Source organism: Apostichopus japonicus, chromosome 17 (assembly GCF_037975245.1).
Source record: "Apostichopus japonicus isolate 1M-3 chromosome 17, ASM3797524v1, whole genome shotgun sequence".
Classification (NCBI taxonomy): Eukaryota; Metazoa; Echinodermata; class Holothuroidea; order Aspidochirotida; family Stichopodidae; genus Apostichopus; species Apostichopus japonicus.
In genome coordinates this window covers 5857581-6862036 of record NC_092577.1, presented here as the reverse complement: position 1 = coordinate 6862036, position 1004456 = coordinate 5857581, and the positions used below count along the sequence as shown (strand labels likewise).

General features: G+C 37.0%; 27 protein-coding genes and 7 long non-coding RNA genes across 79 annotated transcripts in view; 20 read left to right on the top strand and 14 right to left on the bottom strand.

Annotated features, from left to right (window-relative positions):
* The first annotated feature begins 9032 nt into the window (after nucleotides 1–9032).
* LOC139985126 (NLR family CARD domain-containing protein 4-like) lies at nucleotides 9033–109906 on the top strand. 2 transcript variants are annotated; one of them, XM_071999357.1, is made up of 8 exons: nucleotides 9033–9708; nucleotides 11470–11591; nucleotides 12314–13836; nucleotides 58066–58271; nucleotides 87893–87969; nucleotides 94069–94130; nucleotides 106597–106672; nucleotides 107889–109906. In XM_071999357.1, the coding sequence occupies exons 2-7, from the start codon at nucleotides 11570–11572 to the stop codon at nucleotides 106651–106653; spliced, it is 1947 nt and encodes a 648-aa protein (XP_071855458.1). In that variant the 5' UTR covers nucleotides 9033–9708; nucleotides 11470–11569; the 3' UTR covers nucleotides 106654–106672; nucleotides 107889–109906. The 2 variants fall into 2 exon arrangements, with proteins under 2 accessions (XP_071855458.1, XP_071855459.1); XM_071999358.1 differs by lacking the exons at nucleotides 106597–106672; nucleotides 107889–109906 and adding an exon at nucleotides 94477–95331.
* LOC139985245 (zinc finger MYM-type protein 1-like) lies at nucleotides 26095–28774 on the top strand. Its single transcript, XM_071999516.1, has one exon. It carries the CDS (start codon nucleotides 26304–26306, stop codon nucleotides 28662–28664), a length of 2361 nt encoding a protein of 786 aa, XP_071855617.1. The 5' UTR covers nucleotides 26095–26303; the 3' UTR covers nucleotides 28665–28774.
* On the top strand, nucleotides 69260–87448 carry LOC139954622 (uncharacterized). 3 transcript variants are annotated; one of them, XR_011788137.1, is made up of 9 exons: nucleotides 69862–70011; nucleotides 76209–76505; nucleotides 76893–77198; nucleotides 80478–80580; nucleotides 81907–82290; nucleotides 83041–83224; nucleotides 83966–84051; nucleotides 84378–84471; nucleotides 85458–85584. XR_011788137.1 is itself a non-coding variant. In XM_071954521.1 (8 exons), the coding sequence occupies exons 1-8, from the start codon at nucleotides 69986–69988 to the stop codon at nucleotides 85737–85739; spliced, it is 1668 nt and encodes a 555-aa protein (XP_071810622.1). In that variant the 5' UTR covers nucleotides 69862–69985; the 3' UTR covers nucleotides 85740–87448. The 3 variants fall into 3 exon arrangements, 2 of the variants coding, with proteins under 2 accessions (XP_071810621.1, XP_071810622.1); XM_071954521.1 differs by lacking the exon at nucleotides 84378–84471 and having other exon boundaries at nucleotides 85458–87448; XM_071954520.1 differs by lacking the exons at nucleotides 76209–76505; nucleotides 76893–77198; nucleotides 80478–80580; ... (3 more) ...; nucleotides 84378–84471; nucleotides 85458–85584 and adding an exon at nucleotides 70362–74921 and having other exon boundaries at nucleotides 69260–70011.
* Nucleotides 109907–136629: 26723 nt separating the features above from the next.
* On the top strand, nucleotides 136630–510609 carry LOC139985115 (NLR family CARD domain-containing protein 4-like). Of its 3 annotated transcripts, XM_071999315.1 has the most exons (12): nucleotides 136630–136769; nucleotides 146149–146208; nucleotides 152466–152598; nucleotides 153000–154519; nucleotides 188547–188755; nucleotides 486514–486590; nucleotides 490346–490404; nucleotides 500507–500542; nucleotides 502454–502498; nucleotides 507617–507757; nucleotides 508879–508930; nucleotides 510049–510609. In XM_071999315.1, exons 3-11 carry the CDS (start codon nucleotides 152577–152579, stop codon nucleotides 508927–508929), a joined length of 2160 nt encoding a protein of 719 aa, XP_071855416.1. In that variant the 5' UTR covers nucleotides 136630–136769; nucleotides 146149–146208; nucleotides 152466–152576; the 3' UTR covers nucleotide 508930; nucleotides 510049–510609. The 3 variants fall into 3 exon arrangements, with proteins under 3 accessions (XP_071855416.1, XP_071855415.1, XP_071855414.1); XM_071999314.1 differs by lacking the exons at nucleotides 136630–136769; nucleotides 146149–146208; nucleotides 152466–152598; nucleotides 153000–154519; nucleotides 188547–188755 and adding exons at nucleotides 439876–440027; nucleotides 440431–441950; nucleotides 474295–474503; XM_071999313.1 differs by lacking the exons at nucleotides 136630–136769; nucleotides 146149–146208; nucleotides 152466–152598; nucleotides 153000–154519; nucleotides 188547–188755 and adding exons at nucleotides 440115–441950; nucleotides 474295–474503.
* On the top strand, nucleotides 137957–142413 carry LOC139984378 (uncharacterized). Of its 2 annotated transcripts, none has more exons than XR_011799064.1 (4): nucleotides 137957–138070; nucleotides 138972–139129; nucleotides 140218–140333; nucleotides 140985–142413. It is a non-coding gene; the product is annotated as an uncharacterized lncRNA (long non-coding RNA). The 2 variants fall into 2 exon arrangements; XR_011799063.1 differs by lacking the exon at nucleotides 137957–138070 and adding an exon at nucleotides 138280–138372.
* Nucleotides 195225–208821, top strand: LOC139984867 (uncharacterized). 2 transcript variants are annotated; one of them, XM_071998977.1, is made up of 8 exons: nucleotides 195225–195342; nucleotides 200273–200512; nucleotides 202483–202725; nucleotides 202870–202969; nucleotides 203550–203927; nucleotides 205032–205209; nucleotides 205953–206038; nucleotides 206647–208821. In XM_071998977.1, exons 1-8 carry the CDS (start codon nucleotides 195329–195331, stop codon nucleotides 206926–206928), a joined length of 1521 nt encoding a protein of 506 aa, XP_071855078.1. In that variant the 5' UTR covers nucleotides 195225–195328; the 3' UTR covers nucleotides 206929–208821. The 2 variants fall into 2 exon arrangements, with proteins under 2 accessions (XP_071855078.1, XP_071855077.1); XM_071998976.1 differs by lacking the exon at nucleotides 195225–195342 and having other exon boundaries at nucleotides 199811–200512.
* Nucleotides 269808–278782, top strand: LOC139984440 (uncharacterized). Its single transcript, XM_071998354.1, has 6 exons — nucleotides 269808–270504; nucleotides 271160–271297; nucleotides 271958–272120; nucleotides 274805–274994; nucleotides 276969–278668; nucleotides 278716–278782. Exons 2-6 carry the CDS (start codon nucleotides 271168–271170, stop codon nucleotides 278780–278782), a joined length of 2250 nt encoding a protein of 749 aa, XP_071854455.1. The 5' UTR covers nucleotides 269808–270504; nucleotides 271160–271167.
* Nucleotides 278416–285326, top strand: LOC139954761 (uncharacterized). The gene is made up of 4 exons (XM_071954683.1): nucleotides 278416–280452; nucleotides 281251–281319; nucleotides 282111–282173; nucleotides 283117–285326. Exons 1-4 carry the CDS (start codon nucleotides 278835–278837, stop codon nucleotides 283314–283316), a joined length of 1950 nt encoding a protein of 649 aa, XP_071810784.1. The 5' UTR covers nucleotides 278416–278834; the 3' UTR covers nucleotides 283317–285326.
* Nucleotides 297662–305642, bottom strand: LOC139954782 (uncharacterized). Of its 2 annotated transcripts, XM_071954715.1 has the most exons (6): nucleotides 305458–305642; nucleotides 304949–305037; nucleotides 303807–303906; nucleotides 302894–302986; nucleotides 302235–302641; nucleotides 297662–299078 (listed from the first exon to the last, which is right to left on the bottom strand). In XM_071954715.1, the coding sequence occupies exons 1-6, from the start codon at nucleotides 305486–305488 to the stop codon at nucleotides 299070–299072; spliced, it is 729 nt and encodes a 242-aa protein (XP_071810816.1). In that variant the 5' UTR covers nucleotides 305489–305642; the 3' UTR covers nucleotides 297662–299069. The 2 variants fall into 2 exon arrangements, with proteins under 2 accessions (XP_071810816.1, XP_071810815.1); XM_071954714.1 differs by lacking the exon at nucleotides 297662–299078 and having other exon boundaries at nucleotides 300771–302641; nucleotides 305458–305629.
* On the bottom strand, nucleotides 342929–348853 carry LOC139985215 (uncharacterized). Of its 2 annotated transcripts, XR_011799350.1 has the most exons (6): nucleotides 348491–348853; nucleotides 346658–346887; nucleotides 345822–345985; nucleotides 345037–345174; nucleotides 344054–344154; nucleotides 342929–343411 (listed from the first exon to the last, which is right to left on the bottom strand). It is a non-coding gene; the product is annotated as an uncharacterized lncRNA (long non-coding RNA). The 2 variants fall into 2 exon arrangements; XR_011799349.1 differs by having other exon boundaries at nucleotides 346658–348853.
* LOC139984845 (uncharacterized) lies at nucleotides 369141–374316 on the bottom strand. Its single transcript, XM_071998945.1, has 7 exons — nucleotides 374227–374316; nucleotides 373727–373823; nucleotides 372895–373049; nucleotides 372457–372616; nucleotides 371664–371850; nucleotides 370965–371047; nucleotides 369141–370711 (listed from the first exon to the last, which is right to left on the bottom strand). Exons 1-7 carry the CDS (start codon nucleotides 374292–374294, stop codon nucleotides 370421–370423), a joined length of 1041 nt encoding a protein of 346 aa, XP_071855046.1. The 5' UTR covers nucleotides 374295–374316; the 3' UTR covers nucleotides 369141–370420.
* Nucleotides 393833–395964, top strand: LOC139984406 (uncharacterized). Its single transcript, XR_011799068.1, has 2 exons — nucleotides 393833–394050; nucleotides 395183–395964. It is a non-coding gene; the product is annotated as an uncharacterized lncRNA (long non-coding RNA).
* LOC139985147 (cAMP-responsive element-binding protein-like 2) lies at nucleotides 405524–548853 on the bottom strand. 3 transcript variants are annotated; one of them, XM_071999406.1, is made up of 4 exons: nucleotides 548685–548853; nucleotides 547601–547631; nucleotides 409238–409410; nucleotides 405524–407468 (listed from the first exon to the last, which is right to left on the bottom strand). In XM_071999406.1, exons 1-4 carry the CDS (start codon nucleotides 548745–548747, stop codon nucleotides 407361–407363), a joined length of 375 nt encoding a protein of 124 aa, XP_071855507.1. In that variant the 5' UTR covers nucleotides 548748–548853; the 3' UTR covers nucleotides 405524–407360. The 3 variants fall into 3 exon arrangements, with proteins under 3 accessions (XP_071855507.1, XP_071855508.1, XP_071855506.1); XM_071999407.1 differs by lacking the exon at nucleotides 547601–547631 and having other exon boundaries at nucleotides 409238–409441; nucleotides 548685–548851; XM_071999405.1 differs by lacking the exons at nucleotides 547601–547631; nucleotides 548685–548853 and adding an exon at nucleotides 412261–412425 and having other exon boundaries at nucleotides 409238–409441.
* Nucleotides 412589–414780, top strand: LOC139984426 (uncharacterized). The gene is made up of 2 exons (XR_011799078.1): nucleotides 412589–412809; nucleotides 413999–414780. It is a non-coding gene; the product is annotated as an uncharacterized lncRNA (long non-coding RNA).
* Nucleotides 420229–426605, bottom strand: LOC139985157 (uncharacterized). 2 transcript variants are annotated; one of them, XR_011799317.1, is made up of 4 exons: nucleotides 424403–426605; nucleotides 423766–423921; nucleotides 422829–422953; nucleotides 420229–422322 (listed from the first exon to the last, which is right to left on the bottom strand). It is a non-coding gene; the product is annotated as an uncharacterized lncRNA (long non-coding RNA). The 2 variants fall into 2 exon arrangements; XR_011799318.1 differs by having other exon boundaries at nucleotides 423802–423921.
* On the top strand, nucleotides 429577–897793 carry LOC139985117 (NLR family CARD domain-containing protein 4-like). Of its 13 annotated transcripts, none has more exons than XM_071999323.1 (11): nucleotides 429577–429824; nucleotides 435366–435491; nucleotides 580963–581095; nucleotides 581490–583006; nucleotides 621875–622083; nucleotides 868264–868340; nucleotides 876656–876717; nucleotides 889301–889336; nucleotides 891021–891152; nucleotides 892900–892951; nucleotides 894046–897793. In XM_071999323.1, exons 3-10 carry the CDS (start codon nucleotides 581074–581076, stop codon nucleotides 892948–892950), a joined length of 2106 nt encoding a protein of 701 aa, XP_071855424.1. In that variant the 5' UTR covers nucleotides 429577–429824; nucleotides 435366–435491; nucleotides 580963–581073; the 3' UTR covers nucleotide 892951; nucleotides 894046–897793. The 13 variants fall into 13 exon arrangements, with proteins under 13 accessions (XP_071855424.1, XP_071855425.1, XP_071855423.1 ...); XM_071999322.1 differs by lacking the exon at nucleotides 429577–429824 and adding an exon at nucleotides 433469–433669; XM_071999324.1 differs by lacking the exon at nucleotides 435366–435491.
* On the bottom strand, nucleotides 449690–612677 carry LOC139985145 (uncharacterized). Of its 5 annotated transcripts, none has more exons than XM_071999402.1 (8): nucleotides 612496–612677; nucleotides 611352–611455; nucleotides 610631–610698; nucleotides 465774–465926; nucleotides 463874–463978; nucleotides 462655–462745; nucleotides 453668–453779; nucleotides 449690–450497 (listed from the first exon to the last, which is right to left on the bottom strand). In XM_071999402.1, exons 4-8 carry the CDS (start codon nucleotides 465820–465822, stop codon nucleotides 450423–450425), a joined length of 432 nt encoding a protein of 143 aa, XP_071855503.1. In that variant the 5' UTR covers nucleotides 465823–465926; nucleotides 610631–610698; nucleotides 611352–611455; nucleotides 612496–612677; the 3' UTR covers nucleotides 449690–450422. The 5 variants fall into 5 exon arrangements, with proteins under 5 accessions (XP_071855503.1, XP_071855504.1, XP_071855499.1 ...); XM_071999403.1 differs by having other exon boundaries at nucleotides 611352–611452; XM_071999398.1 differs by lacking the exons at nucleotides 610631–610698; nucleotides 611352–611455; nucleotides 612496–612677 and adding exons at nucleotides 467402–467568; nucleotides 468667–468885.
* On the top strand, nucleotides 516782–528957 carry LOC139985110 (uncharacterized). Of its 2 annotated transcripts, XM_071999311.1 has the most exons (8): nucleotides 516782–517463; nucleotides 518949–519074; nucleotides 519772–520010; nucleotides 520638–520719; nucleotides 523137–523289; nucleotides 524453–524509; nucleotides 526200–526265; nucleotides 527484–528957. In XM_071999311.1, the coding sequence occupies exons 1-8, from the start codon at nucleotides 517283–517285 to the stop codon at nucleotides 528530–528532; spliced, it is 1953 nt and encodes a 650-aa protein (XP_071855412.1). In that variant the 5' UTR covers nucleotides 516782–517282; the 3' UTR covers nucleotides 528533–528957. The 2 variants fall into 2 exon arrangements, with proteins under 2 accessions (XP_071855412.1, XP_071855413.1); XM_071999312.1 differs by lacking the exon at nucleotides 524453–524509 and having other exon boundaries at nucleotides 516783–517463.
* LOC139984438 (uncharacterized) lies at nucleotides 529068–536300 on the bottom strand. The gene is made up of 4 exons (XM_071998352.1): nucleotides 535943–536300; nucleotides 535298–535533; nucleotides 534505–534689; nucleotides 529068–532399 (listed from the first exon to the last, which is right to left on the bottom strand). Exons 1-4 carry the CDS (start codon nucleotides 536298–536300, stop codon nucleotides 531625–531627), a joined length of 1554 nt encoding a protein of 517 aa, XP_071854453.1. The 3' UTR covers nucleotides 529068–531624.
* LOC139984437 (uncharacterized) lies at nucleotides 537560–541237 on the bottom strand. Its single transcript, XM_071998351.1, has 7 exons — nucleotides 540924–541237; nucleotides 540587–540631; nucleotides 540411–540455; nucleotides 540232–540276; nucleotides 538970–539091; nucleotides 537961–538052; nucleotides 537560–537737 (listed from the first exon to the last, which is right to left on the bottom strand). Exons 1-7 carry the CDS (start codon nucleotides 541033–541035, stop codon nucleotides 537560–537562), a joined length of 639 nt encoding a protein of 212 aa, XP_071854452.1. The 5' UTR covers nucleotides 541036–541237.
* LOC139985125 (uncharacterized) lies at nucleotides 559315–568993 on the top strand. 2 transcript variants are annotated; one of them, XM_071999355.1, is made up of 7 exons: nucleotides 559315–559455; nucleotides 560027–561558; nucleotides 562157–562365; nucleotides 564934–565010; nucleotides 565444–565502; nucleotides 565827–565874; nucleotides 567444–568993. In XM_071999355.1, the coding sequence occupies exons 1-7, from the start codon at nucleotides 559434–559436 to the stop codon at nucleotides 567471–567473; spliced, it is 1977 nt and encodes a 658-aa protein (XP_071855456.1). In that variant the 5' UTR covers nucleotides 559315–559433; the 3' UTR covers nucleotides 567474–568993. The 2 variants fall into 2 exon arrangements, with proteins under 2 accessions (XP_071855456.1, XP_071855457.1); XM_071999356.1 differs by lacking the exon at nucleotides 565827–565874.
* LOC139985143 (uncharacterized) lies at nucleotides 579104–851471 on the bottom strand. 9 transcript variants are annotated; one of them, XM_071999391.1, is made up of 9 exons: nucleotides 850748–851471; nucleotides 849484–849660; nucleotides 843873–844026; nucleotides 841979–842083; nucleotides 835137–835242; nucleotides 833731–833772; nucleotides 714361–714413; nucleotides 604493–604603; nucleotides 579104–579905 (listed from the first exon to the last, which is right to left on the bottom strand). In XM_071999391.1, exons 3-9 carry the CDS (start codon nucleotides 843888–843890, stop codon nucleotides 579894–579896), a joined length of 447 nt encoding a protein of 148 aa, XP_071855492.1. In that variant the 5' UTR covers nucleotides 843891–844026; nucleotides 849484–849660; nucleotides 850748–851471; the 3' UTR covers nucleotides 579104–579893. The 9 variants fall into 9 exon arrangements, 3 of the variants coding, with proteins under 3 accessions (XP_071855492.1, XP_071855494.1, XP_071855493.1); XM_071999393.1 differs by lacking the exon at nucleotides 579104–579905 and adding an exon at nucleotides 840672–840766 and having other exon boundaries at nucleotides 603084–604603; nucleotides 850748–851470; XR_011799297.1 differs by lacking the exons at nucleotides 579104–579905; nucleotides 604493–604603; nucleotides 714361–714413; nucleotides 833731–833772 and adding exons at nucleotides 829849–830234; nucleotides 831707–831817; nucleotides 840672–840766 and having other exon boundaries at nucleotides 835068–835242; nucleotides 850748–851456.
* On the bottom strand, nucleotides 652847–668814 carry LOC139984770 (uncharacterized). Its single transcript, XM_071998810.1, has 6 exons — nucleotides 668588–668814; nucleotides 663028–663285; nucleotides 658392–659413; nucleotides 656864–656930; nucleotides 656377–656548; nucleotides 652847–655539 (listed from the first exon to the last, which is right to left on the bottom strand). Exons 2-6 carry the CDS (start codon nucleotides 663257–663259, stop codon nucleotides 655419–655421), a joined length of 1614 nt encoding a protein of 537 aa, XP_071854911.1. The 5' UTR covers nucleotides 663260–663285; nucleotides 668588–668814; the 3' UTR covers nucleotides 652847–655418.
* Nucleotides 663256–668542, bottom strand: LOC139984769 (uncharacterized). Its single transcript, XM_071998809.1, has one exon. It carries the CDS (start codon nucleotides 668184–668186, stop codon nucleotides 665415–665417), a length of 2772 nt encoding a protein of 923 aa, XP_071854910.1. The 5' UTR covers nucleotides 668187–668542; the 3' UTR covers nucleotides 663256–665414.
* Nucleotides 738948–758854, top strand: LOC139954639 (uncharacterized). Its single transcript, XR_011788145.1, has 5 exons — nucleotides 738948–739026; nucleotides 743594–743652; nucleotides 751359–751394; nucleotides 754846–754904; nucleotides 755935–758854. It is a non-coding gene; the product is annotated as an uncharacterized lncRNA (long non-coding RNA).
* LOC139984435 (uncharacterized) lies at nucleotides 770031–779255 on the top strand. Its single transcript, XM_071998346.1, has 7 exons — nucleotides 770031–770466; nucleotides 773782–773972; nucleotides 774715–776246; nucleotides 776838–777046; nucleotides 778277–778353; nucleotides 778774–778832; nucleotides 779142–779255. Exons 2-7 carry the CDS (start codon nucleotides 773873–773875, stop codon nucleotides 779253–779255), a joined length of 2091 nt encoding a protein of 696 aa, XP_071854447.1. The 5' UTR covers nucleotides 770031–770466; nucleotides 773782–773872.
* A 1886-nt stretch (nucleotides 897794–899679) lies between the features above and the next one.
* On the bottom strand, nucleotides 899680–905171 carry LOC139954813 (uncharacterized). 4 transcript variants are annotated; one of them, XR_011788193.1, is made up of 9 exons: nucleotides 903426–905171; nucleotides 902941–903026; nucleotides 902773–902817; nucleotides 902599–902643; nucleotides 902420–902464; nucleotides 901042–901163; nucleotides 900523–900577; nucleotides 900244–900335; nucleotides 899939–899987 (listed from the first exon to the last, which is right to left on the bottom strand). XR_011788193.1 is itself a non-coding variant. In XM_071954769.1 (8 exons), the coding sequence occupies exons 1-8, from the start codon at nucleotides 903524–903526 to the stop codon at nucleotides 899810–899812; spliced, it is 714 nt and encodes a 237-aa protein (XP_071810870.1). In that variant the 5' UTR covers nucleotides 903527–904232; the 3' UTR covers nucleotides 899680–899809. The 4 variants fall into 4 exon arrangements, 3 of the variants coding, with proteins under 3 accessions (XP_071810870.1, XP_071810872.1, XP_071810871.1); XM_071954769.1 differs by lacking the exon at nucleotides 900523–900577 and having other exon boundaries at nucleotides 899680–899987; nucleotides 903426–904232; XM_071954771.1 differs by lacking the exons at nucleotides 900523–900577; nucleotides 902420–902464 and having other exon boundaries at nucleotides 899680–899987; nucleotides 903426–904245.
* Nucleotides 905172–908959: 3788 nt separating this feature from the next.
* On the bottom strand, nucleotides 908960–918735 carry LOC139984805 (NXPE family member 3-like). Of its 2 annotated transcripts, none has more exons than XM_071998868.1 (5): nucleotides 918531–918735; nucleotides 917080–917268; nucleotides 912436–912946; nucleotides 910966–911135; nucleotides 908960–910156 (listed from the first exon to the last, which is right to left on the bottom strand). In XM_071998868.1, exons 2-5 carry the CDS (start codon nucleotides 917253–917255, stop codon nucleotides 909286–909288), a joined length of 1728 nt encoding a protein of 575 aa, XP_071854969.1. In that variant the 5' UTR covers nucleotides 917256–917268; nucleotides 918531–918735; the 3' UTR covers nucleotides 908960–909285. The 2 variants fall into 2 exon arrangements, with proteins under 2 accessions (XP_071854969.1, XP_071854970.1); XM_071998869.1 differs by having other exon boundaries at nucleotides 912436–912543.
* Nucleotides 918736–934322: 15587 nt separating this feature from the next.
* Nucleotides 934323–939568, top strand: LOC139985050 (uncharacterized). The gene is made up of 3 exons (XM_071999229.1): nucleotides 934323–934767; nucleotides 937038–937198; nucleotides 938342–939568. Exons 1-3 carry the CDS (start codon nucleotides 934535–934537, stop codon nucleotides 938401–938403), a joined length of 456 nt encoding a protein of 151 aa, XP_071855330.1. The 5' UTR covers nucleotides 934323–934534; the 3' UTR covers nucleotides 938404–939568.
* Nucleotides 939569–942361: 2793 nt separating this feature from the next.
* LOC139984399 (uncharacterized) lies at nucleotides 942362–947965 on the top strand. The gene is made up of 3 exons (XM_071998317.1): nucleotides 942362–942654; nucleotides 943770–943930; nucleotides 945749–947965. The coding sequence occupies exons 1-3, from the start codon at nucleotides 942467–942469 to the stop codon at nucleotides 945802–945804; spliced, it is 405 nt and encodes a 134-aa protein (XP_071854418.1). The 5' UTR covers nucleotides 942362–942466; the 3' UTR covers nucleotides 945805–947965.
* A 674-nt stretch (nucleotides 947966–948639) lies between these two features.
* Nucleotides 948640–960029, bottom strand: LOC139984398 (interferon-induced very large GTPase 1-like). Its single transcript, XM_071998316.1, has 5 exons — nucleotides 959753–960029; nucleotides 959297–959385; nucleotides 958413–958512; nucleotides 957307–957399; nucleotides 948640–957101 (listed from the first exon to the last, which is right to left on the bottom strand). The coding sequence occupies exons 1-5, from the start codon at nucleotides 959781–959783 to the stop codon at nucleotides 952102–952104; spliced, it is 5313 nt and encodes a 1770-aa protein (XP_071854417.1). The 5' UTR covers nucleotides 959784–960029; the 3' UTR covers nucleotides 948640–952101.
* Nucleotides 960030–969549: 9520 nt separating this feature from the next.
* LOC139954936 (interferon-induced very large GTPase 1-like) lies at nucleotides 969550–982876 on the top strand. 3 transcript variants are annotated; one of them, XM_071954953.1, is made up of 3 exons: nucleotides 969550–969792; nucleotides 972657–972743; nucleotides 973490–982876. In XM_071954953.1, the coding sequence occupies exon 3, from the start codon at nucleotides 973582–973584 to the stop codon at nucleotides 978571–978573; it is 4992 nt and encodes a 1663-aa protein (XP_071811054.1). In that variant the 5' UTR covers nucleotides 969550–969792; nucleotides 972657–972743; nucleotides 973490–973581; the 3' UTR covers nucleotides 978574–982876. The 3 variants fall into 3 exon arrangements, with proteins under 3 accessions (XP_071811054.1, XP_071811053.1, XP_071811055.1); XM_071954952.1 differs by lacking the exon at nucleotides 969550–969792 and adding an exon at nucleotides 970165–970253; XM_071954954.1 differs by lacking the exon at nucleotides 969550–969792 and adding an exon at nucleotides 970587–970685.
* A 10698-nt stretch (nucleotides 982877–993574) lies between these two features.
* On the top strand, nucleotides 993575–999646 carry LOC139984793 (protein unc-93 homolog A-like). The gene is made up of 5 exons (XM_071998840.1): nucleotides 993575–993859; nucleotides 995801–996400; nucleotides 997560–997840; nucleotides 998353–998620; nucleotides 999355–999646. The coding sequence occupies exons 2-5, from the start codon at nucleotides 995806–995808 to the stop codon at nucleotides 999600–999602; spliced, it is 1392 nt and encodes a 463-aa protein (XP_071854941.1). The 5' UTR covers nucleotides 993575–993859; nucleotides 995801–995805; the 3' UTR covers nucleotides 999603–999646.
* Nucleotides 999647–1001657: 2011 nt separating this feature from the next.
* Nucleotides 1001658–1004456, top strand: part of LOC139984794 (uncharacterized) — a 4304-nt gene continuing 1505 nt past the window's right edge. The window contains exons 1-3 of one of the 2 annotated variants that reach the window (XR_011799197.1): nucleotides 1001658–1002099; nucleotides 1003516–1003634; nucleotides 1003941–1004110. This is a non-coding gene — a long non-coding RNA (uncharacterized lncRNA). Of the gene's footprint in view, nucleotides 1002100–1003173; nucleotides 1003635–1003940; nucleotides 1004111–1004456 lie in introns of those variants that run through there. The other variant, XR_011799196.1, reaches the window with a different exon arrangement.

Below are 1004456 nucleotides of genomic sequence, written 5' to 3'. Positions count from 1 at the left end.
CGTAACAGGTTTTCTTTAATGCGCAATCGCACGGAGTGCTCACGGTTTTATCGCATCCCTATCAACGTAATATATGAATGATTTATTGTAGTCAGTTGGCTGTTACTGCATATTATTGCTCTTATGGTTGCCATGGAAATGCATGGCGTGGCAAATGTACAGGTACCAGGTTGTCCATCATTCCCATGTAGGAAACGGGCCGATAGGGGCTTCTATTTATGTGTCGGGTGAGGAAAGGTTTTCGTTCTTTTTTCTCTGTGTGTATGTGCGGAAGTGCTTGAAAATGTGTTTCGGAAAGTCTCATAACTGTAAGGCAATGGACTTCAAATATAGTAGGTCTATGCAAGAACATAAGATGTATTACCTCCGTGACTAATGACGTAATAGAATCAAAGATCACAGGTCAAATAACCCAAAACTTCAGGTGGTCAAAAACCAAAATGATATAGGATATATGACACTTCAAGTTTTCAGCGACTAAATTAATGTAAACACGTAAACATTTCGTGATCAAGAAAGGTCAATAGTCAAACTTGACCAAATTTGTGCAAACAACGTTTGTCGTGAACTCTTCCTTAATCGTATGGCCGATGTATTTCAAACTTTGAAGAAAAAAAAACTGACTGTAATATTTTACCCAACTAGCGATGAAGGTGAGTACCCCCTTTTCCTATTCCTCCCCCCTCCACGTTGTACATACCACTGATAATGTTTCTTCATTGGTTGCCGTATTGTTGTTGTTGCGCTCGCTACAAATCAGCAGGCTTGAGAGCACACACGACCGTCATATGTTAACGTTATGTAATCATTGTTATAAATGTGAGGTACATCCATTCGGCAGACCGCCCTTGACATGGCAATTAATTAACGACAGTTATCATCCCCATCATCACAGCTGACATGTCCTTAACTTTCACGGATCAGAACACAAAATCTATTGTATCTATGCTGTGCTGCCCAAAGAACGCCCCCGGTAACGCTTTCAAATGATGCTAGATGTTTGTATCGGACAGATCCTCGGGCATGTTAAATACAGTGGGCAAGCACATTCGTGATAGGCATAAACGGACTCTGAGGTATGTACAGTTTGCACGCAAGGAAAAGAGTATGACAAATGACTTGGCCAAGACTATAAAAAGGGTTGATGAACCAACAGAGTGGGTGAGTTCCTTAGTGGTTGTGGGTAAGGAGAATGTCCAAATCATGGTATGCCTAGACCCCTTGAACCTTAATTAAGCACATAGAGAGGTTACACTACAAGTTACCCTCATGGGAGGAGATTATGGCCGAATTTGCAAATACTAAATTTGTCAGTAAATTTAAGCATCGTCAGGATTTTGGCAAATTTGTCTTGATGACGACAGCTCAACGATTTGTACATTTTTAACCCCATTTGGGAGGTGCAGATTTCTCAAGTTACCATTTGGAATTGTGTCAGCTCCTGAGGTATGTCATAACAAAAGACAAATTCACTAGAAAATTCATTTAGTGGTGTCAATACGTTCATGGATGACGTAATCGTATGGGGCTCGACAAAAAAAGAGCACGACAGTACACTGTAAAAACTAAAAGGGTTTATTTACCCTGCCCCAAGGTTCAACGGGCTTCTTTCAACAGATCCTGTACTAAAGTTAAATGACCCTTACAAATAAGTAAGCATCTCTGCTGACGCATCATTTCATGGTTATGGGCAGTGTTACCGCATAAATATTACTGGAGTGTTAGCTCAGTGGTTAACACCGGTGCCTTTCAATCATAAGGTCCCGGTTCGTGTCACTCCCAGATTAATGTACGTCGTCCAGTTACAGAGTTGTTGACAATTGACAATTCATAATCATGGACGTTAAATATGAATGTGAGAAACTGACTTCGGTCAGCTTGCGGCTTTGATAAGCCAATTAGGCTTCTTCGCGAGTTCCTGCTTGCAGGAGGATCTTATATGCATACATATACACACATATGCATTTAGAGCAATGACAGTAGCTGAAACGAAATATACGCTCAAATAAAAGTAAATAAAAAGGGTTCCTGGCTATGACGTATGCTTGTGAACGTTTTCACTAATTTGTATGTGGTCCAAAGGTCAGTGTTGGACGGATCATAAAGCATTGATTCCGATCTTTTCAAAAGAGCTATTTTGGAATGTAAGAGATGAACGTATGGCATGTAAGCTGGGTATTATTCAATGGCAAAAGAATCGTTGTTCCTAAATCACTCCGTAAATTAATATTTTGCAAGCCAGGACATCGAGAAATGCAGGTCTCGAGCACGTGAAACCCTGTATTGGCCTGGCATGGGCCAAGACAAATAGCTTCAATGGAAAGGAAATGTGACACACGCCAGTGATTCAGAAACAAACAAAAAGTAGAACCACTTTTGCTACATGAAGTCACAGAGAGACCGTGGCAAAACGTTGGTGCAAGTTAGTTTACTTGGGAAGGCAAAGAATATCTACTAGTGTCTGAATATCATTCATACTACCCAGAGGTTATCAGTCTGACAACAACCTCTAGAAGTGCGGTTGTAGCCAAACTCAAGAGCATTTTTGGTCGACATGGTATCACAGAGATTCTATTTAGTGATAATACTCGCCAGTTGAAACGTAAGGTATTTGAGAAGTTCACTGAGGAATGGGACTTTCAACATTAAACTTCTAGTCAAAATTATGGCTTCATTGAAACTATTAGGATCAGAACACAACATATAACATATGCGACGTAATAAGATTAATAAAGATAAAAAGTTAAAAGCAAAATAACTATTCTAAGTTAGTGTGTGACGACTTCCATCGACAGTACGACACGCATCATAGTATTCATATAACCAAATTTGGAGATTTGCCCTGTTGTCCTCATAAATCAATGGAATGGAGCTTTTTGACCGAGTTAGGACTGTTTAGGCGCTCAATGATAACAGCAATTCATTGACATGCAGAATGTAACTACCATCGACCCACATATTACGTGCTAAATGGCAATGAGGTTTTTTGTTCTTGAACAGAATAGAAATCACGCCTCAGTTACACCTCGATCTGTTGAATAGGCGCAAAGTTAAACAGTCACGTTATTGTATTCTCATGCTCGATTAATAGTGCCACCTTTTGGTATCACAGTGAGGTGAGCTCTGAATTATGCTAACAAGAGTTTTACTCTGACTGACGTTTTCATATTAATTTCATGAAAATGGCTCACCTTTCTGTAGCCACTTTGTGCGTTCTCCGTTGTATTGTATAATCAAACGACACCTGTCGCTGGTCTAATAGCAGGCAACATTAAATGGTCAGTTTCGAAAAGGCCATTCCATTCCAGCAGTATGATAATAATACTGATTGTCATAGCCATTACTAGTAACTCACGTAAACGGTCCATCGCCGTAAACGGTCCATCGACGGATGGAGGGAAAAGAGGCTGTCGGATACCGACCAAAACATCGAAACGTCCAAACAATATCCAAGGACTGGTTATTTTTATTATTATTATTATTATTATTATTATTATTATTATTATTATTATTATTATTATTATTAACCAACATTTAGAACGCTATTCACACCAAAAAGAGTGTACCACAGCGTGTACAACTTAGCCCTGGTCATTGGTAACTTGTCACACCTACACACCAAAGTGTGCACGATTTGATCAATTTCTCCTGGGGCAGCACAGTGCACCACAAGCATGGGTTCCCCCGGGCGACTTTCCATAGGGTGCAGCCGCAAACCAGTGCACGCAACTATATCCACAAGTTAACTCGCAAGTCTCATTTTATACACCTGCGTGAAGAGAGGCAACGGAGATAAAGTGCCTTGGTAAAAGGTAAAAAGAAAGAAAAAGGAAAAAAGAAAAGAAAAAGAAGTTGCTATTACTCTTACAATAGCAATTACCCTTAATTTCTCTTAGCTGTTGGCGGCTTTGCTCCTCACGAGCATTACTCTAGCCTAACTTAAAACTACCTTTATCTGGCTGAGTAATACCTAGTGACATATTTGAAGGTCACATACTTTTACATGAAACTTTGGAAGGTACTAGCATAGTTTATACAATAAGTAGTTATTTTGCTAAAAGGACGAGGGGAAGGAGGTGGGGCTTTTAGACCAAGTTACTAGAAAATGTGTATAGCAACCTTCAGATTTGACAGAACCTTGGATGTTTTCGTCCACAGGCTAAGAAGTTCGGGATCATGGGGAAGTTATACCAGACCTATTGGAAAAATAAACCAAGTCAGAATATGGATTAAAACCAAATGAACATCACCAAACTGATACACCCTCAGCCCTGGTTTCCATACATTGGGATTGTTAACCCATAAGGTTGCTTGACATAAGAAAGGAGAGGTCACTTGCTGTTCCAAAACGGAAGTTGCAAGCCACTCAAAGCATCCATATCCATATCAAACGTTTGATTAATCCATGATATTGTGTCTCATTAAGTTTGTAAGGAAAGAATTATAACAAAGGCGGGGTCTTTTCAAGCGCGTTTAATACTGTCTTGCCAAATCAATTAATGAAGGATCTTCAAAGTAATCAAAGTATCAAAGTAACATGTCTTTTTATTGGCTGACACATTTTTTTCAAGGATGGTCCAGACAAGTAAAGTTGGATAAAGGGTTATCGCAAATATCGGAAATAAAGGTTGGTGTGCCTTGGGGGTAGGGGTCCATTATATGCAATTCTATTTACTATATATACTTATGAAATTAGGTTAAACTCACACATTTCTGTTACAAAATATGCCGATGATACTGCTATATCATGCACAAGTCCTAAGAGCGTTGTTGAAACTGACCAATGAAATTTTCAGTGTTCTGTAAATGACATAGTTCCAACATGTGACCGCAAGACTTTATTGTGTAACCCCAAAAATAAAGGAAATTTGTTTTCGAAAATAAAACCATAAAAAATGAAAGTCTCATTCTATCAAGATCGCAACGTATTATTATTGAGGGAGCTGAGGTGGCTAGAACCTCCAAAACTGAGTACTGGGAGTATACATCGACGACAGTTTGACCTTTTCTTGCAAAACATCAAGGTATTAAAAAAAGTATATTACAAAGTATCTAGTGTGGCTTACGTTGTGTCTTTCTTTAACGAAAATGCTAAGGAAAATGTTTTCAATACTGTTATTCAACCTGGCACATGTGATCTATACAGTGCCTGTTTGGTACCATTTATATTGCAAAAAAGCAAAGAAAGAAGAATGAAGTTTCTTAAATACATATCGGCTATATTTAATTTAGATTGCCTATACTTTTAGAAAAAGTAAATGCTGCTGCAAGACCTGAGTTTACAAGAATTGCTAATAGGATTTACAGTGATCAGAAGCACCCTTTGTATACTGTACTAAAAAGTCTCCTGCACAAATCGAGCAGAAATATAAGGAATCCCCACAAAATACCGAACGTAAGTTTACAGAAACTCATTTATTTACCGTGCTGCTTAATACATTCCATTCAAGCACTTGAAATGTTTGTTGTAGTTTGTTTGTTATATCGTTTTATGTATTTACTTTTGTATGTGTAGATGTATTTTATATGATATCCTATCATCTTGACTTTTTCTCCCCTTTTATATTAGTTATTCTTGGACTGTTCGGTATCCTATCATCTTAAAAAAAACAAAATTATATTAGTTATTCTTCTTGTTGAGGTATAATATGACTCCTCTCTATAAATTTTATATGCATACTGGAAGGAAATAAAAAGAAGGAACAGCATACTACAGTACAACTTGAAAAAACTTGAACAATGGCACAGTTGTTTCCTTCTTTAAATATGAGGATTCACACGAGGTTGGGTTGGATATTATGAATGTGCCTGTGAGCGTAAGAAGTTTTTTATATGTATACTGGAAGGAAATATAAAGAAGGAACAACATACTATAGTACAACTTGAAAACACTTGAACAATGGTACATTTGTTTCCTTCTTTAAATCTGAGGATTCACACGAGGTTGGGTTGGATATTATGAATATGCCTTGGAGCGTATGAAAAATTTCACATTCCGTATAGTGAAAAAGCTTCCCAAACTTTTGAAGGATACTAAGAAACTACTGTCAGAGACAATTCACGTAATACACTAACTTGAAAAATGAAGAATTGCACACACTTTTCCGTAGTCTGTGTGCTTCATAATAGTTCCAACTTAACAGATTACGCCACTGGAACTATTATTGTTGCAAATGCATGTGTAAACATTTCATCATATCCCTTGTCTATGTTATACATTTTAGAAAATGGTGGGGGTCCTTTTAAAATAAATAGGACCATTATGCCACCCTTTCAGCAGCCGGCTCTCCTTGCCCTCCCTACCTCAACATCCATCTATCCGATACCATCCATTTTACCCAAGAAAAACATACTGAAACACTTATATCCGCCCATAACTCATGCAAAATCCCTGTCTATGTTGTACATTGCATCAAATTTTGGGCGTTCTTTTTAAAAAATGAATAAGACCAATATACCACCCCTTTCAACAGCCGGCTCTCCTTGCCCTCTTTACCACCTCCCCTCATCATATCCGACCCCATTCATGCACTCAAAGAAAAAAATACTAAAACACGTATGTTGATACCTACGTATAACCCATGCAAATTCTATTTTGTTCTATTTTGAACATTCGTCACTACGCCAGAACGAGGACGAAGTGCTTGGATTGTGCATTAGTGAGTGTGACCACTCCCGACGTTGCAATTTCCCAAGATCAGGCCCCGAAAATCCCAAGATATCCTAAGGACACTGAACTGTATGGATATCTATCAATATCTAGCGATATCTAGGGATGAAAATCCCGAGATCTTCCCTTAAGTGGAGGCACATAGAGAAGGGAAGCCTTCAGTGTGCCATGAACTTGAAACTGCATGTGCGTCTTTCGAAATGAAAAGAACGTAGGGCATTGCACAATAAACAGATAACAGTTACTTATTTCAGTCTCACATGAATTATTCAAATTTGTTAAGCAAACAACATATATCACATCATATCAGTGAGCATAAAAATGGCGTCCCAGGATAAATAGCCTCCAAACTGTCTATGTGTGTAGTGTTTGGTTTGTTTCGGAAATATCTGTTTCATTTTCATTTCCTTCAACGAAACGAAGTTTTATAGTAGCTGTCATAAGAGGTTTTAATATTTATACACCAATAAACTAGCTCTGCCTGGATTTTCGAAAATTCCCTGACCAACATTCTTCATCATACTTACCTCTACTCGTGCAATTTTGACCGGTCTCTTAGGGTTTGAAGGAGGTTTTTCTGTACTGGTTGTCCAAAGATGATTTTTTTTGCAACAATATGGGTATGTTTTGAATTATATCTATTCCAGGAGAAATGTGAATTTTTAAATTCTGAAAAAATAATGGGCTTAAAACCTTGAAAGTAGGGCTGACGGGTATCGTGGGCCGCGACGTAGAATCACCTACAATAGCAATGATCCACAGGGGATGCAATGAGGTCGAACATGATGTTTGACAATCTTCGAAAAGGTTATGGATGGAGGGGAAAAAATGGTTCTCAGGTAAAGTTTTACATCTGGCTGGTTATTTTCAAGCCCGAGAAGTGCCATTTCCGGTGATATGAGTGGGTATTAAACCAGAATTATAGTTATATTGTTACTAGATAGGCTTCTTGTGTTTATAGTACGGCGTGATCTGCCTTTGGTCAAGTTTTCCCTCATTAGCCATGCTTAGCATAGCACGAGATTTCTCTGAACAGTTAACTTTGATTCAGTAATTGACTCTTCTTGACAAAGTGGTACCGGCGTGTCGTCTCTATTATAAACAACATCTCATTCGATTCACTGATATATGGATACCTGCGTATGCCTGCCTGTATACGTACTATTGTGTACAGTAAATATATAAAGTACCGTAGCCACTGGGTAAATGGGAACACGTGCCCCCGCCCTTCCCCTACCCCTCCCTTGCTTCTACCTCCCCCTCCACTCCCCCTCATCTCCTTTCCCTCTTCTCTCTTCCCCTCCCCTAAATAATGTGGAAAGTTGATGAGTTTTATAAAACACGCAAGCATAGCCGTATAAATTGGAGTTGACGTGATATAATGATAGCATCATTTTGCAGTCTGAGGGCCTCGCAATCATATTGCGCCCGGGAGAAGTATGGAGGGGATATAAAAAAAAATATGTGAAATGTGTCAGTGAAAAGAGGGGGCCGGGCATTGTCCTCGGGACCGGACCTGGCATTCGACGCTCCTACAGTGCAGGGCGCAAGGGGTGGAGGAGGGCACGTGGGCCATGGCCCTATCTCGGATCGTCAGTCAGGGGATGTAGGCCGTGGCCCCATCTCGGATCGTCAGTCGGGGCGCAAGGGTGTAGGGTAGTTCATGTGGGTCATGGTCACGTCTCCGATCGTCAGTGGTTCTGAAATGGTTTTCTCGGTGGATTGTTGCAATCATCCTGATGAGAATTTGACCCTTGATACGGTTGTATCATCACCCTTTCTTATGGTATCATTCATAAGTAAACATTGCGTTGAGAATTACTTATATGGATCTGCTTTATAGTCTAAATATGCATAGTGCATAATTTTATGTCTAAATTTTTATTTATATCCCCAGGGCAGGATCTCCAGACTCCCATCTCATATAGCAGCCTGTTTCAATAATCCAGCTCAGTCCCCCTACTCTATGAGGTCCTTCATCCGCCTCTGGACATAGCACAAAAGTTCAGGCTCCAATACCTTAAACAGTAGAGAGTAACTGATACCCAGCTCCCCCCCCCCTCCCTCTACACCTCTCCTCCCAGACCTTTGATATCCTGTGAACGACATTGCACTACTGGACCATATTGTTGCCTAACTGAAGCATATAAAGTTCTTTAAATGAAAAAAAGAAATTTTCTTCTCAGTTTTCTAACATGATTCTATAATTTGTAAACATCGAACTTGTTTATACAAAAAAGGCATTGTTGATGACTTAAACTATAACTGAGTTCTTCCGTTCATTGAAATCCTGCCTTACTGAAGTTAATCGACAAAGGAGAACTGACCAGGACGATCAATTTGAACAGAACAAAATATTATCTGTTTTTACAACGGGACTCTTATCACGGACTCTTGCAATCTTAATCTTACTTGTTAGAATCCCGCTGTAGCTCATTATATCTACACTCTCTTTTGTCAAATTATGTATAATTTCTTTCTTTCTTTTATATTTGTGTCATAAACAGTGGTTTTACGTTGTTTTAATTTTCGTAAACCAACATGTAGATTTCTTGTCAAGACATATACAGAGTTGGCCATCACCGCTTGTAGTTTCATCTAAACAGTTTTCGTACTTTACAGGCATATTACGCACATAGGACAAAATATATCGGAAACTTACAATGGTTTGTATTAACAGACGTAACTGAGAGCAATGCATATACGTACAGCAGGTACTTTAAAAAGGCTGATATGACAGAATAAACACAGCAAGGCATAAATTTCAGATATCAAATAAAGTCTTTGATTGTGTAAACTATAAAACATGAACAGTTAAATCTATACAATGATTCCTACCGATATCTAGTTAGCGTCCATGGCCGTATGTTAGCACGTCACATGAACTACACGACGCCATCTTGTTAATTAGATGTTCTTCATTCCTGTTTCCGTACGTTCTTTTTTTTTCGTGGTTTTCATCTGGCATTTAAGGATTAAAGGGTTCTATACCTAAATTCTACTCTGGATGATAAACCCAGAAATCGATGGTCGTACTGGTAAGTAACGTACGTGAGACAGTAATGATGTGAAGCTATATATGTACTTATATACTAAACACGTCATAAATTACACAGGCTAAGTTAAATTTATTACAACAGATTACTATATAAACATTGCGTCTTCAAGGTATTTTCAATTTATAAGAATTATTTTCCATGTCTGTATGATCATATTTCCATGTCGATTGTAATATTTCATTCATTTGAAGGGAATAATGTTAAGCTCATGTTAGTCAAACTCTTATTATGTAAATCCTGGTTATTTGATAGGTCATTCATGCAGCTACAACATGTCTCTTCCAATCAGAACATGTGCTATCCTTTCACGTTATTGCTGTCAGACCAGATCATAAATATACTAACAGTGAGGCTGTTCGAAACAGACATTTAGAATTGTAATACTTTCATAGCAGGAGTTACGCCTTTGGGCTTAGGTCTAAATTAAATGAATGAATCGGATATCGAAATAATTTAGAAGATTCCTCAAAAAACAGGCTTATTTTGAGCTTGCAACTAAATTCCTGAGAGAGATGCAGTTGTCTCACTTTCTATCCGTATGGAACATGGTATACATGATTTATGAAATATATGGACAATTGAATAAGTTTTTCTAAAATAAATCTAGTGGGAAGTTCATAGAACATGGTATAAGTTAGGCATATATGTGGGAAGTAAAGAGAACATTGAATAAGTTAGAATATGCTTACCCGGTGGGAATGTGGTTCTATCAGCTCAGTAAAACCACTGTGAAACATTACTGTATGTTTCAATTCAATAAATTTCCTAATAATCCGGAAGAATATTAATATTAGAACAATAGAATGAAAAGGTTAAGTTTATTAAATATAACTTATATTTATGGATTTTTGTCTTTGTATGCAAGCAATCATGTGACTGATGTATTTTGCTTTATCCTAGTGACCAGAACAAAACATCGTAAATGTTATTTTTCTGAAATTAGTGGACAAATATAAATAATTTGAGATTAAACCTAATTGGCTAATCAAGGAACCGCAACAATTAATTTCCTCTGCCCGAAATTCAGTCGTAGCGCTTGAAGCAGCAGTTTAACTTAGGCTCACAAGTTTACCCTGGTAGGCTAATACTATACACAAGTATGTGTATTGATAACAGTGTGTCATCTTTCTCTTTAATTTAATCAAATAAAGGTTACTGAGGGAATAATTAACAAATTTGATTCGATCCTCAACGTTAAAAATTGCGTCACGCGTGTGCGCTTTGTTTTGCTGCATAACACACATTAAAGACCAATTGGAAAATGTTTAAAAAAGAAAACAGATTTTTACCGAACTTTTTGCAATGAACATTGACTACAGTTTTATCTGATGTCATCGATAGAATAATAACAATTAACTCAAACAGATTCTTTAGCATGCAAATGAATAAACGTTGTATCAACAATTAAGAGAGAACCTAGCAATGATTGTGAAGCCCGCTATCTAAAATGATGAGCTGTAGCTGACAATATAAAAGGATATCGTGAATATTAATAGCAAAACAGAAAGTTTAATATTTCAGGGTGGGTTGACATTTTATTACTTCAAAGGTCGATGTTTTGTGTAAACAATAAACAGTAAATAAGAGATAAGGAGAGATTCACCTTGATGTAATCTTTGTCGAGCCAGATATCTGTTGGTAAAGTGACTGGTTCTGTTGACTTATATAATTATACATTGATTTATGATAATTTTATTCAGTTAGTTTTATCCATGCATGCTGTATCTATATATTCAACAGATCATCGCTTTGAAAGATAATCATGGATAATACCACTCAAAGGAAAAGAAAAGTGAAGACCCAAGTTTATCCCGCGAAAGTTATTGTGACGTCATAATCGATGGAGCGCCTTACAGTGCAAGGTTTGTTGTAATTACATAGTTTTGTATTAGTAACTTAGCATAGGAAGGCTGGTGTTAAAATAAACATTGATAATGACTTAAGCCTCAGCATTGTAGTTAATCTTACAGTGTATGATCGATAGTCAACATGATTTAATTATTATATTTTTTTTAAATAAAAAGCTAGATTGGTGTTATCAAACTGATTGATTGACTTCTGTGACATTGTGTGATATGTGATATGTGATATGTATTAAAATCACTTGATGTAGATGTAATCAAATGCACCAAAAACATGTCGTACTTTTAACTCCTGGACTGCTAGGCAGGAATGAGTTCAGCCATAAAATGTTTAAGTTTGTTCCAAAGAAGGTAGGCCACCTGTATCAGATCGAGAGCAAAGTAATTGAAATATTATAATGTCATTAATAACTTAATTCACAAAGGTCCAATAAATTCAACATCTTCTGAACTTTCGAAATGAATTATACTAGTTGAAATCGACATCTACCTTATTAAGTTGACCAAATCAATTTGAATGATTATATAAGATATGAGCGCATATAAGGAGATATAAATTTGCACATTACTCCGATTGAACTTGTGTAATTATGTCGTTAACAGTGACATCAAACAGATTGCCTGCCACAGCTTGTTTCCAGTTTATATATAAGCACTGAAACGCACAAATTTTATTGACCTAAGAATAACGTATACAAATCAACATTTTGTTCTCATTAAAGACAAGAAGTCCATACTCATCAATTCTCTGAAGAGAAGGTATAAACTACAATATGACGCAATCCAGCCCATACCGTACATCAAGGACAGACTATATTGTGTTGACAAGGTATTTGTTGAGGGCGGTACAGAGATCTACATTGTTGAAGGAGCAACGAAGGAGAAAGAAGGACCATGGGAACGTGTGGACTCGTACAAAGATATCTTCACAGACCCTCGAATGAAAGCCAAACGGCGCATCATAGAAGCAGAAGCCGGGTATGGTAAGTCAACAGTGACCCTACAGCTCGCCTATGATTGGTGCAATGGTGTAAAGGATTCACCTTTTAAAGACGTAGAGATTCTAATTCTTCTCCGGTTGAGACAGCTGAACAGCAAGATATCTATCTATCAAGCAATTAAACTGTTCTTAGCACCAAACGATCCCCGAATCAAATCTTCTGATATTAAAAATATCATTGAAAGCTGTTCTTCTGTTAAGGTACTCCTGGACGGGTATGATGAGTTTCCTGATAGGGATGGCGCCACCGGAAGTGACGTAGGACGTATCATTACGAGAAATCTGTTTGGGGATATTGACGTCACGCTGACCACCAGATATCTTCCGAAGGACTATGACAAATCAAACACAAAATATGTTAGGTTAGTTGGTTTTGACGAAACAGCACGCGACCAGTACATTCGCAAGGCTGTTACCGGGGAAGACGAAGAAAGCGTTGCTAACATTAAGCGCGCTTTGAAAGAAAACCCGATCCTGGATGACCTATGTCAAGTGCCTCTTTTATTTGTTATGTTTTCTCACATGACCCACGAAAAGACACATCTTCAGAAATTTAAGTCAGTTACCGGTTTCTTTCGCTACATGATTAAATGTTTCCATAGTCACATGAGAAACAAATCACTGGACAAACACGCAAAGGAACACATGAGCGAACATGAAAGTGAACACGACGAACTGAGTAAAGTAGCATTTGAAGGTCTCTGCGGTGAAAACCAACAGTTATCATGGCGTAAGGATGGACTCTGTACACGACTAGGTCAAGGGTTTTGTCAACATTATATTGCAGTTGGTATCTTGGTAGAGGAAGAAGTTTCTGCCGACACAAACGATCATACTTCTACTACAGACATACAGACAAGGACTGACTTAAGGTTCTACCATCAACTATTCTGTGAATGGTTTGCGTGTTTTAGACTGGTAGAAGTTGTAGCTGCTACAAGAAATGCATCTGAGCTGAAGAATGTTCTTGATAAAGTGGATCCATTTAATCTTCAGTACCTCTATAGATTCACCTGTGGGATTAGCCCAGTAGTTGGGAAGAGAATAATAGAATATTTGAAGAGCAGGAAAGACGGTGGTAAGTTTGCCATCCTCTGCATCCTGGAACAAACTGGTGAGGTAGAGGGAATCAAGGACACCGTCAGGGATCTGTGTTCAAGTCTGGTGAGAATCAATGGATACTCACACAGTAGACTACTACAGAGATCTACCATACAGCTACTGGAAATTGGTGCCAGATATGACGTAAGTATTAATAATAAATTAATATTTTACTAGTTTCATGGATTGAGTTGTTAGACATCATAGACGAATGTCAGTGTAGATGTGACACAAATTCAATTAGAGTAAATATTGCTCTGACAAATGAAAACCCAAAGTAAGATTCCTGATAGCATATTACATGCTCTCTTCATGTGATGGAATCATGGTGGAAATGTGTGCTGGATATATAATGTATAGTCAAGTTAAAAAAAAAAGACTTCCTTTTACCAGCAGGGCGTTGTCACTTAGTAAATGACAGATCGTTAGTTTAAAATGATAAGAAAAACATCGTATTTGAAGCACTGAGAGTTCTAATTCATGCAGTAATTTGACCTATTTTACAGGTTTCTGCATGGTAAGCTTTGTTTCCAATTTCATCAATCATAACGAAATTTACTAAATATAAGGTGGCAAGGGATCAAACAAGGCCACGACAAGTTAAATAATGATTCTGTCCAATCCAGACAACTTTTTTTTGTAACTTTAAACACATTCGACAAAACACGAGGATGTATCTTAATTTAAACTTAAAATATTTTGAACAATGTTTCATATATTATACTTGCTAATGAAACGGAGGTAAACGACAAAGGCAAATGAAAATATAATTGAAAACATAATGAGTTGGAAAATTTAGAACAGTGAAAAAAGTTCCAGCCTCCACCGGGAATCGAACCCGGGCCTCTCGCTTTATATGCGGACACTCTACCCAAATAGGCTATGGACGCTGATTGTATACGTTAATATCCGTATATACATTGCTTGTGATGTATCGGTAAGATTTGAAATGAGACTCAATTTAACATATGAGGATATAAAAACAACTTTCAGACATACAGCCTTTCCTTAAACAAATATGAACAGAAAAGCTGGCTCTTCACATCGCGTGGAATGATTCTCTGTTTTTTTATAAATAGCAATAAATTAAAAACTCATTAATTGTGAGGTTATTTACACAACATGATGATTTCAAGGGCGAACAACTCATAAATAAAGTCATTTTGAGAATCGACTTATGGGAGCTGCAAGAAGGTCAATAATACTCGCTACATATGTATGATGTATAGGCAGAGTGGTATTGTAGGTTGGGTGGGGTTGCCGCAAGCCGTCTGGTTTACTAATCTCGTAAATGTTTACCCTTTTATACGATAAATGCAATTTGAAAGGAAATGAACATGAAATATAAAATAACCATTAAACCTAAGAGACATTGAGAATGTACGTTGTTACATATCAGAGATGAAGCATACAATAGCATATACTTAACGATACTATTTTCTTTAACAAATAATCAGTATTTTTTTTAAAAAGAGACTCATTATTATATACGAGGAAGAAACTGTAAGGTAAAGCCTAACAAAAAATAAAGATTAAAATACCTTGATCTGCATCAACGTAATATTTGATAGAAAGATAAACACTTATAGAAATAAAGGTGCGCGGTTGTAAGCGTGGGGGAGGAGGAGGGTGCTGATTGTAGAAGTCTTGTGTTTTTATGAATCAGGAACAGCTAAGACTCAACCATGAGAGTATTACATAGAGATATATTAAGAATAAATAATAATAACAGATATGTAGAAAACCACCAAAATGAGTACACCCTTTGAATATGGCATCTGAAAGAAAGTTCATGAAAACTTCACAATCTCTATAGGGCAGTACGACCAAGACAAAGTGGCATTGGAGGTTGAGGGGGGTGCCGAAAGAGGTAACAGTTATTGGTAGATTTCTCCTTTTACGATAAATGGGATCTAATCGATATCGCAACTTTATAATTTAGTGTTAAAGGATCCTTTGAATTTAACTTCGGATTGAGCTAGATAGGGGAGGAGAAGGTGATGCCAGAATTTACAACTTTTCCTTTTAAGCTCGTTATTGTAAACTGATGTCGAGAAGTCAAGTAACTTGAAAATATTTAGCACAAAACAATACTTCTTTTGAATTTTTTTCTTCACTTTCCAGTCAGCATTTGACCCGTTACATATAGAAGTAGGCCTACATGACATCATTCGATCGGACTGCATAGTACCGTATAGTTCAAGGGCGTAGGAACCGGGGGGGGGGGCTGGGGGCGCCAGCCCCCCCCCCCCCCCCAGTGAAAAATGTGGAGGGGCGGAAGTATCATTCCGCCCCCCCGGTTCGCAGGTCAGAAAACCCCTTTTTCATTTCCAAATGAGAAAAAAAATCTCATTTGGAACACCAAATTGCATCTAAGGCCAGTTGAAAATACAAAATTAAGTTTACAAAATGGAGTGGGTGTTGAAGTGTGCTATATTGCACCAAATTGCATCTGAGGCCACCTGGAAATGCAAAAAATTCCTTGTCATGGTATATTTCAAACAAACCTTGCAGGGAGTGTAGTGTATGGTCATCGAGCCATCCTAATGAAGTAACAACTCTTACAGGGAGTGTAGTGTATGGTCATCGAACCATACTAATGTATTAACAATCCTTGCAGGGAGTGTAGTGTATGGTCATCGAACCATGCTAATGTAGTAACAACCCTTGCAGGGAGTGTTTAGTGCATGGTCATCGAACCATACTAATGTATTAACAACCCTTACAGGGAGTTTAGTGTATGGACATCGAACCATACCAATGTAGTAACAAACCCTTACAGGGAGTGTAGTGTATGGTCATAGAGCCATACTCATGTAGTAACAACCCTTACAGGGAGTGTAGTGTATGGCCATCGAACCATACACATGTAGCGTCTGTGTAGCCTAAAGACATGCGCCGTTTTTTCGTTTTAAGGAGTACATTAGAGCCTTGAAATCAAAAAGTTAGAATTAATTTCCTTTAATGATATAACTTCTCTCTTCTAAAAGATTCCAAATGTTATCAGGTTGTTTTCCTTCTATTGTGATTAATCCATCAGTGGCACCCCATTTAGTGTAAATGAATACCTACACTCCTCAACGTGTACCACCCAAGTAAAATAATACCGACCCTTGACAACAACTTATTCGTTATTGAGGTCATGCAGTGTATAATGCATTCAACTTTTATTTTCTATATACAACCAATGGTGAGCGTTAATATACAATATAACGGTTTTGTTGTATGTCCATAACGTATTGTTATTTTCACGGGCAGTGCACGTGAGTTACCGATCAATACACATGCTATACAAAGTTTATTAGTTATTTTAGTCAATTAACTGTTATATTATACAAACGCTTGTACATATATAACGGCATTATATATAGATATATCATAGATAATGCAGAGACAACGTTATATAACGGCGTGCCACAGTAATATTAGGTCAACATTTCACTTTTAATTTACAGGCTCTTTTTTTGTCTTCGAGGCAGCTCCCTTCTATAATTATAGCTCCTTGGTATTATTAAAAGCTGTCACAAACAGCGCTCCCTGCTTTAAAGTAGGATGCTGTCACAAAAGAGCGCTCTTTGGTTAGGGAGCGGTCACAAAGAGAGCTGCCTGGTTAAAGGAGGATCTGCCACAGAGAGAGCTCCCTATTATAATAACGGAGCTGTCACTAACAGAGCTGCTTTGTCTATTTAGGAAACTGTCACAAAGAGAGGAACCTAGCAGGGTGAGCGACTACTCCCTCCCTTTCAGTGTCGAAAAAAATGTTAAAAGCTGTTGTTTTTTTAGCATGGTATATTGTCAGTGCTCTTTTGATCTTGAATACTCGTCAGCTCCGTTAACTCGATTATAATCGTAGTAACATTCAGGCCTACTGATTCAACTACTTACTTAGTTTGGCAGATGCAGTTAGCTAAATTTAGCCTATAGCCTATTACAAGCCTACAGTTGGCCACTGCGTAATAAAATACATATTGCCTACCTAACAGCACTCGATGGAGTGTCACGAACCGTATGCACAACGACGTCGACAACGTGCGTTCTCATCCTTTCTATGATTCGCCCTAAGTTATGAAGCAAAACTAGCAAATCGTACGTGATACGCACTTCCTATAAATAATTATTACACTGCTAATACACTGCGATAACGATATTTGTGTTTAGGCCACTGCACATCTGGCTGTCTTACAAAATATGAAAGTTTATATATTGTCCATCAGTTAAGTTCGTCAAATGTATTAAATTCAGACATTTGACAATAAACAAGAATCGTCCCACTGGAAAAATTGTAAAAAGAAAGAGAGCTGTTTGTTTTTCAGATATAATATGTAAAAGAACATGTAAACGAATTCAAACAGGAAACAAAATCTGCTGATAATATGATATCGTATGAAAATGATGAAACTAGCAAAACATTGCACCAGATCGCATCTAAGGACCTTCAATTGTTCAAAAATATCTCAAAGGGGAGGGGGACGTCCCCTACCCTTAGCACCTCCCCCATATCAATCGCAAAATGTGCTCCCCCTTTCAAATTCCTGGCTACGTCGCTGTACCTAGCAAAGATCTGTCACGGACTGAAGAGAAACAGGGAGCTGTCATTGAGTTATATCTTGATCTGTTTTCGAAAGTGCTGAATGCTGTCACAAGGGAGCTGTCACATAGAGAGCTACCTGTTATAATTAGAGAATTTCACTGAGTTTGATGCGTATGTGTATGCACGATGCTAATATAGAATATGCATACAGGATCAAAGTATCAACAGATAACTATATCAGTGATAAAGTAAAATGTTTGTTTGTTATGTAAATATCGAGTGACGGAAGGCTAAATAAATGATGTGAGTAGCGTGATATATTTTGATTGTTATCGCCGTTACAAGTAAACATAACAAAACGATTTCATATTGAATTGCACTGACTTAAGTGTGTTCCAACACTGCAGGTACACAGAGACTCAGAAGAGAGCAAAATTTATGTACGATACTTCTTCAGCGCTAGCTTATAGGCCTCAAAGTTACAAGTCATTCAATTTATTTGAAATTAGCGTAGAAAATGGAGATGTGAGTACGGGGGAGGGGCAGGAAAGGTTAGAGATAGTAACACTCACCTGGGCATTTCTTCGTATGCAAGCTTCATTTTCAGCACGAGACTATATTCTCGCTGTAAATCGAGGCAGATAAAGCAAGATTAAGGTGCTCATTTCAATATTGTGTATCTCTGTGTCATGTTCAGACCAAGTCATGGAATATGACATATCTTTCTTTTGTACATCCACAAAATCTTGTTTTATTTCAACATTCCTGCCGTAATTTTCGTGCCATTTTCACTGGATAAAACTCACATCTTATTTTTTTTTCCCGCCTAAGCGACGGAGGTCGGTAACACCGGATTGTTATACTAGAGCACCAATGGTGCAGAAGCTCATACCTTTTCGAGCTGAAAAATGTAGGGCCCACAAAACCAATTTAGGCATCACCTTATTCATACACAATCCAACAATCATCAGTTCAACTTTGAATATGATCCATCAAAATCTTGAGGAGATTGAGATATTTGAAAATATTACAAAGAATGACCCCCGATGACCCCCTAAATGACCTTTGACCTCAATTTTTCGAACACCCCTCGTAACTCTCATCCCGAGGAACATTGTGACCAAGTTTCATTATAATTGGCCATACACTGTACGAACAGGAGCAATTTGAAAATATAGGACCGCGGCCCGGGCCACAAAAGACCCCTAGTTGATCTTTGATCTCAAATTCATGAACACCCTGAAAGTAAAACTACCATAGTACTATCGTGACAGACCCTCAACATTGTACCATGGAATCTGTAGGAGAAGAAGCATTTTGCGTATTTCCACAAAATGGCCCATTACGGCCCACAGGTGACCTTTGACCCCAAATTTTGGACCATCTCTGATGGCCCTATACCCAATGGTCCTTGTGTCCAAGTTTCATGAAATTACATCAAACACTGTGCGAGTGGGAGCGGTTTTACCAATTGTTGACGGATAGAGTGATAGAATGATAGAGTGATAGACTCCGCACTGTAACAATAGCTCACACCAGCATGCTGGTATGAGCTAAAAATGAACTGTTAAACGTTCCTTTTGTTAAGCTGATTTTAAGCTAAAATAATGAATACTCTGATCAGGGCCGCCAGTCCGAAAAGGAGGGGAGGCCGGTGGAGGGAGGGGGGTGGGTACATTCATGAATAAACATGGATACAACTGAAGGAATCCGCGAGCGCCTTGGCGCAAAGACTTTGTCGTCCGGGGTCCAGGGGCGAAGCCCCTGCAGGGGTCTAGGGAAATGATATGTCTTTCATAAATATAGTTCAACAAAAGTTACATTTGACAAGTGATTCGACTTAAAATTAAGAAAGACAACTATTTATCATCATGTTGTAATTTATCATAATTATTCAAATTGAAACTTAAACCCAAAACGGAAACTATGCACACAAAGAATAACTTGTTATACAAACGTCTACAACATGTACATATATGGTATAATAAGTATATTTGACGAGCACTATTTGGTATATGGGCACATTCACTTTATCGAAACATGAAACCCTATAAAATAAAGATACTTCAGGGCCTCAAGACACATAATTTATCTTCTAAATGTTACATAGCGGTGTTTTTGATGTGCGCAAATACCAGGGCCTTTTCAGAAGGTTTTAGTGTGTGGGCTATTCCCAAAATGGACCATCATGACACTATCTAAGAGGAGTGCCACCATCGGTTGGCGCGTAACGTACCAAGAATGTTTTGTCAAAAAAGGATCCCAGATTACCGGAAATGATAATTCCCAGGCCATGTAAGTTGCATATAAACATTCTTAATGTTGAGATCTCATGTTTAGAAATTTACACTTAGAACTTTTATTCGGTAAAATCACTTTGTAGGGAGAAACTAGAAGCTTACGTTACTTTATAAGCTCTGCTCTATTTGTTGTTTGAAACAGGTTATTGATGATATAAAGCACGCTAGGGCATTCTGATCGTAGCCATATACTATATATGCTAAGATGGGGCCATACAGGGAATTTAGGTGTGAATAAATTGTCGGGTTGTGTTATCATTATGTTTTACATGCCAAACAGGGACCTGCTGGGGATGGGGGCAAATGAGCCGAGTGGGTGGGCCGTGTAGCGACTGTGCCTCGATATTCTTAATAAAATCATATGGACACTGATATTGGGGCTAACCAAGGGCGGCGGAAGCACTTTTAATCCGGGGGGGGGGGCACCGACATCAAAGGGCACTTGGCAGAAATTCGATTGGACTGATGCAGCCTTAAATTGTTTTACAAACCCCTCAGATGGCTGGAAACGGCCCTTCCCGAGTGTTGATTCTGGTTCCCTGGCCTCTTGCTAACTTGAGACACCTCAATTTTTATGTAGGAAAAGGGCACATTTTTAACCTGAGGAAAAGTGGGGGGGGGGCACGTGCCACCTGTGCCCCCCCGGCCCTCAGATGGCTGGAAACGGCCCTTCCCGAGTGTTCATTCTGGTTCCCTGGCCTCTTGCTAACTTGAGATACCTCAATTTTTATGTAGGAAAAGGGCACATTTTTAACCTGAGGAAAAGTGGGGGGTGGCACGAGCCACCTGTGCCCCCCCCGGTTCCGCCGCCCTTGGGGCTAACAGTGAAACTGATAAGCCTATATAAAACAAATATATTAATGAACCGCTGTTCCACATTATACTATACACTGTTCACGCAGGTTAACTCTTAGGAGCTCTCTACGTGTATTGTTATTCTAACAAAACCCGTGAAACCACGATAAACACACAGTCACGAGCGGTTAATATAGACCTTGTGTAGCCTACCTATTGTACGAAATTCCTATGATACGTGCCTAGAATCTTGGGGTTGCGCAATACTGACTAATTAAGTCATAAGAAAAAGAATAAAAAAGCTAACTGAAATATAGCGCATACTATCCAGGCGTTCACATTATCGTATGCCTGCTGTCATTTAGGAAGTGAAAATCTAAAGGGGCAGCTACCCATGCATACTTAACTACTGCGTGTCAAGGGCTATGCGCTGACCCTGTTAGGAAAGATAGAACAAACATAACAATATATTATATTATACAAAAAATATAATTATACAAGTATACATGAACAACAGAAAACTGGCTGGGAATGATCACAAAGGAAAAAGAGGATTTCAGGTTTAATCAGTAAACAAAATAATCAGCATCTTATGAATGATCATCAAATGTATACATAAATATGAGGGAGTATTAATACATACTTAGCCTTAACTAACTGTTGGGACGCGGCCAAACGGGAGAGGAATGTAATGGGTAAGCCTGTCGGTGAAGAACGGTGACAACAATAAAGGCGACACTTTGGTGTTAACGTTAACGTCTTCTTGTATTTAGTAAGGGAAGAAAAACAGCTTCAACCCAACGAGATCATTTCATTCGTTTATTTGGAAACCCACGCTCAGAATGTCTGGGATGCACCACGCTAGCGTGCCTACCATTCAGCGTAGTGATACAGTTCACATCGCTACATGCAAACTGACGGAGTGATGTACATGTATACCATGTCGTTACTACATTAACTGCAGTACGATATTATTATGTAGGGTGAAGAGGGTGTCCAGCAATTGGTCAATAGTGTTACCCCCTTGAGGATATAGAAGTAGTACTAAAGTCTGAATATTCAAAACTTCACCTCACTACATAACCGTCTTGAAATTCATTGCATTTTCAGTTAATTAGGTTTTACATTACCTTTCACATTAATGTTCTGTATATAAAGGCGAACATGAATTATGAATGGTTGGGCCTATGTCATGGACAGAACCGAAGTATACTGTCTCTGGCTCTAAACACCATTCATAGTTCATAAATAAATTGGTCACTCAGTCGGTTGAGGAAGCCTTCTTGATAACACAACCCCCCGTACTTTCTATAAATTACGAAGACAAAACATTGTACAACGGCAGTATTGATAGAACAAGAAATGTCTATATAAATTCAGAAACAAATTCTGCAAAAAATTCCCCATCTCCTTGCTACCTTTGCCTTCTATGAATGTAAAACATGCTTTGTCAATTTGCAAGAAGAAATCAAAACACACTATGTCAATTAAATGAGATATAAATAAGAAATTACAGACAATAACAGATGATGTCATCAAGAAATATTACAGAAACATTTGAAAGAAACAATGTCTTTGTCGACCCCTTATTCTTTGTCTGTCTTTTCTTCTCAAAGTTAGAATTTCCACACTCCCCCATCCACACTCCCCCTCCCCCCCTCCCCCCAACCCCAACACCATTCTCCCTATATACAACAAAACAATACCCTCACTATTAAAAAGCAACTCTATCAGAATTAGATTAATTTAAATATACTTTTTATTTGTTAGTCCTGGCAGCTGAAAATTTCAGTTTTTCAACATTCCTGATACATGTTTTATATACAGTACTAGCAAAGTATGACCTTGTACAACCTTGTGAGAAGCGAGCAACACTTGTACAGCAACTAAAGATGATCTTTACTTCTCACTAACTGTTTCCTGATCTTTCCACGGTAACTACAATCTGTAAAGGAAAGAAAATGATTCTAAACAAGTTTATATTCAATCAAAATTCCAAAATGGTTGAGAAAATAGCAAAGAATACTTTCTGGGGAGTGCATTGTATAAAGTAATACATGAAAATCCTACTGGTGGTATGAAATAGTACAAACACTGTTAATCCAAAAGGAGTTTTAACATTTTAACTAGAATTTACTGCATAATTAAAGACAACCAAATTTATGCTGTTTTGTAAAGTACAAATTCCAACATTTTTCATTGGTTGGTTAAGGAGGAGTTGACAGGTGATCCAAGACTACCAAGAGATTATGATAGCTTTGCCAGGATTGGGGGGGGGGGGGGGAGATATGATATTCATTTATTTCCAACTAAATGTGTGAAGGATGTTAACTATAAGCCATGATGGTATGGGTACCATCACTTGCAAAATGGTGCCAGGTCATCTTAAGAAGAGTAAACATGGTAAAAATAGCTTATCAAGAGTACCACCTACCCTCCTCACCTCCCTCCCCCTTCCACAGATAAAAGACCAACAGAAACTAAACTCAAAGTCGTAGTCTCTTACTAGACTACAATAACAAGAACTAAATAGGGTTGGTAACACAGCAAGAAGGATGAAGCTATCCACCGAAAGACTCTGCTGGACCAGGATTTTCGAATCAATAGATCGGCAATGGCAGTTTGTGGACAGCGATTAGAATCCCTTGATAGACTTACAGCAACATCTCTTTATTTATGCATTTAAAGTGGTAGCAAATTTACACACACACATGGGTATCCGATCAGTGGCGGCGGAACCGGGGGGGCTTGGGGGGGCTGAGCCCCCCCAATGAAAAAGTCGAGGGAGCAAATGCATGATTAGCCCCCCCAATATTTACCAAGGCTCCGAACGTGCATCTACCCATTTTTCAATGCATACTTGTCGATCTGTCCGATGCACACGTATACTAAATAGGTGTAATAATTTTAGTAAACGCTGGGGGCCCTCCGCCCGTCCCCTGGCTATAGACCACATTGATAACTGGGTGCCCATTTCGTTTGTGCATTGCATGTGGAAAAGTTTCATCAACGACAATCACCGCGATTGTCACAGCGGAAGGCAATCATTGGTGAACGTATGAATATAATGGCCTCTACGATCAATCATATGACGGGTTATAGAAATCAACGATACCAATGCTGCGATAATCATCGCCCTCTCATATTTCATACAACTGATCCTAACAGTGGAAATGGGTAATATGTGAGAAAATAATCAACGAATTGCCGAATTCATGTGGGAAAATTATGAAGAGATATAGGAATTCCACTCCGACCCTTATATTCCAGCCCACTGTTTCCCCTTCAATAATAAGATCGCCCAGCCAGCTTGTTTTCGCGTCTCCGTGCACGACTGCAACGTGTGCCGCGCTGCAGATTATGTTCCGGTCTCGCGGGGGTATACGTGTTACTCTGTAGGGTATTCTTTAGACGAAAATACGTATTAAGGTGCCCTGAACTATAGATAAATATGATATATATGTTAAATTCTCTATCATCTTACTTAAGAATTCGATTTTAGTACATCTTAAATCCTGAACCCGAACTATTAACCAATCATTAGTACGCTGGGCTCCCGTAGATATAATCGTCGTTGCCGATTGTTTATCTCTTATCACATTTTGGCTCTTTGGGGGACTATACGGATTAGACGTGTGTGTAATCATTTAGCAGTTTCATCATATTATGCATCGGTAGACTTGAGAATGGACATACGGAATTTTTTCAAAAAACGTGAGAAGAAAGATGAAAAAGAGAGAAGAGAAGAAGAGAATCTGGCGGGAGAGGACAGTGACATTGAATTCTCAGCAACACAATCGGAAAAGGTCGATGACATTGCCCCGTCGGAAGCAGGAAATGCTACTGTCGATGACAGTAAGTTATTATAACTCGTTCGTTAAAATAACTTACTGTCATCGACAGTAGCATGTCTAGTTCGGCATTATTTTTCGAGGAACTACTGCAATACACCTAGCTGGGTCCCGGTCAGCTTGGTCAGGGGCTAAGGCAGACTATGATTAGCAAGATATAACATGTTTCCGATGTAGTTTCGCAATGTAATTATTGTAGTAAGTTGGCGTGGTCCGGCACGGCGGCCTATAATATAGCCTAGCCAATATAATACACTATTCTTAAATGGGGGTCTATAGGGGGTGGGAGAAAGAAGGGCATGCCCCATGGGGAAAATATGAAACCCACAGAAACGTAGACGATAACCTGTCAAAATGTTTCACGGTGTTTGTGAAAATACAGCGTCACATTTCACTGGACAATCACAAACGTATTTATGATAATATTTTATCACGTGGGCGGCCATTACGTTTGTACATCGTGGAGTCCTGAATCCTGAGGTTCAGCCTCATCCTCCCTCTCCTTGGCTTCGGCACTGACCTGGTCCGTACCTGGGGGCTGACCTACAGTATATGGCTAATCCTTTAGCATGGATATGCACCCGCTACTTAAGTACAGTTTGAAACTGTAGACTACGCTACCGGGATTTGTGAGCAGGTGTTTGCGTACGAGCTCGGACGTGGTGGTGACGTAACAGTAGGGTCAACACTGGCCCCGTGTGCGTGGCCGTAATAGGCCCTACTCACGATCGAGAGTAATCTACCAGTGTAAATTCGGGTCTAATTGTAAATGGCTCTCTTAGGCAATTAAAAATGTGTGTATGGTTTTTGGCCGTAAGGGGAGGGGGGGGGGGGGTAAAGAACTCTGTTGATTTCAATGCAGTCAAAATTTGCAAAAGCAATAACTAAGTTTTAAATATTTATCGCAGGTTTATACCTCCTGCCTTGTACGTTTCAGGTATGGAGTAACCCGAATACAAACTCTGCTTTTAGTACGGTTTTAATGCCATTCGACTTCTGAAGGCGAATAAGCCTAACTGTGATAACCAGGGGGAACAGTCATTTAATGGAACAATAAATATTTGTAAGCCTAACACCTGGTGCCTATGTGTGTTTGTGTAATGATCGTTTGAGGTGAAATTCTGCAAGCATCATATGCAAAAGAGCAACTTACGTAGATTGGGGTTGCGAGAATATCAACGACAAGGAAATATAATGCAGCTGTGCGTTCTTGTCTTCCTTTCAGCTCAGCATGCGGGTCCAATGCCAAAAGAACCCCGTCTGAGCGACGATACACAGAAAGAAACTGGGGCATCATGCTCTGAAGCAGCTTCCGAGTCTTCTTGCCATGGACACTGTTGCCGTTTAGATGGTGACGCCCCATTCCGCCAGTTTTCTGAGGAAGACTTTAAAAGTTCGTCAAAAGCCACACAGCAACAGAAAAGGAGTTTTTCCGGGAAATGGTTGGAAAGCTACCCATGGCTGATATACTGTAAAACGCGAGGCAGGGCTTTCTGTTACACGTGTCAAAAAGCCACGATCCATGGCTTCCTAACCTATGCCCCAAAAGGAGATGATGCCTTCATCAAAGTAGGAATGGACAATTGGAAGAAGGCTCTAGAAAGGTTTAAAAAACACGAGGATAGTCATGTCCACAGGTACAGCCAGCAGGCGCTGGAGGCATTAAAGCAAAAGTCTGTTGCGGCCTTGATGGATCATCATCACGCATTGGAGGTCGAGCAGCACTATCAGAATCTTCTGAAAGTTATTACATCCTTGAATCTCCTCTGCCGACAAGGGATTTCGCTTCGGGGACATCGCGATGAGGAAGGAAACGTATATCAACTGCTCCTACTGCGGACATCTGACTGCCCCGATCTAACCAAATGGCTGCAGAATAAGTGCTACATGTCCCACGACATAATAAACGAACTGGTTTCGCTGATGGCGAGAGAAGTCACAGTTCAGCTGCTGGCAGAAATCCGTCAGTCCAGATTCTTTGCCATTATTGCTGATGAGACTCGGGACATAAGTGGCATTGAGCAGATGTCTTTCTGCGTAAGGCACATTGACGGCGACTTTAATGTCAATGAGGACTTCCTTGGCTTTCACAGTTTAGTGGATACCACCAGTGAAAGTATTTTTAACATTCTATCCGACGTCATGACAAGGATGTCGCTCGATGTGAAGAAGCTGAGAGGGCAGGCTTACGACGGAGCATCGAACATGTCGGGATCTATTTCAGGTGTCGCCAAGCGATTCAACGATGTGACAGATGACGCTGCCGTCTTTATCCACTGCTATGCGCATCGCCTTAATCTGGTTCTCCAAGACGTATGCAAGAATGTTCAGCATGTGCATGATGCACAGGAATTGGTGAAGGATCTATACAACTTTATCAATTTGGCGCCCAAACGGCTGGTGTCGTTCAAGACCCTCAAGTCGGAACTTTCGCCATCTGATGGTGCCATGCAGCTTCGCCCTTTATGCCCAACTCGGTTTACCGTCCGTACACGGGCATACACAGCTGTTTTGGAGAATTATGAAGTTCTCCTCAGGACTCTTGAGGACGTAGCCGAGAACGAGCGGGGGGAGGTCCGGGCAAAAGCGGAAGGACTCCTGGCCAAGCTCCTAAATTTCGAGACGTATTTTGGTTTCAGTGTTGCCAAGGAAGTCTTCTGTGCAGGGGAACAGGTTTCGTCCACATTGCAATCAAGTGCCATCGACTTCCAGACTGCTATAACAGCAGTATCTATCTACAAGCGGTACCTTCAGGATCTACGTAGCGAAGAAGCTTACGACAATCTGTTCGAGAGATGTGTCACAGAATCGGAGAAGTTCAACTGTTCACCACCAAGCATGCCAAGGCGGAGGCGTGCACCAAGGCGAATAGATGGTGACACTGAACCTGCTCGTTGGAATACGGCACAAGAGTACTACCGTTACCAAGTATATCAGGTTCTGGACTGCTGTATGATGGCCCTTGATGAGCGCTTCAACGCCGAAACCCTGTCTAAGCTCATGAAGACCGAAGAGCTAATGATGACGGCAGCAAATGGTCAAGTGGTGAGAGAGGATATTCTTCAAGCAGTCCAGGATGCATACAAGAAGGATCTGGACACTTCAAGGCTCGCGTCCGAAATCAAATTATTCGGAGCTGCTAAAGAGGCGTACAACGCCGCCACTGGTGAGAACATCAAGAGAGTTTCTTCCATGACAACTATTCGCAGCTTTTTCACGGGCATCCCAGGCGGAATGCAGCTATTCAGTGAATTAGCAAAACTGTTAATGTTGTACTTGACCGTTCCCCTGACATCATGTACAGCAGAACGGTCGTTCTCCTCTCTTCGACGTCTCAAAACATACATGCGATCAACGATGACCCAACAGCGACTTAATGACCTTACAATCCTGCATGTACACAAAAAGATCGCGCAACAACTGGACGAAAGAATCATTGCGAGAAAATTCATCAACGACGTTGATCGACGAGAGTGCTACTTCGGGAAACGTTAAAGTCTAATGGATGACTAGATCATGATTATTTGGTATTTTGGACTTTTTGGTACCTTCTACATTGAGGAAATCTAATCTCTGTTCTGAAAGAATTGCAGTCGATACGAGGGTAAAAACAATGGGATAGTGGGATGGTGGTCTGGGTAAGGAATCACAAAAGGGGTGGGGTGGGAGTGGTGGGGAGCAGGGCGAACATGGGGGGGGGAGGTTCGGAGCATTGCAACTGATATGATAATCGATTGTCTGTATCATGCCTCATCGAATATTAGTGTTTTAAATAAGAGTGCAATAAGCTAAACGCTACACAATTTGCGTTTACACTACGAGTACACTCAAGGCGTGGAACATGGCTCTATGTTTAAACGCAATCAATGATTAAACGAACAAAAGCACAATATTAGCATTTCACTTGTATTGTATAGGGTACATGCATTCGTGACAGTGCTTGGTTCATAGATTTGTTGGCAACTGCACATGGTTTTGGAATTACCCATTTGTTGACATTAAGAAATGCTTTCAGTTTTTTATTTATGACATTTATTTAAATATTGCATTTAATTGCAAGTAGTAATTTACTACACTCAAAAACGTCTTTGCGAGTACACTATACGAGTAATAGCTACTCTCTTAAAACACCATCGAATATACACAATTACACATAACAATGTTTTCACAGATATTTACGTGCAATCTGAGAAATTGCAGGCTTGAGACCCATATTTTAGGGCTAGGTATTCGCAGCATAAAACACCTCGGGAAGTGCCGTTTCCGGCCATCTGGGGGGTTTGAAAAACCCAAAATTTTCTTGTACGCTCCGCGCCAACCGATGGTGGCGCTCCGCTTAGATGGTCTCCACACATTAGCCCCCCCAATAATTTTCCCGTTCCGCCGCGCCTGTATCCGATGACTTTAACTTGCTACTGTAGCTACCCTACACAAAGTCTCTCACATATAAACTCACTATATGTACAGTATAACACACTTTCATATGTCAGAGCTGGAGAGGGGAGGATGGGGAGGGGGGCTGTGGGTCAGTGTACAATTATCCTTTAGAAGTGTTGTGTAGTTTGTTAGTCTCCTTTACCTACATCAGCTGGTCCTATCATGAATTATATTTTCAAGGTTTAATGAGAGAAGTTCAAAAGAGAAATGTAAAAGATTCATAATTATTAGTGTGTTTTAATGTTACTTAGCTCATTTCTATGTAAACCTGCTGTCAACCATTTGCACTGTGATATCGAAATCATTTGTTAAAATATGACAGGTACAGTAGGAATCTTCTTTTTCTCTTTTTAAAAATAGCAAATGCAGACCTGGGTACCCAACAAACTGTGACTATCTATGTACCTGCATGGTAACTCAACATGCTGATAATGAGTTAAGGTTAACATGTAACAGCATGTCAGAAACATTGGGAGTAACCCACAAGAGCTTAGTGTTATTGCATGGGCACATAAGTGTAGCTACCCTTCGTGGTATGTAAGTTTTTGTGCCCATTTCATGAGTTAGAAGTTTATGGTCTCTATGATCGTCTTTTTGCAGTGGGAGGGGATAAAATATTCCCAGAGGAGGGGTGAAGAGGAAGGCTGTCCCGCACTCCTTAAGATATTTGTAAACATGAAGGGTACTTACTGTATCTGCAAAACAGGTGCTACCTGTATGTTTTGTATCTCTTGGTGCAATGTTGAAGATTTATCGATTGTGTATGTTGTACTGCATCATACGGGTTATATCTTTACATACTGTAATTCAGAAAATTGTTGTAAAAGTAGTCTCCCTGCATGTTATGGATTAGCACGCCCTCCCTCCCCCCTCTTCCTTAATTTATTCTGGGGATTCAAGTCCCCACAAATAATGGTTGCAACCCTGCTGTACCCTCTGTCTAGATTTGATTTGTTTGTTTGGGGGGAGCAGGGGAAGGCATGAAATTTGGCCTACATTCATTCTAGGGATGGGTCGATCATCATTACAACTTTAAATCATGCCAATGTATACAACATTAAATGTGTGCAATTCAGAACAATTTTCTGCAAGCAATGGAAAGAGTTAAATGAGTAAAATGTCAACTAGGATAGCATTGAACATGGCAACTAGCCAGTTGGGGCAATTTCCTAATGCTGCTACCTCTCTAAACTGTACTCTAACATCATGCTTTCAAAGCACTAGTATTGTCAGTACAAACAGTTCCTAACCTTGATCTGATTGAAACATGATATTCATACATCTCATACTAACAATATGAGTGCTCTGAAGCTAGACCACAGTATAGAAAAAATTGTCCCAACTAAGTGGTGGCACCCCATGGCTTCATGCATATTCAAAGTTATATAAAAGCCATCACTACTGGAAATACTAGTTATATGGGGATGTAAGATCTAACTATAGCAATTACTGGTAGCAGATGCCGGGAGTATCCCTAATTCATTCGCTCTTATCTGATTTATTGTATTAATGGGTCAACACAATACCAAGATTACAGGTGGCAATGCACAACTTCAAAGACTTGATACTTCATAGATTCTCAATTTCTAACACATCCATGATCAGACCAAGGTACATACTAGAAAAACTTAGCTTGCCTGGCAAGTGGGCAATCTTTATTTTCTAAAAAAGTCTTCTGATGAACTGATAATTTAGGAATCTTTCAGTAACTGAGAAATCTTCCATCAATACTACAATATAGTAATTCACTTTATTAAATGTGATTACCACTACACAGTTAAACAAGTGGAATCTTAAAAGTGCATTTGATGTTATTTATGAAACTAATTAGGGAAGTTGTCTTCACCTACATATGGCCTGTAGATTTGATCAGAAGGTATCCAACACAAACGATTATCATTTCACAAACTGACTTTTGAGAAATTATAATGTGAAGACTCACCAGACTCTCATCCACAAAGGAAGTTATGTCATCAATGATGTGTTCTCACTTGACTTTTTCTTTCACTTTCTTGGAGGAAATGTACCAAAGAAATGTTGGAAACTGTATCACCTGGAGGTTAAAGAGAAAATACAAAATAACTCAACTTTCCATTCACTAGATTTATTAAGGTGAATATTCATCAGGTCTGTGATAATTTTTGTAACAGACATCAATGTCTTTCCTTGTCTTATTAATAAGTATATATGAATATTTGTATAGATGTATTCTCAGGGCAGCATACATATTTTGTTCTATATCTGTTTTTTTGGGGGAGGGGGTGGGGGGTTATCATTATGTTATATTTCAAATCACCTTTGCCTTTATTTTAAAGCTACTCTTTAGGAATATGTTTTGAATCTGAGGTAATCAAAACAATTAGTTCTTTACAACACTCGTAGTGCTAACTGATCAACTCTATGTTACCTCCAGAGAGTTTTGAAGTCCCCCCCCCCTCCAATATAAAACAACTTTTGAATATTTCTAGAATTTTTCTACCAATATCTTCCATAGTATTGCATCAGGAAATCAATGCAGAAAGCATATGTGCTTGAGTTTGCTGGAAATATCTCTTAAATGGCCAGTACTATAACTGAAGTGCAAATAATGTACATCCCAGACAGAACACATTACGAGAATCCTTCAACACTATTGAACAATGACTAAGAATGGAATTCTGAATTACTTTGGATTTTACTCTGAGGAAATGCATAGGATCCAGAAACTACATGCATGTCTTGTAATACTGACTGACAACAACATATGCACACATTACAGTAAACCAACCAAAGACTTCCACTTAGTACTGTATATAGCTCATTGGCAAATATGCATAAAGACTAGATTATCTTCAGACTTAAATTTGACATCAAATTTCTTGGGTTTTGGAAGCACTAAGATGGGAAGGGTACGAAAGGTTAGGATGGAAAAGGAGAAATGGTTCCTTTTAGTCACTCTACATTTTATTGAACAAAGACTTAATTGTGACATATGGCAAGTGGAAGCAAATAGGCTCCAGACAGTGTGATCATAGCAACAACATCACTGATTCACTTGCTGAGGCAGTTTTGCAGGTTGTTGTTCACTCTTACAGTATATATAGTAACAAACTCACTTTATTCATGTCTCCATTCAAACAGAATGATGGAGAAGTATGTCACATATTAACATTTTTTTTTATGTCTTAGCCTTCGCAGATCTTGGGTTTATATCAAAAGGAAATGATCTCACGTAGGTACTCCTACTACTGGGAGGAGCTTACAGGCTACCTTCAATAAAACTAACCCTATTCAAATAGCATACTTTAGTCTTGGGATATTGAAGTTGATGATAACTCAAGTTAGAAGGTATATCTAATGTAACTACTGGGCCAATAGAAACCTTACTATGAGTCTGTGTACTGTAGGTTTGGTCAAGTGTAACTACTTGTGACAACTCATTCCTTAGTTTGTAACTGAGATATAACAATAAGGATAGTCCTCCTTATAATATAAACCAGACTCTAGAATTGTTTTAAATTAGTGTGGGTCTTGTTTTGTTTGAAGGGATTTTTATTTAATAGTAAGGGGACATGAACTTATGAACTAAATTGATTGTTTAAAAGCCTGTCATACATTTTACTGCCTATTTGCTGCCTATTTATAAAGTGGACCCAGCTTATTAATATATACACCTCCTCAAGTACTTTTACACATTGGTAAGCAATACAATGTATGGCATGCAGTGCTTAATATATGGTGTATGTATGTTAGATTGAGGCCTTTATCTTCCCCTCTGGCTCTTAGGGAATTTGCTGATCAAGCAAGATACAAAACATTTACTGATCCTCCAGGATTAGGCAGTAACAAAGTCACTTCCTACCCAGACTCAAATCTAATTATAACTACAACCCAGCTTACCAGTCCAGTATACACTAATTATACACTTACCATTACCATCAGCATATTGTAAACCATTCTGTGCAGGATCCTCATAATGTGACTCCCAAAGAACGTCTCAAGACTGATTAATGCACAATAACCTAATGAGGAAGTAAGGACAAAAGCAATAAGAATCAGTTGTCACTAAATCTATATTGAGAATATCACAAAGTTCTAGATGTGTTTTAATGTAAACAATAAAATCCATTGTTATTGAGTGTGCCTTTTTAATATTTACTCTATAGTTTTTCTATTGCTCACAGATATACAAGCTAATGCTAAAATGACATCGTGTCACTGAAACCACTCAATAGACTGCAAATTCATTTCATTTCATTGAAAGGCATTTTTTTTGTATTTTCAAGTTGAACATTTTTTGAAAATTTACCCATAAACAAAACAAGAGGTTAAATTTGGTAACATGTTTGTAATGCTTTGGATTAGGATAATTGATCAGCACATTTTCTAGTTTGGTACTTTTAACATGATTGGTATTTTGTTTTAACACCAAATGTCTAATTTTGTTACTTTGAAGTCAAGTAAAGTTAGGCCTAATTGCTTTGGTCAAACAATCAGTATACCAGTGTCAAGCTGAGGCTGCTTTAATACATCAATGTTGTTGTATTTGCTTCCACAACCTACAATAACTTGTCATAAACTGCTGCTTGTCACAGTGCAATACTCAATACCTATCATTATCCATGTCAACTATATAATATGATGGGATAGGTGGACCTTGTCATATATTACATAATATCCACTCAACCTGGGGACAGTGACAACAGGCAGCCTTCATTAGCATTATATGCTCACACAGGAATGAAACTGTTATATAATGAAACACTGGATGTCTAATGAGTAATGACTATTAAAATTTGTCAGACTTGAAAGATTAGAGATGTTCTTAACATCAGAATTTCATACTCTTGAAACCTACAATTATGGTACAATTTGCTACAGTTAGAGAAACACTGAACAAAAGAGGTCTCGCAGAATCCCTGAGTTTAAGACACAACCTTTAGCAGTATTCTAACTAGATTGTTCATATGTTATGTCTTGTTTTGCAGTGATTGGCATTGATGGGGGTTGGGGGCTGGAAGGGGTGCTGGATGATAGACTTTCCCTTGGGGAAATTTCCCTTAAGGGATCATCTAATAAGTCATGAAGTAAAAATATCCAATTAAACACTTGTATTCTCATGGAAGAGGGGGATGGGTGGGTGGGGTAAGAATCAGGTGGTGGACCATACAATCATTACCCTGCTCATGAAAACTGTACACATTTCTTCCAAGAGCTGTAATCCGGATATGGTAAATCCCTAAAAAGGCTGATCTCAGGACTGAATAACTCCAGTTTACCTGATGATGAGAAAAAACAAAATGCATTTGGTCATCAGTTATAATGTTATTATTAATGTAAATTGTAATCACCCGGTCTGCAAGTAGCAGCATTCTATCATGTAACATTGTCAAACACAGAGCACATCTATTATAAACATATGGTATGCTACTGTAGTTTCAAGCTAAATTACTCAGTTTTAATTATAATAACAATGTAAAGAAACTAATACAACTCAAATACAAATCTATAGACTGTACAAGATGAGTTCAAGGTCTCATAATGCTTCCGGCGGTGAATATACAGCTCACCTAATACCAAACTAATTGAAATATAAAGAAACATTAATTTGAAATTGAGACAAGCATTGAATCTTCAATACAAACTTTAAGTAATACCACAGTCTAGTTTATATTCCCTACCAACTATTTTTGTGAAAAATCATGCAATATGGTGATAATTTTTCGGGCACCTACTGAAAGAAAAATTAGAAATGTGTTTTTTAATGGTTATATTATTATTATTATTATTATTATAACAACTTCCCCCAAAATTCTAACCAAATTGGAAGGGTAATAACACAGCGAATGACTGTATGTAATGTTCACATGTTGAACGCGCTCGGAGCGCGAACAATTTTGGTTATATTTTCGGGCAAGTTGTTGCACCCCCCCCCCCCACAAAACAAAGTGGGCTCCTACGCCTATGACTGTACTGTCTATAGGTTGATGAATTTGTAGGATTTCTGAAATGATGACATTGTACTTTAATTGATTGAGTTAAAGTACATATTTTTCTATCTGCAGAATTTGAAATATACTGTTATTTCATAACACTTTGTTCTGTGCAGTCCTGGTGTGAGAGGGTGGGGGTTGGGTGATGGCTACAGTTGTCAGCTACTGTAAGTGCCCAGTGAAATGTGTGATAAAGAATGATATACTGTACTTTCAACTTTGGATAAACAAAGACTTAAAAAAAAGTGGATCTGGTGAAACAATTTTGCATGGAACTGTGGCTGGCTCTCAATGTTACTGGTTTTGTGCACACCTTATTTGAATAATGCTTCTTTAGCCTCACAGGATGTGATTGTGGATCTAAGAACTGGTGTGCAACAGTTGATCAGGAGTTTTGGAGAAAAATATCAAAGAACTTAGGGAGGGGCAAATCCAGCCATCATCTTCGGCTGATATGATAGACATCTTTGAGATGAATATCAAAGGTGGAGGTGATTTGCATTTTACTGTCCAATTACGTTTACAATCATATTTTTCTAACATTTAAGCAGTTTTATGCTTAAAACAGTAATCTCTACTGTAGTACAGTAAATAAACATAATAACAAACAAAGTACATTAAAGTTCAGATTATATCCATAGTTGCGTGACCTATGTGTGACCTTTCTAAATTGATCAAGGTTCTTTTTTGTTTGTTTGATGGAGTGTTCATTACAAATACCTCTAACGCAAAACTCAGCAATACAGACTGAGTTGACTTCTTTAATGTTTCTACAGCATTATGGAATATCTAATATGGTATTTCAAGTTTTGGTTTTAATCTGAAGTAAATAAGTACCCCAACAGAAGACATATTTGTAGGGAACCCAAACTACTTTCATACAAACCGAAAAGTTGTCTTCCAGTTTTACCATTCTGGGAGCGTCAGGAGTTCTAGGACTTTATTCATATGAGTCTCGGAGGCAATTTTTATTTCAGTTTGGTAAATGGTTAAATGTACCAGAGGGTGTTTAGGCAGCTATTGTGTCATGGCAAGCTCAATTCAAACATACCAAGTAATGGATTAATTCAGCAAGAATCCAATCATTTTAATGTCATCACTAGGGCTTAATTCTATCCGTTGCATTTTGAGTGGATGAGCTAAAACTTACATAAAATCCTTTTAGTGAGAGTGAATGGAGATAAAAGAGTATTCCTTGATCTGCAATGCGATCCATAAAATCTATCAGAGGTTGTTGAAACATTACTATCACTGTTCTACACTAACCATTAATGTGATTGCCATCACATGGAGGAAATATCAGCTGATGAACCATTCATTGTCCTTGTCAGCACAGTATGAACACTTCCATCAACAACTGGTAACTATACAGGTGGAATAGGTGATCCCCTAATAGCTTCATTCAGGATAATTTAAGTTACCCTAATGAAGAGAAAAGAAAATGATGTGAATGAAAATGAAGTCCCAATGATAGGATATATTGAGAATGTCAGTCACAAATAGATATACATGTATGTCTCTGGCTAACTACTGTACCTTGTATACATGGACATTCACAGAGAAAAACCCAAAGGAAGGAAAGTACACTTCAGATTCCAATAACCAGGTAAGTGTAAAAACAATTAACCAGTAAACCATCAAACTTGAACCGCATTGTCCTTTGTTTAGTGGAAGTGGCATATAAAGTTAAGGGTGCAGTGATGTAAATGAGCTCCCAAAGGAGAGTCCAACCTCACACAACCCAACCATGCATGGTTTGGGCTTGACTGAGAAATTTGTGAGAGTTTGCACATTCTTTCCTATTGAGGACAGAATGTCTTTAGAATTTCCACTCATCAGGAGATAATTGTATCTAATTTAGTGTGTCACCTATTCCACCATTTAGTGTGTCAGCTTCGGTGGATGGGTGTTTTTATATTATTTTTCTTCATTTAATGGCACCAGGCCCCTGGAGACTGCATTGCCTACATTGACCTAGTTCCACCACTCCCTGGGGGTCTCTTTCCAGATATTAGATCACCAAAGGTTTATAGAGTACCCTGTTTAGCTGGTCAATAGCTATCCAATATGGTCAGTTCTTTCCACAAATTTGGCAGATGAAGACACTTGTAACCTCAAAATTTTGAGTTGAAATAGTTATGAGATAAAAAGAGTCAAACTTGTGAAATTTGGGGACACTTTTTCCCCCTATGTCCCTATTAAGCCACTGCACTCAAGTCGGTGAAGTTAGATCAATTTTGAGACAAATTAGATTTTTAAAACCAACTGCAGTGACTGGCTCAGCAAGTGACAATTCTGTATTCACAGCTGTATATACTCAGATTAGTAGGAAGTATTTCCAATTGTGTTCTCTGTTTATAGTGGCTGGACTTACAAGGGTACTGCAAAGCTCTCCAAATCTTCAGTATTTTAACATAGTTTTTGGAAACTGTTAGCAATTTAAAGCACATGAGGACATGTCAGGAATAGAAATACTTAATCTGATTTTACTCTCTGTGGAATATATATCTGAGTCCTAGCCGGGTGCTTCAGTCTAAGAGCCCTGTAACATCTCTGAGACTTATTGTCCTCTTCTACTAAGTTTAAAGCGTTTCTGCTAAGATTAAAACTTTGTATTGTCCCTTTTGTTACTGTTACTTGTCATTTAGCCTTTGAAGAAGATCCTGCTAGGATCGAAATGTCAGGCCAACTTATTTTCACACAAGTTTAAAGCATGTACATGTTAGAGAGAAAAATATAAATTCTATAAAGTATAAATCTAAGCCCTGGTGGGAGTCCCTGGGGACTTCAACTGAGGCATTATAACTTTTTAGATATTTAATGTTCTCTGATAGTGATTTTGAAGCCCTAGTGTAGCCCATGGAGGCGAGGGGGGGGGTGGGGTGGCAAGTGCTCACCACCCTAATGGATGCCAGTGCTTGTATATCTTTGAATGCCCTCTAAATGTGTTTATTTTAAACAGTAGCTCTCAAATATGCAAGGAAGAAATGTTATCATTTCATGATATTGATAAAGTGTGGCAGGGGAATTTAACTTCCTCAACCATGCTTGCTAGCCAGCAGTTTGGTGAATCAAGTAACAACAAACCAGATTTACTTCATTCTTACCATACCTATGGAATTATGTGCATCAAGAAGTGTAGGATACCAAAACAAGCTTGATAGGTGCATAGGTCCTGCTCTCCTCTATCCAGTACAGTCTCTGTCTTCATATTCACTAGAGGGTTTCTTTCTACGATTGAATGATATCATGGAGCCATTCGAGCCTCAGTGACATCTAAATCAAAAGTGAAACACTAACATGAAATCAAATTAGTTGTTCAGAAATTTCAGATGACTTCAGAAGCAAAAGGATACTCACAACAAAGAAAAACCCATGGTACTGTAGCAGTTCCACTTTGATCCAATCATTGATATTTTTAATTTAGTGATTACGCAGTATTACAGTGTTTGGTTTCTGCAGCTGTTTGAGAGATCTTAGGAAATTTTGCATTCAGATAGCATCGTCACACTACAGCAGTCTTTGTGGGCAATCAACTTCACATGTTAGCTGTAAGAGACCCCTACACGTTTAGTAAGTAAATTATGTAAAAGTAGGTAAAAGTGATATTAAAGCTGAAGATACGTCAATAGGAAATGAGCATTATCAGCACAAACCCTGGAAATTATGGATATGTTCCAATAATGGGTTGTCTTCGACCACTAAGGGTGGTGTAACGCACTGCAGTAATTTGAGAGGGGTGCTATAGCCCCTACTGAGTATTTTGGTGACACAAACTACATAATGCTTGTATATGATATGGAATATGGAATCTCAATCTCTGGAAAACCTTGCATTTCATTTGACCTTTACTCACTGGCAGATTAGCACTTAAATCCACAATATCCCAGGAGAGGAAACAACTCAAGAGAACTGTACTTGAAGAGTAGGTTTTTACAACTAAATTTGACTAAAACCTTTTGGACAGTTGGGTAATCTCGCAAGTGTAGAACACTACTTCAATAAATTAATATGATCCAAGTATTCTGATGGAGGAAAACCTCCCAGGCTTCAACTTGTAAGCAACTAACACTGTAACAGGCTAGCATCACCATATTTCAGCAATTCCTACATTGTGCTGAGCCTAGGTCACGCTTCAAGCTGTCATTGCGGCGGTATTGAATATTGCAACTAAAACCATTGGCCTACTAGGCCTAGCCTAAGTTAGGCTGCACGTTTCTTATATGACTAGAGAAGACCTAAGCCATAACTTCAACGTTATGATGTCCCTGTCCTTCTACAAAAGTTGTAGTACATAGCCTAACAATATGAAACTTGAAAGGAACACAAGACATTACGTGGGATTTCTTCTTTGACAATTGCAATATTCTAGGTCTGTTTCTTTCAGTATGTTCACCATCTGGAATGTATTGCAATATCTTCACATTTAATAAGCCAGTACTGTTGCTTCGGGGAATCACACAAAAAAAACAGTTAAGTACAAACATACAGTAACATACATTCTTGAAACGCTGCTTTACACACTGTGTCGTTGGTTGTATAGATTTTGAAAAAGAGACTTGTTCAAGTCGTTTCCATTGGCCACGAGGGAAATTCCCCTCTTTTTGAGATAAATGATCAAGCTTCTAATTCAAATAATAGCAATTTACAACAAAATGGCAAATTCGTTAGATCTAAAAACGACTTCAACGATATGCTGCAAAATGTCAATTTATCATTTAATTGCACCTCGAAAAATTTCTGGTAATGATGCGTTCATCAGGGGCGTATCCAGGATTTTCTAACCCGGGGGGGGGGGGGGGCGCGAATGACTATCTAAGCGGAGCGCCACCATCGGTTGGAGCGCAGCGTACAAGAAAATTTCTGGTTTTCATACCCCCAGATCACCGGAAATGGCACTTCTCAGGCTTGAAAATGACCAACCAGTTGTACACTTTTGCCTGAGAACCAAGTACTTCCCAATAGTTTTTCTTTTTTCCATCCATAACCTTTTTGAAGATTTTCACCAGTCACACATCATGTTCTACCTCATCGCATCCCCTGTGGATCATTGCTTTTGTAGGTGATTCTATACGTCGCGGCCCACAATACCCGACAGCAGTGGCGGAGCTAGGGGTATTGGTCAGGAGGGGCGAGAATGGTCTGTAGGGGCGTTTTAGACACTATCTAAGCGGAGCGCCACCATAGGTTGGCGCGTAGCGTCCAGAAATATTTTGAATAAAGATACTCCCTAGATCGCCGGAAATGACCCTTTCCGGGCCTTGCTAATTTGCAGATAAACGAAGAATAAATAGGTGTAAATAGGTGTAATCGCCAAATTACACCAACAAAATGTGACAAATGTCAATAGGTAGATGAGAGCGCAATAAAAAAGGCAATAATCGCTAATAAGTAAAAAGTGGTAAAGAGGTGAAAAGGGCGCCAGCAGTCCATTCGAGTCCGTCGGGGGGGGGGGGGGCATCCGCCCTGACTGTATGGACGCTCCGCCACTGCCCGACAGACCCACTTTTCAAGGTTTTCAGCCCATTATTTGTTCAGAATTTGAAACTTCATATTTGCCGTGAATAAACTCACTTCAAAACATACCCATAATGTTACAAAAAATGTCATCTATGGACTACCAATATAGAAAAACCTCCTTCAACCTCTAACAGACCGGTCAAAATTACACGAGTAGAGGGAAGTATGATGAAGAATGTTGGTAAGGAAATTTTCGAAAATTCAATCACAGGTAATTTATTGGTGTAGAAATATTAACCCCTCTTATAACGGCTATTATAAAACTTGGTTGAAGGAAATGAAAAAATACGAGATATTTCCGAAACCGAACACTACACACATAGGCGTAGGAGGCGGGGTGGGGGGGGGGGCTCCTACTGAAAGAAAAATAAATTGCAATGATGTAGCTTTAAAATAAAATTAAAATAAAGTTCTAAGCTTGGCCGACTAACTCGCCATTACTAATGTAAACGAGAATTTGACATAATTGGACCACCATGCTTTTTCTCCATCTACATAAGACATTTCGTTGTTTACATTAGCATCCCGCGGTATACTGCGCAATTTCCACGGACCGTACGGTACACAATGGCATACGATGTAATAACCGATGCATGACATTGACATGAACATGTTGAACGCGCGCTTCGCGCGCGAAAAATTTCTGTGATATTTTTCGGGCAAGTCGTTACAGCCCCCCAAATCAAATTGGGTTCCTATATGACTACACTATTTTCATGCTCACTGATATTATGTGATATCTGCTGTTTGCTTTACAAATTCGAACAGGCTCGCCAAGGGAGGGACGAAGCCTGTAGGCAAACTATCTAAGCGTAGCGCCACCATGAGTTGGGGCGAAGCGTACAAGAAAATTTTGGCCGAAAATGCCTCCCAGATCGCTGGAAATGGCACTACCCAGGACCATGTGTTGGCGCGAAGCGTACAAGAAAATTTTGACCAAAAATGCCTCCCAGATCGCTGGAAATGACACTTCCCATGCCTTGTAAGTTTCATCTAAGCATTATCTATTTTGAAATTACTAGCGATATCATAAAATCATATGCTCGGGGGGGGGGGCGGTCGCCCCTTCCCAAAATGCGTCACGTTCCCCGACGACTCGGTCGAGACCAGCCACAGTTGGTTTCATAGCACAATTGTTTCAGGCGTCCATACACACACACGCGTTATGATAGACAATATAGATATAGTATATATATAGATACATTAGTGAGAGAGGAAAATGGAAACGTCCAAAATGGAGTTGTCGGTATAAGGGTAGGGTGAAGCGCACGCCCCTTCCGAAATCCTCGAACCGTCACTGGCTATACCCGGCCATTTTTATATAATAGGGATCAGCGCTGTGATGATTTCACTGTTCGTCGTTCTCTTCCTGGTGTCTTGACGGTTTTCTTTTACTCCCTCTTTTTCTTCATTTCTCTCTTTCTTCTTTTTCTTTTCCCTTCCTTCCTCTCCTTCCTCCTCTTCCCCCCCCCTCTTTTTTCCCTTTTTTCTTCTCTTTTTTTCTCTCCTCTTTTTCTTACTCGGGGGGCGTGCGCCCCCAACGCCCCCCCTGGATACGCACCTGTTCATAGAATCCTATACAGCAGCTTGAACGTGTTTACGTGTTATGGGTCGTATAGGTTTTATGGAAAAGATAACAAATAGTATAATTAAGTTATTACCCTGCAACTCACCAAATCACAATTTAGACGGCCTCTTGACTACTCACATCATATTTTTATTATATAATAATGATATTTTATATATAAAAAGGGGTCCAACACAAAATATATAATGAAAACGTATAGAAATGCAAATACAGTGGCGGCGGACCCGGGGGGAGGCTTAGGGGGCTCAGCCCCCCCCCCCCCCCCCAGTGAAAAAGTTGAAGGGGCAAATGCATGATTAGCCCCCCCCCCCCCCCCAATATTTACCAAGGCTCCGAAACGTGCATCTGCCCATTTTTCAATGCATACTTGTCGATCTGTCCGATGCACACGTATACTATATAGGTGTAATAATTTTAGTAATTGCTAGGGGGACCCTCGGCCCGTCCCCTGGCTTTAGACCACATTGTCACCCCAACCGCGTCTTCACGCCACGTGAAAAGTGGAAGCAGTGAGTGTGCGTACCGGTAAGCGCAACACAACTTCGTCTTAGGCCAATGACTTGCCTCATTTCAACCTGTTCTTCAACATCCCCTCAAGGATACATCCTTCTAATGGTAGCACATTGCCCATCGATATATCCTTCAGGGACATTGGCAGTGGCGTAGCTACGGGGGGGCCTGGGGGGCCGAGGCCCCCCCATGAAATCGGCTGGCCCCCCCACTGGCCCCCCCACTGGGAATGTTGTAAAAAAAAATTTAAAAAAACTCATCAGTGCCATTCACTAATATTTTTTGTTCAATAATTTGGGAAATAGAGTTACACAATTTTCTCGTCTGCATCTGGCAGAATAAGAATAATACAATATCTGTAGTAATCATGAGAATGGTCACACAGTATGGCATGGCAATGGTCGATGCGACGATTGCGACCATACACCACGAACCTTGTTGTGCTGCGCGATATCGATATCTACCAATACATGTAATCGGTCATCGATTGGCACAAAAACCCAGATTCTGATGACAGCTGCCTCAAGAAACCCAATAAATGGCCTAATTAGCACCGAGCCACCAATGTGGACCATTACCGAAACATCGATGCGTGTTAGTCTTCCATCCACAAGTCCACATGTGGGCATATCCTGCAAACCTACCGGTAGCCCACAGGGGTTTGAGTTGGAAAAAAGGCCTTGACACCTTGAAACGACAAATGATGCCAACCATAGGCGTACGAGGCGGGGGGGGGGGGCAGACTGCCCCCAAATTTCCAGAGGACAAGAAATTCGGGCAAAAGTCCTGAAAAATTCGGGCAGCCTAAGAGGAGAATTTTTTTTTCTCCTCTTAGGCTGCCCGAATTTTTCAGGACTTTTGCCCGAATTTCTTGTCCTCTGGAAAAAAAAAAAAAAAAAAAAATATATATATATATATATATAAATATATATATATATATATATATATACAGTATATATATTCCGGGGGGAAAAGGGGGCACGTGCCCCTCCCCCACTTTTCCTCAGGTTAAAAATGTGCCTTTTTTTCTACATAAAAATTGAGGTGCCTCAAGTTAGCAAGAGGCCAGGGAACCATAATGAACACTCGGGAAGGGCCGTTTCCGGCCATCTGAGGGGTTTGTAAAACCAAAAATTTGCTAGTACGCTCCGCGCCAGCCGATGGTGGCGCTCCGCTCAGATAGTCGTGCATACAACTTTGCAAATCCTGGCTAAGCCCGTGACTTTTAACGAATTTCTGTGAGTCAAACTCAAAACATTTTCGAATGGAAAAAATTTGTCAAGATATTAACAAGAAAAAAACTCTTAATTCGGAAGATTCCTACACTAGCAACTAGCATGATTTCAACTCATTTTGTCTCAAAAGAAAACTTGCTCCTTGTTTCCCAATTTGCGCATTGGATATTGCAGTGCTAGTATGCATATTTTCCTTGATGGGGGGGGGGGGCGTTGATGGAGTGATGTGTATACACAAATAAGATAATACAATAAGAGTTATAAAGGGTACTGAATATAAGGCTGCATCATTCCAATCGAATTTCTGCAAAGTGCCCTTTGATGTCGGTGCCCCCCCCCCAGATTAAAAGTGCTTCCGCCGCCCTTGACCTGGATATCCCCGACATGAGTGTATAAAAGAAACATTTTCTTTTTCATGGGTGGTGGGGGGGGGGGGGGAGTGCCTACAAGCCTAGAAGTACAGGTTTATCATATTCTTTGTTATATTTTATACTTTTTTGTGAGACAAATTGCAGTCTCACCCGATACAGCGACATTATCCCGCCTACGTGTCGTTGAACAATGTATGTTTTTCTGGAGGTAGCTGAGTACTGTGTTAAAATAATAAATAAGGTAACTAAATATAGGAGCTTAAAAAATATACTGTCCCATTTTTCCCCTTCAAAGTGATGTTACCATTTTTTCTTCTTCTAATTTACCAAATTTTTGGGGAAGTGTAAATTTCGAAAACGTGAGATTATAAAATAAAGAATGTTTAGATGCAACTTGCAAGGCCTCAGAAGTGCCGTTTCCGGCAACCTGAGAGGCATTGTGTGCCAACAATTTTCTTGTACGCTACGCGCCAACTGATGGTGGCGCTCCGCTTAGATAGTGTCACCGAAACTTTCAGGCACAAAAAGTTCTGCCCCCCAAACTGAAATGGTCCCGTACGCCTATGATGCCAACTTCCCTCAAGTTAAAAGTCTGGCTGAGTTGGCAAGGCCAGTCAGCATGAAAGAGAAAATTTTTTTTTCTTGCATTTCTGTCACCAAAGTTGCACATCTTTTTGGTTGCTATTTTGCCTCACAGGTGCCATCTCCTGCGATCTGGGGGTGCTGAAATCTCAAATTTTCTCTGTACGCTCCGCGCCAACCAAGGTGGCGCTCCGCTCAGATAGTAACCTCCGGCCCCCCCACAAGAACGAACAGCCCCCCATGGCCCCCCCACTCAAAAAATCCTAGCTACGCCACTGGACATTGGTGGTGGGGGGGGGGGTAGGTGCGGAGCATTGCAGCCAGAGCATTGTATCGATATGATAATTGATTGTCTGTATCATGCCTCATCGAATATAAGAGTTTTAAATAAGATTGTAATGAGCTAAACGCTACACTCATCAAAATTTGCGTTTACACTACGAGTACACGCAAGGCGTGGAACATGGCTCTATGTTCGCAATAAATTATTAAACCAACAAAAACACAATATTAGCATTTCACCTGTACTGTATAGGGTACATTCATTCGTTACAGTGCTTGGTTCATAGAACTTTGGCAACTGCACATGGTTTTGGAATTACCCATTTGTTGACATTAAGAAATGCTTTCTGTTTTTTCTTATGACATTTATTTAATTATTGCATTTAATTGCAAGTACTAATTTACTACACTCAAAACCGTCTTTGCGAGTACACTACGAGTAATAGCTACTCTCTTAAAACACCATCGAATATACAACTTACAATGTTTTTACAGATTTTTACCTGTAATCTGAGAAATTGCAGGCTTGAGACCCATATTTTATAGGGCTAGGTATTCGCAGCATAAAACACTCGGGAAGTGCCGTTTCCGGCCATCTGAGGGTTTAAAAAACCCAAAATTTTCTTGTACGCGCCGCGCCAACCGATGGTGGCGCTCCGCTTAGATAGTCTCCACACATTAGCCCCCCAATAATTTTCCCGTTCCGCCGTGCCTGTGCAAATAATGAAAACAAATATGATGGTCGTGACTTTCCAGTAAAGCAAAGATAGGAGGCGAGTGTAAGTTCCAAGGAAAAACGCGTACCATCGACTAGCGAAATCTATCGTAATAGTATTGCGTCACTACAAGTGTCATCAAGACAGCAAGATAATCAGACATCTTAAGCATTTTCCGGATATTGTTTTACTACAAGCTTGGAAAAAAATAAAAACTTTTGAAATGACGAGATGAAAGTCTTTTGATATTTCAACATTAATCAGAAAATTTCCAAATTATTCACTTGAATAGAAGGGGAGGGGGCAACGTTACATTCTGCTGAGAAGAAGGTCACTGCTACGGGTGTATTTTATATCTTGGAAAAGGTGTAAAGAAAACCGAAAGGTTCCAAGAGAGACAGATTATAGAGTACCCGGAGACGGTCTTTCGTGGTCAACAGCCTGAGTGTGTCTGAGTAGTTTATTTTCATTACATTATTAGAATACAATACATTGGTATGCATGGCCTTTCATAAGGTATGCACGGCCGTTCATAATACTTAGGGTGGTGTGCACACGATCTACATATTGCACACGAACTTCTTTTATTTGCACATGTTACTAAACTCTTAATATATAACAATCCTCCCTTGTAGCTAAGATACCACTATTTTATTATTGCAACAACGAACATATAATATTAGCAAAATATTCACGGAAAATACGAATTCACTTTGACAAGTAATCTACTACAAAAATACTGCACGACTAAACTATTGGAGATATCAAAATATACAACTTTCACAATACACAAACCAATAACATCACTGACATACCGAATCATAAAACATGATATAAAAATACAATATTGATGTCTGTCGAACATAAAGTTACAAATTTAAAAACTTAGGTGGTCGGACAACTCTACCGGACCTGGTTTTTACGACACAAGAATCTCCAGGACTAGAAAGTTTTGAACTAGGTTTGGTTTTTGCTGGCGTAGAAATAGGGGTTTGCTCATCAAAGTTTCGAAATTTAGAATCAATAGGAATATTAAATGAAGCTTTAGATGGAGAAGTAATAACAGATGGTGAGGGATCTGGCTTGATTTCTGGAACCATAGAAGTATGTGGTACAGAAGGAAACTTTATTGCACTGGGTGAAAACCTGGTATCCTTATTTGGATTTTCAATATCCATTTCAGGATTAGCATTTTGACGTTTAGAATCATCATGCCTAAGGTGATTAGCATGCACATACCGACGGTTGTTCCCTGGTGTTCTAACCAAATAGGTTTGTGGACCTTTAACCTCAACTATTGTCCCAGGTATCCACTTAACCTTTCCTCCTCTCAAATGTCGGACTTTTACCGACTGATATAGGTCGAAGGATATCATTTTCGGATTTACACCATCTTGATAGAATTTAGATTTAGCCTGACGGCACTCGACCGAACGTTTTAGAGATGGCTTAACAAGTGTAAGCTTGGTTCGGGGAGCTCTTTTCAAAAAGAGCTCTGCTGGGGTCTTTTCAGTAGTTGTGTGGGGAATATTTCTATACTGAAATAGAATGTGTGCAACCTTATGCTGTAAACTAGCAAACTTTGTTTCTGATTTCTTAAACATTCTCTTGAAAGTTTGAACATGTCTTTCTGCCAAGCCATTGCTAGAAGGGTGGTATGGAGGGGTCAAAGTATGTTGAACAGAGTTAGTTTGAAGAAAACTTTTGAATTCCTCTGCAATGAACTGTGGACCATTATCAGTCACAACTTGTACAGGAAGACCAAACTGAGCAAATACTGTTCGCAACTTGGAAACCGTAGCCGAAGCTGTTGTACTCGACATGGGGAAAACTTCAAGCCACTTAGAATGACTATCAACCAGTAACAGAAACTGTTGGCCATTAATTTCTGCAAAATCTAGGTGAATTCTCTGCCATGGTTCTGTAGCCCAAGGCCAAAGAATTAGGGGTGTTTGTCTTGGGGTGTTCTGTTCATTTGAACAAACAGAACAATATCTAACTAGGTCCTCAATGTCATAATCCATGCCTGGCCACCAGACAAAAGATCTACCCAGAGATTTCATACGAGACATACCGGTGTGACAATCATGCAATTCATTTAAAATGTGTTGCTGACATTGTTGCGGAATAATAACACGTCTACCCCATAATATGCAACCATTTTCTAGTGAAAGCTCTAACCGTCTTGTCCAATATGGTTTCAATTCCTCCTCCTCACAATGTTTTGGCCATCCAGACAAGGTATATTCGTATACTTTTGTTAAAACAATGTCTTTGTTAGTGGCCTTCGCAATCGTCTCAGCTGTAACAGGAAGCTGATCGACTACGGTAGAAAAAACATAACATTCATCAGGATCTGTAATTTGAGTTAATTTGTCTTGTAATGGCAATCTACTTAAAAGATCCGCATTGGCGTTTTGTGTAGAAGTGCGATAGATCTCATATTGATAACCCGCTAAAATTAGAGCCCAGCGTTGCATCCGCGCTGCAGCTAAAGGCGGTATCGCTGACTTTGGACCAAATATGCGGGTCAAAGGTAATTGGTGGTCTGTCACCAAGGTAAATTTACGACCGTAAAGATACAAGTGGAACTTCTTTAACCCGAATATTATAGCAAGCCCCTCTTTATCAATTTGGGCATAGTTTTTCTCTGCTGAACTGAGTGTCCTGGAAGCATAGGCTATAGGACGCTCAGTACCATCGCTTAACTTGTGGCTTATAATCGCACCTAACCCATAGGGACTCGCGTCTACGCTCAATACCAGTGTTTTCGTAGGGTCATAATGAATTAGTACTTTATCACCTGTTAGGACAGTTTTTACATACATGAAAGCTTGCTCGCACTCGTTGGACCAACTCCATTCCGACTTGTGTTGCAGCAATGTGTACAAGGGGTGAAGTTTGGAAGCTAAATTTTCAACAAACTTGCCATAGTAATTAACTATTCCCAAAAACGACTTTAGCTCTGAAACATTGGTAGTGTAATATTGTGACGAGCCCGCTTCCTCCGATAGTAAAACTATACCGGGACTCGCGATAGAAAGGTACTGGGATATCTTGATGCCGTATTTATGCTTCTTCAGGAGATGTCAGAACGGGCGAAAACAATGAGTTCACAGAAAAACAATTTGACAAGATCGGATTTGATTAATGATTCGGTATAATTTCTTCTCTGTCGATTCTCTTACAAATAAAACTAAATTACAATGATTTGACTTGACTTGACTCCGTCAATTAAACGATTAGAGGGAGTGATGAACTTTCGGCGGAGTGATAAATTTGCTGATCAAGTAATGACGAAGCGACGAACTGATCACTGAGCGCTGACGGAGTGAAGAAACTTTCGGCCCCCTTTTACTTTTAAACCTTACTTCCATAAAAATCCCTCTGCGCATAATCAGAAGGCAGCCAATAACCTGATCATCCTGTATTAGCTTAACGATATAAAAATAAGTGCGCTGGCACTGATCTGCCCTGATTGGTTGGGAGTTTGGAAGTCCATCCCCTTTCTATGGAAACTTCCATACCACGTGAGAGAACCTTCTCGAATGTTCCACAGACATAATGGAATCTATTTTGGGAAAAGGCCCTGTACCAAGATTCAATAAGATAGTTAAAAACTTCTCGTGGGAAAACTGAATCCATGACCTAGATAAATACATAAGAGGCCCTGTAGGGTGTCTCGATGGAGTGTTTCGGTAACATCAAAGAGATGGCATCACTATTTCATAACAGTAGGTCTTGGCGCACGCATTATTGCTTCAATTTTGTCTTGAACTGGTTGAATGCCCTTACCACTTAGATCATGACCTAAATATTGGACTTGTGGTTTGAAGAATTGACATTTGCTTGCATTTAAGCGCACATTATACTTATCAAGTCTATCGAACAGAAGTCTTAGAATCTTAAGATGTTCTTCGACATTGTTTGTCGCAACAAGGATATCATCTACATAACAAAATACATGAGGAATACCAGTCAATATTTTGTCCATAGTGGATTGAAATAGCACAGGAGCCGTTTTTACGCCGAAACAGAGACGCTTAGGAGCTAATAAACCTTTATGCGTATTCAAAACTAGCAACTGCGCTGATTCTGCATCTAAGAACAATTGATTGAATGCACCAGTTAGATCGATTACAGAATATACTTTGGGTTGTGAGCCTTCCTGAGCCAATTTCGCAAACAAATCTTGCACATTAGGAAGCTTATACCCATCATCTTCAATTACACTATTGACCTGTTTGTAGTCTCCACAGACCCTTACAGATCCATTTGCCTTAGGTACATGTACAGTGGGGGACGCCCACTTACTAGACGTTACTGGGGTTAGGATATCTGCTTCAATTAGCCTATTATATTCTTGTTCCACCTTGTCAACCATGGAATAAGGAACAGCTCTAGACTTTTGATAAGTCGATTTTGCATTCGGTTTTAATTTCAGAGAAGCTGTAAAATCTTTAATCCCCGTATCTTTATCAGAAAATAGTTTACGATGCTTCTCTAGAAGCTCACGAAAACCTTCAGGATCACAAGGTTGGCAAGTAGGAAGCACAATTTCAGATTTTCTTAAAGCACCAATGTCACCCAAGTGATTTTGACCTTTTTGTCTTAACTGCGGTTCGGATTTCACAGTGAATATTTGGTTCCAATCTAAGTTTATCTTTTGCAATAAATCTCGACCAAACAAAGATGGGCATTTACCTTGTACAACAATGATATCAGCCAGGTGGGAAGGGCTAGACTTAAACTTAACAGGTACACTAACGTAGCCTAATGTAGGAATTAGCTCACCTGTATAACTGCGTAAAGCAAAATCACACCTCTTTAAAGGGTACATATTGGCTAACTCTGACATGTAAGCAGATTCTGAAATCGTTGACCTAGTAGCACCAGTGTCAATTTCCATTGAAATATTATCTGCTTTCCCTTTCCCTACCGACATACGAATCATGTAAGGTGACACACTGTGATTACTAGTGACATTGTATAGTCCAAAACCTTCAGACTGGTACCTTTCATCCTGAACACCATCAAGATACACGCTGTCCTCTGCCTCCTGATTGCCATCGGCCACATGCTTGGTATTAGCATGTCCCGCTTTGAAATGATTTGGTCTTAACCCTCCTCTGTGCCTGGTGTTGGTATTTTCACTGGAACCATGCTGTCCTCCAGAGCGACATACCCGCTGTAAGTGACCTTTCCGTTTACAGTTATGGCACGTAACTTCCTTGTATGGACAATCAGCTCGCTTGTGCTCACCTCCACAGCCCTTACATTTGTAACGAAATGAGCCTCGACTGCCATGGGCTTTGCCTTTGAAGCGATGGGTTGGTTGTCCACTATACACGGCATTAGTTGCGTCTATATTAGTTGTATGCAGGTAATCTTTGGTAGCAATATAAGCCATTTCATCAGCTAAGCATTTATTTTTAGCCTTGTCAAAAGTTAGATCAGCCATAGATAGTAGATGCGTTTGAGTTTTGGACATTTTGGCATGTAATCCAGAAACCAAACGGTCACGTAGGGCTTCTTCCAAAAAGGTCCCGAAATTGCAATGGGCACTTACGTTTTTGAGTCTGACTATGAAGCATGATATAGATTCGTTCTCCCCTTGGGTAGCTGTCCAAAATCTATGTCTTTCTGCGATGACGATTGGGCGTGGTGAATAGTGATCCTGTAGTAGTTGCTTTAAATCTCCGTAACTCTTAGTGTTCGGTAGATTAGGACTACATAAATCTTTCAATAATCTGTAGGCGATTACACCCACCACAGCAAGGAAAAAGTTAGCACGTTTTTCCTCTGCTACATCATTCGCTGCGATGAAAGCGTCACATCTATCTGCGTAATCTGCAAACAGTTCCAGCTTTTCGTCGAAAACTCCGACATGGCCGAAAACAGCCATTATTTCATTGGCTTGGTTAGCGTATATTATTTAACAGCATCTTCGTCGCCAATTTTATATCTTGGAAAAGGTGTAAAGAAAACCGAAAGGTTCCAAGAGAGACAGATTATAGAGTACCCGGAGACGGTCTTTCGTGGTCAACAGCCTGAGTGTGTCTGAGTAGTTTATTTTCATTACATTATTAGAATACAATACATTGGTATGCATGGCCTTTCATAAGGTATGCACGGCCGTTCATAATACTTAGGGTGGTGTGCACACGATCTACATATTGCACACGAACTTCTTTTATTTGCACATGTTACTAAACTCTTACTACGGGTGTACACCACTCCCCGCCCCACACCCCAGGGGCGGCGATTTGTTCCAAATAATGGGGGACATTTGCTTGGGTGCAGGCGCGTAACAACGTTCATCCCAAAAGTTGTTCGCACGCTTCGTGATATTTTGTATATCTATATCTATTTATATATATATATATATATATATATATATATATATATATAGCTACAGCCCTGTTTTCCTTTTTTATCGGCAAACCAAATTTCATTACGGGTGCGGTCCGTCTAATTCGTTTCGAAAAAAAGTAAAAACTACTTTCTGAAAAGTGAAAGTCTGTGACGTTTTTTGGTGATATTTAGTAACAAATTGTGACACGGATGGACAGGCGCGTGGCGAGGAATTTGCTAAAGGAGTGGCGAACCTTTTAGGCAAACTATAAGCGTGTTGGCGCGAGGTGTTAACGAACAGTTTGGCCGAAAATGCCTCCCAGATCGCTGGAAATGGCACTTCCCAGGCCTTGTAAGATGCATCTATTTTCTATTTTGAAATTACTAGCCTTATCATAAAAAATACAAAAAATATTCTCAAGGGGTCGTCCCCTTCGCCCCCGCCCCCTTGGTTACGCGCCTGCGGTTAGAAATCTTGTAGGAAACAGGCTAAATGGAAACCCAGTGAACCCATATCGATGTGGATCATATGTATGATTGTACGTACTTACACTCATACACAAGAGATGTACAGACATTATGATAATAATCCTGAGAGACAACTTGCTAAACGGTCACAGGTCAAAGAAACGATCACGAAGTGTCATTTACCTCATGCAGCGTGTGTTGGATGAAGTTTTAGCCACCGATATGATTTGGATAAATAATCTCACGCATTAGTTTCTATTTATAGCCACAACAACAAAAAACGATGCCACCAAATATGGGGGGGGGATATTAGAAACTATATCCCCACCTAAAATATTGGGGGGACATTTCCCCCGCCCCCATGATCGCCGCCCATGCCCCCCCCCCCCTCTTACGACTTTACAAAAACATTGTTCATAGGCAAAACTGCATGGTGTATGGAGCCAATTTAAGACCCAATTGGTAGTCTTATTATGCCTCGGAGTGCACCAATTACCATCAATGTTCAAAAAGAATTCAGGAGACGGGGCTACTGAGATTTGCATTAAAGAAGCCAACGACCACATCTCCGTTTTAAATTCTTCTTTCCACTCTGGCCTTTTCATAATAGTGTAGGCTCTACCTAAGTCAGTTGGGATCTGCCCCCCCCCCCCCTTGAAATCCTATATTAAAAATGGGGTCGATATAAGAAGGGTCTCATTCTCCTAGTCCTGCGAACCGATTTCAAGTAGTAGATATCCTATACATCTGCTATTAAAATGTGGTACATAGCTACATGTAGCTAACGTGATATAATGCGCACCTCTTTTTGTCAGGCGTTATTGTATATAGGAATAATAACTGGTTGGGCAACATGGCCACCCAACGGCTATTTATCGAATAACTGTATTTTCTGATTTTTCATGCAATTATGCAATAGTGGTTTTAACATCGGTCAGTTCAGTTTTCACACTTCACACTAGTTTTCTTTAGCACAACCTTAAGTGTAGACATTCAACTACTCCACAGCAACACCATCAAAACTTTCGAATCCACTTAAAATAGTGTGATCATAAAGGTTCATTCCCCTTTCTAAATTGATCGGGAGAATTTTGGAATGTGAACCCACGTTACTGGGTACTAAAACATACAGGAGAGTCGATCTGTTTACAGGATTGGAGAGGCAAACTTACCGATACAGTCCCCCAATGTATGCACATGCACGAAACAGAAATATACACAAATTAGCCACACGATGTACCTCCTCCTACATGTTCTACACCCTTCCCCATATCTATGTAGACATGTGACAAATCACTTCATTGGCGTACGAAGGGATAAAAAAAATGAATGGGTTGGGTAGGGGGTCGGGAGGGGCAACCCAATTAAGCAAACAATGCATATTTTGTCATTACTGTGACCCACATGGAACACTGAAAAATTTTCAAAATTTTTATATCCTTTTCTTTTCTTGAAAATCAACTTTGTCTTAAAATTGAAATCTGTAATTTAACCGAGGTTCTCAACATTAAACTACTGTATCTAAACATTTCTTCGATTTATTTCAACCTCTTATTTAATTCCAATCATGTAAAATGTCGAATTCTTTTTGTTTTAAACTTTCGCTTTTTTACTAGAAAGTGTTTAGATCAAAAGTCGACTATTATATTAGCGTTTTATCTAAAACTTGTACGTTTCTATCGAAATTGCCATTGCATTTCTCGAAATCAAAATTTCTTTCTCATATAAATTTCAACTATTTTATCTCAAAAAATATACTTTTCTTGATGAGGATAGTACTAAGTAAAAAGGGAGAAAAAGGGGGTGGGGCTAAAAGGATAGCTTCATTTACTTGATAGAGGTTGTGTTGTACTATTTACTTCGTCGACCCCTTGCTTACTAAATATCCAATTAACATCAGTTTTTAAACTGTCTGTTTCCACCGGGCATGTATAACGTTACGTACATTTACTTCTTTTGGCGCCAACATGTCTGTTATAAATCTTAAACATCGCCCGCGAAAAGCTACGAAACACCTGTATATGAATATCGGTGACTCATGCTATTGAATACCTGTTCAAATCTAGTATATATCACTGACAATGAATGGTTTAAGTTTTATATTAGTGAGGTTGCAGAGTACGTAGTATATTCGTGGGAGTTGTGTGTTACCATTGACTTGTTGAGTGCTAATTAATATGGATTATTTAATGGAGAGGAACCGCTGTTAATAGCTAAAACAGAAATTATTGATCAGTGAGATAATTTGACGGTATGGTATAGAGGCATAGGCTAGGATGTGTACGAAGGCCAGGCCAAACTTAGATAGGTTATAGGCTAGACTAGTAATAAAGTTAGGCTATGTTAGAAATCTCAAACATCACCCACGAAAAGCTAGAATTACTTCTTTTAGCGATGGGACATGTTTAGCATTCTAACTTTTACATAATAAAAAAATCTTAGCCTTGCTGTTGACTGATTATCAGAAAAGTCCAAGTTAAAGCAACTATAAAGGAATTGAATAAAATACAATCGAGACACTGAGTTTTCTTAAAAGGAAACTTAAATTAAGCGAAGAATAAAACCAGCGATTAACATTCAAGGTGAGATGATGCTTATCCTTTACTTCGAAAACAATTACTTCATTTCTAGCTAAGAAAAAGTATCCATAGACAAACTGTAGAAACTTTGTTATCCCTTCAAATATCTTAAATCACAGAAAATTGTTCAACTCGAGTTTATTCGTACATAACATAGCCTTATAGGCCTTATTAGCATTAATACAAGTCAATCTATAACATTCCACATTTAGTAATGTAATCACCAAACTTACTAAATCTACCAGGTCGGTTATTTGAGCCAATTTTGTGAAAACCTGCAGCTTTGTACCGAACAGGATGACTGTTGTTGACTGTTGTTATTTAATAATTGATTATTATATATAGTTGAATGACCTAACTCCTGCCAATATACCTGACACTTTATGTGGAATATAGGTTTGTTAAATCAAAGTGGCTATTCTTATGACTGTTTGTAAGAATAATTTCCGACTACGCATGCGCAGTTGTTATTTTTATGACAGGAGTAATATTTTTTACGACCAGGAGTAACAATAATTTCTGGTTAGGGTTAGTGTTAGGGTTAGGATTGGGGTTTAGGGTTAAAGTTAGGGGTAGGGTTACCCCTACTACATGCGCAGTTGCTTTATTTACTTTACTGCGCTTGAATTTGCCTTTGTCGTAAAAATATTTTATAAATAATTGTTATGACTAGTCGTGAGAATAGCCACGGCCTTGTTAAATACTGTATAGGGCCTAGAACTTTGAGCCTCTATAAAACAGGTTTCCAATTTAAGTTTAGTAATAATACAATGCAATAAATAGTTATTAAAAAGACATCTTTCGTCCATATCTTTCCAGCAGCAATTAGATCGTGGTTTTTTACTAACAGCTGGTTTTGTCTTAATTTTGCCCATTAAATTATAAAAACCGTAAGTCATTTCCAAGCCAACAGACCTAAGACCACATGATATTTAAAAAAAAAAAAATGCGCCACTTCTTTTACGCTGCTGCAACGTTCGCCAGAGCCGTAGCTCTAACGTTAGTTTTAAAAGGCGCCGTCCTCTCATTAAACTTGTAATTAACTGATTTATCTCTCGTGTTTGTAAATCGATATTTGTCCGCCAACAGTTTACACCCTCTAAACTCATAGTAACAGAAGATATTACAATGAAGATCCAATCAACCCGATTAACATTAAAAGTAATAATTAATTAGTATAATTAAACCCTCAAGGATATAAAGTGTTCCAGATAACAATATTATTTGTAAATAAATACAAAAAGCGGATGGTACTTTTTAATTGGAAGAAATCATAACGTTTAGAAAGTTAAGATCATAAGCGTTACCCAAATTAGGAATATCTAGAAGCGCAAAGAAAAAAAATGTTACATATAAAAAAAAAAATCCACTAGAAGTTATGTCACACTCAAACCGTAACTTAGAAATGAATTTGATAACTAAACACAGGTAGACATCATCTTTTAAACAAATCGTATTAATTGGAAATAATTATAAGTCAAGCTGAATAGTAGGATTTGGATCAATAATTAAATAATTTGTATATTAAAATTTGAGTTTAAGCCTCATCAACCTTCTCTCTTGTAACTTGAATTCGATCTACATTTGCTTCGCTATATTGCATTTTAATTAATGTAAGAAACAACCTATTGATTTAAATATAATTCTTCCAAATCTCCTTAAACTTTGTAAAAACCTGGTATTAGTTAAAGTGGAAGTTTCCTTTTCATGATTCCTATTACATTAGTGACTAACATTTTCATTTAAATTACATATTTCTTCTGAAAGTTCTAAATTAAAACACAAATAAATTTGATCAATATTTTTTTTTCAAAAGATAGAATAATATCAATTCTTGATTACCCATTTTTTAATAAAATTCTCAACCCGTCTTTGAGATTTGTTTCCTATTATAACTAATAAGTTTAAATACGTAGCCTTACATTCTTATTTTATTAAACCTTACTTTCTTTAAAACCTTAATTAATAATTTAATTGTAAAACAATAAAACTAACCCATTAATCCTACATAACCACTTTATTTTCCTCTAATCTAATCTAATTATTTCTGTTAATATTTGTCTCCCCTTAAAATCAATCCTTTATTTCCGTTCAGTAAATAGATTCCTTTTTACAACTAAACATAACCTAAATGTCCTAGTTTATCGCTTTACTTTCCTTTATTTTTATTTCGTTATTTTTATTATTGATAATGTCATATAATAATTATTCTAATCCTAACCAAATCCAATCTATTTATCTCTATCTACTCTATTATCAGTAACTCTATTCTTTCATTCTAGATTCCTATCTCCTGTGTGTATCTAGGAGGCTGCTCTCCTAGAGTTGATGAGTCTGGTCTGAACCTTATCCTTGAGTCTGGTCTCTCTCTCTCTATCCTGAGTTCTCTCCAGAAGCTGGAGATCAGGGACAACAGGACACTAACTAATGAAGAGTTGGCGACCATCTTGTCTTACTCCTCACAGTGTACAAGCTTGAAGGAGCTGCAGTAAGTATTCCGGTGTAGATGTTAGAATCATCATAACAGTTGAACAGGGAATTAATTTAATTAATAAAAGTTATCAATAATAACCGAACAATAGAGAATGTAAAGTCTGCTGTAATTTTAATGTCAAGGATTGGATTTAATTAGTTTAGTTGAATTTATTTGAATAATTAGGTCATCGCGAAAGGAATTATGTAGGATGTTATGATAAATAAAACAAAACATAATGGATTAACAGGGTATATTTTAAAAGAGTGTTGGTAGGAGAGGGGTGGAGGGTGGGTGGGGGTTGTTTAAAATTTTCTTTGTTTAGTTTATTGTTTAAAATTTAACTAAAAAATAGGTTTAGGAATGACAGGAATGTTTATTAGGATAAAATAATAGATATATAGACAAGGTCGTTTAAATTAAATAATTCGAATGAGTTTTAAAACTAGGGTTTTTGAGTTTAAAAGTCATAAATGTGACTGCTCAAGTTGAAACCTCCAAAATAATTGTTTTTCAATTATGTTTAATCTATTTAAGATTTTGTTTTTCAAAGAAAGAGATTGAAAATCGTTATTAACATAAAAGAAGTAAAATGATGGCAATGAAATAGCAAAAACCTATGAATCTATACTTAAAAACCCATGTGATCAGATTATAATACTCTACTCTCTAGTAAAACTGAAATTTATACCAAACAATCAACAAATAAAACAGTTTTAGTTGTCGCAGTTTCAAAAATATTTACTCAAAATCAGTTATATTGTATTTTTTAAGGAAAATATGTTCTCATAGATTGCAGAGGTTCAGATTTAATGCAATTAAAACTCAACTTTTTCTTTATAGTTTGAAATACAATTTGACAAGAAACAAGCTAAATTTATATTTATTCTCATAATGTGTTCATAATTTTAAACAATAATTTAACGGTCATCGTGAGCTTCAGCTATTTATAATTCAAAAAACTTTGAACAAAAACTATTTATTATTTTAATATTCCTGGTGTAAATATTACGAGATACTTGATTCGATCATGACGTCCCTGATTTGCCCTTTACAATTCAATGTAATTAAATCCTTCACCCCAACCTTAACCCCTCACTTAAAACCCATTCGGACACCGGTTTCACTCAATACATTCCCGACACCTCCTATTTACCAACCCATTGTTACCCTACCTACCCCCTTCAGCTATGACCGTGATTGCACGATATGTTCTTCGCAGTTTCCCTTTGCAGTGTATTTTTACCCTTTTCCCACCCTAACCCTATCATTACCCTCTTTGTTCCTGTTACCGAGTGGTTTGTTGTTATTATCTCCAGCTCCATTATCAATGACCTGTGTTTTATTTGTTTCTTCATGTCCATTGTTTCCTTCACATAGGCCTATTAAGAATATATTGTAGTTTTATAGACAGAGACGTAAACCTTGCAAATACGTTAATTTATTTCTTTTTCTCAGACAAGATTCATGAGTCAAATTGGTTACACAACGAATATATTCAGTTTAATATATAGCTACTCCTCTCGCCTTCATCAGTTCCTCAGACCAACCACATAAAAAGTTTCCCATTTTCATCCTTACGCATTCACGTTAATGTTTTCAGTTGATATGATCCACAGTGTATGACGTGTTACTAACAATAATGAAAGAAATATATAAGTCGCCCAATCCCGCCTCACCCGACACTTCAAAGAAACAAGGAAAAAATATTCAGCAATACCATAAATAAAATACCATATAAAAGAAAATTATTCAGCATGTCATATTCTCAATGTCATTCCAGGAGTAACTTGTAACCACGGAAAATGTATCAATGAAAAGTATTATACGTTGGCAGTGTAGCTTGGTCGGATTATAAAGAAAATGTAATACAGATCTATGATTATTCACTTTCTAGACGATCAATGCTTTATCCTAATCACCGTGTTCAGTATGTTCTTCAGTCAGTTTAGTCTAACCACCTCCACCCTTCAGATACCCTATACCTGCTCCCGCCACTGCCCCTCCCGCAACCCTCCCCTTCAGAGAGATTCATGTTTATGTTTTCAGAGAGCCCATCAAATCCATTCCATGTTTCTACCCGATAACATCATCACCGTTTTAGTACACACAGCAGGCCTATTCTACTTCTACAATAGTTTTCTGTACGAATATATGCAGAGCTTACATTATACAGACGTTTGATTCCAACAATTTATGTTTTAAAGCAAGTCAATAGTACGAATGCCACACCTGGAACTCCCGTAAATATCTCATTAGCATAATAATAGATGACACAGCCAGTTTAACATCATGAATAGAAACAGGTAAACGAACCACGTGCCCATTGTCAGTGAACGTGTCAAAGTAACCATGGAAACAGACATTAAGTAGGTCAGTAGGTGTACAGCAGTGACTACGAATCATCCATTGGGGAAATCCTCCAAATAACATATTTTTATTAGGTCATACGCATTGTTGTTGCATACGTTGCGTTCTTAATTGTTGGCAATTCTATGTAAGTTTTACTATTATATATGAGCAAAATTGCCCTCATTGGTTGTTTAATGTATCCCCACATGTTCCCATGCAAACCAATCGGAGGAAATTTGAATAGAGAGGGTTTATAGACAACAGTTATGAATACAAATTAAAGCAGGATTGATTCTTGTTACGTTCAGTTTATCTTCTTGAATTTAAGTTGCACTTCTCGTTGGTAGGAGTCTGACTAGATAACACATTTTTGTGATGCTCTCAATTTGGTTAAATCTTTATATTCCGACGTCTCTATGTTCCGACAAAAAGAAATAATGCGGGACAATTGATTTTAACCAAAAATACTGCAAGCGGCGCGATAGATTTTTTGTTGGTGCCCCGCGATGATTTGTATATTTGCACGAAAAAGATATTAACATGAAAATCGAAAGGTACACATACGGTAAGAGAAAAAGCCAGTGAAATGTTTCAGTATATTAAGTTGCAGTAAAGGAGGTATGTAAAGGAACTTAAATCAAAAGGTACACACATCGACAACCATGATACAAGATTATTAACCAAAATCACAGCCCTAAAAATTGGTGACCGGACAACTCCCCCCTGGACAATTACCCCCCCCCCCCGGAAAATTACCCCCCAATCAACTACTCCCTGGACAATTAACCTGGACAATTCCCACCCAGACAATTAACACCCGGACAGTTCCCACCCCAGAAAATTCCCCGGACAATTCCCATACCGGTCGACTCCCCACCGGACAATTACCCCGGACCATTACCCTCCCGGATACCCCCCCCCCGACAATTGCCCACAGATAATTGTGAATCGGGAGCACCCAATTGGGACGATTTTATAACGCTAATTACCAATAAAAACTGTGCGTTGGTAGGATATTATTTGATATTAGCATAACCAACAGGCCCAACTCACCTGAGAAAAAATAATCGCGAAGTTAAAGATACGAACAACGCGTATCTTTGTGCGAGATTCTCGTGCATTAGTGATATATTTATTTATTTCCGCTTTCTGTGTGTAAACCATGTCTGCCTTGTAGAAAGTGACTTTCGCTTATTTTTTTTCCACATAAAGGAGTGAGATATGGGCTAACTTTGGTCTACTTACATAGATATCTGAATTACAATTTTCGTCCTGTCACGCTACCAATGTAATAATTTTGCAATGTAGTAAAACATACGAACACCGTTGAATTGAAAAGCTTAAATAGCAAAACGACTGTATTTTAGGAGACAAAGTACCAAAACACTTTCTTGTTTCGCGTGCATTGTGTATACTATAGCTAAACTAACAAAATGATAATATCTTGGGCGTCAATTTGGTAAATTTTTGGGAAAATAGATTTGGCGCGCTTCGCGCGCACTAGCTGTATTGATACTGTGAGAATTAACTGATCCTTGCACATGCATGTTAGCTAGATAACCTTAACAGTTTTTGCGCACTTCGCGCGCACTTTAGCTGAATTCGTTTCCGGGTAGACTTTTATTTGACTCTTTTTTATTCCTTGCCAGAGGCAAAAGGAATATATGCAGTCACGCATGTGTTTGTGCGTGTGTCTGTCTATGACGCCGGCTTGTAATCACGATAACTGAACGATGCAAGATCTGATCGGTATCATACTTGCTTGGTAGTTTACCCACAGTGAGTAGATGGTCCCTATCGTTGTTGGTGCTAATCTCATTAATATTCATAAGTGGACGGACTCCGTATCTCGGCAACATAATGGCCGATTTGTTCAAACTTGTTTGGTAGCATTGGTAGGAGGTTGGGTAAATGTGTATGTTACTGTTAACCTTATCTCATCTCATTGATATTCATGAGGCGCGGAGCCAAATGTAATTTCGTTGATGTCAATGACGCAAGGTTTGATCTCATTCCCATACTTGGATGGTGGATTACCCATAGTATGTAGGTGGTCCCTATTGTTTTTGGTACCAATCTCATTAATACTCATGAGTGGACGGGCCTTCGAACACATTCTTTAAATGCTAATATCTCGGCAACCGTCTGTCCGATTTTGTTCAAACTTTTTTTTCGTTGGAATTGGTGGGAGGTGTGGGTGCATGTGAAGGTTAGAACCCTTCTGCATCCCATTAATATTCTTGAGGGGCGTGGCCAAATATTATTTCGCTGAAAATTGCTCAGAACCACTTTTTGAATCCTTGCCAGAGGCAAAATGAAGATGTGCAGGCATGCATGTAAGTGTGTGTCTGTGACGCCTGTTGTAACCACTCTAAGTGGATTACGCAAGTTCAGATCATGATGGATTACCCATAGTGAGTAGATGATTCTTATTGTTTTGGTTAAGGTCAAAGGTCACCTGAGGTCACCTGAGGTCAACAGAGCTAGGTCAAACAATTATACCTGGCTTAAAATCCAAAGGCAAGGAATTACGAAGCTCTAGACTCTTGTTATGCATTATAGCCAGCTACTATACATTCCCCGTAGCATGTATGTGGTGTTACAGTAAATTTTGTATGCATGGTAACTGGCTTGTGCCAAAAATTTGTTCGCGCAATTCACGTGAACTAGCTAGGTTGATATGTGTGATAGTGTTTTCTCCCTTCTATGCATGGTAGCTAACTAGCACAACATTTTCCGACAGTCCTGTCATCGGCCCACTTCGTATGCATGGTAGCCAGCAACTACACAATTTTCTGTACGTTCACTAGCTGCACTTCTGCTGGCAGTGATACTTTGCGCATTTTTCATGCATGAAAGCTGGATATCAGAACTTTTCGCTCTCTTCGCGCGCGTTTTCATCCTTGGTATCACGTATCCTTGACATAGGCTACATCAGAAACCTTCACACCAACATGACCTATAAACGACTCCTAATGAACCATTCTAAAAACAAGCCGTTTTGCTCGCGCTTTGAGCTCGCATTGGGTATCTTTGGCATGGTCATTGGAACTTTGCCCCCCCCCCCCTGGCATGAAACCCTAAATACGCCACTGTTTGTAAGCTTAATCCAGGTAACTCATTGTTTCAACAAGAAGAACGGCAACTGTTTGAAGAAAGCTGAGGTGATACAAGTATCGAAGAGACATTGATTAACTATATAATATTGTTTACTAACCGTGTAAGAGCAGTTGAATCAGTTACAAAACTGACGGCATACAATCCCCGCCCAAAAAAAACACGGGAGAAACCCCGCGCCCTATATCATCGTTGGAAACTGCGAGACTGTGAGACCAACATGGCGTTTTCAACCCCAACATTGATTGAGGGGGGGGGGGGGGGTGGGGAGTTCTAAAGACAGCCAATATGCATGCACTGTATTCATGGTACTGTTGTCCCATCATTTTTGGCGGGTATTGTAGACACCTGAGACATACAAAATTGGAGACGGAGTCGTGGATCGTTTATGGTTGAGTTGTCTTACGAGCAAAAACGACTTTAAAACTTTCAAGAATTCAAACATAAATTACGCAAAACAAAAGACTGCAAATTCTTGCTGTTTACAGAGCAATTCTGATGCTGATGTCAACCGTACCGCACTGGGCGTAAACGGGAGCAATATTTTTTCCCACGATACTGAAAACGGAAAAAATTCACACAAATTAGATTTTTTTTAAAGAATATACACACTGTAAATTAAAGCATGAAATAATATTTCAGAAAATAGAACTTCATAAAATCGATAAGATTTCCAACTGGCGAACAATCGACCAACAGCTTCACTGGGACTCAAACCTGAATGGACTTTCTGCTTATTTGCAGGCTCCTTTTTTTCTCTTTTATTGGAAGACGAGCACACTGGCTCGCCCATTTGATATACATTTACAAAGTGGTGTTTGTTACCTGATAAAACGTTTAAAGCTTTTAAAGCTACACTTGCAATTATTGTGTATAGAAAAAATTACGTATTCAATGAATCAAATAAATGAAAGTAATATAGTGATATAAGTATGGCTAAGTCTGAATGATAAATGTAACTATTGTTTGATGATTTTGATACATATATCACTCTCTAAAATAAAAAAAAAATGAAAAATGAATCTAAAAGAATGAAAGTTAGGGACCAATGGAAAGTTGAAAAATTTGAATTTAATATGATTGATTATCAATAAATTTGATTGAAAATCTCAAACGTTTTTCAATTGTTATTTGATTGGTCACTAGTTTCAATCTTTTGAATTAAGAGAGCATTCTTCCCAGAGTGACAAGTTGTTTACATATTTATTCTTCGAGCAGAATGGCGCACTTTAAGAGTGGTACATAATGACACGCATATAGGTCATGTTCAAGTGCCGAGATTGCTGGTGTAGCCTGCATTATGTTTATCAAAAATGCATGGAACTAAGGATAAAAACGCTCGAGAAGCGCGCAAACATCTGTTCTAGCGAGCTACCATGCATGCGAAATGCGTAAAAATATCATAGTAGATGTACATTTGGTGCGCGCCGAGCGCACAAAGAATGTGTAGTTGCTACTACCATACATGGTCAACATAATGAGCAAATGAAAGGACTATGACATGAACAGTGCAGCTAATGCGCGCGAAAGCGCGCGGAAAATTATGTGGTAGCTAGCTAAAATGCATGCGAAGAGAGATGAGAGCTATCACAGTATCAACCTAACTAGTGCACGCGAAGCGCGCCAACATTTCTCTGGTCTAGCCATCTATCATGCATTCAAATTGCGCAAAAACTAACACAGCATTAACGCTGAATATCCTAGTTCTGTCGAAAAATACACATGTGGATGCAAGCATATGGCAACTGATAAAGACGCTGTATAAGCGGGCAAATTTTTGAGCGGATATTAACTGGAAAGATATTTCCAGGAAGTCATGTACACCTGATCCCAATCCCTACCAAAATGTAACTTTTTAAACTATTGATCGACTTGTGATTGATGGTCAAGGGGCATGTGCAGAAATTTCCACAGGGGGGGGGGTCCAAAATGTGATGAGATGTAATGATCGACGTCCTGGGGGAAGGGTCTCAGTGGAAATTTCCGAAGAGGGGGATTGTCCGGGGGAAAATTGTCCGGGGGCAATTTGTCCGGGGAAAATTGCCATGGGTGTGAAATGTTCGGAGTGGGAATTGTCCGGTGGGCAATTGTCAAGGTTGGCAATTGTCACGATTGGGAATTGTCCGGGTGGGAATTGCCCGAGGGGGAATCGTCCGAGGGTAATCGTCCTGTGGGTAATCGTCCAAGGGGGAGTTGTCCGGGAACCAAACAAAAATTATGGTCAGAAACAAATCAGGACCCTAACAATTTCAGGTTCCCGCTAAGTGGCGTCTGCACGATTTCATGGGTGGTGGGGCCAAGTACCCAATTTCCCCGACTGGCAACATTTGACATTATTTAGAGTTGACTTCATTAATATTTCAACCAGTCATGTGACCAGCCTCATTGGTGTTAGGGGAAAAGCCTCGTCTTTCGTCCTCGTCTTAATAGTCAGAGAACTTTTTTAGGCTTACATTGGTTTGACCTTTCAAAGCACCATGAAGTGTTTACCCTTTCTAACATGGTTTTCTTTGGATGCTCGCGTCCGATGGAAGGGGAGACCCGTTTTATGAATAAAATAACCTTAACTCAATAATTGTCAATGCTGTAGCAGCGGACAGGTCAAATTATTTATAGTTCATCAATATTTCTATTATATGGCCTACATGTGTCATTGAGTTGATGAGTCCGCTATATATGGCCCTTACTTTATATAAAATATTAGTGAAATATTTTTAAAGCGCATCTTTCAGCTGCACTCAATGAATAGATACAGAAAACAAACGATTGTAAAGAAAAAGCTTTTACATTAAAACAAACTTACAACTGTTCGGTAAATATACATTTATTATGCTAATTAGATACAAGGTACGTAACCTTTACATTTTCTCTACATTGGCCAGAGTGGTGTTTTACATAGAGCTGTGCAATGCAGGTAAAAGGTAGGGTGATACTGAGCTAGACTTGAAAATATTAATTGGAAATTATGTTTTATATCTGTTACCGGTTAATCCAGATAATTTCATTTCATGCTCGCCAAGCTCAACTTGCTGTAGTAAGGAATCTTACAGACAACACGTTTGTATATGCACATTATCCTTCTCTTAGATTTTGAAGTGAACAACATATTAGCAGGGCTGTCAAATATTCTTTTCACAGAATACATACTAGTTTTAGTATTAAGGGTTCGGTATTTGGGTAAGATGAGACAGACTGAAAAACAGCTTAGCTTGATGAGTCGTCATATTGTAAGGAGAAGGTGATATTATAACGAATTTCCCCTTTAACAACATTTTTTGTGTTTTACCAAACTCTAGGCAATCATAACAATAATAATGAATAATATGCTACCACAAAGATTCAAGGTTAATTCATATCGACCCCATGCCAGATCTGTGTGTGGTCGATCTTTAATGGTTTTGACATAAAATAATACAATTTTAAATGATATGACCCAAAAAATCGGATTGCTGAAAAAGAGGTAAAAACGATTGTTGTAAAATCCCCACATGTCACACCACAATCCATGTATTTTTGGTATATTTACTTGTAGGTTAAGTCACCAGAATACAGACACTTAGTGTGGACTTCACTGCAAATGTTTGCGTAATACCGTCCATTTACCGTGTCAGGGGCGATGGAGCCGTGAAATAGGGATGGCTGGGGTAAGCGTGGGGGGGGGGATGATTGGGCACATGCTTTGCCACTATCCTTATAACGCTGGAAAGTGGCCTCCGTTTTTTAATGGAAATTACTAGTTCCCAACTTTGTAATTAAAAGTACTCTCTTGTTGTTGTGTTTTTGTTACTAGTGCATTCATGTCTAAAACATTGCTACTAAAAAATAATAATGATAAACATGCAGTTCAAAAGTACCGGTATAAAGAAACTTTTTGTTGAAAACAATCAAATACTTTAATTTGTGAAGGGGAACGCACAGAGTATTCATTTTGAGAGGTTTAACATAATTTCAGTTTAGTGGTTTCTTGCGTAAAATCAAAGTCACATGCTCCACTACCCCTCAGTATTTGTGCTTCCATGAAACATTTCTTTTGCGAATGAATGAATATCGCGTTGGTGTGTTTCTAAATAAAGTATAAACAGGAAGTTGTAGCAACACCTTGGTATGAAGGAAGTCTGAAATTTGGTACACATGCAGTTCTTCATTGAGAACATCGTTGAATAGGAAGATTCGATTGAGTAATGGTTAAGAAAATTCTTATCAACTCCACAAAAATGTTGTAAGTTTGTACAATGTGATTTAGATCAATGACAAAAAAACAATGCGTGCAATGTGATAACATTATTGAAGGGTAATAATGAAAAAAATAGTTAAATAATAAGGAATCTTGGTATATCTGCCTTGTTCATGTAATTACAACATTATGTGTTTAACTTTTTACTGAAATCACCCGGGAGGATCAGTTGTTTTGCCCAGTAAAGAATGTTGCTATGTACTCGACCCTCCTACCCCACTCCATTCCATTCTTCCTTCGTTTAAGTACAAGTGTTTGCAGGTTTGTCATCCCGCCATTACATCGAAAAATGTAATTTGTAGCATGTTAAAACTATTTTGAGATTAAGAATCACACTGAAAACATAAACTAGTCAGTAACGCTACGGACTAGTGAATAGCTAGTCAGTACACTAGTCAGTCACTACCGACTAACTAAAGTGTGCTAGAGTAGTCACGGCAATTAGTCAGTCAAGACCGACTAGGGAATAATTACGACCGACTAGTTTATGGGTACTGACTAACGCCAATAACCTCGACCGACTAGCAAGTCTGGACTGACTAACTTGACCGACTAGCATTTCAGACTGACTAAGTAACCAACTAAGTTAACCGACAAACAACATTTAATAAGTTGCCCACGCAGCGAAGATATATATACCGTCTAGGTATAGGCCTTTTATAGTTGCATGCAGCACCCATGTATTTCAGCCCCAGGACTCGGGATTTGTTTGTCACTGCACAGTCAGTCCGCAGCTAGCTACGCGGAAAGTGCTTCTTTCTCTAACACTTTATGCATGACGTTTCGTGACGTCATAGGGTTTCGTATACTGATAGGGTAAAAACAACGATTTTCGGAAGGTTTTTTGCTCAATGCTTGGAGGTTGATAAATAAATAAAAGTAGAAAAAAAGACACTAAATATTCTTTTTATTGTGCTGTTGGAAGAGAAAAAAATATAGTTTGGACTATCACTTTTAAAGTTTTAGGGCACTGGGACATCTCAATAAAATAAAACATGCACTCCTTTCGTTTTTTTCCCCCAAACTGTTGAACGTAGGAAGCTTTTCAGAAGTGGGTGTGGGCGAAACTTATTTATTTATCATTTACCTGGGGGAGGTGCTCTAAATGCAAAATGGTGCAATGGTTGTCAATATTACAGGCTGAAGGCCTATATATATTCTAGCATGCAATCCAAATCGGGGGGGGGCGAAAGAGGGAGACTCCCCCATCATCGAGAGTGGAGGGCGGTCGCCCCTCGTCCCCCTTCCCTACGCCTATGGAACATGACTGCTCCATGACGCATATAACATTGTTGTGATAAAGGTTTTAAAGCCTGCTCTTGTTTTTGTTTTATTTATATTTGTTTGCACATAGGCCTAATATGTTCACAATACAAAAATAACAGGGATCAGAGGCGGATCCAAGGGGGAGGGGTGAGGTGGTTAATCCCCATTAATTTTTTACCCCCTCCCCGTGACAGCCATTCACTGTCGGGCGGAAACCTCAAACCCCCACCCCTTGGAGAAATCCTGCATCCGCCCCTGGAGATGATATTATGGACGTAACAAATTGAAAAGAACAAAAAGAGTAACAGGAGCTAAACCCATTAGGCTGACAAAAAGTCGCCCATCTCCAATAGGCCTTAGAGAAAACAAATTGCAATAAATAAAACTCTAATCACACACACACATATAACCCCCTTCAGGGACTCTGCACTGGTTTTTCGTACTAGAGCGTTACACAACTTTTCGCGGTAAAAATAACCACACATAATTGGTCAACGTTTTGCGTTAAAATTTAGTGAACCAATCATAAGCACGTATTGCAACGAAGTATTGAATATGCAGATTTATCCCGTTCATGCGTTCGATCATGCGGCCGGCCGGTGGCACGTCTGTGGCTTACAGTATATATAGTAGTTAGTACAGCTAGACGAGACTCAACTTACTACTACTACTACTACTTGAACTTCTACTACTACTAGTACTACTTCTATGTACTGGTTCGCTCGCATGTTTACCGGAACTGCAAATTCGTTTCCTCGTTATGATGGAGATCGAAGGAAGTATTCGGTGAGTAAAATCGATCAATTGATGTAACTTTATTTGTCATCATAGCAAAGGCGTAGCATAGGCCACAACTGGCACAAGCACTTGTAAAATAAGGCTATATACTTACTGTATACTATATACTGATAGTATACAGTAAGTATATAGCCTAATGTTACAAGTGCATGTGGCATAGCCTAGGCTAATTATAGCCAGGCCTACTGAGTACTGAAGAGTGTACCGTAGGCTACTACTACTAGTATTACTACTACTATCACTGCAGGGTATACAGTCAAAATAATGTTTAAATAAATGTATGAAAGAGATGTCTGTATTTGTTTTTAAACTTTTAATCTAATTCTGATTGTTCACAGGTATGTCAAATTACAGATGTAGCCTAGCCTAGTAGCCTACATGTACATATAGTGCAGAACAGTAGTACACTGCTACTTACAGTAATTACAAATTCTGTGGGCTAAATAAAGTAGCCTACGGTATGTGAAAGATAAGGTATTGTCACAAGGTCACAATTACATTGACTGTACTCGTGCATTTACACTTTTTCCATTAATGCTTGCATAACCATGTCCAACTTCCAAGTGCACAGTATATAATGTTCAATTGTTCATCATTGTTTTTTTAACTTGTGGGATATAAATGAGACATATTCCTCATCATGAGGCAGTCATAGGGGCTGTATTATTTTGCATATGGTTGGACTTTAGTAAAATGGCTTACAGCTGTTGCCACTGTGACTTTAGTACTCCAGAGTTTGAAGTACTAATTAAGCATTACAGGTTTGAACATGGAAATGATCCTAACTTTAAAATTGTTTGTGGGATAAACAATTGTGCTAAGAGTTACTCTAATATCCGTGTATTTAGGCGTCATATAAGGCAAAAACATGAGTTTTGGTATGGAAGGCGGAATAACCTAAATGCTCCTCCAATTGAAGTACAAGTAGATCAAAATGAGCATGTAGTTGAAAATGGAAATCCAGAAAATATAGAAATACCTCACCCTGAATTTGATGTTAATAGGGAAGTATCAATGTTTTTAATGAAGCTGAGGGAAATCCATAAAACGCCACAGGCAGCTTGTTCATTCGTAGCAAATGAATTTGTCGACCTTCTCAAGATACACAGAGAAAACCTAGAGAAAGATCTCAACAATATGCTGATGAGGTCGGGTACCAACATCGATTGTCTTAATGAATTTGGTTTGGCAGAAATATTTCAAGAGGGTCAGTTGGAACAAGCCTTCAACTTGTTTTCAAATTCTAGAAATCTTCAGAAATACATGATAAATCAGTACAATGTTGTTGAACCATGTGAATATGTGCTGGGCAGGGATGATGATAATGGCAAGGAACATACAATGCAGTACATCCCAATTCTTCAAACTCTTAAAGCATTGTTGAAATCAGATGATATCTTGGGAGAGGTTTATGGCGGGCATGCAAGTCATATTGAGCATAAATTGAGTGACTTTTGTGATGGTTCCAAATTTAAGAGCAATGCACTTTTTTCTGAAGAGCCATCTAGTCTACAAGTACAGCTATACTATGATGACTTCACGGTGGCAAACCCCCTTGGAACACATGTTCAAATGCTAAAATTTTCTGCAGTGTATTTTGTGCTTGGTAATCTGCACCCAATGCATAGATCGAAATTGCGCAATATTCAACTGGTGTCACTGTGCCCATCACTCTATGTAAAAACATATGGTTTGCAAAATGTCTTTTTCCCTCTTCTTGAAGATCTGAAAGTTCTTGAAAAAGATGGCATTCAATTCTCTAAAGATGGTATGGAGCATACGTTTCGTGGTACAGTTTCTTTTTTGTCGGCAGATAACCTGGCTGCCCATGAAATCGGAGGGTTTCAAGTACATTTTAACCATGGGAGGGTATGTCGAATGTGTAATGTCACAACGGCAAATCTTAAGAATCATTTTTGTTTGTCAGATAAATTGATATTGAGGTCCAAGGAAGTATATGATCAACAGACCCAAGCAGTTCATGTGAACCCTGCACTCATGTCAACATATGGGGTAAAGGGCACTTCCTGTCTCAACCAACTAACATATTTTCATGTAACAAATGGCTTACCACCGGACCTGGCCCATGATTTGTTTGAGGGTGTTCTTCCAGAGGTAGTTGGAGAAGTAATCAAGGATTGTGTTTCACAAGAGTATTTCACCCTTAAATACTTGAATCAACAGATCAAGTCTTTTCCATATGAAGCATCTGACCGTACGAATAAACCCTCCGTCATGTCCAACAATCTTTATACGTTCAGAGTCAAGCAGACAGCCTGTCAGATGTGGTGCTTTAACCGTATGTTACCATTAATGGTAGGCCACTTGGTTCCTATTGGCTGCCTTTCATGGAAAGTTTTGTTGTTGTTGTTAGATGTGACAGAATACTGTACTTCTGCTGAGGTCACACCAGCACTTTCAATGTTTCTGGATGATTTGATACAGGATTTTCTAAATTCCTATTACACCTTTTTTCATAATGTAACTATGAAACCAAAGTTTCACTATTTGATACACTATCCAGCAGTGCTATTGCAGTTTGGTCCACTGATTAATACATGGACATTGCGCTTCGAAGGAAAGCATAATTACTTCAAGGAAATTTCAAAGACTACCAAGAACAGAAAGAATTTATGTAAGACCCTAGCACAAAGGCATGAATTCATGCAAGCCACTTTCCGTGGTCGTACAACCTTCTTGACTGAAGATACAATTCATACGAAGGGTGAAATGTTTCCAGTGAGACTTTTGCCACTTATCATACAAGATGAAATATTGCCCCTAGTAGGTGAGCATGAATCAGTGTATTCAGTTGGCAAGGTGTCATACAATGGTACCTGGTATTCAAAGGGTTTGGCAGTAATAGTGGATGTTGGTTACAAATTTGGTATGATTGATATGTGTTTTATTATAGCTGGGCATACTTATTTACTTTGTAAATTAGGGGAACATACAGAGTATATATCCCACTTGCATGCCTACAATGTTCAATTTGGTAATACACTTGTCTTATTCAGACCGTCTGATTTGCACAACTATTATCCTCTTGGTGTATACAAGACTGGTAGTATGAATCTGATTTCAATAAGACATTATGTGCGAAATCTATGATAGATCATAGATGTACCCTGTAAATGGTGGGGAAGGTATACCACTTATACTAATCAAAATCCCGATTTGATTAGCAGTTTGGTCAAAATGGTTAGCAAGTAACTTTTGTCTGTACACGCTGTAGTTGAGGGGGAGTGGGTGTCCCCACCTCCCCTTTTGAAATTTTTGCCCTCAAAAGAGTGCTGAGATGCAAAATGGTGCTATCAATTTCATTACCTGGAGTATGTTCATGCACCAGAAAATACCATTTTTGTGGTAATTAAAATACAGAAAACTTACATCCCTGGTAAAGGATCCACATTTAACTATGCTACAGTGTGTTAGGTTAGGAATTACCAGTGATTGTTAGGCTATACTTTATAGAACTATTTTTTTTGCAGTTACAGACCTGTCAACTCTCCCGGTTTTACCGGGAGACTCACGGTTTTTACCCAAATCTCCCAGCCTCCCGGTTTCATATTCTATTCTCCCGGTTTTTTAATGTTTCATCACTTGCGAAATTCTGAAAATAGCCAACAGTTAGTCATATGCCCTTCGGGTAATAAGTGTAATCTAAAAATAGATTGATTGTTTACAAACACGTTATGACTGACACCAGGGAGTTCCATAACAACTCCCTGCTGGCACAGTGCTGTGCGGGACTCTCAACCAATATCAGGCTGCTTTGTCAGTTCTCAGACTTCGCCCAATGTCGTTATAGTACGTTGGCCTTGGTCGAGTCCTGAATACAGTACAGTAGTACGGCGTGCACTCTGCATATGCCTTGGTGCCCCAGTTTAATAAACGCAAGTTGTCACTTGTTTGTATATGCGGCGTACCTAATGTGTGCAGTTCGCATGTAGGCTACTTGTATACGAAAAAAACAGTTAAGTTCTATGCCGGCACACACTTTACCTGCGTCCTCTTCGATGCTAGGTGAATATCATGTCTTAAACTACGATTTAAGAAACGGCTGTTTCAAACATCTCACTAATTCTTTCGGCGACTTTAATCCCTATTCATTGAGCACAATAGCATAACCTGCGTATAAACTCGTACAGGGATTATACGAGGTGTCTACGCGGCAATTTGTTTGTCAACGATTTTATACGCGATTGTACTTGTTTATACGTCTTCATCCTGTGCGCGTACACATGTCCAGTTACACATGAGCGGTACTGTAGACTATTTATTTAGGAGTATTTATATAATTTCAGTTGAAAATTACCAACCTCCCTATTTGCCCCTTATTCTCCCGGTTTTTTGGCCCTGAAAATTTTTATTCTCCCTATTTTGGGGTCAAACAGGTTGACAGGTCTGCAGTTAGGATCATAAGTGGAAGATAACAGAATGGCGCTTAGTGCTAGCTAGTTTGGGTATTACTTTTGAATGCCCTGGATGAGTGAATCAAAATTGAAACATTAATAATGAACATTATGTAACACTATCGCAGTAATTTATTTAATTAAACTAATCCAGAATTCGTTTACAAACTTGAATTTTATTTAAAATAAAAATAAATGACAGTATCGGCTCCAAATTTGCCTATACTACAGTGTGTTAGGCTATTAATTTCACTATTCACCTGTATAAATGGATCAAAATGAAATTAGACATCGTTTGAAGATCTTCCAAACAAATGATGGTATAGGCTCCAAATTTGCCTTTACTACAGTATGTTAGGCTATTTTTTTTGGTTTTTTGTGTGGCAGTTGCGCGATACAGAGTGTCGTCTTGCATCGCAGAGTGAATATTCACATCGCAAAGTGCGATCCCACTTAAAATGAACCCTGAATACAGCTGACTCTTCACTTTTCAGGGTTAGGGTGATTAAAAAGACACTTTTAGGCTCTATGCTGTGTTTAAAGGGCGATGTGTGGAGTACGATTCCTCCTCTGTGTGATTCTACTCAGCAAAAGGGAAGTCTTGGTCCCCTAAATAGATCCTTGTAGGATTTTTAGCCTATTCACTGGCTACAGAATACTTTAAATGTAAGCGAAAACATGGCCAAAGGTGTTTCAGCAAATTAATGCCGGGTTTGGAGCTGTCAAAAAATTAAAAATTGCATTCTTTATGGTATTGCTGTTTTATATAAACAAACATATGCTTTATTTGGCGAACGCATTTTATTTTTGATGTGTGTTTGTGCATTGAACTGAAAACAGTTTATTGAATCAAAGCCAATTCATGTCTCCTGTTAGGTAGGATATTGCTTGTTGGTGTGGTTTTAGGTTCACAAATATAACCCTGATAATTGCAATTTACAGGTTAGGTTTAAGAGATAGTTAGCGTACTTGTTGAGTTTATTTGCCTGCAAAAGGTCCTGTTTTAGGTGACTATGTGTAGTCTGTACTTCCCTGTGTAAATTTTGGTAGTTGGTAGCTTTTTGGCTGTGGTGATTTTTCCATTTTTATGATGTTGGGCTTTGAATTAAATAAGCTTTTTTTTTTCTATGGAAGGCATTTTAACAGGTATGCCCATTTTACACCTCTGTACGAAGCATAGCATACCAGCATAGCATCATCATTTCTTCTCTATTCTACCACAATCATCAACAGTCAGTGATGATGAAGAATAAAGTAGATAATTGTAGCAAACTTAAACTGATTGTCTTTTAGAGGTTTGCCAAGGTTTAGCCAGTGTTTTAGCCTGTCAATAGTTGTTTATTTACAATGTTCAATTTCAATGCAATTCTGAGCCATGAACAATATTATTGTGGTCTTCAGTTCTTTAGTATTTGTAATCAATTTGAATGCCATATCCAATTCTGACCAATGCCAACCATTTGACATTTATTTAAAACACTTCTCTCAGTATACTTGTATTTTTAAATTTAGTACATTAGTACAGTGGGTGTAAATTTAGTACACCCACTTTGTTGCGCATATTAAATTTGTATGATGAATGAAAGGAAAAAAGATAAAAATATTATTGATATCAAATGCACTTTTGTGGTTAAATGTATTTGTGACTTTGTGACCAAATACAGCTTTGAAACTATGTACTTACTGTACAATGTAAATAAAATGATGTAGACGAGTTAGATTTGGTTGGTTCACTTCCAAATTTATTTAGTATGTTAAATTGTCTTTCAGACACAAATTGTTGTTGTTATATGGTATGAACCAGAAAAGGGTTCATATTGAGGGTGATGCAGAAGGAGCTACCAAGCTTGATATAGAGAAGGCTGCATCTGGTTTATTTGGTTTGGAGAACAAGTCTCTCATCCTCCAGTTCTTTGACAAAGACTTTGAAGACTACGTAGACATAGAGGAGGATCAGAAAATTCCAGGTCCCACAAAGATTCTGGTGAGGGTAGAAGAGCCAGTGGTGTTTCCTGTCACTATCAATGTCAACCAAGGTGACATTGAGCAGATAGAAAATGATGCAAGGTATGTACCAGTAAGTGTGGCACTAATGATGAAATGAGGGTGGAGAGCTCAGTCAGTAGAGCTTCGCTGGACTACAGATCTAAAGGTTTCTAGTTCGAATCCTCCCAGGACTGTTCAGCTTTTCCATTGTGTCCTTAGGCAAGGCACTTTGCCTCGATTGCCTCTCTCAACCGTGGTGTAGGCCTACTGTATAAACGAGTTCAACAGCCTATTCAGTTCTATATCTATATATAACCCTGCTAACACGTGTAGTTCTGGTATTGAAAAACATTGTGATAACTGATAAGCAGTAAAAGAAAAGTAATGTTTTAGATATTGGTTAAATGCAAGGACAGTAAGCCAGATTTAATCCCATTTCAGGTGAATAGTCATTAAATTGTTTTGCAGCACTGACACACTACCACCTGTTGTACAGCAGCCCCAGAATGATGCGGCTGATGATGTTGCTGAGGATACTGCCGAGGATGCTGCAATCAATTTCAAACCTGTAGCGGATGTTGCAGCAACTTCTTCGTCAACAGAGTCTCAAGGCAGACAAGCTTCTGTCAGTTGGATCACTGGGTTTGCTGTACCAGTCCAGCCTCCTTTAATAACTTCAAAACTGAAACTTGGTGGGGACACACTGAATACTGCAGAAAGGGGCCATTTCCTAGACAGCATCTATTCAGCAGTTACCAAGAACCATGGAATTTAGTAAGTAGTATGTCTAATTCTCTCTGGCTTTTTTTATTCCTTGCCAAGGCGGAAGGAATCTATGCAGTCACGCTGGCGTGCATATGTGTGTGTCTGTGACGCCCTTGTAAACATGATAACTGGAGAACCCAAATGTCTACAAAGTTCAAACTTGACATATAGGTTGCCCATATGGGGGAAAGAACATACAGTATTTGGTGCTATTATATGGCCTCACACATGTCATACTTATTAGGTGGAATACCCATAGTGAGTACATGGTCCCTATTGCTTTTAGTGGAGGCCAGTACTTAAAATACTGAAAGATTAGCCCAAAGCTTATGGGGTTATGCTGGGCTAGTTAAAATGTAGTTCCAAGATGTCTGAAATTATGTGACAGCCTTTAATAAATGATACCTGCTAGCAAGTGTCACCACCCTGACTGCAGCAGCCCTGATACCGGACTACTGGGGACTAATTGAAATTTGTTGGGGCAAGTAGAGATTGTCAAACTGAGTCAACTGGTGATTGTGAGGCAGGGCTTGACAAAACCGACGGCTTTTGCTGTCGTACCCTTTCTTCTTACTGAAAAAGCTGTCCGTGCCTTTCAAATTATTCATTCACCTAAAGTGTCTCCCTGTTTTCCCTGGAAATGACGAACATGCGAATATTTTGTGGAAAAAAATTAGATCAAATTTCATTCTCGCGAATCGTTGTCTTATTGTATATTGCGCTTTCGTTCTAGTATTACAGGGATACAGTAAGTCTTCCGTTTTTTTTTTAATTCCAATAAAGTTCCACAAAATTGTACAAATATCAAAGACACAACGCGGCAAACATGCCTGGCCCGTTGCAGCAAGCTAACTTCAATTTTTACTCATCGATCAACCAAAATACCATTTCCTGTTACACATCGCATTGCACTGTACAACATTGTGTGTGCCATGTGAACATCGTTGCGTACGTGCGAACTTCAAATCGCCATAGCTCATTTCTGTCGTTGAAAAACCTTGCCTAATTCACGTTGATTCGTAACTGCTGGTGCTCGACATAAGTTTCGGAAATAACGCTTGTGATATTTGTGAGCGGCTAAATCTACGGGATACGCATATGATAGTCGATAGTCGTGATCGCTTTCAAATGTGAGACTGTTTTTTATTCCGGATTTCGCTGCGACGTATTCGTTACTTGGAGCTAGCCTAACATAACGATAGTGTGTAAGTAGTCAGAACTAGGGGTATCTGTTAGCGCTAATACTTTTGAGCTAGCCTAACAATGATAGTGCGTAAGTATTCAGAGCTAGGAGTAGGATGCGTTAAGACGACATTCCCCCGGTTTCTCCGAATAGTTTTCTGGTTTTTTTTGGGGGGGGGGGGGCTGCACTTACATCCCTGGTATTAGTAATGTTCCATATAGTGAGTAGAGCGAAACCATAACGCAGGGTTGGCGCTACAAGTGGTCTTGGGGTCATATAGACACCTTTTTGGGAGGGTTTGACCCAAAGTTTAGATTTGTGTTCACCTAAGGGGTCCAAAAAGACAAAAATAACACTCTTTTCACAGTGTTTTGATGATTTATGAATCAAAATTGCATCGTTGGACCCCAAAATTTCACAGCCAGCGCTAACCCTGCCATAACGCTAGCGACATTAACAGGCCTTGTGTTTTGAGGCGTGCGAAAAGTAATGCACATCCATGAGGCTGACGATATTATATTTCTAGTTTGTATCAGTGTTAACTCCGGAGTGGAAAATAGACAGAGAAAGTGGGAATTGTGCAAGAAAATGGCCTAGGCTTCCTTATTAAAGTTCCTTGAATTTTCATGTATGACATCGTCAATGAAATTCTGTTGTTTCCCGCTTAATTTTGCTGTTGCAACTGATTTATTTTCCGTCTGATAAATTATATTTTTATCGATCCAAACGTTAGGCCTTTTCACTCCTGCACCGATCATTCCCATTGATAAAAATAGCCCAGGGGTTTTCCAACTTTGCCTAACACTAGATTATTCAGAGTGTGTTAAGATGTGTTTTATAGTATTATGTTCACTTCGTCAGTGCACATGATGTGCAGGAATTTGATTCCCAGTATCATCATCGTGTTAAAAAGTAGGTAACTTGCATTCTGTATGAACTATGCCAACTATCATATAGATATGGGAAAAATATGTTTTCAATGCAAAACGCCACACTTTAAACGAAAAATTTGTAAGTGGTCTAGCAAAACGGTGGTTTTTGTCTTAAGTCTTACAACCTAATTCTAACACATCAACAGTAACACTCAGTAGCGATTTTTCGTGCCTAGGCTAGGCCTTTACAGTATTGCAACTAGAATCTCAATAAAAATTAGGAGGTTGGCTTAAAATTGGCCCATTACTTTGACACACTTGATCAAAATCACCCAAAGATTCCCGCTCTTGGATTGGTAAAATATAAACAAAAGAAATAGGCTAGTACGTCACCAAATATATTTGCACAATATAGCTAAGGAATATAATATTATGAAACACATAGGCTAGTAAATTACAATTGACTGATTTTGTGTATATATACGTAATTATGGATCATTTTTGGGTTACAACGCAGTTCCTGATTGATCCCTGGCACCATGGGGGGGGGGCACTTTAGGTCTTTCTACCATGAAAAAATTGCAAAACTGAAATTGAAGCGTGCTGTCGGTGCCCTTAGTGTTGCACTGTCCTGCCCTTCAATTTCACTCATTTGCGCTGTGGGTGCCCCTAATAAATTGAATCCACCGACCAGGCATACGCTGTGCCCTATTTGAAAATTTTGTCAAGCCCTGGTGAGGTACATTTTCAATCCCTATTAGCAGGGTAGGTAATATACTGGGCTGTGGGTGATTATCCCCCCCCCCCCACTTCTGAAATAGCCCCAGAGTAGGGCCAATAGGGCAAAATATAAATTGCCCTTATAGTTAGAGTAGGCAGAGCACTTCAAGAGAAAATAATAGCTAATCAGTCCCAAAAGATATTATGGGCCTACCCACATCCACCCTCAACCCACATCTCACAACTAATTCCTACCCTGCCTAGTCGGTTGTCCCATGTCAGCAGTAAGGTGGTCCCTTGTCAGCAGTAAGACATTTGCTCAGCCATAAATGCATCTAAATCTCTATCCTACCTACCTATTTACATGGCCACCCTGTTGCCACAGCTAGTACTTAGAATAACTCACATTTGTAGTGTTTGCATGTGCTGGATCACCGTTGCTTGCCTCTGATTCCACTAAAGTCTACACACTATAAATATATATATATATATTCTTTCATTATATCCAACCAGCTATCCAACCAAGACTGAATACGACATCATGGTTGAAAAGATACATGCGAAGTTCCCACAGATGTGCAAACCTGCAGCAAATATGCCACTTGGTGATAAGAAGGTACTGCATGTATGTTTTAATATCAATACATCCCCCCCCCCCATTAGGGGCGCTTGATAAAATTGTAGCCCTCCCCCTGTCCCCGGCCAAGTCGCCAATTGATGGCTGGTATATGCTCAATTAATAACTTAACTAAATGTTAAATAACTTAACATCGGATTCTGCAAAATGGATCGGTTTCTAGTCCAAAAGTCCACCATGATAGCGGACACGAGTGGATCCATAGTCATGTATCATAGTCATGTGTCAACATTTCAAGTTTTTCATAAAAGAAAATGTATTTGCAGCCATTGCTATACACAAATAGTGTGTGCATAGTACATAGGAAACTCATTGTTGTTGTTGGTAATGCATTTTGGGGCCATTTATGTTTCGGACCCTGCCCAATTTACATATTTACCTCATTAAGTAACTAACACTTAGCAATGTTCACAACAATGTACCCCTACCAAACAGCTTTCCAATGAACAAAAGTGACATGTTACCAAGGAGTACCGAATGACATGAATTCACTCGATTCGGTAGACATTTTAGATGTGTATGTCATCTATCTTCCCACCTGGTTTCGAAACTTTTCATGGCTAGAACTCTGCCAGGTATTTGTACATAGGATATATATATATATATATATATATATATATATATATATACATATATATATATATATCTCCATCATTGTGACATGTTACCAAGTACCGAATGACATGAATGCACTCGATTCGGTAGACATGTCAGATGTGTATGTCATCTATCTTCCACTTGGTTCAAAACTGTTCATGGCTAGAACTCTGCCAGGGTTTTGTACATAGGATATATGTATATATATATGTCATTGTGACATGTTTACCAAGGAGTACCGAATGACATGAATGCACTCGATTCGGTAGACATGTCAGATGTTTATGTCATCTATCTTCCACCTGGTTCGAAACTTTTCATGGCTAGAACTCTGCCAGGTATTTGTACATAGGATATATATATATATATCCATCATTATTAATTTATTTCTTACAGTATCAACAATACAATCAATATTAATCCATTTTGTGAGGATCAGTCTGAGAATTTAATAAATTACCAATTGGCCATATTGGTTCATATTGCCATAGTTCTAACATGTGACAGTACAACAAGAATAACTGCCCATTTATTCATGGCTGTCATGCCCCTGTTATATAATCGCTTCGCCACCTGAATAGGAATTTCCCTGATGGAGAAGGACATTATGTAATCAGTGTTTTTCTAGGTGGTAATGTTCATTGTTTTGGGGCCACATGCAACAGCCTATTGTGTAGACATTCATTTCTGTTTGTTTTGGTTTTTCAGATGCTATGGAAGCATAGACTGCAGTACAAATTCCAGAATAAGCGTAAGCGTCTAGACCTGAAGATTGAGGCTGTGCAGAAGAAGAAGTTGAAAGCAGAACGAAAGCCACGTTCGCCTCCACCTTCTACGGTGGACCCCCCATCTTACTGGGGAATGAAAAACTACCTCCCCAGTCGCCCTGCCTCGGAGGATGACTTGACCATAGCCACCCATATAGGGTGGCTGAATGCAGAAAAGAGAAGAAAACAACCAGATTACAAGACAGTGTCCTGCTCCATGACAAAGACCCTGGCAGACAGAAGAAAATGGATCATTTCATCCAAACCCAAACCAACGTTGGATGAAATCCAGGTCAAATACCCCTGGTTATTTGACGAGGACCAGGTAATTCAAATTTCTTGCTTGGCGGCTAAAGGGATCTAAGCAACTTTTCCGTCAAGAAGCATCCAATTCCTATTCATTTGTGTCTTGGGACATTAATTTAATTTTTATATTTGATATTAATTATCAATCTCAAGTTTCTCAGAGTCATTTGATATCTATACATGTATTAACTGCTGTATTTGCCAAGGCAGTAGCAATTAATTCACACTAGGCTATAACATTCACCAGTTCATGTGTATGAAACGATCAGAATGAAAATAGATCTTCAAACAAATATCGCTATATCTGACGCGTGACCTGGATGGTTTCCAAGGGCAAGAGTTCACTGCCGATTCGACGGGAGCCACTTTGGTCTTTGGTAGAAGTAAGCGGCTCCCATCCCGTCTTTGTTTTTTCCAACTCTCACGGGAGCTATTTCACTGCTCAGGAGAGCCAAACAACACACACACTGATTTTGATTTCCTGTATGATTCTGTCTGTGGGGGTGGGGGGGCTAATTTGGGAAGTAGACTATGAAGCATCAGCTCTGCCAATTTTTCAAACATGATGCATGACCCAAATGGAGCCATTTTGGTTCACCATTTTTACACTTTTGCATTATTTTGTGTGTGCGTGTCATTAGCGCAATGAAGTGGACCTTTCTGAGATTTGGCTTTTGCGACTGCACCGCCTCCCCCCTTACCACCACCAATCATGCCCTGATAATGTAAAACTGTTCACATAAATTTGTTATTGTTCCTTTCTCTTCAGATGTCAGAGGAGATGCAGAGAATAAAAGATGATGTGCTCCCGCTGCAGAAGCGTCTTTCGAATGGACTAAACAAATACGCCACTGCCCTGATAAGGAGAGGACAAGGGAAGAGGAACCCTCACAGATTTTTTGAAGAGGTTGTTTCTGCCATACCTCTCTTCCAGGCAGAGAAAGACCAAGCAGGTACCATTATTCATTTCATAATGATATATAACAGCCCATTAAAATCCAATACAATGTGGCTGCCTACTGGATGTCACCTTGCACTATAGGTGGAAAAATGTTAGATTCCTGTGAACTAGAATGTATGGGAGAGACATACAGGTAGGTATTGGGGTGCTAATAATAACAGGTGGAGAAAAATATATTGATTAGAGCTCGGCAATTTCCTATTTTTTCTCTCATATATCCAAGCCAGGTAAGTTGTGGCTATTTTTAAAGTGACTTATCTCTAACACGACAGGGTTTCCGCCATAACATTGAAAGGAGTGGGGTTAGGGGTGTTTAACTCTAGCTCATGTTGCCGACGGCAGTAACATTGCGATCTTGCAGCGGTTACCAAACTACGCGAGGTCAATGTTTGCACTTGTGTACCAGGAGCTCAGTGAGTGTGTGCAGTCCCATCCTGTCTGACCCAAAAATAATTACACTTGTGTGGTAGAGAAGAAGGACTAATTCAGGATTCTGGTTTGTGTTCCTTGTTGAAGTGAGTGCATACCATAAGCTGTTAAGAACACACCAATCCTGATTAATATAACTTCTCTGCCAAACCACTCAACTGTATCTTATTCATACAGCAATATTTTTGGAGGAAAAAGTAGCAGTGTATTCTCTCCTCAGCTGTCAATAAACTCACTGGGCTCCTTAAATTTTTAAAAGAAATACATAGTAATTACCTTTCTTTTTCTTTTCATTTTTCTACAGAAGCAACTTTGGAGGCTGCATTACTTTCTATCCCTGGGCTCTTTCAAGAGCTGATCACTGACATCTTTGTTCCAGTTGACAAAACGGTGAGTGTTTTTCAGTTATCAGTACTTCTCTTATACCATAGTAAATGCACTTTTAGTGAAAAGTGCAATGGTTGACTAGGAGCAACTGCACAGAAGCGTTTTTAGCATTAACAACATCACTATCAGTACCAATATCAAATTTTGGGAGCACAAGAGTGAACAGTTGGTAGAATTCACTAACAGTGGTGTTAGCCTAACACCTAAAGGCCGCACAGAAACTAACATTTTTGGTGATGTTTTATCAACTCACTAACAGCAATCAGGCACCAATAGTGGCTTTTATTGCACTAAATCTCGTGTTCTTGCATTTGTTTTCATCAACATAGGCATAAACATGTGGTGGGTTGCGATTGTCGTAGATTTTGCAGATGACGGCATGAGAAGACAAATATGTACAGTAGGCCTAATCCTTTCGAAGAGGCAAGTTAAGTTACTTTATCAGAAAATATTGGTTCTCAAGGATCAAGGATCTTTTCTACATTCTACATTCGTTGAAAAAAAAGAATGTTACGGTTGGTGAGTTGCAGGCTCCGTTCTGCTACTCCTAAAGCGTTCACTTCGGTTTTTATGCTTTGATAAAGTTTGACTGGCTTTCTGCATTGTTTTATTGCTGTGTTGGCTGACAACATCTAATTGTGTTTGATGATACTACTCCGTATTATAGTTTTATTCCTTCAATAATTTATTGAGGTGCAGTAAAAAATAAAGTAACTCTGTATTACCTGTGCTGCATCAGGATAGCGTAAAATCATAACTTTTCTTGGAGGTCAAGAGAAATGGGAGAGTCGAACGCAACACATTGCACATCATCATAAGGGTGATGCCGGTGACTGTGTATTGGTAATATGCACATCTTTGTTAACGCAGACCTGCACTACGATATATGCTCCTGCCATGTTCATTAGCGAAACATTTTCAGTACTCGCTGTGTTTCCCACAGATGGATCCCTCATTACTTACCATCTATATGCAGTGGCGGGGCTATGGGGGGCATTTTCTTCTTGGGCCCCCGGTTGCCCCCCAGATTGTCGAAAATTATCACGTGCTGGCCATAAAATGACACTTTTTTTTTCTTTTTTGCAGCCCAAAATATTTTGGGTTGCCACTCTTTTGTCACCCTCAATTTTTATGGCTTGAGCCACCACTGTCTATGGGTGTAATTTTCTAATACTGGGTCAATACTTTCAAGAAATCTATTGCTTAAATTATACATGAAATAGTTGCTGCCTCATCCCAAGTGGGCCACTGGATTTATCCAAAATGTTCATCATCATCCAGATCTCATTGTTACCCAATCCTTAAAATGAGATCTGGATGATGATGAACATTTTGGGTAATCCATATCAACAACATTCTTTGGCAATATCACAAGTTACCAATTGTGTTTTTCATATATTTTTCTACAGGCCGTAAATCCCAGTCATGTGTACATTAGGATGGATGCAGCCACACCCTACAAAACTGAACAATTTACTCTTGTGGTAGATGGGACTGATGTTGCCCATTCAACTACAATACTTGGAGCATCCACTCTATGGATCGAATCCTTTTACGTTTTCAATCTGAGCTATCCGACATGTGTGAGCAACTCGCTAATATTCCTTCAGCGGATAATCCTGATTATCGATGATCAACTCCCTGTTGCAAGGACAATAAGGATGCAAGTTAACAAACTAAATGCATGTTAAAGTGATATACTTGCTACTTTGTGTGATAACACCATTTGTCCATTACATAATTTTATAATATTTTGTAATATGGCCAGTATTTGTTGCATGTTCAATGCAGCTTTGTGATGTTTTGTGGTGCCCATCCATCATGGTCATATTGTCAAATTGAAAGGTAATGGGTCATGGAAAATACTAATTTTGTCATGGAAAACAATTTAATGATAGTAATTCCATTTTAAGATTTCTGTACAATTTTCTGTACCTTTGTGTTAATCTAACATGTTCAATTGACACAGGGTTCTATAGAAGAGTAGTTGTCACAACTCCCACCAAATGATTACCTGTATATTTGAGCGAAGGTCAGGGCTTCGTGAAAGTTTATCCATTTCCATTTATATTTTTAGTCAGATATCGTAATATACCTCCAAGCAAGACTGTCCAATGTGACTAAAACTTGCCAAAATCTTTACAGCTGGACCATGAAAACAAATCCCACATAGGATGTTCCATAATAGCAGACAATTATATGCAGTAGGGGTTAGGTTTATGTGTGTTTGAGCAACGGTCAAGGTTCCATGAATAAGTTTCTTGCCAAAAATGGTATCATCTATGTTTCAAACAAATCTATCAATGTGCCTAAACTTGCCAAAATCTTCACAGACTTGTGAAAGGTGCGATATACTGGTCCACAATAGCAGACAATTTGCACACAGTACATTTCGCATTTCATTCAGGCTTTCAAACAAGATTTATGAAATGTACTGTAACACTATGGTCTGCTGTTGTTGTATCATGTATTTTTTATCTATAAACTATTTCTTAAAGTGAATTCATACTGTGCTATACAGAGGCTATGGTCAATGGCCATGCATGTGTAGGATTGTATTCAGTATTGTATTCTTTGAAAAAAATTCATCTTGTATTAGAGCTTTCACCAAGGACCAGTTTCAAGTGCTATATACAGAGGCTATGGTCATGCGTGTGTAGGATTGTATTCTTTGAAATGTATGCACCTTGTATTAGAGCTTTTAATAAGGACCAGTTTTAAGTCATTACACATGCTATTACATTATCTATGTTGTTATTGATTAATTAGAGAGTAAATTTTATTATATCACATGTTGTAGTGATATGATATCACATGCTGTAGGTATTAGTATTTGTTATCATATGTTGTAGTTACTAGTATTTGTAATAAACGATACCTTCAGAACTTGATTCATTGGTGTTTCTGCTTTTATCCATTTATTGGTTTGAATGAATTTCATGCCAGAATCATTTGTAAACCATGGACTGACTAGTACAGTAGTTAGTCCACTAGCTTAGTCGGTTGTTTACTGACAAGGCCTTACCTTAGTCGGGGATCACTGACTAGAGGCCTACCTTAGTCGGGGATCACTGACTAGAGGCGGCATCTTAAATTAGTCGGTAGAGGCACCACGCTGACTAGCGCTACGTTAGTCAAACTCTAGTCGATGAATGACCGACTAATTTATATTCTAGTTCGTTAATTAGTCGGTGGTCACAAACTAGTCAGGGGAATACAGACTAGTTTGACTGACTAATGCGATTAGTCGGTGAAGTATTTAACATTAGTCAGTTATATTAGTCCAGCCAGGATTGACTAGGCATAAACTAGTCGGTAATGATGGACTAGCAGTTGCTTAGTCAGTAGAGGCACCATACTGACTAATTTAATATTAGTCGGTATGACCAATTTATGTTTTCAGTGCAATAATTTAGCCTCAAGTTTCATTATTTCTTGATTTATATTTTACCAGTGAACTCTAACATTTCGAGTGATTTATGTCAACTTTGTCACTTTAGTTATGTCCGAGACGTAGTGTCTGTATTATGCTCCGGTACTTTCTTGCCGTACAAGCAAAGCGCCGTCAGTAGAATGAGTGGCTTCAGTATAATGTCGCATGACGTCATTCTACACACTTCAATTCTATGATCCATTCTATTTTAGTTTTCTTGGGATCGTTGAAACACAAGACTTGTGATTATAATAAATTCTGATCAGAATGATCAATCAGATGTGATTTATTTATTTGTTATTTTGTTGTTTCCTTTTTTATCGTCATTGATTTGATAATAAACCTGACTAGGAGGACATTCCTCTACGTCTTCTACATCTAACACTATGATTACTCTACCTCTCTCTATAGGTTTAATTACTACGATCTGCCAGACACTATTCCGGTTGGATCCATTCCATCATCCTTGAAGTCAAGAAACGTGAAAGGTATTGTCACAATGACGTCATAATGGACAAATTTCAAATTTCTTACATTCATTTAAAGGCTTAACCAACCAGCCAACTTTGTGAATTTCTTTTGACATGTAGAGTGTTGTTGATTCACATACAAGAGAGTAATGGATCAGCAACACATCATTTCAATTTTAAATGAAGGAGACACCCAAAACAGAGTATTTTGACAGTAAACAACAAATGAAATAATAGAAATGTAACAACACTTAATATTGCTAAGCTTGGTTGATTAAGGGGATGATTCATATGTCTTACATTTCGCTCTTTCGAGATCACTGCCCTTTAAGATGATTTTGAGAGTAGCAATCAAATCAACTGATGCTTTAAATCTCTTTCCAAAAAGTAATGGTATCATACACTTTGGGAAACTTAATTACTCTGCGACAATTACTTTGTAAGGTTTTGAAGTAATGTTGTGCGCCTCGGAGTCTGTCAACCCCCTACACCCACCACCCCCCCCCCCCTCACGACAAACACACACATCTAAACAAATCCACACCTCCGCTTAAAGCCATTCTTCCAATCTGAAATGCAGAATAACGCCGCAAAGTGTAACTTAATTCTTTTGCAAGTTCTACAAACGAAGTTTTTGTTTCTCTGAAATGGATGCAAAGTGTATTAAAACATAAATGAAAACAAAACATAGACCAAACATGTATCGGAACTGTTGGTACTAGATGTACCGTACTAGAAATATTCTGATGGGTAGCATTACCATAAAGACTTTATAAAGGCAAAAATAAGACACTCGTTCTGCAGTGTTGTACAGGAGCAGAGGGTCGTCAAAGCCGACATCATATATTGGGAGGTGGGAGGGGGGTGGTCTGTGGTACTTCCCCAGACAAGAGGAACTTTAGACTTCAAATGATATTTAGTTATGTCCAATATCTAGGTCGAAACGCAACATTGGGCTATAACTACTCTGAGTTAGTTTGAAATGAGTGGTAGTGTTTTTTTTTTTTGGAGGGGGGGGGGAGACACTCCATCACCCCCGCGATGGGCGCTTGGCAAGAGTAAAATCTATATGAATTGGCAAAAATTAACATCCATGCATGATTTGCCTTAATAAAATAATAGTATAAATAAAAAGTGGGTGATGATATGAAGGAAAGCATTTAGAATTATATGTGTATTTAAAACCACATTTTTATTTAGTTGTGCACTTCTATAGATGAAATAAAGCACGGAGGTATACAATGGTGTGTCACTCATTAACTGTTCCAGAACGGGTACCTATTTCTTTTGTTTCACATAGTTGTCATGGCAACCAAGCATAAATTGAGTTAAATTATCTGTAGACATTTGATTATACATTTTCCTTATCATATGAACATCTTTTGTAAATCGTACAGTTAAGAGCGAACGTCTAGTGAGACTAATATGATACTGAAAGAGTTCTTTGCTTACACTAACGCTGTACTTGGAAACAGGAAAATAGAATTTCACTATTATCATTCGAGAACGCGACCCCATAGGTTATACAAACAATGGTATGGGTGTCACACCGCTCGGTCTCAAATTGATGCTAAGTCGGTTGACAAATTGAAGATAAATTTATCATGGTCGTACACTTAAGAAAGTAAGAGTTATAATACAAAAACGAAGAAAGGAAAACAGAATCGGTTTGTCTGTTACTCCCTTACGTTTATATTTCCCCAAATTTGGATAATATTAGGTAAATAAAATGCAGCAGATTCATGATGCTTGGCCCCACCCCTTCATCAGGGCCTTGCACTTCAATCCGCTGAAAATTGAGCACTTCTCACAAATATATTTCAGTGTTTCACAATTACTTCAATATATCTGCAAAACGCTGCTGCGTAAGTCCAACGGATCCCCACTAGCCTACTGGGAATACATTCTAGAGAAATATCATTTATTGATAACATGTGTTCTCCGAGGCGCTTCCCCTCGTGGAAACAACCAGTGCTTCAAATATTTTCCAGAGAAATTTAATTCCTCTATCTTATGTACACGTAGGTGTTGTGGTTGGACTCGCTATAAGAGAACAAGAAATATTAGATATGCTGCTTTTTCACTGAGCGTTAGCCCCTCGACCCGCTTCCGGGCTCTGGGAAACGCTCTGTATAAAATTTGAGGTTAAGCTTCTTCCTGACAACTATTTCTCAAAATTCTGCAGCTTCTGGGGATTCGCATCGCACCCTTTGATAACATTAAACAATCAAAGAAAAATATCTAATTTACATTTTTTGTTCTGTAAAGCTGCAAAGCGAAATGCATAAAAAAGGCTTTATTTTGGATCTGATAAGTATTAGTTACATTTTCAAGCTTTTGTAACCGAACCTGCGTAGTATTGAAACTTTGAAAGCTATTCTTTAAGCTGTATTAACTGTTTATGTAATGTTATAATTCTCCTAAGATGTTTACTATGACGTAAGCAATTGTGACCTTTCGGTCCCCGGAAGACTGGTGACCGCAACTCTGAGGCGGTGTATTTTGAATTCATAAATGCCTAAACCAACTTTCTGTATACTGGACCAGTCTCGAATGCGATTCGAGACTGGTCGAATGCATAGAGAGGAGAATTGCTTCAGGATCGAAATGTTAGACAAACACTGGTTTGTTGCCGTGGCAATCATGAAGTCATAATTAAAAGAAATGAAGACATGGTGTGCATTGCCATTAGTATATGCAAATATATTTATGGGCAAAGAAATGTTTCAAATTGCAAAAGAATGCTGTACAGTATATATAGCCTACTTGCAATTAGTTACAGCAGTAGTACTGTATATGTTTTCACACACACCGAGTCTCAATACACACTGTACGTTCTTCTTAAATCATCTAGCTAAATACTTCGAGTAACATGAATGACTTAGGGATTAATTTTTAGCTTAATTTTGAGCTAGAGTCAATGTCAGCAACCTTATCGAGGTTCTTTAACGAAGAACCGAAGCGTTAAGCGTCCAATGTTGACACTATATCAGAAGAAACCTTGTCGCTAAGCCTAGCAATAACGTAAGCACTAGGCCTACTACTGCTTCTAGCAGTAACGACATGACTGACCAGGGACTAGGCCTAGCGATCTTTCAGACTCGCAATAACACTGCGGTTACTACAAGTCCAAACCTGTCGAACAATCATACAATGGAGCTCGGAACCTCTTCAAAAATTGCTCATTCTCAGGCCCAGTAAACGTTTATTTGAACGGTTCCTCTACCGACCAGGGATAGACGAGTTCTATTCAAAAGAATGTTAGCAACAGGCAACGTTGCTAGCCTAACTGTTGTAGCGTTTACGGACTTTCCAGAACACACACAACTCAGCATCTGCTTATTGCGCAATTTGACTTGGTAGATCAAAAATAAGTTTTAAAACGTTATCTTTAGAAATTTGTTTATTTGATCTTATTTAATTGTCATTTCCCTCCATTTTGAGTGTTTGAATTGATTAAAGTACCAAAATTTAAGACCAAACGATACTGCCTCATTCGTATTTTTTCACTCTTAATGTTCGTCGGAAGAAAGTGCTGTTTTACATGAGGTGACTATTACGTCATTCAGGAAAAAGATCAAGGGAGGCATAAGGAGAATTAAATACAGATCAGCAAAAAATTAGCGAAAAATGCCGTTTTCTAACATTTGTGAGGGTCATTTATGAATGGGGATAAAAACGAGGGTACCCGGTCTTAAATTTGATTTGAGACCTCTGATGACGTCATCGAGAAGGGCAGCGGACCTCGGCTATCGCCTCGGTCCGCTCAGCCTCCTCGATGACGTCATCATCTGTCTCAAATCAAATTTAAGACCGGTTCCCCTCGTATTTATCCCCTAAGTAGAACATTCTCGCGCGCGTAAACTTAAGCCATTGTTTCAGGCTAGTATAAAAGGAACTGATGGTACGTGCAGCGTGGGACTCTTTTACAAAATCTCTCAAGACGTCTACGTACGGTACGTTATCATATCATTTTTCTATTACCCAAGTTGGTAGGTTTCTAATACCACGGCACAGTGTATAACTGTTCGTAGATATTGTAAGCGCTCAGAATATTATTGACTACATTTGTGAGTTGTATAAATTGTTAGCAAAACTGCGCTATTGCACTGAGGGAGATTAAGCCCAGTTATTTAGGAGTAACGTTATTGACCGACTGTTATAACTTTACGTTATTTAGTAGCGCTCTGAACTGCGTGACAATGCGTTTACTTTAGTAGAGATCAGTGTTCTGCTGTAATTGGATATATTTCAGTTAGTCCGTAAGTAGGAACATTAGTGAATAGCCTAGGTCAGCTATCAGAAAGATACATAACTGCCATTTAGTCCATCGATTGGTTCTTAGTATATGTACATCGATTAACGGCATTGCAGGCACCGTTAAGTTAAATCTGTAGCTTCGAATCTGTTTTCGTATTCAGACGCTGCGTTTGGGGTTCCGTTTATCGCCGCGTTATACGTTGCGTTATACGCTGCGTGTGGCGCCGCGTTGGACGTTTCGTTGGGCGTTGCGTTTAGTGCAGTGTTCTACGCTGCGTTTAGACGCCGCGTTGAGGAATTGCGTTAACAGTTACGTTCAGCGTAATCAAGGATAAGTGTAAGAATTTTTAATGAACCTAGTAAGGAGATGGAAGTCTGAATAAACGATACCACTGTGCCACGAGCACTTTAGCATCTTCTCCATTGTCATCTTTTTGTCGAAATTCTCTTTCGCCAACCCCATCATTAAAGACTGCCCCACCAGACAGGGAAGTGACGTTACATGATCAATATACATACTGTTTATCGATTCGATACAGTTTCACATCGGTATTATATACTTGATGAGGTAACGATGTATACTTTACTCCCTATAACGCGTAGTATCTGTCGCAGTTGGAACTTATCATTTTCTTTGAATTTCGCTGAGATGCTAAAATGTCCTAAAAAGATTCAATATGTTTGATTAAGGCAGCTTACTGTGTTTCTTAGAGTAACCATTGACCTTGCAAGTAGTAGTTAAGAGAGCAATTCAGAGTAGATAAAATTCAATTAGTCTTCTTCATCGGTCAACGAGTAAATTCCAAAAAATATCAATTATGTTTTTTTATCGAATGTTCAATGTTCTTACTCATTAAATAAATATGATGCCCAAGAGAAAGTATCCATCCTTCGCTTGGATCAAGTAAACTGCCATGGATGCACCTATGCTGCAGGCCATGGTAGTCTACTATGAAAAAGAAGTTATCGTGGTTATTCAAACTAGATACGTGTGTCTCGAGTTAAGTGGAAATGAGCATTTGTCATATCGTCCTCAGAATTGTTGCTGAATCATAACCGTAAAACTAGGGACAGCAGGTGGGTAGTTCTGGACAGGTAAACGACCGGTTATTAACAGAGTGCGCACTGCAATTATGATAACTGTGTAAGATCGGTTGCGATAGCCTAGGCTCGCATTCAAATTCCGTAATCAGAAGAAGTAAACAAACAGAAACAAAGGGACGTTGCAATGGTCTGTTCTATTTCAACTTAGCAATTATAGTAATTGTATACAATTGCTGCTGATTTTTCTGTTTTGTTCGTGTTGTAGTTTTGTCACGGCCTTATTGATGATCTGAAAGACAAACCACGACACAAAACATAATTTATATTGAGAATGGTATCTTCATTAATATGTGTTTGCACGTAAGTGTTGTTTGTCTCCATTTACATTTCTGTTAATAACATACTTTAATGTAGGTTTCTTAAAATTACTCAGAAATTTGGACAGCGTTATTGTTCAATGTTACAATTGTGCATGTCAAGTCATAATAACACGATGTTAGATTATACATACCTTCCTCCTCCATATAAGGTACTAGTAGAGAGATTGATGTATATAATGATTGTAAACTGATCAGCTACACCACTGAGATGATAATAATAATAATAAACTAATAAGATCAAACTTAAGGAATCAACCAGATTGATTTCTCAGCTGATATGACGGTATCATCGAGGGCCAACATAAATCTGGTGAATGTAATGTTTAATATTTCCTTCCAACCCCCCCCCCCCTCCCAAAACAAAGGACAAGAAAAAAAGAGAGATTTATATGGCACTTGCATTTTCATCAATTTCGTTCTTTTTATTCAATAGTATTGGACAATCAAGATCTTAATGGTTCTCGTCGCCTCAATCTACAGACCGGTCTATGGCAGGTAAGAGATTGTGCGCCTTTCTAACAGCTATTTCTCATAATGCATTCTGGTCAGCTTATTTGAGCTAACCTGCCCTCTGTATTACTTTACCAGTAAATATAAAATAAATAATAGTGACAACATAATCAGTAAAATGCACTTAGTTGATGGTAGCATTTGAATTAGATTATGATAAACAGAAAAAAAACTTTAAACAACAGAAGTTTACAGACATCTTCTTGCTCCTGCTCTCAAACGTTGGTCAGATTTCTTTTATTATTGTTGCCTTTTCTACCTGAATGTAACCTGTGTGTCCCTTATTACTCAACCACAAATGTGTTGCATTATTCAAGATATTCTCTTACAGGTATATACAAAGGCACAATGCTGGCTGGCAGAAACGAGACACACATGCTAAGTTTTCATTAAATCAGCATTGTATTAATATTTTGCTACATTGAAGAAAAAACCTTCATCAGAAAATAGTGAATATCTATGAATATTTATCTACTATTTATCTACTTAAAAGATAACACAATGAAACTATGTACAGGCTACTCGATTGTTGAAGGATACCACAGCTTTAGCATTATTTACGTGGTGTCCATTTCACCCTCAAAGAGGTGAAATATAATCCTTTAAAAAAGACTTATATATTTGGATTACTTTTCTTTAGTTTCTTCTACCACTGGAAAATAAACTTTAAATAAAAAATAACATGGCCACTTCTTTATATTAATTATATATTAAAATATTAGATAGTTGGACAACGAAACTAACGTTAAAAACTTCAAGTCTTCAATTGGAAACACTTTTTCTTCATATTATCCCCGTTATTTCTTCATCAAAATGTGATTTAATATATTTTCAAATCAGAAATGTCTGAAATAATATACACTTCGTACAAAACATGAAAAACTGGGACTCCAGCTATATACTACAATACTGTATCCTTACACACTGTTAGAGAATATTCGAATAGTTCAGTAAGATTAAAGTATATGAACAAAATCACTCTTATTGTGTTTTATAAACCCATTTCGAGACAGCCGTCAGGCCCGTCACTGCGTGTAAACATACAGCAATGAGTGAAGGATACTAAATTCTAGTAGTTTCAGCCTTTTTAGATGCAATGTGATCTTTTGCCACATTTAGAGAAAAGCAGAATTCAGATCGTCGTGTAAGAAAGAAGACAAAATTGAGGGATTAGAACAGGGAATGAAGGGGAGGGGGGGGGGCGGAGGGTCTTGATATGCGAGCATTGTTTTCATGAATCTTATTCAGCCCATCCAATGATTTGTTCTATATTGAAACACTCGTACAACTTCCATATAAGTGAAATTATCAGTGAGATAGTATTACAAATATTGTAAAGATACATAGCCTATAAAGGTTTGTTACGTATATGTCAATCATTTTTGACATATACCGTCTTATTATTTTGAGAGGTTGTGAAAGTACGAAGGTCTAGAGAGGACATGGTCAAAAACAAGGATTACGTACGTACGCAATAATTATCACGTACGTACTTAATAATACTACTTACGTACGTAATAGTTATCACGTACGAACGTGATAATATGACGTACGTAGTATTATTACGTTCGTCATGTTGCGTTTACAGCCATACTCCTGATTTATGTTGTAACAGACCATTTAACTGACCCTGTATCTTACTGTACCAACTCCCTGGTTTTATATAGACATTGACATGTTTTAAATTGTTTTTATTAGTGTGAGACGTGGGTTTCCCATGCATGATTTTTACACTAATATATATTACTTTAAATTGTTGGTCTTGATCAAGTAATAGGCTTATCAAATTACCTTAAACTATTTCTATGGTATTTTGCGAATTGGTCAAATGCACAGAATGGAATGGGGAAAATTGGAAGTTAGTAATAGGAACAGATGTATGTGGAATTTGACTCTAAAAACTTATGTTGAGTTTGTTTCTATACTTTTGTAGTGTTCAACTCAAATAAAATTGAAAATTAAGTCACTGGGTAGACGTTTTAAAGCAATTAAATAAAGCTTCATGGTACGTAATACGTCATATCTTTGAACAATCCATATAATGTGCGAACATAACTGGATAGCCCTGCAACTAATTAAGATATGTAGTTATGTTGTGACTGCTACTTACTAGTGAGTTATTTATCGTTTATTTAAATTCAGACAATATTGTGTCCCACAAATTAAGTGTCATGTTTTAATTGTTTGTTTCCATTCCATTAAAATCCATGCCTACTCTCATCTAACCTGGTGTGATTTTGGTGAAATAAAGTAACATTTTTTTTCAAGGTCCTTATCTTTCATTTTACGGCCAAGTTTGTTACCAGCAGATTGTAGAAGAAACAACTCAAATATCCATTATGGTATTCTTCCTGTGGAATTATATCTTGCTAATAAATTAACTTTGTTCCTTAAAATTCTTCAGGGGAATTGAAGGATCACTGGCTTAAATTATTATTTATCCATATTAGTGTAAACGTAACTAACATAAGTGTATGGGTCTAGCAGGCTTAGATATAATGAAAGGACGGGTCTGGTTTTTATTTGAAACCAATAAACTCTAGTATATTCTTCTGAATGGTAATGCTTGCCATGATCTACGTACACTCAAAAAAATGAAGTGTTGAAAAGTAATCGATAAGTGTTATATCAAACACTTCAGCCTAGCTCGTACAGGGACAACACCCTCCTTGCTAATTTTACACTTTCCGAGTGTTGAAAATCTAACACCTCGCTGGTGTTGAATTTATCAACACTTGCAGGTGTCATTGTCACACCCAGTCACCTAAATTTAGCTCTTCAAAGGTGTTTATTACTCAGTTGATGGGAGAGCTGTAGTAACACCACATGTCTGGCTATTCTTACACTTTTTGCGTGTTGAATATAGCCAACACCTTACTGATGTTCAATTGACAATTGCAGGTGAAATTGCAAACCCCAAATCCCATAAATTCAAAAAACGTGATACACAGGTTAAGTAAAATTATACTTAATTTTCATGTGAAATAAGAACACTTAAACATTTAAGTAAAAATTACTTAACTACTGGTTTGTACAGTTTTACATGTTTATTATGTAACGCAAATACAACACTGTTATGTAAAATTTTGCAAGAGAAGTTTACATAGCACCCATTTAGTAAATATTTTATACAGGTTTTAGGTTAATTATTATCTAGTAATTAGGTAAACAATATATGGATGCATGTTTGAATCGCTCACAGCAGAGAGGTACATTTAAGAGAGAGCAAAAAGCAATGACAACACAAACAATCCAGAATGTGCGATTTTCAGCAATTAAGAACCCTACTACCTACCTTCCTATTCCAGAGGTCCATATATTATATCCCATTAAATGTAAAATAAACAATTTAGGCTATAAAAGTACTGTCTTGTGGAATGAAGTCAACTTAAAAGTGCCAACATTTTCAATTGCTACAGTTCAGTTACTTGGTCTTTATTGTTTGCGCATGCCTTTTGGTATTCCAGATTAAACACAAAGAAACAATTCTTCCCAAAGTCAATTTCAAATATGCAACAACTTTAGAGAAATTCTGATCCATGGGATGAAAAAACATGGAGTGCTGTGTATGATGACTGCTACACTACAGTGACTATGTATTTGTTGTTGGCAAATGCCTTTTGGTATTCCAGATTAAACACAAGAAACAACTCTTCCCAAAGTCAATTTCAAATAGGCAACAACTTTAGATATATGCTGATCCGTGGGATGAGAAAACGTAGAGTGCTGTCTCTGATGACTGCTACACTGCAGTTACTTCGTCTTTGTTGTTGGCTCGTGCCCTTGGTATTCCAAATTAAACACAAAGAAACAACTCTTCCCAAAGACAATTCCAAATAAGCAACAACTTTACATACATTCTGATCCGTGAGATGAGGAAACGTGGAGTGCTGTCTATGACAACTGCTAAACTGCAGTTACTTTGTCTTTTTTGTTGGCACGGTAAGCATAAAAATCTCGAATCTGGTTGCACTTCACACCACCAGGCAACTGGTAGACAACTTTTTGGAAAACTTCCCAGGCACCGAAACTTGCAATTTGGTATAATTCAGATTTAACGCGTAGAATCATTTGAAGCAACATCAATGGCTTCATAAATGTCCTCTGGGGTAGCGCATGTCTCTCGATGATCACAAATGACTGCTGAGGATGTATTTTGCTTCCTCCAAGAAGTAACACATATTGCTGAGGTCTTTCTGAAATCTTTTGCAAATAGAATTCCAAGTTGATGCTACCTAAGTAAAAAAGAAAAGAAAAGAAAATTCCCATCATAATAAAGTTGTGTTAAAACATTCTTGGAGCATAAGCAGTTATTTACATGTACCCCTCACAAAACATTGACATTCCTAGAGAAAATGCACACAATTTAATCAGTTGTGGTTGTCTTCTTCAAGCACGTTTGAAACTAGAAAGCCAGATGGCCTATAGTGATTCCTTGTCAAACAGGAACTTGCATTAAACTTTCATCAGACAATGTAGGCAACTTTTACAACCAATGCATCATGTTAACAATGCTTAAAACAATGCTCACTCCCATTGTATGCAATTGTGTAGATGGCTATGAACTATAACAGCTAGATCACTTCCATAATATCGCTAAATTATGGTTGGGCCTAGGTCTAAAAGTATCACCGATCCACATCAGCTTCGGCCTACTTGCTACAACTTACAAGCTAAAATGGCAATTAGTGGTAATTATATATTGCATTACATGAATATATGTTTATCCCTTATTAAACATAGTACCAGCGTAACTATAGGCCCATGCCCGATGCTATTAAAAATGCATTGCCTTGAAATAGCTTAAGTATGTCCTACTAGTACTACTACTACTTAAAAAAGTGACTCGCAGGGTATACGAAGTTACGGTTAACGCCCACAAGGAATATAATGCACTAGGTTACATAAAAGGCCTAGATCAAAGTCCTCCGTCCGTCCGTAGGCAATTCCGTTTAATTTTACTTGTATGTAGGTTACACAGATTCGTTGACAATTATCAGTTGACTATGACAAATAGCACCTAGCCTATTATATTAACTTATCGTATGACTTTAACGTTAGGTCTACGTAACGCAAGCGATTCAAATGCATTCGTCTACCCAACTTAGTCGTGGGTCTCTAAGCATATCTCGTTCTTTTCACGTTCACTTACATAATATCAAATCATACCTCCGAATTTTTCAATCAATTCTCCCAGGTCCCAGTCTCCTATAACGTCATTTTCCATGCCATTGTAGCTTGTTATCGCACACTGAGTACGTAACGTTATGTGGCTTGCACGTATATATGGTCGTGGTTACTATAGTACATTTAAATGTTGTCAGGGGTTTAAACACTTAACTTGCACTAAGAATCCAGCTGATGGGAGGTTTGACCAATCGGAATGCTCGAACTGAAAGTACACTTTCTGCAGGTGTAAAAAATACACGCTACATGAATTATGTAACCCTACTCAGGGTCAGAGTAACCCTTCAGGTGTAGGGTGAACGGTTACACCTGGAAAGTGTTCAAATTCAACACTCCATTTTTTTGCGTGTAATGTGTATGTATGAAGGCCGAAGAGGAGCTATTTTCATTAATGACATCGCAAGTGTTCCGATCTAATACTCTTTTTTATTTTATTTTTAGAGGGGAAGGGGGGGGGATGGTGATTATTGCATTCGTGTTAAATGGGAATAATTAATTACAAAATAGAAAGAAACCCTGCAGTAGTATGTACAACTCTACTAACCCGCTTTGTTGTTCTGTTGTACAGATACCATGGTAACCAACACATATGCAATCACTTGACAAAATATGAATATAAGACACATATTCGTATTATTTCCCTCTTGTTTGAACAGACACAAACATATGTAAATTAGACAATTTTGAAGGAGTCAGGATATGGAGTGGGAGGGGTGGGGGGTTGGAGTGGAGTAGTTCCAACTACGGTATACTCGGTAACTGGTAATCTGATTAAAAACTCATCATTTGTCATCGGTTATTGTATCTTGATAATTATCTTCAACTGTTAAGGTTATTATATTGCCACACCTGGACCTTCCAGCCTCATTCATTGCCTATCATAAGTGTCTAGGATTGGGTGGAGAGTTGAGGGCGCCAAATAATACAGGAACAACTCACGTAAACTGTTGTATCACGTAGCCAAACGTAGAAACAAACTGAAAAAAAAAATCTGGATGTCAAAAGAAATACATATCTTTAAAATATATTTTTGTAATAACATTCTGTAAGTATATCATGAGCATTGGTATGATTATTAACAACCAAGCATATCATTTCAACATTTAGTAGAACACTAGTAGCGTGTATGATCTTGAAACGCTGCTTAATGTTTCCAACATACCACGATACATCCTCGTGAAACATTGGTATTATTCTTCTGAAACAAAACTTAGCTGTAGTAAACATGAATGACATTAACAAATATCTTAATCAAATAATGTCTTCTCCTTAAGGAATGTACTGAACATATCCCGCTTTAACTTCACCGTCTCGATGCTGTACTGTTCTTGTTTATGTTCATTTAATGTCGCGGCAAATGTTCATCATGGCACATACAACAGTCGTAAGAAAAGTCCGTTTAGCCGATCCTGTAGCTTACTGTGGCTTCCCTTGCATATTTGTCTTTGTAGCAGGTTCCCTGGTTTTCACTGGTTATAGTAATATTTTCGTTTTCTCTGGTGTAAGGAGAAGTTGGTCTTCCATTAACTAAAGCTGCCTATTACGTCATAGGTTGTAAATTGACCTAACCGTGAAAAATTCGCAGAATTATTGGATACCCTGCAACTAACTAAGATATCAAAATATGTTGTCACAATCACGTGACTGCTCCTAATCAGTGAATTATTTGTCGTTCATCCAGATTTAGACAATCTGTGTACCACACATTTAGTGTCATGGATATTTGTTTATTACAAATCTTACTTTAATTTTCCCTGGTGGACTGAAGTAACATTATGTTTTCAAGTCCTTCTCATTCCTTTCACAGTCAAGTTTACATACCAGCAGATTGTAGCAAAAACATCGTAAAGTACAGAAATTGTAAAAGTTCACTTTTGCTACTCTTTCTTCAATCTTCAATATTATCAATGATTAACTCAAATTGATCAAGGTAAATGTTTGTGCGACGGCTCCACGTACAGTAATGTGTATATGACATTAAATACCTGCAGTTTGTAGGTCAGAAATGAGGATGAACTGGTAATGTAACGGATGGTGACCGATGCGAAGCAGCGCGATTTAACATTGTTGTTCTTTGTATGGTTATAAAATCATATCAGAAAGTGGTTTTTATTGCCTATCATTTGTGTGTGGAGTGCATAGATAAACAAAATTGCTTGTGAACATCAGACTCACCGTTTTCCAGAATGCAAATGCTGGACATTTTGGCGATTGATATAAATGAAGAAAGAGGTGGTACGTTTATTGATAAAATGGAAGTAACTTGAAGACTATTTTGAAATTCGTAACTTTATTGTTTTATTCGTTATTTGAAAGAAAATGTAAAAGAAGATCCTGCAAAGATATTATTTTAGTGGCATCAGATTCGCTCTGTAGAGTAAATCATTACCGATTATTCGGTAGAGCTGTGATTAATTCACTTTCCACGCACATTTACAACAAGACCACAATACCAATCAGTATGCTACGGCAATGATACCACTGCTTCGTTCTGTTGTCTAGATACCATGGTAACCAAATAACTAGACACGTATTTTGTGACGCTGTATACGAACACAATGTTCAAAATATCACGACCACATGACACCGAATGTTTCAAGATACTGCGTCACAGATATAAAGATTATAAGCCTTTGTCGTATATTGCTTTCTGCATTTTGTTGAAAGCATATTAGATGTGCAGTAGAATCTCCTTTGGAGAAGCTGGATGGTCCGTTTACAGCAATGGTTGGATGACAAGACTAACTTAACGAATGTAGCATTAACATAGCTGGTTACGTTTACAGTATCAACTTAATCGCCATCAAATAGCACTCAATAGTTTTCACCAGTTTGATGAATTATTATAACTTTGATAGATGCTTGAACTCATTAAAAACCTGGTAACTTTTTAACCAGCATCGGAACTTAAATCAGACTTATTACATATTTCATGACGCACATACCACCTTCAGTTTCTTATACAAGTAAGAAGTGGGCTGTAGTTGATTCTATTATCATCACCTACTGAGACTAATCACAAGCGGTCATATTCATAGTTCCTACAATAATATTGCTACAACGTTAAACAAATAATATGTTCACTTATAGCTTCCGTAAAAAATATCTTACTCGAATCCATTACAAAAATCCGGCGCATATATTATTCCTTTGAATTATCACCATTACAACATTTCAGATATTCATAAACAAAGAACCAAAGACTAAGAAATATAAAAACATACACATCAATATATATATATATATATATATATATATATATATATATATATATATATATATATATATATATATATATATATATGATACTATGTTCCTTACCGGTTTCGAACCTCTGGACATACAATCAGCGTCCATAGCCTAGTGGTTAGGGTGTCTGCGTACAAAGTTGGAGGCTTTTTCGAATCCAGGTGGAGGCTGAAAGTTTTTTCACTGTTCTAGATTTTCCTTCTCATTACGTTTTCAATATATATACAGGGATGTGCCCACGCTGGGCGGCACTGGGCGGCCCCGCCCTGCACTAATAAAATTCGCCCAGCACTGTCTTAAAAATCGTGAATCCCGCCCAGCACTATTTTCATCTAAAATCCCGACATTACTAACAATATATTCAACATAAATTGGGCCTAGCCTTTGCCAAAATTATACACACTAATAATGCATCAGTTACGCATGCGAGAAACATTACTAACGGCTCTCAATCGGTCCCTTGTAAAATCTCTTTGAAACAAACTAATAACTTTTACCAGGTATACACGTAATATATTTCACTAAAAAAAAATGTAAAATGTTAGCAAAACTAGTACTTGTGTAAGTGTTTAAAAGCTACACAAGTGTCAGCATTTAGCATCTGAGCACATTCAAAAATCGCCCCTTCCCCCAGGACGGCGATCAGTATTCCCAGCACTCAGGAAGGCCTGGGCACATCCCTGTATATTGGTGGAGGCTGGAAGTTTTTTTCACTGTTCTTGATTTTCCAACTCATTACGATTTTCCTTTATATATCTTCTGATCTATAGTCCCTAAAGCTCTGGAGGATTACTTGGACGATAGGTCCGCTCATGTTATATTGTTTTTGAAATGATGCAATTTTGGGATTGTCGCCCTTGAAAACCAAAGTAGCAAAAAAAAAGAGTAAGAATTATATCCCAATGCTACAGGTTCCGGGGGCTTGGCCCAGTGGCGGAGCTAGGGGTATTGGTCAGGGGGGCAAGAATGGTCTGTAATGGCGCTTTTGACAATATATAAGCAGAGCGCCACCACAGGTTGGCGCGGAGCGTACAAACATTTTTTGAGAAAAGATATATGCCCTAAATCGCCGGAAATGACCCTTTCCAGGCCTTGCTAATTTGCAGATAATCGAAGAATATATAGGTGCCATCGCCATTTGTGATAACTCGGAAGTTTATATGGGTATTTCAAGTACATGCGCTTAATCACAATCCCTGTGGTATCTTTGTGAGTGCTCATGTTTTCCTAGCCCTGACTCAATGCCTGTTGTGCCTGTTGTAACCTACTGCACTACTCAACACACTGATCATGGAGCGGCGTATAACGTACACTGCATGCCGACTAAAAGTTTGGTATTTATTACTATTTCAGCCACTGCGCGTGGCGTATCGTCTAAAAATAGATTGAAAACCCGTACAGTTCTTGAAAATAGCTTCCCACAAGGAAAGTGCCGATAAAATAAAGACCGCCGTTAGAGCATTTTGTCAGGAAATTACACCAACAAAATGTGACAAATGTCAATAGGTAGATGAGAGTGCAATAAAAAAGTCAATAATCGCGAATAAGTGAAAAGTGGTAAAAGCTGAAAAGGGCGCCAGCAGTCCATTTGATTCCGTCAGGGGGGGGGGGGGGCATTCGCCCCCTTGACTATATGGACGCTCTGCCACAGGCATGGCCCCTGGACCACCGTACGGGCTTAATTATATTCCAGTGCGTTTTTCTGCTTTAAAGAACTGAGTATATGAAAATTGTCACAGCGGAAGTCCCAGCCCCCCCCCCCCACCAGGGCTTAGAATACATATCGGAGACATATATGCCTTCTCTAAAATGTATTTTTAGTGCTTTAAACTTGCTACGAGAGAACAAGAATTCCAAGAAACGGTGCAGCTTAAAATTACTCTCTGACATTTATGTGCTCCAGAACTACCAGCTGAGGTAATTAACTATCTGAAATGCTGCAGCTTACAGGGGCTTCGCCGCACTCCTTTACCCATCCACCGAAGCCAACCCACAAAAAAAACAAGAGAAAATTCTCCCCATCTTAATCTAAGTAATGGTTGAGCTTGTACTTATTTAGACTCTTTTTAGAACCCATTTACAATCCTGCACCTCTCCTAGGACCCACCCAAGACCAAGAAATGGTTGAGCTTGTACTTATTGAGACTCCTTTCAGAACAATGCACCCCCCCCCCCCAGTCCCAGACAACTGACAAAACAGTTTAATTAATGACGATTAATCGGTTAATTGGTTGATTATAAACCGGTTAATAATTATTTTGTACAATTGTGTGCTTGCCCCCATGGATTTTCTTAAGTAGACGGTAACATGATTGCACAAAGTACCGAAGTATATTTATTTATATATATTTTATATCTTAAGCTATGAAGCTGGATCAATGTGTTTTGCACTAAATATCTCATACTTCTTATTCCTAAGCTATTCCTAAACTAATGACATGAGCGCAAAAAGAACATTAAGGGTGTGTCATCTGTGTCGATGAAGAGAGGTTGGGGAGGGGGGGGGGGGTATTGAGGGGATATCTCATGCATTGACTCTACACTGAGTACTGCATGTTTTTTGTGTATGTATGGATATCTCATGCATTGACTGTATACTGAATACTACATGTTTATTTAACATGTATGTATGGATATCTCATACATTGACTCTGCACTGAATACTGCATGTTTTACGTGTATGTATAGATATCTCAAGCATTGACTGTACACTCCATGCTATATGTTTAACGTGTATGAATAGATATCTCATGAATTGACTCTACACTGAATTTAACATGTTTTATGTATATGTATGGATATCTCAAGCATTGACTGTAATCTGAATACTACATGTTTTACGTGTATGTATGGATATCTCATGCATTGTCTGTTCATTGAATACTAAATGTTTTACGTGTATGTATGGATATCTCATGCATTGACTGTACACTCAATGATATATGTTTAACGTGTTATTAAACATCTTTTCATCCACTCACAGTTATATATAATTCTCTTCGTTTCAGAGATGTGACTGCAATGGCAATGTAGGTCTAAAGGCAAAGAATACAGATATAATTTTTGATCGTATATGGGTTGATTTCACGTGATATAAAGTGTTCTAGAATACGTGGTTATAAATTTCCATTCCTCTGACAAAATTGTTGAAAGTATCATTTTTTTTTTTAGAATTTGAATACTTTCCTGCATCATGTTATGCAAAAACAGTGGATGCGCTTTTACTTTGTAATAGTCAAGTATTCATTCCTTCGAGTAATGGAGCAAGATTCGACAGTTTTGAAATATTAATTTGATATATGTGTGTGACTAACGCTTACTAAAACTGTCCGGGCGACGAAAATCTTTAGAGCCGAGAAAATGAATATTTCCTTAATTTAACTAACTTTTATTTCCTGAATATATATTGACAGTGCCTCAGGTTGATCAAACTCTATGTTATTTAAATTAATACTCGGTAGGTTTGGTTATATCTGTGATAAATTAAAAAAGCTGATGCAAACCATTGCATGCTTACATGAACAAATACTATACCCCAACGGGCAAATTCAATCGTCTTGGCAAGTTTGGGGTACAGAAATTTCCAAGCTTAGCAAGAGAAAGAATGTTACAGTGATGCTTTGAGCACTCCTAACATGAGTGTTGAAGTCATGGTAGATGATGAGGGGTGAGGGGAGGGGGGTGAACAAGGGGTCGAATAACAACAATTTCTTGTTTTTTATATAACTTATAACATAATGGTATAAACTATGAAATATTTTCTTTAGACAGGACTTAAGTCTTGATACGTTTTAGTTAAATATAAATTGGCAAATCTGAGCTGGTAACGTTCCAATAACTATTCTGTTTTCAAGATATTCACCTTTAAAAAAGTGGTACATCTATTGAACGCTCCTTTAAATTTACATTGGTGATCATGTATGCTCCTCAGTGCAGGTCTAATTTTATATATTGATCCATTGTTTTATAAAATGATAATTTATGTTTCCAAACATGTTCTGTTAATTTTATATAGAAAACACAGCTCCCTTTGATAAATCTGTTATTTTCCAATCTGGAGTTGATTGAATGACGTAGAGGAAGCAGAAACTGTAAGTCAACATCATTCAACTTTAGATGCTATATACCTTCCGCATTTTGTCTTTTAAGTTATGTCGATATAAGCAATCAAAAAAGTTAACAAATTTTGGCGAATATATAACCTTCCTTTCTAGTAGATGTATTGCTTATCAACGACCATTCGTAATATCGCTGAAACAGTTATATTGGGATCTAGTGCTTGTTGGTCTTGTATTCCAACCACTGTTATGGATACAAATCACGCATTAGTTCTCTCCATTTAATGCAAATGTAAACAAAAGTTGTAATTATAAGAAACACTAATGAAGAAAATTATCTGATTTCAATACGGTGACGCGACTTCTAGGGACGTGAAACATCATTTCAATCTGTGAATAAGAAGAGAGTTGAGTCTGGGCTAGGTGATTCGTTGCATCATTCAGGGACCTTTATCCTTTAAATGTTCAGCTGAGGATCAAAGAAAGAGTAATAAAGAAATTGTAGTGTATGAACGGTACATTTAAAACAGATAACGAATTCCATGGTCTGTTGTAAAGACAGAGGTTATTTTGTTAACACACTACATACTTCATTTGCTAAGTCATTTCTGCATCCACGTTATTTAAAGTCACAATTCATTATACAATTAGGTGATAGAATAAGGCTATTATAGTTAATAATATAATTATTATATATTACGATAGAAAGTAAAACCTTATATGGCATCATACTATGTTGGTATAGTGTTGTAGTGATTGGTATCTGCTACATCATTAGACGTGGCTACAGTATGTATGAAACAGAGGTAATAATGTCAGACACTCTTGAATCGATGGGGGTCAGGGGGGTGGGGTGATGGGGTCAGAGGGTCTACTATCTATTATGGACGCGAAGTATTGCATGCAACTGATTCCATTATTCTTAGATATTTCCCTGGTTCTTTGCTGTTGTACTGATTTGGTGGCGCACTGCTTCCAAGCCGCATTCTGCTCTGGTGCATTAGTTCTACTATACAATATGCTAATATCTTTGTACTAATTGAACAATTAGTCTTAGTCCCTAATTATCAGTCAACGTTACAACGAGCATATGTGTGTTTGTTACTTACAGTTTTTTTTTTAGTTTTTTTTATAAAAATAATGTACCGGAGTGTTTACTCCGATTAAATGCCTTTGTTATCGAGTTTGAAAATGAATTTGTAATGATATCGATTTAACCTACATCACGTGATATTCATCTATATTGCAGTTCTTCCCGGAATGATATAGGAGAATTTGAGCATCGCCTGGCAGTCGCCAACATCAAGATGACTTCATCAAATCACTTTAGTATCAAGTTTGAAAGGACGAAGTAACAAACACCTTAACTTTTATATTTATTTTGGAAGGTTGTCTAATACTAATAACACTTCAAGATGTCAACAAGACCCTCCAATTTGAATTTCAGTATGACACATTTGCATATAACGCACGGCACGATTGTTTCGTCATCAATTCACTTATTCCTGCAGTAGGACTATATGTACTGATGGACGGGATTTAGTCATGTACCTGACTTATAATAGAAAGTACATTGCAGAATGAATTGATTATGAGTGGATGGTATGTTACTTATAATAATGACTTTTACTCAGACAGTGTGCAAAACATACACAGCCACATACACACACAGTTTAAGCAAACATACGTTACTTTAATTCACGAAATATATTACTTTTATACCCATACATGTCTAGTTTTTGTTCCCAATTTAGTAGAAAGTTAAAATAATGTGAACACATACTTAAAACATCAACAATGCTTTTACTGTCATTTACACGACATTTCTTTTGTGTCACGTGTTCTTTTTCCCTTGTACATTATTCAATTCCTGAAAAGAGCTTTCCAAAATGTTTCAACGGATTTTGAATGAAATTATCACCACATCAAGTGTACTGAATATGGGGCAAATTGGTTAGATGTCCGCAGTGTTACAATGGATGTAGGTTATATGAGAGAGAGAGGAGGGGGGGGGGGGTCGGGTTGATGCCCTTAGTTTGTGAGTAACATTAATATTTGCTAATTGGCTTCAAACGAAAACGTCATTGAAACCTAACCCTTGTTATTGACAACAGAGTGAATTACAACACATTGGAACTGCCAAGGGCAGTGACAATGACATATATATATCGTGTGCATCACTACCTTAGTTATGGTTCATCATAAACGTATCCGTTTAACGGTTCAACGTACAACAAGCAATTAAGTTATATCATGTTTCACATGTGATTGTATACTTATGATAATTCATGTGTCTTCACTCTATACATATGAATGTGAAATAATCACCAACAATAGCAATTGTCTGTTCCTTGTATTGTTCTTTCTACCAACAGATTATTTTAATTTTATTTTCAATAATCTGTTGACTCAAATTTCATTTAACAGTGAACAGTTCTGACAGGGATGCTTTCACTCGCGATGTTTCAGAAATGTATATTGGCCTATAGCAGGCTACGATGTCATGATTCAATATAAATTGTGTTACGATTTGTAACAAGTAGAAACGTTTTTTTTTTCATTATACTTCTCTTTATCCATTTTTCCCTTTTTCATTACACATTTTAACCAGAATGTTAAAGAAATATATGACGTAATCGGTATGTAATAATTTGAGTTGGTTGAGACTATATTAGTGTTAAATTTGTTAAATATCGTCTCCGAGACAATGGTTTGCTAGATAACATACTGTTGCATTATTCAAAACCAAGCAATATAACAGAAGAGGTGGTCACCCCCCCCCCCCCCCCTCTTCACCCTTGTCTTCTGATGCTCTCCGTTGTTATAAGAGTCCTAAATAAAGCCTTCGCTGTCAGGACAAGAAACCATCACATGAGCTTACATAATTTAACAAGATTGAATATAATAACGCTGATAAAGTTTTGTACATTTTTAAGTAAACGTTAAATACAATGGTATATTCTCTGTGTTTCATTTTTCATTTGTATTATTTCTTTCAAGTTTTTATTTTACTGCATCACTGAAAGTTTCTATTTGTTTGTGAGACTAAAGGAGAATCAACCACAACGATCATTTAATATTACATGGTAGGTAAGCTATTGATCATATTAATATTATGTGATAGGTAAGCTATCGATCATTTTAATATGATGTGATAGGTAAGCTATCGATCATTTTAATATTATGTGATAGGTAAGCTATCGATCATTTTAATTTTACGTGATAGGTAAGCTATCGATCATTTTAATATGATGTGATAGGTAAGCTATCGATCATTTTAATATGATGTGATAGGTAAGCTATCGATCATTTTAATATTATGTGATAGGTAAGCTATCGATCATTTTAATTTTACGTGATAGGTAAGCTATCGATCATTTTAATATGATGTGATAGGTAAGCTATCGATCATTTTAATATGATGTGATAGGTAAGCTATCGATCATTTTAATATTATGTGATAGGTAAGCTATCGATCATTTTAATATGATGTGATAGGTAAGCTATCGATCATTTTAATATGATGTGATAGGTAAGCAATGGATCATTTTAATATGATGTGATAGGTAAGCTATCGATCATTTTAATATTATGTGATAGGTAAGCTATCGATCATTTTTATATTATGTGATAGGTAAGCTATCGATCATTGTCATATTACATGATAGGTAAGCTATCGATCATTTTAATATGATGTGATAGGTAAGCTATCGATCATTTTAATATTATTTGATAGGTAAGCTATCGATTATTTTAATAATATGTGATAGGTAAGCTATCGATCATTTTAATATTATGTGATAGGTAAGCTATCGATCATTTTAATATGATGTGATAGGTAAGCAATCGATCATTTTAATATTATGTGATAGGTAAGCTATCGATCATTTTAATATTATGTGATAGGTAAGCTATCGATCATCTTAATATTATGTGATAGGTAAGCTGTCGATCATTTTAATATGATGTGATAGGTAAGCTATCGATCATTGTCATATTACATGATAGGTAAGCTTTCGATCATTTTAATAATATGTGATAGGTAAGCAATGGATCATTTTAATATGATGTGATAGATAAGCTGTCGATCATTTTAATATGATGTGATAGGTAAGCTATCGATCTTTTTAATATGATGTGATAGGTAAGCTATCGATCATTTTAATATTATGTGATAGGTAAGCTATCGATCATTGAAATATGATGTGATAGGTAAGCAATCAATGAGCATGTCACGGTAAAAATATATAAATATAAAAATATTAAAAAATATTAAAATATTTTATATTATATAAAAATATTAAAAAATATTAAAAAAATAAAAAATAAAAAAAAATAAAAAAAACAGATATAATACCACTACGATTTACTGTATTGTATCTTTAACATATCTAGCTCTCGCATGCTCCCAAAACATAACACGTGTTAGTGTGTTATAGCACCCTGGCATATAAATGCATAATATGCTACACGGTAAGAACAAATATAAGCTCACACATTTTCGGCTTGGGTGCACTTTAGGTCACTGACGCATTTGAGCAAAAAATGCATTTGATTTTGGAGATTTAGATTCTGGAATATTCGTTCAGTTAAGATACAAGACATGAAGATTTGAATAACTATTGAAATTTTACAGTTTGTCTTCATTAATTGCTTCATTAACAGTCTTCTTTAATAAGGTATATAAGTAGAACGTTAAACAGTTATTGTTTTAGCATGACATAATTTTGTCTTAGTAAAGCTGATAATATTATGTGTATATTAATTAATCCTTACATACAAACATCGGCTCTGTAGAGTATGTACTCTTCCTTTTTATTCTTTCATTGTTGTTTTAATGCGTTTTATAAATGATTCTACTGGTTTCATTTTATTTCAGATCATCTTTATTTCTTTATCTTCCGACATTTTCCTTCGATTTATAACAATTCTGAGACTACATCTAATACTTGCTCTAATTATTGTTATATTTAGTCATTAATTGTTAGATTTCATTCTACTTCAACCATTTATTAATTTTACTTTTTCCCAAGATTTAGTTGCTTTCTTTCGTTCCTCCTATATCTTTATCATAAATTAATCTTTGATATTACTCACGCGTCATACAGTGAATATCAGAAGAATACTGTTAAATGTGATAATAATAACAATGACTGGCTGTCTACCGCTACACCATTGATTGTGTTACTCAAAATCATACTAAACCATTGTCTTAGACATTACTAAATAACCATGACATTTATTGTTTTTAATCCAGTTCTTTGTTCCATTATTATTATTATCCATGATGATGTTTCTTTGAAGACAATAGGAACACGTGACTTTGACGTATAATAGTGAGATTTTAAACATGATAGTAACGAAGATAATGTCCTGTATATTTAACATTACTCTTAAATGCAATGATCGGCTCTCCATACATATCTTTCATTATTCTTGTATCGTTATTTTGCTTCTTTTTATTAATGGTACTGGTTGATGATTAATGAATATTCATGATCTCTTCATTGTTATTTAGTTTCTGTCGTATTTGCTTTAACCCAATTGGATATTATGAAGTCATAAAGGTTACCAATATAACCCAAGCCCTGTCACGCAAAACTGAAAATATTTACATAACTATACAAACACAGATTAACAGATAAATATGGAAGAAATCATTACGTTGCAGTATCTGTTTGTGATATTAGATATTTCCAAGGTAATAATTATTCATTTATTTTGTAATTGACACTTGTCTCTTTGAGGCGATCCTGGTTTCTCATTGTGATACAATTACAACTCATTCATCCCATTTATCTGTTCCTTTATCATTAGTTCATATCGTAGAATCTTATAACAAAATTACAGTTATGTATTGATATTGTAATATCAATGGAAGCAATAAAAGAAACTAATCAGAGAAATATTGTCAACAGTGTTATCTCTGTGTAACATGTAGTCTATGTACTAACTTGTCTTTCCTGCATCAATATCACATATAAGGTTATTGCTATACAGTAACTCTCAAAACAGGTGAGGCTGGTATAGTTGCGGTTGAGATAAAGAAATTCTTCTCTGATAAAAGTGTCGCTATCGCTCTGTGTGCCTTAAACTTAAACTTTCTCTTCAAGTTTATCCCAAACTTTTCTAGAAACAAGTGTTGGTCCCGCTTGACCTCAGATGACCTTCGACAGAAATGTAGTGAAACCTGTAGATAATATGTATAATCTAGGTATGATCCTGGCCTATAGTTACGTAAGTTCGAATATCATTTGATGTCATTCAAACCAAACTGGAATATGTTTAGAACTGTTTAGCTGCTCCAAAGACTTGTTTTTACCTGTAATTCAAAAGCAGAACTTAGTGTATGATTCTGTATCGTTTCATCTTTATTACTGAGTAAATGGCATATTTTATCCTTCATGGTGTGATTTTGTGGTCTACAGTGCATGATATATATCTTCGCTAACAGCGCAGTTCATGGTAAACCGCCAGCTGACAGATTGTGGCAATTCATCCTAAGCAAGAGATAGTATCAGATTGATACAAAGTTCAATGATAGGGTAATCATTTTTCCTATAGTTAATATTGTATGTGTTGAATCAGTCAACGTACTGATAATAATCATTAAATTAATAAACAAATACAACAGAACACACATAAAAGTTCAAGATTGACAAAACGAAGGTCTCTCTCTATTTGCATGACGATAAGGAGTATTTGGTTGAATCACGAGAAAATTTGACTGGAAAGCTGGCTGATCTTAATTTTTGTCAGTGTTTAATAAGATCACCTACTGATAATAAACACGTAAATGTATAACACGCACTTAAGTTCAAGTTTAGCACGAGTGAAAGTTAGTTGGTTTGCTGGGAAGTGGATGGGGGTTGAGAATTTTGAATCATGAGCATATATGACGTCATGATCAACTGTTGGTGTGTAAGATATGCAGCACCACCAATTGACACGGGAAGATTAAAGTGGAAGGAAGGGGAATGGAGGGGGGTGGATGTATTGGCGTGGTTAAGTTCCATTATTTATCTGTTGTATGGGGCTACATTCTGTTCAATATCTTACTATATAAATAAAAATAAAACAATGTTGACGTATGTGAAGTATATTTTAACCCCTCTTTTGGGAGTTGGCGGGAAACAATGTTAACCAAGAATAAATTATAACACACAAAATTAGTTGATCCATTTCGAGGGTGAGACAGGAACGGCATGGGTGTGAAAGGCTTCTGTGGCCGGAAATATGTTACACCTCATCATGTTTGGTTAGGTTATGGTAAAAATAATTTAACATTTAACGACGCTTTAAATTGTACGTGTGTGCTTATTTGTAATATTGTTTTCGTCTCCCTAGCCAGGCCATGTAACGTTAACTCCTATAATAATAATATCAACCAATATAACCGTGTGGCTGTGGCCGTACACCTGCTGATAAGAAATAAACTGTTTGAACTAATAATACTGGATAAAATACATTTATGTTATCTGAATCAAATTTAGTGTAAATTTTTACTTCTTCGTTTACAGGCCTTCTATCTGCATGTTTTATTACATCGTGTACTGATATCATAATTTACCCGAAGTTACTCTTAAGAAAACGTTACTTTACACAACTGTGATGAAAAGAAAGTGTTCTTCTCTTTGTAAACCACGAAGCAGCCGTATTACGACTTAGAAAGAATGTTACCAAAATCGTCAGAGTATATTCAAAGTTAGATTGCAAGTAATCAAATTATGGTATCTTGTTTTTAAGTCGTTTAATGAGAGTTATCAATTAAGTTAATAAAGCTTGCAACCTGTCGTCATCCAGATATTTGTCTATCTAATTAATCCTTTGAAGAACTAAAGATAAACTACAAACACCCAAATTTTAATTTACTGTTAGTGTGAATTGCTCCTTACAATTTCAACGAACAATTGACTTTGGTATTCCTGAAGCAAAAAAACAGATTTATCAAAATCAATTTAAGTATTTGTTTTAAATAAACAAAGAATAATCTACCAAGCCTACAACGAAAGAGTCCATCTAAAAAAAAAACAATAAAAAAATGTTGCATTCAAAGTGAACCATTTCGCTGTACCGGTCTTAACAATACCAGCATTGATCGCCTCACAGTTCTCATTTCTCTGTGAATAAAGCGTACAAGCGCCCTTTAAGAACAATCAAGTTTGCATCTCACTGGGGAAGGGCACAACTTTCGTCTGCTTATAAAAAAGGTACCGTAAGATAAAGACTGTGTAGTACGGTCAGGAAAGTCAGAGTAAGGTGGTAGGATTATTTATATCGTCCATGTTCATCTGAGATTAAAAGAGCTTCCCTGACGTTCGTTAATTGTTGATGTTCACAATAATGAATATTAAAAGAACATAATGATATAGATATAAACATGGAGAGAAACAAAGGTGGAACCAGAGTAATACACAGCTTACCACCGTTAAAGCTTTTTTCCATTCATCGGAAGGGGGGGGGGGTGGTGTTCGTTTTTATAACCGATTTGGTTTGGTGTATAGGTTGTGAATACAACTATTCATTTACATGGCTAACTGTCTACATTAGTTTGAATGATATAGTTATGCTAGGAGTAAAACAACAAACTTGTGTCTATGTATTGAATTTAAAACCAGGACGACGATCAAGATTTTCTAGGTCGATCGGTCCTTAATCCATCATTTTGAACGATAAACCTGCATTATCTGTCAAAAAAATCTTCATTGACAATGCTAAACCTCGATTATTTAACCGAATTATTGGTCGGATTTGTAACCAAAATCCAATTTTATTGCCGGTAATGAGCTTTCATTTTTAGTTGTAAAACCTGGAGTACCGGTTCAAAACAAGACCGGCATTGAGCAATAATCCATTTTTTCCGACAGAGTGAAACTAGAATATATCATTAGTGTGTATTTTGCTTTACAATACACGTGATTCAGGAATAATGTTGACATGCGAGGAAACATCCGGTAAGATTAGCATAACAATACGAGTAAAAACCCAGTCTGAATGAGAAAAAAACCGCTGGTGGCTTTAGCTTTGTGAACAATCCAGGTCATACAGTATTGCATTTAAATTAAACTTAGCTTGAATAGGCTGTTGCTCGTGCATATAATCCAACATTACAATTGAACGTACGGGGACTGCTGGTAATAGTGTAACCATTTAGTTAAATAATATTTACTTCAAAGGCATCAATAAGACACTGCAACCTTCTAATACTTTCATCCATGGAAATGTTTGTGCAACATTATTCTCGTTGGATCAATATCCCAGGATATGACCTTGTGATTATTTCGCAATGATTTTGTAACCCAAAGTTATGTACCAAGAATTCAGGATCAATAGTTTTCAGAGACCTATACATTTTTTCTAGGGCTGAGAAAATGATTCCATATGAAGGTGGATTTAATTTTTCGAGAGGATAACTTTGTTTTTATAACGGGATACACTATAGCATGTCGTTAGTTCTTTTCAGATGGTGAAGTTCGTACGTATTTTTACCTTCCTGACTTCCCGAAAGTTTTTGGAGATTAACAGATGATATTGGATGTCAAAGTATTGTCCCGTTGACCTCCCGTCATCTCATGTGAGTACACATTCCGATGAAACTCTTTGTTAATATTTCTAATCTGGAATAAACGGTATTAGTTTACACACTGGCAACAGTTCACTTCTCCAAGACTTAGGTTATTGTCACATCAACAACTAGAAACACTATACCGAATTAATTAATTTTAATTAGCCCATTATTCTTAATAAAAGAAGCAACTTTGAACGACCTTTATTATCATCAATTTGGATAAATATATAAATTTAAATATCGGCTTAACAAGTAATTGTATTATTAATGTTATGGTTAAAAATGATGTTTTGAACATCCTCCGATGGTCAATCACCACTTAAGCCCAAAAGGAAAAATTAGAACAAGGTGAATAAGGTAAGACAATAGTCCTTTACTTTCTTGATAGAGGCGGAATAATTTAGTGCAGTCATTGTCTATCATTTGTGTTGAATACGCAGAAACCAGAACGAATTCACATTCACATGTGACTCATTCCTTTTTCGTAATTAAAGTAAATTAGTCATCATTTCCAGAAGAAAATCGTTTCTTGGAATCTAAATCAGAGCCAAACCTAACTCGTTATTACAACCGATTTTAACTAAGTATCAAACGAACTATGTCACGCTAATGCAATAAATTAATTCATTGTTTTGCGTAATTCAACGGCGTTGTAGTACCTTACGATTAAAGCTCAGTGTAATTAGCTTCTTTCCTATAAACAATACTAATAAAAAAATGTCTCCATGTAGTATAATGTCCAGGCAAGCACAATTTTTTTTTTGGTGACGTTAATTTTCATTTGAAATGTTTAAAGCACCACGTGCTGTAGTCTTTACTACTTTTCCTTTTTATCTTTTCTTGACCAACCTTCTAAATTGCATTTAATGATCAGAATTGATTATAACACCATTTGAATATAAATTGCTGTCATGGTGAAAATGTAAATTACCAAGTTTTTATTCTTTAGTTCCATCATCCAATATTTTATGAAATATTTTAATCCATGTACTGGGATTAAACAACAACCATTTCGCATGCGCAAATCTAAAGCATTGATATTATAGTGTAATATGATCGAACTATCGATATTAGGAACTTGTTGAAATATCAAGCTAAGCTGTAAATCAAAATCAGAGAGATCCTTATCCCCAGAGTTACATCATTGCTATCTATAAACACAACATACAGATCTGCGCGTCGTTAAGTTCCCGTATTCCAGCATAGGCATACAAAGGCTTGTAACCACTTATTTTAGTTGACAGTGATAATTTTCGAACGTTTATTTCCAGTTTGATGGTGATATCAGTTAAAATGATTTAATTCCAGTTATGATTAATTAATTTCTTTTTCTTCATTAAAAATGATATTATTGTTGTTAGATGTTAAGCTCATGGTGCATCAAGCTAAGGTATGTCGGCCGTTTTTCACAGCGTTGTAAATCTATACGGAAAGCTCGTTCGAAGTCTTCTCGCTGATACCATCGGTTCTATTACTTTAACGTAACTCAATAAAATGACGGCTATTGCGAGCTCATCACCAAGACTAAAAGAAGGTGGAGCGCTTTAGGGTTGAGGCCATGCATGCTTGTGGTAGAGGATTTTATAGCTATCAATAATGATAATATCCGCATACTTCTTCGCTTCTTTGCATCTTCGCTTCCGAATTCTTTTTTCCTGGATACAGTTCGTACGTATTTTGTTTATGTTTGGATATTTCTTGATAAGTTCGCGACATTATAGAAGGGTTGTTAAACCACTGTCCCGTTGACCTGCTCCTTGTGTAAGTCCACTCGTTTACTAAATTACTTTAAAAACAGTGAGTCATAAAGTACAGGCTACATACTTTAAAGAAATTGTTACTCTTTGAACTTGTTATCCTCCACCACACATACAGTAGGATTCATTGTGGACTTATACATGGCTTTGTCCAATAGACCTATATTAGTTGAAAGTAAGGTTTAACAATACCTTTACGACTAAAGATAAAGCTATTCCTCGGGTGCCTATTACAAGATGATAGTGCCGTAAGTACTGTGAAACAAAAGTATAAGGTGGAAAGTATCGACTATTTGAAATACCACAGGTCCAATGATTTTATAACTTTGAACTCTCCCGCTTCTAACATTTTAAACGATGAATTTTGCATTTTAAGTGGTAATTTTAATGTTCCTAAGTTATTTGATTTGAATAATTTTAATTCTGATCATAATATACCCTCGCAGAACATATCTGCGTCGGTCGAAATAACTCAATCTGGCCGAAATTTGAATACATCCACTCCCCATTCCGAGAGAATCTATTCACCAAACCCCCATGAGAAAAAGACGCGAAGGTCCAATATGCTCCAGATTGGATTTTTGAATATATGCCATCTACTCTCAAAGGTTGATCAGTTGCAGGCTCTGATGAACAATCAAGAAACAAAGATTAATGTGTTTGCCCTAAATGAAACATTTTTAACTGATTCAATCCAAGATTATGAATTAGCTATATCAGGCTATAAGATTATAAGGAAAGACAGAAAAGGGAATGGAGGTGGCGTGGCTGCCTATATTGAACATGGAAGGCCGTTTCTTAGACATCCTGAGTATGAAGTTGACGTAATTGAAGCAATTTGGATTGAACTCATATTACCCCATATTAGAAATGTTCTGCTATGCATCATGTATCGCCCACCAGATTCTAATACGCAATGGTATGAATGTTTTCACGATATGCTTCTAGCACCTTTTAAAGATTTTAGTGATATTATAATTGTCGGTGATTTTAATATTAACCTCTTAGATAAAAAGGGGAATAGGAGATGGCAGCTTGAACTTCGAATATTTAATCTGACTCAAATGGTAACAGTAGCTACGCGGCAAACTGAGAGTACAATGACTCTAATTGATCATGTTTATACCACAAATGAAAGTCGATTGATGAACACAATCGTGCCCAAAATACGTCTGAGTGATCATTTCCCTATTTTCTTCACTTGGCGACTGAACAATAAAGTAATAAGAAATAAATCACATCGAAGCTTTAAGTATAGAGCCATAGATCGAATTGATACTGCTGCTTTCAAATCAGATTTGAGAAACATGTTACCAATAGGACCCCTCTCCCATGAATGTGATGTTGATAAATCTCTGTCATGCTGGCATGAGAACTTCATTAATGTTTTGAATTTACATGCTCCCAAGAAAGCAAAAAAGGTCAAACGTGAGGAACAACCGAGGTGGTTCAATAAAGATATTAACAATGCAATTAAAATGAGGGACCGAACAAAGATCAAGGATCCTACTGCGTATCGATTTTGGCGCAATAAAGTGACTTGTATGATACGTGCAGCCAAACAAAACTATTTCAAAGAAGCTATAGCTTCCAACAAAGGCGATTCCAAAGCCATCTGGAAAGTTCTGAGAGATGCGCAATCGAACAACACTGGAATGGTTATAAACCACAGTCCCAATATTTTAAAAGTGGATGGAAAAATAATAACAGACACGCGTGATATTGTGGAAGCCTTCAATAAATATTTTATTGAAGTGTGTCAAACTTACCTAGTTAACAACCAGCACAACAACTGTGATACTTTCCCTGAGGTTAGGAAGTATGTAAACGCCAAATTACCACAAGGGGAGACATTTAATATCCCAAGAGTAACTGAACAGTATGTTTTGAAGTATCTGCAGTCGCTTGACCCTAACAAAGCGACCGGTCTCGATGAAATAAGTTCGCATGTATTAAAGATAAGTGCAATTGAAATTACTCCCAGTATTACACGAATAATAAATCAAAGCATCGATACTGATGTATTTCCATGTAACTGGAAGGAAGCTAAGGTTATCCCGAGTTTTAAAACGGAATCCCGCCATGATTCATCGAACTACAGACCGATTGCAATTTTACCAATTCTTTCAAAAATAATTGAAAAACATTGTCCACCTAGCCCTCAGTAAGCATTTGAATAAGTTTGACCTTTTACGTAATACACAGTCGGGTTTCAGGGAAAAGCATTCATGCGAAACGGCGCTATTGAAGGTTGTGGATCAGTGGATGGAATCTATTGATAAGGGGTATATTTTGGGAACTGTTTTCTTAGACCTCAGTAAGGCATTCGATTTGGTAAACCATGAGATTATGGTAACGAAACTACGTATTTATGGTGTATCGAGTAAAGCGATTAATTGGTTCAAATCCTATTTAGTTAATAGAACTCAATGCACATACTTAAATGGTGTTTTATCGAGTTCAAGACGAATTGCATGTGGTGTACCCCAGGGAAGCATTCTTGGTCCACTTATGTTCTTAATTTATATTAATGATATCGATCTCACTTTGGAATATGGTTCAGCGGATATGTATGCTGACGACACAACATTTTATGCCAGTGATACATCTACCATTAACTTGAATAACAAATTGCAAAGAGACATGGAAAAAGTTAGTGCCTGGTGTGACCGAAATAAAATGGCAATCAACACCACTAAAACGAAGGTATTATTGATGGGATCTGGTCAGAGACTGGCTTCATTACCTGACAATGCAAATACTCTTTCTGTGACACTCGGGGGCAAAATTCTCAAGACTGTCAAATATGAAGAACTATTAGGTGTAAAAATTGATAACAATTTATCCTGGCATATTCAGGTTGACAACGTTTGTAAAACAGTCTCAAATCGCCTTGCCTTACTGAGACGCATACAACCATATATTGATTTAAATACGAAAATTATTTTCTATCATGGGTATGTACGACCCATTCTAGATTATTGTAGTATAGTCTGGGGTACGTGTGGAGCAAATGATTTACAAAAGTTGTTACATATGCAAAAAGCAGCAGCGCGTATTATTACGAACTCGGGAAGATATGAAAGCTCGACAGAATTATTTAAAATGCTAAAGTGGCACCCTGTCGATACGCAAATACGTATACGACGATTGATCATGATGTACAAGACCATGAATGGCCTCTCCCCCAAATTATTTAACCCAGTTATTCAACTTTACACATGAAATTCATAATCACAATTTGAGATCCACGACCCAAAGTAACTTATACCTGAAAGATGGTAAAACGGAATATCACAAGCGTAGATTTTCCTTCATAGCTGCCAAGAATGGAAAAGTTTGCCAGCTGAATGCAAGCATGCCAAATCTTTACCTATTTTTAAACGTTTAGTCAATGAATTTTTCAAGTCTTAATCATCTCATTACGCTTTTATGTTCTATACCCATTTTTACAGTTTTGTGATTTACTGTTGTATATTTGTATGTTTAATAGTCTTACTCTTTGTTTATTGTCTTATAATATTATTCTTTTTATATTGATTGTATTTTAGGGCCTCGGGGAAGATTAGCTTTGGCTAACCGAGTCACCCTTTTAAAGGTTAATAATAATAACAGACAACGCTGTGCAACAGCGAAGTTCCTATATACTTGATCTGTGGATAGAAAACCTCATTATGATATTTGCTATTGTGATCTCATTAACACTAATCGGTATTACGCAAGACTTTAGGCTTAGTCCGCTGGTGTTTAGTAACAAACTCAGAGGATTCAAGGTGGAATGTTTAAGCTTAACTATAAACATCATAATAAGTCCTTCCCGCCGGCCCTTTCGATCCTGTTTTAAACATTTGTGTTTGTTTCTAGATCAAATGATAGGATCAAGTGACGAGAATGTCTGACCATCTCATTATTTACAGAAACTAATGTAACGTTATCGTACAGTGAGACGCGTGATTGCGGTATCACAGTGGACGCACTTTTTAAATGTATGTTTTATTTCACATTATTCATGAATTATTGTGATTGAAAGAAGAAAGGAAAACATGATCCATATTATCTATATATATTTCAATGTGTATTTTAAACTAACTTAAGACTTTGAGCTTAGACAGAAATGGCTATATAAGCAAGTTATCAGCAACAGCACTATGCGTAGAATGTATCACCATCCGTTAATATGTATTGTGCAACATCTCAACAAGTACAAAAACGTACCTAAATTCACTAGTATATATGATACTGCAATCTACTAAAATATATAGAAGCAAAAGAGTCCGCTCAATAATGCATTACTGTTCACTTTGTGGGACACATATTTATCTGTGTTGGACTAAACGCTTCGAAACTTTCTATTTAAGAGCGATCAACCGGTTGCTAGTTGTAACCATTGGTAGGTCTCGTAGTTTGTTAGTATTGTATCATAGTCAGAATGACACGATGAAACATACTCAAAATACACATGGTAATGTTTTCAGGAGGTGAATTAGAATACTTTAATCGCACTAATGAAAATGGTCATTTCTATCATTTCGTCATAACCATTTTCAAGATCCTGACTAAGTTTAGCAAATAATATAGAGGAATATATTGTTTCACAAAAACATTATCCCTCCATGATTGCAAAGTTTTATACGAGACATGGCAATTTTTTAACTTTCAAAGAGAAATTAAGAAAATTCTTATTTCTTCACCAAATAAAGATAGCACCAAATCGTCACACAAAAAAAAGAAGGAAGACAAGAGCCACAAAAGTCGTTTGTAAAAGTACATATCTTTCTAAGGGTCAGAGGCCATCGACAACTGTCTAGTAACCATATTACCCTATTGTGTAACCGTCACTCGATCACACTCTTAAGTATTAGTGTCGATCGTTCTCGGTACTACTTAGCCATGAATCATGGATTAACATGACGTTTAATTTGCTATTTAGCTGTTCTGCCCTCTGTTACCTTCACTGCTATACAACCAATAAAAAGACACGATCGTGACACGATCTTACCAAATCAGCACAATGACCTTTAATATTTGCTATCATATAATATAGTTAACCTATTTATTATCGTTGGCTTATCTAACTAAACACTTATACACTAAACACTAATAAGGCAAGATCACCCAGGCTACATGAAACATCAAGTTATATTGTCCGTCAGATACTCAGTGTCTGTTCGCCGTGTTTGTTTGTTCTTCAATAACAAAGCCAGAGGGGTTACGGTACAAGGGTAGGTATGGGCGTCACAGACATACCGTCATACCTAAAAATGTTGCTTTCAGTAAAAATAGGTAAACTTGTGTTACCGTCGAGAGAAAGGCACACCTCCCTCTATTCATAAAGTTTGGGACACAGTTTTACGGTCATAATTTGTGGCTTGTCGTTCTTTGAAAAGCAGCAAATTCGTCAATTCGACCCTTTTCGTCGAGATGTAACGAACGAATCACACGAAAACTCGAGAGGGTAAAATTTGTCGTGCAGTACAACTTTCATCAGTGTTTAAATACGAACATATGTTAATGTTTATAAGAGAGAGTACAAGGAGGAAGGGATGGTGGAGGGGGAGGGGGTAGGCACAACTGTTCTTGTAGTTAATGTGATTATATGTACGTGTATATTGTATATCGTCAAAGCATTCCAGCACGCACGTTACGAATTGGGCCGGAAATGGAGAACGTTCTCCACAGAGTTGTGTGAAAACCGCAAATGTACCCGATTTCAATTAAACCCATTTTCGTAATTAAAATGTGTCCTTTTATGTTAAATTTACATTGTTTTTTTGCTATGAAATTACGAAATATGCAATAAGAAAGTACTCTTTCGTTTGAAAATATTCAAGAACTGGCATTTTCGGTAGAAATCTCACGGAGGGTCCGTTTGGTCGGAACGTTTTTAAGTGCTTCTGCGGTTGCCCCATTACAAGTCACAAGTCCCACAGCTTTCAGAAGTTTGTGAGCCCCCCCCCCCCACACACACACACCACGACTCACCAAAATTAAGCCATCATGATTCACCATCATAGATCCATAGATTCAGATTTACGAAGCATTGAACAACAACATGTCCTTCATTATTGGCAATGGTTTGGGTTTTTCCAAAAATGGAATTTATGAATTTTAGGAGATTTCTATGTTATTATTTGACATATGATAAATATTGTAACATAGATAGTCTATGTCAGTCAGCGTGTAGATAAACGTTATACAGGACAATGTGTAGTTTGATCTATAAATATCATAGTAATTCCAAACATGACTATTCCTACTGTTTAAAGATCATCAGTCTAACGTTCAAACGAGGTAAATATTATTTTAAAGTTCATTATTGGAGTTCTAATCTTTTCTTGAAACATATTCATAATGATCGAGCTGAAGCTGAGGGAGTAGAATATATTTTAAACGAACTTGCGTAGTATTTACCTATGAAGGTTATTCTTTTTGCTGGATAAACTGTTTAAGTAATGTTATAATTCATTGTCGGGAAATTTGTTAACTATGACGTAAGTTATCGTGAACCTGGCCTCTCGGTCTCCGGAAGTCTGGTGACCGCAACTCTGAGGCGTTGTTCTTTGAAGTATAATTTCTCAAGGGCGTAAACTTAATCCATTGTTCAGGCGAGTATAAAATGAACTGTTGGTACGTGCAGCGTGGGACTATTTGACAAAATCTCTCAAGACGTTTACGTACGGTACGTTATCATATCATTTACTATTATCCAAGTCGGTAGGTTTCTAATACCACGGCACCGTGTATAACTATTCATAGATATTGTAAGTGCTCAGAATATTATTGAATACATTTGTGAGTTGTATAAATTGTTATCAAACTGCGATATTGCACTGAGGGAGATTACGCCCAGACTGCCCAGTTATTTAGGAGTAACGTTATTGACCGACTGTTATCATTTTACGTTATTTAGTAGCGCTCTGAATTGCGTGACAATGTGTGTACTTTAGTAGAGGTCAGTATTCTGCGGTGATTGTAGGCTACTTATATGTTTCTGACAGGCGCTGCGGAACGGGAAAATTATTGGTGGGGGGGGGGAGGTAATGTGTGGAGACTATCTAATCGGTTGGGGCGGAGCTTACAAGAAAATTTTGGTTTTTCAAACCCCCAGATGGCCGAAAACGGCACTTTCCGAGTGCTTTATGCTGCGAATACCTAGCCCTAAAATATGGGTCTCAAACCTGCAAGTTCTCAGATTGCACGTAAAAATATGTAAAAACATTGTAATTTGTATATTTGATGATGTTTTAAGAGAGTAGCTATTACTCGTAGTTTTTAAGTGTAGTAAATTATTACTTGCAATTAAATGCAATAATAAAATAAATGTCATAAGAAAAAAGAGAAAGCATTTTTTGCTGTCAACAAATGGGTAATTCCAAAACCATGTGCATTTGCCAACAAATTTCTATGAACCGAGCACTGTCACGAATGCATGTATATACAGTACAGGTGAAATGCTAATATTGTGTTATTGTTCGTTTAATAATTGATTGCGTTTAAACATAGAGCCATGTTCCACGCCTTGCGTGTACTCGTATAGTGTAAACGCAACTTTTGATGAGTGTAGCGTTTAGCTTATTACACTCTTATTTAAAACACTAATATTTGATGAGGCATGATACAGACAATCAATTATCATATCGTTTAAATGCTCTGGCTGCAATGTTCCGCACCTACCCCCCCCCCCCATGTTCGCCCTGATCCCCAACACTCCCACCCCACCCCTTGAAGACGCGGTTGGGGTGACAATGCGGTCTATCGCCAGGGGACGCGCCGAGGGTCCCCTTAGCATTTACTAAAATTATTACACCTATATAGTATACGTGTGCATCGGACAGATTGACAAGTATGCATTGAAAATTAGGCAGATGCACGTTTCCGGAGCCTTGGTAAACATTAGGGGGGGGGGGGCTTATCATGCATTTGCCCCTCAATTTTTTCATTCAGGGGGCTGAGCCCCCCAGAGCCCCCCCCCCCCTCCCCCGGTTCCGCTGCCACTGGTTTCTGTAGGACTGTGAACTACATGAACCATACGTCCTGTTACAGGTATTGTGAAATCAAGTGTATTCGGATGGAACGCTTGAGTTATATACTTTACTGTGTTTGGTCGCCTGAGTTCTATACTTTACTGTGTTTGGTCGCTTGAGTTATATACTTTACTGTGTTAGGTCGCCTGAGTTATATAATTAACTGTGTTAGGTCGCTAGAGTTATATACTTTACTGTTTGGTCGCTAGAGTTATATACTTTACTGTGTTTGGTCGATTTACTACAATGGTAGCTCTTATGATGATTTCGTATTTAACTGAAATAATTCTAGTTTGTTTTCTCTCTTCTAATAAAATTCCACGATCCCACAAATACTATCATAAACCATAAATTATCTTTACAAAGCGCCCTTTATTTAAAATACTATGTCATGGGGATTATGATGGTTATATAAAAATCGAATGAATGTTAATCTTACGTTATCAATTCTTTCAATAAAACCACCCTCATTATGGAGGGTCATATAAGAAGAATAAAGTCTGATTCAATAAACTGGTGAGTAAAATGACAGCACAAAGTTCACAAAACTTGTTGTTGACATTGTGTAAAAATATATTTATTGCTCAATTCGAGAGGAGAAGATATGGTGAGTAGGTTATAAAGTAGTCAGCTGATAAAGATTAACCAATCAGCGACAAGCAGATTTGATATGGTCGTTGAAAATATTATTTACCTGATTTATTGATCAAATGTGTCACCCTCGGCACGTTTACTTTTGGAAAAACCGTAAATTGGTACCTGGTACAAGGCACGGATCTGGAAGGGTGGAAGGGGTTAACAGGTAGTCGTTTGCACAACCGTGCATGTATACCAAATTATACACCTCATGTATATTCTAATAACTATGCCCCAGAATACCAAATTTCATGTCCAAAATGTTACTTTTCTGGGGAACCTTTTCCAAATCCTGAATTCATCTGGGCCGATGGACAGCAGAAGATGCAAGACAATTTCAATACTTCGAAGCTATCCGTCATACATATCACTTGCAATTACCATAAAGGCGATCAGTATTGGCTCTAAACATGCTAGAGAAGTCGAATAAAGGTCAACCATGTCCATTTTGCATTACTCTGTTACCCCAGGCGCGTATCCAGGGGGGCGTTGGGGGCACGCGCCGCGGGTAAGAAAAAGAGGAGAGAAAAAAAAGAGGAGAAAAGGGGAAAAAAGAGGGGGAAAAAGAGGAGGAGGGAGAGGAAGGAAGGGAAAAGAAAAAGAAGAAGGAGAGAAAAAGGAGGAGGGAGTAGAAGAAATACGCCAAGACACCGGGAAGAGAAAGTGGAACAGTGACATCATTACAGTGCCGATCCCTATTATATATACATGGCCGGGTAGCCAGTGACGGATCAAGGATTTCGGAAGGGGCTTGTGCCTCACCCTACCCCTTACACCGACAAATTCATTTTTGACGTTTCCATTTTTCCTCTCTCACTAATGTATCTATATATATGCTATGTATGGTATATCATAACGCGTGTGTGTATGGACGACTTAAACAATAAATTGTGCTATGAAACCACTAAATGTGGCTGGTCTCGAACTCGACCGAGGTGTAGGGGAACATGACGCATTTCGGGAAGGGGGCGGCCGACCCCCTCCCCCCTTTCGGCCAAATTTTGTTGTACGCTTGGCGCCAACTGAGGGTGGCGCTACGCTTAGATAGTTTGCCTACAGGGTTCGCCCCTCCCTTGGCAAATTATTCGCTACGCGCCTGTTCGAATTTGTAAAACAAACAGCAAATGTCACATCATATCAGTGAAAATGGCAGTTCCAAGATAAACTGCCTCAAAACTGTCGATGTGTGTAGTCATAAGAACTCAATCATTGATTTGGGGGGATGTAACGACTTGCCCGAAATATAAAACCTAAATTTTTCGCGCGCCCCGCGCGCGTTCAACGTGTTAATGTCAATGTCATATAAGCAAGCATCGGTTATTACATCGTCAGCCACCGTGCGGTCCGTGGAAATAGCACAGTAAACCCAGTGGCGGACTCAAATGGACTGCTGGCGCCCTTTTCAGTTTTTCACCACCCTTTACTTATTCGCGATTATTGACTTTTTTTATAGCGCTCTCACCTACCTATTGACATTTGTCACATTTTTTGGGTGTAATTTTCTGACAAAATGGCGATGGCACCTATATATTCTACGTTTATCTTCAAATTAGCAAGGCCCGGAAAGGATCATTTCCGGCGATCTAGGGAGTATTTTTACTCAAAAATTGTCTGTACGCTCGGCGCCAACTAGTGGTTGCGCACCCCTTGATAATGTCGAAAGCGCCCCTACAGACCATTCCTACCCCCTCCTACCAATACCCCTAGCGCCGCCACTGAGTAACCGCGGGATGCTAATGTAACAACGAAATGTCTTATGTAGATTTCAGATCAAATTCTCTTTTACATTAGTAATGGCGAGTGGCTTAGAATTTTATTTTAATTATCATGGAGATATTTTGTAAACTATTCATTTCCTTTAGCTACATCATTGCAATTTACGTCTTCTCTCAGTTAGAGTGTATTTCTACACCGATAAATTAACTGTGTCTGAATTTTCGAAAATTTCTTGTCCAACATTCTTCATCATACTTCCCTCTACTTGTGCAATTTTGACCGGTCTGTTAGGGGTTGAAGGAGGCTTTTCTATATCGGTTGTCCATAGATGACATCTTTGCAACATTATGGGTATATTTTGAAGTGAGTTTATTCACGAGAAATGTGAATTTTCAAATTCTGAACAAATAATGGGCTGAAAACCTTGAAAAGTCGGGCTGTCGGGCATTGTGGGCCGCGACGTAGAATCACCTACAAAAGCAATGATCCACAGGACATGCGATGAGGTCGAACATGATGTGTGACTGGTGAAAATCTTCAAAAAGGTTATGCATGGAAAACAAACTATTGGGAAAAACTTGGTTCTTGGGCAAAAGTATATATCTGGTTGGTCATTTTCAAGGCCGAGAAGTGCCGTTTCCGGTGATCTGGGAGGGGGGGGGGGGGGGTATAAAAACCAAAAATTTTTTTGTACGCTGCGCGCCAACCGATGGTGGCGCTCCGCTTAGATAGTAATTCGCGCCCCCGGGTTAGAAAATCCTGGATACGCCCATGTACCCTAATATCAATCCCCTATTTGACACGTGATAATGTCTATTTAGTCGATTATTACCGTCTTGACAGGATTTTAATACTTGTGAAAACAGTTATTGACTTGAAACTATTAACATTCTTGCGTTCAGTAAAATCCTGTTTAGAAGAAAGAAAAAAGAGCAAATAGTTTTGGAGGCTGGAACTGGACTGATCAGCTTCACGAATCTAGAAGTGTGTCTAGCTTGATCAATTGTAATTTTCAATATAAATATTCAATATTCAGTTCTATAGTCCCATTGTAGGGTGTACATCATGATTCATTGTTACACATCATTACTGATATCATATTATTACCCTATATATTTCGTACAGGGATTTATTGTAACATATTGACACGAGCAACGTCACTCATACATTACTACCAGAGATTTTGTATAGCGCTTCTGCGCTCGATATCTTTCTGCGTAGCAGCAACGCTTTTGCAGTACAAGAAATATCTTATGTGACATGTCCAAAACAAATATAAAGTGTGTGTGAACTACAAATATATCGGGCTAATATCGATATCAGTATTCATTACACCCATTCTCTTTTAAAATATAATATTTCGTGTAGTTTGTAGACTACGTTTATATCAAACTAAAGCGCAAACGAATTTACACAAAACTGTGTTTCATCGACATGGCAAATAGTTAATCAAAGCATGAACACAAGTTCTGGACGAATAAAAGGGGGATAAAAAGAGTATGATACATGAGATTATAATTTAAAGTTGGAAATACGTTTTGACTAACACGAAATGTTTCAAGTTTCTAGATCTGCTGTAAATCTTTATTTTACAGGGCGCTCGACATTATCCCTAGATCAGTCTCTTCGCGGAAGTTCTTTCGGAAATACTTCCGTGGCTCTTTAAATCTTAGCTTTTTGTTGTTGGTGGTGATGAAGTTTTCTTCCACAGAGATTAAACTAATGAGTGCGGTTACGAGCATTAAACCTGCTGCTATTGGTAAAAATAATCTGATAGTGTCATATACACAAACCAGCTTTAGGGGAGAACAGATCGTCATTTTTTGATTCCAGATTCCAGAGTGTCACCTCGCGCAAACACAGCAACGAGGCTCAAAGTGATCAGTAAACACGGTTTTCCATTTTTTTTTTTTTTGGGGGGGGTGCTTGGTGACACCATTTTTCACTTTAATTATCTTATCTTTTTTTCTTATCTTATCTTAATTATCTTATAATCTTATTAGGACTTATATGACAGCACCATTGGATAGGACGCTGGAAAAGCCCATTGAAATCAAAATGACTCGATCAAATATCGAACGACTTTATTCTGTGAGTTCATTACATGGCGTGTAGAACTTCGGTTCATCATTCCTTGCGAGAAAATACCAATCAACATATCTATTTATTCTGAAAATGTTACAGCAACTTGATCCTTAAAAATGCTTTATTAATTCTACTAATAACCATCACTTTACCATTACCAGCCTAATCGTGTGCTGGTGTCAACCTAATTGAGGGCGTATGTCATATTCGGTGTATAAACGACCACCAACTCGCGGACGAATAACCTTTTACTTTCGAGGGCGCTTGACCATCTCATTCTTAATAAGGGTGAAAATTAAAACTAGACAGATCAAACACCAACCTTGGTTATGAGAGTGTTGAATAATCTGATAAATATTGATTAACGTGATAAATATTGAATAATCTTATCAAATTGAATAATCTGATAAATATTTTGCATTGTCGAATTTATTTGAATGATATAACTGGATTTAATTCTGTTTTGTTCTTTTCTAATAAAACTAAACAATTTCTGCCTAGTTGGGAATTTTTTCGTCTTTCCACTGTCTTGTTCTACCAGGGACGGCGGAAGAGTTTTAAATCATGAGGAGTGTAGGGGTGGGTATTGGGGGGGGGGGGCACACTCCAATGGGCAGTGGGGCTAAAGACCACCAAGTTACATATAAACTTTCCGGCAAAACTGTTTTATGTGCATGCCGTATCACAAAATACAGCATTAATGATCTGTTTAACAAAAGAGAATATTCTAATTGTAATTGTATTAATGTATTCAACAATATGGTACATCGTAACTTTCAAAAAAGGGTATTTTTACAAAATTAAAAATTCATAAGGGATCATTTCTATTAGAATGGATATTTTCGTTTTACAGAGAGGGGCACTTTTACGGGGTAGTTTAATTATTGTAAATAATATCATTAATATATACCCCCCTATCATTCCCTACCAGACACATCACTGCAAACTTCATGTAAGTGCTCTGAATTTGTTCAATATTACTATATGGTTGTACAGAAGGGCTGCAGGTGAAGTAAATGGCAGAACAAAGTTCACAATGATACTTGTTGCTGTCACTATGTAGTGAAAATAATCTTCAGTAAGGTCAATATGCAACAGAGACATGCTATGTAATATAACTAATTAACAGGAACGGATAGCCAATCAGAAGCAAGCAGAGTAGATTACGTATCTGATTATATATACATGTATATAATAAAATATCAAACAATTACCTTAATTCAATAGAAAGAGTAGTATATTAGTGTATGTTTAAATCCACATATATAAAGCACTTTAGGCAAGTTAGGGGTATAGGAATAACCTACCAAGACATGAAGTTGGGAATTTTTCGTCTGTCCACTGTCTTGTTCTACCAGGGACGGCGGAAGAGTTTTAAATCATGAGGAGTGTAGGGGTGGGGGTGGGGGGGGGGACACACTCCAATGGGCAGTGGAGCTAAAGACCACCAAGTTACATATAAGCTTTCCGGCAAAACTGTTTTATGTGCATGCCGTATCACAAAATACAGCATTAAATGATCTGTTTTAACAAAAGAGAATATTCTAATTGTAATTGTATTAATGTATTCAACAATATGGTACATCGTAACTTTCAAAAAAGGGTATTTTTACAAAATTAAAAATTCATAAGGGGTCATTTCTATTAGAATGGATATTTTCGTTTTACAGAGAGGGGCACTTTTACGGGGTACTTTAATTATTGTAAATAATATCGTTAATATATACCCCCCTACCATTCCCTACCAGACACATCACTGCAAGCTCCATGTAAGTGCTCTGAATTTGTTCAATATTACTATATGGTTGTACAGAAGGGCTGCAGGTGAAGTAAATGGCAGAACAAAGTTCACAATGATACTTGTTGCTGTCACTATGTAGTGAAAATAATCTTCAGTAAGGTCAATATGCAACAGAGACATGCTATGTAATCTAACTAATAAACAGGAACGGATAGCCAATCAGAAGCAAGCAGAGTAGATTACGTATCTGATTATATATACATGTATATAATAAAATATCAAACAATTACCTTAATTTCAATAGAAAGAGTATTATATTAGTGTATGTTTAAATCCACATATATAAAGAACTTTAGGCAAGTTAGGGGTTTAGGGTTAACCTAACCAAGACATGAAGAACTGAACATTTCAAAGCTGTATCTTACACATATTGGTCATTGGTAATTATCATACAGGTGTTATTGTCTATAAATTTGCTAAAAAACTCATATAATGGTCATTTATGTACATTATTTATAACTACATTCAACTATTCCATTTTAAACATTTCCCTCTTTGACACATTATCTATCTGAGCCCATTCTAAGCCACTTGATACTCGTGATTGTCAACTTTGATCGGATTTTCCGTGACTTGATACACCCAATCAGACATGGGCGTACACAGGGGCCACCCTTGTACCCCTGGGAAATCAGAGCATTATACAATAAAGCAAGAATAACTCAAAATGATAAGGTCCTGTACCCCAATGAGGCTGAATGCCTCTCGGAAAAATAATGTGTTCGATAAAAAAAAGGAATATTTGAAAATTCAATATCTGAAAAGTAAAAATGTCCCAGGATTCCTAGCAGGGCTTAGAATACATTTTGGAGTAATATAATTCCTTCCAGTAGCCAGCAGCCAGAGGGGTGGGGAAGAGGGGTGTAGGCAAGGAGATGTAGACTCCCCCACCCACCACATATATTTTCGAGGACGAGAAAAGGTGGGCAAAAAAGAAGTGACAAACTAAAAACAAAATAGCCATAATATTTATGTATTCATACTAGATAGGCTACTTGTGTTTATAGTACGGCGTATTCTGCCACTGATCAAGGTTTCCTTCATTAGTCATAATAAGCACATAACGAGATTTCTCCAAACAAGTTTATTTGCTTCAGTAATGTAACAGCCTCAGGAAACGTCCCGTGCGTCCTAAGACGCAATAGATTGTCGTCGTTAATATAAACCAGCACAACATCTCTATTTGGGTCACTGAGATCTGATATACATGTTTATATACGGTACCTATTCTAACGTATATATTTGTATGTACTTGTTAATGTGGTATATCTTTAATATATACAGGGCCGTAGCAACAGTGATCAGTTAAATACGTTAAATAGATTGGTTCGTTACCTATACAAGTTTTACATAGCAGTATAGTAGTATTATAAATATACATTAAAGACCAAATTGGAATAGATAGACAAAAGTATACTTTAACCTCGACTAGTCAAGCTAATAACCTATATTTGTATGATAAATTAATATAAAAAGAATTGGTAATTATGAGAGAATCTGAATGAGCCAATGAGAACACGCTGATACATGATATGATAAGTGGTCACTTTTATCTTCATCTTTTCTAATAAACACGAACGATCATAATCTGCCTATACTGTGGGATGATTATTGGGGTACCACGTGACCTATTCCTGTTCATTGTATCTTTATACAGAAGGCAGTGGGACATATATCAAAATATCGTTAAGATTATGTCCAAGATACATACAATACGGAAAGAGTGGGTTGCAGGCATCGGGGCAGTGGGATATATGACATTCATTTAAGGGTAAAAACCGCCAAACTCTTGGAGAGAAAACAGTCCCTGTTAAGTCTGTACCACAAATGTCAGTAATTTACGTCTTAGAACCAATAAAAAACACAAACTTTTTAATAATATTTGTCGTTAATTTACCAACAGAGTGGCACTTCTTAAGAGACAAGGGCACTTTTATATTTTGAAAAGGGTACTCTTTATCAATAAGGAGCATTTCTTATATAGGAATCTATCTCAAACTTACACTGGTTTTATCGATGAGCAGACGAATTAAATGATGGAGCAAGATTCACAATACTGTTTGTTGTTATTGTGTGATGTAGATAATCTTCAGTACGATCAATATTTAAAAGAGATATGCTATAAGTAATTTAAATATATATATATATATATATATATATATATATATATATATATATATATATATATATATGTATATATATATATATAATATATATATATATATATATATATATATATATATGTATATATATATATATAATATACATATATATATATATATATATATATATATATATATATATATATATATATATATATATATATATATATTATATATAACAGTTTTTTCACTGTTCTTGATTTTCCAACTCATTACGATTTTTATATATATATATATATATATATTTATATAATAATAGGTTTTATTGTTACTAAACTCGATATGAGCTTTGTCGTATCCAGAGGGCTAAAAGGACAGGAACCCCCCCCCCTCCCCTACTACCCTCGATCAAACAATTTTAGGGGATAAATATAATATTAGATAGGCTGCTTGTGTTTATAGTACTGCGTGATCTGCCTCTGGTCAAGTTTTCCATCAATAGTCATGCTTAGCATAGAACGAGCTTTCATCGAACAAGTTTCCTTTGAATCAATAATTGACTCTTTTAGACAAAGTTACCTGCATCATGTGGTACCGGCTTGTCGTCTTAATTAAAACAACATCTCTATTTGGGTCAATGGTATATGGATACCTGCGTATGCTGCCTATGTACGTACTATTGTGTACAATAAATATATATAGTATACCGTAGCCACTGGGAGAATGGGAACACGTGCTCCTCCATTCTACTACCCTCCCTTACTTCTCCCCTGCCATTCCACTCCCCAACCCTTTCACTCCTCTCCTCCTCTGCTCCTTCCCATCTTCTCCCTTCCCCTCCCCTAAATGAAGTGGAAAGTTGTTTTATGACAAACGCCAGCAGAGTTGTATACATAAAGGTTGACGTAATATAATGATAGCATCATTTTGCAGTCTGTGGCTATAAACAAATTATGAGATATGTGACCATTGAAAAGAGGGGGCCCGGTATTGTCCTCGGGACCGGACCTGGCATTCGTCGCTCCTACAATAGAGTGCGCAAGGGGATGGAGGAGGGCAACTGGGCCATGGCCTCGGATCATCAGTCGGGGTGCAATGGTGTGGACAGTGCATGTGGGTGATGGTCACATCTCGGATCCTCAGTCGTTGGGAAGTGGTTCACTCGGTGGATTGTTGCAATCATCCTTGTGAGAATTGTACCTTGACACGGCTGTATCATCAACCTAACTATTATGTTATCATGTATTAGTGAACATTGCGTTGAGTTGCGAATATGCACTGCGCATAATTTTATGTCTAAATTTTATCTTTCCGCGGCAGGATCTCCAGACTCCCATCTCATGTAGCAACCGGTTTCAATAATCCAATTCAGTCCCCCCACTCTATAAAGTCCTTCATCCGCCTCTGGGACTATCACAAAAGTTCAGGCTCCAATACCTTAAGCAATAGAGAGTAATTGATATCCAGCCCCCCTCTCCCTTCCCCCACTTACATTTGATATTCTGGGCACGCCATTGCGCTACTGTACCATATTATCGCCTAACTGAAGCATATAAAGTTCTGAAAAACAATATGATATTTTCAGTTTTCTAACATGATTTAATAATTTGAAAACATCTAACCCGTTCATATATAAGAGGAATTGTTTATGACTTTAACTGTAACCTTTTTTCTTCCGTTCAATTAAAATCCTGTCTTACTGCAGTTAATCAACAACGGATAACTGACTGGGACATATTGTTTGTTGCTAGAACGGGACTCTTATCACGGACCCTTGCATTCCTAATCTTCGTTTTGTTAGAATCCCGCTCTAAAGCTCAATATATCTACACCCTTTTTCGTGAAAATGTGTATAATTTCTTTCCTTTTTTGTAATATGTTTAATAATTACAGTGGTTTTACGTTGTTTTTATTTTCGTTTACCAATCTGTAGATTTCTTGTCAAGACATATTCAGAGTTAGCCATCGCCGCTTTTATTTGCATTTACACAGTTTGCGCACTTCACAGGCATATTACAAACATAAGACAAAATACATCGGAAACTTACAATGTTTTTTTTTATTAATGGGCGTAACTGAGAGCAATGCATATACGTACAGTTAGTACTTTAGAACGGCTGATATGACAGAATCAACATAAAAAGGCATAAAAATCAGCTATGGATTGTATCATCAATAAAGTATTTTATTATGTATACTATAAAACATGAACTTTGAAACCAGTTAAACTATGGACTGATTCCTACCGATACCTATTTAGTCTTCAAGATTGTATGTTAGAATGTCACATGACCTACAAGACGCCATCTTGTCAATTGGATGTCTTCATTCCTGTTTCCGTATGTTCTTTATCGTGATTCTTATAATATATAAGGATTAAAGGATTCTAGGCTTAAATTCTACTCTGGTTGATAAATCCACAAAGCGCTGATCGTATACTGGTAAGTAACGTACATGAGACAGTAATGGTCGGAAGCTATATATGTACTGATATACTAAACACGTCATAAAAAAAGATATATCTTCAATTTATGACAACAGCTTACTATATTAACATGGCGTCTTCCAGGCAATTCCAATGTATAAGAATTATAATCCATGTCTGTATGATCATATTTCATTGTCGATTGTAATATTTCATTAATTTAAACGCAATATTGTTGAGCTCATGCTAGTTAAACTGTTATTATGTAAATCCTGATTATTTGAAAGTTCATTCATGTAGCCACAACATATCCATTCCAATCAGAACATGTGCTATCCTTTCACTTTATTGCTGTCAGACCAGATAATAAATATACTAACAGTGAGTCCTGTCGAAACAGACATTTAGTCTTACAATACTTTCATAGCAGAAGTTACGCCTTTAGGCTAAGGTCCAACCTAAATGAATGAAAGAAAATCGTTCCTCAATGTATAGGCTTATTTTCAGCTTGCAATTGCATGCATGAGAGAGATGCATTTGTCTTACTTTCTATCCGAACGGGACATGGAGTAAATCATGTGGGAAGTATATGGACCATTGGATAACTTTTACTAAGATAAATCTAGTGGGAAGTTCATGGAATATGATATAAGTTAGGTCTATATGTGGGAAGAAAAGAGAACATTGAATAAGTTAAAATCGGCTTACCCGGTGGGAATGTGGTTCTTGTCAGTAAAACCACGGTGAAAAATTACAGTATTCTTACACTCTACGCACTTCCCGATACTTAGGAAAACTTTTAGAAGGTTAGCAAAACAGATTCAGTTTTAGAATTTAACTGATTTTTAAAGTTTTGGTTTTGTATGATAGCAATCACGTGACTGATATTTTGGCTTTCTCAGGGTGTCCTGGCTTGAGTTTTATACTTTACTGTGTTTAGTCGATTTACAATGCTGTACACTCTAAAAACTGTTGGGCAAAACTGGTTGGGCAAACAAAGCATTGCCCAATATGAGTAAATATTAACCAACAACTGAGTAAAAGAAATTACACAACTGATATGGGTAAACTTTGTTGGGCAAAAATTAAGATGTAGCTTATTGTTACTTTCTGTTGGGCAAACCAGCTTGATTTGCCCAATGTTGTGCAAAAACCAGCATTTTTGCGCCATTACTATACTGGTACTCTGCGCGATATGCATGCATCATGAGTAGATCGTATATAGTGAACGTGTTATAACTTACACAATGGCTGACGAATTTGTTAGCGCAGTACTCAAGAGGTGGGAAATGCCAGAGTTATGTGCTACATTTGAAGGTGAGCGTAAAGAAAAACAATCCTCTGCTTGGTGTGTACATCGAACACTGCGATCTCTACATACCAGTGGTATCGAATGATCGTTCGTTCCCTCGGTGCTACATGTAGGCTATACCAGGCATACGTAAAGGCTTCTAATACTAATTGTATTTCCAGCATAGTTGTATTACGTTAGGCTAGCTTGTAGTGAAGCGATTGAAAGGCTCCACAGGCGCGCCCGCAAGTGTGTAACTAGGTCTAAGTTACTCACATTGTATTAACGCTGCGAACGCCTGTGTAATGCAGATCCTTGTCAACTTACGGTAAGCTATGCGTATGCACCAGGTCTCTCTAGCCTATATCTTGGCTAGACAAGGTTTCATTGTAGCACATTTTCGTTGTAAATAATAAATTGTACTCCCTTTTTTCTTTTAAGTTTTATACGGCAAATGACCACATGAACCCTTATTAGCTTAACGTTAGACCTAGCCTGTCATAACTTAGGCCTAATGTTAGACTTACACGTACGTTGTTAATGCTAGTAGTAGTACGTACATACAGTAGTATAATAATGGACCCTTCGAAGTTCGAACACTTTAGCACTAAAATGCTCCAGAATTGTATCTGTTCACACTTCTTTTAAAATGATACTATCGATGGCAGAAGAAACATTCTCGTTAGAAAAAAAGTCGCTTCATAGGTTTCGTCAAATTGATCCTATTGTATTTGTGCCATGGTGAAATTATGCATTCGTTAGGGGTGTCCGAACTTCGAGGGTTTTTGAAACTTCAAAGTAGCCTAAGTTATAGGCCTGGCATTTAATGAGTTCTAGGCTATAATAATATTAGTATAGCATAGAACATCAGCGCTAGTAATGTTATAGGCTTATAATGCTGTTTGCATATTTTTCTCTTTCCTACAGGTAGAACAGGACTTCGAATTATTAAAAAAACCAACTGCCAACAAATTATACAACAGAGTGGGATATTTGACAATGGACATTTTGTGCTATACAGGCGATCATCCCAAACTGGCCGAACTTTTTGCATTTTGAGAAGACGTTGGATGCACTGACTGATGGTAAGCCAAATTTATTATATAGTCATGGCCTGTGAATTCATAGCTAGCTTCATTCAGAGCTTATGCCATGACAATATAGTTTCTCTTTCCAGTATGTCTGTAAAGATGGGTCAATATTTGGATTAACCTTCAAAATATGTTTTTGGTGGTTTGTTACTTTTTAAAAATCTATCAAAATCAACTGATCTGAAAGGACCAAATCAGCTGGTTAATGTCAAATGGTGGCTTCTGAACCTTTCTGCAAACTTTCTCCAAACATTGCACTCAATATGATTAATTGGCTACTATTTTATTTGTAGTCGCGTTCGGGTTTGTGTGTGGTTGAAGTGAGACCCAGCCCTGTTATAATATTAACTCAATGACAGTCACTTGGACATGTATCAGTGTTGTTTGTAGGTTCCACAAAGGGTTTGAATAATTCCTGTTGATTTCTCAACAAGTGAAATGTTTTTTTGTCAGCAGGAGAAATGACTGAAAACCTCATTATTAGCCCTGTTTACTCATTAATGCTCAATTGAATATAATATTTGGATTAATTCTACTGTCGATAAGCACAACTTGAAAATGGCCAATGAGATGGATTCCTTATGTGTATACTTTTCCAATGCTGAGGAAAAGAAATTAGCTTGTTGTGTTGTGTACTCTTCTCAAGATGTTTTATGAGCAGGAAGATTAAACATGTTAAAACGTCTAGAAGTTGATTTTTCCAAAAATCTTTGGACAATTGTATTCAGATTTTAGTACGACTGTGTCAATGAAAGGTTAGCACATACTATGGGCTTTTTCATTTTTTTCCTTCAAAATCTTATAAAATTTGGCTTGAAATTAGTGTGTAGTGTAGGTACTTAAGTCTTCTAATACAAATGTGTAGGTCCCCTATGAGTACACATGCCACATTAACTTTCATGTTGCTGTTATTAATATGTATGAGCATAAAGTTGTAGAGCACATTTAGGGCGGTGTAGATCCCTTGAATTTTATCCTCAGTCCCTGAAGTTTAATATGGTCAGACTATAGTGTGCCTTATTAATGTTTTTGTCGTTTATATCTGCAAGCATTCTCATTTCTTGCCCTAATCTCTTTTACAGATGAAAAGAAGAACTAAGCTTTCTTTCTGTTGCCATTGCTTTTTCGAGGACGGGCAAAGAAAAGCGGATCTACTACGGTGACTAGTTGCCTTCAAGCAATCATAGACGATCAGCCAGTAAGCAAAATCATTAATTATATATATTTTTTGGTATTCTTTTGGTGGTACACCTTTTAGTTCATACCAGCTCAGCTGAAAGTTTGTTTAACCTCATAAACTTGGTGTGTTGTTGTTTATAGTGAGCAGAAGAATGCTACTTATTGTGCTAGTGGTCAAAGGTCATTTGAGGTTAACAAGGGCCAAACACTTAAAACCTTGTAAATATGCTAACTTAAAGAGTGAAAGTTAGATGAATCTCATATGTGATGCATATAGGTTTGCCAACATGAGTACATGAATCCCATTGATTATAGTAGAGGTCAGAGGTCATTAGAAGCCACCAGGGCAATTTTTTTTAATTACACTAGTGATGAAATGGGGGAAGGTTCAATAAATTTCATCGTCGGTATGTAAACCCTGGTCATAATAATGAAGTGATCCGGTACTTGATAGTGCAAGGGAAAGGTCATTTGACATTAATGGGGTGGGCGTTACACTTTGAAAACCTTGTCAAGATAACTATGTTGCCTTTCCTGACCTGTTTTTTATTTTAATTATACTGGTCCACAGTATCATAGCATTGTGCAGAAGTCTTAAAACTCTGTCTATCCACCTGTTTTTGTTACACTTTATTTGCAACTCGAGGAGTTTATTTTCTTTAATTTGCAGTCGGTGACAAGTGTTAGAGGACTACTGCAAGACAATATCGAAGGATGAGCGACCACAGCTATTCATTCTGTGCTTAGGAGAGAGCAAAGGTTCCCCTCAGCATTTTTTTGTGATAATTGAGAGACATCCAATAATGCAGTCCTCACTCCTAACGGCAGTAGACTATTTGTTTTAAAGTCATTATGTGTTGGACATTAACTTCCAAACTCAATGTAAGGGGGTTTGGGAGTTTTTCCATGCTGAGGTATATGAACTTGGTTTTATCAAAAGTCGTTCACTGAGTGCCTTTGGAGCTTTCGTAGCAAACAGAAGTGTTTAAGGGTCAAAGTGTCTTGCAACAAACTTTTCAAATGTTTTCTCGGTATTAACCTGACATGTTTACATTTTAAGGTTGCTTTAGTTTCATATATATTTACATATTAAAGGGAAATAGTAACTGTTTGCCTTGGCAAACTGTACCTACAAAAAATCTGTATTTTTTTTTTGGGGGGGGGGTGGGGGTAGATTTGTTATTGTATACAGTTGTGAAAGGTTGAGGCAGGGTTGGTATATCAAACAAACATTTAATTTTGTGTGTTTAACAGATCAGGTGCCAGCAGTGTCCCTATGATCACTTATAATTGTGATCTTGAAGCTGCTTTTATTTCTAGTATGTAGAATCAATGTGGGATGTGTAACCATTTGGCTTTTGTTTGAAAAGATGTTTAAATTTTACAGTTCATCAATCATCTAAGCACAATCAAAATGTTAGCAAAATATGCCTTGGCTCCTTGTTAAAGCAATTGCAGATACAATGGTGTATCAATATTTTTCGGTTTGTGTGTCCTTGTTTAAAACATAAAATGGTTAGCTTCAATTGACTATATGTTGGAAATTATCAGTGATATTATATTCACTTATTAAGACCAGAGTTGCTTGAAAGAGACCAACATTAAGCTGTACATGATTGTGTGTTGCACCTGTGCCTTGTGTAGTTGATGTCAACATACAGGAGGTCTTCTGTGGTCAACACATTTCAAGAACTGAATATAGTAAACAATGGCAAAATATGGATAGCTAATATTTTCAGCTTTAATATTGTTGATATGTGTTTATCCCCATTGTGAGTTTATGAAATTATTGCTTTGGATGGAAGTTACAGATCATTTAACTAGGTAAATAGAGGTCAAGCACTGAATGCTGTGAGAATTCATACTGGAGGAACAATCTGAAGTTGGCTAAGACCAGAAAAAATAAAAGTATGAAAAACATGTATTACTTGTTTGTTCTTTATCATTCTCTGTTTAAGCTTTATAACCTATTAAATAAACCCAGTTGTATGAAAAATGTTACAATCCAATGTTGGTATTGTATTAGTTAACCAACCACTATTATTTTTAACTAGCTGTTGGGCAAGAATCATTGGGTAAAGAAAAATCCATTGGTAAAAGGTTTTACACAACCATTGGGCAAATCGCTGACCAACATTGTTGGGTAAAGGCGTTGGGCAAAGGTGTTGGGCAAAGGTGTTGGGTATTTATTTAACCGTTTGCTGGGCAAATTTAACCAACTTAGTTGGGCACTTTTTTGCCCAACATCAACCAGGAGGCATACGGACCCAACGGTTGTGTAAATAATTGCCCAGGTTGGGCAATAATTTGCCCAACAATTTTAAGAGTGTAGCCCTTATAATGATTTAGTATTAAACCAGAATTAATTCTGGTTTGTTTTCTCTCTTCTAATAAAATTCCACTATCCGACAAGTACTATCATGAACCATTAACTATCTTTACAAAGCGCCCTCAATTTGACATACTTTGCATGCAGCATATAAAGATTATGTTAATATTGAATGAATATTAATATTACGATATAAATTTGTCAATAAAACCACCCTCCTTAGGGAGGGTCATATAAGCAGAATGAAGTCTGATTTAATACCCTTGTGAGTATATGACAGCACAAAGTTCACAACACTTGTTGTTGACATTGTGTTAATATATATTTATTGCTTAATAAGTCTCGTATGGGATATTTGCGGTATTCTACAGTAAAAAACGAATGACACTAAGTCTATTTTAATTTAAAGTGGTCTGTTTAGTCCAATCTAAAGCTTGAAATTGAAAGCTGATTCAATACCCTGGTGAGTAAATGACAGCACAAAGTTCACAAAACTTGTTGTTGACATTGTGTAAAAATATATTTATTGCTCAATTCGAGAGGAGAAGATATGGTGAGTAGGTTATAAATAACTCAGCCAGAAAGATTAACAAATCAGCAACAAGCAGATTTGATGTGATCGTTGATAATAATATTTACCTGATACATTGATCAAATAAGTCACCCTCGGCACGTTTACTTTTGGAAATACCGTAAATTGGTACCTGGTACAAGGCACGGATCTGGAAGGGGTGGGAGGCGGTGGTAACAGGTAGTTATTTGCACAACCTCGCGTGTATACCATATTATAAACCTCATTTATGTATATATTTAAATAACTATGCCTCAGAATACCACATTTCACGTCTTAAATGTTACTTTTCTGGGGAGCCTTTTCCAAATCCTGAATTTACCCGGGCCGATTGACAGCAGACGATGCAAGACAAATGTCAATGCTTCAAAGCTATCCGTCATACATTTCACTTGAAATTACCATAAAAGCAATCAGATTGGCTCTAAACATGCTAAAGATGTCGAATAATGGTCACCCATGTCCATTTTGCATTGCTCTGCTACCTTAACATCAATCCCCTATTTCACACATGATAATGTATATTTAGTCCATTATTACTGTCTTGACAGGCTTTGAGTACTTTTGAAAACATTTATTGACTTTAAACTATTGACATGCTTCCGTTCATTAAAATCCTGTTTAGAATAAAAGAAAAAAGAGTTTTGGAGGCTAGAACTGGACTGATCTGCTTCACAAATCTAGGGTGTCTAGCTTGATCGAATGTAATTTTATTTTCAATAACATGTAAATATTCAGTTCTAAAGTCCATTGTAAAGTTTACATCATGAGTGATTGTTATACATCATTACTGATATCATATTACTACCCTGTGTATTTCATTCAGTGATTTGTTGTAACATATTGACATAAGCAACGTCACTCATACATTTTTACCAGAGATTTCTTTTAGCGCTTCTGCGCTCGATATCTTATTTCGTAGCAGCAACGCTTTTGCAGTACTAGAAATAACTTACTTCACATGGCCAAAACATATATAATGTGTGTGTTAACTACAAATATATTGCGCTAATATCGATTTCCGTATTCATGACATCCATTCTCTTTAAAATATAATGAAATGGTGCGGTTTTACACTATCTAACGCAACGTAGTCGACAAGAACCTGAAGTATTTTTAAGGGAGGGCCCGAGGAACATGAGCTTATAGCATGCTCCTCATGGTGAAACAAAATTGCACCTATTAGGTGAATTGAGTGTACTTTTAATAGTAGGAAAGACTAGCGTAGGTTCTTTTGACCAACTACGCCGGTTTCTGCTCTCAAACTTTATAGGAGGAGCTTCATCAGTAGTAAGCCTTTGAATATTTTATATTCGGCATGAGCGTCTCGTTCTCAAAATGCATCAATTTTCTGTGCACGAGTTTTTATGGACTCATAGTGCAGCTATAAGAGCATCTAAAAAAGCTTCGTGTGAACCTTGAGAGTCAGCTGATTCTTCGTTAGTACGAAACCTTGAGTTAACAAGTAAATCTTTGAGATTTTGGGCCCTTTCGTACGCAAGAATCGGTTGTTTTGGAAACAGTTTGGATAATTCCGCGTGTTGCGAAATTAAGTGCCAATGTTTCAAAAGTGCTTTTTTTTTCAAATGCGTGTTTTTGATATGGGGTGTATCGGTAAGCTTGAACACCAGTGGTGGTTCCTTTTGTTTAGGTTTGGTAGTGAGGTAATGCCTACAGTTTTCAAATTTTATGCCTTTCGTGGCTGAGGCAATTTCCTCTTTCTTATAGTTACGGAGTAACAGTTTCTCTGTGAACGCGTTTTTTCTGTAAGAAATCAGTCTCGTTGTTACAGAGACGTGCGTATCGTAATATTTCCCCTTTAAAGAAGCCTTTAAAGTGGCAAGTGGGTGTGCAGAGTTTCTGTCGAGGTATTGGAAGGTTTTCGTGGGACTTTAGTGTCTAATAACTTATTGGTTTCGAACCTTGGACCTTTGAAGATTTTCAAATTTCATTTTTGCGGTCGGTGATCCGTTTCCGCTTATTATCGGTCTACCGGCAAATTTTGAGTTAGCCGGGGTGATTTATAAATTTTTGGTAGCACATATATGACTTGCAGCTTGATCCTGTTTTCGATCCTTTTGATAGAAGACCTTTGCCCACATGGTATGTGTTCTTCTTCTTCTTCGGAGAAGGATGAGTCTTTATTGACTGGTGACGCAGGAATCACAGGAATAAGTAAGTCCATAACTGGATATGCCTTTCGACAGAAAACCCTTGAGATTAAGTCCATTTTAACGGACGTTGTTCAGTCGGAAGCCCTTTGTTTGCCTTTACGGACGTTACTGAGGAGCTGTAAACCATTGTTATTTTGGTCAGCTCATCGGTTTGGGAGTAGCTCTTTTGTAATAGAGTTTGGTTCTGGGGAGGCAGTGATATCCGTATTCATTACATCCATTCTCTTTTAAAATATAATATTTCCCTCTACGCTATTTACCAAGCGACTCAATTGAAGATAGTTGACAACGTGTAGTTTGTAAACTACGTTTATATCAAACTATAGCGTAATCGAATTTACACAGAACTGGGTTTCATAGACATGGCAAATAGTTTATCAAACCATGAACACAAGTTCTGGACGAATAAAAGTAGATTAAAATAATATGAGACATAACATAATAATGTAAAGTTGGAAGTACGTTGTGACTAATCCGAAATGTCTCAAGTTTCTACATCTGCTGTACATATTTATTTTAGAGGGCGCTCGACATTTTTCCTAGGTCAGCCTCTATGCGGAAGTTCTTTCGGTAATACTTCCGTGGCTCCTTAAATCTTAGCTTGTTGTTGTTGGTTGTAAAAATGTTCTTCCGGCTAGATAATGAGTGCGGTAACGAGCATGAAAACTACTGTTTTGGGTAAATATAAATCTTACAGTGGCATATATACACGAACCAGCTTTAAATTAAGAGAGAACAGATCATCATTATTTGATTCCAGATTCCAGAGAGTCAGCTCGCACATACACAGCAACGAGGCTCAAAGTGATCAGCAAACACGGTATGTGGCCTTGGTTTTCCATGGTTTTGTTTGGGCGTGGTGTTACTTGAGAATCTTAATGAGCCAATGAGAACACGTGGATAAATGAAATGATAACAGGAATTACTTCTGTTTTCATCTTTTCCTAATAAAAAAAGCAAACGAACTCATAATCTGCCTTCTGTGGAATGTTTATAAGAGCACCAAGTTACCTATTCCTGTTCATTGTCTCCTTATAAAGGGGCTTCGGAAGATGATTCGATTCAGAAGTGGGGGGGGGGCGGATGGCAGATATTGAAAGCAGCGGGACATATAACAACTTATCGCCAAGATTATGTCTAAGATAAACAATACGGAAGGAGTGGGTGACAGGCATCGGGTCAGTGGGGTGTGTGACATTCAGTTAAAGGAAACACCGCCAACATCTTTTAGTGAAAATAAACTCTGTGGATATCGTACCACAAGTTGCAGTAAATATGGTCTTAGAACAAAAGAATATTTTTCAATATATGTATATATATATTTTTTTTTTAACTACAGGGGCATTTTTAAATTACACAATTTGAAAAGGGTACCTTTCTTAAAAAAAAAAGCATTTCTTAGTAGAGGAACCAATCTCAACATTACACTGGTTGTACAGTATCGATGAGCAGACGAAGTAAATGACAGAACAAGATTTGTTTTATTTTTCATTTTATTTGATTCACAATACTGGTTGTTGTTATTGTGTGATGAATCTTCAGTACGATCAATATATAAAAGAGATATGCTAAGTAATGCTAATACAGGGAAGATTAGCGAATAAGAGGCAAGCAGAGAAGGTTGAGGTTCTTAAAAAATTAACAATCAATTAAGACCAATAATCCAATTCACTGAAAATGTATAAACAGAGTATGTGTATTGATGTGCATAATAATATATAAAGGACTGAACATTCCAAAGCTTTACCTTAAACTTTTCAATTATGGATATTAATTACCATAACAATTGGACATCATTGGCAAGAAAAGTAGATTTGATGGTCATCCATGTACACCTTTTACACTTGGATTCAACTACTTCCCTCAAACATGTCTCCTCTTTGACACATAATATCTACTTGAAAACATTATCAGCGTCTGGATACCGCGATTGTGTACTTGAGCGAATTATCAGTCACTCCATACACCATATAACTCATTTGCATATTGGACGTTTGCAATAAGGGGGAGGGGGTATAAATAGTACGAAATTAAGAAATATCTCAAATTGCGACAGCTTCCGGAGCTTCGTCCCCTGCACCCTATTGGGGCTTTTAAATACATTTCAGTTCAACGGAATTCCTCTTTGAAATGTTTTTATTTTTGGTATAAAATGACTTTAGATATCTGAACAGTAAAACTGGTGCAGCTGAAGTCCTAATCAGACCCCCTATGGCTTAGAATACATTCGGGAGAAATTTAATTCCTCTCTCTGGATGTGTTTTTTTGCTTAAAACTCGATACGAGTTTCGGCGTATCCATAAGGGCTAAGGACATGGAACCCCCTCCCCCTCCCTCCCACACGCAAACATTTTAGGGGACGCAACCGGGCTTGGCAAAAAGGAAAAACGGCAAGCGAAAAATAAAAAGCCATGGCATATATGATACTGGATAGGCTACTTGTGTTTATAGTATGGCGTGGTCTGCTTCTCATCAAGTTTTCCACCATCAGCCACACTATGCATAGATCGAGATTTCCCTGAACAAGATACGCTTACTTCAGTAATTGACACTTCTAGACAAAGTTCACTGCGTCATGTGGTATCGGGCTGTTATCTCTAATATAAACAACACCTCATTTGAGTCACTGATATATGGATACCTGCGTATACATGCTGCCTATACACGTACAATTGTATACTTTAAATGTTTTTCATCGTTATAAAATTACATACCATGGACACAGGCTAGGGGCCTCACAATCATATTGCGCGCTAGGGAAAAAAATATGTGGGGGCTATAACAATATGGGATATGTGACCAGTGCAGACAGGGGACCCGGTAGCGAGATTTTTTTCCAAACAAGTTTGAAATTATGTGTAAATAGTCTGTCATGATTGGTCGGAAAAGTTACGTCATCACTTAATCTTCACTTCGAGGTTAAAAAATTTCATTCGTTGAAAATATATATACCTATATGTACGGTGTTTATTCAACAGTTTTATCTATATGATTTAGCCCAATGAAGATACATATAATTCAACAGTTCAGTTGTGGAAGTCAAGCCTTGATTATTCGCGTACCATTTTCCAAATTTTAGACAGTCCTAATCTAGACGCGCAATTCACTCACGTATTGTATGGTACCGATTCAAACTACTGCTGTTGTCATGTTTAGCCGATTTTCACATAAGACTCGTGAACTCTCGTCTTGAAGTTGATCTTAGTACGCCCGTTACACGAAACGAATTCCGATTTCAATAGAACGGCTTACGATTCTTGTAAACACGAACCCGATGGAATGTAGCATATGCAGTGGCGGATTGGCCACACGGGCATTTAGGCAATGCCCGGTGGGCCTGTGGCCCGGTGAGCTGGGGAGCCTGGTAAAAAGTACAGCCCGTTTTTCACAGTAGTTAATAGAAGTAAAAGTATATTTTTTAACTGTGGGAATCAGCTCATGAAATCAACACGTTAGTTAGGCTGTTAGTTTGTAACAAAAGAACGTGCTATTGGCAACCCGTCCCTCCTAATATTTTTACAACAATATATACAAGTACGGTTAACAATGCATTCTGACATATACATAGCATTGGCAGAGAATACAGAATTTATAAATCTGCACCTCGTCCTCTAAAACACGAAGTGAAAAAAAGGTAAAATCTTATTAGATTATTTGGATGTCACTCAGTAGCTAAGTCCTGAAAGATTATGTATGATGACCTACATACAATAGGGTGTTTGTACAATGACACAAGAACATCTTGAGGCGTTCATGTTGATGTCTGTGGAAAAAAGATCATTGCCAAACTTGACACTAGAAATATCATTGATGCTGTGGCTTCCAGAATTAGCGAACTGTGTAGGCTCCTATAGACATGGCATCTGCTCGTGTTATTGTACATATATGTTTTAGTGGATTTAAATTAGTTTTTTCAATTTTTTTTTTCAAACGAGTTGTCACAAAATGCTTGGAGAAGTAAATAAAATTCAATCTAAAACATATATTTTTTTTATTATTTTTTTTTATCGTTTTTAACTTTTCTCAGTTCAATCAAGTGTTGCTTCTGGACATTGATTTTGGTTCTCTTTTTAATGGATTATTGTAACCTACAAAATTGAAAAATATAGCACCATTTTGCATCTATTCATTCATTTACTTCAACAAAATCTTAATGGGGGAGGGGCACCCCTCCTCTTAAACCCCTCCCCCAGGACGGCGATCACAATGTAAGTAACATATCGATGAATAATGGGCAGGTCATTTTAAGACTCAGTCTGCCCCTGAGCGTACGTATCATAAGTAAGGTTAACAATACAAGTGGTGATGGCCCCATCTTGCATCATCAGTCGGGGGGGGGGGGGTTCAGTAGGTGGATTGTTGCAATCATCCGGGTGAGATGTGGACTCGTGCTACAGTTGTATCATCACCTCTGTCTTCACTTCTTAAGTATATATTAGTAAAACATTGCGTTGAGGGTTACTTACATGGACCTGCTTTATAGTCTTAGTATACATTAGAATGCACAACTGTTTGTTTACTGTATGTTCCTTGATGGCTGTAACTATCACTTTGTTCTTCCGTTCATTTCCATCCTGTCCTGCTGAAGTTAATCAACGACGGAAAACTGACCCGGACGATCAATTTAGACGGAGCAAAATTATATTTGTTTCTAGAAAGGGACTCGAAACACGGACCCTTGCAATCCTAATAATACTTGTTAGAATCCCGCTCTAAAGCTTATTATATCTACACTCCCTTTCGTCAAATTGTATTTCTTTCCTTTTTTATATTTGTTTAATAAACAGTAGTTTAACGTTGTCTTCATTTTGGAAACGAATATGTACATTTCATGTTAAGACATATTCAGAGTTGGCCATCACCGCTTGTAGTTTCATCTATACAGTTTGCGTACATTACATGCATATTACGCACATACAGGACAACAAAATCGGAAACTTACAATGGTTTCGTATTAATATACGTACAGCGGGTACTTTAGAACGGCTGATTGACAGAATAAACACAGCAAGGCATAAACATCAGATACGAATTGTATAATAAAATACAGTTTTTGATTGTGTTAATAACAAGACATGAACTTTGAAAACAGTTAAACTATAGACTGATTCCTACCGATATCTATTTAGCATCCAGGTTCGTATATTAGAACGTCACATGACCAACACGACGCCATCTTGTCAATTTTATGTTCTTCATTCCTGTTTCCATATGTCCTTTTTTCGTGAAATCTGTTATTAAATGATAAAAGGATTCTAGAATTAAATTTTACTCTGGATGATAAACCCACAAAGCGATGATCGTATACTGGTAAGTAACGTACAGGAGACAGTAATGATGTGAAGCTATTTATGTACTGATATATACTAAACACATCGTTAATAAAATAGGTTTATGTTAAATGATGACAACAGCTTTCTATATAAACATGGCGTCTTGAAGGCAATTCAATTTATAAGAATTATAATCCATGTCTGTATGATCATATTTCAATGTCGATTGTAATATTTCATTCATTTGAAGGGAAGAATTTTAAGCTCATGTTCGTCAAACTCTTATTATGTAAGTCCTGGTTATTTAAAAGTTCATTCATGCAACTACAACATATCTCTTCCAGTCAGAACATGTGCTATCCTTTCACTTTATTGCTGTCAGATCAGATCATAAATATACTAACAGTGAGTCCTGTCGAAACAGACATTTAGAATTGTAATACTTTCATAGCAGGAGTTACGCCTTTGGGCTTAGGTCTAAATTAAATGAATGAATGAGATATGGAAATAATTTAGAAGATTCCTCAAGGAACAGGCTTGTTTTGAGCTTGCAACTAAATTCCTGAGAGAGATGCAGTTGTCTTACTTTCTATCCGTATGGAACATGGTATACATGATGTATGAAATATATGGACAATTGAATAAGTTTTTCTAAGATAAATCTAGTGGGAAGTTCATAGAACATGGTATAAGTTAGGCATATATGTGGGAAGTAAAGAGAACATTGAATAAGTTAGAATATGCTTACCAGGTGGGAATGTGGTTCTATCAGCTCAGTAAAACCACTGTGAAACATAACTGTATGTTTCAATTCTACAAACTTCCTAATAATCCGGAAGAATATTAATATTAAAACAATAGAATGAAAAGGTTAAGTTTATTAATATAACTTATATTTATGGATTTTTGTCTTTGTAGGTAAGCAATCATGTGACTGATGTATTTTGCTTTATCCTAGTGACCAGAACAAAACATCGTAAATGTTATTTTTCTGAAATTAGTGGACAAATATAAATAATTTGAGATTAAACCTAATTGGCTCATCAAGGAACCGAAACAATTAATTTCCTCTGCCCGAAATTCAGTCGTACCGCTTGAAGCAGCAGTTTAACTTAGGCTCACAAGTTTACCCTGGTAGGCTAATACTATACACAAGTATGTGTATTGATAACATTGTGTCATCTTTCTCTTTAATTTAATCAAATAAAGGTTACTGAGGGAATAATTAACAAATTTGATTCGATCCTCAACGTTAAAAATTTCGTCACGCGTGCGCGCTTTGTTTTGCTGCATAATACACATTAAAGACCAATTGGAAAATGTTTAAAAAAGAAAACAGCTTTTTAACGAACTTTTTGCAATGAACATTGACTACAGTTTTATCTGATGTCATCGATAGAATAATAACAATTTACTCAAACAGATTCTTTAACATGCAAATGCATAACCGTCGTATCTACGATTAAGAGAGAGCCTCGCAATAATTGTGAAGCCCGCCATCTAAACTGGCGACCTGTAGGTGACATTCTTAAAAGATATCTTAAATACTGATAACAAAACAGAAAAATGAATTTTTCCAGGGCAGGTTAATATTAGATTACTTTAAAGGTCGAGGTTTTGTGTAAACAATAAACAGTAAATAAGAGATAAGGAGAGATTCACCTTTGATGTAATCTTTGTCGAGCCAGAGACCTGTTGGTAAAGTGACTGGCTCTGTTGACTTATATAATTACACATTGATATATGATAATTTTGTTTTAAGTTAGTTTTAACCATGCAATCTGTATCAATATATATTCAACAGATCATCGCTTTGAAAGATAATCATGGATAATATCACTCAAAGGAAAAGAAAAGTGAAGACCAAAGTTTATCCCGCCAACCAGTCACGAAAGTTGTTGTGACGTCATAATCGATGGAGCGTCTAACAGTACAAGGTTTGTTGTAATTACATAGTTTTGTATTAGTAACTTAAGCATAAGAAAGCTGATGTTTAAAATAAACATTGATAAGGATCTAAGCCTCAGCATTGTAATTACTCTTACAGAGTATGATCGAGAGTGCAACGTGATTGTTTTTATTGTTTTCATTGTTTTGTTTCTACCTTATTAATTTGACCTAACCAGTTGGAATTGTTATATGTAGATATAAACGCATATAAATCGATATAAAATTGCATATTACTCCGATTTTACTGGTATAATGTTGTCGTTCACAGCGACTTCAAACAGATTGCCAGCCATAATTGTTTCCAGTTTATATATAAGCACTGACCCGCCCCAATTTTATTGACCAAAAAGTAATGTTTACAAATCAAATTTTGCCAATTTTTTTTCAGACAAAAAGGCCATACTCATCAGTTCTCTGAAGAGAAGGTATAAACTACAGTATGACGCAATCCAGCCCATACCGTACATCAAGGACAGACTATATTGTGTTGACAAGGTATTCGTTGAGGGCGGTACAGAGATCTACATTGTTAAAGGAGCGACGAAGGAGAAAGAAGGAACATGGGTACGTGTGGACTCGTACAAAGATATCTTCAGAGACCCTCGAATGAAAGCCAAACGGCGCATCATAGAAGCAGAAGCCGGGTATGGTAAGTCAACAGTGACCCTACAGCTCGCCTATGATTGGTGCAACGGTGTAAAGGATTCACCTTTTAAAGACGTAGAGATTCTAATTCTTCTCCGGTTGAGGCAGCTGAACAGCAAGATATCTATATATCAAGCAATTAAACTGTTCTTAGCACCAAACGATCCTCGTATCAAATCTTCTGATATTAAAAATATCATTGAAAGTTGTTCTTCTGTTAAGGTACTCCTGGACGGGTATGATGAGTTTCCCGATAGGGACGGAGCTACCGGAAGTGACGTAGGACGTATCATTACGAGGAATCTGTTTGGGAATATTGACGTCACGCTGACTACCAGATATCTGCCGAAGGACTATGACAAATCAAACACAAAATATGTTAGGTTAGTTGGCTTTGACGAAAAAGCACGTGACCAGTACATTCGCAAGGCTGTTACTGGGGAAGACGAAAAAAGCGTCGCTAAAATTAAGCGCGCTTTGAAAGCAAACCCGATTTTGGATGACCTTTGTCAAGTACCTCTCTTATTTGCAATGTTTTCTCACATGACCCACGAAAAGACACATTTTCAGAAATTTAAGTCAGTTACCGGTTTCTTTCGCTACATGATTAAATGTTTCTATAGTCACATGAGGAACAAATCACTGGACAAACACGCAAAGGAACACATGAGTGAACATGAAAGTGAACACGACGAACTGAGTAAAGTAGCATTTGAAGGTCTCTGCGGTGAAAACAAACAGTTATCATGGCGTAAGGATGCACTCTGTACACGACTAGGTCAAGGGTTTTGTCAACATTATATTGCAGTAGGTATCTTGGTAGAGGAAGAAGTGTCTGCTGAGACAAACGAGCAGACTTCTACTACAGACATACAGACAAGGACTGACTTAAGGTTCTACCATCAACTATTCTGTGAATGGTTTGCGTGTTTCAGACTGGTAGAAATTGTAGCTGCTACAAGAAATGCATCTGAGCTGAAGACTGTTCTTGATAAGGTGGATCCATTTAATCTTCAGTACCTCTATCGATTTACCTGTGGGATTAGCCCAGCAGTTGGGAAGAGAATAATCGAATACTTGAAGAGCAGGAAAGACGGTGATAAGTTTGCCATCCTCTGCATCCTGGAGCAAACTGGTGAGGTAGATGGAATCAAGGACACCGTCAGGGATCTATGTTCAAAGCAAGTTCAGATCTGGAACAACCACAGCAAGCTTCTTCAGAGATCCACCATCCAGCTCTTGGAGATTGCATCTAGATTTGATGTAAGTATGTTCATCATATGAAAACAGTTTTGTTACGCTAGTTTCTGTCAACTATACCAAAAGAACATGATGTTGATTGATTAACTAAATATACAAAAAGCAATATCGAAAACATAATTAGAAAAAAAATCCACTTTATGAATGTTAACATTAAATTCAGCGACAAACAAATCTAAATAAATGTATATTACATTAAACTCCACAGCCCGCCAAGAGAAAGTCACAAATTATCAATGTATTGTTTTACATCATATAAATCTGGTTCCATCGATGAGTGTTTCGTTATGAGATATCATTCAAACCTATTGGAAGTATTAGCAAAGATAGTTCGAGAATTAAGTCTACTGAAATACATGTCTCAGATAATCTAGACAGACAGCGTTCCATTCGTTCATAAATACACGATTCAGATCTCTAAACTATGTAAAGAAAACCAAACTGTAAACTCCAAAGAGTTAATGCAATAAACGCCACAACTGAGAGATTTCTGATCGAATCTACACAAGCCCGTACAACAATTTGCTTTATTCACTTCTCAACATGGCCTTCTACAAAACGTGGAAAGGAACATGAGATTCAATACCGTTCCCCGGTAGTTATGTGAAACCTGTAGTAGAGGTGAAAAAATGATTCAAACTGAAATGCTATGCAACACTCAATCATGCACAAAGAACAAGGTAACAGTGTAGATTGATTCCACGGTATATTCGAGTTTTCGTATGGGTATCTTGAAATTGACGCTGCAGGAAGGTTGATAGGGTATATAGTGTGATGTAGTATGTAGTTACTCTTAAGACAAAGAGGCATGTCACTTCAGTTCAATTCTTTAGCAAAATTCCCACAGGGATATAATGTAGTATGTAGTTATATCCCCATCATATTACTTTAAGCATGTGCTTTCATGCCTCTGTTCCTAATAGTAACTACTTACTTCCTGCTCCCGAGTTTATCCACCCCTTACCCACATCATATTCGTAGAAACCCCCTTTGTCTTAATTCTATCGAATATTCATGCTTAACCACGGATGACAACCGGTTACAGAGGATGGGGGAGGCCCCCCCCCCCCTTGAGCATATATATTTTTTATAAATGTTTTAATGATATCGCTAGTAGAGAGAGAGAGGTTATTGCCCCTTCACAGTAAGTTGTAATGAATTAAATACTGTAGACTAGCATTCCAGACTTCAGAAAGTGTAGGTCAGATACACTATTCTGGATTTGCACTCCAGCCACAATATCAACACAGAATAAATCAAGCTTATTTTCTACAATTATATATATGTCTGGAGTTTCTCTTCATCTGCAGTTAATTACACTTATTTAATAACGGAGCCCTGAACAAATTGAGCCGGAGCACCCCAACGTAACAATAGTTTCATACATTTCGAAATTAGTGATTTATTGACGTAGGATGTTCCTATCAACGTATTGGACACTGCATGGCGATAAAACAGGCTAATGCTCACTTATCAGTAAAATATTGTCTTAAAGGGTAACTCTAGGTAGAATTTGAAATCTAAGGTAAACATATCCCTTATAGTAATCTAGGGTATACATATCCCTCATTAAAATCTAAGGTAAACATATCCCCTAAAGTAATCTAGGGTAGACATATCCTTTCTTGTAATTTAGGGTAGACATATCCCTTATTGTAATCTAGGGTAGACATATCCTTTATTTGCCATAACAGTGTTGTTTTCCAATGAGTTTTTGAGATGTATCTGAGGAACTAACAGTCGACAGTATTAAGGTACATTGTAAAGGCACTTTTATTCATGGAATTCACTTGTTTATTTTTATTCATTTCTATTACAGTAAAAGTGTAATGGAAATTCAACCTGGACTGTCAGCAGTGTGTTTTAATGTTCAACAACATTTCCATATAACATTCCAAGTGCCTAAATTCATCATTTAAGTTAGCCTCTGGTTTTGTAATAGCCGTATTAGTCAATTTGTTCGACGTTTGCTTTTGATTTACAACCAGTACAAACACGTATTTATTTCTTTAATTCCAACATTAAAAAATAACTGCATCACTTAAAAACTGGCCGCGAAACAGTGAATTATGTATTTTGCATAAGGGTCTGCGAGGTTTGAACGGGGCCACAAAAGTGTTGTTTGGTTTATCATCAGAGAACCCCTGGTGGAAGTACAGGGGTAGAGTCATATTTATTGTAGTGCGCATGCTCGCTCCAATATTTGGATTACTCGCCCGTTCAATCATATACATGGCTGGCTAGTGAAAGCCAGCTCAACGTACATTCTTCATAGCAATCTCAATATCACAGGTTGTTACGCAGGAAACAATCCAGACCCAGATATGCAAAGAGTTGTGGCGGCGAACATTAATTCTGCACAAGTAAAGAAAATAGATCTCCTTGAGTAGCATACTTCTTCAAAACAATACGTAAAATCCTGTATTTTGGTTTCATTATTCTCAAATTAAACAAGATATGTAACATTTGAACGCATTTTAGTTAAAAACATCCTGCAAGAAAGTTGCAAGCAACAAATGGTAATCGTATTTATCCGCAATGACTCTGTTTTATTTGGTAATCTCGGGCACGACGAACATCTATCCCGTAATGTCATGGCATTATATACTATACAAAGTCATAGTTAGTTTCCACATGTAGCGGCTCCGTACGTATATTACGTGTTTTGGATGATGACTAATACCTACATTGTATTCGTTATGAGACATCGTGAATTAGGCTTTCGGTGTAAATCACTGTGTGTTCGTAAAATTTCGCTAACTAGGCGAGGATCATATAAATTGAAGTAGGGAGAATGCCGCATTTGGGTGCCAAAAATGTAGCAGTGGACTGTAGTTTCACAGATAATTCTTAGGAAGCGATAGTCAAAGCAATTACATAGGAATCTAAGTACTTTACTGGTGTCGTCTGTTAAGCTGCTGTATTATTATTATTCACTGGACCCTGGATATAGTTAGCCATATTGATAGATCCAAGTGCCAGAATAACATGGGATGACGGCAGGGGCAGACTTGGTCTTAAAACCGGCCCGGGCATTTTCCACCTAGACCGGCCCATCATTCATTGATATGCTACTTACATAGTGATCGCCGCCCTGGGAGGGGTCTAAGGGGAGGGGTGACCCTTCCTCATTGAGATGTTTTTGAAGTTAAGGAATGCCTAGATGCAAAATGTTGCTATATTTCTCAATTTTTTAGGTTACAATAATCCTTTCAAATTAACCCAACAATAATTTTCCAGAAGCAACACTTGATTAAGCTGAGGAAAGTTAAAACGTAAACAAAAAAAGACAAACATATATGTTTTAGACTGGATTTCCTTTAGTTTTTCAAGCATTTTGTGACAACGTGCTTGACGAAAATGAAAAAAAAAACCTAAATAATATCCATTAGCACGGACGGGTTGCCAATAACACGTTATTTTGTTACGAACTTACAGGCTAACTAACATGGTAATTTCATGAGCTGATTCCCACAGTTAAAAATATATTTCTACACAGCGCGTCTGTATTCTATTATGTAGGCCTACTGTGAAAATATAATGTAATTTTTACCAGGCTCCCCAGCCCACCGGGCATTGCCCAAATGCCCGTGTGGTCAGTCCGCCACTGGATGACGGTTATGATGTCCCGGGGTTATCACTGACAATTCAATAATAGGAAAATAGGCAGCTACCAACTTTGCAACATTAACACTAAACTGGTAAATGCATGCACAGACTAATATGGAAGTATTACACAAAAGGAGGTGTGTGAGGGGAGAGGGTGGGGAGGATTGAGGGTTGCATTTTCACGGCATTTTTAAGGGACAATTAGGCTATGTCACTATTTGAGTGGAGCACTGAAATAATACAAGCAAGACAAATGTTTGTCATGTGCCTCTCAGATACCGGAAATTACCCTTTCCAGACATTAAAAGTTGCACAAACACTCCACTTACTCGAGTCATTATAAGGGCGAGAAAAAAAATCAAAGTTATAAAATCAGGAGTATAGTACTTACCACACTGGTCGCCATAACATGTCTCTGTTGTGCAAAGTACACCTTCTCTTTCAGAAAAAGCGGGTATAATCAAATTCAGTTTCGAAGTCGAATGCACAATGTATATGTGAAGACTTACAAATGATCTGGTTTTTTGCCGTACACCACATAGCGCCATCACTTCATTCAAGCCTCCACTTCTTAAACAAATGGCGATAAACTGTGCATTCTTCCTAGCTGAATTTCTATGACGAGGATACAGTAATGTTAACTTGTTGTTCAATTGACTAAGCATTGTCCAGGACTGGGTATTCTCTGTCACGTCCATGTGTTCGTCGTGATTGACAACCGTTAATGAGCTTGGTTGTCCGGTTAATCTGTGATGGTTTTAGTTATAATTTTCTTGCAGTCGCATGCTAGCTAGAGTACTTTTATAAGTATAGCCTAGCTTTGGTCTACGTCAAAGGAACAAACGTCGAACCGGCATATTACAGTTGTTCTAGTTATTTTTAGATTTTATCACATATGCAGACTGATTGTATCATTTACCTTCCATACACGACATCTGTGTATGTGACTTATGCTGCTTGGGTGTATCAAGTCTGTGTCATATGCCGTTTAGATGACTGGAATGAAACTAATCGATGCTGTCAGCTCCGGAATTTCATTTTGTTATTTGTTCTAGGAAATACCAATTTATTAGGGAGAAGATATTTTTTATCTGCATGGCCCTTTAAAGCTGCCCTAAAAAGTTGATCGAGACGCATCTAGAATATGTTCCTCTTTTCCCAATGAGAAAAAAATACATCTTCGTTATCCATTTTTTTTACACTAGATGATTTAATACGTAATGGAAGTGAAGCATCTTATCTTCAACTGTAAAGATATCTAGTCATATATCGTAAAAATGATAACATGAACTAACTATGAAACAATTATACGATACCACGGGGTACACTTCTTTATCGTTGATATTTATATTTGTTTGTTGTGTAAACAGTGACTGTCATACAATGGTAGTAAGGTACGTTCTAAATTTAGTTTGTGGTGCAGGCTAAGTAAACATCGATAACTGTAGGCAAGCTAGTTCCTGATTACGAAAGGTAGGTTAGATGTGAAAAAAATATGTTAATATACATAAAATAAGTTTATGATAACGATATATAGATACTGTACGCAAAGAAGGATATTTATATTAAGAAGGAAAAAAAACACAACTACAGAACGGGAAACCCTGTTTCAAAAGTCCCCTTTTCTTATATTCTGATATGTAAAAAGGGAAAGCAGGTGTCGTTTTCTTTCTGGAAATCACTGGAATATGCTGCTGACAAAAAATTTGTTGCTTAAAATAATTTATCATAATTTTTATGAACATTATTGTCTAGGTTTCCTTTTTGCTGGTTTTAGCTGTACCAGGTGACAACATCTGCTCCGACTGTTATTAGAAAGTACGCAATATAATTTGTAAGGGTATTACGGTGGCTCAGAAGGGACATTGATCACAGAAAATTATGTTAAAAGATGCTTTGTCTAAATTACTTTGCTTACCTCGACTTTCGACTATAATTCCCGAAAAAAAAAATGACTTTACATGTTGAAATTGTGTGGTTTTATCTCTGATATTTGTTATTTTTTTTATAGAACAATTTAAACTGATATCACAAACTTTCGAAGCTTTATCGAAATTGAAACGTTTATCATGAAGTTTTGACGTTTATCTAGAAATGTCGACACCAAACGTAAACTGAAAATATGAATCTAATTAAAAATCGATCATTTGATGAAAACGCATTGTTTCGCTAACAAAAGATCCAGCCGAATGACCCAGTAATGTCTTAAAGTACAATGAAGAAGGCCACAAACTGTATGTCTTGATCTAACAAGTGAACTGTGGAAGATGTGATAATGCACCCCCCACCCTCCAGCCACCCCTTCCGACTCACATCCCTCCCTTTGACACTCAATGTATTCAGCCTGTCGGTGCAACGAATATCACCTTTAATTTGTGTTATTAATAATTAACGTCTCAAGAACAATACGTGTTCCACGCCACCCTATTCCATGATACTAACTGCTGCGTGTACAGGGCTATGCGCTGAATGTTAGGAAAGGTAGAACAGACACCCTTTATAACCATCACACCGTACCCCCACCCCCCCCCCCCCCCCATCTCTAGTCATTCCACTAATGTTGAAGACATTTCCATGTGACAACAGTTGTGATGTTACAGAGCACGTGACATGTCTCCATGCTATGTGTCACATGTTTCATCTTACATCGAGTGAAATATAGGCTCACTGCAGTGTACTATGGAAACTGTGTACAAATATTACATTGTATGCAAATACTAACAACATCAGACAAACAGTACAGACAAACAGGCCTAAGAGAGACGAGAGGGGTAAGTCAACAGCTGAATATCAAACTGTTCTTTGAGAAATTTGGGAGCAATATACTGTTTGATTATAACAAAATGTACTCATAGGTAGCATGGTTTAGATTTCAATTCTAACTAGTACTCTACATACGAAGTAGTAGTACAACATATTCTGCATAACATTATTCTGACTGTAACCAACAATTTACATTCAACGACCTTTGACCTCCATGAAAACCAAAAGGGAGCATCTGCTCACCAAGGTCTACCAAAAAAACAAAGTTTAAAATTCAAGTAACTTTCACTTCTTGAGATATCCTGTTTAAAATGTTTGCAGCATTTGACCTCTGGAGACCCAAAATGACCTTTGACCTCCATAAATGAATTGAGAACAATTAATTACTAAGAACTACCAAAATACTAAGTTTATGGTTAGAGCAACTTTCACATCTTGAGATATCGTGTTTACATGGTTTACAGCCTTTGACCTCTGGTGACACCAAATTACCTTTGACCTCCATGAAAAACAATACAGATGATTTGCTATTCTAGGTCAATTAACAGTCTAAGTTAAGAGTTCAAGCATATTTTACTTCTTGAGATACAGTGTTTACAATTTTTTCGCCTTTTTTTATGACCTCTGGTAATCTCTCAAATGACCCTTGACCTCCATAAAAAAAATAGAAAGCATTTACTCACAAAGGGCTACCCACACACCAAGATGTTCAAGCATCTTTGATTTTGGAGATTGTGTTTTCGAGCCAAAATGTCACATTCACACACACATATTCACCCATACACACACGCCATCACCATCGCATAGATTCCTTCGGCCTTCGGCAAGGAATAAAAAAACTACAACAACTCACACGTTTAAGTTCAGCTGGATTATATTTTACGTATAAATGAACAACGGAAAACTGGCTGGAATGATAAAAAAAAAAAGGATTTACGTTTAACGTGAAACACAAAATAATCAGCATCTCATGAGTAATTATATACATAAACATGAAAGAGTATTAATACATAATAGCTTTAACTACCCGTCCTTGAAATTCATTGTATTTTCAGTCATTTAGGTTTCATACTACCTTTCACGTTAATTTTCGGTTTATTAAGGCGAATATGAATTGGCAAGGTTGGGCCTACGTCATGGACAGAACCGATGTATACAGCCTGTGGCGCTACACACCATTCAGATTTCATTAATATATTTATCACTCAGCAGCTTGAGGAAGCATTGTTTATAACACAACTACCATTCTTTCTATTTATTACGAAGACCAACATTGTACTACAGCAGTATTGATAGAATTAGAAATAAAACCATATATAATAATGCAGAAATATGACGGCGAAATGACCAGAAAAGAACATAGAAAAGTATAAACAGAAACAAAGAATATGATAATAATGTTGATATAGGGTTAATGGAAATCAACGGGTCAGATACAACGCACAAGGCATCTCTTAAGTTTGTAAAGTGATGCCCGTCCGGTGCTTGGCAAGCATCGGAGAGTTTTTAAGTTACAATATTATTTAGGAAATGTTTCACAAGAGAAATCTTGTGGATTGGACAACAACTGGACAGGTTCTGCTACCGATATATCTCTCTCTGTCGATACTAAAAATATGAGATAAGAAAGTAAAAAATAAGCTGACAACATTTTTGACTGACCAAAGCTTTACCTACTTTAAACAGTCATTGTGACATAACTAATATTATGACATCAGAAGCATGGTCACCTGACCTAAACTTATTTTACATATCATGAAAGCCAATCCACCCATTATACATATCAAGTATGCCAATCAACCCATTATACATACCATGTATGCTAATCCACCCATTATACATACCATGTATGCCAATCAACCCATTATACATACCTTTTATTCCAATCCACCCATTATAAATTCCAATCAACCCATTATACATACCTTTTATTCCAATCCACCCATTATAAATTCCAATCAACCCATTATACATACCATGTACACCAATCCACCCAATATATACATACCGTGTATGACAATCATCCCATTATACATACCGTGTATGCCAATCAACCCATTTCACATACCATGTATGCCAATCAACCCATTATACATACCATGTATGCCAATCAACCCATTATACATACCATGTACTGTACTGTATGCCAATCAAGCCATGATACATACCATATTTGCCAATCAACCCATTATACATATTGTGTATGCCAATCAACCCATTTCACATACCATGTATGCCAATCCACCCATTATACATACTATGTACTGCATGCCAATCAACCCATTACACAGCATAACTACATTTATTACATGCACATATTTGAACAACTTTTTTACACATCATGCCACCCCGCCAACATCTCACCCCCCTACCCCAGCAAAAAAAAAGAAAAAGAAAAAAGAGATAGTAACGTAGTTATTAGATTTTTCGATTAATATTAATAATATAGCACATTTAAGCAACTATATAGTCAGCGAACTATCATAGCATATTCTGACAATGAAATATGGAATACTGTTACATTTAACAATCATAAATGAAGAAAAATCATTATGAAACAAAGATGAGCATAAGGGGAAGGGTGTAACATAAAGCATACCACTAAAAGATATAAATCCATCAATGACTATTAACTTAGAGATACTAAAAATGCACATCTCACACAAACAAGAAAAGTCCTCTCTACTGGAATGTCAGCGTTAGATACTACATCAGTGATAGACTGAAGACTTGAATAGAGGTATGTCTGAATCTACAAAAAAAAACTGAATAAAGAAACATAACAAACTCTACAAAGATAGAAAGTGCCATTACTATCTAACCTTTTCTAGCAGATTCGATACTACTGTATGTGACTGTGCTATGCAATCTTTACAATATAAATATTTGTCATTATGGGAGATTGGGTTCTCAAAGTTGTAAAACAAAAGAATGGCTTAGTGTAATATATGTAACCAATGAATAATATAATGGATAAAATCAAGGTATATTTGTTTCCACTGAGGGAGTATTTCGTGATGGGATCAAAACAATTTGCGTTTGGGGTTAACAAGGTGAATAGGCTTTGGTTATTTAATGTACAAAACATACACAGCAATACAGCAGCATATCAACAAAATGTTCACAGAAAGATTGTAGCTTGTAGCAAAGCACAATACCAATGTACCAAGAATTGGAAAGAAATATATTTTGTGCATTCCAAACAAAATGAGAATAAATAAGGTGACCTATATCTGCAATATCTTGTTAACCAAAGAGGAACAACTACATCTCAGGTTCTAATAAATAACATCTCCTTTGGTATAAGTCTGTCAATAAGACATCAAAACAGTTTTTGCTTTCACTTGTTATAATTTGGATTTTGGAGGAAGGGTGAAAGGAAAGGCTGGTTGAAGGTCCAAGTGTTGCCTTATTGTATCATGTCACAAAATGGGCTCTACCCCGGGAGCTTGACCACCTTTTTGCAGTGGGAGTGGGTAACATGGGCATGTTGTCCAGATGAGGAGGGGTGAAGAGGAGGGCTGTGCCCCGCTCATTTAGATATTTGAAAACATGAAGGGTACTGTACATAGATTCAAACATGTGCTATGTTTTGTCACTCTTGAAACAATCTTGAAGATTTATCAACTGTATGTTGTACTGCATATACATGTTATATCTTCATATATTGCACTTCAGAAATGTATTGTAAAAGTTGTTTCTCAAAGTGAGGGATCACTCCTTCCTTTTTGATTTTTTTATCTTGATTTTAGTCCCCACGAATAATACATGGTTGCATCCCTGCTGTACCCTCTGTCTCGATTTGATATTTTGGGGGATGGGTGGGGGCGGAGGGGGGGGGGGGGGGGGCAGGGCATTTGGCCTGCATCCATGCTAGTGATGGGTCAATCATCATTATTACTACATTTGTGTAATGCAACCTGAAATCTTGCCAATGTATACAACATTAATATGTGCAGTTAAGAACAATTTCCTGTGAGCAATGAAAAGAGTAAAAGAGTAAAATGTTACTTAGGTCATATCTAGGATAGCAGTGAACATGGCAATTTCATGGCTTCATGAATATTCAAAAGTTATTCCAAAGCTATGACTACTGGCAATACTAGTTATATGGGGATGTAAGATCTAAAGATATCAATTACTGGTAGCAGATGCCTGGAGTATCCCTAATTCATTCGCTCTCATCTGATTTATTGTATTAATGCGTCAAAACAATACCAAGATTACAGGTGGCAATATACATTTAACTTCAAAGACTTGATACTTCATAGTTTCTTTATTCCAAACACATCCATGATCAGACCAAGGTACATAATACAACAACTTGGATTGCCTGGCATGTGGGCAATCTTTATTTTCTCGAAAGTTTTCTGATTAACTGATAATTTAGGAATGTTTTCGTAACTGCTCCACTTTAGAGAAATCTTCCATCAATACTACCATATAGTAATTAATGTTATTAAATGTTATTACCTCTACACAATTAAACAAGTGGAATCTTAAACAGTGCATTTAATATCATTTATGAAACTAAATAGGCAAGCTGTCTTCACCTACATATGGCCTGTAGATTTGATCAGAAGGTATCAACACAAACCATTACCATTTCACAAACTGACTGTTGAGAAATTATTATATGAAGACTCATCAGACTCTCATTCACAAAGGGAGTTAGGTGAGCAGTGATGTGTTCCCACTTGACTTTCTTGGAAGAAATGTACCAAAGAAATGTTGATAACTGTATCATCTGGAGGTTAGAGAGAAAATACAAATAACTCAACTTTCCATTCACTAGATTTATCAAGGTAAATATTCATCAGGTCTGTGATCATTTTTGTAACAGACATCGATGTATTTCCTTGTGTCTTATAAATATGAATATTTGTATAGCTGTATTCTAAGGGCAGCATATATGTTGTTTTCTATTTCTATTTCTGTTTTTATTTTTGGGTTGGTTGGACTGACATAGCTAACAGCACATGACTAATATCATTATTCAAAGCACCATAGCTGCTTTTTAAGAATATGTTTTGTATCCGAGGTAATCAATACAATTAGTTAATTACAACACTTGTAGTGGTAACTGATGCTACATCCGAAGAGTTTTGAAGCCCCCCCCCCCTCCTTCCCACGCCAATAAAACAACTTTTGACAATTGCTGGAAGTTTTCTACTAAATTTGTGAGCTATCTTCCATAGTTTTGCAACAGAAAATAAATGTAGAAAGCACATGTGCTTGCGTTTGCTGGAAATATCTCTTGAATGGCCAGTAGTACTATAGCTGAAGTGAAAATAATGTACATCTTTAGACAGAACACATTAAGAGAATCTATCAACACTATTAAACAATGGGTAAGAATGGAAATCTGAATTACTTTGGTTTTTACTCTGAGGACATGCATGTAGTCCAGAAGCTATATGCGTGTCTTGTATTACTGACTGAGAGCAACATATGCACACATTACAGTAAACCAACCAAAGACTTCCACTTGCAATCCCTTCTTATATAGCTCATTGACAAATGGCATAAAGACTAGATTATCTTCAGATTTAAATTTGATATCAATTTCTTGAGTTTTTGATGCACTGAGAGGGGTAGGTAGGAAATGTTAGAATGAAAAAAGGAGATATGGTTCTAGTTAGTCATTCTACATTTAATTTAACAAAGACTTAATTGCTACATATGTAACATTAAGCAAGTGGAAGCACATAGGCTTCAGACAGTGTGATCATAGTAAAACACACTGACTCACTTGCTGAGGCAATTTACAGGGTTAATATTAAATTATTTATATATTTCTTAGCCTCAGCAAATCTTGTGCTTATATCAAAAGGATATAATGTCAAGTAGGTACATCACTACATTTTTGTGGAAGTGAGGCTGGTTAATACATAGGGGTGTGGCGACACTGTAAAGACTGAGTATTACCTTATCTTCCCATAGGCCCTTAGAGAGTTTGTTGATCAAGCAAGTTTCAAAACAATCACTGTTCCACCAAGATTAGACAGTAACAAAATCACTTTCTATCCAGACTCAAATCTAATTATAACTACCACCCAACTTACCTGTCCTGCTATACACTAATTATACACTTACCATTACCATCAGCTATATATTGTTAACCATTCTGTGCACGATCTGCATTAGGTGACCCCAACAGGCCCTTAGGGAGTCTGTTGATCAAGCAAGTTTCAAAACAATCACTGTTCCACCAAGATTAGACAGTAACAAAATCACTTTCTATCCAGACTCAAATCTAATTATAACTACCACCCAATTTACCTGTCCTGCTATACACTAATTATACACTTACCATTACCATCAGCTATATATTGTTAACCATTCTGTGCAAGATCTGCATTAGGTGACCCCCAAAGATCATCTCAAGACTGATTAATCCACATTTACCGAACGAGGAGATAAAGACAAAGACAATAAGAATATTGTATATTGAGAATATCAGAACTAGATGTTTTAATGCAAACAATGAAACCTTTGTTATTGAGTTTGCCTTTTTAATATTTACCTAACAGTTATTTATTTGCTCACAGATGCACAAGCTGATGCTATAATGATTCTGTGTCCCTGAAACAACTCTATAATTGCAAGTTCAGTCATTTTATTGAAAATTTATCCAAAACAAAATAATAGGCTAACATTGCTAACATGTTTGCTATCCTTTGGATTAGACTAAATTGATCAGCACACTTTCTTATTTGGTACTTTTAGCATTATTTGGTGCAGCAGTCCAATGAAGTTGTTCATCTTTGTATGAACACCAAATAGCAAAGTTAGGCACAGTTACTGGTCTGGATTACTTTTGTCAAATATTGGGTATAGCAGTGTGAAGCAGAGGCTGCTCTATTACATTTATGTTGTTATTTTTGCTTGAAATCACAACTTTCCCAGTAACTTCGTTTCCAACCTTGCCAATAGACAGCAACCTGATGCAACCCCCCTCCCCTACCCAAACACACTCTTATAACAGAATTACTGAATTGCACAATAACTTTAACAACATAAAAGAATGCTTATGCATTGAGGATTTCATATGACATAACATGCTAAGAGCTTGTCATATTGTGTTGTATGATCTTCTGTGATAGAATCATAAACTGTTGCTTGTCATAGTGTAATACTCAATACCTATCATTATACATGACAAATATTTAATATAATGGGATAGGTGGACCTTGTCATAAATTACATAATATCCACTCAACCTGGAGACCATGACAGTAGAAAGCCTTCATTAGCATTATATGCTCACACGGGAAAGGAAACTGTTTCATTATGAAACAATGGATGTCTAATGACCATTTAAATTGGTCAGATTATAAAGATTAGAGATGTACTTGGCATCAGAATTTCATCCTCTTGAAACCAACAATTATGGTACAATTTGCTACAGTTAGAGAAACACTGAACAAAAGAGGTCACACAGAATTCCTGTGTTTAAGACACAACCTTTAGCAGTATTCTAACTAGATTGTTCATATGTTATGTCTTGTTTTGCAGTGACTGGAATTGATGGGGGTTGGGGGAAGAGGGTGCTGGATGATAGACTTTCCGTTAGGGAAATTTTCCTTAAGGGATCATCTAATAAGTCATGGAGTAAAAATATCCAATTAAACACTTGTATTCTCATGGAAGAGGGGGCATTAGGTGTGGGGTAAGAATCAGGTGGTGGACCATACAACCATTACCCTGCTTATGAACACTGTAAGCATTTCTTCCAAGGGCTGTAATCCGGATATGGAAATCCCTAAAAAGGCTGATCTCAGGACTGAATAATTCCAGTTTACCTAATGATTAGAAAAAACAAAATGCATTTGGTCATCAGTTAAAATGTTATTATTAATGTAAATTGTCATCACCCGGTCTTCAAGTAGCAGCATTCTATCATGTAACATTGTCAAACACAGAACACAGAGCTATACACATATGGTATGCTACTGTAGTTTCAAAATAAATTACTCAGTTATAATTATAATAACAATGAAAAGAAACTAATACAACTAGAATACAAATCTATAGACTGTACACGATGAGTTCAAGGTCTCACAATGCTTCCCACAGTGTACAGCTCCACCTAATACCAAACTAATTGGAATATAAAGATACATTAATTTGAAATTGAGACAAGCATTGTATATTCAATACAAACTTTAAGCAATACCAATAGCAATCCACAGTTTGGTTTATATTCAATTGAGAAACAAGAGTTATAACAAAGCCACCCTGAAAAAAAATGGAGCCTGAAGAAAACATGATGAAGGATTCTGGTCACATAATTAAGGAACCGATGGTTCACTGTGCTGTCTATACAGTAGCTTGATGAATTTGAAGGACTTCTGAAATGATGACATTGTACTTTAATTGATTGAGTTAAAGTTCATATTTTTATATCTGCAGAATTTGATATATACTGTTATTTCATAACATTTTGTTCTGTGCAGTCCTGGTGTGAGAGGGTGGGGGTTGGGTGTTGGCTACAGTTGTCAGCTAAGTGCCCAGTGAAATACGTGATAAAGAATGATATACTTTAACATTGGATAAACAAAGACTTAAACAATTGGATCTGGTGACACAATTGGCATGGAACTGTGCCTGGCTCTTAATGTCACTGGTTTTGTGTACACCTTATTTGAATAATGCTTCTTTAGCCTCACAGGATGTGATTGTGGATCTTAGAACTGGTGTGCGACAGTTAATTAGTAGTTTGGAGAAAAATATCAAAGAATTAAGGGAGAATCAAACCCAGCCACCATCTTCAGCTGATATGATAGACATCTTTGAGATGAATATCAAAGGTGGAGGTGATTTGCATTGTACTGTCCAATTACGTTTTGAATCATATTTTTCTAACATTTAAGCAAATGCTTAAACCAGTCAACTCAACCATACTACAGTAAATAAACATCATAACAAACAAAGTACATTAAAGTTCAGATTATATTCATAGTTGCTAGACCTATGAGTGACATACCTAAATTGATCAAGGTTTTGTTGTTTGTTTGATGGAGTGTTCATTACAAATCCCTCTAACACATAGCTCAGCAATACAGACTGAGTTGACTTCTTTAATGTTTCTACATCATTTTAGAATATCTAAACTGGTATTTCGAGTTTTTGGTTTTAATCTGAAGAAAATAAATACCTTAACAGAAGACATATTTGTAGGTAACCCAAACTACTTTCATAGAAACCAACAAGTGGTCTTCCAGTCTGACCATTCTGGGAGTGTCAGGAGTTCTAGAAGACTTTATTCATTTGAGTCTCAGGAGGCAATTTTTATTTCAGTTTGGTAAATGGTAAAATGTACCAGAGGGTGTTTAGGCAGCTATTGTGTCATGGCAAGCTCATTTCAAACATACCAAGTACTGGATTAATCCAGCAAGAATCCGATCATTTTAATGTCCTTACTAGGGAATAATTCTGTCAGTTGTATTTTGAGTGGATGAGTTAAAACTTTATATAAAATTCTTTTAGTGAGAGTGAATGGAGAAACAATAGTATTCCTTAATCTACAATGCTATCCATAAAATCTACCAGAGGTTGTTGAAACATTACTATCACTGTTCTACACTAACCATTATTGTGATTACCATCACATATGGAGGAAATATCAGCTGATGAAACATTCATTTTCCTTCTCAGCACAGTGTGAAAGCTTCCATCAAAACTAAACTACAGGGGGAATAGGTGATCCCCTAATAGTTGGCTTCAGGATAATTCAAGTTAACCTAATGAAGAGAAAAGGATATGATGTGAATGAAAATTAAGTCTTAATGATAGGATATATTGAGAATGTCAGTCAGAAATAGATACATGTATGTCTCTGGCTAACTACCCTGTATACATGGACATTCACAGAGAAAAAATCCAGTGGAAGGAAGGTACACTTCAGATTCCAATAACCAGGTAAGTGTAAAAACAATTAACCAGTAAACCATCAAACTTGAACCGGACTCTCCGTTGTTTAGTGGAAGTGGCATACAAAGGTGTTGTGAAGTGATGTAAATGAGCTCTCAAAGGAGAGTCAAACCTCACACAACCCAACCATGCATGGTTTGGGCTTGACTGAGAAATTTGTGAGATTTCGCATCCTTCTTTCCTACTGAGGACAGAATGTCTTTTGAATTCCACTCATCGGGAGATAATTGTATCTAATTTAGTGTGTCAGCTTTGGTGGATGGGTGTTTTTATATAATTTTTCTTCATTTAATGGCACAAGGACCCTGGAGACTGCATTGACCTAGTTAAACCACTCTGGGGGGTCTCTTTCCAGATTTAAGATCACCAAAGGTTTATAGAGTACCCTGTTCAGCTGGTCAATAGCTATCCAATATGGCCAGTTCTTTCCACAAATTTGGCAGATGAAGACACTTGTAACCTCAAAATTTTGAGTTGAAATAGTTATCAGATAAAAAGTCAAACTTGTGAAATTTCCCTATTAAGCCACCGTACTCAAGTCGGTGAAGTTAGAACAATTTTGAGACCAATTAGATTCCTTAAAACCAACTGCAGTGACTGGCTCAGCAAGTGACAATTCTGTATTGACAGCTATATATATTAGTAGGAAGTATTTCCAATTGTGTTCTCTGTTTATAGTGGCTGGACTTACAAGGGTACTGCAAAGCTCTCCAAATCTTCAGTATTTTCACATAGTTTTTAGAAACTGCTAGCAATTTAAAGCACATGAGGATATGTCAGGAATAGAAATACTTAATCTAATTTTGCCCTGTGGAATATATATATCTGAGCCCTAGCCGGGTGCTTCTGAAGAGCCCTGTAACAACTCTGAGACTTCTTGTCCTCTTCTACTAAGTTTAAAGCATGTAAATACATATTAGAGAGAAAAATAGAAATTCTATGAAGTATACGGTAAATCTAAGCCCTGGTAGGAGTCCCTGGGACTTCGGCTGAGGCATTTTCACTTGTCAGATATTTTAATGTTCGCTGACAGCGATTTTGAGGCCCTAGTGTAGCCCATGGAGGGGTGGCAAGTGCTAACCACCCTAATGGATGCCAGTGCATATATCTTTGAATGCCCTCTAAGGGCAGGTCCAAGCTATTTGCACTGTGACGTACGGGACATTTCAGAGACTTAAATGTGTCTAAAAGTTATAAAAAATCTATTTTCCAGAAACTTTTTGAGGTTTTCATATTTTTTATTGCTGCTACTTTATTACAAACTCATGACGATTTCCTACACTTGCTTTAATTAGGTCCCATCTTAATTAATGTACAGTGTGACGTACAGGACCAGAGAATTTTGTGTTTTTTTTTACTAAAGAGCAAAGCTGAAATCCCTCTGAGATTAGGAGGGCAGTGATCAAGCTGTTATAACTAGTGAATAGCCTAACCTTCCAAGGACTAAGCTGAGACATATTAGAAAAAAATATGAAGCCATTCCAGTTCAGTGATTACACAAATGAAAATTGTCCTGTGACGTACGGGACATGTGACGTACGGGACAATTTGTCCAAATAAAAATTGACTATGAAAACTCATATTTTTATTCCTGAATATACCATAACAAGCTGATTTCTACATAAAAAACATTAATTTGGATATGGCAAAACAATGTCATAGATAATTTCATGCCATATTTCCTTCTTTCGGGGATCGAAAAGAGCAGTGACTGTACTTGTGAGATCATTCCACTACATAAAACATGGAATGCGTAAAGTATAAATCTACTCTACACATTCATCAAATACTCATAACATCAATTTTAGCTTTGTTAGACCACAAATGATCCAAGATGCAAAGTTTTGAAACAAAACTGATTTGGTATATATACTGTACAACACTGTATCATACTCCCCACTATTGACCCTCAAGTTGAAATATGATCCATCCCATTCAAAACATACCAAAATGTCCACAGTAACGTCCACATAATGTCCATCTATGAAACTAGTACAACAAAGAAACTCTATAGACCTAATACTGGTTACCAGACCAAATACTCATAATATCAATTCTAGCTTTGTTAGAGCACATATGATTCAAGATGCAAAGTTTTGATACAAACCTGTTTCGGTACATACTCTACAACACCGTATCATACTCCCCACTATTGACCCTCAAGTTGAAATATGATCCATCCCATTCAAAACATATCAAAATGTCCACAGTAACGTCCACATAATGTCCATCTATGAACTAGTACAACAAAGAAAACTCTATAGACCTAATACTGGTTACCAGACCAAAATTGTTTTTTTTTACCCCACTTGACTATACTCATAACATCAATTCTAGCTTTGTTAGAGCACAAATGATTCAAGATGCAAAGTTTTGAAACAAAACTGTTTCGGTATATACTGTACAACACTGTATCATACTCCCCACTATTGACCCTCAAGTTGAAATATGATCCATCCCATTCAAAACATACCAAAATGTCCATGTATCGTCCACATAATGTCCATCTATGAAACTAGTACAACAAAGAAAACTCTATAGACCTAATACTGATTATTGAACAAACTCATGAGTGATTGTCCTCTGCAAAAATTGGGCAACAAAAGTCTACACTTGTAAACTAAAAATCTCAATGTCTTCTATCTAAGTTCAGGACACAAGAACATTGTGGCACAGTAATCATAGTCACACTTCACAATAGGCCTACGAAATGTTGAAATGCAAACTCAACATTCTTGAAGTCGTCCTCATTCAATGTCAATGTTGAATAGCATTGTAGATGATTCTGTATCCCACGCACACATGCAATTGACTTCTCGATAGTTTTTTGAACAACACCTGGGCTGTTGGTGGTCATTGGTCAATAGTTTATTAGAAGCCATGATGTGCTCTTCAGGCATGCCGGGATTATAAGTTGCAACTACCATATTTCAACAAAATAAATTTGTAAGCATTGGAAGGTTTCCAGTAGAGGTCCCCATTGGAGCCCATGCATGTTTATTATGTATAAATACAGGTTTTCCCCCACACTATGTCCCATACGTCACATTTTGTCCTGTACGTCACATTTTTAATTTGGATAATTAGATTTGCTGTGAATATTATTTTAACTTTTTGGGGATGGATTTTGTTGAACAATGTTCTTAATTAGAACTTTACAGAATATCACCAAAAAAAATTGTTCGTCCATATCAAAACTTGAAAAAAAGAGCTGAAAATTATGACGTACGGGACATCAGTATTTGGACACTAGCTAATTAGCATATTTAATTGATGAACCTCCAAACATAATATGTCAAAATAATTGGAAGGAAGGGTGTATCATGTCCCACATAACTTATATTCAATAAGTTCATATTGCTGGCAGGGAAATAGGATTCCAAATGTCCCGTACGTCACACTGCAATTTGAATTCATGCAAATTAGCCGGCTGTAATTGTTCGAATAGGCAAAACAATTAAAAAAAATTATGAAAATCTGAAACTTCAATAATTCAGCTTTTACACGACACCACATTTAGGGTGCTTCAGTCAAGTTTGAAATTTGGCTTCTAGGGATACAATAGCTTGGACCTACCCCTAAATGTGTTTATTTTAAACAGTATTTAGCTCTCAAATACTGTATGCAAGGAAGAAATGTTATAATGACATGATATTGACAGAGACTGGCAGAGAAATTTAACTTCCTTAACCATGCTTGCTAGCCGGTGACCGGACAACTCCCCCCTGGACAATTACCCCCCGGACAATTACCCCCCAGACAACTCCCCCCTGGACAATTACCCCCCGGACAATTCCCACCCAGACAATTCCCACCCGGACAGTTCCCACCCCAGACAATTCCCCCCCCCCCGGACAATTCCCATCCCGGACGACTTCCCCCCGGACAATTACCCCCCGGTCAATAACCCCCCCGGACAATTCCCACCCAGACAATTCCCACCCCGGACAGTTCCCACCCCAGACAATTCCCTCCCGGACAATTCCCATCCCGGACGACTTCCCCCCGGACAATTACCCCCCGGTCAATAACCCTCCCGGACAATTTCCCTCCGGACTATCCCCTCCCCCCCGGACAATTTCCCCCGGACAATTGCTATGGCGCGAGAAAGCGGAATATATACGTACAAATATATATATGCTGCACTTGCGAAATACATACATGGTTAACTTCAAAAATACATTTTAGACATATTTGTTTACACATATATATTCCCTGAAAATTATATTTATTCCCTTAAAGTATATATTTATATATTCTCCAGGCGTACAGAAAGTATTTTCTTAATAACAAATATGTATTCTGTGCAAAAATATATATTCTCTTATAGTAAATATTCTGTCAAAAATATATATTCTCTAACACAAAAAATATTTTTTCTCTGCCAAGAATATATTTATTCTCTAAGAGAAAAAAAAAAGGTATTCTCTAAAGAAATATATATATCCTTTTCAAAAAGTATGTCAATTCTCTGACCGAAAAATATTTTTCTCTAACAAAATATATAAATTCTGTGACAGAAAATATATATATTCTATAGAAAAAGTTTTTGTCTGTACAAAAATAAATGTTTATTCTTTGTAGGAAATAATATATATTCTCTAATAACAAAGTTCTATTCTGTGCAAAAAAATATATTCTGTAAGAAAAATATATATGCTAAACAAAGTACGGTGCTCTGTAAGTGCCAACTGAGATGTTTTGATGTTCAGTAACTTCAGTGACCAGCTTATTCATCATATTGCTGTTTTCTTCACATCCACTTTCTTTCTGTTGATGTATAGAGTCCTTGCAGAAGTGCAACAAATTATTGAAAGACTGTGGTTAGAGAAGAGCAAATAGCGGAATATATGCTAAGTCTTAGCCTAGTGTAAGTAATAAGTATGCTGTTTAGAGTAGTCTAACGTTAACATCACACTACCAACTATCCTACTAACGCGCTATATCTGGACGCCATGATTGCAGTACTGCTGCTATACGTATATGTTACCTATGTTATACCAGGGAGCTGCTACTCTAACAGCTCCCTGGTTATATGATATGTTAATGGGACTGTTAAGCCGGCTAGATACAGTAGGCTATGCTGTCGATCGTATCGTCGTAATATCATATGCAATGTGATGTCGCAAAACCACTAACTTTGAACTGCATTTCGGTTCTGAGCAAGAAAGTGCATTGTACTTGCACACTTATTGCCAATATAATGAATAAGCTGTTCACTGAAGTTACTGAAACACCAACATCTCAGTTGGCACTTACAGAGCTCCGTACTTTGTTCAGCATATATATATTTCTTACAGAATTTTTTTTTTTGCACAGAATAGAAAGGCCTACCTGACATGTCAATAAAACATTGTATCCTAATTCACAAGTAATATGAGGCATAGCTTCGGCTTTTGTCCACAAACTTTCAGTTCTGTTACCAAATTGTTGACCCTTATTATGGCCAGTAATAAAAGACGAAACTTTGAATTCATCGGGGGTGTTGAAGAAATTGGGAGGGTGGCTGATCATTGTAGTACTTTGCTGCTAAATGATCAGAACAACCCAGATGGCTTGAAGAAATAAAGGAGGAAATTCAAAAAGAGTGGGCTCAACTCAAGTCTCAAGTCAGTGGCAAAAATATTCCATTTGGTCCCCTATCCCAGCTTGTAATCCAGGAAGGCTACAACTATCCTCTGTTGTCTGAATTATTTAAAGTAATGGTACACCTTTTGCACGCAAAGTAAGGCTTCCAAGCGGCAGGTTTAAGCAAATGCAAGTATGTTGGAGTTTACAGTTTTTGAGTTTTAGATTCTACGGATGCCCATAAGCTCATTTACAATGCCAATAGCCCCCTATTCGTACGAGGCGTAACGCACATGTTATCTGATAGGCTGGTCGGTGGGAGATACTGTAGCTTATAAACAAGGTTTCCACAACTTGGCGTCTGGCGACTCAAAATGACCTTTGATCTCAATAAAATATTGTACTGAACGTGTAACAACTACATACTAAATACTTGAGATATCGTGTTTACAAGGTTTACACTATTTGACCCCTGGTGAACCCAAATGACCTTTGACCTCCACATTAAACTAGAGGCTTTTGCTCCTAAATGTGGTCCCCTTCTTACGAACTTAAATATGATATTGGTTTAAGCTTACATCCTTGAGATATCGTCTTTACAAGGTTTTTACTATTTGGCCCCTGTGACTCAAAATGATCTTTGACCTACCCACAAAACAAAAGGGTTCTTCTACCCAATGTGTTTCTCATATACACCAATATTAGATTGGTCAAAGCTTCACTTCCTGAGATATCGTATTTACAAGCGAGGCGTTACACCCCCCCCCCCCAACACACACGCATACGCGCATACACACTCTCCGCCCGCATGAATGCATAGGTTACGATTGTCATCGAAACCAAAACTGAAATCTCTTGTTGCACACCCTCATTTTTACTGGAATAATAAATAGCCTTAACCCCGCCTACATCGGCTGTCAATCAATCGTCGAAATTTCCGAGGAAGGGGATTGTCCGGGGGAAATTGTCCGGGGGGAAATTGTCCGGGGGGAAATTGTCCGGGGGGCAATTGTCATGGGTGGGAATTGTCCGGAGTGGGAATTGTCCGGGGGGCAATTGTCAGGGTTGGCAATTGTCCGGGTGGGAATTGTCCGGGGGGGCAATTGTCAGGGTTGGGAATTGTCCGGGGGGCAATTGTCCGAGGGGGAATCGTCCGGGGGGTAATCGTCCGGGGGGAAATCGTCCAGGGGGGAATTGTCCGGGAACCTGCTAGCCAGCAGTTTGGTGAATCAAGTCACAACAAACCAGATTTACTTCATTCTTACCATTCCTATGAAACTCTGTGCATCAAGAAGTGTAGGATACCAAAAGAAGCTTGATAGGTGCATACTGTAGGTCCTGCTCTCCTCTACCCAGTACGGTCTGCGTCTTCATATTCACTAGAGGGTTTCTTCCTACGGTTAAATGATTACATCATGGAGCCGTTAGAACTTCAGTGACTTCTTAATCAAAAGTGAAACACTAACATGAAATCAAATTAGTTGTTCAGAAATTTCAGACGACTTCAGAAACAAAAGGATACTCACAACAAAGAAAAACCCATGGTAGCAGTTCCACTTTGATCCAATGATTGATCTTTTTAATTTAGTGATTATGCAGTATTACAGTGTTTGGTTTCTGCAGGTGTTTGAAAGTTCTTAGAAAATTTTGCATTCAGATAGCACAGTGACACTACAGCAGTCTTTGTGGACAATCAACTTCACATGTTAGCTGTAAAAGACCCCTACACTTTTAGTAAGTAATAATGTAAAAGTGATATTGAAGCTAAAGATACGTCAATTGATAGGAAATGAGCATTATCAGCACAAATCCCGGAAATTATGGATATGTTCCAATAATGGGTTGTCTTGGATCAGTAAGGGTAGTGTTAACTTGTTAAGCACTGCAGTATTTTGAGAGGGGTGCTATAGCCCCTTCTGAGTATTTTGGGTGACACAAACAACAATAATGCTTGTATATGATATGGAATATTGAATCTCAATCTCTGGAAAACCTTGCAGTTCATTTGACCTTACTCAATGGCAGGTCAGCACTTAAATCCACAATTCCCAGGAGAGGAAACAACTCCAGAGTACTTTAAGAGTTGCTGTTTATGACTAAATTTAACTAAAACCTTTCGGACAGTTGGATGATCTCGCAAGTGTAGAACACTACTTCAATAAACTAATATGATCCAAGTATTCTGAGGGAGGAAAACCTCCCATTCAACTTGTAACCCACATTGTTAAGCTTTTAAGCTTTATGGAAGACTTCCTCCACTTTGTACTTTTGTGGCAAACAAATAAATAAATAAACACTGTAACAGACTAGCATCACCATATATCAGCAATTCCTACATTGTGCTGAGCCTAGGTCACGCTTTATGCTGGCATTGCGCCAGTATTGAATATTATAACTAGAACCATTGAACTAGTAGGCATAAGTTAGGCTGCACTTTAAATATGACTAGAGAAGACCTAAGCCATAACTTCAACGTTATGATGTCCCTGTCCTTGTATAAAAGTTGTGGGTACAGTACATAGCTTAACACAATATTAAAATTGAAAGGAACAAAAGACATACGTGGGATTTCTTCTTTGACAATTGCAATATTCTAGTCCTGTTTCTGTCAGTATATTCACCATCTGGAATATATTGCAATATCTTAACATTTAGTAAGCCAATACTGTTGCTTCGAGGAATCACACAAAACAAACAGGGTAGTACAAGCATACAGTACAACCGTTCTTGAAACACTGCTTTACCCTGTGTCGTGGGTTGTTTAGATTTTGAAAATGAGACTTGTTTCCATTGGCCACGAGGGAAATTCCCCTCTTTTTCAGATAAATAGCAATTTACAACAAAATGGCAAATTCGTTAGATCTAAATGTGAGGACTTAAACGATATGCTGCACAATTTAAATTTATCATTTGCATCTCGACAATTTTCTGGTAATGATGAGTTAATAGAATCCTGTGCAGCAGCTTGAAAATGTTTAGGCCTTATAGGTTTTATGGAAAAGATAACAAATACTTATAAGTTATTACACTGCAACTCAACAAATGACAATTTAGACGGCCTCTTGACAATTCACAACATATTTTTACTATGATGGTCGTGTCTTTCCAGTAAAGCAAAGATAAGAGGCTAGTGTAAGTTCCAAAGAAAAAGGCGTACTATCGACTAGCGAAATCTATCGTGATAGTATTGCGTCACTACAAGTGTCATCAAGACAGCAAGATACTTAGCATTTTCAGGATATTGTTTTACTACAAGCTTGGAAAGAAGTCAATTATTTATAATTTCTAAAAACTTTTGAAATTACGACATGAAAGTATTTTGGTATTTCAACATTAATGAAAAAAAATCCAAATTATACACTTGGATAGAAGGGAAGGTGGGAGGCAATGTTCCATTCAGCTGAGAAGAATGCCACTTCTACGGGTGCACAACCCTCCCCGCCCCTTACGTTTTTTTCAAAAACATTGTTCATAGGCAAAACTGCATGGTGCATGGAGCCAAATTTTAGACCTAAATTGGTAGTCTAATTATGCCTCGGAGTTCACCAGTTAACAGCAATTTTCGAAAAGAATTCAGGGGACGGGGCTACTGAGGTTTGCCTTCAACAAGCCAACGACCACACCTCCTCCGTTTTTAAATTCTTCTTTCCACTCTGGCCTTTCCATAATAGTGTAGGCTCTACCTAAGTCAGTTGGGATCTGCTCCCCCCCCCCCCCCAGTTGAAATCCTATATTAACAATGGGGTTGAGAAGGGGTCTTATTCTCCTAGTCCTGCGAACCGATTTCAAGTATAGTAGACAACCTATACATGTGGTACATGGCTTCATGTAGGAAACATGATATAATGTGTACCTCTTTGTCAGGCATTATTGTGTATAGGAATAATAACTGGACTGGCAACATATCCACCCAACGGTTATTTACCGAGTAACTGGACTAGAGCAAGACTGTATTTTCTGATTTTTCATGCAATTATACAATAGTGATTTTAACATCGGTCAGTACAATGTGCCTTTAAACTTCACACTTATATTCTTTAGCACAACCTTAAGTTTAGACATAAATTATAGTCTAACCAGGCCCAGAATTGTTGTCAGTCGGATGGAATTGCATTCAACTACTCCACAGCAACACCATCATAATTTTCGCCACCTATAGTGTGACCATAAAGGTTCATTCCCCTTCCTAAATCGATCGTGAGAACGTTGGAATGTGAACCCACGTTACTGGGTACTAAACCATACAGGAGAGTCGATCCGTTTACAGGATTGGAGAGGCAAACTTACCGATACAGCCCCTCAATGAATGCACATGCACTTAATCAGAAATATACACAAATTAGCCACAAGATGTACCTCCTCTATATATGTTCCACACCTTTCCGTATATCTATATGTAGACATGTGACAAATCACTTGATTGGCGAAGGAAGGTATCAAAATATGAATGGGTTGGGAGGGAGTCGGGATAGGCTTCCCAATTAAGCAAACAATACACATTTTGTCATTACTGCGACCCACATGGAACACTGAAAATTTTCAAAATTTTCATATTCTTTTCTATTCTTGAAAATCAAGTTTGTCTTAAAATTGCCATCTGTAATTTAACCCGAGATTCTTAACATTAAACTAATTTATCTCAAAATGTCTTCGATTTATTTCAACCTCTTCTTTAATTCCCTTCATGTAAAATGTCGAACTATTTTTGTTTTAAACTTTCGCCTTTTTACTCGAAAGTTTTTAGATCAAAATGTCGACTTATCATCTAAAAATACTAGCGTTTTATCTAAAACTTGTACGTTGCTCTCGAAATTGCCATTACATTTCTCGAAATCAATTTTTTTTCTCATATAAATTTCAACTATTATCTCAAAAAATAAACTTTTCTTGATGAGGATGGTACTAAGTAAAATGGGGGGAAAGGGGAGGGGGGTGGGGGCTACATGAATTGACTACTAACATTATTGGTGAATGTCGACATAGTATTTTGATTTGAGCAATTATGAGGTACGTGAAAAGACAAACATCGTATGATTGCCTGACACTCTCTTTGTCGTTGCAAAGATTCAGCTGAATAATCCAGCACTGATATGAAATGGAATTCTTTACAAAGATGGTTGGGGAGAGGAGGGGATGAAAAGAGTTGTGTAGTTACATTTATTCTAATAATTTCATGATGAGGATCAATTGTTTATTTGTAAACAAATATGTAATTTGACACAGACACGTTTTGTCTGCACGATGTGTCTGCAAGATGTGTATGACTGAACAAGTGTGTTCTTTTTTATTGTTATTCCATGTAGGTTTTAATATTCATTAAACATGTACTTGTTCAAATCATTTGAAACAGACGGTATTCAAACGTTTGTGTTTATAGTTTTGTAACGTTGACATCGGTCCACTGTATACAAGCACAGTCAACCAAAATGATGAAGAGAACTTTCTGTGTTGTTTCTTGAAAATCACTTTATTTCTCAAATTTGTACAGATGATTATTCTTAATTGGTGAGTCGAAGAACAGCAAGACGGATTTACAGTGTCTCAGTGTATAAAACGGTTTCAACCTTGAGTAACTGCTCAAGAGTAACACTGAGCCTGGAAACCTAGCAATGACCTATGATGAGCATGTAATAATAACGTATACCTGAGTAAATACATTCACTGGTATCTGAGAAAGTGTCTCACCAGCACAGCTACTCGCGAGTAAGTAGAGTATACTAGATAACAATAAGCAGTGTTCTCCCCAGTTCATATACCACAGTTGCTCTTGAGAAAGTATCCTATGAGCAGGTTTCTAGTATGCAGCTAAACATTGAGAAGACAACTGAGCAAACGTCTCAGGAGTAGATTTCTCATAAGTGAGAAAATATAATTTGAGTAGTTCTCTCACTAATTTGAGTAGAGGACCAGCGAGTAGATTTCTCATGAGTAGGTAAACGATGAGAAAATATATTTGAGTAGTTATCTCACGAGTAGATGACCAGTGAGTAGATTTCTCATGAGTAGGTAAACGATGAGAAAATATAATTGAGTAGTTCTCTCACGAGTAGATGTCTCGGGAGTAGATAACTAATGAGCAGGGGACCAGCGAGTAGATTACTCATGAGTAGGTACACGATGAGAAAAATATATTTTGAGTATATGGCTGGCTAACTATTGAGAAGGTATTTGGCGAGTAAATCAATCGCGAGAGAGACAACCGTTCACGTGGTATATAATGTAAGGAATTTGATTAAAAGTATTCCACGTTCGCTAGATCGTAAATTAACAGTCTTTCCCAAAATCTAACAGACAAATAACTACCAAATCATGGCTAACGATCGTTTTATAATTGACAACCAACATGTATCATCATGAACTTGTTTACTATATACCCCACTTGCGTTCAATGGCTACGTGACTCTCAGTGGCCTATAACACAATAACGGGTCAACATATCGTTCCTTATTTTCTTAATTAACACTTTGGTCCCTACATATATTCTGACCCAAATTACTTGATACACAAATAATTACTTAATAACACATTTCTTAGCTCGCTACGTTACGACAAAGCGCTGCTTCGAACACAGTACCTAACGTTGCAGTATATTAACCAGCCTATCGAACCTAGCCCTTCGTTAAATTCTCAAACTAAGTTTACTCTAAATAACACAACCGTTTCGTGTCCCAAACTAATTTACGGATCATTGCAACAATTTGTAAGCAATAGGTCATTAATTTTACAGCTAAACGTGTCCTTGATCAAGTAATTAAACTTATAAGGCCCAATTTACCTATAATTCCGACAACTTACATGTATACGTCTTAACCGCTTGCGTTCTTTCGTTCGACTCCCTAACACATGTGTAAAATCAATACAGGTATGTACGGTAATTTTCCATGGAATTTCCGTTATAACAATACACAGGAAGCAACGGGTGATGCAATCAGCTGTTCAGTGATTGGCTAGAAGCCTCTCGCACGAGTATATGCAAATGGACTGGGGTCAATAAACTTTGCCTAAGAAGTTCACCGGCTTATTCCGGTATAGATAAAGATAAAAACATAGAAATAATAAACAAACATAGTGAATATAAATTTTCGCTACAGTTTGTTTATGCATCCACTAGCAGATATTAGAGTGGGGGAATGTGTAAATAAAATGTTTATGGCCCACATTGTAACCGTTGGTGTTTTGTAGGGGGCGGACTTACCCCCTACCGCTAATGGACAATGTCAATGACAGCTTCATCTACTTCATAGAGGTTGTTTTGTATTATTTACTTCCTCGACCCCTTCCTTACTACATATCCAATTGACGTCAGTTGTTAAACTGTCTGTTTCCACCGGGCATGTATACCGTTACGTAAATTTACTTCTATTGGCGCCAACATGTCTGTTATAAATCTCAAACATCACCCGCGAAAAGCTACGAAACACCTGTATATGAATATCGGTGACTCGCGCTATTGAATACCTGTTTACATACAGGCGCGTATCCAGGATTTTCAAACCCGGGGGCGCGAATTACTATCTAAGCGGAGCGCCACCATCGGTTGGCGAGCAGCGTACAAGAAAATTTCTTGTTTTGAAACCCCCCAGATCACCGAAAACGGCACTTCTCGGGCTTGAAATGACCAACCAGATGTACACTTTTTGCCTGAGAACCAAGTATTTCCTAATAGTTTTTTTTTCCATCCATAACCTTTTTGAAGATTGTCAACCCGGCACACATCATGTTCGACCTGATCGCATCTCCTGTGGGTCTTTGCTTTTGTAGGTGATTCTACGTCGCGGCCCACAATACCCGTCAGCCCCACTTTTCAAGGTTTTAAGCCCCATATTTGTTCAGAATTTGAAAATTCACATTTCTCGTGAATAAACTCATTTCAAAACATACCCATAATCTTGTACAAATTTCATCTATGGACAACCAATATAGAAAAAAACTTCCTTCAACCCCTAACAGACCGGTCAAAATTGCACGAGAAGAGGGAACTGTGATGTAGAATGTTGGTCAGAAATTTTCGAAAATTCAGACACAGTTAATTTATTGGTGTACAAATATTAAAACCTGTTATAACGGCTATTTTAAAACTTGGTTGAAGGAAATGAAAAAATAGCAGATATTTCCGAAACCAAACACTACACACATAGGCGTAGGAGGCGCGGCGGCATTGGCGGAGCTAGGGGTATTGGTCAGGAGTGGCGAGAATGGTCTGAAGGGGCGCTTTCGACACTATCTAAGCGGAGCGCCACCACTGGTTGGCGCGTAGCGTACAGACAATTTTTGAGTAAAGATACTCCCTAGATCGCAGGAAATGACCCTTTCCGGGCCTGGCTAATTTGCAGATAAACGAAGAGTAAGGTGTCATCGCCAAATTACACCAACAAAATGTGACAAATGTCAATAAGTAAATGAGAGCGCAATAAAAAATTCAATAATATAGAATAATTAAAAAGTGGTAAAGAGCTGAAAAAGGCGCCAGCAGTCCATTTGAGTCCGTCAGGGGGGGGGGGGGGCATCCGCCCCCCTGACCATATGGACGCTCCGCCACTGCGCGGCGGGGGTGCAGGCCCTAATTCGCCATTACTAATGTAAAAGAGAGTTTTGACATAATTGGACCTCCATGCTTTTTATACATCTACATGAGACATGTCGTTGTTTACATTAGCATCCCGCGGTATACTGCGCAATTTTAACGTACCGTACGGTACATGATGGCATGCGATGTAATAATCGATGCTTGCTTATATGATATTGACATGAACACGTTGAACAAGTTTTAAAAAGTTTTGGTTATTTTTTCAGGCAAGTCGGACAGTTTTGAGGCTTTTCATCCTGGAACGCCATTTTCATGCTCACTGATATGATGTGATATCTGCTGTTTGCGTTACAAATTCGAACAGGCGCGTAGCGAGGAATTTGCCAAGGGAGGGGCGAAGCCTGTAGGCAAATTATCTAAGCGTAGCGCCACCATAGGTTGGCGCGAAGCGTACATGAAAATTTTGGCCGAAAATGCCTCCCAGGTCGCTGGAAATTGCACTACCCAGGACCATTTGTTAGCGCGAAGCGTACAAGCAAATTGTGGCCGAAACGGTCTCCCAGATCGCTGGAAATGACACTTCCCAGGCCTTGTAAGTTGCCTCTAAGCACTTTCTATTTTGAAATTACTTAGCGATATCATTTAAAAAATGCTGAATGGGGGGGGGGGCGGGCGGTCGCCCCATCCCAAAATGCGTCATGTTCCCCGACGACACGATCGAGTTCGAGACCAGCCACAGTTGGTTTCATAGCACAATTCTACACACGCGTTATGATAGACCATATATAGTATATATATATATCATTAGTGAGAGAGGAAAATGGAAACGTCAAAAAATGGAGTTGTCGGTGTAAGGGGTAAGGTGAGTCACACTTTTACGAAATCATTGATCCGTCACTGGCTACCCTTCAGCGCTCTAATGCTGTCACTGTTCCTATTTCTCTTCCCGGTGTCTTCGCGTTTTGCTTTTACTCCCTCTTTTTCTCCTTTTTCTCTCTTTCTTCTTTTTCTTTTCCCTTCCTTCCTCTCCTTCTCCTCTATTTTCCCCTCTTTTTTTCCTTTTTTCTTCTCTTTTTTTCTCTTCTCTTTTTCTTACCCGGGGGGCGCGCGCCCCAACGCCCCCCCCCCTGGATACGCACCTGACATATATAGTATCTATCACTGACACTGACAATGAATGGTTAAGTGTTATATTAGTGGAGTTGCAGAGTACGTAGACTATTCGTGGGAGTTGTGTGTTACCATTGGCTTGTTATTAAGATGGATTATTTAATGGAGAGGAACCGCTGTTAATAGCTAAACAGTAATTATTGATCAGTGAGATAATTTGACGGTATGGTATAGAGGCATAGGCTAGGATGTGTACAAAGGTCAGGCCAAACATAGGTAGGCTATAGGCTAGACTAGTTATAAAGTTCGGCTATGTTAGAAATCTCAAACATCACCCGAGAAAAGCTAGAATTCATATACTTTTAGCGGGAGGACATGCTTAGCAATCTAACCGATAAATAATAAAAATCTTAGCCTAGTTGTTGACTGATTATCAGATAAGTCCATGTTAAAGCATATCTAAACTATAAAGGAATTGAATAAAATACAATAGAGACACTGAGTTTTCTTTAGGAATCTTAAATTAAGCAAAGAATAAAACCTGCGACTAACATTCTCGGTGAGCTGATGCCTATCCTTTACTTTGAAAACAATTACTTCATACTAGCTAAGAAAAGGTAGCCATAGACAAACTGTAGAAACTTTTTTATCCATTCAAAAGTCTTAAATCACACAAAAAAAATTGTTCAACTCAATTTTAATCGTACATAACATAGCCTTATAGGCATTAATACAAGTCAATCTATAATATTCCACACATAGTAGTGTAATCACCAAACTTACTAAATCTACCAGGTCGGAAATTTGAGCCAATTTTGTGAGAAACCTGTAGTTTGTACCGAGCAGGCTGACTAAAATAATGTTATTTAATAACTGATTATTAGTTGAATGACATAACTCCTGCAAATACACCTGACACTTTATGTGGAATATAGGTTTGTTAAATACTGTATAGGGCCTAGAGCTTTGAGCCGCTATAAAAACAGGTTTCCAATTTAAGTTTAATAATAATAAAATGCAATAAATAGTTATTAAAAAGAAATCTTTCGTCCATGTCTTTCCAGCAGCAACTAGATCTTGGTGTTCTACTCACAACTGGTTTTGTCTTAATTTTGCCCACTTAATTATAAAAGCCGTAATTCATTTCCAAGCCAACAGACTTAGGGCTACTTGATATTTATTTTTTTTTTTTTATTGAAATTGCGCCACTTCTTTTACGCTGCTGCAACGTTCGCCAGAGCCGTACCTCTAACGTTCGTTTTAAAAGGCGCCATCCTCTTATTAAACTTTTAATTAACTGATTTATCTCTCGTGTTTGTAAATCGATATTTACACCCTCTAAACTCCATAGTAACAGAATATATTTCATTAAGATCCAATCAACCTAATTAGACTTAAAAGTAATAATTAATTAGTATAATTAAACCCTCAAGGATATGAAGTGTTCAAGATAACAATAGTATTTGTAAACAAATATAAAAAGCGGATGGTACTATTTAATTGGAAGAAATGATAACGTTTATAAAGTTAAGATCATAAGCGTTACCCAATTTAGGAATATCTACATGCGCAAACAAAGAAAATTGTTACATTTAAAAAAAAAATCCACTAGAAGTTATGTCACACTCAAACCGTAACTTAGAAATGAATTTGATAACTAAACACAGATAGACATCATCTTTTACACAAATCGTATTAATTGGAAATAATTATAATTCAAGCAGAATAGTAGGATTTGGATCAATTTATTAAATAATTTGTATATTAAAATTTGAGTTTAAACCTCATCAACCTTCTCTCTTAAAACTTGAATTTGACTCATCTACATCTGCTTCTTTAAATTGCATTTCAATTATAAGAAACAACCTATTGATTTAAATATAATTCTTCCAAATCTCCTTAAACTTCATAAAAGCCTGGTATTAGTTAAATTGGAAGTTTCCTTTTCATAATTCCTCTCACATTAGTGACTAATATTGTCATTTAAATTACAGTTTTCTTCTGTTCTAAATTAAAACACAAATACATGTGATCAATACCTTTTTCAAAAAAGATAGAATAATCTCAATTCTTGATTACCCATTTTTTTTATAAAATTCTCAACCCGTCACAGAAATTGGTTTCCTATTATAACTAATAAATTAAAATATGTAGCCTCACATTCTAACTTTATTAAACCTTACTTGCTATAAAACCTTTAATTAATCATTTAATTGTAAAACAATGAAACTAACCCTTTAATCTTACATTACCACTTTATTTTCCTCTAATCAAATCTAATTATTTCTGTTAATATTTGTCTCCCCTTAAAATGAATCCTTTGTTTCCGTTTTAACTAAATTCCTTTTTACAAATAAACACCACCTAAATGTCCTAGTTTGTCGCTTTACTCTCCTTTATTTTTATTTTGTTATTTTTATTATTTATAATATCATAATAATTATTCTAATCCTAACCAAATGCAATCTATTTATCTCTATCTACTCTATTATCAGTAACTATATTCTTTCATTCTAGATTCCTATCTCCTGTGTGTATCTAGTAGACTGCTCTCCTAGAGTTGATGAGTCTGGTCTGAACCTTATCCTTGAGTCTGGTCTCTCTCTCTCTATCCTGAGTTCTCTCCAGGAGCTGGTGATCGGTGACGAAGGCAGGATACTAACTAATGAAGAGTTGGCGGCCATCTTGTCTTACTCCTCACAGTGTACAAGCTTGAAGAAGCTGGAGTAAGTATTCCGGTGTAGATGATAGAATCATCATGACAGTTAAACAGGGAATTAATTTAATTAATATAAGTTATCAATATTAAACGAACAACAGACAATGTAAAGTCTGCTGTAATTTTTGAGTTTAGTTGGATTTATTTGAATAATTAGGACATCGCGAAAGGAATTATGTAGGATGTTATAATAAATAAAACAAAATATAATAGATTAATAGGTAATATTTTAAGAGAGTGTTGGTAAAAGAGGGGTGGGGTGGGTGGGGGTTGTTTAAAATATTCTTTGTTTAGTTATTGTTAAAATTTAAATAAGAAATAGGTTTTAGAATGACAGAAATGTTTATTAGGACAAAATAAGAGATATATAGACAAGGTTGTTTGAATGAGTTTTAAAATAGGGTTTTTGAGTTTATAAGTAATAAATGTGAATTTTCAAGCTGAAACCTCCAAAATATTTGTTTTTGAATTATGTTCAATCTATTTAAGATTTTGTTTTTCAACGAAAGAGATTGAAAGTCGTTATAAATATAAAAGAAGTAAAATGATGGCAATAAAATAGCAAAAACCTATGAATCTATACATAAATCCGATGTAATCAGATTATAATACTCTACTCTCTGCTAAAACTGAAATTAATACCACACAAGCAACCAATAAAACAGTTTTAGTTGTCGCAGTTTAAAAAATAGTTATTCAAAATAAGTTAATAAATAAAATTTATCAAAAAGGGGAATAAATAATTGTAATGGAGTTAATTATAAAGTTAAATTGTATTTTGTACTACCTAAAATTATTAAAGGCAAATATGTATCTCATAAATTGCAGAGGAAAGATTTAATGCATTTAAAACTACATCAATTTCTTCTTTTTAGTTTGAAAAACAATTTGACAAAAAATGAGCTAAATTTATATTTATTCTCATTATTTTTCATAATTTTAAACAATAATTTAAAGTTATTGCGAGCTTCGTCTTTTTATAATTGATAACTTTGAACAAAAACGGTTTAATATTTTAATAGTCCTCGTATAAATATTACGAGATACTTGATTCGATCATGATGTCCCTGCTGTGCCCTATACAATTTAGTGTAATTGAATCCCTCACCCCAACCCCAACCCTTAATTATAACCCATTCGAACACCGGTTTCACTCAATATATTCCCGATACCTCCTATTTACCAATCCATTGTTACCCTACCTACCCCCTTCAGCTATAACATTGATTACACTCTTTGTTCTTAGCAGTTTCCCTTTTCAATGTATTTTTACCCTCCTCCCATCCTAACCCTATCATCACCCTCTTTGTTCCTTTCACCGAGCGGTTTGTTATCATTATCTCCAGCTCCATTATCAATTACCTGTGTTTTCTTTGTTTCTTCATGTCCATTGTTTCCTTCACATAGTCCTACTAAGAATATATTGTAGTTTTATAGACAGAGACGTAAACCTCGCTAATACATTAATTTATTTATTTTTCTGAGACAAGATTCATGAGTCAAATAGGTTACACAACGAATGTATTCAGTTTAATATATCGCTACTCCTCTCGCCTTCATCAGTTCCTCAGACCAACCTCATGAAAAGTTTCCCATTTCCATCTTTACACATTCACGTTAATGTTATCAGTTGATATGATCCACAGTGTATGACGTGTTACTAAAAATAATGAAAGAAATTTTAAGTCGCCCAATCCCGCCTCACCCGACACTCCAAAGAAACAGGGAAAAATATATTCAGTTATACCTTAAATAAAATACCATATAAATGAAAATTAATCAGCATGTCAAATTCTAAATGGCATTCCAGGAGTAACTTGTAACCACGGAAAATGTATCAATGAAAAGTATTATACGTTGGCAGCAGAGCTTGGTCGGATTATAAATAAAAATGAAATACAGATCTATGATTATTCACTTTCTAGACTATCAATGCTTTTTCCCAATCCCCGTGTTTCAGTATGCTCGTCTGTAAGTTTAGTCTAACCTCCTCCACCCTTCAGACACCCTACACCTGCTCCCGCAACTGCCCCTCCCTTCGCCCTCCCCTCAGAGAGATTCATTTGTATGTTTTCAGAGAGCCCATCAAATCCATTCCATGTTTTTACCCGATAACATCATCACCGTTTTAGTACACACAGTAGGCATATTCTACTTCTACAATAGTTTTCTGTACAAATATATGCAGCGCTTACATTATACAGACGATTGATTCAAACAATTTATGTTCTAAAGCAAGTCAATAGTAAGAATGCCACACCTGGAACTCCCGTAAATATCTCATTAGCATAATAATAGATGACTCGAACCAGTTTAACATCATGAATAGAAACAGGTAAACGAACCACGTGCCCATTGTCAGTGAACGTGTCAAAGTAACCATGGAAACAGACATTAAGTAGGTCAGTAGATGTACAGCAGTGACTACGAATCATCGATTGGGGAAATCCTCCAAATAACATATTTTTATTAGGTCATACGCATTGTTGTTGCATACGTTGCGTTCTTAATTGTTGGCAATTCTATGTAAGTTTTACCATTATATATGAGCAAAATTGCTCTCATTGGTTGTTTAATGTATTCCCACATGTTCCCATGCAAACCAATCGAAGGAAACTTGAAGAGAGAGGGTTTATAGACAACACAAAGTTATGAATACAAATTAATTCTTGTTACGTTCAGTTCATCTTCTTATTAAAGTTGCTTTTCTCGTTGGTAGGAGTCTGACAAGATAACACATTATGTAGCTCTCAATTAATTATAGGTAGTAGGGAGTGAATGTATATTTAATAAAAATATGTTTCATGATTCCCATTGTTTAGCTGCAGATTAGTAAATTACGGTATTAAACGCCTTGCATAAACGGACACTGCTGGATCGTTAGCATCATGTGTTTCACAGTTGAATTTGTTTGACTGTTTAGCAGGAACACAAATAATAGGGTAATTAAGTTCGTATTGAGAAGAATAATTTGCGTGTCAAACAATGAGCTACACAATAATCATAGGATGATTAATAAAACACCGTATTGAATATTTACTTTGAGTAAAACACATTGTGCGAGCTTAGTAGAAAACTCTGTAAATGAAAGCATCCAATCAAATCTGCGATATTAAATGTAGTTCCCGGAATCAACATAATGCACTTAGCTATTATCGTTATCGCCCTCGGTTTAGGTATAAATGTTGCGCATTAATTAATATAAAACAATGTAATTTTTGTGAGATAAATTTAAAAATAGGTTTTAAAGAAGCCGCAAATAATGATCCAATAAGTCCAATTGAAATGAAACCGTGACAGCTGAATATGATGAAAGGCCATACTGGACCTTTCCACTCTTCACACAAAATATGCTAAAATAGTACTCTTCGTTAAATGTCCAGTGTTCTCTCTCGATATAGATACAAAGATTGAAACGAATTCAAAACGCTTATGTAATATACTTCTTACCGAAATTAGTTGTTTCTCCCAAGTTTGATACTTACACCGTCACTGTATAAAACATTTGACATTATTTAGAGTTGACTTTATTGATATTTCAACCAGTCACGTGACCAGCCGAATTGGTGTGACGGGGAAAGCCTCGTCTTTCGTCCTCGTCTTAATAGTCAGAGAACTTTTTTTAGGCATTGATATGACTTTTCCCAGCACCATAAAGTGTTTACCCTTTCTTGCATTGTATTCTTTGAAAGGGGGGGTGGGGTCCAAATATGGCTCGCGTCCGTTGGGAGGGGTCTAAACAGGGAGACCCCTTTTATGAATAAAATAACCTTAAATTAATAAGTGTCAATGCTGTAGCAGCGGACAGGTTGACACAAGAACGGTTTGTTCGATAAAAATAAATGGTTTAAAGTTCATCAATATTTCTAGAATATGGCCTACATGTGTACATTGAGTTGATATGTCCGCTTTGGCCCTTACTTTATATAAAATATTAATGAAATATTTTTAAGCGCATCTTTCAGCCACTCAATGAATAGATACAGAAAACAAACGATTGTAAAGAAAAGCTTCTACATTATAACAAATTTGCAACAGTTTGGTAAATATACGTTTATTATGCTAATTAGATACGAGGTATGTAACCTATATATTTTCTTTATATGACCGGAGTGGTGTTTTATATATATATGGCTGTGCAATGCAGGTGTAAGGTAGGATGATACTGAGCTAGACTTGAACATATTACTTGGATATTATACACTATATATCTGTTACCTTTTAATCCAGATAATTTCATTTCATGCTCGCCAAGCTCAACTTGCTGTAGTAAGGAAGCTTACAGACAATATGTTTGTATATGCACAGTATCCTTCTCTTAGATTTTGAAATGAACAACATATTAGCAGGGCTGTCAAATATTATTTTCACAGAATACATACTGGTTTTAGTATTAATGTCTCGGCATTTGGTTTAGTTGAGACAGACTGAAAAACAGCTTAGCTTGATGAGTCGCCATACTGTAAGGAGAGCAAGGGCGGCGGAAGCACTTTTAATCTGGGGGGGGGGGGGCACCAACGTCGAAGGGCACTTTGCAGAAATTCGATTGGACTGATGCAGCCTGATATTTAGTACCCTTTATAACTCTTATTGTATTATCTTATTTGCGTATACACATCACTCCATCAACGCCACCCCCCTTCCCCCCTCAAGTAAACAATGCATACTAGCACTGCAATATCTAATGTGCAAATTGGGAAATTGAAAAATCATTATAAAGTCCAAGTCCCGGCACACGCGATCGATACATGCATGAAAGCAAATGAAATATGTCAAAATACTGAAAGAAATATAATTTTCTATGTGTTTTTTAATGGTTCAATTGATATTATTATGATCATTATTATTGTAACGACTTTCCCAATAATTATAACCAATTTGGAAGGGTTATAACACGGCAAATGATTGTATGTTATTGGCATGCGATGTAAAAACCAACGCATGCCTATATGATATGCATATTAACGTGTTGAACGCGCGCGTAGCGCGCGAAAAACTTTGGTAATATTTTTCGGGCATGTCGTTATAGCCACCCCCCCAAAAAAAAAATGGGCTCCTCGCCTGTGGTAGTAAACATTTAAACTTCCCGAAATATTTCATTCGACAAGGGTTTCGCTTTGTAAACTCTTTATTTATTTAGAAATTTTTATGTAGAAAAAGGGCACATTTTTAACCTGAGGAAAAGTGGGGGGGGGGGCACGTGCCCCCTGTGCCCCCCGGTTCCGCCGCCCTTGAAGGAGAGGGTGGTATTATAACGATTTTCTTCTTTAGCAACATTTATGTATTTTACCACACTCTTAGCAATCATAACAATCCTAATAAAATATTAATATGCTATCACAAAGGTTCAAGGTTTCACACCCTCCCTATACCCCTACCACCAGCCCGGTTAATTCATATCGGCCCCATGCCAGATCTGTGTGTGGTCGATCTTTAATGGATTTTGCCAGAAAATAATACAATTTTAAATGATATGACCACAAAAATCGGATTGCTGAAAAAGAGGTAAAACGAGTGTTGTAAAATCCCCACTAGTCACACCACAATCTATATATTTAGGTCTATTTACTTGTAGGTTAAGTCACCAGTATACAGACACTTAGTGTAGACTTCACTGCAAATGTTTGCGATAATACCGTCCATTTACCGCGTCACGGGCGACGGAGCCGTGAAAGAGGGGTGGGTGGGGTAGGGGTGGGGTGGGAGACATGCTTTGCCAGTATCATGATAACCCTGGAAAGTGGCCTCCGTTTTTTAATGGAAATAACCAGGTTCCAACTTTGTAATTAAAAGTGCTCTCTTGTTGTTGTGTTTTTGTAACAAGTGCATTCATGTCTAAAATATTGCTATAAAAAAAATAATAATGATAAAACATGCGGTTCAAAAGTACCGGTAAAAAGAAAAAAAAAATGAAAACATTCAAATACTTTAATTTGTAAGGTGAACGCACAGAGTATTCATTTTGAGAGGTTTAACATAATTTCAGGGTTTAGTGGTTTCTTGCGTAAAATCAAAGTATCATGCTCCACTGGCCACAGTTTTGTCCTTCCATGACACATATCTTTTGCGAATAAACGAAGATCGCGTTGGTGTGGTTCTTAATAAAGTATAACTACACTGTAAACATTAGTTCGTCACGAATGGCAAAATTCTAGTCACAGTGACTAGATTTAGCTAGTCATTACCAATTCGTTAGTTGCAGACCAATTTGCATGGTCGCTCTACTAACATAAATTAGTCACATAAATTTGTACGAACTTTGTTGAAAATCACTATGCATGTCATGTATGTAAGCGTGACGAGAATGTTCTAGTCTTCTGTTTGTTTACTTTCTATAGCTTTCAGCTTTGACCAATGACGTCATTATTTTTACCCAATCATCGTACCGTAGAATACCGTCTGCTCAGCTGATCAGAGATCAAAAATTCAGACGACGGCCGCCGATTATATGTATACTGTATACACGTACATACGTACGTACGTTGTACGTGGTACATTGCGTAACTGCAGATAGTAAAAGGGCTATCAACAAATAAGAAGATTCTCAATCACTTAACAAATCTTCTGAAGCATTTTCAAAATGTCGTCAGTTCGGTAAGTTCAATCACAACTGAAATTTTATTAAATAATAATTGACATAATGTTCAAGGAAGGTTTGAATATCCGCGATATGTTTTGCTGGAAAGTATTTATTAATTAATAACGTTAGGCCTCAGTAAGCATAACTGTTGCCAACGCTAGGCCGAAACTAGGAGTTAAGTCTATAGTAGCAGTAATACACACTTATACGACAATTATGATATAAATGTATGATTAGCTAGTATACTATATTCTATAATGTTGCGAAAGCCTGTGGTGTAGGCTAGCCTACGTCAAGTTTCTAGACACTTCGTCGACACGCCAACCCAGCCTGCATTTCGTGCACTCTGAACTGAAGAACTTCATCGTGGAATTTACTTTAGGTCTTAGGCCTAGAAGGTACTTTAAATTCTTGGCGTACCTTCGGTGTGAGTATAAAATGAAATGCAGTCTGGACACCAACTAGTCCACTACCAACTCAGACTCGTCCACACGCCAACTACTAGTCAACTCTCCCTGTTGGTGTCAAGTCCACTAGCTACCAACTCGATCACTAACAACTCATTCACTACCATTATACCAAGTAGTTCACTCCCCGATTCGTTAACTCACCAACCCATGCTCTACATATGCATACCTATTATCAGCAAACTCCAACCAATAACACTAAAAAGCTTCTTGTTGTAAATTGTACAGTACGCAGTATATACAGTAGTAAGGCCCTAACTTGTCCCCATGTGCGTTTCACTTACCATATATATATTTCATCACAAGGGCAGTTCTGACATATCTTTTCCCCCATAGAGGCTAGGAGGCCTATATCATTTTCTTACATTGAAACATTTGCTGTAAAGTGATGGGGGGGGGGGGCACTAACATAGCATATATGTTGTGATCCCTTACCTAAGAACATTTCTTATATTGGTCACCCCACCAAAAGAAAATACCCCACATCTAAAAAATTATATATTAATTAATAATCAATAATAAAAAATCAATAATAAGCATAGCCAGGACTGAACTTTAGGGGGCATGACATCCAACTGTGGGCATTCAAATATTGTGGGCGAGTTGGTAGTAGACGAGTTGACATAGTGACTAGAGACTCTTTTGGATGAATTGTATCAATTAAATGCAAAATCATGTCATGATATTTAGAAACAACTGACCTAGCCTATGTTACCGATCGGATCTTAAAATTTTGGATCTAGCTTTTTCCTATTTTCCAGTACCATAGTGGTCAGAAAATAATGTTTGGCACAGGTGTAGGCCATAATTGGTATTGATTGAATAGTTTCTATTAGAATAATTGAGAAATGTAAGAAAGTTCAACCAGACTTGACAAGTTTGTGTTGTTATGGGATAACTAACAGTACAGTACATGTGTTCCAAGTCCTTTTTTTCACAAGGATTAACAATGAAGTCTGGTAGGGTTTTGGTGACCAGCCAATACAGTTGTTGAGTTCACAAAGAATCACCAAAATTAATAGTTAATAAAGATGCTCAAAGTAACAGTTTTTATCATTTTGAGAAACTCATAGAATGATACAGCAATTTCATGCAGTTTACTTTTTCATGCAGTTATGTGTTATTAAAATTTGTTACAGTTATTTTCCATTTGTCTCATGCAGATATACCATTTCATTGAACAGGGAGATTGCCATACCAGCTTCTCAATTGTGCTAGAGATTATATTACATGCCTATGTTCATTTTCATTTAACACCAAAATTTCCTGTCCATTTTCATGATATATTTTACAAATGATTGTAAAAAAGAAATGAAGGAATTGGTAACATATTTTTGAGCAGAATTTATTGAACATCTAGCTGCCACTACCACAATGCTAGCTTCGGTCATCTATCTTTTACAACCTTGGGCGAAATAGTTAATAGCAAAATTTTCAAACGTATTAACAATATAGTTGACATTTCAAACTTCAACACTATGGTAAATTTCCCATGTTGTCAGTGCCAGTTCACCACACAAAGCTTTTTAAAGTTATTACAACATTATAGATACATGCATAAAAGTCCAGACAGTAAAATCACTTGTAACATAAACAGTTGTCATCGTACTTTCAGTTCAACAAGGAGCTTTCAAATACATATCCGACAAAAGCATTCTCTATTTTGGGCCCAATATGGTAGACAAAGAAATGATGCAAATATTAATGTCAACAATGATGATGAACAGATTGATGACTTTGAACAAGAAGAACATCCAAATCCTGTTGGCCAGTTGAATAATCCTAATCTTGTTGCAGTTGAAAGTAGCACAGAAGAGCAAGTTGCAGCATTTCTTATTGGTTTGCGAGAAAAATTTAAAGTTTGCCATGAAGCTTGTAACTTTGTTGCCACTGAGATGCAAAATCTGCTTCTCGAGTTCAGTGCCGATATGCAAATGAAAGTTAACTCTGCACTTCAAAATGAAAATATTGATCCTACTCTGATAGATCATAACAACATTTTGGGGAAAGCTCCCTTTGGAGGTCATTGGATCATTTCAGTGATGCAAGGCATGTAAATTCTTTCTGTGCACAAACTTTGGATTTTGTTGAACCAGTTGAATACCTATTGGGAGTTGGAGCAAATGGCAAAGAAAAAACTTTTCAATATATTGATATATTGGAAACGATCAAGTTATTGCTCAAACAGGATGACATTTTTGCTGAGGTGGTAAATGGACATGTAAGTCCTGACGGCTCCCTACAGGACTATTGCGATGGGGCTCTTTGTAAAAATAACCCATTATTGGCTGAATCACAAAATATTCAAATTCAACTGTATCATGATGACTTCTGTGTGGCTAATCCACTTGGAAATAAAGTAAAAAATCTGAAGTTTTCAGCATTCTATTTTCTCATTGGTAACATAAGCCCAAAGTTGAGATCAAAATTGCATGTTATTCAACTGTCTTTGCTGTGTCAAACTGAATGTGTTAAAGAATTTGGACTTCACAAAGTGTTAGCCCCTCTGGTAGCAGACCTCAAAAAATTGGAAAAAGATGGCATTATTGTTGAGAAAGATGGTGCTGAACATAATTTCAAGGGTACTCTTTCCATGATTGTAGCAGACAATTTGGCTGCTCATACTGTTGGTGGCTTTCAAGAGAGTTTCAACACCTTTCGTCCCTGTAGGTTCTGCCTTGTAACAAGAGGGGAAATAAAGGAACACATGAATGCAAATTCAGTTACGAAAAGAACAAGTGCATCATATGACCAACAAGCCAGGATGGCAGAAAACATTCCAGAAATTGCTGGGATGTATGGTCTTAAGAAATCATCCATTTTTAATGTGTTGCAGCATTTCCATGTAGTTAATGGGTTACCTTCAGATATTGCACATGACTTATTCGAAGGCATTGTACCTTGTGTATTGGAAAAAGTAATTTTGCATTGTGTTCAAGAAAATTTCTTTTCTCTTGAACAACTCAACACAGAAATTGACATATTCCCATATGAAGGCACAGACAAGGTTAATAAGCCTACAAAGATGAAAACTAATGTTCACAGGTTCAAAGTAAAACAAAATGCCATTCAAACATGGTGTCTTTTAAGGCTTCTTCCATTGATGGTTGGTAAGCATGTGCCAGTTGGTGACAACATTTGGAAGTTGTTACAGCTGATTGCTGACGTTGTGGAGTTAGTTGTGGCTCCACACACAAATGTTGTCCTAAGTGAATTTTTAGCTGATTTAATAGAGTCATTCTTAATTTATTATTTTGTGTTATTTCCGAATGACTCTATGACTCCCAAGTTCCACTACATGATCCATTATCCTCATCAGATGCTGCAGTTTGGTCCATTAGTGCATTGCTGGACATTACGATTTGAAGGGAAACATCTGTATTTTAAGGAATTGTCACATAGAACAAAGAATAGAAGGAATATTTGCAAAACACTGGCAAACAGGCATGAATATTATCAGTCTTGGTTTCGAACTAAAAGAAATTTTCTTTCAAAGGGACATGTTGAACATTCTTTTGGCAGCTTGTATCCTATCAGGTTAATGCTTAAGTCCATCCAGGATGTGTTGCTACCAGTTACTGGTGAAGCAGAAATGGTCTACACAGCAAAGAAAGCTGAATGCAATGGTACTTCCTATTGGAAAGGATGTGCAGTGATCACTGATGTAGGTCCAGAGGGTTTAATTAAATTTGGCATTGTTGAACTTATTTGCTGGATTGGTGGTACGGTTTATTTTGTGTGTAGGCAAACTTCTACATCTGATTACTGCAATCATCTTCATGCTTACGTCCTCAATGACACCGGCCAATATTCACTAAGAACTACTGACAGTCTTCTGGATCACTATCCTCTCAGTGTGTATCCATGCCAGGGAAATGAACAAAGTATCGTAGTAATTAGACATTACATCCTACTACCATAGTAGTGCCTTTGGGTCTTATGGCTAGTTTTTGGTGACATTTAAGCATACACCACTGTCAATGGGTTGTAAACATACCTGTACATACCACCACTAACTCTGTCATTTGACTCAACAAAAAAACAGTGGTGTATAAATTTGTTGTCAGGACTGTCAGATAGCCAAAAATAAGATTTGCTTCAACCTTCACAATATTGATTCACATTTGTCAACATTCAATAATAACATTAAAAAAATATGGCAAGGAATCACTATGCACAGTTGCGTGCTTGTTTATTCTCTTGATTCGTTCTCTCTCATTAAATACAATCACAAATGGGACAGACAAGAATTATTCTTAAGGCTCAATTATTTAAATAAACATATATTATTGAAAATCAAAACAGCTCACCATTATTGAATGAAATTGCCACACTGGTAAGTGGTAGTTTGACTATGTGCAATAAATTCTGCAAGTAAACATGTTCCTACAGTAAATCCTAAATGGCACAATGGAGAGGCATTTAATTACCTGGTATGTGTTCGTTTTGCTATGAAAATTTATATCTTGTATTCCAGATATCTTTTCATGTATGGCAATGAAAACAAAAAAATAGAAAGAGAAGGCAGTAATACAAAAGAACAATTGGAAGTCAAGGCTTCTGAAGTGTTCCAACTGAAGGAAAAATTTAAGCTGCAGTGTTGGGATAGGAGCTTTGAAGAATGGAGGGACCTTGAACCCCAAGAAGCATTTCCAACTAACACAAAGTTTTTGATAATTTTGTTATCTGCTTCTCAATGCACTTCAAGTTCTAATCGGTAAGAACTTTTGTTACTCCTATCCTTGTCCAAAGTGGTAAAATAATGCCAAATTTGGCTAATTCTGGCCAAACAATGGAAAAAATAGTAACAGACGCATAATGACTCGAATTTGCAAAATATGCTCAGCAGACATGTTTTTAGCTCACATATTAAGTGGGAGCTATCGTGATCTTACTGCGTCTATCCATCTCTATCACTCTGTCAACAATTTGTTTCAAAGTTACCTCCTGCATAGTGCATACATACTTGAACAGAATTTGATGAAACTTGGACACAAAGATTTATCGTTCAAGTAGGTAGGATTTACATTGTTTACTACTGTACAGCTCACGTCCAGCAACGCATCACTCAGCCTATAGACTGTCAGTATCTGATCGACTGTTGTTACAACACCGTTCAAAATGCATTGCACTGACATTTAGCTACGAGTCTCATTTGTTTTCCGGGTACATTATTAGAAACTTTTATTTATATATTTATTTATTTTACAGTAAATGGTATACTCGGTTAGCGTAAAGCTAATCTCCCCCGAGGCCCTGAAATAAAATAACTAATAGTGAAATGAAAAATTTAATCATATAAAATAATAATTATAATAATAAAAAAGTAAGACGACAATGAATATAAAATAGAAAGTTTAAAAGTATTTGAAGACTTGGCATTCTTACACTTCCTTGATAATTCGTTCCATTCCTTAAGAGCAACATATGAAAATGTTTTCTGGTGATACTGGGTATTACCATCCTCTAAAAATGAATTATTTCGTGTGGTGGACCTTACACTTGCTTGGGTATACTGTAACTAAACAAGGGAAAGTTGGACTTAACTCAAACTTGGTATATAGATTTTTTTTGAATAAGTACAGTTAGGATGGTCATACAGACTTAGGATGGTCATAGGTCACCTGTGGGCCGTTATGGGCCATTTTGTGGGAATACGCAAAATGCTTCTTCTCCTACAGATTCCATGGTACAATGTTGAGGGTTTGTCACGATAGTACTATGGAAGTTTTACCTTCAGGGTGTTCATGAATTTGAGATCAAAGATCAACTAGGGGTCTTTTGTGGCCCGGGCCGCGGCCCTATATTTTCAAATTGCTCCTGTTCGTACAGTGTATGGCCAGTTAAAATGAAACTTGGTCTCGACGTTCCTCAGGATGAGAGTTACGAGGGGTGTTCGGAAAATTGAGGTCAATGGTCAGTTAGGGGGTCATCGGGGGTCATTCTTTGTAATATTTTCAAATATCTCAATCTCCCCAAGATTTTGATGGATCATATTCAAAGTTGAACTGAGGATTGTTGGATTGTGTATGAATAAGGTGATGCCTAATAATTTTTGGTCAAAAGTTAATTAATTACAATTAATCCCCATTGTTTAAAACAATCTGAGCCTTCACCTTTTGCCAAAGCTCCTTTAATTTGTCTCCCAGTCTCTGCAGTGTTTGTTTACATAAAATTGTGGTTAAGCTCTGCAGAGGCTGTTAGTGGAATTAAAGCAGGACTGGGAGTTGTTATTAACTGTTGAACTGTAAGCATGAGAGCCCTATAGCCAATCATCACTTGCCGATTCTTAGAAGTCTTTGAGCCTGAGGTATGTAGGCAGCCAGCCAAAATTTTGGCAAGGAGTGCTTCAGGTCTGCTCAGGTAGAGGGGAGATAGTTTAATAGGGTAGGTCAGTGGTATTGTTTGAGAGAGTGGGTAAAATAGGATTTAAAGGCGGAAAATAGGAATTATAGCCAGTGGTGTGGCCAGGATTCTGCTAACGGAGGAGGGGGGGGGGGGCTTATCCCTCATGGGCCCAAAATTGGTGGAATCTGAAAAATGGCCTGAAATTTGGTGGGCCATAAAGCTTTGTGGGCCCTACATTTTTAAGCTCGAAAAGGTATGAGCTTCTGCACCATTGGTGCTCTAGTTTGTGTCAAGAGGTTGGCATCTCTGGTTATATGTATCATTATTTTGTTTGTACAGATGCCCTCTTGCTAGTGACGTGTCACCATCACTGTTGACAGATCCACCACCAAACCTCCCAACCTCATCTGCAAGTACAATTTTTTCAACTCGTACTGACGCCAACTGGGACCTTCATTTTCAGCTACCAGAGTTTTCATCGGCTATTGTTGATAAACTTCAAACTGGGTCTCCACCTCTGAAAGAAGCAGAACGGTCTGCGATGCTGGAAGCCATCTACAATGCAGTCAAAGTATATACTTAGTAAGTGCATTTTGAGGGAATAAATAGTTCAGTAAAAGATATAAATTTGATATGTGCCAGTTTGTGCAGTGCAATTACCTTTTGATGTTTTAACATGGCAAGGAATCAGTAAACATTTTGGTTTTCTGGTTTATTTTTTGATAGTTACCCGAAGACTATGCAGTATGAGCGTATTATTCAGAAGTTGTTTAAAGTCTACCCCAAGCTTGCCAACCAGCCAAATATGTCAACAGGAGATGTTCAGGTATGTCAGCAGTATATATATATTTAGTGAGCATTTTTTCATGAGGGGGTTTGAACGCCTGCTCTGACAGATCCATGGTCTAATTTTTCTTCTTTTCTCTGTTTAGGTTGGGGGGGGGTGGGGGATGGGATGGAGTAGGGAAAGAAAAATTAGGGTTGAGAGTACCAAAAGCATGGTAAAGTAATTAAAATGTAATGTATGTTTGGTAGATAAGTAGGAGAAAGAACGCAGATAACATTTTTTGGAGCGGGTAACCATGTGGGCAACTATTTACAGATAGGTATTGAAGTGCAAATCTATACTACCTCATTAACTAACCAATTTGTCCATGTTACTTACACCTGTACATAGACATGGACATGGATGCTATTGTATGCTTTATTTCTCATCCAATATTACTTTTTTCTCAGCCTAGCTCACCATTCTCCATGGGCACGCTCCCTTTCATACCCCCTCGACAGAAAATGGCTACATTGCTTAAAAGTTTGGTCGAGTAGTGTGAGTAGAATTAAATTATTCAATTAGGAAAAAGTTGAGTAATGTAAATAAACACTAATTGTCAGTTTACTTTATTTTGCAGTCCATCTGGAAAATCAGACTTCAATACAAATTTTCAAATGCAAGGAAGAGGGAGGACAACTCAATCCCTGTGGTGCAGTCACGGAAAAGAGTGAGACCATCTCTTCATCTTCCCCAAGTGCCTGCTGCCAGAAAAACTCCACCACAATGGGGTATGATTAACTATCTCCCACAAAGACAAGAATCAGAAGATGACAAGTCCATTGAATCCCATATTCAGTGGTTGAAAAGGGAGAACGCCAAGAAGAAACCTCACTACTCCAGGGTGACAGAGGCAATGTCAGCAACATTCTCAGATCGAAGACAACTGATTGTTAAAGAAGGTGTTTCTGTGAAGCAGGTCCAGGAGCTGTACCCATGGCTTTTCGATGAAGATGAGGTATTTACTTTCAGTTTATACAGCTCCTTTCAATTACCAACCAGTGTAGTTTTTGGTTCCTTGCTAAAAGCAAAGGAACCTATGTATTCAGGTTGGCGTGTGTGTGTGCGTGTGTGTGTGTGTGTGAGACGCTTTAGCTTGTATGCACGATAACTCAACAAGGGATTGACTGATCATGATCAAACTTGGTGGGTGGGTGGCCCATAGTGAGTAGATGAACCCTATTTTTTTGGTGCTCATTTCATGAATATTAATGAGGTCATGGGGTCAAACGTGAAATACTCCAAATTGCAATTACTTGGCTACTATTACTAGTCGGAATTTCGTCAAACTTGGTATGATGATTATGGTAGATAGTCTTCACACACCGATGTGTGTTGCAATTGATATCAGGGCTTAGCATTACTTTGGCCACAAAGGTTTGTGAGCATACTGTTGTTGTATTAGGGCTTTGTTAGAAATTTCCCTATTAATGGAACTAATGAACAGCAGCAAGGAACCATGAAATGTTTTCATTCTGGTTTTCTGTTGTATTCGTTGTTAGACAAAAAAATTAGGGGGCGGCCACTATTTTTTTGGGGGGCGCGGCAAGATCCACCCAGGGGTGGCAACTTACACTCAGAGGGTCCCCTACAACCCCCCTGGAGTACACTGCATGATGACGTATGTACATAAGTCCATGGTGACTTGCTTGTAAACACAATATCTCAAGATAGCATAGTGCATATATAGAGGAACCTTATACCCGGGCTGGGGGCACACACACCTTAAAATGTTACGTACTGTGCCCCAGGATAAGATTTGTGATTGTCCAAAAATGGGGAATACAAACATGTTGACCTTCGTCTGCAGTACCCCATAATAAAATGACTGGAGATGACACTAAATGTGTGCCACCTGAGGTCAATGGAGGTCAAACACTTAAAAACTGGAAACTCATCTGGTTTTTTTAACAGGAACTGCAATCACTAACCTCATAGTAATGTTGACACTGATACGGTCATTACAATTTATTTCCTTTTGTTGTTATGTAGAACTCTTTTCTTCATTTACCAACATAGAATGTAATCACCAAACTTTTTTAATTTCTTGTTCAATTTTCAGATAATTTTGGAATTCCAGAGAATTGGATCCTCCTCAATTAGGGACCTGATACATGATGGCTTCACCAAATATGCTGATGCTATTGTAACAACGGTGAAGAATAAGAAAAGCCGACCAAACCTTGTAGACAAAGCTATTGGAGACATTTTGAAATATAAGGATGAGAGCACAAGGCATGGTTAGTATTTTATTGGATGAAGGTATGGGCTAGAGCAGAAAAAATATCAAGCGAACACCGACAGGAAATTTGTTCATAAACAACAACGCTTCCTTAGTATGATCAGTGTTTATAAACAACAGCATGTGAGTCGTTAGTGTACTTTAACATCAATAGAACATGACATTTTCAAGCGATAATATTTTGAGGCGTTAGTACCTCTTGGGTCGTGGCTTTGTTCCGGGGATATTCATTAGTTCATGGGTAAAAAAGTTGCCGACCGCTGGTCTAGAGAGCAATGGCGTAGTAAGTGGGGGGCAGTCCGCCCTGCAGGGTACCAGTCAGGGGAGTGCCAAGCGGCACACAGCCCCCAAAATAATAATAAAATTATATCATAATAAGATATATTCTCAAAGGGGATACCCCCCCCTTAGACCCCTCCTCAGAGTGGCATCCTTGCATGGGGGACTAAAGAAGGACCCACCTATTCTAGGTAGCCACTGCTAGAGAGCTCTGTAACACTTCAGTCAGGTCAAATTAATGGTTTGTATTAACTGTGTGAGTCAAGTGTGTCCATTGCCACACCACTCACATAACCGTTGATCATGTTCAAACTTCAAATGTAATAAGCTAGGCCTATCTGATCTTGTCTTCATTTGTGTTTCAAATATATTGTAAGAAAACACCTCTGAGGAGTGAGGATATCATGATATTTAATATTAAAGGGGATTACAAAACAGTTTCACCTATGTTTTTTTTTATAGAGGCCACTAAATATGCTGCAGTGATTGCAGTACCAACCCTTGTTAACGAGAAGTTGGAAAGTATGCTCTCGGTGGTTGATGAAACTGTAAGTAACTTATATATATATAATGGATAATTACCCTAAATTTATCGCATATTTTTCTTATGGGTTGTCATTAACTTCCCCCTTTATAATTAAATTGAAGGGAAACAAAAGACAAACTGATATGTGTATGAGTTTCATTAAACAATAAATGGAAACGTTCCTTGTAAAGGACCTTTTAGCATCAACAACTAGTTCTGTCTGAGTTGAATAAAGTATCTGAAGAAAAGCAAGGAAATTTTAATAATATATTAAGGCAAATAAATTCATTAAATTTTTGCCTTGGAGGCTGTTGCCTCAACCACAACTGCAACACTGCATATTAATGACATTTTAACGTTTGTACTGTGATACCATTGAAATTTAGCCATGTAAGGAAAATGACTCATAATGTTAACAAAATTTGTCAATGATATGTAATATCGTCTTTAATGCTATTATTAAACAGACTATATATTAAATAATTACATATTTAATATGGTGACTTGCACAATCATTCTTAAAAACATGACGTTTGCTTTGACTACATGGGTTCAAATCCCATCCTGGATCTGCCATTGTGCTTCCTAAAATAATTGGTTACTTATTCATTTCATTTTCTTTGTTGGCAGCATGAAGTTAAACTTCCAGTGATCATGGAAATGTTTGAAGGTGAAGAAGAAGTCAGCAGCTACACAGTTAAAGTTGATGGCTTCAAAGTCACAGAATCATCCAATTTCATGTCAGCTTTTGCTGTCTACTTGGCTACATTTTATATATTTAACTTGGTTTATCCAACAGCTCTGAAGAAAACCCTAAACTTCTACCAGAGGATGATTTTAAACATCCAGGATGGACTCCCAGTTGACAAGACAGTTATGAGAGTTGTAGAAAAAATAAATATGAATATGTAAATATCATATGTTGGTCGCTTGAACTTTCACCCCAATGGTGTTAGCACGTACAGAAATGTTGTGTCTTGTTCTTGTAGTAGTTATGATAATAAAATCATACATTCAATATAAGGAACAATCTGTGATATACAGTGCGCATTATGCAATCAGTGAAATAACCACAGTACGTAAAGACATACAGAAGTTGTGGTGGAATGGCTAGGGCACTGAACACATGATTCCATGATCGTGGGTTCATGTACCAACCTGGTCGATTTGTATGTATCTTTAATGAAGGCACTTAATCTCAATTGCCTCTATTTACTCAGGTGTATAGGGTACCCTGGGAGGTAATTCAAAAATATACTTGTCTAGCCATATACGTACACATAATACTGCACACCGGTTATATTCAATAATGCACACCGGTCATACTACTAGTATATGCTATAGTGCATGCCTAAGCCCCACATAAGTGTAGTGTATAAGATTATTGTTTGTGTACTTGCGCACACGTTTGGGATCAAGCAAAGATCAAATTATCAGCAAATGATTTTCGATATATCGGGCAAGTCTTTAACATGGACTTCAGTGTACTTGGAAATAATTACAATGATTAAATGAGGTTAGTGTGATTGAATGTGGGGACCTCATTTAAAATGTACCCCAAAAAATTGACCTAGAAGGTAATTGTCTACCAGTCAAGACATAGCTTATGGTTTGTGATAAAGTACTTCTAGAAATGTTGTAACTATACTTTGTTTACTGTTCCACCCTAGTGTTGCTTCAATGATAATAACATGTTCAACTTGCATGTTCTGCAATAATATTGTACCATCACATCTCATGGTCAGAAACTCAGAATAATATCACTTCCAAGTTCATAAAATGACTTATATTATTCTTTTGTTTTAAATGTAGTTGTCAGATGTTGTTAGACATAGAAATTTAATCTCTGGTCAATGGTTCTCTTTAAAGCTCACTTTTTGGTTTAGCTTGTCATGGTAATATTTTTATTTATCATCCTAATTCGAGATGATGATTATAAGGATATTTTCTGGCCCTTTTAACAGCTAAGGTCATATAGAGCTACTCAAGGCCTTTTTATACCATTTGACTTGACATGGGGTATTATTTTTATAAATAAATTATAAATAGTTATATGATATATTATTTTGTGTATATTAAATCTATGTTATGTATATTTATATTAAAATATTAATTAAGATAATTTATTTGGTTGAAGTTCTATTTTTATATTTGAGCTGTGTACTCCCAAACTTTCCCTTTATCTGTCTGTCCACATCTTTTCCATGCTGTTATTTTGATGAAACTGATGGAGCCCATAATGATGCATGATCTAATTGTTTGAAAACTCTTGAACACTGCCAACTTAGGAGCGTTTCAAAGTAATCCCATGAGTAGTCTCAAGATGTTTTATCGGAGAAGATTTTGACATTTTTGTAAAGATAAGTTTCCCAATTGTCCAATAAATATATATTTCAGTTTTAAATGTTCTTTAACCTTTAGTGTTTGTTACTGTTCTTTATGAGATGACTTTTAAATGGAATGTTTATTTGTCACATTTTGCATTAATACTGAATGTTAATAAAAATTACCATGAAACTTACAATGTGTGTCACTATCTCATTTCTTAACTAATCAGTACTTAATCTGAAACTAGTCTTGTGACCTAAATAAGTAGTCACAGTTGCAATGACTAATATTTTTAGTCACTGGACTAAGCTTTGGTCGATAGAGGCATCGTAGTAGGACTAATTTTAATTAGTCAGAAAACTCGATTTAATTAGTCACAAAACTAATGTTATATAGTCAAATGACTAGAAGAAACTGGTCGATAGAGGCATCGTTGTGACTAATTTTTTTTAGTCATATAGACTAACTATTGTTTACAGTGTAGGAAGTTGTATCAACTCCTTGGTATGAATGAAGTCTGATATTTGGGACACATGCAGTTCTTCATTGAGAACATCGTTGAATAGGAAGATTCAATTGTGTAATGGTTAAGGAAATTCTTATCAACTCTACAAACATTTTATAGGTTTTTACAATTTGATTTAGATCAATGACAACAAAAAAACATTGCGTGTAATGTGATAACATTATTGAAGGTTGATAATGAATAAATACTTAAATAATAAGAGATCTTGGTATATCTGCCTTGTTCATACATGTAATTGCAACATTTTGTGTTTACCTTTTATTGAAATCACCAAGGGGGGATCAGTTGTTTCGCCCAGTAAACAATGTTGCTATGTACTCGACCCTCCTACTCCTCTCCATTCCATTAATCTTCCTTTTCAGTACAAGACTGTTTACAAGTTTTTCATCCCGTCATTACATCGAAAAGTGTAAATTGTAGCATCTTAAACTATTTTGAGATTAAGAAACAATAATGTTGCTGTAAGTTTCATTATTTCTAGATTGATATTTTACCAGTGAACTCTAACATTTCGAGTGATTTATGTCAACTTTATCAATGTAGTTATGTCAAAGGCGTGGTGTTTGTATTACGCGCTGGTACTTTCTTGCCGTACAAGCAAAGCGCCATCAGTAGAATGGGTGGCGTCAGTATATGTCGCATGACGTCATTCTCCTTACTTCAATTATATGATCCAACCTAATTTAGTTTTCGTGGGATCTTTGAAACACAAGACTTGTGATTATAATTAATTCTGATCAGAATGGTCAATCAGATGTGATTTAATTCCTTGTTATTTGTTGTTTACTATGTTTATCGTCATTGATTTGATAATAAACCTGACTAGGAGGACATTCCTCTATGTCTTCTACATCTTACACGATGATTAATCTACTTCTCTCCATAGGTTTTATCGGTACATGCTGCCAGACACTATTCCGGTAGGATCCATTCCATCATCCTTGAAGTCAAGAAAAGTGAAAGGTATTGTCACCATGTCGTCATAATGGACACATTTCAAATTTCTTACATATATTTAAAGGCTTTACCAACCAGCCAACTTTGTGAATTTCTTTTGACATATAGAGTGTTGTTGATTCACATAGAAGAGAGTAATGGATCAGCAACACATGATTGCAATTTTAAATTAAGGAGACACCCAAAACAGAGTCTTGTGACAGTGGACAACAAATCGAATAATATAAATGTAACAACACTTAATATTGCTAAGCTTGGTTGATTTAAGAGATAAGTCATATTCCTTACATTTCGCTCTTTCGAGATCACTGCCCTATAAGATGAATTTGAGACTAGCAATCAAATCAACTGATGCTTTAAATCTCTTTCCGAAAGGAAGTGGAATCATACACTTTGGGCAATTAAATTACACTGCGGCAATTATTGTGTAAGGTTTTGAAGTAATGTTGTGCTCCTCGGAGTCTGTCAACCCCCCCCCCCCCCCCAGACAAACACACAAATTTAAACAAATCCACACCTCCGCTTAAAACCATTCTTTCAATCTGAATTGCAGAATAAAGTCGCAAAGTTTAACTTAATTCTTGTGTAAGTTCTGCAAACGAAGTTTTTTTCTTCTCTGAAATTGCCGCAAAGTGTATTAAAACATTAACGAAAACAAAACAGAGACCAAACATGTATCGGAACTGTTGGTAATAGATGTACCGTAATAGGAATATTCTAATGTGTAGCATTACCATAAAGACTTTATAAAGGCAAAAATAAGACACTCGTTCTGCAGTGTTGTACAGGAACAGAGGGTCGTCAAAGCCGACATGATATATGGGTAGGAGGTGGGGGGGGGGTCTATGGTGCTTCCCCAGAAAAAGGGGAAGTTAACACTTTAAATGATACTTCTGAGGTATAGTTTGACATATATTATGTCCAATATCTAAGTCGAAACGCAACATTGTGCTATAACTACTCTGAGTTAGTTTGAAACGCGTGTAGTGTTTTTTTTTGGGGGGGGGGAGGGGGACATCCCATCACTCCCACGATGGGCGCTTGACAAGAGTAAAATCTATATGTATTGGCAAAAACTAACATCCATGCATGATTTGCCTGATAATAGTATAAATAAAAGTGGGTAATGATATGAGGGAAAGCATTTAGATTTATATGTAAATTTAAAACCATATTTTATGTATTTGTACACTTCTATAGACGAAATCAAGCAGGGAGGTATATAATGGTGCGTCACTCATTAACTGTTCCAGAACTGGCACCTATTACTTTTGTTTCACATAGTTGCCATGGCAACCAAGCAAAATTTGAGTTAAATTATCAGTAGACATTTAATTATATATTTTCCTCGTCATATGAACATCTTTTGTAAATCCTAAAGTAAAGACTGAACGTCTAGTGAGACTAATATGATACTGAAAGAGTTAACTTACGCTGTACTTGGAAACAGGAAAATATAATTTCACTATTATCATTTGAGAACGCGACCTCGAAGTATACAAACGGGGTGTGGGGTGTCAAACCGAGTCCCAGAGAAAATCAAAACTCGGTCTCAAATGGATGCCAAGTCCGTCGACAAATTGCAGACAAATTTATCATGGTCGTACACTTACGAAAGTAAGAGTTATCATACAAAAACGAAGAAAGGAAAACATAATCGGTCTGTCTGTTACTCCCTTACGTCTATATTTCCCCAAATTTTGATAATATTAGGTAAATAAAATGCAGCATATTCCTGATGCTTGGCCCTACTCCTTCACCAGGGCCTTGCACTTCAATCCGCTGAAAATTGAGCACTTCTCATAAATAGATTTCAGTGTTTCACAATTACTTCAATATATCTGCAAAACGCTGCAGCGTAAGTACAACGGATCCCCAACCAGCCTGCTTGGAATAAATTCTAGAGAAATATTATTTATTTATAACATGTGGTTTCCGAGGGGCTTCCCCTAGTGGAACCAACCAGTGCTTCAAATATTTTCCAGAGAAATTTAATTGCTCTATCTTATGTACACGTAGTGGTTGTGGTTGGACTCGCTATAAGAGACCAAGAAATATTAGAAATGCTGCTTTTTCACTGGGCGTTACCCACCAGACCCGCTTCCGGGCTCTGAAGAACGTTCTGTATAAAGTTGAGGTTAAGCTTCTTCCTGACAACTATTTCTCAAAATTCTGCAGCTTCTGGGGATGTCGCATAAAAAAAAATATCTAATTTACATTTTTTAGTCTGTAAATCTGCAAAGCGAAATGCATAGAAAAGGCTTTATTTTGGATCTGATAAGTATTAGGTACATTTTCAAGCTATTGTAACCGAACTTGTATTGAAACTTTGAAAGCTATCCTTTAGTTTAAGCTGTATTAACTGTTTAAGAAATGTTATATTTCTTTGCCGGGAAATCCCCGTTATCCTCCTAAGTTGTTTACTATGACGTAAGCAATTGTGACCTTTCGGTCCCCGGAAGACTGGTGACCGCAACTCTGAGGCGGTGTACTTTGAAGTAGAACATTCTCGTGCGCGTAAACTTAAGCCTTGCTCAGGCTAGTATAAAATGAACTGATGGTACGTGCAGCGTGAGACTCTTTGACAAAATCTCTCAAGACGTCTACGTTCGGTACGTTTTCATATCATTTACTACTATCCAAGTAGGTAGGTTTCTAATACCACGTCACCGTGTATAACTGTCCATAGATATTGTAAGCGCTCAGAATACCATTGAATACATTTGTGAGTTGTAAGAATATTGTTAGCAAACTGCGCTATTGCACTGAGGGAGATTACCCCCAGTTATTTGGGAGTTACGTTATTGACCGACTGTTATCATTTTACGTTATTGAGTATTGCGCTCTGAACTGCGTGACAATGTGTGTACTTTAGTAGAGATCAGTGTTCTGCTGTGATTGGATATATTTCAGTTCGTCCGTAAGTAGGAACATTAGTGAATAGCCTAGGTCAGCTATCAGAAAGATACATTACTGCCATTTAGTCGATCGATTGGTTCTTAGTATATTTACATCGATTAACGGCATTGCAGACACCGTTAAGTTAAATCTGTAGCTTTGAATCTGTTTTCATATTTAGACGCTGCGTTTGGCGTTCCGTTTATCGCCGCGTTATATGTTGCGTTGTACGCTGCGTTGGGCGCCGCGTTGTACGTTGCGTTAAACGCTGCGTGTGGCGCTGCGTGTGGCGCTGCATTGGACGTTTCGTTGGGCGTTGCGTTTAGTGCCGTGTTCTGCGCTGCGTTTAGACGCCGCGTTGATGAATTGCGTTAACAATTACGTTCAGCGTAATCAAGGATAAGATTAAGAGCATTTAATGAACCTAGTAAGGAGACGGAAGTCTGAATAAACGGTACCACTGTGCCACGAGCACTTTAGCATCTTCTCCATTGTCATCTTTTTGTCGAAATTCTCTTTCACCAACCCCATCATTAAAGACTGCCCTACGAGACAGGGATATGACGTTACACTATCAATATACATACTGTTTATCGATTTGATACAGTTTCACATCGGTATTATATACTTGATGAGGTAACGATGTATACTTTACTTCATATAACGCGTAGTATCTGTCGCAGTTTGAACTTAACATTTTCTTTGAATTTCGCTGAGATGCTAAAATTTCCTAAAAAGATTCAATATGTTTGAGTAAGTCAGCTTACTGTGTTTCTAAGAGTATCCATTGACCTTGCAAGTAGTAGTTAAGAGAGCAATTCAGAGTAGATACAATTCAATTAGTCTTTTTCATCGGTCAACGAATAAATTCCAAAAAAAATATCAATCATGTTTTCTTATTGCATGTTCAATTTTCTTAAATAAATATGATGCTCAAAAGAAAGTATCCATCCTTCGCTTGGATCAAGTAAACTGCCATGGATGCACCTATGTGCTGCAGGCCATGGTAGTCTCTTATGAAAAAGAAGTTACCGTGGTTATTCAAACTAGATACGTGTTTCTAGAGTTAAGTGGCAATGAGCATTTGTCATATCGTCACCAGAATTGTAACTGAATCATAACCGTAAAACTAGGGACCTGCTTTTAGTAATAGCAGGTGGGTAGTTCTGGACCTGTAAAACGGCCGGTTATTAATAGAGTGCGCACTGCATTTATCATATCTTTGTAAGATCGGCTGCGATAGCCTAGGCTCGCATTCAAATACCGTAATCAGAAGAAGTAAACAAACAGAAACAAAGGGACGTTACAATGGCCTGTTCTATTTCAATTCAACACTTATTGTAATTGTTATACAATTGCTGCTGATTTTTCTGTTTAGTTCGTGTTGTAGTTTTGTCACGGCCTTATTGATGATCTGAAAGACAAACCACGACACAAAACATAATTTATATTGATATAGCATCTTCATTAATATGTGTTTGCACGTAAGTGTTGTTTGTCTCCATTGACACTTCTGTTGATAACATACTTTAATGTTGGTTTCTTAAAACTTCTAAGAAATTTGGACAGCGTTTTGCTCAATGTTACAATTGTGCATGTCAAGTCATAATAACACGATGTTAGATTATACATACCTTACTCCTCCAAATAAGGTACTAGTAGAGAGATTGATTGATGTTTTTCGTCTTAATACAGTTGAAAACAAACATACCTAAGAAAGTGACTGGAAACAAGAATTATTAACCTTAGTTTACACAACTGAAATACTCTCAGGACATTGGAAATGTGACCACGTGATTATGACGATGATTTGTCTATAGGCTTGTAGCGCCATAAATCCAAATACTATTTTTTTTTCTATTATCAACATTTAAATTACTGGCTGTCATGATCAGTTATGGCGTCACTGATGTTGAGTGTTCTTTGATAAGTTCATTCGTCTAATAGATGATTATTCTTGATCTGAGCATCGAATACTCGACTATCATGATTTGTTTTCTTAATTTAGTTTAATATTCACTCCTAATTGAGTTGTTTCACATGTGTTTTGTAGGATAAGTATACAACTGATCAGTTATGCTAATGAGATGACAACAATTCTATCCTGATTGGTTATGTAACTAAGAGGATATTGGTCGTAAACTGATCAGGTATAAAACCGAGATGATAATGATAGTAAACTGATCGGTAATCTTACTGAGATGTAAGGATTGTAAACTCATCCTATATATTAAACAGATGATAATGATAGTTAACTGATAAGATCAAACTTAAGGAATCAACCAGATTGATTTCTCAGCTGATATGAAGGTATCATTGAGGGCCAACATAAATCCGGTGAATATAATGTTTAATATTTCAATCCCGCCCCCTCCCCTCCCCCCAAAAAAGAGAAGTTTTAAATTGCACTTGCATTTTTATCAATTTCGTTTATTTTATTCATTAGTATGGAACTATCGAAGGGATGGTAGTCGTAGCCTGAATCTACAGACCGGTCTATGGCAGGTAAGAGATTGTGCTCCTTTCTTACAGCTATTGCTCATAATGCATTCTGGTGCAACGTAATCTTTTGCGATATTCAGAGAAAAGCGGAATTCAGATCGCCGTGTAAGAAAGAAGAGAAAATTGCGAGAGTAGAACAGGGAATGGGGGGGGGGGGGGAGGGTGGGTGGACGGTCTTGATATGCGAGCATTGTTTTTCATGAATCTTATTCAGCCCGTCCAACGATTAGTTCTATATTGAAACACTCGCACAACTTCCATATCAGTGAGATAGTATTACTATTATGATGTAATATTATCAGGTACGTACGTGATATTTATTACGTACGTACGTGGTATGCATTACATACGGTACGTACGTAATAATTACTACATTTTTACGTAGTAATGATCACGAACGTTCGTAATACGTTTGTACGTAGTAATTATCACGTACGGACGTGATAATATTACGTACGTACGTAGTATTATTACGTACGTACTGTTGCGTTTAGAGCCATTCTCATGATTTACGTTGTACTAGACCGTTTAACTGACCCTGTATCTTACTGTAAAAGCTCCCTGGTTTTAAATAGACATGGGCAGTTGTTTCTGTTGGTGTGAGACGTGGGCCTTCCATGCATGATTTTAACACCAATAGATATATTACTATAAATTGTTGGTCTTGATTAGTAATAGGCTAATCAAATTAAATTTAACTATTTCTATTGTATTTTGCGAAGTGGTCAAATGCACAGAATTGGTGATGGGGGAAATTTGAAAGTTAGTAATAGGAATAAATGTATGGGAAATTTGACTCTAAAAAAGTTGGTTTCTATACTTTCGTAATGTTTCAACTCAAATAAAGTTGAGAATTAAATCACTGGGTAGACATTTTAATAACATTAAATAAAGCTTCATGTTACGTTACAGGTTATATCTTTGAACAATACATATAATATGCACACATAACTGGATAGCCCTGCAACTAATTAAAATATGTAGTTATGTTGTTACAACCAATGACTGCTACTCCCTGGTGAGTTATTCATCGTTTAATCAAATTCAGACAAGATTGTGTCCCACAAATTAATTGCCATGTTTAATTTGTTTGTTTCCAAACCATTCAAATCCATGCCTACTCTCATCTAACCTGGTGTGATTTTGGTGAAATAAAGTAACATTTGGTTTTCAAGGTTCTTATCTTTCCATGATGATATTCTTTTCTTTGGAATTAATCTTGCTAATGGATTAACTTTGTTCCTTAAATTTCTTCAAGGCATTTCAAGGATCACTTGCTTAAATTTTTATTTATCCATATTAGTGTATACGTGACTGACATAAGTGTATGGGTCCAGCAGGCTTAGATATAATGAAAGGACGGGTCTGGTTTTTATTTTAAACCAATAAACTCTAGTATATTCTTCTGAATGGTAATGCTTGCCATGGTCTTGGTCATTTATATATATGAAGGGAAGAGAAGCTATTTTCATTAATGACATTGCAAGTGTTCCGATCTAATACTCTTTCTGTTTTTCCCCTTTTTTTGGGATTTTTTTTTGAGGGGAGGGAGTGGGGGTGGTGGTGATTATTGCATTCGTGTTAAATGGCAGAAATCAAATAGAAATTCTGTGGTAGTATGTGCAGCTCTACTAACCCGCTTTGTTGTTCTGTTGTACGGATACCATGGTAACCAAAACATATGCAATCACTGGATAAAATATGAATATAAGACATACAGAATATTAGACGATTTTAAGGAGTTAGGATCCGGGGTGGGTGGAGGGGGGGGGGGGTTGGAGTGGAGTTGTCCCAACTACGGTATAGTCGGTACCTGGTAATCTGATTTAAATATTTATTTATAATTTGTCATCGGCTAATTTTTTATTGTATCTTGATAATTATCTTCAATTGTTAAGGATATTATATTGCCACACCTGTACCTTCCAGCCTCATTCATTGCTTATCTTTAGTGTCTAATATTGGGTGGATAGTTGAGGGCGCCAAATAATACAGGAAAAACCCACACATTTAGTGTCATGGATATTTCTTTGTTAAAAAAATTACTTTAATCTTCCCTGGTGGACTGAGGTAGCATCATGTTTTCAAGTCCTTTGCTACCAGCAGATTGTAGCTAAAACAACACAAAGTACAGAAGTACACTTTTGCTATACTTTTTCTTCTAAGTTCAATCTTACTCAATTATTAACTCAAATTTATCAAGGTAAATGTTTCTGCGACGGTTCCACGTACAGTAATGTGTATAGGACATTAAATACCTGTAGTTTGTATCAGAAATGAGGATGAACTGGTAATGTAACGGATGGTGACCGATGCGAAGCAGCGCGATGTAACTTTGTATGGTTTTAAAATCATATCAGAAAGTAGTTTACATTGCCAATTATTTGTGTGGGGAGTGCATAGATAAACAAATTGCTTGTGAACATCAGACTCACCGTTTTCCAGAGTTCAAATGCTGGACATTTTAGCGAATGATATAAATGAAGGAAGAGGTGATACGTGTATTCATAAAATGAAAGCAAATTGAAGACTATTTTGTAAATTGTGAAATATTATGTTTGTGATTTGGATTAAACTCTAAAAAAGATCTTGCAAATATATTTTTTTCAGTGGCACCAGATTCGCTCTGTGGAGTAAATTATTACCGATGATTCGGTGGAGCTGTGATTAAACCACTTCTCACGCACATTTACACAACAAGACTATCATACTAGTCAGTATGTGGGGGCATCAGCATCGGAACTAAAATCAGACCTATTACATATTTCATAACTAGCTTCACCTTTTTATTCATGCAATAGTTGGGACTGAAGTTGTTTCTATTCTCATCGCCTGCTGAGACTAATTACAAGCGGTCAGATTCATAGTTCCTACATTAATATTGCTATAGCGTTGTACAAATAACATGACTTGTATACTTAGAGCTTCCGTAAGACATATCTAACTAGAATCTATTACAAAAGCCGCATATATTGTTCATTTCATTTCCGTTTTCATCAGTAAAAATATAAAATATTTATAAAGAGGAGAACAGAGACAAAGAAATATAAAACATATGTACATCAATATGAACGTAAAAAAAGAAAAGTAAAATCTGATTTTTTTCTTTTTGATACACCAATATTGATGATATAACTATCCCTCGCGACTAAAATAGTTTAAGCAATGCTATAGCTGAAACATATACCTTTTACGATGTCATGAGAGGAATTTGCCTGAAATACAGGCTACGCCGATTTACAGATACGACTGTCTAGTATTATATATATATATATATATATATATATATATATATATATATATATATATATATATATATATATATATATATATATATATATATATATATATATATATATATATATATATATATATATATATATATATATATATATATATATATATATATATATATATATATATATATATATATATATATATATATATATATATATATATAATATATATATATATATATATATATATATATATATATATATATATATATATATATATATAGGAATAACGGAAAAACTGTTAAACAACTATGCTGCATTTAGAGAAAGGCTGGATCTCGAGTGAGATACAATAATTGAATTAGGTAAGTGATTGGAAGTAAAACAGCCAATGTTTGGTTTTTGCAGAGCTTTCGAGCAAAACTAGCTCTTCTTCAGTGCATGATCACCGAAAGTGACAAGGAGTAGCAGGAATTGAAACTGTTTTATAGAGAAGATGTCGGCATGGTTGTAAAGGCAAAGCGACTTACTGATTTCTGCTGAATAGAGCAGAAGTTTTAGAAATTCGGATTATTTTAATCCGCGTCGGATTATTTTAATCCGATTCCGTCGTAATTGTAAAGGAATTGTTTTGGTTTATCTGGGACGGCAAATCGTTTCTGATGTTTAAACCGAATGGTGCCGTGGTCTTTAGGTTTAGTTCCCAGAAATTTTCTTTCGCTTTGCTAGATTTATCTGTCCAAGAATCGTTCTGGTCAATGGCAATAACACGCAAATTCTCAATTGAATGATATTGGAGATTGAAGTGATTTGCAACAGGTTGGTAGATCTTTTTTGTTTTGATCGCCGATCTATGTTGTGTCATTCTCATTCTAAGAGTGTTTTTTGACTCTCCAATGTATTGTAAGTTACAAATATTGCAGTAGATGAGGTAAATGACATTTTTGGATAGGCAGTTAATTTTGTGCCGAATTTGGAACGTGCGTTTGGTTTCGTTGCTCTGAAAGGCCCCGGTCGAATCGACAAGTAAGCACGTTTTGCAATTTTGTGTACAGGGCGATGATCCTGTAGTTTCTGTTTTGCTTTCCCCTAATGGGGTGTCATCCCGAAAGGATGCCCGAACTAAGATATCCCGTAGGTTGCTGGGTCTTTTAAAAGCGGTGACAGGTAATTCTGGGAATACTGATTTCAGGCGTTCGGTGCCTTGAAGTAGGTGAAAATTCTTCTGAATGATATTAGCCAGTGGTGGGAGACCAGGGTGGAATTCAGTAACCAATGGTACCCTTTTGGAACTGGTTTGACGAGTTTTGTACGTCAATGTTTCCGTACGGGGTTTGCTTTTAGCCTTTTTGATGGCATTTTTAATAGTACCCCGAAAATACTGTCTGTTTAGGAGGTGTTGTGACAGTTCTTTAGTGCGTGAATCAAAATCGACTTCAGAGGAGCAAATGCGTCGAATGCGCAACGCTTGACTGTACGGAATATTTCTGGTACAGTGACGTGGATGGCAACTGCTTGGTAAGAGGTAGTTGTGCTTGTTCGTGGGTTTATTGAACAAGTCTGTTTTGAGTGAACCATTTTGTAGGGTCACGGTGGTGTCCAGAAAGTGAACGCCATGTCCAGAAAAATCAGCAGTGAATTTGATAGTGTGATGAAACGAGTTTATGTCATCAATGAAGAGTTTTAGATTAGCCTCACCATGGGTCCATATCATAAAGATATCGTCAATGTAACGTAACCACGTGTGTGGTTTCAAGTTTTGTCGAGATAAAAATTCTTTCTCGAGGTTTCCCATAAAGATGTTGGCAAAAGACGGTGCCATTTTGGTACCCATTGCGGTGCCATGAATTTGGAGGTAGTGTTTGTTGCCAAATACCAGATTATTGTTGGTCAAGATAAGTTGCATTAATTCGGCCAATTCTTTCTTCGTGGGGGTTTTGCCACGTATCGGTTTGAATGCTTTTGTGCAGGCCGAAATGCCCTCTTCGTTAGGGATATTTGTGTATAACGAAGACACATCCAAAGTAAATAACAGAGAAGATAAGGGAAGATTTCTTATTTCCCCAATTTTCCGGATGAAATCCGTAGTGTCCTGCACATAGGACGGTAGGGCCGAAACGAGAGGTTGGATGAGGAGATCCACGAATTTGGAAATTTTTTCAGTCGCTGTGCCATTACCCGATATTATGGGCCTCCCGGGATTGCCTTCTTTGTGAATTTTAGGCAGAAAATAAAAGCGACCAGGTTTGGGGTCGTTTTCCAGGAGGTTTTGGCCTAACTTGCGGTCAATGGAACCGTTAGAGACTATCTTTTGGATGACTCTTTTCACGTTTTGTGTGATTTCTTGAGTTGGATCAGAATCCAGGAGTTTGTAGTGTTGAGGGTTGCCGAGTAGTCTGTTGGCTTCCTCTCTGTAGAATTGTTTGCCCATAGCGACAATTGCAGAACCCTTGTCGGCTGGCTTGATGACAATGTCATCGCGCTTCCGCAGTTCATGAATGGCCTGTCTCTCAGTTTTGTTGAGATTGTCGCGGAAGTCTGGGGCGGAGGTGTGTGTTTTGACATCCTCTTCAATGGCCGAAATAAATGATTCAAGAGGCGCACAATGGGCCTTGGGTGAATTCCACGAGCTTTTTGGCTTAAACTTGGAATGCAAGTCGTTGGTTTCTTGCGTGGTGTTATTGCCATTTTCGTCGGCAAAAAATTCACGGAGACGTAAGCGTCGATAGAACAGATTTAGGTCAAGAGAAAGTTTCTGAGCGTTTACTTGCCGTGGTTTAGGGCAAAAATTTAGACCTTTGGAGAGTAGGTTTGTTTCTCCTGCCGAGAGTTGGCAATCAATGGTAACAACTGCACTTTTGGTGGTGTTGCATGCGGTCTGTATCTCTTTCCGACGGAATCTGCGAGACCTGGTTCTTTTTGAGGTTTCAAGTTGGGTTTCACCAGAAGACTTAACTCTTTGCGTGACATTATCCCTTTTCAATTTGTGACATTGTCTTGAAGCTAGGGTATGTGAGAGGTTCAAGCAAATTTTGGAGATGGAGTCAAGCTTTCTTTCGAACTCGTTCTTGGGGAGTTCTTTTTGCAGTTTTCTGGTTTTGGAATCAATTTGCTGGCTAAGTTCGTGAATTGTTTTGCGATAAATACTTATTTGCACAGCCATTAATTCAAGCGAAGCATTCTTAAGGATGCCTTTCCAATTGGCAAAGCTGTCGCTATCAGAAAGTGGTAAACCAGCACGGACCTTGATTTTAAGTCCTTTTGGTACCGTTTTGTTTTTACGGTATAGTCTGTAGTTGGAAAGATGATGCCGATACCTTACCCGTTTTTCGGAAAGGCGTCGAAGCGTTTTCAAAGTTTCAAAGGTGCTCTCCATTTTGAAGCATAGTTGGATCAATTAGATACCAACAGTGAAAGATATAGATAGGAATAACGGAAAAACTGTTAAACAACTATGCTGCATTTAGAGAAAGGCTGGATCTCGAGTGAGATACAATAATTGAATTAGGTAAGTGATTGGAAGTAAAACAGCCAATGTTTGGTTTTTGCAGAGCTTTCGAGCAAAACTAGCTCTTCTTCAGTGCATGATCACCGAAAGTGACAAGGAGTAGCAGGAATTGAAACTGTTTAATAAAGAAGATGTCGGCATGGTTGTAAAGGCAAAGCGACTTACTGATTTCTGCTGAATAGAGCAGAAGTTTTAGAAATTCGGATTATTTTAATCCGCGTCGGATTATTTTAATCCGATTCCGTCGTAATTGTAAAGGAATTGTTTTGGTTTATCTGGGACGGCAAATCGTTTCTGATGTTTTTATATATATATATATATATATATATATATATATATATATATATATATATATATATATATATATATATATATATATATATACATATACATATATATATATATATATATATATATATATATATATAAATAAATGTCAATATTACGAGGTATTCATCACCCTTTTATCATCCTAGGCTTTGTACTTTGTTCAACTTTCTGTTGGTGCTAGAAACTATGAACTAACTCTACTACCCCTTCTCGCTTTCAACACCCTTTCATCTGATGTGGAATCATATTCATGTGTCTCTAAGCAGCCATATCCGTATAATATTATTAATTTAACATGAAACGAAACCTTATTCAACCGTTAATGTTTAGATAAATGTGTACGCATTTATGAAGAGTTAATAAACGCAATAACACGTTGCACTTAAGGACATTATTCTGATTCAGTAAAATTAAACCAAATTCAAGACAATCGTTCACAAAATCCATATAATTTGCCTAACTATCGTAATAGCATACTTTCTCTGGTTTGATTTGTTATTTATAAATGAACATATCAAGATGTAAAACACAACTGCCGTAGAGATTAGAATGGGTGGGGGTGGGGCGGGTGGGTGGGGGTGTGGCTAGGTTTTCATACTGAACTAACGATAATAATATTTAATAATAGGGTAATTTGTCCACGACGAGGAGGTATTTGTCCAGAATGTATGTATCGTACAATACAACATATACATTAGAAGCCCTTGTGACGAGGTATGGTACAAACAAAAAGGGGGTGCATTAAACCACAATAATTGAGGTCTCCCTTCCACGCTCTTACTCCCGCACTGATGCAGGGTTTATTATATTTCATGATATTTTTCAATGTTTACAGATCTGGACTAGTCTAGTTAATACTCCCCGTGTGTATCTCATTTTAAGTGTTCATTATACAACTGCATTTCCCAAACTTTTTTGGATATCTCTACACGATCAACAATACGATATAAACAGAATATCTAAGACGAAGGGGAATTTTAGGAGGGGTAACGAATATGATGCTCTGTGGGCGTATAAGATTTTGCTTTATTTTTGCCATTACATCGATCCAACAACGACGTTCTGAGTTCTACCTTTGAATACTGCCCTCTTTTCCCCTCTCGTCATCTTCTCTGTCGTTCATCGTTCCCATCATCTCAGTGAGTAGCTCATCATAATTACGTCACTAAGTGTTAATGACGTCACTCAGTGTTTGATGACATCACTCACTGTTTGATGACGGGTTTAAAACTAACATTGTCCTCCAAATAAAGATGATGTATTTATTTATGTTATTACGTCCGTGCATCTTACAGTGACGAGTCTGTCTCCTATATTGACTTTAGTGTGCTCAATACAGATATGCGTTTACCTGCCAGGTAAAGTTTACTGCGATATTTGTGAACATATATCATTCTAATTTATATGCATTTTTTGCTTCAACTTATCATAGTTTCCTAAATACAATTTCAAAATCTCATGAAATTATTATTTCTCTTCCATTCAGAAATGTGACGTACACGGTAATCTACCAGGAGAAGAGGTAAGAGATACATAGATTCATGTTCCTGTTAATTTTTAACAGTAATTTAGTAACAGGCAGGAGGTGTCAAGTACTGTGGAAACAAGAAATAAGACAAAAAAGTATTATACTTTGATTCTCATCAGGCAGGAAAGGTTCATAATTGACGTGTATCGAACAGGGAATTTAGATAGGCCAGTTACCAGTTTATATAATGTAATGCTGATAGCACTGTTCCCAATGTCAAGTGCGGCCTAAATAATCTTCCTTCCACACACAGTCAGAGAAATACTAAACAAAGAAACGGATAGACTTTCAAATACTACAAGGTTTAGTAAAATGTTATGGAGCGTTACAAGCCGACACACATACACACTCACAAAAAATTGAAATATTGCTTTTGAAAATGTCAGCCTCCGGTAGATGCTTAATGATTATTTTATTTTATTTCACTCTGCTGATGTGCATATCACTAGTTACTAGTTCAAAACGTATCAAAGAATTTCTTATAGTAAATCCTTTGTTCATTCACTTCTTCACGAAACATAGTTCCACATAATATAAACTATTAAAGGAATTGATTTTTATTGGAAAAGTCACTTTTATTGTTACATAAAAATATATTAATATCATTAAATGCCAGATGATGATTCAACAGTGTTACTGTATAGTGTATCAATTTTCTCAACACACGAAGGGCCAACTCTAGAAGTATATATACACTAAAATCTCTCATTATTCTCTACTCCGGTACTCTTTGATATTCAATCATTAGAATCATTCTCTGGGGTCGGGGAGGGGTTAAATATGCTTTAGGGTGAGATAAGCTTCTCACAGAAATTCCGTAAACGATGCAGTAAAGTTTGCATATAAGCATCATCACATACTTGTCAAACAGGATTACACTAAATATTGAAATTGAAGAGATAAACTGGTCCTCCATATTGGTAATGTGAGTATGAGTGAGTCTAGGAGCAAGATTTTTTACTGGGTTGTGAATGTAGCCACTGGGTTATGTCATCATTATTATTCATTGTGATACTAGAGCATTCACTGTGGCATAAAATGACTACCTCGGAGCGAACTGTTGCTATTATATGAAATATAAGGAAACTAGAAAAATATGAACAGTTGATGTTTTAGTGACTGAGTGATGACGTCATACCGTAATCCTTACAGAGTGGATTAAATGGAGGGGTCGGGGGGGGGTGCATCAAGTCAGTTCCAATTTGGGTTCCTTTATATAAAATACATGACTACATGGTGTAGGTAGCTAATTGAACTAGGGTTGAGATGAACCTACTTGCATGAGCGTTGACTCTCTTCCAACATAAAGTTAACAGAAAATAATAGTTGAGCGATATACCTACTACCCAAATTTGTGTCAGTTCAAAGCCGCAAGTAAGATTTCGAAAGATTTACGCTGGTTCATATCTCAATTAATTGATTATTGTTTTACACAACCTGTTACAGTTAATATTTTAAGGTGGTTTTTATTATGTTTGTTACTATCAATATGAAAGCCAATTTCGGAATATTCTACCAAACCTTGTCAAAATGAGCTAGCAATGAATTACAATAAAACATCTTTTTTTCGTCAACATGAAATTTTATTTTGGAATATTGAATTAAAACATTAATCTTTAACATTTCGTTGCCTAAACACATTTGCAAACAGATGACACATATAACACCAACTGAGGAGGTTACATTTGCTTCTTATTCTTATATTTTAGATTATATGTTGTGAAAACCTGAATAATCCAGCAAACAAATAACGTTCTTATGGGCGCATAGTATCGAATAATGTCAACGTTTATCCAGATGAACATGAGAACTGATTTCAAGGCACGTTTTATCTGCCTTCCTAGGGCCCGTTTAAATTCTTTTCAAGTACGACGGAAGCTTACACGAGTAGCTAGGACGTATTAATGCTACATAAAGTATTGTACATACGAAATTGTACTAAGGGAGTTGGGTGTGTACTCACCATGCAGGCGACGGATCGGTCGTCGTATTTCTCCTAAAAGAAAATACTGGCTTGTAGTTCCATTGTGTGAAGGCGAAGGGAGGGAGGATTCGTCCGACTAAATTATTTAAACTAGAATATGTTACCCAAAGTTGGATGAAGAAGTAAATGAACCCTAACGCCCACCACACATCACCCCACCCCATGCCGACGTCTCTAGACCCACCAACTTTCTTCGGCGGAGTTTAAGTAGTCACTCAAAGTTCAATAGTTGTAATACATCTTGATATATTGCTTCTGTAGACATATTAGACATAACTGTAAGGTGTAACCATGGATATACAGGAACAATATTAATGTATTACCTAGATCTATAGCTATTTTCATGTTAATGGTTAAAGGAAGCTAATTGCCCTTGCCGGTTGAAGATTAAATCGTCAAAAACGATTAAAAATATTTTTATAAACATCGACCATTTTCACCCTTCAACGTCCGGATTGCCTTTCGTTTTGAATTAAGAATCGCAATACTGATACTGTACAGAGAAACTAACAATATAATAAGAAATTAAAAGTAGGATATATTTCGTGTTTCATGAGACATTCATTCAGTTCTTTCAGAATATAGAGACATCATAATATAAATACATACATCTTTTTCGTTTATACTTTATTAATTATGCGACTCCCGTGCATGGAGACCGTATGGTTTTAAGTATTTTCGATGTACGTGGAGTAGAAACTATTCAGAAATATGCGTACAAGAATAACAGGCGGATAGACATAGCGCACTTTAATAAGGATGAACTTTGTTTGATTAAGTTATGTATGGCTATTGGTTTCCCTTTCTTTATTCCATAAGCAAACAACAGCTTATCTTCGTGAGACAGCCTTACAGTTAGTCACATTCAACATGGATATGAAGATCATCAATGGGGGCAGTTGATAACAAAGCTGGTCAAATATAATTGCTCAACGTAAATGAACAATATACCTAAAAATGGAATTATGTGAGAGTTCGTGTTATCTGCTGATAAGTTACTATCACATTTTCCTCCTTATATGTATATAACCACATGTCCATCTACGTCTGTTGAGTAAATGGAATGTTGTTGTACCACGGATCGCTTGCCTCTTGAATTACAAACAAACTGATGTTTGTATATTGCTTATATTATTGAGCTCAAAATGACATCAAAAGTGAGCTAATTAAAACAATAACAATTTTAATGATCTTATCACGGATCTTAAACTATTCATCCTGAGTAACTGTTCATATACTTTGGCAATTATTCTTAAGAGTAATTGACTGATAGCAAGAATGATGGTGTTATATTTCATAATTATATTTAGAGAGAACCTAGTAGATAAAGGGAGCTGATTTATGCATGATAACACTAATGTCATGATGGTCTAGCGATAGATCGTAATGATGAATAATCGTATCAAATTATTTGCTGCTTGTTTCTGTCTGGACCGTATCCATCGCATTTTGTATTGACGCCTTAATATGACTTAATAGAACAAAAAGCTACAATTGAAAAATTAATGAAGAGGCTAAAATAATGTGATTTCCTTTAAACATTCGACTAATCTGATTCTACTATGTTGTATAATAGACAGTGGGAGCATAGTAATACTAAATCACTAGTATTATGTTGCCGCTATATGGAAGAGTATTTGAGTAGATAAGATTAAGTGTGAGAATGAATTGTATGGTGACATTAGGCAGAAGTATTGTCTTAATATGTTATAGTCAAAGTATTGTCTAGTACTGTCTTCATATGTTATAACAAAACAAATTGGGTTCTAGTTCTCCTTCCACAGCTAATCATGTTTTCCGTAAATTCACCTTTATAATAAGCTACATTTCTGGAATTTTCCCTTTGATGCTAAATTCATGATGACTCCCCTGTGCAGTCCTATAATTGTTACTGTTACTTTTAACTTGATATAAACAACATAACACCTCTGAATGATATCCAGTCTATCTAGCAGGTGTTGCCATTTATAATTTGTAGCATGGATCTCCGTTAGTATGTGTAGCAGGTGACGCCTGTTAATATGTGTAGCAGGGATCTCCGTTAATATGTGTAGCAGTTGATGCATATTATTATGTGTAGCAGGGATCTCCTTCAGTCTATGTAGCAGTTGATGCCTGTTATTATGTGTAGCAAGGATCTCCGTTAGTATGTGCAGCAGGTGATATATGTTGTTTGTGTCATCCCTTCATTAACTGTAACAGTTGGTCGAGGTGACAACACTTTTAAACAGTAATAATTTGTTTCTTTCTAGGTTACATATTTGAACTAGAGTTATCTTCACGAGAAACAGCAGACTATATAACGTGTACTCTTCCAGAGAGAGAGAGGGAGACCTGTTCATATCTGTTTTATATTGTTCTGTCGTGTTGGTTTTCGGTTCTAACTTCAATTGGAATTTTCACTTTTTCAATCTGTTTTATCGCTTTACGTTTCACCAGTGCTTTCAATAGTTTTTTGATCTCATTTTCCTGTATATTTCTGTATATGGTATATGTATTTACTGTTTTTTCTATTGATTGTTTTTGTCATTGTATTTTCTAGAATGTTTGTAAGGCCCACAGATGCATCGCGCGTAGTGCGCTATATAAGATTTATTTACATTACATGACATTATAGAGAGGTGGAGAGAGGTGGAGGGAGAGAGAGACAGTTGGACAGAGAAAGGGAGAGATATGGAGGGGGGGGGGGAGAGCAGATAGTATGACATTCGTCTCAGTAATGTCTCTGGAGATGCCATAGCAGACTGCTTTATTTACCAATCAATAGTCATAAGCCAAATTGGCCCGTCGACCTCCTCGAAGATTATACACATTATGAGGTTCACAGCACTTAATAATATTAATCCGACGTCTGCCATCTGCAACCAGCTGGTTTGCAGAACGACCGGACCATCTGGTTAAGTTGTCGATCCAACGCATATGTGGACGGCCTGGATTGCGTTTGCAGCCGTAAGGTAAACAAAACAGTACAGCAGAAGTTAGACCTTCACACTGCACTGCGTGTCTGCACCACTTAGCTTTACGTCGAAGAACATTTCCACAAGAGAACAACCAACGTCCCTAATCTTTGTGTTCAACTCGTCATTTATCATAGGTTAACCGTGTTTTCCTTCCTGATCATTGATCATATTTACAAGTAGATATTAATTATCAACGATGCTTGTCTTTTAGTTTGAAATAACACTGAAATAAATCTTGAGAGGACCTTGCCTTCCATTTCTGCTGAACTCATTATTTTTTTTTTGTAGACACGTGACGTATAGAACGCATTAACTGCTACTTCTTCATATAGCGTTTGTTCAATCACGTGACATATGGAACGGATATGCTGCTGTTATATAGACATAGAGAATGTGTAATCATGTTCTTTATCATATAGATTAAATGACATTACGTAATATCATAGTGAATGTGGGTTATGATCAATATATGAATTTACAATGACTAACTAAAGCTTAATAATGCTTCGAATGTTAAATTCCTTGTTACATTACACGGATCAATTACTGATATCTTATATAGTGAATGTATAATTCTTTATTACATTACACTGATTAACTAGTGATAATTAAAATAGTGAATATGTAATTGTAATCGCATGCTGCCCTAAACGGACTCTCAAATGTAACATTGTAATATAATTTATGATACTTTTGCTGCATTTTCTCAGAATTTACTACGCAGTTAGAGTTCAACTGATGTTACGTAATGATAATTCTATACTGATGTTACGTAATTGTAATACAATACAGATTTTACGTAATGGTAATATCATACTGATGTTACGTAATGGTAACACCATACTGATATTACGTAATGGTAATACCATACCGATGTTACGTAATGGTAGTATAATACTGATGTTACGTAATGGTAACACCATACTGGTGTGAAAGTGGATACAATTTAATACGGTAGCTATAAGCACTTACCTTCAACATTTATAAGCAGACAAAATCAAGAAACAAAACAGAGCAAATGTAAGACGGCACAGAGCTTGACCTCTGCGAAGACCTGGGATTACCCTCCCGGGAGAATCAACCTAACTTAGAGTCCACCCGGTAACTGTGATGCACCCTGCGGACGCAAGCACTCTGTCCATTGAATTCCTAATCTAGAAGGCCTCTAACCCCTCACCAGAGCCAAGGCCTTCTCCCAGCTAATTAAGTCATTCTTGTCAAAGGGAACTTTTTTATTGAAATATTCCAATCGATGGGTTTCGCCTTACTAACTTAAAGTTAGGAAACTTATATTTCATATTTTTTTTTACCGCTTTCAGCGTCCAAGACGGATCAGAATAATCACTTTGAAATTCGTGAACCTTTTTAGGAGGGAGGATGGGTGGGGATTGATGTGTCTTCAGATCAATGTGATATCAATTGTATATCTTTGACAGAGAATAACCAATTGTAAAGCTGGTTGTATAATCTACCAATGTAACTTCTCAGTCCAATGATTAAAACTTCAATGCTTACTTTTGTCTTCCGACAGTTACAATAAAACCATTTTTTTTTTAGTGTCTGCGTTTTTTTCATAAAATAATCTTATTGAAAATTCATCGAATGTGAGACACTGTGATATCTATCATAGGTCAACAATAGCATGCTACACTATAACTGATCTGTTATATCGAATTGTCTTTCTGAAGAAAACAAAACGAAGGACGTTTTGGTGTATATCGAACTTCAAGACATTTCCAGTTAACATGAAGTCATTTACTTAAGTTTTTTTTTTTATTTAGCTTAAATATTTCCTGTAACAGTTTGTTGTTACAAGTAATGACAGTTTATGCATTATTTACATTCACTTACAGCTACTAGTTTTAGTTTTTATTTTTTTTATTCGTTTTTGTCGGGGTGGGGGTGCTCTGCGCTTTTTTTTATATTGCTATTGCCTTTAATTATGTTTCAATGTTCATTCTGTAATCGATATATTTTGAAGCCCACTGTAAACACAATATGTGGTGGGCTTCACGATGACGTGTATATTACGTAGTATCCTGATCATTACATAACATTAATATATTGTACATAATCAGTCAATTTAAAGGTAATGATTGGCTTTCCATTGTTTTCTCCTTTATCTTATCACTACGCGAGCTAGACGTTTATATTCATGAATACTTTATAGTTATGTATCTTCCTTAAGTTCCATTACAGCCGATTAAAGACAATCCAGTGACGAGTCTGTTACGTCATTCAATAATAATTCGAACAAGATAATGACAATCTGAAAATTTTCTGTACTGAAGCTTGAAATCAATGATCGTACCTCATATATGGTATGTCTTGTAGTTTACTCATGGCTGAGACCAATAGTAGTTCAACAATTCACTCGAAACATTTGATGATACGTTTAATAATTGCAAATTATTTCAGAATATTTTACACAATGTAAGAATTGCATGAAAATATCGTTATTTTGTTGTAACCACGTCTTTTCAGTTTATTTTGTTTGCTTTAACTGCCCAAGCTTTAAGAATCTTGCAAGCAAACAAACAGATCCATTCATTTTATCCCCTCGTTTTGCACATATTATTGTACCCATTTCTGAGGTAATCTTCTACTAACAAATTGCTAAGAAAGGAAAATTTAAAATTAACACTAAATCTCCTTTCATGAATAGATGTTTTAATTTGTATATGTTATATCCGATATAGCACATTGTTTATATATAATTCCGTTATTTGCGATCTTTCTGTTGTTCTTTTCTTCATTTTTCCCTTTTGGTTCTTTTGTAATTTCTTGTTTTCTTTGTTGACTTTCTTTTACCGTTGTTACCATCCATGTGATTAAACAAAGGTAATTAGAGATATGTGTGTATAATGAACATACGAAATGTGAAATCATATAGTTGGTTAGCCATACAGTTCGTATTCGATTAGCTGTTTCACGTGATTAACTTAGAAAAGTCAATATTTGCTAGTCATTCCGTCATCCTACTAGAGAGTGTTAACACGGACCTTACACTATGTTTTGTTGCCTTAATTTCAAAGAAACCTTATATGTACCTGACATATTAAGTGTGTTGCAGTCTGGTATCCATTTTGTAACTTAATTGTACCAAATTCATATGTAACCTGTGACTAGAAAAAACATCGGAAATAAGTTTGATTTGACAATTTTTACTCTAATTGTTTATTGTATGAATTATATGGTGGTTTGAAAGGCCAAGATGTAGACCGACTGTGTCAGTACTGCACGACATCAGAATAAAAATTGTATATTGTTTTCAGTTTCAGACTTTCAGGAAGTTGTCGAGTTGTTGCTTTGCAATAAACTTGACAACACATCAAACATATGACTTTGTCGAGTTGATAAGTCATGCTAAACTCTTAGTCTTACACTCACATGACACCTTGACAAAGAATATCACATTGTTTGAATGACGTGTTATATACTTAAGCAGTAAGTCTATAGCTTGTTTGTCCCTTCAGAACCGCCGTGAAATTGCGATATCGACTAAAAAAAAAAAGGAAAAACAAATAGATCAAAGATTATGTGTTCTGTTTCCTTTCTTCGTCTGCTTACTAAATTCTACTGCAGTGTTAATCTTAGCACATGTACTAACTTGAAGATTTAATCTAAAATATTTGTAATGACAACCAAAATATTTTTTTTTCCAAACTTGGAGTTATCCTGAAAGGTTCTGTTTAGTCTATAAGTCTATACAAATGTCAAAGTATTTGTAGCCAAGTGTCTTCAATATGGTTACGTGGAGCAGGTTCCTGCGATTATTTCCTAATTTTTATTCTCGGTAATTGTTTCATGAAAGTATAGGTCCTTGATTTGAGGATGCGCATTATTTGTATTGTGTGGCTCTAATATACATACTTTCATGAGCACTCCGGATTGTTTGGCGTTCCATGTAAATGCAAGCACCCATGAATATGTGATGTAACAATTGAGATGGCTGAGGTCATCTTCAACGTCATATTTCCTCAAACTGTAACCAGATGAATTTGTATATTTGTTATCTTGATTTGGAGGTTAATTACGACCAGTACGAAAGCATAATATGTAACAGTCTCGACATTTCAATGTACAATCAACCTAGCTTATTTTGTATTCATAACCCGGTAAAATTGTTTCAAACGACTACCTTTCAAGAAATGATGAGGATAAAATATTGTTCCCCTTTTGCCTTCAAGTGACCTATGATAGAGTTTTTGTTTGTAAACCAGTTTTGTGGTCTGCAGTAAAACAGATATATCGTCTCGTTAACAGCATCCTAAGCAAGAGATAGTTTGGCAGACTGATACAAAGTTCAATGATGGGGTTATGATTTCTTCATCAATACACGTTTTAAGTGTTTGAGTAGTGATAATAATCGGTAATAATAATTAGGTGTAATCATAATAAAGTCTAATAATAGTAAAGTGTTTTTATCTACTGATAATAATCATTAAATTAATAAAAAATAAAAAAGAACACACATCAAAGTTCAAAAACGTAAGTTTTCTCCATTTGTACGATGGGGAGTATAGACTGACTGATCCTAATGTACGTTATTTGTTAATGTGGAAACCTGCACTGGTTGTCAACAAATAGATGAAGAACACGCACTGAAGTTAAAATGTGTTAAAAACGCAACTCCTTAAACTAACGCGATAAGGTGTTCACGTAATTTGTGATTTAGAACTTATTGATTGATTAGGGAAGAGGGTGGTTTGGATTTTAGACACACTAGCATATATGACGCCTTGATCAATTGTTGGTGCACAAGATATGCATCACCAAATGTATCGTGGAAATACTGGACTAGAGTGGGGGGGGGGGGGAGGTTGGCGTGGATAAGTTACATTATTCAGGTTGTACTGAGGTCACATGTGGTTTAATCTCTTACAATGAACATTGCCTTGGAGCTTTGCCTTGCATTGCCTTGTAACATTGCAACCTTGCAAACATTGCCTTGCAACAGTCAAATATATATGAAGCAATTTTAACTTCTATTTATCCGGCATTCATTGTTTTCCAAGATGAATATATTACGGAAAACGACAGTCGATCCACTTCAAACGTGAAGCAGGAATGGGATGTGTGTGGACGGCTAATGTGACCGGAACGATGGCGAAACCTGATCATTTTTGGTTAGCGTACGGATGGAAATAATTTAACATTTAATGACACTTTAAGTGTCATTTTTGTGTGTTAATTTGTAACTGCAATCTTCCATACCAAGTCACGTAATGTTAACTCCTATGATAATACTATCAATATATCTAACCACGTGATCGTGGTCGTACACCCGCTGATAAGAAATAAACTGTTTGAACCAGTAATGAACGATACGATACATTTGCGTTATCTGACACATATTCAGTGTTATCTTTCTTTTCTTCATTTACAAGCCTTCGCTCTGCATACATTATTACATCGTTTAATTATATCTTAATTTACCTGAACTTACTCTTAAGCAAACGTTACGTTACAAATCTTTGATGAAAAGTAAATGTTTCTCTCTTTGTAAACCTTAAAACAGCCGTATTTCGACTTATCAAGATTGTTACACCAATATCTTCAGAGTATTCAAAATTAGATTGCAATTAATCAAATTAAGGCACCTTGTTTTAAGTCGGTTAATGAGAGAAAAAAGGACATAAAGCTTGCAACCTGCCGTCAATCAGATAGTTTTGTTTCTAGTTTCCATCCTTTGAAGAACTAAAGATGAACTGGAAACATCCAAACTTAATTTACTGTTTGTTTGAATTATGCCTTACAATTTTGCTACGGTGTTCCTGAAGCAAATAGCAGATTCATCAAAATCAACCTAAACATTTGCTTTAGATATATATACAAATAATAATCTACTCAGCTAAAAAGGAATTGGCCAACGTTACAGACTAGCATTCAATCTAAAAACTACACTTAAAAATGTTGCATCTGCACTGGCCTTAACAATATCAGCATTGGTCGCCGCAATGTGAATAAAGTGTACGAGAGCCCCCTAAAGTAAAAAGTTGCCATCACACGGAGAAGGACACAACTTTCTTCTGATTATAACAAAGGTATCGTAAGATGAAGACTGGAGTACGCTCAGGATAGTCAGAGTGACGCTGTAGGATTATTTATATCATCCATGCTTATTTGAGATTGGAAGGGCCGCCCTGACGTTCGTTAATTGTTGATGTTTATGAATATTCAAAGAACATAATGATAAAGATATTAAACATCAAAATAAACAAAGGTGGAATTAGAGTAATGGACAGCTAACTACCGTAAAAGCTATTTCCATTCCTTGGAGGTCGGGGTCAAGGGGGGGGGGGGAGATTGTGAGAGATTATAACCAATTTGATTTCGCTTACGTTGTGAATACAACTATACATTTACAGGCTAAATTTAGTTAGGGCTAAACCATTCGTTTCAACAATATGTTTATAGGAGTAAATAAACTTGCATTTATCTACATAATTTAAATACAATGACTATCGAAATATTGCTTGTTAGTGAAAATTGGCATATATGATTACAAACGATTATTCTGGTTAAACAGTCCATAATCTAGCATTTTGAACGATAAACCTGCATTTTCTATCGAATAATTTACTGTTACGTTTAATTAATTTAGTTTTCCTTTTTGGTTATGATACTATTATTATTCTGTTTTTACCTCCATGATTTGACTAAAAGAATTCCTTTACTATAGCTCCACGTGTTTGAGTAGACAAGCCCATTTTGCATTGAGATAATTGCACGTCATTAAAGTTTCTCAGCCTTATTATTACACCGAACTCTTTTCCCAAGTAATTGTCCTTAATTACCATTGACATAATCACTATGAACAGTTTGAACACCCTTGCTAGCTGGCTAGCTTGGTAATTTTGGAACTACGTGACTGAAGTGTATGGGTCCAGCAGGCTTAACAATGAAATAATGAAATGGCTTTTATATGAAACCATGAAACTGGTTTATTCTTCTGCTTCTAACCCTAACCCTAATGCTTGCCATAATTTTGGCTATTTGCACATGTGGAAAGAAGAGGCGCTGTTTCTACCACTAATTTATTCATGTAAAATTTGAAAACAAATAGAAATCAAATAGAAATTCTGTAGTAGTATGTGAAGCTCTACTAACCCGCTTTGTTGTTCTGTTGTACGGATTCCATGGTAACCCGAACATATTGTAGTGATTTCAGGGTGGTGAGAAACTAGATTTTCTCACACAAATTTGTTTACACCTGTTGTAGAATATATGACTTTAATGAAAGAGCCTTATATAGTCTTTGTAATCCGTACTCCTGAAAATCTGTAAGTGTTAATTAAAAACCGTAATGAGTCATAAGAATAATTGTTATAAGCGTATCTTATCTTGATTTAAAAGCCTGGGAAAGTTTTACTGCATGCTCTTATCTTATTATTAGTCCTGGAAAAGTTTCATTGCATGTATGTACTTATATTATTCTTTGTAAAAAGGTGCGAAGACTACTGGCTTAGCTTATCAGGATTGGTGGTCAGTAGCTGGGCATGGGTTCTGTTTAAATAGGGATGTATTCAGTGGGCAGAAGCCAGTTGTTTAGATGCCAGTTGTAAGTCTATCCCAGTTGTAAGTTGTCAGCTACCATTTTAGTTTGCTACTCTAGCAGTTCTCTGCAGTTATCATTTTTAGTCTGTGTCACTCGCTCAGTTGCTTAGTTGTTAGTTGTAAGTTGTTTGCTGTTAGTAATTATTCAGTCAGTTCTTTTATCTTGTAGTTATTTAGCCTTTTTAAGTCAGTGTGTTGCATTAATAAATAGAAGCCAAATTTAATAGCTGTGTTTTGTGAATTATTTTGGAGCTACAATGTTATTCTTTGAACAGACTACTATAACGTGAAATTTTCCTCAATTTACGGTGGAAAGTTCCGTTAAACTTTTTACAATTTGACGGCAACGCTACAATATCTAATCATTTGACGAAAATATTACATTGCAGAGTTTTGTAATTTGAGGTAATTTACAACAATTAGATGCACTTAAATATTTTAGGAAAAGTAATATATATATATATATATATATATATATATATACTTATGTTACTCGATGGTTTGCAAGGAATTAACAGCTGATTGAGTTCACTTTATAACTAAAGGCATAGTCTGATAGCGTATGTCACAGCTGTATTGTCTACAAGAAGAGTAACTGCTTGATTTGTTGTTACAAACACAATAGAGGAAGCATAGTGATCTTGCTAAGTGAATGGAAATGGTCTCGCGGTTCCAAGCGTTGAAGCATTAATCGATGCTACAACTATCACATGCTCTCACTGCGACGGCAGATATGCAGTTATATTAGTTCATGGTTTGCAATGGAGGAACAGCTGATTGAGTTCACTGTATAAATACAGGTATATAGAAAAATGATTACTACAGCGCATCAAATAATCTGATAAACAGTACATGAGCAAGTGTGAGAATAGCATATCTGTAGCTGGGGTGTATAATTGTTGGCATTCAGGGTACTAGCATCCTCGGATCTAGAAGGGATCATATCATATATTTCACCGTATAATATTATGATCCAGTGCTCTGTCATGACTACAGTCGCAGTTGTAAAATGTAATGACTTCAGAGGTGTTTAGGAGGAAACGGATGGCATAGAAGATGTAATAATTCAAAATACAAAATTGATTTGTCTTGATTCACAGTGGTAATTAGAAGAAATTGTTACAACTGTATTGTCGATGAAAATGTAAACACATGATTGATGCAGCAATGAAAGCGTAAAACTTAGTCACATGGGTTTACAGCTACGGTTTATATTTACTTATGTTACTTGATGGTTTGCAAGGAATTAACAGCTGATTGAGTTCACTTTATAACTAAAGGCATAGTCTGATAGCTTATGTCACAGCTGTATTGTCTACAAGAAGAGTAACTGCTTGATTTGTTGTTACAAACACAATAGAGGAAGCATAGGGATCTTGCTAAGTGAAAGGAAATGGTCTCGCGGTTCCAAGCGTTGAAGCATTAATCGATGCTACAACTATCACATGCTCTCACTGCGACGGCAGATATGCAGTTATATTAGTTCATGGTTTGCATGGTTATAACTATCACATGTGTTCAATTCGACGGCCGATATGCTCTTATGTTACTTGATGCTTTACAATGAGATAACAGTTGATTGAACTCACTGTATAAACAAAGGTATAGTCATATATCGTATGTTAATTACTTTTACAAGAAAACTTTTCTAACTTAAACAAGTATACACTTCAATAAAATAAATTTACCCTAACAACTTTTCTTCTTCTGATTTCTCTATAACAGGGACGAGTAAGACATTTCATTTCAATTAAAAGAGTTATATACAATATATGGAGGGAAAATGCTGATCATGCTACCGCATGATCGCGGTTCCAAGAGAGGGAGCATTGATCTGTGATATAACCATTCACATGGGTTCAATTCGACGGCCGATTTGCTCTTACGTTACTTGATGCTTTACAATGAGATAAAAGTTGATTGAGCTCACTGTATAAACAAAGGTATAGTCATATATCGTATGTTGAATACTTTTACAAGAAAACTTTTCTAACTTAAAGAAGTATACACTTCAATAACATAAATTTACCCTAACTTTTTTTCTTCTTCTGAATTCTCTATAACAGGGAAGAATAAGACATTTCATATCTATTAAAAGAGTTGTATACAATAGTGTTATAAACGTACAAACAGACATGATACCATCACTCGAGTTATTGATGCAGCAATGAAAGCGTAAAACTAAGTCACATGGGTTTACAGCTACGGTATATATATATATATATACTTATGTTACTTGATTGTTTGCAAGGAATTAACAGCTGATTGAGTTAACTTAATAACAAAAGGCATAGTCTAATAGCGTATGTCACAACTGTATTGTCGACGAGAAGAGTAACTGCATGATTTGTTGTTACAAACACAATAGAGGAAGCATATTGATCATGCTAAGTGAATGGTAATGGTCTCGCAGTTCCCAGCGATGAAGCATGAATCTGTGATAAACTATCACATGCTCTCACTACGACGGCAGATATGCAGTTTTACTAGTTCATGGTTTGCAATGAAGGAACAGCTGATTGAGCTCACTGTATAAATAAAGGTATAGTCTGATCTCGTATGTTGATTACTTGTACAAGAGAAACGTTCTAACATAAGGAAGTATACACTTCAATAACATAAGTTTAAGCTAACAACTTTTCTTCTTCTGATTTCTATATACAGAGATTGGTAAGACATTTCATTTCAATTTAAAGAGTCACATACAATAGTGTTATAGACGTAGATACGGAAATGATACCGTCACTCGAGTTAACGATGCAGCAATGAAAGCGTAAAACAAAGTCAGTCACATGGGTTCACTGCGTCTGTATATATATATATATATATATATATATATATATATATATATATATATATATATATATATATATATATATATATATATATATATATTTGTGCTACTTGATGGTTTGCAAGGAAATAACAGCTGATTGATTTCACTGTATAAATAAAGGTATAGTCTGATCTCGTATGTTGATTACTTTTACAAAAGAAATGTTCTAAAATAAGGAAGTATACACTTCAATAACATAGGTTTACTGTAACAACTTTTCTTCTTCTGATTTCTCTATACAGACATGGGTAAGACATTTCATTTCATTTTTAAGAGTGTTATACAATAGTGTTATAAACGCAGATACAGACACGATACAGTTACTCGTGTTAACGATACAGCAATTAAAGTGTAAAACTAAGTCAGTCTAGTGAAAAACAATAAAAACTTATTCATGAGATAAAAAGATGAAATATTTAAAGATATCAACCAAAACTTAACAAACATTTCAGAAAAGTTGCAAAATATTGAGAATTTTTTTACTACAGCCCATCGAATAATCTGATAAACAGTGCAAGAGCAAGTTTGACAAAGAAAAGCATATGTGTAGCTGGGTTGTATAATTGTAGGCATTCAGCGTATTAGCATCATAAGATCTAGTAAAGACCATATCAGTATATTTCGCAGTATAATATTATGATCCAGTTCACTGTACATTCTCTTTCTGTGATGCGTTTTTGAACTATCAAATCATTACTAAATTCAAAATAATATTTCAAAATGCCACGCTTCCCAGGGCTTCTCCCCCTGGATCTCATAGGGATATTGAAAGACAACCAAGAAATTAAATTCCTCTTTCTGGCATGTAATTAGTTAAAACTCTCTACGAGAGACATGTGAAAACTTCGCTGCTCCGGGGGACTGAGGGTGTGGGTGAAGCCCTGCACCAAACTATGGCTCTGATATACAAACAACAAAATGCAATAAGTAATTCCTTTCCATCATCATCATCATAAATGTCGAACTGTTCAGTAGTAATAAACTCTATTTCTTGTGAGCTAGAGTCGGTAGAATGAAAAAAATGACTTTCACGTGTGAGAAAAGTTGTAAACAAAATATTTCACTTTACAAATTCCAAGAGGTGAAAGAAGCTGAAATCTGGTTGGAAATGATGATGTATAATCTCTGATCTATTGATTAAGTGACTTATGTAGCAAACTATTATAACACCGCGTGTTGGTTACTCAAACAAGATAATGTGGTAACATAAAAAGTACACTTCAGAAACTGGAGCTTACAGAATTTTCTTTTCTTTTTCTTGTTCTTCTGATTCTTTTGAAAAGAGTATGGTAAGACATTTCATATCAATTTGATTTCTAACACTGATAGCGACGTTTCAGACGTTTAGATGAAGTGAAGTTCCTTGAATGGAGATAGTACTGCCAAACAAACAAAAATTAAGATCTAACTTAATATGAGATGAAAGATGGAATATTTGTAATACATAAACCAAAAGTTAACAAAAATTTCATACAACTTGCAAAATAATGAATAAATTGTTTACAACAGCTCAAAGAACGATTAAAGACACAGCATAAGAGCAAGTTTGAAAGAAAATATCATATCTGAATTTTGGTGGTATATTTGTAGGCATTCACCGTACTAGCGTCCTCATATCTAGCATATATCACGCCTTATAATTTGATAATCCTCTACAAAGTAATTACATTCACAGTCGTAAAGTGTTATTGACTTAACATGTGTCTAGAAGGTACCAGGCGACACGAAAGAATTTATGTCCAAACTCGAATTACAATATTTCTATGTATCGATCCACAGTTGTGAGGAGACAAACTTTCCATGGTTGTATTGCTGACAAAAGTTGTAAATAAAGTAAACGTGGTGATTATGTTAATTGAGAGCAGTTTGTGGTACAGCTATAACATCTTACCTTGCGACGGTGGATATTAACTCATGTCACTTGATGAATGAACAACTCAAATTGACGTTAATCTTTTTCTCCTGTTTTCTCTATAACAGTTCTCGGTAAGACATTTTATTATATTCTCCGTGAGATGAAACGATGGGCAAAATTAGAACATATATATTGAAGTTGAACAAATATCTTTAGACAATTTTAATAATCAAAGGTATCATACTTATCTAACTCTGGTTGCTTTGGTAATAACAAATAATGTATTTGCAGTCAGAATGATCATAATTTAATTAAATTTGGATTTTGCTAGTGGCAAAGTGCCGGAAAGGAAGGTAATGTCAAATGAAACGGCCAGTAGTAACAAAATATATATCCGGCTATCAACAGTAGGGTTAAAAACGACTTTTAGCGAAGAGAACGGAGAAAAAAGTAGTAAACTAAGGATTTCTCTTTTAATAATGCTTTAGTTTGCATGAATAGCTAATTAATGTGGCTCAAATAATAAAAGTGTACTACAGCATTGCATGTTGATTATTTAACTAGAGCACAACAATCACTTCTGTAACGTTATCCTCTTCGTCTTCTGTTTGCTCCCTAACAGATGAGAGTAAGACATTTCATTTTCAATCTTAAGACTTAAAAGTATTTTGTGGTGGCTTTTTTCGACTAAGGGAATTGCCTAATATTTTCTGCATCAAATGGCGAAAACTGCATCTACACATGCGTTTATCATCGCGAAAATATAATTTCTTTTAAATTGTGTGATAGTTTGTAAATGGATCCCACAACAGTAGAATGGATAGTGCCATCATAACACTTTAGTTGAAAATGTCTTTGTTTTTCTTCCTAATTAGTAACCTTTAATCCTGTAAGCAAAAAAAAATAGTTCTACATATTATTTTCAAGTTGATATAGAGACTTCTAAGTACAGATAATTTTTTAGCTAAGAAAACATTGCAAATTGTGAATATTGGTCACCATTATATGTGATATATAAATATATATATATATATATATATATATATATATATATATATATATATATATATATATATATATATATATATATATATATATATATATATATATATACATATATCTAATCTATATATATCATATATATCATCTTATATATATCATATCGAATCTTTCCTGTAAGCGTGGTTTCATTCAAGACCTTCCTCTCATATAGGATGCATATAGGTTCTGAGTCCGGAGCCGCCCTTTAGCCAAATGAAAAATATTTTTTATTAGCATATACACTTACTAGGCATGTACGCACAAGCCTTTGTTAACAAACTTAGGACTTTATAATACAATGATGACAGTGGCGGCATTTTCATACGAGATACTATATACAAAGACAACAACAGCCCAAAATGGGTACTATGTACTATATTAAAAGGCTGTATGTCATCAGCCACTATCACAATATTTTTGGCAAAGATATTTGGCCCAGACAAAGTGGCTCAAAAATATATTTGCCTCCCAAAGTTGTATCCCTCCAAAATTGGCCCGAATGGTTCCAAAATATTTTTGGTCCCCCAAATTTGGGCCCAAAATATGTGTCTTTAGATACATTTAAGGTAGAAATAACATGTATATCCACCTCGCTCACATGTGGGCCCGGGACATTTGGGGCCAGCTATTGTAATGTAAAAGATATATAAGCCCAAATGGTCACAATGAATTATAGATGGAAACTAGAGCAGCAGTGCTGCAGTGGCTCATCTCATCATCTGCGAGAGGAAAAACATTTCAGTGGAGGGCTGCCATGAGTCTTTAGTACACAGTTGTATGTATGCACTGTGTTTAATTAACTAAACTCTGCACATAGCTCCATGGCCAATGTAGTAAATCACTGGATGTTGAACAACACAAGGGAACCAGGTTACACTGACTAGCATATTCTGCCCTGAAAGTAGTTCTAGCAAATTACTCATGGTCACCATTATCAGACCTGGTCCCTGCTTAGACTGAGATAAAATGCCATGAAATATCAATTAAAGGTAAGGGGTGACACACTTTTAGGACAATTGACAAGCACGTGGGTAAGTACCCAATCGGTATAGGTAGGGCCTGCATTCGAACATGCAATGGCATATGACTTTTGGCTGGTCCGTACCCTGATTATCTTCCACCCTCCACATTATTGAAGGACTCTAAAAAGAATGCTAAGACACTGACAAATTGCAAAAAAAAAAAACCACTTGCCCATCTATTAATGAACAAGCTGTATTGCCATCCCTATGAGGCACCTTCACCATTCCGAGTAATTCTTTTCTGGACATTTTAATGTTGAGAGTATTAATGTCTCACATAACCAAGTTATGCGTTTTCCCAAATAAAGTTATATGTACATCAATCATTTATAGCACGTTCAGCATCAGATCATGAGATGACTTGGGTGTATATGTGTGTGTTTGACGAGCGCGTTATCCCATATGAAGAAAGTGTAATACGGTTCATTTGAATACTTACAGTTAAATTAAAACAGTAACTATATGTACAGATTAAACCACATGAAGTGATGTCACAGTTGATGGAGTGTAATTCATGCTGAAACAGGAAACCTTCAAACTAAGTCAATGTACAGACAAACGGTGAAACAACTTTAATGAAATGAAAAGATGGACGAGTTTTTATGATGTATATCAATAATTCACAAAAACCATTTCAAATAACTTGCGAAATAATGAGCAAAATGTATAAGACAGCTTAACGATACTTAAATGTACGAGACTGATTAAACAAGGCGCAAGTCTTAAAAATAGAGTAACATACTTGGTGCTGAACGACAATCCAAAAACATCGGCATACTCGCTTATTCACATTTTGTAAGTTCTCCTTGTAACATATATCACGCCGAGTTTGCTAAGAACAGTCCAATACACTCTAATATCGAAATAGAAATAAGTGTAATTACTTTGAATGTCTCTTATGTCAAATAACCTACCGAAAATGAAACTAAAGTCCACATCCAATTTGTTGTTAAGATACACTCCATTGATTCGCCTTAATCCCGATTAAAGACAAAAATTCACTTCTTGCGACTTTAGCGGGAGAGAAAACTAGTAAACAAAGAAATTCTCTCAAAATTTTTAACTGAATCAGAATGATAGAAATTGCAAACGGATGGTCGATAATTTTGGGTTCCTAATCAATGAAAATCTCTGATGCTTATCACTAGAATTCACCGCGACGATACGCATCTAAGTGACCCTTCTTTGGATTGAATGAATTGCTGTTGAATGAATGGCTGGTAGATGTAGCTGTAATAATAATAATAATAGTATACTATGATCCTGCATGTTGATTACTTTATCAAAGAGATTTGTTGTATGAAGTAAACATTAACATTCTTCTTTTTCGTTATCTTCGTTGCGTCTGTTTATGTCTTCTCCATAAAAGACCCTGGTAAGACATTTCATTACTATCTTAATACTAACATTGAAACTCTTGCAGTAGCTGCATATACAGACTAGTGCATGAAGTGAAGATAACATCCGTTGAGTTCGTGATGCCAATATAATAGCTATACAATAATTAAACATTCAACCGATGAAAAGGTTTTCATGAATAGGTATCAAAGCTATTCAAACAAGTTGCGAAATAATAAGTCAAAGTAAATAATTTTTTAACGAGGAATGAAATGCACAATACTATTTAAAGAGGGCGTAAGTTGAAAAGAAGGAATAGCATATCTGAAGTTGGAGATAATTTCATACTCATAGACTGCGGCACGAGGAGATGAAAGTCGTGATATCGTGACCCCTCCCCGTTATGGAAATTAAGTTTCCCTCACGTGTGCTACCACCCTTAAGTTATCTTTACAGTTTCACAATCACTAACCTCCAATACTGGGATCACTTCTTTAATTGTTGGTGCCCACATTTCCTAATACCTTGAAACGGGTCTGGTTAATGTCCAAATAAAACCTTAAGCTGTGATCTACTGTTTATCTTATCATGCAAAGTAGTCATAAAATGAATTTGCCAAGAATGTAACGGCTGCGTAAAGTTGTTAAACAAGAACGAATTATTCTTTTAAGTTACAACTGTAACATAATGTATAGCAAAATGGATATATTGGGTAGATGGATAAGAATGGTGAGCAAATAGCTGACAGTAGACAATTTCAAGTTCAACACGATTATGTATACACATCATATGAAAATGACGGTTATCACCTATATGTGGGTTCGAGACGACGGTGTATATCCACCGATGTCACTTAATGCTCCAAAAGAAAAAGATTGATGTGACTGTATTCAAAATTGTATACTCTGATCCCGCATGCTGATTACTTTATTAAAGAGATTTGTTGTATGGTGTAAACATTAACGTTCTTCTTTTACGTTATCCTGTTTGCCTCTGTTATTTTCTTCTGCATAAAAGACACTGGTAAGACATTTTTATTACTATCTTAATACTAACATTAAAATTCTTGCAGTATCTGCTATACAGACTAGTACATAAAGTGAAGATAACATCCGTTGAGTTTGTTATGTAAATATAATAGTTATACAATAATTGAACTTTCAAATAAAAAAGCTATTCATGAATAGGTATCAAACCTATTCAAACAAGTTGCGAACTAATATGTTCATTGTAAATGATTTTGTATCGAGGTATGAAATGCGCAATACTGATTAAACAGGGCACAAGTGGAAAAGAAAGATTAGCATATCTGAATTTGGAAGAAAAAAATCAGATTCATAAGCTGCGGCACGAGGGGATGAAAGGGGGTGATAAAGTGTCCTTTCCCCGTTATGGAAGTAAAGATTCCTTCACGTGTGCTACTACCATTACGTAAACTTTAAAGTTTTATAGTCACTAAATTAAAATGATGTGATCACTTCTTAGAATGTTGGTGCCCACAATTCAGAATTCCTTCATGCGAGTCTGGTTAATTTCCAACTAAAACCTATCGCTGTGATCTAGTGTATATCTCATCATACAAAGTAGTAATAAAGTGAACTTGCCAAGAATGTAACGGATGCGAAAGGTTGTTAAACATGAACGAATTGTTCATTTAAGTTACAGCTGTTACCAAGAGAATGTATGGCAAAAAGGTAATAGTTGGTAGATGGTTAACAATGGAAACCAAATAGCCGACAGCATAAATTATCAAGTTCTAAACGATAATGTATACACATCATATAAAAATGGCGAATATCATCTGTTGGTTTGAGACGACGGTGTATATCCACCGAAGTCACTTAATGCTCTAAATAAAAATTAAAGATGATTGATGTGACTGTATTTATAATTGTATACTCTGATCCCGCATGCTGATTACTTTATAAAAGAGATTTGTTGTATGAATTAAACATTAACGTTCTTCTGTTTCGTTTTCCTCTATGCCTCTGTTTTTCTTCTTCATAAAAGCACGTGGTAAGACTTTTTATTACTATCTTGATACTAACATTAAAATGCTTGCAGTACCTGCATGTACAGACTACTACATGGATCGAAAATAACAGTCGTTGAGTTCGTGATGCCAATATAATAGTTATACAATAATTAAACATTCAACCGATGAAAAAGTTTTCATGAATAGGTATCAAAGCTATTCAAACAAGTTGCGAAATAATATGTCAAAGTAAATGATTTTGTAACAAAACTTTTATGAGGAATTCCAGTGCTCTGTCATCGATGAAAATGAGAAAAAAAAATAGACTGGTTCCCAGTGATGACGGGAGTGAAACAGGGCTGCTGAATGTCAAGTTTCCTCTTCCTCCTGGTAATTGACTGGGTCATGAAGAAAACTGTAGAGGGTGACAGAACAACTGGAATCCGATGGAACTTCACAACCATGCTCGACTCTGCAGATGATCTTGCCCTTCTATCCTCAGCAATGAATCACCTTCAGCACAAGACAACCTAACTTAAAGACAATGCAGCCAAAGTTGGACTTAAACTGAATGGCAAGAAATGCAAAGTCGTGAAAGCCAACAGCAAGACTGATGACAAATTGAAGGTCAGAGTGAACGAAGTGGAAGAGGTAGAGAGCTTTACCTATCTTATTTTATTATTATTATTATTATTATTTAAACATTTCTAAAGCTCACATATATATGTAAAAACATAAGCTATGGCGCTGTACAAACTTAAAAGAGTAAAGGTATAAAACTTAACGAAAATTAAGAAACCATGTTAATCAAAAGAAAGAGGTAAAAATCTTAAAAACAGATAACCCTAAAAGGTCAGAGTGAACGAAGTGGAAGAGGTAGAGAGCTTTACTTATCTTATTTTATTATTATTATTTAAACATTTCTAAAGCTCACATATATATGTAAAAACATAAGCTATGGCGCTGTACAAACTTAAAAGAGTAAAGGTATAAAACTTAACGAAAATTAAGAAACCATGTTAATCAAAAGAAAGAGGTAGAAATCTTAAAAACAGATAACCCTAAAAGACTAAACAAATCCAATAACGATGGACAAAATGAAGTCAGTAAATACCATGCCACAAAATCAGAAAATAGGATAAAACAATAGTAAGAGATACATACAAAAAGAATGAGATAATAAGTAAAACTAGATTAATTATATACACGTGTGAAAATGAAAGTCTTAAGACTGGATTTAAAAGAACTTACAGTACTTGAATTGCGAATAGAAAATGGGAGTGCATTCCAAAATTTTGGGGCACAGACACAAAAAGATCGGTCACCAAGGGACTTGCAGAGAGTGCGGGGGGTAGTTAAAATCAAACTGTCATGAGATCGTATGGAGTAGCTCACTGATCGTGGCTTAAGAAGGTCCTTCAGATAAGATGGTGCAGATCCGTGAAGCGCCTTATAAGTTAGTGATACAATTTAAAATCGATACATATAAAATCGATATCTTGGTACAAGTGTTTCAAATGACGGTAGAGGCACAGCAGATGTCAAAAAAGAATAGTCTTGGACAGCGCACAGATGAAGCGGCTATCAAACATCTGGCAAGCGAGCGACATCAGCAGAAAAACAAAAGCCTCCCATTTCATGAGCCTTGTCTTGTCAGTCCTACTTTACGGATGCTAGACCTGGAAATACAAACACGATGACTGTGCTGTGGCCCTCGTATGGACACCTGAAGGAAAAGAGGCCGCCCGAAAACCACGTGGCGACGAACGGTGGAGGTGGAGCGGAACTGCGCAGGCTGGAACACATGGAACTCAGTTCGCCACGCAGCTGCAAACCGAACCCAGTGGAAGAATGATGTCCGGGACTTGTGTGCCTTCTTGCACAGAGAGAATTAAGGTATATATATATATATATATATATATATATGATGTAGACTCATCAACCCCACGAAAGCCGAAATAGGGAGAGCAAGCAAGAAAATCCTCGACAGGGTTAATACCGACATCCGACGTAAAACAGAATTGAACCAATAGAGAAACACCTCATCTGTCCTCAAATGGTTCACAGAGCTCCCAGAAAAGAACAGGTTATCATTCCTTGTTTTCGACATAGTGGACTTCTACCCCTCAATCACTGAAGATCTCCTCAACAAATCTCTAGCCTGGGCCAAGAAGTACAGCCCCATCCGCAAAATTGACCACGAAACGATAATCCATGCGAGAAGATCAGTACTGTACGACCATGATGGCAAACCCTGGGTGAAGAGAGACACCACAAAGGAATTTGACGTAACGATGGGGGCTTACGACGGCGCAGAAATATGTGAGTTGGTAGGCCTCCACATACTACACCAACTAGAAGCGAAGTTAGAGGTGGCCAGCGTCGGTCTTTACAGAGATGACGGCCTTGCCGTCATGCGAGGTTACTCCGGCAGACAGGCAGACCGCACCCGCAAAGAGCTAGTCAAGATTTTCCAGGCACATGGTCTCAGCATCACGGCCCAGACGAACCTAAAGTCGACTAACTTCCTTGACACAACCATGGACCTAGAATCTGGAACCCACAAACCATACAGGAAGCCCAACGATGAACCGCTATACATACATGTCAAATCTAACCACCCACCCGCCATCACCAAACACATTCCTACAGCCATTGAAAAGAGGATCAGGGAACTCTCGTCGAATGAGAGAGTATTCAGCATGGCAGCACCGCCTTACAACGCAGCGCTAAAGAAAAGCGGATACGAACGTACCATCACATACGACGACGGGGGCGCACCAACAACACTCAAGAAAAAAAGAAAGAACCGCCAGAGGAAAATCACGTGGTTCAACCCACCATTTAGTAGGAACGTGGAAACCAACGTGGGGTCTCAGTTCCTCAAGCTCATAGATAGGCACTTTCCACGTGGGAGTAAGCTGAGGAAGATCTTCAACAGAAACACCATGAAAGTGAGCTACAGTTGCATGATCAACATGGATTCCATCATCAAGTCCCACAACGCCAGAATAATGCGGCAAAACAACACAACAACAAACGCCACCAAAACCTGCAACTGTAGAGATAAAGGAGCCTGCCCCCTGCGTGGAGAGTGCTTAGCCAACTCAATTGTGTACGAAGCTACCGTCACTTCCGGTTCCGACTCGCGGTCATACGTTGGACTCACCGGGGGTGACTTCAAATCTAGGTACCGCAACCACACGAAGTCGTTTCGCAACAAAAAATATGAAAAGGAGACAGAACTATCCAAGCATATCTGGGCACTGAAAAGCAAGGGGAGAGACTACACTATTGAATGGAACATATTAAAGAAATCCGACACACACCAACGCGAATCAGGATCATGCAATTTATGCATGGTAAAGAAGCTGGCCATAATACAATCGAATGACAGATGCATCAACAAAAGAACCGAGCTGTTATCGCACTGTCGCCATGGCAACCGTAAACACACACGCCTGAAGCCGAGATAGCCTATGTTGTTCAGTTGCCTGATGATCGGTGCGCGAGCCGCACACGTGAAACTCCGAGTAGCAGTATGATGATAGTTTAGTTAAGTATATTATGTGATATTCTAGCTCTGCCTTGGCATATAGCACTCTTTGTGAATATTGACCAACATTATATATATATATATATATATATATATATATATATATATATATATATATATATATATATATATATATATATATATATATATATATATATATATATATATATATATATATATATATATATATATATATATATATATATATATATATATATATATATATATATATATATATATATATATATATATATATATATATATATATATATATATATATATATATATATATATATGATGTATGCGGTGAGGTTAAGGGCAACAACAGAACGGAATGAAAGCTGTTTGGGTTTTTCAATCTTGGGGGCACAAGGGGCACAGCACTTAATTGGGGGTATAATGTTTATTTGTGAATGCCATCATTTGGGAGGGGTATCAGGAAAATATGGTCCTGGATGCAATCTGTTTTTGCAATCTATGCAATGTGCATATGTGCATATTTGCAATCTGCATATGTGCATATTTCTGCAATGTGCACTTCTGCAATTTCTGCAATGTGCAATTCTTGCACAATTCTGCAATTCTGCAACTCTGCAATTCTGCAATGTGCAATATGCAATGTGCAATATGCAATGTGCAACGTGCATTTCTGCAATTTCTGCAATGTGCAATTCTTGCAAAATTCTGCAATTCTGCAATGTGCAATGTGCAATATTTCTGCAATGTGCAATTCTGCAATCTGCAGTGTGCATATTTGCAATCTATGCAATCTATGCGATGCAATCTATATTTCGAAACTTGAAGTAACTTTTGTTCAAGAATTTTCGGGCTTATTCTGTCCGATATAAATGTTTTGAGGCAGATAAATTTTTTGTTTGAGTATTTTTATTTTAACACTAAAAATCGCATTTCGGGGGCACCGGGGGAACATGATTGTTCTTGGGAGGGCACGTGTTACCTTCGCCCGCTCCCGCAAGGCCACCCTTTGGCGACACCACTGTAGCCAAAAGAAAAATATATAATTATATGTGTGTGTATGTGTGTGTGTGTATATATGCGTTTGCCCTAGTATACTTCAGAGGACTCGCATTTGACAACACACCTTCACTGCGAGGACTTCAAGACAAGCGAGGACCTAAACACACGTCCTCAGAGGAATTTATCATTAAACAGCCCCTCAGGCCCCGAGGGACCAAAAATGAAAGTTTGAAGAAAGTCCTCAAGAATGCAGTAATATTGAAAATCTGTGTGACAGCCTCGCACACTTTCGCCGGATTATTCACACACTATAGGTGTTATCTGTATAGCGCCCTCTATTTTGTGTTTATATTTTGTATGTTGTGAGTGACAGTTATGTCCTCTGTAAGAGAGTGTGCGACCAACTGTGACACGTTATACGAGGAGTGGTATGAGTTGTTATGTACATGTAGAAATCTCAATGTATGTTGGACAATGTTGTTGAGCAATGTCAGCAATTGCAGTCCGTACATATAAGCCGTTTTTAATTTTTAATTAGCTTTTCCAATTTTGGAGTTGAGTAATTGAGACGATTAATCTTTCTATGCTTCTTACATATATAAGGTCCTGGAATGAATAGTCATACGTATGTAGATGTGTATAGGATGTCATTTAATCCTTCCTAATCCGTTTTTATTAATGATCTTTGTGCTCTTTATTCCATCAATGTGCATTCCATGTGGGCAAACCTTTCTAAAACACACATGAAGAGTAAACAATAATACTAATATATTATTGAGGACCTATTGTAAACGAAATGTGTATGCTAAACTTCTTGTTGAGCGAAATAGGACTTATGGCGGGCTTAAGGTAAGAAGAAAAATAGCATTTTGGGTCACTTTGGGTCCTCGTATGAATAGTCATCCGTATCTAGATGTGTATCTGATGTAAGTTCCTATCTTTTACCCAGTTTTATTTACTACTGAGTTGATCTGTTAAAACGATAAACCGTTTTAGTCTTTACTCTGTCAATATGCACTCAATTCTTACATATAATAAATATTCACAGCTCTTCCAGGCAGAAGAAGGGACATAACACACACGTAGAGTATAAGATAAAAATATATTAGTGAGGACCTATTGTAAAAGAAATGTGTATAGGCTAAATTTGATTTTGTTAAGCGTAATAGGACTAATCGTAGGTTCAAGGAAGGAACAAAAAAAAGTGATATAGTTTGGGTCACTTTGGGTCCTCGAATGAATAGTCATCTGTATCTAAATTGTGTATAAGATGTCAGTTCCTTTTTTTTACTCAGTTTTATTTGCTATTGAATTGACTTGTTATAACGATGAATCTTTGATATCTTTCTTCTGTCGATATGCACTCAATACATGCATATTATAAATATTCAGAGCTCTTCCATGCAGAAGAAGGGACATAACACACATGCAGAGTAAAAGATAATAATATATTAGTGAGGACCTACTGTAAAGGAAAGGTGTATAGGCTCAATTTGATTTTTTTTCGAGCTGTTGAGCTGTTAAAACGATAAAAGCGTTTTAGTCTTTACTCTGTCAATATGCACTCCATTCTTACATATTATAAATACTCACAGCTCTTCCATGCAGAAGAAGGGACATAACACACATGCAGAGTACAAGATAATAATATATTAGTGAGGACCTATTGTAAAGGAAAGGTGTATAGGCTAAATTTGAACTTTTTTCGAGCTGTTGAGCTGTTAAAACAATAAACCGTTTTAGTCTTTACTCTGTCAATATGCACTCCATGCATGCATGTTATAAATATTCACAGCTCTTCCAGGCAGAAGAAGGGAGATAACACACACCTAGAGTATGAGATAATAATATATTAGTGAGGACCTATTGTAAAGGAAATGTGTAAAGGCTAAATTTGATTTTGTTAAGCGTAATAGGACTAATCGTAGGTTCAAGGAAGGCAAAAAAAAAGAGTGATATAGTTTGGGTCACTTTGGGTCCTCGAATGAATAGTCATCTGTATCTAAATTGTGTATAAGATGTCAGTTCCTTTTTTTTACTCAGTTTTATTTGCTATTGAATTGACTTGTTATACGATGAATCTTTCTAGTCTTTATTATGTCAATATGCACCCATGCATGCATATTATAAATATTCACAGCTCTTCCATGCAGAAGAAGGGACATAACACACATGCAGAGTACAAGATAATCATATATTAGTGAGGACCTATTGTAAAGGAAAGGTGTATAGACTAATTTTTTTTTTTTGAGCTGTTGAGCTGTTAAAACGATAAAAGCGTTTTAGTCTTTACTCTGTCAATATGCACTCCATTCTTACATATTATAAATACTCACAGCTCTTCCATGCAGAAGAAGGGACATAACACACATGCAGAGTACAAGATAATAATATATTAGTGAGGACCTATTGTAAAGGAAAGGTGTATAGGCTAAATTTGAACTTTTTTTCGAGCTGCTGAGCTGTTAAAACAATAAACCGTTTTAGTCTTTACTCTGTCAATATGCACTCCATGCATGCATGTTATAAATATTCACAGCTCTTCCAGGCAGAAGAAGGGACATAACACACACCTAGAGTATGAGATAATAATATATTAGTGAGGACCTATTGTAAAGGAAATGTGTAAAGGCTAAATTTGATTTTGTTAAGCGTAATAGGACTAATCGTAGGTTCAAGGAAGGCAAACAAAAAGAGTGATATAGTTTGGGTCACTTTGGGTCCTCGAAAGAATAGTCATCTGTATCTAAATTGTGTATAAGATGTCAGTTCCTATGTTTTACTCAGTTTTTAGCCTATTGAGTTGAACTGTTAAAACTATGAATCTTTCTAGTCTTTATTATGTCAATATGCACCCATGCATGCATATTATAAATATTCACAGCGCTTCCATGCAGAAGAAGGGACATAACACACATGCAGAGTACAAGATAATCATATATTAGTGAGGACCTATTGTAAAGGAAAGGTGTATAGGCTAATTTTTTTTCTTCTTTTGAGCTGTTGAGCTGTTAAAACGATAAACCGTTTTAGTCTTTACTCTGTCAATATGCACTCAAGTCTCACATATTATAAATATTCACATCTCTTCCAGGCAGAAGAAGGGACATAACACACACGTAGAGTATAAGATAATAATATATTAGTGAGGACCTATTGTAAAGGAAATGTGTATAGGCTTAATTTGATTTTGTTAAGCGTAATAGGACTAATCGTAGGTTCATGGAAGAAACAAAAAAGAGTGATATAGTTTGGGTCACTTTGGGTCCTCGAATGAATAGTCATCTGTATCTAAATTGTGTATAAGATGTCAGTTCCTATGTTTTACTCAGTTTTTAGCCTATTGAGTTGAACTGTTAAAGCGATAAATCTTTCTAGTCTCTTTTCTGTCAATATGCACCCATGCATGCATATTATAAATATTCACAGCTCTTCCATGCAGAAGAAGGGACATAACACACATGCAGAGTACAAGATAATCATATATTAGTGAGGACCTATTGTAAAGGAAAGGTGTATAGGCTAAAAATTTTTTTTGAGCTGTTGAGCTGTTAAAACGATAAACCGTTTTAGTCTTTACTCTGTCAATATGCACTCCATTCTTACATATTATAAATACTCACAGCTCTTCCAGGCAGAAGAAGGGACATAACACACACCTAGAGTATGAGATAATAATATATTAGTGAGGACCTATTGTAAAGGAAATGTGTATAGGCTAAATTTGATATTTTTTTTTTCGAGCTGTTGAGCTGTTAAAACGATAAAACGTTTTAGTCTTTACCTTGTCAATATGCACTCCATTCTAACATATTATAAATATTCACAGCTCTTTCAGGCAGAAGAAGGGACATAACACACACCTAGAGTATGAGATTATAATATATTAGTGAGGACCTATTGTAAAGGAAATGTGTATAGGCTAAATTTGATTTTGTTATACGTAATAGGATTAATCGTAGGTTCAAGGAAGGCCAAAAAAAAAAGAGTGATATAGTTTGGGTCACTTTGGGTCCTCGAATGAATAGTCATCTGTATCTAAATTGTGTATAAGATGTCAGTTCCTTTTTTTTACTCAGTTTTTAGCCTATTGAATTGACTTGTTATAACGATGAATCTTTCTAGTCTTTATTATGTCAATATGCACCCATGCATGCATATTATAAATATTCACAGCTCTTCCATGCAGAAGATGGAACATAACACACATGCAGAGTACAAGATAATCATATATTAGTGAGGACCTATTGTAAAGGAAAGGTGTATAGCTATTTTTTTTTTTTTTTTTGGAGCTGTTGAGCTGTTAAAACAATAAACCGTTTTAGTCTTTACTCTGTCAATATGCACTCCATTCTTACATATTATAAATACTCACAGCTCTTCCAGGCAGAAGAAGGGACATAGGACACACCTAGAGTATGAGATAATAATATATAAGTGAGGACCTATTGTAAAGGAAATGTGTATAGGCTAAATTTGATTTTGTTAAGCGTAATAGGACTAATCGTAGGTTCAAGGACGGCAAAAAAAAAAGAGTGATATAGTTTGGGTCACTTTGGGTCCTCGAATGAATAGTCATCTGTATCTAAATTGTGTATAAGATGTCAATTCCTATGTTTTACTCAGTTTTTAGCCTATTGTGTTGAACTGTTAAAACTATGAATCTTTCTAGTCTTTATTATGTCAATATGCACCCATGCATGCATATTATAAATATTCACAGCGCTTCCATGCAGAAGAAGGGAGATAACACACATGCAGAGTACAAGATTATCATATATTAGTGAGGACCTATTGTAAAGGAAAGGTGTATAGGCTAATTTTTTTTTTTTTGAGCTGTTGAGCTGTTAAAACGATAAACCGTTTTAGTCTTTACTCTGTCAATATGCACTCCATTCTTACATATTATAAATACTTACAGCTCTTCCATGCAGAAGAAGGGACATAACACACATGCAGAGTACAAGATAATAATATATTAGTGAGGACGTATTGTAAAGGAAAGGTGTATAGGCTAAATTTGAACTTTTTTTCGAGCTATTGAGCTGTTAAAACAATAAACCGTTTTAGTCTTTACTCTGTCAATATGCACTCCATGCATGCATGTTATAAATATTCACAGCTCTTCCAGGCAGAAGAAGGGACATAACACACACCTAGAGTATGAGATAATAATATATTAGTGAGGACCTATTGTAAAGGAAATGTGTAAAGGCTAAATTTGATTTTGTTAAGCGTAATAGGACTAATCGTAGGTTCAAGGAAGGCAAAAAAAATGAGTGATATAGTTTGGGTCACTTTGGGTCCTCGAATGAATAGTCATCTGTATCTAAATTGTGTATAAGATGTCAGTTCCTTTTTTTTACTCAGTTTTATTTGCTATTGGATTGACTTGTTATAACGATGAATCTTTCTAGTATTTATAATGTCAATATGCACCCATGCATGCATATTATAAATATTCACAGCTCTTCCATGCAGAAGAAGGGACATAACACACATGCAGAGTACAAGATAATAATATATTAGTGAGGACCTATTGTAAAGGAAAGGTGTATAGGCTAAATTTGAACTTTTTTTCGAGCTGTTGAGCTGTTAAAACGATAAACCGTTTTAGTCCTTACTCTGTCAATATGCACTCCATGCATGCATATTATAAATATTCACAGCGCTTCCATGCAGAAGAAGGGAGATAACACACATGCAGAGTACAAGATAATCATATATTAGTGAAGACCTATTGTAAAGGAAAGGTGTATAGGCTAAAAAAAAATTTTGAGCTGTTGAGCTGTTAAACGATTAACCGTTTTAGTCTTTACTCTGTCAATATGCACTCCATTCTTACATAATATAAATATTCACAGCTCTTCCAGGCAGAAGAAGGGACATAGGACACACACCTAGAGTATGAGATAATAATATATAAGTGAGGACCTATTGTAAAGGAAATGTGTATAGGCTAAATTTGATTTTGTTAAGCGTAATAGGACTAATCGTAGGTTCAAGGAAGGCAAAAAAAAAAGAGTGATATAGTTTGGGTCACTTTGGGTCCTCGAATGAATAGTCATCTGTATCTTAATTGTGTATAAGATGTCAATTCCTATGTTTTACTCAGTTTTTAGCCTATTGTGTTGAACTGTTAAAACTATGAATCTTTCTAGTCTTTATTATGTCAATATGCACCCATGCATGCATATTATAAATATTCACAGCGCTTCCATGCAGAAGAAGGGAGATAACACACATGCAGAGTACAAGATAATCATATATTAGTGAGGACGTATTGTAAAGGAAAGGTGTATAGGCTAAATTTGAACTTTTTTTCGAGCTGTTGAGCTGTTAAAACAATAAACCGTTTTAGTCTTTACTCTGTCAATATGCACTCCATGCATGCATGTTATAAATATTCACAGCTCTTCCAGGCAGAAGAAGGGACATAACACACACCTAGAGTATGAGATAATAATATATTAGTGAGGACCTATTGTAAAGGAAATGTGTAAAGGCTAAATATGATTTTGTTAAGCGTAATAGGACTAATCGTAGGTTCAAGGAAGGCAAAAAAAAAAAGAGTGATATAGTTTGGGTCACTTTGGGTCCTCGAATGAATAGTCATCTGTATCTTAATTGTGTATAAGATGTCAATTCCTATGTTTTACTCAGTTTTTAGCCTATTGTGCTGAACTGTTAAAACTATGAATCTTTCTAGTCTTTATTATGTCAATATGCACCCATGCATGCATATTATAAATATTCACAGCTCTTCCATGCAGAAGAAGGGACATAACACACATGCAGAGTACAAGATAATAATATATTAGTGAGGACCTATTGTAAAGGAAATGTGTAAAGGCTAAATTTGATTTTGTTAAGCGTAATAGGACTAATCGTAGGTTCAAGGAAGGCAAAAAAATGAGTGATATAGTTTGGGTCACTTTGGGTCCTCGAATGAATAGTCATCTGTATCTAAATTGTGCATAAGATGTCAGTTCCTTTTTTTTACTCAGTTTTATTTGCTATTGAATTGACTTGTTATAACGATGAATCTTTCTAGTCTTTATAATGTCAATATGCACCCATGCATGCATATTATAAATATTCACAGCTCTTCCATGCAGAAGAAGGGACATAACACACATGCAGAGTACAAGATAATCATATATTAGTGAGGACCTATTGTAAAGGAAAGGTGTATAGGCTAAATTTGAACTTTTTTTCGAGCTGTTGAGCTGTTAAAACAATAAACCGATTTAGTCCTTACTCTGTCAATATGCACTCCATGCATGCATATTATAAAGATTCACAGCGCTTCCATGCAGAAGAAGGGAGATAACACACATGCAGAGTACAAGATAATCATATATTAGTGAGGACCTATTGTAAAGGAAAGGTGTATAGGCTAAAAAAAAATTTTGAGCTGTTGAGCTGTTAAACGATAAACCGTTTTAGTCTTTACTCTGTCAATATGCACTCCATTCTTACATATTGTAAATATTCACAGCTCTTCCAGGCAGAAGAAGGGACATAGGACACACACCTAGAGTATGAGATAATAATATATAAGTGAGGACCTATTGTAAAGGAAATGTGTATAGGCTAAATTTGATTTTGTTAAGCGTAATAGGACTAATCGTAGGTTCAAGGAAGGAACAAAAAAAGTGATATAGTTTGGGTCACTTTGGGTCCTCGAATGAATAGTCATCTGTATCTAAATTGTGTATAAGATGTCAGTTCCTATGTTTTACTCAGTTTTTAGCCTATTGAGTTGAACTGTTAAAACTATGAATCTTTCTAGTCTTTATTATGTCAATATGCACCCATGCATGCATATTATAAATATTCACAGCGCTTCCATGCAGAAGAAGGGACATAACACACATGCAGAGTACAAGATAATCATATATTAGTGAGGACCTATTGTAAAGGAAAGGTGTATAGGCTATTTTTTTTTTTTTTTGAGCTGTTGAGCTGTTAAAACGATAAACCGTTTTAGTCTTTACTCTGTCAATATGCACTCCATTCTTACATATTATAAATACTCACAGCTCTTCCATGCAGAAGAAGGGACATAACACACATGCAGAGTACAAGATAATAATATATTAGTGAGGACCTATTGTAAAGGAAAGGTGTATAGGCTAAATTTGAACTTTTTTTCGAGCTGTTGAGCTGTTAAAACAATAAACCGTTTTAGTCTTTACTCTGTCAATATGCACTCCATGCATGCATGTTATAAATATTCACAGCTCTTCCAGGCAGAAGAAGGGACATAACACACACCTAGAGTATGAGATAATAATATATTAGTGAGGACCTATTGTAAAGGAAATGTGTAAAGGCTAAATTTGATTTTGTTAAGCGTAATAGGACTAATCGTAGGTTCAAGGAAGGCAAAAAAAAAAGAGTGATATAGTTTGGGTCACTTTGGGTCCTCGAATGAATAGTCATCTGTATCTAAATTGTGTATAAGATGTCAGTTCCTTTTTTTACTCAGTTTTATTTGCTATTGAATTGACTTGTTATAACGATGAATCTTTCTAGTCTTTATTATGTCAATATGCACCCATGCATGCATATTATAAATATTCACAGCGCTTCCATGCAGAAGAAGGGACATAACACACATGCAGAGTACAAGATAATCATATATTAGTGAGGACCTATTGTAAAGGAAAGGTGTATAGGCTAATTTTTTTTTTTTTTGAGCTGTTGAGCTGTTAAAACGATAAACCGTTTTAGTCTTTACTCTGTCAATATGCACTCCATTCTAACATATTATAAATACTCACAGCTCTTCCATGCAGAAGAAGGGACATAACACACATGCAGAGTACAAGATAATAATATATTAGTGAGGACCTATTGTAAAGGAAAGGTGTATAGGCTAAATTTGAACTTTTTTTCGAGCTGTTGAGCTGTTAAAACAATAAACCGTTTTAGTCCTTACTCTGTCAATATGCACTCCATTCTAACATATTATAAATACTCACAGCTCTTCCATGCAGAAGAAGGGACATAACACACATGCAGAGTACAAGATAATAATATATTAGTGAGGACCTATTGTAAAGGAAAGGTGTATAGGCTAAATTTGAACTTTTTTTCGAGCTGTTGAGCTGTTAAAACAATAAACCGTTTTAGTCCTTACTCTGTCAATATGCACTCCATGCATGCATGTTATAAATATTCACAGCTCTTCCAGGCAGAAGAAGGGACATAACACACACCTAGAGTATGAGATAATAATATATAAGTGAGGACCTATTGTAAAGGAAATGTGTATAGGCTAAATTTGATTTTGTTAAGCGTAATAGGACTAATCGTAGGTTCAAGGAAGGCAACAAAAAAAGAGTGATATAGTTTGGGTCACTTTGGGTCCTCGAATGAATAGTCATCTGTATCTTAATTGTGTATAAGATGTCAATTCCTATGTTTTACTCAGTTTTTAGCCTATTGTGTTGAACTGTTAAAACTATGAATCTTTCTAGTCTTTATTATGTCAATATGCACCCATGCATGCATATTATAAATATTCACAGCTCTTCCATGCAGAAGAAGGGACATAACACACATGCAGAGTACAAGATAATAATATATTAGTGAGGACCTATTGTAAAGGAAATGTGTAAAGGCTAAATTTGATTTTGTTAAGCGTAATAGGACTAATCGTAGGTTCAAGGAAGGCAAAAAAATGAGTGATATAGTTTGGGTCACTTTGGGTCCTCGAATGAATAGTCATCTGTATCTAAATTGTGCATAAGATGTCAGTTCCTTTTTTTTACTCAGTTTTATTTGCTATTGAATTGACTTGTTATAACGATGAATCTTTCTAGTCTTTATAATGTCAATATGCACCCATGCATGCATATTATAAATATTCACAGCTCTTCCATGCAGAAGAAGGGACATAACACACATGCAGAGTACAAGATAATCATATATTAGTGAGGACCTATTGTAAAGGAAAGGTGTATAGGCTAAATTTGAACTTTTTTTCGAGCTGTTGAGCTGTTAAAACAATAAACCGATTTAGTCCTTACTCTGTCAATATGCACTCCATGCATGCATATTATAAATATTCACAGCGCTTCCATGCAGAAGAAGGGAGATAACACACATGCAGAGTACAAGATAATCATATATTAGTGAGGACCTATTGTAAAGGAAAGGTGTATAGGCTAAAAAAAAAATTTGAGCTGTTGAGCTGTTAAACGATAAACCGTTTTAGTCTTTACTCTGTCAATATGCACTCCATTCTTACATATTGTAAATATTCACAGCTCTTCCAGGCAGAAGAAGGGACATAGGACACACACCTAGAGTATGAGATAATAATATATAAGTGAGGACCTATTGTAAAGGAAATGTGTATAGGCTAAATTTGATTTTGTTAAGCGTAATAGGACTAATCGTAGGTTCAAGGAAGGAACAAAAAAAGTGATATAGTTTGGGTCACTTTGGGTCCTCGAATGAATAGTCATCTGTATCTAAATTGTGTATAAGATGTCAGTTCCTATGTTTTACTCAGTTTTTAGCCTATTGAGTTGAACTGTTAAAACTATGAATCTTTCTAGTCTTTATTATGTCAATATGCACCCATGCATGCATATTATAAATATTCACAGCGCTTCCATGCAGAAGAAGGGACATAACACACATGCAGAGTACAAGATAATACTATAATAGTGAGGACCTATTGTAAAGGAAAGGTGTATAGGCTAATTTTTTTTTTTTTTTTTTTGAGCTGTTGAGCTGTTAAACGATAAACCGTTTTATTCTTTACTCTGTCAATATGCACTCCATTCTTACATATTATAAATATTCACAGCTCTTCCAGGCAGAAGAAGGGACATAACACACACCTAGAGTATGAGATAATAATATATTAGTGAGGACCTATTGTAAAGGAAATGTGTATAGGCTAAATTTGATATTTTTGTTCGAGCTGTTGAGCTGTTAAAACGATAAAACGTTTTAGTCTTTACCTTGTCAATATGCACTCCATTCTTACATATTATAAATATTCACAGCTCTTCCATGCAGAAGAAGGGACATAACACACATGCAGAGTACATGATAATCATATATTAGTGAGGACCTATTGTATAGGAAAGGTGTATAGGCTAAACTTGATTGTTTTTAGAGCTGTTGAGCTGTTAAAACGATAAACCGTTTTAGTCCTTACTCTGTTAATATGCACTCCATTCTTACATATTATAAATATTCACAGCTCTTCCAGGCAGAAGAAGGAACATAACACACACCTAGAGTATAAGATAATAATATATTAGTGAGGACCTATTGTAAAGGAAATGTGTATAGGCTAAATTTTTTTTCGTTGAGCGATAGGACTTATCTTAGGTTTAAGAAAAGAACAAAAAAGAGTGATATAGTGTTGGTCACTTTGGGTCCTCGAATGAATAGTCATCCGTATCTAATTTGTGTATAAGATGTCAGTTCTTATGTTTTACTCAGTTTTATAGCCTATTGAGTTGAACTGTTAAAACGATGAATCTTTCTAGTCTCTATTCTGTCAATATGCAGCCCATGTATGCATAAAATAAATATTCACAGCTCTTCCATGCAGAAGAAGGGACATAACACACATGCAGAGTACAAGATAATCATATATTAGTGAGGACCTATTGTAAAGGAAAGGTGTATAGGCTAAATTTGATTTTTTTTTCGAGCTGTTGAGCTGTTAAAACGATAAAACGTTTTAGTCTTTACCTTGTCAATATGCACTCCATGCTTACATAATATAAATATTCACAGCTCTTCCAGGCAGAAGAAGGGACATAACACACACCTAGAGTATAAGATAATAATATATTAGTGAGGACCTATTGTAAAGGAAAGGTGTATAGGCTAAATTTGATATTGTTTGAGCTGTAGAGTTGTTAAAACGATAAACCGTTTTAGTCTTTACTCTGTCAATATGCACTCCATGCATGCATGTTATAAATAATCACAGCTCTTCCAGGCAGAAGAAGGGACATAACATACATGTAATATATTAGTGAGGACCTATTGTAAAGGAAATGTGCATATAGGCTACAATTTGATTTTGTTAAGCGATAGTACTTATCGTAGGTTTAAGGAAAGAACAAAAAGAGTGATTTAGTTTCGGTCACTTTGGTTCCTCGAAATTATAGTCATCCGTATCTAGATGTGTGTCTGATGTCATTTCCCATCTTTTTCTGGGTTTTATTGACTATTAAGTTTAGCTGTTAAAATTATAAACCGTTTTACTCTGTGAATATGCACTCCATGCATGCATAATATTTCACAGCTCTCCAAGGGACGTAACACACATGAAGAGTTTAAAATAATATTAGTGAGGACCTATTGTAAAGGAAAGGTGTTTAGCCTAAAATTTGATTTTGTTAAACGGAATAGAACTAATCGCAGGTTCAGACATTCGAACAGTCGGGACTTTGAAATGGACAGTCGGGACCTGAAAATGGACAGTCGGGACCTGAAAGTGGACACTCGGGACCTAAAAGTGGACAATCAGGACCTAAAGTAGACAATCGTGACCTAATGAAAAAGGACAGTCAGGACTTTACAAAATGTTTTAAGAAAATGCTTCCCCGGGGGTGGGGGATCGAAATTGATCATATTGGATACACCAGCACCGACAAATTTGCGCCATTTTGGTGAAAATTGGAGGGGGGAATTTAGGGGTGGGGACCCCCAACCCCCATGAAAATCTTGGGGGGGGGGCTTCTGCAAACTTTTTTCTGGTCCTTTACATCATACCGATGACGTCATATAAATTTCAGTTCATTTGCATATTCGGTTAATTATGGAAAATTCATTAACCTATTTGCTTACACTAAATTACTATATAAGTGGAAATACCGACTTTTATACTTTGGAGCGTTACCATGGTTACTGGTTCAGTCTGATTACCCCCATCGTTTCAGGGCACCACCGCTAGGGTGTCCGCTTTCCAGAATAGGATAGAACGTCTAGGTGTGTTTCTTTCCCGTGGTGATAGTGAGGTCATTTTGAAAAAAATCCGAAAAGGTCATAATAATTAGTGTTACTACCACGGTATGTACGTGAAAGTCCCGACCCTTCTACTTTGGAGCGTGTTACCATGGTTACTGTGTGTTCCAATTACGGCCATCTTTTGAGGGTACCTCCGCTAGGGTGTCCCCTTTCTAAAATTGGATGAAACTTGGAGCTGTGACTCTTCTACGGGGTGGTAGGGGTCATTTTGAAAAAAAATCCGAAAAGGTCATAATAATTAGTGTTACTACCCCGGTATGTACGTGAAAATCCCGACCCTTCTACTTTGGAGCGTTACCATGGTTACTTGGGTGATCCAATTGCAGCCATCTTTTCAGGGTACCACCGCTAGGGTGTCCCCTTTCCAAAAAAGAATGAAACTTGTAGGTCTTAACCTAAAAAGTCCAAACAGTCAGCCAAAAAGTCTCCGTAGCTTGCGCCATGGAACGCCCGGAAGGCATTTCATGCCACCACCACCCACCACGCCTCCGAACCGCCAAAATAATCTCAGATTCATAATCAGCGCCCATAGTAGCACCAAATTAGATGTGATTTGTTTCTTTTTGGAGACACCCCACTCGGGCCCCTGCCCCCTCCCTAGATGTTTTGCCTCTCACTGCCCCACACAACACCCAATTCAATAATAAACTTCTGATTCATGATCAGCGTGTCGCAAACTACCAGAAAAGATACACATTTACCGTCTTTGCGACAAAAAGTATTTTCACCTAAAAAAAATATTTTTTGCCAAAATTGGCTCAAATAACGTCACATGGGTTAATCGATGCCCAGGAGCCCAAATCTGCAACTCCCATGTCCATATCTGCTTCCGTTTTGGAAATACGGGGTCCCAAAAGCTCCTGTAAACATACGTGTTCTTTATATAGGCCTAAGTGCAAAATTTTGAAAAACCCCTCTTTCCACCCCCCCCCCCCCTCCTGTCCTCTCTGAAGTACTCATCGACATCTCAAGTAGACGTGGAGTAGAAGACACCCCTGTTTTTGTTATACACCAATTTCGTGTAATTATCTGACTGGGAAAGGCTTTTCGTCTATATGATTTCTATTTCCGCCAAAAATAGGTGTTTTTGTCTTGAAAAGTTAAAAAAAGTACCACTGTTGGGTACCCCTTCCTTTCCACTGAAAGTACGTGACAGGGCTGAATTTTTGCAATGTAAAAGACAAGAATCGTAGCTACGTGTAGACAACCCATACGGTAGCATTAATTTTCGGGAAGGGGTTGTAGTCTATACGTTTTGGATGCCCCCCCAAAAAATAGGTGTTTTTCACCGGTAGTATTTAAAATAACCCTAAACAAGGACGCCTGCGACGACGGCAACATTTGATTAGTTTTTTTACCACCTTAGATCGAATTGAAATCAGACAAAGTTAAAATCGATGGAGAGCACCTTCTGTGTTCTTTTATTACCGGAAGTCCCGTTCCCACCGGGTCCCTGCTGCTGATGAAGCGTGACGTCACATCGACCCTCTTTTTCACATGTTTGTACCCATATCTCAGCAACGAAACATCAGATCACTTCTTAAATAGCACCAATGGATTCAGCATGTCCGAAACTATTGGGAACAATATTTTCATGTAGTTTGCGCGAGTTCGAATTTATGACGTCATCTGAGTTCGAATTTTATGACGTTATTTTTCGGCGGGAATATGAAGTTCACCTGATTTGCCTGAAATTCCAGATTTAGTTAACACTAATAAGAAGAGATTATATAAACGCCGTTTGATCTGCTTCCGATCTTTGACTGATTTTTTAAAATATTTTTTAATACTTTCTTATGAATATTTATTAAAAGCCGCCATTTTATCTAATATTTATGAAAAAAATTGAAACTCACAGAATCAATAGAAGATGTCTTGAATTATTTTTGCTACTATTTATAAGGCAATCGATGATCGATTTTTGTAATAATCGATGATATTGCGTTTTATAACGTCACTTCCGGTCAGAAAAAAATAGCCCCAAAAACGGCACTCATTTTGTACAACCTAAAGTGATGAGTCTTCAGTGTAAGTTACAGGTCGATAACTTCTTCCTCCGGTCTCAGAAACGCACCACTAGGTAAAACTTTAAAGCGCCCTCATTCCGGAAGTAAACGACTTGAAACAAGTTTAAGATGATCACGTAATAGTACCCATCGAGTTACATCCCGACACCAATTTATGTCCCGAAACACCATATCGTGTACACACAGGAAACGAATATGCTAACCCCAAGCTACCCCTAGCTAACCCTAGGGGTTGGGGTTAACTTTGGGTGGCAGCCATCTTAGATTGGTATGACCTAAGGTAAAAAAAAAAAACCTTTTGACCATTTTCGGTGGTCCGACTTATCATATCCAATAAAAAAAAAAGATTTTTGATGAATTAAATTTTTGACCTCTGCTTGACCATTGACCCGATGACCTCATGGCCGAAATTTTCACGTGACTGTTCCTTATGACGTCACACGTCATCGTTGCAAGTTTCGTGGAAATCGGCCACTCTCACGATTTTTGACCATTTCTGGAAGGAACGACATTTTTGACCTTTGACCCCCTATAACACATGAACCGGTAGTGATATATACTTGTCCTTTCGATATGTTAGTGCCCTATCGACCCTAAACATCCACAAGAAATTTGGAGGTCAAAGGTCAAAGATTACGATTTTCGACCTTAACCCTATGGGGAGTCATTTTCCAAACTGAAGCAGTAAGGTAGTATACCAAGTCATTTGCATTTTTTGGCTCTGATAAATAGTAATGTGACCCAAACTGACCGGAAGTATGGGTGGGTGTACCGTGACATCAGTTCAGCCCTTTGACCAAATATCGCACCCCTCGATCCCCCACTTTTGGAGATAGACCCAAAAAAATGAACACTCGGGACCTGGAAATGCCCAATATAACATATATAACATAACATAATTTTTTGGTCACTTCCGGTCAACTTGTATATGATTTTTTTCTCACTTTGGCATACTCCACGCGCCTAGGCGCACCTATTATAATTTTTTCATTTGGGGGGGGGGGGGGTGGGGGGCAACAATTTTGATGTTATAGGACCTCAGGTCCCAATTGGCAATTTTTAGGTCCCGAGTGTCCACAATGTCCTAATTAGGGTTCAAAGAAGGAAAAACTAGTGACATATTTGGGGTCACTTTGGGTCCTCGATGGAATAGTCATCCGTATCTAGTCTAAATGTGTATAAGATGTCAGTCTTTATTCTGACAATATGCACTCCATGCATATAATAAACATTGCCCGCTTTTCCGTGAAGAAGAACGGGACGTAACACACATGTAAAGTATAAACTAATGGTGAGGACCTATTGTAAGGAAAGGTGTATAGGCTAAAATTTGGTTCTTGTCAGGCGAAAGAGGATTTTCGCGGATAAGAACACAAGAGCGATGTATCGTTGCAATCAAAGTGGCGTGTAGAAATTTCTTAATCACTTATGAAGGAACTTTCATTAAATTCAGAAATTACTTAATCAATTTAAAATATCTTAACCTGTGTAGTTTTTTGACTTCATAAGTCAATCAAGACAATACTTGATTTGTGATAGTTCATCGGGTAACTTACCACAGAACATCTTTCTATTGTCACATGTTGAGCAACGTTCACCTACTTGCTATGGTATATGCTTGCAATCTAATGCCTGTATACTCAAGGTTTGCATTGGAGGGGGGGGGGGGTGGGAGAGGGAACCCTGAATGTATATACATGTCTGACGATGCACAACGTGATTCCATACTCTCATTGCTGTTGTGCATATCGATCTTCAATGTAATGATACCGTATATGAGTTCAGTGTCTGCTTCTCAAGTAATAAATTAGTAACCTGGTGTTTTTTTTTTTACATTTTAAGAAGAAATCACTGAGGTCCTCGAATGAATAGTCATTCGTATCTTGATGTTTATAAGATGTCAGTTCCTATCCTTTACTCAGTTTTATTAACCATTGTGTTGAGCTGTTAAAACGATGAATCTTTAAAGTTTTCACTCTGTCAATTAGCACTCGATGCATGCATGTATTGCCCGCTCTGCCAGTCAGAGGAAGGGGACGTAACACACATGAAGGGGACCTATTGTAGAGGAAAGGTGTAAAAGGCTAAAATTTGATTCTATTCGGACGAAAGAGGATTTATCGCGGATATAAAGGAAGAACAAAAAGACAGATAAATATGATTATTAATGAAAGTAGCGTGTAGACCATTGAGTTAAGCTGTTAACACGATAAATCTTCCCATTCTTTATTCTATCATACTGAAGCCATGCATGCATAATGTTATGATAATCGCCCGCCTTTTTATTCTATAAATTAATGTAGCCACACAATCAGTGGCGTAGGAAGGTACTTTTGAGTGGGGGGGGGGGGGCTGAAGACTGATGGCCGGCCTGGGGGAGGGGTCTAAGGGGAGAGGGTGTTCCCCTCCCCCTTTGGATTTTTTTTGCATTTCCAGGTGGCCTCAGATGCAATTTGGTGCAAAATAGCACACTCAGTCAACACCCACTCCATTTTGTAAATAATTTTGCATTTTCACCTGGACTTAGATGCAATTTGGTGCTCCAAATGAGATTTTTTTTCACATTTGGAAATGAAAAAGGGGCCTTCTGACTTGCGAAGCGGGGGGGGGGGGCGGAATGATACTTCCGCCCCCATATTTTTCACTGGGGGGGCTGGTGCCCCCAGCCCCCCGGTTCTTACGCCCTTGCACACAATCATCTCAATGTGTGTTAAATAAACGTAGTCTACTGCTTTGGTTCGAAGTTTAACATATAACACAGCCCAACCAGCTAACCAAGTCTTTATACTTCATGTTTTTGTCGCATTCAGTTCGTTGTAGATGGTCCATAGCCTAGACAGTCTTTGCAAGTGAAAAAAGAAATGGGACTGAAGCGAGATGTCGTCCGTTGTGTATTATGTACTTGTGGCTTTGTTAATAGTTTCTCTTGTGCTTGCTTTAATTGTAATTAAGTTATTGTGTGATTTGGAATCCATCCAGCGAGAAGGATACTCTGCGATTTTCAACACAACTGGGCCATATGTAACAAGAACTGGTGACAATACTAATACTTGTATGACCAGGGATATTATGAACAGTCTTGAAGACGGAGAAATAAGCAGCTCAAATGAGGAGGTGACGGTGGTTATTCGCGAAACGTCTCTTTAACTTTTCGATAAACTCAAAAGTTAACTCTGCTAACTTGTTTCGTCGGTATCGAGCATTTTTACTTTATCTCCAGTAGCGATTATTCTTCGAGTGTTACGGGGGACTGCCGGGCTGTTTGTCATTGGATCTTTGCAATCGTAAAGACAGTAATTTGGTCTTAATTGTTTGACCGAATTTCAAGTATACGTAAGTCACATTTTAGGACTATACTAATTGGCTATAAGTGTCCGACATTTTTCTTTCAACTCACTCGTCGCAGTTGTTACATAGTAGCCTGCCTATAGGTTTAGTTTATCACTCAAATATAGCAGACTAACGTAGATATCACGTAGGCCTACGTACTGTAAGCTTTTGCGGTTAACAGGTTACTTCAACGACAGTTGGGTCGCGTCTTAAAAACATGCCTATTTAAACAATGTCAGTTGCAGGTTTTCTTCGTAAGAGCAGTTATATCTACACATCCAGGGGGGGGGGGGGGTAGGAAGCTTCCAAAAAGAGTGTGTCACTTAAAGATATATGATGTGTAGTATGCTATCAATACTATTATATGGTGCACAATAATTAAAATAAAATATTAAAATTAACAAAGGCTTAAGATATCCAACAGACAGTTCTTCATCAAAGGGGCACATTTTATTTGCCAGTAGGGCACATTTGCTATTTGGAAAATAGTGGGGGCACGTGCCACCCCCCCCCCCCACCCGGCTCCTGACCCCTGTACACTTCTTTATTCATTCCTTTGAAATCAGAAAATAAAAAAAAATAAAAAAAGTATAGTACCCCATATAGTATTTTTTCTTCTGTGCAAGTTCAGTCCCATATCCTCTCCCACCCCGCTTTGAAAGCGTATATGCACGTACAGTTAATTCATAAAAAAATAAAGAAGGCCTATTTATCAGCTAACGAAAAGGCAAATTAACCATTTTCCACCATTTCTTTCTGTGGGTAGGGTAAACGGGACCTTGAAGATGCTTGCTTGGAGGGTACCTAGCTTAGGAATATTAAATGACAAACGTTCTCTAGTGGGCCACTAAAACCTTTGATGTAATGCAGACAATATCCTGTCATATCTGACAAGTGAAATACATTCCTAAAGCTGGCTATGGATTTAAATAATTTTCGCGCCATTTGGCAACTTGAACAATTCAATTCATTCATAGTGCATAATATCATGCAGATAGAGCATGATGCATATGCTTGCGTAATGTTTCACTGCGTATACCAGTTTTATATACAATTGAACTGTACAATATACTCAAGCTTTCACCCCTCGACTGCCTTACCGCCATGGCACTGTCATAGAAAGTTTTTATTACGTAATCAGGTACGGCATTTGCAAGTGAAGTTTGTTGGTCATATCTAGCCATACTGATTTAGAGGTATTTTTCGATCTGTGAATCATAAAAATTCAAACTTTGCACCAAAGTAACGATTTTGCAACACTTATTATTATTCGATGCTAAGTTAAGCTTTAGCGTATACTTACCTCGGTAGGCCTACTCAGAGTCAGACACTTAAATAGTGTTAGTACTTAGTAGATTACTACTATAACTATACTACTAGGCGTCGCAGTGCGCGATATGCAAGTTGTAAGCTTGGCCTAATGTCATTGTCAGCGCCAGGGGGTAACTTAGGCCTTGGGCTATCCAGAGGCTAATTAAATATTGTAGGCATACCATCGTTTACTAATTTTAGCTGTTGATTCGAGTGTGCAGGACTGGCTGATCAGTGGTCTTTGGCTATCACAGCCAGCAAGTAACAGAACACGCGAAATTTGTGGCAAAAACAGAGTTGTTACAGGATCACGATAAATATTTTGGAATATATTTGGTTGCAAGCCTGGAATGGCCAGCCGACTCTTCTGCTGAGCAACATAAAAAAAAAAGATAAAAAACTTAGCGGAATGAAATACAGACCTAAATGGTTAAAGGTCCTTAATATAAATATTGTAAATATTGAATTGATTTGAATATTGGTTAATGCTTGAAATGGATAATTTTCCAAGCAATCAATCCATTTCTCCTTCATTCACAGTTTTACTAATGCCACTGACGAGAAGTTCAATTCAGCGACAGGGGCTTAGTAGCACCCCTCGTGAAGACGCTGAGAGGGCATGCCGGGCCGGCAAGGATAATGATGGTTTTTCTGTCATATTTATAAACGATTTCATAGGTATGTATTTACTTTGCAGGTGTGACAGATTAAAGGTACATATCAAACACCACTCCTTTACCTACAGTCGCTATTCAGGATGGAAAGCATGCTTTTCAAACAGGTTCACAAGGTGCACAGTTCTCTATGCAATAAAAGTTCAACTTCCTTCCCTCTGGGCCTTATATGTTGCAATTAAGTTAAATTAAATTTGATGACAATGTGAGGGAATTAATTTTCCAACCAACTTCTTATTGTAGATGATTTTTTGCATACATGGACCTTGACTATCTGCTGTGAAGTTTTTCATAGCTGCAGCTGTACTTTGAATTGAGTAGGCCTGCTTTATCAAACTAAAAATTAAGAATATTATCTTGCTCAGGCAGCTCAAGTATCCTCCCATAATTACCTTCATTGTCATGAGTACAGTAGTGCACATCCCCTCTTGGTAAACTTGTGGTCAGCTGCAAGGAGTGAAACTACATGGTCCCAGGATAGATTCACGATTGTATAAGCACAAATTTGACTTACCAAACATTTACTTGTTTTCCATTGAGCCATCTCTATTAATACACCAGAATTTAGGATTATGTTAGCAATTGAGTTTGACTGCAGTATTATAATGAGTTTAGAGCACTACATTTGTAACGATTTCGCCATATCTTTGTTTTTAACTTGTAGGATCTGGCGTCTTTGTAGCTAAAGATGTCCGAAAGGGAAGCTTCTTACTAGAATACAGTGGAGAGCTAATAAGTGCACGTGAAGGAAGAGAAAGAGAGAAGAATTATCCTCCAGAAAAGGGGTCGTTTCTTTTTTTTTTCAAACACAATGGAAGTACAAAATGGTAAGTACGTGCGCATTTCAACTTAATATGTAACATTTAGTGTTTGGCTGACAATCGGCATCGGACTGATTATCAGGCAGTCTGTAAATAATCGACATCGGCAAAAATCTATATTCCTACCGATTATACAAACCCAGTTGTTACTTTTCTGAAACTACCATGATTGTATTCATTAAAAATCACTAGTTTACTTCAAACTGCATCAGGACAAAATAAAATTATTATATGTTTGTTTCATACCCCTTTAATCCAGAAGTGGAGGGATTTAATTTAATCATTTAGCAGTGTGTACCTCTGTATGATTTATTTTGGTATTCATGTATAAACTTTGTACATTAGGATGCAGTGCAACCACTTACAATGAGCACATGTTCTGCAATACATCACAGAGGAGTGTTGTGGAGGGAGCCTTGCATTGTATGTATATGTGCCTAGCCCTAAGCCCTACATAGCAAACTTGAGGCTACAGTACAATTTCAAAGTAACAAGATGAAGCCTACACCACGAGCAGGGTGATATAAAAGACACTATGCAGCTGAAGTTCCTTTACCACATTCTCGATAAAGGATTGCCAATCCCGTCCTTGTGAACTAATCAGTAAAAAAGTTAATTGCCGATTACGGTATAATCAGTCAAACACTAAGTAACAATTATACCGGATTAGTAATATATATACGTTATCTGTTTTACGCTATTTTGTTTGAACTTGCAACAACTTCAAAGTGATGGTCATCCTACTAGATATATTTTGCATTGTTTCACTATAAATTATTGAATAACAAGGGTGAATTACTTGTATGACAGGCCTGTATGCAAGATCTTGCAATGAGAGGGGAGGCGAGGGGGGGGGGGGGTGTTGGTGGGTGATGAATTTTTAGGAATTGACCTGTTCCTGTTCACTATCTAAGTGGAGTGCCACCTTCAGTTGCTACATAGCTTTCAAAGAAGATTTTTGCCAAATAATATGGAGCGATGTAAGCTTCATCAAACATTTTGTATGTTGAGATCTCATATTTTAAGAAATTTACTGGTAGGAATTAGGGCAATAACCATGTATAAATAATAGTGCGTTCTGATGCTAGCCATAGCCTTTATTTCTGAGGGGACATAATATGGGCAATAAAGTGTATCAATATTTTAGAAAGTTGAAAGTGGGTCAGAATTCCTTTTTTCTTATGACAACACAATTGTGAAAGCTAAGCAACACATATGCTCAGGGGAAGAAAATAACAGTAAAGCATTGGGGGCCCACAACTCATGCATCTGGGTGCCACCCTTAAATCATGTAGATACCTGAAGCAGAAACTGATTGTTTGGGATATACACAAAAAAAACGCAAAGGAACTTGAGTTGGTCTGCCATCATCTGGGATGGTCTGCCATCGACACAATTGGTATACAGTATCTTGTTTTACAACTAATAGTTGCAACCTGCAGATGTCCATTAGGGTGAAAAGAGTAGGGCATTTAGTGTTTATTCGTGACAATACGAGTGTCTGACTTTAATAATGGCCTAAAGAAAATCATTCCTGCTCCTTGCACACTGACTCAGAAATTGGGGAACGTCAAAACGGACAAGTACAGGGACATAGTACTAAACTATGCAGCACAAAGCATGTTTCACCTTCTAAGGACTACTCATTCAGCAACACAGTGTAGAATTATGTTGAAAAATAAAAACTCATAATGACTTGAGTATGCAGTTTACAGAATCCATATACTGCAAGTATGTGGAGTGAGACATCCTCATGTCTAGAAAATATACATCTCAGCCCAACCCTTCTAAGATAACTAAAGCTCTGAACACTATTGAAGACACCTGTTTATTCCACAACTTGCACATGTACAAGCTGAAACTAGGTCTGATGTTGTTGTTTGATAATAGGTTTGGGTTAATGTGCCAAATTTGGTTCATGTGTGTACATATCTACATAGCATAAATTAATTTTGCATCATATAGCTTAGGTCATAGTAACTAAGGAATGACTGATGTCATTCAAGGTTTAACCTGAATATATACAAGTTGCTATAACTTTGCATCCACAAGTACTGTGAAGTACATTGTTCTAAATATTGTCATGATGTTGTTGAGAGATAACAAATCTGTGCTGATGTATGATAGATTTGATTGATAAATAAAGTGTGGCTCACAGGTATGCTATAACTCATTGAGGAAATGACACCTGCAGTCACCTGCAGATGCAATATAGTGAATAGAAGAACCCTGTCATTGTTGGTGCACATATTAAAGCATGAATACGGTGGGACCTGTCACAAGGTCACTTAAACAGCTTCAAATTAGGGCTTGTTTACATATGCTGACATGTTCAATCTTTCTTAAGGACTTCAAGTATGCCAATGATCAATTTAGCAAGGAACTACTCATTGCATTGATTATTGCTATTTTTATGTTTGTAATTCTGTCTTTGATGAAGATCCAGCTAGGATTCAGAACAATTGTCTAGGCCTGTTGCAGTTCTTAAATAGAGTCCGAGCTGAGCACGTAGTTTGGCTAAGTGAAATATTGCAGTCTCAGTACATGACATAGTTTATTGTGGAGAAAGCTTGTAATATTGTCAAGTGTCAGTCAGGATAGGCAACTTGAATCATGCATCTCTGATTTGCAATTCCTTAACATTTATTGTGTATAATTCTTGTCTTTTCTCTTGAAACTATATTTGATAGTGTTGATGCCACAAATCACCCAGACAGAGCAGGCAGGATGGTTAATGATTCCGATGAGCCCAATGCCAAAATGCAAGTCGTACTTGTAGATGGAAAGCCCCACCTTTGCCTGTTTGCATGTGATTCAATAGAGGAGTACGATGAAATACGTTATGACTATGGAGTGCCAGATCTGCCATGGAGAAAACAGGTTAGTACCACTATGTGCCAGTTGAGAGTTAGTGTGTGTAGACTAGACCAAAAGTACAACCTTTGTAAATTGTATATGAAGGAACCTCAGAACACTACACCTAACTTGCCAATTCAAGGAGTGTGTGAGGAGTCATGTATTGGTGTTGTAAGTGATCACTAAAAGGTATTGTAGTGAAAGCAAACAGCAAGGTAAGATCCATGTTGGCTATAAACTGAATCTTCTAAAGACATTTTTCTGGGAAAGAAATGGGCATAGCCAAGTTTCTCAACCATGAGAATTAGTATATGTCTGATATAAGTGCATATTGGAAAGACCCCCCCCCCCCAAAAAAAAAAAAAAAAAAAAAAAAATCTTCTAATTTATGCACCTAAATAATGCTCATTATGTAATGTCAGTGTTGTAGTAGAGTCCAGTAGATAAGAATTAAAGTCTGATTCTAGCTAGTCCAAGTCCAGTACAAGTTTGAGTCCAAACCAGACCATGCGATTAAGTCAGAGATAAGTTTGAGCCATTGGCACCTGAGTCCAAACCTGGAATGACAACTCATTTGAGTTGTCATATGCAGCTGGATAATAAATGGGAGGAGCATGCATTGCCCAAAAAAAAGACTTAATGGATGCATTGATTTTCCCCTTACTATATGCTAAATGTTACTAGTCATAAATGTTTTCATACACTTTCTTATTCATCAAAGTGATCTTGTCGACATACTGAATCTCTGCAAAGCTGACAAAAAATTATCTGACGGTGTCACTGTAGGTGACAAATTGAGTACTTTAAGACCCATCTTGGCAATTTGCATCATACTTATCAGGAATAAATATTTGTTGACATTATGTGTGTTAAAATTCACCTGTATAGACCTTACACTCAGAATTATCTGCAGGCCCTATAATTAACAAAAATTGTGAGTTGTCCTTCAGACAACCTTCTTTTTGAAAATTGGATTGCCAAAATAATTTTTGATTGTCCGAAAAGAAAAGGCAGAAAGACAACTTATGTTTTCTTTTGTATTGAATTATCTATTTCAGAAAAAAAATGTTGGTGTGCTTTTTTAATAGAACACTACTTTGGAACCATTCATAATTTGTTTGCTCAGAATGAGTTTTTGTCCTTTGCTATGAATTAATTATACCCCAAAATTATGTAATATTGTATTCTTGAATGAAAGAAGATACAAACATACAGTTGGCAGCATAGGATTAAGGATTGGCCACCTACTAAAGACCTTTAACATTTACTGTTACTCACCCAAAGACTCATGCTTGCTTAATAGCATATAACTTGCTCAAGAAAAGGACAGCTTAGCTTCATCTAAAATATTGGCAGTATATTGGCATTGTTTAAGACATTAGCCTAAACCCTCAAGACATTACTTACAAAGGTTATGAAGATTCATGAGCATTGCTGCTGTAGTTTTAAACCTAGTGTCTGAACAAATCAGTGAATCTGGGTGAGGTTTCTGCAGGAGGCATGGCTTTCCCTTCCCTTTGATAATATGTAGCTGGATGGATGGAACATTGTGCACAATTTTAGGGAAATGTACCAGTGCTAGTTGTGTATATCTGAATATAGGAGTGACTTGAACCTGACGGATGGGTCTAAGGGGAGGGGAATTTCTTTTGGAAATTAAGCCGATAGATGCAATATGGTTCAATATTTTTAGTTTTTCCCAGTGCAGTTGTTGTGTATTGGAGTAGTGCTTAAGGGGAATGTGAACTGATTCTCAAAAGAGCAGCAGTTACCAGTAAAAAACACTGCCAGTTTGACAGTGAGCTGTAAGTAGAAGCTTAGGTATAGCTCTGATAAAAATTCATTATTGATACTGGAGAAATTCCATAAATATGTGCATGTGAATGCACTTGCTACTCAACCTCCAGGTGTAGGAAAAAGAAAGTGGTTTTGCTAATAGAACTTTTATGAGTTAAATTAATTTCAGTCATATTTTTTCTATTTCCTATTCTATTGAAGATGCTCCATATGGAACACACTGAAGCCAGCAGAGTCCAAAGAGCTGAGGGAGGAGTATCCCACAGCATCGTACATGATGATGAGGCTGCATCAATGGATGTGTACATAGACACGATTACCAAAGTAATAGATGATTTAAGTGAACAATTGAAGTGTAATTGCACTGCAACAAATCTAGATGGAGAGAGACATATGCTTGAAGGAGATGGCAGAGATGGAGACCACAGGAGCTTCAATAGAAAATCAAGTGCTAAAGTGCAGAAGATTGCAGGAGGATTGAAGTATCCTACCAGATGCAGCGAAGCAACAAATTTGAACAAAACAACTTATGAGGTTAGGCCCACAAATAAGGAAATTGTTCCCAATAGTCAATGTGGAATTAACAGAAGTAAATCCACAATGGGAGATGATGGTTCTTCAACTCAACAAACTACAGCAACAAAGGTGCGTGAAACAAACCCTAACCAAAGTGATGGAAATAGGCTGAATTGTTCTACTAATGATTGTGAAGTGGGAGTTACATGTATAACTGATAAGCCAACATATGAAAGCAAAGTTCAAAGAAATCTACATGAGATGAATAGTGATAAGTCGGCTGGACAAAATGATAGTGCTTCAGATAAGAAGAGCAATGACAAAGAACATGATTTCAACATATGTCATAATGAAAGAGGGGTTAATATTTCATCCAGCAGCACAGACACCACTGACACAACAAACATTGGATATCCAGTTCTTCACAGTACTTCAAGGAATGAGATGAGGGTTCCCGATACCCTACTTGGGATTGATAGCAGTGGATTGCCTGAAGTTGAATCAGACAACAGCTTGGTCAAAAACCGGGACCCCAACATCTGTCACAAGGAAAGAGGAATACAGTTTTCATCAGGCCAGACTGACACAACAAAGATCGTAAAATCAGCTCATCTTAGTAATGCAAGGAATGAGAAGAGAATTCCCAATACTCTACATAGCATGGATAACGGTTACCTGCCCGGTGATGAAGGTGATTCAGACAACAGCAGTGATGAAGACAGCTATCACAAGGAAAGAGAAAAAAGGGTTTTAACCAGCCAGACTGACACAACAAAGATCAGAAAATCAGCTCGACTTGGTAATGTAAGGAAAGGAGAAAACACAACAAATACACTGTATAGCACAGATAACAGTGGCTTGCCCGAAGTTGATGAAAGTGATTCCGAGAACAACAGCAGGGATGAAGACTGGGAACCTGAAATCTGTCACCAGGAAAGAGGGCTAACATCAAACAGCAGTGACAAAACAAATGTCATAAAACATGGTGCCGCTCTTCAGGGTAATTCAAAGAGTACAAGAAAAGTTCCCTATCCTCTGCGTTTTATTAAGAACAGTGGCTTGCCTGAATGTGATGAAAGTGATTCAGAAGACAGCTGCGATGATGACAGAGACTCCAACAACTGTCACACGGGAGGAGGAATAAAGATTTCATCCTATAGCAAGATCAGAAATCCAGTTCTTTGGGGTACTGCAAAGAATGAGGAAAGACTTCCAAATCGTCTGTGTGAGACATATAACAGTGGCTTGCCTGAAGGTGATTCAGACAACAGCAGTGATGAAGACTGGGGACACAACAGCAATGAAAGTGTTAGCAGTTTTCATGAAAGTGGATCTGAAAGGAGCAGTGAATCTGCATGTGAAGAAGAACCCACAACAGCTGAAGCGCAACCATTCCACATTCAAGAATCAATTGTTTCATCTTCTGTTTCAGCCTCACAAAAGAGAAAATCAAAGAAGCATTCTGCAAGGTGCCATGGGGCAAGAGTGTCAACTACTAATAATACTAGCGGTCAAAGGAAATGGGACAAAAGACACTACTGTCCGTATTGTATGGAATCATATGCCAAACTGCCCAGACATCTCTTCTCCAATCATGGTAGTGAGAAGGACGTACAAGAAGTCATGTCATTTGATAAGAAGTCAAAACAAAGAAAGAATTTGCTAAATCTACTTCGAAATAAAGGAAATCACGCCCACAATATAGAAGTTATTCGAGAGCAAAGAGGTTATCTGATACCAAGCAAGCGACCACAGTATAATGTGCCATCAGATACCTACATTCCATGTGATCAGTGCTTTGGGTACTATATGAAATCTAAAATGTGGAAACATGTCAAAAACTGTGCTGCACAAGTAAAGAAGAGGAAAAGGGGAACTAGGCACCAGTCTAGATGTGCTCTTCTCTTGCCTGTTGCAATGCCAGTTGAAGATTCTTTTCGGCAGATTCTAGGTACCATGGTAAATGATGATATCAGTCTCATTTGTAGAAACGACCGTCTTATCCTTACCTTTGGGCAAAAGCTTCATGAAAAAGCTGCCACTGAATCCCGTCAGTATATCAGTCAGAAGATGAGAGAACTTGGAAGGTTCCTCAAAGTCATGCAAGTAGCACATCCTGACATCTCCTGCCTGGAAGAATGCATTTCTCCCCAGCAGTATGACAATGTAGTCCGAAGTGTTCGACAGTGTGCTGGATATGATGGTGCAAAGCGACAATACCAAACACCTTCTTTGGCATTGAAACTTGGTCATTCTCTAAAGAGATGTGCAGAGATATGTAGATCGAATGGCATAAAATTGGCTGACGATGCCATGAAGGAACGTGCAGAAAGATTCCACGATCTGTGTTGTCTGGAATGGGCTAACAATGTGTCCTCACATGCTCTGACAACTCTCTACAGGAACAAATTTAACAAACCAACAATACTACCATTGACTGATGACGTCTGTTTGCTACATCGCCACCTATCCTCTATTATGGCAGATGCATCACAACGAATGCAGCAATCTCCAGACAGATTAGCATGGTATCAATTAGCTGAAGCAACCCTTGCAAAAGTGATCTTATTCAACCGAAGGAGAAGTGGAGAGGCAGAGCGAATGTCTCTTAGTGACTACCAACACATCGAAAGACACGTCAACACTGACATCTTTGATGGGCTTTCCAAGTGGGAGAAAAATCTGTGTGAACGATTGAAAAGAGTTGAAGTTCGAGGAAAACGGGGGCGGAAAGTACCAGTACTCTTTACACTAGAAACAGGGCAATGTGTGGATATTCTTGTGAAAACCAGAGAGGCTGTAGGTGTGAGCAAGGAAAATGTGTACTTGTTTGCCCAACCAAACGTTGACTCGTTAGCTTCCTTGCGAGGACATGATTGCTTAAGGAAACTTGCAGCTCAGTGTGGTGCCAAGAACCCCTCAGCATTGACATCAACAAAACTAAGGAAGCAAATTGGGACAGTGTCACAACTCTTTTGCCTCAAAAGAAATGAGATGGACATATTGGCAAACTTTCTTGGCCATGATATCAGAGTTCACAGGGAGTACTATAGATTACCAGAGGACACCCTTCAGATGACTAAAGTAGCCAAAATACTGTTTGCCATGGAGAAGGGAAACATGCCCCAGCCAAATCAGGCTCTGGATGATATGGAGCTCTCATTGGATGGTAAGCCAAAATCACAATAGGCTTAACGTTTAAACATCATGTGACTTATCAAATGGGGAATTTAAGTGAAACCAAAAGCAACATATTCTGATGGTACCAGAATTCAGTGAACTATTTCTGCACATTGTTGTTGTCAAGAACATTTCATATTCAGAAGTGTGTATTAAACAGTGAACGCAGGCCAGACATGTATTTAAAGTGTGTGGTGATCAACAGTGCTGTTTTATATCTTCACACATCAGTTGAAGCTAATTGTAGTAGGTTGATTTTATAGTCTCTTTATTCCAACGATAAGGAAAGAAGTTTTTTAGAAAATTTCTGAGAATTTAAATTGATTATTGAAAGCTATTCCTCTCCATGCACGTAAAATAATTTTTCTTTCATTCAAGTCTCATGTTTTCAGAGGTTTTAGAGTTTTTGCTTTAATGTAGATCCGTTGGATTAATTAAGGGGTACTTTATAGTCAGATAAAGTCATGTTGTACTTCACTATGACAAGTTAACATCATATATTAAATTGTGACCTTATCTACTTGTGATTTTAAGCATTGCTGCATACACTTCAGTTATCTTTTCCTTTGAACACCTGTTTAGAAAAGAACTGTCATACTAATTTCCTTATAACCTTGCTTGCTTCACTGATGTTTCTCATAGTCACCCATCTCTTTTCACATTCAGATAATATTTTCCCTTTTAAGGAAAAAGTATGCTTGCATCAGCAATAAAAATGAGTAACTGTAAGAACTGGAGTAAAAATAACTACCAAAACATTGGTACATCTTTTTGTTTTTACTTCCAGATTGCAGCTCTGATGATAACGAGGGCAGTGATGAAACAATGGAACCCCAACTGACCAAGAAGAGAAAATGTATGTTTGTTTTTGAAAGGAACAAGCTTTTTGCAAAGTTGTATTGCATGAGGAAAATGTTGCTGGTTTTACATGCCAATATGTAACAGCATTAAATGACTAACACTCTGATCATGGTATTATTGCAGCTATTCCATTTTCAAAATCAACAACTACCACATACAGGCATTTTCTCTGTCACCCATGATATTTACCTGTTGAGGGCAAGCCCAGGGTTTGGAGTTATGAAACCCTGTAAGTCATCTATTGACAATATTTCTGTGGTTTTAAGGAAAGCATTCTGGTGTGCTTTAGGAACAATTCTTTGAAGAGTACATTTACAGAAGAGTAAAGGGACGTTGACATTTCCATTTCCACATCTATGTGCTGCCCACATTATGTTCAAATCATGTTGGGTATTTGTGTGTGAAATTACTCTGATGTTGCACCCACTCATTAAAGTAAATCCATGTCTGCTGCCTCTGATCGAAAAAGCACTTAGATCATAGACAATCGACTTGCAATGTGCTACCATCTCAATTGAGCTTTCCTATGAGATAACTCCTTTGAACCATCTGGAAATTTAGATAAGTGTAGCTCCATATTTTATGCAAGAAAACAAACTTGGAAATGTCTATAAGTTTATTGTGTTGTTAGGATTGTTTTTTAATTGTAATTTTGTCACTCATCTCTTTTATGCATTTGGATCACAGTGTTTGATATAAAAGAAGCAAAAATGGTTGACATAGGAAACAAACATAGTAAAGATAAGCAATAAAACAAATTGTATATCTTTTCACATGTGCATACAGATTGCAGTTCAGATAGTGGTGATGAGGCTAAGAAGCCCCAAAAACTCAACAAGAAGAAAAAAGGTATGTCTGTTTTAAAAAGAAGACTTCTCCTAAAGTTACTTTCTCAAAAAAAATTGAACAAAACCTGGTAAATATGTGGAAAACCTGGTTCAAACAGTGCGCATCGTGTTTCCTGTAGTGCTTAGAAAAATATGCAGTTTATGTTTTTTTAGGACAATATTTATTAATTGCTCCTCTTCTTTGTTCACATTTTATATCATAGTTAGGATTTAGAGGAAGAATAGTATATTTTAAAAATATTGGTAGAGATGTCAAATTTTATGTTTAAATGAGTAAACTCAGAGTGGGAAAATAATGCTTGTGCCACATATTCAAATAATACAATTCAAGGTGCTCTTCTTGGAAGCACTGACATGTTCTCCTACATTTTTGTATAAGTAGAACTGGGGATTCACAGTGCCATGCGCCCTCTCCCCCACACTCCCCCATCTTAAAGGCATTTAAGACTCGCCACAAACCGCGCTCTGAAAAGTTAACTTTCCGTTGCTTGCAAATGACGTTTTCTTCTTGTCGCTACAAAATGCAGACAGTAATGAAACGTGATCCCTTGTTATCTTTTATCTAGACCTGAGATGTCCACGCTGCTATGTACACTGTGTTGTGGGTATTGACTGTAGCTGTATATATTGACTGTACACTATAGTGTCTAATTACCGACAGTAACAAGCTGTGTGTGTAATTTGTTGGGATCTATGGTAGTGCATGTCTAACACTTCTGTTACATCTCATTCGAAACTAGGTCAGGTTACAGGCATGAGACGTTTCTTTGTGCGCGAGTCTTCACACCCTAAAACTAAATAATATCAAGCTTTTTCAGTTTTTGTTTTTTCACAAAGTCATTTGTAAGTGAAGGGGGTGTGTCTGAGGGGGCTGATAGGGCAAAAAAAACGAAAAAAAAATAGCACTTAAAGAAGGATTGATTAATGTTTTTTACTTTTTACAGGTGGAAGAAATTTTTGGAGTGAAGATGAATCAGCCAGAGTTAAGGAATATTTCAAAACAGATATCAGACTAATGAAAGTCCCTGGAAAACTGAAATGTCAGATGTTTCAGAAGGAGTATCCACTTCTGAAAAATAGAGATTGGACCAGTATCAAATTTAAAGTCTATAACATAATACAAAAACGACGGAAATCAACTTAATTTTCACTTCGATGTTGCACTAACCCAGCGCCACAGGTATACTAGTATGTAACTTAACTCCTGATATATTCCTTACTTAATAACTGTAATTACTGTAAATATGATCTGTTCAAAATTTAAACTGTTGTTACATGATGACCTAATGCTGTGTTCTTTTTGCATATTTTCGGACATCATTTTATCTTTCTTCTACTTCAACTCGTATGATAACATAACATAATACAAGAACGACAGACATCAACTTAATTTTCTCTTCGAGGTTGCACTAACCCAGCGCCGCAGGTATACTAGTATGTAACTTACTCCTGATATATTCCTTACTTAATAACTGTAATTACTGTAAATATGATCTGTTCAAAATGTAAACCGTTGTTACATGATGACCTAATGCTGTGTTCTTTTTGCATATTTTCAGACATCATTTTATTCTTCTTCTACTTAACTTGTATGATAACAAGCATACATCACAGTAATAAAAGTGTGAAAATAGTGTGATTTAACAGGATTGGAGTTCGAACTGGCAACTTAAGTTTGTAATTCATTGGAACGAATGAAGTTTCATAAATAAAACGGTTGAGAACTTACTTCTGTGCGTTCATATGAAGTTGCTTTGTGAAACATCTAGAAACATGGCAGCAAAGCGTGGTAGAAGAATATTCCATCTTGTTGTAACTTGACTTCCTTGGACAATCGGAAACTGAGTTTAACTGTGATATAGGACTGTTTGATGAAGCTTATTAAAAGGGCATTTCTTTCCCTTAGGCTGCCTTTAATATTTCGTGTATACGGTATCCTTATACAGTAGTTACACATGTGCGTAATTAGCCTACTGCAGGAAAAATTACAACATACACAATGATACAGTATGCTATACCTTGTAGGCTATGTCATTAATTGTCAGTGTTATTTAATACTTGATAATAGTGAACATACTGTTACTGTGTTTAGCTAGTACTGTACATTTTACGGACCCGGGTTTCCCAGATATAGTCCCATGGTATATGCTTGATATTATGGTCTAAAGTAAAGCAACCTACTTTATAATATGCCAACAGTGGCATTTGTCACCACAGAGCTAAATATAGGCAGAATGTTGCGCCACCACCAGTGATTTGTTATGCCCCAAACTGCCAAAGTGTAACTTAAAAAAAAACATTAAAAAAACCGTCAGCAAACTGCATATCCACTAAAACTTGAGCCGGTGTAAGAAAATGTGTAAAAGTAAGTCTGCCGAACTTATGATCCTAGCAGGATCTTCAGAGGCTAAATGACACAATGAAGAAGATCCTGCTAGGATTGAAACGTCGGTCCAACTTACTTACACGAAGTCTACCTTAGTAAAACTTGTGATCCTAGTTATGTACATGCATGGGGGTGATGGGCAATTCCCCCGAAAAACTCAGGAAAAAATCTCTAGTAGAGAAAATCAGTCTGAAAACAATTGTAATCAACATATGCAGTTGAATTTCAAATTAAACGGACAGACTACATTTCACCTTCATGCATGCTTACATTTTGTCAGTACTGCAGTAATTGTTTATCTGAGCTCAAGGTCTTCTGTTGATTCTCTACATTTACTTATGCACAGCAAAAGTGTGAGTGAAGTTTATTGTTATCATCATATTCAAGACTGTCAACTAACTTACTCTAATCCAATCCCTTACAAAAGAAAATCAGTATATGCAGGCTGAGGATTTGTTCTAACTGCCATTAGCAATCAGAAATTTAGATATAACAGTATAATGAGAGCAGATTAAGGAAAACCTTAATGAACACAAACAGTGTAAAAGTATAACACTTCCATCGATAAACATGATCTTTGTATTACAGTAATGGCAATGTACTTTGTCATATTTTGTCAAATTCTTTGATAGTTATACTACCTGCCATCAGACGACCATGACCTTTAAACCATTAAAAGCCTGGTAGTTCTGTAGATCATACAGATTTGTGGGTTCTGCCCTTAGCATTGTGCTCTGAATGGTCATGTGTCCGCCTCCTAGTGTTCATATTTTTTTATATTTTTTTTTATTATTTATTTATTTATTTATTTATTTATTTATTTATTTATTTATTTATTTATTTATTTATTTATTTATTTATTTATTTATTTATTTATTTATTTATTTATTTATTTATTTATTTATTTATTTATTTATTTATTTATTTATTTATTTATTTATTTATTTATTTATTTATTTATTTATTTATTTATTTATTTATTTATTTATTTATTTATTTATTTATTTATTTATTTATTTATTTATTTATTTATTTATTTATTTATTTATTTATTTATTTATTTATTTATTTATTTATTTATTTAATTTATTTATTTATTTATTTATTATTTATTTATTATTTAATTTTTATTTATTATTTATTTATTATTTATTTTTTAATTAATTTTTTATTTATTTTTTATTTATTTATTTTATTTTTTTCTTCTAGTGTTCATAATTACCAAGTGCATTTTGCTGTTGAAATATACTTGCTTTGAAGTAGACAGAGGCATAAAATTCAATTTTCCAAAAAAATAGTCCAATGATTGTTGTTAGTTAATGTAGCTGTATTTGCTATGGTAGTGGAATAGTCAAAGTCACTGATCTCGGAGTGAAGAGCACAAAGAGAATATTTGGTCACACATCAAGATTCTTATCCATAGTTTTCTGTTTATTGGTTTGATTTAGTTTTGTTGTTTATTGGCTGCTGTGCAGAAACAATAAAAGGTGTTTATCTCACAATTGTTTTTTTTTTCTTTCATTTCTTCTTCATTCTTTTCTCTGTATTCAACAAATGTCATTCCAGAACTCAATTAACATTCCACTATTTGTGAAATATCTTGAATTATCATGTGGATCATTTATATGCCCTTTTAAAGAATCATGCAACTTTTCTCAGGATACAGTCTTTCTCTGAAAGTAGTGCAATGAATTTTTTTGGTATTATTGTATCACTATGGAACAAAAAAAAATTAACTGCAAAGCGAGCAAGAATTGTCGTACCAGGGCAATTCACTACTCTCCTTACACGGTATGTTTGGCTCCCAATAGGCCTATGTGTGAACTTGTTGATCCATGCTTAATGCAGCCCACTTTGCGCGTCAGTTAATTACCTGAAGGTACCAGTTCATTGACCATGTTAACCCCCCTCCCACTTCCCTGTACTTATTATTGTAGTACGCATGCGCACTACAAAATTGGTGTTACTAGTCCTCTCCATCATCTTCATGGCTGGCTGATGAATGCCAGCTGAACATACACTCTTCATAGCATTGTCAAATTCACAGGTTGGCTGTGCAGGAAAAATCCAGACTTGGATTTGCAATGAATTGTGGTGGTGAACAGTTAATTCTGCACACGTAAATAACATAAATCTCATCGCGTAGCTTCTTCAAAACTTAAAATTCTCTACTTTGGTTCGTTATTCTCGAATTAAACAAGACAGGTAACATTTGAACGCAGTTAACGACATCCTGCAAAATTGTTAATCGTATTATCTGTACTACTTCAGCTTTCGCAACATAGTCACTTGTAAAATTATTATTGTGGCATGGCATTATTATATACTATATGGCCGTGTATGGCATATATTACGTGTTTAGGATGATGAAAAACCAGGGCCAGGAAGTCGACCAAGCAGTTTTAAATAGACCGGAGGTAGAGACAATTGCAATGATAGAATATAGACCTACGTGTATTCGTTAGATTAATCGTCCTTTAGGCCTTCGGATGTTCCGTATGCTCTTAAATTTTTGCTAACTAAGCGAGGGTAACATTAAGATGTTAAATTTGACCAATACTCTGTGTATCCTCTGTCACGTCCGAAATAGACATGATTCGTGAATGACAGCTTAGTTCTGATGGTTTTAGTCATCATTTCTTCGTTTACATTGCAGGCATATGCTGGCAAGAGAACTGTTCATAAACATTGCACAATATAGCCTAGCTTTGGTCTACGTTTAAGAACAAAACGCCGAACCTGCTTCTTCGTGACTGAAATAACTTCAAAAGGGCTGCAGTAACAAAAACCCCTCAATTGAATATGAACAACTAACTGAGTTTGACTTTCACCACACACTACAATGACAAGTGTTTGTTTACAAATACAGTTGTTCTAGTTGAACACGAGCACCGCCGTTGAAATTTTACAAATTCAAGTTACGATGACAGAGTTGCCGAGACTACAATTGGACCAAATGATGGTGGTAGGTTATGTCCTCTGTAGTATAATTTGACCTGGTAGCAATAGCAAGACCTCGGAAAGACTTCACAAGTAGAGAAGTGTTTGACTGTCCTCGAAAAAATAGTAAAAATCTAACGACTTTTCCTGTAATATTTCAAGCTTTGCAATAGGTCTTCAGTATCGGGCATACATAATGGACAGCGTTCTACAGGTATGTCATGTACAAACACTGCTAAGTAGTGGTCCTCGAAAGGAGGTGCTTTGTTTAAGTCCTCAAAAATATAGCCATGCGCGTATGCGTGTGTGTGTGTGTGTTGTTACGTTGGAATGCGAGAGGTCTCGATAATTAATTTTAAACGAGACACAAGTCTGGGTTCGTTTCCGTAAGGAACACAGACAAATTGACTAATCTAGAGAATTTGAATGAGAACGTAAACTATATTGAACAATGGAGTTTTAACCAACAACAACAAATGGTAATTACAAATATGTAGACAATTACTCACAAACTTAACAAGATAGGATACACTTTAAAACACGCTGGTCTCTTCCAACGGCGATATCCCTCAGCGGCCACGACCTTGATGACGACGATTCTCGGTCTGTTGTACCGCGAAATTCACTGGTCCTCGACGAAGTTTCTCGCGATCCCAGAAACAGCAGTCACCTTCTTTCCGGCGATGCTCCAAAATAGAAGACGGACTTCCAGCCACAATCGAGTGAAGCACAAGTCGAACTCGCCGACTAAATATTACCAGAGTCAGTCCAAAATCAGCTTGATAGCCACCAACTCCTGGCGTAACGAACTTCCTCAACGGAGACAGAAATTCTTCACCTTCTCCGAAATAAAGACTGGAACACTGTAGTTTCACAGCAAAGTCCTCTTCAAACTTCTGAATGGAAGTGTAGAATCAATCTTGGTATCGATATCTCAACCCCTCAGAAACTACTGGCAGTTGAGCACTGACGATATATAGTAGAATGGTATAATCTGTGTCGTCGCTTGTATTCGTTCAGAAACTGAGAAACTCTCCGATCTGGGCGTGTTTTGATACGATTCGCCATGTCAAGAATCATCTAGATCTTTCTCGAGACACCTGAGTAACAACTCGACCCAGTTTCTCTATTCGCGGAAGTCCTTTGCATATCTCGCGAACATTCCAGAGAATCCACTAAGATGCGTGCACAGCTTACACGCGATTTCACGTAAACCGGCGTTAACCCGAGACCAGCGTGTCATCATAAGGAATATACCAGAACAATCGTGTATTGTAACATTCTGACACGGTAACCCGACCTAATTTCTCAAATATTGATTTATCACGTAGGCAATTTCAAATACTTTCTATATTATAACATTACGTTCCTCACTAGCAGTGACTAGCGTTAGGCTACAATGGGCCCTCGTAACAGTTTGTGTGTGCGCGTGGGTGTGTATGTGTGTGCGTATGGGCAGGTGTGTGTGTATGTTGTAGGTTACGTTATACTCGTATACTTCACAATGAAGGATTATGACGTAACATGACCATATCTAGACAGGTCGTATCTTCATCTGAGTGTTTATGATGTGATAATCGTTTCCTGTCAGATGACGCCAGAATATACTTGTATCGTTATCTACGGCATAATAGTCACCATTAAGATTAGAAGCTGATGCGCATTGTCCGTACCACCAGGCACCAACATAACAATTTGTATGAGTAGGAGTACAACAGCATGATTACGAGAACAGCAGCATGAGTAAAAGTACAGCAGCATGAGTTCAAGTACAGAAGCATTAATACGAGTACAACAGCATGAGTAAGAGTAAAACAGCATGAGTAGGAGTACGACAGTATGAGTAAGAGTACAACAGCAGGAGTACGAGTACAGCAGCAGGAGTACGAGTAGGCTACAACAACATGAATATGAGTACTACAACATTAATGCAATACAACAGCATGAGTACGGTTACAACAGATGAGTAGGAGTACAGCAGCATGGGTACGAGAACAACAGCCTGAGTGCGAGTAAAATAGTATGAGTTCGAGTAAAACAGCATGATTAGGAAAAAAAAGCATGAGTACAAGTACAAGAACATGAGTACCAGTATAAATCCCCTTGGTATGAGTAACAAGGGTAGAAGTACAAGTTTCTGAGCATGATTACACATTGTTACTCTTGCATTAGTATCTATACTATATTTCTAAAATTCCCAGAGAATTCAGGGCTGCAAGTTTTCAACAACAGTTACAAATTTGCTAGAACATGACACAGGTATATAAAAACAAAGTCTACAATCACTGAATAAAGATTCCATTTATATCGTACCTAATATGTGTTTAGACGGGGTCATGTGCAATGCAACAAACAGCTAGAAAGTCTAAGCTGTCAACATATAACACATATTTACACACATACAAATCAATTCTTAGGCAAACATACTTATGTTTTCATGTTAGCAACGTAATACATGATTTTATTTAGGCATATTTCGTTGGAGAGGAATACCACAAAATAACATTTTTTCTCTTTTAATTAGCTAACATCAAGAACACTGACCCTTTGAAACCATCTTTTTGATAACGTCTGGCCAATTTGGATGTTGTCATCTGCATCTTTCTTATCTTTCACTGAATCTTCGAAACAATTTCTATCCGACAAGATCTCAGGTTTACTTGAGCGCTTCAGAATTCACTGCCAGGTACCAGTTCGTCTTTCAGCACACAGAGAATATTATTTTGAATGATATGATGGGACTTCTGAGACAGTTTCCCTCTTTGTAGTAAAACCTTCAACATATGATAAGAACAAAGATGGTGATGAATGGGCACAAAAAGTACTTGTCATGTAGAAAGAAATAGTATCACAAATCATATAAGAACTTTATAAATAGTACAAGCCATAACCCTACCTCCCACCTCCCCAAATTACTTATTACTATGAAAGTTATGTAATTAATGATTCACTAACAATTTGACTGAACCTGAAGTGAAACCATTTTACCCATATACACCAGATAAAACAGTTTAATGATGTACCTAAGATACCTCTGGGCTAAAAGTAAAGACTACATAATATAGCATATAAAAGATACAAAGTTGTGCTTTTCATACTGTTCATGTTAAAGATAGCATTTCATCCCAGCAATCTACAGTTAAGATTTACAGTTAGGTATATTTACTGTTTCCTGTAGGTATCATGAACGCATCTAAGAGAATAATGTTATATATTACACTATAGAGTTCCACAGGCCGCAGTCATGCAGCTTTTAAAAGATCGCAATTTACCAGCAGACTGCACTTTTCCTCATCGTTTCCTAAGTTGTAGGAAGAACCAAGGAGTAAAGAAAAATATATACCTGAGCTGGCGAATGATGTGAAATCAGTGTCCTAAATCTAGAGCTATGTCTGTCATCTCTGAACTGACCAATCTAGATGAAATTAAAATAATAACATCTTGGAAGTAAAGACAATCTGTTATTATATTTCATATCACAGGATCATTCATGTTTCATTAATTGATCCCATTATTATTTTAAAGAAAAAAAGACAATGAAATTTAAGCCAGTTGGTGGCCTTTTGGATCAGAAATTCTCTCCATTCACAAAAGAGAAATATGAAAAGCATTTATCCTGCTCTTTATGACACCGATTAAGCCATCACCCTTAGAATACACCATTGTCTACTTCACCCCAGGTTCCCATATTTTTTACCTCTGCTGACCTCTGACAGTGCCTGAAGAAAGTAGGGTTCATCAAACCAATATAAAGCACCCAGAGTATGAAGTACCATCAAAGTTTCTGTTCTTGACATATTTTGTTCACAAACGTGGTATACTTTGAACTCTGCTTACCACAAAGGAACTTGAACTCCGCCCCCAAAAACTATGGATATCTAATCTAAACAGTATCCACAAACTAATTGAGATTCATTGGAGAGGCCACTTTTCCCTAAAGCCCCTAACCTAGTTACACATTGAAAACACTGAATGGACATTCTACATATATACAGTTGTATCCATAACAACACTTCAACTACTTTAAAAACTAATCACATTTGCTAATGTTACAATTACTTACTAAGGTTATGAGAAATTAGCTCGTCACAGCAATCTCCGATAACCTGATCGGTTGATTTAAATATCATTCGCTTACTACGTTCCTTGTCGAATGTTATTTGATGTATCTAGAATCATTCAAGCTCCGTTTGTGATGAATACAAGAAAGAAAGTACATGCTTATTTAATATGATCTAGGAAATCATGATGAAAATGACTCATGAATTAATGAAATCATGAATAAAGATGAACAATAATATCATGAATAAAGATGATCAATGATATCAATAAAGATGATCAATGAAATCATGAATAAAGATGATCAATGAACATGAATAAAGATGATCAATGAACTATGAATAAAGTTGATTAATGAATCATGAATAAAGATGATCAATGACATAAGTACCTTGAAGAACAGCACAGAGTCAAAACGTTTAGCCTTTATATCCCACCACTGACGTATTGCCTGAAAGAGACAAAAATATTGAAGAGAATCTCGAATGATGACAGATTAGACAAGGCCTATTTGGTGCCCTTATTAGCTGGCTCAAAGTACAGTGTCCATATTCATTCCAGGAAATCCATGGACATGGTTTTCATGTTGCCCCCCCCCCCCCTCACACTCCCACACCCTGACATGCACAGTCAGGACACAAACACAGTTTTAATTGCAAGCAATTATTTTCTAAAAAAAACGTTTCATCTGCAGTTCAACATACCTTTCAAGTTATCGATATATTTTTTCCATTAAGTAACTGAGGTACAGGCTCAGAGATATGAAAACTGTGGCTACTACCAGCATGTTGAAAACTTCTTTCAATGAAATTCAATCACTGCATTTTATATATATTATATATGTAAGGGTTTTACAGTCACTTCTTTAAATGATTATCGTCCAGTGGCCCTTACTTCTACCGTAATGAAATGTCTCGAAAAACTTATCCTTTGTTAAATGAGAGTGGCGTTACCATAGATCCCATGCAAGTTGCATATAGAGCTAATAGAAGTTTTGATGACGCAGTCCTTTTGTTTTTGCATAACATTTTTCAACACTTGGAAACTCCAAATTCTGTTGTTAGGGCCACATTTGTTGACTTTTCGAGTGCCTTCAACTCCATTCAGCCGCACTTATTAATTAATAAACTGTTGGCTATGGGTGTAAATTGCAGGTAACTGTTGTGGATCTTAACCTTTTTCAGAGACAGACCACAGTTTGTTAAATTAAATGACATTTGCTCTGATATTGGATCCGTTAGTACTGGTGCCCCCAGGGATGCTGTCTACCTCGTGTCATTTTCTGCTTATACACTAACGATTGCAGAAGTCGAAGATTTTCTTACTTGGTGCAACCAAAACTACGTAAAATTGAATGGCAAAAAACTAAGGAGATAGTATTTGACTTCAGAAAACAGCCATGTGATCATGCTCAAATCAGGGTTAATGATGAGATTGTCGAAAAGCTATAGAAGTACAGTGACCTAATGTTATTTTACTGTAAAAAACCAGTGTATTTCAAACTTTTACAGATGCGCCAGTCTTGTACTAACCTGAGTAAAGTATTTGACATATTGTAACCGAAGTCGCGAGTCGACATTTTGTTACAGCTCAATTAACTAATAGTGAATATAAGTCTGATACACACTGGCTCGTGCCACAAAACTAAAAACGCACATACAAAGTAAAAAAAAAATCTGAAGTGATTACAACATTAGGTATCAAACGTATGGTCAAGTCCGGCATTTGTGAACAATTGGTATTTCATTCAATTTAGGTATGAATTATATATAGACACAGTCTTTGTTTTTTTAATATATATATATTAATTTTAGTTCTATATCAGGAGGGAAAGACAAAGTATTTTTGGTCATATATCATATATAGATAAATATGTAAATTTACTTATATGGGCTCCTGGCCACGGGCCCTTCAGGCGATCACAGAGCACTTGCCCTAGCTGCACCTTATCCTCGTAACCGGTGCACCGATTAAAAATAACAAAACTTGAACGGTAAAAGGGAAGTAAAAGACGTTGATATAAGGCGGCTCCACCCTCTATAGAAATGATTGGCATTTGGCAAAAAGGGAATAAGAAATGAACAATAAATTAATAGTTATTTCCACTGAACTACTGTACTCCAGAATTGAATATCCTGCTTCTTGTTCCGAAAGGCTCCCAACGAAATGCCAAAAAGTCGGCAACGGGGATGAGGGTGGGAGGGGTGTACCCAGCCCACCACGGGGCTACCCCTGCACCTCATCACGACTGACTCGAATTAAAACTATCAACTTGATACTAGTCAACCAAAAATTGTCCGAGAGTTGAACTGAAATTGGATGGAATTGAAAAAAAAAAATACTAGCTGTCTGCATGGATCATACTCTATACTAGTGTGTGACCATATAGGCGTACGGGCTCTAGTCAACCAGGAGGAACACTGGGGGAAGTTATTTTACTTGCCAGAGAAATTTAAAAAATGCCCGAAAGTTCCTAGCATGATTAATTCATTTCAAACTTCGACGTCAATGAAGGACAAAAGAACCATACAGGCCTATGCCTGACTATAATATCATTGAACCATCACAAAGAACTACTTTTTTAGCTCTTTGGAAAACTCCGAATAATCTTCCATTTGCCGAATCCTGAAACTGGGAAGTACGGGGTGGGGGGGGGGGGGATACGTCTTGATCCGCAAGTATAGTAAACGCTCACCACAACAAGTGTGTTTAGCTTGGGACTATAGAATTGTCAACCTTGTAAACATATATTTTGGGGGGATGGGGGGGAGGGGAGTCGGCAAATTAAAAAGTACAGGGTAAACAGAGGGAAGGAAATACATCAGTGCATGAGAGGAGGTCAGAGACAGGACTGATTGATCGTGTCGATAGTTTTTTTTTTTATATATACATGTGATACACGAAGATAGACGTAAAATGTAGCATCGTTTCGACACTACAAAGGTGACCCTCCTCCGCCCCACCTCCCACACACACCCTCCCCACGTTCAATATCATATCCCCCCCCCCCCTTGCCAACGGAAATAAACACACAATTATAAATAAACCGATACAGATATTTGTACCCGCTGTTAATCCGCAACTATTCCGGCTTGTTAAATTGTGTAGATTGACGGACTTTACTGCTTGTAGGCCTGCTAATTGTTTCTCCCTGATCGAATTTCCCCAACCTTGCCAGCCTTGAATTAGAGGGTGGCCAAGCGACAAAATGGACAAATCAATTGATCTCAATCTGGAGATGCAGATGTATCAATAGCTGCAGATCCAACGGTTGTGAATGTCGCACGACCTGTTAACGAAAGTCTAGTAAAGTGTTTGCCCCTGTCGTATGTATGGTCTCTTTTGTTCAGATACGTTATTTTACTTTCCCCGGAATACGCCTCCGTGTTTAGCAGCCTTTCGTTCGTCAAATTACAATCTCGATACTGTGTTACTGCAAACTGGCTGTATTCAAAATACGTACGAAAACACTGTGCTAACTACCTATCAACTTGAATATCCACAACACTGACCAACGTATAGTAAACGATGGAGGTAAAAACACCTACATGAGTAAATAAACGTACATCACCCGCGGCCATAGCTTGCAACACGATACCGTTCACAGCCAGGTACAGCTACGATCAGGTGACCACTCAGAAAAGTCATGTGAGTAAAGGGAGACAAGCAAAACCACTGAAATCAAAGCCCCCTATTTCTAAAAGTATACGAGCGCCCCCACCTTTAAAACGAATGACAATTTACAAACGTGGATACGTGAATTTTGCATTTGCTTAGGATATTTTTGAGGGTTATCTTTAAATGTGCTCAAGTCACGAAATCATACGATGTAAAATGAATTGGCAGAACCGTGTATATTTTCCACTCTGTTTACTGTGCTAGTTCCCGACCATTACAAGAAATGATACTGCCAATCCCATCCCCATTCCCACCCCATCCACATCCCCGTCTTCATCCCCATCCCCGTCCTCATCCCAATCACCGTCCCCATCCCCATCCCCATCTTCATCCCCATCCCCATTCCCATCCCCATCAATGTCCCAACCGCATCACCACCACCGTCCCCTTCCCCAACCACAGCCACAGGCCACATGCCAGTCCAACCCATACCTCCTTTTGACACAATATTTACAGTCAATCGATTGGAATAACAGAGAAGACACTGATAATGCATTGGACCAAATGTATTGTTTATTGGTTGAAGCAGCAATGTCACATTGATTCATATATTACGTAAATCAAGCAACATTAAAATAATTATCAAGAAAACAACAGTAGTATAATGAAATATGAAAAATTGTTTAACGTAAGGGAAATGAAACATAACTTTCTGTCATATTATGCATAAACATATTTGATATCTCTTCCATAAAACTCGAATGGTATTATATTTTTCTATCAAACAGCAATGTACAATAAAGCGTATTTTAATAGGTCAACAGTATGGTACTCATATAGGTGAACTTTGTTGAGCGTTGCCCCGTGTTATTCTATAATTTGCAACAGCCACTTGGTACTTTAAGTTTAAAGTTAAACCACATTTAAACCTAGCTATTGTCTAGTTATAGCAAAAAAATGGAATGTATCCCATTGCGAAATCAATCGCGTGACAACGTTCTTTTATCTTTGTTTGTTTTTCAATATTATAAACTTCAACTAATTACTTCCTTAATGTACTTCTTCTTTTGACAGCTGATATGCTTTCCGTTTAATTGTCTTAAATTTAGTTCTGCCATGCAATGTTTATAAGTATGAAACACATTTACAACCACTGAGCATTTAGGTTGGATATATTAAACAAAAAACGTTTAAATGTATGAGACAGAAAAGCTGACCTCGCCAAAATAGAAAGAAATATATGAACGCTATCTGAGTCAATGAATTATTAGAAAAAGATAAGAAAAAACCAAACGCCTTTCTTTCATTACAATTTTGGTATGTAACACTGAAGATAAGTAGATAAAGTTCTGGTGTTGCGTAGATTTTGAGATTAGTAGAGGTAATGTTAAAAACATCAATATACTATTTACTATATAATATAACTATTTGCTACAGTTGCTAAATTTGCTAAGTTCGGAACGCAGTTACTCAGTGCAATCAGGATACCCAAATATAGGGCGATGTATTATTGACAAGACTGGTGCTGATCAGTGTGGAGCTGTACATTCACTGTGGTTCTAATATGGTAAACGGTATAGGAAACAGAGCAGACATTTCAACAACAAAAAACAATGTACTTAGAGAGATGTGCCCAGAGACAACGACAACAGAAGCGTGTTATCCAGTCTCAGAAATGTAAAGCAACAAATAAAGGAAATGTCGCTAAAGGATGATTTTAGGCAGAACTTGTAGTCTTAATATGCAATAGAAAAAAGAAACAAATGATAATGAGTGCCATAATGGTTCTATAAACATTCCTGGTTACAAGATATTGAAAAGTTAAAAAACAAAATCCCAGGAATTGACCTCTAAGTCTTAAATGATGATAAGATTGACTCCACAGCACACGTTTCATTGTTATATGAGTCGTATTATGAAGTCTAGAAACTCAGTGAAACAAGCACTAGTGTAGAGCTCAGAGCACATTCAGATGAAATTGTTGACCATTTTTCCGTGATAATTTTTAACCTGTTTTAACAGTTTATTTAAAATGCAGAGGGCTCCTTTTCCTATTAAGTTTGTGATGTAGTTGTGAAATCGACTTACTGGTCGGATGAACCTTGGCTCTTTAAATGGTCATTTCTTAAACAATAAAAGTGATGTAAATCTACAACCTGGACTGATAACTGTGGTTGTTCTTCAACATATCAAAGTTAATTTTGTACCGAAAGGAATTCTTTAAAATGGTCGGTCTCAAATACGTCCATTTGTAAACGCGTCACGACTGGTTGAAAATTTGCATTAATTTAATGTATACGATTTGAGAGCAGTTGTAAGGTAATTAAACAAGCTCTTCAGTTAAAAGTAAATACATCGTTGTAATTAAAATTCACTAAGGCTATACTCTGAAAGTAGATAATATATTTTAGCAAACAACTAAAAAAAAACATTCTGCAGAGAATGATTTAACCCTTAGTACTGGATTTCTCTCCTCTATTAGGATTCATTACCTTCCTCAATCCATTGTAGAAGTGAGGCTTAACGGAATTAGATTATACACTTTTTCAACAGACCGTATGGCCTCCTCTTTTGTGAATGCATGCCAATCTCCAGGAATATCTGCCTCATCACAATCATAGTGTTTTGCATATTGTCTGTTAAATCTATTAAAATTGTATTTCCAGAATTCTTCCGGATCATCAAATTTAGTGGGAATATTCCAAGTCGGATAATCTTCCTTATAATCACTGTACGGTCTGTATTCATTCCTGGGGTTCAGATAAGTCCCTTTACTCGCAACTAAAGAAGTGCAAATGTCAATAAGCAGCTCACTAGTCATAAGATCCCGCCAGCCTTTTAGCCCTCCCGGATAGTGCAGCTCTAGTTCATGAAATTCATGACCCTCAAGGGTCTTTTCACAGACTGCTCCACAAAATGGACATTGCTTAGTACAACCTCTAATGATCTGCGCAAGTTCGATGTGTATCTGTCTTGGCAGTGACATCAGCCATGTCTTTGTGTCATCCATGTTACCTCTATGAGGAAGGACTATCGACTCCTCAAGTTGGGATTTTAATTGCTTTAGTACAATCCGCATGGACTCTGCTAACGTTTCAAAGTTTTGTACCGCTGTCGAGTCTGCCAAGTCGTCTAATGTACTAACACTACAACATTTTTTACAATAAGTCCTCATATTCTTTTGCAAAATTTCTAACCATATTTTAAGATTTTGGTTAGCTTCTGATTGAAACTGATTCACGGTGTCTTCAAGTACTTTGTTAGTATTTGTTATGAAGAAACGAATGGTTTCACATTTTAGAGTTTCGATCATGGAATTATCCATTTTTTTGCATTCATTTGCTATGAACTCCAAAATCCATTTCTCTGTGAAGCTGTCATAGTTAGCTAAGAACTGAGCAAATCCTAGGTAATCACCTTTTACGCAAAGGTCTCTCAAGACCGTTCCAATAAATATTCGTTTCAAAGTAAAAACATCTGACTTTCCGAAGAATGAATTTCTAATTCGACGGACAAGGCTTTCTTCAGTAGCTTTTACTACCGAGTCTAGCACTGCTTTCCCAACAATTTCACCCACGAGACAATCACAGTTTTCATTGTATTTTGTCTTTTGCATAGCTAGACACAAAATTGACTCTTCATGTGTAAATGTGTTAGCAATGTTCTGTTTTCTATTTTCATCAAGTTTCTTCAGAGATATCACGTCTGAAGACCATGCAGATATGTGTACGATGGCAGCGGCTCTTGTCTTTTCACTATCACTACCATCGATGATAGCTCTTTCAATCAATTTGAAAATTTCATTTAGGGTTCCATCAAGGTCAAAACAAGCTTTCGAAATTGCTCTTCCAATCACTGTCATTTTCGCTTCCGTTACAGTGTTGTTGATGCTCCTCATATCTTCTGAAGAAAGAATTGGAAGCATATTAATAAAATATCTATCAAGCCTTTGCAGCGTGATTAGATTAAAGGGGAGCAGTGCACACTTTGTGATATTTGAAGAAGTCATCACTTCTCTGAATACAATCATGTCTGAATTAGAGCACATATTTTCAAGATTTGACAGAATTAGAAGAGCCTTGCTCTCTAGGGAAGGATAATCTAAAGGTTCTGCTAGTTTTATTGCATAATTGACTTGGTTGAATAAACTTGTAATCTTTTCATTGATTTTACTTTCACTAGGCTCAGTGTCATCAGAAACAGCGTCGATCTCGTTTCTTAAGTGAGCTTTGTGGACTGCAGTGAGAAACCTGGAGCAAAAAAATAAATACATTGTTATCCTTTCGACCATAACGCTAAAGCCATCTTCAAATTCTTTCAACAAAACGCAAAGTGCTGTCAACGTAGTAGTAATTTCTTGAGGGTTAGAAGTCATATTTGTTATTTTTGAGTGAAACTTTTCAAATGTGATAGAGATGTCTTCATTTGCAACGTTGAAGTTATCATTTATGGTTCTGATATTGTAAGACGTTGATGCAGTTTTGTGTGCACCGGTATAGTCAGAAAGTGATTTGTTTGTTATTAATGACGCGACTTCATCGCCGTATTGCTTTAATACGTGAAGAATGTTTTTTTCCGTATTCTGTTGAATATCATGTAACTTATACAACGGATTACTTTTTTGCACTGAAGTAAGGAAATCTTGCTTAGTTTGCTCAAAAGTTTCCATACTGTGCTCAGTGTTTTTCGCAAGCTTTTCAATAAACAGTTCCCTCGCGTTCTTAATTTCTTTGACAATTGACTGAGATTGTTTCACCTCTTCAGTTACCTCATACAAGCGTTGCTCTACTGTCTGCAAGAAAGAAGTTTTATTCGATTCGATATCTTGTTCAAAGTAATGCTGTTGCGCCTGTAAGCATTTATATTTCGGAGATTGCAGCAAGTCTGAAACATTTTGCTGAAATACTTTCATTTTATCGCTAGTAGTTTGAGAGAGAACATCCAGTTTTTTACTTTTAAGGTTCTCAATATCATTTGACGGACCGTACCTAAGGTCATTACACGCTAAAGCGAGTGTTTCAGAAAGGTCCTGACTAATTTTTAAGACCTTTTCCCGGTACAATGCTACAAATTCGTCCTTGAGTGTGTCAATGTTAGTATCTTTAAAATTTTCTACAAAGCTGCTAGTTTTGAATGCTTTATCAACATCAGCGAGGCGTTGACAAAATCCATTAAATGACATTTCAGAACGAGTGCATTTTGCTAAAAACTTTAAAATAAACTGCCGAAGTGCAAGAACATCTGAAGATTTATATTGGTCTTTGCTCGATAAACATGTTTCACTTGGTCCTAATGTAAACGCGCATCTCTCGTTATGGAAGAAGAAAATGTCTTTGATATCTTGATTTGAGATTTCATTACCATCTCTTTTAAAAATTTCCTGTAAGTAGTTTTCTGTTTCCTTTAATACTTTGTCAGATTTATATTCTTCATCACTTTGGCTAGGATTTGTTTGCGCAAGATTGACCAGAAAACACTTCCCTGACTTATTAACTTCCTTCATTCTAAGAAGGCTCTTTGAAATCGTGTTCATAAACGTTTTCTTATCCTCTGTGCATATGTCATCTGTCACGTTAATGAGAACAACATCAGCGAGACAGGTAGCCAAGGAACAAATAAAGTTATTCCTCTCGACATCATCTTGAGATGACGTTCTCTCGATATGAACACTTTCTGTGTTTAGTATCAGTAGAGTGTCACATGCTTTCATCACATTCTTAGCATTTTTAACTGGCATTAATTGTAAAAGAAGGCCATCTCCTTTTGTACAAAAGGAGAAATTTACTCCAAACAATTGATTAATTAAGGAAGTTTTATTGGTTTCGTTGCAGCCAATCATCGAAACAACACAAACCTTAGAATCAGATATGGATCTGCTTTGCAGACGGTCAAATATTTTTTGCAACCATTTGATCCCGATTGTATTCGTATTACTTTGACAAAGTGGCAATGAAACGCCTCTTTTAAAAAAATTAGCAAATATTTCGGGATATGTCTGATCGGTTGCAGAACTTCCGCTACTTGCGAGTCTTGGGTGATCACATTCTACCATTTGTCCAACCTCGTTAACTAAATCATTTACATTGAACCTATTCTTTGTATTCTCTTCATGGTGTAACACCTTCCCTAGACAATGATCACAAAAGGTTTCAAGACACTTGTATAGCAGATAACTGTTTTCAATATCACTGTCCAAGCAATTTAGAAAGATTTTCAAAGGCTCTCCCAAACTCGAATTCTTTTGCAGATTTCTAATTTCGCGTTTCCTTTGTAATTTGTTAGAGATTTTATGTTCAATACAATCAATTCCAATATCTTCCCGGTCTACTACAACCCAATCTTTCCAAAGGTCTTGAAGTGGAAATATTTCTCGCCGTGATCTCCCTTCTCCTTTCGCGGCTCCAACGATATTGTGGGAAATGACTCTGGCATTCTTATAATTTGGAAATTCTTCATCAACATCAATGTCTAACATTTTACAAATTTGCGGAAACATTGAGAAGGAAATCTGCTTCTCTGCAGTTGCAATTTTTGTTATGTGATTGAATAAAATTTGACCTAACTGCGGTCTTGAGGCGAAAGTAATTTCTACAAAGATAACATTTTGAGTGGTTTGGAAAGGAACCATAGCTTCAGTGTTAGTTGAAACCAGTATTATATTTAAGGATTCACTTATTTCTTTGACCCTTTTCTGAACTTCATCATTTATGGTGGTTTCCACAAATATAATTACCGTGCTTGACACTTTACAACAAAACTCAGCTTGATCATTGTGGTTAAGAGAATCACCTTGCAAATTTAGAATAGCCAAGGGTACTTTCAGATCGTTTTGCCCTTGTGTTGGTAAGTACCAAGCACATTCAACGATCCCTTTGGACAAAGCATTGTCTTCATCCTCTGATAGGTATGTCTTACAAAGCTTATCAGAGTTGCTCATTGCTGAAGCATCAGGTTAAGAACCATTGTCTTAGAAACACTGACCTTTCCAAACCGCAAACATGATATGGTGACAAATGGCTGGTTAATGATACCTCTTACATCTTCTGTACTTGTACTTACATAAGACCTGCGTAGACCATAATGTAGTAAAACTGAGTTTTTATGTAACCTCGGAAGTATGATTGGTACTGCCTTTCCAATTAAAGATAAGTTGCGTAGTACCTCTTGGAGAAGGTGAATATCACAGCAGGTCAAAACGGCAAACAAAATATCTCTGATTCCGTAATCTCCATTGCTTTTCCCTTTTTCTTCTTTCAGTCTTTGCAAATGGTCAGAAAGATCTTGAAGTGCAGTATGTTGACCTAACGAAAGTCGGCTAAGAAATGTTTGTATGATGTCTCGGCTATCACTGGTATTCAAGTCTTCTTTGATCATTCGTTGGTCTTGAATGGTTAACTTTGATGCTTCATCCAATCCAAGAAGTCCTAACAGGTGTGTAAAATCCTTGTCCTCTTCTAAGGGTACATCTAAAAGATTTTGTATAAGAATGAAGGTTTGTTACACTATGAGAAGCTGTCTCCAACAATGGAATGCATGTAGTTAAGCTGACGTGTAAAAATAAGTACTTTCTCTACGAAGATAATAATCCATTAAAAGAACTATATGCCGTGCTATTAACAAAAGACCCAACATAGCCAGCATTTCTATCAGGCTGACATGACACCCCCCGAGATTAATATTTACACAAGAAGTGACCATGCAGCAAGCTTTAAACTTACCATGCTTTGGCAACATGTATTGGGCTAGAAAGTGGCCACCGGCAGCAGAAACTGTTCCGCATACAAAGATGGGTAAATATAACCCGCCCAAAACTGAAAAGAAAAATAAACAAATTTACTTTGGGTGTCTGTGATATATATGACGATATATGTATACCAAAAAAAACGTGTTATTGAGGATGTGATTATTGAATACGGGAGGGGTATTGTTGGGGAACGCACGAGCGCAATGCATCTTGTTACGTTTAATTATTGCTAAAACGTCAAAGGTAATATTAAAGTTATTAAAGCTGAGAACTACCACATTTATTTCAAAGAAAGAGTGAACAGATTGAGAGTGAAGCAGACCTTCAGCAGCAGATACTTTTTACATGCTAATTTGCTTTGCAAATGTCAGTCGAAGTTTGTAGCTCAACTCATTACAACGGAGACAAACTATGGTTAGTTTTTTTATTCAAACTTACAAGTACAAGAATATTGTGTGTAATATGCTTAAAATTTAATACAAATTCAGTTGATTATCAAAAGTGACCCATCAGATTAGCAGTCGCAATACGTTTATCGTAGCTTTCAGTTAGATCTCATCAAAGGAGCCTAGATTTACTGCATTTCATAACAACAACTGCAACAACAAACTGATAAGACAAAGAAATAAAAAACATTTCAGTAATATTGCTGCTCAAGTAATCACTTGAAGAATGGAATACGAAATCCGTTACCGGTTGATCTTACTCCATAAAACTGAATATTTATGTGTTTACTGGACCAATACTCGGAAAATGTTAATCATAAGTTTATTTATACCGTCTGCCAATCTTTATATATCATGTTGTGAAATATGAGGAATCAACAAAACAGTGTAGGCGTCAATTCATGTTCTTTGTTTCAAAGATTGAAAATATATAGCACTTACATATTTGTGCGGCTATTAAGTATGCAAATATGTTAATTGCAAAAAATATTGTGAAACGAGTCTTCTTGTTTCCATCGTTTGGGTGACCGGGGTCTGCAACCTAAGATTAATCGAAAGATAATGTTTCTTGACGCTGATCGAAGTATTAAATATTACTAAACTTTAATTTAAAACAAAGTTGAATGTAACAATTTTCATTTGTACGGATGATATGAGTGAAACCCTTTCAGAAAAGACTACTACAAGGTAGTAGGTACAAGGTAGCCTTGTTATTCAATTACATGGATTAACATGCGTTTGCATATCTATCCCATATCTCACCAAAAGGAAAGTATCCTATGTTCGCAATTAGCATGGTTCAATAGAAGTCGGAAAGGTAACAGTATTTGAGGTTTATCAAGTGAAACTGTTCCCCCAAGGTGACACATTGTTGGTTACTGTTCAAAATTAAATGATAAACAGTTCCAACTGGCAGATTAATAATATTTCAAGCATAGCCGTACCACGTTGTAGGTTTAAGGTTGGGCATGGAGGACATAAATAGGGAATTTATGACGACATCAATTCAGTTATATTTCGACATTAGTTCGATTTAATGTTCGCAGATATTACTAGCCATCCATAAATAATGTTTGTATGTCATCATATAATTTGGACATATATTCGTTTGTATGAGGCGATGTTTCAATAATGGTTTGAAATATCTGCCGGCAAATATCAAACTTTGTTATCGGATTATATGCGAATTAATGCTGATATAACTGCGAATTAATACTGGCATGTGTTACACAGTATAGGCCATATCTGACTAACCGTATTAGTGCGCCATCGCTGTTATCCTTATCTAGCCTATTCGATACATCAGGAATATTGAACAAAATGATTTCATTTATCGTTTAATGTTCTGAAAAAAATAATGATGATTAATAAATATATATATATATATATATATATATATATATATATATATATATATATATATATATATATATATATATATATATATACAAACATATATATATATATATATATATATATATATATATACAAACATATATATATATATATATATATATACAAACATATATATACAAACATATATATACAAACATATATATATAAACAAACTTCAAGCATCTTACCAGGTGATCTTTTATCTTGTTGTAGAAAGCTAGATTGATCGTTGCTACAGCAAAAGCAGGGATTAATAACAAGGTTAAAACGGATACACCTGGGAGGAAATGACAAAGGATAAGTTAGTTCTTAGAGATGAAACATTTGCACAGCTACAGATAATATGAAAAACTGGACGTAACTTTTTAAAAATAACCATTAATCATGAGCCTTACTAGAACAAACGGAGAAACCTACTATCGTGGTACCTCTATTGAGACCTCTTTCGAGCACCTCAATAAGGATTTTCATGTTTTTTAATGCTTCATTTATTTATTTTTGGGCAGAGAGAAAGGATACATAGGCATCTATGCAAACTTAATTTACTAGATTAGTAAAAAATTCAATTACAAACAATAGGTAAATTACCATTAATCATGAGCCTTACTAGGACAGACGGAGAAACCTACTATCGGGGTACCTCTATTGAGAGCTCTTTCGAGTACCTCAATAAGGATTTCATTTTAATGTGACTTACCACGACTCTCGTTATTGTCTTCGTCGTCCATATTGGATAAGTTGAGCAGTATATGAAGTACTCTTGGATCTTCTTAGATCTTCTACAGTTTTACGATAATGAAACGAACACTGCAAATGTACATGTTCTAAATAGTTCTACTTCTGAATTCCTCGTTTTTTATATACCAACCACGTCCGTAAACCACGGAAAGAGGTCAAATAAAGTGGACTTGCGCGTGATAGGAATCACACATTATGGTTTTATGGTTATGTCTGTTACACTAGAGACCTCTTAAACAGATATTGCAAGATGACAGCATCTACATCAATCAAACAAAATATTAATTTTTAACAATAAAACTGATAACATCAGACAACGCATCAGTTAGTTACTGTTAACATGTGTACCGTTTATCTCAACATGTACAGTACCACAAGGTGCCAGTCTTTGTAAGAGGGTATCGTACGCCAATAGTATGAATATGTCGAAATGTTTTGAAACAAAACGCCACATCCACGAGTTCGTTTGCTAAAAGATGTTATTGTTTGTGAGAGACTCTTTAATGACCATATGAACTATAGTATTGTCATGGCACAATGCTACCTTCATCGTGCCATCAAAACGCATATGTATGCGTTTCGTGGCGAATATGTGTTAGTAAAGGTAGCGTAGGGCTTATAAATTGTGAAAACATTACGTAGCTCAAAGTAATTAATACTTGCAGAAATCCAATATAGTTTTATGCTGAAAATAGACTAAGGCTCGCTTTCAATATCAGTTCAATTTGTTCACTGCATGTTTCGAAACTATTTGAACCGAATAGGGTCCTAACAATATTTCATAGAGGAGAAATATGTTAATGGTATCAAACTATACAGGTACCCTGGTGCTAGTAACAATTTATGTGTACAGATTTTGTTTTATCTTGATCTGGTGTGCGATTTTTATTCGAGAGATAATTCAATGTAACAGAAAAAAACTCACAAAATGAAATCAATGTTATCGATATAATTATGACAATTATGATTTAATGATATCCGAAAAGTTTTCTATTTAGCGTAGAAAGGCTGGTGTATCAACCAAACCGTGCATAGCGCCAATTACGTTAGAGGTTAAACAATTTATGTGTTTGACTAATAACTTTTGCCAATCCAATCAATTACTAATAACAACTAGATCGCAATTTGATCATAAAAAAGTAGACACCGCAATACAAATAAAAACTAGAAGGTCTGACGTTTCGATCTTACCATAGATTTTCCTCGGAGGCTAAGCCAAAATACACAGTGGACAACATTTCAGGTGTATAGGTGTATAGGTGTAGGATAGGTGTATGTACAAAGAGGTAAACGGGACCATTTAGCAACAATGGGTGTAAAATTAGTATTTTACGTGTATCATATTATCACTATCAGTAACAAAACGTTTTCATCAAGATCACCATTGTTCTGATCACATAAATGTGCCTTGACATGACGCGAGACATTCTTCAGACAAAAAATCCTACTTATATCTAACGTCTTGGTATCACATTTCATCTGCTGACAAAGGAGAAGGAGATGCATCTGAATGTAGTTATAGTTTCGTAAAATGCTCTTACCTTTTTGCAAACGCCACTTGAAGTAATTTGCCTTTGAACATAGCTAGTGTCTAGTTATAGCAAAAAATGCGTTGTATTTTATTGCAACATCAACTGCGTGACGAAACAACTGTATCTGTAGCAGTTTCCTCAATTTAAGCTGGAATTTAAAAGAAACGGTGTATGCCTATAGGAGGTGGGCGGGAGGGGGGGTGGGGGAGTAAATGATAGAGATGGTTTAAAGGTTGAGGTGTGTTTTTTGTGTAAATATTTTGACGAACATACATTAACATAGACAAATTAAGACTAATGACAATATACTAACGTGAATACTTGTTTATTTTTGTAAGGATAATTTTTAGGGTTATTTTAACATAAACAAGCAAACTTAATGTTTGGATTGGAAACGAATTAGATATTGTTTACGAAACAAGATTTTTGCTCAAGTAACGAAAAAAAGTATGATGTAAAATGAATTGGAAGGACCGAGTTTATTTTCCTCTCTGCTAAATGTGTTAAAATATGTTTGCGATACAGACGAGGCATGTCTCTGAGCTAGTTCCAGACAATCACAGGAAGTGATACCGCAAATTAAACTACTAAATGATTCAAAGTACTCTTAGGGAATTAGGAAAATATAGCCGTCTAGTTTGTATCACCAGGAAGTATAACTACACTTTACAGTCCGGTGGCATGCTAAGCAAGAAGTCGATTCAGATTGGATGTCTGTAGTTATATTAACTATAACAAATAATTTTAAAATACCCAGCAACTACCCACTTTATGTAAGGTCAATTTTATTTTTCCTTAAATTTGACATTTCAATTGGAAGTCTTAACCATTGCAAATACATACATTAGCATAACGTTGTCACTTTGTGTGACGTCAGGATATTCGTTACAAACATTCCTTCACAAAGCTTTAACAACGCATTATTCAAAAGCATTAGCGCATTATCGCTGTTGACACGCTCTCGATGGTACAATGAAATGTTAGATCATATAGAGCAAATAAACATTTGCAAAAGGGGCAAGTATGAAAGTTTAGAATAACCAGTACTCCCATAATCATTCAGCCCAGCCCCAGCACCAGCGAAACCACAGTCTCATCTTAAGCCCCAACCGCAATCCGAGCCGCAACCCGAGCCCCAGCCCCAGCACCATCCAATGCAAAATCAATCGCGTGACAAAACTGCCGTTTTCTTTTAAATGGTTTACACAACTAACACAATGATCTAAAATTTTCTAAATGTATTTTTCTTACGTCTGTGGTTATTTATTAATTCATCATGTGATTTTTCTAGTTTAGGTTTTGAGACAGTTGTGCTGATATGCTTTACCTTCATTGTCGTTATTTCTCTAATTTTGGAATACTATAAAATTAAGTATTACCAATGAGTATATGACTATGAATCACATTTAAAGCCTCTGAGCATTTAGATTTGATTTATTTATTAAAAATACGCTATCTTAGTCAATATACTTTCTTGAGAGTTCAAAAGTAAGTGTTAAAGAACAAATTTAAATGCAATTTCTTCAATAAAGTGTTGGTTAGTAACATTAATGATATATAAATATAGTTATGTTGTGGCCTTGGTTTCGAGATATGTATGTAGAGCTCATGTTAATATGCTATAGAAAATAATTAAGACCTTCGTAGCAGTTTACCCCATTCCAGCTGGAATTCACAGTAAACGGCATATGCCTAAGGTGGGGGGGGGGGAGGGTACAGGTTTGCTCTCATCTGTAATGATTTAACGAAACGTTAGCATGGACTTAGAAGATGACGTAAGAAGCAAGGTCTCATTCATTGCAGGCCTGGTAACGGGACCAGATAATGGTGCGGTTTTCCGCTGAAGCATGTTAGAGAGTTAAGCGGGGGCTGCGTTATTCATACATTTATACACATAAAGACATAATTTTAAATGGATTCTTTCACGAATAGGTAACCAATGTAGGGCACGTAGAAGAGGTTTTGGGATATCTAACCTAGCTGCCGAGAAAATAAATTTAGCACAACGATTTTGAAGGGATTGAATGCGATTCAGGTCTTTTGATGTAGCACCACATTAAAGGGCATTTCCATAGTCAAAACGTCAGAGGAGAACTGCGTGGACAACAGCATGACGAGTTTCTTTATCAAAATAACGGCCAATACGAAATAAATTCCTGAGAAAATAATGATATGATGAAACTTAGCTGTTATCCTGTTTTGTCATTTTAAAATCTGAATCAAACATGATCCCGGGATTACGAACTTCACTGGAGGGGGTCATATTAACCTACTTTCATTAGAAGAGACAACATTGATGTTCACAAAACTGGTTCTTCTTTCCAAATAACTTGCAAACCATTCAAGTACTGTTCCAGTCACACCAAAGTTATCATGGAGACGTTTAAGTAACAGGTTATGATCAACTGTATCGAATGCTGCAGACAAATTAAGAAGGACAATGAAAACTACCTCACCCCTGTGTACAGCATACTATTCCAAATGTACATATTTAACGACAATGAAGGTAAAGCATATCATTAAACTGTCCCAAAACCTAAACTAGAATAATCAAATGATAAATTAAATAAGCATCGTCGAAAAAGAAGTACACTTAGGAACTATCAGTGTATAATATTAAAAACAAAACGTAGTTTTGTCACGCGATTGAAATTGCAATGGAATAAATTGCATTTTGTGATATAGCTAGGTTCAAAGGTAGTTTATTTTTAAACTGAAAGTACTTCAAATGGCGTTTGCATATAAATAATAGCAAGGCACGAGATCATTATCAACAAAGCTCACCTATAAATGCATAAAAACATATCTCCTCCTCCTTTGTCAACAGATGAAATGTGATACCAATGAAGTCAGATGTTAGTTTGATTTTTTTGTCTGAAGAAAGTCTCTCGTAATGCTTAGGCACGATTATGTGATGAAGACAATGTTGATCTTGATTGAAACGTTGTGCTGCTGATTCTGATAATATTTTATACGTTAAATACCAATATCACTTGCAATGATGGTAGACTAAAATATATTTTACATGCTCTATCTTTCCCATCCTGTTTATTATATGCATACTGTTAAGTAGTTATGTACTGTTTGCTGTGTAATCTAAGAATAGTGACAGAAATATCGCAACTTCAGACAACTTTGACTAATTATGTTGAATTCGACAAAAGAATATTACGCCTGACTTTCGTTTATATAAGCACTAATTACATAATCAAAATATGAAACAGAACGTTTTTCTCCTCATAATCTCAATTGACTACTTTATAAAGGTGTTCCTGGATTTTGGATTCGGAATTGAATGAGTTCAACAAGTTATGCTACTTCTTTAGTTGACAAGGGGTCACCGATTCATTGAACAATCGGCTATATGTTAGAATCAGTTATTGTTGTTATGTTGTCTACCAAAGTACATAAAACATGACAACCACCAATCGCGCACACAAGAAAGTACTGTAGAGTGTAAGCCTTTACTACATTTAATGGCCAATACCAAAAAAAAAAACATGGACAGTTATTGGTTCTTTTCTTGTAAATTTAATCAATAATTATGGGTAAAAGAGGGAAAAATTAATAGGTTTTTATAAATAAATTTCCTTTAAAAGGGAAACTTCAATTAAAATTTTGCTTTAGCTTAAACGAGTTATTGTTGTCACTCATAACAGTTTTTTTTTATGAAGAAAAAAATTGTCATTAGCCAGAGTATTTAGACAACGGGATATTATTTTGCACATAGATGAAAGAAACAGTTAACTACATCAATGCTTGAAGTATATACTTGTGACGCGCAATCAAGGCAAGTTAACTAGCCCTCCTGACAACTATTTACGGAGTCTACCATTTATTTATTAAGAAATATGCTAGTCTGTGCAAAGTACACACACTGTATATGTTTATGGGGTTTAAATGGCAAGGGTATTAGCTATACAGTTTAGCACGTTAGAGGTCGTCAAGAGTATTCTTTTAGCAGCTTTGATCGTCCAGTTTGTTTCCAGCCTCAGTGATTAATATATTAAACAAGGTAACTAAATTGTCGTAGTGTGGTAGTACAACAATTATTGAAGTATGACCATTATCTGACTTTCGGAATCTTGAGTGCCATACTGTTGACCTATAAAAATACGATAGGGTTGGGTGCGGTGGGGGTTGGTATGGGGATGGGGATGGGTTTAAGGATGGGTCTAAGGCTGGGCTAAGGCTGAGACGGTGGTTTCGCTGGTGCTGGAGCAGGGCTGGATGGTTATGGGAGTACTGGTTATTCTGAGATTTTACATTATAGGATTATTTACTCATTAACCTAAATTTTTTTACTGGCCTTTTTGCAAATGTTCATTTACCTATATTTGATCGAACATTGCATGTACCATCGATTACAACTTCTACAAATAGTAAGTTCTGCTAACGTTTTGAAAAGAGTTATGAATATCAAATGTTATGGCGATATTATAAGAAACATTTATTGCAATCCAATTGACAAAGTAGTGTAGAAAAGTGTAATAATGTCGGTATTGCAACGTTGTTAAAGCGTGTTAACTGCAATAATGCACTAATGCTTTTGAATCATGCGTTGTTAGAGCTTTGTGAAGTAACGTTTGTAACGAATATTTTGACAACACCAAAAGTGACAAGTTATTCTTATTCTCATGTATGTTTTTGCTATGGTAAAGACTTCAAATTCAAATGTCAAATTATAGAATAAATAAACGTGATCTTACGTAAAGTGTGTAGTTGCTGTTTTTTTTTCTTATTATAAAATAATATCGCTACAGACATTCAATCTGAATCGACATCGTGCTTATTATACCGCCGGACAGTGAAGTGTAATCATATATTCGGTGATACAAACTAGAAGGATATCTTTTCAAGGTTCCCTAAAAATAAGATGAATCATTTGGTAGTGGCATTGGCAGTATCACTTCCTGTGATTGTTGGGAATACCTCAGAGACATTCCTCGCACAGTTAACAGAGAGGAAAATAAACACGGTTTTTCCAATTCATTTTACACAATATATTTTTCGTTACTTGAGCACAAACGCTGTTTCGTAAATATTTTCTAATTCGTTTTCAATTCAGACATTAACTTCGTTTGTATATGTAAAGATAACCTTCAAAAGTATCCTTATAAAGTGCAAAATTCACGTACCCACGTTAGTATATTGCCATTTGTCTTAAGTTTTCCATGCTAATGTTTCGTCAAAATAATTACAGGAAAAATCTCTACCCTTCACAACCCCTCACCACTATAATTATATATCTTTAATGTTATTGACTACGATAGCGTTCATAGCTTACTTTGCTACAATGATTTAATCTTACAGGAATTTGCTGTGCTCATGTCTCATTCGTCTTCAGTGACATTATAATAGTAATTTTTGCAACGATTTTTAACACTATTTGTTTTTTAAATAAATTAAACCTAAATGCTCAGTCGCTGTAAATGTGATTCATAGTTATATTCGCATTGTTTGGTAGTACTGAATTTGATAGTATTACAAAAATATAGAGTTAACGGGAATGAAGGTAAAGCATATCAGCAAAACTATACAGACACTAAACTAGAATAATCATATTATAAATTAATGAATAACCACAGTCGTAAAAGAAGTACATTTAAAATTATTAGGTCATTGTGCTAGTAGAAGTGTATACTGTGTGTAAAAGTAAGATGACATGGAGGTTCGATCCTAGCAGGATCGTCTTCAAAGGCTAAATGACAAGTAACAGTAACAGAAGGGACAAAAACACACACAGCATACAGACATGTTAATGAGCATGGTGAAAACAAAGAGATGGATGTAAGGGGATTAGTAGACAAGGGATGGAGAGAAGGAAGAAATAAACCAACAGGGGAAGAGGAAAGGTAAAAGATAAACAGTGGAAGGGAAAAGAGAGCATTAAGGGAAGCTGGTACGGAATACACTTGAGAAAGACAAAAACAGAAAGGGTGGAAAAAAGGCTGGAAGAGAGCTATGAGAAGAGGAGTGATGAGGCAGGGGGGAGGGCAAGGGGAGAAGGAGGGAGGAGGGAGGCAGGAGAAAGGTTAGTCATGTCCTTCCTGAATGTTGTACCCATGGGGTTGACTAGTGTGAAGGCGTTGCATCCACGGCCTCTCTCTGCTGATTCGTCCTAGGTCAGGACGGCTACCTAAGGATTCAGTCCCCTGTAGGGACATGTCGTTAATGGTATGGTTTGGAAGGTTAAAGTGTTGCCCAGCTAGGGACTCAGCCTTCATGGCGTTGACTGTGGATCTGTGACCATAGAATCGCTTCTTGAGGGTGGTTTTGGTTTCGCCAGTATACTGATTTTTTCAGAATTTTGTGAAACATAAACATTCTGAATTTTAAGAATTATCTTAGAAGTGTATGATATTAGAAAAAAAGAACGTACTCTGTCACGCGATTGAAGTTGCAATGGAATACAATGCATGTTTTGCTATAACTAGACACCTCATGGATTTCTCTTTAGCATAGAAAGCCTGGTGTATTAATCAAATCGTGCATAGCGCCAATTACGTTTCAGTTTAGGCAATATTTGTGTTTGGTGAATATTTTTTGGCCTATCCAATCAGGTACTAAGGAATCTATCATGCAATTTGTTAAAATATAAGACACCACAGTACATATAAAAGTTGAAAGATCTGGCGTTTCGATCTAACCTGAATTTTCCTCAGAGGCTTAGACAAAAGTAAAAACCACCAAGGACTAAATTTCAGACAGTTATATGGACAAAGAGGTAAACGGAACCATCCAACATGGGATTTTTGGTTGTAAATTATTGTTAGCAGTATTTTTTTGATCACGAAACCAGTATAGCGCAATAGGTGTGATCTTGTGTTTCCTGGAAAGTATTATTCGTGGATCATGCAGCGGTAAAAGTGTAACATGCGGCTTCAAATTTTGGCCATGTTCCACCGTTTGTCGAGCCCTTTATTCATTGGCCGATGGTGTTTTCTTCGTGGACATGTTTGAGCTCACAGCGTCGTTAGGCCGTGACGTGATCACTTGATACAAAGTACCATTCAACAATAAACAGAACCAATCTAGGCAGAGAAAAGGGGGAATAGTTAAATGAAAGAGATAGGCGGCAAAAAGATTAAGGAAATCAGTTGGCTGAGGAGACATGACTTTATTATTAAAGTAGAGAGAAGGAATAAGGAGGCACTATGATGGGAGGATTGTGGGTGTTGATGGACTGCAGGGGTGATGGTACGGATGGGAAATTTATAATGGTAGAGAATGAACGATGTGAGAGAGGGTAAGCAGTGTTTTGTGACATTTGTATGTCTCCTTAACCTCCAGTATGTCTTCATCAAACGAATTTGGTTCACATGCCTGAGCAATCAAGGGCTCGTTCTCAACAGTTCGTCACCCATACACTCTCCATATAAATAGGATTACTAAAGCCACACGTAAAAACGGAAATAATACATTTTCAACTGTCCCAATTTTGAATTTCTTTGTTTAGAATACAATTTGACTGAACTCAAGTACTCTACGACAACCCAAATTGCCAGGGGATTGTAGCACCTAGCCGAGAAATATCAGATCTTTGGTGCTGAAGAATTCAGTGAACGAGCGCCACCTTTTTCCAGAACTTCTGCCGTGCACATAACTTGCAAAAGTTTTGGTCATTTCCATCACACTATAAAGTATAAACCCTTTTTTGGGTAAAACAGGATTTAGATCATATATGACCAAAGCTGAAGGCTCAATTCTAAAGCAATGAAGGCTTAAGGCTAAACTTATTGTACTTAACAGTATTTAGTAACAACTCCAAGACTGGCGATTGTCCCATTAAATCGTGACCACTCTAATTTGGGATGTCGCAGGAAGCAATGGAGGTTCAATGTCATGGCTGAAGGCTCAAGGCTGAATACAATTAAGACTCAAGACCAAGGCTCTAGGCTCGAATACTTAATACACACTTTTGTTAGTTATAGCGCCACGTCTGCCGATTGTCCCACTAATCGTGACTGCTCTAATTTCGGATCTCGCATTAATCCGTGAAACTAACTTTCGGAAAATATAAAACGTGATATCATATTTTTAAGAACGTGACTGGAATGACCCGTTCTAGCCTAACGTTTTGCGCATATTAACACGTGAATGCAACACCAAAAGACGACATGAGAGACAACATAAGTTATGTTTTTTTATATTGTTAGTTTGTTAATAAACGCTTTTAATTACGACGATAATTTAAAATGCACAGGGTTATTTTCTAAAACTGTTAAACTTATGAATTACAGTACTTTCAATTTTCTCGGGTATAGCGAGGAAGTGACCTGCGATTCAGCGGACGTCGGCACAGCATGTGAGTGAGTCTATGTCCAAATTAACTAGCAATTTCCTCAGTCAGGAATAAGGAGTGCAGTGGACGGTAACTTCAAAAAGGGGGAGAGAGCGACAGATGAAGTTACAGCCTGGATATCCGATGCATAACTTAATCAAAACGACTTCCCAGAATAATAGTAGAGAGATGGTGATAACAAAATCAATACAGGGGCATTTTTCTTTAAAGAAACGTCATCCAAGAAAGAATCTGAGCAAGACATCAAACAACCAAACTATTTATCCAAGTCTCGTTGGCGTCTGTAACTGTATGTTATATAATAAAGAGACAGCATGTTATAACTAAACGAAAGATATTCATTCATTTACTTCATTTGTTTTCTATCGATGTCGTTGAGTCATTTAGGTTATATGGTCATACTGAAAACCTTGTAACAAGGCTAACACGGCGACATCAACTTACGTTTTCTCGTTCACTTGTGCGAGGTGGTCTAACTTGTTTACAGTAAATGTCAACATTTGTTGCTTACCAACATAAGCCTTACCTTCAAAAACTGTATTCAAGCTAAGTAGGACTATCAGTTCTTTTGTGGCAAGAAATCACAAATCATTTTAGGCTATCTGGTCTACCTTTGCTTGTTAAATGAGACACTTATTCTTTTCATTGGTTTATTTTGTCCACTGAGCATTACACTTCCTTGCAGCGATTATAAAGTTTCAAAGATTTTTAGAGTCAGATCATCCTCTGTGGTGAGCCTGTAACGTTTGCAATGTCTTATCAGTTATGGTATATACCTTTCGTTATGCATTTCATAATTGTCATAGCTTCTTGCTTGAAACACACCATTGTTTACTTTGGCTGCTGAATAGAATCTTGCAGTTTTAGAAGTGAAAAATCCATTTAACTAGCTCTTGGAAAAAATGTCCCTTTTTTGTTCTCTTTTTTTTTATCTGAAGTAACTGTTTATCTATTTATTCGTATGGTTTTTTATCATAAAATTTTAATTTTATCTCTTAAAGTGTTTAAATCCTTGCAATAGGCTAAAGTAATATATGCAAAGATCTCTGTATATGAAACCTGCGTGTTTGCAACATAATTAAAAAAGTAAATATCGCTTGAACTTCAAAATTGGTAGCTTCTGTTGAGTAGTTGATTGGTTTTGCTTAACATGGAAGTCAACGGTCAACAGAGGTCAATGCATAATAACCATGTCCACATTATATCTAGAATAGGCCCCGACACTTAGTCATTTCAACTTGATGCAAAAGTTTCGTTTTCACTACTAATTTGAAGGTCAGGGTCTATAAAACAATTTTGGTTAGAGTGTCAAGCACGCAGATTTTTTTTTTTTGCCCATTATCCAAAATGGCCGCCATCGAAATTCGTGAATTACAATTTTTCCTGAAAAAAAGCTCATAATTCAACAACAAAAATTGGACCATAGTAATCAATATACCTTTTAAGTATGCCTATAGACCTATAATCAAATTAAATTGGCCCAATAGGGAGAAAAAAGGTCAAAATCCTTAAACGAAACCCCTTCCCAACCCCTCCCCCAATTTGATAAAAAAACTGGGTTAGGGGTGTATGGGGAGGAATTGGTAATTCACCTGCAGGCTTACAGCACACCGAACCCCATCCGAGATCAACTTTTACAATTAATAATTTAAAAAAATTCTACGACAGAATAAATATATACCATGCCTTTCGATTGCGAAAGCGTCCAATGTAATGAGAACAAGATATGCCCATCAAGTTACTGTTGTGGTACTCGACAGCCTTCTGAAACGAGCCTTCGAAGACATGGAACCGAGATCACCTTTGAGGATTGTGTCATGGTAGCTTCTCAAGATAGCCCAACGTTCAAATTCTGGCTTCTCGTACACAAGTACCAACAGATCATAGTTATGTTCATTCGGGCACATCGGGAACGGAAGTTTGAACTCATGGTCAATACCCTACGGAAGCTTGTGCCTCTGTTCTTTGCTTTTGATCACCAAAATTATGCCAGGTGGATTCCTATCTTTATACGAGACCTGGAAAGTCTCCCAGATAGCATCCAGGTAGAGTTTGAGAGGGGAAACTGGACGATAACTCGAAGCAATCGGTGTTTTTTATCCTTACCAATTGATCATGTACATGAGCAAGCAAACAAAAGAGTGAAAGGAGTTGGTGCCATGATTGGTCTCGCGGAGAGCCCTGCCATGTTTGAGCGCTGGATCGTGACTGGCCCGGAAATCAGCAGCGTCGTTCAGGAGTTCACTGGAGTAATCTACAACGAGGATGATGAAGAACTCCCTCATCATGAGGAAGGATATGCATCTCAGCACCGATTTCAACGCCATGACAAAGATCTGACAGAGGTATTGCTGAGCAAGGGGAGTCCTTTGAGGAGGAAAGTAATGACCTGGTAACATTGAATAACAAGGTGTGTAAGTCTGCGGCTGCTGCCGAATCTGTTCATAAATTCGAATCTATGGGGGAAGAGCAGTACAAGAATTTCAGGTAGAGTGTGCCTGATTCAATTGTTACACTTCTGACAGCACCGATCAAGCGGAATAACTTACTGTTGTTCCATGAGAAGAAAACAAAGAAGACGATAGCAAATAAGCTGAGAATGCAGCACTTCAAACGTCATGCAGAGCTCTATGGGCAAGCCTTTGTTGTGCTAGACAGCCGTGGGGTTGATTTGGGGGAGTTTTTCGTCACGAATCTTCCCCATACTCACCTGCGTTGTCATCCGAAGGGTCTCTCTTTCCTGTACCAAATCAGATTTGTTGGTATACATCATAGAAACCAGGCAAGTAGCATCATTTCTGTCGAAGAGGAGCTGATTGCGCCAGATCTTTACGACTTCATTGTTATTGCCGATGGAGTACTGATACACTCCCTTCCTGGTAAAACTTTCCATGGCAAGACCTTTGATACATATTCGACAAGGTATTCTGCCTAAGAGTTCGCCACGACTTGAAACGATCAACAAGAGTAGACATTGTCTGGGACCAGTATCGGGCACTGACAATCAAATGAGGCACAAGGGAAAAACAAGGAACAGGCACCCGACAACGCATAAATGTTACTGCCAAAATCCCCGGAAATTGGCAGAAGTTTCTGGCAAACGCTGATAACAAGAAGGAATTGTTCTCATTCCTGTCAAAGAAGATAACAGAAGGAGATTTCCCAGATGACAAGAATATCTACGTTACTGCAGGTGATCGAGTTCACCATGTTGGAAACAGTCTACCGATGGATCGATGCAACCACTAGGAAGCTGACACTCGTGTCCTAGTACATCTTCTCCACGCCCTCCATAAATCTTCACTTGGGATGGTTCATACTGGAGACACAGATTTTGTCGTAATTCTTCTAAGTAATTTCCATCACATCATGGCTATGAATCCGGCCGCAGAAATCGAGATCTCCTTCAAAGCGGGAAAGACAACAAGAATGATCTCCCTGGATACAATCGCTACAAGCCTGGGCACGAAAACTTGCAAAGCAATGGCCCTCTTCCACGCATTCACTGGATCAGACAGCACGTCTTCTTTAAGTTTAAGGGTAAGCGATATTGCTGAAAGTTAATGCAGGAAGTACCAACCCTCATGGAGGAATTTGCAACTATCGTCGATACTCCATACCAAACAACGCCAAAGCTGAAAGAAGTGACAAGGAACTTTGTCTGTAGACTGTACTCTAATGATTCAAACGAGGAAAGTAACGTTGAACTTGTCCGAATGAGGTTGTTCTCACAGAAGACCAGAGACGTGGAGAGAATTCCTCCAACAAGTGATGCTTTGGATCAGCACCTCAAAAGGAGTGTCTTTCAAGCGAGTATCTGGACAACAGCCCGAAGGTCCATGATGCCGGTCAACAACACCATTAATCATGGATGGAAAGAAGAGGATGGCAAGCTGCTTCCCATTTGGATCTCGCTGCCCCTCGCCAGGGATGTGTTCTACCTGGATGTGAAGTTCACTTGCACAAGAACCTGCTCCCGGTGCACATGCATGAGGACAAGGTTGAGGTGCACTCGCCTGTGCAAGTGCAAATGCGAGAAGTAGCTGTACCAGAACAATTTCCAATACTGGCATGTATAGGCCTATATGGTCAATTTGATTGACACTTTTTTATTAAAACTATTGTTCAAGAAGTTATTCAAGAAATTATCCAGCAGTTACTCACCACCATATTGTAGAACAGTTAAAAGATGGATGAAAACATCACTATATCATTGGTTACTTGTATAATAGTCAGGTTATTACAAAACAATTATTTGCTTCAGCTTATTGATCCTGTGACTCTTGGTCTATTTTTTGGTTATGCGCCAATACTGGCAAAATTAATGCTTCTATGGGCAATATGCCTAAAGGACAATCTGCTTCTCTTGATCTTGTATCCATACATACCTCAAATGTTGAGATCGGGTATTCCAATCAAAAGTTACAATATTTTTCATATTTCACAGAGGCCGCGGCGGGGGGTCGGGAACCCCCACCCCCAAAAGCCCCAAATTTTGATGTGAGTGCTTGACACTCGAAAAATTATTGTTCTACAGAGCCTTACCTACAAATTGGAACTTAAAACGAAACTTTTGCATCAATTTGAAATGAAAAGAGATAATTACACATGCACGGCCCACCACTAAAAGTTAACGTAAAATGAAGTTTAATAGCAGTTTAGGCAGACATTTCAGTACGTAGCAATTTATTCTTATCGCATTACATTTCCAACTTTCATTCAATGCGTTACAGCCTACCATACACTGTATTTAATGTCAGGCTATACATACAGTTTGAATCTCCAAAATTGTATTTTCCAAGAAACATCAGTTTTTGAGGCATAATTTGTGGCAAAAACTGAACTAGTTGAAAAGTTGTTATATCTTTATGTGAAGGCCTGTTTGTTCAGTAAACGATATTTGGTGATCCCTTTGTGAGTAGATGCATTATTGTTGTTACTATAATAATTATTCGGTTTTATATCCTGTAGTAATGTACTTTGTGTAATTAGTTATATATTGTAAAAATAAATATATGAAGACTTTATCCTGGCCCTCCATTTATCGATTTGTTTTATATTGGTATCATTGTGTTATCTGATCATTCATCGGATCATTTTATTTGAACCAGGTTTCGGATCATTTTGAACCGGATTGAATGGGTGCCCGGTTCATCCAGAGTCTGGTTCCTATTTGTTCCGTTTCTGGTCATATCTGAACTGGGAACTTTAAGAGTGTATCACTTCGACCGTACAGTGAATACACGGAAGATTATCCATCTTGGAATATTCCTAGTCAAGTTGATGAACCGGAAGAATTCTTGGAAATACAATTTTAGTACATTTAACAGACAATTTAGAAAAAAAAAACACTATGATTGTGTTGAGGCCGATATTCCTGGAGATTGGAATGCATTCACTAAAGAAGAGACCATTCGGTCTATTGAAAAGCGTATGATCTAATTCAGTATACCTCACTACGACAATGGACTGAGGAATGTAACGAATCCCAACAAATTTCAAAACCTAATAAATAGAGGTTCAAACATTCTCTTCAGATATGTTTCCATTACATTGTTTGCTAAATAATATTTACTTTGTAAATAGTCTTACATTGTCCGTGCTACTGCATGTTCATCAAAATATTTAGAGAAGAGACAAACCTGACCTTTAAACCATCGCTACCCTTTACTAACCTCCCATAGGCATATACCGTTTACTGTGAATCACAGCTAAAATGGGGAAACTGTTACGAAGGTCTCAATTATTTTCTGTTGCCTATTAACATGAGCTCTACTTACAGATATCTCAAAATCAAGTTCCACACCAGAACTATATTTTTATATTTTTAGTGTTACTTACTAATTAATTATGAAAGAATTGCGTGTGATTTTATTTTAACACTTATTTTTGAACTTTCAGAAATTTTATTGACTTAGAGAGCGTTCATAGCTTACTGTGCTGCAATGATTTAATCTTACATGAATTTGCTGTGCTCATATCTCATTCGTTTTCACTGACATTATAATATTTACTTTTGCACCGTGAAATATTTTGTTTTTAATAAACACTTTTTTTTCTTTAAATAATTCAAACCTACATGCGCAGAGGCTCTAAATGTGACTCATAGTTAATTACGCATTGTGTGATAATACTTACATACATACATACTTTTATAAAGCACAAACTCCATGTGATAAATGCGCTTACATTTACAAGAAAAATAATACCAACAAAATGTATAATTAATAAAAACAGGTAAGTCTTAAGTTGTTTTTTGAACAGTGCAACAGATTTATAATTAGGTATATGAGAGGGAAGTGAGTTCCACAAAACAGGACCTTCACTGGAAAAGGCGCCCTCACCCAACCGTTTCTTAGAAGGTGACGTAAGAAGCAGGGTCCCATCCATTGCAGACCTGGTAACGGGACCAGATGATGGTGCGGTTTTCCGCTGAAGCATGTTAGAGAGATATATTCATACATTCATAAACATAAAGAATAATTTAAAATGGATTCTTTCACGGATAGGTAACCAATGCAGGGCACGTAGAAGAGGTTTTGTGCAATCTAACCTAGCTGCCGAGAAAATAAATTTAGCACAACGATTTTGGAGGGATTGAAGGCGATTCAGGTCTTTTGATGTAGCACCACATTAAAGAGCATTGCCATATCCAAAACGTGAGAGGAAACTGCGCGGACACCAGAATGACGAGTTTCTTTATCAAAATAACGGCCAATACGAAATAAGTTCCTAAGATGATAATTACATGATAAAACTAATCTGTTAATCTGTTTTTTTTTTTTCATTTTAAAATTTGATTAAAAAATTATCCCGGGATATCGAACTTCACTGGAGGGGTTTATATGGCAGTTTCCAACTTCCAACTGACGTGGAGGTAGTTTTTTGGGACTTTGTTTTGTACCAGTTATGAAAAACTCAGTTTTGTCATTATTTAATTTAAGCTTATTCAAATTCATTGAAAATTATAACTTCAGATATACAGTCTTGTAATTTCTTCAATGCCAGTTTTGCTTCACCAGGTATGTTAAGGTTGAATGATACATAAAGTTGAGTGTCATCAGCATAAGAGTGAAAATTAACTTCATGGTCACACATGATACTACCCATGGGTTGTGTATACATGACATACAGAAGTGGTCCCAAAACTGAACATTGAGGTACTCCACATATTAACCTACTTTCATCAGAAGAAACAACATTGATGTTCACAAAACTGATTCTACTTTCCAAATAACTTGCAAACCATATAAGTACTGTTCCAGTCACATCAAAGTTATCATGGGGACGTTTAAGTAACATGTTATGATCAACTGTATCGAATGCTGCAGACAGATCAAGAAGGACAATAAAAACTACCTCACCCCTGTGTACAACATACTATTCCAAATTTACATATTTAACGACAATGAAGGTAAAGCATATTATCAAAACTGTCCCAAAACCTAAACTAAAATAATCACATTATAAATTAAATAAACATCGTCGAAAAAGAAGTACACTTAGGAACTATCAGTGTATAATATTACAAACAAATCTTTGTTTTGTCACGCGATTGAAATTGCAATGGAAGAAATTGAATTTTGTGATATAACTAGACAATAGCTAGGTTCAAAGGTAGTTTATTTCTAAACTGAAAGTACTTCAAATGGCGTTTACATATAAATAATAGCAAGGCACGAGATCATTATCAACAAAGCTCACCTATAAATGCATAAAAACATATCTCCTCCTCCTTTGTCAACAGATGAAATGTGATACCAATGAGGTCAGATGTTAGTTTGATTTTTTGTCTGATGAATGCCTCTCGTAATGCCTAGGCACGATTATTTGATGAGGACAATGGTGATCTTGATGAAAACGTTTTGCTGCTGATTCATTCTGATAATATTATATACGTTAAGTACCAATATCACTTGCAATGATGATAGGCTAAAACTATATTTTACATGCTGTGTCCCATCCTGTTTATTATATGCATACTGTAAAGTAGTTATGTACTGTTTGTTGTATAATCTACGAATTGTGACAGAAATGTCCCAACTTCAGACAACTTTGACTAATTATGTTGAATTCGACAAAAGAATCTTACGCCTGACTTTAGTTTATATAAGCACTAATTACATAATCAAAATATGAAACAGAACGTTTTTCTCCTCGTAATCTCAATTGACTACTTTATAAAGGTGTTCTTGGATTTTTGGATTCGGAATTGAATGAGTTCAACAAGTTATGCTACTTCTTTAGTTGACAAGAGGTCACCGATTCATTGAACAATCGGCTATATGTTAGAATCAGTTATTGTTGTTATGTTGTCTACTGAAGTACATAAAACATGACAACCACCAATCGCGCACACAAGAAAGTACTGGAGAGTGTAAGCCTTAACTACATTTAATGGCCAATACCAAAAAAAAAAAAAAAAAAACATGGACAGTTATTGGTTCTTTTCTTGTAAATTTAATCAATAATTATGTGTAAAATAGGGAAAATTATTGGTTTTTATAAATAAATTTCATTTAAAGGGAAACTTCAGTTCAAATTTTGCTTTAGCTTAAACGAGTTATTGTTGTCTCTCATAACAGTTTTTTTTATGAAAAAAGTTTGTAATTAGCCCGAGTATTTAGACATTAACGGAATATTATTTTGCACATAGATGAGTGAAACAGTTAACTACACCAATGCTTGAAGTATATACTTGTGACGCGCAATCAAGGCGAGGCGTTAACTTGCCCTCCTGGCAACTATTTACGGAGTCGACCATTTATTTATTAAGAAATATGCTAGTCTGTGCAAAGAACACACATCATATATGTTTATGGGGCGTTAAATGTCAAGGGTATTAACTATACCTTTTAGCACGTTAGCATTTTAGAGGTCGTCAAGTGTATTCTTCTAGCAGCTTTGATCGTCCATTTTGTTTCCAGCCACAATGATTATTATATTTAAACAAGATAACTAAATTGTCGTACTGTGGTAGTACAATAACTATTGAAATAGGCCTATGACCATAATCTGACTTTCGGAATTTCGAGTGCCATATTGTTGACCTATAAAAATACACTGAGGGGTGCGGTGAGAGTGGGGATGTGGATGGGGATAGGGATGGGGATGGGGATGGGTCTAAGGCTGGGCTAAGGCTGGGCTAAGGCTGGGGCGGTGGAGCCGGGCTGGATGGTTATGGTAGTACTGGTTATTCTGAGCTTTCACATAATAGGATTATTTACTCAAAAACCTAACATTTTTACTGGCCTATTTGCAAATGTTCATTTGTTTATTTGATCGAACATTTCATTGTGCCATCGATTACTACTTCTACAAATAGTAAGTTCTGCTAACGTTTTGAAAAGAGTTATGAATATCAAATGTTATGGCAATATTATCAGAAAACATTGATTGCAATCCTATTTGAAAAGAGTTATGAATATCAAATGTTATGGCAATATTATCAGAAAACATTTATTGCAATCCTATTGACAAAGTAATGTAGAAATGTTTTATAATATCGGTATTGCAAAGTTGTTAGGGCGTGTTAACAGCGATAATACGCTAATGCTTTTGAATCATGCGTTGTTAGAGCTTTGAATGTTTGTAACGAATATTTTCACAACACCAAAAGTGACAAAGTTATTCTCATGTATGTATTTGCTATGGTAAAGACTTCAAATTTAAATGTCAAATTAAAGAATCAATAAACGTGATCTTACGTAAAATGGGTTGTTGCTGGGTTTTCTTCTTCTAATTATAGATAATAGCGCTACAGACACCCACTCTGAATCGACTTCGTGCTTATTATGCCGCCGGACAGTGAAGTGTATTCATATATTCGGTGATATAGACTAGAAGGGTATCTTTTCCAAGTTCCCTAAGAATAAGATGAATCATTTGATAGATGCAGTGGCAGTATCACTTACTGTGATTGTTGAGAATTAGCTCAGAGACATTCCTCGCACAGTTAAGACAATGGATGGAGAGAAGAAAGAAAGAAATCAACAGGGGAAAAGAAGAGGTGGGAGATAAACAGTAGAGGGAGAAAGAGAGCATAAATTAAGGGAAGTGAGTAGATAATACACTTGAGAAGAGGAGTGATGGGGTGGGGGCAAGGGGAGAAGTAGGGATGAGGGGCAGGAGAAAGGTAAGTCATGTCCTTCCTGAATGTTGAGCCCATGAGGTTGAATAGTGCGAAAGCGTTGCATCCACAGCCTCTCTCTGCTGATTCGTACTAGGTCAGGACGGCTACCTAGGGATTCAATCACCTGTAGGGACATGTCGTTTATAGTGTGGTTGGGAACGTTAAAGTGTTCTCCAACTGGGGTATCCTTCTTCATGATGATGACTGTGGATCTGTGACCATAGAATTGCTTCTTGAGGGTGGTTTTGGTATCGCCAACATACTGAATTTTACAGAACTTTGTGAAACATAAACATACTGAATTTTGTGAATTGCTATTATGTATACTATTAGAAAAAAGAACGTACTCTGTCACGCGATTGAAGTTAAAACGGAATACAATGCATGTTTTGCTATAGACAACAACTAAATTCAATGGCAAAGGCAGTTTACTTTTAAACTGTAAGTAAGCAAATATATACTTATATATTGTTAGTTTGTTAATAAACGCTTTTAATTACGACGATAATTTAAAATGCACAGGGTTATTCTCTTAAACTGTTAAACTTATGTATAAGTGTACTTTCAATCTCATCGGGTATAGCAAAGAAGTGACCTGCGCTGCAGCGGACGTCGGCACAGCTTGTGAGTGAGTCCATGTGCAAATTAACTGGCAATTTCCATAGTCAAAAATAAAGAGTGCAGTGGACGGTATCTTCAACAAGGGGGAGTGAGCGAGAGATGAAGATACAGCCTGGATATCTGATGCATAACTTAATCAAAACGACTTTCCAGAATAATAGTAGAGAGATGGTGATAACGAAATCATTACAGGGGCATTTTTCTTTAAAGAAACGTCATCCAAGAAAGAATCTGAGCAAGACATCAAACAACCAAACTACCTATCCCAATCACGTTTGTCTGTGACTGTGTGTTATATAATAAAGAGACAACATGTTATAACTAAACGGAACATATCCAACGTTTACTCAGAAGGCCAGAATTACTCGCTTGAATTTCCGCTAGTAAAAAAAAAACGACAACCCACCTTACGTTGGATCACATTTCTTTTGTCTTTATTTTGCCACTTCAATTGGAAGACTTGCCATAACAAATAAACATGGGAAGTAACATTGTTACTTGACATGATGTCAAGACATTCATTAGAAATGTTACTTCATAAATGTTAACAACGCATGATTCAAAAAAGTTTTGTCCGGAGTATCGACTTTTCTATCACTTTTCGCAGAGTCCACAACAGACGGTGCATGACTTTACATTATGTGTTTAAAAAACAGGAAGGAAAGGAAGAGCATGTAAAATATATGTCTAGTCTCTCACCACTGCAAGTAAAAATCGTATTTTACATGTGTAATATGATCACCATCGTCAGCAAAACGTATTCATTATGATCATTATTTCTCCTAATTATTACAAAAGACAAAATATCTGACTATAATATCTAACTTCATTGGTATCACATTTGATCTGTTGACAAAGGAGGGGAGACATGTCTGTATGTGTGTATAGAGGTGATCTCTGTTGCTGATAATCTCGTACCTTGTTATTATTTATTTGCAACGCCACTTGAAGTACTTTTAGTTTAAAAATAAACTGCCTTTGCCTTTGTCTATAGTTATAGCAAAACCTGCATTGTATTCCATTGCAACATCAATCGCGTGACAAATAACGGTTTCTTTTTCAATATTATACATATCAACTAACACAATGACTTGATCATTCTAAATGTAGTTCTTTTACGATTGTAATAATTTTATTAATTTATAATGCTATTGTCCTAGTTTAGTTTCTAAGACAGTTGTGCTGATATGCTGTTACCTCCTGTGCCGTTGGGAGTAGGGGAGCGACTGCCCCCCCCCCTTCAGTGTCGAAAATATATTAATGTGGTTCTTTTAGCATGGTATTTTGTCAGTGCTTTATTGATCTTGAATACTCGTCAGCTCCGTTAACTCGGTTATAATCGTAACATTCAGGCCTACTGATTCAGCTACTTACTTATATTTGCAGATGCAAGTAGCTTAATTTAGCATATAGCCTATTACAAGCCTACAGTTGGCCACTGCGTAATACAATACATATTGCCTACCTAACCGCATTCGATGGAGTGTCGCGAACCGTATGCACAACGACGTCGACAATGTTCGTTCTCTTCCTTTCTATGATTCGCCCTAAGTTGTTGCACAAACAACATGTTAAGAAGCTAAGCTAGCATCGTACGTGATACGCGCTTCCTATAAATATTTATTACACTGCTAATACACTGCAATAATGATAATTGTTTTTAGGCCACTGCACATCTGGCTGTCTTACAAAATATGAGTTTATATTGTCCACCAGTTATGTTCGTCAAATATATTAAAGTCCAGACATTGGACAATAAACAAGAAAAGTCCTACTAGAAAAAAATGTAAAAGAGCACTATCTTTGTCTTTCTCATATATGTAAAAGAACATGTGAAAGAATTCAAACAGGAAACAAAATCTACTGATGATGTAATATCATATGATCATGGTGAAACTGGCAAAACATTGCACCAGATCGCATCTAAGGACCTTCTATTGTTCCAAAAATCTTAAAGTGGAGGGGAACACCCCTTTCAAATTCCTGGCTACGACGCTGTGTTTGAAAACTATAAAATTCAGTCTTACCACATAATGGGTATATAACAATGGATCACATTGACAGCCACTGAGCATTTAGGTTTGATTTATTTAAAAAAAAATGTAATGTTTTCTATAAACAAAATATTTGCCGTCGCAAAAATAACTATATTAACATCAGTGAAAACGAGTGGTGAGTGGTGAGCACAGCACATTCCTTTATACGATTAAATGTTGGCGTTTTTCGAGATGGAAGTAACTGTGCAACTCGTCAATTTGCAGGAAATTGATGCATTGACGGGATTCGTTATCTCGTCAAAACGTCAATTTTCTGAATTTTGTCATTTTGTCGAGATGGTAGTTAGTGTGCAACTCGTCAATTTGCAGAAAATTGATGCATTGACGGGACCGTTATCTCGTCAAAACGTCAATTTTCTGAATTTTGTCACGTTACCATCTCGACAACTCCTTCAATTTGCAGATAATTGTCGTTTTGTCAAGTTGGTAACTCGTCAATGCAATGTCCCTTCTACGCTTCCGTACACTTCCCTGTACGATATGTAAACACGAAGTCAATTCAGACTGGATATCTGCAGCGATAGTATTTATAAACAAATTATAAAAACACCCAGCAACTACCCACCTTACATAAGATTACGTTTCTGGACTTACCATAGCAAATACATACATGAGAATGTGTTGTCATTTTGCGTAATGTCACGATATTCGATTGCAATAATTTTTTTCTTTAAATATCGCCATAACATTTGATATTCATAACACTTTTCACAACGTTACCAGAAATACTATTTGTAGATGTTGTTATCGATGGCATAATGAAACGTTCGATCATATCGTCCCCGTTTTTGCGTAGTGGCGAATGTGCACTTTTGGCGAAATTGAGTTAAATATTGTTCTTACCTATTTCGAGGGTGAAGAATCGGTTGAGCCGAGTGAGAAGTTTTTAAACTGTCTATGTTTTCGTTTTTTCTGACTCATTTTTGACGAATGTCCACCTAAGGCCCACTCTCGTTTTCAAATACTGACGAATACTTTAGTTACCATCACAACCACTCAGTTACACTATTTGTCTAAGGTCCATGCATTTTGCATATCGACGAATATTACCCTTTGGAACGAGCCGAACATAACAACCATGTCATACTGACTTGAGAACCAACTAACTGCCATTTTAGTCAGGTGGCTTAGCAACAATTTTCAGGCTTAACGTTACCGGCCGGACAAAAGTACCAAATTTGGCATTGAGTTTCTTTTCGACCTATCTATCTAACAGTAGCCCTGGGGTACAGGTTCGAAAAGAACGACTTAAATACCTCAGATGCCTAGTGACCTGCTTAGCGAATTTGGTTCGCACAATTGACGTTGTGTTTATGAAGGGTGCACAATCGTACAAAATCTCTCAATGAGTCGGTATTCACATCTGGTCGGTTTTCCCTCAGGTTACCCTATTATATAGTTGACTCAATGTAATCAGTCTTACATGACACTCGTAACTCCCATATAATAACGGGCTTTGCGACAGTGTCTATCCACGGTCGATCACACCTTAAAGTTCCCCAATAAGTCCTATGTGGCTTCCTGAACCAAAGTGACACAATTAGAATACCAGTCATAACATATAGTCAGGGTGCTAGCCCGGTGTCATTTACACGTTTGGGGACGGAAGGTTTGATGGTCCCGATCAGAAAAGGGCACAGTGGGTCTGGGGAATGAATATATATGAAATTTCCTTTTTTTTCAGGGGGCCATCTTGGATTTTGGCCGCCATCTTGGAAGTGGGTGGCCCAAGCAACATACCATGACCATCATCTGTTTCAGTGAACTCGGAAACACCTTAATTGACCCCTCTTTCGTTCATCTCCGATTTTTACAGCCAGATATATGACATTTCCTTATTTTCTGGCGGCCATCTTGGATTTTGGACGCCATCTTGGAAGTGGGTTACTCAAGCAACATGCCATGATCATCATCTGTTCAGTGACCCCGGAAACACCTGAATTGACCCCTCATTTGTTCATCTCCGATTTTTACATCCAGATATATGACATTTCCTTTTTTTCTGGCGGCCATCTTGGATTTTGGCCGCCATCTTGAAAAATCGGAACCGATAAAGTGGGTTCCACGGATAAAATCGATAGATAGGTCGGAAAGAAACTCCATGCCAAATTTGGTACTTTTGTCCGGCCGGTAACGTTAAAGTTGCTAAGCCACCTGACTATTTGAAAACACCCAGGATTATGGGAAGATAACAGGGTTTGTCTGGATGTTCCCGTCCAGACAAACCCTGTCAGAAATTTAGGGGTTATGTTCGACTCCGGTATGACAATGAGTGCACAGGTCACAACTATTATCAGATCTGCTAACTATCATCTCAATAACATTAGTCGTGCACGCAAATGCTCACTACTGAGGCAGCCAAGCTAGCTGTGCACACATTAGTTACCTCCAGGTTCGACTACTGTAACAGCCTCTTGATTGGTGTAAACAAATCCCTAATCACTAAACTTCAGAATGTCCAACGCACCTCTGCTCGCATCATTGTCAAGCGTAAGAAGTATGACTCTATCACATCGGAACTCATTGCTCTTCACTGGCTCCCTATACAACAGCGCATTAAATTCAAAGTTCTCCTTCTTGTGTACAAAGCTCACCATAAACAGTCGCCATCCTACATATCTGACTTACTACAGCTGCAAGCACCACGCAGACAGCTTAGATCATATATATCTTCTCCTCACGTTATCGTGCCCAGAACCCGTGCTGTGTCATTTGCAGATCGCTCATTCTCCTGCTATGGACCAAAAGAGTGGAACACTCTTCCAAATCACATCAAGGATGCTCAGACTATTCATATTTTCAAGAAACTGCTCAAATGTTATCTTTTTCAAGAAGTGTATTGTAATTAATTTCATGTAACTGTCTTGAGCGCCTTTGAACAACTTTTGTTGATTTTGGCGCTATATAAATATTTTCTGATTGATTGATTGATCTTTACTATTTCCACCTCGTCAATTAATTGATTAATACAGCTTTTCATACACGATAGCATAACTCGTGAAAACAGAATGAGGCGTGGGTACATTCTATGCTTGTATCTGTTGCGCGAGTAACTATAGACAGTAGACTGGAGTAACGCTATTTATCTCTACTGAATCGGTGTAACAGTGTGACTGTCGGTACATTTAATTAGAGCTGTGTGTAAATGAGGAAACAGGTGGTGTAAGTCACTGACGGACATTGATGACAATGGGTACTCTAGCCTAACCTAAAACTACCTTTTTCTGGCTAAGTAATACATAGTTACATAGTTGAAGGTAACATACTTTGACATGAAACTTTGGAAGGTACTAGCATAGTTTATACTTAAGTAGATACTTTGCTACAAAGGACGACGAGGGGGGGGGGGGGGGTTCGACCGATTTACTATAAATATGTATAGCAACCTTCAGAATTGACAGAACCTTTGATTTTTTCTTCCACAGGCTAAGAAGATCAGGATCATAGGGGAAGTTATACCGAGCCTTTTGGAAAAAAACTAAAATAAAAGTCAGAACATGAACAAACCAAATGTAGATCATCAAACTAATACACCCTCAGCCCTGGTTTCCATATATTGGGATTATTTACCCATAAAGCTTGCTTGACATAAGAAAGCACAAGGCACTTGCTGTTCCTGAACGGTAGTTGCAAGCCACTCGAAGAATCCATATCCATATTAAACGTTTGATTAATCCATGATATTGTGTCTCAATAAGATTGTAAGGAAAAAATTATAACAACGAGTTTTTCTTAACTTTTCAAGTGCGTTTAATCCTGTCTTGCCAAATCAATTAATGAAGGATCCTTTTACGATTTATCAAAGAAACATGGCTTATTCATTGGCTGAAACAATTTCTTCAAGAATGGCCCAGACAAGCAAAGTTGGATAAAGGGTTATCGGAATATTGGAAATAAAGGTTGGTGTGACTTAGAGTGGGGGGGGGGGGCTCCGTTTTATGCTATATTATTTACTATATATACTGATGAAACTAGGTCAAACTCATACATTTCTATAACAAAATATGCCGATGAATCGATGATACTGCTGTATCATGCACAATTCATAAGAGCTATGTTAAAACTGACCAATGAAATTTTCAGTGTTCTGTAAATGTCATAGTTCCAACATGTGACCGCAAGACTTCATTGCGTACCCCCCCCCCCCCCCAAAATAAAATAAAGGAAATTCGTTATTGAAAAAAAACATGAAGGTCTCATTCTATCAAGGTCGCAACGTATTATTATTAATATTGAGGGATCTGATGTGGCTAGAACCTCCAAAACTGAGTACTTAACCTTTTCTTGCAAAGCATCAAGGTATTAAAAAAGTATATGATATAGTATCTAGTGTGGCTTACGTTGTGTCTTATTTTAACCAAAATGCTAAAGAAAATGTTTTAAATACTATTATGCAACCTGGCACATGTGATCTATACAGTGCCTGTCTGGTACCATTTTATATTGCAAAAAAAAATGCAAAAAAGGAAGAATGAAGTTTCTTAAATACACATCAGCTATGTTAATTTAGAATACAATATACTTTTAGAAAAATTAAATGCTGCTGCAGACCTGAGTTTACAAGAATGGCTAAGAAGATTAACAGTGATCAGAATAACCCTTTGTATACTGTACTAAAAGTCTCCCGCACAAATCGAGCAGAAATCCCTACAAAATACCAAACGCAAGTTTACAGCAACTCATTTATTTACCGTGCTGCTTTATACATTCCATTAAAGCACTTAGAATGTTTGTTGTAGTCTGTTTGTTATATCTTATCATCTTGACATTTTCTCCCCTTTTATATTAGTTATTCTTGGACTGTTTGGTTTCTTATCATCTTTAAAAAAACCTTGTATACGAGTTTATCTTCTTGTTGAGGTATTATATGACTCCTCTCTATAAATTTTATATGTATACTGGAAGGAAATAAAAAGAAGGAACTGCATACTACAGTACAACTTGGAAACACTTGAACAATGGCACAGTTGATTCCTTCTTTAAATCTGATGATTCACACGAGGTTGGGTTGGATATAATGAATGTGCCTGTGAGCGTAAGCGTTTTTTACATGTATACTGGAAGGAAATATAAAGAAGGAAAAACATACTATAGTACAACTTAGAAACACTTGAACAATGGCACAGTTGTTGGGTTGGATATTATGAATGTGCCTGTGAGCGTAAGAAAATTTCACATTCCGTTTAAGGGGATTGTATAGTGGAAAAGCTTCCCAAAGCGTTTAAAGGATACTGAGAAACTATTGTCAGAGACATTTCACGTAATACACTAACTTGAAAATGAAGAATTGCACACAATTTTCCGTAGTTTGTGTGCTTTATAAGAGTTCCGACTTAACAGATTACGCCACTGGAACTGTTATTTTTGCAACTGCATGTGTTCACATTTCATCATATACCTTGTCTATTTTATACATTGTAGAAAATGGTGGGGGTTCTTTTAAAATAAATAGGACCAATATGTCACCCTTTCAGCAGCCTTTTCTCCTTGCCCTATATACCACCTCCCCTCGTCATATCCGACTCCATCCATGCCACTCAAGAAAACATACTAAAACACGTATGTTGATACCTGCGAATAATCCATTCCTTGTCTATTTTATACATTAAAGTAAACCGTGGACGTTCTTTTTAAAAATTAATAAGACCAATGTACCACCCCTTCGATTATTTTCTTCTATCGTAAGGTTATTCCACCAACCCCCCCCCCCCCCTCTCCTCTCCCCATGTGACAGTGCACATTCACGGTGTATCCTATGGCAACTACACACATAAGTGACAAACACAAGTCTGTGACAAGACGAAACTTCAAAATTTAGTTCTAGCATAGTAACGAATGTGTGACGAATGTCTAAACTTAACTGAAAACGACATGACATAACGAAGAATATATTTACACTAAAATTACTACTTTGTAAGACATTTTTCGATCAGCAACAAACATGAGAACTCAAAGTTATATTTGTTATATTTAAAATATTGACAACTTTCGGTACAAAAGATCCTTTTTTACTTACGCTTTACTAAAGTCAAAATGTGAAAATCTTTAGAGCGCGTTTTCTCAAAACTCACATTTTGAACATTCGTCACTACGCCAGAACGGGGACGATATATGATGTTTGTAAACTTGGCACAGTCTAGAATATTCTAAGAAATTAATGATTGACTCAGTAACCGACGTGCAAACTAATATCTCGTTAATGTCTAAATACTCGGGCTAAGTACAAACAAGAGCAACCTTTCTAAAAAACAATGTTTATGAGAGACCGCACTTACATATTTAAGATAAGGCAAAATTTGAATCTAACTTTTCATTTGTTTAAAGTGTCAATGGTTTTGTTTATTAGCCATTAAATATAGTAAATGTTTACACTCTCCAGTACTGCAGAGGTTTCTTAGTTGTATTTGACAGTTTCGCCGGCTTGCGATGTCTTGCGTAGGAAGCCGCCATTTCGAAGGTCTTGACTCGCGACCAACAAACCAATCAGAGGCGAGGATTGGAATATGCTAATAATTTATTTTAGTTAATTCACCAGAGTAATGTTAAGCTCAGGTTAACCGCACTGGATTGATCAGGCGTAACCAGGATTATTTTAACTAACGTAGACAACATCTATGAAATTGTTAGCAGATTGTTGACCAGGAAATTTTCACCAGGTTGTGTTTAGAGTGTATTCGATATGCCACAAGATGGCGTTGGTCACGTGTCGGTTCGCATTGTTAACAATGCCAGAAACAATAAACACGTAACGAAATTGCTTATGCGTTTGTTTATATTTGCCCTTTATTAGGATCAGAAACAAAAAAACAACAACAAACAGACCATTACATTAAATTGTATATCAACTTGATGAGTTTAAACTGTATCCAGACTTAAGTAGTAATATGTCTGCAAATACGTACATCGATGATTCATGATATCACGTAGCAATATATGTATAATATAATATACAGGCAATTAAGTTTTCCTTTTAAAATTGAGCTTCAATAATTAAAAAATAATGTAAACATTCGAAAAGATTCTAATTATCAAATTTTAAATTTTATATCAAATTGAATTTTTTCCAAGCACAGTCCTACCTACATAAAAATGAACTTATTTTTTTTTATATTTCTTGCATATTCAAGAGATTTACAAAGTAAGCAGTAAAATGATTATTTCTTAAGAAAAACTTAATGAACCACACTCATATGTTGTCGCTCCCGGTTCTACTTATGTATCAATCATTGCGCTGAATAAAGTAACCAAAGATGCCTTGTAGCAGGAGATAATGTGGCCGAAAAAAGTACGTCACGTTTCAGTATCGAACAAAATTACATAGAGGCATATAAACATGGCTACAAACTGTATGTATTTCAAATTAAAGAAGCAAGAGTATGAAACAAAGGGTAGAGAATTAAAAACAATAAACGTAGAGTAATCATTTCTAGATCATATAACTATCAAACCCATATTTGTCCCAACCATGTTCGGACTTAAAACTATATTGGGGGGGGGGGGAGAAATCACTCCTTGCTTCAGACCCGCTCGGCTCTCTGTCTGGTCTGGGGCAGTGCAGATTACCAGGGCCTTGGCGTCGCCCACCCAAACCCAACGAACCTTTATAAAAATGTGAATAAATTCTATTGATGATGTCTCCGACACCCTAGACGACTGAGGGTTGTCAAGTGATATGAACTACATTGAATATCCAATATAATCAATAAGAATGTGATCAACTTCTGACACAAACTGTCGTAAATGGAACTAAAGAACAAACATCAGCTACGGTCTAGCTAATGGATTCTACAAAGGATAAATCATAATATACAGGTAGCATATAGGCTTAGTGTAACGTATATTATACACAACAGAGAAATAATTAGTACAATGGGACAAACAACATTGGTAATATGTTCCTATCGAAGGAAATAAATAGTTACTAATTAAACAATGAAATATAAAGATATCAATATATGGTATGACTTGAATTGTACATAATACATCTTTTGTGTACATGGAGCCATCGCTGAGTTACTAGAACATGATTAATAAATTGCTGAGGGTTGTCAAGGGAGTGACGCAGATCACTAGTTAACTTGCTTCTTATAGAGTCAAGAAAAAGTTTCCTAACATTTAACGTCCTGCATAGCCCAAATAAGGCGATAAAGTAACCAGGTGATCTTGTTTGAGCAAGATTTCCATATAAAGGGAAAACCTCGTATTTTAATCTGTTGGCTGGTGGGTTAGATACTGGGTTACTCCTGTTGTTTCATATGGGGACAAAGCAAAGTCATTCCAAGAATAAAGACATAGTCATAACAACTTCCTTCGAGGAAGTGACAGGCCATTACCAAGAATTTGTAAGGGGAACCTATCACAGGGAGGGGATATCTAAATTCTAGTAATTTCTTATTAAGCGAGAAAGAAGGGAAGCTGTTTTTGGCGTACAAATCGCCCGACTTTTTTGTTTGATTCGCCCTGTCATAAATTGTTTCGGTATTCTCTCTTTACTAGTAGATTAAAAAGTAACTGAAGATATATGACCTGTGAATTTCACAGTCACCTAGATCGTAGTTTACAATTCAACAATGCACCGTATAATCAATCACTATATTAAATATCTACCGAGTAGGAAAGTTCCGGTATTAGTCAAACATAACGCGTTCCTAGCAAAGGCAATCCATTCCTGGTGAGAAGTCCCCTACCACCGTCAGACATGACTACATGTCCACCTACATGAATGAAAAATGTAATAAGTTTATTAAACTTGAACATCAAAAAACCTGCACAACGAACAATAATTCAAGCATAGTCAAAGTATACTTGAACAAGTCTATATGTATTAGGTTTCATGCTTTGGTCTGGGACATCCTTTGGTTACAGTAACCAACTTTTTACTAGCTATTCAATTTTTTTGTATTAAAATCATTCGGTTTGTACCTGCTTTCAGTACTGGGTCATCATCTATTCTGGATATCAAGACTTCCGCGCGAACTGAAAATATTGCATTTCTATAGTCTAATAAAGCCTTCAGGGTTTTTCTATGAAGAACTTTGTGGCTATTTTCGTTAAACTCACTTCTGGCATCAAGGAGTAATGCGCCAGCTTCGCTATCCTTATTATCTATGTACAGTAGGAGAGCATTTGGTTTCATCATCTTCATGATTCGATCACACATCACTTTAACAGTTTCTGTAACGAAAAATGACAGATATTTTCTAAGTTTGTAACAGTTTCCATTTAAGTAATAAGTCTTGTCAGGGTCGCTAGGTTAACATTAGTTATCAGTAGTACATTAGATTGAACTATTAAATTATAAACAGAATATAGAAAGTCAAGCAATAAGTCGCTCACAAGGACGTAAGTACGTACACGTCTTTTACCAAAGGCTCAGTCCACCTTCTCCCACTGCCCGACAAAATATTAAAACAAAATCCTGGTGTACATTACATAAATGTAAAAATGTCCATGTTGTACAAACTAAGTAGTCGAAAAGTTTCAAAAGTTGCATAATATAGCATTATTTGCATCCAACGTGAATAAGAGATAGGGCTCAACGCTTTCTGGTCACTTCCGCGAACGACCATTTCGCCCAACTGCCATTTCGCCCAACTAGCATGCATGGTCATTTCACCCAACCAGCATGGTCATTTCGCCCAACTAGCATAGTCATTTCGCCCGACCAGCATGGTCATTTCGCCCAACCTTGTTGGTCATTTCGACCAATCATTTGTTTACTCATATTCAGTCAGAATATTATTTCTAATTTTTCTATTTCAATTTAATTTATTTTGGGTTATATTACTTCGTTGTAGGTAAATAGAGTGATGTCCGTTCGATATCAAATGGAGTCTAATCGTCAATCAAGGGTATTGTTCACATCAGTTAGGTGTTAATCTAGTTCTACATAGTGTTAATATAATGTTAACAAACAAAGGGGAATCGGTCTCCATAAAAAAACCTATCAAACCTAACCCCTAAAACACGGATCCATCCTACCGACTGGAACCACGACTTCAAGTTTCCTTAATATTCGGTTGTATCCCGTAACGTTAACAATTCCCGAACGTTTCCTTACCAAATTGACCAAACCCATAGAATTATCCCCGACCGTTATCTTGAAGTTGGTCGAAATAATCAGCAAGGTTGGTGGGCGAAATTACCCTGCTGGTTGGGCGAAATGACCAATAAGGTTGGGCGAAATGGTAAGGTTGGTCTAAATGGCAGTTGGGTGAAATGGTTGTCCAGCTTCCAGCAGGACCACGTAAAGCTAGCAAGGCATTATCCACATCAATTGAAAGCAATCTATTGTCTTCTGTTTTGTTTTGTTACATATTATGGGCTACATAAATCGTGTGAAACTAATTATTGCTGAAATAATTCTGAAGGTTTGAAACATATCTTCAAAATGAACCGATGAAGCACAAATTCTGTTTGATGTAGTCCTAAGCATATATACCAACTGAAATAAGCAACTATAAATGGGATATCAGGCAAAGGCAGCTCTCTCTCTCTCTCTCAATATTTTCATCCAGGAGTTACAGTGGCACTCAGTACTACAGTTATGCTCACTACGCAGCATCGCTACTGATTATCGAAAATCAACGTTGTTTTCTTTCGGGAAGTTGCCTTCCTACTGTCGGTTTGGGATATAGCAAACTTAGTGGCAAGAAATGAATTGAGTTGTTGAATCTTACCTTGTGGTACTGCTAACGATGAAAGGGTCTTTATCATGGTGATGATATCCGCGTTCCTAAGTTTTTCCTTACTAACATCGGTAATTTGATCGGGTAGGTCACACTTTACCCATTCTGTTTCTGGCATCCAAGACTGGTATTCCCCTGACAAACTCCGTTTCATGTCTTCCCATGTCTGACTCCATTCATGATATTTATCAAGGATGCAAACCGTTGTCGTCAAGGGATATTCACATCCCACTGCCCTCAGAAAAATGCACAGCCCAAGAGCATCAATATTTGGACCTCCACCCACACTACAGACGATTGGCCCATCTTTCAACTTATTGAGGGATTTTGTATTCTCTTATTCGTGCGCTTTCATCAGAGCAACATAAACTAAGTGAACATGTCGTGGGAGGTGCGTGTAGATATATGTCCATCGCCTTACTTTGTCAGAGAAATCCGGTTTAGCTGAAGGATCTGAAATACTACCCGTGTACGCAATTCTCATGGCCTTTTTCTTCTCATTGATGTCCTCAATTGTATCTTCATCGTCTTTACTTGAAAATTCGTCAAACATTTCAACGGTCGCATCAACAAGACTTTTACATCCCTCTCCCAGCCGTATAGTACTTTTATTATCCAAAGTATTAGAGGTAGTGTCCGCATGGTCAGATCTGATACGCTGCTGAGTGAGTTACGGAATCCTGTAATAACCACTTGTCGTGCTCACACAAGTAAGCAATGTATGAGAACACATGAAAGATGAAGAAAATTCAATGAGTGTATTTTCGAGTAGTGTTTTATTCGATCCGACAAAGTCTGACTTTATTTGACAAGGAGTATAATATATAAATATATATATATATATATATATATATATATATATATATATATATATATATATATATATATATATATATATATATATATATATATATATATATATATATATTTATTTATTTATACTATACGATCCTCACAATCATATCACTAACTCACCTTTCACTCGTCCAACTGTACGAAAATGGAAAATCATTTATAATCGTTCGGAAGCAATTTTTCTGGCGTGCACGATCTGTGGTATTCCTTGGTGCATGTTAAATGAACGTTGCAGCAATGTCAGCAATGTCAGATATACTGTATTAATCGTTGAATTAACAATGGCTATGTATCGTCACCACGGAAATTTGTTTCGAACAAAATGGAATATATTATATTCGTCGCATTTGTGTACATTATTTTGAACTTTGCCATCTGAAAATAGGTTAGCATAGGTTAGGGATTTTTGTCGTTTGCCCTAACGTATTTAAATAATGGTTTATACGGTATTAAGATATATATTGCCTCTGTATGTATTTTTTGCGTTAAAACCCTAACTGATTTTAACAATATTATTTTATATCGCAGTTTAAATGGTACGAAAATATAAAATAAATCGGTTCAGTTTTCTCCGATTCTCAAAATCCGATACCAAAGGGTAAAAAGAAAGCAAAGGGAAAATGAAAAGAAAAAGTAGTTGCTATTACTCTTACAATAGCAATTACCCAACTCCATCTTCCACACCAAAGAAATATTACTTATACTCTAGGAGAGAAAATACGCCATTACAAAACACCCATACTATATCCCGGTTCGGTCACTTCGATGGATTAAAGTTGTTCTTTACCGCAGGACTACAATAATTTAGTGCAATGACGTTATAGATTATATTGATTGCACATCAGTTTCTCTCCTTTTCCACACATTAGATCTTTGGTAGTTTTCATTGAAGTAAATATAATACCATAATTATTTGATTATATGTATTGAATTCTTGTTTAAAATGTACTTATCTTTTGTGTTGGAAATATGCAGTTTCATTGTCATTCATTGTCATACATTCGATGCAAAACACCCCTTATTTAACAGTGGAATATACCGACCGGCGACGTGATCCTCTTCGTATGTTATAAATGGCGGCAATCAACTACTTCATTAAAAATATGCCTATGTAATATACAGCCACGCCATAGACATAGAGAATGTACTAAGAAGAATGCTGACACAGCGAATCGCCGAGTGTTTACGCAGTTAAACCTTCAAAAACTAATGGCGCTTTGCGTTGAACGGCAGAAAGCCAAATCATTTGTGCGTCTTCAAGTAAGTGGCAAACACTTTTCTTGCTGGAATTATTTAAGTGCTCCACTCAGATAGTGTCATAGTTGTCCCTGGAAAATGCTGTGAATGGACCCCCCCCCCCCCACCCTCCTCTTACCACGGTCACATACTTCCATAATAGTCTGTGCATGCAGTTCTCAGTTTAATGTCAATGTTACAATATGGGTAGTAGTTTGCGCCGTATAACAGATCCCACATTATGAAGTGAGAGTGTAAAAAGGTTGATGCATGTCTACAATCAATCACAGTCATCAACGGATGATTTGTTAGCACGAGTAGAGGCTTGAGTGTGTCTTTTTGCCTAAAAATCTTTTTCCGAACATAGTTTGTGAATATCTCTAGGCCTTAAAATCATAGTTGAGTAAATTTAGGCAAATAGCCTATGAATTTACTTCCCAGATCATACCTGACTAGACTGAGTAAGCTTTGGCCTACTCCATACTCAGATTACTGGCTAGGTCTAAACTGCGTATTCCCTTTTGCCGCATTTACAGTGTTGGAATTATGTTGCGAATGGAGGATGTGTTTGAATATTAATTTTGGACAATTATAGATGTGTTAATAGGCTGAAATATTCCAGTTTTTTACTTATGACCTTAGCTAACCTAAGTGAGACCAATGGCAAGGCTACGTACATAGGCTTGAATTAGGCTACGACTACTTTCCTACACTGCAAAAACTCGGGTGTTAAATTTAACACCCATGGTGTTAAATTTGTATTCTTTTTGGAGTGCATATTTGCCAACACCAGCGGGTGTTAAGTTAACACCAAGTTGAGAATCCTTTTCTTTACACCACAAAGGGTGTTAAATTCATTATCTTTGGTGTTGATATTGTTACTCTGGTTGGTGTAAAATTAACACTAACTGAATTGATTTTAACACCAAAAATGGTGTTATTTAGATCTTCCCACTGATGTTGAATTGCAAGTTTTTTATCCAATCCAGATCGTGTTAATTCTGTATTTTGTAAAACACCTTTCCAAGGTATCGCCCAAGTCTGGGCTGGACAATACGCATAAGCAATAAACAACAGATAAAAGCCATAGATGCCATTTTAAATGTGTTACACGTTTTTTATATTCATCTTAGAAGCATCAGTTGTACAGAAAACACCTTATTAAGTGCATAAACAAGATCGAACAAAAGCTTGTCTAACATGAGCAAGCCCATAAACTGATTAGAAACTTATTTTTTAATGAAGATAAATCAGATCATAATGCTTGCATATTATAAATGCTTAAAGTTAATATTATACCTTTGTCTTAAACTGATAAACACATGCATGGAAACCAATGGTATCACACTTTAATACCCGGATGTATGTATACAATGTACACTGTGTATTCATATCTTTACACTTGAACTATAACACAGTGTTACTTTGATAATTATATGTTTGAACATAACTGAACCATTGGCAATCACATAACACTGATTAAAAGGTAATTTGTAGCATGTTCTCTAATATTCTAGCTGGCGAAACAATTTAATAACTGTTCACAGATAAAAACAATTGTTAGAAACGAACACTGACTGGGTTACTTCAGCCAAAAAATGTACAAAATTAACTCATTGAAAAATTATGTGCCTTGGACAGACATAAGTGTATGATCACATCTGGATTGAATCCTCAGTAATGACAGTGGTTTGAAGTCAACAAGTTCACTGGTTTTCCTGACATAAGTCTGCTGAGGTACTGCCTCTTTCACAGCAAATCCATGAAACAATGGTTTGTAAAACAGTGTGCTACAAACAAAACTCTAACAAAGTTTTTTATGGTGGAGTATAAGGATCGCGAGATACAATGTCTCAATTTGACAAAGAAAACGTGGTGAAAATGACTGATTGAAGGTCAATTTTGACCGAAAATGTTAGGTCACTCGCAAATTATAAGAATATGTGAAAATGAGAGTGCGACGGTTGGAAAGTTTAGAGTGCGACAGTCGCAACCTCCCACACCCCCTCTAGCGACGTCCATGCCCATGACAGACATATCTCCCCCGCACACTTGTAAATGCATGCAATCCACAGTCTAATAGCATACATGACACCAGTCAGAATACTTTGTGTCATACTCACAAGGCCTCGAGTAATCTTGAATTGTGGAAATTCCTCTATTATATGCCCTGCTGAATTCATAGCATTGACCATGTTTCTCCTCACTAATAGAGTATTTTTCATCCTCTCAAAGACCAAATTATAATCTGTAGATACAGCAGGGGTATGTTTCATCCAGTTTACATCTGCTGTAGTGTTATCTTCAGATTGCAGGTTATCAGACACAGCAGGTAATGGCCTTTTAAGCATGGGGTCTCCATCTTGCTTGCAGGCAGGGTCCTTTGGAGTTATGTTTGAATGTTCAGAATGATGTTCTCCTCTATTGACGTTTTTTTATCCTTGCTGCAAGGAATCCTCCTTTGGTTCTTTCATCATAAAAAGCTTCCTGAAAATAATAATGAAATGTACTTAGTACTAGCTGTGGTTCATTTTATGTACCACTCTCCAGTTGGAGATTTCTTAATAGCATTTCCCAAGTTAAGCTGTAGGTTGAAAATTGCTAGGAGTTTTCATAAGTAGCTTCCAAGACATCTTTACCATCAAAAACACTCTCAGAAATTATGAGTATGTGGCAGTAATTTTAGTTTGAACTAGCAAAACTACAGCGCTTATACAAGAGACCTTTAACCACAACTTCCTCTGTTTCTACTGAAGTCATGGGCATCTAAAGGAAGAATTGCAAAGGGGGGGGGGGGAGATGAAATGTTTTCCATGGCAATGTCCAGTTCCAAATCATGCATGTCCCAACATTTTAAGTGAGAAAAAAAAGTTCTCCTCTTGTCCTGGAAAGATCATGATACCTATAATGTAAAATTTGACTGGCCCTGCATTAGACAAACCATTTCCCCTCCTATGCATGTATGCCTTTTCCCTGCATTTAATGTTAAACTATGATACTGCAGAACAACTGTTTTGAAGTATAGTTCCAAAATTTACAATAATGTCCCTATGACAGCGAGTGTTTAATCCAAAAACCCTTGGTGGGGGTCTTGGGTCCTCCTGCAGTTTATTTAAATTAATTACTTACATGACCTGTTGGTGTGTATGGGTCTTGAAGGTTTTCAAACAGGTTGACAATACCGACTGCATTTTTCTTTTTTTCTTTTTGTGACCGTAGGTGGCGTCCGTCTGTGATGGTAGATGTAGGGGGAAATAAAGTGTATTATAATATGGTGTAATAGTATATTATATCATAATAAAGTGTGATATTAGTGTATTAGATGTTTGCCTTACTAAATGAGTGATTACTTAAAGGCCCTTTTCTCTCACCACAAATCTGCCATAAACCTGCAATACTGGTCAGTTCAAATGTTGTGTATTCTTAAAAACAACAATGGACCAATGCTGAATTTAATAACCTGGGCCTTGAAATTCACTTGCACAGAGGAGAAAGGGGTCTTTAAAGGCGCTCAGCTATCTGCTGTATTGGTCAGAGCTCCCAAATATAACATGCTATGAACTAGGAAAGTTTCTAACATAATGAAATTGAACTGCCTGGGTTAGCCCAACTAAGTTTGTGTACACAATTTCAATAACATGTGTCTTTCAGCATATGGTATTGTCTGTGGAGAATATTTAAAATGAAAAGCAATACCTGGTGTTCAATGGTTAATACTGATCATGTCACATCACTGTCCTTGAAAGCAAACACATTTTTTCTATTATTGTGCTAATTTGGGGCCAATGCAGGAGATCTTTAAGGCTAAGTTTACAATGGATCCCCAGCTCAGGATCAGATCTGACAAAGCAACAGACAACTCATTCTGTAACAGGAACATACCAATTAGCCTGGTTAAAAATTGGCACAAGTGTGGCAGTCAGAAATTGTTACTGCCACTCTCCAATTTCCCAACTATCTTCATGGGTTGACCAGCTAAATGTTTCATCAATGGAGCACTTACATACTTACATGTGTCAATTAATCCATGTTCATAGACATGTTAAAGTTTTAAACATTTCATTGCAGCAATCATGATTTTCTATGTTTACAACTACAAAAATAAAACTTACCCATGTACTTCCATCATGTTAGCAACTACAATGTTTACCAACAATCTCCTGGACTTTTCGTTCAGACACTTTTGGGCTCTGTATTCAGCTAAAACAGTGGCTCCACTTGCACTTTTTTTGAAGAACTGCACTTATGAGCTTTAATAAAGTGTAGAAAAAAATACAAGGATTCTTGAAAGTTGTAATGAACTTTAGAGATTCATAATTAGAGCTTTTGTAACATAAATTAGTAAAAGACCTTCATTCTTTTTATTTTAATATTAGTATTATTGTTTTCTAATGTCCTTTGAAATCCTAAATTGGATACCCAAAGACCATTCCAAATCCAGAGATGACTTCTACAGGAGATCTTCCCAGCATCAAAACGTCAGTCCCACTTATTTTCCCACCAAATCCATTCATATTTTACATTGGTGACACCCACCTCATCCCATAATGCTTAAGGCTACATCAATTTGTTAGGTTATTGACTGTTCAGAATCTTGCAAATTAATAGCAAATATGAAAATCTCAAAAGTAATATTTCTGTTCAGTCCAGATGTCAAACCCCAAATCCAACACCAATGTATGCAGCTTCTTGAGTTGTTTTATGCTATATCCAAAGTCTTTGGGAGCAAAGTGGATTCAAGCATTATTAATAAATACAATACATTTTCACAAAGATTGTTACATGCTAAGGAGGATACCAAAACTTTCTAATTGGAGCAAATGTTTTGCCATGTTGCAGGTTTCCATTGAATGGTATAAAGCCCTCAACATTAAAAGAAATGTTTAAATGTGATTACCTCAGCTGCCTCATCTGTTGTTGCTTCTGTTTCCCTAAATCTTTTCATGGGAGGTGCAGAACTGGTGGAGGGAAGATTAGCATAATCTTGAGTATCATCTTCCTCAGAAATTACATCAGTATCTGAATTGCTGTCTATTTTAACCCTTGCAGCTGCTGGAGATACTAAATAAAAGAAAATCTGCTGTTAAGCACATAGCTAGAGATAGGTGAACACATTTCTTGTAATGAATAGGAATGTGCATTTTCTAACAATCCATGAACTGATAACCGGTCAAATTTTTCAATCGGTTAACCAGTAATCAATCCTACAACCACACAAAAAATGGCAATTAATGTAACACATTGATTTCAAAACTTCACAGAACTAGCCATAAGAACCAGACATTAAAACTGCCGCAGAGCTGCTACCCCTTAGTTGCAATTAAGTCTTATCTGTTTTGCTGTACTTGCATATACCCTCACTACATGAGACATTTCTTCAAATCTTCTGTGTTTTGCGTTTGGGAATTGCCAAAATTATGGGAAAAACAGTACAACGCTGATAAACTGCAGTCAAAATTCAACGTTCAACCCTTGTTATCTTGACCATATGATTGTGACTGCCACTGTATAAACTATGCTTACACACTACTCTCAATGTGGTATGGAAAGTAAACAAAATTCCCAATTTGAAATGCTGGGGATCAAGGAGCCAGTCTGAGGTGTTATCCACCAAACGAGGCGAAAACAACAACAAATGTCATTTTTGAGGAACCTCTGGGATCTTTTCTGTGACAAAAGGTATAGGCTTATTCCTAATTAAGGAAATGTTGTCAGAGATCCCACCACACTAACCTTCATTTTCCCATTGGAAACACATCTGGTTATTCATGTAAGCAGAGTATTTTGCGTTGTCTGTAGCTCCTTATTTGCCACTAACCCCACTTTTCACCTCTCTTTAACACCATGATGGCTGTGTTTGGCTCCATTTCAAGGAGAGGTACAAGAGAATCTTCATCAAACTCTGCTCCATCCTTTTCTATCCACAAGTATCACATCTTCAGCAATTTTGAATTTCTTCTTTGCTGTATCATATATGAAAGAAAATAGAATAAACCAGCAAGTATCATACTTTTGATTTAGTCATGCATATATACTTAAGTCTATTTTGTTAGGACTAAGCCCTGAAATAGGTCTGTACGCATTAAATTTAACAGCCCTTGACCTTGTATCATTAAATTTACTCCCTTAAGTTGGCCTGCACAGAGAGCGTCATGTCTAACTCATGCTCAAAGTCATTTTTCTCAGCAAATTGCATGTTTGCAAGATAGTATACAAACAGAAACATAGTGACCAAAATTTGGGGCTTCATTTGTCTGAATTTGTAATTCAAATGGTAAAAACTGCTGATTTTTTATGAATTTGCCCTAACAAGGCAATTAGCCAACATTTAATGGTAATAAAACTACCATATAGACTGCAATACATTCACCCTACACATGCCTTGCAGAAAAAGCCTACAGTGAAATCACTTAGACCTGCAGTACAAGTTTTACTTTGAAAATCAAGATTGACAATGTAAATATGTAATGAAGTGCTTCAAAATTATCTACTTTTTTGCCTTTCTAAGCATGTACGCTAGACATATGCTTCCTTTCGCAGTCAAAAGTTGGCCAAAACCAACATAACAAACAAGCTTTACATAGTTTCTTTTAATCTAAGATATGCAGTCTGTCATCAATTGGAAATATTGGAAATCATATAAGGCCTATCACATATTTGGTCTTTGTGTTGGCTAAATCTGCATCAAATGTTCTTGTGGATTATTGAGGGATGCAAGCTACTAGGCATGAAATTTGATGCCCTATGGCTTTCCAGTGTAACAATTTCATTTAAGCCTACTAACTACTTATAATAAAAAGTCTATTCATGAACACAGAGATGATTAGACATGCTCAACAGCAAGAGATTCAATGCAACTTATTTATTATGTCTTTCGACAGCAGCTTAATGCAGCACGAAACGATTGAGAACCCACCTCAAAATTATATTGCTTGCATTATAATCAGTGTGATGATGAGTGTGAGGCTATTTAAGGGCCTTACTCTAGTCTTAGCCTAGTTTTGTTGGTGGCCAATAGAACTGTAGGCCTCAACTTACAGTAGGGGTACGTCCTTATTAAGTTAAACTAGCTGGGGCGTAAACTATACATATAGGCTAGGTCAAGTCGTCGACGACCCTTTGAACTGGGCTAGGCTACATCATACATGCATTATATTCGAGTCTATGGAGTATGGAGTAGGCTAATGGTATAACTATCACTCTCCATTTCACATTGAATTAGTAAAAGGGAAAGAAGTACTCTTAATTTAAAAGTGATACATATAATAGTGATACACAGCCCTGTTCAAGGGAAAGTAGTAATTAAACTGCCAGTTCTATAGGCTTACGCAATGATTTATAACGTTACAAATGATCTATAGGCCTAGGCTTTGGGCCTGTAGAGGCTTTAGGGCCTTCGGCAACAATTAGCCTAGGCCTAAGTTACGCAATAGGCTTCCGTTAGGCATCTGCCTATGATGAAGTTATGAAAGGCAACCTTCCCTTGCCTCCGTGGATTGCCTATCATTTCACGAGAAAGTTAAAACCTATAGGCTATACACAGCTTATCTCCAAAAGAATGCATACCTGTTTCAATCAAATCTCTGAATTCCTTGAACACCACAACTTTCCTTTCTTCATTTCGAAAATAAACGAACATATTGCCCCCTTCGTTTGCACCTCGTCTGCTTTGCGCAACTTTGGCTGTAACAGCTTCGCCGACAATATCGATATGATAATTACTGCCACTACTATGGACCAATTAGGAGTCCCGATTTCTATGACATCATGTATTTACGCGTTAAGGAGAGTAACTTGGAAAGGGATTGGCTGAAACTTCTACCTGAACAAGGTTGAAGGTCAGATTGCATTCTCTTTGGTGTCAAATCAACACTGAATTCAACACCGACAAGCTAAATCCAAAATGTTAACACCGGAGTTTTTGCAGTGTAGTATTGAATTGTTAGTAATAAGCACATAACATCATAACCGTCATCCCATCATTATTCATTGAGTAAGGTGGACGGTTGGCATTTTCTAAAATGAATTTGTCCAGATGTGCTTGAAGGCAAAGCAATTTTTTGATTTGTTGTTTTTCTGGGGATGTTCAAGTTGTTTGTTTTTTGTTGGGACCATTTAGTACTGGGTACGTATCCTTGCGGTTAGTGTCTATAATCGGGTTGGAAGTATACTCTTCGAAATAGTCTGTCAGTCACAATCGGCAAACAAAGTTCTTAAAATCAAAGCATAGACCAACTGGATCTAGTCTATGGGAGATACATAACACAGACCATTGTGTAAAACGTCTTGTTCGTCTTTGGAAAGAACATAGTCCGAAATATGTATCAAGTTTCAAGTCTTATTTGTACCATCATCATTAATTTATATTTTATAATATGATTATTATTAAATTAATATACTTATATATGATAAATGATATGCAGTAATCAGAATATATATACATATGATGGGCAGAGGAGTCAGAATAAGCAAAACTTTTCGAGTCTGACCCCTAACTAAGGAAAAGAAATAAAGAACATAATTAGCAATGTGCTAATTACAAAAGAATAACAGCAACATTTAAGACTGGTCTTATTACACCAATGACGTCAATGACATCAATGATATCGTTGTTAGCCCGATGAGTTGATGGGTTTACGAAATTACTGGTGATATGTGTGGATGGCCTGTGCTTTGAAAATGATGAAGTAGCCGTTCCTGAGCTGTTAATTTGTCAAGTTTTCGGAAAGTTTTTTTTTTTTAAACAACTATGTGTCTAGAGCAGAAAGAACCTTCTTATTTGTGACATTGTCTGGAACCATGTTCTGTAAGATTTATTTGGTATGTAAAAGTTCCTTCGAAATACTGTGTTGTTCAGTATATGCACACTTTAGTGCATGGTTTCGTAGTTGGTGGGAGGCTGGTGAGCATATCACGCCAGATACACTTTCTATGTGCTTGTCTCCACTGTGTAGAGGATTGCGGATCCGCCATCAACACATTTGTGAACTAACCATGACACACAAGTATTTCCCAATTATTTCAGGAATTGGTACTCTTACAGAACATCTTGATACATCGACTCCATACTTAATTATTGACTAAATAATATTCCTTCTAATAGATTGATTGATCTCTAGAAATAAGGCAAAATATGTCACCAAAACAGAACTAGCAGTGTTCGATACAGATGACAAAAGCCTACAGTGGAAGGACGACCTTCCTTACAAAAGCCCTATGAAAATGCATAGTGAGGCATGAAATGAAGCTTCATTACACTGTACCGTTGTTAAAAATGCTACCAAAGACTTGACAGACTAATTTGCTTTTTAAAGTCTTGTTCATTTACAGCTCCTAACAGGGGAAACTTGTTCGCTTCCGTTACTTTATTAACAACTTTTGTCATTCTCGGCGGGATTTGCTGGTATTACCGAATGTCATTGGAAAGACGTTTGTTGGTCCGACTGCTCAGTCAACACCCGGTATAATACATGTATAAGAAATGTATTTTCCATGTAAGAGCACTTTTTAATTCAATTTTACTGAAGTTTGCAACCCCGTGACTCTGTTTTATTGAACTTGTATTTCAACAAAAAGGTATGAATTTTTCCAGTTTACATATTTACAAATAGAAAGGAGCAACTTTCCCTACACGGCACTTTCCATTTATCAAAGGGGACATTTGGAGGATTTTTACAAACCTGCATGAGGGAGGGGAGAAGTATAAATGTGTTAACAGTTTATATACTCTTGTATATTGTCATATCCATCGATAATTTTGTATTATCACACATGTCAATAGTTCAGTGTCTTACTACTCTTCGCCTAAACCCAGGTCTAGGTCAGGTCGCACGGGTCACATATGTCTATACCCTTAGTCCAATCCTTGTGTGGCTTTTCCATCTGTCTGTACTTGTGAACGGCCATCTATAGTCAGATTCTGGACTTTTCTCCCACAACTACTTCAGTAATTGACTTGGAAGTTACTTCAGTTGTTTGTAACATTGTGTCTCAACAGGTTGTACACTGCTTAATTCAGTCATTGTGTAATGCTGTGTTTTTTTCTTTTGTTTTTTTTTTGTGGGGGGGGGGTGGAAGGGGGGATTCAACACTGTTACACTGGCTCTGTTTACAATCCGTTATTTCTTCTTGCGTCCACCCGACCTAATATGATGGCGTAGTTTCAAACTACTCTGCTGAGCGACCACATGACGACCTTCTCAGAAAGTACTTACAAATACTAAAATATCCAAGTTGAGATGGGATTCTGCACTGTTCTCATAGCACTATTTTTATTTTGCTCACAAACCAAGGCTTTCCAAGGCTTTTGCGTAGTATTTTTTTCTCTCGTTATGTTTTGCAGGCCTTACCTATTGGTTTGCTGACATCAATACAGAATGCACTTATAAACATGCCTATTGAGCACAGAAATGCTTGAACGTAAATTAAATTAATAAACCATATAAATTGTTCGCCGTTAATGAGTCATGTCTTATTTCATAAGAGTTCAGAAAGACGTACAATGAACAATGAAGAACAGTTCTTTCACGTGTATCCCGATGTATTAACATGTATTCAATAAAAACATAAAGTGAAATAGTTATGACTATAGTGCAGGGTAAAAGAAAATGATATAAAGAAAATGTGTTCTTGCTTACATAGCATTCAGAACAGGTGACTAATGAATATTAATAACATCGTATTGCATGATATTACATCATGTTACATACATTTTTTAGAGGAGATTTCTTGTAGTTTGCTCTCTTTACGGTAGTAACACGGCGTTGAGCTTAGTGGAAACTTCATATATTTTGTATAAAACCCTTTTAATATGTATGTATATTATATGTATATTGTAATATTGTAATTGCCATTGGATTGCTCCTTACCACCAAAAGCGTTTGCGTCTGTAACCAATACGCTTGGTATGTCAATGGCAGTATCACGCAAACCAACCAAGTCGTCGCTATCAAAAGATGATACGTCAATGTTGGGAAAATATCTGTCATACATATGGTCAACTTCTGTCTGCATATCAGAAGAGGTATCGAGGCTATTGTCGGCCGGGCTGCAGGCCTGTGTCAAACGAACCTTCTAGAAGACTGCCACGCTTTTCCGTGCTTATCGGATAACTGTCTTGGTTGATCGAGATAATTTGACCATTAATATCATTATCTCCTTCTGCTGCTGAAATTTGCTCTTCGGTAGGTTTATAATCGTCACTTTCATTTGCGTGTACGTCAACTACTGTTGAGGTTGCCCTTCTTGCCTTCAAAGCTATTCACGGTATGGCACCTAGTTATCTGACGGACCTCGTCACTTCCTACTCACCACAACGTTGTCTCCGCTCGTCGTCCGAAACCCTTCTTTGTCGTCCTCGCAGGTGCAACACTAGATTCTACGGAGACAGATGTTTCAGCGCTGCAGCTACCGAAGTCTGGAACCTTTGCCTTGGGACCCTCGTGAAGCACCTCATCTTAACCGTTTTAAGAAAGATTTGAAAACTTACCTTTTTAGCTGTTTTTAACTGTCACAGTATTTGCTTCTTTTTATATGGTTACTAGTTTGCTTTTTAGCCTGTTTTATTTTTGTAGGTTACTATAGTCTTATCCTCTTAGCTGTTTTATCTGTATATTGTATTTCCTATCTTTTTGAGTTTGCATCTTTTCGTTTCTTAGCCTGGTTTATCTGTTTTTGACTTTCTTTTCACTGTACAGCGCTTCGAGATTTTTGGGAGGCGATTTATAAGTAGTATTTATTATTATTATTATTATTATTATTATTATTATTATTGTTATTATTATTATTATTATTATGAAGTGTGCTTGGTGCTCGGTGGGTCTTCATTCTCATCTGATGCTATATGAGTCATGTAGTAGACATTTTCTGCATCTGTTATTTCATCATACACACTATCAGAGTCGTTTACATTTTCCTTTTCAGTTGATGGGTTTATACGATACTGTGATATCCCTGGTGTAAGAGGAAGTGGTCGCTATAACAACCGTCTTGGCAGTGGTATTCGATAGTACCACAAAATAATCCAGAGAGAGACTAAGTTATTACGAAAATAACTGTAGTGACCGCTGAAGTGACCGTTATAGAGTTGAATAAGGATGGAGGATCTGTTGGACCTGTACTACACGTGGTATCTACATTTTGGCTTTTTATTTAAACAATAAAATCTAGGCTCCAATTAAAATTAGGCCAGTACCTTGATAAATGTTCAAAAAGCTGGGCTTGAGAGAATTGGAGATTTTGAATTATAGTCGGAATATTGCCAAAAACCCATCCAAGACCGAAACAAAAGTTGAAAAACTCTTCATTGTTTACAATGCACCCTACACCCTTTTCCAAAAGTCTGATGAATATCATGTCTTTACAGGCTCCCTCACAAAAGAAAACCTATGAATGTCGGCATAGCGCCACTGGTTTGTTGTAAGAAAGATTCGCACAATGAGGCCGGTGCACTTGTGCGTGTATCGAACAAAATGTGATGATCGATATTATGAAAGGCTGCACTAAGGACGAGAAGATATATATGTATATGTATAAGATATATATATATATATATATATATATATATATATATATATATGTATAAGATATATGGATGGATGGATGGATGGACGGACGGACGGACGGACGGACGGACGGACGGACGGACGGACGGACGGACGGACGGACGGACGGACGGACGGACGGACGGACGGACGGACGGACGGACGGACGGACGGACGGACGGACGGACGGACGGACGGACGGACGGACGGACGGACGGACGGACGGACGGACGGACGGACGGACGGACGGACGGACGGACGGACGGACGGACGGACGGACGGACGGACGGACGGACGGACGGACGGACGGACGGACGGACGGACGGACGGACGGACGGACGGACGGACGGACGGACGGACGGACGGACGGACGGACGGATGGATGGATGGATGGATGGATGGATGGATGGATGGATGGATGGATGGATGGATGGATGGATGGATGGATGGATGGATGGATGGATGGATGGATGGATGGATGGATGGATGGATGGATGGATGGATGGATGGATGGATGGATGGATGGATGGATGGATGGATGGATGGATGGATGGATGGATGGATGGATGGATGGATGGATGGATGGATGGATGGATGGCTTCGAACCTCTGGACATAAAATCAGCGTCCATAGCCTAGTAGTTAGGGTGTCTGCATTCGGCCCGGGTTCGAATCACGGCGGAGGCTGGAAGTTTTTTCACTGTTCTTAATTTTCCAACTCACTACGATTTCAATTATATGTAGTTAATTATATATATATATATATATATATATATATATATATATATATATATATATATATGTATGTATATATATATATATTGATATATATATATATAGTAAATAAATACATAATAACACACCACTGACTATTTTCGTCCTTTTAGGATTCATCACTCGAAGGTAGGTGTCAAACCCCGGATCTTGTATCACGAACCGAGGTCCGTACCACTCGACCATAGTGGTTCTACTGGTGTGAAATGCGTATAAATTGGCTTCGTATAACTGTTATTGAGGGCGTATTACCCAAGTTTTATAATTGTACATATGATTGCAGGCGCGTATCCAGGGGGGTCGTTGGGGTGCGCGCCCCCGGGTAAGGAAAAGAGGAGAGAAACAAAGAGAAGAAAAAAGGGAAAAGGAGGGGGAAAAAGAAAAGGAGGAGAGGAAGGAAGGGAAAATAAAAGAGGAAAGAGAGAAAAAGGAGAAAAGGAGGGAGTAGAAGATAAACGCCAGTACCTCGGGAAGAGAAAGAGGAACAGTCATAATTACAGCGCTGATCCTATTATATACACAGGGTAGCCAGTAACAGATCGAGGATTACGGAGGGGGTGTGCGCCTCACCCTACCCCTTACACCGACAACTCCATTTTTGACGTTTCCATTTTTCCTCTTTCACTAATGTATCTATATATATACTATATATGGTCTATCATAACGCGTGTGTGTGTATGCACGCCTTAAACAATTGTATAATTGTGCTATGTAACCAACCATGGCTGGTCTTGAACTCGACCGAGTCGTCGGGGAACATGACGCACTTCGGGAAGGGGCGACCGCCCCCCCCCCCCGAGCAAATTTTCTTTCTGATATCGCTAGTAATTTCAAAATAGACAATGCTTAGATGCAACTTACAAGGCCCGGGAAGTGTTATTTTCAACGATCTGGGAGGCACTTTCGGCCAAAATTTTCTTGTACGCTTCGCGCCAACTCATGCTGGCGCTACGCTTAGATAGTTTGCCTACAGGCTTCGCCCCTCCCTTGGCAAATTATTCGATACGCGCCTGTTCGAATTTGTAAAGCAAAGAGCAGACATCACATCATATCAGTGAGCATGAAAACGTATCGTTCCAGGATGAACCGCCTCAAAACTGTCTATGTTTGTAGTCAAAGGCGTAGGAGCCCAATTGGATTTGGGGGCTGTAACGATTTGCCCGAAAAATATAACCAACATTTTGTAATGTCAATATCATAAGCAAGCATCGGTCATTACATCGCATGGCATCGTGTACCGTACGGTCCGTGAAAGTTGCGCAGTATACCGCCGGATGCTAATCTAAACAACGTAATGTCTTATGTAGATGGAGAAAAAGCATACAGGTCCAATTATGTCAAAACTCTCTTTTACAGTGGTAATGGCGAATTAGTCGGCCAAGCTTAGAACTTTATTTTAATTACAAAGGAGATAATTTTTAAACTATTCATTTCCTTAAGCTACACCATTGCTATTAATTTTTCTTTCAGTAGGTGCCCGAAAAATTCTCAGCATATTGCCCGAATTTTCAGGGGAAAAAATTGGTGGGGGGGGGGGGCTGCAGCCCCCGCCTCCTACGCCTATGTGTGTAATGTTCGGTTATCTGATATCGGAAATATCTGGTATTTTTCATTTCCTTCAACGAAGTTTTATAATAGCCGTTATAAGAGGTTTTAATGTTTGTACACCAATAAATTAACTATGTCTGAATTTTCGAAAATTTCCTGACAAACATTCTTCATCATACTTCCCTCAACTCGTGCAATTTTGACCTGTCTGTTAGTGGTTCAAGGAGGTTTTTCTATATTGGTTGTCCATAGATTGAATTTTGTGCAACATTATGGGTATGTTTTGAATTGATTTTATTCACGAGAAATGTGAATTTTCAAATTCTGAACAAATAATGGACAACCTTGAAAAGTGGAGCTTTCGGATATTGTGGGCCGTGACGTAGAATCACCTACAAAAGCAATGATCCACAGGACATGCAATGAGGTCGAACATGATGTGTGACTGGTGACAATCTTCAAAAATGTGATGGATGGAAAAAAAAAAAACTATTGGGAAATACTTGGTTCTCAGGCAAAAGTGTACATCTATCTGGTTGGTCATTTTCAAGCCCGAGAAGGGCCATTTCCGGTGATCTGGGGGTATCAAAACCAGAAATTTTCTTGTAAGCTCCGTCCCAACTGATGGTGGCGCTCCGCTTAGATAGTAATTCGCGCCCCTCGGGTTAGAAAATCCTGGATACGCCCCTGGTATCACAAAATGAGTTTTGGCCATTGTGATTTATGATTAACTAGGTACGACAGCACAAGGAAGATACAAGACAGTGTTATTGCCAAAGGGCACTTTGGTATAGACCTTGTATACTTTGCCCGTTTCTTAACCTGACACCGACGCAAAATGTGTTCCTTTCCGCAAAGCTTGCATCGTTGATTGTATATATAATTCCTTAAGTTATGGGAAAAAGTTCAGTCTAAAATCTCATTAACCTAATACACAGCGGAAACGTTATTTACATTGTTTGAAATGAAAAGCAAGCGTTCGGTGTCCATTGTGGAAACCCACCGATATGAATCAAAGAGGTGTCGTTCTCTGGTTATAAAGACTGTTGTGTTTCTAAACCTCTTTGTCAGTGACTACCATACCATACCGTCGTTGAACTCACTGCATAATACCAAATTAGCCTAAATAGAGTACAGCAATACACTCCTAACCATTTGTGACTACAACAACCATCTTCACCTAAGCTTGACTAAATCAAGTTAGTTTCATCGAACCCCTATGCGCTACTGTAATTTGGGAACCAAATATGGATCGAAAAAGTGTTTTCGTTATTTTAATCTTGGTCAGTTCAGTTTCATGTCAAGAGTGTGAGCCTTGTCCCGATCTTTGTAGTTGTAGTGATTCTACTTTAAACTGCACTGACTTAGGTTTGACTTCGATGCTCTCGTGTGGACTGTCATCCTCTTATTCCATAGTTGATTATTCTGGCAACAATATCAGTATAGTCAACTGGAACGATGTGCCAGTGTCGTCCCCATCAAGCCTTCTCGAAATCGACTTACGACACAATCATATAAACGGTTCGTCGGGAACATACGCGATGAATGACTCTAGGTATATTTATATCTATTTGTCGTTCAATAGACTTATCTCGTTTCCATCCAACTTTTTGGAAATCAAATCTTGGCAATCAACACGACGTACTAATTTGCATCTTAATGCCAGTGACAACGGTATGACGGAGGTTTTAGCTCATGCAGTTACTCTGAATAAGATCTTTGATATTTTTGAACTTGACTTACGGAACAACAAGATAAGTTACATACATCACGACGCATTTAATTTTCAGTCATTATCTGCTACAATTATCTTGAAGAATAATAATATTCTGTCGTTCTCTACGATCTGCCTTCGATGTCTTCTTGATATGACATTAAGTTCTTTATCGTTGGATGTTAGTTACAATTTGATTGAAGGTTTGGATTACAAAGAAGAATTATTCCTCAACGAATCCGGAATTTCAGCGTCCATCAATTTGGATAACAATCCATTTAATTGTGACTGTACACAAAGGTGGTTTGCTTATGACAATTCATCTTTTAGGAGTGCTGTCTTACGAAATAGTAATGAACGTTGTATCAGGCCCTCCTGGTTGGACAGGTTCGACCGGTCATACAGATGTGCCTCACCCCTTACATTACAAGATTTCCCTGTTACTTCGTTGTCTCCTCACGATTTCACGTGTCCTCCTCGGCTAGATCCTAATGCTACATTGACTGCTGAAACCATGTTAGGGGATACATTGGTACTTCGCTGTCCTACCATTGGTGCTGATCCTCCGACTCGGCGTTATGACTGGACGTTTACTCCAAGCAAATCATCGAAAGTGTTTGTAAACTCTGGATGGGACTACTTCAGACAAACAGAGACAGAGTATCTGACAGTCCAAGGGCTGACATCGGCGGGTACTTTCATTTGTCGACCGTTGAGTCCGCATAGTTCGCTTTCCATCAATATCAGCGTGTCTGTGAAAGATTCAACCCAAGAGGTGTTAACCACTAGATCTTGGCAACCTACTATCACGGGAAAGTCAGACACAAATAATGGAGGAGAAAAGTATTCTTCTTCATTGTCTTTTGTCATTGCCGTATCAACGATTATGGTGATTCTTCTGGTTATTCTAATGATTTTGGGTTTTATGCAGTACCGACTAGTAAATGCAAATAAAGCAATACAAGTACTCAGAGGAACCACTGTGGAACAGGCAGCGAAGGTGAACCACAGAAAAGACATCAAAGATGGCCATACATCTTAGCCGAAGCCTCTTACTATCTGGGTCATGTCCAAATGATGATGATGTTTATGAGAGGATCGATATCGTCGCAGAAGAAAGTTCTGGAATGTCAGCGAAAGCATCCGCAAGCCAGGAGGAAGGATCGGACGTTACTATGAAAACGATTGGCGAAAACCTTAAGACTCTTTGAATGAAGATAAATTTACAACCCATGACGGTAATATGCAGTTTAAAATTGGACTCCCGAGAGCACAGGACATAGAAAGATCTTTGGCTAACTTGTTAACGATTTAAAGGAAAAGAACATGAATTGTGAGTTTCAAAACAATAAATAAAGAATTGGTCTAGAGTCATCTTGTTTTTCAAACGTGCATTGATGCATTTGTACATTATCCTTGTTTTATCTGCTTTATATAGCAGATCAACTCCACTTCCTCTTCAGACAAAACTAGCATATATCACTTTTCATATTTGAGATGTTTTATTTCGTGAGCAATTTTCTTGAAAAAGAGCGCATTACTTGGCATCACCAGTTGTCTCGGTTGTAATTAAAGTAGATTAATGAGGGAGATGACATCTGTTTCAATTTCCTGCTACAGTCAAAACAATGTACAAATATTCAAATATGAGGCATATTATCAACAGGTCTTTGTTATCATGTTTAGAGAGCCAGAACAGCCGTCATGTCATTACACTACAGTCTTTCCTATACTGGAATATGGGGACTTAAAGGGTAACGTGGTATAATACAGGAGTATATTATTTCTTTTGGAGAACAGGTCTTTGCTATTATGTTGAGTGAGCCAGAACAGCCGTATGGAAACGCTCTTCGCCACATGTATAACTATACTAAGTCTTTCCAATACGGGAATATGGGGACTTAAAAAGAAACTGAGATCATACAGGAGTAACGTGACATGATACACATTGTCTAAAGTATGTCCTGTGTTCAACACTTTTGTTCATTTTGCGAAGACGGCTAGCAGGGTGGTAGCGGGTTCGGACGATTACGGGACTATGTAATGTTTGATGTCTTAGGTGAAGTTATCAGTTTTTCATTTAATATATTTTAAGTTTATATTGGTTAAGATGGTATTAAATATTAATTGTAGTGTTTATCTCATGAATTCGTTTTTCTTTTAATGCAACTGAACAATTGGTTACTTACTGACGGTAATGGAATTCTGCAATTTGATCTATATTTTTGAGATCCAGCTGTACCCCTAATACTGTAATGATGCAGTTTTTCAGCCTATTAAAGCTCCGGTTGTATCCCTGATGCTGTAATAATGCATTAGTTAAGCCTCTTTAAGCCTACACTAGTACCCCTGATACTGTAGTGATGCAGTTTTTAAGCCCCTTTAAGCCTCCAGTTGTACGCCTGATGATGCAGTTGTTAAGCCTCTTTAGGCCTCCAAATTGTACCCCTGGTGTCATGATACAGTTGTTAAGCCTCTTTAAGCCTCCAGTTGTACCCCTGATACTGTAATGATGCAGTTGTTAAGCCTCCAGTTGTTACCCTGATGCTGTGATGATGCTTTTTGTAAGCCTCCAGTTTCCAGTTGTACCCCGGTTGCTGTAATGATGTAGGTTTTAAGCCTCCAGTTGTACCCCTGTTGCTCTAATTATTGCAGATTTTAAGCATCCAGTTGTACCCCTGATGCTGTAATGATGCAGTTAACCCTTCAATTGTACGTCGATAATAGCCCATTAAATCGTTTTAAAGATATCGGCACCGTTTTTACTACTTACTAAGCAGAAAGGCGCATTAAATAACGAATGAACACTTTTCGTTAACTAAAAGGGGCACGTGTTATTGATAAAAAATGCACTTTTAAAGTTTATCACAAACTTTGTATACCATGTGCCTGATGTAGCACTGGGTGTTACCACAGTATTTGCAATGAAGAGCAACTAATTTGTACAAATGATGTAAAGTCATACTAGTCAGTACTTAAAGAGGACCAGGGAAGCGGAAGGGGATTGATTCTGATGAAAAGGGCGGGAAAACTTCCAGACACAGTTGGAAATGTGACTATGCTTTGAGGAAGCTAGACCAGTAAACTACAACATAAATCAATAATAGGGCACTGGTTAATTACAAAAAAAAGTAATTATCAATTTTCATAAGAGACAAAATCGGCACTTCAAATTTATGAAGTAATATGATTACCATAATAGCTATCTTACTTCCATGCAAATTCACGGTGTTTTTAACTACCTTACCCGTTTATTCTATATGGCTCATCTGGTATAATTAACATTTAAAAATCACCGAAGAGGAAGTTTGGCACGCAAATCTATATTTTATGAAAAAAAACATACAGCGCTCGGTTAATAAGTTTTATCTTGTAAAAAAAATATGCAACTTTAGGGGATCATATAGAGCTCACTGATCTGTGAGAAACTAATATTTGAGGACAATTGATCGTGTTTTAAACCAGTTGGAGACAATCCATATCTTATCATGTCATGACAGAAGCATAATCGCGTGGATTAGATGACTTTAACTCTACTGAATGCTAATATCGTTTGCAAAACGAAGCTAATAAGAATTGAACGGTAATTCAGTAACATTAAGTAGAAACATAAAGGGACCCCACAAGATATATGTTTGGAAAACTACAGATGTGGTAGTTATAATGCGTTCAGATCAATGTATGATATAACGTAATATTTATACAAGATGTCATTCAGTTTATTTGTTTTATTTTCAGAATCACGTGTATTATTGGTACATCAGTTTAACAGTATATATAGTATCGTTCGTTGTAATCTGTTAAAATGTCCACAGGAAATAACTGTTATTAGAACCCTACTCCTCGTGGGCTGCAGTTTAAAAATCTTTGTCATGTCATTACACTACAGTCTTTCCAATACGAGAATATAGGGACTTAAGGGGTTACGTGGGATAAAACAGGAGTATATTATTTCTTTTGGAGAACACGATGATTTTCTTCACTGACCACTGTCAAATGAATGATAGAATTTTGTAGATATGAAGCCAACTCTGTAACCACTATTTCTAGTGATCAGAAAATAAATATTAAAGACGAGGATAAAAGTTACAACTCGGGTCATGCTTATTAGACTGATTGCCGGTTTTTTATCAACCTTTGTGTAATAGGTAACTAATAAATGGATTTTTCTTTAAATTCTCGTAAAATTGGTTACACCGAAGAGGAAGTTTGGCACTGAAATCTATCTTTTTTGAGAAAAACATACAACGCATGGTGAATAGGTTTTACCTTGTCAATAATATGCAACTTTAGAGGGAAATAGAGAGCTCAAATAAATATATGGAGTTCGTGCCCAGCATCCTTCCCTCTTTCGCCCGCAGATGTACACTTTAAAAACAACCTGACACTGGTTAAATTTTCACCAGGATATCCTGGTTAAATTTACTGGTTAGATTTTACTACTATTCTGGTTATATCAATGGGTATTTCACCTCATTCCTGGTTAAATTAACCAACATTTCCTTGTTGATGTGACTACTATCCTGGTTTATATCAAACGTATTCAACCTCTTTCCTGGTTTAATTACCACTTTCCTGTTAATACTATTGGGTATACCACCTTATCCTCGATAGCAATGCATTCAAATTATGAAAACGCAAAACATATATTATATAACAACATCATTAATGTTACTAAAAGTGTATTTGTGTCTCCTTACTTTTGAATTATGAGTAAATTAACATTCGCAAAATAATTAAATTAATTCCTCAACTCTGAATACGATGAATTTCTGTAAGAAATGCAATACTGAAGTCAAAATTTTGAGGACATTTTCACATTTTTTCAAACTACCATCGTCACATGCCGAAGCCCTGATTGCTTGACGTCAACTGTGAAGTATAACAGGGATTACCAAGACCTTGTTCAGCACTTTTGCACAAGGAAAAAAATCACTTGAACAATTTTGACTACGGAACAAGAATTGAACATAAGTTGACTGAGTTATAGGTCAGGTGCTATGATTGTACTTGGGCAAATGGACCCTTCACCTGTCTCCTAAAAAACTTGATCAAAGCCTCTCTTGCAATAACCTTTATGTTACGACAAAAGCTAGTACTGTAGCAGTAGCTTCTTTGAACTTGATAGAAAGGTCTCAAAAGATCTATGTTCACATTGTTGTTTGAACTGCTACCAAATTTATTATTTTAGTTTAATTATTTAATCATGGTAATTCATTTATATTCTGAATTTTATTCCCAATATATTTGACAACTTCGCCCTGGCAAACCGAACATCTTTAACCATTAACTATTAAATCTCAGCAAGGCTCTGCAAAACAATAATGAGGTTACCAACATATACCATTAATGGTTTATTCATTAGCTCCTCCTTTGACGTCGCATTCTTGTGCAAACTATTCAACTCAAATACAAAGTGGTACTTGTGGCTTATAATTATCACAAGAAAGATTAATTTGAACAAATTTTAACTAACAGTTAAAGAATATACCGAAGTGTCCTTTAACATAAAATTTCTGAAACTCCGACCCCGAATGACTATCTCAATACTTGACAATAATCATGATAACGTTTGCATACATAACATGTATGTCCGTGGACAAAAAAGCAAAGAATTAACTAAACCAAACCCTAAATGACGTTGCACATACAATTCCTGAACACCTCTATATGTCTCTTTATCAGGTGTCATCTCTGTCCAAGTTTTTATTGAAGTTGTACAAGCAGTTTTTTTTTTCAATTGTGAACAGAGAGATGGATTGATGTGAAACTTTTTTACTTAAACCACTTCAAAAATCAAAGGGTATTGTATCGGTTCAAGATTGTTTTTGTTCTGGTCAATTTACGGTACATGAAGGAAGGAGCACTGTAAGACCTCTGTCAAAGCGATTTCTCTTCATTTTAAACAAGTTTGTTTTTACTTTGCAAAGTCATGTCACCTCTGGCTGACATCACCAGTAAATTAACTGTTCAATTTCCTAACATATCCAAACTTGTCCCACTTTACCAATAATCAGTGGCTATCAGCTAATGCAATTCCATGTAGATTCAGCTAAAAAATTAAAACTTAGGTGATTTACATCTATGAATGGTTGCAATGAGGTTGCAATAGTGCATGCAGTGTTATGCACCTTTCGATGTTGAACTTCCACAAAACAACTGAGTGACAAGAGAAAATGCCAAGTACTTCATTTCATCTGCAAGAAAAGATTTGTGAAATTGGTGTAAATTTGATACAGTAAAAAAAAACATTTACTGAAGTTTTCTCCATGTATCTCAATGATCTATGACTACAAATTTAACAAGGACTGACACAAAATGAAGGCCATGGTACACTCTTTGTGTCCAACAGATATGTAATTTCACAATTCAATTCACTTTTATGGTTTAGGAAACAGGAAAGCAGCTTGATTGACCTCTAGTTGTAGTCATATTTCAGGCTTCCTGATAGTTTGGAATGTACTGCGCTCCTCTCTTACCTGTCTCGATGCTACTATTGCACCTTTCCATTTACCTAGCTGACCTATTAACTGGCAAAATGTTAGAATTTCACTCCCATTGACCCTCCTCTGGTTACACCCATCACCTCTCCCTCCTAAATTCACAAAGTAAATAACCGTAATTCTACCGAAAACTTCCTTGGTTAGGGATTACACTTGTTCACTGTTTTCAGTTGTATTTTGCATCTCATCAACATGAAGACAGGTAAGTATCATTGTATGTAAATACCAAAACTAGTGAGGTTTAGTTTTTTGTTGTTGTAACAATCAATGATTTGGATATTGTATCAGAAGGTGAAAGCAATATAGGAATCACATGTGATGAGGAACAATTATACTGTGGAAGGTAATCAGTAGTCATGGCCATTCGGAATACACATGATCTGCATAGAGATTATCTGTTGTGCCAAAGCATCCATTTCTGATCAAGAGTCTGAGCTCTTACAGTTTTTTGCAAATAAGTCTTGCTCTATCGGTAGTTATAATGCAATGTCATGAACACACATGTTAGCTTTACTTACATTGACTTAAACAGATGAAATAAATTAAGACATGTAAGACTCACAAACACCACGGAGAAAATCAACTAGAAATCAGAGACTTGCCATCTACAATATAGACTGTGGGATATGCTTAGAGTAGTGTACAATAATGTGTTGTACAGTCCCCTGATTGGCTTTTCTGTTTTGAAATTTCGAGGATACATGCACTTTAATTAAACTGAATATCACTATTTCAAGTAAATTCCTCAAATATAAAGCTGAAGACTTCAGCAGTGGCTTCAAGTAATGCTTCAACATTTGGTGGAGAGTAAGTGACCAATAATTGGCGAAGATAAAATCAATACATATCAACACTTTAAAGGAGGAAGTGTATGGTTACTGCAAAGGTTCCAGTGACCTCAAATGACCTCTGCATGTATAACTTGTACATGGTATCAATAGCCTTGCAATAACTTTAACGTCATGGCGTGATGTAACATGTCCTTGTTGAACCGAAAACTGTTTTCGTTGCTCAACTTGTGCGGAGCTGTAGGTTCTCTCATAGCCAGGGCTCATTTTGAAGAAAATGTTAAGGTTGTCCTTCCGACAACCTCGCCGTCATATTTGGTTGTCCGAAGGATTGTTTGGTGTACAATGAAAGCACCAAAATATACTACTGGAGTTGCTGGTCGTGGTACTTTGCACGCATCGTGTGCACTTAAGTTACTGTATATGTGCCCATGGACTATTAAATATGTTATAGTTACGTACGTCCTGCAATTTTCAAACACTTTGGTGCTTTAAAATGGAGCACCTCGCGCGAGAGCCGTACGTAATTTATACCACAAGTTATCAAATTAGCTTTGTAGGTAAGTACCGTAACGTTAGGCTACGCAGGCCAGTTATATTGGCCTTAGTGAGTAGTCTTACTTTTAGTAAGGGACGCAAAAGCTTCAAACCTCAAGTACACACATTCACAGCTAGGCCTATGACAAACATAGCAATTTTTTGAATAAATATCTTTCTTTCTTTTCAACAACCACAACTTTTTCTTGAAAGAACCAAAATTCCAGTACTTGCACAGATGACTGAATTTGTTTGAAAACAAATCAATCATAACAATCAACGCAAGTACTTTGTTAACAACAATTCCATTACAGACTTTTTCATGCTAAAAGTAGTCAATGGTGGTTTATAAATTTCTTGTGATTTGATTGGCTAAAAGCCCATATCATTGTCTACAATCATTCTTGCATATATAGTTCTCAATAAACACAAAGGGTGTTGTTTAAATGCAACTACAAGTACCGCTCACGTATAACTGGACCTGTGTACGAGCACATATAGTGCAACCGTGTATAAAGTCGTTGACATGAAAATTGCCACGTAGACGCCGCGTAGACACATCGTATACTCTCTATGCGAGTTTATACGCAGGAAATGCTATTGTGGTGGCATACTCCTATTAGAGTCTATATCCATCCGCCCGATTGTTCTCCTTCAGGTAGCATACGCCCATTAAAAGCCCCATTGACTTACACACTAAATCACAAAATTAATGTGGTCTCTAAGTCTAGATAAAAGTTCTCACTAGTTAAACGCAACCCATCACCAGATAGCTGACAAGTTGGCCTTTCATGGCACCATCAATTTTAGTATCATAACTATGTAGATTGTTTTGCTATCCGATCCGAAAGTTTACGTCACTTGTAAACCTCTTCACTCAATGGGGCTTTAATGGGCGTATGCTACCTTGTGCTAAATGAATAGGGATTGAAGTCGCCGAAAGAATTAGTGAGATGTTTGAAGCAGCCGTTTCTTACATCGTAGTTTAAGACGTGATATTCACCTAGCATGGAAGAGGACGTGGGTAAAGTGTTTGCCGGTATAGAACATAACTATTTTTAGTTTGTAGTTCATTGGGTTTTAATTCACTATTTCTTTTCCCGCCTTTCTTAAGTTGCAGAGGTTATGTTCCACGGGTGATAGTTTACTTTGAATAGTTGGGAATGTAACAGGGTGGCCAGGATCCTGTACTCCTGTAAAGTAGGAGAGAGCGATAACGTATCGATGACAGCAACAAATTTATTATTGTCGCGAGCTCTCTAATAAGAAATATGTTACTTTATAGTTAATTTTTAAAGGGGTGATAAATAAACCCTGTTACACTCTCCCCATCTTCACAAGATGTCTTCCCGACATATGAAAATGGCTGAGCACCGTAACATAGTCCAAGAATATAATATCTACTGCTACCTGTAACAATATATGAATTGAGATGATAGAAACACAATGTTAAATGATAATATGGTAAATGTTTGAAAAATGACTGCATTTAAGATCAGCTCCCAGTAAGATCAACTTCATGGTACGATCATTGATGATTTAGTACATTGGTAAAAGAAAAACACAAGTGTCAGTTTCCTCTCCTAGTTATATGAAATATTTAAATCAACACTTCGTATTTTTCATTCTACACCGTCACCCTTGTGTCCAACTATGAGATAGGTCAATTGTCATGCGGATCACCATGATAGTGACAGTTTCAATAAAGTAGTGTTAATGTCGTTAATACTTTCCAGCAGTAAACCATCGTTAACTGCCCCACCCCACTCCCCTATTTAAAATAGATTTATATGAGGCATCTTATAGTATCACACTACCATTTCCATTCCACTACATTTAAATGATGATATATGCTCTGGATTAAGTTTGCTAAATGTATGTTATCTTTCATAACGTTACTACCTTATGGTCATCAAGTGACGTCAATGTCATCAAGTGACGTAATAGTCAACAAGTGACGTCATGCCAGTGCATAAGCTACTACTACAAACATGTGCTTTGGTGATTGTCCGAGCAAGCAATAATGATCATAACAAATAAACAAGATAGTGTACCTGAAAGACTCAATTGTTATATTATTGAGCACTTCATATTTAGAGAAACGTATTCTTGGATTAAATGTTTAACTGAAGTTCACCAAATATTGAAATGAATCAATGCGGATAGAAATTAAACTATATAGGCTTGAATCGTATCTAGAATTCCAGTGATTCAAAAATAGACACGTTCACCGGTAGGACCTTTATGATATCATAAATATAACATAAATATAATAAATATAAAATTAAAAGCTTCAAAACACAATCTTTCAGTTCAAAACATTATCACTTAAAAATGGGTCGTGTCTGCTATGACTGCCATAAAGACAGCCGTGTCGTAGCTGGGGGTTTCAGGGCTATACCGTACTGCACCGAGCTTATACAGAGCACAACAAAGAAAGTTGAAAAAACATGGAAAAACAAGGAAAAACGAAGAAAAACAGAACAGGTACCATGCCAGATCTGTTATTGAGCTGGGTGGTTGATTTGTCAAACTTCAAACATTGTGATTTTACTCAATGTTTACGTTGAATTACAGTCAATTGGTATGCACACACATAAATACACACACACACACGAACACAATCTGCGTAGACGTATTTATATATACCTCATGTAAAACAAAGCCTTGGTTGAGGCTGCTGTAACTGCCATGAAGACAGGGTTTCAGGGGCTTACTATGCACAAAAAACAGAACAGGTCCCATGAGAGATCTGGTATTGAGATGGGCAGCTTGTCAGCTAGAAAGAGGAAAAACAGTTCATAATGAAATATACCCTAAATAAGAATATTCAGTATTCATTCAGATACACGACAGACAGTTGCGATCCGTGGACTTAGCATTTCGGGTCCAAACCTTTGAGACCCCTTGACATTTGGGGTTATGTTAGGGGTCCTGCCTGAGCCGCCTATTGCTAAGCCGTCTGATAGACAGAAGGTATATGATTGCTTTTACCCGCTGGAGGCTCCATTTTGTGTGTTAAAGCGAACGGCTGTGGTGGTCACTGCGTCATGCTATACATAGTCCTACTTTAGTAGTGGAAGCGTTGCCAGCTTGTTTAAATAACCCCCTATCTCTCCTCTTTTCATAGCCCCTTTCACCCTTTTTTCCCCACACCTATCTGTCTTTGTCCTCTAGATTATTCCCAACCCTTACCTTAAATCCCCTCTTTCCCTCTACTGTTAGTCGTTTACCTCTCCCCTTCCCCTGTTGGTTACTTTCTTCTCTCCATCCCTTGTCTACTAATCCCCTTACATCTATCTCTTTGTGCACCATGCTCATTAACCTGTGTGTATTCTGTGCGTGTTTTTGTCCCTTCTGTTACTGTTACTTGTCATTTAGCCACTGAAGTAGATCCTGCTCAGATCGAAAAACGTCAGGCCATCTTACTTTTACACATTCTCTTACACAGGCTCTTTAGTGGATAAGCAGTTTGCTTACAGTTTTTTTTTATCTTTATAATATATTAATATCCTTCTTTTTTCATTTAAGATACAATATTATGCGTCATTGTTGGCGTGACCGACCACACGACAGGCCCTCATTTGAACAGCTGTACATTGCATTGTTCTGCAAATTCAGATAAGGTAATTTTCCAATCCATATTTCAATCTATTTTTGTGGTCCTCCACGGCATGCATTGGAGTGACGTGGAAGCGATGGAGATTTGTGACTTGTCGAAGAAAGTAACATGCAAGAAAAGTTGTTTTTCAAAATCTTGTCTTCGACGAAATTATTTTTTTATTGAATGTAACATATTTTTCGCTATACACAGAAAACGAAATTTACTCCAATTGCGAGTAAAGTTACATCCCCAATTCTACTAGGCAAATGTGAGTAAATTTACGACCACTATGAGTATGCTTACATGGTGTTGGTAGTAAAGTTACTATATAAGCCTCGTAAAGTTACATCCCGAAAACTACCAGGAAATTTGTTTAAATTTACTAGTCGAACCATAAACATACTCAAGCCATGAGTAAAATTACTATTCACTTAACCATTTATGTAATCTTAAGAAATGAAAGCTGAGATAAAATATTGTAGTTTTGTCAATGTTTTATTGAAACAAATACGTATCAAATCAAACGCGTCAGAACAGAACAAAAGAAGGCACACTAAACACATGTACTCCAAAACAGTTAAAGTATTCTAAGACTTGTTAAAACGATATCTTCCTTGAAAGTACGTAAAAAGCAGATGACTTTGATCAATCTTTTCCGTTCATGAAAGACACATAATTTTCTTTGCAAGATATGCTTTGGCTAATTAACTTATGTATATATACTATGACTTATAAAACGACCAGATATAATGACGAGAACGATAAACACCATTGATTTCCAGTCAATTAAACATCAACGATTATTTGTTTTCGTAGTACAAAAAACTCTGCTTTAGGATGTAATCAACACCAAACATCTTTAAACTTTTTAGATTTCTCCCGCCCATGCACATGTGTACATCTCAAAGGGTTACAATGTTTTGCGTATTGACACTAAATACATTGTTATGATACTAAATTCTAATATGAAACTTTAGTGATTTACTTTTAATATCATCATGGAAAGGTTGACATAAACTTGAAATAGTGATCATTCATTGGCAAGGGTTAACAATTATATATATGAATTAAAGTGCATCAAACATGGATTTGCAAGTGCAGACCAGAACTTTTTCAGCCCATGCAGCAATTATTTATGAAGAATAAATAATTTAAATGAAAGAAAATGGAAAAGAACAGTCAAAACCTTTCTTTTTTCAAAAGTTTCTTTGCATTGGTAATAAAATGAAGAAAACATACACCTAAACTTTGAGAAACAGAATAACCATACTTTTTACACTTTTTTGCTTTCAATTAGTTTTCCATTGTATAGAACTCTTAGTCTATTAAAGTTAAAGCTTAAAGAGCTATATGAAGGTCCTTTGAATCAATAAATGCATAGTTTGTGTTTTTTCTGTTCTGGACTAATATCATTGTTTCAGCCAGCAGTAATGGAGTCTAACATATCTTTGATACTCAATATCAAAGTTAGAGCAAATGAGGGTGTTTTACACTTTGGAGGTACATGAAAGTACCTTTTGAATAAGTGATTGTACACTTCGTGTTGTTCTATTCTTCGCTCCAAGCATGGTTTCTGCCAGCAACAAGGAATTTTTACATTCCTTTGGATACTCCATATCAAAGGCAAAGTATGTGCAAATTAGACAACAAAGAGCATCTAACATCGATTTGCAAGTACAGACCAGAACATTTTCAGCCTGCACAACAATTTCTTCAGGGGCGTACAGATCTCCTTTGTAACAAACTTTTGGGTGTGCTGTAAGAAGTGAATCTTCCTCCTGAAGAAGATAAAATAATTAAAAAAACAAATGAAGTTTCAAACAGTCACAAGAATGTATAAAAATAATTATCATTAGTCTTGAATCAACTTCAACCCTTTTAAACATATCAATGGTTTTCCACATTATTGTCATAAATATATGTTGTGTTTGGTTAAAAAAAAAGTGGGCATAATATATTTTTTACAAAGTAGCCAACAATTTATGTTGAGCAATCCCTGAATCAAGTTTGCATTTTGCTATCATAACATACCTGATCTCCAACAAGGTAGGAAGACAGCTTTTCTCCCTTAAAGTAGAACGGTACAAGTACAAGAGCTGTGAGGACCTTTGCTTCTAGAGAAAGTTGAATAAAATATAATGTAGTATGTATTCGCACACATTCCTTTGTCAATAGAGCTCCACGTCTTAGAGGTGCTAATAATATTTGAAAAATGGCACATGGACATTTCAAATATCAGAAAGGGACAAAATATCACAACAAGAAATGTGGATAAAGATTTAATGCTGTAACTTTTTGGCTATTTGATTTAACCCAATTTGTCAATTTTTAAGTCCTTGTGCAAAAACCTGTGAAAAAAACTGTTTCTTCCAAATGATCCTGCAAAAATCCATTAAAGAACTAACACTTCCCAAACTCCCTTGCCAACAGGCCAGAATAATCGATCAACTGCAATAACATGATTTACCTCTTATTTTTGTAGCTTTTATTTGTACATTTATACATATGGTAATAGTACTAAATATGCATCAGTTACTATTAAGTACAGTACATTTTGCATACAACCTCATGTATGCTAACAATTTTGAAAGAGATAATTTGGAATAAGGTGCATTGTCGTTTCAGAAGTTCATTAACTAAATGTGCTTTTTAACCTCTTACCTATTTCACTATGGCTGGAAATCAGCTTTTCATATACATAAATATTCTACATTAGTGAAGTAAAATTACCTTTAGCTTGGTCGTTGGTTAAGTTGGCAATTGCCTCTCTGTAGTTGTTAACAATCGCTTTAGCATTCTTTTTGCTTTGGCAGCTATCTATTAAATATTTAGCATATGCCTCTAAGTTGCTCATCAGAAGATCTTTTGCATGACAAGCATCAATGCTGGGGGTTATTCGCCTCATCTCGATGAGAACCTGTTGTACAAAATGTAGAAGTTCATATTTCAGTAAAGCAAATTTGTAATGAGAAAATAAAAAATTAAAACATATTTGTATGAAAAACAGACAAAAAAGGCTGACACTCCTTGGGTGGCGTGGAGACATGAAACCATTTGTGCATGCCTCTGTCCATGCCATAGAGAAATAGAAGTCTAGATTGATCTTAGTATGAAGCAAATATATAAATTTAAGAGAATATTCCACTGTGTATGGCCATTGAACACCATCTCATTCCCTACTCCACTAATGAACATATGAAACCATTTCAAAATGTTGTTTGCATATCCCAACAAGAACTGTAATGCAAACTGCAAACTGCAGAATGCAAATGTTTTGCAGAATGATATATTTGACAACCAGACAAAGAAAGCAATTACATGGATGTTACAATAAAGATATGATCATGAACGTCATGGTTACATAAGTAATCAGAACCAAAAAGCATATCTATCTTCATGATGCATGCTGAAATGTTACTTTCATTAAGAAAGAAAAACAATGGAAATGGAGAACAGTATGAAACACATCATGAAGTTGCAAGGAGCAAATTTTAACTTGTGCTTTTGTAGGAGGAAGGTTTACCTGTCTCTGTGAAAACAGACAAGGAAATTCTCGCTTCAGCTCAGCTACAGTAGGCTTTTCATCGATAATCCATTTTCTTCTTGATTGAAAAGTTATCTCCATCATCTGTGATATCTTAACTTCATTTTGTCGAGCCCTTCTTGCCTCTTCCTGCATCCACCTATGGAAACACAAATATCAAAGAAATGGAGGTCACACCAACCATGCATTGCAAAACAAAAGGCACCACCGTGTCCTTCTAGAACAAGAAGTCTTGATTGATTTCTTTTATTTTTAAACCCTTGATTACCATTCTGATGCCTATATGGAAATGACACAGTTGAGAATGAGCAAGAAGAGTGTTTCTGTTTTGTTTTTCAGAAGAAAAAGCAGAAGATTTATTAGATTCATATTCAGCCCGTATCAAAAAAGTAAATTACTTACTACCTACATACTTACTTCTTATGCCTCTGAATACTGGCTGTATCATCTACTAATTGTTGATCATCAACTGCTTTAGCTGGTGTCACTCCACTACTTTTTCTCTTCTTTTCCACTGGCATGTGCTTTCTCTCATTCCTGAACTTGTCCATTATTTTCATTCTCCAGTATTCCTGTTTTAAAAAAAAATAATAATAATTTGTACATAAAAATATTGGATAGTCAATATTGAACATGGATTCCCAAATGTTTTCCCTCAAAAGCCTACCCCCCCCCCAACTCTCCCTCTCTCTCAGGCTCTCCATATACCTGTTTATTTAAAACTCCATAATATTCAACCTTCAGTGACCATATCCCAAGCTCTAGAAATATTACACAAAGAACAGATGTTTTCATCAGACTTCCATAGTATTGCTGAAAGTTGTAACTATTTAATAATTGCCATCAATCACGATTACACTTTGATCGTCCAATTAATATAGCTCAAAACCAATGTTGGGATTTCTCAAATTTAAGAGTGAAATCCATCAGCTGTCAAAAGTCAAACTAAAGCAGTTTTTCTGCCAAAATATCTTACAAATATTGATTTTCTTACAACAATTTTGTGGTATTGCTCTACAAATCAATCAATATCATGCCAAGACTCAATATAAAAAAGTTTGAAAACGATATGCAGAGAAAGAATTTCTTACTGTACTTTTGAATGACAATAGGGATGTCACAATTATTTAATCATTGTAATCGAGGTAATCAAGAGAAGAGCTGCACCATTAATCCACCAAAATTCCTTTCAGCACAAGTGTGCAGCCCTGAACCCATATTATGCAAATTTTCAAAAGTGATCTCTTACTACTGGACGGGCTCCAGGAATGGTTTCCTTTCCAAGGAAGGGGTACTTCTCCAATAAGCATCTCACTGCCTCTGAGTAGTGAGCTGACAATGGATAGCTGTGTGTTGATGGACCAAAGGGCAACTATCAATACATGAAAATAACCAATGGAAAAGCACTGCAAGATTTGTGACCACTGTTGAATGAACATCTTTGGGTTAACATATTTTGAGAGATTATGTGTGAATTTCTCCATAACCAAAGTAACTGTCACATAAATAATTGACATCATTCAACAACAAATGCTTTGACAATTAAGCTTGTCCACAGTAATGATCCATTTGGTAGATTTGTTTGTACCTGAGTAACCGGTAATTTGACAGTTGCACAACCAATATGGTAAGATATATCCTACATAACTTAGCAACCTCTTTTGTAACCCAACAAATTGTGAGGTATGGTAAGTGAGGGATGGCATCAGTGAAGTAAATCTACTATTAACAAGTGTTACTTTAACTTACCTTGTAAAGCCTGCCATGTAATCAAACGATGTTTGGACTATCTGTCTCCTTTCTCTGTCGTTAGGCATTCTCTCTGCGTTGAGCTTTCCCTCCAACACAACTGGCAGTCTTGGCAGAGCAAATTGTCTGGCCATTGCTTCCTGTGAAGAAATATTTTGGATTAACAAACCGGTTATCTCCACAGCTTTGCAATTTTATATAAACCAACATCTACCATCAGATCCTTAGCCGTAGCACGAACGTGTTAGTTCATTAACTATGCCATCCTCCCTTCTACCCCCTCCCCCCTTCATCAGCTCCTCCTGTTGGTTGTTATTTAACCACACCCAGAAGAATGTCCGGTGATGCATCTGGGTCTTGTTTCCAAGCAATCATTACAGTTACTGTTCGATATGTTACAATGATCCTATCAGCAAGTAAAGGTCAGCAAGTAAAGGCAAGTTATTTCAAGATTTGAAAGTTTTCAAATTATAGCATGAGTGTTGATCATACCATTGAGGGTAAAACATTGAAGAAAAGGAACTTAAGTATCTTACATCTCAAGCCATTTTCTCTTGACATCTGACTCTCCGGTACTGCAGTCTTCTTCCACATTCCATGAATGACCAGAACTTGTTGAAGCTGAAGAGATATCTTCAGCCTGAGAGGTTGATTGGCAACTTTCTTTTTGGTGTGCAAGTTGAATCATACTACTTATGAAGTTTTTTGTAGGTGGCTCAATTTGGATTGGAGCATCTGAGAAGTTATAACTTTCACTAAATAAGCTGTTTGTTGAGCTTAAGTCAGTCAAGTTTATTGGAAGTGTATCCTCATGAGGGATGGTAATTATTTGGATTTTTCCTCTTTGTGGTAGCTGATGGATTTCCACATCTACCCAATCATCCCATGTTTTGTCATAAAGTTGAAACCTGATATCCTCATCTATGTGAAATTCACTTCTCACTTTTTCCTTTAAAGTTGATATGTCTTGAACCTCAAAGACCTGCTTTTGTTCTTTGAAGGTGATATGAAATGTTGACATGTTGTTGCTCTTTAATACTGATTTAGTTCACAATGATAACTTCTACTTCACACGCTCTTTTTAGGACAAAGTTAATTAATGTTGAAAACCCAATTAAGCTGTAAAATACGATTGTGTTTTTCCCTTCAAAAAAACAGTCTGTAACATCTAGGTTATCTTTGCTGGATTTTTCAAGGGCAATGATAAAACATGTACCATTTTTAAAAGCTAGGGCAAGTTTTGGCATGCTTATTTTTTATAGAAGATGAGGCTTTAGAAACTGCACAGCCTGATGAGAAAAAAAAATGATATAAAATGTATCAAAATGTGAAACTTGTTTGTGCTGATTATGGCTAGAGTACTGCAAGGCTACCCACAAACTTAAAAAACCAAGCAAAAAAGCAACAAAAGGTCTCCTCGCCTTTTTGATAAGTATGTGCACAATGGCTTACAGGCCAGCATACTCTTGATGCAACTTGTACTTCATTACTACATAGCTTTTAGTACCAACTTTGTACATTGGTAAAGCATTGTGATCAAGAAAACTCCTACTCTGAATGATCACTTTTCTATTTGACTCTACAACAACATATGCATGACAATTCCTATCAAAGCACTCAGTATCCATTTCATGAATAATGAAGTAACACTCGCAATTGTGAAAAAAACACAGTTTGATTAAGCCAAATTGGCACATTCTCTCAACTACATTCAGGATAACACATGCTCCAGAATCATATCTCACCCCATTCAAATGTACAGACATTGAGACATATACCTCGTCACATTCCCCAGTAATTTTCAAAATGAATGGTGTCATTTCAGGTGATAATTCACCAATCTTGATCATTTCACCTTGTACCGGTAAAGTGTTCTCTTTGCCCAAATCTGAAGTTGACATAATGATACTCTGAAATATTTGGTGTCTCTTTGCCAGGGTATATGTTATATTTTTTAAATTTTTAGTAGCCCTTGAGATATCTTTGAAGTAAGAATGTTTTGATTCAAACCTCAAAGTCCAAAAATGTGATAAAGGTCCAAATTGCATCATTTGTTTGGCATAGTGGGTCATAAAATGCATTTTGGGTGTAAGATGTGAATTTGGATATAGCTCACAAAACAGCTCTAAGCAACCTAAAACCACACCTTGAGGTAAACACATGACTGTTTGGTCACACTAGGACTAGTCACAAGGTCCACAATGTCAATGATATGTAGCAAAAGTTGCCACTTTTCATCTTTTTCTTCAATGTCATTTGAAAACATCAAGAAAAAAAGGCGCATCAAGCACCACATTTGACAGGCTTTTTGCCTTACCTTAACTGAAGAGCATGACCAAGATAATGTAGTGGGTTTGTTTGATTTGTCAAAACTTGCATATGGAAAATCATTGATCCTCTTATTGATTGTTTCAACAGAAATTTGACCTGTCTGCACATATGACGTCATCACAGTGCTCAAAATTTTTGGACAAACGCCCTCAAACAAGTCATGAGCTATGTCTGGTGGTAGCCCATCAATTACATGAAAATAATGAAGGGAATTCAAAGGCGAATCCAGCTTCACACCATACGCAGTTGACATTTCGCTGTCATTTCGCACTCTGCTCACATGAATCTTATGGGCATTGACTGTTCTTTCCATATGACTTTGATGAAGCTCATTTTTTCTGAGACTTTCAGATGTGCACATACAAAACCTGCACACACGAAAACCTGAGAAAGATTCTGTAAATCCCCCTATGAAATGACTGGCTAAATTATCTGCTATGACACTACAAACTGAACCATAAAATTTGTGTTCTACGCCATGAACATTAACCTGAATTCCATGTTCCTCTAGAATGTTTAGATCATCCATGAGGGGTTTGATAATTGTATCCAAGCCATATTTTTTCATTAATGAACTTTTGCAAAGCCAAACTAATTGAATATGGTTCACAGAAGATCGATATTTTGGTTCAACATTTCCAATAAACATGTACATAGCATTAACTTTATGGGTACCAGTGTATGTCCCTAGAGGATTTACAACCTCAAAATCATCTACATATAAGTGAATTTGAATTGCAGTTGAATGAATTTGAAAAAGTCTACTACATTTAAATTTGGCTCCATCACAATAGTCCATCATAATATCTGGATCCCTAGATGAATGTCCATTGATAACATGTGCTAAAATTTCAGCATTTAGCAACATAGACTGCAAAGTACCTAAAATAGAAACATATTCGAATGTTTCTTTCTTGCCAGATGCTTCAAATCCAAGACAAATTTGTAGGGGATCCACCATATTCAACTGTTGTCTACAAAAGTGAAGTTGATGATTCTCACTAGCCATGTGTTCAATGGCTTTACGAAGTTTGTTTTCCTTTAATACTCCCTGAATGTTAGGACAATCTTTTATATTTACACCCATTGCAGCTAAATCAGTATTTATGGCATTTTCAATGTCGAGAAGATTTGAAACAAAGAGTTTATTATATTCACTAGCAACTTCATCTAAAATTGTCCGAGGTAATTTGTGAACTTCTCTCAATTTTAAAACATGGATTGCATATGGAAATAGATACTGGTTTTCAAGTTGACTTTGGAGGTGAGAACTTTGATCTGTTATGTTTGCATCATATTCTAGCATTTCAGAATTGGTATCTTCATGATCGCAATGCATTTGCATGTTTGCTTCCTCAGACATAGACAGTGTTTCATCCAAATGACAATTATTATGCACCCTTTTCAGATGTTTCTTAAATGAATCAATTTTAACATAAGTCTTTTCACAATTTTTTATCCCGCATCTTAGTGAAAAATTTTGCTCATGAGAGTGAATGGAGTGTAAATGTTCTAAGAGTTTGTTGAACCTTCCTGTCCAAAAGACCGAACATTTTGGGCATTGGTAATTTAAATTCCACCTATTTTCTGCCATGCTTACTTTGCGTATGTTTGGCTCCTTTTCAGGACTGTCGTTCTGCAGTGTTTATGAAAATCTGAAATGAAAAAGAAACAGTTCATTTCAAAACATCATTAAAAAGAGCGTACGAAATATGTTTTCCAGCTATTTAAAGATAAGACTGTCGATAGCAGTATACTGACTGATTAAATGTAACTTGGTATTATCCAGTAACACCTTTCTATGTAGGCCTAAAACATTTATAAAATCTCATTTAGGCATTAGCATCAATGTGCCTATATTTAACTAATGGCTTTAAATTCAAAATCATGATTCAAGGCAGTTTTCTATACTGATGGCTACAATGGCCTGTTGAACAGAGCATGCTTTCAAGTGGACTATGGTGAAAGTCTATGATACAGTTGAAGTATAGGATCAAAATCCTCGATAAAACAGGACAAAAGAAGAATTTTTTAGCCCAAAATTAGGACAAAAGTAAGACTTTTGCAAGTAGTCAATATTCATCAACGTTTGCAGCACTTCATGAATATTTTAGGCAATGGCATTGTCCGTTGATTTTCACATTAATATTATAATTTTTTTTCAGTCTTTGAGAAGAATAAAGTAGTCTGAATTAAATTAAAATAAAAAAACAAGTAGAAGGAAGCTTCAAAAAGTAGGAGAAACTATTAACTGCTGTAAATTAGGCCTATATGCATTTTAAAACTCTGAGACATCGATCAGCATCTGTTAATAACATCAAGGACATGACAGAGCTTTGACTAACATCAATAATTTTATTATTCTTCCCTCCTTATCAGAATATCATATATCAGAATATGACAATTCATCATTTGATGTACGTTTCTCACTAAATTTCATCCAGCCTAGTTCATCATGATCAACTACTTCATACTGGTACACTTATGAATTTAGTGAAGGATTTTGTAGCAATGGTGATTCAACTAAGCGGCCTGTGTATTGACTTCTGTGGTCTATTGTGACTGCAAGAATAATGAAGGCTTTTAGTTTAAGGGGTTGGTATTAACAATGGCAGACCTATATAATTTGAATGAAATTAGGCATATAGGCTAAGCCTAATTTTCTTCAAATGCCTTGGTCTAGTGCCTGACTTTCACATTTTAAAAATAGTATATTTCTACCTCTGCTGACCCAATGATAAGCTACTTCTGCTTCTCACCCGACCTTTACTAAATTAAGAGTCATGTACCCTATTAAGCTAATATTAATAAGGTAGCCTAGATGATGTTCCAACTTCCAAGTAGCATGGCAATTTGGTTGTTCACTTGTTCTTATAATAGGCACTAGGCCCCTAGTATTATTTTGTTTTTAACAGTACATCTGTAGTTATAACAAGTATGATCTCTTTCACAATATTACCCTATAGGGCCTACTGTTAATACCCCCCCCCCCCCGCCCCACTCTGCTTTGGCAGGGCTAGGGCCTGCACAAACACAATCAAATTGCTACTCGTTAGGATTAAGTAAGGCTGGACTACACAGAACCACATATATCATTGCAGTCATAAACTTTCGGCTAAGTGGAACAATAGTACTAGTAGTAGCATATGCAGGTCATTTCTTAGTTGAACAACTGCCACACTGCTGTTCACAACGTCAACTCAGATGGCATATGCCTAGCCTAGTCAATTCTTTTCGCCTAGTCTATGCCTACTTACACGTAGATGTAGGCCTAGCCTACAAAGACTACGGGACAAAGCTGCCCAAGTAGGCTATCCTAACGTTACAACTTACAAGTAACCTTGCAAGTAACTGTCACTGACTTTACGTATCAGTCTAGTAGCTGAATGTGTTGATCAATATAAAAATGAAAAGTTAGGTATAGTCCACGACCTGTGCTGTTGGATCATCTTTTCAATAAAATACTTACTCTTAGATGCTTAACGAAACACCACAACTTCGTAACCAGGCGCGTATCCAGGATTTTCTAACCCGGGGGGCGCGAATTACTATCTAAGCGGAGCGCCACCATCGGTTGGCGCGCAGCGTACAAGAAAATTTCTGGTTTTGATACCCCCCAGATCACCGGAAACGGCACTTCTCGGGCTTGAAATGACCAACCAGATGTACACTTTTGGCCTGAGAACCAAGTATTTCCTAATAGTTTTTTTTTTCCATCCATAACCTTTTTGAAGATTGTCAACCCGGCACACGTCATGTTCTACCTGATCGCATCTCCTGTGGGTCTTTGCTTTTGTAGGTGATTCTACGTCGCGGCCCACAATACCCGTCAGCCCCACTTTTCAAGGTTTTAAGCCCCAAATTTGTTCAGAATTTGAAAATTCACATTTCTCGTGAATAAACTCACTTCAAAACATACCCATAATGTTGTACAAAACTTCATCTATGGACAACCAATATAGAAAAACTTCCTTCAACCCCTAACAGACAGGTCAAAATTGCAGGAGTAGAGGAAAGTGTGATGCAGAATGTTGGTCAGAAATTTTCGAAAATTCAGACACAGTTAATTTATTGGTGTAGAAATATTAAACCTCTTATAACGGCTATTATCAAACTTGGTTGAAGGAAATGAAAAAATAGCAGATATTTCCGAAACCGAACACTACACACATAGGCGTAGGAGGCGCGGCGGCAGTGGCGGAGCTAGGGGTATTGGTCAGGAGGGGCGAGAATGGTCTGTAGGGGCGCTTTCGATACTATCTAAGCGGAGCGCCACCACTGGTTGGCGCGTAGCGCACAGCCAATTTTTGAGTAAAGATACTCCCTAGATCGCCGGAAATGACCCTTTCAGGGCCTGGCTAATTTGCAGATAAACGAAGAATAGGGTGTCATCGCCAAATTACACCAACAAAATGTGACAAATGTCAATAAGTAGATGAGAGCGCAATAAAAAAGTCAATAATCTAGAATAAGTAAAAAGTGATAAAGAGCTGAAAAAGGCGCCAGCAGTCCATTTGAGTCCATCAGGGGGGGGGGGGGCATCCGCCCCCCTGACCGTATGGACGCTCCGCCATTGCTCGGCGGGGGTGCAGCCCCTAATTCGCCATTACTAATGTAAAAGAAACTTTTGACATAATTGGACCTCCATGCTTTTTATACATCTTCATGAGACGTGTCGTTGTTTACATGCATCCCGCGGTATACTGCGCAATTTTAACGGACCGTACGGTACATGATGGCATGAGATGTAATAACCGATGCTTGCTTATATGATATTGACATCGACATGTTGAACGCGCGCGAAGCGCTTGAAAATTTTTGGTTATTTTTTCAGGCAAGTCGGACAGGTTTGAGGATTTTCATCCTAGAACGCCATTTTCATGCTCACTGATATGATGTGATATCTGCTGTTTGCGTTACAAATTCGAACAGGCGCGTAGCGAGGAATTTGCCAAGGGAAGGGCAAAGCCTGTAGGCAAATTATCTAAGCGTAGCGCCACCATTGGTTGGCGCGAAGCCTACAAGAAAATTTTGGCCGAAAATGCCTCCCAGATCGCTGGAAATGGCACTTCCCAGGCCTTGCAAGTTGCATCTAAGCACTTTCTATTTTGAAATTACTTAGCGATATCATTTAAAAAAAAAGCTGAATGGGGGGGGGGGGCGGTCGCCCCCATCCCAAAATGCGTCATTTTCCCCGACGACACGGTAGAGTTCGAGACCAGCCACAGTTGGTTTCATAGCACAATTCTACACACGCGTTATGATAGACCATATATAGTATATATATAGATCATTAGTGAGAGAGGAAAATGGAAACGTTAAAAAAATGGAATTGTCGGTGAAAGGGGTAGGGTGAGGCACACTTTTACGAAATCATTGATCCGTCACTGGCTACCCTTCAGCGCTGTAATGATGTCACTGTTCCTCTTTCTCTTCCCGGTGTCTTCGCGTTTTTCTTTTACTCCCTCCTTTTCTCCTTCTTCTCCCTTTCTTCTTTTTCTTTTCCCTTCCTACCTCTCCTCCTCCTCTTTTTCCCCTCTTTTTTCCTTTTTTCTTTTCTTTTTTTTCTCTCCTCTTTTTCTTACCCGGGGGGCGCGCGCCCCCAACGCCCCCCCCCTGGATACGCACCTGGTAACCGTAACTTCGTGAGCGTGGTATAAGGTAGTGCGCGTGAAAGTGACGTATTCATCGTACGAAGTAGTAGTCCTTGAAAGCGGCGTGTGAGATTATTCTAATACTAGTAAAGTTAAACACGAACGTGTACTTAAACTCTCGTTGTTGTAAGACATTTCTGAAGAGATTGAGTAAATTTACCATGGTCAAGGGTAAACTTAAATGTGCGAATAGTTTTATCATTTGAAGCTAGTATTATTACCTCTAAAGCTCTAATTCTACGTTTCTTGCGTGGACGAATGAGTAAATTAAAGCATGATGGTACAAATACTCACACAAACCTAAGCAAGCTCGTTCAAACACACAATATGTGAACGAATAATAGTTTCGACACTCATTTGTTAAGTAAATTTACTCTCAATGAGTATTTTTTGTTTTCTGTGTAGATGTCATCACTGCAGGTGTTCCGCAAAACTTTGAAATTTTCTATTAAAATGTTCTTGTTCATGTACCCTGGACATTTCATCAAATTATTTAACGTTCCAAGTGCAGTTATGACATCAAACGTTTTGCAGTTGCCAAATGCATATTGCAAATATATAACCAATTTCTGAAAATTCATATCACTGCTATATGCTAGATGTTTTTGGGGACATTTTAAGGTGCATGAAATGCCAACCGCTTTGTTGTTTTTTTGGCTCTAAACTATAGCCACTGGAACATATCTTTAAAGCAGCATTTTGCGTCCTTTTCTATAATTTTTCTCAACCTCACTGACTCCACTATGCCATAACGACATACATAACTAGCTTATCTATTTAAATCTTACTTCAAATGGTGACATAAAAATTTGCAACTTTCAACTTTCAACTGTTTTTCTCCAAGATATTTTCCGTTGGGATCCAAATAAACCTCGCCCATGAATATGAATATTTAAACACTACGAAACTCATTGACCAATAGGCCTACGTAGTACAACACCATGCTTGATTTGTGTACAGTCTATATGGCAGTTGTACCAGGGATTTCCATAATAACTCCCACGTTGTACCAACGCAAAGTCTTGAATCTATTTTTAGCAACGGCTCATAACTAAAACTGCATCTCTGATTGGTTGAATTCAAACTAGTGGGTTTGGGGAAAATGTATGCGATTAATTTTAACTGTGGAATTTGTCGTGGACACTGTTCTCATTATCTGCAAAAATCCTCAATTACTCGCCAATTAACGATGTTGGCAAGGAAAAACTTGGCTAATATCTTAGTTTGCTGTTTTGTGATTTATGTATGTAAAAAACTCGATGGACATGTCAAAAAAGTAGAAAACGGCGACCAAACGCAAAATGCTGCTTTAAGTAGATACAATACAATATTGATAGGAAAATAATACATCAATATGAAACATATGTTATTGCGCATGCGTTGACTACACTACTTCTAGAAAATATTTGACCTATTATGACGGTTTTGTTTGAATTTTCTATTCAGAGTATTATTATATAAAATCATGATAGGGTACAAGCTAGAAGCCGAAGGCGGAGCAACCCCAACATTTACCACGGCGAAAGAATTTAAGTTTCCAAGTATTAATTCAGATGAGGATATCAAAGGAGCGGTGTGGGGGCAGCTTGCATGAGAACCGACGACATGAATGTCGTCAAGGGAGGGAGAGGGGAGGCGAAGGTTGGGGGGGTGGGAGAAGCTGCAATGAAAGTGGAGGAAGAGGCGATGTACTTCTTAATAGTGTAACACATTTAATTTCATCGGTAAATTAAGGCGATGCGTAATTATCATTCTGCCATACATACAATTCTCCTTCATCAAGATGCGACCTTGAATCGTTCATGGCTACATAAGAAATGATAAATCAACGCCGTATCACTAGATATCCTTCAAAGGCAAACTGACAAGAAACCTTCCACTAGCTCTCCTCTCTTCATCACCACTCCTCTCACTTGTTATCCACCCCACCCCCCCTTTAATCATCCTTGCCCATTCTCCTCTTTCACCTGCTGAATAATTCACCCATATTACTACACATATATACCCCTGCACAGTTTATTTACGTAGCCCTTTCATCTCCTAAGCTATTTCTACTTTCATTAAGTCTTTTTTTGTCTTGTAACTCTCTTCATCGTTCATTGATCCAAATTTAATCTCTGTCCACCTGTCTTAAGCTTGGTAGGTGTCCTTAATCTGTTTTCGTTTCACTTTGCCTTTGAAGGAGATCCTGCTAGGATCAAATCGCCAGGCCTTCTTAACCTTTAAAGTCACCCTAAGCAGGCATTCAACAGTTAGATAAGCAGTTGACTAACAGTTTTTGCTCGTGCGCTCTCTCTCTCTCGCATTGAAGTCAACATATAAGTCAGTACAAAAAGAAAAAAAAACGACCAAAACACAATCAACAACATTCCATTGGTATGAGTACGTGTACCTTAATGATCATGCATAATAGCTTTCCAAAGTGGCCGCTGTGTAGTTGCCTACGTGATGAGTACGTACTATATACAAGTGAGTATAGCCTCAATGGTCATGCATACTAGATTTCCAAAAGGCCAGCTATATAGTAGGCTACGTGTAAGACTATAATACGCAGATGTACTACACAAAAGACTACACAGGCATCTCAATACGAGTATAGTTTTGTGAGTATCAGGACATGATAATTATACCGGATACTTTATCGTAACCAGGAATGGTACAGTGTAAAAGGCAAATAAATGACAAGCTTAAAGACAAATGTGACCTCCTCACCAAATATGCTAGACAGTCAAATAATGGCTAGCTAACAGTGTATAGTTAACCACTCTGAGATATGTAACCCATATTATTTCACACTCTCCACATTTGAAATATCAAACCTTACTTTTCAAATCATTTCTACAGACACTTTAGGTGCTAGTAGCCGTGAAGTCCATTTCCATAAAGGTAACCAAAACTTAAATAATAATGCCAACATCACATCAGGCTATTTAGAATTGAAATATGTCAGAATATCAGTCGTATCATATCAGACCTATATGTAGAGGGATATTATTAAGGAATTCTGAAAACCAAACCATTTATTACTGTTAGATTATAGTGATCATCGATTCACACCTATCATATTCAGATGTTCATGTTAAGTATCTACTGCCAATACCCATAACCTAATGTGTCACAGCTCCAAGAGAAACAATAGTTAAGATGTGTAAGCTCATTGTTCGTCACTTCTTAAACCAGTACTATTAAGTTCGTGAAATACTTGATTTGAGGATATTATGTGCCTTTACCTTTATGCACTATTCCCTTTGGTGCTAAAGAAGAAAAATGCAAGCAGTGAAGCTGTCTTATCCGTTGGGACTATATTAATACTCCATGAACTTCAGTATTCTAGAAATGTTTGAACCTCTTGCCACATTGTGCATTTAGTACTTTTGTAAGTATTGCAGCATTAGCTATTATAGAGTCAAATACAAAGTGGGTGTTTGCTTTATTTGATAAATAAAACTTTGTCAAACTTGTATATCAGTATTAAACGAGCTTCTTCAACTCTTTGTTCGGTTACTTGCCATAGGCAGGGAAGTAACCTATGAAGTCAAGTGGGCATGTGTGTCTGTTATGCCGTTGCTTTAAACATGATATCTAAGATCAATAACATTCGCAGTTCTCTTATTTGGCAAGTGGCTTCCCCGTAATTAGTAAAAGAAACCTATTATTTTGGGTGGGGGTCAAAAGTAATTTGGGTTCTGCAAAGGGCAAAACAATTCTCAAAAGGCTGTATCTCCAGAACCTGAACATCAAAGGGGCTCAGGCATAGCATAGTCCAATAGCCTAATGTAGTGTAAAAGCTTAATACAATTTGGTGTAGGTCAGAGTTCATTTTAGGTCCCAGGGATCAAAACTTGAAATCTTGTAAACACAATATCTCCAGATAGGAAACTGTAACGGCTATCATATGGTGTATGTGGCTTCCCTATTATGAGTACAAGAAACAAATGAAGTACATCTACAAAAATAAAAAAAAAGTGAAAACTCATTATAAACTTTCGAGCATCCAGTAGGCGTAGGCGTGCCTTTAGTGGAGGTCAAAGGACACACTCTGTAAAACCTGAGAAACACAATCCTTGTAAACACGAGTTCCCAAGTTACATCGCCTAGCTCATATTTGGCATATCTTAAAGTGAGTACAAGAACCATATTAATTTGAGTGGAGGTCAAATGTCATTTGGGGTCAGCAGAGATCCAAATGTCAAAATATCAAATGGATCTCATCAAGTTCAGTTCTTTGTTGTAACAGTGAGTATGCAAAAATTTCCAAACCACAAACAATGTCCCTCTTTCATTCATTCACCGTTGTGGTGTTATGTCACATGATTCCCAGTCATAAAACCTTGAAAGCACCGACTCAGTCTGTTTAGATTTATACTACACTCCATCTGCAGTATTTACTTCAACCAGGGTTATTAGCTTGCAAACTACTCTTGTGCTGAATCTGTACTAAAAGACGAGCTTTCCGCTGGGAGGGTTTTCCCTATGGTTATAATTAAGTTAGTAAATAGCTTATATTATCTGATTTACACAACTTAATTGGGCAAAACAATCGTTAGCATGGAATCAAGTTCCCCACCTTTGTGCTATAGAGTACGCTGAGGGAACGAATGATGCTTAGTTTGACCATGTGATTAATACAGCAAGTTGGGTCAATGGTAATATGTCAGTATTAAGTGAAAGTCTAGTCTGCAATGCATGTTAAGATTCAAGCTGAAGAAGTCACCCTAGATCAGATTATTTAATATCATTTACATACCTTACAACAGTACCACAAAATGAGTTTGGTTTAATACTACATACATTACAACAGTGCCACTAACGATATGGTTTAGTACTACATACATTGCAACAGTACCACAAACGGAGTATGGTTTAATACTATATACATTACAATACTACCACAAAATGAGTATGATTTAATACTACATGCATTACAACAACCTGGATATGGTGTAATATTACATATACATTACATCAGTCCCACATACTGAGTATGGTTTAATACAACATCCATTACAACAGACCACATAATGAGTATGGTTCAAAGCATTTTTTCATTCCAAAGTGGTTTTAAAACACCTTCAAGTTATTATGTAGAAGGGATGGGAGTTAATGACTGAATAAGTCATATTTTATAGTGTATCTTCGTGTGCCTAACATTAAAACATAAATTTAATATATGCCAACTTGATGCCAGCATACTTTAATCGTGATGTGAGTAATGGATGTGCTTCTTACATGGAAACACACAAGGACGTTGTATTTACGACTACACCTCAGCGCAGAATAAGCATATTTCCGTGAGGGATGAATGTTAACAATGGAACATCAGTAATCAGAGAGATTGACGTTTATGTCACATGACCAGTTTACACAATGACCCATGACTAGTAGTTAAGTTGACACAAAATATAACAGCCTACGTGTAATTCCTTGCTATAATTTCTTCATTTTTTCTCATTTACTAAACATTAATTTTATCACACTTTACTTCTTTGTGTGTGTGTGTGTTGAAAGCCGACATACATTTGGTAGTTGCAACGCTATGTCTCACATTACAAGGTTGTGATTTTAACAAGATATATTTTGAAAATCAAACCAGGTGAACAGAGAACGCAAAGTATTCAACAAAGGCCATTGTGATTTATGATTGACTAGGTGCGACTGCACAAGGAAGATACAAGAAAGTGTTATTGCCAATGGGCACTTTGGTATAGACCTTGTAAACTTTGCCCGTTTCTTAACCTGACACCGACGCAAATGTGTTCCTTTCCGCAAAGCTTGCATCGTTGATTGTATATATATTCCCTTAACTTTGTACAAAAGTTCAGTCTAAAATATCATCAATCTAATACACAGCGCAAACGTTATTTGCATTGTTTGAAATGAAAAGCAAGCGTTCAGTGTTCATTGTAGAACCGATGTGAATCAAAAAGGTGTCGTTCTCTGGTTGTTTAGTCTGTTGTGTTTCTAAACCTCTTTGTTAGTGACTACCATACCATACCGCCGTTGAAGTCACTGCATAATACCAAATGAGCCTAAGGTGACTACAGTAATACGCTCCTAACCATTTGTGACTGCAACACCCATCTTAACCTAAAGCGTGACTAAATCAAGTTAGTTTTATCGAACCCCTCGTTGCGGCTATAATTTGGGAAACAAATATGGATCGTTTCGGAATCTTCGTTATTTTAATCTTTGTCAGTTCAGTTTCATGTCAAGAGTGTGAGCCTTGTCCCGATCTTTGTCGTTGTATTGGTACTAATTTATACTGCGAAGACCTAGGTTTGACTTCGATTTTCTCGTGTGGACCGTCGTCCTCTTATTCCAGATTTTATTTTACTGGAAACAATATTAGTATAGTCAACTGGAACGATGTGCCAGCGTCGGCCCCAACAACTTTCCTCATCTTCGACTTACAACACAATAATATAAAAGGTTCGTCGGGAACATACGTGCCGAATGTCAATGGCTTTATAAATATCTATTTGTCGTTCAATAGACTTGTCTCGTTTCCATCCAACTTTTTGGAAATCAAATCTTGGCAATCAACATGGCGTAGACATTTGCGACTCTACGTCAAAGACAACGGTATGACGGAGGTTTCAGCTCATGCAGTTACTCTGCATGACAACTTAGATACTTTTTTACTTGACTTACAGAATAACAAGATAAATTATATACCCCACGACGCATTTAATTTTCAGTCATTATCTGCAACAATTATCTTGAAGAATAATAATATTCTGTCGTTCTCTAATATCTGCCTTCGATGTATTCTTGATATGACATTAAGTTCTTTATCGTTGGATGTTAGTTACAATTTGATTGAAGGTTTGGATTACAAAGAAGAATTATTCCTCAACGAATCCGGAATTTTAGCGTCCATCAATTTGGATAACAATCCATTTAATTGTGACTGTACACAAAGGTGGTTTGCTTATGACAATTCATCTTTTAGGAGTGCTGTTGTACGAAATAGTAATGAACATTGTATCAGGCCCTCCTGGTTGGACAGGTTCGACCGGTCATACAGATGTGCTTCACCCCTTACATTACAAGGTTTCCCTGTTACTTCGTTGTCTCCTCACGATTTCACGTGTCCTCCTCGGCTAGATCCTAATGCTACATTGACTGCTGAAACCATGCTTGGGGATACATTGGTACTTCGCTGTCCTACCATTGGTGCTGATCCTCCGACTCGGCGTTATGACTGGATATTTACTCCAAGCAAATCATCGGAAGTGTTCGTAAACTCTGGATGGGACTACTTCAGACAAACAGAGACAGAGTATCTGACAGTCCAAGGGCTGACATCGGCGGGTACTTTCGTTTGTCGACCGTTGAGTCCGCATAGTTCGCTTTCCGTCAATATCAGCGTGTCTGTGAAAGATTCAACCCAAGAGGTGTTAACCACTAGATCTTGGCAACCTAATATCACTGGAAAGTCAGACACAAATAATGGAGGAGAAAAGTATTCTTCTTCATTGCCTTTTGTCATTGCCGTATCAACGATTATGGTGATTCTTCTGGTTATTCTAATGATTTTGGGTTTCATGCAGTACCGGCTAGTTAATGCAAATAAAGCAATAAAATTGCTCAGAGGAACCACTGTGGAACAGGCAGCGAAGGTGAACCCCAGAAAAGACATCAAAGATGGCCATACATCTCAGCCGAAGCCTCTTACTATTTCTGGGTCATGTCCAAAAGATGATGATGTTTATGAGAGGATCGATATCGTCGCAGAAGTACTTTCTGGAATGTCAGCGAAAACATCCGCAAAACAAGGAGGGAGGATCGAAAATTGCTATGAAAAAGATTGGCGAAAACCTTAAGACTCTACGAATAAAGATAATTTACAATTCATTATGGTAATATGCAGTTTAAAATTGGACTCCCGAGAGCACAGGACATAGAAAGATCTTTGGCTAACGTGTTAACGAAATCAAGGAAATGATCATGAATTGTGAGTTATATGCTTCAAAAAAATAAATAAAGAATTGGTCTAGAGTCATCTTGTTTTGCAAACTTGCATTGATGCATTTGTACATTATCCTTATTTTCTCTGCGTTATATAGCAGATCAACTCCACTTCGTCTTCAGACAAAACTAGCGTATATCATTTTTCATATTTGAGATGTTTCATTTCGTGAGCAACTTTCTTGAAAAAGAGCGCATTACTTGGCATCACCAGTTGTCTCGGTTTTAATGTAGGTTAATGAGGGAGATGACATCTGTTTCAATTTCCTGCTACAGTCAAAACAATGTATCATTATTCAAATCTGAGGCATATTATCAACAGGTCTTTGTTATCATGTTTAGAGAGCCAGAACAGCCGTATAGACCCGCTCTTTGTCGTCATGTCATTACACTACAGTCTTTCCTATACTGGAATATGGGGACTTAAAGGGTAACTTGGGATAATACAGGAGTATATTATTTCTTTTGGAGAACAGGTCTTTGCTATCATGTAGAGTGAGCCAGAACAGCCATATGGAAACGCTCTTCGCCACATGTATAACTATACTAAGTCTTTCCAATACGGGAATATGGGGACTTAAAAGGAACCGAGAACATACAGGAGTAACGTGACATGATACACATTGTCTAAAGTATGTCCTGTGTTCAACACTTTTGTTCATTTTGCGAAGACGGTGAGCAGGGTGGTGGCGGGGAAGGACGATTTCAGGACTATGTAAGGTTTGATGTTTTAGGTGAAGGTATAAGTTTCTCCTTTAATATATTTTTTAGTTTATATTGTTATGATGGTATTAAATATTAATCGTAGTGTTTATCTTATGAATTCGTTTTTCTGTTAATGCAACTGAACAATTGGTTACTTACCGACGGAGGAGAATTCTACAATTTGATTTTTATTTTTGAGATCCAGCTGTACCCGTAATACTGTAATGATGCAGTTTTAAGCCTATTAAAGCCCCCAGTTGTATCCATGGTGCTGTAATAATGCAGTTGTTAAGCCTCTTTAAGCCTACACTAGTACCCCTGATACTGTAGTGATGCAGTTGTTAAGCCTCCAGTTGTACCCCTGATGCTGTGATGATCCAGCCTCTTTAAGCCTACAGTTGTATCCCTAATGCTGTAATGATGCAGTTTTTAAGCCTCTTTAGGCCTCCAAATTGTACCCCTGATGTTGTCATGATGCAGTTGTTAAGCCTCCAGTTGTATCCCTGATACTGTAATGATGCAGTTGTTAAGCCTCTAGTTGTAACCCTGATGCTGTGAAGATGCTTTTTGTAAGCCTACAGTTTCCAGTTGTACCCCGGTTGCTGTAATGATGTAGTTTTTAAGCCTCTTGTTGTACCACTGATGCTGTGATGATGCAGTTAAGCCTCCAGTTGTAAGTTGATACTAGCCCCATAAATCGTTTTAAAGACACCGGCACCGTTTTTACTACTTACTTAGCAGAAAGGCACTTTTAAATAACGAAAGAACACGTTTCGTTAACTAGAAGGGGCACGTGTTATTGATAAAAAAAAATGCACGTTTGTGATATACCAGTTTATCACAAACTTGGTATACCATGTGTCTGATGTAGCACTGGGTGTTACCAAAGTATTTGCAATGGAGAGCAACTAATTTGTACAAACGATGGAAAGTCATACTAGTTAGTACTGAAAGAGGACCAGGGAAGCGGAAGGGGATTGATTCACAAAAAAAGTGATTTTCAATTTTCATAAGAGACAAAACTTGGCACTTCAAATTTATAAAGTAATAGGATTACCATAATAACTATCATATTTCCATTAAATTTCAAGGTGTTTTTAACTACCTTAAGCATGTATTCTATATGGCTCATCTGGTACAATTTACAATTAAAAATCCATGTACTTTACCAGGTAACCTTTACCGGGTAAACAAAAACCGCCGTACAATTACCATTCATATGACGCATTACTAGGTACGTTAACATGTCTTGGTGAGCCCACTTTGTTTGTCTTAAATCCCAGCCACCGCACTGCTCGGCTCTATGACCCGTGACTTCTTAGCCACACGTATAATCTACATTAAATAAACTACTATAAACACACGCTTTATCCAAGTCAGTCACTTTCCTTTTAGCTTTAAAAGATCGTGTTTGAACTTAAAATTTGCACAACCTTATCCCCAGCGGACTGGTGGTGCCTCTACATCTGACCAATCTAACTGTGGCTATACCCAACTGGCTTCTATGATGGAATTATGTCGACATGGAGACGCTGTGTAACCAATATTTGTAATGATCAGGAAAATATTTTGATGAGGGAAGGACAAAGGTAAGAGGTACAACTGCGGTCATGCTTTTCAGATTGCTTGCCGGATTTTTTTTAAACCTTTGTGAAATAGGTAACCGAGAAGGGGAATTTTTTTTTTCAATTCCCATTTAATTGGGTTCACCGAAGAGGAACAGTTTGGCACGCAAATCTATATTTTATGAAAAAAACATACAGCGCTCGGTTAATAAGTTTTATCTTGTCAAAAAATGTGCAACTTTAGGGGGTAATATAGAGTGCACTGATCTGTAAGAAACTATTATTTGGAGACAATTTATCGTTTTTTAACCAGTTGGAGACAATCCATATCTCATCATGTCATGATTAGCTGACTTAAATTGTACTAAATGCTAATATCGTTTGCAAATAAGCAAAACGAAGCTAATAAGAATTGAACGGTAATTCAGTAACATTAAAGGATTGGTTCAGTTGTCATACATGTTTATGTTATATGAAAGAGGACAATAAAAGAAACACAATGGTGAAAAAAAAACTGTTCAAATATCTTTTTCGGTTAAAGAGATATTCAAGTGTAAAGTTTTATCAGATTGTGTAGAAACTGCTGAAATCTGACTGGCCGTGATGTCACATCCTCACATTCCTGAAAAGTCTTTGTTTTTTTCTCTAAATATTTTGTGAGATTTCATGACTTTCAACCAAATGATATGTCAGGAGATCTCATATTTGTCAAAGGAAGTATTTGAGATTAAGCATCTGAAGAATTTTAGATTGTATTATTTTCAAATGTGTTAAAAAATGCAAATAATTTTTATAAGAAATATATTCACAAATGTTATGGAAGCGAGGATGTGACATCACACCCTCACAGTAGATCTTTCTACACAAGTCGTTTTCAAAGAAATTTTGATATCTTCAAAGTGTCATATCTCCTAAACAGAACATGCTATCATGGTAGTTTCTTCACTGTTTTTTTTTTGTCTTTTGTGCTCTTCAAACAAAATAGACATGTCAAACACCTGAACCAATCCTTTAAGTAGAAACAGAAAGGGACCGCACAAGATACATGTTTGGAAAACTACAGATGGGTTAGTTATAATGTGTTCAGATCAATGTATGATATAACGTAAGATTCATACAAGATGTCATTCAGTTTATTTGTTTTATTTTCAGACTCACGTGTATTATTGGTACATCAGTTAAACAGTATATATAGTATCGTTCATGGTAATATGTTGGTGAAGTTTAACAAAGAGATCTCCGTTTAAAAAAAAAAACTGTCCACAGGAAATAACTGTTATTAGAACCCTACTCTTTGTGGGCTGCAGATTAAAAATCTTTGTCATGTGCAGGCGCGTATCCAGGGGGGCGTTGGGGGCGCGCGCCCCCCGGGTAAGCAGAGCCGTATATAGAGAGAGTTTGGCCAACTGGCGATTTGTGACGTCACACGCAAACCATGGGCATCAAAATAGGTCCAGTTGTCGTTACCAGTTGCGCGAAACACGAAAAACACCACACACAATATATAGCAGCTTTGCACACTGTGCTCGTTGCGAACAAACGAAGCGACTCAGAATGTCAGATTTTGACAGGCATACGAGGAACAAAATGGATATCAGGTAATGAATTAGAGTATGCGTTAGTTAATGACATTTACGTTTATCTTCACACCTGAAAGGCATAGAAAACTAACTGAAAACCTGTCATTACACTTGTTTTATTTTACGCCTCATACTACTAGTTCTACTTTAGTCATACAAACGAAAAGCACACATCACAGTCCTGGCTAGGCTAGATTACAGACGCACAACTATAGCATCAGGCCTACATTAATAGATCCTTCAATTAAATTAAGTAGGCCTACACATAAAATGACAATTTATGCTTCACTGATCTTTTCAGGTTTGCCAAAAAGTAGTTGTACCAGAGGTCATTGTATTAAACTCCAGAAGTTACATAGTAGGATTAATATTCGGCATAACTTTTTCTCTAAAGTCTAATACAACTTATACAAGGGTTGTGAATGGATGGAATGGTTTGCCTGAGAAGGTTGAATTGCAAGTAGTGTGAATGGGTTTAAGAATACTTTGGATGAGTACATTAAGCATTGTAATTGGGTATGACATTTGATGGCCTCGGTTTTATTCCTCTCATATAGCCTTAGGGTCCTTAATGGGGACTTGAATGTCTCTCCTGGTCTTTTTTTCTACTAAACTAAACTATATACTTGAGTGTAGGAGTTAGCAATTGTTGGGAGTCTGTGGGCAAACCTAAGACTGATATTGTGGTGTTAATTTCTCAGGAATGTAGTACTAGGCTATAGTAGGTGCAACAGATTGAATGGGTCTGTCGAGAAAAAAAAAACCTGCAACAACTGAAGACTGGTGTATGTTGTAGCTTATGTATTTTCCATTAACATATATACTATACTGAGCACAGGGCTGATGACATCATTCAGTTTGTTATTATGCAGACAGCAAATGGCCATAATGATAATTATTCATTGTTACAAGTTTTATTCTTCATACTGCCCTTACTGGCCTTACCTGAACAGTGATGTATAAAAATGCAAGAAGTCGTTAAGCTTTCCATTTAAGAATCGTTTCAGCCTGTCCTATTTCAAACATATGATTGGCAGGTTTCCACGTTACATAGCTTATCAAAATGGAGCTGTTATGTAAAGCAAGAAAATCACACATATGCATGCATACGAACACACTCATATATAACAATTTCTGAATATCTTTTCAGCTGCCCAAAGGTACTGGAATGCAAGCTCTGTTGGGTGAATTAAAAAACCCTCATTGTACTCTTTTATCATGGTCAGCGTAGCTGGAACCAGCAATGATGGTGATGTGGATTTGACAGTACCTAGACAAGAATTCAATAGCTGCTTTGTGTTGAAGTGGGTTCAACTTGCTCAAGGCCATGATAGGATGACGACTAGACATTAGGATGAATTATCTGTTGCAGAGCTCTATAAACCAGGCAGTTGTTAAAACATCCATTGGGTGACCCTCACAGTCTACCAGGCACTGCATCGCAGAAGCAAAATGAAGTGTGTGTGATACCTTCATCTTATGAGAGTGCAATGGTATCAGTGTGGCCTCTGTCAATTTGGCTTCAAGTCTTTGTTTTCTTGAAAGCTGAGAAGATCTTTCAGTGGTTTCACACTGACCTCTGTACTTGACAATTCATGTGTATTTGCCAGCTCAGGAGGAAGCCAGATTTTAATTACATTAACCAATGCTGACTTTTTTTTGGACATGTGGTACATCTGCAAGGAGGTGAAGGAAGCAGTTGGAGTTGCATGGATGTGGAATCTTGTTGATAGTCTGGCAGTCTTATTCACAGATTATCCCAAAGCTTCTCCACATTGCCACATTCAGAACTTATTACATTGATAAACTTGAAAATTGCAGGAATCTAACGAAGCACCCATCAAGGGAATTTGTTTGAATAATTATTGAAAGCTGTGACCTTCTGATGTGACAGACTAATGTGAAATAAAGGGCAGTAGATTACCTTGTAAATGAACCTTGTTATTGTTTGATTGTATCTAATGTTTGCAAAATTTTAAGTTGCATGCTACCAATTGAAACATAATTCTTTCTCTATTAATGGGATATAAATACTTCTCCTTAAAGGGTGTGAAGACTCCCGCACAAAGAAACGTCTCATGCCGGTTATCTGACCTAGTTTCGAATGCGGTGTAACAGAAGTGTTAGACACCACCATTGATCCCAGAAAATACACACACAGCTTGCTACCATCTGTAAATAGACATTAGTGTACAGTCAATACAAACATCACAGTCAATACCCACAACACAGTGCACATAGCAGCGTGGACATCTCAGGTCTAGATAAAAGATAACAAGGTATCAGGTTTCATTACTGTCTGCATTTTGTAGCGACACAAAAAAAACTTCACTTGCAAGCAACGGAAAGTAAACTTTTTCAGAGCGCGGCATGCGGTTTAGGGCAAGTCTTCAATACCTTTAAATATACTGCATCGGTTGTTGTCACTTGATCATTTGCTTGTGTGTGAGCTAAACAGCTTAAATAATATGTAAAAAAATAATACAAACTTTCAAATTGCCAGATATTTACTTGCTCAAAATCATTATCCAATCATGATTTGTTGCTATCCTTGAGTCCATTATTCAGATGATGAGGCAGATTCCCTTCAACCCTCCATGATGAAGGTAAAACCTTATATCTTAACCAACTGCCATTGAGTGTCCATTTGAAAGTTTCAAACACACAAGTGCATTGATTAAAACAAAGACTTTATTGCTGTGGTTGCAGGAACTGGATTTCAGTCTAGTAGTCACTCACCAGGTTTGTCTTTATCACAGTCTGCTAACTGTGGCTTTTTATGTTAGGAGTTTTTCTTCAGAGCACATGTCACCTTTGATTTGTAAAAAAAGTCCTGAAATTCAGGGAGTTAAAATTTACTGTCTAAAGATAATTTAAAAAGATTTTTTTTAACTTCAATCGTCAATGTGGGTGTCAATTAAGGGAATAAGGAGGTACTGATGCAACTTTGATAAATGATAGTTGACTGCATCCAAATTAAACCAAGGCCTAGGCTATACTTTTCAAGAAGAATAAATTAGGCTGAATTCATGTTAGCCTAAAAAGGCTAGGCCAATGCTGACAATTAACACAAACCAAGATCATTTAACCATTTGGGCACTTGTTTATGGCATACTAAAAGGGTCTATATAATTAGGCCTGTATGTGTACACAACCCACACGTTGCCAATGAGTATAGACCTAGCCTAACTAGTTTAGGCCTAGGCTACTTTGTTTTCCATAGACCTAGTTTAATTGGACCTTATACTGTGCCATATTATGTAATGTGCTATAACAGTTGTAGTAATAGCAAGAATGGTCCAGGTCTAACTAAGCCCAGGCTTAACTTATGCTTCGGGCTTAACTAAGGATTAGGGCTTTACGTGATGCCTAGAGGCTAGCGCACCCTTTTACATTAAACTAAAAGTGATACTTTTTTAGGCTAGGCATAGCCTAGGCATACAATAACTAGGAATTAGAATAACTATATGTGCGACTGAAACTGCCATGCCTATGATTAGAAGAGCTGGCATAATGAAATCGAATTTGTGGATCGTAAAACGAGAGAGAATAGCCATGCATGTAATTACAGAAACCAGTCTAAACGTAAAATTCTCGCATTGCTTGTACATTACTCGTATTACACTAGGGCCTATGGCTAGTATGGGCCTAGGCTACACAGACTTTTTTTCATTAGATATCCATCTTGTTCTTTCTAATTCCAAAAAATTCCTCTTCTTTTATGGTCAGTCGGAAAATCAAACAACAATATCCATGTTCTGACCGATTGCAGCATCCCCAGCACCATTTCTTTCATAATTTCGTACTTTTTTCGTGTACACAAACGATAGTCTATACACTGTGAGTATGCGTTTCGCCTGCTAAAAAGTTTTCAAGTGGACCTATTTTACCACCCTGTGTGGGCGTTTTCCCTCTCGACCAATCCAAATCGGTTACATGGTTGGCCAAACTCTCTCTATATACGGCTCTGCGGGTAAGGAAAAGAGGAGAGAAAAGAAAAGAGAAGAAAAAGGGGAAAAAGAGGGGGAAAAGAGGAGGGGAGAGGAAGGAAGGGAAAAGAAAAAAGAAGAAAGAGAGAAAACGGAGAAAAGGAGGGTGTAAAACAAAACTGCCAAGACACCGGGCCCCGGTGGAGAAAGAGGAACAGTGACATCATTACAGCGCTGATCCCTATTATATACAAATGGCCGGGTAGCCAGTGACGGATCGAGGACTTCGTAAGGGGCGTGCGCCACCCCCTACCCCTTACACCGACAACTCCATTTTTGACGTTTCCATTTTCCTCTCTAACTAATGTATCTATATAATGGTCTATCATAACGCGTGTGTGTGTATGGACGCCTTAAACAATTGTGCTATGAAACCAACTGTGACTGGTCTCGAACTAGCCCGAGTCGTCGGGGAACATGACGCATTTCGGGAAGGGAGCGACCGCCCCCCCCCCCCCTCGAGCATAATATATTTTTATGATATTGCTAGTAATTTCAATATAGAAAATGCTTAGATGCAACTTACAAGGCATGGGAAGCGTCATTTCCAGAGATCCGGGAGGCACTTTCGGCCAAAATTTTCTTGTACGCTTCGCGCCAACTCGTGGTGGCGCTACGCTTAGATAGTTTGCCTACAGGCTTCGCCCTACCTTGGCAAATTATTCGCTGCGCGCCTGTTCGAATTTGTAAAGCAAACAGCAGATATCACATCATATCAGTGAGCATGAAAATGGAGGTTCTAGGATGAACAGCCTCAAAACTTTCGATGTGTGTAGCCATAGGAACCCAATTTGATTTAGGGGACTGTAACGATTTGCCCGAAAAATATAACCAAAATTTATTAATGTCAATATCATATAAGGGTTGAAGGAGGTTTTTCTATATTGGTTGTTCATATATGACTTTTTTTTGCAACATTATGGGCATGTTTTGAAGTGAATTTTCAAATTATGAACAAATAACGGGCTGAAAACCTTGAAAAGTGGGGCTGTCGGGTATTGTGGGCCGCGACGTATAATCACCCACAAAAGCAATGATCCACAGGACATGCGATGAGGTGGAACATGATTTGTGACTGAAGAAAATCTTCAAAAAGTTTATGGATGGAAAAAAAAAACTATTGGGAAATACTTGGTCCTCAGGCAAAAGTGTACATCTGGTTGGTCATTTTCAAGCCCGAGAAGTGCCATTTCCGGTGATCTGGGGGTATAAAAACCAGACTTTTTTCTTGTACGCTGCGCGCCAACCGATGGTGGCGCTCCGCTTAGATAGTAATTCGCGCCCCCCGGGTTAGAAAATCCCGGATACGCCCCTGGATTGTATATGTGTGTATATAATTATTTGAACCAACTTTCCCCCCCCCCTCGAATAGCGATTGGAGTTAAATGCCTCCCCCCCCCCTTTTGCCTTCCACTGATCATCTGCACCTTTGATATCAACAAGGTTATGAAGGGAGACGGAGGGGAGTCGAATTAAGGGTCAGCCTGCTCGTTAAGAACATAATCACAGAGTCGGCAATATTAGATTTCACCAGTTTATTCAATACAGAAAACAGCCTCAAGTACGGAATGCCATATGTATTAAAAAAATGTCCAAAACTATATAAGCATGTCCAAAATAATATAAGCATGTCCAAAAAAATATAAGCATGTCCAAATTTATATAAACATATCGAAACTAATATAAGTATGTCCAAAAATAATATGACCACGCCCAAAATATTAAAAGAGTGTCGAAAAATAATACAAAAGTCTCGAGCGTAACTGCTAGATTCAACTTTGCTATGAACAGTCAGGCGTTTGAATTTACGCCATATGTTCCAAATATCAAACTTTTTATTTTGGTATGCTGAAAACAAATACACCCTATCCAGCGTAACGTAAGACGATGTACAGTTCATCCGTTACCGTATTATTGTATGTGTTTATATTTTAATGATATTTCGATCGAGAACGATTTATTTTCGAGGAAATATTAGTTGAGTTGTTTCGTAGCGCGAGTGGTCAACCGGGCCCCAAGGTGCTCTAACTATCTGTGAGTTTAATACGAAGAACCACTGTGCCCAACACTTCACGCGGTTTAATCACTAATCTGTAGTTGGCGAGTTCTTTCGTTTCCATCTTGAAATTTAGTTGAAAGGTGAGAGTGAAGATTAAACGCTGAATACCCCTAACCTAGGCTTACTTTTTAAAATCCTGGGCTGGTGTCCTACTTCGTTCATGTATCGCGGATAACCCTCTCAACTTCGTCAACTAAATTAGGTAGAGCGGCAAATCTTTCGCCCAAAAACTCCATCTTATTAGGTTATCTACAGTACTTAAGTATACTTCAACGATTTAGGGACATGAATTAAAACGACAAAACTAGAAGACTAATATGTTATTTTAACAAGCCTGGTAACCGTAATTAAGTGTCACAATTCTCCGTTAAAAAAGTTACACAGTATACTAGTTCATTTTCACTGTCAACGTACGCATGTGTGATAACTACTTTTTGTTGTTAGCGTATGGATATGTTGTACGTAATTTCGCACGTGAACTTCTTTGCCTTCGCAGCAATATATGAATAATTTCACCACCTCAAGGCCGGGCGAAACCACTCACAATACGAAGGGATGTGAAAAGGAAAAATGTTAGGGATGGTCTTGCTTTTACATATTTTGAAATCTTTGCGTCACAAAACAGAAGAATGTTTTGATAATATAATGTCACAATGACAACCATTGTGTCAGTTGATATAGATTAGGTATTGTTAGCTGAATTTTTTTCGACATACCAATATAAAAGTTCGATATTTGGACCATATGGCGTGACTTCACATGCCTAAATGTTCACAACAAAGTTGAAGTCAGCAGTTCCACTCGAGACTTTGGTAACCCACCAATATAAATCACTGGAAATGCCCATCACTTACATATGAAATGATACCTATCATTTTCCAGTAGCTTTCAACTGATTACCTCATGAGCTGACCTAGGTCAATGAGGGGATGGGCATTTTGGGGGTCTACTGGCAGGGGTACCCCCCCCCCTCAATATAAATGACTGGAAATGCCCATCCCTTGCATATGAAGTGATACCTATCATTTTCCAGTAAGTTTTTAACTGGTTATATCATGAGCTCATCTAGGTCAATGGGGGATGGGCATATTGGTGGTCTACTGGCAGGGGAACCCCACCAAAAATATTACTGGCAATGCCCATCCCTTGTATCTGAAGTCCTAACCAAAATTTTCCAGTAGGCTTCAAGTGGTTACCTCATGAGCTGACCTAGGTCAGACGTTAGGGGTCAATTATTGATCACTGGCACGGTACCCCACCACCAATAATTACTGGCGATGGCCATTTGTTGCTCTTGGGGCCATACCTGACACATTGTACTTACTTTGATGTGGTTACCATGGAAGCTGATCTAGGTTAGCTATTAGGTGACTTTAAAATTGCTCTCCCAGCCACACCCACGACAGCCGGTTTGCCAGTCGTCTGGTTTCATATACAGGAATGCACTGTGAACATTGTGATGTACCAGGCAATTGGTTACCTTCCCAGCTAACCAAACCCTCTGGGCTCCCGCTCTACCTCTGGCAGCTCTACTGGCTGAGGTTTGGATATTTGTGATCTGGCAAGTTTCAATAGCAGTATTTTCACAATTTCACCGACGCTGAGAGTCAGTGTAGGCCACAAATTATAGCTCGCTATTATTGCTAGTTTTCAAAAAGTACTTTCATGTAGGTCTTTACTCTCCAAATTGTTCTCAGTGTTAAGGAACGTACAAAATGACCGAATGTCCTAGCGAGGAAAAGTTCCTCGAAGGTTGTAATAAAAACAGTTTTAGAATCTTGACCAAAGGTGACCATATTTGAATATGGAATTGTGATTTCTGAGACTGTAGCCTGTCAAGTTTTGCTGAACGAGAGAGGACGGCTATGACAGTGCCTCCTGTTTGTTTAGCTATTTACCCTACAGTATGCCTTGAGATTCCTGTAATGCTCCTGTACATTAATCAAGCACTTAAACATTTCAGTATAATGTATGCAATGGATGGTTTGATATTGTCTGACTTTTTCTTGGGGAGGGGGAAGGGAGGTAGGGGATGGCGGGGGTTATTAATTCCAATGTTTTTTTTTTTTTTATAAACAGTTAGACAGGCCATTGTGGGGAAAAAAATTCCTAACTGTTTAGCAGGACATTTCATTTTCCTCCAGTCAAATGAAAAATTCCAGTTTTGAAATTCAAAATTAAGGAATTCTGCATGAAACAGTTGCAAACAACTATATCTTTATTGAAGGAAACTAGAATGTTGAGACTTCCATCTCTTTCTTTCACACTGACAAATTAACGGAGACAATTTTGGCTGTTAGCATGCTTGGTCTAGAACAGGGGTACCCAAACTGGGTGCATGAACTCCCAGGGGGTGTGTTAGTCCATCCCAAGGGGTCTGTGAGACGTTTCTGAAAGTCAAATCTAGAGTACGTTTGGTTGAAAATCTGATGTATCTTATAATTTGACAAACAAAATAAAAGAATCATGAGACTAACCCATCTCTGCCCAAGTTTGAAAAGCTCATCCATCTGTGGACCTTCAGTGATGGAACAAGTGACTTGGTTATTGATCTCATCTATCAACAGGGACTAAGTATATCCAGTCTCGCATCATTAAATGGTGAACTTGCTATACAAGTCGCAAGGTGTATTGCATTGCATTACACAGGAACGATGTAGTATTATTAATAGGGAATAATTTTATCCAGTCTCGCATCACAAAATGGTGAGTTGCTATACAAGTCCCAAGGTGTATGGCATTGCATTACACAGGAACCATGTAGTATTATTAACAGGGAATAATTTCATCCAGTCTCGCATCACAAAATGGTGAATTTTTAGACAAGTCCCAAGATTTATGGCATTGCATTACACATGAACCATATGGTAGTTTTAAAAAGACAACTAAAAGCCTTATATTTTATGCTACACAGAATTTGAGCACTAAAATTATCTTTGACTATGATTGACTTTGTTCCTGAAGATGAACAGAGACAGTGCCACAGAATGTTCTGAAACATTTTGGTTTTAATGACACAATGAAAAAGTGTAATGTTCTCATTTTTTGTTACAATAATGCAAAGAGAAATGATTAACTGGGCTCTTTCACTATGTGGTATAGTTGGCCTCACTGAGCAAACCTTCAAGATGTATCCCTATAGAACATTCTCTCAGAAAAAAACATAGTACCTAATAGTGTGTAAAACTCATCATATATATATTATCTTTAAATCTCTCATTCTATCACTGCCAATAATCTGTATTTAAAACATTCATGACAAGATTGCAGTAACTTACAACAAAAATAATGAATATGAAATATATTTGCTTAACATCTCTGTACAACAAGTTGTCTACATTGTTTTTTTCTTCTTTTGTTTACACATCTCCGGGTATTACATGCTCTCAAAGACCTGTTAACCTTGTAGGTCCACAAAGTGACAACCTTGTAGGTCCACAAAGTGACAACCCAGTTGACCAGATCCAAAGCAGTTATAGATGTGTGAAATACCAGACATTTGAACTAATCCTGGAAGTAAAATATACGAACATCACTTTTTCATAGCAAATATTATGTTCAGTACAAAGAGTTAGACTTTTTAACCTTTCTGCATATACCAATGTTCAACCCTCAGGATATGTTGAAAGTGAAGCCTCCTCAAGTCATGAGTTTGAGGTGTAATATAATAGTCTTTTGAGATTTTGATTGATTATTCATGAATTTTTTGGATTCTCCTTGTTACTAAAAGACCGTCAATTTCGAATTTGGAATCACAAAGCCTGACAAGTCAAATTTGACCTTTAAATAGTGTAGACTATAGCTAATAGTCTTTCCAATAGTGTGGACTGTAGAAGAACAGTCTACAGGGGCGTAGCGAGCGGGGGGGTGTGGGGGGGTGTCACACACCCCCAATAATTTGGTCGCTGTCGGCAAATTTTGGGTCTGTCGGCAAAATGAGAAAAGGTGAAGAGAGCGGAAGGGGAAGAAAGAAGGAAAGCTGAATAGAGAAAAGGAGAACGGGAGCTTCTTCCGTGCCAAATTTGACTTAAAATATGCACCAGATTGCATCTAAGGACGTTTCAAAACTAAAACTTTTCCAAAGGGGAGGGGTAGACCCCCTACCCTTAGACCCCTCCCCCATTTCAGTCACCACTTCCAGATCCGTCGGCAAATCAAATTTGACTTAAAATATACACCAGATTGCATCTAAGGACGTTTCAAAACTAAAACTTTTCCAAAGGGGAGGGGGACACACCCTCCCCTTAGACCCCTCCCCCATTTCAGTCACCACTTCCAGATCCGTCGGCAAATCAAATTTGACTTAAAATATGCACCAGATTGCATCTAAGGACGTTTCAAAACTAAAAATTTTCCAAATGGGAGGGGGACATCCCCTCCCCTTAGACCCCTCCCCCATTTCAGTCACCACTTCCAGATCCGTCGGCAAATCAAATTTGACTTAAAATATGCACCAGATTGCATCTAAGGACGTTTCAAAACTAAAAATTTTCCAAAGGGGAGGGGGAAACCCCCTCCCCTTAGACCCCTCCCCCATTTCAGTCACCACTTCCAGATCCATCGGCAAATCAAATTCTCCACACCCCCCCAACAAAAAAACCTTCGCTACGCCCCTGACAGTCTACTAGTCTTTCAAACAGTGTAGACTAGAAAAACAGTTCACTAGTCTTTCAAATAGTGTAGACTGTAGAAAAACAGTCTACCAGTCTTCCAAATAGTGTAGACTAGAACAAGAGTCTACTGGTCTTTCAAATAGTGTAGACTAGAAAAACAGTCTACTAGTCTTACATATAGTGTAGACTGTAGAAAAAGAGTCTAGTCTTTCAAATATTGTAAACTGTAGAAACACAGTCTACTAGTCTTTCAAATAGTGTAGACTGTACAAAAGCAGTAAACTGGTCTTCCAAAGAGTGTAGACTCTAGAAAACAGTCTACTAGTCTTTCAAATAGTGAAGACTAGAACAATGGTCTTCTGGTCTTTCAAATAGTGTACACTGTAGAAGACAGTCTACTAGTCTTTCAAACAGTGTAGACTAGAAAAACAGTTCACTAGTCTTTCAAATAGTGTAGACTGTAGAAAAACAGTCTACCAGTCTTCCAAATAGTGTAGACTAGAACAAGAGTCTACTGGTTTTTCAAATAGTGTAGACTAGAAAAACAGTCTACTAGTCGTACATATAGTGTAGACTGTAGAAAAAGAGTCTAGTCTTTCAAATATTGTAAACTGTAGAAACACAGTCTACTAGTCTTTCAAATAGTGTAGACTGTACAAAAGCAGTATACTGGTCTTCCAAAGAGTGTAGACTCTAGAAAACAGTCTACTAGTCTTTCAAATAGTGAAGACTATAGCTAATAGTCTTTCCAATAGTATGGACTGTAGAAGAACAGTCTACTGGTCTTTCAAATATTGTAGACTAGAAAAACAGTCTACTGGTCTTTCAAATAGTGTACACTGTAGAAAAACAGTCTACTAGTCTTTCAAATAGTGTAGACTAGAAAAAAGTCTACTAGTCTTTCAAATAGTGAAGAATAGAACAATAGTCTACTGGTCCTTCAACTAGTGTAGACTGTAGCTACTAGTCTTAATTATAGTGTATACTGTAGAAAAACAGTCTACTAGTCTTAATTATAGTGTATACCATACAAAAGTAGTCTACTGGTCTTCATATAGTGTAGACTGTAGAAACCTATTATAAAAAAGTCTACCAGTCTTTCAAATAGTGAAGAATAGCACAAGAGTCTACTGGTCCTTCAACTAGTGTAGACTGTAGCTACTAGTCTTAAATATAGTGCATAATGTAGAAAAACAGTCTACTAGTCTTCCAAATAGTGTAGACTAAAACAATGGTCTACTGGTCTTTCAAATAGTGTGTGCTGTAGAAAAACAGTCTACCAGACTTCAAATAGTGAAAACTAGAACAATGGTCTACTGGTCCTTAAAATAGTGTATACTGTAGCTATTAGTCTTACATATAGTGTATACTGTAGAAAAACAGTCTACTAGTCTTACATATAGCGTATACTGAACAAAAGCAGTCTTCTGGTCTTCATATTGTGTAGACTGTAGAAACCTATTATAGAAGAGTCTACCAGTCTTTCAAATAGTGAAGAATAGCACAATATTCTACTGGTCCTTCAACTAGTGTAGACTGTAGCTACAAGTCTTAAATATAGTGTATACTGTTGAAAAACAGTCTACTAGTCTTTCAAATAGTGTAGACTAGAAAAATGGTCTACTGGTCTTTCAAATAGTGTGTGCTGTAGAAAAACAGTCTACCAGTCTTTCAAAAAGTGAAGACTAGAACAATGGTCTATTGGTCCTTAAAATAGTGTATACTGTAGCTATTAGTCTTACATAAATAGTGTACACTGTAGAAAAACAGTCTACTAGTCGTACATATAGTGTATACTGTACAAAAGCAGTCTACTGGTCTTCATAGTGTGTATACTGAAGAAACCTATTATAAAAAAGTCTACTAGTCTTTCAAATAGTGAAGAATAGAACAATAGTCTACTGGTCCTTCAACTAGTGTATACTGTAGCTTTTAGTCTTACATATAGTGTATACTGTAGAAAAACAGTCTACTAGTCTTTCAAATAGTGTAGACTGTAGAACAACAGTCGACTGGTCTTTCCAATATTGTAGAATGTAGAAACACCATCTACTAGTCTTTCAAATAGTGTATACCGTACAAAAGCAGTCTTCTGGTCTTCATATAGTGTAGACTGTAGAAACCTATTTTGTTTTGTGGACTATATCCATTTTGTCCACTCTATCAATCCATGATGCCTTTATGAATTAACTGAAATCTGTCTAATCGTCCCACATTTTGTGGTGAAACAAACTACAGTAGTATTCTTGATTTGATGATTGAGAACTTCATCCTTCAAGTGATTTTCATAATTTCATGGATTCGGTTGATAACAAAAATTTTCCATTAACTGAATGTAGGTAAATCAGATTGACTAGTCAAATGTTTATTTTAAAATAGTTTAGAGAAACTTGATCTTCTGCTTTGTTTGACCGCCTTCCATTTCGTCCAAGCTTTGAAAGAATGAATCGAGCAAAACTTCCCCAAATGGCAAGAAAACTCTATTCCATGCTACCTTTAAGGTGCAAGACCATTTGAAACCTATCGGTAAAATGCTAGATCTGCAGCGGTGGATATAATTTCAACAACATCTACTATAAATAATCATATTTTTATGATAAATTAAGGTGATGTCAAACCCAAGTAGCAAGTTTAGTATCACATGTGGTCCATGGTTGAGAAATATTTTCAACTGTTCTTCTCCAAATTAACTTGGTCCTCAGATGGCTGCTCTTTTACTACCGGCAAGATATCCTCGGGTTTCGGTAAAACTCCATTCGACAGTTGCTTTTTGAGCTGGAAAGAAAACGCCAATTTCGTAAATGCTTCAATACAGATAACTATAAGGAGAGCATAAATTTATATATATTTTGAGGAACAAGATTAAAACATTTTTTTTTAATGACATTAAGCACTGATGAATCTTTGTTTTATACATCAGACAGGGAAGCATAGTTTGCTAGTAATTAGCATAAAGTAGGTAGAAATGTTCTGATATGTGCCTGTACCCAGTACAAGATACAAGGAATTGTTCCTACCAGAAGTGTTCTATCCACGATCATATTAACTGATCTATTGTAGGAGATATTGTAGGTTTAACAAGCCTTAAAGCAGCATTTTGCATTTTTCCGTTTTCTACTTTTTTGACATGTCCATCAAGTTTTTTACATGTCAATAACAAAACAGCAAACTAAGATATTAGCCAAATTTTTCCCTGCCAACAACGTTAATTGGCGAGTAATTAAGGATATTTGCAGATAATGAGAAAAGTGTCTATGACAAATTCCACATTTAATATTAATCGCATACAGTTCCCCCAATCCCACTTGTTGAATTCAACCAATCAGAGATGCAGGTTTAGTTATGAGCCGTTGCTAAAAACAGATTCAAGACTTTGCGTTGGTACAACCAGGGAGTTGTTATGGAACTCCCTGGTACAACTGCCATATAGACTGTACACAAATCAAGCATGGTGTTGTATTTTGTATTGGTCAATGACATTCGTAGTGTTTAAATAGTCATGTTATGGGCGAGGTTTATTGGGATTCCAAGGGAAAATATCTCAATTGGAGAAAAACAAAGTTGAAAGTTGTAAATTTTTAGACTTTTATGCCACCATTTGAAGTAAGATTTAAATAGATAAGCTAGTTATGTATGTCGTTATGGCATAGTGGAATCAGTGAGGTTGAGAAAAATCATACTAAAAGGACGCAAAATGCTGCTTTAAATTATGTGTTACTTGAAATTCACCAAACTTCTTGAATCCTGAATTTCACCAAACTTCTTGCAAGAATCCCAAGATTCACATAATGGCATATACTGCAATGTCCCAAAGAGAAAATGCAAAGTGTTTTGTTTATCAATGAAAAGGGCAACTAGCAGATAAATAGTCTAGCCAATTAATGACAATAACACCAACAGAAACAAACTAGTGACAATAAACGAAGGAACTGTAGAAATGGTATAACACAGACACTCTGGCACCAAGTATGTAGTAACCTTCTAGGGTCGCACAATAAACATATGTTACGACAGTCTCTGTTAACAAAACTGCTATTGTGATTTGAGAAACTTTGAATTTTTATTCGATATATGCAACACCCTTAAGGTACTGTAGTTCTCTATCTATAGCTAGACAATTTTAAAGAGACCAACAATTGATCCCAATGATATAAACATATTGTCAGAATTGCTTTAATAGTATGCCCTAAAATACAAAGAGATGGCATTATTGATTTTACTGCAATCTGTGCTGTTGCTTTATTCTTTGGGATTTAATAATGTCCACTAGCTTCAAACTGGTACCAGGATGCTGTTAGATGGTGGTGTCACACTATATGCGAGAAAGGAACAGCAAATTTAATATTTCGATTTGAGCCAATTATTGTGTTGCTCTTAGTGGTCAGCAAGATTTACCCATGTATCCCCCCCCCCCCCTGGAGCCTTTGGGTAATTCTCGTTTACCGATTCTAGCTGTTTTCTTAAATCAAAAACATCCTCCTCCACTGTGTCAATCTCACCCCCCCCCACCCCACCCCCTTTGCATTTAGGTAATTCCTGCTTACCGATTCTAGCTGTTTTCTTAAATCAAGAACATCCTTCTCCTTCCCTTCAACCATTTCTTCCAGTAGTTGGTACTTTTCTTTTTTCCTGGCTCTGCACTCCCTGGCACTCTGTCGACTCCTCTCCAGTTTTGTTTTCTGATCGATTGCCTTCGAAGCTCTCTTCCCTTTACGGCCTCCCTGTTTCCTCACTTTGCCACCAAGTGACTACAAATGATTGGGGGAAAAAAATATTAAGAAGCCGGTCATATATTCTACAGTACTTACGTGAGATGTGACTACTAGAACATGCATGATATGGAAGGGGTGAAGTGGTGGGGGCTATGGTAAAGAAAACTAGTTACTATGGTAACTATCACATGATGTATTGTAAACAAATATTTCAGTTGCATATTGAAATTTCTCAATTTCTAACCTTTTGCTTTTGTTGGAAAGTAAAACATGCTGCACAGTTACAGATTTGAATACTTTTTTATCAGTTTTGCTGGAAAATACTCAGTAATGTAGCAGTACTAACTTATTATGACAACCATTGTACTGAAGTAGTGTATTAAATATATAGCCAAAGAGAAAACACTAACAAAGTTATCTCTAATCAGGATTGTCCAAGTTTTTAGAATAACAAGGGGTAAGGGCCTAAGGGGTAAGTCCCGTATAATACCTAATTACTAGTTATCCTGATATTAAACATCACCCTCTCCTGTTTTTGGAAAGAAAGTTACGTAGATATAGCAACGGCTTTAAAATTAAAATTGCCAAATTTCAACAGTCCCAATTTACTGTACCTAAGTTACAACCTTAACCACAGAAATTTATAGCATAATCATGTACATTTGAAAGTGTGAAGCCCACCTGGAGAGATGTAAACATGCGGTGGCCATTTGCAATCACTGAAAGATCAACTGAGGGGAAAATAAGCATAGCAATATACAGTAGCTAGTTAAAAAGTAAGTTTTGAAAATACACAGTAGCCAATGGGTGATTTAAATTCTATTTCGCACAAAAGTTTTCAATGCTAAGAGTATTGGTAACTAACTGGCTTCCTCTTGCGCTCTGATTGAACTACCGTGTATGTTTATCAAGAAAGAATGTAAATTTAGTTATTTCTATTTTCAATTCAGTCTACCATGTTTAAAACAAGTCTTGTATAGATCTGCCGACTGTGCTGGATAAACAACCCAAAGAAATTATGAAGACCATCATGATCACGTTTGCATTTATTTAAATTTGAATATGCAGTACTAAAAAACGTTTTAGGTTTACAGTCTTGTTTGAGGCCAAGGCTGCCTCAAATGACTTTACAACTTGTCCCTTGTCAGAACCACACACCAAATTGTGCACAATTCAAACAATCCCTCCTAGGGCACTTAAATTGCACCGAATCTGCTTTTTTTCCTGGGGGACTTCCCATAGGGTGCAGTCACAAACCAGTGCACACAAAGTTCTATGTTTACAAGTTACCTTACAAGTCCCCATTTATACACCTGGGTGAAGAGAGGCAAACAATATTAAGTGCCTTGCCCAAAGACACAACGTAATGATCTTTCCAGGATTTAAACTTACAAACCTTAGATCACAAGTCCACTGCCTTAACCACAGTGCCCTCTAACAGCCAATTAAACAACATAGCATTAAATTGAAGTAATTGATATCTTTAGCAAAGTCTAGAAATTCTCAAAATTAAATATTTTTGGCATATCAACAGCATTTTTCAAAGAAAATCAGCCAAAGTAAATCACATATATACTAGACATAATTCTCTAAAAATCTGAATTACACTCAGCTGTATTTTTCTTTTCTCTCTCTGTAGAATGTGTTCAAAGTTAAGAGTATCAGGCACCTATTTTGTAATTTTTTGTGTGAGGATAACCATTCTTTGTAAGATATTTTCTCAGACATGGCTGGAAAAGAGATCAGCTTAATTGCAGAACACCCCTCAATACAAAGCTCCATGCTGAAGCTGGCTACACCATCACACAAACTAGGTAACCAAATTACCCTTCAGAACTTTTACCTTTCACAATATGGCTAAATTATCATAAGAATGGGAATCTGATTACACTGTAGCTGGCTGCATCAACTCAGACACTAGGTAAACATATTACCCTTCAGAAATTTTACTTTCGCAAAACGGCTCAATTATTTTCAGAATAAAAATCTGATAACGTGTTTAGTACTGAAATCACAAACAAATTTTAGTTTCAATCAGGCCCCATATTAATAACAATGTGATGATGGGTTGTTCTTAATAGGAATGGCAAAACAAAACATGAACCATCCTGACGGTGTAGGCACACACTCCCTACTGGACTCCCTATAAGGATGCGGTGGCCAAGGTGTTGAGGGTGTTGCTTCAAAGTTGTGGGGTAGGTCTATTTGAGATCAATACTTTGCATGTATTTGGTCTTAGATTACATATCCTTGGCTCCTTGATGTCCTACAGTATATGGGCTAGGTAGAACTTGAATTGAAACATCAAGGCTACTGATGTTTGCTATACGGAGTGCTAGCTCAGTGGTTAACGCCGGTGCCTTCCAATCATAAGGTCCCCGGTTCGAGTCACTCCCAGATTAATGTATGTCGTCCAGTTACAGAGTTGTTGACAATAAACAATTCATAATCATGGACGTTCAATATGAATGTAAGAGACTGACTTCGGTCAGCTTGCGGCTTTGATAAGCCAATGAGGCTTCTTCGCGAGTTCCTGCTTGCAGGAGGATACATACTGATAGTGCTGTACTATGATGTAGGGCTAGACCTATACCCCTAACCAATGATTAACCAGGCTTGTCCCTTGCCTGTGTATCTTAGTGTACTGACACTTGAGGTTCTGTGGCCTTTAAACGTACTCCTTACCCTTAGCGTTATAGTTACCACAAACAACCTAGAGCTTAGGCCTAGTGTACATCATTCTAGCCAGGCCTGTAACTGTAAGTTAACGTTAGGCTTAACTTTCAACAAGTATAAACAATTATTCTTTTCCCATTCGAAGCGTACGCTGCAATGACGTTGTTCTGTTGTCTTACATTTTTGTTATCATCATGGCCATCTACTGGAATTTTCTTGTCATCTTCGTCTGTTTTCGTCATATTTGTTCGATATTTGAGACAAAGAAATTGATGTTTTGGTTAGCCACAATGTACAAGCTGTAAACAGTGTAATTGGCTTATGCTATACTGTAGGCCCAGTTCAGCTACGAAATTCTGACCAAAATACATTGCGCAATGAATTAACTACGCAATAGGTCTCTCTTACGCAATCAATTTCTATGCTCTTACGTGATTGGCTGGATTCCGAGAGGACCTTTATGGGGAAATTCCCGACGTCCATACAGCTGTATGATTAGGCTTTATCAGAGCCGTATATAGAGAGAGTTTGGCCAACTGACGATTTGTGACGTCACACGCAAACCATGGGCATCAAAATAGGTCCAGTTGTCGTTACCAGTTGCGCGAAACACGAAAAACACCACACACAATATATAGCAGCTTTGCACACTGTGCTCGTTGCGAACAAACGAAGCGACTCAGAATGTCAGATTTTGACAGGCATACGAGGAACAAAATGGATATCAGGTAATGAATTAGAGTATGCGTTAGTTAATGACATTTACGTTTATCTTCACACCTGAAATGCATAGAAAACTAGCTGAAAACCTGTCATTACACTTGTTTTATTTTACGCCTCATACTACTAGTCCTACTTTAGTCATACAAACGAAAAGCACACATCACAGTCCTGGCTAGGCTAGATTACCGACGCACAACTATAGCATCAGGCCTACATTAATAGATCCTTCAATTAAATAAAGTAGGCCTACACATAAAATGACAATTTATGCTTCACTGATCTTTTCAGGTTTGCCAAAAAGTAGTTGTACCAGAGGTCATTGTATTAAACTCCAGAAGTTACATAGTAGGATTAATATTCGGCATAACTTTTTCTCTAAAGTCTAATACAACTTATACAAGGGTTGTGAATGGATGGAATGGTTTGCCTGAGAAGGTTGAATTGCAAGTAGTGTGAATGGGTTTAAGAATACTTTGGATGAGTACATTAAGCATTGTAATTGGGTATGACATTTGATGTCCTCGGTTTTATTCCTCTCATATAGCCTTAGGGCCCTTAATGGGGACTTGAATGTCTCTCCTGGTCTTTTTTTCTACTAAACTAAACTATATACTTGAGTGTAGGAGTTAGCAATAGTTGGGAGTCTGTGGGCAAACCTAAGACTGATATTGTGTTAATTTCTCAGGAATGTAGTACTAGGCTATAGTAGGTGCAACAGATTGAATGGGTCTGTCGAGAAAAAAAACCTGCAACAACTGAATACTGGTGTATGTTGTAGCTTATGTATTTTCCATTAACATATATACTATACGGTCATGTCCTTAATAAGGTTTTATGGATCACACTGACATAGTGTGCCTACTTGTCAGTGTTGTCAACTGAGCACAGGGCTGATGACATCATTCAGTTTGTTATTATGCAGACAGCAAATGGCCATAATGATAATTATTAATTGTTACTTATTCTTCATACTGCCCTTACTGGCCTTACCTGAACAGTGATGTATAAAAATGCAAGAAGTCGTTAAGCTTTTCATTTAAGAATCGTTTCAGCCTGTCCTATTTCAAACATATGATTGGCAGTTTCCACGTTACATAGCTTATCAAAATGGAGCTGTTCTGTAAAGCAAGAAAATCACACATATGCATGCATACAAACACACTCATATATAACAATTTCTGAATATCTTTTCAGCTGCCCAAAGGTACTGGAATGCAAGCTCTGTTGGGTGAATTAAAAAACCCTCATTGTACTCTTTTATCATGGTCAGTGTAACTGGAACCAGCAATGATGGTGATGTGGATTTGACAGTACCTAGACAAGAATTCAATAGCTGCTTTGTGTTGAAGTGGGTTCAACTTGCTCAAGGCCATGACAGGATGACGACTAGACATTAGGATGAATTATCTGTTGCAGAGCTCTATAAACCAGGCAGTTGTTAAAACATCCATTGGGTGACCCTCACAGTCTACCAGGCACTGCATCGCAGAAGCAAAATGAAGTGTGTGTGATACCTTCATCTTATGAGAGTGGAATGGTATCAGTGTGGCCTCTGTCAATTTGGCTTCAAGTCTTTGTTTTCTTGAAAGCTGAGAAGATCTTTCAGTGGTTTCACACTGACCTCTGTACTTGACAATTCATGTGTATTTGCCAGCTCAGGAGGAAGCCAGATTTTAATTACATTAACCAATGCTGACTTTTTTTTGGACATGTGGTACATCTGCAAGGAGGTGAAGGAAGCAGTTGGAGTTGCATGGATGTGGAATCTTGTTGATAGTCTGGCAGTCTTATCCACAGATTATCCCAAAGCTTCTCCACATTGCCACATTCAGAACTTATTACATTGATAAACTTGAAAATTGCAGGAATCTAACGAAGCACCCATCAAGGGAATTTGTTTGTATAATTATTGAAAGCTGTGACCTTCTGATGTGACAGACTAATGTGAAATAAAGGGCAGTAGATTACCTTGTAAATGAACCTTGTTATTGTTTGATTGTATCTAATGTTTGCTAAATTTTAAGTTGCATGCTACCAATTGAAACATAAATCTTTCTCTATTAATGGGATATAAATACTTCTCCTTAAAGGGTGTGGAGACTCCCGCACAAAGAACATCTCATGCCGGTTATCTGACCTAGTTTCGAATGCGGTGTAACAGAAGTGTTAGACACCACCATTGATCCCAGAAAATACACATACAGCTTGCTACCATCTGTAAATAGACATTAGTGTACAGTCAATACAAACATCACAGTCAATACCCACAACACAGTGCACATAGCAGCGTGGACATCTCAGGTCTAGATATAAGATAACAAGGTATCAGGTTTCATTACTGTCTGCATTTTGTAGCGACACAGAAAAAACTTCACTTGCAAGCAACGGAAAGTAAACTTTTTCAGAGCGCGGCATGCGGTTTAGGGCAAGTCTTCAATACCTTTAAATATACTGCATCGGTTGTTGTCACTTGAGCATTTGCTTGTGTGTGAGCTAAACAGCTTAAATAATATGTAAAAAAATAATACAAACTTTCAAATTGCCAGATATTTACTTGCTCAAAATCATTATCCAATCATGATTTGTTGCTATCCTTGAGTCCATTATTCAGATGATGAGGCAGATTCCCTTCAACTCTCCATGATGAAGGTAAAACCTTATATCTTAACCAACTGCCATTGAGTGTCCATTTGAAAGTTTCAAACACACAAGTGCATTGATTAAAACAAAGACTTTATTGCTGTGGTTGCAGGAACTGGATTTCAGTCTAGTAGTCACTCACCAGGTTTGTCATTATCACAGTCTGCTAACTGTGGCTTTTTTTGTTAGGAGTTTTTCTTCAGAGCACATGTCACCTTTGATTTGTAAAAAAAAGTCCTGAAATTCAGGGAGTTAAAATTTACTGTCTAAAGATAATTTAAAAAGATTTTTTTTAACTTCAATCGTCAATGTGGGTGTCAATTAAGGGAATAAGGAGGTACTGATGCAACTTTGATAAATGATAGTTAACTGCATCCAAATTAAACCAAGGCCTAGGCTATACTTTTGAAGAAGAAAAAATTAGGCTGAATTCATGTTAGCCTAAAAAGGCTAGGCCAATGCTGACAATTAACACAAACCAAGATCATTTAACCATTTGGGCACTTGTTTATGGCATACTAAAACGGTCTATATAATTAGGCCTGTATGTGTACACAACCCACAAGTTGCCAATGAGTATAGACCTAGCCTAACTAGTTTAGGCCTAGGCTACTTTGTTTTCCTTAGACCTAGTTTAATTGGGCCTTATACTGTGCTATATTATGTAATGTGCTATAACAGTTGTAGTAATAGCAAGAATGGTCCAGGTCTAACTAAGCCCAGGCTTAACTTATGCTTCGGGCTTAACTAAGGATTAGGGCTTTACGTGATGCCTAGAGGCTAGCCCACCCTTTTACATTAAACTAGAAGTGATACTTTTTTAGACTAGGCATACAATAACTAGGAATTAGGATAACTATATGTGCGACTGAAAACTGCCATGCCTATGATTAGGAGAGCTGGCATAATGAAATCGAATTTGTGGATCGTAAAACGAGAGAGAATAGCCATGCATGTAATTACAGAAACCAGTCTGAACGTAAAATTCTCGCATTGCTTGTACATTACTCGTATTACACTAGGGCCTATGGCTAGTATGGGCCTAGGCTACACAGACTTCTTTTTCATTAGATCTCCATCTTGTTCTTTCTACTTCCAAAAAATTCCTCTTCTTTTATGGTCAGTCGGATAATCAAACAACAATATCCATGTTCTGACCGATTGCAGCATCCCCAGCACCATTTCTTTCATAATTTCGTACTTTTTTCGTGTACACAAACGATAGTCTATACACTGTGAGTATGCGTGTCGTCTGCTATAAAGTTTTCAAGTGGACCTATTTTACCACCCTGTGTGGGCGTTTTCCCTCTCGACCAATCCAAATCGGTTACATGGTTGGCCAAACTCTCTCTATATACGGCTCTGGGCTTTATAGCGAACATACGCCGTACCGATAGCAGGGTACTCAGTGGAGCTCTCGCCCATGTGCGTAGTTTTGTGCATGTTTATACCTTAATCCTTACATCGCTTGCAATTATTTGGAAGTTTATATGATTCTTTCCGAAAGAAATGAAGGTTAAGTACCAAATGCTTTGCAAATAGAGTCTGATACAGTGGCAGATCCAGGATTTCGCCGAAGGGGGGGGGGGGGGGGCGGGCAGATGGAAAATGCCTAATCGTCGTCCTGGGGGAGGGGTCTAAGGGGAGTGGGTGCCGCCCTCCCCCTTTGGAAAATTTCACAAAATATGGAGGTCCTCAGTGAAATCTGGTGCTACTTTTCGTGAAAGTTTGGAGTAAAATTTATTTCCAATAAATCATGTATTCATGGTTTGCCGGGCATATATTTGCAATTTCGAGCAATGAGCTGGGATTTACGTCTTTGGGGAGTAGGTGGTGATGCAAACTACTTTTTACCAGGCTACTCCAGGCCATTTCATCTTGGATGCCCCCTTGATCCAGATGGAGACTATTGATGCAGTAAGAGTGCCCCTCTCACCTTCACTTTATCAGAATGATGGTGTACTCTTTTTGCAAATTTATTTTACAAAAAAACTTACACGCACAGTGGCGTAGCTAGGATTTTTTGAGTGGGGCCATGGGGGGCTGTTCTTTCTTGTTGGGGGGCCGGAGGTTACTATCTAAGCGGAGCGCCACCTTGGTTGGCGCGGAGCGTCCAGAGAAAATTTGAGATTTCAGCACCCCCCAGATCGCAGGAGATGGCACCTGTGAGGCAAAATAGCAACCAAAAAGATGTGCAACTTTGGTGACAGAAATGCAAAAAAAGTTTTTTTCTCTTTCATGCTGACTGGCCTTGCCAACTCAGCCAGACTTTTAACTTGAGGGAAGTTGGCATCATTTGTCGTTTCAAGGTGTCAAGGCCTTTCTCCCAACTCAAACCCCTGTGGGCTACCGGTAGGTTTGCAGGATATGCCCCACATGTGGACTTAAATAGCATTAGAGGAAGGGGATGGAAGACTAACACGCATCGATGTTTCGGTAATGGTCCACATTGGTGGCTCGGTGCTAATTAGGCCATTTATTGGGTTTCTTGAGGCAGCTGTCATCAGAATCTGGCTTTTTGTGCCAATCGATGACCGATAACATGTATTGGTATGTAAATTTCTTCTTCATATATCTAGCAACACTCTAAAAACAAATGAGTGGATTTCATTCCATTGGAGTGATCACTCGGCGCACTTCAAATTAAGAGTGAAATTTAACTCTATTGGAGTTAACCCTAACTCCTAATATGAGTGAATATAACTCTATTAGGAGTTAAGATTTACTCCAATGGAGTGGAAATTCACTCTTATACCGGAATGTGCTCAGTGATCACTCCCATGGAGTGAAATTCACCTATGTTTTTATCAGTACAGTACAGTGCATATCATCATAGACGTACGTACTACGTACGTTCGTATATCAGACGCACTCGATACCCACGATACGATACGGTCCTGGAGAAACTATTTCCACTCATCTTTTTTAAGGTGATACAGTAGTGAGTATTGAACAGGAACAGCCGCATGTTTGCAGGAAATTCAGAATTCCCAATATTTTTTCTCTCTACCAGTAGTGCAAATCATGTTTCGACAGTTTCGTGGGCATAAAAAAGTTGTTTTGTGGAATATTCAATGACATATCAGGGGCGGGTGCAGGATTTGTGACAGGGGGGGTCTGACTGGTCCAGCCGCGCCTGAACGTAAGACTACCTAAGCGGAGCACCATCATCGGTTGGCGCGGAGCGTACAAGAAAATTGTTGGCTTTACAAACCCCCCAGATGGCCGGAAACGGCACTTCCCGAGTATTCTAAGCAGCATGTACCTAGCCTGAAAATATGGATCTCATGTCTGCAATTTCTCAATTGATGAGAAAAAAACAATCTATGAAATATGGTATTACATATCAGATGAGTTGAGATGATACAAAAAATCATAATTCCTTTAGCCCCCAATCCGCTCCCGTTCCGTCACCACTGTTTGATGCAGGGCCGGATCCAGGATTCTGGAAGGGTGAGGGGTTTGCTCATGAAAAATTGGTTAGCGCATCCTAGCAGCCTACCGCTCTGTAACCTCACCGCCCGAAAAAAATCGAACACCACCTCAATTTTGAAACTTTTCGTTCTGAAAATTGAGATTGTTAGGCAGTTTTGGCACGTGTAGCACGCGTGCACACTATAGTTCATTTGATGGAAAAGACACACCTGGATGACTTGTGAGGATAACCGCTTTTCTGACGTCCTACATGTTTAAAATTGGCGTTTAATTTATTTATTTTTTCTCTCTTTTTTTTGGCCAAGAGCAGGGGGGTCCGGACCCCATGGACCCCCCCCCCTGGATCCGCGCCTGCATATATTCATTTGACTCTAGGCAATATATGAAAACCTGATACCTCGTCTCAGTACAAACGGAGCCAATCTTTTGATAGATTGTTGCGCTAGGTGGAAGCACTGAACATATTTTCAGCAGATATCGATATCGCGCAGCACAACAAGTTTCTTGGTATATGGTCGCAATCGTCGCATCGACCATTGCCATGCCATGCTGTGTGACCATTCTCATGATTACTGCAGATATTGTATTATTCTTATTCTGCCAGATGCAGACGAGATAATTGTGTAACTCTATTTCCCAAATTATTGAACAAAAAATATAAGTGAATCGCACTTATTTTTATTTTTTTACAACATTTTTTTTTACCCCATTCCCAGTGGGGGGCCAGTGGGGGGCCAGCCTATTTCATGGCTACGCCACTGATCACGCATGGGGCCCTTTCCCTCGAACGCGGTTAAAAAAATCAGGATTTTCAAAAAGGGGGGCCCGGGCCCCCCTGGATCCGCCCCTGTAATATTGAGTGTGGCCTCGTATGTACAGCCTAGTGTACCTTTCTTTTTCACAAAGCTATTTTCCCGTATCTATTTGCTGCACTTCCCAGAGAACGCCTGCGGCAACGCTTTAGAGTGTTTTGTATCGGACCATGGAGGTAAAATCGGACAGATTATCGGGCATGTAAAAGACAATGGGCAAGCACATTTGTGGTAGGCAGAAACGGACTCTGAAGCATGTACAATTTGCACCCGAGAAAAATAGTGTTACAAACGAATTGGCCAAGACTAGCATGTCGTATACTCCCAAATGGAAACGATTAAAATATCGTATAATTTTAGTGGACACGATCTTAGTTAGGTGAAATTAAAGCCATCTGCCGAACAGATATATCGAACAATACTAGTTCTGTTTTGGTGACATATTTACCCTACTCCAGAGATCAAACATGACGCTAACTAACTCGAAACCAAGTTGTGATTCCTAAAGCCCGGATCTCGAAAGAAACGCTTTACACTCTAAAAAAGTTGGTCAATTTTTTTGCCCAATTTTTAACCAACGCTGGGGAAGTATGTATCCAACCAACTGTTGAGCATTTTTTGCCCAAATGCCGCTGGGTAATGTTTTTACTCATAGTTGGGCATATTATTTTACCCATAAATAGTAATTAAGAAATTACCCAACTGGCCTGTTGGGCAATGTTTATCATTTGTTGGCGAAATGTTGAATACGCATATCATATGGTTGGGTATCCTTTACTACTAATTGGGCAACATAGGGCTATTTATTGGTCGATATTTCGACATTATTTAAGCAGTTTTTCTCCCTTTATTGGGTAATGGATAGTTAATCAATATATTCATAATGATCAATACAGGTATTTCACTATTTCACCGTTTTTTACTGACTATACACAAAAATGTTGAATGATAAAAATTAAAATAGGTGGGATGAACATGGAAGGTTGGATGATTGTGAACAAGTACAGCATACACCAAACCAAAAAGACAGATCTAACAACACAGTGTATTGTCGAATGATTTATTTAACATCTACTTTCTTGAAGCAGCATATCAAAACAAATTTAAAGCAGATAAAACAGATGAAATCATGAAGAAAAAATACACTTATCACATCCCACTGCTATTGTAGCATGCTACTACTGTCAATCAATTGTCATAGTAACATGTAACTGTCATCTACCCATTGCTATTGTAGCATGCTACTCTCATCCAACCATTGCTATTGTAGCATGCTACTCTCATCCACCAATTGCTATTGTAGCATGCTACTCTCATTCACCCATTGCTATTGTAGCATGCTACTCTCATCCACCCATTGTTATTGTAGCATGCTACTCTCATCCACCCATTGTTATTGTAGCATGCTACTCTCATCCACCCATTGCTACTATAGCATGCTACTCTCATCCACCCATTGCTATTGTAGCATGCTACTCTCATCCACCCATTGCTATTGTAGCATGCTACTCTCATCCACCCATTGCTATTGTAGCATGCTACTCTCATCCACCCATTGCTACTGTAGCATGCTGCTCTCATCCACTCATTGCTATTGTAGCATGCTACTCTCATCCACCCATTGCTACTGTAGCATGCTACTCTCATCCACCCATTGCTATTGTAGCATGCTTCTCTCGTCCACTCATTGCTATTGTAGCATACTTCTCTCGTTCACCCATTGCTATTGTAGCATGCTACTCTCGTCCACTCATTGGCACAAGTCTAGATAAGCTTTAAAAGATGACAAAAGGCTGATTTCCATATTAAATCTTCTATCAGTAATAGAAAACTAATCCAAATGTAGGCAGCACAGGTGGAAACACATATCTTATGTTTCAGCATGTTCAATTACATTTTAGTTTTGTTGGAACGAGACTGGTTAGCTAACACCAGATCATTGTGATGCTAAACCAAAGCTAGGGGTACCATCATGTCATGTTAGTACATGTTGCACAGGTTTTCCGAAATATTAACTGATTTTGTAAGACATTACTGTGATGGTGTTAATGAATATAATCTATTAAAACAAATTATTTTTGGCTGATTCAGTATGAAATAAAATGGCAAACACTTAACCATGAATGATGAAACCAAGTTAACTGATACTGTACTTCACCAAATTCCTTGAACGCCAAGCCATGAAAGCTAAGTAATAGAACAATGGAAGTTAAGAAAAATCATCTGTAATTTTACACAGTATTTACACTTTAAATTTGTTCTATCAAGATGTAATGCATGATATAAATACAATGAATAGTTAGGAATAAAGAACTACTTTGAATCTGATGCGATGAATGCACGCAGATTTCGAATGGAACTTGTGATGCTTGCCTCAGTGAAGTCATAGATCACAACCTGCAAAAACTGCCATGCAATCTTACACATTGGTTGATATTCAATGTCAAATATGTAAATGGCCTTAAAGCATACGTCAATAGCTTTCATGAGTGACTGCTGAGGTAGTGCGTTCCCTTCTATGATGACATAAGTTTGTGATGGAGTTATCCGACTTCCCCTGCACACAACAAATGGCTGTGGGGTTTCTGTTGCTTTGAGGGTCTTTACATGTTGGTCTATGTCAAACACTTCCTATGAAAAGAAAGAAAAATGCAATATTTTAAGAATTGTAGTTATCCACAATTTCATGAAATGACACAAATGTAAAAAACCATGTAGCTATGAATATATATATATATATATATATATGTATATATATATATATATATATGTATATATATATATATATATATATATATATATATATATATATATATATATATACACACACACACACATATACATATAAAATATAAATGTAAATATAAATGAGCAGTCTTCAACAATTTTGAGATCCCTCTAAGCTCCCCATTTTACTGGAGCTGTCAAGAAAACTTTCAAAAGTTTTACCCAGTGACCTCAAATAACGTTTGACCCCCCCCCCACCCCCCAAAAAAAGGGATAGACTTCTTTCACTGAATATGGTTGATATACACATCAAATATGAGATCTGAGCTTCCCAGTCTGAGTTATTTGAGTCACTATTTCAAACCTGCTGTTTGAGCCATGCATTCAAGTGGGGATGTAGAAAAACTTACTGGTTGCACATCAATGAAGCAGTTTACTGAATCATTTGCTGAGTAGTGACCCTTTCTACCCTTTCCACTCCTTCCACTTCTGAATATGATAGCTAACAGGGAAAAGGCCAGATTCTTTGTGTCTTCTGTGAAGATAAAAACAGTTAAACTGTTAATTATTCACCCCTTAAAACTGGCTAGTTAAATTTCTGCAGAATACAAAATATAATATTTAGGCACCCTTTAAAATTTCTTAAATGACTCTTGCCATCTTCATGAAAAAACTTCACTTTCTGTTTATGAGAATCACTTTCATTGTTTAACTTTCATTGTAGTAATGAGAGAAGCAGTATACATTCTAACCCTTGGTAACGTTAAACAACCAAGTTTCCAAATATTCATTACGTGACAATTTTTGTATAGTCTCTAGAAGAGGCACTTTGCAGATTTTGACCTCTGGCTGGTGACCTATTTCTATTAACAAGAATAAATTAAGGATAACAACCTCACAAGATATGATCATATATCAACACACAATGGTGCATGTGCATGGACAGATTCACAGAGACACAGTCTGATAAAGGGTTGTCACTGACATGCATGTGCCATTTACATTGCCTCATTGATGTAAAGATGGAAATATTGCCTTGCCGATGTGAGAGTACCACAGACTTGGAGTCCCCCTAAAACTTAACCCAATGTTAGACTTCATTATTAACCATTTAAAAGGTTTCTTCCAATTGTCCAACAATTAAAAGGCTCTATTCCTTGATTTTTGAACAGCAATCACCAATGAGAGGCAGCATACTATTAATTGCAGGAACCGTATTTTAAGTACAAAGCAGTGAGCATACTTTACTGTCGATATCACCATTCATGTACCTACAGCTCATGAGAATCAAATTTGATGGACCAACAAGTCAACATATGTCTGTTTGTTTTGTATATTTAGGCTTACCCTTTGTGAGGTCATCAATTTTTGTATTCTACATACCTAGGACCTCCCTCCAATTTAGCTGTTGGCTGTATAAAATAACTTTTCTTGCCACCTTCTCCCATCTTTGATAGAGTTTGTTGATCTTGATGGATACAGCAATGCAAAGTCTTGCTCAATCTAAAATGAAAATGAAATAGTTTTTTTAAGTCACCAGTGGAACATGACTCTTTTTGGGAACAGCTGCATGCTATACATGGAAAGACTCACACATTAAAAAGCTTAGAAAATAGTTATTGTGGAACCCAATTATTTGTGGATTAAATGATAACTAATGATAATTATTTCAGACCATTAACAGCCAAACAACATACATAAAGTAACCCAGGGTAACGATGGTTTCATGAGAACAAACTATCAGTGAACACTGTTTGGCATTCTGCTTTTCTATTCCCCCTCAATGTGTAAGAACATAGATTACCTGCAGATTTTACATACACAACTTTCATTTAAGCCTTACAAAAACAAATCAAATTTGTCTATAGCCAGCTGTCTTTAAAGATAAAAAAATATATGAAAATGCCTAACTTGGCTGGAATGAGTGTCAGGTGCAATCATATTAATCATTAAAAAAAAAGCAAAGTAATTAATAGAATTTTACCATTCCTGGGTCCAACAATCACAAAAACTCAGCAATGGTGGTGTTAACACTCCCCAGACTTTCTTTTATTCTCTTTTGGCGGTAGAAAGCTGTTTTCCCCATGAAAACAGTAACTTGGTCTTCAGGTTCCTTGTTGTATTTAAGCCATTGATTCATCATAACAAGTTCTTCTTCATTTTCAGGTGCTACTGGTGCTGAGAAATGAATTGTAAAGTAACTTCTATGTAATTGTTTTTGCTTTGTGTGGGCTTATTGCACTTACTCTTGTATGCTGACTGCAAAATGAACTGGACAGGCTTGTTAATGCTGTTATATACAACTTTAGGTGTTCATCTGGATGATGTTACTCAATATGTAATATGTACCTACAGTACCACTATCCTGCAAAAGATGATAGAAATCTATCCGCCCAGCACTGAACATTTTCACCCAGCACTATAAAATCGCCAATTACGCTGTTCACTATATCCATCTGGTGCAAGGAAAACTTCAAATATCTAACCTATATTACTCAATTACTGATAGAAATTTTGAAATTCTACACTTAAAATGTTGTGTATAGTATTAAATCAATCTTACGTTCTAAATTATTGTGGTAGTTTGCATCGTTAAAGCATCAGTTCATATATAGTTAACCTACATAGGCTTAGCTTATTATCGTTGGCGAGCTTTGCATGTGACCTACTGTACGTACCGTTAGTTACTGGATCTGAATACTGCATTTGTCATTATATGCAAGCGATTTGCCTCATTGAAGCTAGCGGCCACTAAGTTCAAGCGCAGACAGTACTCTGATGCATATATAGCTCAATATCAATGATGAAATGATGAATGCTGTTACAGTGTTAGTGGCTGCTCTTAGTCTTAATGGCTGCTAGCTTCAAGCAAGTAAGCAGTTAACTGGTGCACATATAGTGATCACTAAACTAACTTGGCCCTATTCCTATGCCCATAGCCTAGGCCTACAGGATTTGTTCTCAATCTTACCATTTTTTTTTTAAGTTACAATGTATTGGCTAGGGTAATACAGGCTTAAACTACGTTAAGTGGTTATGCTTGAAGTAAATATTCAAAGACATCGTCAGTTTTAAGGGCTCCAAAAGTAGCATAATCTGGTATCTGATACTGAGCAAATTTAATTTGACTTCCATCCCCCTACTCTCACGTTGAGTTTGACTCGAGTTGACATTTCCCCTCGTTTTGACCCTTCCCCAATTTGTCACTAGAATAACAACCAGTTCGCTAATTCTAAATTTAAAAATTCCTGGGCACAACCCTAGGTTACTAGACCTAACGTCAGACGGTAGGGTTTGCTTGGTAGCTTAATTTGTACAAATTCGATTGAGCAAATTTGGCATAGCCTAACGTTAAACTTGTGCTAGTTGGCCAGTAGCATAGGCTAAGTACGTAGGCTAGAAAAGTACTACGTACACTACTCCTACTATCTACGTACCCTTGGAACTTGTACATTAATGAATTTCATGCACGGTTATCTGGTGTCAAGTTAGGTCCCAATGTCTTTCGTCAATATTAACATCAATACAATTCCAATTCGATCGTTGCAGCTACTACTAGTAGTAGTATAACAATATAGCCAAAAGCTAGGCCTAATCTGGACCTAGGCTACACTAGTTAAGTTACGTTTGACCTATCGAGTAACGTTACTCATTATGCTTTTCGACCTTACCTGACGCTATCTCTTTGTATACCAATATTTACATCATTTTCATATCAACATAATATAGGTTTGTAATTTTGTTAGCCTGCTCTTCAATAGTACATTCTTACCTTGAAACTTGTCTATCAGCTCTTCAACCCCCCATTTTTGTAGGATTTCTTCGATAGGCCTGCCAATCTTCTATATTTTCATCTACACTCGTCATCTACACTGTATGTATGAGCTATGCGATGATACGTAACGTACGGTGTTTGTCCACGCAAACACACACAAATGTATAGGCAAAACGTTCATTTTTTCGTCGCAGATGTGCGCGTCGCCCCAGTCAGTACCAGTGACTTTAGATTTGGCGGGACGCTTACCAAATGTTGGGTATATTCCATTCACTTTGCACAGCGGTTTACTAAATTCTGTTTTACTATAAGTTGGTCAACACATAGAGCAGGGATTTTGCCCAATATTGTTAAAGAACTCCCCAACCGAGCATTTGCCCAGAAAATATTACCCATCTTTTTTAGAGTGTAGAGTGTTTGTATCGGACCATGGAGGTAAAATCGGACAGATCATCGGGCATGTAAAATACAATGGGCAAGCACATTTGTGGTAGGCAGACACGGACTCTGAGGCATGAACAGTTTACACACGAGAACAAGAGTATTACAAACGACTTGGCCAAGACTAGCTTGTCGTTTACTCCCAAATGGAAACGATTAAAATATCGTATAATTTTAGCGGACACGATCATAGTCAGGTGAAATTAAAGTCATCTGCCTTTGGTAGTTTGCCCCAAATTGAGTGGCTGATACATACTGGGAAAAATGACACCACATACTTTCAAGCCACACACGTGGAACAGTGAGACCCTTGTCAATCTCCACGCAAGTTTACGCTGGTCAATTTCTTCACCGGCAATTTTAGTGGTCATTTAATGAGAAAGCAATTCAGATGAGAAGTTTTCTAAAACCCTTAGTGACATCTAATAGTATCTTAGTTCAGTAAAAGGTCAAATTGTGTACACATACAAGGAATCTAGTCTTTTGAAAGAGAAAGAAATATTATAATATAAATTACGACAGTCCATGAATTTGTATTGATGATATTGGCGGCCGTTTGTAGGTGATTAGTTATAGCTACCTTAGAATTTGGCTGTGGTAGGTATGCCCCAGTGCTGCTGATGCAGCATGTGTCCAGACGTTACAAAATAGGAATTGGGGTTAGATATAGCCTATGACTTTATTGAATAATGAAGGCCTAAAATTCGGGACATTATATATTGTTTATAGGTCATATCGATATAAAGACAAAGTTCCCTGCGTCACGTGGTACCGGCTGTCGTCTCTATTATAAACAGCTCATTTGATTCACTGATATGCCTGCTTATATACGTACTATTGTGTACAGTGAATATATATAGTAGCGTTAGCTCAGTGTTAGCTAGGAGTGATAGCTCAGTGGTTAACGCCGATGCCTTCCAATCGTAAGGTCCCGGTTTAAGTCTCTCCAAGATTAATGTATGTTGTCCAGTTACAGAATTGATGACAATTGACAATTCATAATTATGGACGTTAAAATATGAATAGAGAGACTGGCTTCGGTCAGCTTGCGACTTGGATAAGCCAATGAGGCTTCTTCGCGAGTTCTTGCTTGCAGGAGGATAAATAAAAGAAACATACATACACACATACATATAGTACCGTAGCCACTGGGAGAAGGGGAACACGTGCCTCCTCCCTTCCCCTACCCTCCCCTTGCTTCACCCTCCCCTTCCACTCACAGCCAACCCCCTCTTCTCCTTCCCCTCTTCTCCCTTCCTCTCCCCTAAATGATGTGGAATGTTGCTGAGTTTATAACACACGCAAGCATAGTCGTATACATAGGAGTTGACGTGATGTAACTATAGCATCATTTTGCCGTCTGGGGGCCTCGTAATCATATTACGTGCCCGGGAGAAGTACAGGAGCTGCAACAAACATTATAGGTTATGTGACCTGTGAAAAGAGGGGGCCCGGCATTGTCCTCGGGACCGGACCTGGCATTCGACGCTCCTGCAGTGGAGTGCACAATGGGTGGCGGAGGGCAGGTGGACAATGGCCTTACCTCGGATCTACAGTCGGGCGCAATGGTGAAGGTGTATGCATGTGGGTCATGGTCACATCTCAGATCGCCAGTCGTTGGGAAATGGTTCACTCCGTGGATAGTTGCAATTATCTTGGTGAGAATTGGACCCTTGATACGGTTGTATCATCACCCTTACTATTATGTTATCATTTATTAGTAAACATTGCGTTAAGTGTTACTTATATGGACCTGCTTTATAGTCTAAACAGGGAGCTGCGTTATAGAGTAGCAGCTCCCTGGTCTAAATATATTGCACAGTGCACAGTTTTATGTCTAAATTTATATTTCTCTTTCCGGGCAGGTTCTCACAAAGGTTCAGGCTCCAACACGTTAAACATTAGAAAGTATACGATACCCAGCTCCCCATGTGCGCGCAGTCAAGGGAGTGGGGGCGCGAAGGGGCGACCACCCCTCCCCCTGATCATTTTTTAATTTTTATTATGATATCGCTAGTAATTTCAAAATAGAAAATGCTTAGATGCAACATACAAGGCCTGGGAAGTGCCTTTTCCAGCAATCTGGGAGGCATTTTTGGCCAAAATGTTCTTGTACGCTTCACGCCAACAAGTGGTGCTACGCTTAGATAGTTTGTTTACAATCTTCACCCCTTCCAAAATCCTCGCTACGCTCCTGCAGCTCCCCCATTACATACACACCTTTGGTATCCTGTGAACGTTATTGCGCTACTGCGTCATATTGTCGCCTAACTGAAGCATATAAAGTTCTTTAAATTAAAAACAATATATATTCTCAATTTTCTCACATGATTCAATCATTTGAAAACATCAAATCCGTTCATATATAACAGGCATTGTTGATGACTTCAACTATAACTTTGTTCTTCCGTTCATTGAAATCCTGTCTCGAAGTTAATCAACAACGGAGAACTGACCCGGACGATCAATCTGAACAGAGCAAAATGCTATTTGTTTCTAGAATGGGACTTTAATCACGGACCCTTGCAATCCTAATCTTGTTAGAATCCCGCTCGATAGCTCATTATATCTACACTCTCTTTTGTTAAATTGTGTATAATTTCTTTCCTTTTTTTATATCTGTGTAATTAACAGTGTTTTTACGTTGTTTTAATTTTCGTTAACCAGTCTGTAGATTTCTTGTCAAGACATATCAGAGTTGGCCATCGCCGCTTGTTGTTTCATCTATACACCGTTTGAGTACTTAACAGGCATATTACGCGCATAGGCCAAAGTGCATCGGAAACTTGGAAACAGTGGTTTCGTATTAATAGACGTAACTGAGAACAATGCATATACGTACAGCAGGTACTTTAGAACGGCTGATATGACAGAATAAACACAGCAAGGCATAAATATCAGATATGAATTGGATTATCAAATAAAGTCTTTGTCTGTGTAAATTATAAAATATGAACTTTGAAACCAGTTAAACTATAGACTGATTCCTACCGATATCTATTTAGCATCCAGGATCGTATGTTAGAACGTCACATGACCTTCACGACGCCATCTTGTCAATTGGATGTTCTTCATTCCTGTTTCCGTACGTTCTTTTTTTTCGTGATTTTCATCTTTCATTTAAGGATTATAGGATTCTGGACTTAAATTCTACTCTGGATGATAAAACCCAAAAGCGATGATCGTACTGGTAAGTACGTGCATGTGACAGTAATGGTGTGAAGCTATGTATACTGATATACTAAACACGTTATTAATAACACAGGCAGTGGCGTAGCCAGACTTTTCCATCGGGGGGGGGGGGGCAAAGGGGGGCGAAGGGTCTCATTGGTTGGGCAGACTAAGCTAGTACAAAAGACATACCAAACAGTTTGCATGACAAACTGTGGCAAATCGGGTATTGTGTCAGCAATGTAGGGTACAGATGGTCACTCTAGTTAGCTGAAGTTTTATGTTATTTCCACATAGGTATTATTAACGATAAAACAGATCACTGAAAAAGTCATCGATAATCTCTTTCAAAATCTGAATAGACTATGCTCTTTCTGTCAGTATTCAAAGATGATCAGCATGATATATGACTTGCCTGGGAGTGTAACCACCCCCCCCCCCAATCAACAAAAGATGTTATCATTCCCCCTTCTGGCCCTTCTTTTGCACTTTCTAGGGCTCACTCAAACAGTCTAGCGAAGGTTAATTCGCCTATTCTGATGACTGTCTGCGAACTTATCGACGAATTTCGCGCCCTATTACAGACAAGGCTGACCATATTTTCGTGACTGAAATCGGGGACATTTATTGCGTGACTGATATGGGGGAGGGGTTTAATTTTCAAGTGCCTAAGGTGCTTAGATGTAAAATGGTGTGACTTTGAAGCACTTTTTAAATCAATTTTATTTTCAAAAATGTAGCTTTTTCTTAAATGAAATCCACTTACTTTACGTGGTTCTCTGAGAGCTTGTGATTTGCGCATGCGCACACTATAAGTGTCGTTGTGTCGCCGTAGCTGCCATTTATACGGTCGAAAGAGTGCTAGGCTAGATCGATCTAGCATATTCTTAACAGTGTTTCCACTTTACACTGGCCCACCTGAAGTGCTGGTTATAAGTTCCGTTCTGCGACTGCACACTTGACTAAATTTTGTTTTTACAATTATTTTACTAATAATGTGGGATATTTTCGAAATTCCTGAACATTTTGACGAATCGGGGACATTTTTGGGGACACTCGTTCATCGGGGACAGCACACTGTAATCGGGGACTGTCCCCGAAAATCGGGGACGTCTGGTCACCTCGGGCCTATGAGCTCACTACGCAAACACAAACGTATATAGACTAGTAGGCTGTTCTGTGTTGAATGTACCTAACCCAAGAAACACATCGCGATTGGTCGCGTAGGCGTAGCAAAACATGTTGTAAGTTTCAGTCAAAATGCAAATTGTTTCTAAATACTGTGATATTCATTCTGCCATACACATCACTCACGTGTGAATCATTTCTGAACACAATCCACGGATCAGGGATAACCATGTGAACATAAACTGAACGTAGCCTCCGCTTGTGAGTGCCGCGGAGACCGTTTAATTAAATTGCCAACCCGTTTCCACATTTGACAATACAGAGACAGTGGCGTTTTATGCGCTGCTGCTTGGGTCAAATTCTTTTTCAAGGCAATGTTCCCATGGAAGTGATTTTTATTTTAGCCACCAAATTTCGCAGATAGAGAATTAGGTAAAAGGTAAAGAATAAAAATGCATAAAAACCATGGTATTATGCACATAGGCCCAGCACCATATTTAGTGTGCATTCAAGTTTTTTTTCTCAGTCAATAATTCCATTTGGGGGGCAAGTGGGGGGGGGGGGGGCGAGCATTTCAACTGGGGGCTCCCGCCCCCTGCCCCCCCCCCCCCCGCTGGCTACGCCACTGTATAGAACAGTGAGACCCTTGTCAATCTTCATGCAAGTTTACGCTGGTCATTTTCTTCACTGGCAATTTTACTGGTCATTTTTAATGTGAAAGCAATTCAGATGAAAAGTTTTTTTTTAAAACCCTACGTGGTATCTAATAGTATCTTAGTTTAGTAAATGGTCATTTGTTTTACATATACAAGCAAAGGCGGCGGAACCGGGGGGGCACAGGGGGCACGTGCCCCTCCACTTTTCCTCAGGTTAAAAATGTGCCCTTTTTCTACATAAAAATTGAGGTGTCTCAAGTTAGCAAGAGGCCAGGGAACCAGAATGAACACTCGGGAAGGGCCGTTTCCAGCCATCTGAGGGGTTTGTAAAACCAAAATTTTCTTGTACGCTCCGCGCCAACCGATGGTGGCGCTCCGCTCAGATAGTCGTGCATACAACTTTGCAAATCCTGGCTGCGCCCCTGACTTTTAATGCATTTCTGTGGGACAAACTCAAAGCTATTCCGAATGGAAAAAAATTTGTTAAGACATTGACAAGAAATAAACTCTAATTCGGAAGATTCCTACATTAGCAACTAGCATGATTTCACCTCATTTTGTCTCAAAAGAAAACTTGTTCCTTGTTTCCCAATTTGCACATTGGATATTGCAGTGCTAGTATGCATATTTTCCTTGAGGGGGGGGGGGGGGAGGGGGCGTTGGAGTGATGTGTATACGCACATAAGATAATACGATAAGAGTTATAAAGGGAACTAAATATAACGCTTCATCAGTCCAATCGAATTTCTGCAAAGTGCCCTTTGATGTCGGTGCCCCCCCCCCCCCAGATTAAAAGTGCTTCCGCCGCCCTTGTATAATACAAGTACTCTAACCTTTTAAAAGAGAAAGAAACATTATATTTTAAATGACGACAGTCAATGAATTTTTATTGATGATATCGCTAGTAATTTCAAAATAGAAAATGCTTAGATGCAACATACAAGGCATGGGAAGTGCCATTTCCAGCAATCTGGGAGGCATTTTCGGCCAAAATGTTCTTGTACGCTTCACGCCAACAAGTGGTGCTACACTTAGATAGTTTGTTTACAATCTTCGCCCCTCCCTTGGTAAATTCCTCGCTAGCCCCTGAAGCTACCCCCTCCGCCACACACCTTTGGTATCATGTGAACGCCATTGCGCTACTGCACCACATTGTGGCCTAACTGACGCATATAAAGTTCTTTAAATGAAAACAAAAATGATATTCTCAGTTTTCTAACACGAATCAATGATTTGAAAACATTTAACCCGCTCATACATAAGCGGCATTGTTGATGACTTAAACTATAACTTTGTTCTTCCGTTCATTGAAATCATGTCTTTTTGAAATTAATCAACAACGGAGAACTGACCCGGACGATCAATTTGAACAGAGTAAACTACTATTTGTTTCTAGAACGGGACTCTAATCACGGACCCTTGCAATTATAATCTTACTTGTTAGAATCCCGCTCTATAGCTCATTATATCTACACTCTCTTTTGTCAAATTGTGTATGATTTCTTTCCTTTTTTCATATTTGTTTAATAAACAGTGTTTTTACGTTGTTTTCATTTTCGTAACCAATCTGTAGATTTCTTGTCAAGACATATGCAGAGTTGGCCATCATCGCTTGTAGTTTCATCTATACAGTTTGCGTACTTTACAGGCATATTACGCACATAGGACAAAATACATCGGAACTTACAATGTTTGCGTATTAATGGACGTAACAGAGAACAATGCATATACGTACAGCATATACCTTTGAACGTTTGATATGATAGAATAAACACAGTAAGGCATAAATATCAGATATGAATTGTATTATCAAATAAAGTCTTTGATTCTGTCAACTATTAACAACAAACTTTAGACTATAGACTGATTCATACCGATATCTATTTAGCATCCAGGATCGTATGTTAGAACGCCACTTGACCTAGTACACGACGCCATCTTGTCAATTGGATGTTCTTCATGCATTCTTGTTTCCATACGTTCTTTTTTCGTGATTTTCATCTGTCATTTAAGGATTAAAGGATTCTGTACTTAAATTTTACTCTGGATGATAAACCCACAAAGCGATGATCGTATACTGGTAAGTAACGTACAGGAGACAGTAATGGCGTGACGCTATATATGTACTGATATACTAAACACGTCCTTAATAACACAGGCTATGTACTGATATACTAAACACGTAATAAATAACACAGGCTATGTTAAATTTATGACAACATATTTTATATATACATTGCGTATTCAAGGCAATGTGAATGTATAAGAACTATGATCCTTGTCTGTATGATCATATTTCAATGTCGATTTAAAATATATATATAGTATGTGAAAAATTTTAAATTTTAAAAGCGCTATAAATGGAAAATGCGTTGTAATAATGTGACAATTTAAATAGTAAAGAAAGCACGGTTAGTGGAATGCAGATCTAAGTAGAAAGGTTTTGACTAGTTTTTTGAATTCATCTATATTTTGGCACACTTAGCTTCCTCCGATAAACTGTTCCATAATGTCGCAGATGAGTAATCGAAACGCCTGTTTCCGTAAGTAGAAGTTTTAATGACAGGTTTGGTAAGTAAGGACTTGGATTCTGAGCGTAGAGATCCAGTAGGCTTGTATTTATGTATTAATTCAGAGAGGTAGATAGGGGCTAAACCATTAAGTGACTTATATGTATATAACAGAATCTTATAATTGAACCTGCAATGAATCGGCAACCAATGTAAGTCACGTAATACGGGTGTAATATGCTCATGTCTACGAGTGCGACTTACAAGCCGTGCAGCGCGATTCTGAACTCGCTGAAGGCGATCGGTCAGCTTGTGAGGCAGGCAATATAGCAGGGCATTGCAGTAATCCAGTTTTGATGTCACAAGGGCATGGATTAAAGTCTTACACGCATCTTCTAAATATACCTTCTAATTTTGCACAATATTTCGGATCTGCCAATAACAGGACTTACAGATAGAGTCAACTTGATTACCCATGGTAAGATTGTGATCAAGATGTACACCTAAATTCTTTACTTTAGGAACTGAACATATGGTGTTAGATCCCATATTTATATACAAGTCTTGAATAGCATTACCCTGAAATTTTGGTGAAAATACAATGAACTCAGTTTTGTCCTGATTAAGTTTCAAACAATTAACCCGCATCCACCTGACTATATCTGAAAAGCATGCTTGGAGCTTTAATTAAAGATACATCGGTCCAGGACTCAAGGGCACCAAAATACAAATACAATTGCGTATCATCAGCATAACAGTGATGGTTGATGTTATGGCGCTGAACTATTTCTCCAACTGGACGGGTAAACATACAATATATCAAAGGACCAAGTACAGATCCATGTGGCACCCCAAACCTTAGCTGTTTCTCATCAGATATAACATTATCAATTTGTATGCATTGCATTCTGTCCCTAAAATAGGACTTAAACCATTTTAATGAGTTTGACGCAATTCCAAAAGTATGTTGGAGACGATTAAATAAGATCTCATGATCAATAAGATCGAAGGCTGCCGATAGGTCCAACATGACCATCATTGCTTGGGACCTCTTGTCAAGAGCTGCGGCAATATCGTTATGTACTCTTAGTAAAGCTGACTCAGTTGAATGGTACTGGCGATATGCAGATTGGAGAATATCAAGCAAAGCATTGTCATTTAAATGATGTTGAAGGCGTATTCCAACAACTTTTTCTAAAAGTTTGAATGTAAAAGGTAAATTTGATACAGATCGGTAGTTTTTAAAAACTTCTTTATTCATACCAGGCTTTTTGAGCAGTGGTTTAACAATAGAACGCTTAAAACAAGACGGCACCTTTGATTCAATGAGTGATTGGTTTATGATGGCGGTTATATGGCAGGAGTGCATCGACACATTGCTTCAATAGCCAGGTAGGTATAGGATCCAAGCTTTCTATCCCTACTGAACAAGTAGTAAACCATGTGGGAAGAATATGGACCATTGGATCAGTTTTACTCAGATAAATCTAGTGTGAAGTTTATGGAACATGGTATGTTAGGCCATGTGGGAAATAAAGAGAACATGAAATAAGTTAAAATAGGCTTATCCGGTGGGAATGTGGTTCTTGTCAGTAAAACTACGGTGAAACATCACAGTATTCTTAAACCCTACAAAACTTCCTGATAATTAGGAAGAATATTAAAACAAAAGAATAAGCAGATTAAGTTTAAGAATTTAACTGATTTTTTAGATTGTTTGCTTTATATGATAGCAATTACGTATACTGAAAATTTTGCTTTATCAGGGTGACCAGGACGATGCATGGTAAAGGCAATTTTACTAAAATTATTAGAAAAATATAAATTATGTGAGATTCAAACTAAATATAGCTTATAAAGGAACCTTTACAATTATTTTCCTCTGCCCGAGTCTCAGTCGTGCCCCTTAAAGCAGCAGTTGTACTTAGGCTAACCATTTTAACCTGGTAGGCTAACACTATACACAAAAATGTGTATTGATAACATTGTGTCATCTTTCTCTCTAATTTCATCAAATAAAGGTCACTGAGGGAATAATTACTCAATTTGATTTGTTCCTCAACGTTAATATTTCGTCACGTGCGCGCTTCTTTATGCTGCATTATACACATTACAGACCAAATTTGAAAATGTTTAAAAAAGAAAACAGTTTTTAACCTCACTTTTTGCAATGAACCTTGACTATAGTCAAACGTATGACGTACATTTTTTTCTGATGTCACTATCTATTAGCATCGATAAAATAATAAAAATTAACCCAAACAGATTCTTTAACATGCAAATGCCGTTTTATCTACGATGAAGAGAGAGCCTCGCAATAATTGTGAAGCCCGCCATCTAACTGACGACCTGTAGGTGACATTCTTAAAGCATATCACGAATATTGATAACAAAACAGAAAGTTGAAGTGTTATCAGGGCGGGTTAATATTAGATTACTTCAAAGGTCGATGTTTTGTGTAAACAATAAACAGTAAATAAGAGATAAAGAGAGATTCACCTTTAAGTAATCTTTGTCGAGCCAGAGACCTGTTGGTAAAGTGACTGGTTCTGTTGACTTATAGAATTACAGGGGCGGATCCAGGGGGGCGACCCGGCCCTGGCCCCCCCTTTTTGGAAATCAGTTGCGTTTTTTTATGTGGGAGTACTTCAAATTCCTAATAGGCATACCTTGGTGAAAGAAAAGCCTAATATATATCCAGCTGCTCTTCCCTGAAACGCGATCGTTTTTATTCCAAATTTGAAACTAAGGCAATTATCATGCGTACGCGACATCACGTATTAATTAGATACGGCTCAGTACTATAGTGCTGACTATTACCGTCAGGGAAAATCAATGCACAGTTAGCAAGTATATCATAATTATCTGAATGAAAGGGGGTGTAGGCGGTTTTACACTATCTAACGCAACGTAGTCGCCAAGAACCTGAAGTATTTTTAAGGGAGGGCCCGAGGAACATGAACTTATAGCATACTCCTCGTGGTGAAACATAATTGCACCTATTAGGTGAATTGAGTGTACTGTTAATAGTAGGAGAGACTAGTGTAGGTTCTTATGACCACTTAGACCGGTTTCTGCTCTCAAACTTTACAGGAGGAGCTTCATCAGTAGTAGCCTTTGAATATTTTATATTCGGCCTGGGCGTCTCGTTCTCAAAATGCATCTATTTTCTGTGCACGAGTTTTTATAGACTCTTAGTGCAGCTATAAGAGCATCTAAAAGGGCTTCGTGTGAACCTTGAGAGTCAGCTGATTCTTCGTTAGTATGAAACCTTGAGTTAACAAGTAAATCTTTGAGATTTTGGGCCCTTTTGTAGGCTAGAATCGGTTCTTTTGGAAACAGTTTGGATAATTCCGCGTGCAGGGGCGTAGCGAGCGGGGGGGGGGGGGGATGGGGGTGTCACACCCCCAATAATTTGGTCGCTGTCGGCAAATTTTGGGTCTGTCGGCAAAAGGAGAAAAGGTGAAGAGAGCGGAAGGGGAAGAAAGAAGGAAAGCTGAATAGAGAAAAGGAGAACGGGAGCTTCTTTATCGGTTATTTCGATTTTCCAGTTCTTCATCTGATAAACTCATTCACCAATCCAATCACCCGACGCCTGCAAGTTAAAAACCTCTCGGCAAATAACTGATAATGTCACGGCCGTCAGTATAGCTACTGTAGCCCAGGCTCAGCTAGACGAGTGCCAGAATCGCCGGCAACTCAGTGAAAAAAATGGAATTAAAGGCTTCCGTATAGGCCGCAGCCCATGAGTCGTGCTATCGTGTGACAACGTTTTGTTATTATCCTCTGTTCAGAATGACTTCATCGCAGATGTCATTCGTTCTCCGTGGAAAACTTAAGGACACGGCTCACGAATTGTACACAATTGTTAACGTTTCTCGCTTGTATATCAATGAATGTTGTTATTTCTCATTACCGGAAAGTTTTCTGAACATTTTCATCACGAAGTTTCACTATTTCAACGATCGGTGAAAGAGAAAACACAGTTCGATAATTGGTCCCAATTAATTCTTCTTCTGCCGACTGCCATAAAAATAATATTGAAATGTAAATTCTACGGTGCCAAATTTGACTTAAAATATGCGACAGATTGCATCTAGCACCTAAGGACGTTTCAAAACTAAAAATTTTCCAAAGGGAGGGGGACACCCCCTCCCCTTAGACCCCTCCCCCATTTCAGTCACCACTTCCAGATCCGTCGGCAAATCAAATCCTCCACCCCCCCCCCCCAACAACAAAAAACTTCGCTACGCCCCTGTCCGCGTGTTGCGAGATTAAGTGCCAATGTTTCAAAAGTACATTTCTCAAATGCGTGGTTTTGATATGGGGTGTATAGGTAAGCTTGAGCACCATTGTGGTTCCTTTTGTTTAGGTTTGGTAGTGAGGTATTGCCCACGGTTTTCAAATTTTATGCCTTTCGTGGCTGAGGCAATTTCCTCTTTCTTATAGTTATGGAGTAACAGTTTCTCTGTGAACGCATTCTTTTTCTGTAAGAAATCAGTCTCATTGTTACAGAGACGTGCGTATCGTAAGACTTAACCTTTAATGAAGCCTTTAAAAGTGGCAAGTGGGTGTGCAGAGTTTCTGTGGAGGTATTGGAAGGTTTCCGTGGGTTTGGTGTGGACTTTAGTGTCTAATAACCCATTGGTTTCAAACCTTGGACCTTTGAAGATTTTCAAATCTAGGTATGTTACCTCGGTGTGTAATATTTCTACCGTAAACTTTAAGAAGCGGTGAATTTCATTCAACCTGTTTACTAGTTGTTCAAGTTCCTGAGGTGAACCGTCGTAAAGCAATAGAATTTCATCTCTATAGCGGAGCCATTTTAAGATTTTATTATCTGTCGGTAAAATCTGGTTGTCCAGTCTATGCATGACGATATCATAGATTTCCGGAGAGACTTGGCTACCCATGGCGCAACCGATCTTTTGTAGATAGAATTGGTTATTGAACTCGAAACAGTTTCTTGTTAAAAATAAATTCAATTAGTTTGCGCATGGATATGGAAGATATTTTATTTATTCCATATTCGCTTTTTTCCGCCTTTTCATAGACTTCTTGACATATATCTAATGCCTCCTCTTGGGGAGTATTGGTATACATGGCGACGACATCGAGTGTAGCAAGTACTACTGCATTTGGTAACGGGGTGGCTTCCACAATTTTCAGAATGTGATTTGTGTCTTTCACATAGGTGCTTTGTTTTAATACAATAGGAAGCAAGAAATAGTCAACAAATTCCGATATTTTTTCGGTCGGTGATCCGTTTACGCTTATTATCGGGCCCTCCCTTCAAAATACTTCAGGTTCTTGGCGACTACGTTGCGTGGGATAGTGTAAAACCGCCTACACCCCCCTCTCATTGAATATATCTTGTTTTATGTTTTTTCTTGTGGTGAATCTGGTGTCATAATTTTCTCGCAGAAGAAAAAACGAATCGACGCAATAATAGTGTATCCATTGTACATGCACTGTTGAGCGTTGTTAAATATGTGTCTATCGAGAAAAAATATGTGCACAAAAAAGCGTGTCTGCAACGTTTCTGGTTTTTCTAGTTTTTGGTGAAATGTTTCACCATTTTGCATCTAAGCACTCACAATTAACCAAGGGGGAGGGGGACAACCCCTCCCCCTAGACCCCTCCCCAGGACGCAGATCACTAAAGTGCTACCATCGGGATGTCGGCCCCCCCCCTTTCTCAAAATCCTGGATCCGCCCCTGAATTATACATTGATTTATGATAATTTTGTTCATTTAGTTTTAACCATGCATACGGTATCAATATATATTCAACAGATCATCGATTTGAAAGATAATTATGGAAAATACCACTCAAAGGAAAAGAAAAGTGAAGACCCAAGTTTATGCAGCCAACCAGTCACGAAAGTTGTTGTGACGTCATAATCGATGGAGCGCCTTACAGTTCAAGGTTTGTTGTAATTACATAGTTTTGTATTAGTAACTTAAGCATAGGAAAGCTGATGTTCAAAATTAACATTAATAAGGATTTAAGCCTCAGTATTGTAATTACTCTTACAGTGTATGATCGAGAGTTCAACGTGATTATTTTTTATTGTTTTCATTGTTTTGTTTCTACCTTATTCATTTGACCTAACCGATTTGAATTGTTATATGTAGATATGAAAGCATATATAAGGCGATATAAAATTGCATATTACTCCGATTTTACTGGTATAATTTTGTCGTTCACAGCGAATTCAAACATATTGCCCGCCATAATGGTTTCGAGTTTGTATATAAGCACTGACACGCCCCAATTTTATTGACCAAAAAAGTAATGTTTACAAACCAAATTTTGCCATTTGTTTCAGACAAAAAGGCCATACTCATCAGTTCTCTGAAGAGCAGGTATAAACTACAATATGACGCAATCCAGCCCATACCGTACATCAAGGACAGACTATATTGTGTTGACAAGGTATTTGTTGAGGGCGGTACAGAGATCTGCATAGTTAAAGGAGCGACGAACGAGATAGAAGGACCATGGGTACGTGTGGACTCGTACAAAGATATCTTCACAGACCCTCGAATGAAAGCCAAACGGCGCATTATAGAAGCAGAACCCGGGTATGGTAAGTCAACATTGACCCTACAGCTCGCCTATGATTGGTGCAATGGTGTCAAGGATTCACCTTTTAAAGACGTAGAGATTCTAATTCTTCTCCGGTTGAGGCAGCTGAACAGCAGGATATCTATATATCAAGCAATTAAGCTGTTCTTAGCACCGAACGATCCTCGAATCAAATCTTCTGATATTAAAAATATCATTGAAAGCTGTTCTTCTGTTAAGGTACTCCTGGACGGGTATGACGAGTTTCCTGATAGGGACGGAGCTACCGGGAGTGACGTAGAACGTATCATTACGAGAAATCTGTTTGGGAATATTGACGTCACGCTGACCACCAGATATCTTCCGAAGGACTATGACAAATCAAACACAAAAAAAGTTAGGTTAGTTGGCTTTGACGAAAAAGCACGTGACCAGTACATTCGCAAGGCTGTTACTGGGGAAGACGAAGAAAGCGTTGCTAAAATTAAGCGCGATTTGAAAGCACACCCGATTTTGGATGACCTTTGTCAAGTGCCTCTTTTATTTGTAATGTTTTCTCACATGACCCACGAAAAGACACATTTTCAGAAATTTAAATCAGTTACCGGTTTCTTTCGCTACATGATTAAATGTTTCCATAGTCACATGAGAAACAAATCACTGGACCAACACGCAAAGGAACACATGAGCGAACATGAAAGTGAACACGACGAACTGAGTAAAGTAGCATTTGAAGGTCTCTGTGGTGAAAACAAACAGTTATCATGGCGTAAGGATGGACTCTGTACACGACTAGGTCAAGGGTTTTGTCAACATTATATTGCAGTTGGTATCTTGATAGAGGAAGAAGTGTCTGCTGAGAAAAACGAACAGACTTCTGCTACAGACATACAGACAAAGACTGACTTAAGGTTCTACCATCAACTATTCTGTGAATGGTTTGCGTGTTTCAGACTGGTAGAAATTGTAGCTGCTACAAGAAATGCATCTGAGCTGAAGAATGTTCTTGATAAAGTGGATCCATTTAATCTTCAGTACCTCTATAGATTCACCTGTGGGATTAGTCCAGCAGTTGGGAAGAGAATAATAGAATACTTGAAGAGCAGGGAAGACGGTGATAAGTTTGCCATCCTCTGCATCCTGGAACAAACTGGTGAGGTAGATGGAATCAAGGACACCGTCAGGGATCTGTGTTCAAAGAAAGTTGAGATCAGGTACGAAGACAGCAAGCTTCTTCAGAGATCCACCATCCAGCTCTTGGAGATTGCATCTAGATTTGATGTAAGTATGTTCATCATATGAAATCAGTTTTGTTACGAAAGTTTCTGTCATCTATACCAAAAGAACATGATGTTGATTAAATCAATATAGAAAAAATCAATATCAAAAACATAATTAGAAAAAAATCCACTTCATTATTTAAAGTCAGCGACAAACAAATCTAAATAAATGTATTTATTACATTAAACTACACAGCCCGCCAAGAGAAAGTCACAAATTATCAAATGTATTGTTTTATATCAAATACATCTTGTTTCATCGATGACTGTCTCGTTATGAGATATCATTAAAACCTATTGGAAGTTTAAGCACAGATAGTTCAAGAATTAAGTCTACTGAAATACATGTCTCAGATAATCTAGACAGACAGCGTTCCATCCGTTCGTAAATACTCAATTCAGATCTTTAAATATGTAAAAAAAAAAAAAACTGTGAACTCCAAAGGGTCAAAGAGTTAGTGCAATAAACGTTACAACTGAGAAATTACTGATCGAATCTACACAAGCCCGTACAACAATTTGTTTTAATTACTTCTCAACATGACCTTCTTCAAAACTTGGAAAGGAAAGGAACATAAGATTCAATACCGTACCATTCACCGGTAGTTATGTGAAACCTGTAGTAGCGGTGAAAATAATGATTTAAACTGAAATGATACAACACTCAATCACAAAGAACAAAGTCACAGTGTAGATTGATTCCACGATATATTCGAGTTTTCGTATGGCTACGTTGTAATTGACGCTGCAGGAAGGTTCGTAGGTTATATAGTGTAACGTAGTATGTAGTTACTCTTAAGACAAAGAGGCATGGAATACGTTCGCTTAACAATTTCACTTCAGTTCAATTCTTTAGCAAAATTCCAAAGGGGATTTAATGTAGCAGGTGCGTATCCAGGGGGGGGGCGTTGGGGGCGCGCGCGCCCCGGGTAAGGAAAAGAGGAGAGAAAAAAAGAGAAGAAAAAAGGGAAAGGAGGGGGGAAAAAAGAAAAGGAGGAGAGGAAGGAAGGGAAAAGAAAAAAAGAGGGAAAAAGGAGAAAGGAGGGAGTAGAAGATAGCCAAGACCTCGGGAAGAGAAAGAGGAACAGTCATAGTTAAAGCGCTGATCCCTATTATATACACAGGTAGCCAGTGACAGATCAAGGATTACGGAAGGGGTGTGCGCCTCACCCTACCCCTTACATCGACAACTCCATTTTTGACGTTTCCATTTTTCCTCTCTCACTAATGTATCTATATAAATACTTTATATGGTCTATCATAACGCGTGTGTGTATGGACGCCTTAAACAATTGTAGAATTGTGCTATATGGAACCAACTGTGGCTGGTCTTGAACTCGACCGAGTCGTCGGGGAACATTTCGGGAAGGGGGCGACCGCCCCCCCCCCAGCAAATTTTCTTTATGACATCGCTAGTAATTTCAAAATAGACAATGCTTAGATGCAACTTACAAGGCCTGGGAAGTGTCATTTCCAGCGATCTGGGAGGCATTTTCGGCCAAAATTTTTCTTGCACGCTTCGCGCCAACTCATGGTGGCGCTTCGCTTAGATAGTTTGCCTACAGGCAATTACTCGCTACACGCCTGTTCGAATTTGTAAAGCAAAGAGCAGATATAACATCATATCAGTGAGCATTGAAATGCATTTTCCACGATGAACAGCCTCAAAAACTGTCTATGTGTGGAGTCAAAGGCGTAGGAGCCCAATTGGATTTGGGGGCTGTAATGACTTGCCCGAAAAAAAAAGCCAACATTTTTCGCGCGCAAAGCTCAACGTATCGATGCCAATATCATATAAGCAAACATCGATCATTATATTGCATGGCATCGTGTACCGCACGGTACGTGAAAGTTGCACAGTATACCGCCAAATGCTAATGTAAACAACGAAATATCTTATGTGGATGGAGAAAAAGCATACAGATCCATTTATGTCAAAACTCTCTTTTACAGTAGTAATGTCGGCCAAGCTTAGAACTTTATTTTAATTACCACGGAGATAATTTTTAAGCTATTCATTGCTATTTATTTTTCTTTCAGTAGGTGTCCGAAAAAAATTTGGTTGCGGGGGGGGGGGGGGGGCTGCAGCCCCCGCCTCCTACGGGACCTACGCCTATGTGTGTAGTGTTCGGTTTCGATATACCTGATATCGGAAATATTTGCTATTTTTCTGTTCCTTCAACCAAGTTTTACAATAGCCATTATAAGAGGTTTTAATATTTCTACACCAATAAATTAACTCTGTCTGAATTTTCGAAAATTTCCTTACCAACATTATTCATCATACTTTCCTCTACTCGTGCAATTTTTACCAGTCTGTTAGAGGTTGCAGGAGGTTTCTCTATATTGGTTATCCATAGATTGAATTTTGTGCAACATTATGGGTGTGTTTTGAAGTGATTTTATTCACGAGAAATGTGAATTTTCAAATTCTCAACAAATAATGGGCTTAAAACCTTGAAAAGTGGGGCTTTCGGATATTGTGGGCCGTGACGTAGAATCACCTACAAAAGCAATGATCCATAGGACATGCAATGAGGTCGAACATGATGTGTGACTGGTGACAATCTTCAAAAAAGTTATGGATGGAAAAAAAACTTTTGGGAAATACTTGGTTCTCAGGCAAAAGTGTACATCTGGTTGGTCATTTTCAAGCCCGAGAAGTGCCATTTCCGGTGATCTGGGGGGTATCAAAACCAAAAATTTTCTTGTACGCTCCGCGCCAACCGATGGTGGCGCTCCGCTTAGATAGTAATTCGCGCCCCCCGGGTTAGAAAATCCTGGATACGCGCCTGTGTAGTATGTACTTATATCCATATCATATTACTTTAAACATGTGCTTGCATGCCTCTTTGTCTTAATAGTAACTACTTACTTCCTTTTCCCGAGTTTATTCACCCCTCACCCACATCATATTCGTAGAAGCCCCCTTTGTCTTAATTCCATGAAATATTCATGGTTAACCACAGATGACAACCTGTTGCATCTCATGTGTATACAAATTACACATGTGGTTAGTCATAGCCCTCTCCTATGTGCCTTAGTAATTATAATTTAAAGACTCTGTGACCAAGAGTTTATGTCACAGAGAAGTTATAGCCCCTTCACATGAAGTTAAAATGACCTAAATACTGTAGTTTTTAGTATGAAAAAGACTAGCATTCCAGACGTCAGAGAGTGTTGTTCAGATACACTATTCTGGATATGCACTCCAGCAACAATATCCACACAGAATAAATAAAGCTCATATTCTACAATATATCTATGTGTAAAAGTAAGTTGGCATGACGTTTCGATACTAGCAGGATCTTCTTCAAAGGCTAAATGACAAGTATAACAGTAACAGAAGTGACTAAAACACGCACAGAATACAGACAGGTTAATGAGCATGGTGAACACAAAGAGATAGCGGATGAGTAAATGATAAAAATGAAAGAAAACTGAAACACATGAATACAAATACAAGTACAAATACAAACACAGAGTAGATAGGGAGGATCATCCGAAGGGATACAGTAACAGAGCAGCTGAAATCAAAATGAAATAAAACTGTTAGCAAACTGCTTATCCACTAGAGAGCCTGTGTAGGAGAATGTGTAAAACTAAGATGTAAGATAACTACTAATTTTTTGACGTTTTCTTTTGATTAACAACCAGTACAACCATGACAAACAAATATTTATTTCTTTAATTTCCACATAAAAAATAAATACATATTAAACTGCATCACTTTAAAACTGACCGCGAAACAGTGAATTATCAGCCAATACTCATAGCTAGTGCAGTAACTACTGTTCATGTTCCACAACCGTGCATCAGTAACTACTGCGCTGTGTTCGTAACACGGTAACATGTGTTACGGATGGCACAGTTATTACTGCAAGTTTATTCTTTCTGCAAATTTCAAAATTTCAAATTAAATGTTTTAAATTTAAATTTTAAAAAATTTAAAAAAAATTATTACTGCAAATTTGTACCTGTCGGACTCGTAGTTCAACGTGTAACAGCTTTCCAGTAATTACTCTGCCACCTGTAACACATGTTACCGTGTTGCGAACACAGCGCAGTAATAACTGTTGCACGGTTGTGGAACATGATCAGTAGTTACTGTACCAGCTATGAGTATCGGGTGGAATTATGTATTTTGCATAAGGGGTTACAAGGTTGGAATGGAGCCACAGAAGTGCTGTTTAGTTGATCATCAGAGGACCCCTGTTGGAAGTACAGGGCTATCGTCATATTTATTGTAGTGCGCATGCGCGCTACTATATTGGGATGACTCGCCCGCTCAATCATCTACATGGCTGGCTGGTGAAAGCTAGCTCAACATACATTCTTCATAGCAATCTCAAATTCACAGGTTGGCTATGCATGCAAAAATCAAGACCCAGATTTGCAAAGAACTGTGGCGGCGAACAGTTAATTCTGCACACGTAAAAAATAGATCTCCTTGAGTAGCATATACTTCTTCAAAACAATACGTAAAAATCTCTTGTTTGGTGTCATTATTCTCGAATTAAACAAGATAGGTAATATTTGAACGCACTTGAGTTAAAAACATCGTGCAAGAAAGTTGCAAGCAACAAATGTTAATCGTATTTATCCGCAACGACTCGGTGTTATTTGGTAATCTCGGGCACGAACATCTAGCCCGAAATGTCATGGCATTATATACTAAAACAGTGATAGTTAGTTTCCACAGCTATGAAGTGTTTTGGATGATGAACTAGGGCCAGGAAATCGATCAATCAGTTTTTTTTATAGACCGGAGAGTGTTACAGTGCAATGAGAGACTATACCTACATTGTATTCGTTAAAGTAATCGTGCATTAGGCCTTCGGTGTAAATTACTGTATGTTCGTAAAATTTCGCTAACTAGCCGAGGATTGAAGTAGGGAGAATGCCGCATATGAGTGCCAACAGTGTGGCAGTGGACTGTAGTTTCACAGTCAATTCTAAGGAAGCGATAGTAAAAGTAATTACATATGAATCTAATTACTTTACTAGTGTCGTCTGTTCAGCTGCTGTATTGTTATTCATTGGTCCCTGGATATAGTTAGCATAGGCCCTAGACCGGTTACATCTGTCCTTTCGGATGCAATATAACTGAAGCCGAATTTAAAAATGTTAACACCTCATTTTACTTAAAACTGTATCCCTAACGATAGATCCACATGCCAGAATAACATGGGATAACGGTTATGATGTCCTGGGGTTATCACTAACAATTCAATAATAGGAAAATAGGCTACTACCCACTTTGCAACATTAACATTAAACTGATAATTGCATGTACAGACTAATATGGAAGTACTACCCAAAAGTAGGTGAGTATGGGAAGAGGGAGGGTTGCATTTTCACAGCATTTTTTAGGGACAACTATAGTGTCACTATTTGAGTGGAGCACTAAAATATAAACAAGCAAGAAAAATGTTTGCCATATGCCTGTCAGATATCGGAAATGACACTTTCCAGACAATAAAAGTTGCATAAACACTCCACTAACTCGAGTCATTATAGAGGCGAGAAAAAAAAGTTTTCAAAGTTGGTTCTTAAATCAGGAGTATATAGTACTTACCACTCTGATCGCCATAGCATGTCTCTGTTGTGCAAAGTGAACCTACTCTTTCAGAAACAGCGGGTATAATCAAGTTCAGTTTCAAAGTCGAATGCACAATGTATATGTGAAGACTTGCAAATGATCTAGCTTTTTGCCGTGCACCACAAAGCGCCCTCACTTTTTTCAAGGCTTCACTTCTTAAACAAACGGCGATAAACTGTGCATTCTTCCTAGTTGAATTTCCATGACGAGGATATAGTAATGTTAACATGTTGTTCAATTTGACCAATCAGTGTCCATGACTGGGTATTCTCCGTCACGTCCGGAACATGTGCTCGTCGTGATTAACAACCGTTAATGAGCTTGGTTGTCCGGTTAATCTGTGATGGTTTTAGTTATAATTTCCTTCGTTTATATTGCAGTTGCATGCTAGCTAGAGTGCATTTTAGAAATATAGCCTAGCTTTGGTCTACGTCAAAGGAACAAATGCCGAACTGGCATATTGGATATTGGAACTGGCACTATGCGGACTTGTAACATTTACCTTCCATACACGATATCTGTGTATGTGACTTATGCTGCTTGGGTGTATCAAGTCTGTGTCATATGCCGTTTAGATGACTAGAATGAAACTAATCGATGCTGTTAGCTCCGGAATGTCATTTTGTTATTTGTTCTAGAAAAGGCCAATTTATTAGGGTTAAGATATTTTTTATCTGCATGGTCCTTTAAAGCTGCCCTATAAAGTTGATCGGGACGCATCTATAATATGTTCCTCTTTTCCCAATGAGAAAAAAAAATACATCTTCGTTATCCATTTTTTTACACCAGATGATTTAATACGTAATGGAAGTGAAGCATCTTATCTTCAATCTGAAAAGATATCTAGTCATATATCAAAATAATAATAATATCAACTAACTATGAACAATTATACGATACCACGTACGGTGTACACTTCTTATGATCTTTATATTTGTTTGTTGTGTAAACAGTGACTGTCATACAGCGGTAGTAAAGTACGTTATAAATTTAGTTTGTGGTGCAGGCTAAGTAAATAGCGATAACAATAGGCAAGCTAGTTCCTGATTACGAAAGATAGGTTATAATGGATGTGAAAAAAATTGTTAATATAAATATAATAAGTTCATAATAACGATAGATAGATACGAAAAGAAGGATATTCATAGTAAGAAGGAAAACAAACACAAATACAGAAGGGAAGCCCTGTTTGAAAAGTCCCCTTTTCTCATGTTCTGATATTTAACAAGTGAAAACAGGTTTCGTTTTCTTTCTGGAAATCACTGGAATATGCTGCTGAAAAAACATTTGTTGCTTTAATAATTTATCATCAAGTTACAATGGATGATACTTTTTTTATTTAAATTTTACTGTTAGCTGAAATTTGAGTTGAGTTTATCACATTGTTTTCACCAAGCCAATGATTTTTCAATTCACAAGTCTTTCGCTCAAGTCATTTGATTTTATTGTAACTCATGTCACGAGTCAAGCGTAACAACGTAACAGTTGTTTATACTGAAAATCAACGACCAATGCTCAATAAGGCATATTTGTCAAGTGCTGCGGTCCTGTGTATGAATATTCTTAGTGAGCTCTTGTTACAATGCTTTGGAGAGAACTATTTTCTACAAGAGTAGTCATATACACTGGGCAGCAACTAAACTTCAGTGTAAAACAGGCACTTTTACTCTCTCTCTCAATACTAAAATATATCATTAATACAAAATCATGAAATTAACTATTCTGCACAGAGACTAATCTTGTACCACAGTGGAGGTGCAGAGGAGTGGCTACGAGAGGGAATACGCCCTCAAACAGTTGTCTGCCACCCTCTGAAAGAATCAAAACTGGAATGATAAAGGTATACATTATATATGTAACATTATTGTTTTGGTTTCCTTTGTTCTGTTTTTGTTGGTGTTAGCTGTACCAGGTGGCAACATCTGCTCCGACTGTTATTACAAAATACGCAATATAATTTGTAAGGGTATTACGGTGGCTCAGAAAGAACACAGAAAATTATTTAACAGATGCTTTGTCGAATTTACTCTGCTTTACTTGACTTTCGACTATTATCCCCGAAAAGAAAATGACTTAACATGTTGAAATTGTGTGGTTTTATTTCTGAATAACACACTCACACGCCAACACAATGTAAAGTGATGCCGGTCCGGTGTATGGCAAACATCTGAAAGTAAATACATGGCACAACAACATTGTTGACTGACCACAGCTACTTAATATAAACAGTCTAGTTGACATAACTAATCATGTGACATCAGATGCATGGTAACCTGACCCTAAATGTATATATACCATGAATACCAATCAATTCATTTTACATACCACATATGCCAATCAACGCATTATATATATAACATGTATGCCAATTAACCCATATGTATATACCAACGTATGCCAATCAACCCATTATACATACCATGCTTGTCAATCAAACTTCCTTTTTCCCAACCCATTGCTCCGTTTGCCTTCCATGAGTGTAAAACATGCTTTGTCAATTTGCAAGAAGAAATCAAAACAGATTATATCAATTAAACGAGATATAAATTAGCAAATTAAAAACAATAATGGATGATGTCATCAAAAAATATTACACAAGCAATTGTAAGAAACAATGTCTTATCAACCCCTTATTCTTTGTCTGTCTTACCTTGTCTAAGTTATAATTTCCCCACTCCCTCCCTCCCCCACCCCAACACCATCATCCCTATATGGAAAACAAAAACAATACCCTTTCTTTTTTAAAAAGCAACTCTGTCAGAATTAGATTCATTTAAATATACTTTTTATTTGTTAGTCCTGGCAGCTGACAATTTCAGTTTTTCAACATTCCTGATGTTTTATATACAGTATTAGCAAAGTATGACCTAGTTAGACCTTGTGAGAAGCGAGCCAACCTTGTACAGCAACTAAAGATGATCCTGATCTTTCCACGGTATATACAATCTGTAAAGGAAAGAAAATGAATCATAGCAAGTTTATATTCAATCAATATTCCAAAATGGTTCAGAAAATAGCAAAGCATTATTTCTGGGGAGTGCGTTATATAAAGTAATACAAGAAAATGCTACTGGTAGTATGAAATAGCACAAACACTGTTAACCCAGAAGGAATTTTAATATAGAATTGACAAAATAGTGAAAGACAAACCAATTTATGTTGTTTTTTTCGTACAAATTCCAACATTCTTCATTGGTTGGTGTAGGAGGAGAGTTGACAGGTGATGCAATACTACCAAGAGATGAGCACAGCTTTTGCCAGGATTGGTGGGGGGGGGGGGGGTAGATATCATATTCATTTATTTCCAACTAAATGTGTGAAGGATGTTAACTATAAGCCATGATGGTACCATCACTTGCAAAATGGTGCCAGGTCATCTTAAGAAGAGTAAACATGGTAAAAATAGCATATCAAGAGTACCACCTACCCTCCTCACCTCCCTCCCCCTTCCACAGATAAAAACCAACAGAAACTGAACTCAAAGACATAGTCTCTTACTAGACTACAATAACAAGAACTAAAGAGGGTTGGTAACTCAGCAAGGATGAAGCTATCCACCCAAAGACTCTGCTGGATCAGGATTTTCGAATCAGTAGATCGGCAATGGCAGTTTGTGGACAGCAATTAGAATCCTGTGATAGACTTACGGCAACATCTCTTTATTTATGCATTCTTGTACAGAAATGGGTATCCGATGACTGTAACTTGCTGGCGATTTGTCACATACTCCCCATATATATATATATATATATATATATATATATATATATATACATATATATATATATATATATATATATATATAAAACACAGTTCTATGTACAGTAACTGATTGATTTCAACACGATTTTAGTGCCAGAAATATGCAATTCAACATTCATCACTTTAGCATGTGAAGTTTAAAGTTACAAAGTGTTTTAGACGTACACAGCAGAACCCATTACCATTTGACAACATAACTATGGAGTTATAATTTTTTTAATGAAACTCATGACATCATTGATGCTTGTCTAACTGGCCTTTAAATTCACTTTCCAGGATCACTGAGTTGTGTAGAGGCTGGTACATCCGATAATGTAGTGTTGAAAATATTGGTCACATGCAAGAAATGTTGAAAAATGTATACATTATTTTAGCAGTTATAGATCTATAATGGTTCATAGAGGTCAACAGGTGACCATATTGCATGAAGGCAGTCTGGCTATTAATGGTAATTCAAATTGATCTACTTATTTTTAGACTTTGTGACAACTGTTATTAATTTCATATTCATATTTAGGTCACTTTCATATATCAAGGCTGGAAAGGGGAGGGTGGGGGGGGGGGGCTGTGGGTCAGTGCACAATTATCCTTTAGAAGTGTAGTGTAGTTTCCCAGTCTCCTTAACCTACACCAGCTGGTTCTATCATGAATTATATATTCAAGGTTTAATGACAAAGAGAAATTTAAAAGATTCATAATGATCAGTATATTTTAATGTTATGTAGCTCATTTCTATGTAAACCTGCTGTCAACCATTTGCGCTGAGATATAGTAGATATTAGTAGGAATATTCTTTTTCTCTGTGTAAAAAACCTAGGTACCCAACAAACTGTGACTGTCTACAGTATGTACCTGCATGGTAACCCAATTGATAATAAGTTAAGGTTAACAGCATGTCAGAAACATTGCGATTAACCCATAAGAGCTTAGTGCAATTTCAAGGGCACATGAGTGTACCCATTCTTCATGATGTGCAAGTTTTGTGCCCATTTCATGAGTTAGAGGTTTAAGGTCTAATTGATGCCTCATTGTTTTAGATCAAAAAGATGAGCTCTATGATCAATTTTTTGCAGTAACTCTTGATTCAATGTTGAAGATTTATCAATTTTGTATGTTGTACTGCATGTACAGGTTTTATCTTTATACACTGTACTTCAGAAATTCTTGTAAAAGTAGTCTCCTGCATGTTATAGATCACCGCCCCCCCCCCCCCTCCTTGAATTTATTCTAGCGATTAAAGTCCCTACGAATAATACATAATACATGGTTGCAACCCTGCTGTACCCTATGTCTAGATTTTATGTTTGTTGGGGGAGGGGAAGGGAGGGGGAAGAGGAGGGTGAGAGCATGAAATTTGACCTACATTCATTCTAGGGATGGGTCAATCATCATTACAACTTCATTTGTGTAATACAACTATAAATTATGCCAATGTATACAACATTAAATTAGGGGGCAAGTTAGAACAATTTTCTGCAAGCACTAGAAAGAGTTAAATGAGTAAAGTGTCAACTAGGATAGCATTGACCATGGCACCAAGCCAGTTGGGGCATTTTCCTAATGCTACTACCTGTACCTCTCTAGACTATACTCCATCATCATGCTTTCAAAGCACTAGTATTGACAGTACAAACAGTTCCTAACCTTGATCTGATTGAAACATGATATTCATACATCTCATACTGACAATATGAGTGCTCTGAAGCTAGACCACAGTATAGACAAAAATTGTCCCAACTGGGTGGATGTACCCTGTGGCTTCATGAATATTCAAAGTTATTTAAAAGCTATCACTCCTGGCAATACTAGTTATATGGGGGTGTAAGATCTAAAGATAGCAGTTACTGGTAGCAGATGCCTGGAATATCCCTAATTCATTCGCTCTCATCTGATTTTATTGTATTAATGGGTCAACACAATACCAAGATTACAGGTGGCAATGCACATATAAGTTCAAAGACTTGATATTTAAGTTTTTCAATTTCAAGCACATCCATGAGTAGACCAAGGTACATACTACAACAACTTAGCTTGCCTGGCATGTGGGCAAACTTTATTTTCTAAACAAAGTCTTCTGATGAACTAATAATTTAGGAATCGTTCAGTAACTGTCCAGTTTAGAGAAATCTTCCATCAATACTACAATACAATAATTAATTTCACTTAATGTTATTACATCTACACAATTAAACAAGTGGAATCTTAAACAGTGCATTTAATGTTATTTATGAAACTACTTAATAGGCAAGCTGTCTTCACCTATATATGGCCTGTAGATTTAATCAAAGGTATCCAACACAACCCATTATCATTTCACAAACTGAATGTTGAGAAATTATATTGTGAAGACTCACCAGACTCTCATCCACAAAGGAAGTTATGTCAGCAGTGATGTGTTCCCACTTGACTTTTTCTTTCACTTTCTTGGAGGAAATGTACCGAAGAAATGTTGATAACTGTATCACCCTGAAGGTTAGAGAGAAAATACAAAATAACTCAACTTTCAATTCACTAGATTGATCAAGGTCATTCATGAGGTCTGTGATAATTTTTGTAACAGACATCAATGTCTTTCCTTGTGTCTTATTAATAAGTATATATGAATATTTATATAGCTGTATTCTCAGGGCAGTATATATATTTTGTTCTATTTCTGTTTTTATTTTTGGGTTTGCTGGACTGACATAGCTAACAGCACAGCACTAACATCATTATTCAAAGCACATTTGCCTTTATTTTAAAGCTGCTCTTTAGGAATATGTTTTGCATCTGAGGTAATCAAAACAATTAGTTATTTACAACATTTGTAGAGCTAACTGATCAAATCCATGTTACCTCTGGAGAATTTTGAAGCTCCCCCCCAATATAAAACAACTTTTGACACTTGCTATCATCTTTCTACCAAATCTTCCATAGTATTGCAACAGGAAATCAATGTAGAAAGTATATGTGCTTGAGTTTGCTGGAAATATCTCTTAAATGGTCAGTACTACAGCTGAAGTGCAAATAATGTACAGGTACATCTCAGACAGAACACATGAGGAGAATACTTCAACACTATTAAACAATGAGTAAGAATGGAATTCTGAATTACTTTGGTTTTTACTCTGAGGAAATGCATAGGATCCAGAAACTGCATGCGTGTCTTGTATTACTGACTGACAACAACATATGCACACATTACAGTAAACCAACCAAAGACTTCCACTTGCAATCCCTTATTAAATATCTCATTGGCAAATGGCATAAAGACTATATTATCTTCAGATTTAAATTTGACATCAATTTTCTTGGGTTTTGGATGAACTGAGATGGGAAGGGTAGGAAAGGTGAGGATAGAAAAGGAGAAATAGTTCCTGTGAGTCACTCTACATTTTATTGAACAAATACTTAATTGTGACATATAGCAAGTGGAAGCACATAGGCTTCAGACAGTGTGATCATAGCAACAACATCACTGATTCACTTGCGAGGCAGTTGTGCAGGGTGTTGTTCACTCTTACATTTATATAGTAACAAACTCACTTAATACATGTCTCCATTAAAACAGAATAATGGAGAAGTATGTCACATACTGTTTTTTATGTCTTAGCCTTGGCAAATCTTGGGTTTATATCAAAAGGAAATAATCTCACATAGGTACTCCTCCTACTGGCTACTTTCAAGAAAACTAACCCGATTCAAATAGCATACTCTAGTCTTGGGATATCAAAGTTCATGATAACTCAAGTTAGAAGGTATATCTAACTTAACTACTGGGCCAATAGAAGCCAGACTATAGGTTTGGTCAAGTTTAACTACTTGTGACAATTCATTCCTTAGCTGAGATAACAATAAGGATAGTCATCCTCATCATATAAACCAGACTTGAGAAGTGTTCTAACTAAGTGTGGGTATGGGTCTTGTATCGTTTGAAGTGAATCTATTTAATAGTAAAGGGGACATGAACTTATGAACTACCTGTATATTGATTGTTTAAAAGCCTGTCATACATTTTACTGCCTATTTGCTGACTATTTATGAAGTGGACAAAGCATATTAATATATACACATCTTTATGTACTTTTACACATTGGTAAGCAATACAATGTATGACATTCAGTGCTTAATATATGGTGTATGTATGTTATATTGAGGCCTTTATCTTCCCCTCTGGCCCCTTAGGGAACGTGCTGATCAAGCAAGATTCAGAAGAAATACTTCTCCCCCAGGATAAGGCAGTAACAAAGTCACGTTCAACCCAGACTCAAATCTAATTATAACTATAACACAGCTTACCAGTTCTGCTATACACTAATTATACACTTACCATTACCATCAGTATATTGTAAACCGTTCTGTGCAAGATCCGGATCATGTAACACCCAAAGATCGTCTAAAGACTGATTAATCCACATTTACCTAATGAGGAGGTAAGGACAAAAGCAATAAGAATCAGTTGTCACTAATTCTATATTGAGAATATCAGAACTAGATGTGTTTTAATGTAAACACTAAAATCCATTGTTATTGAGTATGTCTTTACAATATTTACTCCACAGTTTTTCTTTGTTCACAGATATACAAGCTAATGCTAAAATGACATTGTGTCACTGAAAATACTCAATAGACTGCAAATTCATTTTATTTCATTGCAAGGCACTTTTAGTATTTTCAAGTTAAACAGCTTTTGAAAATGTACCCATACACAAAACGAGAGGATAAATTTGGTAACATGTTTGTAATCCTTTGGATTAGGCTAATTGATCAGCACACTTCATAGTTTGGTACTTTTAACATGATTGGTTTTCTGTTTAACACCAAATCTCTAATTTTGTTACTTTGAAGTCAAGCAAAGTTAGGCCTGATTACTGGTCTGGATTGCTTTTGTCAAACAATCAGTATACCAGTGTCAAGCTGAGGCTGTTTTAATACATAACTGTTGTTGTCTTTGCTTCCAAAACCGTCCCAGTAACTTCATTTTAACCTTTGCCAATAGACAGCAATCTGACACCCCCCCCCCCCTTACACACTTACTGTATAACAGAATTTCTGAATTGCACAATAGCTTTAAGAACATAAAAAAATACAAAATGCATTAAGGATGTCAGATGACATAACATGCTGAATCCTACAAGAACTTGTCATATTGTGTTGTATGATCTTCTGCGATAGAATCATAAACTGTTGCTTGTCAATAATCAATACCTCTAATAATTATCCATCACAACTATTTAATATGATGCGATGGGTGGACCTTGTCATAAATTACATAATATCCACTCAAACCTGGGGACAGTGACAACAGAAAGCCTTCATTAGCATTAGATGCTGAAATGGGAATGAACTGTTTCATAATGAAACAATGGATGTCTAATGACCATTAACATTGGTCAGATTTCAAAGATTGGAGATGACCATGGCTATAATATAGAAATCACATCAGAATTTACTACTCTTGAAACGTACAGTTATGGTACAATTTGTAGAGATGATGCTACAATTAGAGAAACACTGAACAAAAGAGGTCTCACAGAATCCGTCAGTCTAAGACACAACCTTTAGAGGTATCTAAACTTATATTGTTAATATGTTATGTCTTGTTTGGCAGTGATTTAAATTGAAGGGGGTTTGGGGGGTAGGGAGTGCTGGATGAAGGACTTTCTGATGGGGTAATGTCCCTTAAGGGATCATCTGACACTTTATGGAGTAAGAATATCCACCTAAACACTTGCATTCGCATGGCAGAGGGAGAGGATTGGGTGGGTGGGTAAGAATCAGGTGGTCGACTATGCAATCATTACCCTGCTCATGTAAACTGTACACATTTCTTCCAAGAGCTGTACTCCGGATATGAAACTGGTAAATCCCTAAAAAGGCTGATCTCAGGACTGAATAATTCAAGTTTACCTGATGATGAGAAAAACAAAATGCATTTGGTCATCGGTTATAATGTTATTATTCATTTAAATTGTCATAACTAAGTCTGCTAGTAGCAGAATTCGGTCATGTAACATTGTCAAACACATAGAAATAACACAGCTAATATAAACATACGGTATGCTCATGTAGTTTCAAAATAAATTACAAAGTAAAATTAGTAAAAGGGCCATTCTCGGTCACGTGTGTGACGAAAAATGGGGAGATCTGCACTTTACCACTAAGTAACTACTTTTAGGTAAATAAAGTTGGGTTGATTGTAGTACTGTACTTAAGTATGCACTAGGGGGACTCTTTTACAAAACCATATAGCTTAGCCAAAATCAGAACATTCATGTGCTGGGAGAGGTTATATAAAGGTCTTTTACGTGTGTGATGTGAAATGAAACTGGCTTTTTTGAACAAAAAAACATTGGCAAATTCCTCAGTTTCTAACAGGGCTGGATAAACCTAATTTCTCATGTTACTACCTTAATGTGTTTCCATTCTAACAAGACATTTCACCTAAATATTTCACTTCTAAAAATTAGCATAATACTACATAAGCTAAAAAAAAAATATGGTCACGTATGTGACATTGTTGGGTCACGTGTATGACATTCTGAATTTTCATTCCATAGTATGCAATTTTGCAGTGCAAATGTTGACTCTAGTAATGACCACAGAACAGCACTGATTTGATATTCCATAGGAATTACTTTAAATCAGTTTTACTGCCATGATTTTTTTGGTCACATGTGTGACATTGTTGGGTCACGTGTGTGACATTCTGCATTTTCATGGATGCTGCAATTTCATTGGATGAAGCTTTCCTCATTTGCGTATAACACTGTTGTCATGCCATACACACACGACATAACAACAGTCCAAGTCCACAGTGCTGCTGCAATTTCATTGGATGAAGCTTTTCTCATTTGCATATATATACACATATATAGTGCACACTGTATGCACTGGTTCACATTCATTTTCTATTCTGATATGTTGGGTAGAGGATGTGGGTGGAAGTGGGTGGGTTACATGCATACAGACAATTTGAAGCAGAAGATAACCATACCAAATAATTAAGTATACCTTGAATGCATGTTTATGCAGTCTCTATGCAGTAAAAGTAAGTCACACACTGTATACAAATCTGCATAGTGCACTATGGGGAGGGTGTTGGGGGGGGGGTGTTGGAGGGAGTCAGAGTTTTAGACAGAACACCTTTAATTAATAACATTTCAATAGTTTCTAATGTTGTTTAACGTGGCCTCCTTGAATAAAGACACAATGTTACCACTGTTTGCCCTCGCAAGCATGTTTCTGTAGAGCTAACGTACATGTTCAGTACAGTGTTATTTTACACCAAGCACTAAATAAATACACACTGTCCACAATCATGTACAGTACACACTGTACATGTATATGTACTGGTCATTCCATTCAATACTGTGCATATTTCAATGTCATTTTAAATATTTGCTATGTAGTGAATGCTTTTGCTAATTCAATAAATTAAAAAAAAGGACTGTTTAACCAGTACATACATGTACAGTGTTTACTGTACATGATTTTGGACAGTGTGTATTTAATGGTGCTTGGTGTAAAATAACACTGTACTGAACATGTACACACATATATAGTGCACACTGCACAGTTAATACTGCGCATATTTCAATGTCTTTTTTAAATATTTGCAATGTAGTGTATGCTTAAATTGCTAATTCACTAAATTAAAAGACATTTAATTATTTAAAAGGAATGTTTAACCAGTACATACGTGTACAGTGTGTATACTGTACAGGGCCATTCCACGTCAAGTAAGTCACAAATCAGAGAGACATTTTTACTGTACACTTGTTTTCAATCTCCAGTTCAGTGCAAGTCTAGAGTAAAGTCATATGCCTATCATTCCTGAACTTTGAATACCTACAATAAATTCTGTCACCACTGCAAAACGTTAATGCTTTCCCATTGCAAATTATAGCGCCCTCAACTTGTGTCACGTAAGTCACGCAGAGAAATGAAGAATTTCAACTTTTTGAAAGAAATCAATAAATCCTGTGAAGTATTGAGAAAAATCTGTTAAGTTGCCTATTACATCTGAAAAGGACACATTGAGGAATAACTTCAAGGTAAACTTTAATTGATATTCGTTTAATACCGGTATTCGTATGCAAATTAGCAACGTCACGTAAGTCACAAAAAATTGTCACGTAAGTCACACGTGTGAAACTGCTCAGTTTCCTCTCACAGTTTCCAAAGATACAAGGTAACACAGGCTAAGGATATCTTTACAAGTTCATTATATTGAGATTGGGGGTAAGGGAGGGGTCTATTCCACATAAAAATAGAATCTAAGTGTTCACTTGTACATAGAAAGTCCTACAGACTAGTTTTGCGAAATATCTCAGTTTAAGTGCCACAATAGCTAAATACTGTAGTTTCTTAATTAGGAGTAAACAAGTTTCTCTAGACTAGTTAATACAGACTACAGTACTTCTAATGTATTTGCATTTCAACATTTTTGGTTATAATTTTAAGCTTTTTGGTAACATTTTAGTCACCTTTGGGAATTTGGATTAAAAAAATTTAATCCATGGATATAAATCCATGTGGTAAAGGCAGAAGGTGGCAAGATGTGTATGTGGAAAACCACATAAATACTGAAGGAGATCCACTTATGTCAGTTAGTTATGTTGTAGTTCCAGCTCTGACCTCTCATATTAAGGTAGATGACTGGGTTGTTGTAAAATAAGATGATGTACTGTACCGCGGAGAGGTTACAAATATGGTGCCTGCGACCACCACAACATGGAAATGGCCTCTTTCGGTAGATAAAATCTCCAACTAGCCCGAAAACATTATTAAAAAAATTTCACCCCCTGAAGCACCTTGTGCAGTTCAGGGGTAGACTGCAATTCACATTTTAAGAACTTAAAGTCTCAATATGTGTTTGCTGATGAAATTCATAAAACAAAGTTCCGAAGCAGATTCAATGTTTCTTAACTTCTAAATGCACTCTGACCAGGGGGGTTTAATGGAGAAAAACTTTCGCAATCAAACAAAAGAAATTTATTTTCTGTTGCCCGTATGGCGCGAACGATTTACTGTAAAATCACTGCAACCGCCCATATCAGCACGTTCATTACACAAATGTAACCTACTTTACTTATACTCTTATCGTCCACTATTTTTACCCAATTAACGGAGGAAATTTTTGAAAATACCTGTTTATTCATTGCAATGGAATGAAATGATACAATTTTGCAAGCTACATCAGTAAGACCGACAGAAAGATACTATTCAAAAGAATGAATCTACCACAGGAGAACCACGAAAGTGAAAGTAGACCTAGGCATAACAGTTGTTAACAAAACAGAGAGATTTGATTGGCGCATGACTTGTCGGCCGGGTTTGCACATTTTGATTGAATTTTGTAGAATCTATGGACTTGTTAAGAAATCTGTTGTTTATCGACATATAAACAAATAAAAATAATGAATATTGATATGGAAACAGCATAGAAGGGTAACATTTTCACTGAGCTTTCAGTGCAGTTAGCTGGAAAAGTTGAAGATTAAATTTGGCAAACACGTCATGAGACTAAAACTAAGGTAACAAGTAATATTGTTCTAAGATTGAGCTGTTTGAGCCATTCTTTGCAATTCACTTATGTAACCTTTCAATTTTACTTCACATTATAAATGTTGTTCCTGCATTTCAGAACTGAGTAGGTATCTTTGATAAATAGGAAGGTGTTATGATAAACCTGTTATAGTATAGAAGACATCAAAACTGTGTGAAAGTGTTGAGAATAAACTTGTCACGTAAGTTACACTTCCCTTTGTGACTTACGTGACGTCACGTAAGTCACACACTTCCGGAGTCCCTAAATTTGTTAAAGCTTGTTACATAGATCAAAAGTGGTGGTGTTACAGATCAACCGTTATAGCTACCTTTACAATTGTAGCTCACTTTGCTCTAGCACACTATATATTATTGGAGGAAAACATTCCCTTCTATTTTTGTCACGTAAGTCACAGCCAGAGTGTGGCATTTTTAACATAATCTGTGTTACCAGTAATAAAGGAAATTTGTTAAATTGTGTTATCAGATAAATAAGCAGACTGCATTTACCTGCCACATTAATAGAAAGCTTGGACTTTCCTTTCATTTAAGGATTTCTTCTACTTTCATTTATTGTTTGATAATTCACTGTGAATGTGCCTTTAGTTTGAGATCGATACTCATTGCTATAATCCAAGATTGAGAAATCAGAAGAAGAAAACTTTAACCGTTTATGAAAATCTAACCTACTTACTTTACATTAAACACAAAGAGAGACAACTTATAACCCTTTCTAATTTTTCCATGTTGGGACCACTTGGTGTGGAATGGCCCGGCAGCATATATTTATATATATATTGTTCTATTTCTGTTTCTATTTTGGGGTTTATTGGACTGACAGAGCTAACAGCACAGGACTAATATCATTATTCAAAGCACCTTAGCTGCTTTTTTAAGAATATGTTTAGCATCTGAGCTAATCAATACAATTAGTTATTTACAACAGTTGTAGTGGTAACTGATGTTACATCCGAAGAGTTTGAAGCCCCCCTTCCCCCTTCCCCTTGCCAATAAAACAACTTGTAACAATTGCTGGAACTTTTCTACCAAATTTTTGAGCTATCTGCAACAGAAAATAGATGTAGAAAGCACATGTGCTTGAGTTTGATGGAAATATCTCTTGAATGGCCAGTACTATAGCTGAAGTGCAAATAATGTACATCTTTAGACAAAACACATTAAGAGAATCTATCAACACTATTAAACAATGGCTAAGAATGGAAATTATATACCTCATTGGAAAATGGCATAAAGACTAGATTATCTCCAGATTTAAATTTGATATCAATTTTCTTGAGTTTTAGATGCACTGAGAGGGGTAGGTAGGAAATGTTAGAATGGAAAGGGAGATATGGTTCCAGTTAGTGATTCTACATTTTATTAACAAAGACTTAATTGTTACATATGTAACATTAAGCAAGTGGAAGCTTATACTGTAGGCTTCATAGTAAATAACACTGACTCACTTCCTGATGCAGTATACATGGTTAATATTAAATTATTTATATATTTCTTAGCCCCAGCAAATCTTGTGTTTATATCAAAAGGATATTATCTCAAGTAGGTACATTACTACATTTTTGTGGAAGTAAGGCTGGTATTACAGAGGAGTGTGGCGACACTGTAAAGACTGAGTACTACCTTATCTTCCCTTAGGCCCTTAGGGAGTTTTTTGATCAAGCAAGTTTCAAAACAATTACTGATCCTCCAGGATTAGGCAGTAACAAAGTCACTTTCTACCCAGACTCAAATCTAATTATACCTACAACCCAGCTTACCAGTCCAGCTATACACTAGTTATACACTTACCATTACTATCAGCATATTGTAGACCATTCTGTGCAAGATCCGCATAAGGTGACCCCCAAAGATCATCTCAAGACTGATTAATCCACATTTACCTAACGAGGAGATAAAGACAAAGACAATAAGAATCAGTTGTCACTTATTGTATATTGAGTATATCAGAACTAGATAAGCTTTAATGCAAACAATAAAACCTTTGTTATTGAGTGTGTCTTTTTAATATTTACTCAACAGTTATTCCATTGCTCAGAGACACACAAGCTAATGCTATGATGATTCTGTGTCCCTGAAACAACTGCAAGTTCAGTCATTTTATTGAAAATTTATCCAAAACAAAATAATAGGCTAACATTGGTAACATGTTTGCAATCCTTTGGATTAGACGAAATTGATCAGCACACTTTCTAATTTGGTACTTTTAGCGTTATTTGGTGCAGCAGGCCAATGAAGTTGTTCATCTTTCTATGAACACCAAATAGCCAAGTTAGGCATAGTTACTGGTCTGGATTGCTTTTGTCAAATCTTGGGTATACCAGTGTGAAGCAGAGGCTGCTCTATTATATAAATGTAGTTATTTTTGCTTTCAAAACTTTCCCAGTAACTTCATTTCCAACTTTGCCAATAGACAGCAACCTGATGCAACCCCCCTTCCCTTATAACAGAATTACTACCTACATTACACAATAACTTTAAGAACATAAAAAGAATACAAATGCACTACGGATTTCAAATGACATAACATGCTGAATCCTACAAGAACTTTTCATATTGTGTTGTACGATCTTTTGTGATAGAATCATAAACTGTTGCTTGTCATAGTGCAATACTCAATTGCTATCATTATCCATGACAAATATTTCATATGATGATGATGGGTGGCATTAGATGCTCAAATGGGAATGAACTGTTTCGTAATGAAACAATGGATGTCTAATGACCATTAAAATTGGTCAGATTTGAAAGATTAGAGATGTAATCCCTGAGTTTAAGGCACAACCTTTAGCAGTATTCCAACTAGACTGTTCACGTGTTATGTCTTGTTTTGCAGTGATTGGCATTGATTGGGGTTGGGGAGGGGGGGGGGTGCTGGATGATAGACTTTCCGTTGGGATCATCTGATACATCATGGAGTAAAAATATCCAATTAAACACTTGTATTCTCATTAAAGAGGGGGATGGGTGGGTGTGGTTAAGAATCAGGTGGTGGACCATACAATCATTACCCTGCTGATGTACTGTAAACTGTACACATTTCTTCCAAAAGCTGTAATCCGGATATGGTAAATCCCTAAGAAGGCTGATCTCAGGACTGAATAATTGCAGTTTACCTGATGATGAGAAAAAAACAAAATGCATTTGGTCATCAGTTATAAAGTTAATATTAATGTAAATTATAATCACCCGGTCTGCAAGTAGAAGCATTCTACCATGTAACATTGTCAAACACAGAGCACAGCTATTATATACATATGGTATGCTACTGTAGTTTCAAAATAAATTACTCAGTTATAATTATAATAACAATGTAATGAAACTAATGTAACTAGAATACAAATCTATAGACTGTACAAGGTGAGTTCAAGGTCTTATAATGCTTCCCACAGTGTATATACAGCTCACCTAATACCAAACTAATTGGAATATAAAGAAACATTAATTTGAAATTGAGACAAGCATTGAATCTGCAATAAAAATTTTAAGCAATACCACTACAGTAGCAATCCACAGTCTGTTTTATATTCAATTGAGAAACAAGAGTTATAACAAAGCCACCTGAAAAAAAATGGAGCCTGAAGAAAACATGATGAAGGATTCTGGTCACATAATTAAGGAACCGGTGGTTCACTGTACTGACTATAGCTTGATGAATTTGTAGGATTTCTGAAATGATGACACTGTAATTTAAAAGATTGAGTTAAAGTACATATTTTTCTATCTGCAGAATTTGATATATAGTACTGTTATATCATAACATTTTGCTCTGTGCACTCCTGGTGTGAGAGGGTGTGGTTGGGTAGTGGCTACAGTTATCAGCTAAGTGCCCAGTGAAATATGTGATAAAGAATGATATACTTTAACTTTGGATAAACAAAGACTTAAACAATTGGATCTGGTGACACAATTGGCATGGAACTGTAGCTAGCTCTCAATGTCACTGGTTTTGTGTACACCCTACTTGAATAATGCTTGTTTAGCCTCACAGGATGTGATTGTGGATCTTAGAACTGGTGTGCGACAGTTTATCAGGAGTGTGGAGAAAAATATCAAAGAATTAAGGGAGAAGCAAACCCAACCATTATTTTTAGCCTGTATGATAGATATCTTTGATATGAATATCAAAGGTGGAGTTGATTTGTGTTTTACTGTCCAATTGCGTTTCGAATCATATTTCCAACATTTAAGCAAATCCTTAAAACAGTCATCTCTACTGTGCTACAGTAAATAACCATCATAACAAACAAATTACATTACATTTCAAGATTATATCCATAGTTGTGTGACCTATGTGTGACTTACCTGAATTAATCAAGGTGTTTTTTTCTTTTTTGATGGAGTGTTCATTACAAGTACGTCTAACACATAGCTCAGCAATAACGTCTGAGTTGACTTCTTTAATGTTTCCATCATTATAGAATATCTAAAATGGTATCTCTAGTTTTTGGTTTTAATCTGAAGGAAATAAATACCTAAACAGAAGACATGTTTGTAAGTAACCCAAGCTACTTTCATACAAACAAACAAGTTGTTTTCCAGTCTTACCATTCTGGGAGTGTCAGGAGTTCTAGAAGACTTCATTCATTTGAGTCTTAGGAGGCAATTTTATTTCACTTTGGCAAATGGTAAAATGTACCAGAGGGTGTTTAGGCAGCTACTGTGTCATGGCAAGCTCATTACTAACATACTGTACCAAAAAGTGGATTAATCCAGCAAGAATCCGATCATTTTTATGTGCTTACTTGGGAATAATTCTGTCAGTTGTATTTGAGTGGATGAGTTAAAACTTTGTATAAAATTCTTTTAGTGAGAGTGAATGGAGATAAAAGAGTATTTCTTGATCTGCAATGCTATCCATAAAATCTACCAGAGGTTGTTGAAACATTACTAGCACTGTTCTACACTAACCATTAATATGATTACCATCACATGGAGGAAATATCAGATGGTTAACCATTCATTGTCCTTGTCAGCACAGTATGAACACTTCCATCAAAAACAGGTACTACAGGTGGAGTAGGTGATCCCCTAATAGCTCGCTTCAGGATAATTCTAGTTAACCTAAGGAAGAAAAAGAAAATGATGTTAATGAGATTTAAGGTCTACTGATAGTAGATATTGATAATGTCGACAGAAATAGATATGTGTATGTCTCTGGCTCACTACCCTGTATACATGGACATTCACAGAAAAAAAAATCCAGAGTCCAGGAAAGTACACTTCAGATTCCAATAACCATGTAAGTGTTAAAACAACTAACCAGTAACCCATCATACTTGAACCGGATTGTCCGTTGTTTAGTGGAAGTGGCATATAAAGGTGTAGTGCAGTGATGTAAATGAGTTCCCAAAGGAGAGTCCAACCTCACACAAAGCCAACCATGCATGGTGTGGGCTTTAGTGAGAAATTTGTGAAATTTCGCACCTTCTTTCCTATTGAGGACAGAATGTCTTTTTAATTTCCACTCATCAGGAGATACTGTAATTGTATCTAATTTAGTGTGTCAGCTTTGGTGGATGGGTGTTTTTATATCATTTTTCTTCATTTAATGGCACCAGGCCCCTGGAGACTGCATTGCCTACATTGACCTAGTTACACCACTCTCTGGGGGTCTCTTTCTAGATTTTAGATCACCAAAGGTTTATAGAGTTAACCCTGTTCAGCTGGTCAATAGCTATCCAATATGGTCAGTGCTTTCCACAAATTTGGCAACTGAAGACACTTGTAACCTCACAATTTTGAGTTGAAATAGTTATGAGATAAAAAAGTCAACGTTGTGAAGTTTGGGGACACTTATTTTTCCCCTTATGTCCCTATTAAGCCACCGTACTCAAGTGGGTGAAGTTAGTTCAATTTTGAGACCAATTAGACTTTTTAAAACCAACTACAGTGACTGGCTCAGCAAGTGTCAATTCTGTATTGGAAGCTGTATATACTCAGATTAGTAGGAAGTATTTCCAATTGTGTTCTCTGTTTATAGTGGCTGGACTTACAAGGGTACTGCGAAGCACTCCAAATATTCAGTATTTTCACATAGTTTTTGGAAACTGCTAGCAATTTAAAGCACATGAGGACATGTCAGGAACAGAAATACTTAATCTGATTTTACTCTGTGGAAAATATATCTGAGCCCTAGCCGGGTGCTTCAGAAGAGCTCTGTAACATCTCTGAGACTTCTTGTCCTCTTCTACTAAGTTTAATGCATGTTCATGTATGTTAGAGAGAAAATTATAAATTCTATGAAGTATAAATTGAAGCCCTAGTGTACAGTAGCCCATGTAGGGGGGGGGGGGGGGGGGGGTTAGGCAAGTGCTCACCACCCTAATGGATGCCAGTGCTTGTATATCTTTGAATGCCCTCTAAATGTGTTAATTTTAAACAGTATTTAGCTCTCAAATATGCAAGGAAGAAATGTCATTATACTGTAGCATGATATAGATAAAGAGTGGCAGGGGAATGTAACTTCCTTAACTATGCTTGCTAGCCAGCAGTTTGGTGAATCAAGTTACAACAAGCCAGATTTACTTCATTCTAACCTATGGAACTCTGTGCATCAAAAAGTGTAGGATACCAAAAGAAGCTTGATAGGTTCATAGGTCCTACTCTCCTGTATCCAGTTCAGTCTGCATCTTCATATTCACTAGAGGGTTTCTTCCTACGGTTGAATAATTACATCATGGAGCCGTTTGAGCCTCAGTGACTTCTAAATCAAAGTGAAACATGAACTCAAATTAGTTTTTCAGAATTTTCAGACGACTTCAGAAACAAAAGGATACTCACAACAAAGAAAAACCAATGGTAGCAGTTCCACTTTGATCTAATCTTTGATCTTTTTAATTTAGTGATTATACAGTATTACAGTGTTTTGTTTCTGAAGCTACAGTATTATGAAAGTTCTTAGGAACTTTTGCATTCAGATAGCAACGTGACACTACAGCAGTCTCTGTGGGCAATCAACTTCACATGTTACAGTAGCTGTAAAAGACCCACTTTTAGTAAGTAAATTATGTAAAAGTACAGTGGGTAAAAGTAGGTAAAAGTGATATTGAAGCTGAAGATACGTCAATAGGAAATGAGCATTATCAGCACAAACCCTGGAAATTATGGATATGTTCCAATAATGGGTTGTCTTGGACCAGTAAGGCCTAAGGGTGTTGTAAAGCACTGCAGTATTTTGAGAGGGGTGCTATAGCCCCTACTGAGTATTTTGGTGACACAAACTACTTGTACAATAATGCTTGTATATGATATGGAATAGTGAATCTCAATCTCTGGAAAACCTTGCATTTCATTTGACCTTTACTCACTGGCAGGTTAGCACTTAAATCCACAATATCCCAGGAGAGGAAACAACTGAAGAGTACTGTACTTGAAGAGTAGGCTTTTATGACTAAAACCTTTCGGACAGTTGGGTGATCTCGCAAGTGTAGAACACTACTTCAATAAACTAATATGATCCAAGTATTCTGAGGGAGGAAAACCTCCCAGGCTTCAACTTGTAAGCAACTACTGTACTGTAACACTAACACTAACAGGCTAGCACCATATTTCAGCAATTCCTACATTGTGCTGAGCCTACTGTAGGTCACGCTTTATGCTGTCATTGCGGCAGTATTGAATATTGTAACTAAAACCATTGGACTTCTAGGCCTAAGTTAGGCTGCACTTTTCTTTATATGACTCGAGAAGACCTACTGTAGGCCTAAGCCATAACTTCAACGTTATGATGTCCCTGTCATTCTACAAAAGTTGTAGTACATAGCCTAACAATACGAAACTTGAAAGGAGCGCAAGACATTACGTGGGATTTCTTCTTTGACAATTGCAATATTCTAGGTCTGTTTCTGTCAGTATGTTCACCATCTGGAATGTACTGCAATATCTTCATATTTAGTAAGCCAGTACTGTTGCTTCGGGGAATCACACCAAACAAACAGGTAAATACAACCATACAGTAACAACCGTTCTTGAAACGCTGCTTTACACACTGTGTCGTTGGTTGTCTAGATTTTGAAAATGAGACTTGTTCAAGTCGTTTCCATTGGCCACGAGGGAAATTCCCCTCTTTTTGAGATAAATGATCAGGCTTCCAATTCAAATAATAGCAATTTTACAACAAAATGGCAAATTCGTTAGATCTATAAACGAGGACTTCAACGATATGCTGCAAAATGTCAATTTATCATTTGCATCTCGAAAATTTTCTGGTAATGATGCGTTCATAGAATCCTGTACAGCAGCTTGAAAGTGTTTACGTGATATGGGTCGTATAGGTTTTATGGAATAGATAAAAAATAGTATAATTAAGTTATTACACTGCAACTCACCAAATCACAATTTAGACGGCCTCTTGACTATTCACAACATATTTTTATTATATAATAACGATATTTTATATATAAAAAGGGGTCCAACACAAAATATATGATGAAAACGCAATATGCAAATAATAAAAACAAATATGATAGTCGTAACTAAGTTCCAGTAAAGCAAAGATAAGAGGCTAGCGTAAGTTCCAAGGAAAAACGCGTACTATCGTGATAGTATTGCGTCACTACAAGTGTCACCAAGACAGCAAGATAATTAGACACCTTAAGCATTTTTCAGGATATAGCTTTACTGCAAGCTTGGAAAGAAGTCAATATTTTATCATTTCTAAAAACTTTGGAAATGACGAGATGAAAGTATTTTGGTAGTTCAACATTAATCAGAAAATGTCCAAATAACACACTTGTAAAGTTGTATAGAAAGGGAGGGGGGGGGCAATGTTACATTCAGCTGAGAAGAAGGCCACTGCTACTGGTGAACACCCCTCCCCGCCCCTTACGCCTTTACAAAAACATTGTTCATAGGCAAAACTGCATGGTGTATGGAGCCAATTTAGACCTAATTGGTAGTCTAATTATGCCTCGGAGTGCACCAGTTAACATCAATTTTCGAAAAGAATTCAGGGGACGGGGCTACTGAGATTTTCCTTCAACAAGCCAACGACCACACCTCCTCCGTTTTTAAATTCTTATTTTCACTCTGGCCTTTCCATAATAGTGTAGGCCCTACAAAGTCAGTAGGGATCTGCTACCCCCCCCCCCCTTGAAATCCTATATTAAAAATGGGGTTGAGAAGGGGTCTTAATGTCCTATAGTCCTGCGAACCGATTTCAAGTAGTAGAAAACCTATACATCTGCTATTAAAATGTGGTACATGGCTACACGAAGGTAACATGCTATAATGTGTACTTCTTAGCCAGGCACTATTGTATATATATAATAACTGGGGTTTGGCAACAACCAACGGCTATTTACCGAATAACTGGACGAACAAGACTGTATTTCTGATTTTTCATGCAATTATTCAATAGTGATTTTAACATCGGTCAGTACAGTTTTCAAAACTTTCGCCACTATAGTCTGACCATACAGGTTCATTCCCCTTCCTAAATCGATCGTGAGAATGTTGGAATGTGAACCCACGTTACTGGGTACTAAACCATACAGGAGAGTCGATCTGTTTACAGGATTGGAGAGGCAAACTTACCGATACATCCCCTCAATAAATGCACATGCACTTAATCAGAAATAAACACAAATTAGCCACAAGATGGACCTCTTCCTATATGTTATACGCCCTTCCCCATATCTATGTAGACATGTGACAAATCACTTGATTGGCGAAGGAAGAGATACAAAAATGAATGGGTTGGGAGGGGTTGGAATAGGCATCCAAATTTAGCACACAATACACATTTTTTCATAATTACTGTGACCCACATGGAACACTGGATAATTTTCATATCCTTTCCTTTTCTTGAAAATCAAGTTTGTCTTAAAATTGCCATCTGTAATGTACCCGAGATTCTCAACATTAAACTACTTTATCTAAAAATGTCATCGATTTATTTCGACCTCTTTTTTAACTCCCTTCATATAAAATGTCGAATTCTTTTTGTTTTAAACTTTCGCCTATTTACAAGAAAGTGTTTAGATCAAAATGTCGACTTATCATCTAAAAATATTAGCGTTTTATCTAAAATTTGTACATTTCTCTCGAAATTGCCATTGCATTTCTCGAAATCAAAATTTCTTTCTCATATAAATTTCAACTATTTTATCTCGAATATAAAGTTTTCTTGATGAGGATAGTACTAAGTAAAAAGGGCGAAAAAAAGGGGGGGGGGTGGGCTAAATGAATTGACTATTAACATTATTGGTGAAATGTCGACATAGTATTTTGATTTGAGCAATTACGAGGTTCGTAAAAAGACAAAACATCGTTTGATTGCCTGACACTCTCTTTGCTGGTGCAAAGATTCAGCTGAATAATCCAACATTGACATGGAATAGAATTCATTACAAAGATGGTTGGGGAGAGGAGGGGATGAACAGCGTTGTGTAGTTACATTTATTTTAATAATTTCATGATGAGGATCAAGTGTTTATTTGTAAACAAATATGTAATTTGACACAGACACGTTTTGTCTGCAAGATGTGTATGACTGAACAAGGGTGTTCTTTTTTATTGTTATTCCATGTAGGTTTTAATATTCATTAAACATGTACTCCTTCAAATCATTTGAAACAGACGGTATTCAAACTTTTGTGTTTTTTGTTTGTTTATGCATCCACTAGCAGATATTTAGGTGGGGGAATGTGTAAATAAAATGCTTTTGGCCCACATTGTAACCGTTGGTATGGGGGGGGGGCGGTCTAACACCATACCGCTAAGGGGAAATGCCAATGATACCTGTATCTACTTGATAGAGGTTGTGTTGTATTATTTACTTCCTCGACCCCTTGCTTACTACATATCCAATTGACGTCAGTTTTTAAACTGTCTGTTTTCACCGGGCATGTATAACGTTACCGTACATTTACTTCTATTGGCGCCAGCATGTCTGTTATAAATCTCAAACATCACCCGCGAAAAGCAACGAAACACCTGTAAATGAATATCGGTGACTCATGCTATTGAATTCCTGTTCACATCTAGTATCTATCACTGACAATGAATGGTTTAGTTTTATATTAGTGGAGTTGCAGAGTACGTTGTATATTCGTGGGAGTTTTGTGTTACCATTGACTTGTTGAGTGGTTATTAAGATGGATTATTTAATGGAGAGGAACCACTGTTAATAGTTAAAACAGTAATTATTGATCAGAGAGATAATTTGACGGTATGGTATAGAGGCATAGGCTAGGATGTGTGCAAAGGTCAGGCCAAACTTAGGTAGGCTATAGGCTAGACTAGTAGAAAAGTTAGGCTATGTTAGAAATCTCAAACATCACCCGAGAAAGCTAGAATTCATATTTTTAGCGAGAGGACATGCTTAGCAATCTAAGTCATAAATATTAAAAATCTTAGCCTAGTTGTTGACTGATTATCAGATGAGTCCATGTTAAAGCATATCTAAACTATAAAGGAATTGAATAAAATACAATCGAGACACTGAGTTTTCTTTAGGAATCTTAAATAAAGCGAATAATAAACCAGCGATTAACATTCTAGGTGAGCTGATGCCTATCATTTACTTCGAAAACAATTACTTCATTCTAGCTAAGGAAAAGTATCCATAGATAAACTGTAGAAACTTTGTTATCCCTTAAGAAATCTTAAATCACAGAAATTGTACAAATCGATTTTAATCGTACATAACATAGCCTTATAGGCATTAATACAACTCAATCTATAACATTCCAAAATTATTATTGTAATCAATTATAACTTACTAAATCTACCAGGTCGGAAATTTTGGCCAATTGCGTGAGAATCCTGCAGTTTTTTACCGAGCAGGCTGACTGAAATAATATTATTTAATAATTGATTATTAGTTCAATGACCTAACTCCTGCCAATATACCTGACACTTTATGTGAAATATAGTTTTGTTAAATACTGTATAGGGCCTAGAACTTTGAGCCTCTATAAAACAGTTTCCAATTTAAGTTTAATAATAATAAAATGCAATAAATAGTTATTAAAACGAAATCTTTCGTCCATGACTTTTCAGCAGCAACTAGATCGTGGTGTTCTACTCACAACTGGGTTTGTCTTAATTTTGCCCACTTAATTATAAAAACCGTAAGTCATTTCCAAGCCAACAGACCTATGGCCACATGATATTTATTTTTTTGTTAATTGAAAGTGCGCCACTTCTTTTACACTGCTGCAACGTTCGCCAGAGCCGTAGCAAACTTGTAATTAACTGATTTATCTCTCGTGTTTGTAAATCGATATTTGTCCGCTAACTGTTTACATCCTCTGAACTCCATTGTAACAGAATATTTTACAATAAGATCCAACCCGAATAAACCTAAAAGTAATAATTAATTAGTATAATTAAACCCTCAAAGATATGAAGTGTTTCAAGATAACAATATTATTTGTAAAAAAATATAAAAATCGGATGGAACTATGTAATTGTAAGAAAGGAAATGATAACGTTTAGAAAGTTAAGATCATAAGAGTTACTCAATTTAGGAATATATACAAGCGCAAAGAAAGAAAAATGTTACATTTAAAAAAAATCCACTAGAAGTTATGTCACACTCAAACCGTAACTTAGAAATTTATTTGATAACTAAACACAGGTAGACATCATCTTTTAAACAAATCGTATTGATTGGAAATAATTATAATTCAAGCAATATTGTAGGATTTGGATCAATAATTAAATAAATTGTATATTAAAATTTGAGTTTAAGCCTCATCAACCTTCTCTCTTGAAACTTGAATTTGATCTACATCTGCTTCTCTAAATTGCATTTTAATTATAAGAAACAACCTATTGATTTAAATATAATTCTTTCAAATCTTAAACTTTGTAAAAACCTGGTATTAGTTAAAGTGGAAGTTTCCTTTTCATGATTCCTATTACATTAGTGACTAATATTTTCATTTAAATTACATTTTTCTTCTGAAAGTTCTAAATTAAAACACAAATAAATTTGATCAATATTTTTTTTTTCAAAAGATAGAATAATCTCAATTCTTGATTACCCATTTTTATAAAATTCTCAACCCGTCATTGAGATTGGTGTCCTATTATAACTAATAAATTAAATATGTAGCCTCACAGTCTTACTTTATTAAACCTTACTTGCTATAAAACCTTTAATTAATTATTAAATTGTAAAACAATGAAACTAACACTTTAATCCTACATTTCCACTTTATTTTCCTCTAATCTTATATAATTATTTCTTTTAATATTTGTCTCCCCTTAAAATCTATCCTTTATTTCCGTTCCATTAACTAAATTTCTTTTTACAAATAAACATAACCTAAATGTCCTAGTTTATCGCTTTACTTTCCTTTCTTTTCATTTCGTTATTTTTATTATTTATAATATCATAATAATTATTCTAAACCTTACTAAATCCAATCTATTTATCTCTATCTACTCTATTATCAGTAACTCTATTCTTTCATTCTAGATTCCTATCTCCAGTGTGTATCTACGGTCCTGCTCTCCTAGAGTTGATGAGTCTGGTCTGAACCTTATCCTTGAGTCTGGTCTCTCTCTCTCTATCCTGAGTTCTCTCCAGAAGCTGGAGATCTATGACGAAGGCAGGAGACTAACTAATGAAGAGTGGGCGGCCATCTTGTCTTACTCCTCACAGTGTACAAGCTTGAAGGAGCTGATGTAAGTATTCCGGTGTAGATGTTAGAATCATCATAACAGTTAAACAGGGAATAAAATTAATTAATAAGAGTTATCAATATTAAACGAACAATAGAGAATGTAAAGTCTGCTGTAATTGTAATGTCAAGGATTAGATTTAATTAGTTTAGTTGGATTTATTTGAATAATAAGGTTAGGGCGAAAGGAAATATGAAGGATGTTATCATAAATAAAACAAAATATAATGGGAATATTTTAATAGAGTGGTGGTAAGAGAGGGGTGGAGGTTGGGTGGGGGTTGTTTGAAATGCTCTTTGTTTAGTTTATTGTTAAAATTTAACTAAGAAATAGGTTTTAGAATGACAGGAATGTTTATTAGGATAATAATAAGAGATATATAGAAAAGGTCGTTTGAATTTAATAATTCGAATGAGTTTAAAAATAGGGGTTTTGAGTTTATAACTAATAAATGTGACTTCTCAAGCTGAAACCTCCAAAATATTTGTTTTACAGTTATATTCAATCTATTTTTTTTCTTCAAACAAAAGAGATTGAAAATCGTTATTAATATAAAAGAAGTAAAATGATGGCAATAAAATAGCAAAAATCTATAAATCTATACTTAAAAACCCATGTGATCATATTATCATACTATACTCTCTAGTTAAACTGAAATTTATACCAACACGCAACCAATAAAACAGTTTTAGTTATCGCGTTCAAAAAAATAGTTACTCAAAAAAAGTTAATAAATAAAAAATAAAAAAAACTAAGATTTATGTAATTAGTTAATAAATGAAAAGTTAAACAGGGAAAGAAATAATTACAATGGAGTTAATATAAAGTTAAATTGATTTTCTTACTAACATAAAATCATTAAAGGCAAATATGTATCTCATAAATTGAAGAGGTTAAGATTTAATCCATTGAAAACTATATAAATTTCTTTTTTATAGTTAGAAATACAATTTGACAAGAAATAATCTAAATTAATAAATATTCTCATTATGTTTTCCATAAGTTTAAACAATAATTGAAAAAGTCATCGTGAGCTTCGGCTATTTTTAATTCATAAATATAATTAATATAAATATAATTCATTAACATGTTTAATATTTTAATATTCCTCGTATAAATATTACGAGATACTTGAATCGATCATGATGCCTCTGCCTTGCCCTTTACAATTTAGTGTAATTGAATCCCTCACCCCAACCCCAACCCCTCACTTATAACCCATTCGGACACCGGTTTCACTCAATACATTCCCGACACCTCCTATTTACCAATCCATTGTTACCATACCTACCCCCTTCAGCTATAACCGTGATTGCACTCTTTGTTCTTAGCAGTTTCCCTTTTCAATGTATTTTTACCCTCTTCCCACCCTCTTCCCTTTCATCACCCTCCTATTTACCAATCCATTGTTACCATACCTACCCCCTTCAGCTATAACCGTGATTGCACTCTTTGTTCTTAGCAGTTTCCCTTTTCAATGTATTTTTACCCTCTTCCCACCCTAACCCTATCATCACCCTCATTGTTCCTGTCACCGAGTGGTTTGTTGTAATTATCTCCAGCTCCATTATCAAGTACATGTGTTTTCTTTGTTTCTTCATGTCCATTGCTTCCTTCACATAAGCCTACTAAGAATATATTGTAGTTTTATAGACAGAGACGTAAACCTCGCTAATACGTTAATTTATTTCTTTTTCTCAGACAAGATTCATGAGTCAAATTGGTAACACAACGAATATATTCAGTTTAATATTTCGCTACTCCTCTCACCTTCATCAGTTCCTCAGACCAACCTCATAAAAAGTTTTCCATTTCCATCCTTACACATTCACGTTAATGTTTTCAGTTGATATGATCCACAGTGTATTACGTGTTACTAAAAATAATGAAAGAATTATTTAAGTCGCCCAATCCCGCCTCACCCGACACTCCAAATGAACAGGGACAAAAATATTCATTAATACTATAAATAAAATACCATATAAATGATAATCATTCAGCATGTCAAATTCTCAATGCCATTCCAGGTGTAACTGTAACCACGTTGTAATACGTTGGCAGTGTAGCTTGGTCGGATTATAAAAAAAAATGTAATACAAATCCATCAATATTCACTTTCTAGACTATCAATGTTTTATCCCAATCCCCGTGTTCAGTATGCTCTTCAGTAAGTTTAGTCTAACCTCCTCCACTCCTCAGACGCCCTATACCTGCTCCTTCCACTGCCCTCCCTTCGCCCTCCCCTTCAGAGGATTCATTTGTATGTTTTCAGAGAGCCCATCAAATCCATTCCATGTTTCTACCCGATAACATCATCACCGTTTTAGTACACACAGTAGGCCTATTCTACTTCTGCAATAGTTTTCTGTATACGAATATATGCAGCGCTTACATTATACAGACGAATGATTTAAACAATTTATGTTCTAAAGCAAGTCAATAGTAAGAATGCCACACCTGGAACTCCCGTAAATATCTCATTAGCATAATAATAGCTGACACGAACCAGTTTAACATCATGAATAGAAACAGGTAAACGAACCACGTGCCCATTGTCAGTGAACGTGTCAAAGTAACCATGGAAACAGACATTAAGTAGGTCAGTAGGTGTACAGCAGTGACTACGAATCATCCATTGGAGGAAATCCTCTAAATAACATATTTTTATTAGGTCATACGCATTGCTGTTGCATACGTTGCGTTCTTAATTGTTGGTTATTCTTTGTAAGTTTTACTCTAAATGAGCAAAATTGCTCTCATTGGTGTTTAATGTATCCCCACATGTTCCCATGCAAACCAATTAAAGGAAACTTGAATAGAGAGGGTTTATAGACAACACAAAGTTATGAATAAAAATTAGAAAGACTGATTCTTGTTAGGGTTCAGTTTATCTTCTTGAGTTCAAGTTGCACTTCTCGTTGGTAGGAGTCTGACTATAACATATTATTGTGTAGCTCTCAATCTGGTTACATCTCTATGTTCCGGCAACTTTATGTTCAGACATTTCTATGTTACGACGTCTCTATGTTCCAACGTTCTTATGTTCCGACAAAAAGAAATAATTTGACACAATTGCTTTAACTAAAAAATACTGCAAGCGGCGCGTCGCGATAGATTTTTTGTTGGTGCCCCGCGATGTTTTGTATATTTGCACGAAAAAGATATAAACATGAAAATCGAAAGTTACACATACGGTAAGAGAAAAGGCCAGTGAAATGTTTCAGTACATTAAGTTGCACTAAAGTAGGTATATAAAGGAACCTAAATCAAAAGGTACAAACATCGACAACCATGATACAAGACTATTAACCAAAAACAAAGCCCTAAAAATTGGTGACCGTACAACTCCCCCTGGACAATTAAACCCCGGACAATTACCCCCCAGACAACTATCCCCTGTACAATAACCCCCCGGACAATTCCCAACCAGACAATTCCCACCCGGACAGTTCCCACCTAGACAATTCCCACCCCGGACAGTTCCCACCCAAGAAAATTCCCCCGGACAATTCCCATCCCGGTCGAATTCCACCCCCTCCCCCGGACAATTACCCCCCGGACAATTACCTTCCCGGAAAATTCCCCCCGGACAATTGCCCTCAGATAATTGTCGATCGGGAGCACCCAATTGGGACGATTTTATAACGCTTATTACCAATAAAATCTGTTCGTGTGTAGGATATTAGTTGATATTGGCATAACCAACAGGCCCAACTCACCTGAGAAAAAATAATCGCGAAGTTAAAGATACGAACAACGCGTATTTTTGTGCGAGATTCTCGTGCATTAGTGATATTTTTATTTATTTCCGCTTTCTGTGTGTAAACCATGTCTGCCCTGTAGAAAGTGACTTTCGCTTATTTTTTTTTCCACATAAAGGAGTGAGATATGGGCTAACTTTGGTCTACTTACATAGATATCTGAATTACAATTTTCGTCCTGTCACGCTACCAATGTAATAATTTTGCAATGTAGTAAAACATACGAACACCGTTGAATTGAAAAGCTTAAATAGCAAAAACGGCTGTATTTTAGGAGACAAAGTACCAAAACACTTTCTTGTTTCGCGTGCATTGTGTATACTATAGCTAAACTAACAAAATGATAATATCTTGGGCGTCAATTTGGTAAATTTTTGGGAAAATAGATTTGGCGCGCTTCGCGCGCACTAGCTGTATTGATACTGTGAGAATTAACTGATCCTTGCACATGCATGTTAGCTAGATAACCTTAACAGTTTCTGCGCACTTCGCGCGCACTTTAGCTGAATTCGTTTCCGGGTAGACTTTTATTTGACTCTTTTTTTATTCCTTGCCAGAGGCAAAAGGAATATATGCAGTCACGCATGCGTGTGTGCGTGTGTCTGTCTATGACGCCGGCTTGTAATCACGATAACTGAACGATGCAAGATCTGATCGGTATCATACTTGGTTGGTAGATTACCCACAGTGAGTAGATGGTCCCTATCGTTGTTGGTGCTAATCTCATTAATATTCATGAGTGGACGGACTCCGTATCTCGGCAACATAATGGCCAATTTGTTCAAACTTGTTTGGTAGCATTGGTAGGAGGTGGGGTAAATGCGTATGTTACTGTTAACCTTATCGCATCTCATTGATATTCATGAGGCGCGGAGCCAAATGTAATTTCGTTGACGTCAATGACGCAAGGTTTGATCTCATTCCCATACTTGGGTGGTGGATTACCCATAGTATGTAGGTGGTCCCTATTGTTTTTGGTGCCAATCTCATTAATACTCATGAGTGGGCGGGCCTTCGAACACATTCTTTAAATGCTAATATCTCGGCAACCGTCTGTCCGATTTTGTTCAAACTTTTTTTCGTTGGAATTGGTGGGAGCTGTGGGTGCATGTGAAGGTTAGAACCCTTCTGCATCTCATTAATATTCTCGAGGGGCGTGGCCAAATATTATTTCGCTGAAAATTGCTCAGAACCACTTTTTGAATCCTTGCCAGAGGCAAAATGAAGATGTGCAGGCATGCATGTGTGTGTGTGTCTGTGACGCCGGTTGTAACCACTCTAAGTGGATTACGCAAGTTCAGATCATGATGGATGACCCATAGTGAGTATATGATTCTTATTGTTTTGGTTAAGGTCAAAGGTCACCTGAGGTCAACAGAGCTATGTCAAACAATTATATCTGGCTTCAAATCCAAAGGCAAGGAATCACGAAGCTCTACACTCTTGTTATGTATTATAGCCAGCTACTGTGCTATACATTCCCCGTAGCATTTATGTGGTGTTACAGTACATGTACGCATTTTGTATGCATGGTAACTGGCTTGTGCCAACAATTTGTTCGCGCAATTCACGTGCACTAGCTAGGTTGATATGTGTGATAGTGTTTTCTCCCTTCTATGCATGGTAGCTATAACTATAGCACAACATTTTCCGACAGTCCTGTCATCGGCCCACTTCGTATGTATGTATGTATGTATATGTGATCTTCCCGCAAGCAGGAACTCGCGAAAGAAGCCATGGAGGCTTATAGACTCGCAAGCTGACCGAAGCCAATCTCTCGGCACACATCCATTTAACGTCCATGTCGGGAAGTTGTTATTGAACAACACCCTTGCCAGACGACACACCTTGCTGTCGGCGGGGAATCGAACCGGGGATCTCATGACTGGGAGACGCCGGCGTTAACCACTAGGCTATACACTCCGCCTATACACTACACTCCGGCTATACACTACACTCCGTATGCATAGTAGCTAGCAACTACACAATTTTCTGAACGTTTACTAGCTGCGCCTTCTGCTGTCAGTGATACTTTGCGCATTTTTCATGCATGAAAGCTGGATATCAGAACTTTTTGCTCGCTTCGCGCGCGTTTTCATCCTTGGTATCACGTATCCTTGACATAGGCTACATCAGAAACCTTCAAACCAACATGACCTATAAACCACTCCTAATGAACCATTCTAAAAACAAGCCGTTTTGCTCGCGCTTTGAGCTCGCATTGGGTATCTTTGGCATGGTCATTGGAATTTTGCCCCCACCCCCCCGGCATGAAACCCTAAATACGCCACTGCTTGTAAGCTTAAATCCAGGTAACTCATTGTTCCAACAAGAAGAACGGCAACTGTTTGAAGAAAGCTGAGGTGATGCAAGTATCGAAGAGACATTGATGAAATAACAGTACATAATATTGTTTACTAATCGGGTAAGGGCAGTTGAATCAGTTACAAAACTGACGGCATACAATCCCCGCCAAAAGAAAATACACGGGAGAAACCCCGCTCCCCATATCAATGTTGGAAACTGCGAGACTGCGAGACCAACATGGCGTTTTCAACAACAACATTGATTGAGCGGGGGTGGGGAGTTCTAAGGACAGCCAATATGCATGCACTGTATTCATGGTACTGTTGTCCCATCATTTTTGGCGGATATTGTAGACACCTGAGACATAAAAAATTGGAGACGGAGTCGTGGATCGTTTATGGTTGAGTTGTCTTACGAGCAAAACGACTTCTAAAACTTTCAAGAATTCAACATAAATTACGCAAAACAAAAGACTGCAAATTCTTGCTGTTTACAGAGCGATTCTGATGCTGATGTCAACCGTACCGCACTGGGCGTAAACGAGAGCAATATTTTTTTCCCACGATACTGAAAACGGAAAAATTTCACACAAATTAGATTTTTTTAAAGAATATACACACTTTAAAATAAAGCATGAAATAATATTTCAGAAAATAAAACTTCATTAAATCAATAAGATTTCCAACTGGCGAACAATCGACCACCAGCTTCACTGGGACTCGAATCTGAATGGACCTTCTGCTTTTTTGCAGGCTCCTTTATTCTCTTATATTGGAAGACGAGCACACTGGCTCGCAGGGGCGTAGCGAAGGGTTTGTTGTTGGGGGGGGGGGTGGAGGATTTGATTTGCCGACGGATCTGGAAGTGGTGACTGAAATGGGGGAGGGGTCTAAGGAGAGGGGGTGTCTCCCTCCCCTTTGGCAATTTTTTAGTTTTGAAACGTCCTTAGATGCAATCTGGTGCATATTTTAAGTCAAATTTGATTTGCCGACGGATCTGGAAGTGGTGACTGAAATGGGGGAGGGGTCTAAGGGGAGGTGGTGTCCCCCTCCCCTTTGGAAAATTTTTAGTTTTGAAACGTCCTTAGATGCAATCTGGTGCATATTTTAAGTCAAATTTGATTTGCCGACGGATCTGGAAGTGGTGACTGAAATGGGGGAGGGGTCTAAGGGGAGGTGGTGTCCCCCTCCCCTTTGGAAAATTTTTAGTTTTGAAACGTCCTTAGATGCAATCTGGTGCATATTTTAAGTCAAATTTAGCACGGAAGAAGCTCCCGTTCCCCTTTTCTCTATTCAGCTTTCCGGCCTTCTTTCTTCCCCTTCCGCTCTCCACCTTTTCTCCTTTTGCCGACAGACCCAAAATTTGCCGACAGCGACCAAATTATGGGGGGGGGGGTGTGACACCCCCACACCCCCGCTCGCTACGCCCCTGCTGGCTCGCCCATTTGATATACATTTACAAAACGGTGTTTGTTACCTGATCAAACGTTTAAAGCTTTTAAAGCTACACTTGCAATTATTGATATAGAAAAAATTACGTATTCAATGAATCAAATAAATGAAAGTAATATAGTGATATAAGTATGGCTAAGTCTGAATGATAAATGTAACTGTTGTTTGATGATTTTGATACATATATCACTCTCTAAAATAAAAAAAAAAAGAAAAATGAATCTAAAAGAATGAAAGTAGGGACCAATGGAAAGTTGAAAAATTTGAATTTAATATGATTGATTATCAATAAATTTGATTGAAAATCTCAAACGTTTTTCAGTTGTAATTTGATTGGTCACTAGTTTCAATCTTTTGAATTAAGAGAACATTCTTCCCAGAGTGACAAGTTGTTTAAATATTTATTCTTCGAGCAGAATGGCGCACTTTAAGAGTGGTACATTATGACACGCATATAAGTCATGTTGAAGTGCCGAGATTGCTGGTGTAGCCTGCATTATGTTTATCAAGAATGCATGGAACTAAGGATAAAAACGCTCGAGAAGCGCGCAAACATCTGTTATATAATAATAATAATAACAGAGATTTATAATGCGCACGTATCCACCCTACAGGGTGCTCAAGGCGCTGATTATTACCCCTGGTCATTGGTAACTTGTCACACCCACACATCAAAGTGTGCACAATTCAATCAATCTCTCCTGGGGCACCACAGTGCACCACAGCCACGTGTCCCCCGGGGGACTTCCCATAGGGTGCAGCCACAAACCGGCGCACGCAACTATAATTACAAGTTACCTCGCAGGTCCCCATTAATACACCTGGGTGAAGAGAGGCAATGGAGATAAAGCGCCTTGCCCAAGGACACAACGCAATGATCTGGCCAGGGCTCGAACCTGTAATCCTTAGATCACAAGTCCACTGCCATAACCACTTGACCACAACGCCCTCCATAGCGAGCTACCATGCATGCGAAATGCGTAAAAGTATCATAGTAGATGTACATTTGGTGCGCGCCGAGCGCACAGAGAATGTGTAGTTGCTACTACCATACGTGGTCAACATAATGAGCAAATGAAAGGACTATGACATGAACAGTGCAGCTAATGCGCGCGAAAGCGCGCGGAAAATTCTGTGGTAGCTAGCTAAAATGCATGCGAAGAGAGATAAGAGCTATTACAGTATCAACCTAACTAGTGCACGCGAAGCGCGCGAACATTTCTCTGGTCTAGCCATCTATCATGCATTCAAATTGCGCAAAAACTAACACAGCATAAACGCTGAATATCCCAGTTCTGTCGAAAAATACACATGTGGATGCAAGCATATGGCAACTGATAAAGACGCTGTATAAGCGGGCAAATTTTTGAGGTGATGTTATCTAGAAAGATATTCCCAGGAAGTCATATACACCTGATCCCAATCCCTACCAAAATGTAACTTTTTAAACTATTGATCGACTGGTGCTTGATGGTCAAGGGGCATGTGCAGAAATGTCCACAGGGGAGGGGGATCCAAAATGTGATGAAATGTAATGATCGACGTCCTGGGGGAGGGGTCTCAGTGGAAATTCCCGAAGAGGTGGGTTGTCCGGGGAATATTGCCATGGGTGTGAATTGTCCGGAGTGGGAATTGTCCGGTGGGCAATTATCAGGGTTGGCAATTGTCAGGGTGGGAATTGCCCGAGGGGGAATCGTCCGATGGGTACTCGTCCTGTGGGTAATCATCCAGTGGGGAGTTGTCCGGGAACCAAAATTATGGTCAGAAACAAATCAGGACCCTAACAAATTCAGGTTCCCGCTAAGTGTCGTCTGAACGATTTCATGGGTGGTGGAGCCAAGTACCCAATTCCCCCGACTGGCAACATTTGACATTATTTAGAGTTGACTTTATTAATATTTCAACCAGTCATGTGACCAGCCTCATTGGTGTGAGGGGAAAGCCTCGTCTTTCGTCCTCGTCTTAATAGTCAGAGAAGTTTTTTAGGCTAATATTAATTTGACTTTTCACAGCACCATGGAGTGTTTACCCTATCTAACATGATTTTCTTTGGATGCTCGCGTTAGATGGGAGGGGTTTAAACAGGGAGAACCCTTTTATAGATTAAATAACCTTACATTAATAATTGTCAATGCTGTAGCAGCGGACGGGTTGACACAAGAACGGTTGTTCCATAAAATATCAATTATTTAAAGTTCATCAATATTTCTATTATATGGCATACATGTGTCATTGAGTTGATGTGTCCGCTGTATATATATGGCCCTTACTTTATATATAATATTAGTGAAATATTTTAAAGTGCATCTTTCAGCCACTCAATGAATAGATACAGACAACAAACGATTGTAAAGAAAAAGCTTTTACATTAAAACAAACTTGCAACAGTTTGGTAAATATACGTTTATTATGCTAATTAGATACGAGGTACGTAACCTATATATTTTCTTTACATTGACCAGAGTAGTGTTTTATACATAGAGCTGTGCAAAGCAGGTATAAGGTAGGGTGATACTGAGCTAGACTTAAAAATATTAATTGGATATTATGCACTATATATGTTACCGGTTAATCCAGATAATGTCATTTCATGCATGCTAAGCTCAACTTGCTTCAGTAAGGACTCTTACAGACAATAGGTTTGTATATGCACAGTACATAACAGCAGGGCTGTCAAATATTCTATTAACAGAATACGTACTGGTTTAAGTATTTAGGTTTCGGCATTTGGTTTAGTTGAGACAGACTGAAAAACAGCTTTGCTTGATGAGTCGCCATATTGTTAGGAGAGGGTGATATTATAACGAAATTCTCCTTTAACAACATTTTTGTATTTTACCAAACTCTTGGTAATCATAATAGATAAAAATATGCTAACACAACGGTTCAAGGTTTCCCTCTATACCCCTACCACCAGCCCGGTTAATTCATATCGGCCCCATGCCAGATCTGTGTGTGGTCGATCTTTAATGGTTTTTGCCAGAAAATAATAAAATTTTAAATGATATGACCAAAAAATTGGATTGCTGAAAAAGAGGTTGAACGATTGTTGTGAAATCCCCTCATGTCAAACCACAATCCATATATTGTTGGTATATTTACTTGTAGGTTAAGTTACCAGTATAAAGACACTTAGTGTAGACCTCACTGCAAATGTTTGCGATGATACCGTCCATTTACCGTGTCAGGGGCGACAGAGCCGTGAAAGAGGGGTGGGGCTGATTGGGCACATGCTTTTTCACTATCCTGATAACCCTGGAAAGTGGCCTGCGTAATTACCAGTTGCAACTTTGTAATTAAAAGTGCATTCTTGTTGTTGTTTTTTTGTAACAAGTGCATTTATGTCTAAAACATCGCTATAAAAAAAATAATAATGATAAATCATGCAGTTCAAAAGTACCGGTGAAAGAAACTTTTTGTATAAAACATTCAAATATTTTAATTTGTGAAGGGGAACGCACAGAGTATTCACTTTGAGAGGTTTAACATAATGTCAGAGTTTAGTGGTTTCTTGCGTAAACTCAAATATCATGCTCCACTGTCCCTCAGTGTTTTTGCTTCCATGAAACATTTCTTTTGCGAATAAACGAAGATCGCGTTTATGTGGTTCTTAATAAAGTATGAGCAGGAAGTTGTAGCAACTCCTTGGTATTAACTAAGTCTGATATTTGGGACACATGCAGTTCTTCATTGAAAACATCGTTGAATAGTAAAATTCGATTGTTTAACGGTTAAGAAAATTTTTATCAACTCTACAATCATTTTATAAGTTTTTACAATTTGATTTAGATCAATGACAAAAAAACAATGCGTGCAATGTGATAACATTATTGGAGGGTGATAATGAATACATACTTAAATAATAAGGAATCTTGGTATATCTGCCTTGTTCATTTAATTGCAACATTTTGTGTTTATTCTTTGGAAATCACCCGGGAGGATCAGTTGTTTCGCCCAGTAAAGAATGTTGCTGTGTCCTCGACCCTCCTACCCCTCTCCATTCCATTCTTCCTTCGTTTCAGAATAAGTGTGTGCAGGTTTGTCATTCCGTTATTACATCGACAAGTGTAATTTGTAGCATCTTAAAACTATATTGAGATTAGGAAACAATAATTTAGCTGTAAGCTTCCTTATTTCGAGATCTTTTTATTTTTTATTTTACCAGTGTAACATTTCGAGTGATTTATGTCAACTTTATCACTTTATCTTTGTCAAAGACGTACCGTTTGTATTACGCGACGTACAAGCAAAGCGCCCTCAGTTGGACAAGTGGTTCCAGAAAATGTCGCATGACGTCATTCTCTCTACTTCAATGCTATAATCCATTCTAATTTAGTTTTCGTGGGACCGTTGAAACACAAGACTTGTGATTATAATTAATTCTTGTTTGCTTTGTTTATCTTCATTGATTTGGTAAACAATAAACCTGACTAGGAGGACATTCCTCTACATCTTCTACATCTTATACGATGATTATTCTACTTCTCTCCATAGGTTTATTGCATACACGCTGCCAGGCACTATTCCGGTTGGATCCATTCCATCATCCTTGAAGTCAAGAAACGTGAAAGGTATTGTCACAATGACGTCATAATGGGCACATTTCAAATTTCTTACATATATTTAAAGGCTTTACCAACCAGCCAACTTGTGAATTTCTTTTGACATGTAGAGTGTTGTTGATTCACATACAAGAGAGTAATGGATCAGCAACACATGTTTGCAAGTTTAAGTGAAGGAGACACCCAAAACAGAGTCTTGTGACAGTAAACAACAAATCTAATGATAGAAATGTAACAACACTTAATATTACTAAGCTTGGTTGCTTTAAGAGATAAGTCATATTCCTAACATTTCGCTCTTTCGAGATCACTACCCTATAAGATGTTTGTTAGAGTATAAATCAAATCAACTGATGCTATAAATCTCTTTCCGAAAGTAGTGGTATCATACACTTTGAGCAACTCAATTACACTGCGACAATTTTTGTGTAAGGTTTTGAAGTAATGTTGTGCCCCACAGAGTGTGTCAACCGCTGCCCCCCCCCCCCCCGATAAACACACACATGTAAACAAATCCACACCTCCGATTAAAACCATTATTTCAATCTGAATTGCACACTGACGCCCCAAAGTGTAACTTAATTTCCTTTGAAAACGAAGTTTTTGTTTCTCTGAAATTGCTGCAAAGTGTTTTAAAACATAAACGAAACAAAACAGAGACCAAACATGTAACAGAACTGTTTGTACTAGATGTACCGCACTCAAAATAGTCTGATGGGTAACATTATCATAAAGAAGACAATCGTTCTGCAGTGTTGTACAGGAACAACAGAGGGTCGTCAGAGCCGACATCAGATATGGGGAAGAGGGGGAAGGGGAAGGCCGTCTGTTGTACTTCCCCAGAAAAAGGGGAAGTTTAGACTTCAAATGATACCTCTGGGGTATAGTTTGACTTATATTATGTCCAATATCTAAGTCGAAGCGCATTATTATGCTATAACAACTCTGAGTTAGTTTGAAATGCGTGGTAGTGTTTTATTTATTTATTTATTTACTTTTTTTTTTGGGGGGGGGGGATACCATCACCCTAGCGATGGGCGCTTGGCAAGAGTGAAACCTATATGTATTGGTAAAAACTAACATCCATGCATGATTTGCCTTAAATAAATCAAATAATAGTATAATAAAAGGTGGGTAATGATATGAAGGAAAGGATTTAGAATTGTATATGAATTTAAAACCATATTTTATTTCACTATTTTCATTTGAGAACGTGACCTCATAAGTATACAAACAGGGTATGGGGTGTCACACCGAGCCCATAGAAAATAAAAACTCGGTCTCAAATTAATGCCATGTCGGTCGACAAATTGAAGACAAATTTATCATGGTCGTACACTTACGAAAGTAAGAGTTATAATATAAAAACGAAGAAAGAAAAACAGAATCGGTTTGTCTGTTACTCCCTTACGCCTATTTCCCCCCAAATTTGGATAACATTAGGTTAAAAAAATGCAGCAGATTCCTGATGCTTCGCCCCCACCCCTTCACCAAGGGCCTTGCACTTCAATCCGCTGAAAATCGAGTTCTTCTGATAAATATATTTCAGTGTTTCACAATAACTTCAAGAGAACGGAACATATTTGCAAACGCTGCAGATTAAGTCCAACGGATTCCCACTAGCCTGCTTGGAATACATTCTAGAGAACAATAATGTATTTATAACACGTGGTTTCCGAGGGGCTTCCCCTCGTGGAACCAACCAGTGCTTAAAATATTTTCCAGAGAAATTTAACTCCTCTATCTTATGTACACCGTACACGTAGTTGTAGTTCAATATTTTTTGAGTAAGTCAGCTTACTGTGTTTCTTAGAGTAACCAATGATCTTGCAAGTAGTAGTTAAGAGAGCAGTTCAGAGTAGATACAATTCAATTAGTCTTCTTCATCGGTCAACGAGTAAATACAAGGAAATATCAATAATTTTTTTTATTGATTTTTTTCAACTGTATAGTCCACCGTCTAGTATGCAAACTTCTACAAGCATCTGTTGACGTTATAAAGATCATGTATTCATTGTAGTCGTTTTAGTGAGGTAAAATCAAACGAACGCATTACTAAGCAGAAACAGATACGGGCGAGTGGTCGGGTGCAAGAGGGGAGGTAAAGATATTTCACGCCGCGATTCCTGCTCACGTGCTATTCACTCGTTGGTTGTTATAGTCTCTCTTTTGGGGAGTTGGGGTTGTGGTGGTTGTGGAGTTTACTAAGGGACTGTCCTATAGGTGCGTCTTGCTGTACTGTTATATACGTTGTGTTTATTGAATGCTCAATGTTCTTACTCATGAAATAAAGTAATGCTCTAGAGAAAGTATTCATCCTTCGCTTGGATCAAGTAAACGGACATGGATGCAACTATGCTGCAGGCTATGGTGGCCTATGATGTGGTGGTTATTCAAACTAAATAGGTGTTTCTTGAGTTAAGTGGAAAAGAGCATTTGTCATATCGTCACCAGAATTGTTACTGAATCATAACCGTAAAACTAGGGACCTGCTTTTAATTATAGCAGGTGGGTAGTTCTGGACCGGTAAAACGGCCGGTTATTAACAGAGTGCGCACTGCAATTATGATACCATTGCAAGATCGGCTGCGATAGCCTAGGCTCGCATTCAAATTCCAAAATCAGAAGATGTTAACAAACAGAAACAAAGGAACGTTATAATGGTCTTTTCTATTTCAATTCAACAATTATTGTAATTGTTATACAATTGCTGCTGAATTTTCTGTTTAGATCGTGTAGTAGTTTTGTCACGGCCTTATTGATGATCTGAAAAACAAACCACGACACAAAACATAATTTATAGTGATATGGTATCTTCATTAATATCTGTTTGCACGTGAGTGTTGTTTGTCTCCATGTACACTTCTGTTGATAACATACTTTTAAAAGTTCTCAGAAATTTGGACAGCGTTATTGTTCAATGTTACAATTGTGCATGTCAAGTCATAATAACACGATGTTAAATTATACATACCTTCCTCCTCCGTATAAGGTACTAGTAGAGAGATTGATGTATATAGTCTAAATACAGTTGAAAACAAACATACCTAAGAAAGTTACTGGAAACAAGAAATATAAACTTTAGTTTACACATCATCGGAAATGTGATCACGTGATTATGAAGATGATTTGTCTAGGCTTGTAGCTCCATATATCCAAATGCTATTTTTTTTTTCTAGTATCAACATTCAAATTATTGGCTTTCATGATCTTTGATGACGTCACTTATGTAGAGTGTTCTCTGATCAGTTCATCGTCTCATGGATGATTATTCTTGATCTGAGCATCGAATACTAGACTATCAGGATTTGTTTTCTTTATTTCGTTCAATATTCACTCCTACTTGAGTTGTTTCACATGTGTTATGTGGGATAAGTGTACAACTGATCAGTTATGCTAATGAGATGACAACAATTCTAACCTGATTGGTCATGTAACTAAGAGGATAATGGTTGTAAACTGATCAGGTATAAAACCGAGATGATAATGATAGTAAACTGATCGGTAATCTTACTGAGATGTAAGGAATATAACTGATCAGTAATATTACTGAGATGATAATGATAGTAAACTGATAAGACCAAACTGAAGGAATCAACCAGATTGATTTCTCAGCTGATATGAGGGTATCATCGAGGGCCAACATAAATCCGGTGAATATAATGTTTAATATTTCATTACAGCCCCCCCCCCCCCCCCTCAAAAGAAAAAGAGATTTAAATTGCACTTGCATTTTCATCAATTTCGTTTATTGTATTCATCAGTATGGAACTATCAAGGTGCTAATTCTAGTCGCCTGAATCTACAGACCGGTCTATGGCAGGTAAGCGATTGTGCACCTTTCTTACAGCTATTGCTCATAATGCATTCTGGTCAGCTTCTTTGAGCTAAGCTGCCCTCTGTATTACTTTACCAGTAAATATAAAATAAATAATGGTGACAACATAATCGGTAAAATGCACTTAGTTGATGGCAGCATTTGAATTAGATTATGATCAACGGAAAATAACTTAAAACAACAGAAGTTTACAGACATCTTCTTGCTCCTGCTTCCAAACGTTAGTCATATTTATTTCATTATTGTTGCCTTTTCTACCTGAATGTCACCCCGTGTGTTCCTTATTACCCAACCATAAATTTGTTTTATTATTCAAGATATTCTCTCACATGTATATATCAAGGCACAATACTGGCTTGCAGAAACGAGACACACATGCTAAGTTGTAATTGAATCAGGATTGTAATCCAGCAATATACTCCAATGCTGTATCATTATACATTAATAGAGAATATTCGAATAGTTCAATAAGAATAAAGTATATGGACAAAATCACTCTGATTGTGTTTTATAAAACTCATTTCGAGACAGCCGTGACTGCATGTAAACATACAGCAATGAGTGAAGGATACTTAACGAAATATTTTAGGACATTCAGAGAAAGAGTAATACAGATCGACGTGTAAAAAAGAAGAGAAAATTGAGTTGAAGCTCTAGAGAGGACATGGTTAAAACAAAATAGTATTACGTTCGTACGTAACAATAATACGTACGTACGCAAAAATGATCACGTATGTACGTAATAATACTACTTACGCACGTAATAATACCACGTACGTACGTGATATTTATTACGTACGTACGTGGTATTTATTACGTGCGTACATGGTATATATTACGTTCGTGATGATTTCTACTTATGTACGTAATAATAATCACGTACGGACGTGATACTATTACGTACGTACGTAGTATTATTACGTACGTACTGTTGCGTTTACAACCATAAGCCTGATTTGTGTTGTAACAGATCGTTTAACTGACCCTGTATCTTACTGTACCAGCTCCCTGGTTTTAAATAGACATGGACATGGATATTTTTTTTAGTTGTTTTTATTGGTGTGAGACGTGGGTCTTCCATGCATGATTTTAACACTAATATATATTTATTATTTTAAATGGTTGGTCTTGCTCAAGTAATAGGCTAATCAAATTAAAGTTAACTATTTCTATGGTATTTACGAAGTGGTCAAATGCACAGAATGGTGATAGGGAAAATTTGGAAGTTAGTAATAGGAACAGATGTATGGGAAATTTGACTCTAAAAACTTATGTTAAGTTGGTTTCTATACATTCGTAATGTTCAACTCAAATAAAGTGGGAATTAAGTCACTGGGTAGAAGTTTTTAAAATTTGATGAAGCTTCATTTACTTAATAGGTGATATTTTTGAACAATCCATATAATGTACACACATAACTGGATAGCCCTGCAACTAATTAAGATATGTAGTTATGTTGTTACAACCAATGACTGCTACTTACTAGTGAGTTATTTATCGTTTATTTAAATTCAGACAATATTGTGTCCCACAAACTAATTGTCATGTTTTATTTGTTTGTTTCCAAACCATTAAAATCCATGCCTACTCTCATCTAACCTGGTGTGATTTTGGTGAAATAAAGACACATTTTGTTTTCAAGGTCCTTATCTTTCCTTTTACGGCCAAGTTTGTTACCAGCAGATTGTAGAAGAACAACTCAAATATCCATTATGGTATTCTTCCTGTGGAATTATATCTTGCTAATAAATTAACTTTGTTCCTTAAAATTCTTCAGGGGAATTGAAGGATCACTGGCTTAAATTATTATTTATCCATATTAGTGTAAACGTAACTAACATAACTGTTTGGGTCCAGCAGGCTTAGATATAATGAAAGGACGGGTCTGGTTTATATTTGAAACCAATAAACTCTAGTATATTCTTCTGAATGGTACGGTAATGCTTGCCATGATCTTCGTAATGTGTATATATGAAGGCCGAAGAGGAGCTATTTTCATTAATGACATCGCAAGTGTTCCGATCTAATACTCTTTTTTTTTCTTGTATTTTTAAAGGGGGTGGGGGTGGTGATTGTTGCATTTTTGTTAAATGGGAATAAATTAGAAGAATAAGAAAGTAACCATGTAGTAGTATGTACAGCTCTACTAACCCGCTTTGTTGTTCTGCTGTACGGATACCATGGTAACCAACACATATGCAATCACTTGATAAAATATGAATATAAGACACATATTCGTATTATTTTCCTCGTGTTTTGAACAGAATCAAACATACATAAAGTATGCGATTGTGAAGGAGTCAGGATCCGGGGTGGGTGGGGGGTTGGAGTGGAGCTGTTCCAACTACGGTATAGCCGGTAACTGGTAATCTGATTTAAATATTCATAATTTGTCATCGGCTAATTGTTTATTGTATCTTGATATTTATCTTCAATTTTTAAGGATATAATATTGCCACACCTGTACCTTCCAGCCTCATTCATTGTTTATCTTTAGTGTCTAATATTGGGTGGAGAGTTGAGGGCGCCAAGTAATACAGGAACAACTGTTTATAAAAAATCTGGAAGTGAACAGAAATACGTATCTTAAAAATATATTTTTGAGATAAAAGTCTGTAAGTTTTTCACGAGCATTGGTATGCTAATTAGCAACCGAGCATACCATTTCAACATTTAGTAGAACTAGTAGCGTGTATGATTTTGAAACAACATAATTGACATAACCGACGTTGCTAAACATTTCCAAAGAACCACTACATCCTCGTGAAACATTGTTATTATTGTTCTGAAACAAAACTTAGCTGTAGTAGAAATCGATGACATTTACAAATATCTTAATCAAATAATAGGTTCACCTCAAGGAAAGTACTAAACATATCCCGCTTTAACTTCACCGTCTCGATGTACATTAAATATGAAGCCGTAGAATGTTGTTAATCATGTTGCAACGTTCTTGTTTATGTTCATTTAATGTCGCGGCAAATGTTCATCATAGCACATACAACAGTCGTAAGAACACTCCATTTAGCCGACCCTGTAGCTTACTGTAGCTGCACTTGCATATTTGTCTTTGTATTCACTGGTTTATGTTCATTTTCTTCGTTTTCTCTGGTGTAAGGAGAAGTTGGTCTTCCTGTAACTAAAGCTGCCTATCACGTCATAGGTTGTAACTTTGACCAAACCATTATTTGCAGAATAATTGGATACCCTGCAACTAACTAAGATATCTATATAAGTTATCACAATCACGTGACTACTCCTAATCAGAGAATTATTTGTCGTTTAACCAGATTTAGATAATTTGGTGTCCCAAATATTTAGTGCCATAGATATTTGTTGTTACAAAACTTACTCTTCCCTGGTGGACTGAAGTAACATTATGTTTTCAAGTCCTTCTTATTCCTTTCACAGTCAAGTTTACATACCAGCAGATTGTAGCAAAAACAGCACAAAGTACAGAAATTGTAAAAGTTCACTTTTGCTACTCTTTCTTCAATCTTACTTAATGATTAACTCAAATTTATCAAGGTTAATGTTTCTGCGACCGTTCCACGTACACTAATGTGTATAGTACATTAAGGATGAACTGGTGATGTAACGGATGGTGACCGATGCGAAGCAGCGCGATTTAACATTGTTGTTCTTTGTATGGTTATAAAATCTTATCAGAAAGTGGTTTTTATTGCCTATCATTTGTGTGTGGAGTGCATAGATAAACGAAATTGCTTGTGAACATCAGACTCACCGTTTTCCAGAATGCTAATGCTGGACATTTTGGCGTTTGGTATAAATGAAGGAAGAGGTGGTACGTTTATAGATAAAATGGAAGTAACTTGAAGACTATTTTGAAAATGGTAACATTATTGTTTTATTCGTTATTTGAAAGAAAATGTAAAAGAAGATCTTGCAGAGATATTATTTTAGTGGCATCAGATTCGCTCTGTAGAGTAAAGCATTACCGATATTTCAGTTGAGCTGTGATTTAAATCACTTCTCACGCACATTTACACAACAAGACCATAACACCAGTTAGAATGTGATGCAATTATACTACTGCTTCGTTCTGTTGTCTAGATACCATGGTAACCAAATAACTAGACACGTATTCTGTGACGCTGTATACGGACACATTGTTCAAAATATCACGCACAAGAAACTGAATGTTTTAAGATACTGTGTCACGGATATAAAGATTCTAAGCTTTTGCCGGATATTGCTTGCATTTTGTTAAAAAGCATCTTAGATGTACAGTAGACTCTCCTTTGGAGACAGTGGCGTCGCCAGGGGGGGGCAGGGGCCCCCCTGGCAAACCTAGTGCCCCGAGTGCCCCCCATCTGAGATTTGGTATGGTAAAAAATATGTATATATATTTTGTTATATTCAACTCCCATCATCTGAGTTGATTTTTCATAAGGACAAAGAAGCACAGTAATTCGTATTTCCTTCAAATGAGCTGCGAAAAAATGAAAAAGTTTTTCATTGACCTTCGGGTATCGGGTATTGCCTATATTTGTGGACCCATATATTAACCCTGTTGTGTAGGGGTGCAGAGGTCATTTGAGGTCAGATGCTTGTAGGAACAAATGGCGAATGTTCACACCTGCATACTGAGCCATACTCGATGTGTGATCAAACTTTGCACTGCATGGTGAGATCCCTGATAGGAGCCAATAACGATGCTGGAACCTGTTACATCTTAATAGATAATGGGCGAAAACGAGAAGGACAAGAAAGGAGTCGGGGGTCATGCACACATTAATTCAACAAATGTAGGTTCTATTTATAGGTTAGGCATAATATCGACAGCATGTGGTTCATATCCTCTGCAAAATTCTGCGCGTTGTTAAAATCATTACCTCAAAAATAGCAATTTCTCGAGATATCTTCAGATCGAATTTAGCATCAAATGTGGCACCATTTTGCATCCAGCCCATCCTCCGTATGCGAAAATTTTCCGAAGGGGAGGGGGGGGCACCCTTAGACCCCTCCCCTGGACCGCGATCCGTATCCACGAAAGTGCCCCCATCAAATGCTGGTGCCCCCTGTGCCCCCCAGACTGAAACGTCTGGTGACGCCACTGTTTGGAGAGGCTGGATGATCCGTTTACAGCAATGGTTGGGTGACAAGGCTAACTTAACGAATGTAGCATTAACATAGCTGGTTTCGTTTACAGTATCAACTTAATCGCCATCAAATAGTATACAAATAATTGGTTATGAGTGCAAATATTTCATGAGTTGAAAGAAGGAATGTACCATTTCAACGAGGCTCAGCCTCGTTGAATGGAACAAATTACATCTTTCAACGAATGAAATATTTGCACTATTGCACGAATGGAAACCATTCCTTATTTGTTTTATACAACACCTTCAAATTTGGATATAACTGAATGTGAATTTCACTCATGCAATAGATTGTTTTGAACAGACAGGTTTCTCTGCTCTCTTACCATTGAAAAAAAAGTGCTATCAAAAAAGTATAACACATGGTCCTATTTCATAGAGTGCAATAGAGCGGATTTTGCACGCAATCGACGAGCAATTGACCAATCAAATGGCCGGAATATAATTAGGTGATGTATAACACTCAATAGTTTTCATCAGTTTGATGAATTATTATAATTTTGATAGATGCTTAAACACCTGTGAAATCTGGTTGTTTTTAAACCAACATCGGAATTTAAATCAATCCTATTACATATGTCATAACATACGTACATACTAGCTTCACTTCCTTATACATGTTAGACTTGAAAATGAAGTTGTTTCTATTCTCATCGCCTGCTGAGGCTAATTACAAGCGGTTAGATTCATAATTCCTAGTATAATATTGCTATACCGTTGTATAAATTACATGTACACTTAGATTTTCCGTAAGGATATATATAATAGAATATAAGAATATCTAACTAGAATCTATTCCAAAAGCCGCATATATTGTTCATTTCATTTCCGTTATCACCAGTATAAATATAAAATATTTAAACAAGAGAACCGAAGACTAAGAAATACAAAAATATGTACATCAATATGAACGTAAAGATAAGAAAGTAAAAGGTTAATTAATACTTGAAAACTTATGCTTCTCAAAATAATCTTAAAAAAAAATATGGTAGATATAACATGAGGTATGGTACAAATAACATGATATGTGGTACAAATAACATGAGGTACGGAACAAATAACATGAGGTATGGTACAAATAACATGAGGTATGGTAGAAATAACATAAGGCATGGTACAAATAACAATGAGGTATGGTGTATGGTACAAATAACATGAGGTATGGTACAAATAACATGATATATGGTACAAACAACACGAGGTATGATACAAATAACATGATATGTGGTAAAATAACATGAGGTATGGTACAAATAACATGAGGTAGGGTACATATTATATGATCTATGGTACAAATAACATGAGGTATGGTACAAATAACATGATGTATGGTAGAAATAACATAAGGCATGGTACAAATAACAATGAGGTATGGTGTATGGTACAAATAACATGAGGTATGGTACAAATAACATGATATATGGTACAAACAACACGAGGTATGATACAAATAACATGATATGTGGTAAAATAACATGAGGTATGGTACAAATAACATGAGGTAGGGTACATATTATATGATCTATGGTACAAATAACATGATGTATGGTACAAATAACATGAGATACGGTACAAATAACATGAGGTATGGTGCATATAAAAATGAGTATGGTACAAATAAAATGAGGTTTGGTACAAATAACATGAGGTACGGTACAAATAACATGAGATACGGTACAAATAACATGAGGTATAATACAAATAACATGAGCTATGGTACAAATAACATGAGGTATGGTACAAATAACATGAGGTTTGGTGCATATAACAATGAGTACGGTACAAATAAAATGAGGTTTGGTACAAATAACATGAGGTACGGTACAAATAACATGAGATACGGTACAAATAACATGAAGTATGGTACAAATAACATAAGGTATGGTACTAATAACATGAGGTATGGTGTATGGTACAAATAACATAAGGTATGATACAAATAACATGATATGTGGTAAAATAACATGAGGTATGGTACAAATAACATGAGGTATGGTACAAATAACATGAGGTATGGTGCATATAACAATGAGTACGGTACAAATAAAATGAGGTTATGGTACAAATAACATGAGGTATGGTACTAATAACATGAGGTATGGTGTATGGTACAAATAACATAAGGTATGATACAAATAACATGATATGTGGTAAAATAACATGAGGTATGGTACAAATAACATGAGGTATGGTACAAATAACATGAGGTATGGTGCATATAACAATGAGTACGGTACAAATAAAATGAGGTTTGGTACAAATAACATGAGGTACGGTACAAATAACATGAGATATGGTGCATATAACAATGAGTACGGTACAAATAAAATGAGGTTTGGTACAAATAACATGAGGTACGGTACAAATAACATGAGATACGGTACAGATAACATGAGGTATGGTACAAATAACATGAGGTATGGTATTAATAACATGAGGTACGGTACAAATAACATGAGGTACGGTACAAATAACATGAGGTATGGTACAAATAACATGAGGTATGGTACAAATAACATGAGTTATGGTACAAATAACATGATGTATGGTACAAAGAACATGAGGTATGTTACAAATAACATGAGGTATGGTAAAAATAACATGAGGCATGGTACAAATACCATGAGGTATGGTACAAGTAACATGAGGTATGGTACAAATAAATTGAGGTATGATACAAATAACATAAGGTGTGGTACAAATAACATGAGGTATGGTACAAATAAATGAAACTTAATGAAGTCTCCCTTCCAAGCTCGTACTCCAGCTTTTCCTAATTATTCTTGTACTTCTTTCTCCGCATATAGACCCCTATTTGCTCTCCTTATAGAAGTTATTGCTGTGTGAATCAATAAAAATTCTCAATTGTATAGTCGAGATTATTCAGACATAACTCCTTATCAAACAAAATAAATATATATATATATATATATCATGCTTCCAGTGTCTTTCTTTCACACCGTCTCAGTAAAAAATGTCTTATTGGTGAACATATCGATGCATACTTTTCATCTCTAGAATCTTCACGTCTGACGTCACTGCAGGCATCAAACCAACAGTCAGTAAATGTTACTCGGTTCTAATAGTTTCAGTTGTAATGGGATTTGAGGGATCCCTATTGATTATATTTTATTATTTATTTAGATTAATGTATATATATATATAAGTGACTGACATAAATGTTTGGTCCCAGTAGGATTATATATAAAAGGGCAGATCTGGTTTTAACTTGAAGCAAAGAAACAATTTTGTTTTTGAGGTAGATTTCATCAATTTGATGTACTTTAACATACTAACAAAATTAAAGGAGAGGGGACTACTTAAAAGTTTAACTAAAAGGTTAAATTTAAGTCTTCACGGTGAATCTGAACTAAGAATGGTTTAAAATATTTGCATTATTTCTTTCGTCTTTGAATAACTACTGTGTTTAAATTAGGTTCTTGAAGGAGCCTGGGCCAGATAACGGGAGGGGTGGGGTGTTCAAAGTAATTGGTTATGTGGTTGATTTTTGTAAACAATTACCACCTGATAAATTAACTAATGTATCTTCATAATTATATTTAAGCACTGACGATACTATAATGCAACATCCTGGCCTTGTATCCTCACATGGTTTCTATATATTGTTATTAGTACTATTTCCATCAGAACTATTCCATATGTATGTATCTTATAGTATAAGAAACACTCTGATGTAGTTGCGTCGATTTTTCCTGATTCCGAGCCGAGTCCGAGGCTACTTGGTCAAAGTATGGTACTCTCGAGTCCGAACAGAGTTCTATAGAGTATATGAGCAACCCAAACCAAGTCCGAGTCCAGTCGGTACATAGAGATAATGCAATACAGAGCTCACTGGTCTGAGAAATATACAGAGCGTATTGGTTACTATAACAACCTGCTAATTTCCAAATTAACAAACCGTCGACCCTTCCTTGTCTAAATTTGCCTAAGATGGAACATAGGGTGAGGCAAAGTTTGAATAGCCTTATATGAAATAACATACGTTTACCACTTTTCAATGCGTTTTCCCGTTAAAACATGTACAATGTTATGGGTATAATAGTTTATGTAGTGTATGATGTATATGCATGTTTAATTGATGAAATACTTGCAATGTGTACTGTGTTTACACTGCAATGACTAAAGGATCAAAGCAAGGATGGAAATATTTATTCATGAAATAATTATTTACAAACTTCAAATATCAAAAACGCACGTGACATGGCAAATATGGGAGAAATAAACTATAAAAGGATTAATATAATTTCATGATATTTCATGAAATTTGTCAACAATAACAGATCTACACAGATCTCTTTTCTACTTAAACTATCGTTATCTTTCCTTGTTACTGCTCTTCGAGATTTTATCTTTCAACTGCATCTCCCAAACTTTTCCTGGATATCATTAAAGGATTGCCTACGGTATACGATAGCAACAGATCATATAAGATGGGGTGGGGGGGGGGGGGTTAGGGAGAGTAACCAAAATACTGCTTCATGGGATATTCAAGATCATACATTGTTTGTACATTCCATCGATTCAACCACGAGGATCGTATAAATAGTTCTATCTTTGAATACTGCCCTCTTTACCTTCTCGTCATCCTCTCGCCCATTGTATCCATCTGATCATCTCAGTGAGAAGTTCATCTTTATGACGTCACTCAGTATATAATGGCGTTACTCAGTGTTTGATAACAGGTTTAAAAGTAATGCTGTCTTCCCTATAAAGCTGATGTTAATATTCATGTTATTAAGTCCGTGCATCTTACAGTGACGAGTCTGTCTCCTATATCGACTTAGTGTGCTCAATACAGATGTGCGTTTACCTGCCAGGAATAGTTAACTGCGATATTTGTGAACATATATCATTTTAACTTATCCATTTTTTGCTTCGGCTTATCATATTTCCCTGAATACGATTTCAAAATCTCGTGATATTAAACTTTCTCTTCCTTTCAGGCCTGCGACGGTGAGGGCAATCTACTAGTAGAAGAGGTAAGAGAGACATAGATTCATGTTCCTGTTAATTAGTAACGGTAATTTAGTAACAGGCAGGAGGTGTCAATTACTGTGGAAAAAAAGAAATAAGACCAAAGAGTTTTATACTTTGATTCTCATCAGGCAGGAAAGATTTATAATTGATGTGTATCGAACAGGGAGATTCATATATACCACGTAATGCTGGTACCACTGTTCTCAATGTAAGGTTGAGATACTGCCTAAATAATATTCCTTCGGAATACACCCTCGAAGAAATGCTAAATAAAGAAACGGAGAGACTTTTAAATACTACAAGGTTTAGGTAGATTGTTTAAAAAAGAAATGTCTAAAAATAGACTATGTTACCCAAAGTTGGATGGAAATTCAAATTAGCCCATCCCTCTGCATGGACGTGTTTGGTCCACCAACTTTCTTCGGGGGAGTTTTAGAAGTCACACATCGTTTAATAGTTGTAATACATCTTGATATATTGCGTATATAGACATCTTGGACATAACTGTAAGGTGTAACCACGGCGATGCAGGAACAATATTGATTAATTACCTAGACCTGTAGCTATTTACATGTTTATGGATAAAGGAAGCAAATTACTATTGGATGTCCAACATTACACCGTCAAAAACGTTTAAAATATTGTCATATTCAGCTGCCATTTTCACCCTTCAACGTCCGGATTGCCATCGTTATTAATTGAGAATCGCTATACCTTTCCCGTACAGAGAAATTAACCATATACTAGTTAGAAATATAAAGTAGGTAATTCGTGTTTTACGAGACATTCATTCATTTTTTTTCAGAATAGAGATATGATCATATAAATACACAAACCTTTCATACTCATATGGGGAATGTTAGATTCATGTCCATTTTGAAGTCAAAACAATAGAGCGAAAATAAGCAGTTAAAACAACTATATCTGTCAACTAATTTGCAACACGTGACACCAAAACTGCTTCAGTTTCGTATGCTCAACAATGTGCGACAGTTTTAATTATATTGATATCTCGTTTCAAGCAAAAGTACGTCAAACTTCTCATTATTCCATCCCTTTACCCTATTTTCGATACCTGCATATTTATGGCAATGTGGAATATCCGTCCTTCTCCCATGGTTATATACAACATACATATCAGCATAATTTAAAGTTTAGTTTGGGGTAGGCACTGCCACTAGCCTGTTAGATGACTTTACTTTCTGGTCACATAATTGATTGTTAACCGGAAGTAACCAGTGATATAATAACATTTTATTAAATTTATTTCCAGCAACAACAAAAGTAACTACCATGACTTGCAAAATTCTAACAAATTTAACAATAAGGAAGCCCTGTTTAAAATTAACATTCCCATCAATATAAGATTACTTTACCGTGCGTTAAATATGCTTGACGTCATTGAAGAAGTTTGCGCATGTCTGCAACTTTACTCATTTGGTTTTTGTATTCGGAGGAAACGGAAAATCGCAATCCATGAATTTGTTCCAATCTTGTAATTGTTCGTAACTATATAATGTTGGAAGTGTGTTATAAATGAGTGTCCAATGCTGCTCCAAATAAATATTTGAGTCTCCAAAGTTTGTGTTTTCAGTATTTTCGATGTACGCGGAGGACTAGCAAAGGGTGAAAAGGAAAAGGGGGAAAAAAGAACCCAAAAATGTTTGTTCTCTTTGGTTAAAATATCAGTGTCACAATTCGTGCTCTTCTTAATAAATGTTAATGATCAAACGATTCCGTGTTTAATTGCGCTTTCTCTCTGACCAGAGGACAGCTGCAGGGTGAAAGGAAACTATTCAGAAATCTGCGTACAGGAATAACAGGCAGATAGATGTAGGCATATTGCGCACTTTAATAAGAATGTCCTTTGTTTCATTTAGTTATGTATGATTATTTCTTTCTCTTTCTTGCAGGATGACAGCGAATTTAGTTCATCGGAAGATGATACGGATGAAGAAGTAAGAATATCGAATATATCTTGTTCAGTTTGTCTCATACTAAGTTATATTCTATAAGTAAACAAGAGTTTATCTTCGTGAGACAGCCTTACAGTTAGTCATATACAATATGAATATGAAGGTCATCATGATGGGGGGCAGTTGAGAAATATTCAAGATCAACGTAAATAAACAATCTCAAACTGGAATTGTCTGAGAGTTCATGTCAATTGCTGATAATTTACTATCAAATGTTCCTCCTTATATGTTATATAACCACCATGGGCGGCGATCCGTACTTCCGAGTGGGGGGGGGGGGGGTATGACCTTGTTGACTATCTAAGCGTAGCGCCACCATAGGTTGGCGCGAAGCGTACAAGAAAATTTTGGGATTTACAAACCCTCTAGATGGCCGGAAACAGCACTTCCCGAGGTTTCCAAGCGGCATATACCCAACTTTAAAATAGGGATATCATGCCCAAAATATCTCATAATCGGGATCCAAAATACTTTTTTTTTTTAATTTCGGGTGTTATTTTTGGAAAATTGCCCCTGTCAATCTTGTTTCAGGCGCTACGTTAGAATGTTCGAGAGGTCTTTTATATTATTCGATGAAGAAAATAGCCTCATGCAGGCTATTATAGGCCTATACACATGCAATACACAATTACACATAGTAACAATCCGTTTGCTTTTTAGCTAGGGAAAACCTGATAAGTTGAACTTAGGGAATAACGCGACGACCTAGCAAATGACTAACTTGGCCTGGCAGTACGATGGTAGAGTGCTCGCATGCGGTGACAATTGGAGGTCCCTGGTTCACACTTCGGTATCAACATCTGGTACCAAAACTTCCCTCCACTCCTTTCTCTATGAAAACTAATAAATTAATATAGGAGAGGCTAAGTCTCCATCCCCGAGTTCCGTTGCCATTTGCCAGGAGAGGAAAGTGTTTGCAAACTCTGCAAGTGGACAGCTGTACTCACGTTGGTTGGATGGGGACATTTAATGACAGTCCTGGAAGTAGGATTTTGAATACATCTCACTTTGCGCCTGGGGGTCTATAGAGTTCAGAGGTTGAACCTGCCCATTGAAAATATCTGTGTAATGTGTCTTAGGAGCATGGTAGTGCTATGTTAGGTATTCACTACGACTATTCACTGACAACAGCATACGTTTGGGAATAATTATTTCTGCATTACAGCTACATTTCAGATTGCCAGACAAAATACCATATTATAAGTTTTAGGCGTTAGTTCGAGGGTACATGTACGTGTGTAGGCCTACTTTAGGGCCTATATGAATCAACGAGTTTAATGAATCTGGAGGATTCATGTCAATTGGGCGCGCGCGTACCATGCATGGAGGGTCATGTGATGTGTTCCAGGGTGGTACCAAACTTATATTTCTCTGTAGCAGTTCGAGAATAGTGTTAGTGACTTCGTGAAAGATTTGCACTAAGACGGATCGGACATGGAAACTAACGGCGTAAGAAGGTACTGGCCTACGAAATAGTGCTAATATGCTAACGTTAGACATGCTGGCACAGAACAAGTAGGCTACAGATACATTGGGCTTGCAGAGGGATGTGTATTCATCAAGCACTGTGTGTGAACCAAATCAGTAGTTCCAAGGTTGTCACGGGTGAGCGTTTGATGCTGTGGGGAAATGTTTAGTTCAGTGCAACCACGGAATTCTCCATGGAACAGAGCCTAATGCTGCTCGACGGGAATATAGCTATCACGTTAGGCTTCAGGCACGGTTATTGCTAGGTAACGGGTGTCGTCTGCTGCTCTAAGCACGCATACACATTTACGTACTAGTTGGGTGAAATCATCATGCGTAATGGGGAGAGTAATAAATGAGTACCACCCTGGAACACATCACATGACCCTCCATGCATGGTACGCGCGTACGCGCGTATTTACTGTGTGATAGTTCCTCCAGATTTATTAACCTCGATGATATGAATACTATGAGGGTGCATATATGTACTATATCAATACCGTGGGCGCAATAATACCTTTTGTTGTTATAGGGCCAATGAAGCCTACAGTCAACTATTCTTGCTTTATAAAGACGCTTTATTTGAAAAGATCGCACTGCGTTTATGGTAGGCGAGAAATGAAGCTAAAAAAGAGCCGTACGTTCACGATGATGCATAAATGTAGGCATGCAAATATTCTTATCACTGGCATTTGGTGGGGGGCGGGGGGATATGGTGTATTACATCCCCTCCACCCATTTTCATGGGGGGATATATCCCCTGAATCCCCCCCAGGATCGCCGCCCATGATAACCACATGTCCGCCTACGTCTGCTGAGTCAATGGAACGTTGTTGTATCACGGGTCGCTTGCCCCTTGAATTGCACACAAGCTGATTTCTGTATATTGCTTATAATATCGAGCTAAGAATGACTTCAAAAGTGAGCTATATGAAAACAATAACAATTTTAATGATCTTATCACGGATCTGTTCATAATGAGTAGCTGTTCATATACTTTGGCAATTATTCTTAACAGTAATTGACTGATAGCAAGAATAATGGTATTATATTTCATAATGGTATTTAAAGTGGAACTACTTGATAAAGGGAGCTACGGAAGCTTTAAAGTTCCATCAAAATAAGAAAACTTTGCCCAAATAAGTTGACATTTTTCAGTGTACTTGCGAAATACATACATGGTTAACTCCAAAAATACATGTTAGACATATTTATATATATGTATACACATATATATTCCCTGAAAATTATATGTATTCCCTTAAAGTATATATTTATATATTCTCCAGGCGTACAGAAAATATTTTCTTAATAACAAATATATATTCTGTGCAAAAATATATATTCTGTTACAGTAAATATTCTGTCAAAATTACGTATTCTCTAACACAAAAAATATTCTCTGCCAAGAATATATTTATTCTCTAAGAGAAAAAATGTATCCTCTAAAGAAATATATATATCCTTTTCAAAAAGTATGTCAATTCTGTGACCGAAAAATATTTTTCTCTATCAAAATATATAAATTCTGTGACAAAAAAAATATATATTCTATAGAAAAATTATTGTCTGTGCAAAAATAAATTTGTATTCTTTGTAAGAAAAAATATATATTCTCTAACAACAAAGTTCTATTCTGTGCAAAAAATATATATTCTGTAAGAAAAATATATATGCTAAACAAAGTACGGTGCTCTGTAAGTGCCAACTGAAATGTATATATATTTTAGAGAATATATATATTTTTTCTCTTAGAGAATATATTTATATTTTTCCCTTAGAGAATAAATATTTTCTTGGTATAGAAAAATTAAAATTTTGTGTAGTATATATATCGTTACAGAATATTTATTGTAAGATAATATATATCTTTCTATTAGAGAATAAATTTACAATGGCATAAAAAATATATAATTTTGTGTTAGAGAATATATATTTTTTACAGCATATTTGCTGTAAGAGAATATATATTTTTGCACAGAATATATATTTGTTATGAAGAAAATATTTTCTGTACGCCTGGAAAAGATATAAATATATACTTTAAGGGAATAAATATAATTTTCAGGGAATATATATGTGTATACATATATATAAATATGTCTAAAATGTATTTCCTTCATTTTATTGCTGTTGATTTGTATATATATTCACCTATAAGCTAAGTCTCTGGAATGCTCTGATAAATTTATATGAATTATGACGGCGACATCTCGGTTAGGCTATTTTTTATAAATATTGATAAAACTGAACCAAAACAGGTTATTTTCACTTCATATAAACAATAGAGCACCCTTGGATGGCATCCAATACCATTTGTCCTTGACAATGGTATTTTTCCTTCATTGACAATGGTATGTTTTCCTTATTGACAATGGTAAGTTTTCCCTATTGGCTATGGTATGTTTGCCCATTGACATTGGTATGTCTTCCCCATTGACTATGGTATGTTTTCCCCATTGACAATGGTATATGTTTTCCCTAATGACAATGATATGTTTCTCCATTGACAATAGTATGTTTTCCTTATTGACAATGGTATGTTTCCCCCATTGACAATGGTATATGTTTTCCCTATTGACAATGGTATGTTTTCCCTATTGCAATGGTATATGTTTTCCCTATTGACAATGGTATGTTTTCCTCATTGACAATGGTATGTTTTCCTCATTGACAATGGTATGTTTCCCCCATTGACAATGGTATATGTTTTCCCTATTGACAATGGTATGTTTTCCCTATTGCAATGGTATATGTTTTCCCTATTGACAATGGTATGTTTTCCTCATTGACAATGGTATGTTTTCCTTATTGACAATGGTATGTTTTCCCTATTGACAATGGTATGTTTTCCCTATTGACAATGGTATGTTTTCCCTATTGACAATGGTATGTTTTCCTCATTGACAATGGTATGTTTTCCTCATTGACAATGGTATGTTTTCCTCATTGACTATGGTATGTTTTCCTTATTGACAATGGTTTATGTTTTCCCTATTGACAATGGTATGTTTTCTCCATTTGACAATGGTATGTTTTCCTCATTGACAATGGTATGTTTTCCTCATTGACAATGGTATGTTTTCCTCATTGACTATGGTATGTTTTCCTTATTGACAATGGTTTATGTTTTCCCTATTGACAATGGTATGTTTTCTCCATTTGACAATGGTATGTTTTCCGCATTGACAATGGTATGTTTTCCTCATTGACTATGGTATGTTTTCCTCATTGACAATGGTATATGTTTTCCCTATTGACAATGGTATGTTTTCTCCATTTGACAATGGTATGTTTTCCTCATTGACAATGGTATGTTTTCCTCATTGACAATGGTATATGTTTTCCCTATTGACAATGGTATGTTTTCCCTATTGACAATGGTATGTTTTCCTCATTGACTATGGTATGTTTTCCTTATTGACAATGGTATGTTTTCCTTGTTGACAATGGCATGTATTCCTCATTGACAATGGTATTTTTCTCCATTGGGTTGTGGAATGCACCTGAGGAACTCCCCTAATGGCCTGTACATCCTGTCACTTAGATTGATGAGCCTCGGTATAAAGGACTTTTAACGAGCTGTATATTAAACTTAAAATAAAAGTTTTTTTTTTTACTTCTGTTTCGAAGACCTCTAATGATGATGATGATGGTGGTGACGGCGATGATGATGGTGGTGATGGTGGTGATGATGATGAGCGAGACGAAGAAACCGTTGACGTAACCACTAGTCATTACGACCAAGCGACAGAAAGCAGGGCTACACCAGATGTGAGTAAATAGATATGTAGTATCAGAGAAACTATGAGAGTCTGCAAGGGGTGGGGAACTGAAGGGGTATTTCCCCTCCCCTTGCAATATGGGAGTAGTCAAAATATGAGCAATAATTAGGCAGAAGTTTAGTGTTAATTTGTTATAAACCGAGAAATTATAAGAATCCGTAACGGGTGGGGTATTTTAGGGGTATATCCCCTCCCCTTGCAATTAGGCAGAAGTCAAAATATGAGCAATAATTAGGAAGAAGTTTAGTCTTCATAGGTTATAGTCGGACAAACTATGAGAGTCCTTAAGGGTTGGTGGAATTGAGGGGGTATTTCCCCTCCCCTTGCTATATGGCAGTAGTCAAAATATGAGCAATAATTATTCAGCAGTATAGTCTTAAAATGTTTAGTCCAATAAATTAAAAAAAAACATGCAGCAACACTGCGGAGGCTCCGCTAACCTATTTATGGAATTTGTTTTGAGCTTTGGCAATATTACTGAGCAGTTTATCCATTTGTTTTTCCTTGCCTTATGCTCCTTGTTAGTAGACATAGTTTGAGTTGTACACATTTGTTTTGAGAAAAAAAAATAAAGGTAAATGAAATTTTACCATTTTTTTAAATGAACAATAAAAAAGAATTCGAAATAAATTTGAAAAGTCAAAGGGCTGTAGTTGTGTTCTGGAATACTAAAAATAAATACATTATTAAAGGAGTGAATAAGATTTTGAACTTTGTCCTAAAATATTGAGTTGGTTTTAACTAGTTTTTTTTTGTTACTGAATGTTAAAAATATGTTAAACTGTCCCAGGCTGCCCACTTTTATTAGTCTTTGATATGGTTAAGACGTCTTAAGTCCGTCTATAAGTAGTGAATTTATTTGGCTCACTAGTAACAACAGAGATCAAGATTGGATCAATACTTCGCATCAATACGATGAATTATTCCAAATATGTATATATATATTTAAACACAAACAATAAATTTATCTTGATATGAATTGCTATGTGATTCTCTGGCGGAATTTTGTTACTAGTAATGGCTAGTTGTTCTCTTCTGTTGAGGCAGTCGTAACTTACTTACCTTATAATTGATACCCATTACGTATTAAGATATGATTTTTTTTTTCAGGGTGCAGCACAGAAGCAGACAAGGTCTAGGGAAAAATGCACAGTTTCGTGAGGTTAGTAAGGAATATCACAGCTGAATGAGATTCACTGTTATAATAAAAAAAAATTAATGAGATTTTCTGTAACAAACACATACAAATAAGTAATTGAAAATTCGTATTCCTACTTCCTAACCGGAAAAAAATATATTCCTCAATTGAAACCAAAACATAACAAAAAGAATTTTGTGAGGAGAGATCAACTTTGGCATCTCAAAGTTGGTTAGTAAGAAGGGGGGATGGGGAGGGGGTATTTTCTCATAAAGTTATTTACACTGAGCTCTGAATATTCTGACAGGACTGAAACGTTAGGACGCATCATTGGTAAGTTGATAAACATCTTCTACAAGCAGTGTTGACAAACATATCACTCAAGACGATTATCTCTGCATCTCACAGATAAGGTCTGAATAGGAATATAGAAAGAAAAATGAAATATCTCTCCGGGATCAAACTTGTTTTAACCCTTAATTGGCTAGTTGGTTTTAAATAACATGACAGCAGATGATTCATGTCAGTATTTTTAGTAAATGATCCAAAATATTATATGTAGCAGGGATCTATGCCAATCTGTGTAGCAGGTGATACCTATTATTATGTGTAGCAGTGATCTCTGTCAGTATGTGTAGCAGGCGATACCTATTATTTTGTGTAGCAGTGATCTCTGTCAGTATGTGTAGCAGGCAATACCTATTATTATGTGTAGCAGTGATCTCTGTCAGTATGTGTAGCAGACAATACCTATTATTATGTGTAGCAGTGATCTCTGTCAGAATGTGTAGCAGACAATACATATTATAATGTGTAGCAGTGATCTCTGTCAGTATGTGTAGCAGGTGATGCCTATTATTATGTATAGCAGTGATCTCTGCCAGTATGTGTAGCAGGCAATACCTATTATTATGTATAGCAGTGATCTCTGTTAGTATGTGTAGCAGGCAATACCTATTATTATGTATAGCAGTGATCTCTGACAGTATGGGTAGCAGGCGATGCCTGTTTTTATGTGTAGCAGGGATCTCCGTTAGTATGTGTAGCAGGTGATATATGTTATTTGTGTCATCCTTTCATTAACTGCAACAGTTTGTCGAGGTGACAACACTTTTAAACAGTAATCATTTGTTTCTTTCTAGGTTACATATTTGAAAACGAGTTATCTCCAGGAGGAACATTAGACTGTCTAACATAGCAGATAGGGGTCGAGCGAGGAAGCAGATCGACTGACATTCTTCTCAGTAATGTCTCTGGAGATGCCATAGCAGACTGTTTTATTTAGTGTAACAATCAATAGTCATAATCCAAGTTGGCCCGTCGACCTCCTCCAAGATTATACACATTAGGAGGTTCACATCACTTAATAATATTAATCCGACGTCTGCATCTTCAACCAGCTGGTTTGCAGAACGACCGGCCCATTTGGTTAAGTTGTCAATCCAACGCATATGTGGACGGGCTGCATTGCGTTTTCAGCCGTAATGTAAACCATACAGTACAGCAGAAGTTAGACCTTCACATCGCACTGCGTGTCCGCACCACTTAGCTTTACGTTGAAGAACATTTCCAGAAGAGAACACCAACGTCCCGCAATCTTTATGTTCAACTCATCATTTATCATTGGTTAACCGTGTTTTCCTTTCTGATTATTGATCATATTTTACAAGTAGATATTAATTATCAACGATGCTCGTCTTTTAGTTTCAAATAACATTAAAATAAATCTTGAGAGGACCTTGCTTTCTTCCATTTCTGCTGAACTCATTATTTGTTGTAGACACGTGACGTATAGAACGCATTAACTGCTACTTCTTCATATAGCGAATGTTCAATCACGTGACATATGGAACGGATTAACTGCTGTTATATAGCCATAGAGGATGTGTAATCATGTTCTTTAACATATAGATTAAATGTCTTTGCGTAATATCAGTGTGAATGTAGGTCATGATCAAGTTATGAATTTGAAATGATTAACTAAAGCTTAATAATATATCGAATGTAAAATTCCTTGATACATTACACGGATCAACTTCTAATATCTAATATAGTAAATGTTAATTTCTTGTTACATTCAACGGATTAACTAGTGATAACTAAAGTAGTGAATGTGTATTTGTAATAGCAATCTGCACTAAACAGACTATCATATGTCATATTGTAATGTAATTTATGATAATTTTGCTGCATTTTCTCAGAATATACTACGCAGTAAAAGTTCAATACCATACTGATGTTACGTAATGGTAATACCATACTGATGTTCCGTAATGTTATTACCATACTGATGTCACGTAACACCAAATAGTTTTGAAATCAGAGGCAATGAGTTTTATTCTTGTCTCAGTTTCTTAATGATCTTGCTTTTAGATAAATGCAAAGTCCATCGTTCAATCATTACACCATTCTTTATGCTACCACCAGATAATAAAAATGACAAGTTGAAAGATTCTGGAAATTACAAGTCAAACCAAAACACGCAAATTAGTAGTCAAAAGTACGTGACAATTTTGTTTTAAATTTGATTATGTATTAGTATTATAAATTATTCATTCTTGTATCTATACTTATTCAACATCTTTTATCAGTTCATATTTAACTTGCTCATTTCCGATTTTATGTGGAAATGCTAGATACAATATAGGTAGGGGATGTAATCCTGTTCGAGATGGACAGACTGCATCCCCTGCAGGTAGGAAAAAATGTGGGAGGAACCGTAAAATATATGAAAGTAGATACAATTTAATACGGTAGGCATAAGTACAGACAGTTACTTTCAACATTGTAAGGCAGAAACAAATCTTGACCTCCTCCCAAGACCTGGAATCACCCTCCCCGGGAGAATCAACCTAAATTAGGGTCCATCCGGTGACTGCACTTTACTCTGCGGACGCAAGCACTCTGTTCACTGAATTTCTATTCTAGAAGGCCTTTTACCCCTTAGAAGAGCCAAGGCCTCCTCCCAGCTAATAAAGTCAAGCTTGTCAAGGGGAACTTTTTATTTGAATATCCCAATCGACTGGTCCCATCTAACTTACTAAAAGTTAGGAAATCCATTTGTCATATTATTTATCTAACGTGTTCAGAGTCCAAGACGGATCAGAATAATCACTTTGAAATTCGTGAACCTTGGGGTGGGTGGGGATCGATATGTCTTCAAATCAATGTGATATCAATTGTATATCTTTGACAGTGAAGCTGGTTGTAAAATCTACCAATTTAACTTCTCAGACAAATGATTTAATCTTCAATGCTTACTTTTTTTTTTTGACAATGCGACGTATCTTTTTATTAACTTCAATCGAAACCATTAAAAAAAAAATGATTAGTTATTTTACTGTTTGCGTTTTTTCATAAAGTAATCTTATTGAAAATTAAATGAATGTGTTGGAGACACTATGATATCTATCAAAGGTCAATAATTGTATGTTACACTATAATTGATCTGTTATATCGAATTTGTCTTCCTGAAGAAAACAAAATGGAGGACGTTTTGGTGTATATCGAACATCAAGACATTTCCAGTTAACATGACGTCATTTACATAGGCTTCTTTTTCTTATTTAGCTTAAATATTTCCTGTAACAGTTTTTTGTTACAAGTAATAACAGTTTATGCATCATTTACCTTCACTTACAGCTACCAGTTCTAATGTTAATGTTTTAATTGTTTTTGTTGGGGTGGGGGTGCTTTGTGCTTTGTTTTATTGCTATTGCCTTTGTTTATTTTTCAATTTTCATTCTATAATCTATGGATTTTAAAGTCCACTGTAAATATAATATGTGGTATGGCTTACGATGACGTGTATATTACGTAATATCATGATCATTACATAACATTAATATTTGTACTTAATCAGTTAATTTAAAGATAATGATTGGCTTTCTATTGTGCTCTCCTTTTCACTTAGCGAGCTAGACGTTTAATTCATGTATACTTTAGTTATGTATATTCGCTTAAGTTACATTACAGCCGATAAATGACAATCCAATGACGAGTCTGTTACGTCATTCAATAATAATTCGAACAAGATAATGATAATTATGAAAAAAAATTTAAAATTTTTTAAAAAAACAATTTTTTGTACTGAAGCTTGAAATCAATGATCGTACTTCTATAAATGGTAGGTCTTGAAGTTTACTCATGGCTGTGACCAATAGTAGTTCAACAATTCACTGGAAACATTTGATCAAAGCTTTTGTAATTGCAAATTATTTCCGAATATTATACACAATGAAAGAATTTCATGAAAATATCGTTGTTGATACCACGTCTTTGCAGTTTTCTACTTTCATGTTATCCCCTAGTTGTGCACATATTATCGTAACCATTTCTGGGAGTCTCTTCCGCTAGCAAATTGCTAAGAAAGGAAAATTTTAAATTCACTTTAAATTGCGCTTCATGATAAGTTGTTTAAATTGTTAGATGTCATATCCGGTAAATGTCTTCATATTTTGTGAATTTCTATTCCCTTTTCGTTCTTTTGCCTTTTCGTTTTCGTTTTGTTTTTGCTTTCTTTTACCGTCCTTATATAGTCTTTTCGAGTTTCAGATGTTCAGGAAATTGTGGAGTTGTTGCTTTGCAATAAACTTGACAACACATCAAACATAGGACTTTGATGAGTTGATAAGTCACGCTAACCGTAAAATATTGAATAATGAAATGTCAAAAGTAATTTAATTAAGACTAACATTAATATGACACCTTGACAAAGAATATCAAATTGTTTGAATGTCGTGTTATATACAAAAGCAGTAACAGTTTGTTGTTAAAAGTAATGACAGTTTATACATCATTAACATTCACTTACAGCTACCAGTTTTAATTTTAATATTTTATTTGTTTTTGTTTTTGTTGGGATGGAGGTGCTTTGCGCTTTTGTTTAAGCTTTTGCCTTAGTTTATTTTCATTGGTTATTCTGTAATCTATGGATTTAAAGCCTACTGTAAACATGATATGTGGTGTGGTTTACGATGACGTGTATATTACGTAATATAATGATCATTACATAACATTACTATTTTCTACTTAATCAGTCAATTTAAAGATAATGATTGGCTTTCCATTGTTCTCTCCTTTATCTTATTACTACGCTAGCTAGACGTTTATATTCTTGTATAATTACGTTATGTATCTTCCCTTAAGTTCCATTTCAGCCGATTAAAGACAACCCAGTGACGAGTCTGTTACGTTATTCAATAATAATTCGAACAACATAATGACAATCTGAACATTTTGTGTACTGAAGCTTGAAATCAATGATCGTACTTCTATATATGGTAAGTTACAGTTTTGTAGTTTACTCATGGCTAAGACCAATAGTAGTTCAACAGTTCACTGGAAACATGTGATCATTGGTTTAATAATTGCAAATTATTTCAGAATATTTTACACAATGTAAGAATTGCATGAAAATATCGTTATTTTGTTGTTACCACGTCTTTTCAGTTTATTTTGTTTGGCTTTAATTGTCCAAGCTTTAAGACTCTTGTAAGCAAACAAACAGATCCTTTCATTTTATCCCCTCTTTTTGCACATATTATTGTAACCATTTCTGAGGTAATCTTCTACTAACAAATTGCTAAGAAAGTAAAATTTAAAATTAACACTTAATATCCTTTCATGAATAGATGTTTTAATTTTTATATGTTATATCCGATATAGCACATTGTTTATATATAATTCCGTTATTTGCGATCTTTCTATTGTTCTTTTCTTCATTTTTCCCTTTTGGTTCTTTTGTAATTTCTTGTTTTCTTTGTTTGCTTTCTTTTACCGTTTTTACCATCCATGTGATTAAACAAAGGTAATTAGAGATATGTGTGTATAATGAACTACGTAATGTGAAATCATATAGTTGGTTAGCCATACAGTTCGTATTCGATTAGCTGTTTCACGTGATTAACTTAGAAAAGTCAATATTTGCTAATCGTTCCGTCATCCTACTAGAGAGTGTTAACACGGACCTTACAACTATGTTTTGTTGTCTTCCTTTCAAAAAAACCTTATATGTACCTGTCCTACATTACAACATGTCCTCGTTTTGTCAAAAAAACAAAAAAACATTAAGTGTGTTGCAGTCTGGTATCCATTTTGTTACTTAATTGTACCAAATTCATATGTAACCTGTGACTACAAAAAACATCAGAAATAAGTTTGATTTGACAATTTTTACTCTCATTTTTTATTGTATGAATTATATGGTGGTTTGAAAGGCCAAGATGTAGACCTACTGTGTTAGTCCAGCACGACATCAGAATAAATATTGTATATGGTTTTCGAGCTTCAGACTTTCAGGAAGTTTTAGAGTTGTTGCTTTGCAATAAACTTGACAACATATCAAACATATGACTTTGTTGAGTTGATAAGTCACGCTAACCTGTAAAATCTTGATTAAAGAAATGTCAAAACTACGATGATTTAGTCTTACACTCGCAAGACACCTTGAAAAAGAATATCAAATTGTTTGAATGTCGTGTTTTAAACTAAAGCAGTAAGTCTATATCTTGTTTGTCCATTCAGAACCGCCGTGAAATCGCGATATCGACTAAAATATAAAAAAAAGATCAAAGATTCTGTGGTCCGTTTCATTTCTTCGTCTGCTTACTATAGTCTACTGCAGTGTTAGTGTTAGCACATGTACTATCTTAAATATGTAATCTAAAATATTTGCAATGACAACCTTTTTTTCCCCCCAAGCTTGGAGTCAGCCTTAAAGGTTCTGTTAAGTCTATAAGTCTATGCACAAACGTCAAAGTACCTGTAGCCAAGTGTCTTCAATATGGTTACGTTGAGCTGGTTCCTGCGATTATTTCCTAAGTTTTATCCTCGGTAATTGTTTCATGAAAGTTTTGAGGATGCACACCATTTGTATTGTGTGGCCCTATGTAGACTTTCATGAGCACTCCAGATTGTTTGGCGTTCCATGTAAATGCAAGCACCCATGTGATGTGACAATTGAGATGGTTGAGGTCATCTTCAACGTCATATTCCCTCAAACTCTAACCAGATGAATTTGTATATTTTTTATCTTGATTTTAAGGTTAAATACGACCAGTACGAAAGGACAATATGTTACAGTTTCGACATTTCAATGTACAATCATTGCAACCTAGCTTATTTTGTAAACATAACCAGGTAAAATTGTTTCGAACAACAGCCTTTCAAGAAATGATGAGGATAAGATATTGTTCCCCTCTTGCATTCAACTGACCTATGATAGAGTTTTTGTTTGTAAACCTGTTTTGTGGTCTGCAGTAAAAGAGATATATCGTCTCGTGAACAGCATCCCAAGCAAGAGATGTATGGTAGATTGATACAAAGTTCAATGATGGGGTTATGATTCTTCATCAGTAAACTTTTTAAGTGTTTGAGTGTTTGAATTGTGATAATAATCGGTAATAATAATTAGATGTAATTATAAAAAAGTGTAATAATAGCAAAGTGTTTAAATATAGATAATAATCATTAAATTAGGAAACAAATAAAACAGAACACACATCAAAGTTCATAAAACGTAAGCTTTTCTCCATTTGTACGATGGGGAGTATAGGCCTAGTTAGTTTTGTTCGAGAACATTTGACTGTAATGATTCACCAATTGATGGTGAATGGCCTGTTGTTCTGCTTCAGCTGCCAGATGTGCTTCGGGAGTATGGCAAGCCGTTTTACTTTTTATTCGATATTTGATGATATCATCAAATATTTGGTGATATCAGCAAATAATTGTTGATATCATCAAATCATTTGATGATATCATCAAATAATTGCTGATATCAACAATTATTTGCTGATATCACCAAATAATTGTTGATATCAGCAATTCATTTGCTGATATCACCAATTCATTTGCTGATATCACCAATTTATTTGTTGATATCATCAAATAATTGCTGATATCAATAAATAATTGCTGATATCAACAAATATTTGCTGATATCGGCAAATGAATTGGTGATATCAGCAATTGAATTGTTGATATCAGCAAATCATTTGCTGATATCAACAATTCCAACATATCACTAATTAATTGGTGATATGAGGTACCGAATTGCTGATATCATTAAATGATTTGCTGATATCATTAAATGATTTGCTGATATCAGTAATTGAATTGGCGATATGTTGGAATTGCTGATATCAACAATTCATTTGCTGATATCAACAATTCATTTGCTGATATCAGTAATTCAAGCGTATCGAACCAACGTCTACAAAAAGGAATTGGAAACGAGCGCTAAAAACAAAACCCATCTACAAAACCCCGCTAATTCTGAAGTAATGGCCGTATACATGGTACAAACATTTCAAGCTACATCGGCTATAGCCTAGATATACATGTGTGACATGTGCACTGCATCGTACAAATTGCAAGATGGAAGAAGCCGGTCCAAGTTCCAATCTCGGTTCACAGCGAACCGTCCATAACCTAGTCGGAAGAGCAAGAGCAGCTATTGCCGGGTCTAGTTCGGAAGCAGAGAATGATAACGATTTCGATGTTGTCCGACAGACTTTCCGATCTTTTCGGAGACGTCGCGATACAGAAGAGAGCTTGCGTAAGTCTGACTCTGACGTTGGCCTAATTGGGTCCCCTGCCTTTTGTGTTTTAACATTAGACCTACAGTAGGCTAGGACTAATACTATAGTAACGCGGTACTAATTTAGAATCCGTACCATTCGACCCTACTTCCTAACCCGGTACTAATTTAGAATCCGTACCAATCGACCCTACTTCGTAACCCCTAACCCTATTCCCTTCTTCCTTACCCTACTCTCTAACCCCTTACCATATTACCTACTTCCTAACCCTAATTACTACTTACCCTACTCCTTAACCCTACTTTCTAACCCCTAACCTTATTCTGCCTATTCGAATTAAGCTTTACCATTCATATGGTACGGATTCTATAGTTAGGCCCTAACCCCTAACCCTATTCCCTTCTTCCTAACCCTACTCCCTGACCCCTAACAGTAACACTTTAGTTTCCAATTGCACAACTTTTTTTCTTGAATGTCCGTTTGCCGAATAAAAAACATTTAGGATCCACAGACTGATTGGCCATGACAAATATATGGCCTACTTCCTAACCCTAATTCCTAACCCCTAACCCTACTCGCTAACCCTACTTCCTAACCCCTAATCTTATTTTGCCGATTCGAAGTAATTAAGCTTTGCCATTCATATGGTACGGATTCTAAAGTTAGGCCAAGGTGGGAATTACTCACAGAAACTCCTTTTGTGTTTCTATTTTGTTAAAAATACAATAGGTCTAGCCTGGGGCAATATTATTCTATGCTAGTCCTACAGTGCTTTGTACAGTACTTAACCCAGGGCCCATGCTAGGCTATATGTTACAGAAATAAAGAAAATGTGAACAATTTTTCTTCTTATTATAAATGTTTTCACTAACCCCTTTGTTAATTTAAAATCAGTACATTTAAAGATGTACTGCATCTTCTGCCAACCATAAACCTAAAAAGTAGCGGATCCAGGGTTTGAAGGAAGGGGAACCAGTCATGAAGGCAAATCCCTCACATGGGAGCAAGAAAAGTGTGCCTATGACAGGGGGGGGGGGGACTGGGGCAGAATATAAGCAGCTTTTGTTTGCAATTTCTCAGGTTTTGACGGCCTTAGAATTATAATCAATACAATTTATCAGCAAATGGCAGCAATAATTGCCAAAAATAATGACTTAAATATAATAATAAATAAATACCATATATTAAAGTGCTGTTATCATGAAATAAAACATGCTCAAGAGCACTGTACAAAGAACCAAAACCTGGAATATAAAATTACCAAACATGGTGAACATGCCTTCAAGTTTTAGGAAAATACAGAGGCTGTGGCTGGTTGAACCCCCACATAAATCTGCACCCATTAAGGATAGGGGGTTGGTGCTGATGTTGGTTTTAAAGTCATATCCTAGACACTGTCAAAGCTGACAAACTTTGTCCTATCATTCATTGACTCCATTCATAGGGCAGTTTTTAGTAAAACAAAAACATAAAGATTTTTTTTCCTTTTCTTTATAATTCAGGGTCTTCAAAGAGGGGTAGAAAATTTCGAGTGGAATGGAAGGGGACTCCTTTTCTTTTGAGAAGGTCCAATCCAGACTACTTTCCATCACCTGCGGAATGTAGATTTTTGAAGGAGCAACACTTTGGTGAGAAGATCTTATTTTCTTATATGAACCAGGCTTTTGACTTTTATTAAGTTAGAATCAAAAGATGGACATAGTTACTGAGTGAATTGATTATTGGAATCGATGTATGGCACTGAATTACTAAACATCTTACAGTACATCGATCCATCTTTTGCCAGTCCTTATCGTGTTGAAATACTATCATACATAGAGTTATATACTGTCCAAAAATGTATGATGGTGTAATGTACTTTGTCTGTGTATTACTAAAGAACTGGTCAAAATGCAAGTTCGGAAGCATGTTGATTATTTATTCATGGCACATGGCTCAAATTAGCCTCACTTAGCAATACTATATCATCTGCACTTCTCTTAATTACCCAATGTACGTAGCAGGCTAGTGCATTCTCAGTTACACCAGTTGTTTAAATCTTCAGTGTCCCTTTAATGTAACCACCATCCTGTGGTAGTCCTGCACGATACATACTTACCCAGATACTGTAGGGACCACGAGCAGTCATCATAGCATGAGTGCGTGTGTTTGAGACACCAGCTTGTATCAAACACTTAGCCGGCAAAATGGGAAATAATTATCTCAGCAAAATTTGCACTGTTTAATGACACAGTATCCCTTTCCCGCAGCTGTATATGAGAAATATATTAGCAAACACGATAGACTGATACATTTACTGTATGTGCGTTGTGTCTTTTACTCTAGGCACCCCAGATACTCCATTTGAACCATTTAACCGCAACTGGAGTATCGAGATGCTCAAGACAAAAATTTCAGAATTATACCCCGAGAAGTCTCTTGGGGTTATCGGCTTCAAATTTGGCAGGTGTGACAAAGGGAAGAAAATTCATCTAGTTGAGCCGACAAATGTAAGGGAACTCGAGAAGGCAGTGGGGAGAGGGAAACTTCTAGTCATTCCTAACAATGACATTGGACTTACTTCGGTAAGTGTAAGACGTATTGGGTATTGAATGAACATATACATGTGCAAGTTTCAGTGTGATCAGTTGTTCTGTGTTTTCATGTTAGCTTAATCTTTCCTTAAATTTCTAGTATGTCTATAATTAACTGGTAATATATGTCAATAGACTTAAAAGGGCCTTTGTTCGAATGCGTCCAGCAAGTGCAGAAATTTCAATTGGTAATACTTCAGTTGATGATATCATAACTTAATTTAAGGTACAGTATACATGAGTTTGTAGAAGATATCTTTGAGTTCTAGGTAAACAATACAATGAAATAATACAATGACAGTATGCTACCGTAAGTGCACTCTTTCTAAGACTGTGTTATCTTACTGTACTTGAGGTTTTAATTGAACATCCGGGAATTATCAACCACATTCTAGGACTGATGGATACAAATCACTGTTAAAATTACTCAATGATTTATTTAGAAAATCATTCATTGCAATCACAATTTCCAAATTTTACTTTTTTCCTTTTTGTGTTAAAATGTTGCAATTCGTTCACCATAAGCCTTTGTGTTTACAGTACCTCATATTTTTTCATAATTTGTTTTTAGTAATTTTTATAAATGTTGTACAGTACCTATTACATTGTTTCTTACAGATTGAAAGCAGCAATAGACTGGAAGAATCTGGAACTCCAACTGTCACCTTTACTACACAGGATAGACAAAGCAGATCATCAGGTAAGCAAGTGATATCCTTTTTGGTTGCAACTATATGATTCACCTATCCATTGCAATTGACCTGAAGCTAGACTAGCAATACTGTCGCCAATATAAGTCATGTAACACTTCTATCGCCGTAGTTCACTAACCTAACCATGGCCTAAGGGTCAATGGTCATGATCTGCTTTAAAGAGTCACATAAGATCCAACCATAGACGTCAAGTGGTTCTCTGCCTTTGCAACATGATGCACAATATAGTTCCTGTTCTTTTAAGGATCAGGGATATTGCATTAGGCAGGGCATCATGAGGAGACAAGAATATTGGACTCTGGATATATCGTTAAAGGGTACTGTAGATGCAGTCACCACAATTTGCCTACAGTAGGTATATCCTGGTAACCTAATTCATGTACGCTATGTTTCTTTTCTATCATGTCACGTGACAATATTTTTGTTACTGGATCGCTAAATTCATGCAGGATAAATACCTTGGTTTACCTTTAAGATAAACGATAGTGACAATTCCACATTCAAGAAAAGATAAGATTTTCTTAGTAAATGCTTTTAATGATTTTCTGTTTACACATCCGAAAGAATGGAGTCAATTTGATGTCCTGAAGTGTTGTAAAATACCGCCTAAACTTGTCATTTTCTTGTTAAAAAAATGAGCATTTTGCGAAAAGCGGTATGGTGATCATGTGGTCTAAATCAACCTGTGACGAGACAGAGGGTTTGATGGACAGCTTATGTCCGTTTATGACCAGGGTTGAAGGTTATGTGTTGCTGCCGTGCCACACCATGTGCGTGTATGTAGTCTAAAGGTGCCTGCAACTAAAATACAGGGCCCAAATGTTGATTTAATCATGGGAAAAGAGGCAAGGCAAAAAGAGCTGGATAAAATTCAAAGTAGGGTATTTTTAGAAACCGTAGCAATGATAGTTATTGTACATTGTACCGGGCCCTGGAGGGGGGACAACCAAATGGTATCAATCATGAGAAAAGAGACAAGGATAATTCTTTTACGGTACACCTACAGTATTAGACATTTGGTATCCCAAAATACTAATTGCAGCAACTTTATATTGTACCGGGCCTGTGTAGGCAGCAATCAAAGAAAGGCCCTTCTGCCCACACATAATTCATTTATGTGAAAATGAGCAGGATAAATCTTTTAGTTGCATTGGACTCCTTGGACATTGGGGTATCCAAAAATACCAATTACAACAACTTTATGATGTAACAGGACCCATGCAGACAGCAGCCAGAAAGGGCCTGTGGCCCACACATGATATTTAATCATGTGAAAAGAGAGCAGGATGATTTTTTTTATTGGTGCTGGACCCTATGATTTTTGGGTATACCCAAAAACCTATGACTGCAAATTTATCCTCTACCATGGCCCAGACAACTCCCCCCCAAAAGGCCCATACATTATTTAACCATTTGCAAAGACCCAAGGATAATTCTTGTAGTTGCATTGGACCCTTAACCCATTGGAGAAAACCAAAAATTGCCCATCTACAACTTTTATCTGTACCGTGACTCAGGCAACAGCCATAAAGGGCCCATGTCCCACATATGATTTGATTATGTTAACAGAGAGCAGGATAAGTCTTTTAGGGGTGTTGGCCTCATTAGTCATTGCTGTATTCAACGACATCATTTTTTCCTGTAACAGGGCCCATGCAGCAACCTTAAAGGCCCAATTGCCCACACAGGAAGTAATCATGTTAAAATAGACAAAGGGCCCGGAATTCTTATTTTTAGAAAAATTATTCTGATTTAGCAATAATTCAACAGAAAATTCACCTCATTGTCGATTTTAACACATTCATGAAGGATCAGTTTATTATCACTCCTGTTTTATAAGCAACATTTATCGTTGCTTATAGGGTTAAGATTTTTGCTTGCTTGCTGCAACTCCATGGAGTTGCCGCCAGTGAACAAAATACAATCTCTTGCTGAGAGGAAATCTTTGCAGAAACCGTTGCAAAATTCTTTACATTAATTATCTGTTTATGTCATTTATTCTAGTGCTATTCAAGGTCATTGCATTGTTTGCAAATTCCTAAATTCATATAACTTATGGAGGCGCAAAATCAGTATTTTAGTCTCAATTTGTTTATACCTTTCCTGATGTCCTATTTGTAAAATTCAAAAAGTATGTTATTTGGTAGCATGTAAACTACTGTACAGTGGATGTAAGAATTGGAATTTTTTTTTCTGTCTCTATTTTTATACTTTAAATATAGAATGTTTAATGTTCTGAAAGTCATGAAAAGTACCGTACTTGAAAAGGAAATTCAAGGAGCTTTGTTAGATTTAGCTGGTGTTTCAGAATAATGTTGGGAGACTTGTATTCCCTTTGAGCTTGTAAAATACTAGTTATGTCAGTCTTATCTTCGATCATTCCCTTTCTACTTGACATCAAAAGCACTCATGACAGCCTCAACATCAACATCACCTGCTAGAGTAACAACACCAACAGTACCTGCCACAGCTTTAGAACCAAATACCCCTACTTCAACAGCAACAGCCACAGATACCGCTACCTCGCAGCCAGCTGGACCATCAACGATGGTGTTAGGTAGGTCTTAAATTTATTTAGAAGACACGGGGGGACTAAGGTACAAGTATGTAAACATTTTACTTGCTAAAGTATAGTTATCTTAAAATTGAACAAGGAAATGATGAATGTTTGTCATATTTTATTTGAAAGATTCCCTGGGTTAGACAGCAGTCAACCACCCTATCCCACCCCACCCTCTCCCAAATGGTATTAATATACTGTACCTATGTGGGATTGTGGGCATCACCCAGCATCAAGTCTGAATATTTTCACAACTGCAAATTTGGGTGGTTGACATATACCCACTGATAGTGTTTTGGTTATATATTGTAATGTAACTGTCATTATGCCATGAGGGGAGAGCCACATCAGTTACTATTATTTGGTAAACAAGTAAGTTTAACAATCCTAATGAAAGTTTGTTTGGTGTGTGGATGTCTGGTGCAATTAGCAGAATCCTTTTGATTTTGTGGATATGATAAGTGGATAGGGCAGAATTAGTTATTATTTGATGTTAGTTACTCTTCAACAACATCTGATTTTAGTCACCTTCACTACAAAGTCATTGGAAGTAAGCGTTCAAGTAAATGAAGGATGTGGAATGTCCCAGTTATTTTAAAATTAAAATGACAGATATATTGGTAAGACACAGTGCACAGTGAATTGCGGGTAACCCCAAAATTGAAATAACCGCATACTATAAATACAGCAGGTGTCATTGAGAACTGTCTCTATAAACAATAGGAATCATCTGTTCTTTCGGATACTGTTAGTCATTTTCAAATTGAGCAAAGACCTACTGCATTAACTAAGTTGGTATCATCTATAAAAAATATTGACAGTTTAAGCTGTTTATAAAAATACCTTGTAATGACTTTTTTGTGTCGGTTCACCCTAAATTATTGTATGTAAAGTCTGTACAGTATATATTTTAACAGTGTTGGACAAAGTATGTGGTCTAGCACCGTGTTGTTTGTTTGAGTTCTTGATTTAAGTATGCCTTTTTTTCTCTTGAAAAATTATGTAACAGACAAAGTTGCAGTACATGTAGACTCAATCAATACTGGACTTAGTAATCCAGCTTTCGTAAATCACTTCATTTCTTAGTAACATACCGCTTGGTGAATGCATTTTATAGAAATAGTTTCCAGTTCATCAAATTGTCTCTACTTATTTGTTAGATGCCGCTGCTGACGATGAGTTACCAGATTTTGACTTGCAGTTTAATGTCATGTATGGTAAATATATTCATCCCTCATTTTCAAAATCTGCATCATTATCACATGATCAATTCTACCTCATTATTTGTAGACATATAAATGGTAACAAAGAGCAGATGTGTATGCACAAATATATTGAGAAGGATACTATTACAGTTCTCATACTTGGTATGTAGATACCGCATTTTCATAAGAAAAACTCTCTTGACTTTGATGGCAGTTTAAGGTTATCTAAGGTCACCAGTGGTCAAACTTTCAAAACCTTGTGAACACATTATCTCAAGATAAGAAGCATGGATACTTTTCATATGTAGCATGTGGTTGTGTTGCATTAAGTAGGAGAACCCCATCATTTCTTTGTGAAGGCCAAAGGTCATCTCAGGTCATCAGAGGTCAGACTGTTAAAAAATCTGCCAAAAAATCTTTTGCCCTACAATTACCTTACTGTAATGTAACCCAATGCCTTTCTTGCATTCTGGTTGTTCCTCAAAGAAGGTTGAACTTTAAAATGAGTATTTATATTGCCCTTACTAGGTGAGTAGATGACTCATGATGTTTTTCATGGAGGTAGGGATGCACTGGATATCTGGTCCGGCTGGACTATGTGACCAGATAGTAAACAATATCCATGTCTAGGTCCGGCTAGATCTTTCATGAAATACGATCGAATCTTTCACAGATTCTGGGCAGAATTAATTCTTAGAAGGTGGTGGTACTGTAGTTTCATAAATACATGTAACATCTTTTCCCATTGTTTTTTTTTTAAATGTGTATTACATAATAAGAGATTGTCCAAGGTATGGTAGGTTAGGTGTTCATTTCACTTTTAATGTAAGTTGATTGTGGTTTCTTAAAATTTAGACAAGTTAAAAATTATTCACATCTAAAATTACCAGAACTGACAGTGAAGGCAATTTCAAAGTTATTCTATCCCCAGTTATCACACACAGAAAAGTATTAAAATGTTGTTGTTGATTAATCATTTGAACGGATGAACAGCCACATTGATGTCACTGGAAACAACCATTCAGAACATGTTTCCATTAAAATACTCAAGCAAAGTAATTTATTTTGCTGTTGTTCAAAAGCCTCAAATATGTGATTTTGAAGATTTTTACATCTTTTCACCATGAAATTTGACATTTTGCTTTGGAACCAAGTAATGTTCTGGATTTTTCCAGACCCTACATACAGTTATCACACCAAAAAGCTTCATTGATTTTCCAGTGCCTCATTTTGTGTGATTCTTTTTGGAGATAAAGCTGAGGTACAACAAATTTTATAATATGAATATCCACCAAAGTAAGCTGGGAGCAAAATGCATGCACTGACAGGGTGTCCACACAGTAGGGAAAAAAGGTAAAGTCTGGAATTTTTGTACGATCTTGAAAGTCCATGAATTGTGTAATATAGGTCTGGAAAAATTGCCATATGGTCTTGAAAATTAAAAACTTACACTTACGGTACTTGAGATCATGTTGGTACAGTATGTGTGTCCAGTGTCCACAGTGTGTAAATGCATTAAATCAAGTTTGCAGTTTTATTTCTTCCCAACATAATTCTTTCTTATTCAGTCTTAAAAATGGCCATCTTGGTCTTGATAAAGTCTTGAATTTCAGTATCTCGAAAGTGTGGGATCCCTGTAAAGAACTTTACTGCTAGGATTTTACCATACATAATGAGCATTTTTTTAATATTTTTTTTTAAGATCCACTTGATACAGATCCTCCTCCTAAAAGTGGAACAAATGAGATGGAACAGGACGTAAAGCAAGGTACAGACAGATTAAAAGTTTTTCACTGAGTTTAGCTTTTGATTACAGTGGCAAGATTTGGTATCATAACAATCTGTATCTGAGTACAGGCCGAAGTATGTAGGTATTTGAGAAGATTATGGAGAGGTTTTTCTATGTGTTGTGTACAAATAGACTGCTGTTCTTGTGTCAAAGGTCATGATAGGTCAAGGCAGGTTAGAATGCAATTCACAATAAATTGTCTCAGTCTATTGAAAAAGAAGCTATAATCAAGTATGTATTTTATAAACATACTTGAGCCATTTGATCTGGGTGTATCATATATGTACTTTTACAACAAGATTAGTTAAAGTATGCAATTCCAAAGATATTTTTCTGATGGATCTGCTACTGAGGCCAGCTACTACTAGAATCTTTGGTGCACCCCAGTATATTGACCTTACATATGAACTGTATGAAACAGAGAACTACTGCTGTTCACAAAATAGATGCAGTACCAAGTGATGAACTGTGGATGGCCTAAAAATAACATGAAAAGAGGATTTAACATCTGACTTCATAGCTCCGTTGGCAAAGCAAGCATAGAAAGTGGGAGGTCCCGAGTTTGAAATATATTAGAGTCATTTTACTTTCACCACTTCCATACTTTTGGTGTTATGTACAGTATATGTAGCATTACATATACTAACAATAATCACAGTGTAGCAGTGTAACTCCTAAAGTCTGTTGCACACTTCCAAACCTAAAGTAACACATCTCAATTCAACAGTCACATGCATGATAGCAGTGTGCATGTCTTCACTATGAAGACCACCTCAGTGAAGCCTGTATTAAGTGACATTATAAATGCCATAAAATATGTTGATTCTGCTCGTCTGACAGATTGCCATTTACTGTGGTTTTAGCAATGAGCAGTGTTTTGTATATTATCCAGTCAGGATACTTGAATGTACTGTATGTATGTTACTTTTCAAATGAGGAAAAACTATGGAAGAAAAGCATGTAAGTAGCTCAGAAAGTCAACTACATGCATAGAAGTCAGTTACAGGTTTGGCAGCAGCCAGTCACATTCGTATGATCATTGGATTTGACAGAAAACTAGGTCAGGATAAGAAAATCATGAATCTGAAGGTTATATTGAGTTTACATCTTGTCGAATATGGGCTGGCTCATTTTTCAGTGAGTTACATTGACTGATTTGCATTGTAATTTATCTATGGTTTTTTGTAATCTTTGCAGCTTTCTTAGAGTTGAACATGAGTCTGTCTGGAGAAGTGGAGGTCACAATTAAGCGTGAAGAGGTGGTTGACTGTCTCTTTAACATTCACACTAATCCTGAGATTTGTAAACAAAAGATGAAAGTTTGCTTCGAAGGGGAGTCTGGAGATGATTTTGGTGGCCTTACAAAGGAGGCTCTCACCCTTTTCTGGAACAACGTAACAAAGGAATTCTTCACTGGTGAACATATCACTGTACCTGGCCTGCCACTTCACCGCCTTCGCAAAGAGGAGTGGAAGTTCCGATCGCTTGGCAGGATTTTGACTCATACTGTTGCATTAACAGGTGCATTACCCTGTCGACTTTCCCAGTCAGGAATTATTGCTATGGTGTTTGACAGTGGTGTAAATCCAGAGTATCTCTGGAAGGACTTCCTCATGTTTGTTTCACCTGCAGAAAATGTTTTAATTTACAAGGCTTTAAATGACTTTGCCTCACTGACACCTACCTTGTTGGATCGCCTTACTACATTTTTCAGTGTAAATGGCTTACTTGAAGTGCCAAAAAGAGATGAAATAAGAGACCAACTTTTGGCAATTGCAACAGAGAAGCTGGTGAAGTCTCCAAGCCGTTTCTACGCTCTGATGAGGGAAGGCATTCCAGAAGCACACCTCGGTCTGTTCTGGCGTCATCTTTCTCTGGAACACGTGTCGTACATAATGGACTCACAGAGACCTACTCCATCAAGAGTTGTAGAAGCTCTTCGTACCGCTGATGACTTGAGACCTCAAGAAGAGTGTGTTTTATATTTCTTAACGGAGTATATACGATCACTTGACACTGATGATCTTCTTAACTTTTTACTGTTTGCAACTGCATCAATCCACCTGCCAGAAGGAGGAATAACAGTGTCTTTTGTTGCCACCTCAGGACTGCTGCGCAGGCCAGTGGCACATACTTGCTCCAACACACTGGAAATCAGCACAGCATACAACAGCAGCCAAGAATTTAAACGGGAAATGAATTTGTATTTAAGAGATAAGTATTCCTACCAATACACACTTCCATAAACAGTCTCCCTTTCGGTATTTCTTTGTTCATGTACGTGTTGACTTTTTTATTACATTTAATTCAGGGTTGCCATGCACTAGCCATCACCTTAAGTTTTTAATGTTTCCTACATTCCATCCATTTCTGGCAACTATTTTTGCATACACTATTTTGATACTTTGACATTTTGTAGTAGCCATTTGTTTAAATTTTAGATTCACTTGTAGACGTCAATTCTTGCCCTGTTGTTTATTGATACATGTGTATTATAAAGTAAATGCTTAAAGGGTGCCAAATAAGTCTAAGTTTTTTTTTCACAAAGATGCAGAGGGGTTCCAAGTGACATTTCAAGATTACATTTTCTTAAATCAATTTCACATTAATATATTTTATTTTATTTTTCTTCCCAATTATTGATAAGTATCTGGTCTTTCCTTATCGTTTTTCTGTTTAGATCTAAGGACAATTTAACATACTTCCGTTTAAGAATAATGTGCTTACAACTCAAATAGACAGGAGCAACTCACAAATGTGCTGAATTTATTAAAAAAAAAGGTCTCAACAAAAGACAAGTTGCAAACTTGGTGACCTGATGTAGATGAGCTATGTAATGACCCAAGAAGTCATTAACATCTACCTGGTAGTAAAGCCTCTCCTTTTTCAGCTTCAGTTTATGTTTGTAATGTCACTTTAGGTATTAGCATGTATGTTATGAGAAATCTTATACATCTTCTTTACTTTTTTATCAATTACCATTCCTCTTTTATTTTAGTGCTGTTCCATTTAACTGCAAGGATCACTATCATTGTCAAGGTAATCTCTATAACAAAGATTCTTGTATAAGCATTAATTATATTTCAGTAAGAATATTGTTTTCATAAAGACGAGAGGGACACAGACAGCTGTAATCACAGAGCAATATATTCCACCAACACAGTGATAGTGTTGTTTTGTTCATACCGCAGACTCTCATTTCATTCAACGTGAATTGATCTGTATTAGTTTAAACTTAATAATCTTTTTGTACTTTGACTTTAAATATGATACTTGACATTTTCTTTCAAAGTTGCACTGGCTGACCCAAATGGATCTTACCAATGAAATACCTCTAACTGACATACATGATCCTTTAATATTTTACAAAATGTGTGGGTTGTGGTTATACTTTTGAATAGTCCACATACCTTTAAGTACCATTGCATACTGATAAACTATGAACGTTACCTGTACCTCTTAATCTCTTTTGGACGTGTCTCCAGCTGCTTTTTACAATCAGTTGCATGTAAAGACATACTTCATATTTCATTTAGGACAAACCTTGTCATGATACCATTACAGAAATATCTTGTTTTCAGGCCCTTACCAAAAGTTTATATTCCAACTTGCCAAAATATTGAAGTATGATCGGTGCATATCAGGCTCACATTAGCCTTATGAAAGTCACTATTAAGTACCTTAATCCATCAAAAATAAGAACAAGTAAATTTCGCACATAATTTCAGCAAATGTATTCTGCCTTACTCATGATTTTTAGCCTTGTCTTTCTAATTTCACATATTATGTAAAGTATCAGCAGTGATGTAATATCCTATTTTGGTAACTTTGTGTGCTATCGGTGTTTTCTTGCCTTTATAATAAATTTTGTTTTTAATAGAGACAATTTTTTTTTATCTTTCTCATCATATATCGTGCAGGTTTGCAAATCGTTTTAGTGACAACTTTTTGATTTGATTGAAGAGAGCAAACCAATAAGTCAGAATTTGAGAAACACTACTTAAACTGGCTGTCGGCTGAACAAGTTACATTCAGTTCACCTTTCCACTGGTGTTGTAAAACATCACAAAGGATGTTTAGGAAGGGTAAAACAAGAAATTTGACAGGATCAGCTGATGTTTCACACTTGAGTAAGGGCGACTGCCTATGCCATTTTAAAGAGTTTCAACAAGATCATCCCTGAATTTAACACCATTACATTTCCATCATCAAAGTCATTGACTACACCTTATGTTTCTGGCATGTGCATAACAGATTATTCCCATCTTTTAGCCTACCTCTCCTTAAAATATTTAAATAGTAGTTATGAATATGGTAAGTGCCAAATGAATGAGTTGTATGTATTTGCACTAGTCCTCATTTTATTTGTTCAACATGAATGTAGTTCATAGTTCATACTGCCGTAGATTTCCACGACCCTTAAAAAAAAAATATGAAAAAAGGTCAAATGATTTTGCAACATCCCATATTATTGCTGACCAGAAGTGCACAGGTATTGGAATATTCATTAATGCATGCTTCTACATACAGTATAAGGTTGAAGTTCAAACCATATTTCACTTCCTAAGTGATGATATTTATTCATATTTATTTCTAATTGATTCAAGGAAACTTAACCTCTATGAAAAACAAAAGCGATCAGCTACTTACCAAGGGCTACATAAATACAAATTTTCACTTCTTGAGATCTGGTGTTTACAAGGTTTTGAGAGTTTTCACTCTTGACCTTGAATGACCTTTGACCTCCATGAAAAACAATAGGGATCATCTACTCACCAAGGGCTATCTACAATGCAAGTTTGAAGTTCAAGCAACTTTCCCTTCTTGAGATGGAGTGTTTACAAGCCAAGGCGTCACACACGCACACACAAAGTAAAGTGAATTACAGCAGTACCAACATCTTTTATGCAAAATAAGCTTTACATTTGGAAAAATATGAGAAATAGCCTTTGATGAAAACAATGATTTTAGAAAAAGGATTAATTTTCCAGAGGACCTTTAACAGCTCAGGAAAACTAGATATTTCCATTAAGTTAACATTGTTTTTATATGTGTAACATAAGTCAGAGATATTCAGTGACTTTGTGTCACATGCCTAGCTTTCTCTGAAGATGATATCGAATGCAGTTAACCTAAATACCTGTGAAAAAATTTTAAGGTTTTAAAACTGATGGAGATAAAACATTAGTTAGCTAATCATGCAAAATTCATAGACTTTAAGGAATTTTCCTCAAGTTGCAAATTTTGCCATCAGTGTCTTATAGTCGGCTCTACAACGCCATCACCATCTCATAGATTCCTTCGGCAAGGATTTAAAAATACAAAACACATTTTCAGCTCATCGCAACATTTCATTTAGGATGGTGACACATCTTCTGTATTTCAATTTGCTACCTCCATTGGTGTTGTCCACTGCATTTCTCAGTTGCTGCATCTGATCGTTGTCAAGACCTTCTATTGAGTGACTGTCAACACCATCCATGGATACAGTTCTTCCCACTGTTTGCTCACTGCCTTCTTCATCATTAGCCTCCAAGAGAGAACACAATTTTGCTTCTAGGTTGTCATCTTCCTCTTGAAACATCTCCCTTACTACTGTTGCTGTTGAGTTTGTGTTCTCTAGAAAACCATCTAGCCAAATTTGATGAGGTGTTCTACTTTGCTCTGTTCTAATTTTATGGCTGTTCCACCCATTTCTGAACTGTTCCAGGAGCTGATTGATTTCATCCAGATAGACAAATTTAAGTGCAAACATTTCTGTGGGGCTGTCAATGTGTAAGAGGTCATTGTCTTCTAATTTATAAAATTCTTTATAAAAAGTTGAAGTGACATCCTTGTGAACATCTCGCCACAGACGCTCGATTCTTTCATTATGTACTGATTGTCCAGTGATGTGGCTTCCCCGTCCACTTCCTCTTAACAAATTCATGAGAAGGGCAACATCAATGTTTTCACTGCCATAGTCTGACCTGACACGGGAGGGAAGACCATACCTTTTGGCAGCTTGCACAAATGATCTCTGAACAACATCAGCCTGGTTAGTTGTAGAACAATTTAGGTACACAACCATGCGTGAATAACCGTCGATGCCACCATGTGTCACAAATCCCCATCTGTGTGAAACAAAACAAATCTTCATATCATTTACAGTACTAAAACTTATGTTTCGATCATGCCATGAGTTGCAGGTTTATTAGACATTTGGTTCTGTAATAATGGTGTTACAGGCAAAGCTTCACAAAACAGTACAATAAAACAGAAGGAACAAGAATGCAAAAATTGATTGAGGTTTGATGACTTCATTACACTAGACATCTGCTCGTTCACCAGAAATAGTTCTTAAAATATAAATGTCCTGAATAGCTTTTGGATCTACCAGTACACTATGGCATGTACAAAACACATCACTCTTCTGTGGAAAATCACCCACAATAAACAATAGGGGTCATGTAGTCAATGTGAGCAACCTCACACCAACTATGAGAAGTATCCATTATTACTCCCTTCAAATATTGTGTTTAGGTTTTCAGAGTTGACCTCTGGTGACCTCAAAATGTTCTGAATTGTTGTTCTCAGTAAGATGAATGTGACTCACGGTATTCATAGCCCAGCCAACATGCCCAGCTGGGCTTAGAGGTAGTCTGTATTGGTCCCAAATTATAGCATGCTATAATTTCTAGACGTTTTCAAAAAGTACTTTCCTGGAGGTCTTTACTATCCAAATTGTTCTCAGACATTCTAAATGCACACAAGATGACTAAATTTCCCAGTGAGGTAAATTTCTTGAAAAAAATATATCAAGAGTAAAGTAACCTATGTTTTGGCTAATGTCGGGCTTTCTGTTTCTCTGGAGCCCAGCTGGCTCCCAAGCGCGGCCCAACTGGGCAAACACTCTTATTTGATTGATGTTTATTTCTTAGAAAATTCATGTTGTTGGCATTTTGTGTGTTATTGGGAGTTTTAAGTTAAAGGATAGGCTATGTGATTACAGCTTAATGTCAATCTAAAATTTAGTTCAATTTTTGCTGGGCTGCAGCTGGGCTATTGCTGGAGTTTCCCACTATTTGGAGCCCAGCTAGGGCCCTACTGGGCACTTCTTTGGACAAAAACTCTTCAGTTCATAAACCCAATTTTGGCAACCTTGAAAAAAATATAAGAAAAAAATTAACATGCTTGTATCTGGCTTAACCCTTACAAAAACTTCACACATGTTTTCCTGCCTACCGTTTTGGGATGTACTTATTTATCAAGCAAGGCCATATATACTGTAGCTAGGCCTGTAGCGGTTAATTACCCCACGGACAAGTTTGAATTTTGAGAAATAAATGTGTGTCATATATGGTATTCTACAGTGTGTAGACTAAATCCGTGCAGCTATTCAAATTGAAGTTTTCTCATAGCTTTGAGTCCAAACAGTATCTATTGGTGTGTTTAAGCATCAGTCATCACCTACTGCCTTAATGGAAGATCTGAACAGAAACCGCCCAAATGAAAGAAGAGAAAAGGCACCTAACTATATGCATATTACTTGCTTTCATGCCCATATGGTTTACCCAAAAAGCAGCTGGAGCCCACCTATAATCCAACCATAGCCCAGATGGAGCCCGGCTGGGCCTAAGTCGGGCTAGCTCAGTTGGGGCCCACCTAGGACCCACGTGGGCCCCGGTTGGGACAAACACGGCTTGGCCCCAGCTGGGAATGTTGGCTGGGAGGTTCAAGGACTAACTGACAGCAACTTTAAAGAAATTAATAGATTGTGAAAAAATTGATATATTGGGATTACTGTGGATATGCCAACCTTGGAATTGTCTTCTTGTTTTTTCACTATGTGGCCAGACAGCCAGGCCGCACTGGATATCCGGTGCATCCCAAGGCTTTACAGCGAACAAGCCAATTGAATACATCGAGGCAGTCACCCGAGGACATTTTGACAGTGTGTAGTATGAAGTCTAGCTTTTTATATACCGAACAGTGTGTTAGTCTGTTGATTATTTAAAACCATCACAGGGAATAATTTAGTGTTCAAATTTTGCCTAGCATTTCTGAGGTTTTTTCAGTTCTTAAGCATAAAAACATTAAAACCCTGGGGTTATGCATGGGAAAAAACTGCTACAGATTTTCCATTTGTGTAGCATTTTGACCAGTTTGTATAGCAAAATGAGATGTGATACTGGATAAATTATTCCCTGCACGTCCATAGAGCAAAATTGAGACAAACCTAATGAGTTTCATATGGCCATCTATATGCCAAAGACTGTTGGGTGTTGGAACAAAGTAAGTTCTTCTGGCCACGGTCCTTCCCCATCTACTGGCAGTTCCCACCGGATCAGCTGTACGCAACATGGAGCGAATTTTTTGCCGTGGGACCAGAATTCCTTGGCTCCTAAGGTATCCATTTATCATCTGAAAATTAGAAAAGCATACAATATACAGCATCAGAAAACCACAGGGGGCAGCATGCAATTCCACCATGGAAAAGACAGAAAAAGGTCCCATAATTGCATTGACTGGGCTGAAAAAATATAGGAAAAGGGAAGAAAATGGCCCCATAAATTCTCATCACAGAATATGAGATGAAGCTATTCTTATTTTTTTTCTGGTAATGAAGTTTCTTTGGCCAATCTCAGCCTAGTTTTGATAGAAACTGCTACCAGCCAAGATCAGTCTGTGCTGATAGACCATACACCATTGTTAGTGAGCGACCATGCTAGAAAGTTTGTTTAACCTTTGGGATCAGTATGTACATAGATATTGTTGATATTTTTCCCACACAGGCAAACATATGCCGTGTACCACTATTAACACGAAAACACACATGTTTTCGAAGATACCAACTAGCATTTGCACTGCTAAATTTGACAGTGAAATATCTGCCATTTACCCTACAAAACCATCATCTTATATACAAACAGTTACCCACCAACTGTTATGATTGACCTACTTATTTGAGAATCTTTTGCAACTTCAATTCTTCAGAATGGAAAGAATGTATTATTGTAACATGAACAAACCTCTGTGCCACTATTTGGGTGCTGCTTACTCAAGTTAGTAATATTGGCTGTTAGGTCTTCTTCACTCATGTTTGTGTAACGTTGTCTCATTTTCATCCCATGTTGGTAAAGGAGCTTGTACACAGCAGCAACTGAACACTTAAAATGTTGCGCCATTCTCTTTGCAGAATAACCCTTTTCATACAGGTAACGCAACTGCTCAAATGGTATTTCCAATCTCGGCCTTCCTCTTCGACCTGTTGAACAGCAAACGTAAACACACACTGTCACTAAGAAAAGACAAACAGATTCACAAACAAACAGTGACGTAGCCAGAAATTTGGAAATAGGATGTTAAACTTCCGCAGTCACATGCAACATTGCATTTTGACTTATGAAAGATAATCTAGAGTGCCAAACTTGTGTGCGAGTGTAATGACATACCGTACATTATACAACGGGAGGGGAAAGGGGACTAAGTTACACAGTACTACTACTGCCACTGGGAGTGGTACAGTAACTCCTCATGCACTTGTTACAGGGAGGACAAGCGTTGGGCAAGCACCGAAGGGCCAGGCCTATAAACCTATAGATGAGAGGCTATGACAAATAATAACGGGGTGGTTAAGTAGTTCAATATGAAAGACCAAAATGTTAAAAGTATACCATGGTCGGCGACAGAAACAGGCTGGTAAATGTGCCCATTAGACTGGCTCCCCGATTGTGCCTGCAACGTTCCGTCTGGCTGTGCCTGTGCGTCTGCGATAGAAAGGAGCTGATCTAGCACAGCTGCTATAGAATTGAACCTGTGCTCATCGATGCTCGCGTTAATCCGTTCTAAATTTCTCTTTGCTTGGAGAAGACGTTCTTTCGCTTCAGAAGCATTGTCATTGTCAGTTAAGAGCCGCTCTACTTCGCCCAAAATCCGAGAAATTCTGTCAAGAACGATCTGTGCTTCATCATTTACAGCCATCGCCATGGTGAAAGTACCGCTATCCGTACCCTGTTGTCTCGTCACTGTCATTTGCATGTACTGCACAGTACACTGACATCGCGTGCGCATGCTTGTAAGGCGGGCTGTCACGGTTGAATTACTGATATCATCGTCACGGTTGAATTACTGATATCAGCAAATGATTTGTTGATATCATCAAATGAATTGGTGATATCAACAAAAGCCTGCATTAGTGATATGTACGGTTCATTTGCTGATATCATTAAATCAATTACTGATATCACCAATTGATTTGTTGATATCAGCAAATGAATTAGTGATATGTTGGAATTGTTGATATCAGCAAATAATTAATGATATCAACAATTATTTGATGATATCAGCAAATAATTGTTGATATCATCAAATGATTTGCTGATATCATCAAATGATTTGCTGATATCACCAATTCATTTGCTGATATCACCAAATAATTGCTGATATCTGCAAATATTTGTTGATATCAGCAATTATTTGTTGATATCAGCAATTATTTGATGATATCAACAAATGAATTGGTGATATCAGCAAATGAATTGGTGATATCAGCAAATGAATTGCTGATATCAACAATTATTTGGTGATATCAGCAAATAATTGTTGATATCAGCAATTATTTGATGATATCATCAAATGATTTGATGATATCAACAATTATTTGCTGATATCACCAAATATTTGATGATATCATCAAATATCGAATAAAAAGTAAAACGGCTTGCCATACGGGAGTTCCGTTGCATTTTGGTGTTTTGGGTGGTTGAATGACATCTTGTGGTTGCCATATCTAAGCTTGAAAGGGGCCTCCGTTAGACCTATGTAAGTCTTGCAGTTTTCGGTGGTTTTCACTTCGCCCTTGTATATGATGTTTGATGCCTGGCAGTTTCCATTTAGTGGGCAAGTGTCCTTCTGTCGACAGTTGCAAGCTTCTTTTTCTTACGTTGTGTGAGTGATTGCTATGCGTTTGCTTATCATTAACATACACTTCCCGAAGACATAGAAACTACACACGATATTCAACAGAAACACCGTGAAAGTCAGTTACAGCTGCTATAGGTTATAGTGGAATGTAGCCGTCCAACCCAATCGAAGCTGACGCATTTTTCGAGTATTTCATTTAAAACCCAGAAATACACGTCACAAAGAGAAATTACCCCCATGATAAGATTTATTTTTATTACAACATTCAATAAAAATACATATATGTATACATTGATCAAAGTGACAATTTTTGGAAATTGTTTGCATTCTGTAAATATTTTTTGGCGGGTAATTTTATTTTAATTGCATTAATAAGGGCATTCATCCCGTTTGATTGAACGACGAGGTTTCCTTTTTCGTTTTTTTGGTTGACTGGCCTGGAAAGCTTGATCGGCTCTCTTTTTCGCTTCGATCTCATCCGCAAGACGGCAGGCCCTCTCCAATCTTAATTTATACTCTAGTGTATCTTCCCTCACCAGTATGGTCCTAATGAAGATAAGAAATCCTCACATACTTGCTATAAATAAGGAGGACAAGAATGCACATACTCATTGGCAATCATTTCATACATTTCATACCAGAATCATTCAACGGAATTGTGAAGGAATTTGATCAAGTGATACAAATACAGTAAAATGTCCAGTAATGGTTTGCCACGGACTAAACTGATAATTATTTACTTATAGTTTTAGTTCTCAAGTCAACTCGCGTGTACTCGGGCAGAGTCTTGTCAAAGGTTGATTTGTAATCAAAGTTTATCTCGTTAGTATGAAACATATCGTTGACTTCCCAGCTTTCATTCTGTTTGGGATATAAATTGAATAACGTATGTTTTTAAGGGATGTCTTTGAGCAGAAGGTTGAGTCCTGATATGTTTTAGTCCAAAAATCCTTATCGTCAGTCCGCTAAATCGTAAAAAATATCGTATGAGGTCGGAAATATATATGGTCTCTTAATGGTTGGTATATTAAACTACATAATCCAGTCACTTTGATCGATGAACTTAGTCGTTTAGAAGGTCTTTTCTCGAAATTTTAAATATGTTGTAGAAATACAACGTATATATTGAGAGCAAATATTCTTTTAAAAGTTTTACATCATTTCCAAATTAATTTTGTGCTTAAAGTTATCCTTTAAGGAATGACGTTCACCCAAGATTGAGCCTGCACCCGCACGAAAGACAAATATGTTGATTTACTTTCAAACCCTTTCAGTGGCGTAGGAAGCAATCAAACTTGAAGTGAGATGAAAAACAAAGCAAATATTCTTTTAAAAGTTTTACATCATTTCCAAATTAATTTTGTGCTTAAAGTTATCCTTTAAGGAATGACGTTCACCCAAGATTGAGCCTGCACCCGCACGAAAGACAAATATGTTGATTTACTTTCAAACCCTTTCAGTGGCGTAGGAAGCAATCAAACTTGAAGTGAGATGAAAAACAAACAAACAACAAGTGGTGTCTGGGGTACTTTATAGGCCTTAAAAAAGGAAAAGTAGATGCTACATTGGCCCAGATCGGACTGTGACAATTCCGACTATTTGGTTTCGAGAACTAGTTTACTAAAGTTTGAGAGTGGATAAATTAACCCAACAAACTTGAAAATTAGAAATTAGAACAGTAGAAGTTCAGATTCTCCACAATACAAAACGGTTAGAAGAAACAAACAATCGTATACACGGGCTTCTTAGTTTGCTTATATGTAACTATGTCTGTGTACCTGATCTAAATTTAGACCGTGGTCAGTTATGTCACTAAGCTCCTCCCACTTGACAAGGTATCGCGGTCTCATTGGGTTTAGGAATGGCCGCTTGGCAAAGTCTTCATCGTACAGGAACGCGGCTGCATGTGACGACAATATATATTCCATAACTAAGAATGGTTAACTTATTATCATGGTGAGGTATACCTGAAGGATATTATTGAGTGTGGTATTTTACACAATAGGCAAAACCAACTTCTTGCACCCTTTCCCCCTCCCCCTTCCCAAAAAATAAAATAAAATAAAACAATTTTCGACCTCGATTTGCAAAAAACAAATGTTGTGTAGAAACAATAAAAAAAAAAGAGAAAAAAAAAACAGTGAACATTGAGCATCGGGGAATCACCTTAATTAAAACCGTTTGAAAATAGTGACGCCTTCATGAATCTGTATCTCTGATCTGGCGAAAATTGTATGAATCTTATTGGCATTACCCTGCGAACAGTTATATGTACCATATATTAGTCCAACATATAATTCGTTATGCCTAATCGTAACACCGATTTAAATTCCATTGTTTTAACAAGCCTAAACCTACTTTTTGGAACACCATTGAAGTCGATTTACCAGTAATTGACGCTTAATATTAAATTTGTTGGGACTGTAGTGATGATACTCCAAAAGCGAATGTAACGCTTCGATTAAAGTTCACATGCCTAAAACTACGTGCCTAACACTATTCACTAGTACATGCCAGAGCCGTATGTAGACAGAAGGATCTTGTACATGCGTACCACTAGCCCCCTTGTTACTCAACGAAAGTTTCCTTTGAACTTAACTTTTACATGGGTGTCTATTTTCGACAGTGCAAATGAACTATTAGTCTATGTTTTCCTTTTGTAATGTTTAACAAAGGTTAGTAATGCATTCCCGTTGGCCTAACGATTTCATAAGCCCTGAATAATTGAAGGTATATATCCTAAGTTAGATGAAACTGAACATGAACAAAGGAAACACATTTCCTTCAAATATGTTCCTCGCGAACACGGTCATTTCCTATTAAATTTTGCTAGCGAAATGCGGATAATTGCGTGCGGAGTCTCGTAAAGTAGCTGCTATTGGTCGGCTTACAGGTTATAAACGTGATCATTAGCCATAAACTCCCACCCAACATACACCTCAACCCCAAGACTACCGATATTACCACTGTATTTGGACACATTTTTATGTATAAGGTAACATGTGTTTTACATATATAAACACGATAATATTATAATTACCACGAATAACTGCTTCTTCGCATTTCTCATTGTACAGGAAGGTTGCTGCATGTGAGGGAAAAAACATAAACATGACTATAACAATGGTCTTTCAGCCTATTATCCCAGTGAGATAAACGTAAAATATTTAAATGTGTTATTCATGTACATGACAGTGGACACTATAATATTATAGTTACCGCCAATATTTGCTTCTTCGCTTTTCTCATCGTACATGAAGGTTGCTGCGTGTGAGGAAAAAAAAACATAACTTGACCAACAATGGTCTCTCAGACAACAATTATCCCAGTGAGATCAACTTATGGTATTTACATGTTTGATACATGCATACAAAACACGATCATATTATAGTTACCGTGAATATCTCCTTCTTCGCGTTTCTCATTGTACAGGAAGGTTTCTGCATATGAGGGGGGAAACATAACATGACTAAGAATGGTCCATAACCTATTATCACAGTGAGGCAAACGTATAATATTTACATGTTTGATACTTGTAAAACACACGATCAGATTATATTTACCAGGAATATCTGCGTCTTCGCGTTTCTCATCGTACAGGAAGGTTGCTGCATGTTAGGGCAAAAACATAGCATGACTAAGAATGGTCTTTCAGCCTATTATCACAGTGAGCTCAACGTATACTATTTACATGTGTTATACATGTACAAGACGCGATCATATTATAGTTACCGTGGATATCTGCTTTTTCTTGCTTCTCATCGTATCCTTCTTGGGGTTTGCTCAGTTCAAGGGCGACAGTCGGTTGTTCTTTCCAGCTGACATTTTTTTCGAAATAAACCATAACAAAATTAGAAGTATAGACGAGACGGTGAAATTGGTCATGTTGCAGAGAAATGCGAAAGATAATTAAAAAAATTAAATAATTACGACAGGACGTAGCCAGTCATATGTTAACATGATTAATATCGGTACCGGCAGACTAGTCCAACCTGCGGCGATGGGACATTGAAACAGACCACCGCATCATCACGGGATCCCCGTACTGTCCAAACGACATGAACTATTTATATTTTAATAGTTGCGTTAAACTCATGCATGCCTGCAACATTTACAGAGAGAAGTTTATTGTGTTGGGGCAACCAACCAAACATCGTCAAATTCGTAAGTATAGGTATACCTCAGAGTTTCGAGCAGATCTTACATGATATAATCATTTTTTTTTAACTTCTTATAGTATAAATAATACCATCATACTTACCGACTCCAGTTTTTAGTCTCGGAATGCTGAAGATAGCATCTTCAACGATAACATAGAGCAAGGGCAAGGCTATGACTAATATATCATAAAGCAGTATCATGGTTTTAACTTTCTAGACTTCGAGATGCAGATATACAACCAGACCGCTGCATGTGGCACTCTAAAGCGATCATATTCATTATGTAGATCTTTGTTTGTACACAAAACTTATGGTTTCATCTGTGACGCAATATAGTCACATTAGCCTATAGTGGAGTGCACGCGCGCATTTGTTCATACGTGTATGTTTTGGTTAACAGGGATATGCTACTGCGTCGAATACCGCGTTGAAATACAATCACTGGTTTTTTGTTCTAAGGTTGCGCACGAAGATAAAAATGTATCCATATTTTTCCTTGTAAATACTATGCTTGGAAAGTGCGCGTGATGCGCGCTTTTTTCACATGTATATGCATGTTAACAAGGAATACCGTGTTGTGACCTTATCACATTGTTTCGTGTTCTTCGCGGTTGCTTACAAAATAATTATTTATTCGTTACATAAATATTGCGTAGCGTTAGATGCATGCGTTCTGCAAAGTTGACATCCACGCTAGCTTTTGAGCAAACTTCCAGGTCGGTAACGCCATAAATTAACATAGCCTATTTGCAGTAGTTCATTACGGTGCGTCTAGTTCCGCACTGGGTGCGCTACAGACGGTACATCGCGGAGTAGGTCCTACATTTAAATTGTAAGGGTAATCAATTTGATGAAGGAGGAGGGATCCGGTGGGGGAGGGGGGGGGGTTGGGGCAGGCGAAACCATCGCCATCCCCATCGCCTTCTCCATCTTCATTATCATCTATCTATATTATCTCCTTCGAAACAGAATTGAGCTGTTAATAGAAAGTTAGCCGTATTCGTCAAGACGCTAAGAGATGATAAATAACATCTCACGTATCAACATATATACATATTCATCCAGAATGAAAGTAGGTTATCATCACATATGGCAGGCCATATCGATTAGTGATATTATAAATAATAGTAAATATATGGCTTCCAAAAGGTCTGTGTCTATTTGTTCTCGCATGCATATCATGCAATATGTAGCTATATCATTAGAGAGAAAAGCCACGTTTAGGAACGAAATTGTGACTTCGTATATCTGTTGTTGCCCATGTATATTGATAGCCCCAGATAGGACAGGCCTCACGATAAGGGTAAGGTGGACAAAGAGGGGATGAGGTCATGCATCTCAAGGGCCCTGGTGTGCCCTGGAAATATGAAGGGACACGAAATATAATGGAAGGGACCGGAAATAAAGATGGATTGAGAATAGTGCATTTTGTTTTCAAAACACATTTAGGGAAACTTTAGGGTGTAATTCAACATTTTCCTGGTGCCATGGTGGTCTCAGATCACTCCGAGTCGGACCTGGTTCTATATCCGTCTTAGATACCCGGAAAAACGTTCTCTTGCTTAGACGCAATATAGTAATGTATGCTATCTTACGTTGGTATTCATATAAACTTCAGTTAGGTATGCTATCTTACATTGGTATTCATACTTCAGTTAGGTATAGTGAAACTATATGTACACGTACCCCTTTAACTGATTCACCTTTCTTTCAATTAAATATATGTTGCTGCTAGATTAACATCGTGCATACGCTCATGTGACCACGGTAGTAACATGCGCGCATTGGAGGTCTTAATAACAGAGTCAATTTCACCAGTTCACCATTGAATTATCGGTCATTGGGTCCTTTTTTTTTGTCATCTCATTTATTCACGATTATTATACATGTATATGGTACATCGATTATATTTAGAGATTCGATAACAACATAGGTATGTGATCTGATAGATACAAAGGAATTATTTACATAATGCGAAAATTGAATCTGAATTGAGTATTTCTTCTTCTCTATTTATACCGATATATACATAAACACATAAAAAAAAAGAGCATACCTTCAGTGAATACAAAACTCACGCATACACACACGCAAAAATGTACATACATATACAAATACATATACCCATACACACCTACATACACATACAAATACACACATGCATGCATGCAAACACGAACGTACGTACATAAACACCCACACGCATTTATAGCAATGCACAGTGAATAATAAAACAACGAAAAACATCAAGGATTGTCTATGCTACAACTTAAATGTAACAGTAAGGTAGATGATAAGCAGAGTCGCAAAGTTCATTAATTGAAAGAGAAAAACAAGTCCTGCATTCCATATATTTTCCAGCGCTAGAAGAGTTTCGCTTCGAAGCAATGTGCTTTTAAACGATAAGAATGAATTTCATTTTATAGAAGAAATTAAATCAGTCAGGCTTAAAATTGTTTTGTTTACAATTGAAGATAAAGTATTTGATATGAAGGATAACAAAATTCAATGGATTGTAACCTGTTACCAGCTTACCGAGGAAAAAAATATTTTTTTGAGCATATAAACTGTCTACCAAACAATTCTGTACGCAGTCCAAAAAAAAAGAAAAAGACGTCATATATATATATGGTAAATGATAGACTTGCACCATCATGTATAATCTGTGCTAAGAGCAGACGGCATTAAATATTCAGACAAATTTTTGCTAAATATTTTCTTATTCTAGCTCGAGTTTGAAATAGTTCCTATCATACTTTTGCTGAAAAAGGTAAACAGTGTATGATGTACTAACTTTAGAGTATTTGCAGCTTTTAGCAGACATAAGCTAGGGAAACTATTTAAATCTTGAGCTAGAAATAAGAGTAACATTTAGCACAAAAATGCTGAATAATAAATACCTCTGCTCTAACCCTTCATTTCAAAACGATATTAATTTCGAAAATGCTTCAACTTAAACCAATTATCAACCCACTACCCTCCTCCCTCTCCCACCTGAATCTTATATCATCAGTAGTTTTATTTCATACATTTTTAGCATCCAAGCATGATAACGATAAGTATAAACAGCAGCCATCTCAGAAGGTCTCTTATGTTGATTTTTCCCTCCTCCCAACGGTTATAAACCTTTTAAGGTAGAGATCCACATTACTCTAACTCTGGTACAGCAACAGTCAGGAAAGATTGGCTCACACAAGAACATAGAGCTAGGCACGAGTGGAAAGGTGCCACAAACATTTGCCTGCTAGGACAATTTACAGTAGTTGCAATGGTGGAACCTTAAAAGAGGATGTTATTATTATTATTACTATGTATTTGATAGAGCGCTCTACAAAAGATCACAGCGCTTTACAGAAACAAATATAAACTACACAATAAAAACAAACACCAATCCTAAACACAAGCAAAATATACAAACATTACTGCGCAGTAAATAAACATATATTCATGAGACCTTTGAAGACCGAGACGGAAACCGCCACACGAATACCCACAGGCATGGGGAAGGGGGAGAGGGGACATTTCAAGTGAAAATTACCCTCTTTTTCAAAACTTATTCTGCCTTAACCATTGCTCCTATTATCAGTTTGCATATACCAATGTTCAACTTTAGACGAGTGGGGTATGTTGAAAATGAACTGAAGCCTTTACGAGTCAAATGAGATTGAGGTGTAATGTAATAATCTTTTGAGTTGATTTTGATACATTTTCCAGCACATGAACTTCTTGGATTCTCTTTGGTACTAAAACATGCTCAATTTCAAATGTGGAGTCAGAAAGCCTGATAAGTCAAATTTTACATTTAAATAGTGTAGACTATAGCTACTAGTCTACCAATAGTGTAGACTGTAGAAGAACAGTCTACTAGTCTTTCAAATAATGTAGACTGTACAAAAGCAGTCTACTGGTCTTTCAAAGAGTGTAGACTGTGAAACAGTCTATTAGTCTTTCATGGATTCTGTTGATAAAAAAAAAATCCATTAACTGTATGTACGTTAACCAGATTGACTAGTCGATATTTTATTTTCAAATAGTTTGAAAACAGTCAAGTGGTCTTTCTAATAGTGTAGACTGTCGAAACACCATCTACTAGTCTTTCAAACATTTTAGACTGTAGAAACACATTCTACTAGTCTTTCAAATAGTGTAGACTGTACAAAGGCAGTCTACTGGTCTTTTAAAAAGTGTAGACTGTAGAAAACATTCTACTAGTCTTTCATGGATTCTGCTGATAACAAAAATCTTCCATTAACTGTATGTAGGTAAACCAGATTGACTAGTCAATATTTTATTTTCAAATAGTTTGAAAACAGTCAAGTGGTCTTTCTAATAGTTTAGACTGTCGAAACACCATCTACTAGTCTTTCCAATAGTGTAGACTGTGCAAAACCTCATATTTTTGTAGACCCTTTACCGATCCAGGATGCCTTTGATGAATTAACTGAAATCTGTTTAGTCGTCTCACATTTTGGGGTTGCACAAACTAGTTTTCTTGATTTGATGATTAAGAACTTCATCATTTAATTGATTTACATAATTTCATGGATTCTGTTGATAACAGAGATCTTACATTAACTGTATGTAGGTAAAACAGATTGACTAGTCAACTTTTTATTTTCAAATAGTTTGGAGAAACTTGATCTTCGGCTTTGTTTGACCGCCTTCCATTTCATCCAAGCTTTGCAAGAATGAATCGAGCAAAACTTCCCCAAATGGCAAGAAAACTCTGGTCCATGCTACCCTTAAGGTGCAAAACCATTTGAAACCTATCGGTAAAATGCTAGATTACCTTAATCTGATATGATACAATTTCAACAACATCTAAAATAAATATCATATTTTTATGATAAATTAAGGTGATGTCAAAACCCAAGTAGCAAATTTAGCTTCACTGATGGTCCATCCCGAGAAATCATTTCAACCGTTCTTCTCCGAATCTACTTGATCCTCAGATGGCTGCTCTTTTACTACCGGCAAGATATCCTCAGGTTTCGGTAAAACTCCATTCGACATTTGCTTTTTGAGCTGGAGAGAAAACGCCAATTTCGTAAATGCTTCAATACAGATAACTAACGAGAGCATCAATTTATATATTTTCTGGGGAAAAAGATTAAAACATTTTTTTTAAAGACATTAAGCACTGATGAATCTTTGTTTTATACATCAGACAGTGAAGCATAGTTTGCTAGTAATTAGCATAAGTAGGGAGAAATGTTCTGATTTGTGCCTGTACCCAGTACAAGATACAAGGAATTGTTCCTATACCAGAAGTGTTCTGTCCACGATGAATAATAACTGATCTATTGTAGGAGATATTGTAGGTTTAACAAGCCTTAACTTATATGTTTCTTGAAATTCACCAAACTTCTTAAATCCTGAATTTCACCAAACTTCTTGCAAGAATCCAAGATTCACATAATTGCATATACTGCAATGTCCCAAAGAGAAAATGCAAAGTGTTTTGTTTAGCCATGAGAAGGCCAACTGCAGATAAATAGGCTAGCCAATCAATGACAATATTAGCTTATTCTTTGGGATTTAATAACGTCCACTAGCTTCAAACTGGTACCAGAATGCTGTTAGATAGTGGTGTCACACATATGCAATAAATGAACAGCATTTAATCCTTTGATTTGAGCCAATAATTGTAGTTCAGCAAAATGTATCCATGTATTCCTCCAATTCCCTAACCTACCACTCTCCCCCCCCCCCTCCCCGTGCAACGCTACAGCCCGGAGTCTTTAAGTAATTCTTGCTGACCGATTCTAGCTGTTTTCTTATATCAAGAACATCCTCCTCCACTGTGTCAACCCCCCCCCCCACCCTGGCATTTACGTCGTTCCTGCTTACTGATTCTAGCCGTTTCCTAAATCCACTGTGTCTGTCCCCCCCAACCCCACCCCCAGTATTAAGGTAATTCCCTCTTACCGATTTTAGCTAGTGTCATAAATCAAGAACATCCTCCTCCCCTCCACTGTGTCAATCTCCCCCCCCCCCCCTGGTATTTACGTCGTTCCTGCTTACCAATTCTAGCTGTTTCTTTAATCCACTGTGTCAATTTCCCCCTCTCCCCCCCCCTCCCTCTTGGTCTTTAGGTCATTCCTTCTTACCGATTCTAGCTGTTTTCTTAAATCAAGAACATCCTTCTCCTTCCCTTCAACCATTTCTTCCAGCAGTTGGTACTTTTCTTTCTTCCTGGCTCTGCACTCCCTGGCACTCTGTCGACTCCTCTCCAGTTTGGTTTTTTGCCTCCCTGTTTCCTCACTTTGCCGCCGAGTGACTACAGACGATTGGGAGAAAAAAAAATTAAGAAGTTGGTCATGTATTCTACAGTATATACGTACTTACGTGAGATGTGACTACAGTAGCTAGAAAATGCAGAATATGGGAGGTGTGAAGTGGTGGGGGCTATGGTAAGAAAAACTAGTTACTATGGTACTATCACATGATGTGCTGTAAACAAATATTTCAGTTGTTTGAATTTTCTCATCATCTGAACTTTGCTTTTGTTGGAGAGTAAAACATGCTGCACAGTTACAGATTTGAATATTTTTTTAGCAATTTGTGCTGGACAAAACTTGCTGGACAATACACTGCCTTAACCACAATGCTCTCTAACAGCCAATTAAACAACAAAGCATTACATTGAAGTAATTTGATATCTTAAGCAGCTAGAAATTTTCAAAATAAAATATTTTTGGCATATCCACAGCATGACTCTCTTTTAAAGAAAATCCGCCAAAGTAAATCACAGGAAATATGGTGAGTTTGTAGCCAACTGTAGAAAGTTTTGAATGGCACTTAGTTGTGACAATTTTTTAGAAATGTTTATTTCTACACTTGAGTCTTGAAACCCATTACGATGCTTGATAGGGTACTCTATTACGTAATCTGGAGTTTCATAAAGACACCTGCCTCTTGTAGAGTGTAGTAAACAGATTTCAACACAAGATGGAGTCAGGCAGTGACTTTCAAAAGTTTGTGTAAATATTGTCCATATTAGGCATGCGCACATCGCTTACGTAGAAATATTTATACTAAATAGAATTCTCTAAAAATCTGAATTACACTCAGCTGTATTTTTCTTGTCTCTCTCTCCAGAATATGATCAAAGTTAAGACATCTGTTTTATTATTCTTATTGTGATGAAAACGTACTCCTTACCCTTACGGTTAAGTTACCACAAACAACCTAGAGCTTAGGCCTAATCTACATCATTCTAGCCAGGCCTGTAACTGTAAGTTAACGTTAGGCTTAACTTTCAACAAGTTTAAGCAATTATTCTTTTCCCATTCGAAGCGTACGCCGCAATGACGTTGTTATGCTATCTTACATTTCTGTTATCATCATGGCCATCTACTGGACTTTTCTTGTCATCTTCGTCTGTTTTCGTCATATTTCTTCGATATTTGTGACAAAGAAATTGTTGTTATTGGTTAGCTGCAACGTACAACCTGATAAACGGTGTAATTGGCTTATGCTACACGGTACATTACATACTAGTACTATTGTAATGGTAGGTCCAGTTCAGCTACGAAATTCTGACCAAAATACATTGCGCAATGAATTAACTACGCAATAGGTCTCTCTTACGTGATTGGCTGGATTCCGGGAGGACCTTTACGAAAGGGGAAATTCCCGACGTCCATAAAACTGTATGATTGGGCTCAATCAATAGCTGTTGCGAACACACGCCGTACCGGTAGCAGGGTACTTTGTATGGAGATCTCGCCCATGTTCGTAGTTTTGTGCACGTTTATATCTTAATCCTTACATCGCTTGCATTTATTTGGAAGTTTATATGATTCTTTCCGAAAGAAATGAAGGTTAACTACCAAATGCTTTGCAAATATCAGGCGCGTATCCAGGGGGGCGTTGGGGGCGCGCGCCCCCCGGGTAAGGAAAAGAGGAGAGAAAAAAAAAGAGAAGAAAAAGGGGAAAAGGAGCGGGGAAAAGAAAAGGAGGAGAGGAAGGAAGGGAAAAGAAAAAGAAAAAAGAGAGAAAAATGAGAAAAGGAGGGAGTAGAAGATAGCCAAGGCCTAGGGAAGAGAAAGAGGAACAGTCATAGTTAAAGCGCTGATCCATATTATAGACACAGGGTAGCCAGTGACAGATCAAGAATTATGGAGGGGGTGTGCGCCTCACCCTACCCCTTACACCGACAACTCCATTTTTGGCGTTTCCATTTTTCCTCTCTCACTAATGTATCTATATAAATACTATATATGGTCTATCATAACGCGTGTGTGTGTGTGTGTGTATGGACGCCTTAAACAATTGTACAATTGTGCTATATGGAACAAACTGTGGCTGGTCTTGAACTCGACCGAGTCGTCGGGGCACATGACGCATTTCGGGAAGGGGGCGACCGCCCCCCCCCCCCCACCCGAGCAAATTTTCTTTATGACATCGCTAGTAATTTCAAAATAGACAATGCTTAGATGCAACTTACTAGGCCTGGAAAGTGTCATTTCCAGCGATCTGGGAGCCATTTTCGGCCCAAATTTTTTATGTACGCTTCGCGCCAACTCATGGTGGCGCTTCGCTTAGATAGTTTGCCTACAGGCTTCGCCCCTCACTTGGCAATTACTCGCTACACGCCTGTTCGAATTTGTAAAGCAAAGAGCATATATAACATCATATCAGTGAGCATTGAAATGCATGTTCCAGGATGAACAGCCTCAAAAACTGTCTATGTGTGTAGTCAAAGTCGTAGGAGCCCAATTGGATTTCGGGGCTGTAATGACTTGCCCGACAAAAAGCCCGAATTTTTCGCGCGCAAAACACGCGTTCAACATATTGATGCCAATATCATATAAGCAAGCATCGGTCATTACATTGCATGGCATAGTGTACCTTACGGTCCGTGAAAGTTGCACAGTAAACCGCCGGATGCTAATGTAAACAACGAAATGTCTTATGTAGATGGAGAAAAAGCATACAGATCCATTTATGTCAAAACTCTCTTTTACAGTAGTAATGTCGGCCAAGCTTAGACCTTTATTTTAATTACCAAGGAGATAATTTTTTAGCTATTCATTGCTACTTATTTTCTTTCAGTAGGTGCCCGAAAAAAATGGGGAAAAATTGGTTGCGGGGGGGGGGGGGGGCTGCAGCCCCGCCTCCTACGGGACCTACGCCTATGTGTGTAGTGTTCGGTTTTGATATACCTGATATCGGAAATATCTGCTATTTTTCATTTCCTTCAACCAAGTTTTATAATAGCCATTATAAGAGGTTTTAATATTTGTACACCAATAAATTAACTGTGTCTGAATTTTCGAAAATTTCCTCACCAACATTCTTCATCATACTTTTCTCTACTCGTGCAATTTTGACCTGTCTGTTAGGGGTTGAAGGAGGTTTTTCTATATTGGTTGTCCATAGATTGAATTTTGTGCAACATTATGGGTATGTTTTGAAGTGATTTTATTCACGAGAAATGTGAATTTTCAAATTCTCAACAAATAATGGGCTTAAAACCTTGAAAAGTGGGGCTTTCGGATATTGTGGGCAGTGACGTAGAATCACCTACAAAAGCAATGATCCATAGGACATGTAATCAGGTCGAACATGGTGTGTGACTGGTGACAATCTTCAAAAAGGTTATGGATGGAAAAAAAAAAAAACTTTTGGGAAATACTTGGTTCTCAGGCCAAAGTGTACATCTGGTTGGTCATTTTCAAGCCCGAGAAGTGCCATTTCCGGTGATATGGGGGGTATCAAAACCAGAAATTTTCTTGTACGCTCCGCGCCAACCGATGGTGGCGCTCCGCTTAGATAGTAATTCGCGCCCCCGGGTTAGAAAATCCTGGATACGCGCATGAATATAGAGTCTGCTATTCTTGTTAAGACGCCTAATGTGTACAGCCTAGTGTTCATTTCTTTTTCACAAAGCTATTTTCCCGTATCTATTTGCTGTACTGTCCAGAGAATGCAAACGGTTGTCGGACAGATCCTCGGGAATGTAAAATACAGTGGGCAAGCACATTTGTGGTAGGCAAAAACGGACTCTGAGGCATGTACAGTTTGCACGCGAGAAAAGGAGTGGTGTTACGCCCTGGGTTGTTCGGGATGCGTGTACCCCGTATTTCGAACACGCACAGGGCTACTAAGAATGTGTTTCCCCGAGTTTTGTTTGAATAATTTACCCCGCGATATGTTATTCATTCACTCACCATTCCACTTACTTTTGTGTTATTATACAGGTCTCTTTTGTTCTCCCCGTCGTTTGCCATCACCAGCATTCCAGGCATTCGCTCTTTTATTACACGAGTTGTTCTGTTCAGCGTTTATGTAGTTTACTATCACTTGCCCTCTATACATTGTTTCATTAGGACGGTGTTGTTTTTCTTATGTATTTTGTGTTGTGGAAACTTAATTTATTTCGTTAAGGTTCGGGCAGAGAACTGGAAACCAGCGGTGAGCAGCACGGCTGGTAGGGCTGTAACAAAGTATTATTTTAAAGGCAAGGTTGCTTTACTTTAGAGAGCGGGTCCGGAAGTGAGGGCTGACTACGCAGCGTATCCAGGGGGGGGGGCGTTGGGGGCGCGCGCCCCCCGGGTAAGGAAAAGAGGAGAGAAAAAAAGAGAAGAAAAAAGGGAAAGGAGGGGGAAAAAAGAAAAGGAGGAGAGGAAGGAAGGGAAAAGAAAAAGAAAAAAAAAGAGAAAAAGGAGAAAAGGGAGGAGTAGAAGATAGCCAAGACCTCGGGAAGAGAAAAAGGAACAGTCATAGTTAAAGCGCTGATCCCTACTATATACACAGGGTAGCCAGTGACAAATCAAGGATTACGGAGGGGGTGTGCGCCTTACCCTACCCCTTACACCGACAACTCCATTTTTGACGTACTATATATGGTCTATCATAACGCGTGCGGTGTGTATGGACGCCTTAAACAATTGTACAATTGTGCTATATGGAACCAACTGTGGCTGGTCTTGAACTCGACCGAGTCGTCGGGGAACATGACGCATTTCGGGAATGGGCGACCGCCCCCCCCCCCGAGCAAATTTTCTTTATGACATCGCTAGTAATTTCAAAATAGACAATGCTTAGATGCAACTTACAAGGCCTGGGAAGTGTCATTTCCAGCGATCTGGGAGGCATTTTTGGCCAAAAATTTTATTGTACGCTTCGCGCCAACTCATGGTGGCGCTTCGCTTAGATAGTTTGCCTACTGGCTTCGCCCCTCACTTGGCAATTACTCGCTACACGCCTTTTCGAATTTGTAAAGCAAAGAGCATATATAACATCATATCAGTGAGCATTGAAATGCATGTTCCAGGATGAACAGCCCCAAAAACTCTCTATGTGTGTAGTCAAAGGCGTAGGAGCCCAATTGGATTTGGGGGCTGTAATGACTTGCCCGAAAAAAAGAAGCCAAAATTTTTCGCGCGCTTTGCGCGCGTTCAACATATCGATGCCAATATCATATAAACAAGCATCGGTCATTACATCGCATGCCATCGTTTACCGTACGGTCCGTCAAAGTTGCACGGTATACCGCCGGATGCTAATGTAAACAACCAAATGTCTTATGTAGATGGAGAAAAAGCATACAGATCCATTTATGTCAAAACTCTCTTTTACAGTAATAATATCGGCCAAGCTTAGAACTTTATTTTAAATACCAAGGAGATAATTTTTAAGCTATTCATTGCTATTTATTTTTCTTTCAGTAGGTGCCAGAAAAAATGGGGATAATTTGGTTGCGGGGGGGGGGGGGCTGCAGCCCCCGCCTCCTACGGGACCTACGCCTATGTGTGTAGTGTTCGGTTTCGTTATACCTGATATCGGAAATATCGGCTATTTCTCATTTCCTTCAACGCAGTTTTATAATAGCCATTATAAGAGGTTGCAATATTTCTACACCAAGAAATTAACTCTGTCTGAATTTTCGAAAATTTCCTCACCAACATTCTTCATCATACTTTCCTCTACTCGTGCAATTTTGACCTGTCTGTTAGGGGTTCAAGGAGGTTTTTCTATATTGGTTGTCCATAGATTGAATTTTGTGCAACATTATGGGTATGTTCTGAAGTGATTTTATTCACGAGAAATGTGAATTTTCAAATTCTCAACAAATAATGGGCTTAAAACTTGGAAAGTGGGGCTTTCGGATATTATGGGCCGTGACGTAGAATCACCTACAAAGGCAATGATCCATAGGACATGCAATGAGGTCGAACATGATGTGTGACTGGTGACAATCTTCAAAAAGGTTATGGATGGAAAAAAAAAACTTTTGGGAAATACTGCGGTTCTCAGGCAAAAGTCTACATCTGGTTGGTCATTTTCAAGCCCGAGAAGTGCCATTTCCGGTGATCTGGGGGGTATCAAAACCAGAAATTTTCTTGTACGCTCCGCGCCAACCGATGGTGGCGCTCCGCTTAGATAGTAACTCGCGCCCCCCGGGTTAGAAAATCCTGGATACGCGCCTGATATTGTATTGTATAACTAATAATTTCCCGTCCTGGTTGGCTTCTTTGCATGTTATAGACACCGGAGGTAGGGTCAAATTAGGGCTCTCCTGGAGGTATTGCAGTGTTTAATCGGGGCTGGACCACATAAGGCAGTATTGTTTAGTCTGCCGTTGGCGCCTCGCGTCGGGTATTCACTCTCGTGATACCCACGCCCTGGTACGTAGTTTATTTGTTATTTAGTTAAATTGTATCTCTGCCCGTTGTTTTCTTTTATTTGTGTACGGCAGAAAGACACTGCTTATTTCGTATGTTTATAGTTAATTAAGTAATTAAATTATTGATTGGAGACCCAATTCTCTTAAACTATATTCTTCTCTATTTTTGTGTGTATTGGTTCAAGCCCTGCTAGCATACCGTAAGTCTTCGCCTCCCCTTTCCCCTGCCCTGACATCGGGTGGCCTCCAGCTGCCTGATTACCCACGCTACCGCTCGGCCGGGTACAGGGGCGTTACAGTATTATACAAACGACTTGGCCAAGACTAGTATGTCGTATACTTCCAAATGGGAACGAATAAACTACCGTATAGTTTTAGTGGAAACGATCTTAGTTAGGTGAAAGTCATCTGCCATTGGTAGTTTGCCCCAAATTGAGTGGCTGATCCATACTGGGAAAACATGACACCACATACTTTCAAGCCACACACCTGGAACAGTGAGACCCTTGTCAATCTTCACGCAAGTTTACGCTGGTAATTTTCTTCACCGACAAATTAATGGTCATTTTTAATGAGTAAGCAATTCAGATGAAAAGTTTTTTTTTTAAACCCTCAGTGTATATCTAATAGTATCCTAATTTAGATAAAGGTATTCTTTTTTACATATACATTATACAAGTACTCTAATCTTTTTGAAAGAAAGAAACATTATAATATAAATTACGACAGTCAATTAATTTTTATTGATGATTAGCCGCCGTTTGTAGGTGATCAGTTCTGTTATAGCTACCACAAGAATTTGGCTGTGGTAGGTATGCCCCAAAGCTGCTGATGCAGCATGTGTCCAAACGTTACAAAATAGGAATTGGGGTTAGATATATCCTATGACTTTGAATAATGGACGCCTAAAATTCGGGACATTATACATAGTTTATAGGTCATATCGAGACAAAGTTCGCTGCGTCACGTGGTACCGGCTTGTCTCTATTTTAAAAACATCTCATTTGAGCCACTGATATATGAATACATGCGTATGCCTGTCTATAAACATACTATTGTGTACAGTAAACATATAAAGTAGCTTTAGCTCAGTGTTAGCTAGGAGTGTTAGCTCAGTGGTTAACGCCGATGCCTTCCAATCATAAGGTCCCGGTTCGTGTCACTCCAAGATTAATGTATGTCGTCCAGTTACAGAGTTGTTGAAAATTGACAATTTATAACCATGGACGTTAAAATATGAATCCAAGAGACTGACTTCGGTCAGCGTGCGACTTGGATAAGCCAATGTGGCTTCTTCGCGAGTTCTTGCTTGCAGGAGGATAAAAGAAACATACATACACACATACATATAGTACCGTATCCACTGGGAGAAGGGGAACACGTGCCTCCTCCCTTCCCCTACCCGCCCATTGCTTCACCCTCCCCTTCCACTCACACCCAACCCCCTCTTCTCCTTCCCCTCTCATCCCTTCCCCTCCCCTAAATGATGTGGAAAGTTGCTGATTTTATAACACACGCAAGCATAGTCGTAAACATAGGAGTTGACGTGATGTAATTATAGCATCATTTTGTAGTATGGGGGCCTCGTAATCATATTACGCGCCCGGGAGAAGTACGGGGGCTACAACAAACATTATGGGATACATGTGACCAGTGAAAAGAGGGGGCCCGGCATTGTCCTCGGGACCGGACCTGGCATTCGACGCTCCTGCAGTGGAGTGCACAATGGGTGGCGGAGGGAACGTGGACAATGGCCTCACCTCGGATCTTCAGTCGGGCGCAATGGTGAAGGGGTATGCTTGTGGGTCATGGTCACATCTCAGATCGCCAGTCGTTGGGAAATGGTTCACTCCGTGGATAGTTGCAATCATCCTGGTGAGAATTGGACCCTTGGTACGGTTGTATCATCACCCTTACTATTATGTTATCATTTATTAGTATAACATTGCGTTAAGTGTTACTGATATGGACCTGCTTTATAGTCTAAACAGGGAGCTGCGTTAGAGTAGCAGCTCCCTGGTCTAAATATGCACAGTGCACAGTTTATGTCTAAATTTATATTTTCTCCTTCCGGGCAGGATCTCACAAAAGTTCAAACTCCAACACTTTAAACAGTAGAAAGTATACGATACCCAGCTCCCCATGAGCGCGTAGCCAAGGGAGTGGGGGCTTGAAGGGGAGACCGCCCCCTCCTCCCTTGAGCATTCAAAAAATTGTTATGATATCGCTAGTAATTTCAAAATAGAAAATGCTTAGATGCAACATACTTGGAAGTGCCATTTCCAGCAATCTGGGAGGCATTTTCGGCCAAATTTTTTTTGTACGCTTCGCGCCAACAAGTGGTGCTACTCTTAGATAGTTTGCTGACAAGCTTCGCCCTCCCTTGGCAAATTCCTCGGTACGCCCCTGCAGCTCCCCTCCCCAACACACCTTTGGTATCTTGTGAACGCCATGATTGCGCTACTGCACCATATCTGAAGCATATAATGAAGCATATAAAGTTCTTTAAATGAAAAATAAATTATATTCTCAGTTTTCTAGCATGACTCAGTCATTTGAAAACATCTAACCCGTTCATATATAACAGACATTGTTGATGACTTAAACTAAAACTTGTTCTTCCTTTCATTGAAATCCTGTCTTACTGATAACTGACCGGGACGATCAATTTGATTAGAGCAAAATATTTTTTGTTTCTAGAACGGGACTCTAATCACAGACCCTTGCAATCCTAATCTTACGTGTTAGAATCCCGCTCTATAGCTCGTTATATCTACACCCTCTTTTGTTAAATTGTGTATCATTTCCTTTCTTTTTTATATTTGTTTAATAAACAGTATTTTTACGTTGTTTTCAATTTCGTAAACCAATCTGTATAGATTTCTTGTCAAGGCATATTCAGAGTTGGCCATCGCCGCTTGTAGTTTGATCTACACAGTTTGCGTACCGTACTTAACAGGCATATTACGCACATATAGGACAACATACATCAGAAACTTACAATGGTTTCGCATTAATAGACGTAACTGAGAGCAATGCATATACGTACATCAGGTACTTTGAACGTCTGATATGACAGAATAAACACAGCAAGGCATAAATATCAGATATGAATTGTATTATCAAATAAAGTCTTTGATTGTGTAAACTATAAAATATGAACTTTGAAACCAGTTAATCTATAGACTGATTCCTACCGATATCTAGTTAGCATCCAGGTTCGTATATTAGAACGTCACATGACCTACACGACGCCATCTTGTAAATCGGATGTTCTTCATTCATGTTTCCATATGTTCTTCTTTCGTGATTTTCATCTGTTATTAAAGGATTAAAGGATTCTAGACTTAAATTTTACTCTGGATTATAAACCCACAAAGCGATGTTCGTACTGGTAAGTAACGTACAGGAGACAGTAATGGTGTGAAGCTATATATGTACTGATATACTAAACACGTCATTAATAACATAGGCTATGTTAAATTTATGACAGCATATTACTATATAAACATGGCGTCTTCAAGGCAATTTCAATGTATAAGAATTATAATCCATGTCTGTATAATCAGATTTCAATGTCGATTTAAATATTCCATACATTTGAAGGGAAGAATTTTAAGCTCATGTTAGTCAAACTCTTTTATGTAAATCCTGGTTATTTAATAGTTCATTCATGCAGCTACAACATATCTCTTCCAATCAGAACATGTGCTATCCTTTCACGTTATTGCTGTCAGATCAGATCATAAATATACTAACAGTCCTGTCGAAACTTACATTTAGAATTGTAATATTTTCATAGCAGGCCTTGCGCCTTTAGGCTTATAGGTCCAACTTAAATGGATGAGTCGGGATGGAAATCATTTAATAGATTCCTCAAGGTATAGGCTTCTTTTCATCTTGCAATTATATGCATATGAGAGATGTATATGTCTTACTTTCTCTCTCTATGGAACATGGAGTAAAGCATGTGAAAAGATAATGGACCAGTGAATCAGTTTTACTAATATAAATCTAGTGGGAAGTTCATAGACCATAGTATAAGTTAGGCCAGTGGCGTAGGAAGGTACTTTTGAGTGGGGGGCTGAAGACTGATGGCCAGCCTGGGAGAGGGGTCTGAGGGGAGGGGGTGTCCCCCTCCCCTTTGGATTTTTTTTTTTGCATTTCCAGGTGGCCTCAGATGCAATTTGGTGCAATATAGCACACTTCAACACCCATTCCATTTTGTAAACTTAATTTTGTGTTTTCACCTGGCCTTAGATGCAATTTGGTGCTCCAAATGAGATTTTTTTTCTCATTTGGAAATGAAAAAGAGGTTTTCTAACTTACGAACCGGGGGGGGGGGGCGGAATGATACTTCCGCCCCTCCACATTTTTCACTGGGGGGCTGGCGCCCCCAGCCCCCGGTTCCTACGCCCTTGAGTTAGGCATATATGTAGGAAGTAAAGAGAACATTGAATAAGTTAAAATAGGCTTATCCGGTGGGAATGTGGTTCTTGTCACTAAAAACCAAGATGGAACATAACAGCATTCTTAAACGTTACAAACTTCCTGGTAACTAGGAAGAATATTGAAACAATAGAGTTTCAGATTTTAACTGATTTTAAAGATTTTTTGTTTTGTATGATAGCAATCACGTGACTAATATTTTTGCTTATCAGGGTGACCAGAACGATGCATGGTAAATGTTATTTTACTAACATTATTAGAAAAATGTAAATCATGTGAGATTCTAAATAATATAGCTTTCAACGATTATCCTCTGCACGAGTCTCATTCGTGCCACTTAAAGCAACAGTTAGGCTAACAATGTTAACGTGGTAGGCTAATTCTATACACAAGAGAGTGTATTGATAACAAAGTGTCATCTTTCTCACTAATTGCATCAAATAAAGGTTACTGAGGGAATAATTACTAAATTTGATTTGATCCTCAACGGAAATATTTCGTCACGTGTGCGCTTTGTATTGCTGCATTACACACATTTAAGACCAAATTATCTGATGTCACTATCGATTAGCATCATCAAATAATAAAACCTAACTTAAACAGATTCTTAAACAGATTCTTAAATATATCACGAATATTGATAACAAAACAGAAAGTTGGGTTTATCAGGGCTGGTTAACATTAGATTACCTCAAAGGTCGATGTTTTGTGTAAACAATAAACAGTAAATAAGAGATAAAGAGAGATTCACTTTGATGTAATCTTTGTCGAGCCAGAGACCTGTTGGTAAAGTGACTGGTCCTGTTGACTCAGAGAATTATACATTGATTTATAAATATTTTGTAAGTTTTTACCATGCATTCTGTATCAATATATATTCGACAGATCATCTCTTTGAAAGATACTCATGGATAATATCACTCAACGGAAAAGAAAAGTGAAGACCCAAGTTTATCCCGCCAACCAGTCACGAAAGTTGTTGTGACGTCATAATCGATGGAGCGCCTTACAGTGCAAGGTTTGTTGTAATAACATAGATTTGTATTAGTAACCTAAGCATAAGAAAGTTTATGTTTCAAATAAAGATTGTTAAGGATTTAAGCCCCAGCATTGTATTTACTTTTACAGTGTATGATCGATAGTTCAACGTGATTTTGTTTATATTGTCTTGATTGTTTTGTTTCTACCTTATTAATTTGACCTAACCGATTGGAATTGTTACATGAAGATATGAACGCATATACTGTAAGGCGATACAAAATTTCATATTAATCCGATTTTACTGGTATACTTTTGTCGTTCACAGCGACTTCAAACAGATAATTGTTTCCGGTTTATATATAAGCACTGAAACGCACCCCGTGCAAATGAGGAGGGGAGAGAGGTGGTCGGGACGTTTTAACTAGTTGGTTTGTACAAAGGGTACCACTTAGCCTTTGCATATGCTTTTTTTCTTTCTTTCCTGAACAAACCTGTTGATGTAAAAGAACCTCCTCTGTAATATCATATCCAGGTATTCATATGAAATATATAGTTTGATTTTCTTCGATGATATGTCGTTTTTATTTTCTTTAATTTGCATTTCTCAGACCGTATGGAGCAATTCAAAGCAGAGCTGAAAACGGAATATGAATATTCATATCGGTCCATTCGACCAATCCCTTTCTTGGAGAAACAATACACAGTCCAACGTTTGTTTCTCGAGGGAGGAGTTGAATATCTCTCTAAAGATCAGACTAAACATCAACATCGCTGGCAGAAACTAGATTCTTACAAAGACATTTTTAACAAAAATGTAATGGAAGATCACCGATGGATTATTGAAGGTGAACCAGGGTCCGGTAAATCATTCCTGACCTTACAACTCACGTATGAGTGGTGTGCTAATGACGAGGAATCTTGTCTGTGTGACGTAGACATATTGATTGTAGTTAAGATGAGACAATTATCAGGTGTGTCGTCTATTTATGAGGCTATTAAACGTTTCGTTTTATCCAAAGACTCTAAATTTTCTATTGATGATATTGAAGAAATACTTAGTGAAGCAGAAACCTCTTTAGTGATTGTGCTAGATGGGATTGACGAGTACCCTCAACACAGCCTATCAAATCATTTCATGAATATCATCAAGAAAATAATCTTACCAAAATGTAAACTTATTGTTACAACACGATCAGGTAAAATACCTCAAGAATGTGTTGATTGGACTAACCTTGTAAGATTAACGGGATTTAGTACTGAAGCACAGGAAAGGTACGTACGTGAAGTATTAACATCAGGTAATGATGATGAAACACTGAATGTTATCAAGGAATGGCTTGCAAGTACTTCAATCCTCTATGAATTCTATCAGATCCCTCTAATCTTTGTTACGTATGCTCACCTCTCTCACGAGACTGAAAGTGAACTATTGCATTTTACCTCCATGACCAGTTTATTCAGTCACGTGATCAGCTCTTTTTATAGTCATTTTGATAATAAGATGGAATGTGCTTATATGGGCAGTGGCTTTGTAACAAGTGAGAAACACAACCAGGAGTTTAATAGACTTTCGTTTCAGGGTCTTCAGTTACAATCAGAAAGTCCTCAGTGGAAGAAAGATTTACTTATCAAAGAGATTGGAGAATCTTGTATTGAAACTTTCATAAGCATTGGGATATTACGAGAGGAGGAAAGAATATCAAACCAAACTGAAGAACCTCTATCAAATTCTGAAGTCATTAAAATTATAAAATTTTATCACAACCTTTACTGTGATTGGTTCGCTGCTCATTATTTGGCTGACGTCATCGCTAAGGTTGATGATCCCGATATTAAGTCTGATGGAGACAAAGGACTCGAAATACTAGAGGACTTGGATCCTTTTACCTTCCAGTACCTTTACCGATTTGCGTGTGGCTTAAATCCTGCATGTGCAAAACACATACTAGATTATCTGAGCCATATAGAATGTGGAGATGTCTTTGTGATGATGTGTATACTTGAACAACGTGGAAAGGTAGATGGAATCAAAGACAATCTGAGAGAAATCTGTTCCGGAACATTACAGATGAGGAATCAAGATACTAGGGTGATACAGAGATCTGTTTTACAACTGATAAACATCGCTGCTAGAGAAAAGGTATATTATAGTGTAAATTCACAATTCTGCAGAACTGGTTTCAAGGCAGAGCGCAATGTGTTATAAGGCACACCACTGTATGTATGGTGTGCACATGTTGTGAACGCTATGTAAATGCTTGAAAATATCTATCTTTTATAAAAGAAAATATATGAAATGTTAAAAAGTAAGGAAACCAACAAACACACTGGTTTTAATATTCAACATTTTCCGCCAATCTCTTATAGTCATGAGGATTATATGCATCGTTAATATATAACCAGAAGAATGAAAACTACAGTAACTGTTCATATAGAGGTGACATGGTAGTCCTGTAATTACACGAGTATTTATTATGTGCACATGAACGACTCAAATCTATCGATTCTGATCATGTGATTTCACAGAACGAATTATAATTTCGAAAACACTACGTTGTTAAAGATCAGATGATGTGAAGTGTTCGACAATTATAAAGGAACTTAGACAATAAAAACTGCGATTATTTTGCCACATATCAAATATGTATATTCAGTAAAATTAACTGTTGATTGATGATTATTCATATTAATCAATAAAAATACTATTAATAATCGTTCTACTTATTCTTTCATTACAGATACCAGTTTCAAGTTTATATCTATTTGAGTCTTTCCAGTCAGTAGATGTCTTAACCAGTCATATTGTTCTTAAATCTCAACTTCGTATTCCAATACTAGAGAACGTTGAGCAACTTTGGCTTGAGCAAAATGGACACGAAATGACAGAAATTGAGTTGGATGGAATACTCAGCTTTATAGCAAAGTGTAAAAAACTGAAAACAGTAAGGTAAATTATGCATCTTGAAGATCTTATTCATAACAAGTACATTGTGTCTGACGCGGTTTGGCGAAGGGAACTCTCTTGGAGTGTTTCTCTTGAGGCTAAATAAAGACTGAGTGGACCAGTGTTAAATGGAGTAGTAGGTAAAGAAATGCCGTAGATAAATGTATGTGAACCGGTGTAACATGGAGTAGTAGATAAATAAATGCCGCAGATAAATGTATGTAGACCGGTGTAACATGGAGTAGTAGATAAAGAAATGCCGTAGATAAATGTATGTAGACCGGTGTAACATGCAGTAGTAGATAAATAAATGCCGCAGATAAATGTATGTAGACCGGTGTAACATGGAGTAGTAGATAAAGAATTGCCGTAGATAAATGTATGTAGACCGGTGTAACATGGAGTAGTAGATGAAGAAATGACGTAGATAAATGTATGTAGGCCGGTGTAACATGGAGTAGTTAATAAAGAAATGACGTAGATAAATGTATGTAGACCGGTGTAACATGGAGGAGTAGATAAAGAAATGCCGTAGATTAATGTACGTAGACCGGTGTAACATGGAGGAGTAGATAAATAAATGCCGCAGATAAATGTATGTAGACCGGTGTAACATGGAGTAGTAGATAAAGAAATGCCGTAGATAAATGTATGTAGACCGGTGTAACATGCAGTAGTAGATAAATAAATGCCGCAGATAAATGTATGTAGACCGGTGTAACATGGAGTAGTAGATAAAGAATTGCCGTAGATAAATGTATGTAGACCGGTGTAACATGGAGGAGTAGATAAAGAAATGACGTAGATAAATGTATGTAGACCGGTGTAACATGGAGTAGTAGATGAAGAAATGACGTAGATAAATGTATGTAGGCCGGTGTAACATGGAGTAGTAGGTAAATAAATGACGTAGATAAATGCATCTAGGCCGGTGTAACATGGAGTAGTAGGTAAAGAAATGCTGTAGATAAATGTATGTAGACCGGTGTAACATGCAGTAGTAGATAAATAAATGCCGCAGATAAATGTATGTAGACCGGTGTAACATGGAGTAGTAGATAAAGAAATGCCGTAGATAAATGTATGTAGACCGGTGTAACATGCAGTAGTAGATAAATAAATGCCGCAGATAAATGTATGTAGACCGGTGTAACATGCAGTAGTAGATAAATAAATGCCGCAGATAAATGTATGTAGACCGGTGTAACATGGAGTAGTAGATAAAGAAATGCCGTAGATAAATGTATGTAGACCGGTGTAACATGGAGTAGTAGATGAAGAAATGACGTAGATAAATGTATGTAGGCCGGTGTAACATGGAGTAGTAGATAAAGAATTGCCGTAGATAAATGTATGTAGACCGGTGTAACATGCAGTAGTAGGTAAATAAATGCCGTAGATAAATGTATGAAGACCGGTGTAACATAGAGTAGTGGATAAAGAAATGCCGCAGATAAATGTATGTAGATCGGTGTAACATGGAGGAGTAAAGATAAACATATGCCGTAGATAAATTTATCTCATTTCAAGAGGTTCTTCGAGTAAGCTTTCTTAGCTCATCATTAATAAAAGCACCTGTGGAAGTGAGTAGTAAGAGTACAACGACAGGACAACACCGCAGGCATGTTTACCAGTAGATAATTTTGTATCCAAAATCATTTTGTTCAAGAATGACACTGTATGACTCCTGTCTGTTGGTGTGGAAAAAACAAGTTTTAAAAGAATGTGCAATGACAGATTGCGATTCACTGACGTAGTTATGTCAAAATTACTGATTACATTAGTTATTGACTTCGGGGCATTTGTAAAGTATACGAATACTACGAATGCTATAACTTCCCTATATGCGCCTTCTCTCGTTAGTGGTAGTGATGACATACCCCAGTCATCTAAAAGATTATCATACTCCTTTTGAGAGGTAAGTTACCGCCAGGATCATAGGTGAAGGAGCCGGGGATAGGGGACTGTAGCCCACCCCTCCCCCCAAAAACAAAAACAAGAAGACATTTTACTGAAATTCAGACAATATGCTGATATTGTTTCAAGCACTGCCCACAAACAAAACTAAACTGCAATAATATTTTTGATAAGAATCATTGGTTCCGTACAAAATTCAGCTTTTGTTAATTAGACTAACACTCTAAGCTTGCCTTATTATAACCTTACATTACTATTGTGGAGTTTTGACACAGTTAGAATTCCATGCTTTCCTTCTCAGTCCAAGACGATGTTATAAAAAACACCACTAGTGGCATTCCTTATAACGAATACGAGGTTCAAAAGTGAGGGGGGCTTCAGGGGGACAACATTTTCAGGTAAATCGTTACAACTCTCACCCCCTCCCCCATTCAATTGGGTTCCTACACCTATGGTCAGGACCTACTCTACTGGGCTGATGTATCATCTTGTAAATGTTCGTACATGCAGAGGCCCTTGTACAAACCTGTACTGAAGACCCTGGATTCGATGGCAGTATTTGTTGGTAATCCCAAGTTTAAACAACAACAATTTAAATCGCAGGAATTTCAAAGATAAATCATTGTTCTATTTTCTATGTTTTTGTCTCCACAGATTTAACTATTCGTTGTTACCTGTCGGATTTCATCATCGTGCAACATTGACGTCACTTAATGAAAATAATGTTGAAGGTAATTGATAAAATAATGAAAAATAATACTTTATCTGAATATACATTTTATAATAACAACATACTTAGTGTTAAAATACTTGTTACATTGACACTGGTAACAAACGTGTAGTTTTTCATTTGTAATGTATTCTTTGCATTAACAATGACTAGCATCCCTCTAATTATTTAACACCCTTTAAGAAATCTACACGGAGTGAAATACGTAAAACAATTGATTAGTGTATATATAGCAATGATTGTGGTATCTAGTTATTGAGGTTTAGTAAATCATGACAGGTAGGTGTGACGTCATTGTGCTTTGTATGACGTCATATACTTGGTATGACGTCACCTGTAGTTGTACGACTAAAGTTTTGTACTGAAGATCTAAAGGATGCTCCTTAGAAAATAAGTTATTTTACTAAATGTAAGACATTTCCATCTATTTTCAGTTTTATGGTATCCATCAGAAGTTTGGTATCGTTTGAATCTCAACTCTGGTACTTGGCAGGTATGGATCAGTTTACATAATAACAAAATATTAATAACGTGACTTAATTTTTGATTCATGAATTATTTTCATCATTTTATAAAAGAACAGTACATCATTATTTCCACTGTGTCAAGTTTCTCTCTGTCAGAATTCCCTGGTGGATTTCTTTCCGAATCATATTGCGTTGATTTTTCGAGATTTTAAACAATACTTTAGGTTGACATCAACGCACCAATGTAAATGAAAATATTAGTTAGTGTTTAAATGTAATCGCATGAAGATAGAAGTACCTTTACGCCACGCTGTCTTGATCTGAGTTTTAAATTTGTTTTAATTTCCCAGCACAAAATCGACAACACTGATCTCACTGAAGAAGACTACATTAAAGTGGTAAGTTCAGTTTACAAGACTAAGATTAATGGTTTTGTGACTTTGCCTTTGCCTTGATTTGATGTTACGATTAATTGTAGTTTTGATCAATATTCATTAGTATGTTTTAGTTCACTTACATATTCCCTAACCCTGTCACTGACCGTAACACATACATATTCACTAACCCTGTCACTGACCCCATCACATATATATATATATATATATATATACATATATATATATATATATATATATATATATATATATATATATATATATATATATATATATATATATACATATATATATATATATATATATATATTATAGCCCTGTCACTGACCCCATCACTTTTATTTCACTAACCCTGTCACTGACACCATCACGTATACCTATTCACTTACCCTGTCACTGACCTCATCACATACCTATTCAATAACCCTGTCACTGACACCATCACTTATATTTCACTAACCCTGTCACTGACACCATCACGTATACCTATTCACTTACCCTGTTACTGACCTCATCACATACCTATTCAATAACCCTGTCACTGACCCCATCACTTATATTTCACTAACCCTGTCACTGACACCATCACGTATACCTATTCACTTACCCTGTTACTGACCTCATCACATACCTATTCACTAACCCTGTCACTGACCTCATCACATACCTATTCAATAACCCTGTCACTGACACCATCACTTATATTTCACTAACCCTGTCACTGACACCATCACGTATACCTATTTACTTACCCTGTTACTGACCTCATCACATACCTATTCACTAACCCTGTCACTGACCTCATCACATACCTATTCAATAACCCTGTCACTGACACCATCACTTATATTTCACTAACCCTGTCACTGACACCATCACGTATACCTATTTACTTACCCTGTTACTGACCTCCTCACTTACCTATTTACTTACCCTGTTACTGACCTCATCACATACCTATTCAATAACCCTGTCACTGACACCATCACGTATACCTATTCACTTACCCTGTCACTGACCCCATCACATACATATTCAATAACCCTGTCACATTTACTAAATGAACGTTACTGTCTTACGTTCAGTAATTGATGTGCTTAGTCAACGCTTAGAGGTCATATTATCAAACATTTGTAACTTCGAATCATTGACTCCGATATCAGGTACCGACCCAGGAGAGGGCGTGTACCCCCTTTTGTTTTCAATCGACAAATAAGTGATTGCGTTTAGACTTAACTATAAGACCTCCTATAGAATCTAATTTGCCTCAGAATGAACCATTTGATGTAAACAAAAAGTATTTGGGTAAGAACCCCAGGCACCTTATATTGGATTTTTTTTTCAACGATCACATGTTGGTTATTTTGCATGCAAGTTTAAGTAATACTTATACGCTGTAGATGTCATAATTACGCGTGCAGACTTTATTGCAGAAAAAAAGTTGGTTTGAAGCTCGAAAGAAGTGTCTCATTCTGGTTCAAAATTCTTTAAATGTGAATAACATCAACTTTTACGCGAACACTCTCCTACTATACTCTCCTGCAATAATTTATTTTCTTTCTCTATTCCTAGGTTTCCAGCTTCCGTGATATAAACGTCTAATATCAGCTACGTAACTCCTGTATTTAGAGTGTCCCATCACCCTACGGTCAACATTAAATCTATCTGAATATTTTAATGCATTGCTCCAACTGCACAGTATAAAAGTTACAATTTCTCTAAGTGGCATTAACCGTTTGCCAAAATGAACTTTGGATAATAGTTAAATGTTGTACATTTCTATATTTGACATAGTATGGTCAAGCAAATCTCAGTGTAAGATGTTAGAATGCATTTAAGAAGATCGCAAATCAACAATGTAATAAGATATAATAGACCATAGGAGTTAGATTGATCACATGTGTGTTCGTGGGTGGGGTGGAGATTGAGTGGGGGAGGTTAATGGAGAAGTTAATGATATGCTCAATACATATTACAATATTAGTTACAACCAAAGAAAGACAAGTGATCATGTCAGTTTATTCAAGAGTTTCAATCTAGTGTTATTGACTTACACATTCACAGTAATTGTCTAAAAACTTATTTTACATTGTGGTAATGTCGTTATTTATCAATATACAACCACTCCTTTTATTTCATATGTCTGAATGAACTCAAGTATATGTGAGAATGAGGCATTGTAGGGGTATGACTAGATCATTTATAATATTTAAGGTATTAATTAGTTACGACCGGAGAAAGAATCAAATTATTTCACTCTTAGTCGATTTCATGTATTTCAATTATTTGTTATTGACGTACATACTTGCAATATATTTCTAGTAATTCATTTTATGTTATGCTATTTTCTTGCTACAAGCAATTTTTATCAAGATTTTGTTATTTTTGCAATGACGAACATCAAACTATAACGCCTCTGATATATCGGATATTCAACTGTACGGTTAATATTGTTTTGTCTTTAAAGGCAATTCATTTTACGTTATGCTATTTTAGTTATTTGAAAGAAATTCAAATATTTAAGTTTCACAAGGAACGTCTTTTTCTAAAGAGCACCGCGTAAGATTCCCGAATAACGCCATATTAACAAAGAAACAACACACAAGATGTTAGCGAACTAATCTAAGAAAAACTAATTTGTAAATTAAGAGAAAATAATAATTTCAAATTAACCATTGGCCACTTCCATTTCCCTTTCCTTCTGTAATCAATGAACATGCTTGTTACGTCATTGTTTCAGTTTGTTTGTATAGTCACAGACTCTGCTTGGGAACACACCCATCCATTCCCTGCTATCATATGTGATGTTTGAGGTATTTTACGATAATAAACTAATGAGTCTTAGCCTATTTTAATTTAAAGTGGTCTGTTCAGTCCAATCTAAAGCTGGAATTTGATGAGTACTTCCCTGAAGTGACTGGATTTGTAAAATAAGATTCCAACTCATGCGCACAATGTTAATTTCCTATTAATATAATTATTTTTGTAGCTAATTAAATGTCCTAAACGTGCATAACATAATTATATATGACTGTATAGTGCTTCATAAGTCATTGAATGGACGAATAATAGAAAACAAAGATTTTTACAAAACACCTGATTCGTCTGATGAAGGTGCAAGAGTGCATGTTTCGTACTGTTTTTGTTTCTTTCTGATATCCTGTTATGTCTCTATTTTCTATCATATCCACTATCGTTCTATTATGGTGAAGTAAGAACTCATAATTGTTACTATTTAAATGTTGCCTTCAATTTCACATCTTCGAGTCGGTCGATTCCGATCAACGAATAAAAAGACGGTTTTTCATCATCTGCATCGTCTGCAGAAACAAAACTAATGCACATAACGTGATCTTTCGCAAGTAATGTTCATATTGGCAATGTCCTCCACCGTACCTTGAAATTTTCTTACTAGTACTTACATGTTTGTATTTATCCATAGTAGGACTGTGAACTACATGAACCATACGTACTATTACAGGTCTTGTAAAGTCAAGTGTGTTCGGATGGAACGCTTGAGTTATATACTTTACTGTGTTAGGTCGATTGAGTTTTTTTCTTTACTGTGTTAGGTCGCTTGAGTTATATACTTTACTGTGTCAGGTCGCTTGAGTTATATACTTTACTGTGCTTCGTCGCTTGAGTTATATACTTTATTGTGTTAGGTCGCTTGAGTTATATACTTTATTGTGTTTGGTCGAATGAGTTATATACTTTACTGTGTTAGGTCGCTTGAGTTATATACTTTACTGTGTTAGGTCGCCTGAGTTATATAATTAACTGTGTTAGGTCGCTAGAGTTATATACTTTACTGTGTTTGGTCGATTTACAACAATGGTAGCTCTTATGATGATTTAGTATTTTACTAGAAGTAATTCTAGTTTGTTTTCTCTCTTCTAATAAAATTCCACGATCCGACAAATACTATCATAAACCATAAATTATCTTTACAAAGCGCGCTCAATTTGACATGCTATGTCATGCGGCTTAAAAAGATGATGTAAATATTGAATGAATAATAATCTTACGTTATCAAGTTGTCAATAAAACCACCCTCCTTATAGGGAGGGTCCTATAAACAGAATGAATTCTGATCCAATATTCTGGTGAGTAAATGACAGCACAAAATTCACAAAATTATTTGTTGACATTGTGTAAACTGTATTGCTCAATATGAGAGGAGAAGATATGGTGAGTAGGTTATAAAGTTGTCAGCTGATAGAGATTAACCAATCAGCGACAAGCAGATTTGATATGGTCGTTGAAAATATTATTTACCTGATACATTGATCAAATAAGTCACCCTCGGCACGTTTACTTATGGAAATAACCGTAAATTGGTACCTGGTACAAGACACGGATCTGGAAGGGTGGAAGGGGTTAACGGGTAGTTATTTGCACAACCGTGCATGTATACCAAATTATACACCTCTTTTATATTATAATAACTATGCCTCGGAATACCACATTTCACGTCCAAAATGTTACTTTTCTTGGGTGCCTTTTCCAAATCCTGAATTCACCCGGGCCGATTGACAGCAGAAGATGCAAGACAAATTTCAATACTTCAAAGCTATCCTTCATACATATCACTTGTAATTACCATAAAAGCAATCAGATTGGCTTTAAACATGCTAAAGAAGTCGAATAATGGTCACCCTTGTCCATTTTACATTGCTCTGGTACCCTAACATCAATCCCCTATTTGACACATGATATTGTATATTCAGTCCATTATAACTGTCTTGACAGGCTTTGGGTACTTTTGAAATCATTTATTGACTTTAAACTATTGACATGCTTCCGTTCATAAAAATCCTGTTCAGAATAAAATAGAGAAAGGAGCAAATGGTTTTGGAGGCTGGAACTGGATTGATATGCTTCACAAATCTAGAAGTATATCTAGCTTGATCAATTGTAATTTTATTTTCAATATCATGTAAATATTCCTTTCTATATTCCCATTGTAAAGTGTACATCATGAGCCATTGTGACTCATCATTACTGATACCATATTACTACCCTATGTAATTCATACGGTGATTTATTGTAACATATTGACACGATCAACGTCACTCATATATTATTACCAGAGATTTCTTATAGCGCTTCCGCGCTCGATATCTATCTGCGTAGCAGCAACGCTTTTGCAGTACTAGAAATAACTTACTTGACATGTCCAAAACTATAATGTGTGTGTTAACTACAAATATATCGCGCTAATAACGATATCCGTATTCATTACACCCATTCTCTGTTAATAAAAATCAGTCTCCACAAGTTACTAAGCGACTCAATTGAAGATAGACGGAAATGTGTAGTTTGTAAACTACGTTTAAATCAAACTATAGCGTAAACGAATTTATACAGAACTGTGTTTCATCGACATGGCAACATAGTTTAGCACAGCATGAACGCAAGCTCTGGACGAATAGAAGTAGAATAAAAGAATATGATACATAAAATAATAATTTAAAGTTGGAAGTAGGTTGTGACTAATCCGAAATGTTTCAAGTTTCTAGATCTGCTATAAATCTCTTTTTTAGAGGGTGCTCGACATTTTCCGTAGGTCATTCTCTTTGCGGAAGTTTTTTTCGGAAATACTTCCGTAGGTCCTTAACTTTAAGCTTTTTGTTGTTGGTGGTGGTGAATTTTTCTTCCGCAGAGATTAAACTAATGAGTGCGGTTACGAGCATTAAACCTACTGTTATTGGTAAATATAATCTGATAGTGGCATATAAACACAAACCAGCATTAGGAGAGAACAGATCATCATTATTTGATTTCAGATTCAAGAGAGTCAGCTCGGGCATACACAGCAACGAGGCTCAAAGTGATCAGTAAACACGGTATATGGCCCTGGTTGTCCATGGTTGTTTTTGGCTTGGTGACACCAGTTTACACTTAATTATCTTAGTGAATGTGTTGGCTTAGGAAAGGGCCTTACATAAAGGAATTACCCCCTCGCATTTAAAAATTCTACCTCATTACGGGTGCTTAGTTGCAAAATGATGTTATACAGGAGAAGACAATGATCAAAATCGTTCACTTTCTTTTCTACGCCTCTGCGTCATCATACAGGTTCACCCTGAGTGTTCGTATGCTTGTGAGTGTTGTGCATTTACGACATCGTGTTATTTTAAAGCATAGTATTGTACACTGTACAGATAACGCACGCTAGGACTAAGAGTCTAAACTCTGTTAGGACAACATGACAGCATCCTCGGAAAGGACGCTGGAGAGGCCCATTGAAATCAAAATGACTCGATCAAATATCGAACGACTTTATTCTGTGAGTTCATTACATGGCGTGTAGAACTTCAGTTTATCATTCCTTGCGAGACAATGAAAATCAACATATCTATTTAACCTGAAAATGTTTCAGCAACTTGATCCTTAAAAATGCTTTATTTATTCTATCAATAACCATCACTTTAACATAACCAACCTAATCGTGTGCTGCTATCAACCTAATTGAGGGCGTATGTCATATTCGGTGTATAAGCGACCACCAACTCGCGGACGAATAACTTTTACTTTCGAGGGCGCTTGACCATCTCATTCAGAAAAAGAGTGAAAATGAACTAATCAGATCAAACACCAAACTTGGTTATGAGAGAATTGAATAATCTGATAAATATTGATTAATGTGATAAATATTGAATAATCTAATAAAATTGAATAATCTGATAAATATTGTGCATTGTCGAATTTATTTGAATGAAATAACTGGATTCAATTCTGTTTTGTTTTTTTCTAATAAAACTGAACAATCTCTGCCTAGTTTAGAATGGTTTTCGTTTGTCCATTTCATTATCTCGTTCTACCAGGGACGGCGGAAGAGTTTTAAATCCTGAGCAGTGTAGAGGGGAAGGGGTCGGGGGACGAACTTCAATAGGCAGTGGGGTTTGATGGGAAAGACCACCAAGTTACATATAAACTTTCAGGCAAAACTATTTTCTGTGCATTCCGTAGCCTACCACCAAATAAAACATTGAGTATTCTGTTTTAACAAAAGAGAACATTCTAATTGCATTGTATTAATGTTTTCAACAATATGGTACATCATAATTTCAAAACAAGGTCATTTTTACAAATATATATATATATATATATATATATATATATAAATATATATATATATATAAATATATATATATATATATATATAAATATATATATATATATATATATATATATATATATATATATATATATATATATATATATATATATATATATATATATATATATATATATATATATATATATATATATATATATGTAAACAAAAATAAGTTAGGGTTAGGGACGAAGACATGAAGAATGGAACATCTCAAAGCTCTATCTTTATATATCAATAATTGGTTATTACCATAAAGGTGAAATTGTCTATAAATTTGCTATGAAACTCAAATAATGGTCATCCATGTCCAGTATTTTAAATTACTTTCAACTATTCCATTCTAAACATTTCCCTCTTTGGCACAGTATCTATCTGAGCCCATTCTAAGCCACTAATATGTGACTTGATACACCCATTCAGACATGGGCGTACACAAGGGTCCAACCTTGACCTCCTTGTTAATCAAAGCATTATACAACATTGCAAGAATAACTCAAAATGATACGCCCCTGCACCCCCTGTGAGGCTACATTTCTCTCGGAAAAATAATGTTTTCGAAAAACAAGAATATCAGAGACAATTTATTATCTTAAAAGTGAAAATGTCTCAGCTTAAGTTCCAGGATTCCCAGCAGAGTTTATAATACATTTCGGAATAATTGAATTCATTCCAGTAGACAGAAGGGTGGTGGAATAGGTTGTAGGCAAGGGGATGTCTCTCCCCACCCCCACCCCCTAAAAATAAATCGAGTGACGAGGCAAGGTTGTCAAAAAAGTGACAAACTAAAGACAAATAGCCATGATATGTATGTATTGATACTGGATAGGCTACTTGTGTTTATAGTACGGCGTATTCTGCCACTGATCAAGGTTTCCCTCATTAGTCATACCAAGCATAGAATGAGATTTTTCCAAACAAGTTAACTTTGAACTGTAATATTTTTAGTGAACGTTCCGTGCGTTCTAAGACACTAGTTAGATCTCTGAGATCTGATATACTGGTATAAATACCTATCGTAACGTACTAGTATATACTTAAATATGTTCTATCGTTAATACATACAGGACTGCACCCACAGTAAGCAGTGAAATAGGTTGTTTCTTTACCTATAGCTGTATTATAATAAATATACATTACTGAGCAAATTGATAGATTTGAAAAATCAACTTTTGCTCACTATTTGAAATGAAAATCCACTAGTCAAGCTAATAGCCTATATATTTTTTATGAATATCATAAAGAATCGATAAAGAGGATAAATTAAATGATAATGTGAATCTTAATGAATTAATGAGAACACATGGATAAACCTTATGATAACGGGAATCTGTATAAGCCAATGAGAACCCGTGGATTAACCTTATGATAACTGTAATCTGAATGAGCCAATGAGAACACGTGGATAAACCTTATGATAACAGGAATTTGAATGAGCCAATGAGTACTCGTGGATAACGTTATGATAATGAGAATCTAAACTGAGCCAATGAGAACACGTGGATAAATGAAATGATAACGGTAATCTGAATGAGCCAATGAGAACACGTGGATAAACCTTATGATAACGGGAATCTGAATGAACCAATGAGAACACGTGGATAAACTTATGATAACGGGAATCTGAATGACCCAATGAGAACACGTGGATGAAACTTATGATTACGGGAATCTGAATGAGCCAATGAGAACACGTGGATAAACCTTATGATAACGGGAATCTGAATGAACCAATGAGAACACGTGGATTAACCTTATGATAACGGGAATCTGAATGAGCCAATGAGATCACGTGGAAAAACTTATGATAACGGGAATCTGAATGAACCAATGAGAACACGTGGATTAACCTTATGATAACGGGAATCTGAATGAGCCAATGAGATCACGTGGATAAACCTTATGATAACGGGAATCTGAATGAGCCAATGAGAACACGTGGATGAATGAAATGATAACGTGTTATGTAACCCACTTATTCATCTACCCTATTTCGTAATATAAGTTACCATTCAAGTCTCCGAGTCTTCCGATTGTTACGATCCCAGATGCGCTCACGCATTCTACATAACTGGAACTCGCCAACAAAGTGTTTCTGCGGACTTCATGAATATTCATAACTTACTGGAACATTCCTTTACACTCCGGGGATAAAAGCCACAGACGCCCGATTGAGCGCCCTCTCCGTTTTCTCCGTTCCTTCCGTTCAGAGGTTGCCACACCTCTGATGGTTCCTTGGCATTGATTACTGTGCCCATTTTAAACACAGTATATATTTAACTCTATACTTTTGTCGGAACTCCGACCTACTCACTCTAATGGATTCGCGTCGCTCTATCTGAACTTTATCTACATCCAGCCGAACTACTTCTAAAGCAAACCTGGACACTATCCGCCTAGCACTATAAGGTAACTCAAGATATAAGCAGAAACTCTCCCCCCCCCCCGGTTCTCCAAGTCCAGAAAGACGTTAATTGAATTAAGAATCTATAGTTATGTATTATGTTCATATTTATACTTTGTTCTGCCATGTAAATAGCTTATTAAATGCTTTAAACTTACTTTCATCCTCGTGTTCTCCTTTTTATGTCACGTGATCTGTTCTCCACATTAAGTCTGAGAACGGTCACGTAACAAACGGGATTAACTTATGTTCTCTTATTTTCTAATAAAAACGGACGATCACAATCTGCCTATTGTGGAATGTTTATTGGGGTACCACGTGACCTATTCCTGTTCATTGTCTCCTTGTACAGGGGCTTCGAAAAATGGTTCCATTCAGGAGGGGGAAGGGAGGGGGGAGGCTGGAAGATACCAAAGGCAGTGGGATGTATAAAAAAGTATCGCTTAGATTATGGCTATAAGAATGAGTGGATGACAGGCATTGGGTCAGTGAGACATGTGACATTCATTTGGAGGGGGAATAAAATAGTAAGAAATTAAGAAATATCTCAAATTGCTACAGCTTCCGGAGCTTCGTCCCCTGCACCATATTGGGGCTTTCAAATACATTTCAGTAAAACGGAATTCCTCTTTGAAATGTATTTATTTTTTTGTTATAAATGACTTTAGATATCTGAACAGAAACTGGTGCAGCTGAAGTCCCAATCAGACCCCTAGGGCTTAGAATACATTCGGGAGAAATTTAATTCCTCTCTCTGAATAAGTTTTCTTGCTTAAAACTCGATACGAGTTTCGGCGTATCCAGAAGGGCTAAGGACAGGAAAAGCCCCTCCCCCCCCCCTAAAGCCCTCTCCCACACGCAAACATTTTAGGGGACGCAACCGGGGTTGGCAAAAAGGAAAATCGGCAAACGAAAAGTAAATAGCCGTGATATATATGATACTGGATAGGCTACTTGTGTTTATAGTATGGTGTGGTCTGCTTCTCATCAGGTTTTCCCTCATTAGCTACACTATGCATAGATCGAGATTTCTCTGAACAAGATACATTTACTTCAGTAATTGACACTTCTAGACAAAGTTCCCTGCGTCATGTGGTATCGGCTTGTCATCTATAATATAAACAACACCTCATTTTAGTCACTGATATATGGATACCAGCGTATATATGCTGCCTATATACGTACGATTGTATACTTAAAATGTTTTTCATCGTTATTATATAACGTACCATGGGCACAGGTTGGGGCCTCACAACCATATAGCGCGCTAGGAAGATATATGTGGGGGCTATAAAAATATCGGATATGTGACCAGTGCAAAGAGGGCACCCGGTAGCGAGCTTTATTCCAAACAGGTTTGTAATTATGTGTAAATAGTCTATCATGATCGGGCGGAAAAGTTACGTCATCACCATTGTAATCTTCACTTCGAGGTTAGCAAAATTCATTCGTTGCAACAAAGATATACCCGTCCTATATGTACGGTGTTTATTCAATAGTTCCTCTATATATGATTTAGCCAAAATAAGATACATATAATTCAACAGTTCAGTTGAACGGGGGGTGTAGGCGGTTTACACTATCTAACGCAACGTAGTCGCCAAGAACCTGAAGTATTTTTAAGGGAGGGCCCGAGGAACATGAACTTATAGCATTCTACTCATGGTGAAACATAATTGCACCTATTAGGTGAATTGAGTGTACTGTTAATATTAGGAGAGACTAGCGTAGGTTCTTATGACCAACTAGACCGGATTCTGCTCTCAAACTTTATACGAGGAGCTTCATCAGTAGTAGCCTTTGAAATTTTATATTCGGCCTGGGCGCCTCGTTCTCAAAATGCATCTATTTTCTGTGCACGAGTTTTTATGGACTCATAGTGCAGCTATAAGAGCATCTAAAAGAGCTTCGTGTGAACCTTGAGAGTCAGCTGATTCTTCGTTAGTACGAAACCTTTAGTTAACAAGTAAATCTTTGAGATTTTGGGCCCTTTTGTACGCTAGAATCGGTTGTTTTGGAAACAGTTTGGATAATTCCGCGTGTTGCGAGATTAAGTGCCAATGTTTCAAAACTGCTTTTTTCAAATGCGTTTGTAAACCCTTTTTGCTTTTTGTTTTACATGATGATGCGGATTCTCACTTTTCTTTTTAGGTCTTTCAATGATTTGAGAAGATCACTTCGTTTAGGGTTTTCTGGAGTTGCTATGAACTTATATTGGACATGTTTCTGTCTGATAGGTTCTTTACGAACTTTTTTAGTGTTTCTACTTCTTTTCGAAGACATTGGGCTTTTGAGTGACTACTTGTAGTCTGTAGCTCCCTGTTGGTGGTGCGGAATTTTTCGGAGCTTTTAGTAGCTTTCACTGATAGTTAAGCCTTGATTATTTACATACCATTTTCCAAATTTTAGACAGTCCTAATCTAGTCGCACAATTCCCTCACGTATTGTACCGATTCAAACTATTGCTCTTGTCATGTTTAGCCTATATTCATTTCATTCTCGTCGACTCTCGTCGTGAAGTTGATCTTAGTGCGTCCATTCCACGAAGCGAATTCCGATTTCAATAGAACCGCTCACGATTCTTGAATACCGTAAACAAGAACCCAATGGAATGTAGCGTATGTATCATAAATAAGGTTAACATTAAAAAGTGTTCATTGACCCATCTCGGATCATCAGTCGGGGAGGGGGGGGGGTTCAGTCGGTGGATTGTTGCAATCACCCGGGTGAGATGTGGACCCGGGCTACGGTTGTATCATCACCTCTCACTTCACTTTTTAAGTATTTATTAGTAAAACATTGCGTTGAGGGTTACTCATATATGGACCTGCTTTATAATATACATCAGAATGCACAATTGTATGTATATATTTTCTTGATGGCTGTAACTATAACTTTGTTTTTCCGTTCATTTCCATCCTGTCTTGCTGAAGTTAATCAACAACGGAGAACTGACCAGGACGATCAATTTGAACAGAGTAAAATATTATTTGTTTCTCGAACGGGACTCTAATCACGGACCCTTGCAATCCTAATATTATAATCCCGCTTTATAGCTCATTATTTCAACACTCTCTTTTGTCAAATTGTGTATAATTTCTTTCCTTTGTTATATTTGTGTTACGAACAGTGGTTTTACGTTGTTTTCATTTTCGTAAACCAATCTGTAGATTTCTTGTCAAGACATATTCAGAGTTGGCCATCATCACTTGTAGTTTGATCTACAGAGTTTGCGTACCGTACTTAACAGGCATATTACGCACATAGGACAAAACACATCGGAAAGTTACAATGGTTTCGTATTAATAGACTTAACTGAGAACAATTCATATACGTACAGCAGGTACTTTAGAACGGCTGATATGACAGAATAAACACAACAAGGCATAAATATCAGATATGAATTGTATTATCAAATAAAGTCTTTGATTGTGTAAATTATAAAACATGAACTTTGAAACCAGTTAAACTATAGACTGATTCCTATCGATATCTATTTAGCATCCAGGATCGTATGTTAGAACGTCACATGACCCACACGACGCCATCTTGTCAATTGGTTGTTCTTCATTCCTGTTTCCGTACGTTCTTTTTTCGTGATTTTTAATTCTTTCATTTACGGATTAAAGGATTCTGGACTTAAATTCTACTCTGGATGATAAACCCACAAAGCGATGATCGTACTGGTAAGTAACATACAGGAGACAGTAATGATGTGAAGCTATTTATATACTGATATACTAAACACGTCTTAAATAACACAGGCTATGTACTGATATAATAAACACGTAATTAATACACAGGCTGTGTTAAATTTATGACAACATATTACTATACATACATGGCGTCTTCAAGGCAATTTCAATGTATAAGAATTATAATCCATGTCTGTATGATCATATTTCAATGTCGATTTAAATATTCCATACATTTGAAGGTAAGAATTTTAAGATCATGTTAGTCTAACTCTTATTATGTAAATCCTGGTTATTTAATAGTTCATTCATGAAGCTACAACATATCTCTTCCAATCAGAACATGTGCTATCCTTTCACTTTATTGCTGTCAGACCAGATCATAAATATACTAACAGTGAGTCCTGTCGAAACAGAAATGAAGAATTGTAATACTTTCATAGCAAGCCGCTCGCGCCTTTAGGCTTAGGTCCAACTTAATTGTATGAATCGGGATGAAAATCATTAAATAGATTCCTCAAGTTATAGGCGTATTTTCAGCTTGCAATTATATGCATGAGAGAGATGCATTTGTCTTACTTTCTATCCGTGCGGAACATGCAGTAAATCATGTGTGAAGAATATGGACCATTGGATCAGTTTTACTCAGATAAATCTAGTGGGAAGATCATGGAAAATGGTATGTTAGGCCTATATATGGGAAGTAAAGAGAACATTGAATCAGTTAAAATAGGCTTACCCGGTGGGAATGTGGTTCTTGTCAGTAAAACCACGGTGAAACATTACAGTATTCTTAAACCCTACAAAACTTCCTGATAATTAGGAAGAATATTAAAACAAAAGAATAAGCAGATTAAGTTTTAAATTTAACTAATTTTTTTAAGATTTTGTGTTTTATGATAGCAATCACGTGACTGATATTTTTGATTTATCAGGGTGACCAGAAGGATGTATGGTAAAGGTTATTTTACTAAAATAATTAGAAAAATATAAATCATGTGAGAATCAAACTAATATAGCTTATAATAGAACTGTTACAATTCTTTTCCTCTGCTCGAGTCTCAGTCGTGCCGCTTAAAGCAGCAGTTTAACTTAGTTTAATAAGTTTAACATGGTAGGCTAATACTATACACAAGAGTGTGTATATTGACAGTGTGTCATCTTTCTCTCTAATTTCATCAAATAAAGGTTACTGAGGTAATAATTACTCAATTTGATTTGATCGTCAACGTAAATATGTCGTCACGTGCGCGCTTTGTATTGGTGCATTATAAACAATAAAGACCAAATTGGAAAATGTTTAAAAAAGAAAACAGATTTTAACCTCACTTTTTGCATTGAACCTTGACTGTAGTCAAACGTATGACGAACATTTTTATCTGATGTCACTATCGATTAGCATCGATAAAATGATAAAAATTAACTCAAACAGATTCTTTAACATGCAAATGAATAACCGTTGTATCTACGATTAAGAGAGAGCCTCGCAATAATTGTGAAGCCCGCCATCTAAACTGACGACCTGTAGGTGACATTCTAAAAGTATATCATGAATATTGATAACAAAACAGAAAGTTGATTTATTTTCAGGGCGGGTTAATATTAGATTACTTCAAAGGTCGATGTTTCGTGTAAACAGTAAACAGTAAATAAGGGATAAGGAGGGATTCACTTTGAAGTAATCTTTGTCGAGCCAGAGATCTGTTGGTAAAGTGGCTGGTTCTGTTGACTTATATAATTATACATTGATATATGATAATAGTGTTAAGCTAGTTATGACCATGCATTCTGTATCTATATATACATTGATTTATGATAATTGTTCAGTTAGTTTTATCCATGCATGCTGTATCTATATATATTCAACAGATCATCGCTTTGATAGATAATCATGGATAATATCACTCAACGGAAAAGAAAAGTGAAGGCCCAAGTTTATCCCGCCAATCAGTGATGAAAGTTGTTGTGACGTCATAATCGATGGAGCGCCTTACAGTGCAAGGTTTGTTGTAATTACATAATTTTGTATAAGTAACTTAAGCATATAGAAAGCTTATGTTTAAAATAAACATTGATAAGGATTTAAGCCTCAGCATTGTAATTACTCTTACTATGATATAGAGTTCAATGTGATTTTTTTTATTGTTTTCATTGTTTTGTTTCTACCTTATTAAATTGACCTAACCAATTGGAATTGTTATATGTAGATATGAACGAATATATAAGGCGATAGAAAACTGCATATTACTCCGATTTTACTGGTATAATTTTGTCGTTGCGAATTCAAACAGATTGCTCGCCGTAATTGTTGAGTTTATATATAAGCACTGACACGCCCCAATTTTTTTTCCAAAAAAAAGTAATGTTTACAAACCAAATTTTGCCATTTGTTTTAGACAAAAAGGCCATACTCATCAGTTCTCTGAAGAGCAGGTATAAACTACAATATGACGCAATCCAGCCCATACCGTACATCAAGGACAGACTATATTGTGTTGACAAGGTATTCGTTGAGGGCGGTACAGAGATCTACATTGTTAAAGGAGCGACGAAGGAGATAGAAGGAACATGGGTACGTGTGGACTCGTACAAAGATATCTTCACAGACCCTCGAATGAAAGCCAAACGGCGCATCATAGAAGCAGAACCCGGGTATGGTAAGTCAACAGTGACCCTACAGCTCGCCTATGATTGGTGCAACGGTGTAAAGGATTCACCTTTTAAAGACGTAGAGATTCTAATTCTTCTCCGGTTGAGGCAGCTGAACAGCAAGATATCTATCTATCAAGCAATTAAACTGTTCTTAGCACCAAACGATCCTCGTATCAAATCTTCTGATATTAAAAATATCATTGAAAGCTGTTCTTCTGTTAAGGTACTCCTGGACGGGTATGACGAGTTTCCTGATAGGGACGAAGCCACCGGAAGTGACGTAGGACGTATCATTACCAGCAATCTGTTTGGGAATATTGACGTCACGCTGACCACCAGATATCTTCCGAAGGACTATGACAAATCAAACACAAAATATGTTAGGTTAGTTGGCTTTGACGAAAAAGCACGTGACCAGTACATTCGCAAGGCTGTTGGGAAAGACGAAGAAAGTGTTGCTAAAATTAAGCGCGATTTGAAAGCAAACCCGATTTTGGATGACCTTTGTCAAGTACCTCTCTTATTTGCAATGTTTTCTCACATGACCCACGAAAAGACACATTTTCACAAATTTAAGTCAGTTACCGGTTTCTTTCGTTACATGATTAAATGTTTCCATAGTCACCAGAGAAACAAATCACTGGACCAACACACAAAGGAACACATGAGCGAACATGAAATGGAACACGACGAACTGAGTAAAGTAGCATATGAAGGTCTCTGCGGTGAAAACCAACAGTTATCATGGCGTAAGGATGGACTCTGTACACGACTAGGTAAAGGGTTTTGTCAACATTATATTGCAGTTGGTATCTTGGTAGAGGAAGAAGTGTGTGCTGAGACAAACGGACAGACTTCTGCTACAGACATACAGACAAAGACTGACTTAAGGTTCTACCATAAACTATTCTGTGAATGGTTTGCGTGCTTTAGACTGGTAGAAATTGTAGCTGCTACAAGAAATGCATATGAGCTGAAGAATGTTCTTGATAAATTGGATCCATTTAATCTTCAGTACCTCTATCGATTCACCTGTGGGATTAGTCCAGCAGTTGGGAAGAGAATAATAGAATACTTGAAGAGCAGGGAAGGCGGTGATAAGTTCGCCATCCTCTGCATCCTGGAACAAACTGGTGAGGTAGATGGAATCAAGGACACCGTCAGGGATCTGTGTTCACAGAGAGTTGAGATCTATAGCAGCGATAGCAAGCTTCTTCAGAGATCCACCATCCAGCTCTTGGAGATTGCATCTAGATTTGATGTAAGTATGTTCGTCGAAAACAGTTTTGTTACGTTAGTTTCTGTTAACTATACCAAAAGAACATGATGTTGATTGATTAACTAAATATACAAAAAATCAATATCAAACACATAATTTGAAAAACAATCCACTTCATGAATGTAAACATTAAATTCAGCGACAAACCAATCTAAATAAATGTATATTACATTAAACTACACAACCCGCCAAGAGAAAGTCACAAATTATCAATGTATTGTTTTACATCGTATAAATCTGGTTCCATCGATGAGTGTTTCGTTATGAGATATCATTCAAACCTATTGGAAGTATAAGCAAATATAGTTCAAGAATTAAGTCTACTAAAATACATGTCTCAGATAATCTAGACAGACAGCGTTCCATCCGTTCGTAAATTTACACAATTCAGATCTCTAAAATATGTAAAGAAAACCAAACTGTAAACTCCAAAGAGTCAAAGAGTTAATGCAATAAACGCCACAACTGAGAGATTACTGATCGAATCTACACAAGCCCGTACAATAATTTGCTTTATTCACTTCTCAACATGGCCTTCTACAAAACGTGGAAAGGAACATAAAATTCAATACCGTACCATTCACCGGTAGTTATGTGAAACATGTAGTAGAGGTGAAAAGAATGATTTAAACTGAACGGCTATACAACACTCAATTACAAAGAACAAAGTAACAGTGTAGATTGATTCCACAAAATATTCGAGTTTTTGTATGGATATGTTGTAATTGACGCTGCAGGAAGGTTGATAGGGTATATAGTGTAATGTAGTATGTAGTTACTGTTAAGACAAAGAGGCATGGAATACTTTCGCTTTACAATATCACTTCAGTTCAATTCTTCTGCAAAATTCCAAAAGAGATGTAATGTAGTATGTCGTTATATCCCCATCATATTACTTTAAGCAATTGCTTCCATGCCTCTTTGCCTTAAGAGTAACTAATTACTTCCTGTTCCCGAGTTTATTCACCCCTCACCCACATCATATTCGTAGAAGCTCCCTTTGTCTTAATTCCATGAAATATTCATAACCACAGATGACAACCTGTTGCATCTCATGTGTATACAAATGTGGTTAGTCATAGCTAGTACTCTCCTATATATGTGCCTTAGTAATTATAAGTGAAAGATTCTGTGACCAACAGTTTATGTCACAGAGAGGTTATTGCCCATTCACAGGAAGTTGTAATGACTTAAATACTGCAGTTTTTTTTTTAGTTTCAAACAAGACTAGCATTCCAGACTTCAGAGAGTGTAGTTCAGATACACTATTCTGGATCTGCACTCCAGCAACAATATCAACACATAATTAATAAAGCTTATATTGTACAATTATATCTAAGTCTGGAGTTTCTCTTTATCTGCTGTTAATTCTACTTATTTAATAACGGAGCCCTGAACTAATTGAGCCGGAGCAACCCAACGTAATAGTTTCATACATTTCGAAATTAGTGTTTACTTGACGTAGTTTGTTCCTATCAACGTATTGGACACTGCATGGCGGTATAACAGGATAATGCTCACTTATCAGTAAAATATTGTCTTCACGGGTAACTCTAGGTATAATTTGAAATCTAGGGGAAACATATCCCTTATAGTGACCTAGGGTACACATATCCTTTCTTGTATTTAGGGTAGACATATCCCTTATTGTGACTAGGGTATACATATCCCTTATTGTAATCTAGGGTAGACGTATCCCTTATTGTAATCTAGGGTAGACATATCCCTTATTGTAATCTAGGGTAAACATATCCCTTATTGTAATCTAAGGTAGACATATCCCTTATTTTAATCTAGGATAGACATATCATTTATTAGCCAGTAAAGTATTGTTTTCCAATGAATTTTGAGATGTATCTGAGGAACTAACAGTCTACAGTATTAAGGTACGTTGTAAGATCACTTCAAATCATGGAATTCATTTATTTTTATTCATTTCTATTAAAGTAAAAGTGTAATGAAATTCAACCTGGACTGTCAGCAGTGTGTTTTAATGTTCGACAACATTCCCATATAACATTCAAAGTGCCTAAAATCATCCTTTAAGTTAGCCTCTGGTTTTGCAATAGCCGTATTACTCAGTTTGTTAGACGTTTGCTTTTGATTTACAACCAGTACAAACATGACAAACACATATTTGTTTCTTTAATTTCAACATAAAAAAATAAATACATATTAAACTGCATCCCTTTAAAACTGGTCGCGAAACCGTGAATTATGTATTTTGCATAAATGGTCTGCGAGGATGAAACAGGGCAACAGAGGTGGTGTTTAGTTGATCATCAGAGGACCCCTGGTGAAAGTACACGGGTAAAGTCATATTAATTGTGGTGCGCATGCGCGCTACAATGTTGGGATTACTCGCCCGCTCAATCATATACATGGTTGGCTGGTGAATGCCAGCTCAACGTACATTCTTCATAGCAATCTCAATATCACAGCTTGGCTACGCAGGAAACAATCCAGACCCAGATTTGCAAAGAGTTGTGGCGGCGAACAATTAATTCTGCACAGGTAAAGAAAATAGATCTCTTTGAGTAGCATACTTCTTCAAAACAATACGTAAAACCCTCTACTTTGGTTTCATTATTCTCGAATTAAACAATATATTTAACATTTGAACGCATTTTCGTAAAAAGACATCCTGCGAAAAAGTTGCAAGCAACAAATAAATAATCGTATTTATCCGCAACGACTCGGTTTTATTCGGTAATCTCGGGCACGAACATCTATTCCGTAATGTCATGGCATTATATACTACAAAGTCATAGTTAGTTTCCACAGGGAGCTGCTACTCTGCTTCTGGAAAATTATTGTTTGGTCATTTTGAAAGGATTATTGTAACCTAAAAACTTGAGAAATATAGCAACATTTTGTATCTAGGCATTCCTTAACTTCAAAAACATATCAATGAGGAGGGGGACAGCCCTCCCCTTAGACCCCTCCCAGGACGGCGATCACTATGTAAGACTTTCAGTGGCGGCGGAACCGGGGGGCTCAGCCCCCCCCCCCCCATGAAAAAGTTGAGGGGGCAAATGCATGATAAGCCCACTCAATATTTACCAAGGCTCCGAAACGTGCATCTGCCCATTTTTCAATGCATACTTGTCGATCTGTCCGGTGCACACGTATACTATATAGGTGTAATAATTTAAGTAAAAGCTGGGGGGACCCTCGGCCCGTCCCCTGGCTATAGAGACCACATAGTCAGCCCAACCGTGTCTTCACGCCCCGTGAAAAGTTGAAGCAGTGAGTGTGAGTACCGGTAAGCGCAACACAACTTCGTCTTAGGCCAATGACTTGCCTCATTTCAGCCAGTTCTCGAACATCCCCTGAAGGATATATCCTTCTAATGGTAGCACATTTCCCATGGATATCCTTCAGGGACATTTCCTTCTAATTGGAGATGTATCTTTCGTAGGGTAGGCCTATATCCTTCTAAAGTGCCCTTCAGTGTAATAACTGGGTGCTCATTCGTTTGTGCATTGCATGTGGAAAAGTTTCGAGGGATTCCTTTCATCAACGACAATCACCGCGATTGTCACAGCGGGAGGGCAACCATTGGTGAACGTATGAATATACAATGGACTCTACGATCAATCATATGACGGGACGTTAAGAAATTCTTTCTGTTTTTTCTTATGACATTTATTTATTTATTGCATTTAATTGCAAGTAGTAATTTACTACACTCAAAAACGTCTTTGCGAGTACACTACGAGTAATAGTTACTCTCTTAAAACACCATCGAATATACAAATTACAATGTTTTTACAGATTTTTACGTGCAATCGGGGAAATTGGAGGCTTGAGACCCATATTTTAGGGCTAGGTATTCGCAGCATAAAACACTCGGGAAGTGCCGTTTCCGGCCACCTGGGGGTTTGATAAACCCAAAATTTTATTGTAAGCTCCGCGCCAACCCATGGTGGCGCTCCGCTTAGATAGTCTCCACACATTAGCCCCCCCTCACCCAATAATGTTTCCGTTCCGCCGCGCCTGGTGTGTATGCTCGAGCGAAACAAAACATCGTGTAAGTATTACTTACGATAGCGCACACTGTCACTAATGTTTGCACAGTGGGAAAGTACCGTTTGCGTATGGAACGCCAAAAGGGCAATGTATTTTGTTGTCTCATTTGATGTTGTCTCCTTCGATGCTGTTGTCTAATTTAATGTTGTTGTTTACTTTTATGTTGTCTCATTTGATGTTGTTGTCTCCTTTGATGCCGTTGTCTCTCTTAATGTTGTTGTCTCCCTTGATGCCGTTGCCTACTTTAATGTTGTTGTCTACTTCAATGTTGTGTTCTCCTCTGATGCCGTTGTCTCCTTTAATGTTGTTGTCTCCCTTGATGCCGTTGTCTCCCTTGATGCCGTTGCCTCATTTAATGCTGTTGTTGTCTACATCAATGTTGTTTTCTCCTCTGATGCCGTTGCCTCCTTTAATGCCGTTGCGTCCTTTAATGCCGTTGTCTACTTTAATGTTGTTGTCTACTTCAATGTTGTTGTCTCCCTTGATGCCGTTGTCTCCCTTGATGCCGTTGCCTCATTTAATGCTGTTGTTGTCTACTTCAATGTTGTTGTCTCCCTTAATGCCGTTGCCTCCTTTAATGCCGTTGTCTACTTTAATGTTGTTGTCTACTTCAATGTTGTTGTCTCCCTTAATGCCGTTGCCTCCTTTAACGTTGTTGTCTACTTTGATGCCGTTGTCTCATTTGATGCCGTTGTCTACTTTGACGCTGACGGCGCTGTTCACCAAAAGCAGTATGGTATGACGTCAAAGTACGTAATATAGCGCGCATATATGGGTTGATAAATGTGACGGCTATGGCAAGCCATGTGGGACAAACACTGCATAATATATCCGCGTATTAATTCGAATATATACGCGTATTAATTGGAATATATACGCGTATCAGGCGCGTATCCAGGATTTTCAAACCGGGGGGGGGGGTGGGGCGCGAATTACTATCTAAACGGAGCGCCACCATCGGTTGGCGCGCAGCGTACAAGAAAATTTCTTGTTTTGAAACCCCCCCAGATCACCGGAAACGGCACTTCTCGGGCTTGAAATGACCATCCAGATGTACACTTTTTGCCTGAGAACCAGGTATTTCCTAAAATTTTTGTTTTTCCATCCATAGCCTTTTTGAAGTTTGTCAACCCGGCACACATCATGTTCGACCTGATGGCATCTCCTGTGGGTCTTTGCTTTTGTAGGTGATTCTACGTCGCGGCCCACAATACCCGTCAGCCCCACTTTTCAAGGTTTTAAGCCCCATATTTGTTCAGAATTTGAAAATTCACATTTCTCGTGAATAAACTAACTTCAAAACATACCCATAATGTTGTACAAAATTTCATCTATGGACAACCATATAGAAAAACTTCCTTCAACCCCTAACAGACCGGTCAAAATTGCACGAGTAGAGGGAAGTGTGATGCAGAATGTTGATCAGAAATTTTCGAAAATTCAGACACAGTTAATTTATTGGTGTACAAACATTAAAACCTCTTAGTGGCGTAGGAAGGTACTTTTGAGTGGGGGGCTGAAGACTGATGGCCGGCCTGGGGGAGGGGTCTAAGGGGAGGGGGTGTCCCCCTTCCGGTTTGGATTTTTTCTGCATTTCCAGGTGGCCTCAGATGCAATTTGGTGCAATATAGCACACTTCAACACCCACTCCATTTTGTGAACTTAATTTTGTATTTTCTCCTAGCCTTAGATGCAATTTGGTGCTCCAAATGAGATTTTTTTCTCATTTGGAAATGAAAAAGGGGTTTTCTGACTTGCGAACCGGGGGGGCGGAATGATACTTCCGCCCCTCCGCATTTTTCACTGGGGGGCTGGCGCCCCCCAGCCCCCCGGTTCCTACGCCCTTGAAACCTCTTATAACGGCTATTATAAAACCTGGTTGAAGGAAATGAAAAAATAGCAGATATTTCCAAAACCGCACACTACACACATAGGCGTAGGAGGCGCGGCGGCAGTGGCGGGCTAGGGGTATTGGTCAGGAGTGGCGAGAATGGTCTGCAGGAGCGCTTTCGACACTATCTAAGCGGAGCGCCACCACTGGTTGGCGCGTAGCGTACAGACAATTTTTGAATAAAGATACTCCCTAGATCGCCGGAAATGACCCTTTCCGGGCCTGGCTAATTTGCAGATAAACGAAGAATAAGGTGTCATCGCCAAATGACACGGTCAACAAAATGTGAGAAATGTCAATAAGTAGATGATAGCGCAATAAAAAAGTCAATAATCTAGAATAAGTAAAAAGTGGTAGAGAGCTGAAAAAGGCGCCAGCAGTCCATTTGAGTCCGTTAGGGGGGGCATCCACCCCCCCCCCCCGACCGTATGGACGCTCCGCCACTGCGTGGCGGGGGTGCAGCCCCTAATTCGCCATTACTAATGTAAAAGAGAGTTTTGACATAATTGGACCTCCATGCTTTTTATACATCTACATGAGACATGTCGTTGTTTACATTAGCATCCCGCGGTATACTGCGCAATTTGAACGGACCGTACGGTACATGATGGCATGCGATGTAATAACCGATGCTTGCTTATATGATATTGACATGAACACGTTGAACGCGCGCTTTGCGCGCGAAAATTTTTGGTTATTTTTTCAGGCAAGTCGGACAGTTTTGAGGCTTTTCATCCTGGAACGCCATTTTCATGCTCACTGATATGATGTGATATCTGCTCTTTGCGTTACAAATTCGAACAGGCGCGTAGCGAGGAATTTGCCAAGGGAGGGGCGAAGCCTGTAGGCAAATTATCTAAGCGTAACGGCACCATAGGTTGGCGCGAAGCGTACAAGAAAATTTTGGCCGAAAATGTCTCCCAGATCGCTGGAAATGACACTTCCCAGGCCTTGTAAGTTGCCTCTTAGCACTTTCTATTTTGAAATTACTTAGCGATATCATTTAAAAAAAATGCTGAATGGAGGGGGGGGGGGCGGTCGGTCGCCCCATCCCAAAATGCGTCATGTTCCCCGACGACACGGTCGAGTTCGAGACCAGCCACAGTTGGTTTCATAGCACAATTCTACACACGCGTTATGATAGACCATATATAGTACATATATAGATCATTAGTGAGAGAGGAAAATGGAAACGTCCAAAAATGGAGTTGTCGGTGTAAGGGGTAGGGTGAGTCACACTTTTACGAAATCATTGATCTGTCACTGGCTACCCTTCAGCGCTGTAATGATGTCACTGTTCCTCTTTCTCTCCCCGGTGTCTTCGCGTTTTTCTTTTACTCCCTCCTTTTCTCCTTTTCTCTCTTTCTTCTTTTCCCTTCCTTCCTCTCCTCCTCCTCTTTTTTCCCCTCTTTTTTCCTTTTTTCTTCTCTTTTTTTTCTCTCCCCTTTTCTTACCCGGGGGCGCGCCCCCCCAACGCCCCCTGGATACGCGCCTGCGTATATATTCTAAGCCAATCATATGGCCGAAATACATACGCGTATTAATTCGAATATATACACGTATTAATTCGAATATATACACGTATTAATTCGAATATATACACGTATTAAATAGAATACATATGGGGATAAAATCCAATATATGCACGGATTAATTAGAATATACACGAAAACACATTTTCGCTCTTGCTGTGTACATAAACCAACGATAAATGTTCTGGCGGGCTCGCGAGATCGCTTCATAAGGCGAAACTTTACACATGTACAACACATATTATATTCGAATTAATACGCGTATATATTCGAATTAATACGCGGATATATTATGCAGTGTTTGTCCCACATGGCTTGCCATAGCCGTCACATTTATCAACCCATATATGCGCGCTATATTACGTACTTTGACGTCATACCATACTGCTTTTGGTGAACAGCGCCGTCAGCGTCAAAGTAGACAACGGCATCAAATGAGACAACGGCATCAAAGTAGACAACAACGTTAAAGGAGGCAACGGCATCAGAGGAGAAAACAACATTGAAGTAGACAACAACAGCATTAAATGAGGCAACGGCATCAAGGGAGACAGCGGCATCAAGGGAGACAACAACATTAAAGTAGGCAACGGCATCAGAGGAGAAAACAACACTGAAGTAGACAACAACATTAAAGTAGGCAACGGCATCAGAGGAGAAAACAACATTGAAGTAGACAACAACATTAAAGTAGGCAACGGCATCAGAGGAGAAAACAACATTGAAGTAGACAACGGCATCAGAGGAGAAAACAACATTGAAGTAGACAACGGCATCAGAGGAGAAAACAACATTGAAGTAGACAACAACAGCATTAAATGAGGCAACGGCATCAAGGGAGACAACGGCATCAAGGGAGACAACAACATTAAAGGAGACAACGGCATCAGAGGAGAACACAACATTGAAGTAGACAACAACATTAAAGTAGACAACGGCATTAAAGGAGGCAACGGCATTAAGGGAGACAACAACATTGAAGTAGACAACAACAGCATTAAATGAGGCATCGCCATCAAGGGAGACAACGGCATCAAGGGAGACAACAACATTAAAGGAGACAACGGCATCAGAGGAGAACACAACATTGAAGTAGACAACAACATTAAAGTAGGCAACGGCATCAGAGGAGAAAACAACATTGAAGTAGACAACGGCATCAGAGGAGAAAACAACATTGAAGTAGACAACAACAGCATTAAATGAGGCAACGGCATCAAGGGAGACAACGGCATCAAGGGAGACAACAACATTAAAGGAGACAACGGCATCAGAGGAGAACACAACATTGAAGTAGACAACAACATTAAAGTAGGCAACGGCATTAAAGGAGGCAACGGCATCAGAGGAGAACACAACATTGAAGTAGACAACAACATTAAAGTAGGCAACGGCATTAAAGGAGGCAACGGCATCAGAGGAGAACACAACATTGAAGTAGACAACAACATTAAAGTAGGCAACGGCATTAAAGGACGCAACGGCATTAAAGGAGGCAACGGCATCAGAGGAGAACACAACATTGAAGTAGACAACAACATTAAAGTAGGCAACGGCATTAAAGGACGCAACGGCATTAAAGGAGGCAACGGCATCAGAGGAGAACACAACATTGAAGTAGACAACAACATTAAAGTAGGCAACGGCATTAAAGGACGCAACGGCATTAAAGGAGGCAACGGCATCAAAGGAGACAACAACATCAAATGAGACAACATAAAAGTAAACAACAACATTAAATTAGACAACAGCATCGAAGGAGACAACATCAAATGAGACAGCAAAATACATTGCCCTTTTGGCGTTCCATATTTGCGGACCTACGTGAAGTTGTTAAGTGTTAGATACGACTCCTCCTGAAGCCCAAACCGCGAGGCATGCATGTGAATAAACGCAATAGGTATTGCATGTAGTGAGAAAATTGTTCGAGCTAGACTAACTACTCGATTGAGTTCAAATGCAGTTGTATTCAAGGGCGGCGGAAGCACTTTTAATCTGGGGGGGCACCGACATCAAAGGGCACTTTGCAGAAATTCGATTGGACTGATGTAGCCTGATATTTAGTACCCTTTATAACTCTTATTGTATTATCTTATTTGCGTATACACATCACTCCATCAACGCCCCCCCCCCCCCTCAAGGAAAATATGCATACTAGCACTGCAATATCCAATGTGCAAATTGGGAAACAAGGAACAAGTTTTCTATTGAGACAAATGAGGTGAAATCATGCTAGTTGCTAATGTAGGAATCTTCCGAATTAGAGTTTATTTCTTGTTAATATCTTAACAAATTGTTTCCATTCGAAATAGCTTTGAGTTTGACCCACATAAATTTATTAAAAGTCAGGGGCGAAGCCAGGATTTGCAAAGTTGTATGAACGACTATCTGAGCGGAGCGCCACCATCGGTTGGCGCGGAGCGTACAAGAAAAATTTTGGTTTTACAAACCCCTCAGATGGCCGGAAACGGCCCTTTCCGAGTGTTCATTCTGGTTCCCTGGCCTCTTGCTAACTTGAGACACTTCAATTTTTATGTAGAAAAAGGGCACATTTTTAACCCTGAGGAAAAGTGGGGGGGCACGTGCCCCCTGTGCCCCCCCCCCCGGTTCCGCCGCCCTTGGTTGTATTTCAAGCTCAATGAAACCTTTCTGTTGGATTTAATGACGCACGGAACAAGGAACGTTTTATGTTTTACAGTAGGCCTAGCGCATACAAGCGAATCTACTTTGTTTAGAACTTTGGATTTTCTTTCGGATGTTATACTAATCTACGTTTGAGACTATCATCACTATTGTTATTGTGCCAGTTTGACTGGTAAGTGAGCACGTTCATACATCACTGTATAAAACCCGCCAAAAACGTGATCTTGAGATTTACGTTACTTTGGGTCAGCTTGCGAGTTACCTCTTCAGATATTGGGAAATCGTTGAAATTGCCGCAAATTTCGTAAAAAAAAAACTTGTAAACACGTGGTGAAGAAATCAAGAAACACCATGATATTCATTATCTATTTATGTCTTGAACATTACGCCGGAAAATTTAACTAAAATAACAGTTATGATGACACGAAATGCACGCACAGCTCCGTACTGAACAGTGCACAAACAGAAAAGATCATCACAGTGACGTCATTCACTGACATGAGGACTGTTCAAGGTCGTTGCAGTGTTTGCAAATTCCTAAATTACGGAGACGAAAAAACGATGTTATAATTCCCTTTTTTATAACTTTCCGGTGTGCTATTTGAAAAATTAAAATAAAAAAAGTTGCTTGGTAACATATAAACTACATTATATATGAAAATGAGAGATTTTTTTCTGTCACTATCGTTCTACTTTAACACTAAACTGATAACTGTATGCACAGACTAATATTGAAGTATTACACAAAAGGAGGCGTGTGTGGGAAGAGGGTGGGGAGGAGGGACGGTTGCTTTTTCAAGGCATTTTTAGGGACAACTAGGCTATGCCACTATTTGAGTGGAGCACTAACATAATACAAGCAAGACAAATCTTTGCCATGTGCCTCTCAGATATCGGAAATGACACTTTCCAGACATTTAAAGTTGCACACACTCCACTTACTCGAGTCATTATAGATGCGAGAAAAAAATAAAAGTTGGTTTTAAAATCAGGAGTATAGTACTTACCACTTTGGTCGCCATAACATGTCTCTGTTGTGCAAAGTACACCTACTCTTTCAGAAAAAGCGGGTATAATCAAATTCAGTTTCAAATGCACAATGTATATGTGAAGACTTACTAATGATCTGGCTTTTTGCCGTACACTACAAAGCGCCCTCATTTTTTTCAAGGCTTCACTTCTTAAACAAAAGGCGATAAACTGTGCATTTTTCCTAGTTGAATTTTCTATGACGAGGATACAGTATCGTTAACATGTTGTTCAATTTGACCAATCAGTGCCAGGACTGGATATTCTCTGTCACGTCCAGAACAGGTGTACGTCGTGATTGACAACCGTTAATGAGCTTGGTTGTCCGGTTAATCTGTGATAGTTTTAGTTATAATTGTCTTCGTTTTTATTGCAGTCGCATGCTAGCTAGAATACTTTTTAAAAATATAGCCTAGCTTTGGTCTACGTCAAAGGAAAAAACGTCGAACCGGCATATTACAGTTGTTCTAGATATTTTTAGATGTTATCACATATGCGGACTGGCTGTAACATTTACCTTCTATATACACGACATCCGTGTATGCGACTTATGCTGCTTGGGTGTATCAAGTCTGTATTGTATGCCGTTTAGATGACCAAAATGAAACTTATCGATGCTGTTAGCTCCGGAATATTATTTTGTTATTTGTTTTAGAAAAGCCAATTTATGAGCGAAAAGATATTTTTGATATTCATGGCCTGTTAAAGCTGCCCTAAAAAGATCATCGGGACGCATCTAGAATATGTTCTTCTTTCCCAATGAGAAAAAAATACATTTTCGTTATCCATCTTCTTAATACCAGATGATTTAATACGTAATGGAAGTGAAGCATCTTATCGTCATTCTGAAAAGATATCTTGTCATATATCGTAAAATTGATAATATGAACTATGAAACAATTACACGAAACCACGGGGTACACTTCTTATGATATTTATATGTGTTTGTTGTGTAAACAGTGACTGTCATACAACGGTAGCAAAGTTCGTTGTAAATTAGTTTTGTGGTGCAGGGTAAGTAAATAGCGATAACAAAAGGCAAGCTAGTTCCGATTACGAAAGGTAGGTTAGATGTGAAGAAAATATTTTCATATAAATATAATAACTTAATGTCAACGATAGATATTCGAAGGATATTCGTATTAAGAAGAGAAAAAACACACAAATAAAGAACGAGAAGCCCCGTTTGAAAAGTCCCCTTTTCTCATGTTCTGATATGTAACAAGTGAAAACAGGATTTGTTTACTCTCTGAAAATCACTGGATTATGCTGCCGAAAAACATTTGTTGCTTCAATAATTATCATCAAGTTACAATGGATGACACTTTATTGATTTAAATTTTACTGTAAGCTGAAATTTGAGTTGAGTTTATCACATTGCTATAGAGAAGTCTCTTTTCTACAAGAGTAGTCATATACACTGGGCAGCAACTTAACTTCAGTGTAAAACAAGCACTTTTACTCTCTCTCTCTCAATACAAAATAAACTATTCTGTACAAAGACTAATCTTGTACCACAATGGGGGGGGGGGGGGTGGTGCAGAGGATTAGCTATGAGAGGCCTGGGAATAGGCCCTCAAATATTTGTCTACCTTACCCTCTGAAAGAATCAAAACTGGAATGATAGAGGTATACATTATATATGAGACATTATTGTGTAGGTTTCCTTTTTTCTGTTTTTGTTGGTTTTAGCTGTACCAGGTGGCAACATCTGCTCCGACTGTTATTACTAAGTACGCAATATAATTTGTTAGGGTATTACGGTGGCTCAGAAGGAACATTGATCACAGAAATTATGTTAACATATGCTTTGTCGAATTTACTCTGCTTACCTCGACTTTTGACTATTATTCCCGAAAAGAAAAATTTCTTTTCATGTTGAAATTGTGTAGTTTTTTTTTTCTGATATTTGATTTATTTTTTATAGAACAATTTAGACTGATATCACACACTTATAGAAATTGTAACGTTTATCATGAAGTTTTGACGTTTATCCAGAAATGTCGTCACAAACGTAAACTGAAAATATGTTTCTAATTAAAAATCGATCATTTGATTAAATCGCATTGTTTCGCTAACAAAGGATCCAGCCGAATTGCAGATGAGTGGAGCTGGTGTCTTCGACACTGAAGAATGTCACTGTATGTCTTGACAAGTGAACTGAGGAAGATGTGTTAATGCACCCCTCCCCTCCAGCCTCCCCTTCCGACTTACACACCTCCCTTTGACACTCAATGTATTCAGCCTGTCGGTGCAACGAATATCACCTATAATTTGGGTTATTAAATAAATAACATCTCAAGAACACTCCGTTTTCCACGCCGCCAAATTCCATGATACTAAACTATTGCGTGTGCAGTAGTTGGACGAGGCGCTGAATGTTAGGAAAGATAGAACATACACCGTTTATGACCATCACACCACCCCAATCCCACCCATCCCTAGTTATTCCACTAAACTTGAAGACATTACCATGTGACAATCATCTCCCGTCTAAGTGATATATACAGTTGTGATGTTACAGAGCACGTGACATGTCTCCATGCTGTGGGTCAAATGTTTCATCTTACGGTAGCATACGCCAGGCAAGCCCCATTGACTTACACACTAAAGCACAAAAGTAATGTGGTCTCGAAGTCTAGATAAAAAGTTTTCACTAGCTAAAAGTTACCCATCACCGGATAGCTGACAAGTTGGCCTTTCATGGCACCATCAATTTTCCGTATTATGACCGTGTAGATTTTTTGCTATCCGAGCCGGAAGTTTCCGTCAGTTGTAAACAAACCTCTTCACTCCGTGGTAAACAATTTTCCTACGCTGCTCCTGGGAGGCCTTAAAGGGATCTAAAATTGCCTCAATTGACCCAATTGTCTCACTACATGTACTTCCATTCATGCTCTTCAATATGCAAGCCACAAAAAACTAGATTGTGATTGATAACAGGTAAAAAAAGATGTTCTCCTGCTGCTTTTTGGCACTTTTCCTAAAGGAGAACACTTGGGGCGGATTGATATAGACGCTAATAGGAGTATGCCACCTTAAATTGAGTGAAATATAGGCTTACTGTGTACTATGGAAACTGTGTACAACTATTACATTGTATGTACAGTAAATACTAACAACATCAAACAAACAGACAAGTCGTTCCAGGCCTAAAGGAGACGAGAGGGGTAAGTCAACAGTTGAACAATCTGTTCTGTGAGAAATTTGGGAGCATCATACTGTTTGATGATAACAAAATAAACTCATAGAAGCATGGATTAGATTTCAATTCTAACCAGTACTCTACATACGGAGTAGTAGTACAGCATACTTACTTACTTTAATAGTGTAACTATAAGCGCAATGTAAACCAGAAAGTCACGTGACTTAGTGATTCCTTGCCAATATGAGAAGAAACTTTAGATACAATATTTTCTAACGAGCTGAATTGCTGAGCAGAAATGGTAAGTCTTGCAGAATTGAGTAATGCGTACCTATGCAAAGAGGGTCGAAGGTCAAACAAACTTCACTTCTGCATAATTAGATTTATTCTGACTGTAAACAACAATTAACATTCAACGACCTTTGACCTCCATGAAAAACAAAAGGGATCATCTGCTCCCCAAGGGCTACCAACAAAGTTTAAAGTTCAAGGTTTTCAGCCTTTGACCTCTGGTGACGCCAAATTACCTTTGACCTCCATGTAAAAACAATAGAGATGATTCTAGGTCTATTAACAGTCTAAAGTTAAAGTTTAACGCATTTTAACTTCTTGAGATACAGTGTTTACAATTTTTTTTGCCTATGACCTCCGGTGATCTCTCAAATGACCCTTGACCTCCATGAAAAAAAGCGAACATCTACTCACTAAGGCTACCAACACACTAAGTTTGAAGTTCAAGCATGTTTTATGTATTGAGATATTGTGTTTACGATCCAAAGTGTCACACACACGCACACAAGCCAACACCATCGCAAAGATTCCTTCTGCCTTCAGCAAGGAATACAAACCTACAAGAACTCGTTCAGCTGGATTATATTTAGCATAAAGCTAAATTATACAAGTATAAAGGAACAACGGAAAACTGGCTGGGAATGATAATCAAACAAGAAGAGGATTTAAGTTTAAACTGTTACACACAAAATAATCAGCATCTCAATAGTAATTATATACATAAACATGAGAGAGTATTAATACATAATTTGCCTTAAGTAACCGTTCTTGAAATTCATTGTATTTTCAGTTAATTACGTTTCATATTACCTTTCACGTTAATTTTCTGTATATAAAGGCGAATATGAATTGAGAAGGTTGGGCCTACAAAGTATACAGTCTCTGGCCATATACACCATTCATTGTGTATTAATATATTTATCACTCAACCGCTGGAGGAAGCATTGTTTATAACACAACCACCATTCTTCTATTTATTACGAAGACCAACATTGTACTACAGCAGTATTGATATAATTAGAAATACAACCATATATAGTAATGCAGAAATATGAAGGTGAAATGTGACCAGAAAAGAACATAGAAAAGTATAAACAGAAACAAAGAATATGATAATAATGTTGATGTAGGGTTAACGGAAATCAACGGCTAAGATTCAACGCACAAGGCATCTCGTAAGTTTGCAAAATGATGCTGGTCCGGTGTATGGCAAGCATCGTAGAGCTTCAGTTACAATATTATTGAAGATTTGTTTCACATGAGTATTCTTGTGGATTGGACATAACAAATTGACATAACTAATATTATGACATACATCACATGAATGATCCCCTGAACTGACCCACTCAACCCATTATACATACCATGTATGCCAATCAACCCATTATACATACCATGTATGCCAATCAACCCATTATACATACCATGTATGCCAATCAACCCATTATACATACCATGTATGCCAATCAACCCATTATAAATACCATGTATGCCAATCAACCCATTATACATACCACATATGCCAATTAACCCATTACACATATCATGTATGCCAATCAACCCATTTTACAGCGTAACTACATTACTCACATGCACATATTAGCAAAAATTTTGTACACGTCATGCCACCCTGCCAACATTTCACTCCTCCCCCTAAAGCAGAGAAAAAAAGAGATAGTAAATTAGTTTTTAGATTTTATGGTTAATTTAAATAATAGAGCACATTTAAGTAACTAGTCAGCGAACTATCATAGCATATTCTGACAAAATATGAAATACTGTTACATTTAGAAGATTGAAGATTCAATGCACAAGGCATCTCTTAAGTTTGCAAACCACCCATTATACGTGCCACGTATGCAAATCAACCCATTATACATTATACATTATACATACCACAAGTGACAATCAAGCCATTACACATACCATGTATGCCAATCGCCCCTTCATACATACCATGTATGCCAATCAACCTATCACACATACCATGTATGCCAATCAACCCATTTATACATGTATGCCAATCAACCCATTATACATGTAAATGCCAATCACCCACAATACATACCATGTATGCCAATCAACCCATCATACATACCATGTATGCCAATCCACCCATTATACATACCATGTATGCCATTCACCCATTATAAATATCATGTGTGCCAATCAACCCATCATACATACCATGTATGCCAATCCACCCATTATACATACCATGTATGCCAATCACCCACTATACATACCATGTATGCCAATCAACCCATCATACATGTAAATGCCAATCACCCACTATACATACCATGTATGCCAATCAGCCCATTATACATACCATGTATGCCAAGAAACTCATTATACATACCATGTATGCCAATCCATCCATTATACCTACCATGTATGCCAATCAACCCATTATACATACCACGTATGCCAATCAACCCATTTTACATACCATGTATGCCAATCACCCATTATAAATACCATGTATGCCAATCACCCATTATAAATACCATGTATGCCAATCAACCCATTATACATACCATGTATGCCAATCAACGCTTCATACATACCATGTATGCCAATCAACCCATTACACATGTAAATGCCAATCACCCACTATACATACCATGTACATACGCCAATCAACCCGTTATACATACCATGTATGCCAATAAACTCATTATACATACCATGTATGCCAATCAACCCATTATACATATCATGTATGCCAATCAACCCTTCATACATACCATGTATGCCAATCAACCTATCACACATACCATGTTTGCCAATCAACCCATTATACATGTATGCCAATCAACCCATTATACATGTAAATGCCAATCACCCACTATACATACCATGTATGCCAATCCACCCATTATACATACCAAGTATGCCAATCAACCCATTATACATACCTTGTATGCCAATCAACTCATAATTCATACCATGTATGCCAACCAACCCATTATTCATATCATGTATGCTAATCAACCCATTATACCTACCATGCATGCCAATCAACCCATTATAAATACCATGCTTGTCAATGAACCCATTATACAGCATAACTAAATTACTCATATGCACATATTAGCTCAACGTTTTTACACGTCATGCCACCCTGCCAACACCCTATCCCACCCCCCCCCCCGATCCCCTAAAGCAAATATAAAAGAGATAGAAACTTAGTTATTGGATTTTATGGTTAAAATAAATAATATAGCACATTTAAGTACTGTAACTAGTCAACAAAGTCAACAAACCATCATAGCACATTCTGACAACGAAATATGTAATAATGTTACATTAGAAAATCATAAATGAAGAAAAATCATTATGAAATAAAGATGGGCATTAGGGGAAGGGAGTAACATAAATAATACCTCTAAAAGATATAAATCCATCAATGACTATTAACTTAGAGATGCTAAGAATGCACATCTCACACAAACAAGAAAAGTCATCTCTACTGGAATGTCAGCGTTAGATATTACATCAACTCCAGACTGAAGACTTGAGTAGACATACGTCTGAATTTACAAAAAAAAATGTGAATAAAGAAACATAACAAACTCTACAAAGATAGAAAGTGTCATTACTAGTATCTAACCTTTCCTAGCCAGTGGCGGATCCAGGATTTCGCCGAAGGGGGGGCCCAGATGGGAAATGCCTAATCGTCGTCCTGGGGGAGGGGTCTAAGGGGAGTGGGTGCCCCCTCCCCATTGGGAAAATTTCACAAAATATGGAGGTCCTCGGTGCAATCTGGTGCTACTTTTCGTGAAAGTTTGGAGTAAAATTTATTTCCAATAAATCATGTATTCATGGTTTGCCGGGCATATATTTGCAATTTCGAGCAATGAGCTGGGATTTACGTCTTTGGGGAGTAGGTGGTGATGCAAACTACTTTTTACCAGGCTACTCCAGGCCATTTCATCTTGGATGCCCCCTTCCAGATGGAGACTATTGATGCAGTCAGAGTGCCCCTCTCACCTTCACTTTATCAGAATGATGGTGTACTCTTTTTGCAAATTTAATTACAAAAAATTACACGCACAGTGACGTAGCTAGGATTTTTTGAGTGGGGGGGCCATGGGGGCTGTTCTTTCTTATAGGGGGGGAGTTTACTATCTAAGCGGAGCGCCACCTTGGTTGGCGCGGAGCGTACAGAGAAAATTTGAGATTTCAGCACCCCCAGATCGCAGGAGATGGCACCTGTGAGGCAAAATAGCAACCAAAAAGATGTGCAACTTTGGTGACAGAAATGCAAAAAAAGTTTTTTCTCTTTCATGCTGACTGGCCTTGCCAACTCAGCCAGACTTTTAACTTGAGGGAAGTTGGCATCATTTGTCGTTTCAAGCTGTCAAGGCCTCTCTCCCAACTCAAACCCCTGTGGGCTACCGGTAGATTTGCAGGATATGCCCACATGTGGACTTAAATAGCATTAGAGGAAGGGGGTGGAAGACTAACACGCATCGATGTTTCGGTAATGGTCCACATTGATGGCTCGGTGCTAATTAGGCCATTTATTGGGTTTCTTGAGGCAGCTGTCATCAGAATCTGGCTTTTTGTGCCAATCGATGACCGATAACATGTATTGGTATGTAAATTTCTTCTTCATATATCTAGCAACACTCTAAAAACAAATGAGTGGATTTCATTCCATTGGAGTGATCACTCGGCGCACTTCAAATTAAGAGTAAAATTTAACTCTATTTTAGTTAACCCTCACTCCTAATATGAGTGAATATAACTCTATTAGGAGTTAAGATTTACTCCAATGGAGTGGAAATTCACTCTTATACCGGAATGTGCTCAGTGATCACTCCCATGGAGTGAAATTCACCTATGTTTTTATCAGTACAGTACAGTGCATATCATCATAGACGTACGTACGTACTACGTACGTTCGTATATCAGACGCACTCGATACCCACGATACGATACGGTCCTGGAGAAACTATTTCCACTCATCAATTTTGTAAGGCGATACAGTAGTGAGTATTGAACAGGCACAGCCGCATGTTTGCAGGAAATTCAGAATTCCCAATATTTTATATCTCTACCAGTAGTGAAAATCATGTTTCGACAGTTTCGTGGACATAAAAAGTTGTTTTGTGGAATATTCAATGACATATCAGGGGCGGATGCAGGATTTGTGACAGGGGGGGGGGGGTCTGACTGGTCCAGCCGCGCCTGAACGTAAGACTATCTAAGCGGAGCGCCATCATCGGTTGGCGCGGAGCGTACAAGAAAATTTTTGGCTTTACAAACCCCCCAGATGGCCGGAAACGGCACAGTATTCTAAGCAGCATGTACCTAGCCTGAAAATATGGATCTCATGTCTGCAATTTCAGGCCCCCCGTAGCTACGCCACTGATCACGCATGGGGCACTTTCCCTCGAACGCGGTAAAAAAAAAAAAAATCAGGATTTTCAAAAAGGGGGGGCCCGGGCCCCCCGGGCCCCCCCCCTGGATCCGCCCCTGCTAGCAGATTTGATACTACTGTATGTGACTGTGCTATGCAATCTTAACAATATAAATATTTGTCATTATTGGAGATTGGGTTCTCAAAGTTGTTAAACAAAAGAATGGCTTAGTGTAATATATGTATTCAATGAATAATGTAATGGATAAAATCAAGGTATATTTGTTTCAACTGAGAGAGTATTCCGTGAAGGGATCAATACAATTTGTGTTTGGGGCTAACAAGGTGAATAGGCTGTGGTTATTCAATGCACAAAACATACACAGCAATACAGTAGCATGTCAACACAATGTTCACAGAAAGATTGTAGCTTGTAGCAAAGCACCATACCATACCATACCATACCATACCAATGTACCCAGAGTTGGAAAGAAATATATTTTGTGCATTCCAAACAAAATTAGAATTAATAAAGTGACCTGTATATGCAATATCTTGTTAACCAAAGAGGAACAACTACATCTCAGGTTCTGATAAATAACATCTCATTTGGTATTAGTCCATCTATAAGTCATATCGAAACAGTTTGTGCTTTGACTTGTTATCATTTTGAAGGGTGAAAGGAAAGGCTGGTTTTAGGTCTAATTGATGCCTATTGTGTCATGTCACAAATGGGGGCGGGCAGGGCATTTGGCCTACATCCATGCTAGGAATGGGTTAATCATCATTATTATTACTACATTTGTGTAATACAACTTTAAATCTTGCCAATGTATACAACATTGAAAGTGTGCAGTTTAGAACAATTTCCTGTGAGCAATGAAAAGAGTTAAGAGTAAAATGTTAATAAGGTCTATCTAGAATAGCAGTGAACATGGCATATCATGGCTTCATGCATATTCAAAAGTTGTTTTAAAGCTATGATTACTGGCAATACTAGTTATATGGGAATGTAAGATCTAAATATAGCAATTACTGATGGCAGATGCCTGGAGAATCCCTAATTCATTCGCTCTCATCTGATTTACTGTATTAATGGGTCAAAACGATACCAAGATTACAGGTGGTAATGTACATATAACTTCAAAGACTTGATACTTCATAGTTTCTTAATTCCAAACACATCCATGATCAGACCAAGGTACATACTACAAAAACTTAGCTTGCCTGGCATGTGGAAAATTTTTATTTTCTAAAAAGTTCTTCTGATGAACTGATAATTTAGGTATCTTTCTGTAACTGAGATATCTTCGATCAATACTACAATATAGTAATTCACTTTATTAAATGTTATTACCTCTACACAATTAAACAAGTGGAATCTTAAAAAAGTGCATTTGATGTTATTGATGAAGCTAATAAGGCAAGCTGTCTTCACCTACATATGGCCTGTAGATTTGATCAGAGGGTATCCAACACAAACTATTACCATTTCACAAACTGACTTTTGAGAAATTATTATGTGAAGACTCACCAGACTCTCATCCACAAAGGAAGTTATGTCATCAGTGATATGTTCCCACTTGAGTTTTTCTTTCAATTTCTTGGAGGAAATGTACAGAAGAAATGTTGATAACTGTATCACCTAGAGGTTAGAGAGAAAATACAAAATAACCTAACTTTCCATTCACTAGATTTATCAAGGTGAATATTCATCAGGTCTGTGATCATTTTTGTAACTGATATCAATGTCTTTCCTTGTGTCTTATTAATAAGTATACATCAATATTTTACATAGCTGTATTCTAAGGGCAGCCTATACATTGTTTTCTATTTCTGTTTTTATATTTGGGTTTATTGGACTGACATAGCTTACAGCACAGGACTAATATCATTATTCAAAGCACCTTAGCTGCTTTTTAAGAATATGTTTAGCATCTGAGCTAATCAATACAATTAGTTATTTACAACAGTTGTAGTGGTAACTGATGTTACATCCGAAGAGTTTGAAGCCCCCCTTCCCCTTCCCCTTGCCAATAAAACAACTTTTAACAATTGCTGGATGTTTTCTACCAAATTTTTGAGCTATCTGCACCAGAAAATAGATGTAGAAAGCACATGTGCTTGAGTTTGATGGAAATATCTCTTGAATGGCCAGTACTATAGCTGAAGTGCAAATAATGTACATCTTTAGACAAAACACATTAAGAGAATCTATCAACACTATTAAACAATGGGTAAGAATGGAAATTATATACCTCATTGGAAAATGGCATAAAGACTAGATTATCTCCAGATTTAAATTTGATATCAATTTTCTTGAGTTTTAGATGCACTGAGAGGGGTAGGTACGAAATGTTAGAATGTTCAAAGGGAGATATGGTTCCAGTTAGTGATTCTACATTTTATTAACAAAGACTTAATTGTTACATATGTAACATTAAACAAGTGGAAGCACATACTGTAGGCTTCATAGTAAATAACACTGACTCACTTCCTGATGCAGTATACATAGTTAATATTAAATTATTTATATATTTCTTAGCCTCAGCAAATCTTGTGTTTATATCAAGAGGATATAATCTCAAGTAGGTACATTACTACATTTTTGTGGAAGTGAGGCTGGTTAATAGAGAGGAGTGTGGCGACATTGTAAAGACTGGGTACTACCTTATCTTCCCTTAGGCCCTTAGGGAGTTTGTTGATCAAGCAAGTTTCAAAACAATTACTGTTCCTCCAGGATTAGGCAGTAACAAAGTCACTTTCTACCCAGACTCAAATCTAATTATAACTACAGCCCAGCTAGTTACCAGTCTTGCTATACAATAATTATACACTTACCATTACCATCAGCTATATATTGTAAACCATTCTGTGCAAGATCCGCATAAGGTGACCCCCAAAGACCATCTCAAGACTGATTAATCCACATTTGCCTAACGAGGAGATAAAGACAAAGACAATAAGAATCAGTTGTCACTTTTTGTATATTGAGAATATCAGAACTAGATATGCTTTAATGCAAACAATGAAACCTTTGTTATTGAGTGTGTCTTTTTAATATTTACTCAACAGTTATTCCATTGCTCAGAGATACACAAGCTAATGCTATGATGATTTTGTGTCCCTGAAACAACTCTATAATTGCAAGTTCAGTCATTTTATTGAAAATTTATCCAAAACAAAATAATAGGCTAACATTGGTAACATGTTTGCAATCCTTTGGATAAGACTAAATTGATCAGTACACTTACTAAGTTGGTACTTTTAGCGTTATTTGGTGCAGCAGGCCAATGAAGTTGTTCATCTTTGTATGAACACCAAATAGCCAAGTTAGGCATAGTTACTGGTCTGGATTGCTTTTGTCAAATATTGGGTATACCAGTGTGAAGCAGAGGCTGCTCTATTATATAAATGTTGTTATTTTTGCTTTCACAACTTTCCCAGTAACTTCATTTCCAACTTTGCCAATAGACAGCAACCTGATGCCACCCCCCCCCCCTTTTAACAGAATTACTACATTACACGATAACTTTAAGAACATAAAAAGAATACAAATGCACTACGGATTTCAAATGACATAACATGCTGAATCCTACAAGAACTTGTCATATTGTGTTGTACGATCTTTTGTGATAGAATCATAAACTGTTGCTTGTCATAGTGCAATACTCAATTCCTATCATTATCCATGACAACTATTTAATATGATGGGATAGGTGGACCTTGTCATAAATTACATAATATCCACTCAACCTGGAGACGGTGACAACAGAAAGCCTTCATTAGCATTAGATGCTCAAATGGGAATGAACTGTTTCATAATGAAACAATGGATGTCTAATGACCATTAAAATTGGTCAGATTTGAAAGATTAGAGATGTAATCCCTGAGTTTAAGACACAACCTTCAGCAGTATTCTAACTAGATTGTTCACGTGTTATGTCTTGTTTTGCAGTGATTGGCATTGATGGGGGTTGGGTGGGGGAAGGGGGTGCTGGATGATAGACTTTCCGTTGGGGAAATTTCCCTTAAGGGATCATCTGATACATCATGGAGTAAAAATATCCAATTAAACACTTGTATTCTCATTGAAGAAGGGGATGGGTGGGTGTGGTTAAGAATCAGGTGGTGGACCATACAATCATTACCCTGCTGATGTAAACTGTACACATTTCTTCCAAAAGCTGTAATCCGGATATGGTAAATCCCTAAGAAGGCTGATCTCAGGACTGAATAATTCCAGTTTACCTGATGATGAGAAAAAACAAAATGCATTTGGTCATCAGTTATAAAGTTATTATTAATGTAAATTATAATCACCCGGTCTGCAAGTAGAAGCATTCTATCATGTAACCGTGGCAAACACAGAGCACAGCTATTATAAACATATGGTATGCTACTGTAGTTTAAAAAAAAATACTCAGTTATAATTATAATAACAATGTAAAGAAACTAATGCAACTAAAATACAAATCTATAGACTGTACAAGATGATTTCAAGGTCTTAAAATGCTTCCACAGTGTATATACAGCTCACCTAATACCAAGCTAATTGAAATACAAAGAAATATTAATTTGAAATTGAGACAAGCATTGAATCTTCAATAAAAACATTAGGCAAAATACCACTAGCAATCCAGTCTGGTTTATATTCAATTGAGAAACAAGAGCTAACACAAAGACACCCTGAAAAAAATGGAGCCTGAAAAAAAACATGACGAAGGGTTCTGGTCACATAATTAAGGAACCGATGGTTCACTGTACTGACTATAGGTTGATGAATATATTGGATATCTGAAATGATGACACTGTAATTTAAAAGATTGAGTTAAAGTACATATTTTTCTATCTCCAGAATTTGATATATAGTACTGTTATATCATAACATTTTGCTCTGTGCACTCCTGGTGTGAGAGGGTGTGGTTGGGTAGTGGCTACAGTTGTCAGCTAAGTGCCTAGTGAAATATGTGATAAAGAATGATATACTTTAACTTTGGATAACAAAGACTTAAACAATTGGATCTGGTGACACAATTGGCATGGAACTGTAGCTGGCTTTCAATGTCACTGGACTTGTGTACACCCTACTTGAATAATGCTTGTTTAGCCCCACAGGATGTGATTGTGGATCTTAGAACTGGTGTGCGACAGTTTATCAGGAGTGTGGAGAAAAATATCAAAGAATTAAGGGAGAAGCAAACCCAACCATTATTTTTAGCCTGTATGATAGACATCTTTGAGATGAATATCAAAGGTGGAGATGATTTGTGTTTTACTGTCCAATTGCGTTTCGAATCATATTTCCAACATTTAAGCAAATCCTTAAAACAGTCATCTCTACTGTGCTACAGTATATAACCATCATAACAAACAAATTTCATTACATTTCAAGATTATATCCATAGTTGTGTGACCTATGTGTGACTTACCTGAATTAATCAAGGTGTTTTTTTCTTATTTGATGGAGTAGTCATTACAAATACCTCTAACACATAGCTCAGCAATAAAGTCTGAGTTGACTTCTTTAATGTTTCCATCAATATAGAATATCTAAAATGGTATTTCTAGTTTTTGGTTTTAATCTGAAGGAAATAAATACCTAAACAGAAGACATATTTGTAGGTAACCCAAACTACTTTCATAGAAACCAACAAGTTGTTTTCCAGTCTTACCATTCTGGGAGTGTCAGGAGTTCTAGAAGACTTTATTCATTTGAGTCTTAGGAGGCAATTTTATTTCACTTTGGCAAATGGTAAAATGTACCAGAGGGTGTTTAGGCAGCTACAGTATTGTGTCATGGCAAGCTCATTACAAACATACTGTACCAAAAACTGGATTAATCCAGCAAGAATCCGATCATTTTTATGTCCTTACTAGGGAATAATTCTGTCAGTTGTATTTGAGTGGATGAGTTAAAACTTTGTATAAATTTCTTTTAGTGAGAGTGAATGGAGATAAAAGAGTATTTCTTGATCTGCAATGCTATCCATAAAATCTACCAGAGGTTCTTGAAACATTACTATCACTGTTCTACACTAACCATTAATGTGATTACCATCACATGGAGGAAATATCAGATGATGAACCATTCATTGTCTTTGTCAGCTCAGTATGAACACTTCCATCAAAAACAGGTAACTACAGGTGGAGTAGGTGATCCCACAATAGCTCGCTTCAGGATAATTCTAGTTAACCTAAGGAAGAAAAAGAAAATGATGTTAATGAGATTTAAGTTCTACTGATAGTAGATATTGATAATGTCGACAGAAATAGATATGTGTATGTCTCTGGCTAACTACCCTGTATACATGGACGTTCACAGAAAAAAAAAAATCCAGATGAAGGAAAGTACACTTCAGATTCCAATAACCAGGTAAGTGTAAAAACAATTAACCAGTAAACCATCAAACTTGAACCGGATTGTCCGTTGTTTAGTGGAAGTGGCATATTAAGGTATGGTGCAGTGATGTAAATGAGCTCCCAAAGGAGAGTCAAACCTCACACAAAGCCAACCATGCATGGTGTGGGCTTGAGTGAGAAAATTGTGAAATTTCGCACCTTCTTTCCTATTGAGGACAGAATGTCTTTTTAATTTCCACTCATCAGGAGATAATTGTATCTAATTTGGTGTGTCAGCTTTGATGGATGGGTGTTTTTATATCATTTTTCTTCATTTAATGGCACCAGGCCCCTGGAGACTGCATTGCTTACATTGACCTAGTTACACCACTCTCTGGGGGTCTCTTTCCAGATTTTAGATCACCAAAGGTTTATACAGTACCCTGTTCAGCTGGTCAATAGCTATCCAATATGGCCAGTTCTTTCCACAAATTTGGCAGATGAAGACACTTGAAACCTCAAAATTTTGAGTTGAAATAGTTATGAGATAAAATTAAAAAAGTCAACATTGTGAAATTTGGGGACACTTATATTTCCCCTTATGTCCCTATTAAGCCAACGTACTCAAGTGGGTGAAGTTAGATCAATTTTGAGACCAATTAGACATTTTTAAACCAACTGCAGTGACTGGCTCAGCAAGTGACAATTCTGTATTGGAAGCTGTATATACTCAGATTAGTAGGAAGTACTGTATTTCCAATTGTGTTCTCTGTTTATAGTGGCTGGACTTACAAGGGTACTGCAAAGCTCTCCAAATATTCAGTATTTTCACATAGTTTTTGGAAACTGCTAGCAATTTAAAGCACATGAGGACATGTCAGGAACAGAAATACTTAATCTGATTTTACTCTGTGGAAAATATATCTGAGCCCTAGCCAGGTGCTTCAGAAGAGCTCTGTAACATCTCTGAGACTTCTTGTCCTCTTCTACTAAGTTTAATGCATGTACATGTATGTTAGAGAGAAAATTATTAATTCTATGAAGTATAAATTGAAGCCCTAGTGTACAGTAGCCCATGTAGGGGAGTGGGGGGGGGGTTAGGCAAGTGCTCACTACCCTAATGGATGCCAGTGCTTGTATATCTTTGAATGCCCTCTAAATGTGTTAATTTTAAACAGTATTTAGCTCTCAAATATGCAAGGAAGAAATGTCATTATACTGTAGCATGATATTGATAAAGAGTGGCAGGGGAATTTAACTTCCTTAACTATGCTTGCTAGCCAGCAGTTTGGTGAATCAAGTTAACAAGCCAGATTTACTTCATTCTAACCTATGGAACTCTGTGCATCAAAAAGTGTACTGTAGGATACCAAAAGAAGCTTGATAGGTTCATAGGTCCTGCTCTCAAGGGCGGCGGAAGCACTTTTAATCTGGGGGGGCACCGACATCAAAGGGCACTTTGCAGAAATTCGATTGGACTGATGCAGCCTTGTATTTAGTACCCTTTATAACTCTTATTGTATTATCTTATTTGCGTTTACACATCACTCCATCAACGCCCCCCCCCCCCCCCGGAAAATATGCATACTAGCACTGCAATATCCAATGTGCAAATTGGGAAACAAGGAACAAGTTTTCTTTTGAGACAAAATGGGGTGAAATCATGCTAGTTGCTAATGTAGGAATCTTCCGAATTAGGGTTTATTTATTGCTAATATCTTAACAAATGTTTTCCATTCGAAATAGCTTTGAGTTTGACTCACAGAAATTCATTAAAAGTCAGGGGCGTAGCCAGGATTTGCAAAGTTGTATGCACAACTATCTGAGCGGAGCGCCACCATCGGTTGGCGCGGAGCGTACAAGAAAATTTTGGTTTTACAAACCCCTCAGATGGCCGGAAACGGCCCTTCCCGAGTGTTCATTCTGGTTCCCTGTCCTCTTGCTAACTTGAGACACCTCAATTTTTATGTACAAAAAGGGCACATTTTTAACCTGAGGAAAAGTGGGGGGGCACGTGCCCCATGTGCCCCCCCCGGTTCCGCCGCCCTTGCCTGCTCTCCTGTATCCAGTGCAGTCTGCATCTTCATATTCACTAGAGGGTTTCTTCCTACGGTTGAATAATTACATCATGGAGCCGTTTGAGCCTCAGTGACTTCTAAATCAAAAGGGAAACATGAAATCAAATTAGTTGTTCAGAAATTTCAGACGACTTCAGAAACAAAAGGATACTCACAACAAAGAAAAACCAATGGTAGCAGTTCCAATTTGATCCAATCTTTGATCTTTTTAATTTAGTGATTATACAGTATTACAGTGTTTTGTTTCTGAAGCTATTATGAAAGTTCTTAGGAACTTTTGCATTAAGATAGCAACGTGACACTACAGCAGTCTCTGTGGGCAATCAACTTCACATGTTAGCTGTAAAAGACCCCTACACTTTTAGTAAGTAAATTATGTAAAAGTATGCAAAAGTGATATTGAAGCTGAAGATACGTCAATAGGAAATGAGCATTATCAGCACAAACCCCAGAAATTATGGATATGTTCCAATAATGGGTTGTCTTGGACCAGTAAGGGTACAGTAGTGTTAACTTGTTAAGCACTGCAGTAATTTGAGAAGGGCGCTATAGCCCCTACTGAGTATTTTGGGTGACACAAACTACAATAATGCTTGTATATGATATGGAATTGAATCTCAATCTCTGGAAAACCTTGCATTTCATTTGACCTTAAATACTCAATGGCAGGTCAGCACTTAAATCCACAATTCCCAGGAGAGGAAACAACTCCAGAGTACTATAAGAGTTGCTGTTTATGACTAAATCTAACTAAAACCTTTCGGACAGTTGGATGATCTCGCAAGTGTAGAACACTACTTCAATAAACTAATATGATCAGTATTCTGAGGGAGGAAAACCTCCATTCAACTTGTAACCAGCTAACACTGTAACAGACTAGCATCACCATATATCATTGTGCTGAGCCTAGGTCACGCTTTATGCTGGCATTGCGCCAGTATTGAATATTATAACTAGAACCATTGAACTAGTAGGCATAAGTTAGGCTGCACTTTACATATGACTAGAGAAGACCTAAGCCATAACTTCAACGTTATGTCCCTGTCCTTGTATAAAAGTTGTGGGTACAGTACATAGCCTAACACAATATTAAAATTGAAAGGAACAAAAGACATACGTGGGATTTCTTCTTTGACAATTGCAATATTCTAGGTCTGTTTCTGTCAGTATGTTCACCATCTGGAATGTATTGCAATATCTTCATATTTAGTAAGCCAGTACTGTTGCTTCGGGGAATCAAACCAAAAAAAACAGGTAAATGTCACAACCGTTCTTGAAACGCTGCTTTATACCGTGTCGTTAGTTGTTTGGATTTTGAAAATGAGACTTGTTCAAGTCGTTTCCATTGGCCACGAGGGAAATTCCCCTCTTTTTTCAGACAAATAGCAATTTACAACAAAATGGCAAATTCGTTAGATCTAAATGTGAGGACTTAAACGATATGCTGCAAAATTTATCATTTGCATCTCGACAATTTTCTGGTAATGATGCGTTAATAGAATCCTGTAAAGCAGCTTGAAAATGTTTCGGCCTTATAGGTTTTATGGAAAAGATATGATACTTATAAGTTATTACACTGCAACTCAACAAATGACAATTTAGACGGCCTATTGACAATTCACAACATATTTTTACTATGATGGTCGTGTCTTTCCAGTAAAGCAAAGATAAGAGGCGAGTGTATAAGTTCCATGGAAAAAGGCGTACTATCGACTAGTGAAATCTATCGTGATAGTATTGTGTCACTACAAGTGTCATCAAGACAGCAAGATACTTAGCATTTTCAGGATATTGTTTTACTACAAGCTTGGAAAGAAGTCAATTATTTATCATTTCTAAAAACTTTTGAAATTACGACATGAAAGTATTTTGGTATTTCAACATTAATGAAAAAAATCCAAATTATACACTTGGGTAGAAGGGAAGGTGGGAGGCAATGTTCCATTCAGCTGAGGAGAATGCCACGTACTTCTACGGATGCACAACCCTCCCCGCCCCCTTCCGTTTTTTTTCAAAAACACTGTTCATAGGCAAAGCCGCATGGTGTATGGAGCCAATTTTAGACCTGATTGGTAGTCTAATTATGCCTCGGAGTGCACCAATTACCATCAATGTTCAAAAAGAATTCAGAGGACGGGGCTACTGAGATTTGCCTTCAACAAGCCAACGACCAGACCTCCTTCGTTTTTAAATTCTTCTTTCCACTCTGGCCTTTCCATATAATAGTGTAGGCCCAACCTAAGTCAGTTGGGATCTGCTCCCCCCCTCCCCCAGTTGAAATCCTATATTAACAATGGGGTTGAGAAGGGGTCTTATTCTCCTAGTCCTGCGAACCGATTTCAAGTAGTAGACAACCTATACATGTGGTAAATGGCTTCATGTAGGTAACATGATATAATGTGTACCTCTTTGTCAGGCATCGTTGTATATAGGAATAATAACTGGACTGGCAACATATCCACCCAACGGCTATTTACCGAGTAACTGGACGAGAGCAAGACTGTATTTTCTGATTTTTCATGCAATTATACAATAGTGATTTTAACATCGGTCAGTACAATGTGTCTTTAAACTTCACACTAATATTCTTTAGCACAACCTTAAGTTTAGACATAAATTATAGTCTAACCAGGCCCAGAATTGTTGTCAGTCGGATAGAATTGCATTCAAATACTCCACAGCAACACCATCATAATTTTCGCCACCTATAGTCTGACCATAAAGGTTCATTCCCCTTTCTAAATTGATCGGTAGAATTTTGGAATGTGAACCCACGTTACTGGGTACTAAACCATACAGGAGAGTCGATCCGTTTACATGATTGGAGAGGCAAACTTACCGATACAGCCCCTCAATGAATGCACATGCACTTAATCAGGAATATACACAAATTAGCCACACGATGTACCTCCTCCTATATGTTCTACACCTTCCCCATATCCATGTAGACATGTGACAAATCACTTGATTGGCGTACGAAGCAAGGGCGTAGGAACCGGGAGGGGGGGCTCGGGGGCGCCAGCCCCCAGTGAAAAATATGGGGGGGGGGGCGGAAGTATCATTCCGCCCCCCCCCCCCCCGCTTCGCAAGTCAGAAAACCCCTTTTTCATTTCCAAATGAGAAAAAAATCTCATTTGGAGCACCAAATTGCACCTAAGGCCAGGTGAAAATGCAATTATTTTTAAAAAATGGAGTGGGTGTTGAAGTGTGCTATATTGCACCAAATTGCATCTGAGGCCACCTGGAAATGCAAAAAAATCCAAAGGGGAGGGAGACACCCCCTCCCCTTAGACCCCTCCCCCAGGTCGGCCATCAGTCTTCAGCCCCCCACTCAAAAGTACCTTCCTACGCCACTGGTACGAAGGGATCAAAAATGAATGGGTTGGGGAGGGGGACGGGATAGGCATCCCAATTAAGCAAACAATACACATTTTGTCATTACTGTGACCCACATGGAACACTGCAAAATTTCAAAATTTTCATATCCTTTACTTTTCTTGAAAATCAAGTTTGTCTTAAATTGCCATCTGTAATTTAATCGAGATCTCAACATTAAACTACTTTATCTAAAAATTTCTTCGATTTTATTTCAACCTCTTCTTTAATTCCATTCATGGTACAAATGTCGAACTCTTTTTGTTTTAAACGTTCGCCTTTTTGCCAAAAAGTTTTTTAGATCAAAATATTAACTTATCATCATCTAAAAATATTAGCGTTTTATCTAAAACTTGTACGTTTCTTTCGAAATTGCCATTGCATTTCTCGAAATCAAAATTTCTTTCTCATTTAATTTCAACTATTTTATCTCAAAAAGTAAACTCATCTCTATGAGGATTTTACTTAGTAAAAATGGGGAACAAAAAAGGGGGCTACCTGAATTAACTATTAAAATTATTGGTGAAATGTCGACATAGTATTTTGATTTGAGCAATTCAAAACATCGTTTGATTGCCTGACACTCTCTTTGCTGGTGAAAAGATTCAGCTGAATAATCCAGCACTGACATGGAATGAAATTCATTACAAAGATGGTTGGGGAGAGGAGGGGATGAAAAAGAGTTGTGTAGTTACATTTATTCTAATAATTTCATGATGAGGATCAAGTGCTTATTTGTAAACAAATATGTAATTTGACACGTTTTGTCTGCACGGTGTGTCTGCAAGATGTGTATGACTGAACAAGGGTGGTCTGTTTTATTGTTATTCCATGTAGGTTTTAATATTCATTTTAAACATGTACTCCTTCGAATCATTTGAAACAGACGGTATTCAAACTTTTGTGTTTATAGTTTGTTTATGCATCCACTAGCAGATATTAGAGTGGGGGAATGTGTACATAAAATGCTTTTGGCCCACATTGTAACCGTTGGTGTGGGGGCGGACTAACACCCTACCGCTTAGGGGAAATGTGAATGATATCTCCATCTACTTGATAGAGGTTGTGTCAGTGGCGTAGGAAGGTACTTTGGGGGAGGGGTCTAAGGGTAGGGGGATTTTTTTTGTATTTCCAGGTGACCTCAGATGCAATTTGGTGCAATATAGCACACTTCAACACCCATTCCATTTTGAAAATAATTTTGCATTTTTACCTGGCCTTAGATGCAATTTGGTGCTCCAAATGAGATTTGTTTCTCATTTGGAAATGAAAATGGGGGGGGGGGGGCTGGCGCCCCAGCACCCCGGTTCCTACGCCCTTGGGTTGTGTTGTCAGGGGCGGATCCAGGGGGGCAGACCCGGCCCAGGCCCACCCTTTTTGGAAATCAGTTGCGTTTTTTTTTTTTTTATGTGGGAGTACTTCAAATTCCTAATAGGCATAACTTGGTGAAAGAAAGCCTAATATATATCCAGCTGCTCTTCCCTGAAACGCGATCGTTTTTATTCCAAATTTGAAACCAAGGCAATTATCAGGCCTACGCGACATCACGTATTAATTAGATACGGCTCAGTACTATAGTGCTGACTATTACTATCAGGGAAAATCAATGCACAGTTAGCAAGTATATCATAATTATCTGAATGAAAGGGGGTGTAGGCGGTTTTACACTATCTAACGCAACGTAGTCGCCAAGAACCTGATGTATTTTTAAGGGAGGGCCCGAGGAACATGAACTTATAGCATGCTCCTCGTGGTGAAACATAATTGCACCTATTAGGTGAATTGAGTGTACTGTTAATAGCAGGAGAGACTAGTGTAGGTTCTTATGACCAACTAGACCGGTTTCTGCTCTCAAACTTTATAGGAGGAGCTTCATCAGTAGTAGCCTTTGAATATTTTATATTCGGCCTGGGCGTCTCGTTCTCAAAATGCATCTATTTTCTGTGCACGAGTTTTTATGGACTCATAGTGCAGCTATAAGAGCATCTAAAAGAGCTTCGTGTGAACTTTGAGAGTCAGCTGATTCTGCGTTAGTATGAAACCTTGAGTTAACCAGTAAATCTTTGAGATTTTGGGCCCTTTTGTAGGCTAGAATCGGTTCTTTTGGAAACAGTTTGGATAGTTCCGCGTGCAGGGGCGTAGCGAGCCGGGGGGTGTGGGGGTGTCACACCCCCCCCCCCCAATAATTTGGTCGCTGTCGGCAAAATTTGGGTCTGTCGGCAAAAGGAGAAAAGGTGAAGAGAGCGGAAGGGGAAGAAAGAAGGAAAGCTGAATAAAGAAAAGGAGAACGGGAGCTTCTTTATCGGTTATTTCGATTTCCAGTTCTTCATCTGATAAACTCATTCACCAATCCAATCACCCGACGCCTGCAAAGTTAAAAACCTCTCGGCAAATAACTGATAATGTCACGGCCGTCAGTATAGCTACTGTAGCCAGGCTCAGCTAGACGAGTGCCAGAATCGCCGGCAACTCAGTGAAAGAAATGGAATTAAAGGCTTCCGTACAGGCCCCAGCCCATAAGTCGTGCTATCGTGTGACAACGTGTTGTTATTATCCTCTGTTCACAATGTTTCATCGCAGATGTCATTCGTTCTCCGTGGAAAACTTAAGGACACGGCTCACGAATTGTACACAATTTTTAACGTTTCTCGCTTGTATATCAATGAATGTTGTTATTTCTCATTACCGGAAAGTTTTCTGAACATTTTCATCACGAAGTTTCACTATTTCAACGATCGGTGAAAGAGAAAACACAGTTCGATAATTGGTCCCAATTAATTCTTCTTCTGCCGACTGCCATAAAAATAATATCGAAATGGAAATTCTACGGTGCCAAATTTGACTTAAAATATGCACCAGATTGCATCTAAGGACGTTTCAAAACTAAAAATTTTCCAAAGGGGAGGGGGACACCCCCTTAGACCACTCCCCCATTTCAGTCACCACTTCCAGATCCGTTGGCAAATCAAATCCTCCACACCCCCCCCCCCTAACCCCAACAAAAGAACCTTCGCTACGCCCTGGTGGTTCCTTTTGTTTAGGTTTGGTAGTGAGGTATTGCCCACGGTTTTCAAATTTTATGCCTTTGGTGGCTGAGGCAATTTCCTCTTTCTTATAGTTACGGAGTAACAGTTTCTCTGTGAACGCATTCTTTTTCTGTAAGAAATCAGTCTCATTGTTACAGAGACGTGCGTATCGTAAGACTTCCCCTTTAATGAAGCCTTTAAAAGTGGCAAGTGGGTGTGCAGAGTTTCTGTCGAGGTATTGGAAGGTTTCCGTGGGTTTGGTGTAGACTTTGGTGTCTAATAACCCATTGGTTTCAAACCTTGGACCGTTGAAGATTTTCAAATCTAGGTATGTTACCTCGGTGTGTAATATTTCTAACGTAAACTTTAAGAAGCGGTGAATTTCATTCAACCTGTTTACTTGTTGTTCAAGTTCCTGAGGTGAACCGTCGTAAAGCAATAGAATTTCATCTCTATAGCGGAGCCATTTTAAGATTTTATTATGTGTCGGTAAAATCTGGTTTCCCAGTCTATGCATGACGATATCACAGATTTCCGGAGAGGCTTGGCTACCCATGGCGCAACCGATCTTTTGTAGATAGAATTGGTTATTGAACTCGAAACAGTTTCTTGTTAAAAATAAGTTCAATTAGTTTGCGCATGGATATGGAAGATATTTTATTTATTCCATATTCGCTTTTTTCCGCCTTTTCATAGACTTCTTGACATATATCTAATGCCTCCTCTTGGGGAGTATTGGTATAGGCGACGATATCGAGTGTAGCAAGTACTACTGCTTTTGGTAACGGGGTGGCTTCCACAATTTTCAGAATGTGATTTGTGTCTTTCACATAAGTGCTTTGTTTTAATACAATAGGAAGCAAGAAATAGTCCACAAATTCCGATATTTTTTCGGTCGGTGATCCGTTTCCGCTTATTATCGGGCCCTCCCTTAAAAATACTTCAGGTTCTTGGCGACTACGTTGCGTTAGATAGTGTAAAACCGCCTACACCCCCCTTTCATTAAAAGTATATCATAATTATCTCTTTGAATATATCTTGTTTTATGTTTTTTCTTGGGGTGAATCTGGTGTCATAATTTTCGCGCAAAAGAAAAAACGAATCGACGCAATAATAGTGTATCCATTGTACATGCACTGTTGAGCGTTGTTAAATATGTGTCTATCGAGAAAAAATATGTGCACAAAAAAGCGTGTCTGCAACGTTTCTGGTTTTTCTAGTTTTTGGCGAAATGTTTCACCATTTTGCATCTAAGCACTCACAATCAACCAAAAATTTCCAAGGGGGAGGGGGACAACCCCTCCCCTTAGACCCCTCCCCAGGACGCAGACCACTAAAGTGCTACCATCGGGATGTCGGCCCCCCCTTTCTCAAAATCCTGGATCCGCCCTGGTTGTATTATTTACTTCCTCGACCCCTTCGTTACTACATATCCAATTGACGTCAGTTTTTAAACTGTTTCCACCGGGCATACATAACGTTACGTACATTTACTTATATTGGCGCCAACATGTCTGTTGTAAATCTCGAACATCACCCGCGAAAAACTACGAAACACCTGTATATGAATATCGATGACTCATGCTATTGAATACTTGTTCACATCTCGTATCTATCACTGACAATGAATAGTTTAGTGTTATATTAGTGGAGGTGCAGAGTACATATAGTATATTCGTGGGAGTTGTTGACTTGTTGTGTGCTAATTAATATGGATTATTTAATGGAGAGGAAACGCATTTAGTAGCTAAAACAGTAATTATTGATCAGTGAGATAATTTGACGGTATGGTATAGAGGCATAGGCTAGGATGTGTACGAAGGCCAGGCCAAACTTAGATAGGTTATAGGCTAGACTAGTAATAAAGTTAGGCTATGTGTTAGACATCTCAAACATCTCCCACGAAAAGCTAGAATTACTTCTTTTAGCGAGAGGACATGTTAAGCATTCTAACTTTTACATAATAAAAAAATCTTAGCCTTGCTGTTGACTGATTATCAGAAAAGTCCAAGTTAAAGCAACTATAAAGGAATTGAATAAAATACAATCGAGACACTGAGTTTTCTTAAAAGGAAACTTAAATTAAGCGAAGAATAAAACCAGCGATTAACATTCTAGGTGAGATGATGCTTATCCTTTACTTCGAAAACAATTACTTCATTCTAGCTAAGAAAAATTATCCATAGACAAACTGTAGAAACTTTGTTATCCCTTCAAATATCTTAAATCACAGAAAATTGTTCAACTCGAGTTTAATCGTACATAGCATAGCCTTATAGGCCTTATAGGCATTAATACAAGTCAATCTATAACATTCCACATTTAGTAGTGTAATCACCAAACTTACTAAATCTACCAGGTCGGTTATTTGAGCCAATTTTGTGAAAACCTGCAGCTTTGTACCGAGCAGGATGACTGTTGTTATTTAATAATTGATTATTAGTTGAATGACCTAACTCCTGCCAATATACCTGACACTTTAGTTATGTGGAATATAGGTTTTTTAAATACTGTATAGGGCCTAGAACTTTGAGCCTCTATAAAACAGGTTTCCAATTTAAGTTTAATAATAATAAAATGCAATAAATAGTTATTAAAAAGAAATCTTTCGTCCATGTCTTTCCAGCAGCAACTAGATCGTGGTTTTCTACTAACAGCTGGTTTTGTCTTAATTTTGCCCACTTAATTATAAAAACCGTACGTCATTTCCAAGCTAACAGATCTATGGCCACTTGATATTAAAACATTTTTTTTAAAATTAAAATTGCGCCACTTCTGTTACGGTGCTGTAACGTTCGCCAGAGCCGTAGCTCTAACGTTAGTTTTAAAAGGCGCAATCTTCTTATTAAACTTGTAATTGACTGATTTATCTCTCGTGTTTGTAAATCGATATTTGTCCGCTAACTATTAACACCCACTGAACTCCATAGTAACAGAAGATACTACATACAGATCCAATCAACCCGATTAAACTATTACTAAAAAGTAATAATTAGTATAATTTAACCCATGACGATATGAAGTGTTCCAGATAACAATATTATTTGTAAAAAAAAATATAAAAAGCGGATGGTACTATTTAATTGGAAGAAATGATAACGTTTATAAAGTTAAGATCATAAGCGTTACCCAATTTAAGAATATCTACAAGCGCAAAGAAAGAAAAATGTTACATATAAAAAAAAATCCACTAGAAGTTATGTCACACTCAAACCGTAACTTAGAAGTGAATTTGATAACTAAACACAGGTTAACATCACCTTTTAAACAAATCGTATTAATTGGAAATAATTATAATTCAAGCAGAATGGTAGGATTTGGATCAATAATAATTTGTATATTAAAATTTGAGTTTAAGCCTCATCAACCTTCTCTCTTGAAACTTGAATTTGATCTACATCTGCTTCTCTAAATTGCATTTTAATGATAAGAAACAACCTATTGATTTAAATATAATTCTTCCAAATCTTAAACTTCATAAAAACCTGGTGCTAGTTAAAGAGGAAGTTAACTTTTCATGATTCCTATTACATATAAGTGATAATATTTTCATTTAAATTAAATTTTTCTTCTGAAAGTTCTAAATTAAAACACATAAATTTGATCAATATTTTTTTTCGAAAGATAGAATAATGTCAATTCTTGATTACCCATTTTTTTTATAAAATTCTCAACCCGTCATTGAGATTTGTTTCCTATTATAACTAAATAAATTGAAATATATATGTAGCCTCACATTCTTACTTAATTAAACCTTACTTGCTATAAAACCTTTAATTAATCATTTAAATGTAAAACAATCAAACTAACCCTTTAACCCTACATTACCACTTTATTTTTTCTAACCTATTGTAATTATTTCTGTTAATATTTGTCTCCCCTTAAAATCAATCCTTTATTTCCGTTCCATTAAATAAATTCCTTTTTACAACTAAACATAACCTAAATGTTCTAGTTGATAGCTTTACTTTCCTTTCTTTTCATTTCGTTATTTTTATTATTTATAATATCATAATAATTATTCTAATCCTAACCAAATCCAATCTATTTATCTCTATCTACTCTATTATCAGTAACTCTATTCTTTCATTCTAGATTCCTATCTCCTGTGTGTATCTATCCCGATGCTCTCCTAGAGTTGATGAGTCTGGTCTGAACCTTATCCTTCGGTCTGGTCTCTCTCTCTCTATCCTGAGTTCTCTCCAGAAGCTGGAGATCTATGACAGCTACAGGAGACTAACTAATGAAGAGTTGGCGGCCATCTTGTCTTACTCCTCACAGTGTACAAGCTTGAAGGAGCTGCAGTAAGTATTCCGGTGTAGATGTTAGAATCATCATAACAGTTAAACAGGGAATTAAATTAATTAAAAAAGTTATCAATATTAAACGAACAATAGATAATGTAAAGTCTGCTGTAACTTTAATGTCATGGATTGGATTTAACTAGTTTAGTTTGATTTATTTGAATAATTAGGTCATCGCGAAAGGAATTATGTAGGATGTTATCATATATCAAACAAAATATAATGGATTAATATGGAATATTTTAAGATAGTGTTGGTAAGAGAGGGGTCGAGGGGTGGGTGGGGGTTGTTTAAAATGTTTTTGTTTAATTTATTGTTAAAATTTAAATTAGAAATAGGTTTTAGAATGACAGGAATGTTTATAAGGATAAAATAAGAGATATATAAACAAGGTTGTTTGAATTTAATAATTCGAATGAGTTTTAAAATAGGGTTTTTGAGTTTATAAGTAGTACTGTAAATGTAACTTTTCAAGCTGAAACCTCCAAAATATTTGTTTTTAAATTATGTTCAATCTATTTAAGGTTTTGTTTTTCAACGAAAGAGATTGAAAATCGTTATAAATATAAAAGAAGTAAAATGATGGCAATAAAATAGCAAAAACCTATGAATCTATACTTAAAATCCCATGTGATCAAATTATAATACTCTACTCTCTGCTAAAACTGAAATTTATACCAAACAAGCAACCAATAAAATAGTTTTAGTTGTCGCAGTTTAAAAAATAGTTCTTCAAAATAAGTTAATAAATAATATTTATCAAAAAATGGAATAAATAATTGTAATGGAGTTAATTATAAAGTTAAATTGTATTTTTTACTACCTAAAATTATTAAAGGAAAATATGTATCTCATAAATTGCAGAGGTTATGATTTAATGCATTTAAAACTACATCAATTTCTTCTTTATAGTTTGAAATCCAATTTGACAAGAAATAAGCTCAATTTATATTAATTTTCATTATTCTTTTAATAATTTTAAACAATAATTTAAAGGTCATCGAGAGCTTCAGCTTTATATAATTCATAACTTTGAACAAAAACTGTTTAATAATTTAAAATTCCTCGAAATAAATATTTCGAGATACTTGATTTAATCAGGATGTCCCTGCTTTGCCCTTTAAAATTTAGTGTAATTGAATCCCTCACCCCAACCCAAACCCCTCACTTATAACCCATTCGAAAACCGGTTCACTCAATACACTCCCGACACCTCCTATTTACCAATCCATCGTTACCCTACCTACCCCCTTCAGTTGTAACCGTTATTACACTCATTGTTCTTCGCAGTTTCCCTTTTCAATGTATTTTTACCCTCCTCCCACCCTAACCATATCATCACCCTCATTGTTCCGGTCACCGGGTGTTTTTTTTTATTATTATCTCTAGCTCCATTATCAATATCCTGTGTTTTATTTGTTTCTTCATGTCCATTATTTCCTTCACATAGGCCTACTAAGAATATATTGTAGTTTTACAGACAGAGACGTAATCCTCGCTAATACGTTAATTTATTTCTTTTTTTTTGAGACAAGATTCATGAGTCAAATTGGTAACACAACGAATATATTCAGTTTAATATATCGCTAATCCTCTCGCCTTCATCAGTTCCTCAGACCAACCTCATAAAAAGCTTCCCATTTCCATCCTTACACATTCACGTTAATGTTATCAGTTGATATGATTCACAGTGTATGACGTGTTACTAAAAATAATGAAAGAAATATTTAAGATACCCAATCCCGCCTCACCCGACACTCCAAAGAAACAAGGAAAAAATATTCGGTAATACCATAAATAAAATACAATATAAATGAAAATTATTCAGCATGTCATATTCTCAATGCCGTTCCAGGAGTAACTGTAACCACGGAAAATGTATCAATGAAAAGTATTTTACGTTGGCAGTATAGCTTGGTCGAATTATTAAAAAAAAATGTAATACAGATCTATGATTATTCACTTTCTAGACTATCAATGCTTTATCCCAATCACCGTATTCGGTATGCTCTTCAGTAAGTTTAGTCACCATCTCCACCCTTCAGACACCCTTTACCGGCTCCCGCCACTGCCCCTCCCTTCGCCAACCCTCCTGAGAGATTCATTTGTATGTTTTCAGAGAGCCCGTGAAATCCACTCCATGTTTCTACCCGATAACTTCATCACCGCATTAGTGCACACAGTAGGCATATTCTACTTCTACAATAGTTTTCTGTGCAAATATATGCAGCACTTACATTATACAGACGATTGATTCAAACAATTTATGTTCCAAAGCAAGTCAATAGTAAGAATACCACACCTGGAACTCCCGTAAATATCTCATTAGCATAATAATAGATGACTCGAGCCAGTTTAACATCATGAATAGAAACAGGTAAACGAACCACGTGCCCATTGTCAGTAAACGTGTCAAAGTAACCATGGAAACAGATATTAAGTAGGTCAGTAGGTGTACAGCAGTAACTACGAATCATCCATTGGGGAAATCGTCCAAATAACATATTTTTATTAGGTCATACGCATTGTTGTTGCATACGTTGCGTTCTAATTGTTGGTTATTCTTTGTAAGTTTTACTTTACATGAGCAAAATTGCTCTCATTGGTTGTTTAATGTATCCTCACATGCTTCCATGCAAACCAATTGAAGGAAACTTGAATAGAGAGGGCTTATTGACAACACAACGTTATGAATACAAATTATAGAAGGACTGATTCTTGTTATGTTCAGTTTATCTTTTTGAATTGAAGTTGCACTTCTCGTTGGTAGGGGTCTGACTAGATAACACATGATTGTGATGCTCTCAATTTGGTTAAATCTCTATAATCCTACGTCTCTATGTTCCGACTAAAAGAAATAATGCGGGACAATTTATTTTAACCAAACATTACTGCAAGCGGCGCGATAGATTTTTTGTTGGTGCCCCGCGATGATTTGTATATTTGCACGAAAAAGATATTAACATGAAAATCGAAAGGTACACATACGGTAAGATAAAAAGCCAGAAATGTTTCAGTATATTAAGTTGTACTAAAGGAGGTATATAAAGGAACTTAATCAAATGGTACAAACGACAACCATGATACAAGACTATGAACCAAAAACACAGCCCTAAAAATTGGTGACCGGATAACTCACCCTGGACAATTACCCCCCCCCCCACCCGGACAATTACCCTCCAGACAACTACCCCCTGGACAATTACCCCCGGACAATTCCCACCCAGACAATTCCCACTCGGACAGTTCCCACCCCAGAAAATTCCCCCCGACAATTCTCATACCGGTCGACTTCCCCCGGACAATTACCCCGGACCATTACCTTCCCGGACAATTCCCCTCCCCACCCCCGGACAATTGCCCACAGATAATTGTCAATCGGGAGCACCCAATTGGGACGATTTTATAACGCTAATTACCAATAAAAAATGTGCGTTGGTAGGATATGATTTTACATTAGCATAACCAACAGGCCCAACTCACCTGAGAAAAAAATTATCGCGAAGTTAAAGATACGAACAACGCGTATCTTTGTGCGAGATTCTCGTGCATTAGTGATATATTTATTTATTTCCGCTTTCTGTGTGTAAATCATGTCTTCCCTGTAGAAAGTGACTTTTTTTTTTTTTTGGCCACATAAAGGAGTGAGATATGGGCTAACTTTGGTCTACTTACATAGATATCTGAATTACTGTACCATTTTCGTCCTGTCACGCTATCAATGTAATAATTTTGCAATGTAGTAAAACATACGAACACCGTTGAAATGAAAAGCTTAAATAGCAAAACGACTGTATTTTAGGAGACAAAGTACCAAAACACTTTCTTGTTTCGCGTACATTGTGTATACTATAGCTAATAGCTAAACTAACAAAATGATAATATCTTGGGCGTCAATTTGGTACACTTTTGGGAAAATAGATTTGGCGCGCTTTGATACTGTGAGAATTAACTGATCCTTGCACATGCATGCTAGCTAGATAACCTTAACAGTTTCTGCGCACTTCGCGCGCACTTTAGCTGAATTCGTTTCCCGGTAGACCTTTATTTGACTCTTTTTTATTCCTTGCCATAGGCAAAAGGAATATATGCAGTCACGCATGTATGTGTGTGCGTGTGTCTGTCTATGACGCCGGCTTGTAACCACGATGACTGAACGATGCAAGATCTGATCGGTATCATACTTGGTTGGTAGGTTACCCACAGTGAGTAGATGGTCCCTATCGTTGTTGGTGCTAATCTCATTAATATTCATAAGTGGACGGACTCCGTATCTCGGCAACATAATGGCCGATTTGTTCAAACTTGTTTGGTAGCATTGGTAGGAGGTGGGGTAAATGCGTATGTTACTGTTAACCTTATCGCATCTCATTGATATTCATGAGGCGCGGAGCCAAATGTAATTTCGTTGACGTCAATAACGCAAGGTTTGATCTCATTCCCATACTTGGGTGGTGGTTTACCCATAGAATGTAGGTGGTCCCTACTGTTTTTGGTGCCAATCTCATTAATACTCATGAGTGGGCGGGCCTTCGAACACATTATTTAAATGCTAATATCTCGGCAACCGTCTGTCCGATTTTGTTCAAACTTTTTTCGTTGGAATTGGTGGGAGCTGTGGGTGCATGTGAAGGTTAGAAACCTTCTGCATCTCATTAATATTCTTGAGGGGCGTGGCCAAATATTATTTCGCTGAAAATTGCTCAGAACCACTTTTTGAATCCTTGCCAGAGGCAAAATGAAGATGTGCAGGCATGCATGTATGTGTGTGTCTGTGACGCCGGTTGTAACCACTGTTAGTGGATTACGCAAGTTCAGATCATCCTGATACTTCCATGGTGGATTACCCATAGTGAGTAGATGATTCTTATTGTTTTGGTTAAGGTCAAAGGTCACCTGAGGTCAACAGAGCTAGGTCAAACAATTATATCTGGCTTCAAATCCAAAGTCAAGGAATCACGAAGCTCTAGACTCTTGTTATGCATTATCGCCAGCTACTATACATTCCCCGTAGCATTTATGTGGTGTTACAGTAAGTGTACGCATTTTGCATGCATGGTAACTGGCTGGTGCCAAAAATTTGTTCGCGCAATTCACGTGCACTAGCTAGGTTGATATGTGTGATAGTGTTTACTCCCTTCTATACATGGTAGCTAACTAGCACAACATTTTCCGACAGTCCTGTCATCGGCCCACTTCGTATGCATGGTAGCCAGCAACTACACAATTTTCTGCACGTTTACTAGCTGCACTTCTGCTGTCAGTGATACTTTGCGCATTTTTAATGCATGAAAGCTGGATATCAGAACTTTTCGCTCGCTTCGCGCGCGTTTTCATCCTTGGTATCACGTATCCTTGACATAGGCTACATCAGAAACCTTCACACCAACATGACCTATAAACGACTCCTAATGAACCATTCTAAAAACAAGCCGTTTTGCTCGCGCTTTGAGCTCGCATTGGGTATCTTTTTCATGGTCATTGGAATTCCCCCCCCCCCCCCCGGCATGAAACCCTAAATACGCCACTGTCTGTGAGCTTAATTCAGGTAACTCATTGTTTCAACAAGAAGAACTGCAACTGTTTGAAGAGAGCTGAGGTGATACAAGTATCGAAGAGACATTGATTAACTATATAATATTGTTTACTAACCGTGTAAGAGCACTTGAATCAGTTACAAAACTGACGGCATATAATCCCCGCCAAAAAAATACACGGGAGAAACCCCGCTCCCCATATCAATGCTGGAAACTGCGAGACCAACATGGCGTTTTCAACCCCAACATTGATTGAGGGGGGGGGGGGTGGGGAGCTCTAAGGACAGCCAATATGCATGCACTGTATTCATGGTGCTGTTGTCCCATCATTTTTGGCGGGTATTGTAGACACCTGAGACATAACAAAAATTGGAGACGGAGTCGTGGATCGTTTATGCATGGTTGAGTTGTCTTACGAGCAAAAACGACTTCTAAAACTTTCAACAATTCAAACATAAATTACGCAAAACAGAAGACTGCAAATTCTTGCTGTTTACAGAGCGATTCTGATGCTGATGTCAACCGTACCGCACTGGGCGTAAACGAGAACAATATTTTTCCCACGATACTGAAAACGGAAAAATTTCACACAAATTAGATTTTTTTAAAGAATATACACACTGTAATATAAAGCATGAAATAATATTTCAGAAAATAGAACTTCATTGAATCAATAAGATTTCCAACTGGCGAACAATCGACCACCCACCCGAACCGAATTGTACAGTTGCTTATAATAGCGTTTTCGACTTGAATATATTGCTCATTTATATGCATCTGTGTTATAACATGATAACACGTGTTATGCTAGACGCACATTTTATTGTGGCCTGTTTTAAAAACAATATATAAATATAAAAATATAAAAAAAATATAAACAATATAAAATATAAAATATTTTATATTATATAAAAATTTTGAAAAAAAAAAAAAATAAATAAATAAATAAATAAATATATAATACCACTACGATTTACTGTATTGTGTCTTTAATATATCTAGCCCTCGCATGCATGCTCCCAAAACATAACACGTGTTAGTGTGTTATAACACCCTGGCATATAAATGCATAATATGCTACACGCTAAGAACAAATATAAGCTCACACCTTTTCGGCTTGGGTGCACCACCAGCTTCACTGGGACTCGAACCTGAATGGACCTTCTGCTTATTTGCAGGCTCCCTTTTCCTCTTATATTGGAAGACGAGCACACTGGCTCGCCCATTTTATATACATTTACAAAGTGGTGTTTGTTACCTGATAAAACGTTTAAAGCTTTTAAAGCTACACTTGCAATTAATGATATTGGAAAATTTACGTATTCAATGAATCAAATAAATGAAAGTAATATAGTGATATAAGTATGGCTAAGTCTGAATGATAAATGTAACTATTGTTTGATGATTTTGATACATATATCACTCTCTAAAATAAAAAAAAATGAAAAAGGAATCTAAAAGACTGAAAGTAGGGACCAATGGAAAGTTGAAAGTTGAAAAATTTGAATTTAATATGATTGATTATCAATAAATTTGATTGAAAATCTCAAACTTTTTTCAATTGTAATTTGATTGTACACTAGTTTCAATCTTTTGAATTAAGAGAACATTCTTCCCAGGGTGACAAGTTGTTTAAATATTTATTCTTCGAGCAGAATGGCGCACTTTAAGAGTGGTACATTATGACACGCATATAAGTCATGTTGAAGTGCCGAGATTGCTGGTGTAGCCTGCATTATGTTTATCAAGAATGCATGAAACTAGGGATAAAAACGCTCGAGAATCGCGCAATCATCTGTTCTAGCGAGCTACCATGCATGCAAAATGCGTAAAAATATCATAGTAGATGTACATTTTGTGCGCGCCGAGCGCACAGAGAATATGTTGTTGCTACTACCATACATGGTCAACATAATGAGCAAATGAAAGGACTATGACATGAACAGTGCAGCTAATGCGCGCGAAAGCGCGCGGAAAATTATGCATGCGAAGAGAGATAAGAGCTATCACAGTATCAACCTAACTAGTGCACGCGAAGCGCGCGAACATTTCTCTGGTCTAGCCATCTATCATGCATTCAAATTGCGCAAAAACTAACACAGCATAAACGCTGAATATCCCAGTTCTGTCGAAAAATACACATGTGGATGCAAGCATATGGCAACTGATAAAGACGCTGTATAAGCGGGCAAATTTTTGAGGTGATATTAACTGGAAAGATGTTTCCAGGAAGTCATATACACCTGATCCCAATCCCTACCAAAATGTAACTTTTTAACCTATTGATCGACTTGTGATTGATGGTCAAGGGGCATGTGCAGAAATTTCCACGGGGGGGGGGGTCCAAAATGTGATAAAATGTAATGATCGTCGTCCTGGGGGAAGGGTCTCAGTGGAAATTCCCGAAGAGGGGGATTGTCCGGGGGAAAATTGTCCGGGGCAATTGTCCGGGTGGGAATTGTCTGGGGGCAATTGTCACGATTGGGAATTGTCCGGTTGGGAATTGCCCGAGGGGGAATCGTCCGAGGGGTACTCGTCCTGTGGGTAATCGTCCAAGGGGGAGTTGTCCGGGAACCAAAAATTATGGTCAGAAACAAATCAGGACCATAACAATGTCATGTTCCCGCTAAGTGGCGTCTGTACGATTTCATGGGTGGTGGGGCCAAGTACCCAATTCCCCCGACTGGCAACATTTGACATTATTTAGAGTTGACTTTATTAATATTTCAACCAGTCATGTATGACCAGCCTCATTGGTGTGAGGGGAAAAGCCTCGTCTTTCGCCTTAATAGTCAGAGAAGTTTTTTTAGGCTTATATTGATATGACCTTTCACAGCACCATGAAGTGTTTACCCTTTCTAACATGATTTTCTTTGGATGCTCGCGTCCGTTGGGAGGGGTCTAAACAGGGAGACCCCTTTTATGAACAAATTTACCTTTCATTAATAATTGTCAATGCTGTAGCAGCGAACAGGTTGACACAAGAACGGTTGTTCGATAAAATATCAATTATTTAAAGTTCATCAATATTTCTATTATATGGCCTACACGTGTCATTGAGTTGATGTGACCGCTATATATATATGGCCCTTACTTCATATAAAATATTAGTGAAATATTTTAAAGTGCATCTTTCAGCCATTCAATGAATAGATACAGAAAACAAACGATTGTAAAGAAAAAGCTTTTACATTAAAACAAACTTGCAACAGTTTGGTAAATATAAGTTTATTATGCTAATTAGATACGAGGTACGTAACCTATATATTTTCTTTACATTGACCAAAGTAGTGTTTTATACATAGAGCTGTGCAAAGCAGGTATAAGGTAGGGTGATACTGAGCTAGACTTAAAAATATTAATTGGATATTATACACTATATATGTTACCGGTTAATCCAGATAATGTCATTTTATGCTCGCTAAGCTCAACTTGCTTCAGTAAGGACTCTTACAGACAATAGGTTTGTATATGCACAGTATATAACAGCAGGGCTGTCAAATATTCTATTTACAGAATACGTACTGGTTTAAGTATTAAGGTTTCGGCATTTGGTTTAGTTGAGACTGAAAAACAGCTAAGCTTGATGAGTCGCCATATTCAGTAATGTTATTAGTGAAAAAAGTTTGCGTCCCAGGGACGCAAGCCCCTGAAAAAGTTTGCGTCCCGTAAAAAATGCTTGCGTCCCAATCGAAAACCAATTACGTTTACTGTATGACCTACTGTACTAATACTAGTGTAGTATCACAGCCTATACTTTGTGAAAGTTATACACAGTATACAGTAGGGCAGAAATGCTCAGTGCCTTAACTTTGCTATTTTTCAGGGGCGGCCGGGGCGCGAATTTTTTTTTCCCAAATAGGTTTGCAATTACGGAGTTTTCAGCCAATCAGATTGCTCGTGACGTCAGCATAAATAATAGCCATCGCTTGGAAGTTCGAAGACATATATACTGGGTTACACACTGACACTTGATTGAGTCTAGTTAAGGGGTTTCCCTTCAAACGTCCTAACTTTACTTTTAATGCTTGGATTACATGTTGACCTCACTTATGATACATACGCTACCTTCTATTTGGTTCGTGTTTACGTTATCCACGATTCGTGAGCCGTTCTATTGAAATCAGAATTCGTTTCGTGGAATGGGTAGGCCTACACTAAAAGCAACTTCACGACGCGAGTCTTGAGTGAATATACGCAAAACAGTATAGTGTGATAGATTTCCGTCACTGCACTGTGTACAGAGTTTAATGCTTGGATTACATGTTGACCTCACTTATGATACATACGCTACCTTCTATTTGGTTCGTGTTTACGTTATCCACGATTCGTGAGCCGTTCTATTGAAATCAGAATTCGTTTCGTGGAATGGGTAGGCCTACACTAAAAGCAACTTCACGACGCGAGTCTTGAGTAAATATACGCAAAACAGTAGAGTGTATAGTATGATATATTTCCGTCACTGCACTGTGTACAGAGTTATAATACATATAGGCCTACAGCGCATGTGTGATGTACCCTGTACGAAACTTTCACTGTGCGAAGTTATCGATAAATGCCTTCACAGAGAACTTCGATCAAAGTAAATCATACAATACTAGTGTGCTAAATATGTCTAAACCAATTCCAAACATATCTAAATATATGTACGGAAAGCTTCGGGTAATTTTGAACGGGTATATCTTCGTTGCAACAAATGGATGCAGAACCTCGAAGTGAAGGTTTCTATGGTGATGACGTAACTTTTCCGACCAATCATGAACGACTATTTACGCACATTTGCAAACCTGTTTGGGAAAAAAATTTCGCGGCCGGGGCGCCCCTCCTTTCGACCACCCTGCCGTTTCAACCCCATTTTTACCCCCAGTCCCCCCTCCTTCATACGTCCTTCTACTTCCCTACTCGCCAACTCCGTAGTAGATCCGTGCTTTGACCTTGCAGCGATTCCAACAACTCTTCAAAAATCCCAGTACCTACAGTGTGCATATCTCTCGCTAAATTCCAGTTCACTGTACTACTGAATGTACATGCCGGTTCGAGCTTCATTTTCAACTACACATGCGCAAATCCTTAAAATCTGATCCAACATTTATGCTGGCTTTTTGCAAGCAATCATCTACACGAAAATTACAGTAGGTCTATGTGAATAATTTTTTACGCAATGTAGATTTAAAAAAAAATCAGTTCGATGTTCTAAAGTACAGTAGTTTACACACGAATGTTGCGCCAAAATAACATTTACTGAAGCACTAGGTTAATTGGACTGCGAAAAATTGTTGCAACAGAAACTATTGATGGTTAGAATGCACATTTTACAGGGTACATTAGCAACTGTTAATACAGAGAGAAGAAACATACTGTGAGCTGAAATATCCTGTTCAGGATCAGAGAAGTTAGCTTCCCACAAAATGCATAGATTGTCTCCACTCATTAACATTTTCTGATCAAAACAATGATTCAAATATTACGAAGCCTCTTCGATCGTTGTCAAAAGGTATACGTACTGTATGTGACAAGGCCTAACGTTATGATATTGGAGTGCACAAACATGATAGCCTATACCGCAAAAGACTTCACAATCTCTGTACAGGGGAAAGTAAGTTGCAAGTAATTGTTGTTAAACAACATACTCCGTGTTCACTGAGCATTACATGTGCAAGAATTTTCACAGACAATGGATGGGGACTTATAACCAATCAAATCACGGGAAATTTGGAAAAGCATCATTTGCTATTTTCAGCATGAAAATCTCCGTAATGGGGTGTTGTTAACCCTGTACCTTGCGGTTGATTGTTATGATATATTTATTTTCAAATAAATTCAATGATCTGTTGGAGTAGGGGAACTTTTGCTTCTTGTCAGAAGAAGTTGTGGTTTTGAAAAGAAATAATGTTCATTCCAAAATGTGTTTTGACAGTTTTGTTATGTTTTCCGTTGACCTTATTGTGAGTGTGTATACTTGGGGTTTGTTTCTCAAAAAAAAAGTTTGCGTCCACAGGACGCAAGCAATTTGGAGACTTTGCGTCCCTGGCCAAAACATTGCGTCCCGGACGCAGAATCCTGCGTTCGTAACAATGCTGCATATTGTAACGAATTTTTCCTTTAACAACATTTTTGTATTTTACCAAACTCTTAGCAATCATAATGAATAAAAATATGCTAACACAACGGTTCAAGGTTTGACACCCTCCCTATACCCCTACCACCAGCCCGGTTAATTCATATCGGCCCCATGCCAGATCTGTGTGTGGTCGATCTATAATGGTTATTGCCAGAAAATAATACAATTTTAAACGATATGACCAAAAAATATCGGATTGCTGAAAAAGAGGTAAAACGAGTGTTGTAAAATCCCCACATGTCACACCACAATCCCTATATTTTTGGTCTATTTGCTTGTAGGTTAAGTCACCAGTATAGAGACACTTAGTGTAGACTTCTGCAAATGTTTGCGATGACACTGTCCATTTACCGTGTCAGGGGCAACGGAGCCATGAAAGAGGGGTGGGTGGGGTAGGGGTGGGGGATTGATTGGGCACATACGTTGCCACTATCCCGATAACCCTTGAATGTGGCCTCCGTTTTTTAATGGAAATTACTAGTTGCGACTTCGTAATTAAAAGTGCTCTCTTGTTGTTGTTTCTTTGTAACAAGTGCTGTCATGTCTAAAACATTGCTATAAAAAATAATAATAATGATAAAACATGCAGTTCAAAAGTACCGGTATAAAGAAACTTTTTGTTGAAAACATTCAAATATTTTAACGCACACAGTATTCCTTTTGAGAGGTTTAACATAATTTCAGAGGTTAGTGGTTTCTTGCGTTAAATCAAAGTCACATGCTCCACTGCCCCTCAGTGTTTGTGCTTCCATGAAACCATAACAACTCCCTGATGAAACAGTTCTTTTGCGAATCAACGAAGATCGCGTTGGCGTAGTTCTTAATAAAATATAAACAGGAAGTTGTAGCAATGCCTTGGTATGAAAGAAGTCTGATATATGGGACACATGGAGTTCTTCATGGAGAACATCGTTGAATAGGAAGATTCGATTGTGTACTGGTTAAGGAAATTCTTATCAACTCCACAAACAAATGTGATAATGAATAAATACTTAAATAATAAGGAATCTTGGTATATCTGCCTTGTTCATGTAATTGCAACAATTTGTGTTTACTTTTTTACTAAAATCACCCGGTGTTTAGCCCAGTAAAGAATGCTGCTATGTCCTCGACCCTCCTATACCCCTCTCCATTCCATTCTTTCTCCGTTTCAGTACAAGTGTTTACAGGTTTGTCATCCCGCCATTACACTTTATCACTTTAGTTATGTCAAAGACGTAGTGTTTGTATTACGCGCCGATAATTTCTTGCCGTACAAGCAAAGCGCCATCAGTCGGATGGGTGGCTTCAGTATATGTCGCATGACGTCATTCTCCCTACTTCAATTCTATGATCCATTCTTATTTATTTTTCGTGGGATCGTTGAAACACAAGACTTGTGATTATAATTAATTCCGATCAGAATGATCAATCAGATTTGATTTATTTCCTTGTTATTTGCTGTTTACTTTGTTACCTTCATTAATTTGATAAACAATAAACCTGACTAGGAGGACATTCCTCTACGTCTTCAACATCTTACACGATGATTACTCTACTTCTCTCCATAGGTTTAGGCGGTACGATCTACCAGACACTATTCCGGTTGGATCCATTCCATCATCCGTGAAGTCAAGAAACTTGAAAGGTATTGTCACAATGACGTCATATCAGACAAATTTCAAATTTCTTACATTTATTTAAAGGCTTTACTAACCAGCCAACTATGTGAATTTCTGTTGACATGTAAAGTGTTGTTGATTCACATACAAGAGAGTTATGGATCAGCAACACATGATTGCCATTTTAAATGAAGAAGACACTCACAACAGAGTCTTGTGACAGTAAACAACAAATCGAATAATAGAAATGTAACAACACTTCATATTGCTAAGCTTGGTTGATGTAAGAGATAAGTCTTATACCTTACATGTCCATGTTTCGAGATCACTGCCCTATAAGATGTTTTTGAGAGTAGCAATCAAATCAACTGATGCTTTAAATCTCTTTCTGAAAGGAAGTGGTATCACACACTTTGGGAAACTTAATTACACAGCGGCAATTATTGTGTAAGGTTTTGAAGTAATGCTGTGCCCCTATAGGAGTCTATCAACCCCCTTCCACCCCCCCCCCCCGCACAAACACACACATTTAAACAAATCCACACCTCCGCTTAAAACCATTCTTACAATCTGAATTGCAAAATAACGCCGCAAAGTGTAACATAATTCTTTTGCAATTTCTGCAAACGAAGTTTTTGTTTCTCTGAAATTGCTGCAAAGTGTTTAAAACAAAAAGGAAAACAAAAAAGAGACCAAACATGTGTCGGAAATGTTGGTACTAGATGAACCGTACTCAAAATATTCTGATGGACAACATTACCATGAAGACTTTATAAATGCACAGAGAAGACACTCGTTCTGCAGTGGTTTACAGGAACAGAGGGTCGTCAAAGCCGACATCATATATGGAGAGGAGGGGGGGGGGGGGGTCTGTGGTGCTTCCCCAGAAAAAGGGGAAGTTTATACTGCAAATAATACCTCTGAGGTGTAGTTTGACTTTAACTATGTCCAATGTCTAAGTCGAAACACTACACTGTGCTATAACTACGCTGATTTAGTTGGAAATACGTGGTAGCGTTTCTTTTTTTTTTGGGGGGGGGGATGGAGACATCCCATCACCCCCGCGATGTGCGCTTGACAAGAGTAAAATTTATATGTATTGGGGAAACTAACATCCATACATGATTTGCCTGAATAAATTTTAGTATAAATAAAAAGTGGGTAATGATATGAAGGAAAGCATTTAGAATTATATATGAATTTAAAACCATATTCTATAGAGGAATTAAAGTACTGAGGTATGCAATAGTGTGTCACCCATTAACTGTTCCAGAACGGGCACCTATTTCTTTTGTTTCACATATAGTTGTCATGGCAACCAAGCAGAAACTGTGTTAAATTATCAGTAGACATTTAATTAAATATTTTCCTTATCATATGGACATATTTGTAAATCGTAAAGTTAAGAGTGAACGTCTAGTGAGACTAATATGATACTGAAAGAGTTCTTTGCTTACACTAACGCTGTACTTGGAAACAGGAAAGTAGAATTTTACTATTATTATTTGAGAACGCGACCTCATAAGTATACAAACAGTGGTATGGGTGTCACACCGCTCGGTCTCAAATTGATGCCAAGTCGGTTGACCAATTGAAGATAAATTTTTCATGGTCGTACACTTAAGAAAGTAAGAGTTATAATACAAAAACGAAGAAAGGAAAACAGAATCGGCCTGTCTGTTATTCCCTTACGTCTATATTTCCCCAAATTTGGATAATATTAGGTAAATAAAATGCAGCAGATTCCTGATGCTCGGCCCCACCCCTTCACCAGGGCCTTGCACTTCAATCCGCTGAAAATTGAGCACTTCTCATAAATAGATTTCAGTGTTTCACAATTACTTCAATATATCTGCAAAACGCTGCAGCGTAAGTCCAACGGATCCCCACCAGCCTGCTTGCAATACATTCTAGAGAAATATCATTTATTTATAACATGTGGTTTCCGAGGGGCTTCCCCTCGTGGAACCAACCAGTGCTTCAAATATTTTCCAGAGAATGTAATTCCTCTATCTTATGTACACGTAGTTGTTGTGGTTGGACTCGCTATGAGAGAACAAGAAATATTAAAAATGCTGCTTTTTCACTGGGCGTTAGCCCCTCGACCCGCTACTGGGCTCTGAGAAACGTTCTGTATAAAGTTGAGGTTAAGCTTCTTCCTGACAACTATTTCTCAAAATTCTGCAGCTTCTGGGGATCTCGCATCGCACCCTTTGATAACATTAAACAATCAAAATAAAATATCTAATTTACATTTTTTGGGGGTCTGTAAATCTGCAAAACGAAATGCATAAAAAAGGCTTTATTTTGGATCTGATAAGTATTAGTTACATTTTCAAGCTATTGTAACCGAACTTGCGTAGTATTGAAACTTTGAAAGTTATTCTTTAAGCTGTTTAAGTAATGTTATATTTCTTTGCCGGGAAATCCCCGTTATCCTCCTAAGTTGTTTACTAAGACGTAAGCAATTGTGGCCTTTCGGTCCCCGGAAGACTGGTGACCGCAACTCTGAGGCGGTGTACTTTGAAGTAGAACATTCTCGTGCGCGTAAATTTAAGCCATTGTTTCAGTATAAAAGGAACTGATGGTGCGTGCAGCGTGGGACTCTTTGACAAAATCTCTCAAGACGTCTACGTACGGTACGTTATCATATCATTTACTATTATCCAAGTAGGTAGGTTTCTAATACCACGGCACCGTGTATAACTGTTCGTAGATATTGTAAGCGCTCAGAATATTATTGAATACATTTGTGAGTTGTATAAATTGTTAGCAAACTGCGCTATTGCACTGAGTATAAAAGGAACTGATGGTGCGTGCAGCGTGGGACTATTTGACAAAATCTCTCAAGACGTCTACGTACGGTACGTTATCATATCATTTACTATTATCCAAGTAGGTAGGTTTCTAATACCACGGCACCGTGTATAACTGTTCGTAGATATTGTAAGCGCTCAGAATATTACTGAATACATTTGTGAGTTGTATAAATTGTTAGCAAACTGCGCTATTGCACTGAGTATAAAAGGAACTGATGGTGCGTGCAGCGTGGGACTCTTTGACAAAATCTCTCAAGACGTCTACGTACGGTACGTTATCATATCATTTACTATTATCCAAGTAGGTAGGTTTCTAATACCACGGCACCGTGTATAACTGTTCGTAGATATTGTAAGCGCTCAGAATATTATTGAATACATTTGTGAGTTGTATAAATTGTTAGCAAACTGTGCTATTGCACTGAGGGAGATTACGCCCAGTTATTTAGGAGCAACTTTATTGACCGACTGTTATCATTTTACGTTATTTAGTAGCGCTCTGAACTGCTTGACAATGTGTGTACTTTAGTAGAGATCAGTGTTCTGCTGTGATTGGATATATTTCAGTTAGTCCGTAAGTAGGAACATTAGTGAATAGCCTAGGTCAGCTATCAGAAAGATACATTACTGCCATTAAGTCCATCGATTGGTTCTAAGTATATTTACATCGATTAACGGCATTGCAGACACCGTTAAGTTAAATCTTTAGCTTTGAATCTGATTTCATATTTAGACGCTGCGTTTGGCGTTCCGTTTATCGCCGCGTTATACGTTGCGTTTTACGCTGCGAGTGGCGCCGCGTCGGCCGTTGCGTTTGGCGTTGCGTTTAGCGCCGCGTTATACATTACGTCCTGCGCTGCGTTGGGCGCCGCGTTGTACGTTGCGTTATACGCTGCGTGTGGCGCCGCGTTGGACGTTTCGTTGGGCGTTGCGTTTAGAGCCGTGTTCTACGCTGCGTTGATGAATTGCGTTAACAGTTACGTTCAGCGTAATCAAGGATAAGTGTAAGAACATTTAATGAACCTAGTAAGGAGACGGAAGTCTGAATAAACGATACCACTGTGCCACGAGCACTGTAGCATCTTCTCCATTGTCATCCTTTTGTCGAGACTCTCTTTCGCCGACCCCATCATAATAGACTGCCCCACCAGACAGGGAAGTTACGTTACACTATCAATAAACATATTGTTTATCGATTCGATACAGTTTCACATCTGTATTATATACCTGATGAGGTAACGATGTATATATCTTTACTCCCTATAACGCGTAGTATATGTTGCAGATTGAACTTAAAATTGCTTTGAATTTCGCTGAGATGCTAAAATGTTGTAAACAGATTCAATATGTTTGAGTAAGGCAGCTTACTGTGTTTCTAAGAGTATCCATTGACCTTGCAAGTAGTAGTTAAGAGAGCAATTCAGAGTAGATATACAATTCAATTAGTCTTCTTCATCGGTCAACGAGTAAATTCCAAAAAATATCAATTATGTCTTTTTTATTGAATGTTCAATGTTCTTACTCATTAAATAAATATGATGCTCAAGAGAAAGTATCCATCCTTCGCTTGGATCAAGCAAACGGCCATGGATGCATCTATGCTGTAGGCCATGGTAGTCTATAATTAAAAAGAAGTTATCGTGGTTAATCAAACTAGATACATGTTTCTTGATTTAAGTGGATATGAGCATTTGTCATATCGTCCTCAGAATTGTTACTGAATCATAACCGTAAAACTAGGGACCTGCTTTTAGTTACAGCAGGTGGGTAGTTCTGGACAGGTAAACGGCCGGTTATTAATAGAGTGCACTGCAATTATGATATCTTTGTAAGATCCGCTACGATAGCCTAGGCTTGCATTCGAATTTCGTAATCAGAAGAAGTAAACAAACAGAAACAAAGGGACGTTACAATGGTCTGTTCTATTTCAACTCAGCAATTATAGTAATTGTAAACAATTGCTGCTGATTTTTCTGTTTAGTTCGTGTTGTAGTTTTGTCACGGCCTTATTGATGATCTGAAAGACAAACCACGACACAAAAAATAATTTATATTGATATGGTATCTTCATTAATATGTGTTTACACGTAAGTGTTATTTGTCTCCATTTACACTTCTGTTGATAACAGACTTTAATGTAGGTTTCTTAGAACTAATCAGAAATTTGGACAGCGTTATTGTTCAATGTTACAATTGTGCATGTCAAGTTATAATAACACGATGTTAGATTATACATACCTTCCTCCTCCATATAAGGTACTAGTAGAGAGATTTATGTATTTAGTCTTAATACAGTTGAAAACAAACATACCTAAGAAAGTGACTGGAAACAAGAAATATACACCTTAGTTTACACAACTGAAATACTCTCAGGACATTGGAATTGTGATCACGTGATTATGACGATGATTTGCCTAGGCTTGTAGCTCCATAAATCCAAATACTATATTTTCTTATGATCAACATTTAGATTATTGGCTTTCATGATCTGTGATGACGTCACTGATGTTTAGTGTTCTCTGATCAGTTCATCCCCTCATGGATGATTATGCTTGATCTGAACATCGAATACTCGACTATGATTTGTTTTCTTAATTTAGTTCAATATTCACTCCTATTTGAGTTGTTTCACATGTGTTATGTGGGATAAGTGCACAACTGATCAGTTATGCTATTGAGATGACAACAATTCTAACCTGATTGGTTATATAACTAAGAGGATAATGGTTGTAAACTGATCAGGTATAAAACCGAGATGATAATGATAGTAAACTGATCGGTAATCTTACTGAGATATAAGGATTGTTAACTGATCATATATATTACTGAGATGATATAATAGTAAAACTGATACGATCAAACTTAAGGAATCAACCAGATTGATTTATCAGCTGATATGAGGGTATCATCGAGGGCCAACATAAATCCGGTGAATATAATGTTTAATATTTCATTACAGCCCCCCCCCCCTCAAAAGAAAAAAATATTTAAATTGCACTTGCATTTTCATCAATTTCGTTTGTTTTATTCATCAGTATGGAACTATCGAGGTGCTAGTTCTCGTCGCCTGAATCTACAGACCGGTCTATGGCAGGTAAGCGATTGTACACATTTCTTACAGCTATTGCTCATAATGCATTCTGGTCAGTTTATATGAGCTAAGCTGCCCTTTGTATTACTTTACCAGTAAATATAAAATAAATAATAGTGACAACATAATCAGTAAAATGCACTTAGTTGATGGTAGCATTTGAATTAGATTGTGATAAACAGATATAAGTTAAAACAACAGACAATTACAGACATCTTCTTGCTCCTGCTCCCAAACGTTGGTCAGATTTCTTTTATTATTGTTGCCTTTTCTACCTGAATGTCACCCCGTGTGTCCCTTATTACCCAACCATAAATTTGTTTTATTATTCAAGATATATCAAAGCACAATACTGGCTTGCAGAAACGAGACACACATGCTAACTTTTAATTAAATCAGGATTGAAATCCAGCTATATACTACAATACTCTATTATTAAACACTAATAGAGATTATTCGAATAGTTCAGTAAGATTAAAGTATATGGACAAAATCACTCTGATTGTGTTTTCTAAAACTCATTTCGAAACAGCCGTCACTGTATGTAAACATAGTTTAACATAGTTTAAGTTTGTAAAGATGCAACGTAATATTTCGCGACATTCAGAGAAAACGGAATTCAGATCGCCGTGTAAGAAAGAAGAGAAAATTGAGAGACTAGAACAGGGAATGTGTGGGGGAAGGGAGGCTCTTGATATGCGACGATTGTTTCATGAATCTTATTCAGTCCGTCCAATGTATTGTTCTATTTTGAAACACTCGTACAACTTCCATATCAGTGAGATTATCAGTTAGATAGTATTACTATTATTGTAAAGATAAATATACAAGGTTTACTTTTTGACATGTTTGTTACGTATATGCCAATCATTTTGCATATACCGTCGTATTATTTTGAGGGGTGGTAAAAGTACGAAGCTCTAGAGAGGACATGGTAAAAAAAAGTATAACGTACGTACGTAATAATAATTCGTGCGTACGCATTACTTATCACGTGCGTACGTAATGATACTACTTACGCACGTAATAATATCACGTACGAACGTGATATTTATTACGTACGTATATATATGTGGTATGTATTACGTACGTACGTGATAATTAATACGTACGCACGTAATAGTTATCACGTACGGACGTGATTATATTACGTACGTACTTATTATTTTTACGTACTTACTGTTGTGCTTACAGCCATTCTCATGATTTACGTTGTAACAGACCGTTTAACTGACCCTGTATCTTACTGTACCAGTTCCTTGGTTTCAAATAGACATGGACATTGATATGTTTTAAGTTGTTTCTGTTGGTGTGAGACGTGGGTCTTCCATTTATGATTTAACACTGATAGATTTAATACTTTAAATTGATGGTCTTAATCAAGTAATAGGGTAATCAAATTAAATTTAACGATTTCTATGTTATTTTGCGAGTGGTCAAATGCACAGAATGGTGATGGGGGAAATTTGGAAGTTAGTAATAGGAACAGATGTATGGCAAATTTGGCTCTAAAAATGTATGTTAACTTGGTTTCTATACTTTTGTAATGTTCAACTCAAATAAAGTTGAGAATTAAGTCACTGGGAAGACGTTTAAATAAAATTAAATAAAGCTTCATGTTACGTTATAGGTTATATCTTTGAACAATCCATATAATATGCACTTATAACTAGATAGCCCTGCAACTAATTAAGATATGTAGTTATGTTGTTACAACCAATGACTGCTATACTTACTAGTGAGTTATTTATCGTTTAATCAAATTCAGACAATATTGTGTCCCACAAATTAATTGTCATGTTTTATTTGTTTGTTTAAATCCCTGACTGCTCTCATCTAACTTGGTGTGATTTTGGTGAAATAAAGTAACATTTTGTTTTCAAGGTCCTTATCTTTCCTTTTACGGCCAAGTTTGTTACCAGCAGATTGTAGAAGAAACAACACAAATATCCATCATAGTATTCTTCCTTTGGAATTAAATCTTGCTAATAAATAACTTTGCTTCTCAAAATTCTTCAGGGCATTTAAGGGATCACTTGCTTAAATTCTTATTTATCCATATTAGTGTATACGTAGCTGACATAAGTGTATGGGTCTAGCAGGCTTAGATATAATGAAATTGACGGGTCTGGTTTGTATTTGAAACCAATAAACTCTAGTATATTCTTCTGAATGGTAATGCTTGCCATGATCTTGGACATTTGTATATATCAAGGTATACGAGGAGCTATTTCCATTAAAGACATTGCAAGTGTTCCGATCTAATACTCTTTTTTCCCCTTTATTTCTAAGGGGAGGGAAGGGGGAGTGGTGATTATTGCATTCGTGATAAATGGGAATAAATTATAAAATAGAAAGAAACTCTGTAGTAATAAGTGCAGTTCTACTAACCCGCCCTGTTGTACCGATACCATGGTTACCAAACATATGCAATCACTTGATATAATATGAATATAAGACAGATATTCGTATTATTTCCATCGTGTTTTGAACAGACACAAACATACACAGATTAGACGATTTTGAAAGAGTCAGGAACCGGGGTGGGGGGGGGGGGTGGTTGGGATTGAAGTTGAGTAGTTTCAACTACGGTATAGTTGGTAACTGCAGTAATCTGATTTAAATATTCATAATTTGTCATCGGCTAATTGTTTATTGTATCTTGATAATTATCTTCAATTGTTAAGGATATTATATTGCCACACCTGGACCTTCCAGCCTCATTCATTGCTTATCACTAGTGTCTAGGATTGGGTGGAAAGTTGAGGGCGCCAAATAATACAGGAAAAACTGACGTAAACTTTTGTATCACGTTAATCCAAACGTAGAAAAAAATGTTAAATATCTGGAAGTGAACAGCAATACAAATCTTGAAAATATATTTTTGTAATAACATTCTGTAAGTAAATCATGAACATTGGTATGATTATTAACAACCGAACATATCATTTCAACATTTAGTAGAACACTAGTAGCGTGTATGACTTTGAGACAACATAATTGACATAACCGACACTGCTTAATGATTCCAACATACCACTATACATCCTCGTGAAACATTGGTATTATTCTTCTGAAACAAAACTTAGCTATAGTGAAAATGAATGACATTAACAAATATTGTAATCAAATAATAAATATGAAAAAAAAAATGAAACCGTACAATGTTGTCAATCATGTTGCACCGTTCTTGTTTATGTTCATTTAATGTCACCGTAATTTTCATCATGGCACATACAACAGTCGTAAAACAGTCCACCTAGCCGACCATGTAGCTTACGGTAGCTGCACTTGCATATTTGTCTTTGTAGCAGGCTCCCTGGTTTCACTGGTTATAGTAATATTTTCGTTTTCTCTGGTGTTAGGAGAATCTGGTCTTCCATTAACATAAGCTGCCTATTACTTCATAGGTTGTTCATTGACCAAACCGTGAAATATTCGCAGACTTATTGGATACCCTGTAAATAACTAAGATATCTAGATGTGTTGTCACAATCACGTGACTGCTCCAAATCAGTGAATTATTTGTCGTTGATCTAGATTTAGACAATTTGTGTCCCACACATTTAGTGTCGTGGATATTTTTTTGTTAAAAATCCTCATTTAATCATCCCTGGTGGACTGAAGTAACATTATGTCTTTAAGTCCTTCTAATTCTTTTCACAGTCAAGTTTACATACCAGCAGATTGTAACAAAAACAGCACAAAGTACAGAAATTGTAAAAGTCCACTTTTGCTACTCTTTCTTCTTCTTAATCTTACTTATTATTACCTCAAATTTATCAAGGTAAATGTTCCTGTATATAAGACATTTAATACCTGTAGTTTTTAGGTCAGAAATGAGGATGGAGTATAGTAATGTGGCGGATGGTGACCGATACAAAGCAGCGCGGTGTAACTTTGTTCTTTGCATGGTTTTAAAATCATATCAGAAACTGTTTTTATTGCCTATCATTTGTGTTTGGAGTGCATATATAAACGAAATTGCTTGTAAATATCAGACTCACGGTAATCCAAAGTGCACATGCTGGACATTTTGGCGATTGATATAAATGAAGGAAGAGGTGAAACGTTTTTTGATAAAATGAACGAAAATTGAAGACTATTTTGTAAATTGTGAAAATATTATAATAGTGATTTGGAATAAACTGTAGAAAAAAGATCTTGCAAATATATAATTTTAGTGGCACCAGATTTGCTGTGTGGAGTAAATCATTACCTATGTTTCGGTTGAGCTGTGATTAAATTACTTTCCACGCACATTCACACAACACGACCATAATACCAGTTAGAATGTGAGGCAATTATACTACTGCTTCGTTCTGTTGTCTAGATACTATGGTAACCAAAGAATTGGAAACGTAATTGTGAAGCTGCATACGTACACATTGTTCAAAAGATCTCCCACATGAATTTGAATGTTTCCAAGATACTGTGTCACGGATATAAAGATTCTACGCCTTTGCCGTTTATTACTTTCTGCATTTTCTAACAAGCATCTTTGATTTGCAGTAGACTCTGCAGTAGACTCTCCTTTGGAGAAGCTGGATGATCCGTTTACAGCAATAGTTGGATGACAAGAATAACTTAACGAATGTAACATTAACATAGCTGTTTTTGTCTACAGTATCAACTTAATCGCCATCAAATAGCACTTAATAGTTTTCCTCAGTTTGATAAATTATTATAACTTTGATAGATGCTTGAACCCATGTGAAATCTGGTTGCCTTTAAACCAGCATCGGAATATAATCAGACCTATACATATATGTCATAACCTATGTACATACTACTTTCACCTTCTTATACATGTAAGAATTGGGAATGAAGTTTTTTTTTCTATTCTCATCGCCTGCTGAGGCTAATTAAAAGCGGTCAGATTCATAGTTCCTACTATAATATTGCTATACAGCTGTACAAATAACATGAACACTAACAGCTTCCGTGAGAAATATTTAAAGGAATTGTCTGGTGGAAGATTTTGATACATTGTCCTTGCAGTTATTATTTTTCTCTTTCTAACCATGTAAAAATTGTCCCCATTGGACGTTTTCTTCTTGTAGAAATCTGGTTTTCAAATTCACCAGTTTCTCACCAAAAGTACCGTTTGTTCGAACGCTTCAATATGGTGATTGACGTAGTGCTTGCAGATAGGCAAAACAGGCGACTTGAAGTTAGCACTCCCAATTCCGCAGCAAATTAACTCACGTGTAAACACATTGGATTGCCTCATATATATAACGTACATACTCGCGAACGTATATACTACGATGCTCAGTTGGTGTACTTGTATAGCCTTACACATAGTACACTCACACTCAAACCACAGTTCAAAAACTGTTCTTCGAAATCGCTGAAATAAAATTCACGGATCAAATTAACAGTAAAAGGAACCTTGTAAAGTATTCGTTAAACCGAAAGATGAAACTTGGCGGGATCGATGTCATCGCAGAACTGTCCGATTGTAAACGTTAGGAGTAGCCTATACACGCGAACATTCTTCGCGCTGGAGCTGGATACCGCGATGTATAAACAACGAAGAGCCTGCTGTTAAAACTTATCTTGTGTTCCACAAAGACCACGAAACCACCGATCTACTACATATATCGCGGCTTAAGGAGTTTTTTAAATCATATCTAATTTATAAGAAATTTCACCGGAAATTATTGAAGAAATTGATCGAATCGTTGTCAGAGCAGAATATAGCACTGAGAAGCTTAGGCTTCGCAGAACTGTCCGATTGTCAACGTTTAGTACAGCCTACATGCGAACATTTTTCGCGTTAGAGCTGGATAGCGCGATGTATAGCCTGAACAACTCAGAGTCTGCTGTTAAAATTTACCTTCTGTTACTCAAAGACCACGGAACCACCGCTCAAGTACATGGCGGCTTAAGGAGTTTTTGAAAACATATCTAATTTTTAAGAAATTTCACCGGAAATTAAGGAAGAAATTTATCTGTATACAAACGCTGTTTTTGTTGTGATTACCGTATAGGTACTGTGCGGAGGGTGGGTTATGACGCAATCTGCTATGGCAGAGCTGACGTCACGTATTGTACTGTTCAAATCATATTTGAAATGTCTATCCATAACGATTAAAAAATCGTTTCTCTGTCAAACGCAACAGTAGCGTTCTCATACTTTGACAACATGTTTGGAAAATTATTTACTATTTTTTAAGGTAACTTCTTTGGGCCACCAGACAATCCTTTTAACTCGAATCTATTTCAAACGCAAGATATATGTTTAATTTCGTTACCGTTATCACTAGTATAGATAGATGAGAACCAAAGACTACGAAATACAACAATATGAACATCAATATGACCGTAAAAAAGAAAGGTAAAAGTTTAATAAATACTTGAAAACCGATGTTACTATAAATAAAGAAAAGGGTTAAAGTCACTCTGTTTGAATAAACTTTACAGCAAAGCAAAGGAATTATTTCTGAATGGCTTTATTCCATTTTTCGGCAAGATATTAGGATTGTGAACAGTTCTATTGGCTTTATATAAAATACCCTTAGCAGGCGCGTATCCAGGATTTTCAAACCCGGGGGGGGGGGCGCGAATTACTATCTAAGCGGAGCGCCACCATCGGTTGGCGCGCAGCGTACAAGAAAATTTCTTATTTTGATACCCCCCAGATCACCGGAAACGGCACTTCTCGGGCTTGAAATGACCAACCAGATGTACACTTTTTGCCTGAGAAGCAAGTATTTCCTAATAGTTTTTTTTTTTCCATCCATAACCTTTTTGAAGATTGTCAACCCGGCACACATCATGTTCGACCTGATCACATCTCCTGTGGGTCTTTGCTTTTGTAGGTGATTCTACGTCGCTGCCCACAATACCCGTCAGCCCCACTTTTCAAGGTTTTAAGCCCCGTATTTGTTGAGAATTTGAAAATTCACATTTCTCGTGAATAAACTCACTTCAAAACATACCCATAATGTTGTACAAAATTTCATCTATGGACAACCAATATATAAAAATTTCCTTCAACCCCTAACAGACCGGTCAAAATTGCACGAGTAGAGGGAAGTGTGATGCAGAATGTTGGTCAGAAATTTTCGAAAATTCAAACACAGTTAATTTATTGGTGTACAAATATTGCAACCTCTTATAACGGCTATTATAAAACTTGTTTGAAGGAAATGAAAAAAAAATAGCAGATATTTCCGAAACCGAACACTACACACATAGGCGTAGGAGGCGCGGCGGCAGTGGCGGAGCTAGGGGTATTGGTCAGGAGGGGCGAGAATGGTCTGAAAGGGCGCTTTCGACACTATCTAAGCGGAGCGCCACCACTGGTTGGCGCGTAGCGTACAGACAATTTTTGAGTAGAGTAAAGATATTCCCTAGATCACCGGAAATGACCCTTTCAGGGCCTGGCTAATTTTCAGATAAACGAAGAATAAGGTGTCATCGCCAAATTACACCAACAAAATGTGAAAAATGTCAATAACTAGATGAGAGCGCAATAAAAAAGTCAATAATCGCGAATAAGTAAAAAGTGGTAAAGAGCTGAAAAAGGCGCCAGCAGTCCATTTGAGTCCGTCAGGGGGGGGGGGGGATCCGCCCCATGACCGTATGGACGCTCCGCCACTGCGAGGCGGGGGTGCATCCCTTAATTCGCCATTACTAATGTAAAAGAGAGTTTTGACATAATTGGACCTCCATGCTTTTTATACATCTTCATGAGACATGTCGTTGTTTACATTAGCATCCCACGGTATACTGGGCAATTTTAACGGACCGTACGATACATGATGACATGCGATGTAATAACCGATGCTTGCTTATATTATATTGACATTAACACGTTGAACGCGCAAAAATTTTCGGTTATTTTTTCGGGCAAGTCGGGCAGTTTTGAGGCTGTTCATCCTGGAACGCCATTTTCATGCTCACTGATATGATGTGATATCTGCTGTTTGCTTTAGAAATTCGAACAGGCGCGTAGCGAATAATTTGCCAAGGGAGGAGCGAATCCTGTAGGCAAATTATCTAAGCGTAGCTCCACCATGAGTTGGAGCGAAGCGTACAACAAAATTTTGCCCGAAAATGCCTCCAAGATCGCTGGAAATGGCACTACCCAAGACCATTTGTTGGCGCGAAGCGTACAAGCAAATTTTTGCCGAAAATGCCTCCCAGATCGCTGGAAATGACACTTCCTAGGCCTTGTAAGTTGCATCTAAGCATTTTCTAGTTTGAAATTACTAGCGATATCATAAAGAAACATGCCGAAGGGGGGGGGGGCGGTCGCCCCCTTCCCGAAATGCGTCATGTTCCCGACGACACGGTCGAGTTCGAGACCAGCCACAGTTGGTTTCATAGCACAATTCTTCAATTGTTTAAGGCGTATATACACATACACGCGTTATGATAGACCATATATAGTATATATATAGATCATTAGTGAGAGAGGGAAAATGGAAACGTCAAAAATGGAGGGGTAGGGTGAGGCACACGCTCCTTCCGAAATCCTTGATCCGTCATTGGCTACCCTGTGTATATAGGGATCAGCGCTGTAATGATGTCACTGTTCCTCTTTCTCTTCCCGTTGTCTTGGCGTTTTCTTCTTCTCCCTCCTTTTCTCCTTTTTCTCTCTTTCTTCTTTTTCTTTTCCCTTCCTTCCTCTCCTCCTCCTCTTTTTCCCCCTCTTTTTTCCTTTTTCTTCTCTTTTTTTCTCTCCTCTTTTTCTTACCCTGGGGCGCGCGCCCCCAACGCCCCCCCCTGGATACGCACCTGCTTAGGTGCAGGATAGTTGGTGTTATATGAATAGTTAATGTCTTCTCAATACAATAAGAATTGTCCAATTAAACGCTTAAAGGTATAATTAGTTAACGGAAGAGCTGTAAATGTTGCAGATTATAATTTTTGGAATTTTTAATCTGATTTTATCTTTTTGATACACCGTTATTGATGATCGCATTATCCCTCGCGACTAAAATAGTATAAGCAATGGTACAACTGAAACGTCAGCTTTGACGAGGGATTTGTCTTAAATACAGACTCAGCTGATTTACAGATACGACTACCTGATATAACATACAACACATAGTCATATAGTATATTGTTATAGGTATTATATTGCAGTTGCTATGGACTAAGACATGTTGGGTTACATGGATGGAATGTTACGAAAAGCTATGAAAAGCTATATAGACTTCAAACTAGTCTTGGTGATTTTCTAACTTTAATATATAAAAATTGACATAAAATGCCCACTTCCTGTCAGACTCACAGTTTACGTTATAACCCCCTGTAACGATATTACGAAGTTTCATCACCATTTCATCATCCTAAGATTTCTATTTTGTTCAACTTTCTGTTGCGGCTGTAAAACTGCTTTTCATATTTTACTATAAACTGTCCCTACTCCTCTCTTTCAACACCCTTTCATCTAATATGGAACCACATTCAAGTGTTCCTAAAGCAGCCATGTCCGTTGTTGTATTATATTATTCACTTAACATGAAACGAAACCTTATACAACCATAAATGTTTAGATAAATGTGTGCGCATTAATGAAGTGTTAATTCATGTTATATCACACGTCGCACTTTAGACATTATTCTAATTCAGTAAACTTGAACCCAATTAAAGATAATCGGTCATAAAAATATATGCATTGCTTAATTATCGTAATAGCACACTCTTTTTAGCATACTTATTTGTAAGTATTATATCAAAGGTTAAAAACAACTTCCTTAGAGATGGGGGGGGGGGGAGGAGCTAGGTCCCCATACTGAAGTAACGATAATTATATTTAAAGATAAATTTCCATTTGTCCAATGACAAGGAGGTATTTGTCCAGGATGTGTATATCGTACAATACAACGTAAACGTCAGAAACCCTTGTGACGAGGTATGGTACAAATAAAAAGAAAGAAATGGTGGGGGGGGGGCATTAAACAACAATAAATGAAGTCTCCCTTCCACGCTCGTACTCAAGCGCCTTCGTCCTATATCCTAATTATTGTTGTCCTTCTTTCTCTGTGTGTAGCCCTCCCATGTGTCCTCCTTGTAGAAGTAATTGCCTTGTGAATCAATGAACATTCTCATTTTTAAAATAGAGAATATTCAGACAGATAAAAACATATAAAGCGAAATTAATATATCGTTCTTCCAGTGTCTCTCTTCCACCCCGTCTCAGTAAAAACATGTTTAATTGGTGAAAATATCGATGTTTACTTTTCATCTCTAGAACCTTTACGTCTGACGTCACTGAACGCATCGATACAACAGTTAGTAAATGTTACTCGGTTCTAATAGTTTCAGTTGTAATGGGATTTGAGGGATCCCTATTGATTATGTTCTATTATTTATTTAGATTAATGTATATGTACAGGACTGACATAAATGTTTGGTCCCAGTAGGATTATATATAAAAGGGCAGATCTACACTGTTAAAAAAAATTCTGTTAAATTACTTTTTTTTTTTGGTAACGCAGTTTCCAAACAAATCCTGTAATTTAACAGAACATCTGTTTTAATAATTTTACATTTCAAGACTGTTTATTTTACAATCCATTTTGTTTTTCAAATTACAGAAAGTTACTGTAAAATAATTTTACAGCCCTTTCTGTTTTTTGCACAAACTGTTTGGAGTTGTAAAATTACAGTAATTCTGTAAATTGTTAACGTTAATTTACACACTTTTTACGTTTATTTACTGTCAGGTAGTGATATTCAACAGGTACCTACTGTTTTTTTTACTAATAATTTACATAGAATTGCGGATTTGAAATGTAAAATAACTTTACTCTGTATTTCAAAACATTTCGTTGGTGTTATTCTACAGGATCTCATGCATAAATTAAAGATTGTGAATGTTAATTTACAAACCACTTTTATTTGTTTACGGTCAGGTGTTATTATTTTAAAGATTTTTCACTGTAAATTTACAAGATGCTTCATCTTTTTTATTACCAGATGTTATTATTTTCAAGAATGTTTCTGTAAATTTATAAACCATTTCAGCTTTTTTACTGTCAGTTACTTTCCTTTTAAAGATTTTCACAGTAAATTTACAAACCATTTCAGCTTTTTTACTGTCAGGTGCAAGTCTTTTAAAAGTATATTGAAGATTTGTCACTGTAAATTTACATGACAATTCAGCTTTGTTACTGCAAGGTGTTTTCATTTTAAAGATTTTCACAGTAAATTTACATACCATTACAGCTCTTTACTGTCAGGTGCCATAATTTGACATATACTGAAGACTTGTCACTGTAAATTTACAAGACAATTCAGTATTTTATTGACAGGTGTCATTATTTTCATGACTGTTTCTGTAAAGTTACAAACCATTTCAGCTTTTTTACTACTACAGCTGTAGCTTAAAGATTTTAAATATATTAAAGATTTTACACTGTAAATTTAAAAGACACTTCAACCTTTCTACAGGTATTACCACGTGTCAATATTTTAAAGATTGTTTCCATCGTGCCAGGTGTATTTATTTCACAGATTCTCACAGTAAATTTAAAAAACCATTTTAGCTTTTAACCGTCAGGTGCAAATATTTTGAGTATGGTTACTGTAAACTTCTGTAACCTTACAAAGAGAGAACAAAAACAAAAATATACATGACAGTTCAAGTTTTATTCCTCTAACACTCAAAACGACGCAAATGTGAAAAAATGAAAAAATGATCATTTTGTACTTTTTGCTTCTTACTCCAGTCACATGAGCTGTTCATAGTTTCATGGCTTACATGTTACAGGGATGATTAAATGGGAGCTCATAGATCTGTTAACAACAATTAGTTAAACCAGGGAGCTAAAGGCTTAGTGATTCCTTGACTACATTTATCTTTGTTGACCTCAGATGACCTTTGACATTCATGTTCATGTTCTACTCATGAAGAAGTATGTCACTATTTTCCCTTTTAACTGAAAATGTCAGTCCACACCAACAACATTAATGTGCATATTCTTCCATAAGCAAGCTATACAATCAATTTTAACTTGATTGTACCAAGCATTCTGGACTTCCGTTTACAAGTTTTCATGACTGTTGACTAGATAACGTTTAACCTAACCCCAAAACAACAGGGGTGAAGTGCTCATCACAGGAAAATTACATACCAAGTATGTCCTCATCTGTCCAGACCTGGAAAAGTTAGCATGGTAGAAGCTAAAATTTGGTTGTTTAAAAAAAAAAAATAAAACCCCATTTTTGGTCAAAAAATTACCCCAGAAACAATAGGTTTCTCTTCTTCCCATAAAAAAAGCTACACGCTTAATAATTTACGCTTGATCAGACAGATCATTCTAGACTTATCATGTTAGCAAGGTTTCCGAACTTTAATCTCTGTTGTACAACCTTCTTCCATCCATCATGGACTTTATAGATACCTCAAACTGAAATCAAGGAATCAAAAACATGAACAGTGGACATCAGACACTGCTGCGAATATTTAATCATCCATTACCATGCACTAGTAGTGTCCAACTTCTTCCGTAGAAGAGAACGAGAGTTATGACCATAACAACTTGTTGAAATAGCCAAACTACTGTTTGAACTATCTATCTCAATTCCAAAGAGATATCGGCGACAAAGCTGAGTAAAATTTTAGGCTTTCTATGAAAAATATTGCAATTTGAACAACAAATTGCATTTAAGAAGTGTAATGGAGCTTTTAAAGACCTTTTCAAAGATTAAACTGTCACATAACAAATAAAAAATTAACATCAAAAGCTAAAGTTTTTAAAATACCACCCAGTTTACTGAACTTCTTTATTAAGTATCTGGCATAAACAAATAACTGAAAACTTTTAAATTTATCAGGTCAGTAAATCTCCTTTAAAAAATGTGAACATCACCTGACTCAAAGAAAATCCATAGAAAGAAAATTGGCATTGCTTCAAAGTCGTTTTCTCAATGTCGTATTAGGATTTCCCTGACAGCAACCAGTTTATAACCCAGATTCCAGTTTCTTCAGAGGAAACTGGGGGTGGGGGGGTCTACCCAAGGCTGCAGGTGCAGTCACACAAGACCTTAGACACCTGCTGTTAACTTCCAGGAAACATTTTTCATAACATAAATATGAGCAGCACCAAAACCAGCACAGAAATGAGGTAATAGGAACTACCATGATTTCTTTTGGGAGGTTGAAGAGGGGAAATAGGGCACCATGCCACCATTGCAAAGCACAAGTCTCTCTGACACAATTTAAAGTGCTTCAAGCCATTGATATGATCGCTTGCTACTGCACATTGTTTGAGTGAATCAATTCATTGCTTTACATACATGTGTAAAACGATTCTAGGCTATTTTATGTTCATCTCAGAAAAAAACACCACAGCCCTTTAAAATAGGATGGATGGTTAGTAAGCAACAGGCCAGAGTTAGCATTTAGACATGGTTTTATGCCTATATAAATTTGTAACAGTCTGGTTTAGCAAATGATGCCCATTATTTATGCTAAGCAACATGTACAAACTGACCAATATTAATGGTAGCAGCCCCCATTCTTAGAGTCTTTGTTGTGATCCAAACAGGGATTTCTCCAGATAGACAAATTTACAATGCCCCATGCGGATTAAACTCCAGCCTCAAGGTGAAGACAGATGTTCTAGATCAAACTATTGGAAAAGGAATCTACTACTGAGACATGGTTGCAGGGAACAAACTTTGGCACCTATGGCACAAAAGATAGGAAACCCAATGACAGGCAATCACAGACATCCATTTCACCCAATACAGTAAGAATCATATTGCCACCTATGAACACTATAAACTTTTCTTCAAAGAAAGAAAGGGTCACATTGCCATACAATTTGTACAGAAAATGGTTTTGCCGATGGCTTACAAATTTTTATTCGATGGCAAGTTGTCAACAATGATCATATGAGACATGTAAAAAAACATAACACCTAACCAGACAGACCTATTGAGTGTCCGGTACAGTAACAAAAAAGTAAGGCAATGAAACAGACTTAGATTAGTTACCTAAATGTTCTAAGTGAAATCTCTTTGAGACACATCGAGTAAACAGCAGTTCAATCAAGTTTGTCATTCTGCAACTGGCACAGAACCTCTGTCATGTCGTTAATAATTTTGTCACATACGTACTACTATTCCACCGCCTACTTAAGTAGCTTTTGCAGAAAAACTGTACAACCGTACTAAGGACCAACACGTCAACCTGTCCTACAGGTCCCACTCGCTTTCGAAGTCTTTCATCTGCCCCAACAGAGTGACCACCTTCGGATGCACTGCAGACTTCAGCTTACTTTTAGCAGAGGTGTTCGGATTAAGTCCAACAAAGCACCTGTGGGATGAACAGGAAAGCATGCATTACAATGTAATCAAATGACTGATGACTTTTGCAAGAGTTGGAGGGGGGGGGGGGTAGGCTGTGCACCAAAGTTATTTCCAGCAGCTGATTTGCGATTTCAATTTAACAGCATTATATGATGTTCCATTCAAAATCAACGAACAAGCTGAAAGGAGCACCACCTAAGGGACATTATGACAAAGTTTCAAGAAAATCAAATGCTATTTGTAGGAGAAGATGCATTTTGGAGCCTATTGTGCCCCTTTAATGACCTTTGACCTTCACAAGGTCAAAGATGTCCCAGGGGTCAATGAACAGTGGCCAAGTTTGGTCAACATCCATCAAAATATGACCGTTTGGGGGCCTATACTTCTTTTCACCAAATTTTACTGTTTTAACTCAAACGGCATTATATGACGTTGCATTAAAAATTTACGGACAAGCTAAAAGGAGCACCACCCAATGTACATTATGACAGTCTCAAAGAAACCGAATGCTCTTTGTAGGAGATGCATTATGTAATTTTTCACACAATGACCTATTGTGCCCCTTTAATGACCTTTGACCTTGACTTTCACAAGATCAAAGATGTCCAAGGGTCAATGAACATTGTGTCCAAGTTTGGTCAACATCCATCAAGGAATAACCATCTGGGGCCAAAAAGGCAATTGTTGACAGATTAGCTCAACCAGCATGGGGCAAGGGGGTCCATTATGTGCACAAACCACATTCTAAGAAGGTCTGATGTCTTTGGTGCTGAATGCTAAGATAGAAGAAAGCTGAAAAACAAGTGCTACCACTCTCCACCTGACAATCAGTTGCAATACTCACCGTTGAATGAACTCCATGGTCACTGCACCCTTTGCAGGATATTCTATGTTGAATGCATAGAAACTAGCAAAGAGCATCCCCAGGGAAATGGCAAAATCATTGATCTTGTGGTTGTTGACTGGGACCTTGTCTACAACAATCCCGAAATGCCTTCCTGCCAGCAGTGTAGGACCTACCAAAAAAAAAAGATGTCCACATGATTTTCGCAATAAAACAAGTGGGTTCTCAAGCGCCGAATTTTGAGAATGGATCTTTGGGCCAAATATTCACTGTATTATTCCGTGGCCTCTAACGAGGACAATAGAGTTGTAGTTTTATAGTAACTGTTTGGAGCCTTTGGCATGAGACAGTCGGCAAATTTGTAGTCAGTTGGCATATATCTGACTCTGAAAACATGAAAAGGAACATTAAGATACATTTTTTCAAAGGTAAACCACACTCAGACCTGATCATTATTCCGGTGATTTGCTTAAAAATGCTCACTTACCAAAAACAACGATGCAGGGTGATGGCGATCCAATTTCATCTGCCACCTCTTCAACTGTGTTGGTCTCCTGAAAAAGAGATATCTCCTTATTAATGGGTAAGTAAATGTGATTTGTAATTTTGTAACGATATAAATACATACTGTGCAGTGCAGTTTGTGTAGTTGTGGTTTTCCAGGCATAAATAGCAGCCAAGAATGGAACATCCTCATAGCTCAGAGAGGATGGATCCCTCTAAGGTATAGAAGGGCCATGTATTTTTCTCTGCATGGCATAAGAGGCGACTAAAAGGAGAGGACTTGTATTGACTAACAACAGGAAGACACTAAGCAACACATGTGTATGGTCATTTTCACAATCAATGTTGTAACTTTCAATATTGGCATTCTTTGATCCATGGAAAGCTAACCAAGTGTGAGATCTTCCTAAGATATTCTACCATTTACTTGCCCTAACTAAGGTTTACCAACTTGATCAGGTTTACCTTGTAGATTTGACAAAACAATATGTGTCATGAATCTGCTAAGTTGACATTGCATAATTCAGAGTGGCTTTCTTTTTTTGGCATATCATTTTATTCATACATTTTTAATTCTCTAAACTTGTTATGCATATGAAGTTCCATTCAGTCTGGGGTTTTCAGAGTGAGCCCTAGCCTTCAAATGAAGCCTGTCAGCAAATTGTGGTTGAATCCTTGCATCCGACTTAAAGAACTTAGTCAAAAATATACAAAACAATTTGCAGGACAATCATTTTAGTGCTGTTTTTGGAATTCTTATTTGGGGGTACACTTAGTACTTCTCCTTTTACACAATAATGTTAGCTTAGGCCACATTATCATGTACTGTAATAGGAGAAACAGCTCTGGAGGCAAGGGGCGCTACTCCCTTTTGGCTTTTTAGTGCTGAGATGCTTTAGTTCGTGTAACACAACCACACTAAAAAGCCACCATAGCCACTCAATTCTTCCGTGTTTGGATATAAAATGAAACGTTGTCTCTTTGGCTAATCAAATTCCATGATTTTTCCAGGTTTTGAAGCATTTTGCCTCAAATTCCATGACTTTTCCAGGATTTAAAGCATCTTATTTAAATTCCATGACTTTTCCAGGTTTTCCAGGTAAGGCTGGGAACCCTGCATCTATAGAATTAGATGATTCAATTTGATTCTTAATGAAGCAATTTCTGGGTTTTTACTGAATTTTTGAGGCTGATTTAACCCCAGCCTAAACGGACTACTTATTGAATTATTTTCATAAACGTTTTTCTAATTTCTTCATTTATGCAACATACATACAGTACACAGGTGTTATCCACCAAAAGCAGTACCAATCCATGGTATGATGACAGGCCGTGCCAATTGGCCAGCCTCCAGTTCCATTACTTGCTGTATTGCAGGATTAATGTTATCTTTTGACCCTTTTATGTTGCACTAACCACAAAAGTACTTTAATACAGAATGTACTGCATGCCAACAAACCACACCCAGTAGGCCCTATAGTTTGAATACAGATATGCCTCTCCATACCAACCTGTGAAAGATGCAAAAAAGAACTAGCATCTTCTCCAAAGTAGCTTGCCAGGAGGCAAATCAAGCCAGGCAGCTCTGCAGAATTGTCCTGAGCTTCCAGCTTCATAGTCTCAATGTTCTTCAGAGTGTCTTTCATGGTGATGCTCTTTGTGGGACACTTACGAAAGTACCGCAGGATGCGGCGCCCTTTGGTCTCCAAGGAATGCTCCAGCGTTGGCAGAAGATCGATTCCAACAAGCTCCTTGAAGTGCAAAAACATACCCAATTTTTCTGACAGAAAGGGGTATTCCTCCAACAGACCTTCAATAGTGACACTCTTTGAATTAATCAAAGTGCGGATTGAGAAATACACACTTTGCATGTGCGATGTGATTAGGTCTTCATCCCAGTCTTTCTCACCAGCTGCATACATTTCCTTCAATGCAAGAATCTTCTCTTTCTGAGTGGCCTCAGTCTCTCCCTCAGGGAACCCTCCCGGTTGCCAGTTTATGCAACCATACGAGTCCCTCTTCTTGATGCGTTTTGTCTTCGGTTCGGTCACTTCTTCATCGGAAGTACTAGTCATTGAAGATGAAACAGATGGAACCGGGAGGTAGCTTTCATCTCTTTTTAAATTGTTTACTCTGTTTTCGAGTTGCTTCAAGATAGAAGCCGTGCCATCACCAATAACTTCACCTCCAATGTCGTCCCTGAAACTCGCAGGGTACGCACTCACAACCTTTTTTGCAACAGTGACCAAGTTTTTCCGTCCTGGGCTTTCATCAAGTTTGAAAATGTCATCACAGATTACTCTGATCATTTCCCTTCTTTCTCTGGGGGCTGGTCTCTTCTTTTTCTTTAAGCAATTGTTTAAGTTTTTAGACATCTTGCTCCAATGGACTTCGAACGTATCAGCCCAGTTTCCTGCGCACTGGTCTCTGGAAGGTTGAGTGTGTATGTCTGGTGTCGATTCTGTGGACAGTGTTGAGGTATCCAGGTCAACGGTTTCCTCTCCCTCACTCAGCACATTCTCTGGAGCAGTATCTTGGAATGAGAATAACCATACACAAAATAGTTATTAATACTGTAGAACATTAGGTCAGCGCGTAAGTTTGACTGTCCCAAGAATGTTAAGAGCCTGCAGAGTTAGGTGTTTTTTATTTAATCCAGAAAGCCAAACAGCTTAGTAATTCATTGACTGCCATAGATATGCTTTGTGCAACTTTGATCCTGCTCAAACAGCATTGCAGACTTTTGTGTACAAGGTTTTCAGACTTTAGCCTCTGGTGACCTTTGACCTTGACTTTCAGATGGTCAAAGGTGATAAAGCAGTCAATGAACATTATGTCTAAGTTGGGTCAACATCCATCGAAGACTAAGCCAGTGAGGGCCTATAAAACTTTTTTCTCTGATTTTACTGTTTCATTGCTACTGACATTATATATGAACATCTATCAAAAATATGTGTAGAATTTATAGGAAGCACCACCTAAAGAACATTATAACCCAATTTCAAGAAAATCTATTGTTCTTTGAAGGAGAAGTAGCATTTTGCAGTTTTTCCAATTTGTTTACAAATAGCTCATTATGCACCTTAAATGACCTTTAACCTTGACCTTCAGAAGGTAAAAGATGCACCATCAGTAAATGAACATTGTCTCCAAGTTTGGTTAACATCTGTCAAAGAACAAACATTTGGCAGCAGAAAAAGCAAAAATTTACACTGGATAGATAGAGTGACAGTCCCATCACAATAGCTCAACCAGCATAGCTGGTTTGAGCTAAAAATCAGAACATTTTAGGCAAAAGATTTGGCATGGATTGGCAATTTATAAGTGCAAACTGCCAGGCCGATTTTCTGTTGAGTGAATTTTTACTTTGCATGCCACCTGCACAGTAGACTAGTGTGGATAAGGCAAGTTTTGGGGCAAAACAAATTCCGGCCCCCCCCATCCCCCAGGGGTCCCGTACACCTATGATCCTGTCCCTCCCTGTTCTATCTTTATTATTACAGCCAAGTGGTCAAAAAGGTTATGTAGTGCACCCCTGCACTGGGCTAGTTTAGATAAATTTTCAATTAAATGCTTTCAAGCAATTGTTTACAGAGGATTTGCCTTCATTGAACAATGACCACTGCAGACACAGTGTGGCTTTCATAATGTCCAAGTACATACAGTAAGCCTAGCTGTATTTCTGCCAAATCTAACATGGGTGACATTTGCAGAATTTTACAGAGAATATGGATGGGTTATGGTCTCTGACCTGTACTCATTATTGCTATGTGATTGATGTGATTAACTAATTTTGAAAACTGAGGAACAAGGCCCAGAATAACAAAAGTTAAGGAAAACATGTCTCCTTTGGAGAGTTGGGCTGTCTGCGGTCATGAAAAATAACCGGCATGGTCACGCAATTACTTTTATTTGCTGAAATGATTAAATGGGTTTACCAGACCTGCCAACTTTTCAAGTGCTAAAACTGTACTTGAGAGACAAAAAGTTGTATTTTACCCCAAAAACTGTATTTTCCCTGGCTGCCAAGAATATGCCCGAAGATGCAAGTGTCACATGACAGCATTCGCACTAATTAAGGCTCAAAATTGTGTCATTTGCACATCTACAGCCAGAATCTTCTGCGGGATAATCCCGCATAGATTTCTATAGGCCTAGCCCCTGTCTAGGTCTAACTTAGTACGAGGGACTGCAATAAGTGTTCACATAGATCTCGATCGTAGCACATGTGCAATGTTTGCATGCTCAGTTTATTGTCGCACAATCCAGCTGCACCTGGGAGTCTACTATGACATGCACGTATGCACAACAAATCAGAGTTACGATTGGGTAAAACTGTCTTTGATTGACATTTTGCAGAACTGGTACATGTCCAATTCTATTATGACCATGTGGAAAATAATGTACAAAGTCACAGCAGATTCAATAGCCTAGGCCTACCTGCAATTCCACGAAGCCATCACGAACTTTCATGTTCATACGATTAATCCCCTAGGCCAGCTTCCATTTTTAACTTTCCGTATGGCGACGAAGTCGAAGGAGAAGCTTAAATATTGCCAAAACATTGCGCATTTCGACATGCACCTTATCCATATGGCGGATCTATAGTCCAAGTTTGGCCTCAATCCGACTTTCCCTTATTGTACTGGGTGTATATGTACGGAGTGCCATGTGTGCCAGAAAACTATGTTTAAACCTAACACTAATATACACACTGTACATATACACCCACTACAGTGTATGTACTGTACACACTGTACATACATGTATGTACTGGTTGAAATTCATTTTATAGTAAAGTCTACTATTTCAACCAATTGTATATGTACAGTGTGTATATTAGTGTTAGGTTTAAACAGTCTTCTGGCACTCATGGCACTCCGTACATATACACCCAGTACAGTGTATGTACTGTACACACTGTACATACATATGTATGTGCTGGTTGAAATTCATTTTATAAGTCTTCTAATTTAATGAATTCAACCAGGAGAAAACAAGTTCATTGCTAATAGTATTTTTTTTATATAAAATTAAAAACTGCACAGTATTGAAGGTATTGAGGTACTGTATATAATTATCAATTAGTAGCAATAAGCCCCACTCCTTAATGTAGGACTGTTCAATTATATTGCATGGGCAATTTTATGGTACTACAACAATAGGCTTCACCCCTTCTTATAGGACCATTCCATTAAATTGCACAGGTAAAACATTTTTCCTTTTAATCTTAAAACCTCTTTTGTGACAACTTGAATGAAAGGAGAGGCTACATGAGTGTAGAATAAAATTACACCTCCCACTGCTACACACCAAATTTCAACTTGATAGGAACAATCATTCTGGACTTATTAATGTTTACAAGGGTTTTAAACTGACCTCTGACCCAACCCCAAAACAATAGCTATCATGTACTCATCATGGGAAAACACATACCAATTATAAGCTTCATCCATCCACGTAGGGTCGACGTTATCGTGTTTACAAGCTTAAATTAGGCAAAATATCAACTTTTCACAATTTTCCCATTTTTTTAAACAAAACCGAATTTCAGCTAACTGTTAGACTTACAGTGAAACCCACAGCAGCCTCGCAGTGGATGAATCATGTCATGAGCAAAATTTAGAACTACACTGGAGCCTGGAACAGCCGGGGACGGTGAAAACCAAAACCAGGACTCGTAGACCTGTGCAGCAACTTATTCATAAATCACCATCACACTACCTCTACTAGTGCAGGGGTGTAAGAGAGGTTTTGAAAAAAGTCTGCAAAAGTGGTAAGTTCGGTCGAAGTTAAAAAATCGGAATTCCGCGTAAAATCAGAGATTTCACAGCCCTGACTAGTGTAAGAGTTGCTGGGTCACTATGAACAACACTGACATTTACCCAACTAAATCGCACGCTCAGAAATAAGGAGTTACCAGGAACAGGCAAGATCACAGCCTATTTAGCCCCCATTCCCCCCCCCCCCCCCCAATATTTTAACCAAATCGCTGCTCATGCGGTACATTTTGTGTCCATGTGATATTGCCAGTGTACCATAGTGACCTTTGACAATATATCATTATCATATTATTATAATGTAAGCATGAGCTGGCTTCTTAATTGAGAACCAGGCTCCAGTATTACTTAAGTAAAGTATATTTACCTTCACCTGCAGTTGACCACGCATCTATGAGTCTTCTGCGCTGAATAGGCTTCAGCATAGAGAGGTCGTCCTCCGTAACAAATCTCAGATCACCCACAGATTCAACTCCAACATCCACAAGTTGATCCAGGACTCCATTTGCAAGTGCCAGTGGCAAGGATGGCAGTGCATCACTGATAGCAGACTGAGTGGGACTAAGTCTTACAGTATCGGATGAATCATATGCATCCATTTTTCACTTACTATGCTTTACCTGACCTGTATAGTAAAACCAAATTAAAACACTCAAGCAAATGAGTGCATGTGTATGCATGCCACACATTAAAGCAGGCTACTACTCCACTGCAGGCTGCAGACTGCAGCGTATGCTTGATCTGTATCATACTCAAGCACTAACGACCTAATTTTTCATGCCTAATACACAATATTTATTAGCATGCAAAAATTATACTTTTGTTTAAAAAAAAAAAAAAAAAATACCTTAGCACTAGTGCTTGGCTTGTCTAGTGGATGTAGGCCTAGTTGCTAACTAATAATGAAATTTACAAAAATAGTTTCTCATGCTTTTGTCTAAGAGTGAAGGACTACGGCAAAACGCAACACTTAACAATAAAGACGCGGGCTTTGTGATTCATTGCCTGAAAGTTTTAGCTTGCTGGTAGTAAGTGCAGGATGCACAGTTTGCATTATCATCTCTGCATGTCTTCACAATGACACTAAGTTGTGAAACTATAAAACTGTGTGGTAATGGTGTATACATTGTAGGCCTATACTATGGATGTGATTATGACACAAAATTATAGCATTCAGACTAATGTTTGTCAGTTAGTCAATTGTGTGCTGTACCTCCTATACCACAGATAATGCAAGGTTTCCAGGTAGGCCTACTGCACACCAGTGGTTTAAACCTGTGGTCAGCAAACTAGAGGTCACAACCCTTCTGAGGGTCCCAAAAATATTTTAAGGGTCTAGACAAAATTGCAAGGGAAAAAATATTGCCAAGTTCGTCATTGAAAATGGAGTGATTAAAGTCTAGAGCCAGTGATCTGCATCGTGTTGTGTTGCCGGTACTCCACATCAGTCAGATTTTTGTCCACAGTAATGGTGTTTCTCATGTAATATTAAACTGAAACCGAGGTGGTAGTACTAGGCACTGCCTTGACATACGGTGAACTGTTTAACGCATATAGTTACACAGATTTTAAACTGGCAATCGTTGGTAGGTTATCGCTCAATGACAGCAGCTAAGTACGCTTGAGAAAATTGCAGTGCTATGCTTATATTATCGTCATTTAGCAAACATTACCATGATGTTGTATACCGTCCGTCTACTACTTTATCTTCACGCACTATTCACACATGCCATTTGTCAAGTTGCATCAAAGCGGGCATGGGGCACAAGCTAACAAGGCCAATGCAGCCATGGGTCATGGGGAATACTGCCTCATAACAAGTTCTGAGATGGACACAATCCAATTATTCAATGGTTCAAGCTGGAACGCTCAGGCCAAGATTGTACTTCGCCCTCAAGGCACATTATGGGCAAAATAAAGGCAGGATTAAAAAGAATGGCCGTTTGGAGAACACTAGTTAAAAACATGCTTCTAATTGCACTTTAAACCGGTTGTCCAAACGTGTAGGTTTATCACCGGTTTACTGCCCTGACCCCTGGTACTATCAGACACGTGCAGTGAAGGGTTCTAGGCCTACAAGTTCAGATTGGCATGTCTTAATATGGGATTGCGATGAATATTTCTAGCGTGTCTAACAAGGGACGAATGTTAGAAAAAATAGCGTTCTCCTCTTTGGGAAAGAAATTACTGATTTTCAACTTTTTATTTATTATTATCAAGTGTGTTTAAAGAGTAATGACGGTTTGAGTAAGAACTGTAACAGTAACGCTATGAGCGGTCGGCTTGTTTGTACTCTTGGCCTATTTGCACTCTGGACATACACCCTTGTAACTGTGAACTGGCTTATTGCTTTAGGCTGGCTTTGTCAATATATACCTTAAAATCAAAATCCCAGAGTCAGCTTTGCAACCAAGTGCTGAGACAATCAAGGACTTACATTTTCTTGAGCATGCCAGGGGTACTAGGAGTGTGTCATGCAATTAACAATTACAGTATTCATGTGTCTTTGTTTTTTTTTTGCCTGTGAAATGTATGCATATAAAATGCCCCCCTCCCCTTTTAAGTGCTGCTTTTAAGTGCTATATAATTTAGAAGGGACATGCCACCCCTATACTGTCAGGCTATACCACTGTCACAAAATATTCAATATACACGAATGGTTGCAGGCTGTATACACAAGCAACTGAAGGTGTGCCTTGCATCTCTTTGAACCAAAACAAAATTTACTCACCATTATTTACACAGAGTAAGAAATCAAAAGTGAAAACAGTTATGTTTTAGAGGGAGCAGAAGTCTTCCTCGAACTAGATATGCAGTCAATGGATAATAGTCCGAAAGCTTTGATATATTCACACACACTACATTATTGGAGGGATGCAGCATATATACTCCTAAACCTTGAAGTATGGTGGCAGAGTGGAGCTTTACTAAAAGGTATGCTTCGTCACAGACCAAAATGGTCAGAAGTATGCAACCAAACTTCATGCCCTCACAAGCTACAAATAACCCTGCACTGTACTCGGTACCACTAACGTGCATTCTTTGACTACAAATGGCCAAATCAGTATTTACATTTGCTTCTAGCAAGGCAGCCCTGATCTCAAGACTGAAAATCTCAGGATTCAAACACGTTCCTTTTTCAAGAGAGAACCTTGATTGAAACAGATTCCCAGCACTGTTATATGCTTGCAGCATTTGGTGTCTCTCTGACAGAGTATGTGTTATGTTGAGGAAATTATGGCAATTTCGGCTACATCTTTTGAAATATGAGTGCTTGCTTTCAAAACGAAGAGTCCACAGTCTTATCAATGGTCCGAGCTTGACTATCAATTCAGGATAGTGACTGAGAAAGTGATGTTTGGGCCTGAGATTTACACAAGGAAAGACACTTTTCCTCCCATCGAGATACTCTTCTATCAATACTCTGAGGTAACCTATTTCATTGAACGTGATCTGGGGAGCACAGACATACTGAACAATTTCTCGTAACAGTAAAAACAGCTTCCAAACAATGTCACTTGGGTCACAAACCTCCTGACCAAATAAAATTGGAAACAACTTCATCAAGCACCAATTCTCCACTGCTTGTCCACCAAGCCTGGTAGCATTTTGGTTGATTTTTGCAGGTTTATTATTGATGTCAGGACCAATAAACTTAAACTGCTCCAACTTCCTATTCAAGTTTAGGTAAGTAAACCACTGTTTTTCCTTCACCCAGTAATTTATGAAGAGCGCCAAGTCGTAATCTACCACACCTTCGAAAAGATCATGCCCCAAGCAAGGTGGTAGTCCAGGAGAACACACATGGTAATATTTGAGAGCATTGAAATGCGAGTCAAACTTGATCCCTTGATAAATACTTTCATTAGATTGCCGGAGTTGTTCCACACACCTATTATACTCATCAGGAGTTCTACATTTACCGTTAGCATAAGGAGCACCAGAGAGAAATTCCTGCCTTGTCAGCAAGCAAAACCTACAAAAATGTTGTGCAGTGAAACTCTCAACAAACCCACCAATGGTGTGTGACCCTAAGTTGTCACCCATGATACAAGCCAGGGACCCTTTAAATCTGCGACCATCTTTCAACTGTATACCACTTTCCTCTAATGATTTTAAATCTTCTATGAGTCTTTTGAATACCTTTTCTTGACCAAACTGCTTTAGATCACTTTCTTTGCAAAGAAGTGCAAGCTGCAATGACTCAATTGATGATCGATACTCGGGAGGGATATTGCCAAGTGAATAATACACGGCCAATATTTTGTGTTTTTTTTTCGCAGAGCCTAGAGGGTTCACTACTTCGAAGGCATCTTGAAACAACATAACAGGGACTACATTGCTATCACTTTTAAACAGTTTGTTTTCCCTGAAAACTTGCCCATCAGTGATGTCATTTAGTGCAGAGGGATTTGTACAATTTGCCTCAGATTTTAACGGCGTTGACTCATTTTCAAGGAGGAGCTTAATGGTGTCCAAAAGAGGAACATAGTGGCAATGATGTATTTTACCTGATATGCCGCTGCCAAGGGCAATAGATACTGGGCACACAAAGTTCAATGACTTGTAGAATACTCTTCTTGTATGTTTGGTGCGTAGTTCACCTTTCACGCTATCAATGGCAAGCCACTCATCTTCGGAATTTATATAAGCAACCAATTGCTCTATGAAATCTTCACTTACTTGTGCCTCCTTCAATTTACTTGTAAGTTTCAATTCAAGAGAGGCCTTGCAAATATCATGAATACTTTGCAGCTCTTCCACAATAGTCTGTATTGTTGACTCTGGAACCAATTTTTGTCCCTGCAGCTTAAGCAAGAATAATGCAAAACTTTTCAAAAAGTCAGTTTTAGAAGTGTTTTCCTGTGGAGCTTCATCATTTGATTTATCTAGATCTATGTGACAGTCAACTTCTTCCAAACATGGGCTATGGGTGGGGCTAGGGGACATAGAGTGGTCATCAATGGGACTGCTCAAAGATGGGGCACCATTTGTTAAATGCGTTTTGTAAACATTGTTGATGCTTTTCACACCCCACTTTCTATGGTAACGAGACAAATGAACAGCAAATGTCGTCTTTTTGGTAAATTTTCTTTTGCACTGGCTAAATGGGCAGTTTATAATTTTTCCATCATCGATATGTTTTTTAAGATGCCAGAAGAATGACTGCAAATTGGGGCATTCTTTTTGGCAAAAGGGCAGTGCACACTTGAGCGATTGGTTTAATGTGCAAAACTGGCTTAAGCCCAGAGTAGAAGCTCTAGAAGATTCACCATAACTTAAGTTACCCCTAGGCACCCTAGACCTATGATGTTTTCGAGTGATGTGAACTTTCAATGAAGTGAAAGTCCTAAAAGTATACTGGCAATTTTGGAAGCAACATGGAAATTGAACATTTGCCAAGTTTCGGTGGCTTCGTAGGTGGCCTATGTAGTTAGCGACACTATTAGTTGAGGTTTTGCATATAGTACATAAACCAATAAACATTATTCCCCATGAAAAGGCAAGTAGTGTCAGGATATTCATATGGCCTGACGTTTCCTGTGTCTTTGTGACTGTAGGCCTAGGCTAATGCATACTGTAGATTACAGCTAGGCATATTCATGAGGACGTAACTCATAGTAGGCCTAACGATAGTCAATGAGCTTGTTACTTGTTACTGTTAGGAGCAGGCAACTGCAATTACTTAACGCTAAACGTTCGCTTCGGCCTAGACTTGAGCCTAGAGGCCCGGCCCAGGTAAATTACGCGTAACCTAGCCTACACACACTTCAGTCACTCAGTAGGTTAGGTTAGAGTCGGCTTAGCCTAACTTGTTATATTACAATAGTGTACTGACTGCGACAACATGTGGCATACATGACACATAGGCTACAAACTTAAAAAATAGTAGTTTAAGGTCATCAGGAATTGTTTAGTCGAATTACCAAAGATGCAGAAAATAATTCGTCGCCTTAATTACTGGTGATAGTAGATTTTTAGAAGTAGTAGTCTCAAAACAGCCCGATAACAGTTCCGCTTCAGCAACCGAACCTAGCGATGAAGATACTGTACTGCAACTGTTCCGGCCGCGTAATTTTTTTTCCCAGGACCCCCAAGTACCGTCCACACATACATGCACAGTATTACTACAGTATACTGCAGGCGGGGCGAGCACGCGGCACACAATTTACACCGGTTCGCGCCGGATTCGTTACGTTTTATTACCCCATAAAGGATAAGTGCTAGGGCCAATCAAATTCTGCACATCGGTTAATGTAATATTTAAATATATATGTTTGGCTCAACAATCCTAATTTTTATCGGCAAGAGTTTTACCAGTCCCAGATTATTCTAAAAATACATTGCCTTGACTCGAATTTTAAACTTTCACTCTGCGGATTTGTTTGTAATATTCTGAAAACAAAAAGTTTTTCCTATCTTTATTTGAATAAAATATCAGCCTAATCTAAAAACTTGTTTGCGTTTCACATGGTAGTTAAATAACGACTAATCAAACTGTACAGTTTTGGTAAAGTAATTTATTCTCCTTTTTTATTTTCTTCTAATTTCTGGGTTTTCTTTTAAAATGAAATGAAAAAGAAGACACATAAAATACTCTAAGATTTTACTTATAATTTTTTTGAGGAGCCAAACTCTGTCAACTTCTGCATACATTGCTTGTCTTGTACTCTTGTATGAAATAAACAAATAGTCAACGGTAACTTCTATTTAGAGTTCGCTGTGGTTGGCTCTCATGCCCGACCCTTTTCCCGCGCGCGCCAACAAATGAACGCCATTTGTTAACTCAGACATGCAACTGGAATTAGATATTAAAGTTTTCGATGCCACGTTTGGCCCTTCCTTCAATGCCCGCGGGACAAAAAATTACTTCCCCTAAAAAAGTGCGCTGCTATTCGGAGCTGCGAAGCATTTTGCGTTACGGGTGGACAGTCCCACTGATATTTTAAGGTATATTTTTAAGGTATCAGTGGCGTAGTCGTAGTTATTATCAGGGGCGACGTCAGCGACGGGGGTTCCGGCCATCGATGGGCACCCCGGAGACCCCGCCTCCCCCCGTCCGAAGAGGAGTGGCCCCTAGTTGGAGAGAAAAATGGAAAAACGTCGGGAGCCTTGGCCAAAAAATTGTGAAATAAGTAGTCTAATGTAAAAACAGTGGTCACCCAGTCTGGGAGAAAGCGTAAAAGCGGGGAGGCCCGGAGCAAAGTTTACGAATAGCCTGAGATTACAAATAAAGTATGCCTCCGCTTTTCGTACTCAGTTGCAGGTACCTAATTAAAACAGGGGCATATCCAGAAATTGTCAATAGGGTGGGCGCAAAGCATGACTGATCGCCGTCCTGGGGGGAGTCTAAGGGGATGGGGTGGCCCCCTCCCCTTTGGGAAATTTTTGCCTCTGCAGAAGGGCTGAGATGCCAAATGGTGCTATATGTTTAATGTGACCAATTTTCAAGCCTATCTTTTGCAGGATTTTTCATTTTTGTGCTCATTTCTTGGGGTCATGACGGCCAATAGGGGGGGGGAGGGCGCCTCCCCCTGGATCCGCCCCTGATTAAAACTTGAGACATATACATGCTTGAAAAAAATACAAAATCGGGGAAAACAGGATAGAATATGAGAACGTAGGAAATGCAGGTGATACTGAGGTGCGCATTTCTAAAAAAAAAAAAAAGAGGCGCTATAGGCCTAAGGCGCAAAATTTAAGAACACCAACCATCTAAAATCAAGTCGGGGGTACAACGCAGACAATGGTGCTACATGTCTGCGTTGTACTGCGCTGTACTGCAAACCAGAATGTGCAACTATCGGCGAACGACGGCAAATGTGTGCAGCACGGTCAAACCTTTATGTGCTCCAAGGCGCACCGGAACACATGAAGCAACTATAGCAGCTCGGCACTGACGCAACTCGACTGAGTCGATGTGCAGATGTAGCAAACATTTGTAATTTGACTCAGTTGCAAGCAGTCGCAGTACGCAATTTCTTACAAGCCTAAAGCACAACTAATATGTTAAAGAATGTCTATAAAATAAATAAAAGAGTTTCCTTTGGTCAAAATACAAACTATCTGTCAAACTGCGATCATTTTGTAAATGGGAATATAACTTAACATATTTTTTTACGGAATTGTTATTTTACAAACACTTTGTGAAAAAGTCGTAAAATAACAGAACGTAATATTTAAAAACAGGAAATTATGTTGAAGAATTACAAATACATTTGTGTTCTGTTAATATCAACAGAATATGTAAATTGACATGTAATTTTACATAACTATATTGTTTTACAGTCCCTTTCTGTAAAAAAAAAATCATATAACAGCAGGATATAAAGGTAGAAAAACAAAAACTAATGTTTCCTAATTGAAACATTTTTGATATGTAATATTACAGTTTACGTTCTTCAAATTACAGTTATATCATCAAGTAACAGACAATTTATGTCAAATAGAGAAAACACAACATTTCTGTAAAAATATGCCTGTAAAATTACCGATTTTTTTTTAACATGATGCAATTTTACATAACTGTTGTTTTACAGTCCTTTTCTGTAAAAAAATCTTATAAAAGCAGGATATAAAGGTAGAAAAACAAAAACTAATGTTTCCGAATATAAACATTTTTTATATGTAATATTACAGTTTACGTTCTTCAAATTACAGTTATATCATCAAGTAACAGACAATTTATGTCAAATAGAGAAAACACAACATTTCTGTAAAAATATGCCTGTAAAATTACCGATATTTTTAACAGTGTAGTTTTAGCTTGAAACAAAGAAAAGGTTTGTTTTTTAGGTAGATTTCATCAATTTGATGTACTTTAACACACTTGCAAAATTAAAGGAGAGGTGACTACTTAAAAGTTTAACTAAAATGGTTAAATTTAAGTTTTATATTTAACTTTCAAAAAACGTCTTTTTGTACCAACCTCTATATGTACAGTACTATTAATTAGCAGCATTATGATACAACAATAGCAACGGTGAATCTGAACTAAGAATGGTTTAAAATATTTGCATTATTTCTTTCGTCTATTGAATAACTATTATGTATAAATTAGAAGCCTGTGCCAGATAGGGGGAGGAGTGGGGTGTTCAAAGTAATTGGTAATGTGGTTAATTTTTGTAAACAATTACCACCTGGTAAATTAACTATTGTACCTTCATAATTATATTTAATTGCTGACGATACTATAATGCAACATCCTTTCCTTGTATCCTCACATGGTTCCTATTTTTATTAGTACTCTTGCCGTCAGAACTAATATGTATGTACCTCATAGTATAAGAAACACTCTGATATAGTTGAGTCAATTTTTCCTGATTCCGAACCGAGTCCGAGTCTACTTGGTCAAAGTATGGTACTCTCGAGTTCGAACATACTTCTAGAGAGTATATGAGCAACCCAAACCAAGTCGGAGTCCAGTCAGTACATAGAGATAATGCAATACAGAGCTAACTGGTGTGAGAAATATACAGAGCGTATTGGATACTATAACAAACTGCTAATTTCCAAATTAACAAACCGTCAACCCTTCCTGGTCTAAATTTGCCGAAGATGGAACAAATAGTGAGGCAAAGTTTGAATAGCATTATATGAAATAACACAAGTTTACCATTTTACAATGCGTTTTCCTGTTGATACATGTATAATGTTATGGGTATAATAGTTTATGGAGTGTATGATGTATATGTATGTTTTATTGAAAACTGTCTTTACACTGCAATGACTAAAGGATCAAAGCAAGGATGGAAATATTTATTCAGGAAATAATTATTTACAAACTTCAAATATCAAATACGCACGTGACATATAAAATATGGAAGAAATAAACTATTGAAGGGTTAATGTAATTCCATGATATTTCATGAAATTTGTCAACAATAACAGATCTACACAGATCTCTGATATATCCCAAACTTTCATGGATATCATTAAAGGATTGCCTACGGTATACGATAGCAACATATCATATAAGATGGAGTGGGGATGGGGGTGGGGGTGGTGGGGGAGGGAGAGTAACCAAAATACTGCTACATTGGATATTCAAGATTATAGATTGTTTATAAATTCCATCGCTTCAACCACGAGAATCGTATAAATAGTTCTTTCTTTGAATACTGCCCTCTTTTCATTCTCTTCATACCTTCGCTCATGGTATCCATCTGATCATCTCAGTAAGAAGTTCATCATTATGACGTCACTCAGTATTTAATGGTTTTACTCAGTGTTTGATGACGGGCTTAAAACTAAGGTTGTCTTCCCTATAAAGCTGATTTATGTTATTAAGTCCTATATTTACTTAAGTGTGCTCAATACAGATGTGCGTTTACCTGCCAGGAATAGTTTACTGCGATATTTGTGAACATATATCATTCTAACTTATACATTATTTGCTTCGCCTTATCATGTTATCCTGAATACAATTTCAAAATCTCATGATAATAAACTTTCTCTTCCTTTCAGGCCTGTGACAGAGAGGGTAATCTACCAGGAGAAGAGGTAAAAGAGACATAGATTCATGTTCCTGTTAATTAGTTCTCAGTGTCAATTTTAGATACTGCCTTAATAATCTTCCTTCCGCACACACAGTCAAAGAAATGCTAAATAAAGAAACGGATATACTTTTAAATACTACAAGGTTTGGGTAGATTGTCTAAAAACAATGTTACCCAAAGTTGGATGAAAATTTACATTAGCCCATCCCTCTACATGGACGTCTTTGGTCCACCAACTTTCTTCGGCGGAGTTTTAGAAGTCATTAGCCTGCTAGATGACTTTATTTTTCTGGTCACATATTCGGTTGTTAACCGGAAGTAACCAGTGATGTGATAAACATTGTTAACACTTATTCAAAGCACTTACAAAAATAACTACTATGACTTGCAAAATTCCTACAAAATTAACAATAAGGAGGCCCTGTTTAGAATTAACATTCCCATCAATGTGAGATTACTTTTACGTGCGTTAAATATGCTTTACGTCATTGAAGAAGTTAGCGCATGTCTGCAACTTTAATCATTTGGTACTATGTATTTTGACGAAACGGAAACTCGCAATACATGAATTTGTTCCAATCTTGTAATTGTTTTTTACTATATAGTGTTGGGAGTGAGTTATAAATGAGCTAGTTTTCAATGCTCCTCCTATAAATATTTGAGTCTCAAAAGTTTTTGTTTTTATTATTGTCGATGTACGTGGAGGACTGGCAAAGGGCGAACATTTTTTTTGTACTCTTGGGGACCGTTAACGAGTTAAAATATCAGTGTCACAATTTGTACCCTTCTTAAATAAATGTGAATTATCGAAAGATTCCGTGTTTCATTGTGCTTTCTCTTTGATCAGAGGACAGCTGCAGGGTGAAAGGAAACTATTCATAAATCTGCGTACATGAATAACAGGCAGATAGATATAGCGCACTTCAATGAGCATCACTTTTGTTTTATTAAGTTATGCATGATTATTTGTTTCTCTTTCTTGTAGGGTTACATCGAACCTAGTTCGGTTGATTATACGGATGAAGAAGTAAGAATATTGAATATTTCATCTTCAGTTTGTCTCATACTAAGTTATATTCCATAAGTAAACAACAGCTTATCTTCGTGAGACAGCCTTACAGTTAATCATATACAACATGAATACGATAGGTCATCAATGGATGGTAGTTGACAACAAAGCTCGTCAAATCTTCAAGAGCAACGTAAATAAACAATATATCTAAACATGAAATTGTCTGAGAATAAGTGTTAATTGCTGATACTTTACTATCACATTTCCCTCCTTATATGTATATAGCCACATCTCAGCCTACGTCTGTTGAGTAAATGGAATGTTGTTGTCTCACGGGTCGCTTGCCTCTTGAATTGCAAACAAGTTGATGTTTGTATATTGCTTATAATATCGAGCTAAGAATAATAGAAAGAATAACAATTTTAATGATCTTATCACGAATCTTAAACTGTTCATCCTGAGTAACTGTTCCAATACTTTGGAAATTATTCTTAACAGTAATTGACTGATAGCAAGAATAATGGTGTTTTATTTGATCATTATATTTAGGGAGGAACTAGTAGATAAAAGGAGCTAGTTTATGAATGATAACACTAATATCTTGATGGTCTAGCGATGGAGCGTAATCCGATGATGAATAATCGTATCATTGTATTTGCTGCTTGTTTCTGTCTGGACCGTATCCATTGCATTTTGTATTGACGCCTTAATATGACTTAATAGAACAAAAAGCTATAACTGATACATTAACATGAAGAGGCTAAAATGTGTTTTTCTTAAAACATTCGACTAACTTCTACTATGTTGTATAATAGACAGTGGGACCATAGTAATACTAAATCACAGGTAATATGTTGCAGCTATATGGAAGAGTATTTGAGTACATACGATTAAGTGTGAGATTGAATTGAATGGTGACATTAAGCAGAAGTATTGTCTTCATATGTTATATTCAAATACACAAATTTGGTTGCAGTTCTCCTTCCATAGCTTATCATGTTTTCTGTAAATTCACCTTTATAAATTCATGATGACTCCCCCGTGCAGTCCTAAATGTTACTGTTACTTTTAACTTGATATAAACAACATAACACATCTGTATGGCATCCAGTACAATTTGTCATTGTTACGTTTGACACTGAGTTTTGGGTTGCATCCAAGGAACTGGACTAATGGTCTGTATATTAGACATAAAAGTCCAGTCACTTATATTGATGAGCCTCAACTGTTATCTTAGCGCTCATATTATACGAATGATGAGAAATTATAGTCTGTTCATATTTGAAGCTAGTTATGATATCTTAGTTGTCATATGAATGTCATAAAATATAGTCAAATTTAATAATCATGGAGTAATTCATGGGTTTTGAACGCTGTCCGAAAAATATTAAGTTTGGTGGTGTTTTTTATTATTATATGATACTCTGATTAAGTCGGTCAAGTTTTATGACTCAAAATCATCTCTTTGCTGAGTTGTGTAGAATATCTTAATAAACTTTAAAGCTAATGTTTGATTTCTACTTCTGTCACATATTAATACATGTAATGTAGATGAACAGAGACAACATACATATTACGTAACAACTAGTCATTACACCTATCAGTCAGAGAGAATTGTAGTGTATAATTAGATCATTAGTATCAACTGAGATCAAAATGTGATCAATAATTCAAATTAATACGATAAATTATACTAAATATTTCATAGCGCTAAATAAAACGGTCTCAAAGAGATCAGTACAGAAATCCATTCTCGTTGCTACTTCTACTACTATGTAAATAGAGGGCGTCTGGCTAAACAAGATGTTTGTTTTGTTCACTAAATCGATCAATTCGTCTTGAGATGCATTACCACCTGAACCTCTGGCGGAAGTATGTTAAAAAAGTAATAGCCATCACTATTTTTCTGTAATAGCAGTTGTAAAACAATTGCATACCAAATAACTGAATACCAAATTAAAAGCAATATCGTATTAAAAGTTTGACATTAAAAATATTTATTGAAATATAACAAAAGTATGGTACTCCTTACGAACTCTTTTAAGTAAGACGAAGATCAGACATGAGTTTGATGAAGGAAATGAAAGTAATCAGAAGCTTTCTTTCAAATAATCCTGTTAAGATGGATAAACGTGAATTTCTCTATCTTATTTTTGCACAGAAACGGAGGTCGAGAAAGAAGTGCACAGTCTCGTGAGGTTAGTAAGGAATATCACAGCTAAACGAGACTCACTGTTATAATCATATGTTTTATTTTGGAAGACATTTGTTAGGGGGGGGGGGGTTAGTTTCTCATAAGAAATACAGAATAAGCTCTGAATAATTCTGACAGGACTGAAACGTTAGGACGCTCCATTGGTAAATTGAACATTGGTAAAATAAACATCTTCTATAAGCAGTGTTGACAAACATATCACTCAAGACAGTTATCTCTGCATCTCACGGATAAGGTCTGAATAGGAATGTCAGTATGTCAGTATGGGTAGCAGGCGATGCCTGTTGTTTTGTGTAGCAGGGATATCTGTCAGTATGTGTAGCAGGTGATTTCTGTTATTATGTGTAGCAGTGATCTCTGTCAGTATGTGTGGCAGGTGATGCCTGTTATTATGTGTAGCAGGGATCTCTGTCAGTATGTGTAGCAGGTGATGCCTGTTATTATGTGCAGCAGGGATCTATGTCAGAATGGGTAGCAGGCGATACCTGTTATTATGTGTAGCAGGGATCTCTGTCAGTATGTGTAGCAGGTGATGCCTTTTATTATGTGTAGCAGGGATCTCTGTCAGTATGTGTAGCAGGTGATGCCTGTTAAAATGTGTAGCAGTGATCTCTGTCAGTATGTGTGGCAGGTGATGCCTGTTATTATGTGTAGCAGGGATCTCTGTCAGAATGTGTAGCAGGTGATGCCTGTTATTATGTGTAGCAGGGATCTCTGTCAGCATGTGCAGCAGGTGATGCCTGTTATTATTTGTAGCAGGGATCTCTGTCAGTATGTGTAGCAGGTGATGCCTGTTAATATGTGTAGCAGGGATCTCTGTCAGTATGTGTAGCAGGTGATGCCTGTTAATATGTGTAGCAAGGATCTCTGCCAGTATGTGTAGCATGTAGTGACTGTTATGATATATAGCAGGTATCTCTGTCAGAATGTGTAGCAGGTGATGCCTGTTATTATGTGTAGCAGGGATCTCTGTCAGCATGTGCAGCAGGTGATGCCTGTTATTATTTGTAGCAGGGATCTCTGTCAGTATGTGTAGCAGGTGATGCCTGTTAATATGTGTAGCAGTGATATATGTCGGTATGTGTAGCAGGTGATGCCTGTTATTATGTGTAGCAGGGATCTCTGTCAGTGTGCGTTGCTGCTGACGTCTTTTATTACGTGTAGCAGGGATCTCTGTCTTTATGTGTAGCAGATGATGCCTGTTAATATGTGTAGCAGTGATCTATGTCAGTATGCATAGCAGCTGATTTTTGTTATTATGTGTAGCAGGGATCTCTGTCAGTATGTGTGGCAGGCGATGCCTGTTAATATGTGTAGCAGGGATCTCTGCCAGTATGTGTAGCATGTAATGACTGTTAATACATGTAGCAGGGATCTCTGTCAGTATGTGTAGCAGGTGATGCATGTTATTATATGTAGCGGGGATGTCTGTCAGAATGTATAGCAGGTTATGACTGTTAATATATGTAGCAGGGATCTCTGTCAGTATGTGTAGCAGGTGATGCCTGTTATTATATGTAGCGGGGATCCCTGTCAGGGTTATGAAGCAGGTGATGCTTTGTATTATTTGTAGCAGGGATCTCTATCAGTATGTGTAGCATGTAGTGCCTGTTGTGATATATAGCAGGCATCTTTGTCAGTATGTGTAGCAGGCTATGCCTGTTATTATGTGTAGCAGGGATCTCTGCCAGTATGTGTAGCAGTTGATGCCTGTTATTATGTGTAGCAGGGATCTCTGTAAGTCTATTTAGCAGGTGATGCCTGCTATTATGTGTAGCATGGTTCTCCGTTAGTATGTGTAGCAAGTGATATCTGTTGTTTTGTTTCATCCCTTCATTAACTCTAACAGTTTGTCGTCGTGACAACACTTTTAATCAGTAATAATTTGTTTCCTTCTAGGTTACATATTTGAACTAGAGTTATCTCCTGGAGGAAGAGCAGACTGTCTAACGTGTACTCCTCCAAAGAGAGAGACAGAGAGGTGGAGATGGGGAGATAGTTGGACAGAGAAGGGTGGAGATAGGGGGCGTGGAGAGAGAGAGCAGATAGACTGGCATTCTTCTAAGTGATGTCACTGGAGATGCCGCAACAGACTGTTGTATTTAGTTAAACAATCAATAGTCGTAAGCCAAATTGGCCCATCGACCTCAAAAATTAAACACATTATGAGGTTCGCAGCACTTAATAATATTAATCCGACGTCTGCTATATTCAATCAGCTGGTTTGCAGAACGACCGGACCATTTGTTAAAGTTGTCGATCCGACGCGTATGTGGACGGCAAGGATTGGGTTTGCAGCCGTAATGTAAACCATACAGTACAGCAGAAGTTAGACCTTCACATCGCACTGTGTGTCCGCACCACTTAGCTTTACGTTGAAGAACATTTCCAGCGGAGAACAACCAACGTCCCGCAATCTTTGTGTTCAACTCATCATTTATCATTGGTTAACCGTGTTTTCCTTTCTGATTATTGATCATATTTTACAAGTAGATATTAATTATCAACGTTGCTCGTCTTTTAGTTTTGAATAACATTAAAATAGATCTTGAATGAACCTTGCCTTCCATTTCTGCTGAACTCATTATTTGTTGTAGACACGTGACGTATATAACGCATTAACTGCTACTTCTTCATATAGCGATTGTTCAATCACATGACATATGGAACGGATTGCTGTTATATAGACATAGAGAATGTGTAATCATGTTCTTTATCGTATAGATTAAATGTCATTGCGTAATATAGTAGTGAATGAAGGTTATTATCTAGTTATGGATTTTCAACGATTAACCAAAGCTTAATAATATATCGAATGTGTAATTCCTTGTTGCATTACACGGATCAACTACTGATATCTAATAGAGTGAATATATAATTCCTTGTTACATTAAATGGATTAACTAATGATAATTAAAGTAGTGAATGTGTAATTGTACTCGCATACTGCACGAAACGGACTATCATATGTCACATTGAAATGTAATTTATGATATTTTTGCTGCATTTTCTCAGAATATACTACGCAGTAAGGGTTTAACTGATGTTACGTTATGGTAATACCATACTGAAGTTACGTAATGGTAATATCATACAGATGTTACGTAATGGTATTACCATACTGATGTGACGTAATGGTAATAACATACTGATGTTACGTAATTGTACTACACTACTGATGTTACGTAATGATAATACCATACTGATGTTACGTAATGGTACAACCATACTGATGTTACTTAATGGTAATACCGTAATGATGTTACTTAATGGTACAACCATACTGATGTTACTTAATTGTAATACAATACTGATGTTACGTAATGGTAATACCAAATGGTTCTGAAATCAGAGGCAATGAGTGTTATTCTTGTCTCAGTTCTTTAATGTTTCTGTTTTTAAAATGAATGTATAGTCAATCGTTAAACCACTCTTTACGGTACCACCAGACATAGGCGTACGAGGCGGGGGGCAAGGGGGCAGACTGCCCCCCAAATTTCCAGAGGACAAGAAATTCGGCCAAAGGGCTCGAAAAATTCGGGCAGCCTAAGAGGAGAAAAAAATATATATATATATATTTTTTTCTCCTCTTAGGCTGCCCGAATTTTTCAGGACTTTTGCCCGAAGTTCTTGTCCTCTGGAAATATATATATATATATATATACATATATATATATATATATATATATCTATGTATATATATATAAATATGCAGTAGCTTGCCCGAATCTTTTTCAAATTTTTGCCCGTCAATTCCATGATTTTCTTTATTTAGCATCGTGATGCCCGAATATTTCCGTGTAAAACCACCGTAAGCGCAGTTCATCTGGGCTACCACGCTTTTTGCACGATCAATTTTTTCCTAACTAGTCAATTGTATACCTGGACCAAGGGCGGCGGAACCGGGGGGGGGGCACAGGGGGCAGGTTAAAACTGTGCCTCTTTTCTACATAAAAATTGAGGTGCCTCAAGTTAGCAAGAGGCCAGCGAACCAGAACGAACACTCGGGAAGGGCCGTTTCCGGCCATCTGAGGGGTTTGTAAAACCCAAAATTTTCTAGTACGCTCCGCTCAGATAGTCGTGCATAAAACTTTGCAAATCCTGGCTAAGCCCGTAACTTTTAATGAATTTCTGTGGGCCAAACTCAAAGCTATTTCGAATGGAAAAAAAATTGTTAAGATATTAACCAGAAAAAAACTCTAATTCGGAAGATTCCTACATTAGCAACTAGCATGATTTCACCACATTTTGTCTCAAAAGAAAACTTGTTCCTTGTTTCCCAATTTGCGCATTGGATATTGCAGTGCTAGTATGAATATTTTCCTTTAAGGGGGGGGGGGGGGGGGGGTAAAGTGATGTGTATACACAAATAAGATAATACAATAAGAGTTATAAAGGGTACTAAATATAAGGCTGCATCAGTCCAATCGAATTTCTGCAAAGTGCCCTTTGATGTCGGTGCCCCCCCCCCCCCAGATTAAAAGTGCTTCCGCCGCCCTTGACCTGGACATCCCCAACATGAGTGTATATAAGAAACATTTTCTTTTTCATGGATGGTGGGGAGGGGGGGGTGCCTACAAGCCTAGAAGTACAGGTTTATCGTATTCTTTGTTATATTTTATACTTTTTTTCTGAAACAAATTACAGTCTCACCCGACAGAGCGACATTATCCCGCCTACGTGTCGTTGAACAATGTATGTTTTTCTGGAGGTAGCTGAGTACTGTGTTAAAATAATCAATAAGGTAACTAAATAGGAGCTTAAAAAATATACTGTCCCATTTTTCCCCTTCAAAGTGATGTTACCATTTTTTCTTTTTCTAATTTACCAAATTTTTGGGGAAGTGTAAATTTCTAAAACGTGAGATTATAAAATAAAGAATGTTTAGATGCAACTTGCAAGGCCTCAGAAGTGCCGTTTCCGGCAATCTGAGAGGCATTGTGTGCCAAAAATGTTCTTGTACGCTACGCGCCAACCGATGGTGGCGCTCCGCTTAGATAGTGTCACGGGAACTTTCGGGCACAAAAAGTTCTGCCCCCCCCCCAAACTGAAATGGTCCCGTACGCCTATGCCACCAGATCATAGAAATGCCGAGTTGACCTAAGATTCTGGAAATTACAAGTTGACCAAAATTACACAAATTTGTGGTCAAAATAAAATGTACGTGACAATTTTGTTTTTAAATTTGATTATGTATATTAATATTAATTATTCATTCTTATATCTTTACTTATTCAACATCTATTATCAGTTCATGTTTTGCTCTTTTTTCTGTCTTGTAAGGCTATCTCGAGATGCTTTACTTTTCTTCTATTTCGTTGATTTCAGATTTTATGTGAAACTACTAGATATAATATAGGTAGGGGATGTAATCCTGTTCGAGATGGACGAAATGTAGCCCCTACAGGTAGGAAAAAATGTGGGAGGAACCGTAAAATATATGAAAGTGGATAAAATGTAATACGGTAGGCATAAGTACAGACAGTTACCTTCAACATTTGGAAGCAGAAAAATAAAAAAATTAAAAAACAAACACAGAAAATATGAGACAGCAGAAAGCTTGACCTCCGCCCAAGACAGGGGATCACCCCCCCCCCCCGGGAGGATCAACCTAAATGAGAGTCCATCCGGTGACAGTACTGTACCCTGCGGACGCAGGCACTCTGTCCACCGAATTCCTATGCCTCCTCCCAGCTAATAAAGTTATTCTTAACAAGGGGAACTTTTTTATGTGAATATCCCATTTGATTGGTCCCACCTTTTGAACTAAAAGTTAGGAAACCTATTTGTCAAATTTGTATGTAACGTTTTCAGCGTCCAAGACGGATCAGAATAATCACTTTGAAATTCGTAAACTTTGGGGTGGGAGGGGAATGAGTGGGGATTGATGTGTTTTCAGATCAATGTCATATCAATTGTATATCTCCGACAAGAAAATAACTTTGTGAAGCTGGTTGTATAATCTACCGATATAACTTAGCAGTCAAATGATTTAACCTTCAATGCTTACTTTTGTCTTTCGACAGTCACAATGAAACGAATACGTATATTTTTTATTAACTTCGAAACCATAAATATTTAGTTTTTTTTTTTACTGTTTGCGGTTTTTCATAAAGTAATCTTATTGAAAATTCATCGAATGTGTTGCAGACACTCTGATAGCTATCATAGGTCAACAATTGCATGTTACGCTATAATTGATCTGTTCTATCGAATGTGTCTTCCTGGAGAAAACAAAATGGAGGACGTTCTGTTGTATATCGAACTTCACGACATTTCCAGTTAACATGACTTCATTTTCTTAGGTTTCTTTTCTTATTTAACTTAAATCTTTCCTGCAACAGTTTGTTACAAGTAATAACAGTTTATGCATCATTTACATTCACGTACAGCTACCAGTTAATTTTAATTTGTTAATTGTTTGTTTCTGTTGTGATTGGGGTGCTTTGCAATTTTCTTTGGCCAATTGCCTTTGTTTATTTTTCATTGTTCATTCTGTAATCTATGGATTTTAAAGCCTACTGTAAACATAATATGTGGTATGCTTTACGATGACGTGTATATTACGTAATATAATGATCATTACATAACATTAATATATTGTACATAATCAGTTAATTTAAAGATAATGATTGGTTTTCTAATGTACTCTCCTTTATTTTATCACTACGCGAGCTAGACTTTTATATTCGTGTATACTTCCCAAGCACCTAGTACATGTGATTAAATCATTATATAATGAACAGGAAGCGAAAGTTCGAACCGAATATGGGGATACAGAAAATTTCAACATCGGCAAGGGAGTTCGACAGGGGTGTATCCTTTCACCTTACCTTTTCAACCTTTATAGCGAGTACATAATGAGACAAGCCAATCTAGACAATGTAGAGCTAGGGGTGAAGATAGGTGGCAGAAGAGTCAACAACCTCAGATATGCTGATGACACCACACTGCTCGCAGAAAGCAAAGAAGACCTCCTTAATCTGATGGAACGTGTGCAGACACATAGCACTCAGGCTGGGCTACACCTGAACCTCAAGAAGACCAAGGATATGTGCACAGAGGAGCTGGACGAAATTATTTTGGGTGGAAACAAAGTTGAAATAGTACACGACTTTAACTTTCTCGGTTCTAGAATTGATGACAATGGTACCTGTAAGGGGGAGATTGTGAGACGGTTAGCTCTTGGAAGAGCTGCTGTGACGGGGTTAAACAAGATCTGGAGGGACAAAGCAATCTCATTATTAACGAAGAGTCAACTGATGAAAGTACTAGTTTTCCCAGTTGTGCTCTATGGGAGTGAATCATGGACAATAACAAAGGGATTGAGGGAAAGAATAGACAGTTTTGAATTATGGTGCTGGCGCAGGCTATTGAGAGTCCCTTGGACTGCACATAGAACAAACATCTCGATTTTGGAACAAATAAAACCCTCACTTCCACTGGAAGCACAGATCCTGAGGCAACAACTAAATTTTTTCGGTCATATCATGCGTGCTGACGACTCTCTGGAAAAATCATTAATGGTGGGAATGGGTGATGGATCACGAAAGAGGGGCAGGCCACGTGCACGATGGATGGATGGTGTCAAGCAGGCGACTGGGTTGACTCTGGATAGACTTCGAGGGGCAACCAGGAGCCGGCAGGATTGGAGGATTAAAGTCATGGTCATCACCAGGGATCGGACACGACTCGACGGCACAAGGTGACAAGGTGATACTTTAGTTATGTATCTTCCCTCAAGTTCCATTACAGCCGATTAAAGACAATCCAGTGACTGTTACGTCATTTAATAATAATTCGAACAAGATAATGACAATCTGAACATTTTGTGTACTGAAGCTTGAAATCAATGATCGTACTTCTATATATGGTAGGTCTTGAAGTTTACTCATGGCTGAGACCAATGGAAGGTCAATAATTCAATGGAGACATTTGATCAAAGGTTTTATAATTGCCAATTATTTCCGAATATTATACACAATGTAAGAATTTCATGAAAATATCGTTATCTTGTTGATACCACGTCTTTGCAGTTTCCTATGTTTGGCTTTAATTGCCCAAGCTTTAAGACTCTTGCAAGCAAACAAACAGATACTTTCATGTTATCCCCTAGTTGTGCAGATATTATCGTAACCATTTCTGAGAGAATCTTCCGCTAGCAAAGTGCTAAGAAAGGAAAATTTTAAATTCCATTTAAATCGCGCTTCATGATTAGTTGTTTAAATTTTTAGATATCATATCCGGTAAATGTTTTCATATAGTGTGAATTTCTATTCCCTTTTCGTTCTTTTGCCTTTTTGTTTTTGTTTTGTGTTTTTGCTTTCTTTTACCGTATTTACCATTCATATGATTAAACAAAGATAATGAGAGATCTGTTTGTATATATGAAAGAATATAGTTGGTTAGCCATACAGTTCATATTAGATCAGCTGTTTTGCGTGATTAACTTGTAAAAGTCAATTTTTGCTAATCGTTCCGTCATCCTACTATAGAGTATTAACACGGACCTTACATTATGTTTCGTTGTTTTCGTTTCAAAACACCTTACATTGTACCTGGCATACATTACAACATGTCCTCGTCTTTTTCAACAACAAAAAATAAACCCATATTAAGTTTGTTGCAGTCTGGTTTCCATTTTGTAACTTAATTGTACCAAATTCATATGTGACTTGTGACTACAAAAAAACATCAGAAATAAGTTTGATTTGACAATTTTTACTCTAATTTTTTATTCTATGAATTATATGGTGGTTTGAAAGGCAGAGATGTAGAACTACTGTGTCAGTACAGCACGACATCAGAATAAATATTGTATATGGTTTTCGAGTTTCAGACTTTCAGGAAGTTGTCGAGTTGTTGCTTTGCAATAAACTTGACAACACATAAAATATATGACTTTGTCGAGTTGATAAGTCATGCTAACCTCTTTGTCTTACACTCACATGATACCTTGACAAAGAATATCAAATTGTTTGAATGTCGTGTTATATACTTAAGCAGTAAGTCTATAACTTGTTTGTCCCTTCAGAACCGCCGTGAAATCGCGATATCGACAAAAATAAAAAAAATAAAAAAATAAATCAAAGATTCTGTGATCCGTTTCCTTTCTTCGTCTGCTTACTGCATTTTACTGCAGTGTTAGTGTTAGCACATGCTCTAACTTGAAGATGCAATATAAAATATTTGTAATGACAACCAAAATCTTTCATCCCAAGCTTGGAGTTATCCTTGAAGGTTCTATTAAGTCTATACACAAAACGTCAATGCATCTGTAGTCAAGTGTCTGCAATCTGGTTAAGTGGAGCAGGCTCCTGCGATTATTTCCTAAGTTTTATCCTCTGTATTTGTTTCATGAAACTATAGATCCCTGATTTGAGGATGCATAACGTTTGTATTATGTGGCCCTATATACATACTTCCATGAGCCTTCTGGAGTGTTTGGCGTTCCATGTAAATGCAAGCACACATGAATATGTGATGTAACAATTGAGATGGTTGTGGTCATCTTCAACGTCATATTCCCTTAAACTGTAACCAGATGAATTTGTATATTTGTTATATTGATTTGGAGGTTAATTACGACCAGTACGAAAGGACAATATGTGACAGTTTCGACATTTCAATGTACACTCAACCTGTTATTGAACATTGGCATGTATGAAGACAAACGATTATTCCGGTTAATCAGTCCATAATCTAGCATTTTGAACGATAAACCTGCATTGTCGGTCAAATAACCTTGATTAACAAATGATAAACTCTGATTATGAACCGGATCATCGGTCGGATATTCAGCCCCCCCCCAATGAAAAAGTTGAGGGGGCAAATGCATGATAAGCCCCCCCCCCCAATATTTACCAAGGCTCCGAAACGTGCATCTACCCATTTTTCAATGCATACTTGTCGATCTGTCCGATGCACACGTATACTATATAGGTGTAATAATTTTAGTAATTGCTGGGGGACCCTGGTCCCTCGGCCCGTCCCCTGGCTATAGACCACATTGTCACCCCAACCGCGTCGCCGTGAAAAGTGGAAGCAGTGAGTGTGAGTACCGGAAAGCGTAACACAACTTCGTCTTAGGCCAATGACTTGCCTCATTTCAGCCAGTTCTCCAACATCCCCTTACTTAGTAGCGGAGCGTCAATATATACAGTCAGGGGGCGGACCCCCCCCCCCTCCTGACGGACTCAAATGGACTGCTGGCGCCCTTTTCAGCTTTTCACTACTTTTAACTTATTCGCGATTATTGACCATTTTATTGCGCTCTCATATACCTATTGACATTTGTAATATTCTGTTGGTGTCATTTTCCGACAAAATGGCGACGACACCTATTTATTCTCCGTTTATCTGCAAATTAGCAAGGCCCGGAAAGGGTCATTTCCTGCAATCTAGGGAGTAACTTTACTCAAAAATTTCTGTACGCTCCGCGCCAACCTGTGGTGGCGCTCCGCTTAGATAGTGTCGATAGCGCCCCTATAGACCATTCTTGCCCCCCCCTGACCAATACCCCTAGCTCCGCCACTGCCCTTACTACACTCAAAAACGTCTTTGCGAGTACACTACGAGTAATAGCTACTCTCTTAAAACACCATCGAATATACAAATTACAATGTTTTTACAGACTTTTACGTGCAATCTGAGAAATTGCAGGCTTTGAGACCCATATTTTAGGGCTAGGTATTCGCAGCATAAAACACTCGGGAAGTGCCGTTTCCGGCCATCTTGGGGGTTGAAAAAACCCAAAATTTTCTTGTACGCTCCGCGCCAACCGATGGTGGCGCTCCGCTTAGATAGTCTCCACACATTAGCCCCCCCCCCAATAATTTTTCGGTCCCGCCGCGCTTGTCTAGTCATACAGTATTGTAACAATGATAGCTTGAATGGGCATCTTTGCTCGTGCATCAAATCAAACATAAGCAAATTAACGTACGGGACTGCGGGTGATAATGTAACCATTTAGTGAAATAATGTTTTGTTCAAATACATTAAACACACTGCATCTTTCTCATGTTGCTCTACATCCATGGAAATGTGTGTGCAATATTATTCTCGTTGGGCCAATATCCCAGGATTTTACCTTGTGAATATTTAGCAATCCAAAGTGATGAACCATGAATTCAGGATCAATAGTTTTCAGAGACCTATACATTTTTTCGAGGGCTGAGAAAATGATTCCTTATGATGGAGGATTTAATTTTCGAGAGGATCACTTTGGTTTTATTCCGGGATACACTTTAAACTATAGCATAACGACAGTTCTTATCAGGTGGTGAAGTTCGTTCGTAATTTTACCTTCCTGACTTCCCGAAAGTTTTTGGAGATTAACAGATATTGGATGTCAAAGTATTGTCCCGTTGGCCTCTTGTCATCTCATGTGAGTACACATTCCAATGAAAATCATTTTTCATATTTTAAATCTGGAATAAAAAGTATTAGTTTACACACTAGCAACAGTTAACCTCTCAAAGAGATAGGTTATCGTCACATCAACAACCAGAAACACTATCCAGAATTAATTAACTTTAACTAGCCCATGATTTTCTTAATTAAAGAAGCAACTTTTAACGACCTTTTTTAGCATCAATATGGATGAATATATTAATTTAAAAATCTGCTCAACAAGTAATTGTATAATTAATTTTATGGTTAAAAAATTATGTTTTGAACATCCTTCGATCGTAAATCACCACCCAAGTCCGAATGAAAGATAAGAATTAGGTGAATTAGATAAAACAATCTTTAAATTTCTTGATAGAGGGGGAATAATTTACTGCAGTCATTGTCTATCATTTGTGTTGAATACAGAGAAACCAGAACAAATACACATTCACATGTGAATCATTCTTTTTCGTAATTTCAGTAAATTATTCATCATTTCCAGAAGAAAATCGTATCTTAGAAACTAAATCAGAGCCAAACCTAACTCGATAATACAAACGATTTAAACTATCCAGCAAACACAAAAACCGGTTTAAAACGTTATTAAAACGTTTCGTCTTTTGTTTTGATAACGTTATATGTAGTGTGATAAATATGTCACGTTTTCAGGCTATTATTTCAAAACATTTTTTCGTAAAACATCATTAATATCTCATAATAACGTTATCCCGACGTTTTATAACACCACATTTAATGTTATAAAGACATATTTTAGAGGCTTTAAAAAAAAAAAAAAAAAACGTTATGAACACGCTTTGTGTTTGCTGGGTAAGTAGCGAACGAAGTATGTCACGCTAATGCATAAATTAATCGCCGTTCATTGTTTTGCGTAATTCAACGGCTTTGTAGTACCTTCCGATACAATTTCAGTGTAATTAACTTCTTTACTACTAACAATACTAATAACAAAATGTCTCCATGAAAGTATAAGGCCAGGCAAGCACAATATTTTTTTTGTGACGTTAATTTTCATTTGAAATGTTTAAAGCACCACGTGATGTAGTCTTTACTGCTTTTCCTTTCCTCTTCGAAATTTCTTGATCAACCTTCTAAATTGCATTTAATGATCATAATTGATTATAACACCATTTGAATATTAATTGCTGTCATGGTGAAAAACCCAAGTTTATATTCTTTAGTCTCAGCATCAAATAATTTATGAAATGTTTTAATCCATTTACTGGGATTAAACAACAAACATTTCGCATTGCACAAATTTAAAGCATTTGATTATATAGTGTAATATGACCGAACCATCGATATTGGGAACTTGTTAAGCTGCAAATTAAGAGTTCCATCATCGTTATCTGTAAACATAACGTACAGATCTGCGCGTCGCTAAGTTCCCGTATTCCAGCATAGGCATATATAGGTTGTAACCACTTATTTTAGTTGACAGTGGTAATTTTCGAACGTTTATTTCCAGTTTGATGATGATAGCAGTTAAAATGATTTAATTCCTTTTACGGTTAATTAATTTAATTTTCATCATTAAAAATGATATTATTATTGTTAGATGTTAATTTCATGGTGCATCAGGGCGAAGGTATGTCGGCCGTATTTTCACAGCGTTGTAAATCTATGAAAAGTTCGTTCGAAGTCTTCTCGCTGGTACCTTCGGTTCTATTTCTTTTACGTAACTCAATAAAATGACGGCTATTGCGAGCTCATCACCAAGACTAAAAGAAGGTGCAGCGCTTTAGGGTTGAGAACGTGACTGCTGGTGGAAGAGGATTGTATATAGCTATCAATGGTATCAGTGTGACGTCATATTATCCTGATACTTTATAGTCTTCGCTTCCGAATTCTTCTTTCCTGGATGAAGTTTGTACCTATTTGATTATCTTTGGATATTTCTTGATAAATTTGCGACACTATAGAAGGGTCATCAAACCACTGTCCCGTTGACATCCACCTGATGTAATGCATTCGTTTACTTAATTACTTTAAAGACAGTAAGTCATAAACCACAGGCTACATACTTGAAAGAAATTGTTACTTTTTGAACTTTTATTCTAACCCCAAATAGCGTAGGATTAATTGTGGACTGTTACATGGTTTTGTCCAATAGACCTATATTATATAGTTGTAAATATGGTTTAACGATACTTTTTGAACTAACGATCAAGCTAATACCTCATGTGTTTATTACAGCCAACACTGTGCAGAAACGAAAAACCTATATAGTAAATCTGTGGATTTTGAAATGATGCTGTGTTAAACTCTTTTTCTTTACAAAGTGAAAGGCTTTTAGATGACAAAATTTAAGCTTAATTAACAGATTTGTTTCATGAACCGAGGAGGTGATTGACGCACTAAAGGATATGTGAACATATGTTTATTTTTAAACACTAATGTAACGTAAGCGTACAATAATACACTTGACCGTGGTATAAAAATGGACTTTAAAATTAGACAAAAAGTGTAAGAGTTTGCACAATAATGCAGAAGAATTAACATTATGGGACACAGATCTACCTGTATTGGACTAAAAGCTTCGGAACTTGCTATTTAGGAACAACCAACTGGTTGTAAGTTTAACCATTATTAGGTTTCGTAGTGTGTAAGTATTACATAATAGTCAGAATGACACGATTTTAAAAATCTCAAAATACAGATGTAAACAAGATTTCAGGAAGTGAATCAGAATGATTTGAATTCATTACTGACAAAGATGACGGCGGTTAGTGGGGTAGGGGGGGCAACGCACGAACATAAAGAATTACTCTCTTTGATGTCCAAATAATTTATTTTTATGGTACTCAACATTATATGTCATTGTATACTGCTTTAGCGCGAAAAAGAGCTTTCAAAAATACATAAGCGTGGTCTCTCCGATCATAAGTTTATTGTGGATTACAATGGAGCCTAATGAAACAGACTTGGTATTAATGTATTAAGTCAAGTTCATATTATAGCAATGCAAAACGACGGTTTGAAAATATTGACATTGATTAACGGTAATTTGGAGACATTTTAAATTTATTGAAAAGACATAGGCCTAATAAAAATAAGAAACTGGTAAGTTTATCCATGTATGTATGTTTGGTGTAAAAAAATTGCCAATTTTTTTATATTTTCGAAGTAACTATTTTCTAGATGTTGACCAAGTTAAGCGAATACTGTAGAGGAATAATGTGCTTCGCAAAAACATTATACCACCGACCTTGTTTGGGACGTTTTGTACGAGACACTGCAAATTTTCGGATTTCCAAAGAGAAAATAAAAACACTTTTATTTCTTCTTGCCACAAAAACACCAAATCATCACCAAAAAGAAGACGAAAGACACGCAAACATTAATACAGTTGTTTGTAAAAGTACATATCTATCTACATGTCAGAGGCCATCGACAACTGTCTATTAAGCAACATACCATGTTGTTTGTGAAAGTACATATCTATCTACATGTCAGAGACCATCGACAACTGTCTATTAAACAACATACCATGTTGTTTGTAAAAGTACATATCTTTCTACATGTCAGAGACCATCGACAACAGTACTATTAAGCAACAATCCATGCTGTGCACCCGTCACTCACACTCTTAATTAAGTATTAGTGTGAATCGTTAGCGTATACTGCCTAGCCATGAATCATGGATTAACATGACGTCACATTTTGACGTGCTATTTAGCTGTGCTGCCCTCTGTTCCTTTCACTGTTGTACAACCAAAATGAAAGACACGATCGTGATTCCCTATCTTACCAATTCGTCACAATTGACCTTTAATATTTGCTAGCATATAATAAAGTAAACCTATTTATTATCGTTGGCTTATCTAACTAAACACTTATAAGGTAAGATCACCCAGGCCATGTTAAGTCTGTCGAAGGGAACTCTCTTGGAGTGTTTCTCTTGAGGCTAAATAAGACTGAGTGGACGAGTGTAACATGGAGTAGTAGGTAAATAAATACCGTAGATAAATGTATGTAGACCGATGTAACATGGAGTAGTAGATAAAGAAATGCCGTAGATAAATGTATGTAGACCGGTGTAACATGGAGTAGTAGATAAAGAAATGACGTAGATACATGTATGTGAACCGGTGTAACATGGAGGAGTAAAGATATGCCGTAAATAAATAAGTATTATTTCAAGTGGTTCTTCGAGTAAGCTTTCTCAGTTTATCAGTAAAACAGCACCTGTGAAAGTGAGTAGTAAAAGTACAAGGACAGGACAACACAAGTCCACCAGTAGATAACTTTGTATCCAAAATCATTTTGTTCAAGAAGGACACTGTATGACATGATAAATGTAGGCCGATGTAACATGGAGTAGTAGATAAAGAGATACCGTAGATAAATGTATGTAGACCGGTGTAACATGGAGTAGTAGATACAGAAATGCCGTAGATATATGTATCTAAGCCGGTGTAACATGGAGTAGTAGATAAATAAATGCCGTAGATACATGTATGTAGACCGGTGTAACATGGAGTAGTAGATAAATAAATGCCGCAGATAAATGTATGTAGACCGGTGTAACATGGAGTAGTGGATAAAGAAACGCCGCATATAAATGTATGTAGACCGATGTAACATGGAGTAGTGGATAAAGAACTGCCGTAGATAAATGTATCTAATTTCAAGTGGTTCTTCGAGTAAGCTTTCTTAGTTCATCATTAATAAAAGCACCCGTGGAAGTGAGTAGTAAGAGTACAAGGACAGGACAACACAAGTCCACTAGTAGATAACTTTTTATCCAAAATCATTTTGTTCAAGAAAGACACTGTATGACTCCTGTCTTTTGGAACGACAAAAAGGTTTTACAAGATGTGCAATGTCAGATTGCAATTCACTGACGTATTTATGTCAAAATTGCTGATTACATTATTTATGGACTTCGGGGCATTTGTAATGTATACGAATACGACGAATGTTATACCTACTCCATATGCGCCTCCTCTCGTTAGTTTTGGTAGCGATGACATCACTTCCGGTAGGTCATACCCCAGTCCTCTAAAAGAATATCATACTCCTCTTGAGGGGTAAGTTACTGACAGGATCATAGACGAAGAAGCCGGGGAGAGGGGACTGTACCCCCCTCCCCCCTCAAGAAAAACAAGAAGACATTTCACTGGAATTCAGACAATATGCTGATATTGTTTCAAGCACTGCCAAAAAAATACTAAACTGCAATAATAATTTTGATGAGAATTATTGTTTCCGTACAAAACTCAGCCTCTGTTACTTAGACTAACGTTCTAAGCTTACCTGATTATAACCTGACATTAATGTTGTGGAGTTTCTACACAGTTCGAATTCCATGCTTTTCTTCTCTGTCCAAGACGATGTTATGAAACATTCCTTATAACGAATTCGAAGTTCAAAAGTGGGGCTTCACCAGTACGCCCTACCATATTGATTACATTTTCAGGTAAATCGTTACAACCCCATCCCTCCCCCCCCCATTCAAATTAGGTTCCTACGTCCATGGTCAGGACCTACTCTACTGGGCTGATGTATCATCTTGTAAATGTTCGTGTATACAGGGGCCCTGGTACAAACCTGTACCGAAGACCCTGGATTCAATGGCAGTAGTTGTTGGTAATCCCAAGTTAAGAAACAACAATTTAAATCGCAGGAAATTCAAAGTTAAATCATTGTTATAGTTTCGATGTGTTTTCTCCACAGATTTAACTATTCGTTGTTACCCGTCGGATTTCATCGTCGTGCACTATTGACGTCATTAAATGAAAACAATGTTGAAGGTAATTGATAAAATCATGAAAATAATACTTTATCTCATTTTATAATAACAACAGACTTAGTGTTAAAATACTCTTTACATTGATACTGGTAACACACGTGTAGTGTTTCATTTGTTATGTATTCTTTGCATTAACAATGACTAGCATCTCTCCAATTATTTAACACCCTTTAAGAAATCTACACGGAGTGAAATACGTAAAACAATTGATCAGTGTACATATATATATATATATATATATATATACCAATGGTTGTGGTATCTAGTGATGAAATTATGACAAGTAGATGTGACGTCATTGTGCTTTGTATGACGTCACCTGTAGTTGTACGACTAAAGTTTGTGTTGAAGAGCTAAAGGATGGTCCTTAAAAAATAAGTTATTTTACTAAATGTACGACATTTCCATCTCTTTTCAGTTTTATGGTATCCATCAGAAGTTTGGTATCGTTTGAATCTCAACTCTGGTACTTGGGAGGTATGGATCAGTGTAAATCATATCAAAATATCAATAACGTGACTTACTTTATGATTCATGAATTCTTTTCATCATTTTATAAAAGAACATTACATCATTATTTCTACTATGTCAAATTTCTTTCTGTCAGAAGTTCCCTGGTGGATTTCTTTCCGAATCATATTGCGTTGATTTTTCGAGATTTTAAACAATACTTTAGGTTGACATCAACGCTGCAACAATGTAAATGAAAATATTAGATAGTGTTTAAATTTATCGCATGAAGATAGAAGTACCTTTATGCCACGCTGTCGTGATCTGAGTGTTAAATTTGTTTTATTATTTTTTTTACAGCACAAAATCGACAACACTGATCTCACTGAAGAAGACTACATTAGAGTGGTAAGTTCATATTACAAGACTAAGATTAATGGTTTTGTGTCTTTGCCTTTGCTTTGATTTGATGTTACGATTAATTTATAGTAATAATCAATATTCATTAGTAGGTTTTAGTTACCCAGAAAATAGTGCGATACTTTGTCAGGTCTCCTTTATCATTTTCCTTACCTATTCACTAACCCTGTCGCTGACCCCATCAATTACCTATTCACTAACACTGTCCCTTACCCCATCACTTATCCCATCACATACCTATTCACTAACCCTGTCACTGATCCATCACTTACCTATTCACCAATCATATCACTGACTCCGTCACTTTTTAATTAACAAACCCTATCACTTAACCAATCCCTAACCTATTCACTCACAATGTCACCTGACCAATCATTTACCTATTCACTAACCCTTTCACTGACCCCATCACTAACATATTCACTAACCCTGTCACTGACCCCATCACTTACCTATTAACTTAACCTGTCACTGACCCTATCACCTATATATTCACTAACCCTGTCACTGACCCCATCTCTTACCTATTACTAACCCTGTAACTGACTCCATCACTTACCTATTCACTCACCCTGTCACTGACCCATCACCTACCTATTCACTATCCCTGTCACTGGCTTCATCACTTAACAATTCACTTACCCTGTCATTGACCCCATCACTTAAATTTTCACTAACCCTGTCACTGACATCATCACTTACCTATTCACTAACCCTATCCTGACCCTATCACTTACCTATTTATTAACCCTATCCTGAATCCATCACTTACCCTGTCGCTGACCCCATCACATACCAATCCACTAACCCTGTCACTGACGCCATCACTGACATATTCACTAACACTGTTACTGACCTCATCACATACCAATTCAAGGACCCTGTCTCTGACCCCACTTACACATTTACTGAATGAACGTTACCGTCATACGTTCTGTAATTGATGTGCTTAGTCAACGCTTGGAGGTCACATTATCAAATATTTGTAACTTCGAATCATTGACTGCGATATCAGGTGCCGACTCAGGAGAGGGCGTCTTCCCCTTTTTTTTTCAATCGATAAATAAGTGATTGCGTTTAGACTTTACTAAATGACTTCCTATAAAATCTCATTTGCCTCAATATGGACCTTTTGAGGTAAACAAAAAGTATATGGGTAAGAACCCCAGGCACCTTATATTGGAATTTTTTTTTCAACGATCACATGTTGGTTATTTTGCATGTAAGTTAAGGTAATACTTGTACGCTGTAGATTTCATAATTACTTACGCTTGCAGACTTTATAGCAGAAGAAAAGTTGGTTTAAAGCTTAGAAGAAGTGTCTCTAATTCTGGTTCAAATTTATTTAAATGTGAATTACATCAACGTTAACCACTGACACGAACACTCTCCTACTATACTGTCATGCAATAAATTATTTTATTTCTCTATTCATAGGTTTCCAGCTTCAGTGATATAAACGTCTAATATCAACTACGTAACTCCTGTATTGAGATTTTGAGGTTGTTTCGTCACCCTACGGTCAACTTTAAATCAATGTGATGACGTCAGAAAGATTTCAATGCATTGCTTAAAAATGCACAGTATAAAAGTAATAATTTCTCTTAGTGGCATTGCCCTTTTGTTAAAATGAACTTTGGATAATAGTTAAATGTTGAACATTTCCTAATTTTACAATGTGGGACAGTGGTTATTTATAAATACAAGCACTCCTTTCATTTCATATGTCTGAATGTACTCAAGTATATTTGGGTATGAGGAGTTGTAGGGGAAGGACTAGATAATTTATAACATTTAAGGCAATAATTAGTTACGACCAGTGAAAGAATCAAATTATTTCGCTCTTAGTCGATTTCATGAATTTCAATCTATTGTTATTGACATAGATACTTTCAAGATATTTCTAGTAATTCACTTTATGTTATGCTATTTCTTGCTTAAAACAATTATATAATTATATAGTTATATAATAATAATTATATAACTATAATCATATAATATATACTAATATAATTATATAGTTATTATTATATAATATTGTATAATTATATTATAATATATAATTATGTAATATTATATTATTAGATAATTATAATAATTATATACTTATATAAACTATATATTGTTTTGCAATGACGACCACCAAACTATAACACCTCTGTTATATTGGATGTTCAAATACGGTTAATATTGTTTTGTCTCTTCATGCAATTTATCTAACGTTATTTTAGTTGTTTGGAAGAAAATTCAAATATATGAATTTCACAAGGAACGTCTTTTTCTAAAGAACACCGCGTAAGACTACCGAATAACGCCATATTAACAAAGAAACAACACACAAGAAGTTAGCCAACTAATTAAAAACAAATTGTAAATTAAGAGAAAATAATAATTTCAAATTAACCATTGGCCACTTCCATTTCCCTTTCCTTCTGTAATCAATGAACATGCTTGTTACGTCATTGTTTCAGTTTGTTTGTATAGTCACAGACTCTGCTTGGGAACACAACCATCCATTCCCTGCTATCATATGTGATGTTTGAGGTATTTTACAATAAAAAACTAATGAGTCTTAGCCTATTTTAATTTGAAGTGGTCTGTACAGTCAAATCTAAAGCTGGAATTTGATGAAAGCATCATTGAAATGACTGGATGGTAAAATAAGATTCAAAGTCCAGTCAACAATGTTGATTTCCTATTAATATCATTAATGTTGTAGCTACTTAAATGTTCCCTATACATACATAACGTAATTATACATGACAGTATAGTGCTTAATGATTCATTGAATGGATGAATAATATAAAACAAAGATGTTTTCAAAACACCTGATTCGTCTGATGAAGGTGCAAGAGTGCATGTTTCGTACTGTTTTTGTTTCTTTCTGATATATTTTTATCTTTCTATTTTCTATCATATCCACTATCGTTATATTATGGTGAAGTAAGAACTCATAATTGTTACTATTTAAATGTTGCCTTCAATTTCACATCTTCGAATTGGTCGGTTCCGATCAACGAATAAAAATACGGTTTTTCATCATCTGCATCGTCTGCAGAAACAAAAATAACGCACATCACGTGATCTTTCGCAAGTAATGTACATATTGGAAATGTCCTCGCAGGCTCGCCTGCACCTTGAGTTTTTTCTTAACAGTATTTACATGTTTCTATTTATCCATAGTAGGACTGTGAACTACATGAACCATACGTACTGTTACAGGTCTTGTTAAATCAAATTTATTCGGATGGAACGCTTGAGTTATATATGCGTTACTGTGTTAGGTCGATTTACAATTGCAGGTAGCTCTATTACTGATTTACTATTTTACTACAATTAATTCTTCTTTTTTTGGCTCTCTTCTGATAAACTTGAATGATCCTACAAACACTATATCATGAACCATAAACATTTTATACAAAGCGCCCTCAATTTAGCATACTATGTAACGGGACCTCTGCTGATTATGTAAATATTGAATGAATAATAAACTTATGTTATCAATTTGTCAATAAAACCACTCTCCTTTGGAGTGTCATATATCAACAGACTGAAGTCTAGTCCAATACCCTGGTAAGTGTTGTTGGTAAGTAAATGTCAGCACAAAGTTCACAAAACTTGTTGTTGACATTGAGTAAATATATCTTTATTGCTTAATATAAGAGAAGAAGATATGGTGACTAGGTTATAAAGTAGTCAGCTGTAAAAGATTAACCAATCAGCGGCAAGCAGATTTGATATAGTGGCTGATAATATTTACCTGAGACATTGATCAAACAAGTCACCCTCGGTACGTTTATTTTATGGAAAAACCGTAAATTGGTACAAGGCACGGATCCGGAAGGGGGAGGGGGTTACAAATAAGTATTTGTAAGACCTTCCACGTGTAAACCAAATTATACACCTCATTTTATATTCAAATAACTATGCCTCAGAATACCACATTTCACGTCTAAAATGTTACTTTTCTGGGGAGCCTTTTCCAAATCCTGAATTCACCCGGGCCAATTGACAGCAGACGATGCAAGACAAATTGCTTTACCTTAAAGCTATCCTTCACACATATCACTTGAAATTACCATAAAAGCGATCAATATTGGCTCTAAACATGCTAACAAAGTCGAATAATGGTCACCCATGTCCATTTTGCATTACTCTGTTACCCTAACATCAATCTCCTATTAGACACATTATATTGTCTATTTAGTCCATTATTACTGTCTTGACAGGCTCTGGGTACTTTTGAAATCATTTATTGACTTTAAACTATTGACAGGCTTCCGTTCATTAAAATGCTGTTCAGAATAACGAGAAAAAAGAGCAAATAGTTTTGGAGACTGGAACTGGACTGATGTGCTTCACAGATCTAGAAGAGGGTCTAGCTGATATCATATTACTACCCTATGTTTTTCATACAGCGATTTATTGTCACATATTGACACGAGCAACGTCACTCATACATTATTACCAAAGTTTTCTTATAGCGCTTCTGCGCTCGATATCTTTCTGCGTAGCAGCAACGCTTTTGCAGTACTAGAAATAACTTACTTGACATGTCCCAAATAAATATAATGTTTGTGTTAACTACAAATATATCGCGCTAATATCAATATCAGCATTTTCTTTTAAAATATAATATTTCCCTCTACGCTAGTTACTAAGCGACTCAATTGAAGATAGGTGACAACGTGTAGTTTAAATCAAACTATAGCGTAAACGAATTGACACAAAACTGTGTTTCATCGACATGGCAAATAGTTGATCACAGCATGAACACAAGTTATGGACAAATAGAAGTGGAATAAAAGGAATATGATACATGAAATAATAATTTAAAGTTGGAAGTACGTTGTGACTAATCAGAAATGTTTCAAGTTTCTAGTTTCTGCTGTAAATCTTGATTTTAGAGGGCGCTCGACATTATCCCTTTAGATCAGTCTCTTCGAGGAAGTTCTTTCGGAAATACTTCCGTGGCCACTTAAATCGTAGTTTTTTGTTGTTGGTGGTGAATTTTTCTTCCGACGAGATTAATCTAATGAGTGCGGTTACGAGCATTAAACCTGCTGTTATTGTTAAATATAAATCTTACAGTGGCATATACACAAACCAGCTTTAGGAGAGAACAGATCATCATTATTTGATTCCAGATTCCAGAGAGTCAGCTCACGCATTCACAGCAACGAGGCTCAAAGTGATCAGTAAACACGGTATATGGCCCTGGTTTCCATGTTTGTTTGGGCTTGGTGACACCAGTTAACACTTTAATTATCTTAGTGAATGTGTCGCCTTGGGAAAGGGGCCTTACGTAGAGGAAGTACCCCCTCGCATTTAAAACTTCTACCTCATTACAGGTGCTTAGTTGCAAAATGATGTTATACAGGAGAAGACAATGATCAAAATCATTCACATATCTTTTCTTCGCCTCTGCGTCAGCATAAAAATTCACCCTGCGTGTGAGTGTTGTGCATTTACGACATCGTGTTATTTTATAGCATAGTTTTGTACACTGTACAGATAACGCATGTTAGGACCGACAGTTTAAACTCTGTTAGGATATACATGACAGCACCCTCGGATAGGACGCTGGAGAGCCTCATTGAAACCAAAATGACTCGATGAAATATTAAATGAATTTATTCTGTGAGTTCACTACATGGCGTGTAGAACTTCAGTTTACATTCCTTGCGAGACAATAACAATCAACATATCTATTTAATCTGAAAATGTTTCAGCAACTTGATCCTTAAAAATGCTTTATTTATTCTATCAATAACCATCACTTTATCATAACCAACCTAATCGTGTGCTGCTGTCAACCTATTTGAGGGCGTATGTCATATTCGGTGTATAAGCGACAACCAACTCGCGGACGAATAACTTTTACTTTGGAGGGCGCTTGACCATCTCATTCTTACAAAGGGTGAAAATTAAAACCAGACAGATCAAACACCAACCTTAGTTATGAGAGTTCTGAATAATCTGATAAATATTGATTAATGTGATAAATATTAAATAATATAATAAAATTGAATAATCTGATAAATATTTTGCATTGTCGAATTTATTTGAATGAAATTCTGTTTTGTTCTTTTCTAATAAAACTAAACAATCTCTGCCTAGTTTAGAAAGTTTTTCGTTTGTCCATTCCATTATCTCATTCTAGCATGGACGGCGGAAGAGTTTTAAATCCTGAGCAGTGTAGGGGGTGGGGGTAGTCGGGGGACGAACTTTAATGGGCAGAGGGGTTTGATGGGAAAGACCACCAAGTTACATATACACTTTCAGGCAAAAATATTTTCTGTGCATGCCGTACCACAAAAATATTTTCTGTGCATGCCGTACCACAAAATACAACATTGAATATTCTGTTTTAACAAAAGACAACATTCTAATTGTGTTGAATTAATGTATTCAACAATATGGTACATCATAATTTAAAAAAAAGTCCTTTTTACAAAGTTACACAATTATAAGAGGTCATTTTTATTAGAAAAGATCATTTCGTTTTACAAAGAAGTGCACTTTTGCGGGGTACTTTAATTATTATAAATAATATCGTTAATATCTACCCCGACCATCCCCCTCCAGACACAGACACATCACTGCAAGCTTCATGTTCGTGCTCTGAATTTGGTCAATATTACTATATGCTTGTACAGAAGAGTTGCAGGCGACGTAATTGGCAGAACAAAGTTCACAATGATACTTGTTGCTGTTACTATGTAAATAGTGTAAATAATCTTCAGTAAGGTCATTGTGCAACAGAGACATGCTATGTAATCTAACTAATTAACAGGAACGGATAGCCAATCAGAGGGAAGCAGATTAGATAACGTATCTGGTACATTATACATGTATATAATCAATATCAGACAATCACCTTAACTCAATAGATAGAGTATTAAAATAGAGTATGTATATATCCATACATATGTAACCAAAAATAAGTTAGGGTTAGGGTTAACCTAACGAAGACATGAAGAATATAGGCGTAGGAGGCGTGGGGCTGGGGGGCTGCAGCCGCCCAACCGATTTTTTGGGTGAAAATTCGGGCAATATGCTGAGAATTTTTCGGGCACCTACTGGAAGAAGAATAATATGCAGTGTGTTTTTCAATTTTTGGGGGGTGAAAATTCGGCAATATGCTGAGAATTTTTCGGGCATCTAGTGAAGGAATAATAATTTGCAATGTGTTTTTCAATTTTTTTGGGGTGAAAATTCGGCAATATGCTGAGAATTTTTCGGGCATATACTGAAAGAATAATACTTTGCAATGTGTTTTTCAATTTTGTGATGAAAATTCGGGCAATATGCTGAGAATTTTTCGCGCACCTACTGAAAGAAGAATAATTTGCAAGTGTTTTTCAAATGTTTTGGGGTAAAAATTCGGGCAATATGCTGAGAATTTTTCGAGCACCTACTGAAAGAAGAATAATTTGCAATGTGTTTTTTCAATTTTTGGGGGGTGAAAATTCGGCAATATGCTGAGAATTTTTCGGGCACCTACCAGTAGCGGAGCGTCCATACAGTCAGAGGGGGCGGATGCCCCCCTGGCGGACTGAAATGGACTGCTGGCGCCCTTTCAGCTTTTTAAGACTTTCTACTTATTCGCGATTATTGACTTTTTTATTGCGCTCTGAAATACCTATTGACATTTGTCACATTTTGTTGGTGCAATTTTCTGACAAATGGCGATGACACCTAATTATTCTTTCGTTTATCTGCAAATTAGCAAGGCCTGGAAAGGGTCATTTCCGGCGATCTAGGAGTAAATTTACTCAACAAAATTCTGTATGCTCCGCGCCAACCTGTGATGGCGCTCCGCTTAGATAGTGTCGAAAGCGCCCCTATAGACCATTCTCTCCCCCCTGACCAATACCCCTAGCTCCGCCACTGGCACCTACTGAAAGAAGAAGAATTTGCAGTGTGTTTTTCAATGGTTAAACTTATATTATTATCATTATTGTTGTAAGGACTTCCCCAATAATTATAACCAATATGGAAGGGTAATAACACGGAAAATGATTTTATGTTATTGGCATGTGATGCAATAACTGATGAATGCCTATATGATATGCATAGTAACCTGTGGAACGCGCGCGGAGCGCGCCAAAAAAATTTGGTTACATTTTTCGGGCAAGTCGTTACAGCCCCCCCTCCCACCCCCCAACTCAAATGAGGCTCCTAAGCCTATGATGAAGAATGGAACATTTCAAAGCTGTTTCTTTATTTATCAATTATTGGTGATTACCATGAAGGTGCAATTGTCTATTAATTTGCTATGAAACTGAAATAATGGTCATCCATGTCCAATAATTAAAATTACTTTCAACTATTCCATTCTAAACATTTCCCTCTTTGGCACAGTATCTATCTGAGCCCATTTTAAGCCACTAATCTGTGATTGATACACTCATTCAGACATGGTCGTACACAAGGGTCCCACCTTGATCCCCTTGTAAATCAAAGCATTATACATATAGCAAGAATAACTCAAAATAATATTCTCCTGCACCCCTTATGAGGATGAATTTCTCTCGGAAAAATAATGTTTTCGAAAAACAAGAATGTCAGAGAAAATTTATTATCTTAAAAGTAAAAATGTCTCAGCTTAGGTCCCAGGATTCCCAGCAGAGATCATAATACATTTCGGAGTAATTCCATTCCTTCCAGTAGCTAAAAGGGTGGGGGAAGAGGAGTGTAGGCAAAGAGAAGTCTCTCCCCACCCACCCCCCCCCCAAAAAAAAAATCGAGGGACGAGACGAGAAGGTTGGACAAAAAAAGTAACTAACAAAAGAAAATTAGGGATGATATACATATGTATCGATTCTGGATAGGCTACTGTTAATAGCACGGCGTATTCTGCCACAGATCAAGGTTTACCTCATTAGTCAGTCATACTAAGCATAAAACGAGATTTATCCGAAGAAGTTAACTTTGATTCAGTAATACTTTTAGTAAACGTTCCGTGCGTCTTAAGACACTAGCGTGTCGTCTTCAATTAAAACACAACATCTGTATTTGGGTCTCTGAGATCTGATATACCTGTATATACCTATCCTAACGTACTAGTATGTACTTGTAAATATGTTACATCGTTAATATATACAGGACCGTAGCCACAATAAGCAGTGAAATATGCTGTTTCTTTACCTATATGAGCCTTACATAGCTGTATTATTATAAATATACCTTGAAGAGCAATTTGATAGATTGGAAAACTCATCTTTTGCCTCACTATTTGAAATGGACCTCCGCTAGTCAAGCTAATAGCCTATATTTGTTTATGAAAATCATGAAGAATCGATAATTACGAAAGAATCTGAATAAGCCAATAAGAACACGTGGATAAAGCTCATGATAACGGGAAAATGAATGAGCCAATGAGAACTTGTGGATTAATCCTATGATGATGGGAATCTGAATGAGTATATATATATATATATATATATATATATATTGTGTTTATAGTACGCCGTGATCTGCCTCTGCATAGCACAAGATTTCATCGAACAAGTTAACTTTGATTCAGTAATTGACTCTTCTAGGCAAAGTTCCCTTGCGTTATGTGGAACCGGCTTGTCGTCTTGAATGAAAACAACATCTCCATTTGTGTCAATGATATATGTACACCCGCGTTTGCTGCTTGTATACGTACTGTTGTGTACAGTAAATGTATATAGTACCGTAGCAAGTGGTAGAAATGGGAACACGTGCCTCCTCCCTTCCCTACCCCCTCCCTTGCTCCTCTCCTCCCGTCCCAATCCCCTCCCCTCTTCTCCTTCCCTTACCCTAAATGATGTGGAAAGTTGCTGAATTCATAACACCCGCAATCATATTCGTATGCACCCTGGATAAGTATGGGGCCCCTAAAAATGATGGGCTATATGTGACCAGTGAAGAGAGGGGGCCCGGCATTGTCCTTGGGACCGGACCTGGCATTCGACGCATACAATCGAGTGCCCAAGGGGGTGGAGGAGGGCACGTGGGACATAGCCCCATCTCGGATCGTCAGTCAGGGGATGTGGGCTATGGCCCCACCTCGGATCGTCAGTCGGGCGCAAGGGTGTAGGTGAGTTCATGTGGGTCATGGTTACATCTCCGATCGTCAGTCGTTGGGGAAACGATTCACTCGGTGGATTGTTGCAATCATCCTGGTGAGAATTGGACCCTTGATACGGTTGTATCATCACCATTTCTATTATGTTATCATTTATTAGTAAACATTGTGTTGAGTGTTACTTATATGGACCTGCTTTATAGTCTAAATATGCACAGTGCACAATTTTATGTCTAAATTAATACTTATCTTCCCGGTTCATGGATTTCCAGACTCCCATCTCATATAGCAGCCGGTTCAATAATCCAGTTCAGTCCCCCTGCTCTATAAAGTCCTTCATCCGCCTCTGGACCTTTCACAAAAGTTCAGGCTCCAATACCTTAAACAGTAGAGAGTAATTGATACCCAGCTCCTCAGGCGGGTAGCCAGGGGGAGTCGGGGGGACCGCCCCCTCCCCCCCTGAGCATATCATTTTTGTATTTTTTTTATGATATCGCTAGTAATTTCAATATAGAAAATGCTTAGATGCAACTTACAAGGTCTGGGAAGTGCCATATCCAACGATCTGGGAGGCATTTTTGGCAAACATTTTCTTGTACGCTACGCGCCAACAAGTGGCGCTAAGCTTAGATAGTTTGCTTACAAGCTTCGCCCCTCCCTTGACAAATTCCTCGCTAAGCCCCTGCAGCTCCCCCTTCCCCCACACACCTTTGATATCCTGTGAACGCCATTGCGCTAATGCACCATATTGTCGACTAACTGAAGCATATAAAGTTCTTTGAATGAAAGCAAAATGATATTCTCAGATTTCTAACATCTAACCTGTTCATTACAGTAATTGTTGATGACTTAAACTATAACTTTGTTCTTCCGTTCATTAAAATCCTATCTTACTAGTTAATCAACAACGGAGAACTTACCCGGACGATCAATGTGAAGAGAGCAAAATATTATTTGTTTCTAGAACGGGACTCTAATCACAGACCCTTGCAATGGTATCTTACGTGTTAGAATCCCGCTCTATAGCTCATTATATCTACACACTTTTTTTGTCAAATTGTGTATAATTTCTTTCCTTTTTTATATTGTGTTACGAACAGTGGTTTTTACGTTGTTTTCATTTTCGTAAACGAATCTGTAGATTTCTTGACAAGACAAATTCATCAGAGTTGGTCATCGCCGCTTGTAGTTTCATCTACACAGTTTGCGTACTTTTCAGGCATATTACGCACATAGGACAAACTACATTGGAAACTTACAATGGTTTGTATTAATAGACGTAACTGAGAACAATGCATATACGTACAGCAGGTACTTTAGAACGTCTGATATGACAGAATAAACACAGCAAGGGATAATATATCAGATATGAATTGTATTATCAGATAAAGTCTTTGATCCTGTGAATTATTAACAACAAACTTTGAAACCAGTTACAACTATAGACTGATTCCTACTGATATCTATTAAGCATTCAGGTTCGTACGTTAGAACGTCACATGACCTACACGACGCCATCTTGTCAATTGGATGTTCTTCATTCCTGTTTCCATATGTTCTTCTTTCGTGATTTTCATTTGTTATTAAAGTATTAAAGGATTCTAGACTTAACTTTTACTCTGGATGATAAACCTCAAAAGCGATGATCGTGCTGGTAAGTAACGCACAGGAGACAGTAATGGTGTGAAGCTATATATATGTACTGATATACTTAACACTTCATTCATTAGACAGGCTATGTACTAATATACTAATCACGTCATAACACAGTATATGTATTGATATACTAAACACGGTATTAATAACACAAGCTATGTACTGATATACTAAACACGTCATAAATAACACAGGATATATGTATTGATATAGTAAATACGTCATTAATAACACAAGCTATGTAGATATACTAAACACGTCATTAATAACACAGGATATATGTATTGATATAGTAAATACGTCATTAATAACACAACCTATGTACTGATATACTAAACACGTCATAAATAACACAGGATATATGTATTGATATAGTAAATACGTCATTAATAACACAAGCTATGTACTGATATACTAAACACGTCATAAATAACACAGGATATATGTATTGATATAGTAAATACGTCATAAATAACACAGGCTATGTACTGATATACTAAACACGTCATTAAAAACACAAGCTATGTACTGATATACTAAACACGTCATAAATAACACAGGCTATATACTGATATACTAAACACGTCATAAATAACACAGGCTATGTACTGATACACTAAAAACGTCATTAATAACACAGGCTATGTACTAATATACTAAACACGTCATACATAACAAATGCCATGTACCGATATACTAAAAACGTCATAAATAACACAGGCTATGTTAAATGTATGACAACATATTACTATATATACACTTCTAAGCAATTTGAATGTATGAGAATTATAATCCATGTCTGTATGATCATATTTCAATATCGATTTAAATATTTAATTAATGTGAAGGGAAGGGAAGAATTTTAAGCTCATGTTCGTCAAACTCTTATTATGTTAATCCTTGGATATTTATTCATTAATGCAGCTACATCATATCTCTTCCAATTGAACATGTGCTATCCTTTTACTTAATTACTGTCAGACCAGATCATAAATATACTAACAGTGAGTCCTATCGAAACAGAAATGGAGAATTGTAATACTTTTATAGCAGGGGTTGCGCCTTTAGGCTTAGGTCCAACTTAAATGAATGAATCGGGATGGAAATCATTAAATAGATTCCTCAAGGTATAGGCTATTTTCAGCTTGCAATTATATGCATGAGAGAGATGCATTTGTCTTACTTTCTATCCGTTCGGAACATGGAGTAAATCATGTGGGATGAATATGGACCATAGGATCAGTTTTACTCAGATAAATCTAGTGGGAAGTTTATGGAAAATGGTATAAGTTAGGCATATATGTGGTAAGTTTATAGAGAACATTGGATAAGTTCATATAGGCTTACCCGGTGGGAATGTGGTTCTTGGCAGTAAAATTCCGGTGAAACATTACAGTATTCTTAAACTCTACAAAACTTCCTGATAATTAGGAAGAATATTCAAACAAAAGAATAAGCAGATTAAGTTTAAGAAATTAACTGATTTTTAAGATTTTTTCTGTTTTATTTGATAGCAAGCACGTGTTTGATATTTTTGCTTTATTAGGATGACCAGAACGATGCATGGTAAAGGTTATTTTACTAAAATTATTAGAAAAAATATAAATCATGTGAGATTCAAACTAATATAGCTTATAAAAGAACTGTTACTATTCTTTTCCTCTGCCCGAGTCTCAGTCGTGCCGCAGCAATTTAACTTAGGCTAACAATTTTATCCTGGTAGGCTAATACTATGCACACGAATGTGTACTGATAACAGTGTGTCATCTTGTTCTCAAATTTCATCAAATAAAGATTACTGAAGGAAGAATCACTGAATTTGATTTGATCATCAACGTTAATATTTCGTCACGTGCGCGCTTCGTATTGTTGCATTGTACACATTAAAGACCAAATTGGAAAATGTTTAAAAAGAAAAAAGATTTAAACCCCATTCTTACAATGAACCTTGACTATAGTCAAACGTATGACGTACGTTTTTAACTGATGTCACTATCGATTATCATCGATAAAATAATAAAAATTAACTCAATCAGATTCTTTAACATGCAAATGAATAACCGTTGTATCTACGATTATGAGAGAGCCTCGCAATAATTCCGAAGCTCACCATCTAGACTGAAAACCTACAGGTGATATTCTTAAAGGAGATCACGAATGTTGATAACAAAACAGAAAGTTGAATTTTTTTCAGGGCGGGTTAATATTAGATTACTTCAAAGGTCGATGTTTTGTGAACGATAAACAGTAAATAAAAGATAAGGAGATGTTAAACTTTAAGCAATCTTTGTCAAGCCAGAGACTTGTGGTTAAGTGACTGGTTCTGTTGACTTATAGAATTAAACATTAATTAATGATAATTTTCTTAAGTTAGTTTGAACCATGCATTATGTATCAATATATATTCAACAGATCATCGCTTTGAAAGATAATCATGGATAATATCACTCAACGGAAAAGAAAAGTGAAGACCCAAGTTTATCCCGCCAACCAGTCACGAAAGTTGTTGTGACGTCATAATCGATGGAGCGCCTTACATTGCAAGGTATTTTGTAATTACATAGTTTTGTATTAGTAACTTAAGCATAAGGAAGCTGATGTTTAAAATAAACATTGATAAGGATTTAAACATCAGCATTGTAATTACTCCTACAGTGTATGATCGAGAGTCCAACGTGATTTTTGTTATTGTTTTCATTGTTTTGTTTCTACCTGATTAAATTGACCTAACCGATTGGAATTGTTATATGTAGATATGAACGCATATAAGGCGATATACAATTGCATATAACTCCAATTTAACTTGTATATTTTGTCGTTCACAGCGATTTCAAACAGATTGCCAGCCATAATTGTTTCCAGTTTATATATAAGCACTGACACGCCCCAATTTTATTGACCAAAACGTAATGTTTACATATCAAATTTTGCCTTTATTTTCAGACAAAAAAGCCATACTCATCAGTTCTCTGAAGAGCAGGTATAAACTACAATATGACGCAATCCAGCCCATACCGTACATCAAGGACAGACTATATTGTGTTGACAAGGTATTTGTTGAGGGCGGTACAGAGATCTGCATAGTAAAAGGAGCGACGAAGGAGAAAAAAGGAACATGGGTACGTGTGGACTCGTACAAAGATATATTCACAGACACTCGAATGATAGCCAAACGGCGCATCATAGAAGCAGAACCCGGGTATGGTAAGTCAACAGTGACCCTACAACTCGCCTATGATTGGTGCAACGGTGTAAAGGATTCACCTTTTAAAGACGTAGAGATTCTAATTCTTCTCCGGTTGAGGCAGCTGAACAGCAAGATATCTATCTATCAAGCAATTAAACTGTTCTTAGCACCAAACGATCCCCGTATCAAATCTTCTGATATTAAAAATATCATTGAAAGCTGTTCTTCTGTTAAGGTACTCCTGGACGGGTATGACGAGTTTCCTGATAGGGACGGAGCTACCGGAAGTGACGTTGGACGTATCATTACGAGGAATCTGTTTGGGAATATTGACGTCACGCTGACTACCAGATACCTGCCGAAGGACTATGACAAATCAAACACAAAATATGTTAGGTTAGTTGGCTTTGACGAAAAAGCACGTGACCAGTACATTCGCAAGGCTGTTACTGGGGAAGACGAAGAAAGCGTTGCTAAAATTAAGCGCAATTTGAAAGCAAACCCGATTTTGGATGACCTTTGTCAAGTGCCTCTTTTATTTGTAATGTTTTCTCACATGACCCACGAAAAGACACATTTTCAGAAATTTAAATCAGTTACCGGTTTCTTTCGCTACATGATTAAATGTTTCCATAGTCACATGAGAAACAAATCACTGGACCAACACGCAAAGGAACACATGAGCGAACATGAAATGGAACACGACGAACTGAGTAAAGTAGCATTTGAAGGTCTCTGCGGTGAAAACCAACAGTTATCATGGCGTAAGGATGGACTCTGTACACGACTAGGTCAAGGGTTTTGTCAACATTATATTGCAGTTGGTATCTTGGTAGAGGAAGAAGTTTTTGCTGAGACAAACGAACAGACTTCTACCACAGACATACAGACAAGGACTGACTTAAGGTTCTATCATCAACTATTCTGTGAATGGTTTGCGTGTTTTACACTGGTAGAAGTTGTAGCTGCTACAAGAAATGCATCTGAGCTGAAAAATGTTCTTGATAAAGTGGATCCATTTAATCTTCAGTACCTCTATAGATTCACCTGTGGGATAAGCCCAGCAGTTGGGAAGAGAATAATAGAATACTTGAAGAACAGGGAAGACGGTGATAAGTTTGCCATCCTCTGCATCCTGGAACAAACTGGTGAGGTAGATGGAATCAAGGACACCGTCAGGGATCTGTGTTCAAGTCAGGTTTACATCAATGGAGATTCATACAGTAGACTACTACAGAGATCTACCATTCAGCTACTGGAGATTGGTGCCAGATATGACGTAAGTATTAATAATAAATTAATATTTTACACGTTTTATAGATTGAGTTGATAGACATATTACCTGAATTCCAGTGTAGCTGTGACACAAATTCAATTAGAGTAAACACGCTCTGACAAATGAAAACTCAAAGTAAGATTCCTGATAGCATCTTTCATGCTCTCTTCACGTGATGGAATCATGGTGGAAATATGTGTTGAATGTATATTGTATAGTACAGTTAAAAGAAATACCAACATAACATTAACAAGAAGACCAAATACTTCCTTTTACCAGCAGAGCGTTGCCACTTAGTAAATGACAGATCGTTAGTTTGAAATGATAAGAAAAACATCGTATTTGAAGCACTGAGTGTTCTAATTCATGCAGTTATTTGACCTATTTTACAGGTTTCTGCATGTTAAGTTTCGCTTCCAATTTCACCAATCATAACGTAATTTACGAAATATAGGGTGAAAAAGGGATCAAACAAGGCCACAAATAGTTAAATAATGATTCTGTCCAACCCAGACAACTTTCTTAATCTTAAAACACATTCGACGAAAAACGAGGATGTTTCTTATTTTAAACTTTAAATGTTAATTGATGCAAAAAGGTAATAACGTGTAATAGTGCAATCACGCAAAAGTTAAATAATACGTTATTCTGGCGATTAAAGTCCCCACGAATAATACATAATACATGGTTGAAACCCTGCAGTACCCTTTGTCTAGATTTGATGTTTGTTGGGGGAGGGGAAGGGAGGGGGAAGAGGATAGGGAGAGCATGAAATTTGACCTACATTCATTCTAGGGATGGGTCGATCATCATTACAACTTCATCTGTGGAATACAACTATACATTATGCCAATGTATACAACATTAAATTAGTGCAATTTGGAAAAACAATCTGCAAGCACTGGAAAGAGTTAAATGAGTCAAATGTCAACTAGGATAGCATTGAACATGGCACCTAGACAGTTGGGACAATTTCCTAATGCTACTACCTCTCTAAACTATACTCCAACATCATGCTTTCTGAGCACTAGTATTGTCAGTACAAACAGTTCCTAACCTTGATCTGATTGAAACATGATATTCATACATCTCATACTGGCAATATGAGTGCTCTGAAGTTAGACCACAGTATAGAAAAAAATGTCCTAACTGGGTGGATTCACCCCATGGCTTCATGCATATTCAAAGTTATCTAAAAGCCATCACTACTGGAAATACTAGTTATATGGGGGTGTAAGATCTAACTATATAGGAATTGCTGATAGCAGATGCCTGGAGAATCCCTTATTCATTCGCTCTCATCTGATTTATTGTATTAAAGGGTCAAAACAATACCAAGATTACAGGTGGCAATGCACATATAACTTCTAAGATTTGATATTTTAAGTTTTTTAATTTCAAACACATCCATGATCAGACCAAGGTACATACAACAACAACTTAGCTTGCCTGACATGTCGGCAATAATTATTTTCTACAGAAGTTGAAGGTTACTTATGAACTGTTAATTTATGTATTGTATCTATCAGTAGCTGTCTCCACTTTTGAGAAATCTTCCATCCACTACTACATACTACAATAAAGTAATTGTGTTTAGTTAAGTTTGTTACTGTAGCTCTACACAATTAAATAAGTGGAATCTTAAAAAGGGCAGTTGATGTTATTTATAGAACTAATAATGCAAGCTTCCTTCACCTGCATGTGGCCTGTAGACTTAATCAAATGCATCCAATACAACCCATGATCATTTCACAAAGTGACTGTTTAGAAATTATTATGAAAAGACTCACCAGACTCACATTCACAAAGGAAGTTATGTCGGCAGTGATGTGTTCCCACTTAACTTTTTCGTTCACTTTCTTGGAGGAAATGTACAGAAGAAATGTACAAAGCTGTATCACCTGGAGGTTAAGAAAAAATACAAAATAATTCAACTTTCCATTTACAAGATTCATCAAGGTGAAAATTAATCATGTCTGTGATCATTTTTGTAACAGACATCAATGTCTTTCCTTGTGTCTTATTAATAAGTATATATGAATATTTTGCATAGCTTTATTGTAAGGGCAGGATATACATTGTTTTCTATTTCTGTTTTTATATTTGGGTTTGTTGGAATGACATAGCTAACAGCACATAACTAATATAATTATTCAAAGCACCTCAGCTGTTTTTCAAGAATATGTTTAGCATCTGTGCTAATCAATACAACTAGTTATTTAAAACAGTTGTAGTTGTAACTGATGTTACATCCGAAGAGTTTTGAAGCCCCCCCCCTTCCACCGCCAATAAAACAACTTTTAACAATTACTGGAAGTTTTCTACCAAATTTGTGAGCTATCTGCAACAGAAAATAGATGTAGAAAGCACATGTGCTTGAATTTGATGGAAATATCTCTTGAATGGCCAGTACTATAGCTGAAGTGCAAATAATGTACATCTTTAGACAAAACACATTAAGAGAATCTATCAACACTATTAAACAATGGGTAAGAATGGAAATCTGAATTACTTTGGTTTTTACTCTGAGGACATGCATAGAGTCCAAAAGCTATCTGCATGTCTTGTATTACTGACTGACAGCAACATATGCACACATTACAGTACAACAACCAAATACTTCTACTTGTAATCCCTTAGTATATAGCTCATTGACAAATGGCATAAAAACTTGATTATCTTCAGATTTAAATTTGACATACATTTTCTTGGGTTTTGGAAGTACTGAGATGGGAAGGGTAGGAACGGTAAGGATGGAAAAGGAGAAATGGTTCCTGTTAGTCACTCTGCATTTTATTAAACAAAGACTTAATTGTGACATATAGCAAGTGGAAACACATAAGCTTCAGACAGTGTGATCATAGCAACAACATCACTGGTTCACTTGCTGAGGCAGTTGTGCAGGGTGTTGTTCACTTTTACATTATATATAGTAACAAACTCAATACATGTCTCCATTAAAACAGAATGATGGAGACGTATGTCACATATTAATTTTTTTATAAATGTCTTAGCCTTGGCAAATCGTGGGTTTATATCAAAAGGAACTAATATCACGTAGGTACTCCTAATACTGGGAGGAGCTTACAGGCTACCTTCAATAAAACTAACCCTATTCAAGTAGCATACTTTAGTCTTGGGATATTGAAGTTGATGGTAACTCAAGTTAGAAGGTATATCTAACGTAACTACTGGGCCAATGGAAGCCTTACTATGTATTGTGTACTAAAGGTTTGGTCAAGTTTAACTACTTGTGACAATTCATTCTTTAGTTTGTAACTGAAATATAACAGTAAGGATAGTTCTCCTCATAATATAAACCAGACTTTAGAAGTGTTCTAACTTAGCGTGGATATGGGTCTTGTTTTGTTTTAAGTGACTCTATTTGATAGTACGGGGCCATGAACTTATGAACTAAATTTATTGTTTAAAAGCCTGTCATACATGTTACTGCCTATTTGCTGCCTATTTATGAAGTGGACCCAGCTTCTTAACATATATACATCTCTTTGTGTACTTTTACACATTGGTAAGCATTACAATGTATGCTATGCGGTGCTTAATATATGGTGTATGTATGTTGGTTGATGCCTTTATCTTTCCCTCTGGCCCTTAGGGAATTTGCTGATCAAGCAAGATTCAAAACAATTACTGTTTCCCCAGGTTAAGGCAATAACAAAGTCACTTTCTACCCAGACTCAAATCTAATTATAACTACAACCCAGCTTACCAGTCCTGCTATACACTATTTATACACTTACCATTACCATCAGCATATTGTAAACCATTCTGTGCAAGATCCGCATCATGTGACCTCCAAAGATTGTCTCAAAACTGATTAATCCACATTTACCTAACGAGGAGATAAAGACAATAAGAATCAGTGTTCACTTATTGTTTATTGAGAATATCAGAACTAGATGTTTAATGCAAACAATGAAATGTTTGTTATTGAGTTTGTCTTTTTAATATTTACTCCACAGTTTTTCTATTGCTCACAGATATACAAGCTAATGCTAAAATGACATTGTGTCACTGAAACAACTCAATAGACTACAAATTCATTTTATTTCATTGAAAGGCACTTTTTTCGTATTTTCAAGTTGAACAGTTTTTGAAAATTTACCCATAAACAAAACAAGAGGTTAAATTTGGTTACATGTTTGTAATCCTTTGGATTCGGCTAATTGATCAGCACACTTTCTAGTTTGGTACTTTTAACATGATTGGTTTTTTGTTTTAACACCAAATGTCTAATTTTGTTACTTCGAAGACAAGCAAAGTTAGACCTAGTTACTGGTCTGGATTGCTTTTTTCAAACAATCAGTATATCAGTGTCAAGGTGAGGCTGTTTTAATACATACATGTTGTTGTATATGCTTCCACAACTGTTTTATTTGCTTCACAACTGTCCCAGTAACTTTATTTCCACCTTTGTCAATGTACAACAACCTGACACCTCCCCCCCCCCCCATAACAACACACTTATAACAAAATTATTGAATTACACAATAGCTTTAACATGAAAAGAATACAAAATGCATTAAGTATGTCAGATGGCGTAACATGCTGAATCCTACAAGCACTTGTCATATTGTGCTGCATGATCTTCTGTGATAGAATCATAAACTGTTGCTTGTCATAGTGCAATACTCAATACCTATCATTCTCCATGAAAAATATTTCATATGATGGGATAGGTGGACCATTTCATAAATTACATAATATCCACTCAACCTGGAGACAGTAACAACAGAAAGCCGTCAATAGCATTATATGCTCAAATGGGAATAAATTGTTTCATAATGAAACAATGGATGTCTAATGACCATTAAAATTGGTCAGATTTGAAAGATGAGAGATGTACTTGGCATCAGAATTTCATCCTCTTGAAACCTACAATTATGGTACAATTTGTTACAGTTAGAGAAACAGTGAACAAAAGAGGTCTCACAGAATCCCTGAGTTTAAGACACAACCTTTAGCAGCATTCTAATTAGGTTGTTTTATACGTTATGTCTTCTTTTGCAGTGATTGGGATTATCTCATACGTCATGGAGTAAAAATATCCAATTAAACACTTGTATTCTCATGGACGAGGGGGATGGGTGGGTCGGGTAAGAATCAGGTGGTTGACCATACAATCATTACCCTGCTCATGAAAACTGTACAAATTTCTTCCAAGAGCTGTAATCCGGATATGGTAAATCCCTAAAAAGGCTGATCTCAGGACTGAATAATTCCAGTTTACCTGATTATGAGAAAAAACAAAATGCATTTGGTCATCAGTAATAATGTTTTTAAAAATGTAAATTGTAATCACCCGGTCTGCAAGTAGCAGCATTCTATCATTTAACATTGTCAAACACAGAGCACAGCTATTATAAACATATGGTATGCTACTGTAGTTTCAAACTAAATTACTCAGTTTTAATTATAATAACAATGTAAAGAAACTAATACAACTCAAATACAAATCTATAGACTGTACAAGATGAGTTCAAGATCTCATTATGCTTCCGGCGGTGAATATACTGTACAGCTCAACTATACCAAACTAATTGAAAATATAAAGAATCATTAATCTGAAATTGAGACAAGCATTGAATCTTTAGTCAAACTTTAAGTAATACCACTAGCAATCCACAATCTGGTTTATATTTTATTGAGAAACACGACTTATAATGATACAGCCCTGAAAATAGAATGGAGCCTGGAAATAAAATATGAATGATTCTGTTCACATACTTTAGGAACCAATGGTTAACTTACTGACTATACGTTGATCATTTGTAGGATTTCTGAATGCTCACATTATAATATTATTGATTGAGTTAAAGTACATGTTTGTCTAATCTGCAGACTTTGATACATACTGTTATTTCATTACACTTTGTTCTGTGCAGTCTTGGTGTGAGGAGGGCGATGGGGTTGGGTGAGGGCTACAGTTGTCCGTTGAGTGCCCAGTGAAATATGTGATAAAGAATAATATACTTTACCTTAGGATAAACAAAGACTTAAAAAGTTGGCCAGGTGACACAATTGGGCATGGAACTGTGCCTGGCTCTCACTGTCACTGGTGTTGTGTACACCTTACTTGAATAAAGTTGATTTAACCTGACAGGATGAGATTGTGGATAGTAGAACTGGTGTGCGACAGTTTATCAGGAGTTTGAAGAAAAATATTAACGATTAATGGATAAGTAAACCCAACTATTATTTTTAGCTGATATGATAGACCTCTTTGAGATGAATATCAAAGGTGGAGTTGATTTGTATTTTACTGTCCAATTGTGTTTCGAATCATATTCCAATATTTGCTTAAAATGCTTAAAACAATCATCTCTACTGTACTACAGTAAATAAACATCATAACAAACAAATTAGTTCAAGATTATACCCATAGTTGTGTGACTTATGTGTGACCTTTCTTGGGTTTTTTTCTTGTTTGATGGGGTAGTCATTACAAATACCTCTAGCACATAGCTCAACAATACAGACTGAGTTGACTTCTTTAATGTTCCTATGTACAGTATTATGGAATCTACAATGGTATTTCAAGTTTTGGTTTTAATCTGAAGAAAATAAGTACCCCAACAGAAGACATATTTGCAGGTAACCTAAACTACTATACTCTCATTAACACCAACAAGTTGACTTCCAGTCTTACCATTGTAGGAGTGTCAGGAGTTCTAGAAGACTTTATTCATTTGAGTCTCGTAGTCCATCGGGACAGGCTCGATATCGTTCACTGTCGTTGCACATATTTAGTACCAAGGTTTGATCCCATATTATGGTGTGTTTTCATATGCTAATTACAATTCTCGATGTTGGATGGTTCGGGAAGTGTTATCTTAAGAGTAAACAGCAGTTTAAGACGGACTTATTTAGTCAGCTTTGCGTTGTTAGGACTTCTCCGAACGCAGCGATTTTTCAGTCAAGAGCCAATCAAAATCCTTATTGTATGGCATGTGATATGTCAGCTGATACAGAAACTGCTCGGCTCGGCGTGATGCATATGCACAGACTGTGTGTATGTAACGTTGGTACGTGTTTACAATTCGTCTGCATAACGTACTGTATAACAAGATCACGATGGGCTGAAAGACTAACGAAATTTACAGCCAACAGTTGGCAAACAAGCGTCAAATGTGCCGAGATATGAAGCAGTATTGAGGGTGGCAAATTTTCATACCTAGAAGGTGCTTCCATGATTCAGTACACGAACGATGAAGGTAACTCAAGGCCTGTTACTGATACTCATGTTAGGCCTAGAGCATTACTGTGACAAGAAAGTATACATAACTTCAATACTATACTACTACTAGTTTGCCTTAGACTAGAAGTGATTAACGTAGCACCCATGAAGGATAGATCGACAGCTACTATATACTGGTATCTGTTATTTTATGATACCATTTATTTCATGTTTTATTTGTCATGAAACAAAGAAATGAAATCAACACCAGTGTAGGTTCGATAGGCAGACTAACGTTAGGCCTATCAATATTCAATATCGGCCTATGGTCTAGCCTCTAGTCTTGGATTAATTTGTCAAAACAGGGCCTTACTAAGCTCAGAGCATGTCTCTATGGCTGCTGGTAGTACTGGCACACACACAAACAAATGTAGCGTGTAATTTAGCTTATACAGAGGCAACTAAGTATATAGGCCTAGGCAATGTGCTACAGTATTGCCTAGTCTCAGATCCCTTCTTGTATTTTGTACACCTTACAAAGCGAGTTGGCATATGTAAGTTTCCAGCTATTTAGTATCAGCATGGCACTCAATTTAGTTGCACCTATAGTCTTATTACAGCACTTATAAAAATTTGGATAAAATGTTTTATATCAAACATCTTGCTTGGTTTATTTTACTTTGATACATCATGCATGTATGGGGAGGTCTTCTTTTAGTATGGGAAATCCTGTCAAGTAGCGTTGCATGTGTTCTCAAACCTTTGTAGTGTGTGGGTTTGTAACTATGCCCTACCAAGCACATGGCTTACACTGAAATAAATGGAATATCAGATGGCTTATTAGTCGAGTTCCAGTGTAGACAATTAATGTGAACCACAGTGTGATCAACAGGACAATTCAAAATACTGTATCAACCAAACAAATTTGGTTTTGATTTGTTGCAGATGAAAGTGCAGGCCGATCGGTGCCAAAGACAAGGATATTTGCGGTGCTTCCTCTACAGAGATTTCTCTGGCACAATCAGGACTCAAGTTTTTGAAAGGAAGAAGATCTGTTAGCGGGCAGACAGAACAGCTGTTTCAGTGTCTGACACGAGATGCTGAAAAATGGCTCAAAGAAGCCGCTGAACAGAGATGTGATGAAAGGATGACAATGCTATTGCCCAAGACATTCTGTCTACATATACTGTAACAGAGGAAGACTACTTCTTCCTTAGCAAGTGGCTATGAGTGTTGGTCATGTTGACAGTGACGAGGAAGTCATATAACTCAGAAAGGATTGTTTGTGTAACCAAAGCATTACCTGGTCAGTGTTTTGTTGTTGTTTATGTTGATCATTTTCTTTCATTTTCCAATTTGTTTTATTCATTTGATCTTTTCCGTTCTTTCCTTATTTTGTTTTATACATTTCACAATGAATAACTTACTTTGGTAGATTGAGGAGTTCCCTAAAGTTTCACTTTTTTGCTACTACTACAGGGCAACAGTTTGTGGTCAGGTGGCCCTGTGTGACCTTTGTCATAGTAATTGTTTTGTGTGGCCCTTGTTTTCTAGGAATACATGTACTGGCTCCATGCCTCTATCACTGTTGGCGAAATAGACAGTTTAACTTAGCTATTTTGTTTAGGAAGGAATATTCTTGGTGATGGATGTGTATCTACAAATTTATTTAAGGACACTGATGAGACCCATTTATAAGTTAAGATTCGGGTTAAGTAATGTGCCTGATAATTATTTAGTAACTTAATTGACAGCTGATAGGTCAATGGGCCCAGATACCAGGGAGTGAAGAGCAAGCTGGTCTAGAGCCGTCCCGAGAGCAAACCTACCCCCGAGACGTCCCCAACAGAGTGAACCTGCCCTGATCGAAGTAACCCAAGGAAGTAATTATATTTTGCGACTTTATTTGGTTGACCCGCGCCGCGATTGTGTTCAAACTTAGGACTTTTAGGCATTTTATTTTCAAAAAAGTTCAGTGGATTTCTTGTTAGACTTAACAGCTCTGATAAGATCTGTTAGTTTCCTATTTATATTATTTAAATTTTTAAAGTTTAAGTTACCCCATTGTTTTTAATAAAAGGTTCATGTGCATAGTAAACCTACTATATATTCCTTATGTTTATTTTTGTGTGAGCGTTACGCCTTTTCAAGTTATCCGGTCCTACTCTCATGGGAAGGTGCTACTTGTAATTTTCCAAAACCTAAAAACATATATTTTTGCCTGGTCACTGCGTTTTTGACCAGCTACATTTGCGTTAAAGGTGAGTCTCGAGGCAGACTTCAGGAGACGGACAGTATTTAAAATGCATTTTTTCAAATTATGTTTAACACAACATGAATTTTTTGTTTTCGAAAAATAACACTGCTTTTAGAATCCAACAACTCTTAAAATATACTTTGGACATTCCTCACTTACTTCAGCCAACACATCCTGGTTCTTAATACTGTGTTTAATTATTTTTATCATCTTGCTGTGACAAGAAACTGATCTATTTTCATTATCTTTCAACGTATCAGAGTGACGTCATATGTATATTGTTTACTCCTAAAATAACACCTCTCCTAGCACCCACCAACTCTTAAAATATCATTTTGATATCGCTCCATTACTTTCAACCAACACATCCTGTTTCTAAATAAGACTCCTGACTTTTAATTGTCGTCCAACCTATATAATTGTGACGTCATATGCTTATTGTTTACTCGTAAAGTATTCCCTCTTTTAGCATCCAACAACTATTCAAATATTCTAAGGACATTTCTTTACAACATCCAACCAACAAACCTTGGTTTTAAATAGGTTTAGTAACATTTAAAAACTATTATCATGTTGCTGTGAATAGTCGTTGCTGATTTTCAATTTAGCCCACACTTCGTAGTGAGGTCATAACATCGCAAGATAACTTCTCTCCAAGCATCCAACAACTCCTAAGATAATCTCAGGACATCCCTGTAAAACTGTCAACAAAAACATGTAGGTTATAATAAGTGCAAGACCATTTAAATGCCATTTTCATGTTGCTGTGACAATGGACTGTTTTGTTGTAATCGTCGTACACCGTACAAGAGTGACGTTATTTGTTTGTTGTTTACTCGAAAAATAACACCCCTCCAAACATCCAACATCGCGAAAAATGTTCCCAGGACATCCCTCTACAACTTCCTACCAACAAACCTTGGCACTAAATATGTGCATCGAAACTCGTTTTTTAAGCACGTTTTGAAGCCTGCCTTGATGGACTATGACGTCATATGTTTATTGTTTACTCGTAAAGTATTACCTCTTTTAGCATCCAACAACTCTTCAAGTATTCTAAGGACATTTCTTCACATCATCCAACCATCAAACCTTGGTTCTAAATAGGTTTAGTAACATTGGAAAACTATTATCATGCTGCTGTGAATAGTCGTTGCTGATTTTTAAATTAGCCCACACTTCATAGTGAGGTAATTTGTTGTTTACCCGCAAGGTAACTTCTCTCCAAGTATCCAACAACTCTTAAGATAATCTTAGGACATCCTTCTATACCTATCAACAAAAACATCTTGGTTCTAATAAGTTCAAATGCATTTAAATGCCGTTTTCGTGTTGCTGTGACAAGGAACTGCTTTGTTATAATCGTCATACACCGTATTAGAGTGACGTCATTTGTTTGTTGTTTACTCGAAAAATAACACCTCTCCAATCATCCAACATCGTGAAAAATGTTCCTAGGACATCCCTCTACAACTTCCAACCAACAAACCTTGGTACTAAATATGTGCAACGAAAGTCGTTTTTTAAGCACATTTGAGCACATTTTTAAGCACATTTGAGGCCTGCCCCGATGGACTATCGGAGGAAATTTTCATTTCAGTTTGGCAAATTGTAATATGTACCAGAGGGTGTTTAGGCAGCTATTGTGTCATGGCAAGCTCATTACAAACATACCAAGTACTGGATTAATCCAGCAAGAATCAGATCATTGGTCAGCTGATGAAACATTTATTTTCCTTGTCAGCACAGTGTGAAAGCTTCCATCAAAAATGGTAACTACATGTGGAATAGGTGATCCCCTAATCGCTTGCTTCAGGATAACTCAAGTTAACCCAATGAAGAGAAAAGAAAATGATGTGAATGAAAATTAAGTCCTAATGATAGGCTATATTGAAAATGTCAGTCAAAAATAGATACAGTATGTGTATTAGGGATGCACCGGATCCAAATTTTTGGATCCGGCCGGAACCGGATTTTGCCGGATAGTACATGAAATCCGGCCGGAACCGGATTTTTTTCATTACACAAGAAAATCATTAATAAGAAGTAGAGAGAAGTATGAAACAAGGAGCAAATCTTAGGTGAGGTATACGCATATTATAAAGAAGGTGAAATTAAGACCTCATTTATGAGATTAAATACGACTTGAAGTGGTGTAATCTACATTCTTTAATAAAATCAGTTGTACAATATTATTGTTGTCAAGCTTGATACAGTATGTAAATTTGTTTGCTGGAAAAATACTGCATATTACATATGAAGTTTGTTTTAAAACGGGAAGCTACATTTCACAAATCTCATACTTTATACTAAATAAAAAAGATCATTTAATTGTTGTAATAACACTACTATCTGGATTTAGAATTGTCTTTCATTATTCATTATTTGGTACACACAGTCAGTCATTCAGTCATTCAAGTCTAGGTTGCAATGAGCTAAAGAAAACTGGAGAAAAACTTGTCTTCCTTCATCACAATTTGAGAAAATATGTTTAACATACAGTGAAAGCGGGAAATTTCATTTGTTTACATTCCCAAATGGCAACGTTACAATATGTATGAAGAAGACTTGCATGCTCTGCAACAAATTATTTTAAAGATATATTTATTTAAGGAATGATAGCTTGAAACCTCAAAAAGATATAAATATGGAAATCATTTTGTTAGATCAGTCACATGTTGTTAAATTATTTCCTAAGATAATTGTCTCTGTATGTGATAACTGTAGCAAGGTTACTTTTGAAATTGTTTTCATTGTCAGCCCTGGAATTAATCTTTTTTGATGAGAATTAAAGTTATTCTAAGGTTTAAGAATGAACTTTAAGATGAAATGGTTTTTGCGGAATTCAAAAAATTCAGACGTATTTAAACATATAAGAGATTGTTTCACACATAAAAATTCAGAGAAAACATGAATGCCAACAATAATGGGAAAGTAAAGATTCAATGGAACAGTATTTTGACTGATAAGTACTGTATATGAATGGTCTATTTTAACTGCACAATATTAAACTGATGAAGGCTGCAAGAAATGATTTCACTGCTAACTGTATTTTGTTGTATATAGCTTCATATTATTACAGTAGTTGTATTATTTTGGTTGATCTTTACAAACAGTGGGTCAGACGATTAAGAAAATTAAATGAAACATGTTAAACCTATTTTCCCTTACTTTGAATGTTTTTTATTAATTGTTGGAAATAGTTTACATTGATTTAAGTTAATTACAACACCTTTTTAAGAAATTCATAATTCAGGCCAGATTTTGTAAAAGATCCGGCAAGATTTTGAAAAAGATCCGGCCGGATTTTGAAAAATATCCGGCCGGAACCGGAACCGGATAATTGCTCACTATCCGGCCGGATTGTCAGGCCGGACCGGATATCCGGTGCATCCCTAATGTGTATGTCTCTGGCTAACTACATGGACATTCACAGCAAAGTAAGTAATTATGTAAAAGTATGTAAACGTGATATTGAAGCTGAAGACACGACAATAGGAAATGAGCATTATCAGCACAAACCCTGGAAATTATGGATATGTTCCGATAATGGGTTGTCTTGGATCAGTAAGGGTAGTGTTAACTTGTTAAGCACTGCAGTATTTTGGGAAGGGCGCTATAGCCCCTACTGAGTATTTTGGGTCACACAAACAACAATAATGCTTGTATATGATGAAATATTGACTCTCAATCTCTGGAAAACCTTGCATGTCATTTGACCTTACTCAATGGCAGGTCAGCACTTAAATCCACAATATCCCATGAGAGGAAACAACTCCGGAGTACTTTAAGAGTTGGTGTTTAAGACTAAATTTAACTAAAAATTTTCGGACAGTTGGATGATCTCGCAAGTGTTGAACACTACTTCAATAAACTAATATGATCCAAGTATTCTGAGGGAGGAAAACCTCCCAGGCTTCAACTTGTAAGCAACTAACACTGTAACACAGGCTAGCATCACCATATATCAGCAATTCCTACATTGTGTTGAGCCTAGTGTAATATTGTGACGAGCCCGTCTCCTCCGATGGTGATACTATTTCGGGACTCGCGATAGAAAGGTACTGGGATATCTTGATGCCGTATTTATGCTTCTTCGGGAGATGTCTCGAACGGAAGAAAACAATGAGTTCACAGAAAAACAATTTGACAAGATCGGATTTGATTAGTGATTCGGTATAATTTCTTCTCTGTCGATTCTCTTTACAAATAAAACTAAATTATAATGATTTGACTTGACTCCGTCAATTAAGCAATTAGAAGGAGTGATGAAATGGTAACGAAGCAATGACGAAGCGACGAACTGGTGACGGAGTGGAGAATTTCCGGCCCCCGTGCCGCCTTTTATACCTTACTTCTATAAAATCCCTCTGCGCACAATCAGTAGGCAGCCAATAACCTGACCATCCTGTATTAACTTAACGATATAAAAATAAGTGCGCTGGCACTGATCTGCCCTGATTGGTTGGGAGTTTGGAAGTCCACCCCTTTTTCTATGGAAACTTCCATACCACGTGAGAGAACCTTCTCGAATGTTCTACAGACACAATGGAATCTATTTTGGGAAAAGGCCCTGTACCAAGATTCAATAAGATAGTTAAAAACTTCTCGTGGAAAAACTGAATCCATGACCTAGATAAATATACAAGAGGCCTGTAAGGTGTCTCGATGGAGTGTGTCGGTAACATCAAAGAGGCAGCATTACTATTTCATAACACTAGGTCACCCTTTATGCTGGCATTGCGCCAGTATTGAGTATTATAACTAGAACCATTGAACTAGTACTGTAGGCATCAGTTAGGCTGCCCTTTTCTTATATGACTAGGAGTAGGGTTACCATATTTGTTTTTGAAAAAGCAGGACACTGATCCGCGTCCTGGGGGTGGGGTCTAAGGGGAGGGGGTGCCCCCTCCCCTTTGGAAAATTTTTCGTTTTTCAATGGTACCTAGATGTAAAATGGTGCAATCTAAATCACTCTAATAGGGACTCAGGAAGGTCTCCAACTTGAGTGAGTTATGGTTTGGCTCCAAGTCTAGTAAAAATTTAACAAAAAGTGTACTGTGCCACAGGGCAAATTGGAGTCCCAAAATCTCCTCTGAATTTATGCACCTATGCATACTTCTCTGAGGATCTGATTTGCCTCAACAAGGAAGGAGTAGCCAACAAATGCTTATGGAAATCCGAACATGTCATGTCGCTGAAGTTGTACTTGGTGATGACGATGGCCCTGACGGAGTCGATGTTTAGCCGGTTTCTTTCCTTGGTCCACTGAGACTGAATCAGCGAGAAGACCCTCTCCACGTTTGCATTATGGCTGGGGATTGCAAAGAAGAACTCGGCAATCTTCAGGAGCTCGGAGAAGTACTCCACATTCTTCTTGTGTGTGAAGTACAGGTACCATTTCTGGTGGGCAAGGGCGTCTCTGAAGTCCACATCCTGTGCCTTGTCCTTGCAGAATGCCTGAAGATTGCAGAGCTGGTCGAAGCATTTTTCATCTGTTATCCCCAGACCGATCCTGTTCAGGTACATCACAGTGGCCTCCACGTTGTCCCATTCTGGCATCTCGGACAGTGACATCCATTTGAACGTCGACAGCTCTCCTTCTAACATGTCCTGGGTCCAGGCCTCCAAGTACTGGATACAGGTCGTGTACAGGTCACTTACTTCGTCACGGAACACCTTACACTCCTGTTCGAATCCAGCATCAGTTTTCTGGGCGAGGATCTCCTTCACTTTGATGGGCATGAAGGCCTGCTCCTTGCGCTGAGTGAGAACTTCCATGACCGATTCGAGATGCCCCATTACCTCCACTACAGAGTTCCCTTCCCTCTCGATGCTCGCGATGTGACAATGAAAAGCTGACATCAAGGAGTGGGTAAACCACTGGTATGCCTCACTCATCTCGTTGTCAAAGAAGCGATCAATGATGACTGGACATTTCTCGTGCAAGCGGAAGTAGGCCGCCAATGCTGGATACATGTTGAGGAGTCGCTCCACTGCAGGGAAGAGTGAGAGCCATCGTGTCCTACTGTGGTACAGCAGGGGTCTGTACTCCACCTCAGTGAAAACGGCGAACTCCTTCAGGGCCTCCGTCCTGACAGTGTATATCGAGAAGAAGTTAAATATCTTCAACACGATTGAGTCAATGTCAACAGACAGACGGTCGGCTCCATGCTGGATACAATTGTTCAGTATGTGCGCTGGGCAGCTAATCCCTATGAGGTTGGGGTTGACTGACCGCTTCAGGTTGGCGAAAACATTATTACCATCACCACGTCGGAGCCCACCGAAGTTTGTGTTACAATTGTCCCCCGAAAATGCAACATATTTCGGTAGGATATCTTTGTCCTCCAGGATGCCCGTGATGTAGGACGCAATCGTGGCAGCTGTTTCATCGGCGAGGCTCTGCAGGTCGATCACTTTGGTTTGCAGCCCTCCACTCTTCCAGTCGAAGTATTAATTTAGCAATGGAAACATTTTCACCGATCCGTGATTGCTGGCATCTGTTGAGACGCCACAGTGAGAGATGCTCCTCATTGCTTCCATGACCATCTCCACGCATATGGGGAGCTATCACACTGTTCAAAATGGCCTAGGTCTTGGTCCGAGCACAGGTCATCTTCCGGGCGATCTCCGAGTCACTACATATCTGCTTCATCAGGCCTGGCGTGCAATCCATAGACAGATAGCTAAAGTGGTACTTGACCGCGTAATAAGCTAATGCACCCTCACCTGCAGTGACATTACTCTGAATGCGGGAGCCTGGTTGTATGAAATAGCCAGACAGACTGCCCGAGTTCTCCACACCACGGACACTCATCTGGTGCTTGGTTGTCTTCAGATGGTGCTCCAGATCCAGCGCTCCCCTGTGAGCCACAGACACGTGTGTCCCAGCGCTGCATACGGTGCACAACGCCTCCCACTCGTCACGGCCTTTCTGAAATGCTGGGAACTTCCTCTGGAGTTCATCTGTGAACTGGCACATGCGTTTAGGCATTTCTGTGGACCGAACAGAAAAGAAGATTGTGTAACATATATGCTTGGAACAGAATTCTGTTTTGAATGTAGGCAAACATTCACTGCTGTCGCGATCCTTCACCAAGTACACAGAAGAAGCTGTTGTCAATTGACACATCATGCATCACAGATCAACAGACCGGTAAACTAGTACCAGTTCCGCGAAAATGGACGTGATAGAATGGCGGCCGGGACCTATTCGCACGGTGACAAATTCAACCATACTATTATGTACGCTGCGTGCATTTCGAGAACGACTAGGGCCTATGTAATTAAAGATGAGGACGCATCATGACAGTCTGTGTCAGAAACTTCTGACTTCGCGCACAGCAAGGGGCCGGTGATCCGTAAATTGCAAAATTGCAAAACGTGCTCACTTGTCGATTCGACCGGGGCCTTTCAGAGCAACCAAACCAAACGCACATTCCAAATTCGGCACAAAATTAACTGCCTATCCAAAAATGTCATTTACCTCATCTACTGCAATATTTGTAACTTACAATACATTGGAGAGTCAAAAAACACTCTTAGAATGAGAATGACAAAACATAGATCGGCGATCAAAACAAAAAAGATCTACCAACCTGTTGCAAATCACTTCAATCTCCAAAATCATCCCAGATAAACCAAAACAATTCCTTTACAATTACGACGGAATCGGATTAAAATAATCCGACGCGGATTAAAATAATCCGAATTTCTAAAACTTCTGCTCAATTCAGCAGAAATCAGTAAGTCGCTTTGCCTTTACAACCATGCCGACATCTTCTCTATAAAACAGTTTCAATTCCTGCTACTCCTTGTCACTTTCGGTGATCATGCACTGAAGAAGAGCTAGTTTTGCTCGAAAGCTCTGCAAAAACCAAACATTGGCTGTTTTACTTCCAATCACTTACCTATATGTATATATATATATATATATATATATATATATATATATATATATATATATATATATATATATATATATATATATATATATATATATATATATATATATATAGGAACACTCATTTAGCAGTAATGTCATCTAAAAAAAATATGCAAAATATTGCTTTGCTTTGGAAGCTTTGAATGGGTTGGGGAGGGGGTCAGGATAGGTGCCAAGCAAACAGCACATTTTGTCATTACCGTGACCCACATTGAACACTGAAAAATTTCAAAATTTTCATATTCTTTTCTTGAAAATCAAGTTTGTCTTAAACTTCTGTAATTCTGTATTCTGAATTCATCTGTAATTTAATCGAGATTCTTAACATGAAACTACTTCATCTACCAATTTCTTCGATTTATTTCAGCCTCTTCTTTAATTCCCATCATGAAACATGTCGATTTATTTTTGTTTTAAACTTTCGCCTTATTACTAGAAAGTTTTTAGATCAAACTGTCGACTTAAAATATTAGCGTTTTATCTAAAACGTTTACATATCTCTCGAAATTGCCATAGCATTTCTCGAAATCAAAATTTCTTTCTCATATAAATTTCAACTATTTTATGTAAAAAATAAAAATATAAAATTTTCTTGATGAGGATGGTACTTAGTAAAAAGGGAGAAAAGGGCCGGGGGGATCAGGCGTGTATCCAGGGGGCGTTGGGGAGCGCCCCCCCCCCCGGGTAAGAAAAAGAGGAAAGAAAAAAAAGAGAGAAGAAAAGGAAAAAAAGAGGAGGGAAAAGAGGAGGAAGGAGGGAAGGAAGGGAAAAGAAAAAGAAGAAATAGAAAAGGAGAAAAAGGAGGGAACAGAAGAAAACGCTAAGACACCGGGAAGAGAAAGAGGAACAGGGACATAATTACAGCGCTGGTCCCTATTATATACACAGGGTAGCCAGTGACGGATCAAGGATTTCAGAAAAGGCATGTGCCTCAGCCTACCCCTTACACCGACAACTCCATTGTTGACGTTTCCTTTTCCTCTCTCACTATTGTAAATATATATATATATATATATATATATATATATATATATATATATATATATATATATATATATATATATATATATATATATATATATATATATATATATATATACATATATATAAATATATATATATATATATATATATATATATATATATATATATATATATATATATATATATATATATATATATATATATATATATATATATATATGTTGATACTAGATGAGACTAGTGGAACACTAGTAGTTGTAACTCGGAGTTTCACGCGTTATAGCGATCGTCAGACAACTCTTGTTGTCTCGAGTCAACTCGAGTTGTCTGACGATCGCTATAACGCGTGAAACTCCGAGTTACAACTACTAGTGTTCCACTAGTCTCATCTAGTATCAACATATATTCCGCTCTGTCCAATGGACATAGAGCACTCTGCGCCAAGATAGACGCCAACCTACTCTATATATATATATATATATATATATATATTCTTGAGATTGTTCCCATCTACATGAAAACGCGCGCCCCACAACCCTAAGCCCCCCCCCCCCCTCCTAATCGCTGCTTCCCGATGAGTTACGAAACCAGAGCCATCGTATACAAAAGTCTACTTGGATTATTTGTTCCCTGATTTTTTTTCTGCAGACGCCCATGCATTTCCCCAAACTAAATTTCTAAGCCATGAGATCTAAAACTTAAGGAAGTTTGGGAGCATCATTGCGTCTGGGAAGTGTTATATCCGGCGATCAAGACGTATATTTGCAAAAAAAATCTTGTACGCTACGCGCGAACCCATGGTCGCGCTCCGCTTAGATAGTATCAGAGAACAGACACGCGTCCCCACCATTATCCAAGACTGGTGTATGTCGGTGCACCAGACTGTGTCTGCATTTTCGAAATTTCCCTAAAAAACATTCCTAAACATGGAGGTTTTTCCGTATTGGCTGTCCATAGAAGCAATTTTGTGCAACGTTCTGGGTATGTTTTGAAGTGAATTTATTTCACGAGAAGTGTGAATTTTCAAATTCTAAACGAATAATTTGCTTAAAACCTTGAAAAGTGGGGCTGACGGGTATTGTGGCCCGCGACGTTGAATCACCTACAAAAGCAATGATCCACGTTAGATGCAATGAGGTCGACCATAATAGGTGACTGGTGACAATCTTCAATAAGGTTATGGATGGGAGGAGGGGGGGGGGGAATATTGGGAAATACTTGGTTACTCGGGCAAAAGTGAACATCTTGTTGGTCATTTTCAAGCCCGAGATGTGCCATTTCCGGTGATCTGGGGGTGCCAAAACCAGACATTTTCTTCTACGCTGCGCGCCAACCGACGGTGGCGCTCCGCTTAGATAGTAATTCGCGCCCCCAGATTAGAAAATCCTGAATACGCCCCTGGTGCTACAAGAATTGACTATTGACATTATTGGTGAAATGTCGACATAGGAATTTTGATTTGAGCAATAACGAGGTACGTAAAGAGACAAAACATCGTTTGATTGCCTGACACTCTCTTTGCTGGTGCAAAGATTTAGCTGCATAATCCAGCACTGACGTGGAATGAAATTCATTACAAAGATGGTTGGGGAGAGGAGGGAAAAAAAGAGAAGTGTAGTTACATTTATTCCAATAATTTCATGGTGAAGACCAAGTGTTTATTTGTAAACAAATATGTAATTTGACACAGACACGTTTTATCTGCACGATGTGTCTGCAAGATGTGTATGACTGAACAAGGGTACGTGTTCTTTTTATGTTATTCCATGTAGGTTTTAATATTCATTAAACATATACTCCTTCAAATCATTTGAAACAGACGGTATTCAAACTTGTGTGTGTGTGTATTGTTTGTTTATGCAACCACTTATAGGGTGGGTGAATGTGTAACCGTGTTGGGTAGGGGGCGGCCTTCATCTACTTGATAAGGTTGTGTTCTATTATTTTTCCACCGGGCGTGTATAACGTTACGTACGTTTACTTCTATTGGCGCCAACATGTATGTTTTAATTCTCAAACATCACCCGCGAATAGCTACGAAACACCTGTATATGAATATCGGTGACTCATGCCATTGAATACGGTACCTGTTCACATCTAGTATATAACACTGACAATGAATGGTTTAGTGTATGTTAGTGGAGTTGCAGAGTACGTAGTATATATTTGTGGGAGTTGTGTGTTACAATTGACTTGTTTAAAATTGGATTATTTTATGGTGAGGAACCGCTGTTAATAGCTATAACAGAAATTATTGATCAGTGAGATAATTTGACGGTATGGTATAGAGGCATAGGCTAGGATGTGTACAAAGGTCAGGCCAAACTTAGGTAGGCTATAGGCTAGACTAGTAATAAAGTTATGCTATGTTAGAAATCTCAAACATCACCCGAGAAAAGCTAGAATTCATACTTTTAGCGAGAGGACATGCTCAGCAATCTAACTCAGAAATAATAAAAATCTTAGACTAGTTGTTGACTGATTATCAGATAAGCCCATGTTAAAGCATATCTTAACTATACAGGAATTTAATAAAATACAATCGAGACACTGAGTTTTCTTCAGAAATCTTAAATTAAGCGAAGAATAAAACCAGCGGTTAACATTCTCGGTGAGCTGATGCATATCCTTTACTTCGAAAACAATTACTTCATTCTAGCTAAGAAAAAGTATCCGTAGACAAACTGTAGAAACTATGTTATCTCTTCAAAAATCTTAAATCACAGAAAATTGTTAGACTCGATTTTAAATCGTACATAACATAGCCTTATAGGCACACAAGTCAATCTGTAAGATTCCACAATTATTATTATAATCACCTAACTTACTAAATCTGTCAGGTCGGACATTTGAGCCAATTTTGTTAGAAACCTGCAGCTTTTTACCGAACTGCCTGACTGAAATAATGTTATTAATATATTTGATTATTAGTTAAATGACCTAACTCCTGCCAGTATAGGCTATACCTGACACTTTATGTGAAATATAGGTTTGTTAAATACTGTATAGGGCCTAGAGCTTTAAGCCTCTATAAACTATTTTCCAATTTAAGTTTAATAATAATAATATAATGCAATAACTATTTATTAAAAATAAATATTTCGTCCATGTCTTTCCAGCAGCAACTAGATGTTGGTGTTCTACTCACAGTTGGTTTTGTCTTAATTTTGCCCACTTAATCATAAAAATCGTAAGTCATTTCCAAGCCAACACACCTATGGCCACATGCTATTTAAAAAGTTTTTTTTTGATTGAAAGTGCGCAAGGATATGAAGTGTTGCCAGATAACAATATTATTTGTAAAAAAAATATATAAAAAGCGGATGGTACTATTTAATTGGAAGAAAGGATAACGTTTAGAAAATTAAGATCATAAGCGTTAACCAATTTAGGAATATCTACAAGCGCAAAGAAAGAAAAATGTTTCATTTAAAAATAAATCCACTAGAAGTTATGTCACACTCAAACCGTAACTTAAGAATTAATTTGATAACTAAACACAGATAGACATCATCTTTTAAACAAATCGTATAAACTGGAAATAGTTAAAATTCACGCAGAATAGTAGGATTTGGATCAAAAAATAAATAATATATATAATAAAATTTGAGTTTAACCTCAACAACCTTCTGTCTTGAAACTTGAATTTGATCTACATCTGCTTCTCTAAATTGCATTTTAGTTATAAGAAACAACCTTTTGATTTAAATATAATTCTTCCAAATCTCTCTAAACTCTGTAAAAACCTGGTATTAGTTAAAGTGGAAGTTTCCTTTTCATGATTCATATTACATTAGTGACTAATATTTTCATTTAAATTACATTTTTCTTCTGAAAGTTATAGATTAAAACACAAATAAATTTGATCAATGTTTTTTTTTTCAAAAGCTTCTCAATTCTTGATTACCCATTTTTTATATAAAATTCTCAACCCGTCTCTTAGATTGGTTTCCTATTATAACTAATAAATTAAAATATGTAGCCTCCCAGTCTTACCTGATTAAACCTTACTTGATATAAAACCTTTAATTAATTATTTAATTGTAAAACAATCAAACTAGCCCTTTAGTCCTACATATATCACTTTGTTTTCCTCTAACCTAATCTAATTATTTCTGTTAATATTTGTCTTCCCTTAAAATCAATCCTTTATTTCCGTTCCATTAACTAAATTCCTTTTTACAACTAAAACACCACCTAAATGTCCTAGTTTATCGCTTTACTTTCCTTTATTTTTATTTCGTTATTTTTATTATTGATAATATCATAATAATTATTCTAATCCTAACCAAATCCAATCTATCTATCTCTATCTATACTCTATTATCAGTAACTCTATTCTTTCATTCTAGATTCCTATCTCCTGTGTGAATCTATTTGACTGCTCTCCTAGAGTTGATGAGTCTGGTCTGAACCTTACCCTTCAGTCTGGTCTCTCTCTCTCTATCCTGAGTTCTCTCCAGGAGCTGTGGATCGTTGACAACAGGACACTAACTAATGAAGAGTTGGCGGCCATCTTGTCTTACTCCTCACAGTGTACAAGCTTGAAGGAGCTGAGGTAAGTATTCCGGTGTAGATGTTAGAATCATCAAAACAGTTGAACAGGGAATTAAATTAATTAGTAAAAGTTATTAATATTAAACGAACATTAGAGAATTTAAAGTCTGCTGTAATTTTAATGTCAAGGATTGGATTTAATTAGTTCAGTTGGATTTATTTGAATAATTAGGTCGTCGCGAAAGGAATTACGTAGGATGTTATAAAAAATAGAAACAAATATAATGGATTAATAGGGAATATTTTAAGAGAGTGTTGGTAAGAGCCAAGGGTGGGCGTGGGTGGGGGTTGTTGGAAATGTTCTTTGCTTAGTTTATTGTTAAAATGTAATTACAAAATAGGTTTTAGAATGACAGGAATGTTTATTAGGATAATAATAAGAGATATATAGACAAGGTCGTTTGAATTTAATAATTCGAATAAGTTTTAAAATAGGGTTTTGAGTTTATAAGTAATACATGTGACTTATCAAGCTGGAACCTCCAAAATATTTGTTTTTCAATTATGTTCAATCTATTTAAGTTTTTTCTTTAACGAAAGAGATTGAAAATCATTATTAATAGCAAAGAAGTAAACTGATGGCAATAAAATAGGAAAAATCTATAAATACTCTACTCTCTAGTAAAACTGAAATTTATACCAAACAAGCAACCAATAAAACAGTTTTAGTTGTCGCGTTTAAAAAAAAAATTACTCAGAATAACTTAATATATAAAAGTTATGTAATGGAGTTAATTATAAAGTTACATTGATTTTGTTACAACCATAAAATCATTAAAGGCATATATATATATATATATATATATATATATATATATATATATATATATATATATATATATATATATATATATATCTCATAAATTGCAGAGCTTAAGATATAATGCATTAAAAACTACATCAATTTCTTTTTTGTAGTTTGAAATACAATTTGAGAAGAAATAAGCTAAATTTATATTTATTCTCAATATTTTTTTCATAATTTTAAACAATAATTAAGAAGTCGTCGTGAGCTTCAGCTTTTCATAATTCATAACTTTGAACAAAAACTGTTTAATATTTGAATATTTCTCGTATAAATATTACGAGATACTTGATTCGATCATAATGTCCCTGCTTTGCCCTTTACAATTTAGTGTAAATGAATCCCTCACCCCGACCCCAACCCTTCACTTATAACCCATTTGAACACCGGTTTCACTCAGTACGTTCCCGACACCTCCTATTTACCAATCTATTATTACCCTACCTACCACCTTCAGCTATAACAGTGATTACACTCTTTGTTTTGTTTTCCCCTTTTCAATGTATTTTTGCCCTCCTCCAACCCTAACCCTATTATCACCCTCATTGTTCCGGTCACCGGGTGTTTTTTTATTATTATCTCCAGCTCCATTATCAATAACCTGTGTTTCTTTGTTTCTTCATGTCCATTGTTTCCTTCACATAGACCTATTAAGAATATATTGTAGTTTTATAGACAGAGACGTAAACCTAGCTAATACTTGAATTTATTTATTTCTCTCAGACAGATTCATGAGTGAAATTGGTTACACAACGAATATATTCAGTTTAATATATAGCTACTCCTCTCGCCTTCATTAGTTCTTCAGACCAACCTCATAAAAAAAAGTTTCCCATTTTCATCCTTAAAAATTCACGTTAATGTTATCAGTTGATATGATCCACAGTGTATGACGTGCTACTAAAAATAATGAAAGAAATATTTAAGTCGCCCAATCCCGCCTCACCCGACACTCCAAAGAAACAGAGAAAAAAATATACAGCATTACCATAAATAAAATACAATATAAATGAAAACTAAAAAATTAAATGAAAATTAATGAGAATATGTCATATTCTCAATGCCATTCTCGGAGTAACTTGTAATCACGGAAAATGTATCAATGAAAAGTATACGTTGGCAGTATAGCTTGGTCGGATTATAAAAGGAAAAGGAATACAGATCTATGGTTATTCACTTTCTAGACTATCAATGCTTTATCCTAATCCCCGTGTTCAGTATGCACTTCAGTTAGTTTAGTCTAACCTCCTCCACTCTTCACACACCCTATACCTGTTGTATGTTTTCAGAGAGCCCATCAAATATATTCCGTGTTTCTACACGATGACATCATCACCTTTTAGTACACACAGTATAGGCCTATTCTACTCCTACAATAGTTTTCTGTACAAATATATGCAGCACTTACATTATACAGACGATTTATTCAACAATTTACGTTCTAAAGCAAGTCAATAATAAGAATTCACACCTGGAACTTCCGAAAATATCTCATTAGCGTAATAATAGATGACACGAGCCAGTTAAAGTCAATGAATAGAAATTGGTAAACGCGAGCCACGTGCCCATTGTACTCCTCAAGTATTGTCATTGAACGTGTCAAAGTAACCATGGAAACATACATTTAGTAGGTCAGTAGGTGTACAGCAGTGACTACGAATCGTCCATAGGGGGAATCCTCCAAATAACATATTGTTTTATGTCATATGAGCTAAACAATAATAATAGAGTGTTCAACATTGTGCGAGCTTAATAGAAAACTCTAAAAATGAAAGCTTAATAGCATCCAATAAAATCTGCGATATTAAATGTAGTTCCCGGAATCAATATAATGCAATTAGCTATTATTGTTATCGCCGTCAGTTTAGGTCTAAATGTTGCGCATTAATTAATATAAAACAATGCAATTTTTGTAAAATCAATTGAAAAATAAAGTGGGAAGAAGAGGAGCATAATGATCCAATAGGTCCAATTGAAATAAAACTATGACATCTGAACATGATGAAAGGCCATACTGTACCTTTCCATTCTTCACACAAAATATGCTAAAATAGTACTCTTCGTGAAATGTCCAGTGTTCTCTCTCGATATTGACACAAAGATTGAAAAGAATTCCAAACGCTTATGTAATATACTTCTTATATTATATTACCGGTATTGGTTGTTACTCCCAAGTTTGATACTTGCACCGTCACTGTATAAATCATTTGACATTATTTAGAGTTGACTTTACTGATATTTCAACCAGTCACGTGACCAGTCGCATTGGTGTGAGGGATAAAGCCTCGTCTTTCGTCCTCGTCTTAATAGTCAGAGACCTTTTTTAAGGCTTACATTGATAAGATTTTTCACAGCACCGTAAAGTATTACCCTTTCTTACATTGTCTTCTTTGAAAGTGGGTGGGGGCAAATATGGCTTGCGTCCTTTGGGAGGGGTCTAAACAGGGATCTCCCTTTTATGAATAAAATAACCTTAAATTAATTAGCAATGCATTGTAAAGAAAAAAGCTTTTACATTGAAACAAACTTGCAACAGTTTGGTAAATATACGTTTATTATGCTACTTAGATACGAGGTACGTAACCTATATATTTTCTTTACATTGGCCAGAGTGGTGTCTTACATAGAGCTGTACAATGTAGGTATACGGTATGATGATACTGAGCTAGACTTGAACATATTAATTGGATATTATGCACTATATCTGTTAGTAAGGACTCTTACAGACAATAGGTTTGTATATGCACAGTACATAACAGCAGGGCTGTCAAATATTCTAGTTACAGAATACGTACTGGTTTAAGTATTAAGGTTTCGGCATTTGGTTTAGTTGAGACAGACTGAAAAACAGCTTAGCTTGATGAGTCGCCATATTGTAAGGAGATGGTGATGTTATAACGAATTTTTCCTTTAACAACATTTTTGTATCTTACCAGACTCTTATCAATCATAACGAATAAAAATATGCTAACACAACGGTTCAAGGTTTCCCTCTACCCCTACCACCAGCCCGGTTAATTCATATCGGCCCCATGCCAGATCTGTGTGTGGTCGATCTTAAATGGTTTTTGCCAGAAAATAATAACATTTTAAATGATATGAACAAAAAAATTGGATTGCTGAAAAAGAGGTAACACGAGTGTTGTAAAATCCCCACATGTCTAACCACAATCCATATATTTGGTATATGTACTTGTATGTTAATTCACCAGTATAAAGACACTTAGTGTAGACTTCTGCAAATGTTTGAGATGATACCGGCCATTTACCGTGTCAGGGGCGACGAAGCCGTGATAGAGGGGTGGGTGGGTAAGGATGGGATGGGAGACTGATTGAGTACATGCTTTGTCAGTATCATGATTACCCTGGAAAGTGGCCTTCGTGTTTAAATGGAAATAACCAGTTCCCAACTTTGTAATTAAAAGTGCTCTCTTGTTGTTCAAAAGTACCGGTATAAAGAAACATTTTTTTGTTGAAAACATTCAAATATTTTACTTTGTGAAGAGGAACGCACAGAGTATTCATTTTGAGAGGTTTAACATAATTTGAGTCTAGTAGTTTATTGTATAAAATCAAAGTCACATGCTCCACTGCCCCTCAGTGTTTGTGCTTCCATTAATTAAACATTTCTTTCGCGAATCAACGAAGATCGCGTTAGTGTGGTTCTTAATAAAGTATGAACAGGTAGTTGTAACAACTCCTTGGTATGTTGGTATGAATGAAGTCTGATATTTGGGACACGTGCAGTTCTTCACTGAGAACATCGTTCAATAGAAAGATTCGATTGTGTAATGGCATGGTTGAAGAAATTCTTTTCAACTCCGCAAAAATGTTATAAGTTTTTACAACCTAATTAAATCAATGACAAAAATCAATGCGTGCAATGTTATAACATCATTGGAGGGTGATAATGAATAGATACGTAAATAATAAGGAATCTTGGTATATCTGCCTTGTTAATGTAATTGCAACATTTTGTTTACCTTTTTACTGAAATCACCCGGGAAGACCAGTTGTTTCGCCAGTTGTCGCTATGTCCTCGACCCTCCTACCCCTCTCACTTACATTCTTCCTCCGTTTCAGTACAAGTGTTTGCAGTTTGTCATTACACCGAAAAGTGTTAATTGTAGCATCTTAAACTACTCTGAGATTAAGAAGCAACAATTTAGCTGTAAGTTTCATTATTTGTAGATTTATAATTCACCAGTGAGCTTTAACATTTCGTGTGATTTATGTCAACTGTATCACTTTAGTTATGTCCAAGATGTAGTGTTTGTATTACGCGCCCGTCTTTTTTTGCCGTACAAGCACAGCGCCACCAGTAGGAATGGGTGGCGTCAGTATATGTCGCAAGACGTCATTCTCCCTACTTCAATTCTATGATCCATTCTAATTTAGTTTTCTTGGGATCGTTGAAACACAAGACTTGTGATTATAATTAATTCTGATCAGAATGGTCGATCAGATGTGATTTACTTCCTTGCTACTTGTTGTTTACTTTGTTTATCTTCATTGATTTGGTAAACAATAAACCTGACTAGGAAGACATTCCTCTACATCTTCTTCATCTTACACGATGATTACTCTACTTCTCTCCATAGGTTTACTTCATACACGCTGCCAGACACTATACCGGTTGGATCAATTCCATCATCCTTGAAGTCAAGAAACGTGAAAGGTATTGTCACAATGACGTCATAATGGACACATTTCACATTTCTGGGGTCTGTGGTACTTTCCAGAAAAAGGGGGAAGTTTAGACTTCAAATGATACTTCTGAGGCATAGTTTGACTTATATTATGTCCAAATAACTAAGTCGAAACGCAACATTGTGCTAAAACTACTCTGAGTTATTTCAAAATGTGTGTGAGTGTTTCTGTTTTGGGAGGGGGTAGACATCTCACCCCCCCCCCCCCCCCGCGATGGGCACTTGACAAGAGTAAAATCTATATGTTTTGGCGAAAACTAACATCCATGCATGATTTGCCTTAACAAAATTAAAGTATAAATAAAAAGTGGGAAATGATATGAGGGAAGCATTGAGATTCATATGTGAATTTAAAACCACATTTTATTTATTTGTACACTTCTATAGATGAAATAAAGCAGGGAGGTATACAATGGTGTGTCACTCATTAACTGTTCCAGAACGGGTACCTATTGCTTTTGTTTCACATAGTTGTCATGGTAATAAAGCAGAAATTAAGTTTAATTATCAGTAGACATTTAATTATATATTTTCGTTATCATATGATCATCTTTTGTAAATCGTAAAGTTAAGAGTGATTGCTAGTGAGACTAATATGATACTGAAAGAGTTCTTTGCTTACACTAACGCTGTACTTGGAAACAGGAAAATATAATTTAACTATTATCATTCGAGAACGCGACCCCATAGGTATACAAACAGTGCTATGGGTGTAACACCGCTCGGTCTCAAATTGATGCCAAGTCGGTTGACAAATTGAAGATAAATTTATCATGGTCGTACACTTAAGAAAGTAAGAGTTATAATACAAAAACGAAGAAAGGAAAACAGAATCGGTTTGTCTGTTACTCCATTACGTCTATATTTCCCCAAATTTGGTTTATATTAGGTAAATAAAATGCAGCAGATTCCTGATGCTTGGCCCCACCCCTTCACCAGGGCCTTGCACTTCACTCCGCTGAAAATTGAGCACTTCTCATAAATAGATTTCAGTGTTTCACAATTATTTCACTATATCTGCAAAACGCTGCAGCGTAAGTGCAACGGATCCCCACCCGCCTGCTTGGAATACATTCTAGAGAAATATCATTTATTTATAACATGTGGTCTCCGAGGCGCTTCCCCTCGTGGAACCAAGCAGTGCTTCAAATATTTTCCAGAGAAATTTAATTCCTCTATGTTATGTACACGTAGTTGTTGTGGTTGGACTCGCTATAAGAGATCAACATTCTGCAGCTTCTGGGGATTTTGCATCGCACCCTTTGATAACATTAAACAATCAAAGAAAAATATCTAATTTACATATTTTGGTCTGTAAATCTGCCAAGCGAAATGCATAAAAAGGCTTTAATTTGGATCTGATAAGTATTAGTTACATTTTCAAGCTATTGTAACCGAACTTGCGTAGTGTTGAAACTTTGAAAGCTATTCTTTAAGCTGTTTAAGTAATGTTATAATTCTTTGCCGGGAAATCTCCGTTATCCTCCTAAGTTGTTTACTATGACAGAAGCAATTGTGGCCTTTCGGTCCCCGGAAGACTGGTGACCGCAACTCTGAGGCGGTGTTCTTTGAAGTAGAACATTCTCGCGCGCGTTAAGCCATTGTTCAGGCTAGTATGAAAGGAACTGTTGTTACGTGCAGCGTGGGACTCTTTGACAAAATGTCTCACGACGTCTACGTACGGTACGTTATCATATCATTTACTATTATCCACGTTGGTAGGTTTCTAATACCACGGCACCGTGTATAACTGTTCGTAGATATTGTAAGCGCTCAGAATATTATTGAATACATTTGTGAGTTGTATAAATTGTTAGCAAACTGCGCTATTGCACTGATGGAGATTACGCCCAGTTATTTAGGAGTAACGTTATTGACCGACTATTTTCATTTTACGTTATTTAGTAGTGCTCTGGACTGCGTGACAATTTGTGTACTTTAGAAGAGATCAGTGTTCTGCTGTGATTGGATATATTTCAGTTAGTCCGTAAGTAGGAACATTAGTGAATAGCCTAGGTCAGCTATCAGAAAGATACATTACTGCCATTTAGTCCATCGATTGGTTCTTAGTATAATTTACATCGATTAACGGCATTGCAGACACCGTTAAGTTAAACTGTAGCTTTGAATCTGTTTTCATATTTAGACGCTGCGTTTGGCGTTCCGTTTATCGCCGCGTTATACATTGCGTTAAACGCTGTGTGTGGCGCCGCGTTGGACGTTGCGTTTGGCGTTGCGTTTAGCGTCGCGTTATACGTTACGTTCTGCGCTGCGTTGGGCACCGCGTTGCACGTTGCGTTATACGCTGCGTGTGGCGCCGCGTTGGACGTTTTCGTTGGGCGTTGCGTTTAGTGCCGTGTTCTACGCTGCGTTTAGACGCCGCGTTGAGGAATTGCGGTTACAGTTACGTTCGGCGTAATCAAGGATAAGTGTAAGAACATTAATGAACCTAGTAAGGAGACGGAAGTCTGAATAAACGATACCACTGTGCCACGATCACTCCATTATCATCTTTTTGTCGAAATTCTCTTTCGCCAACCCCATCATCAATTGCGAACTGTGGGGCACAACGAAGGATCTTGATCGCAAAATTGACACTTTTCAAAGGAGACTACTTCGTAAAATTCTCAACATTAGATGGACCAATAACAATTGGTTATTAAACGATAAGCTCTACAATGGAACCAACCAAACAAACACCTGGGTCATCTATGGTCGCACATAGAACATTGAGATTTTCCGGTCATGTAGCAAGACTCCAGGAGGACGCTCCAGCAAAGTTTGCTTTAAGAGAAGCACTGAGACATACTGCTAAACCAGTAGGAAGGCCCGTGACTGCTTGGAAAAATAAAGTCGCAATTTAAGGACGTTAATATTAACAATTTCGAGGAAGCAATGAACCTTGCGCAAGATCGTGATACGTGGCGGAGGTTAATCACTGAGCATGTAGTATAGACGAGACTCAACTTACTACTACTACTACTAACCCCATCATTAAAGACTGCCCCTACAGACAGAGAAGTGACGTTACACTATCAACATACACACTGTTTATCGATTCGATACAGTTTCACATCGGTATTATATACTTGATGAGGTAACGATGTATACTTTACTCCCTATAACGCATAGTATCTGTCGCAGTTTGAACTTAACATTTTCTTTGAATTTCGCTGAGATGCTAAAATGTCCTAAAAAGATTCAATATGTTTGAGTAAGGCAGCTTACGGTGTTTCTAAGAGTATCCATTGACCTTGCAAGTAGTAGTTAATAGAGCAATTCAGAGTAGATACAATTCAATTAGTCTTCTTCATCGGTCAACGAGTAAATTCAAAAAAAATATCAATTATGTTTTTTTATGGAATGTTCAATGTTCTTACTCATTAAATAAATATGATGCTCAAGAGAAAGTTTCCATCCTTCCCTTGGATCAAGTAAATTGCCATGGATGCACCTATGCTGCAGGCCATGGTAGTCTATTATGAAAAAGAAGTTATCGTGGTTATTCAAACTAGATACGTGTTTCTTGAGATAAGTGGAAATGAGCATATGTCATATCGTCACCAGAATTGTTACTGAATCATAACCGTAAAACTAGAGACCTGCTTTTAGTTACAGCAGGTGGGTAGTTCTTGACCGGTAAAACGGTCGGTTATTAATAGAGTGCCCACTGCAATTATGATAAGATCGTAAGATCGGCTGCGATAGCCTAGGTTCGCATTCAAATTCCGTTATCAGAAGATGTAAGCAAACAGAAACAAAGGGACGTTACAATATTCTGTTCTATTTCAATTCAACAATTATTGTAATAGTTATAAAATTGCTGCTGATTTTTCTGCTTAGTTTGTGTAGTAGTTTTGTCTGAAAAAACAAACCACGACACAAAACATAATTTATATTGATATGGTTTCTTCACTAATATGTAAGTGTTCTTTGTATCCAAACACTTCTGTTGATAACATAATTTAATGTAGGTTTCCTAAAATTTGGACGGCGTTTTTGTTCAATGTAACAATTGTGTATGTTAAGTCATAATAACACGATGTTAGATTATACATTTTTCATTTCAATACCGTTATCATGAGTATAAATATAAAATAATCAAACATGAAAACCAAAGACTACGAAATACAAAAATATGTACATCAATATGAATTTAAAAAAGACAAGTTATGCTGATTATATGACAACATTTCTAACCTGATTGGTTATGTAACTAAGAGGATAATGGTTGTAAACTGATTAGGTATAAAACCGAGATGATAATGATAGTAAACTGATCGGTAATCTTACTGAGATATAAGGATTGAAACCTGATCAGATATATTACTGAGATAATAATGAAAGTTAACTGATAAGATAAAACTTAAGGAATCAACCTGATTGATCTCTCAGCTGATATGAGGGTATCATCGAGAGTCAACATAAATCCGGTGAATATAATGTTTAATATTTCATTCAAGCCCCCCCCCCCAAAAAAAGGAGAGATTTAATTACACTTGCATTTTCATCAATTTCGTTCATTTTATTCATCAGTATGGAACTTTCAACCTGGTGATTATCGTCGCCTGAATCTACAGACCGGTCTATGGCAGGTAAAAGATTGTGCACCTTTCTTACCGCTATTGCTCATAATGCATTCTGGTCAGCTTATTTGAGCTAAGCTGCCTTCTGTATTACTTTACCAGTAAATATAAAATAAATAATAGTGACAACATAATCGGTAAAATGTACTTAGTTGATGGTAGCATTTGAATTGGCTTGTGATAAACAGAAAGAACTTAAAACAACAGAAATTTAGAGACATCGTCTTGCTCCTGCTCCCAAACGTTGGTCAGATTTATTGTATTATTGTTGCCTTTTCTACCAGAATATCACCCCGTGTGTCCCTTATTACCCAACCACAAATTTGTTTTATTATTCAAGATATTCTCTCGCAGGTTTATATAAAGGCACAATACTGGTTTGCAAAAACGAGACACACATGCTAAGTTTTCATTAAATCAGGATTGTATTAATATTTCTGCTAACGTTGAAGAAAAATACCTTCTTCATCAAAATTGGGAATAAAGGCAACAAGCCTAGGTCACTTTTTTATGTTAATGAGATATTAAAATAGTTGATAATTGGACAACGAAACTAACGTTAACTAGATCAACTTCAGATATTCAATTGGAAAAATTTGTCTTCATATTATCCCCGTTATTTCTTCATCTAAATTTGATTTAATATATTTTCAAGCAAGAAATGTCTGAAATAATATACACTGCGTACAAAACATGAACAACTGGGACTCCAGCTATATACTACAATACTGTATCCTTATAGAGAATATTCGAATAGTTCAATGTAAGTTTAGAGTATATGGACAAAATCACTCTTAATGTTTTGTTTTTTTTATAAAACGTCAATGCATGTAAACATACAGCAATGAGTGAAGGAAACTAAATTCTAGTAGTTTTAGTTTGTAAAGATGCAACGTAATATTTTGCGATATTCAGAGAAAAGCAGAATTCAGATCACCGTGTAAGAAAGAAGAGAACATTGAGGGATCAGAACGGAATAGGAGGGGGGAGGGGTGGAGGATCTCGATATGTGAGCATTGTTTTCATGAATTTTATTCAGCCCGTCCAATGATTTGTTCTATATTGAAACACTCGTACAACTTCCATATCAGTGAGATTATCAGTGAGATAGTATTATACTGTAAAGATACATATAAACGGTTAACTTTTTGACATGTTTGCTAGGTATATGTCAATCATTTTTGACTTATATACACCGTCTTATAATTTTTAGGGGTTGTGTAAGTACAAAACTCTAGAGAGGACATGGTCAAAAAAAGATATGACGTACGTACGTATTAGTTATCATGTACAGACGTAATAATACTACTTACGCATGTAAGAGTATCACGTAAGTACGTTGTATTTATTACGTACGTACGTGGTAATCAATACATACGTACGTAATAATTATCACGTACGGACGTGATAATATTACGTACGTACGTAGTATTATTACGTACGCACAGTAAACGTACTGTTGCGTTTACAGCCATACTCCTGATTTATGTTGTAACAGACCGTTTAACTAACCCTGTTTCTTATTGTACCAGCTCCCTGGGTTTGAATAGACATGGACATGGATATTTTTTTAATTGTTTTTGTTGGTGTGAGACGTGGGTCTTCCATGTATGATTTAACACTGATAGATTTAATACTTTAAATTGTTGGTCTTAATCAAGTAATAGGGTAATTAAATTAAATTAAACTATTTCTATATGTTATTTTGCGAGTGGTCAAATGCACAGAATAGTGATGTGGAAAACTTGGAAGTTAGTAATAGGAATAAATGTATGGGGAATTTGACTCTAAAAATGTATGTTAACTTGGTTTCTATACTTTCGTAGTGTTCTCAAATAAAATTGAAAATTAAGTCACTGGGTAGACGTTTTAATAGCATTAAATAAAGCTTCATGTTACGTAATAGGTTATATCTTTGACAAATCCATATAATATGCACACATAACTGGAAAGCCCTGCAACTAATTAAGATATGTAGATATGTTGTTACAACCAATGACTGCTACTTACTAGTGAGTTATATATCGTTTAATCAAATTCAGACAATATTGTGTCCCACAAATTAATTGTCATGTTTTATTTGTTTATTTCCTAGCTATTAAAATCCATGCCCACACCATCTAAACCTGGTGTGATATTGGTAAAATAAATTAACATTTTGTTTTCAAGGTCCTTATCTTTCCTTTTACGGACAAATATGTTACCAGCAGATTGTAGAAGAAACAACACAAATATCCATTGTGGTATTCTTCCTTTGGAATTAAATCTTGCTAATAAAATAACTTTGTTACTTAAAATTCTTCAGAGGATTTGAAGGATCACTTGCTTAAATTCTTATTTATCCATATTAGTGTATACGTGACTGACATAAGTGTGTGGGTCTAGCAGGCTTAGATATAATGAAAGGACGGGTCTGGTTTTTATTTGAAACCAATAAACTTTGGTACATTCTTCTGAATGGTAATGCTTACCATGATCTTGGTATTTGTATATATGAAGGGAAGAGAAGCTGATTTCATTAATGACATTGCAAGTGTTCCGATCTGATACTATTTCTTTTTTTTAGAGGGGAGGGAGGGGGATACTGATTATTGCATTCCTGATAAATGGGAATAAATTCGAATATAGAAAGAAACTTTGTAGTAGTATGTGCAGCTCTACTAACCCGCTTTGTTGTTCAGCTGTACGGATACCATGGTAACCGAACCATGTCCAATTACTTTATAAAATATGAATATAAGACACATGTTATTTCGTGTTATTTCCCTCGTGTTTTGAACAGACACAAACAAATATACATTAGACGATTTTGAAGGAGTCAGGATCGGGTTGGTGGGGAGATGGGGGGGGGGATGGAGGTTGGAGTGGAGTTGTTCCAACTACGGAATACTCGGTAACTGGTAATCTGATTTAAACATTCATAATTTTTCATCGGCTAATTGTTTATGGTATCTTGATAATTTTCTTCAGTTCTTAAGAATATTACATTGCCACATCTCCATGGACCTTCCAGACGCATTCATTGCTTATCATACGTGTCTAGGGTGGAGAGTTGAGGGCGCCAAATAATACAGGAACAACTCACGTAAACGTTTGTATCACGTTCTTCCAAACGTAGAAACAGACTGATACAAATCTGGAAGTGAACAGAAATACAAATCTTGAAAATATATTTTTGTAATAACATTATGTAAGTAAATCATGAGCATTGGTATGATAATTAACAACTGAGCATATCATTTCAATATTTAGTGGAACACTAGTAGCGTGTATGACTGACTTTGAAACAACATAATTGACATAACCGACACTGCTTAATGATTCCAACATACCACTATACATCCTCGTGAAACATTGGTAATATTCTTCTGAAACAAAACTTAGCTATAGTGAAAATGAATGACATTAACAAATATCTTAATCAAATGATAAATATGAAAAAAAATATGAAAAATGTAGAATGTTGTCAATCATGTTGCACCGTTCTTGTTTATGTTCATTTAATGTCACCGCAAATGTTCATCATGGCACATACAACAGTCGTAAAAACAGTCAACTTAGCCGACCATGTAGCTTACGGTAGCTGCACTTGCATATTTGTCTTTGTAGCAGGCTCCCTGGTTTCACTGGTTTTAGTAATATTTTCGTTTTCTCTGGTGTTAGGAGAATCTGGTCTTCCATTAACATAAGCTGCCTATTACTTCATAGGTTGTTCATTGACCAAACCGTGAAATATTCGCAGACTTATTGGATACCCTGTACATAACTAAGATATCGATGTGTTGTCACAATCACGTGACTGCTCCAAATCAGTGAATTATTTGTCGTTGATCCAGATTTAGACAATTTGTGTCCCACACATTTAGTGTCATGGATATTTGTTTGTTAAAATTCCTCATTTAATCTTCCCTGGTGGATTGAAGTAACATTATATTTTCAAGTCCTTCTAATTCTTTTCACAGTCAAGTTTACATACCAGCAGATTGTAGCAAAAACAGCACAAAGTACAGAAATTGTAAAAGTCCACTTTTGCTACTCTTTCTTCTTCTTAATCTTACTAATTATTACCTCAAATTTATCAAGGTAAATGTTCCTGTATATAAGACATTTAATACCTGTAGTTTCTAGGTCAGAAATGAAGATGGACTATAGTAATGTAGCGGATGGTGATCCTTTGTAGACAAGACTAACTAAACGAATGTAGCATTAACATAGCCATTTTCGGTTACATAATCAACTTAATCGACATCAAATAGCACTTAACAGTTTTCATCAGTTTGATAAATTATTATAACTTTGATAGATGCTTGAACTCATGTGAAATTTGGTTGATTTTAAACCATCATCTGAACATAATCAGACCTATTACATATGTCATAGCATATAAGTTTAAGATAAGTTTATGCTCCATTGTTCGATAACATGAACGTCATGTAGTCTCTGCTACCTGTTCAAAGATGTTTTAAATAATTTTCTTCTTTGCAATTAATAATATCACTCTTAAATGATATCCTTCACACTGTTGTTCAGTAAATTGTTCATACTTCTCATATCTGTAGATATTTGAATAAGTGGGAATAATCCAACTACTTGTACCAGTGCATTGAAAATTGTTCAAAAATCAGAAAAAAAGTTCCAGATATGCAACTTGCTACTTAGTACTCTGTTGAGAGCATGTCCTTCTTATAAATAAAAAAACTTTAAGTAAACGGTCAACTGAGAACAAAATATATTTGTCAGTCATTTTAGTTCACCAGACATTCTATCTTTAAACATGACTGTTAATTAAAACCATATTTTCAATTGTTCATGTCAGTCTCATATTTTTCAACCTTCAATTCTGCTAACCCTTAATTCTTCCATCCCTTTAATTCTCCAAACAGGGAAACACACATGTTTTTTCTTTCAACAAAATCTTGTAAATTGTGTTCAAGAAAGTGATTAATATCAGAAAGTTCAAACTTTAGACTTGTTCAGATGAATACTTGGATCAAACTAAAAAAAAAGAAAAAAAAGATTTGAACAAGAACTATGCAACTGTTAAAAAATGCACAACATCAACTAAATATTTGAATTAATGAAGATATTAAGTTCCTTCCTTCAACAACTCCATTAATGGCAACATAGACGTTAATGTCCATCCTGGAATTTCTGCCACAAAAAAGAAAGATGGTCTTTATTTTCTCAATTTTTCTTGAACTGAAATCACCTTTCTGGGTGTTTTCAAATTGTCCTTCAGTGTCAAGAGATATTACTGGATAAATATATATGTTTCTGCCGCTTTCTTTGGAAATTCTATGTTGCATGCATAGTAAACTCCAAACAGACAGCTAATAACTTTAGACACTGTTAGTGCATCCATTAAAATGCTAGTCTCTCCGACAATGTAGCAGGCTTGAAGATCCTGGCCAGGCTTTAAGATATCTGTTGCAAACATCGTCATACATGTTTGAAATGTTGAATGTACTTCATTAATGGTACATGTAAGACGTTGGATTTCATTAGAAATTTCCTCCACAGTAAAAAGGCAGGGATAAGTTTCTTTAATTTTTCCTACTTCGGGATAGGAGTTATCAGGTTTCCTCCTCTGGGCATATGTAAGTGTTATCTTAGTTTTTACAGAGCTGATATCAGGATTGACCTTTTTGTGTTCTCTTTTCATGTAATCCAAATGATGTGCCAAAGTCAAATCATCTTGAGGATTTTCAAGAAAGTTCAGTTCGTCAAATTTCCTTAATTTTCCTCCAAAATAATTTGAAATATTAAAATATATATTTCAAATAGTCTTTTAAGAATTTAGTAACTGTTTTTTGTCCAAAATGTTGGTAAAATGGCTGTGAATTTTTAAATCTTAAACAAGGTGAAATGGAGGGCCCCTCAAAATTGATCAACTTCACAGGTGTTTCAATTCATATTTTATAGATAAAAACATGTAATCCAACGTTAATAATTTTTGTCTTTTCATTTCCGGATGTTTCACGATATCTTAAAGGCTAGCTTTTGAGAAAAAGGCAAAACCCCCTTTTCTCCCATATGCCCCTGTGCAAAAGACCCCTATGAGACCTTTTAAAGTGTCGCCTATACAAACTATAGGCTGTACTTTAGAAAATTGCAAATCTCTTGAGTATTGCCTGCTCTAAAGAAATTCACTGTGATTATAAACATTTTCATCAAGGTGATAATTCTGTAGAAGTAAAGAAACAGTGTATTTTCAACCATAATTAAAATTTCAAACAAGTTTTTCATAGTTCACGATGATAAAAGTACATTCAATAAGGCGACCCCCCAACTTGGAAACCGTACTGAGCCCTAAACGTTAGTATCATTACTTGTTAGGCGTACTGTTGCTTAGGCCACTACTAGTACTAGTAGAAGTACTACTCAGACTAGGCCTACGGCCTAGTGCTAGTTTAACATTAGTGCTCAACAACAACACCATATCCTAAGTGTTTCATAGACATAGACGACCTTCAGTGTTCACCCCGTAAGTTTAGCAAGTACATGTACTGTAAATTGAACGATGGGTTTTTCATGCCATGTTACTTGCTACTACAGTACTACTACTACTACTACTACTAGGATTTGTTTGTGCATAGCCCAACGTTCAGACATGTCAGACGTACGTTAGGTTAAGTCCAGCACGAATAACGTTACTGGGCAAGTACGATAAACTTTTGCTTCATAATCAAATATTTTCTGTTAATGTTTTACATACATCATTCTGCGTTTACCATAATATTCAGAAGTAAATCTGCTATAAATATACTCACGTGAGACAGTAATTTGCTGAATTAGGTCCAACAGATGATCCAGCATTCTAGAGGCAAAAACAAATCGTTGCATGCATGGCGCTGGAGATAGATAATGACTTGGCCCAGGTATGGAGCCCTCGCGGCTGCTCGCACATTTTTGTAGGTGGGGTTATTTGATTGGTTAACAGTAATTTAACGCACAGCGATTTGATAATTCGGTTTCCCTTAATGGAGGGAAAAGTACCTGCGAAACTGATTATTTGCGCATGTAAAAACTTTCAATAAACATACACACACAGGGTAAAGTTAGAAAGAAAAACATCTTTCAGGGTGTTCATTGTATTTCATGACTTTTTTCAATGTTTACAGATCTACACTAGTTTATTTAATTCTCGCCTTGTGTCTCTTATTTTATGAGTTCATCATACAACTGCAAACTTTCATGGATATCTCTACACGATCAACAATACCACAGAAACAGATTATCTAAGACGAAGGTGGAGAGGCTACTCAATATTTTGCTTTATTTTGGCCATTACATCGATCCAACAACGGTGCTCTGATTTCTATCTTTGAATACTGCCCTCTTTTCCCCTCCTCGTCATTTTCTCGTACCATGGTATTCATCTGATCATCTCAGTGAGAAGCTCCGAATTATGACATCACTCCATGTTTCATGACATCACTCAGTGTTTGATGACTGGTTTAAGCTAGTAGTATCTTCCCTATAAAGCTGGTAATGTTATTCATGTTATTTAGTCCGTGCATCTTAAAGTGACGAGTATGTCTACTATATTGACTTAAGTGTGTTCAATACAGATTTGAGTTTACCTGCCTGGAATAGTTTACTTCGATATTTATAAATATGTATCTTCTAACTTATTTATATTTTGCTTCTCCTTATTAAATGTTTCTGAAGCACATTTCAACATATACTGATAACAACCTTTCTGTTCCCTTCAGCTCTGTGACGATAATGGTTATCTACCAGGAGAAGAGGTAAGTGAGACATATATTTAGGTTCCTGTTAATTATTAACGGTAATTCATTAACAGGCAAGTAGGTGTTAATTACTGTGAAACAAAGAAATAACAGTATTTAACTTTGTACCTCATAAGGGAGGAAAGATTTATAAATGGCGTGTATCTGACAGGGAACTTAGATAGGCCAGTTACAAGTTTATATCTGTTAATGATGATAGCACTGTTCTCAATGTCAAGTTTAGATGCGGCCTAAATAATCTTCCTTCCGCACACAAGGACATGCTGAAGAAAAGAAACGGATATACTTTTTAGTACTACAAGGTTTAATCAGATGTTATGGTGTGTTACAAGCCGACAACTCACTCACACAAAATTGGAATATCGCCTTAAAAATGCCAGCCTTCACCCCCCCCCCCTTCACCACCTACTTCCCCCCCCCCGGCTTAACCAGATGAAACATGATTATTTCACTTTGCTGTAGTGCAGATTATAATTCGTTACTAGTCCGAAAAGTATCAAAAAACATTTTAAATGTTTAAATTCTTGTAGTAAATCCTTTGTTAATTCATTTCTTCGCGAAATAAATGTTCACAGGTTATTGAATGTGAAAGGAACTGGCAAAAACAAAAGTAACCTTTTTTGTTACATTAAAAATATAATGTTAGGTGAACACTCAGACGTGTTACCGTAGTGTAACAATTTTCTACTTACACAAAAGGGTTAACTATAGAAGCCTATACTTAAATCGCTCATATACTCCGGTATTATTTGATATTTAATTATTAGAATCATTCGATCTGCATAGGGTTTGGTTGGGAATGGATGCATGAGGACGTATACGTCATCACATAACCGGTAATCAGTATGGAATTGATTATTGAAATTGAAGTTATAAACTGGTCTGCTCTGTTGGTTTACTAGAGTATGAATGTGTCTAGAAGCAAGATGATTTACTGGGTTCTGTTGGGGTATAATAGTATCATTATTATTCATTGTGATACGAGGGCGTCCACCGTGGCATAAAATGACTAACCCGGGGTAGAATCCATTCACTGTGGAATGTTAGCATACCAAGCTGTAGTTATACCAAATAGAAGGAAACTAGAAACAATATAAAAAATAAATATTTAATATCTGAGGGATCACGTGCTTCTGAGGGATCACGTCATACATTTTCCCACAACATACACATCAGCATAATGCTTAAGTTTAGTTTGTGGTAGGCGCTGCCACTAGCCAGCTAGCTGAGTTTACTTTTCTGTTGATAAACCTCACACATGTGTAAGAAATTATCTAAGTCTTATTAGAAAGGAATCTGGCTTTCAAATCCTGTTTTCCATGATTTTGAGTTTGATCCTCTTTGGCCAAACACATTGTGTAAGATATAAACATAAATATTCAGTGGCGTAGGAAGGTACTTTTGAGTGGGGGGGGGGGGGGCTGAAGACTGATGGCCAGCCTGGGGGAGGGGTCTAAGGGGAGGGAGTGTTCCCCTCCCCCTTTGGATTTTTTTGCATTTCCAGGTAGCCTCAGATGCAATTTGGTGCAATATAGCACACTTCAACACCCACTCCATTTTGTAAACTTAATTTTGTATTTTCACCAGTCCTTAGATGCAATTTGGTGCTCCAAATGAGATTTTTTTTCTCATTTGGAAATGAAAAAGGGGTTTTCTGACTTGCGAAGCGGGGGGCGGAATGATACTTCCGCCCCTCCACATTTTGCACTGGGGGGGGCTGGCGCCCCCAGCCCCCGCGGTTCCTACGCCCTTGTGAATATTAGTAATCGGTTCTCTTGACTAAAAACAACGAAAAATCGTGGTCTTTCATTCAGTTTCACCAATTTCTCTGTCAAATATAAATCGAGCTAGACGAAGTCGAGCTCAAGGCTAACTGTTACTATAGGCATATTACATGCAAACTAACAGGTTTCCAGATATTGGCACTATGGTAACCACAGATGCCCGGATGCTGCGGGAAGGGGATGTGAGTGTATTATGATTGTGAATATCATTACAGAACAGTGATCCTTAATCAGAATAATTGTATATTTATTTTCGCATTGGGTTTCCGGGGGTTCATGAACAATTTAATAGATACATTTTGGGGGATTTACGACTTCCTATATAGACATGCCTCTGACCAGGGCTTTAAAGCGTGCTTCTATACCGTGAGAACATGCAGCACTGTGTGTACAACTGAACAGTGGTCTGAGTCTTACCCCTGCCCTACACCCACCCCATCTCTCCATCTCTAACCGAAGGCACTGAACCGAGTTATCTTGACTGGTTTATAAATTACCATCGACCTCAAATCTGAATGACTATAATCCTTGATAAATTATAATTGTGGAGAACAAGGTAACGCTAGGAAATACACAGAAAGAAACAAGACGACATTGCCTTTGACAACATAATATGTATTAATAATTAAAGTCATGATAGCACAAGTTACACCATCACAATATATCTGAGCTAGTATGTTCATTTCACATTCATACAAAACATTGGATCGAATGGGTTTCAAACAGCTGAACATTTATCAACCGCATTAATAGAGCAAACTCAGTTTACCTTCAAAACGATTTAAGACTAAGTGACGTGAATATAACTATGTAACGATTTTATCAAAGTTAGAAGGAATTGTCGGACATGAAAATGGAGACTCCGGTTGACGAGACCAGTGTTTCACAGTAACTACTGTAACTAATTTGTACCGCAGTAACGACTGGATCGTGCTTTAAATCGGTAGCATGTGTTATTAGGATTATAGTAAGAACTCAGGATAAGTGTAATCCCAACAACTCCAGTTTATTTGTTGGAAATTAAATATATCCTTAGTTCTTACTGAAATCCTAATAGCACATGCTACCAATTTACAGCACCACCCAGTTTTTACTCTGGTTTAAAACTGTAAGATTGACAGTAGTTACAATGATCTCTGTGTGAATCGCTTCAGTTTAAGAACAGGACGGAACATTTCACTGTATGGTACCAATGTGATAGTGCATTGGGTTATATTGGTTCAGTCATAGTGATATGACATATATAATTCACATATACTATTCAGTTTTGCTATTTTTGATATGTACTTTTAAAATTTCAAGTATACAATTGAGCTTTAATAAAAATCCAACCTCCACAAACTAGTCTTTCAAAGTCCATGGTATTAGTGACCAAGGTTTCATGGTTTTAGCCTCCAGTTGCACATCATGTTCAATACTAAAAAATGCACAAGATATACTAGTGTGAAATCCCCTGCAATGATTGCTAAAAACATATACTGGAAAAAAGGTCAATACATTTAAAAAGAAGTAAAAATTAATTTCGTTTAATCGATTATCTTTGAGATAACACTTCTTATATGGATGCAAATGATGAATATTTACAACATTTAACTATACTGCATTGTCTTTGTTTCTGTATTATCTTATACATATTAATTACTTATATTTTTCCTCTTGTTTAGGGATTAGATGAGAGGAGTAATGTGAGACACCTGTTGTACTCGGCAAGGCGCAAGTAACTGTAAGTCCATACAAAATGAATACAAAGTATGTGTTCATTATTGTAATAATGGTGGATACACAACCTTCCTTTCCGCTGCTTGGACGTAAGAAGGTCATAACTTGAAACAGATATACATTTATTTATCTGCTAACATCTGTGTTATCACTAAAACGGTTATGATAACGATTAGTATCATTCAACCCTTCCTCATTATATTATGGATATTAACGGATAAAAATGAGAGATTATCGTGAGCCTTCCTTTAATACTAACAGACAAAAACTGTCAGTTAACTTATGAAGTTAAATAAGGAAACGACTATGTGTGATATGGTGACGTCATTCCATTGACGACACACACAGCATATTCTGTGGAAAAGAAAAGAGTTAAATCTGAGCAAGGTCATGACTCGTCAGCTGTTTGGCATCTGTGACCTAGCTAGGGACGTAAAATGGAATTTATAATTGAATGGGGTGGGATCGGGATGAGGAAATATGAAATACAGATTAAGGGATTAACAAACAACAAGGATGTCGGGGTCAGCTAGTTCACAATAAACACAAGTTAAAGCGGCATTATCTTGTTCCACTTCGTTTTCTACAAAGTCTTCTTAACAAATAATTTCCTATGCAAAATATCAATAGTTAGGATAGTATACTTGCAGAGCAAACACATTCCTTGTGTAGACCTACCTACGAGGACAACAAAGACCTGTATTGTAGAGGGCGCCACCATTGATTATGTGACCAAAGATTACAACGTCGGGGTGTTTTATTTAGCTGGTTGGTTTAATTACTTGTATCACGTGTCGCAGTGTTTTGTTTGGCTGGTTGGTTAATTACTTTTATCACGTGTGGCGGTGTTTTCTTTAGCTGGTTGGTTTAATTACTTGTATCACGTGTCGGGTGTTTTATTTAGCTGGTAAGTTTGATTACTTGCGGCACTATTTCCGTTGTTCCATTGTTCTTCTAATAAGTGTTTTGCTCGATCCATTTATTAAGATAACAAAATTAACTAACATATATATCATGTTATCTTTATATTACAGCTCAAAGCAAAATGCATGTTCATCTGGCCAAAATCAAATTACTAATAGTCAATCAATATTCTAATGACGTCAGCCATCACCCACTACGTCATCAGTATAGGAGACTATTTATCTCTTGGAAGTCAACTATTGAGAGAGGGAAGAAAGAGGGAACAAACCCTATCTTACTATTTGTGTGTATTTGGAGGGGCGGGGATGGGCGTGGGGTGTTGGAGGGGTGAGATGACGTACCCACCTCATTGGTGACCAAGTAGATGGTATAGTAGTCATTTGCACCACCACCAGAACGCTAATTCGTAGAGATGGAATTAAACGGTAATGTGCAGTATTTTTTTTTTATAATTTGATTTCCCACCCCCCCCCCCCCCTAATATGTAACAAAGTCTTCGTTACATGGTTAAATGAAAGAAATGTTTGGTTCACCTACTCGTGTGTCCCTGGTCAGGTATTGCTGATGACCTGCTCTCAGCCTCCATGCACTCCTCGTGTGCAGGGTATAACATCCTTTAGTGGTCCAATTGTTTGTATGATTCATCCCAAATACAGTCCTCTATCTCCCTACACCCCACCCCCTCACCCCCTCAGCACGTCAAAGGCTTTACTACTCAGAACATTAATTAAACTCCTAAATTTCAATACCTTAAACTATTTTTAAGCAGACATGTTTGGAATACTTTGGGTAAATCTGTACAAATTGTTTCCACATAAACTCGGTAACTAGGAGTGCATGATTACAAGTTTTCTTCGTTCTTCCTTTTAATGTTTGTTCTAAGTCATCATTTCCTCATTTCTTTCTGTTCCTATGTATTATCAATCTTAACACGAATACAATAAGATGAAGTCATTGTTACGTCATATTATATGATTTCAAATAACAAATGTATATTCAGTATATTACGTATCAGTCAATATTTATCACTTTATTTATCTAATTATTATTTTAAGCTTCGCTTTATAATTGATTTCATTTATGATCTGTCCGTTTCAAAATCATCATTTAAAAAAAAAAGTTTATTATTATCAATTTTACGTCATATCCTATTTCATGTATTAACTGATTTAATCAGCGTACGAAGAAAATGGCATGAACGCTCAAAATAGTTCACCGACAAACAAACAGATAAAAGATTACATTTAGTGTTAACACTTACTCTTCGTAAGTAACAATCAAGTTAAGGATGCTTTGATCATGCGCAATAAGTTCAATCTATCCAGGTATGATGTTATAACGTCGATATAGGAAGAAATTAATGAGGTAGACAGGTCCCCATTATTGTTAGAGCTTTTAATGGATATCTTATTGTTATTTATTGACTGAGTACTTTTAATTTTGCTATATTTTGTTGAAGTGTTCGTTATAATTTGACTCAGAAGAGCCTGTAACGTCGATAATCCTAAATAGTGTAGAGGAAAATTTACATTTGACTTAATAAATGACTTAGTTGCACACTGACAGCAAAATGTTTAGTTGAGTGCATACACGTTTTGATTCCTTATCGAAGGCAAAAGGAATATATGCGAGAGTGATGGCGTGTGCGTGTATGTATGAGTCTGTGACACTTGCAACGGAGTGATGCATATTTGTCATACTTGTTATGTAGATGTATTATAGTAAGAAGGTGTGCCCAATTTTTGTAGCGCTGACCTTATGAATATTAATAAGGTTATGGTGTCAAATGTAAAACGTTTTACATTGCAATAACTCCGCAACCCGTAGTCGGATTGCAGCCGAATTATGTATACAGTTGCTGGTTAATATCTGCGCCCTCCAAAATTACGGACCAATTTTTGAGCTGGTGGGTCCAAATTTTATTTTCAACTAAAATGCATTTTTGGGCAACTTCTTTGGGCCCGAATTTTTGGGTCCCTATATTTTGGCACCATCTGAGCCCATATTTTCTCTCCATAGCAACAACACCGCACCGTAAATCGGGTTGTAGCCAAACTTGGTCATCAATTGTTGGTTAATAGCTGCTACATGTATGCCATCTGGACCCCAATAATTCCGGGCCCATTTTGGGGTTTTGGGCTGGCAGGGCCCAACTTTTATTTTCATCTTAAATGCATTTTAGGACAACTTAATTGTTATTTTATTGCGCCTTATAAATTATTCTACTGGTTTTATTTATCAGATATTCTTGATATCTTTATATTCAAATATTTTCCTTCGATTTTTAACAATTCTAAGACTACATCTAATACTTGCTTTAATTATTGTTATATATAGTCATTAATTGTTAGATTTCATTCTACTTCAGCCGTTTAGTATAAATTTACTTTCTTTCAAGATTTAGTTGCTTTCCTTCGTTCCTCCTATTTTATATTATGAATTAATCTTTGATATTACTCGCGCGTAATACAGTGTATATTATAAGAATATTGTTAAATGTTATCATAATGACAATGACTGGCTGTCTACCGTTCAACCACTGATTGTGTTACTCAAAATCATACTAAACCATTGTCTTAGACATTACTAAATAACCATGACATTTATTGTTTTTTTAATCCAATTCTGTGTTCCATTATTATTATCTATGATGATGTTTCTTTGAAGACAATAGGAACACGTGACTTTGACGTATAATAGTGAGATTTTAAACATGATAGTAATGAATATAATGTCCTGTATATTTAACATTACTCTTAAATGCAATGATCGGCTCTCCATACATATCTTTTATTATTCTTTTATCGTTATTTTGCTTCTTTTTATTAATGGTACTGGTTGATGATTAATGAATATTCATGATCTCTTCATTGTTATTTAGTTTCTGTCGTATTTGCTTTAACCCAATTGGATATTATGAAGTCATAAAAGGTCATAAAGGTCATAAAAGTCATAAAGGTTACCAATATAACCCAAGCCCTGTCACGCAAAACTGAAAATATTTACATAACTATACAAACACAGATTAACATATAAGAAATCATTACGTTGCAGTATCTGTTTGTGATATTAAATATTTCCAAGGTAATAATTATTCCTTTATTTTGTAATTGACACTTGTCTCTTTGAGGCGATCCTGGTTTCTCATTGTGATACAATTACAACTCATTCATCCCATTTATCTGTTCCTTTATCATTAGTTCATATCGTAGAATCTTATAACAAAATTACAGTTATGTATTAATATTGTAATATCAATAGAAGCAATAAAAGAAACTAATCAGAAAAATATTGTCAGCAGTGTTATCTCTGTGTAACATGTAGTCTATGTACTAGCTTGTCTGTCCTGCATCAATATCACATAGAAGGTTATTGTTATACAGTAACTCTCAAAACAGGTAAGGCTGTTATAGTTGCGGTTGAGATAAAGAAATTTTTCTCTGATAAAAGTGTCGCTATCGCTCTGTGTGCTTTAAATTGAAACTTTCTCTTCACGTTCATCCCAAACTTTTCTAGAAACAAGTGTTTGTCCCGCCTGACCTTAGATGACCTTCGACAGAAATGTAGTGAAACCGGTAGATAATATGTATAAACTAGGTATGATTCTGGCCTATAGTTACGTAAGTTCAAATATCATTTGATGTAAGTCAAACCAAACTGGAATATGTTTAGAACTGGCTAGCTGCTCCAAAGACTTGTTTTTATCTGTAATTCAAAGGCAGAACTTAATGTATGATTCTGTATCGTTTCATATTAATGACTGAGTAAATGGCTTATTTTATCCTTCATGGTGTAATTTTGTGGTCTACAGTGCATGATATATATTTTCGCTAACAGCGCAGTTCATGGTATACCGCCAGCTGACAGATTGTGGCAATTCATCCTAAGCAAGCGATAGTATCAGATTGATACAAAGTTCAATGATAGGGTAATCATTTTTCCTATAGTTAATATTGTATGTGTTGAATCAGTCAACGTACTGATAATAATCATTAAATTAATAAACAAATACAACAGAACACACATAAAAGTTCAAGATTGACAAAACGAAGGTCTCTCTCTATTTGCATGACGATAAGGAGTATTTGGTTGAATAACGAGAACATTTGACTGGAAAACTGGCCGATCTTATTTTTCGTCAGTGTTTAATAAGATCACCTACTGATAATAAACACGTAAATGTATAACACGCACTTAAGTTCAAGTTTAACATAAGTGAAATTAAGTTGGTTCGCTGGGAAGTGGATGGCGGTTGGGAATTTTGAATCATTAGCATATATGACGTCATGATCAACTGTTGATGTGTACGGTATGCAGCACCATATATATTTCACGTGGAGATTGAAGTGGAGGGTAGGGGAATGGAGGGAGGAGGGATAGATGTATTGGTGTGGTTAAGTTCCATTATTTACCTGTAGTAGTGGGCTACATTCGGTTCAATATCTTACTATAAACAAAAATAAAATAATGCCAACGTATATGAAAAGTATATTTTACCGCTCTTTTGGGAGTTGGCGGGAAACATTGTTTAACAAGAAGAAATTTAACGCAAGCAGTTAGTTGATCCATTTCGAGGGTGAGGCAGGAACGGCATGTGTGTTAAATGCTTCTGTGACCGGAGAGATGTTTAACCTGATCATGTTTGGTTTGGTTATGGGTGAAAATAATTTAACGTTTAACAACGCTTTACATTGTACTTTTGTGTTTATTTGAAACATTTTTTTCGTCTCCCTAGCCAAGCCATGTAACGTTAACTCCTATAATTATAATATCAACCAATATAACCGTGTGGCTGTGGCCGTACACCTGCTGATAAGAAACTGTTTGAACTAATAATACAGGATAAAATACATTTATGTTATCTGAATCAAATTTAGTGTAAATTTTTACTTCTTCGTTTACAAGCCTTCTATCTGCATGTTTTATTACATCGTGTACTGATATCATAATTTACCTGAACTTACTCTTAAGAAAACGTTACTTTACACAACTGTGATTAAAAGAAATTGTTCCTCTCTTTGTAAACCATGAAGCAGCCGTATTACGACTTAGAAAGAATGTTACCAAAATCGTCAGAGTATATTCAAAATTAGATTGCAAGTAATCAAATTAAGGTATCTTGTTTTTAAGTCGGTTAATGAGAGTTATCAATTAAGTTAATAAAGCTTGCAACCTGTCGTCACCCAGATATTTGTCTATCTAATTAATCCTTTGAAGAACTAAAGATAAACTACAAACACCCAAACTTTAATTTACTGTTAGTTTGAGCTCCTTACAATTTCAGCGAACAACTTGACTGCGGTATTCCTGAAGCAAATAACCGATTTATCTAAATCAATCTAAGTATTTGTTTTAAATAAACAAAGAATAATCTACTTAGCCTAGAACGAAAGAGGTCCATCCAATCTAAAAATGCACTTAAAAAAATGTTGCATTCAAATTGAACCATATCTCTGTACTGGCCTTAACAATGTAAGTCTTGATCGCCTCATAGTTATCATTACTCTTTGAATAAAGCGTACGAGCGCCCTCTAAAAACAATAAAGTTTGCGACTCACTGGGGAAGGGCACAACTTTCTTCTGCTTATAACAAAGGTATCGTAAGATGAAGACTGTGGAGTACGGTCATGATAGACATACGTTGTAGTATTATTTAGATCATCCATGTTTATTTGTGATTGGAAGGGCCGCCCTGACGTTCGTTAGTTGTTGATGTTCACAAAAATGAATACTCCAAGAACATAATGATATAGATTTTAAACATCAAGAGAAACAAAGGTGGAACCAGTGTAATACACAGCTTACCACCGTTAAAGCTTTTTCCATTCATCGCAAAGGAGGGGGTGGGGGTTGGGCTCGTTTTTATAACCGATTTGGTGTGGTATATAGGTTGTGAATACAATTATACATTTACAGGGCTGACTGTCTAGTACATTAGTTTAAATGATATAGTTATGCTAGGAGTAAAAGAATAAACTTGTGTTTTTATGTACAGAATTAAAAAAACAGGACGACGATCAAGATATTGCTCGTTATGGATATTTGGCATATATAAATTAAAAAAATTCTAGGTCGATCGGTCCTTAATCCATCATTTTGAACGATAAACCTGCATTATCTCTCAAAAAAAAATCTTCATTGACAATGCTAAACTTCAAATATTTAACCGAATTATTGGTCGGACTTGTAATCAAAATCCAATTTTATTGCCGGTAATTAGCTTTCATTTTCAGTTGTAAAACCTGGAGTACCGGTTTAAAACAAGACCGGCATTGAGCAATAATCCAATTTTTCCCGACAGAGTGAAAGTGGATTATATCATTAGTGTGTATTTTGCTTTACAATACACGTGATTCAGGAATATCTTCGACATGCGAGGAAACATCCGGTGAGATTAGCATAACAATGCGAGTAAAATCCATTTTGAATGATAAGAAAACCGCAGGTGGCTTTAGCTTAGTGAAACATTCCAGGCACAAATATTCTGTTAGTCATACAGTATTGCATATGTATAGCTTGAATGGGCTTGTTGCTCCTGCATACGATCCAACATAGGCAATTGAACGTACGGGGACTTATGGTGATGTGTAACTATTTAGAAATTTAAAAATAAAAAGGCATCAATTAAAAGACACTGTAACCTTCTAATCGTACTCTACATTCATGGAAATGTGTGTTTAATATTATTCTCGTTGGATCAGTATCACAGGATTTTACCTTGTGATTATTTCGCAATGATTTTGTAATCCAAAGTGATGTACATTGGATTCAGGATCAATAGTTTTCAGAGACCTATACATTTTTTCGAGGGCTGAGAAAATGATTCCTTATGAAGGAGGATTTAATTTTTCGAGAGGACCACTTTGGTTTTATACCGGGATATACTTTAAACTATAGCATAACGCCAGTTCTTATCAGGTGGTGAAGTTCGTACGTAATTTTACCTTCCTGACTTCCCGAAAGTTTTTGGGGCCTAACTTTAGAATCCGTACCATATGAATGGGAAAGCTTACTTCTAATCGGCAGAATAAGGTTAGGGGTTAGGAAATAGGGTTAGGGAGTAGGGTTAGGGGTTAGGGTGGTACGAAGTAGGTTCGGATGGTACGGATTCTAAATTAGTACCGTTTTTGGAGATTAACATATATTAGATGTCAACGTATTGTCCCGTTGACCTCTCGTCATCTCATGTGAGTACACAATCTAATGAAAATCTATGTTTATATGTTGAATCTGGAATAAACGGTATTAGTTTAAACAATAGCAATAGTTCACTTCTCCAAGACCTAGGTTATTGTCACATCAACAACCAGAAACACTATCCAGAATTTATTAACTTTAACTAGGCCATTAATTTTTCTTGATAAAAGAAGCAACTTTTAACGACCTTTATTATCATCAATTTGGATAAATATATTTAAATACCGGCTTGACAAGTAAATGTGTTTTTAATGTTATGGTTAAAAATGAGGTTTTGAACATGTTTTGCGTAATTCAACGGCGTTGTAGTGCCTAACGATAAATGCTCAGTGTAATTAGCTTCTTTACTACTAACAATACTAATAGCAAAATGTCTACATGAAAGTATAATGTCCAGACAAGCACAATTTTTTTGGTGACGTTAATTTTCATTTGAAATGTTTAAAGCACCACGTGCTGTAGTCTTTACTGCCTTTCCTTTTTCTCTTCGAAATTTCTTGATCAACCTTCTAAATTACATTTAATGATCAGAATTGATTATAACACCGTTTGAATATAAATTGCTTTCATGGGGAAAATGGAAATTACCAAGTTTATATTCTTTAGTACCATCATCAAATAATTGATGAAATATTTTAATCCATTTATTGGAATTAGACAACAAACATTTCGCATGCGCAAATCTAAAGCATTTGATATTATAGTGTAATATAATCGAACCATCGATATAGGAACTTATTGAAGTTTTAAGCAAAGCTGCAAAACAAAATCAGAGAGATCCTTATCACCAGAGTAACATCATCGTTATCTATAAACATAATATACAGATCTGCGCGTTGCTAAGTTCCTGTATTCCAGCATAGGCATACATAGGCCACTTATTTTAGTTGACAGTCGTAATTTTCGAAGCTATTGGTGCATCAAGCAAAGGTATGTCAGCCGTATTTTCGTAGCGTTGTAAATCTACGAAAAGTTCGTTCGAAATCTTCTCGCTGGTACCTTCGGTTCTATTTCGTTTTACGTAACTCAATAAAATGACGACTATTGCGAGCTCATCACCAAGACTAAAAGAAGGTGCAGCGCTTTAGGGTTAAGAACGTGACTGCTGGTGGAAGAGGATTGTATATAGCTATCAATGGTATCAGTTTGACGTCATATTATCCGCATACTTTATAGTCTTTGCTTCCGAATTCTTCTTCTCTGGATGAAGTTTGTACCTATTTGATTATCTTTGGATATTTCTTGATAAATTTGCGACACTATAGAAGGTTCATCAAACCACTGTCCCGTTGACGTGCACCTGATGTAATGCATTCGTTTACTTAATTACTTTAAAGACAGTAAGTCATAAACCACAGGCTACATACTTGAAAGAAATTGTTACTTTTTGAACTTTAATTCTAACCCCAAATAGCATAGGGTTAATTGTGGACTGTAACATGGTTTTGTCTAATAGACCTATATTATATAGTTGTAAATATGGTTTAACGATACTTTTTGAACTAACGATCAAGCTATTTCCTCATGTGTTTGTTACAGCCAACACTGTGCAGAAACGAATAACCTATATAGTAAATCTGTGGATTTTGAAATGATGCTGTGTAAACTCTTTTTCTTTACAAAGTGAAAGGCTTTTAGATGACAAAATTTAAGCTTAATTAACAGATTTGTTTCATGAACCGAGGAGGTGATTGACGCACTAACGGATATGTGAACATATGTTTATTTTCAAAAAATAATGTAACGTGAGCGTACAATAATACACTTGACCGTGGTATAAAAATGGACTTTAAAATTAGACAAAAAGTGTAAGAGTTTGCACAATAATGTAGAACTGTTAACATTATGGGACACATATCTACCTGTATTGGACTAAAAGCTTCGGAACTTGCTATTTAGGAACAACCAACTGGTTGTAAGTTTAACCATCATTAGGTTTCGTAGTGTGTAAGTATTAAATAGTCAGAATGACACGATTTTAAAAATCTCAAAATACAGATGTAAACACGATTTCAGGAAGTGAATCAGAATGCTTTGAATTCATTACTGACAAAGATGACGGCGGTTAGTTGGGGGGGGGGGGGGGGCAACGAACGAACATAAAGAATAACACTCTTTGATGTCCAAATAATTTATTTTTATGGTAATCAACATTATATGTCATTGTATACTGCTTTAGTGCGAAAAAGAGCTTTCAAAAAATACATAAACGTGGTCTCTCCGATAATAAGTTTATTGTGGATTACAATGGAGCCTAATGAAACAGACTTGGTACTAATGTATAAAGTCAAGTTCATATTATAGCAATGCAAAAACGACGATTTTAAAAATATGAACACTGATCAATGGTAATTTGGAGACATTTTAAATTTATTGAAAAGACATAGGCCTAATAAAAATAAGAAACTGGTAAGTTCATCCATGTATGTATGTTTGGTGTAAAAAAAATTGCCATTTGTTTATATTTTCGAAGTAACTATTTTCTACATCTTGACCAAGTTAAGCGAATACTATAGAGGAATAATGTGTTTCGCAAAAACATTATACCACCGACCTTGTTTGGGACGTTTTGTACGAGACATGGCAAATTTTCGGATTTCCACAGATAAAATAAAAACACTTTTATTTCTTCTTGCCACAAAAACACCAAATCATCACCAAAAAGAAGAAGACGAAAGACACATGCATAAAACATTACAAAAGTTATTTGTAAAAGTACAAAACTTTTGTACATGTCAGAGACCATCGACAACTGTTTATTAAACAACATACCATGTTGTGCACCCGTCACTCACACTCTTAAGTATTAGTGTGAATCGTTAGCGTACTGCCTAGCCATGAATCATTGATTAACATGACGTCACATGTTGACGTGCTATTTAGCTGTGCTGCCCTCTGTTCCTTTCACTGTTATACAACCAAAATGAAAGACACGATCGTGATTCCCTATCTTACCAATTCGTCACAATTGACCTTTAATATTTGCTAGCATATAATATAGTAAACCTATTTATTATCAATGGCTTATCTAACTAAACACTTATAAGGTAAGATCAACTAGGCCCCGTTAAACATCAAAGGTGGGTGGGCGTCACAGACAGAAGTGCTCCATACCTTAATAAAAATAACTAAATGTTTGTTACCATCGAGTCAAAGGCACCCTCACCCTATCAATAAAGTTCGTGCAATTGACACTGTAAGCGTACAAAAAAGTCATATTTTTACTTGTTGTTATATGAAAAGCAGCAAACTCGACAATAATTCCTTTTTGTCGAGATTTATCCTTGAATCACTCGCCAATTCGAGAGAAAAAAAAAAGAAATTTGTCGTGCTGTCCCATCAGAACCTCCGTATATTTTTCATTAGTGTTTAAATAATAACTTATGTTAATGTTCTAAAGAGAGGACAAAGAAGGGAGTGGGGAGAGTTCAACTGTTTTTGTAGTTTCCAATACTGCTATATAGAAATGATGTTAGGTACACGTGGATACTTTATATTGTCATAACATTCCTACACGCATGTTACGATAACGTGATTTGTGATTTTAAAATCAACTTGTCGACAGACTAACCGCGTCTTAGCTAGCGATGCGTCTCGCCGTCTTTGAGACGGCTAAATCGAAATGACAGACTGGCGAATTTGAGTGGGACGGCTTTTGAGACGCCAATAAATGGCTCTCTCTAGCCTCCCAACTTAACGTAACTAAAGCCTAACTCGGAGACCAAACGTAATTTAAACTCACTCATATGTCAAGCCGAATTGGTCCTCGTTGAAATGGCTTATTGCCATATACCAAGTTAGGCATAACGTTAGCGTCGCTACAGTGCATTGCCCAGGCAACGCACGCCGCGCGCCAGCATACTGTATTACTATAACTAACTCACTGCCGGTTAAAATGAATTGTTGCATGCTTTTGCTTTAGCTAGGCTTTGCAGTATCAGCGCGAATCGCGCAAACAGTTCTCACAATCCCGCCTAAAATTTGAAGCAGTGCGAGAGGGTTGCGCACAATTACGGGGAACTTCTCGCACAGTCACTGACAAATTACGGCCTCCACTAAGCAATTCTAGTACCAGCGACAATAACCTAAAATCCCCACAAATCTCCGACCACATGGTAGCCTAACTTCATACTAAGTCAACATGGAAATCTAACCCAGCCATCTGTTTATTCGCTCAAGTTATGTCGCAAATAAAATTAAAATATCCAAGAAAAACTGAAATCTTCGACCACGTGTTAGCCTAACCACTACACTAAATTAATGGGAAATGTAGCTTAACCATCGGTTTGCAAAAACAAACAAAAAACAATAATTTTCGTAGCTTTGTTTACATACTCTCCTTGCTGCTATCGTCGCGCGCATGGTAGCCGAACACCACACGTAGTCAACGGGAAAATCTAGCCTAATCATCTCTTCATTCGTTGAAATTTTGACGCAGTTGGCTAGAACTAAAATATCCATGAAATAATGCAACCTTCGACTACATGTTAGCCTAACAACCACACTAAGTCAATGGAAAATGTAGCCTAACCATCGGTTTGCAAAAAAAAAAAACTGTCAATTTGCTGGAAATCGGCAGTTTTTTGGAAGGTATGTGCTATGTCTTAAAGAGTGAATGTTGTATTTTACGTACACCGTTGCTGTGGCGATGGATTGAGGTTTTAACTTCGATTACTTTTCAGCGGTATCATGGTTTTGGTATTTGGTGGTGAGTGATTTTATCCACACACGAAAAACATACATGATTAAGGAAAGGGCACCTTCAGCGGAAGTAAAACTGTGTTTTCTATTTCAGTTGATGGGTTACTCATTTTTCGTCATGTATTCGGTGGCTTGACGTTATTTGCTAAACGGTTGCAACTTTTTGCGATTAAACTTTTAATGAGTTTTCTATACGGTCGCAGCACTAGGAAGAGGGTAATTGTGCTTACTTTATCCATACAACCATTTCCGTAAACAGCATATTGAACTTTGGAAAAGAGCCTCCCTCAACCTTAAAAAACCCACGTTAATACATTAAGAGGGGCGTTTTTAACTTTTCATTTTCCAAAATAGCCCCCCAAAGCCAAATCTTGATTCCTACCCTGCAGGGAATATTTCGTGTGTAAATCAAATTTTCCCACACAAAAAAGAACGGGAAAATGACCGAACACGTAGGCTACCACACATGCATTATGATCACACGCACAGAGTGCGTCTGTTGGATTTAACTTGCTATGTTTTGAATAATTTTTCAGCATCAATAAATAAGTTTTAAGAACTTGCTGTTGTTAGTTACATTTTCAGCATTAACCCTGTAAGCCTAACCACCCCTATAACAACAAAAGAGGCATTTTTGGTTGAATATAATTTTGTTCCATTAGTGTTGGCATGGATTGAGGACTACATCAGTAAACTGATAAGCTTCACAGTTTACATAATCAGAGTCTGTCCATAAATGTATGAGTTGAGTTACCATAATGATGGTTGGTTTTGCTATGGGTGAGGAAGGATTCGAATAAGAGTAGGGTTAAAAAAAATCTATTGACAAGAGGGAAACCCAGTGAGAGAGACCACCTTTTACTGTTCTGCTACATTAAAACAGCCTCCAGGACCTGGGACAGAAATTGTTTCATGATGTTTATTTTTATGGCCTTTTTGCCCTTCGTTAAGATGCAAGTTGGCCTTGGTACCTTACCTCATGGCCTTGGTTCCCTTAAAAAATGTTGCCCCATTCAAGGCCAAAGTGGCCTTGCCCTAAAAATTGTGAAATTTGAGGCCTGTTGTTCATGCCACTAAATGGTAATGTCTAATCATAATAGGTGGATTAGTCATGTGACCGCTATTACACAGCACATACTGTAAATCAAAACCTCCACTGACGCAACGGAATGCGGGAAACACAGATAATAGCATCCATAGTAACCGTAGTGCCACGTTTTATACGAAGTCCATAATAATACTTGTGTTTTCGCCTGCCTAGATTTATAATTTATGCTACCTATTTAAAAAAAAAAAAAACTTTTCTCTCATTGTATCAATAATCTAAATCTACCGGGATTTTACTTGGCACCAGATGGTTCAGTAACAGTAACAGATGAGACACCCTATTTGACATTTCTGGCTAAGACCCGGCGAATAATTCCAGTAATCATCAGCTGTTTATTGTATGTCGACTTTGTATTCAATAGTCCACTTTAGGGCTATGGAATCAGGTCGGGATTGGGTAACGTTCCCAACCCAGTTTTGTGTAGAATCGCCAATGTAAAGGTACCCCATTTCATTAAGTAAGTTCATTTTTGTAATGAGAAAGTGCCCTTTTGTTACATTTACTAATGTTCTTGTGTTGAGAAATTTAGACATATAAATGAAATTAGAAAGTGCCCTTTTGTTGGAAAATATTCAAGAACTGGCATTTGCGGTTTTATAGTAATTCTGTAGCTGCCCCGTTGAAAATCACATGTCCCATAGCTTTTAAAAGTTTTTGAGTAACCCCCTCCCCGCCCGCCAGAATTAAACCTTCACGTTACGCCCTTGTGCGGATTTACCAGCCAGTGAACAACAGCACGCCATTCATTATTGGCAATGATTTGTGTTCCACCGAAAATGGTATGTAGTACACGGCGGATTTTAGGAGATTTCTATGCTATTATGCGACATTTGATAAATATATTGACATGGATAGCTTTATTTCAGTCAGTGTGTGGATACACGTTATACAGGACAATGTGTAGTTTGATACATAAATATCGTAGTAATTCCAACCCTTACTATTCCTACTGTTTGAAGATCACCAGTGTTACGTTCAAACGAGGTAAATATTATGTTTTTTAAGTTCATTACGGTAAGAGGCTAATCTTTTCTTGCAAACTATTCACAATGCTCAATAGTGAGGGAGTAGAATATATTCTACTGTGTTTATAATGTTAACATGTGATCGATTGATGTTTTTTTTATTTGTTTTTCCTATCGTTCTTGAAATACTTGAAACACTATGAATGTATCTAAAATGAAACAGAGATATTCCAATCATTTCTTTCTTTCGCTTTGTGAGGCTAATTTGTTCGGGTATTTATTGTTCCCCATACAGTTTGATAAGTTGCAGTTCAAACATCACTAAAAACTAAACGGTATCACTGCTTGCATTACACATAGCATAACAAGTCCAAAAAGAAAACACAACTTGAACTTCGAACAGGGTAAACTCAACCTTCGCATCAATACCAGATATAACAATACGTTATACAAACACATACTGCGATTATTTCAACTGACGAATACGGACTTTGACTACAAGAGCCGATTATACACCGTATGGATATGCAAATGCTTTCATCGACGCCATCTTTGATACTTGCTGGATGTTTCCTTTGCATTGAGTTATCGTGTTTGGTATATGTTTTGTCACTGAATCTGCTCAACTCGACCTGATATTTTCAGCATGGCTGCTCTAATTTATGTTGATGGTGAGTATTTTAATGGGAAATATGACACATAATATAGAGCTAGGTCTGTAACTGCATTATGCTATTATGAGTAACAGGAACCAGGAGTAACAGATATATGGTACCGTGCATATGATGGAATTATATGCATTATAGCGAGTAGTAGGAACAAGGAATTAGAGACAAATATTATATACTAATGAATTATATACATTATTATGAACAGCAGAACCAAAGACATAGTAATCGGTATTACATTGTATGACATTATATTAATTATAACGAGTAGTGTTAACAAGGAATAACAATTTAGTGTTATATAGTATGTAATTATATGTAATATTATGAACAGCAGAATCATATCACTGTTGCTGTATTTTTTAAACTAAAAAAGCCTTTGATACAGTCAACCATGAGATTCTTCTGCGTAAAATATCATATTATGGGATACAGGACAATAAGCTAGCCTGGTTCTCTAATTATTTGACAAATTAAGAACAAACTACTATTATTGATTGGGTTAAATCTGATGCAAGACCTGTTACAATTGGTGAAACCCCAGGGATCCATATTAGGTCCACTTTTTATTTATCATTTTTGGTTTCGATGAAATCGTAACCTATGCATTCATGCAGGCGGAGACTGTGTGTATGTGTGTGTGACGCCTGGCTTGTAACCACGGTATCTCAAGTAGGGAAGCTTGGACCAATCTAATATTTGGTGTATATGAGTGCCACATTGAGTAGATGTGCCCTATTTTTTTTTGGTGCCTGTGAAGGTCATCAAAGGTCAGTTAGAGGCTAAAAACCAACATATTAAAACAAGCAATAACTCCCATTGACAGGGTCCAACATGGTTGATATTTTGGGACTAGTTGTGAATGGGGTAAGGGGTCATTTCAAAACGTAACGGTCATGTGATCCAAGGTCAACAAAGGTCAATCAGGGGTCAAAAACTACTATTTTTGCAATAACTTGAGAACCAAATGTCCGTCAAGGTTGGGAGTTAAGCTATTGGAATCCAGAAGTCGACCCGCATCTAGGTGACCTTTGACCTCAAGTTGACCTCTGGTGACCTTTATCAGTTTTTTGGGCTATTTGAATTTTCGTGGCCAAAATCGGATCTCAAAGGTACCTTCCGATCAAAATGGTCCATAGTTGACCCCTGTGCGACCTTCGTGTGCGAAGTTATCAGAGGTCAATTTTTTTGTTTTTTTTAATAAGTACAGTTAGGATGGTCGCACAGGCTTGTCATGTTGCTTTTTGGAATCAAAAAAAGGTTGGAATTTTAGGACAGAGTGCACATTATCAAGGGAAACATTTTTGATAAAAACTATTAGGCCATCCAAGGTCATTCAGGGTTGATTATGTGCAAAAAAACTGCCAAATTATGCTATGTTTGGCAACAACTTCTAGTCACAAAGTCTGTCATGGCTGATATATTGGGACAAGTTCTGAATGAAGTAGGGGCACGTTTTCTAAAATAACCGTGATGTGATCCAAGGTCACCAAAGGTCAATTATGTGTCAAAATGTGTTTTTTGGCAATAACTTGTGAAACTACCATTGACAGGGTCCGACATGGTTGATATTTGTGGACTAGTTGTGAATGGGGTAAGGGATCGTTTCAAAACATAACAGTCATGTGATCCAAGGTCAACAATGGTCAATTATGGGTCAAAAACTAGTATTTTTGCAATAACTTGAGAACCAAATGACCATTAAGGATGGGAGTTACGCTATTGTAATACAATAGTCGACCTGCATTTGGGTGACCTTTGACCTCAGGTTGACCTCCAGTGACCTGTATTAGCTTCTTGCAAGTTGATTCTTTGAAGTTTCGTGGGCATATTCCAATCAAAATTGTCCATAAGGGACTCCTCTGCAACCTTAATGTGCGAAGTTATTAGAGATTTGGTTTTGTTTTGTAATACTTGGTGTGTGGATTCATAACATTGAGTACAAGAACCCTACTGTTTTTGATGGAGGTGTGTATAACCACGTACAGTAGACTGACCTGTGTTAGCATGCCATATTGTTATTGTAACAGCTACTTCTGGTTATACTAACAAGCAGAAGTCTAGTGCATTGAAGTCATCGAAACCTCAATGCATTTTGCATTCTGGTTATTAATGACCTCCCTACTGTAGTTTCGAATTGTAAGGTTTCCTTTATGCCGATGATACTGCCATCATGTATAGTTAAATATACGGAATAGATATTGAAAGGGTCATAAATTTGGACCTGGAAGCTGTTTCTGATTGGATGAACACTAATAAGCTGAAACACTAACACTAAGCACTGTACACTAAATGCTTCTAAAACCAAGGTTATGACATTTGGATCTTCTCAAATTATAAAAAAAAAAAAATGTTAATCCCCTGTATGTAAAGCTTGATGATGATATTCTTGAAATTGTGTATGTATTCAAATACCTTAGAATATGGTTCGACCCGTTTCTTAGATGGGAAAAACAAAATGACTGCAAAAACATCACAGAAACTGGGTATTCTAAAAGACAAAGTTGGTGTGTTGACCAGCATACACGTAATACTCTGTACAACGCGGCGACGAACAAATTGGTTGACCGGGTTCAGATTCTTCAAAATCGTGCAGCTAGATTGGTCCTGTGGGGTGTGAGCTTCGGGATGTGCATGTGACTGATAATGTTGCTGAATTATGGTGGCTAAATTTTCGTCAACGTGCATTATATTTCAGGAATATTCTAATATATAGATGTGTCCACGGCCTGGCTTCAGATTACCTTACTGATAATACAATTCTACTGAGAGATAGCCATTCGTTCATAACTAGATCTAGCTACTCTAATAATGTTTAACTTGGTCCTGTTAGATCAGGGAATGGTAAAAGGTCCTGTAAACTTCCTGGAGGTAGGTCGTTACAACAGTCTTCCCCCAAATGTTAATGCTTGCCAAAAGTTTTTAAACGCAATATGTAAACTAATATAGTTTAGGTGTCTGATATTTGTTTGTCTATCTTTTTGCCGTCCTTTTGTGCTTGCCGTTTTTCTATCGCATTATCTTGTATCTTTATCTTGTATTGAGGGCTCCTCTGGAAAGCAGGGCTTCTGCCCTGAGCAGGACTACCCTCATTAGAGATGATAATAATATAAAATTTAAAAATAATAATAATAGAGTGATTGGTTTTACATACTATGGAATTCTATTCATTATAACGAGTAGCAGGAAAAGGGAATATCATATAGGTATGGCATAGTATGGAATTATATGTATTATTATGAACAGCAGAATCAAGGAATTAAAGACAGATGTTACATAAATATCTCGGAATCGTTATTTTCACCTAAATTGACTCAGGTGGACTTAACTTTACAACTGGCTCAATGGTTTCCATGGTTAACATCTAAAACTCCGCAGCAGTTACGTCCAACGCACAAAAGGAACATTTATGATGGACAGAAAATCAAAGGAAAAAGATGGGCAGGAGGATGCAGCCGCTGCGTCCGATCCGCTAGTAATACCAAACTTGGCAGAGGGCATACTTAAAAGTAAGTTTAGATTTACAGATGAACAAATCCATTGGGTAGTTACCCTGATATCCATTAACAGTTTGACGAAAAAGAAGGACATGTATTGTTTAAGGATTTACAAAAGCTCGATCTACTTCTGGCGAGGGGCACGTTTACTTCTCATGTAGTTACGCCACCCCCATCCCCCTCAGTAATTGCAAATTGATACGTCTTATTTATATTCACACTTGGCTTCCATAAGTGTACGCCCAATAACAATCTAATTATTGTTATTTTGTTGGCTCCTACGCTTATTCAAATTAATCTTAAGGTTTACACATAAGCATTGATCCATGTCTGCAAAGCAATGTACAATGGCTGATACATTGCTGTGATCCCTGTATAACAGTGGTTATACGTGGATGAAAATTGTTGTTACTGATCCTATTCTGAACAGATATTCGGTTCTAAACTTTTCTAAACGACAAATTATCCCCATTGGGGAATTATAGCAGTAGAAATGTCACATAATATAGTATAGTAAATATTATGAAACTTCTGTATTGGTTAAGTGGTACCCTTTGCACAAACCAACTAGTTAAAGCGTCCCGACCACCCCCTCTCCCTCCTCATTTGCATATATTTTTTTTTCATTTCCTGAACAAACCTGTTGATGTAAAACAACTTCCTCTGTAATTTCATATACTGGTATTCATATGAAATGTATAGTTTGCTTTTCTACGATGATTTTTTTTTATTTCATTTCATTTGACTTTTTCAGACCGTATGGAGCAATTCAAAGCAGAGCTAAAAACGGAATATGAATATTCACATCGTTCCATCCGACCAATCCCTTTCTTAGAGAAACACTATCAAGTCCAACGTTTGTTTCTCGAGGGAGGAGTTGAATATCTTTCTAAAGATCAGACTAAACATCAACATCGCTGGCAGAAACTAGATTCTTACAAAGACATTTTTAACAAAAATGAAATGGAAGATAACCGATGGATTATTGAAGGTGAACCAGGGTCCGGTAAATCATTCCTAACCTTACAACTCACGTATGAGTGGTGTGCTAATGACGGGGAATCATGTCTGTGTGACGTAAACATATTGATTGTAGTTAAGATGAGACAATTATCAGGTGTGTCGTCTATTTATGAGGCTATTAAACGTTTCGTTTTATCCAAAGACTCTAAATTTTCTATTGATGATATTGAAGAAATACTTAGTGAAGCAGAAACCTCTTTAGTGATTGTGCTAGATGGGATTGACGAGTACCCTCACCACAGCCTATCAAACCATTTCATGAGTATCATCAAGAAAATAATCTTATCAAAATGTAAACTTATTGTTACAACACGATCAGGTAAAATACCTAAGGAATGTGTTGATTGGACTAACCGTGTAAGATTAACGGGATTTAGTACTGAAACACAGGAAAGGTACGTACGTGAAGTATTAACATCAGGTAATGATGATGAAACACTGAATGTTATCAAGGAATGGCTTCCAAGTACTTCAATCCTCTTTGAATTCTATCAGATCCCTCTAATCTTTGTTACGTATGCTCACCTCTCTCACGAGACTGAAAGTGAGCTATTGCATTTTACCTCCATAACCAGTTTCTTCAGTCACGTGATCAGCTCTCTTTATAGTCATTTTGATAATAAGATGGAATGTGCAAATATGGACAGCGGCTTTGTAACGAGTGAGAAACACAACCAGGAGTTTAATAGACTTTCGTTTCAGGGCCTTCAGTTACAATCAGAAAGTCCTCAGTGGAAGAAAGATTTACTTATCAAAGAGATTGGAGAATCTTTCATTGAAACTTTCGTATGCATTGGTATATTACGAGAGGAGGAAAGAATATCAAACCAAACTGAAGAAACTCTATCAAATTCTGAAGTCATTAAAATTATCAAATTTTATCACAACCTTTACTGTGATTGGTACGCTGCTCATTATTTGGCTGACGTCATCGCTAAGATTGATGATCCCGATATTAAGTCTGATGGAGACGAAGGACTCGAAATACTAGAGGACTTGGATCCTTTTACCTTCCAGTACCTCTACCGATTTGCGTGTGGCTTAAATCCTGCATGTGCAAAACACATATTAGATTATCTGAGCCATGTAGAATGTGGAGATGTCTTTGTGATGTTGTGTTTACTTGAACAACGTGGAAAGGTAGATGGCATTAAAGACAATCTGAGAGAAATCTGTTCCAGAACATTACAGATGAGGAATCAAGATACTAGGGTGATGCAGAGATCTGTTTTACAACTGATAAACATCGGTGCTAGAGAAAAGGTATATTATAGAATAAATTTACCATTCTGAAGAACTGGTTACAAGGTAGAGCGCAATGTGTCATAAGGCACACCACTGTATGTATGGTGTGCACATGTTGTGAACGCTATGTAAATGCTTGAAAATATCTATCGTTTATAAAAGAAAATATATGAAATGTTAAAAAGTAAGGAAACCAACAAACACACTGGTTTTAATATTCAACATTTCCCGCCAATCTCCTATAGTCATGAGGATTAAATGCATCGTTAATATATAACCAGAAGAATGAAAACTACAGTAACTGTTCATATAGAGGTAACATGATACTGCTGCAATATCCACGAGCATTTATTATGTGCGCATGAACAACTCAAATCTATCGATTCTGATCATGTGATTTCACAGAACGAATTATAATTTCGAAAACACTACGTTGTTAAAGATCAGATGATGTAAATTGCTCGACCATTATAAAGGAACTTAGACAATAAAAAACTGCGATGATTGTGCCACATATCAGATATGAATATTCAGTAAAATTAACTGTTGATTGATGATTAATCAATAAAAATACTATTAATAATCGGTCTACTTATTCTTTCATTACAGATACCAGTTTCAAGTTTATATCTCTTTGAGTCTTTCCAGTCAGTAGATGTCTTAACCAATCATATTGTTCTTAAATCTCAACTTCGTATTCCAATACTAGAGAACGTTGAGCAACTTTGGTTTGAGCAAAACGGACACGAAATGACAGAAATTGAGTTGGATGGAATACTCAGCTTTATAGCAAAGTGTAAAAATCTGAAAACAGTAAGGTAAATAATGCATCTTGAAGATCTTTTTCATAACAAGTACATTGTGTCTGTCGCAGTCTGGCGAAGGGAACTCTCTTGGAGTGTCCCTCTTGAGGCTAAATAAAGACTGAGTGGACCAGTGTAACATGGAGTAGTAGGTAAAGAAATGCCGCACATAAATGTATGTAGGCCGGTGTAAAATGGAGGAGTACATAAACATATGGCATTAGATAAATTTATCTTATTTCGAGTGGTTCTTCGAGTAAGCTTTCTTAGTTCATCATTAATAAAAGCACCTGTGGAAGTGAGTAGTAAGAGTACAACGACAGGACAACACCGCAGGCATGTTTACCAGTATAGATAACTTTTTACACAAAATCATTTTGTTCAAGAATGACACTGTATTACTCCTGTCTGTTGGAATGACGAAAAGGTTTCACATGAATGTGCAATGACAGATTGCGATTCACTGAAGTAGTTATGTCAAAATTGCTGATTACAATACTTATTTACTTCGGGGCATTTGTAGGTATACGAATACTACGAATGCTACAGCTTCCCTATATGCGCCTTCTCTCGTTAGTGGTAGTGATGACATACCCCAGTCATCTAAAAGATTATCATACTCCTTTTGAGAGGTAAGTTACCGCCAGTATCATAGGCGAAGGAGTCGGGGATAGGTGACTATAACCCACCCCTCCCCACCACAAAACAAAAACAAGAAGACATTTTACCGAAATTCAGACAATATGCTGATATTGTTTCAAGCACTGCCAACAAACAAAACTAAACTGCAATAATATTTTTGATGAGAATCATTGGTTCCGTACAAAATTCAGCTTCTGTTAATTAGACTAACATCCTAAGCTTGCCTGATTATAACCTGGCATTACTATTGTGGAGTTTTGACACAGTTAGAATTCCATGCTTTCCTTCTAACGAACACGAGGTTCAAAAGTGAGGGGGGCTTCAGCGAAATTACATTTTCAGGTGTATCGTTACAACCACCCCCCATTCAAATTGGGTTCCTACGCTCATGGTCAGGACCTACTCTACTGGGCTGATGTATCATCTTGTAAATGTTCGTACATGCAGAGGCCCTGGTACAAACCTGTATACGGTATACCGAAGACCCTGGATTCAATGGCAGTATTTGTTGGTAATCCCAAGTTTAAAAAACAACAATTTAAATCGCAGGAAATTCCAAGTTAAATCATTGTTCTATTTTCGATGTTTATTTTTTCTCCACAGATTTAACTATTCGTTGTTACCCGTCGGATTTCATCGTCGTGCACTATTGACGTCATTAACTGAAAACAATGTTGAAGGTAATTGCTAAAATCATGAAAATAATACTTTATCTGAATATACATTTTATAATAACAACAGACTTAGTGTTAAAATACTTGTTACATTGACACTGGTAACAAACGTGCAGTGCTTCATTTGTAATGTATTCTTTGCTTAAACAATGACTAGCATCCCTCTAATTATTAAACACCTTTTAAGAAATCTACACGAATAAAATACGTAAAACAATTGATCAGTGTATATATACCAATGGTTGTGGTATCTAATGATGAAATCATGACAGATAGGTGTGACGTCATTGTGCTTTGTATGACGTCAGATACTTGGTATGACATCCCTGTAATTGTACGACTAAAGTTTTGTGCTTAAGATCTAAAGGATGGTCCTTAGAAAATAAGTTATTTTACTAAATGTGAGACATTTCCATCTCTTTTCAGTTTTATGGTATCCATCAGAAGTTTGGTATCGTTTGAATCTCACCTCTGGTACTTGGCAGGTATGGATCAGTTTAATTAAATCATATCAATAACGTGATGCATGAATTCTTTTCATCATTTTATAAAAGAACATTACATCATTATTTCTACTATGTCAAATTTCTTTCTGTCAGAAATTCCCTGGTGGATTTCTTTTCCTAATCATATTGCGTTGATTTTTAGAGATTTTTAGCAATACTTTAGGTTGACATCAACGCAACAGCGTAAATGAAAATATGAGTTAATGTTGAAATGTAATCGCATGAAGATAGAAGTACCTTACGCCACGCTGTCGTGATCTGAGTGTTAAATTTGTTTTAATTTTCCAGCACAAAATCGACAACACTGATCTCACTGAAGAAGACTACATTAGAGTGGTGAGTTCAGTTTACAAGACTAAGATTAATGGTTTTGGTCTTTGCCTTTGCCTTGATTTGATGTAACGATTAATTATAGTTTTAATCAATATTCATTAGTATGTTTTAGTTACCCAGAAAATAGTACGATACTTTGTCAGGTCTCCTTTATCATTTTCCTTACCTATTCACTAACCCTGTCACTGACCCTATCACATACATATACAATAACCCTGTCACTGACCCCATCACATATCTATTCACTAACCCTGCCACCGACCCCATCACTTACCTAATCACTAACTCTGTCACTGACCCCATCACTTACCTATTTACTAACTCTGTAGCTGACCCCATCACTTACCTATCCACTAAACCTGTCTCTGACCCCACTTAAAAAGTGGTTTAAAGCTTGGAAGAAGTTTGTCTCATTCTGGTACAAATTTCTTTAAATGTGAATTACATGACAGTATCAACGTGAATCACTGACGCGAACACTCTCCTACTATACCGTTCAACAATAATTTATTGTATTTCTCTATTCCTAGGTTTCAAGCTTCCGTGACATGAACGTCTAATATCAGCTACTTAACTCCTGTATTGAGATTTTGAGAGTGGACCGTCACCCTAGCTAGGTCAACTTTAAGTCAATGTGAGGACGTCAGAAGATTTCAATGCATTGCTACAAAATGCACAGTATAAAAATAAAAATTTCTTTAGTGACATCGACCGTTTGCTAAAATGAACTTTGGATACTAGTTAAATGTTGTACATTTCCTCATGTGACATGGTATGATCAAGCTAATCTCAGTGTAAGATGTTAGAATGCATCTAAGAAGATCGCAAATCAACAACGTAATAAGATATAATAGACCAGAGTTGTCATATTGGTCATGTGTGTGTGTACGTGGGTGGGATGGAGATTGAGTGGGGAGGTTAATGGAGAAATGAATGATATACTCAATACATATTACAATATTAGTTACAACCAAAGAAAGACAAGTGACCCATGTCAGTTTATTCAAGAGTTTCAATCTAGTGTTATTGACTTACACATTCAGAGTAATTGTCTAAAGACTTATTTTACATTGTAGTAATGTCGTTATTTATCAATACAACCACTCCTTTTATTTGATATGTCTGAATGAACTCAAGTATATTTAGGAATGAGGAGTTGTAGGGGTATGACTAGATCATTTATAATATTTAAGGCAATAATTACTTACGACCGGAGAACGAATCAAACTATTTCGCTCTTAGTCGATTTCATGTATTTCAATCATTTGTTATTGTCGTACATACTTACAAGATATTTCTAGTAATTCATTTTATGTTATGCTATGTTCTTGTTAAAAACATTTAATATCAAGAGTATTTTTTTTTTGTGGCAATGACGACCATCAAACTAAAGCGCCTCTGTTATATCGGATGTCCAACTACGGTTAATATTGTTTTGTCTTTAAAGGCAATTTATTTTACGTTATGCTATTTTAGTTATTTGGAAGAAAATTCAAATATTTGATCTTCACAAGGAACGTCTTTTTTTCTAAAGAATACCGCGTAAGACTCCTGAATAACGCCATATTTACAAGTAAACAACACACAAGATGAAGCCAACTACTTAAAAAAAAAATAATTTGTAAATTAAGAGAAAATAATGACTTCATATTAACCATTAACCACTTCCATTTCCCCCTCCTTCTATAATCAATGAACATGCTTGTTAGGTCATTGCTTCACTTTGGTTTGTCTAGTCATAGACTCTGCTTGGGAACACACCCATCCATTCCCTGCTATAGGAGTGAATGTAATATATAAGTTATCTCATATGTGATGTTTGAGGTATTTTACAATTAAACACGAATGAGACTTAGCCTATTTTAAATTAAAGTGGTCTGTTCAGTCAAATCTAAAGCTGGAATTTGATGAGCACATCACTGAAATGACTGGATTGTAAAATAAGATTCCAACTCCAGTCAACAATGCTCATTTCCTATTAATATAATTATTGTTGTAGCTAATTAAATGTCCTATACATACATAACATAATTATACATGACTATATAGTGCTTAATGAGACATTGAATGGATGAATGATAGAAAACAGAGATGTTTTCAAAACACCTGATTCGTCTGATGAAGGTGCAAGAGTCCATGTTTCGTACTGTTTTTGTTTCTTTCTGATACCGTTTTATCTTTCTATTTTCTATCATATCCACTATTGTTATATTATGGTGAAGTAAGAACTCATAATTGTTACTATTTAAATGTTGCCTTCAATTTCACATCTTCGAGTCGGTCGGTTCCGATCAACGCATAAAAATACGGTTTTTCATCATCTGCATCGTCTGCAGAAACAAAAATAACGCACATCACGTGATCTTTCGCAAGTAATGTTCATATTGGCAATGTCCTCCACCGTACCTTGAAATTTTCTTACTAGTACTTACATGTTTGTATTTATCCATAGTAGGACTGTGCACTACATGAACCATACGTACTATTACAGGTCTTGTAAAATCAAGTGTATTCGGATTGAACGCTTGAGTTATATACTTTACTGTGTTAGGTCGATTGAGTTTTTTCTTTACTGTGTTAGGTCGCTTGAGTTATATACTTTACTGTGCTTCGTCGCTTGAGTTATATACTTTACTGTGTTTGGTCGATTGAGTTTTATACTTTACTGTGTTTGGTCGCTTGAGTTATATACTTCTCTGTGTTAGGTCGCTTGAGTTATTTACTTTATTGTGTTAGGTCGCTTGAGTTATTTACCTTATTGTGTTAGGTCGCTTGAGTTATATACTTTACTGTGTTTCGTCGCTTGAGTTCTATACTTTACTGTGTTTGGTCGATTGAGTTTTATACTTTACTGTGTTTGGTCGCTTGAGTTATATACTTTATTGTGTTAGGTCGCTTGAGTTATTTACTTTATTGTGTTTGGTCGATTGAGTTATATACTTTACTGTGTTTGGTCGATTGAGTTATATACTTTACTGTGTTTCGTCGCTCGAGTTATATACTTCTCTGTGTTTGGTCGCTTGAGTTGTATACTTTACGGTGTTTAGTCGACTTACAATGCTTGTAGCTCTTATAATGATTTATTATTAAACTAGAATTACTTCTAGCTTGTTTTCTCTCTTCTAATAAAATTCCACGATCCGACAAATACTATCATAAACCATAAACTATCTTTACAAAGCGCCCTTAATTTGACATACTTTGCATGGGGCTTATGAAGATTATGTTAATATTGAATGAATATTAATATTACGTTATAAATTTGTCAATAAAACCACCCTCCTTAGGGAGGGTCATATAATCAGAATGAAGTCTGATCCAATACCTTGGTGAGTTAATGACAGCACAAAGTTCACAATACTTGTTGTTTACATTGTGTAAAAATATATTTATTGCTTAATATGAGAGAAGAAGATATGGTGAGTAGGTTATAAATAAGTCAGCTAAAAAGATTAACCGATCAGCAACAAGCAGATTTGATACGGTCGTTGATAATGATATTTATCTGATATATTGATCAAATAAGTCACCCTCGGCACGTTTACTTATGGAAAAGAAAACGTAAATTGGTACCTGGTACAGGACACGGATCTGGAAAGGTGGAAGGGGTGGTAACAGGTAGTTATTTGCATTTATATTGAAATAACTTTGCCTCAGAATTACACATTTCACGTCAAAATTGTTACGTTTCTGGGGAGCCTTTTCCAAATCCTGAATTCACCCAGGCCGATGGACAGCAGAAGATGCAAGACAATTTCAATACTTCAAAGCTATCCTCACACATATCACTTGTAATTACCATAAAAGCGATCAGTATTGGCTCCAAACATGCTAGAGAAGACGAATTATGGTCACCTGTGTCCAGTTTACATTGCTATGTTACCTTAACATCAATCCCCTATTTGACACATGATAATGTCTATTTAGTCGATTATTACTGTCTTGACAGGATCTTAATACTTTTGAAAAAAATTATTGACTTTAAACTATTAACATGCTTGCGTTCATTAAAATCCTGTTTAGAATAAAAGAAAAAAGAGCAAATAGTTTTGGAGGTTGGAACTGGACTAATCTGCATTACAAATCTAGAAGTGTGTCTATAGCTTGATCAATTGTAATTTTCAATATAAATATTCAATATTCAGTTCTATAGTCCCATTGTAGGGTGTACATCATGAGTTGTTGTTACACATCATTACTGATATCATATTATTACCCTATGTATTTCGTACAGTGATTTATTGTAACATATTGACACGAGCAACGTCACTCATACATTATTACCAGAGATTTCTTATGGCGCTTCTGCGCCCGATATCATTCTGCGTAGCAGCAACGTTTTTGCAGTACTAGCAATAACTAACTTGACATGTCCAAAACAAATATAATGTGTGTGTTAACTACAAATATATCGCGTTAATATCGATATCCGTATTCATTACACCCATTCTCTTTTAAAATATAATGTTTCCCTCTACACTAGTTACTTAGCGACTCAATTGAAGATGGGTGACAACGTGTAGTTTGTACCAAACTATAGCGTAAACGAATTTACACAAAACTGTGTTTCATCGACATGGCAAATAGTTAATCAAAGCATGAACACAAGTTCTGGACGAATAAAAGGGAGATAAAAACAGTATGATACATAAGATTATAATTTAAATTTGGAAATACGTTTTGACTAACACGAAATGTTTCAAGCTTCTAGATCTGCTGTAAATCTTTATTTTACAGGGCGCTCGACATTATCCCTAGATCAGTCTCCTCGCGGAAGTTCTTTCGGAAATACTTCCGTGGCTCTTTAAATCTTAGCTTTTTGTTGTTGTTGGTGGTGATGAAGTTTTCTTCCGCAGAGATTAAACTAATGAGTGCAGTTACGAGCATTAAACCTGCTGTTATTGGTAAATATAATATGATAGTGTCATATATACACGAACTAACTTTAACCTGCTGCTATTGGTAAAAATAATCTGATAGTGTCATATATACACACACCAGCTTTAGGGGAGAACATATCGTCATTTTTTGATTCCAGATTCCATAGTGTCACCTTGCGCATACACAGCAACGAGGCTCAAAGTGATCAGTAAACACGGTTTTCCATTTTTTTTTTTGGGAGGGGGCGGGGGGCTTGGTGACACCAGTTTTCACTTTAATTATCTTATCTTTTTTCTTATCTTATCTTAAATATCTTATATTATAATTATCGTATTAGGACTTATATGACAGCACCATTGGATAGGACGCTGGAAAGGCCCATTGAAATCAAAATGACTCGATCAAATATCGAACGACTTTATTCTGTGAGTTCATTACATGGCGTGTAGAACTTCGGTTCATCATTCCTTGCGAGAAAATACCAATCAACATATCTATTTATTCTGAAAATGTTACAGCAACTTGATCCTTAAAAATGCTTTATTTATTCTATCAATAACTAACCCTTTACCATTACCAACCTAATCGTGTGCTGGTGTCAACCTAATTGAGGGTGTATGTCATATTCGGTGTATAAACGACCACCAACTCGCGGACGAATAACCTTTTACTTTCGAGGGCGCTTGACCATCTCATTCTTAATAAGGGTGAAAATTAAAACTAGACAGATCAAACACCAACCTTGGTTATGAGAGTGTTGAATAATCTGATAAATATTGATTAACGTGATAAATATTGAATAATCTTATCAAATTGAATAATCTGATAAATATTTTGCATTGTCGAATTTATTTGAATGATATTACTGGATTCAATTCTCTTTTGTTCTTTTCTAATAAAACTGAACAATTTCTGCCTAGTTGGGAATTTTTTCGTCTTTCCACTATCTTGTTTTACCAGGGACGGCGGAAGAGTTTTAAATCATGAGGAGTGTAGGGGTGGGGGTTGGGGGGCACACTCCAATGGGCAGTGGGGCTAAAGACCACCAAGTTACATATAAACTTTCCGGCAAAACTGTTTTCTGTGCATGCCGTTCCACAAAATACAACATTGAATGTTCTGTTTTCACAAAAGAGTAATTCTAATTGTAATTGTATTAACGTATTCAACAAATTAGTACATCATAATGTTAAAAAAGGGCATTTTTACAAAGTTACAAATTTATAAGGGGTCACTTTTATTAGAAAAGATAATTTCGTATCACGAAGGGGTGCACTTTTGCGGGGTTCTTTAATTATTTTAAATAATATTGCTAATATCTACCCCCACCATCCCCCTCCAGACACAGACACATCACTGCAAGCTCCATGTTAGTGCTCTGAATTTGGTCAATATTACTATAAGGTTGTACAGAAGGGCTGTAGGCGAAGTAATTGGCAGAATAAAGTTCACAATGATACTTGTTGCTGTTACTATGTAGTGTACATAATCTTCAGTAAGGTCGATGTGCAACAGAGATCTGCTATGTAATCTAACTAATTAACAGGAACGGAAAGCCAATCAGAGGCAAGCAGAGTAGATTACGTATCTGATTATATATACATGTATATAATAAAATATCAAACAATTACCTTAATTCAATAGAAAGAGTATTAAAATAGAGTATGCTTATATCCATATATATGTAACCAAAAATAAGTTATGATTAGGGTTAACCTAACCAAGACATGAAGAATGGAACATTTCAAAGCTGTATCTTTGCATATCAATTGTTGGTTATTACCATAAAGGTGTAATTGTCTATAAATTTGCTATGAAACTCAAATAATGGTCATCCATATTATAATTACTTTCAACTATTCCATTCTAAACATTTCCCTCTTTGGCACAGTATCTATCTGAGCACATTCTAAGCCACTAATCTGTGACTTGATGCACCCATTCAGACATGGGCGTACACAAGGGTCCCACCTTGATCCCCTTGTAAATCAAAGCATTATACAATATAGCAAGAATAACTCAAAATGATACGCTCCTGCACCCCCTATGAGGCTGAATTTCTTTCGGAAAAATAATGTTTTCGAAAAACAAGAATATCAGAGAAAATTTGTGAAAATGTCTTAGCTTAAGTCCCATGATTTCGGAGTAATTTAATTCATTCCAGTAGCCAGAAGGGTGGGGGATGATGGGTGTAGGCAAGGAGATGTCTCTCCCCGCCCCCCCCCCCAAAAAAAAAACTATTTTCGAGGGACGGGACATGGTTGGCAAAAAAAAATGACAAACTAAAGATATTTAGCCATGATATATATGTATTGATACTGGATAGGCTACTTGTGGTTATAGCAAGGCTATTTTGCCACTGATCAATAGTACTTTAAGTAAACGTTCCGTGCGTTTTAAGACACTAGTGTGTTGTCTTCAATAAAAACACGACATCTCTATTTGGGTCTCTACGATCTGATATACCTGTATATACCTATCCTAACGTACTATATGTACTTTTAAATATGTTATATAGTTAATATATACAGGACCGTAGCCACAATAAGCAGTGAAATGAGCTGTTTAGTTACCTATATAAGCTTTACATTGCTGTATTATAATAAATATACATTACTGAGCAAATTGATAGATTTGAAAAATCAACTTTTGCTCACTATTTGAAATGAAAATCCACTAGTCAAGCTAATAGCCTACAATTTTTTTATGAATATCATAAAGAATCGATAAAGAGGATAAATTAAATGATAATGTGAATCTTAATGAATTAATGAGAACACGTGGATTAACCTTATGATAACGGGAATCTGTATAAGCCAATGAGAACACGTGGATAAACCTTATGATAACAGGAATTTGAATGAGCCAATGAGTACACGTGGATAACGTTATGATAATGAGAATCTAAATGAGCCAATGAGAACACGTGGATAAATGAAATGAAAATGTGAATCTGAATGAGCCAATGAGGACAAGTAGATACATGAAATGAAAACGGGAATCTGAATGAGCAAATGAGAACACGTGGATAAACCCTATGATAACAGGAATTTGAATGAGCCAATGAGTACACGTGGATAAACCTTATTATAACGGGAATCTGAATGATCCAAAGAGATCACGTGGATCAACCTTATGATAACGGGAATCTGAATGAACCAATGAGAACACGTGGATAAATCTTATGATAACGGGAATCTGAATGAGCCAATGAGAACACGTGGATAAACCTTTTGATAACGGGAATCTGAATGATCCAAAGAGATCACGTGGATCAACCTTATGATAACGGGAATCTGAATGAGCCAATGAGAACACGTGGATAAATCTTATGATAACGGGAATCTGAATGAGCCAATGAGAACACGTGGATAAACCTTTTGATAACGGGAATCTGAATGATCCAAAGAGATCACGTGGATGAACCTTATGATAACTGGAATCTGAATGAACCAATGAGAACACGTGGATAAATCTTATGATAACGGGAATCTGAATGAGCCAATGAGGACACGTGGATGAAACTTATAATAACGGGATTAACGTCTGTTCTCTTATTTTCTATTAAAAACGGACGATCACAATCTGCCTATTGTGGAATGTTTATTGGGGTACCACGTGACCTATTCCTGTTCAATGTCTCCTTGTACAGGGGCTTCGAAAAATGGTTCAATTCAGAAGGGGGTGGGGACGGGGAGGCTGGAAGATACCAAAGGCAGTGGGATGTATAAAAAAAGTATCGCTTAGATTATGGCTAAGATTATAATACGTAATGAGTGGGTGAAGGGCATTGGGTCAGTGGGACATGTGACATTCATTTGGAGGGGGAATAAAATAGTAAGAAATTAAGAAATATCTCAAATTGCTACAGCTTCCGGAGCTTCGTCCCCTGCACCATACTGGGGCTTTCAAATACATTTCAGTAAAACGGAATTCCTCTTTGAAATGTATTTATTTTTTGTTATAAATGACTTTAGATATCTGAACAGAAACTGGTGCAGCTGAAGTCAAGGGCGGCGGAAGCACTTTTAATCTGGGGGGGGGGGGGGGCACCGACATCAAAGGGCACTTTGCAGAAATTCGATTGGACTGATGCAGCCTTATATTTAGTACCCTTTATAACTCTAATTGTATTATCATATTTGCTTATACACATCCCTTTATGAACCCCCCCCCCCCAAAGAAAATATGCATACTAGCACTGCAATATCCAATGTGCAAATTGGGAAACAAGGAACAAGTTTTCTTTTGAGACAAAATGAGTTGAAATCATGCTAGTTGCTAATGTAGGAATCTTCCGAATCAGAGTTTATTTCTTGTTAATATCTTAAAATAGCTTTGAGTTTGACCCACAGAAATTCATTAAAAGTCAGGGGCGTAGCCAGGATTTGCAAGTTATATGCACGACTATCTGAGCGGAGCGCCACCATCGGTTGGCGCGGAGCGTACAAGAAAATTTTGGTTTTACAAACCCCTCAGATGGCCGAAAACGGCCCTTCCCGAGTGTTTATTCTGGTTCCCTGGCCTCTTGCTAACTTGAGACACCTCCATTTTTATGTAGAAAAGGGCACATTTTTAACCTGAGGAAAAGTGGGGGGCACGTGCCCCCTGGTTCCGCCGCCCTTGGCTGAAGTCCCAATCAGACCCCCTAGGGCTTAGAATACATTCGGGAGAAATTTAATTCCTCTCTCTGAATAAGTTTTCTTGCTTAAAACTCGATACGAGTTTCGGCGTATCCAGAAGGGCTAAGGACAGGAAAAGCCGCTCCCCCCAACGCCCTCTCCCATGCACACGCAAACATTTTAGGGGACGCAACCGGGGTTGGCAAAAAGGAAAATCGGCAAACGAAAAGTAAATAGCCATGACATATATGATACTGGATAGACTGCTTGTGTTTATAGTACACTCCAAAAAATGAAGTGTTAAATTTGAATCGTTTGAAGTGATCGATTTTGAAGTGTTGAATTTAACACCCCACCCTGTTTGGATTAGGGACAACACCCACCGGGTTAAATTAACACTTCAGAAGTGTAACATAATATAACACTTTGCGAGTGTTGCCTTAACAACACCCATACAAGTGTCAAAATAACACTTCCTGGTGTTGAAGGTACACTACAGGGAGTAAAATTAACACAATAAAGTGTTCATTTGTTAAATCTTCTGGGTGTCAACATGACACTTCAGGAAGTAAAATTAACACCATAAAGTGTTCATTCGTTAGCACTTCTGGGTGTCAAAATTGCACTTCAGGGAGTATAATTAACACTCTAGTGCACATTTTTTGGCCTTCTGGGTGTCAAAGTTCTGCTTCAGTGAGTAGAATTACCACCACATAGTGTTCATTTGTCATCTGTGTCAAGATGATACTTAATGGACTCTCAACACACAATAGTGCTCTCTCGTTTATACTTCTGGATTTATATTTAACTGCTGGTTTGTAAAGTTTTACAAGTTTATTATGTAACGCAAATACAATACTGTTATGTAAAATTTTGCCAGAAAAGTTTACATCGCACCCGTTTAGTAAATATTTTATAAAGGTTTAAGGTTAATTATTATTTTAGTTAATAATTATTACCTAGTAATTAGGTAAACAATATGGATACATGTTTGAATCGCTCACAGCAGAAAGTTACATTTAAGAGAGAGCAAAAAGCAATGACAACACAAACAATTCAGAATGTGGGATTTTCAGCAATTAAACACCCCTTCCTATTGAAGAGGTCCATTTAATATATCCCGTTAAATGTAAAACGAACAATTTAGGCTATAAAAGTATTGTCTTGTGGAATTAAGTCAACTTAAAAGTGCCAACATTTTCAAATGCTACAGTGCAGTTACTTGGTCTTTATTTTTTTGCACATGCCTTTTGGTTTCTAGATTAAAGACAAAGAAACAACTCTTCCCAAAGTCAATTTCAAATAAGCAACAACTTTAGATATATGCTGATCCAAGGGCGGCGGAACCGGGGGGGCACAGGGGGCACGTGCCCCCCCACTTTTCCTCAGGTTAAAAATGTGCCCTTTTTCTACAAAAATTTCTAAATAAAAAAGAGTTTACAAAGCGAAACCCACGTCGAATGAAATATTTCGGGAAGTTTTAAATGTTTACTACCACAGGCGTAGGAGCCCAATTTGATTTGGGGGGCTGTAACGACTTGCCCGAAAAATATTACCAAAATTTTTTGCGCGCTACGCGCGCGTTCAACATCTTAATGTGCATATCATATAGGCATGCGTTGGTTATTACATCGCATGCCAATAACATACAATCATTTGCCGTGTTATAGCCCTTCCAAATTGGTTAGAATTATTGGCAAAGTCCTTACAATAATAATGATCATAATAATATCAGTTTAACCATTGAAAAACACATAGAAAATTTTTTTTTCTTTCAGTATTTTGACATATTTCATTTGCTTTCATGCATGTATCGATCGCGTGTGCAGGGACTTGGACTTTATAATGATTTCACCTCATTTTGTCTTTTTCCTTGTTTCCCAATTTGCACATTAGATATTGCAGTGCTAGTATGCATTGTTTCCTTGAGGGGGGGGGGGGGTGGCGTTGATGGAGTGATGTGTATACGCAAATAAGATAATACAATAAGAGTTATAAAAGGTACTAAATATAAGGCTGCATCAGTCCAATCGAATTTCTGCAAAGTGCCCTTTGACGTTGGTGCCCCCCCAGATTAAAAGTGCTTCCGCCGCCCTTGTGCTGATCCGTGGGATGAGAAAACGTGGAGTACTGTCTATGATGACTGCTACACTGTAGTTACTTTGTCTTTGTTGTTGGCTCGTGCCTTTGGTTTTCCAAATTAAACACAAAGAAAAAGCTCTTCCCAAAGACAATTCCAAATAAGCAACAACTTTACATACATTCTGATCCGTGAGATGAGGAAACATGGAGTTCTGTCTATGACAACTGCTAAACTGCAGTAACTTTGTCTTTTTTGTCGGCACGGTGAGCATAAAAATCTCGAATCTGGTTGCGTTTCACACCACCAGGCAACTTGTAGACAACTTTTTGGAAAAATTCCCAGGCACCGAGACTTGCAATTTGGTATAATTCAGATTTAACACGTAGAATAATTTGAAGCAAACATCAATGGCTTCATAAATGTCCTCTGGGGTAGGGCATGTCTCTGGATGATCACAAATGACTGCTTGGGGTGTATTTTGCTTCCTCCAAGAAATAACACATATTGCTGAGGTCTTTCTGAAATCTTTTGCAAATAGAATTCCAAGTTGAAGCTTCCTAAGTTACAACAAAGAAAAGAAAAGAAAATTCCCATCATAATGAAGTTGTGTTAAAACCTTCTTGGAGCATAAACAGTTTTTTTACATGTACCCCTCCAAAAACATGAACATTCCTAAAGAAAATGCACACAATTTAATCAGTTGTGATTCTAATTTCTTCAAGTACGTTTGAATCTAGAAAGCCAGATGGCCTATAGTGATTACTTGTCAAAACAGGAACTTGCATTAAACTTTCATCAGACAAGGTAGGCAACTTTTATAGCCAATGCATCATGTTAACAATGCTTAAAACAATGCTCACTCCCACTGTATGCAATTGTGTAGATTGATATGAATTATAACAGCTAGATCACTTCCATAAGATAGCTAAATTATAGTTGGGCCTAGATCTAAAAGTATTGTAATATTGTGACGAGCCCGGCTCCTCCGATAGTAAAACTATATCGGGACTCGCGATAGAAAGGTACTGGGATATCTTGATGCCGTATTTATGCTTCTTCAGGAGATGTCTCGAACGGGCGAAAACAATGAGTTCACAGAAAAACAATTTGACAAGATCAGATTTGATTAATGATTCGGTATAATTTCTTCTCTGTCGATTCTCTTTACAAATAAAACTAAATTACAATGATTTGACTTGACTTGACTCCGTCAATTAAACAATTAGGAGTGATGAACTTTCGGCGGAGTGATAAATTTGCTGACCAAGTGATAAATTTGCTGACGGAGTGCTGACGGAGTGCTCAATCTTTCGGCCTCCTTTTACTTTTAAACCTTACTTCCATCAAATCTCTCTGCGCACAATCAGTAGGCAGCCAATGAACTGACCATCCTGTATTAACTTAATGATATAAAAATAAGTGCACTGGCACTGATCTGCCCTGATTGGTTGGGAGTTTGGAAGTCCATCCCCTTTCTTATGGAAACTTCCATACCACGTGAGAGAACCTTCTCGAATGTTCCACAGACATAATGGAATCTATTTTGGGAAAAAGCCCTGTACCAAGATTCAATAAGATAGTTAAAAACTTCTCGTGGGAAAACTGAATCCATGACCTAGATAAATACATAAGAGGCCCGTAAGGTGTCTCGATGGAGTGTTTCGGTAACATCAAAGAGATGGTATCACTATTTCATAACATCCCCCTCAATCTTTTTAAAATTTTTGGATACTCCAAAATTTTAACATCATACTGCTTTAACTTATCATTATCTCAAGAAGGCAGAGTACTGTAAGCACATTCACTAATATTCATTGACTTCAATAAATGGTTTTCATATATCTCAAAGGTTAACATCTTGAAAATGATCATACGGTGTATACACAGACACTATTTCCTTGAAATTGAAGTGTACCTCTTCAATATTGATGACATCATATGATGTAATCTAAAGAAAGTATCATTAAGGTATCTTAAAGTTACATGACACAGCAAAATATGCAGTATCTCTTTGAAAATACATTTATGCATTTCATACATCAATAATACATTTATATCAAAAGTGAAATCATGCCGTGAATTGGGGTGAGATCAGAGAATAACTAGACTTAGTTATCTTTTAACTGAATAGAACAGCTTAGCGTTCCATAAAAAATTCGTACATTAAAAAAGAACTTTAAAATATTACAAACTCATTTAAAAAACTCCTCTTTAACGAAGGCAAAGTTTCAAAACCTTGTGAATCATATACATTCACCTCAAGAAAATCAAGAAAATGTGACTCGATAGCATGGTGACCCTAGGTATGCACTCCGAAATGATCTAGTAAAGTACCAAAGTACTAGATATTCGATACCATAAAAGAGACCCCATAGACTATGACATCAACAAATCTTTCTTCAAATTACATAATACTTAACATCTTGTCTTTCAACTTCTTGATGAAATTTACTTTTGCATGAATTCTTGAGGAAAAGAAAATATATACATAACTTCCTCAAAAGATCTATACTTTCATTTGCTTCGATAACTGTTGCTGTAAGCAAAAGTTGCATATCACCAATGCTGTCTCTGAATAGCCTTCAATATAACATCAATGATGCAATGTAAATATCCTTAAAATATTTCTCAATATATGAAAACCCATGTTGCTAATATTCCGGATATGTTCTAATTGCCGGGTAAACGTTAGAACGAATTCATAAGGAGAAATAAGGTATACTCATTACACATTTGTTATAAAAGATGAAACTAGGTCACTTAGTGGTGGTTTTAACAATAAAGCTTATATTGTTACACCATACAGTACAATGACTTCCACTTAATAGGTATGCAGGTAAATGCCATGACGCATTCCATTCATACAATCGTGGGTAAAACACCTGTTCATCTGAACTTAAAGCAATATGCAGTTACACATATTAACCATATAATGTTTGCAACATCCTGCCTGGACTGCCTGTAATGTTCAATCCCTTTTCATGGAGAAAATTCATTATTTCCCCTGTGTTGGAATATTTTCCTACATTCCACCAAAAATCATGACTCTTAAAGCCTGATGGAAAACATGGTGTCTGATAGGTGACCAGAACCTGTAATTCACCCAATTTGTATCGAGCACGTTGGACTTTCATGTCTCCTTGTGGAGCATTTGCAAAAACTTTCTTTTGCCTTAATATGCTATCTTTCATGGAAGGATATGGAAGTGCTAATCCTTCATTATGTGCTCTATTTTCTAAAAAGGATGCAACATTCATTGGCTTAGTGGTCATAAGACACATGATGTGATCTGAAGTTACCCCTGGCAAAATGTTACCAAACTCATCATGAAACTCAATATGTGCATCTTGCATGACATTAACATTTTCTGCATTAGAAGTGTTACTACTCAAAACATTTCGCATTCGTGCAACCTTTTCACTTGATGAACCCTTTGTTTTCAAGACCTGACGCAATTTCTGAATGTTGGTGATATTCTTAGTTTCAGAAGATGCTCTTACAAAACATGGTTTAAGCCTGTTATAATTGAATACATCACTAAGAATTTCTCCTTTGAGGGTGGCCAACAAATAATGAGTCCTATCCAAAACTTGATGGATCACTAATGGTCCACACCATTCTGCAGCAATTTTGCGAGAGTTCGCAGTCAAGGAAGAAGACGTTGGCTTATACAGATACACTAATTGACCCGTTGAATAAATTGCACCTTTGTCCAGTTTTGCACTTATCTTAACATTTTGAGCATCTTGTTGCTTCTTTTGTAAGACTAACATTACCCTTGACAAATGATCAAATCGTTTCTTTAACAATGCAGCATATTCTCCATGAGATTGTGATAATCCTGCCATTGGATTGAATGATAAATTTGTAAGATTTGGTGGCTTACGTCCAAATGCAAGTTCAAATGGGCTATAGCTACCTAACTGAGGAGAGGAAAATGTGTTATATGCATAGGCTGATGTTGGGACAAATCGTACCCAATCCGTACCAAACTGATTTAAGTTCACTTTGAGGAAATTTGAAAGAGTCTGAATGTGTCTTTCAACCTGTAAGCTTCCATGATTGTTTACACTGATGAACTTTTGTTCAATGCCTAAAGCTTTACTCAAGAGCTCCACTAACTTTCCTGTAAGAGAAGCTGCCGCATCACTTATGATACAAGACGGTGGACCAAAGGTTGTGACTACCCTCTGCAATAATGCTTCACATATTGTCTCAGCATCAAGAGTCTTAAGAGAAACACATACAACAAATCTAGTGATCTCATCACAAACAACCATCAAATGTTTAAATCCTGTAGCCGTTGTGGGCATAGTCTTGAAATCCAGACTAAGTCTGTCAAAAGGACGATAAGAATCAGGAATGCGAGCATGATATTGTCTCAATTTGTCCGGTTTCTTACGGAATTCTTGACAACGGAGACATGCCTGAATATAATTACTGATGCGTTGAAACATATTGCGCAGATAGAAATGCTGTCTAATGGTCAAATATGTACGCATTACACCCTGATGATTACTTAACAAGTCATCATGATATCGAGATATTATTGGTTCTACCATAGTCTCAGGTACGACTAACTGAAGAGTCATCTTAGCATCATTAGTCTCATGCAAAAATATCCTGAATAACAAACTATTACATAACAAATAATCCTCTGCTTGAGAACGAACAGTTCTAGCATGCTTAACATTACCTGGAATAATGTCGTGTGCAAGAAAATCATAAATTGGTTTGTAGAAAGGACAAGTTTGTTGTTGAATTTGCAACTCCTTTACATCAAATGGCAGATCATAGTTTTTGATCAGCTTTCCTTGAATTGCCTTCATGACTTTATTCAATTCCTTTTGCTTTGGAATGTGCCCTGTAACCAAACGATCAATGTTTGTTATGACTGGCTTTGGCTGAGCAAATAATTCTGGAGGTGGTTCTCTGATTACCTCTGGCACTCTATGTCTATTCTGATCCACTAATCTTGGCTCTGTAGGTTGAGAAACACTTGTAAAATTTGGCACAACTAATACATCAGGACTAAATGTATGTCTATTTTCAATCGGCATAGTAATAGTAGGCCTTTGACTATATGTTTCTCTCTTATCAGTAGAAATTACTGGTGTAGTCGTCTTTTGTGACTCAGATTGTGGTCTCTGCGTAACATGATCACTAGAATGTGTTGCCTTAGGAATGGATGTCCTTTTAACTCTATTTGTTGATACTTTGGCTGGGGAATCCTGCTTGGACTCCTTTGTGACTTTATTCGGAAATAAATCTGGAACTTTGACTCCCATTGACCTTGCCATTGACCTTGTCATGATTGGATGAAATGTCTCCTTAGGTGGAGTTGAAAAATCCTCACAAGAACTGACCTCTTGAGCAACCTGATCTATTTCAGAGTGGAATTCCTGTGATGCTCTAGACAAATAATCTGCCAAAACCAATTCTGAGCCTTTCTTATAACCAACCTGAAATGTATATTCTGACAATTTGAACAGAAGCTTACGTAAGCGTGAAGTTGCTGGTTCTTGTTTTGATTTAAACAATTCAACAATGGCAGAGTGATCAACATATGCCTCAAATTCTACATTTTGCAATAAATGTTTGAATGCTGTCACATTAATAAATAGACCCTGAATTTCTAATTCAGTTACACTATACCTCTGACATGCTGGTGGTAATATCTTAGAGTAATATGCAATAATATTCTCTTTGCCATTAACTCTTTGTGTCAAGTATGATCCTGTTGCTACTCGTGATGTGTCGCTATATAATACAAAACGACCGTATTTCTGTGGCATATGCAATATAGGTGGATTACACAACAACTCTTTAATACTTTGAAATGCACACTGATGTTCCTCTGTCCATTTAAATACCTTTCTCTTACGACTCAAATGATGTAATGGTCTCAATAGTGCTTGAATATTTGGAAAAAATGAAGCCACATAATTAACTGCACCTACAAATCGTCTTACTGACTTAACATTGTGTGGTTTCGGTGTGTTCCTGATTGCTGCACATCTGTCATGCAAAGGTTGGATACAAGCCTCACCTTCTGGGGTTATTGAGAGCAAATGTCCCATATATCGGACTGAATTTTGAAAAATGCTACACTTTTTCGGAGAAATTTTCAATCCGTTGTCCATTAAAACCTTAAAAATTGCCTGTAGGTGTTGTTTGTGAGAACGTTTGTCTGCACTGTACACAATAATATCGTCATGATGAGCAATACAGAACTTATTTGAATTTGGGATCGTTGCCAAAATATCATTAATTTGCGACTGAAAGATCGCTGGAGATAAATTCAATCCCTGTGGTAAGCGTTTATAATAATAATGCTTTCCTCCATGAAATGAAGCAATACCTGTATATTGTTGTGCATGAACACTAAGTGGCAGACAGAAGAATGCAGACTTTAAATCAAGAACACCCAAAATTTTGGCTCCAGAGTACCCTATGGTACGGATAGTCTCATTCAGTAATGGAAATGGGTGATTCAGACGTTTTATCCTACTATTCAAGTAGCGAAAATCTGTGACAACCCTTTTGTCTTTTGTTCCCTTCTTTGGAATGAGGAAAACCGGTGAGGTATAAGACTGATGTCCTACCGCTAAGATTCCTAATCGCACTAATTTGTCTAGCTCACTGGCGACAATGACTTTGTCCTCATCTGAAAGTCTATAGGGACGTATGTAAAATGGCTCATCATTAGTAAGCGTAATATCAGCCTCATAATTTGGACAGTGAGATAATTCACCATAAAGAGAAAATGCATCTCTATGTGAGTCTAGAAATTCATAAATGCTTTCTGTTTCTGAAGCATTCAGAATACTTTGTTCCAAATTAATGTTATCTCTCATGATTTCCTGTTCGGATTTGGAAACCAGGGGATCATCGGCTGTCAAATGTGGATATCGATGTAAATTATATCGTGTAATTGCATCACGATTCTCTTTGGAGTCAGAATTGGTTCGAAAAAGAGACGGTTTTTCGATGTCTCTCATGACATTTAGAAAATCTAGAGAATCAGTAGGTATGTCTTCTGTGACCGTAATGATATCTGCTAAGTCTAAATGAGCCACTGTGCGAGAAGGATTCAGAAAAAATTTCCGGTTACCCATGTTCCTTAGTAGAATCTTTGTTCTACCTTTATGCATTTTCACTAACATTCGTGAAGGACACATACGAGATATTAGAGGAAACGGTTTAATAACCATATCTGCATTTCGTGCATATAGTGGAAGACGTCCCTGTACAGTAATGTATCTTTGCTGACCTGGGTAAATAACAAATCTCTGCACTGGCCTAAGGAAAACTTTGGCTTGTTTAATTCTAAAACAGTTTGTGGTAAAGTCCAACGATCCATTCAATTCCTTCAGAGTTTGACTACCTAATATTAAGTCAATACCTGTCAGGTTTGCAGCAATTAAAGCAGAAAGCTGAAATTCATGACCCTGAATTTTGACCTGAAATGTTATCGTGCTATACGCATGAATAAACTGACCATTACCCAACTTTAGGTTTACTACATCAACTGAGACTGGTTGTATAGAGGATAAATACTTTGAATTTTGCACTGTAGAAGAAGAAATGATAGAGCGTGTCGCTCCACTATCAAACAACAATGAAATTCCTTTACCATCATGTAAAGTACCTCTTACAAAATTACGTGTGTCCAGTTGAATATCCACATTACGGTCGTTCCCTGTATATCTAGAACTAGGAATATTACTATTCTTCCAAATATTATTTGCTTTTCGTTTCGATCTTCCCTTACTTGGTACTTTGTCTGGAGTCACTGTATGATGAGTGCAATCATAAGTGCTCCCTAATGAAAATTCTGTGTTGGTACTTTCTTTACATTAGCCTCTATTTCATGGCTTAGGCGAATTTGGCAATATTGTGCAAAATGACCTCGATTTTGACAGTAGTAACATGTAATTGAAGGATTAAAATATGGTAACCTTCTCCTGTTATTGTTCTGACCTGTCCTAGGACCACGAGAATCACGAGAACTATATCTTTGCCTCATATCTTTTGGATTGTCTTGCGATTCTGACCTACGTGACTGATCAAACTTGGTCTCTAATTCCTGAATTTTGGTACACAACTCGTGTATCTCAGAAGATGCAGAAATAGTAGGAGTCTGAACAGAAGATGCTTTGTCGTGCATTGCCATAAATGGTTCGGAAGCTGGGGGTTGACTTTGGATTTGTAAGTCAAAATAACATTGCACTTTCATGACCAAATCTGCAATTGTTGCTTTTGGTGATGCAGACATTAACACTGCTGAACGGCATTGCAAAGGCAGGGTCGAGATCAATTTATCTCTAATTTGGTCCTCGCCATAACTTAATTGTGCTGCAGCTTTTGAAATTTTGGCCAAATGTGCTTGAGCTGTATCACCTGGCGTATAGCTTAATGCGTGAAATGCCTGTGATTTTGCATAGGAAGAAGTTCCTGGACTGAAACGAGCAAGGAATTGCTTGCGCAGATCAGCAATAGTTGAAAAATTTTTGTTTTCAATCCAGAGTCTGGCTTGGCCTTTAAGTGTTCGCTTAAATATGCGACATATTTCATTAAATTCTTCCGCTACAGCCTCAGGGGTGGTGGTTTGGGACGGCAATTTATGCAACTCTAAATAATCTTCAAATCCCAAATAATGTGCTTCGGCTAAATCTGCATCAATTACATCGCCCTGAAATCGTGATGGCAAAAAATCAGTGGGCCTATGTTTCTGCATAACATTAACAGAGGTCGAAGTTTCCTGTTCACTGACGGACATTATGCCGCATACAATTAGGCTAGTTATGAGTATACAACATGAGCCTATACTTAATTGAACACACTATCGACCGTTATTAAATACAAATAACAAATATGCAATACATGGACACGATTAAAATAACTTATCGGTACACTCTGATCTCAAATAGGGGTTGGGATACAAATTGGCATGATTTCACTCACCCTTAAGTTTAACTAAGAACTGGTACTGCAAACGATGAATGAAGTCCCTCGGTTAGCAGTAGTAGTAGTAGTACTAGTAGCAGCAGGTAGTAGCAGGTAGGCCTACATCTCGTAAGAACTTCAGATTCGTTCGCCGTTAACATCGGGTAGAGTCTAGGCTTAGATCGCGAAAATGTTCAGTTCTGATGTTTAGAGCTGTAGTATTCTACGTACTAGTTGCGCGAATGTTCAAACGCGAACTGCATGCTGGGTTGATTAACGTTAGTGTACGATCAGTGGTTCCTGCATCCGGTGTACAGACTTAGGCTAGTATAGGCGGACTTCCCTCGTAGAGTGTGTATGTAAGGCTAGGTCGTGAACATACGTTGTGTTCCTCGTTAGGTCTTCGGGCCAAAAAAAATCACCTGTTCGTTATTGAACGTAACGAACGAAATTTGTGAAAAGTTCCGCTACCGTTTTGTTCCTGAAGAAAGCAACCGATCTCCACCATGTAATATTGTGACGAGCCCGGCTCCTCCGATAGTAAAACTATATCGGGACTCGCGATAGAAAGGTACTGGGATATCTTGATGCCGTATTTATGCTTCTTCAGGAGATGTCTCGAACGGGCGAAAACAATGAGTTCACAGAAAAACAATTTGACAAGATCAGATTTGATTAATGATTCGGTATAATTTCTTCTCTGTCGATTCTCTTTACAAATAAAACTAAATTACAATGATTTGACTTGACTTGACTCCGTCAATTAAACAATTAGGAGTGATGAACTTTCGGCGGAGTGATAAATTTGCTGACCAAGTGATAAATTTGCTGACGGAGTGCTGACGGAGTGCTCAATCTTTCGGCCTCCTTTTACTTTTAAACCTTACTTCCATCAAATCTCTCTGCGCACAATCAGTAGGCAGCCAATGAACTGACCATCCTGTATTAACTTAATGATATAAAAATAAGTGCACTGGCACTGATCTGCCCTGATTGGTTGGGAGTTTGGAAGTCCATCCCCTTTCTTATGGAAACTTCCATACCACGTGAGAGAACCTTCTCGAATGTTCCACAGACATAATGGAATCTATTTTGGGAAAAAGCCCTGTACCAAGATTCAATAAGATAGTTAAAAACTTCTCGTGGGAAAACTGAATCCATGACCTAGATAAATACATAAGAGGCCCGTAAGGTGTCTCGATGGAGTGTTTCGGTAACATCAAAGAGATGGTATCACTATTTCATAACAGTATCACCAATCCACATCAGCTTCGGCCTACTTGCTACAACTTACAAGCTAAAATGGCAATTAGTGGTAATTATATATTGCATTACATGAATATATGTTTATCCCTTATTGAACATAGTACCAGCGTAACTATAGGCCCATGCCCGATGCTATTTAAAATGCATTGTCTTGAAATAGCCTAAGTATACCCTACTAGTACTAGGCCTAGTACTACTTAAAAAAGGGACTCGCAGGGTATACGAAGTTACGGTTAACGCACAAAAAGAAATAGAATGCACTAGATTACAATAAAGGCCTAGACCAAAGTCCTCCGTCCGTCCGAAGGCAATTCCGTTTAATGTTTACTTGTATGTAGGCTACACTGATTCGTTGACAATTATGAGTTGACTATGACAAACAGCAGCTAGCCTATTATATTAACTTATAGTATGACTTTAACGTTAGGTCTACGTAACGCAAGCGATTCAAATGCATTCGTCTACCCAGCTTAGTCGTGGGTCTCTAAGCATATCTCGTTCTTGTCACGTACACTTTCATAATATCAAAACATACCTTCGAATTTTTCAATCAATTCTTCCAGGCCCCAGTCTCCTATAACGTCATGTTCATGCCATTGTAGCTCGTTATCGCACACTGAGTACGTAACGTTTTCTGGCTTAAACGTATATATGGCTGTGGTTACTATAGTACATTTAGTAACGATAAATGTCGACAAACTGGTACAAGTATCGCTAGGTACGGTAAATGGGTGTTCACGGTACGGTGGTATCGTTTAAACACTTAACTTACACTAAGAATCCAGCTGACGGGAGGTTTGACCAATCAGAATGCTCGAACTGAAAGTACACTTCCGCAGGTGTTAAAAAATCCACGCTGCATAAAATATGTAACCCTACTCAGGGTCAGAGTAACCCTTCAGGTGTAGGGTGAACGGTTACACCTGGAAAGTGTTAAAATTCAACACTCCATTTTTTTGCGTGTATGGCATGGTCTGCTTCTCATCAGGTTTTCCCTCATTAGCCACACTATGCTTAGATCGAGATTTCTCTGAACAAGATACATTTCCTTCAGTAATTGACTCTTCTAGACAAAGTTCCCTGCGTCATGTTGTACCGGCTTGTCGTCTCTAATATATAAACAACACCTCATTTGAGTCACTGGTATATGGATACCTGCGTATATATTCTGTCTATATACGTACTATTGTATACTTTAAATGTTTTTCATCGTTATTATATAACGTACCATTGGCACAGGCTGGGGGCCTCACAATCATATTGCGCGCTAGGGAAAAAAAAAATATGTGGGAGCTATAAAAATATATTGGATATGTGACCAGTGCAAAGAGGGGACCCGCTAGCGAGCTTTTTTCTAAACATGACTGCAATTATGTGTAAATAGTCTATCATGATTGGTCGGAAAAGTTACGTCATCACCATTGTAATCTTCACTTTGAGGTTAACAAAATGTATCGTTGCAACAGAGATATACCCGTCAATATACCCGAACTGTGTTTATTCAATAGTTTCCTCTATATATGATTTAGCCCAATGAAGATACATATAATTCAACAGTTCAGTTGTGGAAGTTACGCCTTGATTTTTCGCGCACCATTTCCAAATTTTAGGCAGTCCTAATCTAGACACGCAATTAACTCACGTATTGTACTGATTCAAACAGTTGCTGTTATCTTGTTTAGCCTATATTCATTTAAGAATCGTGAACTCTCGTATTGAAGCCGATCTTAGTGCGCCCGTTCCACGAAACTTATTCCGATTTCAATAGAAAGGCTAACGATTCTTGAATACGGTTAACACGAACCCGATGGAATTTAGCGTATGTATCATAAGTAAGGTTAACATTAAAAGTGGTCATGGCCCCATTTCGGATCATCAGTCGGGGGGAGGGGGGTTCAGTCGGTGGAATGTTGCAATCAGGGGCGTCAATCCGATTTGAAACGTGGGGGGGGGGGGACGTAATCGATTCGAGTATAGAGACTGACTTCGGTCAGCTTGCGGCTTTGATAAGCCTATGAGGCTTCTTCGCGAGTTCCTGCAGGAGGATCTAATATACATACATACATACGTATTCCGGCCGTAAGTACTATCTAAGCGGAGCGCCACCATCAGTTAGTGCGCAGCGTACCAAGAAAATTTCAGATTTCAATACCTGCCAGATCGCTGGAGATGGCACTTGTCAGGCTGGATAGCAGCCATCTAGTTGCGTGATATCGGGTAAAAATTACAAATTCGTCACTCAAAAAATCTGCAATAAAGTTCATGCGACCTTAATTTTTGGTGGATTATTTCTTTTATTAGTGATTCCAATTGACATGAACATTAGAACCCAGTGCAAGTTGACAAGTGATGCGGCGAACTGGAACCCCAGCCCCATTTTCCCTATGTTTTAGGATAGAATACCCCTCAATTGTTCGAACCCATGACAACTAACAATCTGTGAATAAAGTTTTTCGTCAGACTTAGAATAGGTCCCATGTGAGTGGTGGCTAAAGTGATGAAGGCATCCAAATAAATCAGTGGTTGTTCGTTGGAGTCCTCACTCAAGTTACTTCGGTTGCTAGGTGGATGTGCATCTGGTAATCGGGTGAATTCTGGTCGGAGCGTACTATGTAACCACCGTGTACCCAGGAACGTAGCTAAGGCCTGATGATTGAGGGGGGTGTAGTGGCTGAAAATCCAACTGGATGGGTTTTGAAGCCAGAAAATTCCGACTGCTGCTTTGTACCCCCCGCCCCCACCCCCACCCCAACCCTCGCGCTACTCGTCAACGATACGGTCAGTGTCAGTCAGACACCCAATCTTTCGCGACAGCACTTTTGTTCCGAACTTTATTTCGATACATTTGTACCCACTGGAACTCATTTCATAAATTGATTAGCCCCCCCCCCAACCCCAACCAAATATTTTTGTGAAATTTCGGGCAAAATGCTGATAAATTTTCGGGCACCTACTGAAAGAAAGATAATTTGCAATGTGTTTTTCAGTAGTTAAACTTATATTATTATTACCATTAATATTGTAACGACTTTCAAAAATTCTAACCAATATGGAAGGGTAATAAGACGGAAATGATTGCATGTTATTTGCATGCGATGTTAAAACCGATGCATGTCTATATGATATGCACATTAACATGTGGAACGCGCAAGTAGCGCGCGAAAAATGTTGGTTATATTTTTCGGGCAAGTCGTTACAACCCCCCCCCCCCCCTCCAAAAAAAAATCAAATTGGCTCCTACGCCTATGATGGTAGTTCTATTAGGCATTTTGAATTGGAGTATTCAAAATCATACAAAGTTTGTACGGTAGAGTATAAGAATCACGAGATACAATTTCTCAAAGTGGCAAGGATCATACGAAGTTTTGTACGGTGGAGTATAAGAATCGCGAGACACAATTTCTCAAAGTGGCAAGGAACACGTGTTAAATATAACAGATTAAAGGTAAATTTGGACCGACATTTTTCAATTTTTAGGTCATGCACAATCACAGGAATAAATGAAAAGGCCTAGATAAACTAGAGTGCGACAGTCGGAAATTCCGACTGTCGCACTCCAATTTTCCAACTATCGTCAGTTTGACCAAGTTTGGGGTGAGACACTCCCACACCCCCTCTAGCGACGTCCCTGCGTGTACCCAGTGTTCTCACTGTGGAATAAACTCCGGTATCACTCAACAACAAGGTAACATGGGATGCGCTGCCACGGAATATGCTCCCTATTTCATTTTCCCAATATTAGGGAACGGGCACCGTCTTTGAAACACCATCTACAACTAAACAACAACTATGTTCAAGCTTTGGCTTTAGCTATGAAGTGCTGTCTCTTATGATAATGACGGAGCGCACTAGTTTTCTACTGGAATCGCCCGAAGATGCGGCGTCTGTAATCCGAGGAACCAACGAACTTCTCTGCTAACTCCTCAGGCTTCAACTGGGCTAGACGTTCGCGGTGAATATAGCACACCATCACATGGTTCAGCCTATGTTGAGTCATGGTGCTCCGTAGCCATATCTTCAAACGCCTCAAAGCACTAAAAGATCTCTCGGCTTTCGTCGAACTGGCGGAGGAGACGAGGAGCAACCACAAGAGAGCTTCGACTTCCCCAAACATAGCCCGTACCACTGGATTCATCAACTTGAGTATTTGCCTATACCCTTCAACCGACGACAACTGGAACTGGCCTCGAAAGAAAGGCAGACTAAGCTTAAGATTGTCGGAGAGCTCAGGGTACCAACTCACGAGATCTGTGGAATTCTCCATTCAGCAACATTGAGTGATATTCGATGATATGAATCCTAAGATGTGTAAGTCCTAACCAAATAGAGACACGACATTACTCTTTTTCCAAACGGTGGGGGACATATTGTTTCCCCCACCCATCGAAATGTGGGGGGCGTGTCCCCCCGCCCCCCCCCCCCTGGATTGACGCCCATGGTTGCAATCATCCTGGTGAGATGTGGACTCGGGCTACGGTTGTATCATCACCTCTCACTTCACTGTTTAAGTATTTATTAGTAAAACATTGCGTTGAGGGTTACTTATATGGACCTGCTTTATAGTTTTAATATACATCAGAGTGCTCAAATGTCTCTTGCTGAAGTTAATCAACGGAAAACTGACCGGGACGATCAATTTGAACAGAGTAAAATAGTATGTTTCTAGAACGGGACTCTAAACACGGACCCTTGCAATCTAAATATTACTTGTTAGAATACCGCTCTATAGCTCATTATTTTTTTTTTTTTTTTTTTGTCAAATCGTGTATAATTTCTTTCCTTGTTTTTATTTGTGTAATAAACATTGGTGTTAAAGTGGTTTTCATTTACGTAAACCAATATGTAGATTTCTTGTCAAGACATATTCAGAGTTGGCCATCGCCGCTTGTAGTTTCATCTACACAGTTTGCGTACTTTACAGGCATATTACGCACATAGGACAAAATACATCGGAATCTTACAATGTTTATGTATTAATGGACGTAACAGAGAGCAATTCATATACGTACAGCAGGTACTTTAGAAAGGCTGATATGACAGAATAAACACAGCAAGGCATAAATATCAGATATGAATTGTATTATCAAATAAAGTCTTTGATTGTGTAAACTATAAAACATGAACTTTGAAACCAGTTCAAATATAGACTGATTCCTATCGATATCTATTTAGCATCCAGGTTCGTATATTAGAACGTCACATGACCCACACGACGCCATCTTGTCAATTGGATGTTCTTCATTCCTGTTTCCATATATTCTTCTTTCGTAATTTTCATCTGTTATTAAAGGATTAAAGGATTTTAGACTTAAATTTTACTCTGGATGATAAACCCACAAAGCGATGATCGTACTGGTAAGTAACGTACAGGAGACAGTAATGGTGTGAAGCTATAAACTGATATACTAAACACGTCATAAATAACACAGGCTATGTACTGATATACTAAACAAGTCATATATAACACAGGCTATGTTAAATTTATGACAATCTATTACTATACATACATGGCGTCTTCAAGGCAAATTCAATGTATAAGAATTATAATCCATGTCTGTATGATCATATATCAATGTCGATTGTATTTATTTGAAGGGAAGAATTTTAAGCTCATGTTAGTCAAACTATAATTATGTAAATCCTGGTTATTTAATAGTTCATTCATGCAGCTACAACATATCTCTTCCAATCAGAACGTGCTCTCCTTTCACTTTATCGCTGTCAGACCAGATTATAAATAAACTAACAGTGAGTCCTGTCGAAACAGAAATGAAGAATTGTAATACTTTCATAGCAAGCCGTTCGCGCCTTTAGGCTTAGGTCCAACTTAAATGTATGAATCGGGATGAAAATCAGTTAACAGATTCCTCAAGGTATAGGCTTATTTTCAGCTTGCAGTTATATGCATGAGAGAGATGCAGTTGTCTTACTTTCTATCCGTATAGAACATGGAATAAATCATGTGGGAAGAATATGGACCATTGGATCAGTTTTACTAAGATAAATCTAGTGGGAAGTTCATCGAACATGGTATAAGTTAGGCATATATGTGGGAAGTAAAGAGAACATTGAATAAGTTAAAGGCTTACCCGGTGGGAATGAAGTTCTATTAGCCTAGTAAAACCACGGTGAAGCATTACAGTATTATTGAACTCTACAAACTTCCTGATAATTAGGAAGATTATTAATATTAAAACAATAGTATAAACAGATTTAGTTTAAGAAGTTAACTAATTTTTATGTTTTTTTGTTGTAAGTTAGCAATCACATGACGTATATATTTTGCTTTATCAGGGTGATCAGAACGGATGAATCGTAATTGTTACTTTTCTGAAATTATTAGAAAAATATAAATCATGTGAGATTAAAACTAATATAGTTTATGAAGGAACCGTTACTAATATTTTCCTATGCCCGAGTCTCAGTCGTGGCGCTTAACAGTGGCGTCGCCAAGGGGGAGGTGGGGGGGGGGGGGGGCAGGGGGCGGGGGGGGGGGGGGCACGTGCCCCCCCCCCCCTGAAAAACCGAGTGCCCCCATCTAAGATTTGGGTTGGTAAAAAATATATATATATTTTGTTATATTCAACTCCCATCATCTGAGTTGGTTTTTCATATGGACAAAGAAGCACAGTAATTCGTATTTTCTTCAAATGAGCTGCGAGAAAATGAAAAAGTTTATCCTTGACCGTCGGGTATCGAAGTCGTAACCCGCGCCATCACAACAGGTGTCAATATTTACATTGAATGTGTCAGTGCTCACGCCTTACCAGCGGCTATACACATCCGCTTCGCGAGCTACATGACTCATCGTTCAAAACAATGAATTTCCCTGTTCTGGCTGTGCTGCAGCCGTGTTTTTATTTCCTAGGAAGTAGGACGAATATTCAGAGAATCACTAGGTGCAGTCCAATAAAATTCCTGAAAATTAGTAGGCCACCCCTTCTCTCCAGAGAACACTATTTCTGGACCTTTCTCATGATTCTGACATCAGAATATGAAAGAACGCGCTTTTTTTTTCTGGACCGATGAGTAATATCGTTGCTCTGAACCCTAACCTTGATTTCGAAACAAATTTGAGAATCCCGTATTTTTTGTGGACCCATATATTAACCCTGTTGTGTAGGGGGTGCAGAGGTCATTTGAGGTCAGATGCTTGTAGGAACAAATGGCGAATGTTCACACCTGCATACTGAGCCATACTCGATGTGTGATCAAAGTTTGGATTGCATGGTGAGATCCCTGATAGGAGCCAATAACGATGCTGGAACCTGTTAAATCTTAATAGATAATGGGCGAAAACAAGAAGGACAAGAAAGGAGTCGGGGGTCATGCACACATTAATTGAACAAATGTAGGTTCTATTGATAGGATTAGACATAATATCGACAGCATGTGGTTCATATCCTCTGCAAAATTCTGCGCGTTGTTAAAATCATTACCTCAAAAATAGCAATTTCTGGAGATATCTTCAGAACGAATTTAGCATCAAATGTGGCACCATTTTGCATCTAGCCCTTCCTACGTATGCAAAAATTTTCCAAAGGGGAGGGGGCACCCTTAGACCCCTCCCCCAGGACGGCGATCCGTTTCCACCAAAGTGCCCCCCCCCCATGAAATGCTGGTGCCCCCTGTGCCGCCCCCCAGACTGAAAAGTCCAGTGACGCCACGGCCGCTTAAAACAGCAGTTTAACTTAGGCTAACAATGTTAACCTGGTAGGCTAATACTATACACAAGAGTGTGTATTGATAACAGTGGGTCATCTTTCTCTCTAATTTCATCAAATAAAGGTTACTGAGGAATAATTAATCAATTTGATTAGATCCTCACGTTAATATTTCGTCACTTTCGCGCTTTGTATTACATTATAACACACATTAAAGTGGCCATGACACGAAAATTTCAAAGTCCTATATTTTTGGGATCCATCAAAGAATGTTCTCTAAAACATGTATCAACCAATCTGCCAGTTTAAAACTTGATTTTTCAAGTCGAAAATTGAGAATGAATTTACCCTTTTCGGCGTTTGAAACTTTGTTTACTCGAAAATTTTCCGATTCGCATGACGTCATGTGACGTCACGTTTTGAACACATATTTGTTGTCGCTGCTACGGTACCATTCACGTACACAGTAGACAAGTACACATACCACTAGTAGTTACTAAACAAAACACCGATCACAAGTGCGATATCAAATCAAAATTTCCTGTGAAATGGCGGATCCAGAGCCAAATGCGGCAACCGAAGTTCAAAGTGATAATGGTTCTTCACTAGGCAGTGAAATTGGGCTATAATTAGAGTGCCCTTTCTCATATTCGAAGCAGAGAGTGAAGGCGATGATCATTCCAATATTGAACCGAACGCTGAGGGTGGAGCGGAGGTGTTAGAACCGTATCAGTTCGAGCCTGTTAAACGAGCCGAAATTGAAGCTCCACAACATATCGAAGAAGAAATCCGTTCGAAACCATTGCAAGGAACATACAACGTGGTAAGAATTTATTAACGAAGCATTTAAAAACAAAATCCAGTCCATTTTGTGCATGTGTTGTTGGAATTCGCGGAACACCCTAAACCGTATTGTGCGTTGTGTTACGGTATCTTACAAGCCATATGTAGAGTGTGTAGTACTAGTAGGGTTGGTTGCATACTGAAAGTTTGGCTCGGGGATGTAAGTTGCATTATGCAGCCATGCTAGGTAGGCATATGTGTTATTTCATACTCATTATTACTTGGCTAGTACTTTGGCCTGGAGTTTTGCAAATCAATTTTCTGAAACAAAAGAATGTTTCATGATACATGGAAGGTGTAAAATCACAACAAATGTAACCATAACTGTAGGCCTACATTGTGTGCCTGCTTGTTATTGTGGACATCATGGCCAACATTAATACATTTTGAACTTTCATAAATTTTTTCCCAGGCAGTACAGATACATAGCCTACGGTCAACAGGTTCAATGATACTTGGGGTTCCTAGCAAGACACGTCAGGGTTGTGCTACCATCATGTGCAGTCCAAAGGATCAGAAGTGATTTTCCAGCCAATGGTCATTACACTGGATTCAAGTTGCCAGGAGAAAACTCATTGTATAGGAAGCCTTTCTAAACTACGATTGTGTTGGATTATCAATCCGTCAGGGTTCCCTCAGTGTTGATATATTGAAATTCAAGACTTTTAATTCAGGATGAAAGGTTATTTTCCAGACCCAACATCAACAATAAAAGAAAAGGCATGTTTTGAAGCATTTGGACACAAGTATTGGCGTGACCGTGATGTCATATAATATGTGCATAAGGGAACGGGCATTGACCTTTTTAGGGGCATTTACCTCGTTTGATTCGTACCTTTAATCTGGAAGCCAAAATATCCATATCACCAATGATATTTGACAGAAAAGTCATAATAAAGACCAATGGAGGCAGCAATGTTTAGACTGTTTCTTCAGCAGCAGTTGGTTTGTTTTGTAGTCTTTCTTCAAAAACTCAGCAGTACACCCTGTTAATGGTCTTCGATTGTTTTAATGCGTGTGATGCTGTGTTTCACATTGCCCATCAGTGTTGTACGTGTCGTCGTGCGTGGGTAACATTTTTGCATGTGAGTTGCGTCGTGCAGTGTTTCTTGGTTTAAATAACCCTGTATTGTATTTGCTTCTGGATTATTCTAATTAATTTGTCACAACAACGATTAATAGCGATGGACATGCAACTGCTTTGTAGGCTTAAAGCAAAAAATTCATGTAAGTTGTTTTCTTTTAACCTCCTATGATGTCACAAATTACATTAGTGTAATTTAAGAATGATAATGTTTATGGAAAGTACAGTTTTACTTTTATGTCATATAATACAATGATTGTTGTTAATGTTAGTTCAGATTGTCCAGAATGACTGTCTAGAACTGATATTGAATAAATTTTGTTCAATGATTTAACACTTGAACTATGTTGTGTGAATTTTTGGCTCTGTGACTTTAAAATAAATCGCTTTGAGATTTAATTAAACAACCTTTGGAATAAAATCTTTTTACCTACCTATTTTGACTCATCCCCATTACCCCCACTCCCTCCACAACATAATAAATGGTTTTCCTGGAATAGGAATAAGAAATTATTGCTATAATTAACTGATCCAGCATATTCCAGAAATAAATTGGGGCACTGAGATTTGTTCACAAGAAGATGTAACCCATCGCTTCTGAAGCTAACCTCATAGCTTATTAGTATACAATAGAGCATTGAAGGGGGTGTTAATTTAGATGATACAGTAAAATCTCTTCGTCTATTGCGACTTCAGTGTAGTAACGCTAATACTATAGTACTACTAGTGCTCGGCGCGCTACCTTCTAAGGATCGCCACTTGCCCCATTGGAGGTTTCCTGTTCCCCGATCTGGTCTTCAGAGTAGTTTTTTGTGGATTACTTGACAGAAGAATGACTCTTTTATGTCGAACCGTTAAAGTCCATTTGTTTTATTTCATAACAAAAAGGAGGGATCGTAGTATGCTTCCGTGAAGTGTTCGCTTCATTCGGAGCTGCATACTGGCTAGGCCCAGTGAAATCGGCGCTGGTGTTGTGCACTAACATGGTCATAATCGCCGTGTTTTTTTTCGTCCTTCAGCCATGGATGAAGGCTAATTGCATGGGTAATGATATTTATGCAGCCCCAACAACACAACGGACCGGCATTTCTCTCGGATAGTTTACAACAGTTGTAAAACAAACTTGAAATTTCTAACGATATAGCGTAATACAGTGGTTGTTCTCTCAGTGTAAATGTGCGTGTACTGTATATGGAACGGTATGATCGTCGCGCATCCGATACATGCCTGAGCTTTGCACGTGTGTTCCTAACATGACGTCATCATTGTCTTGTTGTGAAATCGCATTCTCAGATATCTATTTTCGGATGCGAATATTAAAACGTTAATTACTAATTAGTCCTTGAGGTTTTCAAGGTGTTGAGGATAGTTTTGAACATAGATTTTCTCATAGATTCAGAGGAAGTTACTCTCGATGAGTTGGATTTTTCGTGTCATGGCCTCTTTAAAGATCAAATTGGAAAATGTTTAACAAAGGAAACAGATTTTAACCTTAGCCTACTTTTTGCAATGAACCTTGACTATAGTCAAACGTAGGACGTACATTTTTTATCTGATGTCACTTTCGATTAGCATCGATAGAATAATAAAAATTAACTCAAACAGCTTCTTTAACATGCAAATAATAACCGTTACATCTACAATTAAGAGAGTGAGCCTGGCAATAAATGTGAAGCCCGCCATCTAAAATGATGAGCTGTAGGTGACATTCTAAAAGGATATCGTGAATATTGATAACAAAACAGAGAGTTGAATTTTCAGGGTGGGTTGATATTAGATTACCTCAAAGGTCGATGTTTTGTGTAAAGAATAAACAGTTAATAAGAGATAAGGAGAGATTCACTTTGATGTAATCTTTGTCGAGCCAGAGACCTGTTGGTAAAGTGACTGGTTCTGTTGACTTATAGAATTACACATTGATTTATGATAATTTTGTTAAGTTAGTTTTATCCATGCATACTGTATCTTTATATTCAACAGATCATCGCTTTGAGAGATAATCATGGATAATATCACTCAAAGGAAAACAAAAGTGAAGACCCAAGTTTATTCCCCGAAAGTTGTTGTGACGTCATAATCGATGGAGCGCCTTACAGTGCAAGGTTTGTTGTGATTACATAGTGTTATATTAGTTACTTAAAGATGAACGATAGTGATTTTTCACCATCGACGAAAAAATACGATTTTATTCAAGAGTATTCTAGTTGGTTTCCATTTTACACATGTGAAAATTCAAGTTAATCCGATGTTGGGAAAGGCTTAAAAAAAATTCCTAAACTCGTTGATTTTTTAAACAAAAAATGGGCTTTTCGCGAAAAGCGATATGATGATCACGTGATCTACAGTGACATGTGACGTCATTATGATGATAACAACGTGAGTGTACTTCAGCAGTGTGCACTTAGTGTGTAAGTTTAGTTGCAACCTACTCTATATTGGACTCGACAAACAACGTAAACCACTAGCAAAATCCAAGAAATTGCGTTGTAGGGGGATGCAACAGAACGAATGTGGACTCTACAATAAGTTTTTTTCAATTTTCCAAGCGGAAAAAGTAGTGAGAGATATCGGAAACTCTGGATACGATTTGTGAGGAGAACCAGGAAAGACTTCATCGCACCAGGAGTTTCTCATGGCAAGAATGTGAAAGTTTGTTCTGCCCACTTCACAGAAGATGATTCTCGGGCCCAATTGAAATTTGCGTGTGGCAAGGTCACTAAAGTAATACAAGTTTGAAAGATTGATGCTTTTATGCCGCATTATTTATATATATCCCGATAAATGCAACAGTAAGTGTTGGAACTGGAAGACATGTCAGACGTGAACAACCTAATGACTATGTGAGGAGGGAATCCACGTGCAAATTTCAATTGGGGCATGGACGTCGCTTAGGCAGAGTTTTTGGGGGCAGAGATGTGTTCATACCCTCCAAACCACTTTAAATGTAATACGAATAGGAAATGTGTGAGCGAAACAAAACATCGGTTAAGTATTACTTACGGTAGCGCACACTGTCACTTATGTTTGCACAGTGTGAAAGTACCGTTTGCGGACCTACGTGAAGTTGGGCTAGAATACGATTTCTCCTGAAGCCCAAACCACGAGGCATGCATGTGAATAAACGCAATAGGCATTGCATGTAGTGAGAAAATTGTTCGAGCTAGACTAACAACTCGATTGAGTTCAAATGCGGTTGTATTTCAAGCTCAATGAAACCTTTCTGTTGGATTTAATGACGCACGGAACAAGGAACGTTTATGTTTTACAGTAGGCCTAGTGCATACAAGCGAATCTACTTTGTTTAGAACTTTGGATTTTCTTTCGGATGTTATACTAATCTACGTTTGAGACTATCATCACTATTGTTATTGTGCCAGTTTAACTGGTAAGTGAGCACATTCATACATCACTCTGTATAAAAGCCGCCAAAAACGTGATCTTGAGATTTACGTTACTTTGGGTCAGCTTGCGAGTTACCTCTTCAGATATTGGGAAATCGTTGCGAAATCGCCGCAAATTTCGTAAAAAAAAACTTGTAAACACGTGGTGAAGAAATCAAGAAACACTATGATATTCATTATCTATTTATGTCTTGAACATTACGCCGGAAAATAACAGTTATGCTGACACGAAATGCACGCACAGCTCCGTACTGAACAGTTCACAACAGAAAAGATCATCACAGTGACGTCATTCACTGACCTGAGGGCTGTTCAAGGTCGTTGCAGTGTTTGAAAATTCCTAAATTACGGAGGCGAAAAAACGATGTTTTAATTCCCTTTTTTATAACTTTCCGGTGTGCTATTTGGAAAATTAAAAAAATATGTTGATTGGTAACATATAAACTACATAATATATGAAAATGAGAGATTTTTTTTCTGTCACTATCGTTCTACTTTAAGCATAAGAAAGCTGATGTTAAAAATAAAACATTGATAAGGATTTAGTCCTCAGTATTGTTATTCCTCTTACAGTGTATGATCGAGAGTTCAACATGATTTGTTTTACACATTATATTTATATTTTTTAAATAAAATGCTAGATTTGTGTTATGTGTTATGAGTGACTATGTAAAATTATGTGATATAATACATTTTTATAATAATAGATATAATCAAATGCACCGAAAAAATCTCGTACTTTTAACTCCTGGACTGCAAGTCAGGACTAAGTTCAGTTATAAAATGTTTAAGTTTGTAGCAAAGAAGGGAATCAAACAGTAATCCACCTGATCGAGAGCAAAGTATTGAAATATTTATGTTATTATTACTTAATTCACAAAGTGCGAATGAAGTCAACATCTACTGAACTCGAGAATAATTATACCAGTTGAAATCGACATCTACCTTTTAGATTTGACCTAACTGATTTGAAGTATTATATGGACGCATATACGGCGATATAAATTTGCACATTACTGCGATTTAACTGGTATAATTTTGTCGTTCACAGTGACATCAAACACCTAGCCCGCCATAATTGTTTCCAGGGCAGTCTATAAAGGCACTGACACGCCCCAACTTTATTGACCAAAACATAATGCTTACAAATCAACTTTTGTTCTCTTTTCAGACAAAAAGGACATTCTCATCAGTTCTCTGAAGAGCAGGTATAAACTACAATATGACGCAATCCAGCCCATACCGTACATCAAGGACAGACTATATTGTGTTAACAAGGTATTTGTTGAGGGCGGTACAGAGATAAATGTTGTTGAAGGAGCGACGCAGGAGAAAGGAGGACCATGGGTACGTGTGGATTCGTACAAAGATATCTTCACAGACCCTCGAATGAAAGCCAAACGGCGCATCATAGAAGCAGAAGCCGGGTATGGTAAGTCAACAGTGGCCCTACAGCTCGCCTACGATTGGTGCAATGGTGTCAAGGATTCACCTTTTAAAGACGTAGAGATTCTAATTCTGCTCCGGTTGAGGCAACTGAACAGCAAGATATCTATCTATCACGCAATTAAGCTGTTCTTAGCACCTAACGACCCTCGAATCAAATCTTCTGATATTAAAGATATCATTGAAAGCTGTTCTTCTGTAAAGGTACTCCTGGACGGGTATGATGAGTTTCCTGATAGGGACGGAGCTACCGAAAGTGACGTAGAACGTATCATTACCAGCAATCTGTTTGGGAATATTGATGTTACCCTGACAACCAGATATCTTCCGAAGGATTATGACAAATCAAACACAAAATTTGTTAGGTTAGTTGGCTTTGACGAAAAAGCACGCGACCAGTACATTCGCAAGGCTGTTACTGGGGAAGATGACGAAAGCGTTGCTAAAGTTAAGCGCGCTTTGAAAGCAAACCCGATCCTGGATGACTTATGTCAAGTTCCTCTCATCTTTGTCATGTTTTCTCACATGTCCCACGAAAAGACACATTTTCAGAAATTCAAGTCAGTCACCGAGTTCTTTAGTTACATGATCCAATGCTTCCATAGTCATCTTAGTAACAAATCAATGGATAAAAGCGCAAAGGCGTATACTATTGAGTATGCTGTCAAATACAAGGAACTTAGTAAAGTAGCATTTGAAGGTCTCTGTGGTGAAAACAAACAGTTATCATGGCGTAAGGATGGACTCTGTACACGACTAGGTCAAGGGTTTTGTCAACATTATATTGCAGTTGGTATCTTGGTAGAGGAAGAAGTGTCTGCTGTGACAAACGAACAGACTTCTGCTACAGACATACAGACAAGGACTGACGTAAGGTTCTACCATCAACTATTCTGTGAATGGTTTGCGTCTTTTAGACTGGTAGAAGTTGTAGCTGCTACAAGAGGTACATCTGAGCTGGAGAATGTTCTTGATAAAGTGGATCCATTTAATCTTCAGTACCTCTATCGATTCACCTGTGGGATTAACTCAGCAGTTGGGAAGAGAATAATAGAATACTTGAAGAGCAGAGAAGATGGTGATAAGTTTGCCATCCTCTGCATCCTGGAACAAACTGGTGAGGTAGATGGAATCAAGGACACCGTCAGGGATCTGTGTTCAGATGAAGTTTGGATCAGGAACGAGGACAGCAAGCTTCTTCAGAGATCCACCTTCCAGCTCTTGGAGATTGCATCTAGATTTGATGTAAGTATGTTCATCATATGAAAACAGTTTTGTTACGTTAGTTTCTGTCAACTATACCAAAAGAACATAATGTTGATTGATTAACTAAATATACAAAAAAAGCAATATCGAAAACAAAATTAGAAAAAAAAATCCACTTCATGAATGTTTACATTAAATTCAGCGCCAAACAAATCTAGATAAATGTATATTACATTAAACTACACAGCCCGCCAAGAGAAAGTCACAAGTTATCAATGTATTGTTTTATATCAATTACATCTTGTTACAGATATATATATGTAGTTATAGTTATGAGATATGATTCTAACCTATTGGAATTATAAGCAAAGATAGTTCAAGAATGAAGTCTACTGAAATACATGTCTCAGATAATCTAGACAGACAGCGTTCCATCCGTTCGTAAATACACGATTCAGATCTCTAAAATATGTAAAGAAAACCAAACTGTAAACTCCATTAAAGGGTCAAAGAGTTAATGAATTAAACGCCACGACTGAGAGATTATTGATCGAATCTACACAAGCCCGTACAACAATTTGCTTTATTCACTTCTCAACATGGCCTTCTACAAAAACGTGGAAAGGAACATAAGATTCAATACCGTACCATTCACCGGTAGTTATGTGAAACATGTCATAGAGGTGCAAAAATGATTCAAACTGAAATGCTATGCAACACTCAATCATGCACAAAGAACAAGGTAACAGTGTAGATTGATTCCACGATATATTCGAGTTTTCTTATGGGTATCTTGAAATTGACGCTGCAGGAAGGTTGATAGGGTATATAGTGTGATGTAGTATGTAGTTACTCTTAAGACAAAGAGGCATGTCACTTCAGTTCAATTCTTTAGCAAAATTCCCAAAAGGGATGTAATGTAGTATGTAGTTATATCCCCATCATATTACTTTATACATGTGCTTCCATGCCTCTTTGTCTTAATAGTAACTACTTACTTCCTGCTCCCGAGTTTATCCACCCCTAACCCACATCATATTCGTAGAAACCCCCTTTGTCTTAATTCCATCAAATATTCATGCATAACCACAGATGACATCTGGTTACATCTCACGTGTATTACAAATGTGGTTAGTCATAGCCCTCTCCTTTGTCAGGGATGAGACTGAGCCGGGGAAAAAAAATTGAAATTTATCGACCGCCGTCCTGGGGGAGGGGTTTAAGGGGAGGGGTGTCCCCCTCCCCTTTAGATTTTTTTTGTCAGGTAAGGAGGGCTTAAATGCAAAATGGAAAACTCTAGATGGAATCTATCACATCACGTAACTCGCCAAAAAAGTGTGGAATTTCTGCTTGTATAATTTATCCATTAGCTTTTTTGAACCAAAAAAAGGCTTTTTTGCTTGCTTTGTGCTACTTGATTCCACCACTGATCAAATTCGGTGTTCCTTCCCTTCACAGTCCAGCATGTTCGGCAAAAAAAAAAAAAAAAAAAAAAAAAAAAAAAAATTAAATAAAAAATAAAAAATAAAAAAAAAATAAAAAACGCGAATTACGAGAAAAAACTCGGAAATGAAAAAAAAAAAAATCGGAAATCCGCGTTTCCGCGGAAGAGTCTCATGCCTGTTTGTCCCTTAGTAATTATAGGTAAAAGACTCTGTGACCAAGAGTTTATGTCACAGAGAGGTTATTGCCCCTTTATAGTAATTTGTAATGAATTTAATACTGTAGTTTTTTAGTACGAAAAAAGACTAGCATTCCAGACTTCAGAGAGTGTAGGTCAGATACACTATTCTGGATTTGCACTCCAGCAACAACATCAACACAGAATAAATCAAGCTTATTTTCTACAATTATATATATGTCTGGAGTTTCTCTTTATCTGCTGTTAATTACACTTATTTGATAACGGAGCCCTGAACAAATTGAGCCGTAGCACCCCGACGTAACAATAGTTGCACACATTTCGAAATGAGTGATTTCTTGACGTAGGCTGTTCCTATCAACGTATTGGACACTGCCTGGCGGTAAAACAGGCGAATGCTCACTTATCAGTAAAATATTGTCTTAAATGGTAACTCTAGGTAGAATTTGAAATCTAAGGTAAACATATCCCTTATAGTAATGTAGGGTATGCATATCCCTCATTAAAATCTAAGGTAAACATATCCCTTAAAGTAATCTAGGGTAGACATATCCTTTCTTGTAATTTAGGGTAGACATATCCCTTATTGTAACTAGGGTATACATATCCCTTATTGTAATCTAGGGTAGACATATCCTTTATTAGCCATAACAGTGTTGTTTTCCAATGAGTTTTGGAGATGTATCTGAGGAACTAACAGTCGACAGTATTAAGGTACATTGTAAAGGCACTTTTATTCATGGAATTCACTTGTTTATTTTTATTCATTTCTATTAAAGTAAAAGTGTAATGGAAATTCAACCTGGACTGTCAGCAGTGCGTTTTAATGTTCAACAACATTTCCATATAACATTCCAAGTGCCTAAAATCATCATTTAAGTTAGCCTCTCTGGTTTTGTAATAGCCGTATTACTCAATTTGTTCGACGTTTGCTTTTGATTTACAACCAGTACAAACATGACAAACACATATTTATTTCTTTAATTCCAACATTAATTCAAAAATAGCTGCATCACTTAAAAACTGGCCGCGAAACAATGAATTATGTATTTTGCATAAGGGTCTGCGAGGTTTGAACGGGGCCACAAAAGTGTTGTTTAGTTGATCATCAGAGGACCCCTGGTGGAAGTACAGGGGTAGAGTCATATTTATTGTAGTGCGCATGCGCGCTAAAATATTGGGATTACTCGCCCGTTCAATCATATACATGGCTGGCTGGTGAATGCCAGCTCAACATACATTCTTCATAGCAATCTCAATATCACAGGTTGTTACGCAGGAAACAATCCAGACCCAGATATGGAAAGAGTTGTGGCGGCGAACATTAATTCTGCACAAGTAAAGAAAATAGATCTCCTTGAGTAGCATACTTCTTCAAAACAATACGTAAAATCCTGTACTTTGGTTTCATTATTCTCAAATTAAACAAGATATGTAACATTTGAACGCATTTTAGTTAAAAACATCCTGCAAGAAAGTTGCAAGCAACAAATGGTAATCGTATTATTGAAGTGGGGAGAATGCCGCATTTGGGTGCCAAAAATGTAGCAGTGGACTGTAGTTTAACAGATAATTCTTAGGAAGCGATGGTCAAAGCAATTACATAGGAATCTAAGTACTTTACTAGTGTCGTCTGAAGAGCTGCTGTATTGTTATTCACTGGACCCTGGATATAGTTAGCCATATTGATAGATCCAAGTGCCAGAATAACATGGGATGACGGCAGGGGCAGACTTGGTCTTAAAACCGGCCCGGGCATTTCCCACCTAGACCGGCCCATCATTCATTGATATGCTACTTATATAGTGATCGCCGCCCTGGGAGGGGTCTAAGGGGAGGGGTGTCCCCCTCCTCAGTGAGATGTTTTTGAAGTTAAGGAATGCCTAGAGGCAAAATGTTGCTATATTTCTCAATTTTTTAGGTTACAATAATCCTTTCAAATTGACCCAACAATAATTTTCCAGAAGCAACACTTGATTAAGCTGAGGAAAGTTAAAACGTAAACAAAAAAAGACAAACATATATGTTTTAGACTAGATTTCCTTTAGTTTTTCAAGCATTTTGTGACAACATGCTTGACGAAAATGAAAAAAAAAACCTAAATAAAATCCATTAGCACGGACGGGTTGCCAATAACACGTTATTTTGTTACGAACTTACAGGCTTACTAACATGGTAATTTCATGAGCTGATTCCCACAGTTAAAAATATATTTCTACACAGCGCGTCTGTATTCTATTATGTAGGCCTACTGTGAAAATATAATGTAATTTTTACCAGGCTCCCCAGCCCACCGGGCATTGCCCAAATGCCCGTGTGGCCAGTCCGCCACTGGATGACGGTTATGATGTCCCGGGGTTATCACTGACAATTCAATAATAGGAAAATAGGCAGCTACCAACTTTGCAACATTAACACTAAACTGGTAAATGCATGCACAGACTAATATGGAAGTATTACACAAAAGGAGGTGTGTGGGGGAGAGGGTGGGGAGGATTGAGGGTTGCATTTTCACGGCATCTTTTAGGGACAATTAGGCTATGTCACTATTTGAGTGGAGCACTGAAATAATACAAGCAAGACAAATGTTTGTCATGTGCCTCTCAGATACCGGAAATTACCCTTTCCAGACATTAAAAGTTGCACAAACACTCCACTTACTCGAGTCATTATAAGGGCGAGAAAAAAATCAAAGTTCTAAAATCAGGAGTATAGTACTTACCACACTGGTCGCCATAACATGTCTCTGTTGTGCAAAGTACTCCTACTCTTTGCGAAAAAGCGGGTATAATCAAATTCAGTTTCAAAGTCGAATGCACAATGTATATGTGAAGACTTACAAATGATCTAGTTTTTTGCCGTACACCACATAGCGCCATCACTTCATTCAAGCCTCCACTTCTTAAACAAATGGCGATAAACTGTGCATTCTTCCTAGCTGAATTTCTATGACGAGGATACAGTAATGTTAACTTGTTGTTCAATTGACTAAGCATTGTCCAGGACTGGGTATTCTCTGTCACGTCCATGTGTTCGTCGTGATTGACAACCGTTAATGAGCTTGGTTGTCCGGTTAATCTGTGATGGTTTTAGTTATAATTTTCTTGCAGTCGCATGCTAGCTAGAGTACTTTTATAAGTATAGCCTATCTTTGGTCTACGTCAAAGGAACAAACGTCGAACCGGCATATTACAGTTGTTCTAGTTATTTTTAGATTTTATCACATATGCAGACTGATTGTATCATTTACCTTCCATACACGACATCCGTGTATGTGACTTATGCTGCTTGGGTGTATCAAGTCTGTGTCATATGCCGTTTAGATGACTAGAATGAAACTAATCGATGCTGTCAGCTTCGGAATTTCATTTTGTTATTTGTTCTAGGAAATACCAATTTATTAGGGAGAAGATATTTTTTATCTGCATGGCCCTTTAAAGCTGCCCTAAAAAGTTAATCGAGACGCATTTAGAATATGTTCCTCTTTTCCCAATGAGAAAAAAATACATCTTCGTTATCCATTTTTTTTACACCAGGTGATTTAATACGTAATGGAAGTGAAGCATCTTATCTTCAATCTGAAAAGATATCTAGTCATATATCGTCATAATAATAATATCAACTTACTATAAAACAATTATACGATACCACGGGGTACACTTCTTATGATCTTTATATTTGTTTGTTGTGTAAACAGTGACTGTCATACAATGGTAGTAAGGTACGTTCTAAATTTAGTTTGTGGTGCAGGCTAAGTAAACATCGATAACTGTAGGCAAGCTAGTTCCTGATTACGAAAGGTAGGTTGGATGTGAAAAAAATATGTTAATATACATAAAATAAGTTTATGATAACGATATATAGATACTGTAGGCAAAGAAGGATATACAGATTAAGAAGGAAAAAAAACACAACTACAGAAAGGGAAACCCTGTTTCAAAAGTCCACTTTTCTCATATTCTGATATGTAAAAAGGGAAAGCAGGTTTCGTTTTCTTTCTGGAAATCACTGGAATATGCTGCTGAAAAAAATTGTTGCTTAAATAATTTATCATAATTTTTATGAACATTATTGTCTAGGTTTCCTTTTTTCTGTTTTTGCTGGTTTTAGCTGTACCAGGTGGTAACATCTGCTCCAACTGTTATTACAAAGTACGCAATATAATTTGTAAGGGTATTACGGTGGCTCAGAAGGGAGATTGATCACCGAAAATCATGTTAAAAGATGATTTGTCTAAATTACTCTGCTTTCCTCGACTTTCGACTATAATTCCCGAAAAAAATGACTTTACATGTTGAAATTGTGTGGTTTTATTTCTGATATTTGTTATTTTTTTATAGAACAATTTAAACGGTTATCACAAATTTTCGACGCTTTATCGAAATTGAAACGTTTATCATGAAGTTTTGACGTTTATCTAGAAATGGCGACACCAAACGTAAACTGAAAATATGAATCTAATTAAAAATCGATCGTTTGATGAAAACGCATTGTTTCGCTAACAAAGGGTCCAGCTGAATGACACAGTAATGCCTTAAAGTACAATTGCAGATGAGTGGAGCTGGTGTCATCGACACTGAAGAAGGCCACAAACTGTATGTCTTGATCTAACAAGTGAACTGTGGAAGATGTGATAATGCACCCCCCCCCCCCTCCAGCCACCCCTCCCTTTGACACTCAATGTATTCAGCCTGTCGGTGCAACGAATATCACCTTTAATTTGTGTTATTAATAATTAACGTCTCAAGAACACCACGTGTTCCACGCCACCCTATTCCATGATACTAAACTGCTGCGTGTACAGGGCTATGCGCTGAATGTTAGGAAAGGTAGAACAGACACCGTTTATAACCATCACACCTTACCCCCACCCCCCCCCCCCCCTATCTCTAGTCATTCCACTAATGTTGAAGACATTTCCATGTGACAACAGTTGTGATGTTACAGAGCACGCGACATGTCTCCATGCTATGTGTCACATGTTTCATCTTACATCGAGTGAAATATAGGCTCACTGCAGTGTACTATGGAAACTGTGTACAAATATTACATTGTATGTAAATACTAACAACATCAGACAAACAGACAGACAAACAGGCCTAAGAGAGACGAGAGGGGTAAGTCAACAGTTGAATAACAAACTGTTCTTTGAGAAATTTGGGAGCAATATACTGTTTGATTATAACAAAATATACTCATAGGTAGCATGGTTTAGATTTCAATTCTAACCAGTACTCTACATACGAAGTAGTAGTACAACATACATACTTAGTTTAATAGTTTAACTATAAACGCAAGGTAAACCAGAAAGTCAAGTGAGTAATGCGTACCTATGCAAAGAGGGTCGAAGGTCAAACAAACTTCACTTCTGCACAATTAGATTTATTCTGACTGTAACCAACAATTTACATTCAGCGACCTTTGACCTACATAAAAAACAAAAGGGATCATCTGCTCACCAAGGGCTACCAACAAACAAAGTTTAAAGTTCAAGTATCTTTCACTTCTTGAGATATCCTGTAACAATGTTTGCAGCATTTGACCTCTGGTTACCCCAAACGACCTTAGACCTCCATGAAAAAGAATAGAGAAAATTTAATCACTAAGAAATGCCAACATACTAAGTTTATGGTTCAAGCAACTTATCACTTCTTGAGATATCGTGTTTACATGGTTTTCATCCTTTGACCTCTGGTGACACCAAATTACCTTTGACCTCCATGAAAAACAATAGAGATGATTTGCTATTCTAGGTATTGCCAGTCTAAGTTTAAAGTTCAAGCATTTTATACTTCTTGAGATACAGTGTTTACAATATTTTTTTTGACAATGACCTCCGGTGATCTGTCAAATGACCCTTAACCTCCATGAAAAAAAAGAGAATATCTACTCACCAAGGGCTACCAACACACCAAGTTTGAAGTTCAAGCATCTTTGATTTCTTGTGATGTTTTGTTTACGAGCCAAAGTGTCACATACACACATACACACACACATATACACCCACATACACACGCCATCACCATCGCATAGATTCCTTCGGCCTTCAGCAAGGAATGAAAACTACAAGAACTCACACATTTAAGTTCAGTTGGATTATATTTAACATAAAGCTTAATTATACAAGTATAAATGAACAACCGAAACCTGGCTGGAAATGATAATCAAACGAAAAGAGGATTTAAGTTTAAAGTGTTACACACAAAATTATCAGCATCTCATGAGTAATTACATACATAAACATGAGAGAGTATTAATACATAATTAGTCTTAACTTACCGTCCACATATTTTCAGTTAATTAGGTTTCATATTAATTTTCACGTTTATTTTCTGTATATAAAGGCGAATATGAATTGGTAAGGTTGGGCCTACATCATGGACAGAACCGAAGTATACAGTCTCTGGCCCTATACACCATTCATAGTTCATTAATATATTTATCACTCAGCAGCTTGAGGAAGCATTGTTTATAACACAACCACCATTCTTTCTATTTATTACGAAGACTAACATTGTACTACAGCAGTATTGATAGAATTAGAAATACAACCATATATAGTAATGCAGAAATATGGCGGTGAAATGTGACCAGAAAAGAAATATAGAAAAGTATAAACAGAAACAAAGAATATGATAATAATGTTGATGTAGGGTTAATGGAAATCAACGGCTCAGATTCAACGCACAAGGCATCTCGTAAGTTTGCAAAATGATGCTGGTCCGGTGTATGGCAAGCATCGGAGAGCTTCGGTTACAATATTATTGAAGATATGTTTCACAAGAGTATTCTTGTGGATTGGACATAACAAATTGACATAACTAATATTATGACATCACATGCATGATCCCCTGACCTGAACTGACCCACACAACCCATTATACATACCATGTATGCCAATCAATCCATTATACATATCATGTATGCCAATCAACCCATTTTACAGCGTAACTACATTACTCACATGCACATATTAGCAAAAATTTTGTACACATCATGCCACCCTGCCAACATTTCACTAAAGCAGAGAAAAAAAGAGATAGTAAATTAGTTTTTAGATTTTATGGTTAATTTAAATAATATAGCACATTTAAGTAACTAGTCAGCGAACTATCATCGCATATTCTGACAACAAAATATGGAATACTGTTACATTTAGAAGATTGAAGATTCAATGCACAAGGCATCTCTTAAGTTTTCAAACCACCCATTATACGTGCCACGTATGCAAATCAACCTATTATACATTATACATACCACAAGTGACAATCAACCCATTACACATACCATGTATGCCAATCAACCCATTATAAATACCATGTATGCCAATCGACCCTTCATACATACCATGTATGCCAATCAACCTATCACACATACCATGTATGCCAATCAACCCATTATACATGTATGCCAATCAACCCATTATACATGTAAATGCCAATCACCCACCATACATACCATGTATGCCAATCAACCCATCATACATACCATGTATGCCAATCGACCCACTATACATATCATGTATGCCAATCAACCCATTATACATACTGTACCATGTATGCCAATCAACCCTTCATACATACCATGTAAGCCAATCAACCTATCACACATACCATGTATGCCAATCAACCCATTATACATGTATGCCAATCAACCCATTATACATGTAAATGCCAATCACCCACCATACATACCATGTATGCCAATCAACCCATCATACATACCATGTATGCCAATCCACCCATTATACATACCATGTATGCCAATCACCCATTATAAATACCATGTATGCCAATCAACCCATCATACATACCATGTATGCCAATCCACCCATTATACATACCATGTATGCCAATCAACCCATTATACATGTAAATGCCAATCACCCACTATACATACCATGTATGCCAATCAACCCATTATACATACCATATATGCCAATAAACTCATTATACATACCATGTATGCCAATCAACCCATTATACATACCATGAATGCTAGTGTTTACACGGGTCCAAAAATCGGGAACCGGGTACCCGAAAGCCGTTACCCGTCGGGTATCCGGGTACCCGGGAAAAAAATTGTTTATATACCCTCGTGTATCACGAATTTCAAGAAATTACATATTAATCGCTATAATAAATGAATTATATTCTCTACTGACAATGTTTTCATGTTCATAAACGTATGTTTAAGGTAAGGTATAAAACCTTCCTCAATAATTTCTATTTGCTTTTTTTCTGTCATAAACTTGTTAATTACTTAATATAATTAATATAATTAGTAGTAATGTTGTTAAAATGGCACTGCCGCCGCTGCTTATGCTTGCTCTCCACGTCTATTGGATCAGACCATAAAATATCCCTTTAGGCTTTTGCTCAGTTGTTACTACTACTATCTATTATGCAGGCCCAGGGTTCGCATTAGCCGCGAGATTACGCGATTCGCGCAATTTGATCGCATTTGGAATACACGATTAGTAAAAAGCCATTTGCGATTATTATATTTTAGTTATCCCGTCTACAATCCATAAACATGTCGTAAAATTCCTTGTCAGCCTTTCCTTCTATGAAATAAACGAATGAATAAATAATAATTTCTTCCACATGGTAGCCTAACACCACACTAAGTCAATGCATGAGAAATCTAGCTAAGCCTAACCATCTCTTTATTCGTTGAAATTGTGACGCAATTATAAGATATCCATGGAACACATTCATTATTACTGTTACGTTCGACCACATGGCTGCATAACACCACACTAAGTCAATGGGGTAATCTAGCATAGCCATTTGTTTATTAGCTGAAATTGTGACGCAGTTATAAGATATCCATGGAATACTTCGTTATTGCTGTTATCTTCAACCACATGGTAGCCTAACACCACACTAAGTCAATGGGAAATCTGCCTAACCGTAGATTTGCATTTTTTTTTTTAAATCATACTTTGCGTAGGACTCGGGTAATAAATTAGAAACCGGGTAGTATCACGTCGGGCGGGTAGCGAAATTATTTTTCCCACTTCGACGCGGCCACATGGGCGTGGCTTATGAAATACGTCACAGGCCGGCAAGTTTGTGACTTCGACTTCGAGCTCTTACGTATATAGCTCTTTAATTATATACTCAGCTAATATACTCAGGCCCAATATACTCAGGCCTAAGACATGACTTCATGAGATCCATGATGATGTGCGACTGCTTCTCCCAGTCAATCGGGTCTTATGGAGCTCTTGAGGTAAATTCCATCACAAAATCAAACTGTGTTTGTTTATTAGATGTGTTATGAACCTCCCGTGTCAGGAAAAGTTTGGAAAAGAACCTCCCGTGACAGCAGGCTCTGGAAAAGTTATAAATGAACCTCCCGTGGTATTGATTATTACACTTCATATTACAGCAGGTAGGCCCACTGACCTTTCAATGCTAAAAACCTACAAAGATACGTGTATTGTATTGTGCCCCATATTGTTTTATCCATCATTCTAAATTATTTGTTCATTTATAAATGAACCCCCTTTTAAACGGCAGTAAGGAGCCTACGTGCTTTCATCATTAGTTTACGTACGCTACTGGGTATTGTTACGGACTTGAAATATTCTACCCATTTTATTAAACAGTTGTCACTTGCGTCTGTATTAACTATAACCAGGGAGCTGTTACTGTTAGAGTAGCAGCTCCCTGCTTTAACTATGACTAAATAGCAATGTCCCTCTGTACTATACTATTTATTACACTGGTACGTGTACTAGAATCCCTGACATGTAACTTAATTGAGAACTTTCAGCACCCAAACAAACACCCGAGAGATATCACTGCATAGTCTGTGACGTAGACCAATGAGCCGTAACAACGACCGATAGTCCACGCCCATTATGCTAATATGGCCGCGTCGAAGTGGGAAAAATAATTTCGCGGGCGGGTACCTTAGTTATTGCTGTTATCTTCGATCACATATGTTAGCCTAACACCACACTAAGTCAATGGGAAATCTGCCTAACCGTAGATTTGCAATTTTTTTTAAATCACACTTTGCGTAGGATTCGGGTAATAAATTAGGAACCGGGTAGTATTACGTCGGGCGGGTACCCGGATAACCCGTGCAAACACTAATGAATGCCAATCAAAACATCATACATACCATGTTTGCCAATCAACCCATCATACATACCATTTATGCCAATCAACCCATTTTACATACCATGTATGCCAATCACCCATTATAAATTTCATGTATGCCAATCACCCATTATAAATACCATGTATGCCAATCGACCCACTATACATATCATGTATGCCAATCAACCCATTATACATACTGTACCATGTATGCCAATCAACCCTTCATACATACCATGTAAGCCAATCAACCTATCACACATACCATGTATGCCAATCAACCCATTATACATGTATGCCAATCAACCCATTACACATGTAAATGCCAATCACCCACTATACATACCATGTACATATGCCAATCAACCCATTATACATACCATGTATGCCAATAAACTCATTATACATACCATGTACCTGCCAATCCACCAATTATACATACCATATATGCCAACCAACCCATTATACATGTATGCAATCAACCCTTCATACATACCATGTATGCCAATCAACCTATCACACATACCATGTTTGCCAATCAACCCATTATACATGTATGCCAATCAACCCATTATACATGTAAATGCCAATCACCCACTATAAATACCGTGTACGCCAATCAACCCATCATACATACCATGTATGCCAATCACCCACTATACATACCATGTATGCCAATCAACCCATTATACATGTCAATGCCAATCACCCACTATACATACCATGTATGCCAATCAACCCATTATACATACCATGTATGCCAATAAACTCATTATACATACCATGTATGCCAATCCACCCATTGTACCTACCATGTATGCCAATCAACCCATTATACATACCATGTATGCCAATCAAAACATCATACATACCATGTATGCCAATCAACCCATCATACATACCACGTATGCCAATCAACCCATTTTACATACCATGTATGCCAATCACCCATTATAAATACCATGTATGCCAATCACCCATTATAAATACCATGTATGCCGATCAACCCATTATACATACCATGTATGCCAATCAACCCATTATACATACCATGTATGCCAATCAACCCATTATACATACCATGTATGCCAATCAACCCTTACATACCATGTATGCCAATCAACCTATCACACATACCATGTATGCCAATCAACCCATTATACATGTATGCCAATAAACTCATTATACATACCATGTATGCCAATCAACCAATTATACATACCATGTATGCCAATCAACTCATAATTCATACCATGTATGCCAACCAACCCATTATTCATATCATGTATGCTAATCAACCCATTATACCTACCATGCATGCCAATCAACCCATTATAAATACCACGTTTGTCAATGAACCCATTATACAGCTTAACTAAATTACTCATATGCACATATTAGCTCAACGTTTTTACACGTCATGCCACCCTGCCAACACCCTACCCCACCCCCCCCCCCCCCCCCCCATCCACTAAAGCAAATATAAAAGAGATAGAAACTTAGTTATTGGATTTTATGGTTAAAATAAATAATATACTGTAGCACATTTAAGTACTGTAACTAGTCAACAAACCATCATAGCATATTCTGACAACGAAATATGTAATAATGTTACATTAGAAAATCATAAATGAAGAAAAATCATTATGAAATAAAGATGGGCATTAGGGGAAGGGAGTAACATAAATAATACCACTAAAAGATATAAATCCATCAATGACTATTAACTTACAGATGCTAACAATGCACATCTCACACAAACAAGAAAAGCCCTCTCTACTGGAATGTCAGTGTTAGATATTACATCAATTCTAGACTGAAGACTTGAGTAGACGTACGTCTGAATCTACAAATAAAAAATGTGAATAAAGAAACATAACAATCTCTACAAAGATAGAAAGTGTCATTACTATTATCTAACCTTTTCTAGCAGATTCGATACTATGTGACTGTGCTATGCAATCTCAACAATATAACTATTTGTCATTATTGGAGATTGGGTTCTGAAAGTTGTAAAACAAAAGAATGGCTTAGTGTAATATATGTATTCAATGAATAATATAATGGAGAAAATCAAGGTATATTTGTTTCCACTGATAGAGTATTTCGTGATGGGATCAATACAATTTGTGTTTGGGGCTAACAAGGTGAATAGGCTTTGTTTATTCAATGCGCAAAACATACACAGCAAATACAGTAGCATGTCAACAAAATGTTCACAGAAAGATTGTAGCTTGTAGCAAAGCACCATACCATACCAATGTACCAAGAGTTGGAAAGAAATATATTTTGTGCATTCCAAACAAATTAGAATTAATAAAGTGACCTGTATATGCAATATCTTGTTAGCCAAAGAGAAACAACTACATCTCAGGTTCCGATAAATAACATCTCATTTGGTATTAGTCCATCAATAAGTCATATCGAAACAGTTTGTGCTTTGACTTGTTATCATTTTGAAGGGTGAAAGGAAAGGCTGGTTTAAGGTCTAATTGATGCCTATTGTGTCATGTCACAAATGGGGGCGGGCAGGGCATTTGGCCTACATCCATGCTAGGAATGGGTCAATCATCATTATTATTACTACATTTGTGTAATACAACTTTAAATCTTGCCAATGTATACAACATTGAAAGTGTGCAGGTTAGAACAATTTCCTATGAGCAATGAAAAGAGCTAAGAGTAAAATGTTAATAAGGTCTATCTAGAATAGCAGTGAACATGGCATATCATGGCTTCATGCATATTCAAAAGTTGTTTTAAAGCTATGATTACTGGCAATACTAGTTATATGGGAATGTAAGATCTAAATATAGCAATTACTGATGGCAGATGCCGGGAGAATCCCTAATTCATTCGCTCTCATCTGATTTATTGTATTAATGGCTCAAAACGATACCAGGAATACAGATGGCAATGCACATATAACTTCAAGGACTTGATACTTCATAGTTTCTTAATTCCAAACACATCCATGATCAGACCAAAGTACATACTACAAAAACTTAGCTTGCCTGGCATATGGGAAATTTTTATTTTCTAAAAAGGTAATAATTTAGGGATAATTTAGGAATCTTTCAGTAACTGAGATATCTTTGATCAATACTACAATATAGTAATTCATTTCATTAAATGTTATTACCTCTACACAATTAAACAAGTGGAATCTTAAAAAGTGCATTTGATGTTATTGATGAAGCTAATAAGGCAAGCAGTCTTCACCTATATATGGCCTGTAGATTTGATCAGAGGGTATCCAACACAAACTATTACCATTTCACAAACTGACTTTTGAGAAATAATTATGTGAAGACTCACCAGACTCTCATCCACAAAGGAAGTTATGTCATCAGTGATGTGCTCCCACTTGAGTTTTTCTTTCAATTTCTTGGAGAAAATGTACAGAAGAAATGTTGATAACTGTATCACCTGGAGGTTAGAGAGAAAATACAAAATAACTCAACTTTCCATTCACTAGATTTGTCAAGGTGAATATTCATCAGGTCTGTGATCATTTTTGTAGCAGACATCAATACCTTTCCTTGTGTCTTATTAATAAGTATATATGAATATTTATATAGCTGTAATCTCAGAGCAGCATATATTTGTCCTATTTCTGTTTCATTTTTGGGTTTGTTTGACTGACATAGCTAGCAGCACAGGAGTAATATCATTATCCAAAGCATCTTTGCCTTTATTTAAAGCTGCTCTTTAGGAATATGTTTTGCATCTGAGGTAATCAACACAACTATTTATTTACAACATTTGTAGTGCTAACTGATCAACTCCATGTTACCTCCCGAGAGTTTTGAAGCCCCCCCCCCCCCCCAATATAAAACAACTTTTGACAACTGCTGGAATTTTTCTACCAAATCTTCTATAGTATCGCAACAGGAAATCAATGTAGAAAACATATGTGCTTGAGTTTGCTGAAATATCTCTTAAATGGTCAGTACTATAACTGAAGTGCAAATAATTTACATCTCAGACAGAACATATTACGAGCACCCTTCAACACCATTGAACAATGGCTAAAAATGGAATTCTGAATTACTTTGGTTTTTACTCTGAGGACATGCTTAGGGTCCAGAGGCTATATGCATGTCTTGTATTACTGACTGACAGCAACATATACACACATTACAGTAAACCAGCCAAAGACTTCCACTTGCAATCCCTTAGTATATAGTTCATTGGCAAATGGCATAAAGTCTAGATTATTTTCAGATTTAAATTTTGCATCAAATTTTCTTGGGTTTGGATGCACTGATATGGGAAGGGTAGGAATGGTTAGGATAGAAAAGGAGAAATTGTTCCTGTTAGTCACTCTACATTTTATTAAACAAAGACCTAATTGTGACATATAGCAAGTGGCAGCACATAGGCTTCAGATATTGTGATCATAGTAACAACATAACTGATTCACTTGCGGGGGCAGTTGTGCAGGGTTTTGTTCACTCTTACATTATATATAGTAACAAACTCACTTAATACATGTCTCCATTAAAACAGAATGATGCAGAAGTATGTCACATATTAACATTTCTATAAATTTCTTAGCCTTGGCAAATCTTGGGTGTATATCAAAAGGAAATAATCTCACATAGGTACTCCTAATACTGGGAGGAGCTTACAGGCTACCTTCAAGAAAACTAACCCTATTCAAATAGCTTACTTTAGTCTTGGGATATTGAAGTTGATGAAAACTCAAATGAGAAGATAGATCTAACGTAACTAATGAACCAATGGAAGCCTTACTATAGCTTTGGTCAAGTTTAACTACTTGTGACAATTCATTCTTTAGTTTGTAACTGAGATATAACAGTAAGTACAGTTCTCCTCCTAATATAAAGCAGACTTTAGAAGTGTTCTAATGTAGTGTTGGTATGGGTCTTGTGTTGTTTGAAGTGACTCTATTTAATAGTACGGGGCCATAAACTTATGAACTAAATTGATTGTTTAAAAGCCTATCATACATGTTACTACCTCTTTGCTGCCTATTAATAAAGGGGACCCAGCTCATTAACATATACACCTTTTTGTGTACTTTTACACATTGGTAAGCAATACAATGTATGGCATTCAGTGCCTAATTATATGGTGTACATATATAGGTTGCCTTTATCTTCCCCTCTGGCTCTTAGGGAATTTGCTGATCAAGAAAGATTCAAAACAATTACTGTTTCCCCAGGATTAGGCAGTAACAAAGTTACTTTATACCCAGACTCAAAATCTAATTATAACTACAACCCAGCATACCAGTCCTGCTATACACTAATTATACACTTACATTACCATCAGCGTATTGTAAACCATTCTGTGCAAGATCCGCATCATGTGACCTCCAACGATCGTCATAAGACTGATCATTAATCCACATTTACCTAATGAGGAGGAAAGGAGAGAATCAGTTGTCACTAATTCTATATTGAGAATATCAGAACAAGATATGTTTGAATGTAAACAATAAAGTCCATTGTTATTGAGTATGTCTTTACAATATTTACTCCACAGTCTTCCTATTGCTCACAGATATACAAGCTAATGCTAAAATGACATTGTGTCACTGAAACAACTCAATAGACTGCAAATTTATTTCATTTCATTGAAAGGCACTTTTTATATTTTCAAGTTGAACAGTTTCTAAAAATTACCCATAACCAAAAAAGAGGTTAAATTTGGTAACATGTTTGTAATCCTTTGGATTAGGCTCATTGATCAGCACACTTTCTAGTTTGGTACTTTTAACATGTTGGTTTTTTGTTTTAACACCAAATCCCTAATTTTGTTTGAAGTCAAGCAAAGTTAGGCCTAATTACTGGTCTGGATTGCTTTTGTCAAACAATCAGTATACCAGTGTCAAGCTGAGGCTGCTTTAATACATAAATGTTGTTGTCTTTGCTTCCACAACCGTCCCAGTAACTTCATTTCCACCTTTGTCAATAGACAGCAACCTGACCCCCCCCCCCCCCTTACACAGACTTATAACATAATTACTGAACTAAACAATAGCTTTAAGAACATTAAAATAATACAAAATGCATTAAGAATGTCAGATGACATAACATGCTGAATCCTACAAGAACTTGTCATATTGTGTTGTATGATCTTCTGTGATAGAATCATAAACTGTTGCTTGTCAATAATCAATACCTCTAATAATTATCCATGACATCTATTTAATATGATGAGATAGGTGGACCTTGTCATAAATTACATAATATCCACTCAACCTGGAGACAGTGGCAACAGAAAGCCTTCATTAGCATTAGATGCTGAAATGGGAATGAACTATTTCATAATGAAACAATGGATGTCTAATGACCATTATCATTGGTCAGATTATAAAGATTGGAGATGACCATGGCTATAATATAGAAATCACATCAGAATTTACTCCTCTTGAAACATACAGTTATGGTACAATTTGTAGAGATGATGCTACAATTAGAGAAACACTGAACAAAAGAGGTCTCACAGAATCCGTCAGTCTAAGACACAACCTTTAGAGGTATCTAAACTTAGATTGTTAATATGTTATGTCTTGTTTTGCAGTGATTTAAATTGAAGGGGGTTTGGGGGGTAGGGAGTGCTGGATGAAGGACTTTCTGGTGAGGAAATGTCCCTTTAGGGATCATCTGACACATTATGGAGTAAGAATATCCACCTAAACACTTGCATTCGCATGGCAGAGGGAGAGGATTGGGTGGGTGGGTAAGAATCAGGTGGTGGACCATACAATCATTACCCTGCTCATGTAAACTGTACACATTTCTTCCAAGAGCTGTACTCCGGATATGAAACTGGTAAATCCCTAAAAAGGCTGATCTCAGGACTGAATAATTCAAGTTTACCTGATGATGAGAAAAACAAAATGCATATGGTCACCAGTTAAAATGTTATTATTCATTTAAATTGTCATAACTAAGTCTGCTAGTAGCAGAATTCGGTCATGTAACATTGTCAAACACATAGAAATAACACAGCTAATATAAACATACGGTATGCTCATGTAGTTTCAAAATAAATTACAAAGTAAAATTAGTAAAAGGGCCATTCTCGGTCACGTGTGACGAATAATGGGGAGATCTGCACTTTACCACTAAGTAACTACTTTTAGGTAAAGAAAGTTGGGTTGAATGTAGTACTTAAATATGCACTAGGGGGACTCTTTTACCAAACCATATGGCTTAGCCAAAATCAGAACATTCATGTGCTGGGATAGGTTATATAAAGGTCTTTTACGTGTGTGACGTGAAATGAAACTGGCTTTTTTGGACAAAAAACATTGGCAAATTCCTCAGTTTCTAACAGGGCCGGATAAACCTAATTTCTCATGTTACTACCTTAATGTGTTTCCATTCTAACAAGACATTTCACCTAAATATTTCACTTCTAAAAATTAGCATAATACTACATAAGCGAAAAAAAAATTTGGTCACGTATGTGACATTGTTGGGTCACGTGTATGACATTTTGAATTTTCATTCCATAGTATGCAATTTTGCAGTGCAAATGTTGACTCTAGTAATGACCACAGAACAGCACTGATTTGATATTCCATAGGAATTACTTTAAATCAGTTTTACTGCCATGAATTTTTTGGTCACGTGTGTGACATTGTTGGGTCACGTGTGTGACATTCTGCATTTCCATGGATGCTGCAATTTCATTGGATGAAGCTTTCCTCATTTGCATATAACACTGTTGTCATGCCATACACACATGACATAACAACAGTCCAAAGTCCACAGTGCTGCTGCAATTTCATTGGATGAAGCTTTTCTCATTTGCATATATATATACATATATAGTGCACACTGTACGCACTGGTTCACATTCATTTTCTATTCTGATATGTTGGGTAGAGGATGTGGGTGGAAGTGGGTGGGTTACATGCATACAGACAATTTGAAGCAGAAGATAACCATACCAAATAATTAAGTATACCTTAAATGCATGTTTATGCAGTCTCTATGCAGTAAAAGTAAGTCACATACTGTATACAAATCTGCATAGTGCACTATGGGGAGGGTGTTGGGGGGGGGGGTTGGAGGGAGTCAGAGTTTTAGACAGAACACCTTTAATTAATAACATTTCAATAGTTTCTAATGTTGTTTAACATGGCCTCCTTGAATAAAGATACGTTACCACTGTTTGCCCTTGCAAGCATGTTTCTGTAGAGCTAACGTATATGTTCAGTACAGTGTTATTTTACACCAAGCACTAAATAAATACACACTGTCCACAATCATGTACAGTACACACTGTACATGTATATGTACTGGTCATTCCATTCAATACTGTGCATATTTCAATGTCATTTTAAATATTTGCTATGTAGTGAATGCTTTTGCTAATTCAGTAAATTAAAAGACTGTCAATAATTTAAAAGGACTGTTTAACCAGTACATACATGTACAGTGTTTACTGTACATGATTTTGGACAGTGTGTATTTAATGGTGCTTGGTGTAAAATAACACTGTACTGAACATGTACACACATATATAGTGCACACTGCATATTTCAATGTCTTTTTAAATATTTGCAATGTAGTGTATGCTTAAATTGCTAATTCACTAAATTAAAAGACTTTTAATTATTTAAAAGGAATGTTTAACCAGTACATACGTGTACAGTGTGTATACTGTACAGGGCCATTCCACGTCACGTAAGTCACAAATCAGAGAGACATTTTACTGTATGTACTTGTTTTCAATCTCCAGTTCAGTGCAAGTCTAGAGTAAAGTCATATGCCTATCATTCCTGAACTTTGAATACCTACAATAAATTCTGTCACCACTGCAAAACGTTAATGCTTTCCCATTGCGAATTATAGCGCCCTCAACTTGCGTCACGTAAGTCACTGAGAGAAATGAAGAATTTCAACTTTTTGAAAGAAATCAATAAATCCTGTGAAGTATTGAGAAAAATCTGTTAAGTTGCCTATTACATCTGAAAAAGACACATTGAGGAATAACTTCAAGGTAAAATTTAATTGATATTCGTTTAATACCGGTATTCGTATGCAAATTAGCGACGTCACGTAAGTCATAAAAAATTGTCACGTAAGTCGCACGTGTGAAACTGCTCAGTTTCCTCTCACAGTTTCCAAAGATACAAGGTAACACAGGCTAAGGATATCTTTACAAGTTCATTATATTGAGATTGGGGGTAGGGGAGGGGTCTATTCCACATAAAAATAGAATCTAAGTGTTCACTTGTACATAAAAAGTCCTACAGACTAGTTTTGCGAAATATCTCAGTTTAAGTGCTGCAGTAGCTAAATAGTTTCTTAATTAGGAGTAAACAAGTTTCTCTAGACTAGTTAATACAGAATACTTCTAATGTATTTTCATTTCTACATTTTTGGTTATAATTTTAAGCTTTTTGGTAACATTTTAGTCACTTTTGGGAATTTGGATTAAAAAAATTAATCCATGGATATAAATCCATGTGGTAAAGGCAGAAGGTGGCAAGATGTGTATGTGGAAAACCACATAAATACTGAAGGAGATCCACTAATGTCAGTTACTTATGTTGTAGTTCCAGCTCTGACCTCTCATATTAAGGTAGAAGACTGGGTTGTTGTAAAATTAGATGATGTACTGTACCCAGGAGAGGTTACAAATATGGTGCCTGCGACCACCACAACATGGAAATGGCCTCTTTCGGTAGATAAAATCTCCAACTAGCCCGAAAACATTATTAAATCAAATTTCACCCCCTGAAGCACCTTGTGCAGTTCAGGGGTAGACTGCAATTCACATTTAAAGAACTTAAAGTCTCAATATGTGTTTGCTGATAAAATTCATAAAACAAAGTTCCGAAGCAGATTCAATGTTTCTTAACTTCTAAATGCACTCTGACCAGGGGGGTTTAATGGAGAAAAACTTTCGCAATCAAACAAAAGAAATTGATTTTCTGTTGCCCGTATGGCACGTACGATTTACTGTAAAATCACTGCAACCGCCCATATCAGCATGTTAATTACACAAATGTAACCTACTTTACTTATACTCTTATCGTCCACTATTTTACCCAATTAACGGAGGAAATTCTTGAAAATACCTGTTTATTCATTGCAATGGAATGAAATGATACAATTTTGCAAGCTACATCAGTAAGACCGACAGAAAGATACTATTCAAAAGAACAAACCTACCACAGGATAGCCACGAAAGTGAAAGTAGACCTAGGCATAATCGTTGTTAACAAAACAGAGAGATTTGATTGGCGCATGATCTGTCGGCCGGGTTTGCACATTTTGATTGAATTTTGTAGAATCTATGGACTTGTTAAGAAATCTGTTGTTTATCGACATATAAACAAATGAAAATAATGAATATTGATATGGAAACAGCATAGAAGGGTAACATTTTCACTGAGCTTTCAGTGCAGTTAGCTGGAAAAGTTGAAGATTAAATTTGGCAAACACGTCATGAGACTTTAAAGTAACAAGTAATATTGTTCTAAGATTGAGCTGTTTGAGCCATTTTTTGCAATTCACTTATGTAACCTTTCAATTTTACTTCACATTATAAATATTGTTCCTGCATTTTAGAACTGAGTAGGTATCTTTGATAAATAGGAAGGTGTTATGATAAACCTGTTATGGTATAGAAGACATCAAAACTGTGTGAAAGTGTTGAGAATAAACTTGTCATGTAAGTTACACTTCCCTTTGTGACTTACGTGATGTCACGTAAGTCACACACTTCCGGAGTCCCTAAATTTGTTAAAGCTTGTTACATAGATCAAAAGTGGTGGTTTTACAGATCAACCTTTATAGCTACCTTTACAATTGTAGCTCACTTTGCTCTCACACACTATATATTATTGGAGGAAAACATTCCCTTCTATTTTTGTCACGTAAGTCACAGCCAGAGTGTGGCATTTTTAACATAATCTGTGTTACCAGTAATAAAGGAAATTTGTTAAATTGTGTTATTAGATTAATAAGCAGACTGCATTTAACTGCCACATTAAAAGAAAGCTTGGACTGTCCTTTCATTTATGGATTTCTTCTACTTTCAATTATTGTTTGATAATTCACTGTGAATGTGCCTTTAGTTTGAGATCGATACTCATTGCTATAATCCAAGATTGAGAAATCAGAAGAAGAAAACTTTAACCGTTTATGAAAATCTAACCTACTTACTTTACATTAAACACAAAGAGAGACAACTTATAACCCTTTCTAATTTTTCCATGTAAGGACCACTTGGTGTGGAATGGCCCGGCAGCATATATATATTGTTCTATTTCTGTTTCTATTTTGGGGTTTGCTGGACTGACAGAGCTAACAGCAAAGGACTAATATCATTATTCAAAGCACCTTAGCTGCTTTTTAAGAATATGTTTAGCATCTGAGCTAATCAATACAATTAGTTATTTACAACAGTTGTAGTGGTAACTGATGTTACATCCGAAGAGTTTGAAGCCCCCCTTCCCCCTTCCCCCTTCCCCTTGTCAATAAAACAACTTTTAACAATTGCTGGAAGTTTTCTACCAAATTTTTGAGCTATCTGCAACAGAAAATAGATGTAGAAAGCACATGTGCTTGAGTTTGATGGAAATATCTCTTGAATGGCCAGTACTATAGCTGAAGTGCAAATAATGTACATCTTTAGACAAAACACATTAAGAGAATCTATCAACACTATTAAACAATGGGTAAGAATGGAAATTATATACCTCATTGGAAAATGGCATAAAGACTAGATTATCTCCAGATTTAAATTTGATATCAATTTTCTTGAGTTTTAGAGTCACTGAGAGGGGTAGGTAGGAAACGTTAGAATGGAAAGGGAGATATGGTTCCAGTTAGTGATTCTACATTTTATTAACAAAGACTTAATTGTTACGTATGTAACATTAAGCAAGTGGAAGCACATACTGTAGGCTTCATAGTAAATAACACTGACTCACTTCCTGATGCAGTATTCATGGTTAATATTGTATTATTTATAAATTTCTTAGCCTCAGCAAATCTTGTGTTTATATCAAAAGGATATAATCTCAAGTAGGTACATTACTACATTTTTGTGGAAGTAAGGCTGGTAATACAGAGGAGTGTGGCGACATTGCAAAGACTGAGCACTACCTTATCTTCCCTTAGACCCTTAGGGAGTTTGTTGATCAAGCAAGTTTCAAAACAATTACTGTTCCCCCAGGATCAGGCAGTAACAAAGTCACTTTCTACCCAGACTCAAATCTAATTATAACTACAGCCCAGCTACAGTAGTTACCAGTCTTGCTATACAATAATTATACACTTACCATTACCATCAGCTATATATTGTAAACCATTCTGTGCAAGATCTGCATTAGGTGACCCCCAAAGATCATCTCAAGACTGATTAATCCACATTTACCTAACAAGGAGATAAAGACAAAGACAATAAGAATCAGTTGTCACTTATTGTATATTGAGAATATCAGAACTAGATATGCTTTAATGCAAACAATAAAACCTTTGTTATTGAGTGTGTCTTTTTAATATTTACTCAACAGTTATTCCATTGCTCACAGATACACAAGCTAATGCTATGATGATTCTGTGTCCCTGAAACAACTCTATAATTGCAAGTTCAGTCATTTTATTGAAAATTTATCCAATACAAAATAATAGGCTAACATTGGTAACATGTTTGCAATCCTTTGGATTAGACGAAATTGATCAGCACACTTTCTAATTTGGTACTTTTAGCGTTATTTGGTGCAGCAGGCCAATGAAGTTGTTCATCTTGGTATGAACACCAAATAGCCAAGTTAGGCATAGTTACTGGTCTGGATTGCTTTTGTCAAATATTGGGTATACCAGTGTCAAGCAGAGGCTGCTCTATTATATAAATGTTGTTATTTTTGCTTTCAAAACTTTCCCAGTAACTTCATTTCCAACTTTGCCAATAGACAGCAACCTGATGCCACCCCCCCCTTTTAACAAAATTACTACATTACACAATAACTTTAAGAACATAAAAAGAATACAAATGCACTACGGATTTCAAATGACATAACATGATGAATCCTACAAGAACTTTTCATATTGTGTTGTACGATCTTTTGTGATAGAATCATAAACTGTTGCTTGTCATAGTGCAATACTCAATTGCTATCATTATCCATGAAAAATATTTCATATGATGCGATGGGTGGACCTTGTCATAAATTACATAATATCCACTCAACCTAGAGACGGTGACAACGGAAAGCCTTCATTAGCATTAGATGCTCAAATGGGAATGAACTGTTTCATAATGAAACAATGGATGTCTAATGACCATTAAAATTGGTCAGATTTGAAAGATTAGAGATGTAATCCCTGTGTTTAAGACACAAACTTCAGCAGTATTCTAACTAGATTGTTCACGTGTTATGTCTTGTTTTGCAGTGATTGGCATTGACTGGGGTTGGGTGGGGGAAGGGGGTGCTGGATGATAGACTTTCCGTTGGGGAAATTTCCCTTAAGGGATCATCTGATACATCATGGAGTAAAAATATCCAATTAAACACTTGTATTCTCATTGAAGAGGGGGATGGGTGGGTGTGGTTAAGAATCAGGTGGTGGACCATACAATCATTACCCTGCTGATGTACTGTAAACTGTACACATTTCTTCCAAAAGCTGTAATCCGGATATGGTAAATCCCTAAGAAGGCTGATCTCAGGACTGAATAATTGCAGTTTACCTGATGATGAGAAAAAAACAAAATGCATTTGGTCATCAGTTATAAAGTTAATATTAATGTAAATTATAATCACCCGGTCTGCAAGTAGAAGCATTCTACCATGTAACATTGTCAAACACAGAGCACAGCTATTATATACATATGGTATGCTACTGTAGTTTCAAAATAAATTACTCAGTTATAATTATAATAACAATGTAATGAAACTAATGTAACTAGAATACAAATCTATAGACTGTACAATATGAGTTCAAGGTCTCATAATGCTTCCCACAGTGTATAACCAGCTCACCTAATACCAAGCTAATTGAAATATAAAGAAACATAATTTGAAATTGAGACAAGCATTGAATCTTCAGTACAAACTTTAAGCAATACCATTAGCAATCCATAGTCTGGTTTATATTCAATTGAGAAACAAGAGCTAAAACAAAGACAACCTGAAAAAAATGGAGCCTGAAAAAAACATGATGAAGGATTCTGGTCACATAATTTAGGAACCGATGGTTCATTATACTGTCTATAGGTTGATAAATTTGTAGGATTTCTGAATTGATGACATTGTACTTTAATTGATTGAGTTAAAGTACATATTTTTCTATCTGCAGAATTTGATATATACTGTTATTTTATAAAATTTTGTTTTGTGCAGTCCTGGTGTGAGAGGGTGGGGTTGGGTAGTGGCTACAGTTGTCAGCTAAGTGCCCAGTGAAATATGTTATAAAGAATGATATACTTTAACTTTGGATAAACAAAGACTTAAACAATTGGATCTGGTGACACAATTGGCATGGAACTGTAGCTGGCTCTCAATGTCACTGGTTTTGTGTACACCCTACTTGAATAATGCTTGTTTAGCCTCACAGGATGTGATCGTGGATCTTAGAACTGGTGTGCAACAGTTTATCAGGAGTGTGGAGAAAAATATCAAAGAATTAAGGGAGAAGCAAACCCAACCATTATTTTTAGCCTGTATGATAGACATCTTTGAGATGAATATCAAAGGTGGAGTTGATTTGTGTTTTACTGTCCAATTGCGTTTCGAATCATATTTCCAACATTTAAGCAAATCCTTAAAACAGTCATGAATCTCTACTGTGCTACAGTAAATAACCATCATAACAAACAAATTTCATTACATTTCAAGATTATATCCATAGTTGTGTGACCTATGTGTGAATTACCTGAATTAATGAAGGTGTTTTTTTCTTATTTGATGGAGTAGTCATTACAAATACCTCTAACACATAGCTCAGCAATAAAGTCTGAGTTGACTTCTTTAATGTTTCCATCATTATAGAATATCTAAAATGGTATTTCTAGTTTTTGGTTTTAATATGAAGGAAATAAATACCTAAACAGAAGACATATTTGTAGGTAACCAAACTACTTTCATACAAACCAACAAGTTGTTTTCCAGTCTTACCATTCTGGGAGTGTCAGGAGTTCTAGAAGACTTTATTCATTTGAGTCTTAGGAGGCAATTTTATTTCACTTTGGCAAATGGTAAAATGTACCAGAGGGTGTTTAGGCAGCTATTGTGTCATGGCAAGCTCATTAAAAACATACTGTACCAAAAACTGGATTAATCCAGCAAGAATCCGATCATTTTTATGTCCTTACTAGGGAATAATTCTGTCAGTTGTATTTGAGTGGATGAGTTAAAACTTTGTATAAATTTCTTTTAGTGAGAGTGAATGGAGATAAAAGAGTATTTCTTGATCTGCAATGCTATCCATAAAATCTACCAGAGGTTCTTGAAACATTACTATCACTGTTCTACACTAACCATTATTGTGATTACCATCACATGGAGGAAATATCAGCTGATGAACCATTCATTGTCCTTGTCAGCACAGTATGAACACTTCCATCAAAAACAGGTAACTACAGGTGGAATAGGTGATCCCCTAATAGCTCCATTCAGGATAATTCTAGTTAACCTAAGGAAGAAAAAGAAAATGATGTTAATGAGATTTAAGTTCTACTGATAGTAGATATTGATAATGTCGACAGAAATAGATATGTGTATGTCTCTGGCTAACTACCCTGTATACATGGACGTTCACAGAAAAAAAATCCAGAGGAAGGAAAGTACACTTCAGATTCCAATAACCATGTAAGTGTTAAAACAACTAACCAGTAACCCATCAAACTTGAACCGGATTGTCCGTTGTTTATTGGAAGTGGCATATAAAGGTGTGGTGCAGTGATGTAAATGAGCTCCCAAAGGAGAGTCAAACCTCACGCAAAGCCAACCATGCATGGTGTGGGCTTGAGTGAGAAAATTGTGAAATTTCGCACCTTCTTTCCTATTGAGGACAGAATGTCTTTTTAATGTCCACTCATCAGGAGATAATTGTATCTTATTTGGTGTGTCAGCTTTGATGGATGGGTGTTTTTATATTATATTTCTTCATTTAATGGCACCAGGGCCCTGGAGACTGCATTGCCTACATTGACCTAGTTACTGTACACCACTCTCTGGGGGTCTCTTTCCAGATTTTAGATCACCAAAGGTTTATAGCTCACTTACTAGTCCAGGAGCCCAGAAGGTTTATTCAGCTGAAGAGGTACAAAAGGTTTGGTGGCCTGATTGTGTTGGTAGGTGACCAAGCTTCAATAAAATGTGTTGCTGCCGGGGCACACCCTGCATGGTAGGTGAGGGGGTCACAAAATAAGGGGGCAAAATATGCTTTTATTCAGCTGAAGAGGTACAAGCACACAAGTTTCTGGGTTTTATACCCAGGAGGGTACCTTGCATCACGGTGGCAATGACAGCAATATCTGACTGCATGGGGCCCCAGACAGTAGCCCAAAAGGGGCCCTCTCATATGGTATTATTCAGCTGAAAAGGTACAAGGGTGAATTCTTTTGCATTTGAACTATTACACATTGGGGTGTACTAAAACACTAATGACAGTAACTTTGTCCTGCATAGGGGCCCAAACAGTAGCCCTAAGAATGGGCCATGCGGTACAACCAACTGTTGGCTAATTTATCTAGCTGAAAAGGTACATGAACAAAACCTGTTGGATACTGCGCCCAGCAAGACTAATTACATTGCTTTAGCAACAACAGCAATATCTGACTGCATGGGGCCCCAGACAGTAGCCCAAAAGGGGCCCGCCCATATGGTATTATACAGCTGAAAAGGTACAAGGGTAGATCCTTTTGCATTTGAACTATTACACATTGGGGTATACTAAAACACTAATGACAGTAAATTTGTCCTGCATAGGGGCCCAAACAGTAGCCCTAAGAATGGGCCATGCGGACCAATCAGTGGTTAGCTAATTTTTCTAGCTGAACAGGTACATAAACAAAACTTGTTGGATACTGCTCCCAGCAAGACTAATTACTTTGCTGTAGCAATAGCAGCAATATGTGCCTGCATGGGGCCCCAGACAGTGGCCCAAAAGGGTAGATCCCTTTGCATTTGAACTAATACACATTGGGGTTTACTAAAATACTAATGACAGTATGTTTGTCCTGCATAGGGGCCCAAACAGTAGCTCTAAACATGGGTCCTGTTTCCTTATCAGTCTTCGACTGATTTAGTAGAAGGTACATAAATTCAACTTGTTGGAGACTGGCCCTAGCAATATTTGTTATATTATTATAGCAATAACAGCAATATTTGCTTGCATGGGGCTCCAGACAGTGGTCCCGAAAGGCCCGTTTGGTGTTATTCAGTCAAAGTAATACAAGGGCGAATCTTTCAGCATTGATGCTGATACATTTAGGTTTACACAAGTAGGTCTACCAATGACACCAACTTCGTTCTGCACTGGGGCCCAGACAATATAGCCCAACATGGTCCCGCCTTTCATGTTTATCGTATCTTGCCACGATTGGACGAGCAGTGAGAGAAAACAGAAATAATATAATTACAAGAGGTTTATGATTTATTGGACCTGGTTAACATCGTTTTTTGTCTTCTTCATTACAAATCCAGTGTAACGTACCTTATAAGTGGATTGCGAGGCAATTCAAAACTGTGAATGCCATACCTGAACGCTGTGATAGGTGCACTTTTTGAAATGTAATTTAATATACTTTGTGTAGCCAGAATTGTATCTTTCAGAATGACCTAAAACATTGTACTGGCCCTAATTAACTCAAAGTTGGTCTCCATCGTTGTAGCTTTGAACTGATATACTTTGATTCAGATTGCTCAATCATTGATCGTAATTATTTATCAGTGATAATCACATGAAGGCATGTTAACATCATCACTTGATGAAATAACATATTTACATTTTTGGTTAAAATGATAACATAGTAACATCCATAATACATGTACACTAGGATAATATACTGTAAACAGTCAATTTTGTATATCTTAGGCAACATTTATTTGCTTTATTTATAGATCAAACGTACAGCCACCTGCTTACTCTCATGCATGCTATTTCACTAATACTTGTATAATTTTGATTACATAAAGTTTAGCACACAGTATTATAACGAAGGAGTGTTACTAGATGCCCATAGCTAGGTACAAAAGTTACGAATGTACAGAAAAGTAACAAGTACTGTAAGTCAGTGGAATTTTCTGAAATGTAAGCTGCTGACATTATTATTGTCCATTGTCACAGCAGAACATGGAAAATACGGCACTTGACTTAGCGAGTAATATTTTGCAGTACTTTTTTTTGCCAAATAATGTTACATGTTAGGGTCAACCAAGAAAAGGCCAAATATCAAATCTACATCAATGTTCAACAGCCTCTTAGGTTCTGGGTTACAGGTTTTGTACTGTACATGTCAAGCAGATGAAATGTTGCTCAAGGGTGTGGTGGAAGTTTTGTTTTTAACCACTGCAAACATGTGCATTGATGTTTTCTACGGGGTAACACATTTATCAAATCTGCTAAAAAAAATTGTATTTTTTGCCTTTTTATTGACAAAAATCATAAGGTATGAATGAACGGAGTTAATCAACGGTCAGCGTGGGTTTATCTATAGGATAATGCACTGTTGGGGATTAATTAGACTACCGTGATTACACACAGATACTGTTATAATAATGCAAGCGATGCACGAGGGCGTAGCCCGAGTGCATCCAGCTTGGCCCTAAAATAGGCATACTACCCGAAAATCCTCAAAGTATGAATAAACTAATATTTTTTGGGAAAAGGGAAGCTTGTCAATTGAAAGAGATGGGATATAGTTATTTATGGCAATTGCTAGAAATGTGGAAACCAGCAAATTTAATTATTTTTCTGTGAAGTTACCCCCTTAACTAGAATTTTATAGCTAACTAATGAGTATTTGAGAAACAGAAGAATTTGTACTCACCATGATTTGATCATTTAATTGTTATCCGCCGTCTTGCCCCATACAGGCAGATATGCTGTCATTACTGCAGCAATAGAGTTAGTCTTGCTCGAAGCGGTATCTAACATGTTTTGTTTATGTACCTGTTCAGGTAGGGAAATAAGCCAGCAGCTGGTTGGGCTGCAGGGCCTATCTTTAAGGTTACTGTTTGGACATATATGCAGGACAAAGTTACTGTCATTAGTATTTTAGTTTACCCCAATGTGTAATAGTTCAAATGCAAAAGGATCTACCCTTGTACCTTTTCAGCTGAATAATACCATATGGGCGGGCCCCTTTTGGGCTACTGTCTGGGGCCCCATGCAGTCAGATATTGCTGTTGTTGCTACAGCAATGTAATTAGTCTTGCTGGGAGCAGTATCCAACAAGTTTTGTTCATGTACCTTTTCAGCTAGATAAATTAGCCAACAGTTGGTTGTACCGCATGGCCCATTTTTAGGGCTACTGTTTGGGCCCCTATGCAGGACAAAGTTACTGTCATTAGTGTTTTAGTACACCCCAATGTGTAATAGTTCAAATGCAAAAGGATCTACCCTTGTACCTTTTCAGCTGAATAATACCATATGGGCGGGCCCCTTTTGGGCTACTGTCTGGGGCCCCATGCAGTCAGATATTGCTGTTGTTGCTACAGCAATGTAATTAGTCTTGCTGGGAGCAGTATCCAACAGGTTTTGTTCATGTACCTTTTCAGCTAGATAAATTAGCCAACAGTTGGTTGTACCGCATGGCCCATTCTTAGGGCTACTGTTAGGGCCCCTATGCAGGACAAAGTTACTGTCATTAGTGTTTAAGTACACCCCAATGTGTAATAGTTCAAATGCAAAAGGATCTACCCTTGTACTGTACCTTTTCAGCTGAATAATACCATATGGGCGGGCCCCTTTTGGGCTACTGTCTGGGGCCCCATGCAGTCAGATATTGCTGTCATTGCCACCATGATGCAAGGTACCCTCCTGGGTATAAAACCCAGAAACTTGTGTGCTTGTACCTCTTCAGCTAAATAAAAGCATATTTTGCCCCCTTATTTTGTGACCCCCTCACCTACCATGCAGGGTGTGCCCCGGCAGCAACACATTTTATTGAAGCTTGGTCACCTACTGTACTGTACCAACAAAATCAGGCCACCAAACCTTTTGTACCTCTTCAGCTGAATAAACCTTCTGGGCTCCTGGACTATACCCTGTTCAGCTGGTCAATAGCTATCCAATATGGTCAGTTCTTTCCACAAATTTGGCAGATGAAGACACTTGAAACCTCAAAAGTTTGAGTTGAAATAGTTATGAGATAAAAAAGTCAACATTGTGAAATTTGGGGACACTTATATTTCCCCTTATGTCCCTATTAAGCCACCGTACTCAAGTGGGTGAAGTTAGATCAATTTTGAGACCAATTAGACTTTTTTAAACCAACTGCAGTGACTGGCTCAGCAAGTGACAATTCTGTATTGGAAGCTGTATATACTCAGATTAGTAGTAAGTATTTCCAATTGTGTTCTCTGTTTATAGTGGCTGGACTTACAAGGGTACTGCAAAGCACTCCAAATATTCAGTATTTTCACAGTTTTTGGAAACTGCTAGCAATTTAAAGCACATGAGGACATGTCAGGAACAGAAATACTTAATCTGATTTTACTCTGTGGAAAATATATCTGAGCCCTAGCCGGGTGCTTCAGAAGAGCTCTGTAACATCTCTGAGACTTCTTGTCCTCTTCTACTAAGTTTAATGCATGTTCATGTATGTTAGAGAGAAAATGATAAATTCTATGAAGTATAAATTGAAGCCCTAGTGTACAGTAGCCCATGTAGGGGGGGGGGGGGGGGGTGTTAGGCAAGTGTTACCACCCTAATGGATGCCAGTGCTTGTATATCTTTGAATGCCCTCTAAATGTGTTTATTTTAAACAGTATTTAGCTCTCAAAAATGCAAGGAAGAAATGTCATTATACTGTAGCATGATATTGATAAAGAGTGGCAGGGGAATGTAACTTCCTTAACTATGCTTGCTAGCCAGCAGTTTGGTGAATCAAGTTACAACAAGCCAGATTTACTTCATTCTAACCTATGGAACTCTGTGCATCAAAAAGTGTAGGATACCAAAAGAAGCTTGATAGGTACATACAGTACAGTAGGTCCTACTCTCCTGTATCCAGTTCAGTCTGCATCTTCATATTCACTAGAGGGTTTCTTCCTACGGTTGAATAATTACATCATGGAGCCGTTTGAGCCTCAGTGACTTCTAAATCAAAGTGAAACATGAAATCAAATTAGTTTTTCAGAAATTTCAGACGATTTCAGAAACAAAAGGATACTCACAACAAAGAAAAACCAATGGTAGCAGTTCCACTTTGATCCAATCTTTGATCTTTTTAATTTAGTGATTATACAGTATTACAGTGTTTTGTTTCTGAAGCTATTATGAAAGTTCTTAGGCACTTTTGCATTCAGATAGCAACGTGACACTACAGCAGTCTCTGTGGGCAATCAACTTCACATGTTAGCTGTTAAAGACCCCTACACTTTTAGTAAGTAAATTATGTAAAAGTACAGTGGGTAAAAGTAGGTAAAAGTGATATTGAAGCTGAAGATACGTCAATAGGAAATGAGCATTATCAGCACAAACCCCGGAAATTATGGATATGTTCCAATAATGGGTTGTCTTGGACCAGTAAGGCCTAAGGGTGTTGTAAAGCACTGCAGTATTTTGAGAGGGGTGCTATAGCCCCTACTGAGTATTTTGGTGACACAAACTACAATAATGCTTGTATATGATATGGAATAGTGAATCTCAATCTCTGGAAAACCTTGCATTTCATTTGACCTTTACTCACTGGCAGGTTAGCACTTAAATCCACAATATCCCAGGAGAGGAAACAACTCAAGAGTACTGTACTTGAAGAGTAGGCTTTTATGACTAAAACCTTTCGGACAGTTGGGTGATCTCGCAAGTGTAGAACACTACTTCAATAAACTAATATGATCCAAGTATTCTGAGGGAGGAAAACTCCCAGGCTTCAACTTGTAAGCAACTACTGTACTGTAACACTAACAGGCTACAGTAGCATCACCATATTTCAGCAATTCCTACATTGTGCTGAGCCTACTGTAGGTCACGCTTTATGCTGTCATTGCGGCAGTATTGAATATTGTAACTAAAACCATTGGACTACTAGGCCTAAGTTAGGCTGCACTTTTCTTTATATGACTCGAGAAGACCTACTGTAGGCCTAAGCCATAACTTCAACGTTATGATGTCCCTGTCATTCTACAAAAGTTGTAGTACATAGCCTAACAATACGAAACTTGAAAGGAGCGAAAGACATTACGTGGGATTTCTTCTTTGACAATTGCAATATTCTAGGTCTGTTTCTGTCAGTATGTTCACCATCTGGAATGTATTGCAATATCTTCATATTTAGTAAGCCAGTACTGTTGCTTCGGGGAATCACACCAAACAAACAGGTACTGTAAATACAACCATACAGTAACAACCGTTCTTGAAACGCTGCTTTACACACTGTGTCGTTGGTTGTTTAGATTTTGAAAATGAGACTTGTTCAAGTCGTTTCCATTGGCCACGAGGGAAATTCCCCTCTTTTTGAGATAAATGATCAAGCTTCCAATTCAAATAATAGCAATTTTACAACAAAATGGCAAATTCGTTAGATCTATAAACGAGGACTTCAACGATATGCTGCAAAATGTAAATTTATCATTTGCATCTCGAAAATTTTCTGGTAATGATGCGTTCATAGAATCCTGTACAGCAGCTTGAAAGTGTTTACGTGATATGGGTCGTATAGGTTTTATGGAAAAGATAAAAAATAGTAGGGCCTAATTAAGTTATTACACTGCAACTCACCAAATGACAATTTAGACGGCCTCTTGACTATTCACGACATATTTTATGATATAATAATGATATATTATATAAAAAGGAGTCCAACACAAAATATATAATGAAAACGCAATATGCAAATAATAAAAATAAATATGATGGTCGTGACTAAGTTCCAGTAAAGCAAAGATAAGAGGCTAGAGTAAGTTCCAAGGAAAAACGCGTACTATCGTGATAGTATTGGGCCACTACATTGTGTCACCAAGACAGCAAGATAACTAGACATCTTAAGCATTTTCAGGACATAGCTTTACTGCAAGCTTGGAAAGAAGTCAATATTTTATCATTTCTAAAAACTTTTGAAATGACGAGATGAAAGTATTTTGGTAGTTCAACATTAATCAGAAAATTTCCAAATTACACACTTGTAAAGTTGTATAGAAAGGGAGGAGGGGGGGCAATGTTACATTCAGTTGAGAAGAAGGCCACTGCTAATGGTGTACACCCCTCCCCACCCCGCCCCTTACGACTTTACAAAAACATTGCTCATAAGCAAAACTGCATGGTGTTTGGAGCCAATTTTGGACCTAATTGGTAGTCTAATTATGCCTCGGAGTGCACCAGTTAACATCAATTTTCAAAAAGAATTCAGGGACGGGGCTACTAAGATTTGCCTTCAACAAGCCAACGACCACACCTTCTCCGTTTTTAAATTCTTCTTTTCACTCTGGCCTTTCCATAATAGTGTAGGCCCTACCTAAGTCGTTAGGGATCTGCTCCCCCCCCCCCTTTGAAATCCTATATTAAAAATGGGGTTGAGAAGGGGTCTTATTGTCCTAGTCCTGCGAACCGATTTCAAGTAGTAGAAAACCTATACATCTGCTATTAAAATGTGGTACATGGCTACACGATGGTAACATGCTATAATGTGTACTTCTTAACCAGGCACCATTGTATATATATAATAACTGGGGTTTGGCAACATATCCAACCAACGGCTATTTACCGAATAACTGGACGAACAAGACTGTATTTCTGATTCTTCATGCAATTATTCAATAGTGATTTTAACATCGGTCAGTACAGTTTTCAAAACTTTCGCCACTATAGTCTGACCATTAAGGTTCATTTCCCTTCCCAAATCGATCGTGAGAATGTTGGAATGTGAACCCACGTTACTGGGTACTAAACCATACAGGAGAGTTGTATCCGTTTACAGGATTGGAGAGGCACACTTACCGATACAGCCCCTCAATGAATGCACATACACTTAATCAGAAATATACACAAATTAGCCAGACGATGTACCTCCTCCTATATCAGGTGCGTATCCAGGGGGGGCGTTGGGGGCGCGCGCCCCCCGGGTAAGAAAAAGGGGAGAGAAAAAAAGAGAAGAAAAAAGGGAAAAGGAGGGGGAAAAAAGAAAAGGAGGAGAGAAAGGAAGGGAAAAGAAGAAGAAAAAAGAGAGAAAAAGGAGAAAGGGAGGGAGTAGAAGATAGCCAAGACTTCGGGAAGAGAAAGAGGAACAGTCATAGTTAAAGCACTGATCCCTATTATATACACAGGGTAGCCAGTGACAGATCAAGGATTACGGAGGGGGTGTGCGCCTCACCCTACCCCTTTCACCAACAACTCCATTTTTGACGTTTTTTTCCCTCTCTCACTAATGTATCTATATAAATACTATATATGGTCTATCATAACGCGCGTGTGTGTATGGACGCCTTAAACAATTGTACAATTGTGCTATATGGAACCAACTGTGGCTGGTCTTGAACTCGACGGGGTCGTCGGGAACATGACGCATTTCGGGAAGGGGGCGACCGCCCTCCCCCCGAGCAAATTTTCTTTATGACATCGCTAGTAATTTCAAAATAGACAATGCTTAGGTGCAACTTACAAGGCCTAGGAAGTGTCATTTCCAGCGATCTAGGAGGCATTTTCGGCCAAAATTTTTCTTGTACGCTTCGCGCCAACTCATGGTGGCGCTTCGCTTAGATAGTTTGCCTACAGACTTCGCCCCTCCCTTGGCAATTACTCGCTACACGCCTGTTCGAATTTGTAAAGCAAAGAGCAGATATAACATCATATCAGTGAGCATTGAAATGCCTGTTCCACGATGAACAGCCTCAAAAACTGTCTATGTGTGTAGTCGAAGGCGTAGCCCAATTAGATTTGGGGCTGTAACGACTTGCCCGAAAAAAAGCCAAAATTTTTCGCGCGCGGAGCGCGCGTTCAACATATCGATGCCAATATCATATAAACAAGCATCGGTCATTACATTGCATGGCATCGTGTACCGCACGGTCCGTGAAAGTAGCACAGTATACCGCCGGACGCTAATGTAAACAACCAAATGTCTTATGTAGATGGAGAAAAACCATACAGATCCATTTATGGCAAACTCTCTTTTACAGTAGTAATGTCGGCCAATCTTAGAACTTTATTTTAATTACCAAGGAGATCATTTTTAAGCTATTCATTGCTATTTATTTTTCTCTCAGTAGGTGCCCGAAAAAAATGGGAAAAAAATTGGTTGCGGGGCGGGGGGTGGGGGCTGCAGCCCCGCCTCCTACGGGACCTACGCCTATGTGTGTAGTGTTCGGTTTCGATATACCTGATATCGGAAATATCTCCTATTTTTCATTTCCTTCAACCAAGTTTTATAATAGCCATAATAAGAGGTTGCAATATTTCTACACCAAGAAATTAACTGTGTCGGAATTTTCCAAAATTTCCTGACCAACATTCTTCATCATACTTTCCTCTACTCGTGCAATTTGTACCTGTATTAGGGGTTCAAGGAGGTTTTTCCCTATTGGTTGTCCATAGATTGAATTTTCTGCAACATTATGGGTATGTTTTGAAGTGATTTTTATTCACGAGAAATGTGAATTTTCAAATTCTCAACAAATAATGGGCTTAAAACCTTGAAAAGTGGGGCTTTCGGATATTGTGGGCCGTGACGTAGAATCGCCTACAAAAGCAATCATCCATAGGACATGCAATGAGGTCGAACATGATGTGTGACTGGTGACAATCTTCAAAAAGTTTATGGATGGAAAAAAAATGATAAATACTTGGTTCTCAGGCAAAAGTGTACATTTGGTTGGTCATTTTCAAGCCCGAGAAGTGTCATTTCCGGTGATCTGGGGGGTATCAAAACCAGAAATTTTCTTGTACGCTCCGCGCCAACCGATGGTGGCGCTCCGCTTAGATAGTAATTCGCGCCCCCCGGGTTAGAAAATCCTGGATACGCGCCTGTATATGTTCTACACCCTTCCCCATATCTATGTAGACATGTGACAAATCACTTGATTGGCGTATAGGAAGGGATCAGAAAATGAATGGGTTGGGAGGGAGTCGGGAGGGGCAACCCAATTAAGCAAACAATGCACATTTTGTCATTACTGTGACCCACATGGAACACTGAAAAATTTCCAAATTTTTATATCCTTTTCTTTTCTTGAAAATCAACTTTGTCTTAAAATTGAAATATGTAATTCAACCGAGATTCTCAACATTAAACTACTTTATCTAAAAATGTCTTCGACTGATTATTTCAACCTCTTCTTTAATTCCTTTCATGGTAAATGTCGAATTCTTTTTGTTTTAAACTTTCGCCTTTTTGCTAGAAAGTTTTTTAGATCAAAATGTGAACTTATCATCTAAAAATATAAGCGTTTTATCTCAAACTTGTACGTTTCTCTCGAAATTGCCATTGCATTTCTCGAAATCAAAATTTCTTTCTCATTTAATTTCAACTATTTTATCTCAAAAAATAAACTCATCTCGATGAGGATTGTACTTAGTAAAAATGGGGAACAAAAGAAGGGGGGGGCTACCTGGATTGACTATTAACAGTATTGGTGAAATGTCGACATAGTATTTTGATTTGGGCAATTACGAGGTACGTAAAAAGACAAAACATCGTTTAATTGCCTGACACTCTCTTTGCTGGTGCAAAGATTCAGCTGAATAATCCAGCACTGACATGGGATGGAATTCATTATAAAGATGGTTGGGGAGAGGAGGGGATGAACAGCGTTGTGTAGTTACATTTATTCTAATAATTTCATTATGAGGATCAAGTGTTTATTTGTAAATATGTATTTTGACACAGACACGTTTTGTCTGCACGATGTGTCTGCAATATGTGTATGACTGAACAAGGGTGTTCTTTTTTATTTTTTTATTCCATGTAGATTTTAATATTCATTAAATATGTACTCCTTCAAATCATTTGAAACATACGGTATTCAAACGTGTGTGTCTATTGTTTGTTTATGCATCCAATAGCAGATATTAGGGTGGGGGAATGTGTACATAAAATGCTTTTGGCCCACATTGTAACCGTTGGTGTGGGGGGCGGACTAACACCCTACCGCTTAGGGGAAATGTCAATGCTAGCTTCATCTACTTGATAGAGGTTGTGTTGTATTATTTACTTCTTCTACCCCTCAGTGGCGTCACCAGACTTTTCAGTCTTGGGGGGCACAGAGGGGCACCAGCATTTGATGGGGGGCACTAAGGTGGATACCGATCGCCGTCCATAGGGGAGGGGTCTAAGGGGAGGGGGTCCCCCTCCAGGCGCGGCGGATCGGGAAATTTATTGGGGGGGGGGGCTAATGTGTAGAGACTATCTTAGCGGAGCGCCACCATCGGTTGGCGCGGAGCGTACAAGAAAATTTTGGGTTTTTTCAAACCCCCAGATGGCCGGAAACGGCACTTCCCGAGTGTTTTATGCTGCGAATACCTAGCCCTAAAATATGGGTCTCAAGCCTGCAATTTCTCAGATTGCACGTAAAAGTCTGTAAAAACATTGTAATTTGTATATTCGATGGTGTTTTAAGAGAGTAGCTATTACTCGTAGTGTACTCGCAAAGACGTTTTTGAGTGTAGTAAGGGGATGTTGGAGAACTGGCTGAAATGTCATGTCATTGGCCTAAGACGAAGTTGTGTTGCGCTTACCGGTACTCACACTCACTGCTTCCACTTTTCACGGGGCGTGAAGACGCGGTTGGGGTGACAATGTGGTCTATAGCCAGGGGACGGGCCGAGGGCCCCCCAGCATTTACTAAAATTATTACACCTGTATAGTATACGAGTGCATCGGACAGATCGACAAGTATGCATTGAAAAATGGGCAGATGCACGTTTCGGAGCCTTGGTAAATATTGGGGGGGCTTATCATGCATTTGCCCCCTCAACTTTTTCATTGAGGGGCTGAGCCCACCAAGCCCCCCCCCCCTGGTTCCGCCGCCACTGCCCCCTCCCCTTTGGAAAATTTTCGCATACGGAGGATGGGCTAGATGCAAAATGCTGCCACATTCGATGCTAAATTCGATCTGAAGATATCTCCAGAAATTGCTAATTTTGCAGAGGATATGAACCACATGCTGTCGATATTATGCCTAACCCTATATCAATAGAACCTACATTTGTTGAATTAATGTGTGCATGACCCCCGACTCCTTTCTTGTCCTTCTCGTTTTCGCCCAGCATTATCTATTAAGATGTAACAGGTTCCAGCATCGTTATTGGCTCCTATCAGGGATCTCACCATGCAATCCAAAGTTTGATCACACATCGAGTATGACTCAGTATGCAGGTGTGAACATTCGCCATTTGTTTCTACAAGCATCTGACCTCAAATGGCCTCTACACCCCCTACACAACAGGGTTAATATATGGGTCCACAAATATAGGCAAGTATGGTGCGTGCGGACCCTCACATTCTCACATTTCGTCAGCTCCTAACCTGTCAACCTCAGACCAAGGCAACATACTGCAGTACCCTCCCTTCTCACAGTCATGTAGCTCGCTAAGCGGACGTGTATATCCGCTGGTATGGTGTGAGCACTGACACATTCAATGTAAATATCGACACCTGTTGTGATGGCGCGGGTTACGACTTCGATACCCGACGTTCAAGGATAAACTTTTTCATTTTTTCGCAGCTAATTTGAAGAAAATACGAATTACTGTGCTTCTTTGTCTTTATGAAAAACCAACTCAGATGATGGGAGTTGAATATAACAAAATATATATATATTTTTTACCAACCCAAATCTCAAAAGGGGGGGGGGGCACTCGGGGGCACTAGGTTTTCCAGGGGGCGCGTGCCCCCCTGGCCCCCCTTGGCGACGCCACTGCTACCCCTTCCTTACTACATATCCAATTGACGTCAGTTCTTAAACTCTGTTTCCAATGGGCATATATAACGTTACGTACATTTACCTATATTGGCGCCAACATGTCTGTTATAAATCTCAAACATCACCCGCGAAAAGCTACGAAACACCTGTATATGAATATTGGTTACTCATGCTATTGAATACCTGTTCACATCTAGTATATATCACTGACGATGAATGGTTTAGTGTATGTTAGTGGAGTTGCAGAGTACGTAGTATATTCGTGGGAGTTGTGTGTTACAATTGACTTGTTTTTAAGATGGATTATTTAATGGAGAGGAACCGCTGTTATTAGCTAAAGCAGTATATCATAGATCAGTGAGATAATTTGACGGTATGGTATAGAAGCATAGGCTAGGATGTGTACACAGGTCAGGCCAAACTTAGGTAGGCTATAGGCTAGACTAGTAATAAAGTTAGGCTATGTTAGAAATCTCAAACATCACCCGCGAAAAGCTCAGAATTACTACTTTTAGCGAGAGGATATGCTTAGCAATCTCATAAATAATAAAAATGTTAACCTAGTTGTTGACTGATTATCAGAAAAGTCCAAGTGAAAGCATATCTTAACTATAAAGGAATTAAATAAAATACAATCGAGACACTGAGTTTTCTTTAGGAATCTTAAATTAAGCGAAGAATAAAACCAGCGATTAACATTCTCGGTGAGCTGATGCCTATCCTTTACTTCGAAAACAATTACTTCATTCTAGCTAAGATAAAGTATCCATAGACAAACTGTAGAAACTTTGTTATCCCTTCAAAAGTCTTAAATCACAGAAAATTGTTCAACTCGATTTTAATCGTTTATAACATAACCTTATAGGCATTAATACAAGTCAATCTATAACATTCCACAATTATTATTGTAATCACTTAACTTACTAAATCTACCAGGTCGGAAATTTGAGCCAATTGTGTAAGAAACCTGCAGCTTTTTACCTTGCAGGCTGACTGAAATAATGTTATTAAATAATTGATTATCAGTTGAATGACCTAACTCCTGCCAATATACCTGACACTTTATGTGAAATATAGGTTTTTTAAATACTGTATAGTGCCTAGAGCTTTGAGCCTCTATAACAAAATTCCAATTTTAAGTTTAATAATAATAAAATGCAATAAATAGTTATTAAAAAGAAATCTTTCGTCCATGTCTTTCCAGCAGCAACTAGATCGTGGTGTTCTACTCACAACTGGTTTTGTCTTAATTTTGCCCACTTAATTATAAAAACTGTAAGTCATTTCTGAGCCAACAGATCTATGGCCACATGATATTTAAACAGTTTTTTTTTAATTAAAATTGCGCCACTATTTTACGCTGCTGCAAGGTTCGCCAGAGCCGTAGCTCTAACGTTAGTTTTAAAAGGCGCCATCCTCTCATTAAACTTGTAACTAACTGATTTATCTCTCGTGTTTGTAAATCGATATTTGTCCGCTAACTGTTTCCATCCTCTGAACTCCATAGTAACAGAAGATATTACAATGAAGATCAAATCAACCCGATTAAACTTAAAAGTAATAATTAATTAGTATAATTAAACCCTCAAGTATATGAAGTGTTTCCAGATAACAATATTATTTGTAAAAAATATATAAAAAGTGGATGGTACTATTTAATTGGAAGAAATGATAACATTTAGAAAGTTAAGATCATAAGCGTTACCTAATTTAGGAATATCTACAAGCGCAAAGAAAGAAAAATGTTACATTAAAAAAAAATCCACTAGAAGTTATGCCACGCTCAAACCGTAACTTAGAAATGAATTGATAACTAAACACAGGTAGATATCATCATTTAAACAAATCGTATTAATTGGAAATAATTATAATTCAAGCAGAATAGTAGGATTTGCATCAATAATTAAATAAATTGTATATTAATTTTTTTCATCAACCTTTCTCTCTTGAAAGTTGAATTTGATCTACATCTGCTTCTCTAAATTGCATTTCAATTATACGAAACAACCTATTGATTTAAATATAATTCTTCCAAATCTCCTTAAACTTTATAAAAACCTGGTATTAGTTAAAGTGGAAGTTTCCTTTTCATGTTTCCTATTACATTAGTGACTAATATTTTCATTCAAATTACATTTTTCTTCTCAAAGTTCTAAATTAAAACACAAATAAATTTGATCAATTTTTTTTTCTTCAAAAGATAGAATAATATCAATTCTTGATTACCCATATTTTTATAAAATTCTCAACCCGTCATTAAAATTTGTTTCCTATTATAACCAATAAATTAAAATATGTAGCTCCATTTTCTTACTTAATTAAACCTTACTTGCTATAATACCTTTAATAATCATTTAATTGTAAAACAATGAAACTAACCTTTTAATCCTACATTACCACTTTATTTTCCTCTAAATCTAATCTCATTATTTATGTTAATATTTGTCTCCCCTTAAAATTGATCCTTTATTTCCGTTACATTATCTAAATTCCTTTTTACAAATAAACACAACCTAAATGCCCTAGGTTATCGCTTTACTTTCCTTTCCTTTCATTTCGTTATTTTTATTATTTAAAATTTCATAATAATTATTCTAATCCTAACCAAATCCAATCTATTTATCTCTATCTACTCTATTATCAGTAACTCTATTCTTTCATTCTAGATTCCTATCTCCTTTGTGTACCTATGCCGATGCTCTCCTAGAGTTGATGAGTCTGGTCTGAACCTTATCCTTGAGTCTGGTCTCTCTCTCTCTATCCTGAGTTCTCTCCAGGAGCTGGAGATCAGGGACGACGGCAGGAGTCTAACTAATGAAGAGTGGGCGGCCATCTTGTCTTACTCCTCACAGTGTATAAGCTTGAAGAAGCTGACGTAAGTACTCCGGTGTAGATGTTAGAATCATCATAACAGTTAAACAGGGAATTAAATTAATTAGTAAAAGTTATCAATATTAAACGAACAATAGAGAATGTAAAGTCTGCTGTAATTTTAATGTCAAGGATTGGATTTAATTAGTTTAGTTGGATTTAATTGAATAATTAGGTCATCGCGAAAGGAATTATGTATGATGTTATAATAAAAAGAACAAAATATAATGGATTAATAGGGAATATTTTAAGAGAGTGTTGGTAAGAGAGGGGTGGAGGGTAAGTAGGGTTTGTTTAAAATGTTCTTTGTTTAGTTTATTGTTAACATTTAAGTAAGAAATAGGTTTTAGAATGACAGGAATGTTTATTAGGATAAAATAAGAGATATATAGACAAGGTTGTTTGAATTTAATAATTCGAATGAGTTTTAAAATAGGGTTTGTGAGTTTATAAGTAATAAACGTGACTTCTCAAGCTGAAACCTCTAAAATATTTGTTTTTCAATTATGTTCAATCTATTTAAGATATTTTTGTTCAACAAAAGAGATTGAAAATCGTTATAAATATGAAAGAAGTAAAATGATGGATATAAAATAACAAAAACCTTTAAATCTATACTTACAAACCCATGTGATCAGATTATAATACTCTACTCTCTAGTAAAACTGAAATTTATACCAAACAAGCAAGCAATAAAAACAGTTTTAGTTGTCGCAGTTTAATTAAAAAGATAGTTACTTAAAATAAGTTAATAAATAACAGTTATCAAAAAGAGAAATAAATAATTATAATGGAGTTAATTATAAAGTTAAATTTTATATTTTACTACCATAAAATCATTAAAGGCAAATATTTATCTCATAAATTTGAAAGGCTAAGCCTTAATGCAATTAAAACTATATCAATTTCTTCTTAATAGTTTGAAATACAATTTGACAAAAACTAAGCTAAATTTATATTTATTCTCATTATTGTGACATAATTTTAAACAATAATTAAACAAGTTATCGTTAACTTCAGCTTTTTATATTCATAACTTTGAACAAAACATGTTTAATATTTTAATTGTATAAATATTACGAGATACTTGGTTGTTGATTGTCTCTGCTTTGCCCTTTACAATTTAGTGTAATTGAATCCCTCACCCCAATCCCAACCCCTCACTTATAACCCATCCAACACCAGTTTCACTCATCACACCCCGACACCTCCTATTTACCAATCCATTGTTACCCTACCTACCCCCTTCAGCTATAACCGTGATTGCACGATTTGTTCTTCGTAGTTTCCCTTTTCAATGTATTTTTACCCTCCTCCCACCCTAACCCTATCATCACCCTCTTTGTTCCGGTCACCGGGTGTTTTTTTTTTATTATTATCAATTACCTGTGTTTCCTTTGTTTCTTCATGTCCATTGTTTCCTTTACACAGGCCTACTAAGAATATATTGCTAATACGTTAAGTTGATTTATTTCTTTTTATCAGATAAGATTCATGAGTCAAATTGGTTACACAACGAATATATTTAGTTTAATATACCGCTACTCCTCTCGCCTTTATCAGTTCCTCAGACCAACCTCATAAAAAGTATCCCATTTCCATCCGTACACAATCACGTTAATGTTATTAGTTGATATGATCCACAGTGTATGACGTGTTACTAAAAATAATGAATGAAATATTTAAGTCGCCCAATCCCGCCTCACCCGACACTCCAAAGAAACAAGGCAAAAAATATTCAGTAATACCATTAATAAAATACAATATAAATTCAGCATGTCATATTCTCAATGCCATTCCAGGTGTCACTGTAACCACGCAAAATGTATCAGTGAGAAGTATTATACGTTGGCAGTAGGCCTATAGCTTGGTCGGATTTTAAAAAAAATGTAATACAGATCTATGATTATTCACTTTCTAGACTATCAATGCTTCATCCCAATCCCCGTGTTCAGTATGCTCTTCAGTAAGTTAAGTCACCACCTGCCACTGCCCGCCACTACCCTCCCTTCGCCCTCCCCTTCAGAGAGATTCTTCTTTTTCAGAGAGCCCATCAAATCCACTCCATGTTTCTATCCGATAACATCATCACCGTTTTAGTACACAGAGTATGCCTATTCTACTTCTACAATATATGCAGCACTTACATTATACAGACGATTGATTCAAACAAGTTATGTTCTAAAGCAAGTCAATAGTAGGAATGCCACACCTGAAACTTCTGTAAATATCTCATTAGCATAATAATAGATGACTCGAGCCAGTTTAACATCATGAATAGAAACAGGTAAACGAACCACGTGCCCATTGTACCCCTCAAACATTGTCAGTGAACGTGTCAAAGTAACCATGGAAACAGACATTAAGTAGGGCAGTAGGTGTACAGCAGTGACCACGAATCATCCGTTGGGGGAAATCTTCCAAATAACATATTTTATGTCAAACGCCTTGTTATTGCATACGTTGCGTTCTTAATTGATGGTTATTCTCTGTAAGTTTTACTCTCATTTAGCAAAATTGGTCTCATTGGTTGTTAAATGTATTCCCACATGTTTTCATGCAAACCAATCGAAGAAAACTTGAATAGAGAGGGTTTATAGACAACACAAAGTTATGAATACAACTTAAAGAAGGACTGATTCTTGTTATGTTCAGTTTCTCTTCTTGAATTTAAGGTGCACTTTTCGTTGGTAGGAGTCTGACTAGATAACGCATTATTGTGTAGCTCTCAATTTAATTATAAGTAGTAGGGAGTGAATGTATAATTAATAAAAATATATTTTATGATTCCGATTGTTTAGCTGCAGTCTTGTAAATTACGGTATTAAACGCCTTGCATTAACGGACACTGCTAGATCGTTAGCATCATCTGTTTCACAGCTGATTTCTATTGAATTTGTTTGACTGTTTAGCAGGAACACAAATAACAGGGTGATAAATTTCGTATTGAGAAGAATATTATGCGTGTCAAACAATGAGCTAAACAATAATCATAGGGTGGTTAATAAAAAAACGTATTGAGTATTTACTTGGAGTATAACACATTGTTCGAGCTTGGTAGAAAACTCTAAAAATGAAACCTTAATAGCATCCAATCAAATCTGCGATATGAAATGTAGATCCTGGAATCAACAGAATGCAATTAGCTTTTGTCGTCATTGCCCTCAGTTTAGGTCTAACTGTTGCGCATTAAATAATATAAAACAATGTATTTTTTGTGATAAAAATTTAAAAATAGGGTGTGAAGAAGTCGAGAATAATGATCCAATAAGTCCAATCGAAATAAAACCATGACAGCTGAACTTGATGAAAGGCCATACCGTACCTTTCCATTCTTCACACGAAATATGCTAAAATAGTACTCTTCGTTAAATGTCTAGTGTTCTCTCTCGATATTGATACAAAGATTGAAACGAATTCCAAACGCTTATGTTATATACTTTTTACCGTTATTGATTGTTTCTCCCAAGTTTGATACTTACACCGTCACTGTATAAAACATTTGACATTATTTAGAGTTGACTTAATTGATATTTCAACCAGTCACGTGACCAGCCTCATTGGTGTGAGGGGGAAAGCCTCGTCTTTCGTCCTCGTCTTAATAGTCAGAGAACTTTTTTTAGGCATTGATATGACTTTTCTCAGCACCATAAAGTGTTTACCCTTTCTTGCATTGTATTCTTTGAAGGGGGGTGGGGTCCAAATATGGCTCGCGTCCGTTGGGAGGGGTCTAAACAGGGAGACCCCTTTTATGAATAAAATAACCTTACATTAATAAGTGTCAATGCTGTAGCAGCGGACAGGTTGACACAAGAACGGTTTGTTCGATAAAATATAAATTATTGAAAGTTCATCAATATTTCTAGAATATGGCCTATATGTGTACATTGAATTGATGTGTCCGCTTTGGCCCTTACTTTATATAAAATATTAATGAAATATTTTTAAGCGCATCTTTCAGCCACTCAATGAATAGATACAGAAAACAAACGTTTGTAAGGAAAAAGCTTTTACATTAAAACAAACTTGCAACAGTTTGGTAAATATATGTTTATTATGCTAATTAGATACGAGGTATGTAACCTATATATTTTCTTTATATGACCGGAGTGGTGTTTTACATATATATGGCTGTGCAATGCAGGTATACGGTAGTATGATACTGAGCTAGACTTGAACATATTAATTGGATATTATGCACTTTATCTGTTAACGGTTAATCCAGATAATTCCATTTCATGCTCGCCAAGCTCAACTTGCTGTAGTAAGGAGTCTTACAGACAACACGTTTGTATAAGCACAGTATCCTTCTCTTAGATTTTGAAATGAACAACATATTAGCAGGGCTGTCAAATATTATTTTCACAGAATACATACTGGTTTTAGTATTAATGTCTCGGCATTTGGTTTAGTTGAGACAGACTGAAAAACAGCTTAGCTTGATGAGTCGCCATACTGTGAGAAGAGCAAGGGCGGCGGAAGCACTTTTAATCTGGGGGGGGGGGGGGGCACCAACGTCGAAGGGCACTTTGCAGAAATTCGATTGGACTGATGCAGCCTGATATTTAGTACCCTTTATAACTCTTCTTGTATTATCTTATTTGCGTATACACATCACTCCATCAACGCCACCCCCCCCCCCCCCATCAAGGAAACAATGCATACTAGCACTGCAATATCTAATGTGCAAATTGGGAAATTGGAAAATCATTATAAAGTCCAAGTCTATGTGTTTTTCAATGGTTCAATTGATATTATTATGATCATTATTATTGTAACGACTTTGCCAATAATTCTAACCAATTTGGAAGGGTTATAACACGGCAAATGATTGTATGTTATTGGCATGCGATGTAAAAACCAACGCATGCCTATATGATATGCATATTAACGTGTTGAACGCGCACGTAGCGCGCGAAAAATTTTGGTAATATTTCTCGGGCAAGTCGTTACAGCCCCCCCCCCAAAAAAAAAAAAGGGCTCCTACGCCTGTGGTAGTAAACATTTAAACTTCCCGAAATATTTCATTCGACGTGGGTTTTGCTTTGTAAACTCTTTATTTATTTAGAAATTTTTATGTAGAAAAAGGCACATTTTTAACCTGAGGAAAAGTGGGGGCACGTGCCCCCTGTGCCCCCGGTTCCGCCGCCCTTGAAGGAGAGGGTGATATTATAACGATTTTCTTCTTTAACAACATTTATGTATTTTACCAAACTCTTAGCAATCATAATGAATAAAAATATGCTAACACAAAGGTTGAAGGTCACACCCTCCCTATACCCCTACCACCAGCACGGTTAATTCATATCGGCCCCATGCCAGATCTGTTTGTGGTCGATCTTTAATGGTTTTTGCCAGAAAATTATAACAATTTTAATGAAAAAGAGGTAAAACAAGTGTTGTGAAATCCCCTCATGTCAAACCACAATCCATATATTGTTGGTCTATTTACTTGTAGGTTAAGTCACCAGTATAGAGACACTTAGTGTAGACTTCACTGCAAATGCTTGCGATGCTACCGTCCATTTACCGTGTCAGAGGTGACGAAGCCGTGAAAGAGGGGTAGCTGTGGTAAGGGTGGGGGGGGGGTGGTGATTGAGCACATGCTTTGCCACTCTCCTGATAACCCTGGAAAGTGGCTTCCGTGTTTCAATGGAAATAACCAGTTTCCAACTTTGTAATTAAAAGTGCTCCCTTGTTGTGTTTTTGTAACAAGTGTATTCATGTCGAAAAAATTGCTATCAAAAAAATAATAATAATGATAAAACATGCAGTTCAAAAGTACCGGTATAAATAAACTTTTTGTTGAAAACATTCAAATATTTAAATTTGTGAAGGGGAACGCACAGAGAAATCATTTTGAGAGGTTTAACATAATTTCAGAGTCTAGTGCAGGGTTGTCCAACCTTTTGCAGAGGGCCACATAGAATGATTATGATGAGGGAAGGGGCCGCATGAACCCTACGCTCGAAAATGTGAGCACTGCGCGCGGAGCGTACTGAATTATTTGCCTTCCTGATAAAACAGATGAATAAAGTTCAGCCGCCCCCCCCCCCCCCCCGTCCGCTGAGAGAGTGTTACACAAAGTGACCTGTATGCAATTTTTTTGGACCCAGAAGGTTCGAATGATTGATTATATAGCTTCAAATTGTTATCAATAAATCTGCTCACTAAAATTTTGCACCGTAGAGCATCTCTGGCGGGCCGGACGCAACCCTGCGGAGGGACGGACTGTGGCCCGCGGGCCGTAGGTTGGACAACCCTGGTCTAGTGGTTTCTTGCGTAAAATCAAAGTCACATGCTCCACTGCCCCTCAGTGTTTGTGCTTCCATGAAACCATAACAACTCCCTGATGAAACATTTCTTTTGCGAATCAACGAAGATCGCGTTAGTGTGGTTCTTAATAAAGTATGAACAGGAAGTTGTAGCAACTCCTTGGTATGAAGGGAGTCTGATATTTGGGACACATGCAGTTCTTCAATGAGAACATCGTTGAATAGGAAGATTCGATTGTGTAATGGTTAAGGAAATTCTTATCAACTCCACAAAAATGTTGTAAATTTGTACAATTTGAATTAGATCAATAACAAAAAACAATGCGTGCAATGTGATGACAATATTGAAGGGTGATAATGAATAAATGCTTAAATAATAAGGAATCTTGGTATATCTGCCTTGTTCATGTAATTACAACAATTTGTGTTTACTCTTTTACTAAAATCACCCGGGAGGATCAGTTATTTCGCCCAGTAAAGAATGTTGCTATGTCCTCGACCCTCCTACCCCTCTCCCAGGGGCGTAGCGAAGGTTTTTTTGTTAGGGGGTGTGGAGAATTTGATTTGCCGACGGATCTGGAAGTGGTGACTGAAATGGGGGAGGGGTCTAAGGGGAGGGGGTGTCCCCCTCCCCTTTAGAAAATTTTTAGTTTGAAACGTCCTTAGATGCAATCTGGTGTATATTTTAAGTCAAATTTGATTTGCCGACGGATCTGGAAGTGGTGACTGAAATGGGGGAGGGGTCTAAGTGTAGGGGGTCTACCCCTCCCCTTTGGAAAATTTTTAGTTTTGAAACGTCCTTAGATGCAATCTGGTGCATATTTTAAGTGAAATTTGATTTGCCGACGGATCTGGAAGTGGTGACTGAAATGGGGGAGAGGTCTCAGGGTAGGGCTCTACCCCTCCCCTTTGGAAAATATTTAGTTTTGAAATGTCCTTAGATGCAATCTGATGCATATTTTAAGTCAAATTTGGCACGGAAGAAGCTCCCGTTCTCCTTTTCTCTATTCAGCTTTCCTTCTTTCTTCCCCTTCGCTCTCTTCACCTTTTCTCCTTTTGCCGACAGACCCAAAATTTGCTAGCAGCGACCAAATTATTGGGGGGGTGTGACACCCCCCACACCCCCCCGCTCGCTACGCCCCTGCCCTCTCCATTATAGTATTCCTCCGTTTCAGTACAAGTGTTTGCAGGTTTGTCATCCCGCCATTACATCGAAAAATGTAATTTGTAGCATCTTAAAACTATTTTGAGATTGAGAAGCAATAACTTAGCTTTTAGTTGCATTATTTCTAGATTTAAATTTCACCATTGTACTCTAACATTTCGAGTGACTTATATCAACGTTATCACTCTTAGTTATGTCAAAGATGTTGTGCTTGTATTACACGCCGGTACTTTCTTGCCGTACAAGCAAAGGTTCACCAGTTGGATGGGTGACTTCAGTATATGTCGCATGACGTCATTCTCCCTACTTCAATTCTATGATCCATTCTAATTTATTTTTCGTGGGATCGTTGAAACACAACTTGTGATTATAATTAATTCTGATCAGAATGATCAATCCGATGTGATTTATTTCATTGTTTTTTGTTGTTTCTTTGTTTATCTTCATTGATTTGGTAAACAATAAACCTGACTGGGAGGACATTCCTCTACGTCTTCTACATCTTACACGATGATTACTCTTCTTCTCTCCATAGGTTTGATGCATACGATCTGCCAGACACTATTCCGGTTGGATCCATTCCATCATCCTTGAAGTCAAGAAACGTGAAAGGTATTGTCACAATGACGTCATATTGGACACATTTCAAATTTCCTACATTTATATAAAGGCTTTACCAACCAGCCAATGAAGTGAATTTCTTTTGACATGTAGAGTGTTGATTCACATACAAGAGAGTAATGGATCAGCAACACATGACTGTCATTTTAAATGAATTCGACACCCAGTCATGTGATAGTAAACAACAAATCGAATAATGGAAATGTAACAACATTAAATATTGCTAAGCTTGGTTGCTTTAAGAGATAAGTCATATTCCTAACATTTCGCTCTTTCGAGATCACTGCCCTAAAAGATATTTTGAGAGTAGCAATCAAATCAACTGATGCTTTAAATCTCTTTCCAAAAGTAATGGTATCATACACTTTGGGAAACTTAATTACTCTGCGATAATTAATTTGTAAGGTTTTGAAGTAATGTTGTGCCCCTCGGAGTCTGTCAACCCTCTACACCCACCACCCCCCCCCCCGACAAACACACACATTTAAACAAATCCACCCTCCGCTTAAAGCCAGTCTTCCAATCTGAATTGCAGAATAACGCCGCAAAGTGTAACTTAATTCTTTTGTAAGTTCTGCAAACGAAGTTTTGTTTCTCTGAAATGGATGCAAAATGTTTTAATACATAAATGAAAACAAAACAGAGACCAAACATGTTGGTACCAGAATGTACCGTACTCAAAATATTCTGATGGCTAACATTACCATAAATACTTCATAAAATAAAGACACTCGTTATGTAGTGTTTGTGACGTGGGAAATTCAAATAATAAATTCCCACTCGGGTTCTTTTAACACTTCTGAAAAAAAGATGAAATGTAACAGTATGCTTATAAATAACGAAAATTTATTATTGTACACTACAATTCACATAAGCTGCTTTGCTAGATTAACTGTCTTTTACATAACAAAATCTTAACGTTTACTGGTGCCCTTCTTTTACTCAACAGAAAATGTTTCTTTTAACTAACGAAGTCGGGTTTTTTCTCCACGACAATTCTCTTATTAACTAATCTGTCGTTAGTCGATATCTCTTTTAAATAATGCTTTCTTGCGTTTAACCATATATGATGTTATCGCCCAATATACAGACGGAGGGAGGGCCTCAACGTTGGCTGCTATACGCATGGATCTTCCGTCTCGTGGCTCCTCTCTAAATTAAACAGGCTCTGACTTAACGTTCCCAGCATCCTAACAACAAAACGGAGCACTGAGTTTCGTCTCCCAGGAAATGGTACACTGTAATAAAATTGATACAATGATGTTTCCTCTTGTCAGTAAAATGAATAATTTACATCATGTACTCAATCCCCCTAGCCGCTCTAAATACTGTAGGACAACATTATCGTTATCCAGTACTAAAAGTGGACTATCCCTAACATTAACATTATTATCATATAGCTAATTCCCAACCCTAGGCCTGTCTCCACGACATATATACCATACTGTGATCGACGCCCTATTTGCTAACGCCTAAAACCGCCGTCTGCTCTGCCTAGATGCTCAGAGTGAAGTGAAGTTTCTAAACCTCGTGTCCCATTTCATTTGCTCATTCCACCTGGAAGCAATGCTTGCAATTAGGGGCATGTGTTTCAAATATTCATCCTTTGTAAGAGACCTTTTGTTTTTATTTAGCGCGCCTCGCTCCCTAACAATACGTTTTGGCATTTACTCTTGAATACGCTACAAACACCTTGCATATTATGCTAATTAGTCTATGACCAGTGGAAATAACCCTATACGTGTCATTTTAACCGTCACAGTGTTGTACCGGAACAGAGGGTCGTCAAAGCCAACATCATATATGGGGAGGAGGGTGGGCGGGGGGGGGGGGGTCTGTGGTGCTTCCCCAGGATAAAAAGGGGAAGTTTAGATTTCAAACGATAAATCTGAGGCATATAGTTTGTCTTATATTATGTCTAACATCTAAGACGAATCACAACGTTGTGCTATAACTACTCTGAGTTAGTTTGAAATGCGAACTGAAAGAGTTCTTTGCTTGTACTAGTGCTGTACTTGGAAACAGGAAAATAAATTCTACTATTATTATTTGAGAACGCGACCTCATAAGTATACCAACGGGGGTGTGGGGTGTCACACCGGGCCCAGATATATTAAAAGTCGGTCTCAAATTAGTGCCAAGTCGGTCGACAAATTGAAGACAAATTTATCAGGGTCGAATCACAAAATTGTGCTATAACTACTCTGAGTTAGTTTGAAATGCGTGGTGGTGTTATTCCTTCTTTTTTTTTTGGGGGGGGGTGGGGGTCGGGGGAGACATCCCATCACCCCCGCGATGGGCGCTTGATAAGAGTAAAATTTATATGTATTGGGGAAAATAACATCCATGCATGATTTGCCTAAACAAATTATAAATAAAAAGTGGGTAATGATATGAAGGAAAGCATTTAGAATTATATGTGAATTTAAAACCATATTCTATAGAGGAATTAAGGTACTGAGGCATGCAATGTTGTGTCACTCATTAACTGTTCCAGAACGGGCACTTATTTCTTTTGTTTCACATAGTTGTCATGGCAACCAAGCCGAAACTGAGTTAAATTATCAGTAGACATTTAATTATATATTTTTCTTATAATATGTACATCTTTTGTGAATCGTAAATTTAAGAGTGAACGTGTTGGGAGAGTAATATGCTGTACTTGGAAACAGGAAAATAAATTTCACTTTTATCATTTGAGAACGCGACCTCATAAGTATACCAATGGGGGTGTGGGGTGTCACACCGCGCCCAGATAAATTAAAAGTCTGTCTCAAATTAATGCAAAGTCGGTCGACATGAAATTGAAGACAAATTTATCAGGGTCGTATACTTACGAAAGTAACAGTTATAATACAAAACGAAGACAGAAAACAGAACCGGTCAGTCTGTTACTCCCTTACGTCTATATTTCCCAAGATTTTGATAATATTAGGTAAATAAGATTGCAGCAGATTCCAGATGCTTCGCCCCCACCCCTTCGCCAGGGCCTTGCACTTCAATCCGCTGAAAATTGAGTACTTCTCATAAATATATTTCAGTGTTTCACAATTACTTCAAGAGAACGGAACACATCTGCAAACGCTGCAGCTTAAATCCAACGAATCCCTACCAGACTGCTTGGAATACATTCTAGAGAAGTATAAATTCTTTAGACATGTAGTTTCCGAGGGGCTTCCCCTCGCGGAACCAACCAGTGCTTTAAATATTTTCCAGAGAAATGTAATTCCTCTATCTTATGTACACGCAGTTGTTGTGGTTGGACTCGCTGTAAGAGAACAAGAAATATTAGAAATGCTGCTTTTTCACTGGGCGTTAGCCCCTCGACCCGCTTCCGTGCTCTGAGAAACGTTCTGTATAAAGTTGAGGTTAAGCTTCTTCCTGACAACTATTTCTCAAAATTCTGCAGCTTCTGGGGATTTCGCATCGCACCCTTTGATAACATTAAACTATCAAAGAAAAATATCAAATTTACATTTTTTTGGTCTGTAAATCTGCATAGCGAAATGCATAAAAAAGGCTTTATTTTGGATCTGATAAGTATTAGTTACATTTTCAAGCTATTGTAACCGGACTTGTGTAGTATTGAAAGTTTGAAAGCTATTCTTTAAGCTGTATTAACTGTTTAAGTAACGTAACTTATAATTCTTTGCCGGGAAATCCCCGTTATCCTCCTAAGTTGTTTACTATGACGTAAGCAATTGTGACCTTACGGTCCCCGGAAGACTGGTGACCGCAACTCTGAGGCGGTGTACTTTGAATTCAAATGCCTAAACCAACTTTCTGTAAACTGGACCAGTCTCGAATGCGATTCGAGCCTGGTCGAGTGTATAGAGAGGAGAATTGCTTTAGGATCGAAATGTTAGACAAACACTGGTTTGTTGCCGTGGCAATCATGAAGTCATAATTAAAAGAAATGAAGACATGCTGTAACGTTGCCATGAGTATATGCAAACGTGTTTATGGGCAAAGAAATGTTTCAAATTGCAACAGAATACTGTACAGTATATATAGCCTACTTGCAATTAGTTAAAGCAGTAGTACTGTATATGTTTTCACACACACCGAGTCTCAATACACACTGTACGTACTTCTTAAATCATCCAGCTAAATACTCCAAGTAACATGAATGACTTAGGGATTAATTTTGAGCTTAATTTTGAGCTAGAGTCAATGTCAGCAACCTTATCGAGGTGCTTCAACGAAGAACCGAAGCGTAAAGCGTCCAATGTTGACACTATAACAGAAGACAACCTACATGGGGGGGGGGGGGGATTAACATTGAAACTAAATACAAGTTTTGTATGGAATTTTATATTGTTCCATACAAAATGGTTCAGTAATATTGACCGTAAATAATATGTAATAATAATATGCATATGTCTACATATACTGTCCACATAATGTTACTCTCTGTTACAGGGTTGGGTTTTGACCAGTCAAAACCTGTTTTGACCACAAAGCGGTTTAAACCTGGTTTAAACCGGTCAAAACTAGGTTTAAACCGGAACCTTGTCGCTAAGCCTAGCAATAACGTAAGCACTAGGCCTACTACTAATTCTAGCAGTAACGACATGACTGACAAGGGACAAGGCCTAGCGATCTTTCAGACTCGCAATAACGCTGTGGTTACTACAAGTCCAAACCTGTCGAACAATCATACAATGGGGCTTGGAACCTCTTCAAAAACTGCTCATTCTCAGGCCCAGTAAACGTTTATTTGAACGGTTCATCTACCGACTAGGGATAGACGAGTTCTACTCAAAAGAATGTTAGCAACAGGCAATGTTGTTGTAGCGTTTACGGACTTTTCAGAACACAAACAACCCAGGATCTGTTTATTGCGCATTTGACCTGGTAGGTCAAAAATAAGTTTTAAAACGTTATTTTTAGAAATTTGTTCATTTGTTCTTATTTAATTGTCATTTCCCTCCATTTTTGAGTGTTTGAATTGATTAAACTACCAAAATTTAAGACCAACGATACTGCTTCATTCGTATTTTTTCACTCTTAATGTTCGTCGCAAGAAAATGTTGTTTTACTTGAGGTGACTATTACGTCATTTAGGGAAAAGATCAAGGGAGGCATGAGGAGAATTAAATACAGATCAGCAAAAATTAGCGAAAAATTGCCTTTTTCTAACATTTGTGAGGGTCATTTATGACTGGGGATAAAAACGAGGGTACCCGGTCTTAAATTTGATTTGAGACCGATGATGACGTCATCGAGGAGGCTGAGCGGACCGAGGCTGTCGCCTAAGTAGAACATTCTCGTGCGCGTAAACTTCATCCATTGTTCAGGCTAGTATCAAAGGAACTGATGATACGTGCAGCGTGGGACTCTTTCACAAAATCTCTCAAGACGTCTACGTACGGTACGTTATCATATAATTTACTATTATCCAAGTAGGTAGGTTTCTAATACCACGGCACCGTGTATAACTGTTCGTAGATATTGTAAGCGCTCAGAATAGTATTGACTACATTTGTGAGTTGTATAATTTGTTAGCAAACTGCGCTATTGCACTGAGGGAGATTAAGCCCAGTTGTTTAGGAGTAACGTTATTGACCGACTGTTGTCCTTTTACGTTATTTAGTATAGCGCTCTGAACTGCGTGGCAATGTGTTTACTTTAGTAGAGATCAGTGTTCTGCTGTGATTGGATATATTTCAGTTAGTCCGTAAGTAGGAACATTAGTGAATAGCCTAGGTTAGCTATCAGAAAGATACATTACTGCCATTTAGTCCATCGATTGGTGCTTAGTATATTTACAACGGTTAACGGCATTGCAGACACCGTTAAGTTAAATCTGTAGCTTTGATTCTGTTTTCATATTTAGACACTGCGTTTGGCGTTCCGTTTATCGCCGCTTTATATGTTGTGTTATACGCTGCGTGTGGCGCCGCGTTGGACGTTTCGTTGGGCGTTGCGTTTAGAGCCGTGCTCTGCGCTGCGTTTAGACGCCGCGTTGAGGAACTGCGTTAACAGTTACGTTCAGCGTAATCAAGGATAAGTGTAAGAACATGTAATGAACCTAGTAAGGAGACGGAAGTCTGAATAAACGGTACCACTGTGTCACGAGCACTGTAGCATCTTCTCCATTGTCATCTTTTTGTCGAAATTCTCTTTCGCCAACCCCATCATTACAGACTGCCCCACCAGACAGGGAAGTGACGTTACACTATCAATATACATACTGTTTATCGATTCGATACAGTTTCATATCGGTATTATATACTTGATGAGGTAACGATGTATACTTTACCCCCTATAACGTGTAGTATCTGTCGCAGTTTGAACTTAATATTTTCTTTTAATTTCGTTGATATGCTAAAATGTCATAAAGAAAGATTCAATATATTTGAGTAAGGCAGCTTACTGTGTTTCTTAGAGTAATCATTGATCTTGCAAGTAGTAGTTAAGAGAGGGATTCAGAGTAGATATAATTCAATTAGTCTTATTAATCGGTCAACGTGTAAATACAACGAAATATCAATATTGTTTTTTATTGAATGTTTTCCACTGTATAGTCCACCATCTAGTCTACAAACGTAACTGTAGACATTATAGGTATCATGTATTCATTGTAGTCATTTAAGTGAGTTAAAATCAAACGAACGCATTACTAAGCAGAAACGGATACAGGCGAGTGGTCGGGTGCAGGAGAGGAGGTATATATATTTCACGCCCAGTGTATTGCTCATTTGCTATTTACTCGTTAGTTGTTATGGTGTCCCTTTTTGGGAGTGGAGGAGGGGGGTGGTGCGGGGATTTCAACAAGGGGATGCCGTATAGGTACGTCTTACTGTTATATCATATACGTTGTGTTTGGGGATTGTGTAATGTTCTTACTCATTAATTAAAAATAATGCTCAAGCGAAAGTATTCATCCTTCGCTTGGATCAAGTAAACTGCAATGGATACACCTATGCTGCAGGCCATGGTAGTCTATTATGGAAAGAAGTTATCGTTGTTATTCAAACTAGATACGTGTTTCCTGAGTTAAGTGGAAATGAGCATTTGTCATATCGGCCTCAGAATTGTTACTGAATCATAACCGTAAAACTATGACCTGCTTTAAGTTAAAGCAGGTGGGTAGCTCTGGACCGGTAAAACGGCCGGTTATTAAAAGAGTGCGCACTGCAATTATGATATCTTTGTAACATTGGCTACGATAGCATAGGCTCGCATTCAAATTCCGTAATCAGAAGAAGTAAACAAACAGAAACAAAGGGACGTTACAATGGTCTGTTCTATTTCAACTTAGCAATTATAGTAATTGTATACAATTGCTGCTGATTTTTCTGTTTAGTTCGTGTTGTAGTTTTGTCACGGCCTTATTGATGATCTGAAAGACAAACCACGACACAAAACATAATTTATATTGATATGGTATCTTCATTAATATGTGTTTGCACGTTAGTGTTGTTTGTCTTCATTTACACTTCTGTTGATAACATACTTTAATGTAAGTTTCTTAAAACTTCTCAGAAATTTGGACAGCGTTATTGTTCATTGTTACAATTGTGCATGTCAAGTCATAATAACACGATGTTAGATAATACATACCTTCCTCCTCCATATAAGGTACTAGTAGAGAGATGGATGTATATAGTCTTAATACAGTTGAAAACAAACATACCTAAGAGAGTGACTGGAAACAAGAAATATAAACCTTAATTTACACAACAGACATACTCTCATGCAGGACAATGGAAATGTGATCACGTGATTATGAGGATGATTTGTCTAGGCTTGTAGCTCCATAAATCCAAATATTATTTTTTTTATTATCACCATTTAAATGATTGGCTTTCCTGATCTGTGATGACGTCACTGATGTTGAGTGTTCTCTGATCAGTTCGTCGTCCCATGGATGAGTATTCTTGAGCTGAGCATCGAATACTCGACTATCATGATTTGTTTTCTTAATTTAGTTCAATATTCACTCCTATTTGAGTTTTTTTTCACATGTGTTATATAGGATAAGTGTACAACTGATCAGTTATGCTAATGAGATGACAACAATTCTAAGCTGATTGGTTATTTAACTAAGAGGATAATGGTTGTAAACTAAACAGGTATCAAACCGAGATGATAATGAGAGTAAACTGATAAGATCAAACTTCAAGAATCAACCAGATTGATTTCTCAGCTGATATGAGGGTATCATCGAGGGCCAACATAAATCCGGTGAATATAATGTTTAATATCTCATTACATCCCCCCCCCAAAAAAAAAAAAAAAAAAAAAAAAGTTTTAATTGAACTTGCACTTTTATCAATTTCGTTTATTTTATTCATCAGTATGGAAGCAGCGAGATTATGGTTTTTATCATCGCCTGAATCTACAGACCGGTCTATGGCAGGTAAGAGATTGTGCACCTTTCTTACAGCTATTGCTCATAATGCATTCTGGTGCAACGTAATCTTTTGCGATATTCAGAGAATAGCGGAATTCAGATCGCCGTGTAAGAAAGAAGAGAAAATTGGGAGATTAGAATGGAATGGGGGGGGGGGTGGGGTCTTGATATGCGAGCATTGTTTTCATGAATCTTATTCAGCCCGCCCAATGTATTGTTCTATATTGAAACACTCGTACAACTTCCATATCAGTGAGATTATCAGTTGCTTGCTTACCATTAGTGTCTAGGATTGGGTGGATAGTTGAGGGCACCAAATAATACAGGAACAAGTCACGTAAAAGTTTGTATCACGTTATTCCAAACGTAGAAACAAACTGATAAAAATATGGATGTGAACAGAAATACATATCTTTAAAATATACTTTTGTAATAACATTCTGTAAATAAATCACAAGCATTGGTATTATAATTAACAACTGAGCATATCATTTCAACGTTTAGTAGAACACTAGTAGCATGTATGATCTTTAAACAACATAATTGACATAATCGACGCTGCTTAATGTTTCCAACATACCACTTTACATCCTCGTGAAAAAATGGTATTATTCTTCTGAAACAAAAATTAGCTGTAGTATAAAAAAAAATGACATTAACAAATATCTTAATCAAATAATGTCTTCACGTAAATGTTTATCATGGCACATACAACAGTCGTAAGAACAGTCCGTTTAGCCGACATTGTAGCTTACGGTAGCTGCCCTTGCATATTGTCTTTGTAGCAAGCTCCCTGGTTTTCAATGGTTATAGTAATATTTTTTTTTCTCTGGTGTTAGGATGAACTAGTAATGTAACAGATGGTGACCGATGCAAAGCAGCGCGATGTAACTTTGTATGCGGTTCAAAATCATATCAGAAACTGGTTTAATTAACTATCATTTGTGTTTGGAAAGCATATATAAACAAAATTGCTTGTGAACGTCCGACTCACCGTTTTCCATAGTGCAATTGCTGGACATTTTGGCGATTGATATAAATGAAGAAAGAGGTAAAATTTTTATCGATAAAATGAAAGCAAATTGAAGACTATTTTGTAAATTGTGAAAATATTATGTTCGTGATTTGGAATAAATTGTAGAAATATATCTTGCAAATATTTATTTGTAGTGGCACCGGATTTGATCTGTGGAATAAATCATTACCGATGTTTCGGTGGGGCTGTGATTAAATCACTTTCCACGCACATTTACACAACAAGACCATAATAACAGTTACAATGTGAGGGCAATTATACTACAATTTCGTTCTGTTGTCTAGATACCATGGTAACCAACGAACTGGACATGTCATTCGTGAGGCTGTACGCATTGTTCAAAAGATTACCTACATGAATCTGAATGTATTCAAGATACTGTGTCACGGATATAAAGATTCTAAGCCTTTGTCGTATACTGCTTTCTGCATTTTGTTAAAAACATCTTATAGATGTACAGTAGACTCTGCTTTGGAGAAGCCGGATGATCCGTGTAAAGCAATGATGGATGACAATACTAACTTAACGAATGTAGCATTAACATATATGGTTTCGTTTACAGTATCAACTTAATCGCCATCAAATAGAACTTAACAGGTTTCATTAGTTGATGAATTATTATAACTGTGATAGATGCTTGAACTCATGTGAAATCTGGTTGCTTTTAAACCAGCATCGGAACATAATCAGACCTATGACATATATTTCATAACATATGTACATACTAGCTTCACCTTCGTATACATGTAAGAATTGGGGCTGAAGTTGTTTCTATTCTCAGCGCCTGCTGAGGCTAATTAAAAGCGGTCAGATTCATAGTTCCTACTATAATATTGCTACACCGTTTTAAAAATAACATGAACTCAAGGGCGGCGGAAGCACTTTTAATCTTGGGGGCACCGACGTCGAAGGGCACTTCGCAGAAATTCGATTGGACTGATGCAGCATGATATTTAGTACCCTTTATAACTCTTATTGTATTATCTTATTTGCGTATACACATCACTCCATCAACGCCCCCCCCCCCCAGTGGCGGAGCTAGGGGTATTGGACAGGGGGGCGGGAATGGTCTGCAGGGGATCTTTCGACACTATCTAAGCGGAGCGCCACCACAAGTTGGCGCGGAGCGTACAGAAATTTTTAAGTAAAGATACTCCCTAGATCGCCGGAAATGACCCTTTCCGGGCCTTGCTAATTTGCAGATAAACGAAGAATAACTATAGGTGTCATCGCTTTTTTGTCAGAAATGTATACCAACAAAATGTGACAAATGTCAATAGGTATTTGAGAGCGCGCAATAAAAAAAAGCTATAATGGCGAATAAGAAAAAAGTGGTAAAAAGCTGAAAAGGGCGCCAGCAGTCCATTTGAGTCCGTCGGGGGGGGGGGGGCATCCGCCCCTCTGACTGTATGGACGCTCCGCCACTGCCCCACCCCCACCTCAAGGAAAAAAGGCATACCAGCACTGCAATATCCCATGTGCAAATTGGGAAACAAGGAACAAGTTTTTTTTTCGAGACAAAATGAGGTGAAATCATTATAAAGTCCAAGTCCCTGCACGCGGGATCGATACTTGCATGAAAGCAAATGAAATATGTCAAAATACGAAAGGATGGGGTAGGTTATGGGATATTAAAACTATACTCATTATTCATAGTAGGTTATAAATGGCTTCTGCTTATTACAAAGTCACAATGTAATATAGCAATGCATTTTTGGAAATGTATTAAAAAATTTTTGACAAATTGAATATGCATAATGGCACTCACCAGAATGTTAGAAGCCTTGTGGTAGTAAACATTTGAGTTTGACCCACAGAAATTCATTAATACTTCTAAATTAGGACTAGATCTCTTACTGAAATATCGCTGACCTAATAAGGTAATCAAGAGTACAATTGTTTTATGTAGAAAAAGGGCACATTTTTAACCTGAGGAAAAGTGGGGGGCACGTGCCCCCTGTGCCCCCCCCCCCCCGGTTCCGCCGCCCTTGCATGTACTACTAAGAGCTTCCGTAAGAAATATTCAACTCGAATATATAACAAACGCCAGATATATTTTTCATTTCATTACCGTAAATATAAAATACTCAAACACGAGAATCAAGGACTACGAAATACAAAGAGATGAACAGTACATCAATATGAACGTAAAAAAAGAAAAGTAAAAGTTTTATAAATACTTGAAAACCGATGTTACTAAAAACAATCTAAAACAAAGGTTTCAAGTCACTTTGTTTGATTAAACTTTACAGCAAAACAAAGACAATTATTTCTGAATTGCTTTATTCCATTTTTCGGCAAGATATTAGGATTGTGTACATTTCTATTGGCTTTAACTGAACTACACTGAAAAAATAAACTAGTCAATATTGCCACGGACTAACGTTAAATTAGTCTGTAACGTTAGTCAATGCACACGGACTAGCAAAAATCTTCGTTTCATCGCTGCTTCTTAGTTAGTTTACACTGACTAAGGAAAATATAATCGCAGCTTAGTCGGTGGCGACGGACTAAGGTATTTTAACCCATGGACTAAGAACGATACGGACACCCGATTTACGCCATAATCGTAGCTTAGTCGGTGTCGACAGACTAATGTATTTTAACCCAATTCGATTCACTTCAATTTGGAAACCGACAGGCAACGGCAGCTTGCTGGGCTTGGCATAGTTTCATACGATCACTCTAAGCAACTTTCAACCGTAAATCACCCAAGAAGGTCTTTAGAAGAATGGAGGTATTAACTGCATCATCGGCCTACCTGTTATTCCTTTAATTTGAAGGTAAAATTAAAGTTAATTGTTAGGCCACTGGCACTAGTACTGTATTATGGTTAGTGTAACGCTACCGTTGTCACGTTGGCGTTTCGCAATACACAAGTGCAATGACAGTGAGTAGCCTATAGGCTTCTACTGGGTACTGCAGTGCATTCTCAACACTAAAGTGTGCATCCTAAACACCAATTAACAATGTGTTATGTGTGTATTGGGCTAGATTGAACAGTGGCACATAATCTTCTTATTTATTCCCAAACAAATGCTGGAACTATAAGGCTCAATAGTTTATTTGAAGTCTACACTCATTTGGTAAAGATTTCCTGTAATTTCCCATGTGAATCTAAATGGGTAGGCTTTGTGATATTGAATAAGCAAGGCTAGACCTTCAAACGTACAGTCACAGTAGGCTGAACAAATTATGTTGGCTAGTCAACGGTATTATATGTTGCGAGCAGTCAGGATGCACGCTTCAGTTCTATTTAACCTTTTCATTTATCATTTTTTAGTATTTAATTTCCGGTCACGCCCAGGAAACAATTGCGACATTCCTTCACGGTCGACTTGCTTACTGTAAGAAGTATTAACCGTTTTTTCTCAGGAAAGCTTGATAGTCTGAAGTTATTATAACATGTGCTTTTAGTATACTGCCAAAGAGTAAGTTGTTGTATTTGCATTGATATTTTATGTAGAAGTAACGGAAAATTGAGTATGTTTAGTTTGGTCTAATTGCACGGTTTTTTTTTCTGTCCAATGTAGTGCAGGGTTCACTTGCGCGAATTCAAATTATTCTGTTTATGTATATGTATATGCATCGATTCTTTGATTATGATGTTTTTTTGACATTTATTTGTAATTCAAGCATATCTGTTTAGTAGCAAAGTTTAAAGGTTAAGATTAATTAGTTTTCTCTTTTTGATCCTAGATTGAATGAAACTCATTGGCGTAAATAATAGATCAAATGATACAGTTTAACGCAGTTGCTAAAACTCTGGGTATTCTCTAGTCTTCGCCGGTCCATTATATACTTTAGTACTACTAGTAAGACTATATCAAAACGACCGAAGACAAACTTAGTGTAACAAAGTACTGATTCTCCTCTAGCCTAGGTCTAAACAGGCTTGTTATGTGAGCAAGCAAAATAACAACTAAAAACGATTAGGCCTATAAATAAGTTGGCTCAGTGCATTTCTGTTTCTAAAATTTTATATTTTTAAAGATCATAAAAACAAACAAAGATTTAGCCCATGTTTTATTATCTCTGTATTCTGGGCATTTGATTCTGGTTGCAATGGTGATGACACTCTCGTTCAAATTTTCAGCTTTATACGTCTGCTTCAAACTTTGGGAGTGTTTTTTGAGACTATAGTGGAAGCAAATCTCACATAACTTTGTGGTGACAACTTTATTTTTTTTTTTTTCAAATGATGAATACTTTGCTGTTTCTTTCTTCCAGCAGGAATTGAAAAGCCAAATATCTAAGTCAAGGGTGAGCTTTCCTGTGATGTACGACACCAGTGTGGAGGCAACAACAGAAGAGGAGAACTGTGTTATATATGGCTTAAAGACATGTTTTAAGATGATATATTGGTACCCTTCGCAGAACAAAAGAGTTTATCCAAGAGTCCAAAAAGCAAAGGAACAAGTACCATAGAGAAAAAAGATGGAAGAGTGAGTTTAACTATTGTACCCAACTGTTTAATGATATTTAAGATACTTTTCATAACCTGTTTTAAAAAAAAAACCAGTCTAGTATATCATTTACGTGCAAGCTTCATAAGTTTGGTCAAATTTTCACTGATCTGTAGAGCGGGAGTCCAGAGGGTTTGGTTAGCTGGGAAGGTAACCAATTGCCTGGTATATCACAATGTTCACAATGCATTCCTGTATATGAAACCTGATGACTGGCAAACCGACTGTGGTGGATGTGGCTGGGAGAGCAATTTTAAAGTCACCTAATAGCTAACCTAGAGCAGCTTTCATGGTAACCACATCAAAGTAAGAACAATGTGTCAGGTATGGCCCCAAGAGCAACAAATGGCCATTGCCAGTAATCATTGGTGGTGGGGTACCCCTGCCAGTGATCTATAATTGACCCCTCACGGCTGACCTAGGTCAGCTCATGAGGTAACCACTTGAAACCTACTGGAAAATGTTGGTTAGGACTTCAGATACAAGGGATGGGCATTGCCAGTAATTTTTATTGGTGGGGTACCCCTGCTAGTAGACCCCCAATATGCCCATCCCCTCATTGACCTAGGTGAGCTCATGATTTGACCAGTTGAAACCTACAGGAGAATGATAGGTATCACTTCATATGTAAGGATGGGCATTTCCAGTATTTTATATTGGTGGGCCACCACTGCCAGAGTCCGCCCATCCCTTACATATAGAATCCTGTCAATAATTTCCAGTAGTTTTCAACTGGTTAAATCATGAGCTGACCTAGATCAATGAGGGGGGGGGGGGCTTTTTGGGGGTCTACTGGCAGGGGTACCCCACTAATATAAATTACTGGAAATGCCCATCCCTTACATATATATAGAGTCCTGCCAATCATTTTACAGTAGTTTTCAACTGGTTACCTCATGAGCTAATCTAGGTCAATGGGGGATGGGCATTTTGAGGGTCTACTGACAGGGTTACCCCACCAATGTAAATGACTGGAAATGCCCATCCCTTACATATGAAGTGATACCTATCATTTTCCAGTAATTTTTCAACTGGTTATCTCATGAGCTGACCTAAGTCAATGAGGGAATGGGCATTTTGGGGGTCTACTGGCAGGGGTATCCCCCCCCCCCCCAATATAAATTACTGGAAATTCCCATCCCTTACATATGAAGTGATACCATTTTCCAGTAGTTTTCAACTGGTTACATCATGAGCTCATCTAGGTCAATGGGGGATGGGCATTTTGGGGGTCTACTGGCAGGGGTACCCCACCAATAAAAATTACTGGCAATGCCCATCAGTTGTATCTGAAGCCCTAACCAACATTTTCCAGTAGGTTTCAAGTGGTTACCTCATGAGCTGACCTAGGTCAGCCGTGAGGGGTCAATTATAGATCACTGGCAGGGGTACCCCACCACCAATAATTACTGGCAATGGCCATTTGTTGCTCTTGGGGCCATACCTGACATATTGTACTTACTTTGATGTGTTACCATGAAAACTGATCTAGGTTAGCTATCAGGTGACTTTAAAATTGCTCTCCCAGCCACACCCACCACAGTCGGTTTGCCAGTCGTCTGGTTTCATATACAGGAATGCACTGTGAACATTGTGATGTACAAGGCAATTGGTTACCTTCCCAGCTAACCAAACCCTCTGGGATCCCGGTCTATTGGGATCATTATTAACATGATTAACATAATTATTAAGCTTTGAGAAATAACTTGGTGTTATGCTGTGCAAAGCTAATAATAATTTGGTAAAGCTGCTATTCCTGGCTTATAATTTGAGGGACCTAGATTTAAATGTATACCTCCCAATATGTTATAAAATTTTAATGTAAATGTATGTTTATGATAATGTGAGTTATCATGTGCTATATCTGTATCTGTGCTTACACGTATATCATATTTTCTGTTCACAGGTCAATAATGGTGCAGATTTTGGCTTCCTGAAGACAAGTGGGAGGCCATTTGTAGTTAAGAGAAACACTCTTTGTTCGTGAAGACTTAACTGGTGTCGATTTGGGGTACCACTTTAAAACGAAAGTCATGAGGAACCCTTGCCCAAGACTCAACTTTGCATTATTGTGCAGTGCTATACTTTTGCGATTCATGTTTGATCCATTAACTTGTCTTAACTTTGTTGGAAAAAAAATCAGATTTTCAGATTTTATTTACAGTGATTTCTTCTCTATCTGTCGAAAGTCAGCCTTTTGTAGACATCAGAAGTTTTATCAGAAATAAATACTGCCAACGTACACATTATTTGTGTTTCTTCTGCTCTCTTTTCTTTCAGTGATACTAGTCAGTGAAACTAGTCGGGTTTAATTCTTTCAGTGAATCTAGTCAGTGCAACTAGTCAGTCGATACCGACTAAGAAAGGTTAGTCGGGAGAGGCACCATCCTGACTAATGTAAAACCTGCTATAAACTAGTCGGTGGCTCATATAAATTAGTCGGTAAAGACCGACTAATGTCACCAACTAATGTAACTGACTAATAAACATTTACCGACTAAAAAATTGTTGATCGACTAAGCTGACGGACTAAGATGACCGACTAAGAAATCCAACTGACTAAGGAATAAATTAGTCGGTATAGCAACTAACTAAGGCTATGTTAGTCGGGAGAGGCACCAGATGGACTAACGTTTTGTTAGTCGGTGAACCAATTTAAGTTTTCAGTGTACCCTTAGGTGCAGGATGGTGGGTGTTCCATATGAATAGATAATGTCTACTCAATACAATAGGAATTGTCCAATCAAAACACTTAAAGGAATAATTAGTTAACGGAAGAGCTGTAAATGTTGCAGATTATAATTTTGAGAATGTTTAATCTGATTTTATCTTTAGATACACCGTCATCGATGAAAGAATTATCCCTCGCGACCACAATAGTATAAGTAATGATATAAATGAAACATCACCTTTGACGAGGGATTTGTGTACAATACAGACTAAGCTGATTTACAGATACGACTGTCTGTTATAACAGAAAAGACATAGTCATATATTATATTTTTATAGGTATTCTATTGCAGTCGCTATGGAATAGGACATGTTTGGTTACATGAATGAAATGTTACAGTATGTAAAGCTATATAGACTTCAAACTAGTCTTGGTGATTTTCTAACTTTAAGATATAAAAATTGACATGAAATGGGCGCAATGTTACATGTTGTTTACTTCCTGTCAGACTCACAGTTTACGTTATAACCCCCTGTGAAGTTATTACGAAGTTTCATCACCATTTCATCATCCTAAGCTTTCTATTTTGTTCAACTTTCTGTTGCGGCTAGAAAACTACTTTTCATATTTGACTATAAACTGTCCCTACTCCTCTCTTTCAGCACCCTTTTACCTGATATGGAACCATATTCATGTGTTCCTAAAACAGCCATATCCGTTGTTGTATTATATTATTCATTTAACCTTAAACCAAATACAAACATAAATATTTACATAAATGTGTGCCCATTGATGAAGTGTTAATTCATGTTATATCGCACGTCGCACGTTAGACATTATTCTAATTCAGTAAACCACAATCGGCCATAAAAAAAATATATACATTGCTTAATTATCGTAAAAGCATACTTTCTCTGGTTTGATTCGTAATTTTTAATTATTATATCAAAGATAATAAAAAACCTTAGAGATTCTCATGGGGGGTGGGGAGGGAGAGGCTAGGTCCCCATACTGAAGTAACGATAATTATATTTAAACATAAATGTTCATTTGTCCAATGACGAGGAGGTATTTGTCCAGGATGTTTATATCGTACAGTACAACGTAAACGTCAGAAAACCTTGTGACGAGGTATGCTACAAATAAAATATGGGGGGGGGGGCATTAAACAACAATAAATGAATTCTACCTTCCACGATCGTACTCAAGCGCCTTCGTCCTATTTCGTAATTATTGTTGTCCTTTTTTTCTCTGTGTGTAGCCCCCACCCCCCATGTGTCCTCCTTACAGAAGTTATTACCTTGTGAATCAATGAACATTCTCAATTTTAAATGAAGAGAATATTCAGACAGATGAAATCATATCAAGCGAAATAATTCTGTTGTGCTCCCAGTGTCTCTCTTCCACACCGTCTCAGTAAAAAATGTTTTATTGGTGAAAATATCGATGCACACTTTGCATCTCTAGAATCTTTACATCTGAAGTCACTGCACGCAGCAATACAACAATTAGCAAATGCTACTCGGTTCCAATAGTTTCAGTTGAAATGGGATTTGAGGGATCCCTATGATTGTATTTTAGTATTTATTGAGATCAATGTATATATACGTGACGGACATAAATGTGTGGTCCCAGTAGGATTATATATAAAAGGGCAGATCTGGTTTTAACTTGAAACAAAGAAACAAGTTGGGGTTTTGAGGTAGATTTCATCAATTTGATGTACTTTAACATACTAGCAAAATTAGAAGAGAGGTGACTAATTAAAAGATTATCTAAAAATTTAAACTGAAGGTTTATATTTAACTTTCAAGAAAAGTCTTTTTGTACCATCCTTTATATGTACGGTACTATGAATAAGCAGCAGCATTATGATACAAAAAATGGCAACTGTGAATCTGAACTAATAATGGTTTAAAATATTTTTTATGATTTTCTACGTCTTTTAAATAACTACTGTGTATAAAAATAGGTTCTTGAAGGAGCCTGGACAAGAAAGGGGGAGGGGTGGGGTATTAAAATTAACTTGTAACGTGGTTGCTTTTTAAACAAAACCACCCGGTGAATTGGTTCCCGGACAACTCTCCCCTGGACAACCCCCCCCCGGACGATCCCCCTCGGACGATCCCCCCTCGGACGATTCCCCCTCGGACAATTTCCACCCGGGCAATTCCCAACCCTGAATTGCCCCCAGGACAATTCCCACCCGGACAAGTACCAATCCTGACATTTGCCCCCGGACAATTCCCACTCCGGACAATTCCCACCCATGACAATTTCCCCCCGGACAATTGCCCCCCCAGGACAATTTCCCCCCGGACAATTTTCCACCGGACAAGTTTCCCCCTCCTCGGAAATATCGACGATTGATTGATAGCCGATGTAGGCGGGGTCAAGGCTATTATTTTAGTAAAAATGGGAATGTGCAACAGGAGATTTCAGTTTGGATTTCGATGACAATCATAAGCAGAAGGTCCATGCAGGTTCGAGACCCAGTGAAGCTGGTGGTCGGTTATTCGCCAGTTTGAAATCTCATCGATTTAATGAACTTCTATTTCTGAAATATTATTTCATGCTTTAGTTTACACTATGTATATTCTTTGTTCGTATCTTTAACTTCGCGATTTTTTTTCTCAGGTGAGTTGGGCCTGTTGGTTATGCTAAAATAAAATAATATCGTACACGCACAGTTTTTTGGTAATTAGCGTTAAAAAATCAGGGGTAAATTGTCCGGGAGAAATTGTCCGGGAGGGTAATTGTCCGGGGGGGGGGGGTAATTGCCCGGAGGGGAGTCGACCGGGATGGGAATTGTCCGGGGGAATTTTCTGGAGTGGGAATTGTCCGGGGATAATTGTCCAGGGGGAGTTGTTTGGGGGGGGGGGTAATTGTCCGGGGGAATTTTCTGGAGTGGGAATTGTCCGGGGGATAATTGTCCAGGGGGAGTTGTTTGGGGGGGGGGAAGTAATTGTCCGGGGGGAATTGTCCGGTCAACGGTAACGTAGCTATTGTATCTTCATATTTATATTTAAGCGCTGACGATACTGTAATGCAACATTATGTCGTTGTATCTTCAACTGGTTCCTATTGATATTAGTACTATTTCCATCAGAACTATTCAATATGTATGTATCTTATAGTATAAGAAACACTCTGATGTAGTTGAGTCGATTTTTCCTGATTCCGAGCCGAGTCCGAGGCTACTTGGTCAAAGTATGGTACTCTCGAGTCCGAACAGAGTTCTATAGAGTATATGAGCAACCCAATCTAAGTCCGAGTCCAGTCAGTACATAGAGATAATGCAATACATAACTCACATACTGTAGTTTCTGCGGACTGGGCTGAGAAATATACAGAGCGTATTGGTTACTATAACCATTTATAGCTCCATGCTATAACAAACTGCTAATTTCCAAATTAACAAACCGTCAACCCTTCCTGGTCTAAATTTGCCTAAGATGGAACATAGAGTGGGGCAAAGTTTGAATAGCCTTATATGAAATAACATACGTTTACCACACTACAATGAGTTTTCCTGTTGTATGTATAATGTTATGGGTATATTAGTTTATGTAGTGAATACTGTATATGTATGTTTTTTGGAAGAAATAATTGCAATGTGTACCGTGTTTACACTGCAATGATTAAGGTTGAAAGCAAGGATGGAAATATTTAGTCATGAAATAATTATTTACAAACTTCAAAGATCAAATACGCGCGTGACATGGCAAATATGGAAGAAATAAACTATTGAAGGGTTAATATAATTTCATGATATTTCATGAAATTTGTCAACAATAACAGATCTACACAGATCTCTAATCTATTTGAACTATCGTTATCTTTCCTTGATACTGCTCTTCGAGATTTTATCTTTCAACTGCATCTCCCAAACTTTCATGGATATCATTAAAGGATTGCCTACGGGATACGATAGCAAAATACTGCTTCATGGGATATTCAAGAGAAAACATTGTTTGTACATTCCATCGATTCAATCACGGGGATCGTATAAATAGTTCTATCTTTGAATACTGTCCTCTTTTCCTTCTCGTCATCCTCTCGCCCATTGTATCCATCTGACCATCTCAGTAAGAAGTTCATCATTTTGACGTCACTCGGTATTAAATGCGTTCTTCAGTGTTTGATAACGGGTTTAAAACTAATGTTGTCTTCCCTATAAAGCTGATGTGTGTATTCATATTATAACGTCCGTGCATCTTGCAATGACGAGTATGTCTCCTATATTGACTTAAGTGTGCTCAATACAGATGTGCGTTTATACCTGCCAGGAATAGTTTACTGCGATATTTGTGAACATATATCACTCTAACTTATACAATTTTTTGCTTCGCCTTATCATATTATCCTGAATACAATATCAAAGTCTCATGATAATAAACTTTCTCTTCCTTTCAGGAGTGTGACAGTCGGGGCGATGTACTAGTAGAAGAGGTAAGAGAGACATATATTCATGTTCCTGTTAATTAGTAACAGTACATTAGTAACAGGCAGGAGGCGTATTACTGTGGAAAGAAAAATAAGATCAAAGTGTATTATACTTGATTCTCGTCAGGCAGGAAAGTTTTATAATTGATATGTATCGAATAGGAATTTAGATTATATTCAGTTGGTATCACGTATGCTGATACTACTTTTCTCAATGTCAAGTTGAGATACTGCCTAAATAACCTTCCTTCGGCACACACAGTCAAAGAAATGCTAAATAAAGAAACGGATAGACTTTCAATTACTACAAGATTTAGGTAGATTGTCTAAGAGAAAAAGTATAAAACTATGTTACCCAAAGTTGGATGAAAATTAAAATTAGCCCATCCCTCTACATGGACGTCTTTGGTCCACCACCTTTCTTCAGTGGAGTTTAATAAGTAACTCATCGTTTAATAGTTGTAATACATATATATTTTGATATTTTGCGCATATAGACATCTTGGACATAACTGTAGGGTGTAACCACGGCGATGCAGGAACAATCTTGATTAATTACCTAGATCTGTAGCTATTTTCATGTTTATGGATAAAGGAAACAAATTACTATTGAATGTCGAACATTACACCGTCAAAAAGGTTTGAAATATTGTCATATACTACTGCAATTTTCACCCTTCAACGTCCGGATTGCTATCGTTATTAATTAAGAATCGCTATACTGTTACTATAGAGAGAAACTAACCATATAGTTAAGCCCGGGTCACATCTGCGCGATTCAACACGCGATTCAACTCGCAATACAATTGAAGGTTGAATCGCGTAGTAAGACACGGGTATCAACTTGTTGCGCAATAAAAGTTGCGCCGTCGATTTGGGTTGATTTGCAATAGAAAAATGTCCTAATCAGCGCAACTTCTCAGAAGCAACTTTTCTGATGCGCGTGATTTTAGTTGCGAGTTGAATCGCGTGTTGAATCGCGCGGATGTGACCCGGGCTTAAGAAATACATTAAAGTAGGTAAGTCGTGTTTTATGAGACATTCATTCTTCTTTCAGAATAGAGATATGATGATATATATAAATACACAAACCTTTCATAGTTTTCCTTTATTTCTGCAACTTATATGGGGAAGTTAGATTCGTGTCCATTTTAAAGTCAAAGAAATAGGACGAAAATGAGCAAGTAAAACAACTATATCTGTCAAATATTTTGCAACACGTGACACCAAAAGTTCCACAATGTGCGACAGTTTAAACTATATTGGTATCTCGTTTCAAGCAAAAGTACGTCAACATTTATGGAAATCATTTATGACGATGTCATTATGGTATGTTTTCCCCATTGACTATGGTATGTTTCCCCATTGACAGTGGTATGTTTCCCAATTGACAATGGTATGTTTTCCCCATTGACAATGGTATGTTTCCCCATTGACAATGGTATGTTTTCCCCATTGACAATGGTATGTTTTCCCCATTGACTATGGTATGTTTTCCTCATTGACAATGGTATGTTTTCCTCATTGACAATGTTATGTTTTCCCCATTGGGTTGTGGATTGCATCTGAGGAACTCCCCTAATGGCCTGTACATCCTGTCACTTAGATTGATGAGCCTCGGCATACAGGACTGTTAACGAGCTGTACACTAAACTTAAACTAACAGTTTTTTTCTACTTCTGTTACAAAGACCACTAATGATGATGATGGTGGTGATGATGATGGTGGTGACGGTGGTGATGATGATAAGCGAGACGAAGATACCGTTGACGTAACCACTAGTCATATCAACCAAGCGACAGAAAGCAGGACTACACCAGATGTGAGTAAATAGATATGTAGTATCAGAGAAACTATGAGAGTCCGCAAGGGGTGGGGGAACTGAAGGGGTATTTCCCCTCCCCTTGCAATATGGCAGTAGTCAAAATATGAGCAATAATTAGGCAGAAGTTTAGTCTTAATATGTTATAAACCGAGAAATTATAAGAGTCCGTAACGGGTGGGGTATTTTAGGGGTATATCCCCTCCCCTTGCAATATGGCAGTAGTCAAAATATGAGCAATAATTAGGAAGAAGTTAAGTCTTCATATGTTATAGTCCGAGAAACTATGAGAGTCCGTAAGGGGTGGAGGAATTGAGGGGGTATTTCCCCTCCCCTTGCAATATGGCAGTAGTCAAAATATGAGCAATAATTAGTCAGCAGTATAGTCTTAATATGTTTAGTCCAATAAATATTAAAAAAAAAACATGCAGCAACACTGCGGAGGCTCCGCTAACCTATTTATGAAATTTGTTTTGGGCATTGGCAATATTACTGAGCAGTTTATCCATTTGTTTGTTTTTCCTTGCCTAATGCTTCTTGTTAGCAGACATAGTTTTCGTTGTACACATTTGTTTTGAGAAAAAATAAAAAAGGTAAATGAAATTTTACCATTATAATAAATGAACGATATAAAATTTTCGAAATAAATTTGAAAAGTCAAAGGGCTATAGTTGTATTCTGGAATACTAAAAATTCAGAGCTGCGTTTTCAGTATCTTAAACCATAATGCAAAATTATATTGAGGTTTCATGGATGACTTCATCGTAACAGAAAGTCGACCTCCTATGTAACTACTAGTCATTACAACCTGAACCAACCCAGCACAAAACAGGCCTATATTAGATGTGAGTAATGAGATGTGTAGTTTGTGTAGTATGATATGTGTAGTGTGAACAGAGATCTAATGTGATCACCAGAGATCAAAAGAGAGATAAAATATAGTTAAATAGATTATTAACGGAGTGAATAAGACCTTGAACTATGTCCTAAAATATTGAGTTGGTTTTAACTAGTTGTTTTTATTACGAAATGTTTATAATATGTTAAATTGTCCCAGGCTGCCCACTTGTATTAGTCTTTGATGTAGTTGAGACGTCTTAAATCCTTCTATCTGTCCTAAATTTAATGTGCTCACTATTAACAACAGAGATCAAGATTGGATCAATAATTCGCATCAAAACGATGAATTATTCTAAATATTTTATAGCACTAAATCATTTGTCGTATTAAGAAAGTCATTTTCGTTACTACCGCTGTAACTGTCAATTGAAATTGAAATTGAAATTGAAAACTATTTATTTCCACTTCACCATAACATAGACAAAGTGAACACATAACATTTGAATATACAATACAAATACTTTCCATATGAATTAAACAATTGATATATACAAATGATGTGGGAGAGACCTGGCAGAAGCAGAGCTTATCAAGGTCAGGCCACCAACAAAAAAACACCCCCCCCCCCCGCTAAAATACACTTAAACATAGACAAAGAAACTAGAAACTTTACACGTGCCTATTTAATAAAGGATAGAGGGCGTGTGACGAGACTTACCAAGTGTTATGTTTATACACAAAGCAATCAATTCATCTTGATATGAATTACTACCTGATTCTCTGGCGGAATTTTGTTATTAGTAATAGCTACTTGTTCTCTTCTGTCAAGGCAGTCGTAAATTACTTGCCCTATAATTGATAGCCATTACGTATTAAGATATGATTATTTTCTTTGTATTTTGTTCAGGATGCAGCACAGAAGCGGACAAGGTCTAGGAAGAAATGCACAGTCTCGTGAGGTTAGTAAGGAATATCACAGCTGAATGAGACTCACTTGTTATAATCATTTTTTTTAATGAGATTTTCTGTAACAAACGTATACAAATAAGTAATTGTAAATTCGTATTCCTACTTCATAACCGGTAACAAATGTATTCCTCAATTGAAACCAACACATAACAAAAGGGAATTTTGTGAGGAGAGATCAAATTTGGCATCTCAAAGTTGGTTAGTAAGAAGGGGGCATGGGGAGGATTTTTTTTCATAAAGTAATTTACACTGAGCTCTGGATATTCTGACAGGACTAACACGTTAGGACGCATCATTGGTAAATTGATAAACATCTTCTATAAGCAGTGCTGAGAAACATATCACTCAAAACAGTTATCTCTGCATCTCACGGATAAGGTCTGAATAGGAATATAGAAAGAAAAACTGAAATATCTCTCCGTGATCAAACTTGTTTAACCCTTAATTGGTTAGTTGGTTTGAAATAATATGAAAGCAGATGATTCATATCAGTCTGTGTAGCAAATGCTCAATAATATTATGTGAAGCAGGGATCTCTGTCAATCTGTGTAGGAGGCGATACCTATTATTATGTGTAGCAGGGATCTCTGTCAATCTGTGTAGCAGGCGATACCTATTATTATGTGTAGCAGGGATCTCTGTCAATCTGTGTAGCAGGCAATACATATTATTATGTGTAGCAGTGATCTCTGTCAGTATGTGTAGCAGGTGATGTCTGTTATTATGCGTAGCAGGGTCTCTGCAAGTATTTTTTTATTAGGTGATGCCTGTTATGATGTGTAACAGGGATCTCTGTCAGTATGTGTATCATGTGATGCCGGTTATTATGTGTATCAGGGATCTCTGTCAGTCTGTGCAGCGCGTGGTGCCTGTTATTTTGTGTAGCAGGGATCTCTATAAGTATGTGTAGCATGTGATGCCTCTTATTATGTGCGGCAGGGATCTCTGTCAGTATGTGTAGCAGGTGAACCTCTTATTATGTGAAACAGGTGACATCTGTCGTAATATGTCATCCCTTCATTAACTGCAATTGTTCGTTGAAGGGACAACACTTTTAAATAGTAATAATTTGTTATCTTTCTAGGTTAAATATTTGAACTAGAGTTATCTCCACGAAGAACAGCAGACTGTCTAACGTGTACTCTTCCAGAGAGAGAGGCAGACAGAGAGGTGGAGAGATAGAGACAGTTGGATAGAGAAAGGTGGAGATAGGGGGTGGAGAGAGAGAGCAGGGGTGAGAGAGTTGGAGATTGGAGGGAAGGGGGTGGAGATAGTGAGAGGAGATAGTCTGACACTCTTCTCAGTAACGTGTCTGGAGATGCCATGGCAGACTGTTTTATTTAGTTAATCGTTTTTTCCTTTCTGATTATTTATCATACATTTTGCGAGTAGATATTAATTATCAACGATGCTCGTCTTTAAGCTTCAAGTAAAATTTAAAAAAAAAATCTTGAGAGGACTTAGCCTTTCCAGTTCTGCTGAACTCATTAATTGTTGTAGACACGTGACGTATAGAACGCATTAGCTGCTACTTCTTCATATAGCGATCGTTCAATCAGGTGACATATGGAACGGAATTACTGCTGTTATATAGACATATGAATGTGTAATCGTGTTCTTTATCGTACAGATTATATGACATTACGTAATATCATAGTGAATGTAGGTTATGATCAGGTTATGAATTTACAATTATTAACTAAAGCTTAATAATATATCGAAAGTGTAATTCGTTGTTACATTACACGGATCAACTACTGATATCTAATATGGTAAATGTATAGTTCTTTGTTACATTAAACGGATTACCTAGTGATAATTCAAGTAATGAATGTATAATTGTACTCGCATCCTGCACTAAACGGACTATCAGATGTCACATTGTAATATAATTTATAATACTTTTGCTGCATTTTCTCAGAATATACTACGCATTTAGAGTTCAACTGATGTTACGTAATGATAATTCTATACTGATGTTACGTAATTGTAATACCATACATACTTTACGTAATGGTAATACCATACTGATGTTACGTAATGGTAATATCATACTGATGTTACGTAATGGTAACACCATACTGATGTAACGTAAGAGTAACACCAAATATTTCTGAAATCAGAGGCAATCAGTGTTATTCTTGTCTCAGTTCTTTAATGTTTCTGTTTTTACAATGAATGTATAAGTCAATCGTTAAACTACTCTTTACCCTACCAAACTAGGCACTTGAGGTGAGTAGACACCAGATAAGAGAAATGCCGAGCTGACCTAAGATTCTGGAATACACAAATTTGTGGTAAAATCAAATGTACGTGACAATTTTGGTTTTAAATTTGGTTATGTATTAGTATTATTTATTACTCATTATGATATCTTTACTCATTCAACATTTATTATCAGTTCATATTTTGCTCTTTTTTCAGTCTTGTTAGGCTATCTCGAGATGCTTTACTTTTCTTCTATGTCGTTCTTTTCCGATTTTATATGTAAATACTAGATATAATATAGGTAGGGGATGTAATCCTGTTCGAGATGGACAGAATGCAGCCCCTGCAGGTAGGAAATATGTGGGAGGAACCGTAAAATATATGAAAGTGGATACAATGTAATACGGTAGTCATAAGTAGAGACAATTACCTTCAACTTTTGGAAGCAGAAAAAAATCAAGAAACAAAACAGAGAAAATATGAGACGGCAGAGAGCTTGACCTCCGCCCAAGACCTGGGATCACCCTTCCTGGGAGATTCAACCTATATTAGGTTCCTCCTGGTGACTGTGCTGTACCCTGCGGACGCAAGCACTCTGTCCACCGAATACCTAATCTAGAAGGCATCTTACCCCTCACCAGAGCCAAGGCCTCCTCGCGGCTTATAAAGTCATTCTTATCAAGGGGAAGTAACTAAAAAACGTTAGGAAACGCATTGTCATATTTTTATCTACGGATCAGAATAATCACTTTGATATTCGTGAACCTTGGGGTGGGAGGTAGGATCGATGGGGATTGATGTGTCTTCAGATCAATGTGATATCATTTGTATATCTTTGACAGAGAATAACCAATCGTGAAGCTTGTTGTATAATCTACCAATATAACTCCTCAGTCCAATGATTTAACCTTCAATGCTTACTTTTGTCTTTCGACAATGAAACTTATACGTATCTTTTAATTAGCTTCGAAACCATTTAAAAATGATTATTTTTTACTGTTTGCGTTTTTTTCATAAAGTAATCTTATCGAAAACTCATCGAATGTGTTGGAGACACTACGATATCTATCATAGGTCAACAATTGCATGTTACACTATAATTGATCTGTTATATCGAATTTGTCTTCCTAAAGAGAACAAATGGAGGACGTTTTGGTGTATATCGAACTTCAAGATATTTCCAGTCACATGACGTCATTTACATAGGCTTCTTTTTCTTATTTAGCTTAAATATTTCCTGTAACAGTTTGTTATTACAAGTAATGACAGTTTATGCATCATTTACCTTCACTTACAGCTACCAGTTTTAATTTTAATTTTCTAATTGTTTTTATTTGTTTTTGCTGGTGTGGGGGTTGCTTTGCGCATTTTTTTTTGGCTATTGCCTTAGTTTATTTTTCAATATTCATTATGTAATCTATGGATTTTAAAGCCCACTGTAAACATAATATGTGGTATGGTTTACGATGACGTGTATATTAAGTAATATAATGATCATTACATAACATTAATATTTTGTACTTAATCAGTTAATTTAAAGATAAAGATTGGTTTTTATTGTACTCTCCTTTATCTTATCACTACGCGAGCTAGAAATTTATATTCATGTATAATTTAGTTATGTATCTTCCCTTAAGTTCCATTACAGCCGATTAAAGACAATCCAGTGACGAGTCTGTTACGTCATTCAATAATAATTCGAACAAGATAATGATAATCTGAACATTTTTTTGTACTGAAGCTTGAAATCAATGATCGTACTTCTATATATGGTAGGTCTTGTAGTTTACTCATGGCTGTGACCAATAGTAGTTCAACAATTCACTGGAAACATTTGATCAAAGGTTTTATAATTGCAAATTAATTCCGAATATTATACACAATGTAAGTATGTCAAGAAAATATCGTTATTTGTTGGTACTTAGTTTCAGTTTCTTATGTTTGGCTTTAATTGCCCAAGGTTTAAGACTCTTGCAAGCAAACTAACAGATCCTTTTCATGTTATCCCCTCGCTGCTCAAATATTATTGTAACCATTTTTGGGGTAATCTTCCACGAGCAAATTGCTAAGAAAGGAAAATTTAAAATTAACTCTAAATCGACTTTCATGAATATTTGTTTTAATATTTATATAATATATCTGGTATTACACATTGTTATACATGTTTCCGTAATTTGCGATCTTTCTATTGTTCTTTCTTCTTTCCCTTTTGGGACCTTTTGTCTTTTCGTTTTGTTTTTTGTTTTTTGTTTTTGCTTTCTTTTACAGTTTTTACCATTCATGTGATAACACAAAGGTAATGAGAGATCTGCTTGTATAATGAACATAGGTAATGTGAAAGAATATTATTGGTTAGCCTTACAGTTTGTATTCGATAAGCTGTTTCATGTGATTAACTTGTAAATGTCAATATTTGCTAATCGTTTTGTCATCCTACTAGAGATTATTTACACGGACTTTACACAATGTTTCGTTGTTTTCGTTTCAAAACACCTTACATTGTACCTGTCATACACTACAACATGTCCTCGTTTTGTCAAGAACAACAAAAATCCATATTTAGTTTCTTGCAGTCTGGTATCCATTTTGTATATATCTTAATTGAACCAAATTCATATGTAACTTGTGACTATAAAAACCATCAGAGATAAGTTTGATTTGACAATTTTTACTCTAATTGTTGTTGTTTGAATTGTATGGTGGTTTGAAAGGCCAAGATGTAGACCTACTTTGTCAGTACAGCACGGCATCAGAATAAATATTGAATATTGTTTTCGAGTTTCAGACTTTCAGGAAGTTTTCGGGTTGCTGAATTGCAATAAACTTGAAAACACATCAAACATATGACTTTGTCGAGTTGACAAGTCATGCTAACCTCTTAGTCTTACACGCACATGACACCTTGACAAAGAATATTACATTGTTTGAATGTCGTGTTATATACTTAAGCAGTTAGTCTATAGCTTGTTTGTCCCTTCAGAACCGCCGTGAAATCGCGATATCGACTAAAAAAAAAGAAGTAAAAAAAGAGATCAAAGATTATGTGTTCTGTTTCCTTTCTTCGTCTGCTTACTAAATTCTACTGCAGTGTTAATGTTAGCAGATGTACTAACTTGATGATGTAATCTAAAATATTTGTAATGACAACCAAAATATTTTTTTACCAAGTTTGGAGTTATCCCTGAAGGTTCTGTTAAGTCTATACACAAACGTCAATGTCTTTGTAGCCAGGTGTCTTCAATATGGTTACGTGGAGCAGGCTCCTGCGATTATTTCCTAAGTTTTATCCTCGGTAATTGTTTCATGAAAGTATATATCGTTGATTTGAGGATGCACATTATTGTGTGGCCCTATATACATACTTTCATGAACACTCCAGATTGTTTGGCGTTCCATGTAAATGCAGCACACATGAATATGTGATGTAACAATTAAGATGGTTGAGGTCATCTTCAAACTGTAACCAGATGAAATTGTTATCTTGATTTGGAGGTTAATTACGACCAGGGCGAAAGGACGATGTGTTACAGTTTCGACATTTCAATGTACAATCAACCTAGCTAATTTTGTAAACATAACCCGGTCAAATTGTTTCGAATAACAACCTTTCAAGAAATTGACCCAGTTTGATTAAATATTGTTCCCCTCTTGCATTCAAATGACCTATGATAGAGTTTTTTTTTGAAAACCTGTTTTGTGGTCTGCAGTAAAAGAGATATATCGTATCGTTAACAGCATCCCAAGCAAGAGATGTATGGTAGATTGATACAAAGTTCAATGATGGGGTTATGATTCTTCATCAATACACTTTTATAGTGTTTGAGTGTTTGAATAGTGATAATAATCGGTAATAATAATTAGGTGTAATGATAATAACGTGTAATAATAGTAAAGTGTTTAAATACAGATAATAATCATTAAATTAGGAAACAAATAAAACAGAACACACATCAAAGTTAAAAAAACGTTAGCTATTCTCCATTTGTACGATGGGGAATATAGTTAGTTTTGTTCTGGAACATTTGACTGTAACGATTTACCAATTGATGGTGAATGGCTTGTTGTTCTGCTCCAGCTGCCAGATGTGCTTCCGGAGTTCCGTTGCGTTTTGGTGTTTTGGCTGGTTGAATGACATCTTGTGGTTGCGATATCTAAGCTTGAAAGGGGCTTCCGTTAGACCTATGTAAGTCTTGCAGTTGTCGGTGGTTTTCACTTCGGCCTTGTATATGATGTTTGATGCCTGGCAGTTTCCATTTAGTGGGCATGTGTCCTTTTGTCGGCAGTTGCAAGCTTCCTTTTCTTACGTTGTGTGAGTGGTTGCTATGCGTTTGCTTATCATACACTTCACGAAGACATCGAAACTACACACGATATTCAACAGAAGCACCGTGAAAGTCAGTTACAGCTGCTATAGGGTATAGTGGTAATGTAGACCCAATCGAAGCTGCCGCATTTTTCGAGTATTTTCATAACCCAGGAATATACGTCATAAAGAGAAATTACCCCCATGATAAGATTTATTTTTAGTAGAACATTCAATAAACAATACATACATGTATACATTGATCAAAGTGATAATTTTTGGAGAATGTTTGCATTCTGTAAATAGTCTTTTGGCGGGTATTTTTATTTTAATTGCATTAATAAGGGCATTCTTCCCGTTTGATTGAATGACGAGGCTTCCTTTTTCGCTTTTTTGGTTGACTGGCCTGAAAAGCCTGGTCGGCTCTCTTTTTCGCTTCGATCTCATCCGCAAGACGACAGGCCCTCTCCCATCTTATTTTGTACTCTGTTGTATCTTCCCTCTCCAGTATGGTCCTAATGAAGATGAGCAATACACAGTAATGTACTTGCTATAAATAAGGAGGACAAGAATGCGCATACTCATTGGCAATCTTTTCCTACATTTCATAATAGAATCATTCAACGGAATTGTGAAGGAATTTGATAAAGTGTTAAGTGATGCTTTCAAAATTGGATATAATTAAATAAGTACAATGTACAGTAATGGTTTTTTACCACAGACTGAACTGATTATATTCACGTTATAGCTTTAGTTCTCAATTCAACTCACGTGTACTCGGGCATAGTCTTGTCAAAGGTTGATTTGTAACCAAAGTTAATCTCGTTAGTATCAAACATTTCGTTGACTTCCCAGCCGTCATTCTGTTTGGGATATAAATTGAATACCGTATGTTTTAAAGGGATGTCTTTGGGCAGAAGAGTCCTGATATATTTTATAGTCCAAAAATTCTTATCGTCAGTCCGCTAAATCGTAAAAAAATAGCGTATGAGGCCGGAAATTTAAATGGTCTCCTAATGGTTTGTGTATTAAACTACATTGTTCACTCACTTTGATCGATAAACCTTAGTTGTTTAGAAGGTCGTTTCTCGAAAGTTTCAATGTGCTGTAGAAATACAACATATACTGAGAATAAATATTCTTTTATAGTTTTTCATCAGTTCTAAATTCATTTGGTGCTTAAAGTTATCCTTTAAGAAATGACGGTCACCCAAGATTGAGCCTGCATGCGCACGAAAAGCAAATAACTTGATTTACTTTCAAATCCTTTTAGTGGCGTAGGAAGCTATCGAATTTGAAGTGAGATGAAAAAATATAAACAAAGGGGTGTCTGGGGTACTTTATAGGCCTACAAACAAGAAAATTAGATGACAGTGACCATTAAGACTATTTGATTGCGAGAACCAGTTTATCAAAGTTTGAAAGTGGATAAATTAAACAAACAAACTTGAAAATTAGAAATTAGAACAATGGAAGTTCAGATTCTCCACAATTCAAAACGGTTAGTAGAAACAAACAATCGTATACACGGGCTTCTTATTTTGCTTATATGTAACTATGTCTGTGTACCTGATCTAAATCCAGACCGTGGTCAGTTATGTCACTAAGCTCCTCCCACTTGACAAGGTATCGCGGTCTCATTGGTTCCAGGAATGGGCGCTTGGCAAAGTCTTCATCGTACAGGAACGCGGCTGCATGGGCCGACAATATATATATATATATATATATATATATATATATATATATATATATATATATATATATATATATATATATATATATATATATATATATATATATATATATATATATATATATATATACCATAACATAAGAATGGTCTTTCAACTTATTATCATGGTGAGGTATACCTGAAGATATAACTGAGTGCGGTATTTTACACCATTGGCAAAACCAACTTCTTGCGCCCCCCCCCCCAAAAAAAAAACAAACAAACAATTGTTGACCTCCACTTTTAAAGAACAAATATTTTCTAGAAACAATGAAAAGCAAAAACAGGAGTGGAAATTGAGCACCGGGAAATCCCCTGAATTACAACCGTTTGAAAATAGTGGCGCCTTCATGAATGATGTATCTCTGTTTGGGCGAAACTTGGGATTCATCTTTGCATTACCCTGGGCAGGGCTATATGTAACATACATTAGTCCAAAATATAATGCGTTAGGCCTAATCATAACACCGAGTTCAATTCCATTGTTTTAACAAGCCTAAATCTGATTTTTGGAACACCATTGAAGTCAATTATCCAGTAATTAACACTTTGTTGGGACTGTAGTGATAATAAGATGAAGTATATTGAAGACAACGAGATCATTAATTTTCCAAACACGAATGTATTTCGCTTCGATAAAAGTTCATATGCCTAAAACTACCTGCCTAACACTATTCATCATGTACATGCCAGAGCCGTATGTAGACATATGGATCTTGTACATGCCTACCACTGGTCTCCTTGTTACTCAACGAAAGTTTCCTTTGAACTTAACTTTGACATGGGTGTCTATTTTCGACTGTCTAAATGAACTATTAGCCTATGTTTTCATCTTATTATGTTTTTCAAAGGTTAGTACTGCACCTGCGCTGGCCTAACGATGGCACCAACCCTGTATAATTAAAAGGTATATATCCTAAGGTAGATGTAATTTCATGAACAAAGGAAACATATTTCCTTCAAATATGTTCTTCGTGAACAAGGTCTTTTCCTCTTAAATTTTGCTAGCGAAATGTGGATAATTGCGTGCGGAGTCTCGTAAAGTAGCTGCCATTGGTCGGCTTACAGGTTATAAACGTAATCATTAGCCATAAAGTCCCACCCAACAGACACCTGAACCCCACGACTACCAATATTACCACTGTAATTGGACAAATGTTTATGTATTAGGTAACATGTGTTTTACATATATAAACACGATAATATTATAATTACCACGAATAACTGCTTCTTCGCGTTTCTCATTGTACAGGAAGGTTGCTGCATGTGAGGGAAAAAACATAAACATGACTATAACAATGGTCTTTCAGCCTATTATCACAGTGAGATAAACGTATAATATTTACATATGTTATACATGTACAAGACAGTGGACACCATAATAGTATAGTTACCGCCAATATCTGCTTCTTGGCGATTCTCATCGTACAGGAAGGTTACTGCATATGCGGGGAAAAAAACATAACATGACTAAGAATGGTCTCTCAGCTTATTAACAAGTGAGATAAACGTATAAACTGTACATGTGTTATTCATGTACAAGACACTGTAATAAATATTATAGTTACCGCCAATATCTGCTTCTTTGCGTTTCTCATCGTACAGGAAGGTTGCTGCGTGTGAGGGAAAAACATAACATGACTAAGATTGGTCTTTCAGCCTATTATCACAGTGAGCTAAACGTATATTATTTACATGTGTTATACATGTACAAGACACGATCATATTATAGTTACCGTGGATATCTGCTTCTTCGCGTTTCTCATTGTATCCTTCTTGGGGTTTGCTCAGTTCAATGGCGGCAGTCGGTTGTTCTTTCCAGCTAAACATTATTGAGATAAACCATTAACAAAATAAGAAGTATTGACGTAACGGTGAAATTTGTCATGTTGCAGAGAAGGGCAATAGGGAATTAACTAATATAAATATTACGACATGACGTAGCCATTCAAATGTTCAATGTTTAATATCGATACCGGCCGACTAGTGCAACGTGCGGCGATGGGACCTTGAAACAGACCATCGCACCATCATGGGACCCCCTTACTCTCCAAACAACATGAACTAGTTTATAATAGTTGCGTTAAACTCATGCATGCCTGCACCAACCAAGCATCGTCAAATTCGTAAGTATAGGTAGACCTCAGAGTTTCGAGCAGATCTTACATGATATAATCAGTTTTGTAACCTCTTATAGTATAAATAATACCATCATACTCACCGACACCATTTTGTCAGTCTCGGAATGCTGAAGATGGCATCTTCAACGAGAACATAGAGCAAGGGCAAGGCTATGACTAATAGATCATAAAGCAGTATCATGGTTTTAACTTTCTAGACTTCGAGATGCAGAAATACATGTGACACTCTGAAGCGATCATTTTCTGTATGTGGATTTTTGTTTGTGCACAACACTTATGGCTTCATCTGTGACGCAATAAAGTCATAATTAGCCTATAGTTGAGTGCACGCGCGCATTTGTTTCATGCGTGTATGTTTTGGTAAACAGGGATATGCTACTGCGTCGAATACAGCGCTGTAACACTATCAAACGTTTTTTTTTCTAAGGTTGCGCACGAAGATAATATATTATCCATATTTTCCGTGTATATACTATGCTTGGAAAGTGCGCGTGATGCGCGCTTTTTAGCACGTGTATATGTATGTTGGCAGGGAATAACGCGTTGGGACCTTATCACATTGTTTCGTGTTCTTCACCGTTGCTGGCAAAGATAATGATTTATTAGTTACATAATTATTGCGTAGCGTTAGATGCATTCTACAAATATGATATTCACGCTATAGCTTCTGAGAAAACGTCCAGGTCGGTATAACGTCATAAATGAGCATAGCCTATTTGCGGTATTTCATTACGTCTGGTTACGTACTGGGTGCGCTACACACGGCACATCGCAGAGTAGGTCCTACATTTAAATTTAAAGGGTAATCAATTTGATGAAGGAGGAAGGGATCCGGTGGGGGAGGGGGCTGGGGCAGGCGAAACCATCCCCATCGCCATCTTCATTATCATCTATCTATATTATCTCCTAAGAAACGGAATTGAGCTGTTATTGAAAAGCTAGCCGTATGCGTCGGGTTGCTAGAATTAATAAATATAATCTCACGTATCGACCTATAAACATATTCATCCGGAATAATAGTAGGTTATCATCATAAATGACAGGCCATATCGATTAGTGATATTATTAATAGTAGTGATTATATAACTTTCAAAAGGTCTGTGTCTATTTGTTTTCGAATGCATATCATGCAATATGTTGCTATGTCATTAGAGAGAAAAGCCACGTTTAGGAACGATATTGTAACTTCTTATATATGTTGTTGCCCATGCATATTGAGAGCCACAGATCGGTCAGACCTAACGAAAAGGGTGAGGTGGACAAGGAGGGGATGGGGTCATGCATCTCAAGGGCCCTGGTGTGCACTGGAAAATATGAAGGGACACGAAATATTATGGAAGGGACCGGAAATAAAGATGGATTGAGAATAGTGCGTTTTGTATTCATAACACACTTGGGGAAAACTTTAGGGTGTAATTTCAGATCCTGCTGGTGACATGGTTGTCTCAGAGCACTCCGAGTCGGACCAGGTTCTATATCCGTCTTAGATACCCGGATTATAGCACGATGTCAATCTTTCTCTTGCTTAGACGCATTATAGTAATGTTTGCTTATCTTACATTGGTATTCATATAAATACTTCAGTTATGTACGCTATCTTACATTGGTATTCATATAAATACTTCCGTTAGGTATAGTGAAACTATATGTACAAGTACCCATTTAACTGGTTCACCTTAGTGACCTTACATTTAATTACATATATGTTGCTGTTAGATTAAAATCGTACATACGCTCATGTGACCACAGCAGTAACACGTGCGTATTGAAGGTCTTGATAACAGAGTGAATTTCACCAATTCACCTTTGAAATATCGGTCATTGGGTCTTTTTTTCTCATTTTTTTATGTCATTTATTCACGAATATTATACATGTATACGGTACATCGATTATATTTAGAGTTCCGATAACAACAGAGGTATGTCATCTGAATGATACAAAGGAATTTGTTTACATAATGCGAAAATTGAATCGAAATGAGTATTTGTTCTTCTCTTCTTATACCGATACATAAATATACATATCCATAAAAACATACCTTCAGTTGTTACGTAAGAATGTGACAGTTCTCGATAATTAATTTTTAACGGAACACAAGCCTAGGTTCGTTTCTGGAAGGACCACAGACAAATTGACGAGTCTAGAGAATTTGAATGAGAACGTAAACTATATTGAACAATGGAGTTTGAACCAACAACAACAAGTGGTAATTACAAATATTTAGAAAATTACTCACAAACTTAACAAGATAGGATACACTTTAAAACACGCTGGTCTCTTCCAACGGCGAAATCCCTCAGCGGCCACGACCTTGATGACGACGATTCTCGGTCCGTTGTACCGCGAAATTCACTGGTCCTCGACGAAGTTTCTCGCGATCCCAGAAACAGCAGTCACCTTCTTTCCGGCGATGCTCCAAAATAGAAGACGGACTTCCAGCCACAATCGAGTGAAGCACAAGTCGAACTTTCGCCGACTAAATATTACCAGAGTTAGTCCAAAATCAGCTTTATAGCCACCAACTCCTGGCGTAACGAACTTCCTCAACGGAGACAGAATTTCTTCACCTTCTCCGAAATAAAGACTGGAAAACTGTAGTTTCACAGCAAAGTCCTCTTCAAACTTCTGAATGGAAGTGAAGAATCAATCTTGTTATCGATATCTCAATCCCTCAGAAACTACTGGCAGTTGAGCACTGACGATATATAGTAGAATGGTATAATATGTGTCGTCGCTTGCATTCGTTCAGAAACTGAGAGACTTTTCGATCTGGGGCCGGTTTTTATACGATTCGCCATGTCAAGAATCATCTAGATCTTTCTCGATACACCTGAGTAACATTTCGACCCATTTTCTCCGTTCCCGGAAGTCCTTTGCATATCTCGCAAACATTCCAGAGAAACCACGAAGATGCGAGCACAGCGTACAACGGGATTACACGTAAACCGACGGGAAACCAAGACCAGCGTGTCATCATAAGGAATATACCAGAACAATCGTGTATTGCTCATTACATAAATAACATTCTGACACGGCAACCCGACCTAATTTCTCAAATATTGATTCGTCACGTAGGCCATTTCAAATACTTCCTATATTACAACATTAGGTTTCTCACTAACAGTGACTAGCGTTACGCTACAATGGGCCCTCGTAACACAGTGAATACAAAACTCAGGCGTACACACACCCAAAAATGTACATACACATACAACTACATAGACACATATGCCTACAAACACGAACGTACGTACATAAACACCCACACACATGTATAGCAATGCACAGTGAATAATAAAACAACGAAAAACATCAGAGATTGCCTATGCTACTACATAAATATAACAGTAATAAGAGTCTCAATATTCTTTAATTGAATGAGAAAAACAAGTCCTTAATGCCATGTTTTTTTTTTTTTTTTTTTCTACGAGCAGAGCTAGTAGAGTTTCGCTTCGAAGCCATGTGCTTTTCAACGTTAAGAATGAATTTCATTTAATAGAAGAAATTATAGCAGTCAGGCTTAACATTTTTTTGTTTACAATTGAACATAAAGTATTTGATATGAAGGATAAACAATTCAATGGGTCGTAACCTGTTTCCAGCTTACCGAAGAAAAAAATTCTCTTTTGAGCAGATAAACTGTCTACCAACAATGTTCTGCTCGCAATCCAAAGGAAATTAGACGTCACATGACATGACCAGAATAAATGTTCAATAGTGTCCTCTTCAATATTGCAAAATGTACAGAGAGGGGAAGCAACTTTTTGCATGAAATTTAAAAGCCGATTGGTTCCTAAGATGAGGTGTATGAACCTAAATTGGAAATATTGTAGTTTAGCTTCAGAAAGCGTACGAGAAGGCACCTTAAATATAACTAACCAATCGTCCTGAGAGAAGTTAAAAGTATCGCTCTATTTATAGCAGCCTTTTGGCGGGAGTGAAATACAGTCTATAGGGCGAGGAAAGACTACTTGTGACAATTTAGAAATGTTAGACATAAGATAGACAAGGTGATTTTGCTATTCCTCGACAACGTTTTCTAAACTGACGGAATCTTTCCAGCTTCTATAGAAGCTGGAAAGAGATTATATACACACGCGCCCACACATCACTATTTAAAATGTGCCACTGAGTAAGGAGTGTCTGTAAGCACCTAGCTCATATGTTAATATCTGATATTATCAGTCAGATAATGACTATTTAATATACACGACTAAACTGCAGTACTGTGTATTATAGTACCATAGTCATACATCAAACAGATTCAGTTATGAAGGCTCTAATTAAGAATCTGATCATATGCTGAATCGGGCAAATAATTAGTTTCGCTTTTGTGTTGAAGCATAACCTTTGTTAAACATCATTGGAACAAAGAAAAGCCAAACAATATGAAAAGTACATATATTTCAGAAGAGCTTTAGAAAGGGAATGATGGCATATACAAAGAGTAATATGCGATAATGATGTAAGTGACGGGATCGGTTATAAAATGTTTTAATGCTTTTTACATTTAATCATGTTAGATAAAGACATGTTGCGTTCACACATAATACACTAGGGACAGATCGATCTATCTACACCTGGGGTTTACGGTAATAAAATGAATGATAGGCCTATTTCAAGTTATAGAGAGTTTCTCTCATCAATCGTTGCATAATTATGTAATATTCATTGTAAGACATTGTAGACATCCTATAACTATACGCTTATGTAAAGCAAGTTGAAAGTCGAAGGTTTACAGTTTTGTTTTAGGCGAAGACTCCCTCACACGACTTTATAAGTTAACCCCTGGTCATTGGTAACTTGTCACAACTACACACCAAAGTGTGCACAAATCAAAGAATCCCTATTGGGACAAAACAGTGCACCACATATACGTGTCCCCTGGAGAAGGGCATGTTATCTAGCAATTCCCCATATATATACACCTGGGTGAAGAAAGGCAAAGGAGATTAAGTGCCTTACCCAAGGACACAACGTAATGTTCTTGGCCAGGACACGAACCTGCAATTCTAGATTACAAGTCCACTGCCTTAACCACTTGACTACAACGCTCTCGTAATTCCGTAAGTGAATCTGACAATAACAAACTATGAAGATGTGGATCGAATGCGTGTGACGGTGTCTATTACATCACATACCCTCCCATCTTTCACTACTTTCCAACCTCACTGCAATAAAAGAAGAGAGATAGAAAATAAAGGATTTATTAGCATATCATTTGCGTTTAGACCTATTTCTAGTCTAAAAGCCCCAGAAAGTCCCTTTTGACAAGTTTTACCAACCCACTTTTTCTAGTTGAGGGTTCTCCACATGCACTCCCCGACATGTTAGCAGGCTTCATAGATCCCGAGGGCCACACATTTATCCACCCACTGGCTAAGTAAGAGCATGGACATATCCACTCACTGAATAATTAAGAGCATGGACCTTTATGGAGAAACCAGAGGTGAATCTAGGATTTATAAATGTGCTTGTGTGGTCCTAGGGGGTTTGAAGCCGGATATCGGGGGGGAGGGGGTTGAGGGGATGGTGGGTGGGGGTGGGTGGGTGGGTGGGTGGGTGGGTGGGTGGGTGAGGGGTCTAGGATCCTCCCTCAGAATAACAAGAATAACAATAACAGTATTGAACTTATAAAATCGTGAACCTTATTACGAATGAACTAGGTATATAATTATAGGTAAAAAAGCAGAGTTGCGCTGAAGTTTTGTGTCAAGTTGGGTTGTACACCCGTTAACCCCCTGGGTTCACACCGTATGACGTTTTTGGGCTCAAGGAGTTGTATAATACCTCCCCGACAGTGCTTTTGGAACAAATGGCGGTGGGAGTCTGTCTCCATGGCTTCCACCTCATCCCCTGTTCACGCCACATGAAGCTTTAACAAAATCTAGATAAACGTAGCTACGTTTCGTCTTTACACGTCAAAGAGTTGGGCTGTTTTATTGATTTGTTTTGCATATATAAGTTAAAATTCTGTTCAAAATCTCTTTTACAATCTTTCTGTCTGGGTGAACTTGATCTTTGAAAGGCTGTACTCTAGTTATGTCGAAAGCATCGATAAAACCAACTCTCTTCTCTTCTCGAAATATTTTCCTCAATTCTAGCTCATGTTGCACTATATTCCATTCGCTAGAAACAATAGCAATCCATACGGCGGGATGGTCTTTTGTGTTAGCGCCTTTAATAATGACCTTTGACCTTGGACAACGATCGAGAAACGCAGTCACTGCTTGCTTTATCGCTAATAATCTTCGAACGTAGAATATCTTACCAGTGGCTATGAAATGAGCCCACAGTGACAACACGTAGACGACCTCACAGCCATCCTTCCTAGAATTGATTCGATCTACTATGTATTCTATGTAATCTGTTCTTAAAACTAGACCGGTCCCGGAGCTAGGTAGGCCATGGAAGTGATATTTGATTGAAATCTTATCTTTAACACTCTTCAATTCCACAGGTCCATGTCCTTTAATGGCACCTTCCGGTAATGGAAGTTGAACCAAGTATCTTTTGTAATAGTCTTTGACATACTCAAAGACCTGTCTGATGGTAGAATCACCAAGAAAGACTACAGTTTTATGTGAAAGACATTTCATCCCTGTATCGACTGAAAAATCGACCACTCTACAATCGTTGGGATACCATTTATTCTGAAAGAAATGGCCACTTATGTGCATTCCAGCAGGTGTACCATTCATTGCACAGTAGGATAACTCCATTCGGCGTTTATCTTCTATTGGTAGGTTTCGCTTCAAGACATCTTCAACAAGCACCGACAGATTTGCGGGAATTTTAACCATATGGGATCTGGTGAATTAAACAAATTACTAAGTCACTCTAAAAGAGATGAATTTCTTCTTATTCTTCTAGTATAATTGTTTTTAAATGGTAATCTATCCACAGGTCAGCTCAAGTTTTAATTTTTTCCACCGTTTCTTTGTTATTCTGGTACACCCTTCCAAACAAATATTGGATTGAGTTGTATTCGACCCTAGATGCAATTGCCAATTCATATTTGTTTATAACATCATTTTGGATTAGGATTTGTCGACGTGATCAAATATTTCAGGTTCCAATATTCTTGATTATTTGAGTTTTTAGTAGCAGTTAATCAGCATTCCCCAAAAGACACGATATATAAGGACTTAATAGCCGTTATCAAATTTTAATTATAAACGCTAAAATGAGTTTTAAGTAAAGTCTTCTTTTATGGGTTTTCTTGTCAGTCTATTTCGATCATACGGTTAACGACTTCACGTAGATCTTCTTCGCCGAATGTAATTACCTTTCCATTGATATGTCAAGTAATTTAAGTTAAAAGATTAACATAATTTGTAAAAAATAATACCAATACCATTAAAAAAAATGCGACCATTTGAAGTAAGATCAAAAGGAAAGAGATTCAGATAAAATAAAAGAATCGTGTAGTTCATTTAAGATGAACTAAAGACACCGAGGATTTCCTTACATGTGATGCTTTCTCGTTAAAAAACAATCGAACAAGAACACAACCGTGGAAGTTGAACGTTCAAACAAAATAAATGGTTTGTCCCCCCCACACCCCCTCCCTTTAAAAATCTTATTTGAGGTAGTGTTGTGAATGAAAATGCACTTACTTCATTAAAAGCGATTTAGAAAGCGGTGATAAGTTTTCCTCTAATTTTAAGAAAGTACCTTTGTACATTTTATGATACTTCCAATCTTTGCATTTCAGTCTAGGGTCCTTAGGTTTCTGACAGTACCATGGTCCATGGGTTCGAGGGTTACTTAAGTTGCAAAATGGCCACTGTGAAAGAAAAAGATAAATATTACACAAGGTCAACTTATTGAAAAGAAAACTCATTTAATAAAGCTTTTCCAAGAATATAGTAGCTATGTTGATGTCCAAATAACTCCTAAATGCTAAACCAATGCAGATCTGCCGCAAACAATTCTGAGTTGGAGAGCGCACAAAAAATGTACAGGTAGGAACGAAGAATTCTTAAATGGGCACAATACTCGTGCATTGTGTACTCTTAGGTTATTGTACACGTGATGATTGTACAGAGAGGAGCCAAACAGTCCTACAGGTTTGATTTCATATGACCAAGTTTGGAAACTGAACGCCAGAACAACGCTCAATTCAAACCCCAAGACAAAGCTGCAGTCAATAAACATCAAGATTCATGAAATATTTTTATAGGAATCACGTGATCTTTTTATTTTGATGCCCATCGCTGCATGGTCTTATTCAGGACCGTCGAAAGGATGTTGTGTGTGTGTGAGAGTGTGTGTGCAAAGTAAGGCAGTTACTATCATATGTTGAAAATATAATCGAATCAATTTACAGAAAGTGTTGACGTTTGGATATAATTTAGTTTTCATATACTTTTTCACATATCTGGGGGTTGATGATGGTAATAAATGATGACCCCATGGAAAATATTTATATGGAAACCATGGAAATCTTATTCCAGGTAGTGGACATGTTAAGAGAGTTACAAGTTTTAGACGCTGTACGTTTGTTGTACAAAACGACATGTAGTTCGAATGTAGTGAGGGAGAACTAACTTTCAGAATAAGATGGACTACATTTTTAATGGTCTGCAAACTACCATCTAATCAAAGTTGACTTTATGTTGTTTTAGATGGAGATGTACATTTCGCTTGTCTTTTTTTACTCCAATTATCACTGCAAAAAGCCATGCGCACAAATTTACTAAGATGGTAGAAAGCTAGGTCGGGCGTAAGGGGGGGGTGGAAAGACCGGTTCAAATAAAAATAGAAACCTGCAAGAAAGGGACAGGGGCAGCTCCATGAGCTAATGAAAAAGTAGAAGTGGTCCTAAATTCGTTGAAGCCAACTTACTTAGGGATTCGCCGGTTGATCCTCAGGGGATAAACAAAAAACATTTAGAGCCATTTTTACACTAGAAATAGGGCTATAATTTGATCTTAACGTTTGCTCGTATTTTCTTAGGAGCTTTAAAACCACACAATTGAACATTTTCCTCCGACTAATTTACCTAGTGGGTCGTGTCTCCGGAGCCCTTTGCGAAAGCCACTTACTGCAGATAGTAAAAAAAAAGAAAAACCACGACGACTTACCTCAAGTTCTGCGTACCTACAGATAACATCCTCAGTTACATTTCCTGCTACGAACTGGCCTACAAAGGTAACATTCAATCCGACCTTCCCAGACAAAGTGAGAGTCATCTGCGGAAGTAGTTCAACAGGATGAATGAGTGTTACAGAAATATTGACCTTACCACTCCACCGCAGAGTGAAATATACAAAGTATGTCCCATTCTGAAAATCGGTCATTTCATCTTCTCTTGAAGCCGAGTAAGGATTCATACTGAATATCTTAAACCTGAAAAAGTCTCCGCCATACAGTTTTGGTTCATTTCTCCAGTCTCTTGCCTGTATTTTGATCACGAGTTTGTCGTTTATGTGATAAACAGTTTTCCTTTCCATAACATTAACAGTGGTAAAGTAAGGGCTCGTCGTTTGATCAAACTTGACATTAGGTAGAACTTGCTCGTCCACATCTCCTCCAAGAACTTGCTGATGGGTACAGTTATCGCTGGAGCGCCACGGCGGAGTGCATGGATGTACACTGTCGGAAATTAGTAAAGATTATATAAACAATTTTGACGTCAGGTGTAAACTGACACTACTTTGGCTTTCGTCCTACGAAAATATTGCTGGTTCAGTATACCGTGTGTGTACAGCAATAAAATAAGACCGAGCAATACTGCAATTAGAAAAAGGCTAGATCTCCATAGGTGCATTTTGGTCAGTGATTGGAAGTATAGCATGGATGTGCATGGATGTAAGCAAAGCATGGAAATAAGGCATGTAATGCGTGGATTTTTAGAGCGTAACAGGTTTTCTTTAGTGCGCAATCGCACGGAGTGCTCACGGTTTTATCGCATCCCTATCAACGTAGTTTATAATGAATGGTTTATTGTAGTCAGTTGGTTGTTACTGCATATTATGCTCTAATAGTTGCCATGGAAATGCATGGCGTGGCAAATGTACAGGTACTATGTTGTCCATCATTCCCATGTAGGAAACGGGCCGTAGGGGCTTCTATTTTTGTGTCGGGTGAGGAAAGGTTTTCGTTCTTTTTTCTTTGTGTGTATGTGCGGAAGTGCTTAAAATTGTGTTTCGGAAAGTCTCATAACTGTAAAGCAATATACTTCAAATATAATGGGTCTATGCCAGGACATGAGATGTACTACCTCCGTGACTAATGACGTAATAGGATCAAAGATCACAGGTCAAATAACCCAAAACAAAAGGTGGTCAAAAGCCTCAAAATCATGTAGGATATATGACACTTCAAGTTTACAGCGACTAAATTAATGTAAAAACGTAAACATTTCGTGATCAAGAAAGGTCAATAGTCAAACTTGACCAAATTTGTGCAAAAAACGTTTGTCGTGAACTCTTCCTTAATCGTTTGGCCGATGTATTCCAAACTTTGAAAAAAAAACTGACTGTAATATTTTACCCAACTAGCGATGAAGGTGGGTACCTCCTATTCCGATTCCTCCCCCCTCCACGTTGTACACACCTCTGATAATGTTTCTTCATTGGTTGCCGTATTGTTGTTGTTGCGCTCGCTACAGATCAGCAGGCTGGAGAGCACACACGAGCGTCATATGTTAACGTTATGTAATCATTGTTATACATGTGAGGTACATCCATTCGGCAGACTGCCCTCGACATGGCTATTAATTAACGACAGTTATCATCCCCATCTTAGCTGCCATGTCCTTAACTTTCACGGATCAGCACACAACGTGCTGTCAAACCAGAGTTTGATCGAATGGAGCGTTTATACGTAATACAAAGAGAAGTCTTGTTAAATCCCTAGTATGAACAGCCTAGTGTACCTTTCTTTTTCACAAATATATTTTCCTGTATCTATTTGCTGCCCAGAGAACGCCCCCGGTAACGCTTTCAAATGATGCTAGATGTTTGTATCGGACAGATCCTCGGGCATGTTAAATACAGTGGGCAAGCATACAGTGGGTATTCGTGATAGGCATAAACGGACTCTGAGGTATGTACAGTTTGCACGCAAGGAAAAGAGTATGACAAATGACTTGGCCAAGACTATAAAAAGGGTTGATGAAGCAACAGAGTGGGTGAGTTCCTTAGTGGTTGTGGGTAAGGAGAATGTCCAAATCATGGTATGCCTAGACCCCATGAACCTTAATTAAGCACATAGAGAGGTTACACTACAAGTGACCCTCAAGGGAGGAGATTATGGCCGAATTTGCAAATACTAAATTTGTCAGTAAAGTTGAAGCATCGTCAGGATTTTGGCAAATTTTTTTTTGATGACGACAGCTCAATGATTTGCACATTTTTAACCCCATTTGGGGGGTGCAGATTTCTCAGGATACCATTTGGAATTGTGTCAGCTCCTGAGGTATATCATAAAAAAGACAAATTCACTAGAAAATTCATTTAGTGGTGTCAATACGTGCATGGATGACGTAATCGTATGGGGCTCGACAAAAGAAGAGCACGACAGTATACTTGACTTGTACTTGGTCAATTCTATAGCACTCTCAATCATAACAGGATAGAATCACACAAATAATGGCTAATTACACCATTCATGGGGTTGGTTTTGGACTACACTTATAATTAGTTTAAAATTCCTACCTGGGGTTATAATCACCCAGTCTTGCTGTAACTGAAGTATAAATTTACTCGTTAATGGGTAAATATATAGCTCTACCAGTTCTGTATTTTCGGGGGCAAACGTGACCTTATTGTCATATATACCCTATAATAAATAACAACAGTTTGGAACACAGAGCTGCCCAGGCGAGTATAATCCCAACAAACGAAGCCGATAGACGAAAACCAAACAATTACTGACAAAAGGATGATCATGCCATAAGGGTCCTCGAATTGGGCATCAATATGTAAATGTACACCACAAATGGGTAAAATTACAATTTTCACTAGTGTAAAAATACCCCCTAGTGGGTGTCGCTGTGCGGGATTTACGTTAATTTTTTTTTTTTTTTTGGGGGGGGGGTAAATAAACCGTTTTAGTTTTTACAGTGCACTCTAAAAAATAAACGACGAGGAAGGCAAACTTGAAACTGAATAGGACGAAATGTCAGTTAAACCAAACTCAGTTAAAACTTATTGGAGACATCTACTCGAGTGAAGGCAATAGGCAAGACCCAGACAAAGTGTCTGCCGTTCTCAATACGCAGCTCTCCAATATCCCAAAGACCTCCAAAGGCTACTTGAAATGGTGAACTATTGACACAAATTTATATCTGACTTGCTATCACCACTGCCCGTATAAGAAGCGTACTAAAAAAAGCAAATTGAGTAGAACTGGACAACTATTCAAAAAACAAGGCTCAACGGGCTTCTTTCAACAGATCCTGTACTAAAGTTAAATGACCCTTACAAATAAGTAAGAATCTCTGCTGACGCATCATTTCAGGGTTAAGTGCAGTGTTACTGCATAAATATGCATTTAGAGCAATGACAGTAGCTGAAACGAAATATACGCTCAAATAAAAGTAAATAAAAAGGGTTCCTGGCTATGACGTATGCTTGTGAATGTTTACACTAATTTGTATGTAGTGCAAAGGTCAGTGTTGAGACGAATCATAAACCATTGATTCCGATCTTTTCAAAATAGCCATTTTGGAATGTAAGAGATGAACGTAGTGTTGTAAGCGGGGTATTATTCAATGGCAAAAGAATCGTTGTTCCTAAATCACTCCGTAAATTAATATTTTGCAAGCCAGGACATTGATAAATGCAGGTCTCGAGCACGTGAAGCCCTGTATTGGCCTGGCATGGGCCAAGACAAATAGCTTTAATGGAAAGGAAATGTGACACACGCCAGTGATTCAGAAACAAACAAAAAGTAGAACCACTTTTGCCACATGAAGTCACAGAGAGACCGTGGCAAAACGTTGGTGCAAGTTAGTTTACTTGGGAAGGCAAAGAGTATCTATACTAGTTTCTGAATATCATTCATACTACCCAGAGGTTATCAGTCTGACAGCAACCTCTAGAAGTGCGGTTGTAGCCAAACTCAAGAGCATTTTTGGGCGACATGATATCACAGAGATTCTATTTAGTGATAATACTCGCCAGTTGAAACGTAAGGAATTTGAGAAGTTCACTGAGGAATAAGACTTTCAACATTAAACTTCTAGTCAAAATTATGGCTTCATTGAAACTATTAGGATCAGAACACAACATATAACATATGCAACGTAATAAGATTAATGAAGATGAAAAGTTAAAAGCAAAAGAACTATTTTAAGTTAGTGTGTGTGACGACGTTCACCGAGAGTGACGACACGCATCATAGTATTTATATAACCAAAATTTGGAGATTTGCCTTGTTGTCCTCATAAATCACTGGAATGGAGCTTTTTGACCGAGTTAGGACTGTTTAGGCGTTCAATGATAAGAGCAGTTCATTGACATGCAGAATATAACTACCATCGACCCACATATTACGTGCTAAATGGCAATGAGGATTTTTGTTCTTGAACAGAATAGAGAATCACGCCTCAGTCACACCTCGATATGTTGAATAGGCGCAACGTTAAACACGTTATTGTATTCTCATGCTCGATTAATTATGCCACCTTTTGGTAACACAGTGAGGTGAGCTCTGAATTGTGCTAACAGCAGTTTTACTCTGACTGACGTTTTCATATTAATTTCATGAAAATGGCTCACCTTTCTGTAGCCGCTTCGTGCGTTCTTCTTTGTATTGTATAATCAAACGACACTGTCGCTGGTCTAATAGCAGGCAACATTATATGGTCAGTTTCGAAATGGCCATCCCATTCCAGCAGTATGATAATGATACTGATTGTCATAGCCATTACTAGTAACACACGTAAACGGTCCATCGCTTGAGGCAAGCTGTTAGGGATTACAAAATACATGTGCCAATTAGTCGAAAATGATCACCTACTCTAGCTAAATTGTTCACAATAATTAGGATATATAAAACTATGTTTATCAACATTTTTGCCTACCGTAAATATCCGATCACGTAGAATGCCAATGAGGACACGACCGACAATCATGTCCTACTTAATAGGTGAGGCTTCATAGTAAATAGTAAAACAAAAATAAAAATAGCAGATTTCAGCATTTTAGCAAATTAATATGTTTGCTTGCTAGAGATACTGCCTTAAAGCGCTTCTATAATAGGTGTTCAATGTGTTAGACGGGGGATCGGGACGACGGATTGAGGGAAAAGGGGCTGTCGGATACCGACCAAAACATCAAAACGTCCAAACAATATCCAAGGACTGGATATTATTATAATTATTATTATAATTATTAACCAGCATTTAGAACGCTATTCACACTAAAAAGAGTGTACAATAGAGTATACAACTTAGCCCTGGTCATTGGTAACTGGTCACACTTACACACCAAAGTTTGCTCGATTCAATCAATTTCTCCTGGGGCACCACGGTGCTCCACAAAGTGGATTCCCACGGGCGATTTCCCATAGGGTGCAGCCACAAACCAGCGCACGCAATTATATTTGTTAGGGTTGTGGCTCCTAATGCAAGTTATTGGGTCCACTTGTAAATATAACAGATATAGCAAATGCAATAGCTTGTTATCATTGCACTTTGGCTTAAACTATATATATATATATATATATATATATATATATATATATATATATATATATATATATATATATATATATATATATATATATATATATATATAAATAGTTGGTTGGTTGGCGTCTATCTTGGCGCAGAGTGCTCTATATCCAGTGGACAGAGCGGAATATATGTTGATACTAGTGGAACACTAGTAGTTGTAACTCGGAGTTTCACGCGTTATAGCGATCGTCAGACAACAGTATATATATATATATATATATATATATATATATATATATATATATATATATATATATATATATATATATATATATATATATATATATATATATACATATATATATATATATATATATATACATATATATATATATATATATATAAATGTATATATATAATTATATATATATATATATATAAATATATATATATATATATATATATATATATATATATATATATATATATATATATATATATATATATATATATTTATACTAAGCGATCCTCACAATCATATCACTGACTCACCTTTCACTTGTCCAACTGTACGAAAATGGAGAATCATTTATAATCGCTCGGAAACAATTTGTCTGGCGTGCACGATCTGTGGTATTCCTTATTTTATGTTAAATTTTGCTTGGGTTATGAACGTTGCACCAATGTCAAATTTACTGTATTCAACGTTGATATAACAATGGCTATGTATCGTCACCACGGAAATTTGTTTCGACCAAAATGGAATATATTATATTCGTAGCGTTTGTTTACATTATTTTGGACTGTACCATTCGATAGTATTTTGAATTTCCTCAAACGTATTAAAATCATGGTTTGTACGGTATTAAGATATATATTGCCTCTGTATGTATTTTTGCGTTAAAACCCTAGCTGATTTTAACAATATTACTTTATATTGCAGTGTAAATAATACGAAAATATAAAACAATTCGTTTCGGTATCTCCGATTCTCAAACTCCGATACTAAAAGGTAAAAAGACAGAAAAGGAAAAAAGAAAGAAAAAGAAGTTGCTATTACTCTTACAATAGCAATTACCCAACTCCATCTCTCTCACCAAAGAGCTATTACTTATACCCTAGGAGAGAAAATACACCATTACAAAACTTCCCTACCTATATCCCGGTTCGGTCACTTCGATTACAGTTGTTCTTTACCACCCGACCACAATAATTCAGTGCAATGACGTTATAGATTATATTGATTGCACTTCAGTTTCTCTCCTTTTCCACACATTAGATCTTTGGTAGTTTTCATTGAAATAAATATAATACCATAATTATTTGATTATATGTATTGAATTCTTCTTTAAAATGTACTTATCTTTTGTGTTGCAAATATGCAGTTTCATTGTCATTTATTGTCATACATTCGATGCAAAACACCCCTATTTAACAGTGGAATATACCGACCGGCGACGTGATCCTCTTCGTATGTTAAAAATGGCGGCAATCAACTACTTCATTAAAAATATGCCTATTTAACATGCAGCCACGCCATAGACATAGAAAATGTACTAAGAAGAATGCTGACACAGCGAATCGCCGTGTGTTTAGGCAGTTAAATCTTCAAAAAATAATGGCGCTTTGCGTTGAACGGCAGATAGCCAGATCATTTGTGCGTCTTCAAGTAAGTGAATAAATGATATGCAGTAATCAGAATATATATACATATGATGGGTAGAGGAGTCAGAATAAGCATAGCTTTTCGAGTCTGACCCCTTACAATAAAAAAAGGAAAAGAAATAAACAAAATAATTATCAATGTGCTAATTGCAAAAGAATAACAGCAACATTTAAGATTGGTCTTATGACACCAATGACATCAATGATATCGTTGTTAGCCCGATGAGTTGATGGGTTTACGAAATTACTGGTGATATGTTTGGATGGCCTGTGCTTTGCAAATGATGGAGTAGCCGGTCCTGAGCTGTTAATTTGTCAAGTTTTCGCATTTTTTCTTAAAAACAACTATGTGTCTAGAGCAGAAAGAACCTTCTGATTTGTGACAGTGTCTGGAACCATGTTCTATAAGTTTTCTTTGGTATATAATAGTTCCTTCGATATACTCTGTTGTTCAGTATATGCACACTTGAGTGCATGGTTTCGTAGTTGGTGTGATGCTAGTGAGCATATGGCGTCAGATACACTATCTATGCACTTGTCTCTACTGTGTAGAGGATCCGCCATCAACACATTTGTGAACTAACCATGACACACAAGTTATTCCCTCCATGCTGACCAATGATATCAAAATTGGTACTCTTACAGAACATCTTTCAGGATAAATCGACTCCATACTTAATCCTTTACTAAACAATATTCCTTCTAATAGATTGATTGATCTCTAGAAATAAGGCAAAATATGTCACTAAAACAGAACTAGCAGTGTTCGATACAGATGGCAAAAGCCTACAGTGGAAGGACGACCTTCCTTACAAAAGCCCTATGAAAATGCATAGTGAGGCATGAAATGAAGCTTCATTACACTGTACCGTTGTTAAAAATGCTACCAATGACTTGATAGACTAATTTGCTTTTTAAAGTCTTGTTCATTTACAGCTCCTAACAGAGGAAACTTATTCGCTTCCGTTACTTTATTAACAACTTTTGTCATTCTCGGCGGGATTTGCTGGTATTACCGAATGTCATTGGAAAGACGTTTGTTGGTCCGACTGCTCAGTCAACACCCGGCATAATACATGTATAAGAAATGTATTTTCCATGTAAGAGCACTTTTTAATTCTATTTTTTATTTTTTATTCAGTTTGCAACAACGTGACTCTGTTTTATTGAACTTGTATTTCAAACAAAAAGGTATGAATTTCTTCCAGTTTACAGATTTACAAATAGAAAGGAGCAATCTTCCCTACACGGCACTTTCTATTTACCAAAGGGGACATTTGGAGGATTTTTACAAACCTGCATGAGGGAGGGGAGAAGTATAAATGTGGTAAAAGTTTATATACTCTTGTATATTGTCATATCCATTGATAATTTTGTATCATTACACATGTCAATAGTTCAGTGTCTTACTACTTTTCGACTAAACCCAGTTCTAGGTAGGGTCGCACGGGTCACATATGTCTATACCCTTAGTCTAATCCTTGTGTGGCTTTCCTATATGTCTGTACTTGTGAACGGCCATCTATAGTCAGATTCTGGACTTTCTCCCACAACTACTTCAGTAATTGACTTGGAAGTTACTTCAGTTGTTTGTAACATTGTGTCTCAGCAGGTTGTACACTGCTTAATTCAGTCATTGTGTAATGCTGTGTTTTTTTTTTTGTGGGGGGGGGGGGGGAATTCAACACTGTTACACTGGCTCTGTTTACATTCCGTGGTTTCTTCATGCGTCCACCCGACCTAATATGATGGCGTAGTTTCAAATTACTCTGCTGAGCGACCACAGGACGACCTTCTCAGAAAGTACTTACAAATACTAAAATATCCAAGTTGAGGTGGGATTCTGCACTGTTCCCATGGCACTATTTTTATTTTGCTTACAAACCGTTTTCCAAGGCTTTGCGTAGTATTTTTTTTTCTCGTTATGTTTTGCAGGCCTTACCTATTGGTTTGCTGACATCAATACAGAATGCACTTATAAACATGCCTATTGAGCACAGAAATGCTTGAACGTTAATTAAATTAATAAACCATATAAATTGTTCGCCGTTAATGAGTCTTGTCTTATTTCATAAGAGTTCAGAAAGACGTACAATGAACAATGCAGAACAGTTCTTTCACGTGTACGCCGATGTATTAACATGTATTCAATAAAAACATACTGAGATAGTTATGACTATAGTGCAGGGTAAAAGAAAATGATATAAATAAAATGTGTTCTTGCTTATATTGCATTCAGAACAGGTGACTAATGAATATTAATGACATCGTATTGCATGATATTACATCATGTTACATACATTTTTTTAGAGGAGATTTCTTTTAGTTTGTTCTCTTTAATTACGGTAGTAACACGGCGTTGAGCTTAGTGGAAACTTCATTTAGTTTGTATAAAACCCTTTTAATATGTATGTATATTATATGTATATTGTAATATTGTAAATTACCATTTTATTGCTCCTTACCACCAAAAGCGTTTGCGTCTGTAACCAATACGCTTAGTATGTCAATGGCAGTATCACGTAAACCAACCGAGTCGTCGCTATCAAAAGATGATACGCAAATGTTGGGAAAATGTCAGTCATACATATGGTCAACTTCTGTCTGCACATCAGAAGAGTTATCGAGGCTATTGTCGGCCTGCAGGCCTGTGTCAAACGAACCTTCTAGAAGACAGCCACGCTTTTCCGTGCTTATCGGATATCTGTCTTAGTTAATCGAGATAACTTGACGATTAATATCATTACCTCATTCTGCTGCTGACATTTGCTCTTCGTTAGGTTTATAATCGTCACTTTCATTTGCGTGTACGTCAACTACTGTTGAAGTGTGCTTGGTGCTCGGTGGGGTCTCCATTCTCATCTGATGCTATATGAGTCATGTAGTAGACCTTTTTTTTCATCTGTTATTTCATCATACACACTATCAGAGTCGTTTACATTTTCCTTTTCAGTTGATGGGTTTATACGCTGCTGAGATATCCCTGGTGTAAGAGGAAGTGGTCACTTTAACAATCGTCTTGCCAGTGGTATTCGATAGTACCACAAAATAATCCAGAGAGAGACTAAGTTATTACGAAAATAATTGAAGTGACCGCTGAAGTGACCGTTATAGAGTTGAATAAGGATGGAGGATCTGTGGGACCTGTACTACACGTGGTATCTACATTTTGGCTTTTTATTTAAAAAATAAAGTCTGGGCTCCAATTAGAATCAGGCCAGTACCTTGATAAATGTTCAAAAAGCTGGGCTAGAGAGAATTGAAATTGTATTATAATCGGAATATTGCCAAAAACTCATCCAAGACCGAAACAAAAGTTGAAAAACTCTTCATTGTTAACAATGCACCCTACACCCTTTTCCAAAAATCTGATGAATATCATATCTTGACAGGCTTCCTTACAAAAGTAAACCAAATGTCGGCATAGCGCCACCAGTTTGTTGTAAGAAAGATTCGCACAATGAGGCCGGTGCACTTGTGCGTGTAAATACGTATATTGTATATACGAGTATTGTTTATGTATTGCTAATCCTTCGATACACCAAAACAAAAATGTTATTACTATTGGTCGTATTTATTCCAAAATTAGCTATTTTGAGACCCTCATTTGCATATTTGCACACATAATTAGCCCAATGTTAGTGCAAGCTTATCAAATATGAAATCAACAATTGTTACTCTTTCCCTTGATATAACGTTTCTTGTACAAAATGTTCATCTGAATTGATGTAAATTGAGTTCAAGAACATGCACTTTCTGCTGCTAATATTGAAATATAGTCACATTGCAGAGTCATGCCTTCAAAACGTATTCGGTGCCCATGACTATTGAACAAAATGTGGTATTGTGAAAGGCTGCACTAAAGACGAGAATATCTATCTATCCATCCATCCATCCATCCATCCATCCATCCATCCATCCATCCATCCATCCATCCATCCATCCATCCATCCATCCATCCATCCATCCATCCATCCATCCATCCATCCATCCATCCATCCATCCATCCATCCATCCATCCATCCATCCATCCATCCATCCATCCATCCATCCATCCATCCATCCATCCATCCATCCATCCATCCATCCATCCATCCATCCATCCATCCATCCATCCATCCATCCATCCATCCATCCATCCATCCATCCATCCATCCATCCATCCATCCATCCATCCATCCATCCATCCATCCATCCATCCATCCATCCATCCATCCATCCATCCATCCATCCATCCATCCATCCATCCATCCATCCATCCATCCATCCATCCATCCATCCATCCATCCATCCATCCATCCATCCATCCATCCATCCATCCATCCATCCATCCATCCATCCATCCATCCATCCATCCTTTGTTATCAACAAGGTTATGAAGGGAGGCGGAGGGAGTCGAATTAAGGGTCAGCCTGCTCGGAACAGAACCACAGAGTCGGTAGTATTAAATTTCACCAGTTTATTCAATACAGAAAACAGCCTCAAACCAAATGTGTCATTTACAAGTTGCTCCATCGTAGACAGACCGTCACCATCGCACAACCAAGTACCCAGAAAGGACCAAAATTTACCCATTGCCATCTTAAAACAAGCCCGCAAACGGAAGAAATCCTCTTCTCTCAAACTAACAGAGACTTTTGTTCTTTTTTTTCCACAGGCAAGTATAAAATATGTCAAGCCAGGAGGGTGAGTTTGAATTCACTTAGGGCTAACAAGTACATAAATATTCATAATCTTTAACACCCAAACCCTGTATTACAGCAGAGAAGTGACCCTAGCAGCAAAATATACGTAATGATAAACATGTCTCTTTCTTTTCTTTGCTGTAACATAGCGTTTTAGAGCACTTTTGTGGATTTTACGCTTTACAAAATAAATTATTATTATTATTATTATTATTATTATTATTATTATTATTATTATTATTATTATTATTATTATTATTATTATTATTATTATTATTATTATTATTATTATTATTATTATTATTATTATTATTATTATTATTATTATTATTATTATTATTATTATTATTATTATTATTATTATTATTATTATTATTATTATTATTATTATTATTATTATTATTATTATTATTATTATTATTATTATTATTATTATTATTATTATTATTATTATTATTATTATTATTATTATTATTATTATTATTATTATTATTATTATTATTATTATTATTAATATTATTATTATTATTATTATTATTATTATGTCTATATCAGAAAGTATGAATCAATAGTACAACAGACTCAAAGGATGAAAATTAAGCTGTACTATTACAATATCAAGATAGGGGCTGTGAGGTTGTAGACAAAGGGTTCTCCTGGACCAAGCTATATATAATTCATGAGTCATCAATCACAAAATAGAGAACCAATTAGTGCAAACATCATCTTTAACCTCAATTTTTCGCGGAAGTTTGTCTGATAGACAATATTGCTCATATATTTTGTGAAATGACGGAAGTGGCTCTTCCTCTATTTTCCATTGGAGCGATTAAACAACACAAACGACTATCATTGCGTAACCCTTTTTGGTGTTTTGTGCGAAATCTACACGTTATGCAAATGTATCACATTGTAACACAAGTTGTATCGAAAAAGCTTTATTCAGTCTAAATTCCTCTCTGTCCGGTTAGCGTACATACGTTGATGACATAATAGACCGGGAGCCCAGAGGGTTTGGTTAGCTGGAAGGGTAACCAATTGCCTTGTACATCACAACGTTCACAGTGCATTCCTGTATATGAAACCAGACGACTGACAAACCGGGTGTGGTGGGTGTGGCTGGGAGAGCAATTTTAAAGTCACCTAAAAGCAAACCTAGATCAGCTTTCATGTTAACCACATCAAAGTAAGTACAATGTGTCAGGTATGGCCCCAAGAGCAACAAATGGCCATCGCCAGTAATTATTGGTGGTGGGGTACCCCTGCCAGTCATCAATAATTGACCCCTCACAGCTGACCTAGATCAGCTAATGAGGTAACCACTTGAAACCTACAGGAAAATGATAGGTATCACTTCATATGTAAGGGATGGGCATTACCAGTAATTTTATTGGTGGAGTACCCCTGCCAGTAGACCCCCAAAATGCCCATCCCCTCATTGACCTAGGTCAGCTCATGAGGTAAACAGTTGAAACCTACTGGAAAATGATAGTTGGGTCATTCCATATCAAATCACCAAATTTTGGAGTATGTTGTAGTTCGACATCTTTGAAAAATCCCCAAATTTTTTGTATGATTGAGCCACCAAAAAATAAGCATATTCTGAAAAAAAAAATTGCATTGCTTTATAATTGGCCGATTTATCACACTTTGAAATTCCGCAATTTGTCGCCACCGTGGCCTTTTGGCATTTTCTTGACTTTTGAGGTCTCATTTCTCAGCAATTAAACATTCCACCAACTTTCTCATACAGATGCTCATAGAGTCTATCCCATAGAACAGAAAAAAGAAAAAAATAGGCTACAATAATATTGTCTTGTGCAGTTAGGTCAACTTAAAAGTGTCAAAATATTCGATATTTGTACTTTTCACTAAAAAATGTGCTATTTTTAGTGATGAATTGCTCATAAACCATTACATGAGGGTACTTGATTCTTTCAAAGGTTATTATGTCTAGTACAAACAATACAACATAATGATGACAATGCTTTCCTATAATATATTTGCAAGTTGTGCAACTCTAAAGTTGCTATTTCATGCTGCGATTCAGCATGAGGTAGGGGTTTTGATGCTTTGATGCCAATTTTTTACCAAAGTAACCATGTTAAAGCTGTCAGGGTTTTATACTTTAATTATAAGGATATAGTTCTTACACCTAAACAAATTTCAGGGTTCTAGCTGTTCTCAATATTAATTTATGAAGTTGTTAAGTTGCTCCGATGTACAAAAGAGGTCGTCTTTGACGGCCAATAACTCAAAACGCGTCAAATTGACAAAATCTGATAATTTTATCTGGAAGAGATATAGTACCACCCTGTTTGTACAAAAAATTTCAAGAGTGTGTTTTGCCTTATTTTGAAATGAAAAATCCTCAAAGTTTTGATTATTAAGACGTTTTATAATGTCGTCCGTTTCAAAATAAAACTTCGTGAAATTAGCAATAAAGCAAATAATGAATTAAGCAATATTAGTTCATTGTCTAAACTGGTGTAGTTATTAATGCTGGTCTGTAATTAAAAAAGGCATACTTCGAGGAAGGGCCATACTTTCATTAAGTGGTTAGCCTTCATACCTGTATGGACGCAACTTTACATTTTCATTTTTTTTTTTTAAACTATCTTATCTTTAAGCCAAGGATGAAGGGTTGAAAAAAAGTACATTGCGATTGATATTATCAAAGATCATCAGAGTGCGACGAACACTGAAAGTCGTACATTGAAGATAACTGTCATGTAGTCATCACACACCCAGATGGAATATGATTTTAACTTTTTAGAACATTTTCGAATTTTCTGCTAAAATCACATAAATGACACATCGAAGAGATGATTTTTAATTAATTATCATGTGACCACAGTTTTCTGTCTCTGTTAACCGATTTCCTTATTTTTTATGTAAATAAAGAATTAGATCAAAAGAGATTGAGAACATGTTAACATTAATTTTCAGTTTAAATAGAACCATAGTAATAGATTTAATTGACCTTTCTTTTACCTTACGTCTTTCCTTATAGGAACTGACATTTTGGAACAGTATGACTCGAAACGGGATGTTTATAACAATAGCCATAAACATTGATCTAGAAGTTCTTGATTATTTTGGTCTTTCCTCCTGCCATATTTTATAGCATCAATTCCAGCAGCAGGAATTGTATTTAGAAGGGGTTGCTTTGAGCCTATCAACCTCCTCGTTAGCCTGAATTGATTTAAAGCCTGTAAAAAGGCCGACCATAATCAGTCTGATCTACGACTGGAATTACACAATCTTTATATCGTTGTGATCACCAATTGTTTGAGACGGTTTTTTTTAAGCTGAAAAATCTCGTTTCCAATATGTGGTCTAAGGTACGTATAATGTATAGGTTTTTTATGACTCAGATGTTTAATGTTAACTAGCAAGTGGCAAAAAGTATTTTCAAGTTGAACATGTGTGTGTGTATGAATGAATGTGTTGGGTGGTAGTGGGGGGGGGGTGTTCGCGGGTGTGGTGGGTGGCTGAGCTACCAACTGTCAGGGGGTCGATCAAAATAACACTCTTACTTGTACTACTTGAGGAATCTCTAATTATGTAACTGCAGTATCTCATTTGCATAAATGTGTGTTTAACAATAGACTAAATACTAGTAGTCGTACCTTTAAATTCCTTGGGCGGTTTTTGGAATGTTGCCTCTGTGGAATATTAAGCATAGAGATACTCACTTCACTTCGCTCACTGACATCCCGCTGTAGAGATTGGGAGACGATTTGGTCGGGGACCAGCACAGTAAAAAAGTTATAATTTTTGAAAGTGAAAGTCAACGTATTGTGAGCGTCAACGTATTTTGAAAGTCAACGTATTGTGAAAGTCAACGTTTTGTGACAGTCAACGTATTTTGAAAGTCAACGTATAGTGAAAGTCAACGTATTGCGTGAACCAGGTTTTGGATTGGAGCCGTGACCTGTAAGTTTGTTTAATAAATTATTATACTATGTCACGGGGTATTAGAATTCGTGTATATCAATTTGCCGGGGATTAAATATTTCGTGTTTATAAAGTCTAGGGAAATTAAAATTTGCGTTAATTGCTTTATGAGAAAATAAATGTGTGTACGAAAAGTACGAGACAAATTTAAAAAGTAATTTATAAAAGTAATTGGCTTCTTTCACATAAAATGTGTATAATGTTATTTAAATTCTTGACATGTGTAAATTCAAGTTATTAGAAATAAACGAGTTTAAAATCTGTCGTTAAACATGTGAATTAATTTTTAGGAAGTCATTCGGCAACAGAAATTTTGCGATATGTATTATGTTTTAATCCTTCAAAAAGAGTGTGCTGTCATGCGTATAACTATATGAAAATGTTAATAGTGGAATAGGGTTCGAAGGAATTAGAGATTAGACAAATTCTTCCTTTTTAATTTATAGGATGGTAGCTTGTGACCTGAGAATTAGGTCAAGCATTGACTGAGAGGCGACATGCGATGTTCCTTTCGATTGCCTGAGAGGCAGAGATAGAGTCGTTATCCTGGAACTGGAGAGAAAGCCGTTTCGAGCCTAACCTGTATTATTCGTATTATTATTATTCATTTGTATTTCTAAGTAATATTGTAGGAGACCTCAAGTACCTTATGGTTTCATTTAATAAAGTAAATTTTTGTGTTTAAAACTCGTATCGCTTCTTTTATCGATTCTATGTGTCAGACCTGCACCTGTTCAAAGGACCCTGTTTAGGGGGACCTTGTGACACCAACATTATACACAAGTTATGGAAACATTAAACGTCCAACCATAGGTCAGATAATAAGGTGGTAATGGTTGGTTTATATTGTCACGAGAGAAGTGCGGAAGGAAGTGCAGTTGGAGTTGGCATCTGCATGGAAAACGTCTAACGAGGAATCTGTTCATTGGCAACTTTCCCAGGCAGCTACGTTTGAAAATTCCAACGAGGAATATGTTGATAGGCAACTTTCTCAGGCAGCTGCGTTGGAATACGTCCAACGTGGAATCTGTTCATTGGCAACTTTCTCAGGCAGTTACGTTGGAAAAAGTCCAACGAGGAATATGTTGATAGGAAACTTTCCCAGGCAGCTACGTTGGAAAACGTCCACGTGGAATCTGTTCATTGGCAACTTTCTCAGGCAGCTACGTTGGAAACGTACAATGTGAAGTCTGTTCATTGGCAACTTTCGCAGGCAGCTACGTTGGAAAAAGTTCAATGAGGAATATGTTCATTGGCAACTTTCCAAGGCAGCTGCGTTGGAAATCTTCCAACGAGAAATATGTTCATTGGCAACTTTCTCAGGCAGCTACGTTTGAAAGAGTCCAACGAAGAATATGTTGATAGGAAACTTTCCCAGGCAGCTACGTTGGAAAAAGTCCAACAAGGAATATGTTCATTGGCAATTTTCCAGGCAGCTATGTTAGAAACGTCCAATGTGGAATCTGTTCATTGGCAACTTTCCCAGGCAGCTACGTTTGAAAAAGTTCAATGAGGAATATGTTCATTGGCAACTTTCCAAGGCAGCTGCGTTGGAAAACGTTCAACGTGGAATCTGTTCATCGGCAACTTTCTCAGGCAGCTACGTTTGAAAAAGTCCAACAAGGAATATGTTGATAGGAAACTTTCCCAGGCAGCTACGTTAGAAAACGACCAACGTGGTATATGTTCATTGGCAACTTTCTCAGGCACCTACGTTGGAAACGTCCAACATGGAATCTGTTCATTGGCAACTTTCCCAGGCAGCTACGTTTGAAAAAGTTCAACGAGGAATATGTTGAGAGGAAACTTTCCCAGGCAGCTGCGTTGGCAAACGTCCAACGTAGAATCTGTTCATTGGCAACCTCTCAGGCAACTACGTTGGAAACGTCCAATGTGGAATCTGTTCATTGGCAACTTTCCCAGACAGCTACGTTTGAAAAATTTCAATGAGGAATATGTTCATTGGCAACTTTCCAAGGCAGCTGCGTTGGAAATCGTCCAACGAGAAATCTGTTCATTGGCAACTTTCTCAGGCAGCTACGTTTGAAAGAGTCCAACGAGGAATATGTTGATAGGAAACTTTCCCAGGCAGCTATGTTGGAAAACGTCCAACGTGGAATATGTTCATTGGCAACTTTCCCAGGAAGCAGCGTTGGAAAACGCCCAACGTAGAATCTGTTCATTGGCAACTTTCCCAGGCAGTTGCGTTGAAAAACGTCCGACGTGGAATCTGTTCATTGACAACTTTCCCAGGCAGCTGCGTTGGATAACCTCCAATGTGGAATATGTTCATTGGCAACTTTCCCAGGCAGCTACGTTGGAAACGTCCAATGTGGAATCTGTTCATTGGCAACTTTCCCAGGCAGCTACGTTGGAAACGTCCAATGTGGAATCTGTTCATTGGCAACTTCCCCAGGCAGCTAAGTTTGAAAAAGTTCAACGAGGAATATTTTGATAGGCGACTTTCCCAGGAAGCAGCGTTGGAAAACGCCCAACGTAGAATCTGTTCATTGGCAACTTTCCCAGGCAGCTGCGTGGATAACCTCCAATCTGGAATATGTACATTGGCATCTTTCCCAGGCAGCTGCGTTGTAAAATTACAGGTAAGCTTCAAACAAGTGGTACCTTTCCCAGGCATTTGAAAACGTACAACGTGGCACAGCGACGTAGCCAGGAATTTGATAGGGGGGAGCACATTTTGCGATTGATATGGGTGAGGGTGTAAGGGTGTCTCCCTCCCCTTTGAGATATTTTTGAACAATTGAAGGTCCTTAGATGCAATATGGTGCAATGTTCTGCCAGTTTCACCATCAAATATGATCATATTTTCAGCAGAATGTGTTTCATGTTTGAATCATTTTACATGTTTTTTGCATATTATATCAGAAAGAAAACAAACAGTGCTCTTTTACAATTTTTCCAGTAGGATGATTCTTGTTTATTGTGCAACGTCTGGACCTTGACGAACCTAACTGATGGACAATAAAATCTTTCATATTTTGTTAGACAGCCAGATGTACAGTGGCCTAAAAACAAATATAGTTATCGCAGTGTATTAGCAGTGTAATAATTATTTATAGGAAGCGCGTATCACGTACGATTGCTAGCTTAGCTTCATAACATGTTGTTCGTGCAACAACTGACGACGAATAAAAAAAAAATGATGAGAACGAACGTTGTCGACGTTGTTGTGCATACGGCTCGTGACACTCCATCGAGTGCTGTTAGGCAGGCAATATGTATTTTATTACGAAGTGGCCAAATGTAGGCATGTAATAGGTTATAGGCTAAATTTAGCTAATTGCATCTGCCAAACTAAGTAAGTAGCTGAATCAGTAGACGTGAATGTTTATAATCGAGTATAATCGAGTTAACGGAGCTGACGAGTATTCAAGATCAAAAGAGCACTGACAATTTACCATGTTCAGAGTTTAACCCCCCCCCCCCCACCCACCTGGTTACGTCCCTGACGTGGAATATGTTCATTGGCAACATTCCTAGGCAGCTGCGTTGTAAAATTACAGATAAGCCTCAAACAAATTGAGGGGATTTCCCATTGGGAGGCACTGGGAGCCAGTTTTCCGAGAATCTCTTTGCTTCCCCTGCCCCACCCCCCCCCCACCTGGTTACGTCCCTGACGTGGAATCTGTTCGTTGGCCACTTTGCCAGGCAGCTGTGTTGTAAAATTAATTCTTTGTAAAATAACAGATAAGCCTCAAACAAATTGAGTGGATTTCCCACTGGAGCATTGGGAGCCAGTTTTCCGAGAATCGCGGTAAGTAGAATGGGATAAGGATATCCGTCAAGAAGGAGATTGCTTTGTAAGATCTTAACACAGAAAAATCTTTATTTTGTAGGAACCCCACTCAGTTAAGCGATCAACAACGTTTATGCGAAATTCAATCATTGATTAGCGGGAAAGAAGGAACTCTATGTTTTTTTTTAAACAGAAAGTTTTAATAATAGCATTTTTTAATCTTCCAAAACAATTACCGAGACAACTTTGTCCCATCGAACGGTGATGGGAGGTTACTGGAAAGATTACTTATTGTACAATGTGTTCAGAACTATTAATATATAAAGTTTCCTATTGTTTGTTAGCATCATACAGGGTATAATAAAGAAAAAAATGAATTCTCGGATTTTCTATCATGTCAAGATACGCAGTAAAATCATTCGGTTATAAAATCAAAACAAATGGTGAATACATCATCACAACTGGATTTTTCCGTTGAGGATTGTCTGATAGACACTATTTCGCAATTTCTGTGAAATGACGGAAGTGACCCCTTTCACTATTAGCCATTGGATCGATTCAACAAACACAAACGTCAGCTACAACGGTATACGGTGGCCCATATGAGCTGTCAAATAAATTCTTATTTCGAAATATACTTTGCACAAAAAAAAACGTAATATATCATTTCTTATCCCATAGAAAACCATGGTCTTGTAATACTAAAATTATATTTGCTTCTGCTCATATTTTGTCTAACCATTGCATACGTTTACATTCATTATTATTTCTAATGTAGAGTTGATGTCATCTGCAGGTTGGAAGTGCGTAGTACAGACATGAATTATCAATACATATTTTACGTTGGTCGTGTTTCATTGCAGGCAATGCAAGATAATTTACAAATCAATATTTGCACGTTGTTTATATAACTTAAAGTTTATCAATGTGCTTGTAGATTTTTATAGTCAATGCATACTTATTGCTGAAAACAACCTGGCGAAGTAACTTTGATTTTATTTGATTAAAATTAGTTTAATATTCCGTAGCGGCGCCAAGGGATGTTGGATAGGGGAGTGGGGTCACTTTTTTATCTTCCCTCTCCAAGTTGTGCCTTAGTTTGCTGCGGTAAAATGAAGAAAAACCACTTACTCTCCTGCAAACTCACGATATCTTTGAATGGGTAAATATTTGGCGAACAAAATATTAAAATTTGCGGTAGTTCCCCCCTTGCTGGAATCTTAGAGAGGATATTAATAACTAACCCAGGGAGGAATCTCTGGAATGTATGCCTGTCATTCAGTTATCGTATCTACAAGATAAATATCTGAAAGCATTGCAGCTTTGGGCCTTGCAACACCATCTACAGAAGTTAAATTCCATATTTACTTTAAAGTCGCTCTGATAGAACAAGAAATGTCTTTTAACCAAACAGTAACGTCTGGCGTCCAATGGAAATTCCCCACCAAGCTTTTGAAATAAATTCAATGAAAATTGCATTTCCTCTCTCGCATGTATTTTGTGCTTTAAATTCACTTTATCAGAGAACAAAGAATATCTAAAAACACTTTAGATTCTCCCCCCCCCCCCTTAACCTCGCCAGGGGCCACTACTATGTCCCCTGAGAAACATTCGATAGAAATGTAAGTGTGAAATTTCTCTTTCTGATAAGCAATTTTTTGTTTCCAAAATCGCTACAAATTGAACGAGAACTATCTAAATGTATCGCAGCTGTATGCATTCCTAGCAAATTGTTGAGTAATTTTGCAAACTTGCAAAATTTTGCACAACTAATCACTGAAGTCTGTGGCAAGAAGCAAAGTCGGTCTCAAAATCGATCAACATCCCTCTTTTGAAATCACGAATGTGCAACCTTATGATGATATGATATTAAAGTTTCGTCACAATGTTGAATTCATACCAAAGTTTTAATTTTTAGTATTTAAATTTTGGTGTAACGATGAAGCGCGGTGATAGGGGCGGAATTATGTCTTTCGTACCCTTAAGATATTCCGTGATGTGCACTTCATACAGGGGTCAATTTGGAAATTTTGGTGCCCCCAGTGTTCATACGTGATAAAATAGTCTGGCTTGAGTTGTTATCAATTTGGCCATCAATGGTCAATAGTGATTTTGCAATCTACCCAGTTGTCTACATCTCGAAGAGAGTGCTTTCCCTTATGTCGACTTTCGTTGAACTCCTTCCATTTATATTTATACCGGATTTAGTACATCCTGTTCAACGCGGTGACACTTACGCACACCCCCACATACACACCCATGCGCACATCCACGCGCTCAAAAGCAAATAATAGACTTGGTAGTCCTCTTTATTTGAAGATGAAATAAACATCAGTTAAGGTAACAGAAAAACGGTCACTGAAATAGCCATATAAATAGGAGTACTGCTTTGGAGTAAGGACACTAGAATCTTATAGAAGGAGACCAATCCATTTACTGTCAGCCTATATACATTTAGTGACTATATTGAGAACTGAGATCAACCAGCCATGACGCAGTCACACCAAGGTTTATCTCTAGTCAACGTCCTGGCCTTTGTGACAATTGGGTACTGCTGTGGCCCTACTTACCATTTTGACAACGAATTGGCATACGGATCCACCATAACATACGGCACGGATCCCAACGAAGAGCCTGAGCTAGCAGTAATGGAAGTAGCAGTGCCAGTTGAAGCTGTGGAAGCTGTTGCAGTTCTTGAAGAGTTAGAACACGTGGCTATAAGGTAAGTAATATTTAGTTATATTCTATGTACTTCACAATGTGCTTGTTGTCCTTGCAGGTCAAAAGAAAAAAATTCACACACTGTTTCGGACGATATTACTTAGACTCTTATAGAAGCTTCCAGGAAGATTAAACTTTTCAAATCACAAACTTTTGGCAAACGAGGCATAAGGCGTATACGAAACTGTCACTGCGAGGACCTTACTGAGGTTTATGCTATCTTCTTTGTGTACATTTGTTACTGCTGGACATTCGATCATTGTCAAGTAACTACGAAAATGGAATTAACAATTGTTTACATGTCTTGACACAATATCAATTCTCGATGACGGATTCATGCATAGATTTTTATTGAAAGTAGGCGAGTATTGTCAAAATGTTGTCGTAAATCCCAACTGGCATCACTGGATGGTCGTAGGGTTCAACTCGTTATGGTTTCTTCAACAAGTAGAGTAATGCCGGTGATTCGATGAATCTGGTTGGATGATTCCTATGTACGTGTAGGCCTAGTGACTATATATGTCATGATTTCTAATTGGACATCCAATTCCAACCATAGGCTTACTTTTAAGCAAAGAATAAGTATGTATATATTAAGCAAAGATCAATCATAAGCCTCAACTGCATAGATTTAATTAACTTTAACTAAACTGAAATGCTTGCTCGCATTCCATACAAACGTACAGTTAATATTAAAGATGGAATTAACAAGTTGGAGTCCTTTGAAATAGAGCCCTCCATTAAATATCAAGTATTTATAAACACAATCTAGTTTAAAAAGGTGAATAATTTCTAACATTAATCTACATTAATGTTTCTGGAATCGATCGAGAAGATAAAGTGAATTCCTCTAGTAACCAAATTAGACATTGTATCATTTAAGGGAGTTAACAGAGTTTTTTTTTCTTCTAAAGTGACAATGCCGTGGGTATTTTACGAATCTCGGCATGTATTTTCTTTCTGAAATAATTGTATCGACATTTCAAAGAAGAAAAAACAATTAAAACATGAATTGAGGAATACAATTTTCATCAACCATCCGGTTTACTCATTTATCAGGTTATTAGATTTTACCAAATACTGAATGTAATACCGAACGAGATTCTGAACCCAAAGCTTCATTTGTTGAGGGCAAGCTACCTAATTAGTCTGTTAAATGCCTTAGGTGATTACATTGGAGTGCTCTCGTTTTCATTAAATCACATCAAAGAAGTATAAACATACAACCATGCATAACGTACAATACTTTAGTGAATCCTATGTCACGTACCGTATTCGCCAAAGAGACGTTCTAAAGTATGCGGTCGAAATTTTGATCGTATATTTCTTACTTTGGTAAGCGAAGTGAAGATTTTAAGATACAATGGTAGAGCTTTTAAGATAAGAATGATGAATTTGATATAAAAAAGGCGGAACTTGTATTATTTTAATCTACAAAAATCTAGAAATAAATCCAAATTGGTTGAAATTAATAGAAAGTAAAGTGCCTTCGGGATTTGGAAAAAAAAATCAATAGTTAATCAATAAAAATTTCGATAAGATAAGTTGAATTTAAATCGTTAAAGTTGAAATTGTAGAGTCGATATTGCAAGAATCAAGTCGAAATGACAATATATTATTAGCGGAAATTTGCCCATTGAAAAAATTGAGAACGTTCTGAGATTCCATTTCGATTATATCAAATGCGTAGAGTGTTTCGAGTGTATTTCATTTTTTTTTAACGAACGTCCTCAAACAGAAATCCTTCTTTCTCCTGCGTATTGTGATAATTACGAAACCTCATTAGAAAAACTCCATTCATATCACGGTGTCCACTCTTTAGACCTTCTAGAATGTAGACATATCAGCTTAAAGAATATCTCAAAAAAAAGACTATTTCCTAAGCAAATATGAGACGGCTGGCGGTTATTTGTATTCATTGCAAGCAGCATGAAATGGAGGTCAAATTCCGACATTACCAAGGGTCAAAGTGTATTGAACAAGTTGTACGAACCGATCGGTAGTTCTCCCGGGTTTCCTACCAATTCAGATCTATTTGGAAAAAAAAATTGAAGGAATTTTCTATTTGATATGATATTAATTTTCAATTCAATTGTATAAAATACGACCAGCCTGTTGTGTATTGCCCTTTAAACTAAGCGCGCTTGATATAATATGATCATCTCTCTATGTATAGATGTAAGATCTATCTGAACGCGACATGGTGTGGTGACAATTAACCGTATATGAAGGTTATAGTAAATATTTTAATTCGGTTTTTCTTACTATCAGGTCTGTTTTGAAAAATTCTGACAAAATATCTCCGGAGACATTCTTCCAAGAACTTGATGAAAATAGTGATGGACTTATAGATGCGTGTGAATGGTTGAAGACACCTTATGGTACCAGAGTTAAGGATTTTGCACATATGGTTTTGGATATTGACTCTGACGGTGAGTACTTCATAGCATAACATAGCATAGCATAATATAGCATACCATTGCATATAGAATACCTTAAAGAAATAAATACAAGTTATACTCATAAACTATTGAATAAGAGTCTGACATAAGAAAAAAAAAGTAAAATTGGAATAATACTGAAGGAAAAAAAAGCTTCATGTAATGGTATCTTTATAATATATTTCCTTTCAAGGTTTCGAAGTGTAAATGGTGCCATATTTTTGTAACATTTGAGAACATGGTGAAGTATTTTCAACTGTATATACATGTAATATATCGATGAAATGTTCTCTAGAATAGGGAATAGATCGATTGGACTATTACAATACAGTCAGAACCTGAATGACAATAATATTGAACCACGATTCCCATAGTGATAAGACTATACAAACGTACTTTGAATTTGCAATATATGCGTTGTAAGCTTGCCAACTATAATGTGACCATGTAACACGTCTAGCCACGTTTTGTCAACTATTTAGTTGTCTTGTAAATTTAATAAAATAAAATATAATGTTAGAGCTAGAATGAGGGTTTTCCAACAGCCGGAAGAGCGAGGCATGAGGTCTGTCTAACAAAGCGACTCTTATACTTCTACATTAGAACCGAGGTTTTCTGCTATTTTTGGTAATTTTACCAAAGACGGTATGATTTATAATTGGAAAACTATTGATCTAACAAGGACATCATCCTATAGATTTTAGTCAAAAAATGATGTATAATAATTGCATTCCTTTTTTGTTAGATATCATTGTCTGTAGACACATTTTTTTTTATAGTTTAGGCACATACACAAGAGCAAACAAATGCGAAATACTGAAAATGGTTGTCTTTGTCACTATTATTTAAATTGTTACATAGTCTATGAATATGGAAAATAAATTGTCTTGGAATTCATTAATCAAGATGGAATCGACTATGAGAAGCGTATATAGGAGTGAAGAGGGGTGGGGGGGGGGGGGGGCTTGTGGGAGAAGAGGAGTCGTCCAGAAGGATTATTCCTCTCCAACAGGTTTTACATGAATTCTTTGGTCCGTTAAATAATACCAGAAACCAGAAGAAACAAATAAACGTTGTAGAATCTGGGACGTTTACGATTACAGACTCTAATGATGAACTTTACTTCCATTATAGGAGATGATGCTTTAACACTAGAAGAGTTAAAATCAGTAAAAATCACAAGACACAAGATGTGAGCCAGATGATCAAAATTACCAGATGTTATAAAGACCGGTAACGGCACATCCAGATGTCGCATAGACAGATGACCTCATATCCAGATGTCGATATGATCGGATGTCCGCATGGCCAGATGTCGATATGATCGGATGTCTGCATGGCCAGATGTCGATATGATCGGATGTCTGCATATCCAGATGTCGGTGTGATCGGATGTCTGCATGACCAGATGTCGGTGTGATCGGATGTCCGCATGGCCAGATGTCGATATGATCGGATGTCTGCATGGCCAGATGTCGATATGATCGGATGTCTGCATATCCAGATGTCGGTGTGATCGGATGTCCGCATATCCAGATGTCGATATGATCGGATGTCCGCATGGCCAGATGTCGATATGATCGGATGTCTGCATGACCAGATGTCGATATGATCGGATGTCCGCATGACCAGATGTCGATATGATCGGATGTCTGCATGACCAGATGTCGATATGATCGGATGACCGCATATCCAGATGTCGGTATGATCGGATGTCTGCATGACCAGATGTCGATATGATCGGATGTCCGCATGGCCAGATGTACGCATGACCAGATGAAGAACGACCAGATGTTCTAATGATCAGGTGACCAACTAATCGTATGGTTATCAGAAAACCAACTGTTGAAAACCAGCGGTTGACTTAATAAACAGAGAATACATGAACATATGCTGGAACCCAGTCGTAGATGGACAATATAACATTGATAGGCAAATAGTATTACGACAATTTGTTTTGAAAGACATCCGTAATTAAAATCATGTTCTTGTCTTGTTTAGGGTATAATAAAATCATTAAGTGTTATTGTGTATGTAAATGTTAATTATATGTGACAACAATTATTTCCATTTCTCTATTGTCTTCGGATTTTCTTTTTAAGTTATAACTGTTCATTTCCAACGCATATAATAGATCATCATATTTTAATAAATAAATACATTACATAAACAATATCGGCTTTCAAATAAGTCCTCAGTCAAAAAATGTTCGATCAAATGTAACATGTAGTCACATAACACGGTTATAAAATTCATATTTCCCTTCCATTTATATTAACATAGTAACTTTCAAATTCTGTGGATTATTTCACACGAAAAGAGAAATATACATTTTTTCATCACTACTTTCTTGGCCTTTATACTAATAACACAATAGCACCTCAACTTAATTTCAAATAAATAAACCACTGTTTAAGGGAGAACAATTATATAGAAGTGTATGGAAGCCATACCTTTTTAGAAAGAAAAAAACATGTTTGAAACTGAAGTTGTGATTCCGGGATATCCCCCTCCCCCCCCCCCCAAAAAAAACAAGGGTGGACAATGTGACCCTTCGTGTGATTGTTGGCCTGAAGGGGAGTACATACCTTCACAACCCCTGGATCTGCGTCTGACCGAACTTATTCCAAAAATAATCGTGATGTAATTATTGATTGGTTTCAGCTTTTACGGTCATCAGTATTTGTACAAAGATTTAAAAACAAACAAATAATGATAAAGTGAAAATAACGGTTATTCACTGAATTCGTAGCTGCATAAAGCAAACGACATAATGCATGCCGTGTCGGAAATAACTTACGACCAATATATTCTCTCTTTGATAGGGCCATTAATAAAGTTTAAAATTAAAGGTATACAGTCTCGTTCATGGCCAATGCTCTCCCATACGACAATTGCAATTGAATCCTGGGCATTGGTTAAATGTGCACAATTCAATCAATCTTTCCTGGGGCGCCACAGTGCACCACATCCACGGTTCCCCCGGGGACTTCCGATAGGCTGCAGCCACAAACCGGCGCAAACAACTATATTTACAACTTACCTCGCAAGTCCCCAATTATACACCCGGATGAAGAGAGGCAATGGAGATAAAGTGCCCTGCTAAAGGGACACAACGTAATGATCTGGTCAGGAATCGATCCTGCACTCCTTTGGTCACAAGTCCACTGCCTTCACCACTTGACCACAACGCTTCCAATAATAAACCATTGGATACGATGCTTTCGATCGTTACGAAAGTTTAAACGGAAATCGTATACCACGTTAATGTGTGTATGTGGTTATTATTTAAAGTTATAACATGTTGAAATTAGAATGTGCTAGCTATACGGTTGCATATCTACTTAATATAGTTGCTCCATTGACTTACTGACCAAATCGTACAAGTAATGTGGTCTTTACATGTCTCTAAGTTTTCACTAGCTAAACCGTACCCATCAATGGATAGCTGAGAAGTTGGCAAATCATGGCACCTTCAATTGTTAGAATCATAACCATGACGACTTGTATGAGAGCCTGGCCCTTTCGTCACTTGCAAAGTAACCACTTTACAATAATTTCCGTACGCTGATCCCGGGAGGCCTAAAGTGGTCTGAAATTCGCACCACATTGTCTTCTACATTTGTGTCATCTGACATCACAGCCACAAGAAAACAAGTAGATTTTGTGATAATATTTCAAGAAAGATGTTCTGCTGATGCTTTTCGGGACTTTTATTGAGGGAGTACACTAGAACGGATTCATATAGGCTATAATGGCAGTATGCCACCATACCACCGAGGTGCTAAACAAATACATACCAATACATAACACTACATACCCATTCCATCCACTTCCATGGATCAACCTCATTCCTGCTCTCTGGGTTCTCACCTCCAGAGGATAACCGGAGTTCTTCAATAATACATGCGTTTTTTTTTTTATATATATTAGCAATGCCCAAGTCTTAGATCCGGTTTGAGGATCAATTAATCGAAGTTACATTCTGCTTGTTTATTGAACTTTGCTATTTATGATCCCGGATGTAGTTTGTTTAACAAACTTCCCAATAGGTGTCATTCAATTTTTTGACTGCCGCAATAAATTCTTCAATTCTCAAGGCCCTTAAAGGACAGACAGTTTCAACTGGCAGATATCCTACCCATCACTTGATATCATAGCTTGACCAATCACGGCACACTGTTAAAACAAAAATGTAAATTTACAGTAAATTCCTGTCGAATATTCCAGACAAATTTGGAGTTTTATATGTACATGTAAACTTCTATTTTAATAGACGTTTTGTATACAGAAGTGGTTAAGTATTTTTCAATCCATACTGTAAAATTTTCCAGAAATTGTCAGTTTTTTTTATATTTACAAGTTAAATACTGTGATTTTTACAGACGTTTTACATATGTCATGAAGTTTGCAGAATAAGTTTGTATTTGCAATCAAATGCATGTAAAATGGAATTTGAAGATTCTTTTTACGGAAATTACTTAAAGTTAGAAACACAGTACCAATTTACAATGATATACAACAAATTCCATCGTGAAGAAAAATAACCGCATGGAAAAGAAAATTATGAAATCTAACCTACAATTACCAGGTTGATTGTTGGTAACATTGTTCTCTGCTTTAGTGTTACATTTCAGCAACCCCGTCCCCACCCCCGCGAGGCGAGGCTAATGAAGGACGCTTGCCCATCGGACGTGTTTACACTCTAAAAATATTAACAGAATGGAATCTAACATTACTGAAAACTATATATGAAGGTAAAGTTAATTTTGATTATTGGGACGTAGAAAAGCCTGGCCTAATTTCTTTGAGATATTGAAATATGTGTCATTGTGTTAACAAAAAATGAGATAACGCACTAGTTACAGGGCGAGGCCTAATTTTTATATAAAATGGGCTCTTTGAGATTGCTCTTTCACATAGTGGCAAGAATCCTGTGATAATAACTGAAATGTGTTTAAACGATCACTGTAGTCTTCGTGGGTCCTGTTTTATATTGTTTCCGGTTAAACCTTTCAGCGGATGTACAATTGCAATACTTGTGGTGCGGTCAATAACTTTCAGTAAATTATGCGTAAGATATTTTAAGTTCATGACGTGCGATTCCAAATTTACTCTGCGAGCAACATTTATGCCACAGATAGGATATATAAAAGCAGGCAGCTTCCGAATAACAATCTACACAACGCCAAACTACAGGTCATTTGCCATTACACCAACAGCTGGATTATCGAGTTGCGTTTTCGACAGTTTCATAAAATGGCACTATCATATCATATAGTTATTGTTCTTACATTCCTGACGTTTTCGAAGCAAGGGAAGTGTTGTACACCGACACCGGGTAAAGGTGCACCTGTACCAGGTAGTCATGTGACTTACAGTAAAGCTGGGGACGACAGGCTTCTTACTATTACGATTGCTAACGAAGAGCCTAAGAGTATTAAGAGGTGAATAATCAGAGACTAAGTCTTATATATTCTCTCTTTTTTTTGGGGGGGGAGGCATTTTAAAGAAACCTAACTATTTGTATGTGTAAAATATGTATGTGATTAAATATAGGTCATTGAAACGCAGTATCATTTATTTTCCATAAATGCAGATGAATGCATTTATTACAGTTAGACATAATTTAATTTCTAAAAAAAAACAATTCTTTCAATTCCTGTGTTAGTCTTTCGTTTTTTATGTATATATTTATACTAAGCTGACTGTGTTTCTGGTAACACACTCCATATGATTGCCCCATTAACGTACACGCTAGAGCCTTAGAGTAACGTTATCTTTAAATCCTAGAAGTAGTTCTAACTAGCTGAACACCACCCATCACTGAACAGCTGACAAGTTGGCTACTCATGGCGTCCTTAGTTTCAGGACCATGAAGATTTTTCGCTATGAGAGCCTGCATTTTTCGTCACTTTTAAGCACACTTTTTTACTGAGTAATAACAAAAATTCGTACTTTGGTCCTAGACGGCTTTAAGTGGTATACAATTACCTAATGTTTTGCACAATGTGTACCTCCATTTAGTTACTCTCAGACTGACAAAGAAGCCACAAAATACATACATGTTAATACATGTTAATAAATATATAAAAAAAAGTTCTGATGTTGCTTTTCATAACCCTTTTCCAGTCGGGCGAGTCAATAAAGGTCCATATGTACTTCCTTTTACACCTCTTTGTAGTTTTGTTGGCTTAATTGTAATATTTTCATCTGAATGTTGTGAGAAAACAAATAAGTTTATGAAATATGGACTATGCCACCATATACATCCTAGAACCTAGAATCAATGTCAATCGTTAGCATAACTATGGCTTCGTTTTATGAAAATTGTCTGGGCGACAACAATGTTGAGAACCGAATGGAATGATTCAAGTACTTATGCATGCGCATATACTATGGTCAAATGTTTCCGAGGTTGGGTTGTCAAAGTTAGATCAAGTGCAGCAATCATTTCGTGCGTACAAATTGGAAAGAATTTATTGGTGACATCCAACCAATCGCTGAAAATTACTCTATGTACCGTGTTATTACATTTATATGGGTTTTCCTTTATTTTTAGATCTGTTTTGGAACGTTTTGATTTGTTGTCGTCTGAGAATGTTTTCCTTCAACTTGATGAAAATGACGATGGTGTTATTGATGCTTGCGAATGGTCCAGTGCACCATATGATACGAGAATAAAAGATTTTGCGAATATACTGGAAGATATGGACTTAGATGGTGAGTAACTTTTGTCCAGTAAAAGGGAAAATGATATGGATTCAAATATAGGGTAACATTATGCAAATTATTCTCGCGATAAGATTGAGCTCTTTATGGCCAACGGATATGACAGTGGGAGTACAATCTAAGGGTTTTCATTTTCAGACTAGTCTTGACCACATCATTTCTTAACGTTATTATCCGAAGCACTTAATGCCCCTTTGCAACTCTTCAAATAGGTAGTAACAAGAGGACATGTGAGGTATCTTTTTACCAATAGCTGCGAGCAACGGTTTGTGGCTGCACGCCATGAGAAATATGCAGCAGTGTCCTTTATAGCGAGTATTTGCATTTGTGCACATTTGTGTAATTGTCACCCTGCATTTAGCAAATTACCTATGACCAGGATTTAACTATAGTCAAGTCGTGTGAGAAGGTCGCGGCCTTGATACACGACTTGTAGCACCCCATTTTATCCCTGAACTCTATTTGGAAGCTACATCGAAGAGTAAAGCTAAACGAAGAGTTAATGGACTATACCGTATAGTTTGATACGAGGTTTACGAACCCTCACGTTACTTTCGACTTGTCCTTGAGAGATCAAGTCACATACGTTCCTGTATTACGCCTATTTTATCTTTACTAGTGTAATCTATAATTTTCTAAGAATCGATGTCATCTTTCCGTTCAAACACTATACTACTTGTGTTTTGGGGGCAATTAAGTATCCAAAAAATCCCATTCCATAATAATCGTTAAGATTTGTAAGAAGTCGGCAACCACTTACTTTGTTCAAATGTTTCTTGCGATTTCAACGTAGAGGAAACACCTATCAACAATATATTCTTTGTTGTTTGTGAAAATCTATTTCTACGTTTCTACGGAAGTAAGTTTCAAATTCCGTTCATACCATATGCTTGCTGCATTAATTTCACGAGGTTACAACCTCACTGAGTTCATGCTACTTATAACGCACGTCAATAGTGTATTCATGAACACGCTTCCGTCTGGGTGCTTCTCCTCGTGATAACCGGACGTCTATCCTTACTGACAAAAGCTATTACAACAGCACAACGTGCTCTCCAAATGTAATTTGCCCCACCTTTAATTAGCCAGCCGATTCACACAGGGAGTACAGTAACTTCTGTAAATCTTGTAATTACACATATCCTCAGTTCTTACTGTAGTCCTAATTACACATGATACCGATTAAATAGCACAATCCAGTTTTTACTTTGGAACACAACTTTACGATTTACAGTAGTAAATTTGTTCTCTGTGTGTATCGGATGGGTTAGCAGGCCCATCGTCAGAAATTCTGAGATGGATATTCTCCAACATATTTAAAAAAAGGCAATCTGCTCGTGACGTGTAACTTTTAAATGTCTAAATCATACAGTTTTGTACCACAGTAAAAACTGGATCATGTTATAATTTGATAGCATGTGCTATTAGAATTACAGTAAGAACTGAGAATATATGTAATTCCAACAAATCCAGTTGTTTGGGATTTGTTGGAATTACAAATATCCTCAGTTCTTACTGTAAACGTATTAGCACATGCTACTGATTTATCAGATTTGTCAGCACGATCCAGGATTTACTGTGGTACAAAACTTTAGATTTACAGTATAGTTACTGTAATCTCTGTGTGAATCGGCTGCTTGAGCTTATAATTCTCGAGCAGATGGAAATTCTTTTCAATATACATTGAAGGATGAGTGGGAAGGGAAGGAAGGGCTTACAGTCCATTTCCTCTTTTCCTGAGAAATACGCCTGATATTTAATCAATAAATGCAGAGTTCCTGATCACTTTTGTTGTGTTTTCATTCATAGGAGATGACGTTATAACCATGGAAGAATTTATACCTGTACAAATCACTACGACATGAAAACAATGGAAAGCAAATATTTCGAGATTGGATCATCGAAAGACGAGATGAACATTTGTAAATATCAGTCATTGTCTTAACTCTACTATTTATAGACTTTAAATAAAACAACAGCAACAGAATCTCGGAAAACATTGGTCATTGATCGATTCAGGAACTGCGACGCCTCTGTAAACAAATCTCTACATTAATCCACGCATGCGCATTCACTGAGGTCATATGAATGTTGCTTTATCACTGTATATTTCTTAGGCGGAAAAATCAACGTCAGGCTACTTGAACGTGAATTTTATGTACCCAAATGTCATTCTGAAAGGTTCCAGTATGATGATAATGAAAAAAAAATGGATGGTCAATGCATAATGCACGCATGAAATTTAAAACTAGTAACAAATATTATTAACTTATTCGTTTACTGTTTGTTGTATCGTAACAACAAAGTAACCACATGTAACTAACCAGTACTTCACTGCCTTAAGTTTATTACTTATTAATTTAGCAAAACCAAAAGAAAAATATTTTAATTAAAAAAAGTAACAAGGAACCTTAATAGTTTAGGCGGGTATTCATTGTATATTAAATAAACATTCATTGTATATATTTCAAAAATTAACGGTTTAATACCCATAAAGTGATGTGCAAGTATAGTCATCAACCTTTTTCATATATTTTAATGCTCTATATCACAGTTTAACTAAATTATTAGTCCTTGTTAAAAAAATTGAATTACTCAAAACATTAAAGATATATACCATCGACTAATTATTTAATCTGAATCTTTGAAATGGCGAATATGTGTCATTTGTTGGTTTGGGAATTCTGATGTTTTCTATGAATAACAAAAAAATTGGTCGGTGAAATCAGATGAAATATTTTAGACCTTCGCAGAACTTTCCCCCATTTTAGTTGGAATTCATTGGAAATAGTATATGCCTATGAAATGTATATTTACTCAAGGTAACTTGCTATTAGGCTTTGGCGGGCTGACTGACCTCGGACGAAAATTATCAGCTTGTCCTTACAGCAATAGAAAAGGGCAAAGTACCCTCTACCACCCGTTTCCCTCATTATCTAAGGATTATTAGCTTGTGAAAGCAACATATAGACAGTTATGCTTTGCAGGTCTATAACAAATTGTATACTTACGCTTTATTCATTAAAGATAACAACAAATGTAGTTAATTATTGGAACAAACCTTGTATTAAAACGTTCTAAATACAAGTTTGATATATTAGGCTATAACTGTTAGTAATCGTCTACTGCTCTGGGACATCGTGAGCTACTCGATTATAACCAACCAGTCCGTTTGCCTCCGATGTAAGGTAGAGGTTATCTGAACTTCATTTATTACAGGAATCATCCAGACTTTCCTCCCAAGTTAATCGTTGAACCATTTCATTGTAAAATTAATTGATCGCATATATGCTGTGATGATTTCATAAAATGTGTTGATAACTAGGCCTCGTCTAGGCGATGGATAATTACGTTTTACGAAGAATCAATGAAGATTTTATTTTCTTAAATTCTCACATAGTTATTATGAAAATGTATGTCAGTCTACTGAAAAGCGGGTGATGGGGTGAGGGGTGAAGGAGGTGAAGGGGGTGAAGGGGGTGAATAGGGTGAGGGGGTAAAGAGGTGAATCGGGTGAAAGGTATATGTGGCTTATAAGTTGAGGTATGTCTCATTTGTAAATAGTTGACTATTGACAATATAATAACGTAAAATTTAGCATGTTAATTTTGAGGTTTATCTTTATATATACACAAGAAATCATTGTTTGAATTGAAAACGTATAAGATTTAAAAATTATAAATTATTTGGGACATAAGATTTGTGCTCAAGTAACGAAAGACATATGATGTACAATGCATTGGAAGCACCGTTTATATTTGTCCTATCTGTTCACTGTGCTTAACATGTTTGCGATAAAGACGAGGAAAGTCTATGGGCTAGTTCCCGACAATAACAGCAAGTGATACTGCCAATTAAACTACCAATTGGTTCATCGTATTCTTAGAATAAATTAGGAAATCAGGAACAAGAAATAACCGTTTTGATTGTATCACCGACGGCATGCTAAGCACGAAGTCGATTCAGATTGCATGTATGTATAGAGATATTATCTATAAAAAATATATAAAAAAAACCAGCAACTTTCACCTTTACGTCGGATCATATTTCATTTTTCTTTAGTTTGACAATTTATTGAATGACTTACCATAGCAAATATACATGGGAATAACGTTGTCATGTGTGTGTGATGTCAAGACTTTCGTTACAAACGTTTCTTCGTAAAGCTTTAGCAACGCACGATTCAAATGCATCAACACTGTTGACACGCTCTAACAACGTTTCAATAATGTCATCATAAAGCTTTGATTCATTACTTTGTCAATATGATTGCAATATCTTTCTTCCTATAATAACAACGTAACATTTGATATTCATAACTCTTTTCGCAACGTTACTAGAGTGTAATATTTGTAGATGTTGTTATCGATCGCGAAATGAAATGTTTCATCATATCAGAGTGATTGAAAAATTGCAAAAGGAGTCAGTAGAATGTTAGGTTTTGGAATAAAGAATCCTAATGTGTGAAAGTTTAGTATCCCCAGCACTCCTATCACCTTCCAGCCCCACCCTCAGTACCAGCACAACCACAGTTGTAAGCCTAATACTTAGCCCCACACCGTACCTCTGCCTCAGTTTTAATCCCAACCCTACCCCCAACCCTTGCTCCGACCCCCAACCTCAGTCCAAGTCCAAATCGTAGCTGTTTTTCCACAAACGGACGAAGTCAATTGATTGAAATACAAGACAAGACACTGGAATTGCATTGCATCGATTGTATTGTTTATTGGGAGAAATGTTTCTTAGCATCGATATATCAGCAGCAATGTCACATTGAATCATAGATTATGTAAAATAAAACAACATTAAAATATTCATGAAATAACATAAACAAAGTAGCATGAAGTCAAGATAACCGAACGGTTGAACCGTTTTGAACGCAAACGAAATGAAACATGGCTGTTTGTCATATTATGCGAGAATATATTTTATTTATCTTCCATAAAACTCGAATGGTATTATATTTCTCAATTATACATCAATGTACAATAAAACGTACTGTTAAATGTCAACAGTATTGCCCTCAATATTGCCAACCCCCCCCCCCCCCTCCCCTCTCCGAAAAAAAATAATGATCGTATTTCAACAAGCATTGTACTACCACACTACGGCATTTAATTATCTTGTTTAATATAATAACCACCAGAGGCTGGAAATAAAATAGACGATCAGAGAAGCTAAGAAAATAATGTCAACGTCTTCTAACAATTGCAATGGTGCTAAACTTTGGAGCTAATACCCTAGGCATTTAAGCTCCATAAACATACATGATATGTGTACTTTGCACAGTCTAGAATATTATAAAGAAATAAATTGTCGACTTAGTAACTGTGCCAAATGAACACGTTATCAAGATGGCGAGTCTGCACGTTACACATAACTATTTGTTTACATTTACCACAAAAGGAAAACTGTCCATGCTTTTAATATTAGCCACTAAATTCGTGCTTGCACGATTCCTGGATATCCTGTTTCAGTACTTGGAATGACACCATGAACTGATTTCTACATAGAATCGTTTTTCGCAACTGTATCTGTGACCTCGTCTCAACAATAGAAATAGAATATAAATAGAATAACTTGTTGCACGTTACACATAACTATTTGTTTACATTTACCACAAAAGGAAAACTGTCCATGCTTTTATATTAGCCACTAAATTCGTGCTTGCATGATTCCTGGATATCCTGTTTCAGTACTTGGAATGACACCATGAACTGATTTCTACATAGAATCGTTTTTCGCAACTGTATCTGTGACCTCGTCTCAACAATAGAAATAGAATATAAATAGAATAACTTGTTGACCTCATTCAATTCCGGTTCCAAAATCCAAGAACATCGTTATCAAATAGTCAATTGAGATTATGGAGGGAAAAAAATATTAATATATTTCTGTTTTCAGATTTTGATTCTGTAATAAGTGCTTATATAAACAAGCGTCGGGCAGAAGAATATTTTTAGAATTATATATACTTAGTCAAAGTTGTCTCAAGTAGCGACATTTCTGTCACTGTACACATAGTCCATACTGCACAATGCATAACGTCACAGTGTACGTATAATAACCAGGAAGAAATTAAAGAGCATGTAAAAATATATTTCTTGCTTCCCACCATCGTAAGTGAAATTAGTAATTTACGTGGCTGTATCATATTATCACAATCAGAAGCAAAAACGTTTTCATACTGATCATCATTGCTCTGATCACATGAACATAAAAACATGCCTTGGCATTACGAAAGACATTCGTCAGATAACAAAAACATGCTATAATATCTAACTCCATTGGTATCCAATTTCATATGTTGGCAAAAGAGAAGGAGATATGTCTGTATGTCTACGTGAGCATTGTTGCTGATAAACTCGTGCCATTCTATAATCTATTTGCAAACGCCACTTGAAGTACTTCAGTTTTATAACAGACTTTGAACCGAGCTATAGTCTAGTTATAGCAACAAATGCACTGAGTTCTATTGGGACAACAATCGCGTGACAAACTACAGTAGTGTTTTGTTTATTGCAGACACTCTAACCAACACAATGAACTGAATACTTTGCAGGTGTACTTCTCTTACGATTGTGGTTATTTAGTTATAATTCGATTGTTCTAGTTTGGATCATGAGACAGGTTTACTGAAATTTTTTTCCCGTCATCGTCATTAATTCCATAAATCTCAAGTAACATAGAATTTAGTCTTACCACACTATGCGTGTTTAATTATAAATCCCTTTTTTTTACCACCACTGAGCATTTAGGTGTAAAGTACTGAAGTAAAGTTAGCTATGAACTTTTTTTTTACCACGCTTGGTATCGTTATTGGTTACATTCTTTTGCCAATTCGAACATATTTGCATACAATAAGGTCAAAAGCCTTTACATACAAAAACGATGATGCATGGTAATTTACTGAACAGTATAGTGCAATTACTAAATTAGTCTTGCCTCTTTGCTTGAGTTCCCATTCAAGTTTAATAGCAAAGTTTAACTTCTATAAACAAATATATATATATATATATATATATATATATATATATATATACATAAACATATATAATATATATATATATATATATATATAAGCAATGGATGCTATATAAGTCCATCAACTTTTCTGAAAGTTTACAAATAAGTGATAAGAAAGAAATCAAACGCCAGGTAGAGCTTATGTTAATTACATCCTTATGTTCACTATATTTTAAACGTTCGGAGCGCTGTTACTCAGTGCAATTAAGGATACCTTAATATAGCGCGATGTATTATTCACAGCAATGGTGTTGTAAACATGTAGAAGATAAGTGTGGAGCTGTACATTCACTGTGGAAAATGTCTCTAAAGGATGATTTTAGGCAGAATTGTAGTCTTAGTATGTTATAGAAAAAATCGAAACACACGGAAATAAGTGCCGATATAGGTTTAAAAGCATTCCAGGTTTCAAGATTTCAAAAGTTACAAAAGGTCAATCCCTGTATGGACCAATACATTTTATTTGACGATGAGCTCGGCTCTTCATTACACTTACTTAATGTTACATGAATTGTTTTAGGAATTTTTATAACTCACTGCATCATGCCTTTTAACTTAAGTATAACAGAAGAAACAGCGCAAAAAAAAAATGGAGTTGAAGATCATTTGTCGGCGATAAGTTTAAAACATATTGTAGGATTTCGTTTGAGATTGCAAAAGGCTTCTTTACCTATTGAGTTTTGTGAAGTATCTGTGGAACTGACTTAATGATATATGTATTAGCTTATGTAAAGTCCAGTCGCTTAATTGATGAACCGTGGCTCTTTAAACTGTCATTTCTTAAATAATATGCAATAATACAATAGTAAACCTGAACTGATAACTATAGTTTCTAACGTTCTTCAACACAATATTAATTTTATTACCAAAATTATCGTTTAAAAGGATTATTATTAAATAGGTCCATTTGTAAACGTGAAAAGACTGGCTAAAAACTGGATTAACCATAAAGGCAGATTTAATATTATTAAAACAAGATTTTTGGTATAAATGGCAATGGCAATCTTTTCTTGTCTTTAATCTTCACCTATACTCAGAAATTAGATAGCTTCTTAGCTTAACGATGTTATGGAAAGAAATCTGAAGAGAATGTTAGAACCCCTAATGACTAGGTTTGTCATCTTTATTTGAATTCATTACATTCCTCGGTCCAATGTTGTAGTGAGGTTTAGCGGAATTAGATCATACGCTCTTTCAACGGACCGTATAGCTTCTTCTTTTGTGAACTTAGACCAATCCTCAGGAATATCGGCCTCAACACAATTATAGTGCTTTGCAAATTGTCTGTTTAACCTAGTAAAAATGTATTTCCAGAACTCGTTCGGTTCATCAACTTTACTGGGAATATTCCAAGTCGGATAATCTTCCTTGTATTCACTGTAGGATCTGAAGTCAGACTTCGGGGACCTATACTTCATTTGACTTGCAACTGCAGAAGTGCATACTTCTATAAACAGCGTCATAGATTCTACTTCATGCCATCCCTTTAGCCCTCCCGGGTAGTGCAGCTCTGTTCCATGGAATTCATGACCCTCAAGGGTATTTTCACAGACCGCTCCACAAAATGGACACTGCTCAGTACAACCTTTAATGATCTGGGCAAGTTCGATGTGTATCTGTCCGGGCAGTGACATCAGCCATGTCTTTGTGTCATCCATGTTACCTCTTTTAGGAAGGATTATCGACTCCTCAAGCAGAGATTTTAATTGCTTGAGTACAATCCGCATGGACTCTGTAAAGTTTTCAAAGTTGTGCACTGTTGCTAAGTTTGCCATTTCGTCTAATGTACTCACACTACAACATGTTTTGCAATACGTCCTCATATTCTTTTGGAAAAGTTCTAACCACATTTTAAGACTTTGGCTAGCTTCTGATGCAAACTGTTTCATAGTTTCTTCGATTACTTTGTTTGTTTTTGTTATGAAGAAACGCATGATGTCAATTTTTAAAGTTTCGATATTGGAATTATCACTTTTATTGCACTCGTTTGCTATAAACTCCAAGATCCACTTCTCGGTAAAGCTATCGTAGTTCTTAAAGAACTGAGCAAATCCTAAGTAATCACCTTTTACGCAAAGGTCTCTCAGGACCGTTCCAATAAATGTTCGTTTCAAGTTAAAGACCTCTGACTTTACAAAGAGAGAATCTCTTATTCGACGGACAAGGCTTTCTTCAGCAACTTTTACTACCGAGTTTACCAAAGCTTTCCCAACAATTTCACCTACGAGACTATCACAGTTTTCAAAGTTTCTTGTCTTTTGTATGGCCAGACATAAAGTTGACTCTTCATGTGAAAATGTGTTAACAATGTTCTGAACTCTATGTTGCTCAAGTTTCTTCAGAGATATCACGTGTGAAGACCATGCAGATATGTGTACGAGAGCAGCAGCTTTTGCCTTTTCACTATCACTCCCATCGATAATAGCTCTATGAATCAAATTGAACATTTCATGTAATGTTCTACTAAAGTCCAAAAAAGCTTTCGAAAGCGCTCTGCCAATCACTGTCATTTTCGCTTCAATTACAGTGCTGTTGATGCTGTTCATATCTTCTGAAGAAAGAATTGGAAGCATACTTAGAAAATACCTATCAAGCCTTTGTAGCGTGATAAGATTGAAGGGAAGCAGTGTACACTTTGTGATATTTGATGAAGTCATCACTTCTCTGAGGACAATCATGTCTGAGTTAGAGCACACCTTCTCAAGATTTGACAGAAATAGAACAGCCTTGCTCTCTAGGGAAGTGTAGTCTAGTGGTTCTGCCAGTTTTATTTCATAATCAACATGATTGAATAAACTTGTGATTTTTTCATTGATTCTTCTGTCAGTAGATTCAATGTCATCAACTGAAAGAGCTTTGATGTCGTTTCTTAAGTGAGCTTCGTGAACTTTAGAGAGAAAATTGGAGCCAAAGTATAAATACATAGTTATCCTGTCAACAACAACGCTAAATTCATTTTCAAATTCTTTCAAAAAGACACAGAGTTCCTTAGAGGTAGCAGCAATTTCATGGGGGTTAGAAGATATATTTGTTATTTTTGAATGAACCTTGTCAAATATTATAGAAATGTCTTCATTTGCAACATTGAAGTTATCATTGATGGTTCTGATAATATTTGATGTTGAAGATGTTTTCTGTGCATTGGCACATTCAGAAAGTGATCTGTTTGTTAATAATGACTCGACCTCTTTGCCGCATTGCTTCAATATGTAAAGCATGTTTTCTTCCGTATTCTGTTGGATATCACGTAACTCGTACAAAGGGTATCTTCTTTGCATCGTGTTAAGGAATTCTTGTTTGGTTCGCTCAAAAGTTTCCGTACTGTCCTTTGTGTTTTCCTCAAGCTTTTCAATGAAAAGTTCCCTCGCATTCTTAACTTGCTTGACAATAGACTCAGATCGTTTCACTTCTTCTGTTATCTCTTGCAAGCATTGCTCAACTGTTTGCAAGAAAGAAACTTTATTTGACTCGATATCTTGTGCAAAGTAATGCTCTTGCGCCTGTAAGCATTTATATTTCGGAGATTGCAGCATTTCTGAGACATTTTGCTGAAATGCTTTCATTTTATCGCTAGCAGTTTGAGAGAGAACATCCAGTTGTTTACTTTTAAGGTTCTCCATATCATTTGACGAACCGTATCTAAGGTCATTACACGCTAATGCAAGTTTTTCAGAAAGGTCCTGCCTTATTTGTAAGATCATTCCCCGGTACAATGCTACAAATTCGTCCTTGAGTTTTTCAATGTTGGTATCTTGAAAGTTCTCTACAAAGCTGCTAGTTTTGAGCGCTTTATCAACATCCGCGAGGCGTTGACAAAATCCATTAAATGACATATGAGGACGAGTGCATGATTCCAAGAGTTTTAAAATAAACTGCCGAAGAGCAAGAACATCTGAAGATTGATGTTGGTCTTTGCTCGATAAAAATGTTTCACTAGGTCGTACTGTAAACGCGCATCTCTCATTTTGGAATAAGAAAATATCGCTGATATCTTGTTTTGAGATTTCATTACCGTCACTTTGAAGAATCTCCTGTAAATAATTTATTGTCTCCTTAAACACTTTGTCAGAATCATATTCCCAATCGCTGTTGCTAGGATTGGTTTGCGTGTGATTGACCAAAAAACACTTTCCTGACTTATTTACTTCCTTCATTCTAAGAAGGCTCTTTGAAATAGTTTTCATAAACGTTTTCTTATCTTCTTTGCACATTTCATCTGTCGTGTTAATGAGAACTACATCAGCGAGACAAGTAGCCAAGGAGCAAATAAAGTTGTTTCTCTCAATATCAGCTTGAAATGAAGTTTTCTCGATATTAAAACTCTCTGTGTTTAGTATTAGCAAAAAGTCATATGGAATGTTTGCATTGTTAGCATTCCTAACCGGCAGTAGTTGCACAATAAGGCCATCTCCTTTTGTACAAAAGGAGAAATTTACTCCAAACAATTGATTAATTAAGGATGTCTTTTTGGTTTCTTTACAGCCAATAATCGAAACAACACAAACCTTAAAATCAGATATGAATCTGCATTGCAGACTGTCAAATACTTCATGTAACCATTTGATCCCAATTGCATTCGCATTACTGTGACAAAGTGGCAATGAAACGCCTCTTTCAAATAAATAAGCAAATTTTTCGGGATATGTTTCATTATCTGTTGCAGAATTTGCGCTACGTGCGATCCTTGGATGATCACATTCCATCATTTGTCCAACCTCGTGTACTAAATCATTTACATCGAACTTAATATTTGTATCCTGTTCATTCTGTAACACCGTCCCTAGCCTAAGGACAGAAAATGTTTCAAGATACCTGTATAGCAAGTGACTGTTTTCAATATCACTGTCTAAGCAACTCAAGAAGATTTTCAAAGGCTCTCCCAAACTCGAGTCTTTCTGTAGATTTCTAATTTCGCGTTTCCTGTGTAATTTGTTAGAGATTTTATGCTCAATACCATCGACTCCAATATCTTCCCGGTCTACCTCAACCCAATCCTTCCAAAGGTCCTGAAGTGGAAATATATCCCGTTGTGCTTTCCCTTTTGCTTCCACAGCATCAACTATATTGTGGGAAATTACTTTGGCACTCTTAAAATTTAGAAATTCGTCATCAACATCAATGTCTAGGATTTCACAAATCTGCGGAAACATTGCAAATGAAATCTGCTTATCTGTAAGTACAGTTTTTGTTATGTGATTTAATAAAATGTGACCCAGCTGCGGTCTTATGGCGGCAGTATGTTCAACGAAGGTAACATTTTGAGTTTTTTGGAAAGGTACCATAGAGTCAGTGTAATTTGAGACCAGAATTACGTTTGAGGATTCACTTATTTCTTTGACTCTTTTCTGAACTTCATCATTTATGGTGGTTTCCACAAACAGAATAACAGTGCTTGACACTTTACAACAAAATTGAGCTTGTACTTTGTGATTGAGAGAATCACCTTGCAAATTTAAAATAGCCAAGGGTACTTTGATATCGTTTTCCTCTTGTGTTGGTAAGTACCAAGCACATTCAACGATCCCTTTGGACAATGCATTGTCTTTATCCTCTGATAGGTATGTCTTACAAGGCGTATCAGAGTTGCTCATTGCTGAAAGCATCTCATTAAGAACCATTGTTTTAGAGACACTTACCTTTCCAAACCTAAAACATGATATAGTGACAAATGGCTGGTTAATGATACCTGTCACATCTTCTGTGCTGGTGCATACATAAGACCTACGTAGACCATAATGCAGTAAAACGGGGTTTTGATGTAACCTCGGAAGTATGATTGGCACAGCTTTTCCAATTAAAGATAAGTTACGTAATACCTCTTGGAGAAGGTGAATATCACAGCAGGTCAGTATGGCAAACAAAATATCTCTGATTCCGTCATCTCCATTGCTTTTTTCTTTGACTTCTTCAAGGTTTTTCAAATGGTCAGAAAGATCTTGAACTGCAGTTTGTTGACCAAACGAAAGTCGATTAAGAAACGTTTGTATAATGTCTCGGCAATCATTAGTATTCAAGTCGTCCTTGACCATTCGTTGATCTTGAAGGGTTAACTTTGATGCTTCATCCAAGCCAAGGAGTCCTAACAGGTGTGTAAAATCCTTGTCCTCTTCTATGGGTACTTCTGGAAGTATTGTTTCTGAGAATAAAGATATGGTACATAAAAAGCTGTCTCGAGCAATTGAATAAATGTTACTAAGCATACGCTAAAACAATCTTTCTCCACAAAGATCATATTTTGTTAAAAGAACTATAAGCTATGCTGGGTGGTTTATTAAGAATAGACACACCATAGCCAGCATGGCTACCAGGATGCCATGAAATACTTCGAGTTTTCAACTTACCATGCTCGGGAAACATGTATTTGGCAATTAAGTAGCCACCGGCTGCCGAGATTGTCAGGCATAGAAAGATGGGTAAATATAATCCGCCAAAAACTGAGAAGAAAAAATAAACATATATGTACGTAAAACCCATGTTATGTGATGTCGGGATTATTGAATAGGGAAAAAGGGAAGGCTAGGGAAGGCACGAAGACAATGCATCTTGTCACGATCAATTATTTCATAATTGTCAATGTAATATTGGAATTAATAAAGTTGAGAGCTACTCCGTTTATATCAAATAAGGAGTGAACTGTTTGGAGAGTGAGGCACACACTGCAGCAGCAGATACTTTTTACATGTTTATTTGCTTTGAAAATGACTAGTCGAGGTTTGTAGCTCAACTCATTACAACGTTGACAATACATACTAAATTTTCTTTCATATCGTTTAATAATGTGCAAGTACTTGTCGTGTTAAGATTATCTTTGGGAATAACATTGACTAAGCAAGAGTAAAAGAATACTCTGTGTTGTAAATATTGGCAAATCTAATACAAATCATGGATTAACATTACAAAGGAGCTGAGGTCATAACCGAGTTGACATTAAATAAAGGGCAAGTTCTGACAAGCCATCTATTTAATATTTAAACATGAAAACCTCACTTGAACTGACACATATTCATTACCATTTTCTGGAATGAATTACCAATAAGATTATCAAAAGTGGCCTAATAGATGAGTAGTTTCAATAAATACGTTTATTGTAGCTTTCATGTTGGATCTCTTCAACGGGGTAACCGGATTATAATTGCATTTGATTACAACAACAACCACAGCAACACACTGATAAGACAAAGAGACAAACATTTCAATATTCTTACTGCTCAAGTTATCACCGGGAGAATGGAATACATCATACAATACTGGTTTTATCTTACTCAATAAAACTGGTTATTTATTTATCAACTGAACCAATACACCGAATCTTTTAATCCTATGAATATTTATCTATGTACTCATCCAATCTTTAAATATCATGTTGTGCAATAAAAGGAATAATCAAAGCACTGTATGCGTATATTCATTTACTTTGTTACAAAGAAGGACAATGTTTAATACTTACATATTTGTGTGACTGATAAGTATGCAAATATGTTAATTGCAAAAAATATTGTAAAACGAGTCTTCTTGTTTCCATCGTTTTGGTGACCGGGCTCTGGAACCTAAAATTAATCGAAAGACAATGACTGTAGTTTAATATAAGAAAAAGATTGAATGTAACAATTTTTATATTTACGGATGATATGGGAAAACCGTTTCGGAAAAGACGACCACAATTAAATAAGTAAATGTCATTGTTCGTGCTACTGAATTACACGTCTTAACATGCGTCAGCAAAGCCACCCCGTATCTTGCAAAAGGAAAGTAGCTTACGTTCGCAATTACTGCTCGGTATGATTCAATATACGTTGGTTAGCCAACAGTATTTCAGAGTTATCCGGGGAACTGTTTACAATTTGACACGTTGTTGGTTTATTATCTTCATAATCAAACGAGGAACCGTTCAAACTGGCAGATTAAATTTATTTCAAGCATCGTTGTACAACGTTGTAGGGATTATGGTTTGGAACAGAGGATATCAATGGAGAATCTATGACGATATTAATTCGAATACGTGTCGACATCAGTTCATTTTAATGTACAACGATATTCCTAGCCATTCATAAGTCACGTGTGTATGTCATCATTCAATTTGAACATTAATTCCATTATATGGGGAGATGTTCACATATATTTTCAAATTACTGCCGACATATAATCAAATTTAATACCGGATTATATTCGAATTAATGCTAGAATATATGCGAATTCACACTGGAATATGTTATTCACTTTACGTCCAATATGTGACCAACCGTATTAGTGCGCCACCGCTGTGATCAATGTTTAGCATATTCAAGACATCAACAATGATATATAAATAAATAAAATTTCAAGCAATCTTACCAGGTGACTTTTTATCCGGTTGTAGAATGCTAGATTAATCGCTGCAACAGTAAAAGCTGGGATTAATAACAAGGTTAAAGCGGATACATCTGGGAAGAAATGGTAATGGGTACGTTAGGTTCTTAGAAATGAAACACATTAAATTCTTACATATGTTTACTTATATATGTATTCTTATATGCATTCGTATATATATTCTTGTATATGTATTCTTATATTCTCACATTCTTACATTCTCACATTCTCACATTATCAAAAAAACTTGACCCATCACATAATCTGCAGTATTTATTTACTAGGCTCGAAACCAATAAACACACATATAAAAACACGATTTGTTAATCACCCTTAATTTCCAGCCTTAATAGGACAAACAAAGAAACCAACTATCGTGGTACCTCTGTTGAGGACCTCGGTCGAGTACCTAAATAAGGATTTCATTTTAATGTGACTTACCACGATTCTGGTTGTGGTCTTCTTCGTCCATATTGGATAAGTTGTGAAATGAAAGAATAAATCTTGGTTTAATACTATGTCATTCTACAGTTTTTGCGATATTGAACCGAACAAAGTGACTGTACATGTTCTAAATGGTTCCAGTGGGTAATTCCTCGTTTATTTATCAAACACGTCCGTTAACCATGGAAAGAACTCGAATAAATGTAATGGACTTGCGCGTTAAATTAATCGCACTTTATTACACGTCTCTAAACGATAGTGTTAGTTCAATGGGGATGTTTGTGACACTATGAACCTCTTATACAGAGATTGCATGATAACAGTATGTGCATCAAGCAAACAAATTATTAATTTTTAACATTGAATTGATATAACATCAGGGAACGTGCACGTAACCATTTGTTTACATAATGTGTACCGTTTATCTCAACATGCTCAGTACCACACGATGTCAGTCGTTTTAATATATTATCTTAGACCAATAGTACGAATGTGTTGAAATGTGTTGAAACAAAACGCCACATCCACGATTTTATCGTTTTCAAAGAAATGTTTTTGTCTGTAAGAAAATGTTCAATGCCTTTATGAGCTATAGTATAATCATGGTATTGTGCAACCTTCACCGCGCCATCAAAACACATATGTATGATTTATGTTGCGAATATGTGTGAATAAGATAGTGTAAGGCTTCAAAAGGGTGAACAGATGACCTAAGCATAACTAAGGTACGAGTTATTGCAGAAGCCAATATAGGTTTACATTGAAAGAAAAGAAGACTCCATTCAATAATCAGTTCAATCTATTTACTGCATTATTCAACATTTTCTGAACCGAAAAGATACATCATAGGGGCAGGATACGTTAATGTTGTTTAACCTACAGGGATCCTGGTGCTAGTAACAATTCATATTTGCACATTTTGTTTTGCCTAGGTCTAAAGTGCGATTTTTCTTCAAGAGATATTTCAAAGAGAAAGGAAAATCACAACAGGAAGCACTGTTACCGATATCCTTATGACAACAGTGGTTTCCCGATTCCCTAATGGGTTTCTCTTTAGCATGGAACGCCTGGTGTATCAACCAAACCGTGCATCATGCCAATGACGTCTCAGTTTAGGTTATGTTTATGTTTGGGTACTTATTTTGGACAATCCAATAAAGAAGTAATACAAAATATATTACATTTGATAATAAATAAGACATCACTGAACAATCTGACGTTTCGATCTCACAATAATTTTCTTCAGAGGCTAAGACAAGAAATACACCAAGGATATCATGTCAGAAAGTTATATGCACAAAGAGGTCAACGGGATCATTCAACAATGGGTTTTTAGTGTTAGTTCATACAGTATCGTTAATTTCAGTTGTGCTCAAAAAACATGTATGGCGCAATAGGTGCGATGTTGTTTTTCGTGTGAAATCCCCATCCGTGGTTCATGCAGCGGTGAAGTATTGTCATGACCTCTTGTTATGGTGGTTAGGACCGAAGCATTTTGTTAGCGGGCGGGAGGGCCGCCCGTAGGTGAATTTGGTAGTACTAGATGTGTGAATACCACGGGAGGATGGTGTGTGGGAAGATGTGTTTTTTTTCTACGGTTTGGTTCTTTGTTGGTCTATTTGAGCCCGCAGTATCGCTAAAGCCGTGACGTATTTGGTTTCGCTTTGTAAATCACTTTTAAAAACAAGTACCATTCAACAATGACCAGAACCAACTTAGGCAAAGAAAAGAGGGAATGGTTAAATGAAATGTAGAGGCGGCAAACAGATTAAGGAAATCAGTGGGCTGGGAGACATGGGTTTATTATTAAAGCAGGTTAACCGGGAGAAGTAATGGAGAGTGATTATGATCAGAGGTGGGGGGTGGGTGTTGATGGACTTGATGTGTGATAATAGGAATGAGAAATTTATAATGGTAGAGAATGAACGATGGGAGGGCGGGTAAGCAGTGTTTTGTGACAGTTTTATGTCACCTTAACCTCCAGTATGTCTTTATCAAACGAACTTGGTTCACGAGCCTGAGTAACCAAGGGCTCGTTCTCAACACTTCGTCGCCCATACACTATCAAGCTAAATAAGCCTACTAATCACACGTTAAAACGGAAATAAGTAATGTTCAACAGTCCCGATTTTGAATTTCTTTGTTTAGATTTCAATTTGATTATAGTCAAATGGTAATCCAAATTGCCATGGAAATGTAGCACCTAGCCGAACAAAATGTCTACTCAAAACTAAGGTGTTTTGACGTATTAACTTCAGTTTAGCTGTAACTAAGTATAATTTTATCTTCTTACTTTACAACACACTACTTCTTCAGGGTTATTCATTTCTGTTATTATGTATAATCATCTTCTAGTGTTTCGGTCTATATTAAATTTTTGGCGAAGCCGATCTTTGTTGCTGAATAATTCAGTAAACGAGCGCCCTCTTTATCAAAACTTCTGCCGTGCACACAATTTGCAAACGTTTTGGTCATTTCCATCACACTATCAAGTAAAAACCCATTTCTGGTAAAACAGGATTTAGATCATATAATGGAAATAACAATCTCATTTGTTTCCGTTGTTTTCGAAAACATTTTCATATAATATTTCCGGATTACGTTGAAAGTAGCTGTCTTTAGCAAAATTCCTGCTGAATCACAAGTGATTTGATGCAGATGGTGAATCACAATGATATCGGTTCCCATTACACATCCGTCGACCTATTCCAAACTAAGTTATTTTCTTTGTTACTGGACGTTTTAATAATTGGCACCGACAAGCATGACGAAGGTTCCTGTTAATGGGAGCAGCTTTACTGAAGAACGATTATGCTAATTGCACGCGTGACCAATAACTTTACAATCACTGTAAACGTAAGAAATCCATCTCGTTAATTACCAGTGAAATGTATAGCTATTCAACTCAATCAAGCCATTATTCTTACATCAATATTTCATGAATGACATAATAAAATATTTTATATCAATTCTTACCAAACAATTAACTAAATAAAGGTTCGTTCTTAGTGTTACTTCTTCGAAACAAGTTTCTTTTTTAGTTTTATTCACATGATAACTTAAGTTAAGAATGTTCCATTGAATATGCACTGAGATGAGAGTCAGTGGAGTAGCCAGGGGTCACATCCCCGCCCACACAACAGGAAGTTTCGGGGACGAACGGAGACGGTAAGAAAAAACACCAACATCTACATAAAGTCGTCCACATTAAACGTTGTTCCGTAGAAATGCATTTAAAATGATGGCAATGATAGATAGATTTCATTTTGGATTTAGTTCATTTACAGAAACAAACATTTGAGTTTTCCCCATTCACACCACGAAGACTTTATTGAGATTACCAATTAAAGATCGGAATGCTCATGTAATATGAAGTTCTACAAGGCGACCCAATTGGTACGAAGTTTTGAAAGAATAACATGTTTAAGTTATTTTCAAAATCGTTAGCTAAAACTCAGCAACAAGGTTACAGAGTCAACAATGCTTTCGTTTATTGTGCTCAACATAGTATAGTAATAGCGCCTCGTCTTTCCGATGGTCCCATTAAATCGTGACCGCTCTAATTTGAGATCTCGCAGCAATCCACGAAGGCTCAAGGCCAAGGATGAAGGCTCAGGGCTGAATGCAATGAAGACTAAAGGCAAAGGCTGAAGGCTCAAATGCTTGTACTTAGCATTAGTATAGTAATAGCGCCAAGTATTACCGATTGTCCCATTAAATCGTGACCTCTCTAATTTGAGATCTCGCAGCCATCCATGAAACTAACTTTCGAAGAAAAAAACCTTATATCATTTATTGTTCTCGCAAGAACGTGACTAGAATGACCCGTTCAAGCCCAACATTTTGTAAATATTGATACGAGGAGGCAAAACAAAAAGAAGACATGAAATACAACATAAGTTATGTTTTTTTTTATTTAGTTAGTTTGTAGATAAACGCTTTTAATCACGAAGATAAATTAGAATGCCTTAAAAAACACCATCGTTCCCTTTGCTGTGTACCAGATGTGTTTTCAAAATATCAATAAAGAATTCAAATATTCGTATTAAAATTGCTATGAGGATTAAGCTTATGTCCAAAGAAGGGAGACAGTTCCAACACAAATTGTTAAACCACCAACTTTAGTTACTAGAATATCCTTTTTTATGTTTGAGGTGTTACAAGTCGACCTAGCAACACTGCAATTCTGCAGAAAAATGTCTCTCGCTGGCCATCACTTTGAACATTGGGGTTTCTAAAATGAGTTCTTTGAGGATTTTAGAGTTAGGTCACTTACAGAAAAAAAAAACATTTTGGCTTTTCCCCATTCACACCACGAACACTTTATTGATATTATCATTTAAAGATCGGAATGCTCATTTAATATAATGTTATACAAGGTGATCAACTTGGTACGATATTTGTCTCTTTTCAAATAAAGTTTTTGAAGAATAACATGTTGAAGATATTTCCAAATCGTCAGCTAAAACTCAGCAACAAGGTAACATACTCAACAATGCTTTCTTTTCGTGTACTTAAAATGAGTTTGCCAATAGCGCCACGTCTTGCCAAAATCCCATTTAATCGTGACTTCTCTTATTTGGTATCTCGCAGCAATCAACGAAGGCTCATGGTCAATGCTGCAGGCTCAGGGATCAAGGCTCAATGCAATGAAGGCTCAAGGCTCAAATTATTGTACTTAATATTATTTTAGTAATAGCTTCCAGACTTCCTAATATCCCATCAAATCGTGACCGCTCTTATTTGGGATCTCGTAGCAATCTATGGAGGCTTTTGGCCAAGGCTTAAGGCTCAAGGTTGAATGCAATAAAAGCCAAGGATCAAATTTTTGTTCTTAATATTATTATAGTAATAACGCCAAGACTGTTTACTGTCCATTAAATCGTAACCTGTCGAATTTGGTTCTTGCTACAATCAATGAAGGTTGAATGCCATGAAGGCTCAGGACCAAGGCTCTAGACTCGAATTCGTTATACAGTTAACATTATTATATAGTAATAGCGCCATGCCTGCCGATTGTCCCATTAAATCCTGACCGCTCTAACTTGGGATCTCGCAGCCATTAATGAAACTAACTTTCGGAAAATATAAACGTTACATCATTTTGTTTTTCTTGCCAAAACGTGACTAGAATGACCCGTTCTTGCCCAACATTTTGTGAATATTGATACGAGGTTGCAAAACAAAAAGAAGACATGAAATACAACATAAGTTATGTTTTTTCTTGTTTAGTTAGTTTGTAGATAAACGCTTTTAATCACGAAGATAAATTAAAATGCACAAGATTTTTTCTCACAAACTGTTAAATGTATGTATAACGGTACTTTCATCTTATCGATGGTATAGCGAGTGAAGTGATCTGCACTGCAGCGGACGTCGGCACAGAATGTGAGGGAGTACATGTCCAAATTAACTGGCAATTTCGTCAGTCAGGAATAATGAGTACATGGGAAGGTAACTTCAACAAGTGGAAGAGTGAGAGAGAGATGAAAATAAAACCTGGATATCCGATGCATAACTTAATCACAATTTTAAAACTATTGACGAACGTAGCCACATTGAAAATTCAATCAGGAGTGATTTGAAAGTTTTTCAAACCAAAGAAGTTTCCGATCTAAAGAACCCGCTTGCTTTAACAACATAGTGTCGGTACTTAGTTACTGTGTTCTCCACATACATTTGAATACTAAATGTGTATGTCCAAACGTAAAAAAAAAACAACGAGCAACGTAATAAAGAATGTAACGAAGAGAGAGGGCGCTTGGTTGAAATCTTTTAAATGAAGTGGCTGTGAGTGCACTCAGTTACTTATGCAAATCATCACACACCAGTAGAAAGTAGTTTATAGAAGGAAAGCAGACTTATAGGTATTAATTGTAATGTTCTATTTCTTACTTTTTAACTAGGGTCACAATAAACAGAACGAATATCAAGATCAACGTTTCCTACCTTTTTCTTTTATTTATTTGTGTAATTCTGAGCTCAATCATCATCGTTGACGTTCATTGTTGCAGTTGGTGTTCAATGAAAATGATTTGCAAAGATTTTACATATTTTTACAATTGTCAGAATGTACCTTTCACTTTTTACTTTTGAGGAGAAAGGGAAGGCTTGTGAAATAGCTGCCAAGGCACAAAAAACAATACTTATACAATAGTAACTTCTAGAACCATACCATACTCTCACAAAATTCTCACACATTCTTCAACTTTCACATACCATAACATTTTATGATACAATACCATATTCTCACAAACTTGCACATACTCTCCAACTCTCACATACCATGATAAAATATGATACCATACCAGACTCTCACAGGCTCTCACATACTCTCACATACCATGCTAACATACCATGGTACAATGCTCTCGTAAACTCTCACATACTCTACAACTCTCATATACTATGATAACATACCATGATACCATACCATACTCTCACACACTCTTACATACTTCCACATACTATGCTAACATATCATGATACTATACCATACTCTCACAAACTCTCACATACCCTCCAACTCCTCACATACCATGCTAAAATACCATGATACCATACCATACTATCACAAATTTTCACCTACTCTCAAACTCCTCACATACCATGCTAACATACCATACTCCCACAACGCTCACATACTCTCCAACTCTCACATACCATGATAAAATATGATACCATACCAAACTCTCACAAACTCATACATACCATGCTAACATACCATGGTACAATACTCTCGCAAAATATCACATACTCTCCAACTCTCACATACCATGATAACATATCATTATACCATACTCTCACAAACTCTCACATACTTTCACATACTAAGCTAACATACCATGGTACCAGACCATACTCTCGCAAACTCTCACTTACCCTCCAACTCTCACATACCATGATAATATACCATCCATGGTACCATAACATACTTCCACAAACTCTCACATACTCTCACATGCCATGATAACATACCATAATACTATAACATACTCTCAAAAACTGTCACATACTCTCCAACTCTCCCATACCATGATAACATTCCATGATACCATGCCTTACTCTCACAAACGCTCACCTACTCTCCAACTCCTCACATACCAAGCTACATACGATACTCCCACAACGCTCACATACTCTCCAACGTTCACATACCATGATAAAATATGATACCATACCATACTCTCACAAACTCTCACACACCATGCTAACATACCATGGTACAATTCTCTCGCAAAATATCACATATACTCTCCAACTCTCACATACCATGATAACATATCATTATACCATACACTCACAAACTCTCACGTACTCTCACGTACCAAGCTAACATACCATGGTACCATACCATACTCTCGCAAACTCTCACTTACCCTCCAACTCTCACATACCATGATAACATACCATGCATGGTACCATAACATACTCCCACAAACTCTCACATACTCTCACATGCCATGATAACATACTATGTAACATACCATACTCTCACAAACCCTCACATACTCTCCAACTCTTACATACCATGCTAACATTCCATGATACCATGCCATACTCTCACAATCTCACCCATACTCTCCAATTCTCACATACCATGATAACAAATTTCACTTTCATGTATATTGTACACTATTATTTTTTGTATTCTGTTTTCAAGTGAAGAAGCGTTAATTTCCCTGATATATTAATTGGCAGGGGATCTGGGTCAGAATTATGCGTGCTACCAACTGTTTTTGGACTAGGATTATTTTTTTCTTTTCTTTTTTGCAGGAGGGGGAATTTTAGAGGAGTGGTGTCCTCTCTCTCTCTGAGAAATGCTTCTAAAAAGGAGAAAGCATGGATTTAATGTGGTCTTAATATATTGTTGAACTTTTTGAAAAACAAAGCGTAATCGGTTTTGACTGTTTGAAGTACTACGGAAACCTAGCCAATTCGCCCCATATTCAGTACGTTTGTTGGATGTGATAATTTCATTCAAAATCTGTCAAATTTGTTGAAATTACTTTTTTTCCAAGATGAATACATCCGAAGGTTTGATAAATTTGGGAAACTCATTAAATATATGCAAACTATGACATAGAGTTTTGCGCTCATCAAAGTTTCTTATGTCAGGCCTAATTACAAGACCACACAAATCATTTGAATAATGTGATGTTCCTCATTTCAAGGTAGACAATAAATTATTTTAAAAACTTGCATTAGGCTACAAACCTGTGTTCAGTGTCCTTGAAACAAAGGCCTTAAAAACAAAGTAATAACATATTAGAAAATAAAGCAGCCACTACCTTTACAGCATCAATGTGCATAATTAGCTAATGCTTATTTATATATAAAACTAGAATTAGGAAGAGAAAGAAAAATGATTAATGTTTGAATGATGTCGATGGGAGATTATGACAATGATGTTCATATAGATGTCCGTAGACCTTTAATTTGTACCGTAAATACATGCTAGTTTTAAATTAGGGAACTTTGATGGTTTTCTGCTTGTAAGTTAGGGAATGGCTGATCCCTTGATTGAATTATTGGCAAGAGGATGTACACGTCGTTGCGCACACGTTGGCCACGGACATTTTGCCAATAATATTCAATGTTTTGGATGAACCTGAGTTAAATATTGAAAATAAGAATATTACAAGCCATGCGGTTATATAGCTCCATCATTGAAATTGATTTTAGACGAACCTGTTCGATACTAAAATTCATTTTCTTTTCAAGCGTGTAAATCAATAATACTATGTTTTAATGTATACTTTACTATGAAAAGTGGGCGGCAGAAAAAAAATATCAATGAAAACTGAATCTATTCCGCTCAATATTTCTTCATTTGATGGTGAACAAAACATTCATGAGCTATTTCGAGCTCATTGTGTGACGAAAGTCAAGAACTATATATTTACAATCTTGACGAGTTGATTTCTGCTGAGTAAAAAAAACGTTTCTTTTTCTGTTGATAGGCACTTTTAACGTATTTCATCTATATGAGGTTCATAGTTCAGCGAGTATGCGCAGTTTCAGCTGCTGACGATTTGGGGATTGAAAGTAGAGTCATAATTAACACGCTCGACATCCTACTCTGACATGGTATAAATATCAGTGACTATTTTGAAATACGTTTATAGACTCACATACAGTGGCAATGGAAGCATAACGGTATGTTGGCAGCTGATAGAAGACTTGCAAGTTGTTTTTTTCATCACTTAACTATTTATCATTTGTCTAACAAATGTATGAAAGATGGACCAAAAAGCAAGCGAAGGATTCTGTAAGTATCCTATACTTTCAATACATTCACTTACCATTTAAAAAATAGGAAAAACTTAGAGATTATACATAAATATTCTAGACCATCAAAGCAGAAATGAGTTGAAATAAATTTCACTTTTGTTTGTTACTTTTAAATACAATGTGCACTGCTATACAATCATATGGTGTTTTGGAATTTGTAAACGTACAACTTACATATCATTATGGTGTATGTTACGCTGTACATTGTTTAAAACATGATATGTTGACATTTGAAAACATTATTCCCTTCTATAACTACTCAAAACTTGTATTACATATACGTTTATTGATTGTTGTAAGTAATAGACTCGGACATTAAAAAAAATGAAAACTTGATTTAGTCTCTAGCATTATGTCAGAATTTAACGGTATGCTTTAATTATTGTATTAATTTATCCATTCAATGAATCTTCTCTTTTAATTATGGCTATCCTGAATATTTCTCATTATATTTATGATTAATTTGTACTTATTTTATGTTGTCCGATATGAAGATAAATAATGGTATCCAAACCGACTTTTAGAAAAAATGACGTGGACCATAACTGTCCATACCCCCTTATGTAGTCGTTATTAAGCTATGCGTGCTCGCTGTACGAGTTTAAACATGGCATGGTGACCTTGTCATTTTCTATCATGTCATGCCAATTGCAGATATATTGTTTATGAAGTTGCTACTTACACCTGCCTTTGCTGTAGCTGTGGTTAGTTTTGGATTGATCAACCACTTACTAAACCTGTTGGTAAGTGTTTTTTATTGTGTTTTTTTTGGCGATTAAGAAGCAGAATGTTTAATAAATAACACAAACAAGCGGTGGGCAAAAATGGAATGTGCTACGACAGGCTACGCACTATCAGCTACCAGCTATCATATATGGTTGATAGGAAATGTCAGTAGAATATGTCTATGATTAATATGTTTATGCTCTAACGGTTTTGGCAACCGATGAATTGAATGCATTAAGTCAATGCAACAATTAATTGTGTTACAACACCGTAAAGTGTCATTGAAAACAACTGTATCACGCACCAACAACATAATATGCTCACAATGATTCCTCAAAATTATCCAGTTTATTGAACAATACGTTTTTTAATCTCAAATATTAGGAACCAGAGCATGGACGACCGAATGAAAAGAAGATCCGCTTCGCCCTATTCGTGGCAGTTAGCATATTTGCATACCTTACAATGACCCAGTTTTGTGAGTTATCTTTCTTTTAATGACATATATATATAAAATTTGTATCGCTTGACAATGTTAAAGCAGCAATTTGCGTTGATTCTCGAGGTTTTTCAATACTAGGATACTATACCAATGACGTAAACTAAGCTAACTCTAAAGTTTCAACTCAAACTATTCCCGACAAGTGCAAAAAATATTACATTTTCTGATTTTCGTATTTTGAATCTTTGACTTTGATAGACTCCTCCCACTTATAGGAACCTTGTGAATATGTATAACGGACAAGGTACTTAGAATAGCAAGGTAAACAGTAAACAAAAATCAGCTGTGGAGATGTACGTACTGCGCGAAGGGACATGTTGTTACGCCATATCTCATTGCAAACGACGAAAAAAAAAAACAGCAAGGATACATAAGAGAGAAAGTCATGGAACCAGAAGAACCTGATCGGTACGTAACATTCGCGAGAACGATATTGTGTCACTCTACTCGGTGTTACATAGACTAGTTACTGTAGTACAATCACACCTATTCGTGTGTGACTTACACTGGTTTGGCCTGAAAAACGTTATGTACACGCTGTGCATTGTGCACTAAAAGCAATGTAACTGTCAGTGTAGCGCAACGGGGCCGTTAGTTTCCGGACCCGTTAGTTTCCACTCTTGAAAACCTTATTATCCTCCTCTAACAACATGGGAGAAAACAACGTTTTTTCAGGAGAGGAAAGTAACGTTTCTCATAAGGGAATGCAATAAGGCATATTGGCTAGGCCACGTGGAGATTTAAATAGTGCTTTGCAGCAAGGGATTACCATGCCAATGAATGAGTCTATTTTAACATCTCTTCATAAACATCTCTTCACTGTTTGGTTTAATTTGAATAGGCGGTTTTGTTGAGCTGCATGTGATAAATACTAAATGATTCGATGTGTCAGGGAGACACTCATCTCAGAATCATATAAAAGCTTTAATTACTGCTAATTAACGTTTGCTGTGGGCAAAAAAAGTATGAAAAAGCCTTAGTTTTGTTTTTTTGTGATTGTATTATGACAAAAACTTGATAGACACGGAAAAATTGAGGAAAACGGCGACTCAACGCAAAATGCTGCTTTAATTAAAAAAAAAACGTTTAATGGGGTTGAGGTGTCCGATTTTAATTGACTGATGAAAGTTAATCGTATGCATATGTCCCGCTTCAAATCTCCTAATGCTAACAATTGCCAATTTAAACCTATACGGGTGGGGAGGGGGGGATAGAGAAATAAACCTTAAAATATGTGTTTACTTTTCCGCATTAGTGACCTTTTCATAGCATTTCAGCATATGTTGGACAGTATAAGTGAGCTTATGATCTCAATATACAGTTTTTTTTTGTTCAAAAACGAAATTTCGAGTCCATGACAATTCGTCCTTCTTTACGAGAACGCATTAAGGTTTGTCATGTTATAAGAAAAAAGAAATTTTATCTTGATTGCTGGTGCCCCACTCTTTATATTATTATAGTTTATTTATTTATTAATTTACATTGGTTACTCCTTGATCCTGTTATGGTCAAATTGTTTTCTTTTTGTTACCACATTTTCAATATTTTTGTGTCTCATGTGACTCTCGTTTGTCATTCAGGCCTGGGATTAAGATGCAAATAATGCTACCGTATTAAAATATTCCTTTCTTACAGTGTGTTTTTAAATACTTAAATATGTCATTTCATTTTTTTTCCTTTGGGGTGAGTTGGCGGGGGCTGTGTGGCACGCAAGTCCATAACTCAGGGGCGGACTGGAATACTTAATTGTCACTTGGAGTTTTCAAAATGAAAGGCACCCACAATATGCGGCACATATGTTGTATGTTGTAACATGTTTTAAAAAGTGTTTCGAAAATTAGCCTCTTATCTAGAAATTACTAAAATGGCCTCTATATTTCGGCCTCTTGTTGTCAAAAATGTGTTTCCTATGCTACGCATGTTTGGATTACAGCGAACATCTGCATCAGTATTTACAATATCATCTCAAATAAAATGTAAACTTAGTGCATTGACCAAGTGATCACTCAGCTGTGCTGTATGAATAATATAGTTACAGCATATGAAGGGGCCCGAGGCCCCCGACATAGGTGGGCCAGTGTGCCACGATATGTTTTATGTACTGTGTAGTCGTTAGTTTGTTAAAACTGGTAACAGTATGTTATTGATAAGAGGTAGTAGGCTACTCTGTTTTGTTTATCAACTTATAGAGTCACAACGACTGCGATTTCAGAATTTCCTTTTCACGTAAAACAGACACAGTTAAGGAAACGTATTCATTTAAAATATGGACCTAATCCATTCACCAATAATATTGGAAGGAATATATCTGCTTAAAAACAGAATTCGACTCGTAGGCTTCAGAGTAACTGAGACCAAAGATATCATTTTATTTCACAGCTTTTGAAGACCTAATTATACCAATTAACGGAGCTGTCGTTGTCGGCTTAGGATACATTATAGTCAAACATGTGTTACCAATCCACGGTAAGCTAAAATCCTTTTCTGTAATCATTCAGGTTTAAAAAACCTAAAGAATCGTTATTGCATAAAACTTCCATTGATATTACTTCGGTATGTGTCTATTACACTGTGTCATTTAAGGGGCGGAGTGAGTGTCCTTAAAAATGTACAGTGGTATAACTTTTTATGTATTAACGACTATCGGTCTCTTACAACCTGTCATAAGAAACAATCCTCCTTAATTTAGACATCCCAGTTATACAAAATTTCAAAGTTATATAAAAATTGCGTCACTGTACATTGAAGCATAGGCCTACATATGGATACGCTATCCCTTCAGTTGTTATTCCTTGAATTGCCCCAATAATCCAGTCATTGTGTTTGCTACCATAATATAGTTCGTTTGAATAAAGAGTCAAGCAAATGGTGTCTCATGTTAGTCTCCTGTAATAACAACAGTCATGGATTTGAGCATCTAATCTTTTCATCTGAGCATTATCTGCTAAGGCAATTTTCCATCACACCTGGAATATCGTCGTGTTGTAATGAAGCAGAATATCAAGTCTCAATTCCCTTTTATCAGTATTTTGTACTTAGACAACTGTAAGCACTTGTCCTGTACAGAGTATGGGATATATGATTAAATGGTGATTTTGTCCGGTAGGGTATTTAAACTAAATGATAAGATCCCAGAATAATTTAAACAGGATGAGAATATACACAGCCCCACAGGACAACTACTTTTTAATAGTTGGACTTTGTTCTCTCAGAACCAATCTCAAAGGAGGAAAAGGAATTCAAACACCTGTTAAGTTTTCTTGGTTTGGATGAAACATCAAAGTTAACACTTCGAGACCAACGAATGATCAAAGAAGACTTGAACACCAATGATCGCCGAGACATCATACAGACATTTCTAAATCGCCTCTCGTTAGGCCAACAAACTGCACTTCAAGATCTTTCTGACCATTTGAAAACCCTGAAAGAAGCCAAAGGAATGACAAATGGAGATTATGGAATCAGAGATATTTTGTTTGCCATATTGACCTGCTGTGATATTCACCTTCTCCAAGAGGTATTACGCAACTTATCTTTAACTGGAAAAGCTGTGCCAATCATACTTCCGAGGTTACATCAAAACCCCGTTTTACTACATTATGGTCTAAGAAGGTCGTATGTATGCACCAGCACAGAAGATGTAACAGGTATCATTAACCAGCTATTTGTCACTATATCATGTTTTAGGATTGGAAAGGTAAGTGTTTCTAAGACTAAGGTTCTTAATGAGATGCTTTCAGCAATGAGCAACTCTGATATACCTTGTAAGGCATACCTATCAGAGGATAAAGACAATGCTTTTTCTAAAGGGATCGTTGAATGTGCTTGGTACTTACCAACACAAGAGGAAAACGATATCACAGTACCCTTGGCTGTTCTAAATTTGCATGGTGATTCTTTCAATCACAAAGAACAAGCTCAATTTTGCTGTAAAGTGTCAAGCACTGTTATTCTGTTTGTGGAAACCACCCTAAATGACGAAGCTCAGAAAAGGGTCAAAGAAATAAGTGAATCCTCAAACGTTATTCTGGTTTCAGCTCACACCGACGCTTTGGTTGCATTCCAATCAACTCAAAATGTTACCGTTGTTGAACCCGCCATAAGATCGCAGCTGGGTCACATTTTATTAAGTCACATAAAAAAAACTGTACTTACAGATAAGCAGATTTCATTCGCAATGTTTCCGCAGATTTGTGAAATGTTAGACATTGATGTTGATGACGAATATCCAAACTGTAAGAGTACCAAAGACATTTCTCACAACATCGTTGATGCTGTAGAAGGAGAAGGGAGAACACGGCAAGAAATATTTCCACTTCAAGACCTTTGGAGGAAATGGGTGGTAGTAGACAGGGAAGAGATTGGAGTCGAAGGTGTTGAACATGAAGTCTCTAACAAATTAAAAAGGAAACGCGAAATTAGAAATCTGCAGAAAAACTCGAGTTTGAGTGAGCCGTTGAAAATCTTCCTGACTTGCTTAGACAGTGAAATTAAAAACAGTTACTTGCTTTACAGGTATCTTGAAACCTTTCCTGATCATTGGCTAGGGAAGGTTTTACACCATGAAGAGGGTACAAATAACAAGTTTGATGTAAATGATTTAGTACACGAGGTTGGACAAATGGTGGAATGTGATCATCCAAGGTTCGCACGTAGCGAAAATTTGGCATCCGATAATGAAACATATCCCGAAAAATTTGCTCATTTGTTTGAAAGAGGCGTTTCATTGCCACTTTGTCACAGTAATACGAATACAATTGGGATCAAATGGTTGGAAAAAGTATTTGACAGTCTGCAAAGCAGATCCATAGCTGATTCTAAGGTTTGTGTTGTTTCGATTATTGGCTGCAAAGAAACCAAAAAGACTTCCTTAATTAATCAATTGTTTGGAGTAAACTTCTCATTCTGTAAAAACGGAGATGGCGTTCTCGTGCAACTATTGCCGGTTAGAAATGCTAAAAATGCAAACATCCCATATGACTTTCTACTGATACTAAACACAGAAAGTTTTCATACCGAGGAAATTTCATCTCCAGATTATATTGAGAGAAACAACTTTATTTGTTCCTTAGCTACTTGTCTCGCTGATGTCGTTCTCATTAACGTGACGGAAGAAATGTGCACAGAGGATAACAATACGTTTATGAAAACTATTTCAAAGAGCATTCTTAGAATGCAGGAAGTAAATAAGTCAGGAAAATGTTGTTTGGTCAACCATGCTCAAAAAAATCTTAGCAAAGTTCATGGAGAATATCATTCCGACAAAGTATTCAGAAAAACACTTAAGTACTTACAGGAAATTCTTAAGAGTGACGGTATTGAAATCTCAAATCAAAATATTAGCGATATTTTCTTTTTCCAACATGAGAGATGCGCGTTTACAGTACGACCAAGTAAAACATTTTTATCAAGCAAAGACCAACACAAATCTTCAGATGCTCTTGCTCTTCGGCAGTATATCTTAAAACTCTTAGAGAAATGCAATCGTCCTCAAATGTCATTTAATGGATTTTGTCAACGCCTCGCTGATGTTGGTAAAGCGCTTAAGACTAGCAGCTTTGTAGAGAATTTTCACGATACCAACGCTGAAAAACTCAACCACGAGTTTGTAACATTGTACCGGGGCATGCTCTTAAACCTGTTGCAGGGCCTTTCTGAAAAACTCGCATTAGCGTGTAATGAACTAAGGTACGATTCGTCAAATGATATTGAGAACCTTAAAGTTATACAACTGGATGTTCTCTGTAAGACTGCCAGCGATAAAATGAAAGCATTTCAGCAAAAGGTCTCAGAAATGATGCAATCACCAAAATATAAATATTTACAGGAGCAAAAGCATTACTTTGAACAAGATATCGAGTCGAATAAAACTTTTTTCTTGCAGACAGTAGAGCGACGCTTCCAAGAAGTAACTGAAGAGGTGAAACAATCACAGTTAATTGTCAAGCAAGTTAAGAATGCGAGGGAACTTTTCATTAATATGCTTGAGGAAAACACAGAGGACAGTACGGAATCTTTTAACCAAACCAAACAAGAGTTCCTTAACAAGATGCAAAGAAGATATCCCTTGAACGAGTTATGTGATATCAAACAGAATACGGAAAAACACATGCTTTGCAAATTAAGGCAATGCGGCAAAGAAGTCGAGTCATTATTAACAAACAGATCACTTTCTGACTGTGCCAATGCACACAAAACTGATTTAACATCTAATAATATCAGAAACATAAATGATAACTTCAACGTTAAAAATGAAGACATTTCTGTTATATTTGACAAAGTTCATTCCAAAATAAAAAACTTGACTTCCAACCCTCATGACATTGCTGCTTCCTCTGAGAAACTTTGCGTCTTATTGAATGGATTTGAAGATGAATTTAGCGGTATTGTTGAAAGATTGACAATGTATTTATACTTTGGCTCCAATTTCCTCTCTGAAGTCCACAAAGCTCACTTAAAAGAGGTCGAAGCTCTTTCAGTTGATGACATTCAATCGAGTGAAAGTAAAATCAATGTAAAAACTAGATGGTTCTTCGATCAAGCCGACTATGAAAAAAAACTGGCACAGCCTTTAGACTACTCTTTTCTAGAGAGCAAGGCTTGTCTTTTTCTCTCAAATATTGAGAAGGTGTGCTCCCATACAGACATGATTGTCCTCAGAGAAGTTATGACTGCTTCAAATATCACAAAGTTTGCACTTCTCCCATTCAATCTTATCACGCTACAAAGGCTTGACAGGTATTTTATTAATATGCTTCCTGTTCTTTCTTCAGAAGATATGAACAGCATCAACAGCACTATAACTGAAGCGAAAATGACAGTGATAGGCAGAGCACTTTCAAAATCTTCGTTTGACTTTAATAGAACGTTAGATGAAATGTTCAAATTGATTCAAAAAGCTACCATCGATGGTAGTGATGCTGAAATAGTAAGAGCTGCTGCTACCGCACACATATCTGCATGGTCTTCAGACGTGATATCTCTGAAGAAATTTGAGGAAAAAAGAAAGCAGAACATTGCTAACACATTTACATATGAAGAGTCAATTTTGTGTCTAGCCATACAAAAGACAAAAAACAGTGAAAACTGTGATCGTCTCGTGGGTGAAATTGTTGGGAAAGCAATGGTAAACTCGGTAGTGAGAGTTACTGAAGAAAGCTTTGTCCATCGATTAAGAGAGTTTTTCTTTGTAAAGTCAGATGTCTTTAATTTGAAGCGAATATTTATTGGAACGGTCTTGAGAGACCTTTGCGTAAAAAGTGATTACTTAGGATTTGCTCAGTTCTTTGAGAACTATGATAGCTTCACAGAGAAATGGATTTTGGACTTCATAGCAAACGAATGCAATAAGTGTGATAATTCCATGATCAGAACTTTAAAAATCGAAACCATTCTTTTCTTCACAACAAATGCAAAGAAAGTTCTTGATGAAACCATGGGTCAGTTTCAATCAGAAGCTAAAAATCTAAAAATTTGGCTAAAGCTTTTCCAAAAGAATCTGAGGATTTATTGCAAAACATGTTGTAGTGTTAATACATTAGACGACATTGCAAACTTAACAGAGGTACAGAACTTTGAAAACTTTGAAGATTCCATGCGGATTGTACTAAAGCAATTAAAACCCCAACTTGAGGAGTCAATAATCCTTCCTTATAAAGGTAACATGGATGAAACAAAGACATGGCTTTTGTCACTGCCCGGAGAGATACACATCGAACTTGCGCAGATCATTAAAGGTTGTACTGAGCAGTGCCCATTTTGTGGAGCAGTCTGTGAAAATACACTTGAGGGTCATGAATTTCATGAAACAGAGCTGCACTACCCGGGAGGGCTAAAGGGTTGGCGTAATGTAGAATCTATGAAGCTGTTTATAGAAGTATGCACTTCTGCAGTTGCAAGTCAATTGAGGTATAGGTCTCCGAAGGCTGACTTTAGACCGTACAGTGAAAACAAGGGAGATGATTGGACTTGGCCGATGTTAGTTAAAGTATGTACTTATGCATTTGCAAGTTATATGACGTCTGTTTCCCCGAAGTCTGACTACAGACCCTATAGTGAATACAAGGAAGATTATCCAACTTGGAATATTCCCAGTAAAGTTGATGAACCGAACGAATTCTGGAAATACATTTTTAACAGATTTAACAGAAAATTTGCAAAACACTATAGTTGTGTTGAGGCCGATATCCCTGAAGATTGGTCTACATTCACAAAAAGAGAGGCCATACAGTCTGTTGAAAAAGCTTATGATCTAATTCCGCTAAGCCTCACTACTACAATGGACGGAGGAATGTAATGAATTCAAATAAAGAATAGAAACTTGGTCCATAAGGGTTCAAACATTTTCTTCAGATTGTTTCCATGAGATTCGTTGGCTAAGAAACTATTTAATTTCAGAGTAGTAGGTGAAGATTAAAGACAATAAAATATTGCCATGTTAGTTTTTACTGAAAAGTTTATTTTTTATTATCTTGCATCTTCCCGTCAATTCTGTAGATTTATGTAACGCACAATTTAACCAGTCCTGACACGTTTAAAAATATGATCCATGTTAAGGATGACTTTCTGTACAATATTTATATTTATATGTTGAAGAACGCTAGAAACCATAGTTATTAGTCCAGGTTTACTATTACATCATTGCATCATATTTAACATATTACCATTTAAAGAGACATGGTTCATCATTTAAGGCGACTGGACTTTACATAAGATAGTACACAGATTATTAAGTCACTTTCACAATACAGCATCACAAATCTTAATAGGAATAGAAGCAATTTGCGGTCTCAAATGAAATGTAGAACATGCTACAAATTTATCACGGACAAATGATCTATAATTTAATCTGAGTATCGCGTGAGCATGTATGTTCAGTGTCCTCTTACGTTAACCATTGTAGAACCATGGTGAATGCATAGCTCCACACTATCTTCAACATGTTTATAACAACAGTTTTGTTAATAATACATTTTGCTATATTTAGGTATCTCAAAATTTACCGCGTAACAGCGCTCCGAACGTTTATAATATATTTACCAACAAAAAAGGATGTAATTAACATGATCTTTACTTGAGTATCTCAAAATCTACGCAACACCAAAACTAAATCTATATATCTTCAGGGTTACGTACCAAAATTGTACAGAAGTAATGGCGTTTGATTTTTCTTAGCACTTATTTATGAACTTTCAGAAAGTTCATTGACTTAGATAACGTTCATACCTTAATTTGCTTGAATGATTTGATCTTATAAAGGAATTTGCTGTGCTCCTCTCTCATTTATTTCCACTGGCACTGAAAAAATATTTTGACGATGTCAGATATTTTTGTTTCATGAATGAAACTTCAGTGCTCAGTGGTTGTACATGTGATTCATATATTCGTATTTGTGTGGTAAGACTGAATTATATAGTATTAGAGGTACAAAATAGTTATAGAAGGTTATAAAATTAACGACAATGAAGGGAAAGCATATCAGCAAAACTGTCTCAGAAACCAAACTAGAACAGTCACGTTATTGATTAGAAAATAACCACAATCGTAAGAGAAGTACATTTAGGAAGTATCAGGTCATTGTGTTAGATAAAGTGTTTGCAATGAAAACAAAATTACTGTAGTTTTGTCACACAATTATTGTCGCAATGGAATACAATGCATTTGTTGCTATAACTAGACTATAGCTAGTTTCAAATGTAGTTTTGTATTTAACTGAAAGTACATCTATTGGCGTTGGCAAATAGATTACAGCATGACACGAAATTATCAGCAGCAAACTTCACGTATACATAGGGCCATACCTACTTCTTTGCCAACAGATAAAATGTGATACCCATCACGTTAGATATAATAGTATGATTTGTGTTTGGTCTGTCGAATGTCTTTCGTTAATGCTGAGGACAGTAATGAAAACGTTTTACTGCTAATTGTGATAACAAGATACACATTAAATAATATTTTTACTTGCAATGTTTGGAAACGAGAAATACAGTTTTACTCTTTCTTGCCTTCCTGGTTATTATACGCAACCTGCGAAGTTATGCACGGTCTAGTATGGAGTCTGCGAACAGTGACAGAAATGTTCCTACTTCAGACAACTTTGACTAAGTATGTATAATTCTAATAATATTTTCCCACAAGACACTCGTTTACACGAGGAATAAAAACTTCTTTACATAACGCTTATTACAAAATCAAACTCTGAAAACAAATACCTTTCAACTTTTTTCCCCTTCATATACTTATTTACGATGTTCTGGGATTTTGGAATCGGGATTGAATAAGGTCAACAACTTATGTTACTCCTTTTGTTGAAAAGAGGTCACATGTACAGAACGTATCAATTATATATGTAAGAATCAGTTAATGTTGTGATGTTGTCTTTTAATTTTCATGAAACGGGATATCCAGGAATCGTCCAAACACGAAGGTACTGGAGAATGTATGCCTTTTACTATTTTTGATGGCTAATATAAAAACCATGGGCAAGTTTTGGTTTTTTTCTTTTTGTATTGGGTAAATATCAATCAATAATTAGTTAAACGTTTATAAGGCATTAGTAAATTAATTCAATTTAAATTAAGAAAAATTGAATTCAAATTTGATTTAGTTAACGATAAATTCTGGTCAATCATAACCCTTTTTGTTTTTATGCAAAAGGGTTGTTCTTGTTTGTAGTTAGCCTGAGCGTTCAGGCATTTACGGGAAATGTGTTTGCACGTTGATGGGTGAAACAGCTAGCTACACCAATATAATAAGTAAATGCTGGTGACGCGAAATCAAGGCGTGCCTTTAACTTGCCTTCTTGTTGACGTGTTGACTTGGACCAATTACTTAGTCGTCCATTTATTTATTTAGCATATGCTACACTGTGCAAAGAAAACACATCATATAGGTTTATGGAGCTTGAATGTTAAATGTATTTGCTCCAAGTTTAGCACGGCTACATTGTTAGAGTTCGTCAAGAGTACTTTCTTAGCTGCTCTGGTCGTATAGGTTGTTTCCAGCCTCCGAGGGTTGTTGTATAAAATAAGATAACTGCAATGCTTGTTGTAGTACGACCATTATCTGACTTTTCGAAATCTTGAAGGTAAAACTGTTGACCATTAAAGAGGGATGAATGGTGGTTTTCATGTCTTGGAAAGGTTTATCTACATGACTACAACTTTACTCATTCACTACTTCCCGTGAATGCAGCTGCAAAAACCAGACAATCGCTGTAGAAGTATTCCCTAGAGACCTCCAGACCTCCGTCACAGAACTCAAAGCTTCCCACAGCAGTTCATATGACGTCAGTGTGGACCATTTCAGCCAGAGCCGACTCCCTGATTTTTAGTGTTACGGCGTCATACAGTTTACTACGTACAGATAAATACAACACTCTCCTCATTAACTGCTATTCTTCTCCCACATCTTCCGATTCCGAGGAAGTGGGCGTTCAACTCTCAGAACATTCGTTAGCTTAGACGAAAAATATCTTCTTAAGGAAGAAGAGGAGGAAATCTTTTTCGAGGGTGATGAAGATATCGGTGATTTGCCCTATCAAATCAAGCCCCTTGCAGAGTAATTGTAAAACGATCCCGATGACCGAGACGCGTCGCTGCCGATGAAAGTCCCGAGCAGAGCGGTCGGACTATCTTAAACCGAAGCTGGTCGGTTGATCATTAACAAAACCACCGTTATTAAGACCATAATATGATTTAAATTTAATCAAGTGTCGATGATCCATCGACCTAACTTGGTAGCAAAGTTTTTAAATTGTTGTTACTTACAATGCAAGGAAATTGTGACATTCTGTAAAGTACAAGTGCAACCCTATAATACTACTAGTAGTCAAAGACGTTGTATAACAGACTAGCCTGTGTAAATGGTATCGTCCAACTGTTACGCTAAAATTATAGCACAACGCCATTTTTACCACAAGTGGCTTTAAGTTTTTTGCAAAATACCAGGTAACTAATACAAAATGTGTATCAAGGAGGCTTAGAATGTGGTCATAACAATGTCAGGGGCCCACAGCTACTCTTAACGTTGTCTATGTGTAGTTTTTTCTAACGAAACGTCTCCAAATTCTCGATTTCTGTCATCGTTTTGGAAAAACGTGTATGGGAAATCCGTCTTTACTTGTGCTGAAGCAACCTGCAACCACAAATCGGCTCGGCATAATTAACAGTTACGAGATAAATTTATGTAAAACCAAAACTCCAAACGCCAAATCTCAATTACTAAATAGCACTGTAACAGTGTTATGTTGTGTGTTCTCAGATGATTATAAATGTAAGCATAGCGTCCCGGAAGTTTGCTGACGTCTCGCTGCATTTCCATAAAAAACAACAGTTTTTAGAAAGCTTTTATTACCCTCGAATTTTTGATCGTTTATTCCTCGCGTATGCAAGCTTTGTTTGACACAAATTGGGTATCATTGGTAAGCTTCGAGTGTATAGTAAACGATGATTTATATAAATTTGTTCATTACACCCCCTCTTAAAATGTACAGTTTATCGTGCATTTGTGGTATAATTAAGAAATAGAAAACCATTTGAGTTTTATGAAAGAGATATAGAATCTGTTTTTAAAAAAAAGTATTTTGTTTCTATTGCATGCAATTTTCGGTTATCTTTACTCACCCTAGTTTGCTAATGTTGTTATATGTATATATTAATGTTTTTTATAGTTCAATAGGACATTGCAACCGGTAATTCGATGTTAAGATACTTCTAAGAATATACAATACATTTGATCAAATGCATTTTCAGTGTCTTGTCTTGTATTCCAATCAATGGACTACAACTATTGTGGCAATATGACCTACATTTTGGACTGAGGCTGGGCACGGGCTAGGGCTGGGGCTGAGACTGTGATTGAGCTGTTGCTAAAGCCGGGGCTGGGGCTGGGGCTGAGGCTGGGGCTGGAAGGTTAAGGAGTATAAGGATTCTTTATTAAAAACCTAACATTCTTCTGACTTCTTTTGCAAATTTCAAACACTCTCATATGATGAATCATTTCATTTTGCCATCAATAACAACATCAAGAAGAAAGTTATAGCAATAATATTTACAAATTAATGTAAAAAAGTGTTATAATGAAGGTATTGGAACGTTCTTAGAGCCTATCAACAGAGATAATGATACATGCTTGTGAATCATGTGTTGTTCAAGCTTTGTGAAGTAACGTTTGTAACGAATATCTTGACATCACCAAATGTAACAACATTACTCTAATGTATATTTGTTATGGTAAGTCTTCGAATTAAAAGAAATGTGATCCGACTTTGCAGTTGCTTTAATAGATAATATCGTTACAGACATCGCTACAATCTGAAATGACTTCGTGCTTGTCATACCGTACAGTGAAATGTCATTATATCTTCGGTTATACAATCTAGACGGTTACCTTTTCCTGATTCCCTGATTCTTAGAATACGATGTACCATTTGGTAGTTTCACTGGCAGTATCACTTCCTGTGATCGTCAGAAACTAGCTCAGAGGCATTCATTGTCTTTATAGAAAACATGTTAAGCTCGGTAAGCAAAGAGAAAAATGTTCACGGTGCTTTCAATTCATTATACATCATATGCTTGCGTTACTTGAACACAAATCTTGTTTCGTAAATAATTTCTATTTTTTACATCTTAAAAGCGTCCAATTTAAAAATTAACTATTGTTATTAGGATTTAGTCATATCGCATCTGTAAAGGAACAACATCTGAGAGTCAATCATTTTATGATAAGGTTTTAAGAGCCTGATTTCAAAACTATGACTTATGCAAATTTCAAACGGTGCTTTCAATTCATTATACATCATATGCTTGCGTTACTTGAACACAAATCTTGTTTCGTAAATAACTTCTATTTTTTACATCTTAAAAGCGTCCAATTTAAAAAATAACTATTATTATTAGGATTTAGTCATATCGCATCTGTAAAGGAACAACATCTGAGAGTCAATCATTTTATGATAAGGTTTTAAGAGCCTGATTTCAAAACTATGACTTATGCAAAGTTCAAACACTAAATTATTCACTGAGCTGTACAATACACTGCACATTTAATGTCTCTAAATTTCCTTTACTGATTGCACTGTATACGTGTGGACATTATAACACTGCAATGACACGCTGTTTATCATTTAATTCATTATCTCCATGGCAACCATATGGTAGCCAACACTGAGACCACGAGTTATGAATAAATATACTGCTCTGCATATACTGTATGTCTTGGTAATATCCTGCAAAGAAAAGGGATTGGGAGACCAGGCCTATTCCACATCATATGTCAAATCCACTTCCATGCAACAACCTTGCTGTATTCAAACAGTGGATGCTTTACAGCTTTCATTGCTATAATACACACATTGTTTGCTTTAATGTTGCTATGACGATAACGATATGTTTGTTTGATGGACAAGGGCGGCGGAAGCACTTTTAATCTGGGGGGGCACCAACGTCGAAGGGCACTTTGCAGAAATTCGATTGGACTGATGCAGCCTGATATTTAGTACCCTTTATAACTCTTATTGTATTATCTTATTTGCGTATACACATCACTCCATCAACGCCACCCCCCCCCCTCAAGGAAACAATGCATACTAGCACTGCAATATCTAATGTGCAAATTGGGAAAGAAGGAAAAAGACAAAATGAGGTGAAATCATTATAAAGTCCAAGTCCCTGCACACGCGATCGATACATGCATGAAAGCAAATGAAATATGTGAAAATACTGAAAGAAAAATAATTTTCTATGTGTTTTTCAATGGTTAAACTGATATTATTATGATCATTATGATTATAACGACTTTGCCAATAATTCTAACCAATTTGGAAGGGTTATAACACGGCAAATGATTGTATGTTATTGGCATGCGATGTAATAACCAACGCATGCCAATATGATATGCACATTAAGATGTTGAACGCGCGCGTAGCGCGCGAAAAATTTTGGTGATATTTTTCGGGCAAGTCGTTACAGCCCCCCTCCCCCAAATCAAATTGGGCTCTTACGCCTGTGGTAGTAAACATTTAAAACTTCCCGAAATAATTCATTCGACGTGGGTTTCGCTTTGTAAACTCTTTTTTTATTTAGAAATATTTATGTAGAAAAAGGGTACATTTTTAACCTGAGGAAAAGTGGGGGGCACGTGCCCCCTGTGCCCCCTGTGCCCCCCCCGGTTCCGCCGCCCTTGTTGATGGAAGGCAAAAGTGTAATAGGAAAAACCTTCTTGTACAGCGATATACAGTAGTAAATCACACTTGCAATGTGGCACTAGTCAAGGGGAAGGACTTTCTTTAATGATTGGGAAGTTTTGAAATACACTCATTTGGTTGAAGATGATCCTTGTGTAATGGCAATATTAAAGGTTGAAGTAATGTAAAAATGGAAATAAAATTGTAGTAAATATTGTCAGTAAGAGGGAAAAGCAGAGCTCTGAATATTGATGTCCATTAGACTTCATATGTGTCACTACTTGCAGTACTTGCTAAAACATTGGTGAATCAAACACATGAAATTGCCCCAGTCTATGATAACATAATATAGCATTATATTTCCCCTTAAAGATTAATGCACAAAAGGAATAAGTATAACAAGTAACATTTGGTAACATGAAACAAAATTTTCAGTAAGATTGACCAAAATTGAATTCTTATTAACAATAACGCTCAGCTTACACTCGTTGCCGGGCAAAACTTTCCGCACGACAAACTGCGACAGTCAGGGGCTTACAGTGTCTTTTGGGGTTTTATTGCGGCTTTCCTGGGTTTACGGCTGTTTTCTGGAGAATGTATAAATATACCGACAAAACGATAAACCCTGGAGAATACTTTTCAAAGACAAGATAAGAAAGTTAAAGACTAGATAATATAACAAATAAGCAAAACTACAAATACACAGGAGGCAATACTAATAACAGGCACAAGCATATAGCAAAATCACAAGCAAATCTCAAGAACGTGATATTAAAGAAGTATACAATTTAAGATTTATAGCCCCTCAATGCCTATATAAAACATATAGGATGCTTACATGCAACTTATGATTTCCTGCTACAATAGCACATGTCATACCACTCTGAACTAGGAAAGGACTCACATAATACGTTAGTATGCATCGATTACGTAAGTATGCAAAGCAAGGAGGCGGGTAAAAAAGGTCACACTCTAAACATCATTGGGCGAGGGCAGCATTGGCCTTTGCCCGACTTCGACCAAGCGGAAATTTCCACTTTACCACGCTAATGAAAAAACACACATAGTCAACGATGACAATAATGAATATGTAACACACTTATGGAGCATATCGAACAAAACATATATTCGAAGATGTTTACAACGCTTTACCATCTGCCAACAAATGATACAAAGTGAGCACTACGGTAATATTCTTAATTTAGCCATTTGATTTAAAACAAGGTAATTATGTATACTGTGGTCACGTGGTATGTTTATTGTCTGATCCCTTTCTATAAGCACTGTATATCATACATCTTAAATTGTATAGATAATGTCCCAGTAGAAACACGTAAAAACGTAAAGTAAATAACTAATGTGATTATTTTCATAAAATTCACTTGGCTTTATCATTTTCAAGTCTCTGTCAACATTTCCTTTTTTGATATATTCAATGGTTTTCACTTGATTTTTACTAATTATTGTACTCCGTTTTCTTTCTGTATTACTTTTTTTCCTTTTCTTAATGTTAGTCCTGACGGGTTTGTTAACACGTTCTTATATATATATGAACCTTCACTGAAATCAAGCCGCTGTACTTTCGACCATCATGGGAAAAATGAAATTATTTTGTTACATCATGTTATATGTGTACTTTTCATTCTACTGCAGAGTACTTCAGACGAAGATCAATAGTTCCAGGCACCCACCAACGGTAACATAATGAAACTATTGGGGTTTTTTTCTTCTAAAACACAACTTTAGTAAACCGTACAGCACCGGCTCACAGATAGTCAATGTAGATCGATCATGTCAATAGTGGAATTCATTCAAACCAGAATAACAAGCTACTCATTATATATATATATATATATATATATATATATATATATATATATATTTATATTTATATACATATATATATATTTATATATTTATTTATATATATATATATATATATTATATATATATATATATATATTTATATTTATATACATATATATATATTTATATATTTATTTATATATATATATATTTATATACATATATATATATATATATATAAACATATATAAACATATATATATATATATATATATATTATGGCTAGCATGTCATTCTGTTTTTGTTGTTGCCATGAATACTAAACTTTACCAATTGATTTCAAAACGGTACCTATTTTTCAACGGTACGTTAGGTTTGTTGCTATATATACTGGGTAATATTAAACCGGCCTGGTTAATGAACAGTTCCTAGATTTGTTTTTATCATTACATAGTTTACTTTAAAAACTGAATTACTCCTGCGGTTTACACAACCTATGCATAAATGTTTATCCTTTAAAGATATTGTTACGGAAAGAAAAAAGATACTTGTTATCTAATATTCTGCAACAAGTACAAATAGTATTTTTTAGTATTTTTTACACCGCAAAAAGTCTGGTGTTAAAACTTAACAACCTCGGTGTTAAGCAATAAACAACAGGGAAAACTGAAAATGTCATTTGCAATGTCTTACACGTTTTTATTCATCTTAAAGCATCAGTTGTAAAGAAATCAACTTTGCACTAAAGGATCAGCAAACAACATATCAGGTGTATAAACAAGAATGAACAAAAGCTTGCCTTAAATGAGCAAGCCCATAAACTGATTAGAAACTCTCTTTTTTTTAATGAAGGTAAATCAGATCATTATACTTACATATTATGAAAGCTCAAAGTAAATATTATACCTATGTCTAAAAATGATAAACACATGCATGGAAACCAATCACAATTTGTTGTTGTCACTGTTATAACTAGAGGTTTAAGCATAAATATTCACATAAAAAAATACAAGGTAATTTGAAGCATATTCCTTTAATTTCTAGCTAGCAAAACAAGTTAATCACTGTTCACAGATCAAACATTTCTTGGAAAGGAACACTGACTGGGGAACTTCAGTCAGAAAATTTGCAAAATTAACTCATTGAAAACGTATGTGCCTTTGACAGACATAAGTGTGAGATCGCATCTTGATTGACTCCTCAGTAATGACATTGGTTTGAAGTCAACAAGTTCACTCGTTTTCCTCACAACAGTCTGCTGAGGTACTGCATCTTTCACAGCAAATCCGTGAAACAATGATTTATAAGACAGTGTGCTCCACACAATAAGCACAAAACAAACAATATTCTTATATATAAATCAATATGTGCTTTACCTGACCAAACAATTCCATGTCTTCCATGTCAGAGCGAAGCTTATGGTGACGTTTATATTCAGTCCCACGAAGGTTCACCCAGTTTGCATCAAACACTTCAGTGAGAAGGGTAGCATCTGGCACTCTGAGATAACAGAGTCAATACAATACAATGATAAGCTTGATACAGTTGTTTCTGAACTAGGTCTCACATGAAAAGTCTCTAATGACTGATTTGAATTAAAATGAGTCGACCCACTTCTCTCAAACAAGTAGGATTATGGACCATGAAGTGATGCTTCGGCATGAGAGAATAAGCTGATATCAACCACTTTAGCTTATTGAATAAACGTTGCAAGTGTTTGAACATCTTGTTTGTTTAAACATCCTAAATGTCAATCATCATAACAGTCCTGCTCACCGACATACATAACGTAACAAAATAATCCTAGCGAAGAATACATAACTGTGCATCATTATTGAAATGTATAGTACAACGTGAACGGTATTGTTTCAAAACTTGCAAAATATAGCACCGTTTAGCATCCTCCCACCGTCCATTTCTTTATTTGAACAAAATGAGCGAAATGAACAAAATGCCATTCGAAAAGTCCAACATTTCCTCGATTTGAATCATTTCCCGAACGGAATTTGATCGAGCATTTAGCCATCTCCTTCAGTAATCTTCAACGTCTTCAGTGACCAAGGAGTGTTAGCTCAGTGGTTAACGCCAGTGACATCCAACCATAGCGTCCCCGGTTCGAGTCACTCCAAGATTATTGTATGTCGTCCAGATACAGAGTTGTTGATAATTGTGAATTCATAATCATGGACGTTAAATTTGAATGTAAGAGACTGACTTCGGTCAGCGATAAGCCGGTGAGGCTTTTTTGCGAGTTCCTGCTTGCAGGAGGATATAAAATACGTGCAAATCTGCATACGTACATCTCTTTTCTTAGTGAGAAAGTTCTTAATATCACACTAAATCGAATTCATTTCAAATCCTAAGTCAACAAATTAAAATGGGGTACTATGAATATAATACGAAGTTTAATTCATCAGTTATCCAATAGTGTAACTGTCGTTTAACAAAATTTGAGGAAAGTTAGGGAAGAATTTTTCTGTTAAACAAAAAGTAAAATTTTAGAAGCAAATCCATACGGATTGTTTTGAAAATCCTCACAAAGGGATCTCATTCAGTCTTTGCAAAACTACAACTTCATCTTCTGTGTACCGTTTCGGAACGGCCAATAAACTGACTTTGTTAGACTAGTGTGATGAACTAGGTACTTATCAACATAAACTGCATTCTGATTGGTGGATGGGAAGCAATAGCAGTTTTGTAAAGAATACGAAATGTCCCCTCTATTACGCTTAGTGTTTGATTGTGACGTTATCACACTCTACTCTTCATTTCAAAACCAAACTTAATCCCAGAGACCCCCAAAGAAATTAAAATTATCGATGTAAGTATCGCTAAATGTGATTCGTTCTGCAACGGAAAGGTACCTGATTAATTACGCGATACGAAAGTCGACTTCTCCGTGCATATTGGTCTCTAGGTAAAGAAATATGCGACTTGAAATTCGGACATTGGTGACGAACCTGTGTGATTTTGGTTTCTCACTGAACGTTCCGTTGCAAGTCAAGGTAAAAGTCGAAATAAGTACTGTATAAACTGTGTGTATACTATGTGAATACAATTTACATAGTATCACAACAAGAACTACTAAAAAGACAGTAGCAAGTGAAAGAGTCATAACACAAGCGATTTTTCGCCTAGGCTACAAATAAACTAACTCAGTTGAATGTTAAGCACACGCTGGTTCACCTCCTTAGAAAAATGAACTAGTCCATTTCCTCAGTACGAAATTACTGTTGGAAAATGCGAGGCCCGATAATGAGTCATCAAAATACGAGCAGAGGCTGTCTAAAGGGCGAATTCACAGAAACACTGAGAGTACCGGGTTTCCAACCGATTTCCAACAGAAAACGTGTTATATTAATTTAATTGATAGGATGGAGGCTCTTTATTTGACTTAGTCAAAAATATAATGCTATTTCATTTTGTAAGTTCTCGTTATTTTGTCATCGACCTCTTAAACTACTTGAATAGACGTTGCAAGTGTTTGAGCATCTTACAAGCATTGAACTTCGAAAAACATCAACACAAAGTAATAACGGTAGCATAACCCTAGAAAATGATTACCTATATGGTATGAACAGATTTTGTTTTCTAACCAAATGTACTCAACAATCTTTTCTCGTATTACATACAAACTTTACTACCTCTCTTTAGCCCCATATATCAAAGTATATACGCTGCTTGCCGCAGCCGTACCGTCTCCAGAAAGCGGCCAAGTTTCGGTGTATACCAAAGTTGATGCTAAATTACCAATTATCTTTCTTTTCTGAAAGAAACAACAAACCAATATTTACCAATTTTTACATACTTTGTTGTGATATACGCTATACTAGCTAGTCGCCTAGAGCTTTACAACAGCCATGCCAAAATGTAAGGGCGGATTCAGGTTGTTGTTTTTTATATAAAGAAGCAAGTGTGGTTCTGGAACGGCCTAAATTAATTGCTATGGAGGGGGCTTGTGAGGTTTTTCCTCCTCCTCAAAAAAGAGAAACAGTTTTAGACGATATATGTTGTATTTCGAAACACTTTTAGAATAAAAGTTATGTCTATAACTAGGTCTAAACGCGAGGTTTGTATATAACCCGACAAACTCTCCCACCTAACTCCGCCCTTGAAAAGGAAAGAAGCTATTCTGAACCTATACTTTAAACTCTGCCATGAATAAAACCCATCATTTTGTTTATTTCAGCAGTAAGTACGATTGGTGGGAGAAACATGTAATATGAAGTAACATGAAGATTACGACAACACAAAAGGTTGCCGCGCCGTAATGTGAAAGGCATAAAGAACGAGCAAAGGCATCGACAACAAGGTCGTGCACGGATGAAAATTATGTAATCGAGGGCACCCCCACCTCCAACAACCTAACCCCATCCCACCGTCCAACCCCAACCCCTTAATTCTTAAGTAAAAGAGTGGTGCAATGTTGCATACTTTTGCCTTGCCGGCAGCTGTCCTGCTAATGAGGGCTTTAGAAGACAAAATGTTTTGTAAGCACCAAGGTAAAGTGCGGGTATGAAAGATATGTAGTTAGAGAGAGGGACACACAAATTTGATGACGTCCGTACTATAGGGACGCGCCAAAAGGGGAAGGGTTTCTCGTCCCTATTGAGAAATGTTTGTTTAGGTAGAGAGGCCTTAGATACAAAATGGTGCTATCATTTCCATCAGTTTAATAATATTTGTGTTTACCGCTTGATGTGTGCGTGTGTTTGTGTTATAAGTTATTAGTCATTGCAAGGAAAATTAAATGATGTGTTACCAGGTCCCTCGCTCCCAGGGGCTACAACCCTGTTTGTTTTTCCGATAGTAAACATTTACAAATACATAGTAGTTCGTGTGTTTAGGTTTACGTAGGTATCACCACCCGATACTCATAGCTAGTAAAGTAACTATACTGTTCATGTTCCACAACCGTGCATCAGTAACTATACTGCGCTGTGTTCGTAACACGGTAACATGTGTTACAGGTGGCATAGTAATTACTGCAAAGCTGTTACACGTTCACATGTAAGACAAAAACGCACGATGCAGGGTATTAGTAGTAGTACCCGAGTCATTATGCTGGTAAACTATTGCTATATTAAGGCCTAATTTAGACGTGGAACTACCCATAATGCTAATCTAGGCTCCCCCTCCCCCAACTTAGGTCCCATTTTGTGTATCTGTTTTGTATCTATTTGAGACTTGCACACACTCACTTGTCCGTGAAGAATGTTTCAATCAAATTGATATACTAATACGATTAGAGAAGTAAAAAAGTAAATTAAAGTAACCGCCGCAGTGTGTCGGCTACGTGTTGTGCCAGCGCCGACCATGCACTTCGTATTGTACGGCTAGGACTAGCCTCGTTATCCAGTCGCCGCGCATTTTCAGCTTTCAGACTCGTAGTTCAATGTGTAACAGCTTTGCAGTAATTACTGTACCACCTGTAACACATGTTACAGTGTTGCGAACACAGCGCAGTAGCTACTGATGCACGGTTGTGGAACATGAACAGTATTTACTGTACTAGCTATGAGTATCGAGTGGTATCATATCTCAGTGACCTTGTGTTTTTCTTTAAGACGACAACCAGTATCACACACCGCACGGAATTTCCACTGTGCCAATAACTGATACAAATTTAACTTCTTCAGACAAATCTCGTTTTATGCCTAGTATATGGCTAACGAGGAAAATCTTATGAGTATCAAGTCCCACGGTGCTATAGAAACAAGTAGCTTATATAAATATTAACTTTTCTTCTGCCACATTTTCTGCCGTTCCATTTTTATCCCCGAAAAGGTTCGCGGGGAACTCACACCATCTCACCCCACCCCACCCGCTCCCCTCCATCTGGCTATGTCGCTGGTATGCTATCATAGAAGACTGAATATATGTCCAAAGTATATGTTCCCATACTCCACATCAAAAACACCATACATTACAATAATTGAGTTTAAATAATAAGAAACAAAGTCTCCTCTTGAAACTGAAAAATGATGCCATGAGTTTTTCCTTTAGTTATTTTCGAATGACTAGTGATTAAAACTGCTGTCTATAATATAAAAAAAAACGATGCGTTATCTTGACAAAGAAGTATTCATGCTACCCGCCTATTTCACAAACAACGTGCACGAAGTGTTAATAAATGCAGGGAGGTACAAGTGATATATAGGCTACCCTGAATTTTGTCATAGTGACAATCTTACTTCAACGACGAGGGCAAATCCCAGGGACTGTTTGGATTGCAAGTAACACACCCAGGGAATGAGCAAGTATCTGATAAACAAGTCCTCGTCAAAAACAAACGTCTGTTGCACTATAACAAACCTTGCTTCTTGTATGCAGTTCGCGTCTCAGTATCACCTTACGCAGGTGGTATTAAAGTATCCCCATTATTGGACTTTGATTTCTTAAGGTGTACACGGATCGTCTATAAGGAAAACAATACAATCATACAAACAACAATAATACAATACAATACAGCTGTGGTAGCACTTGTTGTATCGGATACTTCGTATACGTTTGTCGTCTATATGCAGCCAACCAAAGTTATCCGGTCGACTTAAACGGATTTTCGAAAAGTTAAGATTGCATGTATAAGGTAAGATACTATCATTATTATTCGTTATCATGGTACACTTTAACATTAAATCTCGGCTCACGAACGGTGGAATGGAAGCATATACATTGGAAATGCTCTTTCAAAGTACGAGGCATTATCGAATAGGAAATAGGAATAACTTTTGTTGACGAATATAAAAGATTCATATTAACAATAAGAACAGATAGAAAAAAAGTATACATTTTACTCTACGGTTAACCAAAATCACTGTAGTGCCTGACCTTCCAGAGTTGGACAATTACAAACCAAATATTGGAATATATTTATCATCATGGCACCTGCACTTTTAAAGTCTACAGCTGATTTAGTCTTAAACCGAAGCTTTAAACTAAATATTATATCCATATATCGTGACTTAAAGGAACAATCCAAATATCAAAATTCAAATTGGTGAGCTGAAGAGTAAGTACGCACAAAAACTACAATTACTAAAAAGCTTAGGCTCTCTTTTCATTTCCATTTAAACATTTGAATTCTCTCAACCCAAAGAGAAAGAAGAACACATTAATGCCAATAAGGACATAACATACTCTAACTGTTCATTTCCTACTATATATTGGAAGCATACATGTCAATTGATCACCCATGCACGTTGTCTGGTATTTGAAAGCCACAAACTTAGGTAGACAATCGCCCTGACCTACGGTTGTTGCAAATTATTTAAAACTCATTGAAGTTATTTTAAGCAAGATATGCCTTAACTTGCGGTTTAGGAGTAAAGTTATACCTTAAATGACATTTTGTTTTCATCCATAATTTACAGAAAATGGCTCAATAACAAACAAAAAAGCATATTGACAGTAAATAGTAATCGCCACTTTCATTCAAAACCAACCGCAATGTAGAATAATACAAAGAAATGTGATCTTAATACCATCGAAACTTTCAATTGGCTGAGCTGGTGCCAACACCCAAATGATACATCAGTTGATTGATTTATATGTCAGTATTTCGAGTATATAACTCAAAATGATAAGCTTGTTGTTGAGAACAAACAAACTTTAAGCAAGACAATTTTTTTGGTTACTTACCGGGGAGGTTTTAATCGCCTGTATCTCGAAGCATGCGTTATCAAATAAAGTAGTCTTGGGCAAGTTAGTTTCAATTTGATAATACGAGATGTGTAATGTTACCGTGCACCACAAGGTACAGCTCACTTTTTTGTTAATTCCTTGGTATCCCTTGTGAGTGGCTATCTGTAGCAATTTCCTAATGAAATGTTTCAACCAATCAACAACTCCCTCTTAATCGTAAAATCTGGATTACTGTCTGCATGGGAAGGTTCTCATTATTATGCATTGCTGGCATTATAGTTATCCTGTATGGAACTCTACTATTGTTTTATTTCGTCGATCGGTCACCTTAAAAGTTAGAGAAGAAGACGGCAAATAAGTCTGCAAACTTAGTTTGAAGTGTTTAACCCTCCATTATATAATGCATGCGCCGTTATTTTATATGCTGCCCATAGTCTTCACTTTGAATCAGCTCTACGGCAAGATCCGTATTACGTGTCCATATCTCACTTTAATATAAGTCCACATCTATTAACGGAGGTTCTACAAAACTCTTCCCCTTAAAAAAAAACTCCAAACAAAAGATGATTTGCGACGCCTTATAAGTTCACACATGGAATATATAGACAACAAAATATCAACTTAAGTAAAGAAAGACATGGTTCAAAGCTGTTTTGAAGTTTTGGAATTTTGCTGCTAACATCATGAAGAAATAACTCTTTGTGAACTTGTGAGCTTCGCAATTATGTCAGGATTCAAATGCAATCGTGTTTTTTTTTTTTTGCATTTGATATCCGTTTTGCCTTAGACCTCGTGTATCCCGATATGATGACGAGTCACTAACATCCACACTATGATCATCGATCTGCATATTATAAACAACCTTTTCTTTTCCTATTTATGACAGTGACGATGGAAGAAACCGGTAGCTTCATCGTCCCTGAACAATGGACTAAGCGCAGAATTAATCGAAATGTAATTGTTATCAGTTTTAGCTTTTTACTTCTATTTACGGCGTTCCAAGCTCTATCCAACCTGCAAAGTAGCATCAACTGCGATGCAGGTTTGGGTCTGGCGTCCCTCTCGACCATTTACGCGACATTGATTTTATCCTCCATGTTTGTGCCATCGATCATGATTCGCTACCTTGGACTTAAATGGACGCTTGCCATCGCTATGGTCTGTTACGCGATCTATACACTCGCCAATTACTTCCCATCTTGGGGGACCTTAATACCAGCTTCAGCTCTTGTCGGGTTTGCAGCGGCACCACTCTGGACAGCGAAAGCCACTTACCTAACCACACTTGGACGAAGGTACGCTCAGATTGGAAAGTCCGCCCCGGAGGCTATTATCAATAGATATTTTGGCATTTTCTTCTTATTCTTCCAATCGAGTCAAATTATCGGTAACTTGGTGTCTTCATTGGTGTTGAAATCTGACGATTCCACGGACGAGGGAAACAATCAGACAGAATTTACATGCGGTGCTCAAGACTGTTATACCGGTAAGATGATTTCCAAAAGACATTCCACTTTCAGCCGATTCACACAGAGATTACTGTTACTAAATGTAAATAAATATAAAAAAATGTACCACAGAAAAAAACTGGATTGTGCTGACAAATCTGATAGATCGGTAGCATGTGCTATTAGGTTTACAGTTAGTAGGAACTGAGGATATGTGCCAATCCCAACAATTCCCAACAACTGGATTTGTTGGAATTACACGTATCTTCAGTTCTTACTGTAATCCTAATAGCAAATGCTACCAATTTATAGCACGATCTAGTTTTACCTTTGTTACAAAACTTTAAGATTTACAGTAGTAAATGTGTTCTCTGTGTGTATCGGGTGGCACTTTATATGTTACGTTTTAACAATGTATTCGTTTATGACTAATAGGCATTGAAAGTTCTTTACTGCAAATTAATTCTCCACAACCAGGAGAAGGCTGTATTTAGTTGGTTTATCTACAATAATGGCCGCAAGGTACACGATTACTTTTCACTCAAGGAGTCAAACCATGTTTTTTCACCTTTGTTGTAAGCATGAGAAGAGGCCAACACGACATATTTCGCAATGATATTAAATAATTATTCACTGTGTGGAATTCAAAGTGCAATTATTTACACTTGATAATGGATATAGTAAATTGAATAGTAGCTTGTCCAAAACAGTTGAGTAAAAAATTGTCCAGTGATGTAACAGTATCATACTTTTCACCAAGGCAACTCCTCCACTTTTTGCACCATTTCTTTTGTGAGCAGAGAATGACCTAAAATATTTCATTGTAAGATATTGCAATTTTTCATTTACAAAATCCAGGATATAATGGATCATAGTTGATTTTGTTACTAGCAGGTTGAATACGTGTCTGAAGAGAGGGTTGCAGCCCATTTGTATTTGGTCAAATTGGGGCCGCAATGAAATTATGGATGGAGTAAAGAGTAATGTTATATGATTATCATGGTATCCAGAAGAAAGAATGAAGCCATCAGCAAAGAAGCCAGTTGACATAAGTATTACTGTGCCAAAACGGGCTTCAACGCCAGTAGTTGAAATGTCTACTCGTCCATGTTTTTCATTCCGCTTAATGCAAGTAGAGTAAGTGAAAACAAGTTCCAAAATTGAGCTTTCTACCACTTTATCTACTTTCGAACACAGAAACAGGAGATGAAAATGCTACAACTTACTGTGATCCTCCTGATAAGAACCTTACAAACATCCTGCTCTCTGTCTACTTGGCTTGTGGCATTGCGGCGGTCATCACGGTAGCTCTGTTTGTCCAAAGGTTGGAAAGGAATGACAAGAAAACGCCAGAAACAACCTGTGGTTTATTTCTGGCGACTACAAAATTGATGCGAGAGGCAAACATTGTATTATTGATACCTTTAACTGTCTATAGTGGCCTGGAACAAGCATTCATAACAGGGGATTTTACGAAGGTGAGTAACGCTCAAAAACGTTCAAAGCCAAGTCGGTTCCGATGACAGACATATTTACCGGGCCATCCTTTGTGATGTCTTCATACATCCTTAAGTATATTATGAAAATGTTATTCTTTATCCCATATTCCATATCCCATATCACAATTGACCTTGAATCAGGGGGTTGGATCCCCCGATGAAACCTCTGGTCGTCTGGCCGCTGAACACTTTTCGCATCAAAAAGGAAAATTCGATACAAACAAAGGATATTCGTATTTGTATTATTATTACAAGTATTTAGGTGTGTTAAGTGTGATTTAATAACCTGTACATCAATGACAGGCTGGTGATTAAGTGAATGTCCTTGCACCTTGTAAAGAATGTTGATTGAGAGTTACATAGTGTTAAAACTGACAGAAAAAAAGGAAATAGGCATCTATAAATGCCTACAAAAATAAAATAAAATATAACTGGAATGTGTATGCCACCACTGCAGAATGATTTAAATAATTAACGTTTTTCTTTTTCAGTCTTTTGTGACGTGTACAGTCGGAGTCGGATGGGTTGGTTACATCATGATATGCTATGGAGCCACTAATGCATTGTTCTCACTTGTCTGGGGTCGTGTCGCCAGGACAACCGGTAGAACGTTCATCTTTGCATCAGGGACCACAATCCATTTTGTTCTCATAGTGATACTTCTTACATGGCTGCCAACAGAAGAGCAACTATGGGTTATGTTTATTCTGGCTGCATTGTGGGGCGTGGCAGATGCAGTATGGCAAACACAAATAAACTGTAAGGCATATTCGTTAGAGTTGTAATTAATGGGCTCTTCCTATTTGCCTTTCCCCATTTTTTCCCCACTTCTCATTTTATCAAATCGTTAAGCCATCACATTGCGATCGTTTCTCACATTCAGCATTAGCTTTGAATGGTAAAATAAGGTGCGATCGGCTGGTAAGTAACATTATTATGTAAGGTTTATGATCTCATTGATCTGTTACGTCGAGTTTTCAAGAAGTAACAATACCTGTATATTGATCACTTAATGCATGACTTCGACAGAACACGAGTGTTATAGAGATGTTCCTATAGCCATTCCAGTTTTCAAGATATGTAAATTTGAAATATGCTTAAACGCTGGAATGAGTCATAAAGGCTTGAGGAGGAGGAGGAGGATGATGATGATGGTGATGATGATGATGACGATGACGATGACGATGACGATGACGATGACGATGACGATGACGATGACGATGACGATGATGGTGATGATTCTAGATATGGAACTGACGTAATAGTCTGAGTGTTGAATTAAGTAATTCAGCCACTTCAGTGACCCTCAGATGTTTAATTCGTCAAAGATACAAACGTGTTACATAAAAATACAATCGGGAGGATGACTTATTACGGTCTACAATTACCTGTTGTGCATGAAATCATCTTTTTACGGTAAATAGAAACAATTCATTCATGTAAGAATTCAAGATTATTGATCTCAGTTAACGAATGTCAATGTTCTTTCACAGCAATATACGGGGCTCTTTTCCCAGGAAGGCAACAAGCTGCTTTCTCCAACTATCGGTTATGGGAATCTTTGGGTTTTACTGTATCCTTCGCCTACAGTAACTACTTATGCGTTTGGACTAAGCTTACCATTCTCTTTGCAGTACTGGGACTTGGTACATGCTGCTATGTCGTTATAGAAGCGAATGAAAGAAGACTACGAACAGGAAGTTTTGCAAGGAACGTACAGGAAGATAAAACAAAATTGTAAAGTAAAATGATCATCGACATGCTGGGTCCTAACAGTAATAGAAACTAAATAAAAAAGATGTGGCTGTGGAGAGATATAACGCTTAGCTAAAATAATGGCTGAATTAAAGATATGTGTGATTATGTTTGCAAAGAAGTGGTGTTAACTTTGTTCTACAATTACTAACGTCTTTTCAACAAAGAAATATCGCTGTAGAATTTGAGGTATAAACCAGGAATGTTTTATCATTTCGACATTAGCTCAGTATAATAAACGATACAACTGAAATTGACTTTTTAGTAAGCTATGACTAAAACTAAAGCAATTATTAAATTTAAACTACACAGTTTTATGCAGGAGCTATACATTTTTCAATAGGTGAGTCGTTAATGTGAACTGCTCTCTCCGACTTTTCCCTTTGTTTGCCAGAAATACCAGTTATTCTCTGAATTGTGCTAAATTTAAAGTATATGAAAATTAATGCATTGATCAATTGCGATGAGAAGTGATGGGATGTTTGAGTTGGTGTTGGTATTGAAAGTTTAGTAAGACATTAATGCTCTTTAAGTATTGCAACATCCCGTAAGTTGTTCTAACTATATAACCTTGCAACTTAGCTGTGTAATCAAACTTACCATTTAAACGTGATTATCAAATATGCGTGGCTAAACTCGAGATAATTTTATCATGATCCCAGCCCTACCGAAAGGACCGAATTAGGTGGAAATTGTGGCTTAAAGAAAAAAGCATGTGGTTACGAAGAAAAGCTATTGATAATTATTCACTTCTTTGTAGGGTACATTATACGGTGAATGGCTTTAGCTAGCCACTATCTAGGAATATTTTAACGGTTTCTAGAACTCAGTGACTGAGTGGTCGAAGAGTATGGCAGGATGTATTTCCTTTTTTGTGTGCTGATAACGGCTAGGTGTTCATTTTGGCAAGATAAGTTCTAAGAAGGTGTCAATATATATCGAGGCTAGATATAAATTTATAGATAATAAAAAGACAGGTTCGCTTTTCCTTCTGAACATTACATTGGTAGGCCTGCATTCATAAATATTACACTCATAGTCTCATAATTATAACTGTGAAGATAAAAATGTATTTACTTCTATATGAATTAGATTAAAACACTGGTTACTATGTTAACTTTTTCTTCGTTTTTTTTCTTCTATGTCTCACTACGTTTTACTTAGTTGCCATTCAATATTTATTTAAAGTTTCTGTCAAAGGAAAAACATGTATCACTTGGTGTCTTGGTTTCTTTTCCTTCGTAGAGCTAATGAACAAGGCACAAAATAATGTGAAAAGAATAGATTTACCGTATTGTGTACCATGTAAGCAATACGTAAAGCTTTATATATATATATATATATATATATATATATATATATATATATATATATATATTGATTTTCCAAACCGGAGCCTTCACAAGTGCATGAGTTGTAACCTATACCATGGTTGCTTTGAACGTACGACGTTACCTCTTGATGTATACTTTAGATAGTAATAAAAAACAAACATCTAATTTAACTTTGCATTTCTTGATATCTTGTAAATATTAGGAATTCATCAATCAAAGTAGCTAGACTACCTTATTAGCCAATAAGTTTATTACTTCTATACTCCTCATGGGCAACAGGAAAATCAATAAGAAAAGATAAGACTTTGAGGATTACAAATCACTTGTTAACTAACTATTACAATTCGCTAGGCATGGAAGGCGATGACATTTATACTCTTTCTTGTATCCTTATTAATGAGCAACTGTTGTAATTTGTATATATACCCAAAAATAAATGATGAAAGCAATGCATTTAAGTTAGAGACGATTTCTTTTCCAAAGCTGATTCTTTTCACTTCTTTAGCTTGCGGTATAGCCTACATGTCACTTCTCCTGTCAAATTTTTGGTTGACATATTTTGATGCAAAGATTTTTTCATTCGACCTGATTTTTTTTTAATTCACCAAATATTTGTCTAAGAAAGTTTCGATACCGAAACCAACTCTAATTCTTCTGAGAACATTTCTCGATTAAGAAATATCAGCTGCAATCAAAAGTGAGTGTTACACTGTAAAAAATGTCTGTGATATAACAGCTTTACGCCGTTCATCTACTAAAATTAATCATGTTGTTAAAAAATATTGTTGTCCATTTACAAAATGTATTGTAACAACATTTTCTGTATATGGGAACAAAATGTTCATAACAATACATCAACTGCTGTGTCGGAACAAAAGCATCAGGCTCGATCCAAGTTTTCATTATGCGGTCGAAGTGACCGCGAAAACGTTACACCAAATCTTGCATCATAAAACGAGAACCGTATTTTATATGTTGTTGGAATGATAGAAAGTAGCATATACGTTTAGTCTTACGCAATCAACGAGTTTTTTCCGAAATAGTAAAGTTAACAACTGTGTCGCAAAGTTGTAGATGACCTTTGTACACTACTTACAGTTGAATGACGCTGGGCGCGCGCACCGAAGGTCCGGAACCGCTGTAATTACGGTAAGTTATGATTTCAAAGCTTTGTAGTCCTTTTTAATCTAACATGAGTGCAACTATAGTGAATTGAGTCATATGAAACTGTTACTTTTTACGTAAGCATTTATTAAACGTTCGTTTCTTGGTTTGTTTGTTTTGAAATAAGCGGCAAAGCAAGTAGGCTAGGCCGACAGCATAGCTCTCTGTCGGTCCATTGTGTGCATACTAGCACAGGATGCTATGGCAGTTCTTTGTTAGGCGAGCATATACGATCGCTTACTTCTAGCATATCGTCGTAGCTGTTTTGACAGTCATACCAAACCTAAGCTTACATTCATTCTTTCGCGGTATCGTTTCTATTGGCTATGATATAACGCAGCCTAGACACTGGTCACACTGGTCAATCAGTATATATGCTTTATTATATAACATAGATTCTCTTAGGAAACTTCTTGATATCACTTTTACTGTTTAGTTTGAAGCCCCCGATCGGCTTACACTAAATCTTGGGGGAGTCGTGCAGTCCCGTCCTGAATCTTGGGGGAGTCGTGCAGTCCCCTATGGCACGCCAAATGTTAAAAGTCAGAAATGAACAATCTAGGCTAGGTTTATGGTTAACAAACTCTGGTCTATCACTAAAATAGATCATCGATCAATAAAATTGTTTTTTTTTTGTCTGATAAATCACGTTTTTCCAGTGATAAATCAGAATTTTACCAATACAACTTGTTTTGTTTTTCTCGCTGAATTTTTAAAACTAATTATTGGTCGGTAAAACCATTTGTTATTCCTTGTTCAATTCTGAAGGATGCTACTGCATGTAATGGGGAAACCCTGTATCTACTATGTGCCTGTCATTTGATGCCTTGGCGTATAAACACGATATCACAAGAACCAAAGATGTTTGAACTCGAAATTTAGTATTTATAGGTATGTTTGAGTGGGAGAGGGCTTAGGTGGAAGTTAACTATACAAAAAATTCCTGAAGGAAATTTCTTTGTAAAGGGGAAGTGTGATAATTGCGAGCTAGAAAAAACTTACAGGCAAAGTCTACCTCCTAGCCCTCCTCCCCCCCCCCCACCCCCACCCATCCAGAACTGTGCCTGAGCTGCTAATTGCCCCTAGCCTACTTTAAGTATCATGAACAGTTGATGTATGCACTGTTGTATGCTATACTAACCCGATCTTAGCATGAATGTGTTGATTGTGGGTGTTATGAATTATGCCAAACTGTAACCTACTTACAGTATTAACTGATATGATTTGTCATCTGTCAATATATATGTAACCAAAAGTGTTTTATTGTTTTCCTTTCATAGGATTGGCTTCAGCTAAACCTGAGATGGAATAGTCAGGGGCACCGGATTTGTAATGTATTGTTGGAGAGCCTGACCCATTTCCGAAAGGTTTTAATTTCCATATGTTTTTACTCTCTTGCAGATGGTTACGTGTTCACTCTGATACTGCAGCTAGAAAGATGTGTCACTACAGGCTTCATCAAAATCAACCAAATTTTCAATTTACGTGCATTTCCTGAAGAAAAGTGCAACAGAATTTTTGTAAGTTATTCAGCTTTGAAAAGTCACTTCTATCATGACCATAGAGAAGATGGTATTGAAACACTCATTTTATCTCTATCCTAAGACTATGATTGGTCTCACATATCTATGCACTAGATCATCAGGTTTTGACTTTTTTTGTAGTAAAGTGCATCACGGTGACCACTGGATTCATCCAGAGTGCAAGAGTTTCACTTGCAGGCTACTCTTGCATAATTTCTGAACGAAATTGCTTTTAAAATTATAATCCATGGATTTTTATACTTTAAGATATTAATAAAAAATACTTTTGTTTTTATGTAACAGGTTGCAATCCATTTCTTAGAAACAGAATGGCAATAACAGTTGATCGGGAACCTCTGCTGTATCCTACATCCATTACTGCTGTGTTGAAGATGTTGTTCATGAGCTACTATGTGTTCAACATATGCTATCCCATAGCTCGAGGTTCAAGCAACCATGGAATACATACAGAGGTACAGTTTAAACCTAGTTTCTTGACAGATTAACAAAGGAGGTGCATTCAAAGTACAGTTCCTCCATCTTGTTGAGATCATGCAAGAAGAACTGCAAAGAAGAACTGTCAATGCCAACAAATGTTGTGCAACATTAAATGTTTTCATTAAACTACTAGTGCACCTGTCACGGCATGCAAATAACAACAGTTTATATATAATAAAATGGATACAAACTTTTACTTATATATATATATTTATATATAACTTTTATGTGAAGTTTAACTAATTTTAGGGATACTATTACCAAAATTGAATAAATTTAATTTTTAAGCACTAGGATGTTTTTGGTAAACAAGGATAGATT

Excerpts from the sequence above, each read along its gene's own strand:
- LOC139985126 (XM_071999357.1), top strand. The coding sequence starts at position 11,570 with ATGGAGCGCCTTACAGTGCAAG. Across the intron at positions 13,837-58,065 it reads AAATTGGTGCCAGATATGAC|ATTCCTATCTCCTGTGTGTA; the intron begins GTAAGTATTAAT and ends CTTTCATTCTAG. Across the intron at positions 94,131-106,596 it reads TACAGACCGGTCTATGGCAG|AAAACACAGCTCCCTTTGAT; the intron begins GTAAGAGATTGT and ends AATTTTATATAG.
- LOC139985245 (XM_071999516.1), top strand. The coding sequence starts at position 26,304 with ATGCAAAAGAGCAACTTACGTAGATTGGGGTTGCGAGAATATCAACGA.
- LOC139954622 (XM_071954520.1), top strand. The coding sequence starts at position 70,645 with ATGAGACATATTCCTCATCATGAGGCAGTCATAGGGGCTGTATTATTT.
- LOC139984867 (XM_071998976.1), top strand. The coding sequence starts at position 200,247 with ATGAAAATTTATATCTTGTATTCCAGATATCTTTTCATGTATGGCAAT. Across the intron at positions 202,726-202,869 it reads GCAGTCAAAGTATATACTTA|TTACCCGAAGACTATGCAGT; the intron begins GTAAGTGCATTT and ends ATTTTTTGATAG. Across the intron at positions 203,928-205,031 it reads GGCTTTTCGATGAAGATGAG|ATAATTTTGGAATTCCAGAG; the intron begins GTATTTACTTTC and ends TTCAATTTTCAG.
- LOC139984440 (XM_071998354.1), top strand. The coding sequence starts at position 271,168 with ATGCCACTGACGAGAAGTTCAATTCAGCGACAGGGGCTTAGTAGCACC. Across the intron at positions 271,298-271,957 it reads ATTTATAAACGATTTCATAG|GATCTGGCGTCTTTGTAGCT; the intron begins GTATGTATTTAC and ends TTTAACTTGTAG. Across the intron at positions 272,121-274,804 it reads CACAATGGAAGTACAAAATG|TGTTGATGCCACAAATCACC; the intron begins GTAAGTACGTGC and ends TATATTTGATAG.
- LOC139954761 (XM_071954683.1), top strand. The coding sequence starts at position 278,835 with ATGGAATCATATGCCAAACTGCCCAGACATCTCTTCTCCAATCATGGT. Across the intron at positions 280,453-281,250 it reads TATGGAGCTCTCATTGGATG|ATTGCAGCTCTGATGATAAC; the intron begins GTAAGCCAAAAT and ends TTTTACTTCCAG. Across the intron at positions 282,174-283,116 it reads ACTCAACAAGAAGAAAAAAG|GTGGAAGAAATTTTTGGAGT; the intron begins GTATGTCTGTTT and ends TACTTTTTACAG.
- LOC139954782 (XM_071954714.1), bottom strand. The coding sequence starts at position 305,488 with ATGGACGACGAAGACAATAACGAGAGTCGTG. Across the intron at positions 305,038-305,457 it reads AGACAATAACGAGAGTCGTG|GTGTATCCGTTTTAACCTTG; the intron begins GTAAGTCACATT and ends ATTTCCTCCCAG. Across the intron at positions 302,987-303,806 it reads CTTAATAGCCGCACAAATAT|TTTTGGGCGGGTTATATTTA; the intron begins GTAAGTGCTATA and ends TTTTCTTTTCAG.
- LOC139984845 (XM_071998945.1), bottom strand. The coding sequence starts at position 374,294 with ATGCCTAACGACAGAGAAAGGAGACAGATAGTCCAAACATCGTTTGAT. Across the intron at positions 373,050-373,726 it reads TTCCTGGAGCCCGTCCAGTA|GAATACTGGAGAATGAAAAT; the intron begins GTAAGAGATCAC and ends TTTTTAAAACAG. Across the intron at positions 372,617-372,894 it reads AGTATTCAGAGGCATAAGAA|GTGGATGCAGGAAGAGGCAA; the intron begins GTAAGTATGTAG and ends GTGTTTCCATAG.
- LOC139985115 (XM_071999313.1), top strand. The coding sequence starts at position 440,397 with ATGTTTACAAACCAAATTTTGCCATTTGTTTCAGACAAAAAGGCCATA. Across the intron at positions 486,591-490,345 it reads GAAGTCAAGAAACGTGAAAG|TATGGAACTATCAAGGTGCT; the intron begins GTATTGTCACAA and ends TGTATTCATCAG. Across the intron at positions 502,499-507,616 it reads AAGATGATACGGATGAAGAA|ACCTCTAATGATGATGATGA; the intron begins GTAAGAATATCG and ends TCTGTTTCGAAG.
- LOC139985145 (XM_071999402.1), bottom strand. The coding sequence starts at position 465,822 with ATGGTTAACCATCTGATATTTCCTCCATGTGATGGTAATCATATTAAT. Across the intron at positions 463,979-465,773 it reads TGATGGTAATCATATTAATG|GTAAACTGCAATTATTCAGT; the intron begins GTTAGTGTAGAA and ends TCTCATCATCAG. Across the intron at positions 453,780-462,654 it reads TACAATATGCTGATAGTAAT|GGTGATACAGTTATCAACAT; the intron begins GGTAAGTGTATA and ends TCTAACCTTCAG.
- LOC139985110 (XM_071999311.1), top strand. The coding sequence starts at position 517,283 with ATGGAAGAAGCCGGTCCAAGTTCCAATCTCGGTTCACAGCGAACCGTC. Across the intron at positions 519,075-519,771 it reads TTTGAAGGAGCAACACTTTG|GCACCCCAGATACTCCATTT; the intron begins GTGAGAAGATCT and ends CTTTTACTCTAG. Across the intron at positions 523,290-524,452 it reads ACCATCAACGATGGTGTTAG|ATGCCGCTGCTGACGATGAG; the intron begins GTAGGTCTTAAA and ends CTTATTTGTTAG.
- LOC139984438 (XM_071998352.1), bottom strand. The coding sequence starts at position 536,300 with ATGACAGTGACGAGACAACAGGGTACGGATAGCGGTACTTTCACCATG. Across the intron at positions 535,534-535,942 it reads TGTTTCTGTCGCCGACCATG|GTCGAAGAGGAAGGCCGAGA; the intron begins GTATACTTTTAA and ends GCTGTTCAACAG. Across the intron at positions 534,690-535,297 it reads ACCCAAATAGTGGCACAGAG|ATGATAAATGGATACCTTAG; the intron begins GTTTGTTCATGT and ends TCTAATTTTCAG.
- LOC139984437 (XM_071998351.1), bottom strand. The coding sequence starts at position 541,035 with ATGGTTTATTTCGAAAAAAATGTCAGCTGGAAAGAACAACCGACTGTC. Across the intron at positions 540,277-540,410 it reads CGAAGAAGCAAATATTGGCG|CAACCTTCCTGTACAATGAG; the intron begins GTAACTATAATA and ends CCTCACATGCAG. Across the intron at positions 539,092-540,231 it reads CGAAGAAGCAGTTATTCGTG|CCGCGTTCCTGTACGATGAA; the intron begins GTAATTATAATA and ends CGTCACATGCAG.
- LOC139985147 (XM_071999406.1), bottom strand. The coding sequence starts at position 548,747 with ATGACGAAAACAGACGAAGATGACAAGAAAAGTCCAGTAGATGGCCAT. Across the intron at positions 409,411-547,600 it reads CAAAGTGAGGAAACAGGGAG|GCCGTAAAGGGAAGAGAGCT; the intron begins GCAAAAAACCAA and ends GGAAACAGGGAG. Across the intron at positions 407,469-409,237 it reads TAAGAAAACAGCTAGAATCG|CTCAAAAAGCAACTGTCGAA; the intron begins GTAAGCAGGAAT and ends TTTTCTTTCCAG.
- LOC139985125 (XM_071999355.1), top strand. The coding sequence starts at position 559,434 with ATGGAGCGCCTTACAGTGCAAG. Across the intron at positions 559,456-560,026 it reads GGAGCGCCTTACAGTGCAAG|ACCGTATGGAGCAATTCAAA; the intron begins GTTTGTTGTAAT and ends TGCATTTCTCAG. Across the intron at positions 562,366-564,933 it reads AAAAAACTGAAAACAGTAAG|ATTTAACTATTCGTTGTTAC; the intron begins GTAAATTATGCA and ends TTGTCTCCACAG.
- LOC139985117 (XM_071999324.1), top strand. The coding sequence starts at position 581,074 with ATGGAGCGCCTTACAGTGCAAG. Across the intron at positions 583,007-621,874 it reads AGATTGCATCTAGATTTGAT|ATTCCTATCTCCTGTGTGTA; the intron begins GTAAGTATGTTC and ends CTTTCATTCTAG. Across the intron at positions 876,718-889,300 it reads TACAGACCGGTCTATGGCAG|GAGTGTGACAGTCGGGGCGA; the intron begins GTAAGAGATTGT and ends TCTTCCTTTCAG.
- LOC139984770 (XM_071998810.1), bottom strand. The coding sequence starts at position 663,259 with ATGGATGCATATGATTCATCCGATACTGTAAGACTTAGTCCCACTCAG. Across the intron at positions 656,549-656,863 it reads ACCCTGCATCGTTGTTTTTG|GTCCTACACTGCTGGCAGGA; the intron begins GTAAGTGAGCAT and ends TTTTTTTGGTAG. Across the intron at positions 655,540-656,376 it reads ACCATGGAGTTCATTCAACG|GTGCTTTGTTGGACTTAATC; the intron begins GTGAGTATTGCA and ends TTCATCCCACAG.
- LOC139984769 (XM_071998809.1), bottom strand. The coding sequence starts at position 668,186 with ATGAATATCCTGACACTACTTGCCTTTTCATGGGGAATAATGTTTATT.
- LOC139984435 (XM_071998346.1), top strand. The coding sequence starts at position 773,873 with ATGATGGACAGAAAATCAAAGGAAAAAGATGGGCAGGAGGATGCAGCC. Across the intron at positions 776,247-776,837 it reads ACATCGGTGCTAGAGAAAAG|ATACCAGTTTCAAGTTTATA; the intron begins GTATATTATAGA and ends CTTTCATTACAG. Across the intron at positions 778,354-778,773 it reads AACTGAAAACAATGTTGAAG|TTTTATGGTATCCATCAGAA; the intron begins GTAATTGCTAAA and ends ATCTCTTTTCAG.
- LOC139985143 (XM_071999391.1), bottom strand. Across the intron at positions 714,414-833,730 it reads TCTTATGACGATCGTTGGAG|GTCACATGATGCGGATCTTG; the intron begins GTCACATGATGC and ends CAATCTTTGGAG. Across the intron at positions 604,604-714,360 it reads ACAATATGCTGATGGTAATG|GTGATACAGTTATCAACATT; the intron begins GTAAGTGTATAA and ends TCTAACCTCTAG.
- LOC139954813 (XM_071954769.1), bottom strand. The coding sequence starts at position 903,526 with ATGATACTGCTTTATGATCTATTAGTCATAGCCTTGCCCTTGCTCTAT. Across the intron at positions 902,465-902,598 it reads CCAAGAAGCAGATATTGGCG|CAACCTTCCTGTACAATGAG; the intron begins GTAACTATACTA and ends CCTCACATGCAG. Across the intron at positions 900,336-901,041 it reads ACGGTCTGGATTTAGATCAG|AATGACGGCTGGGAAGTCAA; the intron begins GTACACAGACAT and ends TATCCCAAACAG.
- LOC139984805 (XM_071998868.1), bottom strand. The coding sequence starts at position 917,255 with ATGGACCGTTTACGTGTGTTACTAGTAATGGCTATGACAATCAGTATC. Across the intron at positions 912,947-917,079 it reads CACGAAGCGGCTACAGAAAG|TGTACATCCATGCACTCCGC; the intron begins GTGAGCCATTTT and ends AATTTCCGACAG. Across the intron at positions 911,136-912,435 it reads GTAGGTACGCAGAACTTGAG|TGGCCATTTTGCAACTTAAG; the intron begins GTAAGTCGTCGT and ends TTTCTTTCACAG.
- LOC139985050 (XM_071999229.1), top strand. The coding sequence starts at position 934,535 with ATGACGCAGTCACACCAAGGTTTATCTCTAGTCAACGTCCTGGCCTTT. Across the intron at positions 934,768-937,037 it reads TTAGAACACGTGGCTATAAG|GTCTGTTTTGAAAAATTCTG; the intron begins GTAAGTAATATT and ends TCTTACTATCAG. Across the intron at positions 937,199-938,341 it reads TTTGGATATTGACTCTGACG|GAGATGATGCTTTAACACTA; the intron begins GTGAGTACTTCA and ends CTTCCATTATAG.
- LOC139984399 (XM_071998317.1), top strand. The coding sequence starts at position 942,467 with ATGGCACTATCATATCATATAGTTATTGTTCTTACATTCCTGACGTTT. Across the intron at positions 942,655-943,769 it reads GAGCCTAAGAGTATTAAGAG|ATCTGTTTTGGAACGTTTTG; the intron begins GTGAATAATCAG and ends CTTTATTTTTAG. Across the intron at positions 943,931-945,748 it reads GGAAGATATGGACTTAGATG|GAGATGACGTTATAACCATG; the intron begins GTGAGTAACTTT and ends TTTCATTCATAG.
- LOC139984398 (XM_071998316.1), bottom strand. The coding sequence starts at position 959,783 with ATGGACGAAGAAGACCACAACCAGAATCGTG. Across the intron at positions 959,386-959,752 it reads AGACCACAACCAGAATCGTG|ATGTATCCGCTTTAACCTTG; the intron begins GTAAGTCACATT and ends ATTTCTTCCCAG. Across the intron at positions 957,102-957,306 it reads ATACATGTTTCCCGAGCATG|AAACAATACTTCCAGAAGTA; the intron begins GTAAGTTGAAAA and ends CTTTATTCTCAG.
- LOC139954936 (XM_071954952.1), top strand. Across the intron at positions 972,744-973,489 it reads ACATGTGTTACCAATCCACG|AACCAATCTCAAAGGAGGAA; the intron begins GTAAGCTAAAAT and ends TTGTTCTCTCAG.
- LOC139984793 (XM_071998840.1), top strand. The coding sequence starts at position 995,806 with ATGGAAGAAACCGGTAGCTTCATCGTCCCTGAACAATGGACTAAGCGC. Across the intron at positions 997,841-998,352 it reads TAACAGGGGATTTTACGAAG|TCTTTTGTGACGTGTACAGT; the intron begins GTGAGTAACGCT and ends TTTCTTTTTCAG. Across the intron at positions 998,621-999,354 it reads ATGGCAAACACAAATAAACT|CAATATACGGGGCTCTTTTC; the intron begins GTAAGGCATATT and ends GTTCTTTCACAG.